At 40.3% G+C, this 963,717-nt stretch overlaps 5 protein-coding genes and 2 pseudogenes across 9 annotated transcripts; 4 read left to right on the forward strand and 3 right to left on the reverse strand.

Annotated features, from left to right (window-relative positions):
- Positions 1–12,386: 12,386 nt before the first annotated feature.
- Positions 12,387–12,895, forward strand: LOC132822469 (RNA-binding protein with multiple splicing 2-like; annotated as a pseudogene).
- A 3,493-nt stretch (positions 12,896–16,388) lies between these two features.
- LOC132822470 (voltage-dependent L-type calcium channel subunit alpha-1D-like) lies at positions 16,389–595,805 on the forward strand. Its single transcript, XM_060835847.1, has 50 exons — positions 16,389–16,416; positions 17,127–17,439; positions 19,924–20,029; positions 207,973–208,112; positions 258,383–258,534; positions 259,861–260,013; positions 261,681–261,877; positions 274,574–274,677; positions 297,441–297,610; positions 310,617–310,691; positions 317,263–317,353; positions 323,643–323,669; positions 328,643–328,803; positions 338,843–339,068; positions 344,787–344,994; positions 348,576–348,696; positions 351,659–351,773; positions 355,764–355,854; positions 355,981–356,029; positions 358,523–358,652; positions 366,765–366,894; positions 370,215–370,274; positions 375,962–376,068; positions 387,326–387,413; positions 387,506–387,613; positions 387,707–387,759; positions 397,069–397,215; positions 397,753–397,954; positions 403,966–404,124; positions 407,225–407,335; positions 428,572–428,601; positions 431,274–431,357; positions 444,722–444,766; positions 445,226–445,354; positions 449,441–449,506; positions 449,840–449,931; positions 454,198–454,357; positions 461,713–461,840; positions 466,236–466,332; positions 470,777–470,879; positions 486,794–486,895; positions 492,558–492,688; positions 553,579–553,695; positions 556,806–557,173; positions 561,739–561,765; positions 563,584–563,733; positions 564,307–564,473; positions 568,751–568,872; positions 580,131–580,451; positions 595,297–595,805. The coding sequence occupies exons 1-50, from the start codon at positions 16,389–16,391 to the stop codon at positions 595,588–595,590; spliced, it is 6,555 nt and encodes a 2,184-aa protein (XP_060691830.1). The 3' UTR covers positions 595,591–595,805.
- A 5,346-nt stretch (positions 595,806–601,151) lies between these two features.
- chdh (choline dehydrogenase) lies at positions 601,152–696,624 on the reverse strand. The gene is made up of 8 exons (XM_060835162.1): positions 696,545–696,624; positions 642,953–643,849; positions 626,369–626,520; positions 611,699–611,828; positions 611,468–611,602; positions 606,556–606,698; positions 602,679–602,781; positions 601,152–601,830 (listed from the first exon to the last, which is right to left on the reverse strand). Exons 2-8 carry the CDS (start codon positions 643,704–643,706, stop codon positions 601,427–601,429), a joined length of 1,821 nt encoding a protein of 606 aa, XP_060691145.1. The 5' UTR covers positions 643,707–643,849; positions 696,545–696,624; the 3' UTR covers positions 601,152–601,426.
- Positions 696,625–728,216: 31,592 nt separating this feature from the next.
- Positions 728,217–779,509, forward strand: LOC132822471 (interleukin-17 receptor B). Its single transcript, XM_060835849.1, has 12 exons — positions 728,217–728,323; positions 732,525–732,546; positions 736,316–736,453; positions 737,980–738,095; positions 741,312–741,438; positions 743,254–743,295; positions 745,059–745,213; positions 755,142–755,216; positions 755,351–755,426; positions 769,041–769,085; positions 777,762–777,848; positions 778,791–779,509. The coding sequence occupies exons 1-12, from the start codon at positions 728,252–728,254 to the stop codon at positions 779,507–779,509; spliced, it is 1,674 nt and encodes a 557-aa protein (XP_060691832.1). The 5' UTR covers positions 728,217–728,251.
- A 40,898-nt stretch (positions 779,510–820,407) lies between these two features.
- actr8 (actin related protein 8) lies at positions 820,408–857,396 on the reverse strand. 3 transcript variants are annotated; one of them, XM_060835163.1, is made up of 13 exons: positions 856,976–857,395; positions 852,042–852,212; positions 851,021–851,131; positions 850,544–850,648; positions 848,853–849,026; positions 847,400–847,493; positions 840,076–840,208; positions 832,114–832,267; positions 830,520–830,615; positions 829,441–829,581; positions 828,967–829,231; positions 827,353–827,516; positions 820,408–820,791 (listed from the first exon to the last, which is right to left on the reverse strand). In XM_060835163.1, the coding sequence occupies exons 1-13, from the start codon at positions 857,087–857,089 to the stop codon at positions 820,648–820,650; spliced, it is 1,866 nt and encodes a 621-aa protein (XP_060691146.1). In that variant the 5' UTR covers positions 857,090–857,395; the 3' UTR covers positions 820,408–820,647. The 3 variants fall into 3 exon arrangements, with proteins under 3 accessions (XP_060691146.1, XP_060691147.1, XP_060691148.1); XM_060835165.1 differs by lacking the exon at positions 856,976–857,395 and adding an exon at positions 856,821–856,940 and having other exon boundaries at positions 820,409–820,791; XM_060835164.1 differs by lacking the exon at positions 827,353–827,516 and having other exon boundaries at positions 856,976–857,396.
- An 8,403-nt stretch (positions 857,397–865,799) lies between these two features.
- Positions 865,800–876,651, reverse strand: selenok (selenoprotein K). 3 transcript variants are annotated; one of them, XM_060835168.1, is made up of 4 exons: positions 876,619–876,651; positions 869,277–869,367; positions 869,072–869,158; positions 865,800–865,893 (listed from the first exon to the last, which is right to left on the reverse strand). In XM_060835168.1, the coding sequence occupies exons 1-4, from the start codon at positions 876,635–876,637 to the stop codon at positions 865,800–865,802; spliced, it is 291 nt and encodes a 96-aa protein (XP_060691151.1). In that variant the 5' UTR covers positions 876,638–876,651. The 3 variants fall into 3 exon arrangements, with proteins under 3 accessions (XP_060691151.1, XP_060691149.1, XP_060691150.1); XM_060835166.1 differs by lacking the exon at positions 876,619–876,651 and adding an exon at positions 876,537–876,588; XM_060835167.1 differs by lacking the exon at positions 876,619–876,651 and adding an exon at positions 876,537–876,591 and having other exon boundaries at positions 865,809–865,893.
- Positions 876,652–880,670: 4,019 nt separating this feature from the next.
- LOC132822472 (transaldolase-like) lies at positions 880,671–888,395 on the forward strand (annotated as a pseudogene).
- Positions 888,396–963,717: the final 75,322 nt, after the last annotated feature.

The following is a 963,717-nucleotide window of genomic DNA, read 5'->3' on the forward strand; positions in this document are numbered from 1 at the left end:
CTTAGATAAAACATTGACCTCAGCAAATGTGTCTAGATATATTACATTTTACACTATCTCGTCTTTACTAATAACCTACTTATTTTATATGACAATTAATTTATTAATCCTGAACAAAATATTGAATTGTAAAAATATAAGTCTCAGCTTCTTGGTTTCTGAAGATGTAGATTTCAATTACATCTTCTTGATCTAATTGTTAAATGCACTTGTTTACATTTCTAGGTCTTAAAAAGTAGTCACCAGCTGTAACTTGATACTCTCAACATATACTAATTAGTTAAACCTTGTTTAATTTTAATCAAAGGTTTTTTCAAAGATGTGATTTTATATATTGATTTGCAGTATCTGCAGCACTTTTATAGTAAACTAATTTAAATGAAAACTTGCTTTGAAATCAATGTGTTTTTCATCCCTTACTTTAATTCTGTATGTATCAAAATTATTTATAGTTGTGCACTATTATGTTAATATTGAACATACACCATGTTAACATCATGAATTTTAGTGTGTAGTCCAGTTATCTGCGATAACATATTTTATGGGTGCCTTATTGTCAGCATTTTTACCGTTTGTAATAAATGTGTTGTCATAATTGAAACATTTTCCTAATTTTGAAAAATTAAAAAAATTACTGAACGCATTGCCGGAATTTAAAATAAACTCTCCTCTGCATGGGAATAACAGTACATATTATAGTTGTCATATGTAGAATAATTTGACTCCATGATTTATTGAAAATAAAACTATTTTGGCAGGAATGTTACTTTTCAAAAAAAATCCTAAAAGGATAATGCAACATGTTCTTAATTAGTAATGTACAAGTGTGAGATGAAATAGATCCAAATATGTCAGTGATGATGTGTTGATTTAACATTATTCAATATTGCTTCATATGTTAACAAGATAAGGGAAATAAAAGAAGAAAAACAAACAAATTTGGGCAATTAAAAATAAATCAGCAGAGTTAGGAGGGTTTAAGATTTCAATTTGTGCTTTTTTTCTGTTTGTAAAACATATGTCAAAACTGAGGAATAAACACATGGGGAAAATAGTAAAACCTGTTTCCATCAATGCTCCTTGAAGTAAGTCAGATGTCAATGTTCCTCTGTTAATTTTTGTGAAAAAGTAGATATTCATAGACTGGCAACTGTCAGAATAAAGTGTCAATGGACAGCTCTGATAATTGCTACCCTGTCCAAACATGATTAAGAAGCACAACAATTATTAAGTAGAACAGCTAACTGGTACCTCTTCCAAAGGGAGCAAGACACATGACAACATTAATTAAACAACTTATTTTAGGACAATATTAAAGGATGTTTGATGAACATTTGCAACATTATACAGCCAGAAATTAAATTCTGGATCAGTAAGTTTAATCATGGGGAATTATTCAAAGTATTACACAGAAGTGCTTGTAATGAGGAATTTCCCATTAGTCAGAATAGGTATAGTGGCTATTATTAACACATGAAAACATTTTAAGGTGCTTCACAAATGAGAATATTTGATGGCGAGATGTGCTGTGCAGTACCTTGGATAAAAAGATAGGCTTTAAAAGGTTTTACAGGTGGAGAGAGAAATGAAGATGAAAAGTTTTATGATTTTCCCCTATCAATAAATAGAAATATGAATTACGTTACATAAATAGAAAGCTTTATTCCTTCCACTTTTCTGATTTACTTCTTCATTATGTTTGCATTTTCTTTGACATATTTCTCTTATTTTGTTGCTATTTCTTGCCTATTATTAAATGAGACACAATATTGTAATTGGAAATGGAGTCATCATCACACAGCAGCAGGAGGAAAAGGCAGCTCTGGGACTATAGAGAACAAAAAACTCTATGTGATTCACAGTAGGTGCTGCTATAGGCAGCAAATGCATTTAACAGAGTCAATTACTTAAGCATAATGAATAAGCTGTGCATAATGAGAACCAGACTCAAAGAGACTCAGGCTGATCTACCCCACATTTGCCACAAATGCCTGGGGGATGGTCATCAGTAGAATTTAGAATTTAACTTGTTATCACGTATACTGAGGCATAGTGAAAAGCTTTGTCTTGTGAGCAATTTCGGTAGATCATATAGTTAAATAGCATAGATAAGCAAATAATAGGTAAACAGTGGCAAAATCAAAAACACAGAAACAGACGTATGTTATGTATTACCAATGGCATTAAAGGCAATCACCTACCCTCTCCACTTATATCACAACAATATTCCATGTAATCACAGGGGAAAGCCTCAGACTTAGACTTTTCTTTAGGTTTATGAACATTCAACATTTTTTAGTGTACAGTATAATGAAAGAATGACAAACAAATGGTGTGAATTTATGTTACTTTGTTGGTTACTATGTTATTTTGATTTTGTATTTTTGCCCTTGATCATCATTTTGCCCTTGTGATTCAGCTACCTTAGTAATAAGTTTGCTTTTAGGTGAGGAAACCACACTGGTGGATGATTACATGGACAACTGGCAAGCTGCAGGGCATTTGGAAAGGTGCCGTTTATACCATGACTAACTCAGAAGGACTTATCCTACTGCCAGAGATCTGCTTCATCTAGTGTTATTTGTTAATGCCTTGTAAGGGTACATAATTACCAAAGATGTGAGTATTCATCAGCTGCTCCTATGCAACTCCATATGTGCTATTGGTGGAGGGTATTGGCTCACATTAGACATTTATCTGAGTGAGCAAAAAAGTAGTGTTGCCTACAACTTTTCAGTAAACAATCTGAAGCTGAACATAATTACATGATGGATTGTGGGAACAAAGTCTTAGTATTGCAGTATAATAATCCACGAGATACTCCTAGGTACTCGTGTTATATTTAACCAAGACATACACTGCAAAGGCCATTGATTTTTCCAAGTACTCAGTGGTATCCTGTAATGCAAATCCTGCCACACCATCTAATTATGTGGGAAATAGAATTACTGTGTGCCTGTCAAATTTGGTCAATATTCAAACTATCTTCCAATCAATGCATTGAAGCAAAAAAACTCAAGGTGTGATGCTGCTGCTCTTACACTTTTTGTTTGAAGGGAGCAACACTAAGGTTTTTATTTCCACTTACTTGGAGGACAGAGGTTCAGGATACTATCAATCACTTTCCATCACCCCACGAATTGTTACCCTTTACGGGTGACTCACCTTTTTTTTAATGAGCCTCTCAAAGAGTGATTTGGCTTTTCTTAAAAGCCCTTCTTTGTCAGTCATGAAAAATGTGTTATTTCTTTTTAATATGGATTGGATGAATAGACAAGGTTTTTACCCCAGGTGGGGGAAATCCAAAACTAGAGGGCGTAGGTTTAAGGTGAGAGGGGAAAAGAGTTAAGAGGAACCTAAGGGACAACTTTTTCATGCAGACGGTGACGCTTGTATGGAATGAGCTTCCAGAGGAAGTGGTGGAGGCTAGTACAATTACAACATTTAAAAGACATCTGGATGGGTATATGAATAGGAAAGATTTAGAGGGATATGGGCCAAGTGCTCGCAAATGGAACTAGTTTTAATAAGGATATCTAGTTGGCATGGACGACATGGACCAAACGATCTGTTTTCATATTGTACAGCTTTATGACTCTATGTAGTTTTCATAGTTGAATTAAAATGTCACAGAAGTTGAGTTGAAATTACGAAACAAATTATAAAGGCTTTATTAAGTGAAATAAAAAGGAATTTTATTATCTATTAAGTTCTGGAAAAAGGTTATAAAATTGCAACATCAAATACATATGCAGGTACAGGTGGTAAGTTTAATAAGGAGTGTGTATCTAGTACAGACAAAAATAATAAACTTTATACAGTTTGAAAGTCCTTAGATTGCTTGCTGTGCTCAATTTTTAACCTAAAACCAGAGTTGTTTAATTGTTGATTTGTATTCTCAGCAGTGATAAAGTTTGTAGATGTCTTTGTGTCCTTGGGGAATGCTTGTTTCCACAATTCACTTCTTCACGTCTTTTGAGAGAGTGGATGGGAGTGGGACTTTCAGCTTGTTGTTCCAAATTCATTTTTTCTTTCTTCCTGCACAAAAAAAAGTCAGTGAAATTTAGTTTGATTGTATATTCCCAAATTTGGCTTCATTGTCTTCTCAAATTGAACATTTTGGATGTCCAATATGTATACTTGTCATACAAATGTGCATGAGGGTACTTTTGGCACAGTAATAATGTCCCAACTCTGAGGCAGGAGGCCCAGATTCAAGTCCCACGTACTCCAGAGGTGTGTAATACCATCACTAAATAGGTGATTGAAAATACCTAGAAGTATAAATTACCCAGGAGATGTGAATTTTTTAAGGCTGCCCCATCTGCCTGGTTTCAATGACTTTAGACAAACATGGAAATATCCATTCAACTAGTTTTGTTTACTCCCACATTAGTTTCCTGAAACTGCTTCAATCTATGGTCAGGTGATCATGGTAGCCATTTTAAGTCAGTGTTTTGTTTTAATTTATTTAGGCCTACAGAAGGTCTCAGATGATGTAAGTTTACATTTGATAATGCATGATTGTAGTGGGTCTCATCAGCAGGAATAATGAGTCAGCATACATAGAGGAGGTTTAGTGGCTAATGGACTGGTGCAGAGCCAACAGCTTGTCTCTGAACATGGACAAAATAAAAGAGATGGTTGTTGATTTCAGGAGGGCACAGAGTGACCACGCTCCACTGGACATCGAGGAGATCATGAACAGCACCAAGTTTCTCACCTGGTTCCTCACCACCAACTCCATAGCCAGAAAGTCCAGCAGTGTCTCTAGTTTCTGCGTAGACTGAGGGAAGCCCACCTCCGAGCCCCCAGCTGCACCACATTCTACAGAGGGTTCATTGAGAGTACCCTGAGCTCTGCATCATTGCTTGTTTCAAAAATTGCACTGTCTTGGATTGTAAGACCCTACAATGGATAGTGAGGAGACCTGAGAAGATCATCGAGGTCTCTCTTCTCTCCATTACAGGCATTTACACCACACGCTGCATTCAAAAGGCTAAGAGCATTGTGGAAGACCCCACACAGCCCTCACTCAAACTCTTCTCCCTCCTGCCATCTGGCAGATAACGGGACATTCGGTCTCTCATGGCCAGACTGTGCAACAGCTTCTTCCCCCAAGCCATCAGGCTCCTTAACACGGTATGACTGGACTCTTTTCCATCTGAAATTCTTTGCACGACTTCAAATTGCTGCTGAAACAATGTCTATTAATTATCATTCATTGTAATTTGCGTGTTTTACACTTCTTATGTACTTTATGCTGCCCTTTTTATGATCGTGTATTTTGTGCTGTCCATGTTGCACCTTGGGTTCTGGAGGAATGCTGTCTCATTTTTTACTGTATCAGTTGTATATGGTAGAAATGACAAATAAAAACTACTCTACTCTACTCTACATTCACCACTATTATAATACCCATTGTACGATTGTTATCTTTTCCTATGGTGCATCTATCTGTGCTGATCTCTGCTTAAAGCTAGAGTACTGAATGTTATTCAGGGTCACCTGATGAACCACTATTTTCTTTTCTCAATAAGGAGAATGGGTGCAATATATGTTTATTTATCCATCTAAGGACAACATCACTTAACATGCAGTATTTATCAGTTACACACAATGTGTAACACACATTGATGAAACATTTTGAAAAAGTCATAAAAGACATGAATATGGAATATACCAGTCATCTGTTAATGTTTCCAAATTTCACATTACTAATTTCTTTTAGATTCTAAATATGTCAACTTTATTTCCTCATTAATGGACAATTGTAACAAACTGTATTTATACAAGCAGTCTTTTTAACAATGAAAAACATTTCAAGATACTTCATAAGGATGCAAGGAAAACATCTGAATGTAGATCCAGAGATGAAATTAGAGGGGAAAAGTAACATTTTGCAAAACTGCATTTTAAAGTGGCAAGGGAGGTAGAGAGTTTTAAAGATAAAATTCCATGATTCAGGAGACACCGCTGAAAGCATGCTGACTATCTGTAGGATGAAGAGGAGGTGGTGTACAAGAGTCTGGAGTTACAGGAGCAGAACATTCAGGGAAGAGGGAACATTGTGGTGCAGAAGTGACAAATACAAGGAGCTATAAGACCAAGTAATTCAAGTGCAAGATTTAAATTGTCATTTAAACAATACATTATAAGTTGAGAAAAAACATATTTACATAAATAAATCTGTTTTATTTCTACTACCTCACTACACTCTTGCTATTTATATACCAGTAAACTACAATTCTAAACAAGGGATCATGTTTATAAGTTGGAAGTTCATTAATCAGGGACCCCTTGTGCAAATTAAAACATTTATCTCATTATAAACTCTTCCTTACACACATGCAGACAGACAAACAGTTAGAGGGAAATAGTTATAGGCCAAGGTAGTTCAGTGGTTCCTGCTCATGTCTTGCTGAGATAATATTTATGCTGGACAGAATATTGTCTTAGAATTGTCTGTCTCCAGATGTTCCACTGACTTTTCAAGAAACACTTATAAAAGGTAGCTGACTTACCAATTAAAAGCCACAGCTTATACCAACTGCTGAAGAAAAGATGAATTAATTTTCTCCAGGTTTAAAATGGTTCTTAACTGAAGAGAACAGAGAGACAGTGCCTGAGGTGGAGATCAAAACACTTTCTATCTAGTTTGTTCCCACCTTGAGAACCAATCAGACAGTTGTTAGAAGGAGAAAAGATTTTGTCATTGATAATTGGTCATTGGTCCAGAAACTAATCAACTTCTTGTTACCACCCATCTGTATATGTACCATGAACCTCTTCGCTCTAATTTGCCCGCAATCACTTCAATTATGGCTTGTTCAAACAGACATTTGCACAACGCTTGCAGTAAGTCTCAGGTTACTTGCTTTGCAAAACATGCAGCAATCCTTGAAAGTACTAGTTTTAAAACAGTATTTTCATTATCAATCCACAATTCTGAACAGCATAAAAATAAAAAGACACAGACATTTCAAGGTTCATTAAAGGATTTATTTATCAGTTCTTGAGACTTGGCATTACTCAAAAGGCCAGAAGTTATTTCTCATCCTTAAGTTGCCCTTTGTGAAGATGGTAAGCAGCGTTTTTGAATAGCTGAAATCCCTGTGATAAAGCTACTCCCAATGTGCTGTTAAGTTGAGAGTTCCAGGAATTTGGCCAGCAACAGTGACAGTGAAAGATGGACATCTATTTTGAAGTCAGGATAGTGTGCACTCAGAGGAGAACTTGCAAATGATGCAGTTCCCATTTGACTACTGTCCTTGCAATCATGGTTGGCATTGTTGCTCATAAAGTTTTATTCTGAGATATCGTTTCAAAGCAATACCTCGTTTTGATTTTGTTAGCTGATCATTGAAGTAAATGCATGGGAACTCATTTCTCCAAGTAGAATTTCTTAAATGACAAAACAATAGCTGAATTCTGATTCCAATTTAAAATATTGCACATCACATTTGATTTAAGATTTTGGAGAAGATTTGTAGCTCAGGTTGTGAATCAGTTTGTCAGTTTGCTCGTGTGCTGGTGGGTTTGTTCTCAGACGTTTCATCAGCATGCTAGGTAACACCATCAGTGAGTCTCCGGTGAAGCATTGGTGTTTTGTCCTGCTTGCTATTTATGTGACTTGGTTTGTTGTGTTGGGTGATATCATTTCCAATTCTGTTTCTAAGAGGTTGGTAAATAGGGTCCAAATCTGTATGTTTGTTAATAGAGTTCCAGTTTGAATGCCAGGCCTCAAGGAATTCCCCACATGTCATTGTTTGATCTGGACCAGGATGGATCCCAGTCGACCTGGTGTCCCTCTTCGTCTGTGTGTATGGATACCAGTGATAGTTGGTCATGCTAATTGGTGGCTAGTTTGTGCTCAGGTATTCTGGTGATTGTGTTTCCTGCTGATTGTGCAATGTAATGTTTGCTGCAGTCCTTGCAGGATATTTTGTATATTACATTCATTCTGCTGGCTGTGGGTATGGGATCATTTAAATTCATCGGAAGTTGTTTTAGTGTGGCAGTAGGTTTGTGGGCTAGCATGATGCCAAAGGGCCAGAGTAGTCCAGTGATCATCTCTTTCATGTATGATATGGTGGCTAGAGTCTCTGGGCTTGTTGTGTCTCGTCCTGTTTTGGTCTGTTGTGCAGGGATCGGTGGTCTGCACTTATCATACTTCCAGGGTGCTGCAGTGTGTTGTGGCTTGTCTAAATAGTGTCCTGATGCAGCTCCGTTTGTGGGTGTTGGGATATTTGCTTCTATAGTTGAGCATCTAGTCTCTGTGTGTGTGTCTTTTCTGTAAATGCTCAACAGCAGTTATTCATTGGCTTTTCGTTCTACCATGACATTCAAGAAGTGGAATTGGCTATTATTCTCTTCTTCTTTGGTGAACTTTAGACTGATGATGATATTGTTTATGTGTTTGTGGGTTTCTTCTAGTTTGTTGCATTTCATGATGATAAAGGTGTCATCCACATAGTGGACCAAAGCTTGGGTTCGATCATGGGAAGGGGTGTATATTCTAACCTCTGTATAACTGCTTCTACTATAAATCCTGATATTGGAAATCCCACAGGCATCCCATTGATTGCTTTGTATATCCTGTTGTTGAAGGTGAAGTGGGTTGTGCGGCATAGGTTCAGTAGTTTAAGGATGCTGTCCTTGCTGATGGAGTTGGTGCTGTCAGGCATTTGTATTGTTGGTTTGTCTGGCAGTGAGGCCAATGTTCTTTTGGCAAGGGTGATGTTTATTAATTTGAAGGAGACCATGACCTCGCCGTCCTCTATCTTGGTGTCTTTGATGGTGTTAAGGAATTCTTGGGTGGAGTGGATGGAGTGAGTTGAGTCTTCTACCAGGTGTTTTAGATTTTGTTGCAGTTAGTTTTGAGTCCATTCAAAACATTAATTTTATCTGTTATAATGTATTACTTTTACTTCTTTATTAATTTAATTTACATTCAGAGACAGACATCAAACCGGCAGGTAACTAGCCATCAGGATCTATGAGTACAAACTAGCCACCAAAAGGCATGATCAATTATCACTTGTATCCATATACACGGACAAAGAGGGACATCACTTTGACTGGGAAAATGCATCCATCCTGGGACAGGCCAAATAAAGATGCGCAGGAATTTCTAGAAGCCTGGCATTCAAATTGGAACTCCATTAACAAACATATATATTTGGACCCCATTTACTAACCTCTCAGAAACAGAACTGGAAATTATATCACCCACACAACAAATCAAGACACATAAATAGCAAGTGGACACAACACCAATGCTTCACCGGAGGCTCACTGATTATGTTACCTAGCACGGTGATGAAATGCCTGAGAAGAAACCCAACCAGCTCAGCGAGCAAACTGACAACCTGAACTTTTGGTTTAATTAAGTTTGCTAATTTTAGCTGAATATCTGTTATAATGTATAATAAAAACAGAAAGCACAAGATAAATTAGGCAAGTTTGATAGCAAATGTGGAGAGAGAAACAGTTATTTTTGAGTCCCTTCAAAACATTTATTTCTTCTGTTACAATATGTTGCTTTTATTTTTTTTTACATTCAGAGACTAAATTAACATTTTATATTTGATATTTATTCTGAGCCCATTGTATCTTTCATCTAAGTATTATCTGTATTACAGCCACAAGAGAGTGTTACACTCCTAGTCTCCCATTGAATTGGTGCCACTTATTGTATTTTGAATTCTTCTTTGAAATTCATATACATATAACTGTGTTACTGAACATGTCAACACAAACAAAAACAGTATTTATTTCTGTTTAAAATAAACTTCCTTATATTCAATAGCAAACAAGTGAAGAGGGGACTCAGTAGAGCACACACCTCCTTCAAGTTGTGTTAACTCAACCTATTACCATAACGTAACTTTTCCATGAGGCTTTTCTGTTCCTTGATGATGCTTTGTAATGACAAAGCTAATAAAATAAATATTTTCATTAAGAACTTCCTTCTCGCTGATCAAGCTTCACACCAAATCACACTCACCAACTGGCTATGAAAACTCTGTTTAAATCTGTATGGCTATATGATGTTTACGACATCAGCTAAGACAATCTACGATATTCTGAATTAACAGTGCACAACACTTGTAAATGTTTCCTATCTCTCAATGTTAGTGGATTCTTTAAAATGTTCAGGTGAGATGTTAAAGGATTAATTTTTTCTGCTGACATGTAAAATTGGATGTCCCCGGGGATGTGTTTTTCTGTCTTGCAGGCAGGATGTGACAATTTAATTACACTGTTTTAAGGAATAACCTAATCCACTTTACATTGCTTTTGAGTGGCATGTGACTATGGGGGAGTGGCAGGGGGTTGTGTCTTGCATGCATGACTGACTGTGATGGAAAACCCTGTATAAAGGGAGATGGTTCCTTTGTTCAGGGAGCCTCACTTGACACACTTCGCAAGCATTGCGAAGAGTGTTAAGTGATCCTCCAAAAGCTGAAATAAATTGTGGCTATTTGCAGAGGTTGGTGTATTGCAGTTGCATTAAGTGTTTAAGAATCTCAAAAAGGCAACCTAACATTTGGCGATAAGAGTGGGATTCCAACATATATGGAGCTTCTAGGTGGACTGAGTAAATGATCGCCTGCGGGACATAATGTGAGACAGATGGGCCCACTCGGTAAGATTTACCTTGATCTCTCTCACTAACCAATCACTCATTCGACCACTCTTTCCCAGGACTCTGTAGTGACAGAATCTCTGAGATAATTTACGCATTTGTATGCCAATGAGTTCTTCCCAGGGAAGTTCAACTCCCCCTCAAGTTTGGAGGTTAGAGTCCTCAGAACTATAAGTTACTGGCAAGTGAGGTTCGAGTCCCCCTGGAATTCAGAGGTGGGACTTGAGGCCCTGGAACACAGTACATTGATAAAGGATAACACTTGTGTCTGTCTCAATCACCCTGCCTTAGACCAGCTGTTAAGAGGGGAAATCCCTCACGCGAAGGTCAGGATCATAAAGTGGGTGTAGAGATTGAGGACACTGAATTAGTACATAGAGATAAGTTAGGAAGTTGAGACTTTAAAAAATGGGACAGACGTTGGATAAGTCAGGTGTCTGAACTCCTCTGCATCGGTTATGCCGGAATGACCACCAAAATGAGGAATGATCCAGGCACCTGTCAGGATGCTTAAATAAAAAAATTGGGAAATGAAATTTGGCTGATGGGAGGGACTTGGGACATAGAAAAATGTTTAAAAGCAGAGGAAGCAATTTGGAAATGTAATAAGGGGACTAATTGGAAAACTTCAATATCCATAAGAAGAAAGACTGCTGAGGAAATAATGAATAAAAATAAACAAGCCAGCTGGAAGAATAACGCACGTCAAAGAGGGATTAGCATGTGTGATCATGAGAGAAACCCTAAGTCTTGGGAGGTGCTGAAGAGTCAGTGTGAGGATTATGATATTGTAGAGAAAAACAGGAAAAATTGAGAAAGGAAAGGCAAAATAAGGAATGAGGGTTGAAATGCCAAGCCAGACTATCAAGTGGGAATAAAATAGAGGTACCTCCTGACATGTCTGGTCTGCCAATAATGTTTCAAAATCATGACACCAATGACCAGCTATGGTCACAATGCAGATTGCTGACCTCCTCAGGGACATCTATTCAGAACTCACTATATGTCTGAAATCTCCTCAAAGCCATCCTGCTCCCTAAGCAATTGGCCATAATCAAATGTACTGCCCATATAATAGATAATACAGACATCAGCAATGGCAATGCTAGAGCTGATCAAGCTGCCAAAGACGTGGCAACAACCTGCAATTCTTCGTCCCTCTGTGAACTGCAAGTGCTAAATCGATTACCTGCCTCAAAAACAATGGGCATACCAGACATCGTCACAGTGCAGCGTTTCCGGGGGAATGTCCCTGGCCCAGAAAAACAAATATGGAAGGTGCATGGGTTTTCACATTTTGCATCAAAAGGCATTTAGATCACTCCAGTTCGCCAAGTGTGTATACCTGATTCTTTGTCACCAATGCTTATTGACTATCTTCATACTGATACCCACCTTGGCAAGGAGGGAAAGAGGGAGGAAATGTAAAGATACTTTCAGCAGCCAGCATCATCTCTAAAGTTTTTCCATTCCCAGGTAAGGCATGCCTTCGGACTACCACCCGCCCCTCCACAACCCGATCCAAGTCCCACTTGACTTACCCATCCCCCTGGAAATGTTACCCATTGCCCACTCAGCGGCAAAGTCACTTTCCTGGGAACCTTGATCAGTGTTTCTGGTGGACAATTGATCCCAGAATGTCTTGCACCCATTCTGGCAATCCCTCCTGCTTCTCAGCACCAGCACTGTCTGCCTGGACTAGAGGGTCACGATGGATTCAATCAGCTCCCCAGTCATGAGCACGAAAAGTGATGAAGCTAACAACAGTGAAGAAGAAGTCTGTAGCTTTTTGTCAGTGGCCTTCCTATGGATATTAAACCACATGAACTTTACTTTCTCTTTCGACCAGTTAAGGGTTATGAAGGTTCACTGATTAAGCTAACATCAAAACAACCAGTTGGCTTTGTTACATTTGACAGCAGAGCAGGAGCAGAAGCAGCAAAGAATGCATTGAATGGCATTCAGTTTGATCCCGAAAATCCTCAGATGCTCCGGTTGGACTTTGCAAAAGCGAACACGAAGATGGCCAAAAGCAAACTGATGGCTACACCTAACCCCACAAATATGCACCCTGCCTTGGGAGCACATTTCATTGCATGGGATCCTTACGACCTTGCAAGAACAGTACTGATCCCTGCATCTCTGGACGCCTGGACTCCCTATCCACTATACACAACAGAACTGACCTCTGCCAGATTGGATTTTGTTTTCAGGTTGGATTTTACTAAAGGAGATTTTAGATAACTGGCTCAATTCCAGTGAACTTGGAGGGGCTGGAGTGGTCACTAAGGACTGTGGATTTAAGAACTTTACTGGTGAACACTTTTTTTCCCCTTGGGAAGATCCTGGGGATCTAGTCATTCTTGTTGTTATAGTAATTGTATGTGTGTGTCAATAACTTGCTGAAATTCTGGCTGTCAGATTCTTATGAATAAGCTGGTAGCACCTTTTTCATTTAGTTAGTTATCATGGAATCATAAATGGAGGGAATGAGATGTTTAAGGGTTAATTTGTTCTTCTGACATGTAGGAAAATTGGATGTCCTGGGTGGTGTGTTTTTCTGTCTTGCATGGGCAGAATGTGACAATCTAATCATACTCTGTAAATGCCGTAGTTTAAGGAATAACCTAATCACACATTGTTCTAAGGAATAACATAATCACTTTACATTGTTTTTGGGTGGCATGTGACCGGGGGGAGTGGCAGGGAGTTGTGTTTTGTGTGCATGACTGACTGTGATGGAAAACCCTGTATAAAGGGAGGATGGTTCCCTTGTTTAGGGAGCCTTGCTTGACATGCTCCACAAGCATTGCAAAGAGTGTTAAATGATCCTCCAAAGATTGTACTTGTTGAAACAAATCATGGTTGTGCACAGAAGTTGGCATATTGCAGTTGCATCAAGTGTGTAAGAATCTGAGGAAGGCAACCTAACACAGGATCGAAATGTATATTGTTGCCAAAAAGCTAATCAGTACTTCCTTTGCCGATACACTATCTGTATTTCAAGTTTTACTGAAATCCATCCATTTCTTTTTGACTAATGTTTTCTCCAGTGATAGTCTCCAGACAGGCATTTACTATAAACCCATGAACTCCCATAGCTACCTGGACTACGCCTCCTCTGACCCTAGTATTCTGCAAGATCCTGTTTTCCCATTTCCTCTGCATATCTGCTCAGATGAGAAGACATTCCATTCCCAAGCATCCTAGGTGTCCACCTCTTTTGAACAACATGCTGATACCCCCTCTGTCATCCAGACAGCCCTCCACTGCACCTCCTCCATTTCCTGCTTTACTGCTCTTAAACTGCCCCCTCCCTGCCAAACACAATAAAGACAGGGTCCCTGTTGTCCTCACCTAACACCCCACCAATCTCTGCATCCAACGTATCATTCTTACACATTTTCATCGACTCCAATTCGACCTCACCACCAAGAACATCTTCCCCTCTCCACCCCTCTCTGCCTTCTGCAAGGTCTGTTCCCTTCTCCAATCCTTGATTCGTGGATCTCTCCCCATCAATCCCTCTGAATCTCCAGGTATTTTCCCCACAACTGCCAAAACCTGCCAACACACTACCCCTCACCTCCATCTAGGGCCCCAAACAGTCCTTCCAGGTGAGACAGAAGTTCATCGCCTCTCCTCAACTTAGTTTACTGTATCTGGTGCCCCCCAATGTGTTCTTCTCTACATTGGTGAAACCAAACATAAACTCAGGACATGTTTCACTGAGTACCTCAGCAGGGCCGGCAGGAGTTGACCTGACTTCCCAGTTATGGCCCATTTTAATTTCCCTTCCCACTTCCTTTCTGACATGACCAACCTTGGCTTCCCCTGTTGCCACAGTGAATCCGACCACAAATTGGAGGAACAACACCTCGTCTTCCACCTGGGCAGTCTACAGCCTGGAGGATTCAATTTCAAATGACCTCCCTTCAGATCCCCTGACTCCCTTTCCAGCCCCTCCCCCTCCCTTCCATTCCTCTGATTGATCCCTCCAGCTACCAACTGGATTCATTCCTCCCATTGACCAACTAGATGGTATCCTCTACTTGTGTTCACCTATCCTACCTCACCACCACTGTTTACTGTAGACCCAAATGCATAACTCCGGATAGCTTGGTAGCCAAACAGACATTATTGTTGAGTTCTTTGTTCTTTTTGTTTATCATTGAGTATATATGGTCCAGATAGCAGTTTCTGATGTGCCCAAGAAGACGTGGAGAGTCACAATGCTTATGGAGTTTATAGAGCATATTCCGCTTTCTTGGTTCTTTTCCTTTGAAGACATTTTGCCACTTTACATTCATTGGTATTGCCACAGTTGCTGAAGAACATTGAGTGGGACAAGGTCCAATGTGTATTCTGAATGCCTAAAAGAATGGCCATCACAAATTTAGAAGTGAGACCAACAACTGTGCAGAATGAATGCAAGCAGACTCATTGTTAAATTGGTATGCTGTGCATCTGAAACAAAAAAAACCCCACAAATAATTCCGTTATCAACCTGAATATATTCACAGGGAGATGGAAGAAGTAATGTTTGATAAACTTATACCTAATGTGGAAAATGATGTGTGTGGAGGGGTTTGGACTTGCTTTTATCACTCACAATCATAATTATAAGAAGCATGGAAAGGTTCAATCAATAAGGTTTTTTACGTGTCATGTGTTATAAGGCTCTTCGCTATTATTTGTCTTGAAAATTATTTTGAGTGCGCCATTATGTGTGCAACTTTCAAGCTTTGAAGCACTGACGATTTCTTTTCGATTAGTTAACACACACATTTGGACAGAAAAAAAAATCAAAGGTGCGCTGAAAAAACAAAGTTCTGCCAGTTTTCTGATGTATGATAATAACGTTTTCTATTTCACTCCTGGAACTATTGACACACTGACAGTCCCAAGTTGCTGCCATTAAAAGTAGAACGCTTACCTGAAATGCTAGTCTTATTTGATACACGGTTAAAAGCAGATGCATGCTCCTTACGCAAATATATCCATTTGAACAAATGGTGACCTGCTGCAGAGATGGGGGTAAATGATGGTTCTCCAACCCCCATCTTGTCCCCGGTTGCTTGGCAACAGCACTTTTGCCCACTGTAACTCTCGGCCGATTAGGATTCAGATGCCTCTGCCCTTCGGGAGAGGGTTCGATGCTTGGAGATGGGAGGGGTGGCATTTTTCCACCCCACCCCCTCCCTTTTTTCCTAAATCAGGGATGATGCGAGAGAGGACACCTGAAAGCGCGCTCCCGTCACCCCGGCCGTGAGCGTCCTCCTCCTCACACGAGCGCGCCCCTTATCTCTGTCACACGAGCTCGCGCCCTGTACCATCGCGCGCGCTTTCTCAACGTCTCCCCACGCGCCCGCATCCCCCAATACCTGCCGACCCCGCACCTCCCACCTCCCACCATCTCGCGCGCACCCTCAGTCGCCGCTCGAGCCCAGTGTGCAGCTCATCCCTGCTCCGGTCCACTGCTCGCACGGTTCCTGTCAAAGTCAGGCCGGCAGAGAGAGGGAGACAGGGACAGGGGCGCACCGAGCCGACAACGATGAAACCCGTCGGCTAAACACCAACGGAGCCCGGATGTTACACAATGATGCTTGATAAAAAAACGGAGGGAAACGAAATAGCGGCCGCTGTTTGACTATCATGGGGGTCGAGGGATGAAAAGCCGCCTCGTCATTTCATTTTTAGTCAATTTATTTTTCGATGCAATACGAAAGTGGCGAGAATGTATGAATTAAAGGAGCCCTACGAAGGCAAGTGATGTGAGGTTGATTACAGTTGCACAATCGAGGATGCTGTAGTGACTTTGAAGGTTTTAATTCATATATCTGACATTTGCCCTAAGCTATTTTCTTTCTATTTGATTTATGGTAGATATTTCACTTCTGACAAAGGAGCAGAAGAACCGACCGTTCTTTCGGATTATAGCATAATTCGGTTAAACCTGGTGGTTAATAAACATTTGGATTTTAAATAACTTTTTACTTAAACAGTTTTAGTCCATCTAAGATTTAATTATCGCATCATGCTGAATAGGGGGAAACACCCTTGGTTGTGGATATTGCAGACTTCGCTTTCAATATACCTGCTTCAATGGAATACATTTTGTGACAGTTAATGTGCCAGAAAGATACACACGCCGTCCTCGTCTGTTTAAATAAACACAATTTGTTTCAGATTGGTGTGTAAGGCAGTGGTGACATGAAGCCTCTGAATGTAGCCTTAAAGTAACCTCGCAACAATGCCAGCTGTTGAACCGTTTTGTTGGATATTTTTGCAGTTTTCACATGTTCGCTGTTGTTGGTTTTAAATACAAAATCATGGTGTATTTACTCTCGACGATTTCAAAAACGGGTTTGTTATTTAGTTTGAAGGATTGCTTTAAAGCTTTACACCTGGTAAACATATCACCCTTTTAGATGAAAAGGTCACTTCCACATCTGATTATGTCTTTCTTTCACAGGAGTAAATTATGTCACCAACAGACTCCCTCTATCTAGCGACGGACGGGGTTTCCAGTCAAACTCCGAACTACCCAGGCCAGCAGCACTATCCTGGCAAGCTGCTATTGACGCGGCTAGGCAAGCTAAAGCTGCCGCAACCATGAACTCGACCACGGAATCCAACAGTGCAGCAGCCCAAAGAAAACGCCAGCAATTCGCCAAGAGCAAGAAGCAGCAGGGCAGTACTGTGAATAACAGGCCAGCCCGTGCCCTATTCTGTTTAAATCTCAACAACCCCATTAGAAGAGCATGTATTAGTATTGTAGAATGGAAGTATCCTTTTTCCTCTGCTCTTTGTCACGCGTATGATGTGCGTAAGAGCTTTAACACAACACCGTGAAAAATCAGAAGCTGCGTGTTCTACTTTTTGAGTATCTTCCTGCAAGGTCATCGCAGCATTTACATATTGCACATAAAATGCGACTGAATATATAGGATACTGTATTTGCAGGCAAAACGGTAGCAAATCCTCAGCAAAACTAATTCTAGTGGAAAATATCATTCAGCAAATTACATGTAAGGACAATATGCAATTAGCATTAACCTCAAAGTTTCTTGCATCGTTTTATAAAAAAACAACAAAATCAAGGCAATTTGAATGAACTGACTTCAATTGAACAAAGTGTTTTCTTAGGAAATCTATGATACTTAATAAGCCCAATTGCAGTACGTTATGATTGGCTATTTATCTGAAGGTGAACTCAAACTTTGGCACGTTGTATCTGGAAAACTTTTCAAGCTCATTCATAATGTATGTTCCATAATAGTGACAAACAAATATGTGTTCTTGTAAGTTAATTGCACAACCATAATTATCTAACAAAAGTAATATTAGAAAATGCTGTAAGTACTCAGAGGTTAGGCAACATGTGTGGAATGAAAAACAGAGTTAACATTTCAGCTGGATGGATGACCTATCATTAAACTCAGTACCAAACAACTGATTCCCTGAAATAGATATCTGTTGCCTAACATTAGTGCTTCAATATTTGAAACATTTTACATTTAGTCATAGTCATAGAGATGTACAGCACGGGAATGAGACCCTTCAGTCTAGTTCGTCCAAGCTAGCACAGATGTCCCAACCTAATTGAGTTCCATTTGCCTTCCTATTCATATACCCATCCAGATGCCTTTTAAATGTTGTAATTGCACCAGCCTCCACCACTTCCTCTGGTACCTCATTCCATACATGCACCACCCTTGGCGTAAAAAGTTGTCCCTTAGGTCCCTTTTAAATCTTTCCCCTCTCACCTTAAACCTATGCCTTTTAGTTTTGGACTCACTCATCCACCCCAGGGAAAAGACCTTGTCTATTTATCCTATCTATGCCCCTCATGATTTCGTAAACCTCTTTTAGGTCATTTCTCAGCCTCTGACCTTCCAGGGAAAATAGCCCCAGACTATTCAGCCTCTGATTATAGCTCAAACCATCGAACTATGGCAATATCCATGTACACTCTTTCTGAACCCTTTCAGGTTTCGCAACATCTATAGCAGGAAGACCAGAATTGCATGCACAATTCCAAAAATGTCCTAACTATGTACTGTACAGCCGCAACATGATGTCCCAATTCCTATAGGATCCTTAGAATCCCTCCAGTATGGAAACAGGCTCTTTGGCCCTTGAGTCTATACTGATGATCTCAATACTCTGCACTGACCAATAAAGGCAAGCGTACCAAACATGTTCTTCAATATCTGATCTGCCTGTGACTTCAGTTTCAAGGAACTATGAATCTGGACGACAAGGTCTTTTTGTTCAGCAACATTCCCCAGGACCTTACCATAAATCGTGCCCATTTGTCATTCTGAAATACAGCACCTCACATTTATCTAAATTAGAGAGTGTCTGCCACTCCTTAGCCCATTGGCTCATCTGATTGAGATCCTGCTGTACTGCGAGGTAACCTTCATTGATGTCCACTGCACCTCTCATCTTAGTGTCATCTGCAAACTTACTAACTATGCCATCTATGTTCACATCCAAATCAATAAAAGAAATGATGAAAAGCAGTGCACCCAGCACCGATCCTTGTCTGAAGGGCAACCCTCCACCACCGCCCTCTGTCTCCTACCTTTGAATGGTATCCAAATGGCTAGTTCTCCCTGTATTCCATGTGATCTAACCTTGCTAACCAGTCTACCATGAGGAACCTTGTCGCATGCCTTAGTGAAAGCCATATAGATCACGTCCATCACTCTACCGTCATTTATCTTCTTTGTTACTTCGAAAAACTCAATTAAGTTAGTGAAACACTTGTATGCTAACAAAATATGTAGTCAATTTTAATTGGTCACAAATTTGTTTTCTTTTGCATAATGTTTTCCAAAATTACTTGTAATGAAACTGCTGTATTTCATGACTCAGAGATTTGAAGGTGAACCCAATCCAGATTAGATTACCTACAGAATGGAAACAGGCCCATCAGCCCACACTAACCCTCCAAAAAGAACCCGCCCAGACCTATTCCCCTATCCATCTCTGACTAATGCACCTAACACTATGGGCAATTTAGCATGGCCAATTCAGCTATGGGAGGAAACCTGCACAGACCCAGGGAGAATGTGCAAACTCTACACAGGCTGACACCCTGGTATTGTGTGGTAGCAGTGCTAACCACTGAGCCACCATGCCACCCTCAAACTATCCAGTGATTTAAGCTGTTTATGAAAAATTAAAGGATTTTGTTGGTCTTCATTAATTATTTAGTTTAATTTTCATTGAATCAGTGCATTCCTTAACACGACATGCAGGCCATTTGATATCTTTATATTGATTGCTATTTTTGCCAATTGTGTGGCCTTAGCTGTTTACATACCTTTCCCAGAAGATGACTCAAATTCAACTAATCATGACCTGGTAAGTGCTCTGATTACTTCTACCTAATTACTCCTATTAGTCTTATTTAAATATAGATAGATAAGCAACAGAAGAATCTTACCATGGGCTCAATTCTACCTAAAAAGGCAACATTACTATTGTGGTCCAATATTCTGGATATAGTATTGCAAGTTATTTGTTGCTATCAATGAAAACGCCTCTAAATGCACAGATTGTCAAATTTCTTAAGATGGTACAATTTTTTTTGTGCAGTGCAGTGCTCACTTTCTGCAGACTTGATTGATTTTCATAGACTACACTTATTTTTGTAAAAGGGCAGGTGTATTACAAAGTTTGTGTTTTTCCTTCAGAATTGCAGAATTATACAGTGAAAAGTGAATTACTTTCCAATATTGGAATTACTTTTACTGGTGGTGATAAAGTCTTTATTAATACTGCTTATATTATTTAAGTATTTGAAGCAGGGAAAATGAAGTGTAGTGAAACTATTGTACACAGTAATTTTCTAAGCATTTTATATTGTACTGCTTCTTGACTTTTCCCCCCAAATCTCATTAATGCATCAAGATTGTCTTTCTTTGAACTGATTATGCTTACTTGTTGGTCTGCTAGAGCTGAATAATGAGTTGTAACAGTAATTATGTTGAATAATTTCATTCATAAGTAATTAATTCATTAATTCCAATTATAAAATAAAGATCAAACAGATAAGCAAGTACTCCAGATATGAGCAATTTGTTTGTAATGTGGAGTCTTAATTGGCATTGTGATTCTAGAGGAGCCTTTTGCAGACAATGTTGTACTATTTTCTGTCTGATGTGGTTAGAATTTAAGTTCAGTTGTGATCCCAATTAGATTGAATAATACTTCAAAAACATTTTCCCTTTCCTTTTGCATGTTAAAAAAAAGTTTAACTTCTGAATGTACATGTGTCCAAATGAGTAACAATGGTGCTCATCAACATGCAAGCGTTGCTGGGATGTGGCTGCACAATGTTACAGTTGAACTGCAGGAAGCCTGATTGGAGCCAGTATGAACATTCCCCAATGCTAATGTTGTTGGATTGGAGAGAGAGAGGTTGAATGGGGATTGTGATAGAGGTAGCAACAGAAGACTTCAGATTTGATTCTGAGACCTGTAGGAAACCCTTGGACCAAAAGGGGAAAAAAAATTGTAACAAACCTGCATTGCTTGTTCTCATGGAACCAGATCTGTGTCCAGGGATGTGCAGGCTAGGTCGATTAACCATGGTAAATGTGGGTTTATGGGGATGGGGCGGGGGTGAGGTGGGTTTTGGTTGGGATGCTGTTCAGAGGATTGGTGCAGACCCAATGGGATGAATGGCTTCTATCTGCACTGCGGAATTCTTTGATTCCATGACAATTTGTTTTGCTGGGGAAACAAGGTGGCTTTGCAGTTCAATGCTCTTGTTTGGGCTGTGATCAGGAGTTGTCTTAATACCATCATCAGATCCTCATCTACATCTTCAAATGGTGACCCTAATTGCTTCATGCAAGTGTTCTTGATCCCTGTAAGATTAGATGGAAAGCCAGTGGTGAGTCTCCCATTTGATTTTAACTGCCCCTCTTACTAGTTTCAGTTGTTTGTTGAAAGTTAAAATTTCTTTCAGACCTTGATGAAGAAGACAAGCAGCTCTTCTGCTCTTAATCCTTTTGCAGTTTTGTCTGTTACAGAGAGCTGTAAATTATCCTACCTATCTGGGGAATGACTTTTCCTGTTTTTTTGGCTTTGTCCAGTTAATCAGTTACATCACGTTCAAAAATGCAATGCATCAAGCTGCTAGCTCACACCAATTTTCATCTCCCTGCTCTTGTGCATGACTTAGGAGAAGATCCAAAGGGCTTGTTCTCTAATTTTCTGCCATCCCTTCACGGAGTAAACTTATTTCTTCGATCTCACCCCTAATGTGTTGAGATAAAATGATCATAGCAATGTGGTCACTGAGCACATGTCCATGATATGCTTATCCACTGTGTTCATGTACTTGTGTACCATACATCTGTGATGCTACCAGACCCACTGAGATTTTCCAGCAACTTCTGTTTTTGTTTCTGACTTTAGCATACACCCTGTTCCCTGGCTAACATCTGATCAGGCTTGCTGCAGTGGTCCACCAAGCTCAGCACAAGGTGGAAGAACAGCATCTCATTTTCCGCTTGGGAACCCTCAGCCTTGTGGTGTCAATATTGCATTCAATAACTTTAGGGCCTGAGCTCTCCTGCGTCCTTACTGCAAACCCCCCACCCACCCCCCAAACCAGGCCTTGTCTTCATACAGTCTGTCATTACACACAACCCATTGTTAGTCACTAACAGTCCCCATTAATATCTATTCACTCTCATAACCAGATCGTTATCCACTCCTTCGGTTGTCCAAATGTTCTTCTCTCTCTTTGGACTCTATTCCCACCTATCATTTATGCCCTTCCTCCTCCCCACACTCTATCTTCTGCATATAGACCCATTTTACTATCTACTATCAGTCCTGAGGAAGGGTTGCTTTCCACACAAATGTGATACTTTGCAGCTAAGCAGTTCCATAATATTCTTTTTTGTGCAAAGTTGCTCAGCAATTCTATCCAATAAAGTCTTCCCCCTTTGGGTTTCATGGGCAGCAACGTAAACTTTTATCAGTTCTCTCTCTCTGACTCAGGGTCGCAAGTCCTTATAGTTACATTTTCCAGTATTCCCTTTCAAATGACCTTAACTAATGACTCCTCATTTGTTGTTTGGGCACTTCTACAAAAACTCTGAGCTCTATTTGGCCTTTGACCTATTCATACAGCTTTACACATTTCAGACAGTTTTAGACAGCTCATCAGGTACCTCCAAGAGCTCCTGTCTCCTCTTGTGATGAACCAGAAAAAAAGACCTCTTTCTGAAGGTGATTTGCTGCTGCTTACAAGAATTCCCTTGTTTTCATTTTTTCTGTTTGATTTCTCTTCCATTTATATCTGTGTGCTAATCGCCTTGACCTCCAGCTTCACTACTTGTAGGTCTTCTTTATGCCTGTCAGCCCCATGACTTCTGATTTTAATTTCTTCCTCTTGGTACTGTTTCCTGGTTCAGGTTCACATGATCACAGGGACCGTTATTTCTTATCCACTAAAGTTGAATTTTATCTTTATAGTCGATTCAGACTCTATGAAGTCCTTTCCAAACAAACATTCTTAAAATCAATAATGTAATCAATATAAATTAATTTACATATTTTCCTTACTGTCCTGCTTTTGGGTCAAAAGCCATCACGGGATACAGGCTGTTCATGCGATTAATTGTTTCAGCATGCTTTTCAAAAAAAAGTAACTAGTACAATGGTGCTTTGGTGTTAAAACTCTTACACAAGAGATTATTGACAAACTTATTGAAAAGGTCTCAAAAAATCAAATTTGAACTATAAGTTTAAAATGTGGCCTAACAATGTTATAAGTTTTTCTTAAAAGTTAATAAATCTATAGAAAAGAGCACGCTAGAGTATGAAGAAATTGGTTGATAGATTTATCTGTGTAATTGTCAGAAAATATCTCTAAATCACTTGGGATATAATCACATTCAGTGTGGGTGGGCTTAAGCATATGTATTTCAAGTACTGTTCTATTAAATCCAAATGTTTTTTGCTGTAGTCATATTAAAAGTAATAGGGTGGTGAAAAGAGGATTTAAACCCAACAGAAGATTTGCCCATGAAGATAAAGGCCATGGCTAAGGTACTAAATGAGCACTTTGCATTTGACTTACCAAGGAGGAAGGTGCTGAAAAAGTCATCATAAAAGAGAAGCTAGTTGAGACATCAGTCGTGCTAAAGATTGTTGAAAAGGAGGCACCAGAGAGGCTGGGAATATTTAGTCTCGGGGACTGGATTAGGAACATATGGGAAATGCAAAGGTGAAAATTTAGAGGGGTATGGCCATAACCTTCCAGTCTCTCTGGATAGAGGTGGTGCCAGAGGACTGGAGAATTGTCACTGTTATAAATTTGTTTGAACAATGGAATAAGGATAAGAACAGCAACTTTACGCCAGTCAGTTTAACCTCTATGTTAGGAAGCTTTTAGAAATGATAATTTAGTCACTTGGATTAATTAATGGGGATTAGTTAAGGAAAGTCTGCATAAGTTTGTTGAGGACAAATAATGCTTGACAAATTTGCTTGAGAAGATTGTGATGAATGCATTTGAAGTGGATTTCCGAAAGGTATCAGAGAAAGTAGCAATAGACTTGTCAGAAAAGTTGAAGTCATAGAGTCATATAACGTAGAAACAGGCCCTTTGGCTCACTGTGTCTACCAACAAATACCAAAATGCACGAATTCTGATTACCTGCACTTGGGCCACAGCCTACTTTGCGCTGGCATTTTAAGTGGTTGTTCAGATGCTTCTTAAATAGTGTAAAAATATCTGCCTCCATCACCTTCTCAGGTACTTCATTCCATATTTCTGCCACTTTCCTCAGATCCCTCGTAAACCACTTACTACTCACGGTAACTTATGCCTACTGGTTTTGGACACTCCTGCCATGGGGAAAAGATTCTCACAGTATAGCCTATGTATGCCTCTAATAGTTTTATTTGCTTCAATTGGATCTCCCCTTAGCCACCACTACTCCAGGGATAACAATCCAAGCTTATCCAGTCTCTCTTCAAAACTCAGACTTTACATCCCAGGCAACATCCCAGTGTATCTCCTCATCATCCACTCCAGTACAATCACAACCTTTTGATAATGTGGTGACCAGAACTGCACATAAAATTCCATCTGTGGCCTGACCAATGTTTTATTAAGGGAACTTCCATGCTCCCACATTCTACACCACACCCAGTGAAAAAAAGCATCCCGTATGTATTCTTCACTACCTGTCCTGCCACCTTAGGGATCCATGGACTTGTACACCAAGGCCATTTTGTTCCTCAGTACTCGCTATGGATCACCGTTCACTATGCATATCCTTCCCTTATTAGACTTCCTAAAATGTATCATCTATTACTTATTGGGATTAAATTCCAGTTTACTCTGATCAGTTTCCCAGCTAATCAATAATGTAGCCTGAGACCACCAATGTTTGTGTAATTGCAAACTTACAAATTAAACCTTCTACGTTCACATCCAAGTCACCAAAAGCAAGTTTGCCAGCACTGTTCTCTGTGATACACTGTTGGTCACAGGCTTCCAATCGCTCAAACAATCCTCCAGCTTCAACCTTTACCTCCTAGTTGCAAGCTAGGTTTGGATCCAATTTTGTGTTTGATCCCTTGGGTTCTTATTTTTTGGACCAGCCTTCCCTGTGGGATCTTGACAAAGGCCTTACTGTAAACCATATCAACTGTACTTGTATTTAGTCACATTTTCAAAAAACTCAAATTAGTCAGACAGGATCTTCCTCCAATAATTCCAGTGTTAACTATCTCCGTTCAATCCCTGCCTTTCCAAGTAATCCTGTCCTTTAGATTTCTTTTCTAATAATTTCCCCACCACTGATATCGGAATAAATGTTCTGTAATTACTTGGACTGGCACTGCTGCCCTTCTTAAACAAAGGGACCAGATTAGTACTTGACACTTGATTTGTGGCTTGTGAATTATTAAATATCTCTGTCCAAGTCCCAGAAATCTCCTCCCTTGCCTCTTGTAGCAGGCTGAGATGCATCTCATCAGGCCCCGGGGATTTATGCACATTCATGCCTGATAAAACATCCAGTACCTACTCCGTACTAATTTCAATATGATCTAGAATCTCATCATCCCAACTGAAATCTTCAGCTACAATTTTTTATGCTTTGAGAATAAAAATGAGAAATATTTATTTAAGACCTCACATCCACGTCCTCTGGCTCCAAGCACAGATTGCTCCTTTGGTCTCTACCTGGCCCTACTCTTTCACTGCTAATCCTCTTAGTATTAGTATACTTATAAAGTGCCTGGGATTTTCCTTAATCCTATGTGCCAATGGCCTGGAAGAAACGGAATAATGGCAGCATAGACAAAAAGTTGGCTGAGTAATGGCAGATTAGTGGTGAATGATTGATTTTCTTTTTGGACAGAAGGATGATAAATAATGCTGTTTTCCAGAGGTTTGTATTATGATAACTACATTTTTTGATCAGTATTAATGATTAAAATTGTGTATGCATGCCACAGTTTCAGAATTTACAAATGGCACAAAGTCTGGAAGAATCACGAACTATGAGGACAACAGCAATAGATTTCAAAAGAGTATCGACAGGCTGGTGGAATGGGCATACAAATGGCATGCGAAAGTTATACTCTGAAGTGTGAAGCGATGCATTTAGGTATGAAGAAAGAGGAAAGGCAATGTATAATAAAATATATCATTCTAAAAGGGATGCAAGAGCATAGGGGCCTGAGAGTTTCTGTGCAAATGCATTTTTTAAAGAGAATTATCTGTTGAAAAAGCAGTTAAGAAAGCATAAATAGCAGCATAGAACTCAAGACAAGTTATGGTGAATGTTTATAAGGCAGTGGTTTGATCTCAGCTGGATTGCTGTATCCAGTTTTAGACTTGAAACTTGAGGGATGATGCGATGGCATTAGAAAGGATGCAGAAAAGGTTGAAAAGAATGGTTTCAGTGGTGAAGTACTTAAATACATAGATTGGAGAAACTGCTATGTCCTCCTGGCGAAGACAAAGTTGAGAGGAGATTTGTTTGAGCTGTTCAAAATCATGAGCGGTCTGGGTAGAGTAGATTGGGATAAACTGTTCATTAGACAAAAGGTTAAGTACGGGAGGGCATTGATTTAAGGTGAATGTGCTTTTGAGTTCTAGTCTCTCCTGTAAGTGAACGCATCATTTCATCATCCACCCTGTTAAGGATTTTGAGAGTTGGGATGTGAAAATAAAATGGCAGAGGTTTGGAAACCTACACAGGGATACAGAAGAGAGGGAAACACTGGCAAAAACAAGAAAAAAACAGAAAGGGAAATTTAAAAATATAGAGAATTCAAGGGCAAGATCAAACTGGGCCCAGTGGAAAATAATGTGAATCAGACTAAGAATGTTAAAAAGGCAGGGATGTGCAAACAGATATAAACAGATATAATGAATTTGGAACTATGTAGTCAATGTTGGCATCTTAGGGGGGCTGTGGGCGAAGTTTGTATTCAGAGGTTTCAGTTTTTTGGAAAGACAGACAAAGAGGAAAAAGATTTGGGATAGCATTGCTGGTTAAAGAGGTCATTGATACAACAGGGACAAAGGATATTAACTCTGGTGAAGTGGAATTGTATGGATGGAGCTCAGAAACACAGGGAACAGAAAACAGTAATGGGATTGTACTTAGATCTCCAAACCATAGTGGTTGTGGTGGGAAAGGCATTAAACTGGGAATTAGACACAAGCAAAACAAGTGTAACTATGTGTGACTTTAATCTGCATATAGATTAGGCAAATCAAATGATAACAAAGCCGTAGAGGAAGAATTCTTTGAGTGTGTGTGAGAGATGGATTTCTGGATATATACATTAAGAAACAATCTGGAGGACAGATTGCCCAGTACTGGATTTTTTAAAAATCAGTTCTTGGCTGAGATGTCACTGGTGATGCCAACATGTATTGCCCATCCGTAACTGCCCAGAGGGCATTTAAGAGTCAGTCACACTGCTATGAATCTGGAGTTGCATGTTGGCCAGACCAGGTAAGGATGGCAAACATAAAAGCACAGTTGCTCACAGAGCTGAAGGTGAAAACCAAATCTATTTGAAAATGCAATAATATGTTTACAAAGAAGTTTCATGTGTGATACCGATGTGCCCTCAAGGTTTTCTTTCTCCTTTCTCTCTCATTACATCTAGGTGCAGATTCATTTTCTGTTGGACCAACACTTTCTTTGTTAACGTTTTAGAAAATATCTGATGTAGCTTTCCTATCTAGTTTTATATTTTAGCCACCTTTCTCTTGTAATCCAATTCTTCACCCTCCCCCCTTAATCTTTTTGTAATTTTTTGTTTTATTTTAAATATTCAGTTCAATCTTCTGACCTGCCCCCAATTTTGCACAATTATATTTCTTTTCTTCTAAATTGATAATTTGATTTTTGATTTTTTTCGTTAACCACAGATGGTGGGTCCATCCCTTATAATTTTTCTTGTTTGTATGTATTCTGTGCTTCCTGGAATCTCCGCTTAAATGCTTATCTCTGTTGACTGAACCTCAACCAAACTTACCAGTTTACTTTCACGAGCTCTGCTTTCTAGCCCTCATAATTGCTCTTTGTTTAAATTCAAAGTAGTAGACTTGGACTCACACTTCTCTCCCTTTAAAGTATATATAAAATTCACCTGTATGGTCACTGCTACCGATGAGGTGCCTTTAGTATGAGGTCACTGTGGGCGGCACGGTGGCACAGTGGTTAGCACTGCTGCCTCACAGCGCCTGAGACCCGGGTTCAATTCCCGACTCAGGCGACAGACTGTGTGGAGTTTGCACGTTCTCCCCGTGTCTGCATGGGTTTCCTCTGGATGCTCCGGTTTCCTCCCACAGTCCAAAGATGTGCGGGTCAGGTGAATTGGCCATGCTAAATTGCCCGTAGTGTTAGGTAAGGGGTAAATATCTGATGTAGCTTTCGTATCTAGTTTTATATGGGTGGGTTGTGCTTCGGCGGGTCGGTGTGGACTTGTTGGGCCGAAGGGCCTGTTTCCACACTGTAAGTAATCTAATCTAATCAAATTACTGCGGATGCTGGAAACTGAAACCAAAAGAAAAAATGCTGGAAAATCTCAGTAGGTCTGGCAGCATCTGTAAGGAGAGAAAAGAGCTCATGTTTCGAGTCTAAAGGGTCAGTTAGACTTGAAACGTCAGCTCTTTTCTCTCCTTACAGATGCTGCCAGGCCTGCTGAGATTTTCCAGCATTTTCTCTTTTGGTTTCAGGTAAGGATGGCAGTTTCCTTCTGTCAAGGACATTAGTGTCATGAGAGGCTCTTGGGGAAGAGTGACCCAATTACCTGAGAATGAGAACATAGAATGTCCTTAGAATAGGCATAGGATAGTGATCTATAGTCGTTGATTTTGAGACGAGGGTCCTAAATGTGTATAAAGGGAACTACGAAGGTATAGGGCATGAGTTGGCTAAAATAAATTAGGGAATGCAACTTAAAGGGATGATGGTGGATAGGCAATGGTAAACATTTAAAACGTGCAAAAAGAAACTGCAGCAATTGTTCATTTTTGTCTGGCACAAAATTAAACACTAAAGACGGCCTGACAATGACCAACAAGGGAAATTAGAGATTGTATTAGATTCATGAAAGGGGCATACAAATTGGTTGGAGAAAAGCAGCAGACTTGAGGAATGGAGCTAATTTAGATTTCGGCAAGAGAGGACAGAAGTATAAATTGAGAAGGGGAGTAAGCTGATTGTAAAAGCTTCTATAGGTGGGTGAAGAGCAAAAGATTAGTGAAGACAAATGTAAGTCTCTTACAGTCAGAAAGAGGGAAATTATAATGTGGAACAAAAAGCAGCAGACATATTAAATACATGTTTTGATTCTTTCTCCACAAAAAAGGACAAAATAACATCTCAGAAACATTAAGAGAACACTGGGTCTAGTGAGAGGGAGGAACCAAAGGAAATCAATATTAGTAAGGAAATCATGTTGGGGAAATTGATAAAAGTAAAGGCTGATAAATGCCTATGGCTATTAAATAGTCTAAATCCCGGAGTACTTAAAGAAGTTGCTATAGAAATAGTGGATAATAGAAATGGTGGTCATCTTTCAAAATTCTATATCTTTAGAACAGTTCACATGGATTGGAAGGTAGCTATGTTATCGCACTATTTAAAAAGGGAGGTAGAAAGAAAGTGGAATGTAAGAATGGTTAGACTGATATTGGTAGTATGGAAAATGCTACAGTACATTATAAAAGATTTAACAGCAGAATACCTGAAAAACAGTGGATTGCACAGAGTCGCCATGTATTTATGAACAGAAAATTATGCTTGACAAATCTACTGGAATTTTTCAAGGATGTACGTAGTATAGTTAAAGGGGAGTCATTGGATGTGGTTACTTGGACTTTGCAAAGGCTTTTAATAAGGTTCTTTATAGGAGATTAGCATGTAAAACTAAAGCACATGGGATTGGGGATAGTGTATTGACATGACAGAGAACTGGTTGGCAGACAGGAAATAGCGTAGGAATAAATGGATAATTTTCCATGTGGCAACCAATGACTAGTGGGATATTGCAGGGATCAGTGCTTGGACTCCAGCTATTCACGATATGTTAATGGTTTAGATGAGGGAACTAAGTGTAATATCTCCAAGTTTGCAGATGGCAAAAAGATGGGTGGGAGGGTGTCCTGCGAAGAGGATGCAAAGTTGCTTTGGTGCGATTTGGACAAGTTGAGGTGGCAAATGCATGGTAGATGAGATATAATGTGAATAAATGTGAGGCTATCCACTTTCGAAGCAAAAACAGGTGGGTAGATTATTATCTGAATGGCACTAGAATGGGAAACTGAGAAGCATGCACCTGACCTGGGTGTTCTCCTACACCAGTTGCTGAAACTAAGCATGAAAGTGAAGGTAGATGGTATTTTAGCTTTCATAGCGAGAGGATTTGATTATACAGGGACTTGGTGAGACCATGCTGAAAATATTGCGTGCAGTTTTGGTTTCCTATACTGATGAAGGATAGCTATGGAGGGAGAGCAACAAAGGTTTACCAAACTGATTCCTGGAATGGCAGCACTTATGTATGAAGGGAAACTGGATCAGTTAGGACAATGTTCCCTGGAGTTTAGACGAATGAGGGAGGATCTCATGGATACCTGTCAAATTCTAACCAGGCAGGGTAAATACAGGAAGGAAGTTCACAATGACTGGGGAGTCCAGATCATGGAGCTACAGTCTAAGGATATGGGCGAGCCATTTAGGACTGAGATGAGGAGAAGGATCTTTACCCAGAGAGTCATGGGCCTGTGGAATGGATTGACAATTAAGAACAACAGAACAGATATCATCGTATAAAAAGTATGGGATATCGCTATATATGTTAAAGCATTGATTGTTTTAAACTGCATGATGAATTTGAGAAATGTCGATAATCATATTTTGTAATTAAGGGAGGCTGCAAAATAAAATAAGAGCTCATGGTTTTGTGGTAAGATACTGGCATAGAGCGAGGATTGACTAACAAGCAGAAAGTAGATAGTGGGGATAAGGGGGTCTTTTTCAAGATGGCAGCTGGTGACTATTGGAGTTCGACATAAATTGGGCAGTTTTCAAAAAGCTATATTCTATAGATGGAATCTTGACATCAGCATGCTGGTGAAATTATGTTGGGATAACTATTTGTGTAGGCTTTAGTTTTTAGAAAAAAGGTAAAGTGAAATTCACATAATTAATATACCAAAATAGTCAATACATTTTGATGTATTTTGATTGGCATAGAAGATTTGGTCCACTAAATTAGAACATAGGTATTATGCCCACTATATCTTTATAATGTTCGTTACATTAATTACAATGTTAATATAACCCTGCTACAAAGATCAAATGTTTATCTTGCAACAAAATAGAGAAATATATTAAATTGAGTTTCTATGTGGCTAGAAAATTGTAATTGTACTCATTCTGCATAACATGTTTTAATTGCTACAATATTCTAATCTAGGGCCCTTCAAACGCAGTTGATGGGGGCAGATTTTTAATGTGTTTAAAATTAATAATAATCTGTCTCTAAAGATTTATTTCTGCTGTGTTAGGATGAAATGATGTGAAGTAACATGTATGGTAAGTTAGTTTTATACATTATGCCTTAAAGGGAAATTCACCATTGCATATGAAAACAATTTAGATGGTTTGCTTTTGCTATTATTTATTTACACTACTGCATATTTGAACATTGTCTTTGTTATGTTCAATTACGATACGTGGGCGGCACGGTGGGACAGTGGTTAGCACTGCTGCCTCACAGCGCCAGAGACCCGGGTTCAATTCCCGCCTCAGGCGACTGACTGTTTGGAGTTTGCACGTTCTCCCCGTGTCTGCGTGGGTTTACTCCGGGTGCTATGGTTTCCTCCCACAGTCCAAAGATGTGCGGGTCAGGTGAATTGGCCATGCTAAATTGCCTCTAGTGTTAGATAAGGAGTAAATGTAGGGGTATGGGTGGGTTGCACTTCGGCAGGGCGGTGTGGACTTGTTGGACCGAAGGGCCTATTTCCACACTGTAAGTAATCTAATCTAATGGCTAAATTAGATAGTGTAGAAAATTGTACATCGTATACAATGCAGATACACTCATAAATAAAAGGATTTAGTCAATTCATTTCAATTAGCATTGTTTGTTTGGTTTGTGACTTCCATCCTTCCATCTGAAAATGGTGTCTTTAATTTGGCTTTTACAGGTGTTTGTAAAGTGTATAATACTATTCTATCCAGTATTACCTGTTTTGCCTCATTTGAGTTGAACTTTCTAAAATTATCTTTGCTTTCCTTGGTTGGGGGCGCTCCTGATTTTTGGATTCATATTGAGCTCTCAGTTATTTTGGTTTACCTTCATTGTCACATTATGATTAAGTTTGTTCAATGGAGGAATGTAGACCCAAGCTTTCAGAGCAAGTGGAGGAATCATACAGTGAAATTTGACTAATTTGGAGCAAAATATTTCATGTTGTTTGGCGCAATGCTCATGGATTTATTAGTGGTGAAGGAAAGATGAATGAGGTTTTAGAAATGGAAAACTCTTGTATAATGGCCTTAATAGAACAGCAGCTCATAGCTATCATGTGTATATAGTATAAATGAATTGTGCATAACCTTGAAAAAATTTCCAATACATAACCAGGATAAGAAAAAAAAAGTTAGGAGGTGTTAAACTCACTGTTTAGTTGTTTTTCACCTGATAAATAGGCAAATGGTAATTTAAACATTTGGCTTGGACATTTTGCACTCATTTTAATAGATGGGGAAATTAACTTATTTTTCAGAGAAAGCCTGGTAGTAAATCAGCAACATTCCTGTCCAAAACAGTTAGGGAAGTTGCTTAAACATTCAAGCAGTGGTCTACATCTGTCTGTAGAACTTCAAATGCAATCTTTAAGAAAAAATGGATGAAACATGCAAGGTATTGAGGCAGGTATTGAAATGCCTGATGAGTAGATCTCAAATTAACCATTGGAGGTTTTGCCCAAAAAGTAAGTGTCTTTTTTTTTAAAGGTTTTAGCAAGGATAAGTAGGAGCCAACAATAGTGAGTTTACCACTTACTAACTTTATTATTGAGGGGGTTTGAGGAAAACCCTTTGACTGTATTGTGTGACAACCATCTGAATCACCAGAGCAGTAGATTCTGTTTAGCATTTCACTCGAAGAAAAACACTTTGAATGATGTGACAGTTTACTCATTATACCAGCAGAATGTCACTTTGATCACGTATTCATGCCTTGGAGAGTGGTTTTAAGCTCCATGTTTTCAATTGAGAAACAGAAGTATTGCTAATTGAGCCAAAGTGCCATAGAAGCAGTGTTGCATTCAAATCATCTAGACGGGATCAGTGAATTTATCCAAAGTGCAGCTCTGCATTACAAATTAAATACTTGCTGATTCAGTTGTCTTACTCCCAAAGGGTGTCAAGTCACCAGTGCTATAAACTGTAGCAGAGAATAGTTGCCAAAATTCCTGCTCCGGTTCATTATTTACTTGTTCTTTCTGAAGGGTCAGTGTGTGGATGTCTAATAACAGACCTGTTAATTTCTTTTTATTGATTGATTAATTTATTGCCATGTGTTCCGAAGTACAGTGAAAAAATTTGTTTATTGTTGAATAACTTGGTGGCATTCAATGCAATACTTATATGTGAATAAGATACTTGGAAAAGGTGTGTGACTGGTCAAAGCTAACTCCATCATGGGCCTGGTAACTTTCTAGTGAAAAGGTGTCAAAATTGGCAAGATAAACATACATAAAATAAGATTTTTTCTAAATTGGTGACTTGGCATGTATTTCAGTACATGACTGTAGATTGCCACCAGCCAGTTGGAAAACCCCGGCCACGATCATTTTGACTTCTAACATGTATGTTTGGCATCATCATAGTTCTTTTTATATTTCAGGAGCCCATTTACTTTTGGGAGTTGCATTACTAAATTAAATTTACATTTAACTTGGGAAGGTGGTGATGTAGTGGTATTGTCACTGGACGAGTAATTCTGAGTTCCAGCTAATGTGAGGATATGGATTTGAATCCCACCTTGGCAGGTGGTGAAATTTAAATGCAATTACAAAATTTGAAATTAAACATTCATCAAATGGTGACCATGTAACCATTGTAGATTGTCATTAAATCCCATTTGGTGCAGTAATGTCCTTTTAGAGTCGGAAAACTTTCACCCTTGTCTGTTCTGGCCAATATATGACTCCAGACTCTGAGAATGTGGTTGACTCTTAACTGCCCTCTGAAATGGTGGAACAACCTGCTCAGATCTACTAAACTGCCACAAAGGCTAAACAAAAAAAAAGCAGATGGAACACTTGGCGTCAGTCCATACATCGGAAATGACAGTGGCAAATCTAGCCCAGAGGATAGTGCAAAGTCCAACTTGCTAACATATGGGTGTTTGTGTTAAGGAGAGTAGTCCTTATACTTAGTAAAGCAACAGCCTGACATGGTGTGACAAAGGCTTATTATTGTTGTTATTATTTGACAACTTGGGTTATAAGGTGGAAGAAAAATGGATTTGAGATTTCTGTGAATTTTTAAAAAGGTCAAAAAGCAATTTTGGACTGAGCTAAAGACAGCATTTCCAAGAAATCATATGACTTTAGCTGAATGAATAGGAAGTACCCTGGTGTGATAATCACAAAGATGTTTGCTGACATGAATTTTACAAGCCAGAAAGAGGTGCTCAAAACAGGTTCATTCAGAGAAAGAAAAGATCCATAACAGCAAAAGTGCTGTGAGCAGCAGTTACAAACAGTCCGTGCTGGAGAGAAGTTATGAGTTGGTTGGAAGAAATCTCTAGAAGCAGAAGGCTGTGGCGATGTCACAGAGGACATGGTCCTACAAGTCTGTTGAGGATATGTTTAAAAAACTCTTATTCAGTGTTATGTTGATCTGAGGTAGTAGCTTAGATTAACAGAGTCAAAGAGATGTACAGCATGGTAACAGACCCTTCGGTCCAACCAGTCCATGCCAACCAGATATCCCAACCCAATCTAGTCCTGCCTGCCAGCACCCGGCTCATATCTGTCCAAACCCTTCCTATTCATACACTCATCCAAATGCCTCTTAAATGTTGCAATTGTACCAGCCTCCACCATTTCCTCTGGCAGCTCATTCCATTCCTATACCACCCTATGTGTGAAAAAATTGCCCGGTAGGTCTCTTTTATATCTTGCCCCCTAACCCTAAACCTATGCCCTCTAGTTCTGGACTCCCTGACCCCAGGGAAAACACTTTGCCTATTTATCCTATCCATGACCCTCATAATTTTGTAAACCTCTATAAGGTCACCCCTCAGCCCCCGATGCTCCAGGGGAAACAGCTCCAGCCTGTTCAGCCTTTCCCTATAGCTCAAATCCTCCAACCCTGGCAACATCCTTGTAAATCTTTTCTGAACTCTTTCGAGTTTCACAACACCTTTCCGATAGGAAGGAGGCCAGAATTGCACGCAAAATTCCAACAGTGGCCTAATCAATGTCCTGTACAGCTACAACATGACCTCCCAACTCCTGTACTCAATACTCTGACCAATAAAGGAAAGCATACCAAACGCCTTCTTCACTATCCTCTCTACCTGCGACTCCACGTTCAAGGAACTATGAACCTGCACTCCAAGGTCACTTTGTTCAGCAACACTCCCGAGGACCTTACCATCAATGTATAAGCCCTGCTAAGATTTGCTTTCCCAAAATGCAGCACCTCGCATTTATCTGAATTAAACTCCATCTGCCACTTCTCAGCCCATTGGCCCATCTGGTCAAGATCCTGTTGTAATCTGAGGGAACTTTCTTCACTGTCAATTTTGGTGTCATCTGCAAACTTACCACCTGTACCTCTTCTGCTCACATCCAAATCATTTATGTAAATGACAAAAGGTAGAGGACCTAGCACTGATCCGTGTGGCACTCCACTGGTTACAGGCCTCCAGTCTGAAAAACAACCCTCCACAACCACCCTCTGTCTTCTATCTTTAAGCCAGTTCTATATCCAAATCGCTAATTCTCCCTGTATTCCATGAGATCTAACCTTGCTAATCAGTCTCCCATGGGGAACCTTGTCAAATGCCTAACTGAAGTCCATATAGATCACATCTACTGCTCTGCCCTCATCAATCCTCTTTGTTACTTCTTCAAAAAACTCAATCAAGTTTGTGAGACATGATTTCCCATGCACAAAGCCATGTTGACTATCCCTAATCAGTCCTTGCCTTTCCAAATACATGTACATCCTGTCCCTCAGGATTCCCTCCAACAACTTGCCCACCACCGAGTTCAGGCTCACTGGTCTATAGTTCCTTGGCTTGTCCTTACCTCCCTTCTTAAACAGTTTGCCAATCTCCAGTCTTCTGGCACCTCACCTGTGACTATCGATGATACAAATATCTCAGCAAGAGGCCCAGCAATCACTTCTCTAACTTCCCACAGACTTGTAGGGTACACCTAATCAGGTCCTGGGGATTTATCCACCTTTACCCATTTCAAGACATCCAGCACTTCCATCTCTGTAATATGGACATTTTGCAAGATGTCATCATCTATTTCCCTACAATCTATATCTTCTATATCCTTTTCCACAGTAAATACTGATACAAAATACTCATTTAGTATCTTCTCCATTTTCTGCGGCTCTGCACAGAGGCCACCTTGCTGATCTTTGAGGTGCCCTATTCTCTCCCTAGTTACCCTTTTGTCCTTAATATATTTGTAAAAACCCTTTGGATTCTCCTTAACTCTATTTGCCAAAGCTATCCCATGTCCCCTTTTTGCCCTCCTGATTTCCCTCTTAAGTCTGCTCCTACTTCCTTTATACTCTTTTAAGGATTCACTAGATCTATCCTGTCTGTACCTAATATATGCTTCCTTCTTTTCCTTAATCATACCCTCAATTTCTTTAGTCATCCAGCATTCCTTATACCTACCAGCCTTTCCTTTCACCCTGACAGGAATATACTTTCTTTGGATTCTCGTTATCTCATTTCTGAAGGCTTCCAATTTTCCAGCTGTCCGTTTATCTGCGAACATCTGCCCCCAATCAGCTTTCGAAAGTTCTTGCGTCAAAATTGGCCTTTCTCCAACTTGGAACTGCAACTTTTAGATCTGGTCTATCCTTTTCCATCACTATTTTAAATCTAATAGAATTATGGTCACTGGCCCCACTGACACCTCAGTCACCTGTCCTGCCTTATTTCCCAAGAGTAGGTCAAGTTTTGCACCTTCTTTAGTAGGTACATCCACTTACGGAATCAGAAAATTGTCTTGTATGCACTTAACAAATTCCTCTCCATCTAAACCCTTAACACTAAGTTAAAATCCCCAACCATAACCACCCTATTATTCTTACAGATAGCTGAGATCTCCTTACAAGTTTGTTTCTCAATTTCCCTCTGACTATTAGGGGGTCTATACTACAATCCCATTAAGGTGATCATCCCTTTCTTATTTCTCAGTTCCCCCCAAAGGTTTGAGGGAAAGGCATGAATTAAAAAAAAACTTCAAATTAATGCAGAGAAGTTTGCTAAAGGAAACTAATTAAAACTGCCAGCTGAACAAGAAGCTTTGGTGTGGAGACAGGAGTGACCCTTCACTTCGGTATTTTTGGGTGAAATGGTTGAATCTTTCTTTCTGATATTTGGCATGAGTTAATTTCAAATAGTTCCTAAATAGTATAACATTGTTTGTAATTTTATGTGTAATTATCTTTTTTTTGTTAAGTATATTGGTAGCCTCTTATGAATATGTTTAGTAACTGACCTGCAGAATAAATAAAATCACTCTGGGATCTTTTCCGATATTACCATTATCTGGCATCATGGATCATAATACAGTCATGCTGACTGAATCACACCTTTCAGCTATGTTCTCCCTAATGTCTACAATTGCCATGTGGACTCAAAGTCAAGATTAGAGTGGTGCTGATTTTCCTCGGATGTTGCCTGACCTACTGTTCTTTTCCAGCACCACTCTAATCTTGACTCTAATCTCCAGCATCTGCAGTATCCACTTCTGCCCATGTGGACTCAGAGGTCAGTCTGTGGCAGTGACTGGTGATACCAGAATTCAATGCCTTGGACCATTTGCATGTGTAAACCCTCAGAGTGACTGCACACCCTGTAGTTTAGAGGAAGGTTACCTTCCTGCGAGTATCTCATACACCACCGTCAATTTCCTTCATTTGTTCTGTCCCATCAGCTGAATAGATTCACCAAAGGTTGTGACAATTGACATATACTTGGAAAAAAAGTCCAGATGGTCGACTTTAATATGGACTCCAGATTCTGCTAATTAAGCCATCCATGCCGGCTGACAAATCAATACTCCTCCATGTTGAATGCCACTTTGAACAAGCATTATGAGTGGCACATGCACAGGATGTATTCTGGATGGGGGAACCTCAATTTCCATGATCCAGTGTTGCTTGGTAGCATCAACTCTGTTGGAGCTGGCTGATTCTTAAAAGACATAGCTGCTAGACTGTGGCCACGGCAGGAAGCACCAAAGGAACAACTTACCTAACCTTGTCCTCACCAGTGCACCTGTTGCAGATGCAAATGTTGATGATAGTACCAAAAAATGGTGACCACTGCAAAATCATTGAGGAGATGAAGTTCCATCTTCACATTGTCTGGCATTACCGCTGTGCTGTGTAGGACAGACTTTAAACAGATGTAACATTTCAAATCTGGGCATCCATAGGTGCTATGGGCCATATTTGTTGCAGAATTATATTCATTCAGAGTCTGTAACTTCATGACCTATCCAATCCCCATTCTTCATTACCTTTGGCCTGTATTCAGTGAACAGTGCAGGAAGACATGCCAGAAACACCACCAGGGTACATTTATAAATGAGATGACAATCTGGTGAATCTGCAACAAAGAACTATTTACATGTCAAACAGCAGAAACAGCATATGATAGATAGGGCTGAGCAATCCCACAACTAACAGATCAGGTCTAGGTTCTGACACATCAGTCACAGATGGTAGTGCACAGTTAAATAACTAATAGGAGAAGCAAAAGATTTGCATTCAACCTTCAGCCAGAGGTGGCAAGTAAGCCAACCTTCCCAGCCTCCTTATCCAATTTGATTCACTCAATGTGGTATCAAGAAATGGGTGAGTCCATTGGCTACTGCAAATGCTATTGACTCTGACAATCCAGCAGCAATAGTACTGAGGTCCTGTGGTCCAGAATTAGCTGCACCTGTAGCCAAGCTGTTGCAATACAAGATTGATGTCTTCCTGACAACATGGAAAAGTAGACAGCCAGGGGATTGGAAGAACAGAGCAAGCCAGGCAGCATCAGGAGGTGTAGAAGTCAACATTTCGGGTCTGAATGTCGACTTCTACTCCTCCTGATGTTGCTTGGTTTGCAGTGTTCTTCCAGCCTCCTGCCTGTCTACTTTGCATTCCAGTATCTGCAGTTTTTTGTCTCTATCCAACATGGAAAATTACCCAGGCATTCCCTGTCCAGCAAATGAAGAATGACTCCAAGCTGTCCAAGTAATGCTCCATTAGGCTACTCTCTGTCATCAGTAAAGTGATGGAAGGGGTTGTTAACAGTGTTAACAAGAGGCACTTGCAAAAGAAAAATGTGCTCACTGACCATCAGTTTGGATTCCACCACAACCACTTATCCCCAACTCTCATTTCAGACTCAGTCCAAACATGGCCAAAGGAGCTGAACTCCAGGAGTGAAATGTGAGTGACTGCTCTTGATATAACGACTGCATTTCACTGAATATGGCATTAAGAATATCTCGCAAAACTGGAGTCAGTGGGAATCAGGAAGAAACTTTCCATTGGTTGGAATCATACCTAACACAAAGCAAGGTGGTTGTGGTTGTTGGACATGAATCATATCAGTCCTTTGCCATCTCTGCAGGAATTCTTAAGAGTAGTGACCTTGGCACAACCATCTTCAGTGACTTCATCAATAACTTTCCCTCCATCATAAGATCAGAAGAGAGGATATTTTCAGCATCATTTGTAACACACCAAATACCAAAGCAGTCTGTGTCCATATGCAGCATGACTGGATAACATGCACGCTTTGGCTGCAGTGGTAGGTAGCATTGTCTGGTACTTGGGTGGAGCAAATAATGATATCCAACAGTTATCACCCTTTCATGCTTAATGGCATTGCCATCAATGAATCTCCCACAATCAACAATCTAGGGATTACTATTAACCAGGATCTGAACTGGGTCTATTGTGCAAATACTGTGGCTACAAGAGCAGTTGAGAGAATGGGAATTCTGCAGTGAGAAACATATTTTCTGCCTCTGCAAAGTCTGTCTGCTTGCCTGGATGAGCAGCACCATTTGAGAAGCTAGAATTCTTCCAGGATAAGGCAGTCCAGTTGGTTGGTGTCTCATTTGCCAACCTCCACATTTACTCCCTTCACTACTGATGCATTGTGGCAGCATATGTACCATTGACATGACATTTCGTAGAAACATTTATTTCTGCAATGACACCTTTGACCTTTATCTCCCTGAAGGACAAGGCAGTGTGAGAGCACCTTCACCTGCAAGTTCTCTTACTAAATTTCATACCATCCAGACTTGGAACTATATTGCCGTTCCTTCACTGTTGCTAGATCAGAATCCTGGAACTTCCTTTCAAATTGCGCTATGGGTGTTTCACACCTAAGATATACCAAAATTAATTAAATGTTAGTTTTAATATGGTACTGGATTGTTATTTTGGTGGCATATCCAGAGGTCAATAAAGAAGTGTCCCAGCTGATATTAACGTTGAAGCTTATTTAATCTGTTAGGCAGGGTTATATCTTGAGATTACTTTCTAAGCCATGTGCCAGTGCAGTTAGGGACAAGAAGATATTACAGTAAAATACATGGCTAAAAAGTTGGTGTAGTTGGGAAGGTTTCATTGGAATGTCTTCAGGGGCAGGTGGGACCAGTACAAAAAAGCCAAGGTTGCACTTAAACTGGAAGGGCACTAATACCCTGGCAGGGAGCTTTGCTAGTGCCATGCAGGAGGGTTTAATCTAGAATGCTGGCAATGAGAGGGGGGGGCTGTGGTGGGAGCCACTACAGTAGGTCAGCAAGTAAAATGACTGGGGGAGGAGTCAGAAACTAAGGCCAGTAACCAAAATGCTTTTGAAAGTTTTGCAACTAATAAATTAGTGGTCTCAAAAATCAGGTGTATTTGTTTTAATATGTGAAGTATGACAGATGAACTTAGAGCTTGGATTAATATATTTAGCTTTGATTTCACTTTAATGTTGAAGGATAAAGGGCAACAAAATCATGAGAGGCATGGATAGAATGGATAGTCGGAATCTTTTTCTCAGGGTAGAAATGTCAATTACTAGGGTACATGGGTTTTGGGTAAAAGGGGGTAAGTTTAAAGAAGATGTGAGATGCAGGTTTGTTACACAGAGGGTTTTAAGTCCCTGGAATATGCTGCTAGAGAATTAGAATTAGATTTTGCTGTCATGTGTACTCAAGTAAAGGAATACATGTGTACAGTGAAAAGTGTACAAAGTTGCCTTTCCGAGAGGGATATAATAGTAACTTTTAAATAGCATCTAGACAGATAAATAGGCAGGGAATAGTGTGATATGGACAACAAAAGTCTTAGTTTAGAAAGGCATTATGTGTGGTGTAATCTTGGTGTGCCAAAAGGCCTGTTTCGATGCTGTACTATTCTTTGTAAAATTTCTGCAGTACAAATCCAGGTAAAGATATCTCAAAAAAAAATCCAAGCATCTTCACTTGACACTCAATGGCATTGCCATTGCTGCAATCCCCTACGATCAACATCCTGGACATTACCATTTACCATAAACTGAAATGGACAAACCATACTGAGGATGCAATAGAAGGTCAGAGGCTATGAATTCTGCAGTGACCACCAACCTCCAATCTCTCCAAAACCAGTCCACTATCTCCAAGGCTCAAGTCAGGAGTGTGCTCTCCACTTGCCCTGATGAGTGTAGTTACAGCAACTCTGAAGTTCAACACAATTAAGGATGAAGCAACCTGTTTGGCTGCCCAAGCTACTTTAAGGCATTCACTCAGTCCCCAGTTGATGCAGAGAGGCTACTGTGTACATCATCTTCAAGATGCATTGCAGCAACTTGCAAAGGATCCTTTAACAGCAACTTTCAAACCTACAACCGATTTACTGCCTTGAAGAGAAAAGGCAAACGATACCGTATACCATTCTGATTTGGAATCTTAACGAGCTTCTTTCACTGCCTTTTTCCACTTGGTTTAGGGAGCAAATAGGAATGGGGAAAGATGCTTATCTTACCAGCTATGTTCATATTCCAGGAAAGAATATTAAAAGAAATGTTACAATAGAATGTACATGGGGCATTTGGGTATTATGGATCCATTTGCAATTACTCAGGTAATGTAGCAATTGTACCTGTATGTAACAAGATCTGGACAGCATCCAGCTTTAGCTGACAAGTTTAAAGAAAGGTTGTACCTCACAACTGACAGGGAATGACTATTTCTGAAGAGAGAGTACAATCATCTCCTTTTGATATTTGATGACATTAGCATTGTCACATCTCCCACTAGCAACATCCTGTGGACATCAGTCAGCAAGACCTGAAAGCTTGAAAGAATGAATGTCTGCTGAAGAACCAGAGGACAAGCATTTTTGAAGTTGCAGAATACTATCACTGTCTTGACCGAGCACACCACAGGCTTGCTAGGACTAAAATTAAGATGTATGGACCAGTCAAAGACTGCAATGTGTATCCAATCAATTTGTTCAAATTTGTGGTGACATGTTGTACTTTACATATTTACAAAGAAATATTATTTTGCAGACAGTTACAGTGACATCAAGAGGGGTGACAATGAGTCTGGTTGAGGAGTTTGGCTATTAAGGAGGCTCGTTAAGGTGGATGAGGAGACATCAGGCTTGAAGAGTTCCAGAGCATATAATTGAACTAATTACAGGCTGAGAAATTAGTTGTGGGTCAGATGTTAAGTACAGAAGGCCACAGACAGGAAAAAAAAAAGAATGACAGGAGTTGTCGGTCTGGAGGAGGTTATAGAGAAAAGGAAAGATTCAGCCATGAATTGGAGAATGGAAATTGTGACCTGTTTTGGGGATGCTTCATTTGGAAATTCAGAGATTCTTTGTTGCTTTACAGTAATGTGAATACAAAGTTCTGTGTTTTGATACTGAAATTGAGAGTAAGAGAAACAACTGAAGATTTCATGGGAAGATTTCTAAAATTGCAAGTAAAAGGTTTGTGGTGGATACTGTCAGTTGGGGTTTGAGGAAGAGAAGTTTCACTATTATGTGGCTATGCACTGTAATGATCCTAGCTGCTATTATTACTAGACAAATCATTTCCCAGACTGAAATCTGGCTTGACAGGTCATATAGTATTTGTTTTAGTTTTAATAAGGTCCTTCACTGAAACACAAGCATATAATGTTGCAGATTTGATTTTAACATTTAAACAGTGATTTATGATGCAAAAACAACCTAGCTATTTCCATATTACTCAAGATTAACAATTTTATAAGCTTGATAAAATATAATCCATTAACCCTAACTTGAACCCAACAATACTCTCTTATGTTGCTCATTCTAGAGAGAATTCCTTTCCCTGTTATATCTGTAGAGCTTAGTTTAATTGTGATCTCATTACCCAGTCTTAAATCTTATAGTCTCTTCCTTGAGTCTTCATACAACTGAGCTTAGCCTTTCTTAGCTTCGAATAACTCCTCCAGGGTTTTAACTGATTACCTTTGGTCTGGAGCTTTCAAATTAAATACCTTACATTAAGGTACTGCATTTCACAGTTATAAACCATCTCTCTACTTTAGTACCACCAATTTATACATCCAGCATGGCTGAAGCAAATGAATGTTTTCCCAACTATGAATGTTTACTCTAAGTAAAAAAAAAACCCAGGATCTTCTAACTGAAGCAAAATGCACCACTGTGTGCTCTGTTAGCTTGTAAAATTCTCCCAATGTAAACAAATTCCCATTAGCTTCTCTTATACTGTTACTTAGAGGTAGGTTTGCTCACTGAGCTGGAAGGCTCGTTTTCAGATGTTTCATCACCATACTAGGTCACATCTTTCGTGACCCTCCGGATGAAGCACTAATGATGTACCCCACTTTCTATTTATATGTTTGGGTATCCTTGGGTTGGTGATATCATTTCTTGTGGTGACGTCATTTCCTATGGTGATGTCATTTCTGGTTCTTTTTCTCAGGGGGTGGTAAATGGGATTCCAACCAGAACTCTATCAACAAACACATTGACTTGGATCCCATTTACCACCCCCTGGGAAAAAGAACAGTAAATACCATCACCATAGGAAATAATGCCACCACAGGAAATGACATCACCAACCCAAGGAAACCCAAACGTATAAATAGAAAGCGGCTACATTACTGGTGCTTCATCTGGAGGCTCACTGAAGACGTGACCTAATATGGTGGCGAAACATCTGAAAATGAACCGTCCAGCTCAGCGAGATACGAATCTTCTCAAAACTTGCTATTACTTAAATTACCATATCTACTGAAATATTTGGAAGTTTTCATTAAAACCACTCACAGACGCGTACTAAAATCATGCCATTAGTTCAAAATCCAAATTCTGAATGAAATTACATTAAAATATATAAATCTCACAGCTTGCGTCATAGCATTCATGACCTACAGCTTGATAGCCAGTCATATCAGCATGTCAGATGCAACTTTGCTTCCAGAGTTTACAAGTAGTTGTCACTCTTTCAGATGAACATAGAAGTTCTTTATTTTTACACTTACTTAAATAGAATAGATTTAGTTAGATTAGGAAAATTGAATCCAACATAATAGATTCAGAACTGCCCAGTTCTCTCTCTTATGCTAAAACGTAATGATGGAGTGCTAAGTTACTTTGCCTTGGATTATGTCAAATTCCTTAAGTGTTGTTGAGTTCAACTCAGCCAGAAAAGTGGAAAGTATTCTATCACAGTTCTGATTTGTGCCTTGTCAATGATAGACAGGCTTTGGGGTCAGTTGGTGAGTTATGTGCCACAGAGTTTCCAGTCTCTGACCTGCTCATGCAGCCATAATATTCAATTGACTGGTCACATTTTTGGCTCATGGCCCAGGATGTAAGGTATGCCAGTTATCAGTCTCAATGTTGTCCAGGTCTTCCGTGTGAGCATACAGTGTGATAGTATCTGAGGAGTTGAGAATGTTAATCAATATGAATAAGATAGTTGCCAAATATTCCCATTTCTAACCTTGTCTTGGAGAGCAGGTAATTGATAAAAGAACTGAGCATAGTTGTATTTGGGACAGTACCCACTCAGATTATTGCAACGGTGCTCCAGTGCTGAGATGATTAACCACCATCAACCACAACCTTCTTCTTTTGTGCTGGGTGTGGATATTTTCAAATTAACTTGATCAGAGATGTTGGGGTACACCTCTGGAATTGGCAGGTCTTTCTGGTTCAAGGGTAGAGATGCTGCCACTGGACCACCAGAGCACATTGTGCTAGGTATGATTCCAACCATTGGAGGGGTTTCCACTTGTTCCAGTTAACTTCAATTTTACTATGCCAATTATTTAAATTTAATGAATAAAGCAAGGAAGAAGACCTCGTGATAGAGGCAAAGTATTTTAACTTTAATAAGGCTGGGCCATTTTGAACTAAATTCACAAAATGCTTTTCAGACAAATATGCAACTCTTAGGAAAGGCTGTGGATGCTTTGTAAAGTGTCATTTTCAGGACAGAGATTATTAAATTGTTGCTACGTAAATGCTTTAAGGAAGTTGGGAAAAAAAGTAAATTGGGATGAGGTCTAAATCAGCCATAATCTAAATGTATTCTTCAGCTTAAATTGTTTTTACGCAGTAACTGGTTGGGATTAGATTAGATTCCCTATAGAGTGGGGCCAACAAGTCCATACTGAGCCTCCGAAGAGCAACCCACCCAGACCCATATCCCTCTGACTAATACACATAACACTATGGACAATTTAGCATAGTCAATGAACATCTTTGGATTATAGGAGGAAACCTATAATCAGACACAGGGAGAATGTGCAAACTCCACACAGACAGTCACCCAAGGCTGGATACAAATCTGGGTCCCTGGTGCTGTGAGGCTGCAGTGCTAACCATTGAGCCACCATGCTGCCCTCTATTATAAATATATCCATCATTTTGAGGGCAAAATGGCATCTGGGACCTTTAATGAAGGGCGGGGCCAAAATCAAATTCCTCCGTGAAGGAGAATTGGGGATTGAGATAGACACAAAGAGGATGAATTAGAGTAAGTAACTAAGAGTTAACTTGAGGGCTATTATGGACCAGGCCAGACTCTGTCAAAATATTTCAAGAAAGTAGCCCGGACCCTTTGCAAGTGGTTTTAAGCAGGTGTAAGTGGATATTCCAGGAGTGATGCAGTTGGCTCAACCATTTAGTTTTAAACAAAACAGAATTTATTTGCAACATCACCAAATTAAACACAATCAAAAGAGAACAGAATATAGAATAACTTAATTTATCTGAAAATCCAACAGATTAGTCCCACTTAATGATGCTTTTCCAAATTCCTGCAACAATCCCCATAAACACCCCTTAGCTTAAAAAGGTAAAATCAAACACAGGGTCTAACAGGAGAAAGGTCAGACAGAGAGAGAGAGAGAGAGAGAGAGGGGATCAGCATGGAACTGCTTCTTTGACCAGCAGCCTCAAAAACTGACTGACTGCTTGCTCTGAACAGCCAGACTGCTAAAACTCAAACCAAAGGAAAAGCTGAGCTGGGAGAACTGGCCATTCCCCTTTTATTATAAAAGTTTTTTTTAACTTAAAAGATTTCTCAAGTAGATCAATCCAGACATTTCAGAATATGTGTCTTTAAGATCTCCTGTTTAAAAAAAACCAAGGACAACATAACCTTGTTAAAGAAGCAGCATCATCACACCTCCCTCCCTTAAAAAAACAGCCATCAATATTCAAAGAAGATTTTGTTTTAAAACCCCTCCATCTTACACAGTTAGTCCACTACAAAACCTATATACATTACATTGATTACAATCATGGAAACATGCATTACTATATTCTGTTTCAGTTGGTTTACTCCTGCACCAAATGCCTCAATTTCTCATCCAAGTCTCGACAATGCATCGGCAGTCACGTTTTCTCGCCCTGCCATGCACAATTTTCAAAATGAATGGCTGTAACAACAAGCCCCATCTAAACAGTCTGGAATTTTTCTCGTTAAATTTCCCACAAACTTCAATGGGTTATGATCAGTGTATATGATTGTCTCAGATACATTAATGGTAACATAACATTGAAATGTTGTAACACAAACACCAAGCTCAAAGTCTCCTTCTCAGCTGTAGAATATTTCTGCTGATGAATGTTCAATTTCCTGAAGAAACACCCAATAGGTCTTGCTATTTTCTTGCCATCGTCCTGTAAGAGCACAGCACCGACGCCCACATCATTCACATCGATAGCCATCTTGAGTGGCTTTGCATAATTAGGCATGGCTAACACTGGGGCAGTGGTTAACGCAGCTTTCAGGCTGTCAAATGCCTCTGACAGTCCGCTGTCCACTGAAACCTATTGCCTTTCTTTTGCAATTCAGTGAATGGAGCAGCTACAACGCTAAAATGTGGTACAGATTTCCAATAAAATCCTCTCAATCTCAAGATTGATAGAACTGCTCTTTTTGTTGATGATATAGGAAACTTTCCATTTACCTTTGCTTTTGCATTCTGCGGGGCCATTTGTCCATGTCCAATAACATGGCCCAGGTCTGTGACTTGGGCTTTGGCAAATTCACTTTGTCAGGTTTATCACCAAGCCTGCGACCTGTAGCCGATCAAGCAATGCTGATAAATGTTGCAAATGTTCCTTCCACGTGTGACTAAAAATCACCAGGTCATCAAGACAAACTACATAATTGGGTAATCTGGAAATGAGATTATAGATTAGTCTCTGAATTATAGCTGGCGCATTTTTCATACAAAATGGCATGACTTTAAACTGATAAAGTCCATTTGGCATTGCGAAAGCTGAAATTGTCTCCGCTCTCTCCAACGAAGGAAGCTGCCAGTATTTTCTGAGCAAGTCTAACTTAGAAATGTAAGTTGTTTGTCCCACCTTTTCAATACAGTCTTCAAAACGTGGAATTGGATATGCACCAGTCTTTGTAACTGCATTGCCTTTGCAATAGTCCACACATCTGGTTGGGTACCATCTGGTTTTGGCACCATTACTATGGGTGAGCTCTGGAAGGTAACTCAATAATTTATCTCAATTTTTGACAACTTTCTCATTGTCCAATTTAATTTGAGGAACGTCCAATTCAGAATCGTTTGTATTGTAACCAATAACACATTCTCCTTTTGCTTTTCTTCCCAATCCAAATATCTTTTGAGCATATTCGCATGACACACACTGTGAGATTTCTTTCTGTCAGGAGTCCTTATAAAACAGTTCACCTCACTCAATCTCCTTTTGACTTGATAAGATCCTCTAAGCCTTGATTTTAAAGGTTCACCCATCACTGGGAGTATCACTGACACAATATCTCCAATAGCAAAATTGCCAGTTTTTAATTTCTTGTCTGCTTCCTGTTTCATTGTACACTGTGATACTTTTAAATGCTGTCTAGCCAGCTCATCAGCTTTATTTAATCATTCCCTAAAACTTGACACACAGTCCAAATATGTGATTTCTGAATTCTGACTTACCAATTTCTCCTTAATCAATTTAGCGGTTCTCTCAGTTTGTGCCCAAAAATGAATTCAAATTGAATGAATTTGATCAATTCATTTGGTGTGTCTCTGATCACAGAAAGTGCAAACGGAATTCCCTTATCCCAATCATCTGGATAGACTTGACTATAAGTCCTCAACACGGTCTTTAATGTCTGAAGCTACCTTTCTAGTGCACACAGCAACTCTGGATGATACGCAGTTGATTTGAATTGTTTTATTCCTAAGCTGTCCATAATTTGCTTGAATAATTTCGATGTGAAGTTTGACCCTTCATCCAATTGTATCTCTGTGGGTAGTCGTTTCCAATGAAAGATTTGAGTAACCCCTCTGCAATCCTTTTTTGATATTGCTTGATAGAATGGCCTCTGGAAATCTAGTGCTCAGACCCATTATTGTTAACAAATACTGATCAAATAGAGTGGGTGAGTTGGCTAGATAGTATTTGGAAGTAGCACAGCAAGTGACGAAACAGGAAGCAGAGCAGAGTTCAAAAATTCATAATTTTGCTCGTGGCAATCAAGTGTTACTATTACTTCCAGTGGTAAGTGGCAAGGCTTAGTGAGGCTTATTAAATCGAAAGGCAACTGATTGAGGTGAACTATTTAATAAGAATGACAGGCAGAAAGAAATATCAGAGAGTATGTCATGTGAATATGCTCAAAAGATATTTTGATAGGGAAGCAAGGTAAAGAGAAGTTTACTGGTTACAACACAGAGTGGAGAGCTAAATTCAGATGATTTTGAATTGGACATTCTTCAAATTAAATTGGATAATGAGGAAGTTCTTAAAAAATTGGAATAAATTATTGACTTAGCTTCCAGAAGAAATTTGAAATGACTTAAAAGGATTATTGAAAGCCATGGAAAGATATGTAGGAATATGCTGGGCAAGTTGTTGGAGGGAATCCTGAGGAATAGTATTTACCTCTATATGGATAGGCAAGTCAACATGGGGATAGGGATAGTCAATGTGGCTTTCTGTGTAGGAAATCATGTCTCACTAACTTAATTGAGTTTTTTGAAGATGTAACAAAGAAGATTGGTGAGGACAGAGCAGTGAATGTGATGTATATGGGCTTCAATAAGGCGTTCAACAAGGTTCCTCAGGGTTGACTGGTTAATAAGGTTAGATCGTATAGAGCATAGGGAGATCTAGCCATTTGGATACAGAACTGGCTCGAAGATAGAAGAAAGAGGGTGATGGTGGTGGTGCGAGGTTGCTTTTTAGACTGGAGGCCTGTGACCAGTGGTGTGCCACAAGGATCGGTGCTGGGTCCACTGCATTTCATCATTTATATAAATGATTTGGATGTGAGGTGTAGTTAATAAGTTTGCAGATGACACCAAAATGGGAGGTATAGTGGACAGCGAAGAGGGCTGCCTCGGATCTTGATTAAATGTACCAATTGGCTGAGGAGTTGCAAATAGAGTTTAATTTAGATAAATGTGAAGTGCTATATTCTGGTAAGGCAGATCAGGGAAGGACTTATAAACTTTATGATAAGGTCCTGGAGAGTGTTGCTGAATGAAGAGACCTTGGAGTGCAGGTTCACAGTTCCTTGAAAGTGGAGTCTCGTTTAGATAGGATAATGAAGAAGGCGTTTGGTATGCTTTCCTTTATTTGTGAGAGCATTGAGTATAGGAGTTGGGAAGTCATGTTTCCGTTGTACAGGACCCTTTTTGGAATATTGTGTGCAATTATGGTTTCCCTCCTATAGGAAGGATGTTGTGAAACTTGAAAGGGTTCAGAAAAGATTTGCAAGGATGTTGCTAAGAGTTGGATGACTTGAGCTCTTGGAAGAGATTGAATTGTCTGGGCTGTTTTCCCTGGAGCATCAGACTGAGCGGTGACCTTATAGAGTTTATACAATCATGTGGGTCATGGATAGGGTAAGTAGTCAAGGTCTTTTCCTTGGGTTTGGGGAGTCCAGAATTAGAGGGCAGAGGTTTAGGGTGAGAGGGAAAAGATTTAAAAGGGACCTAAGGGGCAACTTCTTCACGCAAAGGGTGGTACAATTACAATATTTAAAAGGCACCTGTTAGGTTATATGAATAGGATGGGTTTAGAGGGATACGGGCCAAGCATTGGCAAATGGGACTAGAATAATTTAGGATATCTGGTCGACATGGATGAGTTGGACCGAAGGGTATGTTCCGTGCTCTACATCTCTATGGCTCTATGACTCAAAGACAATACAATCAAAGTGAGTTGCAACAAATGGAGCTCACCCATTGTAATGGTGCTAAAACCAGATGATAACCAATTATTGTACCGCAAAGTCAATGCAGTTGCAAAGTCAGGTTCATACGCTATTCCACATTTGAAAGACTGCATTGAGATGTTGGGACAAGCAACTTATATTTTGAAGGTGAACTTACTCAGAGGACACTGCAGGTACCTTTATCCAAAAGGGCGAAGGAAATTTTGGCTTTTGTGACCCAGAAGGACTGTACCAGTTTAAAGTTGTGCTTTTTGATATGAAAAATGTGCCAGCCACATTTCAAACAATAACCAATAAAGTCATTTTGAGATTACCCATTTGTATGGTGTGTATCATTGATATGATTTTTAGTCACTCATGGAAGGAACATTTGAGGCATCTATGGGAATTGTTTGATCAACTTTAAGAGGCAGGCTTGGTGATAAACCTGGCTAAGAGTGAGTGCATAAAAGCCCAAGTCACATTCCTTGCCATTGGACATGGAAAAATGTCTCCATGGAATGTAAAAACAAAAGTAATTGGGGAGTTTTCCATTCCATTGATGAAAAGGCAATGGTTTGCCAGATACGCATGCAGGGAATAGAGCGAGATGGATCATGTGCAGGCAGATGAGATTTGTTGAGAATGGCATCATGGTTGGCATAGACATGGTGGGCTGAAGGACCTGTTGCTGTGCTGTACTATGTGCTATGCTTTTGTTTTCCATTTCCTTGCCCAATTATCCTCAGTAAGTTTCAATCTGATTATAATAAGTGCTGTAAGAAGGAGCTAACTGCTAAATAAGATCATACAAGGTTCTCTAAGATACCCAAGTAGCAATCACAATCAATTTATTCAAGACTACTATTCAATAATCTAATATTTGACCTATTAGGAACAATAATGTTGCCGTGGGTCAATGCATAGCACATGGAGATATCACTGCTCTATGAGCCTTTAGTTTCATGTCAAATCTGAAAACTGAAATCTAGTGAAGTGAGAGTGACTTCCCTTGACATCACATCAAGGAGTTCTGCCAAAAACTGGAGTCAATGGGAATTGGAGGGAAGACTCTTCGCTGGTCAGTCGTACCAGATACTAAGAAAGATGGTGTGGTTGCTGGAAGTCAGTCACCTCAGTTCCAGGACAACTCTTCAGGAGTTCTCGCACGATCTCTCTCATGCTCTCATCTGCTCTCTCACACTCTCTTGCTGTCACATTGTCTCTCTTGTGTTCTCTTTTATACTCTCTTGTACTTACATGCTCTTTCGTACTCTCTCTTTGTCACACTGTCTCTCTCACATTCTATCTCTCTCATGTGCTCTCTTGCAAACTCCCCCGTCACACTTGCATTCACACTGTCTCCGTTGTGCTGTCTCAAATTCTTTCTCACATTCTTTCTCATGCACGCTCTCTCATGTTCTTTTTCTCCTTCTCATGTTCTCTCATACACTCTGTTGTGTACTCTCATTCTTTCTTGCAAACTCTCTCTCGTGTGCACTCTCTCTCACGTGCTCTCTTTCATGCACTGTCCCTCTTATGCTGTCTCTGTCTTGCGCAAACTGTCTGTATCATGCATTTTGTACACACCCTCATTCTTTCTCTTACATCATGTGCTCTCTCTTGTCTGCTTGCTCAGAAGCTAGCACTCTCATTGCTCCCTCATGCCCGCTGTATTGTGTATTTGCTGTTGTACTTTATCTTGTGCTCTTCCTTGTGCTCTTTTGTAGGATCTCACTCATCATCTCTCACATGTTCTCTCTTGTGACTTGCTCACAGACTGTCCGTCAAGTGGGCTTTCTGTCATGCACTGTCTCACTCATTCCTCTCATTCTCTCTGGGTGCGCTCATTCTCACTTGTGTGCTCTCATTCCTTTTCATGTGTTCTCATTCTCCTCTCTCTCTTGTATGCTCTCTTGCTGTTTCACTCGTGCACTCGCTTTTTCATGCTCTCAGTCTCTCTGTGCCCTCTCTTGTCCCCTCTCTTGTCTTTCTCTCTCTCTCATGCTGTCTCTTATGCTCTCTCTCTCTCTCTCTCTCATGCACTCTCTTGCATGCTTTCAGTTGCGCTCTCTCAATTCTCTTTTGCCCGTGCTCTCTGTGTTGTGCCCTCTCTGTCTCGTGCTCTCTCTCTCTCTAGGGCTCTCTCATGTGCGCTTTTGTTGTCTCTAGCGCACACTCTCTCGTGCTCTGTCTCTCACGCACTCTTTCTTGCTCAGACACTCTTGCTCATGCACTGTCTTGAGTTCTTGCACTTTTGCGTTCTCACTCTCGCATTTCATCTCTCTCTCTCTCACACTCTCTTGCACGCTCACTCGCTCTCATGTGCTGTCTCACTCTCTTTCTCATGCACACTCACCCTAACTTTCTCATGCTCTCTCTTTCATGTGCTTGCACTCTCTATCTCATGTGGTCACACTCTCACACTCTTGCTTTCTTTCATGTGTGCTCTGTCTTGTGCTGTCACACATTTTCTTGTGCCTCTGTCTCACTCGTATGCTGACTCTTTCGACAGTAACATTTTATAGCGTTTTGTGTGTACCTACACCAATTAGAATCCAGTGGTTGAGTACGGCAGCTTTCTTCCACCTTCTCAAAGGCAATTAGCAATGTGCAATTAATGCTGGCCTAGCTAGCGATCCAATTTCTATGAGTGAATTAAAAAATGATGCTTTTCTTGCTGCTATACTCTGTCACTGCGGAGAAATGCTGACTTGATTTATATATTTTGTCCCGAGAATGGGGCTTCCTATCATACTTTTCGGAAGATGAAAGCCACCAGTGAGCCAATAGTAGAATTCTGGATTAAAAATAATTGCATTTATTCTTGGTCAGAGAGCAATTGGTGTTTATACTGAACCTTGGTTAGACCACCATCATATAATGTGTGTAGATTTATTTGATGCATTATAAAAAAGATGGGGAGGCACTGGAGGGAATCAAAAAGATTTATAAGAATGTTACCAGAATTGCACAGTTATACCGAACAAAAAAGAATAAACAGACCGTATCTCATTTCTCTGGAAATAGAAGGGTGAGAGATTGATGTAATAGTGGTCTTTAAAATTGTGAGGTTTTGATAGACTCAATACGAAGTGTTTCTGCATGTGAAAACACAGAAACCCAGAGGCCAGCAATATAAGAGTCATCAAGAAATGAAACAATGAATTTTGAAGCTATTTCCTCACCAAGACAATTGTGGCAAAGTGTAATTTGCTACCATGAAGAGTAATTGAGATGAATAGTGCAGATACATTTAATAGGAAGCAAGATAAACAGAGGTGGATTATTCTGAGAGTGTTAATTAGAAGAAATGATAGGAAGCTAAAGCTGAGCACAAATGCATGGGCTTAATAATAGAGATATGACATAATTTTGTGTCAAGATTTGAGGGCACAAAAACAAGTCTCTGCGGAAAATATTTTTAAAATTTCTGATTGTATACATGAGAGTCCAATTGCCTCACCCCATGACAAATGTACCTGCTTTTGACTCTGACTTCTAAGTGTGATGTCACCTTCTGGAAAACAAAAAAAAAAGATGTTGCTATATAATTAGAAGCAATAATTAGGAGAAATTGTACAATATCCTATTATGGTAACGGAGAAATAATTAAATTTTGCCTCACCTGTAGTATTTGAGAGCACAATTCTTACTCATAGCTGAACATTTAGTATAATATTAAACATGGACTATTCAGTAATACAAATACCTGATGTATACAGGGACATATTAAAGCACAACTTCAGCTTGAACCCAAATCTTTCCTCAAGCCTTTTTGTGAAATGTTGTGATTAGTTTACATGCATGGTTTGTAGGTTTCAAAATATTGGAACTTCACTGGATTGAAAACTACTTGCCAATGGTTTTTTCTATCTTGTATTGATTTTGTTTAGTGTGTTCATGTAATACTATTTATATTGTTTCTTTGAATTAGATGAAAATATTTCTTGCTTTCTACCCACTAGATTAACAATATAGTTTCCATGTATTGTTGTTAGTAACAGGAAAAAATTAAATATATTTCTTTTATCCTCATGCAAGCATAATTTCTGAACAAATCCCATTGAAACGTCACGAAGAGAGCATTTCCTTTTAACATATGGGTTTGTTGTACTGGTGGTTAAAATGCACCATCTTAAAATTTTACCAAAATGGGGCGATTGATTAAAGTACTATAGCAGCTACTGAGGTGGCTAACTGAGTTAGTTGATGGTAAGTTTGCAATGTAGACTAATGCTAACAGCATGGGTGTAATTCCCAAACAAGTTACCATGAAGGATTTGATTTCTTAGCCTTCCCCTTACCTGATGCATGGTGACCCTCAGGTTACATCACCACCAGTTCTCTCTCTCTAATGAGAGAGCAGCTGATAGTGCTACTTTACTGCAAAGATAGCTGCTGATTAGGCCGTAATTATAACTGGTGACTTGCAATTTATGAAATAATTTTATTCTCGTAAAATTGAACAATTGAAGTCAAGATCTTCTTATCCATTAGTTGGATCAATCACTTTGTGCAAATATTTGATGCCTTAAAAAGGGAATTTAGTCATGTTGCAGCAGGATAATACCTAACATTCATAATGCTGAAATAATTTTTAAAAATTCATTTCACGTTCTCATATAAATTCCTATATCTTAATGGCAGTTATCCCTTTAAGAATGAGTCAGCAGATATTTTCTTCATCATCCTGGTCAGAGGTGTGATTATACACCTCTGGAGCAAATGGGATTTGAATCCAGGCTTCCTGACTCAGAGGTAGTGACATTACCACTAACCACATCTGCCTATCAGATTCAAAGAGTACAGCTGATTATCATTGGAGCATATGTTTAAGGATAGTTTTCTGCTCACTTGAGGTGCAGTGGTGGTGTCCCTATCCCTGGACTTGCAGACCCAGGTTTTGTCCCACATGCTTCAGAGGTCATAGAATAATAGAGTCATATAGCATAGAAACTGACCCTTCAGTCCAACATGCTGAACATAATTCCAAACTAAACTAGTACCGCCTCCCTGCTCCTGGCCCATATCCCTCCAAATTTTTCTTATTCATGTACTTATCTAAATGTCTTTTAAATATTGGAATTGTAGCCTACTCACCACTTCCTCACGAAGTTCATTCTAAAAGTGAACTACCCTCTTTGTAAAAAATTTACCCCTCATGTCTTTTTTAAATCTCTCTCCTCTCCTTAAAAAGGTCCCCCTTTGTCTTGAAATCACACATCCTAGGGAAAAGAAAACTACTCATTATCTCTATCTACACCCCTCATTATTTTATAAACTTCTATAAGGTCGTCTCTGAACCTTCTATGCATCATTGAAAAAAGTACCAGCCTATCCAGCTTTTCTTTAGAACTCAAACCTTCCATACCTGGCAACATCCTGGTAAGTCTCCCTGAACCCCCTGCAGCTTAATAATATCCTTTCTGTAACTGGGCGACCAAAACTTAACACAGAATTCCAGTAGAAGCTTCACCAACATCCTGTACAACCTCAACATGACTTCCTATACTCACAGGACTGAATGAAGACAAGCATGCCAAATGCCTTTTTAACCAAGCTGTCCATTTGTGACACAAACTTCAAAGAACTATGTACCTGACCCCCAGTCCCTCTGTTCTACAACACTACCCAAGGCCCTACCATTCATTGTATAAGCCCTACTCTTGTTTGTTTTACCAAAATGCAATACCTTGCATTTGTGCAGATTGAGCTCCATTTGCCATTTTCAGCCCATTGACCCATTTGATCAAAATCCCTTTGTATTCTTAGAAAACCTTCTTCACTGTCCAACAATTTTGGTGTCATTTGCAAACTTATTAACAATGCCTTCTATATTGTTATATAAATGACAAGGAAGACCCAGAACCGATCCCTGGGGCACACTGCTGATAACAGGCCTCCAGTTCGAAAAACAATCCTCCACCATCACTCTGTCTCCTGCCATTAAGTTAATTATGTACTCAATTGGCAAGATCACCCTGAATCCCAAGGGACCTAACTTTACTAACTAGTCTACCATGCAAACCTTTTCGAAGGCTTTACTAAGGTCCATGTAAACAACGCTACTGAGCGTGTTGAAGTAAGTTTTAAAAAATCATTATAACTCTCATATAAATTCCTTACCATTAATGATGGTTGTCCCTTAAGAATGAGTCAGTGAATCCAAGATGGCAGTGATCTAGGAAGATAATGTTTAGAGCTCTGCACCGCATCGCAAGCGGGATGAAGTACTAGCCTGCCCTATCCGGGCCAATGCGATATCCTGGGACTCTGGAAAGATCGTGGAGTCTCAGGAAATAGTCAGAGAGCAACCTACCTTGGTTTTTGCTGTCCAGGGATACTGAAGAAGGGAGGAGGTACGTCCAAGGCCAGGCCCACGCCCCAACCTGCAGGATCCTCGTGCTTGATTTCTTACAAGGTCCTGGTGAAGAAGCTCGCGAAATCTTGCAAGATGTTGGGCAAGCAGATAGAAGAGAAGTTGGACCTGATCTCTATCATGCTGCAGAAGCACGAATAACAGTTGGGAGACCTGGAGAAAAGGGTGGATGAGGGAGAACACAAGTCACAGTGGTGGAAGCTGATACCATTCCTCCAGCGTTAGGATCCAGGCCCTGGAGATGCAGGTCTGTAATTTGCTTGACCAAGTTGATGACCTCAAGAACAGAGGCTGGAGAAAAAATATTTGGATTGTCGGTCTGCCAGAGGGTAAGGAAGGTGAGCGGCCGTTAGAATTTATTGAGGACTGGTTGCCAAAATTCCTGAAATTGGAGGCTGGAATGTGAGGCTTGAAGATTGAGAAGGCTTATTGGTCACGGCACGGAGGTAAGGTCTGGACCAATGTCCTCTTCCTATCTTGGTGCGGTTTCATCACTATAAAGATAAGGAGAGAATTATGGAAGCTTCCAGAATCCAGGGAAAGAATCCAAACACCCAAGTTTACGAGGGTTTAAGATCATGTTTTTCCAGGACTTCTTAGCAGCAGTGATCCATAAGAGAAAATCCTATGATGGCGTCAAGAAAAGACTGAGGGAGCTGGGGATCCAGTACTCTCTGAAGTACATGGCGGTGTTTTGGATCACCTTAGATGGATCTGTATATCTCTTTGACATGTCAGAGAAGTCAAGAGACTTTGTGGACAAGTTAACTTAATCTGAACAATTTAGTATGTACAAATAGCAGTATTGTTTGGATATGCCTCTGTTTTTCTTTTAAAAAAAGAGGAAGTCTGGTCGGGGCTTTCTTTTCCTTTTTTTTATTGACAATAATCTGGTCAAAACTATGATTGGGGGCAGTTGGGATGTGTACTTTCAATTTCTAAATTAAGTCATACCAGAGAATGGATGGGGTACTTGCCTTTTTTTTTCAAAATTTCTTTGTTCACATTGTTATTTCATGGTGTATTTTCTTTCTTCGCTTGTGTTTGTGGTGCGGCTCTAGCTAGGAGGAGAGAAAATGGTTGGGATGGTTAGATGCCTACTTCCTGAAGAGGGCTTATGCCCGAAACATCGATTCTCCTGCTCCTTGGATGCTGCCTGACCTGCTGTGCTTTTCCAGCAACACATTTTTCAGCTCTGATTTCCAGCATCTGCATTCCTCACTTTCTCCTCTGGGCAGTTTGTGCCCAGTTCTGGTATTTAAATGCCCTGGCTGCAATATTGGCAGTAGGGTGAGAATTTGAGTTCTGGGATGTGTAGATGCCCCCTTTGGGCAGGGGGTGAGTTTCCCTATTGAGCGCCACTGGTGCCTTATATGTTGGTTTGTTTTTTCTTTGTTATAGATAATCTTTAATAGCTTTGTAGGTTTGTTATCTGTTGTGTTTTAGTTTATGGAGTTTTTATGTTTGATGGATCTTGCAACCCTAAGGTTTGGCGATTCCTCTCTGGAATCTAAATGTTATTGCAGAAGGTTATGGCTAATGACTTGATTAAATGGTGTAACTGGAACATCAAGGGGAGTCACTCACCAATTAAGAGGAAGAAGGTAATTTTGAGTCTTTGATAGAAAAAGGTGAATATTGCTTAATTACAGGAGACACACTTGGATGACAGGGAGCATTTGAAACTACAGCAGAATGGCTTTGATCGAGTTTACTTTTCATCTTTTAATACCAGAAGTAGGGGAGTGGCAATATTGGTTAGGAGGACTCTCCCATTCAAGTTACTAGAGTGTGTTAAAGATACGCACGGGAGGTTTGTAATCCTCAAAGCCCTTATAAACGGAGAAGAATATGGTGTTTTAAATGTCTCTTGCCCTCTGGCCATCCTCTCAAATTTCTGGTTGATGCGTTCTCTAAACTGATTAGTCTAAAGTCTCGGCATATCATTATAGTGGGAGATTTTAATTGTCTTATGGATCCCACACGAGACAGGTTGCCCAAAGACCCCCGATTCCATCAGTAAAATCTAAACAATTAGTGGATCTGTGTATGGAGTTAGGGTTGGTGGACATCTGGAGGCATCTCCACCCTACAGGCAGGAATTTTACGTTGTTTTCCAATCCACACAGATGTCACACCAGGATTGATTTTTTTCTGACCCCCATGGTAACCCTGAACTTGTTGGCATCTTGTACAATTGGTAACATTACCATCTTTGATCACACTCTAGTATACCTATTGGTTAAGATTAAGGATGCTAAAGAGAGCCCGAGGCACTGGCGAATGGATCCTTTTATCCTTAAGGATAATAAGTTTGTGGAGTACTTCTCTAAGGAATTTAGGGCTTTCCCAGACATTAACTCATGCTCGGTTAGTAAACCGTCAGTCCTTTGGGAAACTGCCAAAGCCTTTCTCAGGAGGTTAGTTATTTCCTACTGTACTAAGAGGAAGTGGCAGTAGGGTGAGATGCAATGTCTCCTCGAAGCACAGTTGAAGGCAGCTGAGAAGACTTACTTTGACAGGTCCTTGTTGGCCAAGCTTTAGAGGATTATGGTGCGGTGGTCTGCATTGAATTTCGTGCTCATGCAGACAGCAAAGAAGGAGCTTACTTTCTCAAAACAAAGGTTATATGAGCGTAGTGACAAGTCAGGCAAGTATCGAGCATATCTCGCCAGGAAAAGAAGTGCCCCTCAAGCCATTACATCGATTAGGGAAGGGTCTGGGAACCTAACATGTGATTCAAAAAGATGAATGTGGCATTCCAGAGATTTTGCTCTGAATTATACTAAACTGAGCGTTCTGAGGAGGGGTGGGACAAGATGGAGTCCTTTTTCAAGGATCTGGAGCTCCCAGGTGTGACTCCCAAACAAGAGTCTTTTCTCAATGTCCCTTATCAGAGCTAGAGGTGCAGGAGGCTGTGAAGCAGCTTCAGAGTGGAAAGATGCCCGGTCCTGATGGACTTTTCAGCGAATTCTATAAGAAAATTTAAAAACATATTGTCAGGCTCAATACTCAACATGTTCAATGACTCGTACAGTCATGATAGCCTCCTATCATCTCTAAGAGAAGCTAATATTTAACTTATTCTTAAAGGGAAGGTCCCAGATGACTGTGCTTCTTACAAGCCCATTTCACTCTTACATCTGGACCTTAAAATCATTTGGAAGACTCCTGTATTAAGGCTGGAGACCATGTTACCTTCTATTGTTAAAGAAGACCAGACGGGCTTCATAAAGGGCCACAGATCCTCCAATAATGTTAGGAGGCTACTTAATGTAATTCAAGCATGTCGACAACAATCAATACAGGGATTGGTGATTTCTCTAGATGCGGAAAAGGCATTTGACCGAGTTGAGTGGGTGTAACTCTTTTATACTTTGGAGCGGTTTGGCCTGGGTGAAGCCTTTATAAGATGGGTAAAGTTTCTCTACAGTGATCATCTTGATGTGGTCATCACCAATGGGGTACGATCAAATAATTTTAACATTTTTAGGGGTGGCCGACAGGGCTGTCCCCTCTTGCTACTGCTTTTTACATTGGTGATTGAACTGTTGGTGGAGGCCATTTGTAGGGATCCTAATATATCAGCTCCAGAAGTGGGGTCAAAATTACATAAGATTTTGTTGTACGTGGATGGTGTCCTCATTTTGTTTTTCAAATCCAGCAGTTTCAGTGCCTCACCTCATACAGCGCATTAGCTCATTTGGCACCTTTTCCGGGTGCAAGATTAATTTTGCAAAATCAGAGGCTATGCCTATGGATGGTCTTACGAAGGTGCTAGGTCTTGAGGGTGAATCTCAATTCCCATATCAGTGGTCACAGGTGGGTTTTATGTATTTGGGCGTATTCATTACTTCAGTTCTTGGTCGGTTGTTTAAAGCTAATTTTGTTAAATTATTCCACAAAATCAAACAAGACCTTCAATGGTGGGAGCGCTTCCGGTCTCATGGTTAGGTCAGATAGTGCTTATAAAGATGAATATTCTCCCCGTTTGTTGTACCCTGTATGGATGCTCCCCTTGATTTTCAATAAGTAAACGTTCAGCAGACTGAATGGCTGGTTCAGCTCTTTTATTTGGCATTGTAAGTGGCCCTTATTAAATTAGCTAAACTGCAATTGCCTCACAGACTGGGGAGTGGATCTCCTGGACATTAAAAACTATCAACTAAGCTCACTTTTATCTTACGTGAGTGATTGGGCTTGTGGGGACCCTCTTTCAAGATGGTTAAATATCGAAACCTCAGCTGAGGGCCACACTCTCTCAGAATTGCAAAGGACCCACTCTGTACTACATCCTCAGGAGAATTCATACTGTCAACAAACAGTATTTCAGTTCCATCTCAAACATCAAAAACTGTAAATACAACAAACTTTTATCTACCCACCTCCATAACCAGCTCTCCTCAAACATTCCAGAAGATTCCTCAGGCCTCTGCAACTACTGGGACTCCATTAGCCATGCGGCTGATATAGCTGCCACCCCCACGCTGATTGTTGATGTCACTTCCGCCCCCATCCTGGCCACTCCCACAACCACTTCTGCCCCTCACAATTCCTCATGCATCACACATGACATCACTTCTGTCCCTCACATCATCGCTGATGCCACACGCTCAGTGACTTCTGCCACCCCATGCCATGTCTACCACCACTTCCGCCCCCACCAACGCCATTCACCTGCATTCTGCTGACATGCCCCCCCCACAGATCCCACTGTCACTATCCCCACCCCCCAGAACCCCGAGGGGAACACTACACCTGCTCATGACTCCACCCCCATTCCCCCCACCATCACACCCACTCCAGTTACAGGTTCTGCCCCCACTCCCAGCTCCACACCCACACCAGATCCCAGCCATGCCGAGTTTTCACCACCCCTCCAGACCTTCCCCTCACTGAGGACGAATGATCAGTCCTCAGCAAAGGACTCACCTTCATCCCGCTTCATCTACGCATCAATGAATTTAATATACGCCGTGACGTCGAACAATTCTTCCATTGCCTCTGCCTCCGAGCTTACTTTCACAATCAGGATTCCCACCCACCTCCAACACCCTGCATCCACCTGGACACCCCGCGCTGGCCTATTACCTGCCCTCGACCTCTTCATTTCCAACTGCCGCCGGGACATTAACCCCCTCAACCTGTCTACCCTCTCCCCCACTCCAACCTCTCACCCTCACAACACGCAGCCCTCCAATCCCTCTGCTCCAATTCCCAACCTCACCATCAAGCCAGCGGATAAAGGGGGCGCAGTGGTAGTCTAGTGCACTGAACTCTACACCACTGAAGCCAAACACCAACTCAAGGACACCTCTTCCTACTGCCCCCTCGACCATGACCCCACCCCCCCCCATCACCAAACCATCATCTCCCAGACCATACAGAACCTCATCACCTCAGGAGATCTCCCACCCACAGCTTACAACCTCATAGTCCAGGAACCCCGCACTGCCCGGTTCTACCTCCTTCCCAAGATCCACAAGCCTGACCACCCTGGCCGACCCATTGTCTCAGCATGCTCCTGCCCCACTGAACTCATCTCTACCTCGACACTGTCCTATCCCCCCTAGTCCAGGAACCTCCCACATACGTTTGAGACACCACCCACACCCTCCACCTCCAAGACTTCCGTTTCCCCGGCCCCCATGCCTCATCTTCACCATGGATATCCAATCCCTCTACACCTCCATCCGCCATGACCAGGGCCTCCAAGCATTTTTTTTTCCTCTCCAGACGTCCCCAACAGTACCCTTCCACCGACACTCTCATTCGTTTGGCCGAACTGGTCCTCACCCTTAACAATTTCTCCTTCGAATCCTCCCACTTCCTCCAGACCAAAGGGGTAGCCATGGGCACACATATGGGCCCCAGCTATGCCTGTCTCTTTGTCGGCTACGTAGAACAGTCGATCTTCCGTAATTACACCGGCACCACTCCCCACCTCTTCCTCCGCTACATTGAAGATTGCATTGGCGCCACCTCGTGCTCCCGCGAGGAGTTTGAGCAATTCATCAACTTCACCAACATATTCCACCCTGACCTTAAATTTACCTGGACCTCTCTGACACCTCCCCCCGCCCCGGACCTCTCCATCTCCATTAATGACGACCGAATTGACACTGACATTTTCTACAAACCCACGACTCCCAAAGCTACCTGGATTACACCTCTTTCCACCCTACCTCTTGCAAAACTGCCATCCCGTATTCCCAATTCCTCCGCCTCCCAGGAGGACCAGTTCCACCATAGAACACACCAGATGGCCTCCTTCTTTGAAGACCGCAATTTCCCTTCTCACTCGGTTAAAGATGCCCTCCAACGCATCTCGTCCACATCCCGCACCTCCACCCTCAGACCCCACCCCTCCAACTGTAATAAGGACAGAACTCACCTTCCACCCTACCAACCTTCGCATAAACCAAATCATCCGCCGACATTTCTGCCACCTCCAAAAAGACCCCATCATCAGGGATATATTTCCCTCCCCACCCCTTTCCGCCTTCTGCAAAGACCGTTCCCTCCGTGACTACCTGGTTAGGTCCACGCCCTCCTACAACCCACCCTCCCATCCTGGCACCTTCCCCTGCCACTGCAGGAACTGTAAAACCTGTGCCCACACCTCTATCCAAGGCCCTAAAGGAGCCTTCCACATCCATCAAAGTTTTACCTGCACATCCACTAATATCATTTATTGTATCCGTTGCTCCCGATGCGGTCTCCTCTACATTGGGGAGACTGGGCGCCTCCTAGCAGAGCGCTTTAGGGAACATCTCCAGGACACCCGCACCAATCAACCACACCGCCCTGTGGCCCAACATTTCAACTCTCCCTCCCACTCTGCCGAGGACATGGAGATCCTGGGCCTCCTTCAGCATCGCTCCCTCACCACCAGACGCCTGGAGGAAGAATGCCTCATCTTCCGCCTCGGAATACTTCAACCCCAGGGCATCAATGTGGACTTCAACAGTTCCCTCATTTCCCCTTCCCCCACCTCACCCTAGTTCCAAACTTCCAGCTCAGCACTGTCCCCATGACTTGTCCAGACTTGTCCTACCTGCCTATATCCTTTTCCACCTATCCACTCCACCCTCTCCTCCTTGACCTATCACCTTCATCCCCTCCCCCACTCACCTATTATACTCTATGCTACTTTCTCTCCACTCCCACCCTCCTCTAGCTTATCTCTCCATGCATCAGCCTCTCTGCCCTCATTCCTGATGAAGGGCTTTTGCCCGAAACGTCGATTTCGCTGCTCCTTGGATGCTGCCTGGACTGCTGTGCTCTTCCAGCACCACTGATCCAGAATCTGCTTTCCAGCATCTGCAGTCATTGTTTTTACCTCATCAAAACCTTTCAGGCAAGATACCCCCTTACCAGCTTGAAGTTTTTGGACAAAATGAGGACAGTTAAGGAATATTGCCGTAACCCAATAGTTATCAATACTGTTAAAGCATGGACGGCAGTTTGGCAGAGGGAAGGCAATATTGGAAAAATATCTTCTTTTACACCTATAATGTGTATGCTGGTTTTTCAACCAGGGATGATGGATTCAAGATTCAAACACTGGGCAGCTAGGGGTGTGTCTTACATGGGTGATTTATTTGAGGGAGACACGATGATGTCCTTTGATCAGTTATCACGGAAATATGAGCTATCTAACTGGGACCTCTTTTGTTTTTTTTCAAGTTAGCGATTTATTTCAAAAAAATCTACACTTTTGACTGAGCAGGAGAACCGAGGTTTCGGGCATGAGCTCTTCATTATGCCCGAAACATCGATTCTCCTAATCCTCGGATGCTTCCGGACCTGCTGTGCTTTTCCAGCACCACTCGACTCTGATCTGCAGCATCTGCAGTCCTCACTTTTTACTATACTTTTGACTGATCCCTACAAGTCCGACATATAGAGAAGTGTGCTCAGTGCTAAGAGTACACTTTCTGTCAGCACTTTATATTATCAATTAGGGGGGCAGCGCCTCAGATGAGTTTGATCGACTCTGCAGGGTGTGAGAGAGAGAGCTAGGCATTGGGGTCTCCTGAGATGCATGGGAAGATATTTTGGAAAAGACAAGAAAGATGTCAGTTTGCGATCGGATCCATGATTTCCGGTTGAAGATTCTCCACAGGGTCCACTTGGCTCTGGATAGTTTGTCAAAATTTAAACCAGGGGTATTTTCAGCATCTCTCAAGTGTAAAGTTGGCTCGGGCACTCTTATCCATTGTCACTGGTCCTGTGGTAGGTTTCAAACATACTGGAGCGCTGTGGTGAGTGCAATGGAGGGGATTTTGGGTGTAAAGGTGGAGAAGGATCCGATTTTTCCCTTTCTTGGCCTGTCCAGTGTGTTCCTGTAGATGCACATAAGACAAAACCTTTCAATATCCTCACTTTCTGCGCAAGAAAGAATATCTTGTTAGGTTGGGTATCCGAGAATCCCCAGACCTGTCGGGTTGGTGGAAGATTGTTGTGGAGCTTATCCCTTTGGATTTTCTCACAAGTATGGTACACCACAAAACTGAGAATTTCTGTAAGACATGGCAGCCCTTTTTGGAATACATGTACACACATTTGTCTACCACACTAATTAGAGCTTTTATGTAGCCATAACGATTGTGTTTTGTGAGTCCAATATCCAGAGAGGGGGAACTGCGAATGTATGAATAGGTGAAAATTAATGCTGTCAATATTTGAGTTAGTGTTTTTTTGGCTGAGCTGTATTTTTATGATTTATTAGTTTGTTGTTAGATTATTTTTAGTTAAGTAGTTTGGGTTTTTATTATATATCTATATTTTTAAATACGTATTTATACATTTGGACATGAGGGTGGTTTGGATTTTTTACATTTCTTTTGGTGTTCTTTCTTTGTACTGTTTTGAATTTGTGTTGTATTTGTGGTAATGTTTAAAAATCTATTTTTCAATAAAAATATATTTTAAAAAATGAGTCAGCAGACATTTTCCTCATCATCTTGGTCAGAGGTGTTATGCAATGCTGTCATCAATCGTTTTGGTCACCTCGCACAAAACCATGCTGACTATCCCTAATCAATTTTTGTCTCCCTACATGTCCATAAATTTTATCTGTTATAATCACCTCCAAAAATTTACCCATAACTGAAGTTAGACTCCTAGGTTTATAGTTCCCTGGTTTCTCCTTACAACCTTTCTTCAACAAAGGTGCAGCATTAGCCACCCTCCAGTCATCAGGCATCTCACCTGTAGTTAAAAAGGTGCAAATATTTCTGCTTGAGGTCCTGCAATTTCTCACCTAACTTGCCACAATATCCTGGGTACAATTGATCGGATCCTGGAGATTTATGCACCTTTACATCCCAAACCACCTCTTCTGTAATGTTTTTGAAGCATCGAAATTTATTTCTTTACATTCTCTGGTCTCCATTTCTTTCTCCACAGTAAAAAATGAGGTCTGCAGATGCTGGAGATCACAGCTGAAAATGTGTTGCTGGTCAAAGCACAGCAGGCCAGGCAGCATCTCAGGAATGAGATGCTGCCTGGCCTGCTGTGCTTTCTCCACAGTAAAAACTGACGTGAAATATTCATTTATTTTTCTCTCTTACCTTGTGGGGTTTCACACAAAGATGACCTCTTTGATCTTTAAGGGCCCCACCTTCTCTCTAGTTACCCTCTTGCACTTAATGTATTTATGCTATCTCTTTGGATTATCCTTATCCTTGACTACCAATGCTCTCTCATATCGCCTCTTTGCCTTCCTGAGTTCTTTCTTAAGAATACCCCTACATTCTTTATATTGGTAAAGAGATTAAATTGAACTAAGTTGTCAATATCTAAAATAAGATTCTCTTTTATTCTTGACGAGAACTTAAATATCTTTATTCATCTATTGTCCCTTAATCTTACCAGCTTTACCCTTCACTCTAACAGATACATAATGCCGCTGAACTGTCGTCATCACACTCTTGAAAGCCTCCACTTGTCAGATGTCCTTTTACCTGCAAACAATCTACTATAATCAGTTTTTGAACGTTTTTGTCTCATACCATTAGAACTTGCCTTACTCCAATTAAAAAAAACTTTTATGGAAGGCTTATACTTTTCCATAACCAATTTGAAACTAATCGAATTATTATCGCTAGAATCAAAATGTACCCCCACTCTTACTTCAGTCACCTGCCCTGCTTTATTGCCCAAAAGAAGATCCAGTTTGTGTGTAATGAGAAACAAAAGGCAGTTTTCTGTCTTTTCTTTCTGCGCCTCTATATATATATATATAGAAAAAATATATATAACTAGAAAAGAAAAAGAAAATGCAGTTTTCTGTGTATTAATTCTCTATCCCACTGTAAAAAAGAACAAAATATGGAATTAACCATGGGTAATTTGGCAACAATGGAAAAAAGACACTGATGCAGGAGCCCTCTTGTAGCGCAGTGGTCATATCCCTAGCCCAGGACCAGGAGGCTTGTGGTCAAGGGTAACATGGTGGGTCAGGGGTTAGCACTGCTGCCTCACAGTACCTGTAATTGATTCCAGCCTCGGGCAGCTGTCTGTGTGGAGCTTGCACGTTCTCCCTATGTCTGCATGGGTTTCTTCTGGGCGCTCCCATTTTCTCCCACAATCCAAAGATGTGCAGGTTAGATAAATTGGCCATGTTAAATTGCTCATTGTGTTCAGGGATATGTAGGTTAGGTGCATTAGCCAGAGGTAAATGTAGAAAAACAGGGTAGGAGAATGGATCTGGGTGGGTTATTCTTCAGAGGGTCAGTGTGAACTTGTTGGGCCAAAAGGCCTGTTTCCACATTGTAGGAATTTTATTCTATTCTATAAAGTTCCATCTGCTCTAGAGGTGTATAACAACATTTTTGAACAGATTGATTAGAAAAGCAAAAAGTAGTAGGGTGGAAAATAAAGGCCTTTCTGTGACCTTCTTGTGGAACACTGAAAAGAACAAGGTGGTTTTCTTGGGGCCCACTTGTGACACAGTGACATAATGTCCCTACGTTTGAGCCAGGAGGCTGGGATCTAGTTCCATCCACTCCAAAGGTATGTATTAGCATCTTTGAATAGGTTCATTAGAAAAATAGGCTAAGAAAGGACAGTGCTCTAGTGGCACTGTAGTATTGTCCCTCCTACCAGGAGGTCCAGGTTCAAATTACATGCGCTCCGGAGGTTGTAGTAAACCTCTATTTGAAAATAGATTAAAAAAGGCTTTATTTTTAGCATTGCCTTTAACAAAGACTTAGTATGTAAATTAATTAAGCAGAAAACCAGGGTCATTTACTGGCAGTCAAAACGTGTGGCTGGGAAAACACAGCAGGTCAGGTTGCATCTGAGGACCAGGAGAACTGATGTTTTGGGCATAAACCTGACCTGTTGTGTTTTTCCAATACCACACTTTTTGACTCTGATCTCCAGCACTTGCAGTCCTTACTTTCTCTTCATTTACTGGTGGTGGTGAATAGATGCAAAAATACCACAGGAAAAATTTGTTCAGTTGCGTGTAAAAGCTCTTCTGGATATTAAAAAATAGTGGTTTTCTTGCATTGCCCTTAACAGGTTTCGTATGTAAATTTGATTGAAAACACAGGTGATTTACTGGTGATGAATAATATGTTTAAAAATACTGTAGGTAATTTTTTTGTGGGGGAAGAAAAGTCAGGTGTGGATTAAAATAAGACAAGGACGGTTTTCTTTGAGGGCATTTGTGGTACAGTGGTTCTGCTCCTACCTCTGAGCCAGGCAGCTTGAGATCAAGTCTCACCTGCTGCAGAGGCGTGTAATAACATATCTGAACAGGTTGATGAGATAAACATTTCGCACTCCTCTGCAATGTCAAATACATTGTTTCAGTCAACAAACAATTAGACTTTTCAACTGTATTACTCAAAAACATAAAAAGTGCAGTTTTCTTTGAGGGGAACTTCTGGCACCAAAGAAGTGTCCCAACCTCTGAACCAGGAGGCCCAGGTTCAAGTCCCACTTGCTCCAGAATATATAATAATGTGTCTGAACAGTTGATTAAAATTATTTTATAAAGGTCAGCTTTCCAAATATCTATAATTGAATAGTAAGGCAGGCTTGCAGGTCTTAATAGCCTCCTCCCGTTCTTAATGGTGCTACCAATTGTGTGCACTTTTGCTGAATGAGTACTCACTGAGGACTTCTGGTGACAAAAAGCTTTTAGCTGGTGGGTATTGAAACTGGAAGGGTGGTTTTCTACATTGCCCTTGCTGAACTTTGCACAAAGATTGATTTATTAGAAGCATATTGATATAGTGGCGGGGGATAATAGATGAAATGTATCATGGGAGATTTGACACTGGGAGAAAAACCATTCAGTTGTGTTTAAGAACAGTCTACATTTTAAAAAAGAGGGAGTTTTCTGTTCAATCTTTTGAGCATCCAATGTGGAGGGGGCATGGCAAGTCAGAAGACTTATTCGTTCCCCACACCCAGGCTTAGCTAAATATGTCCAGACAGTGGGCTGTGAAGGGGGCCATAGTTCCTGACTGCCTTCCCTTCGTCTGTAGCTATGTTTATGCTTGGCTGTCTTTGGAAAGGGAGCACACAATGTCCACCAGTGCTGTCAATTCCTTTAGAGAGAGGTGGGCACTGCAGGGGGTGGAATTCCTTATTTCCCCCTTCAACTCCATTTTGATTTATTCCTCTCCTCCTCTCCCTATCTTTCCCTCACCTTTGATGTTATTGCAGTGCCCTGATAGGTTTTTTTATACAAATTGGTAACTAATTGGAAACACAAGTGATTTAGTTATTGGGTCGTTGAACTGTACAAAATGGAAACAGACCACATAGTCCATGTTGACCATGTTCCTAAGCCAAACTAGTCCCACTTGCCTGCTTTAGGCCCATATCCCTCCAAACCTTTCCTATTCATGTACTTGTCCAGGTGTCTTTTAAATGTTGTAACTGTACCTGCATCCACTACTTTCTCTGGCAGTTCATTTAACACATTAACCACTATGTAAAAGCGTTGTCCCTCACATCCTTCTTAAATCTTCCTCCTCTCACCTTAAAAATATGCCTCCTAGTTTTGAACTCCCCACCATAGGGAAAAGAGTCTTGCTATTCACCTTTTATAAACCTTTATAAGGTCACTCTTTAACCTCCTACTCCCCAGTAAAAAAAATTCCAGCCTATTTCTATAACTCAAACCTGCCATTCCCAGCAACATCCTGGTAAGTCATAGAGATATACAGCAATGGAAACAGATCCTTCAGTCCAACCCGTCCACGCCGACCAGATATCCTGACCTAATCTGCCAGCACTTGGTCCACATCTGTCTGAACCCTTCCTATTCATATACCCACCTAGATGCCTTTTAAATGTTGCAGTTGTACCAGCCTCCACCACTTTCAGTGGCAGCTCATTCCATAGACGCACCAGCCCCTGTGTGAAAAAGTTGCCACTTAGGTCCCAAATAATCTTTCCCCTCTCACCCGAAATTGATGCCCTCTAGTTCTGGACTCCCCCACCCCAGGAAAAAGATCTTGTATATTTACCCTATCCATGTCCCTCATGATTTTATATATCTCTATAAGGTCACCACTCAGCTTCGGATGTTCCAGGGATAATCACCTCTAGCCTATTCAACCTCTCCCGATAGCTCAAATCCTCAAGCCAACGTCCTTGCAAATCTTTTCTGAACCCTGTCAAGTTAATATCTTTCCAATAGCAGGACGGCCAGAACTGTACACAGTGTTCCAGAAGAGGCCTCACCACCATCCTGTACAACCTCAACATAATGTCCCAACTCCTTTACTCCAAGGTTTTAGCAATGAAGGTAAGCATGCTAAATGCCTTCTTCATGATCCCATCGACGTGTGATGCAAATTTCAAAGAATTATGTACCTGAATCTCTATGTCAGTCTGATCCATAACACTACCCAGGGCCCTACCATTAATTGTGTAAATCCTGTCCTTGTTTGTTTTACCAAGATGCAGTACTTCACATTTACCCAAATTAAGCTCCATCTGCCACTCCTCAGCCTATTGACCCAACTGATGAAAATCTCTTTGTAATCTTAATTAACCTTCTTCACTGTTTATCATATCACCAATTTTGGCTGTGGTAGATGAATATGGAACATAGCATGGTGATTTGCTGGTGGATAAAACACCATTCAGTGATATGTGAAATCACTTCTGGATGTAAATAGAAGAAAAAAAGGGCAGTATTCTACCTCATCTTTGAGCACACGATCAGGGAGGTGATGGGGTTGGGTGAAAGGGGTGTGGTGCATGTGTGCGCAAGTCAGAGGTCTTCCTCATGGGCCTCCTCCATCTGGTTAAAGTAGCTATCAATAGGTCCAGTCAGCAGGCCACGGAGGACTTCATAATTTCCAACTATCTGCTCCCCACTATCTGCAACTACATTTGCACCCACATGCCCTTTGAAAGGGAGTATGCAATATCCACTTATACTCTCAAAGGTTTCAGAGACAGTTAGGCGTTAAGCTGGGTTTTAAAAGAATGAGGGCATTTTTCCCAGTAATGGGAGTTAATTGAGAAGAGTTGTGAGCAGACTGGAGTCTGTAGTGAACTATGGAATGCAACTAAACAATTGTAGAAAACAGATTTGACTCCTGCTTACCTATTTAGTTAATGGATAGTTAACTTGTAACAGCAAAGGGTTAACTTTGATTTCTTCAGGTGAGTAGATAAATAATAATGTTTTTTCTGATGAAAGTATTGTTTCCAGAAGCTCTTGATGTGAAGTGGTCATCGTGATTTTGTCTCTCCCTAACTGTGATTACCCATCAATATTTTTGGAATTTGAGCCATATGAGCAATGGAAGAATGAAGCGGAAATGTGGCAACTGATTATTTCCCTAATTAAGTAGAAGGTGCGTCTTTGCTTTGTCTTTACCAGGCAAAGGTAAGATCGAAAGTAAAGTATTTTCAGAATGATGCAAGTGACTTGGGTACTGAAGAGGGATTACAGATTCTATTTCAATTTATGGATAAGATTTACAAAGAAGACTGATTTATTGGGAGCTGACAAGGCCATGGTTGACTGTTAATAGATTAAATGAGATGGACAGCCAGTATTATTGAGGAATGTATACTTGATTTTGATAGGTTATTTAAAAACTTAAAAAAAACATGTTCCTGGGTCTGTGCTTGTGTTATAATTATTACATTGTTCACAGATCTCACATATGGATAGATTCTTGGTTTTAAGAAGGGTTCAGCTTTATATTAAATATTATATGTCAGAACAAATGCAGGTAGTACTGAGGAAGTGGGGAGGCTGCAGAAGGATCTAGACAGTTTGGGAGAGTGGTCCAGGAAATGGCTGATGGAATTCAACGTGAGCAAATGCGAGGTCTTGCACTTTGGAAAAAAGAATACGAACATGGACTACTTTCTAAAAGGTAAGAAAATTCATAAAGCCAAAGTACAAAGGGACCTGGGAGTGCTAGCTGAGGATTCTCTCAAGGTAAACATGCAGGTTGAGTCCGTGATTAAGAAAGCGAATGCAATGTTGTCATTTATCTCAAGAGGATTGGAATATAAAAACACCGTTGTGCTACTGAGACTTTATAAAGCTCTGGTTAGGCCCCATTTGGAGTACTGTGTCCAGTTTTGGTCCCCACACCTCAGGAAGGACATACTGGCACTGGAGCGTGTCCAGCAGAGATTCACACGGATGATCCCTGGAATGGTAGGTCTAACATACGAGGAACGGCTGAGGATCCTGGGATTGTATTCATTGGAGTTCAGAAGATTAAGGGGAGATCTATTAGAAACTTACAAGATAATACATGGCTTGGAAAGGGTGGATGCTAGGCAATTGTTTCTGTTAGGCGAGGAGACGAGGACCCATGGACACAGCCTTAGAATTAGAGGGGTAAATTCAGAACAGAAATGCGGAGACATTTCTTCAGCCAGAGAGTGGTGGGCCTGTGGAATTCATTGCCGCAGAGTGCAGTGGAGGTCGGGACGCTAAATGTCTTCAAGGCAGAGATTGATAAATTCTTGATGTCACAAGGAATTAAGGGCTATGGGGAGAATGCGGGTAAGTGGAATTGAAATACCCATCAGCTATGATTGAATGGCGGAGTGGACTCGATGGGCCGATGGCCTTACTTCCACTCCTATGTCTTATGGTCTTATGGTCTTAAATGAATGCTTTCCTTAAGAACCTTTTGGGAAAACAGCCATCTTACTATATTTTTGAATCAAGACAAAAAAAACTAGATTGGGATGGCAGTTGAAAGTGAATGAATCCTAGCATTGCATTGGGAATGATTAGGTGTTCTCAGTGTGAGTCAGGTGTGTGCCAGGAATTGCCCAAAAACCAGGAATTGAGTATTTGAAGTCACTCATGATCTGAATACGGTTATGGAAAAATGAATCAGCACTGATATTGGAATGCCAATGAAATTTCAAATATAACTTATGTACAGTAGTATGTAAATGATGAGCTCAGGAACACGTGTGAGAGTGTAAATGTTATAGTTGTGCACATTGCTGCTAAAAGTCGATTCAGCACTTTTTTTTTGTGAGAGAAATCCTTCAGCCACTGATGAAATGTTATGCATGTTTATTGTGGATCAGCCAAATTGCAAGCTGCACATGGCTCTGGCTTGGGCAGCACATGCCAAAAATTCTTTGTAAATGACTAGGGTCTGTCGTCTGTATCAATTTGCATATGACGATAATCTAAAATTGCCTCATAATATATGTGATCCTGTGATCATGATTGAGCAAAAATAGACAAGTTATCCAAGAATTGCCTGTCTAAAGTAGATTTTTGAGTAAATACCAGTGAGAAGGACAAGTAGAGGAGTCTATGGAAAATACAAACTTTTCCAAGAGGAAAATCAAGAGGTAAGGCTATTGTGATGAAGCTGTTGCTTTAACAGTGTTATGCTGTCTTTGGCTTTTTTTTCCAGCGAGGTTATAAGAGACAGACTCCAAAAAGTCTGAAGGGTGAAAGGTTTTAGGACCAATTTGTCTATAGTTAACAGATACTGCCTCAGGCAGAAGGATTTCAAGTTAAAAAAATTGTACAATGAAATGGGAGTGGCCAGTTCCCCCAGCTCAGCTTTTCTCTGGTTTGGTTTAGTTTTAGAAAGTAGTGCGAAGAAAGGCTGCTGAACCAAAAGAAGCAAGTCCAGCCTGGTAGTCTCTCTTTCTGACTTCTATCCTGTTGTTTGATTTTACTGTTTGTGCCAAGGGGTGTTTATGGGGATTGTTGCACATATTTTGGAACAGCATCATTAAGTGGGATGATCTGTTGCCAGATTACCCAACTGTGTCGTTTATATTGATGACCTGGTGATTTTTAGTCCCATGTGGAAGGAACATTTGCAACTTTTATCAGAATTGTTTGATCGACTTCGGAAGGCAGGTTTGTTGATCAGCCTGGCTAAAACTGAATTTGCCAAAGCCCAAGTCATCTTCCTGGGCCATGATATTGGACACCGAGAAATGGCCCCACAGAATGCAAAAACAAAAGTAATTAGGGAATTTTCCATACTGTTGACAAAAAGAGCAGTTAATGCGATTCCTGGGATTGAATGGATTTTATCAAAAATTTGTACCAAATTTTAGCAGTGTAGCTGCTCCATTCACTGAATTGCTAAAGAAAGGAAAGAAGTTTCAGTGGACAGCAAACTATCAAAAGGCATTTGACAGCCTCAAAGCTGTATTAACCACTGACCCCATATTAGCCATACTTAATTGCGCAAGTGATGTGGGTGTCGGTGCTGTGCTCTTGCAAGAAGAGAACTAGATGATCGAAAAACCTAGCGGGTATTTCTCCTTGAAGTTGAACATTCATCAGCAGAAATATTCAGCAGTTGAGAAGAAGACTTTGAGCTTGGTGTTGGCATTAAACATTTCAATGTTTATGTTCCCAGTAATGTATCTGAGACAATCATGCACACTGATCATAACCCATTGAAGTTTATGGAGAAAATTAAAGACAAAAATTCCAGACTGTTTAGATGGAGCTTGTTGTTACAGCCATTTAATTTGAAAGTTATGCATGTGGTAGGACGAGAAAATGTGGTTGTTGATGCATTGTTGAGACTCAAACGAGAAATGGAGGTGTTCAGTGGCAGGAGAACCTCAAACTGAAATGGGACGTAGTTGTGCATGTTGGTACATTTATAGACAGTGTAATGTATATGTTTGTTTGACAATATTAACCAGTCTTTTTAAGGAGCTTTAAAATTAAGCCGTCTTTGGATATTGATGGTTCATTTTTTTTTAAAGGGCAGGGTTTGACAAAGCTGTTCCTTCAACAAGGTTATGCTGTCCTTGGCTTTTTTTTTCCAGAGTTTGTAAATGACAGATTCCAAAAGGCCTAAAGTGTGAAGAGATTTAGGGTCAATTTGTTTTGTAGCTGACAGATACTGCCTCACGTGGAAGGATTTCAAGTTTAAGAAAAAATTTGCACAATGAAATGGGAGTGGCCTTCTGCCAGATTAGCTTTTTTCTTGTTGGTTTGGTTTTAGAGGGTAGTGCGAAGAAAGGCTATGGGACCCTGAGAAGCAAGTCCAGCCTGTACTCTGTCTGTCTGACTTCTACCCTGTAAGAACTAGCTTGATTTTATTGTTTGTGCCAAAGGGTATTTATGAGGATTGTTGCACATATTTTGGAACAGCATCATTAAGTAGGATGGTTTGTTGGGTTTTCAGATAGGATAAGTTATTTGGTATTCTGTTTTCTGTTCTTAGTGTTTCATTCAGTAATCTTGTAAATAAATTCGGATTTGTTTAAAATGAGGTGGTTTGACCAGCTGATTCCCTCTTGGAATACCCTCTTTACATCTGCTTAAAAAACTTGCGAAGTTAATGTCTGGACTACCTTCTTGAAATGTTTTAGGGATTTGGCCTGGTCCATAAAACTATGGATTGACAAAAAGAGAATACAAGAATGGAGAATGAAAAAATGTAGTTCAAGTTGGAGTAATAATTCAGGAAATATTTCTTGGAGGAAGAAAGTGTTGCATATAGTAGGAAGGATCTTTTAGTACGCAATAAGATAGGAATTGTCTAGAGATATTGCAGCCTGTCAGGGTTACATATGGGTGAACAGAAGTACAGAAGTAAAAGTTCCCATGATCAAGAAGTTTTTGTAACCACCAATAGATTAGAAGATAATGTGGTAAGCGAGCTTAACAATAAAGTTGGAAAATTGAAAAGAATTTTGGTAATATTCAGAGGCTGCAGATAAAGTGTGATTTGCTTTTGAAAAGACCATTCAAAAGCTGAGAACCAGTAAGGCCATTGGTGCAGACAGAATCCCTGTTGAAATCTCTTCCTTTTGGAAGGAGAGTATGCAAGGGAATCTGAGACATCATATTAGAACAAAGAACAATACAGCATAGGAAAAGGCCCTTCAGCCCTCCAAGCCTGCACCTACCCATTTTGCCCTTCCATACTAAAACTGTCTTCACTTACAGGATGCAAATCCCTCTATTTCCTAGCTATTCATGTATTCGTCCAGGTGCTTATTGAATGCTAATAGCATGTCTGCTTCTACCACTTCCTCTGGCAGCGCTGTCCAGGCACTCACCACCCTTTGTATGAAAAACATGCCTCACACATCTCTTTTAAACTTCCCCCCTCACACCTTGAATCCTTACACTCAGTGCCCCTTCCAATGAAGGCAAGCATGCATAGGTCTTTTTTACGACATTATCTACCTGCATTGCCACCTTTGGAGATCCATGGGCTTGAAAACCTCAGTCTCATTGCATATCAATACTGCTAAGAATTCTGCCATTCCTTGTATAATCTCCACTTGTACTTGACCATCCAAAATGCATTACCTCACATTTCTCCGGATTAAACTCCATCGGCCATTTTTCTACCCATGCCTCCAACTGATCTGTATCCTTCTGTATCCTCTGACAATCCTCCTCACTCTCCACAACCTTGTATTGTTCGCAAACTTACTAATTAGACTAGCTACATTTTTCTCCAAATAATTTATATAGATTACAAAGAGCAGAGGTCCCAGCAATGATTCCTGTGGGACACTAGTCACAATCCCCACCCCCCCCCATTCTGAAAAAACATCCTTCCACCGTTACCCACTGTCTCCTATGATAAAACCAGTTCTGTATCCATCTTGTCAGCTCACCCCGATACCATGTGAGTTCATCTTTTGTACCAGTCTGCCACGAAGGACCTTGTCAAAGGCTTTCACTGAAGCCCATGGAGACAACTTCAACCGCTTTTCCCCTATCAATCATCTTCATCACCTACTCAAAAAACTCGATCAAGTTATTGAGGCACGACCTCCACCCTCACATAAAACCTTGCTGTTTTGCTCATCAGTCCACTTATTTCTAAATGCAAATAGATCTTGTTTCCAAGACATTTTTCTGATAATTGCCCTACCACTGATATGAGGCTGACAGGCGTGTAATTTTCTGGATTATCACTGTTACCCATTTTAAACAATGGGACAACATTAGCTGTTCTTCAATCATCTGGGACCTCACCTGTGGCCAAAAAATATTCAAAGATCATGTTAATGCAACCTGTTCTCTTACTTCCCTCAATATTCTGTGATAGAGCCCATCAGGACCCAGGGGCTTACCATATATACTCGAGTAATAGTCGATTTCATGTAAACATCGACCCCCCTATTTTTGGGCAAATAACCTGGAATTGTCCACATAGCTCGTGCAAATGTCGATCCTAGTTCTTCACAGATACAGATCAACGTTTATGAGTCAGTGTGCCGGCCATCACGTCCCACTCCAACTTTCCAGTCTGCCGGTTGTTCCACTCCACTCCCGGTCTTCTTGCTGAGTGGCACTCCAGGTTTTCAGAATTACCGTAATTCTTTTTTTATTATTCATTTTGAGATCAATTGGGTTTCTGCTAATGATACCGTATGAATTTTGATAGGCATGAATTTCAGCTCCTCAAAAATAATATTCGTGTAATAGTCGGCCCATAAATTTAACCTTAAAATGTAGTCAAAAAAAATTTGACTATTACAGGTACTTGAACATAAACGGTATCTAGCTTAATACTTTTTAGTATGCACAACACCTCTTTCTTTAATAGGAACTCTGCTTAGAAATGTGGCAAATTAAAAATTTGTCATGATCTTCCAGGAAGGAGAGAAGCCTGCATGTGGTATCTATGGGGAGGTATCTCCACTGATTGTCACAGAAAGGGACATTGCAAACATCCTCCTCAATTATTGCCTCCCAGTGGCTGAAAAGGTCTTTTCAGACTTAGATTGTGCCTTTGTATTGTATTGTATGTGATCTTGACAACAAGGCAAATTAAGAAAAAGTGCTCAGGCCTTTAATTCTGTTAAGTGGGAGGATTTATTCAGTGTGACAATACTGCTCCTTTAACAAGGTTATTCTATCCTTGTTTAAGAGGGGCTGTGAAGGCAGAGTTGCCAAAATGTCTGAAATGGCTACATTAATATTGGCTAACAGATGCTGCCTAAGTCAACAATCAGTAAAGGCTTTCAAGTTTTCTTTTAAACTACTTGTACAATGAAAGGGGAGTAGCCAGTTCTCCCAGTTCAGGGTTTTTCTAGTTTTGAGTTTGTTTTAGCTGGGGACCCAAAGAAACAGCTCCATGTTGATCCTCTGTCTCTCTCTCTCTGACATTTCTCTCTTGCAAGCACTTGTGTTTGAAATTACTTTTTGTAAAGGGGTGTGCGTATGGGATATTGCAGGAAATCGGAACAGCTCTTTGTTGAGTTGCGTTTTCATGTTGGTTGGGTTTTCAAATAATTATGTAATTCTAAATTTGTTTTTCTTTTGTTCATGTGTAAATAAATTCGGTTTTGTTTAAAACTGGTGTCCCTCCTGGAATATTCACCTTAAATCTGCTTAAAACACCAAGAAAAGTTTGATTCTGGGTTACCTTCTTAAAATGTTTTGAGGGGATCTGGCTTGGTTCATAAAAGATTGGGGAGACTTTGCAGAATCAAATCTATAGTTCCAATTTGGGATTAGTGTTGTCGGTGTTGCTGTCTTTGGTTCCAGGTGTAGAATTTTGTTGGTGTAATAATGGTTCTTTCAGTGACTAAGAGTTTTCTGATAATGAAAGTGACTTGGAGAGACTTGCCAAAGGTGAACAAGGCAAAACTGCTAGAATTGGCAATCAAGCTGGAACTGGAGTTATCTTCTGTGGTAGGAAAAGAGGAGATAATTACAGCAATAGCTCAGTGTTGAAATTTGCTGGAAATGCCATCGGAATCTTTGGAGATGGCAAAAATTCAATTGACAATGAAGCAGCTTGAATTAAGGCAAAAGGAAAAGAAAGAAAAAGAAATGAACGCTTTTGAATTAAAAGCAGAGGAAAGAGAAGAACGAAAGGCTCCAGGAGAACAAAAGGAAAAGGACAGAATCACTTTAGCAGAACAAGAAGAAAAGGAGAGTAGAAAGAAGAAAGAGAAAAGGAGAAAGAGGAAAGAAAAAAAGAGAGGGGTTTTGAACTTCATAAGTTGGCACTGAGACAGAAAAGTCGGCTTAAGAGGATAGAGATGACAGCTGAAGGTAAACTTAGTGAGGTTGAGCAAATCCATGGCAGCCAAAGGCCTGGTGTGGATCTGTTGAAATATATTCAAGCATTGTCTAAATTTGATGAGAAGATGTAGAAATCTTTTTCATCTCATTTGAAAAGGTAGCTAAATATTTGCAGTGGCCAGTGATCATGTGGATTTTGTTCATCCAAACAAAACTTGTAGGTAGAGCAAGTCAAGTATTTGTATCATTATCAGAGGAGGTATCTGGGGCATATGAAGAGGGGATAAAAGACATTTTAAGTGCATATGAGCTTGTGCCAGAAGCCTACAAACACTGTTTTAGGAATCTAAGGAGGGACCCTGGTAAAACCTACATTGAATTTGAAAGGATCAGACACAGTATTTTTGATTGGTGGGTAAGGGCATTAAAAATAGAGGAAATATATGACATTCTTAGAGAGACGATTATTTTTGAGGAGGTCAAAAATTCACTTCCTGAAGTAGTGAGAACTCATGTGGAAGAGGAGAGAGTTAAAATGGCAAGATTAGCAGTTCAAATGGCTGATGATTATGAGTTGGTTCATAAATCAAAATTTGCCTTTCGGCATCAATTTCAATCCATGAGGGATAGAAATTGGAGACAAGAGAAATCCTCATGTGGTAAGGGAAATGAAGATCTTGGTGAAGATCATAAAGATAACTTACCACAGGGTAAAAATGAAACCCTTGAGGAGTAAAGAGATGTTACAAAGCTTCACTGCAATAAAGTAGGCCACATGAAATCAGTGTTGGTGGGTTAGGAAAAGCACAGGAAACCAGATGAGGAAAACGGGATAAGCCAGTGAATTTTGTGCTTTCTTTTACCACTCCAACAGTGTAGGCTAAAAAGCTGCACCAGAATGTACAACCTGGTTGGAAGTTGGTTAAGGAGGAAGTGCCAGATCTTCTTAAACCATATGTTTGTGAAGGTAAAGAGGTTATAATATTAAGAGATACAGAATACTCTCAATCTTTTGATGTTGAAAAATGAGGAGACATGGAAGTCTGAAGGGCTATTGGCAGAAAAGGTGCTAGTAATAGGAATTCACAGCGAGACAAGAAGCATTCAATTATGTCGAGTGACATTAGAGTGACCAGTGGAGAGTGGAGAAGTCATGGTAGGAGTACTTGAAAAACGCTTAGCTCCAGGAAAATAACTTGTTCTTGCTAATGATATGGCTGGCTCACAGGTAGGAGTGCTGCATACTGTGATTGAAAAGCCAATGGAAAACGAGACAGTTGAGGGTTACAGAAAGCACGCCATGGGATTTTTCCTGACAGTGTGGTAGCAAGGTCACAAAGTCACCAGTTGAAACTGGAGAGATCAAAGGGTACAGGTAAGAAAGTTGAAATGGAATTATCAGAGATCCTGTTTGATCAGACAATTGAGACAAACCAGGAGTAGATGGATGACAAAGTAGACATCTTTAGCTCAGAGAAATTAACTGAGTTACAGCAGAAAGATTAAAATTTAAAGCAATTATATCAAAAGGCATACATAGAAAAAGAATCCAAATATATCCCTTTGTGCTACTATCTTAAAACTGATATCTTCAGGAGGAAATGGAAACCATCACATATTCAGGCAGGTGAATTGTGGGCTGAATTTCACCAAGTCGTATTGTTATAGAAAGGAGGTGTTGTGGGTAGCACATGAACTACCATTCGGAGATCATTTAGGGGTGACAAAAACTCAAACTAAAATACAAAAACATTTTTTACTGGCCTGGACTGCACAAGGATATAGTTGAATTTTGCCAGACACATCATATCTGTCAGGTAGTTGGAAAACCACAGGCAGTGATAAAACCTGCACTCTTAATACCTGTATTGGCATTTGACGAACCTTTTACAAGTGTCTTAATTGATTACATAGCTCCCCTTCCTCAAACAAAAAGTGGGAATCAATATTTGTTAACAATAATGGATGTGTCAATGAGATTTCCAGAGGCCATCCATTATGCAATGCCATAGTTAAAAGGATTGTGGAGGGATTACTCAAAATCTTCACGAGAAATGGACTCCTCACAGAGATACAATCAGGTCAAGGTCAAACTTCACATCAAAATTATTCAAGGAAGTTATGAACAACTTAAGAATAAAACAATTCAACTCGACTGAGTACCATCCAGAATTGCAAGGAGCACTAGAAAGGTGGCATTAAAGACCATATTGAGAGGGCATATAGTCAAGTCTATCCAGATGATTGAGAATTCTGCTTGTACTTTTTGCGATCAGAGAGACACCAATTGAATCGACCAAATTCAGTCCATTTGAATTTGTTTTTTAGCATGAAGTAAGAGAACTGCTAAAATTAATCAAGGAGATATTGGTAAGTCATAATTCAGAGACCACATATTTGGACTGTGTGTCAAATTTTAAGGAGCGGTTAAATAGAGCTGGAGAGCTGGCTAAACAGTATTTGAAAGTATCACAGCATACAATGAAACAGGAAGCAGACAAGAAATCAAAAACTTGCAATTTTGCTATCAGAGATATCATCAGTGTTATTTCCAATTATATGTGAACTTATAAAAGCAAGGCTTAGTAGACCTTATCAAGTCAAAAGGAGATTGAGTGAGGTGAACTATTTGATAAGGACTCCAGACAGAAAGAAATCTCACATAGGATAAATTTTTGAGTTACATTCCAGGTGAAAATCGGCATGACCTGAAAGAGTTATTGCTCTTGCATGGGGGGATAGTGGAAATAGGGTGGGAAGTACTAACCTAATTATGCATGATGTAGAGATAGATGGTGCTGTTCCAATTAAGCAACACCCTTCAGGCATAACCCTCGAAGGTTGACACAGGTTCGGAAGGAAATTGAATGCATGCTTCAAGGTGACATAATTGAAGTGAGTCGCAGTGACTAGAGCTCACTCATAGTAATGGCGCCAAAACCAGATAGTATCCAATGGTTATGTGTGAACTTTTGCAAAGTCAATGCAGTTACTAAGTCTGATTCATATCTGATTCCAGTTTGAAAGACTGTTGAAAAGGTGTGATGAGCAACTTATATTTCTAAGTTGGACTTGCTCAGAAGATACTGGCAAGTACCTTTGTCTGAAAGAGCGAAGACAATTTTGGCTTTCATAACGCTCAATAGACTATATCAATTTAAAGTCAAACCATTTTCTATGAAAAATGCGCCAGCTACAATTCAGAGACTAACCAATAAGGCCATTTCTGGGTTATCCAGTTTTGTGATATATTGATGACTTTTTAGTCACACATGGAAGGAACATTTGCAACATTTATCAGAACTGCTTGATCGACTTTGGGAGGCAGGCTTGGTGATAAACCTGGCTAAAAGTGAATTTGCCAAAGCCCAAGTTACTTCCCTGGGCCATGTATTGGACATGGACAAATGGCCCCTCAGAATGCAAAAACAAAAGTAATTGGGGACTATCCCATATTGACAAAATGTATTGACAAAAAGAGCAATACTACAATTCCTGGGATTGAGTGGATTTTATCAGAAACTCATACCACATTTTAGCAGTGTGGCTGCTCTACTCACTGAATTACGAAGGAAAGGCAAGAAGTTTGAGTGGGCAGTGGACTGTCAGAAGGCATTTGACAGCTGTGTTAACCACTGCCCCAGTGTTAGCCATGCCTAATTACTCAAAGGTTTCTATAGATACGAGTGATGTGGGTGTCAGTGCTGTGCTCTTACAAAAAGACGAGAAACTGCAAAGACCTATTGGGTATTGCTTCAGGAAATTGAACATTCATCAGCAGAAATATTCAACAATTGAGAAGGAGACTTTGAGCTAGGTGTTGGCGTTACAACATTTCAAAGTTTATGTTACGAGTAATGTATCTGAGACAATCATATGCACTGATCATAAACTATAGAAGTTTGTGGAGAAATATAAGAATAAAAATTCTAGACTGTTTAGATAAAGCTTGTTGTTACAGCCATTCAATTTGAAATTGGGCATGTAGCAGGACGGGATTGCTGACGCATTGTCGAGACTTGGATGAAAAACGGAGACGTTCGGTGACAGGAGTCAACGAACTGAAATAGCATGTCGGAGTGTATGTTTGCATGATTATAGTCAATGCAATGTACATGTATAGTAGTGTCCTAACTATGTAAGATTGATGGTTTTAAAATGAAGCCAACATTGGATATTGATAGTTCATTTTTTTTGAAGTGGGAAGGTGTAACAATGCTGCTGTTTTAACAAGCTTATTCTGTCCTTGTTTTTCAACTGTGAGAGAGGTTGTAAAGAGGTGCCATAACTGGCTTCTTTAATAATGGCTAACGGATGGTGCCTAAGTCAACAATCAGAAAAGACCTTAAGGCTTTTTTTTAAAGCACTTGTACAAAGAAGAGGAAGGAGCCAGTTCTCCCAGTTCAGGGATTTTTCTAGCTTTGGGTTAGTTTTAGCTGGGGACCCAAAGAAACCACTCCATGCTGATCCCCCCTCTCTCTCTCTCTCTCTCTCTGACATCTGTCTCCTGTAAGAACCTGTGTTTGAATTTACCTTTTTGCCAAAGGGTGTGTTTATGGGATGCTGCAGGAAATTGGAGCAGCTCTTTGTTAAGTTGCATTTTCCTATTGGTTGGATTTTAAAATAATAGTTATTCTAAATTTGGTTTTATTTTGTTCATGTGTAAATAAATTATGTTTTGTTTAAAACTTAGTGATTTGATCAGCTGCATCACTCCTGGAATATTCACTTTTTATCTGCTTCAAACAACTAGAAAAGTTTGGCTCTATGCTACCTTCTTAAAATGTTTTGAGGGGATCTGGCCTGGTTCATAACAGGAGCATCCTCCTCAAATTTGTTTGTCTCCAGAAATTTATTATCATCCTTTGCTTGCTGCATGTCATGGTTCTCACCAATACATTTACCACAGTCCCAATACGTGTGCAAACTGGGGTGTTCAGGGCTATGTCAACGTACTAGTGTTCTTTTCCATCTTACTTTCCCTAAAGTTCCCCAACCACTTCATATCCACAAAGCCTCTTGTGTTGAGATAATGTACAGAATAGGTGTGAAACTGTTAAACCTGTGTCACCTCCAGTCCTTAGCTAAGACAACCTCAATCTCTGTTGTTGAGCTATATCATGCAGACAGCGCTCTCTGTGTATACACTCTGGGTACTCTCCAATTGTTGGTGAGGCATATGAGAGAATAGACTTTAAGCTAAACATCTCGGAGAGCAAGCCCTCTACCAGCCTGTTTCTACTGCACAATACTGTCCCCAACTTTGAAGATTAATGTCCAGCTTCTAAATTATATGCATCAATTCCCATTCTTAGGAGCCTGCTCTCAGTGAGAGCATCCATCGAAAGCGATATTCAACAACCCCGACAATGTACCAGTGTAGCTTTTGGCTATCTGAGGAACGAAGAATGTGAAGATAAAGTTCTCCATCCTGACCACAAGCTCATGGTCGACAGGGCAGCAGTGAAACCAGCCCTGCATTGTGCATTTTATACATGGGAATGTATAGCAGGCATCCAAAATCCCTTGTATCACCAGTGATACCTCCAGAAAATCCTGCATGTCACATGATAGGATAGTTGCACCAATGTCAGTGTCCTCTCCCAGGTCAACATCCCCAGTATTGAAGCACTTAGAATGATCATTCAGCTTCATTGGATAGGCCACATTGTTTCCATGCCTCGCGTGAGTCTTCCCAAATCAAGCTGTCTTCTCCAAGTTTCACCATGGCATGGTGTTACCTGGAGGGCAGAAGAAACGCTTGAAGGACATAAAATGCAATATCCCCACTGACTCATTGGAATCTTGAGCTCAGGCTCTAAACTTGAGAAGAAGAATATGTAAAAAGTGGCAGTTGTTTCAAGCATCACCAACAAGCCTGCATGGACATCAAGCAGAAACAATGGAATAAGCATGTGAAAACCTGAGCTTTCCATTGTGACAATATTATGGCTTTAAGAGGTGTATTTTGTCTTTTTTTTAAATAAGGAAAGGTTGAGGCAGAGTTGCGAAGCAGTCTGTTCAAAGCCAACAGAGTAAACAGCTTGTGAGGCCTTTGATTTTTTTAAAAGGTTGGAACCAGAGAAGCTGGTGCAGATGAGAAGGGTTCACATTTTTGGATCGTTGGAATCTCCTCTGGGGTAGAAGTGACCTATATAAGAAGGATGGATTGCACCTGAATTGGAAGACAACTGCTATACTAGTAGGAGATTTCCTAGAGCTACTTGGGAGGATTTAACTAGTAAGGTGGGTGGTGGGGGGGAGATGGGTGGAGTGAGACCCAGGGAGAAAGAGATCAGTCTGAAACTGGTCCAACTGGGCAAAGGAGCAAGTCAAACAGTCAGGGCAGGCAGGAACAAAGCAGAGAACGAGGAAGGACTGATAAATTAAACCACATTTATTTCAGTGCAAGAGTCCTTACAGGGAAGGCAGATGAACTCAGGGCATGTTTGGGAACATGGGACTGGCATATCATAGCAATTACAGAGATGTGGCTCAAGGATGGAAAGGACTGGTAGCTGAAACTTCCAGGATGCAAATGCTATAGGAATGATAGAAAGGGGGGCAAGAAAGGAGCAGGAATGGTGTTTTTGATAAAGGATAACATTACAGCTGTACTTAGGGAGGATATTTGAGGGAATACGTCCAGGGAAGTTATTTGGGTGGAACTGAGAAATAAGAGGGATGTTCACCTCACTGGGATTATACTATAGCCACCCCAATAGTCAGTGGGAAATTGAGAAACAAATTTGTAAGGTGATCTCAGTTATCTGTAAGAATAATAGGATGGTAATTATATTGGATTTTAACTTTCCAAACATCGACTGGGACTGGTATAATGTTATGAGTTTAGGTGGAGAGGAATTTATGAAGTGCATACAAGAGTAATTTCTGGTTCCGTATGTGGATGTACCGACTTGCAAAGGTGCAAAACTTAACCTACTCTTGGGAAATAAGGCTGTGCAAGTGAACTGAGGTGTCAGTGGGAGAGCACTTGGGAGTCAGTGGGACCGGTGACCATAATTCTACTAGTTTTAAAATATTGATGGGAAAGGATAGACAGGATCTAAAAGTTAAACTTCCAATTTGGAGGAAGGCCAATTTTGATGGTATTAGTTAAGAACGTTCAAAAATTGATTGGGTGAAGATGTTCACGTGTAAATGGACGCCTGGAAAGTGGGAAGCCTTCAAAATGAGATAACAAGGGTCTGGAGACAATATGTTCCTGTTAGGGTGAAAGACAAGGAAGGTAGGTGCAGGGAATGCTGGATATCTAGAGAAATTGAGGTTTTGGTTAAGGAGAAGAAGGAAGCTTATGTCAGGTATAGACAGCAGAGATTGAATAAATCCTTAGAAGAGTACAAAGGTTGTAGTAGTATATTTAATAGGGAGTTCAGGAGGGCAAAAAGGAGACATGGGATAGCTTTGGCAAATAGGGTTGAGGAGAATCCAAAGGGATTTAATAAATACGTGAACGATAAAAAGGTAACTAGGGAGAGAATAGGACCCCTCAAAGATAAGCAAGGCAGTCTATGTGTGGAGCTGCATGAGATAGGGGAGAAACTAAATGAGTATTTTGCCATTAGTGTTTGCTGTGGAGAAGGACATGGAAGATACAGAATTTGGGGGAAAAGATCATGACATCTTGAAACATGTCCATATTACAGTGGAGGAGGTGTTGAGTGTCTTAAAATACATGAAAGTGAATAAATCCCCAGTACCTGATAGGTTGTACCCTGGAACTCTGTGGGAAGCTAGGGAAATTATTGCTGGGCCACTTGCTAGATATATGGGTAACCACAGATGAGATGCTGGAAGATTGGATGTTGGCTAACGTGGTGAAACTATTTCGGAAAAGTGGTGAGGAAAAGCCAGGGAACTACACATCCGTGAGCCTGACATTGGTGCTGGACAAGTTGTTGGAGTGAATGCTGAGGGACTGGATTTACATGCATTTGGATCGGCAAGGACTGATTAGGGATGGTCAACATGGCTTTGTGCATTGGAAATCATGTTTCACGAACTTATTGAGTTTTCTGAAGAAATAGCAAAGAGGATTGATGAGGGCAGAGCAGTAGACGTGATCTATATGGACTTCAGTAAGGTGTTCGACAAGGTTCCTCATGGTAGAGTAGTTAGCAAAATTAGATCACATGGAATGCAGGGAGGACTAGCCATTTGGATACAGTACTGGCTTGAAGGGAGAAGAAAGCGGGTGGTGATGGTGGGGATTTGCTTTTCAGACTCAAGGCCTGTGACCAACGCCACATGGATTGGTGCTGGATCCACTGCATTTCGTCATTTATATAAACGATTTGGATGTGAACATAGGTGGCATAGTTAGTAAATTTGCAGATGACACCAAAATGGGAGTTGTAGTGGACAATGAAAACGTTACCTCAGAGTACAATGTGATCTTGATCAGATGAGCTAATGGGCCAAGGAGTAGTAGATGGAGTTTAATTTAGATAAATGTGAGGTGCTGCATTTTGGAAAGGCATGTCAAGGCAGGACTTGTCCACTCAATGATAAGGTCCTGGGTGGTGTTGCTGAACAAAGAGACCTTGGAGTGCAGGTTCACAGTTCCTTGAAAGTGGAGCATCAGGCAGATAGGATAGTGAAGAAGGCATTTGGTATGCTTTCCTTTTTTTGTGAGAGCATTGAGTATAGCAGTTGAGATGTCATGTTGTGGCTGGACAAGACATTTGTAAGACACTTTTGGAATATTATGTGCAGTAGTGGTCTCCCTTCTATAAGAAGGATGTTGTGAAAGTTGAAAATGTTCAGAAAAGATTTACAAGGATGCTGTGAGGGTTGGAGGGTTTGAGTTCTTCGAAGAGGCTGAATAAGCTGGGGCTGTTTTCCCTGGAGCTTGGGTGGCTGATCTATATCTTACCTAGCTTTATAATGTCATGAGGGGCATGGATAGGGTAAATAGGCAAGGTCTTTGCCCTGGGGTAGGGGTGTCCAAAGCTAGAGGGCATAAGTTTAGGGTGAGAGGTAAAAGATTTAAAAGGGACTTAAGGGCCAACGTTTTCATGCAGAGGATGGTGCGTGTATTCAATGAGCTGCCTGAGGTGGAGGCTGGTACAATTCAACATTTAAAAGGCACTTGGATGGGTATATGAATAGGAAGGGTTTAGAAGGATATTAGTCAAGTGCTGGTAAATAGGATGAGGTTTATTTAGATATCTGGTCGGTATGGACGAGTTAGACTAAAGGGTCTGTTTCCATGCTGTACTTCTCTATGGCTGTATAACTCTAAGTGGCCTCAGTCAGTGGAATCAAGGTCCCATAGAACCAGGACTTTTAGTTTTAGCTATCAGTAGTTGCAGGGTTCTTAAGCTGGATGTGAAAGCATTTATTCCTCTCCTTGTTTCTAGAATTGTACGTAAAACAGTCTATTTACTGTATTTGCCTTTGCCAAGCTTGTGTTCATGGGATGATACTTTTTTGGAACAGTTAATTAGTACTTGTTAATATATTTTTTTTGTCAAGCATTTCAATAGTGTACAGTTAGGCCAATTATTTTATTTTTCTTTTGTATTTAGTTTAACTGAAGTGTAATAATAAAGAGGGTTTGCTGAAAGTAGATAGTTTGACCGATTGTATTGCATCAGGAACACACTGTTTGACACTTAACTTTAAAATAAGAAAATGTTCTGGTCTAGACTATCTTATGAATATATTTTGAGGGTGTTCAGTCTGGTCCATAACGCCATTTACACATTCCAAAGAAGCTTACATACATTTGAAATGTTAACTCTGTTTTCTGTCCACAGATTAGCATCTGTGATCTTCGGATTTTCTTCAGCAATTTCCATTTTTGTTCTTGTTCTTCTGGAAAAACTGGGCAAGGACACAGCAAATGCTGTAATACGAGTCTTCAGTACTATTGTTGGAATGTTGTCAGGGCTCATTGCCTTTGTGCATTGGAAATCATGTTTCACGAACTTATTGAGTTTTCTGAAGAAATAGCAAAGAGGATTGATGAGGGCAGAGCAGTAGACGTGATCTATATGGACTTCAGTAAGGTGTTCGACAAGGTTCCTCATGGTAGAGTAGTTAGCAAAATTAGATCACATGGAATGCAGGGAGGACTAGCCATTTGGATACATGTATCTAGTGCCTTCATCCATTTCTGGATATCAGATGGAATGATTCAAATTGGCTCAAGACTGTTGCTAGGAACCTCTGAAGAACTCGGTGCTTCTGGTTGTTTGTTGCAAATGTTTTGAATTTATGAGCTTGTTCCCCTGTAAGTGGGGTAGGAATATTTATGGAGCTGTCTCCATCACTGAGTAATGTAATTGGCCACCAGAATCCATGACTGGTTGTGGCAGAACTGCAGAGTTCTGATCTGTTGGATGTGCAATTGCTTCGTCCTAATACTTATGCTGTTTAGCATATGTTGTAACTTCACTTGGTTGACCCTTCATTTTTAAATAAAACCGGTGTGCTTCTGATGTGCTATCTTGCACTCTTTCTTGAGATGGGGGAGGTGACAATCTTGACACTGGACAAGTCATCTAAAGACCCAGCTGGTGTTCTGGGAACTTGGGTTCAAATCCCATTGTTGTGCAAATTGAATTCAAATATAACATTTTGGAGTAAAAGTCTAATGATTACTGTTAAACCATTGTGAAGAACCCACCTGCTTCCTTAATGTCTTATACAAAGGAAATTTTAGTTGGTCTGGCCTGTAGTGTTTTCACAGCAATGTGGCCAACTCTTAGTTATCCCATGACAGCACTCAGTTCTGACAAACTGCAAAGAATTCTCAGAAAAGTTATGAAACAGAACTGACTACTGATACTGACCTTACCAAACAACGATGGCAAACATATCCCTCTTAACGCTGCAGAGTTTCCTTTCCAATGTCAGGCTGAGTGCGAAAATTGGAGAGCTGTCTCACAGACTGATTAATCAATGCCCTGATGCAGCCATGCCTATGGAATCACATGTTTACAGACAATGTTCCAGAAAGCACCATCACCATCCATGAGTAGATCCTATTCCATGGCATACAGATGTGCGCTGTTGACTCTGGACCCAGTAAATCTCATGGCATCAGGTGAAGGATAGATAAAAAAATCTGACTATGGTGTGTGTGTGTGTGTATGTGTGTGTGTGTGTATATATATATATAATATATATTACCCCACCTCGCAAACAAAATTTATTTGATTAATTTGTAGCCACCATAAAAAGGAAGCGCTGAGAGTGGCAAATGTACAAACTGTACTCTGGTATGGGATACTCTAATGTTCATCAGCAAAAGTGGCTTGGCAGCACCAACACTGACCTGGCTTGTTCTGTTCTGAAAGACATAATTGCCAGACTGACTCGGTGGCAGATATTGAAGACTCAAAGAGTCATCCTCATGAACTCATTCTCACCAGTCTGACTGCTGCAGATCTCTCCATTCATAACAGTTCAACAGGAATGACTACTGCACAGTCCTGGTAGTCAGAGTCTTGTCTTCAGATTGAGAATACCCTCTCTGCTGTATGGCATTGTCATTGTGCTAAATGGTATAGATTTCAAACAGATCGAGTAACTCAAGACTGAGCATCGATGACACACTGTGGGCCATCACCAGCGACAGAACTGCAGTCCACAATATGCAACCACATTATCTGGCACATCTTTCGCCCTTTAAAATGTCTGAGGCTCAGTGGGATTGGAAAGCCATTTGAGGTCTGTACCTTTGGAAACAAAATCCTCCTGGTTAGCAAAGTTAATCAGAAAGTAGGTCGGCTTGAGGAAGGGTGGGATACTGTTTTGTAGGTAAAACTCAATAGCCTTTGTTATTCACAGGAGGTGAGGTATGAAGTTGGGCTAAGATTCAAGGAGGAAATGGAGGTTGCCAATATTCAGATTCCATTTGAGTTAACAGCTAGGGCATTGGATGTTGTTTCTTGTGAGACTGGCACAGAGTGACTTTGGTCTTGGCAATATTTCACTGGAGGAAATTATGGCTTATCCACAACTTAATGACAGGTAGTCGGACAGCACAGCAGCAGTAATGGTCGTGCAAAACTAGAAAGGCACAATATTTATGCTTAGACACTGTTGGACTCCAAAATCTGCTAAAAGTCAGTAGAATTTGGTTTCAGGAGAATCAGTTGATTCTTTTGTGTGACTATGATTTATTTAATTAGCTAATGACAGTTTACTACAACCAATCTTAATTATTGCTTTTGCCATATCACTGACTATACTCCGTGAAGTGTTACCATAGATTTTAAGTAGGAACTCTACATTCTTAAATTTGTTGTCAGAAAGATATATTCAGCTGGAAGTCATTAGGTGATCCTTTCAGGTATAGTTCGTTTGTGGACAGTTGTTTCAGCATTATCTGATGATATATTGTGACTTCAAAATGATGTTACATTGGTCAGTGTACAGTCCTACATGTTAATGCCTTTGTTTCTTTGCACAATATATTAATATTCAATTCAGAAAATTTAAACAATAAAATCCACTGATTCAACACAGAGTCATAGAGATGTACAGCATGGAAACAGACTCTTCAGTCCAGCCTGTCCATGCCGATCAGATATCCCAACCCAATTGAGTCCCACCTGCCAGCACCCGGCCCATATCCCTCCAAACCTTTCCTATTCATATACCCATCCAGCTGGCTTTTAAATGTTGCAATTGTACCAGCCTCCACCACTTCCTCTGGCAGCTCATTCCATACACGTACCATCCTCTGTGTGTAAAAGTTGCCCCTTAGTTCTCTTTTATATCTTTCCCCTCTCACCCTAAACCAATGCCCTCTAGTTTTGGACTCCCCAACCACAGGGAAAAGATTTTGTCTATTTATCCTATCCATGCCCTCATGATTTTGTAAACCTCTATAAGGTCACCCCTCAACCTCTGACACTCCAGGGAAAACAGCCCCAGCTCATTCAGCCTCTCCCTGTAGCTCAGATCCTCCAACTCTGGCAACATGCTTGTAAATCTTTTCTGAACCTTTTCAAGTTTCACAACATCTTTCCAATAGGAAGGAGGCCAGAATTGCACGCAATATTCCAACAGTGGCCTAACCAATGTCCAGTACAGCCGCAACATGACCTCCCAACTCCTGTACTCAATAATCTGACTGATAAAAGAAAGCATACCAAACACCTCCTTCACTATCCTATCTATGTGTGACTCCATTTTCAAGGAGTTATGAACCTGCACTCCAAGGTCTCTTTGTTCAGCAATACTCCCACGGGCCTTACTATTAAGTGTATAAATCCTGCTAAGATTTGCTTTCCTTAAATGCAGCACCTCGCATTTATCTGAATTAAACTCCATCTGCCACTTCTCAGCCCATTGGCCCATCTGGTCAAGATCCCATTGTAATCTGAGGTAACCCTCTTAGCTAACTATTACACCTCCAATTTTGGTGTCATCTGCAAACTTACTAACTATACCTCTTATGCTCACATCCAAATCATTCATGTAAATGACAAAAAGTATTGGACCCAGCACCGATCCTTGTGGCACTCCACTGGTCACAGGCCCCCAGTCTGAAAAACAACCCTCCACCACCACCCTCTGTGTTATACCTTTGAGTCAGTTCTGTATCCAAATGGCTAGTTCTCCCTGTATTCTGTGAGATCTAACCTTGCTGATCAGTCTCCCATGGGGAACCTTGTCAACGCCTTACTGAAGTCCATATAGATCACATCTACCACTCTGCCCTCATCAATCCTCTTTGTTACTTCTTCAAAAACTCAATCAAGTTTGTGAGACATGATTTCCCATGCATAAAGCCATGTTGACTATCCCTAATCAGTCCTTGCCTTCCCATCCTGTCCCTCAGGATTCCTTCCATCAACATGACCACCTCTGAGGTCAGGCTCACTGGTCTATAGTCCCCTGGTTTGTCCTTACCACCCTTCTTAAGCAGTGGCACCATGTTAGCCAACCTCCAGTCTTTTGGCACCTCACATGTGACTATCGATGATATAAATATCTTAGCAAGAGACTCAGCAATCACTTCTCTAGCTCTCACAGAGCTAGGGTAAACCTGATCAGGTCCTGGGGATTTATCCACTTTTATGCGTTTCAAGACATTCTGCATTTCCTGCTCTGTAATATGGACATTTTGCAAGATGCCACCATGTATTTCCCTACATTCTATATCTTCCATATCCTTTTCCACAGTAAGTACTGAAGCAAAATATTTGTTTAGTATCTCCCCCATTTTCTGCAGCTCCACACAAAGGCCACCTTGCTGACCTTTGTGGGGCCCTATTCTTTCCCTAGTTACCCTTTTGTCCTTAACGTATTTGTAAAAACCCTTTGAATTCTCCTTAATTCTAGTGGCCAAAGTTATCTCATGTCCCCTTTTTGCCCTCCTGATTTCCCTCTTAAGTATACTCCTACTGCCTTTATACTCTTCTAAGGATTCACTCAATCTATCCTGTGTATACCTTACATATGCTTCCTTTTTCTTAACCAAACACTCAATTTCTTTAGTCATCCAGCATTCCCTATACCTACCAGCCTTTCCTTTCACTCTGACAGGAATATACTTTCTCTGGATTCTTGTTATCTCATCCCTGAAGGCTTCCCATTTTTCAGCTGTCCCTTTACCTGCGAACATCTGCCCCCAATCAGTTTTTGGATGTTCTTGCCTCGTACCGTCAAAGTTAGCCTTGCTCCAATTTAGAACTTCAACTTTTAGATCTGGTCTATCCTTTTCCATCATTATTTTAAATCTAATGGAATTATTGTTACTGGCCCAAAGTGCTCTCCCACTGACACCTTAGTCACCTGTCCTGCCTTATTTCACAAGAGTAGGTCCAATTTTGCACCTTCTCTAGTAGGTACATCCACATACTGAATCAGAAAATTTTCTTGTACACACTAAACAAATTCCTCTCCATCTAAACCCTTAACATTATGGCAGTCCCAGTCTATGTTTGGAAAGTTAAAATCCCCGACCATAACCACCCTATTATTCTTACAGATAGCTGAGATCTCCTTACAAGTTTGTTTCTCAATTTCCCTCTGACTATTAGGGGGTCTAATATTAGATTAAAATGGTAACATTGTATATGTCTATGACTGTTTTGCTATGTCAGGACCTGTGTAATTTGATTCAAGTAAGATATTTTGGTGGCTTCATGACATGAAAAGTCAGGACTAAATAGAAGCCTGTGTACCATTGTTACCTCGCTGCAGCTGAGAGTGGAAGGAATTCTCCAAGCGATATTTGCTAGATACAGTTGGTAAAGCTGGGATCCAAGAGAAATTCACTGGTGACTGTATGAAGTTAGCTCTTTGATACAAGCTGGAATTGTATTTGCAGCAGAAGAGGCAGTCGTGGGGAATTCTGCCTCTAGTGACAAGACTATTGGAATCCCTTGGGAAGGAGAGAAAATTTTGATGAGATTTGGTGACATATAGTGTCACCAATCTTTGGAGGTGTTTTACCTTGACTGAACCTGCCATTCAAATTGCATTTTGTGCACTGTTTGGCCACAGTTTGTCTGATAAATTGTATTTATAGCATGTTATTCCTGAATGTTAGAGTTGAAGTTGCACATTATAAACATAGAAAATAAGAGTAGGCTTTTGGGGCCTTTGAGTCTGCTCTACCATTCAATATGATCATGGCTGATCATCCACCTCTGTAATCTGTTCGTGTTTTCTCCCTGTAGCCCTAAGAACTTCATTTAACCTTCTCTTGAAAACATTCAGCTCCTTACCCTCAACTGTTTTTTGTGGCAGAGGATTCTCAAGGATTAGTATACGGTAAAGAAATTTCTTCTCATCCCAGTCCTAAAAGGCCTACCCCATATTGTTGGACTGTGACCCCTGGTTCTCGATTTCCCAGTCATCAGAAACATCCTTCCTGTGCTTACCCTATCTATTCTTTGAATTTTATAGATTTCTATAAGATCTTCAACTCTTCCACCCTGTTGTAAACCTTGGTATGCTCCCTCCATAGCTCGATCATATTTCTTCAGATAAGGAGATGAAAATTGCACTCAGTAGTCCACATGTGGCCTCACCAAGACCTCATTCAATTGCAGGAGAAAGTGAGGACTGCAGATGCTGGAGATCAGAGCTGAAAATGTATTGCTGGAAAAGCGCAGTGGGTCAGGCAGCATCCAAAGAGCAGGAGAATCGACGTTTCGGGCATGAGCCCTTCTTCAGGAATCAGGATTCATGCCCGAAACGTTGCTTCTCCTGCTCCTTGGATGCTGCTTGACCTGCTGTGCTTTTCCAGCAACACATTTTCAGCTCATTCAGTTACAACAAGACAACCCTTTTCTCCTTCACCACCTGCATGGTTACACCCAGGTCTGCTTGTACCTTCTTTTTTCTCAATTTATCACCATTCAGATAATTTGTCTGCTTTTTTGCTACGAAAGTGGGTGACCCAAAGTGGAGATTCAAAAACGTTTTTACCAGATACATTAAGGACAAAAGGGTAGCTCGAAAAGAATAGGGACCCTCAAAGGTGCGCAAGGTGTTGTGTGGAGCCACAGGAGATGGGGGAGATACTAAATGAGTATTTTGCATCAGTGTTTACTGTGGAAAAGGACATTGAAGATATAGAATGTCGGGAAATAGATGGTTACATATTGAAAAATATGCATATTACAGAGGAGGAAGTGCTGGATGTCTTGAAATGCGTGAAAGTGGATAAATCTCCAAGACCTGATCAGGTGTACCCTAGAACTCTGTGGGAAGCTCGGGAAGTGATTGCTGGGCCACTTGCTAGATACATGGGTCATCAATAGTCACAGGTGAGGTGCCATTGGCTAACATGGTGCCACTATTTAAGAAGGGTGGTAAGAACAAGCCAGGGAGCTATAGACTAGTGAGCCTGATGTCAATGGTGGGCAAGTTGATGGAGGGAATCCTGAGGGACAGGATGTACATGTATTTGGAAAGGCAAGGACTGATTAAGGATAGACAACATGGCTTTGTATGTAGGAAATCATGTCTTAAGAATTTGATTGAGTTTTTTGAAGACGTAACAAAGAGGATTAATGAGGGCAGAGCTGTAGATGTGATCTATATGGACTTCAGTAAGGTGTTCGACAAGGTTCCCTATGGGAGACTGGTTAGCAAGGTTAGATCTCACAGAATACAGGAAGAACTAGCCATTTGGATACAGAACTGACTCAAAGGTAGAAGACAGAGGGTGGTGATGGAGGGTTGTTTTCAGACTGGAGGTCTGTGACCAGTGGAGTGCCACAAGGATCGGTGCTGGGTCCAGTACTTTTCGTCATTTATATCAATGATTTAGATGTGAGCATAAGAGGTACAGTTAATAAGTTTGCAGATGACACCAAAATTGGAGGTGTAGTGGACAGCGAAGAAGGTAACCTCAGATTACAACAGGATCTTGACCAGATGGGCCAATGGGCTGAGAATTGGCAGATGGAGTTTAGATTACTTACAGTGTGGAAACAGGCCCTTTGGCCAACAAATCCACACCAACCCTCCGAAGAGCAACCCACCAATACCCATTCCTCTACACCTAACACTACGGGCAATTTAGCATGGCCAACTCACCTAACCTGTACATTTTTTGTGGACTGTGGGAGGAAACCGGAGCACTCAGAGGAAACCCATGCAGGAATGGAGAGAATGTGCAAACTCCACACAGACAGTTGCCTGAGGTGGAAGTTGAACCCGGGTCTCTGGCGCTGTGAGGCAACAGTGCTAACCGCTGTGCCACCATGCCACTCCAATTCAGATAAATGCGAGGTGCTGCATTTTGGGAAAGGAAATCTTAGCAGGACTAATACACTTAATGGTAAGGTCCTGGGAGTGTTGCTGAACAAAGAGACCTTGGAGTGCAGGTTCATAGCTTCTTGAAAGTAGAGTCGTAGTTAGCTAGGATAGTGAAGAAGACGTTTGGTATGTTTCTCTTTATTGGTGAGAGTATTGAGTACAGGAGTTGGGAGGTCATGTTGCGGCTATACAGGACATTGGTTAGGCCACGTTTGGAATATTCCGTGCAATTTTGGTCTCCTTCCTATCAGAAGGATATTGTGAAAAGGATATTCAGAAAAGATTTACAAGGATGTTGCCAGGGTTGGAGGATTTGATCTATAGGGAGAGGTTGAACACGCTGGGGCTGTTTTCCTTGGAGCACCGAAGGCTAGGGGGTTTATAAAATCATGAGGGGCATGGATGGGTAAATAGACAAAGTCTTTTCCCTGGGGTGGGGAAGTCCAGAACTAGAGGGCATAGTTTAGGGTGAGAGGGGAAAGATATAAAAGGGACATAAGGGCTATGCAGATGGTGGTACGTGTGTGGAATAAGCTGCCAGAGGGAGTGGTGGAGGCTGGTATAAGTACAACATTTAAAGGGCATCTGAATGGGCATATGAATAGGAAGAGTTTGGAGGGATATGGGCCGGGCGCTGGCAAGTGGGACTAGATTAGGTTGGGATATCTGGTCGGCATGGACGAGTTGGAACAAAGGTTCTGTTTTCGTGCTTTACATTTCTATGACTCATATTCATTTTTACTTTATTAGCCGTTCGTGTGCCCATTCTCTCAACTTGTCCATATAATGCTGAAGCATTTCTGTGTCTTCCTCATAGGCTACCTTCCCACTCAGCTTGTGTTGTTTGCGAACTTGAAATAATACATTTAGTCCTCTCGTCTAAATCATTTAATATATATTGTGAATAGCTAGGGTCGAAGCACAGATCTCTGCTTTAATCAACTAGTCACTGGCTCCACTTAGAAATGAACCATTTATTCCTAATCTTTGTTTCCTGTCTGTCAGCTAGTTCTCTATCCATGTCAGTACACTACTCTAATCCCACGTGCTTTAATTTTACATGCCAATCTCTTCCATGGGACCTTATCAAAAGCCTTCCAAAACTCTAAGTAAACCACATCCAATTGCACTCCTTTATGATCGCTACGAGTTAAATAGTTGAAAAATTCTGGTAGATTTACCAAGCATGGTTTCCCTTTCGTAGATCCTAGTATGTCTGATCCTATCACTGTTTCCAAATGCTCTATTAAATCTTTTTTAATGTTCTGTGGTATTTTCCTCCTACCACAACAGGCTAACTGGTCTATAACTCCCTGTTTTTCTGTATGTCCCATTTTGAATAGTAGAGTTACAGTAGCTACCCTACAATCTATATGAACCATTTCAAAGTCGAGAATCTTGAGTAATTTGTCATAACTTCTTTAGAGATCATTAATCTTAATTAACTGTGATGACATTTGATTGCCATACTGTTGCATTAGATTTTAAAAATTGTTACAAAGTTAATATAAGAAATATATTTGTTGAATGGCCAGTCAATTTTCTCCCAGAGCTCTTTAGCAAGGTCTTTTATGACATCAGTAAACTGAAACACAATCCATAGTATATTCTGATGTAAAGCAATAGCATTATTAACAGTGCTTTATATCTACTGCTCCTATGTATGAATCCTTTTAGTGAAACATTTTCATAGAAGTAAGTAAATGTGCTATTGTAATATGGTATTAAATTTGGGTTAATAGATTCAGCTTAACATTGAATCAAATGAAATGTAAATCGTTATGATATTATAATTGAGATGATTATGTTAAAGGTTGTTTAGTTATTTATTTGCACTGGAGGAGAAAGTGAGGTCTGCAGATGCTGGAGATCAGAGCTGAAAATGTTTTGCTGGAAAAGCGCAGCAGGTCAGGCAGCATCCAAGGAGCAGGAAATTCGACGTTTCGGGCATAAGCCCTTCTTCAGAATCTATTTATTTGCACTGTTTGGTTAATGCCATCAAGAATATAATTTATAGCAGATCTTTAGTTGCCCATGGTGGTAAGACACCTTAAATCACTGTTTACTATCTATAGGTTTGAGGGGTTGCAGTTTCCAGAATTCTGACTTGCCAATGATGAAGGAATGGTGTAAAGTATTTCCCAGTTAGGTTGGTATGTAACTTGGAGGGGAACTTGAAAGTGCTTGCATTTCTATGAATTTTCTATGATTCTTGCTCCACATAGTAGATTTGGTTCATTGAAAAGGTGCTGTCAAAGAAATGTGGGTGGCAAGGTGGCACAGTGGTTAGTACTGTTGCCTCACAATGCACAATGCCAGAGACCCGGGTTCAATTCCCGCCTCAGGTGACTGACTGTGTGGAGTTTGCACATTCTCCCCGTGTTTCCTCCCACAGTCCAAATGAAATGTGCAGGTTAGGTGAATTGGCCATGCTAAATTGCCCGTAGTGTTAGGTAAAGGGGTAAATATAGGGGAATGGGTCTGGGTGTGTTGCGGGTCAGTGTGGGCTTGTTGGGACGAAGGGCCTGTTTCCACACTATAAGTAAGTAATCTAAATGTTGGTGAGTTGTTGCAGTGCACCTTGTGGATAATACACATGGCTGTCATGGTGCAGTGATGTTTGAGGAAGTGAACTTTAAGTTGATGAATTGGCTGTTGATCAAATAGGCTGCTATGTTGTCAACTTTTGGACTATTTTTGGTTATGCAGCAATTTAGGCTGGAGGAGAATATTCCATCACAATCCGGACTTGTGCCATGGTGATAGTGGAAAGATTGGGTTGATTCTACTATTGACAGATAATTCTTACTAGAAATAATTGTGTGGTGATTACGAAACCTAAATAAATGAGAAAACTACAAAGATAAGAAACATATACATGATTAAAAGGAGAGAAATACAACTGGATTGTAACTAATTTATTTGGTTCAATCTATTTTATACCTTCACAAAAGAAGTAGATTACACTTTCTGTGAAGTTATGTTGTGTGGTTAGAGATCTTTGCGCAGGTATAATAGGATTGTTGATACTATTCATTGTTTATTCATTAATAGACTTTCTTAGTCTTCAAAGTGTGAAAACATATTAAAGATTTAGTTGGTCATTTTATTGAGGCCAGTATGTTAATCTTTGAGATTGGTGTTCTGAGTTAGGTGGAAAAACAGTGTTTCAATAATTGTCATCCAGTTGATAATTACTGATAAATGGCAAATATCATTCCCGCTACTTGAGTGCTGGGCAATGATCATCTCCAGTGAGTGGGAATTTAACCATCTCTCCATGATATTCAATGACATCATTGTCATCATTGAAACTGCTACTGGTAACAACTTGTTGATTACCATTTACCAGAGACTGAACTGTTGTGAAACGAGAAGGTCAGAGGCTGGAAATTCAAAGTAACTCTCCTCCTTACTCCCTAAAATCTGTCTACCACAGATGAGATTTTTATGGAATAGAATCCACTGGATGACTGCAGTTCTAACAACACGCCAGAAACTCAACACCACCCAGGAGAAAGCAGACTGTTTGATTAGTAACCTAACTAGCACCTTAAATATTTGCTCATTACATCACTGATGGAGAGTCACTGATGCAGAGTGGCAGTAGAGTGTTTTACATACAAGAAGCACTGTAATAATTCACGAAGGCTCCTTTGACAGCACCTTCCAAACCATCAACCCGTATAAACTGAAAGGACCGCAAATGCATGGGAACATCACTGTCTGTAAATTCTACTTTAAGACATTCGGGCATAAGGATATAGTGTGGAAAAATTATATTGAGGAGCTGATCAACCAAGATTTGGAATTATGAATCAGGCTGGATGGGCTGAATGGCATTTTCCTGTACTGATGTCTATGTGAAGTAGTTCAAGGCAGCAGTGAACCTGATGGCTATGAGCAGAGAATGGTGGGTTATTGTGAGAGCTTATTGTGTTTTCGTTTGAGGATACAAATGTCTGTGACCATCTAGCTGGAGCGTGGCAGTCTCCTGGTTCTTGGTGAAGTCCAGGTAGCTCCATTTTTGATCTTGTTTGCTCTGAGGTTATGACATTTATTTTCTTCTTGGCTCATCCTCCCGTACCACTATCTTGATGTATGGGTTTCAGTCCTTCCTGCAAAGATGTTTCACCCTGCCTTGTGTTTTGACCAAACATTTGAGAGAAATACACCCAATACCAGCTGGTACATTGCTTATGCTTATGCCACGAGTTGTGGTTGGAACTCTTGTGCTACAGTCTCAGCACGTCTTTCTCCATAGCTGAGTTCCCTTTGTGTTCTTCAACCATTTAATTAAGGGTCTATATAATTTGTACATATTTTGCCCACAATGCATATCAGGCATAAGTCATTATACTTTTTAAAAAAAAATTTATTCGCAAAAAAAGATTTTTTGACTTTACAAAAATATAGAGTTATTGAAAATACAACCAATAACAAATACCAGTATAACAAAGAGGAAAAAACCCCACAAATTCCAATACAACTACTGTCTACTAACTACTAACCTACCCTACAATACAGAATAAAACCTAACACTGTGCACAACAACACCAATAAATAAGTATGTGATCAAAAAAAGAAAAGAAAAGCAAAAGAAAACACAAAATAGCCATGCTTGGCGCAAAGCTCCCAAACAAAAGAACAGGAGCATTGTATATATACCCATATTAACTCGGGAGCTCCCCCCTCCAGGGCCCAGGGCTCAACCAACCTAACTGTTCTGGTTAAACAAACGCCCTAGTTAAGATAGCTGACAAATCATTATGCAAGTAACTCAAGTAGGTCTGCCATGTCTTATAAAAATGGTCTGTTGTGTGGTGCACCATGTTTAAAAAAATCCAAGGGAATGTGCTCCATAATTAATTTCCACCATCCCAGTAAGCCCGGTGAGTCCTCAGACACCAAATTCATCAGAATATTCTTCCGTGCACAGTCTGCAAGAATATTAACTAGTTTATTCCCATGCCCGTCTAAAGATGATAAATTCAGTAGACCTAAGAGGAGAGATATCGGGTCTACTTTAACTTCAGTCCTCAGTTCCCTCCTGATCTCTTGTGCCACAGCGCTCTAATAAACATGGAGCCTGTGGCATATTCAGAAGCAATGAGTAAAAGTGCCTACACATATTTTACATTTGGGGCACACTGAAGACGGCACTTTTTTAAACTTTGCCAGACGGTCCAGTGCCAGATGAACGCTGTGCAGAACCTTTAACTGTGTAGCGCATGTCCTATTACAGATTGAGATCTTTTGTTCTTCATATGTTCTTCCATGTTTCAGAAGAGATCTCCAATCCTAGCTCTTGCTCCCAGACCTCACATAACCGGTTAATATCCTGCCAGGCCCTGCCACCCAGCAGGCAATAGAGGGCACTAACCAAAAGGTGCTTGTGGAACGTAGGAACAACCTCTCTGTATTGGGCTCATAGGCCTCTTCTGGATGAAATCCCTAACCTGAAAAAAAACAGAACAGACCTCTGCTAGGCAAGCCGTATTTGCGGCTCAGTTGCTCGAAAGACACTGTAACCTCCCCCTCAAACAAGTCTCCCAAACTGGAAACTCCTCTCGCTGCCCATAATTTGAATCCTGAGTCCACCATCTCTGGCATACCAACTATAGGTGTAAGTGGTGAAGTCTTGGATAAGCAACCCTCACTCTGAAGCATCACCCTCCATGCCTTGACCATACTAATAACAATGGGGTTCTGGCAGTGGTCCATAACTGTCCTCATCTTATCCATAAATAGCAGGTTAGTAAGAGGGCACTTTGCCTGGGAGGCCTTAATATCCAGCCATATTGAGCCCGGATCATTACCTACCCAATCACAGATAAAGGAATCCAGGGAACTCAATTGATACCCCCTGATGTCTGGAAAATCAACTCATTCCCCTCCTTGAGGCAACTGCAATTTAGTAAGTTTGATGAGAGGCCACCCACAATGCCAAAGGAACCGAACTAACCCATAAGTTTCCACCGTATTGGCCTGGGAAACATTATAGGGAGCATTCAGATGGGATAAAGCAAACGAGTAAGAACATTCATCCTAATGAGAGATATTTGGCCCAACCATGAAATTGGAGAGCCTCCCACCTCTGGAGATCCTGCCTAATATTGTCGACCAAGTGAACAAAGTTAGTTTGAAATCACCGATCAAACTTCAGGGTAATAAAAATGCCTAGATATCGGAACTCCGCCTGTAACCACTGAAAAGGGAACCTAGGGTCACCTTCAATCTCTGGCACTTCCGTGATGTTCCCCAAAGGCTTAGCCTCTGATTTTGCAACGTCAATCTTATATCCTGAAATAGTCCCAAATGAATTGATACATTGTAACAGATGAGGTATGGAGGTCATGGGTTTGATAACAACGGAAGGACGTCATCCACATACAGTGTAATCTTGTGTACTCTCGATCCCAGTTCCGGAGTGGTTATGTGGGCATTCTGATGAATGGCCTCTACCAGTGGTTCTATCACCAATATAAACAACAATGGTGAAAGGGGGTAGCCTTGCTGACTACCCCTACCAATCCTAAAGTTCCCAGACTTCACCCCATTAGTGATGACCGTGGCCAGAGGATGGTAATATAAAACATCCACCCACCTAGCAACGACCCCACCCAACCCAAACCACTCTAAGACATAAAAAAGATATGGCCATTCCCAGGCGGGGTGCTGTACCGGCCCAGACCTGTGCACAGAGATCCGATAAGCCCTTTCAATCTGCAGTTGGCTGGACTTGATTTGAAGGCCTAGAAAGAAGCTGACTGGCTGCCCACATTCTTCACCCTCAGGGAGCTCAACAATCTGAAGATTCATTCTTTGACCTCGATTTTCAAGGTCATCGACCTGATTTTGTGAGGCCCGCACCTCTTGCTCCAGCACCTAGATCCGACCAGATGAGGACTCCAACGCCGCTTCGGAGGCCTTGGTTCGACCCTCCACATCCTCCAGCCATTCCCCGAGTCCCTGGATCTCCCATTCATGCTTCTGTAACATGGATGCGACGGGTTGGATCTGGGCACAAATCTCCTCACAAATCTCCTCAAGTGCAGCCCCAACCTTCGAGGTAAGTTTCTCCATCGCCGCTCCCAATTCCTGTGAGTCTGTCAGTTCCCCCGGGGGTTCGGGAGAGACTGCTGCTGCTGCAGTCTCTGGTGTGCCTGGTGCTGCAGGGGAGTGTCGTCCCTGTAGCTGTTTGCTCATTCCTTTTCCTTTTGGCATCCTTCCCACTCCCAAATATTAACAAACGTGTTCTGTAAGGTTTTAAACTAATAATTCCTTCACACAAGTTGGTCAGGGATGACAAAAAACATCAATACGCCTTGGCTGTTAGGCAGAGCCGTCCATGGCAGTTCTTCAGAATTGCTGCCATCTTGCCGAGTCCAGTCATTATATATTTGAAGTCATTTATTGCTACACAATAATTGATATGGAGTATGTCCAAGGACTTCTTCAAGTAGTACTAGTGCATTTTTTAAAACAAAACACATTGTACATTTTAGAGTGCTTTGATACCTATCCAGCCATAAATGTAGCTTTGTTTTACTGAAAATGAATACAAATACTATGCAAAAATGTAATTTATTATGCTTCAAAATCTACAAAGATTGGCTAAGATTTATAAGGAATGGATTTATGCACTTTTCAAAAAACAAAACTTAATTGTGATTGTAATAGTCAAAGTTTGCACATTTTCCATTAAGTTGAAACAAGCAACCAATTGTTAAGAATTTGTCTGTTGTAATTTTCAAAATGCTGTTTCTTTCATTCACCAAATATGCAAATCATAATGCAAATTATGCAAGTGGAATTACAATAGTGAGAATAGTGTGAAGATTGAAGTGGTGCTACCCTAAAAAAATGGCAAATGTGAAAAAAAATTGCTTATTGAAAATGCTGGCGACATATAGTCATAGAATTCTTACAGTGTGGAAAGAGGCTATTTGGTCCAACAAGTCCATACTGACCCTCCGAAAAGTATCTCAACCAGACCCATTCCCCTACCCTATTACTCGACATTTCCTATGACTCATACAACTAACTTACACATTCCTAAATTCTATGGGCACTTTAGCATGGCCAGTTCACCTAACCTGCATATCTTTGGACTGTGGAGGGAAACCGGAGCACCTGCAGGAAATCCACACAGATACATGGAGAACGTGCAAACTCCACACGGACAGTTGCTTGAGGCTGGAATTAAACTCGGGTCTCTGGTGCTGTGAGGCAGCAGTGCTAACCATTAAGTCACTCTGCCGCAGGTAAATAGGATCAAGAAAGCATACAAAACCTCAAAAGCACAGGGTGATAAAATTGAAGAGCACTGGTTTTCAATGCAACATGGTTTGCTAAATCTCTAGTAGTTCTAGAACTTGTTGGCTTGAAGCCAAATTGAAATTGAGTCTTGAGTATCAAGAGGACTGCAGGTGTCAACAGGGTGTTGCAGTGTGGCTTGCTGATGAGAGTCTCAGAATTTAGGATGGAAACTAACTAGATTACATGTGATGTGTGATCTGCCCCAATCTGACCCCCTGTATTTCTGTGAAATCAAGTCTGTTACTGACTGTACAGAAGTTAACTAAATGTATTTTTTTTGTTGTAGCCTTACAACTGCCCATCATGCAGACTTGTTAGGCAACTTAAGGCCTTGATAAATCATATAGAACCCAGGTTGAATTCAGTTTATGAGAAGTTTTGATTGAAATTTTACAACCTTATTAAGGCCTGTATTTGTAAAGGCAGAATACAGCCAATTTTTTTTTACCAGGTAGAATTGTTAAATTCTAGTGAAGAAGAACTATTATTCGATATGTTGTGTTATTTGCTTGTCTTTTTCAATATATCTTCTATGCATAAATTTGCAGAGAATACAATGTGTTTTTAAAGATTACAAGCACTATTATCCTGTGCTTTGCATTCAGGATTGAAAATACATTTTAAAGCCAAGATTGTGGAAGGAATTTCTGCACTTTTTAAAAGCAAACTACTGAAACTCATTGTAAGCTGTATTTATACCACTGCTTTGTTCAAACAGCGAGTGAGGCTGTAGATATGCTGGCACCCTAGGGTGTGTGTACAAAGTCAATTTCAATAAGTAGTTGATCAGTGACAGTTCACAAACCAATTGTGAATGACAAGTGTCATCAGCCTGACAACTATCTGAATTGTTTCTGGAAAACTGAACAGCTTGAGAATGTGAACAATATAGGCAGAAGCATTTGGGCCTCTGTAAAGGTAGATGTTTTTTTTCCCCAGTAAAATATCTAAAGCCTGAAGAAAGCCAATTTATTTTCCCTCACCAACTGCGATAAGCTTTAGCCTTTAACAAGTAGCTAACATTCTTTTCAATGAATGGGCATACTGCTTGTACCTTTTGCAAAGAGATGAAAAGGAACTGGAGAAGGAAGATTAATGAACAGCAAGTCCCAGCGAGCAAAAGGTAGCCAGACATCTATGGATCCTGTGACTGTGGCCCCTCAATTCCTTCCCATTTGTTCCCTAACCCATAACACTAAATTCCTTTCTTTGTCTGTATATGTTTGTGTCTGGGAATTTTAGAAAGGGTTCGAGTTTTAACTGAGAGAGTTATATGTTGACAGTTCATAAGATTCTGACCACCACTAAACAACTATTAGCACTGAAATAAATTGGTAATAATTGTGAAGTACAGAAACCTGGTCTACATTTTTGATTAACCTAAGTATATCAGTCAAGTAAATTAGGGACATTGTGTACTTCAGTTAAAATTATTTACTTTTGTGAGGACTCCATAATAGTGGAGCTTAATTTCTGGTGTGCTACCCCAATAAGGCACAACAGTGTCTGTGGAGTAAAAGGTTAACTATAATTTCACCCCTAAGTATAGCAACTGAGCATATGCATAAGGAGTTGTCTTATAGTAATGTCAGGTCACATGGAACTGGAACTTGAGTTCCTAATGTTCCAGAAGATACCCTTGCGTACAGTCCCTTGTAAATAGTTATGTTTAAGAAAGCCTTTTAACTTTTAATGCTCATTTTCAAGAATTAGCCCAAATCCTATTACATGATGATAATGGTGATGAGACCAATGGCACCAAAGGCGAGTGGCAAAGATCAACTGAAGTGAAAACCAGAGGTAGAACAATACTGTGGGTGAAGGACGAGGCTAGCACAGCAATCTGACCCGAGAGGTGGGAGGGGAACTTAAAGAGCAGCAATGAGCAATGGTCTTTAGAGCCAAACTAAAGTATCAAACTAAGAGAAGGAAAACCTACGCAGAAGCTGAAAGTGTGAGATAAACCATACAACAGAGTACATGGAAAGAAATAAGAAAATTTTTTGGCTACAGTGAGTAAGCATTGCGGTGAATCAGAAGCCATTCAAGAGAATGGGGAAGAAACAAGCACTCAAAAAATTCACCAGTGACCAGCACACACAGAAACAAGGCTGGAGCTGAGGGCATCAGTTATGTTTGTGCTGAGTCATAAGTCAAATTCTGATATATGAAAATTATGGTTGATGAGGAAGCTAATTTTAAACTGAATGTTGGGGTGGTTGTGTTCATGCTTTTAGATGGAGCATTATGGATAATATTAGGAGTTCTTCAAACATCTTCCATTCAACTTGGGATATGAGAATATTCAAATCTGTTCAAGGACAAAAACACACTATACTTCATTACAGTTGAAGAATTCACAGCAACTGTGTTGTTTCTAATCATGGCCCTTCTTTATTGAGTGGCGCTACTATATAGCTTTAAACCTTCTTAGTTTATCTGATGCTAAGGTCACTGAGGTTTATTCAATGAACCTGAGGCAGTCTCCACTTCAGAACCTTCATCCCTAGGATGGCTGAAGATATTACAGATCTTGCATTTCCTTAAAAACAGAGGCTACAGATAACGGAAAAAGTGAAGTCTGCAAATGCTGCAGATGCTGGAGATCAGAATCGAAGTGTGTGATACTGGAAAAGCACAGCTGGTCAGGTCGCATCCAAGGAGCAGGCGAATCAACTTTTCGGACATAGGCCCTTCATCAGTCCTGATGAAGAGCTTATGCCCAAAACATCAACTCTCCTGCTCCTCGAATGCTGTCATACTGGCTGTGCTTTTCCAGTACCACACTCTTCACTACAGATAATGGAAATGAAGTCCCCAACGTTGAGGGTAATCATGCACAACAGGATATTCTAGACCTTAGTTTGCTTTTTAAGGACCAGATGGAACAGAATGAAGCTGCTGGACATACTGTAGTGGAAGGAGAGATCCCAAAATTTTCCGTACTTGGATTAGGATGCTATAATTCATAAAGATCTGATATTTTGTTTTGAGGATAATCACTCTATTGTTGAAGAGGATAGGTAAGTGGTAAAACTGTCTACTTATTCTGGGCAATAACAACATTTGTACTAGTAACTGCAAGTAGATTTAATAATTCCTCCTCTCATAAAGGCTGGAATGCTATCGAGAACTAGAAGGATACTGACATTCTAAAGAGTCCACTTCCCTCAATACCTGTTACAGATGACTACAGCATTTGCCTTGCTCCAGGAAGTTCAACTAAAGACAGAGGTGTTAGGTGCATTAATCAGGGGGTAAGTATAGGGTAGGGTAATGTGTCTGGGTGGGTTACTGTTTGGAGGGTCAGTTGTTGGGCCAAAGGGCCTGTTTCCACACTGTAGGGAATCTAATCTATAAGAAACCTGCCAGTGTTTCAGGCTAAATGCGCTGAATGGCCACAACTCAAACAATTAAAGACCCAGCTGTATAAGAAGAGCTTTAACCACAAATTAGCATGAACCTTCAGAGATTCTTGATCTGCAAAACAGGCAGCTGAAATTTGCAACTGAGATATGTCAAGTTATGGAAGACTCAGGCTTCCATCAGCAAATGATGTGGGAGGACTAAATATAGTAATGAAGAATGCCTTTGCAAAGCTTAAAGTTAAGCTTCAAGGAAGTTCAAACAAGAATTGGAGCAATCTGACAACGTCAAAGAGACTGTTGAAATAAAAGCCAAGTTATTAACAATCCCACAAACCTTTGTGACTGAAAAAGAAAAGCTGACAAAGATTTGCTAAATCCTGTACAGACAATCTATGTTCTGATGCAAATAGCCCAGTAAGCAGATGCATTGATAGAGGAAATTATTTCTCTATCACAAATATTCAGAACTCCAAGATCACTCTGAGCCCTTAGTTGAAGAAAACTTGCTGGTACAATTCATGAGTGATGACCGAGAGAAGCAAGGACTTGTTAATTACTGGGATCACCTGCAGAGTGAGGATGAGCTTTTGAAAAAAAGCTTAGAATTGCACTGAAAAAGGCTGCGGCTGTTTTCCCTGGAGTGTTGGAGGCTGAGGGGTGACCTTATAGAGGTTTACAAAATTATGAGGGGCATGGATAGGATAAATAGACAAAGTCTTTTCACTGGGGTCGGGGAGTCCAGAACTGGAGGACATAGGTTTAGGGTGAGAGGGGAAAGATATAAAAGAGACCTAAGGGGCAACTTTTTCACGCAGAGGGTGGTACATGTATGGAATGAGCTGCCAGAGGATGTGGTGGAGGCTGGTACAATTGCAACATTTGAGAGGCATTTGGTTGGGTATATGAATAGGAAGGGTTTGGAGGGATATGGGCGGGGTGCTGGCAGATGGGACTAGATTGGGTTGGGATATCTGGTTGGCATGGACAGATTGGACCAAAAGGTCTGTTTCCGTGCCATACATCTCTATGACTCTATGAACTTGCCTTCTACTCTGCAGATCACACTGCTACATAAGAACCTCGTCTAGATAATGACTTGACAATATTTTTCCTCAGCAATGAACTGCTATTTCTGATGGAGATTCAGAAATGTTATTATCTGCAGAGAAGTTGCTATCCCAATTCGCCCTGTGCTCACCTTCCAAGTCATTCTAAGGGGGTGCATATATGCTTCCAGAGAGCTGAGAACACTGTTGGAGATGAATGCTTCAAGTGAAGGAGACTTGTGGCAGAGAGAGACAGAAGTGGAAGGAAAGGTTAAATGATAAAAGGGGGTACCGTGGAATAATATTAGGAAGATGTGGTCTGAGGGGCTAACTAAAACTTCTAAGTATAGCTGTTGAGAACACATATAAGAGGTTTGTCACAGTGACGTTTGATCACATAGAACTGGAGCCTGAGTCCATTAGATTTTGAATATTCTCTCTTACAATTGCTTGTATATGGTTGGGTTTAATAATGCCTGTTAATGTTCAATTACAAGAGTATAGATCTCCTCTTAGTACAGTTTCTTGATTTTCCTGCCCTTTTAATGAAATGTTTATATTCAAAACCCCTTTGTTTGCATGTAAAAATGTTTTAATTATCTATTGATCAAAACTTCATATGTTAAGGTCCCACAGAACCAGGATTTTTAGTTTTTGTTTCTAAATAGCAGTTGCTGGGATCTTGAAGCTGGGTTTGGAAGCTACAGTATAACTCTCCCTGCTACTCTCTGTGGCAGAGTTTTCTCTTGATGTTTTTTTCACCTGGACTAGAGAATTACATGTGAGACAATCTATTTTACCAAATTTGCCTTTGCCAAGGGTGTGTTCATGAGATGTTACTATATTGGAAGTTAAATGCTGTTTGGTAGTTAAATAGTCTATTATACTGTTAAATTAGATTAGATTAGATTACTTACAGTGTGGAAACAGGCCCTATGGCCCAACAAGTCCACACCGACTCGCCGAAGCGCAACCCACATATACCCCTTACAATTTAGCATGGCCAATTCACCTGACCCGCACATCTTTGGAATGTGGGAGGAAACCGAAGTACCTGGAGGAAACCCACGCAGACACAGGGAGAACGTGCAAACTCCACACAGTCAGTCGCCTGAGTCGGGAATTGAACCCGGGTCTCTGGCGCTGCGAGGCAGCAGTGCTAACCACTGTGCCACCGTGCCGCCCACTAAATTTTCCAATAAAGTTGAGTTATTCCAATTATTTCTTTTGTTATATTTTAATTACAGCATATGAATAAAGTGTTTTTTGTTTCAAGACTGGTAGTTTGACTAATCGAATTGTATCCGTAATGCAGTGCCTGTACTTGCCTTTTAAATGAGATAAAGTTAGGGTTTAGTATATCTTCTTATATTTTGAGGGAATTTTGTCTGGTCCAGTACAGTAGACTTAGAGTGATTGGACTGACCCTGAATTGCAAAAGGACATGAAAAATAGAACATAGAACAGTACAGCAGAGGAACAGACTCTTTGTCTCATAATATCTGTGCTGACCATGATGCCATTCTAAGCTAATCTCATCTGCCTGCACATGGTTTGTATCCCTTTATTCTATGCCTGTTCATGTGCATGTCTAAATATCTGTTAAATTTTACTATTGCACCTACTTCTATCACCTTCCCTGTTCCCTCTGTGTTAAAAAAAACCTTGCCTTACACATCTCCTTCAAACCTCCCCTCCCCTCACTTAAACCTATGCACTGTTGTATTTGACATTTCCACCCAGAGAAAAGGACTCTGAATATCCATTGAATATTCATAATTTTCTACACTTCTATCAGGTTACCCCTCAGCCTTGAGCAAAAACATACCAAGTTTATCTAACCTCTCCTTATAGCTAATATACTTCAATCCTGGAAAACTTCTTTTACATCCTCTGTAAAGTGTCAGCATAGTTCTTATACTGTGGCGACCAGAACTGCACACACCCATCAAAATGTGGCCTAATGAAAGCTTTATACAGCTGCAACATGTCTTGCCAAATTTTATACTCAGTGCTCTGACCAATGAAGGCACGCATGCCATATGCATTCTTTAACACCTTATCCGCTTGTGTTGCCACTTTTCAGGAGCTATGGACTTGCATGTCAAGTATTAAGAAGGAGTCTTTAAAAACATCAAGGTATTTATGTTCCGATGAGAAGAACTCTGTATGTCAATGCTCATAATGGTCTTGCCATTGATGATATATTTTCTTCTTGCATTTGACCTCTCAGAATACATCATCTCAGAAATAATATCACCACAGCAAATGACATCACCAATCCAAAGAAACCCAAACACATAAATAGAAAGCAGGAATGTTCAGTAGTGCTTTGCCTGAGGCCCACTGAAGACATTACCTAGTAGGGTGATGAAACGTCTGGAAATTAACCTTCTAGCTCAGCGAACAAACCTACATCCAAAACCTCAACCTGAGCTACAAATCTTCTCAAAACTCGCTACAACTCCACCATTTTCATGACATCTGCAACTTTGATCACCTTCATTTTTATCCAAGTCATTTGTACATATTGCAAACAACAGAGGTCCCAGCACTGATCCTTGCCAAGAAACTCTGGTCACAGATGTCCAGTCAGAAAAAGACCCCTCCACAACTACCCTCTGTCTTCTATGATCAAACCACATTTGTATCCAACTTACCAATTTAACAGTGGATCCCATGTGACTTAATCTTCTGGACCACCCTATCTTGTCCAACCTTGTCAAATGCTTTAGTAAAGTCCATGTCGACAACATTCACTTCCCTACCCTCATCAATCATCTTTGTCACTTCTTCAACAAACTCAATCAAATTTACGAGACAAGACTTCCTGCACAAAGCTATGCTATCAATCTGTATTAAATTCATTCTTCTCCAAAGGTGACTAAGTGCTATCCTCAAGAATCTTCTCCAATAATTTCACTGATAATGCTCACTGGCCTATAATTTCCTTGATTATCCCTGTTTCCCTTCTTAAACAAAGGAACAACATTGGTTATTCTCCATTTTTCTGGGATCTTGCCTGTGGCTCAAGAGGACACAAGATGTCTGTAAAGACCCGGCAATTTCCTCCCTCGTCTTCCTCCATATCTTTGCTCTTGAACTCTGATCAACAATGGAATCTTTTCACTGAGGACTTAACTACCTTAATGTTTTTCAAGACCACCTCCTTCTTAATATTGACTTGCCCTAGAATATCAACCTACCCCTTCCTAATTTTACAAAAACTTAATCAAAACTTAAGCAAAGTACTCATTAAGGACCTCACCCACTTCCTTTGACTCCATGCAGACATTTCCTCCTTTGTCATTGAGTGGACTTACCCATTCCCTAGTTACCCTCTTGCTTCTAATACATGTATAAAATGTGTTGGGATTCTCCTTAATCCTACTTGCCAAGGATATTTCATGGACCCCTTTAGCCCTGCTTATTCCTTATTTAAGTTTTTCCCTGCTTCATTTGTATTTCTCAAGGACCTTGTCAGATCCCAGTTTCCTCAACCTTACATATGATTCCCTTTTTTATGACTAAACTTGTAATATCTCTTGTTATCCAGGGTTCCTGAATCTCGCCATCTTTATCTTTCAATCTGACAGGAATATTCTGGTCCTGAAGTCTGATCAACAAAGGAGTTCTTGTTGTGGTTCTGTTCGCCGAGCTGGAAGTTTTTGCTGCAAACGTTTCGTTCCCTGGCTAGGGAACATCATCAGTGCTATTGGAGCCTCCTGTGAAGCGCTGCTTTGATGTTTCTTCCGGTATTTATAGTGGTTTGTTCTTGCCGCTTCCGGGTGTCAGTTTCAGCTGTAGTAGTTTGTATGTGGCCTAGCCAGGGAACGAAATGTTTGCAGCAAAAACTTCCAGCTTGGCGAACAGAACCACAACAACGGACACCCGAGCTACAAATCTTCAACCAGACTTTAAAGGGGTTCTTCTCACTTTTCTAAAGCTCTTTTTGTGACAGAAAGAGATCATGATAAATCACAGAACTCCATCATTTTATTCTAAAGTAAATTCTAAATGTATTTCAGTATTCATGTTGCAATACGACAATATTATTTTGCAAATTCTGGAAATACTTCAATATCACTTCGATTGTATCAGATATTTAAGCATGCTGTGTCTGTTTTGCTGATATCACCTAAAAGCTATCATGTCTGTGGAAGATCATGAATAGTTATATTGTGTAAATAAACTGTTTTGAGTGTGCAATAACAGTGAAAAACTTTGGTCAGAACTCGCACATTCGTTTTGCAATTAACACCAAAAGTAAATTTGAACAGTTTTTTGTGTAAATGTTCGCCATTTTCTTTCTATTAAATTAAAATTTCAGAAATTCATTACGAAGCTCAACCTGAGCTACAAATCTTCTCAAAACTCGCTACAACTCCACCATTTTCATGACATCTGCAACTTTGATCACCTTCATTTTTATCCAGGTCATTTGTACATATTGCAAACAACAGAGGTCCCAGCACTGATCCTTGCCAAGAAACTCTGGTCACAGATGTCCAGTCAGAAAAAGACCCCTCCACAACTACCCTCTATCTTCTATGATCAAGCCACGTTTGTATCCAACTTACTAATTTAACAGTGGATCCCATGTGACTTAATCTTCTGGACCACTCTATCTTGTCCCTCTGCAACCCTCTGAAGTAAAGAATTTTAAAGATTCACATGTCTTTGAGTGAAGAAATTTCTCGTGTCTCAATCCTTGAGAAACAGTGGTTGTACCACAGTTTGAGAGCAATTTTCCGTAACATTATTCACACTAAGCATGTTCCGTAAACTAATTTCAGGTATAAAATTTGCAAATTGGCACATGCCAGAATAATGATCATGACATTTTTGGTACTGTGTAAAAAAGAAATTGTAGTCAAGTTGGATTTACGTTGAAGAGATTAATTGTATTTGAAATGGTTTAAGACTTAATTATTATGAAAATCTCAGCAGGTTTGCATTCACAGTATCATTTTTGATAATCTGAGAATTTATTTTTCAACTCTGATCTTTCTGACACCGGTAGGAAAAGAATGAAATTTGTATAATTTATAACAACTATACTCAACCTTCAGGTATTAATTCTTGTCAACCTTTAAAATCTTCGACAAATTGCATTTAAAATGTCTGTTCAAAAGGTGATACAATTTTATTTGACTGATTCTTGTCTCTAACTTACTGTCATCAAAAAAGGAAATCTTCAAGTATGTGTGTTAACTGATGTAACTTTTAAAACATAAAAAAGAGTATTTGATCACATTTTACTTGAACAAACATGATCCAGTCAAGAAAGGCTAACATTTCATTTCTTGTGCCAGAGATTGTGTTCAGTATTCTGCATTTAGTATAAGGGGTTAAAGTCTCCAAATCCAAGATTTAGTTTCATACTCATAGACTAATAGACATTTACAGCACAGAAGGCGGCCATTCAGCCCACTATGTCTATGCTGATCAAGAAGGTTCTGACTGTCCTAATCCCATTTTTCAGCTCTTGGCCCATAGTCCCACAAGCTTTGACAATGCAAGTGACTATGTAAATACTGCTTAAATGTTATGAAAGTTTGTGACATTACCATCCTTTCAGGCAATGAGTTGCAGAATTCTGGGTGAAAATATTTCTCCTCTTGGCCCTCTACATCTTAATTTAATTAAATCTATGTCTTCACACCCACTCTTTACCACCCCCCTCAACAATGGAAAAAAAGTCTCCCCCTATACCCCTCAATGTTATGCACCTTTATCAGAATCCCTCTCAACCTTTGTTACTCAAAGGAAAATAACCCCAGCCAATCGAATCTTTCCTCACATCTCAGATCCTCCAGCCCAGGCAACATTCTGGTAAACCTTCTCCTCTGTGCCCTCTGTAGTCCAACCACATTCTTCATTCTAATATGGTGACCAAAAGTGCGTACACTACTCCAGTTGTGACCTAATAACACTTGATACAGTGCCAGCATAACCTCCTTGCCCCTATATTCTGTGCCTTTGGTAATAAATGCAAGTATTCCATGTGCCTTTTTAACTATTAACCCACCCTGCGACCTTCAGGGATCAGCGGATATGCACACCATGATGCATCTGATCTTCAGTGCTTTGCTGGGTGCTGCCATTCATAGCATAACCCTTTCCATGTTAGCCCCCCCTCAAGGGCATCATCTCACCCTTTTCCAGGTTGACTTCCGTTTGCCACTGCTCTGCCCTTCAACCAGTCCAGACATATCCTCTTGCAGTTCACAGTTATTATTCTCACTATTTATTACTGCACCAATTTTCACGTTACCAACATTTTTTTGACCATTCATCTACATTTCAATCCAAATCATTAATATAGAGCACATCAGCAAAAAACTCAATATCAAAACCGTGCAGACTTCCATTAGAAACAAACTTCAAGCTTTAAAAATATCGCCAGACCATAGGACTGGTGGTTTAACTTGATGGTCATCACGCCGCAGGCAAGGGGAGACCTTCATGATAAACTCAGCCAGTTACGAGGTGAACCCACCCTGTTGGTGTCAATCTGCATTGTCAACCAGCCAACTGAGCTTGGACCAAATTGACTGTGAGCTGCTGTTTGCAGATAAAGCAAGTTAGTAAAAACAATTTCACAGTCATTCACCCTGATGTCCATATCTGTACTGTCCTTTTCCATTGTGAACACCGATGTATTCATGTCTTCCAAGTACACACATTCATTAACTCTTTGGTCCCTAATGAGTCCTACTCTTTGCTAGTTTCTCTCTTACCCTATGTGTATTTTTTGAAAAAGCTTTTTTGTTTTACTTTATTTGAATTGCCAGTGTTTTCTTATGAATTCTCTTAAATTTCATAATTTCCTTTAAGTGTTCCCAGGTATTTCTGATATTCTTTTAGGGACTCTGTCTTATTGAACCCTTAATACTTAGCTTATGCTTTTTTCTTAATCCTAGCCTTAATGGTCCTGGACATCCAGGGTTTTCTTCTTCCCATTCTTTTTCTTTTTAGGAATATTTGCAGTTTCCTCCTTGAATGCCTCCTACTGCCCTGACACTCCTCTATCTGCAAATAGCAGCTCTCAGTAAATTTGGGCCAAAGACACTTCCTGCACACATAATCATCAGTAACATGGAAACACTCCCTAAACTCCCTTATCCAACTGGAAGAGCACATCTCTCGACTAAAGGCCATCTTTGCTTCCTCACAATCTGCAGAGCCAGAAAATAGCACTGTCTTATTGTTCTTAAAACACAACACTGCTCCAGGCTAACTTAATAATAACAGTTTATATTTTTAAACTTTAATCAAGAGACAGATCTCATCAAGAAATAACCCATTCTACTCACTATTGCAGATTTACAGCAAGGTTACATTCTAAAGTTATGCAATTATCTGATCCTGTGCTATTCCACACAGGTTCATTCAAGGTTAGCTGTGAATTTCACTGTTGTTAAGTTTTCCGAGATCACTCTGATGTTCAGAGATATTTGAACTAAAACAACAAAGGCAGTAACTGTGCAGATTCACTGCTGTGTCAAAAAGCAGTGTAAGTTTCTTTCTCTGATTATGTGGTTGCTGTCTTTGTCTTCCACTTTTTAAAAGTATTTTGATCTTTTGTTTCCCCCAAAGCTCCAAAACAATGCAACAGCCCATTAAATAGTAATGGCTGTTTCTGGAATTTGAGGAAATCACCTCAAACATCTAAAATACCTCCAAAAAGGAGCAGCTCTGACAGCCACTGTTTTCCTGTCCTCCATCTTGGATTTCTGCCCAACACTTAGTCCTCAGTCAAGTGATCAAAGATACATGATCTGACATTTGTTTCATTACTGTTTGTGAGATCATGTGAGACAATTTGGGCTGCCATGTTTCCTATATTATAACAGTGACTACACTGCTGAAGTACCCTATTAGTTTTAAATTACTTTGTGACATCATGACTGTAAATGGAAATTGCTGTCTTTAGTGAGTATTCACTCACTGAGATAATGTAAATATTTGAATGAAAATGATCTTCTCATTTGCGTTATTCTCATGTAAAAGAATAGAACTATCTTTACAATTTATAATCATCCCAATGTAATAAAAATCTTCAGAAGTTCCCTTGCTGTATTGTAACAGTGAAATAAATTAGTGAAAGCACGTATGGTTGTTCTTATGTTGAAAAGAGCTGTATTAAAGCCATTTAAAACCTGCAGAACAAGATGCAGTTTGGCTTGTTCTGTTCTCATGTTTCGAGAAGATACAAGGGAAAAGGCAGAGAGCTGTGTTAAGTAATATCACTGAGTGTGTGAAGCTCTTCTCTGTCCTTCAACTTTCTGAATGTTGCATTTCTCAAACCCTTTTCAGTTTCCCAATTTACATGCATGCATAGAAAAGGAAGGATCCCTTTGGTTTCTGTGGTTTTTTTCTGCAGTTAATACGAACTTTTTTTGGCAATTCTTGTGATTGCTTATTCACATTTGTTTATATCAGCTGTCAAAGGCATAAAGATGGTCTGTTGCAATATCAAGTTGACTTTTATTGTGTACAGCAGATTTTACTTTGGTGTCACAGTGTTATTTTGAAATTTCACATTTTGCATAAATTAGATTAACTGTCATGAATAATTATAGAGTTATTTTACATGAATCAAAATCATAATGAGAGATGCATTAATATTTTTGACTCATGATCAACAACTGTCATGTGCTTATATTATGCTAACAACTAATCTGACAACTGTGTAGAATATCACCTGTGCATGACTGGAAAGCAGACCAAGCTGTGTTTTATGTTTTCTTCCTTGTTTTTTAAGCTAGAAATATCTATTGATTGTTCGTGCCATTAAGAAGAAAGATACCGGAAATTATGGATAGAATTTTATGGTTCCCTGCCCAGATTTAAAGGTGTGGATGATTTGTAAAATGCAGCATGTGGCTTGACTGCCACCACCTACTTGCTTGCTCCCAAACTGCCTAGTGAAGGCATTGTGTGGCACTTTCCACCCTTGTCTATTGAGGCCAATTAGCAGCCACTCTGGTATCATATCCTGCCCCACCACCATTTTAGCCAAGTGGGTATCTTGGCAGCTTTAGCTCTTGGGCTGGTGTTAGACATGAGATTCAAGCACCAGGCTCAGGCAGTGGCCACTGAATGTACTATCATTGTGTCCTCCTTTAACCTCTTTGGGACTGGCGTCATGCCAGCTGTAGTCATTGCTTGAATCTGGTGTAGCTGGGTTACAATTCAGTTGGTGGGTATCTCACCAAGTGCAACTTTGTCTCCAGTTGGAGTGGAACTTCCAATTTTAGCCAAATAATTTCTCATCAAATGGGAAATCTTCCATCTAAAAAATCCTCCCCTATAATGTATGTGTGGTAATGACATTAATGTTTGTAATTCATGTGGCTATTGGAACGAAGATATTTGATTATATTTGAAAACTGATTCACAGAGTGCAAACCATGTTCTTTTTCATGTTGGTGCAAAGACAAAATTAAACACATAATAATGAGTCAGGTTATGTGCAGATTGCTGATCCTAAAAAGAATTAATAGGTTTCAAAAAGGTCTCTTAATGGCAGCTAGTCAGTGGAAATGTATTTTTGACAAGAGATGGATGGGAAATCTATAAAATTGAAAAATAGTGAAAAGGTATCATGAGAGAACATGAAACTTCTTCAATGTAGTGTTGGAAGGCCTGGTCGAGACCAAGGATCTGAAGAAGATAAGAAAGGAAACTTGTGAGTAATGTCTCAGAACATGGAGGAGCTCTGATCCAAACTGGATTAATGCTTTGAGTTGAATATGGATATTTTTAAACTCATACTGAGCTGGTGGACATTTTCATGAACATGACCATGACACACAGTGGCCACATCATGGCGACTGCTGCTATCTTGATTCTGGAGAACTGCAATGCTTTTAAAGCATTTTGAGATAGTGAGAACTGCAGATACTGGAGAATCAGAGTGGATGAAGAGTGGATGTGGAGAAAAGCACAGCAGATCAAGCAGCACTGGAGGAGGAGGGGAGTTCAGGTCCTGATGAAAGGTTCTGACCTGAAACGTCAACTCCCCTCTTCCTCTGATGCTGCTTGACCTGCTGTGCTTTTTCCAGCCCCACTCTTTATCCACTCCGCTTTTAAAGCACTGCACCACTCCTTAAAAAAAGGGCATACAGGACCTCTTAAGTGATTTTAAAGTAGTTTATTAGAAGCAACAGTTTAGAAATGATGTCTAAACAGATAGGAATAGCAAATGACAGGTGAGAACTTTTACAGATGGGGGGGGGGGGAACAAATAGCAAAGTGTGTGTTTATCTCTGCAGCTTGTATTAGTAGCATTATACTCAGTAGCTGAAGTGCTGTGAAGTTGCTTCTTGGTCTTCCTCCATCTGAAGAAAGCAGTTGTGAGGAGGACTGTCTCTCAAACCCCATTAACATAACTCATTTTAGGAGCTGGTTAGTTTACTGGCCGTCCACTAGTTTGAATAGTTCTGGCCAGTGACCAAGTGACAGGTAGGTAGTCATGGTGTCCAGTACTTTTGGGTGAGGTCATCTGTTAGTTTAACATAACTCCTGTCAGGATCTTATATAGACAAGCGGGTACATAATGCCACGTTATCCACGTGGGCTTCAACATTGATGTTCCTGGAGTGCACAGTATCTGAGCCTAATAGTGCCATTCTGGTTATGGTGGTTCATCTTTTATCTAAATAGAGGAAGAGAAAGTGAAAAACAGTGTTGAATTTTGGCATTCCTTTAAAAATGGAATTGTCCTAGTATTTACAGTGTAAGTGAGATTTCATTTAATAGATATCACAGCAGAAAATTAACTTGTCAAAATTCTAGCGTATGGAAACATAAAGAAGAATTACAAAAAAACCCATTGAATTAGCATTAACCAATTCATCCAGTGCTAAAGGCACCCTACCATCAGTGTATGTTTTAAGAAAATAAGAAATATTTATTCTTAGAATGGTATACTAACCCTCAGGTGTAGAGAGGCAAGGGGACATTGATCATCTGATGTTATTATGGCTGCCCTGTGAACATTGGTCAAAAGGGTTAAAACAATTAGTTGGGTACTTGCTCCTAGAAATATAATAGAACAATAAGTGCTAGGCTTAGAGAGGAGTACTCAGGGCAGGAGGTGAAGGAGGAAGCCTGCAGGGACGAGGGTGGATCTATGTTGGAAAAGCAGCTCAGGGGCAAAGAGAATTCAAGTGCCAGATTCCATGTCCCAGTTACCATGCCAGGGCTAAGTCAAATCTGTGCTGGAGAATCTGTGCATTGTCCAGTAATAGTGTAGAGATGGGCAGAGGGAAGTTCTTCTTGGTTAGTTCTCATCAAGCAGACCTGGTAGACTGCAGTTTTCATTGGGCAGTTTGCTGAGAGCAGTCTTCATCAAGCAATCCTTAACGGGCCAATGGAAGACAGAGCAAAGGAGGGGAGGAAGACCAAGGGAAGAGTTCAGTTAGTGAGCAGGATATTTCCACTACCACTTTATCAAGACCAAAATTTTAGCATTTGGAAACAAAAAGAAGAATTACAGAAACAAAGAGGCCATGATGCCCATTGAATTAGTGTCAACGTTTTGTGCGACAACCTGTTTGTTGTCTTATTTCAGTGAATCATCCCCAGCTGTCAGGATTGAATACTTTAGATATGATGCATAAATTAGCTAGATAAGCAAATTGCTGCTTCTTCATAAACTCGGTCAACCATTTGAAAATTGCTTGCTAATTCTTCACTGCCTAACTGTGATCATGTACCCCAATGATCAACAGCATCCTCCTCCTGGATGTTCATAATATTAGGCCTGCTAAATCTATAATATTCTTAAATATATCATTTATGTAGGGAAAGCTAAAGTATAGTCAGTACAGTAGCCATGGTTTCACAGTTGATGCAAAGAAAGCCCTTCCTGATGAAGGGCTTATGCTTGAAACATTGATCCTCCTGCTCCTCGGATGTTGGCTGACCTGTTGTGCTTTTCCAGCACCACACTCTCGACCCTAACTTTCACAGTTGATGTACCTACTTCCAGTATTAGCATTGTATCTGGAATCTTGCTACACATCCCTTTCTTGAAAAATGACTGCAAAACGTGAGGAGAGGATACTTGTGTTCTTTGATGAAGTGTTGTTGCTCTGGATGGTGGATGTAGTGAGGGATATCCACTTCCCTTGTCAATGCCAAACACCTATCAAGCTGTTCAACCCAGACCAAGATGGTGCACTTTGCACCTGGCCCTTCAATGCTCATAACTGCCTGATATCAAGCACAGTAGAAGCTCAACAGCCTTTCACATTCTAAGCTGTTGCCAATAGGGATACACCAGTTCACTGCATGAGGATGAGTCACACATAACCGATTGTTAATAACTTCTGTTAAATATTATATACGTATTGAATAAAGTGGAAAGTTTTGATTTGATTTTATAATCATAATTTGTATTGAGTGCGGGGAAGATTTACTAAGCTGGAATAAAGAATTCCAATTGGGTGCTGATAGAACAATTGGGAATGAACTGTGGATAGGAGGGGTGGTTCAAATGAAGCATTTCTGGGTGATTTGCTTTCTGAGGACTCTGGAATTGAGAAATGTTTAATAGCAGGTGCTGCTCATACCACTTCATTGTCATGCTTTTTTCCTCCTCCACCAACTTTATAAAGAAAACTGAATCCTAAATATCATGATATTAGGCAGCATGTCATGAATGAGTACAAATCTGAAAATAGCTCCTCCAAAACTATCCAGATGACAGGGGTGTTGCTTGAATACATTAACATTCTTCTCATTGATATTTCTGGTATTACATCATGGTTTTTTTTAATACAGCTGATGAGATCAGTGTTGGGTTTGGGTGGGTAGGAGGAGTTTGCAGGGTACGTGGTATTGGTGAAGAGCAAGTGGAGCAGATGGTAAAGGTGTCCAGAGCAGATCACAAAGGGAGCTCAAATGGTGGTAAAGAAGAAAAGAGATATTAAATATGTCTAAATGTTATGTATGAAAACAAGGAAATGGATCCACTTTGCTGAGAGCAAAGCTAACAAGCGTTGCTTGGAAGGGGGTTGGGGAGGTTGGTGTTGTAATCAAAATGGAGGACAGAGGTCATATTCTTAAGCTGTTTAACTTGACGTCAAGTCCTGAAGGCTGTAAAGTAGGGCTGTATGAAAAGAGCTGTGAAGCAGAGACTGAAATGTTCTTTCATCTTCCATCGAGCTACGATGGAATAAGTGTAGCAGGCCCAAGGTGAACATGTTGGTTTGGGAGTAAGGTTGTTTATTAAAATGGCAAACAACTGGATTTTTTTCTGGAGATGTTCTGCAAAATAGTCACATAGTTTTCATTTGGCCTTGTCAACGTAATGAAGACTGCAGTCTGAGGAGTCAATACAGCAGACTAGATTGAGTACAAGTACAATATTGTTTAATTGAGAAGGAGTTTAGAGCCTTGGATGGTGATGAGGGAGGAGTTGAAAAGGCAAGTGCTAAACCTTCTGCAGTTGCATCGGAAGGTGCCATGGGGGTGGTAGTGAAGAGGTATTGGAAGCGATGGGGGGATAGACCAGAGTGTCACAAAGAGAATGTTATGGCATGCTGACAGTGGAGAGAAAGGGAGGGGAAAATATACAAGTGGAGGTGGCAAAAATAGCAGAGACTCATGGAATGGAAAATGGGGACAAAGTGAACATTATCATTGTCCTGTGAGGGAGGGGAAGAATGAAGGCAAAAGTGCAGGAAACTGGTTGGAAATGGCTGAGGGCCCTGTCAGTCATGTATGAGAAATCCTCGGGAGATGAGAAAGGAAGACATTTTAGAGGCATGCCTTCAGAAGTGGCATTGTTGGAATATATGTGATGGAGAAATGATATGGAGTCCTTGCAGGATGCAATGTGGGGAAGTGTAGTTGAAGTAACTGTAGTAGTTGGTGGTCTGTAATGGATATTGGTTTACAGCCTATTCCTACAAATGGAAACAGAAATTGAGGAAGGCAAGGGAAGAGTCAATCAGATAGATGCAAGAAGGATGGAAATCAGAAGTAAAGCTGATGCTAAAACTGATGCATTTTCTGAATTTTGAACAAGCACAGGAAGTAGCACCAACGACATCACTGATATATTGAAGAAAGTGTTTTTGCTTGGGAGGCCTTAAGTAAAATTGGAACAAAGAATGTACTACATACCCCAGAAAGAGACAGGCACAGCTGTGTGTTTATAGCCACACTTTTGACTTTGGGAAAGCTAAAAGAGTTAAAGCAAAGTTGTTCAAAGTAAGAACTCGACAAGCCTGACATATCCATCCCCCATTAGGATACCCACTTCTTCCTTGAATAGACCAAACAGTCCCCATTGACCACCATCCTCTTTTGCTTGGCTGAGCTTGTTCTCACCTTCACTTTGTCCATCTCTGAGCATGACCTCTGTCTTCCATTTCATTATAGCCTCTATCTTCATATTTCGTTTATGTCTTGTTGGCTTTGCTCTCAGTAGATCAGACCTATTATCTCCTATTCACACCTATCATTTACATATATTTTGCATCACTCTCCCTTCTTCACCACAATTAACACTCCTTTTGTCTTTTGCTCAGGGTGTCCTCAGCATATTAATAATCTAGATTTTGGCGTGCAGGGAGCAATTTTAAAGTTTACAGATGACATACAGTTTGGAAGAATTGTAAACCGAGAAGAACCATGCAGAACTCCAGAAGGATATAGACAGAATCCTTGGTTTTATTCATAGGGGCGTAAAGTACAAGAGCAAGTAAGTGATGCTGAACTTGTATCAGAGCTTATTAAATCTCACCTGGAGTGTTGTGTACAGTTCTAGGTGCCACATTATAGGAAGAATGTGGACATGTTGGAGAGAGTACAGCAGCAGTTTACAAGAATGGTTCCAGACTTGAGGAACTTCATTTCTGAGGATAAATTAAAGAAATTGCCATTATTCTCCTTGGAAAGAATAAAGCTGAGGAGATCTGATAGAGGTTTTAAAACTATGAGTAGGCTCATAAAAGGAACAAAAACAAGAGAGCATAGATTTAAAGAGGTCCATAAAAGAAGTACGGGTGAAGTGAGGGAAGACTTTTCCATGCAGGGTGTAGTTAGTTATGGAATGTACTGGCTAGAACTGTGATAGAGCCAGGTTCAATTCTGGATTTCAAGATGATATAATTTGGATAAATCTAATGTGCAAAGGTGATGATGCTTAATGATGCTCATTTGAAGAGCTGGTGCAAACATGATGGGCCAGGTGGCTGCCTTATGTGCTGTAATATTTCTATGCTTCTGAGATCTGTTTCCCTTCCACTCCGTCAACAGCAAAAAATCACCATTTTACAGTTCCTTTTAGTTCTGCAGAAGAGTCATCAGACTTAAAATATTAACATTGTTTCTCATACAGATGTGGCCAGATCTCCTGAGCATTTGCAGAAGTTTCTGGTTTATGTTCTCTCTCTCTCTTTCTGTCTCTGTGTCAGGAATGTGATTATCCAAGTACAGAGAGCCCCTGTAACTTTGATATATTAGTGCATAGAGAACTGAACTATCATGATCTCACCTGATGGAAGAAATCAGTGACAGAAAATTTAAGCTCGATGATGATCTTGCCCGTTGCAGCCTATGCTTTACTGCTTCAGTTTCAGGCTGTTTGCGGCTGAATCCTGGCAGTAGCTTCCTTGATGATACACAGGAATTTAACTTTGAGAAATTGAGGTTAAGGAACACCATGGATATTGTTAGATGTCTATGCTAAGTTAGCTGATTTTTCATTAATATTTTTTAACCAATTTTTGGTTTGGAGCTATGAACTATGAGCTGAGAGTTGAAGGCAACCTTTGGACTGGGAGCAGCAATGTGCTTAAAAAAAAACTGTTATTTGTTTGTGATGCCAAGCCTGAAAGTTAATTACAGGTTGTTTCTTATCAAAAAGTGCTCTGTGGAGACTTCAACTCTGGTCTGGACAGATCTTAAGTTCAAACAGTTGTCAGCTGTTGAAGGTTAACTGGGATCTCATACGGAAAGAACCAGTCTTACAAAAAGAGGCCAGAGTTTTACCTGGTTTTTGGACTATGTTTTAATTCAGAAGTATTGTGCCTATGAAAGTTACAAGACAGAGGTTTGATTGGTCCCCGATTGTCTTCTCATTGTTAACTTATTGAAAACTTGGAGAATCTGTTATGAGAATTAAATTAATATTCCTCAGGGCCTATTGCAGGATATTTGCATACATTGATGTCATCAGAGACCAAACAAGATATAATCATATATGCCAATGATATTACAGGTCATGGAGTACTCAAGTGAACTGACCAGTTACATCTTTTGTTTTTCTCTTTTCTTTTATCACTATGTCTGCTTGTCTATCTGTCTTTGAGTGAAAGTGGGGCTGGAATGAAGGAAGTCTGGGTTTAAATTGTAGACTTTAAGTAGATTACTTTGTTTAACTTTGCTGAAGTTACTATTTTTGTAATAAATTAAATCTTTTGTTTATGCTTTAAAGCTTGTGTCTAGTATTGATTGTTCAGAATGTCTGGGACTGATTATTCAAAATGTTTGGTTTGGAATTATAGGGTTAATTTTAAAGGTCATTTCTAATTTTACTGCATTGTTAATGCAGAAGTAGGAAAGCTGATTTGAAATGACTGTCTGTCTCTGTGTTGTAACATAATCGGAGGCTTGAGTCCTTGGAATGTAGGCCTGGAGTTGGATTATTAGATTACATTACTTGCAGTGTGGAAACAGACCCTTCGGCCCAACAAGTCCACACCGACACTCCGAAGAGCAACCCACCCAGACCCATTCCCCTACATTTACCCCTTCACCTAACACTAAGGGCAATTTAGCATGGCCAATTCACCTAACCTGCACACCTTTGGACAGTGGGAGAAAACCGGAGCACCCGGAGAAAACCCACATAGACACGGGGACATTGTGCAAACTCCACACAGACAGTTGCCCAAGGTGGGAATTGAACCTGGATGTCTGGTGCTGTGAGGCAGCAGTGATAACCACAGTGCCACCGCGCCGCCCACGGTGGTACTTAGAGTGGATAATCAGACACCAAGTTTGTTTACAGATTTAAAATGGCACTGAATATTGTTAAAGGTTTTTTGAAAGTGGCTGAAGTTGCTCTGGTATGTTGCTGGGTATGACCAAAGGTAAACCAACAGAGTTAGCCAGCAGACTGGAAATAAAGTTGTGAGAGCAAACTAAGTTGGAAGACATGATAGATTTAATAACAAATCAGTTGGATTTAGTGGAAATAGAGATGCTAAGTGGTTCACGTATCACAATGGAAGCAAAAGTTTTAGTTAATTTTGGAATTTAGTTTCTGCATCTTGCCCTACTTTGAATAGCTTATTATCATGATTATATCATAGTCTTGTGTAGCTATTTATGCCTGTAGCTTTTTAACCCTACTTATCATGCTGTCTGGATATATGAATGTGCATTCCAAACTGTTGTAGACTGTCTTGCATTTGCCCTCTGTCTGATTCTCCTATTTGTGAATTATTCTCTTCTCTCATACTACTTTCTTTGCTAGTCTTCAATGCATTCCAATTATGCATCCCAGTGCCCATTATCATGCTAAGTTAGCTTCAAACTGATTCCACGTATGCCTGACTTTGCTGGGAGGATATACTTTTTAAGAAAAGTGTTAGGGAAAGGTTTGGCCCTATTTTCAATGAGTAATAATCATATGTACTTAAAAAACCAACATTTCCCTTGTGTCTTGACACACTGGCCTGAAGAAAGAGCTCCAGTTTCATATTTCAGCACGTTATAGAAAAATAATAGGTAAAGAAGTTAAAGTTGTTGATGCATGTCAAATATATTATTCACAACAAATGGGAATGTTCATTATACTGTATTTGTACAATGAGAATGACATGTAATGTTCTTTAACACAATCAACTTTGAAGTCACATTTTTTATTGTGACGACAGCGATTTTTTCATTTATAGGGCATCTGATTGACTTGAGAGTATGTGACTGTATTTTAGCACCTGCCGGGAGGCTGTGCCTAATTAATTAGCAGCAGCTGGCTGGATGAATGGCTTAGATAGAAATACTTCAAGGTCATTCATATATTTTGCTGTCTGTAAATGTTTTTCAGATTGTGAGTTCTTATGTAATATATTTTCTCTTCAAAGCCTCTGATATGGTATTGCTGTTTTTTAAGATTTAAGGGGAGTGTAATATTTGTATTTGCTTGTTTCGACCATGTTGCCGTTTCTAGTTACATAAATAGTCCTTTGGATGCCATTGCTGAGTTTTCATAGTTTGGAGTAATATCTGACTTGGCATACTTAGTCATAGTTGAAAAAACATAGACGCTGTATTTAATCTTGTTCTCAGAGAACATGTCATTTAAGGAGTAGTTGCATTTGTAAAATAAAAAAAATTAAGATCTGCCATTGAAAATTTTTTGGAAATATATACCATTCAATATTTTGGTAAAATGTGAATTGCATTTGTGTTCATAGGCATGTTTCTTTGATTTCTCTGTTAAATTTCTCAACATGGCTAATTCAATGGAGAATAGTCAGCATATTTATAAAATGTAAATAAAAATTGTTACTGTTTAGTAGGTAGCCATCTAGTTCTGATTAATCTGCATAATTATTGATGAGTAGTAATTTCGATGTCTTATGATACAAAAATGTTTGGCATTTAGTGAATAATTCCACCACACGTATTGTTCTATTTTGTGTAATGTGATATTACACTGTTTGAAATTAAAATCAAAAAGTGAAGGAATGCTTTACAAATATCTGAAGCCTGCAGCTGGTATTGGTGGAAATAATTGCTAAGTTACAGCTTTTATAGATGTATTTCTTAACACCTTGAAAAGTTTGCTTTTAGAACAAATCTCATCATACTTTTATTGATATAGCCATACAAAGGACTACTGTATTGCGTTGTGAGCTATGAAATGAACACACTTGCATATCAGAGAAGGTTCTGGGACTGCACTTATAAATTAAAGGTGACCCTTTTAAAGCATTATCTGACATGTGCAATCATGATCTCAACTGGTGTTGGACAGTTGTCAACTCGGTAAAAGATAGCAATTACTTTGCTTCTTTTTATTTTCTTTTAGTCATTATTTTGTTTCTTCACAAGTCATCCAATCAAAATGCCTTTTATTTTCTCTATCTCATGTACTCTAATCCGTAACCCAATCTATCTGTACTTCTCTGACTCCTTCCTTGTTAGGCTTGATGACTCCTTGGCTAAGCTGAGAGCTGTCTTGTAAATCAACAAAACTTGTTTTTTTTTAGATTAGATTAGATTATTTACAGTGTGGAAACAGGCCCTTCGGCCCAACAAGTCCACACCGACCCGCCGAAGCGCAACCCACCCATACCCCTACATATACCCCTTACCTAACACTACGGGCAATTTAGCATGGCCAATTCACCTGACCCGCACATCTTTGGACTGTGGGAGGAAACCGGAGCACCCGGAGGAAACCCATGCAGACACGGGGAGAACATGCAAACTCCACACGGTCAGTCGCCTGAGGCGGGAATTGAACCTAGGTCCCTAGCATTGTGAGGCAGCAGTGCTAACCACTGTGCCACCGTGCCGCCCTCTGTGTTTGTGAAGCATCTGAAATGTAATATTATCTTTATTTATTTATTTCAGTAATATTACTGTGTTTTTCATGACCAATTTGGAATAAAATATTACACTGAGCCTCAGGATGATAGGTAAGGTGACCAATGGCATTTTAAAAAATTCATTCATGGGATGTGTGTGATGCTGGCTTGCCCAGCATGTATTCTTGTATTCATTATCATATATTCCTTATTGCCCTTGAAAAGATGGTAATGAACTGTTTTCTTGAACCTCTGTACTTCTTTTAGGTGCAGGTATAGATCATAGGAGTCATAGGTTTGGAAGGTATAGCGGAAGAACTGAGATTAGTTGCTGCAGTGCATCTTGTAGAGTACCACTCTTTTGCCACTCTGTATCATTGGTGGAGGTAGTGAATGTTGAAAATGAAGGTTGAGTGGTGAAGAAGGCATTTGGCACACTTGCCTTCATTGTTCAGAACACTGAGTGTAGGAGCTGGGATGTCATGTTGCAAATGTACTGGACATTGTTGAGGCCACTTTTAGAATACTGTGAACAATTATGGTCTCCCTTCTACAGGAAGTATGTTGTTAAACTTGAGGGGGTGCAGAAAAGATGTACAAAGATGTTGCTAGGACTGGAGTGTTTGAGTTATAGTGAGTGACTGAAAAGGCTGAGGATTTTTGCTCTGGATCTTTGGAGGTTGAAGGGTGACCTTATAGAGGTTAAGGCTGACAGGGTGGCTCAGTGGACAGCATGGTTGCCTCACAGCACCAGGAACTCAGGTTTGATTCCAAGCTTGGGCAACTGTGTAGAGTTTGCATGTTCTCCCTGTGTCTGCATGGTTTTCCTCTGGGTGCTTCAGTTTCCTCCCATAGTCCAGGTTAGGTGGATTGGCCATGCTCAATTGCCCATCATGTCCAGGGATATGCAGGCTAGGTGGGTTAGCTATGTGAAATGCAGATATAGGATAATGGGTAAGAAGGGGGATTGGTAGTGAATTAGTGGGATTAAGTTCGGAGGGGTGGTGTGGACTTGATGGGCCAAGTGGCCTGCCTTCACACTGTGTGGAACTGTAATAAAAATCATGAGGGGCATAGATAGAGTGAATAGCCAAGGTATTTTCCCAAGGGTGGGGTCTCCAAACCTAGAGGGCATAGGTTTAAGGTGTGAAGGGAAGGATTTAGTAAGGATCTGAGGGGTAATTTTTCATGGCAGTACCTATATGGGATGAGCTGCTCGAGAAAGTGGTGAATATGGGTGCAGTTACAACATTTAAAAGACATCTGAATGGGTATATGAGGGATGTGGGTCAAATGCTGGCAAATGGGACCAGATCAGATTGGGATATCTGGTTGGGTTGGACCAAAGGGTCTGTTTCTGTGTTGTGTGATTCTATGATGCTATGATAAGGTGCCAATCAAGCAGGCTGTCATAATGTTGAGCTTCTTGAGTACTGCTGGACAACTAGGAAAATGCAGGTTATTACTCTGACTTGCGCTTGACAGGCACTTGAGGACTGACTTGCCAAGAATTTCCAGCCTCTGACCGACTGACCTCTGACCAATGACCAATGATGTTGGTGCCATGGTGGGATGACTTCGAAAACATTTTACTGTATTTTTCATGTAAAAATGTACATGACAATACATTTCTATTTTATTCTATTCTACTCTTGTTGCCACTGTATTTATATAGCAAGGTCCAGTTCAGTTTTCAATTAATGGTAATTGGCAGCTTCTTGATAAATATTCAGTGATGGTAATACCATCGAGTGTCAACAGGAGATAGTTCAATTCTTTGTTTTAAATGATCATTGCCTGGCATGTATCTGGTGTGAATATTCCTCACCATTCATCAGCCCAAGCCTGGATGTTGTTTAGATTTTGCTGCACATGAACACTGGCTGTTTCAATATCTGAGGAATCATGAATGCTTCTGAATATTGTGCAGTCATCTGCAAACACCCATATCGCTGAACTTATGACAGAAGGAAAGTCATTGATGAAATGGCTGGAGATAATTTGGCCTGAGGAACTCCTGAAGCGATGTCATGTGGCTGAGATGATTGACCTCCAACACTTATAACCTTGATGATAGGTATAACTCCAACTAATAGTTGGATTCTCATTTCCCCGATTCTCATTGACTCCAATTTGACCCCTGCTGTAACATTTGGCCTTCATTTCGAGTGCAATTGTTCTTACATCACCTCTAGAGTTCATCATTGAACTAAAACTGTGAGGATGTTGGGGGCTGACTGTCTTAGGTAGAACCCAAACTGGGTATCACTTGAGCAGGTTATTACTGAGCAGGTGCTGCACGGTAGCATCATCGGCAATCCCTCCAAGTTGAAAGATAGACTGATAAGGTATTAGTTGACTGGGTTGGATTTGTAATTTTTTTCCTTGGCAAAGCAGTAGATTTTATGAGTATAAAGAAAGGTAATGAGATGTGATTAAGAAATTTCAGTGCTTAAGACCGAGGCAAATTAAGGCACCCAAAGTTTAAGAAATTAAAATTGGTGATTCTCCAGAGACTGGAGTTGATGAACTTAGAGGATTGTTGGAAGAGATTAGGGATCAAAAGGAGTGAGGTCACAGGGAATTGAAAACAAGGACTAGCCACCAACTCAGACTCTGTCAGCAATCAACAATTCTTTTTGATCATTCCCTGTAGAACATCCAATCTCTGTCGAATAAGGTGTTCACCATTCAGTAGGACCTGTGCATAATTATTTACTGCCCTAGACAGATCTTCAGCCTCACTACCACCAATTAACTTTTGAAAATGAATATAGCAGTACTTATGTTTGAATTATAAAGAAGGGTCACTGGATCCAAAATGTTAACTCTGCTTTCTCTCCACAGATGCTTCCAGGCCTGCTGTGTATCTCCAGTAATTTCTGTTTTTGTTCCAGAGTAGCTTCGTTCTCTTTCAATCCTACCCATTGTAAAACAATGGGAGCTGAAATCAGACATTACCATGTTCCTTCAACATTTATGTGTTGCTACATCATGAGAGTTCTACCTGCATCATCGCAAAATCACCTAGGAGCTTTCTAGATAACCCTCAGCAAGCATGTGGAGGGATATGGGAAATTGTGACTGCAGGATCAGAATTTTATCATTGTGCAGTGGAGGAAGAGAGCACACTTCTTGGTGAATCCAGGCAGAGAGCATGAAAGAGTCAGAAATCTTCAGGCATAGCATATAAGGGACAACTATGAGAAGGGGAACAGTTAGTGCATGACTGAGAGGTTGTACTTAAATGCACGTAGCGTACAAAACAAAATTAATGACCTTGCAGCACAAATTGAATTTAGCTGGCATGATGTTTTGGGGATCACAGAGACGTGGCTGTGAGGGGATCAAGGGTGGCAACTAATATCCAAGGATATACGTCCAATTGAAAGGTCAGACAGATGGGGAGAGGGAATGAAGTCACCTTCTTAGTAAGAAATTAAATTAAATCTAAAGCAAGAACTGATATCAAGTCAGAAATTATAGAATGTGTGTGTGTAGAGTTGAGGAACAGGAAAGGAAAAAAGACTGTTGGAGTCATGAACAGGCCTCCTACCAGTGGTTTGAATGTAGGAAAGAAAATAAATCAGGAGAAAGAAAAAATATGTAAGAAAGGCACTGTTACACTAATTATGGGGCATTTCAGTATCTAGTGGACTGGGAAGATCAGACTGATAGCGGCTTTTGAGAAAAGGAATTTGTGGAATGTCTATGAGATGGATGTTTGGAGCAGCCTGCTGTTCAAACCCACTAGGAAACAGGCAATTCTGGATTTTATAATGTACCATGACTAAGGACCTTAAGATGAAGGAACCCCTAAGGGACAGTGACCATTAACCTGCAATTTGAGAAGGAGAAGCTGGAATCTGATATAATGGTAATAAAATTGAGTAAAGATAACTACAAAAACAGGAGGGGCCAGAGTTGATTGGAAGCGGAGGCTTGCATGTAAGAGAAGGTGGAGCAGCAATAGTAGAAGTTTCTGGGGGTAATTTGGGAGCAGAGCTGAAATCCACCCCAAGGAAAATGAAGCATATTAAGGGGTGGACGAAGCAACCATGGCTGACCAGGGAAGTCAGGGACAGTATTAATGCAAAATAAAAGTATGCAATGTGATGAAGATGATTGGGAAGCCTTTAAAAAACAGCAGAGGATAACTAAAAAAAAGCAATAAGGGAGGAGAAAATGAAATACGGGAGTAAGTTAGGTAGTAATATAAAAAAAATTGCAAGAGCTTTTTGGATATCTAAAAGGTGAGAGAGAGACAAGAGAGGACATTGGACTGCTGGAAAATGAGAATAGTGTAATCGTGGGGAACAAAGAAATTGTGGAGGAACTGAATAAGTCTGAATCAGGTTTCACAGTGGAAAACGCCAGCAGCATATTGGAACTGCAAGAGAGTCAGGGGGCAGCAATGAATGTAGTGACCATCACTACACCTAGATTCACTATACTCCAGAGTTCTGAAGGGGATAGCAGAGGAAATTGTGGAGGCATTGCTTGTAATGTTTCAGGAATAAATGAAGTCAGGGCGGAGTGGAAAATGGCAAATATGCACCCCTGTTTAAGAAGGGAGTGAGGCAGAAAACAAGAAACTATGAGTCAATTAGCCTGACCTCAATCACTGATAAGATTTGCAAACCTATGATTAAGGCCGAAGTTGCAGAATACTTAGAATTTCATGGTAAATTAGGGCTGAGTTAGCATGGCTTTGTCAAGGGGAGGTCATGCCTGACAAATCTGTTAGGAGATAATGAGCAACTTAGAAAGACGAGAGCCTGTGTATATAATATATTTGAATTTCCAGTAGACCTGTGACAAAGTGACGCACAGGAGTCTGCTAAATAACCTGGTGTTAGAGGCAAGGTACTGGCACGAATAGAGGATTGGCTGACTGGCAGAAGACAGAGAGTGGGGATAAAAGGTTCTTTTTTCAGGATGGCACCAGTGAATAGTGAGGTGCTGCAGAGGTCTGTGTGCGACCATAACTATTCAGGATATATAATAATGATCTGTGAAGGAACTGTTGATAAGTTTGCAAATAACACAAGGACAGGTGGATGGACAGGTAGTGTTGAGGAAGCGGGGAGGCTGCAGCAAGATTTGGACAGGCTAGGAGAGTGGGCAAAGAAATGGAGAAATGGAGATGGAACATAGTGTGGGAGAGTGTGAGGTTATGCAGTTTGGTTGGTTGGAATAGAGGCATAGACTATTTTCTAAATAGGGAAAGGTTTTGGAAATCTGAAGCACAAAGGGATTGAGGAGTCCTATTTCAGGATTCTCTTAAAGTTAACATGCTGGTTCAGTTGGTATTTAGGAGGAACTGAATAAGGTTTCACAGTGGAAAACACTAGCAATATGTTGAAACTGCAAGAGAGTCAGGGGCAGCGATGAATGTAGTGACAAATGCAATGTTGGCATTTATTTCAAGAGAGATTGAATACGAAAGCAGAAATGTCATGCTGAGGCTGTATAAGGCTCCTGTCAAACTTCGAGTAAAAAGTGAGGTCTGCAGATGCTGGAGATCAGAGCTGAAAATGTGTTGCTGGTTAAAGCACAGCAGGTTAGGCAGCATCCAAGGAACAGGAAATTTGACGTTTCGGGCCAGAGCCCTTCATCAGGAATGAGGAGAGGGTGCCAGGCAGGCTAAGATAAAAGGTAGGGAGGAGGGACTTGGGGGAGGGGCGATGGAGATGTGATAGGTGGAAGGAGGTCAAGGTGAGGGTGATAGGCCGGAGTGGGGTGGGGGCGGAGAGGTCAGGAAGAGGATTGCAGGTTAGGAGGGCGGTGCTGAGTTCAAGGGAATCGACTGAGACAAGGTGGGGGGAGGGGAAATGAGGAAACTGGAGAAATCTGAGTTCATCCCTTGTGGCTGGAGGGTTCCCAGGCGGAAGATGAGGCGCTCTTCCTCCAACCGTCGTGTTGTTATGTTCTGGCGATGGAGGAGTCCAAGGACCTGCATGTCTACGGTGGAGTGGGAGGGAGAGTTAAAGTGTTGAGCCACGGGGTGGTTGGGTTGGTTGGTTCGGGCGTCCCAAAGGTGTTCCCTGAAGCGTTCTGCAAGTAGGCAGCCTGTCTCCCCAATATAGAGGAGGCCACATCGGGTGCAGCGGATGCAATAGATGATGTGTGTGGAGGTGCAGGTGAATTTGTGGCAGATATGGAAGGATCCCTTGGGGCCTTGGAGAGAAGTAAGGGAGGAGGTGTGGGCGCAAGTTTTGCATTTCCTGCGGTTGCAGGGGAAGGTGCCGGGAGTGGAGGTTGGGTTGGTGGGGGGTGTGGACCTGACGAGGGAGTCACGAAGGGAGTGGTCTTTGCGGAACGCTGATAGGGGAGTGGTGGGGTCCGTTTGGAGTTGGCGGAAATGACGGCGGATGATACGCTGTATACGGAGGTTGGTGGGGTGGTGGCTGAGAACCAGTGGGGTTCTGTATTGGTGGCGGTTGGAGGGGTGGGGCTCAAGGGCGGAGGAGCGGGAAGTGGAGGAGATGCAATGGAGGGCATCGTCGATCACGTCTGGGGTGAATCTGCGGTCCTTGAAGAAGGAGGCCATCTGGGCTGTACAGTATTGGAACTGGTCCTCCTGGGAGCAGATGCGGCGGAGACGAAGGAATTGGGAATATGGGGTGGAGTTTTTACAGGGGGCAGGGTGGGAGGAGGTGTAGTCAGGTAGCTGTGGGAGTCAGTCGGTTTATAGTAGATGTCTGTGTTGAGTCGGTCGTCCGAGATAGAAATGGAAAGATCTAGGAAGGGGAGGGAGGAGTCTGAGACAGTCCAGGTGAATTTGAGGTCGGGATGGAAGGGATCCTTCCATATCCGCCACAAATTCACCTGTCAAACTTCATATGGAATATTGTGAGCAGTTTTAGGCCCCATATCGAAGGAAGTGGAGGGGTCTAGAGGAGATTTGGAAGAATAATGCTGGGATAAAGGGCTTGTCATTATGAGGAGCGGCTGAGGATTCTGGGTCAGTACTCTAATGAATTCAGAAGGCTTGGGGGTGGGGGTGGGGGGGCGATCTGGTTGAAATTTGCGAAATACTGAGAGGCTTGGATAGAGTGGATGTGGAGAAGATGTTTCCGCAAGTAGGAGAGACTAGGGCCTAGATGCACAGCTTTCAGAGTGAAGGAATTACTGTTTAGAACTGAGATAAGGAAAAAATTTCTTCAGCCAGAGAATGGTGTAAATAAGGAATTCATTGCCATAGAAGGATGTGGAGGCAAGTCATTGAGTGAATTTAAGACAGAAATTCTTACGTTCTTGATTATTAAGGGGATCAAAGATTATGGGGAGAAGGCAGAAAATTGAGTTGAGAAACAAATTAGTTATGATCGAATGGCAGAGCAGATGCAATGGGCTGACTGGCCTAATTCTGCTCCTCTGTCTTATGGTCTTATATTTGCTGTATATCTGATTTAGGTTATCATCACCAGATTGCTAGACTAAGTTAAGCTGTCTGGTTTCATCCTTCATCTGTGAAAATGGCACATCATTCCTAGATCATTCTGGGGAGCAAAGATAATGAACCATTACTTTAAACCCTTTCATTTGTTCTTTTCCCTTCAACATCTTGGCTAGTTCATTGAGGACTCTTTGTGGGCTCTGTCACAATGATTGAGATCATCTGTTGAACTGTTTCCACTGCTTTTTCCCTTCCTCACTGATCCACGACTCACCCATACTTGTTATACAATGGCCTGAATCTCATGTCATTCACTAGTTTCTTTCACATCCTCTCTGTTTGCTCTTCATGAGATCTTATCTCCTCCTCCATTGGTCCAATTCATGTAAGCTGCTGACCAAACTTTCCTCTTGATCTTCACACTGGCTGACACTGTTCGGATGCACTGTCTTCTTCCTGTCCAAAAGTGCCATTATCATCCATATCACATCAAAAAAAGGCCACTCTCAGTTTTCCTGTCCTTGCAGATTAATATTCCATCACCACATCAGTTAAGTTCTAAGCATGTTATCACCTTCCAAATTTGAGCCCATTTTTTCTCCCTGTTTGAAATTCTCCAATTTGGTTTCTTTTCCTGTCTTGACAGGAAATCAAAGTTATGATTGAGATCCTCTGTGATTGCAACAATGGAGGACTGTCCACCCTGACCCTTCTCAACCTAATCGGACTTTTACATGGCTGGGCATTCTCCAGCTCAGTGGTACAGGCCTAATTTTATTTCGCTCTTCCCTGTATATTTGTAATGAAAACTTCTCCAGCCGCATATTTTTTCCTTCCAACCCTGCACCATTATCTCTGGAATATTCCAAGAATAAAATATTAGCCCTTTCTTTTCATTCACTTACATGCTTGAAGGTATTGTCTGCCCTTAGATGGGCAACAGTTTTCTCCAGTGAAACAATGACAGGATCCAAAACATCATCATTGACCGCCCCCCAACCCCCCCAATGCATACTAGCTTTGCCCCCAATTCCTTTCCCACCAAAGCTAACATCTTAAGTTGAACTAAAGCTGTGGTAGTGTCTCTACATCTGATTTAGGAACTTTGGATTTAAGTTCCACTTGCTCTAGATGTATGTAATAACATTTATAAACAGGGTTGATTGGAGAATATCTGTAAACTGTGGTATTTTATTTAACCTCAGGCTTTCAATTCCATTTCCATTCACCAAAGAGGCTGCATTTTTTTTCTGACTCACTTTCAAGTTTGTTGATTTTTTTCATTTAGCTTGGCAATGACTCTAGACTTTAAGTCACCTCAGTTTCAAGTCATGGACTTTGTATGAATTGGACCAATTGACATGGGCATTCTCTTCAGTTTGGAATTCTTCCTCCATAGCTGTTGACTGGTCTATAGCCTCTTTAAATTTACTCATTAGCTCTTCATCCTGTTCCTCTCTTTCTGCTATTTCTAATTTTTCTTGTCTCAATTGCATTAGAGTTCAAAACTTTCATTTCAAGATGAAGTTCCAATGGTCTGTCAGTCTGTGCTTTTAATTCTGCATTCAACCAACTCTTCTGATTCATTAGTAATTTCTTCTCCTGTTCAAGGTATTTTTAATGATACTTCATAGTGACTTAAAGTTTATCAAGTACATTAGGTTTAAATTGAAGATTTGTTTTGATTGAATTTGCTTCTTCTGCTTTATTATTTAGATGTTTCAACTCCTCATTCAAGTATTTTACTTCTGGTGATCAATACTTATTTGTTGTAACCAGTTCATATTATTCCTTTCATTCATGAACCTTGATTCTCTGATGCATTTTTCTTTAGTAGATGCTGATTCCATTGACATTTATTCATTCCTTGGTATGTGCATCACTGTCACTGTATTAAAACCCATTCCCTTTCTGGTATTGTCTTTTCTGAAGAATTGTTAAGCATTTTTATTCCTCCTACTTGTTTACATTTTTGCTTCTGACAATTTACTTACATGTCCAATCTTAAAGAAATGAAAACATTCTGGTTTGTTAACATTATTTTTCTTCGCTATACAATTTTTTTCTGTTGAAAAGAACAACCTTTCCTGAACCCAGTTCGTGCTTTCCAGTTTCCCCAACTTTAAAGTTTTCTTTCCTCCCCTACCACTTCTCTCTCTGGAGTTCAACCTCAAACATACGTCTTTCAATTTCAGGTATAAAGTTTCTCATTTATTTTTCAAACTGCGTCATCTCAATTGAATTTTACATAACTGAAGTTCCACTTGGGTTGGATTCCTCTTCCTCCAGTCCCATTACCTGAGGTTAAATAAAATACCACAGTTTATAGATATTCTCCAATCAACCTGTTTATAGATGTAATTACATACATCTCGAGGAAGCTCCTAAATCAGATGTAGAGACACTACCACAGTGTGCTATTACCTCACCTGTATCTGCTTTCCTAGCCCCTGCTCTTAATTCTAAATCAGCCTAAGTCTAAAGGTTCCAGCTCTTATACTTGTTCGTGGATTTCAGAACCAGCGAAAGCCCATAAATTACATGACAAATGTGGACCAGACAACTGCATTTATGATCTGATTAGGGACCAGTGACTTTTTTGTTCAAGTAGTCATATTGTGCGATCCAGGTAAATAGTAAGAGAATAAAATCACAATACAGGGGAACCTCGTTTATCAGAATAACAATTATCTGAAAATCGGGAGGAGATCTCGCGGTCTCGACAAAAACATTACATCAAAAATGTGTGTCCAATACTAATCGCGCCAAGAACAGTCCTGGACTGACGGGAGCGCAGGCACCGTCTCTAAATGTCTTATGCCCGAAACGTCGAATTTCCTATTCCTTGGATGCTGCCTAACCTGCTGTGCTTTAACCAGCAACACATTTTCAACCGTCTCTAAATGACCGACCTCCCACTCTCTCTCTCTCCACACTTTCCCTGGAGTTCTACACAGGAGTGTACTCTAAATCCTCCTTTTCCAGATAATCTCCAACATTGTCCTGTACAGGGCAAAGGTGGAATCTGTCAAAAATTTTGTAGTTAAAAAGTTTTGTGTGTGTGTGTGTGCGCGCGCGCTTGGAGCCTCACCCCCCACCCATCCAAAAGGCAGTAGCAGCAGCAGTCTTGTTGTTGTTGTCCTGTCGACCTACTCTGGAGAAGTGGCAGGGGGGTGGAACGTGGTGGGGGTGGGATGAGGGTGGACGCGGATACGGACGCAGACAGAGGTTGGGGGGTGGTGTTGGGAGTAGGCGGGGGGGCGGTGTTGGACGGGGTTTGGGGGCACGCGGAGGCGGTGTTGGAAGGGGTTTAGGGCAGGCGGGGGTGGTATTGGGGCTTGGGGGCAGACAGGCGGCGGAGTTGGACAGAGTTTGGGGGTGGGCGGGTGCCAGTGTTGGACAGGGTTTTGGGGGACGGGCGGGTGAGGCGGTGTTTTACGGGGTGGGGGTGGGCTGTGGCCGATGTTGGACAGGATTTTGGAGATGACCAATGGGCGGTGTTGGACGAGATTTGGGGACAGGTGGGGAGGGTGGGGGGTAGTGTTGAACGGGGTTTGGGGGCGGGCAGGGGCTCACGCATGCTGTGCTGCTGCTGCTAATCTCTTGAAAGGGGAGCAGACTTAATAGAAAATTCTGAGTCCCAGAGGAAAGGCAATGAATCAATTAAACAAATAATCAGTTATCCAAATGAAATAGTGCCTGCCCATCACATTCAGATAATCGAGGTCCCCCTGTAAACAACAATAAACTTTACTATGCAATGTGAGGACGTTAATACCATGTACTATACAATTTATATTTTCGCATATAGATTTAACCTGAAATAAATATGGATAACAGAAAACATATGATCAAGCATAATTCCTATTCAAACTCTCAGAAATAAGTGATATTATGGGTCTGCAAATCTCTTTAAAACTTTACAAGGTTTTCAAATTTCTTCTCTTTTAAAGATTAACTTTGGAGCTCTCTCACAATCTACTGTTTTGGACAGCTTCTAACTGCTCATGTTCTGGTTATTCACCCTCAATTCCCAAGTCTAGCATCCCGTGGATTCTTGAAACTGCACTTCAACATCTAGTCTCAGGCACACCTCTGTATTTTTTGTAGGCAGCTAGCTTTGCCAACCAAGTACTGCACCTAGATTTTTTTTAAAAATCAAGCTGAATCTTCCTTAGTTTTTTAAAGCAATTATTGCTGTGGGCTTTAAAATCTCACTTTTGCTGCATTGTGTTATATGATTTTTTTCCGATCCTTAGTTCTTAGCTGCTTAAGGCCTCGCACTTTCTTAGTTCTGACTGCACAGAGCTATCCAAAATCTCAACTTCTAACTGCGTCCCAACAACTCAGAGCAAATGTGATTCAATTGCCTTCTCGATAGTCCAGCTGAATGGTTCTTTTCCATATCTGTTTCTGACTTTCTCTACCTTCGAACCCTGACCAGCTGTGACCCAGGAACAGCTTTGAGTAGCCAATTGTCAACTTTTGCAGTAAGTCCTGCCCATATTGCTGGGCAGAATCAAATTTAACAATCTCTTGGAACTGCCTGTTCCTTGCAAGTTGCAATTTCCACAGATTGCGAGCTTACATAGAACAAAATGATTTCATCACAACATCATTGAAAATTTCTGCCTCTCCATCCCTTTCCAAGTCCAACTGCTTCTGACACTCTCATTCATGTAGTTTATAATCATTATCAGAACTCTTGAGACTCAATTAGTGTCACATCTAAATTTTCAAAACATATTGCTAGTTTTCATCTCTATTAGTAAAGATCAATTGAGTTGCTTTCAATTAGAGACTAATATTTTTCTGGTGATAGCTCATTTTAGTCCCAGAGGGAGAAAATTTAAAAAGTGGGGGATCTGATAGGGTAATAGAAATAAGAGTAGCATCAGATCTGAAGGCATAAAGGTGTATTTGTTTTTGACAGTGACAGAACAGTAACCATTATGGACAGTGCTCTAGGTTTTTGAAAATTGTTTTAAAGCACTAACTTCATTAAATAGTTAGATAGCATTGTGAAGACCCGCATAGTTGAAGTAACATAATATTGATAGGGCTAACATAATAGTTGATTTGATTGTTTAATTTCGGTCCATGAGCTTTTTAACTGAAAACATGCAATTCGCAGAGGGTATCAGAAGAAGTGAAATGGTAACCAGCAAGGGAAAGTGATGCAGAGGAGATCATTGAGTTAGGTGATGAAAATGCTTGGGAAGGAGAAGAGGGAAGGGAATTGGATTGGAGAAAATAAGGAACAGGAGAGAGAAAGAAACCAGCAAAGGGAAGAAAGTTTCAGCAAAAAGGGGTAGATGAGATTTTCGTTTGAATAATCAATCTTTCTTTCGCATCTGTTTTCTGGCAGAGATAAAGTAATGTGATCTAATTTTGTACTTTCCACTTTTGAAATGTAATGGTTAATCAGTATTTCCACAGGTAATGAAAATTCTGAAAAGCTCAGGGATATTTCTATAAAAGTCAAAGAGCCATGGTAGTACCCTATAAATCAAAACCCCGCATTAAACCCATGAAGTTTCCACATTATTACCTTTTGAACCACATAATTAATTCTGTAATCTGATTGACTCTGTGCCAGTTTTTGTTCAGTGTTTTAATTTGGACTGTAACTCCTCAAACTCTCTCAGCAGAACATTCCTGCTTTTACCAATGTTACTGATTCCCATATGGATCACAACTAAATCGTTCCCCTTCCAGTCCAGTTCTTGTGCACACGTGAGATGTCCTTAGCCTTGGCACCTGGCAGGCAACATAACTTTTAGTGTTCCCAGTCATAGCTGCAGAGAAGAGGTGGTGATATCCCTGATTACACAATGTCCTGTTGCTACCATATTCCTTTTTACTCCCCACTACTGGAATGGCATCCTTCACCATAGTACTACAGTCAGTCCGCTCATGTGTGCTATAATCCTTGTGCATCCAAAGAAGTAGCAAGCACATTGTATTTATGGAGGTTGAAGTACCTGCATTGCATGCTGATCCCTCATAACTGCCAGACTCACAGTCCCACCATGACCATTGACCAACTCTGAAAATTTTGCTGAACCTAACCAATGACCACCCCCAGCAAAATCTGCTGATGCCTCACACTGCCTCCAAGCTGTACTCTAGCTGAGCAATGCTGGGCTAAAGTTTTTAAATTTAAATATTAAAACTGAATGATATGTTTTGGTAAGCAGTAATATCACCCTGTTTATGGAACAATGTCTAATTGTTATTCTTGAGAAGCATTCTACGATCAAATGCTTCATAGGAATATATTGCGACCAAGTTAATGCTGCAAGGTGTTACAGGGATATAAATCAGTGAGTTCTGATGTCATCAGAAACTGAGAATGGTTTGAATAGTTTATGAATGTCAAGGGAATCTGGAGATTATTTTACAATGATAAAATTCCACTCCAGCTCTAAATGTTTTATATATATTTATATAACATAATAGCTACAACAAGAACAGAAAATGCAGTTACTTGAAATACTCAACAAGCCTAGTAACATCAGTGGAGAAAGAAATAATATTTCTGGTTGTATCGCTTCATTCTGTTCCTTTGTGATTTGCATTGAGTCCATGCACACAATATTAGAATTAGGTTTATTTTCCATATATAAGTGAATTCATAACATGCCCAAATTACCAAATGAATATGACAGCACTTTTTTTAACATTACTTAAATATTTTAGAGTTTGTCTCGACCTGCTTCCCCTAACTTATTGCTGATTTTTAAAAATTCTGACTTGATTGTAGTCTGTATCACTTTTTTTTTAGCCTACCCAACATTCTGCAACCCTTACTTACTCTAGTCTGCTTAACATGGGGCTAATAAATACGTTTGGTGAAATTTAACTTCACATTTTTTCCACATTTCTAAACAGTCTGTTGATTCTCATCCATCTGCTCTGTTTAATTCCCTCCCGCTTAAACCCATTTTCTGCTCCATTATCCCAGTTCAAACCATGCTTGCCACATGTTTAAAAATAAAAATAAATCAATGTCAAAACTTCTGCATATTGTGATTTCTTTCACTCTTTGAAAGCAAACCAAGGAATGTTTCATGAGGATGTACCTTTTCTAAGTGGAGATAAAGAAGAATTTAGTTTCCAAATTATTTTAAAGCCAGTTGAACATGAAATCTGAAATATTAATTCCTGTTGATTAATTTCTTGCATGTCAATCATAAAAATCAAATATTTTCACTTTCCTCCATTTGAGAATGAGTTGATATGAAGTTTTTATTAAAATAAATCATATTACATCATATGGATAAAAGTAAAAATACAACAGTGAACATCTAGCAGTGTAAGCTACTATTAAACACCAGAAATAAAGAGAGCTAATGAAGAGTATGATGTAAAAAAAAATTAATTGAAATAATTAAATGATTCTAAGAGAATTAGCATTTGAGAGAAAATATTTGTAACGTTTGTTTAATCAAGCACAACTTATGGCATGTTGTTATCATCTGGAGAATTAATTTATCATTCAAGTAATACTGGCTCAACTTCAAGATTTTTCATTGTGTTTACTAACAAGAAGCTTATGAAATCAAAGTGGTTCAAATTGCAATCATTTATTGATATGGCTCTGATATTTACTTACATGTCAGTACAAACAGAAACAAAGTGGATCAGACTGAAGGCAAATGGGATCAAGCAGATAGGGATGATAAATATCTAATTTGTTCTCTGCTATTGTACAATTGTACCTAAACAAAGTTACTGTAGTAATTTAGCTTGGGGAACAATTACTGAGCTAATTTGGGGGGTTGGGGAATGTTCATATAACTTATTTACTTTTGTATTTAAACTATCTTTGTTGTTTCTGCATGCAGAAATAATTCAAGCAATTTTGATTTTCCTCTACCTTTACTCTGATCCTTTATGATTTGCAAGAATCCATACTCACAATATGAAGGCAAATCCACAATATACCCAAAGTGACCTGTTCTGCAATTTCCCCCATAACTGCAACAAAATCAATCCGATTCAATTGTCTAGAGGGTTAGATGTTTGCAGTACATCCCAGAAATTGAATACTTCAGGTTAGTATGCTGTGCTGTATTGGAGTGGTGTAATATTAGTAATGGTATCCTTTAGATGAAGCATTATGCCGGTACCCATTATGTATGTTTAGCAAACATCAGTTTGAAAAGTTCCAATTATGTCCTAGCTACTAAAAATAATGTGGTTACTTCTGGATGTTACCATGAGATATTTTGAGTGATGGGGTCTATTATTTACCATCCATATTTGCCTCATCTTATGTTCACTTCAAGACAATTTAAAGTACAGATAAGGTTTGATTAACACTAGATAACATTCCTGAAAGTCACTGATTTAAGTGAAAATGCATTATTTGAAATAGGTATTCCCATAGAAACCTGTGCCAATGTTTGGATTACTTCGCTGGAAGTCATCCAGGCCAATTTGACAATGGATCTTCCTGCTACTGCACATCTTTTCATGATATATTAAATAAGACTGTCTCCATTCCCATTACATGGGGATGAAATTGCTTGTTACCATGAGTAGGCAATCTTGTTGCCATCCTTTGTGGGACATTTGAAATAAGAATCATATACATTGCAGGCTTGATGTGCAACAAGATATAAAAGTAGATGGATAAACAATGAAGAGAAAATAGAGATGACAATAGTCCCAGACATAGCTCAGTGGGTTGGAACAGTGCACAGCGAGGGAGGAAAAAATGTCAATCATCCATTAAAGACAACCTCTAGCATTGCTTGTACATTCGCCAACATATTGGTGATCAATAATAATTGTGTTATCACAAATCAAGTGTACATTATTGAATAATGCATTGCAAAACAAAATCTGTCTTATGGTGAAACAGTGTTACTTGAAATGGAAATTATGTTAAATGAGGACAAGGTAAATCATCTAGAACATTAAGAAAAAGTATGAAATTTTGACATGTTTTGTGACCTTTATTTTATTATTATATCTATGATTTTATCAGGGAAGGTAGTGTCTTTAAATTCTTTATGGTCATATTTTGTTTTGCTGTGTGGGTAGAGGATATTTCTCTGACCTCCACAGAAATAATCAGACCTCTAAGTTGACTGTCTGGTATTGCATTGATCTGAGTCTGGTGAACTACATTATGTTACCTGCTTAGGAAAGGCAGCTTGTAATTTTATTTAGGTGTATTGCAAACTAGTGCCATTGTTGGAATGAGCAAATAGTCAATATACTGTGTTTATCGATCTTGATGGTATTGTGTGCTTCTCCAAGCGGTGGGATACCTGACCACTCCTAAGGTTTGTGAAGTTCATCCTCTCTTTGGCCCTGTACCTGATCAACAGGTGTAAAAGTTGAATCATCAATACAGTTGTCTGTGGGCTGGGATTGAGATGCAGGAATGCAGTTATTAAGGAATTACCATTCACCTTTTAAATGGCAAGTTTACTGGCGTGAGGTTTTACCTGATGTGGCAATGCTTATGTTATCTCTCTTAAAAGAAGAAACTCGGCATGGGTATTATGGTATTGAAAATTCTATCAGACATTTATTACAACTATTATGTACAAACATTATATTCCTTAGACACGTAATTTCCAGGGCTAATATTAAGCTTTAAGTTTACAATAGAGGAGCATGCTTCCAGTAAATTTTCATGTTTCAAGTGATTTGACGAAGGTTGGAGTATGAGATCTTTTTAACTTTAGGTCATGTGCTGTGATGCAGTGAAGATCTGATCATGTCTATTCAGGGTATGCTTACATATTGATCATGAGACATTGCATAAGAGTGATAATGTAGTGTGATGGACTGTTGCAAATGGTGTAATAAAATAAGTTATCCCCCTTTGAAGCAGAAACCTTACTGGATTTTTATAGAAATACTGGATTGGGAGGAATAGAGGAAGTGAAATTTGGGGCGGTATGGTGGTTCAGTGGTTAGCACTACTGCCTCACAGCACCAGGGAGTGGGATTGATTCCAGTCTCAGGACGACTGTTTGTGTGGAGTTTGCACAATTTCCATGTGTCTGTGTGGGTTTCCTCTGGGTGCTCTGGTTTCCTCCTACAATCCAAAGATGTGCAGATTAGGTGAATTGGCTATGTTAAAATTGCCCATAATGTCGGTTAGTAGTCGGGGGTAAATGTAGGAGAATGGCTCTGGGTGGGTTACTGTTTGGAGGGTCGGTGTGGAGTTGTTGGGCCATGGGGGCCTATTTCCACACTGTAGCAATTCTAATTCTAAAATTTGCGATTTCAAAGAACAATTTAATTCATAAAACCCCATTCATTGCAGTTAATTTGCTTTAATTCCTTCAAAAACTAAGCATTGGAAAACAGAGACCCACTTCAATGAATCAATAATCAAGTGGGCTGCTTTGTTCTGGATGGTGTCAAACTTCTTGATTATTGTTTCATCCAGGAAAGTGGTGAGTATTTAATCACACTCCGAAGTTGGGCAATGTAGATGGTGGGTCAACATTGGGGTTTTGGTGGGGTGAGTTACTTGCTGCAAGATTCAAAGAACAAAGATGAAAGAAAATTACAGCAGAGGAACAGGCCCTTCAGTCCTCCAAGCCTGTGCCAATCTAGATCTTCTATCTAAACCTGTCACCTATTTTCCAAGGATCTGTATCCCTCTGCTCCCTGCCCATTCATATATCTGTCTTAAATGATGCTATCGTGCCCACCTCTACCACCTCCACTGGCAACGAGTTTCGGGTGCACACCACCCTCTGTGTAAAGAACTTCCCACGCATATTTCCCTTAAATGTTTCCCCACTCAACTTGAACTTGTGACCCCTCGTAATTGAGTTCTCTACTCTGGGAAAAAGCTTCTTGCTATCTACACTGTCAATACCTCTCATGATTTTGAAGACCTTAATCAGGTTCCACCTTAACCTCTGTCTTTTTAATGAAGATAATCCCAATCTACTCAACCTCCCTTCATAGCTAGCGCCCTCTCATACCAGACAACTTCCTGGTGAAACTCCTCTGCACCCTTTCCGAAGCATCCACACCTTTATGGTAGTGTGACGACCAGAACTGTATGCAGTATTCCAGGTGGACCAAACCAAGGTCCTGTACAACTGCCACATGACCTACCAACTCTTGTACTCAATACCCTGTTTGATGATGGAAAGCATGCCAAATGCCTTCTTGACCACTCTATTGACCTGCGTTGCCACCTTCAGACTTGAATACCCAGATCTCTTTGTACATCAATTTTTCCCAGGGCTTTTCCATTTACCATATAGCTCGCTCTTGAATTGGATCTTCCAAAATGCAATACCTCGCATTTGCTCGGATTGAACTACATCTGCCATTTCTCCACTCAACTCTCCAATCTATCTATATTCTGCTGCATTCTCTGATAATCCTCTTCACTATCTGCTACTCCACCAATCTTAGTGTCACATGCAAACTTGCCAGTCAGACCACCTATACCTTCCTCCAGATAATTTTTGTATATCATAAACAACAGTGGTCCCAACACGGATCCCTGTGGAACACCACTGGTCACAGTTCTCCATTTTGAGGAACTCTTTTCCACTACTACTCTCTGTCTCCTGTTGCCCGTCCAGTTCTGTACCCATCTCGCTAGTACATTCTGGACCCCATGTGACTTCACTTTCTCTATCAGCCTACCATGGGGAACATTATCAAATACCTTACTGAAGTCCATGCATATGACATCTCCAACCCTTCCCTCATCAATCAACTTTGTCACTTCCTCAAAGTGAGAAAGCCTCTGACCTGGTCTTGTGGCTAGTCAAATGTTAGATTCTCACTTGTTGAAGATGGCCGTGACCCTCTTTTAGAACCCTCTCTCTTATCCATTTTTGTTATCATTTTTGGTTAAAACAATGTTGAAGGTGACCTTTTGGACAGTGATCTGCAATTTGATTTTTTTTAAAAAAGAGAGCAAACACACTAATATTTATTTTTATTTGTTGTTCAAAAAACATGGCTACGAACAAATGGAATTTTGAAGGTCATTGATTGCATTAATTTTTCTGTAATATGCAGACAGAGATAGGGAGCTGATGTGATTTTGTTGTGTGGCTGTGTTATAACACCTGGCACTGCGTAGTGTGAATGTTACTTGCCACTAACCATGTCTGGATAATGTCCATGTATGGCTGCATTTGAACCGGGTCTGCCTCAATATTTGAGGATTCTTTAATGGTGCTGAACATTGTGCAATCATCAGTGAACATCCCACTTCTAACGTTATGATTGAGGGAAGATCATCGTTGAAGGAGCTGGAGATGGGGTTGGGCTTACAGCCATACCTTAAAGTCCAGCTTTGATGGTCCATTCCTGATGAAGGGCTTTTGCCCGAAACATTGATTTTCCTGCTCCTCTGATGCTTTCTAACCTGCTGTGCTTTTCCAGCACCACTCTAATCTAAACTCTTTATCCTGGACCTGAGATGATTGACCTTCAATAACCAAAACATCTTCCTTTTGAGACAGGTACAACTCCAACCCAAAGAGTGTTTTCCCCAGACCAGCATTGACTCTAGTTTTAGTAGGGCAGTCAAGTGCAGCCGTAGTGTCAAGAGTAGTCATTCTCACCACCTCTCGCAATGCCTCTGGTAATAACACATTTGTGTTTGACCACCCCCCGCTAATAAACCCATTTTCCAAATCAAGATTTTAAAAATGACACTTAAACTTTACTACTTCACTTTTTTCCTGCTTTTCTCTCTCTCATTTTTTCATATCCCAGTTTACTACTTTCTTGTGACCTGATTTGATTCTTAAATTGCCCTGTAAATTGTTCTTATTTATTTAATCCCGTACACACTATTGGCACTACTGCTCACTGAGATTCAGATGTCCCTTCACCCACAACATGTTGTTATCGGTTTACACTCCACATCAGTTACACACAAAATATTTTTGAGCGGAGTGGTGCAAGAGTAAATATAATGGTACACATCATGAGATACGCTGTTCCAGCAAATTGTTTAGATGGTAATCTGTAGCTTGGCCTTCCCTGAAGGTGCAGTTCTTCAGTTCTCTGTGATAATATATATTTAGCTCGGTGTACAGTAAGTTCAGTGACCATGAGCATAAACTGTATGATCAGCATGTCTTCCTGTTGACAATAGTATTATATTAGTCATTTCAGTTTTTTTTCTGTTCTTATGATGACCCAGCAAGAACACCTCAGCAATTTTGAAAAATTACTGACTAAACATAGAGAATTCAAGCCACGCAGAAGTCCATAATTTTTTTAAGCCGTTTTTTTTCTGACAGTATCTGCAGAAAGTCTAATGGTTTTGCTCAAGGAAAAGAAAAATAAAGAGAAAAAGAAAAAGATTGAGTTGCTGAGAATTGCCTGTCTACAATATCATTCTTAAAATAATAAAATGTTTTAAAAATGAGCCCAAATGATTTGTACTGGCACTAATGCAACGAGGGGTACGTTGGGTTCCATGAGGTCAGTTGTGTAAGGGGATTCTCTAATCCGAGGTACAGACAGATGTTTCTGTGGCCAGCAGCGAAAAAGCGAAATGATGTGTTGCTTCCCTGGTGCCAGGATCAAGGATGTCCCAGAGAGGGTGCAGAATGTTCTCACGGGGGAGAGGGGCCATCAAGAGTCATTGTCCACATTGGAACCAACGGCATAGGAAGGGAAAAGGTTGAGATTCTGAAGGAAGATTACAGAGTGTTAGGCAGAAATTTAAAAAGGAGATCCACGAGATTACTCCCGGTGCTACGAACTAGTAAGGGTAGGAATAGGGGGATAGAGCGGATGAATGCATGGCTGAGGAGCTGGTGTATGGGGGAAGGATTCACATTTTTGGATCATTGGAATCTCTTTTGGGGTAGAAGTGTCCTGTACAAGAAGGACAGGTTGCACCTAAATTGGAAGGGGACTAATATACTGCCAGGGAGATTTGCAAGAGCTGCTCGGGAGGATTTAAACTTGTGGTTCTGCTCGCCGAGCTGGAAGTTTTTGCTGCAAACGTTTCGTTCCCTGGCTAGGGAACATCATCAGTGCTGTTGGAGCCTCGTGTGAAGCGCTGCTTTGATGTTTCTTCCGGTATTTATATTGGTTTGTTCTTGCTGCTTCCGGGTGTCAGTTTCAGCTGCAGTGATTTGTATGTGGGGTCCAGGTTGATGTGTCTGTTGATGGATGTTCTTGCCGTTTCCGGGTGTCAGTTTCAGCTGTAGTGGTTTGTATATGGTGTCCAGTTCAATGTGTCTGTTGATGGAGTTTGGGGATGAATGCCATGCTTCTAGGAATTCTCTGGCTGTTCTCTGTCTGGCTTGTCTAGGATTTAAACTAGTTAGGTGGGGAGGGGTGGGACCCAGGGAGATAGTGAGGAAAGAGATCAATCTGAAACTGGTACAGTTGAAAACAGAAGTGAGTCAAACATTCAGGGCAGATAGGGACAAGGTGGGACTAATAAATTAAACTGCATTTATTTCAATGCAAGGGGCCTAACAGGGAAGGCAGATGAACTCAGAGCATGGTAAGGAACATGGGACTGGGTTTTAATAGCAATTACAGAAACATGGCTCAGGGATGAGCAGGGCTGGCAGTTTAACGTTCCAGGATACAAATGCTACATGAAGGATAGAAAGGGAGGCAAGAGAGGAGGAGGGGTGGCATTTTGATAAGGGATAGCATTACAGCTGTGCTGAGGGAGGATATTCCCGGAAATACATCCAGGGAAGTTATTTGGATGGAACTGAGAAATAAGAAAGGGATGATCACCTTATTGGGATTATATTATAGACCCCCTAATGTTCAGAGGGAAATTGAGAAACAAACTTGTAAGGAGATCTCAGCTATCTGTAAGAAGGTGGGTATGATAGGGGATTTTAACTTTCCAAACATAGACTGGGACTGCCATAGTGTTAAGGGTTTAGATGGAGAGGAATTTGTTAAGTGCGTACAAGAAAATGTCCTGATTCAGTATGTGGATGTACCTACCAGAGAAGGTGCAAAACTTGACTTACTCCTGGGAAATAAGGCAGGGCAGGTGACTGAGGTGTCAATGGAGGAGCACTTTGGGGCCAGCGACCATAATTCTATTTGATTTAAAATAATGATGGAAAAGGATAGATCAGATCTAAAAGTTGCAGTTCTAAATTGGAGAAAGGCCAATTTTGACAGTATTAGGCAAGAACTTTCGAAAGCTAATTGGGGGCAGATGTTCGCAGATAAAGGGATGGCTGGAAAATGGGAAGCCTTCAGGAATGAGATAATGAGAATCAAGAGAAAGTATAATCCTGTTAGGGTGAAAATAAAGGCTGGTAGGTATAGGGAATGCTGGATGATGAAAGAAATTGAGGGTTTGGTAAAGAAAAAGAAGGAAGCATATGTACTGTATAGATCGAGTGAATCCTTAGAAGAGTATAAAAGAAGTAGGAGTATACTTAAGAGGGTAATCAGGAGGGCAAAAATAAGACGTGAGATAGCTTTGGCAAATAGAATTAAACAGAATGCAAAGAGTTTTTACAAATACATTAAGGACAAAAGGGTAATTAGGGAGAGAATAGGACTCCTCAAAGATCAGCAATGCACCCTTTGTGTGGAGCCGCAGAAAATGGGGGGGATACTAAATGAGTATTTTCCATCAGTATTTACTGTGGAAAAGGATATGGAAGATATAGACAGTCGGAAAATAGATGGTGACATCTTGCAAAATGTCCATGTTACAGAGGAGGAAGTGCTGGATGTCTTGAAATGCATAAAAATGGATAAATCCCCAGGACCCTGATGAGGTGTACCCTAGAACTCTGTGGGAAGCTAGAGAAGTGATTGCGGGGCTTCTTGTTGAGATATTTGTATCATCGCTAGTCACAGGTGAGGTGCCGGAAGACTGGAGGTTGGCTAACGTGGTGCCACTGTTTAAGAGGGGTGTAAGGACAAGCCAGGGAACTATAGACCAGTGAGCCTGGCGTTGGTGGTGGGCAAGTTGTTGGAGGGAATCCTGAGGGACAGGATGTACATGTATTTGAAAAGGCAAGGACTGATTAGGGATAGTTAACATGGCTTTGTGCATGGGAAATCATGTCTCACAAACTTGATTGAGTTTTTGAGGAAATAACAAAGAGGATTGATGAGGGCAGAGCAGTAGATGTGATCTATATGGACTTCAGTAAGGCATTCGACAAGGTTCCCCATGGGAGACTGATTAGCAAGGTTAGATCTCATGGAATAGAGGCAGAACTAGCCATTTGGATACAGAACTGGTGCAAAGGTAGAAGACAGAGGGTAGTAGTGGCGTGCTGTTTTTCAGCCTGGAGGCCTGTGATCATTGGAGTGCCACAAGGATTGGTGCTGGGTCCTCTACTTTTTGTCATTTACATGAACGATTTGGATGCAAGCATAAGAGGTACAGTTAGTAAATTTGCAGATGACACCAAAATTGGAGATGTAGTGGTTAGCTAACAGGGTTACCTCAGATTACAACAGGATCTTGACCACATGGTCCAATGGGCTGAGAAGTGACAGATGGAGTTTAATTCAGATAAATGTGAGGTGCTGCATTTTGGGAAAGCAAATCTTAGCAGGACTTATACACTTAATGGTATGGTCCTAGGGAGTGTTGCTGAACAAAGAGACCTTGGAGTGCAGGTTCATAGCTCCTTGAAAGTGGAGTCACAGGTAGATAGGATAGTGAAGGAGGTGTTTGGTATGCTTTCTTTTATTGGTCAGAGTATTGAGTACAGGAGTTGGGAGGTCACGTTGTGGCTGTACAGAACATTGGTTAGGCCACTGTTGGAATATTGTATGCAATTCCGGTCTCCTTCCTATTGGAAAAATGTTGTGAAACTTGAAAGGGTTCAGAAACAATTTACATGGATGTTGCCAGGGTTGGAGGATCTGAGCTTTAGGGAGAGGCTGAACAGATTGGGGCTGTTTTCCCTGGAGTGTCAGAGGCTGAGAGGTGACCTTATAGAGGTTTACAAAATTATGTGGGGCATGGATCGGGTAAATAGGCAAAGTTTTTTTCCCTGGGGTGGGGGAGTCCAGAACTAGAGAGCATAGGTTTAGGGTGAGAGGGGAAAGATATAAAAGAGACCTGCGGGGCGACTTTTTCCTCATAGAGGGTGGTACTTGTATGGAATGAGCTGTCAGAGCAAGTGGCGGAGGCTGATACAATTACAACATTTAAGAGGCATTTGGATGGGTTTATCCCGAGGAAGAGTTTGGAGGGATATGGGCCGGGTGCTGGCAAGTGGGACTAGATTGGGTTGGGATATCTGGTCGGCATGAAACTGCTCATATTTATGGGCTTGACGTATCTGTCGCTATTTTCCTTTACTGATGAAGGGCTTTTGCCTGAAACGTTGCTTTGCCTGCTCCGCGGATGCTGCCTGATCTGCTGTGCTTTTCCAGCTCTATTCTAATCTTGACTCTAATCTCCAGCATCTGCAGTACCCACTTTCACCTATCTGTCACTATTGTCTTCTGTGGCATGCAGAAGTTTATGCAACCAAATGAATATTTGACCTTATTTCAAATCCACTTTTGCAATATTTCTTGTTATTTGTTTGATGATTAATCTGGAAGACTGGTATTTCATACTGCTGGGAATTTTTGTTGTGTCATTGTTTTGAACGAAAATAGTGATTTGGGGAAGAACAAACAGCACATTACCGAAATGCTTCATTACCAAATAAACAATCTTAATCAGTGTCTTTAAATATTTCTATTAATTCACATCATTTGCACTGAAAGAATAGATTCTGCAGGAACCTAAAAGTGCATTAAGCTGCACTTGGTCATACGTACAAACCATACGAAAGGAACTGCCAGTTGTCACCATATTCATAGCAACCAAATAGAAAAATTCTTGTTGCTTATGGAGGAAATAAAATATATTTTATTTTAATGCTCTTTCAAAATAAGACATGCTCTTTTTATGTTCTGCATTATGCACTAAAGCTATTTGGCAGTTACACCAAGGGAATACTTATGTTGTTAAAGTACTCCCAAACATTCCCATCTTTTGCCTTAAATTTAGTAAATGTTTGATGAGCTATGTTTGGATTCTTAGCAATAACTAGCAGCATGGAATAGAGCAACTTTTACATTTTTTTCAAGGAGTGTAATTTTTTTAGGTAATATGTTGGAAACAAGCAGATGTTTTTTATAAAAATGATGCACTTTGTCCCCATGTCCACATTAGTTTCCACCAGATGCTTTGGTTTCCTTCAACAGTCAAACAATATGCAGGTTAGGTGGATTTGTCATGTGAGGTTATGGAGAGAGGATGGGATGCTATTCAGAAGGTCGGTGCAGACCTGATGGGCTGAATGACCTGTTTCCACACTGTGGAGAATCTATGATTGATTCTGTGAACCTTTGCAGGAAACTTGATGTTTGGCACAGTTATATATTTTTAAATTACTATAATCTTTCATTCTGTTCCATTGATCATGGCTGTTACTAACATGATTCTTGTCCTGTGGCTTTCACTTGTTTCAAACGTTTTCACTTCAGATTTTGGCTGCAGCGTACATCACAATTAAGGGGTGCTTCATCTGTGTTCCTATAGTGAGGAAGCAGACCATGTGGCCCATCCAGGCTGTACTGACCCTCCTCAGAGCAACCCACACAGACTCATTCCCTCCCCAACCTTATTCCCTGTATTCATGCATTTCCCATGACTAATCCACCTAATTTACACACCCCTGGGCAATATGGGCAATTTAGCAAGAACAATTCACCTAACTTGCCCATCTTTGGATTGTGGGAAGAAACCTGATTTCTTGGAGGAAACCCATGCAGACATGGGGAGAATGTGCAAACTCCACAAAGGTCAGAGGATGTAATCTAACACATGTCCCTGAAGCTGTGAAGCAGCAGTGCCTCCTCGATAGCTATGTGTTTTCTACTGTCTGCTGATGAACCATTGTGAGCCAGCAATTTTGACATCAATGTCTCTTGCAAGTCTCTGAGTAATCTTGGTCTTCTGTCACAACACTTTCACAAAACAACCATGCCATTTAGGCTGTTGTTCTGAAATCATTTGATTTAGACCACTGAAGTGTGCTGTTCTGGTTTTGAGGTAACCACCTTGATGATTATCAGACTGCATCGATAAATGCTTCCACACCAACGGCCAGTTCCTGGTCAAATTTGAACAGTGCATTTGGAGTTGGGCATCCTTTTAGGGCATATTCTTCCATCTTTCAAATTTACACTAGTTTTTTTCCGCTAACACTAAATTAGTTCACCATTATAGTCATTTGATGAGTGAGAAAATGTTCTGACTTCTAGTTTGAATTCAGCTTCATACTTCATATTATTTGCTCATGAACCCTGTTTCTGTTCATCATTTGTGATGTGCTGCATCGACATCTTTATGTGGGCAGGTCTTAAACACTTGCACATCTTTGATACACACCCTGTATTGCCTGCTTCGTCGTCTGTGCTGACCTACAATATAAATTAAGTAAGGTCAGAAGTTACACGATACCAGGTTATAGCCCAACAGGTTTGTTTGAAATCAAAAGCTTTCGAAGGGGCAGCGCTTTGATGTCATGTGACTTCTGACCTTGTCCATCCTAGTTCTACACTGGCACCTCCACGTTTTAAATTAAGTAAAGCATGCATTTCTAGATGAGAGATTGAGGATGGCATTATGGAGCTGAAAAGGGGGTCAAACCCTTATCCTAATATGTGTTTTTTTTGTACTGAAAAGAATTGTATTATTTCACATACTGGGCCAACAATTTTTGTTGTCTTCAAAAGTGGAAAGGTATTTTGATTAAGCTGTTTGTAAAAAAAAAATGCTACGTTAGCTCTTTAAAAAGGTAGTCTTAAAAATAAGTTAAATGTAACTTTCTGGTAGGAATTTCCATTGGAATCATTGATTTTTCTGCTGAGCACATGAAGATGCTGACGACAGCATGCAAGATGCATTCTATTATTATTCATAGGATCCATTTCGCAATGGGTCCCAGTTGCACATGCACTAGACACTAGATACTGGGTACACAAATAACATGTCGTGGATGTCTAGCTTCAAATGTTTGCTGCAGTTGTTGTATCTGTGACTACATATCAGATATACTTCACTGACATAAAATAAACAGGGCTTTCCTGCAATTTTATATTTTTGATAAATAATGCAGGACTTAAAAATGTTGCAAGATCTCAATGTATCTGTGTGGGTAATTGCAAGTTGAGAGTGTTTAATGTGTGTTTGTTTCTGGGAACATTCCATTATCATTATAATTAGTATTATAATTGGTCTGACTTTCAGCGTGTTTCATTGTTATTATCGTCCCAGGAGTATTTCTAAGGAAAATAAATAATCTCAGTTTTTCACAACTCGAAATGGAGTGCTTCATTCAAGCACTCCTCTTACCTCTATAAGGATATAAAGATCTGAAACGATTAACAGTGAGGAGTGCCATGTTTCAGAGTTAATTTGTTCCCTGACTTGCTCATATTTGCTTTCTCTAATCAACTTGCGCTTTTCTGATTCAGAATTATACTCATCTGTCTTTCTATTTCGACTCGATGTAGGACACCTGCCCCTCCCCCCCCAAAAAAACTGAATTAGCAAATCTCCCCCTCAGGATATTGGTCCCTTTCCAGTTCAGGTTAAACCCATCCCTTTTGAACAGGCATTTTCTGCCCCAGAAAAAATCCCACTGATCCAAAAATCTGAATCCTTGCACATTGCACCATCTCTTCAGCCATTGGTTTATCTACCCAATCTTTTTATTCCTACTCTCATAAGAATGTGACACCGATAGTAAATCAGAGCTTTATTACCTTTGAGGTTCTGCTTTTTACCTCTTATATTCACTCTACAAAGCCTTAACCTTCTCCCTAGCTGTATGGTTCCGACCACAGTGTACAACAACTCTGTCTTCTCACTCTCCCCTTGGACAATATGCTTCAACTATTTAGAGACATCCTTAACTCTGGCAGCAGGAAGCCAACAAACTATCCTGTATTCACACTCATGGCTACAGAATTTCCTCTATAATAATTATTCTTTTAAATCTTGACAAACGCTGCTTAGCATAAGATTCATTCTTACTGCCCAAGATCTGACTGCCACATGTATTTTCCTCTGAGAGACTACCCCCTTCAACAGTGCCCAAAACGGAATACCTGTTTGAGAGAGTGTAGTGATTGGAATGAGGTTGGCCAGGTGAATCTCAATAAGTATGAGTTCCCTGATTGTCCTCGGTTAATAGCCCCAATCAGGGAGTCCCAGCTTACAGGTATGAGTGTCAGGCATTCTCCTCTCTCGGGACTGGCTCTGTGCTGGCTGAGCAGAGCCCATGTATGGTGTATGTGCAAATAAAAGGTGATTTGATGACAGGATACTGGTCTCTGTAGAGTTATTTCAGAGAAGGATAGCTACAGGAGACTTCTGAGCTACCTTATTACCTTTTCTGATAGTCACACACCTATCTGATTGATCATGCTGTATAACTTCCTCTCTAAATTTACTAACCATCTCACTCTGTGTCTTTTGAATGCCTTTAATGACGTTAAGCCTAAAAATAAGCTCTTAAAAGCACTTTATATATATATATATATATATTTAAAAAGTCTTTTCTTTCTCACCCACAGATTTTAATCTTAAGCATGCAATAGATTAAAAAATTAATCATTTAAAATCTTAAAAATCATTAAGCACTTAGCTGAAATTCATCACCGAAAAAATGTCTTCTCCCAAATTCTCCATCAGTCAACTTTCAAATCTCTGGGTAAACAGAAAAAAACTCTTTCCAGAGCTGCAGAGCAAATACTTGAACAAGTCTTTCCTACAAGCTGTGTGTGTAAAACAATCGCTCCTTTGCGTCTTTTTCACTTTTTTTAAACTAAAACTGTTTCAAAAAGAAATATAGCCCTCTCCTTTGCATTTTTTTTCACGTAGTTTCTTTTGGACTAAAGAAGTTCCAAAAAAATGATTTAAAATGGAAATTTTTTGCTTCTGCTATATAATAACCATAAGAAAGCCACAAAAAGCCTGCAACTCAGGAGCAGCTGAAAGATCCACAGTACTCTTGTTCCACCTTTTTTTTAGTTACACCAGCAAGTAATGTTTCTCTATTAAACCAGACCAAGTAAGCAATGCGAATCCGTAAACAGCATGTGGCAATAAAGATACCACAAGCTGATTTCCTAAAACTCAGTCCGGATTTGTGAATCGGGATTGAAATTTTGTAAATTGGTAAAATACTGCTCAAGTATTAGTTGCTGTTGGAAACTTGAGCTTTGATCCTAATGTTGTTGGGTGTTAATGTGGATAAGCTGAAGTTGAAGATTTTTTAGTGTATAGTACAAAATGTGTTTTGCTATGAGAAGGTGACATTAATTTATTGAGAGTTGGAAGATTCCTTCATATTAATAATAAGTACTGTTTGTTTGGATTTTCAAATGCAGTCTGTGGTATTGCTTTAAACCTATTTATTTCAGTAGTTATCAGGATTGTGAGGTTGCGGATAATCTAATGCTATGCATGAAGTATAAACAGTGCATTTAACCATAGTTCAAATGTTTTACACAGATAAAACAATTAATTACTGAAGCTTGTCAAAGGATTTTGCTTAATGATGGCATAATTGAAAATGTACAGATTGTTTTATTTTCAGTGGTGATCATGACTCAGCCCTTTCCCATTGGTCTGTGCAGCAAAATCTATGATACTTTAGATTTGCGCTGAAAGGGCAGTGTTGTCCTGGTAACATGATGAATATATTAAATTTTAAGCCTGTAACAAGACATACATAATGATACAGTTGGTGTCATGGGAAGCCAGTTTCAATATCAGTAATTTTGTCTGCAATGCACAGCACCTGGAAACAACAGTACAATACAGTATAGAATAGAGATATATTTTTGTGGAGATTTTCAGTTTCTAGTCTATGAAGCATTGGTGATGTTTCCAAAGCTGTCACCAATAAAAGCTTTTTGTATCTGAATCCAATTAAACTGAGCTATATTTGAGTTTCCAAAAGCCAATACAACCATTACTATAATTCAGATTCTCAGAATTATAGAATCATAAATGTATTAATTGTGCAGAAGTCAGATACACTAATTTGCCAAATGCTTCATTAAACTGACTAGAAGAAATTATATGGCCATTGGTCACATTTTGGCTTTCATTATTCTCTCTGAGTTAGCATAGGATAAATGACAAATCAGCACATTAACATGGAAGACTCCTGAAAAGGTTTCTTTTATCAACCTTGGGCAAGTAATAAAAATTTTCCAATCAACCTGTTCAGCGATATCATTACACACCTCTGGAGTGTGGGACTCAGAAGTGGGACACTATTAATGCACTACAAGAGCTTCTAAGCCTACTGCAGTTGGTATTCCAGATAATCTTCAGTCTAAGTATTAATCAGGCCTGTGTTTAAGTTCCACCTGCTCCAGAGATGTCATAACATTTCTGAACAAGTTGATCAGAAAATATCCTCCCTACGCTGGGAGGTGTGTTATAGCATGTCTGAACAGATTGAATTAAATTTTAGAAGAGGTATTTTATCTGGCTGTTTTGATGCAGTGGCAGTGTCTCTACGTTTGAGCCAGAAGGCCTGGGTTCAAGTTCAAAGATGTGTCTTAACACATCTCTTTGGTTTGACTTAAAAATACCTACAAGATGAAATTTGGGGCACTTGTAATGTAGAGGTAGTGTCATAAAATATCTTGCAATATATCAGAGATGTTATTAGATATCTTTGGAAGAGATGGGAATTGAACCCAGCCTCTTTGCTTAGAGCAATCATGAGGTTCCTCATGTAACAATGGAAATTACTGTGATTTTGAATGAGTAGATTATGCTGTATAACTTCCTCTCATGAGTTTGAATGATGATACACCAAGTAAGTTTCAAAGGGAAATATGGTTTTGGACATAGCTTACCATAGAATTGTACAAGAGGAGGCTGGCCAACAAACTCTTTGAGTCTGCATCAGCTCTTTCTAAAAGCAATGCAGGGGCTCTTATGGCACAGTAATAGTGTCTGATCCTCTGGGCCAGAGACTTTAAGTCCTTTCTGCCCCAGACTAGTGTTATAATGTGCCTGAACAGGTTGATTTAAAATATCGGAGAGCAATCCAGTTTTACTCACTCGCCCACTCTTTTCCCACATCTTTTAGATCTTTTCTTTTTCAAAAAGGAATTTCATATTTATCTTATTCCCTTTTGAGGCATACTTTTGAAGCTGTATTTAATACCTATCAAACAGTTTGTTCTAATATTTAAACACTTTTCACATAAAAGTTGGCTTTACCTCTTTCAATCTCCAGTTCAATTGCTGGGTCTCTTTAAATATTTGCCTCCTGCCACAGGAAACTATTCCCTTTTACTTACTCTGTCTAAATCCTTTTTGATTTTGAACACTCCTTTTGGCCTTCTCTAGTCCAATGAAAAGCATCTTCAGTTTAAGTGTAAACCTTGGAACTATTCCAGTAAATTTCATCTGAGCTGAACCCAAGCCTTCACTTCTGTCCTAAGTATCTTGCCCAGAATTGAATGCAACATTCCAGCCAGCGATGAATTAATATTTTATGTACATGTAGCATAACTTTTAGGGCTTTCAGCCATCTCTTGTTTAACACTCCTAATGTGTTCCCAAGTATTGTGTGCTCAGCAAACATCATATTCCCACTAGAAAATATGTGATAAAGATGTACCATTCTTAGACTGAAAAACCTAACTGTCCCAAAAATCCTATTACTGACTCACCAACTCTTATACTAAGTTACTTATCTCCTGCTCATTGCTTCCCACTTCTTGATTGCTACTTGCTTTCCCCTAATCCTTCCACTCAATGTTTCAATCCCTCATCCCTGAATGCTTGTTGTTTTCCTCATCTGACTCTCACACTCATGCTCTTGTAATCTGGCCTTCTCCCTTTCCCTCCCTTTTACTTCCTCCCCTTCTCGCTTCTTTGGCATATCTTTTTACTTTTCCTCTCCTAAGCCCTTTCTTACGGAGAGAATTTCACTCGTGTAAAGTGAGGGTCGAGCAGAAGGAAGAAGTGAGGATGAGGGTTTGAAAGGGAAGTGATGATTTTCTTTAAAAGAAACACTGTAGCCCCTGTAAAATGAAGGTGGAAGCAGTCCTCAATAGAGAATTTCAGAAATTTGCAAACGTGCTATTATGATGTGCTTTAAAAGTCTAAGTATTCATCAGGCCTGTGTTTAAGTCCCACCTGCTCCAGAGATGTCATAACATTTACCTCTGTAAATAAAAGCCAGGGATCTCACAAGTTTGATTAACCTGCCTTGTCACACATGCCAGATTTTTCTGTTTTTGTATGATCTTTAAAATTGTAAAATCTAGCTTTCATTTTCTCTTTCTATTTTTTTCAAAATATATTGCCTTACTTTTCCATGTTGAATTTTGTCTGCTTGGTCAATATACCTTTGAGGTCAATTCCTGTCTTCCTCAACTGTTTGCTACTCTTGAGAAAGTGAGGACTGCAGATGCTGGAGATCAGAGTCAAAAAGTGTGGCACTGGAAAAGCACAGCTGGTCAGGCAGCATCTGAGGAGCAGGAGAGTCAACATTTCAAGCATAAGCTCTTCACGTTCCTGATGAATGCTGCCTGACCGGCTGTGCTTTTCTAGCACCACACTATTTGACTGTGTTTGCTACTCTTCCAGATTTGTGTTATCCACAAATCTTTGAACTCGTATCTTTTTCTAATGATTAATATCTCATAGCTTAGTAGGGATACCAGTTTTGCTTAATTGTTTTGATGAATGAGCTGTTGAACTATGAGGAGCAGCAGCAGCCCCCTCAACCAAGATTAGCAGCCAGTGGGCCTGTTGGAAGAACACAGGTGAGAGGAATAAGGCATGAATTGACCCTCATGATGTTATCTGGTTAACTTAGTTTTTTCAGCATTTTTGCTATATAATCATTCCTTGACTAATGTTTTAAATGTTTTATGGACTGATTGGATTTATTTCTGTCAACTTATAGTATCACCTTTTTTTCATGCTTCTCTGGTTTCTGGAGTTGGGAGGTGGTGAATGGATCATTTACCATTTTGGAATTTTTGACTTATTTAACTTAATATATTTTTAAAAAACAAGTATCTATTTCTATTTTTACCTAAATTTACTTCAACTAATTAGTTTCACTGCCAGAATTATTATTTTGTTACTTTCAAGGCAGAAATCTTGTATTCTACTTGATTAAAATTTAATTGATACGTGCTCTCCTCTGATAATTGAGTGATTTAGTTTCCGGCAACATATAACGATAAGCATGGAAATCAGAAACAGATAACTGAAAGTTAATGCTGATTTTTTGCTGGTTTTTCCATGTATTCGTTTCCCCATTTCCAACATTGAGCAATTCTTTATTTGTTACATTTGGATGACATGATTGTCATGTGGCCATTAGGAATATGTAAAATGAAACGCACCAATTAGTTCTAATTTACAAATATACATTAGGGTAATTACTTACCAGAATTTCTTCTGTAATTATTACACAAATTTTGCATTATTAGTATCTAACTGGTGAATGATATACAGTGCACAATGAAACATGAAAGTAAATTTTCAGTTCAGTAAAACCTGCACTCACTCTACCTTTTAACCTTTGGTCAAGTGAGAAGCATATAAACATCTTTGAGCCATATTTTCTCCCTATGCACTAGGTTTTCAAAAGTAGTTACGAACAAATAAAGTATCACTGAAATTCAAGTACAGCAAGCATTTACCTGGATTGTACTCGTGTGAATTCTTTAGCTCGAGCCAACTATCGTAATCCTCGCCAATAATACTACATTTTTGAAAAAATATATATTTTTATTGTAAAATAAGAAAATTTTTTGGATATTACAACAAATGCTAAACAAAACAATTCAAAACAATACAAAGAAACCCACTAATTACATAAATAAATAATAACTAATAGCTACCAACTAACTCATAAATCATGGCAGTAATAATAATGCAGCTCAATGAAACAAAGTAATAGCCCTTGACCACCGACAGCATAAATTTATACATATTTATGTATTTGTTGTTCCTTCTCTCTGGATATCAGATTTATTAAACAGAATTGTCCTGGCCATATAAAGGCCCTTATTATTATGGCAGACAAATCTGTACCCAAGTAGTCTAAAAAGGACTGCCACGCCTGTTAAAAATTCTCAGTTTTATGGTGCACCATACTGCAAGAAAATTCAAAGGGATGTGTTCCAATGACTAGTTTATGCCAGCCTGACAACCCTGGTTAGGGTTGGGTAGGAGCTTCAGACAACCATCCTAACAGAATGTTCTTTCTTGCACAAAACGTGAGGATACTGAAAAGCTTTTTTTTGCGCACATCTATTGGACGTGAATTAACAAGGGCAAGAAGAAAAGATACCGGGTCCATCTCCACCTTTGCTCCCAAGACTTTCTCTATTTCACCTACCGCAGCACTCCAATATACCTGCAGCCTGTGGCAGGACCAGAGACAATGACTCAGTGTACTCATTTGTATTTCGGCCACATTGGAGATAGATTTAGATTTAGATTACTTACAGTGTGGAAACAGGCCCTTCGGCCCAACAAGTTCACACCGACCTGCCGAAGCGAAACCCACCCACACCCCTACATTTACCCCTTACCTAATACTAGGGGCAATTTAGCATGGCCAAGTCACCTAACCTGCACATCTTTGGATTGTGGGAGGAAACCAGAGCACCCGGAGGAAACCCATGCAGACACGGGGAGAACGTCGCCTGAGTTGGGAATTGAACCCGGGTCTCTGGCGCTGTGAGGCAGCAGTGCTAACCACTGTATCACCATACTGCCCACGCTCCCACTTTAAATTTTGAAAGGGTCTGGAGACAAGTGGATCCTGTCGAAAATTTTCAATTGCAAGGCATGGGTCCTGTTGCAAATCAAGATCCTTCTTGCATTTTCCCAGATATCCTCCCATAGAGCTCTCAGAAGAGATCTCAACATCAAGCTCACTCTCCCATACCATATGGAGCCGTTTGGACTTGTCTAATGGATCCTCTCCCAATAGATGATTGACATTGCTGACAGAAAGTGTGTTCTCAGCACTCAGCATTCTCTTCTCTGTGTCAGATCTATAAGAATCAGTTAGAAGTGTGGTCTCTTTTTGTATGAAATTTCTAATTTGAAAAAAAAAAGGAAGAGGTCTCTACTGGGCAACTCTTATTTCTGAGCCAACTGGTCAAAAGACATCAGTATACCCACCTTGAATAAATCACCCAGGCAAGACACAACCATAGCTGCTCATAGTTTAAACCCTGAGTCCATCATGCCAGGCTGAAAACCCGGCAGTTGAAAATGTGTTGCTGGTTAAAGCACAGCAGGTCAGGCAGCATCCAAGGAATAGGAAATTCGACGTTTCGGGCATAAGCCCTTCATCAGGAATGAGGAGAGGGTGCCAGGCAGGCTAAGATAAAAGGTAGGGAGGAGGGACTTGGGGGAGGGGCGATGGAGATGTGATAGGTGGAAGGAGGTCAAGGTGAGGGTGATAGGCCGGAGTGGGGTGGGGGCAGAGAGGTTAGGAAGAAGATTGCAGGTTAGGAGGGCGGTGCTGAGTTGAGGGAACCGACTGAGACAAGGTGGGGGGAGGGGAAATGAGGAAACTGGAGAAATCTGAGTTCATCCCTTGTGGTTGGAGGGTTCCCAGGCAGAAGATGAGGCACTCTTTTCAACCCGGCATACCAACTATGGTAAAAAAAAATGTTTTGGCAATATTTTCCTCACGCTGACGCATTGTCCTCCATGCTTTAACAGTGTTAATAACTATTGGGTTATGGCAATATTCCTTAACTGTCTTCATTTTGTTCAAGAACAGCAACCTAGTAAGGGGGCAGGGGGCATCTTGCATGAGATACTTTGATGTCCAACCATAGTGAGTGAGGGTTCTCCTGGGCCCAATCATTTACGTAAGATAGCAATGAGCTTGATTGATAGCATTCACATAGGATCCTGCAGAAGCTGGGGGAGAATGTTCATTTTAATAAAGCTGTCCGACATAACCAAGAGATCGGAAACACCTCTTATTTTTGAAGATCTTGTTTGATTCTGTTGAATAAATGGGAAAAATTGGTTTAAATTCATTACTCCAGGATGGGAGTAAAGAATATACCCAAGTAGAGAAAGCCCTCCTATGACCATCTAAAGGGAAATCTAGATTCATCCTCAGGACCAGGCATTTTTGGGAAACCACCCATGGGCATGGCATCTAATTTCACAAAGTTGATCTTGCAAGCTCGAAAGCTGCCAAACGTATTAATGCATTGTTTCAGATGAGACATAGAAACTGTTGAGTTTGATAAAAAGACAAGAATGCCATCTGCATACAATGCAATCTTACATGACTTTGTCCCCACTTCTGGAGCAGATATATTGGATCTGCTATGTATTGTCTCTGCCAGAGGTTCAATCACCAATGTGAAAAGCAATGGTGATAAGGGACAGCTCCTAAGAATATTAAAATTACTTGACCACGGACTATTGGTGAGGACCAAGGCAAAAGGGTCAATATACAAAATGTTTACCTGATAAAAACCTCGTCCAAGCCAAACAGCTTTAAAGTATAAAAAAGATATGGCCACTCAACCTTGCCAAATGCCTTCTCCACGACTAAAGGGATCACTAATCCCTGTGCCAATCATTTTTAACATACTTGGATCATATTAAGTAACCTCCTGACATTATTCGATGATCTGTGACCTTTTATAAAACCAGTCTGATTTTCCTTAATGATGGAGGGCAACACAGGAAGCACTGTCCTTTGGGACCGTCCCAATCTGAAGGATAAGGGAGACGTTTGTCTCTCTTCAAGATGGTGGGAGGAGGCCATGACTATGTGAATCATTAAACATACTAAGCATTGGTCCTGATAGTGTACTTATAAATGCCTTATAAAACTCATTGGAAATCCATCAGGACTAGGCACCTTTCCATTTTGAAGCTGCCTCCTGCACCTCTTGCATTGACAACGGGGCATTAAGGAGAGACTCTTGCTCAGGGGTCATTCTTAAAAAAAGATTCTACCCTAACTCGTCCATCCTCACAACTTTCAGACTGGTAGTTTGGAGTAAAATTTCTGAAATGCCACATTAATCCTTTTAGAATCATGAGTTAAATTTCCAGTATCTTCCCTGATCAAGGAAGTGGCTTGGGGAGCACTCCTTTTCCTGGCAATATATGCTAAGTACTTGCCCGGCTTATCCCCATGCTCAAACAGCCTTTTTTTTTGGCAAATGTCAGCTCCCTCTTATCTGTCTGTTGAGCATGGAGTTCAGTGGGGACTGAAGCATTGTGATCCTCTGCAGTTTAACCAATGAGGGCTGATCAAAGTATGCCTTTTCAGCTGCCTTCAGATGTGTCTCAAGCAAGTATTGCTGCTCACCCTTCTGTTGTTTCTTACTGGCAGAATAGGAAATAATTAACCTGCCAGCATAGGCTTTAGCAGTTTCCCAGAGAATCGATAGCTCACTGGCCAAGTCTGAATTGATGACTAAAAAAAGCCCTGAATTCAGTAGAGAAAAATTCGGTAAACTTGCTGTTCTTCAGAATGAAAGCGTCCAGTTGCCAGTGTGTCGAACCAACCATAATATCCTTACTCTTAACCATTAGATACACTGGAACATGATCAGAAATAGTGATATTGCCAATTGTACATGACACCACCGAGTCCAAATGTGTTGCAGGAGTCCAAAAAATATCAATCCTGGTATGGCATTTGTGCGGATTTGAGAAAAACGTAAAATTACTGCCAGTAGGGTGAAGGTGCCTCCAAACATCTACCAATCCTAGTTGAAGGCACAAATCCCTTAATTTCTTAGATCATGAAGAAGATCTCGGGGACCCTTTGGGCAATCTGTCCACTGAGGGGGTTGGGCCGGGAGACAGTAAACATTTAAGAACCTGTATTCTTCCCCAGTTATCAAAGTGTTAAGGATTACAAATCTCCCTTGGTAGTCTTTAATACAGTCTAACAACTTAATTGGGAAATTCTTCTCAAAAAGTACCACCACCACCACCACCCCCCCCCCCGCCCTCCCCCACCTCACCTCACCATTCCCAGTATTGAAAGATGAGAAGTAAACCCGGTTTCCATTTTGTTGCAGTTTCACATGCTCTGCATCATCTAAGCGTGTTTCTTGCATTAAGGCAACATCCACCTTCTCCCTTTTAAGACTGGAATGTACCTCCTTCCTCTTGACCGGCAAGTGACTCCCATAAATGTTCCAGGTACACCACTTGAACACATCTTTAGCCATAACCTTCAGTAGCACCATTTAGACTCCAGAGAGGGAGAACTTGAACTGCAAATCGTTGAGCTTCAGTACAAGAAAGTCCACAAAACACAAAAACTAAATAAACTAAGACAGCTACAACCGACAAACCTACAAAACTTGCAAAAACTACGTACACCAAAAATGGAAAAACAAAAAAGCGTCAAAGGCACTTTTATAGGAATTTACACACCATTCAAAGGGAGCACCTATACATCTCAAAACTCTACTAACCGTCCCCACCACCCTCTTAACTTCTACTAGCTAGGGTTATGCCACAAACACAGGCAATCCTGTAAGGAAAAACAGGATTAGTAATATACATAAGGAAGTTAAATATAAATATGTCATCCATCCCTTGGTATAATTTAACTTAGAGATTAAAGGTAAATACTCAATCCATCCCGAGCATAATTTAATACAACTTATTACCAACAAAAGGAGACTCCACAAAGTCCTCTCTAAGGAAGGACAAGCCCAAGCAATTGTGTTATCTGTGTCGTTTCAATCGACTGCCTTAAGTCAGCGTGTCCACAAAGTTCCTTCCTTTCTTTGAAGAATCAAATAAATGCAAAGATCCATTATAATTCCTCCAAACCACATGATGGCTTAGAGAGTCCTGGATCCCAAGCTCTCTCAATCTCTTCTTGATGTTGTTGTGGGACTTCCCTTTCCGAATCACTGAAAATCTTGGAAAGTCTTGGAAAAACATTACCCTGGAAACCTCGCACACCAGCGCCCTTGGGCTCTGGAAGCTTCCAAGATTCTCTGTTGTCTTTATTATGAAGGAGCTGAACTAGGACAGGGCGAGGGTGCTGGTCCATTCATAGCTTTCGTACCGTGACACAGTGTACTCTCTCAAATTTTTTCCTTCCCTTTTCAGCCTCCAAACTAAGGAATTCGGGGAATTACTTCTCAAAAAATTCAACTGGCCGCTTACCTTTTGTCCCTTCCAGCATGCTAACAACACAAAGGTTCTCTCTTCTGCCCCCCTTCTCAAGGTCATCCACCAGATTCAGCAAACCTCTGTTTCCAGGGCTTCAATCTGACTCTTAGATGAATTAGCTCTGCTCCCACCCCTGTGGCCCAGTGCTTGAGCTCATAAGTCCTTTTTCCTAGGTCTTGCAGCATAGCAGAGACCGAGGCCAGCCTTTCCTCTATTTTTTTCTTCAATCTGCTTCCCAAGGACTTCGCAAGATTTGGCAAGCTCCTCAACCAAGGCCTGGTGAGTAAGCAAGCCCGGCGCCTCAGTGGATTGAATTGCAGCCTTGGCCTTGGGTGAACTTCCTCCTTTATTCAGTATTCTCCCACAGCAAAACTAAGGTAAGTAAAATTTTCATGTCCTGTAGCCCTTTGACTTTTTTTTACTCACAGTAACATGAATGGGACGGGTTCTAGTTCTGTCCTGCTGATGTTGTGGCGCGGAGCCCAGCAAACGTGATCCTCCTAAGTTGTTGCCATCTTGGACCCGCACCCGATAATAATACTTGATAAATCAGACTCCAAGATGAAACCTGGTTTTATTTATCATAACTTTAATTTGATATTTATCAGTCACTGAACATATTCACAAAAGAACACCAAAGATTCTTACAGGGAAGTTTCTTAAAGGACAAGAATATTAGCTTTATTACATTCAACAAGAAGTTATTGAAACAGTTTTCTTACAAATATCAGAAATCGAGATGCAACCATTTTATCCTTAAAGCAATGTTACAGATACTCCAGGCTCAGTGACAGGCTCTGTCTCCAACTAAAAGTTCTTGTTCAGTTGACATTGCTTTCTAATTGGTTTCAGAAGAATTCTTCTTAATAACTTGTAAGCCACCAGGACCTTTTATTTTCTGCCCACAGTACAGAATATTTTAGAGACTGCTAATTAGAAATGCTGTGGTAATTGATCATTTCTCTCTGAACGTCTGCTTTTCTTTGAAGAGGCCTGTACACTACCTTTCTAAATAAACTTGTGTCAGTCTATGACATAGAACACCTTGTTGCTAGGCAATGGCCCAATTTTTTCTTTCTTCGATCTTTTTTTTCAATGCAATGGACTATAAAAAAGATAATTTAAATACATGAATACAAACATTCAGACAACCTGACACCACTCAGATTTCAGGAGGGCTATGGGCCAAGTGCAGGCGGTTGGGATGAGCTTAGTTTGGAATTATGGTCAATATGGACTGGTTGGACTGAATAGTCTGTTTCCATGCTATATGATTCCGCGATTCCATCTCAAAAATGTAACTAAAATGATGTTCTTCCCTTCTTAATTCTCTCAATATAATAATGGAAATCAGACCTAAGGCTTAACATCATTTCTTCCATTTGGATCCCATGTTTCCAAACCATAATAAATAATGAACCTTTGTCACAATCCTTTCTACCATTTAGCTCTTTGGATATTGGCAATGCTTGGTTACATTTTCTCCTATACCTAAGGAAAGGGTAATAAAACCTTCCTGAACTGCTGTAGTCCTTCTGTTGATAGTACTGCCAATATATTGTGATTCTAGTATTTGTTGATTTGATTTGATTTATTATTGTCACATGTACCTAAGTAAGTGAAAAGCTTTGTTTTGTGTGCAGTACAGGCAGATCATACCATACAAAGTGCATAAGAGTAAAAGAATAGATGAGGAATTCAATGTTACAGCTGCAGAGAAGTTGCACAAAGAGTGAAATCATCATTAAATTAAAAATTCAGAGGCCCATTTAGAAGTCTGATCACAGTGGACAAGGACCTGTTTGATGTAATAGTGATGAAAAAATGTTGGCATTTTTGTTGTCAGTTATTTGGAAGGTGAACTTGGTGTGTTAATATTCCTATGACTTGTTTCTCCTCAGTAGTAAAGTTTTTCTGATGAAGGGTTACTGGACCTGAAATGTTAACTCTGCTTTCTCTCCACAGATGCTGCCAGACCTTCTGAGATTTTCCAGTAATTTGTTTGTGTTTCTGATTTCCAGCATCTGCAATTCCTTTTTGTTTGTAAATCAAACTATTTACTGATAACACACATTCAGAGTTTTCAACACACAGTAACCTACATTAATCCTAAAACTCCTTAATGAATTTCAGAAGCAAACAAAATCCATTCTACAGTACCCAACAGTAGCTCTTGTCCAATAGCTTCACACCAAAATTCCTTTCCCTAACATCTTGATAGTTTTAAGGTAACTGTGACTTTAAATTCTAGTCTGGAACCTTTGGAAGTTTATTCCTGCAGCTGTCTGAGCTTAAACCCCACATTTCAGAGTTTTAACCCCACATTTCTCGACTCAGGCGACTAACTGTGTGGAGTTTGCACGTTCTCCCCGTGTCTGCGTGGGTTTCCTCCGGGTGCTCCGGTTTCCTCCCACAGTCCAAAGATGTGCGGGTCAGGTGAATTGGCCAGGATAAATTGCCCGTAGTGTTAGGTAATAGGGGTAAATGTAGGGGTATGGGTGGGTTGCGCTTCGGTGGGTCGGTGTGGACTTGTTGGGCCGAAGGGCCTGTTTCCACACTGTAAGTAATCTAAAAAAAAAATTTCCTATCTGGGAATATCAGTACGTATAATCCAAGGTAATCTTAATACTACATTCTCCCCTTTTCAGGAGCACTGCCTTATATATCTCCATGCAATGACTTCATAGGAGAGCTCAAAACAAAGTAAAACTGAAACAAAAGTCTCTCTCTCTCTACTTTTGGTGTTTCTCTTAGACTTAAAAAAATTTAGGTCCTTGTGGCACAGGGTTAGTGTCCCTCTATCTGAGCCAGGAGACCTGGGTTCAAGTTCTACCTGCTCCAGAGGTGCTTAATAACATCACTGAACTGGCTGATCAGAAAATATTTTAAAAAGATTCTGGTCTAAATTCCCAATATAAAACTTTGAGATACAGTTGTTTGTCTTGCTAAATCATAAAATCCTCAAGTAAGCAAATATCTTATAGGCTGACAAAGTAGTCCTCACAAAATCACTATGGTTACAGAAAGACCTGCAGGTTAATCATTAATTTAAGATACACAGAAAACCCATATGTTCCAACTTAAGATACAAAACTTAAACTCAAAATATATGATATTAAAAATATATGCAATTTGGATAGTTTATATCACCAACTCAGAGAGGACACCGAAGTAGAACACCATTGTGTTACCTAAGTTGGTCTTTGCTTCTGATTTCTGCAGTGGCGTTTTAGCCTTCCCTATCTAGCCAACCACCTTGCACAAAGGCTGTAATCTGCAACCAACACTGATCTCCCACTGAGATCCATTTTATTTTATATGGCAAGGTTCCGAAGCTCTGTATTTCCCGAAGGTTTCCCGTAAAATTAGAAAAATCCGTAGTATTAAAGGTTTGACCAGCCTAATTTACTTTCCTGCTGTATCCCACAGAGACATTTTTATTGCAAGGCATTCTGGGATATATGAAAAAAAGTCAAGAGTGTGGTGCTGGAAAAGCACAGCAGGTCAGGCAGCATCCGAGGAACTGGGATGTATGCCAGTGCTTTGAGGATTGAATTGCAAAATTCTGTCTTTTATTTTGTGAAACACCATACGTCAGTGTCCTTGATCTTCTATTTATTTCTCTCTCTTTAATGGTTTAACTGTTATTTCTTACCAATTATAAAGCAGAAGAAATGCAGCTAAATACTATGCTGTTTGAGGCAGATATTTAGCAGGGTTGGGAGAACAGGAATTAAATGGACGGAGAGTTGTTTATGGCTTTGGTATCAGAATGGTCCAAGCATTTGACAGACCAAAGGAATCATGGAGTATGTCAATATTTCAATGAAGGCCATGAAGTTTAGCAGCATGCAGAGATGGTTGATCATTGTACAAAGAGAAGGCTGAACAGAATTAGAGCTGGAAGGTCAGCCATGACTGAACTGGGAATTAGACGTTGATGTTTACTGTGGATCACTGTATCAATTTGCAGTGTTAGAAACATTATGGCACAGATCTGATCTTGGAGGGAAGTGTGGAGTAGTCCCGTGTCTCCGTGCACTAATCTCTAAGCTTCTAGAGCCCTCTCCAAACTCGAAATTCATTGTTGTGATTGGTTTTGAATTAGCTATGAATGTTGTTCTCTCTAATTTCCTCTCTCCGTCTGCTCACAGTTGTCAGTAATTACATTGTCTAACTATAAACAGATGATGCTAATGACAACCTGCTTGACTTAAAAAGCTTTCAAAATATAACTCATTCTTCAAAAGAAAAATAGCTCAAATTAGGATGGGGCAAACATTCTTTTAATCTTTTTCTGCTTTGCAAACACTTTCTTAAATAAAGACGAATAGCTGTTATTTAACAACTTAGATGAAAGCCTACCCACAAACTCATCACTCACTTTGCGTAGTGTGGTGCTGAATTTCTATGTCTCAACATTACTCCAGGAATCTTTAGGAAATATCTATGATCTGCCATATGTGCCTTATTGCTGCATGAAAGTGCCCATACTGTATGGGCTGAAACTTGTAACCTTCCTGTGATGAATTTGGAAGTCACATTTAATCAGGTAGGAAAATATTGGATTAAGTCTGGGTCAGTCATTTCATGAAATTATAACTCTTTAAACTCTTTCAGCCATTGACAATCAATGCCAATTAAGAAGTTAGACGTATCACTGTTGGTTTTAATTCGGAAAGGTTCTTGTGCAAAGATGTTTTGTGCTATTAATAAATCATCATGGGAAGGAGAGGGCCTGTTAAAAGATCATTTCTGCTTTGCTGCTGCTTTCTCCCTTGGGCCCTCTTCCCCAGCCCGTTCCTGCTATTACTTCTGCTTGGCTCTCTCCTCACCTGGAGATCTGGAATTAGTCCAGTACAGAGGAACCTCAATTATCTGAATATCAATTGTCCAAATATCGGATTATCTATAGGCAATCTCGAGGTCCCGGTAGAAACATTATGTCAAAGACGTGTTTCCAACCCTAATCACGTCTTTTGTTTTCAGTGATTAAAAGTGAACTCGGCTACTGAAATGCTGTCGAGAACACTCCTGGACATCGATGGGAACCCAGGCACCATCTTCAAATATCTGACCGCTCACCTTCTCTCTCTCTCCCCACACTTTCCCTGGAGGTCACCACATGGGTGTACCCCAAACTCCCCTTCCCCAGATAATTTCTCTAGCATTGTCCTGTACAGGGCAAAGTTGGAACATGACAAAAAGATGCTCTAAACATGTGTGTGTGTATGTGCGTATGTGCGTGCTCGCGCGCGCTATTTCGAGACTCACCCCCCAAAGTCAGCAGCAGTCTCACTGTTGGTATCCAGTCCAGTTGACGGGGGCGGGCAGGGGTGGATGGGTTTGGGATTGGGGGCAGATGGTGGCGTGGGGGTGGATGGTGGGGTGGGGGTGGACAGGGGTTGGGGTCTCACGTGCAGTGTGCTGCTGCCTAGTCTCCTGAACTGGGAGTGGACTGAGCAAATGCTTGCTGAGTCAATCCCATTTAACTGATGGAGGTGGGTGGGGGGTATGGTGAGGCTTGAGCAATGCTGTGGGTCCCTTACACACAAGTGTGTCTCTGCTCAGAAACAAACTGTGAGGCAGAGAGAGGGACCAAGGCAGGCAGAAAGAGGAAAAAAGGATACTTCAGAAAACTCCGAGCCCCAGAGGGGAGGTATTGAATCGGTTAACTGAATAATCAGTTCTCTGAACTAAATAGTGCCCTCCCATCTCGTTTGGATAATCAAGGTTCCTCTGTACTAGCAGAAGCACTTTTCTGCTCTGTGACACTGCTGAATACATAAGAACTCCTGACCTTGGATTCACAAGTAGATCTTAGCAGGCAGGACTTCTGCTTCCAATGTTTTTGATTCTTCAATGGAAAGCGATCAATGGCCTGGTAAATAACTTAGTGGCACAAGAGGTTAAAGGCCTTACTGAAAAGCTTTGAAATTTTAAAATCTCTGGCCCTTCAGGAAATTGCCAAGCTCATTAACTTCCTTTAGATTCTATCCTATGTGCTTTGATCCAGCCAAGTAGAAAAGACCATGGAATCTGGACCCATTACTGGGCTCCTGCAGGTTCAAGGTAACTGCATGCTATCCTGACAATTTTGACAATGGGGGCCTCAATTCAGTCAGCGTAAAACTGACCTGTGGCCATTGCAACTGGATGCTTAGGTCTTTGCAGGTATGCCCAATGTTGCAACGCAAAAAGAACAACTCTAGTTGCAAAAAACAAGGGATACTTTGATGTGGCAGATGTTTATGAAGCTGAAGCTGAGGGTGAGGGGAGGGACATGTGGAGCCTTGCTGCTGTTGATCTGGGTGGAGTATAAGAACATAGAATAGTACACCACAGGAATGGGCTGTTGGAGTCACGAAGTTATGGCAAACATGATGCCAAATTGAACTTATCCCTTCTGCTTTCCCTTGGCTATATCTCTCCATTCCTTGCATATTCATGTGATTATCTAAAAGTATCTTAAATGCCCCTATTAGCCTCCACCACCATCCCTGGCAGCACGTTCCAGAATCCTGCCACTCTCTATGTAGGTGTCACCTCTGTCTCCATTCCTAATTTAGGTGCTGGTGTCACCATCAAAGAGATTAAGGAGACATCATCAACACCAGGAGTATCCTGAGAGATGCTGTTGCCAGCCGCTTCTATATACTCTTTCAGGTCACCCCTCTCTACCCATCTGAAGAGTCTGACGGTCTGTTGATGGATACAATATTTTGATTCTTCTTGCCCAACCATTGCTCACAGAGCTCATGAAGTCGGTGATGGCATGCGGGTGCTCATCCCCCTCCACAATCCACTAGGTACTGTCCTGGATCTGGTTCTCTTATGAGTATTGTCAGTTTCTTGATGGAACAAGTATATATGGCCTGCATAGACTTCTCTGTTTGGTGCACATTGGTGTGCCAGCCTCTGGAAGTTCTAATAGATCCTGTACCGATATCTGTCACCACATCGATGATGCAGGATCAGAGGCTCATTAGCCTGAAGCTCAGTATTGCTGGGCACTCTCCTAGTGATCAAAGTGTAAGTAATGTCAATGTCATTGCCTCTCAGTTGCTCAGGCAAGTCTATGCTGTGCTCACCAGACTGTGATCCTACTAAATATATACGACTACACTACTGATGTGAAAGTACTTCTGCTCTAGGTTGTGGGGCAATGATATTTCAGTGCACCTTCTGAGGTAATCTGTTTAAGCTCGGCAGCTGGCCAGTCTTAACTCTGCAAGAGAGGCAAGAGTAATGGGAGGGCAGTGTGCATTCCAACATGTCCTTCTGATTATTCATCATCTGGAGCTCTGTACGAGCAGCGGTGAACAGACAACCACTATACTTTGTGCTCACCTGAGGGTCTTCTGTGCCTATCTGTTTGTCCCCTCAGTTCTCTGGGCCCGACATCTGTTTTGCTATCCAGATTGTTTATTTCGCTTCCATTTCTTCCAGCTCCAACATTTCTCCTTCCAAGGATGTGAAGCTTGCTATGTAGAGCAAGCTACCTCTGATTCTTGACCTTTCCCTTGAGTTACATGTTCTCTTCAACTGAAAGTAAATTCATTCTCATTTTTATTCACCATGAAAGAGACACGCCCTTTAGGTGGCAACCCAACTCTCCATCATGATGTCACAAATGGCCACACTGTATTAGCTTTGTAGGAATCTGCTGTCTGACTGGTTTCCTTGACACAGATGCAAAAATGAATCTGACAGCAAGAGTTGATGCCTGGATATCCCCAATAACTGGGTGGGCAACCCCTTCTCCAAACATGTAAGCATCTTCAGCCTTAATAAGGGAAATAAAAGTTACCTTGCTAGAACTCATCTTGTTGTTGACTGCCTTTGAACATGAGCTGTGTATGGGATCAACCCTGTGATTGCTGACCTCCTCTGTTATTGCCATTCAGGTTTGCTTGGTTTGATGATCTAGTCCCTAGGGAACAAAACTTCTATCGGTACTTTCGTAATTAGGAGAATTATCTGTTCAGTTCTGAAGTGAACCTTAATCTTCCCTTGGGTATGGCAATATTTAGGAGAGAGTGAGGACTGCAGATGCTGGAGATTAGAGTTGAGAGTGTGATGCTGCAATAGCACAGCAGGTTAGGCAGCATCTGAGGAGCAAGAGAATTGACATTTCAAGCATAAGCCTTTCATCAGGAGTCAATAGTTAAAATAGGATCCAAAGCTCCCTCAGAACTCCCCCTGTGGTTGCTGCATGAATAAGTCTTGCTGCCTTTTAAAGTTGGACACCAGCATTTCATGAGCTGGAACTTCACCTTGTCTGTGTCATTTAACTATCCAGCTCCTTGCCTGCCAATAATTGGTGTGGGCTGATAATATCATGACTGCAACTCTGTCCTGACTGTTTGGTATGCCACCCACTTCATGTACTAGAAGCAGAACCTGATGATAAAATTGTGACCATTGTGTCAGTTGACATGTTAACTCTCCCATCATACTTTGTTGATACAGTAATTGTTATACTGGAGAGTATCCTTTGACTGAAGTTGAAGAGAACCACTGGCGATTTCAAATATTCCATTTCTAGTCGAAATACAGTCATGCGGATAAATCAGATGCATGTTACAAATGTTAAAATATAACCAAAAGTCTTGACTACTATTTATTAAGCTAACAGAGTAGTTCATGGTACTTTTAGATTTAAGCGTAGATATTTCATAATTAACCTCTTCAGAGATGTTATTGCACACCCTCTGGAGCAGGTGGGTCTTGAAGCCAGGTCTTTATGTCTCAGAGGTAGGGACACTGCCACTATATCATAAGAGCCCTGAGATTAAAGCATAATATATAAAAAAAGAGTATAGTGTAGTATGTTGTTGTGGTTCTGTTCGCCGAGCTGGAAGTTTTTGCTGCAAACGTTTCGTTCCCTGGCTAGGGAACATCATCAGTGCTATTGGAGCCTCCTGTGAAGCGCTGCTTTGATGTTTCTTCCAGTATTTATAGTGGTTTGTTCTTGCCGCTTCCGGGTGTCAGTTTCAGCTGTAGTAGTTTGTATGTGGGGTCCAGGTCGATGTGTCTGTTGATGGATGTTCTTGCCGTTTCCGGGTGTCAGTTTCAGCTGTAGTGGTTTGTATATGGGGTCCAGGTCTATGTGTCTGTTAATGGAGTTTGTGGATGAATGCCATGCCTCTAGGAATTCCCTGGCTGTTCTCTGTCTGACTTGTCCTATGATGGTAGTGTTTTCCCAGTCAGATTCATGTTCCTGGTTGTCTGAGTGTATGGCTACTAGGGATAGCTGGTCGTGTTGTTTTGTGGCTAGCTGATGTTCATGGACGCGGATTGTTAGCTGTCTTCTTGTTTGTCCTATATAGTGTTTTGTGCAGTCCTTGCATGGTATTTTGTAAACTATGTTAGTTTGGCTCGTGCTGGCTATTGGGTCCTTTGTTCTAGTGAGTTGTTGTCTGAGTGTGGAAGTTGGCTTGTGTGCTGTTATGAGTCCTAAGGGTCGCAGTAGTCTGGCTGTCAGTTCTGAGACGCTCCTGACGTATGGTAGTGTGGCTAGTCCTTTTGGTTGTGGCATGTCCTCGTTTCGTGGTCTATCTCTTAGGCATCTGGTGATAAAGTTGCGTGGGTATCCGTTTTTGGCGAATACCTTGTATAGGTGTTCCTCTTCCTCTTTTCGCAGTTCTGGTGTACTGCAGTGTGTTGTGGCTCTTTTGAATAGTGTCCTGATGCAGCTTCGTTTGTGTGTGTTGGGGTGGTTACTTTCATAGTTTAGGACTTGGTCTGTGTGTGTTGGTTTCCTGTGTACCCTTGTGGTGAATTCTCCATTGGGTGTTCTCTCTACTAACACGTCTAGGAATGACAGCCAGACTACTGCGACCCTTAGGACTCATAACAGCACACAAGCCAACATCCACGCTCAGACAACAAGTCACTAGAACAAAGGACCCAATCGCTAGCACAAGCCAAACTAACGTAGTTTACAAAATACCATGCAAGGACTGCACAAAACACTATATAGGACAAACAAGAAGACAGCTAACAATCCGCATCCATGAACATCAGCTAGCCACAAAACGACACGACCAGCTATCCCTAGTAGCCATACACTCAGACAACCAGGAACATGAATTTGACTGGGAAAACACTACCATCATAGGACAAGCCAGACAGAGAACAGCCAGGGAATTCCTAGAGGCATGGCATTCATCCACAAACTCCATTAACAGACACATAGACCTGGACCCCATATACAAACCACTACAGCTGAAACTGACACCTGGAAACGGCAAGAACATGCATCAACAGACACATCGACCTGGACCCCACATACAAACTACTACAGCTGAAACTGACACCCGGAAGCGGCAAGAACAAACCACTATAAATACCGGAAGAAACATCAAAGCAGCGCTTCACAGGAGGCTCCAATAGCACTGATGATGTTCCCTAGCCAGGGATCGAAACGTTTGCAGCAAAAACTTCCAGCTCGGCGAACAGAACCACAACAACGGACACCCGAGCTACAAATCTTCAACCAGACTTTAAAGTGTAGTATGTGTCACACTAATAAAATTAATTTATGTTGTGTAGCAATTAATTTTTTGGGCTAAATCTGATACAAGTATGAAATGTTTAAAATTATTTCAAATCATTATCTCATAAATAGTATAATTCATTTCATAATATGGAGCTCATGTTTCAGAGCTTTAGTGAATTTTTAGATCATTATTTTTTAATGGAAGAAACAGAAATCTAGGCACTGAAGGCTTCTTTAGGGACTTGAGTGAGTCACAATTCCAATTGCAAGGAATGTATTTACATTGCCCTTCTTTGGGTTTATTTAAAAAAAAAGCAACAGTGCCAGTTTGAATCAACCTACTCTGTAGGATGATGCATGAAACCTTTCATCATGTTATCTGCCTTTGATATCATATCTTTTACCAGAGTACTGATGTCCATGTGCTACACATGTCATTAGTTTCTGTCTTTGATTTGCTGTGAAGAGTAAGAATTAAGTTAAAAATAATTAATAATTTTCTTCTCTCATGTTACTTGTATTTTTTACAATTTTATAGTATTAAACGTAATTTTTTGAGGCAAGAAGGTGTAGAATATAATGTGCTGTAGAATGGAATTTCAAATGTGTCACAACAGCAACCTGTGTTATATTTTCATTATCTTAAGTGTGAAGTAACACTTCAATATTCTCAGTTTCTCTGATTCTGGCACTCTAAATTTATTTAGCTGTGAAATTATATAATCTAACATACATTTTTGTCTTTGCCAATTTCATCCCACATTTCCTCTTTTACCCTGCTATAGACCAGGACATTTCTAGGTCCTGGGTTCAATTTGCAATCAATCAACTGATCTAATTTATGGTCGAACATGAGAATGACGAGAACAAGGGTAGGTCCGATCAAGCACAGTAGTGTGAGACTGTGTATTGAGTCGAAAGAGATAGGAGAGGTCTTGAATGAGTACTTTTCTTCAGTATTTACAAATGAGAGGGACCGTATTGTTGAAGAGGAGAGTATGAAACGGACTGGTAAGCTAGAGGAGATACTTGTTAGGAAGGAAGATGTGTTGGGCATTTTGAAAAACTAAAGGATAGACAAGTCCCTCAGGCCTGACGGGATATATCCTAGGATTATGTGGGAAGCAAGAGAGGAAATTGCAGAACCGTTGGCAATGATCTTTTTGTCTTCACTGTCAGTGGGGGTGTTGCCAGGGGCTGGAGAGTGGCGAATGTTGTGCCTCTGTTCAAAAAAGGGAATAGGGATAACTCCAGAAATTACAGGCCAGTTAGTCTTACTTCGGTGGCAGGCAAAGTAATGGAAAGGGTATTGAGGGATAGGATTTATGAGTATCTGGAAAGACACTGTTTGATTATGGACAGCCAACACGGATTTGTGAGTGGTAGGTCTTGCCTTACAAGTCTTATTGAATTCTTTGAGGAGGTGACCAAGCATGTGGATGAGGGAGAGCAGTGGATGTAGTGTACATGGATTTTAGTAAGGCATTTGATAAGGTTCCCCATGGTAGGCTTATGCGGAAAGTCAGGAGGCATGGGATAGTGGGAAATTTGGCCAGTTGGACAGAGAACTGGCTAACCGGTCGAAGTCAGAGCGTGGTGGTAGATGATAAATATTCAGCCTGGAGCCCAGTTACAAGTGGAGTTCCGCAGGGATCAGTTCTGGGTCCTCTGCTATTTGTAATTTTTATTAATGACTTGGAAGAGGGAGTCAAAGGGTGGGTCAGTAAATTTGCAGACGATACGAAGATTGGTGGAGTTGTGTATAGTGAGGAGGGCTGTTGTCGGCTGCAAAGGGACTTAGATATGATGCAGAGCTGGGTTGAGGAGTGGCAGATGGGGTTCAACTCTGTCAAGTGTGAGGTTGTCCATTTTGGAAGGACAAATAAGAATGCAGAATATAGGGTTAACGGTAGGGTTCTTAATAAGGTGGAGGAGCAGAGGGATCTTGGGGTCTATGTTCATAGCTCTTTGAAAGTTGCCACTCAGGTGGATAGAGCTTGTAAGAAGGCCTTTGGTGTATTAATGTTCGTTAGCAGAGGGATTGAATTCAAGAGTTGTGAGGTGATGTTGCAGCTGTACAGGACCTTGGTAAGGCCACATTTGGAGTATTGTGTGCAGTTCTGGTCGCCTCATTTTAGGAAAGATGTGGAAGCTTTGCAGAGTGTGCAGAGGAGATTTACCAGGATGTAGCCTGGAATAGAGACTAGGTCGTACGAGGATAGGTTGAGAGTGCTCGGTCTTTTCTCATTGGAACGGCGAAGGATGAGGGGTGACTTGATAGAGGTTTATAAGATGATCGGGGGAAAGGTAGACAGTCAGAGACTTTTTCCCCGGGTACAACAGTGTGTTACAAGGGGACATAAATTTAAGGTGAAGGGTGGAAGGTATGGGGGGATGTCAAGGGTAGGTTCTTTACCCAGAAAATGTTGGGGGCATGGAATGCACTGCCTGTGGGAGTGGCCGAGTCAGAATCATTGGTGACCTCTAAGTGGCAATTGGATAGGTACATGGATAGGTGCTTAAGCTAGGACAAACGTTCGGCACAACATCGTGGGCTGAAGGGCCTGTTCTGTGCTGTATTGTTCTATGTTCTATGTTAAGTGCACATTTATTGACATGTTGTGAAGTCAAAACGTTCTTGTCTGAGATGTCCTTACAATTAAAAGATATTTCAATACTCACTATCAATGCACAGATGTGAATCATAGCTACTTGCATTATGGTCCATGGAAGATATGGCATTCTTGTACCTATTGTTCTGATTCCTACTGAGCTTCTGAAAATTTGGTGAGGACTGAATTGGATTGTGATTACCTTACTGTCAAATATCCTGCTAACACTCACTGTAAAGGCTTTTACGATTAATGGGCAGAATATTAGAGTGGACTACCATCCGCAGAACTGTTGTCTGGGATAAATACTTCCAGATTAGAAAAGAAGGTGGAATGTTGCTATCTCTTACTATGCAAAGCACTGTGTAAAGCTTAATTTATGGAAGTATTATCATTCAACCCATGCAAGAGACCTTGATTGTAGAATTTTCTGTCACTAGAACATATTATTTTGACTCACTGCTATGTGTTGTAACAGATTTTTAATCATTGCCTACGTTCGATCTTTAACAGCGTATCAAATTCTGTATTTTTAGCTGTCAGTATTAAACTTTAATGAATGCAAAATAATGTAAGACGGGAGCCAAAAAACTGACTGCTGTCGAAATTTTGCAATGGTTTGAAAATCGTAAATTTGTTTTAATAGTGTCATAAATGGGTTCTTACCAAGTACTCATTAGACTAGTTAAAATCACACAACACCAGGTTATAGTCCAACAGGTGTATTTGGAAGTACAAGCATTCGGAGCGCTGCTCTTTCATCAGGTAGCTAGTGGGGCAGGATCATAGGATACAGAATTTATTTTTGATGTATAGATATTGCAGTAGAGTATTGCAACCAATGGTTAGGACTCTGGGTAGAGGTAGACATTTGCTTTCAATCTGAAAGACTTAAACTTAACTGCTAACATGAGGTTCATGCAATTTCTTTCTAAAGTGAGAGGGCGTTGCTGCCCTTATTCTGCAGTTTGGTTGATGGGACAACCATTTTTCTAATTAATATTTTTAATACAATCCAGTGACAGTATATTTCAGTTTTCTATGACAAAATCACATTTTGATGCAAATGTTGAGACTGCCAGTTTTCACATCTGTATAATTGCCTGACTCCCTGGGCTAAGTCCATCTGCTGCCATCTCATTCATCCTTGTCTTTGTTATTTCTAGAATTGACTTTTCAAATGAATTTCTGACTAGCATAGACTTTGGCTAACGCAAAATTCTACTTCCCATATCCTAACTCAAACCAAGTCCCATTTACATAGCAGGAGAAAGTGAGGACTGCAGATGCTGGAAAGTCAGAGTCAAAATGTGTGGCACTGGAAAAGCATAGCAGGTCAAGCAGCATCTGAGGAATTCCTCATTGTGTGTACTAGTGTACTTGTGCTAATGTTTGAATAATATCTCAGTTTTAAAAATCTTATTTCCAAATTTACATATGGTCTTTGCCCTCTCTACCTCTGTAACTTCCAGCAAAACTATAAAGAATCTCCAGTCCTTCAATTCTGACTTTTTGCTCACCCCTGATTTTAATTGCTCCACCGTTGTTAGCTATGCCTTTGGTTGCAGAACTCTAGGCCTGGAATTGTCTTCTCTACCCTCCACATCTCTTTTTCCTCGTTTTAAGATAATCTTGAAAACCTACTTCTTTGATTAAAGTTTCTGGTCACTTCAAATGTCTGCTTTTATTGTTTGGTATCAAAAGTTGTTTGGTAATGCACTGTGAAAATCTGAGGAAGTTGTATTAAGTCAAAAATGCTTTATAAATGCCTCTTCTTCCTCAGGAGGTTTAGGAAGTTTGGCATGTCTGTAAGGATCCTCACCAACTTTTACAGATGCACCGTAGAAAGCATTCTATCTGGGTGCATAGCAGCTTGGTACGCCCTTCTCCTGCTCTGCCCAGGACCGTAACAAGCTACAGAAAGTTGTGCACACAGCCCAGACCATCACGGAGGCCAGCCTCCCATACATGGGACTCCATCTACATTTGCTGCCAACATGATCAAAAACTCCTCCCATCCTGGTAATACTCTCTTCCAACATCTTCCATCAGGCAGAAGATTCAGAAGCTTGTGCTTACACACCAACCAGTTCAAGAACAGCTTCTTTCCTGATGCTGTTATTGGTCTGCTGAATGGACCTCTTCAATTTCAAATCTGATATTGGCCTTGCTCTTGTGCTCCTCCTGTGCAAGCTGTAACTTTCTATGCCTCGCTCTGTCTAAGCACCTTATGATCTGTATGTCCTTGTTTGCTTAGATCTGCCTATATTGCTCACAAAACAAAATGTTTCACTGTTTCTAGGTACATGTGGCAACAATAAAGCAAACAAAGTGCAAATTATTGTTGTAAGTCTTTAAAAAAGAGATCTTAAAGCCTTAAAAAAAAGTTGTTAGTCCTTGCACCAATAAAGAACTAGTTTATTTTTAGAGCCTCCTTGAAGGTGTGCAAAAGGGTTGTATTCACAGAAATTCATTCTTGATGCCAGACACGTTTCTAGCTATTTTAAACAAGCACAAAGATTGTGGAAGCAAAATATTGCAAATGCTGGAAATAAGAAATAAAAACAAAATATGCTGAAAATATTTCGCACATTAGGTAGCATCCATGGAGGGTAACAGAGTTAACATTTTAATAACTCTTGATAAAATTATGATGAAAAGTTATCTCAACCTGAAATGTTAACACTTCCTATCCAGAAGTGCTGCCTGACCTACTGCGTATTTCAAACAGATATTAATTTTATTTCAAACATAGTGGAAATTTGATTTAGCTACACTTAATTTTCACTTAAAATTGTGCAGTTGCAATTATACCGGTTGAGCTGTTCTTGACCATCAGTGAATTGATGGAAGGAGTCATCGCCAGTGCTATCAAGAAGCATTTGTTGAGCTGTAACCCGCTCCCTGATACTCAGTTTGTGTTCTGTTAGGGCAATCATTAAGTACAATTAATACGTAATTAAAAATAACTTTCAGGAAAACAATTATCGTCATTTCTTCTCTCATTCTTTTGCCAGTGAACCTTATTTAAAAATATTCATTGTATCTTACTATTATGAATGAAACTTACTGGAAATTGGCCACAATTGAAAACCATGACTTAACCAGGTAGTAGAGGGGGGATCCCATTATTTTCAGAATTTCACAGTTTTATTAATGCTTTACACCATCAAATGGAAGTTATATTTGCATTAATAGTGGTCAATATATTAACATTTCTGACACAATTTGCAATTCATATTGAAGGTTTAAATGGACATTTTTTGACATTGCTGCAGGGTGTACTGTTATTGACCATTTGCCAATCTATTACATAAACGTATTGGTTTGAATACAGGTTTCAAAAATAACATAACTGTCATATTTTTGTTTCACCATTGTGGAGTCAAATGCTGCGCGCGTACACACACACACACATGCACACGCACACGCACACGCACACGCACACACACACACACACACACACACACACACTACAAATCTAGCTGTGCCCAAGGGAGCCTTAGTGAGCTACATAATAAAATTGCATGCCAGAAGCATACCAGTTTCTGGCCATGAAAGATTACCAAGCAAACATCTTCTGGAAATATTTTCTCATGTAATTGCATTATCTCGGTGTAATGTTGACTATTTTCAGTTCTGAAACTATATGCTATATTGAAAAAATGTCATCCCTGCCTCCAGGCTCCCTGACCAATTTGAGAGAGAGGAGGAGACAAAACATTCATTCTGTCAATTTTCTGAACAGGTTCATTAGAAGTATTAAAATATTTTTAAAATCTGTTTTTGGTGATTTTAGTTCTTACTTATGAGACAGGAATACTGACTTCATGCAATTTAGTTGACTTAAATTGAGAGTCAGACAGAAGAGTACCATGCTTGTGAGCTTTTTGAGGACCAGGGTATTTCTAACAACCTCCAGATTTACACATTAAACTGCATGCGTCGTGCCCAGGTGTTGCTGCTTGAACTTATATGAAAACAATAATGATTGCTATGGGTGTTTCAACATTATTTTTGCTGCAGTTGTGATCCATTAAGATTCATCACTTGAAATCATTAATTGTTGTTGGTGCCAGGTTGCAAATCAAAACTTCTTTGATTAAAAATATTTTACATTTGAAAGAAATTGGAATAAATATATAAAGCGTTCAATAGATAACTCCCCTGGTCTCCCCTGCTGGTGGATTTGAAGCAGAGGAACATGTAAAATCTTATGGATGGACTTCCTGTTTGAAATTTAATGGAGACAAGACAGTTTGATGCAGTTTGCCTATCCTTAGGCCTTTTACTACCCAGTTAATGGCTATTTATGGGCCTCATCCTGCTTCCACTGGGATTTTACTCACGATGAAGGATGTCATATGGAAAGCCTGGCAATTGTGTCAGTGTGGGTTCATGTTTGATGGTGGTGGTAGTTGCTGCTACTTGCTTTGTGGCCCCATGCCTTGGACACTTCCCACCCAAGTCTTACCTGGGCTGTTCAGGTAAGTAGCAAAAGTTACCAGCAATAATGATTGGTTGGCAGTACTCAGGAGTGGATCTTCTGGTTGAGAATGGGTCACGAGTACACCTTATGGCAATTAACATTGTTTCCGGTGTTAAATTTCTGTGGGCCAGAGTTTGGCATTGTGGGCAAACCTGAACTCCATGAGCATGTGAACCATGCCTCCCGTCATGTCCAATCAGTAGTTGTTTTCAGACTTGTGAGTTGGTTCAGCAGATGATTTAACAATTAATTTGAAGGTGAGTATAATAATGCCAAGCATTTTTTAATTGTTTTGTAAACTCATAAGCAGTAATGTTACTTTCTGTAACAGGCATTATTTGGTCATTTCCACTTTATCATTCATTCTCAGGATGAGGGCATCACTGGCATGGCCAGCATTTACTGCCCATCCCTAAGTACCCAGAGGGCAGTTCAGAGTCAACCACATTGCTGTGGGTCTGGAGTCACATGTAAGCCAGACCAGTAGGAATGGCAGTTTCCTTCCCTAAAGGACATTAGTGAACCAGATGGGTTTTTCTCAACAATCTATAATGGTTTTATGGTCATTGTTAGACTTTTAATTTCAGATTTTTTTTATTGAATTCAGATTCCACCATCAACTGTGATGGGATTTGAATTCAGGTTCCCAAAACATTTCCTGCGTCTCTGGATTAATTGTGCAGCGATAATACTATAAGGGCATTGCTTCTCACTATGATACTATCATTAGAAAAATTTCTGGCTCTTTTGGTTTTCCAACTTTATTCATAAAGGCAATGTCACTTTAAGTAAAAACAAAATAAGTAATGTTAAAATTAAGTTGAACTAAATGATAAACTACATATCATCATCTATATCTCTTTAAAAAAATCATCTGATGCATAGAAATATTGTAATTTTTGGTAGTGTCCCAAAATATTTATGCTTACGATATCAGAACTTAGATACTCCAGCCCCTTAATGGTAAATAGCTTGAACAAACTGTACACTCTCCATTTTCCTAGAGATTTTTTGTTTTATTTGTTGCAAATTTAATGCAAGTGGATGCTGATTATTATCTGAAGTCAACATCATACATTTTATTAATCATTGAAAAACTTTGTTCCTAAGAGAGAGATGATCACTAATCTTAACTCCTTCAGTTGGTGTTGGCAAGCAGTAATGTTCTTAAACGAAAACTGAAAGTGCTGAAGACATTCAGCAGCTCTGGCAGCATCTGTAGAGAGAAAAGCAGAGTTGACATTTCAAGTCCAGTGATTGTTCATCAGAACTGTTCTGACAAATGGATACCAGATTTGAAACATTAATTCTGTTTCTCCAGCACTTTCTGTTTTTCTTTCAGACCTGCAGTATTTGCAGTTCTTTGTTTTATTTTTAAGTTCATATCTATTTGTTTTATTTTATAGTAATGTTCTTAAAATGAGAAATACTAGCCTAAATACTTTCTTAACTGGGCAAAGTCGTGTCATTTCAAAAGGGAATTGTGTTTGGTTGTCAGAAGCACTGACCTGATTCACATGACAGATCCTTTTGTGCTATGCAATTCAAAATCCAATTATGTAAATATGACCCTAATTGCCATTTAACATAACCGTTGAGAGCAGTGCAGGCTTCATTTCTCTGGGTGACGAAGGAGAAGGCACTTGTTCAAGATCTAACTGAACTTCTTTTACTGGGTCACTATGGCTGCATGGATGCCACCTTCCATGATCATAATTCCCCTTATAACAAATCTTAGTGGCTGCTCCAGGCTGGTTCTTTGCTCAATCTGGTCTGCTGTACTGGGACATATGTTTGACTGTCAGCAAATTGGCTCGGATTTTTAAATGAGTTTGGACCTCAAACTCATGTGGCCTACTTTGCCTCCCACTGAGCAGCTACAATTTGGCCATCAAAAGTCCAAATACATTTCACTATCTTTTGCTGGTAAAGTTAAAGTATGAAATGTGCTGTAGTGTTCAATTGCTGACATAATCACTAATGTATTGTTGCACTTCAAGTCTGACTAGAATAAAGATTAATTGATAAAGAATTAAAAACAGAATGCTGATAATATTCAAAATGTCTGGCAGCATCTGTGGAAAATAAGATAAATGGCTGAATTTTCCAGAAATGATGAATCCTTGCTGCTGAGGCCTGGAGACCTAACACGATGCCATGGGACTCTGGATGGTATTTAGCTGTGGAAATTATCAGGCTGCCACCAAAATCACTAATTCAGAGAGCTGATATAGATATGATGGGCTGAATGACCTCCATCTGCATCATAACAGTTCTGTGATTTTGTGGTCAAACAGTAAATAGACGAAAGGATAGGCTATAAATGAACAGTGGGAAACAATTCAAAATGTTCATCAAAAGTACATTCAATTGAAAAATGAAGAAATTATGAAGAAAGACCTATCCATAGCTTACCCAGTATGCAGACAATAATTTTAGATTAAGAGAAGAGGTTTAAAATACTGCAACAAACACCGACAAGTTTGAGGATTGTAAATGTTTTAAAAAGCAATGAAGGACCATCAAAGAATTGATAAAAAGAGAAAAGGTAGAGTTTTAGAACAACTAGCCAGAAACATAAATCCCTTACAATCTGCTCTGAAAAGGAAGAGAGTAGCTAAAATAAATTTTGAACCTTATAGAAGCAGAGACAGAAACAATTATGGGAAATGAGAAAATGGCAGAAGTGTTGAGCAAATAGTGTCTCTTATAGTTATATTCACATTTTACAAGACACAAATTATGTTCTAGAAGTAGGTGCTAACCTAGAGGCTAAAAAGAGTGAGGAATGTCAACATAGAATAAGTATTGGAGACAATGTAAAGAGTGAAGTTTGACAAATTGCATGACCTGGAGGCCCATACGTTACCATTCTAAGAAAATTACAGAGATAATGGGTTTGCTATTTATGATTTTCAGATATTTATCATCGATGTTAATGATGTCGACAAAGATCCAGGAAGTAGTGTATCTAAATTTGCTAAAAATGCAAAGCTAGATAGAAAGATAGTCTGTGAGGTAGAGTGAGGCTGTAAAGAGACATTGTTGAAAAGTGTGGCACTGGAAAAGCAGAGCAAGTCAGGCAGCATCTGAGGAGCAGGACAATCAACATTTATGGGTATAAGCCCTTTATTAGGAAGGCTTCAGATGGTTAAGTGAGTGGGCCATGAGATGGCAGATGGATTATACGATAGTGTGAAGTGTTATGATCCAAGTTGATTTTATTCCTGGATAGGTAAGTTTCCAGGCTGAAATCCAGATTTTTATTTTGGTTTTACTGAGGTAGTCTTTCACTGAAAAAATACATGATGTTGTAGATTTGGTTTTCACAACAAAACAGAAGGTTATTAGACAAGAAATGAAAATAAATTCGAATAAACCAAACTATTTACATGTAACACAAATTTAAAGATCTAGAAACACCTGGTAAAATACAGTTCCATGACTCTCAAAACTCACATGCTAGTAGCTCAAATCTGAGCTACAGAGTAAATGGTGCTGAAAAAAAAATTCACACCTTACATCATGCAAGTTATGCATTTTGGTTGAAAAAGTAGACAAGCAGAATATGTTTAAAAAGTGTGTAAAATGTAAGTGTTGATGTTCAACAACACTTGGTTATACTCATTCAAGGATTGTAGTTAGTTAGCATGCAGCAATTTGGAAGACAAATAACAATTTAGCCTTGATGAGAAGGTTATTGGTTTGCGGGAATGAAGAAGTCTTGATAGAATTGTGTGGGATTTTGGAGAGACCCCATCTGGAGTGCACTGTGCAGTTTTTGTCTCCAAATTTTAAAAAATTCTCCACTTGCATTGAAAGTGAGTCAGCGAATGTTCACTAAATTAGTGCCTGGTTAAAGATTTGTCATAGTTTGAGAGATTGAGCAAATTATATTCTCTGGAATTTACAGAAAGAAAGTTGATTTCATTGAAATGTACAATATTCTGAAGGGGCTTGACAAGATAGACATTGTCATGATTGTTTCCACTCATTGGAGAATCTAAAATGCAGGGTTACGTTGCCAGACTAAGGGGCTGATCACGTAAGATTGACATTTGGAGAAATTACTTAGAGTCATAGAGATGTACGGCATGGAAACAGTCGCTTCGGTCCAACTCATCTATGCCAACCAGATATCCTAAATTAATCTAGTCCCAATTGCCAGCACTTGGCCCATATTCCTCTTAAACCCCTCCTATTCATATACCCATCCAGGTGCCCTTTAAATGTTGTAATTATGCCAACCCCCACACTTCCTCTGGCAGCTCATTCCACACCGCCCTTGTGTGAAAAGTTGTCCATCTGGTCCCTTTTAAATCTTTTTCCTCTCACCCAAAACTTATGTCCTCTGGTTCTGGACTTAACCATGCCAGGGAAAAGATCTTGTCTATTTACCCTGTCCATACCCCACATGATTTTATAAACCTGTTAAAAGTAGTGGATCTTTGGAATTCTCTATCCTTGAGGATTATGGATACTCCATCACTGAAAACCCAGTCGACTAGGACCATGTACTCACTGTTATTTAAACTGCATAAGTACCCAACATTTGATAATACCTCTTGTAGAAGATGCTATTTGATTTGACTTATTGTAGTCATGTACACCTAAGTGCAGTGAAAACCTTTGTTTGCGAATAGTACAGGCAGCTTATGGTAAGCAAGGACATATGGATTGGAGGGTGCTTAGACCCAGTGAGACATACAGATTACACTGCGCATGAGATGCACAAAGCAAGATCAACATTAACATTGAAGTTAGAGAGTCCATTTATCAGTGTAATAAAATCAGGGACGAAGCAGTGCTTAAATCTGTTGGCGCAGGTGTTCAAGTCTCGACCTTCTGCTTGATGGAAGGGTCACAGGAGAGCATTACTGGAGTGGGAGGTGTCTTTGATGCTGTTGACAGCCTGTCCATGGCAATGAGAAATGTAAATGGAGTCCATGGATGGAAGATTGGCTTTCATGATGGTCTGGGCTGTGCACACAACCTTCTGTAGTTTCTTATGGTCTTGGGCAGAGCAGTTGCCGTACCAGACAGTTATGCACCCAGATAGTATGCTTTCAGTTGTGCATCTGTAAATGTTGATGAGGGTCCTTACAGTCATGCTGAAATCCCTAAGCCACCTGAGGAAGAAGAGGCATTGTTGTGCTTTCTTCACCATTGTATTTATGTGGGAAGTCCAGGATAGGTCATTAGTTATTGTAACTCCTAGAAACTTGATGCTGTCAACCCTCTCAACGTCCACTCTGTTAATGTAGATAGGAGTGTGTGTTTTTTTTTCTGAAGTCAATGATCAGTTCTTTTGTTTTGCTGACATTGAGAGAGAGAGATTGTTGACATTGCATCACGACATCAAGTCCTCTATCTTCTTTCTGTATTCTGACTCATCATTGTTCAATATCCATCCTACAATGATGGTGTCGTTAACAAACTTGCAGATGGCAATCTTTTAGAATTTGGCTACATAGCCACGGGTATACAGGCAGTTGAGTAGAGGGCTGAGAATGCATCGTTGTGGGCTCGAATATTGAGGGTTTTGTGGTGGAAGTGCAGTTGTCTGTCTTCATTAATTGCAGTCTATGGGGCAGTAAACTGGGGATCCAGTTGCAGAGGGTGGAGCCAATACCCAAGATCAGTCTGGAGGGAATTATGGTGTTGAAGGTGGAGCCGTAGCCGATGATTAGGAGTCTGATGTAGGTATCCTTGTTGCCCAGGTGTTCCAGAAATGATTGCTGGTATCTGCTGTGGACCTGTTTTGGTTGTAGGCAAATTGTAGGGGATCAAGGCAGTCTGGTTTGCTGGAGTTGATGCGGGCCATGACAGCCTGTCTAAGCATTTCAGGATTATGGAGATCAGAGCCACTGGAGAGTAATCATTAAGACACATTGCATGTTTTCTTTGGTACTGGGATAACGATAGTCTTCTTGAAGCAGTTCGAGACTTTGGTGTGTGGGAGGGAGAGTCGAAGATGTTAGTGAATACCTCCGGCAGCTGACCTACACAGGATCTGAGTGCACAGCAAAGGACACCATCTGTGCCCATTGCTATCCTTGAGTTGACTCTCAGGAAGGCTGATTTGGCGTCTTCAGCAGTGATGGAGGGAGTAGGTGCGTCTGGGGCTGTCAGAGAATGTGACACTGCACTGCTGACATTCTGCTCAAACCAAGCCTAGAAAGCATTGAGCACACTGGGGAGGGATGTGTTTTTGTCTGTTATCTTGCTCTGCTTCATTTTATGCCCTGTTATGATGTTTAGGTCTTGCCACAAATGGCTGGTGTCAGTATGGTTGGTTTGGGCCTCTAACTTGGTAGGTACTGCCTCTTGGCATCTCTGATGGCTTTGCAGAGGTTGTATCTGGATTTTGTGTACAGGCCTGGGTTATCCGACTTGAATGCTGCACACTTGGTCTTCAGCAGACAGTGGATTTCCCGGTTCATCCACTGTTTCTGATTGGGGAATACCCAGATTGACTTCATTGGCATGCAGTCCTCCATGCATTTGCTAATGAAGTCCGTGATGGTAATGGCGTACTCAACTAGGTTTTCTGCTGAGTACTTGAATATGTCTATTCCAAGCAGTCCCAGAGACACTGTTCTGCTGCCTCGGACCAGCATTGTATTACTTTCTGTGAAGGATCCTCCCTTTTCAGCTTCTGCTTGTAAGTTAGGAGGAATGCAGTGTCATGACCTGATTTTCCGAAGTGTGGGTAGGGGATGGAGTGGCAGGGGTCTTTGATGGTTGTCCAGGTTGTTTATTCCCTGAGTCAGGATAGTGATATTTTGTTTTATTCATTCACAGGATGAGGGTATCGCTGGCTAGGTCAACATTTATTGCTCATCTCTAATTGCTCAGAGGGCAGTTAACAGGCTGTGGGTCTGGAGTCACATATAGGCCAGAACATGTAAGCATGGCAGTTTCCTTCCCAAAAGAACATGAGGATTTTTTTCCTACAATCGACAATTCCAGATAATTTTTGAATTCAAATTCCACTATCTTCTGTGGCAAGATTCTAACATGCTCCTCCAGAACATCTATATCCGGGTGTCTGAATTAACAGTCTAGCAATACTACCACTAGGCCATTGCCTTCCCTATGTATTGGTAATATTATGGCAGCACCCTCTTGAGGTTCCTTAATTGAAATTGCCAGACTTTGGGGAATTTTGTCTCCAGAATGTTTCTGGCAGTGTACACTTCATCCAGGGCGTTCCTCATGCCTGCCTGCGGTGTTATGTAGACTGCTGTCAGAATGGCAGAGGTGAATTCACATGGCAGATAGTGAGGTAAGGTAAGGCAAAGTGGCAAATTTGTTAGCTCAGGGCCTTTTCTGTTGTAATCTTCACTTGTATTGAAGACAAACAAGAGCGAGGAATTTTAGAACAGCTACAGCTTCTGGGATTGAAAATAAGACAAACCGTGACAGCAGGGGAGAGTCATAATATGATCGGCTGGGGGATATTGCTGCTTTGGGACTGAGTTCAATGAACTGGGAGTTTTAAAAATGTCCAGAACATAACTATTAATAATAAGTGACTGGCTAGTAAGTCTTAGAGCATATAACATAGGACAGTACAGCACAGTACAGGCCCTTCGACCCACGATGTTGGTCTCTTCATGTTTTATGAAGAGACATTGAGTGAGCTAGGATTTTTCACACTGGAGAGAAGAACAAAGAGAGCTGTACAGGGTAATAGATGTTCCACATCTATACCAATGGCATAGATAAAAGAGGGGTTGTGATCCTACACTCGGAATTTAGGGAGCTGATTTGATTTGATTTGATTGGATTTGATTTATTGTCACGTGTACGTAAGTACAGTGAAAGGCTTTGTTTGCGAACAGTACAGGCAGATCATAGTAAGCAAGTACACAAAGATCATAGGGTGAATAAAACTTGGACAGAGTGAGGCGTACAAGTTACACTGCTCAGGATATTCGCAGTATTTGAAGTTATAAAGTCCATTCATAAGTTTGATAATGGCAGGGAAGTAGCTGTTCTTGAACTAGCTGGTGTGTGTTGGAGCTTCTGTATCTTCTGCCTGATGAAAGAGGTTGCAGGAGAGTATTACTGGGGTGGGATGGAAATTAATAGCAAGACCTTAGAAGTAGTAATCTCTAGATTACTCAGTGCCAAGCACAAGTGAGTATCGAAATTGGGGATTTTAGATAAATGAAAATGTGGCTGGTAAAATGGTACAAAGGGAAGGCTTTAGATTCTTGGTTATCTGACTAGCTCTGGAGTAGACGGAATCAGTGAGAGATGAACAGTTCACACTTGAACAGTTACAAGGCTGAGTTCTTCGCCAGACATTTTGCTAGTGCTATTGGGGGGAGTTTAAACTAACTACAGGAGGGTGGAAACCAACTGATATTTCTCCCTGTTATAACCTAAGCGTGCAGAAAACTCAGAGAGATTAGATAACTTTGAAATCAGGAATAGTCAGTTAATTGTTGGAGGTAGAGAAAATGAAAAAGTAACAAAGTCAATGTTAGGGTTAATGTGCATTTATATGAATGCACTTTGTGTGATAAAACGACTGGTGAATTGCAGGTAAAGATTGCCTTGAGAAAATTCAATGTCATGGTTATAACAGCTACTTTGTTAAAAATGGACAGGACTGAGTAATACATATTTCTGAATAGAAGATTTTCAGGAGGCAGTGTAAGGGAGAAAGTTGGAGTGGGTGTTATCAGTATTGATTAAGAACTGCATTGCTGAACTGGAGAAAGAGGATGTCAAAGAGGGGTCAAGAATAGACTGTTTTGGCTCAAACTAATGAACAAAATAATACAGTTAAATTGCTTGATATAGTTTGTAGGCCAACAACCAGTCAGAAGGATGTAAAGAACAAATTTGCAAAGAAATTACAGAGGTAGAAAAATTGGCAAGTTATTAGAATATACACTTTCAATTAGCTGAATATAAATTGGGATAATAATAATGTTAAGACCAGAGTTGGGCAAAGGTTCATTGAGTGTGATCAGGAATATTTACTGCAGCCATGTGTTTCCTTTTCAATACAAAAGGAGGCACTGTTAGACCCGGTTCTTGTGAATGAGGTGGACCAAACAGATGAGGTGTCAGTAGATGAACATTTAGGGGGGAATGGTGATCATATCATAAGGTTTAGAGTAACTATGGAAAAGACATTGAGCAATCACAAGTAATAATAAACTGGGGGATAGTTAACCTTAATGAAGTAAAGATGGACCTTGGCTGAATGAATTGGAGCCAAAGGTTGGCAGGAAAACATGTAGCTAAACATTGGGATGGATACCTTCAAAGAGGAGAGAATTTGCATGCAGTTGCAGCATTTTCTCTTCAGAAAGGGGAGAGAAATTGAGTCCAGACTCGCCTGATGTAAAAGGGGATAGTAATTAAAACAAAGAAGACTGATGTCAGGTAGAAAATATATTTGAGTGCTAGCCTGAACATAGAATATTCAGAAGGGAGATGAAAATAAGAGAAGCAATGAGGAAGTATGAAGCGAGATTAGGAGCCAGTTTAAAAAGGAACCTTATAATATAATTACAGGGAGACGGCAGGAGAATGGCATTAAGTAAAATCCTCATTTGGAAACCAATGCAAACATATTGGAATGATGTCTTCTTTGCTGTAATATTTCTGTGATGACTATATTCCATGCAAGAATAAAGAAAATACATGGATTTCCTGATCTTATATAAAAGTTGAGATTGTGTTTATTCTTGTCTATGCTTTAAAGAAGCAGTGTAATGCAGTAGCTGGGAGTCAAGTTGATCATGTTTTTGATCATGAACACTAGAACAATTCCAAAACGATATCAACATGAAAAATGAGAATTTGCCTTATATATTTCAATGATAGTTCAATGTTTACAAATTACAAATAAGCTTCCAGAATGTTAACAATTAGTAAGGACTTCATTCAAAAATTTTGGTTTGTATATGGCTGTGTTTTCAAGAAGTACAGTGCTTCTGCTTGTACAAACATGCAAGAAGGGCTGTAATCAACTAAGAGAGGAAGCTTCTTTGACTTTTTTGGATGTATAATTCAGTTTCGTCAAATAAAACAATAAAAGCTGTGCAAAGCTGCTGACCATCACTGACATAAATGTGGGATTTTAAAGGCAGCAGTTAGAAATTTGTAAGTGGTCTGCCCAGGTAGGCTTTTATATGACCTCTATGATAACTGCAAGGTTCCATCTCCTATAAATATGTTATCAGGAAGCCACACTGATCTTTCCAACATTCTTATGGAAAATCAATTTCGATAAATACTTCAATATTGGTATTTGGGATCATATATGAAGCTTAAATCTATGTTCTGCTTCATTACCATTTATCTCTAGTCATTGAAAATACTTACATCAATTGATGTGGTATGTTGTTAACCTTGAAGTCAATTGTGCTTCATGCATGGAAATTGAATAACATCTCCCATGTGCACATACCATGTAACTATTCAGGCTGTTAACTAAAGCTATAGTTATTTGGTTTAATCTATCCAGTTAAAAATAAATGCTATTATAAACCTACAGGTATACAACAATTACTAGTATAATAACTTTGTGTCGAAAATATTCATGAGAACTTTTGAAGGTTTTACAAAATGAAACAAGTTGGCACTTGAATTTATTATTACTTCCAAATAAAGTTTTAGTCATGATGTAATAAACTATTATTCTGGTTGTATTGGACGAAATTGCATTTTGAAGTAATTTTTATAGTAAGATGGTTTTGAATCATTTCAAAATTAACTTAATTTAACAGATTATAGTTGAAGATTGAACTTTTGAGATTTTTGAAAAAGATCAGAAGCACACGATTGCAGAAACTTTCATCCAAATTGACTTTACAAAACACACTGGTTTTCAACTGAAATTCTTTATGTTGTTAATTTTTTGTTCGATTAGATGTATAGGCAGCTAAAAGATTGTATCATGAATAACTCAAAATATTAGGCAATTGTTTGATACAATATCAACCATTTGAAATCATATGTTTGATTATAATCCAACCATAATACTTTTGTACTTCAGTTGAGAGAATTTATTGTAAAATAAAACTTGCCCAAGGGACATGTTAAGCTATTACTTTAGCAACAAAGAAAATGAGTTCTGTTTCATGCTGTGCTAAGTGCTCCATTGGAACATGAATAAATGCTGCCTACAGCAGTTAGGTTGAATGATTTGAGAGCAACCGTTGTTGACAACCAGGCTATGAACAGAAAGTTTTTTTAAAAGATGTGTTAAAACTCATGGTCGCTTCTTAGTTTAATTTAAACATCCTGGATGAGGGCAAAGTTACAGGATGATTGTTAACAAATATGCCAGTTTAACATAATGACATTATAAGATTTATATACTTTCTAAATTATGCCTTCAGCATTCTATGTGCCAGCAATACTTCACTCTTGATGAGTGCACTAAAAATTCAACTGCAGTTCTTACATTAGCATAAAATGTTTGCATATAATTCCATATTTAATGGATTTATTAAATAAGAAGTATATGGCCTTCGGAGAATTTGTATCCCGTGTTGTTTTTCCAAATTAATTTAACAGATTTTGGTATATTCCTGGATTGCCTTTCCTCGTAAAGATAAAGTGGGATCAATAGTTGAAAACTGCATTTATTTGTTTTTACTTAATGATCTTCAGTCAGAAGAGTAAAAGGAAAAAAAATGGTTTCAATATTTTCTGTTGCCTCACAACAATGTGCAATATCTGATGTAGAATTATATAAAAATACAACCCTGAAAACGGCTATTCAGCCCAACTCGTGCATACCAGTGTTTCTGCTCCACTCAGTCCTTCTGTCATTGTTCATCATCTAACTCAGTCAGTATTCCCATCTCCTTCAGTTTCTTATCTAACTTTCCCTGTGATTAATCTATGCTAGTCACTTTAACTGGTCTTTGTAGTAACCACTTACACATTCTTACAAATCTGGTACAGATGTTTGTTCTGAATTCTCTACTTAATTTCTTGGTGACTATGTTAGTTTTGCGCTTTCCTGCAATTTGAAACACCATCTCTGTATCTTCCTTAGGAATACCTCTCTTAATTTTAAATACTTTAGTAGTTCACCCCTCAACCTTCACTTCAAAAAAAAAGAAAAACAAATTCTGTCATGATAGGTACAAACTTGAAATTCAAACATTGGCAAAGTGTAATCTAACTTACATAGGTTTAACATAACTTATCCATTTTCCCTGATCTTAAGTATAAAAAATTTACACAACAATAAGCCATCCTAGGAGTCTAGGTAGAGTGTTACATGGGGAACTGGGTTTTAATTCAAGTTTAAATACATAGAATGAATAACACAGAAACAGGCCATTTGATGCCACAAGTTTATGCTGTTATCTATCCTCTACAGGAATCTCATCTTACTCTTTTCTGTTCAATTTTATCAGCAATACCTTGTCGTTTTTCTCAGTGATGAATTTATTTAGCTTCTGCTAAAGTGTATTTATACCATTTCTTTGCTAGCAGATTTTTCACTTTAATTGTATTCTGGGTAAAGAACATTCTCCTGAATTCCCTGTTGAATTTATTAGTTTCCAACTCCTACTCACACAGAAGCATCCTGGTTTATGATATGATAAATAAAAATATTAAAGTTTTGGTTGATCATGTTTAATGACTGTCTGTTGATAACTGTAAGGATGATGCTTATGGTATTTTTTTAATACCTAATTTAATATACATTTCCATATCTTCTCAGTATCTCCGGAACTGTGTTAAATGTTGCAATTGTACCAGCCTCCACCACTTCCTCTGGCAGCTCATTCCATTCACGTACCCTGTGAAAAAGTTGCCCCTGAGGTCTCTTTTATATCTTTCTCCTCTCACCCTAAACCTATGCCCTCTAGTTCTGGACTCCCCCACCCCAGGGAAAAGACTTTGTCTACTTACCCGATCCATGTCCCTCATAATTTTGTAAACCTCTATAACGTCACCCCTCAGCCTCCAACGCTCCAGGGAAAACAGCCCCAGCCTCTCCCTATAGCTCAAATCCTCCAACCCTGGCAACATCCTTATAAATCTTTTCTGAACCCTTTCAGGTTTTGCAACATCTTTCCAATAGGAAGGAGACAGAATTGCATGCAATATTCCAACAGTGGTTGAACAAATGTCCTGTACAGCGCAACATAACCTCCCAACTCCTGTACTCAATACTCTGACCAATAAAAGAAAGCATACCAAATGCCTTCTTCACTATCCTATCTACCTGTGACTCCACTTTCAAGGAACTGTGAACCTGCACTCCAAGGTCTCTTTGTTCAGCTGTTAGCAAATTTATATGTGTGTGAGTGAGGGAGTGGGGAATGTGTGCCTGCGTGAGCAAGAGTGAGAGAGTGTGTGAGAACAAGAGAAAGAGTGTGGATGAGCGAGAGAGAGTGTGTATGTGAGCGAGGTAGTGTGTGTGTGACAGCAAGAGACAGTGTATGTGTTTGTGTGGCAGCAAGAGAGACAGAGAATGTGTGGGAGAGAAGGTGAGTGTGTGTGTGTGTGTGTGTGTGTGTGAAGGAGAGAGAGAGTGTGTGGAAAAGAGAGAGTGTGTGTGTGGGAAGGAGAGAGAGAGTGTGTGTGTGTGTGTGGGAAGGAGAGAGAGAGAGTGTGTGTGTGTGTGTGGGAAGGAGAGAGAGAGAGTGTGTGTGTGTGTGTGTGTGTGTGTGGGAAGGGGAGAGTGAGTGTGTGGGGGGAAGGAGAGAGTGTATGGGGGGGGGGAAGGAGAGAGTGTGTGGGGGGAAGGAGAGAGTGTGTGGGGGAGAAGGAGAGAGTGTGTGGGGGAGAAGGAGAGAGTGTGTGGGGGAGAAGGAGAGAGTGTGTGGGGGAGAAGGAGAGAGTGTGTGGGGAGGAAGGAGAGAGTGTGTGGGGGGGAAGGAGAGAGAGAGAGTGTGTGGGGGGGGGAAGGAGAGAGAGAGTGTGTGTGGGAAGGAGAGAGAGGGTGTGTGCGTGGGAAGGAGGGAGAGAATGTGCGTGTATGGGAAGGAGGGAGAGTGTGTGTGGGAAGGAGAGAGTGAGTGTGTGTGTGGGAAGGAGAGAGTGAGTGTGTGTGTGGGAAGGAGAGAGTGAGTGTGTGTGTGGGAAGGAGGGAGAGAGTATGTGTGTGGGAAGGAGGGAGAGAGTGTGTGTGTGGGAAGGAGGGAGAGAGTGTGTGTGTGGGAAGGAGAGAGTGTGCACGTAGGAAGGAGGAAGAGAGTGTGCGCGTGGGAAGGAGGGAGAGTCTGTGCATGTGGGAAAGAGGGGGTGAGTGTGTGTGGGAAGGAGAGAGAGTGTGTGTGTGTGTGTGTGTGGGAAGGAGAGAGAGTGTGTGTATGGGAAGGAGAGAGTGTGTGTATGGGAAGGAGAGAGTGTGTGTATGGGAAGGAGAGAGAGTGTGTGTATGGGAAGGAGAGAGAGTGTGTGTATGGGAAGGAGAGAGAGTGTGTGTATGGGAAGGAGAGAGAGTGTGTGTATGGGAAGGAGAGAGAGTGTGTGTATGGGAAGGAGAGAGAGTGTGTGTGGGAAGGAGAGAGAGTGTGCACGTGGGAAGGAGAGAATGTGTGCGTGTGGGAAGGAGGGAGAGAGTGTGCGTGTGGGAAGGAGGGAGAGAGTGTGCGCATGGGAAGGAGGGAGAGTGTGTGTGTGTATATGAAGGGGGTGTGTGTGTCTGAGAAGGTGTGAGAGGGAGAGAATGTATGTATGGGAGAAGGTGTGAGAGGGAGAGAATGTGTGTATGGGAGAAGGTGTGAGAGGGAGACAATGTGTGTGAGAAGGTGTGAGAGGGAGAGAATGTGTGTTTGTGTGAGAGGGACAGAATGTGTGTTTGTGTGAGAGGGAGAGAATGTGTGTATGTGTGTGAGAACGAACGAGAAAGGAGAGAGAGTGAGTGTGAGAGGGTGCGTGTGTGAGCAACACAGGGAGTGTGTGTGTGTGTATGGGAGAGTGTGTGTGAGAGGGAGAGAGAGGGAGTCTGCGTGTGTCTGAGCGAGAGTGAGTGAGAGGAAGAGAGAGGGAAAGTGTGTGTATGTGTGAGCAAGAGAGGGAGTGTGTATGAGGGAGAGAGTGTGTGTGAAGGAGAGAGGAGGAGTGTGTGTGTGTGAAGGAGAGAGGAGGAGTGTGTGTGTGTGTGAAGGAGAGAGAAGGAGTGTGTGTGTATGAAGGAGAGTGTGCGTATGTGTGGTGAGGGAGAGAATGTGTGTTTGTGTGTGCGAGGGAGAGAATGTGTGTTTGTGTGTGTGAGGGAGAGAATGTGTGTGTGTGTCAGGGAGAGTGTGTGTGTGTGTGTGTGTGTGTGTGTGTGTGTGTGTGTGTGTGTGTGTGTGTGTGTGTGTGTGTGTGTGAAAGAATGTGTGTTTGTGTGTGAGGGAGAGTAAGTTTTTGTGAGGCAGAGAATGTGTGTGAGAGAGGAGAGAGAGTGTGTGTATGAGGGACAGTGTGTGAGGAAGAAGAGGGACTGTGAGGGAGAGAGAAGATGTGTGTGTATGAGGGAGAGTGCGTGTGAGGAAGAGAGGGACTGTGTGTGAGAGAGTGTGTGTGTGAGGGAGAGAGAGAGGATATGTGTGTCTGTGTGTGTGAGCAAGTGTGTGTATGTGAGCGAGGGTGCGTGTGAGCGAAAGAGAGAGAGTGTGTGTGTGTAAGGGAGAGCATTTGTGTGTGTGAGCAAGAGAGTGTGTGCGTGCGTGTTTGTGAGCAAGAGAGAGTGTGTGTGCATGTGTGTGAGCACAAGAATGTGTGTGTGTGTGTGTGAGTGTGTGTCTGAGAGCGAGAGAGAGTGTGTGAATGAATGAGAGTGTGTGTGTGTGTGAGCAAGAGATAGTCTATGTGTGTGCGAGAGAAAGTCTGTGCATGTATGTGTGTGTGTTAGCGAGAGAGAGACAGAGTAAGAGAATGTGTGTGTCGGTGAGTGTATGGTCGGGTCACCTGTAGTGTGACATGAACCCAAGAACCTATTTCAGTCTGTCCTCATGGTTACCGAACCTGGCTATCAACCTCTGTTCAGTGACTCTGCGTTGTTGCATATCCAAAGTCTGCCTTGATGCAAATGCTACGACAACAGATGAATGGACACTGCACAACAATTGCCAGACAGGGATGTTTCCTCCCAGTGAGGGAACACTTCAACAGTCAAGGATATTCGGTCTCAGATTTTTGAAAAAACATACTCCAAGGCAGACTTCAGGATACGTAATAACGTAGAATCGCCGAGCAGAGGCTGATAGCCAAGCTCGGTACCCATGAGACAGCCTCCACCAGGATGTTGGATTCACATCATACTACAGGTGACCCTACGAGTCGATACACTCACACGCATGCACACATATGCGCACACATTCACGCACACAGACCCTATCTCATACACACACTCTCTCTCTTACACACACACACATACATACACACACACACACACACTTGTGAACACCCTCTCACAGGCATATACTCTGTCACACTCACGCACACGCGCTCTCAAGTGCACACACACTCACACACACACAACTCTCAAGCACAAACGTACACCATCACACACACTCTCCCACTCACACGCATATACACACACACACACACACACCCTCTTCCTTACATACACACTCTATCTCTCTCCCTCACACACAGTGTCTCTCACTCTCTCTCCTTCCTACACATATACAAATACTTTTCCTCTCCCTCATCCTCACTCCGACCCCACCCCCCCGCCCAATACACACACACGTACATAAATACATGTCAGTCTAAGGGGTAAATTTGGATTTGCAGATACGTTCTATTTTGTTCAAAAAGCACACAATCTGTTGGCAGTCAGTCATGTGACACTTTATAATTTCCTACTTAGGGAGTAAAGCTAATCTGACTCCAGGTTAGGAGACAAACAGACTCTTACCCCACACATTTAATGCATTGCCTGAGCTGAGATGTCACTTTATTTTATATACTGATAAAACCTGAAGTTATCTTGGGGCAATGACTTGAAAGAAATTCTAGGATTTACATATTAATTAATTGAAATCTGCATCCCCATTCTAAGTGATTAAAAACTTAACAGCTATCTAGGTTTGTCCAATAAGTCGCATCAATTGAATGACACTTTGATCTTTTACTTATAAATTCTGTGTCCTATATATCCTTCCTCACTAGTACCTGATGAAGGGGCAGAGCTTCGAAAGCTTTACTTTCAAATAAACCTGTTGCTGTAAAACCTGGTGTCATGTGATTTTCAAATTTATTTGCATGTAGCAGTACATGGACTCTGACCAGCTAGTTCAGAGCCAGTCGTTAGAGTAGTGAGAATTATTGAGACTCCTTTTTATATTTGTCAGCCAGACTCACTGACTGGGGCTATTAACCTGGGCTAATCAGGGATCTCATACTGAATGAAATCCACCTGGCCTCATTCCAATCACTACACCGCACAATAAACTGGTAATGTGTTTTTAAAAGGTCAACAATCACTTCCACAATTTTTTGTTTTTAAGACTGTCCTTTACTCTCTATTCAGAAATATAGAAAAACAAACAGACATGGTCTTTATATCACAAAGCAGATGATCTCAACCACTGAAGAGAATGAGCTTGCATTTAGGTTAGTTGTGATTACTTTTTTGCAGTTAATATAAAGCTTTGAAAGAGATAGTAATATATTCTAAGTATGCTTCAGCATTCAATTTAACCGTAGAAGCTGAGTTACAGGTAGATGCACAAGTTGCACAAGTATTTTTGCTTTCCATCAGTTTGAAGCATTGATGCTCTGAAACCATAATAGATTATATTGTTGAAATATTTCTAACTTCAGTTATCAATGAGAGAGAATTGGATGAATTTCTACAAATTCAACATAATAATTTTCCACATAGATTTAATTTCAATTACATAATTTTAGATGAAGCATAAATCGCTGTAGAAGAAATAATTGAAGTGGAATAGTAAAAGTGTCCTATATTTGTTTATTACAAAATATATGCATGTACAGATGTTACTCTATAAAAAGGATCTCAATCAAATTTCGTGATTAAATATGTTCAGTGATGTTAATCAATGTCTCAACAATTTAAAGACACTGAACAGTTGAAACCACACATCATTTATATGGAGCAGAACAAGATTGAGAAAAGTATATTTTGTCCAATTAATTCATATTTCTGTGGTGAGTCTATCGTGGTTGAAACGTTTGTATTTGTGGTTTTTAGTTTTAAAAATCCTTTATTTCTGTGAGTATTCCTTGAAAAGCCAGCATTTGTTCCCATCCCTAATTGCCCTTGTGAAGGTGCAGACAAGCCACCTTCTTGAATGACTGTAGTTAATAGTGCTGTTAGGAAATGTATTCCAGGATTTTGATTCAGTAGCACTAAAGGATTAGTGATAGAATTCCAAGCAGATGACAAGTGATCTGAAAGGCAATTTGCAGTTGTTTCCGTGTTTCTTCATTCCTTATCCTTGTATATGGCTAGGTGGTGTTGAAGAAGCCTTGGCAAGTTGCTGCAGTGAATTTTGTCGATGGTGAAAACAATTGTCAATGTACACCAGAATGAGTAGCTGTTTAATGTTTTAATGAGGTTCTGATCAAGTTTGCTTTGGTTTGCTTGGAATAGTGTCAAGCTTCCTGTATTGTTTATGAGAATTGCAGTTGTATGAGATTATCATGGACAATCTGGCTGAAATTTAACTGTACTAGTAGCTTCCTCCAATTCTTCTGCTCAAGATTCTCCTACTCTTAATCCTTCTTTTACTCTCGTACTGATTTGCAATGGATAAATAGTAAGTTAATTGTAAGGCATTCTGTCACTTTTAACTGTTGACTTTGTTTTCTGTGATTGTTAATTTTTTGGTGTCTTTAAGACTCTTAAGTCACCTTGATCCTTTATATTCCAGACATTTTACTTCATATAAACTGGGTAGAAAGAAAGGTAAAATTAGTGAGTTATCATTCAAATACAAATTTTATTGTCATTTCTGATATTCACTCCAAGGATCAAGGGTTGGGATGAAGCACCCAATAAAGCATGCAGAAACTTTAGAAATTTATTCAAAGCAGTCTTCAGTTAGCCCATTAGGAGTCCTTTGGCTGAATCCCCTGCAGATTTCCTGCCTGGTTGAAACATTGGCCACTAGTAGAAAGAATTAAGAGCTTCACCAGGTTAGGTGAATATTTCCTTTTTGGGGACACAAGAAGCAGGATTGTTCCACTGTCCCCCATAATGAATAAAGTTTTGGTACATGGTCTTGGACTTGTCAGCATCACTCTCAAAATCACGCAAGAGTCACATGTGGTTATCTCCTACCTACAGCTGTTTTTCATTACCTTGTCTCCCAGCTGTGGATGTAGTGTGTCAGCAATAGTTAAATGAAGTTCAGTCGTTAAATTTGCCAGTGTTTCCTGCTACCTATTGAATCTGCATAACCATCATGTTAGAAAAGCTTTCTATCTGAAAATTCCACTGAGTTAAAATCTATCTGTCATGTATCTGCTGCAGGTCTGGACTGATTGAACCAAGATTGATTGGAGATGAGCATGCCTACTAAGCCAAGTTAAGTTTAGGGACTGTTTTCCAACTTTGTACTTTCAGCAGGGAAAAATAAGCCTTCAGAAAATCATGAACAGTTAACAAATTTCTGATATATACATATGGCACACATGACTCTCAGCTGCAAATATGAGGATAATAAAATCAAAGCAGCTTTAAAGTCAAATTGTCCTTGAAAATTTATGTTTTATGAAGACACCATTGTTAAGCAGTTCCAGCTGTTATGTGTCTAAAAAGTGTTTTTGCCTTGAACGTATGAATGTGTTTGAAGACATTTTAGCAATAAGCTATGATGTGTATATCAAATGAAACTTGTGCTTGATTAATTTGTCTAAATCTTGTATCCAGAGATTGTTCTTCTCCTTGAGACAGAGTATTGTTGATCAAAGAAAGAGTGGGTTTTGCTTCTGCAGGGTTTTTGTTTTTTCTGTACAAACATTGCAAATTCTAGTGAAGGGGCATTACTTCTGATGTTCAAACTTGGTTCCACAGTTTTGAACCAGAAACAAGTATATGCGATAAGTCTCAGTGAATCCAAAAGCAGTGGAAGGAGGCGCTGATGTTATTTTCTGCGAGGAAAGAAAAATGGATTGTTGATTATCTTATACATTTATCTAATACAGTGCTTACAAATGCAGAAAGCAAAGCTCAACATGTCAATACAACCTGAATATTTGACCACTGTCCTGTGGCTCAGTGTTGCAGCATAATGTAAAAAGACTCTGAAGTTTTGACAGCCAAGCTGGCTGGTGATGGTCAACGTGATGCCTGGTAGCATTGCATAAGATTAAGGCAAACTGCAGCATATATACATGTAGATCTGAGAAAGTGATTGGAGTATTCAAACTCAAAAAAATGTGACCACAGTGACAAAATTCCTGCTGTGCTCAGTGACTGTTCCAAGTTAATCTTTGCCATTATATATAACCACACTGCCATACTTAAACACAAGTTGCAGAAGCGCTTGTTGGATTTGTGTAGGTGCAGCGACATCTCTGGTGATGTGTGTGATATTATTTGTCCTCACAGCTCATAGTGTCCATGTGTGAATGGGTTGCTCATGACACTTAAAAGTAATGCCCTTCATGCTGTATTTGATCTCAGATAGCAGTGCTTTATTTTAAAGTCTAATTTGTTTTAAAATTTGTCTTTCACAGTATGAACCAAGTGACAAATACAACCTAATATGTACATTTTCTTATGTCTTTCAGGAAACAGTGGAATATGCCTTCCTTATAATTTTTACAATTGAAACATTTTTGAAGATTATTGCATATGGACTGCTGTTACACCCCAATGCTTATGTAAGAAACGGATGGAACTTGATGGATTTTGTAATTGTAATTGTGGGGTAAGTCTAACATTTAATGCAATCCAATGTAACTAACCATTTTAACTTCTTTGGACTTATTTAAATAACCTGTATTACAATTCAGGAAGTTTGAAATGCACGGTGGGTGGATTAGCATAGAAATCACAAAATTTAGATACTAGGTAAATGGCTTGGAAATTCTGCTGTTGGTTACATTTCTTCATATGTTTCTTCACTTCAGTGAAAAATATAAAGGAGTTTTAATACTTTAATACTGTCATTGGCCGATATAGTACAAAGCAATCTCCTGAACTTATGATTTAAAGTTTATGTCACTCACATTATTTACTTTTGAGAAACTTTGTTTCCACTTGGTATGGTTGATTGTGTGGAGCAAGATTGCAAGCTTGTGACCAGTGTCACACCACATACAGATCCCAATTCTGAGGTAGCCTCCAAGTATCTGAAGAGTGTCGATCAAATGATACGTTTCCTTGTCATTACTAAAGTGTTGCTTTCCATATTTCAATTGCAATTGTTTGTGACTTGATAGGCAACTGTTTTTTGGTGGCTGAACACAGAAAATCCAAAGGATAAGTTTTGGATGAGGAAAGGAAGTTGAATGAGCAACAAAATGTTATGATTTCAGCTGATGTCTCTCCTGAACAAGCCAAATATCAGACTGAAATCTGGCTTGATAGATTTTTTTTGAATTGATGAGTAGCCTGACCCTGAAATACAAACATTCAATGCTACAAGTATTTGTTTTAACAGGAAAACAGAAATTTATATTAAGTACAATAGAGTAATCCAAGCTATTTACATATCACACAACATGAAAGATTTGAAACACAGTAATAATACTGTATCCCATCCCCATAATATTGCAGCACTTGAATATCAGAGAGAATTTACTTCTCTTTCATAGCTATAGTTTTAACTTTACATTTTTTTTTCCAATTCACACTCTTGAGAATTTGTTAGCCTCTTTCTTGATTATTCACACACCTGTGCTCAGATTTGCTCAGCTGCAGATGACTCCTCTAGTTTCTAACTGAACACTTCTGGTCAGGAGCTTTCAAACTAAATTTCTTGCATTGTGATAACCTATTTCCTAACAGGTGTAAACTTTCAATTGTCGAGAAGAAACTATTTCATATAACTCACTCCTAATAGGACGTCTGTGAACTGAAACTAAAAAATTTCCAAGCTATGGGTTTTTCCCCTAAATCCTGATTCTTCTCAACTGAAAGCAAACTAATGCTCGTCAATGTTTCCCCTGTTCACTCATAAAACTCTTCCAAAACATTATAACCACACACACCCCTCCCCACACCCATATACCCACCACCCACACACAAAGAAATCATGCCCTCACACTCTAATACATTTTGTCCTTCTCTCGCAGATGCACTGGTTTTAAAAAAACTTGAGATTCCAGAAATACTGATGAGTTAATCATTAAACTCACATACCACTCGTTCAAAATTCAAACTTTAAAATAAATTATATTTATACATATATAGATTACTATACGTACCTCACATCTTCCCCAAAGAACAATGAAAATGTATCTATAAGAGGCATTTTCATTGTCCTTTAAAAATTACAATAACACTAATTCTATATCGCATTAGTATTCGTAATATATTGGCATTAAACATTCATTTTGTGACAGAGCACCCATATTTTATTTAAGTCCATCAGTACCACATCACTTGGTGTCCTTCATATATGCCCTTGATAAAGCATCCATAATATAATTATTTCATTAGAGTTTAAAAGATAAAATGCTAAGTTCTTATCTTAACACTTTTCCGTGAAATTGTGGTACATATAAATAACAGCTTCTTTCACATTGTTGGTGATGTATATTTCAAAGTGATGTAGAGTCAACTTATGACTCAATGTCTTCTTCTCAATTGTTTATTATACATCGTTGGGATAGCATGATGGAATGCAAGCCCCATTATTCCTAAAGTCAAGACAAAAGTTAAAGATTTTTAAAAAGTATGCAGTATTCTCCAATTTGCTTGACATTCATTTTCAGGCTGACTGAAAGTATGGGCCAGGCTTCTGTATTTAACAAGAATGATTATTTATTGTAAAGAAATAAAATGTAGCTACAGATAAATAAATATGAACTGTCAGCATACAATTATACCAGTTAAAATTCTTACTTGCTTCTATGCTCCCCCTTACATCCACAGATACTGACAAAAAATTGATATTATGAACAGAGAGAAAACTGGGAAAAGAGTTTTGTGGTCTCTGTTCACAGGAGCTGCTCAGATGGTCTTTGAGTTGATCAGAATACTGCTTTTTGGTCTTCCTTCTCTCGATACTTCCATTGGTTTCAGCTGGCACAGAGTGGCTGGTTTACACTTCTAGAATGTCATTGTCTTTTTAATAAAAAGTCATAATTTACTGCATTTGCTGAAGGAAAAAGAAATTGGTTTTCAGGCTTTTACTACAGAGAACAGAGCTGGTGAAGGTCTGATAACTTCTCCCTCTCTTGTTCAGACCCCCAAACTTGTCAGAAACCTGAGAATGAATCACATAGTTTTTGGTAGCTGATAGCATTGATAACTGGTCACTAGTGCACAGAGCAATCAGGTACTTGTTGCAGCTGAAGCACCATTGTACACACCAGTGCTGCAGCTCATCTGTACCCCTTCTTCTATTACTGCTTAAACTAGCATCTATGTAAATGATGCTTATAGTGAGCATCAGATTACTTGCTTTCAAACCATGCAATAATCCTTCCGCAATTCCACTTATTTTCCTATTTCAGTCTACAAAAGTACAGAAAAATACTTTCACATCCTTCACATGTTTAATATGTTTGCTGACATGCAATTCCATTCCTTTGAAAAATAGTTGACAAGCATTTGATTCCCATCTTGGTATTTTGCAGTAAGATGTCTGCTGAAGGTGATTTTTCTGGCATCATCAGCCAGTTTGAATAGTTTCACAAAATCTGGTTTGGCTAAAACTGGTAGCGTTTTCAACACAATTTTCTGTTTTCAAACATATGGTGGTTTGGCTTTCACTAACAGGGGGATTAAGTTTAAAAGCTGCGAGGTTTTGTCTGGTTAGACCACACTTGGAATATTGTCTCCAGTTCTGGTCACCTCATTATAGGAAGGATGTGGAAGCTTCAGAGAGGGTGCAGAGGATGCTGCCTGGATTGAAGGGCTTGTCTTATGAAGAGAGGTTGAGTGAGCTAGGGCTTTTCTCACTGGAGAGAAGGAGGAAGAGAGGTGACTACTAATAGGGGTGTACAAGGTAATGAGAGGCATAGATAGAATAGATAGCCAGAGACTTTTGCCAGGGCAGAAATGGCTGTCATGAAGGTTGATAATATTAATGTGATTCAAGGTAGGTATGGGGAGATGTCAGGGGTAGATTCTTTACGCAGAGAGTGGTGGGTGTGTGGAATACACTGCCAGTGGTGGTAGTAGAGTCAGAGATATTCGGGACATTTAAGTGACTGCTAGACAAGCACATGGCTGGCCATAAATTGATGAGTGTGTAGGTTAGATTGATCTTAGATTAAGATAAATGCTGGGCCCGACATTGTAGGCTGAAGGACTTGTACTGTTCTGTTTCAAGAAGAGCAATCAATGATGCTCTCTTCTGGAGCTTCGGTGTCCATTATTGTTGGTTTCTGCAGCCAACTTGCACATTTGGTACGAGCACATGCAATGAACGCATATCATGTTTTTGGTATGGGAAGAAACTGCACATGCACAGTAAAGAGGCATGCAATTGAAACAGATTTTGAACTAGCTTGCCTGCCTCCCTTGACTCGTTTCCACGTTGTCACAGATTTTAAACGGAATATTTTTGGAATTTTAGTTCTTAAGCCGCTGATCAATGTCTTAGATTCTAAGAAGAATTATGTAAGCGTCCTGTCAAAAAAGATGATTCCTCTGTGAATTCAGTTGAGGAAACATTTGAACCCTAAAGAAAAAAGCAGGAAGTGTTCAGAGACAGCATAATGAGAGCTAGCTGAGCTTTTTCATGAACAGGAGATGTTACTTGCCCCTTACCTGAATATTTCATCAGTACAGAGGAGTTGGCAAAACGTGATGGTACCAAGTAAGACATCATTTACAGATGAAACGTCCAACTCTTGTGAACAAACACATTCAGTATTTAAAGAACTTGAGAAAACAAAACAGCAAACGTATTCAGTGTCTGATGGAGAGTGTGTTGGTATCAGATGAAGCTCAAAAGGCAAGATATGTGGTAGCTGAGCTTGTAGCAAAGTCGAAGAAGCCCCAAGCCATTGCTGAAACATTACTCATGTCTGCATGTTAAAGAAACCATAGACCTGATGCTCAGAGCTGATGCTGTAAAAAGAAGGTTGGCAAAATTTGAGTCTGATAACACATTTAAATGGTGAATTGACAACATTATCTGATATTGAGGAGTTGCTGCAAGAGACATTAGCTACTAGTGGGAAGTTTGTTTTGCATGTTGACATGGCCACTGAGTAGCTGCAGGAAATTTCTGCTTATATCAGTGTTCAATATGTTGTTGGTAACTACATTTAGGGGAATTTTTAAGGAGCTACTGAATCATGTTGACTAGTGAAGAAATATTTTCGCTGACCATTATCAACTTAATGGAAAACAAAGAGAAGTTTGAATTATACTTCCCTCAACAAATGTGGATTACTATGACTCATTATATGACCTATTCAGTTTACTGTCTTCTGACTCATCACAATATCTGTTGTTGAAAGAAAAAGAGATGTATGCAGAGCTCGAAAAGATCACACAATGAAGCTAAAGTTTGGAGAGGTGTTTTTGTACATGTTTTGGCTAAATGCACAATATGAATATCTGATGATCTCTGACAATGTTATTGCTGTACTCTTACTGTTTGCAACAACATATCTCTGTGAATTTATATTTTCAACACTAGTGTACATGAAAAATAACTGGAGGGAGCACTTGTCAGTGAGTGATCCTCCCATCAATTCCTCCCTGGATCAAAAAGCTCTGCGACACCAGCAGGCCCATGTATCGCATTAACACAATAAATTGCAACTACTTCGACTTTGTGTTTTTGCTCTGATTCATTCTTCAGAATCATCAGAAATATTTGAGTTGAGTAGACTTCGAAAATTGTTGGAGAAATTACCCAGCTGACCAGAGACCACATAAGCACGGATCGGGTGAAATTGACAAACTGTTTACTACAAGCGATATTGCGAGAAGAGAAATTGACTAGGCTGACACTGAACTGATAGTCTGTACAGATAAACCAAGGGTTTTCCTCCACGAGCGGTGGGCATAAGCAGTTTTTAATTGGGGTACAGTAATGTGGTGTGAACTACAGTCCAATCAAGAGTAAAAATACTCTGACCAATAAAAGAAAGCATACCAAATGCCTTCTTCACTATCCTATCTACCTGCAACTCCATTTTCAAGGAGTTATGAACCTGCACTCCAAGGTCTCTCTGTACAGCAACACTCCCTAGGACCTTACCATTAATGTATAAGCCCTGCTAAGATTTACTTTCCCAAAATACAGCACCTCGCATTTATCGGAATTAAACTCCATCTGCCACTTCTCAGCCCATTGGCCCATCTAGTCAAGATCCTGTTGTAATTTGAGGTAACCTTCTTCGCTGTCCACTACACCTCCAATTTTGGTGTCATCTGCAAACTTACTAACTGCACTTCATTTATGTAAATGACAAAAAGTACTGGATCTAGCACCGATTCTTGTGGAACTCCACTGGTCACAGGCCTCCAGTCTGAAAAACTACCCTCCAGCACCACCCTCTGTCTTCTACCTTTGAGCTAGTTCTGTATCAAAATGGCTAGTTCTCCCTGTATTCCATGAGATCTAACCTTGCTAACCAGTCTCCCATGAGGAACCGTGTCGAATGCCTTACTGAAGTCCATACAGATCACATCTACCACTCTGTTCTCATCAATCCTCTTTGTTACTTCTTCAAAAAACTCAATCAAGTTTGAGAGACATGATTTCCCACGCTCAAAGCCATGTTGACTATCTTAATCAGTCCTTGTCTTTCCAAATACATGTACATCCTGCTCCTCAGGATTCCCTCCAACAACTTGCCCCCCACCAACGTCAGGCTCACTGGTCTATAGTTCCCTGGCTTGTCCTTACCACTTCTTAAATAGTGGTACCACGTTTTCCAACTCCAGTCTTCTGGCACCTCACTTGTGACTATCGATGATACAAATATCTCAGCAAGAGGCCCAGCAATCACTTCTCTAGCTTCCCACAGAGTTCTTGGGTACACCTCATCAGGTCCTGGAGATTTATCCACCTTTATGCATTTCAAGACATCCAGCGCTTCCTCCTCTGTAATCTGGACATTTTGCAAAATGTCACCATCTATTTCCCTACATTCTATATCTTCCATATCCTTTTCCACAGTAAATATTGATGCAAAATACTCGTTTAGTATCACCTCCATTTTCTGTGGCTCCACACAAAGGCCGCCTTGCTGATCTTTGAGGGCACTATTTTCTCCCTAGTTACCCTTTTGACCTTAATGTATTTGTAAAAACCCTTTGGATTCTCCTTCATTCTATTTGCCAAAGCTATCTCATTTCCCTTTTTGCCCTCCTATTTCCCTCTTAAGTATACTCCCACTGCCTTTGTACTCTTCTAAGTATTCACTCAACCTATCCTGTCTATGCGTTCCATATGCTCTCTTCTTTTTCTTAACCAAACCCTCAATTTCTTTCGTCATCCAGCATTCCCTATATCTACTAGCCTTTATTTTCACCCTAACAGGAATATACTTTCTCTGGATTCTCGTTATCTCATTCCTGAAGGCTTCCCATTTTGCCTGCGAACATGTGCCCTAATCAGCTTTTGAAAGTTCTTGCCTAATGCTGTCAAAGCTGGCCTTTCTCCAATTTAGAACTTCAACTTTTAGATCTGGTCTATCCTTTTCCATCACTATTTGAAATCTAATAGAATTATAGTCGCTGGCCCCAAGGTGCTCCCCCACTGACACCTCAGTCACCTGTCCTGCCTTATTTCCAAGAGTAGGTCAAGTTTTACACCTTCTCTAGTAGGTACGTCCACATACTGAATCAGAACATTGTCTTGTACACACTAACAAATTCCTCTCCATCTAAATCCTTAACACTATGGCAGTGCCAGTCTATATTTGGAATGTTAAAATCCCCTACCAAGGGGATCTAAGATAGCGGTGATCTGAGAAGATCACATTGCAGAGCTTCACATCACAGTAGGAGCAGGACTGTCCTGTCCTTTAACCCACCCAACCCAGGTCATCAGGATTTCTTGGGGTGTTGGAAAGATTGTGGAGCCCCAAGAAACATTTAAAAATTGACTTACCTGTATTTTCAACTGTCCAGAAATGCCTAAAAAGGGAGGAGGAGCATCTGAGGCCAGGCCTGCAGCTCAGCCTGCAGCAGCCTCAGAGCAGATTACTCTCCAGGACCTGGTGAACCAGTTCTCGAAATCTCGTGAGATGTTGGGAAAACAGATTGAAGAGAAGCTGGCTCCAGTCTCTCTCATGCTACAGAAGCATGAGCAGCAGCTGGGAGACCTGGAGGAGAGGACAGATGAGGTGGAGCACAGGGTCACAGTGGTGAAAGCTGATGCCAGTTCATTCAAGGAAGAGGTCCAAGCCCTGAAGACGCAGGTTCGTAATTTGCGTGACCAAGTGGATGATCTTGAAAACAGGGACAGGAGAAAAAACATTCGGATCATCGGCCTGCCTGAGGGTAAGGAAGGTGAGCAGCCTGTGGAATTTGTTGAAGATTGGCTTCTGAAATTCCTTGACTTGGAGACCGGCATGAGCGGATTGAAGATAGAGAGGGCTCACCGGGTCGCAGCGTGGAGGTCAGGTCTGGGTCAACGCCCTCGTTCTTTCCTGGTGCGGTTCCATCTTACCGGGATAAGGAGAGAGTCGTGGAGTCTTCCAGACTTCAGGGGAAGGATCCAAAGGCCCGAATTTATGAGGGGTCTAAGATCATGCTTTTCAGGACTTTTCAGCAGCGGTGATCCAGAAACGAAAATCGTATAATGGTGTCAAGAGAAGATTGAAGGAGCTTGGGATTCAGTACTCCCAGAGATATCCGGCAGTGCTTCGGATCACCTTAGATGGATCCATGCATCTCTTTGTCACATCGGAGAAGGCAAGAGACTTTGTGGACAAACTAACCTAAGTTAAACAATTGTAGTATGTATAAATATCGTTGCTTGGGTATGCATTTATCATTCTGTAAAAGAAATAGAGGAAATCCAATTAGAGCTTTGTTTTTCCCCTTTTTTTAACCTCTATTGATAATAATTTTGTTCAAACTATGTCTGGCGGTGGTTAAGATGTACATTTTAAATTTCTAAGTTGGGACATACTAAAGGATGGGTGGGGTATTTATTCCCCCTTTTTTATGTGAAAGAATTTTTTTTATTCATATTGATATTCTATGGGGTGTTTATTCTTTTTAGCTTGTGTTTGCGATGCGGCTGTAGCTGGGAGAAGTGAAGGTGGTTGAGGTGGTTAGATGCCTATTTATGGGCAGTTCGGGATGGGTAGTTGCCCCCTCCGGGCAGGGCGTGAGTTCCCCTACTCAGCGCTATTGGTGCTTTATATGTTGGTTTGTTTTCTGGTTTTTGTTGTTTTTAATTTTTAATAATTTTGTATGTTTGTTAAATGTAGTGGTTTTAGTTTATGTAGTTTTTATATTTGGTGGATCATGCGGCACTAAGGCTCAGCAATTTGTGGTTCATGTTCCTCCTCTCTGGAATTTAAATGTAATTGAAGAAGATTATGGCTAATGATTTGATTAAATGGTGTACCTGGAATATCAAGGGAAGTCACTCACCAATTAAGAGGAATAAGGTATTCTTGAGTCTGAGAAAGGAGAAGGTGGATATTGCTTTGTTACAGGAGACACATTTGGATGACAAGGAGCATCTGAAATTACAGCAGAATGGCTTTGACTGAGTTTATTTTTCATCATTTAATACCAGAAGTAGGGAAGTGGCTATATTGGTTAGGAAAAATCTCTCATTTAAATTGTTGGAATGTGTTAAAGACACATATGGGAGGTTTGCAATTCTTAAAGCCTTGATAAATGGGGAAGAATATGGCATTTTAAATGTTATTGTCCCCCAGCTCATCCTCTTAAATTCTTGGTAGATGCTTTTTCTAAACTGATAAGTCTCAAGTCTCGGCACATCATTCTCGGGAGAGATTTTATCTGCCTCATGGACCCCACAGTAGACAGGTTGCCTAAAGGTCCCTCGATACCCTCGGCACAAACTAAACAGCTATTGGGTTTGTGTGGGTAATTAAGATTGGTGGACGTCTGGAGGTGTCTCCACCCTACAGGTAGGGATTTCACGTTTTTCTCCAATCTGCACAGATGTCACATGAGGATTGATTTTTTTTCTGACCCCTGCGGTAACCCTGGATCTGGTGGCATCCTGTACGATTGGTAATATTGCCATTTCTGATCATGCTGCAGTGTACCTCATGGTTAAAATTAAGGATGTTACAGTGGATTCAAGGTACTGACGAATGGACCTTATTATTCTCATGGACAGCAAGTTTGTGGACTATTTCTCTGGGGAATGTCAGGCATTCCTAGACATCATCATAGGCTCGGTTGATAGCTCATCTGTTCTCTGGGAAACTGCCAAAGCTTATGCCAGAGGGTTAGTTATTTCATATTCCACAAGTAGGAAGTGGCAGAAGGATGAGCAGCAACGTCTCTTTGAAACACGGTTGAAGGCAGCCGAGAAGGCCTATTTTGACAGATCCTCGTTGGTCAAACTACAGAGGATTACAGCACAGCGGTCTGCACTAAATTCCGTGCTCACACAGACAGCAAAGAAGGAGCTGGCTTTTGCAAAGCAAAGGTTATACGAGCATGGTAACAAGCCAGGCAAATACTTAGCATACCTTGCCAGAAAGAGAAGTGCCCCATAAACCATTACAGTGATTAGGGAAGGGTCTGGGAACCTAACATGTGATTCTGAAAAGATTAATGTGGCGTTCCAGAGATTCTACTCTAAATTATATCAGTCTGAGAATTATGAGGAGGGACAGGCCAAAATGGAATCCTTTTTTTAGAGATCTGAAGCTTCCGGGTGTGACTCCCGAACAACAGTGCTTTCTCAATGCCCCATTATCGGAGCAAGAAGTGCAGGAAGCTGTGAGGCAGCTTCAAAATGGAAAGGCACCCAGTCCTGATGGGCTTCCCAGACTTAAATTCTATAAGGAATTTATAAGTACCCCGATGCTGAATATGTTTAATGATTCATACAGTCATGTTTGTCTCCCACCATCTCTGAGAGAGGCCAATATTTCACTTATCCTTAAAAAAGGGAAGGATCCGGAAGACTGTGCTTTATACAGATCCATCTCACTCTTAAATGTGTACTTTAAGATCCTTTCTAAGGCTCTTGCGTTAAGGCTGGAGACTGTGTTACCTTCTATTATTAAAGAGAATCAGACGGGCTTCATAAAGGGTCGCAGATCCTCCAATAACGTTAGGAGGCTGCTTAACGTAATTCAAACATGCCAACAGCAGTCAATACAGGGATTGGTGATTTCTTTAGATGCAGAGAAGGCATTTGACCGAGTTGAGTGGCCGTACCTTTTCTATACTCTAGACCGGTTTGGTCTGAGCAAAGTTTTCATAAGATGGATAAAGGTTCTCTACAGTGTACCTCTCGCTGCGGTCATTACCAATGGGGTAATTTCTAGGGGCAGCCGACAGGGCTGTCCTCTTTCACCATTACTTTTTATGTTGGTGATTGAACCGTTGGCAGAGGCCATTCGTGGGGATCTCAACATATCAGCCCCAGAAGTGGGGTCAAAATTACATGAGATCTCACTGTATGCAGATGATATTCTAATTTTCTTGACAAATCCAGCAGTCTCAGTGCCTTGCCTGATACAATGCATTCATGCGTTTGGCGCTTTTTCAGGGTATAAGATTAATTTTGCTAAATCAGAGGCTATGCCTATGGGTGGTCTTATGAAAGAGTTGGCTCTTGAGAGTGACTATAGATTCCTATTTAGGTGGTCACACGGGGGTTTTGTGTATTTGGGCATATTCATTATTCCAGTTCTGGATTGGCTGTACAAAGCCAATTTTACTCAATTATTTGAAAAAACTAAACAGGATCTCCAAAGATGGGAGGCACTTCCAGTCTCATGGTTGGGTCGGATAGCGCTTATTAAGATGAATATTCTCCCTCGTTTGCTATACCCTATACGGATGCTCCCCCTGATTTTCAATAAACAAACACTCAGGAGACTGAATAGTTGGTTCAGCTCCTTTATCTGGTACCATAAACGGCCCCTCATTAAATTAGCCAAACTGCAGTTGCCTCACAGATTGGGGGGAGTAGAGCTTTCGGACATTAAAAATTACCAATTAAGCTTGCTTTTGACCTACGTAAGTGATTGGGTTTGTGTGGACCCTCTTTCAATATTGCTAGATATCGAAGTCTCCCAGGCAAGATGCCCCCTTACCAGTTTGCTGTTTTTGGACAAGGTGAGGACAGTTAGGGAATATTGCCATAACCCAATAGTTAAAGCATGGAGGGAAGGTAATATTGGCAAAACATCTTTGTTTACACTTTTAGTGGGTATGCCGAGTTTTCAACCAGGTATGATAGATTCAGGATTTAAACGTTGGGCAGCTAGGGGTATATCTTGCATGGGTGATTTATTTAAGGGAGATGTAATGGTATCCTTCGATCAGTTAGTACGGAAGTACGAGTTACCTAATAGAGACCTCTTTCGTGTTTTTCAAGTTTAGGGATTTTATTCAAAAAAAGGAACACACTTTTGACTGATCCCTATAAATCTGACATAGAAAGAGGGGTACTAAGGGCTAAGAGCATATTCTCTGTCAGTACCCTATATCACCAATTGGGGGGTGCCACCTCAGATGAGTTTGATTGACTTTGCAAGATGTGGGAAAGAGAGCTGGGTGTTGAAGTTTCTTCAGAGGCATGGGAGGATATTTGGGAGAATGCAAGGAAGATATCAATTTGCAATAGGACCCATGCTTTACAGTTGAAGATTCTCCACAGGGTGTACTTAGCCCCAGACCGTTTGTCAAAATTTAAACCAGGGGTATCTTCAGCATGCCCCAAGTGCAAGGTCTGTATGGGTACTCTTACCCATTGTCTTTTGTCTTGTGACAGGCTTCAAACATATTGGAGCACTGTGGTGGGTGCAATGGAGAGGATTTTAGGTGTTGGGGTGGAGAAGGACCCTATTTCGCTCCTTTTGGGCCCACCCATTGTATTTCCTGCAGACTCGCATAAGGCAAAACTTTTCAATATTCTTACATTCTGTGCAAGGAAGAATATCTTGCTAGGTTGGATGTCAGAAAACCCCCCAGGCCTGTCGTGTTGGCGGAAGATTGTTATGGAGCATATTCCCCTGGATTTTCTCACAAATATGGTACACCACAAAACTGAGAATTTTTACAAGACATGGAAACCCTTTGTGAAATACCTGGACACAGATTTATCTGCCACACTAACAAGGGCTTTTATATAGCCGTAACGACTGTGTTTCATGTGTCCAATATCCAGAGAGGAGGAACTGTGAATGTATGAGTGTTTTGTTTGGCTGGGCTGAGTTATTACTATTTATTTGTTTGTTGTTAGGTATTTAGTTCGTTAGTTAAATAGCTAGTTTAGGTTTTTTTAAATTTTATATTTGCTGTATATGTTGATACATTCATATAGGAGGGTGGGTTGGGGAATTTGTTTTTATTATTTGGGTTTAGTTTTGTACTATTTTTGTACTGTTTTGAATTGCATTGTTTTGTATTTGTTGTAATATTTAAAAATCTATTTTTTCTTAATAAAATATATTATTAAAAAAATCCCCTACCATAACTACCCTATTATTCTTACAGATAGCTGAGATCTCCTTACAAGTTTGTTTCTCAATTTCCCTCTGACTATTAGGGAGCCTATAATACAATCCCAATAAGGTGATCATCCCTTTCTTACTTGTCAATTCCAACCAAATAACTTCCCTGGATGTATTTCCGGGAATATCCTCCCTCAGTACAGCTGTAATGTTATCTCTTACCAAAAATGCCACTCCCCCTCTGCTCTTGCCTTCTTTTCTATCCTTCCTGTAGAATTTGGATCCAGGAACATTAAGCTGCCAGCCCTGTCCATCCCTGAGCATGTTTATGTAATTGCTATGATATCCCAGTGCCATGTTCCTAACCATGCCCTGAGTTCATCTGCCTTCCATGTTAGGCCCCTTGCATTGAAATAAATGCAAACTGAAACCAACGCTGTGGGTTTCTTTTAATAAGCCAAAAGAAAATTGTTGATATTTTTGAAGTAAAAAGAACCTAATGCTTGTTGATATTTACTCTATCGATTTGTAAAATTGTTTCAATGTAAGCAAACTGTTATTATCAACCACTCACCCTCTCTGTCTCATACAGGTGTAAAAAAATATATGGCTCCAAAAATACTCTTAACTAATAATTAAACCCTGTTATACACATAGAACAAAACCCACATGTTCATCATGCCAACAAAATAGCATGAAGTTGGGAGTGAACAAGGGACATGATACATGATCATATATTTTCACTCAGAAATGTATGCTTCTGAGGCAAAGATGTATCACAAATGGCTGCTTAGTTAGCTGAGAGAATCTGCAGAACAATTCCTTTTGGCATGACAAGATGGCACATCATTTAAGATAACAGAATTAGACTGGAGAAGAGGGCTAGACATTTTTAATTGTTAAATACTTTATAGGCATCAATAGTATTGAGGTAAGGTGGGTGATTTGTAGATATAAATACCTTTTCTTTTGGATATTTGAATTTTGAATGAGTGGTTTATGAGTTTTGTCTGTCTGAAGGGGTTTAATCATTAAGTTTAAGTGTTTCTGTAACCATGGTAATTTCTTTTAAAGCACAGTATTAGAGTGAGACTTTCTAGAGTGTGATGGAGATTTGTTTACACTGGGGAGATTGTACATAAATGAAGCAAACAGCTAGCAAATTCAGAAGATTTATGAATTTTTTTGGTGAGGTCATGAGCGAAACACCCATAGCTTGTGGGAAAAACGTTTTAGTTTCAGTTTGGCCAGGTTTGCAGGTTTGGCTAAGCTGAATGTGTAAAGCAGTTACTCCTGAGAACGGAAGCTAGTTTCGAATTGATGAGTCCACAACTCAGTTTGAGTGTTGTACTTGGATGTTATGTGGATTAACGGGATTGTATTTTTACCAGGTATTTGGAAATCTTTAAATATTTGTCATGTATATCGCTTGGTTATTCTATTTTACTTTCATGTTGTTTTTGTAATAAACTTCTGTTTTATTGTGAAAGCTGAATCTGCAGCATCTTCAGGTGAAGACCCCTCATTAAAATCGAAACAAAATGAGCTATCAAGCTGGACTTCACTGAGATCTGACCTGTCCAGTAAGAATATCATCTGGGATCATTACAGTGTGCCTTATTGTATTGGTGAAGGTCCCAGTGACATCCCTAAAGTTCGGAAAAATACCATAAATAGCCTATTTTTGCCCATCTCAAGTATTTATTCCTCATTAAATGTGAAAGGGGAACTCGGCAAGATGGCGGCGATTCTGTAGAATTGCTGTGAACAGCTCTGTCTAACAGCCAAGGCATACTGCTGTTTTTTGCCATTCCTGGCCAACTTATGTGGTGGAATTATTGGTTTAAAATCTTACAGAACACATTTGTTAATATTTGGGAGTGGGAAGGATGCCAAAGACAAAAGGAGCAAACAAACAGCAGCAGGGAGGACACTCCCCTGCAGCACCTACCACACTAGAGACTACAGTAACAGCAGATTCTCCTGAACCCCCCGGGGACCTGACAGACTCTCAGGAATTGACTACGGCAATAGAGAGACTTACCTTGAAAGTTGGAGCTGCAATTGGGGAGATCCGTGGAGAGATTCTTGCCAGGTCCAACCTACTGCATCCATGCTGCAGAAGCGTGAACAGGAGATCCCAGGCCTCGGGGAGCAGCTGGAGGAGGTGAAGGATCGAACTAAGGCCTCGGAAGCTGCGATGGAGTCCTCATCCAGTCGGATCCAGGTGCTGGAGCGAGAGGTGCGGGCCTTGCGAAACCATATTGCGGTCAGAGGATAAATCTCCGAATTGACAGGCTCCCTGAAGGTAAGCAACCAGTCAGCTTCTTTGAAAACTGGCTGCCGAAGTTTTTGGGCCTTCACCTCGAGTCCAGCAGGCTACAGGTTGAAAGGGCTTATCGGGTTACAGTACATAGGTCAGGCCCAGTGCAGTGCCCCTGCTCAGTCCTAGTGCATTTCCACTCATATAAGGACAAGCAAAATAGCCATAGAAGCTTCAAGATCCCTGGGAAAAGATCTGCAGACACTGCTGTAAAGGGGTCATAAAATAATGTTTTTCCAGGATTTCTCTGTAGCTATAATTCGAAAGAGGAAGTCCTTCGATTAAGTTAAAAAGAGACAGAGGAACCTGGGCATCTAGTACTCCATGAGATACTCCACAGTACTTTGTTTCAGTCACAAGGACTCAGTTTATACATTTGACTCAGCAGATAAAGCTAAACACTTTGTGGACACTTTAAAATAGACTGATTGACCTGAATAATACGGTTAATGTTTGTTCTCTTTTCTATCTTTCCCCATGTTTTCTCTTCCTTTTTTTTTATTCCTTTCTTTCTCCCTAATAATTTCCTTTTTGGAAAGGGGGGAAAAGACCTTGGAATAAGTTGTTCCTTTTTTTTAATAACTGGATTTTCTGATGGGAATTTTTGTGAATGTTCTTTGTTGTCTCTACCCCTTTTTTTTGTTTGTTCTGTTTCTCTTTTAGTCACAAGTAGGGGTGACATGAAACCAGGGATGAGTGGGGGGCTCATCCTGACTTTGTCTTTTTTTCTGTTGGTTTAAGGATCATCTCCTTGTTTTTTTTTCTGGCCTAAGGCTGGGGCACAATCCAGGTTTGAAGGAGCTGTGAAGGAGGGGATGGGTAGGGTGAGGCCCCTATGGGCTGGGGGAAGTGTCTTCCATTCAAGTTTTAGAGTTGGTTTTCTTTGTAGTTTTTTGGTTGTAGTAGTTGTTTATAGTTATGATAGTGTAGTCTTTGTATACATAGCTTTTCGATTCTATGAGTCTTTATTTACTTATGCTTGGTGATTTGTCAGCAGGGTTCTCCCTCTGAGGGGTTAAAAGGTCTCTGAAAGGGGATATGGCTAAGTGTCATATTAAATGGTGCACCTGGAACATTAAGGGAAGTCATTAGCCTGATAAAAGGAAAACAGTGCTTTCCAGCCTTAAGGGGGAAAAGGTTGATATTTTGTTGCAGGAAACCCATCTTGATGATGAGGAACACCTGAAATTACAACAGGGGGGTTATGACCGGGTATTCTTTTAACCTTTACTACTAAAAGCAGGGGAGTGGCGGTACTTATCTAGAAAAATCTGCTGTCCGCATTATTAGAGCAGGTGAACGATGATCAGGGACGGTTTGTGATACTTAAAGCCCTGCTCCATGGGAAGGAATATGGCATTTTAAACATCTACTGTCCTCTGGCGCATCCCCTCAAATGTTTGATTAGTGCTTTCTTTAAGTTGAGTGCTTTTAGGAACACATTATTATAGGGGGCATTTTAATTGTCTTTTGGATCCGACAGTGGACAGGATGCCTTGTGCGCTTCCAACTATTTCTCTGCAGGCCAGGCAGGTGGTTGACTTATGCGAGGAGTTGGGGCTGGTGGATATTTGGAGATGTCTTCACCCTACCGGCAGGGACTTCACCTTTTCTTCAAGCCCACATAAATGTCACACGAGAATTGACCTCTTTATGGCTCCTTCGGCCCTTCTGGATTTGATTATGGGTTGTAAAATTGGGAATATAGCTACCTCTGATCACTCAGCAGTATATTTGGAGGTTAAGGACAAGAGTGAAGGGCTAGGTTTGCAAATTTGTGGAATACTTTTTGAAGGAGTTTCAGGAATTCTTGACTACCAACTCAGGCATGGCTAGGAGTCCATCTATGCTATGGGAGACTGCTAAGTCCTTTGCTAGGGGATTAGTTATTTCATATTTGGCAAGCCGGAAATGACAGAAGGAGGAACAGCAGCGTCTATTTGAGACGCAGTTGAAAGCCGCCGAAGCAGCACATTTTGCGTGGCCTTCGGTGACTAAGCTCCAGCAGATCACGGCCCTCCGGGCTGCCTTGAATTCAATACTGACACAAAACGCAAAGAAAGAACTTGCTTTTGCTAGACAAAGGCTGTTCGAATATTGGGATAGGCCAGGGAAGTAGTTAGCATACCTGACTAGGAAAAAAGTGTGCTCCCCAACCCATACTGCAATCAGAGACAGCGCCGGGGTCCTTACGTACGATGCTAAAAAGATTAATGGTGGGGATCCAAGATGGTGGCGACCCAGCAAGTCTGAATCTACAGTGCTCCTCCCAAGACTTGGGCAAAATGCGTCACCCGCTCCCACCACACTCACCAAATCATTTAAAATAGCTGTTTAATTTAATTAGTTGCTTAGTATTGAATTTAAACAATTTAATCTTCAGTAAAAATGACTAAAGGGAAGGGAGCCCGCAGCTCTCAGCAAGCAGGAACCCCTCCCCCACCCTCTTCAGCTGCAGCAGAGGCGTCCGCAGCTGCCCCGGGGGACTTACCTACGGTGGCGAGCCTAGTGGAAATCACCTACAAACTGGATGCGAAGATCGACGCTTTTATTGAAGAATCCCGAAATCGATGGGACTCATTCTCGGCCGTGCTGCAAAAGCACGACCGAGACATTGAGGAAATCGAGCGCCGATTCGGAGGGGCGGAGCTAAAGGCAGCGATCTCCAAAACTACAGCGCAATCGGCCGTGGATCAGGTCCGGACTCTCGAACAGCGAGTCCGGACCTTAGAGAACCACATTGACGACCTCGAGAATCGAGGTCGTCGAAAAAATATTCATTTGCTGGGCCTTCCCGAACGGGAAGAGGAAGGCCAGTTTACAGCGTTCCTTGAACAATGGCTTCCACAGCTGTTAAATCTGGAGGCTGGATCAGGCCAGGTAAGGGTAGAATGGGCCTACCGGGTTGCATTACATGAGCCCGGCTCGAACCAGCGCCCCCGCCCAGTCCTGTTCCGGCTGCAGAGCTATAAGAAGAGGCAGATACTTCTTTGAAAAGATCCCCAAGCCATGATCTATAAAGGATCCAAGATCATGTTATTCCAGGACTATTCCCCAGCTCTGGTCCGAAAGAAGAAGGCATTCGATGAGGCGAAGAAGTGTTTAAGGGACTTAAATATACAGTACGCTCCCCAGCGACGCTACGCTTTAATCATAAAGGATCCGTGTATAACTTCGGATCGCCGGAAAAGGCTAAGGAATTTTTGGACTCTCTTAGATAAATTGTAAGAGATAATTGATGTTGGTTTGCCTTCTCCCCACTCCAATTTTTATCCCTCCCCCTTTTCTCTTTTTACCTGACTGTTTAATATTATCTTGGGGGGTGGGGAGAGGGATTTATTTATTTGTTCTCTACTTGATGATTTTCTCCCCACCTTGTTTTTTTTAATTATTCTATATTATGGATTCTATATTATTATAATTGTATTATGGATCTGTATATACACATATATACAGGCCGGGGGGTCTAGTTAATGTTGGTGGGGGGAGGTCGTTACCTTATTCTATTTTACCTCTGTCTCTCGGAGCGAGGTTGTTTTCCCTTGTTATTTTGTATTATTATATGTAATTATTACTTGTTGAGGTTGTAATTTTATAGTTATATATGTTTATACATGGTATTAACATTACCAAATATATCCAGGTGTTGGTGTGGTTGAGGGAGTAGGGATAGGGTGCTCACTGTTAACTCTAGCTCTGTAGTGTATTTGAATTTTCCTCATCCTATTGAGGAATGCCTGGGTCAAGGATGGGGCATTGGTTGGGAGAGGATACGATGGACCTTTGGAAAGGAAGTGATACCCCCTGGGAATAAGAGGGAAAATCTTCATTTAAATACGTTTTATATTTTTTAAAATTTAGAAATAGTTTTTTATTATACCGATGTGAGAGTATTAGAGAGCCTTTATTTTTGTGAATTTTATTTGCTATATGTTCGGGATGTTTTGGATAGGGTTTCCCCTCCCGAGGGGTCTCGGATTTGCCTGAACGATTATGGTTGATCAGTCGGTTAAGTGGTGCACCTGGAATGTCAAAGGAAGTAATTCGCCAGTCAAAAGGAAGAAAATATTATCAAATCTCAAGAAAGAAAGGATTGATATAGCTCTCCTACAGGAGACACACTTGTTGGATAAAGAACACTTGAAATTATGACAGGGTGGATTTGATCAGGCCTTTTTTTTTTCTTCTTTTAGCTCAAAAAGCAGGGGAGTTGTTATTCTTATTCAGAAGAATTTCACTCTCGAAATCCTAAATCAGATAAAAGATGAATCTGGACGATATATTCTGATTAAAGCCCTTATAAATGGAGAGGAATATGGATTTTAAATTTGTATTGCCCCCTGGCACATCCTTTTAAATTTATAACGGAAGCCTTCTCAAAATTGATGGCTCTTGGTGCCTGTCATACAATTATAGGGGGAGACTTTAATTGTATTATGGATCTGGAAATAGATAGGTTTCCCAAGAGTACTGCAGGAGTATCCCCTGAATCTAAACAATTGGTGGATTTGAACAAAGAATTAGGATTAGTAGATGTATGGAGATTTTTCTTTTTACTCCAATCCACATAAATGTCATACCAGAATTGATATGTTTTTTGCCCCGTCGATTTTTAAAAATTCCATATCATCCTGTAAAATAGATAGTATAGCAATTTCCGATCACGCGGCTGTATATATGGAAATCAAGGCGAGTAACAATGGTCCCATTGTTACATCCCCTTGGCATTGGCGTATGGACCCCTTCCTGATGAAAGATAGTAAATTTGTAAAGTACTTCTCTCAAGAATTTAAAACTGTTTTAGAAATTAATTTAGGTACGGCTAGCAACCCATCAATGATGTGGGAGACCATCAAAGCTTACGCGCGAGGTTTGATCATCTCAGACTCAGCGACCCAAAAAAAATTAAAGAAAGAACAACAGTGTCTGCTCGAAGCTCGCTTAAAAGCAGTTGAAACAGCATATGCTGACAGACCTTCTATCATCAAATTGCAAAGGATTACAGCCCTTAGGACAACTCTAAACACCACGCTTACCCAAATGACTAAGAGGGAAATATTATTTGCAAAACAAAGGTTATATGAATTTGACGACAAATCAGATAGATACTTAGCATCTCTTGCAAAGAAAAAAAAGGCCCCTCAAACTATCACGTCTATCAAGGAAAGTACGGGTATTTTGATTCATGATCATAAAAGGATTAATGCAATCTTTAGAAAATTTTATTCTGATTTATATATATCGCAGGATTGTGAAGACAGGACTAGGAGGATGCAATCATTTTTTAAAAAATTGACCTCTCCGGACCTAACTCTGGAACAGGTATCGGTCTTAAATGCTCCCCTAATAGTCCAAGAAATACTTGACGAAATCAGGCAACTTCAGAGCAGTAAGGCACTTGGCCCAGATGGCTTTCAAGCTGAATTCTATAAAGAATTTACAGGAATATTGGCTGGTCCACTTATGGACATGTATAACTATGCATACTGTCAGGGCTGTCTCCTGCCTTCGTTGAAAGAGGCAAATATCTCTCTTATCCTTAAAAAAAGGAAAGGACCCAGAAGTTTGCGCATCATACAGACCAATATTCTTGCTAAATGTAGATTTTAAAATCCTTTCTAAAACGTTAGCATTGAGACTAGAAACGGTATTGCCACATATCATAAAGGAGGATCAGATGGGGTTTATTAAGGGCCGTAGATCATCCAATAATATTAGAAGGGTTTTGAATATGATTCAAGCCTGCCATTAGGGAAAGACACCAGGAGTAGTAGTCTCATTAGATGCAGAAAAGGCATTCGATAGGGTTGAATGGTCATATTTGTTTTACACATTGGAAAGATTTGGCGTTGGAGAGGTGTTTACCAAATGGATCTCAACATTGTATAGTGATCCCAAAGCAGTTGTGGTTACCAATGGATGAGGTTCAGATAGCTTCAAGGATAGGGGCTGCCATCAGGGATGTCCTCTCTCGCCATTGCTATTTACACTAATAATTGAACCACTAGCAGAAGCTATACGGGCTGATCCTAATATAACGGCCCCGAGGATTGGTACAGGTAAACAAAAAATTACCCTTTATGCAGATGATGTTCTTCTATTCCTCAGTAATCCTCTGATGTCCGTGCCTTGCTTAGTCCAAGTTATTAATATATTTAGTGCATTCTCAGGCTATAAAATTAATTTCTCAAAATTGGAGGCTATGCCAATGCGTGGCCTTGCTATGATACCCCACTTAGTGGACAGATCCCACTTTCCCTTTCGGTGGTCCCTGGAGGGTTTCTTATATTTAGGCATTTTTATTGTCCCAGTATTTGGTCAGTTATACAAGGCTAACTTTGTGCATTTACTAGAAAGGATAAGGCAGGACCTCCAGCGATGGGGAGACCTTCCAATTTCCTGGCTGGGTAGAATAGCACTAATTAAAATGAATGTCCTGCCCCGTCTCCTATACCCTATGAGAATGCTTCCGGTGATGCTGCCGAGGCTGGCACTACGTAAATTATATGGCTTGATGGGTTCCTTTATCTGGAATCATAGACAGCCCCTCATTAAGCTGAAGAAGTTACAGCTTCCACAGGCAAGGAGAGGATTGGACTTCCCAGATTTTAGGAAATATCAGTTAAGTTCCCTGTTAAATTACACAGCTGATTGGGTCTTGTCTGACCCGCAATCAATCTGGCTGGACATCGAGGCTTCTCAAGTAAAATAACCACTTACTAACCTTTTATTTTCAGACAAGAGGAAAATCATTACAGATCACTGTAAAACCCTATAATACTAAACACAACTAAAGCTTGGAATATAATGCGGCAAAATGAGGGCAACTCACATAAAACATCCCCCTATGCTCCGATAGTGGGAGCATGGGGATTTCAACCGGGGTTTATAGATACCACTTTTAAACTCTGGAGATCCAGGGGTATCTCATGTCTAAGGGACCTATTTAAAGAAGAGTCCTGATGTCTTTTGAACAGCTGCGTCAGAAATTCGGATTACCTAATGGAGACCTCTTTTGATACTTCCAAATTCGAGATTATATTTAGAAGAAGACCACATTATTAGATAGTCTTTATAGTCAGATGGAGAACGTAGAGTGCTATGACCAATGGGGGTATCTTATGTCAGTACTATTTATCATTTACTATATGATGAAGTATCGGGAGATATGGACAATCTGCTTAAAACATAGGATCAGGATTTGGAACTAAAAGTCTCTATAGAAACGTGGAATGACATTTGGGAAAATGCCAGAAGAATCACCATCTGCAACAGAACTCAGGCTATCCAGCTGAAGATACTTCATAGGGCCCATATAGCACTGGACCGATTGGAGATGCTCCTGCCTTAAAGTTTGCCAATGTGTCCCAAATATAAAATAGAGGTGGGCACTCTTGTACATTGCCTATGGACCTGTCATAAGATCCGTAGATACTGGACTAAAGTAGCAAGTATCCTGACAGAAATTTTAGGAACGGAAATTAAAGTGGACCCTGTATCTCTCCTTTTGGGCTTTTCGAACTTACCCTCCCTGGATATGCACGGGAAGAGATTATTTTCTATTCTCTCTTTTTGTGCAAGGAAAAATATTTTGGTAACCTGGGTGGCTGAGGGCCCCCCTGGACTTTCAAATTGTCATAGATTAATTATGGAGTGTATTCCCCTTGACTTCCTTCCAAATATGGTGCACCAAAAGACCGAATTATTTCATTAAAATATGGCAGCCCTTCTTGAATTATATAAATACAGATATTTCGCCTATCCTAACAAGGGCTTTTATTTAATTGAGATTGCGAACCTGGCTGATCCGGGGCCCCTTGGGAGGGGAATTCCGCACAAATCGGGTTGTGTTACATTTGATGTTAACACGTTTCTAGCATGTATCTCACTATCCAATTTCTGTGTTATCCGTTGGGTTTTTTTTTCTTACTCTTATTTGAATAATGGAAGAGACTTAATTATACACTCTGGTTAGTTGTAGGTTAGATTAGTAGTTGAGTTTTGTTTTTTCTCTCGGTATTTTTCTTTGTTAAATTTTGGTTATTATTTATTTAAGATTTAATTGTATATCAGTGTTTGTACTTGAGAGTTTTGTTATTTTTGTAAACTTGTAAAAATGTTAAATTTCCAATAAAAATATCTAAAAAAACAGATTAATTATACTTTTTGGAGCTTTTACTCTGAATTGTATTGGTCTGAAGGTTGCGAAGACAGGAGTGCTAAAATGGTGACTTTTTTAAGAACCTGGACCTCCCAGGGGTAACCTTGGAACAGGCCTCTCTCCTTAATGACCACTTGACAGTTCGGGAAATACAGGAGGCAGCCAGGCAATTTCAGAGTGGGAAAGCACCTAGCCATGAAGGTCTTCCGGGTGAGTTTTATCAGGAGTTCGTAGGGATTCTGTCAGGGCCGATGTTGAAGATGTACAATCACTCCTATATGCATGAATGCCTTTCACCATCTTTAAGAGAAGCTAATATTTCCTTAATTCTTAAGGGGTTGGTTCCTGAGGATTGTGCCTCATACAGGCTCATTTCTCTATTAAATTCAGATTTCAGGATTCTGTCTAAGATCCAGGTGGTGAGATTGGAAAGGTGTTGCCTCATATTATTGAAGAGGACCAGACAGGCTTTATAAGGGGCCGTAGGTCCTCTAATAATCTTAGAAGGTTGCTGAATATGGTCCAAGTTCATCGGCAATGATCAACTCAGGGGTTGGTGATTTCCTTAGATGCAGAGAAAGCATTTGATCGGGTGGAATGGTCTTATCTTTTTTATGTCTTAGAACAGTTGAGTTGGGTGGAGTTTTTGCTAGGTGGGTGGAGGTTTAATATTACCACCCTCTGGCCATGATCATCACCAACGGGGTGAAGTCTAGGAATTTTACAATTGGTAGGGGTAGTCGGCAAGGCTGCCCCCTCTCACTGTTGTTGTTTATGTTGGTGATAGAGCCGCTGGCAGAGCCCATTCGTCAGAACGTCCATATAACTGCTCCGGAGGTGGGATCGAGGGCACACAAGATTCCACTGTATGCGGATGATGTCCTTCTGTTTTTATCGAACCCATGACCTCCATATCCCATTTGTTACAATGTATCAATTCATTTGGGGCTATTTCAGGATATAAGATTAACTTTGCAAAATCGGAGGCTATGCCTTTGGGGAACCTTAAGGATGTGCCAGAAGTTGAAGCTGGCTCTAAGTTCCCTTTAAAGTGGTCACGGGCAGGGTTCCAATACCTAGGCATTTTATTATGCCCAAGTTTGATTGTTACTTCGGACTAACTTTGCTCACTTGCTCGACAATATTAAGCAAGATCTCCGGAGATGGGAGGCTGTTCCAATTTCATGGCTGGGCCGAATATCTCTTATTAAGATGAATGTTCTTCCTCATCTGCTTTATCTCATGTGTATGCTCCCTATAATGTTTCCCAGGCCAATGCTGCAGAAGCTTATGGGGTGTTTTGGTTACTTTGTCTGGCATCGAGGGCGGCCCCTCATCAAATTTACTAAATTGCAGTTGCCTCAAGGAGGGGGAAGAATTGATTTCCCAGACATCAAAAGGTATCAATAGAGTTCCCTGCTGTCCTTTGTCTGCGATTGGGTAGGTAATGATCCAACCTCAGTACAGCTGGATATTGAGGCCTCCCAAGCAAAGTGCCCTCTTATTAACCTGTTACTCATGGATAAGATGAGGACAGTCATGGACCACTGCCGGAACCCCTTTGCTATTAGTACAGTCAAGGCATGGAGGGCGATGTGTCAGAGTGAGGGTTGTTTATCCAAGATTTCGTCACTTACACCTATAGTTGGCATGCCAGGGTTCCAACCAAGGATGATGAACTCGGTTCAAACTATGGGCAGCGAGAGGAGTTTCTAGTTTGGGAGACTTTTTTGAGGGGGAGGTTATGATGCCTTTTGAGCAACTGAGCCACAAATACGGGTTTCCCAGCAGAGATCTTTTCCTTTTTTTTAGGTTAGGGATTTTATCCAGAAGAAGACTACGCTTCTCACTAAGCCGGATAAGCCCGATACAGAGAGGTTGTTGCTACGTTCCACAAGCACCCTTTCGGTTAGTGCCCTCTATCGCCTGCTGGGTGGCAGGGCCTGGCAGGATATTAACTGTTCTGTGATGTCTGGGATCAAGAGCTAGGAGTGGAAATCTATTCTGAAACATGGGAGAACACTCGAAAGATCTCAATCTGTAATAGGACATGCACTACGCAGTGAAAAGTTCTGCACAGGGCTCATCTGGCACCAGACCATCAGGCGAAATTTTAAAAAGGGGCATCTTCAGTGTGCCCCAAATGTAAAATAAGTGTAGGTACTCTTACCCATTGCTTCTGGACATGCCACAGCCTCCGTGTTTATTGGAGTGTTGTGGTGGGAGGGTATTGAGGACTGAAGTCAAAGTAGACCCGACATCTCTCCTCTTAGGTCTACCAAATTTACCATCTTTAGATGGACATGGGAAGAAACTATTTAATATTTTTGCATCCTGTGCATGGAAGAATATTCTGATGAATTGGATGTCTGAGAACTCGCTGGGATGATGGAAATTAATTATGGAGCACTTTCTTTTGGTCTTTTTTTAACAAACATGGTGCACCACACAACAGACCATTTTTATAAGACATGGCAGCCCTACTTGAGTTAGTTGGATAAAGATTTGTCAGTTATCCTGATGAGGGCATTTGTCTAACCAGGTTAGTTAGATTTGTCAAGTCCTGGGCCCTGGAGGGAGTCTCCTGAGTTAATACGGGTATATATACAATGCTCCCGTTCCATCGTTTGGGAGCTTTGCGCCGAGCATAGCTGTTCTGTATTTTGTGGTTTATTTATTTTTTTTTGCTTTTTTTTAGGTGTTGCTCTGCACAGTGTTAGCATTTGTTTTGTATTATAGGGTAGGTTAGTAGTTGGTAGACAGTAATTGTATTGTAATTTGTGTTTCTTTTTGTTTTTATTATGCTGATATTTGTTATTGATTGTATTTTTCAATACTTTTATATGTTTGTTAAGTTAAAAAAAATTGCAAATAAACATATTTACAAAAAAAATGTGAAGGGAGATTTCAAATGAGAGCAATTTGAGGAAATAAATAATGAAGAACAATAATGGGGTTTAATAGAAAGAAAACTGAATAGTCCGAATTCACTTCACTGGCTTTCATTGTTGTACCTTGGAGCCTTGGCACCAGCTTTGTCTGATGAGATCAAAACTTATAATAAGCAAGATGGAAATCAAGGAAAGTGTAATCCATGGCATCACAATGTCATAATCACTTCATTTACTTCTGCTGTGCTGTAAGTTATAATATGCAATAAGAGACAGTAAAGGATGCCTTTATTCTGGGTCAGTGGTGCTGGAAGAGCACAACAGTTCAGGCAGCATCCAACGAACAGCAAAATCGACGTTTCGGGCAAAAGCCCTTCGTCAGGAATAAAGGATGCCCTTAGCCACAGCATATCACATAAAGAAATCTACAGTTTTACTTTTGGATGTGAAATCAATGATTGTCAAAAATAATATTAATACGCTGATGCATTTGGAGCCATGGTAATTTGGGATGGGTGGTTGATTAAGTTCCTCACCCTTTTGAGCACTCTCCCCGGCTGGAGTAGGCCAGGGGATTGTCATGCGATTGTCCTACCTATTTTTGCAGGGTTAAAACAATTACTGCAGATGTTGGAAACCAGATTCTAGATTAGAATGGTGCTGGAAAAGCACAGCAGCTCAGACAGCATCCGAACAGCAGCAAAATTGACATTTCGGGCAAAAGCCCTTCATTAGGAATACAGGCAGAGAGCCTATTTTTGCATCCTCTCCTGCCTTCAACTCCATTTCATGGAACTTGGAAAATCTAGCTGGAAGTGAATGACAGTTAGTTGCTGGAAAATTGAAGATACATTTTCTGCAAACACAGTGAAGAAAGTGATTTCACTTGGTCATCAAGAAAAGTCCTATATGATTGCCTCTTTCCATCCTTTCCTCCTTTTTCTCTTCATTTTCCTTCTTCTCTTCACTTTCTTTATCTTCCTGGACACCAAAATGCTGGTGACAAATTTGGTGCCTTTAGAACAGCAAGACTGTTCAGCATGCAATAAACCATCACAATTCTAAACTTATGTTCTGTCAAGTACAATAGGGCTCTTTTAAAGCTATCCAGGAAGTAGAAACATTGATTTTTTTCATGGGACTATGGTTTTGGTTTGCTGCATGCGAGTTGCAATAAGTGTCATGACTTATGCATTTAAAGGGTAGCACGTGTTGTCCAGTAGCTACCTTCTGATTTACATTTGAATGGCAGAGTGGCAGAATCAGGGCAGCATATCTTCTGCCAGGATACCAGCCATTGGCTTGTATGCCATATTGCAAAGAATCACACACCAAATGGAAATAACTAAACTCAAGTTATTTAATGAACACTTTAAATCGCACTCCTGATTGATGTCATGATTTGTGTTCTCTGCATATCTCTGGTGGATGCTGTCAACGTGAATGTTTATACCCTGAATGAAATTGCATCCAGCAAAGCTCAAACCAGAAGTGTAATCTGTGAACCATAGTAACACCCTGGTGCTGACAACATCAAAACAAATGTGCAACAACAAAGAACAACAAATCAAAATTTTGCATTTGCTGTGTTCAATCGTGAAGCAGATTCAATGTTAAAATTATTTTAAAAACAAGAATACATTGTTGTACAACATGGATTAAGTCCATTTGGCCCAGCATATCTGTCATATCACTCTCAGAATAGAGGATTTAAGACAGTATGACTAGCAAAAAGTAAAAAGATAAAGATTGAAAACAGGTGAAAAAATGAAAACAAGCAGCTCAGAAAAAATTAAGTCAGAGCAATGCAAAACTGTGGATACAAAAGAAATCACAGTTAAGATGGCTAGGACATCATAGTGCAAATCAGAAAAACAGCTTAAATAGAAAGAAAATTTGGGATAGAGGGAGTATGAGAGTTTTGCCATGAACCTGTTGAGTTTGACATCACAAAAATAACTGGCCCATCCCAAATCATGCTGATCCGTGGCCTTAGTTCAGTTCATTGACCAGAAAGTGCTTTGGGACATCCTGATGTTTTGGAATGTGCTATATAAATTCATGTTACAATACTGTGAAGCTAAAATGTGTCTTGATAATACCATAATTTCAGACAAACAGTTCTGAATAACAATTGAATACTGACTGTGATAACTTTGGTGCAGCACATGTCTTGGCTGTTGTTAGCTGTTCTAAGTGAGAGAGAATTGTTCAATAATTTAAAAAATATATATAATCAACTGTGGAATAATGTGTTTTGAATTCTGGAATATATTTTCAGAGAACAGATTGAACTCCTCAATGAACATAATGGAAAATGACAGCAAAGGAAATATAGAATGTTGACAATATGGAAAATTGACAACAGTTAAGTCAGCAACAGAGGGTGCTTGCATCAATATTCATGTAGTTCAGTGCATATGTAGGTCAGTTTATGAATGTAATAGAATTCATGCAAATATTTCCTTAACCATGAGTTGGTCTGAAGAGTTGTTCTATTCTGCCAACTGGAGACTACGTTCCTTGTTTTCGTGAAAAGTTAAGACATATTCATTGCAAACACCAAGTTATAGCTTAATCTTGTCCATTGATTGTCACCTTTAAAGGTCTAAAAAATGTTAATGTTTGGTTAGTTCAGTCAGGAGTGTAAAATTTTTCAGTAGCAGTATTTTAAAATTATTCAAAATTATTGATTATTAAAAGCATTAAATTAGATTTTCAAAATTTATTCCAAAACTGCCATGGAAACTATTGCTTGTATTACAGACTTGCTACAGAAAAACACAAATTAGCATTTTCAGTGTAATTACAAGTGAACTGGAACTATTACATTTTTCCAAAAATAATCTAATTAGTTCTTTTCCTGTGAAGCTGACCAGCTGCATTTTTCTGCAATTTTGCTGAAATGTGATCACTTTTGAGTTTTCCTGGTCACACTATGTGACTGCAAATGTTTCTGTCTAGTGAAATTGGCCAGAAATGTCCATTCATAACTGAGGGAATCAACCACTATCCCTTCAGAATATTAGAGATATGACAGAAAATTGTAAAGCAAACAGTTCTATAATTAGTCACAAATACTTGACCATGTTGGGTTGGGGAGTCTTTAATTTCATTTAAAAGAAAGTAGGAAAAAGAGAAAAGTTAAAATGAAACCTAGTAAAATTGTCATGAGCATTATCATAATAATATACAAAGCGCAGAGCTAACATATTCACAAAAGGAAGGCTTAAATACACAAACAATAAAAAAGCAAACCTGTGAACAATTGTGTGTAATTTGTTAAGCATGTTCATTTGTGTTGTTTTCATCTCATTACTTTTATATTTTTGGTATTTAATGAACCTTACAGTGCCATGATTCTATTGTAATGCTGGAAATGAGTAGGATTGCTACTTCACATTCACAGTACTGATATGTGGGGTCAACTAATTTGAATGGAGAGAGGTGAGTAAACTATCTGAATCTGGCCTGAATCACTGAAGATATCCTGGAGAAGTAGAATATTCAAGAAAAGGAAAGCATTTAGTCCCAAATAGATGTAAATATTTCCTATTTTAGGGAGAATTTAGAAAATAGGTGGAGGAAAGCTTGCATACCCGGTGCAGTAGCAAACAATTTTTTTTTAAAAAATGCCTGCTCGAAGATTAGATTCCCTACAGTATGGAAACAGGCCCTTCGGCCCAACAAGTCCAAACTGACCCTCCAAAGAGTAACCCACCCAGACCCATTCCACAGCCCTACATTTGCCCCTGAATAATGCACCTAACACTATGGGCAATTTAGCATGGCCAACTCACCTAACCTGCACATCTTTGGATTGTGGGAGGAAACCCATGGAGACACAGGGAGAATGTGCAATCTACACACAGACAGTCGCCTGAGGCCAGAATCGAAGCCAGGTCCCTGGTGCTGTGAGGCAGCAATGCTAACCACTGAGCTACCGTGCCACTATACTAGAAGAAGCAAGTTCAGTGCATGACAAGGATGCCAACAAGGATTCGAAGAATAGCAGCCAACATTTGTGAATATGTTTTTGTCTCTTCAACCTATGAATCTCAGATCTCTGGAGGACTGCTGTAAAAAGGACATTGGATGTGCAAGGATCCAATGTTTGAAAACTTGAGACTGAGTTGAAAGGTCATAACAGAGACTAATGTCATTTCCAGTACTAATATCTGAGAATACTTCAATGTAATGAACAAGAATGGTAGTTTCCTCCACCCCTTACTGGAGAGTCAGTGGGAAATATATCCACTCTGATGCTGACTGTCCAACAGCCATTTAATCTTTGGCTGTGCAATTCATTGGGGATTTGACTTTGACCCCATTCTGTACAAAGGGGCCACCTTTGAGAGTTGCTGGCAAATTGGATATATTTTTGTTCTGCAATTCCAACAATATAGGCTGAGTTGTGACCACAGTTAGAATGACAGATTGCCTCCAAAGAATAGAAACTAATGAAAACTGGACTGAAGGTACACCCAGGGTACCAATGAGGCCTGGCCAGCAGGCCCCAGTGAAGGAAGTGAAGAATAGGTGGATATGTTTAGCAGCTGTGGGGGAAGAGTTGGAGGTGTTGTGTTCTTTCTCCCCTTTCAGTATATTATTTAAAGAAATGTTCATGATATCATCACTGTATCATGGCACTGAATGTATGAACGTTTAATATTCCATTTTATTCGAAGATCACTTGAAGCATGACATGCTGCTCAGAAGGATGCTGCTCAGTGATGCCCTGTTGTAATTTAATGTTGACATATAATAATTAGCTGCAATAAACACTATGTGTGTATAGTGAGAGATGTAAAATTCAGCAGAAAATGTCTACTTAGGCTGAAATATGGCACCATGGACATTAGTATCCTCCTACCTTGGTAGAAGTTTCTAGCTAATACATACAAATCTGATGCTTTAACCATTAGCTTTCTGGAACTGTTAGGGAATATTGTTGAGATGTTGTCTCTCAGGATCTGCATCTAAGTCAATATGTCTACTGATCAGTGGGCACTCAGATCTTGGTGAAAGTGAGGACTGCAGATGCTGGAGATCAGAGTCAAGATTAGAGTGGTGCTGGAAAGCACAGCTGGTCATGCAGCATCCGAGGAGCAGGAAAATCGACGTTTCGGGCAGGAGCCCTGCCCAAAATGTCGCATTTCCTGGATGCTGCCTGACCTGCTGTGCTTTTCCATACTACTCTAATCTTGACTCAGATCTAGGCCTCAGGCAAGGATTATGTAGAGATCATATTTTTATTTCCCTTGTTTTATTGTGGAGTGAAATGGAAAAGGAACTGTCTTAAACAACAGTGAAGGATTATTGCACTTTCCTTTGAAAAGCAAGTAACCTGACATTCATTATAAGTATTGTTCACACATCTGCTTGTTTAAGCACTATTGGAAGCCTAGTTTGCAGATGAGCTAGAACCAAGGGATGTGAATGAATGGAGCTTTGGCTGGAAACAGGTAGCTGATTGATAACCAGTCACTAGTTCAAAGACCAATGACAAAGATCTTCTGCTTCCCAACAACAATATGAATGGCCCTGGTAGTTTATCAGCTTGAGGATATGAATGTTTGGTAGCAACAATTGGATCTCTGTAAAGGCAGGAGCTGGCTCTTTTCTTTGCAGGATAAATAATCTGAAACCTGAAAGTAACCAGATTATTTCCTACTTTCTGTTGCTGTAAACTGTGACTTTTTATTGGTAAGTCAAAGACCTTTCTAAATGGAAAATGGCCTTCTGCAAACAGGTGAAATTATTTGGAGATGGAAGATCGAGAAACAACATGATGATCAATAATCATCTTGGACAAACCCTATGGACAGGAACCACTGAACTCTCTTCCCAGTCTTTCTTTCTGCCCATAACACCCATGCTGTTTTCCCTGTCTGTGTCTGTCTGTACATGTGTATAGACAGGAGGTTTTTTATGGCCTTAATAAAGTTATATGCCATCAGTTCATAACTGCTTATCTGTAGATAGAATCTAATTATTTGTGATAAATAATAAAACTTTTCAAGTATAGAAACCTGGTACATCCTTTCTATTGACTTCGCTTCGAAAGACTGGTGAGTTGGGGAATCCTGGATACTTTTAGAATCTTTAACTTTTGTGGCAAGTTGGTGAATAGTGAGGTTTGATTTCCTGCATACTTCCCCAGTGAGGCATTACAACTGTGAATGCAAAGTGCCTACATGATGTTGTCTTCTCTTCTGATGACAGCCTGTGTGACATTTCTAGCCACGACAGTTAGAAAACCTTATTCGTGACAGGATACAGGACCTGTACTCAACTGGTTAAAAAAAAGATTTTCTTGTGTGAAATTGCTGAAAGATTCTTAGCAGCTCAGTTGTGCAAAGATTTTCTCAAAATATTGACCACAGAAAAAGTCCCGATCTGTTGGTATCAACCTTTCTAATCAATTAACCAGCTTTGACTGTCACAAGTATAGTGGCTATATTAAGTTTGATCAGAGTTTCATGAAGGTTATGACAGGAGTTATACAGCAAACGTGCATTCATGACTAGATTGGAAGGATGGTAGGTAAGAGGGAACAGCAGTTCTTCTTTTCGATTCCCATTGCTTTACTTCCTCTCAACCATTTTTCAACTTTACAAAAGTGCTAGACAGATGACAGCATGGATTTATCTTTAACAGCTTCAAGTACTTTTACCTGTACCTAGAGCCTTCAAAAAATGCTTTCTGCCCATTTTCAGAAGTAGACATAGGGTTCAATATGAATAAATCTTTGGTCTTTCCTCTTTTATACAATCTGTCAGACAATACATAAAATATAAGCAGAAGTGGAGCATTCAGCCCCTCGAGGAGAAAGTGAGGACTTTCATCGACTGTGTCCATTGCTCTTGATGTGGTCTTCTGTACATAGGGAAGACAGGATGCCAACTCACAGAATGTTTTGGGGAACATCTCTGGGACACATGCATCAAACAACTCCACCGCTCTGTGGTCGACCATTTCAACTCCCACTCTCACTCCACCAAGGACATTGCAAATCCTGGGCTGCCTCCACTGCCAAATCCAAGCCACCCGACAACTGGAGGAAGAATGCCTCATCTTTCACCTCGGGACCCTTCAACCACATGGCATTAACATTGACTTCACTGGTTTCCAAATCCCCCCTTACCCCACCTCATCCCAGATTCAACCCCCTAACTCGGCACCGCCCTTTTGACCTGTCCATCTTACTTCCCACCTATCCGCTCCACCTCCCTACTGACCCATCACAATCACTCCCCATATAACTACTTATCTGTAGATAGAATCTAATTATTTGTGATAAATAATAAATCTTGTCAAGTATAGAAACCTAGTACATCCTTTCTATTAACTTCGCTTTGAAAGACTGGTGAATTGGGGAATCTTTAACTTTTGTGGCAAGTTGGTGAATAGTGAGGCTTGATTTCTTGCGTACTTCCCCAGTGCCATCTATTGCCTTCCCAGCTCCTTATCCCCCACCCTCACCCTCCTATTTATCTATTCATCACATTCTTGATGAAGGACTTATGCCTGAAACCTTGACTCTCCTGACATGCTGTGCTTTTCCAATGCCAAGCTTTGACTCATTCAGCTCCTCAAGCCTTCTCCGCCAATCTGTAATGCTCTTGCCACATCTGTTTGTTTCAAATTTCACATTTCTGTTCCATCTCCTTTAATTCCCTCGCCTAATATGTTTATTTCTGCCTTAATATACTTAATGCCCTCACCTTCACTACCTTCAGAGACACAAAGATCCAAAGTCACAGAATCCTCAGAGAAAAAGTTTCTCCTTACCTGTGTCCTAAAACAGCAGCCCATAATTTGAAACTCTACATCTTAGTTTTGGACTGAATCACAAGAAGAAACATCCTTTCCAAGCACACTTTGTCAAGTCCATTCAGTGTCTTATACACTTTAATCAAGTCATCCCTCATTCTTCTAAACTCCGATGGAAACAAACTTAGTCTGTCCAACCTGTCCGCAAGGCAACCTGCTCATTCCAGCTATCAGTCTAATAACACTCCTCTGAACCACCTGCAATTCATTTTCATCCATCCTTAAATAAGGAGACCAAAATTGCAAACAATAGTGGAAATGTGGTCTCATCAATGCTCTGCATTACTGAAGATATAATCCTTACTCTTACTTTCAATCCTTATTGAAATAAAAGATAGCATTCCGTTAGCCTTCTTGATTACACACTCTGCCTATAAAGTCACTTTTTGTGATTCTTGCATGAGAATATCCAAATCCAGTTGTTCTCCATTTAAGTAACATGCTGATATTTTTATTCTTTATGCATAAGTTAACATCTTTACATTTTTCCACATCATACTTTATTTACCAGATCTTTTCCCCACTCACTCAACTTATCTATATCCACCTGCAACCTCATGTTTTCTTCATGATAGTCTTTCTAATTGTCCTATTGTAACTGCAAATTTAACTACTGTACTGTTGCACCTTTCATTTAAGCCATTGATATACATTTTGAAAAGTTGAGGCCCCAGTACAGACACCTGCGAGACTCCACTTGTCATATCCTGCCAATCAGACAAAGACCCATTTATGCATGCTGACTGTTTTGTACCATCCAGCCAATCATCAAAATGTGTTATTATCTTATCCTGTACACCATAAGCTTTTATTTTCTGCAAAAACCCTTGATATGGCCCTTGTCAAATGCATTCTGGAAATCCAAATGCAGGATACAGTCTCCCTTTTATTCAATGCACGTTGCTGCTCCAAAGAACTGTAATAAATTGGATAAACGTAATTTCCCTTTCACAACGGTGTGCAAACTATTCCCAGTACTTTGCATTTGTCTAAGTGTGCAGCTATAATCCCTTTAATAATCAATTCTGATACCATTTCTATGTAGTTTTCTGAATTAAGGAAGTTTTAGGAATTACCATCAACTTATGTGCTACCTCATGAGCAATCTCTTCCAGACCCTAAGATGAAGTCCATCAGGACCCAGAGTCTGCAGATCCAACAGTTTATTTGGTACTATTTCCCTCATGATTGTGATTTCACTAAGTTCCTCTCTCCCTTCCACATCCTGATTTACAACTATTATTGGAGTAATATATTTTCAGTTTCCTCTATAGTGAAGACAGAAGCAAAATATTTGTTCATGTCATCTGCCATTTCTGAATTATTTACTATTAATTCCCCATTGTCACTCTCTAAAGGAACAACACTCACTTGATTTTCTTTTTTCCTTTTTAAATACCTCTGTTGCTCTTGCTATCTATTTTTACATTTGCTAGCTAACTTCCTACCATTACTAATTTCTTTCCCAGATTAACATTTTATCCATTGTTTGTTATTCTTTATATTCTGGCTAATCATCTGAAATGCCTCTAATCTTTGCACAGTTATGCTTTTTCCTTAAGTTTGATACTTTCCATAACTTCTTAGTTAATCAAGGGTGGGAGAACCCCCTTTTGATTATTTTCCTTATTGTAATTATTCTGGATATTCTGAAATATCCCCTTAAAGGTCTGCCACTGTCTCTCTATTGGTTTATCCTCTACCTTAGTACGCCAATTCATTTCAGCTGGCTCAGCTTTCGCATTCACATAGTTTCCCTTGTTTCGGTTTAAAATGGTAGTCTTAAATCCACTCTTCACCCTATCAAACTGGATTTGAAATGCAATCCTGTTGTGGTCACTACTACCCAGTAGCTTTTGATTTGAGGTTATTAATTAATTTTGTCACATTACACAATAGTAGTTCTAAAATGACTTGTTTTCTGGTTGTTCTGGTCTAGAATGTGCAACTGTGAGAAACTATTTCAAAAGCATTCTTTAGTCTATTACTTACCTGGGAACAGTGTGTTGATAATCATGCCCAACAAGTTTTCACAAAATGTGAAAATATAGAAACATCCTGATAAGACCACAAAAATTCAGTTTGTCTAAGCAACTGTTACCCAGAACAAAAGCAAACCACACTCGGTTCCTTCACTACCAATAAATATAATTCTGTATGTTGTACATCTTTAACTTTAGCAAGAGCTGTGAAAAGAAATTAATTCTAATTTATGAAACTTTAACTATATCCTTTCAAAACCCCAAACACAGACATATTCAGTCAGGATTAAGACAAAGAAAACAGATGATTTTACACACACTATGAGTGGAAACGAATATTCTCATGATCATACGTCCAGAATACAAAGTGGAAAGTCCTTTGTCTTTCACATGTCTTTTTTTTTGCAATGGTGAGACACTTTTTTGATCCGTTGGTTGATTGGTGCATTTTTTTGTAAGAACTCTCTTTTTTTAAATCTGGGATTTTCTATGTTTTCCCCCCATGAAAGGAGAGAGAATGCAGTCAACAGACTGGCTGTTTTCACTCTCTTACTCTTTGCATTTCCTGCTTTCTAACACACTATAGCTCACCTAATCAGAGAACTCAATTAAAAACAGAAAATGTCCAAGAACCTCAACAGGTCTGGCAGCATTTGTGCAGAGAGAACTGGAGTTGACATTTGAGTCCAGTATAGAAAATAGGAGCAAAAGTAGGCCATTCAGTCCTTTGAGCTTGCTATACCAATCAATCTGATTATGGATAATCATCCAGCTCCGTAGCCATTTTGAAAACGTTCAATGTTTTGGCCTCAACTGTTTTCTGAGGCAAATAATTCCACAGGCTCACTGCTCTCTGGGTGAAGAATTTTTCCTCATCTCCATCCTAAATGGCCTATCACATTATTAAACTGTGACCACTGGTTCTGGATTCCCCCGTCATTAGAAATATTATTTCCTGCATTTACCCTGTCTCGTCCTGTGAGAATTTAATAGAGTTCTGTGAGATCCCCTCATTCTCCTAAATTCCAGGGAATGTAGTCCTAACTGATCCAATCTCCCTTCATTTGTCAATACTGTCATGCCAGGAATCAGTCTAAGTTCCTATGTCCAAATTGACTCCTGAATGTTTTTTTTTGCTTCCATAATACAACATCGTCAGTCACAGCTCGATAATATGCAACATTCGATTAAAGTCACTCATGATTATTGCCATTCCTTTGTCACAAGCATCCAATATCCTGTATACTTTGTTCTACATTGTGGCTCCTGTAGAAGGCCCATGGACCACTTTCTCTAATGACTTCTTACCCCTACTATTCCTCATCTCCATCCAAACCGATTCTGCATTCTGATTTTCTGAACCAACATCAACTCTAACTATTTCACAAATGACAACCTTGACTAACAGTGCAACTCTTCTGCTTTCGCCTACCTTCCTATACTTCTTGAATGTCTTATACTTTGTAATATTTAGGATCCAATCCTTGTCATCTTGCAGCTACACTGTAATAGCTATGAGATCATATTTATTTACTTCAATGTGTGCTATCAGTGTTTACTCGATCAATTGTACACACACTCATATACAGAAACTTTAATTTTGTCTTTTTACTCTTGTCTCAAGTGTTGGTGTAGTCCTAATTTTTTTTTGTCTCTGTATCTGCTTGCTGTCATAGAGACATACAGTATGGATCGTTCAGTCTAACCAGTCCATGCTGATCATAATCCCAAACTAAACTAGTCTCACTGCCTGCACTTAGCCCATTTTCCCTCCAAATATTTCTTATTCGTGTATTTATATAAATGTCTTTTAAATGTTGTAACTGTACCCACATCCACCACTGCTTCTGAAAGTTCATTCCACATACAAATTGCTCTCTGTGTAAAAAGCATTGACCCCATGTCTTTTTTAAAATCTTTCTCTGTTCGCTTTATAGATATGCCCCCAAGTCTTGAAATGCCTCACTCTAGGGAAAAGATACCTGCCATTCAGCTTATCTATACCCCTCATGATCTTATAAAACTCTAAGGTCACCCTTCAACCTCCTACTTTCCAATGAAAAAAGTCCCAGTCTATCCAGCCTCTCCTTATAACTCAAACCCTCCATTCCCAGCAATATCCTGGTAAATCTTTTCTGAACCCTGTCCAGCTTAATAATATGCTTCCTATAAAAGGATGACCAGAACTGCGCACAGTACTGCAGGAGAGGCCTCACCAATATCCTGTGCAACCTTAACATGCTGCCCAAACTCCTATACTCAAAAGGTCTGAGCAAGCATGTTAAACACCCCGTCTACAGGTGATGTAAACTTCAAAGAATTAACTACCTGAACTCATAGGTGTGTCTGTTCTACAACATCACCCAAGGCCCATCTTTTAAATGTATAAGTGCTACCCTTGTTTGTTTTACCAGAATGCAATATTTCACATTTATCCAAATTAAATTCCATCTGCAACTCCTCAGCCCATTGACCCAATTGTTCAAGATCACTTTGTAGTCTTGGTGTCATCAGCAAAGTTAAGCACTAGGCACTGCAGAAATTCACCAAAGATCTTCAGACAACACCTTCCAAACCATGGCTATTTCCATCTTGAAAGACAAAGGCAGAAGATACATAAGAATACCACCACATCAAAGTTCTCTTCCAAGTCGCTCACTGTGATGATTTGGACATATGACTTGCCAAACTCCTGGAATTCCCTCCCAAATGGCATTGTGGATCAACCTCCAGCAATTCAAGAAAGCAGCTCGCCACCACCTTGTCAAGGGCAACTAGGGATAAGTAATAAATGCTGGCCAGGCAGTGACACCCATGTTCCATGAGTGATTTAAAAATAAAGTCTCTGACCCTTAGTTCTCATATTATTATTTTCCTCTCTTACTTTGTCTCCAATCTTTGATACACCCCTTCTTTCCACATTTGATCCTTTGCTGAATTTGCATTATTTAGCTGAAAACTCTCTCTACTTTCCTAGTTTGCAATGTTAAATTCTGTATTCGGTTATGTCTGTATTCAAACCAGGGAGATGAGCTAATCATTATGCTTTCATGTTTCATACTCCTAAAGGCATTGCAAGTATTTGATATGTGATTAATTGTAGCCTCATAGCACCTTCCCTTATCTTTTTCTGAACTGTTCCCCATAATCAGTTTCATAGACCCTTGAAACATCATCTCTGGCCTTATTCATTCAGAAACCTCCATGTTAATATTTGTCTGTTATCAAGTGTTGATATTTAAGATTATTTATTCGGCCAGCCATCCAATCTAGTAGTTCTGCTTCCCTGTCAAGCTATTAAATCATAGGATGATTCATTTAGTTGTCTCAGTCTAGTAGTTTGTTTCCACTAAAATTAGCTTAAGCAATCCGTAGTTTAGTGCAATTTACCAACATTAATTTAATCCTCCACCTACTTCAAGGTGATTTTGTGTGTGTATATGTATATAAAAATAGGCGTCTAAATTATTTCTAACAAGCCAGAAGTTATTCCTATTCATTGAAATTATGAATTTCAGCATCAACAAACTTCTGAAGTTTTCCAAATGTGTGAAAAACTACTAACTCAATAGCTAGAGCAATTGTTGAAGATTGGAGTCTAAACAAAAAATATGTGTTCAGGGAGGTTCGGTCAAGAAATATTTCTGAAGATCCCATCATCATTTCTGGCCTAACATTTACAACAGATACCTATACCAATAACCTTGTCTTCACAAGCAGAGTGCACTTTATTTAGGATTTCTACAGTGTACAAAGTAAGGATAATTTCATACCATCTTTCTGAACTAATTTTGAGCTGAACTGTTAAGAGATCCAGACATATTCTGTTTGACTGAGTCTGTGCTGAATGTGAAAAAAAATACTCATATCATTTTTGTCCTTTTTAAAAATTCATGCTGTGAGACAGATCACAGTTCCATTGTACTGTTACAGCTAATTCAAAAGCTTTTCTAAATCTTATATTAATGCTGGGCATTGATCTTTATTATCTTTGTTTATAGTGTAAGTGTTACAAATTTGTGAAGTCACTTCATATATGTGACTGTGCTAGTTTGCCTTCAAAGACTTAGTGGGATGAATCATTGTCATACATTCATAGAGATCAAGAGCATATTGCATCCAGGCCAATCAAAAACAACCATCTATTTTAATCCTATTTCCCAGCACTTGGCTCAGAGCCTTATCTGCTTTGACACTGCAAATGCATATCCAAATACTTATTAAATGCTATGAGGATTTCTGCCTACACCACTCTTTATTGGCAAGAAGTCCCAGTTTTTCCCCAACCTCTGGATGAAAAAGGTTTTTCTCACATCTCCTCTAAACCTTATGCCCCTTTCTTGTATCGATGTGTCTAGTGATTAATTCTACCACCAAGGGTGAATGTTCCTTCCTGTTTACCCACCTGTGCCCCTTATAACTTTTATACATTTCAATTACGGCTTCTCTCAATTTCCACTACTCTGAAGAAAACAGTGCCAGTCTGTCCAATTTATCTTTGTAACTGAAACACTCGAGTTCAGGCAACATACTGGTAAACATTCTTTGCACCCTCTCCAGTGCAGTCACATCCCTCCTCTAATGTGAATTCTAGAAATATACAGAAGTACACTTGCTGTGGACTAACCAACATTTCATATAGTTCCATCATAACATTCCTGCTCTTAAACTCTATGCCTTGGCTTATAAAGGGGAAGTATGCCACATGCCTTTTTAACCGCTTTGTCCATTGTCCTGATACCTTAAGATACAGGTGTACAAGCATATCAAGGTCCCTCCGATCCTCAGTGTTTCCACATATCCTACAATTGGTCATCTATTCTTTGCCTTGTTTGTGCTACCAAGTGCATCACCTTCCATTTATCTGGATCAAATTCCATTTGCTATTGATCAGCCCACCTTATCAGACCATCCATAGCCTTCTGTAACTAAAGGTAGACAAACAGGAGGTTGGAAGAATACAGCAAGCCAGGCAGCATCAGGAGGTGGAGAAGTTAACATTTTAGGTGTAACCCTTTTTCAGGGCTGAAGGCTGGAAGAAACGTAACCCAGGTTGTTGAATGAAATGAGAGAGGAAATAGGAGGTGAGCTTGCAAAAAGTTTCAATTCCTCTGTGGCCATAGGAGAGCTGCTGGAGAACAGCCGATGTGACTATTCAAGAAAGGAACAAAGGATAAACTAGGAAACTACAGTGTGGTAGTTTTGTGGTAACGAAACTACTGGAAGCAATTTTGGGGGACAGAATTGATCTGCATATGGAAAAGCAGGGATTCGACTTACTATTTACTACCCAACCAAATTTTATATTGTGTGTGAATTTATTGATCAACCACCAACATTAGAGTCTAACTCATTTATATAAACCATAAACTGCAAAGGTCCCAATACTGATCCTTGTGGGATGCCATGATATAGACCTCCAGTTGAAAAGTCATCCCTCAAGCACCACCCTCTGCTTCCTGCCCCTCAGCCAATTGTGAATCCAATTAGCCAAATTCAGTGGATACAATGAGCTTTTTCCTTTGCTGCTGAACTCCTATGGGGGAATCTTATCAAAAACCTTGCTGAAGTTGAGGACATCAGAAGTATTACACCAATTTACACATTGGTCACCTCTTTGAAAAATTCAATCACGTTAGTCAGATATGACTTTCATATGACAAACTGTGCTGATTTTTCTTGATGAATCCCTGCTTCTCCATATGCAGATCAATTATGTCCCTCAAAATTGCTTCCAATAGTTTTGTCATCACTGGGATTAGGCTATAGTTTCCTATTTTTTCTTGGATAATGGTACCATGTCAGCTGTCCTCCAGCAGCTCACCAATGGCCAGAGAGGAATTGAAAGTTTTTGCAAGCACCATTCCTACTTCCTCTGTTGCCTGATTCAATAACTTCGGTTACAGTTCTTTCAGGCTTGGATAATTATGTACTTTTAAGCCACCCAAACAACTCAACCTTCTATCTGACTACTTACATTGTTTCACAGATCTCCTCCCTGATTTCTGTACCCATATTGTCCCTCTCACTAATGAAGACTGATTCATTGAGAACCTTCCTACATCACTGGTTCCACACTTAGACCCTACTCTTCCTCTCATCATTTTACCATTAACATACTTGTAAATCAACATAGGAGTTTCCTTTATTTTACCTACCAGTATCCTTTTCATGTCTGCTTTTAGCTCTCCATCTCTTTTTAAAAATACATTCTTGCACATTCTGTACTCATGTTGAGCTTCTGCTATTTTGAGCCCTTGGTATCTGCCATAGGCCTCACTTTTCGCTTTAATCAAATACTGTATATATCTTGATAATGAAAGTTCACAGGTTTTGATAGTCCCATCCTTTTCCTTTGTTAGAATATGTTGACCCTATACTCTCAATATTTCTTATTTGAATGTATTCCCACTGTTCTGAAACAGATTTGCCCAGATTCTTCTGCTCACAGTCTACTCTGGCTTAACAATACTACTCTTATCAAAATCATCCTGTTCCTAGTTTACAATTTTGATTTTCATGCCCATTGTTGTCCTTTTCCATTACAATCTTGAACCTAACAGGGTTATGATCACTGTTGAGAGTGTGATGCTGGAAAAGCACAGCAGGTCAGCCAGCAACAGAGGAGCAAGAGAATCAGTGTTTCAGGCATAAACCTTTCATCAGGATTCCGACAAAGAGCTTATGCCCGAAATGCCGATTCCACAATCTCGACTCTGAGCTCCAATATCTGCAGTCCTTACTTTCTTTAAGTTATGATCATTGTTACCCCACTGATACTTCAATTACTTGCCCAGCTTTGATACCTAAACTTAAAAGCAGGCTACCCTTCTCTTATATTGCCTGCTACATTCTGACTTAAAAGCTGTCCTGGATGCATTTTAAGAATTACACTTCCTCTAAACTTTTCATATGACTAGCAATCATAAGTTATGTAGTATTTCAAAGCCCTTTAGCTATGAACTTTGACAACAGGAAAACTACCATTTGGTGTGTTGGGCCTGTCAATGTTATTTTATTATTTATATTAGACAATTAATATTTGTTTTAAGAAGTTTGTCCAGTTAAGAAATATGGATAAGATCCTGAAGTCACAGGCCAAATTAGAAGGCCTGAAACAGATGAGTACTACTTTGGTAGCAAACAGAGTATGAGAGCACCTTAAAAAAAGAGGTACTTTTGAAAAGTATCTATTAAACTCACAATTGATGAGGTTTGAAGCCAGTGGAGGAGAATTTTTCTGACAGTCATTTGGGCTGCAAATGCAGTTTTTCTTTCTGTAGCCTTGTTAGTGGAGCACTCAGCTTCCAATAAGAATGCATCCTACCCTTCCACCCTGAAGCTGCTCCCATTGTGCTACTGTACTAGAAAGTTCCAATTCTAGGAAGATTCTTGAATAATGTTCCTTGTCTACCTTATTGGGCTTTTAAATTAATGATTATTTGCTATCTGATGCTACTTGATGAGCAATCACTGCCATGGATGACCCTCAGCTGTGGATGCCATGGCGTACCAGTCTCATGCTCTCATTTGTAGATATTTTCTGATCAATCTGTTCAGAGATGTCATTACACACCTTCTGGAGCAGGTAGGATTTGAACCTGGGCCTTTTGGCCTGAGAGGAAAGGACACTTTATTGCACCAGAAAAGTACCATGCCTTCATTTTTGAACTTGCTTTAGATTCCACCTGTAAAGTACTGGAAAGATTCCTCCATCAAACTTCTGGCCTAACTTAAAGGATTGAATGTCCTTATTTTGTGTTGCATGATTTTGAGAATGCCTTAATTTCTATTTAAATAGGAAGCTTTCAGAAATAATTCTATCGCAAATTTAAAGTCACTGAAGCTCTGATTCCTGTTTTTACTGCATTTTTATTGTGCTTCTCTATAAATTGATTACTCACCTTATAATTGAACTTAATTATCTCTGCAGGAAAAATTGCATGATTCAGAATTATTTGATTGAAATTGTCTGTTTGTGCTTAGTATTGGTATTTACTCCATAGGAAATTTACATTCTTTAATATAAATTATTTGTAATTATGCATGTTTAATTTTAGGACAGCTGTGTAGTATTTATCATTAATAATGCTTGAGGTATATTAGAATATAAGAAAACTGCACCATCACATCATGATGTTTTAAGCATATGTGTATATATGAAAAGCTGGAGTTGATAAATACTGGATTATAGTTTTCAACTGCAGGGGTGAAAGGACCCAGGACAGAAGGGTGATCAACTTGAACAGGAGTAGTTGTTGAAGTAGTCTGTGAAGTAATGGCTTTTAAGAGGGAGTTTTGTGACCAGATCAGCAGAAGTGAAGAATTGTATTCCCTTGTAAAGTTTAGTGAAATTTTATGATCCACTGCGCTATCTACATTTGGGGAGAGCTGCTGAGGAATCTGTAAGAACTGTCTTGATTGCTTTTGCTATTCAGTGTACACTGAGAGGTGTTTCATCACAATACATAGCCCATATTTAGCATCTTATTTGTAAGACCCAGAATTAAGTCATATGTGTATTGTAGATTTTATTACTATTCTAACTTGGAAAGAATAGCTTTTGGGCAAAACAGTGGAATTTTGTAGCTTTATTCCCTTCAGTCCCATGGAAATCAGTTTTTCTGTGCCTCAATAAGGCTACTGGCCCCTAACCACATTTATAACAACTAAGTTGGTGGTCAGGGTGGATCATAACATAACCTACACTATTTTTGAGAAGATTTGTAGCTCGGGTTGATAATAAGTATGTAAGTTAGCTCGCTGAGCTTGAAGATTTGTTTTCAGACGTTTTGTCACCATACTAAGTAACATCATCAATGAGTCTCCGGTGAAGCGCTGGTGTTATATTCCGCCTCTCTATTTATTCCATACATACAGGCAAAGAAGGATACCACTTTGACTGGGACAGCACACGCATCTGAAGACCGGTGAAACAAAGACATGCACGAGAATTCTTAGAGGCATAGCATTCTAACCAGAACTCCATCAATTAACACATCAATTTAGATCCTATCCACCTTCCCTTAAAAAAGATAACCAGAAATTACATCACCCACCTTAAGAAACCAAGACCTATAAATAGAGAGGCAGGACATACCACCAGCATTTCACTGGAGGCTCTCACTGATGATGTTACCTAATATGGTGACAAAATGTCTGAAAACAATTTTTCCAGTTCAGTGAGCTAACTTATGTACTTAACCTACACCAGATGGTCTTTCAATTAAGAAATCTGGCAGGCAGTGTTTATTTTGAACACTCTCTGATTGTTTCAGCCTGCTCTTTGTTTTTCAAGTTTGAATTATAGTGAATTTAAACATAACGGCTATCTTCACCCTTCAAGAGTGTTTGTGTCCTCCAGCAATTTGTGATTCCAATACTGTGGATTAAGGCCTTCAGACCAACAGCAAGTCTGTGCAATTCATGCCTCTCCCATATCTCCTTTGAACAAAAATTTAATCTGTCAAAAGCAGTGGTATTTTGGCATGTGGCTATCACCTACCATTGTTAAAGGTCTGCAGTGTTCTCTTGTTTCGACTGAAATTTGGTCCTAATGTCTTTTTACGATCTTACGATGGTGGATATCTTTAATAATTAAATGCTTTTAATGTAAGATAAAATTGCAAAGAACATTACCCAGTGGGTGGCACGGTGGCACTGTGGTTAGCACTGCTGCCTCACAGCGCCAGAGACCCGGGTTCATTTCCCGCCTCAGGCGACTGACTGTGTAGAGTTTGCACATTCTCCCCGTGTCTGCGTGGGTTTCCTCCAGGTGCTCCGGTTTCCTCCCACAGTCCAAAGATGTGCAGGTTAGGTGAATTGGCCATGCTAAATTGCCCGTAGTGTTAGGTGAAGGGGTATGGATGGGTTGCACTTCGGCGGGTCAGTGTGGACTTGTTGGGCTGAAGGGCCTGTTTCCACACTGTAATGTAATCTAATCTTATAATCACAATTAGAGTAAGTGCTCACAATAGCTTTAGTCTTGACTCAGTAACTAATGAGTGAAAAAAAGTCTTTGGTTTGTTTTTGACCATACATGGAAAAAGCAGGCAATGGGTAGTGGGGAGCCCATTTGTTCCTGGCAGGACAGTTGGTTTATTTCATGGATGGGACATCATTGCTATGCTAACTTTGAGCTACATATTCCAAGTAGGTGACCATCTTTAGCTTAGTAGCTCCAATCTCGTTAAATTATGTGGTTGAGTTGGTTACATCTCCATGCAGATCATAAAATTCTGGGTTCACTCTTTTATGCCCTCAATACTCATCTCCAAATGGTTAAATATAAATCAGAAAAAGCAAGAGTCCCAACATCAATCCTTGGGTAATGCCACTCGTCTATAGCCTGAGAAATTCCCTTTGTCACCAATCCTGTTTTCTGACTTCAGCAAACATTTAATCCATGCTGCTAAGGACCCATCAATCCCAAATATTTCTGATTTACCCGCTATGTGGCACTGTATCAAATACTTTCTTAAAGTTCAAATATAGCAATACACAGCACTACCCTCATCCACAGTGTGTGCCACCTCATTAAATAACTCAATTAAATTTGCCAGACATAACCAGCCCTTGACAAAGCTATGCTGACTTTCTAGTTTTGATTTAGGTTTCTCTGTGTATACATATCCTGTATTATGGCTTTTCACCAGTTTTCCCACCATTGATATCAAGCTAACAGATCTGTAGTTTCTTGGGTTATTCTTTGCTCCTTTCTTAAACAACAGTGTCATATTTGCAGTCCTCCAGTCCCCTGGGACTAATGCTATACTCAGAGAGGTCTAGAAAGTTTCTGTCAGTAGCTCTGTGATTTGCTCCCTTACCTCTATCAGGATGTATCTCATCTGAGGAGAAAGTGAGGACTGCGGATGTTGGAGACTAGAAGTAAAAGGTGTGATGCTGAAAAAGCATATCCAGTCTGCCAGCATCCAAGGAGCAGGAGAGGTGATGTTTCAAGGTCCCAGCAACCCACCGTCCACTCCTGGCACCTCCCCTTGGCACCAAAAGAGGTGTAAAGCCTGCACCCATGCCTCCCCCCTCACCTCCATCCAAGGCCCCAAAGAATCCTTCCACATCTGGCAGAAATTTTCCTGCACCTCTAAACACCTCATTTACTATTTCAGTTGCTCTCCATGTGGTCTCCTCTGCACCGGAGAGACAGGATGCCAACTTGTGGAATGTTTCAGAGAACATCTGTGGGACACACGCTAAACAACCCCATTTCCTTGTGGCCAATCACTTCGACCCCCCCACTCCACCAAGGACATGCAAGTCCTGGGCCACTTCCACTGCCAAGTCCTAGCCACCTGACAACTGGAGGAAGAACACTTCCTCTTCTGCCTTGGTACCCTCCAAACACATGGGATCAATGTCGATTTCACCAGTTTCCTCATCTCCCCTCTTCCCACATTATCCCAGATCCAATCTTCCACTTGGCATCTTTAGAACTGTCATACCTGTCCATCTTCCCTCTTACCTATGTGCTCCACTCTCCACTCTGACCTATCACCACCACTACCCCCGTACCTTCACCACCTGTAGCATTCATAGTTAGCTTCCCACCAGCCCCACCACTCTCCTATTTATCTCTCCGGCCCCTTGATCACCCCACCACGCCCCCAAAATCTGATGAAGAGCTTATGCTCAAAACATCGAATATCCTGCTCCTCGGATGCTATCTGACCAGCTGTGTTTTTCCAGTGTCACACTTTTTGACTCTGTATCCCATCTGACCCTGGCAACTTTTCTATCTGAAGTGCTGCCAGTCTTTTTTTAATCACGTTATCTATTACTGCACTGCTCAGCTGCTCAACACACATTTCAAATGGGCCATCGTCACCATCTTCTAATTTGGCAAAGACAGAAGCAAAGTATTCATTTAGTACTTCTGGTGTATCCTTCAGTGAGCACTTCATTCCTAAAGGGCCCCATTCCACCTTTCAGTAATCTTTTACTATTTGTTTTAGTGTAGCCTGCCATCTTTTCCTCATGCTTTCCTTTTAGCCTCCCTTATTCTGGTCTTAGCCTCTCTCCAACATTTGAGACACCCTTTCTATTGCTGTTATAGTTCTGGTATGCATCATATGCCTTCTTTTTCTTCCTTATTTTCTCTTAAATATCCTTGGTCATCCAGGGTACTCCAGGTTTGCATACTCCATATTTATTTATCACGGATACATACCTAGCTTGCACCTTATTCACCTCTCTTTTGGAAGTTTTCCAATTTCCATTTGCTGTTTTATCTTTGTGCGAACATTTTCCAATTCACTTCCTTTATGATTTTCTGTTTTTACTCTTCTAAACTGTTCCAATGAAACTCAGTGTAAACTTGAGGAACTTTTACAGTCTCTTTGACTAACCATTGTGTTCAACAATTTGAGATTATAATTTTTAAAATCTTTTGTTTCTTGTTTCTCTTATGTATTTTTGTTTCCTTTTATTTCTGAATGGCATTGTTGCTGATTTTGATTTATCTTTATCACCATGTCTACATTTAGGATGATATTTTGTTTTCCTTACTTGTGTATTACCAATTACTTTTGCTTTTTGTAGTCATCTCTGTTGTTAGATAATTTCTCCTGCCTTCAAAGCGAGCATATGCCTTGCATTTTGTTCTTCTCCTCCCTCTTTCCTTGCCTCTTCTTGCTTAAAACCTCTAAATTTTTTCCAATTCTGATAAATGTTCATTGAACTGTAGAGTTACCTCTGTCTCTCCAAAAACAGCTGTGAGATCTGCTGAGTTCTTCCAGCGTTTTCCAATTCTTTTAATTTGATGACTTTGATGAATTTTGCTTTCCATTGTATTTTGCTTGTATTAAAGTTGAAATGCAGGACTGTAATTCTTATAGTAAGATAGTTTCAAATATTCGTTAGTTACACGCACCTAACATATTTCTTTGTGCTGAAAACTTGTCATCTGCAGCACTGCCATTACAAGGTTAGTTGATAGTAATCTGTTCGAAATATATGATAATTTTATTCAACATTTTAATTGTAACTGGTAGCTTCCAAGTGAAATTGCTGTGTTAAAATGTCTTGAAATTAAAAACACAACAGATACCATTGCAAATGTACAAGTAGTTACACCATCAGTAATATTTAATAATGCATTCCTTAGGTTTTTAAGTTGACCTTCCATTCCCCCAGTACTGAGTGTATTTTTGTCTGTTCCTTAAAACCTCATTTTCAGTTCTGGGGAAGGGTAACTGGACTCAAAACGTTAGCTCTGATTTCTCTCTCCAGCTGCTGCCAGACCCATTGAGCTTCTCTAGCAGTTTCTGTTTTTATATCTACAATAGTTACTCATTTTCCCCTTATTTAAAAGCTAAGGCAGGGGCAGGGACAGAAATCATAGACCACAATGATGCTTCTGACCTGGGCAGAGTGGCCTCACCCCTGACCCAGTCACAACATTCTCCTTTGAGTATTGGGCCCTGATTTACTCCCAACCCTGTATCAAAATAACAACTCACCATAGATTTGCCTGTGAATATTGCTCCATCTAGTGGATACATCACATGCATCTAGTAGCCCTTCTGCACCAAATATGGACACTAAGTAAAGAATAATAAAAATATAAATCTCCTGAGCAGTGGTAGACATCTTTGGATCTTACCTTTCGGCTTGAGTTTCTTGTTTCTTGCTGGCATTTCCAGCCTATAATTCCTTGATGTAATCCGCATGTCATCATTCATTTATTATCATTCATATGAATTATGCATTGCTGCTGTATTGAGCCTTTGGTGGTTTGTGTAAAAGTGCTATGAGCCAATGAAGTTTCTTGTAAGCTTGACACTGATGTATTTTTATCCTAAAGACATTGGAATATTAAAATTACAGCAGAGATACTTGATGTTTTATATCAGGATACTTTATATTTATGACTATAGTGAAATAATTGGTTTCAGATATATCTTTTATGTCTGAAGAGATATTTTAATTAAAAGTTATGCTGTTGTATTATTTCATGCTTGATGAATGTATTTAGGGGCTATTTTCTCAGTTTATTATTTGAATCTATCCATGTGCAAGAAAAATGTGTTTCCAGTGCTCCAAGGCTTGTATTTTTCACATTTTATGCTTTAGAATGGTTGAATGTATTTTCAATGAAAATGAAATGTCCAACATGCAATAAAAATAGAGTAATTGTGTACCATGCAACATGGAAATGAAAGTATGAAGTGGCAGAAATATTCTAATTCTATGCCTGTACTTATAATTTATGTCTCAGCTTGTTTAGTGTTGTTTTGGAACAACTAACCAAAGCAGAAAATGTGGATGGACATACAACTTCCACTGGCAAACATTCAGGTGGTTTTGATGTCAAAGCCCTTCGAGCCTTTCGTGTGTTGAGACCTCTAAGACTTGTATCTGGAGTACCAAGTAAGTTTCTCGATGGTTCCAAAACACAATGTATTTTTTTAAGTTGACTTGATCCTCTCTCTTTCTCTAACTTAAGCTATAAACAATCTGCAAACTCTGTATTATTCCATCTCTGACCATGTGTACTCATGATTCTCTTAATGGCCATGCATTCAACTATGTAGTCCCTAAATTCTGGAATCCCCACCCCTATGCTCCAAAAAACCTCATTGCCCCTTTACTCCTAGCTTTTTTCCTGAGAAATGTCTGAAACCTACATCTGGCTAAGGTTTTTGGTCACATATTGTAATATCTCCAAATGTGACTCAGGTTCAGTTTGTATCTAACAATGTATTACGATTGTTTTACTGTCCTTCAGGTGCTATGTAAGTACACTTTGTTTACCAGATTTTAATTTATACAGGAATTTGAATGTCATTTGATTACATCATTCTTGAACCTTAATTGCCCTCTGAGGTAGCTGAGCAAGCCGTGCAACTTGAAGGCAGTTAGGAAGGGGCAACAAATACTGGGCTTGCCTGCGATGTCCACATTTTATGAAAGCATATTTTTAAAAATGTTGAGTGTATTGAAGCACTCAATTAGGGGGGCTCTTCTACTGAGGGGATACTGGTTTTGGGGAAGGGAATGGTGTCAGGTTGGATTAGGATGGAAGTTGGGGAAAATGGAGGAGGGGAGGAAGTGGTGTTCAGGTCAGATTGGGGTGATGAGGCGGGAGTAAAAAGTGAGGTCTGCAGATGCTGGAGATCAGAGCTGAAAATGTGTTCCTGGTTAAAGCACAGCAGGTCGGGCAGCATCCAAGGAACAGGAAATTCGACGTTTCAGGCCAAGCCCTTCATCATTCCTGATGAAGGGCTCTGGCCCGAAACGTCGAATTTCCTGTTCCTTGGATGCTGCCTGACCTGCTGTGCTTTAACCAGCAACACATTTTCATCAGTGATGAGGCGGGAGTCAGGGATAAGTGGTGACTTGGGTTTTAACTTTATACTTACACAGAGGTTTTAATTCTTACTTTGTTAGTTACTTTGTTAACTATTCAGCCAAGTGAGTTGGAACTCTGAACTCTGCTCTTCTAACTTCAGGTGTTTTGAAATGTTCCCGATGTAGGGAAATTACCCAATGGAAATGTAAACTTGCTGGGCAATTTCTGGGTTGTTGATCTGTCAGGGCTTCAAAGGGGTCTCATCATGCATCTTTCAGGATACGTTGCTGCAAGAGTTACCTTCCAACTAGAAGGTCTGGGCTATATGTACAATTAATTTCCCCTTAATTATTTTAGAATAAGTTTTAATTAATTTCTAACTAAGTTCTCTCTGTTATATAAAGGTTTACAAGTTGTCTTGAATTCCATCATCAAAGCCATGGTTCCTCTTCTACATATTGCTCTACTGGTATTATTCGTAATCATCATTTATGCTATCATAGGACTGGAGCTCTTTATCGGAAAAATGCACAAAACATGTTACTTCAGCAACACAAGTAAGAATCCATTAATACTTTTATCAGTCTTGTGAGTTTGATCTGCATGTCTAATTTTACAGAAAGGGTTACCTTGGGTTATAAGACTTTCACTGAATGCTGACCATAGTGAAAGACCCTTTGACATGGGGAGGTGATAGCTTTGTGGTGTTATTGCTGGACTTTTAATCCAGAGTCCAGATAATGTTCTGAAGATCTGGTTCGAATCCAGCCATAGCAGATGTTGGATTTGAATTCAATAAAAATCTAGAATTAGGAGTCTAATGTTGACCTTGAAGCCATTGCCAAGTGTTGGAAAAACCCATCTGGTTCACTAATGCCCTTTAGGGAAGGAGAATGTCATCCTTACCTGGTCTAGCATACATATGACTGCAGATGTGGTTGCCTCTGAATTGCCCTCTGGGCGATTACGGGTGGGCAGCAACACCCTCATCCCATGAATGAATAAAAAAGAATCATTCTGTGCAATTTAGAAGAGAATCCCTAAAGTGTGGAAGCAGGCCATTTGACCCAACGAGCCCATACTGACCAACCAAAGAACATCCCACCCAGACCCACCACCTCCTACCCTATCTCTGTAACCCTGCATTTCCAATGGCTAATCCACATCCCTGTTCACTATGGGCAATTTAGCATGGCCAGTCCACCTAACCTGCACACTTTTGGACTGTGGGAGGAAACTCAAACAGACACTGGGAGAATGTGCAAACTTTCACTCAGACAGTGACCTGAGGCTAGAATTGAACCCTGTTGCTGTTAGGCAGCAGTGCTAATCACTTAGCCACTGTGCTTCCAATTTTATAGGTTTACTTGGTAATACTGGATTAGATATTAGATCCCACACCCTGGTGCTGGAGAGTATGCTTATTGCATTGAGGTGGCTCCTCCAGATCAGTCAGGAACAAGGTGGATGCCTTGGTTTCTTTAGACTGTGTGCTCTGATGAGGGGACCCGTGGTGGCCATGAACTAAGTTCTGCAGTCCTAGTCCTACTTACCTGGCCCCTGCACAAGAGAAAAACTTTACAATTTGCTCTTTGAAAACTCATCAAGATGAATGTGACCTTTTCTACTCCTTGTGGCCTCAGTAGCAGTCATCTGTTTTGGTGGAGCTGTGAAGGCTGCAAACTGTTGGCAGAGTAATTGGGTAACGTGGAAGATTTATTTAAAAAGGCAGACCAATGCTTAATTGAAGTGCTAAATAAACTGCTTAATTTGCTGCCATTGCTGAAATAGCCATTGCAGTCCTTCTGTGCACCAGCTCAGATTCAGGTTTCTTAGTTCGTCCCGATAGTGGGATTTTATTCTGGCCACTAAAGTTCCGTGCTCCTGGGTTGATAATATTGCAGTGAAGAATCCAGGGCATCTGGAGCCTGAGTGAACATGATCATCGATATTCTTGTGAATCAGATTGAAAGTTTGAAGATCAAACATGGAAGAATCTGGAGGGAGTGCAAGACATAATGGATGCATTCAATATAATCAAGTTTTGATTATACGTCTTATAGGTTTCTGGATTATACTTTACTTTTGCTAATCTGGAATTTGGTTTTCTTGTTTAACTTAAGTTTTCATTACACAGACTATATTCATGCTTCTTTTATATATGTTGTGTTAAAGTTGCAATTGAGATTTGAAAACCTAAGCTAATATAGCCTTCCATTTCTAGATGTGATAGCAGAAGATGAACCAGCACCTTGTGCATTCTCAGGGAATGGTCGCCAATGCTCCATGAATGGTACAGAATGCAGGGGTGGGTGGCCGGGTCCAAATGGAGGCATCACAAATTTCGACAACTTTGCTTTTGCAATGCTAACTGTTTTTCAGTGTATAACCATGGAAGGATGGACTGATGTCCTTTATTGGGTAAGTAATTGGCCAAGAAGTGCATGTCAATACTGACAATTCAAATAACATCAGAAGCATTACATAGCATATTCTTCACATAACATTGTGTGACAGGTTGTCTGTTGAGATAAAGCATGATTGTTTCTTGCCATATTTCAAGGCAGTACAAATATTTGAAATATTATGGAAGGTTTTATTAATATTTTATATTTCTCAAAATTATATGATTATGTTACAGGTTACTTCATAATTCCAAAAGTTGTTTATTATTTACTTGCCTTTATTAAAATCTAGAATTGATTTTTTTTTAAATGGCTAAAAGTTCAATTAAGTAAAGCATTTGTTATGTTTGGAGTGCCAACAATCTCTAATGATAAATAATGTTTTTGATTTGAAATTGAATACTGATGTAATATGCATTAAAATGTTGGCTCCTATAATGGCTATAGTCAAATTCAAATGTACAGACCTATTTTTCACGAAATGTTTTCAGACTACCTAGTCTTTAACGGATTTGGGCTTTAAATGTTGTTTGCTAATTGTGACTTCAATTGTACTTCATGCATATGAACTTATTATTTCACATTTTAGTTGAGTTTAAACAACCTCAAGCCAATTTTTTCTGCACTGATTTTAATTTCTAACATTAGGAAAAACTTGGTCTCTGATTGTTAGACTACTTTGTTTTCTCTGGCTAGAAATCTATGCAAACCAGCCAATAACTCAGAATGACTTGCTTTGTACTATGTTATAAGCACTTCAATATAATATACATCAACCACCTGCATTCAGATTGCACTTTTGACATATAAAAACAATCTAAAACCATTTCATATTCAAGAATAGATGTCAAACACATCTGGAAGATTCGATGGAATTGTCAAAAGATGTTCTGAGAGATTTTAGGACAGTTTTGAATGTGGAAAGAGGATATGGCAAATTTGTTTTGAGAGATTCTTCCAAATTGAAGAATGAGATCTTGAGGCCTTAATCATTAAGATGGAGTACAGAAAGAGGGTGCTAGCTGTTGCACTGTACAATACAACATAGAGGAAGAAATAAATGGGACACATAGGAAATGTAACATAATAATTATCCACCACTTTCAGCTACATGTAGAAGTAGATTGGCAAAGGAAATTTTAAAGAATGAGTATCTTTGCTTAAAGCAGTATATTCTAGAGCCAAACAGGGAGTATGCCCTTCTGAACATGGCCATATGCGATGAGACAGGAATAAATGATTACCTTGTTCCTGTCCAAGGCTGTACCATATACTCCCTGGAACACTGCCCCAACGTGTTCTGCAAATGCTGTGTGGTGTTCACCTTTCCTTTGATAGTGCCTTCACTGGGTCCCCTCTTAACACCCATGACACCTTCTAAGTGATAGTGATAAAAATATGATGGAATTTCATCTTTCCTTTGAAAGAGAGAAGTGTGGATCCATGACTAGTGTCTTAAACATGAATCAAGTTAATTTTGATAGTGGAGGTAATTTGCGAAACCAGACCAAAAAGGTAGAACAATAGTGTTGTATTGGCAGACTTTTGAGGAGACATTTAATAATTTTGAGCAAAGATTTATCAGAGTGGGAAAGGAGGGTTCTTTGAGAAGGATGCATCATGCTTGGCTAAATATGGAAGTTACAAATAGTATTACTTTGGGATGAGCACTGTACAAACCTGCAAAGATTAGTGGTAAGTCAGATATTCATAACCAGCAAAGAATGATTAAAAATGTAATAGAGGCTGAAAGCATTATGAGAGAAGGCAAGCTCATAATTGTGGGTTCATTAAAGGCAAACAAAAAATCTTTGATGCAGAAAGCAGAAAACTTTAAGCGTGTTAGCGTAACATCTGCCATTAGGAAGGTGCTAGAATCTGTCATTCAGGAAATTGTAGCAAGATACTTAGAAAATCACAATTTGAGCGGGCTGAGTGAAAATGGTTTTTGTGAGTGCAAAATTTGGAGTCATAGAGAACTAAAGCACAGAGAAAGCCCTTTTGGCCTGTTGTGTCAATGTTAGTCAAAACAGCCATTTCACTATTACATTGGGGCAGCACAGTGGCTCAGTGATTAGCACTGCTGCCTCGCAGCGCCATGGACCCAGGTTCCTTGTAACCGTGAAATTTGGAGTCATAGAGATGTACAGCATGGAAACAGACCTTTCTGTCCAACCTGACCATGCCGACCAGATATCCTAACTCAATCTAGTCCCACCTGCCAGCATCTGGCCTATATCCCTCCAAACCCTTCCTTTTAATATACCCATCCAAATGCCTCTTAAATGTTGCAATTGTACCAGCCTCCACCACATCCTCTGGTAGCTCATTACTTACACGTACCACCCTCTGCGTGAAAAAGTTGCCCCTCTCACCCTAAACCTATGCCCTCTTGTTCTGGACTCCCTGACCCCAGGGAAAAGACTTTGGCTATTTACCCTATCCATGCCTCTCATAACTTTGTAAACCTCCATAAGCCTTCAGCCTCCAACACTCCAGAGAAAAAAGCCGCAGCCTATTCAGCCTCTCCCCATAGCTCAAATCCTCCAACTCTGGCAACATCCTTGTAAATCTTTTCTGAACCCTTTCAAGTTTTACAACATCTTTTTGGTGGGAAGGAGACCAGAATTGCACTCAATATTCCAACAGTGGCCTAACCAATGTCCTGTACAGCCGCAACATGACCTCCCAACTCATGTACTCAGTACTCTGACCAGTAAAGGAAAGCATACCAAATGCCTTCTTCACTATCCTATCTACTTGCGACTCCACTTTCAAGGAGCTATGAGCTTGCACTCCAAGGTCTGTTTGTCCAGCAACACTCCCTAGGACCTTACCATTAAGTGTATAAGTCCTGCTAAGATTTGCTTTCCCAAAATGCAGCACCTTGCATTTATCTGAATTAAAATCCATCTGTCACTTCTCAGCCCATTGGCCCATCTGGTCCAGATCCTGTTGTAATCTGAGGTAGCCCTCTTCACTGTCCACTATACCTCCAGTTTTGGTGTTATCTGCAAACTTACTAACTGTACTTCTTATGCTCACATCCAAATCATTTATGTAAATGACAAAAGGTAGAGGACCCAGCACCAATCCTTGTGGCCCTCCATTGGTCACAGGCCTCCAGTCTGAAAAACAACCCTTCACCGCCACCCTCTTAGATTACTTACCGTGTGGAAACAGGCCGTTCGGCCCAACAAGTCCACACCGACCTGCCGAAGCGTAACCCACCCATTCCCCTACATTTATCCCTTCATCCAACACTACGGCAATTTAGTATGGCCAATTCCCCTCACCTGCACATTTTTGACTGTAGGAGGAAACTGGAGCACCTGAAGGTATGAATTGAACCCGGGTCTCTGGCACTGTGAGGCAGCAGTGCTAGCCACCGTGGCACCCTCTGTCTTCTACCTTTGTATCCAAATGGCTAGTTCTCCCTGTATACCATGGGATCTAACCTTGCTAATCAGTCTCCCATGGGGAACCTTGTCGAATGCCCTACTGAAGTCCATGTAGACCACACCTACTGCTCTACCCTCACAAATCTTCATTGTTTCTTCAAAAAACTCAATCAAATTTGTGAGACATGATTTCCCACGCACAAAGCCATGTTGACTATCCCGAATCAGTCCTTGCCTTTCCAAATACATGTACATCCTGTCCCTCAGGATTCCCTCCAACAACTTGCCCACCGCCGAGTTCAGGCTTACCGGTCTATAGTTCCCTGGCTTGTCTTTACCGCCCTTCTTAAACAGTGGCATCACATTTGCCAACCTCCAGTCTTCTGGCACCTCACCTGTGACTATCGATGATACAAATATCTCAGCAAGAGGCCCAGCAATCACTTCTCTAGTTTCCCACAGAGTTCTTGCGCACACCTAATCAGGTCCTGGGGATTTATCCACCTTTAACGTTTCAAGACATCCAGCACTTCCTCCTCGGTAATCTGAACATTTTGCTAGATTTCATCATCTATTTCCCTACAGTCTATATCTTCCATGTGCTTTTCCACAGTAAATAATGATGCAAAATATTCACTTAGCATCTCCCCCATTTTCTGTGGCTCCACACAAAGGCCGCCTTGCTGATCTTTGAGGGGCCTTATTCTCTCCCTAGTTATCCTTTTGTCCTTAATGTATTTGTAAAAACCCTTTGGATTCTCCTTAATTCTATTTGCCAAAGCTATCTCATGTCCCCTTTTTGCCCTCCTGATTTCCCTCTTAAGTATACTCCTACTTCCTTTATACTCTTCCAAGGATTCACTCGATCTCTCCTGTCTATACCTGACATATGCTTCCTCCTTTTTCTTAACCAAACCCTAAATTTCTTTTGTCATTTCTTTAGCATTCCCTATACTGTTCGATTCCAGCCTCAGGCAACCGTCTGTGTGGAGCCTGCACATTCTCCCTGTGTCTGCGTGGGTTTCCTCTGGGTGCTCTGGTTTCCTCCCACAGTCCAAAGATGTGCAGGTCAGGTGAATAGCCATGCTAAATTGCCTGTAGTGTTAGGTGCATTGGTCAGAGGGAAATGGGTCTGGGGGTGGGTTACTCTTCAGAAGGTTGGTGTTGACTGGTTGAGCCGACATGCCTGTTTCCACACTGTAGGGAGTCTAATCTATTCTAATCCTATTTTCCTGCACTTGATCCATAGCGTTGTATGCCTTGGCAATACAAGTGCACATCAAAATACTTGATAAATTTTTAAAATGTTTCTGCTTCTACCACCTTTTTCTGCCAATGTCATGAATTCCTGGTTCCTTACTGTCTTGGTGAGTAAATGTTTGCTCACATTTCTTCTAAGTTTTCAGACTGTTACCTTAAGTCTGTGCCCCCTGGTGATTGATACTTCCATACAGGAGAAAAGTCTGTTCTTGTCTGTAACCTATCTATGCCTCTCAGAGTTGTATCCATAAAAGTGTTGAAAATTGTTGAGCTTATGGTGATTTTCATGAATTGGTAGATATGGTGTGCTTGGATCACCAAAAGGTATTTTAGAAAGTGCAGCATAAATGTTGCTGCACATGATGTAAGGTATACAATATTAGCATGAATAATAAGTTGTTAGCTAACAGAAAGCAGAGAATATGGGTACATGGTTAATTTTCTGGTTGGCTAGTTGTAACAATTGGGATAAGTGCCATATCCTCAACTACTTATAATCGTTATCTATGATATGTTTGTGGGGCCAAGCTGCCTGACCTACTGTGCTTTAGCCAGCAACACATTTTCAGCTCTGATCTCCAGCATCTGCAGACTTCACTTTTTACTCGAAGATTTTAACCTACTGCGAATCCTCTTGCAAGGATGCCTTCCTTGAAGAAGCTCTCTTCCTCCCTCTACAAGGATTTCAGTGAGTCTCTCTCTCACTGCACCCCCCAGGTCATCTCCTCTGCTTTTAAAGATTCCTGATGAAGGGCTCTGGCCCGAAACATTGAATTTCCTGTTCCTTGGATGCTGCCTGACCTGCTGTGCTTTAACCAGCAACACATTTTCAGCTCTGCTCTCCAGCATCTGCAGACTTCACTTTTTACTCGAAGATTTTAACCTACTGCGAATCCTCTTGCAAGGATGCCTTCCTTGAAGAAGCTCTCTTCCTCCCTCTACAAGGATTTCAGTGAGTCTCTCTCTCACTGCACCCCCCAGGTCATCTCCTCTGCTTTTAAAGATTCCTGATGAAGGGCTCTGGCCCGAAACGTCGAATTTCCTGTTCATTGGATGCTGCCTGACCTGCTGTGCTTTAACCAGCAACACATTTTCAGCAAATGTATAATAGCTAACTTTGCCAATGACATCAAGATAAGAAGGAAAGTCAGTTGTCAAGAAGAGGTACAGAGTCTACAAATAGATATATAGTATATAGATTAAGTGAGTGGGAAAAACCTTGTAAAATTAGTATAATCTGGATAAGTGTAAATTTGTCCATTTTGTTCTGAAGAATAGAAAAGCAGTATACTGATTAAATGAAGGGAGATTGCAGAACTAGGTGGTACAGAGGAATCTGGGGGTCCTGGTGCATGAATCATATAACATTAATATACAGGGTCAACATGAAATTAAGAAGGCAAATAGAATTGTGTCACTTATTGCAACGGAAATGGAATACAAGACTAGGGAATTTACTGCAACTGTACAGGGCATTGGTGAGAGCGTATCTGGACTACTGTATACAATTTTGGTCTCTCTATTTAAAAAACTGATAAACCTACTTTAGAAGCAGTTGAGAGAAGATTCATGTGACTCATTCCTTTGATGAAGGGCTTGTCTTATGAGGAAAGATTCTACAGATTATGCCTATATTCATTGGAATTTCAAAGAGAGGTCATCTTATTGAAACATGTGAGATCTCAAGTGGATTGGATAGGCTGGATATCTGTTGGAGTGGATAAAGACTAAACCTATGGGATGTAGTTTAAAAAATGAGATCTTTTTAAGACAGGACTGAAGAGAAATACGTTCTTTGAGAGGCTCATTAGTGGAATTTTTTTTCCCTACAAGATATTGGAAGCTGGTTCTTGAAATTTATTCAAGGCTGCATTAAATATACTATGAGAGAGTTGAGGGTTGTGCAGTTGCAGAGGCGAGGAAGTGAAACTGAGACCACAACCAGATTGGCCATGATCTTATTAGTTGGTGGAGCTGCACATGGGCCAGCTTGAAGGACCAACTCCTGTTCCTTTGTTCTTATGGTCGCAGCATTGGAAGAGTAGAAAGGCAAGCAATCAGGGCTATATGAGGTTTCAGAAGTATAGCAGGACAGTTAATGGAATGGTTTGGAAACAAGAATTAAGGTCATAAATAGGATTTCGGGCCACTGTTGCTTCATTAACCGGCATCTTCTGATACACAGCATGTAGATTCTATGCAATTGTTCATTTAAATGACTGAAATATGCAAACAGCGCTAGGCACACTGTGGCTACACTGTTAAGTAAGGGCTCTAAAATTGTGACAGACTGGCACCATTTGAAACTAACCTGGTTAGGGAGGGAGGTGTGTCTGCATTCTATCTGGAGAAAGGGGTTAAACTGAAGCGTGTGAATGATAGTGTCCTGGGTACTTTGGTAGAACATATAGACCTAGAGTTACAAGTATATCATTCTTTGAAATTTGCGTCACAGATAGACAGCATGGTTAAGAAGGTGTTTGGCACGCTTGCCTTCATTGCGCAGACTTTTGAGTAGAAGAATTGGGACATAATGTTGAGGATTTACAAGACATTGATGAGGCCTCTTCTGGAATATTGTGTCCAGTTCTGGTTGCCCTTTTATAGGAAGGATATTATTAAACCAGAGAGGGTCCGGAAAAGATTTACCAGTATGCTGCCAGGAACGGAGAGTTTGAGAATAGGCTAGACAAGATGGGATGTTTTTCACTGTAGTGTAGGTGGTTATAGGGTGACCTTATTGAGGGGTATAGATAAGGTGAATAACAAGGGTATTTGTCCTAGGGTAGGAGATTTCACAGTTAGGGGGCATATTTTTAAGTTGAGAAGAGAAAGATTTTAAAGGACATGAGGGCAATGTTTTTATGCAGTGGTTAGAGTGTGGAATAAACTGCCAGAGAATGCAGGTACTGTTACAACATTTAAAAGACATTTTGATAAGTACATGAATAGGAACAATTTGGAGGGATATGGGCAGACTAGTTTAGTTTGAAAACATGGTCAGATTTTCTGATTGGACTAAAGGATATGTTTCCATGCTGCATGACTATAACTCCATGGATAACACTGAATTATGGCACAGCATTGCAGCAATTGTGCTCCACATCTTCCTGATGCTTCCAAGTCCATCAGCAAGGATGTGAGCCTGAAAGTGATTAGTCCAGGCAGCTGAGGGCTGCAGGTCAAAGCCTCTTTTTATTTGGATGATATTGCTGATTTCTGCTCAGATCCACTGTCAATTTGCAGATTCATGAGCATCTGTGACCAGTTTGAACTGGCCTCAGGAGCCAAGGTAAATAGAAGCAAAAGTGAGGCCAAGTTCTTTGGGAACCGGACTGACAGATCCTTTATCTCCTTCACTGTCAGGACAGATTACCTGAAGGTGCTGGTTTGGAGGTGAAATGGCTTGCGCAAAAAAACTTAGGAGGAGCATATTGCCAAAATGAGGCAGAAACTGGGCTTTTGGGATTACCACTGCCTCTCCATTGCAAGTAAAACCTGGTCATTGGGTGTGGGGTACACTCGGTATTGTACGTGGCATGGGTCTAACCCATTCCCAGAACCTGTGTCATTGCAGTCACCAGAACCATCTTCCATTTCATGTGGAGGTCTAAGATGGACCATGTACAAAGCTCCCAATGAGAAGGAGGGAAAAACGTACCCAATGCCTCCTTTATCCCGATGTGTGCAGCTGCATCAAGTTCTGCATATACCTTCATATGCAAACACCAGGTGTCATTATATACTGAGGTTCTACCTGTCCTTGGTGTTGCAAAGGATGGGAGTGGCCTCATTGCTGTGGAATGGTCCAAGTAGTTAGATCATTCTGTATCATCTGCTTTTGATGGAGAAATTCACAAAAAATGTAGCTTTGACCAAAATGTCTGTCAGGAAATGGTCCTTGAGACCCTGCAGGAAAAGGAGAGGGTGGATCTTGTCAGGTTGTCAAAATCGTTTGGGAGAATGCCTCCTCACCAAAACTTTATGACAACTACCAAGACATAGTGTGGCTGATCTCTGTGTGCCACTGCTTGCTGCTGTCACAGTATCTTTTGGGGGATAGAGACTGTCATAAATCTTCTGTTGGAATGTGCCTTTGCAAAGGAAGTCTAGAGAGGGATGCAGTGGTTTTTGATGAAGTCCCAAGCAGCTTCATAACACAGGACTCTATGCTTCGGGCCGCACACTGAGGCAAATATCGAATAAGCCTCGAGGACTATAAACTCAGAGAAGGACGCTCTTTGATCTGCCTGAAACTTGTTGGTTTTCCAGTGCAAAGAGTTGACTTTGACTGAATGTTGCAGACTGACACATTCCAAGGTCCAGGACTACATACTGAGGGATGCACTAAAGCTTCGACCGCTAAGGTACAGTGGGGAAAGGCCACCATCTAAGGCCTTTCTGCCAAAGTACAGTACAAGTCTGTTCAGCTATTGGACTTTCTCAGTGCTTCAAATACACTTAAGACAAATACACTCAAATACACTCGTGTCTTGCATGAGTAAGAAATACCTTTGGATTGTTGGAACTGTCAGGAAAATCAAACTCCAATGTTTGTTCTCCATATGCAAAGACTGCACAGAGCCAAACTGCTCTCATGACTATATTTGTATATGAAGATTTTTAATGAATAAAGTATATTTTTGAAATGAGAAAACCTGCTCGATTCAGCTATGTCCAATGAAATACAACTCCATCATTCACCTACCAACAATCTATCATTCAGGACTCATACTAACATTTATAGTTTCACCTCACTCTCACATTTAATTTAGCTGGAAGCCTCAGCTTGCAAATGCTACTAGCTATTCAATCATGACAAGCATATCTCCTGAACATTATATGACACCTATTGAAGTCCATCTTTTTTGCAGTGGAAAGTGACACCTAACTGCAGAAAGCAGAATTTGTAGGACAAGCGCATCTACATGTCCTTACTGTCATGGAAGATGGCACTGTCACTGGCTAGCCACGAGGCTTAAACAACCGAAGATGATGGTATATTCATATTTCTCTTCTTCAAATCCCATTAACAATCCCACAATTTCATCAGACTTAACTTGTAAATGGCCTTACGTTTCCTATTCACTGTAACCTTATTTATGTGCCTTTCTCCTTTCAGTTACACAGTATCTTGGCTTGGCAGTGGCCGAAGAACAGGAAGACTATATTGAAGAAATATTGTCATTCACTCCCATACTCAGACCCTCCACCTCACATATTGAGCAGAAACAATATCTTCAAGACAGGATCTGCACACGTTGTGATGCAGCAGACCTGAAGGCCTGCAGCCAGGGTAGTTGTCAAGGGTAGCACAAGTGATAGCTTAGATGAAGGCAAAGTTGCACATCGATTCTGCTGCAGATGAAGACACTGGACATTTTGTAAGGTTAATGAACATGCACACTAAAATGTTTGGATTATTTGTAGGCCTATCAGAAAACCTACCATTGCCATCAAGGAGCCTGGAGGAGTTGGCAACAATTGGTACAGGATTTTGTCCCGAGGATGGCGCCTATCCTTTCCAGCATGGAAGTTGGTAGCTGATTCTGAGGGCAATTGCAGACCCAGCATTGATGATCTGTTTGCTGAGGTGTCAACTTTCATTGGAACACAGGCACAAGCCTCCCAATATCTGAAAGGGGCAGGACAAATTCAAATTGGAAGGATTGAAGCTCGGCTTGCTGTCACAAAAGCTGTGAATGCTGTTATTACTACCTGTTGATACCGGTGTGTAAAGGGAATTGAAGGATCTCAAACAGTCTAGCAATCTGTCCTGCAACACATTGCTATGATTGCAGAGATGCCATCCTCCCTGAGTGACAGTCACATTATGAAGCATTAACCTATTGCCTTTTCTCAGAATGAGTGTTTGCTCATCCACCCTGCCATGCCAGCAGTGCTTCTGGTGTTACCTGTCAGTCAACCAGCTCATGCTGTCATCCACGCCAGTGACTAAAATGCTATTGTTACAAAATCAGGTCAGATGCTGGAAATTCTGCAGTGAGTAGCACATCACCCAAAGCCTGTGCATCATCTACAAGTGAAAAAGAATATGCTGGAATATGCTCCATTGTCTCGATGAGTATGGCTCCAACAACACTCTCAAAGCACCCACACAGCAGCCCACTTGATCACCAGCTTATCTATCAGTTTAACTATTCACTCTTCTCACCATTAACACAGTAGAAACATTGTAACCTGTGAAAGGTGCACCGCAGGAGGTTGCCAATCTCCTTTGAACAACTGACCTAGAGAACACCAGTATTTGCAAGTTTCTTTCTGAGAACACAGCATCTTGACCTCGAATTTTAATTCAATTGCTTCACTATCAATGTGTCAAAATCCCAGAGCACTTGCCCAACAGTACTGCAACTTTACCTATATCGGGTGTACTGCAGCAGTTCAAGAAAGTGAGTCACCCCAGCTTTAAAGGGCAGTTAGGATGAACAACAGTTATATTACTATGTCATGAATGAATTAAAACAAAAATTAATATCACCTTGCCTGAAAGTTAAATGATGATTTATTTCAATGACTGTAATCACAATGTTTCTCGATGATAAATTGCAGATCAGATACTAATTCAATAGTAGGCACTGATTGATATCATAGTCTTCCCACTGTGCATCTTTCTGATGCACGCACTGGGTGCCCTGCATATCACCCTTCTGAGGTTTGAAATCAGTAACGACCATTCAAAAGGTTGGCAGTTCACTACTACCAGCGCCACTATAGGGCTAAATTTTGCAACCAATATATTTTTGTAAAAGATCTACAATCATATTAATTTTTGCAGCCAACTTTTCCAGCATTTTATGATCTGGTTGAAACTACAGTCCCTGATCCCTCTTCTCTTTCACAGTAACATGCCTCTTTCTTTTCAGAGTACAATTGCTGAAGCCAAATTATCCTTTTGCCATTTTCCTCATATCAACATGTTTCTTTGCAGTTTCCTTTCATGTTTTAAACAAATTAACTATACTTCATTTTGTGGCATCATTTGCGAACTTTAGCACCATTCCCTTTTGCCTTGAGACCAAATAATTGAAATATTATTTGAACAGAAGCATTATCTAAAAGATCATCTCTCTCTCCTTCCAGACATAAGCACAGTGTAAATCATAGGTTTCATAATAGTAACAGAGATTGATTTCAACAGCTTGAAAGTGTGAGCTCACCCCATTTCTGTAGTTGTGGTTACCAATGGGCAGGATGTGGATATGAAGCACCCTTTTCAGGGAAAGACAAGCATGAATACAAGCAAAGAATGTGTCAAAACATGAGTTTCCTACTTCAGAATGTAGGAATAAAATGCTCACCATTTTATTAACTTTTCTGGCTGAGGCACTTTTAAATAATCCAAAGTCAAACATATGTGTGTTTTGCATTTTGAAATACAATTTGTGTATAATTTGTAAATATGCATGAGTTATCAAGTTACTTGTGTAAAGTTTTAAGTGATAACAAAAAAACTATAAATATAAATACTATCTATAAATAAGTGCAACAATATATAAATAGTTTATCTGTTATACAAGGATCTAATTTGTTTTAAATAGTAACTTTTATAGCTAATTTAACAAACCACCCACGTGGCTGTGATATAACTTGCTGTCATCTTTACAGATGAATGATGCCATGGGATATGAATTACCTTGGGTCTATTTTGTCAGTCTCGTCATCTTTGGATCTTTTTTCGTTCTTAATCTTGTACTTGGTGTATTGAGCGGGTAAGCTTCCATTTCATTTTGCCTGGAATGCAAAGCCCTAAATCCAGTTACCATGTTGGACTTCTGGAAAGATGGAAAAAAAAAATGTACAATGGTTCTGTACACTAAAGGAGGACTATGTTGGTGAACAATTGGTTCTCATTAAAAATATTACCTTTCCTAATTATTATTTTACATTGCTATCAGGGCAAAAAAAATGAAGAGAATTGCAGTAACCCTTTAGGTTGATACTAATTACCCAAGGACCAAAGTGACTGGCTGAAGGGCTTTGCCATATTAAGTTGCATTATATCATAATAGCCCTTTTCCATTTTTCAGGTTAATGACGCAATTGGATTAGAATGGCCATGGATATATTTTGTTAGCCTAATCATCCTAGGCTCATTTTTTGTACTTAACCTCGTTCTTGGTGTACTTAGTGGGTAAGCTGCTGAATTATATGAAACTGCCTCTGCTCCATTAGAGGTGCTCTTATTTAAACAAATACTCTTTGCATGCATCTTGAGAGATTGTGCATCAGTTTTATTTGCAGGTTGTTTTTTGATGGGTGAGCATGCATGGCACAGTGAATTAAGAGCAAGCTGTTTTAATTTGAGGTAACAGATACCTATTGCTTGTTATGAAATAATGCATCCGGAACAGTTAACTGCATGTTATCTTCAACTGTTAAAATATCTATCTTTTACATTAAAATTTGGTATTTCCTCTTTCCTGGGATTCTGATGTATAGTTTGCTGTGTGTGAGTGACTGTGTTTTCTTGGGCTCAGTGTTGAATTATCATGTTTTCCTGTTAAATGAGTGAATACAACATAGTTCTGCAACTCCATTCTAGAAAGCATTAACTCTTTAAGTTCAGCTTCCTAATTAATTTAATTGTCTAATGTTCAGTGCCTTTTTATAATAGATCTACATGATTGAGAGATATTTTGAGTTTGATGGAAATATTTGTACTAGAATAGTGTGTACAATAGGGAGTAACAATTATTAGTGTATTGGATTGAACTTTTATAATGCACACAGTTTATGTGGCACGCATGTATTGTAAGAAATGGGAAAATTTCCTTATTAAATGCTTTATGAAAGAAGCAATAGCTAATCATTAATCTGTTTATTAAAAATCACATTTTAAACTTGACCAGACAAGATAATAGTCCAAAATGGTTTAAGCCGGAGCTCATCAGCTGTGCCCAGTTTTCTTCTTTTCTTCTCTTTGTTTTACCTCTTTGGAGTTCTTTTCTTCATCTCTCCCGGCCTTCGTTGTCGACTACCAGCTTCCAGTGTCGATTCCCAGCCTCCTTTGGTAGCCATTGCAGCAATCTTGTGTGGAAGCCTCCCAGCCTGGTGTAGTGGCCTCCAAGTTTGGTGTGGCAAACTCTCCACCCGGTGTGCGGCCTCTGAGGGCAGCCTCCTGGTGTGGTGCCCTCTAATCCCGACGTGATTGTCTGGAGCAATATCCCAGCCTCGCAGTTCTCAAGGTGAGTCCCAGTGTGATCAAGAGCCAGGGCTTGGCACGGTCTGGAGCCAGGATAAGCTGGAGGCTAGGTGGCAGCATGGTCTGGGTCAGAAGACCACTGTTCTGGACTTTTATTTTTGCAATGCTAGACATTTTATTTCTCTATTTTTGAAGATCTTGTAACTAAAGAAGCTGTACCTAGGTACCTTTGTAAGATGATGCTGTAAGTGGTGACATATGAATTTTTCACTGTACTCAATTGAGTGTGTGTGACAATAAAGTTAATTCAATTCACAAACGACACTTTTATCATTATAAATTTATATTTTAAAGAGAGTTTATAAATAAATGGGTTATGGCCTTAGAACTGTAGTTTCCCACAGTGAATGTTACAAATTCAAATTAGTTGCCAAAGATGCTGTAGGAGTGTGATAGGTATTTAATGACGTGGGTTTGGTACACTAAGGCAAGAAAGTTTACTCTGCCTCACAGGGAGAAATCCTCCAAAATACTGAATGCAACTCAAATTTAGATTTAAAAAAAAGGTACTGCCCATAGTGCTTTTCAACATGTGGGGATTAAAAATAAAGTTTAAATCATCCTGAAATTTTTTTCATATTCACCTATTTGACAGGTTACACAGATAATCATGTAGTATACAGTCAGCTACACATTTGCTTTGTTAGGACATGGGTTACACCTAAGTAAATGATGAAAAATGTGAGATAACAGAGAGAAAACAAACTTGGGAATAAATTGAATTTTAGTAATGTTCTCCCTTCTTTTCTGGTCTGTCCATGCCATTTGTCCTAACTAGCTGTGGAGAAGTCAGTGATCTGTTTCTAGATTTTAACCAAAACCATTTTATGCCTGGTTGTGAAAGTATTGTCCTCTGCCTCATATATCACTTCATATCTCCCAACAATGAAACAGTTAAGTTCAAAAAGTAGCCTTTGAAGAAATGTGGTCTTACCCTATTTCTGGCCATTTTAAAGAAGGCCACTGAAGGCAATCATGTCCCACTGCGTCAGCTTTCATTCTGCAGGACTTTTAACCATCAGAAGAGTCAAGCAAGAGGATTTTATCAAATTCTGTATGAATTTGTTTTCAAAAAATTATTTTGAGCAAGAATTGTATTAAACCAGACTATGCACTGTACAAAATGTAACCTATTGATTGAATGTTTAATGCACTGTTTATTGTAGCAATTTGTTTTTGGGTCTATCTGTGGATTAGATTGAGGACTTTGGCAGTATCTGTTCACTAAAGCTATTGCAAACAGTGAATAAAGATATTGAGGTTCTGGTCAAGAATAAAAAAGAATCATTATTTAGGCAACTGCGTTCAAATGATTTTTTTTTGAACAGTATAAAGAAGGTAAATTGAGGAAGAAGATGGACATTCTGGAGGCTCCCTTGTTGAAGTTGGCCTCATTGGAACATATGCAACAGAGATGGAGGATCTGCGAGAATGGGATGGAGTCTTCACAGAAAATAGGGTGCGATGATGTGTTGTCCAGATAGCTGTGAGAGTCAGTGAGTTTATTATGGATATTAGTGGCCAGTCTATCCCCAGAAATGGAAACAGATGTCGAGGAAGAGAAGGGAGGAGTCAGAGATAGACCAGGTGAAAGTAAGAGCGGGAAAGAAATTGGAAGCAAATTTGATGAACTTTTCCAATTCTGTACAAGAGAAAGAAGCAGCACAGATGATTTTGATATATCAGATAAAGATTTGTGGATGGGGACCAGAATAAGACAGAAACAAGGAACATTCTGTGTACCCCACAATGAGACAGGCATAACTGGGGACCATGTGAGTACTCATGGCTACCCCTCTGACCAGTAGAAGATGAGAGCGTTAAAACAGAAGTTGTTGAGGGTGAGGACGAGCTTGGCCAACTGAAGCAGTGTGGTGGTGGGTAGGGCCAGAATGGGCCTTTGTTCCAGGAAGAGGCGGAGTGTCCAAAAAGTGGTATTTATGCTGAAGGTGAAGTTGGGGAGGCGTTCAGGGAAGGGGAGAGGGAAGTGGATAGGTGGAGATGGAGTCCAGAGAGTTATGAGTAAGTAAATAAGGAAATTATGGATAGCAAGAAGAGCTGAATAAGTGATAGTAAGAGCTAAAGAGAAAGAGAGATTAGAAAGTCTGTACTGAAAGCAATCCATATAATGCAATAATAGGACCAGTAGTAGATGTGAATGGGTGACTGTGCTAAAAACAATCCATATCTTAACAGAACCACGTGTGGATGGGTAAAAAATATTAAAACATAGAATCCAAAGTTATTGAATTTGATTTTTTAAGTCCTCGAGGCTGCAGGGTCCCCAAATGAAGAAAAAGAGATGTTCTTCGAGTTTTTGCTGAGGCTCACTGGAACACTGCACCAGGCCTGTGATGGAATTTTGGCATGGGAACATGGTGGTAGACAACTGGATTTTTGCAGACAGAACATCTGTGTGTTCTGCAAAGCAGTCGCTCAGCCTGTGTTTTGTCTCCCCATTGTAGAGGAGAGCACATTGTGAACAACAAATATAACAAACTGATTGAATGAAGTGCAGGTAAATCACTGCTTACCTGGAAATTATGTCTGGGGATTTGGATGGGTGAGGATTGACGGTCAGTTATTACATCTTTTGCAATTGCATACGAAGGTACAATTGAGGTGTGAAGAGGTGTTCAGAATGGAGGCGGAATGGGCCAGAGTTTCCCGGAGGGATTGGTCCTTGCAAATGTCTGATTCCAAGATTCTTTAAATCAAATTTTACTTTTTTTAATATCAAGTTGATTTCTGAGGAATGGTTGGATGGGTCAGAATGGTATCTAGGAGAAAATGAGGACTGCAGATGCTGGAGATCAGAGTAAAAAAGTGCAGTGTGGGAAAAGCACAGCCGGTCAGGCAGCATTCAAGAAGCAGGAGAGTTGACGTTTCGGGCATAAGCCCTTCATCAGGAGTGGGGGGGGGGGAGGGGGGTGGAACTAAGGGGGCTGAAAGATAAATGGGATGAGGGTGGGGCTTGGGGGAAGGTAGCTGGGAATGCAATAGGTGGATGAAGGTGGGGGTGAACAAGATAGGTTGGAGCGGAGGGTGGAACAGATAGGTGGGAAAGAAGATTGACAGGTATGACAGTTCAACAGGGCTGTGCCTAGTTGGAGGGTTGGATCTTCCTCCAACCACATGGATCAATGTTGATCTCACCAGTTTCTTCATTCCCCCACCCATCTTATCCTAGTTCCAACCCTCCACCCTGGCACTGTCCTACCTGTCCATCTTCCTTCCCACCAATCCACTCCAACCTATCATCACCTACATCTTCATCCATCTATCCCATTCCCAGCTATCTTCCCCCCCAACTACCCCCCCAGCCCCAGTGCCCCACCCCACCACATTCCTGATTAAGAGCTTGTGCCCAAAACGTCGACTCTTCTTCTCTTCGGATGCTGCCTGACTGGCTGTGCTTTACCAGCACCACACGTTTTGACTTAGGATTGTATATATGAGGATTTAGAAGAGTAAGTGGTGACTTAATTCAAACATATGCATATGGGGAGTATAATTACTCTTGCTGGGGAATTGACACCTGGTATCATTGCATAAAAATAGGGGGTCACCCGATTAAAGCAATCATCTGTCACTTCTTTAAAAGATGATGGAAATTGAGTCTTTGAATATTTCTAAGGCAAAGGTGGATGATTTTTCGTAAGCAAGGAGGTGGAAGCTTTTCAGGGTTGGCATAAATGTGAAGTTCGGGTTACAATCAGATCAGCCATGATCTTATTGAATGGCAGGAAGACTCAAGGGACCAAGTGGCCACTCCTGCTCCTAACCTGTATTTTCTTGTCAATAACTGAAAGTCTCTAAAATAATTCATGGAGAAGTCAGATGTTCTGTCGTTTGTTCCAGCTATTAAACTTGGCACATGGATTTCATTAACATTGAACCATATGGACTGTAGTCATTCAAGAAGGTGGCTCACCACACATTCCCAAGTGAAATTAGTGAAGGGAAATAAGAGCTGGTCTAGCCCAAGATGTCCACATCACATTTTTTAAAAAAGTTTTTTTTTCAAAAATTGACCTGTTTCTCTTGATTCAGTGGTAAGCAGGTCACTTTGGCTTTTTGGTAGTACAACTATCAGGAGGTCACATGTCCCTTTCAATTATATAATTATGACTTGAACTTAAAGAAAGATGTAACCATCTTTTAAAATCTCATATTTGTTAGATGTGTCATAATGACTCTGTTTTTAAGTTGCTGCTGTCCAGTCAATAATGTTGTAATTTTTCACAGCAGGAAATTGCCACTGTAGGCCAAAGAAAAGTTCTCAGCACTATGAAACTGGATCAGGGAGACATGGGATGTGTGCATGGATGTTTGGACATGTAAATAACCTTTCAGAAGCTGGAAGATCATTCCTTTCCTGCCTAGTATAATATAATACTTTGTTTATATCTACTTCATTTGTCCTGAGCAAGCCAGGAATCTATGACTGGTAATATTTATGGAACTGACCTATCCAAAAATTGCTAGGTGTTTTACAGTTGTGTCCAACAATAAAGAAGGAGTCTATTACAAGTTTTTTTGATAGGAATCTTAGGATAGTTTGGGGGTCATTGAAGAGGAGTTCAAAATTTACTGGCAGTAGGAGATAGAATGAAGAAGACTCCTTGTTCAGAGTCCTGCAATTAACTGTTTTACTGGGAAGGCAACTGAGCTACATACATTCTGTGTAGGGGACTCAGTGCAGAGTCATGAGTAGCTAGATGACCCCGTGTTCGCACTGAGGAATTCAGTGAACTGTTGGAGTCAGGACTCAGAAAAAAATTCTGGAGAGCGAGAAACTAGAAAGCTCACTCGCTGTGCTTGGGTAGCTGTGAAAAGCTTGAAAGAAACCTGCAATACTTCAGTTGTGATCCTTTGTGAATTTTAGTGAGATTTGATGACTCACTTATCACTTACATCTGGGGATAATTGCTGAGAAATTTGAGGGAGCTATCTTGATTGTATTTGCAGTATGATTTGCGCTGTGGGGTGTCCAATCACAGTCTATGCAATACATGAACCATATTAATTTGGGGGCTTAGAACTTATGTTACATATGGATTGCAGACTGTATTACTGTGCTAATGTAGTATAACTTGCTGTATGTTCAAACTATGAAAACTTGCGGTCTTATTCTCTGAATCCCTGGATTTCTCACTTTGTCTACTCTAAAAGCAAATGTTATTGGTCTCTAACCAGGTTGTAATGATGAACTTGAGATCTGGTCTAGGAATGGAGCATTATCCATGCAAGGAATGTTTAAAACAGAAGTGAGTAGATTTACTTCCTGAGTCTCCTCTGGTGCTGATTCCTCTTCCTGCCAATGTAGCTTGTTGAAAAAGCCACAACTACTTACCTGCTCAAACACACACTCACAACAGGAGTCAAAATCTTGACCATTGTTTCCATAATGCATCATTCTTCTTTGAATAGAAGAGTAAATTAAAATTGGAGTCTGTTGGATCAGTGAAACTACATAAGCAGTTGATTCTAAGTGCCATCCAACTATGTGAATTCCAATTGATGAGCAGAAATAAAATTTGTTCTCTTCTGACTTTTTGTAAAGAAAGTGGAATTGACAGTTGAAGGTGCAGATGATATGAAAATTGGTAGTGTTGAGAGTGAGGCGAATGGTCTCAAATTGTAGTCTGATATTGATCAGTTGGTAAATTTGACAATATAAAGGCAGTTAGCATTTAAACCTGGTAAGTATGAGGTGATACATTTTGGTAGGCCCAATAAGGGAAGGATAGGCACAATGAATGGTAGGTCCTGGGACTACTGACGAACAAAGGGAGACTCGTGTACAGGACTGTAGATCCCTGAAGGTGTCAGCACAGGTAGACAGAAGGCATACGAGATACTTGCCTTCATTAGCCAGAATGTTGCATAAAGGAATGAGGAAGTCTTGTTATAGCTTTGTAAAACGTTGGTTAGGCCACGGCTGGAATACTGTGTACAGTTCTGGTTGCCACACTATTGGAAGAATGCAATTGCATTGGAGGAGGTGCACAAGCGATTCACCATAATGTTGCTTGGGATGGAAATTCTCAGTTATCAGGAGAGACCAGATAGGCTGGGTTTGTTTTCCTTGGAGTGCAGGAGGCTGAGGGGGCAATTTGATTGTGGTATACAAAATTATGATAGGCATAGACAGAGTAGATCTTGATGATCTCTTCCCCATGGCAGATATGTCTAAGACCAGAGGGCATGGTTTAAGGTAAGGAGCAAGTGGTTTAGAGAAAATCTGAGAAAAAAAAATTTCACTCCGAGGATGGTAAAAATATGGAACATGCTGCCTGAGAGGAATGGTGGAGGCAGATAATCTTGCAACTTTTAAAAAGAACTATTTGACTACTTTAAGTATCAAGGCATATTAGGCTATGGACTAATGGGATCAATAGGTCAATAAGATTAGTGTTGTTTGGTGTTTAATGGTTAGCATAGACATGGTGGGCTTAAGGGCTTGTTTTATGCTGTATGACTGTATTACTATTTGTTTGAGGAGATTACTGCCAATCTTAAGGTGCTGCAACTCTAAGAAAACGTGTTAATTGCACAAAAGATGTTCAACTTTTGTGTATAGAAATATTTACTAATTTCACTCCTTCCTTTACTTCCTTTTTCTTTATTATTCTGTTTTGGGATGTGAGCATTGCTGGCTGGTCAGCATCCACTGTTGTGCAAATCTTTATTCCTGCTTTTGTCATCTCCAGACTCAATGTTTTCAATACTTTCCCACTCCAGTTTCACTCTACATATATGTTCCCTCATCCAGACTCAACTGCTCTGATCCTATCTCATGTCAAACTGCACCAGCCAAGTTCCAATGACAGTCTGCAGATTCACAATGACCTTCTATTAACCTCTGCATACGAGCTTTAATGTAAGTGAGCATGATGGGAGATTGTGTTTGTTGAATGGTCAGGTTTGTTGCACCTCAGCAGCAACAAATTCATATTGAGAGAGCAAAGCAAAAGATAATACATGTTTAGTTGTAATATCTGATTGTTTGTTTATGCAACTAAAAAATCCAGACCTTGAAATTTTACTAGATGGGTCCTTAGAAGCACGCCTGCTCTGCACATTCCATCTCTCTTCAGTTGATAAACTGCTCTAAACATGTTTCACCTTATTTCCAGCACTTAGCAAAATAAAGATTTCTTTTTTGTTTTGAAACATATTTTTATTGAAAAAAGATTTTAAAATTACATTAAACCAAAAACAATACAAATCAAAACAATGCAAAAAGACCAAAACTACACTCATGTACATGTACATAAACATATAAATAAATAATATGCTTCGGCATAACAAAACAATAACTGTCTGTCATCGAGAGCATGAACTTGCACATATTCATATGTTTGTAATTCTATCTCTCAGGGTGTTAAATTCATTGAATGTAACCATCATGGCTATATAAAAGCCCTTATTAACGTAGTTGATGAGTCCGTGTCCAGGTAATCCCAAAAAGGGCTAGGAGAAAGTGAGGACTGCAGATGCTGGAGATCAGAGCTGAAAAATGTATTACTGGAAAAGCGCAGGGCCTGACCTGCACTTTTCTAGCAATCCCAAAAGGGCTGCCAGGTCTTAGAAAAGTTCTCAATTATTTGATGTATAAAATTTGTAAGAAAATCTAGAGGAATATGTTCCATGACTAACTTATGCCAACCTGACATACCTGCAGGATTTTTGAACACCCAACATAACAAAATGTTTTTCTTTGCGCGGCAAGTAAGGATATTGAAAAGTTTTTTTTCCCTGTGCACGTCTAAAGGAAGTACACTAGGCAGGCCCAGGAAAAGAGAGACTGGGTCTGTCTCCAATTTTGTCCCCAAGATCCTTTCTATTCCACCTCCTAAAGAGCTCCAATATGTCTGGAGCCTGTGGCAAGACCAAAGGTGATGAGTGAGAGTACCCATACTCATTTTGCATTTGGGACATGTTGTGGATACTCCCACTTTGAATTTTGAAAGGCAGTCTGGGGCCAGAATAGACCCTGTCGAGCATCTTCAACTATAGGGCATGGATCCTGTTATAAATTGAAATCTTCCTTGTATTTTCCCAAATATCCTCTCATGTCTTAGAAGAGATCTCAGCTCCCAGCTCTCTCTTCCAGACTTTACAAAACCACTTGTTCTCGTCTGAGGGGCTACCTCCCAACACGTGATAAAGAGTGCTGACAGAGACTGTGTTCTTAGCGCTAAACACCCTCTTCTCTGTGTCAGATCTGTAAGGGTCGGTTAGAAGTGTGGTTCTTTTTGGATGAAATGCCTGATTTGGAAAAAAAACGGCAGAGGTCTTTGTGAGGTAGTTCGTACTTCTGAGTTAATTGAACAAAGGACATCATTATTTCCCCTTCAAATAAATCATCCAAGCAAGATGCACCCCTAGCTGTCCAGAGTTTAAACCCAGAATCCATTGGTCCTGGTTGGAAGCCTGGTAGGCAAATTATAAGGGTAAGAAATGATGTTTTTGTCTGCTGCATCACCCTCCATGCTTTAACAGCGTTAATAATTATTGGATTATGGCAATATTCCTTAACTGTCCTTATTTTGTCCAAGAACAATGGACTAATGAAGGGACGCTTTGCTTGAGAAGTTTCGATGTCCAATGGTATTGAAGCAGAGTCCTCACAAGCCCAGTCACTCACATAAGAGAGAGCTTGATTGACAGTATTTAATATCCGGGAAGTCCACTCCACTCCATTCCCCTCCCCCCCCAGTATGTGCGGCAGTTGCAATTTCGTTAGTTTGATAAGGGGTTGTTTACGGTGCCAGATGAAAGAGCTGAGCCAGTCATTCAGTCTCCTGAATGTTTGTGTAGTGAAGATTAAAGGAAGCATTTGCATTGGGTATAATAGGCGAGGGAGAATATTCATCTTAATGAGGTTTATGCAGTCTAGCCAGGATATTGGAAGTGCCTCCTATCTTCGGAGAACTTGTTTGATTTTGTCAAATAAGTGGGTAAAGTTAGCTTTAAAAAGCTGATTAATGACGGAAGCGATAAATATACCTAGATAAAGGAAACCCCTCTGTGACCACTAAAAAGGAAATCAAGATTTGACCTTGATGCCAGGTATTTTTTCAGAGACCCTCCCATAGGCATGGCTCAGATTTTGCAAAATTGATTTTGTAGCCTGAAAAGGTACCAAACAATTGATACATTGTATCAGATGAGATACCAAAACTGTTGGATTTGACAGAAAGATAAGGATATCATCCATGTATAATGTAATCTTATGTTACTTATGTCACTTTGGGGCCTACGAATGGCCTCTGCCAGCAGCTCAATCACCAATGTAAAAAGCAATGGAGAGAGGGACAGTTTTGTCGACTGTCCTTAAGGATATTGAAATTGCTTGATTGAAAACCATTATTGAGAAGCATGGCCAGAGCTGAAACTGTGTTGCTGGAAAAGCGCAGCAGGTCAGGCAGCATCCAAGGAGCAGGAGAATCGATGTTTCAGGCATGAGCCCTTCTTCAGGAAACAGCATGGCCAGAGGGTCACTATAAAAGACCTTTACCCACTTGATAAAGATTTTGCCTAAGCTAAACTGTTCTAGCGTATAGAAGAAGTATGGCCACTCAACCCAATTGAGTGCCTTCTCTGCATCTAAGAGATCACTAATCCCTGTACAGCTTGTTGGCCTGCTTGGATCATATTGAGCAATTTCCTAACATTGTTGGAAGATCTGCTACCCTTTATAAAGCCCATCTGGTCCTCTTTGATAGTGGAAGGCAGCACAGTTCCAGCCTTAGTGCAAGGGTCTCATACAAGATTTTGAAATCAATGTTTAAAAGCGAGATGGGCCTAGAGGATGCACAGTCCTCTGGGGTCTTCCCTTCCTTAAGAATAAGAGAGATGTTAGCCTCTCTTAAGGATGGTGGGAGGTGGTTGTGACTGTATGAGTAATTGAACATGTTAAGCATCAGTCCTGACAGTATGTTTATAAATTTTTTATAAAATTCACCAGTAAGTCCATCAGGACTGGGCACCTTTCTGCTTTGAAGCTGCTTCACAGCCTCCTGCACAGATAATGAGGCGTTAAAGAAAGACTCTTGCTTGGAAATTACACCTGGAAGATCCAGGTTCTTAAAAAAAAGACTCCTTCCTAACCCACCCATTTTCACAACATCCAGATTGGTATAATTCAGAGTAAAATCTCAGAATTGCTGTGTAATTCTTTTTAGAGCCACGGGTAAGGGTTCCTGTCCCTTCCCAGATTGAGGTAATGGCTTGGAGGGCAGTTTTTTCCTGGCAAGATGTGCTAAGTGCTTGCCCAGTTTATTGATATGCTCAAACAACCTTTGTTTTTTAAAAGTGAGTTCCTTCTTGGCTGTCTGTGTGAGCATGGAGTTCAGCATAGACAGAAGCACTGTGACCCTCTGTGGCTTAGCCACCTAGGTTTTATTAAAGTATGCCTTCTTGGCTGTCTTTAACCATATTTCAAGCAAGCATTGCTGCTCTTCCTTCAGCTGCTTCTTATTGGCAGAGTAGGAAATAAATGCGCCCCAGCATAAGCTTTAGCGGTTTCCCAGAGAATGGATGGGTTGCTGGCTGAGTCAGAGTTAATGGCAAGGAAAGCTCTGAATTCATTGAAAAAATATTCAATGAACTTACTGTCCTTAAGAATGAAGGGAACCATTCACCAGTGTCCCAGACCTGTTACATTGTCCTTAATCTTAACCAATAAGTGTACTGCTGCATGATCAGAGGTGGTAATATTCCCAATTGTACAGGATGCCACCAAACCTAGGAGTGCTGCGGGGATTAGGAAGATATCAATCTTGGTGTGGACCTGTGTGGGTTGGCGAAGAATGTAAAATCCCTGCCTCTGGGGTGGAAACACCTCCAGACACCCACCAGCTCTAGTTCTACAGCAGATCCACTAATTGTTTAGATTGTAAAGAGCATATTGTGGGGCCTTTGGGAATTCTGTTTACCGTGTGGTCCATAAGACAGTTAAAATTCCCCCCCTATTGTTACAACATGGGGTAAACCCTCCTGCTTAATTTAAAACCAGCAACACAGAAAAGATTTGTCCCGTGCAGTAATTTGTAAAAATTCGAGTGACCAAGAATTAGTTAAGGTAAAATGAACAATTTTATTTCTTTAAGTATTACTGCGAATAATTAAAGTATATTTTACCCTCCCTTCTGTAAAAAGAGTCTGATAAAGCTCCTGATTCTGATTTTCAAAACCAGGCAACTTTTGTTTTTGTTGATATTTTGGGGATCCGCTTTACAGGTTACTGATTGATAAAGGTACCTTTTAAGCAAGCTATTTTCTGGACAATGTGTAGATGTTGTTGACTTGGCAGTTCTCCTCTCAAGTGTTCAATTTTCCCCAGTCTTATACTCCCAAAGCATCGGATTGTATCATTGGCTTTTAAGATTGTCAATATACTAAATTCAAACTGGATTGGAGTTGGTATTTTTCTCAGGATATAACTTAAACTGATTGGCCTAATTAAAATCTGTTTTGTCATTTCCAGGCAACCAACTAATCAAGTTGTTCCACCAAATGTTACATTGCATTTTATTTTCAGAACACTTGGTTCTGTCAAGTACTTCTGTTGCTTTTAACTCTCTTAAAGGTACAGTACATCCGTATGATCATGTGTCAGGATGTAAGGTTAATGAGTTTAGAAAGTGCAGCTACCAAAAATTTAACGGGGTGGGCCAGGGCACAGTAAATATTTAAAATACTATATACCTCTCCATATATCGAGGGTTTGAGAATTATGAACCTCCCGTATATGTCTTTAGTATGATCCAGTACCTTAAATGGGAGGTTCTTCCTCACTAGTATGGCCACTGCCTACTCCTACTTTTGAAAGAATAAGAAATAAACCTGATCGAACCCACTCTGTTGTAATTTCAATTGCTCCATATCATCCAGGTGTGTCTCCTACAGTCTGGCAATATCCACTCTCTCCCGTTTAAAACTTGAAAGTACCTTTTTCCTCTTGACTGGCGAGTGGCTCCCCTTGAAGTTCCAGATACACTATTTAAGCATGTCATTAGCCATAACACTCTGTAGTAACATTTGGACTACAGAGAAGAAGAACTTGAGCCTCAGTGAAAGTAAATTCACAGAACATAAACACCACAAAGATTAAAACAACTACAATTACCAAATCTTCAAAGCTCACAAAAGGAATAAAAAAAACAAAACAAATAACAAAACTCCAATGGCACTGAAAAGAGAAGCTTACCCCCATCCAAAGGGAGTACCTGAACATCCCAAAAACTTGTCTTCTGCCCCATTGCCAATATGGCAACCAGGGCAATTGAATACAAAACCTGGGTTTGAACTACACATAAATAGACATCTAGCCATCGTAAACACATTCCTAACTCCTTCTAGCTAGAGTCAGACCACAAACACAAGCAAAAGAAAAAAAATGGTAGAGTTAACAAAGGAGTTAAAAGTCAGTACTCTGCCCATTTTCAAGTACAATTTAATACTGGTGTGTAGCAGAGAATAGAGAAAAAATGAAAAGAGAGAGAAGCCTAACCTGCTGTGCTTTAACCAGCAACACATTTTCAGAAGTAAAGTGAAACCAATTCTTTAAAAAAAAATTACTGTCTGTATCCATTAAATCATCCAGTCTAATCTAACGTGTCCACAAAGTTTTGTGCTTTCTGTGGAGAGTCGACTGAATGTATGGATCTATTGAAAGTAAGCCAAAGCACCACTGGGTACCTTAAACAGTATTGGATCCCAAGCCCCCTTAATCATTTCTTAATATCATCATAAGATTTTCTTTCTCGGTCCTGGAAAACATGATCATGGAGCCCTCTTGAACTAAAGCCTTCGGATCTTTTCCCTGGATTCTAGAGGCTTCCATGATTCTTTATTTGTTCCCGTAGCTGTGAAACCGCACGAGGACAGGGCGAGGACCCTGGTCCGGACCTGACTTTTGTGCCAAACCCAGTGAGCTCTTTCAACTTCAATTTTTACCTGCCCCATTTCAATTTATAATTTGAGGAATCACAGTAGCCAGCCTTTGAAAAATTTCACTGGTTGACTGCCTTCCATTCTCTCTGGTAGATCGATGATACAAACATTTTTCCTCCTGCCCCTATTCTCGAAATCATCAACTTGATCATTTAAGTTACAGACTTGCTTTTCAAGGGCTTGGATCCATTCTTTGGGTGAATTGATCGAGGTCTCTGCCATTGTGGTTCAGCGCTTTTCATCATCTGCTCTCTTCTTAAGGTTTTCAAGCTGCTGATTATGTTTTTGACTTATGTCAGAATGTGGGTCCAACTTACTGTTCACCTTTTCTTCAATCCTACCTTTGAGCTTTATCGTGCAGCATTGTGATCTCTGCGATAAGAGCCAGGTGAGTAATCTGGTCTATTGGACTGGTAGCGGGGTCCATGGCCGCAGCCGCGGACAAACACAATGCTTCCAGCAAGTGCCCCATGCATTGGGACTTACTCGACTTTTTTCCGTTTTTTGTCATTTCCACTCAACAAAAAAGTGGTTGATAAAGATTCTACGATTCAGCATTTAGATTTAGCAAAATGCTTTGAATGGGTGGGTTAAAGCACTGTTTGCTTGTGCTGTGGTGCAAAGTCCAGCAAAGCAGTCCATTCAGATCGCCGTCATCTTGGATTCCCACCAAAGATTTATTTAAAGGTCTCAATTTTTACAGTGCTGAAGCATGGCCTGTTTGATAACAGGTCTTCAACTGATTCTGCGCAAGGTCTCTTAAAACAAAGTCAAGTGCATACTTGAAAAAGTATACTGCGTTGCGGTTGCATCACATGATTGTATATTAACAGTTACATTTGTACATATATCTGTATTTAGAAGTTTTTAAAGTGTTGTAAAAATGATTTTAACTCTGAGATGAATTTGGTAATGTGTCTTTGTAGGCCATGTTTTCAGAATTGCTGTTCAGTCTCAACATGGTGAACTGCCTCAGATTATATAAAAGGAAGAATACAATCAGAAGTGTTAAGATTTCCCAATGCCTTGGGGCTAAACTTCTCACAATTCTATCAAGGACAAAAACTAATGGGTTGTATGTTTTTAGGAGACTAAGAAAGAGGAAGCAAGCTGAATAGGATTCTTCTTGTTGTTCACCTGAGGGATGTGGGCTTCACTGGCTGGCTCAGCATTAATTGCTCATCCCAAATTGCCCTTGAAAAGGAGGTGGTGAGCTACAGCCTTGAACTTCTGCAGTCTGTTTGGTGTAAATACGCCCACACTGCTATTAGAGAGAAATTCCATGATTTTGATCTAGTGAAGAAACAGCAATATGTTTCCAAGTCAAGCAGGCTAGTAGCTTTGAGGAAAATTTTCAGGTAATAGTGTTCCCACGTATCTACTGCCCTTATCCTTCCAGGTGTAAACAATTTGAGTACTGTTTCTGAATGAAAATTTTACTACTGCTGATGGTCCATAGTGCCTCATGGCTGCAAATTTTCTAACGTTGCCAGATCTAAATCTACACCCTTTGGCATAGTGGTAGTGCTAAAAACACGATGGAAGACACTCTATAATGTGAAGACATGACTTTTTCTCCACTGGACTATGTGGTGGTCACTGCTGCTGATACTGTCACAGACAGTTGCATCTGCAGCAGGCAGTTTGGTGAGGATAAGGTCAAGTCTCTATTTTATTCTTTTTGGTTCCCTCATTCCACTCAGTCAGGCACTGTGACCTTTGTTCCCACGTATCTACTGCCCTTATCCTTCCAGGTGTAAACAATTTGAGTACTGTTTCTGAATGAAAATTTTACTACTGCTGATGGTCCATAGTGCCTCATGGCTGCAAATTTTCTAACGTTGCCAGATCTAAATCTACACCCTTTGGCATAGTGGTAGTGCTAAAAACACGATGGAAGACACTCTATAATGTGAAGACATGACTTTTTCTCCACTGGACTATGTGGTGGTCACTGCTGCTGATACTGTCACAGACAGTTGCATCTGCAGCAGGCAGTTTGGTGAGGATAAGGTCAAGTCTCTATTTTATTCTTTTTGGTTCCCTCATTCCACTCAGTCAGGCACTGTGACCTTTCGGACTTGGCCAGTTTGCCTAGTAGTGATGCTGTTGAGCCCCTTGTGGAGATGGACATTGATGTTCCCCATCGGAGTTCATTCTACGCTTTTTCTGCCCTTTCCACAGGGGTGCTGATTCATTTGAAGGGAGAAGATACATGGGAGTGAGTGTGGTTGACGATTCCCAGGCCAATTGACTCCTTGTCGTATGCCACTGCAATGCCTCTTCTGCTGTTGGGACAGAGCATGGCTAAGGATGGGATTGTTTGAGACATTAAAGTTCTGAGAGTATTATCATGACACGTTGCTGCTTGATTGTGTGAGACAGATTAATTTTGTCACAATATTTTATGATGGAGGACTTTGCAGGGTTGACTTGGCTGACTTTGCCATAATCACTGTTTGGTATTTGTTTAATGGAACTGAGTGGCTTCCCAGGCCATTTCAGGGGCTGAGAGTTAATTGCTGATGCCAAGTCAGATGAGGACAGCAAATTACCCCAAACGGGCAATGGTTCCATGGTCATCACAGGACTTTTAATTCCAGTTAAAGGTTTTAATTTCCTGACTGTAAATGCCAACTGCTGTGGTGGTATTGGAATTCTGGTTCTGCAGACCATTAGTTGGGTCTCTGGAATACTAGTTCAGTGACAATGCTACTATGTTCTGCCTTCCTTGTGCTAAATGCTCCGATATAGCTATAAGAGCTGTATTCCCTGTTAACCTTCCTGTTTATATTGAGTTTGGGCCAACAGCAGGAAATGTTTTATTGGGTTATTACCTATTTACTATTGCTTAACTAACAGCAAACTTTAATTTCACCTTTTACAATTGTCTGGCCTTTTACATATGTGATCCACGTAGAAATCTAATACATGCATTAACAGTCTTTGTTTTTCTTTGTTGAGAAGGCTGCACCAACTTTCTATGCATGATGTGGGCTGATACTCTTTGTAGCAAGTGTAACAACGTCAGTCAGGTGGATCTCACAGAATGAGTTCTCTGAATGGGGCTGCCACTCTGCTCCAATCAGGGAGTCCTGGCTGACAGATAGAAGCAGGCGTCAGACATCCCGTTCAGTCTAAGAACTGGCTCTGATGGAGTTCGATCAGAGTCAAGGATTCCATGTGTAAATAAAGTTGACTTGAAGCACAGGATACTGACCTCTGAAGTTATTTCATTCTTCTAACAGAGAACCATAGAACAGTACAGCACAGTACAGGCCCTCCATCCCTTGACGTTATGCCGGCCTTTTATCCTACTCTTAGATCATAATCATCCCACTTAATTAAGTTTTGGAATAGTGAAGCAGTGGACTTAGGCTTAGGACTTCCATGGGGTATTGCTGAAGTTAACCAGTTTAGTCCAAGGAGCTACCAACTTGAAGAAGTATTTGCCCCTTCAATTTCTCTATTTGGTCAGATCTTATCTATTTCAGCCTTTGCTTATGTCAAGTGGAATGGCTGTGCTTTGCATTTGAATTCCTGCCCCATCATGAGGGATATTTGTGGACTTACAACTTCCTGTTTGATGTTTAATTGTATGTGGTCATTTGTGACATGGATGTGTCAAGACTATAACGTTTTGATTATATCCATTAATTGTGGCATTATTTCATTATATCTGTTGCATGTTGCTTTAGCTGTTCCAAGTATGCACATGTTCCTGTGTTGTAGTGTCACAAGGTTAACATTTTTTAAAGCTGTTCCTGATGCTGCTCCTGCATTCTCTCCTTACACTCTTCATTGATCAAGAGGTGATCATCTCCTTAATGGTATTGTAGAGTAAGGGATTTGTCAGGCCATGAGTTGACAGATTGTGATAGCCCACAATCCTTCACTGATCTCCAGTTTGAGTGCCAGACCCAATCAATATCTATTCCATTTAGCATAGTCGTAATTCCACGCAAAATTATAGGGATGGGTGTGCACTGTGCGGTGGTCACTCTTACCAGTCCTATCATGGACAGGCATATCTGTGTCTAGGAGATGAGTGAGGGCAAAGTCGTTAGTTTTTTTTCCATCTTGTTCGTAACCTCTCTGCCTACTGCAGGCCCATTCTAGCAACTATACCATTACTTATTGTTGCCATTGATTATTAGTGTCGCTACTGAGCTGCTTTGATGGACATTGAAGTCTGTGAGAAACAAAGCTCACTCACTTCAATAGTTTCAGTCCGAGACAAGATCTGAATCAGTAGTGTCATTTATTTTATCCTTGCAAGAGGGTGTGATGTCCACTGTCTACAAAGCAGGGACACACACACCCTGAATTCAATGAATACATGATATTTATGTAATTTGGTTCCTATTTTTTTATCCCATTTACATCTCCTCCCCGTTTACATCTTCCACTTCTCTAAGACCGGCACCCATTACTCCTGTTTATCTCTTGCTTTATCCGGCCTTGTCTTTGACAAAATGCTTATTTCTGGCCTCACAAGGCCGTTTGACCACATCCTGCTGTGGCCCATTGTTAGTTATTATCTACTCCCTCCATCTGTGCTTTCCCCAACTATACTGATCCTTATGACCTTCTAATTGGGGTTTGTTCCTGTGTTTCTGTAAAATGGGAAACAGATACGGATAACTACAGCTTGCGCAAGCATATCTGGCTTAACCTACGTCCTCACAGCACCTTATCTATTTGTCTGTAACACCTACCATTGTTTTGCAGTCACGTTTCATGCTTGCATACAATTTTAGCTAATACAAAAACAATTATGTATTTCCTCCACATAGTTTGCATTCTAGTTGACTCAGTTGAACAATTACACACTGGTGTGAGTTCATTTACCATGCATGAGTAATTATAATTACAGAAGTAATACTACTTTACCTATATCCCACAAAGTCCGTCCACCGTCCGATGTATTCTGTGCTTCTACCATCTTCCGTTCCTCTTTCAATTGGTGTTCAGCCGGAAGGAATATTGATCCATCAGCTGAGGAAAATGGTTTGGAGAGGGACTTCAGCGAATAGTGGGACCAAGTTTGAATCTTAATGACTGACAAATGAATAACAGACTGACAAAAGAAACAAACAAGGTGAATTTGAATAAAAGCAATGTATTACAGCTCTAGGAAACCTGAAGTAAAAACAGGACATGTTGGAAATACTCAGTCAGTTAACTAGCATCTGTGGATACAGGAACAGAATTAACGTTGCCAATCTCGACAGATGCTGGCAGACATTGTGAATTGAAATGCTTGGCTTAGAATCAAATCAGTTACAGAAGGAACAGTAGTGAAAGGGAAAGAAGGTTTGGATTACGAAAGGAAATGTCTGAAAAGAAATTTTAAATATTCAATTTTTAAAGTTCTCTGATATCAATTCACGATATGAAAGAACAAGGCTGAACAATTTAAATTGTTCACTTACTGAACCGGAACTTAATAGGCTGTCATTAACAATTATATTATGAAAACGGAATTTAAGTTATTAATTACTAGACTTAATTTCTGAGGCAAGTTTAATGAACAGTTAGAATGTTCTTAAAAATAATGGGGAAGCTCCTTTGCAAGGTGCTGTTTGTACATTAAATGGTGTAGCAACAGCAATTGGCCTGTAAACTCTAGAGATTGCAATGCTGTCCTCATCTCTTCTGCCCTGTGTTTGCAGGTGAAGTTTCACTGTAATAACAGTACCTACCATTCCAATACATCTATTTTTTAATCAAGTTCTAGCCATTCTTCTTCGTACTTCATGGTTTTTACAGTGTAGGCAAAATATAGTTGGAAACTGATAGTAGTATGTTAAGTCACTGAGTTAATTAGTGACCCTGCTGACTCTTGTAGCAGTAGCAATTAAGTCAATTTATTATTCAGGGCTTTAATTAGTTGCACCGTGTCTGACCTAATTGCCTTGGTTCTATCCAACATCTAATGATTTCTAAAAAAAAATTGTAATTGATTTTGGTTGTCACCATTGTACTTATTACCTGTATAGATGTGCCTAAACTTTCATTTCACGCCAAGTAAACAGTTAGCATAAGTTTAAGTACAACATTCTTATCTCAGAGTCAACTGCAGTGTCAGATATTGATGTCACACAAAACAACTTCATCATTTGGATTGAGTATATTTGAATAAATCAATACAATATTTTAAAATATATATTCTATTTCTATGTATCCTTTCCTTTGATTGCAAATGGTTATTCTTGGTAGCAAGTAATTAGGAAAGCTAGTAAAATGTTATTGTTTATTGTGAGAGGAATAGAATGCAAATGTAAGGAGGTTATGTTTCAGTTAAATGGAGCACTGGTGAAACCACGTCAGGAGTAGTGTCTAGTATTGTTTTCATTTTATTAAGGATGGATGTAAGCATGTTGAAAAGCACTTACCTGTGGATCCATGAGTTATTTTCTCCCCTTAACAGATGTATTTCCAAACTTTGGGAAATACAATCTTTGATGATTAAGTCCAAATAGTTGCTCAAATCTGAAACATTTTATTAGCACAAATTCGGTGGCTCAGTGTTTAGCGCTGCTGCCTCACAGTACTAGGTTCAATCCCATCCTCGGGCGACTGTCTGTGTGGAGTTTGTACATTCTCCCCGTGTCTGCTTGGGTTTCCTTGAGGTGCTCTGGTTTTCTCCCACAGTCCAAAGATGTGTGCAGGCCAGGTGAATTGGCCATGTTAAATTGCCCATAGTGTTAGGTGCATTAGTCAGAGGGGGGTAGGTTGCTCTTCGGAGGATCGGTGTGGAATTGTTGGGCCGAAGAGCCTGTTTCCACACTGTAGGGAATCTAATCTAATCTACTGCTTGAGAACAGTTTATGGGCTCGTGGTTTTGAACTAGACGCAGGCGGGTTTGTACAAGTTGGTGTTGGGTTTGATTTTTTTTTAGAAATTTAATTCCCACTCTTACCCACCCATCTTGGGTGCTTAAGATCACTCTTCTGATTTCTGTCCCATTGCTATGATAACAAAGTAAATGCCAACGGCAAGAACATTTCTTTCGTAGGATGGAGTGTTGCTGAACAAAGAGACCTTGGAGAGCAGGTTCATAGCTCCTTGAAAGTGGAGTCGCAGGTAGATAGGATAGTGAAGAAGTCGTTTGGTATGCTTTCCTTTATTGGTCAGAGTATTGAGTACAGGAGTTGGGAGATCATGTTGCAGCTGTACAGGACATTGGTTAGGCCGGTGTTGAAATATTGCGTGCAATTCTGGTCTCCTTCCTAACGGAAAGACGTTGTGAAATTTGAACAGAAAAGATTTACAAAGGATGTTGCCAGGGTTGGAGGATTTGAGCTACAGGGTGAGGCTGAACAGGCTGGGGCTGCTTCCCCTGGAGCAGAGGCTGAAGGGTGACCTTCTGGAGGTTTACAAAATTATGAGGGGCATGGGTAGGATAAATAGACCTAGGGTGGGGGAGTCCAGAACTAGAGGGCATAAGTTTAGGGTGAGAGGGGAAAGATACAAAAGAGACCTAAGGGACAACGTTTTCACGCAGAGTCGTATGTGTATGGAATAAGCTGCCAGAGGAAGTGGTGGAGGCTGGTAAAATTGCAAAATTTAAAAAGGATTTGGATGGGTATATAAGTAGGAAGGGTTTGGAGGAATATGGACCAGGTGCTGGCAGGTAGGACTAGATTGGGTTGGGATACCTGGTCAACATGGACAGGTTGGACCGAAGGGTCTGTTTCCATGCTATACATCTCTGTGACTCTATGACTGTATGATGGAAGCATTATTAGTAAGATCAGCATTTGTTGTTTGTCCTAAGTTTCCCTGAAAAGGTTCAGGTGAATCACACATGAGGAAAACTGTCTGAAATGGCAGTCATCATTGGATTTTTAAGATCTATTTACTAGTTAACATCTCAGTAAGCCATCATTAAAAAGCTGGGAGTTTGCTATGTTTCATATTTCAGAGCGATACAGATGCCAAAGTGTAAAAATACTGATAGTTATGTATCCTTGAAATTTGAATTCCAGGCTCAAAGGTCCACATGCAACCTGCTGCTATTGTGGAACTTCGTTTAACTTCTAATATTCTTAAAGATCTGCTAAATCATCTCAAGATTATCAAGAAATGAGACTAACTGAGATTTCTTTAAGATATGTAAGTTTTGGCATCAGTTTCGGATTTTGGCCCGCTATGTATAGATGCATTAGATGGAGTTTGTGTGGGCAACACTTTGTGGGCATCTGTCCTACTCACCGTAGAATTTCATCACAATGGTGGTATCCTGGATGTTGCTACCATTCTGTTGCTATCCATGGGAATGAAAATTGACTGCCACTTCAGTTTTTGCGATTGTAGTCACTCACTAAGAGTGTTTGGTTGCCTCCCGAAAGGATGTGTAACTGAACTAGTTAAATTTTGACAATAGTAATGTTCACTTCTTTTTCATTACTACTCCACAAATTCATTGATTTCAATTCAATAACTTGTCAATATTTTAGATTTTAGTTCTTCTGGCTAAAGTTCTGTATCATATTGCTAACATTTCATACTATACTAGAGATTAATTGCTTGTATTCACAGGCTGGATAAGTAACATGAAAATTATTCAATTTATGAATATTTGCATATCATTTGAGGTTTTATATTTAAGGTCAGCAATAACAATTAGTGATGAAGTAACAACAATTAAGTTCTTTTTCTCTATTTCACCATAATCTTTCTCTCTGAAATAATTCTTAATACTATGAAATTTACAGTGAATTTTCTAAGGAAAGGGAAAAGGCTAAGGCCAGAGGAGACTTTCAGAAACTTCGTGAGAAGCAGCAACTTGAAGAGGATCTTAAGGGATATCTGGATTGGATCACTCAGGCAGAAGACATTGATCCTGAGAATGAGGAAGACATTGAGAGTGCGGAGAGACGAAATCGTATGTATCTTTCTTTATCACTACATTAAGGGTATAAGACTGACAAAACACCAATTATTTTGTTTAATTCATTACAGCTTGAACTGTGAAACGTTACATGCATAAAATTTGTTAAAGTTGTTGGTTTATTGATACAGGAATAGCTTTGTGGCATCACAATAAAATTTTGTCTCATGCAAACCTTGGACAGAGTTAAAATCTATATTCCTGGCAGGAGGTGTAGGTAGCAGGAAACCAGGAACTTCATCAAAATATATCTGTTAAGCAAGCACCCTTATATTACTATCCTAACTGATGACCCTGCTTGACAAGTCTAGACACAAAACTAAAATCTTGATTGATAGATCATGCTTTGTTATTTAACCTGGTGGCTTTTAACTGAACGCAAGTACGTAATGCTCCAGGTTAATTTTTAACAATACAGTAGAAGTTTATTACACAAAAGAAATGAAAATTGTATAGAACAATCAATACTATTTACATATAACACAATGTGAAAGATTTCAAAACACATGGGAAACAAAATCCCATCTATCTCAGCACCATTTCTTTACAGTGTTCAAATACTAGAGAGATCCCTCCTGTATCACATCTGTAAATTTGATGTAACTGTTGCACCCTTTTCCTAGTCTTAGGATTTTGATAGTCTTTTCCTGGATCATTCGCAACACCAATTGTAAATTTTCTTAGTTTCAAATAACCCCTCGGGTTCTAACCAAATCTTTCTGGTCTGGAACTTTCAAACTAAAATCCTTACACTGAGGTAACTTATTTTCTAACAGTTCTCAATTAATTCCTTTCTCCAGGAGAAACTGTTCTTGCATCTGACCCCAGCCAGGTCTTCTGTGAAATGTAACCAAAAGCTGTTGAATCTATGGGATTTTCTCTAAACAAAATCACGTCTTGGTTCTGATAAATCAAAAACAAGCTAACACCTTTTAATATTTGCTATTTCTAATCAGAAAACACTGATGTTACAAGTCATGTTGCAGCTGGAGAAGATTTTAGTTAGACCACGTTTGAAGCATTTTGTGAAGTTCTGATTGCCACATGATGGGAAGGATTTAGAAGACTTGGAGAGGGTGCAAAAGAAGTTACCAGGACTTTGCTTGGACTGGAGTATATTAGCTATAAGGAGAAGTTGCACCAACTTGGATTGTTTTTGCTAGAACGTCAGAGTCTGAGGGGCGACCTGATGGAAATATATAATATTGTGGGAGACATGGATAGGGTGGATAGTTGGAATGTTTTTCCCAGGGTGGAAATATGAAATACGAGGGGGCATAGCTTTAAGGTGAGAGGGGTAAAGTTAAAAGAGATGGGCAAGACAAGTTTTTTTACAAAGATGATGGTTGGTGTCTAGAATGTGCTGCCAAGGGGTGGTAGAAGTAGATTTGATAGCAACGTTTAAGAGACATTTAGACAGGCACATCAACAGGTAGGGAATAGATGAGTACAGACCATATGCAGGCAGATAGGATTAGTTTTGAATGGCATAATGGTTGCCACAGATATGGTGGGCCGAAGAGCCTGTTCCTGTGCTATACTGTTATAAGTTCTATGTTCTAAACTCTCATTATCACCCAGGAAGGCCCTCAGTCAGCTGCTGTCTGAAAAATATTGTTTTAAAATTATGACTTCAGAAAAACAAGTTAATTATTACACTTCCTCATACACAGAACAAAACCCATATAGTCCTAGTCCAAAATCCAAAGCCTGAAATAGGTATATCAATAAATATGTAAATCACACATCTTACATCACACTTATTTCTTCAAGTAGTGAAGTAGCTGTTTACCAATTGATGATTTACTTGACTGATTGCTAAAACATCAGGGTTGAAGAGATACAAAGCTGAACATAAATTACTATTCTGTTTTTTGTGAAGATTTTCTTTGTTTGTATTAATTGTTTCAAGTATTCTATGATTACCATGTGATTTGTTTTTGGATCATCAAGTGGTATTTCATGCATCTTCAATGTGTCAAAAATAACTGATTTTTTGTGTTTTCTCTGGTCTCTGAAAAATAAATTTCAAATCAGTTTGAGATAAAACGATCAAACTTTTCAATAATTCTTTGATTAACTCAGTGGGGATGAGAATGCAGCTCAAGAAACCTCTGCAGCAGTTGGAGCTCAAAGCCTCTGCATTATTCGACACTGAAACCTTGAAGTATTATGTCAAATGAATAACATATCCCATTGTATGGTCCAGTGGTGTTTTGAGTACAAACAGATTGTACATATTGTACATTTACTCTCCGGCTCATTACGACCCCGGTTTCTATGTAATTTAGGATTGATCTCATAATGTGGCTAGGTAGAACTCAGGAGAGTTATGTTAAAATAATTTAATGTTCTCCCAAATGATATTCTCCCTCCTACAGGACTATCCTCGGTTTGCCAATCTGGTTTCTTTGATTTCCAGTTGCCATAATACTTGACGTGAAGAGCAACCAGCGCTCTCCTTCACTTCTGGTAGCAGTCACTCTGATCCTAATCTCTCTGGTTCTCTTATATTAAGCATCAAGGCACAAATATACTTAAATGAGTTCATCTGTTGAAGTTAATTCAATGAGAATCAGGTGCATTTAACACCTGAGGCGCAACTAACCCAGATGGTACTGTACTAGTGCTACATTATTCTCCCTATTGATTTTTCAGAAAGTTAGCTTTGCTACATTCTGCAGACTCTCTCCTTAAAGATTTGTTTCTTTTTCAAATGTATGTCAGTGCATAATGAATTTACTATTCCATGACAAATGCCAGATTGAATTGTGCAAAGCTTCTTCAACCTGTCAAAAGATTCTCATGAGTCATAATTTTCAAAGATGCAAACAGTAACCAAATCTATTTTAGGATAGCATAATGACATAATGGATTTTATCTATGAAGTGTATCCTTTATTCAATCCGTTTGGTTAGGTTTGCATTTTGTATGCTGAGCCATTGCACATATAAATACTTACAATGATTCATATTAGCTTGGATTTTAAATTAGCACAATTGGAGAGGGGTGGGGCTTGGAACCCACTTTTTTTATGAACATTACTGCAAGAAGTCCTGAACCTTACCTTATTATGATTAATGGGTTACCTACCTGATATCATTGTAAATTTGCCTGCTCATTTTTCATTGCACAATTTCTGGTAAGCTGTTTAAAGTGCAAATGTCTTAATGTGAGGTTGGCTTTCTTCTGGAAGATTTAATTGGATAAGTGTGCAAACAATCTTCTTGGCAGTGACAAGCCATAGAGTTGGGGCAGTTGTCCCACAGTGGTAGTGTCCATGCCTCTCTACCAGGATGGGTTTCAGTCTCATCTGCTCCAGAGGTGTGTAATAACATCTTTGAACAGGTTGATTAAAAAAAATCTATATCACAGAGTTTCCTATGTGTATTCCTTGAGTTCTTCTGGAGGAGGAACACTGAAGGTCTTTCTGCCAGCCTCTACAGTAAGACCCCAAGGATGACTATACAGCTGTTTTGGGCAGCAATGGCTGAAAGAGTTAGTGCAACAACAGGGAAATCCTCCAATTCCTGGGCTCAGGGTGAAAAGAAGTAAAATGGTGTTAAGAGAACATTAAAGGTGAGTACAGCTCATCTTCTTTCCATCTTTCACAACAGCCTGACAACTCTCCTTCTACTCCCTCTCTGAGCATGCACAACAAATTTCTTCTCTCCATAGGGAAGGGCTATGAGGGGAAGTGCAGGAAGATAGAGCTGCATAGGAGACAGAATAGTTTTAAGCATGTCAACAAGGAATATTGAGCTAATTGGGATTCAAGAAATCTTAATATCACTATGGTAATGATTTCATTGCAAATGAATGTGGAGTCTCTAGTTTAAGTTTGTAAGTTCATGAACTGTTATACTTGGAAAATACATTGTAGCTGCTACAATAGTGAGTGCTGTGCCAGTTGTCAAATTTAAATCTTAGATTAAGATCTGAGATGAAATAAATAGGATTGTAACTACCTGGTTAAAATGTTCTAGCTGTGTGCATGTGCGATGGTCAAACATTTGCTATGATTTAATCATTCCATAGAAGGTGTGATTCGGAAGGTAGATTTTTTTGTGTAAGAATGTGAGTTATTTTCAAATGGAAATTTATGTTAACTTATGCCTGTTGTCTTGTTTCTTTTTAAATGTGTGCAGTGGAAATTAACGCTTTCCATATGTGTTGTAGTTTTACTGAGCATTGATAATTGGTGTGGATTTTGAAAAAGTATTCTAAATGTGCTTTTGGAGCTACATAACTCATGTTGACAGAATTACAGGAGGTATTGTTCAGTGAATAAAGCACTGAACTGGTTAGAGAGTGAAACTTTAGCCCTTGAGAAAATGAAGGTGGTGTTTAACTGCAGTTGTACAGGGCCCTGGTGAGACCATACCTGGAGTATTGTGTGTAGTTTTGGTCTCCCTACCTAAGTAAGAATCTAACTGTCATGATGGGAGTGCAGTGGAGGTTCATGAGGCTGAGACTGGGGATGGCTGGACTGTCCTATGAGGAGAGGTTAGATTGAGTATTTACTAGATTTTACAAAGATGTGAGGGGATCTGTTCGAAACGCATAACAGGGGTAGACAAACTAGAAGCAAGGAGGATATTTTCCTTGAGTAGTGTCTAGAACTAGGGATATCATTTCTGGATACAAGGTAGATCATTTAGGATATGTTCCAGGAAGTGATAGATACATTTTTTGACTTTAATTGCATCAAAGGATATGAGGAGAAAGCAGGAATATGGCAATGCGATAGAGGATCAGCTGTAACCATATTGAATGGCAGACCAGGTTAGAAAATCAAATGGCCATCTCCTGCTACTTGTTTCTGTGTAACTTATGGCCTCAGCAGTCAGTGTAGCTTGGTGATAAGGGCTGAAAACAAAAGTGAGCTTCTGAGACATAAGTATAGTCGTTGATGTGACATTTGCAGCAGCAACTCAGTTATCAGCGCTGTGTGTAATTTGGAAGTAGGATTCATGTGTGGTGAGACACTTGCAAAAGTGGATTGCAGCTGGTAGAAGTCTATTTGTTTTTTAAGGGCTCCTGTTGAGGATTTCTTGAGGGCTACTTTTTTCATTCCTCACTAATGCTTTGATTAGGTGATACAATCGTATTGAAACAAAATGTTTTATATTTCCTGTTTTCTCCCATATCTCTTGACACTTTTAAAGTTGAAAAATTTAAATATCACTTTCTTGAATGTATTCAAAATGGTTCACCCCATATCCTGAGACCATATTTGGTGCTTGGACTCCCTCAGAAGCAGATTAGAATAATTCGTCAATATCCTTAATAATAGCTTTCCATTAAATTGAAAGCCACAACATAAGGAAGTCATTAATTTCCTTGACAGCACAGCATTTAAGTTGGTACTAGATAACTTAGAAATGTTAACAACAGAAATGTTTTTCCAAATAATTGACACAAATCTACACACAAAAAGACATCACGCTAAGCAAACCTTTCAAAGACAGATTAGGTCAAGATCATAGCTAATGCATTTTCACCACATGCAGAGTTGGAAGATTTTAAACAGGCAGTTACAACCCTATTCACTGTCTCTCAGTTCTCAAGTTTAAATATAACAATTGACAGTGTCTGACTACATTTGATAGTTCTTAACCTTTGGCACCTCTAAACTAGGAATTCCATATTAATTTACAAGACATTCATTAGTTCCAATGATTTAAAGTTTTCTGGAATCCTAGTTAGCTGAGTATGTTTTTGTTGACAGGTTTAAAGCTGTTTTCTTCACCTTGCAGTGGTCCATTTTTCCTAATCCCACTACCTTGCAAGCTCCTCCACCCATACCACTTTTGTAGCCACTTTCTTCACCAATGCTGTTCTGACGGTTTCCTTCTGACACCCCCTTGCAGTTATCTTCTCTCCATTTTTCCTTATTTTCCCCAGTATTGCACATTCCTTCCTCCACTTTGCAATTTGATCCATCCCTCTTGCAGCCTCTTTCACTTCCCCACTGCCAACCTTGCAGCCCTGATCTTACCAAAAGTCTTTTTCACCTGCCTTCGACCTTAAAACCCAACCCTTCTCCAGCAGGTAAAACCCTTAGGTAAAGGTGGCCCTCAATCCTGGTTTTGGCTAAAAGCAGCACTTAATCCTGGCCTTGGCAAAAGCTCTCCAGCCCCACTGGCTCCCTTGCTCAGTTTCCTTCCTGCTTGGTGCTCTTCCAAGCTATCAGCAACATGCATGGAAGAAAATTAGCCTGTGATTTGAGTAATGACTCCTTTTATTCCATTCTGTTTCTGGGGCTGACTTTCTCTGGTTGTTACCACCAGTGAAACTTCATTGGCATTTTGAGGATTTTTGGGGATGGGTTCACCCACTGTACCTGTGTACTTTGAGCATTTTATGGGGAAAGAATAGACGTTTGTTGACTGAGGTCGCAGATGATCTCTGTTCAAGATTTTGGTAGGAGTAGCTTACTAAACAAGAAGCTTTTTGAATTGCACAAAGTAATACTGAGTATCTTAGGCTTGCCAAACAGAGCCTCTACTACTGCTGGAGAACATGCAGGAATCTAGCTTCACAAGACCATAAGATACAAGAGCAAAATTAGGCCATTTGGTGCAATGAGTTTGATCTGCCATTTGTTCATGGCTGATTAAATTTCTCAACCCTATTCCCCTACCTTCTCCCTGTAACCTTTGATCCCCTTGCTAATCAATTATCTATCTATCTCTATCTTAAATACATTCAATGACTTGGCCTCTATAGCCTTCTATGGCAATGAGTTTCACAGATTCATCACCTTCTGTTTGAAGATGTTCCTCCTCAACCAGTTCAAGGTCATCTATTCACTTTAAGACTGTACTTGTGGGTTTGGGAGAGCTGGGAGATGAAATTTGGATTTATTATGCAACATTTGATCTCTGATGTCTCAAGTTTCATTCTAAGCAAGCAAAAGCCACACAATGTTTAAGTGATTCAGTTAAGATTCATTTTGGGGTCATGAGATCACTGCTTGTTATCTTACAAAATTAGTTTGGTACATGCTTGATCAGAATGCTATCATGGTGGCACATATGACAATTATCCAAAATGTCAGGTCATGCTCCAGATAGGTATTAGATGCTAACTGATGTTGCAATCCTCATGTGGGATGCCCATACAATCCTTGGATAGCAGACAGTGCTGCTTGAGCCAGACTCAACAGGAGCAAAGTCTGCACCATTTTCTGGTGGACGCCATAGTGGCTCAACGGTCAGCATTGCTGCCTCACAACAGCAGGAACCAGAATTCGACTCCAGCCTTTGGTGACGATTGTTTGAAGTTAGCACAATCTCCCCGTGCCTACACAGGGCCTCTATGGAGAGTTACTGCAGATTGGTGTGGCATAGCAGTTAGCACTCTTGTCTCACAGTGCCAGGGACCCTGGTTTAATTCCAGCCCTAGGTGACTCTGTGGAGTTTGCATATTCTCCCTGTGTCTGCATGTGTTTCCTCTGGGTGCTCCACAAGTGACTAGACATGATAGATTACTCAGTGTCCAAGCAGGTGTAGGTATGTGGATTAGCCTTGGTAAATGTGAAATTATGGAGACAGGTGGGGGGGGGGATCTGAGTGGGGCCCTCTTTGGAGGGTCAGTGCAGACTCAATGGATGGGATTACCTCCTACCCTGTAGGGATTCTATGATTTTTATGATTTCTTTGAATTTCAGAACTCTCTAATGCCAAAATAAGTAATTCCACAGAGGTGAATTTGATTGCTGATGTACCCAGCCTTTTGACCTTTAGTACAAGCTTACGTGATTCCCATGCAGACTTAGAGTTCACATTGTCATCAGCTTTGTATTAAGTGATTAGCCTCATCTAGCTATTCTGAACAAGTTGAATATTGAAGAAATGGATGCATGTCACAGGTAGAAGACATGGTTATATCTTCCTCTGAAATTGCATAATGTTCTGGAGTAATAATAGCTCAATGGACATCAAACAAAGTGAAAGCCCTTCTTGTTCATAAATGCTGTTAGCTGGTCGTCTTATCTTTTTTGAGAGCCTGAGTACAATCTTTAATCCCCTAGATGTAAGGGAATTCAGCCACTACAAATGGTAATTTTTTTCAATTTATGTATTGGCATCAATAGGAAAGATGGCTCAGTCACAGACAAATCAATCATTGTTGACCATCTTGCTGCAACTGAGCATTGTACATTGAGGAATTTGGGTGTGATGTCTCACGAGACAGTTTAGAAGGAGCCCAGGCAATGAAAGGTGATGGTGACATCTGGTTTCGGGTGGTAAACTTCAACAAGGAAATCAGATTGCTGGACTAGAACCACCCCATTCATGCACGTATTGTAAAATATGGGCTTCCAGTAAATAACACATGGTCTAAAAAAGAATATGGGGGAAGTAGTGGCATTCTGAAAATCCCAAACCCCAGGTTAATGTTCTGGGGATATGGCCTCATGGCGATGGTGAAATTTGAATTCAATAAAAATCTGGAATAAAAAGAAGCTGGCCTTATGGCTCCAATGTAACCACTATTATCCGTGTAAAAACCTACCTGCTTCTCCCTTTATGGAGGATAACATCTGTCATTTTTGTCTCGTCTGGCCTGTGTGTTACTTCAAACCTAAAGCAATGTGGCTGACTCTTAACTGCCCTCAGGGCAATTAGGAATGTACAATAAATGCTGGCCCAGTTAACAATGCCCACCTCCCATGAATGTATAAAAAGCTGAAGTAATGGCAACATCAGGTTTCAGGTGCTAAGATACTTGTTTGATGGTTTTTCTGCCTTTTTTCTGAATCAAACTGCTTCTACATTTCTCAAAATAGGATTACTTGTCTTTTTAGGCTGATGGGGCTTTTCATCATTACTCAGTTTTATTTTAGAATCCCTACAGTGTGGAAATAGGCCCTTCGGCCCAATAAGTCCACACCAACCCTCCGAAGTGTAACCCACCCAGACCCAATACCCCTACTCTATACTTATCCCGATTAATACACCTAACTTGCACATCTCTGAACACTATGGGCAATTTGGCACAGGCAATGCACCTAACCTGTACATCTTTGGACTGTGGAAGGAAACCGGAGGAACCCCACGCAGCCACAGGGAGAATGTGCAAACAGCCGCCTGAGGCTGGAATTGAACCTGGGTCCCTGGCACTGAGAGGCAGCAGTGCTAGCCACTGTGCCACCCATTTTTAAAATGCATAATACTATTAAGCAGTTAATAACATCAGTATTATTGGATTCCTGGAGATCTTCTTGACTGCTGCCAGATTCAAACTGACATTAGGCAAGGCAAAGTCCTTGCCACAAAAATTGCTTATCTTTATGGATAGTTGGCAGCGAGTACAGTTACTTTCCTGCTGACTGTACAACCTCGACCAGGGAGGTTTGGCTGACTCATTTGAGTAACCAGTACTGCAGTAACTGCAAGAATATTTGAAATACATTTAAAATTGGTTAAGCAAGCCTTAGAATGAAACTACTTACATTATCTTTACACCGATACCATTGTATTTTTAAAACATTAAATTTTTAGACAGCTGTTATTGAATTATCGTTCATCTAGGTATTGTGATGATGATGTGATCTAGGTAACAAAGAAATTTAGCTGAAAATGTGTTGCTGGTTAAAGCACAGCAGGTTAGGCAGCATCTCAGGAATAGGGAATTCGACGTTTCGAGCATAAGCCTCATGATGAAGGGCTTATGCTCGAAACGTCGAATTCCCTATTCCTGAGATGCCGCCTAACCTGCTGTGCTTTAACCAGCAACACATTTTCAGCTGTGATCTCCAGCATCTGCAGACCTCATTTTTTAAACAAAGAAATTTAACAGAGCAAAACAGCGGCAAAAGTGACTCAACTTGCAAGTTCATTACTCTCAACAATCAATCATGATTTACAAATGATCAAGTAATGTAAACACGATCATTTCAAGAATGAAATAATAACAAACACCAGATTGTATTGAAATAGACTTTAGAGGGGATTAAGGAATATTTTATTGTCATGTTATATAGTATATTAGCATGTTCTATTGTCATGTTATATAGAATATTAGCATGTTCCATACTTTATAATTTAGAGTTAAATATAAAATGTAAAATCACTTAAAGGCAGAATCTCTGTTAGGTTCAGAGCAGTAGTCTGAATTTACCAGGAATGAGAGATTTAATATTAAATATATTAAATCATTTTGATTGTTTCAAAACAATGATAAAGAATAAAATAAGAGGGAAAGAATGATAACTATAAGAAAGAAATAAAATACTGAACTTTTTTTTGCTAAGTCCAAGTTGCATTGAGGTTCTTGAAGGGATTTCTACCAAGAAATCTCACCGTACCTTACTTAAACTTGCATCATTAATTACCTACCTGAGCAATATAGTATCCATAAGATCCAATTCCAACCTCATGTTACTGCACACCATTCCCAGAAAAAAAGCTTGCTGATCAGCAAATATCCAGGAACCACTGGCAACTCTTGCACCTGTGCTATCTTTAAAAGCCCATTGCACATCAAGATAAGCACTGTCAGTCCCTGACATTTGTTTTGGATGTGGTAAACAGGGAGATATCAGCATCACACTTTATGGGCAGAGACCTAGAGGTCTTGTTGGTTGGTGTGGTGCAGAGTTGGACTTCCTCTTCCCTGAGAATCAGTAGTGGACACCATGCCAACTTGATTCAAGATTGCCACTTGGCCAGTGCAGTCTCAGCGATCTGGAGAAATGCATAGCAAGGTAGAAAGGGAATCTATGATCTTCACTATCTCACCAGCATAATTGCAACCATCTTGACTCCAATACGCCACACTAGCTCTACTTCTGCTACTGTACTATCTCCAATGTCCAGCACTATCACTAATAACTGCACCATTTTACCTCATTTGTAGTCACCTACCTCAACCCCTGAAACCTCAAACCCTACATGACTTCTCCACTGTCTACTCAATCATTCGGATGCCTCCCTACCTGTACCATTGGCTACAGCTGAACAATCCTTTTTTTTCCTTCCTTAATATCTCCCTCTCTTATCTTAGAGTGAAACATTCCAAATTGGGCAGAAAAAGTCAATATGGGTGCTGGGCTGCCAGACATTCAGCTCTTCGCCCCTTCTGCAGAGAGCATTCTGACTAATTGTCTTGAGAGACTGACTGTTTCCAAATGCTTGACTGTATTGGATATTGCTTTTTGATGTACTATGCTGGGACTCCTTGCTCAAAGGTTATCCCCTTTGACTGATTAAAGCAGATTACTGTGGCAAGATTCATTCCCTTGTGTCTGTGCTAAGTGAGGCATGGTAAGACTGAAGTAATGTGAGTAGAAAGTGAGTCTGGTATTGCTAACTAAGGGGACAAAGGACAATCCGAGACAATACAATACAGGGATGTTTTAAGCATCTTGGTAGGCTGAGTGAATGAGTGCTGTGATAGCGAGTAAAATTGCCAAAGATTTAGCCTGGTCAAGTCCATGAATTGGGTGTATGTCAAAGAGTGCAGTGTCCTTATTGCAGCATTACGATGATAGTTGTTTGTACAGCATTGAAGAGGAGAAGCATCCTGTAAGTGGATTAGAGATGAGTGATCAGGATTCTCAGCTAGCATACATAGAGCGCCAGTACTATGGACATGAGGTACATATGGCTGTTGCCCATGGAGCACTCACTGAAATGTTGATGCCCAGTGTCCAACATGGAGGTCCTTTGCTGCAAGTGGTGAGCTGAATTTGCCATTTCTGATTTCCATTTTAACTTTCTCAACATTGAGTTTGTTTGATATTCACCTTGCTATCTGAATATGCCAATGAGGCATGTTAGTTTTAATAGCGTGTTTAACAAGCCATAATTTATCTTCATTGGCAACCTACCACTGTGCTGCTTGTCAAAAGCCTAATAGATGCTCCTGAGTTTGGATCAGCTTTACTGGATTTTGCACCAATCTCACCATAGCCTATGTTGCTTAGACCCCTGTAATAGTCTGCCCTTTGTGTATATCTATGTATGTGGACAGAAAGGAAGAAAGATTACTGTATTATTCGCACAAATGGTAACATCCAATTAGTCTAATGCAGGCTTTCACCAAATGGTAAAAATAACTCCATTCAAAGCAGTTCTGTAAGATTCGCAGCATCCAAAATTGGTCTATCCAAGGCAGATCCTTAAAATGTTATAACTCATTGGTATATACATAAACAAGTCTCCAAACAACCTTGTGCAATGGGTAGTGAACTGTAACATGGAGACAGAAAATAGATTTTATTGATAGACAAAATAACGTGATTGGCAAATGGGAAACATCACCAAAAGGATGTATTAACAGTTTGACTTCTGCAGGGCCTGTAAACCTCGCAGTGACTGGTAAGAAGAACTCATGCTTGTTCTGAGAAAGTCTGGATTAGGCTTTGAAACGCTGGGGTGGAGCCAGAAATTGGATTTAAAGAGAGCACTGAATCCAGTCTTTGCTGTTGCAGCTCTAGTGGTCACCTCAACTGTTGAAGACTATGTTGACTAAATGACTGACTAGAGATTGACCCTGGTTATGGTTGTTTGGAGACTTAGTAGTGTATACATTAAGGGCAACTATTTTGGAGCTGTCAGATGAATTTGAGATTGTTTTATCATTTTGGGAAGTTGTTAACTCTGTTTTGCTACTTTACAATTTAGGAGATAATGCCTTCTTGGTATTATCAGATCAAAGACAAGAATTCCTTTCAATTTAGATTGTGAAGAATTAAATACAAGTATAGTTTCAATAACACAATTTTGGATTAATTTTAGAGATAATGGTTGAAACCACACATGGATTGATAACGTTTGGGCAGTGCACTATAAAAACAATTGAGTGGTTCTAGTTACTGATCAGTGCAAGTAGCTTTGCATTCAGTGTCTCATCTTTTCTTTCTTGCATTATTTTTGTTGCATTAGACTTAATGTTAAATCATTTTGCCAATTGATTCTAATCTTTGCTATGTTGCTGCTGCCATCTCATGTTTAAATAACTGGAATTGCATGAATTTAATATAAAGGGGTAACATTGGCCGAATTACTGAAAAAGAAGAAAGGAAGATTTGCATGGTTTAGCCAGTCATCTGAAACACATGGTAATTTTTATTTGCTTTAGTTTTGGATTTGTTTGTGCTTTGTGTGGATTGTGCTGATTCTTGTAATTATTTTCTATCCATTGCATGATCTGTCTATTATTTGCAGTGCTCCATAATAACAAGAATATTCTTTTTCTGTCAAAAAGAGGCTGTTTTGGTTAAATGGCCAGATTATGAAAATCAGGTTGTCATTTGACTATTCTTTTAATTGTGTGCAAATCAGTGGACATATTCGACAATCATATTCTGAAAGATATCAAAAGTGTAAGATAAAGTTGAAACTGGATAAAAAGAAACCAACTTGAATGTGTCTTATCTCCAGGTTTTATACTTCTTTATGTTAAGAAACAAATTACTAAATACTTTTTAATCAAAGTCTTGTTGTCTTCACATTAAGTGTAACTTTTTAACTGAACTATGTGCTTTCGTCTTTCATTAGAGTTATTAACTACTCTAAGTGGTATGATTTACTGTGGCAAATTTTCATGTATAAGTTCCTTCTATTGTCAGAAATAAATGCATATGGTGTTGATTATGGACAGCTATTGATTCTAAATTTGGCCAAAACGTATTTCAAGCACAATAGATGACAAAAGAACATCCTTATTGTTTAAATTGTCTAAAAAGGTTATCCCTTTCTAGCAAAAATGCACTTGCATCTGAAATTGAATGTTAACTGCCTCCCTTGCAGTTTTGGTCAGATTAGTTGATCATGATAGAAATCGATCTCTGTTACATATTCTTTTTTTCTCAGTTAATTATGGATTTATAATGCCAGTCTTCCATAATCGTTTTAACTGACAGCTCATATTGTATCCTTCATGCCAATTCACTATCCATTCACCTCACGCAACTAACTGTTAGGATCTGCGATTAATATCAAAAACTGGAAAATATGCCTGCTAGTAGCTTTCTGAAATTAGGTAATGTTTTATGAGGTCTGATTCAGTCTCACAGCATAGTCATTTTGTCCTTTTATCTCAGTTCCTCTCATTTTGTGTTGAAAAGTTCCTTCTGGAAACTATTTGTTTGTCCAATAATCAGGATACACTTTCAATGCATATGGGTATAGACATGCTCAATTTACCAATTACTTGTGATAAAGCACCAACTGAAATCTATATGGGGTAAAGAATGAACATATTAAATTTAGCAATAAACAAATTTGAGTGTAAGCAAAACTCCAGTCGTCTTTGCAACACAAACACATAATCAAACCATACAATTGCTTAGCTTAGAAAGAATTGTGTGTTTCCACTGTGTAAAAGGCAAGAGTCCACTTGTTTAATGCACGCATTAACTATGTCAAGTATTGTGAACTGTGAACAGTGCTGTGCAGGGTTGGGGGGGGGGGGGGGTGGGGGCGGCGGTGCGGGGGTGCAGATTTGCACACAGGTTAAATTTGATTTTACTTATTGGAGGTGAGAATTTTCCAGTCTGTTTGAAATATTTTACAGAATTGAATAGATTCTCACAGTTGTACAAAAAAAATCATTCAATGATTTTGTTATTTATTAAGCTTATAGATTCAAAGTGAAAAGACTTACAAAACAAACATAACTTTACCTTTATGTTAATAGCCGAAGGCTATCATAGTCTTGCCAGATTATAGGGCTGCTCTCATTGGAGAGAAATGCTGGTATGGTTTAACCTGAAGGTCACCATGCTTCAGTGAATGGAAAGGTTGAGAAGCAGATTTCTTCACAGTAACCTTAGCCAGTGTGGAAATTGAACCCATGCTGTTGTCTTCCCTTCACATTGCAAACCAGCTGGCCAGCCAAATGAGGTAACTGACCCCATACCACATCAAATGAGATGTCAAAAACATGCTTAATATAGTTTGGAATCCCTCAAACTGAAAGATAACCTAAATATATTTTTGCTATGTGTACTTTACTCATTAACCTGTTAAATAATGTTAGCAGAGAATAGCAATTTGCATTTGTGTAGTGCTTTTGAAGTCTAAATATCTAAGGGTGCTTCATGTGCCCCTCACTAACAGCATTGTGGGTGTATCTACATCCCAGTAAATGCAATAGTTTAAGAAGACAGCTAACCACCAATTTCTCAAGGGCAGTTAGGAATCAACAATAAATGCAATGCACATATCTGTATTCCATGCATGAATTTTTAAATAAATGCCAAAAGAGACATCCAACTAAGAAAAGTGTTTTAAAAGAACTGTCAGGATCTTTGGTCAATGAAGTGGATATAAAGAATATAAGACCATAAGACATAGGAGTGGAAGTAAGGCTATTTGGCCAATCGAGTCCATTCCACCATTCAATCATGGCTGATGGGCATTTCAATGCCACTTACCCGCTCTCTCCCTGTATCCCTTAATTCCTTGTGAGATCTTAAGGAGGTGAGGGAAGTGAGGAAAGAAAGGTTTAGGCAGGGACTCCTACGGCATCGGATGAAGACTCAGGGAGTTCACAAAAGTTTAATTCAGATGTTTAAAGAATTAAGGGGTAGAAGGAGTAGATTGAAAAGAATACATGGAACTGTATGAGTAAAACCATGATGGTTTTAAACATGAAAATAAAAATGTTAAATTTGAAGCATTATGCTACTGACAGCCAATATAGGAACAATGTCTAATAGCTGAAAGGTTTTTGAGTTGTTGCTTATAAGTTGAGCAGACCAAATGAGTGAAATATATGTGGGGAAATGGTAAGTAGTAATAGCTCATCAAGTCAATATCATTGAGGTGTGTGACCCAACTTTGGGTTGGCCTCAGATCTCCTATTTTGGGCATATGTTGCAGTTGAATTGTAGTTATGTTTTTTCTTTTGGAGAGAAGAATGAAATTGATCCTAACAGCTGTGGTAAAATGTGAGAGGTACATCATGATCATGATGATGGATTGAACATTTTATACCCTGACAAATTCCATAATTGTTATCTATTTTCTGCCAGAAAGTAATTGATGGGTTTGCAATTGATAATGTCCACTTTTACATGACTGAAGTGGTTATGACTTTGGTGTGGGGTGGGGCAGGGGCGCGGGTGGTTGGGGGAGTGGGGGGAGAGATGACAACCTTTCAGGGGAAAACCACAGCTGCCAGGTCTCTGGCACTGAGCCTGGCTCTGGCTCAGAAGGAAAGGGAGGAGAAGAGGAGAGCACTAGTGATAAGAGATCCGATGGTTAGAAGAACAGACAGGAGATTCTGTGGTCATGAGCGAGACTCCTGGATGGTATGTCACCTCTCCTGGGTGTCAGAGTTAGAGATGTCTTGGATCAATCTTCAGGATTCTTAAGTGGGTGAATGACCAGCCAAAAGTCATGGTACATATTGGTACCAATGGACATAGCTAGGAAAAGGGATGAAGACCTGAGAAGTGAATATAGGGAGTTAGGTCAGAAGCTAAAAGGCAGTACGAGCAGAGTAGTAATCTCAGAGTTGCTGCTGGTGCCACGGACTAGGGAGGCTAGGAACAGAAAGCGAGTGCAGCTCAACATGTGGCTGCATTTGCTGATATAGGAGGAGGGCTTCAGATATGTGGGTCATTGGGATACCTTCTGGGGAAAGTGGGACCTTTTACGAGGAGGACGGTTGTAGCTGAACTGGACCAGTACCAATATCCTGGATGGAAGGTTTGCGAGGGCTCTTTGTGAGGATTTAAACCAGAGCTACAGATTAGAGGATGAGGTACTTAGTGAACAGGCAGATACAGCGTGCAGAGAATCTGTGAGGAAGAATAGACAGTTGATAGGGAAAAGTTGTCGTCACTGTGATGGGTTAAAGTGTGTCTGTTTTAATGCAATAAATGTTATGAATAAGGGTGATGAACTTAGAGGATGGATCAGTACTTGGATCTATGATGTTGTGGGCATTACGGAGAGTTGGATATTAGAGGAGCAGGAATGGTTCTTGGATGTTCTGGGGTTTAAATGTTTCAAAAGGAATACGGAGGGAGGTAAAAGAGGTGAGGATGTGGCATTTCTAATCAGGGATACTATCACAGCTGCAGAAACAGAGGTCATCAAGGAGGATTTGTCGACTGAGTCAGTATGGGAAGTCAGAAACAGGAAAGGAGAAGTCTTTCTGTTGGGAGTTTTCTTATAGACCCTGCAATAGCAACAGAGACATGGAGGAGCAGATTGGGAGACAGATTTTTAAAACGTGCAGAAGTAACAGGGTTGTTGTCACGGGTGACTTCAAATTCCCTAACATTAATTGGAACCTCCTTAGTGCAAATAGTTTGGATGGAACAGATTTTAAGTGTGTCCAAGGAGGGTTCCTGGCTCAATACGTAGATTGACCGACTAGAGAGGAGGCCATATTAGATTTGGTGCTTGGCAATAAATCATTTCAGGTGTCAGATCTCTCAGTGGAAGAGCATTTCTGTGATAGTGATCACAACTCCCTGACTTTCACTATAATCATGGAGAGGGATAGGAGCAGATGATATGGGAAAGTATTTAATTATGGGAGGGGGAATTATAATGCTATTAGGCAGGAACTGTGGAGCATAAATTGGGAGCTAATGTAGTCAGGGAAATGGATGACAAATGTGGAGGTTGTTTATGGAGCACTTGCTGCACTCGACAAAATGGTATACTTATTATTGAGGGGAACAGTCACAGGACATCCCTGCACTGACTGCCTATTCTCTTTCACTCTCCTGACAATCACCCAGCTACCTTTATCCTGTAATTTAGGTGGAACTACCACCGTACAACTCCTCTCCATCACCCCCTCAGTCTCCCAAATGATCTGGTCTGTGAGCAGCTGCAGTTGGATGCATTTCTCGCAGGTGAAGTCAGCAGGGACACTAGTGATTATCCTCACCTCCCACATCCTGCAAGAGGAGCATGCAGCTGCCCTAGCTTCCATTCCTTATGCTCTAAATTGCCAAAAAAGATAACGTCTTACCAACCCTCCATACTGAGCCTTATGTTTTTGGTTCGACGAGGATGGTGAGAGACACAACATGTGTAGTGGTTTGGGTTTAGCCACTGCCGGAACATATTAGTTCACTTTCCCAGCAGTTCCCATGTCTGCTGATTCACAAGGTAAGTATTTAATATTCTAAATTCTCTTCCCAGCTGCTCCCTGGCTCACGCTTTCTCAACTCCCGCTGCTGAAATGGAAGCTGTTGATTCATGAAGTAAGTATTTAATATTCAAATTTACCTTCCCAGCTGCCCCGGCTTGTGCTCTCTCGAATTATGAACATCCCATAAAATGATCATTCTGTCTTGTAGTCTCCTTGACTATATTAGAGGCAGTAATGTATTGCAATTGTCAATTCTGATTCTAAACAGCTTTGGCTTTCCCAATTCATTTTTAAAAAAAATTTAATGCAATAGGGGTATTAATGAGCAGCATTTATTAGTTATCCTCACCCATTCTTGTGAAGTTATTGGTGAGCCACCATCTCGACTGTGACTTTCACAGTAATGTGAGGTACAGAATTCTATAATTTTGATTTTGACAATAAAGGAACTGTAATACAGAGGAACCTTGATTATCTAGCATTTGATTATCCAACAAGATCGCAAGGTCCTGATGCTTGGTTAAACTGTTATCTGGCATTCAACTATCCAAACAAAATACTCCCTGCCCGTGTCGTTCAGATAATTGAGGTTCCTATGTATATTGCAAATGGACTGTGTGCAATTTGGAGGGAGCAATTTTAGGAGAGATGGTATTTTCATCCATCTCTTGACCGTTAAGTTGACTAAATCTGGAAGCACAGGATCATCAGATTTATCTATGATTATCTTTAGGTGAACACAGAAACATCATTAGGCATTTAGCATGTTGAACCTGCTCTGCCATTTAATATCAAATATGGCTGATGGAACACTTCATTGCGTTTTACCCACACTTCCTGAATAACCCTATCATGCTATTGGCAATCAGAAATCCATCAATTTCTATTTTAAATATATACTTTAAAGACTGACTGTCCTGTGAGGGAGAGAATTCCAAATATTCACAGCCCTCTGAGTAGAAGAATTCCCCATTATCTCAGTCCTGAATAACATCCTGCTTATTTTGAAATTGTTCCCTCTGGTTCTAGACTCCCCAGCCAGGGGAATCACTTCATCTGCCTCCATTCTGCCGATCTCTTCAAGTACTTTAACAGTAAATACTACAGAATTTCAAAATGTCTGTGTTCATTCTAGAGTTAATTGCGATATTCTGCAGAACAGTTCCATTTGTAAAATTAATTCAAATGACAACTTTTGGGTTCATAAGTAATTTTGTATCCATGAGCGACACCTTCTTTGAAATAATAAAAACCAGATATACAAAGAACTTTTAAAAAGCATCAGTAGTTTTGATACATCCATTGATAGACCAAGGCAATTCTGGTATGTTATTACAACTACAACTACAACTTCAGCTACAAAGTTACATTTACTCTTATATGTTATTTTGAGTTATTTGATTGTGAGAAGTGTACATGCTGTATTGACAATATTAGCATGTTTATTAGTTTACAATCATAGTCACCCTTGTTTTGATTCTTGCCTTTAATATTAATTTTTAAAATGTAATAGATGGAAAAATGAAGTAAATTATGGATTTATTTCTGTTTTTGACTTCTTACAATAGCAAATATGCCTATTGGCGAAACTGAATCTGATAACACAGACAATGCTGGCAGTGGAGAGGGTGACAATGCAACATGCTGTGGATCATTATGGTGAGTAAAGTCAAATTATAGACTGGACTGAACATATATAGACCAGATAATGACAAGCACAGAACCTGTAAACACAACTCACAGATAATTATGTATTGTAAACTACCACTGAAAACACAGTAATATGTACAGGACAGCTTGCGTGCATGGCGAGATCTAAACAAAATAGATGTGCAACTCGACACAAAAATACATGGATATTGATATAAATACACTAAATGCAAACAGATACACAGAAAATCACTTCGATTATTACACAGCTGTTGATAATGCTACATACATGTTGCATCTAATAAGTTCACTTGTTTGGCTATATAACTAAAAGGTAAGATCTATTTTTCTTCATTCAGTTTCACCCTATCTTTAAGGACACCTGTGGACTTATGTTTTGCTTGACTAGCTAGATATTAATAATTGAGCCTTTTTCTTGAGTGACTGCATTTATATTGGGTGCACTGTGGATTGACAACTATTCTTTTGAGTCTGCACGTCAGTGGACTTATCATTCTGTGCAAGAGGAGAGCACAGAAATTATGTGACAATTTGGAAGTCTTGTCAATATTAGTTCCTAGAGACGAAATGTTTGCTGTATTAAAGTCCATGGCAAAAATGAATTGAAAGCACATACAGGTCTCAAGCCACTAATGTTTATGGGCAGGATAAAATTTCTTGGCTAAAGATTTCTAGTTCTTTCGGCTGCTTCTTAATGGCAAGTTGAAACATTTAGTCCTTTGTAGTTGATCCTACCGGATGCATCGCATGATAAAGGTTTATACTAAATTATCATAATTTAGGTTTCTTGTGGAGATAAAACTGATATTATGAAGATAATGTCCATCTCCTAAGAAGTCATTTGAAGCAGTGAACAAAATACATAATTTCCAAGAAAGCATGTGATTTAAGTTAACTGTCTTAATCATGTACTTTGGCTGATAATTGCCAAATGTTTGCAAAGATGAGTTTTATGACTTAAGAATGAAAGTTGGTCAGAATCAGGTTTCAGTTCAGAAGAGTAAAACAAAAAACTGTGTGGATGCTGGCGATCTGAAAGAAAAGCAAATTTCTGAAAAAACTCAGCAAGTCTGGTAGAATAGTCACTGGACTTGAAACATTATCTTTTTTTTTCCCCACAGATGCTTCCAGACCTGCTGAGTTTCTCAGCAATTTCAGTTTTGTTTCAATTCTGAAGAAGTTTAATTTAAGCAGAAGGGCATGTTCGTTTGTCAAAATCTTCATTATGGTGAAATTTCTAGGTTGAGAGAACCTTCTAGAAGTTTCCAAGTGTGAGAACTGCAAAGAAGTCAGATTGTCAGGTCTAAAAGGAAATTGAGGCCATGAGAACTGGAAAGAAGAATCTAGATCATCATCATTGGAAATAATCATTTGAGTCAGCAATTTTAAAGTTAGGATGCAAGTGATACATTGGTATTGAGTATCTCTGAAGGATATTCTTGCAAAAAGAGTTGAATCATTGTGCATGTTAAAATCTTTCCAAATTGTTGTAGCTGGGTTTTTTTGTGTAATGTGAACATACGAAACAGAAGCAGAAGTAGACCAACTTAGAGCCTGCTTCACCATTCAGCTGATTTATTTGTATTTTAACTTCCACACTGATAATTGATTTGCTTGCCTAACAAGAATTAATCCATCTCTGTCTTAAAATATTTAATGACCCAATTGTGACAGCATTCAAGTTGCCCAATGCTCTCACTGAAAAAAAACTTTCTCATCTCTGTTCTTCAAGAATGACCTAAAATGTTAAAACTTTTTTCCAAGTTCTGGACTGACCTACAAGAGGAAACATCCTTTCCACTTCAATCTTATCAAGACCATTCAGCATCTTTTCCATTTCAATCAAGTCATCTCTCACTCTTCGCTGTGGACTAGTGATAGTTGTCAATGATAAACATTTTGTTTTCCAACCACTCTATGATTGGTTCTCGGGTTGCTAAGCGACATTACAGAGACGGAGAGAAAAAGAAACGTGCAGGTTTTCTCCCAGCTGCTGTTTCTTGCAGTCAGAGGAACTTGGTTTAAAACTGAATAAAACCAAAGATTTTTCCTGTGGCATTTGCTGTAAGCTCTGACATGAATTGATAAATCAGAGACTTTGTAAATGCATCAGCCACTTAATACTTTTAACACATCAGTAGAAACATCAGAGAAAGGCATCTGAACAATAAGGGGTCTGGCCAGCTGAAGAAAGATCATCTCAACATTGGGAGCATGAAGCAAAGATCACTAAATTGACTGTGGTTTAAGACGACAGTTCATCTCCACTTTTTGAAGGTAACCAGAGATAGACAACAAATGTTGGCCTAGCCAGCAAATCCTACATCCCATTAATGAGTTTTAAAAGTAAGGACCGTCTGACTGCACTGAACGCAGTTGGTGTGTTAATTTTAGTTAGAGTTTTAAGGTAAGATATAACACACTCGTCATACAGCAAATATACATGATGGTATCAAGAAAAGAATACTAGTCCAGATCATGCAGGATACCTGGCATGCACAAGCAATTCTTTGTTTCTTCTTCTCTGTCTTTATCTCAGTCTCACACCATCATGGCCTTTGAAACTACCAAAAAAGTATTATCAAGGATCTATACATAGGAATTTCCTCCACTGCTTAATGCACTGTCTCCTAAAATCTGTTATTTTATATCCTTCTTTTATCGGTACAGTCGGGTGGATTGTTGGTGAGGCCTTTTATTCCTGAAATGTTTGCTGAATTGTGCAATGTCCTAGAAAACATTAATTTTCATTGAAATGCAGACATTATCCTGCGAAACTCTGCAGCATGTGCTAGACCCAATTAGCTTCAGCTACTTCATCAATTACCCTCCCTCAATCATAAGGTCAGAAGTGGAGATGTCTACAAGTAATTGTACAATGTTCAGCATCATTCATGACTCCTCAGATACTGGTATAGACTCTGCCACGAGACCTGGATGATATTCAGGCATGGACTGATAAATAGCATGTAACATTTCACAATTGCAGGAAATAATCATCTCCAACAAGAGAGAATCTAACCATCACCCCTTGACATTCCATCTCTAAATCCCCCACTATCAGCATCCCTGGGTTACCATTTACTAGAAACTGCACTGGACCAGCTGTGTAAATATTGTGAATGTGAGCAAATTGAAGGTTTGAAATTCTGCAGCAAGTAACTCACTTCCTGAATCTTTAAAGCTTGTCCATCACCTTAAAGGCACATGTAAGGAGTGACCATAATGGACTGACCTGTATGGACACAGCCTCAACAATGTTCAAGAAGCTTGACACCATCCATGTCAAACCGGGAATATTTCAGCAACCTGAAAAATTCACTCCCTTCACACTGTGCATTATGGAAGCATAATACTTCGAAGCAGATGTAGGCCATTCAGCCCATTGAGTTGGCTTTGTCATTCAGTAAGATCATGGCTGATTTGATAATTCTCATCCTTTGCTTTGCCCCCTTTTCTCCATAACCCTTGATTCCCTTACTGATTGAATTTATTTAAGGCTAAGATAAACAGATTTTTAAGATCCAGCTCCTCCAGCCCATTGAAGTAAAGAAAGCCACAGATATATACTACCCTCTGAGAAAAGAAATGTGTGATCCCTTCTCTTGATGTTATTCCCTGTGGTCCTAGACTGTCCCACAGGGGAAAACAACTTTTCCGCATCTACCTGTTCATGTTCCCTAAGAAACTTCTATGTATCAACAAAGTTGCCTCTAATTCTTCCAAACTCTAATAAGTACAGGCATAATCAGGAGATGGTACAATCTGGAGTTTACAATGGGTCATTGTAATGTTATAGACTTTAAGGATAATTGTTTTTAAATGGATATTTTCTGCTCTCCAACTTTGAATATGGTTTAAAAATGCATTTTCAAAATAAACGTAAGAACATATATCTTGGTATCTTTGGATATTTGTTCAGAACTTGTCTGACAAGCTTGTGGTTTCAAATAAACCTGTTGGACTATAGCCTCGTGTCGTGTGACTTCTCATCTTTTATGTGGTTCTGATAATGACATTAATGCAGCAACTGGGGATGGAGTGTAAGGCAATAAAATTGGAAAAGGGAAATTTGTGGCCAACAGCAACTCACATTTTTAATGTGAAGTTGAGAGTGATGTTTCTGCATTTTGTGGCTCCTGGTTCTGTTAAATTTGTTTTGCAACTTACCTTGAAGACCACTGCTCAGGCTGCATGTAGATGTGGTTTTCAAGGTAAATACGTTTGGTCAAGGATAGATCGGATGGTCTCTGAGACATTTACTTCAAGGTGTAAATGTCCTAAAGCCTAGTTAAAAATAGGCTGTTGTCTCCTCTTTTCACAACTGATACCAATCTCTTACAGCAAACAGTGCATTTAAAATGTGGAATGCCTGCTCTTGGCTGTATTGAACACTTCAACATTTCTTTCATGCCTGTAAACTTGGTGTTGTGTTACCAGGTTTTTTGACCGTATATCTATTAAAGGAATCTCGCTGTTAGATGTGCTGGGCATCAGATTAGTATATATTGTTAATTTAGCTTAGCAGTACATGGGAGAAATGAACAATATTCATAGGAGTCATTTCAAGGAGCAACTTGATAATATGCGAACTGAAATGCTTGTGCTTATTGTGTGTTTATTGGAATTGAATACAGTTTTGATGCAAACATTTTTTGGTAAAACCTAGCACAATTTTACAATATTTGTGCCTAATTTTCTCATTTTGAATGGTTTAAAAGAAGCTGAATGAATAAAAGAATTTTTGAATTGCACAGGATTTTGGTATTTTGATTACAAAATTTACACCATTTTGGTTCTTTAATAAAGTTTTTATATATAATTGAAGACAGCCTTTGTTTTTATTCCTATTGTAAGTTGACATCACTGCTTAAGAATTTTGTGTTACAAAATAGAAAATGTATATCAATTGAAATTGTATGGGAAGTGTAGTGTGGCCATTTGTCAAAAATCAGTCACAATTATCTCAGCTTTTACAGGTTAGCTGGCCAACTTATAACATAGCATCTGCAGCCAATAAATCAATAATCAACTTGTAATACACAGACAGCATAACATTTGGCAAGATCACCATCACTTTTGAACAGATATACCTCTCACTTGATCTCTGATAATGTTAATATGCTGCCTAAACAATTCACAAAGGCAGCTGATGTTATAGTTTGTATAACATGCACATTTATCTAATTTCCACTAAACTTTCAGTCAATGTCACTGGATTCCTACATTTTCAAAGAGTCACTGATGATTGCCACGAAATCAATTTGATATCCATCCTAAATATCAAATGATTAAGTTTGTCTTCACATATATTTCTTCATGAAGACAAAGAAAAATATGAAATCTATCTTGACTCTGTTCAGTGCTAATGTTTGGATACGCATGAAGCATAGATTTATTATATTAGTTAGAGTATAGACCATGGCCATTCAGTCTGTCATACCAATGCTAGTTTGCTGCAAAAGAGACGTTGCCATCGAGACTTTTATCACTTCAGATAATTATCTAATTGCAAAACACCACCACCAAATTTCAGTGTTTCTGAAGCATAAACTCAGCTGCGTAAAAATATTTTTTGATGTGTCACTTTTGTCTATCAAGCTTTTCACTTGAAATCAGTATTTTCTTCTTGTCATTTCTTTCACTAGTGAAAACAATTTCTGCCTAGTTACTTTGTCTAGACCGCTCAGGATTTTCACACATTTATCAGATCAGTCCTCAACCTTTGCTCTCTAAGGAGAACAGCCTTGATTCTGCAATCTGAGATTCATTCTTCAAACTTTAAAGACTGATGAAACTTGGCTGGGCAAGCTTGTAAAGAGTACTAATAATATGAACCAATTAGTCTCATGGCAAGTGACAAAACTGAATTGTCATTGTGCTATCAGAATTCAGAAACTTGAATTATGTTTTTCATCTGTTTTTAACCAAGATAACTGAACTGTCTCAATATAATCAACTGATGATTAATTTATGTAGAAGACGATGTAGAATCAATGTAGAAGAAAAAATGTCCTTACTTCAGTAAGCCACACCACCAACAATCTGTTCCATTCTTGAATTTTCTCAAATGTTGAGATGGTGATCTAAGTGCCAGTGATTTCACTATTCCTTCAATTTAGCATTCATTCAATGCTTACAAATAGCATTTTGAAAAATTGTGCAGAACAGTAGAACAATGACCTTTTGGCATATTAGCACATTTTCATAGCTTATGAAGTTCTCCGATTAATTTAGAAATGTATTCATACATTGTCCATGTTTTTTTGCATTGCAGTATTCGAATTTCTAAGTCAAAGTTCAGGTCAGTAACTTTTTTCTGCATCCTCTGAGCATTCCTTTCTGTTTACGAAAATTTGGAAACTATGAATTAATTTTCTAATGTCAACTGTAATAATTGAACACTATTTTTGTGCTATTGCATTAATATACTTACATTGTGTTTGTAAGAGATATGCTGTGCTTAATCATTATTATATTTTAATTTTCTTATTAATATAATTTCAGCAATATGCAACTGTTATGTAAAATCATGTTTACTAACATTTTGTTTCCTTTTCAGTATCTGAATAAATCATAAAATACTGTGCTGGATTATTAGCATGCCAGTGCCCCCTCAACTGGCTAAAAAGTTAATGGGTGCCCTATCAGGACATTTTCCAAGAGCTGCAATGGAATTAATCATCAATTAGGCAGAGGTGCGGGAAGTGGAGGAGATACACATCTCCACACTTGAACCCCACCCCGCCAGTCGCAAAAAGGATAGAGCCCCCCGGTCCTCACCTTCCACCTCTCCAACCTCCGGAGGCAGCACATCATCCTCCGCCATTTCTGCCACCTAGAGTCAGATCCCACCACCAGAGATATATTTCCCTCCCTACCCCTTTCAGCATTCCATAGAGACCATTCCCTCTATGACTCCGTTGTTCAGTCTACGCCCTGCTCCAACCCACCTTCCACTCCCAGCACCAAATCACCTTCCACTCCCAGCACCTTCCCTTGCTACTGCAAGAGGTGTAAAACCTGCGCCCACACCTCTCCCCTCACCTCCATCCAATGCCCCACAGGATCCTTCCATATCCAGCAAAAATTTTCCTGCACCTCCAAAGATCTCATCTACTGTGTCCGTTGCTCTCCATGTGGTCTCCGCTACATTTTGGGAGACAGGATGCCAACCTGCGGAACGTTTCAGAGAACATCTCCAGATCATGCACCAATCAATCCCACTGCTCTGTGGCTGAACACTTCTACTCCCCCTCTCACTCTGCCAAGGACATGCAAGTCCTGGGCTATCTCCACTGTCTAATTCGAGCTACCCGATGACTGAAGGAAGAACACCTCATCTTCAGCCTCGGGACCCTCCAACCACACGGGATCAATGTCAATTTCACCAGTTTCCTGATCTTCCCTCCTCCCACCTCATCCCAGATCCAACCCTCCAACTCAGCACCGCCCTCTTGACCTGTCCAACCTGTTCATCTTCTTTCACACCTATCTGCTCCACCTTCCACTCTGACCTATCACCATTAGCCCCACCTTCATCTACCTATCACATTCCTAGGTACCTTCCCCCAGCCCCACCCCACCCATTTATCTCTCAGCCCCGTTGGGACCCCACCCCCATCACATTCCTGATGAAGAACTTATGTTCGAAATGTCGACTCTCTTGCTCCTCAGGTGCTGCCTGACTGGCTGTGCTTTTCCAGCGCCACACTTTTGACTCTGATCTCCAGCATCTGCGGTCCTTACTTTCTCCTGGTAAACCCTAGGATATTGATTGTGGGGAATTCTGTGATGATAGCTCCAGTGAATGTCAAGGGATGATGGTTAGATTCTCTGTTTGAGATGGTCATTGCTTGGCAGGCCAAGCTGGATATGACTGTATTTCGATGTTAATGCATTTGGACATGGACTGCTTCAATATCTGAGGTGTGAAAGAAGATGAACATGTCAAGACGGTGGTGCTGAGTTGGAGGGTTGGATCTGGGAATTGCATTGGGTGAACTTCGGTGACGCTGAATTTTGTGAAATCATCAGCAAATATCTATGTTTATAATCTTACGATGGAGGGGAGGTCATTGATAAACTAGCTGAAGATGGTTGGGCTGACAAGTTTTGAGAAGATTTGTAGCTCAGGTTGAGGTTCTGGACGTAGGTTTGTTCACTGAGCTGGAAGGTTCTTTTTCAGATGTTTCATCACCACACTAGGTAACATCACCTGTGAGCCTCCAGATGAAACACTGGTGGTATGGCCTGCTTTCTACTTATTTAAGTAGAAAGTGGGCCATACCACCAGTGCCTTATCCGAAGGCTCACTGATAGCTAGTATGGTGATGAAATGTCTGAAAACGAACCTTCCAGCGAGCAAATGTACATCCATGGTTGGGCTGAGGATACAGCCTCAAAGAACTCCTGTAAAGATGTCCTGGAGCTGAGATGAATGACCTCCAACAACTTCTGTTGCTGGTTTCCTCACCAGCTGCTGCAGAACCAGTCTCTCATCTGAATGTTGCATTACAGTGCTTTTTTGGGATTACATAGCATGACTTGCAATTAAATAATTTGCATTGTCTAATAAGTTTTTTATTTATCTCAGTGAGTATGGCATTTTGATTAGCATTTGTTGCTATACTTATTTCATTGAAGTCAGTGTAAGTGGGATATTTTCTGCACACCTTCACAGACAAGGTTTTAGATGACTGAGTTTAATACAGTATATGTGTTTTCCAGCTTCTCTTATTGCCACTTAGCATAAGAGGTAATGAAAAATAATAAATCATCAGGTGTATGAGTTGAGTACTTAAAATTCATGCTTTATTGTTTTTTTTTGTGTGTGGCAGGTAGCTTCCAGATTCACAGCTTTTATTATTTGGTCTTTGTAATCAAGATCAATTTAAGAATATTAAAAAGCAGCTTGGAATTTACAACTTCTCACATTTGTGGGTAGTTTGCAGTCTTTTATAGGCTAAGCACAGAGCCTAGATAGTGATTGAATTGAAATGGCAAAAATGTGTATACCATGCCGTGTGCAATAAGTGATGCATCATCAATCTTTCAATAAAGCATCACTGAAAAATTGACTAATCAATAGAAATTGATGAAACAGTCTGAAATGAGGAATTAGGAGGAATCATGAAATACCTTTGACAAAAGGAATATCCCAAAGCCTTTTATTCATAAATAAGGAGCAAGAGGGTAACTAGAGAAAGGCTTGGTCCACTCAAGGACAAAGGAGGAAAGTTAAACGTGGAGTCAGAAAAAATGGATGAGATTCTTAATGAGTACCTGGCTTCAGTATTTACCAAGGAGAGGGACATGATGGATGTTGAGGTTAGGGATAGATGTTTGATTACTCCAGATCAAGTCGGTAAAAGGAGGGAGGAAGTGTTGGAATTTTAAAAGACATTAAGGTGGACAAGTCCCCTGGTTCAGATGGAACCTATCACAGGTTACTGAGGGAAGTGAGAGAGGAATTAGCTGGGGCTTTAACAGGTATCTTTGCAGCATCCTTGAACACGGGTGAAGTCTCAGACGAATGGAGAATTGCTAATGTCCCCTTGTTTAAGGAGGGTAGCAGGGATAATCCAGGTAATTATAGACCAGTGAGCCTGACATCAGTGGTAGGGAAGCTGCTGGAAAAGATACTGCGGGATAGGATCGATTTACAATTCGAAAAAAATTAGCCAATCAGTGATGGGCAACATGGTTTTGTGCAGGGAAGGTCATTCTTTGAGGAAGTAACAAAGTTGATTGAGGGAAGAGCTGTAGATGTCCTTCAGTAAAGTTTCCCGTGTTAAGCTGATGGAGAAAGTGAAGTCACATGGGGTTCAGGACGTATTAGCTAGATGGGTTGGGAACTAGCTGAGCAGCAGGAGTCAGAATAGTAGTGGAAGGGAGCTTCTCAAAATGGAACTCTGTAACCAGCGGTGTTCCACAGCGATCTGTGTTGGGGCCACTGTTCTTTGTGATATCCATAAATGATCTGGAGGAAGATATAAGTGGTCTGATCAGCAGGTTTGCAGATGACATTAAGATTGGTGGAGTAGCAGAGAGTGAAGGGGACTATCGAAGAATGCAGCAGAATATCTATAGAATGGAGAGTTTGGTGGAGCAATGGCAGATGGAGTTTAACAAAGGCAAATGCGAGGTGACGTATTTTGGAAGGTCCAATTCAAGAGTGAACTATATGGTAAATGGAAAAGCCCTGGGGAAAATTGATAACAAGAGAAATCTGGGTGTTCAGGTCCATTGTAGCCTGAAGGTAGCAACAGAGGTCGATAGAGTGGTCAAGAAGGCATACAGCATGCTTTCTTTGATAGGGTGGGATATTGGAGTTGGCAGGTCACGTTACAGTTGTATAGGACTTTGGTTTGGCCACATTTGGAGTACTGAATGCAGTTCTGGTCGTCACATTACCAAAAGGATGTGGATGTTGTGAAGAGGTATAGAGGACACTCACTATGAAGAGATGTTGTGTAGACTAGGATTATTTCCAGCCTTGGGCAACTGTCTGTGTGGAGTTGGCACGTTCTCCATGTGTCTGCATGGGTTTCCTCCGGGTGCTTTGGTTTCCTCCCACCTTCCAAGATGTCAGGTGAATTGGCCATGCTAAATTAACCATAATTGTTAGGTGCATTAGTCAGAGGAGTGTGGTTACTCTTCAGAGGGTTGGTGTGGACTTGTTGGGCCGAAGGCCCCGTTTCCACACTGTAGGATATGTAATCTATTTACCTAATCTATCTATCTAATTTTCATTAGAAAAACGGAGGTTGAGGGTGGAACCTGATTGAGGTGTACAAAATCATGAGAGGTACAGACAGGGCGGATAGCAAGAAACCTTTTCCCAGAGTGGGGGTCTCAGTTACTCGGGATCATGCGTTCACGGTGAGAAGAGAAAAGTTTAAGGGAGATATGCGTGCAAAATGGACAGAGGGTAGTGGGTGCATGGAACATGTTGCCGGTGGAGGTGTTAGAGGCGGGCATGATAGCTTCCTTTAAGATGTATCTAGACAGATATATAAATGGACAGGGTGCAGTGGGATACAGATCCTTAGAAAATAGGCAACAGTTTTAGTTTGAGGATCTGGATTGGTGCAGGCTTGGAGGGCTGAAGGGCCTGTTCCTGTGCTGTAATTTTCTTTATTCTTTACTCTTTGTTTTGTTCAAAGATATCCATCAATATTTCTTAATGAATTGCTTTCAAAATTTTGTTTTATTGTGCTTAGTACATTGTTTAAAATTTCTTTGTAGTCTTATCAGTTTGTTTTATATTTCCAGCCGACGCTGGCGTCGTTGGAACCGCTGTTGGAGACGAAAATGTCGAGCTGGTGTAAAGTCTGTTACTTTCTACTGGCTAGTTATTATCCTTGTTTTTCTCAATACATTAACCATTTCATCAGAGCATTATAATCAGCCTCCATGGCTAACATTTACTCAAGGTAAGAGTGCAGCTTTGTTTTCACGTAAGTACGAGTGAGCAGTAAATATTCCATTAAATTGTTTTAATAATGCATTTGGATAAATTGGTTGGATAATGTCCAGTGATTGATTCTAATCAGTATACAGCTGCAAATAGCTTTGTAGTTATGTAAATCCAGCTCTATGGTACAAGTTAGAATTGTACGTTTTCATCCAAACAATATGTACTGCAGTGTTAGGTTTGATGCAGAGAGGACAAGGGAGTCTTGCCCACTGTTTGGAGAGCAGAAAACCCTGGTCACTTCCCTGGGGAAGACCCTAACAATATTACATGCCCCAGGCACTTAATTGACCAGCAGCTATCTTTCTATGGGGTTTCTATGGTGGTTGAGGTCCTGCTTACCAAGAGCTGCTGGCCAGCCAGGCTGCCACTTCCTCATTCCCATCAGGATTGATTTGGGAGTGATGACAGCTTTCAACAATGTATCCACTAGAGGCCCAAGATCAGTGAGATATCCAATCCTCAGGTAAGTGAAGTCAGGATTGAGGTTTCTCCAGGTGGATGTTATATGAGAGTGGGGCAGTGGGTGAGAGATAAAGATAGAGGGGTGTCATTCAGTTCCCTTCTCCCCATGCTGACTTCCTCAACCAGTCACTAAATTTGCTAACAAATTTAACAGATTTCCTGTTCCTTTAATTTGTTTAGAGATGTAGTTTTTGCTGGCTCAGCCAGCAAGCATCGCCCTGGAGAAGGTGGTGGTGAACGGCCTTCTTGAACTACAGTCTTTAGGGGTAGGGACACCTACAGTTCCAGTATTTTGGCCCAATGATAGTGAATGAGTGGTATCATAGTTCAACATCAGGATGGCTTGGAATGGCAGTCACAAATAGTGGGGTTTTCCTGTACATCTACTGCTTTTGTCCTTTTAAGTGAAAGAGGTGGCAGGTTTGGACGGAGCTATCGGAGGATCCTTTGCAGAATTATTACACTACATCTTGTTGATGTAGTGGGAAAGACTGTCAAGCAAACAAGCGAACAAGTGAGCGCAATTCAGAGCCTTGATTCTTCTCCCTTTCAATAAGATAATGTCTGATCGGGTTGTAATCTCAAATTCACATTCCCATCTACTACCCCAATAACCTTTCATCTGCTTACTTAATAAGAATCTATCCATGTCTGCCTTCTAAGTGTTAAAGAACTCTGTTTCCATCTCTTTTTACGGAAGAGAGTTCCAAAGACTGTCAATCATCTGAAAAAGATTTTGCCTTTTCTCTACTTTAAATGAGTCACCACTAATTTTTAAATAATGACCCCTAGTTCGAGATTGTCCCTTAAGAGGAACTATCCTCTCCTCATTTGCCCTATCATGACTGCTCAGAATCTTCAAAGTTCAATCAAGTCACCTATGATTTTACTAATCTCCAGTAGCTACAAGTCTTGCCTATTCAACCTTACCTTATAAGACAGTACATCTGCATACACACCTGCTCAATAACCTTTCTCAGAACTAACTCCGCTACATTTATATCTATTTTTAAATGAGGTGCCCAGTACAGCACACTGTGCTTCAGATGCAGTTTCACTGCAGTTCATTATAAGCAAAGTATAATCTCCCTTTCCCCTTGTATTCAATTCCCCTTGTGATAAATAGTAACATTCTTTATTTGCTATATTTGCAAAGTAACCTTGTGTGATTCATGCACAAAGAATACCCAGATATTCTGTGCCTCAGAATTCTGTAATCTCTCACCACTAAGTAATAGTCTTTTTCATTCTTCCTGCTAAGATAAACAATTTCAGATCTTCCCACATTATACTCCATTTGTCACGTATTTGCCCACTCACTTCACCCGTCAATACATTTTCGTGGCCTCCTTATGTATTGTCACAATTTACTTTCCTACTTATTGTTGTCACTAGCACATTTTGATAACCATCCCTTCTGTAAATCATTGATATAAATTGTAAACAACTGAGCTCCCAGCGCTAATCTGTGAGACTCACCACTTATTACATTTAGTCAACTGAAAAAAAAATTTATTCTTACTGTCTGCCTCCTGTTAGCCAGCCAGTCTTCCATCCTTGCCAATATGTTCTCCCCCTACATCAGGATATTTATTTTCCATAATAACCTTTGATGAGATACCTTATCAAATACCTTATGGAAGTCTAAGTACTATACATTCACCATTTCCCTTTAACCCTAGCATATGATACTTCCTTGAAGTACTCTAAAGATGGGCCTGAATGATATTGACTATAGTAGGCAATGTAGCTAAATTATATGAGAAGTGATACAAGTGATTCCCTATCTCAACATTTGGGAACAACCTGCATCTTGTAACAAGGTTCTGGCCATTGAGATCTCACTCGACAGCAAAAGTTGCATATTAACAGGAATTATTGCTTGTTAACTATCTTGTCAACTGGACGTCTTGCCTCCATTAATATGCAGCTTCCAGTCTTAACACTTGCAAATGATTTGCTGGAGAATTTTTAACATGGAAGTCAGAGAAGGTACCTGACAACTCTGCTCGTGGCTGACTGCAAAGAATTTCCATGTTGATCATCACACAACAGGATCTCAGCATATGCTATATGGACATTGTCCACACTCCCCTCATGTCCATAAACATTGGCATCTGACATGTGCCACCCTCTGAGAGCCCTCATGCACATCTCTAGTCTGCTGACAGTATGTTTCCGTGCTTCAGTGTTGCACCACAGATTGCATCGACAGCTATCATTATAATACTGCAACAAGGAAATTTGTGCTCAGCAACATGAATCCAGGTCATGAATTGAACCATGCTGCATTTCAGCACTATTTGCCTTTCTCTGTTCGTGCTCAATCACTTTGTATCTTCCTGGATGCTTACTGTATCCCTGACTTGCATTGCTTTTTTGTGCTATTCCCTTCAGCCAGAGATACGCAATCCTTCTGCATTACTGTGCCTTTTCAGACAACACAATGCCAGCATGGTTGTTAGCAGTGATTAAAGTTGAAGAGTCTGGTGCTGGAAAAGCACAGCCGGTCAGGCAATATCCAAGGTGTCAGAGAATTGACATTTCAAGCATAAGCCCTTCATCAGGAATTCCTGATGCTGCCTGACCGGCTGTGCTTTTCCAGCACCATACTCTTTGACTCTGATCTCCAGCATCTGCAGTTCTCACTTTCTCCCTGTCAGCAGTGCTCAGTCAAGTCAAGGAAGATAGCTTTTGGTTTGGTAGTCCTCATGCCGAAAATCAAGGGTAGCCTTTTATACCAGTCCAGGCACTTAGACACAATCATTCAGCAGCTCAGGGCAGTCAGAGTCAAGATGCTATCCTCATATATGGTGAGGATCTGAATGTCTGGCAATCCACTACCCATCTTGACTCTTTCTGTCCTATTGTGCTCTGATTGTCATAAGAGACAGTGAGAACTGCAGATGCTAGAAAGTCAGGGTCGATTAAATGTGGCCTGATGAAGGGTCCTGCCCAAAATGTTGACTTTTCTGCTCCTGCAATGCTGACTTCCTCATGAAATGAGAGCACAGCAGGTATTAACCCAGATGATAGTGGGTAGCACACTTTTGATGCAAATGGGGAGGTGTCCCAAGCGAGAGTGTGAACAGCACAAAGGAGATACAATGTTATTGGTGTAGGATGGGTTAGAATGAATGAAGGAAATTGTTGCGTGCAACAGCCTCAACGACAGCTAGGGACAGGCAATAAATGCTGGCCAACCAGCAGTGCCCACCTCCCATGAGTGAATTTAAAAAAACGGAGTAACAGTGGTACAGATTGAGCCTTGTTGTCAAGTGGAAGCAGGAGCAGAGAAGGAGCATGAGGTATCCAAGAGAAGATGATAGCACTTAATTGCTAGAGTGGAGAAGATCATTTCTCTTCCACATACATTACTATGCATTCTTCCAAAATGCTGGTCTGGTGTTATGGCCTTCTCAGCTAGTCCAGATGGAAAAGGACATCCTGCTTCTGCACCACACTGTCCACCAGTATCTCCAGGTCCCTGCCTACAAAGTACAACACCAATTTTCCATACTCTGCTGTGTCAGAGAAAATGTTAGGTACCAGGCAATGAGATCGAACAGTGCTTGTCTCAGTTCAGAATGGCCTTTCAAAGATAGTGGGTGTGCCAGAGATGCTGGTCCATTCTGGGATATCCTGGCAGTAGCGAGTGGTAGAATGTCACTAGAATTGCACAAGAAGGGTGCAGAACAGAATACTGGGACAAGTTTGAAAAATGTGATGGTTAGACCTTGCAGAAAGAAACTTCCATAAAACTTAATGAAACTCACACTTCACCAAAAAAAACATAAGATTCAGCCCAAATAAATTTCTCAAAGATGATATCTCTTTCATAAGACTATTTTGACTCTGCCTAATTACTTTCAACCAACTAATTGACTTGCTATAACTTGGTTCATAATAGTTTCTAGCATTTTCCCAATGAGAAATGTTCAGCTCCGTGGGCAGCAGTTTCCTGCTTTCTGTCACCCTCCCTACTTGAATAAAAGAAGGTTAGCCCCTTCTGCCCCATAGTCCAGCTTTTTCACTAGTGAGAGAGAGACAAAAATCTTTTATCTGAGGGTCAGCACATCTCGGGTGAGGGAAGAAGTTGAGAAGAAAGCCCTTCGTGGTCATGTCAGCCAATGTGAGAATTGAAACTACGTTGTTGGTATCACTCTGTTTTGCAAACCAACCATTCAGCCACCCAAGCTAACCAACCCCTTTATTATGTCATGAATGTTGAACTTTAAATTCTGATTTTGTTATAAACCTAACTTTCAGTTAACATAAACAAATATGTTCTGAAAAGGAGAAGAGGTCATAAACAAATAACATTGGAGAAAAGGCCATGTGATTTCCTGTTGCCTTGGGAATGGCAGAGAACTTTGACGAAACCCATGGAGTTGTAAATTTTAATCTTTTACACTATGCTATACATCAAAGAATGATTGCTGCAGAGATGCAGGCTCTGAGTAACAGGTCTTTGCCATTTTGTAAAAAGTGATTGGGAGCAGAAATAAAACTCTCTATGGAGAAAGCAATTTTAAGAGGGTCAGCTAAACTAATCAGTTTCTGGAATTTCTGGATTTCTGGTTTGTCAGGACTTGAACAACCTGTGAGCGTAGGTGTGCCTTGATACTTATCAATGCATCTGGCAAAATGTGGGTAGTCTAGGTTTGACCTTAGTGTAGAGGGTGGATGTCTGCTAGAAGACTGAGTGTGACTTTGAAATTTCTTTAATCATACTACCTGCCAGAAGCATGGCATAAAGGAAAAGCATTTTGTAAGACAGTTCAGTTATTTTAGAGTTTTTCTTCTCTTACCTTTAAATGTGAGAAAGTGGGATAGCAACAGGAATAGGCCATTCAGCCTGCCAAACCTGCTGACATTCATCTAGGTTATAGATGATTATCTGTCTCAATGCTACTTTCCTATATTGTACCAATACCTAATTATATCATTAATCTTTAGACATCTATCGATTTCTGTCTCGGAATGCTCAATTATTGAGTTTTCATACTTCTCCAGGGTAGAGAATTACAAAAGTTTACGACTCTGAGATAAGAAATTCCTCCTCATCTCATTTTTAAATGTTCTTCCCATTATTTTGAGGTTATATCAATTGGTCTATACTCACTAGCCAGGGGAAACATCTACATGCATCTTGTCAAACCCTATAAGAGTTTTGAGTTTCAATGAGATCATCTCTCACTTGAGTATAGGTTGGAGTTGGTTGGTTAAAGCCCAAACATTTGATGTCATATATTTTACAAACAAATTCAGAAGAGTGAATAAATTTCTCATTTTTCACTCCTAAAGTTGATATAACAAAGTTTAGAATTTTTAAACAGATGTGGTTTTATTTCAAATTTGATATGCACTTGAACATGCCGGATGGATCTCCTTGAGTTAATCAAAATTATGAAGTCAGTTTCCCAATTTCCGTGACAAACATGCACACGAGCATAGGGCATTCTGCTACAAGGGAACAAGTTGTGCTCTTTTGCAACCTTGCTTTTTAGAAAATTGCAGCATGAGAAATTGCTATAGAAATTGTGCTGTAAAAGATTGTGATACAGAAAATCCACTACACCCGTTCAGCAGAAAGTTCACATTATGCAAACAACATCCACAATTCATCAATCGCCTTATAGCCAATTCGCGCTGACAAAACACACGTTATAGAAGAACTACCTGTATGTACAAACAGAATGTGTTACAGAATGAGGTGGAACTGAAAAACAATTAAAGTTCTTTGGTGAAGGGATTATATTTTGAGCTGATTATTCTACTTGAGGCAATTGTACAGAACAAATTTCACAGGCTGAATCTTGCATCTTATTAGTGAATTACGACTACCTACCCTAGTCTGATTGTATCCCTTATGTCCAATTTCGACTCCATCTTATCACATGCTATTGCTGGAACAATTCAACACTCAGCAGATATCCTCATAAGGACATGTAGCCCTTGTGTCTGCGCCTTCTTTAAAAGGCCCTCTGTGTACTCGATAAACTTAGCCCACTGAAGTTGCTCTATTCAGTCAAGGATATTCTCTTTTTCTGACATCTTCTGGAAGATGGCACCAATAAGGTATGCTGGACAATCTCAAGGTTCTGGTTGATGGAGTGGTACAAAGGGGAGGAGTGTTCTTCCCAGAGGACCTGCAGAAGACACTACAGTACCTGGAAGCCTGCTCTGAGGCCGCCACCTAGGTCAGTGTCATTTTCACTGTCCAAGCAACAACCATCTGTGCCATAAGGTTAAAAACCTGCTCTGCTGCACCAGGATGAGTGTAACACCCTTCTGTCACTGTATCTCCACAACTGCACCCAACTCCCACCAAAGCACAGGCTCTGTTGCTGTCTGCAACGTCTTCCATCATTCATTCTCACACCATCACATCCTGCCCCCTTTACTCACTACCCACAACAAACGCTGCATGCCCTCTGTATAGTCTACTTGTTCACCACCTTTTGATAAGCTACACCAGCACTAACAACTGCGCCATCCACTTTCACCTCACTCAATTCCTATTTTTTGTTCATTGCAAGAGAAACCACCGTAACACGGCATAGAGAGTCTATATGAGTGGAAGAGTGCCTGACATTACGCCCCATGCCCTCTACGAGAAGAGAATTTTATTATTCCTGGGAGATAACAGATAGCAGGGACCATTCCTGCAAAGATGCTGAAACTTCCGTATCCCATCAATCAGGGAAGTATAATTTGTCATTCCACTGCAACTCTCACATAAATCCTGCTGATGCTCTTATTCATCGCAAATCACTTCTAAATACTGGCTGCAATGCATTCTGTTTCTTATCTTGCAGGTGTTGCCTGCACTGCAGTGAAATGGCCAGCTTACCCGTCTCCAAGAATGAGAGTGCTGAAGCCTCAGAAAGCATTGGCAAGGCTGCCACCTCCTCCAGCTCAGATACTGACACTTCATAGGGCACTTCATTGTGACAGCTCTGAAGCTGGGCAAGGAAGAAATACTCCTGGCATACAGAGGATTGCAGGAGAGATCTCAGTGATGTAGACAATGAGGGAGTTCGTCCACATACAGAGTGGACCAAGAGCGACAAACTGCAGTATAGGATGCACTGATCCTTTTGCCCAGAAGCTCAGCAGTAGTTTTGCGATCATTTGCCTGCCTGCATGGATAGGTGAGAGTGTGGCATGGAGAGCAAATCCAGCACTCAGGTTCTGCTGGAAGGGTACACATGTCTACACTCCATTACTCTGGTCATAGGTCCTCCAGATTGAGGGATTAGAAGCAGGGATACAGAAAACCTGTAGAGCATTCCAGGTGCCCCTTCCTCATAAGGAGATATGATGGTGCCTGCAGATACTTAGCCAGAGGATGAATCTCTCACAGCTCCTTCAGAGGTCTCCAGCCAAAGCACTGTAGAGTTGGCCAGGCCCTTCACACTCCACCTCCACATTGCCTAACCGACTCCAACAAGTGGAAGTTCAAACTGAGGATCCTGTCTTGCCGCATGCCCGGGGTCAACCAGAAGGCACCCCTGTGATACAACCTGGTCCAATTGAGAGTTGAGCATGTGTCTGACCACAAATGTCCCTCCTGCAAGCTTTCAGTGCAAGTTGCCAGTGCACTCTGGAATGCAAGTCTGTGCATCTTTACTATCCTACAAATTGGTCATAGATGTGCCATGATGGTCATGAGGCATTTTCAAATGCTCATGCTAACAACTGTGGCCCAGGGATGTGTGTGGCCGGTGCATGTATATCATTCCCTGAGATGCTGTTTGGTCCTAAGAAACATGGAGGTCCTTCAGTCAAAGCGATGAGTTCAAGTTTCTGGGTGCCTGCTGATTTTCATGATATGTTTTTACAATATCCAGCTTGATCGGTATGTTTGGTAAGATATTAATGAGGTGATTTGGACCATTAACAAGGCATTTTATAAACAATAATCCCTCTTAACTGACAACTTGCAGTTGCCCAGCAAGAAACTTGTCATGCTACTTGTAAAAAACATAAAAAATGGAGTGAGAATCTCCAGATTTCAACATAGGCCATACTAGACGTCTTGTCTGATTCTGCCATAAATTACATCTTATCACATTGCTTCAACCCCAATATGATTCTGACCCATGTTTTCAAATATCTTAATTCATAGTTTTTTTCGCAGGCTTGATTGCTTTTGCAAAACTGGCACACCAGTTCCAAGAGAAAAAGTTCACGTTCAGGTTACTGGAGGTCACTCCTAGTTGTCAGAAATGTTGTTTAGTAGGCAAATTTTGATGTGTCAAACCTCATGTCGTGACTCATTTTTGGTGTTTTTGATAATCCATTGCACTCGTCTCAGATACTTCAACATGGAGATCGAATACAACCAGTACTTTCATTTCCCAGTAATACTTTTATTTTTACCATAGAAAAACAAATTTGAGCTTGAAATGGGTTCTTCATCTTCTTGTGGTCTTACTGCTGCAAAGATGGTCTGTTCACTTGAAGCTGAATTTTATCAAGGCAAAAACCCTGTTGCTGGACCAGAAGTCCTAGGCAAATCCTGTTTCAGCCAGTGACAGGACCCAGATAACCAAATTGCTGGTGACACTTGATTATGCCTAATTGTCTGGGAACTATTGTTAAGAAAGGTGGCCTGCCCAATATGGAGAGGTTACATCAATGGCTCAGTACTCTCTTAAGTAGTGTTTGGAGAAATCAGGGTCTGGCAGTTAGGAACAACCGGCAGCGTTAGAAGATGGCTCTGTGGCCATCGAGTGCCCATAAAGGAGGGCCCTTTGGACAGCGACCTGATGGAAGGTTGCTAGATTTCAGCTGGTGGTCTTTCCATGTGATGGCATGTCTCTTATTGCAGGCAGTATTCCTGTGGAAATGGAAAGTGCCCCTTAATATCCTATTTAAGTAGCTCAATTGGCCTCACGTCAGACATCTGAACTAGTTAGAATTCTACCACTGACAGTCAGTGTTCATACTTCTCAGCCTGTCCTCAGTAGGTTCAGAAAATCCCAATCAATATTTCATTTTCAGAAGTGGTTTAATCAATGCTATTTTTGCACCTTCTAACTCTTCTTTAATTTTTCGCGTCTCATAATAATTCTACTACGCACCATGCAATCACTTCAACTGACAAAGGAGTAACTTGTGATTTCAAATAAACCATTTGGACCATAACCTGGTGGTGTTACTTTTGACCTTATCCACCCCAGTCCAACACTGGCACCTCCACATCATACAAATTGTTATCATCAATAATGCCTCTCTTATTTTTGTGATTATATGTGGAAGGTTTTGCATAGTTGTTTTCTTTTACTTTGTTATAGTTACTGTCCCCTAAGATGCCTTGCTCAAGAGTTTCTGGAGATTTATGTTAGGCTAGTTATCATTAAATTGGTTGTCATTTTATCCTGAATTAGTTTCCATTAAATAAGTTACATTAAAGCAGCTGTGTCGCAATTGGAAACCACTAATTCAGAAATAGAAAGCATGATTGATGACATTGCTATATCAATAATGAGTAAACATTGTTTTATTTTTCTTTTACATTATAGACATTGCAAATAAAGTCCTACTGGCTCTCTTCACATGTGAGATGTTAGTGAAAATGTATAGCCTGGGTCTGCAGGCATACTTTGTTTCTCTCTTTAATCGCTTTGATTGCTTTGTGGTGTGTGGAGGAATCATTGAAACCATCCTGGTTGAATTGGAAATTATGTCCCCTTTGGGAATCTCAGTATTTAGATGTGTTCGGCTTCTAAGAATATTCAAAGTGACAAGGTAAGATTTACAATATTTGGCTTAATTTACTTGCTTGTCATGTTCATGCTTTATTCTAAATCTGATTTTTTTAAAACTTTGATTCCATAATTATGTATCCTTAACAGTCACATTGTAAGTTATATTTTAGACCTGAGAACAGGGAATAAAATGCATATTTATAATGTTAATTTCAAGGCATACTCTTGATCTGGAAACCAATAAATCTACTGTTGACAGTATAGAGGGCTGTTGTAGGCTATAGCGGGACATTGACAGGATGCAGAGATGGGCTGAGAGGTGGCAGATGGAGTTCAACCTTGATAAATGTGAGGTGATGCATTTTGGAAGGTCAAATTTGAAAGCTGAGTACAGGATTAAGGATAGGATTCTTGGCAGTGTGGAGGAACAGAGGGATCTTGGTGTGCAGATACATAGATTCCTTAAAATGGCCACCCAAGTGGACAGGGTTGTTAAGAAAGCATATGGTGTTTTGGCTTTCATTAACAGGGGGATTGAGTTGAAGAGTTGTGAGATCTTGTTGCAGCTCTATAAAACTTTGGTAAGGCCGCACTTGGAATACTGCATCCAGTTCTGGTCGGCCCATTATAGGAAAGATGTGGATGCTTTGGAGAGGGTTCAGAGGAGGTTTACCAGGATGCTGCCTGGACTGGAGGGCTTATCTTATGAAGAGGGGTTGACTGAGTTCGGACTTTTATCATTGGAGAGGGGACCTAATTGAGGTATACAAGATAATAAGAGGCATGGATAGAGTCGATAGCCAAAGACTATTTCCCAGGGCAGAAATTCCTAACATGAGGGGTCATAGTTTTAAGCTGGTTGGAGGAAAATATAGAGGGGATGTCAGAGGCGGGTTCTTTACACAGAGAGTTGTGAGAGCGTGGAATGCTTTGCCAGCAGCAGTTGTGGAAGCAAGGTCATTGGGGACATTTAAGAGACTACTGGACATGCATGTGGTCACAGAAATTTGAGGGTGCATACATTGTGGGCTGAAGGGCCTGTTCTTTGCTGTACTGTTCTATGTTCTACTCCACTATCACAATGGTTCCCGTTTATATACCTTTTTCAAATTGTTACTAAGTGTGTTTCACAGTGTTCAGTACGCCCTAGATGAAAAGTACCTGATGGAACACTCTATCTATAGTGGAGTTAGGGTGCTAGGGGAGCTTAAAAATGACAATGTGTGGACTATGCAACAGTGTACCTGAAAAAGTATTTGTGGTAACAAAGGCTCTTATGATTAGAACTGCTTTCTGAAAGATATTGAGTAAAGTGTAAGGTTATTAAGCAAATAGACTGTAAAAGCTATAATCCAGTTCCCTTGCTTCCATTCCTTTATCACAATCTTAATGTAAGACCAGAGGACAAAGGAATGGAAATTAGGCCATTCATCCCATCAAGTCTGCTCTGTTATTTAGTCACCTGATGCTGCCTGGCGTGCTGTGTTGTTCCAGCCTCCTGCCTGTCTATTTTGGATTCCAGCTTCTGCAGTTTTTTTTACTCTTGCCATTCAATCATGGCTGATAAGTTTCTCAACCTCATTCTCCTGCTTTCTCCAATAACCCTTGATTACCTTGACAATCAAGAACCTACCTATCTCTGTCTTAAATATGATCATGACCTGCCCTTCTATGGCAATGAATTCCATAGATTCACAACTCTGTGGCTAAAGAAGTTTCTCCTTATCTCGGCCTAAAAGGTCTTCCCTTTATTCTAAGGCTGTGCTCTCAGGTCCTAAACTCTCCTACCAATAGAAACACCTTCCCAACATCCATTCTGTCCAGGCCATTCAGTATTCTTAAGTTTCAATGAGATCCCCCCCTCATCCTGCCCAATTCCATCAAGTATAGTCCCAGAGTCCTCAAATGTTCTTCATATGTTAAGCCTTTTATTCCTGGGATCATTCTCGTGAACATCCTCTGAACACGCTCCAAGACCAGTACATCCTTCCTGAGGTATGGGAACTAAAGCCACACACAATACTCTGAATGTGGTCTAATCAGACCTTTTATAGAGCCTCAGAAGTACATCCCTGCTTTTATATTCAAGTCCTCAAAATAAATGCCAACATTTATTGGCACTTGGGCCTGTTCTCATTGGAGAAAAGAAGGTTTAGGGGAGATTTGATAGAGGTGTATAAGATGATTAGGGGTTTAGATAGGGTAGACACTGAGAACCTTTTACCGCTAATGGAGTCAGCTGTTACTAGGGGACACAGCTTTAAATTAAGGGGTGGTAGGTATAGGACAGATGTTAGGGGTAGATTCTTTACGCAGCGGGTTGTGAGTTCATGGAATGCCCTGCCAGTAGCAGTGGTGAACTCTCCCTCTTTATGGTCATTTAAGCAGGCATTGGATAGGCATATGGAAGTTATTGGGCTAGTGTAGGTTAGGTAGGATTTGGTCGGCACAACATCGAGGGCCCAAGGGCCTGTACTGCACTGTATTTTTCTATGTTCTATGTTCTATTACATTTGTCTTTCTTACTATTGATTCAACCTACAAGCTTACTTTGAAAGAATCCTGGACTGGAACTCCCAAATCTCTTTGCATTTCATTTATGAATTTTCCCCCCATTTAGAAAATAGTCCATGCTTCTATTCTTCTTACCAAAGTGCATGACCTCACACTTTCAACATGTCGTACTCCATCTGCCATTTCTTTGCCCACTCTCCTAAACTGTCCAAATCCTTCTGCAGCCTTCCCGCCACCTCAATACTACCTGTCCCTCAACCTATCTTTGTATCATCTGCAAACTTAGCCAGAATGCCCTCAATTCCTTCATTCAGATCATTAATGTATAAAGTGAAAAGTTGTGGTCCCAACACTGAGCCTTGCAGAACACTACTTGTCACTGGCTACCACCCTGAGAAAGACAGTTTTATTCACACTCTCTGCCTTTTGCCAGACACAGAATATTCTATCCATTCTACCATCTTGCCTCTAAAACCGTGGGGACTTATCTTACCCAGCAGGCTCCTGTTCGGCATCTTGTCAAAGGCCTTCTTGAAGTCCAGGTAGATAACATTGATTGGCTCTCCTTGGTCTAATCTGCTCATTACCTCTTCAAAGAACTTTAACAGATTTGTCAGGCATGACCTTTCCTTGATGAAACCATGCTGACTTTGCCCTATTTTACCATACACTTTCAAGTGTTCAGAAATCTCATCTTTCACAGTGGACTGTAAAATCTTACCTATGCTAATTGGCCTGTAATTTTCCATCTTTTGCCTTACTCCTTTTTTAAACAGGGGTGTCATGTTAGCGATTTTCCAGTCCTCTGGGACCCTCCTTGACACTAGTGATTCCTGAAAGATCACCACTAATGTCTTCACTATTTCTTCAGCTATGTCCTTTAGAACTCTGAGGTGTAGTCCATCTGGTCCAGGTGATTTATCCACTTTAAGACTTTTCAGATTTTCTTGCACCTTCTCCTTGGTGATAGCCACCATACTCAACTTTGCTCCCTGACTCTCTTTAATTTTTGGGATATTACTTGTGTCTTCCACTGTGAAGACTGATGTAAAGTAATTATTCAGTTCCTCAACTGTTTCCTTATTGCTCACTATTATCTCTCCCGTGTTGTCTTCCAGCAGTCCAATATCCTCTTTTGCTCTTTCTAGCTAGAGAAACTCTTACAGTCTTCCTTTTATATTACTGGCTAGCTTACCCTCATATATAATCTTCTCCCTCCTTTTTTTTTGATGACCTCTGTTGGTCTTTGTAAGCTTTCCAATCTGCAGGTTTCCCACTGCCCTTCACGTTATGTTTTGTCTTTTGCTCTTGTGCTATCCCTAACTTCCCTATTCAGCTTTGGTTGCCTCATCTTACCTGTACCATGTTATTTTTCCTAGGGATGAATTTTTGTTGTGTCTCCTGAATTACTCCCCGAAACTACTACTATTGTTATTCCACTGTCTTTCCTGCTCGGCTCCTCTCCCAGTCTATTCTGCCCAACTCCTCCCTCACACCTCTGTAGTTGACTTTATTCAGCTGTAATGCTGTTACCTCTGATTCTATCTTCTCCTTCTTAAATTGCACAATAAATTCAATCATATTATGCTCACTGCCTTCGAAGGGTTCCTTCACCTTAAGGTCCCTTATCAAGTCTGTCTCATTGCACAACACTAAATTCAGTATTGCTTATTCCTGAGTGGGCTCCAACACAAGCTGCTCCAAAAAGCCATGCCATAGATATTCCACAAATTCCTTTTCTTGCAATGCACTACCAACCTGATTTTTCCCAGTCCACCTGCATATTGAAAACCCCCAGGATCACTGTAACTTTGCCTTTTTTACACATTTTTCCTATCTCTTGGTGTATCTTGTGTCCCAACTCCTGACTACATAATTCCAACTATGGTTTTTCTACCTTTTGCGCTTCCTCAATTCTACCCATCCAGATTCTACACCACCTGACCCTATTTCATTTATTTTTTTGATTTAGTTTCATTTCTTACTAATAAGCCAACCCATCCTCTCTGCCCACCTGCCCATCTTTTTGATAGGATGTATATCCTTGGATATTCAGCTCCCGATCTTGATCCTCTTGCAGCCACATCTCTGTGATGCCTACCATGTCATACCTGCCAATTTTAATCTCTGCCACAAGCTCATTTTCCTTATTCCTTACACTGCATTCAGATATAACACCTTCAGTCCTGTATTAACCATGTCTCTTCTCATTGTTATTCATTTGCCCAGCATGCTTGAAGTTTGATTACTAACCCTTTCTAAACAATCTGTCCTATTTGTGTCTGTGCTAGAGACTTCAAAAACATCTCCTGAGTTTTCTTTCCCTGCCATTTCTTTCATATTTTTCCACACACTTGAATCCAGCCCTAAAGATGTTAACTTGCTGCTTTGTTTCCCACTGGGGGAAGGTTTACCTGCCCCACTTTCTAGTTTGAAGTCCAGTTGACCAGCCTATTTACCTTTTTCACTCGAACGTTGGTCCCAGCTCGGTTCAGGTAGAGACTGTCCCAGTGGTACAGTCCCTCCTATTCTAATATGATGTCAGTTCCCCATGAAAAGGAACCCCTCTTTCCCACACAGCTGTTTTATCTACTTGTTTGCTTCACTTATTCTCACATCCCTATGCCAATTTGCACGTGACACAGGCAGTAATCTGGAGGTTATAACCATTGAGAACCTGTTCTTTACTTTGGTTCCTAGCTCCTGATAATCCCTGAACAGGTCCTTTTTCCTAGTCTTGCCTATGTTGTTTGTTCTGGTATGGACCACAACACCTGGACTCCCCCCCCGCACCCGCACTCTCCAATATCCTTTCAAGCCGGTCAGGGATATATCTTACCCTGGCACTGGGCAGGCAACACACCATGCGGGACTCTCAATCCTGTATATAAAGGATACTATCTATTGCCCTAATTATAGAATCCCCTGCAACTACCACTTGTCTTTTTACTAACCCCTCTTGAGTGGCTCCCGTACCACAGTACAGTCGTCAGTTGACTCATCCTGCCTGCAGCCCTTTTCCTCATCCACACAACATGTGACTAAGTTATACAGTATGAGAGATGCAGTTGATGTTTTTTTCCCAGATGCTGTCATGACTAAGTGGAATATTTCAGAACAATGAATTTGTAAATAATATTGAATTCATCCATTTTACGAATAGTTTAATCACAATGTCTAAAGTATCTCTTAATGATGAGATTATTTTAAAACCAGTCTTCCAATAATGTACTTGTTTTGTTAGGCACTGGCAATCATTGAGTAACCTGGTGGCCTCATTATTGAACTCGATGCGATCCATTGCTTCCCTGCTGCTTCTGCTTTTCTTATTTATTATTATCTTTTCACTGCTGGGAATGCAACTTTTTGGTGGCAAATTTAACTTTGATGAAACGCAAACAAAACGGAGTACCTTTGATAACTTTCCACAAGCTCTTCTCACTGTATTTCAGGTAATTATACTTAACCAATGATGAAGCAAGAGTTTGTTTGTACAATGTGTATAACAAAACTGTGTATTTCTCCTTCACAAATGGATCTACACTTTCATTGTATATAGTTTACAGGGGAACTAATTTCCTTTTTTCATGTATGCACTACAGAAAAGTAAAACAAGAATCTTGTATCTTGTGGATTGTGATGTTCATATTGACAGATGAGAAAACTAAATTAACGTTTGAAATTACTTTAAAGATTACTAGGTCATTACATGGACAATTCAACAGACTACCTCAACAGTGAAAGATGCATTCAAAGGAACTGTAAATAACTATATAATGATATAGTGTCGCAGCCTTGGGTCTCTAAATTTCACTCCTAATGGTTGATCAATCCTTTCTAGGTCACATTTTAGAGAAATATTTTCAAAAAGTCATGATTTTCTTGTACTATGGCAATGTATAAATTAGAAAAAAAGTAGCAGCAAAGCATAACAAGAATACTGCAGATAAATACCAAGTGGGAGAAGGGTTTCAGGTTCATTTTTTACTCCTGGTCTCAGTTGTGTATACTTGAAAATACATTACACAATTTAATTATGGTTGTTAAGAACTGAAAATCTTAAACTATTGGCTGTTTCCATTTTTGGATAGTCTCCTAAGGTAGTATTAGGATTTCTGTGTTTACAGTTGTAGTCCCAGGTGACATGCATTGCAGCATAATATTTAATCATTTTTGTTGGAACATTTGATAGTTAAGCGCAGGTGATAGCTAAATGGCAAATTTGCTTTTCATATGTCGAATTGTGAAACATTCAGGCATTTAATTGTCTTGATGAAATGCAAAATATATGTGCAAAATGCTACTTCAAAATACAAAAGCAATTATCTTTGTATTAAAATACAATGGCTCTGACGTGGTCTAATGTTTAATCTTAACATGTGCTCCAACAAACATTTCATTATGGAAATTTTTTTGGGTGGAATGTCTAGGTTCCATACAATACCCCCCATTATAAAGTGCTGCCATTAGAAAACCAGAGGACCATTGGCTCAGACCTGTACTCCATTTGATGCTCAAACTTTTGTTCATTTTGCAGCCCCACCATTTACTTCAGTTAAAAATGAAGGAAAAGTAGCTTTCAGTTATGTATAATGAGTCTGTTACATTTTCAGTCATCAAGCTATTATAATTTGTTGCAAGTTATATTTAGTGTTGTGGTTCTGTTCGCCGAGCTGGGAATTTGTGTTGCAGATGTTTCGTCCCCTGTCTAGGTGACATCCTCAGTGCTTGGGAGCCTCCTGTGAAGCACTTCTGTGATGTTTCCTCCGGCATTTATAGTGGTTTGTCTCTGCCGCTTCCGGCTGTCAGTTCCAGCTGTCCGTTGCAGTGGTCGGTATATTGGGTCCAGGTCAATGTGCTTATTGATTGAATCTGTGGATGAGTGCCATGCCTCTGGGAATTCTCTGGCTGTTCTTTGTTTGGCTTGTCCTATAATAGTAGTTTGTCCCAGTCAAACTCATGTTGCTTGTCATCTGCGTGTGTGGCTACTAAGGATAGCTGGTCGTGTCGTTTCGTGACTAATGGATGCAGATCATTAGCTGTCTTCCTATTTGTCTTATGTAGTGTTTTGTGCAGTCCTTGCATGGGATTTTGTACACTACAATGGTTTTGCTCATGCTGGGTATCGAGTCCTTCGTTCTGGTGAGTTGTTTGAGAGTAGCTGTTGGTATTTGTGCTGTTATGAGTCCTAGTGGTCGCAGTAATCTGACTGTCAGTTCAGAAATGCTCTTGATGTATGGTAGTATGGCTAGTCCTTTGGATTGCGGCATGTCCTCGTTCCATTGTCTATCCCTTAGGCATCTGTTGATGAAATTACGCGGGTATTCGTTTTTGGCGAATACATTGTAGAGGTGTTCTTCTTCCTCTTTTTGCAGTTCTGGTGTACTGCAATGTGTTGTGGCCCTTTTGAATATTGTCTTGATGCAACTTCTTTTGTGTGTGTTGGGGTGGTTGCTTTCGTAGTTCAGGACTTTGTCTGTGTGGCTTTCCTGTATACCTTTGTGGTGAATTCTCCATTTGGTGTTCACTGTACCATCATGTCTAGGAATGGGAGTTGGTTGTCCTTTTCTTCCTCTCTCGTGAATTGGATTCCTGTGAGTGTGGTGTTGATGATCCAGCGTGTGTTTTCTATTTCTGTGTTTTTAATGATTACAAAGGTGTCATCCACATATCTGACCCAGAGTTTGAGTTGAATTTGCGGTAAGACTGTTGGCTCTAATCTTAGCAGAAGCGGTAATGCAATGTGTCCAGAGATGGGTAAGCCCATGGGTGTGCTGTCGATTTGTTCATATATTTGGTTGTTGAATGTGAAGTGTGTTGTGAGGCACAGGTCCAGTAGTTTGAGTATGCTGTCTTTGTTGATAGGTTCACCGTCCTGTTGTCTGTTCTGTATGTCCAGCAGGTTGACTATTGTTTCTCTGGCTAGGGTTTTGTCAATAGAGGTGAACAGTGCCGTTACATCGAATGAGAACATAGTTTCTTCCTTATCTATGTGTATATTTCTGATGATGTCCAAGAATTCCTGTGTTGACTGTATAGAGTGTCTGGATCCGCTGATCAGGTGTTTCAGCTTCTGCTGTAGTTCTTTAGCCAGTTTGTGTGATGGTGTCTCTGGTAGTGATACTATTGGTCTGAGTGAGATGTCTGGTTTGTGCATTTTAGGTAGTCCATAGAATCTGGGGGTGTTGATGCTTTCAGGTTTCATTCTTTGTAGGTCAAACCTGGTTATCTGTCCGCTTTTTTTGTAGGTTCCTCAGTGTGTTGTTTATTCTATTAGTGAGCTGTGGGGTGGGGTCAAACTCCCTCTTTTGGTAGGTGTCGGTATCTGCAAGTAGTTGTTGTGCTTTTTGGATGCACTCTGCACTGTCTAGGATGACCGTCATTCTGCCTTTGTCTGCTGGTGGTATGATTATGTTCTTATCGTTTCTTAATGATTTTAGTGCTTCTCTCTCCTTGGTGTTGAGGTTGTGTTTGTCTTTTCCTTGTTATCAGAGGTACGATACTTTGTCTCACTGTTTGTTCTGTCTCTTCTGTCAGTCCATTGTTCCTGAGTGTGCATTCTAGTGCTGCTAGGAAGTCTGCTGTCTTGGTATCCCTGTGGTTGTAGTTGAGTCCCTTGGCTAGTATTGTTCTTTCCGTGTCTGTTATTATAGGACAAGCCAAACCGAGAACAGCCAGGGAATTCCTAGAGGCATGGCACTCATCCACAGATTCAATCAATAAGCACATCGACCTGGACCCAATATACCGACCACTGCAACGGACAGCTGGAACTGACAACCGGAAGCGGCAGAGACAAACCACTATAAATGCCGGAGGAAACATCACAGAAGTGCTTCACAGGAGGCTCCCAAGCACTGAGGATGTCACCTAGACAGGGGATGAAACATCTGCAACACAAATTCCCAGCTCGGCGAACAGAACCACAACAACGAGCACCCGAGCTACAAATCTTCTCACAAACTTTGAAGTTATATTTAGTGCAACTTGTCTGTATTTAGTTAAGAAAATGTTTCTGGATGTATTCAAATAGATTTTAACTGGTGAAGATTGGAATATGGTGATGTATGATGGAATTATGGCATACGGCGGACCATCCTCTTCAGGGATGATAGTTTGTATATACTTCATCATTCTGTTCATATGTGGTAACTGTATCCTTCTCAGACACTATGACATAAAAATAATAGCTTTCAGAATAAAATATAAAGCAGCATATTTTCGTTCAGTCACATTATTATGTACAAGATTATTGTCTGTACAAAATTGATTTTCTGTCTTTGTACTCATTCTGACTTTAATCCACCAGCATTCATAGAGGAGAAAATATTTCCAAAGAAAAGTCAATGGACTTGAAACAGTAACTCTCTTTCACTCTCCAGTGATCATGCCAGACTGGTAGAGTTTTTTTAAATTTGAAAATATTACCAATTCTGTTTCGTCTACTTGTTTTTTAAAAAAACAAACACACTAATGTTTCTGCTCCAGAGAAGGCAAAAGAGACCTCTATAATTCTGCCCATCCAGCAGAATAGAGTAAATAGTTGGTTAAAATGATGACTGAGCTTGTTTTGCTGCACTTTTGACTTGCTACTGTCTACTGGAGTTTAAAAACTGATTTTTTTTAACAGTTCAAAGCCTTCTATCCCAATCCAGGTGGCGACTCATTTCTTTTGAAATTTGGCCACCATGATACCATTGAAACACAAAAGCAGTGATGACCATGCTGAAGCCACAAATAAAAGCTGGCAATTCGCAAATAATTGCAAGACAACTCTCGTAAATTTCGAATATTTTTAAGGTTGTGTTGTGAACTAGGAGATGATCTTTTTGGAGGAGGATTGAAGCAAAGAATTCTGTTTAATGAACTGGCTTTTTGTCATAAACAGTTCCTGACAGTTATTGGATGGTTGAACAACAAATTTATTTTCCACACAATAGTCTCTCGGAGCTGTTAAAATAATTGCACTGTACTTAATACATTTCAGAAATCAATTAGAACATTTTGATATTCCCTGATTTTGATTTGATTTATTGTTGTCACATATACCTGAGTACAATGAGAAGTTTTGATTTGTGAATAATACAGGAAGATTATGGCCACGCATAATTAAGTCCAGTGAAAAGCTTTGTTTGCAAGCAGTACAGGCAATTCATATTAAGCAAAGACAGACGAATCATAGGGTGCTTAGACAGAGCGAGGCATACAAGGGTACGACTGCACAGGAGGCATACAAGAGCATGGCCAATGTTAGATTGAAATTAGAAAGGTTCATTCATCAGTGTAATAACAGCAGCAAGAAGCCGTTTTGAAACTGTGTGATCAAACTTCTTTATCTTCTGCCTGATGGAAGAAGTTGTAAGAGTGCATTACCGGGGTGGGAGGTGTCTTCGATAAAGTTGGCAGCCTTTCTGTGGCAATGTGAAGGGTAGATGGAGTCCATGGGTGGCAGGTTGGTTTCCGTGATGGTCTGGGCTGTGCACACAACCTGTGTACAGGAAGTAGGGCTGAGTATGCATCCTTACTGTGTGCCAGTGTTGAGGATTATGATGGAAGAAGTGCCGTTATCTATCTTCACTGATTGCAGTCTGCAGGTCAGGAAGCTGAGGGTCCAGTTGCAGAGGGTGGAGCCATGACCTAGATCCTGGAGTTTTGAAATTAATCTGGTCAGGATAATGGCGGAGCTGTAGTTGATTCATAGGAGCCTGATATGGGTGTTCTTGTTATCCAAATGTCCCAACAATGAGTGTAGCACTGAGGAAAAGGCATCCATTGTGGACCTGTTTTGCTGATGGGCAATAGGATTGAGGTAGGCTACATGACTAGAGTTGATGTGGACCATGACTCACCCTTTGAAGCACTTCATGATTATGGAGGTTAAAGCCACTGGGTTCATGCATTTAACTTCAGATTGTGGCAAGGAGAAGTTGGAGATGTCAGCGAATACTTCTGCCAGTTGGTCTGCACACAATCTGACTCCATCAACGTCAGTTGCTTTCCTCTGGTTTACTCTCAAAAAGACTGATTTGATATCTGATAGAACTGGTGCGTCTGGGGCTTTCAGGTCAGGTGACACCGTGCCACTGGCATTCTGTTTGAACCAAGCATAAAAAGCATTGAGTGCATCTGGCAGCGATGTGTTTTTGTCTGCTGTTTTGTTCTGCTTCACTTTGTATCCCGTTACATTGTGTAAGCCTCGCCACAGGTGATGGGTATCCATGGGTTAGTTTGGGCCTCTAACTTAGTCTGCTTCTGTCTCCTGGCATCTGTAATGACATAGCAGAGGACATGCATGTAATTTTTCAATAACGTGATTATTGTACTCTTGTGCAACCCCGCATTATAGAAAAAATGCGCTTTAGAAACAGTGCTTAACGTGTTGGCAAAGAAATTGTGTTACAGCCAATATATGATTTAAAAGTTTGCATTTTAGAAACTGTGTCCCCCATTCGTCAATCGCATTACAGTGAATTTACGTTAATGAAATGCGGTTTGTAGCAGAATGACCAGTATCTGGATTTCCAAAGGCTTCTCTTAAGCCCACAAAGAAACCTTGTGCCCTCCCTGTGCCAGGCATCCATATGCCTTCCCTGTTCATGATTGCTTCTGAATCCTAACTCACAACTTTACTTGGTATTAGGATCCATTCCTTTTGTGTCCTATGGTGACTTTCTGCTCCAGCTCCTCAGCCGTCTTGCTATTCTTGTTTTGTTCTATGTTGGGAGATATAATGGTGTCCAGATTTAAAATATCCACCTCTTCTGTGGATTTTATTGTCTGCTCTGGTGCCTCTAAATTGCACAACAATCCCAAGTTAAAAATAAGTTGAGATTTCCTCTTTTTCTTTAATAAACCACTGCAATTATTCAATTATTTGCAATTTCTAATAAATTTCACATTTGAACATCTCTTATTTGATTTTGTAGGTTGTGTCAGTTGCAAGTTAATTTCTGTGGCACTTAAGTTGTCAAATGGCATGTAGTCCTCTTAAAATTGAAGCTGAACAAAGAATTGCTCTTATTGGATCACTAAACTGTGATTATCTTTAACTAAAACAAATAATTTAAATGAAGCATGCAGTACTTATTAACATTTTCCTTAAGTTATCTTCTTTAGACATCTTGCTGAATGTCTTTTTGGCCATTGCTGTTGATAATTTAGCTGATGCTGAAAGCTTAAATACCGTGCAAAAAGAAACTGAGGAAGAAAAAGAAAGGAAAAGAAATGCCAGGTAATTAACTTATGTTACACTGAGGTTCATATGAAGTTTGAAGAAGCTATATCTGTAACAATTCTACGGTCATAGCCCAGAGCATATTACTGCAGATTTTGAAGTTGTATGTTGTGATAAAGATCTATATATATTATTATTTGAAAATTTGGATTTTAAAATCTGTGCTGGTGACTTACCTTTTTGTAAAAGACCAGAAAAGAATTTGAAACAGTGAATAAAAAGTATATTTTCAAAATAAACATATGATTTAAGTTAATTCGCTCAGTCAGATATCTGTGCTGTTAATGTTTGTAGTATTAAGTTTTAACCCTCAGTTAAGTGGTGGTGAGAGACCAGAATCAGGTTTCTGTTCAGAAGAAAAGTTCCAGATCAGAAGGATAGGTTAATTTGTAATAATCCTCAAACTGAAAGTGTTTACTTCTTTGAAATCTCCAAGTTATCCAAACTTTGTAGAAGAGTCTATGTTATGGGAACTGGAAAGCCTTGTTTCCCTTATTCAAGTCATTAATGGAGATTGTAAATAGCTAGGGCTCAAGGACCGAAGCCTATGGCACCCCATTAGCTACTTCTTCCCATCCAGAAAAAAAATTATCCTGACTTTCAGTCTTCTGTCTATCAGCCAGTTACCTGTCCAAGCAAATAAATTACTCCCAATCTCAAATTATCCAATCTTGTGAATTAACCTTTTGTGTGTCACCTTATCAAACGCCTTCTGGAAGTCCAGACATTAGATTAGATTCTTTACAGTGTGGAAACAGGCTCTTCGCCCAACAAGTCCACACCGCCTCTCCAAAGAGAAACCCACCCAAACTCATTCCCCTACATTATATTTATCCCTGACTAATGAACCTAACACTGTGGGCAAATTAGCATGGCCAATTCACCTGGCCTGCACATTTTTTGACTGTGGGAGGAAACTGGAGTACCGGAGGAAACCCATGCAGACACGGGGAGAATGTGCAAACTCCACACAGACAGGCAGGAATTGAACCCAGGACTCTGGTGCTTTGAGGCAGCAGTGGTAACCACTGAGCCACTGTGCCGCCCTATTATTACATCTACAGGATCCCCATTGTCTACTTTGCTTGTTCCCTCTTTGAATAACTCTCAAAAATTAGTCAAACATGATTTGCCCTTCATAAAATCATGTTGACTCTGATGGATAGCATTTTGATTTTCCAAATGTTCTGGTATTGCTTCCTTGATAATTGATTCTAATACTTTTCCAATAACAGATGTTAAACTAACTAGTCTATAATTTCCCATATATTGCTTCTCTTCTGTTTTGAATAAGGGCATAACATTAGCATGTTGCAGCTGTATAGGTCTTTGGTTGGGCTACTTTTGGAACACTGTATTCAATTCTGATTTCCCTGCTATGGAAAGATGTTGCATCACAGGGATTGTTCCCTCCAGGACACCCTAGTCCATTCCTCAACCACCAACAGCAACCCCCTTTCGATGGCACCTTCCCATGTAACTGCAGAATGTGCAATGCCTGTCTCTTCCCCTCCTCCGTGCTCACCATCCAAGGACCTAAGCAGTCTTTCAAGGTGAAACAGCATTTCACATGTACCTAATCCAGTCTGTGTATTGTATTTAATGCACCCAATGTGGCCTGCTGTACATTGGAGAAACCAAATGCAGACTGGTTGATTGCTCTGTAGAACACCTCTGGTGCACAAACATGACTTTGACCTTCCTGTAACTGATCATTTTAAGACAACGTCCTGCTCACATGCCCAATTATCTGTCCTTGGCATGCTGCACTGCTCCAGTGAATCATGTCACAAACTGGAGGAACAACATCTCATGTTCAGACAAGTGCCTTTACAACCTTCTGGGCTTAATATTGTGTTCACAACCTTCAGATTGTCAAACCACTTCCATTCCTTCCCTTTCTTTTAACTTTTCTTGTTACATTCTCTGTCACCATGTCCTCTCTCCCCTCCCCATTAGCAGTGGGACTATCAGGTGTTTAGACACACCAATGTTCTTCCATTCTCACATTCCAATCACTAAATCTGAACTATCAACATCCTTTCTCTCCAACACTCTCAAACCGCTGACCCTCAACGCCCCCATTACTGTTGCATAAGTGCAGCCCCCTCTACACTTCACTTCAACTCTGAGGAGTCACCTAGACTCAAAACGATAGTTTGCTTTCTCTCCATGGATGCTGCCTGACCCACTGAGATCGCCAGCACTTTTTGTTTTCAAGGTCTTTGGGGGTATGGGCCAAATGCTGGCAAATGAGACTAGATGTATTTAGGATGTCTTGTCGGAATGGATGAATTGGACCGAAGGGTCTATTTCCATCCTGTATATCCCTATGACTCTGTAGAACATGGATTTTTTTGTTTTCTTTTGATTATTTAATTTTTTTTTGTTGTATGAGTATGTTCTGTGATGAACAACCATGGAAACCAAACTGCAAAAGTAATAAAGCTGATCATCTATCAAACCCTCTCTCACTCTGGGTTCTGACTTGATCTGTGTTACTATCAGCTGTAATCATCATAATGTAAGGACTACGTTTTTGAAACAAATCAGAAGAAAACATTTGATTTGATTAATTTTTAAAAAGTATTGACATTCTGGTACTGCAACTCAGAGTCAAAACTCCCTGCTCCAGTGGCATCTTTATATGGAGGGGATTAAGCTACTTCACACTTTTTAGAACATTTTTGTTTTTTATTCTTTTTGCCTAGATTCATGTTTCATATTGTAAGTTTCAGCTGACATAGTGTAGCATTCACAATAAGATTTGTATGGGGTTTTGAGAAGCTAAATCTGCAGTAATTCCATTGTTGCAACCAAACATATTTGTTGCATGTCTTAAATTTGTCAACAATTCAATCAACTTGTCAGTGCAAAATATATGTTACATAATGGATCAAGTGCTTTTTCATTTTTAGTCACGGTTGCTAATTCATAGAGAAGAGGAAAACAACACAATGTCTAATACACTGGTCACACTTTTACACTAAGTGCTGTTGTACTGGCAATTAGTACCTGAAAGGTTTAACTGACATCACAAGGTACATTTCAGGATAGAAAGGGCAGATCCCAGGAGGGGCTAATCAGAGATTTGTGTACCCCAGTTGTTCTGCATACATTTAGCAATGAATGTATAGCATTTCAATGGTTACTCTTGGAATTAATAGCTTGTAGCTGAAGTAGTAGTGTATAGTTGATCTTAACTTGAGCCCAATTGTCTCACAAGTGTATGTATCCCAAATGTAACATAGCTAGCTACTAAGCAATATGTAATTAACCTATTTACTGTTAATCACGATTGAGCCTATCTATTGCCAAAGTATCTGTGTTGACATTCTTTCCCCAGCTAAATCAATATCATAGACTGATATCAGCCAGGAGAGTTGGTGGCAAAATATCTACTCAAGGCATCTTAGGTGTTTCCAACAGAAACCATCATATATAAACAGTGTGGCCACACAGAATTCAAACTTAGGAAGAATAATGACGTTGGAGAGCAGGTGTTATTCTGAAATATGACAAAAAAGAACTTGAGCAAATGTCATTTAAGTTTTTCTTCACTTTAGTGGCTCGGATGAATCCAAATATTTTCTAATATTTGAGAAAAATAAGAGCATACTCATAGAAGTCTCTCTGTGTCAGGCACGAATATTGGGTAAAGTTCTAATCTATGTTTCCTTTGCCAAACTTTCAGGAGTGTTCAAGAATCATGCTATGGCAAGGACTGTGCACTTACCTTGCTTTTCTCATAGAACTAATTTCTGCCACTTTGAAAGGTTGCACTTTGTTGACATTTGGATCCAAGGTTTTCTAGCTTAAAATATAATAATATGACTTTTCCTGTGTTCTTATACTCAAGTCCCTACCACAAATGTACACAATTATTTCAGCTCTTAAGAGATTAAATTATGCTCATTTATGCTAAGCATATCAGTAGTATACATTGCACAGATGGTAAAATGTATCATCAATGTATCTTATTTTTAGAACTGCCAATTCAGAACAAAGAATGGATGGAAAATATGAACTTGATGGAATAGGTGAAAACAATGACAGGAAAATGCTTACTGGCACTCAGGTAAAATTATTTTAAACTGAAATTGAAAACTGCATACTTTTAAATGATCCAATGCCATCTTTGATTATGACTATAAATATTTTGAAATGATTAATTTATGATTCTCATGTTCTTAATGATTCAAAGATTTCAATTGATGAAGATAAGGATCCTTATCCACCCAGTGATGTGCCAGGTATGAAAAACTAAGATTTATTTCTGTTAAGAAACTCATATCTATGGAATAATTAAGATCTGATTTTTTCAATATTACCGCTGATCACATAGGCGTGCTGCACCACAGAGTAATGGTAAACAGAATTATATTTGGAACCTTCCTTATACTGATTTCTAAACCCCAAACTGACCTTTGATAAAAAGAAAAAAAAAGAGGTAATATTCACCAAGGATGTAGTCATGTACCTCCACACAGTAAGAAAGAAAGAAACTGAGTTTATTCAGCACTTTTCCGTATTTCACACTTTGCATACATTGGGGTCCCACAGATTTCAGTAAGTTCATTGTACAATACTATTAGCAAAGGCTTGGCACAGTATTGCTCACTAAGTTCAGCAAAATAAAGGACTTCCCTGGATTATGGTTGTTCAGGTTTTGAGCATATTCAAGCCTGAGTAGTGCTAAAAGAAGTGAGAGATATGAGGCTAGAGAAGAAAAATGTGTTGAAGTGGAAGACAAATCCTGGTCTTATTAGATGGCTACACAGGCTAAAGGGGTAGAATGACTAACTACATTGCCGATTTCTTATGTTGCCATTATTACTTACACTGAATTTGATGACATTGATGTAAACTTCATTGGATTAGTATTTATGTCAAACTTGTAAATATAGGAGGTTTCTTCCTTTCATGACTGTTGCCAACTGAATTTTCTTTCACTGTAGACTATTTGACTGGAGAACAACACAACTAAGCTTACATTTATTCTCAACTCACATCAATAAACATGTATTTTCAAGAGCAGTTGGCTGGATGGCTGGGTTGCAATGCAGACTGATGCTAAAGTGTGGTCAATTCCAGCTGAGGTTACCGTGAAAGATTGTCCTTCTCTGTCTTTTCTCTCACCTGGGGTGTAATGACCCTTGGGTTAAACCATCACTAGTTATCTCTTTCCAATGAGAAAGGAGCCCTATGGTCTGGCAAGAGTATGTGACTTTATTTTTATTTTCTAGAACAGCGACAGTGATGGATTTAGTCCCAATATCAAAGGAATTGGGTCTAATTGTAGCCCCCCCCCCCCCCCTCCGCTCCCCCTCTACTCCTCATGTTGGCTGAGGTCTTTAGCTTTAATATAAACTGAAAGGTTGATTTAAACCTGGAATTGGTTCTGGGCAGGTGGCTGAAGAGCAAATGCAGAATGCTTGAATTTCACAAATGTGGATATAGTGGCTGCATGACTTTAAATCTGGAGTGCCTGGATATGAGAAAAGAAAGCCATTGCTTCAAATTCTGGTGCTCAGTTAATTTGAGAGCTAGCTTCTGCAGAAGTGATGATGTGTTAGTAGACTCTGCTAGATAATTGGTGACCTTGTAGCAGCTGCCCATATATGTTGAAAGTTTCAGATGATGTCTCCTGCAAATATGTGGAAGAAGGTTTGAGACAAAAAAAATTGAGGGTAATGATATCTTTCACTGACAATGGATAAGTTCATTTATCTAGGTTTAGTGGGCTCATGGGTTACCTCATCACTTCTGGAGCAAGTTAGAAACAAAGAATTCCATAGCAATTGACTCACCTTTGAACACTCTAAAACCCTCTCCTCCAATTACAAGTCAGGATTATATTAGAATAATTTCAAATTGCTTGGATAGATAACTGTTTAATCAACACTCAAATGTTCTTCATCACTATCTAGGACAAGCATCCACTTGATTGACATTGTGTACACAGATTTAAGCAAGCACTGTTTCCAACATTCAAGGAACATAGCTACAGTGTACTAACTACAGGATGCCTTCTTTTATTGTGTGAGGTCAGCTTTCAGATTTCCTGATGTTGTATTTGCCCAGAGATTGTGAGCTGCAGCTGGGTATACATTATTGATGTGCAAGTTGCTAGATATACATATGCAAGGCTCAGCCTTCTAAATACACTTGGCCTTCCCCTGTATGTACTAGATGGGTGATCCATGCATACTGTTTGGAGGTTACAACTCCATCTAATACAGATCTTCTGGATAGCTTTGATTTTATGTAAGGCAGAAGGGAGTTTTGATATTATTTGAATCCAGTTTTATTGTGCATTCTAGATTTTTTTTGTCATTTTTAATGGCCCGATGATTTCAACATCAGGTGGTGGTTTGTTCAGTAAATTTTCATTCATAACATGATGGCAGTCATTATCTACATTGTGCATTTTTCAAACAATTGGGGTGATAATTTGTCTAATTTAAACATAAGCACAATAAAAAGTATAATTTTGTTCTTTTTCACAAGAGAAAATGGAATCATAAATTGAAAAATAACATTCTATCAAATATTAATAATGACAGTTACATTTTCATTTGTTCTTTAAATATTGGTTTTGCAAATGGTTTCTCAGAAAGATGAAAGTATAATTATTTGTAAAATGAAGAGTTTTTCAAAGCAATACTTTAATGAAGAGTCACTTTATTTATTCCTATAAGAATGGATGAATGCTTGACAATTTTTGTTCTTTCATTTGTATGAAGATGATGATGATGATGAGCCAGAAATACCAGTTGGACCTCGACCTCAAAGATTGGCAGACTTAAACTTGAAGGAAAAAATTGTGCCTATTCCAGAAGGGAGTGCTTTCTTCATATTTAGTAATACTAATCCGTACGTATGGCGTACAATATTTTTACTCGAGCTTAAATGTTGTACTAAGTAATTGACTAATGTTTGATACAAAATACAAATTAATTTCTTGAGATTATCAAAATATGATTTTAGGAGATTAAAGTTTTGTAATGTAAGTTGACGTAACTACTATAATTCCATTACATTGTACAATGTCAATAAATGCATTGATTTTCTCTTGTCAGTTTTAAAAAGAAAAATATTGACAAAGCTTAACAAGAAGTAAAAACTAGATAATTGTTATTAGTTTTGTTGCTTTTATCTTTCAGTGCCAGGTTGGAATAATTTTATTACTCAGAGACAGGAATATGCTGTATGATAATATATGATATATTTCATTCCAATGATGAGGTTCTTTAAAGATGCGTAGAAAAGGAGTTGGAGTGTGGGGTGTAGGAGCTGTCCTTTCTTGTAGGTTATTTAGGTGGAATGATTAAATATGTGAATTTTATTTTTTCTTTTAATTTGATACTTTCTTTAATTTGCTTGGGTATCCATAGGTGGTTTATTCAGTCTTCAGTATGGAAGTCCTGGCACAGTAAATCAGAACAGCCTGTACTGTTTGTCCGGGTTCTTGGATACGATCAGCCAGCCACTTGGTTTGGTCAGGGTGAGGGAGTTTGTACCGCAATAGCCCAGGTAGTGAGGTATGGCCAGCTCAACTTCCAGTGCAACCAATGTGGAAAGTTGCAGTAAGTCATTTGGGAACCAAACACAGATCAGTCAGGGGTTTGGTCACTCATCAGTTGGGACTGTCTGTCCAAGTAGGTTAAGGGGATGAGCCATGGTTGGCCCTGGAGTTCTGTCTAGTAAAAGGCAAGGGAGGCTACAGCATCCACAGCTGCAAGGGGGAAGCTGAGGATCTCAATTGTGGGGATTGTTGGTTGGTGCTGGGGTGTGGAAAGGATCACATGAATGCACAATGGAGATGAAAATGGCTGTCTCCACACCAGAGTAGGTGGAGTAAGCGTTTCATTCTGTGAGGGAAGGGACTTTACTTTCATGCAGTATGAGGCCCTACAAAGGGCAAAAGTATTAATGGACGTTCACACAGTTGAGGTGAATCACACCGTATGTGAACCTTAAGCAGTGACTGACTGTGTGAGGTACAAACTGGCCCTAAGCACTCTTGACCCATCATACAATATCATGAATCAATCTCTCTAATGACGAAGATGGAGTGAGCATGAGGTAACAGAGAAAGGTTGGAGTCATGTACCTTCAGGAAGTAGACCACCTTTTGGCATTGCTACACATTCCTACACACCACTAACCTAGTGGAGTGGAGCAACCTCGAACCAAGCTTACAGTGTCTGGTGATGTGGTCTGCTCTGCCAACCCTGAAGGAAGAGGACAGTCCTCGTCTGCACCACACATCCACCATCACTTCCCAGATTTCTGACAACAAAGCAGGGTATGAATTTTTGTTAGTATGGCAGTTATTGAGTTAAGGAATTGTGCAGGGCAGGTTCTGCTGTACAACTGTGTTTCAAGTATGGCACTAGTATTCGGAATCCCGGGATGTCCTGGCAAGTATGAAGATACAGTGAACATAGTGGCAAAGTGCATACCTGAGAAGGTGAATTTCGGGAAAGTGTGGGAATCTTTCTTAGAACTCATGAAGAGAAAAGCTCTGTGAAACATGTGATAATTGACACTTAACCAATTTCTGGTAAAATTCAGCCCAATGATTCGGCAACATTTTTTGTTTTGGATATTTTATTTTCAGGCAACTTGTACCAGTTATCTGGCCTCATGCTTCTACTTCAGATTTTACTGCTGAGGGACTCCATAGCAGTTGGTTGGCATCCATATTTGGCTTAGCTGAAATCAGAAACTAAGCAAAGGAGGAAATAAATCTCTCTCTACGTTATGGCACAGAACCATACTCTTTGTACCATTTGCACTGAATTTATCAACTTCAAAGGAGTGACAAAGTGGCTAAGTAGTTCACACTGCTGCCTCACAGTGCCAGGACCTGGGTTCCATTCCACGTGGCGTAGGGTGATTGTGCAAACTCCACACAGAAATTCTTCCCATGTCTACATGGGTTTCCTCCAGATGCTCCAGTTTCCTCCCACAATCCAAAGATATGCAGGTTAGGTGGATTGACCATTCTAAATTGCGCATAGTTAGGCAGTTTAGTTATGGGAAATGCAAGGTGATGGGGTGGGATGCTTTTCAGAGGGTCGGTGTGAACTCCATGGGCTGAATGGCCTGCTTCCACACTCTAAGGATTCTATGAAATTCTAGTAGCTTTTCATAAAATTTGGTTCATTTGTCATTAGCCATTAATCTGCTCAAATTACCTTACAATAAATCTAAAGAGCTCAGAAAATTAAGCGTAAAGCTAAATAAAATTCTACTGCTGCATATTCGAATAGACAAAGGGGAAGAAATTCAAGTTTATCACTTATTTTCCTAGCACAAAATCCATGTCAATTCTTAGGATTACTTGCATTGCTATTGAATTACGATAGACACATGAGTTTTAATCATTCAGATAATCCATCTGAAAGAGCACAAAAAAGGCCCAATAAATACATATATAAATCAGAATACCTTGTCTGCTAAAGAACAGTTTTCTAAAACTATATATGTCCTGCTGTATTTATTTATTTTAAAAGCTACCCACAATTCCTTGGCAATAACAGCCAGGAAGAAGATGGTTTCATTGCTATTGCAAGAGATTCTCAGCTTCTTCCAGGTAACTCTCTAGTTAGTTGTTTTACATTACTGGTAGATTGTTTTATGTTTATTTTCAATTTCGTTGGCTGCTCATATTGGTGTAGATGTAGTTTTTTTGATGTACAGGGCAGTCACCTCTCAGGTACTTGTGCACAAGTTTATGCTGACAACATGGTGTGCTGTTTAGTTTACCATTGTCGCTGAAAGATGAGAAAGAAAAGAGAAGTAGGTCAGACCATGCAGAACTGCAGCTTATTTGAAAGGAAGATAAAGCAGATTGGATGTGAGTTGTTAAATCATATAAATGTACACAAACAGAACATCTTCCTTCCGGATAATTGAGGAAACTGCAGCCCATCCCAGATACAGACTTCAGACTGCCTGTGATTCTGAGTTCAGCCCTGAATTTCTATTCCTCAAACTCATATCTGTTGAAACATATGAAATAACAATAACAGCCTGTTCACAAGATATTGCTCGTCAGTATTGTGTTCTTCACAAGCCAAACAAATTCATTGCATTTTTCCATAGAGGCAGTAAAATAGGAAGACAGATCTCCAGCTTTTGCTAGGATCTTAGGATTCACCTAGGTGCTGACATATCAAGACTCTACCGTATATAATACCAAGGAGGATTTTCACAAACATAGTGTTCAAGTATTCAGCTGGCCTACAATTTGTCAGTGTATGCCTGGTTTCCTGGCAGTTGTCATGATGCCTTTATATTGTGCCAGTTTGAAATTCCCATTTCTCCTCTTTAAAACACATGATTTGGCTGTTGGAGGGTAAGAATATCACCTGAACATATGGCTTATGATACCTACGGATGACTTACGCAGAGGGCTGCTCAATTAGAAGCACATCTCAATCACAGCTTTGATTAATTAAACAATTAGCATCTTGAAACAGATGTTCAGCCAACTAACTAGGTACCATGCTATATAGTTCTCAGTAACTTTCCAGATTCTCTCTGCAATTCTGCATGCTCCATAACTTTTTGAATCAGAGGGACCAACTCTTGGAGCTATCTGGAAAGATGTATTGGTGCTAGACAGAAAGAACAGCAGGGGATTCAGGAACAATCATTTTTAGCAATTGCTGTAGCTATACATCAGAAAATCATTGAAAAGCCCTTTGATTGAATTGTCTCTGCCCTCTGCATGAGCAATTCTCCAAATGACTTCCCTCACCTTCAATACCAACTCAGGTGTCGCTATCACTTTACTAGATATAATCAAACAAACAAACATTTCATAGGAACTGTGTACTGTTACAATATAGGATAAACCTTCCTGCTTAATTTAAGCCAGGAACACAGAAAAGATTTATTCCGTGCAGTAATCTGTGAAACTTTGAGAGGCCAAGAACTATTTAAAGTAAAAGTTAATAACTTTATTTCAAGAAAACAGAGAATCATTCACTAAAAACTATTTACAACTCCTTTCTCTAACCTATCTTTTACTTTCCCTTCTATAATACTATAATACTGGTAAAATTCTTAATTAAGATTTACTAAAATTCAACTTTTCAAAACCAGCAAAATGTTCAATCTTCTCGTTATGTCTTTCCCTGTCGTCTTTTCTTCTCCCTAGCGACTTCTGCTTCACAGGTTACCAATCGAGAAAGGTACCTTTAAGAGAACCCTTCTCCAGGCAGTCTGCAGATGCTGGTGGTTTTGCAGTTCTCCTCTCAACTGTTCAATTTTCCCCCAAAGCATCGGATTGTGTCACTGGCTTTCAAGATTGTCAATATACTAAGTTCAAACTTGATTGGAGTTTGTTTTTTTTTGGAGTATAATTTAAATTGATTGGCCTGATTCATTTGTTTTGTTGTCTCCAGGCAAACAGCTAATCGAGTTGTTCGACCAAATGTCACATTATATTTTGTTCAGAACACTTTGTGTTGTGTCAGGTAGTTCTGCTAGCTTTTAACTCTCTCAAAGGTACAATTCACCCACATTTTGCTCCAACTAATTTGTTTTAAATTTCAAACCAAAATAATTCTAAACCTAAAGATAACCCTCGTCCATGGATGCATCTACGAATTTATTTGAGCATATTGGCATCGACTAACTGCTGAGAAGGCAATCTACTTTGCAATTGAATAGTGCAATGTCATGATAATGTAGCAGATAAGAGTGCTGATTCTATCTCCTTTATCCAGTAGTATTTCAACTGATAACCTCTGTAGTCCAGCACCTGCAGTACTTCCAGTTTAAGATATCCCTCTCTCATTCCCTACACTGCAATTTTCAAATTTAGTTTAGAAAGTCAGTGTTTAGTATCAGGTTGTTTATTGTTGCAAGTAGTTACAGAAGGAATAGTTGCCAGTAGTGTTTACTGCTGGTTTCCTAGTTTCCAGACCTTTTTTCCCAGTTAACATCTTGTCACACTCAGAACTCCACTAGAAGTGCTCATAATCTAAAGTGTCCCCTCGAAGTTGTCTTTTTTTAACACCAAACCTTTATCCTACTCAAATATTCAATAGCTGAGGTGAGCAGGCAGAAATGTGTGTGCTTTGGTCTTAGAGATCCTATGATCTTCTCACACTATAGTGAGGAATGGGGCCATTTGGCCCATTGTATCTGCACCGACTCTCTGAAGAATAGCCCACTTAGGCTATGCCCTTATCTTGCTTTGTAAGCCTGCATTTACTGTTCTAATACACCTAGCCTACTCATCTCTGGACACTACAAATTGACATGGCCAATCCATTAAACCTGCATATCTTTGGACTGTGGGAGGAAGCTGGAGCACCTGATAGAAATCCATGCAGACACAGTGAGAATGTGCAAACTTGTCAAGGTTTCCAAAGGCTGGAACTGAACCCAGGTTTATGGTGCTGTGAGGCAGCAGTGCTAGCCACCGTGCCGCCGACCATAGGCCAGAAGCCTGGGTAGTGTACTGGACTCATGACCTCCGATTGTCCAGCAAATTCTTCCACCTGACAAAGGTCCTGTGATGTATAACCCTTATTCCGCCTCTGCTTTATGTGGGAAGTCTGAACTTACGTGTTTTTGCTAATAGCAGGTCTTGCCAAAGGAGATCTTTCCATTTAATCTATTATCTCCTCAGTTCCAAATGATTGTCCCTGAGCCTTATTATTGATAATGATTATATTTTTTCTTTAGTGTAACTGAGACTGAATACATTCTAATGTCTGAGCAGCAGTTAACAAGGCACGGTCATGAGTCATATTATCTCTCTTGACCCTTGGTAGGAGGCTGGAATCTCCATCGGTCTGCTGCCTGTCCCCTCCTTCCCAAATTTCCCATTCGTCTGGGTGGTGACAAATTTTGAGTTGTCTCTATCAGCGTATGCCTTATTTGGCTACATCTGCTGAATGTAGCCTTCGAACCAAATGTCTCTATAATTTCTGTACTTTGGAAATCTCTTCTCACACTTCATTGTATACAGAGTGCAATCGTGGACTTGGATTTAACTTATTCTGTTAAATTTCAAAGATGCTGTGTACTCATTGCTGTCCTGTTAGGATGAATCATTTTTCTATGATTCTGTGTTTTCTTCACATTCCAGGACTGTTAGCAGTGCAGGCATATGATGTCTTTGATGCTTGTGTGATTTCTTTGAGATTTTTCCTCACTTTGCTCCTTTGATTTACATTTCAGTTGAAATCCCTGGTCTAGGTTTTCATGGGAATGTTATTGCCTTTGCTTGCTGTTTGGTTCTTCCATTACTTCTAACTGTTCTGCTTCTCCTTCTACCCTTTCTGTAATATTATTCACCTCTACAAGGCATCTGTTTCTTGGTTTAACACAGGGTAAAAAAAAACCACATGCATATGTGTAGATATTCTTGGGATTACAAAAGAACAGTGATCTGATGCAGTACTCTACATTCTGATGGACTGAAATTGCGAACATGCAAGCTTGTTGAAGATAAGAAGAATCAAGCTTGTAGATATACCTGCCTCATACAGTTGGTGATGCCTGATACTTCACAATTGAAATATTTTTATCTACTTAGGTACATGTAATATCCTGGGTGATGTGAAAAACTACATAAAAGTCCAATGTAAATTTGGGGATAGATTGTGGGGTCAAATCTGGGAAAATGTTCTCCTAGTCCAAAAAGAAACTAAACAAGGAAAACACATAGACATTGAACTCTGTTATTTTATGTTGTTTTCTTTGTCCTCCAACCACAACCTAACCTACCTTTGCCCACCTCCCCTCCTGACGCCTCACTAAGGAACCAGAGTAGCTCTGATTTGAAGGCATGCTGCAAAGCAAAATTGCAACATAAACTTAGTTTATTTTAAATGTTACTTTCACCACACTGTCAAAGGCATTTTGTAAAAGTGTGTGAATGCTCTTGATATTCGTATTTTGCTTCATGATCAAAAAACTTAAAACTGCCATTTGACAGAATCGTTGAAAACAGTTAATTGTTTGATTGCCAACCAGAGGTGTCTTGTGTATTCCCTTCTTATCAATTCCAAGGTGCTTTGGATGATTGCTAATTGCAAGGGGCTTCATAGAAGATGATGACAGTTACCACAAAGTAGTGTTAAAATAAAAGGAAGTACTGTAATTAAAAGAAAGAAAAAGGAACTTAAGAAATCATAGGGACAACATTTGGCACAAGCTATTCCGGGATACAGAACTGATGACTGCTTCCAGCTTTCTCACAGGCATGGAAGGCCTTGTTGTGATAATTATGGTGAGCGACTGGCATCCTCCTCCCTCCCCAAATAGCTCATCTATATAGCAGAATGGAATTTGGGCAGTAGATGTCATACAAGTCAGCAAATGGATAAAGTAGAGAATTCAAATGAGAGGTGGTTGTGACTGTAGACTGGGATCAGCCTGCAGTCATGTGGGGAGCTGAGAGGAGTGCTCCTTACTAGTCATCAATGTGTAAATTGAATATTTTCTTATGGCCACTGCAAACTCCTGAAAAGCTGAGCAGAGCAATCTGGTATCGGTTCTACGAATGTCCAAAAATTTTTCAAGCATGTGTTTAAGCACATGTAAAATGCTTGAAGTACTCAGCAGATCTGACAGTATCTGAGGAGAGAATGCTTAAACAAATTTTTGGCTATTTATTACCAAGTACAGAATTAATGATTGTTTAAGGTAGTCTCAAGGATTGCCTTAAAAAACTCTGATGCATTTACTCGTCACCCAATACATATATAGATCTGACATGGGCCACTGTAATGTCAATGTCCACCAATATACCCTATTTCAACTTGTAAGTTAGGACAGCCATGTTGAATTTCTTCCCTGATGAAACCTTTTCTGTAACTGTGCTGAGTTAGCTGAACTATTTCAAAAGGGGGATTAGACTCATGTAACTGAATATGACATAATCAAATAAAATTATTTTGCATATCTTCAGAGAAGGAAAATGTACTCAATAATTTTTAATTTACGTTTTAGGATCAGAGTGGCTTGTCACAGACTTATAAATCACCACATCTTTACAAATCTGATCCTCGTGTTCATTATGCTTAGCAGCATTTCCTTAGCTGCAGAAGATCCTATACGTAATCAATCCTTTCGTAATAATGTAAGTAGATGACGTACAAATGTATTAAATTTTCAATTGTCATAGCTTTTGCAGTTTTCCAAAATGTTGATTTTCCAATATATATGTGAGCTAGAGATTTTACTTAACAAATGTTAATCTCATCCTGTAAAAAATTGGAATACTGCACACTTTAGCCAACACATGGGAGTTACATAATTCCTTAAACACACTGAATTTGCCTCTTCAATAATAACCACACCATAGTGAGAATTGGTGCATTCAAGAGGAGAGAGAACCTGATTGTCACAAAGAAAATAAAAATACTCACCGAGGGAAGTTACTATATTGTGAAATAATTATTCCCTGTTAAATTCAGAGCTATTTATACATGTCCATTTAAAAGTAACGTTGCTGACATTTCTGATGCATAACAGCTGAAAGTTACTGACTTGAATTTTCCCCTTGCTTTGCGTAGATTGAACATTCATATTTAAATTACCAGTTCATGACCAACCACAGGAATTGCCATTCAAGGGACAAGGAGGTCAGGTCTGCTTTGGTGAGGTTGAGGAATAGTCTTCCAACTACCTCAAGGCAAAGCTGGAGGTAGGCCAAGAACTGCAAGTGCAGAGCCATGAAGTGCAGAGTGATTCTTTTTCTTTTCCTGAATGGCGAGCAGCAGTGTTCAGGAAAGTAGTCTTCCATTCTAGAATATTTTTGCATAGTTGAACAGTCAGCATCCCCAATGGAAATTGAATGGTGTAAGTACCACAATTGGGCTCAGGATTTACATTTTTGCAAGTGCAAAACATTTGGACTCTGGATGAATGTAGGACATAATTGAGCTGGAGTTTCTAAGTGTGTTTGGAGCTAGTCCTAGAGATTCGATCATGTAATCTTAATCATGTGGCATCTAATCACATGCCACTGATTTTATTGCATCTGATAATGCAACACTTGCCACATTAGCTAAAATGATTGTGTTTTCCTTAGAATGCTGGGCCCTTATAGTTGGGTATTTTGCTTGTGGTTTTGCACTCGAGCTGATAAGGAAGCACTGGGAGCCTGTAATCCACCCTTTAGGCAAGTAAAAAAAACAAGCATAAACCATAGTTATGAATGCCAGCTTTGAACTCTGCATTTCTTTCAAGTGTCTATAAACAGTGCCTGGGAAATACATCTTTGATTCCTGGAAACGTTCAAACAATCTGGGAAAGTTGGCAAACTGACTGTAAACTTAATCTCTACCCTCTGACCTATGATAGAGAAAAAATAGCATGCGAAACACTTGCTCATGATCAATATTCAGTAACTCTAACATGGAAAGTGGAAATATATAAGAAAACTTTAAGTTACTCAACTTCTGACAACTTCAAGATATGTCAAAGTGCTTCACAGTCAATGAAATGCTTTCAAAGTGTGTTCTATCATACTTTTAAGAAATACTGTAGCTACTTCACCCAAAGTAAACCCTCATGAGAAACAACATGATAATGGCCATTTTTTTTTAATGAAATAAGGATAAATATTGGTCATTGCACCAGACACAACCACATTTCCTCTTTCGAACATTGCCTAGGAATCTTTTACTTCCAACTAAAAGAGCAGATGAGGCCTTGATTTAATGTTTCATCTGAAAGACAGCACTTCTGATAGTAGAGCACTATTTCAGTACTGCTCTGGAGTGTCAGTCTAGATTTTTGTGCTAAAGTGTCTGAGATTGGCCAGGAGGCCCACTCCTTTCTGACTCTGACGAGGCTGGTACCAGCTCTGTCACAGCTGACAACGTGTACTTGATTTTCAGCAAGTTGAAAATAGTGGGTTCTAGTATGACACATTAATGTCCCAATGTCTCTGATCCAGGGCAACATTCACCTCCAATCAACTACTTGTTAATCTCCTTGAAGAGCTTGTTTTTGGGCTGGGGAGCGGCTAAAGCTAATTTTAGCAATTTCAAAATCAAGCATCTAGGTGTACATTAATGTATAGCTGTTGGATGCAATGTGTGGAGTGATAAAGCCGTGTCTATGTAGTAGAACATTTTATGACAAAAGGCTATTCTCAAAGAATAAACCTGTCACCCTAATATTGGTGAGTTGACCATTGCCTGTGCTTTGAGAATCCTGGCTTTCCGATCTTCTGCCTCCTCTTTTCTACAAGGCAGCAGCAAACCCATACAGGGCCACTTTACCTTTGAGAGTTGGATTCCAAAATCAGATCCTACTGCCAGACTTGACACACCACCACTGATTAAATGAAGATTGTGTTTTGTTGGTGTTTTCTAATTTATATCCAAGTATCTTTGTCTAAATGTCTGTTATTTTCTTCAAAATAAAGGAAGTATGTCGGTGTTACAAATGCAGGTCCCTTTAAAGGTCAGACTGATCAGCTCCAGAATTGATTGTGAGCAGGTTATGAGACTTTTGTGGTGCAATGGTAGTATCCTACCTCTGGACCAGGAGGCTTGGGTTCAAATCCCAATTGCTCCAGAGGTAACATTTTCGTAATAACATCTCTGATCAGGATTGACTAAGGGATAAAAAAAGAATTGGCTTCCACAACTTGAAGGGCCTGCTGCTGGCCGAGCCAAAGTTGCCAACAACTGGTCCAGGTAGCAGGCTGTGGAGGGGGCCACAGTTCTCGACTACTTGCCCTCTCCTGCCGCAATGGTCATGCCCAGGTGTCCTAAGAGAGAGAGTTCATGGTGTCCACCATCACCCTCAATGCCTTTAGAGAGAGGTAGGCACTATGGGAGTTGGAGTGTAACATTTTCCACTTCTGACTCCATTTTAATTTAATCCCCTCGGTCTTTTCCTCTGCTCCCCTACTTATTGTTGCACTGTCCTTGGTGGGTAGTGCTTATTAATTGATATTTTAATTAATGACAAATTATTTGCTAATTTGATTTATACACAAACAGATGTATTGATTAAATTACTAAATTGTTGTAATAAAAAGATTAACTTATATTTTTATTGTTTTCTTAAATAAAAAGATGTTATGTAGAATTACGGATTTGCAGAATTACGTGCACATAAGTCACTTTCCTTTCAGAGCTGCTTCTTCATTTAAGGTGACTGGCAATTAGTGTACCTGTTATAATGAAAAAAGGTTGTTCAACTTTCATCTGGCAAGAGTATTGGAAATCTATATATTAATTCCCTATTGCATTGGTGACTTATTTCCAGATTGTTCTGAACATTTATATTCTGCCTTTACAGATTCTTGGTTACTTTGACTATGCTTTTACAGCGATCTTTACTGTTGAAATCCTGTTCAAGGTAATATGTTGTTTGGTTCACTGCCTTAATGAAGTCTTGAGAAAACTAAAATGGTTAAACTATTTGCTTACTTCACAGATCCTAGGTTATGCAGATTATGTCTTCACTAGTATGTTTACATTTGAAATCGTATTAAAGGTAACAAAGGTCCAATGTTGCTGTGTGTGATAACTGATGGATTTATTCCTTCTTGGCACCAAAATTGCACAATAGGTGACTGCATGGTACACCTATTCTGGATTTTTTTTTCCCACTGAATGACACACATAATCCACTATGAACTCTTATTACTGGCCAATTTAAATTATTGGACAGTGTAAATCATGTTGTGGTTCTCTCGATCTTTATACTTTTAATTGATGTCTGCAGGCTGAAGGCAACCAAGGTAATCATGCATGTCATTTTCCAAACTCTCTTTCTCAAGTACAATAACTCTCATTTAATTGCATTACAAGTCATGTGTGAAAATTTTGTTCAATTGTAAGTCTCAAGAAGAAATATGGAGAATCAATCTTGAGTCAAACATTCAATTTACAGTATTTGAATTGATGTTTCTATAAGAAGGTAAAGACAATTAATTCTGATATCAAGAAAACAACCTTTTTTAAATTTTATTGCATATTAGTTCCATTTGCTGTCATTGTGCTGTCTGTTAAACTAGCACTTGCTACAAGCACGAGTTTCACACACAAACATACTTTGACAGCTTAGTCAAAGTACAATCCCTGAGGTATACACCCGTTCTTGCAGCTGTGTATCTATACAGGGAGCTTTGTTTGTGTGTTCAAATGCATGTAGAGAGCTTCAATTACTAATGCTATTGTATTTTTTAAGATTTCAATTTAGCAATTTGAGAAACTGACAGCATGTCCACTAAACAATATAGACACTTCTAAACTTCTTAGTTTAAAAGTTGATTTTCACTGAGGTAATTAGATTCCCTACAGTGTGGAAACAGGTCCTTCGGCCCAATCAGTCCACACAGACCCTCTGAAGAGCAACACACCCAGACCCATTTCCCCTCTGACTAATGCACCTAACACTATGGGCAATATAGCATGGCCATTCCACCTGCTCTGCAGGTCTTTGGACTGTGGGAAGAAACCAGAGCACCCAGAGGAAACCCACACAGACATGGGGAGAATGTGCAAACTCCACACAGGCAGTCACCCAAAGCTGGAATCAAACTTGGGACCCTGGTGCTGTGAGGCAGCTGTGCTAACCACTGAGCCACCGTGCCTCTGAGAGACAACTGATTATTTTAATCTGAGGTCATGCTTACGTCTTGAGCTGATCTCACTCTGGATCTGGTGGCTGTCAGGATATAATGTGATGTTAATTAAACTAAGCCACAGATGTTATGTTAGCGTACGAAAACCATATAAATTGATGGCATGTCTGCAATGTAATTGGATAAGTTCCATTGTTATTGATCAAGTATTAACACTATATTGATATAAAATATGCAAGTAAACTAACAAAGTCAGGAATGACAACTCAAAGCTCCAAAGAGGAAAAATTGTATGTCTAAAATATTCAACTAATATCAAAGGGGAAATATTGGCACTGCACTCTTTTACACTGTAAGGATGATAAAATGATTAATTGTTGTGCAATTAAATGGGAGATGCTTATGCAACTAGCATCAACTCTCAGATGCATGATGAAGGTATCTATATACCTATCTCTGATTGTTTCCATTAAGTAGAGTAATTATGGCACAGAAGGAGGACAGCTGGCATGCTCTCTGTGGAGCAATCCAAACCAACGAAAGTAATCCCATCCCTACATCTATCTAGATAACCTGGGAAATTTATTTCACTCGGGTGCACATTTAATTTCCTTTTGAAATAATAATTCATCATTTCCGCTTCCACTATACTTGTAGGTAGTGAGTTCCAGGTCATTATTTTTCACCTGCGTAATAAAATTCTTTCTCAATTCCTCCCTGCATCACTTGCTCAAAATCTAAAATCTGTCTCCGAATCTTTAAGGAGTTAAGGAGAGCAGTTTTTCTATCTTTACCTGACCTAAACTGGTACCTTTGTACCTCTATCATGTCTCCCCGTAATCACTTTTACTCCAAGAAGAACAAGGCCACCTTGTCCAACCTAAGCCCTGTAGCTCTCAGCAATGGAACCATTCTGATGAATCTTCTTGGCACCCTCTCAAGCACTCTCATCTGTTTCCAAAAGTATGGTGACCATTCAGCATAACTTTCCTGGTTTTGTTCCCAATTGATGAAATCTTCTTTTTATGCATCTCAAGAATCTGTTTTGTTGATGACTTCCTACTGCTTTGAAAGATCATGAAACCCCAGGTCCACCTGTCTTTTACATTATTTAGTCCTGTACTATTTAATTTACATTGCCTTTCCCATCCAGATCTCTTTAAACATCTGTGTTACATTCCATTTGCCACTTGTCTGCACATTCTGCTCATCTCCAAGTTTGATGTGATCAGCAAATATTGAAATTTTACTCAATTTCAATCCCCAAGCCAATTATGTCTCAAAAATCATATGGTCTTTGCTGATTCTTGATGAACACCATTTTCTATCATCTTTCAGTCTGAAAAAAACAATTTGCCAAGTCTCAGTCTTTTCTACCAATAAACCAATTTTCTTATCCCAGCTAACATTGACCCTTCTGTACCATGAGGCCCAGTTTTGTTCATGAGTTTTTTTTAATGTGAAACTTTATCAAAGCCGCTGCTAAAATCAAAACCAACAATGTGATTTATTTTTCCATCATTGTATTCTCAATTACTTCATCAACAAATTTAGTTACATTAGTCAAACATGATTTCACTGAAATGTGTAAACTAACATAGTTGATTACATGCAGCTGAAAACAAATTTATTAAACTAAATATTTGTAACATCAAATTTATACAATTGAAGAAAAATAGCTCTTTAAAAAAAACATTTATTCTTGGCACAAATTCCATTGACAAAATCATATTACTAGGTTCACAAATAGAATAGGAGCCAAACCAGCTATTATATTTCATTTCACAAACCATAAAACCACCAACTAAAGGAGTAGAAGTTGGCCATTTAGCATATGAGTACTACTCCATCATTCAATGAGATCATGGCTTGATTTTCCATGTGTCAATAAGGTTGTCTCTGATTCTTCTAAACTCCACTGAGTGTAGACTCAACTAAATCAACATCTACTTAAATTCAGACTCGCCATCCAGAATCAACCTAGTGAACTTTTTCTGGACTGCCTTCAGTTCGAGTACATCTTTCTGTAGATAAGGGAAGCAAAACCATTCACAGTATTTCAGCTGTGGTCTGATTAGTGCCTTGTATAGTTTTAGCAAGACCTCCCTTTGAAATAAAAGCCAAGACTCCATTTGCCTCTCTTATTACTTGCTGAACTTGGATACTAGTTTTTTGTAATCTATTTACGATGATTCCAAAATTCTTCAATCTTGTAGTTTTGTGCAGGTTTTTCTCCATTCATCTTCTCATCAGGTAAACTTGAAGACCAAATCCAATTTGTCCTTTAGTGGCATAGTAGCTTATCCTGAGTTTCATATGCATTTCATTTACTAAATCTCTGCACATCGTTGTGACAAAATGATTTTATTGAGGGTAAAGAACATTTTAGAACAAAACTAATGAATACTTATCAGCATTTTCAAATTTTTCAAAGTTTTAGAGAGCCACTTTCCCTTTTATCCTGTAAGAGCTCAGTACTAAGCATTTTTCGCATTTCCTTGGGTGAGCATGATGGCTTTACATAAATATGGTTACTTCTTGATGATGGATCAGTGCCATATTAGCCAGGCTACAAACATCATCGCCCTAAACTGTTGATTTTCTACTTTTTAAATTCCAACAATTTATTCCAAATCAAGTAAAATTGCAAGAGGAATGTTTTAAAGATGCGAGAACTATGAATTAAAAACTGAAAAAGCTGGAATAGTGACTTCTCAAACCTGAAGTGTTCCATCAGTTGTCCTCTTCAAAGATGCTGCCAGACTTCCTGAGATTTCCAGCATGTTTCTATTTTTTGATTAAGTTTATTGTAATTGCTAACTAAGAGATTTACCATTCTCTTTAATTAAGTCTCCACATCTGCACTAATATGGCCAAAGACTTATTTCAGGCTTGTGAAATTATCACAAACCTTGGTCTGGAAATGATCTTGGTCTCCTATTTAACAGAAGATAAGTGTTACTGACAAAAGCTACTTCAAATGTGTCTGAAAATAAATGTGAAGTCTACGGTGCTCTTGTTGTAGGGGATCTGCATGAATTGCTTATTATTACAGAATATAATGCTTAAATCAGATTAATGGTGTTGAAGCTATTTAATGACAAAATGTACAGTTGTTGAAGTGTATACTTTACAAATGATCTTTGAGATGTGTGATTTTAAATTGAGTTTGAATTGTTCTCTGTCATTTTCTCAGGGAATGGGCTTGGATGGGGAGGCGACATGGAGGAGTTGGAGGTGCAGCAGTCATAAACCCAGAATAATTAGATTTCAGATGTTATGCTTGAGGATTTAAATTTTGTTCTGAATTCCCTGACAGATTCTAATTGGATTGAAAATAGGCTAGACAGGAACACCTGTAGCATCAGTCAATAGTCAGAAAGCATTGTTTAAAAAAAGGAAGATTGCAGTGATGTATAATTGCTGGGAGATCAGGGAGGATGCAGGATGGACCATGAGCAAAGTGGGAAAGGTGAGTTGCGGATTATTATCTGGCTGGAGAAGTGGGAAGATGGGTTGGTCTTTGATGTAGGGAGTGTGAAATAGTATGAGGAAGCCAAGAGAGAAGACTTCTGCTCCTCCAAGTCCATTAGCATGCGAGAATGATAGTTGGCTGTTCTTGCCTACTTGTGGCTTAGTGTTTCCCATTCGGGGAATGTCATCCTGCAGCCATTAAGTTTAATATACAGTTAATTTCTCTTTAAAATATCACAAATAGGATCTTGGTTCTGGAACGAAAGTTTGTTATCCATTCTGATTTAAACTGCAAGTGAAGGTGGGTCGGAATTAGATTTCCTTTGTTTGAATTATTAGTCCATCCCACTCTTGCATGTTCTGTACAATTAAAGCTCTTCTCATTATGTACCTTCCAATTTGTGAAAAATCAGTATTATAATTAATGAATCTATAAAATGTGTTCTTCCATTATTTCAACTGGCACATTCAACAACAACTTGCATGTCAAAAAATAAGCTACCAAAGAAGAGAGATACTTACTGGACCATAGGGCTGCTCTCTCATTAGAAAGAGATGATTGGTAGTGGTTTATCCTGAGGGTCACCACGTCTCAGGTGAGGGGAGAGGTTGAGAAGGAGAGTCCTTCATGATAATCTCAGCTGATGCAGGAATTGAATCCATGTTGTTGATGTTATTCTGCAGTGCAAAACAGCCATGCAACCATCTAAGCTAACCGACTCCCAAAAGTAAATGTCCCAAGGTATCTTGCCTGAGCACACTGAGACAACATCTGACATTAACCATATTAGGAGATATTTAAGGTGGTTGACTGATCAAATATATAGCGATTAAGGAGCATCATAAGGACAAGATGAAAGGCTGAGAGGTTTCGGTAGGAATTCCAGAGCATATGATCTGGACAGCTGACAATTTGGGGATTAATGGAAGAGCTGGAAAATGGGGATTCAGCATTTCTGGTCTTCAGTTGCCAGTGTCTTTTTTATTTAGTGCATTCGCAACAAAGCAAAAGGTTATAATGCTGAAGTGAGGGACCGTTAATAAACAGTATTTGGCAGAGATTTCAAATATTCAAACTACTTACTTCCATTTTATGCCTTGCCATGCTTTATTTCTTTAGATGATGACATATGGAGCATTTCTACATAAAGGTTCCTTCTGTCGAAATTATTTCAACTTGTTGGATATCTTAGTTGTGGGCGTGTCACTTATTTCTTTTGGAATTGAGTAAGTATTTGCTTTTATTAAATGAACATCTACAATTTTAGAATAGCCTGACTTTATGCATATTACATTAACGTGCAATGGTCTATTTTTGTTTTCACTAGATATTTCTTATCATGAACCAATATCAGTAGATTGATGTATTGGCTGATTTCTTATAGCTTTGAATGACTAATAAGTAAAGCAAGTTAGTGCCCTTTATAAATGATATGTGATATAGATATTGATAGAAACCTGGTGTGATATTTCTTTCAATCCTGAAAATCAAGTAAATACTGTTATATTGCACTTGACAAACTCTTTTGAATAACATGAATGATGATAGAATCATAGAATGGTTAAAAAGCAGAATAGGTCATTTGACTGTCATTTCTATATTAGCTCTCAGCAAAAGTAAGGTAAAAACAATGACTGCAGATGCTGGAAACCAGAGTCTAGATTAGAGTGGTGCTGGAAAAGCACAGCAGTTCAGGCAGCACCCGAGGAGCAGTAAAATCGACGTTTCGGGCAAAAGCCCTTCATCAGGAATACAGGCAGAGAACCTGAAGGGTGGAGAGATAAGTGAGAGGAGGGTGGGGGTGGGGAGAAAGTAGCACAGAGTACAATAGGTGAGTGGGGGAGGGGATGAAGGTGATAGGTCGGGGGGAGGGTGAAGTGGATAGGTGGAAAAGAAGATAGGCATAGGACAAGTCATGGGGACAGTGCTGAGCTGGAAGTTTGGAACTGGGGTGAAGTGGGGGAAGGGGAAATGAGGGAACTGTTGAAGTCCACATTGATGCCCTGGGTTGAAGTGTTCCGTGGCAGAAGATGAGGTGTTCTTCCTCCAGGCGTCTGGTGGTGAGGGAGCGGTGGTGAAGGAGGCCCAGGACCTCCATGTCCTTGGCAGAGTGGGAGGGGGAGTTGAAATGTTGGGCCACAGGGTGGTGGTGTGGTTGATTTGGTCTGGCCGAACTGGTCCTCACCCTAAACAATTTCTCCTTCGAATCCTCCCACTTCCTCCAGACCAAAAGGGTAGCCATAGGCACCCGTATGGGCCCCAGCTATGCCTGTCTCATTGATGGCTATGTAGAACAGTCCATCTTCCGTAATTACACCGGCACCACTTCCCATCTCTTCCTCCGCTACATTGATGACTGCATTGGCGCCACCTCGTGCTCCCCCGAGGAGGTTGCGCAATTCATCAACTTCACCAACACATTCCACCCTGACCTTAAATTTACCTGGACCATCTCTGAAACCTCCATCCCCTTCCTGGACCACTTCATCTCCATTAATGACGACCGACTTGACACCGACATTTTTAACAAACCCACCGACTCCCACAGCTACCTGGATTACACCTCTTCCCACCCTACCTCCTGCAAAAATGCCATCTTGTATTCCCAATTCCTCCGCCTCTGCTGTATCTGCTCTCAGGAAGACCAGTTCTACCACAGAACACACCAGATGGCCTCCTTTTTTAGAGACCGCAATTTCCCTTCCCACGTGGTTAAAGATGCCCTCCAACGCATCTCATCCACATTCTGCACCTCTGCCCTAAGACCCCACCCCTCCAACTGTAACAAGGACAGAACGCCCCTGGTGCTCACCTTCCACCCTACCAACCTTCGCATAAATCAAATCATCCACTGACATTTCCGCCACCTCCAAATGGACTCTACCACCAGGGATATATTTCCCTCCCCAACCCTTTCCGCCTTCCACAAAGACCATTCCCTCCGTGACTACCTGATCAGGTCCACGCCCCCCCCTAGAACCCACCCTCCTATCTTGGCACCTACCCATGCCGCTGCAGGAATTGCAAAACCTGTGCCCACACCACCTCCCTCACCTCCATCCAAGGACCTAAAGGAGTCTTCCACGTCCATCAAAGTTTTACCTGCACATCCAACAATACCATTTATTGTATTTGTTGTTCCCGATGCGGTCTCCTCTACATTGGGGAGACTGGACGCCTCCTAGCAGAGCGCTTTAGGGAACATCTCTGGGACACCCGCACCAATCAACCACATTGCCCTGTGGCCCAACATTTCAACTCCCCCTCCAACTCTGCCGAGGACATGGAGGTCCTGGGCCTCCTTCACCACCACTCCCTCACCACCAGACGCCTGGAGGAAGAATGCCTCATCTTCTGCCTCGGAACACTTCAACCCCAGGGCATCAATGTGGACTTCAACAGTTTTCTCATTTCCCCTTCCCCCACCTCACCCCAGTTCCAAACTTCCAGCTCAGCACTATCCCCATGACTTTCCTACCTGCCTATTTTCTTTTCCACCTATCCACTCCACCCCCCCCCCCCGACCTATTACCTTCATCCCCTCCCCCACTCACCTATTTCACTCTATGCTACTTTCTCCCCACCCCCACCCTCCTCTCACTTATCTCTCCACCCTTCAGGCTTTCTGCCTGTATTGCTGATGAAGGGCTTTTGCCCGAAATGTCGATTTTACTGCTCCTCGGGTGCTGCCTGAACTGCTGTGCGTTTCCAGCACCACTCTAATGTCAGCAAAAGTAATACAGCTCATCTGACCTCCTGCCATTTTTCAACATCCTACAATTTTTTCTGTTCAGATTTTTATCCACTGCCCTTTTGAAAACACACTTTACTCTGAGCATGTTCTCAGGCAAGTAGTTGATGATCCCCTCAAATTGTGCTTCAACATCCAACCATGCATGGTGGTACACAATTAAACAGAATATGAACATATGGCCATATGAACAAGGAACATGAATAGGTCACGTGGCTCTTCACACCTGTTTTGCAAAAAGATTATAAGATTATGGCTGATCTGATTTTAATTTCAACTCTACATTGCTGCATATTCCCAATAATCTTTCATCACCTTGATAATCAAAAAAATCCATCTACTTCTGCTGTAAAAATATTTAAAGATTCTGCATCCACTGCATTTAGAAAAATGGAATTCCAAAGACACTCAATCGCTGAGAAAAAAATAAGTTTCCTCGTCTCTGTTTAAATGGGTGCTCACTTATTCTTAAACTTTGACTGTTAGATATAGATTCTCCCACAAACTGAAACATCCTTTCAGCATCGACTCAGTCAGGTTTCTTCAGGATTTTACATGCTTCAATTAAGTTACCACTATGTAGTGATTGGAATGAGGGCAAGGTGGATCTCATTGAATGTGAAATCCTTGATTGGGGCTGTTAACCTGGGTCAATCAGGGAGTCCTGGCTGACAGATGTAAACAGGAGATTCTGAGTCTTCTCACTGTAGAGACTGGCTCTGAGTTAGCTTGGCAGAAGCCATGAACTGTGCACATGTGAACAAAGGGTGACTTAGTGATTGGATACCAGCCTCTTTGCAATTATTTCACTCTGGCTGTTCTAAACTCCAGAGGACACAGGCCTAAACCTATCTAGCCTTTGGTCATTAGGCAATCCATTCATTCCAGATATTAGCCTTGTAAACCTTCTCTGGACTATTTCCAATGCATTAATATTCTTCTGTAAGTACAGTGATCAGTACTGTATAAGTACTTCAGATGCAGCCTGTGTGCTGTACTCAAGAGGATCAAATGTGTAATGATTAAGGAGCAGTGCTACGAGCTAGTGAGGTCAGGAATAGGAGGATAGAGCAGATGAATACATGGCTGAGGAGCTGGTGTATGGGAGAAGGATTCACATTTTTGGATCATTGGAATCTCTTTTGGGGTAGAAGCGACATGTACAAGAAGGACGGATTGCACCTAAATTGGAAGGGGACTGATGTACTGACAGGGAAATTTGCTGGAGCTGCTCGGGAGGATTTAAACTAGTAAGGTGGAGGGTGGGACCCAGGGATATAATAGGAAAGGGATCAATCTGAGACTGGTACAGTTGAGAACAGAAGCGAGTCAAATAGTCAGGGCAGGCAGGGACAAGTAGGACTAATAAATTAAACTGCATTTATTTAATGCAAGGGGCCTAACAGGGAAGGCAGATGAACTCAGGGCATGGTTAGGAATATGGGACTGGCAGTTACAGAAACATGGCTCAGAGATGGACAGGACTGGCAGCTTAATATTCCAGGCTACAAATGCGACAGGAAGGATAGAAATGGAGGCAAGAGCGGAGGGGGAGTGGCATTTTTGATAAGGGATAGCATTACAACTGCTGAGGGAGGATATTCCTGGAAATACATCCAGGAAAGTTAGTTGAGTGGAACTGAGAAATAAGAAAGAGATGATAACCTTATTGGGATTAAATTATAGACCTCCTAATAGTCCGAGGGAAATTGAGAAACAAACTTGTAAGAAGATCCCAGCTATCTGTAATAACAGTAGGGTGGTTATGGTAGGGTTTTTTAACTTTCCAAACATAGACTGGGACTGCCATAGTGTTAAGGGTTTAGATGGAGAGAAATTAAATGTGTACAAGACACTTTTCTGATTCAGTACGTGGATGTACCTACTAGAGAAGATGCAAAACTTGATCTGCTCTTGGGAAATAAGGCAGGGCAGGTGACTGAGGTGTCAGTGGGGGAGCACTTTGGGCCCAGCAACCATAATTCTATTAGATTTAAAATAATGATGGAAAAGGATAGACCAGATCTAAAAGTTGAAATTCTAAATTGGGGAAAGGCCAATTTTGACGGTATTAGGCAAGAACTTTCAAAAGCTGATTGGGGGCAGATGTTCGCAGGTAAAGGGAAGGCTGGAAAATGGGAAGCCTTCAGAAATGAGATAACAAGAATCCAGAGAAAGTATATTCCTGTCAGGGTGAAAGGAAAGGATGGTAGGTATATGGAATGCTGGATTACAAAAGAAATTGAGGGTTTGGTTCAGAAAAAGAAGGAAGCATATGTAAGGTATAGACAGGATAGATCGGGTGAATGCTTAGAAGAGTATAAAGGAAGTAGGAGTATACTGAAGAGGGAACTCAGGAGGGCAAAACGGGGACATCAGATAGCTTTGGCAAATGGAATTAAGGAGAATCCAAAAAGTTTTTACAAATACATTAAGGACAAAAGAATAACTAGGGAGAGAATAGGGCCCCTCAAAGATCAGCAAGGCGGCCTTTGTGTCGAGATGCAGAAAATGGGGGAGATACTAACTGAGTACTTTGCATCAGTATTTACTGTGGAAAAGGATATGGAAGGTATAGACTGTAGGGAAATAGATGGTGACATCTGGCAAAACATCCATATTACAGGGGAGGAAGTGCTGGATGTCTTGAAACGGGTAAAGGTGGATAAATCCCCAGGACCTGATCAGGTGTACCCTGGAACTCTGTGGAATCTGGAGAAATGATTGCTTGGTCTCTTGCTGAGATATTTGTATCATCAATAGTCATAGATAAGGTGCCGGAAGACTGGAGATTGGCTAATGTGGTACCACTGTTTAAGAAAGGTGGTAAGGACAAGCCAGTAGACCGGTGAGCCTGACCTCAGTGGTAGGCAAGTTGTTGGAGGGAATCCTGAGGGACAGGATGTACATGTATTTGGAAATGCAAGGACTGATTAGGGATAGTCAACATGGCTTTGTGCATGGGAAATCATGTCTCACAAACTTGATTGAGTTTTTTTAAGAAGTAGCAAAGAGGATTGATGAGGGCAAAGCGGTAGATGTAATCTATGTGGACTTCAGTAAGGCATTCGACAAAGTTCCCCATGGGAGACTGATTAGCAAGGTTAGTTCTCACGGAATACAGGGAGAACTAGCCATTTGGATACAGAACTGGCTCAAAGGTAGAAGGCAGAGGGTGATGGTGGAGGGTTGTTTTTCAGACTGGAGGCCTGTGACCAGTGGAGTGCCATAAGGATCGGTGCTGGGTCCTCTACCTTTTGTCATTTACATAAATGATTTGGATGTGAGTATAAGAGGTCCAGTTAGTAAGTTTGCAGATGACACCAAAATTGGAGGAGTAGTGGACAGCAAAGAGGGTTACCACAGTTTGCAACAGGATCTTGACCAGTTGGGCCAATGGACTGAGGAGTGGCAGATGGAGTTTAATTCAGATAAATGTGAGGTGCTGCATTTTGGGAAAGCAAATTTTAACAGGATTTATACACTTAATGGCAAGGCCCTAGGCAGTGTTGCTGAACAAAGAGACCTTGCAGTGCAGGTTCATAACTCCTTGAAAGTGGAGTTGCAGGTAGATGTGATAGTGAAGAAGGCATTTGGTATGCTTTCCTTTATTGGTCAGAGTATTGAGTACAGGAATTGGGAGGTCATGTTGCGGCTGTGCAGGACATTGGTTAGGTTGTGTGCAATTCTGGTCTCCTTCCTATCGGAAAGATGTTGTGAAACTTGAAAGGGCTTAGAAAAGATTTACAAGGATTTTGCCAGGGTTGCAGGATTTGAGCTACAGGGAGAGGCTGAACAGACTGGGGCTGTTTTCCCTGGAGTGTCGAAGACTGAGGGATGACCTTATAGAGGTTTACAAAATTATGCGGGGCATGAATAGGGTAAATGGACAGTCTTTTCCCTGGGGTCGGGGAGTCCAAAAATAGAGGGCATAGGTTTAGGGTGAGAGGGGAAAGATATAAAACAGACCTACGGGGCAACCTTTTCACAGTATGGTTAGTGTATGGAATGAGCTGCCAGAGGAAGTCGTGGAGGGTGGTTCAATTGCAACATTTAAGAGGCATTTGGATGGGTATATGAATAGGATGGGTTTGGAGGGATATGGGCCGGCTTCTGGAAGGAGGGTCTAGATTGGGTTGGGATATCTGGTCAGCATGGATGAGTTGGACTGAAGGGTCTGTTTCCATGCTGTACATCTCTATGACTCTATGTAGGCAAGACAAAAGCTAAGATGTTTAGGTAAGAATTTCAGAGCATATAATTTTGACAGCTGACAATATGGGCATTAATGGAAGAGCTGGAAAATTGGGATTCAGCATTTCTGGTCTTCAGTTGCCAGTGTCTTTTTTGTATTGCATTTGCAACAAAGCAACTTGTTACAATGGTGAAGTGAGGGACAGTTAATAAACAGTATTTCACAGATGCTCCAAAGTATCTCATAAGACCATAAGACATAGGAGTAGAAGTAAGGCCATTCGGCCCATCAAGTCCACTCCGCCATTCAATCATGGCTGATGGGCATTTCAACTCCACTTACCCGCATTCTCCCCATAGCCCTTAATTCCTCGAGACATCAAGAATCTATCAATCTCTGTCTTGAAGACATTTAGACATCCCCACCCTCAGTGATGGCCCTCAACTCTGTGCATCATTGTTGTTACTTTTTTTTTGTGAAGAAGTCATGATTTTTCATTCATGAAACAAGTTTACAACTGATCAGACTCATCAGTAAGGAGGACAGTTGACTTCAGAGCTAAGTCTAGATTTTCTCATATCCAAAATGCCATTGACAGTGCTCATATGGTCTCCACGTTCTCCTTGGAGTGACAAGGTATTTTGTGCGTGAGTGAGTTCTGGTCCCCAATCTTCATGTCCTCTTTGAACAATTTAATTGGATTGTATAGAGGTGTGTGAGGATTCTGCAAAATTGCTATGACTCTTACATCCTTGCACAGTCCCAATTTGGATCTCAAGGAATATCCACAATCTGAGCTTCTAAACTTTTTGTGCAATTCGCACAAATAGGCAGTTACTACAGATAACTACAAGGACACCTTCAATCAAATTTTTAAAGATAAAGGTTAGATGCCTTAGTCGATTTTGGAGGTACCTTGCAATATGCAAACTGTCAGGTAGAGGTCCAAAACAAACTCTGTCAGGAACTCCTTGATTAACTTTTTAGTAATTTTAAATCAAATATTTGGAAAATCACCAAGTGCCTTGTGGAGAATGCATAATTTTTATATCTGTATGTCTGAAGAAAATTAATACATTGTATGTCTACTGAAATTTACATTCAATAAAAATTAACCTCAATTAATCTAACCTGAACATTTGTGGTTGTTAAGTTTGCTAACAAACTACAGTTTAAAGCAAAGTCATTTTTATAACAAGCTGTGAGCTGGAAACCTTAGAATTAAGGTAACTTTTTCAGGTATTGATTCTCATGATTAAAATCTGCAGAGGAGAAATGTTTTAATTGAAACTGTTCTTTCAACCACTCCCTTGCGCCTCCTCTTGATTTTCAGCATTATGTGGCTTAAAGGCCCATGTAGTTGCCATAGACCACACATTGAGCAGATTTTTTTGCCCTTTCTCTGTGATGAATTGGTTGAGGGCCAACCAACTTATTTAGGGAGGAGGGTGATAGGTAGGAACTGTGCCACTTTCCCACCTTCACCCCAATTAAACCCATGGCAGAAAAAAAAGCATAATAGGTAGATCTTGATTTTTTAGTTTGCAGATTACCAATAGCGATGCCTTGTGTTAAAGGGCAGTTAGTGTCTGATCAAGGGAACTGTTTTAGTAACATTGAAGTCGACCACATGTCCTTGTTGCTGATCCACCTAACCTGCAGTCCCCCATGATCTACATCCTCCTTGCTGCTCTCACTTATCTGTGCCATGTTCCCACTCTTTGGGTGTTCTACTGGTAGCACCTACTACCTCTCTGATGACACTGTTAGGTACAGAGTTATATAATCTTAGAGATCTATAGCATAGAAAAAGGCTCTTTATCCCATTGTGTTCACACCAGTCAAAAACAACCACCTCACTATTCTAATCCTATTTTTCAGTACTTGGTACTTAGCCTTGTATGTCTTGCATCACAAGTGCACATCAAAATACCACTTAAATGTTGCGATGTTACGATGTCTTTGCCTCTGCAACACCTACGAACATTAAGCTCCAAATTTCTACAACCCTCTGGGTGAAAATGTTTTTCCTCACATTTCATTTAAGCCTTCTGCCCCATATCTTAAATCTGTGCCAGCCAGGCATTGATCCCGCCATCAAGAGGAAAAGTTTCTTCCTGCCTACTCTGACTGTGCCCCTCATAATTTTATACACCTCAATAATGTCTCCTCTCAATCTCCTCTGCTCTAAGGCAAACAACCCCATACTCGCCAACTCTCCCTTCACATACGGAAGTTTCTGATGTATGGCTGGCAGCGTCTGGTTGATTTGACTACTGCTCTCAAAGTCCCAGGGACCTTGTTCTCCTTCAGTGTCAATTGCAATGGAAGTCACTCCAAAGGCATTAAATTTCGTTTTGCAATGGATCTAGGTTCTTTCAAAAATTGTTGCTACCTATCTGCCACATCTGGCTAAATTCTCCTTGTAAGGCCAGATGACCACCTCCTCCTCCTGCTGTAATTACTTTCTGTCTGCTTTCTTTGCTTGTAAAAGTGTTTCCAGGGAGACACCTTTGAATCATAGAGCAAACCCTTGTTATTCTAATGCCATCCATTCACTTTGTTGTTGACTGCCTTCCACCTCCCTCTGTTGTCAGCCTGCCACACTACTACATGTGCATTTAAAATGGCAAACTGCTGATTCTAGGGCAAGACCATCACTGTTAACTGGCTAGCTCCTTTATCTTTAGATTCTTTATCAGCTTTGGATAACAGAATGTATAGAATGTCTTGCTGCCCACCAATGTGTGACTCTACTCCACTTCCCAAGTGATGGAGGGTGTGTGGTAAAGTTCAGGCCAATATATTTATTTAGTTAATTTTTGCTAATTAAATTGTGATTTAATTTAGTTTGTCACTTTCTCCATCTTATCCAATTTGTATACTTCTGCCATTTTGCCCATTCTTCTTCTGTGGTATGTATACTGCCTTAGTCAGAGGCAGCCCCCTCACACTCCCAAAATTATATTTCTTCTTTTAACTCTGCTCCCAGCCTATGAAACTTGGTTCCTCACATTTGGGGCCAATACCCTGGACTTAGCCACTGTCCAGTCTCTGTGGCCTCTTGTGTTTTTTGGATTCTAGCTGTACTCTTAGCTATGGCCATTGCTTGAACCTGCTATTGCTGGGATAAGAGAGCTGCTGATCATCTGATTAGCAGGCAACTCTCAAAGGTGGGATTTCCTGCATAAATGTGGGTCAGTGTGTTGCTGAGATAGCTAACATTCCACTGAGTGTAAAATGGTTGTCGGGCACAGCTTTTTAATGGCTAGTTTACCAACCGAGATTTTATTTGGGTAGAAGGGAGAGCAGGGAACATAGCACCCTGCAAAATCCAGCCCATCATCTAATCTAACTTTGGTTAATCTTTTTCAATTCCATTTTAGTGTATAGAAACTGATCATCTTTTCCCTACCCATTCCTTGACCTCATCCTGTGTTTCCCATCTTTTCATATCCTCTTTATCCCTAATTTCTCTGTTTGTATTCCTCTCTATCTCTTCCCTGCTCTGCAATACTTTTGATTTTTCTCCTTTCCCTTGTTTCTTCCTCTTCTTTATTCATTCCTCCTTCTATACTCCATCCTTTTCCTTCTTTTTACCATCTCTTCCTCTTTTCGGACTTCCACCGTCACCATTATCAGCTCCTCTCCATTTTATTTTACTGTCCCAACCCTGTCCATCCTTGTTTCTAATTTTATTACAAAATTTCAATCCTCCCTACTTTTTCTTATCATATCCTCAAATTTCACTAACCCTTCTTCTATTACTAATATTTTGTTCTCCTTTCTCCTTGTGATGTTCATTCCAAAAGCATTGGTATTTCCTTTAACCCCAAGCTTGCCCTGACACCCTTAACAACCTATGATTCTCTTTCTCCACTGCAGATTTCTAACTGTCCACATTATATTCTGCTCTTTCTCCCTTTGACCTTCTGACTCTGATCTGCTACCGTATGTTCAGAGCAAGTTTTAACTTATCCCATTCTTTCTAAACCCTCTTTCTATACTCTTCTGTACCTTTTGTTACTGTCCTCATCCTACCCCTACACTCCTGAATATGTAACTACACAATATGCTTGAATAATCAACTCGTGTATAATCATCACTGTGGGTTTCTCTGCACCTGATTGATTAGTTGTTGCTTCTGAACTGTCACTACGTAACATTTGCATTTGACTGCACATTTGAGTGACACTTGTTAGCCAATTAAGCAGGGTTTCATCTTTGTATACTTTCCAATACATAGTGTAGGGGAAGACACTTCTGTTTGCCATGTGCCCAACATATGCTGTAATGAGCTCTTTTTTTTTGATAGGGCATTTAATAAATGGTATATTAACCAATTCACTAGAAATATAAAGAAGTCTGCATGAACACCTGAACAATATCCTTAAAGGGGGTGACTAAAGCAATTCTAACCCACTAGTTTTTAAATAAGCTAGCATAAAGAACCAGAGAACTTGTATTGATAAATCACATCTTCAGGATTTTACAAAATAGTCCATAGAAAAATCAGAATTAATTTTTTTTCACACAGATCCAGTGCTATTTCAGTCGTAAAGATTCTTCGCGTCCTAAGGGTGTTAAGACCTCTTCGAGCAATCAACAGGGCAAAGGGACTCAAGGTCTATTTCATGATATTCCATGTATTTAACTTTTTCTGATCACAAATTAAACATTGTAACTTTTGGTTCACACTTCTTTGTTCACTTCACAGCATGTTGTTCAATGTGTGTTTGTTGCTATTAGAACTATTGGCAACATCATGATTGTGACAACTCTCCTGCAGTTTATGTTCGCTTGTATTGGGGTTCAGCTGTTCAAGGTAAATGGTCATCATACTTTATCTAGATTTTATTTCAATTTAGACGAAAGTTAAAAACTCTTCTAAATTAATTTGAAATGTCTTATGTTTAAGGGCAAATTCTACCGTTGTACAGACGAAGCAAAACAACTCCCTGAAGAGTGCAAGTAAGAAAATATGGAATGAAAATATCTTTGTCGTGAAATATTTTGATTTTCATGGTGATTTGCTTCATTTAGCTGATAAATTATTGACATATTGTGAAGGCACTGAAACTATGCAGTAAAGCTATTAAACTTGTCTTTTGTCATGCTTCAAAATCATATCTTTTTGCACTAGTTCTGTAGTTTTTCTCATAAAGACTTCCTGCAGCAATGTTACACTGAGAAAGCTGGTAAATGAATGCACCGTTTAAGACTGGCTCAGTGATTTTCCCTTTAGATGTTTCCTGTTTGTTTGGAAAGGCCATGTTAGCTGAAACATTTCCACATGTTGTGAAAATATGCATGCATTGGCATTCAAGTAGTGTTTTGTTGTGTCAGCCCTCCAATGTACTGCCATTTTATGTTATTTTAACTGAAAAGCTGGACTTTATTTTAGTCAAGTCTGTGGAAACTGCTTTTGGATGCTGATGCGCCAACATAAGATTTACATTGAGTGAATATGTATTAGTTTAAAATGAATTACTTACACAAGAAGTTCATATTTTAATTCTTTTTTTATAGATTTTTTATTGAAAATTTAACATATATTTACAAGTTTACAAATTTAAAAAAACCCAAGTATAAAAGCCCCAAGTATATAAAACATTGATATACAAATAAGTCTTAAATAAATAATAACTAAAATTTAACAAAAGAAAATGACAGAGAGAAAAAAACAAAACTCAACTAACTACTAATCTAACCTACAACTAACCAGAGTGTATAATTAAGTCTCTTACGTTATTCAAATAAGGGGAAAAAAAACAACCGACGGATAACACAGAAATTGGGTAGTGAGATACATGCTCGGAATGTATTAACATCAAATGTAACAAAACCCGTAGTTGTGCGGGATTCCTCTCCCAAGGGGCCCCAGACCAGCCAGGTTCGCCGTCTCAGTTAAATAAAAAACCTTATTACGATGGACGAAATATCTGTATTTATATAATTCAAGAAGGGCTGCCATACTTTATGGAATAATGCAGTCTTTCGGTGCACCATATTTGTAAGGAAATGAAGGGGAATACATTCCATAATTAATCTATGACAATTTGAAAGTCCAGGGGGGCCCTCAGCCACCCAGTTTACCAAAATATTTTTCCTTGCACAGAAAGAGAGAATAGAAAATAATTTCTTCCCGTGCATATCCAGGGAGGGTAAGTTCGAAAAGCCCAAAAGGAGAGGTACAGGGTCCATTCTAATTTCTGTTCCTAAGATTTCTGTCAGAGCACTTGTTATTTTAGTCCAATATCTACAGATCTTATGCCAGGTCCATAAGCAATGTACAAGAGTGCCCACCTCTATTTTACATTTGGGACACAATGGAGATGCACCTGCCTTAAATTTTGCCAATCGATCCGGTGCTATATGAGCCCTATGAAGTATCTTCAACTGAATGGCCTGAGTTCTGTTGCAGATAGTGATTCTTCTGGCATTTTCCCAAATGTCATTCCACGTTTCTATAGAGATTTCTAGTCTCAAATCCTGATCTCATGTTTTAAGCAGATTGTCCATATCTCCCGATACTTCATCATGTAGTAAATGATAAATAGTACTGACGGAAGATGCCCCCATTGGCCATAGCACTCTACGTTCTCTATCTGATTTATAAAGACTATCTAATAATGTAGTCTTCTTCTGTATGTAATCTCGAATTTGGAAGTATCGAAAGAGATCTCCATTGGGTAATCCAAATTTCTGACACAGCTGTTCAAAAGACATCAGGACCCCATCTTTAAATAGGTCCCCTAAACATGAGATACTCTTGGATTTGCAGAGTTTGGAAGTGGCATCTGTAAGCCCTGGTTGAAATCCCCATGCTCCCACTATCGGAGCATGGGGGATGTTTTATGTGAGTTGCCCTCATTTTGCCGCATTATATTCCAAGTATTAATTATGTTTAGTATTATAGGGTTTTTACAGTGGTCCGTAATGATTTTCCTCTTGTCTGAAAATAAAAGGTTAATAAGTGGCCATTTTACTTGAGAAGCCTCGATGTCCAGCCAGATTGATTGCGGGTCAGACAAGACCCAATCAGCTTTGTAACTTAATAGGGAACTTAACTGATATTTCCTAAAATCTGGGAAATCCAATCCTCCCCTTGCCTGTGGAAGCTGCAGCTTCTTCAGCTTAATGAAGGGCCGTCTATGATTCCAGATAAAGGAACCCAACCAGCCATATAATTTACATAGTGCCAGCCTCGGCAGCATCACCAGAAGCATTCTCATAGGATATAGGAGATGGGGCAGGACATTCATTTTAATTAGTGCTATTCTACCCAGCCAGGAAATTGGAAGGTCTCCCCATCGCTGGAGGTCCTGCCTTATCCTTTCCAGTAAATGCACAAAGTTAGTCTTGTATAACTGACCAAATACTGGGACAATAAAAATGCCTAAATATAAGAAACCCTCCAGGGACCACCGAAAGGGAAAGTGGGATCTGTCCACTAAGTGGGGTATCATAGCAAGGCCACCCATTGGCATAGCCTCTGATTTTGAGAAATTAATTTTGTAGCCTGAAAATACACTAAATATATTAATAATTTGGATTAAGCGAGGCACGTACATCAGGGCATTACTGAGAAAAAGGAGAATATCATCTGCATACAGGGTAATTTTATAGAACATAGAACATAGAAAAATACAGCACAGTGCAGGCCCTTTGGACCTCGATGTTGCACCGACCAAAGTCTACCTAACCTACACTAGCCCAATAACCTCCAGATGCTTATCCAATGCCCGCTTAAATGACCATAAAGAGGGAGAGTTCACCACTGCTACTGGCAGGGCATTCCATGAACTCACAACCCGCTGAGTAAAGAATCTACCCCTAACATCTGTCCTATACCTACCACCCCTTAATTTAAAGCTATGTCCCCTAGTAACAGCTGACTCCATTAACGGAAAAAGGTTCCCAGTGTCTACCCTATCTAAACCTCTAATCATCTTGTACACCTCTATCAAATCTCCCCTAAACCTTCTTTTCTCCAATGAGAACAGCCCCAAGTGCCTCAGCCTTTCCTCATACGATCTTCCTACCATGCCAGGCAACATCCTGGTAAACCTCCTCTGCACTCGTTCCAATGCCTCCACATCCTTCCTATAGTATGGCGACCAAAACTGCACACAATACTCCAGATGAGGCCGCACCAGAGTCTTATACAACTGCAACATGACCTCAGGACTCTGGAACTCAATTCCTCTACCAATAAAGCCCAGTACACCATATGCCTTCTTCACAGCACTATTTACCTGGGTGGCAACTTTCAGAGATCTGTGTACATGGACACCAAGATCCCTCTGCTCATCCACACTACCAAGTCGCCTACCATTAGCCCAGTAATCCATCTTCTTGTTACTCCTACCAAAGTGAATGACTTCACACTAAGCTACATTGAACTCCATTTGCCACCTTTCTGCCCAGCTCTGCAACTTATCTATATCCCGCTGTAACCTGCCACATCCTTCTTCACTGTCCACAACTCCACCGACTTTCGTGTCATCCGCAAACTTGCTCACCCAGCTTTCAAGCCCCTCCTCTAGATCATTTATAAAGATGACAAACAGCAATGGTCCCAAAACAGATCCTTGTGGAACACCGCTAGTAACTGCACTCCAAGATGAACCTATTCCATCAACTACTACCCTCTGTCTCCTTCCAGCCAGCCAATTCCTAATCCAAACCTCTAATGCACCCTCAATGCCATACCTCCGTAGTTTTTGCATTAGCCTACCATGGGGTACTTTATCAAACGCCTTGCTAAAAATCCATATACACCACATCTACTGCTTTACCCTCGTCCACCTCCTTAGTCACCTTCTCAAAGAACTCAATAAGGTTTGTGAGGCACGACCTGCCCTTCACAAAACCATGCTGACTATCCTTGATCACATTATTCCTATCCAGATGTTCATAAATCCTATCCCTTACAATTCTCTCTAAGACTTTGCCCACAACAGAAGTGAGACTCACTGGCCTATAGTTACTCGGGCTATCCCTACTCCCCTTCCTGAACAAGGGGACCACATTCGCTATCCTCCAGTCTTCTGGCACTATTCCCGTAGACAATGATGACATAAAAATCAAGGCCAATGGCTCTGCTATCTCCTCCCTAGCTTCCCAGAGGATCCTAGGATAAATGCCATCAGGCCCAGGGGACTTATCTATTTTCATCCTTTCCAGTATTCCCCAGACCTCTTCCCTACATACCTCAAGGCCATCCATTCTAATCACTTGTGACTCAATATTCACATCAGCAATAGTGTCCTGTTCCTGAGTGAATACTGACGAAAAGTGTTGATTTAGTGTCTCTCCAACCTCCTCCGCCTCCACGCACAACTTCCCACTACTATCCTTGACTGGACCAATACCTACCCTAGTCATCCTTTTATTCCTGACATACCTATAGAAAGCCTTTGGGTTTTCCCTAATCCTACCAACTAAGGACTTTTCATGTCCCCTTCTCGCTGCTCTTAGCTCTCTCTTTAGATCCTTCCTGGCTACCTTATAACTCTCAATCGCCCCAACTGAACCTTCACGCCTCATCTTTACATAGGCCACCCTCTTCCCTTTCACAAGGGATTCCAATTCCTTATTAAACCACGGCTCCCTCACAAGACCCTTTACTCCCTGCCTGACTGGTACATACTTATCAAGGACACCCAATAGCTGTTCCTTGAACAATCTCCACATATCATTTGTGTTCTTCCCTTGAAGCCTATTTTTCCAATCCACGCATCCTAAGTCATGCCTCACCGCATCATAATTTCCCTGCCCCCAGCTATAACTCTTGCCCTGCAGTGCACACTTATCCCTCTCCACCACTAAAGTAAAAGTCACCGAGTTGTGGTCACTGTCCCCGAAGTGCTCACCCACGTCCAAGTCTAACACCTGGCCTGGTTCATTACCTAGAACCAAATCCAGTATAGCCTCACCTCTTGTTGGCCTGTCTACATATTGTGTCAGGAAACCCTCCTGCACACATTGGACAAACTCCGACCCATCTAACGAACTCGAGCTATAGCTTTCCCAGTCAATATCTGGGAAGTTAAAGTCCCCCAATCCTTGGGGCCGTTATATTAGGGTCAACCCATATAGCTTCTGCTAGTGGCTCAATTATTAGCGTGAATAGCAACAATGAGAGAGGACATCCCTGACGGCAGCCCCTATCCACACTGAAGCTATCCGAGCCTAATCCATTGGTAATCACAACTGCCTTGGGATTACTATATAGTGTTGAGACCCATTTGGTGAACACCTTTCCAATGGCAAACCTTTCCAATGTGTAAAGCAAATATGACTATTCAACCCTGTCGAATGCCTTTTCTGCGTCTAATGAGACTACTACTCCTGATATCTTTACCTGAAAGCAGGCTTGAATCGCATTCAAAACCCTTCTGACATTATTGGATGAGCTACGGCCCTTAATAAACCCGTCTGATCCTCGTTTATAATATGTGGCAATACCCTTTCTAGCCCCATTGCTAACGTTTTAGAGAGGATTTTAAAATCTACGTTTAGCAAGGATATTGGTTTGTATGAAGCGCATTCTTCTGGGTCCTTTCCCTTTTTGAGGATAAAAGAGATATTCGCCTCTTTCAGCGAAGGCAGGAGTCAGCCCTGACTGTATGCATAGTTATATATGTCCATAAGTGGACCAGCCAATATTCCTGTAAATTCTTTATGGAATTCAACTTGAAAGCCATCTGGGTCATGTGCCTTACCGCTTTGAAGTTGCCTGATTGTGTCAAGTATTTCTTGGGGAACATTCAAATCCGATACCTGTTCCGGAGTTAGGTCCGGAAAGGTCAGATTTTTAAAAAAATGACTGCATCTTCCTAGCCCTGTCTTCGCAATCCTGTGATTTATATAAATCAGAATAAAATTTTCTAAAGATTGCATTAATCCTTTTATGATCATGAGTCAAAATACCCGTACTTTCCTTGATAGACGTGGCCCAACATTTCTGCCAAGGACATGGAGGTCCTGGGCCTCCTTCACCACCGCTCCCTCACCATCAGACGCCTGGAGGAAGAATGCTTCATCTTCCATCTCGGAACAGTTCAACCCCAGGGCATCAATGTGGACTTCAACAGTTTCCTCATTTCCCCTTCCCCCACCTCACCCTAGTTCCAAACTTCCAGCTCAGCACTGTCCCCATGACTTGTCCGGACTTGTCCGGACTTGTCCTACCTGTCTATCTTCTTTTCCACCTATCCACTCCACCCTCTCCTCTCTGACCTATTACCTTCATCCCCTCCCCCACTTATCTATTGTACTCTATGCTACTTTCTCCCCACCCCCACCCCCCTCCAGCTTATCTCTCCACGCTTCAGGCTGTCTGCCTTTATTCCTGATGAAGGGCTTTTGCCTGAAACATTGATTTCGCTGCACTTTGGATGCTGCCTGAACTGCTGTGCTCTTCTAGCACCACTAATCCAGAATCTGGTTTCCAGCATCTGCAGTCATTGTTTTTACCTCGGTGATAGTTTGAGGGGCCTTCTCTTTCTTTGCAAGAAATGCAAAGTATCTACCAGGTTTATCGCCAAATTCATATCACCCTTATTTTGCAAATGATATTTCCCTCTTAGCCGTTTGGGTAAGCATGGTGTTTAGAGCTGTCCTAAGGGCCGTAATCCTTTGCAATTTGATAATAGAAGGTCTATCAGCATATGCTGTTTCAGCCACGTTTAAGCGAGCTTCGAGCATACGCTGTTGTTCTCCCTTAAATTTTTCTGGGTCGCTGCGTATGACATGATCAAGCCTCGCGCGTAAGCTTTGATGGTCTCCCACATCATTGATGGGTTGCTAGCCATACCTGAATTAATTTCTAAAAAAGTTTTAAATTCTTGAGAGAAGTACTTTACAAATTTACTATTTTTCATCAGGAAGGGGTCCATACACCAATGCCAGAGGGATGTCTTATTTTTCCCCGATGGGGAAAAAAACATATCGATTCTAGTATGACATTTATGTGGATTGGAGTAAAAAGAAAAATCTCTGCCCTGTGATGAAGGCATCTCCATATATCTACTAGTCCTAATTCTTTGTTCAAATCCACCAGTTGTCTAGATCTAGGAGATACTCCTGCAGTACTCTTGGGGATCCTATCTATTTCCAGATCCATAATACAATTAGTCTCCCCCTATAATTGTATGACAGGCACCAAGAGCCATCAATTTTGAGAAGACTTCCGTTATAAATTTAAAAGGATGTGCCGGGGGGTAATACAAATTTAAAATCCCATATTCCTCTCCATTTATAAGGGCTTTAATCAGAATATATCGTCCACATTCATCTTTTATCTGAATTAGGATTTTGAACGGGAAATTCTTCTGAATAAGAATAACAACTCCCCTGCTTTTTGGAAAAGAAAGAAAAGGCCTGATCAAATCCACCCTGTCATATATCAACTCTTTCTTTCTTGAGGTTTGATAATATTTTCTTCCTTTTGACTGGCGAATTACTCCCCTTGACATTCCAGGTGCACCACTTAACCGACTGATCAACCATAATCGTCCGGGCAAATCTGAGACCCCTCGGGAAGGGAAACCCTATCTAGAACATCCCGAGCGTAGAGCATATGAAATTCACAAAAATAAATACTCTCAAATACTCTCACATCAGTATAATAAACTATTTCTAAATTTAAAAAAATATAAAACGCATTTAAATGGAGATTTTCCCCCATGTTCCCAGAGGGTATCACTTCCTTTCCATCGTATCCTCTCCCAACCAGTGCCCCACCCTTGACCCAGGCACTCCTCAATAGGATGAAGAAAATTCAAATATACTACAGAGCTAGAGTTAACAGTGAGCACCCTACTCCCCCCCCCCCACACCAATACCTGGATATATTTGGTAATGTTAATGCCATGTATATGTAACTATAAAATTACAGCCTCAATAAGTAATAATTAAATATAATAATACAAAATAACAGGGGAACACCACCCCGCTCCTAAAGACAGAGATAAAATAGGATAACGTAACCACCTCCCCCACCAACATCAACTAGACCCCCCCGCCTATATATTAGAGAGAATTAAAAAAAGGAAAAGAAAATCATTAAGTAGAGAACAAATAAATAAATCCCTCTCCGCACCCCCCAAGATAATAGTAAAAAGAAGAGGATTAATATATATTAAAAAAGGGGATGGAAACCAGAGTGGGGGGAAAGCAAAACAACATCAATTAATTCTTACAATTTATCTAAGAGAGTCCAAAAATTCCTTGGCCCTTTCCGGCGATCCGAAGTTATAAACGGACCCTTCATGGTTAAAGCGTAGCGTCGCTGGGTAGCGCAAGGAGTACTGAATATTTAAGTTCCTTAAACACTTCTTCGCTTCATCAAATGCCTTCCTCTTTTGGACCAGAGCTGGGGAAAAGTCCTGGAATAACATGATCTTGGATCCTTTATAAATCATGGCTTGGGGATCTTTCCCAAGATTTCTGGAGGTTTCTAAGAGTATCTGCCTCTCCTTGTAGCTCTGCAGCAGGAACAGGACCAGGTGGGGGCACTGGTTCAAGCCAGGCCCGCGTATTGCAACCTGGTAGGCCCATTCCACCCATACCTGGCCTGATCCAGCCTCCAGATTTAAAAGCTGTGGAAGCCACTGTTCAAAGAAGCTGTGTAAGCTGGCCTTCCTCTTCTGGTTGGGAAGGCCCAGCAAACGAATATTTTTTCGACAACCTCGATTCTCGAGGTTGTCAATGTGATTCTCTAAGGTCCGGACTCACTGCTCGAGAGTTCAGACCCGATCCACGGCCGATTGTGCTGTAATTTCGGATATCGCAGCCTTTAGCTCTGCCCCTCTGACTCGTTGCTCGATTTCCTTGATGTCTTGGTCGTGCTTTTGCAGCGCGGCCGCGAGTGAGTCCCATATGCTTCGGGGCTCTTCAATGAAAGTGTCGATCTTCACATCTAGTTTGGAGATTATTTCCACAAGGCTCACTCTCGCAGGTCAGCCCCTCGGGACTGCTGTGGACGCCTCTGCTGCAGCTGGAGAGGGTGGGGGAGGGGTTCCTGTCTGCTGAGAGCTGCGGGCTCCTTTCCCTTTAGTCACTTTTACTGGAGGTTAAATTGTTTAAATTCAATACTAAGCAATTAATTACATTAAGTAAAAACTGTTTTAAATGATTTGGTGAGTGTGGTGGGGGCAGTGACCCACTTTACCCAAGTCTTGAGAGGAGTGCTGTCAACTCAGACTTGCTGGGTTGCCGCCATCTTGGGATCCCCATATTTTAATTCTTACTCTTTTTCCTTTTATAAAGGGGAACTTATATTCTTTATAAAGATGGCGAAGTAGATCATCCTGTAATTCGTGATCGAGTTTGGCACAACAGCGATTACAACTTTGACAATGTCCTTGCAGCTATGATGGCATTGTTTACAGTATCAACCTTTGAAGGCTGGCCAGCGTAAGCATGTCTCATTTTTCCATCCACTGCTGGAAATATTGATCACGAGATCTAATTTGTTTTTGAACTACTTTATTTTTGACGCGAGCAATTTTATTCAGATTAACAATGGTTATTTCATTTACATAAGTATTTTGTTCTTACAAATTTCATGTTGAGATCAAACAGAAGAGAGAACTTTAATCCACTTTGCCTCAGATTCATTAGTTTTTAACACTCACTTTACATTTCACAAGTTTAGCAGTTATCTGAACATAAAGTCGCTTTGCACTAATGTTGAGCTTATAGTGTAAATGCACCTTTACTAATCTCCAATAGAATGTACTTAATAGCTCAGAAAAATAGGCTGTGTAGAGATGAATTTAAACTATTTGGAAAGGAACTGCTTTGATTGCTATGCATAGTGACATTGTAAAGGCATTGAAAAAAATCTTATTTACATCATCACACATCAGGGCCATTACAGTTGTCCCCCTTAGACATTTATATTTGTCATTGTGGTAATATTCTGTCACATCCACTTTATCCTTTTTTCAGCTTGCTGTACAAAGCCATAGACTCAAATGGAGAAAATATTGGCCCCATCTACAACAATCGGGTGGAGATTTCTATATTCTTTATCATCTACATCATTATTATTGCTTTCTTCATGATGAACATCTTCGTTGGTTTTGTGATTGTCACATTCCAGGAGCAGGGAGAACTGGAGTATAAAAACTGCGAGTTGGACAAAAATCAGGTTAGAAATTATATAAAATGACAGCTTAAACATCAGTTTCTCATGAGAAAAATGTTGATTTAGTCCACTGAAAATTGGCATACATTGTACCTTTCTGACTGCAACAAAAGCGCATTTCAACTGCACATTTATTGTTGGTATGAAATTATTTCTGCTTTTTAGCAATGTTCAGCTGATATCATAATTGGAGCCCAATCTAGAGTTGCTAGCTTGGGGAAGTTGTTGGTTAGAGGGAAGGCAGATCATTCCGTTGCTGTTCTGTAACTCTGTAAGAACTCTAAAAGACATTTCCAGAATTCTGGAAACAAAACCTTTTGGCCAAGAAATGATGCTAAGCATTGGGAAAAGTTGAAATATTAATTCAGAAGAAATGAATACCAAAATCATTGAGTAAAATATCAGAATTATGATAAAAAGGCATGGTCAAAAGTAGTCTCTTTATGTATGAGATATTCATGACGGGATAGCTGAATTGGTGGCACAAATAGGAGTAACCAGGTATGATCTAATTGCCATTCCAAGACATGGCTGCAAGGTGGTCAAGACTGGACTGGATATTCAAGGATATTCAATATCTGTTAGGAAAGAAAGGAAAAATAAATGGGATAATGTTAATAATAAAGCATAGGATCAGTATATTAATGAGAAGCGATCTTAGACCTCAGAATGTTACCGAATCTGTTTGGCTGGAGCTAACAAACACCAACCAGCAACAAAATATACAGGAGTTGTTTATAGGCCATCAAATATTTGTGGTAACATACATCACAAAACAAACCAGAGGTCATATATTAAATGTAGATATAATGCAATAATCATGGGTGAGTAAACCTTGTGTGGCACTAATGTCATGGAGGATGAATTCCTGGTGTTTACACAAAATGATGGATAACAATAAGTTTTGGGGAAATTGAACTTTTAATTCAACAAAACCAAATGGCAGCATCAAATAGATGATGTACAAGCACAGCATGTTGAGAAACTAGCAAGGGGACAGGCAATCTTAGATCTAATATCATGTATTCAGAAAGAGCTAAATAATAATCTTGTAAATGAAGAGGAGTGACCATAATGTAAAAGCTTTTAAATTCAGAAGAAAATTCTATGTAGCTCAATCCAAAACTAGGGCCTGAATCTAAACACGAGAACTATGAATGTATCAAGAGCAAGCTGGTTGTGGTGAATTAGGAAAACACATGAAAATATGAGATGGTATCTGGGCATTGGCAATTATTTATCACATATCATCGTTTACAAGACTACATTGTTACGGTAACAAGAAAGGTAAGGGTGAATCAATCGGTAGGTTAAATACCATATTGAATCAAAAGAACAAACCCTCAGGACTAAAAGCATTTTAGAATTCAATAAAATTCAACAAAAAAGCACCAAGAAACTAATAAAGAAAGGAAGAAAAGAATATAAATAAAAGCTTGCAAAAAGCTATAGGATGTAAAAAGGAAAAGGTTAACAAAGGCAAATGTGGTTCTGTTATAGGGGTGTAAATTTTTAATTAGAACCTGGGAAATATAGAAGCTAAAAAAATTACTTTTTCACTGTCTTCACGGAGGAAGAAATCCTCAGATGAGAAATACCTTACCCCTTCTGTCCTGTAAAATTCCCCAACATTTACCACTGCTGTGCATTAATGCCAGGGGGGCAGCCCTCTGTTGAGTCTTCTGAAGGTCAGTAGTTGCTTCCTCTGAACTTAACCATCCATTCTTGTGGGATGCGAACAGTTGGCTTGCTAATGAGATTTTAGAGTCAAAACTGCTAAAGATTTCAGCCTTTCTTCCAGCACTAATGATAATTGTTCATAATCGTTTGCATTTCCTTCATTCCTAGAATACCAGCAAACAGGGCCAACAGTCTAAACCAAGCTCTTAGATGTTTGAACCACTAGATGGCATGCAGTACAAACTGAACAAGACAAGCCCTCTTCGGCTTTGGCACAATAACTGCTGTTTTGGCAAAAGCTTAGACTGTAAATTAAGAACGGTTGTGTACTTATGCTTGATGTGTGTATTGATTGGAACCGGTGCATCTTAATGCAATCCTTTTATGGGGTTGTTCATCTGGAACCTGGCTGATCAATATAAACAGGGGATTTCGAATCTTCCCAATTCAAGGGACTGACTCTGAGCTAGTTGGCCATGGCTAGTGTACTGTGCACAAGTAAATAAAGGGTGACTTGGTTGTGGGGTACCTGCCTCTGTGCACTTATTTCGGTGACAATGGGAGCAAAACAATACATGCCTGAAAAATGTACACTGGAGACCATTGTGGATGAAAGGTATGATTCCAGTTCCAATCTCCTGTGAGAAGCAGTTGGTGCAGTTACTACTGATGGTAGTAAGAAGCTTGGGCCCAAGCCTATTGGGGTGAAATTGGTTGAGAAAGATTCAACTAGATTGGTTCAACATTTTTCGATGAGAAAATGGTTACCTCAATGAAGTCCAAGTGAAATATCAAAGAGATTTTCAAGAAGGGCTTCGGACTATCAAGGGGGCCAAAGTCACTTTACATGTTGACCAGGAAGCAATTCCATGATTTTGCAAGGCCTGCCTGGGCCCGTTGCCTTGGAGGCAAAAGTAGAGACTGAAATCAGGCGGCTGGAGAGTGAACAAATCATCAAACCAATGCAGTCTGCAGAATGGGCAGCACTAGTCATACTGATTGTGAAGCCTGATTACTTAGTTCACCTTTGTGGGGATTTTAATGAAACTGTAAACTGCTTCTCGCAGCTGGATAAATATCTAATCCCTCACATAGAGTACTTGTAGCAAAGTTGGTAGGAATCTGTCTTTTACGAAGCTGAGCTTGAGCCACACCTACCTGCAATTGCAACTGGATGACGAGTCCCAGAAGTATGCTTTAAATAACACTCATATAATAAGACTGCCTTTTGGATATCATCAGCCTGCACCTTTATCCAGCAAGCCGTGGAGAACATTTTACAAGGCTACCTTATGTTGCCATTGATTTGGATGACCTGTTAATAACTGGAAGGACCAAAAAAGAGTACTGGAGAACTTGGTTAAATGTATTTCCCAGGCAGGAAATGTTATGCATATTGGAAGATAAAGTGAGGGTGATCAAAAAGTCCAGGCTTCCACATCTGTTCCAGAGCTTAGGTCTTTCCTTGGGTTAGTGAATTATTATGGAAAATTCATATGTAATGTGGCCTTCATCTTGGCACCCTTGCAGCTGCTATTAAAATAGGGTCAGCCTTAGAAATGGTCGCACAGCCTTCATCATCTCAGGACTTTGCCCACTACGATCTGAAGCGAGAAGTAGTGCTCACATGCAATGCCTCCCTATACTGGTACAGGACAACCTCAATTATCTGAATGAGGCGGACAGGGAGTATTTTGATTGGAAAACTGAGAATTCAGACAACGGATTGTTCGGATAATGGATAGCTGACTACAGCCAGTGTACTGTGCACAAGTATATAAAGGGTGACAGGTTACCGACCTCTGTGCAGCTATTTCAATGTGTTTACTTTTTATTTTATACTGTTCATTTTCCTGTATTAACTCTGTGTTTCTCCCAATGACCATTATGAGGTGCACATTTCTCTATAGGTTCCCATCAATTTCAGAAGAGCATTTCATTCTGAAGAGTAAGACTTCTTATTAATTTGTTATTCACCCCGTCAAAATATTTTAAGAAGGTAGCCTAGACTCTAACTTTTTCTCATTTTAAAGGCAGATAATCCAAGTGTGATGCAGCTGGTCAAACCACTTTGCTTTAAGTAAAACAGAATTTATTTAAACACTACAGTTGAAATACAAACAAAATAAAATGGAATTAAAAATAACTTAACTGTTGGAACAGCTCAGCACATCTCTTGGCAAAAGATAAATTCAAACACAAGTTCTTACAGGCAGGAGAGATTTCAGAGAGAAAAGTCAGTCAAGAGTTATCTGTTGAAGCTGGGAACTGTTCTCTGGACTGCAGCAGTTTCTCTGCTACAGCTAAACCAGCTTCTCACTGTTACAAACTCAACCAAACTAGAAAAAGCCTGAACTAGGATAACTGGCCACTCCCCTGCCATTGTTAAAGTAGACGTTTCGGCACCTCTGCCTTTACGACCTCTCTTGAAGAAAACCAAGGACAAAATAACCTTTTAAAGTGATAGCATCATCACAAATTTCACTTAGAATCATTGAGATGTACAGTACAGAAACAGACCCTTTGGTCTAACCCGTCCATGCCATTAGATGTCCCACCTGCCAGCACCCGGCCCATATCCCTCCAAATCGTTCCTATTCATATACCCATCCAAATGCCTTTTAAATGTTGCAATTATATTAGCCTCCACCACTTCCTCTAGCAGCTCATGTACTACCCTCTGCGTGAAAAAAATTGTCCCTTAGGTCTCTTTTATATCTTTCCCCTCTCGCCCTAAACCTATGTCCTCTTGTTCTGGACTCCCCCACCCCAGGGAAATGACTTTGTTTATTTATCCTACCCATGCCTCTCATGATTTTCTAAACCTCTATAAGTCACCCCTCAGCCTCCGATGCTCCAGGGAAAACAGCCCCAGCCTGTTCAGTCTCTCCCTAAAGCTCAAATCCTCCAACTCTGGCAACATCCTTGTAAATCTTTTCTGAACCCTTTCAAGTTTCACAACATCTTTCTGATAGGAAGGAGACCAGAATTGCACACAATATTCCAACAGTGGCCTAACCAATGTCATGTACAGCTGCAACATGGCCTCCCAACTCCTGTACTTAATACTCTGGTCAATGAAGGAAGGCATACGTAACGTCGCCTTCACTCTGCTGTCTACCTGCGACTCCACTTTCAAGGAGCTATGAACCTGCACTCCAAGGTCTCTTTGTTCAGCAACACTCCCTCAGATCTTGCCATTAAGTGTATTATCCAGCAATTTCACAGCCTACCCCCTTTAAAGCCATTTATTTAGTACTTGAATTGCAAAATCAGGAGTGTAACAGTGTTGGATCATAGCTCAAGGTAATCAAACCTATAGTAGCTTGTTAGAAAAATTCCATGTGCTGTATATCAACAGTGTTAACTCATATTTACTAATCAGCTTTTTTTAAAATATAAATGAAACAGCATTTTGTTACAAATCATAAAATGAAGGGCAAGAGTTTAACTTTGATATCTGGGGTAAACTGGGAGGACTAAATAAGCTATTGTTGTATGAGTTATAATCTGATGGTTAAAGTTATCTGCCCCAGTGAATTTGAGTTCCAGGCCTGTATGTCATCTTGATTTGGCTTGCTGTAATTGGATGATTTATTTTTATTTGATGAAATACCTTGAGACATACATCTACATTAAATTAGTTGCATTAATTCAAAATGTTGTTTGGGGAGAGCCTGACACAAACTATGAATTGATACATCGTTTTTACTAATCATGTGATGGGACAATGAATGTCCACTAGAGTACTGAGCCCAGACAATCTGATTATTAAAATGAAATTAAATTAAATAACAACTATTCAAGCACCCTTACTCACACGACTCTGAGTATCAACATACGTGTATACTAAAGCAATGAAATGTGTGATGGCAAGAGACTCCTTATCAAAGCGTGAAAATTGCATTCAATTTCTAAAGTTATTGGGGCGATAGAATTGTACAGGGATAGATTCATGAGGTTGATGTTTGCTGAAACGGACAGAAATGCAGTAGCTGATGTGTTCATGTTTGATGAGATGCATTGAAGTGAATGGGGTAAAATTGTTTATGTCATGCCTGAGTGGACAATAGTGAATTGACAAATATTCTAAACATGGCTGCAAGATCAGTTATTTACTATTGCCCATTTAATGCTATTGACGAAGACCATTTTTACCTCCGATATTTTTGAGACCATGGAAATGAACACCAGGTGATAGTATTTAATTCAAGGTTATTTTTATTAAGTTATAATAGGTTACTTAGAAAGTATTCTTCGTTTATGGATTCTTATTGATGACTCTGGTCATGTCATCCTGTTTGATCACTGGAAACCTTCTTTTGTTTCCTTAGAGGCAATGTGTAGAATATGCTCTGAAGGCCAGGCCACTTCGCAGATACATCCCAAAGAACCCTTACCAGTATAAGTTTTGGTATGTGGTAAACTCAACTGGGTTTGAATACATTATGTTTGTCCTCATCATGTTGAACACGCTTTGCTTGGCTGTACAGGTAGGAAGAATGTTAATAAATTCAACTAAAGCTAGATATAAGATTAACAGTTCTAATTTATCCAGAGTTTTGCAAATATATTTGTTTATAAATTATACTTAAGAAAATATATATTATTGTTTATTTAATTAATTTAAAGATCTGGCCTGTGAACCCAAAAATGAGTGCTGGGATCACGGTGAAGATCATGGTCATTGCTTCTAACAAGAGTGCACATAAGTCTTTGTACTGCCTACTAAGTTAGGTGATGGCGGCACATAGCCAATTTTAATAGTTTTGTTGAATGACTGTATGGCTCTGTAGAATCATGAGAAAACAGTGCAAATTAAAAGCAGTCTTCAATAATTGAAGGGATATGCATTTTGGCTGGACGAGGTGCAGTAAGTCATTCTAGAATTGAGTTTGATGGAGGAAACACTCTTAATTGTCTGGTCCACGGCCTGAGAGCAGACTCAAAGATTTTCCGATGCTGGGCTTGGCACTTGAAGCTATGTTGCACAAGGTTGAGAGCAAGCAGAGAGATGTTACCCACCAACGTCAAATCAGTAGGCCCTTCAGGAGTTGGACCAAATAGCCCAGCAGGCAGTGACAGCAAACCATCTCTTAGGACCTGAATACAGTGCTGCTAAAAATCTAATGACCTCACACAAGTAGTCAAGATCAATTAATATCTTCAAATGTCATCTACCATCAGCTTCATACACTGTTCAGTGCTCAATAATCTCCTCATTCACCTGCCAAGAATCTTAATCAACACTCATTGACACTTCTCCATTCTTGCAAGACAAGACACTGCTTAACCAGGAGCAATGGGATCAGACAGTTGAGAGATGTGCACAGCTGCATGCCCTAAACCCGATGCAGGAGATGAGGTTGTTACCAACAGGAAGGTTGAAACTATTGAAAATGATTGAAAATCCTCCTATCCAACCTTCTTTCACACATTTCATTTCCTCTCCATCTGATTTGCAAACTGATGATGGTGGTAGCATACAACTCCTGTTTCAACCCCAATCCTCATGATATCCTTATCCTTTTTCCTTTTTTCATTCCATTACCTAAGAATTGTACAATGAAATAAAAATAAAATACTGCAGATGCTGGAATTATGAGGTAGAAAAATATTCTAGAGAAATTTAATAGGTTTGGCAGCATCTGTGGAGAGAAAATAGAGATAACATTTCAAAATGGAGATGGCACAACAGGCTGTCACATCATGACTGGCCAAGTTACTTGGCATAAATCTGCATGATACTCTGTTCATGGTTGCATACTGGTTATTGAGGGCGTAATATGCCTTCTGCCTTTGGTACATATCTATGCAGCCCTTCTTAATTTTTTGGAGCCTGATGTATGTCAGGATTTATATACTGTGCCTGCAAAGTGTCTTGTGTGCAAACAATAGTGTCCTGCATGGGAAAACTGCAGTTATGAAGCTGTGCTTGTTGTGTCTGCTTTTTTCTGGAAAGAGAAAGAGATGCATGTAATTTTCTTGCAAGTTAATGTCTCAATGACCTACCTTATGATGCAATGTACGACATTCTGGGAGATGCTACAAGTGTCACCTGTTACAGCCAAGTTGATGTTCTATGCATAAAACACTCGTCACCACAATCAGAGGCAATGCGATCTTTGCCCTGCTCTTGAATTGCAGTTACATTGCAGAAGTTTGATTTCAGAGGTAAGTTTTATAAAGTAGAGACATTTGACATATTGTTTTTTGCTGAGTTCCAGGGAGGGAATTGCTCCTTGAATACTCATGGTGTTTATGAACATCTCCTCCCTGTTCCAACAGCATGTCCTGCTTTGTGTCGCAATTGCTTATTCCCCCTGTCTTAGTAACGTCCAAAGTGAATGCATTTCATAACACCCTTGACTGAGATTAAGTGATTCATTTTTGAAATAAGGATAAAGGTCTTCTGCAAATACGCATTCACATTTATACAGTTGGAGCAATACAAGGTATATCTCAATCCATAACTCCGCTGAAAGTAGTCTCTAGTCCCTTTACTGGCATTGGTGGGGATGCTACTTTGCTGCTGAATGCATTTTCAACCATGCGAGGGATGTTACCTTGAGCTCCAAAACAGCACATAAGTGCCAAAATCATATTGCATGCTGACTGACATTAACATCTTCCTGCTCTACTTGCTTCTGACAGACAGTCCCTATGTAGCACTAAGATTTATCCAAAATGGCAACCTGCACAGCTTGCAGCAGAACTATGTGTGTGGTTTGTAATTTTGGAAACGAAATGACATTCATAGTAACATAATGCTGAGCTCTCAGAAACCGAGTTTCACAGTCTGAACATTGTTTAGTGATATTTTATTAGTTCTATGGCCTAATATTGATTTCTGCTTTATATTAACCAATACATTATTTGATTTTGAAAGCCAAAGCGATCTTGAAGTGGTGCATGTTTTCTTGTTAGGTGGTGATATTTTATATATTATTTAACCATTATGATTTTCTTCACAAAATAGCACTCTTTACCAATGTAGAATATTTAAGACAACGCTTAAATATATTTTTTGAATAAATTGTGATAAGAGAGAAACAATCATATAGTTTTTATGACACTTGCTCAGAGAATACTTGCCTTCGAGTATTCCATAGACAGGATACAGTATAGAAAAACCACTGGCTAGAAACTGGACAATGTGAGAAAAATTCCGATTAGATTGGAGAAGAATGTTAATTTCTGACTTGAAAGTTGCAGTGATGTCAATGCTGTCACACAAGTCAGAATTTTATCGGATAGAATCTTTTCAAAAAATGGTGGCAAGTGCAATTATGCTATAGAAAGATTATTCGAGTGTATCCAACTCCTCCCAGTTTCTCAGAGTGGATGTAAAATAATGCTTAAGTCCTGGTCTTAGGTGTTGAGGGAGGAATCCTGAAAATGTAATCTATAATGTTGGCTCGGTTTGAAATGTAAGATTTTGAAAACAAAAGGCCCAACTATCTCACACCACAAATAAACTGCGCGCCAAAATTATTTTATGATCAAGAACTTAGCTCACAGCACAAACTATAAACAGAAAAGAATTGCATGTAATTTTCTAATCATGTGAAGCATTGTTGTCTCTATTTTTAGCACTATGAACAATCTCCATTTTTCAACTACACAATGGATATCCTCAACATGGTCTTCACTGCCGTGTTTACTGTTGAGATGGTTTTGAAGCTAATAGCTTTTAAGCCAATGGTAAGCACCTTTTATATTCTAATATATTACATGAAAAGTACCAGAAATCTATATCAGTAGATATGCTCTAAATTGTATTATTTTTTATGTATTTGTATTTTCTTGGGAGGTATTGTGTACATGAATTTTTAATTTAATTTTGAGCAAGTGTGAACATACGAGTGATATGCAGGCATGCACGTTGGCATAATTTTCACAATCAAAGACAGATATGAAATCTACAAGATTCAACATCCATTTGAGAAACCCAATCTACAATATGTTTGAGAGCAGATTCATCAGAGGTGCTTTTATTTAAAAGATATGTCGACAGCCAATCAAAGAATTGTTGAATTTATTTTCGTATTTCTAATTAAAGACCAATACTTGGATGACTGTCTGCCTCTATGTAACCTATTTATGCCTTTGGCTTGAAACAGCAGCTAAAAATACATATATGACAGAATTTGCCATTTGATTAATATAAATATAAAGATATGGAGGAGCAATAACTTGCCTTTCACACCTAGATGTTTGTTTTCCATTGCTTTAGTTCTTGGTGTGTATAGACACCTAAGACAAATTTTAATTTTTATGCATATCATGTGTAGGAATAAATAAAGTTTGAAGCAATCAGGTATCCAGGTTTAACCAGTCATTTACACAAAATTGGTCTCACATTGCAGTCAAAAAACTGTGGCTGTTATCAATTTCTTACAATTACTAGAATTTGTTGTTTGGATTTCCAGTTTGAGATTTAAGTTGACATAACTCAATAAACCTATCCACCAAGACCATTTTGAAGTCAATGTTTGATATAAAAACACTGATAATGACACAGTAGTAAAAACATGTGCCAAGTATATACCTAATTATCTTATACATTCAATTTTAAATTTGTGCTGAAGCTTTTTTCTCTATAGCATATAACATCTTGGAAAATTCTGAATGCGAATGTTGTATTGATGACTATGTTTCATTATAAGAAATTATGCTTCAAGCCATTGCCTATGTCATGCCAACTATTCCTGGGATTCTGTGTCCTTCTGTCCTGTTTTGTTCAGGAAAACAGTGTGCACTAAAGAGCAATGTTTAACCATCCTAACAAAATCATGTCCATCCTAACAAATGATGCCCAAATTTTCTGCATCAAGACTGATTTGATTGTCATTGCCACTTAGGCTGAACAAGAACAGTGCTGCCATTTTCATTGAATGACGAGAGTGAATATTTTTCTTGAAGATCTTCTGCAAGCCTTTGTTTGACTTTGACTGTTGGACCAACTTAATAATACTTTTGCTTAATAAGTTAAGAATAATCTGGATATATTTCGGTTGATGTTCCAACATGGAAGATGCTGGCTAACCTGAAACAAATTGACCTGTGTCAATATCTAGTTCATGTACAGTGATAGAGTACAGGATTTGAAATGCCTTATTAGGAGGTATCAAGATGTCTCATGTCTGCTTCCAGGTCAATCTTTCCGATCAGATTCTTCGGTGTAGTGGGGTAGGAACTTCTTTTGCATTAAGGGAAAGAAAATTTGTGTACATGTCAGGAGCTAAATACCCTGAAGTCGATGTAGGTTTATGATCATGACTGAATGCCACCATCTGAAGAGGTGGTGGCATAGTGGTAATTCATAATAGTCTAGTAAATCAGAGACCTCGAATATAGTTCTGGGAACATGTTTGAATCCTACGATGGCTAATGGTAATGGGCAGTTGAGAAGCTGATGCTCAAAATATTTCTTCTCTGAGAGTGTTACTATTAGTTACTCTAGCTGGAAATATGCACATTTTATTACTATTTAGGTTTTGTATTAAGGGATTATTTTATTGGCATTATCACTTCACTAGCTGTATCGTTATAATAAGTCTCTCATCAAATCTTTAGGTAATTTCTCCACTTATGTCATAAAGTGCTGAAATTTTATGGTTTTATGGCTAAATGTGCCATTCCAAGAAATTCCAGGCCAGACACTTTTTTATTTTAACCCAATTATACATGATAATTGTTCAATCTGTTGAGTAACAATAAAACCCTTATCAACAGCATTGTTGAATAATGCTCAAGTTTACTCTGAATATTATCATTTATAGTGTAACTTAGAACTGTTAACACTTCATAAATATAATGCAAAAGATAGTAAAAATATATGCCATGAATCAAACTGGAAATCCTAGCAAGTATTCACTTTTAACCAAAAGATTTTATCCATCACATGGCCAAGTGTTTTGGGACAGAACCCCATGTGTTAATTTCCTTATGTAAAATTTACTCCTTTTTAGAGCAAACTGTAAAATCAGATGTTTGTCTGTCTGTGTTCAGCCAATGTTTGAAGCTGTCATCAAATAATACAGAAAATTTAAATGAGATTGTAGTATTTCTGTCTCACACGAGTTCAGAAAAGAAATTATGTATAAAAGATGTACATAGAGGCCAGTAAACATAAATTTGCCCTATTTCCCACGTTGCCCTTGAAAATAAATACTGTGCAGTTATTGTTTGAATGTCTCGTCATATAATTATGGTATTAAAGTATAAAATATGAATTTCATTTCAAGTGGTGAAATGAGAACTTGCACATTACTTCTACCAACATAAGGCAATATTTTGAGATTCAGATATGATGGGTTGACCAACCTTCTTTTGTATCAGAGCAGAACATGCAATTTTGTGCTATATTAGAAGATGAAATTTGCAAACTTGATTTGGATACCATTTACTGTTAATTTCTATTAAAATAGTTTTTCAATTATCTAATATTTTGAATTAATTGAACAGCTAATTTTGGAGCAATCTAAATTATTTCAGTTATTAGAAATATATCTAAAACTTTGCATATAGTCTGCACTATTCATATTATGTGATGTAAATGAGTAATATATAGCTGTATTACACGTTTCATGCAGGAATATTACCCTCATGTCTATATGTCACACCTTGCTATTATACTTAAACATTCATATTTCTTTCACTTCAAGAGTCATTTAAGCAAGATTGGTGCTCAAAATAAGTGAGATTCTTATTTCGTTGCCTCTGAGAATTTCTACCTTTCTCCAAGTGGGAGGTGCTATTTTTCACAGTGTGATCTGTTTTGGCAATGAAGATATGAGTTCTCAGATGTTACTGTACTAACTTCATATTCCCTCCCACCATACTGCTTGCTTTTAACAGCTTCCTGTACTTCCTGATTTCCTTAACTGAGTTCCAAGACCCTGAACTTAAAAAAAACCAATGTTACTCCATTTATATCATGTTATGTAATTTTAAAATCTTAATATTTTGACCCAATAGTGAATATATAAAAAGGTATTATTTGTTTTCACTGGATCTAAATTCCCCATTGACCTATTAATTTCAGCTTTAAATTAACAATTTACTGATTTAAAATTCCACACAAGTACAAATACAAACATGTTTTAATGATTTCACTAAATTCCATTCATATGAAACTGACTGTAATTGTCTAAATAAGCAAGGTAAACAATTACACAGATTTATAGCAATAATTGCTGAAGATAATTAACTCTTAATCATTGTTGAACTCACTGACTTTCACTGAATGGGCATGTTAAATGTGAGCCTAACCCATGAGTATCATTTGATTCCAAAAGTGTAAGGGGCAGTATAGACATGTCCAATTCTGTTTTCAGCTAACATCTGTGCATATACACTTTTCAGGAAATAATCACTGGATGCAATTCCAGGGCAGCTTTTTTTTTCTCTTTGGAAGCCAACCTGATTGGTGTAACATCTAAGCACAGTCCATTAATCAAGCTTACAATTTTCTTGATCCACATAATGTAGTACTGCACTATGTAATTTATTCACCTTCAGAAAAATCATACTTGTACTATCCATTTGGACTTCTTGTAGCCTACCAGCTCCTCACTTGTAATACTTAGAACATTTTCACTCTAGGAGGTTTGATTTGTGCTTGGTGCATTAATCATGCAGAAATGAGGGTCGCTTTTCTCCTTTACTCTTTAATGCATTTTCAGAGACCATGTATTCCTGGAGTTTGAATAAATTACAACTAATAGTCAGTTAAGCAGTCAGTCAGAAAGTGGTGCTGTATCACTACTTTCAGTGATATGGATACATATTGGTTATGCTCCTGATGAATAACGGAGGCCACAGAAATATCTATGATACTGACAAAATCCATGTGATATTCTGGATTGTATGGGAATGTCTCCTCCTTGCTCAGTGCAAATTTGTATGAGATCAATCTCATCTCCATAATCGACTGCCCATTGACTGAAAAATGGAACACATTTGCTTTGCAGAAAATTCCCAATCTAATTATTGATGATTATTTCAATTAATTTCTACTTATAGGAGTATAACAGCCATTTTGCAGTAATAGCTTGTATAAACCGGAGAGAGAAACAGAATCAAATGTGCCTTGAATACTGATTTGAAGTTATTGGCAAATAAAGTAATGGACACATGAGAATCCTTTTAATGTAGTGAGTGATTAAGATCTAGATGCCTCCAGATCTGCCCGTACAGCTGGAGTTTGTCTTCAGCATGGTGATTGCCAGTTAATGACATAGCATGTTGTCATATCACTTCAGTTATATCACTTAGGTTCTTTGCTTGTGTTCCCCATGAGTTTTACTGTGGCATCTTAATGGTGTTTGCCTCATCTTGGAGCAGCAAGCTGGTAAATTGCATTGAGATTTGAAGCAATTAGGGAGAATCAACTATCTCAAGATGAAAGCATCATTGCAACTGCCTGGAATCTTGTGCAAGCCAACATGACTAAGTTTTTGCAGTTGCACACCAGATGTACATTGATGAACTGGAAATCCTGTTTGGTCAATAGTCCTATATAATCTGGGATGCCTCAGTATCTCTCTCCATGTTGACCTGCACCTGTTGAAATCTAGACAGAAATGTAAACTTTCATTCTAACTGCTGTCATTATAGGTAAATCTGATTAAATTGCTGGGCCGAACAAATAACCTGTTAGTTACCTTTGTGTATCTCTATTTGAGCAATCATGCATGTCTCTGAGCTTTAGAATGATCTAGAGGGAAAGAAGCTGAGAGTGGTGGTGATTTTGGAAACAGGTCCAGGATACCTATAAAGCCATGTCATATCACTGCAGTTGACTCATTAATATATTGAAACTGACCACTCATCTCTCCAGAAGGGGTGATTGACCTGCAGCCCAACACACTACAGCTAGATGCAGGATAATCCAACAATCTGACATACTGTTCATTTTCCCTGGCCGCCAACAGTCCCAAATTCAAGCACGACTGCATATTACAACTCAATCCAATGTTTCAGGAACTGCCATGTCACTATGAAATTGGGTCTAAATTTTCGTCCGGGTTACTGGAATAATTCTGGGGTTGAAGGGCTTATCATTTTGAGGACTCTGTGTCTGTACTCAAAGGAGTTTAGAAGCATGAGAGGGGATCTGATTGAAATGCAGAGAATACTGAGAGGCCTGGAGAGAGTCGAGGTGGAGAAGATGTTTCCACTAATAGGGGAGACTAAGATCCAAGGGCACAGCCTCAAAATGATTGGCTGACCCTTTAGAACTGAGATAGGAAGGAATTTCTTCAGCCAGAGGGTCATCAATCTGTGAAACTCATTGCTGTAGAGGGCTATGGACGTCAAAGCATTGAAACAGAGATAGGTTCTTGATTGGTAAAGGGATCAAGGGTTACGGGAGAAGGCAGGAGAATGGAGTTAACAAACCCATCAGGCACAATCAAAAGGCAGGGTAGACTTTGTGGGGCAAAACACTTAAGCCTCATGGTCTATGGTACTGATTTCTGTTTTTAAATTTGATACATCCTAAAACGTGTTCAGCAGTGTAAAGAGAGGGGAATGAGCATGTGCATAAGTGCTTTATCGTCTAATCAAGACATTCAGAAATTTACCCTGGCCTTGTTTGGTTTGAAATACAATTGTGGTACATCACTGAATCCCCACTATCAACATTTTGAGAGTTACCATTGACCAGAAACTCAACTGGGTCCACACATAACACAGCGCGGACAAGAGTATGTCAGAACCTAGGAATACTGTGGCAAGTAACTCACCTTCTGACTCCCCAAGCCTGCCCACCATCCACAAGACACAAATCTGGATTATGATGAAATACTCCCCACTTGTCTGGATGAGTGCAGCTCCAATAACACTCAGGAAGCTTGATGCCATCCAAGACAAAGTAGCCCACTTGATTGGCATCACATGCGTGAACATCTACTCTCTCCACCACTGATACTCAGTGACAGCAGTATGTGCTTTCTGCAAGGTGAACTTCAGAAATTCATCTGAACCAGCAACTTCCAAACCCATGACCACTTCCCTCTAGAAGGCAAAGGGCAGCAGATACATGGGAACATCAGCACCTGCAATTTACCTTCCAAGCCACTCACCATCCTGACTTGGAAGTATGTTGCTGTGCCAAAATCCTGGAGTTCCCTCCCATGGGCATTGTAGGTCTCCCTGCAGCACAAGGACTGTTGCGGATCAAGAACTTTATAAAGCTCTGGTTAGGCCCCATTTGGAGTACTGTGTCCAGTTTTGGTCCCCACACCTCAGGAAGGACAAACTAGCACTGGAACGTGTCCAGCGGAGATTCACACGGATGATCCCTGGAATGGTAGATCTAACATACGAGGAACGGCTGAGGATCCTGGGATTGTATTCATTGTAGTTTAGAAGATTGAGGGGAGACTTAATAGAAACTTACAAGATAATACATGGCTTGGAAAGGGTGGACGCTAGGAAATTGTTTCCATTAGGCGAGGAGACTAGGACCCGTGGACACAGCCTTAGAATTAGAGGGGGTCAATTCAGAACAGAAATGCGGAGATACTTCTTCAGCCAGAGAGTGATGGGCCTGTGGAATTCATTGCCGCAGAGTGCAGTGGAGGCCGGGATGCTAAATGTCTTCAAGGCAGAGATTGATAGGTTCTTGATTCACGAGGAGCTAAGGGCTACGGGGAGGATGCTGGTAAGTGGAGTTGAAATGCCCATCAGCAATGATTGAATGGCAGAGTGGACTCGATGGGCTGAATGGCCTTACTTCCACTTCCTATGTCTTATGGTCTTAAGGTAGCTCATCACCACCTTGTCAAGGGTACTAGGGATGGGCAACGAATACTGGCCATGGTGCTAGCATCCAATGATTGAATAAAATTTGTGCATATGTCACTCCTGGTTTGCCATAGTCATGTGACCTTTACCATGAATCACACCCTGCATTAACCAATTGGAAGCACTTCAATAAACACTGAATTCTGATCAGACTACTGCCTTGTGAATACACAGCTGGTGTCTGAATTAAAGCTAAAATTCATTGTGGAAGAGCTGTTTAAAAAAAACACAGATACTGACAGAAAATCAGTTAGATACCAGTGTGTCATGCCACGTCATGACTTTCATAGACCATTGCAAAGTGACTCAACATGGCAAATCAGAAAGGAAGTCCTCAAATGTAAGGTTGAAGTTATGTGATGGGACTACATGTCAAAAAGATAGATTACTCTGCAAGCCCAATGCAATAATGTGAAGGAAGATCTTTGGTCATAGACAGCAGGCAAAAGCCAAACATCTCAGCCAGAGCAAGTTGAAAGCTTGGAATGGTAACCTTCAATGTGCCAAATGATATTTGTAATATGTTGCAGCACAGTGAACCATTGACCATGGAACAGATCCTAGAGGAGTGCGGCAAAATGTTTATAGGTTTTCGATGTTTCCTAGTAATGTATAATCTTGAAGTAGGTGAGCATGTGATACCCTATTCATCATTTGAGGAAAGTTTCAACTGCCTTCAAAGCTAGCCTGAGAGAAATGTTGAGCGTGTGGTGCTGAAAAAGCACAGCAGATCAGGCAGCATCTGAGGAGCAGGAGAATCGATATTTAGGGCATAAGCCCTTCATCAGGAATGAGGCTAGTGGGCCAGGGGAGCTGAGAGATAAATGGGAGGGTGATGGGGTTGGTGGGAAGGTAGCTGAGAATGTAATAGGTTAATGAAGGTGAGGGAGAAGATGATATGTTGGAGAGGGGGTTGGAGTGGATAGATGGGCAGGTCAGGAAGGTGGTGCTGAGTTGGAGGCTTGGACTGGTGAAATCCACATTTATCACATGTAGTTGCAGGGTCCCAAGGTAGAATATGAGGTTTCTTCCTCCAGGTGTCGGGTGGTAACTGTTTGGCAGTGGAGGCGGCCCAGGACCAGCATGTCCATGATGGAGTTGAAGGGTTGGTTGGTGCCGGTGTCCCAGAGATGTTCTCTGAAACGATCGGCAAGTAAGCATCCTGACTCCCAGATGTAGAGGAGACCACATCAGGTGCAACAGATACAGTAGATGACATTGATGGAAGTACAAGTAAATTTCTGTCCGATGTGGAAGGATCCTTTGGGACCTTGGGCAGAGGTGAGGTGAGGGGAGTGGTATGGGTGTGGTTTTGCACTTCCTGTGGTGGTAGGGAAAGGTGCCAGGAGTAGGGTGTGTGCTGGTGGGGGTGCGTGGACCTGATGAGGGAGTCACAGAGTGAACTGTCTCTCCGGAACATGGATTGGGATGGGATTTGTTTGCAAATGGCAGAAGTGGCAGAGGATGACACAATGTATGTGGAGGTTAGTGGGGTGGATGTTGGGGACCAGGGGTTCTGTCCTTGTTGCATTGGGATGGGTGGGGAGTGGAGGAGATGTGCTAGAGGCTGAATTTGAGGTTGGGTTGGAAGGTGTTAGTAAAGTTGATGAACTGTTTGACCTCCTCATGGGAGCATGAGGTAGCACTGATACAGTCATTGATGTAGTGAAAAAACAGGTGGGAAGTGGTGCCGATGTAACTGCAGAAGATGAACTGTTCCACATACCCAACAAAGAGGCAGGCATAGCTGAGTCCCATGCGGGTGCCCATGGCTACCCTTTTGTTTGGAGGAAGTGGGAAGATTGAAAGGAGAAGCTATTGAGGGTTGAGGACCAGTTCAGCCAGGCAGATGAGGGTGTTAGTGGAAGGGTACTGACAGAAATGATAGATGAAAGTAGTTAAAAAGTGACAACTTATGCAGAATGGATTAGCACATTAGTAGCAGTGAAACATTATAGTGGAGCTTAAAGTATGAATTGATGCAAAGAATCCAAATGGATCTCTGAAGAGATCTCACTACTCCATGTTAACCATTGAAGGAGTTTTGCCACAATTTGCAAGGCAAAAATCTGCAATACCCTTGATGCAAATGATGGCTGTTGGCAAATTCAACTGGATTAAAGTATTAGCCTTCTAACCACGTTCTGGCTGCCCTTAAGGGGATATAGATAGTTGTGTATGCCGTTTGACTTATGCATGGCTCTTGAGAAATAGCAACACTGACAAATGATGTTGCTGGAGTGAAACTATAGTGGATCATTTGCTTGTTCATTGATGTGGCACTACAATGGAAGAAGTCCTTGCTGATCACAATCAAAACTTAGCGCAACAGCTTCCAGGGCATAAGCACAAATGGAACAATTCTATGATTGGATTAAGAAAGAATGTCTGGCCAATTACTTTGCTTCTGAACATTTTCATCAATGCATATTTGTAGAAGAGACAAACCGTGTCATGACCAAACAGAAGTTGCTTCAAAGTCTTTTTGTCAAGTCACTGCTATCTGCTGCATTGTCAAAGAATGTTACTGCACAGGTGCTGTGGTCTACTGAGTACTTGAAACATTTTCCATTATTGAATATCATAAGTTGTTACAGAGATACCATCTGGATGCAACATAAAGCAAGGGAAACAGATATACAGTGAAGACATGCTAACAAGAGCAGCACTCCTGATGAAGAAAGTGGAGGATGCTACAACAATGTGAAACAGCAGGTTGTTATGCTATCAAAGTTATTAATCCAGCAAAAAATAATGGGCTGTATTTTCTGAGGAGTGTCAATCCCACTCCCTTTGCCATGCCAGCTCTTTTGTTTACAAAAGAGGGGAATTACACATAGGATTCAGGGCTCACTGAAAAGCACAGAACTTCCATTCTGATAGTTCTTTTGCAGAATTGAGAGAGGAAGGTAAACCACATCGCCCTTTTCACAGAAGTTGGCAGTTATATTTGTAACTTAAAGGCCCCAACAGCTACATTGGCAGCGGCTGTCAAATTGTATGTCCATAAGGTAAGTGGAATGTTAGAGTGCTGTGAGAAATTGCTTAGCAAAAATTAACTTTCCTGGGCAATTTGGAGTTTGGGTCAGTGGGGATTCTACAGTGTCCCCATAGCCAAATTCTATTAACTTTGGCATAATGACTTTCTGATAATACAAGGTGCAACTTTCAAAGTATTCCAAGAAGTAGTAATAAAAGAAATGTCTGAAAACACCAGGGAAAAACTTGTTGTGATAACAGCATATTAAATATAATGAGATTAATTGACAGTCCAAGATGGCGTGTTATTGAAAGTAAATAGCATCATCCTGAAGGGGATAATAGAAGAGGTGTTAAAGTGCTTCCATGAAGGGTACCCAGGAATTGAATCGTCAGAGGAAAACTGTAATGAGAATGACTCCAGCTAGTGGAGAGACACCCCCACCAGATTCCCATTGATTTCAGTTTTCCTTGTGTTTTTTGATGCTACATTTTATCAAGCTCTGCCTTGAAGTTACTCACACTTTACCATTTTTGTTCAGTTTATTTGTCCAAATTTGGAAGTCAGGTCCTCTTGGAACCCAAACTGAGCACTAGTAAACAGGATGTTGCGAGTAAGTGCAGTACAATAGGTTTGTTGGCAACTCCATCCAAACCTTTGATGCAAGTAGGCCCCCTAACTTGTTTCATTCATGGGTTATAGAGTCATAGAGATGCATAGCATGGAAAAAGATCTTTCAGTCCAATTTGTCTATGCTGATCAGATATCCTAAACTAATTTCGTCCCATTTGCCAGCATTTCGCCCATATGCCTCTAAACTCTTCCTGTTCATATACCCGTTCAGATGCCTTTTAAATGTTATAGAACAAAGAAAATTACAGCACAGGAACAGGCCCTACAGCCCTCCAAGCCTGCACCGAGCCAGATCCTCCAGCTAAATCTGTCACCTATTTTCTAGGGATCTATATCTACTGCTCCCTGCTCAATCATGTATCTGTCTAGATACATCTTAAATGATACTATCGTGCCCGCCTCTACCACCTCTGCTGGCAATGTGTTCAGGTGCCCACCACCTCCTGCGTAAAGAATTTTCTACACATAAACTTTATCCCTCTCACTTTTAACTTGTGACTTCTAGTAATTGAGTCCCCCACTCTGGGGGAAAAAGGGTCTTGCTATCCACCCTATCTTTTTTTTTAAATGAAAGGAATTTTTTTTTAATATTACAACAAATACAAAAGCAAACAATTCAAACCAATATTAAAAAACAAACCCACTAATTACATAAATAAGTAATAACTAATAACGAAGCTAAAAAAGGACAATCTTAACAATAATAGTGATAATAACCATAACACAACTCAGCAAAACAAAGCAATAACCCTGGATCATTGAGCGCAGAAGTTTATACATATTCATATGTTTGTAGTTCCTCCACTCTGGATACCAGATTCATTATGTAGAATTGCCATGGATATATAAAGGCTCTTATTAGCATGGTGGACAAATCTGTACCCAGGTAGTCCAAAAAGGGCTGCTACATCTTATAGAAATTCTCAGTTTTATGGTGCACCATACTCATAGGAAAGTCCAAAGGGATGTGCTCCATGACTAGCTTACACAAGCCTGCCAGACCTGGGGATTTTCCGACACCCACCCTAATAGAATGTTCTTTCTTGCACAAAAGGTGAGGATACTGAAAAGCTAAGAAGAAGAGATACCGTGTCCATCTCCACCTCCGTCCCCAAGGCCTTCTCTACTTCACCTATCACATTGCTCCAGTAATCTCACAATGCTTACTTTATATTTAGGACACATTGGAGATTCTCCCACTTTAAGTTTAGTGAGGCAGTCTGGGGCCAGATGAACCCTGTGTAAAATCTTCAATTGCAAAGCATGGGTCTGGTTGCAAATCAAGATTCTTCTTGCATTTTCCCAGATATCTTCCCATATTTCAGAAGAGATCTCAACGTCCAACTCCCTCTCCCATACCTTACAGAGCCATTCAGTCTCGTCCGAGAGACCCTCTCCCAATAGATGGTGAGTGTTGTTAACAGATAATGTACCCTCAGCACTCAACACCCTCTTCTCCTATAAGGACCAGTTAGAACTGTGGTCTCCTTTTGTATGAAATTTCTCATTTTAAAGAAACAAAAGAAGTCCCTACTGGGCAATTCATATTTCCGAGTCAACTGGTCAAAGGACAACAATATGTCCCCTTCGAGTAAATCACCCAGGTAAAGCACATCTGTAGCTACCCATAAGCAAAAGTGAGGACTGCAGATGCTAGAAATCAGAGTCTAGATTAGAGTGGTGCTGGACAAGTACAGCAGGTCAGGCAGCATCCGAAGAACAGGAAAATCGTTGTTTCGGGCAAAAGCCCTTCATCAGGAATGAAGCTACCCATAGTTTAAACCCAGAGTCCATTACCTCCGGCATACCAAAAATGATGCTTTGGCAATATTGTCCTCACCCTGATGCATTATCTCCACGCCTTCACAGTATTGATGACGATTGGGCTATGGCAATGTTTCTTAACTGTTCTTATTTTGTCTAAGAACAGCAAGCTAATAAGGGGGCATCTTGCCTTAGATGCTTCGTTGTCCAACAAAAGTGAGTGAGGGTTCCTCTGGGCCCAATCCTTCATGTAAAGATAGCAGTGAGTTTAACTGATAGTATTTGATTTCTGAGTGGCCCACTTCTCCCAGTCTGTAAGGTAATTTAGCCAATTTAATTAGGGGCTACTTGCGATACCAGATAAAAGAACTAAACCAGCTGTTCAGTTTTCTAAATATTTGTTTAGTAAAAAGCAGAGATAGCATTCGCATAGGATGCAAGCAGGGCAGAACATTCATTTTAATGAGGGCTATCCAACCTAACCGAGAGATCAGAAGCACCTCCTAATTACATAGGTCCTGCTTGATTCTGTCTAATAAATGAGCAAAGTTGGCTTTAAATAGCCGATCAAAAATGGGAGTAATAAATACACCTAAGTAGAGAAAGCCCTCCTGCGACCATCTAAAGGAGAACCGAGATTCGCCCTCAGAATCAGGTACTCTCTGGAGACTACCCATGGGCACAGCTTCTGACTTCGCAAAATTGATCTTATAACCCGAGAAGCTACCAAATAGTTTGATGTATTGTATTGGGTATGGCACTGAGTCTGTTGGGTTTGATAAGAAGACAAGAACATCATCCGCATACAGAACAATCTTATGTGACTTGGTCCCCACTTCTGGAGCGGTTATATTGGGATCCCAATGTATTGCCTCCGCCAATGTGAAAGGTGATGGTGACAAGGATCAACCCTGTTGACTGCCCCTACAAATATTAAAATTGCTTGACCATATACCATTGGTGAGGAGCACAGTCAAAGGATCACTATACAAAATCTCCACCCACTTGATGGTCTCTCCCAGGCCAAACCGCTTCAGAGGATGAGAAAGATATGGCCACTCAACCCTGTCAAATGTCTTTTCTGCATCTAAGGAGATCACCAATCCCTGTACCGATCGCTATTGACATACTTGGGTCATGTTGAGTAATCTCTGTTGATCTGCGAACTTTTATGAATCCCGTCTGGACCTCCTTAATAATGGAGGGCAGTACAATTTCTAGCCTTAGTGCCAGAGTCTTGGGTAGGATTTTGAAGTCAACATTCAGGAGTGAAATGGATCTATAGGAAGCAGAGTCCTCCGGGGCTTTCCCTTTTTTAAGAATGAGAGAGATGTTTGCCTCTCTTAGAGATGGTGGGAAGAGGCCACAACTATGTGAGTCATAAAACATACTTGGCATTGGCCTTGACAATATGCTTTATCTTCCTTAGAACTCACTGAGGAGCCCGTCAGGACCTGGCGCCTTTCCATTCTGGAGCTGCCTCACAGCTTCCTGCACCTTTTGCTCTGACAATGGGGCATTGAGGAGAGACTCTTGTTCAGGAGTCACTCCCAGAAGGTCCAAAGTCCTAAAGAAAAGACTCCATCCTAACCTGCCACTCTCACAGCTTTCAGATTGATCTATTTCAGAATAAAATTTATAGAATGCTACATTGATCCTTTTAGAATCGTAGGTCAATCGTAATGTCTTCTCTGACTGAGGTAATGGCTTGGAGAGCATTCCTTGCAAGGTATGCTAGGTGCTTTCCCGGCTTACCCCCATGCTCAACCAGCCTTTGACTTGCAGATGTAAGCTCCCCCTTGGCTATCCATGTGAGCATGGAGTTCAGCGTTGACCGAAGTGCTGTGATCCTCTGTATTTTGGCCAGCAAGAGCCTGTCCAAATATGCCTTTTCAACTACTTTCAGATACGCTTCGAACAAGCATTGCTGCTCACCTGTCTGTCACTTCTTACTGGCTGAATAGAAAATAACCAATCCCCCTCCCCCACCCCAGCATAAGCTTTAGCTTTTTCGCAAAGAATGGATGGGCTACTGGCTGAACCTGAATTTAATATTTTTTAAAAATCCCTGAACTCAGTAGAAAAGAATTCAATAAACTTGCTGTCCTTGAGGATGAAGGGGTCCAATCACCAGTGCCTCGTATCCTTACTCTTCACCATTAAATAAACTGGGGCATGATCTGAAATACTGATATTGCCAATTGTACATGACGCCACTGAGCCCAGATGTGCTGCAGGGGTCGGGAAAAGATCAATCCTGGTATGACATTTATGTGGGTTCAAAAAGAACATGAAGTTCCTGTCAGTAGGGTGAACGTGCCTCCAAACATCTACCAACCCCACTTCAGCACACAATTCCCTTAATTGTTTAGATTACAAAGAAAATATCAGCGGGCCTTTGGACAATCCATCTACCATAAGGAATATGAGACAATTGAAATCCCCTCCTATGTTGAAATGCAAGGTTAGCAAGTCTAAAAAGTGCAAGTGTCAAGAATTTAGAGGGTAGGCCAGGGGCCAATAAACATTTAAGATCCCATATTCTTCCCCATGTATCAAAGCTTTAAGGGTTATAAATCTCCTATGTGTCTTTAATGCACTCCAATAACTTAAATGGGAGACTTTTTCTAACTAAAATGGCCACCCTCTACTCCTCATATTGACAGATGAAAAATAAACCCGGTCAAACTCATTCTGTTGTAGCTTCAAATGCTCTGCATTATCTAGGTGTATTTCTTGTAATAGGCAACATCCACTCTCTAAGGCTGCAAAGTACTTTCTTCCTCTTGACAAGTAAATGACTCCCCTTAATATTCTAGGTGCACCACTTAAACACATCCTTAGCCATAACCTTTCTGTAGTACCATTTAGACTCGAGAGAGGAAGAACCCAAACTACAGATCGCTGAGCATTAACATAAAAGAATCCAGAAAACCCAAAAATTACTCAGACTCGAATAACTACAGCCAATGAATCTACAAAACCTACAAAAACTATATTCAACAAAAACAGAAAAATTAACGCTGATTATCTTAAAGAAAACTGGATCCCAAGTGCTCTCAGTCTCCTCTTGATGCCATTATAGGACTTCCTTTGCCAGATCACTGTTGCCAAGAAGTCTTGATAAAACGTGACCCTGGAGCCACCACATAAAAATGTCCTCAAATCCCTCCCCTGGGCACTAGAGGCTTCCATGATTTTCTGCTTGACTTTATAATGATTAAACTTCACCAGGACAGAGCGTGGGCATTGGTGCGCACCTGGCTTTTGTACCACGATCTGGCAGGTTCTTTCAATTGTTACCCTTCCCTCTCAACCCCCAGGAATTCCAGGAACCATTTCTCGAAGAACTTCACCGGCCGCTCACTTTCCGTTCCTCCGGTATTCCAACAACACGCAGGTTCTTTCTTCTGCCCCTGATTTCGAGATTGCCTACCAGATCCAACAGACCCCAGACCTGTGTTTCCAGGGCTTCAATCTGGCTCTTAAAGGAGTCACTGTCTGCCTCTACCCCTGCAGCCCAGCGCTCCAGCTCATTGGTCTTTTTTCAGAAGTCTCGCAGCAAAGCAGATACAAGAGCCAGCTTCTCTTCGATTTTTTTCTTGGATCTGCCTCCCGATAACCTTGTGAAATTTGGCCAGGTCTTCAACCAGGGTTTGGTGAGTAAGCAAGCCCACTGCTTCAGAGAGTTGAGCCATGGCTTGGGCAAGCTTCCTCTTTTTTTCGGCATTCTCCAACTGCAAGGACAAATCTAAGTAGAGATTTTCAGGTTTCTAGCTCCTTTACTGGTTTTTTACACACAGTAAGTATTTGGGTTGGTTCTGGCTCTGTCAGGTCAGTGTTGCAGCACAGAGCCCAGCACACAATCCTAATAAGACATCACCATCTTGGATCCCTGCTATCCACCCTGTCTATACCTGACATGATTTTGTAGACCTCAAATAGGTCCTTCCTCAACCTTCATCTTTCTAATTAAAATATCCTTATCTACTCAACCACTCGCGCCCTCTATACCAGGCACCATTCTAGTCGTCCTCCTCTGCACCCTCTCCATAGCATCCACATTGGTAATGTGGCGACCAGAACTGTATGCAGTATTTCAAGTGTGGCCAAAACAAAATTCTATACAGCTTTCACATGACCTGCCAACTCTTGTACTCAATACTCCGTCCAATGAAGGAAAGCATGCTGTATGCCTTCTTGACTACATTATCGACCTGCATTGCCACCTGGGCCATGGCCCAGGTACAATGGACCTGAACCCCCAGACCTCTCTTTACATCAATTTTCCCCAGGGCTACTTCTACCAGTCTCTTCCATTTCTTCTGGCAGTTCATTCCATACATGCACCATTCTCTGTGTGAAATGGTTGCCCCTTAGGTCCCTTTTAAATTTTTCCCCTCTCCCTTAAACATATGCCCTCAGTTTTTGGACTTACCTACCCCAGAGAAAAGACCTTGACTGTTCACCCTACCCATGCCCCTCAATATTTCACAAACTTTTTTAAGGTCACCCCTCATCATCCGCTGCTCCAAGGAAAATAACTCCAGCCTATTCAGACTCTCTCTCTAATCAAATCCTCCAACCCTGGCAACATCCTTCTAAATATTTTATGAAATCATTGAAGTTTCACAACATCTTTGCTATAACAGGGAGACCAGACTGAGCACAGTATTCCAAAAGTGGCCTAATCAATGTCTTGTACGGCCACAACATGATCTCCCGACTCCTATACTTAATGCACCGACTAATAAAGGCAAACGTACCAAACACCACCTTCACTAACCTGTCTATCTGCGACTCTGCTTTCAAGGAACTATGAACCTGCACTCCAAGGTGTCTTTGTTCAGCAACATTCCCAGGATCTTACCATTAAGTGTATGACCTGCCCTGATTTGCCCTACAAAACTGTAGCATTCTGGTCATCTATGCCGGGTTTAGATTGTTTGCTTGCTTATTACTCAGCATTTTAGAATCTGAAGCGTCGGTCATTTATCTATGAAACATCAACAAATCTTTCAGCTATTGTATCCATTCTGCTGTTTTTAATATCCATCTGATTTGTAGTTCTTCTGGAGTGTATGTAAATGTCCCTGGGAAAATTTTTAGGGAAAAGGAGTTCTCAATTTATCGTCCTGTTTGAATAGTTAGTCTAAGCTATACATAGACCGGAGAGTATGCACTCAATAATAAATCTCCATGTGACATTTACTAGTTTGAGCTCTTATGCCTCGATCAGTAAAATTTAATATATAGACACAACCGGCAGTTATTTTCACGTTTCAAAGAGCTGTAGTTTCTTTAAGTCTCTCTTGTGTCAATTTTCTGGGTTTTTTCCATTTATTTTAAGAATCCAATTTATAATCTAAACTTCAGTCTAGGTTCTATTACATGCTAGAGTTAGGGAAGAATATGCAAGGTGACAAAAATCAGATACAGTATTGGGAATTCTGTTTAATATTTGATCTCATATTAGCTCAAAGAGAATGATTAGCTGCCTTCTTGAGGTTTAGCAATTCGCCACTTGTTTCTTGGCAACCCTATCAAGTTTTTGATCTTCTTACATAATTAGTTCTCTGTTCTCCAGCTCTGTCTTGGCTCACAAGACAATAATCACATTTCCTTTAATTCCTCAGTTTCCAAGCAACCAACCCATATCGTGCATCCATTATAAATTTAATAGCTTTAAATTTGCTAATTTATTACCTCATCTTATCTTGAGCACCATCTTACAGGTTTAGTCCATTCAGTTCCTTTAACAATAGTACAGTTACGTCACATTACTCAGTTACAATCTTTGACTCAAAATACTAAACTGTTAAAGTTAAAAAAAATCACACAACACCAGGTTATCATCCAACAGGTTTAATTAGAAGCACTACCATTCGGAGCGCTGCTCCTTCACCACCTGATGAAGGAGCAGCGCTCCAAAAGCTAGTGTTTCCAATTAAACCTGTTCGACTATCACCTGGTATTGTGAGATTTTTAACTTTGTACAGCCCAGTCCAATACCGGCATCTCCAAATCACCAACTGTTAAAGAACACTTCAACTTCAAAAATCACTGCAAACAAACTGCATACCCGTCCTTAAAAGATTAATAGGATCAGTTAAACTCTATATTACAGATTCAATGTATTCACCCCTTCCCCTTCTTCAGACACTAGTTTCTTTGGCTCAGTTATTTGTTATTTATATGTATGACTTCCCCCTTCACCAGCTGTCACACCATTCATGGGACAGTTGGGAGAAGGAAGGAGGGATCATTTATGTAACCTTTTCCAAAATAGCTGAGAGTACTGCAAGTACTTAGCAGTTTGGCTTGAGTAAATTATCTAGTTTGGCAGTGGACCACCAATATAGTATTCCTTGCCATAACGAGAGACAATTGTTGGCTGTGTTAACCTTTGCATGAGTCAACCTGTACATTGCAGTACATCAGTAGACACCAAAGATTTAATGGCACAATTTAAAAAGGGGGATGTCTCCAGTAGGGGTATCCCACTGTGATATTCCTTTTTCAATTAACACCATGGGAAGCTGATTACATTGTCATTAATTTCATTGTTTGCAAGATCTAGCTTTTAAAAGTGGAATCTTGGTTCCGAAGGGTGGTAGAGGCAAGGATATTGAATCATCCTAAAGTGGTGTAGATAGATTCTTATTAGGCAAGGGAATAAAAGATTATCAGGCACAGATGGGAATGAAAATTTGAATTTAAAACATAAGCAGTTCAGTCATGATCTCATTGAATGACAGGCCAATATATTCTGCCACATACATCCTTCTTATTTCACAACAATTAATTGCGGTTCAAAGCAATTTGTCATCAGTGAAGAGAGATGAGAGAAGAGAGAATTATGATAAGCTAAGTAAATACAAATCTCTCTATATTTGTTACTTCAGTACTACAAATATGAACGTCTTAGCTACTGACCAAGTGAGGTTTATTGATGCTTAAAAGTACACGAGCATGGGCGGCACGGTGGCTCAGTGGTTAGCACTGCTGCCTCACAGCACCAGGATCCCAGGTTTGATTCCAGCCTCGGGTGACTGTCTGTGTGGAGTTTGCACATTCTCCCCGTGTCTGTGTGGATTTCCTCCAGGTCCTCCGGTTTCTTCCCACAGGTCCAAAGATGTGCAGGTCAGGTGAATTGGCCATGCTAAATTGCCCATAGTGTTCAGTGCATTAGCCAGAGGGAAATGGGACTGGGGGGTGGGTTAATCCTCAGAGGGTCAGTGTGGACTTGTTGGCCCAAAGGGCCTGTTTCCACTCTGTAGGGAATCTAATCTAAAAATAGATATGGGATGCAGTGGTTGCAGTCGAGATATTGCTTTGGTGATATAGATCCAGTTCTGGGAAGCATACAGATTTGAGACTGTATCCCTATTCAGATGTGTACTCCATATATTCTTCCTGGGGGATCCCAGGTGGGTAATAATTGACAGTCAGTAAGCTGCATTAGGCAGTACTGAGTCTTTAAAGTCTGTCTGCTATGATTTTGGATCTGCTAGCCATGATCTCCAGGTTTTGTTCCTCCCCCTTGCACTTAGACCTCTGCAACACACATTGTATGTATTTACATAAAGAAAATATCTTGGGCAAATCTTCACTTGCCCACCTCTAATTATTTTTAATCAGCCTTGTTCAGACATGTTCTGTAGCATCTCTGGGGCAGGTTAGACTTGAACCCAGATCTTCTGGCCCAGAGGTAGGGACAAAGCATCTGCATCCCAAGACTCTTTGCTCATTATCAGTAATCTTATTCACTGTTGTGTTTTCATATCAGCTATAAAAAGAAGTTGACTCAATGTGGAATTAAACAAAATTCTGTTATATCTCTACTATAATTGTTACATAAAAAGCATTAACACCAAAAAAAATTGACAGTTCAGAATATGTTTGTTTCTTGAACAAGAATTAAACTAAAATTTGATTGATCTATTCATTGTAAATTACCAAGCACTGTTCTTTAATGCAGTTTGCCTGTATGCAAGTTGGAAGATGCAGAGCAGATTAAAACATCATTAGTTAGAAAGTCATATTGGACAATGGCGCAACACGAGTAGTATTGAATCAGTTACTCATTAAATGCAGTAGCTGATATTTAATTTCTTTGACTTTAAGGGAACTGACTATGAGCCAAATCAATGTGGTACCATCCATTGTGAGCTATCACCCAAGCCAAATTTCTATTGGTATTTCTTGGCCTTCATTCAAGTATAGAGAGAAAAAAATGATCTTCAAACTTAGCAAGTAACTGCCATTCCTTTTTAGAATTAACCTGTTCTAGTTAAGACTTAGTGTCATTTTTTCTGACCACCCACCTAAAAATAAAACTAAAATGAAGATAATCAAGTTTTGAATCAGTTATGCTTCAACGATCACAGAACCTATACTACTCAGGTAATTAGTCAACAAAAAAATGATCGTTCCAATGACCGAATTTGATTATTCAATTTATTGTTACAATTTCTATCAAAATATTCAAGTTTCTGTTCACGACACATTTCAGGTTAAAATGTGCATTGATTTACTTTTTTCTCTACTAAAGGAATTCTTACATTGTGGTTGTAATTGTCAACCTCACTATAATCAGATATATAATTATTTTAAAAATGTCTTTCCAGTTTTAAGTTTGTGCTAGACCTATTGTAAATGACATTTTTTTATGTGCAAATTCTTGAATCCACACAAAGATGTCTTTCTTTGGTGCACTAAGTCTTAAACTAACACTTTGTATTAGGTCTGTGTGCCAAAAAAGGAGAGATGGCTAGTAAGTGATTTTTATCTGACTGCTTGCAGTGCTTTCACTTCTGTTTCTCAGATACTAATTATGCATGGTTTATTGGGATTTCAGTGGTGTGACCTGTCCATATTTACCTCCCTCTCCTTTCCCTTCCAGCCTAAACTTGAATTAGCTGCCTATTTGTTGCAATTGGTGTGGAACTTTTTTTTTCTGCTCTTTACTGGGTTGATATTTGGCCAATACACCAGGTTATCTGATGTAATGAATAGCTTTTTAAATATTGTTTTTAAAGTTAAATAAATAAAATTGGAAAATCTTATTCATGCATTTTTGATTTACTGACATTTTTGAAGAGATAACTAAGAAATATCATACTTCAGATCACCTGATCCTAAACAGCATTCTTGGGTTTATGTAAACCATAGTTTGTAGAATCACAGTGTTTGTATTAATAATTTTCATGCTAATACTTCAGTTTGATATGCCAAATACAAACAAATGTAGGAAAGGCTATGTATTCTATAAAACTTTCAGACCTAAATATTTCATAGCTGTTAAATAAGGGTTCTAGTCATTCTACAGATTTACTTTTTAAATTTCAATGTAACACACTTTATTGATTTTAAAAGTCCTAATTTATTAGTTTTGTAATTGGTCTGTTTAGGTTGTATTAGAATGAATTCATTAAACTTTAAATTAATAATAAACATTCTTAATGTTTAAGTGAATTTCAATCAAGCAATCTTCTATCATAAAAACAATAAGTGCTGAAAATACTCAGCAGTTCTGGCAACATCTGGGGAGAAAGACACAGTTCATGTTTCGACTTGAATATGCTTCTTCAAGTTTCTCATATTAAAACAAAGTATAAACATTTCAAATAAATAGTTGAAGTCAGAATTGTTTAGTTCAATTCCTTTGGTACATAAGTAATCATTAATGTAAAGATTTAACATAAATATGTTTATAATTAAAGCCAAGTGAAAACTGGTAAATGCCAAACAAAAGAAAACCTTTGCTTTCACAGAGCAAAATACAGTCATAGTTATCTGTGTTGTAATTGCTTATTATAATTTTTAATTATTTCTAATTTCAATAGATCACCAAAAGGAGGATGCATTCAAAATTCAAATAGGAATCATCACTGATTTACAGACATGTGCCATGTTTTGTTTTAGAATAATAGAGCGACACAGCATGTCCGTGCTGCCAAGTTTCCCAATTTGCTTGTTCTGAACCTTTCCTGTACAAATCTTTCTTAATTGTTGTAACTGTACCTGCATCTACCACTTCCTATGACCGTTCATTCCACACATGAACAACTGTGTGTGTGAGAAGAAGTTGCCCCTTTCTCTTCTTACCTTAATTACGCCCTCTAGTTTTGATCTCCTCTGGGGAAAAGACCTTGTCTATTCACCTCATCTATGCCCGTCATGACTTTATAAACCTCTATAAGGTCACTCCTCAACATCTTATGTTCCAGAGAAAAAAGTTCAAGCCTATATAGCCTCTCCTCATAACTCAAACCTCCAGCCTCTGGAACATACTTATAAATCTTTTCTGAATTCTCTCCAATTTAATATAGCAGGACGACCAAAAGTACTTCAAAAGTGGCCTTATTGGCATCCTCCACAACCGCAATATGATTTCCCAACTCCTAAACCTATTGGTCTGAGCAATGAAGGCAAGAATGTCAAATGCCTTCTTCATCACCCAGTCTGTGACACAACCTTCAAGGAATCCAAGATCTCTGGGCAAGCACGGTGGCTCAGTGGATAGCACTGCTGCCTCACATTACCAGGGTCCCAGGTTCGATTCCAGCCTTGGGCGACTGTCTGTGTGGAATTTGCATATTTTCCCTGTGTCTGCGTGGGTTTCCTCTGGGTGCTCCGGTTTCCTCCCACAGTTCAAAGATGTACGGGTCAGGTGAATTGGCCATGTTAAATTGCCCATAGTGTTCAGTGCATTAGTCAGAGGAAAATGGATTTGGGTGGGTTACTCTTTGGAGGGTAGGTGTGGACTGGTTGGGCCGAAGGGCCTGTTTCCACAGTGTAGAGAATCTAATCTCTGCTTGACAACAACTCATTCCTGATGAAGCATTTTTACCTGAAACATCAATTTTCATACTCCTCGGATGCTGCCTGACCTGCTGTGCTTTTCTAGCAGCACTCTCTCTACTCTAATGTCCAGCATCTGCAGTTCTCACTTTCATCTAACAATCCCTAGTTAACTGTAAATCTTTCCCTTTTTCATCTTAACAAAATGCAACAACTTTCATTTATCTAAATTGAAATCCATCTGCCACTCCTTGTTAAATGTCATTGTTAAGATTTAAGCCTTGTCCATGGAAAGTTGAACATTCTTCAGTTATAGTCTTAACCATATGTGTTACTAAATAAAACAAAAGGAATTTCCGCAGTATATGTTAATGCACAATTTATTTTATTTCTGTGTATTTCTCCTAGCAGAACATGTATTACTTCTTCAAGCTAATCATGTTGCCATTGAAATAATTTTTAAATAATAGAGCAGCATGATCAGTTAATTTATCATTAAACCCCTCGATAAACTTACTTCAAAGTTTGAGTTGGCAAGTTTATTGATTTGTTTGTGAGCTTAATTCTCCATAGTTAACTAAAGGTATGTTCATTGCTTCACATGTGTTAATATAAATATTTGCCCCTACCTACTTTGTGTAGGGCTATTTTAGTGACTCCTGGAACGTGTTTGACTTCCTCATCGTTATTGGCAGCATTATAGACGTCGTACTTGGTGAACTTGATGTGAGTACTTCACCTTCGCAGCAATCATTACTCCTTTTACTGCTTCACTAAATAGATCACTGGACAAGTCACAAACAATTCTGCCTATTTTCAGACATAAAAGAAGGATCTGCAAAACTTTATTTCTCTCACTTTACTCTCTTTCCTTTTCTAGAATGCACAGGAGATGAATTCCATAAAAAAAACTGTATGAAAGCATGTGTTTTTTTTAATGAAAGCCTTTTTACTCGATGTGTGTAGTCCAAACTGTATAGTATAACTACACTGGTCAGGTGCCAGATTTCTAAAACGTGAAACATTCATTCCCTTTAGGTATCTATTTAGGTTGCATTGGAAATAATTCATTAAATAAAGCTGCAAACTAATAACATAGTTTCTTGTCATCGTGAATTACTTTGGATATTTAAGTGGATTTTAATCAAATAAACCTTGTTGTATTTGATTAATACAATTGAACCAAATGCAAAAATGTTAACAAATAATTGAAGCCCGGAACATTTGTGTATATTATATTATATTATATTATTACATTTGCAGCAGTTAATTTTAGAATTTGACATAAATAATTTTGAAAGAAAAGGCAATTGAATGAAAGAAAAATACTCATGCTTTCACAGTGATGCAAAATACAGCCAAGTTTATCTGGGTTGTAATTGAATTTGTGTTGTAACTCTGGACTCTTTCACTTTTTTCTATTGTCTTTTCTCACCCTTTCTGCTCCTATTGAATGTTTACATTCACAGCACTATTTCGCTGATGCATGGAACACTTTTGATGCCTTAATTGTTGTTGGTAGCGTCGTTGATATTGCTATCACAGAAGTTAATGTAAGTAAAGGCTATCAGTGACTGCACCTCCAAATTATCCTTGTTCCTATATCAAGAAACTTTAACATAAAAGTTCAAAGTCTGAAATTGTCTTATTTGTGAAAATTTATCTTTACTTTAGTAGTGAGTTTTTAATGTTTGCTATACTTAAGGAAAATTCAAGACAATAACTCTAATACTGAGTATTCAACTTCCCACAATGTGATATAAAAAAAACTAAGTTACAATTAACAATGCTCATAACTTGACTATAATATTTTGACCATATATTTAATGAAGATTTTAAACTTGAATTTGAACACCTTTCATTGAAGTTGACAAATTGTGTTCAGGTGTGACAGCTGCCCTAAAGGACCTATGATTGACAGAACAGTGTATAACCAAAGGTAAAGTTATAACCTCATGAATTCAGACAGGGATATGATAGTGTCATTGTAAAATTATTTAAATTGAACTACACTTTCATTATGCTTCCAGGCCAGTTGATCATTTAACAAGAAACATTATTATGGTATGCAGTGTGAGTTTTCCACAACAATGTGAAGAAGGTTGTTGACGATGCCCACAGCTACCTTAGGGTGAAAAGTGGTAGCTGCTTGTAGGTATTCAGAGGTTTGAAAATTGTTCCAATTTTATTTAGTAAGACTCTTTTTATACTGTCTGACTAAATAAATTAATTTTATTTTACAAACTTAATTTCAATTATGAGCATTGTATATTCTTTTCATATATTATAAAGCATATTCCAAACATTAAAAAAATTGGATTCTGTGTCTCTACTTTTGGCATTTAATAATTGAAAACTCGCTACTAAAAACCTTTGGCAGAGTCAGTTAGACCATCATACTTTTCCAACGTGTCCACATTGCTTATCCATTTAGTAATATGCAGATTGACACTATGACATGAAATGAGCTGTGGGTGATTCCCAATTGTTATAAAAGCGTTCTTCTTTAAAATTTTCTCTTTTCTCTCACAAAAGCATAATATGAACAGGTTATTTATAGCCTTATTAGAATTGTAATTATGCATTGTTGTCTTATTTAAAAAAAACAAATAATGTTTTAATAAAATCGTTTTTAAATTTTGAATCATATTGGCTATATAAGTTGATTATTGTGTTCTCATTAAGTACAATCCAAGACTGTTGTTCTGTCTACAGCAATATAATATGTTACTCATTCAGATTTTATTTTTTCATCAATATCTTAGTGATTTAATTAAAGAATTAATTAACACAAAGTAAAGAGTTTAAAGGAAAGCTGGGAAGCTGAATCAAAACTGAGTCAGTATTGAAACTAGAAGTTGCGTCAATATTTTGAATGTAACCTTCCACTAAAAGTTTATTTTATTAAGCAAATTAATTTTCATGAGCTGAACCCTGTACAATGAAATCCCAATAATATTTCAAAGCAAAAATAATAATAGGTTTTTTAATTATCCTTCATTATGTTCATTGTGTTTTCTAGAATCTTGTTGAGGCAAGTATAAACTCTCATTCATGGCCCAGCATCATGCATCTTCTGTTTGTATTTTTGTTGAAAAATGCTTACGATCTCTATTTATACCGAGTTTGAATTGTGGTCATCCAAATTTTCTTCCAAATTTAGTAGGGAGGTTATTGAAATCTGCCATATGCTTCACATATTAAAGTAGATATTCTGTTATTTATCCAATTCAGATTTGTTTAAATAAGTTTGTAAGTTCAATTTTGGCTGGGAAAGGAACACCTCCTAAATTAGCTAATAGACTTTTATGAACCTGGTTGAACAAAATGTTTCAGAAACCTTTAAGGTCATCTCAAAACTTTGCACATTTAAAAAAGATCATAACTTTTATTTACATAATGCAAAATTGTTATTTTTACACATATAATGCAAACAATTAATTGCAAGTTTTAATTTAAACATTTTAATATGTATCTGTGGTGATATATTTTCATTGAAGCTGAAATTTTTGGCACAGAGAAATAGTTTATTATTTGTGGAATAAATTTGTCATACGGTTGATAGAATGTCTTAATATCTAAAGTCAAGAAAGGATTTATTTTTTTTACTGAAGAGATCAGTATGAAAGTTTTTTGTGAGTTTTCAAAACAAGATCAGCAAGCAAGCGAAAATACGTTTCAATGTTGCTTAAAGGAGACAAGAAGAGAAAGAGTTTTGTCTTGTACTAATCAGGTCTAGAATGTAAGAAGCAGACTTGGTTGGAGCCATCAATGGCTTGGAGATGTAATAGGAACAGCCAATTATAAATTGCTTTTTATTTTCCAATGGAAAAAAATGCAATATGTACACAAATTCTTTATATCGACATAAAACTGTGTCCTTTGTGGTAATATATGTGACTTTTAGCAAGTGTACCATGCTGCAGGCTTGATTGATCTTAAAAGGATCACGGACACATGGAAAGACCTGATTCTGAGTCTGCTTCCCTGGTCTGAAAACTTCACTTGCACAGGGTACTGATGAGATTGCAATTGGAGCAATGTGCACAGTGTTGATTACTTTATTTAAGGAAGGATATTAATGTATTGAAGCTGATTCAGACAAGGTTCACAATGCTAGTATTGGAATGAGATTGTTGACTGAGGAAAGGCTAGACACGCTAAGTTTGTATACACTAGAGTTTAAAAGAGTTAATTGATGTTAATTGAATTCTTCATTATTTAATGGTTAACATATTAAATAAGTTAATTGATTCTTTCATACTTTTGAGGGGTGTTGATGATAGATGTGAAGAGGTTGTTTCCAATTATGCCAGTATCTAGAACTCAGGTTCACTCTTTAAATATCAGAGGTTATCCATTAAAACAGACATAATGCAAAAAACAGTTCTGAGTGTTGAGAGTCTTTGGAACTGTCTTCCTGAAAATTAGGTTGAAACAGAGTCTTCAAATATTTTTAAGGCAGAGGGAGATAGATTCTTGTTAAGTGTGTAAAGGTTTATTGGGATAGGAAAGGATGCAGATTTCAGGTTATAATCAGATCAGCTATGATTTAATTGAATGGGGGAGGAGGTTCAAGGAGTTGAATGGCATATATCTGCTCCTAGTTCATCTGTAGTACTAAAATTGACCATTAACTGCACCTGCTGTGATTCCATACCAACGATCTCCCAAACAAATTAGCACTGTCTTCTCATCCGATATAATTTGTGTACCTTTTCCCAAAGTCTGTGTTGAGCTTCAGAACCTGATGATTTCAAGGTGAAAAATGTTAACTTTTCGTCTCCTTTGAGTGATGATTAAGTTCAATGCTGTCAAACAATAATCTGTAAACTGATGCCTTTAATTGTTTGTACATGTTCAATTGTATTCTATGTTGAAAGTTTGGTTGACCATAATTTCAACAGATCTTTTGCACTGGCTTTTCTGCATGATCACTTGGACTGAATAAAATAAGCAAAACAAATCTAGGAATGAAACAAAAATTATTTTTTCAACATATATAACCACAGTTTGATATATTACAATATTTCAGTGCTGCTAGAGTCCTAGGTTTTTAATGTTTTAAACCAATCAGAATGTAGTGTTATGAAATTTAAATCTTGGAGTGGGGGCAGGTAGGAGGGGTTGTGGAAGTGGAAGTAGTACAATCATGGATTTGTTGCTGTTTCTCCAAATCTGGCTTTACATGCTGTGTAATTGTGTGATCTGCAGTTTCTCAGGAAGGAAGCATGAATTGTGTGTTGAATGCAGGCATCCAAGATATAGGAAATAGAATCTTTGCAGTGTGGAAAGAGCCATTCAGCACATCAAATCTGCACTGACCCTCCAAAGAGCATCCCACTCAGACCTTTTACCTAGCATTAATCATAGCTAATCCACATAATCTGCACATCCCTCTTCACTATGGGGCAATTTAGCATGGCCAATCCACCTAACATGCACATCTTTGGACTGTGGGAGGAGCCTGGAGCACCCAGAGGAGACCCACCCAGATGCAGGTAGAAAGTGCAAACTCCACACAGTCGTTCAAGGTTGGAATCAAACCCAGGCCCATGGCACTGTGAGGCAGCAGTGCTAACTGTTGAACTACTGTGTAAGTCTTTCAATAATTGTGAGGAAGTTCTCACAACCACAGACAATTCTAATCAGAAGTTCCTCATGTCTTCAATTGTCTAACACCTAGTGCAATGCAGTAATTCCCCTCTCTGAACCTCATGTTCTTAGACATAGCTCTCTTGTTAGTCCAAGATGTGATATTCTGGTTCCATGGGTTTTGTATGCTCAGACATCTCCCACATGAATTTTTTGAAAGGTAATATTAGACATGGGCAATATGATGATATCACTGACTCATCAACCAGCGACCCAGGCTATTGCTCTGAGGATATGGGTTCAAATCCTACTATGGCAAATGGTGATGATTCTTTATATCATCAATTGTTACAATAATACATCAGGTTCACTACTGTTATTTAGTGCAGGAATTCTATCTGTGGATCTGACCCACAGCAATGTGGTTGACTCTTAACTGACATCTGAAATGGCCAAGCAAGCTACTGAGTTCAAGGACAATTCACAGTATGCAAAAAATGTAAGCCTTACTGGTGGTATCCACATTTATTGAAAGAATGCTTTATTGACACATTACTCCAATAGTATCAAGGCTGATATACATCTGCAAGTGATTATTCTGTGTAAAGGCTCCAGATTGCCATAGTTTTGAGCTAGATGTGGAAAGTTCTGTGATCTATGAGGGAGGTTTTCTTATTGTTAGTGTACAACAAAAAGATGTAGGGATTGTTAATTAACCAATGCAGGCATGATACAAATGTCATGCTACCTGTTTATTACTGTGATTGTAGAATGTTGCCATTGTCTCAATTGAGATTTGCAAGACTATTATGTTTAAAAACTACTTTTGGTTCATAAGATTATATTTTGAAACAGTAGCTTTAAATTAACAATAATTAAAGAGAATCATATGACTTCTTCAGGCATCCGCCTCTCAATCAGTCCCTATGGTTTAATTGTTGGAGCTCAAAGAATGACTATGTTTTCGCTGAGGCTGAAAGTTTTTTTCCTCCTGGATACAATCTCTGCATACATAAGTATATTGTATATATAACATATGTAGACCCTGAATCTCCTAAACTTCCAGAAAACTTGTCAGCTGTAAATAATTATGCTGTAAACTATCCTTTTACTTTGAGAAGAAAGTGACTTGGAAAAGATGATAATTAGTTACTTATATTTGGGTAAGAATCTGAAATGAGAAAGATGGTAAAGAGTGATATTTTCGATATTAGGTTGCAGGCTTCCTTACAAACCCATGCATATGGCTAAAAGGAGCTTTGCATTTTGTTTCATGTTGTCTGCAAGCCACCTGAAGGTAGAGAGAGTAAAATGTAGCAGTAGCCAATACTGCAATTCAAGCAGAAGAAGTGCTGACTTTTATCATTCACTGTATAGAACATCGGTAGAAACTCATGTTCAGGTTGAAGGTGGGTTTGTGAGGATTTAAAGGACCTGGAAGAATTGTTTAGCTTGGAACTAAAGGAAGGAATTTATACTATGGCTTCACTGTGAAAGGCAGTTTTGAGATTCATAGTTACCTGGCATATAAAATGAAAAGAAAGGAAGCCATTAGGAGCTGAGATTAATTTCAAAATGGTTCCTGGAGAATGAGGTGTCCATGAAGGGACAATGCAAAATGTAAATTCAGCTGGAGAGTTTATTCTTGTAAAAAGTTAAATGAGAAATCTCTTTTCTGAAGTTTCAAATATATTTTGTCAATGAAAAGAACGTAGTGTTTAGTCAATTATGTTTTAGTCATTTGTAACAGTCAAAGCTTTACTGAACATGAAATCTTTCTTTCAACTATTATTTGGAAATCCAAATTTCTTTTCCAAAATTATTGGTCTCCCAGGGGTTTTTGACAGTCAGTGCCAATTATACATCTAGATGGCTGGATGCCTGAAAGAAAGCACAATGTTGAGAGCTTATCAGCATTTAAAACCACTCTTGTGAAATAACTCCATCGAGGCCAGTATCACTTCACCAAGTCACACTTTATTTACACATGAACAGTCCTTGACTTTTTTACTGCCTCTTGCAGAATCTGGAACCAGCATATCAATCCCTCTGATACCGTTTTTATGTCAGCCAGGGCTTCCTGATTGAGGCTGTTAATCTGGTCCAAACAGGGAATTCCTATGAGGTCCAGCTGGCTGACCTCACTACAATCACTGCAACCTGCATGACTTAAACCAGCCTGCAATTTGAAGGGGAGATGTACCTTGGCTGGAGCAACTGCTGAGAATAGTTGTGGAAGTGTGTCCCAGCAGAAAGAACACAGAAAAAATAGTATGCCAGCGAGGAAAGCACGCTTCAATGTTTTCTGTATCACTGGAGGGCACAGTGTAGGAAGACAGTACTGCTACATCTGCAAGGGAGTAGAAGGGTCTTCTGGGATGCAGACTTTGTAAGGTTTGTAGAGCAGACCATCATGATTACAGCCAGCATTATAGTTCCGAAGCATTGTCACAAGCTGCTTACTAACCTTAAGGTCAGTAAATGCATCTTCTGATGCTCTATCCTTACAAATGAACCCGTAGCCTCACATACTGCTCAATTCACCACATTCCTTTCATGCAAGTACCAACTATCTCTATTGTGAATTATTTTTCATATTCACAGTTTCAAATCACCCTCAGCTGATGTATCTCACAGATTTGCCAATTATGACAGCAATATTACCCAAATAAGTTGAACTAAATCCTAATTCTAACCCATTGAATAGAGGTGGGCAGGAAATATAAGTAGTTAAGACCCAATTTGGGTCAATTTTGTGACATTGGCAGAACCTCTCAAAATGGAGCAGATTCTTGCCCCCCCCCCAAAAGCATGTGGGAATGTCACCATCATCTAGAAAGTCTTTCTGTAGCAATCAGAAGGCCATCTGAGCTGAATGTGACCCCTTCACTGAAAAGGAGATTGTGGATAGGAAAGGCACTACCTACATCTAGTGATCCAAGAGTAAAACAATATTCTTTGGGAACTGGACTGACCGATCTTTTATTGAACAGATGACCTGAAGTTTGCTGGAAATATGGCTCAGAGGGGCAGGGGTGTGTGAAATACTTGGAAAGAGCATATCACTAAGTTGAGGCAGAAACTGAGGTCATGGAAGCATCACTCCCCCTCCAATGCAGTCATCAAGTGCAAGGCACTGTCCGTAGTATTGCAAGTAACATAGGTCTGGTACATTCCAGAATCTTCACTTTAGCAGTCACCTGAGCCATCTCCCACTTCACCTGGAGGTCAAAGATGGACCATGTCCACAGGGACATCATGTACAAAGTTCTGGACAACAGGGAGAAGGATATATCTCCCCTTATCCTGATGGCCACTTTTGTGTGGTTAGATCAAGCTGTGTGCAGACAATCGATTCACAAACACCAAATGTCATTATGTACTAAGGTTATAGAGACAGTCATATGGCATGGAAACAGATCTTTCAGCCCAACCAATCCATGCCGACCATAAGCCCAAACTAAACTAGTCTCTCACCTGCCTGCTCTTCACCCATATTCCTCTAAACATTTCCCATTCATGTACTTACCTAAATGTCTTTTAAACATTGTAACTATAACTGCATCCAGTTCATTCCACACACAAACTACTCTGTAAAAAAAAAGTCCTTGTTTTTTTTAAAGTTTCTCTTCTGTCATTTTAAAAATGTGCCCACTAGACTTGAAATCCCCCACCCTAGAGAAAAGACATCTGCCATTCACCTTATCTATATCCCACATGATCTTATAAAACTCTATAAGGTCACTCTTCAACCTCCTAAGCTCTGGTGAAAAATGTTCCACCCTATCCAGCCTCTCTTTAAACTCAAATCCTCCATTCCTGGTAACATCCTGTATTTTCTGTGTGGTTGGGGAGGTTAAACTAAAATGGCAAGGGTTTGGGAATTCCAGACATTACGACGCTCTTGAGAGAAGAAATACCTTTGGATTTCAGTTATAAATGACTGTCCCCTTGTTCTGTAACCAGGTTTCCTAGTTTGAGATTTCCCACTTGTGGAAACAATTTCTCAACATTTACCCTCTTGAGCCCACTTAAGATCTTGTATATATCAAGAAGATCACCTCTCATTTTATTAAATTTCAATAAATAAAGTCAAAACCTGTTTAGCCATCCTTGATAGTTCAACCCCTTCATCTCAAATATGAGCCATAAAGTCATACAACATGGAAACAAACTCTTCACCCAAACACATCCATGCAGACCAGATTTCCTGAACTGAACTATTCTCATCTGCTTGCATTTGGCCCACATTCCCTCTAAACCCTTGCTGTCCATGTACACATGTAAATATCTGAAAAATATTTTAATTGTGCTCGCCTCTACCACTTTCTGTGGCAGGTTGTTCCATATGTGCACAACCCTTTATGTGAAAAGATTGCCCCTCAGGTCCCTTTTAAATCTTTCCTGTTATGTTAAACCTATGCCCTCTCGCTTTGACTCCCCTGCCCTAGAGGAAAGACGTTTGCTGTTCAACTTACCAATGCACCTTATGATTTTATAAACCTCTATAAGGTCACCCCTCAGCCTCTTATGCTTGAGGGAAGAAAATATACCAGCCTATCCAGCTTCTCCTTATAATAACTCATACGTTCTAGTCTCAATAACATCCCTATCATATTTTTTACCCTTATGACCTTTATAACATCTGATAGTAGGACAACTAGAATTGCACACAGTACTTCAAATATGGCCTTACCAATGTCTTGTACATCTGTAACATGCCGTCCCAATTCCTATTCTCAGTGCTCTGACCAATGAAGGCAAGTGTGCCAAATGCATTCTTCACCAGCCTGTCTACCTGTGATATCAGGTTCAAGGAACCATGCACCTGCCCAGGTATCTGTTTGACAATATTCCCCAAGATCTTACCATTAATTGTGTAAGTCCTGCCCTCATTTATCTCACCAAAATGCACACCTCGCATTTGTCAAAAACAAACTCCATTTGCCATTTTTCAGCCCACTGGCCCAATTGATCAAGATACTGTTTTAATCTTAGATAATCTTCACTATCCATTATACCACCAATTTTGATGTCATCCACAAACCTACTAACCATGCCTCCTATACTCTCATCAAAATTGTTTAGATGAATAACAAAAAAGTAGAGGACACAGCATCGATCCTTGCAGCACACCACTGGTCACAAGTCTCCAGTCTGAACAACAATCCTTGATCACCACCCTCTGTTTCCAACTGCGAAGCCAATTTTGTATCCAATTGTCTAGCTCTCCCTGGATCCCATGTGATCTAACTTTACTAATCAGTCTACCGTGTGAATCTCGTCGAAACCCTTGCCGAAGTCCATGTAGACAATGTTTAGCACTTTGTCTTCATCTATCTTCTTGGACATCTCTTCAAAAAAATACTCAATCAAGTTTGTGAGACACAATTTCCTATGTGCAAAGCCATGCTGACTCTCCCTAATCAGTCCTTGCCTTTCCAAATGCATGTAGATCCTGTCTCTCAGAAAACCATTCCAACAACTTGTCCACCACTGCCTTCCTTAAATATTAGCTACCCTTCAGTCTTCTGGCACATTGCCTGTGGCTGTCAGGAATACAAATATCTCTGTTAGATCCCTCTTGTTTGCTGCACATATTTAGAGTCTCTTTCCAATTAAATAATAATCTGCCTTTTGATTCTTCCTACCAAAGTAACCTTGCACTTATCTACATTAAACTCCATCTGCCAAGATTTTAATCTAGTCGCTCAACCAATGTTATCCCCTTGTAGATTCTTTATGTGATCATCAGGCCTTTGCACCTGTTTTTGTATCTTCAGAAAATTAGGATACATTGTTCTAAGTCCCTTTCTCTTAGACATGAATATAGATGGTTCATAAATGAGGTCCGACGACTGATGCTTGTGACTAGATTAGAGTGGTGCTGGAAAAGCACAGCCAGTCAAGCAGCATCCGAGGAGCAGGAAGAGCAACATTTCGGGCAAAAACCCAGAGCCCGAAACATTGATTTTCCTGCTCCTCAGATGCTGCCTGACCAGCTGTGTTTTTCTAGCACCACTCTAATCCAGACTCTGATTTCCATCATCTGCAGTCCTCACTTTTGCCTGTTGATACCTGTGACCTGTATACATATTTTCAACCTGGAAAAGACTCATTACTCCCAACTTTTTGTTTTCTGTGATAACTAATCCTTAATCCATGCAAAGTTGCCTTCTAAAGTGAGGCAATAAAGAGTAATATAAATTACTTTAAATATTAATGAATGTACTGATACGAGGAAACAAACTTAGAAAAAGAAGGTCCAAATCTAAGTGTGTAAGATTCAATATGTCCAATATATTTAAGTTATCTGATTTTACAGGAACTAATTAACTATACTTTGTGGTTTTGGTTAATTTTTAAAATCTATTTGTTTCTTCCACTCTTAATTTATTTTTGGAATTTAGTTTTCAGAAAGTGGCATCAAGTCGTGTTTGTGGTATTATTTATAATAAGTTTACATGAATTTTGCAATTAACATTTGTTATTGAAAAATACTTTATTTTCCACAACAGTAAAACACCACCATAAAAGACCAGTCATTGCATGTATTTGGCACCACATTATATTTGCATGAATTTGTTGAACTCACTCTTTTTATTCTTCTTCTCTTTCCCATATTTTCACCATTATTACCTTGCACTTGAGACATGGAAGCCTTTCAGCTTTATGTCTAGTTTTTTTTACACAGTCAGTTGCTGTGACAGAATGTGGGTGCTTGGAGAGAGTCATAATTGCAGCTTTTGTCTGCAAAATACTAACTTTTTCATAACATTCAAATCAATTATTATAGTTGGCCTTGGGTCACCCGTTGAATGTCATGGTTAGTAACTAGCCTTTATCATATCAATACATTTTGAGTGTTAATTTTGATTGCATTTGTGTTGATATATATATATATATATATATAGCTTTTAAATATTGTTGCAATAAATTAAAGTATAAATGCATGTACCTCCTTTAATAAATATATCATGCATCGATAAGTAACATTTGCTTATTACTAATCATTGAATTTCAGTGAGTGTAAAAAGTAATTGTGTTTGCATGGGGAATGGAAGAATAGTTTATTAGCGCATTATCCTATTACCTCTGGAAGCTGATTTAAATGCAGCATGTGCTAATGTGATAAAATGACCAGTATTTACTGATTGTAAGGTTCCTATGAGAAATGACTTTGGATTATCTCAACACACTTGGTACTAAATTAACAACTTTTTTTTTCTAAGAGACATTTTTTAAAAAGGAAATCTCACTCTGCTGTAGTAGTTGTAGTGTTCTAAGATTTGGAATAGGTAGAATCTTGGGAGACAGTATTTTATTTCACTCCTAAGCAATGCTTTACTCAACCAGAGGCATACGATACGTGGGTTTGGTTTTCAGGTCTTTCCCAGGGTTGGGAGTGGAGTTAGATGGGAGTGTAAAATGATGCTACTGGCCATTGTGCCAGTTTCCTGACACCAGTCATGTTCACTTGGTTCAGGACACAATCCTATTTTATCCATGATGAATACTAATTAGTAGAACTCATGAACAAGGAATGCTGTAGTTTTCATAGGACACACCAACTGCACAGTTATCTGTTCAAACCAAATGAATCGAGGCAAGTAATCCGTACAGAGCTAGTCCTGTCCACATGATCAAAATAACTGAGTCTTAAAATGGTGCATGGCACAGAACGGGAAATTGATGATTGGGAAATAGGTACTGTAGTAGCAGGGACAGTCAGCATTAAGTGTTTGAGGAGTGCAGAGATTATCACATTCTTGGCAACAGAGATGAAGGAACAGAGGAACACTCATATCAAATGACTTGCTGAGTCATTTTGTCACTGTTCCTTCTCCTGTCCAACCAAAACCCAGAGAATGTAAGATCTGTTTGACATGGTGTCGCTGTTGGCCAGCATTTATTGCCCATCTGTAGTTGCCCTTAAGTAAATGATGGGGAGCTGCATTCTTGAGCCACTGCAGTCCACGTGCTGTAGTTGACCCACTTTGCCCTCTGGGTGGGATTTCCAGGATTTTAAGCAGTGATTGTGAAGGAATGATGATATATTTCTGAGTCAGGATGGTGAGGGCATGAAGGGGAACTTGCAGGTGATGGTGTTAGGTGGCAAACCAGCTGAGAAAGTCCAATGATGAATTCCTTTTCAGGTCTATAGTTTGCTGAGGAGGAAACCCCTTCTCAAAAATTCATAAATCCAGCTTGGCTACACCTCTGCTTTCTCAGGAAGGTGTCTCTGACATGGAAGCCCATTTGATTGCCAGAAATTACAGTTTCCTTGAGTTGGCAAATTTTCAGCCTGCTTTTTGTAATGAACAAGCAGAACTACCTAGCAGCTAACTGGTATATCTCACCAACCAGCTGCCTGTCTTCCTGTCTGGGTGGGCTTAATCATTTAAACTGGTCGTCTTGTTTAAATCTCAGTGCTTTAATTTTAAGTTTGAGCTATCACTTTATATAGTTATTAATTTAAATATTCATTTCTAAAGCCTTTTTCAAAGCCAACAGAGAGCCCCCCTACAGGGGAACCTGGGGTAAGATGCAAAAGTGTTCCCCAATGTTTATTTGCATGGATGTTTTCCTTCTTGTGAATCTTCTCTTACTAATTTTAAACCAAAACGTGTTTCTGAATTTCAGCCTTTGAGTTACTAATGTCAATTGTCTTTGATATAATATTGTCAAATAGATTGTTTGATTCCATAATAAATTTTCAGAATTATGTTGACCACAACTGACAGTTTAAGACTTTAATAAAAGCTGGTTGTGATAGAAAACATAAATATTCTGAAAATTTACCTTTTGTCGCATGAAGTCTTTTAGATCTCTGTGCTTACACAGTTAAATATGGGAAAATAATTATGGCACACTTTGAATTCCTTTGTGATGAACTTTTTGATTGTGTTCTCCCTGTTTTGTCTTAATACCTTTTTAAAGCATTTATTATATTTTAATGCGAATTGATTTTAATTGAATTTGCATACAATTATCTTTAGAGTTCAGAGGAAAGTTCCAGAATTTCGATTACTTTCTTCCGTCTCTTCCGTGTAATGCGATTGGTCAAACTACTGAGTCGTGGTGAGGGCATACGTACATTGTTGTGGACATTTATCAAGTCCTTCCAGGCATGTATGCAGTTTTTTCCTTGTAATCAGGGAATTAATTGACATTATTACATGTGCATATCAAAAAATGTTAGTCAATGTTTGCAATGTCTAATTTATGCTAATTATATCCAATGCTGAATCATTTTTTTTAAAAAGTGTCCTGTACGGCCTCAAATGTCAACCATTTAACTAAAAGACCCAAGTAATATTTCACAATAAATCTTAGTACATGGACTATGGACAGGTTGTGCCATCAACATTGCTAAGTTTAATACTCAGATGATATTCAGTTCTACTCATATTTGATTGTAGAATTGTAGATTCAAAGGGAATGTATCCAATCCACATTACACTCACCTTCACACCTGGTCTTACACTGAAATCCTATACTTGAATCCCATTTTCACAACTGGGTTGCAAATTAGAATATGGCACAGTGAAAAAAACTCCACAAAGGTCAGTACCCCATCACCAAGGCGCCCTTTATTTACATGTGCATTGTATATGACCCTGACCTAGTTAGTTCAGAACCGATCCTAAAGTGAACAGAACCCCGACACTCCTGTTTATATCTGTCAACCAGGACTCCCTGATTGGACCAGGTTCACAGCCCCAATCAGGAAACTTGTATTTTATGATGTCCATCTGGTTGCCCTTGTTGTAATTACTGCATCCCTCCCTTTGGATGCCCAGGACATGAGCCCATTCTTTTTCCTGTAGCTTCTCCTGGGGCGTTTTCTCACCAGATCTGTTTCTTCAACTCTGCTTCAGATACTGGTGATGTGTACTGGACCATAGCCTACCACTTGCTCCCAGAGCAACTAGGCTGAAATTCTTCATCTTCAGACAGTAACTGAGTCAAGGCTGTAACATCTGCCAAGTCCATCTCATTCTTAGAGGTTTCTTTGATGCTAGGCAGAGGTGGAGAATGCATCAATCCTGACAGCCTTGCTGAATGTTCTGAGGGGCTGGGTATGTTTGCGCCTGACCCATTTGTGAGGTTTCAGTTTCAGTTTCATGTGGTCCATGTGCTTGCTCAGGACAGCCTCATCTACTTGAACTTTATACGTAATGGGACCTGACCTCATGTCAACCATGCCTCATACCCCTGCAGGGCTATTCCTGTGATTTTGACACCAAACTTAGTCCACTGAAGTAAACTGCCCGTCTTGCATAGCAGAGTCTTGTGTCTAGTGTTGGCCTTCCCAATGCCGTTTCTCCCTTTACCTACACATTCCCCCTTACACCCTCTCCAGGTTCGGGAAGATCAGTTCAGAAGTCACATGACACCAGGTTATAGTCCAACAGATTTATTTGAAGTCACAAGCTTTCGGAGTGCTGCTTCTTCGCCAGGTGAAGGAAAGATCAGGTTTAACCTAGTGCGAGTCTTTTCCCCATTAGCAACTCTGCTGGAGCTGCCTCTGTAGTTGTGTGAGGGCAGTCCTGTCATCAAATTGGAACCGGGACAGTTTGGTATCAAGTGAAGTTTTAGGCTGTTTCTTTAAGCCTGCCTTCAAAGTTTGGACTGCTCTTTTTGACAGATGAGTGGATGATGCAAGGTACAGAGCTATCCTTACATGCCAAATGCTATTTGACTTTAGGAAGTACTCAAATTCCCTATTGGTAAAATGGCCTATTGTCTGTGACCAAAAACTCTGGGAGTCCATTTGTTTCCAAAGGTGCTTGCAACTTTTCAATTGCCTTCTTCACGTTTTACAAATGAACCCTACGCACATTCAACTACTTTCAGTGGGTATTCACAATGATTAAAAATATAGAGTCAGTAAAAGGACCATCGTAGTCAACGTGTAACCGTGTCCAAGTTTACCCAACTAATCCCACAAATATGGGGAAGCTGCTGGCAATAATTGGCACTCTGGAGACTGCCTCTCCAATGCAGCTACGTCAGCATCCAATCCTGGCCACCAGACATAACTTCTTGCCAGCATCTTCATTTTGGAAACCTCCTGGATGACCCGCATGGAGTTCAGCCAGTATCTGGCAGTGACCTTTGCTCGGGACAATCACACCTGCTCCTCATAATAATACGCCTTCCAGTATGGTGATCTGATCTTGCCGGGTCCAAAAAAGTTTCAATTCTGGTTATGATGGCCCTTTTGCTTCCCTCAACATCAACTGTTTTGTTTCACCAGGACAGGATCTTTTATGTCCACAGTCTGATATTATCAATGGTGACCAGAAGCTGTCCAAAAACTTTAAAACCAGAATGTACTGTTCCACTTGAGACATGACCAGTGGTGTTTCTGTCAGTGGGAGGCCACTCAAAACATCTGCTTTGCCACCCAGATGATGTTCCAATTCGTGATTCTGTGCACTTAGAATAAGAGCCCACCATTGAATTTAACCTGAAGCCTTGGGTGGGCACGTCTCTGTCCTCCTTGTGTAGCCCTAGTCGGAGTTTGTGGTCCATTACTATTACAAATGTACATCCATAAAGGTATTGATGGAACTTTCTCACACCAAAGATGACTGCCAAACCTTCCTTCTCTCTCTGTGTATCTTCGTTCGGCATCAGCCAAAGTCCGGGAAGCATATGCAATTGGATGTTCTTCTCTGCTGGGCCACCAGTGACCCAACACTATACCAAAACTATACAGGGAAGCATCACAGGTCAGTACTGCATCTTGCCTGGGATCATAGTGTACCATCTTTTTAGATGCCTCTTCATTTCACTAAAGGTTACATCTTGGTTACGAGACAATTTCCAAGGTTGACCCTTTTCTCAATAACCTTGGAGAAATCTTTAAGCACAATGGCCAAGTTCTGTAAATGCTCTTTATTTGGTCATCCCAGTTATTAGCACACCAGCCAGATAAATGGCAACCTGAGGTAGAATGTTCTCCATTGTTTGCTGACAATTAGCACAGGCTAATGATATCCGAAAAGACAATCTCATATATTGGTACAAACCTTTATGGGTATTAATTGTGGCATATTCCTGGGAATCCTGCTCTAATTGCTATTGCAAGTATGCATGGCACATGTCCAGCTTCGTGAAGGACAGCTCCCCTGGACATTTATATGAGGAATTGGGTATTTATCCAGCAGTTTACTGTTTGTTTAAAATCTTCACAAAGTTGAACCGATCAGTCGGGCTTCACAGTTGGTACAATCCGTACTACACATTCTGCAAACTGGACTGGTTTGATGATTCCTTCACTTTCCAGCCTCCTGATTTCTGCCTCTACTTATGTAAGGCAAACATCACTGGGCAGGCCTTGCAGCATCATGGAAATCTTTTTGGTCAAAATGTAAGGTGACGTAGAGGAGCCAGTGTTGGACTGGGGTGGACAAAGTTAAAAATCAACTAGGCAAAAGTGAGGACTGCAGATGCTGGAGACCGGAGTTTAGATCAGAGTGGTGCCGGAAAGGCACAGCAGGTCAGGTGGCATCCAAGAAGCAGGAAAATCGACATTTCAGGCAAAAGCCCTTCAGGAATGGAGGCAGGATATCTCCAAGGTGGAGTGATAAATGGTGTGGGGGGGTGGGGGGAGGCTGGAGAGAAGGTAGCAAAGAGTACAATAGGTGAATGGGCGTGGGGATGGAGGTGATAGGACAGAGAGGACGGCGGGGGAAGGTAGCAAAGAGTATAATAGGTGAATGGGGGCGGGGATGGAGGGGATAGGTCAGAGGGGAGGGTGGAGCGGATAGGTGGGAAGGGAGATTGGCAGGTAGGACAGGTCATGAGGACAGTGCTGAGCTGGCAGGTTGGAACTGGGGTAAGGTTGGGGGAGGGGAAATGAGGAAACTGGTGAAATCCACATTGATGCCCTGGGGTTGAAGTGTTCCGAGGCGGAAAATGAGGCATTCTTCCTCCAGGCGTCAGGTGGTGAGGGAGCAGCGGTGAAGGTGGCCCAGAACCTTTTATACCTTTTCTTTTGGCTGCCTTTTGAGCAATGGCCAATGGAAGGAGTGCGCATGCAAATTAATGAATAGATGCTAAAAAAAATATATTTCTTATTGACATTCAGTGCCTAAGAAAAACAATTTCTGAAAATATCAGAATACATCTTGTGATTATTCTGTTGCCATTGTAACTGTTTTTATACAATCTAATCTGGTAAAAATGTTCTTCCTTCTCAGGCTCTTCCATATGTTGCCCTTCTTATAGCCATGCTGTTTTTCATCTATGCTGTAATTGGCATGCAGGTAACAATTTTGTTGAATGAAATCCAGGTGAAAATTTAAAATACTTTCATTCTGTGTCTTGTTGATAACTAATTAATTGAAAATAGGCATAACTTAGTTGGAAATAACTGCAATTTAAGAATTTTAAAGTTTTTGAATTAAAAGATTATTTATAATCTGAGGTCTCTGGTGATTTGACTTAATTGAAATTTCACTAGTAGAAGTGAGTAAGTTTTATCTACCAGGACTTGAATAAGAAACAGAAAACTACCTATCCTAGTTAACTGTTCACTAAAGTAGTAACAAAAACAGTTGTGCTCAATAGTGAAATAAAGATTATTACTTGTTTTCCAGATTTTTGGCAAAGTTGCCTTGCAAGACCATACACAGATAAACAGAAATAACAACTTTCAGACTTTTTTTCAGTCTGTTCTACTTCTTTTCAGGTAAAAAAGCTAATCCAACAATTTTGATTGAATGTCACTCTTTATTTGTTTTATTCTCAAAAGTCAATATGATCTGCTTGTCTGTCCATCTACCTAAAATGTGATGTCCTCTTGACCGTTATTTGACTTACCTTTGATGTCAGTTACCCTTCTCAACTATTATCAAATCCCCCACAACTGCCAGCTACTACTCCTGTGGACCCCTGACCATCAACTGTTCACAACCTCAGCCTCTGTTGATCTCCCCTTCTCACAACTGAGACTGTTGGCCTCACAATCAGGACTCATCCAAATCACATGCAAATCCCAATGTGTCTCACTGTCTGAGACCCTCACACCTAACAATTTCTTTACTGTGCCGACCTGCTATGAATTGGTCCCACCCAATGGTCAAAAACTCTCCCTCTGCTGGCGCTGGAAAACACAGCATAATTTTATTTTGTTTAGGTATTTAATTGTTTGCTCTTCTCAGACAGCTTTCCCACTTTCTGAAACAATAACCTAATCATCAGGTTGGCAGCTTTCCAGGCCCAGCAGTGTCTGCTGTCTAACTGTTACGAGAATGAAGCAAATGGAATGCCATCCCCAACCCACCAGACAGGTGGCATGGTTTCCCTGTGGCAGTGGCTGATGCTGGAACTGTAGCAGTCCCTGTACCATTCTGAACAGAAAGCCTGCTATTGGAATCAGGGATTTCGGGAACCAAACAGGCTCTGGCAAAGGGGTGAGCTCATCCCAAGTGCAGTGGGTCAGTGGCTCATGCAGCTGCAGAGACTTTCCATTAGTCACATAAGGCCAAAAGAGGAGAGACCCTGTTTTCCAGTCTGCATCCCTGAACTGGCAATAAGTCACTGGGTTTAACTGAGTAGCCTTCCTTGGCAACACACCCTGTTGGCAGCAAGAACAGTTCTTGAAATTGTCCACTTGAGGGCCCTGATATGCCTAGGTGTGGGAAGGGCACTCATCATCGAGGTGCCTCAACCAGAGGTGAGAACAATAAGCACAGCACCTCTTGCAATCCAATTTGATTTTTATACCACCACATAAATTGGCTCTGTAGTAATTAAGTGCAAGTATGCTGTGAGATACTTATCATTTACCAAGTCTTTATATTTTGAACTTATAAGTATGAATGAGTGACAGATGATATCCAACAATTTTGTCCAATCAGAATTTCAAACATTTGACCTAATAGAACACTGCAAAGAAGCAGTTTGCTTGATTATGTTCAGGCGGGTGTCACAGTAGCTTAGTGGTTAGCACTGCTGCCTCACTGCGCCAAGCAGCTAGGTTTGATTCCAGCCTTGGGTGACTTCTCCCCTTGTCTATGTGGGTTTCCTCTGGGTGCTCCAGTTTCACACCGCAGTCCAAAGGTATGCAGGTTAGCTGGATAGCCCATAGTGTCCATAGATGTGTGGGTTGGGTGGGTTAACCTAGAAGATGCAGGATTACAGGGATAGAGTGTATCTGGATGACGTGCTCTTTGGAGGGTCGGTGCGGACTCGATGGGCGGAATAACCTGCTTCTACACTGTAGGGTTTTTATGATTTTATGATAATTGTGGTTGGGATTTAGTGTTCTGTCGATTAGATGTGATGCAGGGAACTTCAGCGGCAATTAGCTCTGTGACTCCACAGCAAGAAAGCTTTAAGGACCAAGCACCAATTTGATACTTAATTGCTGTTGGACAAGTTTTTCATCCAATCAGGAGCCTTGCAATAAATATCCCACCATGACTGAGTTTGCTGTTCAATCAGAGGCTGGCAGACTTGTAGCTTAAGAATGTTGATGAAGACCTGGGCTGCAATGCTGTGAAGAGCAGTACCAGTGAGCAAGTGTTGTTTTGGGAAGGCATATGGAGTGGGGGATTATTGGGTGAGAGGCTATCATAGGCAATGTTAGGGGGTAGCTTTTAACTGTCACCACTGCTCCCATCTCTGCTGTCTAACTGTTACTAGATTGAAGCAATTGGAATGCCATCCCCAAACGACCAGGCAGGTGGCCTGGTTTCCCCGGCAGGAAAGCAACCGTGTATCTCGCCTGCTGGGAACGCAGATAATTGGCATAGGAGCAGCTTGATAGTCATGGGTAGCCATTGGTTGACTGCTAATGGCCCTAATTAATGGCAGCTGGAGAAGATTATCAATGAACCTTTCTCCCTGATGTAATTGGTATGGTTCTAGGAAGTGTCGCACATCGCTCAAGGTGACAAGCAGCCCAATTTTGCCCCAGATGTAGAATCTGAAGTGTACCAAAAATATGCAAGGATGAGCTGATGTTTTCCATAAATATTCAGAAAAAAACCCACAGAGATGATGAAAACATATTCTTTAGTACCAATATCCTGTAACATAATATTTTCTGAAGTGCTTTATAAGAGCAATTATCAAACAAAATTTGACATTGTGCCTCATGAGGGGATGATAGAATTAGTGACCAAAACATTGGTTGAAGAACTGAGTTTTAAGATGTTTCTTGAAGGAAGGGGAAGAATTGGGGAGTTTTAGGGAGAGGATTACACAGCTTCCGGCCTTGACAGCCAAAGGTACCTATAATATAATAAGGATGGTGTAAATAAAAATCACAGTTGAATTAACAATTCACAAATTTTATTCAGGATCCGTCCTCTATTGTGATTCATTAATCCCTTTATGTAAAAGGTTCACATTATTTCTGCAGCTAACAGTCTGCTCAACCTTGCCTTCAATTTGCACCCCGTTTTACATCCAACACATTAAAGCCATTACATTCTTATTCTGGTTGCTCTCATAGTCAGGTTGTCAGCTCCACTCATTTCAGTATAATAGATGCATGCAGTGTCCACTCGTATCTTCAAGGCCTTTTGAGGAGGTGAGCACTGTGATGCACTTTTTCTCCCACCAACTCTATTTTGACACCCATTTCTTTTCTTGTTACTGTGACATTACCTTGGTGGGCAATGGGTGTTAATTGCAATTTGATAAATTGTGCATTTCTGTAAATCTTTTGCTGCCTAATTCAACATATTTATACATGAAACATTTAATACAGTTGCTCTCATTGTCTATCTATAGTGCTCTCCACCATTATCCAGTTAGGCAGATCTATGCTCACCGGTTTCCATACTTAGCTGTCTAATCATAGGGAGAGAATTTCTATCAGTGATTTATTTTCCCTTGTTACCTCTGGTGTTTCCTAAAAATGACAGTCCCTTCCAATTTCTCATGTACTAGCTGTCTTGTAGTGGCATCATTAGAAAACACAAGACTGCCTAGCCACTACTTTTCTCGACCCTACTACTGTCTTTAAATGATCAGACTGTTGGTCTAAAATCCAGTAATGGATGAGCAATTTTCTAATATTGAGAAGATTGAAGTGACTTGTATCTCTGCGATGCATGTGGCTCCTTTGCCACTGATTTAGTTCATTCCCCTCACACTTTGAGCCTGAACTAGATTGTTTTCAACCCAATGATGAACTTTTAACCACATGTCCATACTGACAGTGAAACCTCCTATTTTGACTTGCTTTATACCATAAGTCTTTACTTCTGCTGCTGCTGAAACCCTCAACCATGTTATCCACTTTATTATCTCCAGGTTTGATGATGTTATTGATTGCTGGCCAATATTTTGTATTCTTTTGTCTGGAGACTTGAAATCACCCAAAACTCTGCTGCCACCTTGCCCCTAACCTTCCTGCCCACTTATCATCTACTAAATGACTCTATACTCCAACTGTCAGCCTCCACCCATACTTGTCACCTACTCCATTTACACCAACTCCCATCTACCTTACCCCATCTACCTACCATTCTACTACTTACCCTCTTGCCACCCTTTGCTTGATACCCTATCACATGGCCACCATAACTATTGATATGATGCACTTGCTTAACCTTCTTTCCATAATTTTCAAAGAAGATGTGAATTGTCAAGCCAGTAGTGCTGTAAAAATGGCTGTGGCTTCCACAAAAATTCTTTGTATTGTTCCCTGCAAGGGTTGCTGCACTGCATCCATTATGAGCAATCCTGCATTGAAACTGTGGCCTGAAAGGTCATAGGAAAGTCAGTTGCTAACTTGTTGTCAATCAGGGTCAGGAATAGAGATTCCGACCCAGATCAGACGATTTGGGTCATGGCTCCAGAGATTTGCAAGTTGAGTAGGTTTTACAATGAACAGATGACTTTGCAGTCATTGAAAGGTGAAAAGAATTACATTAGAAATTAACATGAATACTAAGTTAACATTGATATTCTTTCTGATGACTTACTGCTGTCTCAATAGGTGTGCCACTGGAGAAGCCTGGCAAGAGATCATGTTGGCATGCATGCCTGGAAGACGCTGTGACCCGGAGTCAGAATATAGTTCAGGAGAAGAGTTTACATGCGGTAGCAATTTTGCTATTGTATATTTCATCACTTTTTACATGTTATGCGCCTTTCTGGTATGTGGCATTCATAATCGTGTTGCTTGAAATTAGCTGTCATAGAAATTTGACTTGAAATTTTAACATGAAGTTATCATTCATCCAAACAGTAAATTTATGTTTCTAGGAACAGCTCAAGAAATAAATTAACGTAGCATGTATCTGAACCGTACTGCAAATAGAGTATTAGGATTAATCCTTGGGCTGTTGATGAGTGTGGTGCTGGAAAAGCACAGCCAGTCAGGCAGCATCTGAGGAGCAGGAAAGTCAATGTTTCGGGCATAAGCCCTTCTTCAGGAATGCCTATAATGCCTGAAACATTAACTCTCCTCCTCGGATGCTACCTAACCGGCTATGCTTTTCCAGCACCACACTCTTCGAATCTGATCTCCAGCATCTGCAGTCCTCACTTTCTTTTAATCTTTGGGCTGTGCTGAAGGGGTTACGTTATCTGGGGTAGTGAATGTGGGCATGACTATCAGTCTTAAATCTAATAGGTTGGGATGGTGGAAAATGGGGCAAAAATAAGCTTCACATAACTAAAACGCATGGATATGAAGTTTTCCCTGCATGTCAGTAATATGTCAGGTCCTTATATTCCCCCTGTCCTCCTCTTTTATATGTCAGGTTTCAGGAAACTCAGAAAATCTATCTGTGTAAACTTAAAAGTTAAAATCTTGGATACTGAATCCAGTCAATTTCTATCAAGTGTCAGATCCGCCTGTACAAGGGCCATACTCTAGTTGAAAGCTAATATTGGCAGCTTCCTGTGCTCAGTAAATGGAAATTCACATTTCTTGTCAGAATAAAAACTTATCCCCAGTGAGGAGGGAAAAATATCAATGAAGAAAATGGCTGAGCAAATGTTCTTACGATCATTTTAAATGAACTGTACCAGAGATTAGAAACAAGAAATTTTTAGACAGGAAAATGCATTTCAGTCAATGAAGTTTTCTCAGGATGTTATTCTGAAAGCTGCCTTCCTTTTTTGTTACTACGTTATTGAATTCAAATTTTGCACAGAATCTTATTCTTTGTATAAACATGCATGTTTGGATTTAGTATTACTCTTATTATCAACAAGCTACCATGTCCTTTTCCTTTTGTTAGAAATAATTTGATAAATCTCCTTTCATAAATGCTGATTAACTGCATTCCAACTCTGACTGTCTTTTTGCTCAGTTCCAGTCATACTTTATAATGGCATTGACATTTAACCCTCTGATGTTTGTCAGAGGTTTGTTTTATTCATAATACTTTCTCAAGGATTCTTAAATGTACATTATCTAGACTGAATGCATAGAGTCATAGAAATGTATGGCATGGAAACAGACCCTTCGGTCCAACCTGTCCATGCCGACCAGATATCCTAACCCAATCTCGTCCCACCTACCAGCACGTGGCCCATATCCCTCCAAACCCTTCCTATTCATTTACCCATCCCCATGCCTCTTAAATATTGCAATTGTACCAGCCTCCACCACATCCTCTAGAAGTTCATTCCATACATGTACCTCCCTCTGCGTGAAAAAGTTGCCCTTTAGGTCTCTTTTATATCTTTCCCCTCTCACCCTAAACCTATGTCCTCTAGTTCTGGACTTCCCGACACCAAGGAAAAGACTTTGTCTATTTATCTTCTCCATGCCCCTCATAATTTTGTAAACCTCCAGAAGGTCACCCCACAGGCTCCGACCTTCCAAGGAAAACAGCCCCAGCCTGTTCAGCCTCTCCCTGTAGCTCAGATCCTCCAATCCTGGCAACATCCTTGTACTTCTTTTCTGAACCCTTTCAAGTTTCACAACATCTTCCCGATAGGAAGGAGACTAGAATTGCATGCAATATTCCAACAGTGGCCTAACCAATGTCCTGTACAGCTGCAACATGACCTCCCAACTCCTGTACTCAGTACTCTGACCAACCGTGGGCGGCACGGTGGCACAGTGGTTAGCACTGCTGCCTCACAGCGCCTGTAGACCCGGGTTCAATTCCCGACTCAGGCGACTGACTGTGTGGAGTTTGCACGTTCTCCCCGTGTCTGCGTGGGTTTCCTCCGGGTGCTCCGGTTTCCTCCCACAGTCCAAAGATGTGCGGGTCAGGTGAATTGGCCAAGCTAAATTGCCCGTAGTGTTAGGTAAGGGGTAATATGTAGGGGTATGGGTGGGTTGCGCTTCGGCGGGTCGGTGTGGACTTGTTGGGCCGAAGGGCCTGTTTCCACACTGTAAGTCTAATCTAAAGGAAAGCATACCAAACGCCTTCTTCACTATCCTATCTACCTGCGACTCCACTTTCAAGGAGCTATGAACCTGCACTCCAAGGTCTCTTTGTTCAGCAACATTCCCTAGGACCTCCATTAAGTATATAAGTCCTGCTAAGATTAGCTTTCCCAAAATGTAGCACCTCGCATTTATCTGCCACTTCTCAGCCCATTGGGCCATCTGGTCCAGATCCTGTTGTAATCTGAGGTAACCCTCTTCCACTACACCTCCAATTTTGGTGTCATCTGCAAACTTACTAACTGTACCTCTTATGCTCGTATCCAATTCATTTATGTAAATGACAAAACGTAGAGGGCCCAGCACCGATCCTTGTGGTACTCCACTGGTCATAGGCATCTAGTCTGAAAAAACAACCCTCCACCATCACCCTCTGTCTTTTACCTTTGAGCCAGTTGTGTATCCAAATAGCTAGTTCTCCCTGTATTCCATGAGACCTAACCTTGCTAATCAGTCTCCCATGGGGAACCTTGTCGAACACCTTACTGAAGTCCATATAGATCACATCTACTGCTCTGCCCTCATCAATCTTCTTTGTTACTTCTTCAAAAAACTTAATCAAGTTTGTGAGACATGATTTCCCACTCACACAGCCCTGTTGACTATCCCGAATCAGTCCTTGCCTTTCCAAATACATGTATATCCTGTCCCTCAGGATTCCCTCCAACAACTTGCCCACCACCGAGGTCAGGCTCACCGGTCTATAGTTCCCTGGCTTGTCTTTACCGCCCTCCTTAAACAGTGGCATCACGTTTGCCAACCTCCAGTCTCCTGGCACCTCACGCTATGACTATCGATGATACAAATATCTCAGCAAGAGGCCAGCAATAATTTCTCTAGCTTCCCACAGAGTTCTCGGGTACACCTGATCAGGTCCTGGGGATTTATCCACCTTTAACTGTTTCAAGGCATCCAGCACTTCCTCCTCTGTAATCTGGACATTTTGCAAGATGTCACCATCTATTTCCCCACAGTCTATATCTTCCATGTCCTTTTCGACAGTAAACACTGATGCAAAATATTCATTTAGTATCTTCTCCATTTTCTGTGGCTCCACACAAAGGCCACCTTGCTGATCTTTGAGGGCCCCTATTCTCTCCCTAGTTACCCTTTTGTCCTTAATATATTTGTAAAAACCCTTTGGATTCTCCTCAATTCTATTTGCCAAAGCTACCTCATGTCCCTGTTTTGCCCTCCTGATTTCCCCCTTAAGTATACTCCTACTTTCTTTATACTCTTCCAAGGATTCACTCAATCTCTCCTATCTATACCTGACATATGCTTCCTTCTTTTTCTTAACCAAACCCTCAATTTCTTTAGTCATCCAGCATTCCCTATACCTACCAGCCTTCCCTTTTACCCTGACAGGAATATACTTTCTCTGGATTCTTGTTATCTCATTTCTGAAAGCTTCCCATTTTCCAGCCATCCCTTTACCTGCGAACATCTGCCTCCAATCAGCTTTTGAAAGTTCTTGCCTAATAGTGTCAAAATTGGCCTTTCTCCAATTTAGAATTTAAACTTTACCATCACTATTTTAGAACGAATAGAATTATGGTCGCTGGCGCCAAAGTGCTCCCCCACTGACACCTCACTCACCTGCCCTGCCTTATTTCTCAAGAGTAGGTCCAATTTTGCACCTTCTCTAGTAGGTACATCCACATACTGAATCAGTAAATTGTCTTGTACAGACTAAAGAAATTCCTCTCCATCTAAACCTTTAGCACTATGGCAGTCCCAGTCGATGTTTGGAGAGTTAAAATCCCCTACCATAACTACCCTATTATTCTTACAGATAGCTGAGATCTCCTTACAAGTTTGTTTCTCAATTTCCCTCTGACTATTGGAGGGTCTATAATACAATCCCAATAAGGTTAACATCCCTTTCTTATTTTTCAGTTCCACCCAAACAACTTCCCTGGATGTATTTCTGGGAATATCCTCCCTCAGCACAGCTGTAATGCTATCCCTTATCAAAATGCCACTCCCCTTCCTATCTCGCCTCCCTTTCTATCCTTGATGTAGCATTTGTATCCTGGAACATTAAGCTGCCATCCCTGAGCCATGTTTCCGTAATTGCTATGATATCCCTGTCCCATGTGCCTAACCATGCCCTGAGTTCATCTGCCTTCCCTGTTAGGCCCCTTGCATTGAAATACATGCAGTTTAATTTATTAGTCCTACCTTATCCCTGCCTGCCCTGACTGTTTGACTCACTTCTGTTCTCAGCTGTACCCGTCTCAGATCGATCTCTTTCCTCACTATCTCCCTGGGTCCCACCCCTCCACCTTACTAGTTTAAATCCTCCCAAGCAGTTCTAGCAAATTTCCCTGCCAGTATGAGTCCCCTTCCAATTTAGGTGTAATCCGTCCTGCTTGTACAGGTCACTTCTTCCCCAAAAGAGTTTCTAATGATCCAAAAATGTGAATCCTTCTCCCATACACCAGCTTCTCAGCCATGCATTCATCTGCTCTATCCTCCTATTCCTGCCCTCACTAGCTCGTAGCACCATCTACTTAAAGAAAAATTCTAATTTTTGGAATCTACTTTGACTCAGTTTGGGTGCTCTATACATCCCCATTCCACCAACACACACCTTACTGCTGGTTATGGAGATTGCATTCCATTTACACAATTCTCTACACTCCCCTTCTGCTGTGCTCATTCTATATCTAATGTTATCAGCTTTCTTAATCATTTTTAAAAGGAATAATAGTGCAGGAACATAAAATAATTTGAATGGATAAACTTGACTGTATCTCATGCCTCATTTAAATGTCACTAGCAAAATGTAGACAATTATTGAGAGCAACTCAAGCAGCTTATCAATGAAGAGGCTTTGATTTAAGACACAGCACTGTTGGCAGTACGCAAAAAAAGATGGCTAAAGGATGTTGATCAGCAATGGAGTGACCTTGAGAGAAAGTTAGAAGCAGGAATGCTGGGTAGGTAAAGTTCATGATTAGCGCTAAGTGGCCATGCTTTGAATGTGGACTTGGGAGGAGCTCAAATGCACCTTGTTGCTCCACATTCAGTTCAGCAATTGTTTTAAACTCACCTCCTTGGTAGCAGCCTGCTGCAGTCAGGCTGGTTATACTGCATGTGCACATGTTTTTTTTCTCATTCAGGCTGTACAAACTTATGCAAGAGACATGAGACAGCCATTGGACTCCTTACATTGTTATACTAAGGGACTAACATATGTTTCAGACACATTTCTTCAATAATAAGTGTGTAAATCACGTGTGACATTTTGGAAGCAGGAAACTCCCTTTTAGTTGCAAAATAAAACAATCACATACCATTGAATTCTATCTGTTTAATTTTATCTATTTCAAACACCTTCATTACTACCAAAGAGTTTTTTAATGCATTTGATTCTTTTTCTTTTGCTTCTGTAATTATTATTAAACTGTTTCAACTAGTTTTTCTTGCCAAATCTTTTGCATTTAAAGTGCATAGTCTTTACAGTACTTTAATCATCCTTTACCATTTTAATAATTATTCCCCTTTCAAAATACTTGGCTTCACAAGGATGAGTTTATATTAAAACAATGACAATCATTTACAGAACAGAATTCTATCAAAGTTGGCATCTGTAGCCCTCTGGGGCACTCCAGGTGTAACACCTCTGGGAATGCTTTGGAAGGGCCGTATATTTCATCAAACGTGGATTGATTGGGTTTCAGCTTTATATTAAGGATCACATTGTATGCTATAAGAGATGGAGGCTGACTTTTCAGTCAGTCCAGACAAAAGTCTTGTGTAGGCATGCCAACTCACCATGCTGTATGACCCACTGCTTGTGATAAAGTTTGCTACTTTCATTTGCTATCTTTAGCATAAGGATATTCAGGGCCTGCTTGGTCTTGTATGGTACAGAAAAAAACTATGTGTAATTATTGCATATTAGCAACCAGTTCCAAATTATATTGAAATGATACACAGATTTTGAGGAGACTAGATGTTTCACTCTTTTGAGATTTAAAGGTTTCCTATACACAAATCCATATGATGTCATCATACTGGATAGCACTTACAACACTCTTCAGTATTTAGAGATATGCTCTATTCCTGATGAAGGGCTTTTGCCCGAAATGTCGATTTTCCTGCTCTTCGGATGCTGCCTGAACTGCTGTCCTTTTCCAGCACCACTCGAGCCTAGAATCTGGTTTCCAGCATCAGTAGTTCTTGTTTTTACCTACTCTTCAGTATTTGCCCTTTCAAATCTATGTACAACAAAATTCAATAATATAGGAGGCAATAGGGTTTGAGCAGGTGTTTCCATTGTTCTCATGTGTGATATGTCACTGGTGTTGATACAGACTGTGAATGGCATCTGTTGACTTCAGCTACCTGGAGATTCAGGATTCTGCCACAGGTTGGATTTCCAGAAAGTGGCATCATCTTTATGGCCCTGGAAAAAGAACCCCCTAAGGCATATTATAAGAACTATGAAGATAAACAGGAGAATAATGACAAGGCTTCAAAGCAGAACTTGCTACCAGGAGCATGATGCATTTGACAAGTTTCAATACTTGTTCTTAGTTTGGGAATCTGAACACTGCATTTACTGTTCTGTCTGCATTACCTGCAGTGCCATGTGTCTTTTAACAACTTGTATGACATTCGTCATCCAATCCCTTCAATCTTTATAAGTACATTCTCTGCAGAAGGTTCCAGCTTCTGAAGTTTTTAATGTCAATGTATGTGATGCGTGAGAGTGCTTAGGGCACTGTGTAATGAATAATACTTAATTTTATTTTGTTCCTTCTGAATACAACCTCAGTGACGAGTGTGTAGACTGGCTGAAATTTTACAAACAGGTTTGCTCAGTTTACATTTTATTGGGCAAAACTAATGTGAAAATCTATGCCAAATCTACCAGAATCACAGAAGTGTTATAAGCGAATGTACCTCTGTGTTTCCCAGGAATTGCTGTTTTTTGCAATGTCAATACAATGTTGCAACCAGTAAAACAATTCCAGCAGTGAATGGTAATATTTCACCTTTGTATGTAAAATCAACACAGAAGTCAAGAATTTACTGAGACAAGCATTCCCAAACGGCCAAATAATTTTCTCCATCTTTACATTTCAGATAATAAACTTATTTGTGGCTGTTATCATGGACAACTTTGATTATTTGACACGTGATTGGTCCATTCTGGGTCCTCATCATTTGGAAGAATTTAAAAGAATATGGTCTGAATATGATCCAGAAGCAAAGTAAGTAAATTGAATTTAATTCTATCTTGCAATTAGTTTTAAATGTTATGAGTATTCCAACTTGCTTGGCTGCAGTTTTCTGTGGAACAGAACAACATAAGTGTAGTTTAACAAATTTTTGCTCCTTGCATTTCATTAATGAGAAGAACTTTATGAACTCCAAAACCTGCTGCAATGTTACTCCATCCATTAGATGTATGTTGATTTACTCATATAACTGACAGGTGACATTATGTGATAGAAGTGCAAATTCATAAGGTTACCCCTTAAACCTTGCAGGTGAAAAATCCAAGGGTTTTTTTTAACAATAATATTTCACAATGTTTTGTGATTATTTGACTGATGTAGTAATCTGTGAAAGTGAGTTCAAATCAATCCATGACAATTTGAAATTCAACATTTTTTTAAATTTGCAAGTAAAAAGCCAGTAAAAGTGATCATGAAATTGTATTGTAAAAACCCTTGTGATTCACGAAGAGAGAAATTTGATGAGTGGAATCTTGTAGGGGTGGACTATGGCAAGATTTGTGGCAAAATCAGATGAGATTTCCTACGAGGCTGATTTTGATGTTGGGAGCACCTCAATGCATCTTTTATGTATTTTTTTCAGGCAGTCATTTCCTTGCTAGGCACTGGTGATTTGACAATTAATAGGTTGTATAGATTGGTGATCGCCCTTATTAATGCTTCAACTCGCCTCAGTAATATACAGTTTCTGACGCTATCACACACGCTGAGCAAACTAGATATTGAGAATTCTCAATGCGGAAGTCAGAATGAGTACCTGGTGACTTCAGCTTGCCACTGGCTGTGACCAGCCTCCTCATTGTTCAACACCAAATGGTATCTCAGGCTATGGTCCATGGCCTCTAGCCGCATGCAGCCCTCATCCATGGACATTAGGATTTAATATTTCTCAACCTATCACAATTATAATGGCACTTTCCTGATTCACTTGCAGGGCATTTAAAGTACAGATTTACATTGCAGGGTACACTGCCAAGAACACTCTGCATACATGGAGAGCCACTAATTCACTGATTCGGCCAAACTGCATCTCAAGGCTGTTTGCTTGCTCTCTTAGCACTCATTCACTTCATGTCTACCTGCATGCTGTCACCATCCATACCTTACCTTGTAGTGCCAATTAGCACAGTCACTAATCAAGGAGCTCAAGTTCCTGGTCAGCAGCTCACAGTTAAGAGGCATACATTTTACTGTACAGCAGCATGCTACATCAATCTTACCCATCCAATAATGGTGGTGGATGGACCAGCCATTGCTGCAGAGTTCTGAGGGGACACAACTGAGAATCCTATGTATGGTTCCTCCTTCAGCTAGGTACCTCTTGGCACTGCCATGCCTCCTTATGAGGAAGAGACTTTGATGTTTACTCCATACTCTGTGGCCGTGTCTTTGGTCCTGAGGATCAAAAATTGAAATGATAGAGCTTGGATGAGTTTGCCTCTCCAGCAAACACTGAGTGTGCTGGATCTGGCCGTCCATGGTAGCCACTGATCTGTCATTGGAGGCAGCCAAAAAGTTGCATGACTAATTGCACTGCTGACACTTCTGGGTAAAGAAGGCCATTGCCTCCCACATTTCTGTCTCTCTCTCCTTCTCTTCCTGGTCCATTCTAACAAAATCCTTGAATGATTGCCTGAAGCTGAGCAGGTGCCTGATCTCTGGCAGTCCTCCGAGTACCAGCTGCCTCAGACATTTCTTCCCCACCCAGCTGTGGAGCAGTTGCAGTGAGGTGATGACCAGATTGTGCTCCCATACTTTCTGAGGCAAAAGTTCCTACCAACATGTCAGGATTCAAACTAGTGGGAGGTGTAAGAGGCAGACTTGTCCTAATGCTTTCTTTGAAACTCACATCCTCAGAAGCAAAGGAGGTGAATTCTGATGGAGCCATTGTACCTTATAGGTGGAGGATACAATGTCTGTAACTGCAAGACAAAAGAGAGAAATGTTTGCACCCAGTCGTTAGAGGTGGAGTGGAATGAATGAGACTAGCAGCAGGGTTAATATGAGAGTTGCTGTGGTTGAATAGTGGTTCTTCACTCGATTAGCATGGCATGGAATTCTTGGCAACTCTGCAGGAGTGATCCCAATCTTTTCCCATGAGGGCCAAGGGGTTGAATGTCTGGCAACAATCTACCCACACAGGCCCTTTTGGCAATATTGTGTGCTTTTCTCACTTGGAATGAGATAAAGGGAGGAATTAAGTGAGGTGAAAGTGTGTGACTATGTGACACACATTTTGGTACTAGTATAAGTCGAGAAAGGTGGTGAAGCATTCAAAGGGAGTGTACAGGCAGCATGTATTAAGAGGAGGGAGATTGGGGGCTGAGGAAGGGTGGTGGATGAGAGTGAGTAAAGGAAGATCTTGAAGATGTTATGATTCCAACTGATGTTATCACTGAATGAGACAGATCCCAGAATAAAACCTGACTTGTTAGGTCATATTTTGTTTTGCCTTGGTTTTCTCCCACTGAAACATAAACATATAATACTGCAAATTTGGTTCTAACAATAAAACAGAATGCTATTAAGAAAGAACTGAAGATAGAATTGAATAAACCAAGCTATCCATCTATAATACAAATTCAATTATTTTAAAGTACACTTTAAAAATATAATCTCACTAACCCCAGTGCACATTGTTATAAATAAGACTGTCAGGGTCTGGTGACATGGCCTCCTCTGCTGGTCCTCCAGTAAAAGGGCACTCCTCCTTTGCACCACCCTCCAGATTACTGTCTGTGAATTGCTACACAATCTACATCAATTCAAGAGGAAAGCCCATCACTACATTATCTGGGAAACTATGAAAGGATAATGAATACCAACCTCACTAGCAACACCCATGTCCAAAGAATGTTTTTATTTTTAAAGTATATGAGATACACACAAAACAAAAACATACTATGTTATTCAAAGAAATTGCATGACCATAGGGTCACACAGCATGGAAACAGACCCTTTCATTCAACCAGTCCACGCTGACCATGTTCCCAAACTAAACTGGTCCCACCTGCCTGTGCTTAGCCCATACCTATTGTAACTGTACCTGCATCCACCACTTTCTCTGGTAGGTCATTCCACACATGAACCACTCTGTAAAATAAAAAAGTTGCCCGTCATGACCTTCTAAATCATTCTCCTCTCACCTTAAAAATATGCCCCCTAGTTTTGAACTTCACCACCCTAGGGATAAGACCCTTGACATTCACCTTATCTATGCCCCTCATGGTTTTATAAACCTCAGTAAGGTCATCCCTCAACCTCCTACTCTCAAGTGAAAAATGTCCCATCCTTTCCAGTCTACTTTTGTGTCTCAAATCCTCCATTCCAGGCAGTATCTGGTAAATTTTTCTGGACCCTCTCCAGTTTAACAATATCCCTACAACCAGAACTGCCCACAGTACTCCAGAAGAAGCCTCACTAACATCCTGTGCAACCTCAATATGACATCCCAACTTCAGAGGTCTGAGCAATGAAGGTAAGTGTGCTAAGTGTTATTTAACTTTTGGTTCATGTGCACCTCATTTCCAATATATTTGCCAGACTACTATTTCATTTCATTCAAAAGTTATTTGCACAACCTCATTGTGAGTGTACTGTTTACACAGAATTTTCTCTAAGGGTAATAGCTATTGAGAAGTTCCTGTATGACTGTGTTCAATTTTAATGGGCAAATTCAAGTAATATGTAGACTGGGGCCTGTAGTATTTCTTTTTCAGGTGCTAAGTTGCACACTTCTTTGCTGGATGCTCCTGCACAAAGCTCTTGTATTACCCCAATATCAATCCCTTCCTCACTTTCCTACTTTAAGGCAATATTTAAGATTGTTTACAGATTATTAAAAGACTGATAAGTGTAAGTTGTCAGTTGTGTGAGTGGTCAACGGAAAAATTTACTCTATTCACAAGACTGGAACTGAGAAGCAGTTTTGTCAACCTTACATATTTGATAGGGAAGGAGTTTCATCAGATTTTGATTAGGTGTAAAGTGATGGTGCTGGGAAGTACGTGGGATTTTGTTTGGCCATGTTTTCCAAAATCTTTCGAACTGTATTATATGTAAATAGCTTGGTTTGTTTTATTTTGTTTTGTTTTTATTTCTTGAGTTTCTTTTCTTGTTAAAACTAAAATTGCAATCTTGTGTGTATGATGTTTCAGTGAAAAACTGCCAAAAAAAGCATCAATTGTTTTTACTGGGATCTGACTTGTCCAGTAATAATATCAGCTGATATCATAACTAGATAGATAATGGAATTTGATGCTGAATCAGACTATTTACTTGTGAATGAACAAGGATAAAGTATCATAGGTTTTGTTATCATACTTCTCTCACTATTTTGTAATGATTTAAACACTCAATTTTTCACAGAGGGAGAATAAAACATCTTGATGTAGTTACTCTACTTCGGCGTATACAGCCACCACTGGGCTTTGGAAAACTTTGTCCCCATAGAGTCGCCTGCAAGGTAAGGCAATTTATAAACTTAAAAGTCTCATTGATCAGCCATACAGATAATCTGACACTTTTGAAGGTTGTACTTGTAGAAGCTAAGTAAGCTAATAAGTATTGTGATCCAGGACCTTGCAGCTTATTTAATCCAGTTTACATTTGTGATACAAGATGGTCAATACTCAAAATGAATTTGTATCATATATTCCTTATAGCAACTGATATATTTAGAAATATTCAAGTGAAGGCTCATAAATATGACATGGTTGTTCTTGCACAGATTGTTAGAAAATCATAGTTCCTGATAATTATGTACATATTCTGTAAATGGAAAATCATGGCCCAATTACAAATTATGCCAGCCTATCACACAAGTATTAGCATTTTGATATTCCTAGCTTTGGAGAGTTGGATTGCTGTTGTATTGTTAAATTAAAGGTGTAGTTTTTAAAATTTCTACTGTTGCAGATTTAGATTTAGAATTATTTTCCATTGGCATGAAAGAAATTCCAGTAGTTCCTACTGTACTGCTCAGGACTGCAAAACTTAATATAAAAATAAAAAGTAAAGTATCAATAATGTAAGGTTAAGGAGACAAAATTTCCGAATGACACTAAGGTCGGTAGCATTGTGGATAGTGACAAAGGATGTTGTAGGTTACAGAGAAACATACATAAGCTGCAGAGCTGGGCTGAGAGGTTGCAAATGTAGTTTAATGCAGAAAAATGTGAGGTGATTCACTTTGGAAGGGGTAAACGGAATGCAGAGTATTGGGCTAATGGTAAGATTCTGGTAGTGTGGATGAGCAGAGGGATCTTGGTGTCCAGGTACATAGATCCTTGAAAGTTGCCACCCAGGTTAATCGCGTTGTTATGAAGGCATACGGTGTGTTTATTGGCAGAGGGCTTGAGTTTTACAACCATGAGATCATGCTGCAGCTGTTCAAAACTCTGGTGCGGCAACGGTTTGGAGTATTGCATACAGCTCTGGTCACTGCATTATAGAAAGGAGGTGGAAGCTTTGGAAAGGATTCAGAGGAGATTTACTAGGATGTTGCCTGGTATGGAGGGAAGGTCTTACGAGGAAAGGCTGAGGGACATGAGGCCATTTTCGTGAGAGAGAAGAAGGTTGAGAGGTAACATAATTGAGACATATAAGATAATCAGAGGGTTAGATAGTTTGGACAGTGAGAGCCTTTTTCCTTGGATGGCGATGGCTAGCACGAGGGGACATAGCTTTAAATTAAGGGGTGGTAGATATAGGACAGATGTCAGAGATAGTTTCTTTACTCAGAGAGAAGTAGCGGCATGGAACACACTGCCTGCAACATTAGTAGACTTGCCAACTTTAAGGGCATTTAAATGGTCATTGGATAGGCATATGGATGAGAATGGAATAGTGTAGGTCAGGTGGACTTCAGATTGGTTCCACAGGTCAGTGTAACATCAAGGGCTGAAGGGCTTGTACGGCGCTGTAATGTTCTATTAACAAAGTTAAAAGTTAAACATTGCAGTAATTGTGGTGTATTGTAAAACATACAAAATAAGGTTAAAAGTTACACATTGCAGAATTTCTTAGTTTTAAGTCAAAAATAAGTAAAGCTGAAAGTTCAAACATTACAGTTTTTCTTAAGAGCTTCGCCATGGTGGGACCATACTTCGAGGAATCACCTCAAGACCAGGACTTTGTATTGATGTTTCTTGATTCTGACAAAATATTGGTAAAAGAAGTTATAAGAGGGGTGAAAACTGATGGACAATTTATACGTAGAAGGGCTGGCTGTACTTAGGATGGTTAAATTAACTGGTTCATATGGTTTACATCCTGGGTGACTAAAGGAAGTAGGGATAGACATTGCAGAAGGACTTGCTGTAATCTTTCAATTTTCCTTTGATATGAGGGAAATGCTAGATGATTGTAGAATGGTAAATGTGACACCATTACCCCAAAATAGACACATGGGCAATCTTAATAGCTACAGGCAAGTTTAATTGTAAGTAATATTTTTGAAAAAGTTATCAAGCAAAAATGAACAGGCATTTGGCGAGGTTTAACCTAATTGAGGAAGACTCATGCAAATTTGTAAATTCCAGATCATACCTGACTGATCTCATTTAGTTTTTTGATGAAGTAATAAAGTAACAGAAAAGTTGAATGAGATGAATGTACATTGTCTATATGGATTTTAAGAAATATAGGATGAATTACCACAACAGGAAGTTTAACAAAGTAGAATGGTCACTGTCAATTTGGATAAAATATTGTTTCTAGAATTGAAAACAAAACTATGGTAAATTATTGCTTTTCATACTGGAGAATGCAGACAATGGTGCTCTGATGTATTAGAGCCACTGCTTTTTAATAATTTGCATACTGGAATTCAGTGTAAATTTCTGCTGGTTATCCCAAAATATGCTGATAATGAAAATGATCCCAATGGACTGCAACATGACATAGACGCACATTAGAATGAGCATACAAATGGCTTGTGGAACCTAATAATCATTAAAAGAGTAATTAACACAGAATATGGAATCCTGGGCTTCATAAAAACGGAAAGTCATCAAGGCAGTTCTGCTGAACATTTTTAAAATGATTGAATGTTTGTGTTAGAATATTGTGTCCCATTCTGATTGCCACATTTTAGGAAGAATGTGAGAATCTTTGAGAGAGGCAGCGGAGATTTACCAAAATTTGTTTTTATTAATTATTTCATGGGGTGTGGGTGTTGCTGACAAGGCTGTATTCATCATTCATCCCTGACTGGCCTTGAACTGAGTGGTTGACTATACTATTTCAATGGACAGTTAACAGGCAACCATATTGCTGTGGCTGTGGAATTAGATGTTGGCCAGGCTGAGTAAGGATGGCAGATTTACTTCCAGAATAGGTAGGTCGAGTTTTTTGACAGTTGATAATAGTCTCATTGTCTCCACTATTGAGAATAGCTTTTAACTCCAGATTTATTAATTATATTTAATTTCCACCAGCTGCAAATAGCTTTCAATTCCTAATTTATTAATTATATTTCATTTCTACCAGTTGAGGAAAAGGATAAATTGACCATCAAATTGAAAGAAAATCATACCATGTGGCAAAGATTAGTGATGAGAGGATTGAGAGAATGTTAAAAATGAACAAAAAGTGATCAAAAAAAAGGGAGAACATGAACTATGAAGGCAACAGCAGTAAGAGCCGATTTAAATTATATAAAGGGAGAATCAAAGGTGAACACAGCCCTTTCAAAATTCCTGGGGAAATAATCATGGAGAATTGGAAGTGGCAAAGGAGGTTTTTTCCATACCTCGACACTGGATTCATGGTTTCCATGAGTCTCTGAATTCCAGATTTTCTTTATTGGATTTAAATTCACTATCTGCCTTGGCAGGTTTAGAACCTAGGTGTCTAGAACATTACCTGGGCCTCTGGATTAACAGTGATAATACCACTCAGCTGTTGCCTGTAAGTAGTAGAATAACTGGTAAGAATCTTCCAAGAATTCTTCGAGTTTAGAAAGGTTCCAAAGGAATGGGAAACTATCAATGTAACTTGTCTGTTCACAAGGGGTGGGAGGCAAAAAGAACAAGTCAATATAAGCCAGTTCTTTTAACATTTGTCATTGGGAAAACATTTGTGCCTATTGTAAAGGATGCAATAGCAGACCATTGAGAAAAATGCACCATGATCAAACAGAGTATAGCTTAAGAAGGGGAACTCATGCCTGATGAATTTATTACAGTTCTTTGAAGAGGTAACAAGTGAAATGGATAAAGGATATGCAATATATTTGTATTTCTAAAAGGCATTTGATAATATACACACGTAAGGCTACTTAATAAGTTAAGAGTCTATAGATGCTGGGAGTTGTATATTAATTAAGGAGAGAGGATTGGCTAATTAATAAGCAAAGAGTTTGGTTGAAAGGGGCATTTTCAGGATGACACGTTGTAACTGGTGGAGTGCCACAGGGATCAGTACCAGAGCATGATTATTAACAATCTATATTAATGACTTGGAGAAGGAGAGTGAATGTACAGTTGACAAATGTATGAATGGCAAAGATTTGTGGTAACATAAGTTGTGAGGGTTACAGAGTCTGTAGAGGGATAGAGACAGGTTAAGAGTATGTGGGGAAAACACACATAGATGGAATAATTTGTGGGAAAGTGTGAATAGAGAAAAGCTGCTCCAATTAAATTGATGATACAATAATAAGATGATTTAATATCTTCAGGAAAAGGTGCAAGCAGCTGTGAAGAAAATATTTACTCAGTGCATAGTTATAACCTGGAACTCTCTGCCTTCAATTGCAGTGAAAGCAGAGATTCAGAAAACCAGCAACTTTGTTTGCTCAAATGTTAATATTTTTCTCCTAATTCTTATTAAACAGCAAGTAAAATAACATGGTGACGTCTTTTATGGTGTAAAACTAAAATTTACCCACTTTCTTTAACTTCCAGAGATTGGTAGCTATGAATATGCCCCTGAATAGTGATGGAACGGTAATGTTCAATGCAACCCTTTTTGCCTTGGTGAGAACAGCTTTGAAAATCAAAACAGATGGTAAGATTCATGCAGATGGATCAGAATACATCCAGTAGAAAAGTATCTAAATTAACTCTAGTGATAACTGATAACTTAATATTGTTGTTCAAGATTGACTGGAATACATTTATATGAGCCATGCCTTACAGACTTGAAGTTGCAGACTGCAAACTCTGACAGCAGGAACCATTAGCCAAAATAGAGTATGAAAGCAAATGCTCTACGCATCAAAAAGCATCTGTGAAGGCAGGGATAGTGATAACTTTTCAAGTTGATGACCTTTCATCAAGCCAACAATCTGAATCCCAAGTTGGGAGTACAAATTTGACACAATTGCCAACTCTGCAAAACTGACATGAAAGTAAATTCCGTTGTTTTTTGAGGGGGTGTGGTGGTGGCAGTTGCAAAGGGGAGTCATGGTGTCAAATCCAGAACAGATGTGGAAAGTGAGCTGTATGGAATACCTCCCTCAGTGCACTGGTTCATTGTCAAAGGTATTCACAGAAAACAAAAACCCAGAACTCAGCCCATCTATTCCCTCAGCCCCCTCCCACACTGTGCAGCCACCTCATGCCCTCCATATTTCATGGACCCTCTTATTCTCCATGCTGATCCATACCTGCCAAATAATGCCTCATAACCTCCAAGCCAATCTGTGCCTCTGGAGTCACTACCCCATTTGCAGGCGGGTGGAGGTATTGTTCTTTCATTTACTGTCTGTCTGGCTGGCTAGCCACCATTTATTGCCCATCCTTAGTTACCCTTGGTGATGACCTGCCTTCTCGAACCTCTGCAGTCACATGTTGTAGTAAACCCACAATGCCGTTATGGAGGAAATTCCAGATTTGATCCTATATCTGGCATCTATTAGTCTCGTGAGACCATGGATCTGTGGCTGGGAAGTCTTGCTTGAATCTTTGTTTGTAGAGCAGCATCTGTTGTGGCTGTAGAGGCCCACACGGGAGTCGCAGTCTCAGCTGCAGCGACTGCACTTGAAGGTGCTCACCTCCAGTGTTGTCCTGGTGCTGTTTTCCGGTGGGTACAGTTTTCTTCAACAGCAAGCTTGAGTTTCTCCTCTTCTCTTTTTAGACATCTGCGTAATTCCAGCCTCCAGTGAGAGTGACTGTTTGCAATGCCCTCTCACCTCTCAACGTTCACGTTTAGTGACTTCATGTCTCTCTTGCAGACATCTTTGAAACGAAGATGGGACTGTACTTGTGCTCTTTTGCCGGAGACCAGTTCCCCATAGAGCAGGTCTTTTGGGATCTTCCTATTTAACATGCAGTGTACGTGGCCCAGCCAGCAGAGACAGCACTATTGGAGCAGGGTGATGAGGCTGGGTATCTGAGCGCAGGCCAGGATCTTATCGTTGGCGACTCGGTCAGTCCACTTGATGTCCAGAATGCATCTCACGTTGTGAAGGAGGAAGGCGTTGTGATGCGGCTCCTGTCTGGAGTAGAGTCTCCAGGTCTTGTTGCCATAAAGCAGTGTGCTGAGGATGCAGACCCTGTAGATTGCAACCTTGGTGTGCATTGTCAGCTTTCTGTACTCCCAGACACACTTTGTCAGCCTAACGAATGTTGAGTCTGCACATCTGATCCATCTGTTGATCTGAGTCTACGGAGACACTGACCGTGATAGTGGAGCCAAGGTATATAAACTTGTGGACTACCTCCAGCTCATAGTTATTGATGGTAATGGCAAGGAGTGTTCAGCATCTAGAGCCAACATTGTTGGTCTTCTTCAGGCTGATGGTCAAGCTGAAGTCCTGACAGGCTCTTGACACGCTGTGCTTGAGGTGTTACAGTCACTTCTGAGTGTGATCCCAATGCCGCATCATGAAAATAGAGGGTGGTGGTGGAGGGTTCTTTTTCAGACTGGAGGCCTGTGACCAGTGGAGTGCCACAAGGATTGCTGCTGGGTCCACTACTTTTCATCATTTATATAAATGATTTGGATGTGAGCATAAGAGGTATAGTTAGTAAGTTTGCAGATGACACCAGAATTAGAAGTGTAGTGGATCGCAAAGAAGGTTACCTCAGATTACAATGGGATCTTGATCAGATGGGCCAATGGGTTGAGAAGTAGCAGATGGAGTTTAATTCAGATAAATGCGAGGTGCTGCATTTTGGGAAAGCAAATCTTAGCAGGACTTATACACTTAATGGTAAGGTCCTAGGGAGTGTTGCTAAACAAAGAGACCTTGGAGTGCAGGTTCATAGCTCCTTGAAAATGGAGTCACAGGTAGATAGGATAGTGAAGAAGGCATTTGGTATGCTTTCTTTTATTGGTCAGAGTATTGAGTACAAGAGTTGGGAGATCATGTTGCAGCTGTACAGGACATTGGTTCGGCCACTGTTGGAATATTGTGTGCAATTTTTGTCTCCTTCCGATTGGAAAGATGTTGTGAAATTTGAAAGGGTTAAGAAAAGATTTACAAGGATGTTGCCAGGGTTGGAGGATTTGAGCTACAGGGAGAGGTTGAATAGGCTCAGGCTGTATTCCTGGAGCGTTGGAGGCTGAGGGGTGACCTTGTATCGTGAGGGGCATGGATAGGATAAATAGACAGTCTTTTCCTTGGGGTGTGGGAGTCCAGAACTAGATGGCATAGGTTTAGGTGTGAGAGGGGAAAGATATCAAAGAGACCTAAGGGGCAACTTTTTCACATAGGTGGAGGTATGTGTGTATGGAATGAGCTGCCAGACGATGTGGAGGAGGCTGGTATAATTGCAGCATTTAAGAGGCATTTGGATGGGTATATGAATAGGAAGGGTTTGGAGGGATATGGGCCAGCTGCTGGCAGGTGGGACTAGATTGAGTTGGGTTCTGGATCAGTGGTGCTGGAAGAGCACAGCAGTACCACCAGGGATATATTTCCCTCCCCACCCCTTTCCGCCTTCCGCAAAGACCGTTCCCTCCGTGAAAAAACCTGGTCAGGTCCACGCCCCCCCATGACCCACCCTCCCATCCTGGCACTTTCCCCTGCCACCGCAGGAACTGTAAAACCTGTGCCCACACCTGCAGTTTTACCTGCACATCCACTAATATCATTTATTGTATCCGTTGCTCCCGATGCGGTCACCTCTACATTGGGGAGACTGGGCACCTCCTAGCAGAGCGCTTTAGGGAACATCTCCGGGACACCCACACCAATCAACCACGCCGCCCCATGGCCCAACATTTCAACTCCCCCTCCCACTCTGCCAAGGACATGGAGGTCCTGGGCCTCCTTCACTGCCGCTCCCTCACCACCAGACGCCTGGAGGAAGAACGCCTCACCTTCCGCCTCGGAACACTTCAACCCCAGGGCATCAATGTGGGCTTTACTAGTTTCCTCATTTCCCCTTCCCCCACCTCATCCTAGTTTCAAACTTCCAGTTCAGCACTGTCCCCATGACTTGTCCGGACTTGTCCGACCTGCCTAGCTCCTTTTCCACCTATCCACTCCACCCTCTCCTCCCTGAACTATCACCTTCATCTCCTCCCCCACTCACCCATTGTACTCTATGCTACTCTCTCCCCACCCCCACCTCCCTCTAGCTTTTCTCTCCATGCTTCCAGCTCACTGCCTTTATTCCTGATGAAGGGCTTTTGCCCGAAACGTCGATTTCGCTGCTTGTTGGATGCTGCCTGAACTACTGTGCTCTTCCAGCACCACTGATCCAGAATCTGGTTTCCAGCATCTGCAGTCATTGTTTTTACCTAGATTGAGTTGGGTATCTGGTCCACATGGACGAGTTGGACCGAAGAGTCTGTTTCCGTGATGTACATCTCTATGACTGTATGACTCTTCCATGTCTCTGATGAGTACTTCATGGTCCTTGGTTTTCGCTGGGATAGTCTGAGCAGCCTCACGTCCTTTCTGGTGTGGAGGTAGACACCATCAATTGATGTTCCAAAGGCATGCTTCAGAATGACTGTGAAGAGAATGCCGAACAGGGTGGGGGCAAGCACACAGCTTTGCTTCATCCCGCTGTGAATGTTGAAGGCCTCAGAAGAAGTGCCTTCAAACTGAACGATGCCCTTCATGCCTGTGTGAAATGACTGAACTATCCTAAGGAATCTTGGGTGGGCAACCAATCCTGGTGAAGTCAAAGGCCTTCGTGAGGTCAATGAAGGCAACATAGAGTGGTGTTTTTGCTGTTTGCATTTCTGTTGTAGCTGTCAAAGGGAAAAGATCATGTCGACTGTGGAGCATTCCGACCTGAAACTGCACTGAGACTCAGAATTTACTCTTGGTGATTTTCTGCAGTCTGTTCAGGACCACGTGGGTGAAGACCTTTCAAATGGTGCTCAACAAAGAGATTCCTTTGTGGTTCTTACAGCCACTTCTGTCCCCTTTGTTCTAATATAGGGTGACAATGTTGCAGTCTCTCATGACTTGGGGCACTGCTCCCTCTTACCAGCACTGGCGCAATACTTCGTGCAGGTGGTTTAGCATGACACCCTTTGCGCATTTGATGGCCTATCCTGATGCCTTCCCAGTAGGCAGGCTTCAATTACTTTACTCAGCTGTTCAGCAGTTGGCAATGCATCCAGTTACTCCATGACAGGCATTCCACAGCATCTAGCACGCCATCCGAGATGCTGTTTTCTCTGGAGAAGACCTCAGAGTAATGCGCCACTCGTCTCCTCATCTGTTTGTGGTTGTCTTGGATGGTCTCATCCGTTATGATTTTCAGTTGTGCTGTCTTGCTTTGGGTTGAACCAATGGTTTTCCTGATCCCCTCGTACACTCCAAGGATATTGCCTGTGTCAAATGATGGCTGAATGCTCTTGTACAGTTGTACCCAGTAATCATTTGCACAGTGTCCGGCTGTTTTGTGGGCTTTGCTTCTCGCTGTCCTTAGCGCTTGCGGTGTTGCCTGTTTGGGATGGCATTTGTGCTCTCGTAGTGCAACACGCTTTGTCTCGATGACAGTGGTGAGCTTACTTGAGCTCGCTTCAAACCAGACCTGTATCTTCCTCTGTTTCTTCCCGAAGGCCTTGAGTGCAGTGCTGTGGATAGTGTCCCTGAGAGAGTCCCATCTCTGCTGAGCATCTCCGAGTGAGTCTGCAAGGAGCGCATCTTCCAGTGACTTGATGAACTCTGCTGCTTTCTCTGGGTGTAGGGTCTTACTGGCATTGATGTGCTGCTTGTGTGGAGACTTGACGTAGTGCATCTTCTCTGACCGAAGTCTGTTCTTGCAGCAAACCAGAGAAAGATCTGTGTCACAGTCAGCACTCTGAAAGAAGCAAGTCATGAGCACGTCTCTCAGGTGGTGGCATCTGGTGATTGCCAGGTCTATCTGGTGCCAGTGTTTGGAATGGAAGTGTCACCAAGACACTTTGTTCTGAGCTTTGGACTGGAAGTAGGTGTTGGTGACATACAATTTGTGGAGCATGCAAAGCTCGAGTAGTCATTGCCCGTTGTCATTCATAGTGCCAATCCCATTCCGCCCCAGGCTGCTTGGCCAGGAGTTGTGGTTGACGCCAATTCTGGTGTTGAAGTCGTCAAGTAGCAGCGACTGTTCCTGACTTGGGGTCCCCAGTATTATTATTTGAGAACTGGTTATAAAACTCATCCTTTGCATCTTGTGTAGATTAGAGGGTTGGTGCATAGATGCTGACAAGGTTGACTATTGCTATTCCTATTACCGTGAACAAAGTTAAAAATCACACAACACCAGGTAATAGTCCAATTTGGAAATGCTGTTTCTTCCTCAGGTGGTTGTGGAGAATAAGATAATAAGACACAGAATTTATAGCCAAATGAGTACAGTGTCATGAAGATGTGATGATACATTAAACAATTTTAGATCAAGTCTTTCATCTTTTAGAACGGAATGTGTTGGAATATGTAAATCCCCGAATTACTTTAAAATTACATTCTCAAGAAAGGTGAATCTTTTCTAATAATAGGTGTCATATCAGCTCAGACAATGCATTCAGGTGTGAGGTCTGTTTGTGTCCCAGTGTTGAGCTAGACTGGTTCTATTTCTAAAATGGATTTACAGAGTTTTACATGAATTCATTTAGTTTCTGAACAAAATAAAATGTAATTCTGCAAAAAACAAATTCACCTCAAACTTCTGTGTGCACACATGTAGGAGAGACAGAGTGGGTGTGAGAATGTGATAGAGTGTGTGTGTAGGCTTCGTTAAGTGTGAGTGTGTAGAGGTATACGCCCGTGAGAGGGTGCGTGCGTGTGTGGGTATGAGTGCATGGTGTATGTCTGCGTAAGAGAGAGAGCTTGTCCGTGAGAGAGGGTCTGCGTGAGTTTGAGAGTATGTTGGAATGTGTGTGTGAGAGAGTGTATAGTACAATGGGATCACCTGTAGAACATAGAACATTACAGCGCAATACTGGCCCTTCGACCCTCTATTGCGCCGACCTGTGGAACCAATCTGAAGACCATCTAATCTACAGTATTCCATTCTCATCCATATACCTATCCAATCACCATTTAAATGCCCTTAAAATTGGCGAGTCTACTACTGTTGCAGGCAGGCCATTCCACATCTAACTACTCTGAGTAAAGAAACTACCTCTGATATCTGTCCTATATCTATCATCCCTCAATTTAAAGCTATGTCCCTTCATGCTAGCCATCACTATCCGAAGAAAAAGACTCTCACTGAGCACCCTGTCTAACCCTCTGATTATCTTACATGTCTCAATTAAGTCACCTCGCAACCTCCTTCCCTCTAACGAAAATAGTCTCAAGTCCCTCAACCTTTCCTTGTAAGACCTTCCCTCCATACCAAGCAATATCCAAATAAATCTCCTCTGAACTCTTTCCAAAGCTTCCACATCCTTCCCATAATTCGATGACCAGAACTGTACACAATACTCCAAGTGCAACCTCTCCAGAGTTTTGTACAGCTGCAGCATGATCTCATGGTTCCCTCGAGGTATTAATAATGGTAACACACCGTATGCCTTCTTAACAACCCGATCAAGTTGGGTGACGACTTCCAGAGATCTATGTACATGGACACTGAGATCTCTCTGTTCATCTACACTACCAAGAATCTTACCATTAGCCCAGTACTCTTTAATCCTGTCGCTCCTTCCCAAATGAATCACCTTACACTTTTCCGTATTAAACTCCATTTGCCACCCTCTTAGCCCAGCTATGCAGCTTATCTGTATTCCTGCATAACCCACAACATTCTTCTTCACTATCCACAACTCGACCAACCTTAGTGTCATTGCAAATTTACTAACCCGTCCTTCTATGCCCTCATCCAGGTCATTTATAAAAACAGCACTGGCCCTAAGTCAGATTCTTGTGGTACCCCACTAGTAAATGAACTCCAGGATTAATATTTCCCATCAACCAGCACCCTCTGTCTTCTTTTAGCTCATCAATTTCTGATCCAAACTGTTAAATCACCCTCAATCCCATGCCTCCCTATTTTGTGCAATAGCCTACCTTGGGGAACCTTATCAAATGCCTTACTGAAATCCATATACACCACATCAACTGCTTTACCCTCATCCACCAGTTTGGTCACCTTTGCAAAAACTCAATAAAGACCTACTCTTCACAAAGCCATGTTGACTATCCCTGATCAATTTATTCCTTTCTAGATAATTATAAATCCTATCTCTTATGACCTTTTCCAACACTTTACCTACAATTGAAGTAAGGCTCACTGTTTATAATTACTCGGGGTTGTCTCCATTCTCCTTCTTGAACAAGGGAACAACATTTGCTATCCTTCAGTCTTCTGGCACTATTCCTGTAGACAATGACAACATAAAGATAAAAGGCAAAGGTTCTGCAATCTTCTCCGGGCTTCCAAGAGAACCCTAGGATAAATCCTATCTGGCCCAGGGGGCTTATCTATTCTCACACTTTCCAGAATTGCTAACACCTCCTCCTTGTGCACCTCAATCCCATCTATTCCAGTAGCATGTATTGTCGTATTTTGCTCGTCAACATTGACTTTCTCCAGTGTGAATACTGACAATAAATATTCATTTAGCACTTCCCCTATCTCTTCTGTACATGAACCCAAGGTCCTGGTTGAGGCCATTCCCATGGGAACCGAACGTGGCTATCAACTTCTGCTCGGCCACTCTGCGTGTTGCCTTTTCTGAAGTCTGTCTTGGAGGATAGTCGCCCAGACTACTGAAGTGTTCCCCAACTGGGAGGGAACACTCCTGCCTGGTGATTGTTGCACGGTGTCCATTTGTCCATTGTTGTAGCATCTGCTCGGTCTCAGCAATATACCATGCCTCCGGGCATCCTTGCCCGCAGCATAGGATGTAGACAACATTGGCCAAGTCACCATGAGTGCTCTCTGCATACATGGTGGGAGGTGTCCCCACATATAATTGTGGTATCTGTGTCAACTCTCTGACACATCTTGCAGCAGCTGTCATGACCGGGTTTTACAGTGTTCTTGTCCTGAAGACTGGACAGTTTGCTGTGAACAATGATCTGTTTAATGTAGGAGATACAGAGTGTGTGTGCATATGAGACTTATCTCCTATAAGTTTATCAGGTGAATTTGTTTTTGCAGAATTACATTTCATTTTGCTCAAAAAACGCGCAAATCCATGTAAAACTCTGTAAATCCCACTTAAGAAATAGAATCAGTCTAACTCAACATTGGGACCCAAACAGACCTCACACCTGAATGCATTGTCTGAGCTGAGATGGCACCTATTATTAGAAAAGATTCACCTTTCTTGAGAATGTAATTTAAAAGAAATTCTGGGACTTACATATCAAAGAACAGAAACCAACACATCTCATTCTAAAAGATGAAAGACTTGATCTAAAATAATTTAATGTATCTTTACCTTTGCATGACACTGTACTCATTTGGCTATAGATTCTGTGTCTTATTATCCTATACTCCACAACCAGCTGAGGAAGAAGCAGCACTTTGAGAGCTAGTGTTTCCAAATAAACTGTTGGACCATAACCTAGCATTGTGTGATTTGTAACTCTGTCCACCCCAGTCCAACACTGGAACCTCCAAATTATTACAGTGAAGGAGTAGCAATAGCCAGGATGGTGAGTGGCTTGGAAGGGAACTTGCAGGTGGTGGTGTTCCCATGTAACTACTGCTCTTGTCCTTCCAGGTAGAAGTGGTCATAGTTTGGAAGGTGCTGCCTTCCAAATTCTTCTTTGGTGAATTTCTAGAATGCATCTTGTATATAGTACTTGTTGCTTGTGAGCGTTGGTGGTGGAGGGAATGGATGTTTGTGGATGTGATGCCAGTCAAGTGGGTTGCTCTGTTCTGATGTTCTTGCATGTTGTTGGCTGCACTCATGCAGGCAAATGGAAGTATTTAATCACACTCTTGACTTGCACTTTATAGATAGTGGATAGGTTCTGGCGAATCAGGCGATGAGTTACTCGCCATGGTATTCCTAGCCTCTGTCCTGTACTTGGAGTTACTGTACTTATTTGGTGAGTCCAGTTGAATTTCTGGTCAATGGTAACCCCCAGGAGATTGATAGTGCTGCAAATGATTTAGCCTTATCATTTGCACTGATGCATTGGGCTCTTCCATCATTGAGGATAGGACGTTTGTGGAGCCACCTCCTCCAGTGAGTTGTTTACTTTTCCACTACTATTCATGACTGGATGTAGCAGATTGTTGAGCTTAGATATGGTTATGGGATCATTTAACTCTGCCTGTCACTTGCTGCTAAGGCTTCTTGGCAACTAAGTAATCTTGTTCGGTAGCATCACTAGGCTGACACCTTATTTTTAGGTATGCCTGGTGCTACTCTTGACATATCTTTTTGCACTCTCCATTGAACCAGGTTTTTATCCCCTGGCTTAATGGTAATGGTTGAGTGGGAGATATTCCAGGCCATGAGGTAACATTTTGTAGGATTATAATTCTGTTGCGGTTGATGGCCAACAGCACCTCCATTGATGCCCAGTCTTGATTTGATAGATCTGTTTGAAGTCAGTCTCATTTAGAACAGTGATCGTGGCACACAACATATTGAAGGTTATTCTCAATGTGAAGGCAAGACTTTGTCTCCACAAGGACTGTGTGGTGGTCACTCTTCTAGATACTGTCATGGACTGATGCATCTGCAGCCAGGAGATTGGTAAGGATGAGGTCAAGTTTTACCCCTCTTGTTGATTTCATCACCACTTGCTGCAGGACAAATCTAACAGCTTTGTCCTTTAGGACTCAGTAATGCTGCTGCCACTCTTGGTGATGGCTATTGAAATCATCCACCTGGAATATAATTTGCACCTTTATCATCTTCATTGCTTCCTCTGAGTGTTGTTCAACATGGAGGAGTACTGATTCATCAGCTGAGGACGGTTTGTGATGAGCAGGTCTCCTTGCCCATGTTTAACCTAATGCATTGAGACTTTGAAGTCTGAAGTCTACGTTGAGTACTCCCAGTGCAACTCCCTCCTGCCCATCACTCTATCACTGCTTCTTCTAGATCTATCCTGCTGATAGTACAGAACATATGCATAGAATCATACCTTAAAATTATGCCTGACTGTAGTTTAACAGCTCTCCCAATTTTGGCACCAACTTCCAGACATTAGTGGGGAGGACTTTGCAGGGTCAATAAGGCTGTTTTTGCAATTTTTGTTTCCAATGCCAACTCTGTGCTAGATGGTCCGTCTGGTTTCATTTCTTTGTATGCTAATCCTAAACCATTATACCAACCTATTCTCATCATCGTTCGAATGGCCCTGTATAGCCTCTAAGCCAACTTGGAACCATACCCTGTCAACTCTTGCTACCCACTCTGTGCCCCCCCCCCAACTTACCACTCTTTGCACTTGCACATGCCATTTTAACTGATCCAGAATTTTCCACAGTTATGGCTCAAGGCCCATGCTGAAAAGAAATGTGATGAAAATTCTTTAATGTCTAATGAAAAATTCAGTTTTTTTTAAATCACTGATACATTTTAAATCAGTTTATTCAATACGTTTAATTTCTATTAATCCTTTATATTAAAAAAAAACAAGATGTGAAATTCATAGTTGCAGTTCAAAGAGTTTATATCCATTTAGAATAGTGAACCATGCTGCGGAATGACAGGCACTCCATTGTGACAATGAAAGGTTGTAAAATTCATATCATTCAGCACTAATCCTGCAATCATAACCCCCAACAGTATATCAGCAAGTGACAATTTCTAAATAGGAGACTTTTTTAAATCTTTAAGGGACAGGTGTTTTAAATGCCTCAACAGCTTGACAACTCCTTTGAAATCTTTTTGATACTTGCAATGAACTTGACAGTTTGTGAGTTGATGCAATTTTTATGCACATTATGTATCTTTTAACAAGTCCAAAAGGCTTCCCACCTGCCTCAAAGAGAACCTTAACTTTCCCAATGGATATCTGACTTCTCCAAAAGCTGTCCTGGGATCAAATTGAAAAGGACACTTCATTCTCCAAAAGAGCTCCCTGCCTCGCCAAAGGACTCTGCCAGCTTTATAACTTCTCCTCCTGGGTTTAGAGTGCCTAAATTGTCTTTGAACATGCCTCTAGGGAAAAAAATATCACATTAGACTAAGACAGTTGCACCTTAACATGTGCAGTTGCTACCGTAGACCATGGATATGCACATTAGAACTTGCCTCTAACTGCAAAAATAGCAGACACCTTGTTCAGGTTTGGATTTTCAGATTTGGACCTACGGCACCATTTTACAAAGACAAAGAGGCTTTCAGTCTTTATAACAAATCAGGTTATTAACAATTTCTTTCTCCACGGATGCTGCCAAATCTACTATTTTTGGTGAAAAGAGAGCACTCTGTTTTCTTATGTATAGTAATATATATTTTAAAATATCATATTTTAAATATTGTTATATGCATAATTCTGATAACATTAACGAAACATTTCAGTGCTCGCAAAAAGAATTGCAAGTTAAGATTTAAACCATTAATTGGTTGAAAAAATATGGAAAAGAAAGTGCATTCCATGTTTTTTTTATAGACAAGTTCAAAAAGCAGTCACAAAAGTAGCTTTTATCCCATTTCTCGTTGAAGATTCAAGAATGTCATATTAAAGTCAGGCTACGTTAAACAGAGAATAGGGTTATAGGGCTGGAGGAAGCTACAAGGAGCAGGGGGACAAAACTATGAGCTGTACAAAAAATTTAAAACATAAATTTACAGCAAGACATCCATGTCCATGCTATTTCCAAATTAATTCTTTAAATTGCCTGTCTTATGTTTAACTTGGCCTTGGAATTACATCATAAAGAGGTAGATGCAACAGGACAAGCTGAAGAGAGCTTTGCAGGATAGTGGATGAGGGTGAAGTTGTAGGGGATACCTGACTACATGAAGTTGTACAGAAATCAGGTTTTCTTGCTTGGCTTCACAGAGGGACAGTTTTCAGTGACTCTGGTTTTCTGGGGTGGGGGCAGTCACTTGCTGAACCAAGAGTTGAAGTTCCTTACTAGTGCATCCACAGCACTAGTGGTGACTGTGAAGTTCACCTTGGACCTGATCTTTATACATCATACTTTGTTTTTTTCAAAAACCAGTTACGTCATCGTCTCTTTGCTTTTAATGCACTTTGCAATCAAGGAAGTAGTAGAAAAACTGTTTGCTTAAGCAGCAGGAATTCTTCACTTTTGCAAAGGAGAATATAAAATAGAGAGAACAATGGCCTTTTGAGAATTTCTGTAATTTCTGAAGTGAGGTGGCTTGCAAGTTGCATCCATGTGAGCCTTTGTGGTCAACTGCGAGGCTAAGCCCTCTTCTACAATAGGAAGGAATTCCATTTTTAAATGTGCAAAATATCTGCAACAATCGACAAGAAATTATGCAGATTTGTAACTGGTATCTTGGTTTCACTAGCCAAGATACACACTTTCAACCTGTGTTCTTCACCAGTGTACCCTCTCTTCCACCCAGATATTTGCTCTAGAGGCCAGTTATTTGTGAACAAGTACCATCATCTTCTAATACCTTGCTTATGCCTTCTGTTAGGCTGACCAAACAGATATACAACAGAGCTAGAAACAGTGGAGACCATCAGACCCCTCAAGAACAAGTTCTGATTGCTTGACGTGCTTCATTACAGAAAAATTTGTCAATGCATGCTGCATGTCACATGATTTAATATTGCAAAGTATTGCAAAAGTAGAAAAGCTAGAGCTAATAGTTGGTTAGAGCTTGTTTTTAGATGTGGGGTTTGATCCCTCTTTTCATTGAGGCATGCATCATGCTAACCTGGTGCTGCCTTTTTATTTGCCTGATTGTGATTTATGATTACCTGAGTGTTCAGCAGGGCATGCTTACATCACATGTTGCAACCAACCTGCAAAACTGCCTGTCCCTACTCAAAAGGAAACTGCATTCAGGCGAATAAGCTGCTCACACACACCCAATATAGTACAAATGGAGCACCTGAGAAGGATCCATCATTCATAGATGTAGCACTTGATGCCTTAGTGATAGAGATGGATAGGAATTGAAAGATCACCTTTCCTCACTGAATTACCCTTTGATGGTGACATCGACCCACATTTCTTAACTCGAGACTGTGTATTACATATTCCAAGCCTTCTTACAGTATATTCCATTTCACACCATGTTATGTATAAGTTAATCATATGATTCTTGGCGTTTCCATTTCTAAAATATTGATACTTTTAGCTGAAATTTCTCTATGATGATGCAAATATTTTGCATACATATGTTGTATCTTTGTTCCAGATCTATCTTCCTTATGTCTGCTATCATGCATTTTCTGTTGCATTAATGTCCCTAATTAAATCTATTTCTCAAGAATTACAAGTTCCTACAGCACCTTTTTTAATGTTGGTAGTGCTTCATTGTTATTACAAACACATCTTTTACTGCTTTTCATTTAAAAAGGAAATGTAATAATATTTTTCTAACAATGCATCCAATAAAAGAAATAACAAAATTAAATGTAACATTTGCAGTATTGACTTGTTGTACCAAATGACTAACCCCATTCACCTTTTGCTATCTAAATTTCCACACTTTTTTTTCCCACTCTTCCCCCCACTTGAACTGATACCCCACCGACTCTTTGTTAAGGATCATAGCCAGCCATGCTACTCAAAATTCCCAGGCCTACTCAAGACAAGAATTCACCTTCTCGAGGAACTGGTTGTAGTCCCAAGCGTTGGTCACTATTCTCTTCTGATGCTGTTAAGATTACAGAGTTAAAAATCACACAACACCAGGTTATAGTCCAACAGGTTTAATTGGAAGCACTAGCTTTCGGAGCGCTGCTCCTTCATCAGGTGGTTGTGGAGTACACAATTGTAAGACACGGAATTTATAGCAAAAGTTTACAGTGCTATGTAACTGAAATTATACATTGAAAAATACCTTGATTGTTTAAGTCTCTCATCTGTTAGAACAACCATGATGGTTTCACTTTTTTCATATGTAAATCGTAAAATATTTTTAAAAGTTATATTCTCAGGTGAACTGTAACAATTGGTGTGAGCCCAGATAATGTGTTGAAGGTGTTAGCTCCCGTGTGCTGCTGTCTGTGCCTTAATGTTTAGACTGATTCTAATCTAAAAAATGAATTAGCAGAATCTTGCATGGATTCATGCAGTTTTTGAGCAAAGTACAATGTAACTCTGCAAGTACAAATTCACCCCGCAAACGTATATGTGTATGTGTGCACACACAAATCCACATGCATCAGATTAGAATCAGTCTAAATGTTATGGCACAGACAGCAGCACACAGGGGGCTAACACCTTCAACACATTATCTGGGCTGACACCAATCGTTAAAGTTCACCAGAGAATGTAACTTTTAAAAAAAAATTTGCGATTTACATGTGAACGAAGTGAAACTTACATGGTCATTCTAACAGATGAGAGACTTAACAAACAATCAAGGTAGTTTTCAATGTATAATTTCAGTTACATCACATTAAACTTTTCTTAATAAATTATGTGTCTTACAACTGTGCCTCCACAACCACCTGATGAAAGAGCAGCGCTCTGAAAGCTAGTGATTCCAATTAAACCTGTTGGACTATAACCTGGTGTTGTGTGATTTTTAACTTTGTGTACCCCAGTCCAACACCAGCATCTCCAAATCAAGATTACAGAGCTTCCACTTAATAGAGTAATTGACAGATCTCGAGGGTGGGATTTGCTGTCCATAAAGAACATGATTGAATTCCACTCACACCCTATTAAGGCCTACCCCAGCATGATGTCAGTGTGTGTTGGCCAGAGTTTTGGTCAACACAGTGGCAATGCACTTTAAGCTTGGGATGAGATGGATAGTGCATGCAGGTCACCCAGCCCCTGTGAAATGCACACAAATGTTTTTCTCAAACTAGTTTGAAATCTGTGATCCCATTTTCAATTTGATGCCACGTGAACCCATGTTAGTTTTAATTCCATATCATTTTTCCTGAGCATTTGTAATTCTCTACATTTCATTCAGTTTACTTTCAAAGTATTTAAATATGAGCATTGTTCATGGATAGAAATTAACAGCCAAGGTATAGCACTATCTATTACAACTAACTGAGTGAAACATGCAGTGTTAGAAAAATAATCTGCATGTAATTTAGACGTGACAGCTTGCATCCAGTAGATTTTCAATGAATAATAAAGGTAACTTTGCCGTATTCACACCATAGGGCTGCTAACTCATTAGAGAGAAACAGCTAGTGGTGATTTAACCTGAGGGTGACCACCTCACTGATGACAGGTGAGGTCAAGAAGGCAGACCTTCATGGTAACCTCAGCCAGTGTGGAAATTGAAGCCATGCTGTTGGTATTATTCTGCATGACAAACCAGCCTATTGAACCAACTGACACCCTTTTTTTTTCAATTACTTTTGACATATGTGGAAGTATTTACTACAATTCTTACTTTACTGGAAATTGTGTATTAGGTTGCTACTTCACTGTTTCAAAAGGTTCATGGGGCTGATTCTGTTGCGTGCTTTTTCTCCTTTGATACAGGTAACCTAGATCAAGCTAATGAGGAGCTGAGAGCTGTTATTAAAAAAATCTGGAAACGAACTAGCATGAAGTTGCTAGATCAGGTGGTCCCTCCAGCTGATGGTTAGTGCTATGATTTTCAGATCAATTTTCACTGCAGTTAATTATATATTAATCACAGACTGTTTACCAGTTTATGTTTGTTTTTGAATTAGATAGATGTGCATTGTTAGAAAGTAACCCAATAAAAGTATTTGATATTGATTTTGTATTTGAAGGAAGAGGGAAATGTGTATTGAAATTGGAACTCACTTTGTTTTCACTGTTAAAAAGTAATTGAATTCTAAAGATTATCCATCAGTTTATTTGAAACAACAATTCTTGTATTGAGATATATTTCATGGAAAACACTTAGTATTTGTTAATTTGCTGCAGTGTAAATACCATGCAGTGGAATGGTAAGTACATGGGGTATAAGGTCTGCAGCATAATAAGTAATGAGTAATCAAATGTATTTCATTATTAACAATTAAAATTATCATTGACATTTGGTACTGTTCAAGCTTTGAATTTTGTTAAATACTGCTTAAGTTTTAAATGTATTTTTCAAACTTAATTAAGTAACCATTTGCTTCAATTTTGTTTCTAATGCTTGCATGGCATAAATTGAGAAAACATTGCATGTATCCAATAACATTTCAACTTGTTTGCTCGAGCTTCTCTACAGCTTCTGTCCCTTTCTTCTCTCAATCTGTAAGAATATTCTGAAGCAATTCTGTTTTAGGCCGGTGGCATGGAACTCGTGTTGCCTCTTAACAATTGTTTCCCCTAAGATTTATTTGACACGGAGACCTGTGCTTCAGAAATATTCCACACAGCCAGTTTTGTCTTATCTGCATGTCTTGGAAATTGGAAACAATATAAAGGCTTTTCATCTTTATAGATTTCATATATTCATGCTTGTATTACTACAAGGTTATAGCTAGTTTTCTAGCTTGCTAATTATTCAGTAAACACATGCTTTAATTGACAGAATTATAAACCTATATATTTTAATTCATCTCATTTGTTGTGCTAAGTGTATTAACCTTGTCTTTGGGGTAAGGGTTAAGTTTTTAGAACATTTCAAGTCTGAACAATGTATGTTATCAATGGGCATAAACATAACAAATCACTCAATTGGATTCAATAAACACATTTTCTGTCAAACATTTGCTATGTCCCTGATGAGACAAAATAAGAGGTGTAGAACAAAGAGCAGGCCAATAGCCCAAAATTCTCATACTTACCCACACCATTGCTCCTTTTTTGAATCTCTCTCCAGAATGTCTGTTAATTTGTGAACAATACCCTTGCTGTCAATCTATTTATTACAGATAGTGACATTGACCCTCACTTTGCAATGGTAATTAACATATGGTTCCATAACCTCATTTCTCAATGAAAATCTTTTTTTGTGTACTGCTCCCTCCAGCTTACCTGAAGAAATCTTCCCTCCTTCCCTCCTTTCCTCCTCGATCTCTGCATTAAGAAGCTTGACATCTGTAGTTTGAATCTGTATCTCAACTCCCCCTGCCTTTCCCCTCTGAAACCACTCATCATTTTTCACCCTAAATCTTTCCTGTAATGTAACCTCTGCTATTCACCTAAGTCAATCCTATAGGATGATACCTATCTTTGCTTGCTTAAGCCCAAAGCTGAAGTCGATGAAAAACACCTTTCATCTACTCTCTCCAAACTGTTGACTTCTTTCCTCCTAAATTTCAAGTTTATGTTCAGTTATCTCTACTGTTTTTCCCTCTTCTGCTTCTTGCATTCTAAATTTAATATTTCCCTAAATGCTGCCATAGTCTCCCTCTTAAAAATCTAGTTCTTCCACTGTTATTGTCAGTAAGCTCTATTATAACAATATTCACAATATTTATTATGTTATACTTGAATTTAGTTTTGTACTTGGTAAGGTGAGGGATGACGGTATCAGAAACCCAGTACTGTTTTGCAATTTTATTACTTGGTTGCAGTCTCAATTATCCACAAGTAATTAATTGTGCGAAATGGGGAGAAAAAAGGCTTTTTCTATTCTGCCATTACAAAATCTGAATTGCACAATGGGGTTAAATCTAAATGATGTTATAGGCTATGGATTTTCACTGACTAAAGAACTAGGTTGAGACTACCCAAATAAAGACAGTGAATAATATTACCGATCCTTCTTTAGAGCTCTTGTAATCTTGAACAGGGAAACCTTTTGGCCCTGCTCTTGGCTCATTTAGTTCAGTGAATATTGGAAAACTATTTGAAGGAAAAAGTACATCGTTCAGTTTGCAGCAGTAATCCATGACCTAACTGATGTTTTCCAATAATTATATTAAGCAGAGGTCAACCATCTGCTTAGGCTCAGAGGCAGGAGTAGTGGCCAGGACTTTCTGATGTTCTGACATTCATTATTACAGCATAGATAAAGTTGCGCATGAGGACATAATTTCCATTTCAGCAGGGCCCAAAGATTCTGCTAGACAATTTGTTTAAGCCAAGAGGCCCTGAAAGTCTCAATGTGAATTGGAGAATTTGGAGGATTTCAGTGTAATTAAGTAAATAGTTACTCAGGAAAGGGTAGACTATTTAATATTTGAGGTAAAAACAATGACTGCAGATGCTGGAAACCAGATTCTGGATCAGTGGTGCTGGAAGAGCACAGCAGTTCAGGCAGCATCCAACGAGTTCCTGAGTAATTGTTCAAGTGACCCTGTACTTGCCTCTCACACCTTCAACTATACATCCTACAGAGCACTCACACTAGTGTCAGGAGTAGCCTCCACAAATGACCCTATCGTCAATATTAGGGGAGTCCAGCACATCTCAGCAAAATAAGGTTAAAGTATTTACAACCAGCATTAATCAGAAGTACTGATTAGATGATCCAGCATGATAATCTGCAGAGGTCCTCAGCATCATAAATGCTAGTCTTCAGCTAATTTGATTAACTTAATTTAATATCAATGAAATTGCTAGAGGTGCTGGATACCACTAAGGTGATGTGGACCTAACAACAGTCTGGCAAGACTTGTACTCAAAAGGTAATTGTGCTGTTAGCCAAACTGTTCCAATACACATACAACATCTGCCCAACAATGTGGGAAATTGTCCATAAGAATTTGTCCAGTCCACGAAAGGCAGGACAAATCAAACCCAGCTAATTAACCTAACAACAATTTATTTTTGATAATGAGCAAAATGTTGGACGCAGATGTCTATACTATCGAACAGCACATGTTTACCAACAATCTGCTCACTGATTCTCAATTTAGATTCCACCATGGCGACACAAATCCTGGTGTAAGTACAAACTTAGTATAAATATGGACAATAGAGTTGAACATCCAGAGGTGAGCTAAGGGTGAGTGCCCATAATATCAAATTATTGTTTCACTGAGTATCCTTCAAAAAACCCAAGTAAAATTGATAAAAGTCAAGTCTGGGAAAACTTTCCACTGGTTAAAGTCATTTCTAGCACATAGTTGTTGGAAGCCAGTAGGAGTTCCTCAGGGTCCTTTCCTGGCACAAGCATCTTCAGCTGCTTCATCAATAACCTTTTTCCAGTCATAAGGTTACAAGTGGGAATGTTCACTGATTATTGCACATTTGGCACCATTCACGACTTCTTCGATACTGAAGCAGTTCATACCCAGGAAGACCCAGAGAACACACAGGCTTAGGCTAAGTGGCACGTAATATTCACGATGTGATTTCAAAAGTATGTCAGAAACTATGAATTTTCTGTGGACCAACTTACTCCTGAATACCCCAAACCATTTACAAGCACATGCCAGAAGTGTAATATAATACTCTCTATTTGCCTGCATGAGTGCACTCCAAAAGCACTCAAATTTTTACGTCATCCAAAATAAAGCTCACTTTATTGGTACCCCATCCATCATCTCCAACATTTCCTCCCTTCACCACAGATGCACAGTAGCAGAAATGCTTTCAGTTTACAAGATATACTGCAACAATTCAGCAAGAATTCTTCAAAAGCTTGTTCCAAACCTGCAATGCATACACTCAGAAGGATAAGGGAATTAGAAGCATGGGTGCACTATCATTCAAGCCACACACCATCCTGACTCACTACTCCACCACTGTTCTTACCCTGTCCCTGTATAAACTCCCTTCCTAATATCACAGTTGGTGTACCTACATTCCCATGGATTGCAGTAGTATCATACCACTATCTTCTCATGAGCCCTAAGGGAAGGCAATAAATGCTGGTCTAGCCAGCACTAAATACTGGCCTAACCAGCAATATCCACATCCCATGAATGAATTAAAATAAAAACTTATGGTTTCCACAAGTCACTTATGGAGTTACTTGTAAATCAATGAAAGACAGTAAAATAAAAGCAAAATACTGCAGATGCGGAAATCTAAAATAAAAATAGAAAATGCTGAAAAGCGAAACGGTTGACTTTTGGACTGAGTTTCTCTAGCATTTTCTGCATTTTTATTATTAATAAAAGATAATGTCCTGTTTAGCTTGAGGGTAGGATTGTTATCAAATAATTTTTCTTCTAATTTTGTTTTACTCCAATTCTTCTTCAAAAGTTAGATTCAAAGGTTTCTAACAGTTTAGTTATAATTGACTGTAATAGCTTAAAAAGTTAACAACATGAACATGATTCATTATCAGTTGAGTGATCTGTTAGATTTGTACACTTGGTTCAATATTTATTTGTGCCCGTTTGCTTCCTGATTTTGTAGCCTTGCAATTTTAGCTTGCAACAGCTATGAAGGTGAATAATACATTTTACATGTTTGATTTTTTAAAAATATATTTAGTAAGTAGAATATATTTTCATACTTAACTGTAATTTCATTCTTTGTAGTTCTACTGAACAATATACACTGATAATATTGTCAAATTTATTCATAGTAGAATAAAAGGTTTACAAAGTGTAATGTGCCACCTGACAGGATCTTGTTCTGTGAGGTTTTCCATCCTTAAAAGAATAATGGAATGGTAATTGCTTATTATCTAGTTTGGCAACCATAGCCCAAGGCAGCCAAAAATGTTCAAGATTGTCCAATAATTATTCTTTGCATCCAGTTTAATAATTTGCACAGCTCAGATCATGTGCATATTTTACATTCTTATAAATTTGTCACTCAAGCCAAACATATGCAATTAAATGAAAAAACTACTAAAAGTAAAATTTGTGAAGGGTTTTGAGGTTGATTCAAGATTTGAATGCAGTGTTTTAAATACCTTCTTTGAAATATCAGTTTCTGTCATATAGGAAGTTAGATGCTTTATTCAAACTGCAATTATTTAACACAAGTACATAGCAGAATGACCGATTATCTGCTGTTACTTGCCATTCATTTCAAATTTGTAAAACTGCAGAAGAATTACAAATATGTTCACCTTATACTGCAAATACATCTATCTAATTTGGATTTTAGAGAAAATCCCATCATTTAGGGTATTGTCCAAAATAAAAGTGACATATTTTGCAGTCTATTGACAATTTTGGAGTGGAAATGTGTGTATTATTCACCTTTCAATTAAACTACACGCGAAGGATTATTTTAGTGTCGTTTAATTTTGAAACATAATTCCTTCAAATGTAATCTCTAATATATATTTAATATAATAATTTGAATAAACACATTTTATAAAGTTTAGAGCACAGGTTTACAGAAAGCAATCAAACTAGGAAGTTCCAGGATGATTAGAAAGAAGCTGTTGTTCTGAAAAAGGAGGAATTTGTTTGGTCTATTCACATAGATGATGAGGTAACCGTGGGGAAGTTCTATGCCACCTTCCTGATACAGGACTACTTTAGGAAATTCAAGCGACGCAAGGAACAAGGCTTGGTTGGAAAGCAACCCAGAAAGAATACGACAGTTGCTCTTCAGGTGAGATTAATTTGATAATTTGTAAAGAATGATTTTTAAAGTGCCTGAGCTATAACATTGGATTTTAATTATTAAAGGTCATTAAATTTTGCAGTGTGATAGCAGTGTATGCACACTGTACATTCATCAAAAATCTCTCCTTGCTAGTTTAGCAAAGGTTATAATCTATTGAAATAGGTTAACATTTCCCCTGAAATTTCTAATATACGTATCAAATATTCTGTACTACTATACCACTGCATAATTTCAAGAGTATGTTCTGTATGAATGAGCTAATGTAATGAATTGTTATATTATTGTTGATGTAAAATGTAAAGCCTGTTGCATCATCCTGCATTCTCTGCAAAAGCCAAACCTACTGTGAGGGGTGGATTAGTGAGATGCATGTAGCCTTTTCGATTTTTCATCGCAGCTTTTACATATGCTCACGGCTGATTCACCTTCATGTGAAGACTATATCCCCCTTTATAATGCATCTCCAGCCATTATTTTGCACGCCTTACAAACAGAAATGAATTACATTGCATTGGCAACAAATGGGAGAATAGCAAAACATAAAGTGTTATGAAGCCAGAACACTGAATTTAAAGAAATATGCATTTTGAGTAGTTTGAATGGAATGTGCCTGCTTGCATTGTTGCTGCCTTGGTCAACTTCAACTATTATCTATAGCTATGCTTGAAAACTTAAGTAACCTTGGGTATTGCAAACCAAATAATTATTCAGCAATTTATAGTAACTCAGGTTGCGTTACGAATCTAACTGAGAATTAAATTATGTAGGAAATGGTAACACATAAATTATATTTATCATGAACAGGTTTATACAGATTTGAAAAATAGCTGCCTTTTTTTAGTTCAATAGGCTGCAGGAAACATATAAAATAAACTTACTGTTTTTGATGTTAGCATGTAATATTTCTTTGTCTGGAAAGTGGCCTTAATCTACTTAAATTAGATGAGTTGATGTCTGCATTAAAAATCAAAGAAATATTTTGAGAATTTAATTATTTCTATAACTAATAACACAAGCAGTACAGATAACTGCAATAGCAGTTAGCCAATTCAGTTGGTTACCTGATCAACTATAATTATGCAATAACTCTTATATGAAAAATTTGATTTTTTTGATACTTATAGCAGTATTATGCTATCTCTCTCAATCTCATTAAATTCTATTTCATGGACATTAATACAACTCAAATTTATTGTTTTCATATGAAAGCGTGCACATAGAGATTATTGGGTAGAAGAGATTAAAAAGGAATTGTTGCTTATTTTTCCAAAGTTTTTGGAAATTAATACAGCAGTCAGTTTCAGTAAAATAAAATAGTTAGCTTGCAATTAGTATTGAAAATTATCTTGGCAAAGTGTTACTCCATCTATTATCAGTAAACTGTAGGGAAAAAATGACAAACTTTGGAGGCATGTATGACTTCATAAGTAATGTTTAGCGGTATCAACTTAAGACATTGTTTATTTTATAACCTTAGACATTTTTTAGCATTCAGAAATATTTGATCCAGTCAGCATAGCTATGATAGAGCTAACATTATAGGTAGCTGTTTGTTTATAGTCGCACAATGGACTAAACATATTGTTAGAATAATAAAACATTTTATTTTTATCTCTACTAGCTGGTGAGCTGATAAATATAACAATTAGAAACTTAGCCTGAACAAAGAAAGTTTTATTTAGCATAACATTAATACACCACTCTGCAAATGTTTGGGTGCAATTATCATTTAATTTCCGAACCTACTGAAATACATAATTAATTATTTAATTTATCTAACCTATTATAAGTATTTATTATAATGTTTGAAAATAGAGGCCTCTTCTGATGTAGTGATAGTTTCTCTACCTCTGGGCCAGTGGCCTAGGTTCAAGTCCCACCTGCTTCAGACGTGTGTCATAGTTTTAATCAACCTGTTCAGATATACTATCTAAATCTTGAAAGTGGGGATCCAACTGGTACTCCAAGTTGAAGATACGAAAGTAACATTGCACCTGCACTGATGAACACAGTACTTAAAGGAATAAAAGATTCTTGATGTTTAAACTTATTTATTTTGCAAAGGAGCATTGAGTGTATACAAAGCAGTTTTAGTAATCTTAATGTCTTAAAACAGAGAACAGTGGCACTTAAAATGCCTGAATTTCATCAGTTAACCAAATAACAGACATTTCAAAGATCACATTCAGAAAAGGAAACGGAATGAGCTATAAATCTCAAGCGTTTCAGACTTCACATTTAAGGAAGAAATGTCAATGAAACTAGTCATGTTAATACAATTTTTAATTAATACCTAGTTATTTACATATCTGCCTAAGGTTTATTTTGAAATTTAACAATTTCAACTTTCAATTCCCATGGTGTCAGGAAATGTTCAAGTGAAAACTGCATGAGGGTAGAAGTTACATTTCTGCAGCCTCAGATTGTAAAATATTCAAACAAAATAAACATCTTTCAGGGTTCACTTGTGACTCTGTGAAACAGAAATTTAATTCCTTATGTTCTGATATAAGGGAAATATTACCTGTTCCAGGCCACATTTCTGAAACATGTCTGCAATGTGCAGATAGGCATTACGTTGGCACCTTGGAATGATGAAGAAGCCAGTGTGTCCTTAGCAGCAATAACTAAAGGGGAATTACTTTAAAAAGAGACTGGAGTTGGCTTGAGTCACAGTGTTCTTCCTTGCTCCACAGATCCCTTGAGGGATCTACCAACTGGCAATTCATCATTCCCCAATTCCACATCCATCCATGAACCTTCCCCAACTTGCTTCAAAGATTCTTCGCTGCTACCCCTGTAATTACTCACAAGAGGCCAGTATCTCATCACTTTTATTTACGTATGAAGAGTCCTTGACACTGATCCAACTCCATCAGAGCCAACTCTCAAAGAGAACAGAACTTCTGATACTCCTGTTTACTTCTGTCAGCCAGAGGTCCCTGATTGGACCAGATTAACAGACATAATCAGGTAACTCATATTCTATGAGGTTCACCAAGCTTACCTCATTACAATCACTACAGTCCCCTTCCTAATCAGAAGTTAGCTCAGTAGGCAGCCTGAAAATTGAACAAGTGGTAAGATGGGCTGCCTGTTGGGTACAGCAAAATTACTCACATTATGTGGCTGAGCCTAAGGCCCGTTAGACCAGTTCCAGGTCTCCAGGTTTCCACCTCATCACTTTGCACATGATACAAGGCTCATTTTATTTCCATTGTAAGAGTTTCTGATGTACATTTACATGGTTCAGCGATGGAAGCTGTGCACTAGTGAATTTCAAACTTCCATTTCTTTTAGACTGGTAGCAAAAATTGACATCCTCTTATAGCATGAGTCAAGGTGCTATAAGGGATTAGAAATTTTTAGATTACAGTTCTTCCAGGGTAAGGCATATGAAAGGAAGGGATGGAAGTCTCAATTATAAAATTTGGGTTATACAGACAGATATTATTATTGAATGGCAGACCAGGCTTGAGAGGCCAAAAGGCTTACTTGTTGGTATAAAATTGGCATGTTTTGATTCTAGGAAAGATCACAGAGTGCTTGTGCTGTGCACATTTCAAATAGATTCACATCATTCACATTGGTGTGAGTTTGTCTCCAGTTGAGTGTTTCGCCTGAGGTGACAATGCTCATGTTATCTCCCATAACAGAAGGAATTAGGTGTGGTATCATGATATTGAAGAAACCAACAGGCATTTATTGCAACAAATAATTATGTACAATGTTACATTCCTCAGATGCATAAGTGATTAAGCTAAAACTACGCTATTATATTACAACAGAACAGTATGCTGCCAGAGTGTCATACTTCAACTGATCCGAGGTGAAACGAAGTATCTTTATACCCTCAAATTACATTCTCTTGCACAATAATGATATTATGAGCATGTTCCTTAAAGGCATACCAAGGATGAGACAAAACACAACACATATGGCCTATAATATAGAAATAGATGTTCTATTGATCAGTACCTCAAAATTTCAAATTTGGGCTTGCAGTCCAGGCAATGTGTACTTCTGATCAGGACAACCCACTAATGGAATAAAATATAATTTTTGTTTTCTTCTGTGCTATTCTATAGCCTTAACATGTAAATAACAGTTCACCATTGGAAAGTATGTCAAACTCCATAGATGAGAATTTAACATATAACTACTGCCTTCAACATTTTCCAAACCCAAGCCAACAAGTGCTATGGTATTCAAGTAAAACTAGAAAGGAAGATGGTTAAGGGTTTAAACAAGACAATGATGTGTTATGCAAGAGATCGTCCTTGGGATTATATTTCAGTTAACACATGGAGAGTCTTTGATACATAGATGTTCATACATTTTACAATTGTGTTGTGTACTCTGGCACCCTAAGTTTCACATGACTGCAAATTATGTGAAATAACTGCAGTAATTTGTAATTCTATGCAAAGCTGGTCAAGTCTCAAGTTGATACATTCCACAGTGGCTGCATTTTTGCAACACTAATCAGTTCCTCCATTTTCCATATTTCACAATGATCTTACCTCTTTATGTTTGAAAACAGAGTTAAAAATCACACACCAGGTTATAGTCTAACAGGTTTATTTGGAAGTACAAGCTTTCAGAGCCCTGCTCCTTCATCAGGTAGCTAGTGGAGCAGGATCATAGGTGACAGAATTTTAGCAGAAGATCATAGTGTCATACAACTGATGTGATATATTGAATAAACCTCGATTGGTGTTAAGTCATTCATCTTTTAGAATAGATTGCAGATTTCTATTAATTAATATATGAATCTCAGATCTTCTTTCAGGTCACATTCCCAAGATAATTTAAGGTTTTCTAAAAAAAAAGTGACATCTCAGGTCAGACAATGCATTAATGTGTAAGGTTAGAGTCTATGTGTATTCCAATCTGAGTCAGACTGGTTCTATATCCAAAGTAGGAATTTATAAAATGTCACATGGATTGACTGCCTACAGATTGTGTGCTTTGTGAACAAAATAGAATGTATCTGCAATTACAATTCTGCAAATGCACATTCACCCCAGAGACTTATATGTGTGTGTGCACGCATGTGAGGGAGAGAGATGGTGTGAGAGTATGAGTGTGTGCATGAGTGTGATGCAGTATATACCTGAGAGAGAGAGGGTGAGAATGTGTATGAGAGCGGGTCTGCATGAACCTCCACATCATATTTGAAAACAATTCTCCTCTATCTGTTTACAGTGATTATTTCTTTACAATCTTACAAGTTTCTTTCCTACATGCATCAAAATAATCAGTTCCCCTTTGGTCTTGGTTTCAAATTAAATATGTCTCGACTCCTTTCAATACTTGCAGCTATGTGTCAACTCTTCTGTATAATTGGCTATTCATTTCTGCATATATAGTTTTCTTTCAGTCTTCTCTTTGGATTCTTAGCTGTATGAAAGGAAGCCAAATCTATTGTGGATTCTCACTTCCCATCCTAGGCCCCAGTAACCAATCGATAGTTGGATTTGCAGATTCCAATGGGACCGTGCAGCTTTATAACACGTTTTACTGTAGCTCCTGCTTATCTGGCTGAACCCCTTCAGATATTGCTTTCTGTCAGTGCCTACCAGCTTGTTCAGAGATATTACACACCTCTGGAGTAGGTGGGACTCGAACACGGACCTTCCGTTCCAGGAATAGAGATATTACCACTGTGTCACAAAAGGACCCAAGATATTAGTGAATTTTTTTATTAACCTGTTTTTTTTGAGATGTTATTACATACCTCTGGAACAGGTGGCACTTGAACCTGGGCTTCTTGGTCTCGGGCTAAGAACACTTCCACTGTGCTACAAAAGGGCCCAAGATACCATTGACATGTTCATTTTTTAAAAAATTAACCTGTTTTTCTAATCAACCTATTCAGTGATGTTATCACACATGTCTGGAGCAGGAGGGACTTGAGCCCCCAGGCCTCCTTGTCCCGGGGTAGCAGCACTGCCTCTGCACCACAGGAGTCCTGAAGATATTCTTGAATAGGTGACTCTGGAGATGCAGTTCAGCTGCATTGCTAGTCCATGTGCTCATGCATATTTAATTGGTTTTGCAGCTTCTCTTACCCAGGCTACAAACACAGAACAGATTACCCAGAATGTGAGCCTGCAAGTCAACATTCACATTGGTTGGACAATTTGACAACTAATAATTTGAACAGTATTTAATTCAACACAAGTAACTGAATACAGCAATAATAGGGATTATAATATTTAACCTACAGTGGATGATACTGAGGCTAAATTTTACGTGGCAGCTGACGCATCAAGGAAACCTTTGTAGCTGCACATTACAACTTCAGGTACTGCATCTTCCCATTCCCAACTGCCCTGAGCAACCCCTCAGGCATATTAGTTTGTTAACTGTGACATTTAGCACTCCACACCACTGATCGCAAGTGACACTGCTTGAGTTCTGATAGAATAAGCCTTGTTGGGTACCCTGGTCAGTCGACTTAGTTCGTTGCATAATCATAGGTATAGTACTTCAATTTCCATGGTCCTCTAAAGAGTGAGTATAACAAACAAATTAGTATATTTGCATTTTCTTACTTCTTGATCTGTATTCATTGATTACACTATGGTTACCAGAATTTCATCAGATCAATAACAACAACGTGTCAAGCCTGGTTTTGCAAGTAGGATCTAACTGTTCCTTGATCCCCTTATATGGTTGTAACTGGGATAATAATGAATTTTGGCTCAGATTACTGCAACATCCTGCTGCCACGGTGTGGCTCTAAATTATACTTTTGTGTTGTATCTGACTGCTCAATAAAGCAGTTTATACTCTTGTTTGCTCTGGACAATATTATGTACTGTGCATACCTACTATCCATATGTACGTTGATTCATTTTCCTCCCCTTTACAAATCTGGCTGATACTACAAGTTATATTACCTGACTTAATCTATTTTTCAAAATCTTTAAATAAAAACTAAAAGAACTGTGGATGCTGTAAATCAGAAACAAAAAGCTTAGCAGGTCTGGCAGCAACTGTAGAGAAATCAAAGTTAAGATTTTGGGTCCAGTGATTGTTGCAGAAAGGTCACTGGATCTGAAACGTTAACTTTGATTTCTCTTCACTGATGCTGCCAAACTGCTGAACTTTTCTAGCAACTTCTGTTTTTGTTTTAAAATCATTATCTGATGTTTAGGGCGATCAGTTTATTTGAAGTGCACAAAGTCTGGCCCCACACAGCAATCATTTAAGTTTGTGATAGCATCTCTATGTCTCGGGTTCCTGGGGCTACTGTGCTCTTTGGGAGTGCCACATATGATTTGCCGCAGCTCTAACTTTGTGTTTGGAATATATAAATGCACAGAGCTTTATCCACATTTCTGGCAATGCATTTTGAAGCTTTAAAGACACACTATCACTCTTAATTTGGATCTTTAAATTCAGGCAATTTCCCCCAATCTCATATCTTAATTGCAGGATTTTAGATTAATCATCAAGTCTCTCCACACTTCTCAGTAGTAGTTTTTTTTTCCTTTTTGGAGTTTAAATCACTTACAATGTTTGTTTCTAGGTTCTATTTAAAAACATCTAAAATCCTCCATGGTCTTTTGAGAACTGTGGCAAGAAAAAGAAGCCTCAAATTTGGCAGCATGTTTTTAACCCTAAAATCCATGCAATCCAACATTGCAGCCTTTCACAGTCTATCTTGGTGAGTATTCTGAGTGAGTTGATAGATGGTCCCTTTTCTGTGGCCCATTGCTTTTGAAACCAAGTCATCATTTCATCCCAATTCCAACTAGCTACACGTTTCTTCCTGATGCTCACTTTTAGCCTGAGAGACCTAATAGCCACTGTTTTAATTTGCTTGTCTTTATTTCTGTCTTCATCCATTATTCAGCCTCACTGATAGGGCATCTAAAATCTGTACAACCCAGTCCCACCCCAGACATTCCACGACCACCAAACAAACCAAGTTAGAAAGAAATGCTTTCTACTAACTTAAACTTCCATTTTTATCCCAGCTTCTTCTGGTTGTTGAATCTTTTAACTTGCATCAATTTAATACATACATTCACATGTACCAATCACTACCTTCTGAAAACAAAGAGATGAAACACAAATATGGATGCACACAATAAAAAAACTAGTTTTCTTTCTCTTGTCTCTTCAACAGTATCCTCAACTTACAATTTTTCTTAGCCTTTCCCTGATTCCTATCCAGTGATCCTGTCAATTTGGTATTGATTCTAGACTTAGTTTCTCAGTCCCAAATATTAATTATTACTATTCTCTTATCTTCTTTGTCCCGTTGCTGGACAGGCTACCTGATGTTTTGGTTATCCAATGGATCCCCATGATTCTAACTCTTTCTTTTGATTTTTTTCAATTATCCTTCAAAAAAGACATTACTTTTGGACCTCTGACTAAAGATGTCATTTTCAGATTTGTCACTATTCTCAGTAACCATCATCTTAAATGGGTATTCCTTATCCTTACAGCCACCTATCCACCCGTGACAAACTGCAATTCCCTCTCCAATGCCTTCTCTCACAATGGTTCTTGATCTACACCCTCCCCTGGCGATTCTAGCCTACCAGTAGTCTGATGAGTCAATCTAACTGGTGGCCGCTTGGGTCTGTGCACTACCCTTTATCTTGTTTCATCCTAGCACCTCCAAGTTTGATCCCACTGGTCTGTTTGTGCAAATGCTAGACGACACTCTAATTTTGGGTGGTACTCACTCATTTGGTGTGATGTGTCTCATTTCTCAGCCCCTCACAGACTTTCCTGTAGACTGCGTCAGTTCGAGTCGAAGAGTCACACAGCATGGAAACAGTCTCTCCAATTCAACTTGACCAGGCCAACCAACTTTCCCAAACTAAACTAGTCCTACTTGTCTACCTTTGGTCCATATCCTTCTAAACTTTTTCCATAAATGTATCTGTCCACATGTCTTTTAAATGTTGTAACTGTACCTGTAAGTACCACTTCTTCTGGCAGTTCATTCCAAAAATGAACCAATCTCTTTGGGCGAAAGTTGTCTGTCATGTCCTTTTAAAATTTTTTCCTCTCAACTTCTCAGCACGTACTCCTAGACCTTGGAATATGCCAGTCTGTAACACTAGGTCAAGGACAACTCTTTGTATTGGAACATCAAAATGTTTTGAGCAGACCAAAGAGTTGATGGTCTTTTGAATGCAGTTGATGTTTGTTTCAGTGTACATTCGTGAGAATAGAGCTGCTCAGCCAAATCTGACAAAAATCACTGCATCTCTCATCATTGTAATGGCACAGTTCAAAAAATGGCCCCTTTACCACCACTGTTCTTCAGCATGCGGTATCACAGAGTGGCCAGGGGTGCATGAATAATTGATGCAAGTGCCTCTGTCACCACTTGTTTTGGTACTTATTTAAAAGTTGTAGGGATAACGTATTCTGCAAGATGACTTTGATAGTCTGCTTAGGGAACCCTTTGACAGGAACCACCATCTTCTTTTTCTGACCACTGCCTGATTCACCTGTGATCATAGATGTTTCTCTAAAAGATTTTTTCCACAAAGTGATACAGTGAAGTACAGCTACTTGGAGCATTGTACAAGTGAGCATAAAAGAACACAGCTTGTGAAGTGACTGTCCTGATTGTAGTTAATTTCACACATTTATATATTTTAAAAACATGTTGCCAACTCAGGCATCCTAATTATCATACAGATTGCAAGTTACCCAAAATGACTACAGTACTTTATAATTCTTTGTAACTAGATGTCTCTGGTTGACACATGCTACAGTATTCTGTAAAGTTAATCAGTTCAAGTTGCACATTCCATAATGATTCTTTCTCTTTATATTTCAGAACAGTTCCCTACTCTCTCTGTTTACAGTAGCTATTTCATTCCGACATTATACAAGTTCCTGCCCTAATATACATCAAGTGGTCAGGTCATCTTTGTAATTTTAAAGAGATCTCCGTTTTGAGTTAGTTATGTCTCAACTGATTTTAATGCCTGCAGCCACATACCATCCTTTTATAAAGCTGGCTATTATTTTTCTGCATTTTTTTCTGTTAAGTTGCAAATATTTTTGCATTTAAACAGTTCCATTTCAGAAAACAAATACCATGCTTAGTTGGAAACCTAATTGGGAACCAAGGGTTCAGTGTTTGAAAATAAAACTGAAGAATTCAAACTTTTGCAATTAATATTACCTCTGAATTCATGTTCTTTTTGTGTTTTTCAATTAATTCATTGGCTTATTGTTCTGAGAAAATATCCATAGTGAAAGTGATTTTGATAAAGATGTTGTTGAAAAGAAAATCAGCAAAAATTGCGAAAACAAAATAATTTTATTTCAAGTAAGAGCTACAGTTACATTCAGAACGTAATCCATTTTCAGAGTGACTATCACACATGTTATCATCATTTGAATGCTACCTTTAGTTTAAATGTAAGCAAATTGAATATTTCTGGATATGTAGTAATGCTATTTCTATTTCTTTACATTTAATAGAGTGGTGTTTCTGTTGACTCTTATTTTGAACAGCCTGAAACGGTCTGATCAGGGTTACCATTATCCCACAGGAAGGCTTGGATGTGCCCTAGTTCAGCATTGGGTTGCATTGTGAACAAACAATTGAGCCCTGTTTACAAGATTGCTGATGAGGCTAACTTATAGTGTGTCAAAGTGTAGGAATCGCAACATGTATGCTGACACGTATATGTGATATGTAGCTTTGCTGTAAACTGTAGTAGAGAACTTCTTTGACCAAGTTTTCAACTGGGATATCAATGAAAGGGGGCTCATTTGATTGCTTCATTTCAAACATGAGCGCAGGATACAGCCCATATATAAGGAAATTCTTACCTGCAGCTGCAGCTTAAAATGTGATGAATAATCTTAGGAGATTTTCAGCAAGGACATATTTCTTATGGAATCCATCAATAATATTTATCAGAACTGGGCTGAGGGTCATTCCATGGCAGCGCCATCTATTTGAATATACATGATGTAATTGAACCTGACCGCATTGGACAAGTTGGTAATTTCATAAGTTCAATGAATACTGGTTTACAGAATGGTAGCAGGTCTAGATTACCATGACATAGTGCTGCAATGCTGGGGTGTTTTGAATAGGCTGGCAATGTCAAATGAGCACATAGACCCAGAGGAACATAAGAGCAGGAGTGGGCCATTCGGCTCCTTGTGCCTGTCTTTATCCTTTAATGAGACCATGACTGATCTGTGGACTAACTCTGTATCCCTGCCTTTGGCCCATATCCCTTATAAAGTTTGCTTAACAAAAGATATCTCCTTCAGATTTAAAGTTAATAACTGATCCAGAATCCACTGCTGTTTGTGGAAGAGAGTTCCAAATGTCTACTACCCTTTGTGTAGAGGTTTATGAAATCATGACGGGCATAGCCACGGCGAATAGCCAAGGTCTTTCCCCAGGGTAAGGAAGTTCAAAACTAGAGGGCATATTTTTAAGGTCATAGAAGAAAGATTTAAAAGGATACGGAGGGGAAACTTCTCAGACAGAGGGTGATACGCATATGGAATGATCTACCAGAGGAAGTGGTAGATGCAGGTACATTTGCAACATTTGAAAGACACTTGGATAGGTACAAGAATAGGAAAGGTTTACAGGGATAAGGGCCAAATGCAGAAAAATGGGTGTAGTTTAGTTTGGGCAACCTGGTCGGCATTGATGAGTTGGACTGGAGGGTCTTTTTCCATGCAGTATGACTCTATCCCATTTTCGAACCAGCTTGGTCAGGATAACCTTGAGGAGGAGTTTGTTGAGTGTATCTGTGATAGTTTTCTTCTACAATATGTAATGGAACTGATGAGGGAGCAAGCTATCCGAGATCTGGTCCTGTGTAATGAGACAGGAATAATTAATGACCCCATAATTAAGGATCCTCTGGGAAGGAGTGATCACGGTATGGTTGAATTTAAAATACAGCTGTATAGTGTGAAGATAAAATCTAATGTCATAGTCCTGTGCTTGAATAAGAGGGACTATGATAGAATGAGAGAGGACCTGGCTAAAATAGAATGGAACCAGCGAATTTATAATGTGACAGTTGACAAGCAGTGGAGGACCTTCAAAGAAATTTTTCAAAGTGCTCAGCAAAAATATATTCCAAGTGAGAAGAAAGGACTGTAAGAGGATGGATAATCTGCCATGGCCGTCTAAGGAAATAAGGCAGGCTATCAAAGTGAAAGAGAAGGCATTCAAAGTGGCCAGAAACAGCAGGAATCCAGAAGATTGGGAAAACTTTGAAGGTCAACAGAAAGCCACAAATAGAGCCAGAAAGAAAAGTAAGATAGACTATGAGAAAAAAACTAGCACAGAATATACAGACAGATATCAAAAGTATCTATAAATATATAAAATGAAAAAGAGTGGCTAAAGTCCTTTACAGGATGAGAAGGGGCAGTTAGTTATGGGATGAGGCATTGAACAGGTACTTTGCATCGGTCTCCACAGTGAAGGATACTAGTAAAGTGCCAGGAAGTGACAATGAGAGGGCCAGGAAACAATTATTATTATGGAAGAGCTAGTGTTAGGTAAGCTAATGGAGCTAAGGATAGATTAGTCTCCTGGCCCTGATGGAATGCATCCCAGGGTACTAAAAGAGATGGCAGGAGAAGTAACAGGTGGACTGGCAGTAATTTTCCAAAATTTGCTGGACTCTGGGGTAGTCCCAGCAGGTTGGAAAATAGCAAATGTGATGCCACTGTATAAAAATGGAAGTAGACAAAGATGGGGAATTATAGACCAGAGAGCTTAACCTCTATAGTGGGGAAGAGGCTTGAGTCTATTATCAAGAAAGAAATAGCAGGACATCTTGAAAGAAATTACACATTATACAGATGCAGCATGGGTTCATGAAGGGCAGGTCATGCTTCACAAATCTTTTGGAATTCTTTGAAGATATTTCAAGCAAGGTGGACAAGGGGATGTGGTGTACCTAGATTTCCAAATGCCTTTGGCAAGGATCTACACAGGAGGCTGCTGCATAAGATAAGGATGCATGATGTTAGGGGTAGAGTAGCATGGCTAGAGGTTTGATTGACTGACAGGAAGCAAAGAGTGGGGATAAATGAATGCTATTCTGGCTGGTAATCAGTGACAAGTGTGCCTCAGGGATTGGTGTTGGGACCATAATTATTTGCATTTTATGTAGATGATATGGAGTGGGGACCACGTGTACGGTGTCAAAATTTGCCAATGACACTAAGGTGAGTGACAGAGCAAAGTGTGCAGAGGACTGTGAAACTTTGCAGAGGAACATTGATACATTGAGTGAGTGGGCAAAGGTCTGGTGGATGGAATACAATGTCAGTAATTGTGAAGTCATACATTTTGGTAGGAGTAACAGCAAAATAGATTATTACTTGAATGGTAAAGAGTTGCAGTGTGCTGATTTGCAGATTTGTCCTTGTGCATGAATTGCACAGGGTTGGTCTGCAGGTACTACAAGTAATTAGGAAAGCAAATGGAGTTTTGTCCTTCATTGCTAAAGGGATTGAGTTTAAAAGCAGAGAGGTAATGTTACAGCTGTACAAGGTGTTGGTGAGGCCACACCTGGAGTACTGTGTGCAGATTTGGTCTCCTTACTCAAGAAAGGATGTACTGGCACTGGAAGGGGTGCAGAGGAGGTTCACTAGGTTGATTCCAGAGTTGAGGGGGTTGGCTTATGAGGAGAGGCTGAGTAGATTGGGATTATATTCATTTGAATTCAGAAGAATTAGGGAGGAGTCTTATAGAAACATATAAAATTATGAAGGGAATTGATAAACTAGAAATAGATAAAATGTTTCCACTGGTAGGTGAGACTAGGACAAGAGGGAATGGCCTCAAGATTAGAGGAGCTGAAAAATGTGTTGCTGGAAAAGCGCAGCATTCCTGAAGAAGAGCTTATGTCCGAAACATTGATTCTCCGGCCTCTTGGATGCTGCCTGACCTGCTGCGCTTTTCCAGCAACACATTTTTCAGCTCTGATCGCCAGCATCTGCAGTCCTCACTTTCTCCTAGTCAAGATTAGAGGAAGCAGGTTTAGAACTGAACTTAGAAGGAACTACTTCACCCAGAGGGTTGTAAATCTATAGAATTCCTTGACCATGGAAGTAGTTGACACTACTTCAGCAATCGCTTTTAAAGCTAAGGTAGATACTTCTTTGTAAAATAAAGGAGTTAAAGGATATGGTGAAAACGGGGGTAAGTGGAGCTGATTCCACGAAAAGATTATTCGTGATCTTATTGAATGACAGAGCAGGCTCGAAGGACTGGACGGCCTACTCTTGCTCCATGGTCTTCTGTTCTTATGTTCTAAAGAGCTATACACCTGAACCCCCAAATCTTTGGACATCCTCTGTATTTCCTTTCAAACCACCTGTAAAGGACCCGGATCTATCCTTTCTCTGTTCTAAATGGATACTGCAAACATTTATTTATTCACTCGTGGAATGTCATTGGCTGGCCGGCATTTATTGCCCATTCCTAGTTGGCTTTGAGAAAATGGTGATGAACTGCCTTTCTGCAGTACTGCCATTCATATACAGTAGGTAAACCAAGAATATTATTAGTAAGGGAATTACAGGATTTTGACCCAGCGATAATGAAGGAAATTAGATGTATTTCCAAGTTAGGATGGTAGTGGCATGGTGCGGGGGGAACTTGCAGATAGTGCTGTTCCCAGGTATCTGCTGCCGTTGTGCTTCTAGACGGAAGTGGTGGTGGTGGGATTGGAAAGTAGTGTCTAAGAAACTTTGGCAAATTTCTTATAGATAGTACAGGAGAAAGTGAGAACTGAAGATGCTGGAGATCAGAGACTAAAAGTGTGGTGCTGGAAAAGCACAGCTGGTCAGGCAGCGTATGAGGAGCAGGAAAGACAATGTTTCAAGCATAAGCTCTTCATCAGGATTGAGGGGATGGGGTCCAAGAGGCATGGGAGAAAAATGGGAGGGGAGGGTGGGGCTGGGTGGGAATGCAATAGGTAGATGAAGGTGGAGGAGGGGTGATCGTGATAGGTCAGAGTGAAGGGTGGAGCAAATAGGCGGGAAGGAAGATGGACAGGTAGGACAGTTCAAGAGGGCGGTGCCCAATTGGGGGTTGGATCTGGGATAAAGTAGGGGGAGTCCTGGGCTGCCTCCACCTCCAAATTCTTGCCAATGGACAACTGGAGGAAGAACACCTCATCTTCCACCTTGGGAAGCTCCAACAACACAGAATCAGTCGATTTCACCAGAACTAGAGAGTATAGGTTTAGGGTGAGAGGGGAAAAGAGACCTAAGGACAACTTTTTTACTGAGGGTAGTACGTGAATGGAATGAGCTGCCAGAGGAAGTGGTGGAGGCTAGTACAATTGCAATATTTAAAAGACATCTGGATTGGTATATGAATAGGGAGGATTTGGAGAGATATGGGCTGGGTGCTGGCAGATGGGACTAGATTGGGTTGGGATATCTGGTCAGCATGGATGGGTTGGACCGAAGGGTCTGTTTTCGTGCTGTACATCTCTATGACTGTAGATCGTTGATGAATTAAATGAATTACATCAGTGTTTGTTATAGAGGTTACAACATCTCAATGTCTGCAATAAATCGGAAAGTGGAAGGGATGGAGCAAATTACTTTCACCAAAGAAGTGATACTGAGTAAATTGATGGAGATGTAAGCCGAAAAGTGTCTGGGTCCTGGTGGATTTCATCATATGGTTTTAAAATAAATAGCAAATGAGATTAGTTGATCCATTGGTTTTAAATTTATAAACCTCACTTGATTTCGGAAAGGTTCAATTAGTTTTGAAAATAAAACAGAATCAAAATAAGAGATCGGGTAGACGATTCAACATAACCATGGATAATTATTCAACTCCGTACCCTGTTCCCACTTTCTCTGCACATTCTTTGATTGCTTTATCCCCACGAACTATACCTAACTTCTTATTGAAAACATTTAGTGTTTTGGTGTCAACCCCTTTCTGTTGCAGACCACTTCTCAGGCTCATCACTGTCTGGGTGACATAATTTCTCAGTCTATGATCCCTGGTTCTAGACTCCCCAGTCACCGGGAATGTCCTTCCTGTCTTGACCAGTATAGTCCTGTTATAATTTTATAGGTTTAAATTATATGCCCCTCATTCTTCTAAACTCTAGTACATGTAGACCTAACTGACACAGTGTCTCTTTATCTGTTAGCCTTGACATCCCAATGTAAACTTTTACTGCATTCCCTACATAGCCAGAACATCATTCCTTAAATAAGGAAACCAAAACTGTACACAATACTTAAGATGTGGTCTCACCCAGGTCCTGTAGCAAGATGTCCGTGCTCCTGTACTCAAATCCTCTTACTATGAAAGCTAACATATTATTTAACTCTTCATTATCTGCTTCACCTGCATGCTTACTTCCAGTGATTGATGAGCAAGGATACCCAGGACTTGTTGCATCTCCCCTTTCCCAATTTATCGCCGTTCAGATAATCTGCCTTCCTGTTTCTGTTGCTGAAGTGGATAATTTCACATTTATCCACATTATACTTCAACTGATATCTATTTTCCCACTCACTCATCACTGTACTCTCTTCAGTTCACTTTCCTACCCAACTTTGTGGCATCTGCAAACTTACATGTATTACATTTAGTTCCGTCATGTAAATTGTTCATATTTATTGTGAATAGCATGGGTCCAAGTACTGACTCCTGATGTACATCTCTCGTCACTGACTGCCACTTAGAAAAACACTTATTTATTCCTACTCTGTTTCCTTTCTGCTAACTAATTCTCTATCCATGTCAGTACATTACCCCCAATCCCACATGCTTTTATTTTCCCTACTAGTTCCATATGTTGTATCTTATCAAAAACCTTCTGAAAGTCCAAGTAAACCACATTACCAGTTATATGAACATTACCAGTTAAATACTTGAAAAATCATAGTAGATTTTTCAAGCATGATTTCTCTTTCGTAAATCCATGCTGACTATCCTATCCTGTGCTGAAAATGTGTTGCTGGTTAAAGCACAGCAGGTTAGGCAGCATCCAAGGAACAGGAAATTCGACGTTTCGGGCCAGAGCCCTTCATCAGGAATCATCCTATCCTGTCACTGTTTTTCAATTGCTTTGCTATGAAATCATTTATAATGGATTTGAGCATTTTCCTCACTACTAATGTCAGGCCATCCAGTGTACAATTCCCTGTTTTCTCTCTACTCCCTTTTTTAAAAACACGGGGTTAATTTGCCATTCTCCAATACATAGGAGTTGTTTTAGTGTCAATAGAGTATGAATGATGACCACCAATACATCTACTATTTCTAAGACTTCTTCTTTCAGTACACTGAGATGTAGATTATTGGGCCTTGGGGATTTATCGGCCTTTAATCCCACCAATTTGGCCATTGCTATTTCCTTCAGTTCCACCCTTTCACTGCACCATTTTCTGGTACATTGGTTCTGTCTTCTCAAAGGAAGACATAAATAAAGAATACGTTTCATTGCTCTGCCATGTCTTTGTTGGAGACCTACATTTGTCTTCACTAATCTTTTTCCTCTTCACATAGCTATAGAAGCTTTTACAATCAGTTTGCATATTCCCTCAAACTTAATTTCATATTGTATTTTCACTTTCTTAGTCAATCTCTTTGTTCTTCATTGTTAAACAGTTCCCAATCCTCAGGTCTTTGCTTTTTATTGGCCAGCCTGTATGTTGCTGCCTTAATGCTATCTCTAATTTCTTTTCTTAGATTAGATGAGATTCTCTACTGCCTTGAAACAGGTCCTTTGGCCCAACAAGTCCACACCAACCCTCCGAAGAGTAACCCCTCCCAGACCCATTCCCCTAAACTCATTTACCCCTCACTAATGCACCTAACACTATGGGCAATTTAGCTTGGCCAATTCACTTTCCTGCACATCTTTGGATTGTGGGAGGAAACTGGAGTACCCCGAGGAAACCCAAGCAGACATGGGGAGAATGTGCAAACTCCACACAGACAGTCGCCCAAGACGGGAATCGAACCTGGGTCCCTAGCACTGTGAGGCAGCAGTGCGAACCATGAGCCAACGTGCTGCCCCTATCTTAACAATAGCAGGACCACTTTTCCAATTTTATATTTGTACCAAACTTGAATGAATAATTGTTGCAATTTACCCGTGTGATGTTTAAATGTTTCCTATTCCCTGTCCATTGTCATCCCTTTCATTGATGTTTCCAATTTATCTATAACCAGCTCACACCTCATTTCATTTCAGTTTGTTTTATTTAGATTCAGGATCCTAATCACAGAATCAACTACAACACTCTCTAATTTGATGAATAATTCTATCATGTTATGGTTACCCTTACCCAAGGGGCCTTGCACAGCTAGATTGCCGATTATTCTTACACACTCCAGGAATTCCTCCTCCATGGTATTGTGACAGATTTGATTTGCAACAAAATGCTTGGCCTGACAGCAGTCATTGCACTGATGTAGGGTTATTAGAATAAGGAGCACTGTTGAAATAAAGGTTTACTATGCATCTAGCTTATAATATACCTTCAGTGTTCAATTTTGTAATTTCGCATAACGGGGATAGTGTTCCACACCTTGATAGGTATGTTAATTCACAACAATAACAATTGTGGTTACTAGCAATATAAGTAAAAATAAAATTCATTTCTACTGCTACATGGTATGTTGTGCCCATTTTCAGGCACTAAATTTCTAAAATAGGAGACAAAAAGCACATTCACATTTCGAAACCCGAAGTCTGTTAACTGGCATATTGGTGAAGTAGTTGGACTGGTACCAGGTGTATACGTCAGGAACATATAAGTGAGTGAGTAATGTATTCAAAATTTAGCCCTGTATTTTTGCCATGACCTCCTTCCACTTTTTTCAGTGTTGAACTCACATCACAAAGTAGTGCTGAGCACCAGGAAAGCTCCACGTCAGCAAGTGTTTGCGGAAAAGGCTCAGATTGGAGTCTTTGCTTATTAGTGAATCAGGATTTTTTTCCTACTTTTTAAGATGACTCTGGAATGATAGGATAATTTGACCGTTGTCAAGGACATGTGATATTACTTGGTTTTGTCAAACACAGTTGCATTATGATGGTGAAAGATATTAGCTTATAAACTTCAAAGTGCACAATGTGGTTGATCAGTGCACTTGTAAGCTAACAAACTCCACGAGTACATAACTTGTTTTGTCCTGCCATTATCACAATAAATGCAGGGCATCAGTTACACTGCCAGAGAAGATTATATGAGAATTAAAACATAAGAAAATTACTGTGGCATTTATATTTCAGTAAACAGGTGTACAATACTTTTGGGAAAGGCTGCCTATATATTTAATGATTAAGGATTTTATATGATGCAAGAAACCAAGAGTGTCAAAGGAAAAATAATGTTTTTTTAAATTTACATATTTTTCTGTACAAGTTAGAAGCTCAGAAAGAGTGTTTCTTTGAGATTGCTAGTGATAAATACTGACTCATTGACAGTGTGGGAAAGACAATCTATTTCCCGGTCAGCAGGGAAAGGACCTTGCAAGTGGAACTTGCGCTATCGTCTAGGTAGTGGAGTTTGTGCATTTTGAAGGGAAGTTTGTCAAAAGAGGTTTGGTGGATTTTAGCTGTGTATCTTATAGATGGCACAAAACTGCTGCCATCTGTGTTCATGGGAGTGAACATCAAAAGTGTTAGATAGGCGACTGGTCAAACTGTCTATTATTTCCAGGATAGTGGCAATCTTCTTGACTGTTGTTGCATCTCAACGAGGTAAGTTCAGAGTATTGCATCTCTCTTCTTTCTTGTGCCTTTTAATGATGGACAGGCGTTGAGGAATGAAAAGAGTTACTTGCAGCAAATTCACTGTCTGAACTGCTCTTCTGGTCACACTATTTACATTGCTGCCCAGTTCAGTTTCAGATTAAGGGTACCCCCTCCCTCCCACTCCCACCTCCACCCCCACTTTGCAATCTGGCCTCAGAAACAAACAACAGCTAGTTTGTTCCTTTTTTTACTTTTTATTTCATTTTTTACTTTAAAAGAAGAGAATCTTCTACCCACAGTCCAAAGGTCATTTTCAACTCCCAGTTCACATCTACAAACTAAAATTGATAAATGAATAAAAAAAAGAATAAATGAAACATCAGTGAGGGTTCTGACATCATTACACTGCAGAGGCATTGCCAAGGAAAATGCACCAATTAAATGACTGACAGCTGCGTTAACTAGTGCATTCGCCATGGCAGTAACTTTACCTATCAGAGTTCACTTGCAAATCAAAGAGTATTCCCTTCTTGAATAGTATAAAAATATTGATAATTAATATTTTGGGATTTCATGTGAATTGTCTTGATGAGTGCAAAACAAAACGTTTCAACAAATTGTAATTTTTTTCAGCAAATTCAGTTCTGTACTATGAAATGAATATTTATTTTTAAGCAATGACCCTTACTTCTAGCTGTTCATACAATAAGAAAATTCCTTTTCATATACACCCTATGAGATCCGTAATGATCTTAAATGTTTGAAGTCCGAAACTCCAGCAGCTAAAAATCTTCCTTGTAAGTCAGTTCACCTGATCTAGGCAAAAGTTGGATCAGCCTTCGCTGACTGCTATTAACTCATTTACATCCTTCATTAAATGGGAAGACTGATGCTGTACACTGTGCTACAAATGTGATCTCACCTGTACCATGTACAACTAAAGCACAACTTGCCTACTTCTGTATTTGATTCACTTTATGATAAATGAAAAGGTTAGTTTAGTTTTCCTACTTCCTTCCTTTGATGCGACACCTACCTTCTTGGAATCTAAGCACATGCATCTACCAGTTTCCCTTTATCCACAGCACAAGCCCCCAAATAGTTGGCTGCATTTTCCATTTTTGTTTCTGGTGACTTGATTGATGCTTGGTAGTCCGGCCACTTTCCTTCCTTTCATCAGACTTTGTAGCAGTTAAATGCAACTCCGTGGCTTGCCAGGCCATTTTAGAGGCAATTAAGAGTCAACCATCGTAGGTCTGAAGTCACTGTGGATGAAACCAGCTGAAGATGGCAAATGTTTCTTTTTAAAAGAGCATTCATGAGCAGATGCACTTTTACAACAATCAACATTATAACGAGTACATTGATATTTGTGCAAAACAAATGTTTTTAATAGCCTGCTATAAATTAAATAATATGTTTAAATGGATGTAGGTTTTCTCGCTGAGCTGGAAAGTTCATTTCCAGATGTTTTGTGATCAGGGTTCTTAGCAGAGACAGTAATGCAGAGACTTGAACAAACAACTCTGCCGACCATCCAACCCAAACTTTGGATCCGCTACGTGGATGATACCTTTGTCATCACTAAACGAAGCAAATTAGAGGAAACCTTCAAGACCATCAATAATTCCCTTACTGGCATAAAATTCACTAAAGAGGAGGAAAACAACAACAAACTGCCATTCCTAGATGTCACAGTAGAGTGAACAGCCAATGGGGAACTTCAAATCAGCGTCTACAGGAAAACAACACATACGGACCAAATATTGAACTACAGAAGCAATCATCCCAACATTCACAAACGAAGCTGCATCAGGATATTATTTCAATGAGCCAACACACTCTGTAGCACAGAGGAACTACGCAGAGTACAGAAAAATCACCTATACCATGTATTCAGAAAGAATGGGTACCCAATGTACACAGTCCACCAATTTCTCAGCAACAAACCCAAACAAGCAGACAAAACACGTCCGAAAACCCTAGCCACTCTCCCCTACATCAAAGACATCTCAGAAATGACTGCCAAACTACTCAGACCCCTTGGCATCATGGTAGCCCACAAACCCACCAACACACTAAAGCAGTAGCTAATGAACTTGAATGACCTTATACAGACAACAAGCGAAACTACTGTTATTTACAAAATACCGTGCAAGGACTGTAACAAATATTACATTGGACAAACAGACAGAAAACTAGCCACAAAAAGACATGACCCTCTCTCACTAGTATCCTTACATATGGATGAGGAAGGACACCACCTTGACTGGAACAACACATCCATCCTCGGACATGTCAAACAAAGACACACATAAGAATTCCTAGAAGCATGGCATTCCAACCGGAACTCTATCAACAAACACATTGAATTAGACCCCATCTATCACCCCTTGAGAAAAAGAACAGGAAGTGACATCACAGGAAATGACATCACCAACCCAAATAAACCCAAACATATAAACAGAAAGCAGGACTTATCAGCAGTACTGAGGCCCACTGAAGATGTTACCTAGGAGGGTGACGAAATGTCTGGAAATGACCCTTCCAGCTCAGCGAGCAAACCAACATCCAGAACCTCAACCTGAGCTACAAATCTTCTCAAAACACGCTAAGACCTATGGGCGCAATACACTAAAAATGGCCTGAAAATGGGAAACGAATGCCATCTGACAGAGTGCCACCCACAAACAGCTGTACGTCCTGCATGAATGCCAAAGAAAACAGGTACTACCTAAATGCCGAAAAATACAAACCTCCCCTTAACACTGCACTAGCCAAAAGAATAGCAGAATGCTTGGAGAAATGATTAATGATGCCCACAACAGACTCCATAAATACAACTGGGAAATTTTGCACCAAAAATCTTTACTCACTCATGCAACAGGCCATGAATGGAGAGACCCAGTACAACAAGCCATCGATATTAGACAGTGACAAACAAAGAAAATGAAAAAACTAGACCTGCAAAGAAAACTAGACAAACTTACACAAAGTAACAACGCTGACAAGAGAGAAGCATGGATAAAAAACTTATCTGACCATCCCTTAACAGACACTGAAAAAAAACATCTTTAGTAAGAGGATAAAATTACAACTGCCTGGATGCGGATAAGGAAGATTTCTTAGCAGCATTAGAAGCAACACTAAAAGACAACCAACTCACAGAAGAAACCCAGCTAACCATCAGACAGGTAGTTGCACCAACCTTAAGCAGAAAAAAGGAAGGAAACACACTCAATACACAAGACTAAAACAAAAAGAAACATTTGTTAGCCTACCTGTGGACAAAGGATGCTTGATAGTCATTCTAAATTGAAGAGACTACATTGAAAAAGCGAACGCACTACTTACACATACCAACACTTAGCAACAAGTGGCAATAGACCTGACCCACATCCAGAGAACCGAATCATAGCCCTACTCAAAAAACTTCAGAAATCTGGAGAAATAAACAAGACCAACTTCCAAAAAATGAAACCAGATGGATCTAACACACGCTTCTACGGATTATCCAAAATTCACAAAACCAGGAACCCCCCTCAGTTCCACAGTCTCCCAACCTGGAACGCCAACTTACAGATTGGCCAAGGAGTTACACCAAAGACTAAAACACTTAGTAGAAGACTCACACCACTCCATCCACTCCACCCAAGAATTCCTGAAGACCATCAAAGACACTAAGATAGAAGAGGATGAAATAATGGTCTCCTTTGATGTAACAGCCCTGTTTACATCAATCAACGTTAACCTGGCCAAGGAAACACTAACTACACTATTAGAAGACCCAAAGACAGATACAGCAAACACCACTAACTTTAGCAGCAAGGATGGTATCATCAAGCTAGTGGACCTATGCCTTACCACACACTTCACCTTCAACAACAAAACCTACAGACAAACCAACGAGACACCCATGGGATCTCCGATCTCAAGGTTCTTAGCAGAGGCAGTAATGCAGAGACTTGAACAAACAGCTCTGCCAACCATCCAAGCCAAAATTAGGATAAAGAAGGTGGTTAGGTGCAACATGGGTGTCTTGGAAAAATGGTAATGTTGTCAATAATAAAAAGAAAATGATAAGTAATTAATTCATGCATGTACTTTGAGTAGAGGAAGAGTTCATACATTTCAGATAATTAATATTGAATCAAGCACAGGGACTTGACAAAAATGGTATAAGCAGAATAGCAGTTGTGAAGAAAATAAAGACTTTAAAAATTTCCTGATCTCAGAAACCAGCCCTCCTGGAGTTTTAAAAGGAAGATGTTGAGAATTTTGTTCATGCTGGGTGTAAAGCTAAGGTAAAGATAGAGTATCAAAAGAACAGTCAGAATGTGGACCTTGGAATATGGTACCTTGGATCCCAAAGTTGTCCAAAGTTCTGAAAGAAAGGTGGTCTGGGTGAGGGGAGAAGAAAAAGAGAAGAACTACCATGTAGTACTTGGTAGGAAATTCAATAACAGTCACCATCTTTTGTAAATATGATGGAAAGACACACAATATGTTGCTGTAACAGGATGAGGGGCAACCTAAAACAGCTTGAAAGTATCTCAGAAGGGCTGCAAGAGGATCTCATTATTGTGGTCCCTTTGGGACCAAGAACATAGAGAGAAAAGATATAACTTATAGAACTGAACCTCCAAAGGTTATACTACCTAGATTATTACCTCAGTCATGTGAAAAGTAAACTCAGCAAATTAAGCATATGAATAGGTGACTGAACAAGAGATGCAAGAAATAAAGGCTGTATTTTATGGGACACTGACATGAAAGGAGAGCATTGCACTGTTGAATGGGATTCATCTGAACCAAGCTCCCAGTAGAATTGATAAATAGGGTAGTCACATGGACTTTAAACTAGTAAATGGTGGAACATTGGTAAAAGTTAGTAAGGTTAGTTTAAAACGCATGAACAAGAACGGTGTAGGTCAGTAATCATAAATTCTGCTTTTGGCACTTCGTAACATGAAACAAAAAAGATGTAAAATGAGACCAGGAGAGAGAACTATCAATTATAGAATCCATACAGTGTGGAAACAGGTCATTAGGTCCAACAAGCCCATACCGATCCTCCGAAGAGAATCCCATCCAGATACCCTATTACTCTCATTTCCCCTGACTAATGCACCTAACCTACACATCCGTGAACACTATGGGCAATTTAGCTTGGCCAGTTCACTTCACCTGCACATCTTCGGACTGTGGAAGGAAACCAGAGCAACCCACACCGACGATGGGAGAATGTACAAACTCCACATAGACAGTCGCCCTAGGCTGGAATCAAACTTGCATCCCTGGCGCTGTGAGGCAGCAGTTCTAACCACTGAGCCACTGTGCAGCCTGTAAATAAGAAATGTATGAGTGAGACATTACAGTTAAGTAATAGATTAGGATGTGTGGCCCAAATAAGTATTACTTACATAATTATGTGGAGTATACAGAACAAATTGGATGAATTGCAGGTGCAAAATTCAATTTGGAGAGTACAGCATGTTAGCCATTCTTGAGATGTGAACTAGACAACTGTCAGGACTGAGAATTAATTATGCCTGTTTATGAGAACTGCAGGTTGGACAGGGAAAATGATGACAAAGCTGTAATTATTAAGATAAAATCACTTTCACTGGCAAGAGAGGAAACTTATCCTGGCAAAATAGAAAGCTACAAAGAACAGCAAAGGGTGATGAAACAATAGGAGCCACTATAGGGGAGTCTAAAAAGAAAAAAAGACTTCAATTATGAAAAAGAAGATGCTTAGGAAAAACTTGGGTAATTATGGTAACATGGTCAATGATAAAAAGAAAATGACAAATGATTCATTTGTGAGTTGTTTGAAGAGAGGAAGTTGTCAGAAATTCCAAGGAATTAAAATAGAACGGGGGCAAGGATTCACCAAAATTAACATAAACAGAAGAGCAATAATGAAGAAAATAAAGGCAAGGCAGATACCAGACAGCTTCTATCCCTGTGTTTTAAAGGAAGAGAGTGAGAATTTTTCTGATGCCCCAACTATAAACTTTGGAAGATCTTTTGATTCTGGAACTTTGTCTTTCTGATTAGAAATGCATGTCACTCTATTATGTGACCATCAGTAGGGTCTTGATTCTGTAGTAGGTCTCCTCATATTGTCTGGTAATTCAGTGGGCCTTTCCCAAAGGTTCCTTCCACAGCTGGCAGAGATTTTCCTGCACCTTTAAACATCTCATCTATTGTGTCCATTGCTCTTGATACATTGGGAAGGATGCCAACTTGTGGAACATTTCAGAGAACATTTCTGGGACACACACTGAACAATCCCACCGCCCTGTAACCAATTACTTCAATTTCCCCTCCACCTCCACCAAGGTCATGCACATCCTGGGCCGCCTCCACTGCCAAACCTAGCCACCTGACGACTGGAGGAAGAACATCTCATCTTCCGCCTTGGGACCTCCAACCACATGGAATCAATGTCAATTTCACCAGTTTTCTCATCTTCCCTTCCTCCACCTTATCCCAGATCCAACCCTCCAACTCAACACAGTCCTCTTGAACTGTCCTATCTATCCTATCTGTCCATCTTCTTCCATCTATCTGCTCCACCCTTCACTCTGATCTATCACCATCATCCCCCACCTTCATCCACTTATCACATTCCTAACTACCTTGCCCCCCCTCCCACCCCAGCCCCGCACCCCCTCCCATTTATCTCTCAGCCACCTTGGGCACCCTCCCAGATTCCTGATGAAGAGCTTATGCTCACAGTGTCGACTGTCCTTCTTCTCGGATGCTGCCTGACCAGCTGTGCTTTTCCAACACCACACTTTTTGACTCTTTCTCAAAGGAGGCCACATAGATCTCTCACTGGCATTTCAGCAGAGACTGACATCTCAATTGCTTCCATAAAATTCATCTATACTGTCATCTGTAACGCACACAACCACCACTCAGACATAGGGATCACACTTATAATCTCTTACTAACGTGGCACAGAACCATAGGATATGATGATTCATGTTTAAGATATTGGTGAATTCAATTTGACCCACAATTGCAATGAAAATCCTATGAACCAGGATAATCAATTTCAGTTGCAAAAGATATAACCTTACTGCTGGATTCTTACATGCAATAGGCAGCTTCTAATTTATGTTTCAGTAATGATTTATTTAGCCATATCTGATTTTTGACAGGACAGTTTTGCAATGTCCTATGATACCTTACATGATGGTCATGCAATTAAAATAAGATGTGCTATTTCTGAATGATTTCAGAAGAAATTGATCCTTAACTTGTGACTCAAGTTTTATTTTGGGTTACCACTAATTACGTATGATCAGCTTCACTTATAGTTTTCCAAGGTTGGGGTTGAATGAAGAGAAACTTAAATGTTTTACTTATCCTTTATATTATTTATTCTCATTTTTTCATTAATTTCACTATGTCAAATCCCGTAGTCTTGTGTTCCAACACAGCCCCAATTGAGATGCTTTTATTATTTTTATGGCCCAGATTTTGTGGTCAGTGGCAAAGCAACGGCACTCACTACTGACTTCAAAGAAAACTGCCCACAAGGTCTAGTGATATCTGTAGCATGGATTTCCCCTTTCCCAACATTAGTTTGAATCTGGTGTGAAGTCAAGAGGATCCCAGGTATTCAATCAGGGTAAGCAGCCAATCACAATGAAGTATTCTCATGGACAATAAATCAGAAAGTAAAATACACTTGATTATTCTTCACTTATAATTCATGCTTAGGGAGATTGAAATAAATGTGTTTAAGCTAAATTACTATAAACAAATAATGCTATTTTTAAATCATGGACTTTTCTTTACACATAATGGAAAAGTGTGCTAATACACAAATATAAGATTAGAATTTCAGATCCATTCAGGCTGTTCAAAAGTAATTGTGAACTTGTATTTTGTTCAGAATCTAGTTACACCACATTCAATAAAATGCAACCTTTTCAGAGATTTTACTGTGAGCATAATATTGAAAAAAGAGCACGTTCTCAACAGTTCAGTGTTTCTAATCAGTTACAAACTGGGTGGACTTTAACAGTGCACCTTAAGGGAAACATAGAATTTAAGCTCCAGCATTTATATGCGCACATACAAGGTTTTCAGTGTTGTCAAGTTCAGAGGAGTAATGATGGTGAACATTTTATGTTTTGCCGTGACTACTTCCATTAAATCAGGGCCAGCGTTGCTCTTACATACTTAGTACTAATGTTGTGAAACTAAGTGGTACAATTAATTACCACGTAATTATTTATTCTCTGCAACCTAAGGTTTGAAACTTTTGGCTAGATAGATCCTCTTTTTGCAGATTGTGGAAGTCCAAAGTGACATGGATTTGCCAAAATTCTGGAGTGCAGAAAACAAAACTGCACAGAATCCATGAATGTATTAAATCGTCTCAATCAGAGACAAAAAAAATGCTCCTGTGAGAAATGGAAATATTTAGGCTAATGTTGTTAGGGGTGCTTAACTGGAATTGATCTTGTGGATTAAGATATATGAAAGCAAAATATGCTATCCTTTGGCCTTGCAATACCTGATGTAGAAGTTGCTTGCATCACATTTGAGTTATATCTGCATTGTACTTTTTGATAAACACATCCATTGTATGTAAACAGATCATTGTAATTTGCATGGTATGGACAGTTTGTTCCATAAAAGAATCATGTGCAAACTTTCTATTCCCTTTGGGTAGATGTATTTGCAGTAAAAGAATGTGCAATATCATTTTGGGTGATTTTGGAAGTATCTCCTGTAAATTCACATTTCATCATAGTTTTCTCTCTGTTCTACTTTCAACAATGCTTTGACAGTGCCATCCATTTGAATTTTGGCTCTTATTACAGTTAAAACCTAGTAAAAGCCTGATTGAACACACTTTACACCTTATTACCCATTATGATGTTTTAAAAATTTAAGTCCAGATTCCAGTTACTTACTATTTTAATGACAGATCACCAAAGAAATGGAATACTGAACTGTTTGCTGGAATTAGCTGTTTTGAAAAATGATTGCTTGCTGGTGGAGAAACTTAAGCTTAACTCTCTACCCTTCCAATTTAATTGAGTTGGCTTAATGCAGACATTACATTTGCATTTTTTGCAATATGTTCAGGCTCTGAATACATGTGCGTTTTCAAGTGTACAAAAATGACATTGCACATATGCTCATTTTTAATATGTCTGTTCAAAAGGAGTGGACATTTGCACTTCTCAACATCTAACCCTGAAATCATTTAGCATATTAGCATAGATACAAACCAAACAACTTTGCTCACAACATTGAATTCAAATATATCTAACCATGTAAAAATTTAGAATGCATCATTGGAAATTTAAAATTATGAATTTCTACTCCTCAATTTCTAATGTGTAATTTGAATATAAAATGGTCAAACACTTGATGTCTCATATAAATATCACAGTAAAAGTGGTATTTGCTACTGTTAAATCGCTAGCCCACTTCTGTAATTATGTCTATACACATAATAAATATTAACTCATTTTGTACCTGTTTATAGCCAATATTTAGAAGCTTTTTTTGTCATACCAACTAATTTCAAATGCACAATGCATTTTACAAGAAAAGCTATTGGGCAATTCTGTTATTGGCTCATAAAAATCTTTTCAAGAGTATTGTGACAAGTGTAAGTTTGGAATTTCCTTTCAAATGAGTGTGAACAATATCATTTCTAATTACAAAGCAAATTTTACCATATGATCTTTGTATAAAGCTCTATTCTTTTCAGAATTCAGCAAAACTGTATTATTCTAAGTTATTTGAAAACTTATTTTTAAAGAGGGCCATCTAGTAGTTTCAAGGTGTAGCCACACTTTCCATATTTTAGAAATTCCTAGGTGCACAAAATAACTTCTAAATATTGTGGAAAGCCTTAATAATGTTTCTCGTATAACTTTTGGATCAATACTGCTCCACTTTGGAATCAGTGATTTTTTTTAATGGTAGGTGCATCCTGTATTTGGACATTAGTTTTCGAAAGGATTAATAATATTAACAGCAAAAACAATTGGCTTCTCCAAATGATTTTTGTCTGTATAATTAAAAATTTAAGGTGTGGTCACACGAAAATGGAAGTGCTACTGACATCAGTCTTGGATTTTATCCGATCATGGCCCATTTCCAAAGGACGTTGATGGTAGAGAGTCATAGAAAAAAATTGGTGGTGCTCAATTGAACAATTTCAAAGAAAATCAGCTTGCTGCTGGCAGCCATCTTGGATTTCATCAGATCATATCCACTTTTAAACGGAAGTGCCGGTGCAAATCATGTGCATTTGATGACAGGGATTTATTATATACAGTGATCTGAGAAAAATGAGAGCCACGGTGTTCATCATGGATTCAATTAAATTATATCACTTATTAAAAAACATGGTGGCTTTTGATATTAGTGGATCGCATTAAAATTAGATGAATGGCTGAACAGTTCCAAAGTTGATGAAATCACAAGGAAATTAAACTACCAGAGACATCTGGATTTTTCTGATCATCTACTTTTGATAGAAAACAAAGTTTTTTTTTCTGGGAGCACATCATACCTTTAGATTTTGTGATAAATGACTGGACTGATTCAAAGATTTTGAAATTGCAAGAAGTGCCACTTGCAATCATTGTGGATTTCACTGGATTGGTCCAGATTTGAAAGGAAGCACGATTTCATGTTGGAATCTATGTACAATATTGACTAAATCATTTTTATGATGTAATAATGAGAAAATCAAAACGCTGACAGAAGTTACATTGCATATTTTCTAACTATTTCCAATTGCATAAAGATGTCAGAATTTTATGGTAGGATGTCATGTTGAATGTTTTAATAATCAACTCCATGATTTTAAAATGCAGTCAGAGAGAAGAGGTTCAGATAAGGACCCAATTGATAAACTAATTGCATGGTGCAGCAGATGGCAAAGGGAATTGGATGAATGTACAGATTATTTTCTTAAATTATTTGAAATATGCATGACATTGATTGCTCAAATACAGGAATGTCATTTAAAGGGAAGATGATAAAGAAACATATAAACCCAATCTGGCTTGATTAACCCATTTATTATTGCTTAGCATGGCATTAAGCCAGAGACAGTATACTAAATCTGTCCCATATACCAAACTCATATGTGTACAGCAGTTTATCCAACAAAGAAAATGAATGTAAAACTATTCAAAGCAATATTCAAAGAAAATAGTTTTTCAAAATATTTTGAACAAGGTGATGAAAAAGTTGGATATCGAAAAGGAATGAAAGAATGTGTCAGCATAGATTGAGTTGTTTTTGCAGTTATATTACAGTACACTCAACTCGCTACAAGATTTCAATATCCGGGTAATAGATATGATGGCATTCTTAATTGGGTCATTTAAAGTGAAGGGGATTTTTCTCATATTGCTCAATCATGTTTGCACCTTTGCAAAAAAAGTAACAATATTAATGGAAGAATCATGAAACATCTTAAAATCTCACTTAAAAGTAACAGCTCATGCTCCCAATATATTACCCAACAAATTCCTAAGGATAGTGGAGAATCTGAAACTCCACTAATATGTAAGCCAATAATCACAATACAATTAGCTCCAATGTCTTAAAACCAACCTTAAGAGTCATCACATAAATACCCCGCTATAATCAATTAAAATTATTTGACCCAGTTAATAATTAATTAATTTGATAGTTATTTTAATCAATCTGTTTGGACATGTTATGACACACTTCCAGGAGAGGTGGGACTTGAACCAGGACCTTCTGGCTCAGAGGTATGGACATAACTACTATGATGCAAGAACCCTCTAATTAAATTGATATGCTGAAACCAAATGATAGGATTTTCTAGTAAGCCTAGTGCATTAACATTTGATAAATATTTTGAGTGTATTACAATTATTCATTTTCATCAAGTTATATGTTGACATCTATATTTTTACTGGAAAAGCAGACTAAAATGAATCAAAACAGCATTAGTATTTTGTAATTAAAAACAGAAATTGCAGGAGAAACTCAGAGGTCTGGCAGAATCTATGAAGAGAAAGTGGAATCAATGTTTTGGGTCCAATCATGCTTCATCAGAACTGTCAACAGCTGCCAGATCTGCTGAGTTTGTCCAGCAATTTCTGTTTTTGTTTCAGATTTTCAGCAGCAGCAGTTCTTGGTTTTCGAACCATTTTGTATGTGTATGCTGTGTGCATGCATCTGTGTGCACATGCATATAAACATGAAATAGTTTCAAAGGTATAATCTTAGTTTGAATGCAGTTGACAGCTATAAACAGTTCAAGCTTAATCCTTGTTGCGCATGGTATCTTTTGGATGCCTTGCTGCTTTTGCTGCCACATAAGTGCTCCCATTATCTATCTGTGTCTTTCTATATCTCATTAAATGTTAACAGATCATTACCTAAGGCTAATTTTGGTGATGTTAAGAGAACAATTCAAAATCCAGTGACATGACATTTGTTTTCTATTTCAATCAGGACATGAAACAGTATTTTCAAAAGTTAATGTTTCTGCTATTCAGCAATTGAAGAAATGTTATAAAAATGCATTAAACACTGTACACTAAAACTGCCAATAACAAATTGTAAGCTACTGTCTTCATAACATCGATAAATTACAAGATACTTCAAAGAGCTTAATTTCTATGCATACTTAAAAGATCAGAATAAGACCATTAATATTTAAAATATTAATTGCATTTTTACATGTCAATAGTATAAAAATGATATGTGAAATTGATAAATTAGATAATAGGCCTCCTGTCATTTTCTATTTGTGCTCATTCATGCTCAGGTTCCACTTGGAAAACAAAAAGATAAGATGCAGAGCCCCATGGTTTCTCTTTTTCATTTCTCTGATTTTATCAAAGAATTTCTCCTTGCTGGAGAAGAGTGATGACATCCACAACAAAAGTTGTAGCCCCTTACAAATGAAACAGTAGTGACATCAGAACAACTGATACCTCATTTTTACTTTGCTTCAATGGAGGTTGCTTATTTGGAGAAGTGTCCTATGGGCCCATGTTTAGATTCACTCAAATGAGGGGATTACAACAGGCCTTGGCTCCCACTTGGAGCTGTGCAAATTTCAAGAAAGCATTTGAGTTTGAAAGTGTTCTGGCTAATGATTTTGGACACCCATCTAGAAAGCTCCAGTTAGGGTTTTACATTGCTGCAACAGCGGTTCAACTTCCACTGCCATTCAGAGACAGAGCCTCTGTTAAAAACATAGTGGGCCTTCTCCAAATGAATATTGGGTACAGTGATGTATTGAACTTGCAGATATAATTTGGTTCTAATCAGGCCATTAAAATGCATGTCTGAAGCTCGGAACCTGACTTGAACTTAGATGGTCTTGTGTGAGTTTAGTGTTGGTAAACAGTGAGAGAACAACTAAGCCCTAAGTATATAAGTTTCACCAGTAAAAATCACCTTTTTATGATGCTTTCACAAATGATGAAAAACTCAGAGCTTTCATGGTGCTTTTCACTAAAATAATCATGATCTTTGATGAATCATGGTGAATATCCTTGTGATGAAAATATTGCCAATCTGATTCAGGCATAGTGATGGAAGTATTTTAAATTTGATTGCTTCCCTGTCTGAGTACCTTCCTTTTTAAGGAAAACACAAACATGAAACTGTGAAATGGAGTTGTATAGCAGCCTGCATCAATCAAATGAGAGATTTTTAAAATGTAAAATGTGCAGGAGGTGGTTGTCATTCTGGTTTGCTCATATGCATACTAACAGTAGAAAATAGGAATTTATATTTAGCTCTGGTTAACAAATTAATATAGAAATTATTTTCCATATCAAGGAATTTGCAATAAACCAACCAGAGAATTGATTTATGAATGTACTATATGCCTTTTACTTTGTGATATGCCTTCTGGACTCAAGAAATAAATAACACTGGTTTTAAGTGTCTTGTTCACTTAAGGCAGAAAATTTCTAATAAATGTTCACATGAAACACTTAATATAAGCAAATTATAATTAGTTTTTAGAGGGGGGGGGTCTGCAAAATGTCAATTTATTTTAAAGTACATTTAATTCTTTCATCCAGATATTTTGTTTCTTTTCTTGATGACCCCACATGACTGACCAAATAGGTCTTTGACAGGAACATAATCAATGCATTAGAGTAGTTGGTTATCTTTCTCATTGATTGTCCTTTCCCTGTGTGGGTATGAAATGAAAATCTCACTTAGGTACAGTATTACCTGATTTATTTACCTACTAATTGTTTTCAGAATTTCAGTTACATGCATTTTACATTCAAATTCAATTTAAGCTACACTTGTAGGAGCTGACGCAACAATGTAATTATAAAACAATTACCAGTCAATCTGAGCCCTTTACCTGTACAGTATGATGCTTGATCAGCAAATACTGTACTTGTTATACTTCTCACCTTAAGCCATTGAAAATCTTTGTAAGTTCCACTGAGTTTAGTAATAGAATAATGGCAATTTGGATTTATATAATTACTTTCATGTAATGAAACATCCAAGCTGTTTCATGAAAGTATGCTGTTCATTGTTCTATTGTAAAACTAAGTTTGACATTGAGTAACTTAAGGGATATTGGGGCAGATTTTCTACTGGGCAGATTTTTACTTTACAAACAGCTATAGAAGTTGTGCATGAGGACACTGCAGAATACCATTATAGCATCCACCGAAGAAAATGTCCAGGAAATTGAATTTTCTGCTGGGCAATTCTACTATGCCTGGAATCCAGTGAAAGGCCCATTTAAAAAAAAACATAGACTTCAGATGATTCTGATGAAATTATGTAGAATAGTTATGAGGAAAAGTTAGACCTTTAAATGCATAGTCTAATTCCTGCAGCACTCTTAAACTGACCCCATCTGTACCTCACTAACAGCTCCACACCCCTTAGGTCCCAGACCCTAGGATCTGACACTGTTGGGGAACTCCAATGCCTCCCTTAGGACCCAAAACCACAGTCCTGATACCGAAAACCACTCTGAGGAATCAAAGAACTCCCTTGGTTTCCTCTGACAGTTCTGTGCTACAAAAGAATCTCCTCTCAGAACTGCAAAATTGGATGAATGTATATGTCTTAGAGGGTTGGGGGACTGGAGAAGATTCCAGACATAGGAAGAATCGAGGCCAGGAGGGGATTTGGAAAGAAGGACGATAGTTTTAAAATCAAGGCATTTCTTAACTGGGAGTTGTGAAGAGCACTCAGATTATTGGTGAATGGTATAAAGCACGACTTAAAACACAAGTGACAGTTTTGAGTGGCGTCAGGTTTCGAAGGATAGAATAAAGAGGGTATGGCAGAAGTGAGTTTCAATAGTAATAGTTCAGAAGTTTCAAAAACACAAATGAGGGTTTCAGCAGCAGATGAGCTAACAGAAATGGATCAAATGATGCTACAGAGGTGGACGTAGGCAGTCTTGGTAATGGCATAGTAAGTTGCCGAAAGCTGCTCATAGATAAAATATTATATAACTACAAAGGTTGTGAACATAGTTTGCAGTAGACAAAAGAAACTCTGTGTTTTCATTGATTTTGACATGATTCTGGATTCAGGAACAGTTTTCAAAGACAAGAGTAAGTCTTCATAGTGCTTCATCTAGCCAGATATGGCAATGACTAACTAAGTCAGTAATCTTTCATTGTCATTCATATTTATCTCACTTGGATTTAAGGGATTTCGGGCATATGCCTGAAACGTCAACTCTTCTGCTTCTCGGATGCTGCCTGACCTGCTGTGCTTTTCCAGCGCCACACTTCTTGACACATATCTCCTGCATCTGTAGTCCTCACTTTCTCCTTAAAGTGTATAACGCTCATCTCCTTTCTATGGAAGATAACAAAGCTAAAGGGACTGATGATATAAGTGGGATGAGGACATTAAATGTGGAGCCAAGGGTATGATTGTAAATTGGTAAAATGGATGAAAGTTTTTTTTCCAGAAATGGACACAGAAGCAAGTGTTCTTGGGAGGAAGAAGATGATTGTGGATGCAAAGTGATAGAAGGAAGAGATTTGAGAATGACTTATCTGTAATAGATATGCTGGGAGTAGCCAGCCCATATAAAATGGAAAAGCCGGGGAAGAATCTGTGAAAGCAGATGGGATTTTACAAGGAGGGAGTGATGAAGGGAATATAGAAGTGTGGAATTCTGACGAAGATAACATGATGAATTAATGTGCATGTGATATCACCAAGATGAGAATTCTGTGTAGAGCCTGAGGGAGGAAACCAGTGAACTGCATTTGAATTGTGTGCCAATTTTTTTGAAGATATGTAGACAGCTCCATTTTCCCTTTGGCAGAGTATGATGGAGGATTTATTTCCTGACAGCATTAACAGATAATGAACACATTACAATGCAACTTCATACCAGGATGCAGCATTTCATTCCTATCAATCTCCATTTTAGTGGATATCAATTCCAAGCAGTGTGAAACTATTTAATATGACTTTTTTATTTTTAATCATTTTGCTGACTCCAGATCATTGAATTATATTGCAATACTTGTATGAATGTATACCCCTAAACACTTTTATTTGGCCTAAAAGTGGCAATGTTTATGTCTTAGATAATCAATCCCTAAAATCCATATACCTACCAGTAGGTGCAATTATTGGGGTAAGGCACAGTTTGCTGGGTCTTTGTTAGTTTCCAAGCTGGATTGGTAGCATCCAAGGAACAGGAAATTCGACGTTTCGGGCCAGAGCCCTTCATCATTCCTGATGAAGGGCTCTGGCCCGAAACGTCGAATTTCCTGTTCCTTGGATGCTGCCTAACCTGCTGTGCTTTAACCAGCAACACATTTTCAGCTCTGATCTCCAGCATTTGCAGACCTCACTTGTTACTCCAAGCTGGATTGGGACTTGTCAGGGTGGGAAACTCATGCATCAGTTCATTTTCAGCCAGAAGATATTATTAGAAGCAGGACCTTTGCAATGGTATAATTGCTGAAATTATCATCAGTTCTCCCTCCCCCATTATTCAACATTTGTGCATATTAAAGCTCTACTGTGCATTTTTCTGGTGGAATGCACCCACAAGAATGGCCCTGACTCAGTTAAGAGTTCAGAAATGGACGTTTCGGTAGCAAGCAAGCAGCCTGCTGAAAAGGGACCATTCCTTTCTTTTAGTCTAATTCTTTACCTGCCAAATTTGCCCACAAGTTGCTGGCCAGCTCTGTGTTTTCCTTAAACCTAGTAACAGCTGAGCACACCAGCTATTCTGGTACTGATGTGGTACTCTGACATTATTATGAAAATTGCCAACTCCAGGAAAGCCAATAGAGTTAGATGTATTGATCAACAGTAATCAGACTCCTATTCAACTCCGCTCCCCTTGATGGAGAAAGATTATGAGTTTTCAGCCTGCACTTCCGACTTAACAAATGCTTCCATTGTACTAAATTCATGAGGATCGCTGTGTTTTATAATACTTGAAAATAAGCAAGAAACTTCCAAACTCAGTCATTTTTAAAAAACAGATTATCTGTTCCTTTTAACACTTCAAAATATAATATACATTTGAATAACATACTATATTAATTGCTTATATATACCAATCTCATTTTCTATAATCCAATATTTCTTAACATACTGTGGTAAATATTCAGAAGTCAATACAATCTAACAAACGAGACTTTCACAGTGTTCTAATATCCTAAACAAAATTTTAGCTGTGCTCAGAACAACTGCATCATAGTTCTTTTACCTGTAGGTATATCTACTTTTGATGCATTTGCTGTCCAATATAGCAATATTTAGAGCTGAAGATAGATGTATGGACTGAAATTGTCTGATCAGTGTAGGAGACACTGCTTTCAATGATGAACCGTCAGAAACCTGCACACTCAACTCGATATGTTTAAAAAGGTTAGAATTTTGATGCAGTAAAGAGAAGGACTCATTTAACTCAGGCATACACACAAAGAATAACAAAGACCAATACATGCTGAAGGCACATCTTCTTAGGCACTAATTGCCGTAAGATAAATTGAAATGTCCATTATGAATGTTGGTGAATATGTGAATGGAAGAATGATTGAATTAATAGAGTAGGTAGATGGACAGGTAAATGGAGAATGGGTTGGGTAGCAGGTAGTGAGGTGAGTCAAGTAAAAAGTGAGGTCTGCAGATGCTGGAGATCAGAGCTGAAAATGTGTTGCTGGTTAAAGCACAGCAGGTTAGGCAGCATCCAAGGAACAGGAAATTCGACGTTTCGGGCCAGAGCCCTTCATCAGGAAATGATGAAGGGCTCTGATGAAGGGCTCTGGCCCGAAACGTCGAATTTCCTGTTCCTTGGATGCTGCCTAACCTGCTGTGCTTTAACCAGCAACACATTTTCAGCAGTGAGGTGAGTCTAGTCAGGTTAGGTTGGGGGCCTGATTGGATGGGGTAGTCATTGTAGTGAGGGCTAGTCAGTTCAGTATGGAGAGGTAATCAGGTGGTGAAGGCTAGTTAGATCAGGTTTAGGGGTAGTTGTATGATGGAAGCAAATCAGGTCAGTTGAAGGTATAATCAGATGATAAGAGGAATAGTCAGCTTGAGTCAGGAAGTAGTTCGGTCAGCTGGAAGGACTATGTGGTTCGAGGTGTTTTTTGAGAGTGATTGGGGTGTTCAATTTTCCAGTTACCCAGGAGTTAGATGAGGATGTTTCTGAGTAACATTTCATGGAAAAGAAAGGTTCAGGGAAGTATGTAAACCTTTCTAAATTGTGCATTTTGGAGGGTCCTGGAAACAGCAGAATTGCTCATCAGAAGTTCAAATTTCCCAAGCAATACCACGTACATCAGTGTATTCAGACCTTATGCGCATCTTGCGTTATACATCTAGTCTATGCTGAAACCTCAATTATAAATAAAATTTTCCTTTTACTGAAGAAAATAAGTAATCACAATCAATCATAGCCTAACAAGGGGGAAATATAATGACAAAATGTTTAGAATCTATTAATTATATTGCATTTACAATACATGAATATGCCATTTGGCTCCACCCATTTGGTGTTAGCATTTATACTTCTCACGATATATTTTAAAGATTAGAATATTAATAATATCCAAAGATTTGATCAAAATAGTATAAGAATACAATAAAGTATTGCCTTATTTCTGTCTACTAAATGCACAATTGAGTCTGATACAATACCCTGCATTGTTCAACATCAGTGATAATTTTTCATTAAGCTTAGATCAAATCATAATGTATGGTAACAGATAAAGGTAATAGAAGAAAACTATTGCAAACTATAATTATTCATCAAAAATACAATAAATTTTTATGAGTTATGATCATGTCTGCTATATATTTGTTTAAAATAGAGGAGCACTCAGGATGATAATAAAATAAAAACACATCCACCCCTACCCATGAATACTATTGTGGGCTCCATGGAGAGTATGCATAGGGCTAGCATGTGCACTTGGTTCAGACTAATTGAGTTTCATCCCATGCGCAATGAACATTGCTTCATTTTAAATAAAGAGAGGATTGGCAAAGTACTTCAGTTCAAATGTACACGGTGCCGTGTGATCAGCAGTTGTTTGCTTTCAACACAAGCTGAAATGTGGTCTACTGAGAAGAGCAGTTCTGTGGAATTGAATCTGGATTACTTTCTTTCATATGTGCACTGCTACAGTGTAGGTGTTTTATTATTTGTTTATTGTGAGCATGGAACACATTTGGCTTTACTGTCTGTGTTTTTAATGTCATTGAACAGTTTGTGAAAGCACAAGACTGGGTACATAAATAGCTATCATAACATTTCAGAAACCTCATTTGTTAGCACTGCTTTTACTTGTGCACAGATTAAGTTTGAATTGGGATCCCAATTTCAGTATTTACAAGCATTATTAAAACAAGTCTATGAATTATAATATCAAGTAGAACAAACAATATAGAATGCTATGCTAAGCCATTTCAGATAATTGTTAATTGAATAAAGATTTGAGTCATGTTGGACAAAACAAAATTAATTGTTTTTAATAACTACAATAGAAGATATAATTCAATTTCAATCACTGGTTTTCTTTTGGAAACAGTGCTGAAATTTCTTAGCAACTTAGAATATAGTATTATAGTTGTAATAATATTTCAAATGGAAGAATATCAGTTTGTAAAAATGTAAATTATGATTATTATGCAATAAGCGAAATGGTTTAAAATAAAAAGCACTGTTTGATGTTGTTAGGATATCATTATAATGTTATATAATATTCAAATGGTTGACATTATCAAATTGATTTTAAAGCAAGTATATTGCATTCAGTTTGTAATGGATTGTTTTATTATTGATTTTAGAACATGTGTGCCTTACTACTCAAGGAAATTATTAATTTTTACTAGTATAAATTTTGACTGGTTAAATTTATAATTTAAATTACAATTTATGTTTTCCATTTCATGGTTTCTGTTCTTAGAAGCTTTGAAATTGGGAAAAAGTATAGCCTTTTGAAAACACCCATTTACCTTACAATGATAATAAATAATGTAGCATAATCTATTATGATTAAATTATTCAATATTGTTTGAGTACTTCTATAGCTTCAAAACTACGTTTGGAACTGAGTTGTTTCTTTACTCTGCCAGCACTATCACAAATGCCCAAACAAAAAATGAACCATTTTGTACATTTGTTACCAACAGTGAAAAATACTCTTCTTAATTTATATCAGGCAGTTGTTGAGAGAAGTTAATGAGAACTTCAAATCTTTCAAGAATACATGCATTTACATAAATGTTATTGTTGAAGACAATAAGAAGAGCAATTAGAAAAAGTAGTAAGTGTATCTCCTGAGCAATAAGGTCTGCTGGCAGTTGAAATCACCACAGATATTTAACCACTGTGATTCCACTGGCTGGAATTTTAACTTGTTTTAAGCAGATGATCAGGCTACCCAACAAAAAGGCAACAACATATTATTTGAAGTATATAGAGATCTCGCAATGATCTCAGAATTGGGGCACAACTGTAATATTAACCTTAAGCCTGCAGGGGGAGCTGTTACAATTTTCCTGACAGGCAACTTGCTAGCAAACAGGAACAATGCCAGAAGAGGCCCATAAAGGTTAGTAAAGGTGATTTTTTTTTCTCTCTGATTGCTTTGTAAACGAAGAGGAGTAGGATTCTACTCTGAGTTTCCCATCCCTCCTTCAAACAATAACTAACTGCTGAGGGCTGTTCCATTAGCTTCAACTCATGATTCCTAAAATCCCTTGAATGAGCCACCATTTCCATTGTATTTGGTTGCAGGACTCCAACCAGGAGTTAGAATCTTGTCTAAAGTCTCAAGATTTGTCATATTTTATGTTCTATTTTCTTGTTATTAAACTTTTAAAAATTGATTTATTATGAACCTTGGCTCTGCAGAGAAGTATTCAATACAATTCAGTAAAATATGTATTATATGTGAGCTATCACTCTGCTATGCTGCTCAATATTAAGATGTCTGACTAATGGTGCACAATGGGTTAGGCAGCATCCAAGGAATAGGAAATTCGACGTTTCGGGCATAAGCCCTTCATCAGGAATGAGGAGAGTGTGCCAAGCAGGCTAAGATAAAAGGTAGGGAGGTGGGACTTGGGGGAGGGGCGATGGAGATGTGATAGGTGGAAGGAGGTCAAGGTGAGGGTGATAGGCCGGAGTGGGGTGGGGGCGGAGAGGTCAGGAAGAAGATTGCAGGTTAGGAGGGCGGTGCTGAGTTGAGGGAACCGACTGAGGCAAGGTGGGGGGAGGGGAAATGAGGAAACTGGAGAAATCTGAGTTCATTCCTTGTGGTTGGAGGGTTCCCAGGCGGAAGATGAGGCGCTCCACCTCCAGCCGTCGTGTTGTTATGTTCTGCCGGTGGAGGAGTCCAAGGACCTGGACTCCTCCACCGGCAGAGACATGCAGGTCCTTGGACTCCTCCACTGGCAGAGACATGCAGGTCCTTGGACTCCTCCACTGGCAGAACATAACAACACGATGGCTGGAGGAGGAGCGCCTCATCTTCCGCCTGGGAACCCTCCAACCACAAGGAATGAACTCAGATTTCTCCAGTTTCCTCATTTCCCCTCCCCCCACCTTGTCTCAGTCAGTTCCCTCAACTCAGCACCGCCCTCCTAACCTGCAATCTTCTTCCTGACCTCTCCGCCCCCACCCCACTCCGGCCTATCACCCTCACCTTGACCTCCTTCCACCTATCACATCTCCATCGCCCCTCCCCCAAGTCCCTCCTCCCTACCTTTTATCTTAGCCTGCTTGGCACACTCTCCTCATTCCTGATGAAGGGCTTATGCCTGAAACGTCGAATTTCCTATTCCTTGGATGCTGCCTGACCTGCTGCGCTTTAATCAGCAACACATTTTCAGCTGTGATCTCCAGCATCTACAGACCTCATTTTTTACCCTAATGGTGCACAATGGTGCATAGTATGGAAAGGATCACGAACAGCAAATTCTGGAATTCCAACTGCATCTTAAATGAAATACTGAACAAAAAGTTAAATTTTTTCTGTTAATTATATACACATTTAAGAACATATTTATGTAATCCTAATATTTGCACATGCATAGTTATTCTGTTATAAACACAAATTAATAAACTTAAGTTCTGATTTTTTGGATCTCATTTTAGTTTTATCTTGTGTAAGGTTGATTAACCATGTGAACTTCTTTGCATTGTACTTTGTCTTATTGTCAAATATACAGAAAAAAGCCTGTTGTTAATTAGCAGTTGATATCATAATGCTATGTAACAGCCTTGTCTATCATAAAATTGAGTTTTTCATAAACATGTACTTTCCATAAATGTAACATTTACTTTATATAATAGTCATCCATATTTTCATTATGATTTTTCTCTTGCACTATTCTACCATGCTATTTCTATGATAACTGACCTTCACTTTATAGTATGCTTTTTTTTCTGTTTACTTCTGATTGGCTTATTCTGGTTTATGACTCACACCTAACCATCATGCTTCCAGTCTTCGCCCTCCTAAAAACACACAACTGATTGGTGGATAATCAGCTTCAGCCTTGGTTCTCCCCAGCCCTACCTGAGCACACTGATTAGATATTACAATCTAATATTTCCATACTCCAGCACTGAAGATCTCCCAATGCTGTCAAACAGGCAGAATTCCAACCATTGGTGAACCAGAAGTTCTCTTCCTAATCCTCTCATTCTACTCACTACCAAATCTAGCATTCCTCATTTTCATTATCAAACCTTAATATTCCATCTCTGTTGTATGTAACACTCAACTTGCACACACGATAGGTTTCTCGAACACTCCATATCTTAAACATCTCCCAGTACTGAAATTCTCAATACTTGCAGATGCTAGCATCTCCTTCAAAACTTCTATATTGGATTCTGAGAAACATCTCCCTTTTCTTCCTGCTGATTCCTCTTGCTCCCTTCCCAACAGCTTCCAGCTTGTAACAACCAAGATCCTACATGCTGAGAGGGCTGTAGTTGGCCAGCAGCTTTCCGCATGTGTGACTTCTACCATAGCCCCATCTGGCGTCCTTGACTTAAGGATAGGTTATGCTGCTGGTCTGTCAAGCACCTCTGAGGAACAAAAGGCAGCCTGACTGACAGCCCCATCATATCTACAACATTTCATGCATCATCTTCCATTCTCCCTGTGTAGTTGAACAGTAGGTTGCAGGTAGCCCAATGATGGATCCTTAAGGGGTTCTTTCTGTCACTGCTGGCAATTTACGAGTTGTGGGTGCAGGTAGAATCGTGCCATTTGTGGGCTTGCTTGCAGATTTGGTATCTCTGATTGGGAACTCACACCCTAAAGAAGGCATCCCAATAACAAGGACAAATGCATCATTGCAACCCACTGGGAGAATTCGCTGCCCACATCATCAATACTCCTCAGGATGGCCATCACTAGTGCCCAAATATCTATCCCGGCAAGCTCCCATCCCTTTGTTTTCCAGCTGAACCTTGAGTGAAGTTGTAATCTCCGCAGATGCCATTGTTCCCAGTGTCAATAGTAAAATTGGAGAGTTGCCGGTCCCCTGTCAAGCTTGGCAGCTCTTTTCGAGTAGAAGATACTGTATCAGTTGGGATTGGAAGGTGATACTGGTGGGTGTTTCTCTAGCTATTACCAGATAGGCAAGAACAAAATTCTCATTACTTAAGGAATTGGCTGGAAATTTGAACTTTTTGCTGGGCAGGTGCTCTATACCTGGCATTCTCTCTCAATCTCCATTTAAATAGAAGACTTCAGACAATTGCAGTGTAATTAAGTAAAATAGTTACGTAGGAAAAGTTAGGACAGTAAACACATAGCTTAACTCCCAAGTAACTACTAACCAACACCATACTCTCACTACTTACAACCCCCAGAACCTGAATAAATGCCTCCAGAATTGCAAAGTGCCCCCATCTGCCAGGACTGGACACCACACCCCTCTCCAATCCACACCTGAATCCCACCCTCACCCCTTGAGACCACTGGCAGACCTGACCCAACCTCTGAACCTTCCCCATTGCTCGGACCAATTGCCACATCCCCCTCAGCTGCTGTCCACCTGACCTGACCTGACTCCTGACCTCCCATGTTCCTGCCACCTAACTGGATCTCCACACTCCATCTCCACCTCCTGTTGGACCCAACTGTCCTGCAGCAAGACCCACTCATTTATCTTCCAGTAACCATAGGACTGGTCTGGACTGGACACCCCCACCATCCTGTCACCCGACTCGAATGAACTCCACGGAACTGACACATACACATATCCTCCACCAGAAACAACATTTCCAATCAACTTGACCTACCCTAAACACTTGTCTGCCCCTTGCATCCTACTTGGTTGTCACCTGACCCCTTTCCTATCTTGTACCCTACCCAGGTGGCACTCTACTCCCTGTCCAGCTGGCACCTGATCTATTTGGTATCTACTTACTTATTTATTTACTTACTCCCTTATCCTCATCCTAACAACCCCACCTCATCCACCTGGCAACTAACTGTCCCAGCACCCGAACATTACATTTACCTTTTGTACTTATTCTTTGACAACAGTTGTCAAAGTGTCTGTCAGGGCCAGCTGACTGCTGTGAAAAGGGAAAGTGATTTGCTTTTCTTAGAGTTCACACCAAGAAAGAACTGTCAAAGTGGAAGTACAGTTGCACATTTCTGAGGGAGACCTGAGTAAAATCTCCTCTCAGAAATGTGCAACTCCCTTATAACAAAAAAAAAGGCCAGAGTGGCAATCTGCAGGAGATTGCCTATCATCAGAAAATCTGGGCCAACCTACTACATCATTGTGGACCCTCCTCATTCACAAGATTAGATTTAATTTATGTCTATGTATCACGCAACACATGAGCCTCATCAAGCCCACTGTTACTTTCATTTAAAAAACAGAATTGTAGAATTTAACTCCAAAGTACTGTTTAAAAATTGTAAACTACTATATAATAGAATTCCAAATTTTATTTATTAATTTGACAATAGTAAATTCTAAAAAGTTACAAATGATGCAATCTGTTATACTGCATTTTTCTAAAGCAATAAGTAAACTTGTACTGAATAAATTGTCATGCTAAGATGATACTTATATAAAAGTAATGACAGGAAATCCAAGTACATACCAATTTGTTGCTTTAGGTCATGTTTTTAGATTTGAGGATACAAAGTTTTAGGAGCAAGTGTGTTCAATTTTACAATTTTGTAAAATGATCCTCAAGTGTCTTTGAAATTGTAATTGGTAATATATATCTAAACATTCTTGTATAATGGAGGATATTTGCTATAGTAAGTTTGCTGGCAAAAAAAAGTCTTCCCAATGCCATCTTCAATAAATGAATAAATCCTAAAGAAATGTCCATTTATTATATCAAATTATCATAATGTATCACATTTCTTTATTGTTATAAAGTTCATATTGAGAAACCATCAAAAATAGTGATGTTTAAATGTTTCTTCAGACAAAGTAAACAAATTAGATGTTTGATGCAGAATGCCTATTCTTTGTGTTAGTGTAAATGAAAAATAACATTACTGTCAACATTTTTCAAGCATTAACTCTGAAGGGAAGGGAACTTCATTTTGTGACTTTTCGAAATGTTTCTATAAATAGCCTGAAGCTGCATTTGCACATTAATGGAAATCTTCATCATTGGATCTAACACCAATTACAAACCAAACCAAATCAGGTGAAATCAGATATATCTGATTAAATCAAAATTGCCAAAGATGGATTAACTGTATATGTAACTTAAAATCATCAAATGCAGATTTTTAATTATTTAAATAATTAAGTTTTGCTGATTTTTTTTTCCTTTGGAAACTCTGGAGATTATTTAGCCTTTTGTGCAAAATAAACATTTCAGTGGATTTTTTTGAAAAGATGTCTGATTGTCAAATTCAGTTGATGGTAATAATTTAGGATAGAGCAGAGTATTACCAATGTGCTTGTGGAACAAGGACAGTTTCACTCAGACTTGGAGGTGCTGGTGTTGGATTGGGATGGACAAAGTTAAAAATCACACAATACCAGCTTATAGTCCATCAGATTTCACTCAGTAAACATTTATTCCTGCAGGCGGCAATCAAACATTCAGACACTTAGATTCTTTTACCGTATAACAATCCACAGTATCTTCAATTGTTCAAAAACTTTCAGAAGATGATTTCTGAGAGCTTGATTGCTAACACCTATCTTCAAACCACACAGTACCATGAATGAATAAATGAGGCTCATTCTGCCTTCAGGACCTAAATTAAGTTCTCAAGCCATGGAGCCATGCAAAATTCTCAAAAAGATTATTGCAGTATTGCAAATTATACATCCTAATATCACAGTTTTGAGAAGCAAAATTGTGTAGAAGAGGCAGGATATAGTTTAGGAAATATCTTTCTCCATGGAAAAATTACTCTTTGAACAGTTATGATTTGGAGATGCTGGTATTTACTGGGGTGTATAACGTTAAAAATCACACAACACCAGGTTATAGTCCAACAGGTTTAATTGGAAGCACACTAGCTTTTGGAGCGCTGATGGAGGAATGGCGCTCCAAAAGCTAGTGTGCTTCCAATTAAACCTGTTGGACTATAACCTGGTGTTGTGTGATTTTTTATCTTTGAGCAATAGAATTCTCATTAAATCAGTAAAAGATTAATTCCTGAACTGTCACAGCATCACAAATTATGAGTCCCCACAAAACCTTAATCACTAGGCAACACGAGTGCAATATGGATGTGTGCACACATCTTTGAAGGTGGCAGTACAGGTTAAGAAAACAGTTAATAACCCAGATGGAATCCTAAACCTCGTAAATAAGGCAAAGAGTTCAGGAAGCTATCCTAATTCTGTGTAAAGCATTAGTTCAGCAGACATACTATCACTAATTATGAGTATTATTATTTAGAAAAGGAATGATGTATTTGGAAGAAGAATAAAAGACCTTCTGTCTGGACCCATTATATTAAATTTTGTACTAATAGATTATTCCAGTTTACAAGGGAGCTGCCTGGACCATCGTGCCTGCACCAGCTTTTTAACTGAGCATCATCACCTGGTGCCAAATCTGAATTTATCCCATCCCCTTGTGCATTATTTTTATCCAAATAATCATCCAATGCTTCCTTGAATGTCTCAATTGAACCTGCTTCTATCACACTTCCAGGCAGTGCATTCCATACCTTGACTACTTGCTGAATGAAAAAGGTTTTCTTCACTTCATCCTTGTTTCTTTTGCAGATCACTCTAAATCTGTGCCCACTGGTTCCTTTTATAAGCCAGGACAGTTTTCCCTTACCACTCTATCTAGCATGCTCACCATGTTGAATACCTCTATCAGATCACTTCTGAGCCTTTTTTCTATTTGAGGGGAACCATCCCATCTTATTCATCTATCCCCACAGCTGAAGTCTCTCATCTTTGGAACCAATCTTGTAAGCCACGTCTGCATTCTCTCCACTTTTCACATCCTTCCTATAATGTGGTGGTCAAACTGTACACAATCCTCCATCTGAGGTCGAACTTGTATATGTTTAACATCACCTCCTTGCACTTGTACTCTGTTCCCCTATTAAGAAAGCTGAGGTTACAATGTGCTTTCCTGACTGGTAGACTTTTCATGCCACTCTCAATAACCTGTGGACATATACATGACTTAGTTCAGGTGTCTCTACTATTCTCCTTTGGATTATTCATACCTATTAAGTTACTTTTAAAACCTTCCCAATCACACTAGCAAAATGACTTAAAAGGAACTTAGTCCCAACTTGTACAGATGCTATCTTCTCCAGCGCCTGTCCCAGGAATCTAAAGCCCTCCTTCCTGTACTGTCTTTCCAGCCATGCATTCATCTGCCTTTTCTCCTTTTTCTGGACTCACTTGCATGTGGCACTGGGAGTAATCCGAAGATTGCTACATTTGAGGTCTTGCTTATTAACTTCCTATTTAGCTCCTAAAAATCTGATTGCAAGATCACAGCTCCCTGCTGACCTAAGTCAATGGTACCATAATCTCAGGCTGTTCATCCTCCCTCATGTGACGATACTATGGCTTTAAGAGGTTACTTTGTCCTTTTTTTTAAGAGCGCTTTTAAGGCCGAGATATCATGCAGTCCAGCAGAGCCTTGAGAGTAAACAGCTTGTGAGGCCTTGAAATTTTTTTTTAAAGTTGGAACAATTGAAACAGCCTGAATGGGTATAATCAAGCTGTCACAAAACCAGGATTTTTAGGTTTTAGTTTTTCAGCAGTTGCTGTTGGTGTCTTGAAGAAATGAAAGCTGATTTTTCCCTCTCAGTTATAGCCAAAAGCTGGGGTCCTCTTTCTGTTACTGGAGTTGCATGTGAGACAATGTGTTTTCTGAATTTGTCTTTTGCCAAGGATGTGTTTAAGGGATGTTTATTGTATTGGAAAAGTTAATAAGTAATCATTACTGTATCTAATATCCAATAGAGTAATTATTCCAATTCCTTCTTTCTTTTGTTGTATTTTAACTTAAAGCAGATGAATAAAGTGTGCTTTGATTTAAATCCGGTAGTTTGACCAATCGACTTGTATCTGGAATGCAACACCTTGTAATAACCTTTAAAATAAGAAAAAGCTAGGTATATTTTAAGGGGGTTTGGTCTGTTCCATAACATCCGGATAATGGCTTGCAGCCACATCCTGGATCATTGAAGGCCACAGAAATGTCCGCCTTTTCTCCTAACTAATCAATCCCTATCACTATTGCTGCTCCATTCTTCTTTTCCTCCTGTATGGCTGAGTCACTGGTGGCACCATAACCATGGCTCTGTCTGCACTCTGTTCCCAAACCGTATTGTGAGCGGGATGTCAGAAGATTCTTCCAATGTCTATCTGCTTCTCTTGGACTACCTTGCAGTCAACATTCCCTTCCTTCCTTCCGACTCTTAAGCCACGATGTGACCTGACCACCTCTCTGAACCTGTTATCCATGTAACGCTCAGCCTCACTGATAAGCCAATATCTCCAATTATTATTCAGATTCCAAAACCTGGAGGTCAAGTTCCTGTAGCTTGAAATTCTCCCTGCATGTATGGTTGTCTAGAACCTCAGTAGGGTCCCTAACTTCCCACGCATTAGATTACTTACAGTGTGGAAACAGGCCCTTCGGCCCAACAAGTCCACACCGACCCGCAACCCACCCATACCCCTTACCTAACACTACGGGCAATTTAGAATGGCCAATTCACCTGACCCGCACATCTTTGGACTGTGGGAGGAAACCGGAGCACCTGGAGGAAACCCACGCAGACACGGGGAGAACATGCAAACTCCACACAGTCAGTCGCCTGAGGCGGGAATTGAACCCAGGTCCCTGGTGCTGTGAGGCAGCAGTGCTAGCCACTGTGCCACCGTGCCGCCCCGCATTAAAGCCACACATTCTACTTGACTGATCTGTTTCTGTCATGTCTTAAACTTAAGTTCACTTGATCTTTCTTACTTAGTATTAAACTTAATATGCTTATGCAAACTTTATTTTCCTTACAAGTCTTTGCTTATTTATGACTTTACAATTTGGTCCTGAGTTTGACTTATTCCTGTTGTTTCTCAGTTAATCCCTTCTTCCAAAAAAAGTTTTTAAGATCACGAACCAATCACCCCATCGGTTCCCTGTGATGTCACTGTTTGATTTTTATTTTCCCCCGTCAGCGGTTTCCCCAAAACTGCAGCTATTACACTATGTCTCCCCTCTCATTATATCCTCTTGCTGCTGTGTTGAAGCTGAAATACTAGATTGGAGAACAAGTGTCGCTGTTTTTCATATGGAGAAGATTAAGAGGGAGCTTTGCCAGAGGTGGTCAAAATCAAAGGATTTTGGATAAGAATGAATAATGTCTAAAGAGTCAATAACCAGATGACATAGGTTTAAGACAGGAAAATGAGAGGTAATATGAGGGAAATCTTATTTAGTGACAAGTTTATGGAATGCACTGCCTGCTTTTTTGCAACTCTGCCCAGTTTCCTGTGTTTATTTTGCCTTTCCCTGGTCCTTTCCTTTGGAGATACCAGATATTGTCTATTGTATTAGCAATTCTCCTAAACACTACTGTGGCAAGGCAACAAATGAAATAAAAACTATGTGCGAAGGAAAGTCAGCAGGTCTGGCAGCATCTGTGAAGAGAGAAACAGAGTTAACATTTTGAATTCTTTAGAAACATTAACGTTGTTTCTGTCTCCACAAAGACAGTCCCCCCACCCACAAAGATGGGTAGGAGTGCTAAACCCTCCGTGTAGACATCAGTTCTGTCTTGTGGTCAAAAATAATGCAGCTAATGAGCTACTATATACTAACCATCATGCATGGGAGCATTTTTTGTGAATTCTTTTAAAATTGCCTTGAAAAATTCGGAGTCTTGTTAAAATTCTTTCAGGTTTAGAAGCTGATTCATTTACTTTTGAGTAAGTATCGACCCACTCACCAAGATTCCTTCAACAGCACTTCTCAAACCTACAACCTCTGTCACCTAGAAGAACAGATATAGCAGATATGTGAAAACACTACCACAACCAAGTTCCCTTCCAAGCCACTCACCATCCTGTACTGGAACTAAAGCACTGTTCCTTCACTGTGTCTGGTTCAAAATATGGAACTCCCTTTCTATCAGCAAGTGTAGAACTGTTACAAATGTCAACAAGAAGCCTACACCTCTTTTTGGCCAATATTCAGTCTCAGGATTCTTAAACAATCACTGTCATTAGAAGATAAGTAAATGTTTTTAAACATACTATATTACTTCAATGCTGTGAAACCAGGTGGACCCTGAGTGCTTTTGTACTGCACAGTATGTTCATTGCCCCTGGTCCCATTGCTGTTTCACATTTACCCCACCAGGACTAAACATTAGCCTGCTGATGAAAGGTGACTGCCCCAAAATGTATTTGTTTGAGTGGGTGAGCTTCCATTGGAACATTCACTCCCTCCCCCACTGATGAACAGTGGTGACAGTATGCACAATCTACATACTGAACTGCAGCAACTTATTCAGGATTCTTCAACAAAGATCTTTCAAACCTGAGACCTGTAGCACTTAGAGGATAAGGTCAACAGATGCACAGGAATACTGCCAGCTGCAAGTTTCCCTTCAAACCACTCACATTCTGACTTGGAACTATGTTGCTCTTCCTTCACTGCAATACAATCAGAATCATGGAGCTCACTTCCTAATAGCACACCAGTGGACCTACTCCCCATTACATTGCAGTGGATAAGGATGGTGGCTGATGACACGCTCAGGGACATTTATTTTTTCTTTATTCTTTCATGAGATTTGGGATTTGCTAACATTCCTAATTGTCCTTGAATTGAATGACTTACTAAGGGCCAATCCAGAGGGCATAAAAGAGTCAATGACATGTGGGTCTGGTGTCACGTGACAGCCAGACCAAGTAATGATGCAAGTATTTCTTCTGTAAAGGACATAAATGGCCAAGTGAGTTTTTATGACAATCAACATAGTCACCATTACTGTGGTTTGCTTTCAATTCCAGATTTATTAATTGAACTGAAAATAAAACCTGCTGAATTTGAACCCATACTGTCAGATTATTAGCCTGGGTTTCTGTATTACCAAACATGTGATATCACAACATTACTAGCTCCAACATAAAACACTGGCCCAGTCAGTGGCAAGCAGATCCCATGAATGAGAAGAAGTCACTAGTATTAATCCTTGGCCTCATTTCTCCAGGTTTTTAGATATTTTTACCATACCTGAAACAGAGAACTGAATTCACATCTGTCCATTTTCTTATATCTTCCTGTATATTTGTCCAAGCTTTCAGTGGATGGACTGCAATCACCTTACTAAAATGAGACCAGATTTAAACTGTTTTATTTTACAGACCGCAAATTAATATAAAATAATATGAGAATCAGAATTCACAGATTCAAAGAATTGTTATGGTGCAGAAGCAGTCCATTTGGCCCATTGAGATAGCACAGCTCTTCAATGAGCATCATTGCCTAATGCTAATCTCCTGCTTTGTCCTCATACCTTTGCACATTTGCTTTTTCCTAAATAATCATTCAATGCCTCAACTGAACCTGCCCCCATGACACTTTCAGGCAACGTGTTCCATACCCTAACTACTCTCTCATCATCCTTGCTCCTTTTATACATCACTTCAAATCAATTCTGTCTTATTGTTATTCTTTTTATACATCTACCCCTAGCATCTGTCCTATACCAACTATAATTTAAAGCTGTGTCCCCTAGTAACAGCTGACTCCATTAGTGGAAAAAGGTTCTCACTGTCAACCCTATCTAAACCCCTAATCATCTTGTACACCTCTATCAAATCTCCCCTAAACCTTCTTTTCTCCAATGAAAACAGCCCCAAGTGCCTCAGCCTCTCCTCATACGATACATGAAAGTAATTTCTCCCTATTCTATCTAGCGCACTAATGATTTTGCAAACTTCTATCAGATCTCCTTTTAGCCACCTTCTCTTCAAAGGAAATGGTCCCAACTTTGTCAAACAGTCCTGATAACTGAAATCTTTCATCCTGGAATCACATTTGTAAATCTCTTCTGCACTCTCTCCAATGCATTCACATCTTTCCTACAGTGTGGCACCCACAACTGGACACAATGCACCAGCTAACAGCTATCTCCTTCTGTCGTGCCTTCTTCAATGATCTGTGCACATATACACCCAGGTCCCTCTGCTCCAGAATCTCCAATTTTATGTTGTCTTTCATTGTTCTTCCTACAAAAGTTCATGACTTCATATGTCTCTGCATTAAACCTGATCTGCAACTGACCTGCTCACTCCACCACCTTGTCAAAATCCGTTTGGAGTTCTGATTTGGAGATGCCGGTGTTTGACTGGGGTGTACAAAGTTAAAAATCACACAACACCAGGTTATAGTCCAACAGGTTTAATTGGAAGCACACTAGCTTTCGGAGCAATGCTCCTTCACCTCCTTCAATCACCTGATGAAGGAGCGTCGCTCCGAAAACTAGTGTGCTTCCAATTAAACCTGTTGGACTATAACCTGGTGTTGTGTGATTTTTAACTTTTGGAGTTCAGCATCGTTGTCCTCACAGTTTACAACTCTTCCAAGTTTTGTGCCATCTGCAAACTTCGAAATTATTCCTTGCACACCCAGATCCAGAAGGAAATGCATGGATCCCAATATTGACACCTAGGAAATTGCACTACAGCCTTCCTCCAGCCTTGAAAAATATCTATTGATCATTAGACTCTGATTATCGATCCATCTTTTTTAAATGTGACTACTAATTCTCTCCAAAATAATTGTTTCTAGAAGTTTCCCCATCACTGAACGTAAATTGTCTGGTCTATAATTTCTGGGATTAAATTGCAACCTTACTTGGTTGTAATGTTTGCCTTTCTCCAGTCTTCTGGCTCCTCTCCTGAGTCCAAGGAAGACTGAAAGGTTATGGCCACTGTCTCCACAATTTCTACTCTCGCTTTCTTCAAAATCCTTGGATGCATCTCATCCAGTCCCGATGTCTTGTCTATTTTAATTGCCAACAGTCTATTGAAGTCACCTTCTTTATTAATTTGGAACCCTGTGAGTATGAGATTCCTACTCTGTCACTATAGGTTGGACAGCATCCTTCTGTTTTGTAAAAGTAGAGGAGTAAAGTATTCATTTAACACATGTAGGTTTCCCCTGGTGGTAGGAGTTCTTGACCTTGACTGAATCAATTTGGCCCATGTGTTTTTATCCCCTCTTGCACTAGGAAATGGGGGATCATTTGGTCCATCCCTTGTCTGTCAATTGGTCAGATGGACCTGTAATGAAACTGGCATTAGCTTCCCAAGTGTGGACATTCATTGATCAATCCCTTACCACATCCCTCCAGCACCCCACCATATCACCTCCAAACATACAGGTCAGCAATGGACTTTAACTTAATACAAGCTGGAATTGACTGAATGTATTAATATTTGACTTGATAGGATAAATAGTTTCAATGATTGATGCAGTCTTCTCAAAAGGATCCAAATTAGGAATAGGCATCCTCTCCAGGGAGGGACAGCACACTGGCTCAGTGGTTAGCACTACTGCCTTTCAGCACCAAGGACCTGGGTTCAATTCCAGGCTCGGGTGACTGTCTGTATGGAGTTTGAACATTCTCCTCATTTCTGCATGGGTTTCCTTTGGCTGCTTTGGCTTCCTCCCACGGTCCAATGAGGTGCAGGTTAGGTTGATTGGCTGTGCTAAATTGTCCAGGGATGTGCAGGTTAGGTGGATTAGCCATGGGTAATGCAGGGTTACAGGGTAACGGGAGGGACTGGGGGTGAGTCTGGGTGGGATGTTCTTCAGAGGGTCGGTGTGGACTTGCTGGGCTGATTAGTCTTTCTCCACACAGTAAGGATTCTATTATTAGTATCAAAGGAAAAAATGTTACATTTTTAGAATACCTTGGACCTCAGAACATCTCAAAATGTGTTACAATAGTAACAACTTTGTAAAACTTATTAATTTGCTGTAATGTAGGTTATGCTGCAGCCAATTGGTGATCATTTATCTAGGCCCTACAACCAGCAATCTGTAAAGATCAGATCATTGTGTTATGGTGGTGTTTAGTCAGCAATAAAGATTTGTCAGGAGAGTGGGAGGAATTCCCAAGTTGTTCATAGTGCCATGGCATTAATTGGGTCCATTTGAGAGTGCAGGAATATCCTCTGTTCCACATTTCATCCAAATGATAGCATCTTCAACAGTACAGTTCTGATGTTCCCATGAATTTGCTGCCATATTCTTATAAATGGCATTTGTTGTAAATGTGAAATATGTAATTAGACAGTTTGGAACATTGTTAGTATCTCTCATACACAATACATACTTTGGAGAGAATATAGTGGTGTTTGAATAGTGGATGTTTAAAATGATTGACAGACTATTGATAATTGCACATCTAGATTCCATGTCTAGCTTCTTGAGTGCAGTTGTAATTGTATATAATCAGGTAAGTGAAGAGAATTCCATTAAACTTCTAACTTGAGCCTTGTAAACTAGTAGAAAGGAGTTTCAAAAGTCAGGCAATGAACTATGTGGTGTAGAATAATTATTCCTTGATCTTCTCGAGTAGTTGCACACTTATGTGGCTGGTCCTGTCAGTTTCTGGACAGTGATGATCCCTGGATGTTGATTGTAGTGGATTTGAGATGGTAAAACATTGAACCTCATTGGGAGCTTGCACAACTTTTTCTTATTGAAGGTACTCAACTGACATTTGCATATTGCAAATATTACCTCTCACATTTCAGCTCAAGGCTGCACATCAAAAATCCCCTCTGAATATTGAACTGTAGCAGACTTAATGAGTGGTTGCTGCTCAGAAAATAGCCTTTTATTATCCATTCCTGAATGGTACCAATCTTATAAGTGATTACCTGAAAGATAGCCACCCAGTTTATTTGTGGCTATGACTCTGCTACCTCCAACATTTCATTGTTCTTGACGTTTCAATTGTTTCAAGAAAAACACCACTGGTTGCCTTGATTACTCAGGTCCCAGATATCCTGCTGGTCTTGTTGCTGTGTGTTCAGCTTACAATTCCAGCTCTTAGGTACAAACAATTTTTGAAATCTTGAAGATGCACAATCAATTATAACTAATGCCATACATTATTAGATGCCTTGCCCCAGAAAAACCTTGACCATTATCTACTTCTGGAGTGTCTTGCGGAAAGTGGTGTGGTGGCAAATGGATGGGCTCTGTCTCATTTCTGGTGTGCTACAGTTCCTCAGGCAGCTCTATGGCAGTACAAAGAAAACTTATTAATTCGAACATGTAAGAACTTCTTGAAGTACATTTTTTAAACAGTGCCCATTATGATTATTTACCCACCTGCTAACTACAAAGAAGAGAAACAAAGGGCCTCCTCGGGCACGTTTTGTCTTAGGCATGTAGATGCAGCACGGAAACAGACCCTTCGGTCCAACTCATCCATGCCAACTAAGTTTCTCAAACTATACTAGTCCCACTTGCCTGCATTTAGCCCATATCCCCCTAACCTTTTCTATTCTTTTAAATGTTGTAAACTGTACCTGCATTTACCAATTCCTCAGGCAGTTCATTCCACAAATGAACTCACTGTGTTCAAAATTTGTGAGAAGCTTTGTAGCTCGGGTGTTCGTTGTTGTGGTTCTGTTCGCTGAGCTGGGAATTTGTGTTGCAGACGTTTCGTCCCCTGTCTAGGTGGCATCCTCAGTCCTTGGGAGCCTCCTGTGAAGTGCTTCTGTGATATTCCCTCTGGCATTTATAGTGGTCATTATAGTCCACTATAAATGCTGGAGGAAACATCACAGAAGCGCTTCACAGGAGGCTCCCAAGCACTGAGGATGTCACCTAGACAGGGGACGAAACGTCTGCAACACAAATTCCCAGCTCGGCGAACAGAACCACAAGAACTCACTGTGTGTGAGAAATTGCTCCTCAGGTCCCTTTTAAATCTTTCTCCTCACCTTAAAAATATGTCCTCTCATTTTGAACTCACCCACTCTAGGAGAAAAACCTTTGCTATTTACTTTGTCTATGACCTTGATGATATTATAGACTTCTGTAATGTCACCCCTCAACCTTCTTTTTTCCATTAAAAAGTGTCCTTGTAATTCAAATCCTCCAGTCCCAGTAACATCCTGGTAAGTCTACTCTGAACCCTCAATTACCCCGTATTCCTAAATATCCCCTTTCCTGGTCTGGCTTACATGTGACTCCAAATATGCAGCAATGTGTTTGACACTTAACTGCCCTCAGAATGACTTAGCAAGCAACTCAGATCAAGGGCAATTGGGGATGGTATCAAATGCTGGCCTTGCCAGTGATGCCCACATCCCATGAAATAATAAGAAAAAAACATCTCAAGAAAGTAAAAGAACATAAGATTTAGGTTGAGCACCCTGCCTGCATCACTCTGTGATAATCTCATGGCTGATCTGTTTGTGGTCTCAATTCCACTTTCTTGGCTGGCCCTCCCAGAACTCTCGAGTCCCTTGTCAATCAAAAATCTTTCCAATCCAGCCTTGAAAAATACAATGACCAAACTGTACTGTAATTTAAGTCATCTTCCTGCCACTCAATGATCCAGTACATCCATATTTCTTTAAAGCTTGTCAAAACCTGGAGTTTTGTGAAAATTCCTCCAAATATCAACATTCTTCTTCAACAGTACCTTGTCTTGAAGTTCTAAATATAATTGAAATGTTGTTTCCTGAGGTTTCTCAGAGTTAGGCAACCATCACTGTGCTTTCCTAGATAAGAGGACATAAACAGACAGAATGTAAATGATAACTAAGTAATCTTTATGACCCCACTCTTTTTATTAAAGAAAGGGCTCTTGGGGAGGTGAAATAGGCCTGAAAATGGGTTACCTTGGACTTGATGTAGAGTGAGCAAATGGGTGGAGACATAAATGCATCAGTTTGGGGGATTATTTATATTCCAAATGTCATTGCACAATACTGAATTTCTCCCATAATGGGGAATCTAATTTGTTAATTGCACAAATAGTATTGATCTACCCATCCAACACTATGCAGACTATCTCAACTTCAGCTCACTGAACAGGATCCCCATTACTGAAAGTTAAAAAGTAGCCATTCTTGGATTCTCTTACATTGTTTACGGATCTCTCATGTGAAAGAAAGCTGCCTTCCCCCCCACCTGGAAATTGTTAGACTTTGCCTTAATTCCAGAAAATAAACAAGAGAAACATTTTTTCTTGGAAAAAGAAGTGCTGGATCCATGCTGTGAAGCACCAACCAAGAAATCCTGTGTTTTTGCAATTTTGCATCCCAAGAAACAAATCAAGAAATGGGTATATCCACTAAATGCACCAAGAACTAAATGGATTTTTGTCCCCATTTTGCTGCTGTCTCACAGCACTAAGGACCCAAGTTCAATTCCAGGCTCAGGTGATTGTGTGGAGTTTGCATGTTCTCTCCATGTCTGCATGGATTTCCTCTGGGTGCTCTGGTTTCCTCCTATAGCACAAAGATCTGTAGATTAGTTTGATCGGGCATGCTGAGATTGTCTGCAGTATTCTGGAATGTGTAGGTTAGGTGGATTAGCCAAGGTAAATGCGGTTATGGGATGTGGTGGGGGCTTGGGGCTAGGTCTGTGAGATGCTCTTCGGAGGGTTGAGGGGCCAAATGGCCTCTTTCTGCATTGTAGGAATTCTATGATTTGTTGTCCCCCTCTCCTGTGGCCCAGTTTCAGGTACAGAAAGCTTGGATTGCTGCAAATACTCAGGCCATAACCAGACCTCAGCACCTTCCATGCAAGCTTCAGGTACTAATCATATGTCCTTAGGCTGCTACTGTTTTGAAGAGGATCATTTAAGCTAACTTCCTCACCAGCAACACACACAGTTAAGTGAGGAGGGGGAAGAGGATGGGATGATGGCTAGCATGGGGCTCCAGGAGCTCATAGAGGTACAGTATAGCTAGCTGGAGCTGTTCCCCTGCTGCACCTTGTTAAATTTAAAAGTAAGTATTTATAATTTAGGTGGCAACTTCCAACCATTGTCTTTCCTGATCTCTGGTTACACCATTGAACAACCTATAAAACCCTTGGGAGAGGAAGGAGCAGTATTGGTTTGAGGTAGCCTGCACGGTGTTTGAATATTACCCTGCTCAATATAGTGTTAGATGTACTTCATACTCAGGAAACAACACTGAAATTGGTGTCTTTGTCTCCATCTCACACCTACAAAGTGGGCAAAGCAAGGTTCAATTTTCCACCTTTTCTCCATCTGAGAAGTTTATTGAATCTGCAGTATATAACCATGTGACTACTAAAACTGATTAGGTCACAATGTTTAAAAGGGAATGAAGAAAACAGGTAAAGAAGAAACTTAAGTACAAGGAAAAGTAACATAAAAATTGCAGTGGTTCAAGGTGGTTCACCATGACTTCTCAAGAACAGTGTGGAATGAGTAATAAAGACTAACATAGCCAGTGTTGAGCACATCCCACAAATGATTTTTTAAAAGTGCTTCTCGCTCTTTGAGACAGAAATTGGGCATTGTTTTGCTTGTGTTACACAATAGATGCATCAATGATCTATTTTGAAAATAATATTTTGCACCCATATTATGTCTGAAAGATGCCCATCCAATAATAGGTCAATATATTTTTCAGGTGTCCATGCCAGCTTCTAAAAAGGTATTGTTTACCTTATACATATAAATGGCTGGTTTAAGTCCCTTTGTGAAATTGTATAATTGGTGAAGCAGGAGCTAAAATTTTCCCATTATTCAGTGACCAGTATGTTTTTTAAAAATACATTGAAGAATTGTTCTTTCTGAACCATGTAGAGTCTTCTTCTAACTCCTTCTCCCATTCCCTTCTCGCATCCCCTCTTGGTGAGACAAGAAGCCCGAGATCCTAAAATGACCAAGCCATCTGTGGAGGAAACAACTCCCCCAAATAGTATTGGTAAGACAAAAGGTTGAACGTAGGTTCAGCGGTAGACGCTGGTGAGTTACGAGGATGAAATTACTGGCTTGAGAAAAGAGTTTATGGCGGCTCCAAACAGACAAGAGACGTTGGTCTCTCTGTAAATGATTAGAGGAAATTTTGGCTAATTCTGGAATCAGATGCTGTCTGACAATACAAGAGTGATGATGGCAGACAATGTCATAATCATCAGAGTGATGCCATTCTCAACAAAATGTATGTATTAAGTTCACAAGATTTATTGAATAATGCCAATATGTTTTCTTACAATATCTTGTTTCAGGTGTATGACACCTTATCTATCATTTCTTCCTAATAATCTTTTTGAGGATAGAATCCAGGATTTGATTGACAGTTTGTTGTTATATTGCTTGCCACAGTCCTCCCTTTTTTGTATTATGTGCCAGCCACATCTGAGATCAGAGTGGCTGACTGGTTGCCCCTTTAAAAGCCTTCTGAGAACACAGCTGGGCATTGCTCTCTGAAGTTATGCACTGTATCTGATTCAAAAAAGGATTGCAGCTCTTGTGATTCAGCAACACCCAAATCTACAACAATTTTGTGAACAATCCATGAGTTTTGCCTTACCTGTGTTATTTCACTGTTTAATAGACTCTTAGTTACAATTCACAGTTGATGCACACTCACTTCTCATAGTGGGCATTGTTTTGTCCATAGTATGAAAACAGGCAATATTGTCGATAAACCAGCAAAAGTAAATTCTTCCAGGAGTTATAGCCAATTTTATAATGAAAATTATAGGTTTTTATACTTGGACTTCCTTCTATGTGGGTTGCTTGCATTCTGTGTACTCATTTAACTGACACACAGATTATACCTCATGAATCCAGCCTTCTGATCCAAATGTTGGATAACATTGACGTAGTAGCCTAATAGTTCACCAGGTTATACCACAAAATGAAAGTATGTCATTTCAAGCCAGCTGTTTCCCATTTGAGTTGGGCCATCAGGTGGAAGTAGGAGATGTTTCTCTTCAGTGAGGGAGACAGAGAACTGAATCCACATCACATTTGTGTACCTTCCTTGGTTACCTGGAAGATAACATTAACACAGACTCAAAAGCAGTCAATTTGCCTAGATCCTCGGTCATGTCACTAGAAGAGTGTTTGGGATATTAATATATAGTGACATTTCCAGATAATGCATTTTATTTTTTAGGCTGGGCTTAGAACTCTGCATGACATTGGACCAGAAATTCGTAGAGCAATTTCATGTGATCTACAGGAAGAGGATATTATTGAGGGGACTCAAGAAGAGGATGAGGATATATACAGAGTAAGTTAACATCCCTTCAGTAACTCCTGTTTTGTGTTGCTTCAAGAAACTTTCAGTTACACAGACTGTATGCAGTAAAGGAATATGGAAATAATTTACCTTTATAGGTGTATAAATAAGAAAAAATTAGTTAGCATGGCATTAGCCTTTATTATGCATTCATTTTACCACGTTTGTGCAGCACTCATAGACATGGTAGCACTGACCACATTAATACCACTGATTATTTTAATTGGTGGTACAGATGTGGTGTCGTCTAGTAACTAGGAGAGTTGACATAATGTCCAGAAATCCATTGTAGAACATGACAAAATAGCATCTCATGATGATGGTGCATGTTGCAGTCACCATTTATCATCATGTGCCGGCATAAGCTTTAAACAAAGCATGTTTTTTGACATGTAGGTAAATACATATAAAGTTTCTGGTGAGTTACAAAGGGTATTCTTGCATCCATTGAACTTGACTACCAGTCTGCCTGTATTAGGATGTATGATATGCAACATTACATGTTTTTGCATCCACTGTATTATTTTGAGTATCAGAGATAGACAAAATTTAAAATGGAGTGCAGCCAATATATCCTGACTAACAAAACGGAGGTAGAAATTCCTCATGATTAGTATCTATTCCATTAATATTGATTATACTGACAATGAACAGGATCTGTAAGTGGTGGCCTGAATGATACTGCCTGTTTCGTGATATTATCCTTGAAAAAAGCTCTAGCTGATTATGCTTTACTTAAGGAGGCAGTCTGTTTCTCTTACAAACATTAGTGAAAGTTGAAATAATTTATTGCTCAGAATGCCGCTGAGGTTGCTGTGGATGTCCCTGTAATAGACAATTGTCTCATGAAATTTCTGTTACTGTATGTAGAGTGGGAAATTTTAGAAAGAAGAGGCTATTTAACTCAAAAGTTTTGGTTTTATTGACATTCCCTTATCAGTGGGTTCCCTGATGTAATACAAACTAGCATCCAAACTCCAATTTGAGTCTCCAATAAGTATTTGTTTGTCAAAAGTAGTGGGCGGCACGGTGGCACAGTGGTTAGCACTGCTGCCTCACAGCGCCTGTAGACCCGGGTTCAATTCCCGACTCAGGCGACTGACTGTGTGGAGTTTGCACGTTCTCCCCGTGTCTGCGTGGGTTTCCTCCGGGTGCTCCGGTTTCCTCCCACAGTCCAAAGATGTGCGGGTCAGGTGAATTGGCCAAGCTAAATTGCCCGTAGTGTTAGGTAAGGGGTAAATGTAGGGGTAAGGGTGGGTTGCGCTTCGGCGGGTCGGTGTGGACTTGTTGGGCCGAAGGGCCTGTTTCCACACTGTAAGTCTAATCTAATCTAATCTAATCTAAAAAAAATTAATGCTCTAAAATCGTTGCCTCTTCCATAAATTGAACAGACTATTTGGCTTTATAATATTGCTGTCATTTCTACTTAAAGGATTCTTCAAGTAATTTTAAAGATAAAGAGTAAATACCCTACACTCAAGCCCAGCAAACTAATATGAAAGATGAGTGAGAGTTAACACAGACCAAATAAAAAAAAGGAGTCATAGAATCATGACAGAAATAATGTAATAGTACAAAAACTAACATAACAACAATTTACTGAGGTATGGTTTTGAGTCTGTCAGCTTCACGTGGGCCCATGACACAGCAATATGCAAACTGAAACCATTATTTATACACATCTAATAGTGTGAGACATTAAATCATAAAAGTATTGGAAAGTTTTCAATTGTACTTAGAATTATTTCAATTAAAACTCTGCAATAAATAAAAAAGGAAATTTAATGACAAACCATTGCTGTTGTTCAATTAGGTTTGATTAAGTATCATTCTGCATGTGAACGAAACCCGTACACATTCACTAAAACTTCCATAGCATGAGCTTTGTTCATCCCTTTTATAGCAAAGTTTTGCTTTTTCCTCATTCATTACCTGTCATTCATATTACAGTCCATGTGGATACTTTCTACATTGCTACAATAAGACCTCCTATTAAGTGACCTACTGCTAATAAGGATATTGTCAATTATAATCATATAGTGGCTGATAGAACACTCAACATGCAGGTTGTTTTATCTTGTACATTGAGCTAATACTGCTACTTACACATTGAGATTCTAGTTTGGAACATCTCAGGCTCTGGGGATCTGCACACATAAAAATTCCCTGAGGCAGCTTGTTTTTTCTGTTTTAAAGGTCTTCTACTTCTGATGTATTGTAACATTCTTTATTTAGTTCCAGATGTCGTAGTTTACTAAACACACTTATCCCTCTTTCGAAGGCACTCAGTACCCAACTGAGAGCCATTGTAATGTTTCTGCCAGCTCTCTCACTCCTGTTCTGTGACACTGTTGCAAGTGAAATTCAGTAAGAAAGAGGCCAGCAGTAGCAGGCATTGGGAGTCCTAGGTCTCAAGGAGGGCTCACTTCAGCTCAGTTAAGTGCTTGGGTTTGCTGTACATTTATTGGGCCTTCACAGAAAGGCAAATTACCCTAAAAAACTGACTCCAGGGTAAGGTCAGAATCTCATTCTGTCTCACTTACGACCAGGACGTCTTCAATCTAATCCAATCTACTCACTAAATTGCTGATTTTTTTTTGTTGGGCTTGAAATAAATGTTCTTTAAAAAGTCATTATAGAAAAGGGGAGGCCTAGTGGTTTATCGCTGGCCTGTCAATCCAGTGACCCAGGTGATGTTCTGCCGACCCAGATTCGAATTCTGCTGTGGCAGATGGTGGAATATGAATCCAATAAAAATCTGGAATCAATAGTCTACCAATGACCACGAATCCATTGTTGAATGTTGGGAAAAACTCATCTGGTTCACTAGTGTCCTTTAAGGAAGGAAACTGCCAAGCTCACCTGATCTGGCCTTCGTGTGATTCCAGATGCATGGCAATGTCATTCACTCTTAACTGCTCCCTAGGCAATTAGGGTTGGGCAAGAAATGTTAGTGTATCCAGTGATGCCCTCATCTTGTGAATGAATAAAAAAAAGGATTTTAGAAATATAATATACATAATAATACTACAAGATTAAATATATTTATAATAATGCTTAAAGAAACTCAATTTTAACTATTTTTCTTTTGACATTTTCAGAGAAGTGGTGGCCTGTTTGGCAACCATGTTAACCATGTACCTGTAAAAGAACAAAACTTCGTCCAGCAAACAAATGTTACACAGCGGCCTCTGCAGGTTAAACGACCCTCAACTCCACCAATAACTGATTCTGAAAAATCACCACCTTCATCCAACTTTGAGAATTCCATATCACATAACCAATTTAATCATAGTTTTTCAGGAAAGGTATCTCCAAATTCCACTAATGCCAATCTCAATAATGCCAATGTATCCAAAATTGCAAATGGAAAGCGCCCCAGCTCCTTAAAACATAAGCAAGCCACTGGTAAAAATTCCAACTCTGACACATTGTATGTTGAAAAGCCAAGAAAGTCGAGCAGCAGAAGGTAAGAACTTTCAATCACTTCTCTTATAGAGTAAGCAATACCTTAAAAATTAAGATTTGTTCATTATTACAAAATGCACAGTGAAGTAATATTTGTTAATTCAAAAGGGAATTGATTAACTCAATCGAGAAAAAGATTCAAATGTTTGCCTTAAAATGTTTATATTCTTTATCTGTTTGAATTAAACATGGCACATGTGTCACAATGAACAAAGAATATTTGCCTTTTTAGTGGAGAAAATGAATTCCCTGATGTATGAAATGTAAAAATGTTAATATTAAATAATGAACTTGCCACCTTTTTAACTTATATACATTAATCTAATGAGACCATTATTTAATCTAAAGCACAAGTGTTTAGTTTTGCTATGCATTGACATGAAACATTTAAAACATGATTGCAGTGAAACCAGTTGAAAACAAAATTTTGAGTTAACAGATAAAATGTTGTTTGTAACTGGAATTTATTCTTAACAGATATCTTACTATTTTTTTCTGAAGGAATTAAAACAAATAAAGCCTTATTTAGTAAACATTATCATAAAGTACTCCAAATATTTGTGCTACAAAATTCAGCTCAGTTGTACCGTAATTTCAACACTATGGTTGCCAGTTTAATAACAGCATATGTTGGCAGGGCTAGATAGAGAAATCACGGGCTCAGGTATTTCTCCTGTCAATAGACCCCTTGCCACCAAGTGGTCCCCCTCACCTCAAAGTTTTCTTCCTTTTGGTTCCCAGAATTGGGAACTGTAGTCACAATATTGTTGAATTACTTTAGATGGGTTTTGCCAATTGACTTTTGTACCCTATTCCTCTACAGTGAGATTGTGATGAGATAAATTCAGATAACCTGAAATTCTGATTGGGCTAAGAGAGGTGGCGGTATCATAACCAATGTCACTCAAGTTGTAATCCAGAGGCCCAAGCAAATCCTCTGGGAAGGTGGGTTCAAATCCCACTGAATCCCTATCTGGTCAAATTTAAAGTCAATTAGTAAATCTGGAATTAAAAACTGACAATGAAACCAATTCTCAAAATACTCATTTGATTCACTAATATCCTTTTGGAAAGGAAATCTGCTATTCTTATCTGGTCTAACCGACATCTTTCCTCTAAAATGGCCCAGCAAGTTTCTCAGGTGTATCTACAAAGTCCAAAGAAAGGAATGTAACCAAACAGCACATCCTATCATTGACCTAGACACCAGAAATAACAACTCAGTCCTACTAATCCTGCTTATTAATATTTGGACCTTGTGCTGAAACTGGGAGCGCCATCCCACCAACTAGTCAAACAACAGCCTGCAATCGTCATACTCATAAACCATAATTTGCAGACAATGACACAGATGTCCCACTGACCATTCCTAGAAATATTCTGTCTCACCAGCTGAAAGGTCCAAACAGAGGTGGTGCAATCGGGAAGGATTTCTCTGGGAGTCATCAACATTGATGCCTAATCCTATTAAGTTAGCAAATCAGACCTGAGAAAGGAAACTTCTTGCTGATTGCAAGAAGTGCTGGGGAGAGCCAAGAGTATGGAATGTACTCTGGTTGGGGGCCTTATGTCTATCACCAAGAGTGGCTTCGTGGCACCTTCTATTGACTAAGCTGGCTGAGTCATAAAGAACAAAGCTGCTAGACTGGGAGTATAGTAGGTGGTGAAGGACAAACTTGCACTCAAGAACGAGCTGCACGGGAAATATTTTTAAAAGGTTTAATTATGTTTGATTTTATGACATTAAATCATACTGTAAGACTACAGTTAGTTAACTACAGGATCTGTTTTACAAAAATACAGTCATAGCAAAGCAATAAAGATACTAATATTGAGAAGCATTGAGCAGTGAGAGTTAGGATTCAAGATGATACCCTCACTAGAAATTGGTGTCAGTTCAATTGCTTTCAGTAATAGAAACAGTGCTGTCTGTGCTCTCTTGTTTCACCCATTGAATTCCACTTTAGGATGATTACTTGGCTTTTCAGCAGGTGGTATATTTTCTTGCAGTCCAGCTTAATGATCGTTTGCCATGTTAATCAGTTATTACACCTGTAATTAAAATGTAAATCTGTAATTAAACCTTGTTTGAAGAGGAGTTGGCAAAATCACTGTCATCATATTTCCAGTTGCTAATTGCCTTGGCTGGCTGTCTTGAAACAGAGCAGGAATGGCATTTCATTTTGCTAGTTAGGGAACTTGGGAAATGGTTTCATTGCAATATTTTTAAAAGCATTTTCCGCCATGATAGCTTCCCGAAAATCAGTCATGTTTTTCTAAACTTAGATCCTGGTTTCGAGTTAACTCCTTTCAGGTTAGTTGTGCAAGTTATTTTTGTGGAGAGTGACCTTATCCCAAACATAAGTCCTTTTCTACACTATTTCTATAATATTAACCAAATCATTAATTCATCAAATCTATGAAGCCTTTTCTGTTAGTATTGCAATACAAACTACTTACATGCAACCCCAACTGAGGATGCAGTTTTAAAATGCCTATATTAGGATATTAGCCCCATTGAAAAGTTTGAGAACTTCCATGAAATGCACATCAACCAAACCAAAGATTAATGAAAAACCAGTCAAACTTCCCTCAATTTGAAATTTATAATGGTTATATTGCTTTTATATATTCAGCACAACTTCCAATATTGAGATATTGCCAAGTGGAAGATTTATCATCTGTGTTAAACACAAATTACATCAGTTGGCTTAAAATGAGTCTGTGACTTGTGCTAACCCTGGCAGTTTCATATACTCTAATTACTAGGTAATTTCAACCATGAATATAGATTCGTGAGTATCAGCAATGACACCCTAGCATTTGGTAGCCATTAATTAAGTTTCATTAAAGGTCAGTTTTGCACTTAAAATCTCAATAGGCAATAATACTTTGTTTACCTAGAGAATCCATTTTGTATAATACTAAAAACAACATTTAGAAACACATTGAGAGGGGCTGTGTATTTACAAATATGCATTTAACAAACTGTCATTTTGACATATACAGTTGCCTCAGGTGATGGTACTTAACTTTAGAATATAGAGGCTAATGACAAGCTCAGTCATTATTGGAACTGGTGCCTTTCAGTTGAAAGATTAAACTGAGATCCTGTCTACCTTTTCATTGGGTGTAAAAAAAATCTTATGCACTGTCTGAAGACTGACATACGATCAGTTTCACAAGTTATGTGGCTGCATACAAACTTCTAAAATTAATTTAAGATACAAGAAGAATGAGCTTTCTGAAAACTTTTCAATGAAATTTATATCCACTGAGAAAGTGAAAGGCAGGATGGCTTACTAAATTGTTTTTGCAGATAGCTGGCTGGAGCTTGATTGACTGAATGGCCTCCTGTTTTGCAATGTTTCAATGATACCTTCACCCTGTTTTGTCAGGGAACTTAACCTTTCGAAAATTTTGCTTTGTTATTTTTCAGAGAGCGTTTTTCAAAATTCTGCTACACATTAACCAGTAATATGCCAACAAATGTTGTATTTAAAGATTGAAAATGCCAATCTGAGTTTCAGATCCAAATTTAGCCAAACTGAGTCTGTTTGGTCTGTTTCAAAACACCCAAAGTTTTCTATTTCCTACCAGAATATATTACTTTTGGGTGACGGAAAACATTAATGCACCAAAATGATATCATGACACAACCTTACTCTGTGCTTGTTGTCTGTTTGGCAGAGATAGTAGGGAGCTGTCAGTCCCATGAGTATACTAAGTAAGAAACAGTATATAACATTCCACCACTCCATGGCATATTATTGGAGCACTGATTTGCTGATGTGGTTTAAATATGAAATCATAATAAATAGCATTTGGGTCTTTGAACCTGCTCTGCAATTTATAAGACCGTAACTCCACTTTGACCTTTCACCATGACCTAGGTCTATTCTTATACTAAATGAGTTAGTTCTTGTGGCTTGCCTATTCTACTTGCTCCATTGTGATATCATGGCATCATTGAGCCATGAATATTAACCCTAAGACAATGACAAAGCCACATAAAGAGAGGAAGAACAAAGAGATGTGTTTGCAATGCAGATTTCTCCATACCCATGCTAAATCTGTTCTACTTTTTGATAATTAGACATGCATTTACTGTGAAAAAGGTGGTATGTACTAATTCTTTCCATGTTCAGGGAAATTGCCAGCAACAACAACCTGGCCAAATATTGTAAATATGTTTGCAATGTAACTTGTAAGTTAGGATGCCAGGTAGTCTAGAATGCCAACTCACAACTAAAAGATTTTGAGAGAATATTCTTAGCTGCCAGATTAATAAGTTTTTGAATAAAACTAGAAATTGACCTGATTAAGGACTACATACTCAACAGACTAACAAAAATAGTAAGCAAAGATGTCATTTGATGTAATACATATAATTATATTTATCACCAACATTAGTTTTCAAGCAACAACTATTGATTGATTTCATAACTTTACAATTTAATTTGAAAGGTCAATGTTGCTTTTGTGAAAGAACAATTTTTGAACTAGAAAAATATTGAAATATAATTTATTTTCTAACCTTATTTTTCAAACTACTTTGTGGACCAGAACGCGGTATCATGAAACTAACGTTAGGTATGTCCTTTAATATTGACATATATTTGAATTGTTCAAATAATACTTTTCACATATTATTTTGTGGTTGAACACTAAAAGTGGTACAAAAACAAAGAATTGTGAATCCTTGGAATTTGAAATGAAAATGGAAAATGCTGGAAATAGTCACAGCAGGTCAGATAGCATCTTTAAAATGAAGAACAGATCTAATGTTTCAGCTCAATGACCTTTCCTCAGCATTGACCTCTTTTCAGCATTTTGTGGGTTATTTTCTAATCTTCAAAATTGTTTTGATGTGTTTTAGTTTAAATATTGAAGCATTGATTTTGATACTTACTTAAATATTATTAATTATCACACAACACCAGGTTATAGTCCAACAGGTTTAATTGGAAGCACTAGCTTTCGGAGCACTGCTCCTGGAGTACACAATTGTAAGACAAGGAATTTATAGCAAAATTTATAGCAAATGTAACTGAAATTATACGTTGAAAAATACCTTGATTGTTTGTTAAGTCTCTCATCTGTTAGAATGACCATGAGAGTTACACTTCTTTCGTATGTAGATCACAAAACTCTTTTTATAAGTTACATTCTCAGGTTAACTGTAACAAATGGTGACAGGCCAGATAAGGTGTTGAAGGTGTTAGCCCGCTGTGTTCTGTTGTCTATGCCATAATGTTTAGACTGATTCTAATCTAAAAAATGAGTTAACAAAGTCTTACATGGGTGTGTGTGTGTGTGTGTGTGTGTGTGTAAAAGGGTCTAAGCCCATGAGAGGGTGCATTCCGCAGAACAATCAACAGATAGCAGTGTGTCCTCCCAGTTGGAGAACACTTCAGCGGACCAGGACATTCGACCTCAGACCTTCGAGTGACCATCTTCCAAGGCAGACTTCGGGACAGGCAGCAGCAAAAAGTGGCCGAGCAGAGGCTGATAGCTAAATTGACACACACACTCCCAAACTCTCACATGCACTCTCTCACAGACTTAGACCTCTTTACAAACGCTCTCACACACACATATATACATACACGGTCTCTCACAGACACCCACACCCACACGCACAGAGACACATATATGCTTGTGTGGTGAATTTGGACTTGCAGAGTTACATTGTACTTTGCTCAAAAACTCCATGAATCCATGAAAGACTCTGTTAACTCATTTTTTGGATTAGAGTCAGTCTAAACATTATGGCACAAACAACAGAACATAGGGGGCTAACGTCTTCAACATCTTATCTGGCCTGACACCAATTGTTACAGTTAACCTGAGAAGGGCTTATGCCCGAAACGTCGAATTTCCTATTCCTTGGATGCTGCCGAACCTGCTGTGCTTTAACCAGCAACACATTTTCAGCAATGTAACTTTTAAAAAGAGTTTTGTGATTTGCATATGAAAGAAGTGGAACTATCATGGTCATTCTGACAGATGAGAGACTTAACAAACAATCAAGGTCTTTTTCAATGTATAATTTCAGTTACATCAAACTGTAAATTTTTACTATAAATTCCCTGTCTTACAATTGTGTACTCCACAACCACCTGATGAAGGAGCAGCGCTTCGAAAGCTAGTGCTTCCAATTAGACCTGTTGGACTATAACCTGTGTTGTGTGATTTTTAACTTTGTACACCCCAGTCCAACACTGGCATCTCCAAATCTTAAATACTATTGTTTTCCTCACAGTATTTTATTACAATCATAAAATGTTTTGATATTTTTATATGGAATTTGTTTTTGTGAATTGCATATATTAACAGGAATATCAAAATGCCGAATCCATTTTTTAAAAAATAAGCTCTGTTTTAATGTTATGCCTTAATTCACCGTAGATCTGATTCAGGTCATGGTTTTGTGCCCACTATTTCTCAAGAGGAACCAAAGCCAGATGACTGGTTTGAGGATGAACATTATTCAGGAGATCAGGAATATTTTAGTGGGGAGGAATATTATGAAGAATACAGTACGCAGTCAGTGGATAGGTAAGGTAACTGCATTATAACTATATCCATCTTGTAAATCAATTTAGGAGAAATAAAAATTCCCTTTCCTATGGAAAACAGTCATAGTCTCACCATTTATATATGGTCATTTTTAAAACCATTTTTAAAACTGTTAATCGAGAATTAATTGTCAATATTTGCTGCAGTTAACAATCACATTGGTTGCTTCTCCATTCTATATCATTTGTGAAGATAAGATTAATGGAACTGTAACTCAATAAATTTAACAGAGTCTTTAAGAATAAAAGATTTATAATGTTTTCATAGTTTTATACATTCATGTTATAGGGGAAGAAATACACCGTCAGCTTTGGGTCCAATACTGACATAAATGCAACAAATCAGCAAGTACTGCCAGCGTTCACTTAAATATATTAGGTCAATTAAATATGTTAGTGTTAGCCCTAACAGCCATTCATAGATCTACCTAGTGGTGCATAATCAAGACTACAAGGGAGTATAGATTGTAATTCAAATATGTTAATGGCTGTATACCAGCTGAAAAACGTTTTATTATGTTCCTTTTCTTCCAATTTCCTTTATACAATGAAGACAAATACATAGTGACTATCAGAATCAAACTCAAAGTAATGACCTGGATTTTGAAAGACCAAAGGGTTACCATCACCCCTGTGGTTACTATGAGGAAGATGAGCCTTACAGTTATGCTGGATACCGGCGCTCACCAAGGCGACGATTGCTTCCACCAACACCTATAGGTGAATAGTTTCTTAGACCAGTTCAGTAACATTTTTGTGTTTCTTGAATTCACTTTTGTGTTTACATTGGCGTGTTCTATTTATTGACTGTAATCTAACAGAACAGTAGGGCGGCACGGTGGCACAGTGGTTAGCACTGCTGCCTCACAGCGCCAGGGACCTGGGTTCAATTCCCGCCTCAGGCGACTGACTGTGTGGAGTTTGCACGTTCTCCCCGTGTCTGCGTGGGTTTCCTCCGGGTGCTCCGGTTTCCTCCCACAGTCCAAAGATGTGCGGGTCAGGTGAATTGGCCATGCTAAATTGCCCGTAGTGTTAGGTAAGGGGTATATGTAGGGGTATGGGTGGGTTGTCGCTTCGGCGGGTCGGTGTGGACTTGTTGGGCCGAAGGGCCTGTTTCCACACTGTAAGTAATCTAATCTGTCCTAAAGTACTGGAAAATACTATTTGAAGTTTTCAAATGTAAGTTTACTTTATAGGAGCTTTTGATGCATTTTTATCAAAATTTTTCTATTGTTACAAACATTATAATGTTGCAAGACTTGCCAGAAATTTCAGAAAAAGACAAGTTTTGTCTTTCAATTGTTAAGAAAGCCAGTGGAACCCAATTGAATGCAGATACAATGAATTGGGGAAAAAAATTACTTACGTTTGTCCAATGCAAAAAATACTTAGCGAATGTTTAGAAACCATTGTCTTTTTTCACAATTGATGATGTAGAGTTACAAACCAGTAAGAGGGCTATTCTCATATAAATTGCTCAAAATATACATTCAGGAAGTTGCTTAGAATTCTCAAGAGAAATACAATTTTATCTCGATCAAGTTTTAGATTCAATTAAGTAAGTTATTTTTGTCACACTTTTCATAAATGAAAAGTGGCATATGACACAGGTAGAGCCACCACTGGTGGGATCTGCCACTACATATGTTTGGTGCTTACATTCAATTTGGAGAAAAAAAATTCTCAACTGAATTATTCTCACAATTCCAAGTACTGACATTATCCCAGTTTTTAAATAGACTTAAATCCATAAAAACAGCATTGTGTGTAGGATCTTGGACTGTGGATGCTATGCTATACATGAGTAAAAAGTGAAGGGCGGGGGCTGATAGAGGTATAATGAAGTCAAGTTATTTTTAAAAATACTCTATAAAAGCAAGAGAGAAATAGTTTCAGAAAAGAAACCCTATAGACAGGGTGACAGGTGTTTGAAGTTTAATGGCTGACACAGCACATAAGGCACTTTCAGCAGAGGTAGAGGTCATGGAACAGCAAGTCAATCCATACAATAAGTACAATTACATGTCTCTGAACATCCCACTTTTACAAAGAAACATGCATGTACTATCATATGCAGTTACAAGTTATGCCAGTTACCCAATAAACATTGGTTCTACACTGTCCTGCTCAGTATAAAATGTTCCCAAGTTATGTGTTGTACAGAGTTTAACATTGTCTTCTGCGCACCAAGATCTAGATCATTTATATACATCAGAAAAAGGAAGAGTCCCAAAACTGGCTCATAGTGAATTCCACTACAAACCTTTTCCCAATCAAAAATACCCATTAAATCATTATTCTGTTTACTAATGCTGAGCCAATTTTGTATCTATATTGGTGTTGTCTCTTTTATTACCATAACTTGTAACTTGCTTCACAAGTTAATTTGTATGTGGCACTGGGAGTAATCTGGAGATGGTTAATTTTAAGAGTTCCTGATTGTTGGTTTTCTACTTAGCTTTCTAAATTCAGATTGCAGAATCATTTTCCTTTTCCAACCTATATCATTAGTACCAATATGTACCAGGACCTCTGGCTGTTTACCCTCTCCCAGAAGAATGTTCTGTAACCATCCTGTGATATCCCCAACCCTAGCACCAAGGAGGTAATAAGCCACCTGGTCTGTTTCCATGCTGTATCACTCTATGACTATGACTATAAGAGTCACATTGAAGGCAGCAGAAACACCTGTCTGTTGCCCTCACTGAAGAAACCCCTGTCAATACTGCCCTTCTGATCTTCTTTCTCCTCTACTGTACAGCTGGGCCAACAATATTGCCATGAATTTGGCTTTTGTTGCACACCTCCAAGGATCAATCTCTCTTACAGATATCTGGAATGGAAAGCAGTTAGTGAGTTGGACCCTGGGACTTCTGCACTACCTAGCTCTTTCTCTTGGATCACCTGGCAATCATCCATTTCCTGTCTGCTTGCTTGCCCCTAACTTGCTATTTAGCTACCTGTCTGGATGTGCTAGCCATCTAGTTCTCTGCCTCGCGGATTCACCTCAGTTACTCCAGCTGCTGCTTCGTCTCTAGAACCTGAAAATCAAGCTTCTGCATTACAAACTTAGTGTTTAAATCATGCTAATCTCCTAATAGCACATATGCATTTATCAGTCTTTGTTGATCTGGCATTTACTTATTCCTTGGATGATATTTTTCTCCAGGCAGTGGTATGCCCATGGTAACTATTGTTGTTCCATTGGTCATTTCATACCGCGTGCAGGTGATGAATTCACATCTTTTTGATCAATTGCTTATAGTGGAGGTGTGAACTGACAGTTGCTCAGTCACAAGTCTCAAATTGCTACATGGTTGAGAGTCTTGAAAATTGTCACTCTGACTGACTGTCTAATGTTCAGTTCTAACAATGAATTGGCATTTTAACAAGTGAAGTCTGCCTTGTCATTTCACTTTGGTTTCGTCACTCAACACTGTTTTTCTTCTGGCTTCAGTAGTTTTTATTCGCTTTTGTAAGTACAGTTTTTTGTACCCTGGCTTTGCTCTTAGTATTGGGCTCTATCCCTCTCCCTGGCACCTGACTGAGACTAAGCCAATTTGTTCGCAACCGTGGTGTCATATTTGTACCTGAAATGAGCGTTCACCCAAGCATTTGTGCCATCACTATGACTATCTGCTTTCTCCTCCAAAATATTGTCTCTGTCTTTTCTTATACCTGATGCTGAAACATTCACTCATGCCTTTGTTATCTAATGACTTGACTATTGCTAAGCAGTCCTTGCTGCTTTCCTACATTTGTAAACCTGAGACATCCCGAACTCTACCTCCCATGTCTTAAAACATGTCAAGTATCTTTTTTCTATCATCTCTGTACTCACTGACCTACATTGACACCTGATCTAGCAATGCCTTATTTTTATTTCCATATTTTCCCTATGGCCCTGCCGCTCACCATCTCTGAAATCTCCTTCATGATATATACTGTATATTGTTCTAATTCTGAACTCTCAAACATCCCTGATTTTAATTGCTCTTCCATTGCTGGTTTTGCATTCAGCTGCCTACATCTTATACTCTGGAATTCCCTATCTACATCTTTCTAGCTTGCTTTCTTCCTTTAAAATATTCCTTAAAACTTTCCCTATCATCAAGCTTGTGACCTGATTTCAGTCGTGTGACCTGATTTCCTTACATGGCTTAGTGTCATTGTTTTTTACAATGCTGCTGTGGAGAACTTGTTTTTTTTTTATTATTCATTTGTGGGACTTGGGCATCACTGGCTGGCCATCACTGATAACCCATCCCTATTTGCCCTTGAGAAGGTGGTGGTGGTGAGCTGCCTTCTTGAATCGCTGCAGTCCATTTGCTGTGGATTGACCCACAATGCCAGGAGGAACTTCCAGGATTTTGACCCAATGACTGTGAAGGAATGGCAGTATATTTCCAAGTTAGGGTGGTGAGTGACTTGGAGGGGAATTTGTAGGTTGTTGTGTTACAAGTACCTGCTGCCCTTGTCCTTCTAAGTGGAAATGGTCGTGGGTTTGGAAGGTGCTGTCTGAAGATCTTTGATGAATTTCTGCAGTGCATCTTGTAGTTAGTACTGAGCACCAGTGGTGGAGGGATTGAATGTTCATAGATGTGGTGCCAAGCAGGTTGCTTTGTCCTGGATGCTGTCAAGCTTCTTGAGTGTTGTTAGAGTTGCACCCATCCAGGAAAGTGAGGAGTATTCCATCACACTCCTGACTTGTGTCGTGTTGATGGTGGATAGACTTTGGGTTATCAGGTGAATTACTCACTGCCATATCCCTAGTCTCTGACCTGCTTTTGTAGCCACTGTGTTTATGTGGTGAGTCCAGTTGAGTTTGTGATCAATGCTAATCCCAAGGATGTTGACAGTGGGGGGTTCAGTGATGGTAATACCATTGAATGTCAAGGGGTGGTGGTTAGAGTGTCTCATACTTTTTAATCTGTTATATTTTTATCAGAATATAAGTTTTGTGATATTAACTCAAGTAATAATATATTTGTTCACAGCAAATCGGAGGCCTTCCTTCAATTTTGAGTGTCTGCGCAGACAAAATAGTCAAATTGATGTCTCACTATCGCCTATATTCCAACAGCGAACTGCTCTCCCATTACATTTAATGCAACACCAGGTAAATATCCTGATTCCAATACATGCATTGATCCTTCATTTAATGTGAAAATGATCATATAGTGCTTCACCAAAGGAAATTTCTCAAATTATTAAGGATGGTAATAAGTGGGTGGCACGGTGGCACAGTGGTTAGCACTGCTGCCTCACAGCAGTGGAGACCTGGGTTCAATTCCTGACTCAGGCGACTGACTGTGTGGAGTTTGCACATTCTCCCCGTGTCTGCGTGGGTTTCCTCTGGGTGCTCCGGTTTCCTCCCACAGTCCAAAGATGTGCAGGTCAGGTGAATTGGCCATGCTAAATTGCCCATAGTGTTAGGTAAAAGGGTAAATGTAGGGGAATGGGTGGGTTGCACTTCGGCGGGTCGGTGTGGACTTGTTGGGCTGAAGGGCCTGTTTCCACACTGTAAGTAATCAAATCTAATCTAAAGTGCAATTGTAAAATTGCTGCAGTTCTTTCAAAGACTGTTATCAGGAAGTTCCCTCACTCAGTTATGGTGGTGAATAGCTGAAAAATACAGACTAACAATAAGCTCAGTTAATTGACCTTTTCATCACAGTTGTGCTTTACCTAGTGACAGATGCAGTTGATGTGAAACTGTTTGTATAGATATGAAAGCCAGAAGCAAGCTTGCTTCTGATGTACCCTTTGCTCAAGTAGCCTGCAATGCCCAATGTATACCTAACTACATTTAAGAATTATATTTGCATGAAAACTTAGAAATAATGATGGCAATGAGGAATCGTTATATTGAGACAAGGCAACTGATGAATAATAGAGAGGAAAATAAAACCTAGCATATGTCGTGTGTAACAATTGATAAATCATAAAATAATTAAAACATAATTCCTTAAAGTATCCAGTAGCAAGGAAAGTAACTTTTGATCATTTATGTTTTGTGCACCAGTTAGCTACTTTTCTAGTCAACCTGTTCAGAGATGATGTTACACACCTCTGGAACAGGTGAGACTTGAACCCGAGCCTCTCAGTAGGCTCTGCCACATTTTTTAATGAAACATCTTTCCTTAAGTGCACGTTTTCTGTCATAATATTCTACCAACCATTTTACATTGGAAATCGTACATTATGTAAAGGAACACAGGAACAGGAGAAAGCCATTCAGCCATTGAGATTGCTTTGCCATTCAATATGATCATACCTGATCATCCATGTCAAAACATTTTCCCCCACATTACTCCCATAACCCTTTATGTCACAGTTATTAAGAAAACTGTCAATCTCTACTTTAAACATACTTAACAACTGAACTTCCAAAGCCCTCTGGTGTGGAGAATTTCACAGATTCACAAGTCTCTGAATAAAAAAAAGATTCTTCTCATCTAAATCCTAAGTTGCTTTTCCCTTATTTTGAAATTGTGTCTCCTGGATCTAGACTCCTCAACCAGGAGAAACATCTTGCCTTCATCAACACAGTCTATCCTTTTAAGTATTTTGTCATTTTCAATAAGATAACCTCTCATTCTTCAAGAGAATACAGGTCCAGCTTCCCGAATCTCCCTTCACAGGGAGACCCGCCATCCCCAGAACAAGTCTGGTGAACCTTTGTTGCAATCCCTTTGTATAAATAATATCCTTCCAAATGTTAGGGAGCCAAAACTATGTACAGTAGTCCAGGTTCAGTGTAACCAAAGGTCTATACAATTGATATGTCTATACTTGGGATGTACATCAATTCCTTTTGGGATAAACAAATATTGTTGGGATGTCATGTTGCAGCTGATTGTTTAGGTCATTTTTGGAATACTGGGTTCAATTCAGGTCTCCCTGCTATATGAAAGGTGTTGTTAAACTTGAAAGGGTACAGAAAAGATTTACAAGGATGGTGCTGAAGTTGGAGGATTTGAACTGTAGAGAGAGAGGCTGCATAGACTGGGGCTAATTTCCCTAGAACTTCGGAGGCTGAGGGGTGACCTAAAAGACATTTATAAAATCATGGGCATGGATAAGACAAATAGCCAAGGTCTTTTCCTAGGATAGGGGAGTTCAAAACTAGAGGGATAATTTAAAGGTGAGAGGAGGAAGGTTTAAAAAGGACCAATGGGGCAACCTTTTCACACAGAGGGTGGTGCATATATGGAATGAGCAGCCAGAGGAAGTACAATTACATTTAAAAGGCATGTGAATGGGTATATGTATAGGAATGGGTTAGAGGGATATGGGACAAATGCTGGCAGATAATTTAGGATATCTCAGCATGGATGAGTTGGACTGAAGGGTCTGTTTCCATTATGTATGTCTCTATGACTCTATTAACATATCATTGACATTTCTAATTGCTTGCTGCACCTGCATATTAGACTTCAATGACTTATGGGCAAGAATTCCTCAGGCCTTTGTCTACCTACACTTTCTACGACTCATCATTTCAGAACTATTCTGTTAGGACGAACAAATGTGCAAAGCGGATAACTTTACATTTTTCTTTGTTGTATTCCATTTGTCATGTTCTTGTCCACTTACTAAGCCTATTTAAGATTTCTTGAAGCTGATTGTGTATTACGTTTGTGTATTCCTTACAACATTCATTCCCACTAAACTCTATCATCTATGAGTTCAAAATATTATAATTGGTCCCTTTGTCCTCAGGATGTGTGTTGTGAATAGTTGGTACCCAAGTATGATTCTTGGGGTACCCCACTAGTCACAGCCTGCCAATGCAAGGTTGATCTCATTTATACCTTCTCCCAGTTTTCTTCTATTGGCCAATCCTTAATCTATGCCAGTTCATTACCTCTTATCCCATTTGTTATAATTTTATTAACCAATCTCCTGTGGGGCACTTTATCAAAATCTAAGTGTACTATGTTCACCTTTATCAATTCTGTTAGTAATATTTTGAAAAATAGATTGTCAAACACAATTTCCCATTCTATTTCCCATGTTATCTCTAATCATCTCATGATTATCAAGTGTCTATTTGTCACATCCTTTATAATACTCTAGCATTTTCATACAGCTGCTATTAGACAACAGATCTGTGACAATAGACAATAGTTTTCTTCTATTGGCCAATCCTTAATCTATGCCAGTTCATTACCTCTTATCCCATTTGTTATAATTTTATTAACCAATCTCCTGTGAGGCACTTTATCAAAATCTAAGTGTACTATGTTCACCTTTATCAATTCTGTTAGTAATATTTTGAAAAATAGATTGTCAAACACAATTTCCCATTCTATTTCCCATGTTATCGCTAATCATCTCATGATTATCAAGTGTCTATTTGTCACATCCTTTATAATACTCTAGCATTTTCATACAGCTGCTGTTAGACAACAGGTCTTTGACAATAGACAATAGGTGCAGGAGTCGGCCATTCTGCCCTTAAAGCCTGCACCACCATTTATTATGATCATGGCTGATCATCCTCAATCAGTATCCTGTTCCTGCCTTATCTCCATAACCCTTGATTCCACTATCATTGAGAGCTCTATCCAACTCTTTCTTAAATGAATCCAGAGACTGCGCCTCCACTGTGTTTGGGAGAAGAGCATTCCCACACACCCACCACTATCTGGGTGAAGAAATTTCTCCTCATCTCTGTCTTAAATGGCCTACTCCTTATTTTTAGGCTGTGTCCTCTGGTTCGGGACTCACCCATCAGCGGAAACATGTTTCCTACCTCCAGAGTGTCCAATCCTTTAATAACCTTATACGTCCCAATCAGATCCCTTCTCAGTCTTCTAAACTCAAGGGTATACAAGCCCAGTCGCTCCAATCTTTCAACATGATAGTCCCGCCATTCCAGGAATTGACCTCGTGAACCTAAGCTGCACCCCCTCAATAGCCAGAATGTCTTTCCTCAAATTTGGAGACTAGAACTGCACATAATATTCCAGGTGTGGTCTCACCAGGGCCCTGTACAGCTGCAGAAGAACCTCTTTGCTTCTATACTCAATCCCTCTTGTTATGAAGGCCAGCATGCTTTTAGCTTTCTTCACTACCTGCTATACCTGCATGTTTGCCTTCATTGACTGGTGTACAAAAACACCCAGTACTGCCCCTTTACCTAACTTGACTCCATTTAGGTAGTAATCTGCCTTCCTGTTCTTGCCACCAAAATGGATAACCATACATTTATCCACATTAAACTGCATCTGCCATGCATCTGTCCACTCACCTAACCTGTCCAGGTCACCCTGTAATCTCCTAACATCCTCCTCACATTTCACCCTGCCACCCAGCTTTGTATCATCAGCAAATTTGCTAATGTTACTATTAATACTATCTTCTATATCATTAATATATACTGTAAAAAGCTGCGGTCCCAGCAATGATCCCTGCAGTACCCCACTGCCATTCCGAAAGGGAGCCGTTTATCACTACTCTTTGTTTCCTGTCAGCCAACCAATTTTCAATCCAAGTCAGTACTTTGCCACCAATACTGCCCTAATTTTGCACACTATCCTCCTATATGGGACTTTATCAAAGGCTTTCTGAAAGTCCAGGTGCACTACATCTACTGGATCTCCCTTGTCCATCTTCAGAGTTACACCCTCAAAAAATTCCAGAAGATTAGTCAAGCATGATTTCCCCTTCATAAATCCATGCTGACTCTGACCTAACTGTTACTGCTATCCAGATGTGTCATAATTTCATCCTTTATAATTGACTCCAGCATCTTTCCCACCACTGAGGTCAGACTAACCGATCTATAATTTCCTGCTTTCTCTCTTGCTCCTTTCTTAAAAAGTGGTACAACATTAGCCACCCTCCAATCCGCAGGAACTGATCCTGAATCTATCGAACTCTGGAAAATAATCACCAACGCATCTACGATTTCTAGAGCCACTTCTTTCAGTATCCTGGGATGTAGACCATCAGGCCCCGGGGACTTATCAGACTTCAGACCTAACAGTCTTTCTCCAACATCAATTCCTGGCAAATATAAATTCCCTTAAGTTCAGGTCCTTCAGCCACTGTTACCTCTGGGAGATTGCTTGTGTCTTACCCATTGAACACAGATCTGAAGTACCAATTCAATTCTTCTGCCATTTCTTTGTTCCCCATAATATATTCCCCTGTTTCTGTCTTCAAGGGCCCAATTTAAGTCTTAACCAATTTTTTTCCCTTTCACATATCTAAAAAAGCTTTTACTATCCTCCTTTATATTTTTGGCCAGTTTACCTTCGTACCTCATTTTTTCTCTGCGTACTTCCTTCTTAGTAATCCTCTGTTGTTCTTTAAAAGCTTCCCAGTCCTCAGTTTTCCCACTCATCTTTGCTATGTTATACTTTTTTCTCTTTTGACTTTATATGTTTCTTCAGCCACGGCCACCCCTGCCTCCTCATAGGATCTTTCTTCCTTTTTGGAATGAACTGATCCTGCATCTTCTGCATTATACCCACAAATATCTGCCATTGTTCCTCCACTGTCATCCCTGCTAAGGTATTGCACCATTGAACTTTAGCCAGCTCCTCCCTCAAAGCTCCATAGTTCCCTTTATTCAATTAAATATTGTCACTACTGTTTGTACCCTCTCCCTTTCAAATTGCATATTTAAGCTATTATGGTCACTACCTCCTCATGGCTCCTTCACTTCAAGGTCTCTGATCAATTCTGCACTATACCTGATCCAGAATTGCCTTCTAGTAAAAAATGAGGTCTGCAGATGCTGGAGATCACAGCTGCAAATGTGTTGCTGGTCAAAGCACAGCAGGTTAGGCAGCATCTCAGGAATAGAGAATTCGACGTTTCGAGCATAAGCCCTTCATCAGGAATATTCCTGATGAAGGGCTTATGCTCGAAACGTCGAATTCTCTATTCCTGAGATGCTGCCTAACCTGCTGTGCTTTGACCAGCAACACATTTGCAGCCAGAATTGCCTTCTCCCTGGTAGGCTCCAGCACCAGCTGTTCTAAGAATCCATCTCGTAGGCACTCCACAAAGTCTCTTTCTTGAGGTCCAATACCATCCTGATTCTCCCAGTCTACCTGCATGTTGAAATCCCCCATAACAACTGTAGTAACATCTTTGCAACAGACCAATTTCAGCTCCTTATTCAACTTACACCCTACATCCATACTCCTGTTTGGGGGCCTGTAGATAACTCCCAAGAGGGTCTTTCTACCCTTAGAATTTCTCAGCACTATCCATACTGACTCTACATCCCCTGATTCTAGGTCCCCCCGCACAAGGGACTGAATTTCATCCCTTACCAACAGGGCCACCCCACCCCCTCTGCCCGTCAGTCTGTCCTTTACATAGCATGTATAGCCTTGAATATTCATTTCCTAGGCCCTGTCCACTTGAAGCCATGTCTTGGTTATCCCCACAATATCGTAGCTGCCAATTTCCAAAAGAGCCTCAAGCTCATCCATCTTATTTCTAATACTTTGTGCATTCATATATAGTATTTTTAATTTGTTACTGCCCTCATCCTTTCTATCAGCCCTGTTTCACTCAACCTTACAGCATGATCCCTTTTTGAGTTTTCTGCTTCATTGATACCGTTGTCTTTCTTGCGTTCCCTTGTTCTAACTTTACCTTCAATTTCCTTCTTAAACTTTCAGTTTGTCCCCCTGCTATTTAGTTTAAATGCAGCTGTGTTGCAGTAGCAAACCTGCCTGCCAGAATGCTGGTCCCCAACCTATTAAGGTGCAAGCCGTCTCTTTTGTATAATTTATGCTTACCACAAAACATGTGATGTTAGCCCTCTTAAATAATGGGCTAATATTTGCTAGCTTCCAATTTGCAAGAACCATTCCAGAATTTATGAAATTTTGAAGGTGATCACCAATGTCTCCCCTATATCCATAGCTACCTCTATCAACACTCTGGAATGTGCATTGTAGGAGAGTCTAGAACTAGTGGCCATCGTTCAAGAATAATCATAGAATCCCTACAGCATGGAAGTGGACTATTCAGCCCGAGTCCACACCAACTGTCTGAAGAGCATCCCACCCTGCCCTACCCCCTACCCTTTCGATGTAACCCTATATTTCCCATGGACAATCCACCTTGCCTATACATCCCTGGAGACTACGGGGCAACTTAGAATGGTCAATCCACCTAACCTGCACATCTTTGGACTGTGGGAGGAAACTAGAGCACTTGGAAGAAACCCACACAGACACGAGGAGAACATGCAAACTCCACCCAATCACCCAAGGTTGGAATCAAACCGGGTCCCTGACACTGTGAGGTAGTGCTAACCACTGAACTACCATACTGCTCTTGATAAGATGTAAACATTTTCAGACTGAGGTTATGAGAAGTTTCTTCGCCCAGGCACTGGTAAGCCTATGGATTTCACTACTACAGGAAGTGGTTGAGGCCAAAACATTGTTTTTAAGAAGGAGGAAAATATAGCTCTTGTGGGTAAATGGATCAAAGGATGGCTGGGGGTGGGAAGAGCGGGATTTAAATATTGAGATCAATGATCAGCCATGATCATATGAATGGTGGATCAGGCTTAAGACGTTAAGTGGCCTACTCCTGCTCCTATCTTCAATGTTTCTATGTTTATTATTAGGACATGGGTAGTTACCAACCTTCAGTTGCATTCATTTCTCCAGATTTCTTCCTAATTTCTATCAATTTCTCATTCTCCCTCGTCCTATTCATCTGTAATTCTTGGAAATTTTGTGTATTTTCCTCAGTGAATACAACACCAAGTAACAATTTGGTATCTCTGCCATTTCTCTGTTCCCCATTATGAATTCTGCTGACTCTGTCTGTAATGAACCCACATTGATCATCGTCAAACATTTCCTTTTTTACAAATCCAGTTTGTTTTCAAGCTTTTTACCAGTTGCAAGTCATAGTCTATTTTCCCTTTATCAGTTTCTTGATTCTCCTTTGATGTGTTATAAACTCTCCCAATCCTCAGATTTGTTTCTATTTCTGTTTCTAAAAATGTATGTATTTCTGTAATCCTATAACATGATTATTACCGTTGCATCCTGATCTGCTCTCAATCACAAGAACAGAGAATAAATTTGCTCAGAACTCAAATACATTACATGTGAGCTTGTTCAGTCCAGCATGTTATGAACTGGAGAAGTAAAGCTAAATCAAAAATTTTAAATACAGTAAATCAAATTTCTGTTTATCTCACGATGTATGGCAGTGTAAATAGTGTTTCTCTAAGTTTCTTTACCAAGAGAGAACTCAGCCAAGATGGATTCTCTATAAAATGTGTTTTCTGCTGCTCACAAGCCTTTCATCCTGAAATCTTGAGCTATCATACTTGTACGAATAGCCTTGTAATTCAGTACTTCACAAAGAGAATTCATATTCATTTGATGTTACATGAATGTTAAATGGGAGAGAATATGATAACACCAAAGAATAAGATTAAGTTTGACTGCAATAGTAAATAAAATTTGGTCATGGCTTTGTATGTGGGAAATCATCTTACTAACTTGATTGAATTTTTTGAAGAAGTAACGAAGAGGATTGATGAGAGCAGAGCTTGGTCATGACCTATGTGGACTTCAGTAAGGCATTCAACAAGGTTCCTCGTGAGAGATTAGTTAGCAAGGTTAGATCACATGGAATACCAGGAGAACTTGCCATTTGGATGAAGAATCAAAGTTAGAAGACAGAGGGTGGTGGGGCAAGGTTGCTTTTCAGATTGAAGGCCTGTGACCAGTGGTGTCCCATAAGGATCAGTGCTGGGTCCACTGTTTTTCATCATTTATATAAATGATTTGGGTTCTGAACATAGGAAATATAGTTAGCAAGTTTGCAGATGGCACTAAAATTGGAGGTGTGGTGAACAGCAAAGAAGGTTGTCTTAGAGTACAATAGGATCTTGATCAGATGGGCCAATGGGCTGAGGAGTGGCAGATGGAGTTTAATTTAAATAAATGTGAGGTGCTGCATTTTGGAAATGCAACAGAAATCATGTCTCACAAACTTGATTGAGTTTTTGAAGAAGTAACAAAGAGGATTGATGAGGTCAGAGTGGTCAATTTGATCTATATAGACTTCAGTAAGGTGTTTGACAAAGTTCCCCATGGGACACTGGTGAGCAAGGTTAGATCTCATGAAATACAGGGAGAAATCACCATTTGGATATAGGACTGGCTCAAAGGTAGAAGACAGAGGGTGTGGTGGAGGGTTGTTTTTCAGACTGGAGGCCTGTGATCAGTGGAGTGCTACAAGGATCGGTGCTGGGTCCACTACTTTTCATCATTTATATAAATGATTTGGATGTGAGCATAAGAGCTACAGTTAGTAAGTTTGCTGATGACACCAAAATTGGAGGTGTAGTGGACAGCGAAGAAGGTTACCTCAGATTACAACCGGATCTTGATCAGATGGGCCAATGGGCTCAGAAGTGGCAGACGGAGTTTAATTTAGGTAAATGTGAGGTGCTGCATTTTGGGAAAGCAAATACTTAGCAGGACTTATACACTTAATGATAAAGTCCTAGGGAGTGTTGCTGAACAAAGAGACCTTGGAGTGCAGGTTCATAGCCCCTTGAAAGTGGAGTTGCAGGGAGATAGGATAGTGAAGAAGGTGTTTGGTATGCTTTCCTTTATTGGTCAAAATATTGAGTACAGAAGTTGGGAGGTCATGTTGCGGCTGTACAGGACATTGGTTAGGCCACTGTTGGAATGTTGCATGCAAGTCTGGTCTCCTTCCTATCAGAAAGATGTTGTGAAACTTGAAAGGATTCAGAAAAGATTTACAAGGATGTTGCCAGGGTTGGAGGATCTGAGCTACAGGGAGAGGCTGAACAGGCTGGGGCTGTTTTCCCTAGAGTGTCAGAGGCTGAGAGGAGACCTTATAGAGGTTTACAAAATTATGAGGGGCATGGATAGGATAAATAGACAAAGTCTTTTCCCTGGGTGGGGGAATCCAGAATTAGAGGGCATAGGTTTAGGGTGAGAGGGAAAAGATATAAAACAGACCTAAGGGACAACTTTTTCACTCAGAGGGTGGTGCATTGTGCAATGAGCTGCCAGAGGAAGTGGTGGAGGCTGGTACAATTGTAACATTTAAGAGGCATCTGGATGGGTATATGAATAGGAAGTGTTCGAAGAGATATAGGCCTGCTGGCTGGGATATCTAGTTGGCATGGACGAGTTGGACCGAAGGGTCTAATTCCATGCTGTGCATCCCTATGACTCTATAACTCTATAAGTCAGAGCAGGACTTAAACACTTAATGGTAAGGTCCTGGGGAGTGTTGCTGAACAAAGAGACCTTGTAGTGCAGGTTCATAGCTCCTTGAAAGTGGAGTTGCAGGGAGATAGGATAGTGAAGAAGGTGTTTGACATGCTTTTGTTTATTGGTCAGAGCACTGGAGTTGGGAGGACATGTTGCAGCTATACAAGACATTGGACTTTTGGAATAATGTGTGCCATTCTGGTCTCCCTCCTATTGGAAGGATGTTGTGAAACTTGAAAAGGGTTTAGAAAAGATTTATAAGGATGTTTCCAGGGTTGGAGAGTTTCAGATATAGGGAGAGGCTGAATAGGCTGGGGCTGTTTTCTTTGGAGCATTAGAGGCTGAGGGGTGACCTTATAAAGGTTCATAAAATCATGAGGGGCATGGATAGGGTAACTAGACAAAAACAATTCCGTGGGGTGAGGGAGTCTAGAACTAGAGGGCATAGGTTTAAGGTGAGAGAGGAAAGATTTGAAAGGGACCTAAGGAGCAATGTTTTCATGCAGACAATGGTGAGTGTATGGAATGAGCTGCCAGAGGAAGTGGTGGAGGCCAGTACATTAAAAGGCATTTAAAAGGCATCTGGATGGGTTTTTGAATAGGAAGGGTTTAGAGAGATATGGGCCAAATGCTGGCAAATGGGACTAGATGATCTAGGATATCTGGCCAGCATGGCAAGTTGGACCGAAGGGTCTATTTCTGTGCTGTACATCTCTATGACTCTATGTGTAAAATGGACTACTTCACTTTGGCTCCACAACTCAACTAATACGCCAGGGACCAGTGGAAAAAGTGAGTAGTAAAAAAGTCAGTGATAGTAGGAAGAATCATAGATTCACTCTGGATTGCCTTACTATTTTCACACTGACAGATATTTAGCCAGCACCAAAATAAGATGACATTTTCATGATTAAATTCAGAACTAAATGCTTCAGTAATTTACAGTGACTGTTAATGCTTGAAATTTCTCTTTGACTATTGAGGCAATGTATCACAAAGGAATTGAGAAATCACCTACTTAACTTAGATTCATGTTTATTTTTCTGATCAGTAATGAAAGATGATGGATTGTGTAATTATATTTGTACCATTGATTTCTTTCTCTATGAACAAACAGGTTATGGCTGTGGCAGGAATGGATTCTTACAAAAGTAGAAGACTCTCACCAGCACGATCAACACGGTCATGGGCAACGCCTCCTGCTACGCCACCCAGCAAAGAGCGTTCCCCATACTACACTCCTCTGATCCGTGTAGATCGTGTTGAATCCAGGGAACATATGAATGGTAATCTTCCCTCGATGAGCAGGAGCTCTTGGTATACTGACGACATTGACATTCCTTACAAAATCTATACCCCATCAAATCTAGCTGTTCCCAATAACTTTTTACAACGATACTATGAGAAACGAGGGAGTGCAGACAGTTTGGTAGAAGCTGTAAGTATTCAACCTTTCTCATATGATATAATGTGATGAAGTTCAAGCATTATGAAACAATCTATATCTGATATAATGCAAGATACTGTTGGTGATCAATTTTTTCATTTTCTCACCATTCCTCTCTGACATCATTCCTTCAAGTGAGAAGGTTGAGTCCCTGACACTGATTATGGACTCCACAAATTGAATGTGGTTAATCAACCTTAGGGATAGTTTCAATGGGATGGAAGAATACAAAATATTACTTCTTGACTCCTTTTGCTGATTACTGGTTCACTCAACAAGCACATATGAACCTATTGTACTGACCTAACTGAGACAAAAATGCTTAGTGAGTAACAAAGAGCCCTATAGTTTCAGCTTGTGAACATCTTGATAGCAGTTTTAATTGTTAAACCATCTTGCATGAGGAGCTATAGCTTGAAAGAGAGAATCTATTGCTGACTGACAGCAAGTTATGAACACCAGGTCGGTCATGGTATGACAATAATACTTTTGCTCCCTTTAATCTCCCTTCAGGGGCAAGATAATTTTAATGGTGGTCAGCAGTGTTTGACAACGTGAGGTGAGATAGCTGACTGCTTGATTTTGGTGCACTTCTGGCAGACAATACATTGTATGAGGAACAACATTAATTTATGTTAATTGACTGAGATGACATTATTGACAAAGATTAATTTTGCACAAAGTAGGGCAACACAGTTTGAGTAGCAACAGTCTTGCAGCACTCTACTGGGACCATATTTTCAGCTGCATGTATAAAAATTCAAAGTTGGCTGGGATGCACAACAGGTGATAGCAGATTAGTCACCCATTATGGAATCTTTATGGCCACAAAAAGGGGATATTTGGTCCATTTAGTCCATGTTGGCCTTCTCTACAGCAATCCAAGCAGCCATTTACACCCTACACATTCCATTGAAGTGAATGACAGCTGGGAAGGAAGCTCTTGCAAAGCATTCTCAACCCCATCTTGCCTGTACATTGAAGGGCATAGAATCATTGCTGAACAATTATTACCAGAACATAAAGTTCCTGAAACTCCAGTTAAACTAACTGGAAATGACTGGGGCCTCCATATTGGTGTACTGAAACCTGTAAAAAGTTATCCAACGTGGAGGATTTAAATTAGAAGAGGTAGAGCAGCAATTTTCATCAAAATAGGAAAACCAAGATGGAGAGGTAGCAGATAGAGTAACAGTAAGCACATTTTACGCCAAGTATGAAAGGGAGGACATAACTGCACAGCAACTCCTCTGGCTGCTTATTATCCTGCCTTGAAATGTTAGATTAGATTAGACTTACATTGTGGAAACAGGCCCTTCGGCCCAACAAGTCCACACCGACCCGCCGAAGCGCAACCCACCCATACCCCTACATTTACCCCTTACCTAACACTACGGGCAATTTAGCTTGGCCAATTCACCTGACCCGCACATCTTTGTGACTGTGGGAGGAAACCGGAGCACCCAGAGGAAACCCACGCAGACACGGGGAGAATGTGCAAACTCCACACAGTCAGTCGCCTGAGTCGGGAATTGAACCCGGGTCTACAGGCGCTGTGAGGCAGCAGTGCTAACCACTGTGCCACCGTGCCGCCCACTATGCCCTTACACAATGCCCTTCTGCATTTATAGTACTTGTTACATGTTTCACCATTCTTTTAAACCTGCCTTGAAGAACTGATTCCTTAAGTTAACTTCTATTTCAATCATGTACGAAACATGAAAAAATAAGAGCACTCAGTCAGTTGAAAGCCAGAAGTGATTAAAATGTTTAATTTCCAATACAATAATTCCCTTGAGTTTATTTCACCTGCCAGTGAGAAGCATGTACCTTTTTCAAAAACAAGTTTATATAGTCTATTACTCCAATCAGTAGTGCTCTAGTGGCCTCAGCAAAATTGTTGGAAGACTATTGTTTTAGACACTGGGATCCTTGAGATTCTCATGATGTAACTACATAACTGCATTTCAATTGCTGCCTGTCCCAAGTGCCATACTGGTACTCTTGGATAGAATTTACAAATGTGGCAAGGACCAGACATTCATGGATCATTACAGGACAACATAAACCCCTCCTGTAGCAACACCATTACTCCTGTGAGATCTGCAACAGCACTTCCATTTATCTGGTAGAAAATGAGTGAGCCCCAGAAACCCTTATGTATGTAGTCAAGTAACCTGGCCAAGGTAGATACTTTGTTCTCAAAAACAAAGCTTTATTGCAGCCATTTGAGCTTCCACAGAAGTACCAAAGACTAGTGACATTGACTTCTATTGTTAGGACACTGCTGCAGAATCCCTGAAGGTGGGGACACAATATCACAGTTTAACCACAGTATAGAAGGAAATTATTTGGCCCAGCGTGTCTACTGTAGTTATCTAATTAGCATAATGGCTTAGTGCTGCCATCTTGCCTTTCCCCATACTGTTACACATTGTTTCTATTCAAATGATTATTAAATGCCTTGTGACTAGAGTCGTAGAGATGTACAACATGGAAACAGACCCTTCGGTCCAACCAGTCCATGCCGACCAGATATCCCAACCCAATCTAGTCCCACCTGCCAGCACCCGGGCCATATCCCTCCAAACCCTTCCTATTCATATACCCATCCAAATGCCTCTTAAATTTTGCAATTATACCAGCCTCCACCACTTCCTCAGGCAGCTCATTCCATACAAGTACCACCCTCTGCGTGAAAAAGTTGCCCCTTAGGTCTCTTTCCCCTCTCACCCTAAACCTATGCCCTCTAGTTCTGGACTCCCCTACCCCAGGGAAAACACTTTGTCTATTTATCCTATCCATGCCTCTCATAATTTTGTAAACCTCTATAAGGTCTCCCCTCAGCCTCCGACACTCTAGGGAAAACAGCTCCAGCCTGTTCAGCCTCTCCCTGTAGTTCAGATCCTCCAACCCTGGCAACATCCTTGTAAACCTTTTCTGAACCCTTTCAAGTTTCACAACATCTTTCCGATAGGAAGGAGACCAGAATTGCATGCAATATTCCAACAGTGGCCTAACCAATGTCCTGTACAGCCGCGACATGACCTCCCAACTCCTGTACTCAATACTCTGACCAATAAAGGAAAGCATACCAAACACCTTCTTCACTATCCTATCTACACCTGTGACTCCACTTTCAAGGAGCAATGAACCTGCACTCTAAGGTCTCTTTGTTCAGCAACACTCCATAGGACCTTACCATTAAGTGTATAAGTCCTGCTAAGATTTGCTTTCCCAAAATGCAGCACCTCACATTTATCTGAATTAAACTCCATCTACCACTTCTCAGCCCATTGGCCCATCTGGTCCAGATCCAGTTGTAATCTGAGGTTTCCCTCTTCGCTGTCTACTATACCTCCAATTTTGGTGTCATTTGCAAACTTACTAACTGTACCTTTTACGCTCACATCCAAATCATTTATGTAAATGACAAAAAGTAGAGGGCCCAGCACCAATCCTTGTGGCACTCCACTGGTCACAGGCCTCCAGTCTGAAAAACAACCCTCCACCACTACCCTCTGTCTTCTACCTTTGAGCCAGTTCTTTATCCAAATGGCTAGTTCTCCCTGTATTCCATGAGATCTAACCTTGCTAATCAGTTTCCCATGGGGAACCTTGTCAAACGCCTTACCGAAGTCCATATAGATCACATCTACTGCTCTGCCCTCATCAATCTTCTTTGTTACTTCATCAAAAAACTCAATCAAGTTTGTGAGACATGATTTCCCACGCACAAAGCCATGTTGACTATCCCTAATCAGTCCTTGCCTTTCCAAATACATGTACATCCTGTCCCTCAGGATTCCCTCCAACAACTTGCCCACCACCAAGGTCAGGCTCACTGGTCTATAGTTCCCTGGCTTGTCTTTACCACCCTTCTTAAACAGTGGCACCACGTTTGCCAACCTCCAGTCTTCCGGCGCCTCACCCTGTGACTATCGATGATACAAATATCTCAGCAAGAGGCCAGCAATCCCTTCTCTAGCTTCCCACAGAGTTCTCGGGTACACCTGATTAGGTCCTGGGGATTTATCCACCTTTAACTGTTTCAAGGCATCCAGCACTTCCTCCTGTATAATCTGGACATTTTGCAAGATGTCATCATCTATTTCCCCACAGTCTATATCTTCCATATCCTTTTCCACAGTAAATAATGATGCAAAATATTCATTTAGTATCTACCCCATTTTCTAAGGCTCCATACAAAGGCCACCTTGCTGATCTTTGAGGGACCCTATTCTCTCCCTAGTTACCCTTTTGTCCTTAATATATTTGTAACATCTCTTTGGATTCTCCTTAATTCTATTTGCTAAAGCTATCTCATGTCCCCGTTTTGCCTCCTGATTTCCCTCTTAAGTATGCTCCTACTTTATTTATACTTTTCTAAGGATTCACTCGATCTCTCCTGTCTATAGCTGACATATACTTCCTTCTTTTTCTTAGCCAAACCCTCAATTTCTTTCGTCATCCAGCATTCCCTATACTGACCAGTCTGTAATTTTTTGGCTTATTCTTACAATAATTGTGAACAAGGATGTAATGTTTGCATTCTCCAGTTTTTTGGCACCTCTCCTGAGTCCAGTGAAAACTGAAAAATTATGACAGGTGCCCCTGCAATTTCCACACTCACCTCCTTCAATATCCTTGGATGCATCTCATCCAGTTCTGGTGCTTCATCAATTTCAAATTCTCCTGGTCACAAACCTTCCATCTATCACAATGACCTGGATAGCTTCTTAGAAGAAACAGGTGCAAATATTCATTTAACACATCAGCCACACCTTTTATTCCCATATGTAAATCCTCTTTTTCTGTCCCTAATCAACGCTAATCCTTTCACCTGAAGTGCTTTTGATGATCTTGGGATTTTTTTTCATAATCCTTCTTTGCTTCTCTAAAATGCTTTTTCATCTCCCCTTTGAACCTTCTGTTATCCCTTTGGTTTGCAATTATATTTTCTACTTGAAACTTGTCATAAAATTTAAAATAAAGAAAAAAATTGCTATCTCCTTTTCCATTCAAGAGGCCTGGGGTTTATTCACCCTCCCTTTCGAGTGATACTGAAAGTGGCTCTACATTGAAGAATTGTGATATCCTGAGAGATCACAGCACAAAAGCTAAAAATCAATTCATAAAGTCATAGAGATATACAGCACAGAAACAGACCTTTGAGTCCAACTCGTCATTCCGACCAGATATCCCAACCTAATCTAGTCCCATTTGCCAGCATTTGGCCCATATCCTCCTAATCTTTTCCTATTCATATCCTCATATAGATGCTTTTAATGTACCAGGCTCCACCAATTCCTCTGGCAGCTTGTTCCATACACATACCACCCTTAGTGTTAAAAGGTTGCCCTTTAAATCTTACCCCTCTCACCTTAAATCCATGCCCTCTAGCTTTGGACTCTCCCACTCGAGGGAAAAGGCTTTGTCTATTTATCCTATCCATGCTCCTCATGATTTTGTAAACCTCTGTAAGGTCACCCCTCAGCCTCTGACACTCCAGGGAAAATAGCCCCAGCCTATTCACCCTCTCCCTGTAGCTCAAACCCTCCAATCCTTGTAAATCTTTTCTGAACCCTTTCAATTTTCATAACATCCTTTCTAATAGCAAAGAGACTAGAATTGCCAGTATTCAAAAGTGGCCTAACCAATGTCTTCTATGGCCACATGACCTCCCAATTCCTATACTCAATAACTGACCAATAAAGACAAGCATATTAAATGCCTTCTTCATGATCCTGTCTACCTGCAACTCCAATTTCAAGGAACTATGAACCTGCACTCCAAGGTCTCTTTGTTCAGAAACAGTCCCCGGGACCATACCTTTAAGTGTGTAAGTCCTGATTTGCCTTTCCAAAATGCAACACTTCACATTTATCTAAAACTCATACCTTAAGTCAAAGCTTTTGAACACCTAGTGCAATTGGTTGTTTGTGGAAAGTATTTGTCTTTCTATTGCTCATGCATTGATACTCTCTGTGTCGTTCTGTGAAAATTATGAGATAATTTGTTTTTATAATATTGATTGAGAGGCAAATAGATTATTAGATCATTTTCATATTCTGTGAAAGAGACCCCAGCATTTCAAAATATTTCCACGGGACCTTTAACAAGTACCTGAGAGGGTAGACATAGAAACATAGAACCTAGAAGCAGGAATAGGCATACCGCCCTTCCATACAATAGGATCATAACTGATCATCCAACTCAATACCCTGTTTTCACTTTCTCCCCAGACCCTTTGATCCTTTTAATCCTAAGAACTATACCTAACTCCTTGAAAACATTCAATGTTTTAGTGTCAGTTGCTTTCTGTGAGAATTCCACAGACTCATTGCTCTCTCAGTGAAGAAATTCCTCATCTGTTTTAAATGACCTATACTATATCCCTGATTCTGGACTCAGTGGTTATCAGGAACATCCTTCCTGTGTTTACCCTGTCAAGTCCTGTTAGAATTTTATAGGTTTCTATGAACCTTCCCAACAGAAACTCCAGTGAATATACTAACTGATCCAGTTTCTCTCCATTTGTCAGTTTTACCATCCCCAAGAATCACCATTTGCCCCACTTGTGGGATTAATGGAGATTTAGAGGACCTTTTTTTTTGGTGCAGACTTGTTGTGTATAATTCATTACTCTCAATATCTCACTGATTTATGAAGTATCTCACTTTACAAAGTGGTCGCTGTCTACCACTTGGAAAAAGACATGTTTATCCCTATAATTTGTTTGTCAGCAAACACTTCTCTATCCCTACCAGTAAACTACCCCCAATCCTATGTGCTTTAATTTTATATGCTAATCCCTTATTTGGGACCTTATTGAGAAATTTCTGCAAGTCCAAGTAAATCACATCGACTGCTTCCACTTTATCAAATCTATCAGTTACATCTTTAAAAAATTACAGCAGATTTGTCTAGCCCAGAAGTGAGAAACCTTTTCATGTTGGTATGCCGCATTATGTTAGTTGTAATCTAATAAGGCCGCATCCAAGAAAATTCAATTACATATTCTTCAAAGTTCAAATTTTTTTAATAGTGGCGGTCAGTCTGTGAGGATTATTTCATTGAATTTTCTTTTACTCTCTGGTATTTTAAATACATTCATTTTAAGATTAAAATAAAAATAATAAAGGACGACAAAAAACATATTAATTAAAAAATAAAAGATTTGTTCTGCAAAATTTGGATTCATTCAAAAGACCACACACAATGGCCTAGAAGGCCACATGCAGCCTTAAGGCTTCAGGTTCCCCACGCCTGGTCTAGCCTCATTTTCCTTTCATTAAACCATGCCAACTCTGTATGATCCTGTCATTGTTTTCCAAGTCCTCTCCAATAAGCCATTTATTCTTGGACTCCAGCATTTTCTTTATTACTGATGTCAGGCTAATCACTCTTACATTCCCTGTTTTCTCTCTACTCCCTTTTTTAAATGATAAGGTTACATTATGTACCCTCCAATCTATAGAAGTTTTTCCAGAGTCTATAGATCCTTGAAAGATGACCAGCAATTCATCCACTATTTCTAAGCCACTTCCTTAAGTACTTTTGGATGTAGTTTATTGTGTCCCGGGGATTTATCGATTTTTAATTCCATCAATTAGAATCATAGAATCCCTACATAGTGGAAACAGGTCCTTCGGCCCAACAAGTCCACACCGACCCTCTGAAGAGTAACCTACCCAAACCTATTGCCCTACCCTACTACTATACATTTACCCCTGAGTAATGCACCTAACTTACATATCCATGAACACTATGGGCAATTTAGCCTGGCCAGTTCACCTAACCTGCACATCTTTGCACTGTAGGAGAAAACCAGAGCACCCAGAGGAAACCCACACAGACACACGGAGAATGTGCAAACCCCACACATACATTCGCCCATTGCTGGAATAAAACCCAGGTTCCTGGCGCTGTGAGGCAGCTGTGCTAACCACTGTGCCGGACCCCAAAAGCATTTCCCTACTATTATTCATTTCCTCAGTTCTTGTCACTAGACCCTATGTTCCCCTATGTTTTTGGGCACTATTTCTGTCCTCCTTTGTGAAGACAGAACCAAAATGTTTACTTAATTGGTCTGTCATCCCTTTGTTCCCCCCTATAACAACACCTGTTTATATCTGTAGAAACTTGCATTTGTCTTCAAATATCTATAGAAACTTTTACAATTTGTATGTATTCCCCAAGCTCCATCTTAACCAATCCATTTGCCCTTTTTGCTGAAATCTAAACTGCTCCCCATTCCTCAAATATACTGCTTTTTTTTGCCCAATTTGCATGCTCCTTTCCTTGGATCTAATACTATCCCTAATTTCACTTGTTAGCCATGACTGCTCACTTTTCCTGTCTTATTTATGTAACGGACAAGATAAACAATTGTTACAGTTCATCCATGCAATCTTTAGATGTTTGCCATTGCCAATCCACTGTCATCCCTTTAACTAATTACTTAGATTAGATTACTTACATTGAGGAAACAGCCCTTCGGCCCAACAAGTCCACACTGACCTGCCGAAGCGCAACCCACCCAGAACCATTCCCCTACATTTACCCCTTCACCTAATACTACAGGCAATTTAGCATGGCCAATTCACATAACCTGCACATTTTTGGACTGTGGGAGGAAATCGGAGCACCCGGAGGAAACCCACGCAGACACGGGGAGAATGTGCGAACTCCACACAGACAGTTGCCTGAGTCGGGAATTGAACCCTGGCGCTGTGAGGCAGCAGTGCTAACCACTGTGCCACTCTCAATGTCCCTCAATTTATCATATCCCAACTTGCATCTCATACCACCTAAGTTTGCTTCATTTAGATTCAGGATTTTAGTCTCAGAATCACAGACTACATCACTCTCTACCTCAATAAAGAATTTTTGTATTATGGTCAGTCTTCCCATTAGGGGCCTCACACAACTAGCTCGCTAATTATTCCTTTGTAATTACACAATACCCAGTCTAGGACAGCTGTTCTTTAGTTGGAACATAGAACAGTACAGCCCCTTCCACCCACGATGTTGTGCCGACCTTTTATCCTACTGTAAGATCAGAATAACCTATAACCCCTTCATTGTACTATCTTCCACGTGCCTATCCAAGAGTTGCTTAAATGTCCCAAATGTATCTGACTCTACTACCTCAGCTGGCAGTGCATTCCATGCACCCACCACTCCCTGTAAAGAACCTATCTCTGACATCTTCTCTAAACCTGTCAATTACCTTAAAATTATGCCCCTTTGTGACAGCCATTTCCACCCTGGGAAAAAGTCTCTGACTATCTTGTACACCTCTATCAAGTCACCTGTCATCCTTATTTGGGTAAAAAATGAGGTCTGCAGATGCTGGAGATCACAGCTGAAAATGTATTGCTGGTTAAAGCACAGCAGGTAAGGCAGCATCCAAGGAATAGGAAATTCGACGTTTCGGGCATAAGCCCTTCATCAGGAATGAGGAGAGTGTGCCAAGCAGGCTAAGATAAAAGGTAGGGAGGAGGGACTTAGGGGAGGGGCGATGGAGATGTGATAGGTGGAAGGAGGTCAAGGTGATGAACTGTTCAACCTCCTCGTGGGAGCACGAGGCAGCGCCAATACAGTCATCGATGTAGCGGAGGAAAAGGGGGGTGGTGCCAGTGTAGTTGCGGAAGATGGACTGTTTTCCCCTTTTTGCCCCCCTTCCTAGACCTTTCCATTTCTATCTCGGGCGACCGACTCAACACAGACCTGTATATCCTCGGCAGAGTGGGAGGGGAGTTGAAATGTTGGACCATGGGGCATTGGGGTTGATTGGTGCGGATGTCCCAGAGATGTTACCTGAAGCGCTCTGCGAGGAGGCATCCAGTCTCCCCAGTGTAGAGGAGACCGTATCGGGAGCAACAGATATAATAAATGGCATTGGTGGATGTGCAGGTAAAACTTTGGTGGATGTGGAAGACTCCTTTGGGGCCTTGGATGGAGGTGAGGGAGAAAGTGTGGGCGCAGGCTTTGCAATTCCTGTGGTGGCAGGGGAGGTGCCAGGATGGGAGGGTGGGTTGTTGTGGGGTGTGGACCTAACCAGGTAGTCACAGAGGGAACGGTCTTTGCGGAAAGGGAAAGGGATGGGGAGGGAAATATATCCCTGGTGGTGGGGTCTTTTTGGAGGTGATGGAAATGTCAGTGGATGATGTGGTTAATGCGAAGGTTGGTAGGGTGGAAAGTGAGGACCAGGGGGGTTCTGTTCTTGTTACGGTTGGAGGGATGGGGTTTGAGGGCGGAGATACGGGATGTAGATGAGATGTATTGGAGGGCATCTTCAACCATGTGGGAAGGGAAATTGCGATCTCTAAAGAAGGAAGCCATCTGGTGTGTTGTGTGTGGAACTAGTCCTCCTGGGAGCAGATACGGCGGAGGCTGAAAATTGGGAATACAGGATGGCATTTTTGCAGGAGGTATGGTGGGAAGAGGTGTAATCCAGGTAGGTGTGGGAGTCAGTGGGTTTGTAAAAAATGTCAGTGTCAAGTCTGCCATCATTATGGTTGGGGTGGAATGTGTTGGTGAAGTTGATGAACTGCTCAACTTCCTCACGGGAGCTCGAGGTGGCGCCGACGCATCAAAGTAGTGGAGGATGAGGTGGGGAGTGGTGCTGGTGTAACTATGGAAGATGGACTGGTCTATGGATCCAACAAAGAGACAGGCATGGCTGGGGCCCATGGAAGAAGTGGGAGAATTCGAAGGAGAAATTGTTAAGGGTGAGGACCAGTTCAGCCAAACGAATGAGAGTGTCAGTGGAAGGGTACTGTTTTCCAGCACCACTCTTATCCAATTCTATATCTAGGCAGCCAAATTTCCCTGTATCCCATGCCTCCTTACTTTCTGATTGATAAGGTTCCCCATGGTAGGCTCAAATGCCTTGCTAAAATCTATGTACACCACTTCCACTGCTCTACCTTGATCAATGTGTTTTGTCACATCCTCAAATAGTTCATTGAGGTTTGAGAGTCATGACCTGCCCCTCTCAAAGCCACGCTATCTCTAATCAAACAATGGTTTTCCAAGTAATCATAAATCCTGTCTCTCAGAATCCTCTCCAATACTTTACCCACCACAGACATGAGACTGACATGGTGTGTAATACCCAGGATTATCCCTATTCCCTTTCTTGAACAAGAGAATAACATTTATCACCCTCCAATCATCTGGTACCACTCCAGTGGACATTGAGGACGCAAAGATCATCACCAAAGGTGCAGCAATCTCTTCCCTCACTTCCTGTAGTAACCTAGGGTATATCCTGTCTGGCCAAGGGGATTTATCTATCCTCGTGATTTTCAAAATTTTCAGCACACCCTCCTTCCTAACATCAACCAGTTCTAACATATCAGCCTGTTTGATGCTGTTGTCAGAAATGTCAAAGTCCCTCTCAGTAGTGAATACTGAAGCAAAGTATTCATTAAGGACCTCCCTACCTTCTCCAACTCCAAGTGCAAGTTCCCTCCACTATCCCTGATTGGCCCTTCCCCCACTCTGATCATCTTCTTGTTCCTCACATAAGTGTAGAAGCGCCTTAGGGTTTTCCTTAATCATCTCTGCTAAAGTGTTTTCGTGCCTCCTTCTTGCTCTCCTAAGTCCATTCTTCAGTTTCTTCCTGGCTACCTTGCAACCCTGTAGAGCCCTGTCTGATCCTTGCTGCCTCAACCTTAAGCAAACTTCCTTCTTCCTCTTGACTAGATGTTCCATGTTCTTTGTCATCCAAGGTTCCTTCATCCTACCATCTCTTCCTTGCCTCAGTGGGACAAACCTGTCCAGCACTATCAGCAAGTGCTTCCTAAATAACTGCCACATTTCTGTCATGTATTTCCCTGAGAACATCTGTTCCAAATTTAGGCACCACTGTTCCTGCCAAATAACCTTGTAATATCCCCTCCCCCAATTAAATACTTTCCAATACTGTTTGTTCCTATCTTTCTCCATGAGTTTAGTAAAGGTCATGGAGTTGTGATCACTATCATTGAAATGCTCTCCCACAAAGAGATCTGACACCTGCCATGATTCATTGCCAAGCACCAAATAGCTTTCCCTCTAGCCAGCCTATCTACCAATTCTGTCAGGAACCCTTCCTGGGCACACAACCCTTCCTAACAAATCTGCTTCTTCCAAACTATTTGAACTAAGGAGGTTCCAATCAATATTAGGGAAGTCAAAGTCACCCATAACAACAACCCTGTTACTTCTGCACCTTTCCAAAATCTGCCTACCACTCTGCTCCTCTGTGTCTCTATTGGGAATTTTCTACAGACTCCCCAATAGCAACAAAGTGACTGTACCTTTCCTGTTTCTGACTCTGTAAACAAACCCTCCCTTTCTGCGGCTCTGATACTAACCTTGATTAGCAATGCAACGTCTCCACCTCTCTTATCTCCCTCCCCCCACCCCCATTCCTTTTGAAACATCTAAACCCTGGAGCATCCAACAACCATTTCTGCCCCTGTGATATCCAAGTCTTCATAATGGCCACAACATCATAGTTCCAAGTATTGATCCATGCTTTAAGTTCCACCCTTATTCCTGATACTCATTGCATTAAAATAGACACATTTCAACCCATCACACTGACTGCACCTTTGCCATAAAGTCCCTATCCCTCCTCACAGACTGTCTGCACACTGTATCTGGCTGTTCACTACCTACTCCATCATCTAATCCATAGCTTCGTTTCTCACCCCGCCCCTGCCAATCTGGTTGTTTCTTCAACGCATTGATCCAGAAAACCATCTCGTATACACTCCAGGAATTCCTCCTCTTGACAGTGTTACTGATTTCATTTGGCCAATCTATTTAGTTCCCATTCCTGATTGCAGGGTAACCAAGTCTCCATGATTCCAACTATATCATACCCATTTATACCTAATTACACAAATAATTTATCTACTTTCTTGTGAATGCTCCATGCATTATGCCTCAAGGCCTTAAAGCTATCCTTTTAACATTCATTTTGCACTCTGCCTGTGTTTGACTCTTGCCCTTGAGTCCTCTGTCATTTTTCTTATTTTCTATTCCGTCTTTGATTTTGCACTCATTTCTGTCTCCCTGTATAGGTTCTCATACTCTTGCCATTTTTGTTTAAACCTTCCACAACTGCACTGACAAATACTCGCTCTCGGATATCAGTTCCAGTCCTATCAAAACAAAATTCGTTCAGCTTGTATTGGCCCCATCTCCCCCAGAACTGGGCCTAATGTCGCAGGGATCTAAATCCCGCCTCCGTACCAACTTCTGCAGCTACATTTTTAGCTGATAAATCCTGCTAGTTCTACTCTGACTAGCATGTGGCATAACTGGAGATCCTGAGATTACTCCCATTGAGGTCCTACTTTAGCTCACTTGGCTGAGTGGTTGGATGGTAATGCCGACCGCGTGTTCAATTTCTGGACTGGCTGAGGTTACCATGAAAGACTCTCCCTCTCAACCTCTCTCTTCACCTCAAGCATGATGACTCTCAGGTTAAACCATCACCCTTCATCTCTTTCTGTAATGAGACAGTAATCCTAGGGTCTGATCAGACCATTACAGTTATTCCTTTTTAATTTTCCTAACTCCGTATATTGTGCTTTTAGGATTTCACTATGACTTCATTATCAACATATACAAATGACAACTGGCTTTTCACCCCTTGAAGCTGTATTGAGACATCCTTAACTCTCACACCGGGAGGCAACATACCATTACCCTTACACCTGAGTCCCCTATTCCTATTGCCTTTGCACATACATTCCTTTTCTCCCATGCAGCAGAGTCAACCATGATACCTTGAATTTGGTGTTACTACTTTCCTCTGAGAGACCATTCCCTCTACAATTATTCAAAGCAGTATATCTGTTTTGCAGGGAAATGGCCACAGGGATTCCTGCACTGGCTTGTAATGCTCTCTGTGTGCCCCGTGGTTATTTGTAATATTCTCAACCTCATGGATGCTCCACAGTATCCTCAACAGCTGCTCCAGCTCAGAAATTCAGGCTTCCAGGAAGTGCCGTAGGATTCTCTTTCACATGTTCTGGTTCCGGGCACCAGAAATATGTCTAACCTTCCACATAGGGCAGGAGGAGCATACCAAAGCCTTGAACTCCTATTCCGTGACTTAGCCCTTTAAATTGAATCTTTACATTGCCCTTAAAATCAAATAATCTTAATTTCTCTCGGGCCGTTCTTCTCTAAGCCTCAGTGCTATTGCTCTTACAAACTATTAGTGATAGAATTAGTATAAATTTTGACTGATGGAGTCAGAATCATACAGTATGGAAACAGACCCTTTGGTCCAACTCGTACATTGCCAATCAGATATCCCAATCTGACAGAGAAAAAATTGAATAGAAACATCTCCTAAAATCTTAAACATTTTGTTTTAATTCAGTGAAAGATATCTTCACTTTTATAAAATCAAGAGGAGTTAGTGTTCCAATTATGAAAAGGAAAAATATGAGGTTTTGTCCAAAATTCCTGACACTACAATTTCCTGGTTCCCATATTTACTATTTAAATTATAAGGAAAGGTATTAATGAGAACAATCCCACGTGGAAGTTGGTTAGCACAGTTTGGAAGCCTGCTATCAGTCAGCAAGTGATACTTGGGCAATCAGAGGATCTTAAGTTAACATTAACATTTCCCTGACAAATGTTTCTATTATTTTAATTCAATTTTGAGTTTCTCAAAGCTTCTAATGTATATCATCTTGGGTCCTATTAAAATACACTGGAACATGACTAAATGCTTAAATTGATGTAACTTTTTATATTAAAATTGTTGCATTCACTAGATTAATAATTACATTATTTTTCTCCTACTTATAAGGTTCTAATATCAGAAGGTCTTGGCCGATATGCAAAAGATCCAAAATTTGTTTCAGTTACTAAACATGAACTTGCAGATGCCTGTGATATGACCATTGATGAAATGGAAAGTGCTGCAAGCAATTTATTAAATGGCAATCTTCATAATGGAACTAGTGGGGATGTGTTTCCTGTTAGAAACAGGTCTGACTATGAACTACAAGATTATTACCCAGGATTCAGTGATGAGGAGACAGACACTGGAATATATGAAGAGGACCTAGGTGATGAAATGATATGCATCACCTCTTTATAGCATACATTTAATAGACTCAATTATATAAAAATGATGGAAGTGCCTGACAGTCAAGGAATTCTTACGGCACTAGACAGACGAAGTGACCAGTAGAGTTTCTTCCAAGTGATAGCACAATGGTCCAAACTGATGGCAATCTGATACTATAACCTCCATTTGTTGTCTGATACAGCAGTGTGATATGATCAGAACATGGTCATTCTAAATAAGTATGAATCAGTCAAAATCTAACAGCAAATAAGTCATTGAAGACCAAGGAGCGAAAATCTTAAGGTGAAGTAAAGCCACATTTTTACCATTCAAGGCTATCATTTTTCCTCGGTCAGAATGTCATACAACTTATAATGTTGAACAAAGCACTGTATTATTTTTTGTGACAGTGCATAAGGTGAAAGGGAAGTTATTAAAAAGGTGATGGCAATCAAAGATGACAGATGTCATTACCTCAGAAATACACTTGGACTTAACGGCTGAAAGCAAGTGTTAGCATATCAAAAGATTTGAAACTATCAAACATATCTTTTCACTTCAAGTTTTTTCATGCAAATATGAACCATTCTCAATAGCTTTTTAAAATCCTAGCAGATCTGAGAAAATATCTTTTTTTAGGGGGGTATGGAAAAGTACAAAATTATTAATGTTTTTTTCTGAAATATTTTGAGAGTTTACATAGGATATATCATTTTTGTCTTACTGCATCATTTGCTATTGTGGAGAGAAAACCTAATTTTCTGGTTAAGAAAACTCTGGTCAACCTACATTGGAAACAGTAATGGCATTCATCTTACCTTCAAAGTTAATTAAAAGTAGTTTCCTTCAATTGCAAATTAGAGAAATTGTATATGGTTGTAACATAAAGATAACAAATTTGTATTTGTAAAGAGATGTTCTATATTTTGTAATCCTGGTACTGTAACTGATAATCAGCAATATTTATGGCTCCAAATTACTGTCACTTATTCTATAGATTATTGTTATTTTTTAATAGAAGTACAAATTCATAAGTAAGTGTACTGATAGAGCTGCCTTTTCTTTGAGTATAAGTTTAACTTTAGAGTTTGTGCAAAGTCTGAAGTCAAAGGAAAATCTTTGGCAAGAAATTTTTAACTAAGGTAATATATAAAACTAACTTTACACAGGATATGCAAAGATGATTTACTTGCACTCTTACTTGGAATGACTAATATTTAAAAACATTTAAATCTTTAGTACACCTCCACACTTTTTTCTGAATCATTTATAGCAGTTGACAGTTTTCATTGCACCATTCATTTTACTAAAAGCTAGTTTACAGAAACAAAATCATTTGGGATAAGTTTCAGTCTGCATAATCTGAGCAGTTCCTTTCAGTTTTTTTAAAAATCTGGGTGATTTTAAAAACACAATCTGAGTTTTGCATATCTTGTTTAACACTTTCATGGTAGATCAACTTGCAGTCAACATGTACAATTCTGTCATCCACTGAGATTAGCTTTTATATTTCGGTTAGTGTAATTATTAGCATTCCCAGTTTACTGCTGAGGGCTATAACTGCATGCATCCCAAGATAAAGTTCCTTTTGTGACTGTCCTTCAAATTACGTGTATCAACATATGCATCAGTAGTTTGAGTTTAGTTTAAACTAAACATGCCCATTTATACACTTTATTTTCAATGCATAAAATACTTCACAGAGCAGGTCTTTCTGAATTATCGAATGATGCTTTTTTTGCTATGTACGTTTTCAGAATTTTTAATATATATTTTAAATGATGGCCTGTTTAAATTGCAGGTACATCATGAGTAGCAGCCACTAAAATCTTTTAAACTGTATGCATTTTTAAACACTTCTATATATTCTATTAGTAACAAGAACTAAAACAGGATATTTTACCTCAGTCAGGGATACATAGGGTTTTAAATTATTTTTATTTCATACCCAGGGTATTCTTGATCTTCAGCATGGCGGAATAGCAACCTATGATTGCACAACTCTTTCCTTGTGTGCAACCTTCATGACTACTTTTATATGAAGTAAGCCTTTTGTGTAGTATGGTATTTGTATATTCAGTTTCTAAGGTTGATTATTTTGTGATTGTACGTATGGTACAGTAAGGTCTGTATGTGTATTTTCCATACCACCATACCTAGTGCTGGAAATGTATATACACATAGTGTATATTTCTGTAAGACTGCATTAAATATATTGGCATTGAAATTCAAGTGAAATCAAGTTAATTTCTCATGAGACAAGGCTGAACTGTCATTACTGTGAAAAGTATAGGTGACTCTTGGTCTTTCAATACTTTTGCTTTAGTCCTAAAACAAGTTGCTGTACTTCCACATTAGATTACTATTATTGATTTTTCACAAAAATACAAAAGTGAATACTTCATTAGTTTGTAGCTTTTGTAATATTTGTTCTTGCATACCCTTACCTATCGTCATGTACAATGAATCATGATTCTGACATGCCCACCATATCTTAGAACTGCAGGTTTTAGAAATCTGAAACAAAAACAGAAAGTGCTGGAGAAGCTCAATAAGACCAGCGGAAGCTGTGGAGAAAAGAAGTTACATTCCAAGTCCAATGACCCTTTGTCAAAGATCACTGGACTCAAAACATTAACTGTTGTTCTCCTCACAGATGCTGTCGAATTTGCTGAGTTTCTCCAACATTTTGTTTTTGTTTCTGCCACATTTGATATTCTTGAAGGTGTCTGCTAACTCATGTTTGGGTTGTACACACTATAACTTATTTATCTTAAGGAACAAAATACATTGATAAGTTATCCTGTACAAAGTAAACAAGTAATTAAAATGTGTCCCAGAAATTAGCCATATGCTACATCGGTCATGGTACTTCCAATGTTGAACATTATTTGTACATTAAGCATGCACAAAAACAATTAAAAGTGATGCAGCGGTTTAAGGATACTGTTTTGTTTAATTTGGTATGGTTGAATTTATTTTAATAGGCTCAGGAGGAAGGTACTTTCAAGTCTGATACAATTCTTCTTCTTACCTTCACCATTCCAAAGAAGAGTCATATCGCACTTCAAAAATTAACTCTTTTCTCCACAGTCGCTACCCAACCTGGACAAGCTTCTCCAGTACTTTCAGTTTTTATTTCAGATAGCCAGCTTTCACAGTGCTTTTAACTGTGACACAAAGATATCTGGAGACATATTTAGTCAGATGATCAAAACCTTAGGTTTTAAGGACAGTATTAAAAATGGAAAAGTAAAGAGATACTAAGGTGTAAATTCCAGAGCTTCGGGCTGAGGGCAGCTAAAAGCCCATTGTCAGCAATTAAAATGAAGGATGTGCAAGAAGGCAGAATTTAAACTGTGTAAGTATCTTGGCAGGTTGGAAGGCCACATTCTAGTTGAAACGGTTAGAATTTTAAGATCAAAATGTTGCTTAAGTTGGTGAAGTGGTGGCATGGAAGTTATTAGAAAGAATTCTGAGGAACAAACTATATCAGCAAGGTAAAAACAATGACTCCAGCTGCTGGAAACCAGATTCTGGATTAGAGGTGCTGGAAAAGCACATCAGTTCAGGCAGCATCTGAGGAGCAGTAAAATCAACGTTTTGGGCAAAAGCCCTTCATCAGGAATGGAGGGCTTTACCCCGAAACATTGATTTTACTGCTTCTCAGATGCTGCCTGAACTGCTGTGCATTTCCAGCACCTCTAATCCAGAGACTATATCAGCATTTGGATTAATCGGAGATAGTCAGCATGGATCTATTGAGAGACGGTTGTGTTTAACACGTGATTGAATTTTTTGAGTAAGTATCAAGAGTGTTGCTGAAGATTATGCATTTGATATATTCCAGTTGGACTTTAGCAAGGCTTTTGACAACATCCCTCAGAGCAGACTGATCAAGAAAGTGAGAGCCCATGAGATCCAAGGCAAAGTGGAACATCAGATCTAAAATTAGCTGAGAGGCAGGAAGCAAAGGGTGATGGTTGAGAGATGTTTCTGTGACTGGAAGTCTATTTCCAGTGGAGTTCCACAGAGTATATGCTAGGGAATTTGCTGTCTGTGGTAACAATTTAGACTGAAATGCAGGAGATGTGATAAAGAAGTTCACAGATGACATGAAAATTGGTAAGGTGGTAAATAGTGAGGAGAATAGCCATAAACTGCAAGAAGATATCAATGAACTGATCAACTGGATAGAACAATGGAAAAATGAAATACAACTGGAAAAGTGACGTGTAATGCATTTGGGGAAGGCTAACAAGGCAAAGTATTACACTATGAATGGTAGGACCCTGACAAGTCCATTCAATCTGCTGCTTTGGTACCCACGAATCTACATACTTGTGAGATCAACTCCGCATTCCATTTTGAACTTTTTGGTTTGAGCCAAACCAAAAAGATTTGAAACATATCTGAAACATTGGGATTGTATACAAATGTATTCCTCTATACGTGAGTGTATTTCCGACATACACACCGCCTGCGCCACTGGGTGTGAGCATCCATTAATGCTTTTACAACAATACAGGGCATATTTATATTTATTTGGAGGGTGTATTGGATACATAGGAGATGGACTAGTGATATCCACATTTTTTACATGTAGGAAGTCCGCTCCCCCATCCCTCTTGGATATTGAGGATTAAATGTACTGAAGGTCAGAGAGACCTTGGTGTGCATATCCACAGATCCCTGATGCTAGCACGGCAGGTATAGAAGATGGTTAAGAAGGTACATTGAATACTTGCGTTTGTTAGCCAAGTCATAGAATACAAGAACAAAGAAGAATAGAACTTTATATAACACTGGTCAGGCCACAACTGGAGTAATGTATATGGTTCTGATCACCACATTAAAGGAAGGATGCGATTGCACAAGACAGGGTCAAGAGTAAATTTACCAGGATGTTGCCAGGGCTTGAGGGTCTGAGCTATGAGGAAATATTAGATAGGCTGGGGTTGTTTTCCTTGAAGTAGCTTAGAATGAGAGTGGATCTAACACAGGCATATAAGATTATAAAGGGTGGAGATAGGTTGGATACAAAGGCACTTTTTCCATTAGCAGACTGACCAACAACAAGGGGGCAAAGGTTTCAGATAAAAGGTAGAAGGCTAAGTTGAGGTGATTTTTTTTCACTCAGATGGTGGTGGGATTTTGAAAGTCATTGTCTAAGAGAATGGTTGAATCAGAAACTCTGAACATTAAAGTAGAGTTAGGTGAAGGGGTAAATGTAGGGGTATGGGTGGGTTGCTCTTCGGAGGGTCAGTGTGGACTTGTTGGGCTGAAGGGCCTGTGTCCACACGGTAAGTAATCTAATTTAGTCAGATCTTCATTGACCAGCACAGACATAATTGACCAAATAGATGTCATAGTACAGAAGCAGACTTGAGTCAACTTTTCTCAACAGTTGAATATTTGAATAAGGCTACAGCAGTATCCGTTAAGCTATTATAAATCAACGACAAATTTGGATATTAACCAATGGGTTATACCACTGTGTGTACTTTGCATGACTGATGCGTAAGCAAACCAGCCTTATCATCTTGCCTAGGGTTGAACAATGACATCAAACATAAAATGAGAGACAAATATTAGGTGAAGTACATGATATTTAATGTGATTAACTGACTAAATGAAGGAATATTTCATTGAAAATGAAAGGATACAAAGAATGCAAGACATAAAATTAGGTTCAAAAACATTCTACTTTGTACCAATTAGGTCATTAACAAAATTTTGGGGGTTTTCACATTTTATTGAGTACAATTTTAAATATTCTACCTTTTGTCCATTGGTTAAAAAATAAATTTTTTCCTCATGCAAAAGGAGAGAATTTAAATCTGTGTCACCTTTGCATTGTCAAAAGTTAAGATTTGTGTTTATAAACAGGAACGTCCTTATCACAAAGTGCTGGACACCCCTTGATGATGTCAGCAGCCTTCTCAGCCAACATGATTGTAGGGGCATTTAAATTGCCACTAACAACACTTGGCATTATCGAAGAATCAACAATCCGCAGGTTCTCCACCCCTATAACTCTAGTCTCGGGGTCAACAACTGCCATGGGATCAGAAGGTTGGCCCATTTTACAGGTGCATGATGGATGGTAGGCACTGTCAGCTTTTTCTCTCACAAATGCATCAATTTCCTTATCTGTTTGGATATGGCTTCCAGGTGTGATCTCTGGACCACGGAATCTATCAAATGCCTTTTGAGCAAAAATTTCCCTGCTTAGCTTCACCGATTCACGGAGTTCCAGGACATCAGTTTCTGCAAAAATGATCAATTACTTCAATGAGACCCAAAAGTTAAAACAAAGTAATGTTCCACAAATATGTAAATATAAATCAGAGCTTACTTTGCTTTAGATAAATGTGTTCTGCAACTAAAATGTTCTTGTCAAAATTCCAAAAGAGAATTATTTTATGTTGAAACATTCTATTCGAAGGGTAGAATATGGAAGTGATGCCATGTCAGTACACATGGGACCCAGAGTAGTATTTTGCTGGTCTGGCCCGTTCCCAACAGTTTTAAGCCTAACCAGAGAGCCAGTAGCTCAATAGTGCCATTGCTACCAGTGGCCATTTCTGAGGTTCCAGCTGTATGGACAGGGACATCCTTGAAGAGATTTAAATAAATTGGGGCAGTCACAATTGGGGTCAGGGGTGTCATGGTGTACTGGCAGCATTGATGTCGCAGTAACAGCCACTGTCTCCAAGGGCCTTTTCACAGACAGGATGCACTATTGGGCCCTACTCGGAGACCATCAGCTCTCGCTGAGTTGTCACCACACTCTGTCAGTTTTTCACTGATGGCAAAATGGCATAGCAATGATGGGACATCAACTTCCCAACTAACCCTCCTCTCCCAAAGCCTTCCTGCACCATTCGACTAGCCTTTCAATCCCATAAACAGCCTAGAAAATTCCAGCCATTGATGCTAACCAATGCTGAGAAAACTACAATAGAAGTTCACTATTTCTTAATCAAGGAAATTCAGCTCTTTTTTAAATAAGTTATTTATAGTTTATGGCATATCACCAAACACATATTGACTGAACTTCACTAAATGTATAAATACAGTAATTTATTATGACTAAAATAGAAAGGGATAACTACCTGTCGATAAATAGTTTGGTTCAATAACTGGATGGTCTTTGGGGTTTGTACTCTTGAGTTTCATCCAACCCACACTTGTGGGTCTCATTGGGCCCACATGAACCTAACAAAAGAGTCAAATAAAATATTTTGAAGAATTCAAAAGATCAGCTTGAAGGTACACAGTAGGTCATTTTTTTGATAAGTCTGCTGAGGAAATAATGATTCAATAAAATTACATAAAAGAGATTCTGTGCCTGGTAGCAAACTGACCTTCAAACATCCTTTAAAACACAAAACATACCAAATATTTGAAACACTGAAAATCAAATTAGGTGAGCCTTTATTAATAAATCACTGAGTCAAGTCCATAGACAATTTTAACCTTGTTACTATCTCTATTAGATAATAGCAGCATACTGAGAAGATTTTCCATTACTATGGCAAGTCTTGTGTAACGGTCTAATTAGTTTTCAACAGATTACACAACATTTACTCATTTAACCATTTTGCTCCATTCTCTTCATCTCGTTTTGTGTTTGAAGCATTTCAGACTACTGGTTAGCTCAGAGGATCAATGGCTAAGCCCCAAACCACAACAATTTCCTGTCTTTATCCAAACTTCTATTCCATGTTAACCTAACTGACATTGCTCAAATTGACATTGATTTTAGCCTCCAGAACATTACATGTAATTCCTGCAGTTATATCTTGACTTCACCTTCTTCGTCATTTCCTGATTTTTGTAACAATTGAACTCAGTAAACTTTTCAAATCATTCAATTCAAGTACATTCAATTACTTAGATGGGACTGACAGCTTAAAACGAAAATTCAAATAGGCCAAAAGTAACAGAGGAGAACAAAAGGTCATATATGTTTCAGTGAGCAAAACAATACACATAGTAAACACTTTCAGCCCAAGCAATTTGCTGTCACAGTAGTGTTGCGATTTTCCTGGACTTAATCTAAAGTGATTGTTAGCTCCTGAGGGTTTACTTGTTGTCCCTTTTCTTGCCCACCCTAGTCTCTACTAAACCCAGAGCTGGCTTCCACAGTGAGGGCTTTTACCTTATGATTCTTCCGCTAGCACAAGCTAGATAAATCTTCCAGTGTTGTTTCAATTTCTTCTGAGAAGATTTCGAGTGCAAGCTTCCACCCACATTCCTGCACAGTTACCTGTAGCAATAACTCAGCTCCTAGCTACTCTCCCTTTCCTGGAACACTGCACTGCCTGAGAAATTCAGTGACATTTTAAAGAAGAAACTTGCAACACATTCTTACAATGGCTTACCAAGGATCCTTACCCCTCCCAAAGCCTGTTTCACGGGAGGTCACAAGGCATATATTCAGGTAGAAATCTGATTTAAAACCCTCAAGCCCCCAACTCTCTTTAATCTTGAAAGCAAATAGATAGTTTAAAGCATAACTGATTGCAACCCAACATGGTCAATACCTTCTTGAGACTTTGAAAGAGAGCACTCTAAGCAAGTAAACATATATGCTGCTTTTGTTACTGCCAAGAGTGAGCACTTATTTCCAAACAACAGCTCAGATCTCCTTTTAAACTTTCACAGCCAAGTTACATTGGCCTGTTGCTGAGAAGATTTCAGAACAGGTCAAAAGATTGCATTTATTTTCACCCTAAACTAAAGATAGAGTCCCAAACACAATCTTATAAGTCTTATATTTGTAACATAATTAGTTGCAGTTATCTGTTTTTTTAACCACACATGAATCTATTCAATAAGGTTGTACAGCAGTTTGCCTTTCTTTTAAACTCATGAGATGTGGGCATCACTGGCTGGGCCAGCATTAATTGCCCATCCCTAATTTCTCTGAGGAGGTGGTGGCCGGCTGCCTTCTTGAACTGTTGCAATCCGCTTAGTGTAGACACACTCACAATGCCACCACCAAGAAAGGACTTCCAGGATTTTGACCCAGTGATATTGAGGAACAGCAAAATATTGCCAACTCAGAATGGTGTAGGGGAACTTACAGGTGATGATGTTTCATGTAGTGTAGCTGCCTTAGTGCTTCTGAATGGTAGTGGTTGTGGAATTAAAACATACTATCAAATCAGCCTGGTGAATTTCTTCAATGCATCTTGTAGATGGTACACACTGTTGCGACTGAGCACGGGTGGTGGAGGGAATGAATGTTTATGGATACGGTGCCAATTAAGCAGGGTGCATTGTCCTGGATGGTGTCAAACTTCTCAAGTGTTGTTGGAGCTCTACTCATCCCAGACAAGTGGGGAAGATTCCAACATACTCTTGGCTCACATCTTGTTAAAGATGCACAGGCTTTGAGGAGTCAGGAGTGAGTTACCTGCTCCAGGATTCATAGCTTCTGACCTGCTCTTGTACTTCTGTATTTATGTGGCTAGTCATATCAGTTTTTGGTCAATGCTAACCCCAAGATTACAGGCCAGGTCATTCAGGAGAGATATTAGGAAGCATTTCTACACTCAGAGTAGTAGATGTTTGGAACTCTAGTCCATAAATGCCAGTGCATGCTAGATGAGTTGTTAATTTTAAATCTGAGATAGATAATTTTTTTAAGCAGTTATTAAGGGATGTGGGATTAAAGTAGGTAGATTGAGTTAGGTCACAGATCAGCCATGATCTTCATGAATGTTGGAGCAGGCTTAAGGGGCTGAATGGCATACTCGTGTTCCTATGTTCCCTTTGATTCGAGAGTCACCATATCCGATCCAAGCCACAAAAGAAAATATAAGGTTCTGATCATAATGTACATCACTACTTCTTAACTTACAATTTGCTCACTTACAATCCTTATAAAACATTTCTAGGAGAATAAACAGATCATGCAAATAGCCTAATATCTTTCCAACTCCACTTAGAAAAGTACTTAGAAATAAGTATGCATGAGTATCAAGTTGAAAAACTTTCTTCACTTGCTCTTTCTAATCTCTGCTAGACACTTAACATTATTAACTTTATTAGAACTTGCAGAATTACTGAAATAAACGTGTACCATCACTTTAGACTTAGTTTGAAAATGTTATTTAATGTGTTGAATTCTAAGTTAAAATAAACCAGTCAATTGAATTATTACATAAACAAACATTTCCAAAGTTTTACTGTGAGTAGCAAGAAAGATCTGTTAGTAGTTTAAGAATAACTAAATACACACTAGGGAAAAGAAAAGACCATTTCACCATGGAACAGATATTCCTACCATTTTCCTCTTGGAAAAAATTAATAATTCAGGAATAAAAATATGTACCAATCACTCCTATCAATATCAAACTAAAAACAACATAAATTCAGTAATCATCCAAAGACTATCATCTCGGCTTCCTTCTAAATGCTTCCAGTTGTGTTTGAAAACATAAGTTTTAATACTACTTTTAAACGTGTATTTAAAAAATGCTTTGTATACTTTCTCTAAAGTTAGAGTGCATGAAGTTCTTATATTGATTTATGCAAGACATATACAATATATAACCACCTTAGTAAGATAATTGAATAGATCATGGATATGAGAAATATATTAGTCTGTTTTATACAACAGTCAGAGGCTATGATAGAAAATTTCAAGCAGTTCATGGTGGTTTTGAACTAAATTCAAATTATAGTTTTTCTTATGTTTAATTATTATTGCTGCAACTGCTAAAGGCTCAATAAACATTTGCTAACAATTATTCCAAAAATTTTTAAGTTACACACCTAATTACGTAAAGTCATTATAATATTGCCATGCTAAATTTCTTGATTCATAAAATGATAGTAGTTTACAAATGTTAAATACAATGTAACATTATGAATGTCAAACAAATTAAAAAGGGTCACACTTTCAACGGAAATTTACATGTGCTCACTTTAACTTACAGCCTTTTAGTAGTTAAGAAAACACACACATTAAGAGCTCACCTGATAAGCCTCCATGTTAGGTGCAACACGTCCATGATCTATCACCTGTGATGGCAAAAAATGGAACTGAATATCAGGATGAGTTGCCTCAGGATGACTTCTGATAAACCCACCAGTTTCTAAGTGAGCAGTCGCAGCTTCACCTGAAGAAAACAGTTGCATTAAAAATTACTTCATTCAGTAACGAAAACAGGCTGTCATATGAGTACAGAAATTGTTCAAAAAACATATTCATTTACGATGTTACACAACTAATGTTTTCAGTTTGAGATTTTATATGGTTTAATTAAAGCAAATTGTTATTATTATCTATTGCTTTGGTTTCAGAGTTATTATACAGTAAATACATCACTAAGACTCTTGCTGTCTTATTTGGAGATACGGTAAAATTCTTATATGCTGAAATTAGATCATTTATGCTGCAAGATAAATACGTACTAGGGATACCTGATCCACTGACTTCGAGAAATAGCTCCTCAGTCCTAAAATTGTCCAATTTCTAAAACTATTTGAAGATATTTGTCACCCCACCCCACTCATTATTTTTGTTGAGGAGAGTTGTGTAACATTCATCTTCTATTTGCCATACAAGTCTCTGGGTGAAACTGAATCTCTATTTTCCATCAACTTGGAATGCAAAACTCATTTCATAAGCTTCTAAATGAGGTTAGGAACACATACCAGTTTGAGTAACCTGGAAGGTATCCTGACATCAGCCTCAAAAAGAAACACTACATTTGTAGCATGCCTTTATGCCTGCCCCTTTGCATCTTTAAAGGTACTTTTAGCAGGTTACTTTTAGCAGACCCAGGTACATTTCAAACATAAAACTTTTCTAAAATTTAACATAATGAGAAGTCAGAAAGAACATTCTGCCAGGGTGTACCTGAAAACTTTTACATACTTAACAACAGCCTGAAATTCTTCCCTGGGCAAAAGTGAGGACTGCAGATGCTGGAGATCAGAGTCTAGATCAGAGTGGTGCTGGAAAAGCACAGTAGGTCAAGCAGCATCCAAGGAGCACAAAAATCGCTGGATGGGCAAAAGCTCTTCATCAGGAATTAAGGCAGGGAGCCTCTGGGGTGGAGAGATAAATGGGGGGGGGGGGGGGGGGGGAAGAGTAGGTAGCCAAGAGTACAATAGGTGGATGGAGGTGGGGATGAAGGTGATAGATCAGGGAGAGGTTGGACCGGATAGGTGGCAAGGAGGATTATCAGGTAGGACAGGTAATGAGGATGATGCTGAGCTGGCAGATTGGAACTGGGGTAAGGTGGGGGGAGGGGGAAATGAGGAAACTGATGAAGTCCACATTGATGCCCTGGGATTGAAGTGTTCCAAGGCAGAAGATGAGGCTTTCTCTCTCTAGGCGTCGGGTAGTGAGGGAGTGGCAGTGGAGAAGGCCCAGGACCTGCATGTTCTCGGCAGAGTGGGAGGGGGAGTTTAAATGTTGGGCCATGGGGCAGTGGGGTTGATTGGTGCGGGTGTTCCGAAGATGTTCCCTAAAGCGCTCTGCAAGGAGTCCAGTCTCCCCAATGTAAAGGAGACCGCATCAGGAACAACAGATACAATAAATGACATTGGTGGATGTGCAGGGCCACCACCCCGGAGGCTCCCTGCCTTCCTTCCTGATGAGGGGCTTTTGCCGATACGTCGATTCTCCTGCCCCTCCAATGCTGCCTGACCTGCCGTGCTTTTCCAGCACCATTCTAATCTAGATTCTGAAATTCTTCTCTGCTTATTGTTGAGAAATATACACTAGGCATCTAACTTGACAGGCTTTAAAATGAGGTTTGAGTCAAGTGGGATTCTAACTGCTCCAATGATTATTCTGTGCATCTAATTTGCTCCACTTTAGTAGCATAAATGATATTCCAATCCATAATCCTTGCACTACTTTTCTGACTTAATTTGGTTTAATTTTCTGAATCTTTACTAACTTTGCAGTTTATTACTATGCCTCTGAAAGAAGTCCTTTTAGTAAACTCTACAATCTTAGTACAATAAAGACGCTATAGAAGTTCAAGTTGCTATTTGTCAGGTTTATCTTAAGTTTGTATACATTAAATTTCAATATTATTGTATGATTTATTTACATAACTTTCAACTTACCTTTGTTGCTCCTCAGTACATCAGAGTTAACTGCCATCCTAGTTGGATATCACCTTCAAATTTGACTTCTTCAAACTGAGATCTTAATTTAGTTACTAACTGTCAATCAGTAGTAATGAATCCTAAACCTCAAACACCAGAGTAGCTGCTCAGCAACTAGCCAACAATACAACTCTGTCAAAAGGCATTACAATCATAGCACCAATACCAGACTTATCAGGGGCCCAAATCGAAAGCCTGTACCAAGGTTTATTCACAAGGACCATCAATACATCACTGAGAAGGGGAAAGGCTCTTCTGTAATATTACCAAATTACAACAATTTTCAAGATTTTAATGACTGTCAATTTGATATATCAGCCCACAATGAAACACTCCTAATCATTTTACTGAGCTTCATCTAAAAGTTGAGTACAAGGTATATCGAACAATATTAAACAAAACAAAAATGCTTTTCTTAAACACAATAGAAAAACATGCAAAGATAATCTTAAATTGCATTACCAAATGAAAAATAAGTAACAGGAAATTAGAATTTGTTGTCTAAGGGTGTGGGAAACACTTACAGTGTGATGATATCATATAGGCTTATGGTAAAAACAGCTTGAAAGGAGGAAGACCCTCCATCGAAATCTTCTTCATGTCTGAAAACAATGTTTATCAGAGTAGCTTGTTCATAGTTGCTGACATGCAATGAATTACATTCTATTTAAGACAAGAGCCTGTTCTCATTAGACGAGCAGGTCGTTTTTGTCTGTAGCACCAAGTAGACCAAGATCGATTCTTAGCCTGAAAGGATGGTGGCAGGAAATCTGCCTTATAGTGAATAATCTTACAGAGAACACTTACAATATGGTGAACATTGGTACTGTTGGCTCATATGCCATGGTAGCAGCAATGTGGATTCCATTCAGCTGCTTCTGATAACACTGGCAGCAATACAGGTCAGTAGATTCATCAAACATAACTTTAAAAAGGCTGCTTGTGCAGACAGCAGATGCAAGAGAAATACAAGAACATGACAAAAGAAAACTTTGTGGCAAGATTCAACAAGGCAGAATCTACAGTCAGTAGTATAAGCATTTCAGATTAGGTAAGAAAGATCCAGCAGCGGGGCAGAATTTGGAACTCTTGTAGAAGCAGTCCCAAGTTGGTGTTGGTGTTCAGTCAGAGAGCAAACAGACAATGGAAACTGTGACAGCAAAGTTAAATCCCAAGAAGGCATGGGAAAACTTTAAAGCTGGCACAGATTTACAAGCTAGAAAATTGAAATTAAGTGAAGAACTTAACAGTTCATTTAAAGTGTTACTACATAATAACAAGTGAGCACCATGAGGCACCACAACAGTTGAAGGAACTCAAGAGAAGGAGTAAGACTGTTATCTGAGCCTTCCTCACAGTTCTTGGTAACAATGATGATCACATTAATGTAACTTGCATATACTTGCTAACATGTAATAAACTCCATTTTGTTTAAGACAAAAATCTCTTCATGTAGACTATCAAATGGCTTTCTTCTATCACACTAGATAACAGTCCAAAATAGATCCTTACCTTCAATTCCACCTTGTAGCAAACAATAGCACAGAGAGTAATTATAACATGATGAATAGTAGAATGGATTCCTGATACAACAGCAGAGTCAGTTTCTGATTAGAATGTTAAATTTTATCTAATGCAGAAAGATTTTGGCAATAACAAGGCAGTACACTGATTTCAATCAAATGTCTCAGCAAAATATCTTCTGGCAAACCTCATCAATTCTGTCAAAGAATTTCTACCAAGAAAAACAGAGAAAAACACATGCTACAAGTAATTTTCCTTGTCAACAACCTCACCAGACTCTCCAAGACAAAACAGTAGCTCTTTGCCACCACTGATAGAAAACCCGTATATCATTCTTAACTCTTCTCTCAACAGGCAAGTTGTCTGTCATTTGTAATATTAATTCAGATGAAAAAATATAGCCCAACAATTTTTGGCTGAGCTTCAAAGTTATTGGCAATTAACAGAAATACAGTATGCAACACACAATGAACAAAATAATCTTTTAACATAAGATATGGTGTGAAGGCTCATTAAATGTGTTTCAGCTGACATGTCATAAATAATTCCCATTCTCTATCTCCATCCATGAACTTATGGTTTTTTGAAGGGTGATGAGTAGTGGCAGATAAACTCAGAATAACTAGAGGGAAACTATTTGCACTAATTTGGGAAACTAAGAATCAGAGAGATAGTCTAAAACTCAGAGCCATCTTTTCAAGAACAAAATTAGGAAACATTTCTTAACCCCAAGAGTAGTAGAAGTTTGTAACACCTTTTCCACAAACTAGTACTGATGCTACTTCAATTGTAAAATTTAAGTTTAAGGAATTGAAATATTTGTGTCATCCAAAGGTATTGAGGGACCCAGAGCACTGGCAGGTGTATGGAGTTAAGTTGCCAATAATCCACAATCTCATTCTACTTCTGCTATAGTTGTGTCGGCAGTACAAACTAATGTCCATATTTTGCCAACATTGAGATGGATAGTACAAAAAAAAACCCAGACATGACCTGCTGGTATGGTAATTCCGATAATGAAAGCTTTTAAATGAAAATTTAAAGGTGGCTCATGAAGTTTTCAAATTATGAAGCTGTGACTATTTTCTTTGATGGATTGCTCCATTCCGGGATTACTGATGGGACACTGAATGATAAAACAATTTCAAATGATCAACTGACCTACTCATGCTCTTATGAGCCTAATGTATTCATGTTTATTTCAAGGTTCAATCACTGGAAGATAACAAAATTCTACCTGTGAATTTCCAAAGCCATTCCAGGCCAATCTTGATCATCTTGAATGATTTCTGAGATTGGTATAGAGTAATAGGTTCAGTGCATTGTTGCTGTACATACAATTCCAGATGGTCTTGCAGATTCTGGCCAACACCTAGGAATAAGACAGTTACAACAATCATCAGAGCATAAACTGGATTAAATTAACTAAATTAATACTTTGCTTCTTTCTGAATACTTAAATTATTACCAGGAAGGTGGCAAACAATAGGAATTCCCAATGCTTTAAGGTCATCTGCGTTACCAATGCCAGACAACATAAGAAGCTGGGGTGAGTTTATTGAACCTCCACTTAGGATTACGTCTTTTGTGGCATAGACCTACAAAGATAAACATAAACTAATCAATTATTACCAGAATTCTGGTTTCACAATACTACTTCACCTAAACAGAAAGTGCTGGAAAAAACTTAGCAAGTCTGGCAGCATCTGTAAAACGAAAGACAGTTAATGCTTTGAATCCAATGATCCTTCGTCAGAACTGTGGGCGGCACGGTGACACAGTGGTTAGCACTGCTGCCTCACAGCGCCAGAGACCCGGGTTCAATTCCCGCCTCAGGCGACTGACTGCGTGGAGTTTGCACGTTCTCCCCATGTCTGCGTGGTTTCCTCTGGGTGCTCTGGTTTCCTCCCACAATCCAAAAAATGTGCAGGTCAGGTGAATTGGCCATGCTAAATTGCCCGTAGTGTTAGGTAAGTGGTAAACGTAGGAGTATGGGTGGGTTGCGCTTCGGCGGATCGGTGTGGACTTGTTGGGCCGAAGGGACTGTTTCCACACTGTAAGTAATCTAATTTTGACTAGAACTGAAAAATAGTTGGTAAATGGTGGCACTTATGCTGATGGTGGTGTTGGTAGCATACAGTGGGGTTCGGGGCAGCTGTGGTGAATGGAGAATGAAATCAGTTGACTGTGCTGGGAGCAATCCATACAAAACAGGACCAAGGAACATGGAGAAAATTGTTTTGATGTTGGGCAACTATGACAAATAGTCCTGTGCAGCCTTGGACAGCAAGTCCAAAGCAGAGAATCCACCTAGCCTGCATATTCCTGATACTATGGGCAATTTAGCATGTCCAATCCACCCAATCTGCACATCTTTGTGACTGTGGGAGGAAACTGGAGCACCCAGAAGAAATCCATGCAGATATGGAGAGAATGTGCAAACTCCACACAGACATTGCCCATGGCTGGAATCAAACCTGGTGCTAACCACTGAGCCACCGTGCCTCTGCGCCCCCACCCATCCCAATCTCTCTTAAAACCTAAAGCTTGATTAGCAATAACTGTTAACAAAAAGATGGTTTAAATTTGACCCTGATTAGTTATAAGACCTGGCTTTGTTTTTGTGTTAAGTTGAAATCACACTGAGATATTAAATATATTCTTGAAACGTGGGCTGGATTTTAACAACAGTTCAGAGATCCAATATCTTACCAAAGCAATCCTCCTAACCACCACCTTAAATAATTTACTATTTATCAGATTGGAGGCAGACTTTCAACATACATTTCAGGTGTTCAGGCTTAAAAAAATTTAAGACTATGGTGTTGTTCAATCAGCGTGTAAAATGGATCATTGAGGATAGGGGTGACAGGTGAATGCAAGTTGATGCAAGTAAGGACTTGGGAAGCAGGTTTTTGGGTCACCTTAAATTTACAGAGGTTAGAATAAGGGAAGTTGGCCAGGAATACATTGTTATAGTTATGCGTATGGAGGCAACAAATGTACATGAGGGTTTTATCAGAAAATGAGATCAGGCAATCGTGGAGTTGTGCGATTTTTTTTGTTAAGAGTTGGAAATCAACAGTTATAGTGATTATACAGATATATGATTGGTAATATTGTTTGGAATCATATATGACACCAACATGACAAATAGTCTGGTGCAGCCTTGGACATTGAATCCAAAGCAGAGAACAAAGTTTGTGGTGATGACTGAAGATAATCACGTTATTTAAGCAGAGCAGCAATTTATGCTATTGGTCAAGAGAGTTGGCAGTGAAGTAGAATTGAGTGTCTTCAGTGCACACATGGAAACTGACAAGTTGTTCTTGAATGATAATACAAACAAACAGCATACTGATGAGAAATCAGCAGAGGACAAAGACAGATCCTCATGGAATGGTGGGAGAGCAGGAAGATTTGAAGGAAGGCTGAAGATAGAGAACAGTTAACAATTATTAGGTAATATGACAACAAGCACACCCTGCATAAAGAAGTTTCTTCTAAATTCCCTCTAGTTACATTAATAACACATAATTTGGACTCACACATAAATAAAAATTTTTTCTATATCTAAAGGTGACGATTTAGAACTGGATGTTCCTCAAGGTATGTTTTTCAGTATCAAATGAACATGGAGTATCCACTCCAACCAGGTGGTCACACACACGTTCAAATTTAAGCTTTGAGCCTCAGCAACATTATCAAAGCAGGCTCCGATGATTTATCATTTCTCCATGGCGAGAATGCCTGCCTCTTTCACGTGACTCATTATCTGGGTGGCAGCTGCTTACTTGGCTGCACTCAAGCAAACCCAAGCAAAGGAGGCTTGACATCTCTGCCTAGACCAGCCCAATGTTTCTTAATCAGGTAAGGAATGACGCAATATGTGGATTGTCGATTGTTGGGGGGAAAAAGAACATCTGGTTCACTAATGTCCTTGAAGGATGGAAATTGCCATCTTTAAGGGCCCTTTAGTGGTGCAGTGGTAGTGTCCATACTCTGGACTGAGAGACCTAGGTTCAAGTCCCACCTGCTCCAGAAGTGTGTCGTAACATTTCTGAACTGGTTGATTAGGAAAAATAGGTTAAAAACAAGCATGTATCTGTGGCTGCTGCAGACGCCAAAATAAAATCATGACCCAATATTGAGTTGATTTTTGCTGAGGCATTCTTTGGCATTAAACATTGACCTCTGAAATTGCTTCATACTACACCTGTTTATATCATAAAATGGACACAATAAGATTAACTTTCTAACATTTTTAACTTTAAAGTGTTGAATATGCATGAAAAGACAGGTGCAAAAACATGATTGGACAAGTTGAATTCCAAAGAAAATTGAGGATGGGAGGCAATGTGAATACTGCAGTATTTGTGTGTCAAAAGTGATTCAGCCATTAACATGAGGAGGACACAGAGAGGCTGCAAAGAGATGTTAGCTGGTTAAGTGAGTGAGTGGGCAACAAGGTGTCATCTAGATTCTAATGTGAGGAAGTGTGAGAGACGATTCACTTTGGTTGTAAGAATAAAAAAGATAGTCTTAGGGTTGTGAACGGGTTCCATTCTGGAATCCATTTGGAAGTCGATTTGTGCACAAGTCAGAACACAATGCAGGACAAAGCAAAGCAGCTATTCATAAGTACAGGAAACATTTGTATGTTGGGTCTTTGAAGTTACACTCATGTATAGGATCACATTCATAAGTTGGTCATTCATCAATAGGACAAGCCTGTATCTTTTAAAAGCTCTGAAACTTTAACATTTTTTTATTCACTCGTGGCATGTGGACATCACTGATGGGCTAGCATTCATTGTCTATCTATAGTTGCCCTTGCAAAGGAGAAGGTGAGCTGTATATCAGCCCAATCATTAATAACAGATAAGTAAGCTCTTTGGCATTGCAGTAATGAACCAGGATACCTGGGTTCAAATTATACCTGCTCCATTGGTATAAAATAAAATCTCTGAACAGGATGATTAAAACACATCTAAAAACAGTTAACTGGGAAATTTTAAAATTATGGCTGAGATTAGGTGCTGACTGCACAAGGTAAGAGACGACATTTTCATCAGTGGCTAGTACTTCCCACAATCACCCAATCCCAGCACAGATTAAGCTCCAAGTATTCACGGAGCCTTGCCAACAAAACCCTGTCTAACCAGAATCAGAGGTCAGCAGCAACAGTGAGTGGAAAGCTTGATTGGAGGCCCAGGCAACACAAACATGAAGAGCTGTACTTGTGAAAAGATGAGTGTGCCTTTTTGGGATATCATGAGGCCACACTCACAGCTAGATATGTAGTCAGAATTGGGGATGGAGTAATTTTCAACAGTCACATCCTATCCCCTCAGCAAAATCTTCAACTTTTCCCAGATTTAGGCAAAGAGGGCCCCTTTCCCCAACATGAGACACAGATGTCTCTATCAGGAAAGCAGTAACTCTTCTTGCCTAACGGTACAGTAGGTAATTAAACCAGTGGTCGAGGCTCTTAAGTGGCCTTTAATTTATCATTGAAGGATTGTTATTTGTTGCAGATCAGGGATGTCTCCCATAGATTTTCCTGCCTAGAACTTCACAGCTGAGGCACAGCAGCTATCTCACCAGAACTAACGCAGCCATCACTTGCCTTTCTTGCCAGAGGAAAATCCCACCCAATGCAAATTAAGCAAAAATAATTTTCTGTTAGCAATTCCAAGAAAAAGCAATACATCAGCACCATTCTCTATATCTGAACAAAGAAGGAATTTCCATAAACATATCAGTGATCTACATGTAGTTTGGAAAGCAAAGTGTTACACGGTCATCACAAAACAATGACTCTTTGTTCATAAATTGGAAGAAACTCAAAAACAAATGGAACACTACAACAATGCTACTTTGTGCTTTCACTAGTACTAAAGTCTGTGATAACGTATCATCTGTTCCAAGAGGGCACGTAGTGATAGATTAATAGTGAACAAACCCCTAAAACTATTTTATCTTCCTATATTTTAGATCTTAGCACATTTTAAAAGAACGTAAATTGAAGGGGATATCAGAAGTAGTTGATGTAAAAAATAACTTGAATGCTACTTCAGTGTACAGTGTGAAGTCAGGAGCTAGTTGATGAGGGGAACTACAACTTAACTGAAATAAATACACAAATTTAAATAACACAACAAAGAAGACAAAGGGGTAATGTGACATGATTGCAGCACATCGGAGTTATTAGATGCCATATTAGTCCAGGTCAACTGTATCGCAGATAAATGTTTGCAGCTGAAGGAGCTTCAACTTGTTGAGCTGGGGGCTAAACTTCATTCATTGCGTTGCATCAGGAAGGGGCAAGTTACCTGGTCTTATTGTTCCATAAGGCAGTCACATCACTTAGGTTAGCTTTGTTTGATTTTGTCAGTGGCTAGAGACAGGAGGTTGTGACTGTGAGTCAGGCAGTAAAGGGGGCCACGAAGTTGGGAGTAAGGAGTCTCAGTCCTTGCAATTGTCCAACAGATTCAATGTCCTTGCAACTTACATAGACAAAAGCGAAGGTTGTAGTGTGGATGGGCTTGCAGATCATGGTATGGTGATGCAGAAAGCTAATCAAATCGAGATGTTAAAAGGAATGTGATGGAAACTATTCTCAGCACGTAACAGCGAGAACCTAAAAGATGACTATGTTGCCTGTCCAGTGGAAAGGTTCAGGATATTTGTGCAGGATATGTTAGGACATTGTATGGGAGGGGGAAAATCCAGTTTTCATTGTCAAATTGTTACAATATCATGGGTAAGACTAGGAAGGAGGTTCATGCAATGGCAATATGAAGAGCAAGGATCTAAATGCAAAGGCAGAACCTTAAACTCAATAATGTCTGAATTAATGCTGTGTTAAGAAGGTTTATGATTCAAGTTTCATGATTTAAAGTTCTTATTATTTAGAAACTTAGGTTCTAAAGTGGACAGAACCATGTTTGGTTTAGGTTTGATTTGATTTGTCTAGATTGAGAGAGTTAAGGGTCATCGTTTTGGTTTCAGTTTTGAATTCAGAGAGTGATTCCAGGTTGTCTGGAAATCTGAGCTGAAAAATGTGTTGCTGGAAAAGCGCAGCAGGTCAGGCAGCATCAAAGGAACAGGAGAATCGACGTTTCGGGCATAAGCCCTTCTTCAGGAATGAGGAGGGTGTGCCAAGCAGGCTAAGATAAAAGGTAGGGAGGAGGAACTTGGGGGAGGGACGTTGGGAATGCGATAGGTGAAAGGAGGTTAAAGTGAGGGTGATAGGCCAGAGAGGGGGTGGGGGCGGAGAGGTCGGGAAGAAGATTGCAGGCCAAGAAAGCGGTGCTGAGTCCGCGGGTTGGAACTGAGAAAAGATAGGGGGAGGGGAAATAAGGAAGCTGGAGAAATCTGCATTCATCCCTTGTGGTTGGAGGATTCCTAGGCGGAAGATGAGGCGCTCTTCCTCCAGGCGTCGTGTTGCTCTAGTTTGGCGATGGAGGAGGCCAAGGACCTACATGTCCTTGGCGGAGTGGGAGAGGGAGTTAAAGTGTTCAGCCATGGGGCGGTTGGGTTGGTTGTTGCGGGTGTCCCAGAGGTGTTCTCTGAAACTTTCTGCAAGTAGGCGGCCTGTCTCCCCAATATCTGGAACTCTGTTTCTATACCTATAAATGAAGCTTTTCAATCTACAGAGGTGAATAGTTGAGTGAAGTGTGAACAATGGTAAAAGAGAGAAAAAAACGTGGTTTTAGAAAGACAGAAATAACCAGAAGGTCATCGAGTATGTAAATTTCTTTCAGAGAGAGAAGTAGGTCATATAGAAAGCAAATGGCCTATAATAGCAGCAATGCACTTCAGCAGTGTCCAAAACAGGCAGAGCTGAAGAAAATAAGTTCTGTGCAGATTAATGTCAGTAACAGAAATCTCCAGAAACAGAAGGCTGTGGAAGCAGAGTTCAGGCAACTCTTTTTATGAAATCAGTAAACAGCATTACTAGATTGATTAAGAGTTTCAGGAAGAGTCAGAATTTTTTTAAAATACAGAAGTTCACCAAACAGAAAGCACTTACAGACATACTCATTGAAAGTTAATTTTAAAATGGAAACAGGGAGATGCTTCATTGACATTTGAGCGTCTGCAGGATTATTCTTTGAGGGCAAAAAGGTTGAATCTCCACCTCTAATATGTGTAAATAGACCATTTCAAATATTTTTGCACAATGTGAAAGAGTTCTTTTTTTTAATAACCTTTTTTTTGTTAGAAATACATTTTGTTAGAAGCCTCTTGCGAACATGTTCAGTAACTGAGTACAATGGTAAACACAAATTACCAAAGTAAAACTTATGGTCTATCAAACCAGGCTTCAGTTGTGGATCTGACTTCACTGTATTATCACTAACTGGAATCATAACAAAGTGGAGCTCATCTGAGATTGAAATTTGTTGAATTTAGGAGGGATTTGCCAATCTTTAAGAATGAGTAAATGGAAGTACTGAGCAAAAAAAAACTGGAGAACTGTTGTGAAGTATGTCCCACAGATTGAAATTTTGGAATGGCATTGACTGTTGTTAAGGTTTTTCTGGGAGTAGATAAGAGAGGAGAAATACAAAGAGAGTAATAAAAAAGGGAAACACTATTAAAAATAGCTGTCTCCAAAACAGTTCAGGCAGAAATAAATTATCTGCATTAGTAGTTGCTTTAGGGATTCAGGAAGACAATTAACTGAAGAAATAGTTAACGGCAGTGAATGCAGGAGTTTGCCCAAATCAATTTGATAAGGAACTTTAAAATGGAAAAAGGGTGACCCTTCACTCAGGTTTGTATATCTGTAAGGTTGTGTTAAAAGAGTTGAATCCTTGCTTCTGAATCTTGTAATAGGATTGTTTCAACCAGCTCTTATATATCATAAAAGAGTTCATTTATTTCCTTGTATGTATAGAAAACTTGGATATTCTTTGTTTAAAAAGTACATTACTAGTCTCTTGTGAAAACGTTGAGTAACTGACCGTTACCGTAAACAGATTCCGAAAGTAAAGCTTATGGTTCAGGTTTCCCTCTGGGATCTGATTTGATCAGTATTACTGTCAAGTGGGATATTAACACCTGAGCCACATGCACATTGAGATGGGGTGCAGAAGGTTAGCGAATAAAGTGCATTACTCAAAGACAAAAGTGGGAGAAGTAGGTTCCAATTTGTGCGATACTGGCACCGCAGCGTTGGAAAGATGGAGCTGTTCTGTTGGGATGGACTTCAGTTGAACTTGCTGGAGGTAATGTACTCATGAATGATTTAGGTAGGGAAGCAGAGAGAGCTTTAACTAATCAGGAAGAGTAAGGAATTATTGAGGGGAAGACTGCGCAAATTAAATGCAAGACTATAGATAAAAGTAGCAATAAATGTAAAGATAAACAGAGGATGATAGGAAGAGCTAATGACTGCAAACATAGGAGCATGTCAGCAAAGAAGACCAGAGGTAACAAAAACCTGAAATAAGGACTCTGTATCTGAACATCAATGGTATGCACAATAATTCATATGAATTGAGAGCTGAAATAGAATCTGATTTGTACACACTCATGCTTATTACAGACAAAGCTGAGAAATGAATATCTAAGGGTACCTAACAACCAGGAAGCTAGGTAAAAGTGCCGGGGTAGCTTTGTTAATTAGGTGTACCTTTGAAAATATGACCCGAGTTCAATATGCAGAAAATGTTTGGATGGAACTAAGAGGCAGAAAGTGAGGATCTGAAACCTGAATACAGGCTGAGGTAATTAGTTGTCAGGAACAACCATTTAACAGATGCTCTTAATAACTTAGGCAACAATAAAATGGCTTCTAGGCTGCAAATTGATAATTCTGCTAAAGCAGCATAAAATGGCTTTTAAGTTACTAATTGCTAATTCTGCTATAGCTGCATAATTGACTAACCACAGTCTGCTTCAATAAAGAATAGCAGACAATGCTCCCTTTACAGCATAAAAATAAGTGGACTAGATAAGACATTACTGGCCAGCCTAACTGACCTTCAGATGCAGGTGCAATGGCTCGGTTAGTGAGATAACGCTGGCCTCAGTGTTGGAAAACAAAATTGGTTCCCAGGAAATATCACTGGACCAAGTAACTGTCAAATAAAGCAGTATTGCGTAATGATTGGTAATCGTTTGAATGTACTGTGCGGTCATAGCCTGTACCCTTCTTTAAGGAAAATATAAAAATGTCTTTGTTTTAAGCCATGGGTGCAGTTCCTCCGAGGAATACGGATATACACGACCTCTGTGTTTCGCGATGCTCTGTACCTGGTCATATGAAGAAATAAAGAATGAAATCTTAAAGAACCAGACTGATTGTGAGTGCTTATTGACCAATCACAGAGCAGAGACGGCCGTACTAGCTACTGCCCCCTCCCTGCACCCCCAGGTCCAGACAGAGTCATAGTGATAGAGTTGTAGAGCATGGAAACAGACCCTTCGGTCCAACCAGTCCATGCCAACCAGATAGCCCAATCCAATCTAGTCCCACCTGCCAGCACCCGGCCCAAATCCCTCCAAACTCTTCCTATTCATATACCCATCCAAATGCCTCTTAAATGTTGCAATTGTACCAGCCTCCACCACTTCCTCTGGCAGCTCATTCCATACCCGTACCACCTTCTGTGTGAAAATGTTGCCCCTTAGGTCTCTTTTATGTCTTTCCCCTCTCACTCTAAACCTATGCCCTCTAGTTCTTGACTCCCCCACCCCAGGGAAAAGACTTTGCCTATTTACCCTATCCATGCCCCTCATAATTCTGCAAACCTCAGTCTCCGATGCTCCAGGGATCTTGAAAAGAAGCAGAAAACTTTGATGTGAGTTGTTTATAGTTCACCAAGTAGCAAAGAAAATACAAAGCACGGTATGAATTAATTAACCAGAAGTGAACCTAACAGTGGTAATACAGCGATCGTGAAGGATTTCAATAGACTACGGTAAATAGGTAATACTATTTAGTACAATTGTTGCAAAGTACAAACTCTTCAAATATATGCAAGATATTTTTCTCAGAGCAGCATGCAGAGGAACAAAAGGAGAACAGGCTATTTCAGACATAGAACTGTGAAGCCATCATGGGTTCTATTCGATGAAGAAGAAAACTTTTAATGTTGTTTAAAAAATGGCAAGCATGTGGATTGGAAAGATTTTCTGCAAAAGACCAAGTTAAAAATCACACAACACCAGATTATAGCCCCAACAGGTTTATTTGGAAGTGCTTGCTTTTGGAGCGGTGCTCCTTCATCAGGTAGCTATGGAGCAGGATCATAAGACACAGAATTTATAGCAAAAGATCCCAGTGTCATGCAACTGAAACAATTTATTGAATAAACCTAGGTTGCTGTTAAGTTTTTCATCTTTTAGAATGGGTTGCAGGTTTCGGTTCATCAATATGTAAATTCCAGAACTTCTTTCCAGTCATATTCTCGAGATAACTTAAAGTTTTATTTAAAAAAGATGACATCTTAGCTCAATGTACTGAAAGTGTGAGGTTAGAGTCTGTCTATATCCCAATCTTGAGCCCAACTGGTTCTATATCCAAAATAGGATTTTATAAAATGTTACATGGATTGACTGTCTATAGATTGTGTGCTTTTTAAACAAAATAGAATAGATCTGCAATTACAATTCTGCAAATGCAAATTCACCCCACAGACTTATATGTGTGTGTGCGTATAGCGGTCAGGGACATTCGACCTCGAACCCTCGGGTAACCATCCTCCAAGGCGGACTTCAGGATATGCAACAACGCAGAGTGGCCGAGCAGAGGCTGATACCCACGTTCAGTACCCATGAAAATGGACTCAACCGGCACCTGAGGTTCATGGCACACTACAGGTGACCTCACTACACACACACACACACACACACACACTCCTACATACTCTCACACTCACGCAGACCCTCTCTCATATACACTCTCTCTCTCTCAGACACACACACACATACACCTCCTACACTCTCACCCAGGCACACAACCTCTCACAGGCTTATACTCCATCACACTCAGGCATACACTCTACCAAGCATGCACACACGCAAACACACACTCTCACCCAGATACACACATGCACACACAATCTCTCTCTCCCTCTCATATGCACACATACACACTCTCCTCCCTCAAATGTCCACACACACACACACACTACACACACACACATATATATAAGTATCTGGGGTGAATGTGCATTTGCAGAATTGTAATTGCAGATACACTCTATTTTGTTCCAAAAGCACACAGTTTGCAGGCAAGTCAATGCAAACAGTCTACCCACGTAACATTTTAACCTCACACTTTCATTACATTGTCTGAACTGAAATGTCTCTTTTTTTTAATAAAACCTTAAGTTATCTCGAGAATGTAGCTTAGATTAGACTAGATTAGATTCCCTCGAGTGTGGAAACAGGCCCTTCGGCCTAACCAGTCCACACCGACCCTTTGAAGAGTAACCCATCAGAGCCATTCCCCCTGACTAATGCACCTAACACTAAGGGCAATTTAGCATGGCCAATTCACCTAACCTTCACATCTCTGGACTGTGGGAGGAAACTGGAGCACCTGGAGGAAACCCACGCAGACACAGGGAGAATGTGCAAACTCCACACAGACAAACGCCCGAGGCTGGAATCGAAGCTGGGACCCTGGCACTGAGCCACCATGCCGTGTGACTGGAAAGAAGTTCTGGAATTTACATATTAATGAACCGAAACCTACAATCCCTTCTAAAAGATGAAAGACTTAACAACAATCTAGGTTTGTTCAATATACCATTTCAGTTGCATGACACTGAGATCTTTTGCTAAAAATTCTCTGCCTTATGATCCTGATGAAGGAACAGTGCTCTGAAAGCTAGTGTTTCAAAATAAACCTGTTGGAATATAACCTGGTGTTGTGTGATTTTTAACTGTGTCCACCCAGTCCAACACTAGCACCTCCACATCATGGCAAAAGACCAAGAAAGAGATTTTTTTTAAAAAAAAGAGTACATTTAATATAGCAATAACTTAGCACAAAACATAAAAACTGACTTTAAAAACGTCTACAGGTATGTCCGGGGGAGGTGGTGGTACGGGTACTATCACTAGACTGTTAAGTCAGAGACCTGACAACGTTCTGGGAACCCAGGTTTGAATCCCACCATAACAATAAGAGTCTAATAATGACCAGCAACACTGTTCTCAGTTGTCCTAAAAACTCATCTGGTTTGCTAATGTCTTTTAGGGAATGAAACTGCCATCCGTACCTCGCCTAGCCTACATGTGACTCCAGACTCACAGCAATGTGATTGACTCGAAAACTGCCCTCTGAACAATTAGGGATGGGCAAGAAATGTTTGCCTAGCCAGTGACATCCACATCTCATGAATCAATTTTTTAAACGAAAGGAAGAGAAGAACAAAAAAAAATGCCAGTGTGTATTAATACATAGTCTCACTTGTCACTATGTATGCATATTTCCAGAAATGTTACACATTTCAATGTAGAATTTCAATGAGATTATACACAAAGGAACTGCAAATGTGCAGAATAGAAGCACCCTATTGAATGGAGTTCAGCAGGCCAAAGTGAGGGAGTGGACTTAGGGCACAGACAAAGTCAGGGGGGGAATAGTGAGGATGAGGATGGAATGAGGAAGAGGAGGGAGTGAGGGAAGAGAAGAGCACGCAGAAAGGGGGGTGATGAAGGAGGATCGGGAGGAGGGTGTAGTATGGAGGTGGGAGTTAGAGCATTGAGGGATAGGAGAAAGGACAGGTGGTGGTTATGGAGGTGGGAGGGAGGACAGAGGGTGGAAAGTGATGGGAAGGATGTGGGGGATATTGGTGAGAGAGGGAGGATAGTTCATCCCCTCCCCCATTCACAACCAACCTCCATCACCCACTTCATAACCACACCAAGTTTAAAGCTGAATCCACTTAAATGCGCAAATTTAAGTCATACATAGTACGTATGCAGGTGGTGTCAATGGACATGGCAAAACAGATATGGATTCAGTAAGCAAATACACTTTGTCTGTCTTCACGGACAGGGATACCAAAAAGATCTCCCAAGAATAATGGTAAATCCAGAGGCTAATGCAAGCAAAGAACTACAAAATATTAATATATGTAAAAATATAGCACTAGGGAAATGAATGGAACTTAATGTGAACAAATCCCTTCAACCTGATGATCTATATCCCAGACTATTGAAAGATGTGACTGCAGGGGTGATAGATGCATCAGTGGTCTTCGTTAAAGTCCGATAATCTCTGGAATAATCCTGGCATACTGAAAGATGTTTAACGTAACCACACAATTTAAGAATGGAGGACAAAAGAAAATGGGCAGGTATAAATCTGTGAGCCTAACATCAATCAAAGGAGAAATCCTAGAACTTATTTATTCAGTCAAGAGGTATGGGCTTCACTGGTTGAGCTGAATTGGCTTCTTAAACTACTGAAGTTGTAAATCGTGCGGAATATTGTGCAATTATTAGCAAACTTTCTCACTTCTGACCTTACTATGCTGGCAAAGTCTATCTATAATAAAGGATTTGATAACAGGACATTTGAACATAACAGCAGAACTGGATATATATAGTTGACATGGATTTATGAAATGGAAATAGTGTTGGAGGTTTTGAGGACATAACTAGGACAATAGATGGGAAATCAATCAGGTTGTTCATTTTGGTAAGAAAAACAAAAATTTAGAGTGCTGTGTTATCCCAAGCCCTTAACAACGTGTGCAATGATGAGTCAGTTGGGAAAATTTGGTGAGAATGGAAAAACAACATTCTCAACACTGAGGGGAAAAAATATCTGATGTTCCACCAAAGATTTTAACAACTAGATAAGACACTTACTAGGGAGTGGCGAGGGGCCTATTTTACATGCGTTAACATCTTATCATTACTGAATTTCATCTAATGTATTTGCAGTTTGCCCCAAACAGTGGAGAGAAACTGATGATGACAATTCCCAGCATGAAAGTCTGAATGGGTACCTGTTAGCAACAGCTCACCAGGGCCTTCGCTAGGCCTCTATGTTGGCCAGCAATCCACACATATCAGAGCACACTCCACGGGCAGTGACTGACTACATCCTCCAACTATGGAGACTGGCATTGGCAAAGCACCAGCCTAAAACCAGCATGGCAAATTTGGGACTCACTTTAAGTACAGGTCTGCAATTTGGAGCAGATATACACCCTACATTGTAATACTCCTGCCAATCTGTTATATGCAGAGAGAGGCTCTCATTACATGCATTGGAACAGAATGTGTCTCAGGGCTTGTAGTTTGCTTTATCTGGTGCTAAGTAACTGAGCACAGTTTGGATGCTCACTGTATCTCTTCCTTACTTTTAGACAGATGCTCAAGCAGTTTTCCATGACTGTGGTCAGACTGATTCTGCATCAGTCAGGAAAGATAATGAGGTAGCCCAATTGAATTACTGGGAAGCACAGAGGGCAGGAAAGATTGTTAGTTTGGGAGGTGGAGTGGTTGAGAGCCATTGAAGAAGATGTTGGATACAATACTGAGAGTGGTAGACTACGAGTCTTGGTAAAAAGTAGATCAAATAGCAGTATTACAAGTATGAAGCAGCAGTGGAAAAATGATAGTACTTACCCTTAACACACAGTGTCAAAGTCATTTACCTCTTAGATTGTTCCCTTAAGCAGAGAAGGTCAAGAGGGAAATTTAAACGAAGTGTTCAAAATCATGAGAAATTTTCACAGATTAAATAAATGTTTCCAAAGACAAGTGATTGATACCCAGAGAACAGAGATTTAAAATAACTGAGAACAAGAGGGAGATGTGGAATTGTCTTTCCAAATATTTATGATAGAGAATCCATTGCCTGAAAAAGTGGCATAAGCAGATTCAAGAGCAACATTCCAACTTAAGTTAAACTAAATTAAATTAAGCTTAAATTCATTTCACAGACAAAAATACCAACTACATATCCAATGTTTTGGAATGTTGGAGACTTTCAAATAAATTTCTGATGAAGGCATGAGAACGTTAGGTTATCTGACAATTCCTGCAACGGTGATGGATTGCATTTGATTTGGACGCACCATCAAGTATTTTTACATATATAAAAATGAGAAAAAAATGCAGGGACATCAAATAAATGCAATGCTTACAGTACCTTTATTGGTAATCCAGCTTGAATGAATTCAACTCCAATGGCTTTGGTGCCATCAAATAAAATTTTTGTTACAAAGGTTTTCTCTTCTGCTGTTAGGTTCCTGCGTACCAAAGCAGGGTGCAAGTAGGCACTGGCCGCACTCCATCTTTTTCCTGAAATACAGAAAATTTTGACTATAAGTAATGAAGTAACTATTTAGTCTGCATTTTTTGTAGCTTGCAATGGAAAGATATAAAAATTACATTCATCATAAACTTGGCTAATCAAGTTAACTTTCCATGACTCAAGCAATGCCTTCAATATGTCCCTACAGTTGCAATTTGGAAATGCTGGTGTTGGACTGGGGTGTACAAAGTTAAAAATCACACAACACCAGGTTATAGTCCAACAGGTTTAATTGGAAGCACACCAGCTTTCGGAGCGACGCTCCTTCATCAGGTGATAGTCACTATTTTTAACTTTGTACACCCCAGTCCAACACCAGCATCTCCAAATCATAATTAATATGCTTTACTTCAGTTAACAATAAGACCGTCAAACCGTCAGTTTGAGGCAACATACCTGGAGATTTTTGTTATTACAGGTGTACCCAATCTGAATGTTGGTTAAATTTCAAAGCAGTCAAGCACTTCAGCTCAACAGGTGGTCTATTGCTCAAAAAATGATTGCCACCTTTAAGAAACTGCAACTGCAAACTATGCTTTTGATGTGGTTATTTGTTTGTTTATAAAGCTAATCGGCACTTAAATTATTTTAATTCTTTTAGCACTGGCAAAGCTTTTTTCCAGTATGAGTGATGATAGATTTAATTTTATGATTTTATTAGATCATTTGAGTTTAATTTCCCTCAATAACTTTAAAACCATTACTTTTGCACTGTATACAGTGAGTACTGGGTGAGAGACAATGGAGAGTACATGGGGAAATTAAAGTATCACAGAGATGGTATGGGTAATCTGAAAGAGCACAGAGCAACAAGGGGTGAAGGAACACGGAGGTTGCTTCAGAAACAAGGGACGAAAATGTGTTGCTGGAAAAGCGCAGCAGGTCAGGCAGCATCCAAGGAGCAGGAGAGTCGACGTTTCGGGCATGAGCCCTTCTTCAGGAATGAGGAATGAGGAAGGAATGAGCCCTCCTGAAGAAGGGTTCATGCCCGAAACATCGACTCTCCTGCTCCTTGGATGCTGCCTGACTGGCTGTGCTTTTCCAGCAACACAATTTCAGTTCTGATCTCCAGCATCTGCAGACCTCACTTTTTACTCGAAGATTTTTGCACAGGGGCTCAACTCTTAATATTATTTAAAAACCAACCCAGTAAACCTGAACTCTTACCATACCACTCTATGGTCCCTTGTTGCTGAGAGGAAGTGAGTGAATCTTCGAGTAAAAAGTGAGGTCTGCAGATGCTGGAGATCAGAGCTGAAAATGTGTTGCTGGTTAAAGCACAGCAGGTTAGGCAGTATCCAAGGAACAGGAAATTCGACGTTTCGGGCCAGAGCCCTTCATCAGGAGGGCTCATTCCTTCCTCATTCCTCATTCCTGAAGAAGGGCTCGTGCCCAAAACGTCGACTCTCCTGCTCCTTGGATGCTGCCTGACCTGCTGCGCTTTAACCAGCAACACATTTTCACCCCTGTGCAAAAAGGCAAGAATCCTAAACAAAGTCACATATGGGTCACAGGTGCATTTCAGACGCTGGAAAATGGCACAGAATTTCCCAAGCACACATGAAGACACAGCCCTGCATGCAGTCTTTGGCATTCCATGACATGCATGCATGTCCCATTATGACAAAAGCATAGACACTTATAGCCTATATAACAGAATCAATGTCTGTCTAATCAAAATTGCACACACACATTCTACTTTTTCAGTTTTTGGCCATCACTGCATGGAATAATCTGCAAAGATTCCAATGAGTCAAGATATTAAGCTTCTTTATGAACTTAAAAAAAGCTAAATGCTCACTCTGGTATTTCCCATTTTACAAAGTGCTACTACCACCAAGAATTTCCAAAATACTAAAATACCTGTGACTTACCAGATTCCTTTTGATTTGATTTTAAAAATAAATATGTTTAAATTCTCCTTCCACCTCATATAGTTTCATCGGCAGACTGCCAATCCTCATTCAGAATTATTAACTAAGCTATTGCACAAAACCTTTTGCAGTTTATGCTCTTCTTTACCCGTGATCAACTTGCCAATAATCAGTCTTGAGCAATGCAGAAAGATTTCTTTCTCAACAGTGTTTGATGCACTGTTAAGGGCAACAATCACATGTACAGAAGAAGCCCAAGTACCAATGAGCCTACCATTTAACAACAATCTCATACTTGAAAGTCAATTAACTGCAGATACCAGATAGTCTGGCTTCTACAATTTTAAATAAATAAAGACAACAGTAGAAATTGAGCTAAATCATCATTGTATTTTTTACTGAGGAATGGAGCCAATTGTTATGATCATGTTAGAGATTGTTAGTATTTACAGTGAAAACGGAACATCTCAATTAACGTACAGAGCCGTGCCTTCGAGTTCCACACTTATATTCAAAAACATTGAGCAGTCTTGACAGCCTTCTGTGGTAAATAATTCAACTGATTCAATACATCCAGAGAAGAAATTCCTCTTTATTTCCATCCTAACTGAGCAATCCCTTACTCTGAGTTTATGCTCTGTGATCCTGGACTCTCCTACAAGGGAAAATAACCTCTCAGAATGTACCATATCCACACCACTAAGGAACTTTTTTTTGTTTCAATAATTCTAAATCTCACTTTCCCCCCCACCTGCATCCACCTATCACCTTCCCAGCTACCTTCCCCCCAGCCCCAGACCCACCCTCCTTTTTTACCTATTAGACCCCTCCACCCCCACGACATTCTCGATGAAGCGCTTATGCCTGAAAAGATGACTCTCCTGCTCCTTGGATGCAGTCTGACCTGCTGTGCTTTTCCAGCGTTACATTTTTCAACTTTAACCTCTAATGTGTACAAGTCAACCGAAGCAATCTCTCTCATAAGACAGTGCCTCCATAACCAGAATCAAACTATGAACTTTCTCTGGGCTGTCTCCAATAGCAGTATATCTTTCCTTAGCTTACTGTTTTTCAGTGTAGTCCAACTCGTGCCCTGTATACTTTTAATAGGATTCTGTCATTTTAAACTGCATTTCATTTGAATAACGGACAACATTTCATTTGCTTTCTCTATTACCTGCTGAACCTGTACTGTAATGTTTTGCGAATAATGCAAATTATGCACAAGCACCAGCAAATCAGCAAGTTATTTCTCCCACTTATCTAACCAGTCGAGACTCCCTATACACTCATACTGCTGCGTCATCCTTACAACTTGTCTTCCCACTTACTTTTGTGTCATCTACATCAATGTTCCCCTTATCCCAGCTCCCTCTATTCTGTTTGTTAGCTAATCCTCCATCCAGGCTAATATAATATTCCCAATAGTCTTGGCTTAAGAGTATCTTACCTTAACAGCTACCTTAACATACCAGTCTTTAGCTCCACCAGGTCCCCTGATATGTTTTCTCTAGTGATAGTTATTGTAGCTATTTCCTCTCCCGTTCTGTCCCCTGCCATCTCTCAGTCTTCCAGAATAACTACTGGCTGCATTCTGCCAAAGGCTACATAAATGTCAGTATAGACTTTTTCCTCCAGCTGTCTACCGCCCCCATCACCCCCTCCAACCTCCCGCCCTCACAACACGCAGCCCTCCACTCCCTGCACTCCAATCCCAGCCTCTCCATCAAACCCGCAGACAAGGGGGTGGGTGCAGTAGTAGTGTGGCGCACTGACATCTAGACCACTGAAGCCAGATACCTCCTCCTATTGCCCCCTTGATTACGACCTCACCTCCCATCACCAAACCATCATCTCTCAGACCATCCACAACCTCATCACCTCTGGAGATCTCCCATCCACAGCCTCCAATCTCACTGTCCGTGAACCCTGCACTGCCCGATTCTACCTTCTACTGAAGATTCATAAATCTGACTGCCCCGGTCAACCCACTGCCTCAGCCTGCACCTGTCCCACTTAACTCATCTCTGTCTACTTTGACTATCCCCCTTAGTCCAGGAACTCCCCACCTATGTTCAGGGCATCACCCACTCCCTTCACCTCCTCCAAGATTTTTGTTTCGCCAGCCCTCAATGCCTCATCTTCACCATGGACTTCCAATCCCTGTACATGTTGATCACCATGACGAAGGCCTCCAAACCTCCGTTTCTTCCTCTCACACCGTCCCAACCAGTACCGTTCCACTGACACTCTCATGAGCCTGGCTGAACTGATCCTCACCCTTAACAACTTCTCGTTCCAATCCTCCCACTTCCTCCAAAACAAAGGGGTAGACATGGGCACCTGCCTGGGACCCAGCTATGCCTACCTCTTTTTCGGGTACGTGGAACAGTCCATCTTCCGCAGTTACATCGGCACTGACCTCCACTTGTTCCTCCGCTACATTGGTGACTGTATAGCACTACCTCGTGCTCCCACGAAGAGGTCGAACAGTTCATCAACTTCACCAACCCCTTTCATCTCAAACTCAAGTTCACCTGGACCATCTCGGACACCTCCCTCCTTTTCCTGGACCTCTCCATCACCATCTCCAGCGATTGACTAACCATGGACATCTGGTACAAGCCCACCGACTCCCACATCTAACTCAACTACACCTCCTCCACTCTACTTCCTGTAAAAATGCCATCCCTTTTTCCAATTCCTCTCCCTCCAACGCATCTGTTCTCAGGAAGACCAATTCTACCTCAGAAAGTCTCAGATAGTCTCCATCTTCCAAGATTACAATTTCCCTTCCCATGTGGTTGACGATACCCTCCAGCCCATCACCGCCATTTCCCACACTTCTGCCCTTGAACTCCACCCCTCCCAACATAACAAGGACAGAACCTCCCTGGTCCTCACCTTCCACCCCACCAACCTCCACGTACATCGCATCATCCTCCACCACTTCTGCCACCTACAAACGGACCCCACCACCAGAGTTATAAGACCATAAGACATAGGAGTGGAAGTAAGGCCATTCAGCCCGAGTCCACTCCGCCATTCAATCATGGCTGATGGGCATTTCAACTCCACTTACCAGCATTCTCCCCGTAGCCCTTAATTCCTTGTGACATCAAGAATTTATCAATCTCTGCCTTGAAGACATTTAGCGTCCCGACCTCCACTGCACTCTGCGGCAATGAATTCCACAGGCCCACCACTCTCTGGCTGAAGAAATGTCTCTGCATTTCTGTTCTGAATTGATCCCCTCTAATTCTAAGACTGTGTCCACAGGTCCTAGTCTCCTCGCCTAACGGAAACAATTTCCTAGCGTCCACCCTTTCCAAGCCATGTATTATCTTGTAAGTTTCTATTAAATCTCCCCTTAATCTTCTAAACTCCAATGAATACAACTCCAGGATCCTCAGCCGTCCCTCTTATGTTAGACCTACCATTCCAGGGATCATCCGTGTGAATCTCCGCTGGACACGCTCCAGAGCCAGTATGTCCTTCCTGAGGTGTGGGGACCAAAACTGGACACACTACTCCAAATGGGGCCTAACCAGAGCTTTATAAAGTCTCAGTAGCACAACGGTATTTTTATATTCCAACCCTCTTGAGATAAATGTCAACATTGTATTCGCTTTCTTAATCACGGACTCAACCTGCATGTTTACCTTTAGAGAATCCTCGACTAGCACTCCCAGATCCCTTTGCACTTTGGCTTTATGAATTTTCTCACCATTTAGAAAGTAGTCTACGCTTTTATTCTTTTTCCCAAAGTGCAAGACCTCGCATTTGCTCACATTGAATTCCATCAGCCATTTCCTAGACCACTCTCCCAAACTGTCTAGATCCTTCTGCAGCCTCCCCACTTCCTCAGTCCACCTAACTTTGTATCATCTGCAAACTTCGCTAGAATGCCCCCGGTCCCTTCATCCAGATCATTAATATATAATGTGAACAGCTGCGGCCCCAACATTGAACCCTGCAGGACGCCGCTTGTCACCGGCTGCCATTCCAAAAAAGAACCTTTTATCCCAACTCTCTGCCTTCTGTCAGACAGCCAATCCTCAATCCATCCTAGTAGCTCACCTCGAACACCATGGGCCCTCACCTTGCTCAGCAGCCTCCCGTGTGGCACCTTATCAAAGGCCTTTTGGAAGTCTAGATAGACCACATCCACTGGGTTTCCCTGGTCTAACCTACTTGTCACCTCTTCAAAGAATTCCAACAGGTTTGTCAGACACGACCTCCCCTTACTAAATCCATGTTGACTTGTTCTAATCAGACTCTGCTCTTCCAAGAATTTAGAAACCTCATCCTTAATGATGGATTCTAGAATTTTACAACCGAGGTTAGGCTAATTGGTCTATAATTTTCCATCTTTTGTCTTGATCCTTTCTTGAACAAGGGGGTTACAACAGCGATCTTCCAATCATTCGGGACTTTCCCTGACTCCAGTGATTTTTGAAAGATCTCAACCAATGCCTCCGCTATTTTCCCAACCACCTCTCTCAGAACTCTAGGTTGTATCCCATCGGGGCCAGGAGATTTACCAATTTTAAGACCCTTTAGCTTTTCTAACACTTTCTCTTTTGTAATGGCAACCATACTCAACTCAGCCTCCTGGCTCCCTTTAATTGTTGGGATATTACTCATGTCTTCCACTGTGAAAACTGACGCAAAGTACTTGTTAAGTTCTCCTGCTATTTCCTTATCTCCCATCACTAGGCTTCCAGCATCAGTTTGAAGTGGCCCAATGTCTACTTTTGCCTGTTGTTTGTTTCTTATGTATTGAAAGGAACTTTTACTGTCATTTCTAATATTACTGGCTAGCCTACCTTCATATTTGATCCTCTCCTTCCTTATTTCATTCTTTGTTATCCTCTGTTTGTTTTTGTAGCCTTCCCAATCTTCTGATTTCCCACTGCTCTTGGCCATTTTATAGGATCTCTCTTTTTAATACATTTCCTGACTTCCTTTGTCAGCCATGGCTGTCTAATCCCTCCCCGGATAATCTTTTTCTTGGGGATGAACCTCTGTACAGTGTCCTCAATAATACCCACAAAGCCCTGCCATTTTTGCTCTACTGTCTTCCCCACTAGGCTCTGCTTCCAGTCTATTTTTGTCAGTTCCTCTCTCATGCCTTCATAATTACCTTTATTTAACTATAACACCACTACATCTGATTTTGCCTTCTCTCTTTCAAACTGTAGACTGAACTCTACCATATTATGATCGCTGCTTCCTAAGTGTTCCCTGACTTTAAGATCTTTTATAAAGTCTGGTTCATTACATAGCACTAGGTCCAGAATAGCCTGCTCCCTTGTGGGCTCCATGACAAGCTGTTCCAAAAAGCCATCCCGTCAGCATTCCATGAATTCCCTTTCTTTGGATCCACTGGCAACATTATTTACCCAGTCCACCTGCATATTGAAGTCTCCCATGATCACTGTGACCTTGCCTTTCTGACATGCCTTCTCTATTTCCCGGTACATGTTGCGCTCCTGGTCCTGACCACTGTTAGGAGATCTGTGCATAACTCCCATTATGGTTTTTTTTGCCTTTGTGATTCCTCAATTCCACCCACACAGACTCCACATCATCCGACGCTATGTCATTCAGTATCATAGATTTAATTTTGTTCTTAACTAACAAGGCAACCGCACCCCCTCTGCCCACCTCCCTATCTTTTCGATAAGTTGAAAATCCTTGGAGGTTTAACTGCCAGTCCTGACCCCCCTGTAACCACGCCTCTGTGATGCCTACCACATCATAATCATTCACTATGATCTGTGCCATTCGTTCATCTGCTTTGTTACGAATGCTATGAGCATTCAGGTAAAGTGCCTTAATGCTAACTTTATTATTAGAGATATTGGAAGTCATAAGATGTCCTAAGTTATCCTTCCTTTTTGCTGCATTCCCAGTCTGCCTCCCCACCCCATCAGCATTCCGGAGAGATTATTCCCTCCACGACTCCCTCGTCAGGTCCACGCTCCCCACCAGCATACACCCCACTCCTGGCACCTTTCCCTGCCACCGCAACAAGTGCAAAACCTGTGCCCTCACCACTTGCCTCACTTCTGTCCAAGACCTCAAAGTATCCTTCCACATCCGACAGAAATTTACCTGTACCTCCACCAATGTCATCTACTGTATCCATTGCACCCAATGTGGTCTCCTCTACATCGGGGAGACAGGATGCCTCCGTGCAGATCGTTTCACAGAACATTTCTGGACGTCCGCACCAACCAATCAATCCCATTGCCCCATGGGTGAACACTTCCACTCCCCCTTGCAATTCGTCAAGGACATGCAGGTCCTGGGCCTCCTCCATCATCAAATCATTACCACCAGACGCCTGGAGGAAGAACACCAGCAACCACACGGGATCAATATGGATTTCAACAGTTTCCTTATTCCCCTCCTCCCACATTATCCCAGTCCCAAACCTTCAACTTGGCACCGCCCTCCCGACTTGTCCATCACCTTTCCCATCTGTCCGCTTCACCCTCTTCTTCGACCAATCCCTTCATCTACCTATCGCATTCTCAGCTACCTTCCTACCAGCCCCACCCCATCCCATTTATCTCTCAGGCCCCCGGCCCATAAGCCTTATTCCTGATGAAGGCTTATGCCCAAAATGTCGATTCTCCTGCTCCTCAGATGCTGCCTGATCTGTTGTGCTTTTGCGGCACAACGCTCTTGACTCTGAGCTCCAGCATCCGCAGTCCTCATTTTCTCCTAATTGCTACAAACTAGGCAAATCTTTTGGCTGCTTTTTGCTTCACAACATCCAATCTGAGCCTGTGCTTCACCACTGTTTGCATAGTAAATGATAAAGTTAGTACTTTATCTAAGTTCAAGTCTGATTACCAAATACCTCATGTTCTATCTCTCCCAACCTCATTAGAGGCAGATTACAAAAAAGCAAAGTTACAACTGCTTGGATTCTGTGAAAATCATACGCAATTTTAAGAAAATAATGTTCCACCCAGCTCCAAAACAATACGGCGTCCTTTTAGGATATCCTCAAGCAGAATGTAAATTCATTATTTTACGATCAACAATTTTGTTTTTCTCTGTAACCTGTATAAATAATTTAATTTACTCAGAGTTTACAATCCTTTCTTCAGAATTCTTATCTTTAAAATAAAGCTTCCTTATAAATCATCTTCCCCCAATCTCTCTTGCAAAACCTTGCTCGGCTACACTCCTAACAATAGATTATCCATTTTTCAAATGCTCTCATTGTTGACTCTTACCTTACTGAATAAATGGAGACTATTTTTTAAATGTAATAAACCTAGGCATGCTTGAATTATATTTGTATAAGAATTGTATTTACCAGCTTGTTAATCAAATGCTTCCATTTATCTTCTGTTAAAACTCTGATTCCCAAAAATACAAATTATATTATTCTCAAACTTATGAATTATGAACTGGATAACGTGTAATAAATTTAAATTTAAAAAGCCACTTTGTTTTGTATTATTCCTCCTTTGTAAAATTTCCATAAAAAGCAGCAATTTATTTATGAGAAGCAAATAGTTCAATAATATCTGAAATACATAACATACAAATGTTCCGTGTGTGTGCTCATATGTACAGAAAAACACTGATGTGGGCAGAACCAAGTCACATTTTTTTCACATTCCAGGAATTCGCTCCTTACAAGAAATTATTTGAACTATCTTTTCACAATTTTAGATTTTGTCAGAAATCAATTATATGTTGTCCCAAGATTCTTCTACTATCATGAAAAACATTGCTTGAACCCTCCAAATCTCTTGACACTTTGGTCAAGGGTCTATGTTGTGGATAAACTCAGGTAAGGAATAATAATAAGCTATTTCTGTGAAAGATATCACTGTTTAGTCTAAATCTTGTCCTCACCTGACATCTGCACAAAGGAAGTTTCCAATAGCAATCACTGAGTAGAAAAGCAGAAACGTTGTATTTCAATAGAAATAGTAACAAATTACAAGTTAGCAATTTAGCTTCTGACTTTTTGGTTTATATAACTCAATACTACAAATACCTCTGCAGTCCAAAGCTAAAACATTGCATTAAACCTAAATTTACCGTGATTCTCTACAAATACCTGTGGGAATTGCGGTAGTATAAGAATTCTGGGCAAGTTCAAAATGTTAACTGGAGTATGTCTGCCGTTGAGATGATGTTCAAAGACCTCATGATTAGCTAATGAAAAGTAGCGATTTCTGTCATTGTTCTTGCCAATAGTTATCTTTTGATCAGCAGTGATAAATCTGATTGATTGATTATTAACCCCTTCACTGTCACTTCACTATGGGACTATTCTGTTCATTGATAAACTGCTTTTGTTTATTCTATTGTGACATTTACACTCCAGTAATTACATTTCAAAAGCAATTTTTTTTCTTATTCTTTCACAGCATGTAGGTAGCATTGGCTAGGTCGGCATTTATTGCTCATTCCTAAGAGCTTTCTGCTGAAGACAGTTCAGTATCACTGTGGGTTTAGAGTCACATGTAGGACAAACCAGGTAAGGACAGTAATGAATTAGTGAATCGGATGTGTTTTTCCAACAATCGACAACAGTTTCATGGTCATTAGACTCGTAATTCCAGATTTTTTAAATTGAATTCAAATTCCACCATTTGCCACAACAGGATTTGAATTCAGGTACCCAGAACTTTACCTGGGTCTCTGGATTAATAATCTTGCAATAATATCAGCAGAGCATTGCCTCCCTTAAATTGGTCAAAAATTTTGAGAAAAAAGTGTCTTTTAAATGCAAACTGTTCACTTCTTGACGATCTAAGACATTCTTTATGTTTAATGCTGCGATGAAAATTCCAATTCTTCCAGAAAAAAAATGTAATAATGAGGTCATGCAGCTTTTCACTCCCACACAGTCAACTCAAGAAGTGACAAATTAATGTGAGGAACGAACTGGCCGACAAACTTAATAAATAACATATTTTAATGAAGTGAAGTATCAACGTATTGTTGAAAGGGAACATTGTGAAAAGTTGTTTGTGATCAGGACCACACACTGAGCAACTACTGGAAATTATGTAACAAAGGAGTAGGAAAGGACAGTCCAAGATATCAAAGACACACAACTTGCAACAATACAACTCTTGGCACTGGGCCTATAGAGAGAGTCAGCTAGTCTGAGAAGCAATGCATAAATTCATTCAAAGTAGCAGGAAGGCACATAAACTGGCTTTAAAATGTCTAAAACCAGGTTAAACAGTCATTGCAAAATACTACCAATGTGCTGCTAAAGTGAAGCACTTTAAATTCTTTTGTGTGAATTACAACCTAGAAAGCAAGTTATCTTCCCAACCAGTTAAACGATCAGAAGATGACCATAAGAAATAGGATCAAAAGTAGGTCATTCGGCCCCTCAAATCTACTCTGCCATTTAATAGGATTGTAGCTGATCCAACATTCCTCAAATCCACTTTCCTGCCCTGTCCCCATTCCTTCTGATCCCACTACCCTATCTGAAAATCTACTTATCTCAGCCTTAAATATATAGGAGTCTGCCCCATAGCTCTGTGTAAAAAGGAACTCCAAAGTCTCTCAACACACTCAGAGAAGGAATTCCTCCTGATGGTAATCTTAAATTGGCGTCTCTTTATTCTGAGACTATGCCCTCTGGTCTTAGAATCTCCTGTAATTGGAAACAGCCTTAAGCATTTATCCTGTTGAGTTCCTCAAGAATCCTGCATGTTTTAACGAGATCACCTCTTATTATTCTAAATTCCAACAAGTAACCATTTAACCTTGATTCTGGGTAATTCAAGATGGAGGACAGGAAAAACTTCTGGCTATAAGAGCTGTTCCTTTTTTTGAGGTATTTTAGGTGTTGGAGGTGATTTCCTTGAATTCAAGGAGTAGCGATTACTGTTTTATATGCTGTTGCATTTTTTTGGAACTTTGGAGAAAAAAGTCAAAACAACAGCAGTTTTAAAAGGGAGAAGAGCAAACAAAGGAAGCACATGGTAAGGACAATGCAGGAGAGAGAGAGAACCTGCACAATTTCTGCCTTTGCTGTTTCATTTCATGTATCATTGGACATCAGAGTGCATCTGGGAAAATTAACAAACAGTGAAATTCACAACTAATCTTGGAGGAACTGTTGGGTGATGTTCACAGCACAGAATCAGATAAGTTAATTGTTGTTTTAAGTCTGTCCAAGAGAAAGGCTGCAGTAGTGATTATAGTGGATTCTTTCTTGATAATGTTTTTGGAGATAAGTTTCTTGATTAAACTTAAAATATAAGCCATAGCTATTAATTTAACCTGGGGCAGTGTTTGTAGAGGAATAAGATGGTGTTATTTTCTGGGTCTGTAGATTGTGAAGGAGCAAAAGTGACCTTTGCAGTGATATGTACTTCTTGTCAGATGTGGGAGTTTAAAGAGAGTTTAAGGGTTGCTGCGGATTATATCTGCCATAAATGCTGTTGGATGCAAATCTTATCAGATCGAGTGGATCGGTTGGAGGAATTTGCAACAGCAAAGTATGTGATGGATGGCAGTTATAGGAAGGGGCGAAAGTCTCAGATACAGTCACATAGATGGGTTAACTCCAGGAAGGGTAAGAGAGGTAGGCAGCTAGTGCAGCAGTCTTTTGTGGATATACCCATTTCAAACAGGTATGCTGCTTTGGAAAACGTTGGGGTGATGGATTCTCAAGGGAACATAGCACGAACAGCCAAGTTTCTGGTATTGAGACTGGTTCCAATGCAAAGAAAGATATGCCAGCTTCCAAGAGATCAATTGTGTTCAGGGATTCTGTAGTCTGAGGTACAGACGTTTTTGTGGCCAGCAGAGAAAAAGCAGAATGGTGTGTTGTTTCCCTGGTGCCAGGATCAAGATGTCTCACGGGGGAGAGGGGCCAACAGGAGGTCATTGCCCACACTGGAACCAATGATATAGGAAGGGAAAAGGTTGAGACTATGAAGGGAGATTATAGAGAGTCAGGCAGAAAGTTAAAAAGGAGGTCCTGAAGGGTAGTAATATCTGGATTACTCCCAGTGCTACAAACTACGGGCAGGAATAGGAGGATAGAGCAGATGAATGCATGGCTGAGGAGCTAGTGTATAAGAGAAGGATTTACATTTTTAAACCATTGGAATCTCTTCTGGGGTAGAAGTGACCTGTACAAGAAGGACGGATTACACCTAAATTGGAAGGGGATTAATATACTGGCAGGGAAATTTGCTAGAACTGCTCAGGAGGATTTAAACTAGTAAGGTGGGGGGTGGGGGGACCCAGGGAGATAGTGAGAAAAGAGATCGATCTGAGACAAGTACAGCTGAGAACAGAAGTGAGTCAAACAGTCAGGGCAGGCAGGGACAAGATAGGACTAATAAATTAAACTGCATTTATTTCAATGCAAGGGGCCTAACAGGGAAGGCAGATGAACTCAGGGCATGGTTACGAACATGGGACTGGGATATCATAGCAAATACGGAAACATGGCTCAGGGATGGACAGGACTGGCAGCTAAATGTTCCAGGATACAAATGCTACAGGAAGGATAGAAAGGGAGGCAAGAGAGGTGGGTGTGTGGTATTTTTGATAAGGGATAGCATTACAGCTGTGCTGAGGGAGGATATTCCCGGAAATACATCCAGGGAAGTTATTTGGATGGAACTGAGAAATAAGAAAGGGATGATCACCTTTATTGGGATTGTATTATAGACCCCCCCCCCCCCAATAGTCAGAGGGAAATTGAGAAACAAACTTCTAAGGAGATTCAGCTATCTGTAAGAATAATAGGGTAGTTACAATAGGGGATTTTAACTTTCCAAACATCAACTGGGACTGCCATAGTGTTAAAGGTTTAGATGGAGAGGAATTTTCTGATTCAGTATGTGGATGTACCTACTAGAGACGGTACAAAACATGACCTACTCTTGGGAAATAAGGCAGGGTAGGTGACTGAGATGTCAGTGTGGTAGCACTTTGGGGCCAGTGACCATAATTCTATTCGTTTTAAAATTGTGATGGAAAAGGACAGACCAGATCTAAAAACTGAAGTTCTAAATTGGGGAAAGGCCAATTTTGATGGTATTAGGCAAGAACTTTGGAAAGCTGATTGGAGGCAGATGTTCACAGGTAAAGGGACGGCTGGAAAATGGGAAGCCTTCAGAAATGAGATAACAAGAATCCAGAGAAAGTATATTCCTGTCAGGGTGAAAGGGAAGGTGGTAGGTATAGGGAATGCTAGATGACTAAAGAAGTTGAGGGTTTGGTTAAGAAAAAGAAGGAAGCATATGTCAGGTATAGACAGGATAGATCGAATGAATCCTTAGAGTATAAAGAAAGTAGGAGGGAAATCAGGAGGGCAAAACAGGGATATGAGATAACTTTGGCAAATAGAATTAAGGAGAATCCAAAGGGTTTTTACAAATATGTTAAGGACAAAAGGGTAACTAGGGAGAGAATAGAACCCCTCAAAGATCAGCAAGGTGGCCTTTGTGTGGAGCCACAGAAAATGTGGAAGATACTAAATGAATATTTTGCATCAGTACTTTCCGTGGAAAAGGATATGGAAGATATAGACTGTGGGGAAATAGAGGGTGACATCTTGCAAAATTTCCAGATTACAGAGGAGGACGTGCTGGATATCTTGAAATGGTTAAAAGTGGTTAAATCCCCAGGACCTGATCAGGTGTATCCTAGAACTCTGTGGGAAGCTAGAGAAGGGATTGCTGGGCCTCTTGCTGAGATATTCGAGTAAAAAGTGAGGTCTACAGATGCTGGAGATCAGAGCTGAAAATGTGTTGCTGGTTAAAGCACAGCAGCTGATGAAGGGCTCTGGCCCGAAACGTCGAATTTCCTGTTCCTTGGATGCTGCCTGACCTGCTGTGCTTTAACCAGCAACACATTTTCAGCTCTTGCTGAGATATTTGTATCATCGATAGTCACAGGTGAGGTGCCGGAAGACTGGAGCTTTAGGGTGAGAGGGGAAAGGTATGAGACCTAAGGGGCAACTTTTTCGCGCAGAGGGTGGTACATGTATGGAATGAGCTGCCAGAGGAAATGGTTGAGGCTGGTACAATTGCAATATTTAAGAGGCATTTGGAAGGGTATATGAATAGGAAGGGTTTGGAGGGATATGGGCCAGGTGCTGGCAGGTGGGACTAGATTGGGTTTGAATATCTGGTCGGTATGGACGGGTTGGCACGAAGGGTCTGTTCCCATGCTGTACATCTCTATGACTCTATGAACATAGATCTTCCTCGTTAAACCTGCCTGAACGGCCCCCAGTAATATTTTTTCCTTAAATAAGAGGACCAAAACTCACCAGCAACTTGTACAAGTAGTGTTAGACTTCCCTATTCATAAATTTCAACTCCCTTGAAATAGGGCCAACATTCCATTAGCTTTCCTAATCACTTGCTGCACTTAACCATCAGTCTATTCCTATTACAAAAGTCAGTGTTTTGAAAATTGACTTTTAGAAACTGGGTTGTAGAAGCACTTCTCAGATATGCATAAACAAACATCTCAGTACATAGACTAAGTAGAGATATACAGCACGAAACAGACCCTTTGGTCCAATTCATCCATGCCAACCAGATAGCCTAAAAAACTCTAGTTCCATTTGCCAGCATTTGGTCCATATACTTCTAAAACCTTCCTGTTCATATAGCCATCAAGATGCCTTTTAAATTTTGTAATTGTACCAACTTCTACCACTTCCTCTGGCAGCTCATTCCATACACGCACCACCCTCTGCATGAAAACATTTAGATTAGATTCCCTACAGTTTCGAAACAGGCCCTTTGGCCCAACAAGTCCACACCGACCCTCCGAAGAGTAACCCATCCAGACCCATTCCCCATATTCACCCCTGACTAAGGTCAATTTAGCATGACCAATTCACTTAACCTGCACATCTTTGGATTGTGGGAGGACACCCACGCAGACACAGGGAGAATGTGCAAACTCCACACAGACAGTCACCCAAGGCTGGAATCGAACCTGGGATCCTGGTGCTATGAGGCAGCAGTGCTAACCACTATACCACCGTGCTGCCCCTTAGATCCCTTTCAATTCTTTTCCCTCTCACCTTAAATCCATGCTCTCTATTTTTAGATTCCCTCACCCCTGGGAAAAGACCTTGGCTATTTATCCTGGCCATGTCTCTCATGATTTTATAAAGCTCTATAAGGTCACCCCTCAGCCTCCGATGCTCCAGGGAAAATAGCCACAGTCTATTCAGCCTCTTCCTAAAGCTCCAATCCTGACAACATCCTCATTAATCTTTTCTGGACTCTTCACAACATTCTTCCTATAGAAAGGAGACCAGAATTGCATGCAGCATACCAGTCATGGCCTAACCAATGTCCTGTGACAAAATAGCTTCTTGTCATGTGTTAGTAGAGCACATCTATGATAATTGGCTAAATTGTGATTGCTGATTGTTTTCACAATGTTTCAGTTGTACACTTCTACCATTCAATTACAATAAATTTCAAATGTAAATAATTTCTTTAAATCTGAGAGCAAAATGTATGGCACAATAATCATTAACTTTCAATACCTTTGTAAATTGTCATATCCATCCAACCGACACCCTCTTGCTGAAATCCATTCATGTCATCAGTAAATGGGTAGCCAGCTTGTTGCCCAGCTTCAAGGAAAGTTGTATGAAGAGGATGGTTTGTTTTTCCACGTGATACATGTAATAGTCCATTTCCTCCTCTATACCTGTCAGCTCCAAGCTCATGACATTGAGCCTTCCTAAAATAAGGAAGGCAGTGATCATAATCCCAACCAGTAGCACCTTGTCTTTCCCAACGATTATAATCCTCTGCATGTCCACGGATATAGACCATTGCATTCAATGAAGAGGATCCTCCCCAAACACGACCTCTGGGCCAATACATTACACGGTTATTCATATGTTTCTGAGCTACAGTATGATAATACCAGTTGTACTTGTCATCACACAGATTGTATATCAAAGCAGCTGGCATATGGATTTTCCACATTAGTCTCTTGCTGTTCCATATTGTATCTTTAGGTCCAGCTTCCAAAAGCAGCACCGAATTATCAGGATCTTCTGACAGACGATTGGCCAAGACACATCCTGCAGAACCTGCTCCCACTATTACATAGCTATATGTTTGTACCTTTGGTGCGCTGGTTTTGGTTGATACACTTAAGCTCCTATGTTGCTGGGATCTAGCAAACAAACTGTTTGACACATTCACTTTTGCGAACCCAATCAATCTGTGCATACTTCCTGCTGTCAGAACAGCATGTGTCAAAACAGTCCTGGAGATGTAGAACATAATTTCTGTCCTGCTTTTGTTGACTTGATGTGCTGGTCCAGGAGAACGAAAGCCTTTTTACTTACTGATACAAAGTTCAGTAAGTACTATGTACTGTTCAAAGTACTATAATTCTAATGCTCAGTGCCGTTGCTCCTCACGATCTATGGAGAAATTAAAACAGATATTTCTTGGCATTCACTGCAAATATCAACACAAAACACTTTAAAACTACAAAACAAGAATATACAATATTTTCTAATTAATTACTAAACAAAAGCCAATGTGTTTTAAAAGTCAGCAGTGAAAATATGATAGATTTAATGCAGCTTAATTTAAATAAATAAATAAAATATTTTATAGATACATGCACCCGCTCCAGTTGGCACATCCAATGAAACAGAAAAACAAACTTTAAGGTTGGACTACTGTCTGAACTATGCAATAGATAATTTCATGACGCTACCCAGAATTAACTGGTATAATGCTCTTTGGGAGATTTTTACCAGTAAGCAAAGGTCACTGCGTTAATGATACACTCCAGATACTCATTACTCCAAACAGTCAGAAATTTAATTTTACAGCAGTTGATACAAGACTAACTATGTATCACTGCATTATCTTCCTCCCCATATCAGATGAATTACTGTAATCACTGAAGTAAATAACTGGCTGTCCATACTGTTCACTCCTCAGCATTTCAGTAAATCATTAATTTTCAACTGTACAGTTCATTTTGAATTAAAGCAGAAATTATAATACTTTCAGTATTTGACTCCTTTTGTCTAGCTTTTGGCTTGCTTCTTTAAACTCCCTCTTTATCCAGCCATATCCACAAACTATCATTTGCTTCCCAGGGTCAACATCAATCCATGAGAAAAACAAAATAAGTTGCATTGATCATTTCATAAATCTGTTTCACAGATCTAACTTTCATGGAAATATGCTTTTCTCGCTCCAGTATTTCAAAATCTGAAGATGTTTCCATTTAATTTCTAATCCAAAATCTCATCTTTAAATGCTAACTGCTGGGGCATTCTGAAGGAAAATGTCATGGAAAATACACCAGATAGAACATGATATGAATAAGTCTTCTGAAATAGATGTTTTGTTACACATTTTAAACTGGTATGTGAATACAAAAAAAAGGGTAAAATATAAAGTAATTACAAAAGAAAAGCTGATCAGAAAAGATTTATTACACATTGAATAATTAGGATCTGGAATGCAATTTCAGGTCTGGGAATGTGCCCACAGACTCCCATAACTACCTGGACTACACCTCCTTCCACCCAGTATCCTGTATAAAGCTCCCAGTCACTGCCCATTTCAATTCCCCTTCCCATTCCCTCTCTAACATGACCATCCTCGGTTTCTTCCATTGCCACAGAAGATCAGACCACAAACTGGAGGAACAACATGTCATCGTCCGCATGCCCGAAACGTTGATTCTTCTGCTCCTCGGATGCTGCCTGACCTGCTGTTCTTTTCCAGCACTATACTCTCGACAGCTCAGAGGACTCGACATTCAGTTCTCCAATTTCAAATAACTTCCCTTCCTATCGCCCAACTCCCTTTCCAGCCCCTCCTTAGAAAGTCTATAGCCTGAAAACTTGTCCTTTAGACTAAATGTAATGTTGAATTATAGAACACAGTTGCTGCACACTAGAAAATAAGCTGACAGGCAGGGAGGGTTGATTAGATTAGATTAGTTACAGTGTGGAAACAGGCCCTTCAGCCCAACATGTCCACACCGACCCGCCGAAGTGCAACCCAACCAGACCCCATTCTCTCACATTTACCCCTTCACCTAAAACTACGGGCAATTTAGCATGGCCAATTCACCTAACCTGCACGTTTTTGGACTGTGGCAGGAAACCGGAACACCCGGTGGAAACCCATGCAGACACAGGGAGAATGTGCAAACTCCACACAGACAGTAGCCTGAGGCCGGAGTTGACACAAAAGGGGGAACCCAAGTTATGCAGAAGATAAAAACATGACAAAGGAAGCACATGGTGAGGACAGTTCATGAGAGAGAGAGAGGGTGAGAGAGAGAGAGCCTACAGAGTTACCGCCTTTGCTGTTTGAATTCATGTATCGCTGGACATCAGAGTGCATCTGGGAAAATTAACAAACAGTGAAATTCACAACTAATCTTGGAGGAACTGTTGGGCGAAGTTCACAGCACAGAATCAGATAAGTTAATTGTTGTTTTAAGTCTGTCCAAGAGAAAGGCTGCAGTAGTGATTATAGTGGATTGTTTCTTGATTATATGTTTTTGGAAATAAGTCTCTTGATTAAACTTAAAATATAAGTCATAGCTATTAATTTAACCTGGGGCAGTGTTTGTAGAGGAATAAGACAGTGTTATTTTCTGGGTCTGTAGATTGTGAAGGAGCAAAAGTGGCCTTTGCAGTGATATGTACTTCTTGTCAGATGTGGGAGTTTAAAGAGAGTTTAAGGGTTACTGCGGATTATATCTGTCATAAATGCTGTTGGATGCAAATCGTATCAGATTGAGTGGATCAGTTGGAGAGACAGATAGAAGCGATGAGGAATTTGCAACAGCAACAATATGTGATGGATGGCAGTTATAGGAAGGGGGGAGGGGTGTAAGTCTCAGATACAGTCACATAGATGTGTTAACTCCAGGAACAGTGAGAGAGGTCGACACCTAGGGCAGGAGTCTTTTGTGGATACACCCATTTTAACCAGGTATGCTGCTTTGGAAAATGTAGGGGGTGATGGATTCTCAGGGGAACGTAGCACGAACAGCCAAGTTTTTGGTATTGAGACTGGCTGTAATGCAAGAGATCGATTGTGTTCAGGGATTCTGTAGTCAGAGGTACAGACAGACGTTTCTGTGGCCATCAGAGAAAAAGCAGAATGGTGTATTGTTTCCCTGGCGCTAGGATCAAGGATGTCTCACAGTGGGTGCAGAATGTTCTCACGGGGGAGAGGGGCCAGCAGGTCATTGTCCATATTGGAACCAATCACATAGGAAGGGAAAAGGTTGAGACTCTGAAGGGAGATTACAAAGAGTCAGGCAGAAATTTAAAAAGGAGGTCCTCAAGAGTAGTAATATCTGGAATACTCCCAGTGCTATGAGCTAGTGAGGGCAGGAATAGGAGGATAGAGCAGATGAATGCATGAGGAGCTGGTGTATGGTAGAAGGATTCACATTTTTGGATCATTGGAATCTCTTTTGGGGTAGAAGTGACCTGTACAAGAAGGACGGATTGCACCTAAATTGGAAGGGGACTCATATACTAGCAGGGAAATTTGCTAGAACTGCTTGGGAGGATTTATACTAGTAAGGTGGGGGGGAACCCAGGGAGATAGTGAGGAAAGAGATCGATCTGAGACTGGTATAGTTGAGAAAAGAAGCAAACCAAACAGTCAGGGCAGGCAGGGACAAGGTAGGACTAATAAATTAAACTGCATTTATTTCAATGCAAGAGGCCTAACAGGGAAGGCAGATGAACTCAGGGCATGGTTACGAACATGGGACTGGGATATCACAGCAATTACAGAAACATGGCTCAGGGATGGGCAGGACTGGCAGCTTAATGTTCCTGGATACAAATGTTACAGGAAGGATAGAAAGGGAGGCAAGAGAGAAGGGGTAGTGGCATTTTTGATAAGGGACAGCATTACAGCTGTGCTGAGGGAGGAAATTCCCAGAAATACATCCAGGGAAGTTATTTGGGTGGAACTGAGAAATAAGAAAGGGATGATCACCTTATTGGGATTGTATTATAGACCCACCCAATAGTCAGAGGGAAATTGAGAAACAAACTTCTAAGGAGATTCAGCTATCTGTAAGAATAATAGGGTAGTTATGGTAAGGGATTTTAACTTTCCAAACATCGACTGGGACTGCCATAGAGTTAATGGAGAGGAATTTCTTAAGTGTGTACAAGACAATTTTCTCATTCAGTATGTGGATGTACCTACTAGAGAAGGTGCAAAACATGACCTACTCTTGGGGAAATAAGGCAGGGCAGGTGACTGAGATGTCAGTGTGGGAGCACTTTGAGGGCAGCGACCATAATTCTATTCGTCCTAAAATAGTGATGAAAAAGGATAGACCTGATCTAAAAGTTGAAGTCCTAGATTGGAGAAAGGCCAATTTTGATGGTATTAGGCAAGAACTTTTGAAAGCTGATTGGAGGCAGATGTTCGCGAGTTAAGGGACGGCTGGAAAATGGGAAGCCTTCAGAAATGAGATTACAAGAATCCAGAGAAACTATATTCCTATCAGAGTGAAAGGAAAGGCTAGTAGGTATAGGGAATGCTGGATGACTAAAGAAATTGAGGGTTTGGTTAAGAAAAAGAAGTAAGCATATATCAGGTATAGACAGGATAGATTAAGTGAATCCTTAGAAGATTAAAAAGAAAGTAGGAGTATACTTCAAAGGGAAATCAGGAGGGCAAAACGGGGACATGAGATAGCTTTGGCAAATAGAATTAAGGAGAATCTAAAGGGTTTTTATAAATATATAAAGGACAAAAGGGTAAGTAGGGAGAGAATAGGGTCCCTCAAAGATCAGCAAGGCGGCCTTTGTGTGGAGCCACAGAAAATTGGGGATATACTAAATGAATATTTTGCATCAGTATTTACTGTGGAAAAGGATATGGAAAATATAGACTGTGGGGAAATAGATGGTGACATCTTGCAAAATGTCCAGATTACAGAGGAGGAAGTGGTGGATGTCTTGAAATGGTTAAAAGTGGATAAATCCCCAGGACCTGATCAGGTGTACCTGAGAACTCTGTGGGAAGCTAGAGAAGGGATTGCTGGGCCTCTTGTTGAGATATTTGTATCATCGATAGTCACAGGTGAAGTGCCAGAAGACTGGAGGTTGGCAAACGTGATGCCACTGTTTAAGAAGGGCGGTAAAGACAAGCCAAGGAACTATAGACCGGTGAGCCTGACGTCGGCGGTGGGCAAGTTGTTGAAGGGAATCCTGAGGGACAGGATGTACATGTTTTTGGAAAGGCAAGGACTGATTCAGGATAGTCAACATGGCTTTGTGCGTGGGAAATCATGTCTCACAAACTTGATTGAGTTTTGTGAAGAAGTAACAAAGAGGACTGAAGAGGGCAGAGCAGTAGGTGTGATTTATATGGACTTCAGTAAGGTGTTCGACAAGGTTCCCCATGGGAGACTGATTAGCAAGGTTAGATCTCATGGAATACAGGGAGAACTAGCTATTTGGATACACAACTGGCTCAAAGGTAGAAGACAGAGGGTGATGGTGGAGGGTTGTTTTTCAGATTGGAGACCTGTGACCAGTGGAGTGCCACAAGGATCGGTGCTGGGCCCTCTACTTTTTGTCATTTACATAAATGATTTGGATGCGAGCATAAGAGGTACAGTTAGTAAGTTTGCAGATTACACTAAAATTGGAGGTGTAGTGGACAGCGAAGAGGGTTACCTCAGATTACAACAGGATCTGGACCAGATGGGCCAATGGGCTGAGAAGTGGCAGATGGAGTTTAATTCAGATAAATACGAGGTGATGCATTTTGGGAAAGCAAATCTTAGCAGGACTTATACACTTAAAGGTAAGGTCCTAAGGAGTATTGCTGAACAAAGAGACCTTGGAGCGCAGGTTCATAGCTCTTTGAAAATGGAGTCGCAGATAGATAGGTTAGTGAAGAAGACATTTGGTATGCTTTCCTTTATTGGTCAGAGTATTGAGTACATGAGTTGGGAGGTCATGTTGCGACTGTACAGGACATTGATTAGGTCACTGTTGGAATACTGTGTGCAATTCTGGTCTCCTTCCCATCGGAAAGATGTTGTGAAATCTGAAAGGGTTCAGAAAAGATTTACAAGAATGTTGCCAGGGTTGGAGGATCTGAGCTACAGGGAGACGCTGAACAGGCTGGGGCTGTTTTCCCTGGAGCGTCAGAGGCTGAGGGGTGACCTTATAGTGTTTTTCAAAATTATGAGGGGCATAGATAGGATAAATTGACAAGGTCTTTTTGGAGTCTTCTGTCTGAAGTCTTCTGGAGTCCAGAACTCAAGGGCATAGGTTTAGGATGAGAGGGGAAAGATATAAAAGAGACCTCAGGGGCAACGTTTTCACACAGAGGATGATACGTGTATGGAATGAGCTGCCAGAGGATGTGGTGGAGGCTGGTACAATTGCAACATTTAAGAGGCATTTGGATGGGTATATGAATAGGAAGGGTCTGGAGGAACATAGGCCGGGTGCTGGCAGGTGGGACTAGATTGGGTTGGGATGCCTGTTCGGCATGGATGGGTTGGACCGTACGGTCTGTTTCCATGCTGTACATCTCTATAACTCTGTGTTATCACGAAGTGATAACAGAATGCTCTAAGGCAATTAAGAACATTTGCCTTAACAGCAGCGAATCTGTGTAAATAAGACACTGAGTGATAACATTCATGGCTGTTCCCTTATGAAATTAACGACAGTGTTTCATTCTGACCTTGAAACGAAACTTGGTATCATCAAAAGCCTTGTAATTAATGGTCAGGTCCTATTAAAATTGATAGATTCTTATTACCCCTTGCAAGCTAGGCAGACACAGAGGGAAAAACATCTTTTCTGTTACAAGTCAGAGAGAGACCATTTTAGTGCTGGGACGGCCGAAGCCAGTAGAAAATTAACTCTTTATGCTTACTTGCTATGGATTGAATTTAGTTGCATTTTGAGACATTATGATGATTTTGAGTAGCCATTTCTGGTTATAAAATGCAAACTCTGTAAAAGGTAATATTGATGAAGCTTTAATTTACTTACTGTCTGTGAGGCAGACCTTGCAGCCAGCCCCACTGTCAATTCTAACTAATCAGATCTTATGTTTTATTCGAATTTAAATCACAATCCTAAAAAGAAAGCATGTATAATTCGAGACTAATGAATCACTTTAGATGCAACCTTATGGTAACATCTCAGCCTCAGGTACAGAATGATTTGGTGCTTAAAATAAAAAGCAGGAGTCTGCTCCTAGCGTAAAAATTATTTTAGGAGATTTCAGATGGCGGCGACCCAGCAAGTCTGAGTCTGCCTAAGACTCAGGCAAGTGGGGCACCCGCCTTTACCACACCTTTTTAATTCATTTAAACTAGCTTTTGCCCAGCATACTTAATCATTTTGCATCAAACTTGAACAGTTTGGTGTTGTTCTTAAAATGACTAAGGGCAAAAATTACTGAAGTTTGCAACAGGCAGGGACCCCTCCCCCACCCCCTCCAGCAGCAGCGGAGACATCCGCGACTGCCTTGGGGGACTTACCTGCGCAGGCGAGTCTGACCTCTGTGATCAACAAGCTGCAGGAGAGGATCGATGCCTTCATTGAAGAATCCAAGACCAGGTGGGAGTCGTTCTTGGTCGTGCTGCAGAAGCACAACCGAGAAATTGAAAAACTCGAACAATGCATCGGAGGGGCAGAGCAAAAGGCCGCAACCTCGGAAGCTGCTGCCGGGTTCTCGAGCAGTAAGTCCAGACCTTGAAAGAACACATCGATGACCTCAATAATCGAGGTCGTCAAAAAAATATTCAGTTGCTAGGCCTTCCCAAATGGGAAGAGGAAGGCCAGCTTGCAGTTTTTTTGGAGCTTGCCTGGATGATCATGGCTAGCCATTCGCTTAGGTGGTGCACCTGGAATTTGACATTGGGGAGTAATTCACCAATCAAAAGGAAGATGTCATCAAACCTCAAAAAAGAAAGGGTTGATATAGCTCTGTTACAGGGGACACATCTACTTGACAAAGAGCACTTAAAATTACAACAGGGTGGTTTTGACCAGGCCTTTTTCTCATCTTTTAGCTAAAAAAGCAGCGGAGTAGTCATTCTCATTCAGAAGAATATTCCTTTTAAAATCTTAAGCCAGATAAAAGATTAATCTGAGTAGTAAATGGAGAAGAATATGGGATTTTGAATCTTTATTGCCCACCGGCACACCCCTTCAACTTTGTAACAGAAGCATTCTCCAACTTGATGGCTTTTGGGACCTGCCATACAATAAGATTTTAATTGTATTATGGACTCAGAGACAGATAGGATACCCAAGAGTACTATGGGTATATTTCTTAGATCCAGACAATTGGCGGCTCTGAATAAGGAGCTAGGGCTAGTAGATGCGTGGAGATGTCTTCACCCCAGGGCAGAGACTTTACTTTCCACTCTAACCCACACAAGTGTCATACTAGAATTGATATGTTTTTTGCCCCCTCGACCCTTTTGAATTCCATATCGTCCTGCAAAATAGGTAATATAGCAATCTCTGATCGTGCCGCAGTATATATGGAAGTTAAGACTAGGGACGATGGGACATTGAGGTATGGATTCCTTCTTATTGAAGGATAGCAAATTTATAAAATATTTTTCTCAAGAATTCAAAACTTTTTTGGAAATTAATTCAAGTACAGCCAGTAACCCGTCGACGATGTGGGAAACTATTAAGGCTTATGCGCGAGGTTTGAACATCTCATATTCTGCGACCCAGAAAAGACAAAAGGAAGAACATCAGCACCTACTCAAGGCTCGCTTGAAGGCAGCTGAGATAGCGTATATTGATAGGCCCTCTATTATTAAGCTACAAAGGATCACAGCCCTTAGGACAGCCTTGAATATTGCACTTACCCAAACAGCAAAGAGGGAAATATTATGTGCAAAGCAATGACTATATGAATATGACGACAAGACTGGCAAATACCTAACATATCTTGCTAGGAAAAAAAAGGCTCCTCAAGCTATCACATCCATTAGGGAAAGTGCTGGTACTCTGACTTTTGATCATAAAAGGATCAATACAGCTTTTAGAAAGTTCTATTTTGAACTGTATAAATCTCAGGACTGTGAGGATAGAACTAAGAAGATGGAGTCCTTTTTTAAAAATTTGGCCTTTCCGGATTTAACCTCGGAGCAGGTGTCAATCCTGAATGCTCCCCTGGCAACCCAGGAAGTACTCGACACAATTAGACAGCTTCAGAGTGGCAAAGCATCTGGACCAGACGGACTCCAGGTTGAATTTTATAAAGAATTCATAGGGGAACTGGCTGGTCCACTTATAGACATGTAGAATCACTCACATAGTCAGGGCTGCCTCCCACCTTCGTTGAGAGAAGTAAATATTTCTCTCATTCTTAAAAAAGAAAAGGCCTCAGAAGATTGCTCATCATATAGACCAATATCCTTGCCAAACGTAGATTTTAAAATCCTTTCTAAAATGTTAGCATTAAAACTGGAGAGGGTCTTACCATATATCATAAAAGAGGACGAGACGAGGTTTATCAAGGGCCGTAGATCATCTAACAACATTAGAAGGGTCTTAAATATGATACAATAAGAAGACCACATTATCAGTCAACAGGAAAGAATACCGGGGATAGTTGTCTCCTTGGATGCAGAGAAGGCATTTGACCAGGTTGAATGGTCATATCTTTTTTACACACTGGAAAGATTTGGTGTTGGAGAGTTATTTTCTAAATGGGTCTCAATATTATACAATGACCCCAAAGCAGCCATGCTTACCAATGGTTTAGGTTCGGATAGCTTCAGCGTCGGTAGGGGCTGTTGTCAGGGATGTCCTCTCTCACCCTTATTATTCACGCTAATAATTGAACCACTAGTGGAAGCTATACGAACCTTCTCTAACATAGTGGCTCCAAGGGTTGGTTCGGGTAAACATAAAATCACTCTCTATGCAGATGATGTCCTCCTTTTCTTAAGTAATCCTTTGATATCTGTGCCCCGCTTAATTCAAGTAATTAATGTATTTAGTATGTTCTCAGGTTTTAAAATCAATTTTACGAAATCGGAGGCCATGCCGTTGGGTGGTCTCACTAGTACATCCAATTTATCGGACGGATCTTGGTTTCCCTTTCGGTGCTCACTGGAGGATTTTCTATACTTAGGCATTTTTATCACCACAGTATTTGGTCAGCTGTATAAAGCCAATTTTGTGCACCTACTAGAGAAAATAAGGCAGGACCTTCAACACTGGGGAGATCTCCCAATATCCTGGTTAGACAGAGTAGCTTGAGTTAAAATGAATATTCTGCCTCGTCTCTTATAGTCTATGAGAATGCTCCCTTTGGTGTTGCCGAGACTGGCGTAACGTAAACTACACGGCTGGCCTGGTTCCTTTATTTGGAATCATAGACGGCCCCTTATCAAATTAGAAAACCTGCAGCTTCCACAAGCAAGGGGAGGACTGGATTTTCCAGACTTTAGGAGATGTCAATTGATCTCTCTATTATGCTGTGTAGCTGATTGGATTTCTTGTAAACCACAATCAATTTGGTTAGACATTGAGACCTCCCAAGCAACGTGTCGCTTCATTAATCTTTTATTTTTAGATGAGAGCTATTATGGACTATTGTATAAATCTTATGGACTATTGTATAAATACAATTAAAGCCTGAAGAATAATGCGGCAAGATGAAGGTAACTTACAAAAAACCTCCTTATACTTCTACAGTGGGAGCATGGGGTTTTCAGCCAGGGCTGACAGAGGCTGCATTAAAACCTGGAGGTCCAGAGGTGTCACTTGCTTAGGGGAGCTGTTCAATGGGGAGCTTATGATGTCTTTTGAGCAGCTGCACCAGACGTTTGGACTGCCTAATGGAGACCTTTATCGGTATTCCCAAATACGAGATTATATACAGAAGAAGACCACATTATCAGACAGTCCCTGATAGGATAGGAAGAGAAGAATGCTATGAATTGATGTTAATCCATTTTGAGTACATACTTAATTATTTAATTATTATGTTATTTCTTACTAGTAATGTAAGATATCTTATTTTATACTTTGGTTGTTTGTAGGATAGATTAGTAGTTAGCTAAGTTTTTTTTCTCTCTTTTTTCTTTTGTTGTGTTTTGGTTTTTTTTATATATATATATATTTAATTGTATATTAGTGTTTATACTTGTTTGTATTACTTTGTAATACCTATAAAAAATTATTTTAAACCTAACATTGAAGACTTTCTGGCACAATGGGTCAGGAAGCCATTTTATGGTCAAAGTGTGCCCTCCTTGCTAAGAAGCCATTTTGTAAAACAATTGTATCTGATATGCAAGCTTTGCAAGGTTACCTTATGAACTCTTTAATTTGCTCAGACTGGTGCCTCTTTATGATTGGAACTTCTCACCTGCAGACGCCTAACTCAGCTAGATTTGTTTTTCCCACCTGATGAATGGCTCAGGGCCTGTAGGCAAAAGTGAGGACTGCAGATGCTGGAAACCAGAGTTTAGATTAGAGTGGTGCTGGAAAAGTACAGCAGGTCAGGCAGCATCCGAGGAGCAGGAAAATCGATGTTTCGGGCAAAAGCCCTTCATCAGGAATAGAAGCAGGAAGCCTCCAGGGTGGAGAGATAAATGGAGGAGTGTGGGCTGGAGAGAAAGGAGTGATCAGTCATGCGCATGCAGACCTGTCAACTAACTTCTCTTCCTTATGAATTAATGACTTTCACTGTTATCCTGTCTAATTAAGAACATGCAGTGTTTTTGAATAAAGGAAGCCACTTTGTGACAGTAAAGTAGCCTGCTGGGGGTCTTGAAGAGCTGACATCCTACTCTCCTGGGTTATTAGAATCTAGTTAGTTTAGCTTATAGGTATCAGTGTTATGTTGTAACAGTTATGATATTGGTAAATAAAGGAGATGACTAAAATTAAACTAAACTGTCTGTAAGAGATTTTTTATTCCAGACTACCAAAGAGAACGATCTCCGGGACAAACCAACAGTGGCTGACAGATTGAGTCCACGAAGGATTCCCTGGGCTATCTCAAATCGGTACTTTAACACTCCTCTCTTTCATTCCTCTGACTGATCCTTCCTTCCAGGTATCAACTGGATCCCATCAACCAAGCAGGCCATACCCTCTACCTGTGCACTACTTATCAGTACCTGACCACTCCGCCCCTCTTTCCACACAAAACCTTCATCCCAACCCTCTCACCTCCCCCCCCCCTTACCTGTACATCCCTTTACCCCCACCTCCAGTCCTGAAGAAGGGTTACACCCAAAACGTTGACTTCTCCACTTCCTGAGTCTGCCTGGCTTGCTGTGCTCTTCCAGTCTCCTGCGTGTCTTTGTAGAGTTTGAGACAGATTCAAGTCTGGAGAGCATAGATACTAATTTAAACAGAACAACATTCAGGGTAATGCAAAAAAGGCAGGAAAATAGCAGTAAATCAGAACGATCATTCAGGGAGCTAGGGTAAGGACACAGTCCTGTGAAATGTGTCCTTAGTATCCAGGGACTCGGACACAGTCAGTCCAGCAGGTCAAACACAGGGATTACAGGTATGTCAGTCAGGGCCATGTGGAGACATCCCTTCAGGTACTGGGCTGTGCTCATCAGTCTTGCCAAGTTAGTCTGGGGTAGGGTAGACCATGGTAAGTCCTGGGGTTTTGGGTATTCATGAGCAGGGTGGGTATTCCATAATCCTGGGAAAAGTGAGAAGCAGCACTGGACTGGGGTTCATTGAGGGAATGATCATCATGAAAGTGGCAATTCAAGGTAGACAGGTGGGATCTCATAGAACATAGCAGAAAATGGAAAGCTGCAAGGTGAGAAAGGTTTGCATAAGTTACAATCATTCTGGTCTCTTTATGGGGAGATGTATAGCCAACAGGGCATAGCAATTTGTAAAGTCATGAGTTCAGGGGGTAAAATGGGGACATTAACATTTAAGTAATGGGGATGAATGGAAATAGAGGAGGATAAAAGGTCAACAAGGACCAAGGGATAACAACACAAAAGAGAACATGAGGACAGAGAGATCATTCTGCAAGTCAATTATAAGGACGCAGCTGAAACTTTGCTATCTTCTTACCAAATACTATGACAAAATTGTTACCACCTCATACTGAGTAAGTTACCATTTTCTCTTTGGAGGCAGAGTATAGTTATTTGAATGTGAGGCTCTGCTAGGGGAGTTGTACTTATAATGCCACATAACTGGTATTAAATCAATTTTATAGAGAAGTAATTTATTTTGCAAAAATGAACATAGAAAATATTATGGCCTCAAGCAATCCTGATTATAAGATACCCTGCATGAAATGGACCCTTGGAGGATTCCTTGAGGCCTTTTTGGAAATTGACAACAGCAGCAAAAAAGACAGCAAATACAACATCGTTACCAAGGCCTTTGAGAACAGCAACCTTCAGTATCCACCCACCATACAGTCTCCAGAGGCAGGAGCCACAAGAAGAAAATTCCCTCAAGTAAATGGAGGAGAATAAACACACCCCAAATCTAACAGCCATCCTGTCATTTTTTGCAGGTCTGAGTGAAGTGGTGAATTACTTGCCACAGAATTCAGTCTCTGACCTGATCTTATATCCAATTCAAATCTGTTCAAGTTGTTGATAACACCCTTGATTGTCAAAAGGCCGTCGTTATCTTTCTGTCGTTGGTGACGACAATTGCCTGGCACTTAGGTGTGTAAATCTTACTTGCCATTTAATCAACCCAAGCCTGAATGTTATCCAGACTTCTATATGGATACAGACAGCTTAGGGTTTGACAAGTCACAAATGATTTTGAATGTAATGCAGTCATCAGCAAACATTCCTAACTCATGATGAAGGGTAGGTGGTAAAAATTGAAAAGATGTTGCAGGCCGTAGCACTTAAATCCTGTGAATTAATGGCTGGCCATGTTCACAAACACATTCAATTTTTTTAACTGATACTTAATTATGTGTTGCAATATAATTCCACAAAGGAAGGGGAATTTAAACAATCGCTCACCTCTTACACATTACCTTTGGCACTAAGCATGGCCTTGCATGAAATTTAACCAACATCCAGATGATCTTTCAGTAGTGTTTATTTTAAATTTTTAAAAAATCTTTAAAATACACTAACTGGATCTACATAGAAAGGGTATTGACAACAGTTCCAAAATAAGTACTCTTAGAATTTAAAATCTGATTGAAGATTTGTAGCTCGGGTATCCGTTGTTGTGGTTCTGCTCGCCGAGCTGGAAGTTTTTGCTGCAAACGTTTCGTTCCCTGGCTAGGGAACATCATCAGTGCTGTTGGAGCCTCGTGTGAAGCGCTGCTTTGATGTTTCTTCCGGTATTTATATTGGTTTGTTCTTGCCGCTTCCGGGTGTCAGTTTCAGCTGCAGTGATTTGTATGTGGGGTCCAGGTCGATGTGTCTGTTGATGGATGTTCTTGCCGTTTCCGGGTGTCAGTTTCAGCTGTAGTGGTTTGTATATGGTGTCCAGGTCAATGTGTCTGTTGATGGAGTTTGGGGATGAATGCCATGCTTCTAGGAATTCCCTGGCTGTTCTCTGTCTGGCTTGTCCTATGATAGTGGTGTTTTCCCAGTCAAACTCATGTTGCTGGTTGTCTGAGTGTATGGCTACTAGGGATAGCTGGTCGTGTCGTTTTGTGGCTAGCTGATGTTCATGGATGCGGATTGTTAGCTGTCTTCCTGTTTGTCCTATATAGTGTTTTGTGCAGTCCTTGCATGGTATTTTGTAAACTACGTTAGTTTGGCTCATGCTGGGTATTGGGTCCTTTGTTCTAGTGAGTTGTTGTCTGAGCGTGGATGTTGGCTTGTGTGCTGTTATGAGTCCTAAGGGTCGCAGTAGTCTGGCTGTCAGTTCTGAGACGCTCCTGACGTATGGTAGAGTGGCTAGTCCTTTTGGTTGTGGCACAACCTTCTCAGAACTGACAGCCAGACTACTGCGACCCTTAGGACTCATAACAGCACACAAGCCAACATCCACGCTCAGACAACAACTCACTAGAACAAAGGACCCAATACCCAGCATGAGCCAAACTAATGTAGTTTACAAAATACCATGCAAGGACTGCACAAAACACTATATAGGACAAACAGGAAGACAGCTAACAATCCGCATCCATGAACATCAGATAGCCACAAAACGACACGACCAGCTATCCCTAGTAGCCATACACTCAGACAACCAGCAACATGAATTTGACTGGGAAAACACCACTATCATAGGACAAGCCAGACAGAGAACAGCCAGGGAATTCCTAGAAGCATGGCATTCATCCCCAAACTCCACCAACAGACACATTGACCTGGACACCATATACAAACCACTACAGCTGAAACTGACACCCGGAAACGGCAAGAACATCCATCAACAGACACATCGACCTGGACCCCACATACAAATCACTGCAGCTGAAACTGACACCCGGAAGCGGCAAGAACAAACCAATATAAATACCGGAAGAAACATCAAAGCAGCACTGAAGATGTTCCCTAGCCAGGGAACGAAACGTTTGCAGCAAAAACTTCCAGCTCGGCGAGCAGAACCACAACAACTCTTAGAATTATTATGGTGCAGACAGGGATCTGGAATTGTTTGTAGTTGGGGTTGTCTAAAGGACAGCAGTGGTCCAACGAAAGAAGCTACATCACCAGATATAGCCATGGGGGTGGAGATAGTGGCCTGGGTCAGTGCTGAGTTCCAGATTAAGTGAAATGCCTGAAGAAGATGAATGATCTTCTGTGCACCAGAATGGTATGTGTCACATTTTCTCCCTGTTCCCTCACTCACGGGGGCACCACTCCTCACTCTTAATTCTGCCAATGCACACATCTCTCACCAAGCACACCACACAAAGATGTTATTCAGCCTAGCATGTTTGCACCAGCTGAATAAACGAGACATCCATTCTAATCACACTTACTGGCAGCTGAGTTTGGGCCTTGCAGCTTATAGTGTTTCAGGGACAGATCCAAGTTCCTTTAAAAAAAGCATGGGATTTCCACCTTAACCGCCAGTAGAAACCATTTTTCATTAGCAAATACAACCACCAGACCATTACACTTTGTTTTCTGTCAATTTTGAATCCAACCCACCCCCACCCTTGTATCCCTTGGATTTAATTTTTCAGCTGGGGATATGTAATGGAACAATTGAATGTAGCTTTAGCTTCTTCAAATGGAATTATTTTTCTCACTGTTAAAATATTGATAGCAATCTTGCTTTTTCCTCTCTATTAGAAATGCTGGAAGCCTTTGCTTTGTCAATCATATCAAGGTTCCTTAGCACCTGGTACTTATCCACAGCAAAAACCTTCTTGTTTTCTAACTCTTCCACAAGAAATCCCATATTCTTTACTGCTCGTCTTCTATTTTTAACAGCAAACTATATTCAGAAACGGATGCTTATGAGCTAAATGCCACAAGTATTTACATTTGTTTTTTTATATATGGAGAAACAGCACCTCAACATCCAAAACAAAGCAGAAAATTCAAATAATTACTTCTCCAATTCAAAGCAGGTTAGTCTGTCTTTTACATACATTTTGATGTACCTTTCTTCAAATGAGATTCATACCTGATTGCTTGTTTTGAAAGGGTAAATTGACTTGGGAGGAGAGGGTTGGCCCTACAATTCTCAAACACAACTTCGGACTGAAATCAAGAGATAGCTCTTCATTCAGAGGGCAATGAATCTTTGGAGTTCTCTACTCAAGACATTCATGAATAAGGTCATAGAGATGTACAGACCCTTTGGTCCAACCCATCCATGCTGACCAGATATCCCAACCCAATCTAGTCCCACCTGCCAGCACCCGACCCACAGCCCTCCAAACCCTTCCTATTCATATACTCATCGAAATGCCTCTTAAATTTTGCAATTGTACCAGCCTCCACCACATCCTCTGGCAGCTCATTCCATACATGTACCACACTCTGCATGAAAACATTGCCCTTGAGGTCTCTTTTATATCTGTCCCCTCTCACCCTAAATCTATGCCCTCTAGTTCTGGACTTCCAGACCCCAGGAAAAAGACTTTGTCTATTTATCCTATCCATGCCACTCATAATTTTGAAAAAACTCTATAAGGTCTCCCCTCAGCCTCCGATGCTCCAGGGAAAACAACCCCAGCCTGTTCAGCCACTCGCTGTAGCTCAGATCCTCCAACCCTGGCAACATCCTTAAAAATCTTTTCTGAACCCTTTCAAGTTTCACAACATTTTTCTAATGGGAAGGAGACCAGAATTGCACGCAATATTCCAACAGTGGCCTAAACAATGTCCTGTACAGCCGCAACATGACCTCCCAACTCCTGTACTCAATACTCTGACCAATAAAGGAAAGCATACCAAACGCCTTCTTCACTAACATATCAATCTGCGACTCCATTTTCAAGGAGCTACGAACATGCACTCCAAGGTCTCTTTGTTCAGCAACACTCCCTAGGACCTTACCATTAAGTGTATAAGTCCTGCTAAGATTTGCTTTCCCAAAATGCATCACCTCACATTTATCTGAATTAAACTCCATCTGCCACTTCTCAGCCCATTGGCCCATCTGGTCCAGATCCTGTTGTAATCTGAGGTCCACTACACCTCCAATTTTGGTGTCATCTGCAAACTTACTAACTGTACCTCTTATCCAAATCATTTATGTGAATGACAAAACGTAGAGGGCCCATCACCGATCCTTGTGGCACCCCACTGGTCACAGGCCTCCAGTCTGAAAAACAACCTTCCACCACCACCCTCTGTCTTCTACCTTTGAGCCAGTTGTGTATCCAAATGGCTAGTTCTCCCTGTATTCCATGAGATCTAACCTTGCCCCTCAGTCTCCCATGGGGAAACTTGTCAAACGCCTTACTGAAGTCCATAGATCACATCTACCGCTCTGCCCTCATCAATCTTCTTTGTTACTTCTTCAAAAAAAATTCAATCAAGTTTGTGAGACATGATTTCACACGCACAAAGTCATGTTGACTATCCTGAATCAGTCCTTGCCTTTCCAAATACATATACATCCTGTCCCTCAGGATTCCCTCCAACAACTTGCCCACCACCGAGGTCAGGCTCACCGGCCTATAGTTCCCTGGCTTGTCTTTACCGCCCTTCTTAAACAGTGGCACCACGTGTGTCAACCTCCAGTCTTCCAGCACCTCACCTGTGACTATCGATGATACAAATATCTCAGCAAGAGGCCCAGCAATCCCTTCTCTAGCTTCCCGCAGAGTTCTCAGGTACACCTGATCAAGTCTTGGGGATTTATCCACCTTTCACTGTTTCAAGACATCCAGCACTTCCTCCTCTGTAATCTGGACATTTTGCAAGATGTCACCATCTATTTCCCCACAGTCTATATCTTCCATATCCTTTTCCACAGTAAATATTGATGCAAAATATTCATTTAGTATCTCCCCCACTTCCTGTGACTCCACACAAAGGCCACCTTGCTGATCTTTGGGGGGGGCCCTATTCTCTCCCTAGTTACCCTTTTGTCCTTAATACATTTGTAAAACCCCTTTGGATTCTCCTTAATTCTATTTGCCAAAGCTATCTCATGTCCTCATTTTGCCCTCCTGATTTCCCTCCTACTTTCTTTATACTTTTCTAAGGATTAACTCAATCTATCCTGTCTATACCCGACGTATGCTTCCTTTTTTTTACCAAACCCTCAACTTCTTTAGTCATCCAGCATTCCCTATACCTACCAGTCTTCCCTTTCACCCTGACAGGAATATACTTTCTCTGGATTCTTGTTACCTCATTTCTGAAGGATTCCCATTTTCCAGCCGTCCCTTTACCTGCAAACATCTGCCTCCAATCAGCTTTCGAAAGTTCTTGCCTAATACCGTCAAAGTTGGCCTTCACCAATTTAGTACTTCAACTTTTAGATCTGGTCTATCCTTTTCCATCACTATTTTAGAACGAATAGAATTATGGTCGCTGGCCCCAAAGTGCTCCCACACTGACACCTTAGTCACCTGCCCTGCCTTATTTTCCAAACTAGGTCAGGTTTTGCACCTTCTCTAGTTGGTGCATCCACATACTGAATCAGAAAATTGTCTTGTACACACTTAAGAAATTCCTCACCATCTAAACCTTTAACACTATGGCAGTCCTAGTTGATGTTTGGAAAGTTAAAATCCCTTACCATAACTGCCTTATTATTCTTACAGATAGCTGAGATCTCCTGACAAGTTTGTTTCTCAATTTCCCTCTGACTATTGGGGGTCTATAATACAATCCCAATAAGGTCATCATCCCTTTCTTATTTCTCAGTTCCACCCAAATACCTTCCCTGGATGTATTTCCAGGAATATCCTCCCTCCACACTGCTGTAATGCTATCCCTTCTCTCATACACCAGCTCCTCAGCCATGCATTCATCTGCTCTATCCTCCTATTCCTGCCCTCAGTAGTTTGTAGCACTAGGAGTAATCCAGATATTACTACCCTTGAGGACCTCCTTTTTAACTTTCTGCCTGACTCTATATGATCTCCCTTCATAGTCTCAACCTTTTCCCTTCCTATATCATTGGTTCCAATGTGGACAATGACCTCCTGTTGGCCCCTCTCCGCCGTGAGAACATTCTGCACCCTCTCTGAGACATCCTTGATCCTGGCACCAGGGAAACAACACACAATTCTGTTTTTTTCTCTGATGGCCACAGAAACGTCTGTTTGTACCTCTGACTACAGAATCCCCGAACACAATTGATCTCTTGGAAGCCGACGTACCCCTCGTTGCATTACAGCCAGTCTCAATACCAGAAACTTGGCTGTTCGTGCAACGTTCCCTGAGAATCCATCACCCCCTACATTTTCCAAAACAGCATACCTGTTTGAAATGGGTATATCCACAAAAGACTACTGCATTAGCTGCCTACCTCTCTTACCCTTCCTGGAGTTAACCCATCTGTGTGACTGTATCTGAGACTTTCGCCCCTTCCTATAACTGCCATCCATCACATACTATTGCTGTTGCAAATTCCTCATCGCTTCTATCTGTCTCTCCAACTAATCCACTCGATCTGATAAGATTCACATCCAACAGCATTTATGGCAGATATAATCCGCAGCACCCCTTAAACTCTCTTTAAACTCCCACATCTGACAAGAAGTACATATCACTGCAAAGGCCACTTTTGCTCCTTCACAATCTACAGACCCAGAAAATAACACTGTCTTATTCCTCTACAAACACTGCCCCAGGTTAAATTAATAGCTATGACTTATATTTTAAGATTAATCAAGAGACTTATCTCCAAAAACAGAGAAATCAAGAAAGAATCCACTATACTCACTACTGTAGCCTTTTTCTTGGACAGACTTAAAACAACAATTAACTTATCTGATTCTGTGCTGTGAAATTCGCCCAACAGTTCCTCCAAGATTAGTTGTGAATTTCACTGTTTGTTAATTTTCCCAGATGCACTCCGATGTCCAGCGATACACGAATTCAAACAGCAAAGGCGGTAACTGTGCAGGTTCTCTCTCTTGCTCAATTATTCTATATTTTCAATATGGAAGTCAACAGAATTTTGAATACCAGAGTGCAAATGATGGATTTGAGGTAGAAGATCAGTCCTAACTATATTAAATGAAAGTGCAGGTTTGAAAGGGCAACTGACCAGCTCCTGCTCATATTTCGCATGAAAAGAGATTAAGCAGAATGGCCTATACTCTATAGAAAAAATGAGAAATGTTCCTAGTGAACCAAATAAGGTTTTTGGAAAGGATTTGACAAAATAGATTGCAAGACTGTTTCTCTTGACTGGAGAGTCCAGAACCGGGAAGCTCAGAATTAGAATGAGGAATGTCCTACTGAGATATGGAGATATTTCTTCAATGGAAAGGCTGTGAATTTTAAGAAATTTCCACATGAGAGCTGTGGATGCTCAGTCACTCAGTAAACTTAGGATTAAGACCAATTATATTTGGTTTCTAAGGGAATCAAAGACTATATGGATCAGGCAGGGGAAACTGAGGTCAATGATCAGCCATGATTTTACTAAATTGCAAAACAGGCTTGAGAACTCAGATGGCTGACTACCATTCTTAATTCTTCTGTTTTTATCTGATATGCTGGGATTTCATTTTTGCCTATCAATTATCCAATCCTTGCTTGGCTTCGCAAAATCTTATTTCCTGTAACAGTTGCATGTAACAGCTACAACAGCATTCTACTTGAAGGTTTGTCTATTCGATCTCTGCTTCAGCTTGAAACAGACAGGACTATGATTCCATATTGTTTTAGACAGCAATAGTTGGTTTCTGTGCAAGTGCTTATTCCTGGTTACATAAAATGTGCCATGACAGTGCATCATGTACAAGTAACATTGTTGTAGAATGTCTGTTTTTACAATGAAATTGTTTTTTTTACATCAAATAATTTCTCTTCTTCATAGGAGTTAAGAGGGATAAAAGAATTTTGCTGTTTCATTAGCATTTATTAGAGTATTTAGATGATCTGACGTTCGTGAACAAATTGAGAGTAATTAACTCTAATACATATGAAGCGACAAATTTATTTTCAAGTGTTGCTTTAACTTTCAGCAGATACCCAAATTAAAGTAATTTGATTCACTGTCTGAGCTAATACAAGTATGGTTAGTACACAATGCTTGCAGTCACCTGTGAGAAAGGAAAGGGAGGGATAGAACAATTGAAAGGGGAAGGAAGTTTGAAACATGACCTCAAATGAATAGGAAAATTGAAAAGGTGTATTATAGGCAGTTCCTCTGCAATGGCCCATTTTCCATTTTCACTGAAAGCTATTTCCTTCATTTTACTATTTCTGCATCTCATTTGACACTGAATTCACCCACTCAAATTTACAATACTTGTTCAGAAAACAAATGGTTCATTTCAGATTATTTCAACCTGATGGAATAAAAAAATCACACAACTGCTTGCCCTAGATTGCAGTCCAAAATATTGTCAACATTAAAAAAAGACATGAGCAAGTCTAACTTAACATGCGGCACTGCTTACTGCTCTTCCACTTCAACAATGGGCAATTCATGGTGCAAACAGTTCTCTCTTGCTAAAAGTGAGTCAGTGTTTTCTAACATTTAATATGCCAAGCAGTATTAACAGTGACACAAATTCTAGAAAAAGGGACAGTTCTGGAAACTAGATGCACTTAGAAGGTGAGCCACAATCTGGCAGTATTTTGGCTTTGCAGGGGCTTGAAGACTTTTGAAAGGAGCTCAGATTTTGAGAAAGTCAGCAGGGACCACACAGCTCAAGACAGGGGTTTGGCAAATGTCAGAATGTGAAGCCTGACAGGTTTGAATGATTTAGTAGATAAGGGGGTGCCTAAAACCCAACCTGTCACTGACCCCTTTAAAAGCCCCTCAATTCTAAACAAGCATATTCGTTACCTATCAACTCCTTTCCCCAACCGATCCACAACTTTTTGTGTTCTCAATTGTCTCAATTTCTCCATTGTCAGCCATCTGGGCCATTATGTTGCAGCCTTTAAGCATTTAAACCTACTCAATTTGTTCCTTAAAATTAGTGGATGGACACTCTCACAGTACTCCGAGTTTGGGAGAAGATTTGTAGCTCGGGTGTTGTTGTGGTTCTGTTCGCCGAGCTGGGAATTTGTGTTGCAGACGTTTCGTCCCCTGTTTAGGTGACATCCTCAGTGCTTGGGAGCCTCCTGTGAAGCGCTTCTGTGATGTTTCCTCCGGCATTTATAGTGATTTGTACCTGCCGCTTCCGGTTGTCAGTTCCAACTGTCCGCTGCAGTAGCCAGTACATTGGGTCCAGGTCAATGTGCTTATTGATTGAATCTGTGGATGAATGCCATGCCTCTAGGAATTCCCTGACTGTTCTCTGTTTGGCTTGTCCTATAATAGTAGTGATGTCCCAGTCGAACTCATGTTGCTTGTCATCTGGCTACTAAGGATAGCTGGTCGTGTCGTTTCGTGGCTAGTTGGTGTTCATGGATGCGGACCGTTAGCTGTCTTCCTGTTTGTCCTATGTAGTGTTTTGTGCAGTCCTTACATGGGATTTTGCAGCCTTCAAACATTTCTGGCATTTTTATTCATCCATAGCAGAAGTCAACAATAAGCAAACAAACACATGCTGCATTTGCCTTTCAGAACAAAATGGTCACTTGCCTTCTGAGCACCACAGATTTACAATCAATGAGTGATCACTACACTGGGCTCTCATCTACCAAAACTGGTGTCAATTATGTCCTGTCTGGCTTGTTGTGCTCAGTCATGCAGAAGGTGACATTCCAACTGCTCCATGTCTTCATCTTCCACCTGTCTCTCTCCCAGCTCTTTAACATCTATCGCATCCCTCATTGCCTGCTTCAGTTGTCTGTTATACCACAGAACACTCTACCTGTAATGTCCTTCAAGGCTTCACCCAAGACCAATCCAGTCATACCTCATCTTCATGAAGCTATCCCATTCTTCACCATTGCTTTAGGTTTGAATGGGCTTCATTAAATTGATTAGGAGAAAGTGAGGACTGCAGATGCTGGAGATCAGAACTTAAAAATGTGTTGCTGGAAAAGCGCAGCAGGCCAGGCAGCATCAAAGGAACAGGAGAATCGACGTATTGGGCATAAGCCCTTCTTCAGGATTCCTGATAAAGGGCTTATGCCCAAAACGTCGATTCTCCTGTTCCTTTGATGCTGCCTGACCTGCTGTGCTTTTCCAGCAACACATTTTTAAGCTTCATTAAATTGATGCTTAGCTTCAATCAGGAGTTGTGTAATGGAACCATCAGCCATGTTTGCAGAAAGCAGCCTTTGCCTCCCAGTAACCATCTTTATGCAAGGCATCCAGCCCAATGTTTTGTTCATTAACTACACTGAGAAGCCTCTATCTTTCCATCTTTTTATCTTGCCAAGCTTCCTCTTGGCAATTACAGTCATGTTAATTATCAATTCCCTTATCTTTCTAGACTTTGTGCAGTTTTCCAAAGAAAGGGTTGTTGCTGTGTTTACAGGACAGTTCATGATTACCAGCCAAAATTGGAGTCCTGTAAAGCAGATCTCAGCACCACATCTTAAGAAGGATATATTGATCTTGGAGGGAGTATAATTTAGGTTTACAAAAATGATACCCAGTCTTCAGGGGCTAGGTTTTGAAGAGACAGCCATATTCCTGATGAAGGGCTTTTGCCCGAAACGTCAATTTTGCTGCTCCTTGGATGCTGCCTGAACTGCTGTACTCTGCCAGCACCACTAATCCAGAAATATACAAATTAAGCCGATTTTCTCTAGAATTTAAAAGGTTGAGAGGTGATCTGATCAAAGTCTTCAAGGTATTAACAGGGTAGATAAAGATAAACTATTTCCACTGTTCAGAGATTTCAGAATGAGGGGGCATAGGCTAAAAATTAGAGCCAGACTTTTCAGGAAAGATGTTAGGAAGCTCTTCTACAGAAAAAGGGTGGTAGAGGTTCGGAAATCTCCTCCACAAATGGCAGTTGACACTAGATTAATTGTTAAGTTTAAATCTGAGATATGTAATGTTTTGTTAAGCTAGTTTATTAAGAGATATGGGCCAAAGGCAGCTACATGGTGGTGGGCCACAGATTAGCTATGATCTCACTAATGACCTTTCCCTACTCCTAAAAAATAGTGGCTTCTCTTATTTAAGAAACTTGACAGTCTTCTAAATATGACCTTATTTCTAAAGCAATACTATTTTTAAATCCTTCCATTAAACAACCTTCCGTCTCTTCCTCAGATTTCTGAACTTTTGCCCATAAAGTTCAGGAACTAATGCAAGTGCATTAGGCCCAGGCAGCTTTCACAGTTTTATAATCTGCAAACTATTCATTCAAAAGGATTGACTGCCTGCCAAAGGACTCCAATAAAAACATTCAATTTACTCATAGCCACTGCAGCTTTATATGAATTTTCTTAAACGATACAAAACACATTTCAATTTCTTCCTCACAAAATGAATTTAGGTACTAAGTGCATATTCCTTGCCAATTCAGAGCTAGGAGTTAAAGCTGACCCATCATTAAAATACTAGATGGTGGCAGAGTAAGACACTCCAACCAGAGGTCCTCTGTTCCACTCATTCTTTACTTTTCCTCTGCTTTTCTGCGTTTGTTTAAAAAATTCAACTACTGACTTACCCAAAGGGGAATGGAGGAGGCAACTGCAGACCGGAGTCCACCACCAGTGAGTCCACAGAGTGGAGGCCGGTGCAGGGAAGCAGTCCCGGAGTGGAGGCCAGCACAGGGAATGAGGCCCAGAGAAATCTTACCTTGCAGCAGCTGAGTGAGTCCACAGCGGACTGGAGGCTTGGAGCAGAGACAGTTGTTGGACTGGGGTCTGACGTGGGCAGCCAGACCATGTGTGGAAACCCCTACGCTATGCTACTGTAATGTAATGTTTATTTGTAATTTGCTTGTCTGACTATAATGTCTATCCTTTTAACATATATTTTTTAACTTCTACTATGAATCACTGTAAAGTAATGCAACTACTTTTTTTATTCTTCTTTTCGTATCTAAGATTTGTACCAAGGTACTAAGTTGGCACCGTAAGAGGTGATATTGTAAACTTTTCAATGTACTCCTGTACTTTAGTACACGTGACAATAAAGGAAAATCTATTTCTAATTCATTAAATTGCCGAAAACAAAGAAATACAAATAGTGGAAATCTAAAATAAAAATAAAAATTGCTGGAGAAACACAGTAGCATCTGTAGAAAGAAAGCAGAGTTAACTTTTCAAGTCCAATGACCCTTTTTCGAAACTGATAGTAGCTAAGAAAAGATGTTTGCTGAAGACCAGGAGTCAAGTGGGGGGAGAGGGTGAAATTTGCCTGATTCTCCGTGTTCATGTAATCATAGACTTTTACTGATCATTTCAATTAAATTATCTGGCTTCCTTCTATCTGTGCAATTTAAGACTGTCCCTATCTAATTTTTCCTTTTCTCTATAAAACTCAATTTCTACTCTTTCATTTCTAGTTCTTTTTAAACTCACCATGTCTCATTTGCAATTTAATCCTAATAAACCTATGATTTTTAAAAATTATTTCTTCTTTCCTCAAGGTTCAGATATTGAGTCATTACTACAGTTACTTTCTTCTTCTGAATACCCAGTTTAAATGAGGTAGTTTGAGGTAGTTTGGGCTGAGGTTAGAAATAGGAAAGGTGAGGTCACCCTGTTAGGTGTTTTCTACAGGCCTCCTAATAGTCCGAGAGAAGTAGAGGATAGTATTGCGAGGATGATTCAGGAGAAGAGTGAAAGTAGCAGGGTGGTTGTTATGGGGGACTTTAAACTTCCCAGATATTGACTGGGAAAGCTATAGCTCGAGGTCGTTAGATGGGTTGGTGTTTGTCCAATGTGTGCAGGAGGGTTTCCTGACACAATATGTAGACAGGCCAACAAGAGGTGAGGCTATACTGGATTTGGTTCTAGGTAATGAACCAGGCCAGGTGTTAGACTTGGAGGTAGGTGAGCACTTCGGGGACAGTGACCACAACTCGGTGACTTTTACTTTAGTGATGGAGAGGGATAAGTGTGCACTGCAGGGCAAGAGTTATAGCTGGGGGCAGGGAAATTATGATGCGGTGAGGCATGACTTAGGATGTGTGGATTGGAAAAACAGGCTTTAAGAGAAGAATACTAATGATATGTGGAGATTGTTCAAGGAACAGCTACTGAGTGTCCTTGATAAGTATGTACCAGTCAGGCATGGAGTTAAGGGTCTTGTGAAGGAGCCGTGGTTTAATAAGGAATTGGAATCCCTTGTGAAAGGGAAGAAGGTGGCATATGTAAAGATGAGGTGTGAAGGTTCAGTTGGGGCGATTGAGAGTTATAAGGTAGCCAGGAAGGATCTGAAGAGAGAGCTAAGAGCAGCGAGAAGGGGACATGAAAAGTCCTTAGCTGGTAGGATTAGGGAAAATCCAAAGGCTTTCTATAGGTATGTCAGGAATAAAAGGATGACTAGGGTAGGTATCGGTCCAGTCAAGGATAGTAGTGGAAAGTTGTGCGTGGAGGCGGAGGAGATTGGAGAGACACTAAATCAATACTTTTCGTCAGTATTCACTCAGGAACAGGACACTGTTGCTGGTGTGAATATTGAGTCACAAGTGATTAGAATGGATGGCATTGAAGTATGTAGGGAAGAGGTTTTGGGAATACTGGAAAGGATGAAAATAGATAAGTCTCCTGGGCCTGATGGCATTTATCCTAGGATCCTCTGGGAAGCTAGGGAAGAGATAGCAGAGCCATTGGCCTGGATTTTTATGTTGTCATTGTCAACGGGAATAGTACCAGAAGACTGGAGGATGGCGAATGTGGTCCCCTTGTTCAAGAAGGGGAGTAGGGATAGCCCGAGTAACTATAGGCCAGTGAGTCTGACTTCTGTGGTGGGCAAAGTCTTAGAGAGAATTGTAAGGGATAAGATTTATGAACATCTGGATAGGAATAACGTGATCAAGGATAGTCAGCATGGTTTTGTGAAGGGCAGGTCGTGCCTCACAAACCTTATTGAGTTCTTTGAGCAGGTGACTAAGGAGGTGGACGAGGGTAAAGCAGTAGATGTTGTGTATATGGATTTTAGTAAGGTGTTCGATAAGGTACCCCATGGTAGGCTAATGCAAAAACTACGGAGGTATGGCATTGAGGGTGCATTAGAGGTTTGGATTAGAAATTGGCTGGCTGGAAGGAGACAGAGGGTAGTAGTTGATGGTATAGGTTCATCTTGGAGTGCAGTTACTAGCGGTGTACCTCAAGGATCTGTTTTGGGACCATTGCTTTTTGTTATCTTTATAAATGATCTAGAGGAGGGGCTTGAAAGCTGGGTGAGTAAGTTTGCGGATGACACAAAAGTCGGTGGAGTTGTGGATAGTGAGGAAGGATGTGGCAGGTTACAGCGGGATATAGACAAGTTGCAAAGCTGGGCAGAAAGGTGGCAAATGGAATTCAATGTAGCTAAGTGTAAAGTCATTCACTTTGGTAGGAGTAACAAGAAGATGGATTACTGGACTAATGGTAGGCTACTTGGTAGTGTGGATGAGCAGAGGGATCTTGGTGTCCATGTACACAGATCTCTGAAAGTTGCCACCCAGGTAAATAGTGCTGTGAGGAAGGCATATGGTGTACTGGGCTTTATTGGTAGAGGAATTGAGTTCCGGAGTCCTGAGGTCATGTTGCAGTTGTATAAGACTCTGGTGCGGCCTCATCTGGAGTATTGTGTGCAGTTTTGGTCGCCATACTATAGGAAGGATGTGGAGGCATTGGAACGAGTGCAGAGGAGGTTTACCAGGATGTTGCCTGGTATGGTAGGAAAATCGTATGAGGAAAGACTGAGGCACTTGGGGCTGTTCTCATTGGAGAAAAGAAGGTTTAGGGGAGATTTGATAGAGGTGTACAAAATGATTAGGGGTTTAGATAGGGTAGACACTGAGAACCTTTTACCGCTCATGGAGTCAGCTGTTACAAGGGGACACAGCTTTAAATTAAGGGGTGGAAGGTATAGGACAGATGTTAGGGGTAGATTCTTTACACAGCGGGTTGTGAGTTCATGGAATGCCCTGCCAGTAGCAGTGGTGAACTCTCCCTCTTTATGGTCATTTAAGCGGGCATTGGATAGGCATTTGGAAGTTATTGGGCTAGTGTAGGTTAGGTAGGATTCGGTCAGCGCAACATTGAGGGCCGAAGGGCCTGTACTGCGCTGTATTTTTCTATGTTCTATGTTCTAAATTTATTTCCAACCATTTCCATGATTATCTTCAAATGAACCTTCGTTACCTGTTAGTTACAAGCACCCAAAGACAGACACCTTCTAGTGAGAAAGACTTCCACAATAGACACAACCATGTTAGCTTTTCAATGAATGCAGCAGGGATCACTGTGTAATCTTATTCATTTAAACTGTAGTAAATCCAAGTGCATTCATCTCAGCCAATGGATTCAAAATTCTGGATGAGCTTCCGACTTGTAACAATCCTCGTAGAATTTCTTTTCAAAAGTTTCCAATCTCAAACTTCAGGTCAAAGGCATGACAAGATTTCAAATTTTAAGACTTCCAATTTTATAAGGCTTCTGCAAAGCAAAACCTAAAAGCAACATTGATAAAGTACTATTTTAGTTCGCAATTTAAACTCTAAAACCCTGCATTTGACAGTTAAAATGACTAAGAATCTTGTTCCACAGTTATACCTCACTTGGTACCTTAATTAGGTAGTTTTCTTTCCACGAAGAATCATCCAAAGTGATTATTTTCTAACTTTTCTTCTTCCAATTGGAGAACTTCAGACTCCCAAAATGACATTCACTGTGTGCTCCAGTGGAGATCCCTCCCTCTAGCTAAAGCTAGATGAATCTTCTAGCTCGTAAGTTCGGTCTCTTCAATCAGAGCATGAGACCCCACCCACATTTTGCATGATGAACAACAGAAACTTGATTCTTCTACCTCTTTGCACTTCCCTCAGATTCTTGCAGACTGACTTTATCTGTAAGGTTCAGTGGAATTCTTAGAAAACCTGTAATCTAGCCTAAAATTTGACCATTGTATAAGGTAGAAATTCCAACTGACTATCCTCTAGACTCCTCAAAATTAATTGTATCTTTAAATTAATTAGACAAATTAACCATTTACAAAACATAGCATTTCTCATACTTCCCTGGGACTTGGAAACTAACAGGGAGGAGAAAGTGAGGACTGCTGACGCTGGAGATCAGAGCTTAAAAATATGTTGCTGGAAAGCACAGCAGGTCAGGCACATCAAAGGAACAGGAGAATCGATGTTTTGGGCATAAGCCCTTCTTCAGGAATGAGGAGGGTGTGCAGACTAAGATAAAAGGTAGGGAGGAGGGACTTGGAGGAGGTGCGTTGGGAATACGATAGGTGGAAGGAGGTTAAGGTGAGGGTGATAGGCCGGAGAGGGGGTGGGGGGCGGAGAGGTCGGGAAGAAGATTGCAGGTCAAGAAGGCGGTGCTGAGTCTGAGGGTTGGGACTGAGAAAAGGGGGGAGGGGAAATGAGAAAGCTGGAGAGATCTGCATTCATCCCTTGTGGTTGAGGGTTCCTAGGCGGAAGATGAGGCGCTCTTCCTCCAGGCGTCATGTTGCCATGGTCTGGCGATGGAGGAGGCCAAGGACCTGCATGTCCTTGGCAGAGTGGGAGGAGGAGTTAAAGTGTTCAGCCACGGGGTGGTTGGGTTGGTTGGTGCAGGTGTCCCACTGGTATTCTCTGAAATGTTCCACAAGTAGACGGCCTGTCTTCCCAATGTACAGGAGGCCACATTGGGTGCAGCGGTTGTAGTAAATGATGTGTGTGGAGGTGCAGCCCACCACTCCCTCCGCTCCAACCCCAACCTCACCATCAAACCGGCAGACAAGGGAGACGCAGTGGTAGTCTGTCGCACCGATCTTTGTATTGCTGAGGCTAAACGCCAGCTCACGGACACCTCCTTCTACTGCTCCCATGACCCCACCTCCCACCATCAAACCATCATCTCCCAGACCATCCATAACCTCATCACCTCAGGGAATCTCCCATCCACCGCCTCCAACCTCATAGTCCCACAACCCTGCACCGCCCGTTTCTACCTCTTGCCCAAAATCCACAAACCTGACTGCCACGGTCGACCCATTGTCTCAGCCTGCTCCTGCCCCACCGAACTCATTTCTGCATACCTTAACACGGTCCTGTCCCCCTTAGTCCAAGAACTCCCCACCTACGTTCGAGACACCACCCACACCCTCTACCTCCTCCATGATTTTCGCTTCCCCGGCCCCAACGCCTTATCTTCACCATGGACATCCAGTCCCTATACACCTCTATCCCCCATCATGAAGGCCTCAAAGCCCCCCGCTTCTTCCTTTCCTGCCAAACCAACCAGTACCCTTCCACTGACACCCTCCTTCGACTGACTGATCTGGTCCTCACTCTGAACAACGTCTCTTTCCAATCCTCCCACTTCCCCCAAACCAAAGGAGTACCATGGGTACCCCCATGGGCCCCAGCTATACCTGCCTCTTCATTGGATATGTGGAACAGTCCATCTTCCGCAGCTACACTGGCACCACCCCCCACCTTTTCTTGGCACACCCTCCTCATTCCTGAAGAAGGGCTTATGCCCGAAACGTCGATTCTCCTGTTCCTTTGATGCTGCCTGACATGCTGCGCTTTTCCAGCAACACATTTTAAACTTGGAAACTACCAGTCTATCTACTTTCAGGATAATACTCTGGTCATTGTTTATAGCTGTGAATATGTTTCTTCCCAGTAAAACAACCTGACCCCTCTTTAACCTTCAACAACCAAACCACCTCGGTACATTATCAGCAGAATTCAGAATATGTCAGAGAATCACTTATATTCCTCTATTTTAGGGTAAAATAAAGAAATAGGCGCAAATAGTACAATCGTAGAAAACCTTGTACAAGAGAGATAACATGTTGTTGAACATTTAGTCGGATTTGACAACTGCTGTTGCCCAGTGATCTGAATTGTGAGATCAGTTATTTAGTATAAGTTGCTGATTCAGATGAAGGAATAGAAATTTGTATATCTAAATTTGCAGATTACACTAAAACAGGAGGCACAGCAAATGGGAGCAGGATATTACAAAGAACCTGAACCTGATTATGTGGGAAAACTGTGACAAGGAGTTTAAAATTGGGAAGCACAATATCATTCTATTTGGAACAGAGTAAATCAGTTTTTCAATGACCAGGGATGAGGCAAGTTGCCAAGGCTCCACTTATAGCACTTTTCAGATCCATGACAACTATCAAGAAGGACAAAGGCTGAAGTTACAGGGGAACACTACCACCTGTAAACTCTCCTTTAAGCCAAAGGACACCCTAATTTAGAACTAAATCACCATTCCATCATTGTCACTGGGTCAAAACCTGAACCACCCCACTGATACCACTGAGTGTGTATCTACAACAGTTCAAGGTGGTGACTCACCCATTCTTCTCAACAGCAATTAGTGCTGAGCAATAAATAGTAGCTTTTCAAGTGACATTTATACCCAGGGAACAAGGGACTGCATGTCCAAGAATACAAATCACTAAAAGCTGGTGTAATGTACAAAAAGCAAAGGCTTAATGGAGTCTTGATCTTTATCTCAAAAGGTGATTGAAAATTGAGAAACCACTGAGAGGAAGGATCTGTAATAGACAGCTTTAAGCAGGGAACTTCTGGAGGGTTATGTGAATCTGTTAAAGAGTGACTTGTTAAGGCAGTCACAGAATCACAAAACTGTAACAGTGTGGGTTATCACCATTCAACCCATTGAGTCTGCGCCAGTTTCCAACGAGCCTTATAAGTTAGTGCCATTCTCTTGCCTTTATCCCATAGCATTGTATATTGCTTTTATTCAAATAATCATCAAATGCTGTCCTAATAGCTCAATTGATACCGCATCCACCACACTTCCAGGCTGTACATTCCAGACATGAGTCATTCGCTGTGTGCAGAAGGGGAAGGAGCAATGATAATTTAGATTAGATTAGATTACTTACAGTGTGGAAACAGGCCCTTCGGCCCAACAAGTCCACACCAACCCGCCGAAGCGCAACCCACCCATACCCCTACATTTACCCCTTACCTAACACTACGGGCAATTTAGCATGGCCAATTCACCTGACCCGCACATCTTTGGACTGTAGGAGGAAACCCACGCAGACACGGGGAGAACGTGCAAAAAATCAAGGAGCAATGATAAATCAATAGGTATATTCATCAGAGTAATGAATTGGATTCAATAACTAATCACAGGATATAAACATTAAACGGATTGAACTAAAAGAACGTTTGCATATTCATGTATAATATAGAAACAACCAATTATTTAGAACTTTTAACTTCGTAAAACTACATAAGGTAGTTCACAGGAATCATATCAAACAAAACTTGATACCAAGCCACTTAGAGATATTAGGATGGAAACAATGCAGGTGCTGAGGTGTATATATAATAAGATAGTGGGAGGTTTGAAGAGGAAATTCCAGTGTCAGGCCCTGGCAGCTTACAGCACAGTTGTAAATTAAAACCAGGAATGCACACAAAGGGCCAAAATTGGAGGAGTACAAGAAATCTCAGAAGGCTGAAGGCGATTAGACAGACGGGAACAACTTGATATCAAGGATGGAAGTTTTAAAATATAGGCACTGCTTCCCCGAGATCCAATGTAGGTCAACAAACACAGGTGAATGGGACCAAGAGGGAGTTAGTGAATGAGCAGCAGATTTTTTAATGCTCAACTTGAGAGAGAGTGTCTGCAGTGAGGGAAGAAAAGGATGGATAGAAAATTTCCGGATTATGACATACAAACTGGCTTAAAGTGCTGAATACTGATCAGGATTACATCTACTTGGGAGTACAGTCTAAAACTGCACTTTTGAGTACGATGGGCTAAAAGACTACACAAAAGCAGAATAACGTGCAGAAATGTACAAATAATGTGATTAGAAAGTTCGAGGAATAAGCAGACATTTTCACAACCTCCAACATGAGTCTCAGATAGCACACTGCCTCCCTTCCAACGGTGTACAGGATACTGAATGTTTGCAGAATACAATGTAAAGGTGGGTAAGGGAAATCACGATGTATTACATTACAACGAATAACATTAGATTCAATCACCAGTCATGTTTCAGACAGATTAAAGAGCAAAACCTCAAAAAGCTAACCTCTGGATGACTCCCAGTGCCACATGCTAGGAGTTAACTCTGACTAGAGCAATTTAGGGGTGGAGGGGGTATGAGGGCATCAGATTCCTAGAATCAGTTCAAAAATAGGAAGAAATTAAATAAAATGGACAGGATGAACCTTAATAGGGCTGGGACCAATATATTCATGTTAAGTTTAAACTCATTTGGTGCGGTGTTGGTGTTGAGATGGCTCAGGTTGAAGCATTAACGATATGAAAGTGTACATAGAGGCCAGACAGGCAGGGTCATTGAAAAATGTTATGCCATAGAGTAATAAATTCTTGTTAGACAGGGAAATCAATGGTTATTGAATGAAGATATACAGATCAACTAATGATTTTACTGCGTGGCAGAGTAGGCTCGAGAGACTGAATAATGTACTCTGCTCCTATTTCACGTATTCATTAAAAAGGAGAGGAATGGTGTTCCACTACTGGTTCTTTAATCCTAATCCAATTTATTTAAGTAAGGGAGTAACGGCATAACAGCTAAAAGAAGGGAGCTGAAACACTACTCAAGATTTAATAGCTACTTATATATAAAAGTGATGTTTCTTGCACTTTGAGGCAAATTATTGTTGCTGCAGGACCAAAAAACAGCATGTTGCAATATTTAGGGTGTGAATACGATTGTTGCCAAAACAAAGCTTATTGTGCAACCCCCTACTGCCCTCATCGCCTGAGCTGATCTAACTGACCTAGTGAACAAATGGACTTGTTTCTTCCATTAATTGTGAGAATACTGGGAGAGTGAATAACTGACCGAAATTGAGGACTGCAGGTGCTGGAGTGTCAGAGTCAAAAATTGTGACACTGAAAAAGCATTGGTCAGGCAAGATCAGAGGAGGAGAGTTAAAAAGTGTGGCGCTGGAAAAGCACAGCAGGTCACACAGCATCTGGGGAGCAGGAGAATCGACATTTCAGGCATAAGCCCTTCATCAGGATTGAGTGGGGAGGGGACTGAGAGATAAATAGAAGGGGGGGCATTGTTTAGGAGGATGATAGCTGAGAAGGCGCTAAGTGGTTGCAGGTAGGGAGGGAGGGGGTATTGGTGATAGATCGGAGCAGAAGGTGAAATAGATAGGTGAGAAGGAAGATGGACAGGTAGGACAGTTCAAGAGGGTGGTGCTGAGTTGGAGGCTGGAGCTGGGATGAGGGTGGGGGGAGGGGAGATGAGGACACTGGTGTAATTGACATTGATGCCGTGTGGTTGGAGGATCCCAAGGTGGAAGATGAGACGTTCTTCCCCCAGGCGCCAGGTGGCTAGGATTGACGGTGGAGGAGGCTCAGGACTTGGCGGAGTGGGAGGGGGAAATAGAAGTGGTGAGTCACAGGGTGGTGGGGTTGTTTACTGCATGTGTCCCAGATATATTCTCTGAAACATTATGCAAGTTGGCATCCTGTGTCCCCAATGTAGGAGACCACATCTAGAGCAATGGACACAGGAGATGAGCTGTTTGGATGTGCAGGAAAATCTCTGCCAGATATGGAAAGATCCTTTTGGGGACTTGGATGGAGGAGAGGTGTGGGTGCAGGCTTTATACCCCTTGCGGTGGCAAGTAAAGGTGCTGGGAGTGGAGGGTGGGTTGGTGGGGAGGGCATGGATCTAATTAGGGAGACACAGAGGGAATGATCTCTGCAGAATGCTGACAGGGGTGTGGAGCGAAATATACCTCTGGTGGTGGAGTCTGACTATCAGTGGCGGAAATGATGGAGATTAATGCATTATATCTGGAGATTCTTAGGTGGAATGTGAGGACCAAGGAAGCTTTATCCTTGTTGCAGTTGGAGGAGTGGGGTTCAAGGGCAGAGGTGCAAGGAGTGGAGGAGATGCACTGGAGGAATTGTTGACCATGTGAGAGGAGAAATTGCAATCCTTTTAGTAGGAGGTCATCTGGGATGTTCTGGAATGGAATTGCTTCTCCTGGGAGCAAATACTGCACAGACAGAGGAATTGAGAGTAATGGACAGTGTTTTTACTAGTGCGGGGGGGGGGGGCGGGTGTGGGTGTTGAGGAGGTGTTATCCAGGTAGCTATGGAAGTCAATGGGTTTAAAGTAAATGTCAGTCTCCAGAAGTGGAGACGGAGAGATCAGGAAGGGGTGGAAGTGTCCGAGATGGTCTAGGTGAACTTGAGGTCAGGGTGGAGGGGTGTTCGTGAAGTTGATTAATTGTACCACCTCCTCATGGGAGCACAAAGTGGGGCTGATACAGTCATCAATGCAGCAGAGGAAAAGGTGGGGAATGGTACCAGTCCAACTACGAAGACGGACTGTTCCATGTATCTGGCAAAGAGGCAGGTAGAGCTGGGTCCCATGCCAGTTCCCATGGCTACTCCTTTGGTCTGAAGGAAGTGGGAGGATTCAAAACAAAAATTGTTGAGGGTGAGGACCAGTTCAGCCAATCGAGAGTTGGTGGAGGGGTACTGGTTGGATTGGCAGGAGAGGAAGAAACAGAGGGCTTAAGGCCTTCAGCATGGTGGGTGGACATGTACAGGGATTGGATGTCCATGGTAAAGATGAGGCGTTGGAGGCCAGGGAAACGAAAATCATGGAGGAGGTGGAGAGTACGGGTGTTGACCTGTATGTGTGTTGGGAGTTTCTGGACCAAGGTGGACAGGACAGTGTCAAGATATGAGGAGGTAAGTTTGATGGAGCAGGAGCAGGTGGAGACGATTGGTCGACCACGGCAGTCAGGTTTGTGAATTTTGAGTACGAGGTAGAACCGGGTGGTGCACCATTCCTAGACTACGAGGTTGAAGGCTGTGGATGGGAGATCCTCTGAGGTGATGAGGTTGTGGATCCAAGGAGGAGGAAAGTCGACATTTTGGGCATAAACCCTTCATCATCTGACGATAACTGCAACACACACACACACCCGGACACCCTACAACCTGAAAAGACCCTCACAAGAGACTAACTAACCGCACCCACCAAAGGTATGCATCAAATTTGAAACCTCCAATCTACCCTTCTGTGTCCTGTGCAGTGTGCCTCCACACCTCTCCTAGGCTGAGAGAAAGCTAATATTTTGCTTTGATGTCAAAGTAGAAATACTTTAGTTAATTCACAAACCGAAGTATAATTGTAGCCCATTAAATAGCATCTATATCCATGGTAGTAACAGAGCCCATAAAGGCCTATGAAAGAATAGCAACTTCTGCTCCTTAGCAACGTCACTATTGAGGCATGCATAAAGGGCACTGCTAGGATAGTTGGATCCACAGCCATCATCATTGCCTTGAAAATGTATGGGAAGGCAGCATTTGTCCTGAAGACAAAACAGATAGTGCACTTGGTGATGGAAATGGGGTTCACTGTGGACATGACATTCCTGCCAATGGGACCTATGCAGACCACTGCACAATAAACATTTTATCCAATGTCCATCATTCAATTCAGCTGAGTTCCTCCTAACTCCCCACCTCTACCAACTGGGGGAGGAAAGGTCAAGGATTGCACCTATCTTACTAAGTCTCAGGGAAACCCATGTCTACGACATAAACTCCTTCTCGTGCCAGATCTGCATACACCTGGTTTAGGAGGAGGTTATCAGCAGGGATTGATGTGACACACAAGGGAGCTGCCTATCACATCCTTTGGATGGCAAATTGCAAGGAGGTATGTCACATATAAACTGCCCCACCTCCAAAGTTGTCACAGCCGTGCAGTCAGCTGCCACACTTATCCACTGCAATCCACATCAGACCCCAGAAGGGCACCCTACGCTGACAGTAAATACCTAGGAGAAAGTGAGGACTGCAGATGCTAAACAGTCAGAGTCGAAAAGTGTGGCACTGTAGAGAGTACAGCAGATCAGGCAGCATCCAAGGAGCAAGCGCAGCAGGTCAGGCAGCATCCAAGGAGCAAGCGCAGCAGGTCAGGCAGCATCCAAGGAGCATGCATAGCAGGTCAGGCAGCGTCCAAGGAGCATGCATAGCAGGTCAGGCAGCGTCCAAGAAACAAGCGCTGCAGGTCAGACAGCGTCTGAGGAGCAAGCACAGTAGGTCAGGCAGCATCTGAGGAGCTGATTTCAAACAGCAAATACCTCCAAGGCTGCTAGTGAGGTGAGAGACCATATTGCTCACCCAGACCACTTTTGGAAAGGCACTGAGTGATTAGGGATAGTCAGCATGGCTTTGAGCGAGGGAAATCATGTCTCACACACGTCATTGAGTTTTTTGAGGAAGTAACCAAGAAGGATGTTAAGGGCAAAGTAGTAGACATTGTTTACTTGGAGTTGAGAGTGTGGACCTGGAAAAGCACAGCAGGTCAGACAACATCCGATGAGCAGGAGAATCAATGTTTCGGGCAAAAGCCCTTCATCAGGAATGAGGCGGAGAGCCGAAGAGGTCTCTGGACTTGAGTAAAGCCTTTGATAAGGTTCCCTGTGGTAGACCAATTAGTAAAGTCAGCTGACATGGGATTCAGGGTGAGCTTGCCAATTGGATACAAAATTGACTGAACAGCAGGAGACAGAGTGGTGGTAAGACATTGATATTCGGATTGGAGGCCTGTTTCAAGTGGTGTTCTACAGGGATCAGTGCTGGGTCCATTTTTGTTTATCAGTTATGTAAATGATTTAGATGAGAATACAGAGGGCATGGTTAGTAAGTTTGAGCGACATCAAAATTGGTAGTACACACTGAAGAAGGATATCAAAGATTACAGGGGCTGAGAAGTGGCATATGAAGCCATAGAGTCATAGAGATGTACAGCATGGAAAAAGACCCTTCAGTTTAACCGTCCATGCCGACCAGATATCCCAACCCAATCTAGTCCCATTTGCCAGCACCCGGCCCATATACCTCCAAACCTTTCCTATTCATATACCCATCCAAATGCCTCTTAAATGTTGCAATTGTACCAACCTCCACCACTTCCTCTAGCAGCTCATTCCATACACGTACCACCCCATTGTGTGAAAAGGTTGCCCCTTAGGTCTCTTTTACATCTTTCCCCTCTCATCCTAAACCTATGCCCTCTAGTTCTGGACTCCCTGATCCCAGGGAAAAGACTTTGTCTATTTACCCTATCCATGCCCTCATAATTTTGTAAACCTCTATAAGGTCACCCCTCAGCCTCCAACGCTCCAGGGAAAACAGCCCCAAGCCTGTTCACCCTCTCGCTACAGCTCAAATCCTCCAACCCTGGCAACATCCTTGTAAATCTTTTCTGAACCCTTTCAAGTTTCACAACATCTTTCTGATAGGAAGGACACCAGAACTGCAATATTCCAACAGTGGCCGAACCAATGTCCTGTACAGCCGCAATATGATCTCTCAACTCGTGTACTCAATACTCTGACCAATAAAAGAAAGCATACCAAATGCCTTCTTCACTGTCCTATCTACCTGTGACTCCACTTTCAAGAAGCTATGAACCTGCACTCTAAGGTCTCTTTGTTCAGCAACACTCTCTTGGACCTTACCATTAAGTGCATAAGTCCTGCTAAGATTTGCTTTACTAAAATGCAGCACCTTGCATTTATGTGAATTAAACTCCATCTGCCACTTCTCAGCCCATTGGCCCATCTGGTCCAGATCCAGTTGTAATCTGAGGTAACCCTCTTCGCTGTCCACTACACCTCCAAGTTTAGTGTCATTTGCAAACTTACTAACTGTACCTCTTATGCTCACATCCAAACATTTATGTAAATGACAAAAAGTAGAGGGCCCAGCACCTATCCTTGTGGCACTCCACTCCAAGCCTCCCAGTCTGAAAAACAACCCTCCACCACCACCTTCTATCTTCTGCCTTTGAGCCAGTTGTGTATCCAAATGGCTAGTTCTCCCTGTATTCCATAAAATCTAACCATGCTAATCAGTCTCCCATGGGGAACCTTGTCGAATGCCTTACTGAAGCCCATATAGATCACATCTGCTGCTGTACCCCATCAATCCTCTTTGTTACTTCCTCAAAAATCTCAATCAACGTTCTGAGACATAATTTCCCATGCACAAAGCCATGTTGGCTATCCCTAATCAGTCCTTGCCTTCCCAAATACATGTACATCCTGTCCCTCAGCATTCACTCCAACAACTTGCCCACCACCGAGATCAGGCTCACTGGTCTATAGTTCCCTGGCTTGTCATTACCACCCTCCTTAAACAGTGGCACTACATTTGCCAACTTCCAGTCTTCCAGCACCCCACCAGTGACTATCGGTGATACAAATTTCTCAGCAAGAGGCACAGCAATCACTTCTCCAGCTTCCCACAGAGTTCTCAGGTAGACCTGGTCAGGTCCTGGGGATTTATCCACCTTTACCCGTTTCAAGACATCCAGCATTTCCTCGTCTGTAATATGGAAATTTTGTAAGTTGTCACCATGTATTTCCCTACAGTCTATATCTTCCATATCCTTTTCCACAGTAAGCACTGATGCAAAAAACTCATTTAGTACCTCCCCCATTTTCTGCGGGTCCACACAAAGGCCTCCTTGCTGATCTTTGAGGGGCTCTATTCTCTCCCTAGTTACCCTTTTGTCCTTAATGTATTTGTAAAAACCCTTTGTATTCTCCTTAATACTATTTGCCAAAGCTATCTCATGTCCTCGTTTTTCCCTCTTAAGTATACTCCTACTTCCTTCATATTCTGCTAAGGATTCACTCGATCTATCCTGCCTATACCTTACATAAGCATCCTTCTATTTCTTAAACAAACCCTCAATTTCTTTCATCATCCAGCATTCCCTATACCGACCAGCCTTTCCTTTCACCCTGACAGGAATATACCTTCTCTGGATTCTCGTTATCTCATTTCTGAAGGTTTCCCATTTTCCAGCCGTCCCTTTACCTGCGAGCATCTGTCCCCAGTCAGCTTTCGAATGTTCTTGCCTAATAGTGTCAAAATTGGCCTTTCTCCAATTTAGAACATCAATTTTTAGATATGGTCTATCCTTTTCCATCACTATTTTAAATCTAATAGAATTATGGTTGCTGACCCCAAAGTGCTCCCCCCCTGACACCTCAGTCACCTGCCCTGCCTTATTTCCCAAGGTTAGGTCAGGTTTTGCAACTTCTCTAGTAGGTACATCCACATACTGAATCAGAAAATTTTCTTGTACATGCTTAACACATTCCTCTCCATTTAATCCCCAAACACGATGGCAGCCCCAGTCAATGTTTGGAAAGTTAAAATCCCTTACCATAACCACCCTATTATTCTTACAGATAACTGAAATCTCCTTACAAATTTGTTTCTCAATTTCCCTCTATTACGGGGTCTATAATACAATCCCAATCAGGTGATCACCCCTTTCTTATTTCTCAGTTCCACCCAAATACCTTCCCTCGATGTATTTCTGGGAATATCCTCCCTCAGCCCTGCTGTAATGCTATCCCTTACCAAAAATGCCACTCCCCCTCTTCTCTTGCCCCCCTTTTTATCCTTCCTGTAGCATTTGTATCCTGGAATATTAAACTGCCAGTCCTGCCCATCTCTGAGCCATGTTTCTATAATTGCTATGATATCCCAGTCCATGTTCCTAACCATGCTCTGAGTTCATCTGCCTTCCCTGTTCAGCCCCTTGCATTGAAATGAATGCAGTTTAATTTATTAGTCCTACCTTGTCCCTGCTTGCCCTGATTGTTTGACTCGCTTCTGTTCTCAACTGTACCAGTCTCAGATTGATCTCTTTCCTCACTATCTCCTTGAGTCCCACCCCCACCACCTTAATAGTTTAAATCCTCCTGAGCAGCTCTAGCAAATCTCCCTGCCAATATATTAGTCCCCTTCCAATTTAGGCGCAATCCGTCCTTATTGTACAGGTCACTTCTACCTCAAAAGAGATTCCTATGATCCAAAAATGTGAATCCTTTTCCCATATACTATCTCCTCAGCCATGCATTCACCTGCTCTATCCTCCTATTCCTGCCCTCACTAGCTCGTAGCCCTGGGAGTAATCCAGGTATTACTATCCTTGAGGATCTCCTTTTTAAATTTCTGCCTCACTCTGCTTTTTCGCTGGTGTACACAGAAACATCTGTCTGTACCTCAGACTACAGAATCCCCTAACACAATTGGTCTCTTGGAAGCCGACGTACCCCTTGTTGCATTACAGCCAGTCTCAATACCAGAAACTTGACTGTTTGTGCTATGTTCCCCTGAGAATCCATCACCCCCTACATTTTCCAAAACAGCATACCTGTTTGAAATGGGTATATCCACAAAAGACTCCTGCACTAGATGCCTACCTCTCTTACCTTTCCTGGAGTTAACCCATCTATGTGACTGTATCTGAGACTTTCCATCCTTCTTATAACTGTCATCCATCACATACTGTTGCTGTTGTAAATTCCTCATTGCTTCTAACTGTCTCTCCAGCCGATCCATTCGGTCTGATAACATTCGCATCCAACAGTATTTATGGCAGATATAATCTGCAGTAACCCTTAAATTCTCTTCAAACTCGCACATCTGACAAGAAGTACATACCACTCTACTAAAGGCCATTTTTGCTCCCTCACAATCTACAGACCCAGAAAATAACATCATCTGATTCCTCTACAAAACACTGCCCCACGTTAAATTAATAGTTATGGCTTATATTTTAAGTTTAATCAAGAGACATATCTCCAAAAACATATAATCAAGAAACAATCCACTCTAATCACTACTGCAGCCTTTCTGTTGGGACACACTTAAAACAACAATTAACTTATCTGATTCTGTGCTGTGAACTTCTCCCTAACAGGTTCCTCCAAGATTAGTTGTGAATTTCACTGTTTGTTAATTTTTCCAGACGCACTCCGATGTCCAGCAATAAATGAATTCAAAACAGCAGAAGCAGTATATGTACAGGTTCTCTCTCTCTCTCTTGCACTGTCCTCACCATGTGGCTCCTTTGTCTGTTCTTCTCTCTTTTAAAACTGCTGTTGTTTTGACTTTTTTTTCCAAAGTTCCAAAACAATGTAACAGCATGTAAAAACAGTAATTGCTGCTCCTGGAATTTGAGGAAATCACCACCAGCAACTAAAATACCTCAAAAAAGGAGCAGCTGTTACAACCAAAAATTTTTCCCGTCGTCCATCTTGGATTACCCAGTTCCTGTTGTAATCTGAGGTAATCCTCTTCACTATCCACTACACCTCCAATTCTGGTGTCATCTGCAAACTTATTAACGAAACCTCTTATGCTCGCATCGAAATCATTTATGTAAATGACAAAAAGTAGAAGACTCAGCACCGATCCTTGTGGCACTCCACTGGTCACAAGCCTCCAGTCTGAAAAACAACCCTCCACCACCACACTCTGTCTTCTACCTTTGAGCCAATTCTGTATTCAAATGGCTAGTTCTCCCTGTATTCTGTGAAATTTAACCTTGTTAATCAGTGTCCCATGGGGAACCTTGTCGAACGCCTTACTGAAGTCCATATAAATCACATCTACCACTCTACCCTCATCAATCCTCTTTGTTACTTTCTCAAAAAACTCAATCAACTTTGTGCGACATGATTTTCCACACACAAAGCCATGTTGACTATCCCGAATCAGTCCTTGCCTTCCCAAATACATGTATATCCTGTCCCTCAGGATTCCCTCCAACAACTTGCCCACCACCGAGGTTAGGCTCACGGGTCTATTGTTCCCTGGCTTGTCCTTACCACCCTTCTTGAACAGTGGCACCATGTTTGCCAACCTCCAGTCTTCTGGCACCTCACCTATGACTATCGATGATACAAATTTCCCAGCAAGAGGCCCAGCAATCACTTCTCTAGCTTCCCGCAGAGTTCTAGGGAAAATTACACCTAATCAGGTCCTGGGGATTTATCCACCTTTATGCATTTCAAGACATCCAATACTTCCTCCTCTGTAATTTGGACATTTTGCAAGATGTCACCATCTATTTCCCTACAGTCTTTCTCTTCCAAATCCTTTTCCACAGTAAACACTGATGCAAAAATACTCATTTAGTAGCTCCCCCATTTTCTGCGGCTCCACACAAAGGCCACCTTACTGATCTTTGAGGGGCCATATTCTCTCACTAGTTACCCTTGTGTCCTTAATATATTTGTAAAAGCCCTTTGGATTCTCCTTAATTCTATTTGCCAAAGCTATCTTACGTCCCTTTTTGCCTCCTGATTTCCCTCTTAAGTATACTCCTACTGCCTTTATACTCTTCTAAGGATTCACTCGATCTATCTTGTCTATACCTTTCATATGTTCCTTCCTTTTCTTAACCAAATCCTCAATTTCTTTAGTCATCCAGCATTCCCGATACCTACCAGCCTTTCCTTTCACCCTGACAAGAATATACTTTCTCTGAATTCTCGTTATCTCATTTCTGAAGGCTTCCCATTTTCCAGTCGTCCCTTTACCTGCATACATCTGCCCCCAATCAGCTTTCAAAAGATCTTGCCTAACCCTGTCAAAATTGGCTTTTCTCTAATTTAGAACTTTAACTTTTGGATCTGGTCTATCCTTTTCCATCACTATTTTAAATCTAATAGAATTATGGTCGCTGGCCCCAACATGCTCCCCCACTGACACCTCAGTCACCCGCCCTGCCTTACTTCCCAAGAGTAGGTCAAGTTTTGCACCTTCTCTGGTAGGTACATCCACATACTGAATCAGAACATTGTCTTGTACACACTTGCGAGGTATTGCATTTTGGAAACTCACAACGTCAGGATTTACATGATTAAAAGTGGGGCCTTGAGTAATCTTGTAGAACACAGAGAATTAGGAGTTCACATACATAACTGTTTGAAGTTTGCATCACATGTAGACATGGTGGTTAAGAAGGCATTTAGCATATTTGCCATCATTGCTCAGTCATTTGAGTATAGGATTTGGGACGTCACGTTGACATTGTACAGGACGTTGGTGAGGCCTGTTCTGGGGTGTTATGTCCAGTTCTGGTTGCCGTTATAAGAAGGGTATTATCAAGCTGGAGAGGGTTCAGAAAAGATTTAGCAGGATGTTGTTGGGAATGGAGAGGTGAATTATAACGAGAGGCTGGATAGGCTTGTACGTTTTTTGGAGGTTTACAAAAATCATATGAGTATAGACAAGGTAAGTGGCAGGTGTCTTTTCCCTAGGGTAGGGGCTTTCAAGACTAAGAGGCAAATTGTTTAGATTGGGAGAAAGATTTAAAAAAGACATGAGGGGCAACTTTTTTTTACACAGTGTATGTATGTGGAATGAACTTCCAAAGGAAGTGATGGATGAGGGTAGTTACAATGTTTAAAACACATTTGAATGAGCACATGAATAAAAAATGGTTGAAGGGATATGGGCAAAGCACAGCCAGGTGGGAATAATTCAGTTTGGAATTATGGTTGGCATGGACTGGTTGGAGGAGAAAGTGAGGACTGCAGATGCTGGAGATCAGGGCTGAAAATATGTTGCTGGAAAAGGGCAGCAGGTCAGACAGCATCCAAGGAGCAGGAGAATCAACGTTTCGGGCATGAGCCCTTCTTCAGGAATGAGGAAAGTGTGTCCAGCAGGCTAAGAAATCCTTGTAGAGGGAGGAATCCAGCAGGCTAAGAAGGATCTGTTTCATGTTGCATGACTGTTCAACTCTAAGATTAGATGATGAGTATCATTCTCATGGTCAGAAAAAGACATCTGACAGTGACTCATGAGTTCCTACTCCGATCCTCATGAGCCTTTGAATTTTAGACACATTTAGTCGCTCAGACCTGACTCTTGTACATCGCTACAGATGTCTAGTGATCGTATAGCACCCTTCCACTTTGGAAGACGACTGTGTCTTATCTGGCCAGTTATATTAAATTTGAATGCAGCCATTCTGCAAATTTTACACAATAATATGTCAGGTTTGATTCAGGTTGGGTATGGAAGTGGCCCTTTCAGCTCCATATTCCTCATGTTCATAGACCCAGCCAACCTACGGAGGATGTGAGAGTCCAAAGAGACTTTCCTGACAATATCCTCTGCAAGAATCAACTGAAATAAATATTCTGGCCTTCTGCTCACCCATGACAGATGAGTACCTTGCCAGAGGAATTCAGGTCCATCAGGTGCAGTACCACATGCCTCCTCTATCTGGACATCTATCTTTGCAATCCTGGCCAACAAATTGGCAAGAGTTGGAAACCAGGTGATCACTTGTTCAAGATGCTGGACAGGACTGCTCCAGAGTATTGTTTATAAATCAGCTGATTGCCATGACATTGTGGCACAGGATGAGCACCTTAATCCTATCCCAGAGTCTATCACAATTATACAGAGAAAACCAAGATTTTCCAGGACAGAAAGCAACACATGGTTGCTGCCAAAGTATTGAGTCTCCAGTCTAGGCAAAACTATGAGGCACTGGTGCATTTCAGATAGAAACTTTCCACCATTAGACTCTGCAATGTTACCATTGACTCTGCAACTTTACCATTGAGCCTCCTCCAAAGTTATGTGCACTGATGACAAATTTCTTCCATCAGGTGCACAATCAGAACATTGATATGCAGTTTCGGTTAATGAGCATATAAGCCTTCAGACATTCTTTCTGCAATTGCCTGTCTTTTACCCAGACCTGATCAAGATTTAGGACAAAGACACTTTATGCCAGAGCTCTCCCCCAAGATGAGTAGAGACTGTTGTTTGACAGGAGCTGTGCCCTTCATCAGCTAGGGTTTAGGTGGATGGTAGAGGAGATGGCTTAGGATGCTGGAGTGATCTAACGTGTTAGATGGTGAAGGAACCAGCTGGATGACCCCAAACAATTGGCATTTAGCACCACAGTTAATTCCGGTACACAGCCAAAGTTATATAGAGCTTCATGACTGTGGGACTTAACCTGAAAATACAGAGTATCAAGACAACGTATACTGTACATCTTCATCCTAACTTCATAAATCAATCTTTCATCCCAGGAATCCCCTGTTTTGGAACAGGGGGGATCTGTACCGTTGGGACGGTCTCCACCTGAACCGATCAGGTACCAATGTTCTAGTGAAGAGGATAAATAGGGTGGTCAGTAGGACTTTAAACTTCTGAGTTGGGGGGGGGGGGGGGAGAAAGGAAAATGAAAGCAACAGGGAGTATGGAGTTAAATGGAAAGATAAGCAACAGGATAGCATATGTGGAGGCGGATCTAAACTCGAGGCAGACTGGGAATGCAGCAAAAGGGAAGGATAACTTAGGACATCTTATGCCTTCCAATATCTCTAATAATAAAGTTAGCATTAAGGCACTTTACCTGAATGCTCGTAGTATTCATGACAAAGCAGATGAACTAATGGCACAGATCATAGTGAATGATCATGATGTGGTAGGCATCACAGTGACGTGGTTACACGGGGGTCAGGACTGGCAGTTAAACCTCCAAGGATTTTCAACTTATTGAAAAGATAGGGAGGTCGGCAGAGGGGGTGGGGTTGCCTTGTTAGTTAAGAACAAAATTAAATCTATGGAACTGAATGACATAGCGTCAGATGATGTGGAGTCTGTGTGGGTGGAATTGAGGAACCACAAAGGCAAAAAAAACCATAATTGGAGTTGTGTACAGATCTCCTAACAGTGGTCATGACCAGGGACGCAACATGTACTGGGAAATAGAGAAGGCATGTCAGAAAGGCAAGGTCACAGTGATCATGGGAGACTTCAATATGCAGGTGGACTGGGTAAATAATGTTGCCAGTGGATCCAAAGAAAGGGAATTCATGGAATGCTTACAAGATGGCTTTTTGGAACAGCTTGTCATGGAGCCCACAAGGGAGCAGGCTATTCTGGACCTAGTGCTTTGTAATGAACCAGACTTTATAAAAGATTTTAAAGTAAGGGAACCCTTAGGAAGCAGCGATCATAATATGGTAGCGTTCAGTCTGCAGTTTGAAAGAGAGAAGGCAAAATCGGATGTAATGGTATTACATTTAAATAAAGGTAATTATGAGGACATGAGAGAGGAACTGACAAAAGTAGACTGGAAGCAGAACCTAGCGGGGAAGACAGTAGAGCAAAAATGGCAGGAGTTTGTGGGTATAATTGAGGACACTGTACAGACATCCCCAAGAAAAGAAAGATTATCCGGGGAGGGATTAGACAGCCATGGCCGACAAAGGAAGTCAGGAAATGTATTAAAGAAAAAAGAGAGATCCTATAAAGTGGCCAAGAGCAGTGGGAAATCAGAAGATTGGGAAGGCTACAAAAACAAACAGAGGATAACAAAGAGAGAAATAAGAAAGAAGAGGATCAAATATGAAGGTAGGCTAGCCAGTAATATTAGAAATGATAGTAAAAGTTTCTTTCAATACATAAGAAACAAACGACAGGCAAAAGTAGACATTGGGCCACTTCAAACTGATGCTGGAAGTCTAGTGATGGGAGATAAGGAAATAGCAGGAGAACTTAACAAGTACTTTGCGTCAGTTTTCACAGTGGAAGACATGAGTAATGTCCCAACAATTAAAGGGAGTCAGGGGGCTGAGTTGAGTATGGTTGCCGTTACAAAAGTGAAAGTGCTAGAAAAGCTAAAAGGTCTTAAAATTGATAAATCTCCTGGCCCCGATGGGATACAACCTAGAGTTCTGAGAGAGGTGACTGAGGAAATAGCGAAGGCATTGGTTGAGATCTTTCAAGAGGCAGTGGAGTCAGGGAAAGTCCCAGATGATTGGAAGATCGCTGTTGTAACCCCCTTGTTCAAGAAAGGATCAAGACAAAAGATGGAAAATTATAGGCCAATTAGCTTAACCTTGGTTGTTGGTAAAATTCTAGAATCCATCATTAAGGATGAGGTTTCTAAATTCTTGGAAGAGCAGAGTCTGATTAGGACAAGTCAACATGGATTTAGTAAGGGGAGGTCATGCCTGACAAACCTGTTGGAATTCTTTGAAAAGGTGACAAGTAGGTTAGACCAGGGAAACCCAGTGGATGTGGTCTATCTAGACTTCCAAAGAGCCTTTGATCAGGTGCCACAAGGGAGGCTGCTGAGCAAGGTGAGGGCCCATGGTGTTCGAGGTGAGCTACTGGGATGGATTGAGGATTGGCTGTCTGACAGAAGGCAGAGAGTTGGGATAAAAGGTTCTTTTTCGGAATGGCAGCCGGTGACAAGCGGCGTCCCACAGGGTTCAGTGTTGGGGCCGCAGCTGTTCGCATTATATATTAATGATCTGGATGAAGGGACTGGGGGTATTCTAACGAAGTTTGCAGATGATACAAAGTTAGGTGGACAGGCAGGTAGTACTGAGGAAGTGGGGAGGCTACAGAAGGAACTAGACAGTTTGGGAGAGTGGTCCAGGAAATGGCTGATGGAATTCAACGTGAGCAAATGCGAGGTCTTGCACTTTGGCAAAAAGAATAAAAGCATAGACTACTTTCTGAATGGTGAGAAAATTCATAAAGCCAAAGTACAAAGGGATCTGGGAGTGCTAGTCGAGGATTCTCTAAAGTTAAACATGCAGGTTGAGTCCGTGATTAAGACAGCGAATGCAATGTTGACATTTATCTCAAGAGGGTTGGAATATAAAAGCACCGTTGTGCTACAGAGACTTTATAAAGCTCTGGTTAGGCCCCATTTGGAGTACTGTGTCCAGTTTTGGTCCCCACACCTCAGGAAGGACATACTGGCACTGGAACGTGTCCAGCGGAGATTCACACGGATGATCCCTGGAATGGTAGGTCTAACATACGAGGAACAGCTGAGGATCCTGGGATTGTATTTATTGGAGTTTAGAAGATTAAGGGGAGATCTAATAGAAACTTACAAGATAATACATGGCTTAGAAAGGGTGGATGCTAGGAAATTTTTTCCGTTAGGCGAGGAGACTAGGACCCGTGGACACAGCCTTAAAATTAGAGGGGATCAATTCAGAACAGAAATGCGGAGACATTTCTTCAGCCAGAGAGTGGTGGGCCTGTGGAATTCATTGCCGCAGAGTGCAGTGGCGGCCGGGATGTTAAATGTCTTCAAGATAGAGATTGATTGATTCTTGATGTCACAAGGAACTAAGGGCTACGGGGAGAATGCAGGTAAGTGGAGTTGAAATGCCCATCAGCCATGATTGAATGGCGGAGTGGACTCAATGGACCGAATGGCCTTACTTCCACTCCTATGCCTTATGGTTTTATGGAATGAATCATATAAGCTTTCTCTGAACTATTTCTAAAATACCTATCTTTTTCAAATAAGGAAACCAAAATACTGAGCTAAGAAATAAACTTTCTCACATAGTAACTATTAAGGATATGGAATGTACTGACTGGAAGAGTGGTAGTGATAGGTTTATTATGGATTTCAAAAGGATTTTGGATGATTATTTTGAGAGTTTGTGCAAGGGAACAGGAAGGAAGTATAAAATTGGCAGTAAGTAATGTTGTTCATTTGAAGAGTCAGTGCAGACACAATGAGCCAAATGGTCTCCTTCTACTCCATAACACTTCAGTGAAAAAAGGGCATTGTACTACAGATGTGGTCTCAACAAAGTCCCATGCATCTGCAGCAAAATGTATCTACTTTCACATTCCACACCTCTTGCAATATTAACATTCGGTATGCCTCCTTATTCATTTGGTGTGTCTGCGCATTCGTTTTTTGTTCACATACCAGAACACCCAGATTCTTTAATTCAAGTGCGTTCTACAACATCTCTGTTCAAATAATGTACTCCATTCCTGTGCTTCCTACCAAAACGATCAAGTTCACATTTTCCTACATTATTCAATCGGCCAAATTTTTGCCCATCGACTTGACCTATCCAGATCTCTTTGCAAACTCTGTACATCCTCTTGACAACTTACTTTCCTTGTTATTTTGGTTTCAGAGACAAAAGAAAACTGCAGATGCTGGAATCCAAAATAGACAGGCAAAAGGCTGGAAGAACATAGCAAGTCAGACAGTTTCAGGAGGTGGAGAAGTTGATGTTTCAGGTGTCACCCTTCTTCAGGACTCGGGGTGGGTGTTAGCGGAGCTGCAGATAAAGGGGGTGGTGGGGACAAGGTGGTGAAGTGGGGATAGGTGAAGACAGGTAGAGGGTACAACCTGGTTGGTCAATAGGAGGAACGAATCTGGATGGTGGCAGGGAGCAGCGGAAGGGATGGGTAGGAGCTAGGAAAGGAGGCTATTTGAAATTGTAAAACTCAATGTTGAGTCCTCCAGGCTTTAGGCTGCCCAGACGGATGATGAGATGCTGGTGCTCCAATTTGCGCTGTGGTTCATTTAGGCATTGGAGGAGGCCAAGGATGGCCATGACAGAAAGGGAATGATTGGGGGAGTTGAAATGGGTGGTGACTGGGAGGTCCAGTTGTCTCCTGCAGACTCGGCTGCGATGCTCGGTGAACCATTCCCTAAGTTTACGTTTGGTCTCCCCAATGTAAAGACCACACTGAGAGCAATGATGCAGTAAGCTAGGTTGGAAGTGAGGCAGGTGAACCTCTGTCTCACCTGGAAGGACAGTTTGGGGCCCTGAATGGAGGTGGTGGTTAGTGTACTGGCAGGTTTGCATCTTTTGCGGTTGCAGAGAAGGTACCTGGGAGCTTGGTGGGGAGTGGCACAAGCCAAGGACTGTCAAAGGGAATGCTTGTGGAAGGCAGAGAGGGGTGGGAGAGGAACATGTTTTTGGTGGTGGGATCTAGTTGGAGTTGGCGGAAGCTTTTAAGGAAGATGCATTGGATGCGGAGACTGGTAGTTGAGGACCCGGGGGCCTCTGTCTTTTAATATGTTGGGGGAGGGCAGTTTATAGCAGTGGAACAGGGAATAGATGTAGTGTGGCAGAGGGCTGTCTGGATGGGTGGGGAGAAGGTAAGCACATTGTTCAAAACAGGTGGACACCTGGTATGTTCGTGAGTGGAACGTTTCCTTGTCCAAGCAGATGTGGCAGAGGAATTGGGAGAATGAGAGGAAGTTCTTGCAGGTGGCAGCAGCAAATTAGATCCATGCTTGCATTCAATAAAAAGAATGGAAGTTCCAAACTACAATAGGTCAATAGGGTAATGGGCTAACTTTAGAAGGCTCAAGTGTTAGAATAAGAAGAATAAAAAATGGAATTCAGGGTGAAGAGAAAGAGGAAGACTCGACAATGGAATTTTGGGAATGGAAGAATTTAGGGGAGAAAAGTAAATTGGGAGGGCCAGGGAGAGAACCAGAGGTAAAAGAGAGGCTCAGTAGAGAATGGAGAATATGAGTCAGAAACATGAGGGTGAACTGGAGTTCACCGGAGGATGATTAGGGAATAAGAAGTCAAGCTTAAGGCTAAGGCAAGGCTGAAAATACCAAGGTTCAGAATTTCCTGCGGAGCCATGAGCAGCAGCAACATAGTAAACGAGAATAGCATGAAGATAGGTGCGGTGAGCAAACAGGTAAATGAAACTGAGCATTTAAAAGGCATTTGGATAAGTACACGAATAAAATAAGAGCCAAGGACAGGCAGATGGGACTCACTTAGTTTGCGATTATCAATGGCATGGATTGGTTGGACCAAAGGGTTTGTTTCCATGCTGTATGACCCAATGGCTCTATAGGAGAAAGTGAGGACTGCAAATGCTGGAGATCAGAGCTGAAAATGCGCAGCCGGTCAGGCAGCATCCAAAGAGCAGGAGAATCGATATTTCAGGCATGAGCTCTTCTTCAGAAGGGCTCATGCCCGAAACGTTGATTCTCCTGCTCCTTGGATGCTGCCTGACCTGCTGCGCTTTTCCAACGGCTCTATAACCAGAATCGCAGCCATCACTGATATGAGTTTCCTGTGGGTAAATGGTAAAAGGTTGACTCAGCTGGTGAAGAACACAGAGATGGAAATCAAGGATTTTCACTGGGAGGAGAAAGAGTCTTGAGTTAGGATTATTAGATCATGGAATGCGTCAGTACAAGTAGGTATTTAAGTAAAGACTTTAAAATCAGTTAAAGGCAAATGGGATCATTATTTGAAAATGAAACATTTAACAGTAACCAAGGCAGAGTGAGTGCTAGCCCCAGCTGAGAACTATGAGACTCTTGAGTATTACCAGAATCACCTGCAATTGTGCAGAAACTAGTTTAGTCCAACAAAGTAGTGCGTGCATCGGTGATTTATTCTCAACACCAGCCTCTTCGCAGTGGGTGGGATCTAAATTCTCCCCCCCACCCCCCGAACTGAAGAAAAAAAAACGGGGTACCCTGAACAAAATAAACTGAATAACAGTCGCAGCTGCCACCATTCTGAAGGCGGTCCAGGAATACCTCCAGCCTGAACTGGTCAAGGCAGATTCCAGGGAATGCAAAGGAATCTCACTAAACATGAGGCCCTCCGCCGGGTGGGGGTGGTGGGGGTGGTGGGGGTGAGGGTGAGGGGAGGTGTGCTGACCCTCGGGGCCTGTGTGTCCACCAAGTCGCGAGCCGCAAATCCGTGTAACTTTCAAAACTACACTCCTTCCCTTCAACCGCTGCTTGAAAATTTCGACTCGATAAAACATTTTTCAGACAACATGAACCGCCCCCTCCCCTTCCCACCCCGCCACTTTGGAGAAGGTGCCCAGCCGGGTTCACACATCCACTTACCCCCCCGCCCCCTTCTGCCTTGTCCCCCGACCGTTGGAATCGCGATCGCCGGCAGAGCGCGACCCGGGGTGGATCGCCCCCCCCTGGAATGGAATGGAGCGGCTCGCGCTGGGTGGTCGGCGTCGTGCGGAGCTGGATTTCACGGATCGGACTGCCGCCCAGGTCACATCACTGAACCAGTTCTGAACTGATTTGCGGCTCAGGTTGGGGTTCTGGATGTAAATTTGCTCGCTGAGCTGGAAGGTTCGAATACAAAGCTCACTCACTTCAATAATTTCAGTCCGAGACAAGATCTGATTCAGTAGTGTCATTTATTTCACACTTGCAAGTGGGTGTGAAGTCCACTGTCTGTCTCTCTGTACAAGGCAAGGGACTCACACACCGAATTCAACAAATACTTGATATTTATATAATTTGGTTCCTATATATTTGTTTTTATTTCATCGCTTCCCCCCCCCCGACTCCTCACCCCCACTGTTTACATCCTCCACTTCCCTAAGACCGGTACCTATTACTCCTGTTTATCTCTTGTCTTATCCGGCCTTGTCTGTGACAAAATGCTTATTCCTGGCTTCACAAGGCCGTTTGACCTCATCTTGCTGTAGGTCATTGTTAGTCATATCCTTTGCTTACCATTATCTATTCCCTCCATCTGTGCTGCCCCTCACAGCATCTTATCATTAAGACTCTTTTAATTGGGGTTTGTTCCTGTGTTTCTGTAAAAGTGGGAAACAGATGTTTATACCTACTTTTTGTACAGGCGTACCTAGCTTAACTGCCTCTTCACAGCATCTTATCTAGTCGCCTGTATTTCTACCATTGTTTCGCAGTCCCGTTTCTTTCTTGCATACATTTTTAGCTAATACAAAAAAAAATTATGCATTTCCTCCACATAGTTTCCATTCTTGTTGACTCAGTTCTTGGCTGAAACAATTACACAGTGGCGTGAGTTCATTTACTTTGTATAAGCAATTATAATTGCAGAAGTAACATTACTTTACGTATATCCCACACTTAAAATCAGAATTTTATAGGACATAGAATTCCCTGGAACATCGGAGGCTGAGGGGGTGACCTTATAGAGGTTTATAAAGTCATGAAGGGCATGGATAGGGTAAATAGACAAGGTATTTTTCCTGGGGTCGGGGAGTCCAGAACTTGAGGGCATAGGTTTACGGTGAGAGGGGAAAGATATAAAAGAGACCTAAGGGGCAGCGTTTTCACACAGAGGGTGGTACGTGTATGGAATGAGGAAGTGGTGGAGGCTAGTACGATTGCAAAACTTAAAAGGCATCTGAATGGGTATACGAATAGGAAAGGTTTAGAGGGATATGGGCTGGGTGCTGGCAGGTGAAACTAGATTGGGTTGCGGTATCTAGTCAGCATGGACGGGTTGAACTGAAGGGTCTGTTTCCATGCTTTACATCTCTATGACTCTATGGTTACAACGAAGTACAAGCCCTTTGGCCCTCGACGTTGCACAGACCTGTGGAACCAATCTGAAGCCTTTTTTTAATTAGAAAAGGTTTTTATTTTCATAAAATTATAAAGGTAAAAAAGATAATATAGCAATCTCATGATATAACAACAGTAACAATAAACTAGGAGAAAGTGAGGACTGCAGATGCTGGAGTACCAGAGTTGAAAATGTGGTGCTGGAAAAACACAGCAGGCCAGGCAGCATCCAAGGAGCAGGAGACATCAATAACAATAAACTACCTAATACTTTACAGAACAAACCAAAACTATTGCAAAGATATAGAACGATCTTCCCACATTAAAATTCAATAAATAATTAAATGTAACAAATTAAATCAAATTAACATAAATTGAACTAAACTAAATTACACCACTCGACGCTCCCCCACCGAAGCTACAATCAATGGGAGCATCAGGTAACATATCCATATTTTTTCATGTTTCCTCCCCTCAGGGCCCCTGGACTGCCAAATCCAGTCTTTGTGGCTATACAAAGGCCCTCATCAGTATAGCTGATAAGTCTACATCTATTTGATTCAAAAAGGGTTGTCATGTCTTATAAAACAGCTCGGTTTTCTGGTGCACCACCTTCGTAAGAAAGTCTAAGGGGACATGCTCCATCACTAACTTACCCAGGGGGTTTGCCGATATCCAGCTCATTAGAATGATCGTCCTTGCACAATATGTAAGAATGTTGAATAGTCTCTTCCCGTGTTCATCTATCAAAGGCAGATTCGGCAATCCCAGAAGAAGAGATACTAGATCTGCCTTAACTTCAGTTCCCAAGATCCCCTTCAATACATTTGCTATGCATCCCAGTATCTATTAATCTTATGGCACAACCACAAGCAATGTGTGCAAGTATCAATGTCTGTTCTGCATTTAGGACACCTTGGAGATGCACTTTTTTAAAATTTTGCTAGCCACTCTGGGGCCAAATGGGCCCTGTGGAGAATCTTTACTTGCATGGCCTGTGCTTTATTGCAAATCAGAATCTTTTTCACATTCTCCCCCAGATATCCTCCCATGCTTCCAACGAGATTTCTGCTCCCAATTCCTGATTACAGACTCCACAAAGTCTTTCCATATCTTCCAATGCACTCCCTCTCTGTAGATAATACAGGGTACTGACCGAGAGAGTGCCCGCACACTGAAGCACTCCTCTCTCCGTATTGGACATACAGGGCTGAGCCAAGAGATGGTGCTTTTCTGTATGTAGTCCCTGATCTAAAAATAACGAACCCTACTGGATAACCCATATTTATGACTCAACTGGTCAAAAGACATCAAGATATCTCCCTCAAATAGATCTCCCAAACAGGACACTCCCCTGGCCTCTCATACCTTAAAGCTGGAATCCATTGATCCTGGCCTGAATCCTGGTGTTCCGACTAAGTGAGTGAACAGGGAGGTCTTATGTAGATTACCCTTGCTCTGCCACATCATTTTCCATGTTTTGACTATGTTTATAATGATCAAACTTTTACAGTGCTCAGCAAAAGTTTTCATCCTATCCATAAATAACAAATTAAGGAGGGGACATTTTTCCTGGAAGACCTCAATGTCAAGCCATATCGATTTCGGATTTTTGCATGCCCAATCATTCATGTGAGACGACAAGGAGCTTCATTGGTATCAGTTAAAGTCTGGGAGATCTACCCCTCCCATTCCCTTTGACAGTTGCAGCTTAGCAAATTTAACAAGAGGACGTCAAATAAAAGATCCAAATCAGCTATTAAGCCTCCGCAGTGCTTGTCTAGGCAGCAACAATGGGAGCATTCTCATGTGGTACAGTGGGCGAGGAAGAACATTCATTTTAATCAGAGCTATTCAACCCAATCATGATATTGGTAACCCCTCCCAACACTGAAGGTCTTGTTTTATCTTCTCTAATAATTGTACAAAGTTAGCTCTGTACAATTGGTGAAAAGCAGGAGTAATGAAAATACCCAAATACAGGAAACCTTTTCGTGATCACCTGAAAGGAAATTGTGTTCCATCGTCCAGGTCAGGTACTCCCACAAGCGTTCTTCTTCCTCTTGACAAGAGATTCAACTTCCTTAGTAAACCACTCCTGCACTCGACAACCTCCTCCCTGTCTGACAGGTACATACTTAGCAAGGACACACAGTTGTGAATAGTGCCAAAGGATGTTGTAGGGTACAAAGGGACGTTCTGCTTCTTCTCATTCTGGCAGCCCGACTATACATATGTTTGTTCTTTGACCTCGATTCTCGAGGTCATCGGCCTGATTAAGTAAGGCCAGCACCTGACTTTCCAGCACCTGAATCTGCCCCACTGCCACCTCCGCCGTGGTGTCCAACGCAGCGGCTCTCTGTTCAACCTCTCCCACGCGTTGATCAAGACATTGAATCTCCTGCTCATGCTTTTGTAGCATGACATAGATCGGTTCTAGTTTAGTACGGAATCCCTCCAGCCACGACTCAATCTTCTCTCGGAGTTTAACAAATTCCAAGACTACGTTCTGCTGCTTCAGTTAGTTCACAGGCACCGCCGTGGGAGTCACTGTAGGGGATTGCCCGGTATGTTGTGATCCTCACGACCTCTTTCCTTTTGCCATCTTTCTTTTCTTCCCTAAATGTTAAAATTAATATTTAAAGGCTCTGGGGGCTTTATTCTACTGATTTTTAAGAAAAGGTTTATTACTGGCTAGTATGGATGAAAGCAACACTTTGCTTGGGTTACGGTGGAGAGCCCAGCAAGGCAGACCTATCAGATCGCCACCATCTTGAATCTCCATCTGAAGCCTATCTATCCTAAGGAAAGAAGCAACAAGAAAACAAGTTTAGATTACTTACAGTGTGGAAACAGGCCCTTCAGCCCAACAAGTCCACACCAACCTGCCACCCACCCATACACCTAACCTAACACTATGGGCAATTCATCTGTTTTTGGACTGTGGGAGGAAACCAGAGCAAACCCACACAGAAACAGGGTGAATGTGCAAACTCCACACACTCAGTTGCCTGAGGCAGGAATTGAACCCAGGTCTCTGGTGCTGTGAGGCAACAGTGCTAACCACTGTGCCACCGTGCTACCCACAAATAGGTTGAGGAAGATGACATTTACTTTATTTAAGAATTAGGAACACAGAAACAGGGGTAAACCATTTCGTCCCTCCTTCCTGTTATAGAATTCAATGAGATCATGCAGATCTGTGGGCTAACTCCATCTACCTGTCTTTTGCCCATGTCCCTTGATACCTTAGCTTAACAAAGATATATCTCTCTCACATTCAAAATTACCAATTGATCGAACATCAAACTCACATGTGAATAGGGAAATGCATTATTATGATGAAGTCAATAGGAATAAACTACACATTGATTTAACTGTTTGCTTTCTTTTGATGTTCTTATTTTAGAAATTTCACTCATAATCTTCCACTAATCATTTCCCTGCTACAGCCCCATCTTTTTTCTCTAATGTTGAAGAAGTACAAATTCAAAACCACCATGGACCTGATGTTATGGACAAGGCCAGACTACTCAAAACATTATTAAGTAGGCAGCGCAGACCATAATTTTGCAATTTGTTTCAGTAAGTGTACAGTGAAAATTACTCAGAGTAAGTTAGCTTGGGTGACTACCAGGATTAAAAATAGGCAAAACTTTACTCACAAAATTACACAATCAAATACAAAGAACAGAATAAAGAACCCCAACAGAACTCAATCTATCCTAACTAGACTTAATTATGCTGTTTCGGATATTCACAACAATCCCAATAAGCAAATCCCCTTAAAAATAGAACAAGTGCTTTTCGGGTGAAGTTAGAAGGGGAGAGAGAGTTTAGCAACCTGTTTCCACACAGCTGAACTCCTAACTAGTTCTAGATTGAACTGCTCAGCTAGAGAGCTAACCACTCCCCTTTCATGATACAGGTTACTTGTAAAACATGACCACTTTGGCCTGAAATCTCATCTGTTTACATATGCACAAAAGTACCTCTCAAAATCCTTTTTCATCTCTGTACCAAACTAGTCACCTCGGATCTAGGAGGTTTTTATGACTCCTCTGGAAAAAACCAAGGACAGTATCCTTAAGAAAAGGAACAGCTTTAAGAAAAAAAGAGACCTGCTTTGTGATACCTCCCTCCTTAAAAAAATTAAACCATCAATATCAAAAGATGACTTCCTTTTTAAAACTCTTCAACAACCTGGTTAGTCGTCTGAACACACATATACATTATACTAAGTATAAACATGCAAACACGCATAACCACATGCAAATTCAGGCCATGGCACACCCGCCACTAAATATCTCCATATCTCATTCGAGCCTCGATAATGCATTAGCAATCATATTTTCATGATCTGCCACATGCACAGTTGTCAAACTGAATGGCTGCAACAACAAGCTCCATCTAAACAGTCTGGCATTTTTGTCCTTAAATGTTTCCACAAATGTCAATGGGTTATGATCAATGTATATGATTGTCTCAGATGCATTGCTGGTAATACAGACAGTGAAATGTCAACACCAAGCTCAAAGTTTCTTCCTCCACTGCTGAATATTTCTGTTGATAAATGTTCAACTTCCTGGAAAAATACCAGATGGGTCTTTCTATTCCTTTGTCATCCTCCTGGGTGGCATGGTGGCTCAGTGGTTAGCACTGCTGCCTCACAGCACCTGAGTCCCAGAGTCAATTCCTGCCTTGTGTTCACATTCTCCCTGTGTTTGCTCTGGTTTCCTCCCATAGTCCAAAAATGTGCAGGTTAGGTGAATTGACCATGCTGCAGTATTAGGTGAAGGGATAAATCTAGGGGAATGGGTCTGGGAGGGTTGGTGTGGACTTGTTGGGCCGAAGGGCCTATTTCCACACTGTAAGTAATCTAATCCTGCAGGAATATGACACCAACACTGGCATTGATAGCCAGCTTGAAGTACTTTGTGTAATCCTGTGTGGTTAATACTGGGCAGTGGTTAACTAGTTTTTAGGCGTCAAATGCCTTTTGACAATCCACTGTCCACTGAAACTTTTGCTCTTTAGTAACAATTTGGTGGGTGGAGCAGCCACACTGCTAAAATTTGGTACAAACTTCCAGTAAAATCCACTCAATCACAGAAACTGTAGTACTGTGTGGGAAATTCCCCAATTACTTTTGTTTTCACATCCCTTGGGGCCATTTGTCTGTGTCCAATAGCTTGGTCTAGGAAGGTGACTTGGACTTTGGTAAATTAACTTTTAGCTAGGTTTACCACAAAGCCTGCTTTCTGAAGTCAATCGAACAAGTCCAATAAATGCTGTAAATGTTCCTTCCATGAGTGACTAAAAATCACGAGGTCATCAATGTAAACAACACAGGTGGGTAATCTGGCAATGACCTTATTAGTTAGTCTCTGAAATATGGCTGGACCGTTTTTCATACCAAATGACATGACGTTGAACTGATGTAGTCTATTTGGTGTTATGAAAGCTAAAACTGCTTTTGCTGTCTTTGACAGACATACTTGCATTCCAACAAGTCCAACTTAGAAATGTAAATTGCTTGTCCCACTTTTTCGACACAGTCCTCCCACATGGAATTGGATATGCATCAGTCTTTGTAACAGCGTTGACTTTGCGATAGTTCACACATAACCATTGGGTACCATCTGGCTTTGGCACCAGGACTATAGGTGAGCTCGAATCACTGTAACTCACTTTGATTATGTCATCTTGGAGCATGTGCTCTATCTCCTTCAGAACCTGTGCCAACCTTAGAGGGTCATGCCAATAAGGATGTTGCTTAATCAGAACAGCATCTCCTATATCTACATTACACACAATTAGATTAGTACTTCCCAGTTTATTTCCGCATTACTCCCCACATAATAGCAATAACTCTTTCAGGTCATACAGTCATAGAATCCTAGAGATGTACAGCATGGAAACAAATCCTTTAGTCCAACTCGTCCATGCATTCCAGATATCCCAACCCAATCTAGTCCCACCTGCCCCATATCCCTCCAAACCCTTCCTACTCATATACCCATCCAGATGCCTTTTAAATGTTGCAATTGTACCAGCCTTCACCACTTCCTCTGTCAGCTCATTTCACACATGCACCACCCTCTGCATGTAAACGTTGCCCCTTAGGTCCCTTTTATATCTTTTTCCTCTCACCCTAAACCTATGCCCTCTAGTTCTCGACTCCCCCACCCCAGGGAAAGGACCTAGTCTATTTACCCTATCCATGCCCTTCATGATTTTATAAACCTCTATGAGTCATCTCTCAGCCTCCAAATGTCCAGGAAAAACAGCTCTAGACTATTTAACTTCTCTCAATAGTTCAAGTCCTCCAACCCTGTCAAAATCCTCGTAAACCTTTTTTGAACCCTTTCAAGTTTCGCAACATCCTTCTGATAGAAAGGAGATCACAATTGCATGCAATATTCGAGAAGGGGCCTAACCAATGTCCTGTACAGCCACAACATGACCTCCCAACTCCTGTACTCAATTCTCTGATCAATCAAGGAAAGCATACCAAATGCTTTCTTCATTATCCTATCTACCTGCAACTCCACTTTCAAGGAGCTATGAACCTACACTTCAAGGTCTCTTTGTTCAGCAACACTCCCTCGGACCTTACCATTAAGTGCATAAGTCCTGCTAAGATGTGCTTTCCCAAAATGCAGCATCTCACATTTATCTAAAATAAATTCCATCTGCTACTTCTCAGCCCATTGGCCCATCTGGTCAAGATCCCATTGTAATCTGAGGTAACCTTCTTTGCTGTCTACTACACTTCCAATTTTGGTGTCATCTGCAAACTTACTAACTATGCTCTTATGCTTACATGCAAATCATTTTTGGGCAACATGGTGGCTCAGTAGTTAGCACTGCTGCCTCACAGCACTAGGGACCCCCAGTTCAATTCCCAGTTCAGGCAACTGTCTATGTGGAGTTTGCACATTCTCCCCGTGTCTGCGTAGGTTTCCTCCGGGTGCCCCGGTTTCCTTCCACAGTCCAAAGATGTGCAGGTTAGGTGAATTGGCCATGCTAAATTGCCCATAGTGTTAGGTGGAGTAGTCAGGGGTGAATGTAGGGGAATGGGTCTGGGTGGGTTTCTCTTTGGAGGGTCAGTGTGGACTTGTTAGGCCAAAGGGCCTGTTTCCACACTGTAGGGAATCTAATCAAAATCTAATCTAAATATAAATGGTGAAAAGTAGTGGACCCAGCACTGATTCTTGTGGCACTCCACTGGCCACAGGTCTCCAGTCTGAAAAACAACCCTCCACCACCACCCTCTGTCTTCTACCTTTGAGCTAGTTCTGTATCCAAATGGCTAGTTCTCCCTGTATTCCATGAGATCTAACCTAGCTAACCAGTCTCCCATGGGGAACCTTGTTGAGTGCATTACTGGTCCATCTAGACCATGCCTATCATTCTGCCCTCATCAATCCTCTTTGTTACTTCTTCAAAAAACTCAATCAAGTTTGTGAGACATGATTTCCCACGCACAAAGTCATGTTGACTATTCCTAATCAGTCCTTGCCTTCCCAAATACATGTACATCCTGTGCCTCAGGATTCCCTCCATCAACTTACCCATCACTGATGTCAGGTTCACCGGTCTATAGTTCCCTGGCTTGTCCTTACCACCCTTCTTAAACAGTGGAACCACGTTAGCCAACCTCCATCTTCTGGCATCTCACCTCTGACTATCAATGATACAAACACCTCAGCAAGAGGCTCAGCAATCATTTCCTTAGCTTCCCACAGAGTTCTCAAGTACGCCTGATCAGGTCCTGGGGATTTATCCACTTTTAGGCATTTCAAGACATCCAGCACATCCTCCTCTGAAACGTGGACATTTTTCAAGATGTCACCATCTATTTCCCTACATTCTATATCTTCCATGTCCTTTTCCACACTAAACACGATGCAAAATATTCGTTTATTATATCCCCTGTTTCCTGCGGCTCATACAAAGGCCACTTTGCTGATCTTTGAGGGGTCCAATTCTCTCCGTGGTTACTCTTTGTAAAAGCACTTTGTATTCTCCTTAATTCTATTTGCCAAAGCTATCTCATGTCCCCTTTTTGCCCTCCTGATTTCCCTCCTTTTCCATCACCATTTTAAAACTAATAGAATTATGGTCGCTGGCCCCAAAGTGCTCCCCCACTGACAACTCAGTCACCTGCCCTGCCTTATTTCTCAAGAGTAGGTCAAGTTTTGCACCTTCTCTAGTAGTTCCATCCACATGCTGAATCAGAAAATTTTCTTGTACAAGCTTAACCAGTTCCTCTCCATCTAATCTCTGAACCCTATGGCAGCCCCAGTCTATGTTTGGAAAGTTAAAATCCCTTACCATAACCACCCTATTATTCTTACAGATAACTGAAATCTCCTTACAAATTTGTTTCTCAATTTCCAGCTGACTATTAGGGGGTTTATAATACAATCCCAATAAGGTGATCATCCCTTTCTTATTTCTCAGTTCCACCCAAATAACTTGCCTGGATGTATTTCCAGGAAAATCCTCCTTCAGGATAGCTGCAATGCTATCTCTTATCAAAAACACCATTCCCCCTCCTCTCTTGACTCCCTTTCTAACCTTCCTGTAGCATTTGTATCCTGGAACGTTAAACTGCCAGGCCTGTCCATCCCTGAGCCATGTTTCTGTAATTGCTATGATATCCCAGTCCCATGTTCCTAACCATGCCCTAAGTTCATCTGCCTTCCCTGTTAGGCGCCTTGCATTGAAATAAATGCAGTTTAATTTGTCAGTCCTACCTTGTTCTTTACTTTGTCCCTGCCTGCCCTGACTGTTTAGTTTGCTTCTTTTCTCAACTATACCAGTCTCAGATTGATCTCTTTCCTCACTATCTCCCTGGGTCCCACCTCCCCCCCCAACTTACTAGTTTAAGTCCTCTTGAGCAGCTCTAGCAGATCTCCCCACCAGTGTATTAGTCACCTTCCAATTCAGGGTCATTTTGATTTTCTTGTGGAAGGTAACTCAGTAATTTATCCCAATTTTTGATAACTTCCTTGTCCAATTTGATTTAAGGAATGTCCAATTCAGAAACCTCTTGCTTTCTTTCTCTATCAAAATACCTTTTGATCATATTCACATGACACACTCTGTGAGATTTCTTCCTGTCTGGAGTCCTAACAAGTAGTTCACCTCACTCAATTTCTTCTTGATTTGATAAGGTCCACTAAACCTTGTTCTTAAAGGCCCACTCGTTACTGGAAGCAACACCAACACCTTATCCCCAATTGCAAAATTGTGAATTTGTGATTTCCCATCTGCTTCCTGTTTCATTGTTTGCTGTGATACTTTTAAATGCTGTCTAGCCAATTCTCCAGCTCTATTTAATCATTCTCTAAAATATGACAGAGTCCAAATGGGTGGTTTCTGAATTCTGACTTATCAATTTCTCCTTAATCAATTTTAACGGTCCTCTTACTTCATGCCCAAAAATTAATTCAAATAGACTAAATTTGGTCGATTCATGTGGTGCATCTCTGATCACAAAAGGTATGAACAGAACTCCCTCATCCCAATCATCTAGACAGTCCTGACCATAAGCCCTCAACATGGTCTTTAATGTTTGATGCCAGCTCTCCAGTGCGCCCTGCGATTCTGGATGGTACACAGAAGATTTGAATTGCTTAATTCCCAAGGTATCCATAACCTCCTTGAATAGTTTGGATGTGAAGTTTGATCCTTGATCTGACTGGATCTCTATTGGTAGTCCATATCTCATAAAAAAAATAATTAATTCTTCTATAACCCTTTTAGCTATGATGTTGTGTAATGGGATTGCCTCTGGAAATCTAATCAACACATCCATTATTGTTGATAAATAGTTATTCCCACTTTTTGTTTGAAGTAGGGGACCCATGCTATTAATCAAGACTCTTCATCAAATGCTGGAATAGGTACAACAGGTGCAGGTTTTATTACTGCCTGTAATTTTCTGATTAATTGATATGTATGACACATCTACAAAATTCAACTATACCCTTGTGTAATCCAGGCCAGTAAAAATGTCTTTGTATTTTAGCCTGTGTTTTCCTAATTGACCACCGAGTGGTAGCTCATGGGCCACTCGCAGCACCTCCTTTCTATACCCTACTGGCAAAACAATGTCATTGAGTCTTAGAGATGTACAGCATGGAAACAGACCCTTCGGTCCAACCCATCCATGCTGACCAGATATCCCAACCCAATCTAGTTCCACCTGCCAGCACCTGGCTCATAACCCTCCAAACCCCTCCTATTCATATATCCATCCAAATGCCTCTTAAATGTTGCAATTGTACCAGCCTCCACCACTTCCTCTGGCAGCTCAATCCATACACGCACCACCTTCTGCGTGAAAAAGTTGCCCCTTTTATATCTTTCCCCTCTCACCCTAAACCCATGCCCTCTAGTTCTGGACTCCCCAACCCCAAGGAAAAAGATTTTGCCTATTTATTCTATCCATGCCTCTCATAATTTTGTAAACCTCTATAAGGTCACCCCTCAGCCTCTGACGCTCCAGGAAAAACTCCAGGAGATTTCAAAAGGCACAGATAAGGAAGCTGACATAGCTTTATCTGAGACTTTTTTTGATCAGATAAGTGGGACAGAGCAGGAGCAACTAGGTAAAATGCAAGTGTCTTTAGTTCTGTTATGCTTATTGAGTTACAGCAGAAAGATGAGAAGTTAAAATAGTTGCCTCAAAAGGAGAGTTAATGCATCACTGTGTATTATTACTTAACAATTGATGTCTTAGAGAGGAAATGGAGACTACCACACATTCAAGCAGACGAGAAATGGGCAGAGATTCATTACAAGGATCGGTGTTGGGCCCTCTACATAAGTGACTTGGATGCGATTTGGATGATTTGGATAAGAGGTACAGTTAGTAAGTTTGCAGATGACACCAAAATTGGAGGTGTACTGGACAACGAGGAGGGTTACCTGAGATTACAACAGATGGGCCAATGGGCTGAGAAGTGGCAGATGGAGTTTAATTCAGATAAATGTGAGGTGCTGCGTTTTGGAAAAACAACTTTTAGCAGGACTTATACACTTAATGATAAAGTCCTAGGGAGTGTTGCTGAACAAAGAGACCTTGGAGTGCAAGTTCATAGCTCCTTGAAAGTGGAGTCGTAGGTAGATAGGATAGTGAAGAAGGTGTTTGGTATGCTTTCCTTTATTGGTCAGAGTATTGAGTACAGGAGTTGGGAGGTCATGTTGCGGTTGTACAAGACATTGGTTAGGCCACTGTTGGAATATTGCGTGCAATTCTGGTCTCTTTCCTATCGGAAAGATGTTGTGAAACTTGAAAGGGTTCAGAAAAGATTTACCAGGATGTTGCCAGGGTTGGAGGATTTGAGCTACAGGGAGAGGCTGAACAGGCTGGGGATGTTTTCCCTGGAGCATCGGAGGCTGAGGGGTGACCTTATAGAGGTTTACAAAATTATGAGAGGCATGGATAGGGTAAATAGGCAAAGTCTTTTCCCTGAGGTTGGAGAGTCCAGAACTAGAGGGCATAGGTTTAGGGTGAGAGAGGAAAGATATAAAAGAGATCTAAGCAGCAATTTTTTCACACAGACGGTGGTACCTGTCTGAAATGAGCTGCAGAGGAAGAGGTGGAGGCTGATTCAAATGCAACATTAAAGAGGCATTTGGATGAGTATATGAATAGGAAGGGTTTGAAGTGATATGGGCTGGGTGCTGGCAAGTGGGATTAGATTGGGTTGGGATATCTGGTCGACATGGACAGGTTGGACTGAAGGGTCTGTTTCCATACTGTACATCTCTATGACTCTATTTCCTCCTTAATCAACCTCTGATCATCTTGTACACTCTGAGGCAGTTGTCTAACTTACCTTGTGCGTTTTGTTACCAGTCCAACAAAACTCCTAGGCTTGTCCGGTTTTCCTACATTTGGCTTTCTCCTAACCAACCAACACTGTGATTTCATGTGGCTCACTTTATTATGATGAAAACACTGGAGCTTTTAACTTCTTTGTCCCCCTCGAGGGTTTCTTTTCTACCCTGTGGTAAGTTATCCTTATGATCTTCACTGAGATCGACTTTTCCCTTTCCACGTGAGGATTTCTTTTTGTCCCAATTTCTAGCCCTCATGGACTGAATGTATTCTGGAAGCCAAACCGTGTTTTGTGGACCAGCTCATAATCATCAGCCACTTTAGCTGCTAACCTTGTTGTTTTAACTCTCTGCTCTTCCACATGAGTTCACAGTACTTCAGGCAGTGAATGTTTGAATTCCTCCAAAATAATTACCTTTCTAAGGACATCATAGATTTGCTTGGTTTTTAAAGCTCTTATCCATCTATCGAAATTACTCTGTTTATTCCTTTCAAACTTAATATAGGCTTGACCAGGGTCTCTCCTTAGATTCCAACGCCCCTCCCCCAAGTCCTTCCTCCCTACCTTTTATCTTAGCCTGCTGGACACACTTTCCTCATTCCTGAAGAAGGGTTTATGCCCGAAATGTCGACTCTCCTGCTCCTTGGATACTGCCTGACCTGCTGCGCTTTTCCAGCAACACATTTTCAGCTCTGATCTCAAGCATCTGCAGTCCTCACTTCCTCTCTCCTTAGATTCCCAAAACATTGTCTCGAGACTTCTGGTACAAGCTCATATACACTTAAAATAGTTTTTTTCACCTCCTCATACTCCCCAGATACCTCCCCTGATAGTGATGTGAATACCTCACTAGCCCTAACTACGTGTTTCGTTTGGATCAACAAAACCCACATCGCCACTAGCCACTGCATTTGTTTAGCCACCTTTTCAAATAAGACGAAAAAGGCTTCCACATCATTCGCATCAAATTTAGGCAATGCTTGAACAGACTTAAACAGATTCTCGCTACGCCTCTGACTATCAGGGGCTTGCTCATCCACACACTCTTCCTCACTAAGCCTACCTTCAGCCTTTCTCTCCACCCTTGTTAACAACTTTCCCTTCTAAGTGTCAATTTTGAGGTTCAAAAGCTCTCTCTTTCTCTCTTTCTCTTTCTCCTCTGCTGCTGTCTCTTTTTCCCTCTCCTGCTTTTAATCGTAACTGTTTCATTTCTGTGGCCCTTTCCTTATCTCTCACCTCAACCTGCTTCATTTGCATTTAAATTCTTGCCAAACCTATAGATCCATTTCTCCAGTAAGTGTAAATGCTGAACTACTGCTGTAATTATCTCCTTTCATCACAGAAGCAGGCAGGTCCAATCCCAACTGGTCCGTAAATTCCTGCAGCTTGGTCTTAGTCATCTTTTGCAATACTTCCAAAGTCGCCGCATCCACTTCCAGAAAACTTTTGGCAACTGAAAGAGTCATTACTATCCCAAGCTTTATCTACTCAACCAAACCAACACCCGAAATAAAGACTCTAGCACCTACCACTTGCTGTTTAAAACCTCACAAAGAGCCCCCAGTCTGATATGGACTAGGCCAGACTACTCAAAACATTCTTAAGTAGACAGCCCAGACCATAACGTTCCAATTTGTTTCAGTTAGTGTGCAGTGAAAATTACTCGGAGTAAGTTAGCTTGGGTGACTAACAGTTTTAAAAACAAACAAAACTTTATTCACAAAATTACACAATGAAACACAAAGAACAGAATAAAGAACCACTCCAGGATTCAGTCTATCCTAACTAGTTCTGGACTGAACTGCTCAGCTAGAGAGCTAACCACTCCCCTTTCATGATACAGGTTACTTGTAAAACGTGACAACTTTGGCCTGAAGTCTCATCTGTTTACATATAAACAAAAGGCCTCTCAAAATCCTTTGTCATCTCTGTACCAAACTAGTCACCTCAGAGCCAGAGGGTTTAATGACCTCTCTGTAAAACCAAGGACATAGTACCTTTGAGAAAAGGTACAGCTTTTAGAAAAAAAGGGACCATCTTTGTGACACTGATCAATAATCAACTCATCTGTTTTGATCATGTTAGGCTAGCCTATGATAGAAAAAGAAACTGCAGGAATTACGCAAGAAGCGTTGGTAAAGAGAGAGAAGCATAGATAACCTTTAACTTTGATGACCTGTCATCAGAACTGGCAACAATCAACAATATTATACTTCATATTATTCAACCAAACTACCTAATATCCCAAGATCATCCAGAAAATTCTGGAACCCAAATATGTCTTTAAATATTTATTGTTTGATTTTGATTACTGATAGCAGATTATAATAAAAATCTCAGATGCAGTGGAGAGAGAATTTCAATTCTGACATGAAAGTGGAAGGAGCTGTTATTCAGCACGTTCAATTTAAGGCAATGGAAACCAAAATCTGGTGCAGTGTATCATATCTAGCTGATCTACCATTGCCCATTTTATACCATGACAACTTTGTTTTAAGGTGAAGATCATGGTATAAATGACAAATGTCATCAGCTATTATCTGAGAAAGTAAAATCTTGAGCTTAGCACTGTTGGCCTGAATTGAGATTAAAAAGGTCAAAAATATGTTTTTTCCATGTAGTTTGAAATAAAATAAAATTGTTAACTGTTTATGTAGCTAGATTATCCACTTTTTCACAATAAAAGTTAATAAATTTTCAGTGATTTGATCTACTTTTAGAAAGAGCATTCAATTTCAGATGAGATGATATAATGGGGTAAAACAACTTATTGAGAAATGTAATTATACTTAACTAAAAATTGCTCAATATCCTAGTTTTGATCATTTGTACTTTCTATTAATTCTGATAGCTACAGACAGCTCCTAACATCAGTCCTTCTTTCTTTCTCTATTTGGAAATGCCGGTGTTGGACTGGGGTGTACAAAGTTAAAAATCACACACCAGGTTATAGTCCAACAGATTTAATTGGAAGCACACTAGCTTTCGGAGCGACGCTCCTACATCAGATGGTACTACCTGATGAAGGAGCGTCGCTCCGAAAGCTAGTGTGCTTCCAATTAAATCTGTTGGACTATAACCTGGTGTTGTGTGAGTTTTAACTTTCTTTCTCTATGTATTCTTCTAAATTGCACAAAGAACTTTTCTGAGACCAAGAATTCTTCCTTGTTGTTGTGTGCTGATGTAATTGATGTGAGTTACAAATGAGAATTGGACATTGAACAACAACTTTTTTCAAAAAAGGAGAGAACAAAAGAGTAATGTGAATAGTTGGAAACCAGCCTAATTACTAAGAACACTCAAATGAACTGGCACTGAGATGTCATTTTGCTCAGGGACTTGCAGCTGATTGGATGTTGACTTCGTCAATCAGGAGGACTGGTGCTGGCCAGCCAACCACAGAGAATATTGGAAAAGAAAGAGAAGCCAAAAGGTGAACTGCAATTTGACATGGTTTTTGGGTAGCAGGCGATATTCTCTGGAAGCTCTCAGACTTTTTTTTTGTTTTTCTGTCTCTAGTTATTCCCTACTGATTGACTCATCTAAGTTATGGACAAGAATAGACCTGATCTAAAAATTAAGGTTGTAAATTGGAGGAAGGCCAGTTTGACGGTACTAGGCAAGAAAAAGGAGGAAGTGTATGTCAGGTATGGACAGCAGGGATCAAGTGAATCCCAAGAGGAGTATAAGGACAGTAGAATTATACTTAAGAGGGAAGTCAGGAACTCAAAAAAACAGCTTTGGAAAATGGGGCTAAGGAGAATCCAAAGAGATTCTAAAAATACAGTAAGGACAAATGAGTAACTCGGGAGAGAATAGGACCTCTTAAAGACCAGTAAGGCAGCCTACATGTGAAAGTGCAGGAAATTGGTGAGATACTAAACAAGTATTTTGTATCAGTGTATACTGTGGAGAAGTATTCAGAAGCTAAAAAAAACTTGGGGAAACAAACAGTAATGTCTGGAAAAGTGTCCCTATTAAGAGGAGGAAGTTCTGGACATCTTAAAATATATAAAGGTGGATAAATCCCCAGGACTGGATCAGGTGTACTTGTGGGCGGCACGGTGGCACAGTGGTTAGCACTGCTGTCTCACAGCGCCTGAGACCCGGGTTCAATTCCTGAATCAGGCGACTGACTGTGTGGAGTTTGCACGTTCTCCCCGTGTCTGCATGGGTTTCCTCCGGGTGCTCTGGTTTCCTCCCACAGTCCAAAGATGTGTTAAATTGCCCGTAGTGTTAGGTTAGGGGTAAATGTAGGGGTATGGGTGTGTTGCGTTTCGGCGGGTCGGTGTGGACTTGTTGGGCCGAAGGGCCTGTTTCCACACTGTAAGTAATCTAATCTAATCTAGAACTTTGTACAGCGAAGCAAGTGATCGCTGGGCACCTTACATAACTGATAGCCACTGGTGAGGAGCCAGAAAACTGGAGGTTGGCTAATGTGGCACCAATATTTTAGAAAGGTGGTCAGGAAAAGCTAGTGAAATATAGACAGGTGAGCTTGATATCAGTGGTGGGCAAGTTGTTGGAGGAGATTGTGAGGGATACGATTTATATGTATTTGGAAAGGAAAGGATTAAGGATAGTCAACATGGCTTTGTATATGGGAAGTCATGTTTCACTAACTTAATTGAGTTTTTCGTAGAAGTGACAAAGAGGATTGATGAAGGCAGAGCAGTGGATGTTGCCTATATTGACTTCAGTAAGGCATTCGACAAAGTTCCTTATGATAGACTGATTGACAGGTTATATCACATGAAATACAGGGAGAACTAACCATTTGGATACAAAATTGTCTTGAAGATAGGAGAGGGTGGCAGTAGAGGGTTGCTTTTCAGACTAGAGGCCTGTGACCAGCGGTGTACCACAAGGATCAGTGCTGGGTCCACTGCTTTTTGTCATTTATGTAAATGATTTGGATGTGACGATAGGAAGTATGGTTTGTAAGTTTGCAGATGACATCAAAATAGGAGATGGAGTGAACAGTGAAAACAATTATTTCAGAGTACAATGGAAACTTGATCAGATGGGTTGAGGAGTGGCAGGTGCAATTCATTCTAGATAAATGTAAGGTGCTACATTTTAGTAGGGTAAATAGAGCAGGACCTAGACACTTCATGATAAGGTCCTGGGGAGTGTTGCCAAAGAAAAAGACCTTGAAGTCCAGGTTCATAGTTCCTTAAAAGTGGATTTGAATGAGAGGAAGAGGCTGAATAGTCTGGTGCTTTTTGCTCTGGAACATTGTAGGCTGAGGGAATGATCTTCCGAAATTTAATAAAATCATGAGGGGCATGGAAAGGTAAATAGTCAAGGCCTTTTCCCCAGTGTAGGGAAGTCCAAAACTAGAGGGTACAGGTTTAAGGTGAGAGGGGAAAGATATGAAAAGGACCTAAGGAGCAACTTTTTCATGCAGAGTTTGGTGCGTGAGGAAGTGGTGGAGGCTGGTACAATTACAACATTTAATAGGCATCTGGATGGGTGTATGAATAGAAAGGGTTTAGAGGGATATGGGCCAAGTACTGGCAAATAGGACTAGATTAATTTAGGATATCTGGTCAGCGTGGGCAAGTTGAAAAGTTTTTTCTGTGCTGTACACCTCTATGACTCTATGACTGTATCCTGGAGGTTTGCAGAAGCTGATTGCATTGTCTGATGATTTTGGAATTCAAACAAGATACAATCCTTACATGCCCTGTAATACAATCCATCAGATTCCATGAAGGTTTGGTATTCATCATTGAATAGTTACTGAACTAACAATTTACGATTTCTTTTCATTTAAGCCTTAACTCTGTCTGTCTGTCGGTGTGTGAGTGAAAGGTGGTGATCAAAGAAGATTGTGTTTAATTCATAGATACGAATTGAACTACAAGGCAATCTGTGTTCTGCTAAAGTTACAGTATTAAACAAAAATCAACAATTAATTCTAAGTTTCAAACTTGGTGTCCAAGATGAGTTATTTGTAAAATCTGATTAGGAAAAACTGGGCAAATTTGAAGCTCATTGAATGTTACAATTTCCCATGCTACAAATGCAATAAACGTGAGGCTGATGTGGTCTGGCTTGCTATCCATGTTGTAACCGTCACTAACACTGAGTCACAGTCAAAACACAAATACATAAACAATCCAACCATTTATATGATTCTAAAGAACTAGAACGATTCAGGCAGTGCTCACATACTAGCCCTTCATCAACAGGAATGGAAAGAAAATGTACATTAAAAGAACTTATAACACACAAAAAGCATAAAATATATTTTAAAAGTGTACAAAAAGGTTCACATTTCCTACTTCGTGTGTTAATCAAATCAATAGTACACTTTTCTCTTCATGTATGACTTTAAATTAAACAGTCCATTGTGTGTAATACTCTCAATTACTCTTAATTACTTCTCAAAACATTTATACAGTCAGGAGGTGGGAGACCTGAAAAAATGGTGCACTGAGAACAACCTAGCTCTCAATGTCAGCAAAACCAAGGAACTCATTATTGACTTTCAGTGGGATGTTACTCATGCCCCCCCATACATTAACAGCACAGAGGTGGAACGAGTGGAGAGTGTCAAGCTCCTGGGAATGGTCATCCACAACAAGCTTTCTTGGACTCCTCGTGTGGACACACTAGTTACAAAGGCCCAATTACGTCTCTTCTTCCTCAAGCAGCTGAGGAAATTTGACATGACGGCGAATACACTTGCAGATTTTTATAGGTGCGCCATCTGGATGTTTCATTATCTGGTATGGCAACTGTACCATTCAAGATCCAGAGGCAGTTACAGAGATTGGTGAATCCGACCAGGACAATCACAAAGGCCAACGTCCCATCTGTAGCCTCCATCTGTCAGGCCCGCTGTCAAGGAAAGGCCACCAGCATTCTTAAAGATCCATCCCACCCTGGCAATGCTTTACTACAACCTCTACTATTGGGGAGAAGATATAGAAGCCTGCATGCATCAGCCAATTTCATAACAGTTTCTACCCTACTGTTGTTAGAATATTTCAGTGGTCCAGGACATTCAGCCTCGGACCTTCGGCTAACCATCCTCCAAGGTGGACTTTGGGACAGGCAGCAGAGGAAAGTGGCTGAGCAGAGGCTGATAGCTAAGTTCGGTACCCATAGGGAGGGCCTCAACCGGAACCTTGGGTTCATGTCACATTACAGGTGATCACCATTGCACTACACACACACACAGATATTCCTACATTCACACACACTCACATACACACGGACACATGTACACACAGACGCGCACACAGACACCCACACACATCCTTATAGACACACACCCTCCCATACTCACACATGCACCCCCTCACACACTTAAGACACTCTGCACTCACTACACACACACACACACACACACACACACACATCCTCAAACTCACAACCCCCACCCCAGACAGACACACACAGACAAAGACCACATATATTTTGTGAATTTGTACTTGCAGAGTTACATGGCACTTTGCTCAAAACTGCATACATTCATGTAGAACTCTGAGCTCAAAAACTGCATGAATTTATGTAAAACTCTGTTATCTCACTTTTTAGATTAGAATCAATCTAAACATCAGGTCATAGACAGAGAACACAGGGAGCCAACACCTTCAACATATTGTCTAGCTATCACCATTGTTAACAGCTAACCTGAGAATGCAACTTTTAAAAAAAGGTTTTGTGATTTACACATGAAAGAAGTGAAACTATCACTGTATTCTAACAGATGAAAGGCTTAACAGACATTCAATTTTTCAATGTATAATTTCAGTTATATCACACTGTAAATTTTTGCTATAAATTCTGTGTTACGATTGAGCCCTCCACAATCGCCTGATGAAGGAGCGTCGCTCCGAAAGCTAGTGTGCTTCCAATTAAACCTGTTGGACTATAACCTGGTGTTGTGTGATTTTTAACTGTGTACACCCCAGTCCAACACCAGCATCTCCAAATCGTTGTTAGAGTACGGAGTGGATTCACAAACCCCTAACATTTGCCTGTAGCTGTGTTCTTGTTTTTGACACTCTTGACCTATTATTTACTATCTATGCATATAGAAGCATTTTGTAAGCTAATGTTTGACATTTTTTTCATTTCAAGTTGTTTTTGAAGGAAGGCAATGTGCACCGTTGATATTCACTGCAAGATGAGCTAATATTACACACAAATTTGGGGTTTAGATACGATTGTAATGTTTAGCTGCTAAAAATTGACCTTTAAGTTTACTGTTCATTTACAATCCGTTGCAATGCTTATACATTTCTGACGTTTGTTCAAAAGATTTAATCATGAATTACGGTTTTCTTTTATTCATCTGTGGGATCTGGGCATCGCTGAATGAGCTAGGATTTATTGTTCATTCTTAGTTGTCTTTGAGAACGTGCTGCATCTTGAACTCTGCAGTCCAGTTGGTGAAGGTAAATCCACAGAGCCATTTGTGAGGGAGCCCCAGAAACAAAAACAGAAATTGCTGGAAAAACTAAGCAGGTCTGGCAGCATCTGTGAAGAGAAATTAGAGTTAATATTTCAAGTTGAGTGACCCTTCCTCAGGACTGACATCAGTTAACTTTGATTTCTCTCCGCAGAGGTCTCCAGGTCTGCTGAGCTTCTCCAGTAAACCCTCCCTCATGAATTAGATGCAAGATATTAGGAGATATCAAATGGCAATTTCACACATGGCGAAAGTAATTTTTCTCATCTGTCTGTCAACTTCATACTGCTGTTTCACTATTTCCTCAATGTCTGTGTTTTTCCCTGATATTGTTTCTTTGTAACTTAACCCTCACACCAAAGCTTCGCTTTTGCTACCTTGTCCCCTTAACCTAACTTTCTGAAAGCATTCTACTTCCTCTTTCAGTCCTCTTCTTTTTCTGTCTCACCACTTCCTGTCTTTCAATTACTTCTTTTTAGCTCTCTACCTTCATCTTCCTCTTTCTGCCTCTGTATCTGAACATAAGATATAGGAATAGAAATTAGGCCATTTGGCCCATCGTGTCTGCTCTGCTATTCAATCATGGCTGATAAGTTTTTCAACCTTAGTCACCTGTCTTCTCCCTGTAACCCCTTAACAATCAAAAACCTATCTATTTCTGTCTTAAATGTACTCCATGACCTGGTCTCCACAGCCTTCTCTGGCAATGAATTCCAAAGATTACTATCCTCTGGCTGAAGAAATTTCTCCTCATCTCTGTTCTAAAGGATCTTCCCTTTACTCCAAGACTGTGCCTTCAGGTACTAGTCTCTCCTGCTAAGGGAAATATCTTCCTGATGTCCATTCTATCTAGGCCTTTCAGTATTCTGTAAGTTTCAATTAGATCCTTCTCGACCCCATCGAGTATAGTCCCAGACTTTTCAAATGTTCCTCTCATGATAAGCCTTTCATTCCTGGGTTCATTCTGGTGAACCTCCTCTTGACCCACTCCAGGCCACCATCCTTCCTGAAATGTGGGGTACTAAATTGCTTACAATATTCCAAATATGGTCTGACCAGAGTCTAATAATGCCTCTGAAGCACATTCTTCCTTTTATATTCCAGTCTTCTCAAAATAAATGTCATCATTGCCTTTGCCTTCCTAACTACTGGCTCAATCTGCATGTTAACCTTCGGAGAATTCTGGGCTAGGACTCCCAAGTCCCTTTGCAGTTCAGATTCTGAATTTTATCTGCATTTAAAAAAATACTCTATGCCTCTAATCTTCCCATCAAAATGCATGACCTCGCACTGTCCCTCATTGTCCTACATCTTTGGAATCTTTGGAATTCATTGCCAGAGAAACCTGTGGAGGCCAGGGGTAGCACAGTGGCTTAGTTTTTAGCACTGTTGCCTCACAGCACCAGGAACCCAGATTCAATTTCAGCCTTGGGCAAGTGTCTGTGTGGAATTTGCACATTCTCCCCTTGTCTGCCTGGGTTTCCCCTGGGTGGTCCAGTTTCCTCCCACAGTCCAAAGATGTGCAGGTTAGGTGGGTTGCCCAAGCTAAATTGCCCGTAGTGTTCAGCGATGTGTAGATGGGATGCATTAGTCAGGGGTAAATGTAGAGTGATAGGGTAGGAAAATTGGTCTGGGTGGGTTACTGTTTGGAGGGTCACTGTGGACTTGTTGGGCTGAAGGTCCTGTTTCCACACTGTAAGGATTCTATGATCTTCCACCTCTTTGCCTACTCTCTTAACCTGCCTAAATCCTTCTGCAGACACCACCCCGCCTCCTCAATACTACCTGTCTCTCTATCTCTCTTTGTATCATTTGAAAACTTAGGCAGTTTGCCCTCAGTTCCTTCATCTAGATCATTAATGTGTAAAGTGAAAAGTTGTGGTCCCAAGAATGACTCTTGAGGAATTTCACTAGTTACCAGCTGTCATCCTGAGAAGGACCCTTTTATTCCCACTTTCTGATTTCTGCCAGACAGCCAATCTTTTATCCATGCAAGTACCTTGCCTCTAATACCAAGCTCTTATCTTACCCAGCAACCTCCTATGCGGGACCTTGTCAAAGGCCTTCTGTAAGTTCAAGTAGATAAAATTTATTGGCTCTAATTTGTCTAAGCTGCTCATTATCTCCTCAAAGAATTCTAACAGATTTGTCAGGTATGGCCTCACTTTGATTAAACCATTCTGACTTTGCCCTATTTTATCATGCACTTCCAACTATTCAGAAATTTCATCCTTCGCAATGGACTCCACAATCTTACTAACAACCAAGTTCAGGCCAATTGACCTGGAATTTCCCGTCTTTTGCCTTACTCCCTTCTTAAATAGGGGAGTTACATGAGCAATTTTCCAGTCCTCTGGGACCCTCCCTGACTCCAGTGATTCCTGAAAGATCATCACTAATGCCTCTATATCTCTTCGGCTATATCCTTCAAAAGTCTGGAATGTAGTTCATCTGGTGCAGGTGATTTATCCACTTTCAAACCTTTTAGTTTTTCTAGCACCTCCCCCTTGGTGATGACCACCATAGTCACTTCCACACCTCCCCAGACAGACTGTCTCCAATTTTTGGGATGCTACTGGTGTCCTCCACTGTGAAGACTGTTGCAAGATACTTGTTCTGTTCCTCCACCATTTCTTAGTCCCCCATTACTACTTCTCCAGTGTGATTTTCCAGCAGTCCAATGTCCACTTTTGCATCTCTCTAGCCCTTTATATATATCAAAAGAAGCTCTTGCAATTTTATATTACTAGCGAGCTTACCCTCATATTTAATCTTCACCCTCTTTATTTCTGTTTTAATTGTTCTTTGTTTGTCTTTGTAGGCTTCACAACCCCCTAGCTTCCCATTACTCTTCACCACATTATATGCTTTCTCCTTTGCTTTTGTGCTGTTCCTGACTTCCCTAGTCTGCTATGGTTGCCTCATTCTTCCTGTAGTGCGCTTCTTTTTCTTAGTGATGAATCTTTGCTGCATTTGTGTCCAGTTCTGGTCGCCCTACTATAGGAAAGGTACAGAGGCTTTGGAGAGGGTGCAAAGAAGGTTTACCAGGATGCTGCCTGGACTGGAGGGCTTGCCTTATGAAGAAAAATTGAATAAACTTGGACTTTTTCTCTCTGGAGAGAAGGAGGAAGAGAGGAGATCTGATCGAGGTGTACAAAATAATGAGAGGAATAGATAGTCAATAGCCAGAGACTTTTCCTCAAGGCAGGATTGACTGGTACGAGAAGTCATAGTTTGAAGATATTAGGAGGAAGGTATGAAGGAGATGTCAGAGGTAGGTTCTTTACACAGAGAGTTGTGAATGCATGGAATGCGTTGCCAGCTGTGGTGGTGGAAACAGAGTCATTGGGGACATTTAAGCGACTGCTGGACATGCACATGGATAGCAGTGAGTTGAGGGGTGCGTAGGTTAAGTTAGTATATTTTACACTAGGATTAGGTCTCGGAACAACATCGTGGGCCAAAGGGCCTGTTCTGTGCTGTACTTTTCTATGTTCTATGTTCCCAAATTACTCCCACAAACCCTGCCATTGCTGTTCCACTGTCGTTCCTGCCCAGGTCCTCTCCCAGTCTCTACTAGCCAGCTCCTCTCTCATGGCTCAGGGGGTGCCTACATAGGTGCCTGTAATACCGTTACGTCTGAACCCACACTTAATTTCCCATGATGGCACAGTGGCTCAGTGGTTAGCACTGCTGCCTTGTAGCACCAGGAACCTGGGTTTGTTTATCTGTGGGTGACTGTCTGTGTGGAGTTTGCACGTTCTCCCCGTGTCTGCATGGTATTCCGCCGGGTGCTCTGGTTTCCTCCCACAGTTCAAAGATGTGCAATTTAGGTGGACTAGTTACACCAAATTATCCTTAGTGTCTAGGGATATGTAGGTTAGATGCATTAGCCATGGGAAATGCAGGGTTATAGGGTGGGTCTACATGAGATGCTCTTTGGAGGGTCAATGTGGACTTGGGGCTGAATGGCCTGTTTCTGCACTGGAGGGATTCCATGGATTCTCATCTATCAACCAACTCTCTCTCAATTTTCATCCACTGTCTCTACCCAAACATTTCCCCCTTCCTATTTTTGTCTCCTGCAGCCTTCATTTTCACCCATTATCACATGCTCTCCCACAATAACTACTTTTTCTTTCCTTTTTTCTACATTTACTTATATTTTATTGCTGTTTGACTTTAAAATTTAATATTTTTGCAACTGGCTGCTAACAACAATTGGATAGAGTGCTGGAGTACTCTATAGTTTTGGTCTCCTCATTTTTAAAAAAATGGCTGCACAAAATGCAGTTCAGAAATTTTATTCAAATCATTTCTAGGACAGGAAAAGTTTGAAGAGATTGAGCCTTTGCTCTTTGGAGTTTAGAAAAATGTGAAGTAATCTTATTGCAACATATACAGTCTTGAGAGAACTGTGAAAGAAAATAGTTCAAAGATAAGACCATAAGACCATAAGACATAGGAGTGGAAGTAAGGCCATTCAGCCCATCGAGTCAATTCCGCCATTTAATCGTGGCTGATGGGCATTTCAACTCCAGTTACCCTCATTCTCCCCGTAGCCCTTAATTCCTTGTGACATCAAGAATTTATCAATCTCTGCCTTGACATTTAGTGTCCCAGCCTCCGCTGCACTCTGCGGCAATGAATTTCACAGGCCCACCACTCTCTGGGTGAAAAAATGTCTCCCCATTTCTGTTCTGAATTGACCCCCTCTAATTTTAAGGCTGTGCCCATGGGTCCTAGTCTCTCTGCCTAATGGAAACAATTTCTTAGCATCCACCCTTTCCAAGCCATGTATTATCTTGTAAGTTTCTATTAGATCTCCCTTAACCTAAAATCCAATGAGTACAATCCCAGGATCCTCAGCTGTTCCTCGTATGTTAGACCTACCATTCCAGGGATCATCCGTGTGAATCTCCGCTGGACACGTTCCAGTGCCAGTATGTCCCTCCTGAGGTGTGGGGCCCAACACTGGACACAGTACTCCAAATGGGGCCTAACCAGAGATTTATAAAGTTTCAGTAGCACAATAGTGCTTTTATATTCCAACCCTCTTGAGATAAATATCAACATTGCATTCGCTTTCTTAATCACAGATTCAACCTGCATATTTACCTTTAGAGAATCCTCGACTAGCACTCCCAGATCCCTTTGTACTTTGGCTTTATGAATTTTCTCACTGTTTAGAAAGTAGTCCATGCTTGTATTCTTTCTTTCAAAGTGCGAGACCTCACATTTGCTCACATTGAACTTCATCAGCTATTTCCTGGACCACTCTCCCAAACTGTCTAGTTCCTTCCGCAGCCTCCCCACTTCCTCAGTACTATCTGCCTGTCCACCTATCTTCGTATCATCGGCAAACTTCGTTAGACTGCCCCCAGTCCCTTCATCCAGATCATTAATATATAATGTGAACAGCTGCGGCCCCAACACTGAACCCTGTGGGACATCGTTTGTCACCGGCTGCCATTCCGAAAAGGAACCTCTTATCCCAACTCTCTGCTTTCTGTCAGACAGCCAATCCTCAATCCATGCTAGTAGCTCACCTTGAACATCATGGGCACTCAACTTGCACAGCAGCCTCCCGTGTGGCACCTTATGAAAGGCCTTTTGGAAGTCTAGATAGACCACATTCACTGGATTTCCCTGGTCTAACCTACTTGTCACCTCTTCAAAGAATTCTAATAGGTTTGTTAGGCACAACCTCCCCTTACTAAATCCATGCTGACTTGTTCTAATCTGACCCTACTCTTCCAAGAATTTCGAAACCTCATCGTTAACGATGGGTTCTAGGATTTTACCAACAACCGAGGTTAGGCTAATTGGCCTATAATTTTCCATCTTTTGTCTTGATCCTTTCTTGAACAGTGGGGTTACAATAGCGGTCTTCCAATCATCCAGGACTTTCCCTGACTCCAGTGACTTTTGAAAGATCTCAACCAGCTCCTCCGCTATTTCCTCAGCCACCTCCCTTAGAACCCTAGAATGTAGCCCATTGGGGCCAGGAGATTTGTCAATTTTAAGACCTTTTAGCTTTTCTAGCACTATCTCTTTTGTAATGGCAACCATACTCAACTCAGCCCCCTGACTCCCTTTAATTGTTGGGACATTATTCATGTCTTCCACTGTGAAGACTGATGCAAAGTACTTATTATGTTCTCCAGCTATTTCCTTATCTCCCATCACTAGGCTTCCAGCATCAGTTTGAAGTGGCCCAATGTCTACTTTTGCCTGTCGTTTGTTTCTTATATATTGAAAGAAACTTTTACTATAATTTCTAACACTACTGGCTAGCCTACCTTCATAAGATAAAGTCATGTTGCACTTAACCTACTCCAAAAATGGTGAAAATAAATCTGAAGCCAGAAGTTAATGACAGGCATGAGTGACATCACCCTGGTGCAATGAGAGAAGGCCATATTTCACTTTGATAAAACTGCTAAGTCATTATCAGAGCTGCATGCTGAAGAGCCAGTGTGCAAATATCCAATGCTTCCAAAGTCAGCTAACATGGCAACTTGGATCTTTGTACAGCAGATGTCACCTTGGTCATATGTGGTGAACAAAGGAACTTTCTTCATGACAGGCAACAAACCAAGAAGAAATTATCTCTCCATTTTCACAGAGAACAGTACATTCATCAGTCGCAAAAGTCAACCATTTCTCAGCAACAGAAGTAAATCAGCAACAATTACCACGGCAATAGTGTTCACTATCATGGAATCATAGAATCCCTACAGTGTAGAAACAGACCATTTGGCCCAACAAGTCCACACCAACCCTCCGACCCATTCCCCTGACTAATGCACCTATCAAAATGATACTTCCCAGAGAAGGAACATCATGTTAGGAGCAAGTAGATACATGAAAAACTACAAACAACAATGCACTGAGGTATCATTAGGAGACCTGCATGATTGAAAGATCATGTATGGAGTGCATGTGTTGAGATTGGCAATTGGAACTAACATGAGTTAACATACTGTTTTGGTAATGAATGATTTTTCTTTGTGACCACATATGTTGAGTAACTTGTGACTGCAAGTGTATGCCTTTGTTTCTTATAAAGATGTAATGTTTGGAGAAATATAATTGTGCTAAGTAAAGCAATCAATAACCAGGGAGCACAGTTTTAAGGTAAGTAGCAGGACATTTAGAGAGATTTGAAGAATTTTTTGTGGATATCTGGAACTCATGCCTGAAAGAGTGGTGCATTTAAGAACTGCTAAGGTGAACACAATGTGCCAAACCTTACAAGTCTACAGTTCAACTGCTGGAAAATGGGATGAGAGCAGAAGAATGTTTGATTTTCAGCACTGTCATAAAGGCATGAGGATCGCCTTTCTATTTTACTGGCTGGCTTGCCATAATTATGTTATCTTTATCTGTTCTGCAAGCATTTTTGTGCACATTTTGTAACAGTCATTGCAAACTTTATTCGAAAACACCCACAACAGGTTATTCCCTTCTGGTGGATGGGAGGTTGGGGTTCCAAGGGGCATAGTCATCTGGTTGCATTTGTCATGTTGTTTTGGTGGTAGCATGGATATTCAATGTTTTACCTCAATATTGTTGGTATTATGATGCTGTGTATATGGCAGTCTGAAAGTGAACATAGCCTACTAGCCCTGTCGTTTGTCACAGAGGTCATAGTGGAAGATGGTGCAAGACAGATGAATATGGCCTGTTATGACAGCAGATGTCCTGAGGAGGTGCTACAGACAGGACAGAAGGAGAATTTGATGTATCATCAATATTTGTCATAGTTTATTCTTGATCTTGTGTTGACAAATAGTATTTATGAAGCCTGCTGAGATAAAGTGGACAACAATAACTCTTATTTACAAACATAACTAACAGCAACAATATATAACATGATCTTCACTTGCCGTGAGGCTGTAAATTCATTACTATGCTGTGTTTCATTTGCACATCATTCAGTAACTCTTCGTACAACAATAAATTGTATATAGAAAATTAGCAATTTTATTTACATGTTCCCTGCAACTATTAGATTGCCAGAAACACCTCAGGCTATATGGACTGCAATAGTTCAGCCACTAATTTACCAGAGATTCTGTGAATACCTTCCAAACTGACTAATCCGTTAATTTTGCTGTTTAACTGCGCCGTTAATAATCGTCAGTGCACGTTGATTTTTGCTAGACAACCAGTGTTCACGTAGACTACCTCTAATAAATGGACTTTCAATTTTCTCCAAGTCACACAAGGTCCACTATGTTAAAAATCACACAACACCAGGTTATAGTCCAACAGGTTTAATTGGAAGCACACTAGCTTTCAGAGCGATGTTCTTTCATCAGGTGATAGTGGAGGGCTCGATCCTAACACAGAATTTATAGCAAAAATTTATAGTGTGATGGAACTGAAATTATACATTGAAAAACTGATTGTCTGTTAAGCCTTTCATCTGTTAGAATACAGTGATAGTTTCACTTCTTTCATGTGTAAATCACAAAACCTCAGCCAACGTTGTCTATCTTATACATTGCAGGCAAGGATGCCCGGAGGCATGGTACATTGGGGAAACTGAGCAAAGGCTATGACAACGGATGAATGGGCACCGCACAATAATCAACAGACAGAAGGGTTCCCGCCCAGTTGAGGAACACTTCAGTGGTCCAGGACATTCAGCCTCGGACCTTCGGGTGACCATCCTCCAAGGTGGACTTTGGGACAGGCAGCAGAGAAAAGTGGCCGAGCAGAGGCTGATAGCTAATTTCGGTACCCATAGGGAGGGCCACAACCGGGACCTCGGGTTCATGTCACATTTCAGGTGATCACCATTGCACTACACGCACACACACACTCTCACATACATACGGACACAGGTACACACAGACACAGACACAGACAGCCACACACACACATGCACCCCCTCACAGATTTAAGACATGCTGCACTCACTACACACGTGCACACTTTCTCACACTCACAACCCCCACCCCAGACAGACGCACACATTCAGACAAAGACCCACATGCACACATATATTTTGTGGGGTGAATTTGTACTTGAAGAGTTACATTGTATTTTGCTCAAAAACTGCATGCATTCATGAAGAACTCTGTTGTCTCACTTTTTAGATTAGAATCAATCTGAACATCAGGTCATAGACAGAGAACACAGGGGGCCAACACCTTCAATATATTGTCTAGCTATCACCCATTGTTAACAGTTAACCTAAGAATGCAACTTTAAAAAAAAGGTTTTGTGATTTACACATGAAAGAAATGAAACTATCACTGTATTCTAACAGATGAAAGGCTTAACAGACAATCAATTTTTCAATATATAATTTCAGTTACATCACACTGTAAGTTTTTGCTATAAATTCTGTGTTAGGATTGAGCCCTCCACTATCACCTGATGAAGGGGCATCGCTCCGAAAGCTAGTGTGCTTCCAATTAAGCCTGTTGGAATATAACCTGGTGCTGTGTGATTTTTAACCTTGTACACCCCAGTCCAACACCGGCATCTCCAAATCAAGGTCCACTACAGCTGGTTCGTCATTCACAGGTCAAGAAGGGTTCTCCTAGTTGTTGGCGTTTCTCCTGTGGCCGTGTCTCCTCGAAGGGGACAGCTTTCTGCTGATTTATCCGGGTTGCCTTTACAGCAGGTGGATGCCTCAAGGTGTGCACAGAATTGAAAAAGTTCGAGGTTTGCGCTACCCGGGTAATAGCCCACTGGGTACTGGGGGCAACGTTGTTACTTTGACCTATGGCTGACAGATATTCAAACTTATGATCATGTATCAGTGCTCTGAGATCAAAAATTTCACTTCCCTCTTATGGTGATGTGGTCGATCACACATGAACAGGCAGATGACGTTCACATTTCAAAGAATTCTAAAACACCGCCTCGCTGCACGGGAGCACATCAGTTGTGTTCAGTACCAGGAACAGTGAGGAACTCAGCTGGAAAAATACACCGACAGGGATGACATCAAGCCTAGGATGGTACATTTCACTTTATTTTGCTTCTCTTTCTATGAGAACGGCCTCTGTCACGGTAAGAAAAGTATTATATGTTTGTAATCGAATCCAGATTTTTGCGCAGTAATTTGCAATTTTCTACAAGTATACCAGTCATAGAGTCTGACAGCGCGGAAATAGATCATTAGGTCCATGCTTATCACAATCCCAAACTAAACTGGCCCCTCTTGCCTGTGCTAAAAACCATAACCCTCCAAGTATTTCTTATTCATGTAATTATCTCAATGTCTTTTAAACGTTTTAACTGTACCGGCATTCTCCTACTTTCTCTGGAAGTTTATTCCATACATGAATTACTTTCTGTGTAAACATAAAGTTGCCCCTCATAACTTTAAAAAATCTTTTTAAAATCTTTCTCCTCTCACCTTAAAAATATGCACCCTAGTCTTGAAATCACCAACCTCAGGAAAAAGACTTATTTATACCCTTCATAATCTTATAAACCTTTATAAGGTCACCCCTAAACCTCCTACATTCCAGTGAGAAACGTCCCAGCCTATTCAGCCTCTCACCATAAATCAAGCTCTTCATTCCAGGCAACATCCTCGTAAATCTATTCTGAACCTTCTCCAGCTTAATATTATTATAACAGGGTGACCAGAACTGGATACAATACTCCAAAACAGGCCTCACCAACACCCTGTATAACCTCAATATAACATCCCAACTCCAATAAGAGGTCTGAGCAATGAAGATAAGTGAGCTGAACACTTTGTTAACCACCCTGCCTATTTGTCATGTAAGCTTCAAATAATTATGTCTGTCTGTTCTACAACACTGCCCAAGGTCCTCCTTTTAATTGTATGAGTTTTGCCCTTATTTGTTTTTACCAAAATGCTCTACCTCAAATTTATCCAAATTAAACTCCATTTGCCAATCTTCAACCCATTGACCCAATTGATCAAGATCTCATTATAATCTTATATAACCTTCTTCACTGTTTGAATCAGAATCAGAAAATTGTTTTGTACACATTTAAGAAATTCCTACCCATCTAAATCTTTAATACTCTGTCAGTCCCAGTCTATGTTTGGAAAGTTAAAATCCTCTACCATAACTACCCAATTATTCTTACAGATACCTGAGATCGCCTTACAAGTTTGTTTCTCAATTTCCCTCTGACTATTGGGGGGTCTATAATACAATCCCAATAAGGTGATCATCCCTTTCTTATTTCTCAGTTCCATCCAAATAACTTTCCTGGATGTATTTCTGGGAATATCCTCCCTCAGCACAACTGTAATGCTATCCCTCATCAAAAATGCCACTCCCCCTCCTCTCTTGCCTCCCTTTCTATCCTTCCTGTAGCATTTGTATCTTGGAGTATTAAGCTGCCAGTCCTGCCCATCTCTGAGCCACATTTCTGTAATTGCTATGATATCCCAATCCCATGTTCCTAACCATGCTCTGAGTTCATCTGCCTTCCCTGTAAGGCCCCTTGCATTGAAATAAATGCAGTTTAATTTGTCAGTCCTATCTTGTTCCTGCCTGCCCTGACTGTTTGACTCACTTCTGTTCTCAGCTGTACCCCGTCTCAGATCAATCTCTTTCCTCACTATCTCCTTAGGTCCCACCTCCCTCCCCCCACTCACCACCCCCACCACCGCCCCCCCCCCCACCCCCACCCCCCCCACCACCACCACCTTACTAGTTTAAATCCTCCTGTGCACTTCTAGCAAATTTCCCTGCCAGTATATTTCGCCCCTTCCAATTTCGGTGCAATCTGTTCTTCTTGTACAGGTCATTTCTAACCCAGAAGAGATTCCAATGATCCAAAAATGTGAACCCTTCTCCCATACACCAGCTACTCAGCCATGCATTCATCTGCTCTATCCTCCTATTCCTGCCCTCACTTGCTCATAACACTGGGAGTAATCCAGATATTACTCCCCTTGAGGACCTCCTTTTTAAATTTCTGCCTGGGCTGAGAAGTGGCAGATGGAGTTTAATTCAGATAAATGCGAGGTGCTGCATTTTGGAAAAGCTAATCTTAGCAGGACTTGTACACTTAATGGTCTTATGTCTTACGGTCTTAATGGTAAGGTCCTAGGGAGTGTTGCTGAACAAAGAGACCTTGGAGTGCAGCTTCATAGTTCCTTGAAAGTAGAGTCGCAGGTAGATAGGATAGTGAAGAAGGCGTTTGGTATGCTTTCCTTTATTGGTCAGAGTATTGAGTACACGAATTGGGAGGTCATGTTGCGGCTGTACAGGACATTGATTTGGCCACTGTTGGAATATTGCAGTTCTGGTGTCCTTCCTATCAGAAAGATGTTGTGAAACCTGAAAGGGTTCAGAAAAGATTTACAAGGATGTTGCCAGGGTTGGAGGATTTGAGCTACAGGGAGAGGCTGAACAGGCTGGGGCTGTTTTCTCTGGAGCATCAGAGGCTGAGGGGTGATCTTATAGAGGTTTACAAAATTATGAGGGGCATGGATAGGATAAATAGACAAAGTCTTCCCTGGGTTCGGGGAGTCCAGAACTAGAGGACATAGGTTTAGGGTGAGAGGGGAAAGACATAAAAGAGACCTAAGGGGCAACTTTTTCATGCAGAGGGTGGTACGTGTATGGAATGAGCTGCCAGAGGAAGTGGTGGAGGCTGGTACAATGGCAAATTGAAGAGGCATTTGAATGGGTATATGAATAGGAAGGGTTTGGAGGGATATGGGCCGGGTGCTGGCAAGTGGAACTAGATTAGGTTGGGATATCTGGTCGGCATGGACAGGTTGGACCGAAGGGTCTGTTTCCATGCTGTACATCTCTATGACTCTATGACTATGACTGTCCACTGTACCACCAATTTGATGTCATCTAAAAACGGACTCAGCACAGATCCCTGTGGAATCCAGTTGGTCACAGCTCTCCAGCCCAAAAAACAACCCTCCACCATCACTCTCTGTCACCTGCCATTAAGCAAACTTTATATCCAGTTGCCAAGCTCATCCTGAATGCCGTGTGATTATAAATCATTATAATAGTCGAAAAAAATCTCCTAAAGTGAGCAATAATTTATCAAATTAGGGATAGTATCCTAATTTGTGCACTTACCGCTTTATACTGTGCAGTATTTTCTACATACTGTACTATCAGGTATATAGTAAAATATAGGTGGCTTCTAAAAGTTTGGTGAAATACTGTTAATAATATTAAACAGCTTGGGCAGCTATTGCTTACACCACTTAAATTGATGTATTTTTCATATTAAATTGCTTTATTTTGCTGTAAGAAATGTGTTCATTAGGTTTCCTTATGACTTGATATAGTAATGTAAAAGAAACTAAACGCATAACTTGGAGATGCTGGTGTTGGACTGGGGTGTACAAAGTTAAAAAAATCACACAACACCAGGTTTTAGTCCAACTGGTTTAATTGGAAGCACACTAGCTTTTGGAGTGCCGCTCCTTCAATCACCTGATTTTTAACTAAACACATAACCTTCTCCAATTATCTCTAGTGTCCTCCAAAGATCTACCCTTCATTCCTGATTTTCTTGCTGTGCCAGGTAACATAATCTGAAAACATTAGTTTTCATCTATACCCTGACCACAATGAAATCTACCACTGCTCTACCACTGTCTCTAACTTCTCACATTTCTTGTCCAATATCCAATATTGGATGATTAGAAATTCCTTCCAAGCAAGTATGGGGCAGATTGAAGCTATTGTCGTTGGATCCTGCACAAATTATTAGTCAGTGGCACTATTACTAGCCTTGTTAAATGCTTGAGGTGTAATCAGGCTGGTTAGAAATGATACTGTCATTTTTGACATTGAGCTAAGCATCTGGCAGCATATCCATATCATCGCAAAGACTGCCTATTTCCATCTTTGCCAAATTCTACTTTGACTTATCTGCTGATGAAATCCTTATCCACATCTCCCTTACTTTAAATTTGACTATTGCCGAAGATTCCTAGCCAGCCTCTTGACTTTTGTTCTCAGTGAATTTGTGATTATTCAAAACTTTCTTCCTCCTAACATGCACAAAGTTCCATTCAACCATTACCAATGTGCTCAATGATATTGCTTTAATTAATCATTGCTTCAACTTCAAAATTCAAATTCTTGTTTCCAATCCCCTATGTTCACAATTGCCTATTTCTGCAGCTATATTTTCCTAACCATATGCAAAGTAGATATTATTTGTATTTAAAACAGATATAACATGCATTCTGTTGGAATTCATCTGATTTGAAATAAACCTCTTTTTATGCTGACAGATAACCTGCACAGAAAAACAATGTAAGTATGTATTTTCATTAATGGTTAAAGTTCTACATTTTTGCATTATGTGTGTACATACATAATCTTCTCAAAATCTTCACTTTTCCAGTTCTGGTCTCCCGGGCCTCCTAGGTTTTGATCTCCAAACTACTGATGTCTGTGCCTTCAACTACCAATTGATAAGTTGAAGATAGAAACAGTGACCATATAGAAAATGGCGCCCGGCGTGTCGGGTAAAATGGTCAATGTTTGTGGGGCATTGGCTGTATTGACCGACATGCTGAGCGAGACACAAACTGCTAACACTGCAACTTCATATAAACTGCTAACACTGCAACTTATAAGGTTCCCTGAAAGAAGTCCGAATAAACAAGTCCATAGTAAACCCACCAAGTCAAGGGGCAGTCACCAGAACAATGCTGATATCTGAATGTTTAATCTTAGAAGAATGTTGATATCTGAATGTTTAACTTTCGAGCAGATTCTGGTATCTGAACGTTTAATTTGAGAGCAGTACAAGAATGCTGAGGTTTTAACTAAAGAAAATGTTGGTAGCTTATCTTCAGAAAAATGCTAATGTCTTAACTTGAGGTAATGCTGACGTCTGTATGTCAGGACTTAGAACATTCCTGATGTGTACGTTTACATTTAAGTATAACTTGATTAACATACTTTGTGATAACCCCATGACACGGGATTCTACCTTGTGTGAGAAGTTATGTATAAATATGACAACGTTCCCAACTGAGAGCGAGAGACCACTGTCTAGCACCCGGCGTGGGCTAGAGTGGATCTGCTCCCAAGCTTGTTTGTATACGTGTATACTGGCAATCTTGAATAAAGACAGTACTGTTGACTCTATTAATCAAGTGGTGGTTCTCTGTTCTCGGACAGGCGTTCACAAGAAACCAGCAAGCTCGGGCTGAGCTTCCACAAATGTCTTAATGCTCTGTATCCCTCTCCTGAAAACTCACTGGACAGAACCTCTTTGGATTCTCAGTGACATAGGGAGAAATCCAAGAGAATTGCACAAGAAGACAAATGAGGTCCCTTTTGATGGTGGGAGCAACTAATTGCATTTTTTAACAGAGTGCCAGACATCAAAACAAGATTTTTGCTAAGGGCAGTGAAATGCCCAATTAAAGGGGATCATTTTCAATATCACCTTCATCAACAGCAAATCTATAGGGAGAGGCTGAACAGGCTGGGGCTGTTTTCCCTGGAGCATCAGAGGCTGAGGGGTGACTTTCAGCCCTGAAGGGCATGGATAGGGTAAATAGGCAAAGTTTTTCCCTGGGTTAGGGGAGTCCAGAACTAGTGGTCATAGGTTTAGGGTGAGAGGGGAAAGATATAAAAGAGACCAAAGGGGCAGCTTTTTCACGTGTATGGAATGTGCTGCCAGAGGAAGTGGTGGAGGCTGGTATAATCGCAACATTGAAAAGGCATCTGGATGGGTACATGAATAGGAAGGGTTTAGAGGGATATGGGCCGAGTGCTGGCAAATGGGACTAGATTGGGTTGGGATATCTGGTCGGCATGAACAAGTTGGACCAAAGCATTTGTTTTCATGCTGTACATCTCTAGGACTTTGTGACTTCAAATTTAATCCATTAGTTACAAAGTATTTTGAGACTTTAGAAAATAATGCACATTGTTTAAAAGAAAAACTTGACAATTACAGAGCAGATATCCAGGATACATATAAAAGAACACAGGATCAAGGCAAGTCACCACAGTCTTACGAGACCATAGGGCTCCTCTGTCATTATAGAGAGAGAGAGAGACATCTGCTGGTTATTTAACCTGAGGGGCACCATGCCTCAGGCGACGGGAGAGGTTGAGAAGCAGAGTCCTTTATGGGCAACTTAGCCAGTGCTGGAATTAAACTCACACTGTTGGCATCACATTGTTTCCATCCAGCCAACTGAGCTAAATCAATTACCGAAACATAGGGTAACAGCTAAAAGACAGATATACATTTACATAGCAGATGTCTCAAATCAGCTAAAGTAATTTTGAACACACATCACTCTCTGCAATGAACAAAACTGATAAGAAAGGCTAAGATGAGTGTAACAGAGAACATAGTGAAGCTAATATGAGAAATTTCAATTGCGCATGGAGGACAATCAAGCTAGGAAGTGGCGGAAGCTCGTACAATTACAGAATTAAAAGACATCTGGATGCGTATATGAATAAGATGGATCTGGAGGGATATGGGCCAGGTGCTGGGAAATGGGACTAGATTAGGTTGGGATATCTGCTTGGCATAGACGAGTTGGATCGAAGGGTCTGTTTCTGTGTTGTATTTCTCTATGACTCTATGGGCTGGTGACTCCAATTCAACGGTCTTGGATATTTAGCACCAGTGTTTCAGGCACACTTCAGTAAGCTTGGACACACACACACACACACACACACACCTCTCCCAATCCTTGGACTGGCAACCTACATATGCCTTGATGGCATAGAGAGGCTTAGATCATCTCTGATCCATTTGTGATATCCATCTGCACTTCAATGTTGCACTTAGGCTTGCATCTGCGACTACAATTGAAATGAATTTGCAAAGAAAATTTGCACACAAGCACAGGGACCCAACTCTCAGGTTGGACCAGGCTGCACTCCAGAGTTGCCAGCTCACAGTCTTAGTGTTCACTTACTTAGCACAGACTTGCATACTTACAGCATCCGTGCCCTGCCTTGCCTTGCTGTGCCATACCTTTTAGCATGTTGGTGTCTCAGCTATAACTTAAAAGCTCACAGTACTTCTATTTTGAAGCTGTTCTGTGCAGAAACAGAGCTGGACTGCTTGTGGTGCTTGACAGTGCTTGACTCTGTACCGTATCACCTTGTATATGCTTCCTATTTTTAATACACCTAATGTTTATTACAATGGTGAAACTTCCCATGGCCTAATAGCAGCCAGTTCAAGACCTACTTTTTTTGGCTTTCCAGAGTCAATCTTGGCCTCTGTTTCCTTATTTTCTGTTTGCCACCAGAAGAGACGATCCCTATTCAACTTTACAGTTTCCTTCTCTCTATGAAATCACTATGGGTTCAGCTCAATGATTGGTGACAACAGTAAAGATTTGAGTGAGTTGGAATTTCAGTAGGAAGAGGTTCAAAATGTGGAAACTTTATCACAGAATACCTACAGTGTGGAAAGAGGCCATTTGGCCCATTGAATCTCCACCAACCCTACAAACAACATCCCACTCAGACACCTATCTTAACCCCATAACTCTACATTTCCCACCTAGCCTGCATCTTTGAAAACTGTGGACAATTTACCATGGTCAATCCATCTAACTTGCACATCTTTAGACTGCAATAGGAAATCGGAGGACGCGGAGACACAGGGAGAATATACAAATTCCACATAGGTAGTCACCTAATGCTGGAATCAAACCTGGGTCCCTGGTGCTGTGAGGCTGCAGTGCTAGCCACTGAGCCACTATACCATTCATTTACTTATTGAATAGATGAAAATCATCTGATGAAGGGCTTATGCCCGAAACGTCGAATTTCCTATTCCTTGGATGCTGCCTGACCTGCTGTGCTTTAACCAGCAACACATTTTCAACTGTGATCTCCAGCATCTGCAGACCTCATTTTTTACCCTTACTAGATGAAAATCATGCCTACCCTTCAGTGTTAGTAGATTATCATTGTATAGAGTGCATATTGAGCCAATTTTCACATTTTATGCCTGTGAATTTTATTTGCTTGAATATAGTGTGCATAATTGCATGTAAAAATTTGAAATAGTATCCTTTTAATGTAGTTAATGAACCTCCACCAGAGTGGAAAATGCCAAATGAGAAAACTCCTTCAGATATATTGGATCTTCAAGTTCGGTTACAACAATCGGAAGAAAGTCAGCGTTCAGTGCTTAATATCAGCTGGACCATCAGCCCAGATGGTGAGATAGTCTTCCAATACATAGTTATTATTAATTAATTTATGGGATGCGGGAAATTTGGCTAGGGCAGCATTTGTTGCCCTTTGCTAAGAAAAAAGTGATTGGCAGTCATCTTCTTGAACCACTATAGTCCATGTGATGTAGGTATACCCACACTGCTGTTCAGAAGAAAGTTCTAAGATGTGGTTGTATGTAAAATATATTGCTCATTTAAAAAAAATTACTGAAAATCCACCTATTGCATTGCATGGTGTATAGGTGAATATGCCCTTTCTAAGCATGCTCAACATAGAATCACAGGGCTGCATCATGGGGAGGTGGTTTTCCCATCTCCAAGACAGCCAATTGAAGGCCCATATTGCCTTTGGAAAGGCACACCAAATCACAAAATAATCAGTCAGCTGTCAGGCCTATCCTATGGTCAAGTCCTCAGAGATTGCAATTATCAAAAAATGCTATCCAGAGGCCAACAATTCTTTTGATCGTAGTGTCACTGCAGAAGTGCTGGCTGCTTTTGGAGTGCCAGTCACAGAATGACCAGGCCAGATGTAAATAATAGTGGGAGGGATTTTGTGAGACAGTGGTTGTGGAATTGGAAGAACGTAAGGTATTTAGAACAAGGACATGAGGTTGGTTCTCAGTGAACTCCCCCTTCTCAACACAGCCACTTGTCCACTCATTCCATCAGATTGTCTATGACTCCTTGAAGTGTATCACTGCCCTCCTCACAGTTCACAATTCACAATGCGTTCAAATTTTGCCTCTTTGCAAATTTGAAATTGTGCTGTGCCCATCCAACTTAAGTGGTGAATATCAATGAAATGGAGTTGTAATCCTGGTGCCAACTCCTGGAATCTCACCATAATATTCCCTTTTGTGAAAAAACAACCATTCACCATTTACCCTGACTCTTTTTATCCTGTCACTCAGCCAATTTAATTTCCATGCAGCTACTGTGCCTTTTATTCCATGGGTTTCAACTTGCTGTAAAAAACTTATTTTGTGATGATTTATCAAACACCCCTCTTTAAGTCCATGTATGTGGCATCGACAGAATTACTTCATCCATCATCTCTGTCACCTCTTAAAATTCTTAATCAAACTAGTCAAACACAATATTTCACCAATTTGTACTGGATTTGAATAATCCATATTTATCCAATGTGGTTCAAACTTTATGTAGAGGACATAAAAAATTCACAGCATTTGGCATTATGAATTTTTCATGTTCAGATTCTAACATTTGTTTGAGGAGAGGCAGGATGCAACCCATAGATTTAAAAACCAAATAAAAAAACAACAGTTTGAGAAAAAAAACTGATTTTCACAGATACAGTGCAGACCATTTTCATTTAAAGCTGTCCTTATTTATTGTTGTTTTGTTGTAACAAAGTTTAATTACTGCTGCATGAAATCTTACTAAGTATGGCATGGTTCATTTTCACATTGTTTACTGTTGTAACTGACTCGATTGGTGTCATTTTGATGTAGTCGCTCCTATTTTGACTTGTGGTCTTTTTTTCTAGGAAGTATTCAAGAACTTAGAGCCACTATGATATGCATTCAAAGTCCTCAAACAACCTGTTTTCGATGTGATTACAATGCATTGTTTGAATCAGCACAAAATCCTCAAGGTCAACCAGTGAGTTATGTAGACTTCCTAATGAATGTAATATGCTAAACTAATATTATTTTAAAAAGTGTAAACCTTTGCATAGACAGGAATTTACTAAATATAATTTTCTACTGTAATGATTTCATGAATCACAAGACAACTAACCAACATAAATACTATCAGAAATCATAAAAAATATTTTGAATGATTGTCGGTGTCTAACATGTGTCTAACATGCAGTAATGATCTTTTTAAAAAAAATTTTAATAGATTTTTTTATTGAAAATTTAACATGTTTTTACACATTTACAAAAGAAAACTAATAAAAACTCCAAGTATAAACATTGATATACAATTAAATCTTAAATATATAATAACCAAAATCTATCAAACAGAAAAAAAAGAAATACCAAGAGAGAAAAGAAAACAAAACTCAACTAACTACTCATCTAACCTACAACTAACCAGAGTGTATGATTAAAACTCTTACATTATCTAAGAGAGAAAAAAAACAATGGATAACACAGAAATTGAATAGTGATATACATGCTCGGAATGTGTTAACATCAGATCACAACAAAACCCGTATTCGTGCGGGATTCCTCTCCTAAGGGGCCCCGGACCAGCCAGGTTCAGCTCTCAATTAAATGAAGGCCCTTGTTAGGATAACTGAGATATTTGTATTTGTGTAATTCAAGAAGGACTGCCATATTTTATGGAGTAATTCAATTTTTCTTTTGGTGCACCATATTTGTAAGGGAGTCAGGGGGAGTATATTCCAAAATTATTCTGTGCCAACTCGAATGTCCATGAGGGCCCTCAGCCACCCAGTTTACCAAAATGTTTTTCCTTGCACAGAAAGAGAGAATGGAAAATAATCTCTTCCCTGTCATAATTTCAGGTGTTCTTTAGCTAATGAATGTGTCTCCTATAGGAGAGCTGTATCGATTTCTTTCTTAAGGTTTGATAATATTTTCTTCCTTTTGATTGGTGAATTATTCCCTGTGACATTCCAGGTGCACCATTTAATTGACCAGTTACCCATAATAACTGGGCAAGTCCAAGACCCCCCCCAGAGAAGAAACCTTATGGGCATAGAGCATATAAAATTCTCAAAAACAAAGGCTCTTTAATACACTCAGGTCAATATAATAAAAAACTATTTCTAAATAAAAAAATATAAAACGTATTTAAATGGAGTTCTTCCACCTTATTCCTAGGGGGCATCACTTCCTTTCCAAAAACCCATCATAACCTCTCCCAACCAGTGCCCCACTGTTGACCCAGGCACCCCACGATAGGATAAAGAAAATTCAAATATACTACTGAGCTAGAATTAACAATGAGTACCCTACGCACCCCCCCCCCCACCCACACCAACACCTGGATATATTTGGAAATATTAATACCATATATGAACATAAATGACTGAAAAATTACAGTCTCAGCAAATAATAAGTAAATATAGTAATACAGAATAACAGGAGAAAACAACCCCGCTCCGAAGGACAGAGATAAAATTGGATAAGGTAACCACCTTTCTCCCCATCTGCATTAACTAGACCCCCTGGCCTATGTATATATAAAAAAGGGGGGAAGAAAATCGCTAAGTAAAGAATAAATAAATAAACCCCTCTTCCCACCCCCCAGAGATAATATTAAACAGTAAGGTAATGAAAGGAAAAAAAAAGGGGGTTAACTGGGGTGGGGAGAAGGCAGAACAACATCAATTAACACTAATAATTTATCTAAGAGAGTCCAAAAGTTCCTTGGCCTTCTCCAGTGATCCGAAGTTATACACGGATCCTTCATGGCTGAAGTGTAGCGTAGCTGGGTAGCACAAGGAGTACTGAATGTTTAAGTCCCTTTAATGCTTCTTCGCTTCGTCAAATGCTTCCTCTTTCGGACCAAAGCTGGGGAAAAGTCCTGAAATAACATAATCTTGGATCCTTTATAAATCATGGCTTGTGGATCTTTCCCAAGATTTCTGGAAGCTTCCAAGAGCATCTGCATTTCCTTGTAACTCTGCAGCTGGAGCAGGACTGGGTCGGGGAGCTGGTTCGAGCCGGGCCCATGCCCTGCAACCCAGTAGGCCCATTCTGCCCTTACCTGGCCTGATCCAGCCTCCAGGTTTAACAGCTGTGAAAGCCACTGCTTGAGGAACACTGTAAGCTGGCCTTCTTCTTCCCGTTCGGAAAGGCCCAGCAAACTAATATTTTTTCGATGACTTCGATTCTCGAGGTCATCAATGTGATTCTCTAAGCTCCGGACTTGCTGTTTGAGAGTCCGGACCCGATCCACAATCGATTCTGCTATGGTCTCGGAGGTTGCGGCCATTAGCTCTGCCCCTCCGACTCGGCACTCAATTTCTTTGATGTCTCGGCCGTGCTTTTGTAGCACGGCCGAGAGTGAATTCCATTGGCTTCGAGACTCTTCAATGAAGGCATCAATCTTCGCATTGAGTTTAGAGATTATTTCTGTGAGGCTCGCCATCGTAGGTAAGTCCCCCGGGGTGGCTGCGGACGCCTCTGCTGCAGCTGGGGAGGGTGGGGGAGGAGTTCCTGCCTACTGAGAACTTCGGGCTCCTTTCCCTCTAGTCATTTTTACAGGAGACTAGACTATTTAAATTTAGTGCTGAGCAACTAATTACATTAAGTAAAAACTATTTTAAATGATTTCGTGAGTGAGGTGGAGGCGGGAGAAGTCTTGGGAGGAGCACTATAGACACAGACTTGCTGAGTCACCACCATCTTGGATCTCACAGTTATGATCTTATTGAAAGCTCAGGTCCAAGAGGCATATGCCTATTCCTGCTCTTATTTCTTGTGTTGTCATTCACCTTTATAAACAAAATTTGATATCCTGCCTTCTGAATACTGATGTGATAACTCACTTAATAATGGTTCAGGAATCCTTAAGACTGTAAGACCATAAGAAATAGGAGTGGAAGTAAGGCCATTCGGCTTATCGAGTCTATTCCACCATTCAATCATGGCTGATGAGCATTTCAATACCACTTACCCGCATTCTCCCTGTATCCCTTAATTTCTTGCGAGATTAAGAATTTATCAATCTCTGCCTTGAAGACATTTAACGTACCGGCCTCCATTGCACTCCGTAGTATGTCATGGTATACATTGTATTTCAGAATTTTGTTAAGTTGTACAGAATATAGTAAAGGTTACAAATATTCCTGAAATATAACACCTTGTTACATTAAAAATATTGCTTCCTTTTTTCAAGTGGCAATTTTATTACGCTGAATATCCTGTTAAGCCAGCAACCAGTTACTTTGTGACAGCATTCAACATCCCAACAGCAAATATTGGTGAATATCCACCAGAGAAATCCACTAGTCTTTTCACACCATGTAAGTGCATTACGTATGTTATGTTTTTCAAGCATAAGGCACTTTTCAAACATTTTTTCTGAGTGCGTTTTCAATGACAAGAGATTAAAGTTGGAGGTATGTAGTGGTAGATGGAGGAGTTTAGGATGGAGTGGACAGAATGCTGTTACCCTATAAACAGTGTTTCTACTTGTAGATTACTTTAAAATGTTAAACTTTCAAAAAAAAAGTCAACTCCACCACTGGGAATGCAGGCAAAATTAAAATTTCAATTGCTCTTCATAATTTGTGCACTTTATATTAACTGCCTTTTACATTTCAAAAGCCACCTTTCAGTTTTCAGTTAGCTATGAGTAAATGATGAAAGAAATTTAAAAAAAACTAAAGTTATTACAATCTAAAGAATTTCAATTGTCTCATTCACTCCATGACCTACAAAACTAGGAAGGAAACTAAGCTGTAGACCAAGTGCAGGTGGTTACCCAGAAGTACAGATCATTTAACTGATTGGGGCAAATAAAATATAATGCAATGAAATGTGAAATTATCCATTTTGGAAGGAAGAGTATAATTTTATTTTAAAAGCTGTCGGGGAATAAATGTTGGTGTTTGGAGGGATATGGATATCTATGCACAAATCACAGAGCCAACAGGCAAGCAAATAGGAAAATAAATGATATATTATCTTTTGTTTTAAAAGGTTTAGAGTACAAGCTTAAGGTAGCCTTACTGCTTTGCATAGAGCTTTCTTGAGATCATACAAAAATTGGTCACAATTTCATTTCTATAAATAAGGAAGGTGAGAGGTGGGTCGAAAAATGGTTCGCTAGATTATTTCCAGTAATGACAATGTAGGTTTATGAGGCGAGAACAAGTAGAATGTACCTGTATTAGTTTAGAAAAATGAGTCAAGACCTTTATTGTAATATAAAAACAAGAGAGGGTGGATGCTGTGAGACTGTTTTCTCTGATTGGCCACTCTAGAATTACGAGATTTGGAATCAGAGTAAGGGGTCAGGCATTTAGGACAGAATTAAAAGAATGCTTGTGTCTCTTCGCAATTTTCTGCTGCAGAAGGCTGTCAATGCTCACTTGATGTGTATATTCAAAACTGTGATTGAAAGATGCTTAAGCACTTAACGAATCAAGTGATATGTCATGTAGGCCATGAAAAAAAGTAGGTTTATGGAGCTATGATCTTATTGGAACTTCAGTTCTGAAAGGCATATGCCTATTCCTGCCCTTATTTCTTGTATTGTTATCCACCTTTAGAAACAAAATTTGAAATCCTGCCATCTGAATACTGATGCAATAACTAACTTAACTGAGGTTCAGTAAATTTTTGGAGAAAGCAAGGAAGCTAATGAGAAAATCTCCTTACTTCTACTATGTTAGCTGAGGTCATCTGACCTGAAAGAAAGCCTGGCACAAATATTTTCAATGTATGTATCTGGATTAGGGAATAGGAATATTGACTTTAGGTTTCAGTTTCTGAAACCTTCTGAAGCCTGTCGGCCTTGCTGAAAGTTTGTGTGTATGTCAGGAGACAGGTTAGCAGAACCCCTGCATTGTCAATCCTGTTTTGGAAGTCTAATTGGCCACTAATTATCTCCTAAAGGTTAGCAGAACATTCTTGTGGCCAATTGATATCCTGAAATTCTTTGTTTTTGCATTTAAAAATAAAAAAAAAAGTGAGATATAGCAGTTAGTTTCACGGACTAACTCAAAAATTTAGGTAAACATCATAATCCTATTTGCAATCAGTTCAATGCATCTTGAGACTATAGGCTTTTACTTGGCTTATGTGAATCTGACTATTTTATTTCAATTGTATAGCTTGTTCCAATGTGATAATGAAAAATCATGAAAGCTGTGAAGGTAGGCAACTTGTTTCCTTAAAAAAAACTCTAAAAATGAACTTTATTGATTTTCCTTAGCAGCCAGATTTCTCAAGTACACAATAGATATCACTATTATGCAAACTTTAATTCTATTTTAGTAATAATAATAATAGTATTGGCTGGAAATAATATTAGCTAAAATTCGCACCAGCTCTATGCTGACTAGTAACAAAGCCAAAATCTTCTGTCAATCCACTTACCTAATGGCTGAATGTAAAAAATGAATAAACAATATAAACGTAAGCAGAAAATTTTATGGTGGTTTAAAAGATAACAGAGCGATTGTAGGTCATATGCCTATATTTCTTCTACTTTAATGTAAAAAAATTGTCATTATACTATGTTTGCAGCACTATTCTGGGGCAATGGTCCCCTCTTTTACCAAATGAAGTTTTTGCATGGACTTTTGAGGAGTCAACAAAAGCATTCGTCACTGGCTGGACAGACACCCCCCCCCCCCCCCCCCCCCCCCCCCCCCCCCCCACCATGTTGCCTCTTTCTGGGAAGCATCTTGTGCTGCTCAGGTAATTACAGGCACATATGCTACCCTGAAGGCAGGATCCAATTCACATAGCACCTGGTTGATCAGAGGCTGGGTAGTTCTTTTGTACTCAGTTGCATCACTTATGAGGTGATGGCTAATGTTAGTATGACACTGACTGAAGCCTAGTATCAAAGACGGATCCAGACAGTTGAGTGATGGAGAAAGTAGTGGAGATTGGGGCGGTGGGGAGTGTGAGTGGGGGGTGGGGGTAGTAAGGGTGTCAGCAGCTAGGATAGTGCACAGCTCCCAGTTGTCTGCCTTTCCCTCAGGGTCCTTCGATAGTATGTGTCTTTAAACAAGTGACCCTTCAGGAACTCACAAACAAACAAACCAGGCCAAGCTCATTTTATGCCCATGCACTGTCAATACTGTATTGGAAGTCTAATTGGCCACTAATTATCTACTAAAGCCCCAAATTATGGCTGTGTTGGCAAGGTTGTCCATAAGCCTTCCCACTCCAGATGTAACCAAGGCACCTGGTTCTCAACCATCCTGCCTGATTATATGCCCTCCTGCCTTGACGCTTGTCATAGCAGAGGACACCTATGATAATGTCTCTAACATCAGGAAATAATTTGAGGCTAAATTTAAGTTTAATTAAGATATTGATAAAAAGAAATAAATGATGCAATTGTGAAATCTCAACAACCTCTGGATGTAGTTGAAACCAGGCAGACAATGTGGGCTTCTCAGCTTACCTTCCATTGATTCTTGATTCACTGCCAAATGGCTGTCTCCATACATTGTTTTCCAATAGGGTTTGGAGGTATGGAAGGCAATTAGAAAACTCGGAACAACAATAGGCAATGGATGGACACTAATTAAACTACCATAGTGACGATTGGAAAAAATGGCCTGGGGGCCAGATGGAACTCAAGAATGAGGACCCCACCTCATGGCATGAAATTTCTCACACAACCATCCACCCCACCATGCCCTCAAAATTCAGCCTTGCATTATTTACACTTTTTAATAATTGCTTTGAATAGATAACAAATTTTGAATATCATCTGATATAAAATATTTTTATGTTTGCTGAAGTAGGGATTATATTATGAATTGTGTCACCTAAAGAAATCAATTGATTTCAATATGATATTCATTTTTGCTTTCACATTTTCTAATCGAATCCATTGAAACATTTAAAAGATTGAATGAATTATCTTTGCAATTATTGAATTATTATGCATTTACAGATGCCCAATGGAATCCAAACATATCTTTGTGTATAGTTAATAACGACGTGGTTATCAGTTTTACTGCCAGTCCAAATTCATTACGTTATGATGTTGAGCTGGTCATGTGCGATCTCATTATGACACCAAAATTAAATGGAACAACAATTTCTAAGGTATGTAGTTTAAAATTTAGTACATAGAAAATAAGACTCACCAAACCTCAGAATCCTGGAGTACTTGCTCTGCGGAATTATGCTGTTGTTTTTCTCCATGTGAGCAGTCTAAGCTAATGTTTCCAAACAAAACCCTCCCACTTCCTTCATGCATCAAATTCCCATTTGGAATAATTTACAGATTCTGCTTTAAGAAAATCAGTTGCAGAGAAATTCATATTCTAACATTTTATCATGTAAAGAAATTATTTCTATCTTCTCACTTCGTGTTGATAAGTATTAGAAATTATTTTGAGCACAGCAGCACTGTTTGTCTGGACATAATTTAAGATGCTTGCATTTTAGATCATTCCACACAGTACGATCAATATGTTGCTATAACCCAAGAATCCACCCTTGTGATCAGAACTCTATATGTACATAGAGTCATATAGTCATACAGCACAGAAACAGATCCTTCGGTCCAACCAATCCATGCCAATCATAATCCCAAACAAAAGTAGTCCCACCTGCCTGCACTTGGCCCAAAACCTTCCAAACATTTCCCAATCATGTACCTATCCAAATGTATTTTAAAAGTTGTAATTGTATCCACATTCACCACTTCCTGAGGAAGTTCATTCCACACAGAACCATTCTCTGTATCAAATATTTGCCTCTCGTCTTTTGTTAATCTTTCTCCTTTCACCTGAAAAAGTTCCCCCTCGTCTTGAAATCCCTCACCCTAAGGTATTTTGACTCATACAGCAATATTCATATTATTCTTTGAAATAGAAGAAACTCCATATGAACATTGAAGAATTTTCAGATATATACCATAACTGACCATTATTTACAAACACCACATTCACAGGCACAGTATCTGGGTTACATTTAGTTACTTTATTACAACTGAGCAGCATGCTTACAGTAGAATATCATGCTTTAAGTGATCCCAGAACAGGACGGAATTTAAGATCCTCAGGTCACATACTATGGGTACTGTGATATTATGTTTCTTAAAGATTTTGACATATTGACAGTGAGACGAAACACAAAACAGATTGGTAACTGAACTTCAACAGTTGATACTAGGATAAACTAAATAAATTAGGGACACATTCCTTGGAATTGTAAGGGCAAAGGGGCTGATCTATTCAAAGTTTTCAAGAATTTAAGAAGATCAGACTGGGTAGATTTGGAAAAAAAACTACTCAACAAATTGGAGAGATTGGCAAAGAGGCAAAGTCAAATAATTAGAACCAGATCATTCAGGAGGAATCATGTAAATATAGGTAAAAGTTTGCAATTCTCTTCTGCAAATGGCAACTGATGTCAATAATTTGTTAATTTTTAAATATGATTTTGATAGTTTATTTTTAATCCAAAGTTATTAAGGAAAGTGTTACAAGATTTAAAGGAGATGTAAGGAAAAATCTTTTCATTCAGAGGGTGGTGGAAATCTGGTAGAGGCAGAAACACTCATAATATTTAAGAAGTATTCAGATGTACTCTTGCAATGCCAAAGCATATAAGGCTATGGACAAAGTGCTGTAAAATGGGATTAGAATAGTTAGGTCATTGTTTTTGCTCAGCAAGGACACAATGGGCTGAAGAGCCTTGTGAATTTGGATATATGGGACAAAGGTGATTATGTGGAGTTAGATTAAAAATCAACCATGAGATCAACAACTGCTGGACATTTTAAAATCAATGTTCAGAGATGTTCTTAAACACCCCTGGAGCAGGATAACAATTGAACCTGGATTCCCAGTTGACAAGAGTGCTACTCATCAAATGCTAGCTATTTTTAAAAGTGTACATGTTATGGTGAGACTTGAATCAGGCCTTCTGGCTCAGAGACACTATCCTACAAAGACCCTTCTCATCACATGCCATACTGCTGGTGCAATGAGATTCAAACTCAGAATTCCGTATGAAGTGCTACCAGAATGGGTTCCGGGACGAAACCTGTTTCTTAATAGATGACGTTTGAATTGTAGCCAGTGTAGAAACGTTTCCTGTTTAATACAAGATGCAACATAAATTATTCAGCTGCTTTTTATCTACAGACAGCTTGTGAAAATGCAAAGTAATAGTCAAAACAAATACCACTTATTTAGCCTAATCCCATTCCTCTCTTCAAAAATATGACCTTAGAAAACATCAATTAGACTTCTAACTTATTTTTTATGTTATCATTCTTTCAAACTATTCCTGTAGCAAATAACTGGCAATCTGCATTCAATCTAGAAGTTCAAACCAAGAGTTGTTTCTCATAGCCCGTTCAATGTTTGTTTATCCCTTTGATCCTTATCTCTGTAAATTCTCAATTTACAATTAAAATCTGGCTGAATTCTGACAAATTCAAGAATTTGCTTGCAGTTCTGACAGTAAAACTAATTACCTACTTAAGTACTTAAATTCCGTTAGAATGGATTTGTTGCTTGGCCACTAAAGACAATTGTTAAATGTTCATGTCGTCTTGGCTGCTGATCTTGGATGATACGTTAGCTTATGCTATTGTAAAAACAGAAAATATTAGAAAACATGAGCAAGATCAGCAACATTTGTGGAGATTGAGAAACAAGAGTTAATACATTAAGACAATGACTTTTGATTAGAATTGGAAAAAGTTGGTGACATAACAATTTTTTAAGACAGAAACTAGGCTGAGAGATTTCACATTTCCCAAACTGGCTTGGTCAATTTTCAATATGGTCATAGAGATGTGCAGCATGGAAACAGACCCTTCAGTCCAACTGTCCATGCCGACCAGATATCCTAAATAAATCTAATCCCATTTACCAGCATTTATTCCATATCCCTCTAAACCCTTCCTTTTCATATACCCATCCAGATGCCTTTTAAGTGTTGTAATCATCCCAGCCTCCACCACTTCCTCTGGCACGCCATTCCATACACACATCACCCACTGAATGAAAAAATTACCCCTTAGTTGTCTTTTATATCTTTCTCATCTCACCTTAAATCTATGCTCTCTAATTTTGGATTCCCCCATCCCAGGGAAAAGACAGTGACTGTTCACTCTACCCATGCCCCACATGACTTTATAAACCTCTACAAGATCACCCCTCAGCCTCTGATGCTCCAAGGAAAATAGCCCAGTCTTCAACCTCTCCCTATAGCTCACCTCTCCAACTTTGGCAACATCCTTGTAAAACATTTCTGAACCTTTACAAGTTTCGCAACATGCTTCCTATAGGAGGGAGACCAGAATTGGGCAAATTCCCTTTGATTCCATATCGTGTCACATATCTTTTGTTATCTCTCTAAATATTTTTAAACATTAATTGAAATCACATCAAACAATTTCTTTAATTTATTCCGTGCTGTTTAAACAGTAGTATACAATTGATCAAGCATGACTTGATCTGGTGAAATCCATAGTGACTTCCTGATTGGCTTCTGTTTCTGTAAGAACATTTCACCCTGAAATAAACAGATATTAACAATTTATTTATTTACAACCACATATTATTTCCAAGGATATTTTACCTTATTTTCAAAGAGGGAAGTCACGTTGCCTTTGTGCAGCGTACTGACATGCATTTCTTATCCACAGTATTTCACAGAATATTTTGACCATAAATTAAGTGTTTGAAATGTGTGTTCTTTATTTTGAAATAATTTCTTCGGTCATATTTCTCTTGAACTAATAACTTTGCCGAAGGGCTGGATATGGCATCCAGGCCCATTTAAAATATAAGAAAGACCACACAGTCTCCTGTCAATAGGAAAACCTCCCACAATTGATTAGGAGGCAGGAGTGACACCAGGTAGACATCTGTCCAGCGTCAGTGGGTTATCAGTTAGGTTCATTATTTAACCAACTGACAGCAATTAGCCATAATTCAACTGGGGGCTTCAGGACTATCAGTGGCACAACGTTCCTATGCCTTCGGAAGGCTACTTGGCAAATCCATCAGGGACCCACGAAAGGGAAAGAAATTCCGAAGCCCTTCCCTGCAACCTCTGTCCAAATTTACTCACCTGTGGCCTGGATTGCTGAGCAATTTTAGGCATTTCCCTGACTGCATTAAAGCCATTGTTTCCTGTGGAACTGCCAATAATGGAGCATCTAACTGGTTGAGTTGGATTTCTGCTCTTGGATTTGAATTGTGGTGAGGACCTGATTGTAGCCACTCTGATAGGTCATGTCTCCCTCTCAGTAATGAACATGAGATTTCATAACAGTTCTCCAACCAATGGGCTGAAAGCACGTCAATAATGTTAAATTGCACTGTAATATTTCTACATATATCTAATGTGGTTGCACAATCACAATATTCTTCCTCTGCGAAAACTTGGGAGAAAGAATTCCATTAACATTTCTGCTACATCCTTACTCCTCATTGTAATTCCATTACCTTTATTGCTCAACTGTGCTATGTTTAGCCTGATTGTCCTCCATGTGCGATTAACATTTCTCATATTAGCTTCACTATGTTCTCTTTCGCACCCATCTTAGCCTTTCTAATCAGTTTTGTTCATGCAGGGAGTGATGACTCTTCAATATTACTTCTTTAGCCGTAAAGTGATTTGAGACATCTGCTGTGTAAATGTATATCTGTCTTTTAGCTACTACCCTATGTTTCAGGGGTTAGTTTAGCTAAGTTAGCTGGATGGTTGGTTTGCAAAGCAATGTGATGCCAACAGCTTGAGTTCAATTCCAGCACCTCCCGCCTTGTCTGAGGCATGGTGACCTTCAGTTTAAATAACCAGCAGGTGTCTCTCTCTAATGACAGAGGAGCCCTATAGTCTGGTAAGACTGTGATGACTTGACTTGAGCCTATCTTGCTTTATATGTATCCTGGATATCTGCCATGTAATTGTCAAGTTTTTCTGTTAAATAATGTGCACTGAATGTAGAATTTTACTGCGTGCTTCTGATGTCTCAAAATACTTTGTAACTAATGGATTAATTTTGACGTCATAGAGTCATAGAGATGTACAGCATGGAAACAAACACTTGGGTCCAACTCATCCATGCCGACCAGATATCCCAACCCAATCTAGTCCCATTTGCCAGCACTTGGCCCATATCCCTCTAAACCCTTCCTATTCATGTTCTCATCCAGATGCCTTTTCAATGTTGAGATTGTACCACCTTCCACCACTTCCTCTGGCAGCGCATTCCATGCACGTACCACCGTCTGTGTGAAAAAGTTGCCCCTTTGGTCTCTTTTATCTCTTTCACTTCTCACCTTAAACCTATGCCCTCTAGTTCTGGACCCGTCTATCCAAAGGAAAAAAAACTTTATCTGTTTATCTTATCCATATCCCTCATGATTTTATAAACCTCTATAAGGTCACTAATCAGCCTCTGATGCTCCAGGGAAGACACCCCCAGCCTATTCAGCTTCTCCCTATAGCTTAAATCCTCCAATACTGGCAACATCCTTGTAAATCTTTTCTGGACCCTTTCAAGTTTCACAACACCCTTCTGATAGGAAGGAATCCAGAATTGCACACAACATTCCAAATATGGCCTAACCAATGTCCTGTACAGCTGCAAAACGACCTCCCAACTCCTGTACTCAATACTCTGACCAATAAAGGAAGGCATACCAAACGCCTTCTTCACTATCCGATCTACATGTGACTCTACTTTCAAGGAGCTATGAACCTACACTCCAACAACGCTCCCTAGAACTTTACCTCGCTGATGCCATACGCTCAGTGACTACTGCCACCCCTACTGCCGTGTCTGCCACCACTTCCGCCCCCACCAGCACCACTCACCTGTATTCTGCTGACACCCCCCCCAAAGACCCCACTGTCACTATCCCCACCCCCCAGAACCCCGAGGGGAACACTACCCCTGCTCATGACTCCACCCCCATTACCCCCACCATCACACCCACTCCAGGTACTGGCTCTGCCCCCACTCCCAGCTCCACACCCACACCAGATCCCAGCCCTGCCGAGTTTTCACCATCCCTCCAGACCTCCACCTCACTGAGGACGAACGATCAGTCCTCAGCAAAGGACTCACCTTCACCCCCTCCGTCTATGCATCAATGAATTTAATACACGCCGTGATGTTGAACAATTCTTCCGTTGCCTCCCCTCCGAGCTTACTTTCACAATCAGGACTCCCGCCCACCTTCCGAGGACCCCTTCGCCCACCTCCAACACCCTGCATCCACCTGGACACCCCACGCTGGCCTATTACCTGCCCTCGACCTCTTCATTTCCAACTGCCGCCGGGACATTAACCGCCTCAACCTGTCTACTCCCCCTCCCCCACTCTAACCTCTCACCCTCACAATGCGCAGCCTTCCAATCCCTCTGCTCCAATCTCAACCTCACCATTAAGCCAGTGGATAAACGGGGTGCAGTGGTAGTCTGGCGCACTGACCTCTACACCGCTGAAGCTAAACGCCAACTCGAGGGCACCTCTTCCTACTGCCTCCTCGACCATGACCCCACCTCCCATTACCAAACCATCATATCCCAGACCATACAGAACCTCATCACCTCAGGAGATCTCCCACCCACAGCTTCCAACCTCATAGTCCGGGAACCCCGCACTGCCCGGTTCTACCTCCTTCCCAAGATCCACAAGCCTGACCACCCTGGCTGACCCATTGTCTCAGCATGCTCCTGCCTCACTGAACTCATCTCTACCTACCTCGACACTGTCCTATCCCCCCTAATCCAGGAACTCCCCACATACGTTTGAGACACCACCCACACCCTCCACCTCCTCCAAGACTTCCGTTTCCCCGGCCCCCAACGCCTTATCTTCACCATGGATATCCAATCCCTCTACATCTCCATCCGCCATGACCAGGGCCTCCAAGCCCTCGTTTTTTCCTCCAGACGTCCCCAACAGTACCCTTCCACCGACACTCTCACTCGTCTGGTCGAACTGGTCCTCACCCTTAATAATTTCTCCTTTGAATCCTCCCACTTCCTCCAGACCAAAGGGGTAGCCATGGACACACATATGGGCCCCAGCTGTGCCTGTCTCTTTGTCGGCTATGTAGAACAGTCGATCTTCCGTAATTACACCAGCACAACTCCCCACCTCTTCCTCCACTACATTGATGACTGCATTGGCACCACCTCGTGCTCCCGCGAGGAGGTTGAGCAATTCATCAACTTCACCAACATATTCCACCCTGACCTTAAATTTATCTGGACCATCTCTGACACCTCCCTCCCCTTCCTGGACCTTTCCATCTCCATTAATGACGACCGACTTGACACTGACATTTTTTACAAACCCACCGACTCCCACAGCTACCTGGATTACACCTCTTCCCACCCTATCTCTTTCAAAAATGCCATCCCGTATTCCCAATTCCTCACGATCACGACGCTGTTGTAATCTGAGATAACCTTCATCACTGCCCACTACACCTCCAATGTTGGTGTCATCTGCAAACTTACTAACTATACCTCCTATGTTCATATCCAAATCATTTATATAAATGACGAAATGTAGTGGACCCAGCACCGATCCTTGTGGTACTCCACCGATCTCAGGCCTCCAGTCTGAAAAACAATCTTCCACTACAACCCTCTGTCTTCTATCTTCAAGCCAGTTCTGTATCCAAATGGCTAGTTCTCCCTGGATTCCATGAGATCTAACCTTGCTAATCAGACTCCCATGGTGAATGTAGTCAAACACTTTACTGAAGTCCATACAGATCACATCCACCGCTCTGCCCTCCTCAATCATCTTTTTTACTTATTCGAAAATCTCAATCAAGTTTGTGAGACATAATTTCCCACGCACAAAGCCATGTTGACTATCCATAATCAGTCCTTGCCTTTCCAAATACATGCACATTCTGTCCCTCAAGATTCCCTCCAACAACTTGCCCATCATTGACATTAGACTCCCTGATCTATAGTTCCCTGGCTTGTCCTTACCGCCTTTCTTAAATAATGGAGGTTTGTCAACCTCCAGTCCTCCAGACCTCACCTGTGACTATCGATGATACAAATATTTCAGCAAGGGGCCCAGCAATCACTTTCCTAGATTCCCACAGAGTTCTAGGTTATACCTGATCAGGGATTTATCCACCTTTATGTGTTTCAAGACATCCAGCACTTCCTCCTCTGTAATATGGATATTTTTCAAGATGTCACCATTTATTTTCCCACAGTCTATATCTTCCATGTCCTCGTTCAGTATCTCCCCCATCTCCTGCAGCTCCACAGAAAGGCCGCCTTGCTGATCTTTGAGGGCCCTATTCTCTTCCGAGTTACCCTTTTGTCCTTAATGTATTTGTAAAAACCCTTTTGATTCTCTTTAACCTTATTTGCCAAAGCTATTTCATGTCCCCTTTTTGCCCCCCTGATTTCCCTCTTAAGTATTCTCCTACTGCCTTTATTTTTTTTAAGGATATGCTTGAATTCTCCTGTCTATATCTGACATATGTTTCCTTCTTTTCCTTAACCAAACCCTCAACTTCTCTAGCCATCCAGCATTCCCTATACCTACCAGCCTTTCCTTTCACCATAACAGGAATAGATTATCTCTGGTCTCTCATTATCTCATTTCACAGTCATCATTGTAATGCAAGCAAATATTGTAGGCAGGTTGTGCACAGCAAAGTCTAACAAAGAGCAGATGAATTAAAAGATTCATCTCATAGATTCAAGCTTCATTTCAGAGATTTAAGCACAAACTGTGAACTGACACTCTCTACAATGGGAGTTGCGGGACTGTTGAAGATGCTGTCTTTTGAACGTGTTTGAAAACTGGGGGCCATCCACTTTAAGAAGTGGCCATAAAAGATCCAATGGCAGTACTTAGAAGAGTTAAGGTGTTCTCCCTTGCGTCATGGCAATTATTTATTAACCAACTTCACTAAAATAGGTAATTATCATCGCACTTGGTGTTTTGTTTTAGGTAGCCAGACAGTGAGAAGCCATGACTGTACTAGTTGGACCAGACCAAATCCCTTTCAAATATAACAAGGAGGTAGACTAGACCTTAACTTTTATCTTATTTCAAGACAAGTGTAAGGAGTTGTGTTCCAGTGGTAATGTGATTGGTTACATTGCTCACCTTTAAGCAAAATATACTTTAGCAAAATAAAGTTAAATTTTCAGGTCATTGACCTTTCATCAGGACTGGAAAAAGTATGAAATTTAATATATTTTGAGGATAGAGGAGTGAGAATAAAGGGCAAAAGGAAGTTCTGTTATGAGTTGGAAGCCAAGAAAGATTAAGAAATAGAAGAATCTTGCATGGCTGATGGGAGTGTTGGTGGAGTAAATAGAGGAAGAAGAAAATGTGGCTTGTGCAAGTGCACCTTGGTCTGAAAGTGAAAAGAAGAGAAAAACAAAAACCAGGTTGGACAGGAATGGGGTGGGTCTGGCAGAATAGATGGCAAGGATCAGAGATTGCTGAATGAAATTTGGTTGAACTCGGTAAAGAATCTGGAAGGCTGTAAAGTGCCAAATCAAAAAATAAGGTGTTGCTTCTTGTGTTTACATTTAACTTTGCTGCAACAGGTTTTGCAATCGAATTGGATCCTGTCCATTACCCATTAGTGATTTAAGGTAAAAATTTCTTTCCAGTGATTTTTTTATCTCACAATACATTGTTTATAAAATGCTGTTCTTGTAGTTGATTTGTGTTGATGCAGTGGGTTAGTGTTCCAGTGTTTCTGAATGAATAATAATATATTGGCAATCTTGTTTGTGTAGATATCAAACCTCTCACGATTTTGCCTATATAGGGTTGGGATCGCACATGAGGTGAGTTTCTCAATAGCTGGAGAGATAACAGCTCCAGCAGGGACCTGCAACCAAGTAATCCCAATAATGCAGAAAAAAGCCCAAACGGCAGAAATAGGAAAACGTCAAATGGGAAAACCTTGAAACCATTATGTTGGAGCAATGCCACAACTGATTTGGGGATAGTTACAAATTGGTTAATAACAGATTTTTTTTCATCTAGTCAAACAGATCAAGAATATCTATCACATTTGTGAGGAATGATATACTGGATCTTTCTGAAGGATATTGTGCAACAGTAAGTAATTCTTATTAATATGATTCCCCTTGAGATCATATAGAATGCTTCAATATGCTAAACATTCTATTTTATTTCTAAAGTCTTTATTGAATGAACAATTAAATTAAATTATTTATTACTATCGATTTTAGATAAGACCATATTTCCCTCTGTGTCAAAATAACTGCTATATCCATGAAAAAGTACTCAACTGCTCCAAGAAAGATGGTAAAAATTTTTATAATTCTTATAGATATTTTGCTGTTGGGTGAGCCAATTTTGTCATCAATTCTCTATTTAATTATAATCTTCATGTTAGATATTATCACAGGAAATTCAGAGTGCTTTTGGCTATTGTTTGCAGAATAAATCTTATGAATTTGGATAATTCAGAATATTAACCAACATTTTGAGGAGTTTTATTTGTCAATTTCTTTTAACAAGAAGTGCAACTATTTGCACAATGGCTTTTGATGTTCTCAATATCTTATCTGTGTTAAGCCACTACTGCTGCCTACACATTAAGTACCGGTCTAGAATATCTCAAACTGTGAGTGTCTGCACGTACATTGTCGCTGAGGCTGCTTCCTTCTTATCAACTCTACATGAATTGTAATACTCCTTCATTGACACTTATACATGGTTATCAAATACAGCAGTATACTGCAGTATTCCTAAGACCGCTCTTTTCATCTACTCATTCCAGACTGGTGTTATCTTTCTTACTGATCAGTGTCATGTTATCAGCTGCATCATCATGATTTACATAGATCTATTACACCATGCTCAGAGCACATTTGCAATTCCTATAGAGTGATCTTGCCAGAACACAGGGCACAATCGTGTGTCCATGCCCACCCTGAATCTGTTAAGGGGCACTTAGGCAGGAGAGTTGCCGATGGGGACCTGGCCACCTTCTTGTCTTCAGCCTGATTACATCATTGCTGGATGGCCCTGTCTTAGTCTGTTACCAACTGAGACCCTTAAGTTGTTAATTAAGGACGACTTAAAAGGTCTCATTACACTGTCACTGCAATTAAGCCAAGTTCTGCAAGTTCCAAGTTTTCATGATCACAAAGAAAATCAGAAATTTATCTTACATTAATGAAACTGTTAACTTTCATCATTTCTATCAGTCTCTGTACTTGCATTGCCTAAATTGTCTTTTAATCATGTGAGCCTCTTAATGGCATGCATGTAAAGTCACCATCGTCCTGTTCTTTCATCAAAGAGAAAGATGATTGGTGGTGCTTTATTCTGAGGGTCACCATGCTTCAGCTGAGGAGAGAGGGTGAGAAGGAGGAACCATCATGTTAACCTTAGCCAGTACAGGAATTGAATTCTTAGCGTCACTCTGCTTTGCAAACCAGGCATCCAGATAATTGAACTAACCAAAAAACATTATTATTAGCTGCTCATCTGATATCTGCTTACTCCAGGGAGTATTGTCCCATGGTAAATGCTGTTGTCATGGTTGCTGATCCACTTCCATTGAAGATTCATGATGAACTTGTGGGACCGACAATCATTCTGCATTTTGTGCACATGGTGAGATCACATCTTCCTGATCAGAGGTCTGCAGTCTCTCAGCTTATCTAGTTGTATGTAGATATCTGTACATGCAACAATATTCCTAGATGTCCACATTCACCACATACAATTGAGGTGGTACCTGCTCAATACAGGTCTCAAGTTGTCATGTAGGATGACACTTGATGAGAAGATTAAGCATTTACACACTGTCTGACTCTCCAATGTTCAGTTCTAGCAGTGAATTTTGATGTGAGTTCATTTATTTTTTGTATAATCAATTATAATTGCAGAATTGCAGAAGTAACATTAATTTACCTATATCCCACAAATTTCCCCTTTTTCTTTCTTAACCATTTGTTATCTTCTGCATTTTTCTTTTAAGCATCGCCCCCGAAATTCGCAAGCATCATTCCGGAGATTTCATCCTTCTTGGTCTCACTCATCTCCTCGTTATTTAGTTGATAAACTTCTTCTGCCTGATTTCCTTTTAGGGGCATTTGTTTCATTAAGGCTGTCTCAATCAGTCTTTGGGTGAGCCCTCATATACAGGGTATGATACAACAGCCAATGGCTACCAATACCCCAACTACTACTGTCAGGGAAGTAAGGATGGAAACTACTACCCCCTTCCATTTTCCAAACCAGGATTCAAGCCATCCGTGAGAGATGTGTCTATTCCTGAATTCTCAGCCAGTTCCTCTGCTAAGGTAGTCAATCCCCTTAAGGCCCGAATAATTGAACCATCAGGTGCAGTGTTATTAGGAATAAAGGTACAACAGCTTCCTCCTAACATCACACACACACACACACACACACACACACACACACACACACACACACACACACACACACACACACACACACACCCTTTTTCTGCTAAAATCATATCAAGGGCCATTCTGTTTTCTCATGCCATCCTACTTGTCGCATCAAGCTGGTCTGATATTCCTTTAACCGCATCTCTTGTATAACTTATAAATCGCTTTTGATTATAGAAAATGTAATTTATCCAATCTACATTTTTATTAATTGTTACCCACCAAAAGAGAGCTGACTCAAAGCCTGCTGCAATCTGGTTACGAGTCTTAAATTCATCAGATACCCCCCTAGGGACTCCTACTGAATCGAGATAAATCCTGTCATCGAAAGAAGTGTCTAACAGTGATCTCTTATCCCTTCCCTTTTTCCCTACTATCTTTTCCTTCTCAAATGCCAGAGTAAATGGAATTGCCAATTGTACAATTGCACATATTCCTTTCCAATCAGGAGGTAGAGTGGATCTCAATATTTTGCCTCCACAGTACCACCACAGATCCATTCGGGGAACCTTTAATGCTGAGTAGTTTGCTCCTTTCTCCGTTTTGGTAACATTTTTAATCTCTGTACATAATTTCAGCTCCCCTAAATCTCTAGACCGACTTGTGCCTCGTCTACGCACACACGACGTGTGATTTCTAACTGCGGCGGAAAATGTGGGGGGAGCTTGTACATCTTTCTTCTCCAAGGGAGGGAACATCAGAGATAGGGAGGTACAATTCCTATAATTCCATGCGGTCTCATCCTGATACAGGGCTATCATACATTTCGTGCCCTTCCTGTCTCACTTCCACCCAAGCGGAAAGGGAACCGTCTGGGCCACTGGCCTACCGGAGGCACATGCATAGCAATTGCTTTTGTTCAGACTTTTTACAGTATACTTTACCCATTCGACCCAGGCATTTGCATCCCCGTACCCAGTTTCTATTTCGATAGTCTATTTCAAGTCCTTTACCTCTATAATTTTTACTACTTTAGGATCAGCGGGAGGGGTGAAAGGTTGTATCTCATTATCCAGTAATTCCGTCCGTTTTCCCTGTCCTACGCTAATTCGAAAACAACAGCCCACGAAATCCTTCCCATGTGCTTTCATTTCTATCCCAAATGTTTCATTTAATTGTATCTCATAGGTGGCCCCCTCCGAAAATTGCTTCGTGCCATGTGGTTTTCCTTATTGTCAGGTGTATTGGGTTACACTTTTTATCGGGACAATCGCGAGCTGGTTGGAAGGGGGTCCGGTGTACTGTGACGAGACCATTATACCAAGTACCATCCCCAAGGCCATCCCCATAGGACTTAAGATGTGTCTCTGATTACCTACATCCCCACAATTTACTAAGCTGCATGCATCAGCGTCTATTACTTGTGGATTATCAGACTCAGGAACCATTAATAATATATATGAAAATGATATTTGACAAAATCCCAATACTAAGAGGGCTAGCGTCAGAACTCTAAGCATTCCCAGTACTTTAAACATCATGCTGAAGCACAAAATGACTTAATATGCAATCCTACAGAAATAATCCCGTGCTCACGTCGCCACTGTATAATCAGTTACTCAAAGCCTCTTTAGTCTGAGTTTCAGCGGGTCTTGAGTTGATTCGGCTATCCAGACCTCTTCCTCAACTAGAGATTTCACTGGCCCTTTGATCCGAGTGGAGTCCAGCCTTTCTCCATCGTCCTTATTGCCATTTCAGTAGTCAAAAGAGCCTTGTACGGCCCTTCCTAGTCAGGCTGCAATTTAGTCTCTGTCCATGATTTTACTAAGACCCAATCTCCCAACTGGATGGGATGAACAGTGAATTCAAGGGGTGGAGTCTGTGCCAATAAACCCTGTTTCCTGAAGAAAGACAAAGAAGAGAACAAGCCCAGTATATACTTCTTTAAGAACAAATCTTTAGTTTCAGGAATTGGCAATTCTCCATTCATTCCCAGATAAGGTAATCCAAATAAGATTTCATAGGGGGATAGTCCCAAATCTTTCCTTGGGGCTGTCCGTACTCGCAAGAGAGCTATAGGTAAACATTTGGTCCAAGGGAGTCTGATTTCTATTATTAATTTAGAGAGTGTTTGAGTGTTTGGTTCATTCTCTCAACCCTTCCTGATGATGGTGGGTGCCATGGAGTATGGAATTCCCAGGAGATTCCCAACCCTTTCATTACCCTCTGTAACACTTTAGAGGTAAAATGAGTTCCTTGGTCGGAATCTATACGGTGTACTAGCCCATATCAGGGAATTATGTGCTCCAATATTGTTTTAGATACCCCACTCGCAGTGGCAGTAGCTAGGGGGTATGCCTCAACCCAACCGGATAAATGATCTACTATGACTAACATATATTTTAGTCTTCCTACTCTGGGTAACTCAGTATAATCTACTTGTATACTCTGGAAGGGTCTCAATCCTGGGTCTCTTCCTCCCGGGGTCTGTTTTCTCAAGACTTTTTTATTTACCTTTCTGCATATGATACATCCCTCACATATTTGTTTAGCAATTGTATATATTCCTTTTCATCCATATTCCCTAAGAACTAAATCACACATTGCTTGTACTCCCCAATGACTGCCTTGGTGTAGGACAGCCATAATCTCTCGCATCATCATTTTGTTCAACATTTCCCTTCCATCAGGTAACATCCAATGCCCATCTGCTGTTTTTGCCGCCCCTAAATCTTTCAATTCTTTTTCTTCTCTTTCAGTAAATATAGGAGCTTCCCAAGAGCCTGGGACAGTAGGTATTAGAGAATGAATCATCACTTCTTGTGGGTTCAGGGTGGCTTCCCTAGCCATTTCATCGGCTAGTCTATTTCCCCTAACTTCTGGTTCATTTCCTTTCTGATGATCATTTACATGCACTACTGCTATTTCTCGGGGGAGTAATGGGGACTCCAAGACACGTTTAATCAATTCTTCATGTACTAATTCCTCACCCTGGCTATTGATCAGTCCTCTTTCCTGCCATATCTTTCCGAAAGTGTGCACAACACTAAAGGCATATTTGGAGTCAGTGTGTACAGTTCCTTCTTATTGTCTAATGCCCTAAGGGCTCTTTCCAATGCATAGAGTTCGCAGGTCTGAGCTGACTACCTATTTGGCAACTTTCCTGCCTCCACCACTCTACCTTTTGTTCCCATCTATGACTGCATACCCATTATGTCTTTTCCCTTCAGTCACCCGGGATGATCCGTCTATAAAAGGCTAGCCCCTGCATGAAGTGGAACATCTCTCAGGTCCACGCCGACCTTAGTTTGGTATTCTATAATGTCAAGGCAGTCGTGCCCTGGATTCTGAGAAGATTCTCCTTCCCCTTTCCAAAGAAAGGCAGCTGGATTTAAACAATTGTCCGTGACAAACACTAGATCATCTTTTTCTATTAATATTGCCTCATATTTCAAAATCCGTGAGTCTGTCAACCATCGCCCAGCTTTTTGGTTTAGGATCATTCTCACTTGGTGTGGGGTGCTTACTATTAGGGTTCCCCCCAAATGTAAGCTTTCTGCTTTCCTCCACCAACAGTGCAGTGGCAGCCACAGCCTGCACACACTCAGATCACCCCTGGGATACTGGATCCAATAGCTTTGAAAAATATTCTACTGGCTATTTCATTCCTCCCACCTCTGGGTTAATACTCCCAAAGCCATTCCCTTATCCACAGTAGCAAAGAGGTGGAAACGTTTATCTAGGGAAGGTCAGGCTAACACGGGGGCATGGATCAGATCTCTTTTGAGTTCCTCAACTAGTTCTTTTTCCTCATTGTCCCAACTTAGACATTTTGGTTCCTCCTCCAATAGTTTGAGATATAATTTCTTAGTCTTTTGAGCATAGGAATCAATCCACAATCTGCAATATCCCATTAGACCCAAAGATTTACATAACTCCCATTTAGTCCTGGGCAACGGCATCCCCAATTCCCTCTATTCGTTTCTGGGCTTATCTTTCGCTTTCCCTCACTAACTAAATGTCCCAAGTATTTCCCTTCTCACTCCACATATTGCAATTTGTTTTTAGATACTCGCAGGCCCTGCCGATCCAGAAAACTCAATAACTTGTTAGTAGCTTTTACTCCTCTTTCTCTTCTTTTTCCTGTTACTAAGAGGTCGTCTACATACTGCAACAGGGTAGTCCCCTTGGGGCTGCTAAATTTCTCCAATATTTGTTCTAACATCTGTCCAAATAAATTCGGACATTTTGTAAACCCCTGGGGGAGCACAGTCCACCAGTATTGCTGTTTCCGTCCTGTCTTGGGGTCTTCCCATTCAAAGGCGAACAAATTCCTACTTTCCTCTGCCAAGGGACAAGCCCAATAGGCATCCTTTAAATCTATCACACTAAACCATTTGTGATCATGAGGGATCTTACTCAATAACGTATAGGGGTTTGGCACCACTGGATGTCTGATCTGTACTACTTGATTTAATGTTCTCAAATCCTGCACCAATCGATAAGTTCCATCAGATTTCCGCACAGGTAGGATTGGGGTATTATAAGGAGACATACATGGCTCCAACAGTCCATCTCTAATCAGTCCCTCAATCACTGGCTGCAGTTCTTGTTTACCTTCTATGGAAATAGGATATTGTCGCTCACAGACAATGTCCCCTTTCCTTTTTAAACTTATTTCAAGGGGAGGGATCTGTAGTCCTCCATCATTCCCTTCCCTAGCCCATACAATAGGGTCTATCTCTCTTTCCACATCCTCTGTCAACATTGTCATTTGTACAACTAATTCTTTTTCCTGAATTCCAATCTCCAGTCCTAAGAGGATAATTAAGTTTCTCCCTAGTAAGTTACTTCCTATATCAGGGATATACAACACTTCCCCTGTGACCCTATCCTTAGGATCTTCTATCATCATAGGTTCAAATACTGGAACAGTAAATCCTTCCCCTTTTATCCCAAAAACAGTAATTGACCGTGTCGACATTTCTACTTTCTTTGGTTTAAAATTCAGCGATGACCGTGCTGCCCCTGTACCAATAGGAAGACTACCTCTTCCCTACAGGGTCCCACCTTCAAGTTTATCAAGGGTTCCTGGTGGGTCCCCGAGGGCTGGAACTCCTGACACCCCTATTCATTATCAAAATTCATAAGCGGAATTGCTCTTTCTTCCCTTTGTAGATCAGAACACTCCCACCTAAAATGCCCTATCTTTCCACAATAATAGCATCTTTCCTGTGGAGACCTCCATCTCTGCCCTTGTCGCTCAAACCCTCTATCCAATGCTCCCCCTTGTCCTCTCCCTCTCCCCTTTCCTCTCTGTGTTACATGCTGCCACCCGCCACTCCGGTTGCTCAATATTGGTTCCATTCTTTTCTTAACTACCTCATCAACCGTAGCTACCATCTTTTCACCTTCTGTTTTTGTCTCATCCTCTCTCTTTAAAAACACTTTCTGTGCCTCTCTTAACAATTCATCTACTGGTTTTTCGCTCCATCCTTCTATCTTCTGTATTTTTCTCTGTATGTCCGGCCATGCCTTTGTCACAAAATATACTTTCAAAAGACCCTGTGCCACTGGGTCCTCAGGGTTCATTCCAGAATATTTCAGCATTGAGTCTCTTAATCTCTGCAAGAAAGCTAAAGGAGTCTCATCTTTCTCCTGACTAACTTCAAATGCTTTAGGCAGATTCTGTGACTTCGGAAGTGCCTCTCTTATTCCTTTTAGAATCAGATCTTTCAATTCCCTCATTTCTTCTCTATGTTCTGGGTTTTGATTTTTCCACTGGGGGTCTCTGATGGGAAACTTCGTCTCTCCCTGTCCAGGTGTTCCCTGTCCCATATTTTAATGGCTGCTCCCCGTATAAGTCCCCTTTCCTCCCCAGTAAATAGTATGTTCAAAATAGACATTAACTCAGCCCACGTATACACACTGGGCCCCAAAAATTGATCAATTTGTTCAGACAACCCTACTGGATCCTCAACCAGGACCTTCATTTCCTTTTTAAATGTTCTGACCTCCCCACTGGTGAGGGGGGCACTCACAAACCCAATCTCTTTGTCCCCTATTGGTACTTCCCGGAGGGGATAAGTCGTTACGTTCTTCCCTTTTTTTTGTTTTGCTCCCTTAGGCTTTGGTTTAGATCCTCCGGAGGCCTCCTCTACATCTACTTTAGCTTCCCCTTCTTTTGCCGAGGATTGAAGTTCAGGAACAACAACATCCCCGTTCACCGCCCCTTCGTCTTCCTCTTGTGAGTCATCTGTTCCCTGTGCCTGTCTGTCTGTCTGTCTCCCCTCCTCCCCCATCTTCACCTAATCTGATTCTATGGTACGGGGGAGGGTGGGGAAACAGCCAAGAGGATCCCAGGGACTGGGTGGGGCAGAGGGGAAATCCTTTGTCTTTACTGCCATCATTCCCAAACTGCCCTTCCAACAGGACGCATTGTCCGCCTCCTCTTGACTAAAAGGTTGTTTTTCATGCACATACAACTCTACATACTGACATTCCCAATCTTCGTCCATACCATACTTTGGCCAGAAGGCAGCCGGATGAAGGATTGGTTCCTTAGTCCATACTAAACAACAATATTTAATCATTTTCTTTTTATCCTTTACCCTTGTACAAGTATTGCGTGTCCATTCCCGCAACATCCTCCCCATCGGACTTTCAGGAGGTATGTTGTAAGGGACCCCGCCTCCTCTTCCATTGCTTTGTTCTTCTTTTGTTTTCCTGGAGGCTTGTTCCTTACCCATGGCACAACCCATATTGAGTTCCTTCGTTAGTCCCTTATTAACTACTAAAACTCAATCCCGGCCATCAAGGCAATACTTAAAAGTCAATTTTCTTACCTTGGTCTGTGCACAGAGTTGCCTGGCCCCTTTTTGCTGTATTTTCTATCAACCTCCTGTCACTGTCTGATTCAGATGTCTCTCTTGTGGGATTCGTACTAGTCGCCCAAGGGACCGGACCAAACCGGGACACGAGACCGCTCCTCAATGGGAACGGGACGCGTCTTCCCAGTGTCCAGGGCCAGCCACTCCCCCCGGCGATGGAAGAACATCCCGGACAGCCCCCAGTTGTGAGAAACAAAGCTCACTCACTTCAATAATTTCAGTCCGAGACAAGATCTGAATCAGTAGTGTCATTTAGTTCACACTTGCAAGTGGGTGTGATGGCCACAAGGCAGGGACAAAACACACTGAATTCAACAAATACTCAATATTTATATAATTTGGTTCCTACATTTTTTTTCTTATTTCATTGTTTCCCCCCCGGTTTACATCCTCCACTTCGCTAAGACCGGTACCCATTACTCCTGTTTATTTCTTGTCTTATCCGGCCTTGTCTGTGACAAAATGCTTATTTCTGGCCTCACAAGGCCATTTGACCTCATCCTGCTGTGGGTTATTGTTAGGCATTTCTTGCCTTACCATTATCTGTGCTGCCCCTCACAGCATCTTATCACTAAGCCCTTTTAATTGGGGTTTGTTCCTGTGTTTCTGTAAAAGTGGGAAACAGATGTTTATACCTACTGTTTATACAGGCATATTTAGTTTAACTGCCTCTCTTCACAGCATCTTATCTCGTACCTGTATTTTTACCATTGTTTTGCAGTCCCGTTTCTTTCTTGCATACATTTTTAGCTAATACAAAAAACAATTATGCATTTCCTCCGCATAGTTCCCATTCTTGTTGACTCTGCTCCTGGCTGAAACAACTACACACTGATGTGAGTTCATTTATTTTTTGTATAATCAATTACAATTGCAGAATTGCAGAAGTAACATTAATTTACCTATATCCCACAAAGGGCAACATAGGGAAGGTGATGCTTGCAAGTTCAGCATTCCTAGTGACCTTTAGGCAAACGGTGTGCAGTCCAATCCCTTATATCAAGCCATATAAGGGACAATTTTATGCAGGTTAATGTCTGAACCATCCTAATGCCTCTGATACAATAGCAATATCTGTACACTTGGAAGGTTGGAGCCAAGTTTCCAAAATCACAGTTACCCATGATATCCCCATTGCCTGCTCATGATGCAGTAGCTGCCGGCCACGCTTTGGTCGATGGAACATTGTCATTGGATGAGGATTGGTGGCTTTATACCTTAAACCTTAACTTTTGGCTACATTTGCAGAAAAAGTTAATAGTCAGAAGTGTGCATATATTCAAAAATCAAGTGTCACCCATGCCATCAAGGTGCCATTAAATTGTTTCTCTTTTCCATTACATCTCAGTGTAGTCCCTCAATCAGCAGCTGGGGTGGAGGGAGCCTGCCATACAGTGGAGCCTATTTGGTTAGCTGAGAGGCACAAACATACTGAATGTGTCCTTGCCAGAGACAAGTGCATCCTCCCAGGCTTGGTAGAGAGGGAAGATAGTGGCATTCACTCTGGCAGAGTGGAGGAAGTCATTGACCTTTCTGCATTGCTGAGCATTTCTCTGAATGAATGAGATCACACTGGCTAGATTGGCAATCTCAATCCAGGCTGGCAGGGTCTGGTGTTGTGGCCTCCTTTGACATTTCAGGGAGAAAAGGGTCACCCTCCTCTGCACTGCTCCATTACCAGGACATTAAGGTCCCTGTTGTCAAATTGTAGTACCATTTTTCCGTTATTTGCCATGTTGCTGCTAGTGTGTGCAAGGCAGCTTTGAATGCCAGCGCTTGTCTGGGTGTGCAATGAAGTTACCTAAGCCAGGAATACCAGTTTGTTCAGAATATCTGGCCAGTGGAGAGTTCTTTTGGCTTCGTCAAGTGAGAAAGTCCAACTAGCATTGGATGAGAAATATACTGTATTTGTGGGTTTAGTGGTTAACCAGGGCAACAGGAAGACAGCTAACGATCCGCATCCATGAACATCAACTAGCCATGAAATGACATGACCAGCTATCCTCAGTAGCCACACACTCAGATGACAAGCAACATGAGTTCGACTGGGACATCACTACTATTATAGGACAAGCCAAACAGAGAACAGCCAGGGAATTCCTAGAGGCATGGCACTCATCCACTGATTCAATCAATAAGCACATCGACCTGGACCCAATACACCGGCCACTGCAGCGGACAGCTAGAACTGACAACCGGAAGCGGCAGATAAAAATCACTATAAATGCCGGAGGAAACATCACAGAAGTGCTTCACAGGAGGCTCCCAAGCACTGAGGATGTCACCTAGACACGGGACAAAACGTCTGCAACACAAATTCCCAGCTCGGCAAACATAACCACAACAAGAACTTATGTAGTGATCTGCACCCTGATTGCAAACTAGGCAAAAACTTTGCTAAAAAGCTAAGTCCATGCATTGCTTTCACATTTGTCTGCTACGTTGTATGTGAACTATGTATTTGACTGCAGGCATCTTCAATAATATCTTTTTCTTGTTTAGATTCATCTGGTAAGCTCTTTCTAGCAGTTGCTTAATTTTTTCTTTGTGATTGTGAAAGTGTATCAACATATTGGCATCTTGTGTCTCCACATTCACAGAGTAGCAGATTATCTACAATCGCTTTCACTCTGTGAAGATCACTGCCTATCACATACTGTCTGTGCTGATATTTTTCTGAAGCAGTGGAAATTTAATTCGTCAGTAATCATCCTTTGCAGAGTGTAGTAAAGAGTTCTGCCATAGCAATTTGATGTGATCATTCTTAAATGGGTGGCTTGTGGTAGTGAGATTTTTAAAAAAGTCTTATTGAGATAATTTGTTTACTTATATACTTGCAGTTTTCTAGTTTTTTTTACTGGCACCAAGTCTGTCAGAGTAGTCACTTTTTAAATATTCCTTTCTTTTCCAGCTCTTCTATGTTATCTCTCAGGGTAATTTGAGGGCAGTTGGAATTCTCATTGGCAGATGCATAGGTAGTCTCACACTTGCATCTGCTTTGAAATAATTTTCACCAGAAAGACAGCCAAGCATATGAAATAGGAGCAGAAGTAAATCATTTCACTCCTTGAGCCTGCACCAATATTCAATAAGATTATGGCTGATTTGTTTGCATTTGAATTTCATATTCCCAGCTGTACTGATAACTTACTTTCTCCCAACAAATATGAACCTATCCATCTCTGTCTTATAACTATCAATGATCTTGCCTTAACTGTCCTTTGGGGCAGAGAGTTCCAAAATTGCAAGACTTTCTGAGAGAAAAAAAGTTCTCCCCATCTCTTTCCTGAAAGGGCAACTCTCTTTAGTTCTAGTCCCTATTGTCTTGAAGTTCAAAGTTCCCAGCAAATTCCTTTATAGGTCAGAACCCCCACAAGCTCTGACACAAGGCTTTGGTTGTACATCCAATCTCCAATGAGCCACAGACAAGAATATTTGGCCCAACACAATCTTTTTTCATTCTGTTGCCATAACTTCAGAGGAGCAATGGAAATCCCTGAACAGAGGAACCTCGATTATCCGAATATCAATTATCCAGAGGCAATCTCGAGGTCCCAGTAGAAACATTACATCAAAGAGGTGTTTCCAACACTGATCGTGTCTTTTGTTTACAGTGATTAAAAGTGAATTCTGCTTATTGAAATGCTGCCGAGAACAGTCCTGGACTGGTGGAGCTCAGGCACGGTCTCCAAATGACTGACCTCCCGCCCTCTCTCTCTCTTTCTCTCTCTCTCTCTGTCTCTCTCTCTCTCCCCCTCCCTCCACCCCCACACACATTCTCTGGAGTTCTACACAGTTCTAAACCCCCCCTCCCCTAGATAATCTCTCCTGTACAGGGCAAAGGTGGAATCTATCAAAGTTGCAGTAAAAAGTGGTGTGGGTGGCTGTGTCTGTGTGCTATTTGGAGACTCACCCTCCCAAAGGCAGCAGTAGTCTTACTGTTGGTGTTCAGTCCGGCTGCCCCGCGGAGATGGGCAGTAGCGGATGGGGGGGGGGACAGTGTTGGACAGGGTTGGAGGGCAGGTGAGGGGCACTGGTTGGGGCGGTGTTTGGGGTTGGGAGGGAGTGGGAACAGATGGGGGGATGTTGGACGAGGTTGGGGGCGTGGGTGGAGATGGGGGCAGAGGGGGACAGTGTTGGATAGGTTTGGGGGGCAAACTGGGAGCAGGGTTGGACAGGGTTGGGGGCAGGTGTGGGGGCGCAGTGGGGGCAAATGGGGGCAGACGGGGGGGCAGTATTGGACAGGATTGGGGGGGTGGGTGAAATTGGACAGGGGAGGGCGGGGGCTTGTGCGTGGTGTGCAGCTGCCTTGTCTCCTGAATAGGGAGCAGACTTAAAAATCTCCGAGCCCCAGAGGAAAGGCATTGAATCAAATAACCGAATAAACAATTATCCAAACGAAATAGTGCCCACCCTCCCATTCGGATATTCAAAGTTCCTCTGTATATGGCTGGGCTGAAAGGGTTCCTGCTGTGTTTATGAACATATGATGGCTGAGCAAAACCAACTGAAGGAAGTTTCAGTCCGTGATAGAAGTTTTGAATCAATGTGTACTCTACAATTCATTCAGAATTGTTTCCAGTTCTTTAAAAAGTGTAAATAATAATGCATTTATTAATTAACTAAAACTTTTAATACTAATTGCTGTATTTTCTTTGAAGACTACAAGTTACCAAACACTGGAGACAGTCTGTTCTTATTTACAGGTACGTTTAAGAGTAAAACAAATAATTATAATTTCAAAAAATTGATATGGAACAGATGAGGGAAGTCAATTTTTCAATTTTTAATCAAGTCAATGAGACTATGTTTCTTATTTTCTGTGTGGTGTTCCCCTGATGGAAATTTCATCTGAAGCAGCTTTGAAGAAACTGTGGCTTATGACACTGTCAAACTGTGAGTGTCGGAGATGGGAGGGAGAAATAAAAAGATCTAAACTTACAAATCAAAGTTAATCATTTACTAGCTTTCTACATCAGTTACACTGGAAAATGATATGCATCAGCAACTAGTCAGGTGTCGTGGTAGTGTTGATACCTTTAGGCCAGAAGGTCTGAGCTCCTCCAAGTCCTATCTGCACCTGAGATGTGTTATAACACCTACTCAGGTCGATTAAAATAATTTACCATCAGTGTTTGTTTCATTTTCTTGCCTCTGATGATTTAGGTTGGAATAAGGTTCTAGCATGTTGGTGCCTCAGGTGAGTGAATGACTGGGGGACAGGGCATAGCAACGCTGTGCCTGATCTTGTCATTCTTATACATCAACTCTTCAAAAATTCTAGTAAGGGATCAGTTGCTGGAATTGCATACAGTAATGACAATGTTATGTTTTACTTCCTATTCAAAAGCACAAATAGACAAACTGTGGAGCCTCAAAATTGGGCCACCATCAATTAACTTGGAACAATACTTTTGCAGTAATCAGTGTACTAACATTCCCTTTGTGACTGATAAACATTACATTGGATGGTGCATCTACCCACTGGGTCAACAGAGGAACATAAAATGCACTGTACGTTAATTGTGGCTAAAATTGCTTCATGAGAAACTAAGCATTCTATTCCCCTGAAACTACATCAACATCATCTTTGAAGCTAGAGATGTGAAAAAAGTACTCTTCAAATTTGATTTATAAGAACTAAATCAAAAATGGAAAAAATTGTTAGCAGTATACAATTGGTTAGTAAGTAGGTCAAAAATCTAATCACTTATCTAATACATCTTCTTGCTTCTCTCAGTATATTTCACTATCTTCTTGTGGTTTCTTTCAGACCATCAGACCCCTATCTTAAAATGTGATTCATATCCCAGCCAATGTTTTTGGAAACTCTTATCAGTTCTTAGCATTGCATACTCTACAGCATTTGCATTTTTTAAAATTGACCTATTTTTCATTAAAGAGAACAATTTTAGAAAAAAAAGTTAAACTGGAAGAAATCTATGGTTTAAGAGGATATCTTTTCCTTTGAAATTCATAAAATCCCTTCACAGCACTCAGGCAAAAACGAACATATTGACAAAATGTAGCTGAAGAATAAGATATTTTATCTGCTCTTGAAAGGTATTCAACATCTCCCACAAAAGGCTGGATTGTATCCAGCAAGAAATGAATGCTTAGATATCTGTCACTGAGAAGAAAGTAGCATTGTGGAGGATTCCAAAGAAGTTGAGGGAATAAGTTAGATTAGACCTGAAAATAGGTGTGAGTGTTGGAATGATGATGATTGCAATACATGCAACATACAAACTTTGTGCTGCCTGTTGTTTATGATGACTAGGGCATGCAACAAGTGCTAAGTGTGTTGATGAGTGGCTGCACACTCTTGAGAGGCAACTCTTGTGAGGTTAGCATAACTTCCAATTAGACCATGCTAGTTAAATGAAACCTGCATTTCTTAAAAGCAGAGCTGCGTTTTGTGTTGCATCAAAACCTAAATTCATTGCAGAAATATCTTGGATTCAAGAAGGAAAATGGAATACTTGACATTCTCAGTCAGAGCAGTTAAGGTCATGAGTTAGGCAGCATGATCATTGTCCTCTCTCCACAAAGGGACCAAGAAACTTTCCAGGCAAACACAGAGAAAGTAATGAGAACAGCTAACAGAGGCCTAGCTCAGAGAAGGGCAAACTGAATGTTAAATATTCCTGAGTGCAAGGTGCTCAGAAAGTACAGAAAATGAAGGAAAGGAGGAGGGGCAACAACATTTGTCAAGAAGTGCACTGTGGGTGCTGGAGAAAGATGTCTCAGACGATCCAAGAACAAAATCAATTGGCTAGAACTGAGGAATAAAAGGGGTACAATTACATTTCTAGGTGTAGTTTACAGACTACTAAATAGTGGAAAGGATGTAGAGGAACAAATCTGCAGAAAACTTATACAGATACAGTAGAGTAATTATAAAGGGAGACTATGATTACCCAAATATTGACTTGGATAGTGTAGAGAAGGGCAAGTGTTCTTGCACTGTATTCAGGAGAGCTTCCTACAGCAGTATATGTCTAGTCTCAATAGGAGAGGGGCAAGGTAGCTGAGAGTGTAATAGGTGGATGGAGGTGGGGGTAATGGTGATAGATCAGAAGGGAGAGTGGAGTGGATAGGTGGGAAGGAAGATAGACAGGTAGGGTCGGTCATGAGTGCAGTGCCGAATTGGACGGTTGGATCTGGAATAAGATGGGGGGAGAGGAAATGAGGAAACTGGTGAAATCCACATTAATGCCATGTGGTTGGAAGGTCCCGAGGTGGAAGATGAGGTGTTCTTCCTCCAGGCTTTGGGTGGTAAGGGTTTGGCAGTGGAGGAGGCCCAGAACCTGCATGTCCTTGGCGGAGTGGGAGGGGTTCAGCCACAGGGCACGGGGTTGGTTGGTGTTGGTGTCCCCGGAGATGTTCTCTGAAGCGGTCTGCAAGAGGTGTCCCTGTCTCCCCAGTGTAGAGGAGATCGCATCGGGAGCAACAAATACAGTAGAAATATGTGTGGAAGTGCAGGTATAACTTTGATGGATGCGAAAGGCTCCCTTGAGGCCTTGGACAGAGGTGAGGGGCAGGGTGTGGGAGCAAGTTTTTCAATTCCTGCAGTGGCAGGAGAAGGTGCCAGGAGGGGAGGGTGGGTTGGTGGGGACATGGACCTGATAAGGGAGTCGCAGAGGAAATGGTCTTTACGGAAGGTGGATAGGGGTGGGGAGGAAAATATACCTCCAATGGTGGGGTCCATTTGTTGGTGACAGAGATGGCGGAGGATGATGCAATGTGTTCGTAAAAGGATGAGTAGGGACATTTGGGACAAAAAAAGGCAGGATAATGGCTGAGATGTTAAATGAATACTGTGCATTGTTTTTATCAAAAAGGGAATTACTACCTAGGCCATGGTGACAAAGGACAAGAAACAATGTGAGTGGAAGGGTTCAAGAATGATGAGGTAGAAATGTTGGATGGACTGTTGGTATTTGACAAGGCACTGTGACCAATAAAATGCACCCATGGATTTTAAAGGAAGTGAGAGAGGAAATTGCAGGGGCAATTCAGTCTTCCCTAGACTCAGGGAAGGTGTCAGAAGACTGAAAATTTGCAAACATTATGGTGATATTCAGCAAAGATTGTAAGGAGATTCCTAGCATTTATAGACCATTCAGATTAACTTCAATGGTGAGAAGCCTCCAGACTCAATTATTTGAGATAGAATTAACAGTCGCAAGGAAAAAGGTGAGTTGATTGGCAAGAGACAGCATGAATTTCTGAAGGGAAAATCATGTTTAACTTGCTAAAGTTTTTTGAAGAGGAAACAGAGAGGATGGATGGTAACTTTGTTATTATAGACCTCCTAATAGTCAGAGGGAAATTGAAAAACAAACTTGTAAGGAGATCTCAGCTATCTGTAAGAATAATAGGGTAGTTATGGTAGGGGATTTTAACTTTCCAAACATTGACTGGGACTGCCATAGTGTTAAAGGTTTAGATGGAGAGGAATTTCTTTAAGTCCATATAAGACAATTTTCTGATTCAGTATGTGGATTTACCTACTAGAGAAGGTGCAAAACTTGACCCACTCACAGGAAATAAGGCAGGGCAGGTGACTGAGGTGTCAGTGGGGGAGCTCTTTGGGGCCAGCAACCATAATTCTATTCATTTTAAAATAGTGATGGAAAAGGATAGACCAGATCTAAAAGTTCTAAATTGGAGAAAGGCCAATTTGACGGTATTAGGCAAGAACTTTCGAAAGCTGATTGGAGGCAGATGTTCGCAGGTAAAGGGATGGCTGGAAAATGGGAAGCCTTCAGAAATTAGATAACAAGAATCCAGAGAAAGTATATTCCTGTCAGGGTGAAAGGGAAGGCTGGTAGGTATAGGGAATACTGGATGACTAAAGAAATTGAGGGTTTGGTTAAGAAAAAGAAGGAAGCATATGTCAGGTATAGACAGGATAGATCAAGTGAATCCTTAGAAGGGTATAAAGAAAGTAGAAGTATACTTAAGAGGGAAATCAGGAGGGCAAAAAGGGGACATGAGATAGTGTTGGCAAATAGAATTAAGGGGAATCCAAAGGGTTTTTACAAATATATTAAGGACAAAAGCATAATTAGGGAGAGAAAAGGGCCCCTCCAAGGCGGCCTTTGTGTGGAGCCACAGAAAATGGGAGAGATACTAAATGAATATTTTGCATCAGTATTTACTATGGAAAAGGATGTGGAAGGTATAGACTGTAGGGAATTAGAGGGTGACATCTTGCAAAATGTCCAGATTGCAGAGGAGGAAGTGCTGAATGTCTTGAAACAGTTAAAGGTGGATAAATCCCCAGGACCTGATCGGATGTACCCGAGAACTCTGTGGGAAGCTAGAGAAATTATTGCTGGCCTCTTGCTGAGATATTTGTATCATCGATAGTCACAGGTGAGGTGCCAGAAGACTGGAGGTTGGCAAATGTGGTGCCACTGTTTAAGAAGGGTGATAAGGACAAGCCAGCGAGCTATAGACCGGTGAGCCTGACCTCAGTGGTGGGCAAGTTGTTGGGAGGAATCCTGAGGGATAGGTTGTACATGTATTTCAAAAGGCAAAGACTGATTCGGGATAGTCAACATGGCTTTGTGCGTGGGAAATCATGTCTCACAAACTTGATTGAGGTTCTTGATGAAGTAACAAAGAAGATTGATGAGGGCAGAGCAGTAGATGTGATCTATATAGACTTCAGTAAGCGTTCGACAAGGTTGCCCATGGGAGACTGATGAGCAAAGTTAGACCTCAAGGAATAAAGGGATACAGAACTGGCTCAAAGGTAGAAAACAGAGGGTAGTGGTGGAGGGTTGTTTTTCAGACTGGAGGCCTGTGATCAGTGGAGCGCCACAAGGATCGGTGATGGTCTTCTACTTTTTGTCATTTACATAAATGATCAGGATGCGAGCATAAGAGGTACAGTTAGTAAGTTTGCAGATGACACCAAAATTGGAGGTGTAGTGGACAGCGAAGAGGGTTACCTCAGTTTACAACAGGATCTGGATCAGATGGGCAAATGGGCTGAGGAGTGGAGAGATGGAGTTTAATTCAGATAAATGTGAGGTGCTGCATTTTGGGAAAGCAAATCTTAGCAGGACTTATACACTTAATAGTAAAGTCCTAGGGAGTATTGCTGAACAAAGGGACCTTGGAGTGCAAGTTCATAGCTCCTTGAAAGAGGAGTCGCAGGTAGATGGGATAGTGAAGAAGGTGTTTGGTATGCTTTCCTTTATTGGTCAGAGTATTGAACACAGGAGTTGGGAGGTCATGTTGCGGCTGTACAGGACATTGGCTGGGCCACTGTTGGAATATTGCGTGCAATTCTGGTCTCCTTCCTATCAGAAAGATGTTGTGAAACTTGAAAGGGTTCAGAAAAGATTTACAAAGATGTTGCCAGGATTAGAGGATTTGAGCTACAGGGAGAGGGTGAACAGGCTGGGGCTGTTTTCCCTGGAGCGTTGGAGGCTGAGGGGTGACCATATAGAGGTTTATAAAACTATGAGGCGCATGGATAGGATAAATAGACAAAGTCTTTTCCCTGGGGTCAGGGAGTCCAGAAGTAGAGGGCATAGGTTTAGGGTGAGAGGGGAAAGATATAAAAGACACTTAAGGGGCAACGTTTTCCTGCAGAGGGTGGTACGTGTATGGAATGAGCTGCCAGAAGATGTGGTGGAGGCTGGTCCAATTGCAATATTTAAGAGGCATTTGGATGGGTATATGAATAGGAAGGGTTTGGAGGGCTATGGGCCAGGTGCTGGCTGGTGGGACTAGATTGGGTTGGGATATTTGGTCGGCGTGGACAGGTCGGACCAAAGGGTCTGTTTCCGTGCTGTACATCTCTATGACTCCATGACTCTATTGAGGTGTACATGGACTTTCAGAAGGATTTTGATAAAGTGCAGCATAACTGACTTGTGAGGAAAGTTATAGCTCATGGAATAAAGAAGTCAAAATTTGCAGAGTGATAGAAAAGAGAGTAATGGTCAATGGATCTTTTTGAGCTGGAGAAAAGTTGTAGTTGAGTTCTCAAGGGTTGAGTTTGGGATCCTTCCTTTTCCCGATGTATATTAATGATTTGGATCTTGATGTGCAGGATACAGTTTCAACGTTTGCAGATGACATGAAACTTGGAAGCATTCTAAATTATGAGGAGGGCTGTGTGAAATTCTAAATGTTTATAGACAATTTAATGGAGTGGGCAGATAAGTGGCAGATGAGCTTTGATGCAAAGAAGTATGAAGTGATGCATTTTGATAGGAAGAACATTGGAAGGCAATAGAAAATGGGGGTCCAGTTCTCAAAGGAATGCAGACTGATGTATCTGTGCGTTGACCATTGAAGATGTCAGGACAGATTGAGAGAGCAATTAATAATGCATACAGTATCCTTAGCTTTATTAATAGAGGCATAGAGTACAAGAGCAAGTAAGTGATTTTGAACTTGGCCATCAAGCATCTGGAGAACGACTCAGAGACGGAGCTATTGACTCCGAGGCTAGGATGCATTGCATCACAAGACATAAACCTTCTAGTGGCTAAACAAATGTTTATGTATAGTTGCAGGTAATATATTTACATAGCATTTAAATTGATTCGTGAACTATACCAAGCCATCGATCTATAGAGATATCTTTGGGACAGGTCAAAAAACCACCCTAAAGTGTAAGGTTCCAGGGAGGAAAGATTAACTCAAGTATATGTTAGGGAGAGGCTAATTTGTTCAGCCTTTTAGAATTTGCAACAGTCTTTTAGAATTGTTAAGTTTCTAATTTCCCTGCATTGTTTCTTCACAGACATTAATCATTTTTGTATGCATTATACATGCTCAGCAGATGATACCTTGGGTCTGCTAGTTACTCCACCACCTTGTCTGCATTCAATTTCCTTTGTCGTATTCTCTGTGCAACAGTTCAGACATGTTGTGAAGGCTTTGATTGGAACATCTGCTGACCCATTATTCCCAGAACCAGTAGTAATGTTAGTTTTGAAACAAAATGAAAAATTGCTGAAAAAACTCAGCAGGTCTGGCAGCATCTGTTGAGAGAAAAAGGGTCACAGGACAGAAAACGTTAACTCTGTTTCTTTCTCCACAGATGTTGTCAGACTGCTGAGCTTTCCCAGACTTTCCGTTTTTGTCCCAGTACCAGTTTTGGTCAAGTATCCCACCATGCCTTGATGAGCTCTCATAGCTGCAGTGTCTATTCTAAAATTGTTCATGCATTTTCTATTATCATTTTAATGAGATCAATCGCCTTTACATTTACAGCATTATTTACAAGCTTATTTGTGGATTTTAACTCGATAGAGAGATGATCGTGGTAGGACTGTAGTAATGTTCTGTAGCCAATCCCCCCAACATCTGCTAATTTCAGAACACAAAATTGCTATAAAGCTCAGCAGAATCACACAAAATTACATTAACCTTCAGCAGTGAAACAATATAATTTATTTAAGTAAAATATTGTTACTTCCTAATATTAGCATTTTATTCTTTACGTGAATTTAGTATAAAAGGTTTTAAGAAACAAAAATAATATAAAAGTGGCAAGTGGAATTTAATTTAGATAAATGTGAGGTATTGCATTTTGGTATGGCAAATCAGGGCAGGACTTACACACTTAATGTTAAGGTCTTGGGTAGTGTTGCCAGACAAAGAGACATTGGAGTTCAGGTTCATAGTTCTGTAAAGGTGGAGTCACAGGTAGACAAGATAGTGAAGAAAGCATTTGGTATGCTTACCTTTATTGGTCCTTGCGTTGAATTTAAGCATTGGGAGGTCATAAGGCTGTTCAGGACATTGGTTAGACCACCTTTTGAATACTGTGTTAAATTCTGGTCACCCTACCTTAGGACAGATGTGAAACTTGAAAGGGTTCAGAAAAGGATTTACAAGAATGTTGTCAGGGTTGTAAAGTTTGAGCTACATGGAGAGACTGAATAGGTTAGGGCTTTTCACCCTGGAGCGTTGAAGGCTCAGGGTGACCTTATAGAAGTATATAAGGAGCATTGGTAGGGTGAATAGTCAAGGTCTTTTCCCTAGAGTAGGTAAGTCCAAAAATTGAGGGCATAAGTTTAAGGTGAGAGGGGAAAAATTTAAAAGGGACCTAAGGAGCAACCTTTTCATGCTGAGGGTGGTGCATGTATGGATTGAACTGCCCGAGGAAATGGTAGAGACTAATACAATGACAACATTTAAAAGGCATCTGGAAAGGTTTAAGGGGATATGGGCCAAATTCTGGCAAATGATACTAAAATAATTTAGGAAGTTTGATCAGCATCGACAAGTTGAACAGAAGGGTCTCTTTCTGTGCCGTACAACTCTAAGGCTTTATAACTACATTTAAAAATTGTAAAGATGTATATATTTGCTTTGTATAAAATAGTTTTATTTCTGTACAGGACGCCCATATTTGATCCATATTTTCATTGTACTCAGTGTGACCTTACTTGCTTTGGGAGTTGGGCTGTATCTAATTTGTAAATTAGGTAAGCCATTTGAATTATCTTAACTAAAACCTGCTGTTTTTGTGAATTTGACTTCATGTGTCGGGATGTCTAGTTGAAATAAAATCTACAAATGTACATTGGCGCACATACTAGAACTTGGTTTCTTCCAAGTTGAATTTTTAATTTCTAATCAATTCATAGAGTCATAGAATCCCTACATTAGGGAGAAGGGCCATTTAGCCCATTAAATCCACACCGACCCTCCGAAGAGCATCCTACCCAGACCCACAACCCTACCCTATTCCTGTAACTGTGCATTTCCCATGGCTAATCCACCTGACCTGCATATCCTGGGACACTATGGGCAATTTAGCACAGTCAGTTCACCTAATTTGCATTTCTTTGGACTGTGGGAGGAAACCAAAGCACCCAGAGGAAACCCTGCACTCACGGGCAGAATTTACAGACAATACACAGACAGTCACCCAAGGGTGGAATCAAACCTGAGTTCCTGTTGCTGTGAGGCAGCAATGCTAATCGCTGAGTCACCAGTTCACCCAGAATTGGAATCCTAATTTACATAATTCGAAATTCTAGTGTAAATACTAAATATGAGGCATTGTAGAGTAACAAACATCTGTCTGCCATCCTACTTTACTGCCAGATTTACTGTTATAGAGATTTTGTCCCTTGCTCATTTTGTCTCTATTGTCTTTTCTTTCAAATTGCTGCCATCATGTCAGCTGCCATTTCTATGACTTAGCCATAAAGCTGAATGTTCAGAAGATAACCTGGCTCAGCTTTTCCTTTAGTCTTCCTTTAGAGATCCTGAATATGGTGACTATAGTGTTCTGATCTTTCTCTTCAGATGAAACAATCTAATCCATATACAGTTTTGATTTTGAGATCTGTTTTCAGCTGATTTATTTATGATTGATTCTGCATTTTGTAAATCAATTTACCCTAACATTTTATTAATAGGCAAAGTCAATGAAAGAATTGTATTCACCAATGAAATACGTCTGCAATCAGTTAAAGTTTTGATCATTTACTCAACGGAGAATACACTCTTCCAAAATGTTGTCCTGACATTTGCTGAATTTCTGCAAAGTTCCACTGGAATCCAAGTAATCATTGATATGTGGCAAAAGATCAACATTGCTGAAGTAGGCACTGTTCAATGGCTTGCCACCCAGAAGGAGAATGCGGATAAGATCATTATTGTATGTTCAAAAAGTGTCAAAATGAACTGGGATGCCATTTGTTACAAAACAAATATGAATCCAAATTTGAATAATTCAGAGGACATATTTTCTACTGCCTTAAATATATTTTGTAGTGATTTACAAAATGGTTCATATCGGCATAAGTACATTATTGTGTATTTTGATCAAATAAGTTCAGTTAAAGATATTCCTAGTATTTTTAGACCATGTGTGAAGTACTGTCTTGGGAAAGATATCAATAAGTTTTACAGAAATCTATATGATGCTTCACAGAAACCATGTGGTAAATGTGCTATTCTGATGCCATACCACAATTACAAGATTGAATATAATCAGAAGATGAGAAAAGCAATTTTGGAATTTAAGAATTCACAGAATTCAAATGCACTTGAGATTACACTGGAGAATTTAGAGTTGCTACATGAAAAAAATTTCAAACAAGTTGATACAGGATACCCTCCTCCCTCATACTAAATACAGAGCAGAGCAAATCTGAACTTTAATTCTTGGTCTGTGGTGACATGATCCAACTTCAAACATTGACTCTGTCACCTCAATGCCTTTAGGCTAAGGAGGAAAAACAATGTCCATACATCTTGATGGCAACTGAGCAGCTTGTACCAGAATGATGTGTGCGAACACCAAATGATCAAACTTTTGGTCATGTTTTGCTGGCAGTGATTATTTAGACTACACCTGTCATCAAGGGAATAATTTCATTTTCTTTAGCATCTCCAAGTAATTGGAATCGTTTGACCTGATATCCATGTGGTAATTCTCTCTTGTACCTTCTCTAAAGCTTTGACATCCTTCCTAAAGTGCTGTGCTCAGAACTAAATACAATTCTCTGACTGAGGCCTGAGCAGTGTTATATAATATTTAACATTTGTTCTCAGTTATTCTCTATTAATAAGTATCCATAAACATCTTCATTATCACTTCAACTTGCCCTGTCTCCTTAAGTATCAAGTTCTCTGTGTTCCAATACTCTTTTAAAATTCTATCAGAGTGCTTTGATGATGATTGAAATATGAGACAAAATGTTCTGAAATGATCATATTCTATAGGTAAAATAAAAATAATTTATAAATCTATTACATTCAAATGTAGTCATCATGTCTTTGCATTATAAGCTTCTGTCTGTTGTTTTTATTGTTTTCTTTCCAAGTTAATTGCTTTACATTTTGACTGAATATGAACTTACAAAGACTGAGAAAGAGATCAACAATGATTTTTGAGAATGAAAATCTGTGAAAAAGTATTTGGATAATGGATTGATAGAATGTCTTCCTAGACTTCAGGTGAGAAGTGCACTTTCATCTACACTGAATTAAAACAACCTTGGAGAGAGATCCATTAACATAGAATCACCATGGTTTAGCTTAATTACCAAGTTCTGCTCAGATGTGTTTTTTTAGATTAGATTAGATTACTTACAGTGTGGAAACAAGCCCTTCGGAACAAGTCCACACCGACCCACCCACCGAAGCACAACCCACCTATTCCCCTACATTTACCCATTTACCAAACACTACGGGCAATTTAGCATGGCCAATTCACCTAACGTGGACATCTTTGGACTGTGGGAGGAAACCGGAGCACCCGGAGGAAACCCACGCAGACACGGGGAGAATGTGCAAACTCCATACAGTCAGTAGCCTGAGTCGGGAATTGAACCTGGGTCTCCAGCGCTGTGAGGCAGCAGTGCTAACCACTGTGCCACCGTGCTGTTATGAACTACTTTTCTAAACAAAACTTCAAAACAATTATTTGACTCTGTTATCCTTCCACAGAAGTTTCGACCAGTACAAGCATCCACGAGCCTAATTTATAATTTTTTTTCTGTGTTTCTAGATTGCATCCTTATATTCAGCCTATCATTCTTTTTCACTGAATAACACTCAGCTTTGTTATCCTTGTAAAGCAGAAATGGACAAGTATGAACATAAAATGATTGAGGACAAAACATAGTGAGGAATTATCTAGCTTTTAAAAACAAACAAATAATGTAATCCGATATAATGTATCACCTTCTACCATCAATGAGTCATGCACTAGTGTTGCTGGTTTATCACTAAATTGATTCTAATTACAGGCAATTGTCCTTATTGAGTTCAACGGGTTAGCATATTTTCTAAAAATCTTTTGAAATACACAGATTTCTACACTGAGGTCCAGAAGATTTTGGAAGCTGATAACTCTTTTTAAAAAGGCAGTTTAACAAACAGTATTTAAAAATACACTTTAAATGCAACTTATCATCACCTTTCTTTCTGCAATTTAACCATTAATCAGATAAGTTTTGTAAATCACAGGAAATGAGGGAAGAAAAAAGTAACGAGGAGGCTCAGAACTACCACGGGACAGAAAGTATATGTCAGTCAGTCCTTGTGAAAAGTCATCAGCCTTAAAGATTGGCTCAAATCTTCAGGTATTTGTAGTATTGGAGATGGAACTTGTTGGGAGATGTGTTTTAGGACCCTGTGGAACACCTTATGCACACATGTCTATTGAAACTGCTTTGGAAATTCGAACTTCCAATGGGCTGCTTTCTGTTGTGTGAAACATTACTCAAATGTCTCTGATACAGGGGATAGTTACAAGTGACTTATATTTGCACAGAAAATGTTATGCTGTTTAATACCTCATCTAATTTGGGGATTAGCCAGATTAATCCTGTTTTTGTCTGTCTTCTGCCACTTGAATATCTGCTCAACTTCAGTTGAGATTATAAGCTCTGTCTGCAATTTTTGCCAACTTATTTAAGGGAGGATATAATTGCACTGGATGGAATACAGTGAAGGTTCAATAGGTTGATTCCTGGAAAGGAGGGATGTTTTCTGAGGAAATGTTAAGCAGATGGGACTGATATTTGGCCTGGGCCATATCGTTTCCATACTTATAGAAAGTGTTTTACAACCAACCACACATACAGGTTAATTCCTTAGATCCTTGATCAAATTAAAATGATCTATTATTGAACAATAACTAAATCTTACTGATGATTATATAATGTTCAGGAATATTTGTGATTCTTCAGACTCTGAGGCAGCTTGTTTTAATATGCAGCGGGTCCTGAGTAACATTCATGCTTGGGCTGGTAAGTTGAAGTAAATAGCATGTCACAAAAGTGCCTGACACCAATCATCTCAAATTTCGGACACCATGAAACCTCATCATGGGTAAGGAAAGCTTCTACTGATTATACTCTCCTTTGCAAGGGTCCAGAATGTACTCTAGAAGGAAGTTTCAATGTCCATCACCAAGAGTAGTCGGGGGGAGGTGGTTGGACAACAGCACTATTGACTAAGCTGGTCTGGTATCAAAAAACACTGCTATACTGGGTCTGCAGCAGGTGAGGAAATCGACAAGCGGGAAAAATATATTTGACCCCATCCTTGCAAATCTGCCAGCTGGAGATGCATCTCATTATGCAAGTATCGGTAAGAGTGACCATTTCCCAGGTCTTGTGGAGACAAAGTCTCACTTTCACGTTGAGAATATTCTCTATAGTGTTGTGTGGCACTGCCACCATGCTAAATGGGGCTGGCTTTGAATAGATCTAGAAACACAAGAGTAGGCATCCAAGAGGCAGTGTGGGCCATCAACAGCAGAAGAATTGTACTCCAGCACAATCTGAAAATTCATGACCCAGCACACCCTGACTCAAGCCAGGGGATCAATTCAATGTGGAGTGAAGGAGATCACACAGGATAAGCATAAGACATACGGTAAAGATGATTTGGAGATGCCAGTGTTGGATTGGGATGTACAAAGTTAAAAATCACACAACACCATGTCAGTTCAGAATGTAACTTTTTAAAAATGTTTTGTGATTTAAGTGTGAAAGAAGTGAAACTATCATGGTCATTCTGACAGATGAGAGACTTAACAAACAATCAAGGTATTTTTCAATGTATAATTTCAGTTACATCACACTGTAAACTTTTGCTATAAATTCTGTGTCTTACAATTGTGTCTCCCACTATCACCTGATGAAGGGGAGCGCAGGAAAGCTAGTGCTTCCAATTAAACCTGTTGGACTATAACATGGTGTTATGTGATTTTTAACTTAGAGTTATAGTGTCATAGAGATGTACAGCTTGGAAACAGACCCTTCGGTCCAACCCGTCCATGCCGACCAGATATCCCAAACCAATCTAGTCCCTCCTGCCAGCACCCGGCCCATTTTCCTCCAAACCCTTCCTATTCATATATCCTTCCAAATGCCTCTTAAATGTTTCAATTGTACCAGCCTCCACCACTTCCTCTGGCAGCTCATTCCATACACGTACCACCCTCTGAGTGAAAAAGTTGCCCCTTAGGTCTCTTTTATATCTTTCCCCTCTCACCCTAAACCTATGCCCTCTAGTTCTGGACTCCCCGAACCCAGGGAAAAGACTTTGCCTATTTACCCTATCCATGCCCCTCATAATTTTGTAAAACTCTATAAGGTTAGCCTCCTTAGCCTCCGATGCTCCAGGGAAAACAGCTCTAGCCTGTTCACCCTCTCCCTGTAGCTCAAATCCTCCAACCTTGGCAACATTCTCTGTGAATCTTTTCTGAATTCTTTCAAGTTTCACAACATCTTTCCAGTAGGAAGGAGACCAGAATTGCATGCAATATTCCAACAGTGGCCTAACCAATGTCCTGTACAGCCGCAACGTGACTCCCAACTCCTGTACTCAATACTCTGACCAGTAAAGGAAAGCATACCAACATAAAGATGAGGATGTCATTCTGGTGAAGCTAGAAAACAAGACTACTCGTGTGCCAAACACAAACTGCCACATCTAGTTCTGAATGGTGGTGGACAATTAAACTACTCAATACTGAAGGAGAAGCACCAAATTCTACATCTTCAGTATTAGGGGGATAATTAGTCAGGTTTGATTTGTCTTGCTTTTTATTTACTGGATTGTGAATATATTTTCTTTCAATTTTATTTGCTTGAATCCAAAACTTTTTACAGGTGGATTTGAACATTGTAAAGTTGAATGGTCATGATAAAGTTATCCTTGATTAATTATGTAGACAATACTCAGTACTAAGGGAATACAGCATTAAATATTTAGTTTTCTTAGAATATTCAATATTTATGTAAGTGAAGTCACCCTCAAATATTTTATATTTTATAAACAGCCTCTAATTCTACAGTGCAATTTAGAGTTGATTAAATAAATACTCAACAGCAATTATAAAAGAGTTGTCCTCTCATTGTTACATTCTCACATGCCAACATTCAGAGAGTATTCTAGAATTTTTAAGTTAGGATTCTAAAGCATTGATAATGGTAAAAAAAAATTGTTTCTACTATAATATACTTGTTGATATATTCTATATGGAGGTAATTTTTATAGTTTGGAAGGTCTTCAGAAGACTGAGTTTCATTATAGGACCCAGTCTAATGCTGATAAAGTTGGTTAAATTCCACAGTGATCTGACATTTCTCTTGGTTAAGGTTTTAAGCTTGCAATATATTTGACCAGGTAGCTTTACCTTGCTGGAGTTTAAGGCTGGTAGAACCTTTCACCATGGATAGACTATTTTACTCATGGCGAAAGTGAAGACTGCAGTTGCTGGAGATTAGAGCTGAGTGTGGTGCTGGAAAAACATAGCAGGTCAGGCAGCATCCGAGGAGCAGGAGAATCGACGTTTCGGAAAAGCCCTTAATCAGGAATGGTTAACATAGCACAAACTATAATTAGGAGCTGTAGCACCCTCAGAAATAATTGAAGAGAACTACCATTTGTTGCTTGAAACAGCTGAACAGCTGATCAAAGGATTCTTTCGGACGGCATGGTGGCTCAGTGGTTAGCACTGCTGCCTCATAGCACCAGGGACCCGGGTTCAATTCCTGCCTGTGGAGTTTGCACATTCTCCCTGTGTCAGCGTGGGTTTCCTCCTGGTGCTCCGTTTTCCTCCCATAGTCCAAAGATGTGCAAGTTAGATGAATTGGCCATGCTAAATTGCCTGTAGTATTAGGTGGATTAGTCAGGGGGAAAAATAGGGGGTGGGTTTGGAGGGTTGGTATGGACTTGTTGGGCTGAAGGGCCTGTTTCCACACTGTAGGTAATCTAATCTAATCTAAAAATGAAGCAAGCAGTGATAACATATTAGCCTCAGTTTCTGACCACTCCTATGGGGAATTGAAATCTGCTGTAAAATGCCTTTTCAGCTTTGAATAACTACAGAAGTTATTACATTATTAAATTTATAACTCTAACAAGACTATTAACTCAAAAATCACAACACCAGGTTATAGTCCAACAGGTTTAATTGGAAGCACTAGCTTTCAGAGCGCTGCTCCTTCATCAGATGCTCCTTCATCAGGTGATTATAAATATTGGTGATAACCGTTGACAGTTCTCTCAGTTATCAGAAAGTAAAATGTTAAAAACAGAGGATAACAAAGAGAGAAATAAGGAAAGAGAGGATCAAATATGAAGGTAGGCTAGCCCGTAATATTAGAAATGATAGTAAAAGTTTCTTTCAATACATAAGAAACAAACGACAGGCAAAAGTAGACATTGGGCCACTTCAAACTGATGCTGGAAGCCTAGTGATGGTAGGTAAGGAAATAGCAGGAGAAATTAACAAGTACTTTGTGTCAGTTTTCACAGTGGAAGACATGAGTAGTAATATTCCAACAATTAAAGGGAGTCAGGAGGCTGAGTTGAGTATGGTTGCCGTTACAAAAGAAAAAGTGCTAGAAAAGCTAAAAGGTCTAAAAATTGATAAATCTCCTGGCCCCGATGGGATACAACCTATAGTTCTGAGAGAGGTGGCTGAGGAAATAGCGGAGGCATTGGTTGAGATCTTTCAAGAGGCACTAGAGTCAGGGAAAGTCCCGGATGATTGAAAGATCGCTGTTGTAACCCCCTTGTTCAAGAAAGGATCAAGACAAAAGATGGAAAATTATAGGCCAATTAGCTTAACCTTGGTTGTTGGTAAAATTCTAGAATCCATCATTAAGGATGAGGTTTCTAAATTCTTGGAAGAGCAGAGTCTGATTAGAACAAGTCAACATGGATTTAGTAAGGGGAAGTCATGCCTGACAAACCTGTTGGAATTCTTTGAAGAGGTGACAAGTAGGTTAGACCAGGGAAACCCAGTGGATGTGGTCTATCTAGACTTCCAAAAGGCCTTTGATATGGTGCCACACAGGAGGCTGCTGAGCAAGGTGAGGGCCCATGATGTTCGAGGTGAGCTACTGGTATGGATTGAGGATTGGCTGTCTGATAGAAGGCAGAGAGTTGGGATAAAAGGTTATTTTTCAGAATGGCAGCTGGTGACAAGCAGTGTCCCGCAGGGTTCAGTGTTGGGGCTGCAGCTGTTCACATTATATATTAATAATCTGGATGAAGGGACTGGGGGCATTCTAGCGAAGTTTGCTGATGATACGAAGTTAGGTGGACAGGCAGGTAGTACTGAGGAAGTGGGGAGGCTGCAGAAGGATCTAGACAGTTTGGGAGAGTGGTCCAGGAAATGGCTGATGGAACTCAATGTGAGCAAATGTCAGGTCTTGCACTTTGGAAAAAAGAATACAAGCATAGACTACTTTCTAAATGGTAAGAAACCTCGTAAAGCCAAAGTACAAAGGGATCTGGGAGTGCTAGTCAAGGATTCTCTAAAGGTAAACATGTAGGTTGAGTCCGTGATTAAGAAAGCGAATGCAATGTTGTCACTTATCTCAAGAGGGTTGGAATATAAAAGCACCGTTATGCTACTGAGACTTTATAAAGCTCTGGTTAGGCCCCATTTGGAGTACTGTGTTCAGTTTTGGTCCCCACACCTCAGGAAGGACATACTGGCACTGGAACGTGTCCAGCGGTGATTCACACGGATGATCCCTGGAATGGTTGGTCTAACATATGAGGAACGGCTGAGGATCCTGGGATCGTATCCATTGGAGTTTAGAAGATTAAGGGGAGACTTAATAAAAACTTACAAGATAATACATGGCTTGGAAAGGGTGAACGGTAGGAAATTGTTTCCGTTAGGTGAGGAGACTAGGACCCGTGGACACAGCCTTAAAATTAGAAGGGGTCAATTCAGAACAGAAATGCAGAGACATTTCTTCAGCCAGAGAGTGGTGGCCCTGTGGAATTCATTGCCACAGAGTACAGTGGAGGCCGGGACGCTAAATGTCTTCAAGGCAGAGATTGATAGATTCTTGATGTCTTGAGGAATTAAGGGCTACGGGGAGAATGCGGGTAAGTGGAGTTGAAATGCCCATCAGCCATGATTGAATGGCGGAGTGGACTCGATGGGCCGAATGGCCTTACTTCCACTCCTATGTCATATGTCTTATGTCTTAAGTGAAACTATGTGCTTATTTAAATTATTCTGAGAGTTGTATTTCTGCATATATACCCTGAACACACTGTTCATTATCAGTACTAAAAAATACACCAGGAATTATATTTTCATTATAAACATTACAATTAAGTTTCATCTTATGGATTAGGCATTAAAAACTATATGCTATACAGCACAATAAAAATGAGTTGCTATGTGAAATCAGTCATCATTTCTTACCAATGCACAGATTAACAAAACAATACAGTACGTGTTTCTTATTCAAATTGCATGATTAATCTATAGAGTTGGAGATATCACTGGGCAGGCAGAGTGGCCATTTCCCCATAAACAGGTGTACCGTTTTGGATACTGTTAGGAATGGCCCTTCAGGTGAAAGCAGCAGCAGCAGCAGCAGCCATATCGGTGACACCACAACTGGCACTGTTGTATGGCAGGCAGGGTCGAAGTGTAGGTGAGCAATAGTGATAGGCAACTGTATAGTCATAGGCATAGATAGGCATTTCTGTGGCTGCAGTGAGACTCCAAGATGTTGTATTACCTGCCTGATGCCAAGAATGTCTCTAAGTGCACGCAGTATATTTTGAAGGGGGAGGGGTGAGCACGCAAAGATTGTGGTTCATATTGGTACCAATGGAATAGGCAGAAATGAGGTCCCGTAAAGGGAGTACAGGGACTTAGGAAGGAAGTCAAAAAACATGGTCTCTGGAGTTGTAATTTCGGAATCACTTTCTGTGCCAAGTGTCAATGATGCTAGGAATAAGAAGATAGTACAGCTAAATAAGTGGCTAAAGAGCTAGTGTAGGAGGAAGAGCTTTAGGTATGTGAATCATTTAGTTATCTTCCAGGGCAGGTGAGACTTGTACAAGAAGGCCGGTTGCACCTAAACTGGAGGGACACCAATATCCTGGCAGTGAGGTTTGCTCAGTACACTCAAGTATGTTTAACCGAATATGACAGGTGTGTGTGTGTGTGTGTGTGAGTGTGTGTGTGTGTGTGTGTGTGTGTGTGTGTGTGGGCGTGGCAGGGGAGGGGACGGTGGTTGGGTCAGGAGCGGGGGGGGAGGGGGGCGGAGTTGCAGTACTAGAGAAGTAGGTCAGCTAGTAAAATGACCAAGGACAGGTCAGAAGGAGAATATCACAACTATACTAATGGAGGATACCTTGGAGAGCTCTTCCAGCCAGGCCATATGGGTGGAGTACAGGAATAGGAAGAGTGCAATCAATTTGACGGGATTGTATCATATAATCCCAACAAATTGATCGTACGACAGGCCTCCCAACAGTCAACTATGATACAGGAATAGATATGTGGACAGATTATGGAAAAATGTAAAAATAACAGGATTGTCGTGGTGGATAAGTTCACCTTTCCCTGCATTGATTGGGACTTGCTTAGTGCCAGGGGCTCGGATGGGGGAACATTTGTTAGGTGTGTTCAGGACTGTTTTTTGAAACAATTTGTAAATAGTCCAACTAGGGAAGGGGCCATACTAGACCTAGTATTGAGGAATGACCCCAGCAGGTCACAATGATCAAAGTTTCAATTTGGGAACAATTCGGAAACAGTGACCATCATTGTATAAGTTTTAAGCTATTTATGGATAACAGTAAGTCCTTGGGTGAAAATGCTAAATTGGGGGAAGGCTAACTACTGTAATATTAGGCAGGAACTGGGGAAATGTAGATTCTGAGCATCTGTTTGAGAGTAAATCCAATGTGGAAATCTTTTAAAGGCCAGTTGATTAGATTTCAGGACCAGCATCTTCCTGTGAAAATGAAGGGTAAGGATAACAAGGTTTGGGAACCTTGGATGACAAAAGAAGTTGAGAGCTTAGTCCAAAAGATAAAGGAGGCACATGTACGGTTTAGGAAACTTAATACAGACAGAGCCCTTGAAGAATACAAAGATAGCAGGAAAGAACTAAAACAAAGAATTAGGAGGGCTAAAAGGGGCCATGGACTCTTTTAGGCAAGCAGGATTAAGGAAAATCATGAGACGATATATAAAACATATACTACCCATAGAGACGAACCTCAATTATCTGAAAGATATGGGCGGGCAGTGCAGGTACACACTCCTTTATCTGAAATCCCAAAATCCGAACAGTTCCAAAATCCGAGGCTTTTTTTGTGAAGATGTTTTCTCCATAACAATGTTGTTGGCAGGCAAACAGTTAACCCAACTGCACACCCACATGACCCACGTCACTCAGATGTGACGTGGTGGCATGGCCCAGCACTGACTGGTGCCAATTCTGACTCAGCGCTCATGGTACTCAGGTGCATCTGCTGTTTGGTAATTTTTTAACTTTCGCCATGAAACTGTCACTTATTCCGAAATCTGAAAAATTCTGAATTCTGAAAACCAATTGGCCCCGAGGGTTTCGGATGAAGGATTGTGAAACTGTATTTTGTTCAGTTAATCGAATTCCAGATAATTGAATGCTGGATAACGTAGTTTAGCTGGGCATCAGGACCTTGTGATCTTGCGGGATAATCTGATATTCAGATAATTGAATGCTGAATAATCAAGGTTCCTCTGTTTAAAGAGCAAGAGGGTATTAGGAAAAGGGTAAGTCTGTTCAGGGACAAAGGAGGGTATTTATGCCTGGAAGTGGAGGAAACAGGTGAGGTTCTTAACAAATACTTTACATTAGTATTCACAAATGACAAGAACACAGCAGGATGAGTCACAGCAGGGGGATTTTGGTATTCTGGTCCACTTCCATTTAAAAAAGAAGGTGGTGTTAGATGTTTTAAAAGCATTAACATAGACACATTCCCCAAAACCTGATGGGATTTATCCCAGAATGCTGAGGGAGGTAAGTGAGGAAATTACTGGGGCTTTGTATGAAATCTTTATATCTTGATTAGTCTTAGGACATAGGAGCAGACTGGAGAATAATTCGTTTGTTTAAGAAGGGCAACAGGGATACTTTAGGCTATTACAGGCTGAGGGCCTTTATATCAGTGGGAGAGAAATTGCTGGAGAAGATGCTTAGTATAGCATTTATTCATATTTGGAAAAAATGTTCACACATTAGTGGTATGGCTTTGTGTAGGCAAGGTTATATCTCACAAATACGATTGAGTTTTTTAAGGAAATATCAAAGATGATTGATGAGGGTAGAGTGGTAGATGTTATCTATCTGGACTTTAGCATGGTCTCTCATGGTAGTCTTATTCAAAAGATGAAGTCACATGGGATCTACTAAGATGGATACATAACTGGATTAGTCACAGAAGACTAGATATGAGGATTAACTGTAGAGGGTGTTTTCTGACTGGAGATATGTGGCGAACACAGGGAAATGACAAATGGAGTTTAATTCGGACATATGCAAGATGGTGCGCTTTGGAAAATCTAATGCAGGAGAGAAGTATACTCTTAGTAGCATCAACATTAAGAGAGATCTAGCCATTCTATAATTCTCTGAAAATGGCAACACAACTGAATAAAGTGGTCAAGATGGCATACGGCATGCTTTCCTTCATCGGTCAGTGCAAAGAGTATAAAAACTGCCAAGTCGTGTGGCAGCTGTATAGAACTTTAGTTAGACCACATATAGAACGTTGTGTCCAGTTCTGGTCACCACGCTGTCAGTAGGATGTGGAAACTTTGGAGAAAATATGGAAACGTTTTACCAGGATTTTGCCTGGTCGGAGGATTTAAGCTATGAGGACAGATTGGACAAACTTGGCTTATTTCTACTTGAACATCAGAGGCTGAGGGGAATCCTGATAGAAATTTACAAAACTATGAGATGCATGGATAGAATGGATACATGTAGTCTTTTTCTCAGGGTAGAAAATTCAATTATTAGTGGATATAGGTTTAAGGTAAAAGGGATTAAATTTAAAGGAGATGTGAGAGCCAGGTTTTTTTACACAAAGGGTGGTAAATGCCTGGAATGTGTTGCCAGAGGAGGTGATGGAGGTGGATACAATAGCAACATTCAAGAGACATGTTGATAGAGTTATGAAAAGGCAAGGAATCGTATGATATGGTCCACTTGCAGGCAAAGGTTTTTAGTATAGAGAAGGCAACATGTGTCAGTGCATTCTTAATGGGTTAAAGGACCTGATCTTGTGTTGTACTGTTCCTTGAATCATGGGACTTGCAATAATCTAATTTAATCTGATCATTTTTGTTTTAAAATTTCTTGTTTTGCATACTATGGTTTGACAGTCTACCCCTCAAAGAAATAACTTTGTCACAAACATATTTGTATTGTTATGGACTAGGCCAGAGCCCTGAAAACTTTTCAAGAAAGTGACCCAGATCCTAACTTTGCCAGTTGTTTTAAGCAGGTGTAAAGCGGATATCCCAGGAGAAATGATCAAATCAAATAGTTTTAAATAAAATAGAATGTATTTACAAGATTACCAAATGGAACACAAACAAAAGAGAACAGAATACAGAATAAATTAACGTATCCGAAAACTCAACAGATAACCCAACTTAATGATGCTGTTCCAAATACTTGCAATAATCCCCATAAACACTACTTGGCACAAAAGGTTGAATTAAACACAAGGTCTTACAGGAGAGAAGCTCGAGAAATAGTACCAGCATGCACTTGCTTCTTTGGGTCCAGTAGCTTCAAAACTGCCTGACTGCTTTCAGTGAATAGGCAGACTGCCAAAATCCAAACCAAACCAAAGAAAATCTGAGATGGGAGAACAGGCCACTCCCCTTTCATTGTACAAGTGTCTTTTTTTTTAAACTTCTGTCTGAGGCAGTATCTGTTAGCTATAATCAAATTGGCCTTAAAATCCTTCAACTTAGACTTTCCAGAGACTGTGTTTTTTACAGAGAAAAAAAACCGAGAACATAACCTTGTTAAAGGAGTAGCATCATCACAGTATGTCAGGTGATCTGCTCAGATTTCAATCCCACTGCTAACTGATATTAAAGATAATTCCTTTAAGAAGGAAATTATTATTATGGTGACTTAATTATGACATTATGGATTAGGATGGGATAGAAGTTGGAGTGTTTACCAGCCAGTAACAGCAACCACAATATCGGACAAAGTGTACAATAAAGAGGTATTGGGTAATTTTGATAAATAGTCTGCAATAATCTTGAATGACTTTAGAGTACATTAAATCTAGAAAACTTAGATTGGCACTTTTTCATAGAATGCTTTAGAGATAGTTGCATAGAGCATGCTCTGACACTGGCTAGAGAGCAAATTATATTAGAATTGTCTGATGTGACAGGATTAATTAAAGTTTTCAGAGTAAAGGCACCTGAAGGTTTCAGTGACTACTGTAAGACTGAATTATAAGTCCAGTTGAAGGGAGAAAATGAGTTTAAGATTAGTATTTCAAATTTAAATAGGGGCAACTATGTGGGAATCTTGCTGAAATGAACGACCTTATTAGATTTGGGATAGATCAGGAAACAAATAATGACTATGCAATTCGAAGTTCAAAGGGATCTAGGTGTTCTGATGGATACATCACAAAATGTCAGCATCCAGATGCTTCATGTAATCAAGAGGATAATCGGGATGAGAGATTGAACATAAAAATAAGAATGTCATGGGGAAGTGTGGTGGCTCAATGGTTTGCACTGCTGCCTCACAGTGCCAGTGACTTGGATTTGATTCCATCCTCAGGCGATTGTCTGTGTGAAGTTTGCATATTCTCCCTCTGTCAACGTGGGTTTCGTCCCAGTGCTCTAACTTTCTCCCAAATCCAAAGATGTACAGATGAGGTGGATTGGCTATGCTAAATTGTCCATAATATCCAGGCTAGGGGGATTAACTCTGGAGGGTTACAGAGATAGGATGGGGGTGGTTCTAGGTGGGTTGCTATTCAGAGGGTCCGTGTGGATTTGATGGGCTGAATGGCCTGCTTCCACACTGTAGGGATTTATTGTAGTCACATGTACCTTGTACAGTGAAAAGTTTTGTGAGCATACAGGCAGATCACAGCAAACAAGGTCATACAGATCATAACGGTATTTAGACAGAGTGAGGCATACAAGGTTACAACTGCACGGAGGTGCACAAAGCATGATCTTCTGATTAATTAGATTAAGAGCTAATTAGATTGAAATTAGAGAGGCCCATTCAGCAGCCTAATAACAGCAGGGAAAAAGCTGTTCTTGAACCTATTAGTGCGTGTTCAAGTTTCTGTACCTTCTGTTGGAAGACGTTGGAAGAGTGTAATACCAGTGGGAAAGGTCTTTGATGATGTTGGCAGCCTTTCTGCAGCAAAGCGAAATGAAAATGGAATCCATGGATAGATTCCATAATGGTTTGGGCTATGCATACAACCTTCTGTAGATTCTTTAGGCCTTGGGCAGAGCAGTTGCCGTACCAGGCTGTTATGTACCCAGATAGAGTGCTTTCTATGGAGTATCTGTAAAGGTTGTTGAGGGTCTTTATGGAAAAGCTGAATTTTCTAAGCTGCCTGAGAAAGATATGTCACAGATATGTGGGATGTCCAGGCCAGACTGTTGGTTATCATCTCTCCTAGGAACATGATGCTCTCAACCTCTCAACCTCAGTTCCATTGATATAGATAGGGGCATGTCCTCCTCTTTTCTTCCTGAGGTAAATGATCTGTTCTTTTGTTTTATCAACAGTGAGAGAAAGAGTTTTATCATTACATCACAACACCAAGCTCTCTTTCTTCTTCCTTTATTCTGTTTCATCATTGTTTGATATTCTGTCTACAACAGTGGTGTCATCAAACTTGTAGATGGTGTTCAGACAGAATTTGACTACACAGTCATGGATATACAGGGAATAAAATAGGGGATGTGTATGCATCCTTGCAGGGCACCACTGTTGAGGATTATGGTGGAGGAGATACTGTTGTCCATCTTCACTGATTGTGACCTATGGGTCAGGACCTAGGTTGCGGAGTTTTGAAATTAATCTGGTAAGGATTATGTTGAAGGAAGAGATGTAGTCAATGAGTAGGAGTCTTATTGCCCTTATTATCCGAATGTTCCAGGGATAGGGGTAGGGTTAGAGAAATGGCATCCGCAATGGAGCTGTTTTACTGGTAAGCAAATTGCAGGGGATCAAGGCAGGCTGAAAGGCTAGAGTTCATATGGGCAATGACTAACCTCTCAAAGTACTTCATGATTATGGAGATCAGAGCCACTGGGCTGGAGTTGTTGAGACGTGTTGCATGTGGGTTTTTTTGGGTATTGAGATGGCGGTGGCCTTCTTGAAGCAGGTGGAGACGTCAGATTGAAGCAAGGACAAGTTGAAGATGTCAGTGAATATTTCCACCAGCTGGTCCACACAACATCTGAGGGCACAGCCAGGGACTCCCTCTGGGACATTACGATCCTAGCTCAACAGTCTTCTGTGGTAAGAAATTCCACAGATGAATTGTTTTGTGAGAAAGAAATCTTCATCTCTGTCTTAAATGATGACCTCTTACTCTGAGGTTATACCGTTTGGTTCTAGACTCTCCCACAAGAGAGTCCACCCGCTCCACAGTTGACCTGTCAAGGCCTCCCTTTGCAATAAAGGCCAATAGTCCTTTGGTCTTCTCTATTATACTGTCAGGCTGAGAGAGTTTTCTACATATGCTCCAGCAACATGAGATCCTAATGTCATTGATAGTGGGGCGGAGGAGCCATTGTTTACATCAGGAGACCACTGGGAGAAATGCCCCATATAGAGACTATGCATCTCCCCACTGACTGAGAATGAGGACCTGGAGGTGGATCCAGGTACCTTATCCCTTTCCACTTTGCTATTGCTTCCTATTGCTCACAGAAAATGAATTGGCATACGGGTCTGTATGCATCTGTGGTAGCCACTAACTTTGTAGTTAGATCCATCTCTCCTTAAACATTATCAATATTTTAATGGATGGAAGCTACAGATGCCCTGCCCTGCTCAACAAGTAATTTCTTTGCAGTATTTTGAATTATTGGACATGATCATCTGCTCTCAATGATGGCTCTCGTGGAATTGGGTACGCTATACATTCAAGATACATATCAGCAAACATTCCGTCTCAATCAGCTGGTAAATCTGTATTGAAGTATTCAACCCCTTTATTTCATCTCGTTGATTAGTCTGGACTTGTACTTTTGCTGTCAATGATTGCTTTGTTAGTGAAATTAATATGTCGACTCCCTCACTTATGCAATTTGAAGATTACTTCTTGCTTGGTATGATCTTTCTCACTGTTATTGAGGATTTTTCTTGGAAAGATGAGGAGATTAAATATTCTGCTTAAACTTGTCTCTTTCATGTCACCTCAGATCTGACATCAGACTAGTAATAAATCTGTTATCACTATCTATTCATCCAGTTGAGTTAACCTCTGAATTTTATCAGTTGAGGATTTGTTTGTTTGCTCGGTAGTGTACTGTTCATTGGCTATCTTATCATTTACATTTCCTTACAAACCTTGAAAATCTTGTCGTCTGACCTTCCTTCAGTGTTAATAACAGTGGAAAGCATATCTGCTAATCTGGTATAGGCACAGGTTTCATGTCTGGACTAAAATCTTCAATGCCCTTGGAGATCCCAGACCACTATACTGCTGACCAGCTCTGGCCCTTGGTAATCCCCATGTGACCCTGGTGCAGTTTCCTTTGGACATTTTCCCAAAGTGAAGCTGAAATGACCATGATCGTTAAATTCTATGGGTGTTCAAAATATGTTTTCATGGCCAACCAGCTGGCCTATTCCTCTGGCCAACCCACGGCATAACACCAATATATGTACCATCCAGGTCCCTCACCTTTCTTGTCAGAACTGGTTGAGCCAATTGTGGATTAATGACCACTGTCTGTGCCTGTGAGACTTCTTTGTTCCATAGTGATGAAAGGGATTTACATGTTTGTTCTGCTCACTGTACTGCCTTTCCCCATTGGTCTTGCGTTTTTTTTACCTTAAGAATTGAATGGATTTTGCTGATTTCCTGGGCCAAGGTTGATCTTCTAACCTAATATAGGATGTCTCTGTATTTCTTTTTCACTCATCAGCTGAAAGTGAAATCTAATGAAGATCTATTAGCAATTCTGATAACAATTCTGTCTCTTTTGTATTCTGACTTTATGTAATCACAGTCACATTTTTCCACTAATTTAGAGACTACTAATAAACTTATAAATGGATTATCCTGGATACTAAATTCTTTTGTTAAATCTTGCTCATTTATGCATTTTCATTCACTCATGGGACATGAATGTCACTGGCTGGGCAGTATTTAATGCCTGTTTTAGCTGCATTTGTGAAGGTGGTGGTGAGCTGCCTTCTTAAACAATTGCAATCCACATGTTGCAGAGTGACCCACAATGTCATAAGGGAGGGAATTCCAGGATTTTGACCCAGCAACAGTGAAGGAACAGTGATATATTTCCAAGTCAGAATGCTGGGTAGCTTAGTGGGGAACTTGCAGGTGATATTGTTCTCATGTATCTGCTGCCTTTGTCCTTCTCGATAGAAGTGGGTTCGAATGGTGCTGTCTGAGGATCTTTGGTGAATTTCTGCCATGCATCTTGTAGATCGTACATGCTGCTGCTACTGAGCATCGGTAGTGGAAGGAGTGAATGCTTATGGATGTGGTACCAATTAAGCGGGCTGCTTTATCCTGGGTGGTGTCAAGCTTAAATATTGCTGGAGCTGCACCCATCAGGCAAGTCGGGAGCATTCCATTGCACTCCTGACTTATGCCTTGTAGATGGTGGACCGGCTTTGGGAGTCAGGAGATGAGTTACTCACAACTATTCCAAGTTTATGACCTGCTCTTGTACTTATGTGTCCAGTTGAGTTTCTGGTCAATGGTAACCACCAGAATATTAATAACGGGGGAATCAATGGTGGTAACATTTAAGAATTGTGGTTAGCTTGTCTCTTATTGGAGGTGATAATTAGCAATGATCATTTGCATGGTGCGAATGTTACTTGCCACTTGTCTGTGGATATTGTTGCATTTGAACACGGACTGCTTCAGTATCTGAGGAGTCATGAATGGTGGTGAACATTGTGCAATCATTGGTGACCATCCCCACTTCTGATCTTATAGTGGAGGGAAGGTCATTGATAAAGCAGCTGTAGATGGTTGGGCCCAGACACTACTCTAAGAAACTCCTGCAGGGATGTCCTGAAGCTAAGATGACCGACCTCCAACAGCCACGACCATCTTCCTATGTGTCAGGTATGACTCTAACCAGCGGAGAGTTTGTGCGATATCCATTGATTCCAGTTTTTCTCGGGCTCCTTGATGCTACACTTGGTCAAATGTGGCCTTGATATCAAGGGCTGTTACTTTTACTTCACCTATGGACTTCAGCTGTTTTGTCCATATTTGAACCAAGGGGGTCAGGATATGAGAAGCCTGAGTGAAACGCAAACTAAGTGTCAATAAGCAGGTTATTACTAACCAGGAAGTGCTTGACAGCACTGTAGATGATACCTTCCATCACTTTACTGATGATTGAAAGTAGACTGTTAGGGCAGTAATTGGCCAGATTGGATTTGTCCTGCTTTCTGTGTATAGGCTATGCCAAGGTGATTTTCCACATTGCCGGGTAGGTGCCAGTGGTGTAACTGTACTGGAAGAATTTAGCTAGTGGAGCAGCAAGCTCTGGAACAAAAGTCTTCAGTGCTATTGACGACATGTTTTCAGGGCCTATTGCCTTTGCAGTATCCAGTGCCTTCAACTGTTTCTTGATATCACATGGAGTGAATCAAATTGGCTGACAACTGATATCTGTAATGCTGGGGACCATTGGAGGATGACGAGAAGGATCATCTACGTGGCACTTCTGGCTAAGATCACTGTGAATGCGTCAGCCTTATCTTCTGCACTGGTGTATTTGGCTCTTCCATCATTGAGGATGGGAACATTTGTAGAGACCCCTCCTCCGGTGAGTAGTTGAATTGTCTACCACTAGTAATGACTAGATTTGGCAGGACTTTAGAGTTTAGATCTGATCTGTTAGTTCTGTCTACCAGTGGGACAGGACATCTCCAAGGATGGTGATGGTGGTGGTGTCTGGGACATTGTGTGTAAGGTATGATTCCGGGAGTATGATTATGTCAAGCTGTTGCGCTAGTCTGTGAGACAACTCTCTCAATTTTGACAGTAACCTCCTCCCCACCCAAGATTAGTAAGGAGGACCTTGCAGGATCAACAGGACTGTTTCTTATTGTTGACATAAGATGGCAGATGTGACCTTTAAACCCGCAGTGGTAGTGTGATGATATCATCAGTATGTCTCTTGAGGATATACTGACTATGAGACATACTACAACATCCACAACCCTACTCACTTATCCACCTACCAATTACCCTCTTATCACACTACCAACTTGCCACCCACTGACCTAGCACCTTATCCTTCACTATTTTATCCAGATGTCGATTTACCCAGGTGAAACCCTTTTCCTTTATCCATATATCTCACCATTGCCGTCCCTTTACTCATTTACATCACACATATTTATTCAAGAATCATGAATGTTAGATAAATAAAACTAATTACACCTGGAATTACTAAATAAAATTCACAATTAACCAATAACATTAAATGTTGAAAAAAGAGAACTTAACAGAAAGCTATGTAACACCTAAAAAGAATACTTTCATGGGGTATGGGTGCCACCAACATCATTAGCATTTGTGACTTGTCCTTGTTTGCTCTTGAACTGAATGGCTTGCTAGGTCATTTCAGAGGTCACTTTGGGTTAATCACATGGGTCTGGAGACTCTAGTATACCTTCCCTAAAGGGTATAAGTGAACCATATCTAAGTTTTGCAGAAATCAGTAATTGAAATGGTTATTATTATTGAGACAAGCGTTTTGTCCAGATTGACTAAGGACAAATTTCACACAGTAGCCATGATGAGATTTGAACCTACCATCCCACAGCATTAGCCTGGGCATTTTCATGTTTATTCCAGTGAAAATACCACTATGTATGTTAAACTTACCTTGCAGTTTAAATCTGTATGCTGTCTATTGCTGCCCTGAGAGGACATTCTCTGCATTTGGAAGAGCATGTTGAGTGAGGGCCTAACTAGCTTATTGTGTCAGAGGCATTAAGAATGGCCAGCATTGGAAGGTGTACATTCTCCCCGTGTCTGCATGGATTTCCTCCGGTTGCTCCGGTTTCCTCCCACAATCCAAAAATGTGCAGGTTAGGTGAATTGGCCATGTTAAATTGCCCCTAGTGTTAGGTGAAAGGGTAAATGTCGGGGAAGGGGTCTGGGTGGGTTGCGCTTCGGCAGGTTGGTGTGGACTTGTTGGGCCGAAGGGCCTGTTTCCACACTGTAGTCTAATCTAATCTAAAAAAATAAGCTGCAAGAAGCACAGGCAGGTAACTGGATACTTTGACCTCAGATTGGCATCAATCAGTACAGTTTTGACAGAAAAAGGAAGTTCTGGGCTTCTCTTAACTTGTAGAAATTTCAAGTCAACTCTCCTTGAAAGTTTGAAACTAGGATGAGGTGGGGGAAGGGGAAATGAGGAAGCTGTTGAAGTCCACATTGATGCCCTGGGGTTGAAGTGTTCTGAGGCGGAAGATGAGACGTTCTTCCTTCAGGCGTCTGGTGGTGAGGGAGCGGCGGTGAAGTGCCTAGGAGGCACCCAGTCTCCCCAGTATAGAGGAGACCACATCGGGAGCAACGGATACTATAAATGATATTAATGGATGTGCAGGTAAAACTTTGATGGATGTGGAAGGCTCCTTTAGGGCCTTGGATAGAGATGATAGAGGAGGTGTGGGCACAGGTTTTACAGTTCCTGCGGTGGCAGGGGAAAGTGCCAGGATGGGAGGGTGGGTCATGGGGGGGGGGGCGGCGTGGACCTAACCAGGTAGTCACAGAGGGAACGGTCTTTGCGGAAGGAGGAAAGGAGTGGGGAGGGAATATATATCCCTGGTGGTGGGGTCCTTTTGGAAATGGCGGAAATGTCGGTGGATTATTTGGTTTATGCGAAGGTTGGTAGGGTTGAAGATGAGCACCGGGCGTTCTGTCCTTGTTACGGTTGGAAGGGTGTGGTCTGAGGGTGGAGGTGCAGGATGTGGACGAGATGCATTGAAGGGCATCTTTAACCCGTGGGAAGGGAAATTGTGGTCTCTAAAGAAGGAGGCCATCTGGTGTGTTCTATGGTGGAACTGGTCCTCCTGGGAGCAGATACGGCGGAGGCGGAGGAATTGGGAATACGGGATGGCATTTTTGCAAGAGATAGGGAGGGAAGAGGTGTAATCCAGGTAGCTGTGGGAGTCGGTGGGTTTCGCCTAGCAGAGCGCTTTAAGGAACATCTCCGAGACACCCGCACCAATCAACCACACCGCCCCGTGGCCCAACATTTCAACTCCCCCTCCCACTCTGCCGAGGACATGGAGGTCCTGGGCCTCCTTCACCGCCGCTCCCTCACTACCAGATGCCTGGAGGAAGAACGCCTCATCTTCCGCCTCGGAACACTTCAACCCCAGGGCATCAATGTGGACTTCAACAGCTTCCTCATTTCCCCTTCTCCCACCTCATCCTAGTTTCAAACTTCCAGTTCAGCACTGTCCCCATGACTTGTGCAGAATTGTCCGACCTGCCTAGCTCCTTTTCCATGTATCCACTCTACCCTCTCCTCCCTGACCTATCACCTTCATCTCCTCCCCCACTCACCCATTGTACTCTATGCTACTCTCTCCCCACCCCCACCTTCCTCTAGCTTATCTCTCCATGCTTCACGCTCACTGCCATTATTCTTGATGAATAGCTTTTGCCTGAAACGTAGATTTCGCTGCTCGTTGGATGCTGGCTGAACTGCTGTGCTCTTCCAGCACCACTAATCCAGAATCTGGTTTCCAGCATCTGCAGTCATTGTTTTTACCCCTTTTTATCTCTTTGAAAGTTGCCACCCAGTTGTTAAGTAGGCATACAGTGTGTTAGCTTTTATTGGTAGGAGGATAGAGTTTTCGAACCATGAGATCATGCTGCAGCTGAACAAAACTCTGGTGCGGCAACATTTGGAGTATTACATACAGTTCTGGTCACCGCATTATAGGAAGGATTTGGAAACTTTGGAAAGGGTTCAGAGGAGATATACTAGGATGTTGCCTGGTGTGGATGCAAGGTCTTACAAGGAAAGGTTGAAGAACTTCAGGCTGTTTTTGTTAGAGAGAAGAAGGTTGAGATGCGACTTAATTGAGACATATAGGATAATGAGAGGATTAGGTAGGTTGGACAGTGAGAGCCTTTTTCCATGGATGGTGATGGCTAGCACAATGGGACATAGCTTGTAATTGAGGAGTGATAGATATAGAATAGATGTCAGAGATAGTTTCATTACTCAGAGTAGCAGGGGCATGGAACGCACTGCCTGCAACAGTAGTAGGCTTGCCAACTTTAAGGGCATTTCAATAGTCATTGGACAGGCATATGGACAAGAATGAAATAGTGTAGGTTAGATGGGCTTCAGATTGATTCCACAGATCGGCGCAATATCTAGAGCTGAAGGGCCTGTACTGTGCTGTAATGTTCTATGTTCCACCTCTGCAGATTACAATGTAACGTGCATCTGGGAACATACAAAGAAGAAAGGAAGCAATTCTCATAAGAATATTCTTCCCATGTTGAGGAACCACTGTCTGAAATACAAGTTCGTTAAATTGTGTCAAAGTTGTGATTTCGAACAGGCAAATCAAAACTCTGTCAACATATAATCTGGGCTAATCTTCACTCTTTGCGCCAAATGAGATGAAAGATTTTGTGTGCAAAGCCAAGACGCATCTCGTCAAAAGTAAACTTGCAGTTCAGTTGGTTTTCTATTTCCATTTGTCTTTGTTTGGCGCATAGATATTTTCAGGATTTATTCACAATGAAAACACAAAAAAAAACATTTCAATGTACAAAGCAGATCATCTACAAATAGTTTTAGTTTCATATCTATTTCTGCTTGTGCTGTTTATATTATCAATGAAATCAAATATAAAGAGTCTAACCCCCACTCCTGGACATTCAACAAGATTTCAACACTAAACCCCTCACCATCAACATCCTTGAAGTTACTTTTGATCAGAAACTTAATTGGACAATATTTATATGGTTCACTGTATATGCAAACGTTGGGTGGAGACTGTGAACCTTACCATGGTTAACTCACCTTCCAAAAGCCCTGAAGACTGACCATCATCTATAGTTCTCACTTACTGGGATGAGAGCAGCTCCAACAGCAGTGACACCATTCACTCTTCCCAATCTCATACTATCCTGATTTGTAAAGTTATTGCGCTATCACAGAGTCAAACTTATACAAACTCCCTCGCTAATAGAACTGTGTGTGTCCAATATCTACACCACAAGCACTGCAGTGTTTCAAACAGGCAGCTCACCACCACCTTTGCAAGAAAAATTAGAAATGGGCAATATTCTGCCAATGATAGCTAGACTGAATGAAATTAAGTGTATCCAATATGAAATTAATTTGTTCAATATGACTAAAAGAAACCTGAAATGTTGCTTTAGTTACAGAAACAGAGTTTCTAACAATACAATAGTTCCCTCTGGTGGTATGAGGTTAAAATGTTCCAAAAACAAAATTACTGCAGAAAGGAATAGAAATAAAATTTAGAATAGTATGACGTTGTGTCAAGTGTCAATGTAAACTTTTATTCCTTAAAGAAGATATTTTAAGAAGACCCTTTTGTAAATTAGAATCAGTGCCCTATCAAGAATTATCAACGGCATCAAAAAAAAACCCTGAATTCTGATCAGGAGTCATCAGCGGTAACAACCCTAACTCCAACTTGCTGTCTTATAGAAATGAGTATGGTTCATATTAACATTTACACTATCAGCCTTCTACCTGCTGCCAACCACCCAAATTAGGATCTGTACAAGTTACTGACAGTGAAGTTTGGAGGTCGGGGAAGGGGAAATGAGGAAACTGTTGAAGTCCACATTGATGCCCTGGGATTGAGGCGTTCTTCCTCCAGATGTCTGGTGGTGAGGGAGTGGTGGTGAAGGAGGCCCAGGACCTCCATGTCCTCGGCAGAGTGGGAGGGGGAGTTGAAATGTTGGGCCGCGGGGTGGTGTGGTTGATTGGTGCGGGTGTCCCAGAGATGTTCCCTCAAACGCTCTGCTAGGAGGTGCCCACTCTCCCCAATGTAGAGACCACATCGGGAGCAACGAATACAATAAATGATATTAGCAGATGTGCAGGTAAAACTTTGATGGATGTGGAAGGCTCCTTTAGGGCCTTGGATAGAGGTGAGGGAGGAAGTGTGGGCGCAAGTTTTACAGTTCCTGTGGTGGCAGGGGAAAGTGCCAGGATGGGAGGGTGGGTCACGGGGGGGGGGGCGTGGACCTGACCAGGTAGTCACGGACGGAATGGTCTTTGCGGAAGGTGGAAAGGGATGGGGAGGGAAATATATCCCTGGTGGTGGGGTCTTGTGGAGGTGGCGGAAATGTCAGTGGATGATTTGGTTTTTGCGAAGGTTTGTAGGGTGGAAGGTGAGCACCAGGGGCGTTCTGTCCTTGTTACGGTTGGAGGGGTGTGGTCTGAGGGCGGAAGTGCCGAATGTGGACGAGATGTGTTGGAGGGCATCTTTAACCATGTGGGAAGGGAAATTGCGGTCTCTAAAGAAGGAGGCTATTTGGTGTGTTCTGTGGTGGAACTGGTCCTCCTGGGAACAGATATGGTGGAGGTGGAGGAATTGGGAATACGGGATGGCATTTTTGCAAGAGGTAGGATGGGAAGAGGTGTAATCCAAGTAGCTGTGAGAGTCAGTAGGTTTGTAAAAAATGTCAGTGTCAAGTCGGTCGTCATTAATGGAGATGGAGAGGTCCAGGAAGGGGAGGAGTTTAGTGGAAAAGTGTGAGGTAGTTCACTTCAGACAAACTGGAATGCAGTGTACTGGGTTAATGGTAAAAGTCTTGGCAGTGTAGGTGAACAGAGAGATCTTGGTGTCCTGGTACATAAATCCCTGAAAATTGCCACCCAGGTTGATAGGGTTGTTAAGAAAGCATATGGTATGTTTCCGTTTATTGGTAGGAGGATTAAGTTTTGGAGCCAGGAGGTCATGGTTCAGCTGTACAAGACACTGGTAAGGCCGCATCTGGAGTATTGCATACAGTCTGGTCATAGCCATTAGGAAAAGGATGTAGAAGCTTTGGAAAGGGTTCAGAGGAGATTTACTAAGATGTTGCCTAGGATGTTGGAAGGAAGGTCTTACGAGGAAAGGCTGAGGGAACTGAGGCTGTTTTTGTTGGAGAGAAGAAGGTTGAGAAGTGAATTAATCGAGACGTATAAGATCATGAGAGAAATAGATGGGGTGGACAGTGAGAGCCTTTTTCCTCGGATGGTGAAGGTTAATATGAGGAAAGATTTAGGACAGACATCAAGGGTAGTTGCTTCACTCAGACCGTAGCAGGGGTGTGGAACGGCCTGCCTGTGACAGTAGTAGACCCGCCAATATTAAGGGCATTTAAATGGGCATAGGACATGCATATGGATAATATTGGAATGGTGTAGGTTAGATGGGCATCAGATTATTTTCACAGGTCGGCGCAGCATTGAGGGCCTGTACTGTGCTGTACGTTCTATGTTCTTCTTTAGGAGGATTCCATTATTTTTGGTACCACCAACGTTAAACTGACTGTTTGTAATACTCTGGGCATGTTCTGCATCCTTCATAAATATTAGAAATTACATTAGCTATCCTCCAGTCTTCTGGTATAACCATCAATTTGAAACAAATGATCAAATATATGTAGAAATGCCTCCACGATCACTTCCCTAAATTGTTCTAAATTGCTTTGATGTGATCTAGCATTTGATTAGGTTATTGAATTTGCATGTATTTTACGTTCCTTGATCATTTAAATCCCAAGTTCCTTTTTGCCTTCCTAATTATGTTTTAACTTCTCTCATTCTCTTCATGTTCTCTCTTATCATGCAGTTCTTAACATCTGCCTCTTTATTAACTTTTGGTTGTTCGCTTACATCTTTTTTCATTCTTGGAGAGTTGCGCTAGTGCTTATTTTGTTCATTCCTTTTTGTACAGTATCTTTATTTGGTACTCCATTGAAATTTTATGTTTCCATTGTTGTTCCACAACATTATTTACCTATATTTCTTGCTTATATTTACTTGTCTTATTTATCTCATTCATTCTCCATTACCCGTTCATTAATTAGTGAATCTTGTCGTTAGGACAGAATAATGTGCTACTTTGATTTGTGCTCAATTTCCTCTTTCATTTGTACTGGAAATCAGCAATACAATATAGTTCGGCATTTGCTTTGATTCAAATTTACAGGTTACTTTATGCTGGAATATGCAGATTGCACAATAAGATAATTATACAGAATATAAGGCTGCTATTCAGCTTATGCTCATGCCAGATCTTTGAAAGAATTATTCAATTTGCTTCATTTTTGTGTTCTTCAATTTATTTTTTGAAATTGATCTACATTTTTAGATAAAATTAGAGAGTTAACCAACATTGTCTGTAATTAATACATGCACTGTATATAAAATTATATTGATCTGTTATTAAATTATTAAACAGCAGTTTCTGTCTGAATTGTCCTGATTACTGGCCTTCTCACAAACACTTAGCATTAATTTAAATGGAAGGGAAAACGTAAGCCTTATGAGTAGGTGCTGGTCGGTTGCAAGTGAAGAGCATCCATACCAAAAAATGTCAGGAGGACGGTGAGCGTGTTGGCAGAGTTTGGCTCCTGAGCAAGGGCTTGGCCGCTCCTGGCTCATGCAGCAGGTTCTGGCACACCCACATGGCTTCATCATCATCTTTCCAGCTTGGTAACATTTTTTGTGTTGGTTGTCCTGGGTCCTCCTCCTGAAGTCCTCCTATGGAAGGCCGGGACTTTGTGTATCTTCATCCCCTCTCCATCTCAGGTGGCAACATCAGAAAATGAGCCAGGACCTGTCAGTTGACTCGGAGCCAGGACCCCATCGGTCAATGTCCAGTTTCAGAGGAAGTGCAGGACATGTGCAGCGTAACCATCTCTAGCTTGGAAATGGCGATGTGAGAGCAATGGTGCTGGGGGCACATTATCAGGACCCCGGGAATGAATTCAGACAGTTGTGACTGGAGGAGCAAAAAGGGTGAGGTCTACAGAATGGTACAAGTGTCAATCTAAGTTGGTATCAGGCCTCAAGCTGTTAATGGCTCTCACCCAACAGTACAGCTAGGAGTTGGGGTTAGATTTCATAAAAGCCATGTAAGCGTTATGGCTTAGGAGAATGTTAGCGTTATGGCTTAGGAGAAGACTTGGGAGCCATTCAAAGAAATATGGGCCTGGATAAAGCCTTGGAGCTATGGTAATTCAGTGCAGCTGAAAGTGGGCTTGCGGTAAGCACAGAGCAACATTTACTTGGTGCAGATGAGAAATATTGGAGCTCAGAGAAACCCCAGTGGTAAGAACAACATAGAAAAGCTAGCTATTATGCTTGTGAGTCTTGGGAGTCTAATGGAATGCAGTTTCAGGGGAAGGGATTAAACTGCTAGGATATAATTAGTCATTGAGACAATCCATGACAGAGCTTTTGAGGGAGTTCTGAAACTAGGTCTTCAAAACTGAAGAATCCCAATCCTTTGTAAAAGGATACAAAGCTTTAATGAAATTTGATGACCCAAACACAGTCACTAGCACCTGAGGAGTTGCTAAGAAATCTGAGAAAACTGGCTTGACTGCATTTTCTACTTGATGTGCTCTATGCAATATTTGATCACAATTTGTCTGTTACACATATTAATCTCAAGTGGAACTGTGACAGACTGTACCAGTGACAGATACATGCTGTGCAGGACTAGACAGTGCTATTCAAAATTCAGAATGGTGGCAAGCATAACTGTCAGAGAAATTAGCCCAATAAAGCAGAGACCACACTAACCAGATAGGGTGAAATTGACAAGCTGTTTATTATAAGCGATATCGCTGGAAGATAAATTGACTAGGCTGACACAGAACTGACAGTCTGTACAGGCAGGACAAGGGTTCTCTTCCTCGAGCTGAGGAAGAAGCCAGATTTTATAATAATCTTGCACAATAAGGTTAATTAGAAATGGGGAAAGATAAATTTGTCTGCAAATTGAGTAATCTAGTTACACTGATGCTAACTGGAAAACAGTCATCAGATGAATGTCTTGATTCTCAATACAATGCCACATCCTGACTGTATCAATGGGTCCAGAGCTTCCAGTCCTCTTTACAGGTAGGTGCTAATGTCTCTTCTGAAACAGTAAGGTGCTTCCATTGTCTTGTCCTGGGAGCAATGCTTTTCGTAGTGCTTCTCTGTCTGACCTGTTCTTTGTGTGGCTTTGATATTACTGGGTTATGAGACTACCCTTGGGGCTTTGGGACAGCTGTGTTGATCTGGTATTGTTAGTGGGTGCTCGGAAGTGTATTCCCTTGTCTGCGAGTGCTGTCTGGTTTTGTTTATCAGCCTGCAGAAGCACTCTGGTTGTTTTTGATGTAGTTTGGCCAAATTTGCTTTCCTATGTAAAAAAAACAAATTACTGCGGATGCTGGAATCTGAAACCAAAAGAGAAAATGCTGGAAAATCTCAGCAGGTCTGGCAGCATCTGTAAGGAGAGAAAAGAGCTGATGTTTCAAGTCTAACTGACCCTTTGTCAAACTTTGTCAAAGTTAGACTCAAAACATCAGCTCTTCTCTCTCCTTACAGATGCTGCCAGACCTGCTGGGAATGTTCAGCATTTTCTCTTTTGGTTTGCTTTCCTATGTTCTATATGTGCCTACTATGGGAGGCAGGGTGGCAGATCTTTTCCCATAAGAACCCAGTCCACTATGGCTCTAGGCAATTTACAGAGACAGAACAGTGCTATGCCACAATAGAGAAAACATCTCCAGCATTAACAAGGGTATGTAATATCATTTCAGATTATGCTATAGGATTACAGATAAAAACAGAAACAGGCCATAAACTATTGGTTCGGAGAAAGTGAGGACTACAGATCCTGGAGAACAGAGTCGCGAGTGTGTTGCCGGGAAAGGACAGCAGGTCAGGCAGCATCCGAGGAGCAGGAGAATCGATGTTTCGGGCATACACCCTTCATCAGGAATGAGGCTTGTGAGCTGGGCTGAGAGATAAAGGGGGGGGGGGGGGGGAAGGTGGGAGTTGGGGGAGCTGAGAAAGTGACAGGTGGATGAAGATGTGGGAGAAGGTAATAGGCTGGGAGGGGGGAATGATGGACTGGTCCGGAGGGTGGTGCTGAGTTAGAGGCTTGGGACTGGGATAAAGTGGGGGCAGGAAAAATGAGGAAGCTGTTGAAAACCACATTTATCCCGTGTAGTTGCAGGGTCCCAAGGCAAAATATGAGGCGTTCTTCCTCCAGGCATCGGGTGGTAACAGTTTTGCAGTGGGCGAGGCCCAGGACCTGCACGTCCTTGATGGATTGGGAGGAAGAGCTGAAGTGTTCAGCCATGGGTCAGTGGGTTGGTAGGTATGGGTGTCCTAGAGATGTTCTCTGAAATGATCTGCAAAAAGGTGTCCTGTTTCCCTGATATAGAGGACACCACACCAGGTGCAAGGGATGCAGTAAATGACATTGGTAGAGACACAGGTAAATTTCTGATGGATGAGGAAGGATCTCTTGGGGCCTTGGACGCAGGTGAGGGGAGTAGTGTGGGCACAGATTTTGCACTTCCTGAAGTGGCAGGGAAAAGTGTTAGGAGTGGGGTGTGGGCTGGTGGGGAACGTAGACTTGATGAACGAGTCGTGGAGGGAATGGTCTCTCCGGAAGACTGATAGGGGTAGAGAGGGAAATATATCTTTGGCGGTGGGGTCCGTTTGGAGGTGGTGAAAGTGGCAGAGGATGATGCGATGTATGAGGAAGTTGGTGGGGTGCAAAGGTGAGGACTCGGGGGAGCCGGGTGGTGGTGGGGGGTTTCTGTCCTTGTTGCACAGGGAGGGGTGTAGTTCAAGGGTGGTGGTGCGTAAAGTGGAGGAGATGCACTGGAGGACACCATCAACCACATGGGAAGGGAAGTTGCAAACATGGAAGGAGGAGGCCACCTGGGACTTTCTGAGGTGGCATTGGTCATCCTGGGAACAGATGTGACAGAGGTGGAGAAATTGGGAATAAGGGATGGTGTTTTACAGGAGGTAGGATGGGATGAGGTTTAGTCTAGTTAGCTGTGGAGTTGGTGGACTTGTAATAGATGTCCGTGTTTAATCAGTCGCTGGAGTGGTGATGGAGAGGTCCAGGAAGGAGAGGTAGGTGACTGAGATAGTCCAAGTGAATTTGAGGTCAGGATGGAGGGTGTTGGTAAAGTTGATGAACTGTTCAACCTCCTCGTGGGAGCACTGATACAGTCATCGATGTAACGGAGGAACAGATGGGGGGTGGTGCCAGTGTAACTGTGGAAAATGGACTGTTTCACTTACCCGACAAAGAGGCAGGCATAGTTGGGTCCTGATGAAGGGCTTTTGCCCAAAATGTCGATTTCGCTGCTCCTTGGATGCTGCCTGAACTGCTGTGCTCTTCCAGCACCACTAATCCAGAAGATAGTTGGGTCACATACAGGTGACCATGGCTACCCCTTTGTTTTGGAGGAAGTGGGAGGATTGAAAGGAGAAGTTGTTAAGGGTGAGGATCAGTTCAGCCAGGCAGATGAGAATGTCAGTGGAACGGTATTGATTGGGACGGTGTGAGAGGAAGAAACGGAGGCTTGGAGGCCTTCATCGTGGTAGATCGACATGTACAGGGACTGGAAGTCCATGGTGAAGATGAGGCGTTGAGGCCCGGGAAATGAAAATCTTGTAAAAGGTGAAGGGCATGCGTGGTGTCACGATCATAGATGGGGAATTCCTGGACTAAGGGGGACCAGGACAGTGTCAAGGTAGGAAGAAATGAGTTCAATGGGACAGGTGCAGGCTGAGGCAATGGGTCGACCGGAACAGTCAGGTTTGTGAATCTTCAGTATGAGGTAGAATCGGGTAGTGTGGGGTTCATGGACAATGAGGTTGGAGGCTGTGGATGCGAGATCCCCAGAGGTGATGAGGTTATGGATGGTCTGATAGATGATGGCTTGGTGATGGTAGGTGGGGTCATAATCAAGGGGGCAGTAGGAGGTAATGTCTGCGAGTTGGCACCTGGCTTCAGTGGAGTAGAGGTGTGTCAGACTACTATTGAGGCGGCACGGTGGCTCAGTGGTTATCACTGCTGCCTCACAGAGCCAGGGACCTGGGTTCGATTCCCACCTTGTGTGATTGTCTGTGTGGAGTTTGCATATTCTCCCCGTGTCTGTATGGGGTTCCTCCGGGTGCTCTGGTATCCTCCCACAATCCAAAGATGTGCAGGTCAGGTGAATTGGCAATGATAAATTGTCCATAGTGTTCGGTGCATTAGTCAGGAGTAAACATGGGATAGGGGAATGGGTGTGGGCTGGTTACTCTTCGGAAGGTCAGTGTGGACATATTGGGCCAAAGGATCTGTTTCCACACTGTAGCGGAATCTAATCTTGAATCTAATCTATTGCGTCTCGCTTGTCTGCGGGTTTTTTGGTGAGGTTGGAGTTGGAATGGAGGGAATAGAGGGCTGTGCATTGTGAGGGCAGGAGGTTGGAGTGGGTGAGGATGGTGGACAGGGTTGAGGTGGTCGATATCATGGTGACAATTTGAAATGAAGAGATCGAGGGTGGGTAACAGGCCAGCACGGGGTGTCCAGATGGATGGGCTGTGTTGGTGGCAGGAGAAGGGGTCCTTGGTGGGTGAGTGGGTGTCCTGGTATGAAAAATGAGCCCAGAGGTAGAGGTATAGATAAACTGTTGGTTACCCTACTGAATGTGAAATACGTTGTCAAAATGCCAATAACAGTACAGTGGTACAGATTAAGACTTGGAGATATTCAGTTTGGATTCAGTCACCAAGTATATACTTGGGAAATACTAAATAATAGCTGACACACTCTTAAGCATATCATCAAATGTAACCAAATAGGAAGATTTACACTACACTGAGGAGAGTGAAGCCTAGACTTGCTAATCATTTAGAACTTACTGGCTGCTTAAAGGAAGTTGCAAGTGATAAGACAAACCTAAAAAAAAATGAAAAATGCTTTCAAATCTGGAAATATTGTCTTGAAAGATGGCCAGATAATATATTTAACAATCCAATGCCACGCTAGTACTTTAGGCAATGCAGGTACGTCACTGTTATTGATGATTTATTAATCTTTAAATGAGAGATTAGTTATACTGGGAATATTTTGGCCTGATAATTTTCAAAAGCTTCACTGAGGACATTTGGGTTTTGTTGAGAATGCAACAATCAATTTGGTGGTCAGCTACCATACTCTATAAACACTTTAACTGCATTCTTTGTACAGTAAACATCCAAGAAGAAAATGGGAGCACTTGGGAGTTGATGTATTCAACTTAAAGGGAAAAATCTTCATCATGATTAATGATAAAACTTCAGACTGATTGACATGAATCATTCACATTGTTTCACAGCTGTTAATTACCAATCCTTCAAATTATTCCACACATGGGACCCTGGTCATTGTAGTGTCAGACAATGGACCACAACTTTTCAAATAAGGGAATTTCAAAATTTTCAATGCAACTATAACTTCAATCATGTTACCAGTTCACCACACTGTCCTCAATGAAGAGGCTGAGAGAGGGTTATAAACAAAGTTTTATTAAATGAAAAAAACAAAGCTTGTGTCCTTGTGCATGAATCACAGGAGGGTGGTCTGCAGGTACAACAAGTAATTAGGAAGGCAAATGGAATTCTGTCCTTTATTGCTAAAGGGATTGAGTTTAAAAGCAGGGAGTTATGTCGCAGCGAAATAGGGTGGGTGCTAGTGAGGCCACGCCTGGAGTAGTGTGTGCAGTTTTGGTCTCCTCACTTGAGAAAGGGATGTACTGGCACTAGAGGGGGTGTAGAGGAGGTTCACTAGATTGATTCTGGAGTTGACGGGGTTGGCTTATGAGGAGACAGAGTAGACTGGGATTATATTCATTGGAATTCAGAAGAATGAGGGGATATCTTTTAGAAACATATAAAATTATGAAGGGAATAGATAAGATAGAAGTTTTCACTGGCAGGTGAAACTAGGACAAGAAGGCATAGCCTCAAGATTAGAGGGAGCAGATTTAGGACTGAATTGAGGAGGAACTTCTTCACCCAGAGGATTGCAAATCTATGGAATTCCATGACCAGTGAAGTAGTTGACGCTACTTCAGTAGAAGTTTTTAAAGCTAAGACAGGTTTTTTTTAACAATAAAGGAATTAAGGGATATGGTGAGAGTGTGGGTAAGTGGATCTGAGGCCATGAAAGGATCAGCCATGATCTTATTGAATGGTGGAGCAGGCTCAAAGGGCCAGGTGGCCTACTCCTGCTCCTAGTTTTTATGTTCATACTGTATTGAATTAAGTTAAAAAAAATCACACAACACCAGGTTATAGTCCAACAGGTTTATTTGAAAGTATTTGTTTTCAGAATGCTGCTCCTTCATCAGCTACAGTGCTCCAAAGTCTGGTGCTTCCAAATAAACCTGTTGGACTATAATCTTATGTTGTGTGATTTTAACTTTGTCCACCCCACTCCAACACCAGCACCTCCTCATTTATTGATTTAGTAATCCTTTTCACTACAGAATGGTTTATCGCTGTCAGAGTTACTAATGGATAGGAGATTGTGTTGAACAAATGGAATTTATATTCTCAGTGGAACTGGACATTGCACAGCACAATGAGTAAAATAGCAAGAGGAAGAGATACAGTCAAAACTTCAACAACAGGCACAGTGAATGAATGTTTCAAATGCTGAATCTCAAGGAGGCAGAATAGGTAATAGACTAGCAATGAGAATGTGAAATCATTGAAGAAATACCACAACCAAGATAATTTATTGTCGAGATGTATAGAATGATGCCAACATTATAAGTAATTATGATGATGATGATGTAATAGTCACGTGAGCAGATAGAAATTCTAAACTCATGAAGATATACTCAATGTAAAGAACCAATATAGATATTGAATTTTTGCACAAAAAGACCACAGACTTCAGCAGCATATTTTTACGAGACTGAATAGTCCGAAACTCTACCACACAACCAATCAGTTGGCAGAAGTAAATAATCAATTTTTTTTCCCATTAATTACCTTTAGCTAGTATTTAAACATAGAGACTCCACCATAGCCCCTGGTGAACAAGTAAATGCTCAGTATGCTTAAAGAAAGAACTATAATTTAAAATAATTTCCTGAAATCCTCTAAAAAATAAGGTCATAATCTGCCACCAACCTCTTCCAGTTATTTTCTGCTACTTCCCTACATTTTTTCTCTCACTAATTATCAAGTTAATAGATATTTAAGCATGCAATTTGTCAGTCACTCAAATATTTAGTATGAATGGCCACACTTTGCTCTAAACTTACTATCACACTTGTTTAAAGTTAGAAATCACACAACACCAGGTTATAGTCCAACAGGTTTATTTGGAAGCAGTAGCTTTCGGAGCGCTGCTCCTTCATTGGGTGGTTGTCTGATGAAAAAGCAGCACTTCGAAAGCTAGTGCTTCCAAATAAACCTGTTGGATTATAACCTGGTGTTGTGTAAATTTTAACAATGCACACTTCGGTCCAACACCAGCACCTCCAAATTATGACACCTTTTAAAGATATTATTGCAGCTAAAATTAATGGTTCATTATTTGAATGCATGAAGCATTCAAAACAAAAATATGTGAAATAACAGCTCAAATTTAAATTATTAGGTCTAATCTTATAGCCATTATGGAGACACAGATACAGAGATCAAATATGGGAACTAAACATTCAGAGGTGTGTTATTTTTCAGAAGGACAGGCAGGAAGGAAAGATGCTCTAGGAGCTTTAGCTGTATGTTTGAAATAAGTACAATTGCAATAAGTGATTTTGGATTGGAAAATGTAGAATCCGAATGGGTGGAAGTAACAAATAACAAGACGACACTGGTAGGAGTAATCTATAAACCCCTTAACATAAGTGGGACTGAGCATTATTCAGATGATACTGATAGCATGTTGAAAGGCAATACATTAATCTGAGGTGATTTTAATCTTCATGTAAATTGGGAGTCAGATTGGTAGAGGTAATCACAAAGAATTCTTAGTTTCCAAGAGAGCTATGTTGCAGATCCAACGAAAGATCAGGCTATTTTTATGAGGAGACATTGAGCCGGTTAGGCTTCTGCTTATCAGAGTTTATAAGAATCATAGAATCCTGTAAAATTCTAACAGAACTAGACACAGGAAGGATGTTCCTGAGGACCAGTGAATCCATAATCAGGAGTCACAGTCTTAACAAGATGGGGTAGGCCATTTAGAACTGAGATGAATAGAAATTTCTTCACCCAGGGAGTGGTATGCCCATGGAATTCTCGGACACAGAAAGCAGTTGAGGTTGACACATTGAGTGTTTTCAAAAAGGACTGGTTATAATACTAAAGGACTGAAAGAGTATGGGGAGAAAACAGTCATGATCATATTGATTGGCAGAGCAGGCTTGAAGGGCCAAATGACCTACACCTGTTCTATTTTCTATGATTCTACATACAGTAGTGCCTCAACATACGAACGACCCCGTTTACAAACAAATCGGTTTATGAACAGGATTGTACGTAAAATTTTGCTTCAATTTACGTATGAAATACAAGGTACGAACAAAGGTACAAGCGCAAAAAGCCCATGTGCGACCACGTGGTTTCATTGTTCTGCTTTGCTACGTGCTTGTTGAACGCAAAGGCTCTTGGGTCCTGCATGATCTCATTAAGTTCGTCTTTGGTGCGTGCTCTGTGAACAGCATTTGTTGCTACATCCAAGCATTCATATGTTATCCAAACAATGGGAAAAATTGATTCAGTTCACAAAATTTTCGGTTTGCGAGCCAGGTCCCGGAACGGATTAAGTTCATAAGTCGAGGCACTACTGTATATTAAATTACATTAAACGGAACTTGCCAGACAAGTGTCCATTTCTACCTTAGATCTGATCACAGCCTTGTTTTTCCAATGCCAGCATAAATCGACATCAGTGCTACAGCGGGCGCACAGAGAGGGGAGCCAGAAGGTAAGCGGAGACCAGTTTAAACTAACGTTTTTCTTTTCGCAGTCTGTGTTTTTTTTCAACTAGGAGCGGGAACCTGGAAGTTGTCAACAGAGGCTTCTGGGAAGGTAAGAAGTTTGAGTGTAGTGTCTCCCACCCTCCCTCTTTCTCTAACCTAAAAAAAAGGACTCAGTTGGCTGAACAGGTAATCTACTTAGTGTTCTTGTTTTGGAGACTAAGTGTAGAGTTATGGTAGCGCAGGCAGTGGAATGTTCCTCCTGCAGGATGTTTGAGGTAGGGGTGACCACCAATGCTCCTGCCGACTTCACCTGCAGGAAGTGCAGCCAGCTCCAGCTCCTCACAGACCGTGTTAGGGAATTGGAGCTGGAGTTGGATGAACTGAGGATTATTCGAGAGGCTGAGAGGGTGATAGATAGAAGCTACAGGGACATAGTTACATCAGAGAACAGAGGTAGCTGGGTAAGAGTTAGAGGTGGGAAGGGGAGGAAGCAGGCATTGCAGGGATCCCCTGTGGTTGTTCCCCTCAACAATAAGTATACCGCTTTGGATACGGTTGGGGGGAGGGCGGCCTAGCAGGGGTAAGCTGCAGTGACCGGGTCTCTGGCACGAGGTCCGGCTCTAAGGCCCAGAAGGGAAAGGGGGATAGGAAAAGAGCGCTAGTTATAGGAGACTCTATAGTTAGAGGGACAGACAGGCGGTTCTGTGGACATGGGTGAGACTCTCGGATGGTTTGTTGCCTCCCAGATGCCAGGGTCCAAGACGTCTTGGACCGTGTCTTCAGAATCCTTAAGGGGGAGGGTGTGCAGCGAAAAGTTGTGGTGACACATTGGCACCAATGACATAGGTAGGAAGAGGGGTGGGGAGGTCATTCAGGAGCTCAGGGAGATAGGCTGGAAGCTAAAAGCTAGGACGGACAGAGTCGTCATCTCTGGGTTGTTGCTGGTGCCACATGACAGTGAGGCAAGGAATAGGGAGAGAATGCAGTTGAACACGTGGCTGCAAAGATGGTGTAGGAGGGAGGGCTTCAGGTATTTGGACAATTGGACTGCATTCTGGGGAAGGTGGGACCTGTACAAGCAGGACGGGTTGCACCTGAACCCGAAGGGCATCATATCCTGGGAGATAGGTTTGCTAGCACTCTTCGGGGTGATTAAACTAATTTGGCAGGGGGATGGGATCCGGACTTGTAGTCCAGCAAGTAGGTTAGCTGTTTTTCAGCATGTCCAAGAATGTAGGGAGGCTGTGGAGAAGGTAGCACTGACAGGGAATACTTGCGGACACAGAGATGGGCTCAAGTGTGCATACTTCAACACAAGGAATATCAGAAATAAGGTGGGTGAACTTAAGGCGTGGATCGGTTCTTGGGACTACGATGTTGTGGCCATCACGGAAACGTGGATAGAAGAGGGGCAGGAATGGTTGTGGATGTTCCTGGTTACAGATGTTTCAGTAAGATTGGGGGGGGGGGGGGGTGGTAAAAAAGGAGGGGGGTGGCGTTGCTAATTAGAAATGGTATAACAGCTGCAAAAAGGCAGTTCGAGGGAGATCTGCCTTTGGAGGTAGTATGGGCAGAAGTCAGAAATAGGAAAGGAGCAGTCACCTTGTTGGGTATTTACTATAGGCACCCCAATAGCAGCAGAGATGTGGAGAAACAGATTGGGAAACAGATTTTGGAAAGGTGCAGAAGCCACAGGGTAGTAGTCATGGGCAATTTCAACTTCCTAAATATTGATTGGAAGCTATATAGATCAAGTAGATTGGACGGGGCGGTGTTTGTGCAGTATGCTCAGGAAGCTTTTCTAACTCAGTATGTAGATTGTCCGACCAGAGGGGAGGCCATATTGGATTTGGTACTTGGTAACGAACCGGGACAAGTGATGGGCTTGTTAGTGGGTGAGCATTTTGGTGATGGTGACCACAATTCTGTGACTTTCACCTTGGTTATGGAGAGAGGTAGGTGCATGCAACAGGGCAGGTTTTACAATTGGGGGAAGGGTAAATACGATGCTGCAAGACAGGATTTGAGGAACATAAATTGGGAGCATAGGCTGTCAGGGAAGGATGTTGTTGAAATGTGGAACTTTTTCAAGGAACAGATACAACGTGTCCTTGATATGCATGTACCTGTCAGGCAGAAATGAGATGGTTGTGTGAGGGAACCTTGGTTGATGAGGGATGTTGAATGTCTTGTAAGGAGGAAGAAGGAGACTTACATAAGGTTGAGGAAACAAGGTTCAGACAGCGTTGGAGGGATACAGGATAGCCAGAAAGGAGCTGAAGAACGGGATTAGGAGAGCTAAGAGAGGGCATGAAAAATCTTTGGCGGGTAGGATCAAAGATAACCGCAAGTCCTTTTATGCATATGTGAGAAACATGAGAATGACGAGAACGAGGGTAGGTCCGATCAAGGGCAGTAGTGGGAGACTGAGTATTGAGTTGGAAGAGATCTTGAATGAGTACTTTTCTTCAGTATTTACAAATGAGTGGGACCATATTGTTGAAGACGAGAGTATTAAACAGACTGGTAAGCTAGAGGAGATACTTGTTAGGAAGGAAGATGTGTTGGGCATTTTGAAAAACTTGAGGATAGACAAGTCCCCCGGGCCTGACGGGATATATCCTAGGATTATATGAGAAGCAAGAAAGGAAATTGCAGAACCGTTGGCAATGATCTTTTCATTTTCACTATCAATGGGGGTGTTGCCAGGCGACTAGAGAGTGGTAAATGTTGTGTCCCTGTTCAAAAAAGGGAATAGGGATAACCCTGGGAATTACAAACCAGTTAGTCTTACTTCAGTGGTAGGCAAAGTAATGGAAAGGGTCCTGAGGGATAGGATTTATGAGTATCGGGAAAGACACTGCTTGATTAGGGACAGCCAAACAGATTTGTGAGGGGTAGGTCTTGCCTTACAAGTCTTATTGAATTCTTTGAGGAGGTGACCAAGCATGTGGATGAGGATAGAGCAGAGGATGTAGTGTACATAGATTTTAGTAAGGCATTTGATAAGGTTCCCAATGTATGTGGAAAGTCAGGAGTCATGGGATAGTGGGAAGTTTGGCCAGTTGGATAGAGAACTGGCTAACCAGTCAAAGTCAGAGAATGGTGGTAGCCTGGAGCCCAGTTACAAGCGGAGTTCCGCAGGGATCAGTTCTGGGTCCTCTGCTGTTTGTAATTATTATGAATGACTTGGAAGATGGAGTCAAAGGGTGGGTCAGTAAATTTGCAGACGATACGAAGATTGATGGAGTTGTGGATAGTGAGAAGGGCTGTTGTCGGCTGCAAAGGGATTTAGATATGATGCAGAGCTGGACTGAGTAGTGGCAGATGGAGTTCAACCCTGTCAAGTGTGAGGTTGTCCATTTTGGAAAGACATATAAGAATGCGGAATACAGGGTTAACGGTAGGGTTCTTAGTAAGGTGGAGGAGCAGAGGGATCTTGGGGTTTATGTTCATAGATCTTTGAAAGTTGCCACTCAGGTGGATAGAACTTGTAAGAAGGCCTATGGTGTATTTGCGTTCATTAGCAGACGAATTGAATTCAAGAGTCGTGAGGTGATGTTGCAGCTGTATAGGACCTTGGTAAAGCCACAGTTGGAGAACTGTGTGCAGTTCTGGTCACCTCACTTTAGGAAAGATGTGGAAGCTTTGGAGTGGGTGCAGAGGAGATTTACCAGGCTGTTGCCTGGAATGGAGAACAGGTCGTACGAGGATAGGTTGAGAGTGCTAGGCCTTTTCTCATTGGAACCGCGAAGGATGAGGGGTGACTTGATAGAGGTTTATAAGATGATCAGGGGAATAGATAGGTTGAGAGTGCTAGGCCTTTTCTCATTGGAACAGTGAAAGATGAGGGTGACTTGATAGGTTTATAAGATGATCAGGGGAATAGATAGACAGTCAGAGACTTTTTCCCCAGGAACAACAGAGTGTTACAAGGGGACATAAATTTAAGGTAAAGGGTGGAAGGTATGGGGGAATGTCAGGGGTAGGTTCTTTACCCAGAGAGTGGTGGGGGCATGGAATGTGCTGCCTGTGGGAGTGGCAGTCAGAGTCATTGATGACCTTTAAGCGGCAATTGGATAGGTACATGGATAGGTGCTTAAGCTAGGACAAATGTTCAGCACAACATCGTGGACCGAAGGGCCTGTTCTGTGCTGTATTGTTCTATGTTTGTATCTTGGCATTGCACATAGACTTGAGGATAGTTCCACCCAGTTGTCCTTCAATTGAAGATGTGAATAAGGCTTTCTTTGTAACATCAATTCTTCTCCATTAGCTAAAATAGTGCTTTGCATGTCTTGCAATGCAGTGTCAGTATCCTTTCCTCTGGGGCAGAAACTCTGAGTTCAAGTCCCTTCCAGTACTTGACTACGGAAGGACTGTTTATGATGTAGAACAACAGGCTAATCAGCCTATGAGGCTAATCAGCCTATGAATTCTTCCATGACTTTAGCACTGTTCAAGGAGCAGGAGAATCGATGTTTCAGGCATGAGCCCTTCTTCAAGAAAGAAGGGCTCATGCCCGAAACGTTGATTCTCCTACTCCTTGGATGCTGCCTGACCTGCTGCGCTTTTCCAGCAACACATTTTCAGCTCTGACCTCCAGCATCTGGAGTCCTCACTTTCTCCTTTACCACTATTCCCCAATGGGAAAAAGGTACATTTGAAACTCTGTGAAGCAGCTACTAAAATAGTACCTAAATCTCTCAGCCAAGACACCATAAGTAAACTGGGAGCAGAACCTGCAGCTTCTGAGCTATTGGTATTTCACCGCAAGATATTTCTTGTCTGCTGAAGGAAAATTGAAGACTGTTTGATTGAAATCCTTTTTAAATGATGTCAGGCACAAGAAACCGGAATCACATCTTAAAAAGGATTTTTAAATATGAAAGTTAATATGTAAAACAGATGTGCTTACATGTCTAAAATTTAAGACAATGTGAGATACAAAAAAGTTTTATTGATAATAAATAGCAAATATTTGCATGGTAGCAGCATAATTACAAACATGGTTTTGCAGCCATGACATGGATTTGAATAAACTTTTACTTTTGAATATTTAAAAAATCGTACATATATCAGATTATTTAACCATTTCTGAAATAATTCTAGAACTATTACTTTTTTCAAAAAAGGACAACATGTATTTATTTTTTAAAAATCAATATTAATAAACCTTTATGCTTTCAGAAAGGTCAGCCTTCGGCTTTTATTAACAAGGGTTATTGTGGATAGGACATTTCACCAAACAAATGGTGCTCTCTCCCGTAACATGCGTACTCCAAACCGCTGCCACTCTCGTTGGTGTATCCATAGCTCCTGCGTGGTATCCAGACAAGCCAGAACAGCACCACCTTTCCATGCTATTAAACGTGGATCCATGTCCTAATTACAAAAAATATATAAAATCAAAAAGAATTCAGCTTATGAATGTCTCCAACAGAGTGATGAAAAAATACTTTAAAACTGTGCGGCATTATTTTTCATTTTCTAAAAACTAATGAGGATTTATTAAACTTTGATGAATGTCAAATAGAATAAAAAGAACAAAAAGTAAGCAGAAATGCAGATTTTCTAAAGTTCTTATTCAGATGAGCAACCAAATTCCTAAAAGCTCACATACTTTGCCCAAAGAACAAATAGTGACCCCTTCTATCTCCCAGGAGAAAATCTGAGATATATTCCCACTAGTAGATCTACTCAGATACTCAAAATTCTTGAAAACTAATTGAATTAACTTTTAAAAGAACCAAAAGACACAAGTCAAAAGACATTACCACACTTAGCGCCAGCACATTGTAAATATGAAATATACCACTGGTATGGAGAAATTTATTAAAGAATATTAAGGCACAGAACAATTATTCATAAAAAATTAGAACGGTGGAAGAAAATGTTACCTAGGTGCAGGGAAGCATACAAATAATTTAATTTGCTTTATTTTCTTCCAATTTCCCCTCACCTCCCAGGATATGTTTCAAGACAAAATGGGTTTCTACTAAGGAATTTAAGAAATAGGAAGAACTTCTAGCGCCTGCTCTGCCACACAATATGATTTGTGGCTGATCTTTTGCCCCAGTTCCACTCTCTTGCCCAATGCCCATATACCTCAATTCCCTTAGAGTTAAAAAATCTATGATGAACAGCCTTAAAATTGGAATATCCACAACCCTCTAGGGTAAATAATACTTAACACTCAAAACTTTTGAGAGAAGAAACTTCTTAATTCAGTTCTAAATAATTAGCTCCTTCGTCTGACACCATACCTCAGTGATCTAGATTCCCCGGTCATTGAAAAAAATCTCGCTGGGTCTATCCTGAGAATCTCCTTCAAACGTTTGTACATTTCACTCAGATCGCCCTTCATTCTACAAAACTCTAGAGTATAGCCTCACCTTACTCATCTTCTAACCACAAGACAATCCTATCAGCTCATGCAAATAAGTCCTTCCTCAGAGAGACAAGAAGACCGGGCACTGTACTCTATGAAAAAGCTATTCAGCTGTAACAAGACCTCCTAATTTTGTACTCCAAACTCTGATAAAAGCCCAATATGATATTTGCATTTAATAAAAATAGAAAATACTCAAGAGACAAACACTCGATGGGTTAGCTAACATCTGAGCAGAGAAATTGTTAACCTGAGTTCTTTGTATAAGAAATATCCCATATCTCTTTAAACATCAACATTTTGAAATGTCACATCCTTTAAAATATTTTGTTTTTCACACACACTAAAATAAATAATCTTATGCTTCCCATGTTACACTCCAGATATCACATTCTTACCAACTCACTTAAATTGTCTGTATCTCTTTGTATTCTCCTCACAGCTGGACATCTTAAAATTCTATCTCGCCATTTCATCTTGGTCTCTTCACTTAAGCCATTAATACAGATTCTAAATAGCTGATGCCCTTGTCCTTGTAACACTCTGATAGTTGTAATTTACCAATATGAAAGCAGTCATCCCTAATCTCTGGTTCCTGTTCAATTACCAATCTTTAATCCGTAGTAATACAATACTGTCAACTCCATGAGCCATTATTTTTCTAGAATTTCCACAATTATGCACACTAATTTTTTGCGGGCATCTTGTCAAATATCTGTTGGATATCAAAGTATCTTCTAGCTACTGGTGTCCTTTACTAGTTGCAGTTTCAAAATGAATACATTTTTCAAACACACTTTTGTTTTCCTAAAACCATGCAACTTTGTCTGATTTCCAAGTGCGTTGTTAAAACTCCCCGCATAAATTATAGATTCCTGGATTTTATCACCAAAGGACATGAGAAAGGAAAAACAGGAAAGAGATAGAGTGCTTAGTGGTGTGGTGTAAAGATAACAATCTTTCCCTCAATGTCAGCAAAAGTAAAGAGCAGATGATTGACTTCAGGAAACAACAAGGAAGGCACACCCATATCTACATTAACAGAGCAGAGAATGGGAGGGTCAGGATCATCAGGTCCTTAGGAGTGACGATAACCAGACCCTGTCCTGGACCACACACATGGATTCGACAGTCAAGAAGGCACATCAATGCCTCTTCTTCCTCAGGAGGCTAAGAACAATCAGCATTTCCATAAGGTTTCTCACCAATTTTTACAGATCACCGCGGAAGGATTGTATCTAGAAGCATTACGGGTTGGTTAGCAACTGGACTGCGCGGATCCGTACAAAACTACAGAAAATTGTGAATGCAACCCCATTCCATTACTCAAGTAATCCATAGATGCCATCTATACATGTCGCAGTCTCGGAAAGGCAGCCAACAAAGATCCCACCCACCTCGGTTATAATCTCTTCTAAAATCGGACATCAGGCAGAAGATACAAAAGCTTAAACACAAGTATCAACAGATTCATGAACAGCTTCTTTCCTGCTATTATTAAATTTTTGAATGAACTTCTCAAAATTTCAAATCTAGTGTTAATCTTTGCTGACTAACTTTGAATTCCTCGCTCGGTTCAATCACGCTATGATCTTTGTATGTTATGATCTGCCTCTATTGCACACAGAACAAAACTTTTCACTGTGCCTAGGCACTCGTAATAATAATAAATCAAACCAAATTGGAAAGAAAAGTGTAACAACCTACTGTTTTTCAGACTGGAGGCCTGTGATCAGTGGAGTGCCATAAGGATCGGTGCTGGGTCCACTACTTTTCGTCATTTACATAAATGATTTGGAAGTGAGCATAAGAGGTATAGTTAGCAAGTTTGCAGATTACACCAAAATTGGAGGTGTAGTGGACAGCAAAGAAGGTTACCACAGATTACAATGGGATCTTGATCAGATGGGCCAATGGGCTGAGAAGTGGCAGATGGAGTTTAATTTAGATAAATGCGAGGTGCTGCATTTTGGAAAAGCAAATCTTAGCAGGACTTACACATTTAATGGTAAAGTTCTAGGGAGTGTTGCTGAACAAAGAGAACTTGGAGTGCAGGTCCATAGCTCTTTGAAAGTAGAGTCGCAGGTAGATAGGATAGTGAAGAAGGCGTTTGGTATGTTTTCCTTTCTTGGTCAGAGTATTGAGTACAGGGGTTGGGAGGTCATATTGCAGCTATACAGGACATTGGTTAGGCCACTGTTGGAATATTGCATGCAATTCTGGTCCCCTTCCTATCGGAAGGATGTTGTGAAACTTGAAAGGATTCAGAAAAGATTTACAAGGAAGTTGCCAGGATTGGAGGATTTGAGCTAAACGGAGAGGTTGAATAGGCTAGGGGTGTTTTCCCTGGAGCATTGGAAGCTGGGGGGTGACCTTATTGAGGTTTATAAAATCATTAGGGGCATGGATAGGATAAATAGACAAAGTCATTTTCCCAGGGTGGGGGGAGTCCAGAGCTAGAGGGCATATGTTTAGGGTGAGAGAAACCTAAGGGGCAACTATTTCACGCAGAGGGTGGTACGTGTATGGAATGAGCTGCCAGAGGATGTGGTGGAAACTGGTACATTTGCAACATTTAACAGGCATTTGGATGGGTATATGAATAGGAAGGATTTGGAGGGACATGGGCTGGGTACTGGCTGGTGGGACTAGATTGGGTTGGGATATCTGGTCGGTGTGGACAAATTGGACCAAAGGGTCTGATTCCATGCTGTACATCTCTATGACTCTAAAGGGACAACAGTGAGAAACAAGGAATGAATGATATTAAGTGCTAGAATCATGCTACAAGCAAGAACATGTTTTTGCATGTTTCTCAGGTGTGCGAGATGTGCTGGGGAAACCTCTGCAGGTATGGGAAGCAGTATTTATTTATTTATTTATTTTGCAACATTTCACAAGCTGTGTTATGAGAAAATTGAGATTTTTTTTAGAAAAATGGGACATGACTTTTAAATTAGAAATGGTAACGAAAGCAGTTGGTTGTCCTATACTTTAGAATTAAATACTCTGCCTATCAAAATGCATCACAGAAGTACAGATTGTCACAGAATCCTGGGACTTGCAGGATTTTCTATTCTCTATTTAAGCTGGATGAATGAGGTTTTAATATTCATAAATACTCGCCATCAAGCCAGGTGAAATGAAACTGTAATCTTTATATTTTAAAATGAGGTTTCCAGAAGACAAGTAGGTGCTGTCTGTCCTCAGGTTATAAGAGTAAAATCAGAACATGATTTGCAAATTTAGAAAGGATCTCAATCCTGCCTTGTGTTGAATGAGACTGTAGTCTAAAATGTAAAATTCAAGTAGATCAAATCAAGCAAAGAGTGGGTAAGATCTTCATTCTATTTTAAATCCAACCCCCAATCCAAATGCATACCACTCAACAACACATCTAGTTTCAAATAGGCAGAACAAGTTGAAATAGATTTAATTGCTCAGAGGTGAACTGGCATATATGCAACTGAATTCATTGCTAATGCTAATTGGCAATATAATGAGTTATATTCTAGAAATTACAGAATATGTACATTTCTATTGCATTGGTTAAGTGAGTGGAATAAATGAATGTCAAGCTTCTCTCATAAGCCATTATTATTGATGTAGTTGGATCCATTCAGAAAAACTGTTCTATTTAAATTAATTTCTCTGTAAAAGATAAAACATTTTATAATAGAATCTATAATTCTATGATCTAGCATAGTAGAAACTTGTGGTAAAGACAAGATTAAAGGTCATCCTCGATCATTTACAAAAAATCCATACACGATTCAACATACTTTTAAATGAACTTTTAAACAGCATGCAATTAATTTCTTGTTGTATACTGAACAAGCGAGAACAACAGCTTTCCTATGAGCCAAAATCTGTTCGAAATGGCTTCTCGAACCTAATGATGTCCCATAAAGTATGTTTCAAACATTTCTACCAAGGATTCCTTGTCCCTGGTGTCTGGAAATTGGAAGGTAAAGATTAGATCAGATAAGAGCAGGTCAGCTCCCACAGCACTTCATCTGGACTGCTGATGTATTCCTGTGAATATAGTCCCAAGATACTTTGGGGTGGAAGGGGTTGGGTCAGATATCCTTCGTGCATGTGGGTCACTGATGGAGACAAATTCCCTTTGGACCTTTCTAACTGTGGTGAAGGCTGTGCATAAAAGATGCAGAAACCTCATGGAAATGTCCAAATTGTCAAGGCCTTTCAAAAACTGTCAACAAGAGTCAAGAGTGTCAAGTGTCTAAATGGTTTCATAGCCTTCAATACAGAATTTTAAATAATAGAACTAGATGTTTTCACCTAAGTGCACAACTACTTGTAGATACTGAATAGCTGGCATGGTAGATACAGGTGAAAAGATGGAAGCAGGTACTAATTTGGTATAAGAGTATAAGAGGTCATGAGAATGGATTGAAGATATTAAGTTGTTTGGTTGGGGTACAGGGAGTGCCGTGAGGGTGAGGGCTGGAGGGAAGTCATACATTTCTTCCCCCTTTGAGGCTTAAGATTGGCCACTGTATTGTGAAAAGGCGTTCTGGCGAGTAAAGTGTGTATATGCTCATTGGATAACTGCTTGGAAGTGTTAACGTTTTCAAAGTGCAGAGTTTAAATAAAGCTTTTGGGTATTTCAGAGGGCCTATCTGCATAAAGCTGTTGTAAGATATGTAATGCATGACTGATATAACAAACTATCATTCTTATGATGGGATACTTATGGACAGTTCCAACAGTGTGTTGAATGGAAATGATTGTTGACATAAATACTTAAGGGAAATGCTTGATTACTTAGGTATGAAGCACTTGAATGCAATGTGCATTTATGTAAGTCATTGAGCACCCAAATGAAATATTTGTTAAAATAAGAGATTGACTAAAGCTATTTTTTTTTTGCATTAATGAGTGTGTATCTTTTCAAGGGTGATTTCATCAGTAGTCTGGTAACATGATTTGCTGTCAGGATGCCTCCAGATTAATGTACACGCTGGATAATAATTGGGCAAAGACTAGTGGGTGAGGTTGTGAGCTGGCACTAAATTGGCACAGGGGCCATAAAGGCTCTTGGGGATGCCAGGGAACGTATGGGTACACAGGACCATGGGAGATGGCTAGATGGGAATATGTTGGCACTAAGGGTACAAGAGGCCTTGGGAATGGGAACAAGAGCATGGGTTTGCATAGGGAGTATCAGAAGCCCAGGGTAGCATAGATGGGACATGAAGAGTGAGGAATGATGAAGTTTGAACAGTGTGGGAGTCCCAAGCTGGACTTCTGCTTAGACCATTGCAGGAAATGGCAGAGTCCGCCTTTACTCCTGGCCTGACTCCAAATTCAGCCTGGAACAAAGGGGAGTGGGGGCAGCCATTTTTAATTCAGAAATGAACTTCCAACCTCATTTTCATGTTATTGCTAAGATTAGGATAGCGTTTTTGTTAACCTCCTCGTCTATCAAAACTCTTGATAGACAAAATTGTCTGGATTAGCCAGATATTAAAACTGACCTTTTATAACAATACATAAATTTTTTGGTGCAATATAAAATACATTTTTCCCACCTTTGGCCTTGTGATAACTTCAACATTCTCTACTATTCTGCGAAAAGATGGTGGCATCTTGTTCAGAATTCTGTGTTGTAAAAATTCTTGAGCCCCATGGAACATTAGACCTCCTCCAACCACCAAAATGGAACTGTACATTTTCTTTTTTGTTTCGTCAGATCCTGAAAGTGTATATGTTTTTCTTAGGTAATGCACCATTCCAGAAGTATATAGATAACAGATGTAAAATTTATCCTCATTAAATTACATAACGTGCTTTGCTCAGAAAATATTTTATGAATTAATCTATTAAAAATTATACACTCAAACTCTATTCAAAAATTACAGTGATATTGATGAGGAAGTTCAATTGTTCCATTGCAATCTCACAAAAATAACTCAGTTTCATAAGTTTACGATGGCAAACAAAAAGCTGAGCTCAGCTGATACCCAAATTCTGTACCGTTAAATTACTATGTTTCCTTAAATATAGTATTGACCTTTTGCTTATATATTTTACATAAATTACTCAAATAATTGTTTTTGAAAATATAGAGTCATAAACTGTAAGTATGAAAGGTGATCATAAGATCCACTGAGGTTCAGGCAACTAAAAGCATGGCACCAATTGTGGAGCAATAAAAGAATTAGATGGGCACAGATATCACAGAGTTATGAAGCTGGAACATTTCAAAGAGAAAGGGAGGACAGAAGAATTTGAAAACAAGGATGAGGGTTTTTAAATCAAAATATTGCTTGCCTGACAGCCAAGATTAGTGAGCAAAGCAGTCACAATGAAACAGGACTTGCTGTGGGTTTATGGAGGATAGAATGTGGGACACAGCCAGGAATGTATTGAAATACCTGTGTCAAGAGATAATGAAATAAGAAATTAAGGTTTCAGCAGCAATTGAGAACCAAGACAGGAATGTAGTCGAGCTACATTTCAGAGATAGAAATAAATGGAAATAATCTTAGCAATAACATGAAAATGAGGTTGGAAGTTCACATCTGAATTAAATATGACACCAAAGTTGTGAATAGACTGGCTTAGAGCTCAGACTGTTTCTATGGAGAGGGGTGGTTTCAGTAGCTACGGAATAGATTTGGAGCAGGAACTGAAAACAATGGCTTCAGCTTTCTCAAATATTGAACTGGAGAAATTTTCTGCTCATTCAGTAATAAATATCCTTTATATTATTGCTATTCAAATACGTATACAATTTTTCCAAATGGTGGCAACAGTTTTTGCCTTACTCGTTTTCAGTGACAAAGCATGCCATCGCTCCATACAAAAAGTTTCGTCTATAATCTGCCCTCATTTGGTGATCATTTTAAATTATTGACTCCTCTCCACTGGGTCCCAGCCAGAAGAAATGGGAAAGTCATCAAAATGTTTTATAATTCTAAAACCTCCTCTTGGATTCTCCTTTTGATAATGAAATGTCCAAAACTGTTCAGTTTCTTCTTTTTTCTTGTACTTTGTGACTCAAAATTGCTATTTAACTTTTGTTTCAATGAAACACAAAATATACCTGATTATCCTCCAAGTATAATATTCACTGAAACCAGTTTTCAAATTAATCCCATTATTCATTTTTATAAAATAATAAATGTTGTAGCCATTCTTACCACAGCAATCAATACTATGCAGTATTGACTTATCAAGCCCCAAAGCCTTTCCTTCAAACTGTGACATGGTTGTTTTTCTGGCCATCAGAGTTGCTGGCAGATCCTCCGAATCATTTGCTCCTAGTAGACAATCATGTTGGGAAGTTCCAAGTTCTAGTTCATGAGAATGACTCTTCTCTGCACTATCTGTATTCTGAGTGCTTGACTCTACTTCAAATCCAGCAAACTTAGCCAGAGCTTTCCTCTCGGCAATAGCTTTGGCAGCCTAGACAACAGAAATGGTAACACATTAAATGACTTGGTATAAACTATGTTTGACTATTTCAATGAATTGGTCAAAGGTTAAAACAACTATTTACTCTACAGATTCTTCAGCAAGCTTATTAAATCACTGCACAATGATGTCATTGCTGGCTTGTTTCTCTTCCATTTTGTTGCATAACTGTTAAATATTATGAAATTCATAACCGTTACCTGCTCCTGTTTACTCTGGGTTGCCACTAGATAATGTTCATCATGTGGATCCTCTGAATCACCTTGTGATCTGTATTGCAGTGAAGTTATCTTCTGTCCCACAATTCCAAAAGTAGCTGGATAAAACAATGCCATTGGTGCCTAAGGATGTATGCAAATATTAAACTGATTAACTATCACTCAGTATATTTTGTCTTTTGTGGTTCTGAATAAAGTAATGGAAGGTTACAAAACAAAATCCCTAAGAGCCTTTCAAAGAGATCAGGTTATCATTTTCACCAATTTAAGGCAAGAGTAAAGTAGTCTCATTTATAATAAACAAAATAACTACAGAAATTGCTTCAGAAAGGTTTGATGATGAAGAGTCACTAAACTCGAAACATTAAGTCTGCTTCTTTCACACTGATGCTGCCAGACCTGCTGAGTTTCTCCAGCAATTTCTGTTTTAGTCCCATTTAAATTTTGTTTATGATGCAAAGTGATGCCAACAGCACAGGTTCAATTCCTGCACTGGCTGACATTACTATGATGGTCCCACCTTCTCAATTTCACTGCTCACCTGAGGCATAGCAACCCTCAGATTAAACCACCATCAGTTATCTCTCTCTGATGAGACAGCAGCTCCGTGATCTTCTAGACTTTGGTGACTTTACTAACATAGAGAAACAATTTTCAAACATGAAAATGTGTAAACTCCTTTAGTTTCCTTGTCATCACAATCATCTCCTGGTGATCTCAATAACTTGTTAATATAATGCAAGAAAAGCATATCTTCATTTGTAATTATACATTTTCACCAAAGATGATACTGCTGCATTCTCTTTAGAATCCGTTGTTGAATACAATGGTGGTTAGTTAGTTATCTAAAGCTATCTTTAGCTTTGACTGAACCTTGGTGCATAAAGATCTAGTGTTTCTGCACCCATAACACAGAATAAGTAAATAATGGCAGCCACCGAGACAATACAATTACATCTTCAAAACACAATATTTAGGTCAGATTGAACCTGAAATTCTTCAGTCATTACAAATTGTGATGTTACTCAAAGGAAATACTTCAATGTATAAAGTTCAGACACCTGTAGCTTTTCATCTCCTTGTCGCAACTGGTATAATAATGCTGGAGAGTCTGGTTGACGGACCTTGAATTCATGATCCTGAATTCCAGAGATATCCTGTTTAGGGAAATGGAATAGGAAACTTGATTTACTCCACACATTTATAAAACTTTCATTTTACATAATCATTCAAATATTGTTATTTAATGAAATTAATAAAATTTTGGGAGGTGGGGAGAGGGTAAGATGCAGGAAGGGATGAAAGTGAATCCAAGAGATTGACATTTTAATGTGATTTTCAAACTACATCCTGATTACTGAAAAGTTGGGATAGTGGACTACCTTTACAGATTAAAATTATTAAGTATTTTTAAGGTTTTTATGGGCAATTCCTATGCATACCTTGATATTCTTCCACATTTTATGATCTGTAAACTCCTAACTCTCATCAAGTTCCAGTCACCATAAGCCCTGTGCTCTCCAAACAAAATTGTTAAGACAATTATTTAAAGTCTTCATTCCCATTTATAATTTCTTCTGTTGAATCACCTCTTCCCAGTTCTACTGCTTCTACAAGGTGTGACCTCTGCATTCTTCCAATTCTGGCCCCTTGCTTTTCGCCACTCCATCAATTGCTGCTAAAGCCCAAAGTCACCAATTCCACCTCTTTTTCTGATTTCCTTGATTTCTTTAGGGACTTTCTGATATTTTACCATGCTCAAAGTGCTATATAAATTCAAGTTGGTGCTTTTGTGCTATTCTACAGAATACTCTTGTCATGTCTGACAGATTTCCTTATAAAATGCAGGATATTTAAATAGAAGACTCAATTTAACTTTATACAATGGCAGACTCACACGGTAGAACGAAAGCAGCCTTTTCTTTCCTCCAACCCTGCAATCACTTTCGGAGAAATCAAACAGAGATTTCAGTGGATCTGTGTCTGAGTATATCAGATGACCCAAGTAAAGCAAGTTTTGGAAAACTGAAAGGATCATTTTATAGGGTCCTAATTTTTCACTATTTACATCAGTGAAGGAAAAAACATTTATAAAGCTCATTTACAAGCATGAGCTCTGATTTTATACTACAGAATACCTAGGTACAGATATGTAAAAAAACATTTAAAGCCAACACTCTCTAATTTTGTGCTGATTTTCTATAGCTGGTGAAAAAATATCTGATATGGACACACACTGACAACAAAATTGAGCCAACTCTTGGTTCACAGCAGGTGCAAGGTCTGTCACTCTCATCTGTGGAGTTAAAACTGGAAAGTTAACAATGGGTTAACTTCATAAAGCAAAATACACAAAATATTCAAAGATTATTCATTAGGATTTTTTTTGTTTTGGAAGTCATTAACTAGGCCAGCATTAATTGTCCATCCCTAATTGACAGAGTCAACCGCATTGCTGTAGGTCTGGAGTCACATACAGGCTAGGTAAGGGTGGCAAATTTCTTTCCCTAAAGGCACAATTGAATCAACTGCATCTGCCTTTTCCCAAAATATATTTTAAAACATGAAAAATTGAAATTACAAGATCCAGAATTGTGAATTCACTTATTTTCCTGCAGCTTTACAATTCAAACTTTTATCAGAACAATGTTTGACCTGGTCTAGATGACAGAACGTCTCTTTAAGATGCTGAAGAAGCAGACAATCCATTCGATTAATTAGTTGACAATCTCTATAAGGGAAACCAGACCGCTGCATAAGCCAGAAGAAACACCTGGTCACATCAGATCCTCCATAGGCTAAACGCAATCTGTATGGCATAGATAAATCAGTTGTCAAAATACAAATTACTGATGGTACAGCACTAAATGAAAATGTAGAGTTCTAAACAGACAAATGCTGAAATAAAGCACCAAAAAAAAGCACATTTATCAAGAATTATGCATATAGATAAACTCAAATTGCAATTTCCCTTCATTCAAACCATCAGCAACTGAACATCAGCCACTGCACACCAAAGAATTCTTTCACTGAACATGATCACTCAGTCACTTCCTTTTTCTAAATCCTCTCCAGCACTTTGAACTGACTTTTGCCACTCCTCTATTATCGCATGGTGTCTATTTTTGTCTGAAGATACCCTCGAGGAGAAAGTGAGGACTGCAGATGCTGGAGATCAGAGCTAAAAAGGTATTGCTGGAGGACCTGCTGCGCTCTTCCAGCCACACATTTTCAGCGCTGAAGATACCCTCTGTAAAGCATATGGCACTTTTCTATGTTAAAAGCACTAAATAATATTATGGACAAAGCCACAGGATTCCAAAACAAAATGGATCACATCAATGTTCAGCAGCCCTACCACGTCCAGTTTTGAATACGTCAGGGATGGAAATAAATTATGCAGTGGGTGACTCGCTCACATCGGTCCAATTTAGATAAGTAATTATGCCACACAAACACTGAGTTATTGACTGGTTTATTCATGAGCTCATGGGGAGTGACAAGTCGACCAAATGGTCACAAGTTACTTCGGTGAGTTACAGGGAGTTGCATGAGAGCACGGTGGCCCAGTGGTTAGCACAGCTGCCTCACAGCACCAGGGTTTCCAGTTCAATTCCAGCCTCGGGTGACTGTGTGGAGTTTGTGCATTCTCCCCGTGTCTGCGTGGGTTTCCTCTGAGTGCTCTAGTTTCGTCCCACAGTCCAAAGATGTGGAGGTCAGGTGAATTGGCCATGCTAAGTTGCCCATAGTATTATGGGCAACCTAATACCTAGTATTTAGTTCATTAATACTACTACCATAGTATTAGGTTCATTAGTCAGAGGGAAATGGATCTGGGTGGGTGACTCTTCAGAGGGTCGGTGTGGGCTTGTGGGCTGAAGGGCCTGTTTCCACACTGTAGGGAATCTAATCTAATCATTATATAGATTAGAATCGTTTAACAACTGTTAATTGCAGGATAATGAGCAAGCTGAAGAGATGCGAGGGAGGAGCGAAGGACTTCTGGGAAGGTGAGTCTAACTGTTTAAAAACCTTACTTCAGGCGTTGGGGCCTCCATTTGCTGAGAGGTGCTAGGGAGGAGCGAAGGACTTCTGCTAAGTGATATATTTGTGTGGTTGTGTTACCTGAAACACTATTCGGGTAGTGTCTCCCACCCATCCTCCTCCTCTAACCAAAAGAAAGGTTCTGTGCACCAGATTGGTAAGGTAATGAGTTTACTTTTTATTCCTTATTTTTCAACAGTCGCTTTGGGAATTTAGAATAGTGGGAATGGAGGTTATGGCAGTTGAATGCTCCTCCTGCAGAATGTGGGAGGTAAGGGTCACCACTAGTGTCCCTGCTGACTACATCTGCGGGAAATGCAGCTCCTCGAAAACCGCGATAGGGAACTGGATCTAGAGCTGGATGAACTTCGGATCATTCGGGAGGCAGAGGGGGTTATTGAGAGGAGTTACAGGGAAGTAGTCACTCCTCAGGTACAAGAAAAAGTCGGATGGGTTACAGTCAGAGGATGGAAAGGGAACCAGCAGGCAGTGCAGGGATCCCCTGTGGCCATTCCCCTCAACAATAAGTATACCGTTTTGGATAATGTTGGTGGGGGAACGACTTATCAGGGGAAAGCAATGGGGCACAAAGTCTGTCCCTGCTGCTCAGAAGGGAAAGGAAAGAGGAGCAGAGCAGTAGTCATTGGGGACTCCATAGTTAGGGGGGCAGATAGGAGGTTCTTTGGGGATGAGAGAGACTCATAGTTGGTGTGTTGCCTCCCAGGTGCCAGGGTTCGTGATGTCTCATGCTTTTGGGATCCTCAAGGGGGAGGGGGAACAGCCGCAAGCGGTTGTCCAAATAGGCACCAATGACACAGGTAGGAAGAGAGATGGGGATTTAAGGCAGAAATTCAGGGAGCTAGGATGGAAGCTTAGAGCTAGGACGAACAGAGTTGTTGTCTCTGGTTTGTTACCTTTGCCACGTGCTAGTGAGGCGAGGAATAGGGAGAGAGAGGAGTTGAACACGTGGCTGTAGGGATGATGCAGGAGGGAGGGTTTTGGATTCTTGGATAATTAGGGCTTTTTCTGGGGTAGGTGGGACCTCTACAAACAGGATGGTCTTCATCTGAACCAAAGGGGTACCAATATCCTGGGGGGGGGGGGGGGGGGGGGCGGAATTCACTAAGGTGGGTTTAAACTAATCCACCAGGGGGATGGGAACCAAAATTGTAGTTCGAGTATAGAAAAGGTTGAGAGTAAGGAGATCTGAAATCAAGTTTCAGGGACACAAGATGGCACCGGCAAGCAAGAAGTTGGTTTGAAGTGTGTCTACTTCAATGCCAGGAGCATCTGGAATAAGGTGGGTGAATTTGCAGCATGGGTTGGTACCTGGGCCTTCAATGTTGTAGACATTTCAGAAACATGGATAGAGCAGGGACAGGAATGGTCGTTACAGGTTCCAGGATTTAGATGTTTCAGTAAGAATAGAAAAGATGGTAAAAGAGGGGGAGGTGTGGCATTGTTGGTCAAGGACAGTATTACAGTTGCAGAAAGGATGTTTGGGGACTCGTCAACTGAGGTAGTATGGGCTGAGATTAGAAACAGGAAAGGAGAGGTCACCCTGTTGGGAGTTTTCTATTGGTCTCCGAATAGTTCTAGAGATGTAGAGGAAAGGATAGCAAAGATGATTCTTGATAGGAGTGAGAGAGACAGGGTAATTGTCATTGGGGACTTCAACTTTCCAAATATTGACTGGGTACTCTAGTAAGAGTCAGTTTTTGTCCAGTGTATGCAGGAGGGCTTCCTGACACAGTATGTAGACAGGCCAACAAGGGGTGAAGCCATATTAGATTTGGTACTGGGTAATGAGCCCGGCCAGGTGTTAGACGTGGAAGTAGGTGAGCACTTTGGTGATAGCGCTCACAGTTCTGTTATGTTTACTTTCGTGATAGAAAGGGATAGGTGTACACCACCTGGGGAAAGGCAATTACGATAAGATTAGGTAAGATTTAGGAAGCATAGGATGGGGGAGGAAACTGCAGGGGATGGGCACATTAGAAATGTGGAGCTTATTCAAGGAAAAGCTCCTGTGTGTCCAAGATAAGTTTGTATCTGTCAGGCAGGGAGGAAGCTGTAGAGTGCGGGAGCTGTGGTTTACAAAGGAAGTGGAATCTCTGGTCAAGGGGAAGAAGAAGGCTTATGTTAGGGTGAGATGTGAAGGCTCAGTTAGGGCGCTTGAGGGTTACAAGGTAGCCAGGAAAGACCTAAAGGGAGAGCTCAGAAGAGCCAGGAGGAGACATGAGAAGTTGTTGGCAGATAGGATCAGGGTAAACCCTAAGGCTTTCTATAGGTGTTTAAGGAATAAAAGAAAGACGAGAGTAAGATTAGGGCCAATCAAGGATAGCAATGGGAAGTTGTGTGTGGAGTCAGAGGAGATACGGGAAGCACTAAGTGAATATGTTTCAACAGTATCACTCTAGAAAACAACAATGTTGTCAAGAGAATACGGAGATACAGGCTACTAGACTAGGTGGGATTGAGGTTCACTAGGAAGAGGTATTAGAAATCCTGCAGAGTGTGAAACTAGATAAGTCCTCTGGGCCAGATGGGATTTATCCTAGGATCCTCTGGGAAGCCAGGGAGGAGATTGCCGAGCCTTTGGCATTGATCTTTAAATCGTCATTGTCTACAGGAATAGTGCCAGTAGACTGGAGGATAGCAAATGTGGTTCCCCTGATCAAGAAGGGGAGTACAGACAACCCTAGTAATTATAGATCAGTGAGCCTTACTTTACTTGTTGGTAAAGTGTTGAAAAAGGTTAAAAGAGATAGGATTTATAATCATTTCAAAAAGAATAATTTGATTAGGGATAGTCAGCACGATTTTGTGAAGGGTAGGTCGTGCCTCACAAACCTTTGAGAAGGTGACCAAACAGGTTGATGTGGTGTATATGGATTTCAGCAAGGCATTCGATAAGGTTCCCCATAGTAGGTTATTGTACAAAATGCGGAGGAATGGGATTGTGGGAGATATAGCAGTTTGGATCAGTAATTGGCTTGCTGAAAGAAGAGAGGGTAGTGGTTGATGGGAAATGTTCACCCTGGAGTCCAGTTACTAGTGGTGTACTGTAAGGGTCGGTGTTGGGTCCACTGATGTTCATCATTTTTATAAACGACCTGGATGAGGGCATAGAAGGGTGGGTTAGTAAATTTGCAGATGACACGAAGGTCGGTGGAGTTGTGGATAGTGATGAAGGATGTTGTAGGTTACAGAGAGACATAGATGAGCTGCAGAGCTGAGCTGAGAGGTGGCAAATGGAGATTAATGCGGACAAGTGTGAGGTGATTCACTTTGGTCGGAGTAACCGGAATGCAAAGTACTGGGCTAATGGTAAGATTCTTGGTAGTGTAGATGAGCAAAGAGATCTCGGTGTCCATGTACACAGATCCTTGAAAGTTGCCACCCAGGTTGACATGGTTGTTAAGAAGGCTTACAGTGTTTTAGCTTTTATTAATAGAGGGATCGAGTTCCGGAACCATGAGGTTATGCTGCAGCTGTACAAACTCTGGTGCAGCCGCACTTGGAGAATTGTGTACAGTTCTGGTCACCGCATTATAAGGAGGATGTGGAAGCTTTGGAAAGGGTGCACAGGAGATTTATTAGGATGTTGACTGGTATGGAGGGAAGGACTTACGAGGAAAGGCTAAGGGCTTTGAGGCTGTTCTCGTTAGAGAGAGGGAGGTTGAGAGGTGACTTAATAGAGACATATAAGATAATCAGAGGGTTAGATAGGGTGGACAGGGAGAGCCTTTTTCCAAGTATGGTGACGGTGAGCATGAGGAGGCATAGCTTTAAATTGAGTGGTGATAGATATAGGACAGATGTTAGAGGTAGTTTCTTTACTCAGAGAGTAGTAAGGGTATGGGATGCTTTGCCTGCAACTTTAAGTACATTTAAGTCGGCATTGGATAAGCATATGGACATACATGGAATAGTGTAGGTTAGATGGGCTTCAGATTGGTATGACAGGTCGGCGCAACATCGAGGGCTGAAGGGCCTGCACTGCGCTGTAATGTTCTATGTTTCAAGCTAGGCACCTTGCCCAGTCACTAGCTTCAGTCACGTAGTGTCTGGACAATGTTGGTCAGTAGCTGCTAAGCAGGTATTAGTATATAATAAGTCCTTGCGAAGAGAAGAGTAGTCCCCTGCAAGAAAAGAATTTCTTTATCAGATATCTGTATAGATGCAAGGTTAACTGGCTTTGCTGAGCATGGGAAACACAGGCTTTAACAAGCAGGCACTAAGATGAGATTCAACATGGTTTCCAGGTTCTTAATATGCGACAAAATGGCTGGCCCGAACCTAACAATTCTCCCACAGAATAGTAGTAAGCAACTCAACTAGGCTCCATTAGTCTGCACTCTATCAATAATGGGGGAGCACAGCATGTCAGTGTAAACATTTGGAACCATCTTCAGCCTGACATGTCGACTGGGTGATCCATCTCCACCTCCTTCTGAGGTTGATAGCAAGATAGATGCCAGTTCATTTTGAAGGAAGTCTTCACTGAAGCAAAGAAAGCGTAAAAGCAGATGAGTTTAGGGAAAGAATTCTTATTTACAAATGCTGATCGTAAAGCAAAGGGAGGTGTAATGAGGATCTGATTCACTCTACGTGACATCAAGGGTGGGTTGAAGGTACTAGATACGACAAGAACAATGGACCATCAACACCCTAGCAGTAATACTGAAGACGTGCTCCCGAATTAGTTGCAAATCTACTCAAGCGGTTTCAGCACAGCTCCATCCAACTCTGACCAGAATATAAATACTGTAGTTAAAACAGGTCAGAAGCTGGGAATTCTGAACCAAGTAAACACATCATAGTTTCCAAAATGCAAAATTACCAAAAGCAAATAGGAACTTGATGGAATGTCCTCCACTTACTTGGATGAGTGCAGCTCTAATGCTGAAGCAGCTCGATACCATGCAGGATAAAGCAACCCACCAAACAATCTCTAAACATTCACTCCTCCCACCACCAGTGCACAGTGGCAGCACTGCGTATTATCTATAAGATGTAATACAGCCATGGTACTTCCAACAGCTCCTTTCAAGTACACGACCTCTTTCTTTCAGAAAGGCAAAGGCAGCAGAAGCCTGGGAATACCACAATGTGCAAGTTCACTTTGAGGTATACATGATCCTGGCTTGGAAATACATAATTACTTCCTCATTGTTACTGCTTTAAAAATCTGCAACTCCCTCTCTAATAGCACTGTGAGTACGCCTACACAATATGAGTGCAGCAATTCAAGAAGGCAGCTCACTCCCTTCTTCTCAAGGGTAATTAAGAATAGACAATACTTGCTACTGATGCTGACAGCCTGTGGAAAATTAAAAGTACATTTACAAAAATATACTTTTGAAAACTACAGAGCAAAAGGAACTAGTTCAATTATGCTTTAAAAATGGTAATAAATTGCAGAACACCGAAAGACACATTGTCAAAGAAGAGATGTCAATGTGGACATAAATCCTGGTCGTGTTCACTTTTTTCCTCCACCCCATTTTTGTACTGTCTGTCTTTGTAGCATGGTCAGAATAATCCTGTCATGGAAACTCGCAATGAGTTAACAGACTCAGGTATTTAGCCTCAAATGTGCAAAATGAGATTGGTAAATGTGACCTCAACTAAGCCCAAATTAACAGTCTACTTTTCACTAAAATGTGAATAAGTCTCCCAGGTAACTGTCCAACAATTTTGCTTGTATGTAACCTGTTGCATGTTTTAAAACAAGGTTTTCTTTTGGCATCACGGCAGTACTGGAGCATTACTATTTATGAACCATCATTATTCTGCTGATATTTAATACTAATATATTATTGATGTTGTGATCGAAAACAAGTCAGTGAGTCCCTGAAACGAGTTGCAGCCAGAATCCGGAGCAGAAGCAGATGCAGACCGAGCACAGGCCAACCTGGAAGTCAGCGCATGGAGGCAGCAAGGCCTTGTGTTTTGAAGCCCTGTGGGCATCGATTCAGTGAAAAGGACTATAATTTGAGTACTTCTAAAAATTTTTTTATTCGTATTCTGGACTTTGAATAATTCGAGTACTTTTGAAAATGGTGTATTCCAATGTTAGACTTTTGCTTACTTTCTCAATTCTGTAACAAATACTTAGAAGTATCTGTACCCTGAACCTAAAATGGTGCCAAAGAGGTGACCTTACAAACTTTTCACTGCACTCTATTCTGTTCTAAGTCTGTTGGAAAACCATTTAACTATACAAAGCATTAGTTCATTTTGAAGTTAAAAATCACACAACACCAGGTTAGAGTCCAATTTCATTTTGAAGGTGGCATACATTAAAAAGTTCATACATTAGATCAAAATGAGTTCAGCTGTACACCAAATAAATGAAACATGAAATATCGGAATTGCAGATATTTCTACCATTAGTGCCTGTGACAAAAGCTCTATGCCCAGGTTAAAACTCTTATAAACTTCTTTATCCTCAGATATGATGCATAATAACAAGTTGGTGTATTCTTCTGGTACCGCTAATCCAAACCCAATTACATCAGAATCAAAAGTTTCTAATCCATCATTAAAAGTAGAACATTGACTGACCTGGTATTACGATGTGATACTCCATCTTCTACACAACATACACTAGTCTTCTGTTCTCCCACATCTACAACACAGGCACTACTTAAACCACTTCCAAATGTAGCACAGATGGATTCCTGATGAACAACAACACCTAGAAAATATTTTTAAAAAGGCAAAGATTAACTAAAAATATTCATGATCAAAAAGTTTTAATACTGACCAAACATATATGATGACAGAAATAGTTTTAAGGTAGAGTTCTGCTAATTCTTAATTAGTTGAACATACTTTAACTAAACTATAAATGAGCAGTTCTTAAACTATAATAAACATAACAGAAAAATTATTCTAGACTTATAAAAAATCATAAATGCAAAATTAAACAGGAGGTAAAGTAAAAGTTTTCAATGCTGAGGAGGTGTCTCTACATCAGAGAGATGCAAATTTTTCACACTGACTTTACGTAGTGATGTGATAGACTGTAGTTTCTCAGGGAATCAGGGATAAGGCAAGCGGACAGGAAAGTGGAATAGAAGCCCAATATCACTTATAGGGCTGAAGAAGGGCTAATGCCCAAAACGTCGAATCTCCTGTTCCTTGGATGCTGCCTGACCTGCTGCGCTTTTCCAGCATCACATTTTCAGCAATATCACTTATAGTCATACAAAACGGCAGAGGTGGCTTGGCAGGCTATAAAATGCACACTTGATCTTGTTTCTTACCTTTTCAAAATTTACCCTTTGTTTTTCTTACAGAAATTATTTATTCTTGGTTGCTAAATATTTCAATATATACATAAGAACATAATAATTAGGAGCAGGAGTCGGCCATCTGGACCCTTCAAGCCTGCTCTGGCCATTCTATAAGATCATGGCTGATATTTTCATGGACTCAGCTTCACTTACCCATGCTCTCACTATATCCCTTATTTCTTTATTGTTCAAAAAAATCTATCTTAGCTTTGAAAACGTTTACTGAAGTAGCGTCAAATACTTCACCGGGCAAGGAATTCCACAGATTTAAAACCCTCTGGGTGAAGAAGTTCTTTCCCAATTCAGTCCTAAATCTGCTCCCTCTAGTGTTGAGGCTCTGTTCTCTTGTCCTAGTTTCACCTGCCAGTGGAAACATCCTCTCTACCTCTACCTTAACTATTCCCTTAATGGGGGATCCAAGATGGCGGCGACCCAGCAAGACTGAGTCCACAGTGCTCCACCCAAAACTTGGGAAAAGTGGGCTATCCACCCCCACCACACTCACTAAACCATTTATAATAGTTGTTAACCTTAAATAGTTACCTATTAGTACATTTAAATAGTCTAATACTAGCTGGAAAATGAGTAAAGGGAAGGGAACAGGCGGCTCTAAGAAAGCAGGGACCCCTCCCCCACCCTCTCCCTCTTCAGCTGCAACAAAACTATCTTCAGCTGCTTCAGGAGATTTACCAATGAAGATGAGCTTTGAGGAGATGTTTGCCAGGTGGGAGGCGAAGATTGATGCCTTTATCGATGAGTCTCGGCAGAGCAGAGAAGCACTATCAGCCGAGCTGCAGAAGCAGGGCAGAGACATTCAGGAATTGGAGTGCCGAGTCAGAGAGGTGGAGTCGAAGGCCGCAGCCTCAGAGACTGGGATAAAATCAACAGCCGACCACATCCGTTTTCTCGAGAATCGAGTCCAGAACCTAGAAAACCACATTGATGACCTCGAAAATCGATGTCGTAGGAAAAATATTCGGTTGTTGGGCCTGCCCGAGCAGGAAGAGGGAGGTCAGCTGACAGCATTCTTAGAGCATTGACTGCCACAACTTTTAAATCTGCATAATGGATCAGGCCAGGTAAGGGTAGAATGGGCCTACCGGGTCACAGTACGTGGGCCCGGCTCAACCCAGCGCCCACGCCCGGTCCTGTTCCAGCTGCAGAGCTATAGGGAGAGGCAGATGCTCCTGGAAGCCTCAAGAAAACTGGGAAAAGATCCCCAAGCTATGACCCACAAAGGATCCAGGATCATGCTGTTCCAGGACTTCTCCCCAGCTTTGGTCCGAAAGAGGAAGGCATTCGATGAGGCGAAGAAGCGTTTAAGGGACTTAAATATCCAGTACTCCTTACGATATCCAGCGACGCTACGCCTTAGCCACGAAGGATCCATATATAACTTGGGATCACCGGAGAAGGCTAAGGAATTCTTGGACTCTCTTAAATAAACTGTAAGAGATTGTGGACGCTGGTCTGCCTTTCCCATTATTTTGGTTTACATCCCTTCATCTTTTCTTATCTTTCCCCCTATGTGTGTATGTATATATATATATATATGTTGGGGCGTTTGGTTAATGTTGATGGGGAGAGGTGGTTACCTTATTCTATTTTACTTCTGTTTTTAGGAGCGGGGTTGTTTTTCTTTCCCCTGTTATTTTGTGGTATTATATTTAAGTATTACATGTTGAGATTGTAATCTTATAGTTATATATGGTATTAATATTCCCAAATATATTTAGATGTGGGTGTGGGTGGGGGTGGGGTGTGCACTGTTAACTCTAGCTTTATATTATATTTGAATTCTCCTCATTTTATTGAGGAACACCTGGGTCAGGGGTGGGGCACTGGTTGGAAGAGGGTAAGATGGACTGTGGGAGAGGAAGTGACGCTCCCTGGGAACAAGGGAGAAAATCTCCAATTCGGAATGTTTTATATTTTTTATACTTAGAAAGAGTTTTTTGTTATATTGTTTTGAGTGTATCAGAGAATCTTTACTTTTGTAAATCTTGTATGCTCCATGCTCGGGATGTTCTAAATAGGGTTTCCCCTCCCGAGGGGTCTCGGATCTGTCCAGATGATTATGGCTGAACAGTCGGTTAAGTGGTGCACCTGGAATGTCAGGGGGAGTAATTCGCCAGTTAAAAGGAAGAAAATATTATCAAATCTTAAGAAGGAGAGAGTTGATATAGCTCTCCTACAGGAGACACACCTGTCGGATAAAGAACACTTAAAATTACGACAGGGCGGATTTGATCAGGCCTTTTTTTCCTCTTTTAATTCAAAAAGCAGGGGAGTCGTTATCCTTGTCCGGAAGAACTTCCCTTTGAAAATTCTAAATCAGATAAAAGACGAATCTGGACGATATATTTTGATTAAAGCCCTCATAAATGGAGAGGAATATGGGATCTTAAATGTATACTGCCCCCCGGCACACCCCTTTAAATTCATAACGGAAGCTTTTTCAAAACTGATGGCCTTTGGTGCCCGTCATACAATTATAGGGGGAGATTTTAATTGTATTATGGATCCGGAAATAGACAGGATTCCCAAGAGTGCCGCTGGAGTATCTCCCAGATCTAGACAACTGGCGGACCTGAATAAAGAATTAGGATTGGTAGATGTATGGAGATGTCTCCATCCACAGGGTAGAGATTTTTCTTTCTACTCTAATCCACATAAATGTCACACAAGAATTGATATGTTTTTTGCCCCATCGATTTTTCTAAACTCTATAGCAACCTGTAAAATAGGTACTATAGCAATCTCTGACCATGCCGCTGTATACATGGAAACTAAGGTAAAGAACAATGGGGCATCTGCTCGGCATTGGCGTATGGACCCCTTCCTGATAAAAGATAGCAAATTTTTAAAGTACTTCTCCCAAGAACTTAAAACTTTTTTAGAAATTAATACTGGTACGGCTAGCAATCCGTCAATGATGTGGGAGACCATCAAAGCTTATGCACGAGGTTTGATCATCTCCTATTCAGCGACCCAGAGGAAAATGAAGGGAGAGCAACAGCGTCTGCTCGAAGCTCGCCTAAAAGCAGCCGAAACAGCATACGCTGATAGACCTTCTATCACAAAATTGCAGAGGATTACAGCTCTTAGGACAGCTTTAAACACCGCGCTTACTCAAACGGCTAAAAGGGAAATATTATTTGCGAAACAAAGATTATATGAATATGGCGACAAACCGGGTAGATACTTAGCATTTCTTGCAAAGAAAAAGAAAGCCCCTCAAACTATTCCGACCACCAAGGAAAGTACAGGTACCCTGACTCATGATCATAAAAAGATCAATGCGACCTTTAAAGAATTTTATTCTGAACTATATAGATCGCAGGATTGTGAAGATAGGATTAGGAGGATGCAGTCATTTTTTAAAAATTTGACCTTCCCGGGCCTGACTCCGGAACAGGTGTCGGCCCTAAATACCCCTTTAACAGTCCAAGAAATACTTGAGGCAATTAGGCAACTTCAGAGCGGAAAAGCACCGGGCCCGGATGGTTTTCAAGCTGAATTCTATAAAGAATTTACAGGAATATTGGTTGACCCACTTATGGATATGTATAATTTTGCGCATAGTCAGGTCTGTCTCCCGCCCACGCTGAAAGAAGCAAATATTTCTCTTATCCTCAAAAAAGGAAAAGACCCAGAAGATTGTGCATCTTACAGACCAATATCCTTACTAAATGTAGACTTTAAAATTCTCTCAAAAATGTTAGCACTAAGACTAGAAAGGGTACTGCCATATATTATAAAGGAGGACCAGACGGGATTTATTAAGGGCTGCAGATCATCCAATAATATCAGAAGGGTCTTGAATATGATCCAAGCCTGTCATCAGGGAAAGATACCAGGAGTAGTAATTTCATTGGATGCGGAAAAGGCATTTGATAGGGTTGAATGGTCATATTTATTTTACACATTGGAAAGGTTTGGCGTTGGACAGGTGTTTACCAAATGGGTTTCAACATTGTATAATGACCCCAAAGCAGCTGTTATTACTAATGGGTTAAGATCGGATGGCTTCAGTGTGGGTAGGGGCTGCCGTCAAGGATGTCCTCTCTCACCATTGTTGTTTACACTGATAATCGAACCATTAGCAGAAGCCATCCGGACTGATCCTAATATAACGGCCCCGAGGATTGGTACAGGTAAACACAAAATTACCCTCTATGCAGATGACGTTCTCTTATTCCTCAGTAATCCTTTAATGTCAGTGCCTCGTCTAATTCAAGTTATTAATACATTTAGTGCATTCTCAGGCTATAAAATTAATTTTTCAAAATCGGAAGCCATGCCAATGGGTGGTCTGGCTATGATACCCCACTTAATGGACGGATCCCCTTTTCCCTACCGTTGGTCCCTGGAGGGCTTCTTATATTTAGGTATTTTTATCACGCCAGTATTTGATCAGCTGTATAGGGCTAATTTTGTACAATTAATGGAAAGGATAAGGCAGGACCTCCAGCGATGGAGAGACCTTCCGATTTCCTGGCTAGGGAGAATAGCATTAATTAAAATGAATGTTCTGCCCCGTCTCTTATATCCTATGAGAATGCTCCCGCTGATGCTGCCAAGGCTAGCCCTACGTAAATTATATGGCTGGTTGGGCTCCTTTATTTGGAACCATAGACGGCCCCTTATTAAGCTGAAGAAGCTACAGCTTCCACAGGCAAGGGGAGGACTGGACTTCCCAGACTTTAGGAAATATCAGTTAAGCTCCCTACTAAGTTACATAGCTGATTGGGTTTCATCTGATCCACAATCAATATGGCTGGATATCGAAGCCTCCCAAGTAAAATACCCACTTATTAACCTTTTATTTTCAGATAAGAGAAAAATCATTACAGACCACTGTAAAAATCCCATAATATTAAACACAATTAAGGCCTGGAATATAATGCGGCAAAATGAGGGTAACTCACATAAAACATCCCCCCATGCACCAATAGTAGGCGCATGGGGATTCCAACCGGGGATTACAGATGCCACCTTTAAACTCTGGAGATCCAGGGGCATCTCATGCTTAGGGGACCTATTTAAAGATGGGATCCTGATGTCCTTTGAGCAGCTGCGTCTGAAATTCGGAATACCTAATGGGGATCTCTTTCGATACTTCCAAGTTCGAGATTATATACAGAGGAAGACTACATTAATAGATAGTCTTTATAAATCAGACAGAGAACGTAATGTCTTACGACCAGCGGGGGCATCCTCCGTTAGTACTATATACCATTTGCTACATGATGGAGTCTCAGGAGACATGGATGACCTGCTTAAAACATGGGAGCAGGACTTGGGGCTAGAAATCTCTGAGGATATGTGGAATGACATTTGGGAAAATGCTAGAAGAATTGCTATCTGTAACAGAACTCAGGCTATCCAACTAAAGATACTTCATAGGGCCCATATAGCTCCAGCTCGACTGGCAAAATTTAAGGCAGGAGCATCTCCAATGTGTCCTAAATGCAAAATAGAGGTGGGTACTCTTGTACATTGTCTGTGGACTTGTCAGAAAGTCCGCAGATACTGGACTAAAGTGGCAAATACCCTGACAGAAATTTTAGGAACGGAAATTAGGGTGGACCCTGTATCTCTCCTTTTGGGCTTTTCGAACCTCTCATCTCTAGATATGCATGGGAAGAGACTATTTTCTATTCTCTCTTTCTGCGCAAGGAAAAATATTTTGGTGAACTGGGTGGCTGAGGGCCCCCCTGGACTTTCAAATTGGCACAGATTAATTATGGAATATATCCCCCTTGACTTCCTCACAAATATGGTGCACCGAAAGACTGAATTATTTTATAAAATATGGCAGCCCTTTTTGAATTATATAAATGCAGATATTTCGGCTATCCTAACAAGGGCTTTTATTTAGTGAAGATTTCAGACCGGGCTGCTCCGGGGCCCCTTGGGAGAGGAATCCTGCGCGAATACGGGTTTTATTATATTTGATGTTTATACATTCCGAGCATGTAAGAGACTTAGGTATACACTCTGGTTAGTTATAGGTTAGATTAGTAGAAAGTTGAGTTTTTTTTTTTCTTTCTTTTTTTGTTTTCTTTCTTTCTCTTTTCTTTGTTAAATTATGACTATTGTATATATGATTTAATTGTACATCAATATTTGTATTTGAGAGTTTTGTTTATTTTTGTAAATTTGCAAAAATGTTAAATTTCAATAAAAATATCTACAAAAAAAACTATTCCCTTAATAATTTCATATGTTTCTATAAGAGCCCCCTCAGTCTTCTGAATTCCAATAAATACAATCCCAGTCTCTCCTCATACGCCAAACCCCTCAAATCCAGAATCAACCTAGTGAACCTCCTCTGCACACACTGTAGTGCCAGTTAGCAGACCAAAACTGCATGCAGTACTCCAGGTGTGGCCTCACCAGTACCCTGAACAGCTGCAACATAACTTCCCTGCTTTTAAACTCAATCCCTTTAGCGATGAAGAACAAAATTCCATTTGCCTTCCTAATTACTTGGTGTACCTGCAGACCAACCCTCTGTATATGTATATATTAAAAATAAATGTATGCACCTTGATCACTGGCAATAACATACTATGTATGCTTACCTGAGAATCCTATATTGTTCAAAAGTAGGTTTATCAATTCTTTAACATGTTGTCTGTTGTAGATATCTGGGATTAGCAGAATACACCTGTAATACTTGTGAATTAAAACATAGCAATTAATACTACATTGTAAATAATATCTTAAAAGTGAAATGCAAAGAAGACGTGCTTTAATATAATTTTTGCACATTAAAATTCTTGAATGGACTGCAACATTGTTTCACAATACCATGAATACTCCTATGTCAGGTTCTACCTATTAATAGTAAAATATATTTTAAACATTCGAGCAATATTTTGCTCCCAAGTACTTTCCATGGGCTTGAGGGCATAATAAAGACTCACTCCAGCACAGTATTAAAGAACTTCTGCAATTTTCCCTGTTGCTCCCTTACAACTTGGTGTTCCAAATATGGAAATACATAAGATGTTACAGAATTTCACAATTTTATTAAAAACTACAGCAAATTCACCTTCAGTGCGCTAGATGCACACTTATTCATATTGGAATGATCATTTAATCAAGAAAACCTGATTTGCTGAGAAACTGGCTTTGGAACCAATTTTCAGTAAGCCACAGTCCAGGTTTTTAGGACATGTCAATAACTCCTAAAGGATAATGGAAATCGATGAAATTGGTCTTGAGGTTTGATTAAGTGGAATAGATTTTTAAAAAAGGCAGGAGGAAGCAGGAAATTAAAATTCAATTGAAATGTAACTCGTCTAGAGTGGAAGCACAATGGATTTGCAGCAAAATACTTACACAATTTTCCACTATGCCTAATCTGTTTTCCACTGATGTTTACAGAACATTAATTTAAACTCTTCAGGAGAATAATTTCCTAGTCCCCACTGTTGCTTTTACATAGTTAGAAATTAAAAATTTTGACAATAATTTGCAAGTCAATGAAAATAAAAACTGATGTGGTACAAAATTGCTTGCTGATTTTCTATGAATATACATCATGTTGCTGCCACAGACCAATTCCACATTAAATCAGATAATTTTAATCCAAATTAAGTTTCCATAGGCAATATTAGCATTATTCCGAGAAATTATATTCGTATTATCACAGTGTATTACTACCTTTAAATTGCTGAAAATTTAAATATTGTAAATGAAGAAGGAACACCAATATCAAATGTTCCTAATACAGGGAACAATACAAAATATAAAATATACAAAAAAAATTCTAACATTGTTTTCATTCAATTTCTCATTAAAAATGATAATGTTTGTTAAAGGGAATTAATTGTCTAAGTGAATTAAAGAGAGTTATAAAACAAAAGCAATAACGTCCAATCTACATGGTTTCCTAATTTCAATAAATTATTAATAATAAAAAATTTACACCAAAACATAATTGATAGCAAAGTGGTCAATAATTTTAATACTTCATAATAAAATAAATTCTAAGAGTTTAACTGTTTTCAATAAGAAGCTAATGTTAACCTTTAAATCTTTACGAGGTATTTCAAGGAACTTCTGAATGGCGTATGTCCAAATAGTTTCCAGATCAGCCAGTACTGCAGTGAGAGAGCCTCCAGGTCCTTCGTGAAGGTTAAACTGACCTCTGCGAATTGGCCAATGTACATTGTAGCAATCTGATGGGTTTACATACAATGCCTTTTGGAAGAGAATAAATTGACAATATTGGATTGTATAATTTCAGTTTCTATTTCGATACAAAATTATTGTTTTATCTATTACTGAATTAACACAAAAACAAAACACACTATATTCTAACAATATTGGAACAGACCAACTTGGTACAAAAGGTTTTCCTATGCTGCAACATATATAAAGAGGAGATTGTCGTTTTTGGAGATCAATCATCTCAACCTGAAATCATCACTGTGGGAGTGCCTCAGGGCAGTGTCCTAGGCCTAGTCATCTTCAGATGTTTCAGACTTTTTCTCCAGCATAAGAAAGGAATGCTTACTAATGACTGCACAACATTGAGCTTCATTCACAACTCCTTAAACAACAGCAGTCCTTGTGCATATGCAGCAAAACTTGGACAATATCCAGGCTTGAGGTGACGAGTGGCGAGGAACATTTGCACCACACAAATGTTCCGCAATGAGGGAATGTAACTACCAATTCTTGACGTTCATTAATATTACCACTGTTGAAGCCCCAACTATCAACATCCTGTGGATTACCATTAACCAGAAACTGTACTGGTCCAATCATATATATTGTGTAACTGCAAGAACAGGTTAGAAGCTGGGAATTCTGCAATGACTAACCCATTTCCTGACTCTCCAATGCTGTCCATCAGCTATACGCCATAGGTCAGGAGTGTAATGGAATATTCTCCTCTGATCTGGGGGATCCAACAACAAATCTGACATGATATTGGACAGAGCAGCCCACATAAATGGTACCCTATCCACCATCTTCAACATTCCCTCCTTTCACTACTGATGCACAATTGCATCAATAACTACAGTGCAGTAGCCTCACCAAAGTTTCTTTAACAGCAACTTCCATATCAGCTGCCACTACCATCCTGAAGGAGAAGGGAGCAGATGTATAGAAATATCATAATCTGCAAGATCCCTCTAATGCACACATCATTCTAACGTGGAACTATCTCACTGTTTTCTCATTGGATCAAAATGCTCAAATACCCTTCCTAATTGCATTGTTGGTGTACGTGCAGCAAATGGGCTGCAGTAGTTGAAGAATACAGCTCACCACCATCTTCTATGGCAAGTGACATCATATACTATGAATGAATAAAAAAAAATTGACCTTGTGTGTCTTCAAATTAAGGCTAACTGATCTTTTATATTCGATTGAGTGGGTAGATACAGTTTTGGTTTATTAGCTTAATCGATACAACAGTGCACCCTTAAAACTCCACTGAAGAGTGAACTTAAATTATGTCCTCAAATCTTTGAATGGGAATTCAACTCTTAACCTTTTGACACAGAAGCAAGAGTGCTACCACTGAATGAAGTCTAAAACTTGTCCAAGTCACAATTTATTTGAGACATTTCAGGACTTTCTGACATCACATTTCACAGCTGGCAGAAGTTACTTTGTAATTACACAGCTTAATAACCACAGTCTGAAATTCACAAAGTTTCATTGTTGGTGAAGTTTATATAAAGATTTAAAACAAAATGCTCTACCTCTTCTCCTACAAGAAACTCAGGTTGATGTGACGTGTTTGTCCATTTGACCCCTGAATTGTTGTCCAAGACTGCTGGCCTCATCTGTTTGTTATATGCCCTCACCTGAAAAAGACATAAAATGTTATAATGTGCCATCCACTATTCAAAGTTCTCAAATTCATACATATGTTATATTCATATTGGGGAAACATACACCCTGCTGCGCACCATCTTTTTTTAAAGCATTTTGCATTTCAAATTTTTTGGTGCAATAAAATTTAATGTAAACTCTCTGGAAATTCTCAAACTATAAAGAGTTTAGCAATATGATCTGAAACAATCGATCATACCTTCGTGTAATTACCGAAGTAATACCCCAATAAGGAATACAGGTATTCACCAAATTTATTTTAGAAAGCAAAGTTACCCACCACTTCCCAACGGTAAGATTAATACTGTAATAAAATCTTACCCCAGAAAACTGCAGTATTGTACCTGATCTGGAGGAGCTGGTATTCGCCTCGCACCATTTGACATCTTTTTGGACCATATAGCTTGATCTACCATTTTAAGGCCATTCTGTCTTTGCTCATTACTTTCTGGTTTCTTTAAAGAAAAACAAATTTAATTGATATTTTAATTTCCAACTTTAGATTAGCATTGCATTAGCAATTAAGTTAGTTATTACATAAACACACATTTCTCCAATGAACAAAACTGATGAAATTTGTTTTCTCAGAGATAGGATATTTGGGCCTAGAATTTGCAGTGTGTTTGGCAAAATGGTCAATGTGCCTCTGAAATTGACAGCAACTTGGGAAACAACATGTGAGCTAAACACAGAATTTGAGAAGGTGCAATCAGTGATTCAACACTTTTCCACATGGTACACTGCTGATGTTTCCCACAGTTTAGTCAAGAGTAAATATGTATGTTGACAGAATTTTTTCTTTTATGCTATTAATCTCACTTCAAAACCTCTTGGAAAATTACAACACATTGACAGAGGTGTGACCGGACTTTTGACAGCATACTAAGTTCATAAGCATGCTAAAAATTTCTTTGGTTCTCGAAAATTAATTTAATATTTGCAGGATATTAAATCTTTAAACTATGATTTGAAAATATAGTTTGTGATTTTAGCATCTAACCTCATCTCAAATGTATGCCCAGTCACCAGTTCCACTCACTGAAATTTAATTGAAAGTATAATTAGTGCATTTTACTGCTTAGCTTGTTATCTGTGGGAGTATTTAAATAGGGTTGCTTATTTACCTTGCTTGATGATGTCACACCAGGCAATCCCTGTTCCCTGTTTTCCGTTGGGAAAGGGAAAGATTACAAAATTATTGTAGGCAGTTTTCTTCAAGAATAGCATGGTGTTATTTTGTAGCTGACATCAAAACTAGGGCCAATGATTTCTCACCATGATTATCTCCAATATGAACGTCAACAGTTAAAAGGTTTAGCGGAGATACTTAGGAAAAAAGGCAACCACACAGCAAAGCAAACTTACATTGAGACCATCCCTATGTAGCCATGGATCCTCATAGTGAGGCTGTCCTTGTTGTTTATGTCTTCGGGCGATAATATGAGGTACACAAACAGGAAGCGTATCTGCAGCTCGTCCAATCCTTAGAGTAGATGAACCAGGATGAATAACCACAATGAAGTTACTCTGAATTGGCTTCAAAAGAAAATATTAAAAGGTTTAGTTTGGATCCAATTTTTAGAATGTACACAAAAAAAATCAAGGATTCAAAATGTAACTAAACTTTAGTCATCTTCTGTTGGTTACTGATTCCAAACATTTTGAAATCCTTGGGTAATATTTTCTCCAATATTTTTAACTCACTTTTATTAATTTAATTTCAAATCTCTAATCCTATTTTTTGGCTTTAATAAGACGTCCATTATCCTAATTAAGGATGTTGCCTACTCAGTGTCAGGTTAATTTTTGATGTAGTCTTCATGTGCCTGAACAGGCCAGTTTTCAATCTGCAGATTTTTGGGGATATGGGGCAGCATGGCCCACAAGGTAATGAGGGATTTGCTTCTTTTTCTTTCTTTCTCTGCTACCACTCATTTATGAGTGGTGTTTGGGCTCAGCATGTTGTAGCTTCATGAGTAAGTTGGTGCCGTTTCGAATGATTGGTAAGGAACTCCTCCCAGTATTAAACAGGATCTTGACCAGATGGGCCAATGGGCAGAGAAGTGGAAGATTGAGTTTAATTCAGATAAATGCGAGGTGTTGCATTTTGGGAAAGCAAATCTTAGCAGGGCTTACACACTTAATGGCAAGGTCCTAAGGAGTGTTGCTGAACAAAGAGACCTTACAGTGCAGGTTTATAGCTCCTTGAAAGTGGAGTCGCAGGTAGACAGGATAGTGAAGAAGGCATTTGGTATGCTTTTTTTTATTGGTCAGAGTATTGAGTACAGGAGTTGGGAGGTCATGTTGCAGCTGTTCAGGACATTGGTGAGGCTACTGTTGCAATACTGCGTGCAATTCTGGTCTCCTTCCTATCGGAAAGATGTTGCGAAACTTGAAAAGGTTCAGAAAAGATTTACAAGGATGTTGCCAGGGTTGGAGGATGTGAGCTTTAGGGAGAGGCTGAACATGCTGGGGCTGTTTCCTCTGGAGTGTCGGAGGCTGAGGGGTGACCTTATAGAGGTTTACAAAAAATATGAGGGGCATGGATAGGGTAAATAGACAAAATATTTTCCCTGGGGTCAGGGAGTCCAGAACTAGAGGGCATAGGTTTAGGGTGAGAGGGGAAAGATATAAAAGGGACCTAAGGCGCAACTTTTTCACACAGAGGGTGGTACATGTATGGAATGAGCTGCCAGAGGAAGTGGTGGAGGCTGGTACAATTGCAACATTTAAGAGACATTTGGATGGGTATATGAATAGGAAGGGTTTGGAGGGATATGGGCCAGGTGCAGGCAGATGCGACTAGATTGGGTTGGGATATCTGATCGGCATGGACTGGTTGGACCAAAGGGTCCGTTTCCGTGCTGTACATCTATAAGACTCTATGACTTCAAGGAGAATGGCTGGTACCATTCTTGTTCTCTGCTCCTGGAATGCTGGCCATTTGAACGTTGAGAAAACGAGACTTGAAGAGTCTCCTGTTCAAAGGCAAATCTAAAATGATTAGTTAAGCACACATACCTTAGCTGTCTTCCTTCTAAATTGTCCAGCTCAAGTTTAAAACAATTGGGTAACTTGTATATTTTGTCGCTGGTGATATTTAAAGGTTATTCCTCAGTCATAATTCATCACATTTACACTTGAAGTCTAGGTATGTCATGTGACTATATATCCTCTATAATATATATGGTTTCTAAGTTTGCTTCAACATAGCTCAGCAGGAAAACTGTTAGCTGACAATTTCCATATCCAGCTATTCTGAGAATGAAGCAGATAAAAACCAAGCATCACATGCAACAATCATACTTATGAACAGGTTAAGTAGGAAAATATCCACAAACAACAAACATTACCAAAGTGTTCAACCATCTGCCCTGACCTTTGATGCCACCATTAGACAAATCCCTTATCATTGCCTTGAAAGTAGTTAACATTGATTAGGATCTTGTTTAATTCTGACATTGTGACATTAAAAAAGGCAGAAGTTGGATCCTCTGGAATATTGGCTCACCTCCTGATCTCAAAGCTTTTCCACCACCTGTAAGACTCAACTTATGAATATGACTGAATAAATGTTACTCACCAATTACTACTACTTAGGTGGAACAGTGAGGGCAGCTTAGCAGTTAGCACTGCTGACTCACAACCCCAGGTTCAATTCCACCCAGATGACTGATCTGGATGAAGGGACAGGAGGCATTCTGGTTAAGTTTGCCGATGATAAGAAGTAGTTAAGCGGACAGACAGGTAGTACTGAGGAGGTAGGGAGGCTGCAGAAAGATTTAGACAGGTCTTGCACTTTGGAAAAATGAATACAGGCATAGACTATTTTTTAAACGTGCGAAAATTCTTAAAGCCAAAGTACAAAGGGATCTGGGAGTGCTAGTCCAGGATTCTCTGTTAATTTGCAGGTTGAGTTCGTGATTAAAAAAGCAAATATAATGTTGTCATTGATCTCAAGAGGGTTGGAATGTAAAAGCAGTGACGTCCTACTGAGACTATATAAAGCTCTAGTTAGGCCCCATTTAGAATACTGTGTCCAATTTTGGGCCCCACACTTCCAGAAAGACATACTGGCACTGGAGTGTGTCCAGCGGAGATTCACATGGATGATCCCTGGAATGGTAGGCCTAATATATGATGATCGGCTGAGGATCCTGGGATTGTATTCACTATAGTTTAGAAGGTTGAGGGGAGGTCTAATAGAAACTTACAAGATAATGCATGGCTTAGAAAGACTGGACACTGGGAAGTTGTTTCCATTAGGCAGGGAGATTAGGATCCATGGGCATAGCCTTAAAATTAGAGGGGGTCAATTTAGAACGGAAATGAGGAGACATTTCTTCAGTCAGAGAGTGGTGGGCCTGTGGAATTCATTACCACGGAGCGCAGTAGAGGCCGGAACTTTGGGTGTCTTCAAGGCAGAGATTGATAAATTCTTGATCTTGCAAGGAATTAAGGGCTAAGGGGAGAGTGCTGGTAAGTGGAATTGAAACACCCATCGCCATGATTAAATGGCAGTGTGGACTCGATGGGCTGAATGGCCATGCTTCCACTTCTATGTCTTATGATCGTATAGACTGTTCGTTTGGGTTTCCTCTGGGTGCTTCGATTTCCTCTCATAGTTAGGTAAAGTGGATTGGCCATGCTAAATTGCCCATAGAGTCCAGGGATATTCTGCTAAGTGGATTAGCCATGGGAAATGCAGGATTATAGGGATAGGGTCAGGAGGGTCAGTGTGGACTCGATGGGCTGAATGGCCTGCTTCCACACTGTAGGGATTGTATTTGTAAGTGCAATTAGACATATTACTTGAGCTCAGTACCATTCAGATTACAGCAGTCTATTTGACTGCCACTGGATGCATGATCAATTCCCTTAACCACAGCTCACTAACTGGACTGAAAACAACCAATGCTGGAGATCACAGCGGGGCAGACAGCATCCATTGAGACAGCTAATGTTTTGAGTCTAGATGACTTCATCAGAGCTGAAGTACACATCAGTTCTAATAAAATAGTCACCTAGACTTGAAATGTTAGCTTGCTCTCTCTCATGAATGCTGTCTGATCCACTGTGATCTCCAGCATTTGTTGTTTTCAGTACAGATTCCAGCATCTGCAGTAATTTGCTCATTAATTGTAGTCCATCACCCTCCTATCAGAAGGATGTTATAAAACATGGAAGGGTTCAGAAAAGATTTACGAGGATGTCGCCAGGATTGAAGAGTTTGAGCTAAAGGGTGAGGCTGAATAGGCTGGGACTATTTTCCATGGAGTGTCAGAGGCTGAGGTGTGACTTGAAAGAGGGGCATGGATAGGATAAATAGGTTAGACCTTTTCTCCGGGAGGGGGTAGTCCAAAACAAGAGGACATAGGTTTAAAGTGAGAGGGGAAAATATAAAAGGCACTTAAGGGGCAACTTTTTCACACAAAGGGTGGTGTGTGTTTGGAATGAGCTGTGAGAGCAAGTAGTGGGAGCTGGTACAATTACAACGTTTAAAAGCCATCTGGATGGATATATAAATAGCAAGGGTTTAAAGGGATATGGGCCAAATGCTGGCAAATGGGATTAGGTTAATTTAAGATATCTGGCCGGCATGGACAAGTTAGACTGAAGGGTCTGTTTGACTGCTGTACATTTCTATGATTCTATCACCAGTCAAGAGATCAATCTAATCTTAATGTCACCTCTCCACCTGCAGTCTATCACCAATTAAGGTCAAGCTCTGTGACAGGGTCACCCTAACATCCAAGTCAGATGCAATCAACATTCAACACTCATTATTTCTTGTGATGAATCAAGATCCCAGAATTGCTTTACCCTTAACACACTCTCTACAGCATCTGTAATTCAATAAAGTAGCACCAGCTTCTCAAAGCAGGTAAGATAAGCCATAAATGAAGTCTTAAGGTTCTTTAAATACTACATAAAAGTATTGAGATTTAATTTCTCAACAGGAATAATGTATCTTTATTGTAACACTACTCGCGTCTGTATGTTTTTTCAACATATTTTGTTTGAATTTAATCGTTTCCCCTCTAATACACCTCACAATATACTGCTGCAATATTTAAGGAACCAAATGTTGACAGTTTGAATAAGAGATGGATAACAACTTGGCCCAATGCTGCTAAAACTCACCCAGGAAGGCTGCCAGCGGTGAGGCCCAGGCCCAAGCCGCGGCCTTCGGTCCAGGCCCAGGCCGGCTGTGAGGACACAAAGCCAGTCAGCGCCGTGACTCAATACCGCTCGATGCTCGCTCTCGGCCTAGGGACACGGTTCCGGCTCGCACTCACCTCGAGGACTGATTCCGGGATGGCAGCGGGGACTATCGGACGCTTCACCCCCCGCTGTTCCTTTTCTTTTTCCTTCTCTTTCTCTTTGCCGTTGTCCTGTTCCACTTGGGTCATTTTTACCGGCTCCCTACCCGACACCGAGTCACAATTTCGAAGCCGCGTCAGCGCTCCCCCTGTGTCTGCAGATCCTCTCTCAATGTAGATCCTGCCAGTGACCTCTCAGATCTTGTCTCAGTGTAGGTCCTAGATCCTGTCAGCGATCTCCCTGTGTCTGCAGATCCTGTCTGTGTAGATCCTGTCCATGATCTCATTGTGTCTGCAGATCCTATCAGTGACCTCTCCGTGTAGATGCTGGATCCTGTCAGCGATCTTGCCATGTCTGCAGATCCTGTCCCAGTGTAGATGTTAGATCCTGTCAGCGATCTTGCCATGTCTGCAGATCCTGTCCCAGTGCTGACCTCTGTGCTTACAAATTCTCTCTCAAAACACATCCTAGGTCCTGTGGCAATGCCCCCTACCCTCACTGTGTCTGCAAAACCTGTCTCAGTGTTGATCCCTGTGTTTGCAGATCATTTCTGTGCTCCCTTCTGTGTCTACAGGTCCTCTCCCTTAATGCTCCCTACCCCATATCTGCAGATCTTAGATCCTGTTAGTGGTCTCTCTGTGTTTGCATGTTTCCGACATGTACATAGTGGGTACTCATGTGACTTGATCAACATTGCCGATCTCATACGCTGCAGGCAAGGATGACCCGAGGCATGGTACATCGGCGAGACCAAGCAGTGCTTCCAAATAAACTTGTTGGACTATAACCTGGTTTTGTGTGATTTTTAACTTTGTAACCCTATTTAGCTTCTCTTCTTTTCTGGCATATAATCAACAACCCCTTTGTTTGGGCTCTGGGCTTCATATCCACCAGTTTGCTTACTTCTTCCCAGTGTCTCCACCATCAGCATAAATACTTCTTCCCGGCTGTTTCTAGTTTTGAAGGGTCACTGAACTTGAAACATGGTCTCTTTTCTCTCCACAGATGCTGCTGGATCTGCTGAGATTTTCCAGTGATTTGTCTTTTGTAGAATAAAATCCTTACAATGTAGAAACAGGCCCTTTGGCCCAACAAATCCACACTGACCTGCTGAAGAGTAACCTATCCAGACCCAGACCCATTCCCATACATATAATGCCTAACTAATGCTCCAAACGTACACATCCCTGAACACTGGACAATTTACCATGGCCAATTCACCTAAACTGCACAGACATAGGGAGTATATGCGAACTCTACATGGACAGTCACCTGAGACTAGAATCAAACCCAGGTCCCCGGCCCTGTGAGGCAGCAGTGCTAACCACTGAGCCACCATGCCGCTCCTAACCTTATCTCGCCTTTGTTTTGTAACTTTGTAGACTTAGATGGTGTAAAGGTCTTTCCTGGATTTTCTCCTCTTCTGTTGCCCTTAGTCAGTGGCTTTTTGATGATTTGCTTTGCACCCTTCTTGGAGGTTTGCTATCTTTTCTTTTCATCAGCCATAGTATCGATCAATTTCAAAGATAGAATCCTTTGTGTCTGTAAGGTGGGATAAGCATACATTATATTGATCCAGATATTCCAATGGCCAAAGGGTCATTAAAGCAGAGTGGACTGGAGAATCCCTGGTACAGCTGACTCTGGGAATTGTCCAGGAAATTACATTTTTGGATGGTCAATTCCCCCAAAAGAGTCCTTTTTAAAGTTGGAGAATTCAGAGGCTTCTGACTCACAAGTTCAATAACTACCCAAGAAAAGTTGGAAGGATTGAAAACCCAGTATAGATCCTGGAATACTATTAAATCTCTCCCCCCACCTCATAGACACGTCCTGCTCCAACATCTCTTGGTATGGGTGGCAGCTGTCACAAGTGAGCCACTGCTCAGGGACTGGGCCCTCTGTCAGTGGGGTTTCAGGTGGCTGTGAAAGGAGATGGCTCAGGATTCAGGGGTAACCAAACTCAAGGACGTGTTAAATGGAAGAGGAGAGGACTGGATGACATCAGAAAAACTAGCCAATAGGGCATCCATCAGTGTGCAGACTGTGGCCAAAGCTATCCATTGCCTGATTAACATGGTAATCAGGCTGAGAATACACAGACTATTAAGTCAGCTCAACTGTGTAATATACTTCCAGATAAAACGATCCGTGTCCATCCAGAATTCAACATGAGCCCTGGAGATTGAACCCACCTTTGGACATCTGGATCCCACAATTTGAGCAGGCTTGAGATGATTCAAGATGGCAGAGGAATTTCCTGTACATTCTGCTCAGCACACTCTCTACTTTATCCTTCTCTGCTAGTAGCCTACATTCTGGTAACTAGTGGAAGGCTGTCTGTAATGAGTTCCTCCATCTTTTCTTTGGGTACTTGGGTCTCATATTTAATTAGAATGTCTTCATTTGCAGCCCCCATCAGTTATTTAAAAGGGGCTGCCTTTAAACTTTTGGCTGCATTTCAGCTTTATGCTCCTGATCTACAGGCACACCATACAGAAAGGGTGGGGGGGGAAGAACAGGTAAGAGAATAGCGAGCCTGCTTCTGGGCACAGGCAAGGTGGCCATCAACAGTTCCAGACAGCTGTTTGTGAATGGTTCATAGCACCTAACTATCCACCTGCATTCTGAGATTAAGTCTGTGCTGAGGTGATTGTAGAGCAGGAGCACGAGGGTTTCATTGGCATGGTAAAGGCCATCCACGCTAGTTGTACTTCACAGGGGTTGGGGTACATCGTTCCCAAAAATGACATTTTAAATTAAAGTTTGCTGAGCTTCCACTATAGCAAGTTTGATTTTTGCTACAGTGCCCCAACCATGTGGGCTGTCTAACCCACTTGTTTAAGAATATGTGAAGCATATTCCCACTCCCATGGTGCACCTGGAGCAATGTTCAATCACTCTGGATGGAAGACAAAGACTTCCCCAGTACAATACAATCTCAAAGAAAGGACTTGTTAGATTGACCAATTCTGGCCAAATTAACAATAAAAGGGCTTTTGCCCCAATGGTCTTGTAGTTCAAGAAGTGTTTAAAAAAATCCCGATAATGGCTTCACTAAGGTATATTTTCAAGGTGAATGCCTGAAATTTTTACTTTTTAAAATAAAACTTAAGCAAGTTAGACAGACCAAGTGGGGCACTGTAACATAAACAAAGATAAACAGAACCTTATTAAAATTATATAAGTTTCCATTGCAATTAAATCAGTGTTGTTAGTAGGGGTGATAATGCATCCCAGCCCTTTTGGTGCCCCAAAGTTCCTTAAACCTCTGTGGTAGACACCACATGCTCTGTTTAAATAGGCCTCCAAACGCATAAGTCATGTGAGACAGATACTAAATTTTTGCTTTTTACCTTGAAAACAACAATGTAATACAGACCAACAATTAAGCCTCATCATGCTAAATTACAATCTCAAATTTAATATATCCATATTCTGTCCATTGATTAGTGAAAATTGCACCAAACCAAATGAGAATAAAGCACAGGCTAAATAGAGTCCAATTTATTTACATTTGAAATAAAAAACAAACTTGCACTTGCATTGTGCCACTAACATTAAAAGACATTCTTAGCTCTTCGAAGATGCAATTTGATCTTGGCATCCATCAGAAATGAGATGGAGTTTAAGCCAGTCCTTAAGACCAGGATTGAAATGAGGAAATTCACATTACTTCTCTTAGCAGTAAACATAGTTGAGGCAAAGTAGATAAAGAAATAAGAGTATTGTTGAGCTGGATGTGATAGAGCAAGGATCAGGAAGACATCAAATAGAGGGACAAAAACTATAAATGTGGAAGCAGATGTTGGATAAACACATTTTGCAAGAGGTTCGTAGTGGGTAAAGGTTATCCACTAAGCAAGGAGAACATCAAAATAGTTGAACTTACAGGAACCTGCAACAGATGTGCACAGATAGAGGGATGGGTGTTACTTGGGAGGAAAGAAGGGGTTAATAGTGGACTTCTTGTCAAATGACTGAATCAATAATTGACAATAGTATTTTTGTACAACTGTTCTATCATATCAAAGATGAGCAAGTGATGCATTGTGTAAAAACAGATTGAGTTGTTAAAGATGATCAGATTTGGAACTTGCATGGTCACAGTAGCAAATCCACGTGTCTCAAGAAAACTAAATTTGAGAGCATATTTCTCTAATACAGCTTGTCTACCTGAGGCTGCACCGACACAGAACATGTGCTGAGGCTATGAACTGAAGCATTTAGCCTTGTTCATCATCTTTTCCCCCAATATCTGATCAATACTTTTTTTACTTTGAATTGCTGTAGCAGTATCGCACTGGTATCTTTTACTACTGTATGTGGTGTCTTGGTAACTGCTTCCTAATTTCTGGGAATTTATCAAATTTTGGAAACATGGAAGAATCTATGAATCTTGCCTCATTGAATGAGCAACGTTCCCTCTCTTCCACATTTCCCCTCTGGCTAAAATTCTAAAGCAAAGCACACTGCTGACATTTTAAATTGGAATATTTTAAATGAAAATATTTTTGCAGCAATCTTTGAGAAGAGTTTGAATGATGAAGCACAGCTGGAGTAAATAGGGCATAAATGCACAAAAATTGATTCAGCTTGAAGTAGCTAGCAGGAGACTGAACTTTGTGACAAGGCTATGGATTTCCGGTCAGGCCAAAAGACCGCAGTCCTTCCAAAGTTTAACTCAAGAAAATTATTGCTTATCCAGTTCGGGGAGGGATGAGAGTGAGACAGCAGAAGAGAACACACTTAGTATTATAATATTTGTATAATCTGATCCAATGTTGGCATATGATTCTGATAAAGAATGGCTAATAGATTCAAAAGAAGATGATAACAATTGACAGTTGTGTCTTTGCTGATATGTGAGGGTATAGAGACTCCAAAGATCATTGTGCAGAACAGAAAAGGCTGTTGCTGGAGATTTTATGCTGACCAGATTTGAACAAAAATCACACTGATCTTTAGATTTGACAATTTGTTATTCCTTTGAGAATTTTAACAGAAATGTTCTATTTCTGGAGTTTCACATGAATAGAAACCTTTCTTCCTGAACAAATTCAAGGAATCTAAGAAAAGCTTCTCAATAAGAAATGTCACGTAAAAGGGCTAAAAGAGACAAGTATATATACAATACATGAATTTTATACTTACCATCCCAATAATGTCACACCATAAGCTTGGCTATTTAGATATGGTCTCAGGACACATTTTCTACACACACAGTCTCAAAAGATGGTGGACAAAGAGTCAATTCAAATGTAAAAACAATAGATTTTTGTTAGGTAAGGATACCAATGTTTTGGAAGAAGGTGGGCAATGGAGCTTGAAGTAAAAGATCAAGCATGATTGAATAGAATAGTGTCATATTTAGGAAGTTAAATGGCATAGTTCTTTTCCTATAGCTATAGGTGTATCTCCTGGCAAAAACTGACATAGTATCCATTGAGCTGAAAATGTGTTGCTGGTTAAAGCGCAGCAGGTCAGGCAGCATCCAAGGAACAGGAAATTCGACATTTCGGGCATAAGCCCTTCATCAGGAATGAAGAACGTGTGTCCAGCAGGCTAAGATAAAAGGTAGGGAGGAGGGACTTGGGGGAGGGGCGATGGAGATGTGATAGGTGGACCTGGGGGGTGCAGTGAGAGAGAGACTCACTGAAATCCTTGTAGAGGGAGGAAGAGAGCTTCTTCAAGGAAGGCATCCTTGCAAGAGGATTCGCAGTAGGTTAAAATCTTCGAGTAAAATGTGAGGTCTGCAGATGCTGGAGATCAGAGCTGAAAATGTGTTGCTGGTTAAAGCGCAGCAGGTTAGGCAGCATCCAAGGAACAGGAATTTCGACTTTTTGGGCATAAGCCCTTCCAAGGAACAGGAAATTCGATGCTTTGGGCATAAGCCCTTCCAAGGAACAGGAAATTGGACGTTTCGGGCTCCCCAAGTCCCTCCTCCCTACCTTTCATCTTAGCCTGCTGGACACACTTTCCTCATTCCTGATGAAGGGCTTATGCCCAAAACGTCAAATTTCCTGTTCCTTGGATGCTGCCTAACCTGCTGCGCTTTAACCAGCAACACATTTTCAGCTGGGATCTCCAGCAGCTGCAGACCTCACCTTTTACTCATAGTATCCATTGAGTTTGTATTTGTCACACGTAGGACAATATGTGGCTGACTTGTCACAAACTGTGTAAAGATCCATCCCACACGGTTGACAAATATAAATTATATAGCTGATGAGGGAACTGTGACATGCGTGAGCGGGCTCACTTGTTGAGAGGTAATAGAAATATGTAGTGATAACTTCTAAACTAAGCAGCTTTCTGCAGATATACGGTGGAACTAGTGTGGGACTGGGAATGGTGCAATGACCTTGCCATGATCTGGGAATGGTAACAGTACATTCAACAACTTGAAGTGTGCCAGTCACCACGTCCTTGAAGAAGCCAACCCACATCTAAAGCTTTGACTGTTCAATAACTACCTTAAAAAAAGTCAGTAACTAATCTTAGGGCAAGCAAGGATCCAATCAGAAACCTTACCACTGTTCTGTACTAATAAAGTGTATTTTCAGATTAAACTCCAATACCACTTTTTTCAAAGAAAGATTTCTGTGACTTGATTCCTTCCAACCGGTGTATGTTAGGCAAATGAATATTATTTCCGTGAACTTCTCAGCAAATTAACACAGAAATCATTAAATATAACAGGCAAGATTGAACCAATGTTCAAACGAATAGCCAAAACAAATATTGCTTTTGTATCAAAAAGTGCTTCTACTCCACCATTGAAACTAGGCATTTTTAATTTAAGAAACAAGACATTTAAAATAGTTTACCGGTACATAGACCCAAAGAATAAAATGTTCAAAATAGGATTATTCAACATAAGTTTGAAAGGAATGCTTGTAAAGTCAATTTTATTAAACACAAGACATTGCACAGTTGCTTTTCAATTGTGCCAGTGCCTATAAATTCAGGTTTTCCTAAGCACAACATCATTAATCAGTGTGTTTAACACCTAGCAACTCTTCTGGGTGGACAAGCACATTCACATTATTACTATAAACTGGTCTTTACAACTTTCCCATCTTCTTGGAATTCTTGCACATCACCTTGTGAATGCACGTCCAACTGCCTGCTTTGGAAAGCAGGCGTTTACCTATAAAAATAAAGTTTTACAAAATATATCCATCACTTATATTTTCCTCCAACATTAATACAAAAAAAATCTAATATGTAATTACTGTACATCAAATTAAATTTTAAATCAGCTCTGCCATTGAATAGTGAGGTGTGGTTTTGCACTTGGAATTTCACAAACTCAAAATGTGGAATGCAGACTGGACAATTCCAAGCACATGACTGTTTACAAATAAACATGGTGAAATTATTTATGAAAAGTACAGTTTTGATTAGAAAGTGAGTGCAGCATGAAATCCTGATGTTTAATCCTGTGATCTTCCCTCCAGGACATCAGAAATGAAGATGTCACCAATGACTGCATGTTTAATTCCTTTTGTAACAACTCAGATAAATAAACTGTTTCTGCCTGAAGGTAATGAGTCCTGGACAACATTTAGGTTTGGATTGATTAATTGCAAGTAATATTTTAACTACATAGTGTCAGCAATAAATGTCTTCAACAAGAGAGAATCCAAATCTTTATGATATTCAATGCCAGCAACGTCACTGAATTCTCCATCAGTACTCTGGGAATTATTGATCAGAGATGCAACTTGTTTTTTATTCACTTACAGAATGTGGGCATCTCTGGCTAAGCCAACACTTATCGCCTATCCCTAGAGTGAACTAGACATACTGTGGCTACAAAAACAAGCCAGAAACTGGGAATTCTGTAGCAATTAACTCACATCTGGATTCCCCAAAATTTGCAAATCCATGTCAGGAGTACGTTGGAGAGCATTCCATCAATCTGAATGAGTACAGCTACACTTTAAGAAGTTTGAGTCCATCAGAGCAGTCTACCCGATTGCCAACCCATCCACCACCTCAAACTCCCTTCCCCATTGGTAGCAATCGATCAATCTCCAAGATGTTTTGCAACAAATCACCCAAGAGTGTTTTGACAATGCCTTCCATGACCACTACAACCTAAAACGACAAGGTTGGATGACATATTGCCACATCACGACTAAAAGTTAATTGCATCCTGACTTGGAACTATATGGCCTGTCTTTTACTGTAGCTTGCATAAATCCTGGATCTTTCGAGCAAAACTGTTGGCATTCCTACACCATAAGGATAGGGTTAGTTCAAGAAAGTGGCCAGCACCAATTTCTCACAGGTAAGTAGGGATGGGCTAAAAATATTGGACTTGCCAGTGATGCCGACAACCCATGAACAAATTAAGAAAAAAATTCATAAGTGCTATGAAATAAGAATGGAATTTGACTTGGTAGGCTAGTGTAACAAGTGACTTAGCCGACTTGTTTTATTCACTATTTCCTCGCTTGTAACAATTAAAAATAATTGTACAATTAAAACTTGCCATAAGTTTTGCTCTATTTGCCAGCCACTGTAGAACACAAACAAAAAACCAGAATTCTAACTGAACCAGTCAACAAACTGTTTCACACACTAAGTACTGTTATGATTTGGAGGTGCTGGCATTGGACTGGGGTGGACAAAGTTTAAAAATTGTACAACACCAGGTTATAGTCCAACAGGTTTATTCAGAAGCACAAGCTTTCGGAGCAAAGCTAGTGCTTCTGAATAAACCTGTTGGAATATAACCAAACATTGTTACGTTATTCATAAGTATATTTCTGTTTTGAAACAGGCACGTTACCTTCCTCATCCTCCAGACATTGGAGGTGGTGGAGGACCTCCTCCACCATGGTTTATTCGACCCATCTTTCTCCGTGGAACTCCTGGAGGGCTGTTAAAAAAATTAGGTTTGCAAGGAATTTAAATTAAGATTGTTACAACCGGATTCACATAGCCTAAACATATTGAACACAAGTTACATACAGTCAGAAGGAAGGTGGTAATCAAACCGCTTTCCCATTATTTATAAGGGATGTCTACATTGTAACAGAAAATAATATAGCAACTGAAGGAGGAGCAGATCATACCTGATCCACTAGAGTAGTCACAATTGTATTAACTAATGCACTTTTCTCTCTGCCCAATATCTCTCAATTCTGAAACATCAAAATCTGTCTATCCTAACCTTAAAAAGGTATGTTCAACAATTAAGCATCCAGAATCCTGTGGAATCGAGAATTTCAAAGGTTCACAATATGCAAGTCAAAAAATTTCTTATGATCCTACAAGATTGATCCCCTTATCCTGAGATGATACATTGTGCTTTGGATTGCTGGTTAGGGGAAACAACATCTGGGCCTACTCTTTCAACACCCTACAAAATCTAGTACACTGATTAGTCAGTGAGAGAGGAATCTCAGACTGTTGCTTTCATGAATTAATTTTAGACAGTACCACCTAATTTTCAATGATTTGATGACAAGGAGAATTGCATATGCTGACAAGCCACAATACTCTGACCAGTTTACATAGAAAAAGTATTGACGATTAAGGAAATAATAAGTCACTGTTGATGCCATGTAATTTTGTTCTCACTGCAGCAGCACTTTTACTTGTCCCCAATGGCAATCAAGAAAACTGCCACTGAAAACCTGGTCTTTCTGACTGGGGCTCCAAAAGATTTTTCACCGAAATCAACATGAAATCTATGCCATAGGTCCAAAAAAAAAAGGAATCTTCTCTATAGTTTATTTTATGATTATTCATTATTGTATTTGCTACATGTAAAATGGCAAAATGAGACAAATAGTAAAACAAAATTATTTTAGGTTTCTCAAAAAAGCTGATCACTTTTTTTCCCCCCGACAGTGTGGAAGCAAGCCTACCACACCAACCCTCTGAAGAGCATTCCATGCACCCACCCTATCCTCTGAGACCCTTCATTTCCCATAGCTAATCCACCTAACCTGCACATTTTGTACTGTGGGAAGAAACTGGAACACCCTAGGAAACTCATGCAAACATGGGGAGAACATTGCAAACTCCATGTAGACAAGCTAGAGGCTGGAATTGAACCTGGGTCTGTGGCACTGTGAGGCAGCAGTTCTCACCACTGAGTCATCTTACCACCCCCACTTAGAAATCAATTCTTCTCCCATTTTTCTACTATTGTGACAAAACATAAGTCATGAGACACAAGTATAATTCTTCCAATTGCTTAAGTTGTTATTTTACCCTTTCCATGTTCAATATGTTTCAGTACTTAACAGTTTCAAATAAATCTATAAATGGATGTAGGTTTGCTCACTGAGCCAAAAGGTTCATTTTCAAACGTTCCATCTAGTGGCTCACTGAAGAGGTTGCTGAATATGGTGACGAAACATCTGAAAATGAACCTTCCAGCTCAGTGAGCAGACCCATGTCCAGAACCTCAATCTGAGCTACACATCTTCTCAAACTTGCTAAATCTATAGCTTTATTGAGTAGAAGTTTTCAGTTGCAATTCTTTCAAAAACTCTTCCTCCCTCCCCCTTTATTTACCAACTTTGCAATTGGAGCAGTTACAAAAAAGGTACACAACATGTTTTTGTGGCTGGATATCATTCAAGCCTCTTTAATATTCTATGAATGTAGCATACATTTTCTAAGTTTCACATGGGAAAAAATGTGCATTGTATAGAATTTACTTAAACGTGTTCAAGAACTTGTCAAGGTAATATACAGGCTTTGTAATCCAGAATGTTTAGGTATCAGTAAATATTATCATGTCAAAATCACATTTAAAGATGTTCATTATTAGCTTCATGCAAGGTCAAAGCAACTTTAGATCAGCATGTTAATGGTGACATTATCCAATCTATTTTGATATTTCAGATGTATTTCAAGAATAGCTTACAAATAGTCATGTACATGAAAAATTACAGTTGACTGTAATTTCAAATTTTTAAAAACAATTTTCTTAATTACTTTTCATCCAACTAGTTAGTCTTTGAAGAGATACAGGTGCCAATGTAGGAAATATTGAACATTTTTAATCAAAAGGTGTTGATCCATTTGTTTTAAATACTGAACAAAAATAGTTGAGTATTGCCAAAAGAAATATATTTGGCTGAAGTTTTTCTACTTGCATTTATCAAAACAAAATCACAAGAATACCAAATCTCAAAAGGAAACAATTTATATGAGATGAGAAAAAAAAGTGTTGGTTGGCTGACCAGTCTCTGGTTGGCAAAACTTTGATATTTGCAATAAAAGACACAATGCGTGTATACATCAATTTAATTTCTAGAAAGGATACGTCTCTACATGCAAATATACTGTAGTTTCTAGTGTCCATAAGTGAATCATAACTGCAAGGCAAACAGTGTAATTATTAGCACAATCAGGGTTACTTAGCACGTGTGCGCAATTGTGGAATGATCCTAACATTGGACACATGGTTTTAAGATTTACAAGAATGAGCCGGTCAAATATAGAGAGTAGACAGGTGCGAGGATTGTAGATGCTGGAGATCAGAGTCTAGATTAGAATGGTGCTGGAAAAGCAGAGCAGGTCAGGCAGCATCTGAGGAACAGGAAAATCAGTGTTTTGGGCAAAAGCCCTTGAAGGCTTTTACCCGAAATGTCGATTTTCCTGCTCCTCAGATGCTGCCTGGCCTGCTGTGCTTTTCCAGCACCATTCTAATCTAGACTCTGATCTCCAGCATCTGAAGTCCTCAGTTTCCACTAAATATAGAGAGTAGTCAGTTTGTTGCAGTTTGCACTGTTTGATCGTGAGCCAGTTGTTGGGACATTTGGTCGACAGAAATATTAAAATTCTAAATTTAGTTTACAACATAGGCTGCATGAAGGAAAAAAATAAATGCATAAAAAGGTCTGTTTCTATTCGTATCATTACAGCCATGGGCAATGCAGATTGTAGGGCTTAAATTTAAATTCTAAAAACATGATTCATTGTTCTACTTACTATGGCATTATGCTTAAAACAAGAAGTGAACCTTCAAAAAACAATTTAAAAAATGATTTTTACTGAAAGAAAAATAAATCTGCTTGCTTTTAACATTAAATTACCCTCTTCCATCGTCGGGTCTACCCCAGGATGACTGGCTTCCAGTTCTTTTATATTCTGCTCCAGCTGGGTTGAACAATGTTCTGAAGCTGAATATGGAACACAACTGATTACTAAATCAGAATAGATAGTAGTTCATATACTGTTTTAATAATAGAATTGTTTGTACACTGAAGTTAGATCATAAAATGTTAAGTTGAAACTTACAAAAAAGAAATAAACTCCACTATTCCCCAGAAAAACTGAATTATTGATGACAAACTCCATGGTGCTTGACTCCTGCTATCCACTACTTGCCCTATATTAAAAAAAATTACAATGAATAGTGTTATGTATTTTACTCAGTCCACAACAATGCATTACAAAAATATATTTTCAACACATGAATATTTAGATGCCCCAGGTCTTTAGCTCCCAGAGTTTACAATGAATAGCTCAAATCCTTGAATGCAGTATCATTACAATGTGAATGATTGGATATAATGTTGAAAATCATACTTAAACTTTCCTTATCCAATCTTTTATATGTTCAATAGACATGTAAACAAGTATTAATGACATAGAGAAGCAATATCACAGCCAGCACTGTGCCTAGGAAATCTCTTGCAAGTAGACAAATAAACAACTTTCCACTAGATTAGGAAAGGTTCTATATTCCATCCAGGTAGGGTCCACTGATAACACTGAGTCCCCTCGAAAAGATTAAATGTTAAGGGACATTACAGATCAAAGATGAATTCTATATTTGCTAGAATATCATTTCTGTTTAGTGATCCATATTAGCATTGTTTTTGATTGTTAGAGAGAAAAATAAATTCTGTCCCCCAGATATCTACATAAGCATATTGGAAGGTGGTAGACCCCCCACCCCATTTAAGGCAGATGTATAAAAGCAAACAAAAAAGTGCCAATCACAAAGATACTTTTCCAATGCAGTTGCATACTTTCTGTTCAAACTTTTTTATGTAAGATAATTTAAACTTTTGGAAGATTATAGAAAAATCCTTAATCCAAATCTTTGTTTATAAAGCACAAATGAACAGAGTCATAGAGATGTACAGCATGGAGACAGACCCTTTGGTCCAACCCGTCCATGCTGACCAGATATCCCAACCCAATCCAGTCCCACCTGCCAGCACCTGGCCCATATCCCTCCAAACCCTTCCAGCACCACTAATCCTTCCTATTCATATACCCATCCAGATACCTTTTAAATGTTGCAACTGTACCAGCCTCCACCACTTCCTCTGGCAGCACATTTCATACATGTACCACCCGCTGTGTGAAACAATTGCTCCTTGGGTCCCTTTTATATCTTTCCCCTCTCACCCTAAACCTATGCCCTGTAGTTCTGGACTTCCTGACCCCAGGGAAAAGACTGCCTATTTATCCTTGTTAAAAATCACAACACTACGTTATAGAACATAGAACAATACAGCACAGAACAGGCCCTTAGGCCCACAATGTTGTGCCGAACATTTGTCCTAGCTTAAGCACTTATCCATGTACCTATCCAATTGCCGCTTAAAGGTCACCAGTGATTCTGACTCTGCCACTCCCACAGGCAGCGCATTCCATGCCCCCACCACTCTCTGGGTAAAGAACCTACCCCTGACATCCCCCTTTCCCCTTCCACCCTTCACCTTAAATTTATGTCCCCTTGTAACACACTGTTGTACCCAGGGAAAAAGTCTTTGACTGTCTATCTATTCACCTGATCATCTTATAAACCTCTATCAAGTCACCCCTCATCCTTCGCCTTTCCAATGAAAAAAGGCCTAGCACTCTCAACCTATCCTCGTACGATCTATTCTCCATTCCAGACAACATCCTCTGCACCCTCTCCGAAGCTTCCACATCTTTCCTAAAGTAAGGCGACCAGAACTGCACACAGTAATCCAAATGTGGCCTTACCAAGGTCCTATACAGCTGCAACATCACCTCACGACTCTTGAATTCAATCCCTCTGCTAATGAACGCTAATATACCATAGGCCTTCTTACAAGCTCTATCCACCTGAGTGGCAACTTTCAAAGATCTATGAACATAGACCCCAAGATCCCTCTGCTCCTCCACCTTATTAAGAACCCTACCGTTAACCCTGTATTCCGCATTCTTATTTGTCCATCCAAAATGGACAACCTCACACTTGACAGGGTTGAACTCCATCTGCCACTTCTCAGCCCAGCTCTGCATCATATCTAAATCCATTTGCAGCCAACAACAGCCCTCCTCACTATCCACAACTTCACCAATCTTCGTATTGTCTGCAAATTTACTGACCCACCCTTCGACTCCCTCTTCCAAGTCATTAATAAAAATTACAAACAGCAGAGGACCCAGAACTGATCCCTGCTGAGCTCCACTTGTAACTGGGCTCCAGGCTGAATATTTACCAGCTATCACCATTCTCTGACTTTGACTGGTTAGCCAGTTTTCTATCCAACTGGCCAAACTTCCCGCTATCCCATGCCTCCTGACTTTCCGCATAAGCCTACTGTGGGGAACCTTATCAAATGCCTTACTAAAATCCAGGTACACTACATCCACTGCTCTACCCTCATCCACATGCTTGGTCACCTCTTCAAAGAATTCACTAAGACTTGTAAGGCCAAGACCTACCACTCACAAATTCGTGCTGGCTGTCCCTAATCAAGCAGTATCTTTCCAGATACTCATAAATCCTATCCCTCAGGACCCTTTCCAATACTTTGCCTACCACTGAAGAAAGACTAACTTGCCTGTAATTCCCAGGGTTATCCCTATTCCCTTTTTTGAACAGGGGTACAACATTTGCCACTCTCCAGTCCCCTGGCAACACCCCCATTGACAGTGAAGATGAAAAGATCATTGCCAACGGTTCTGCAATTTCCTCTCTTGCTTCCCATATAATTCTAGGATAAATCCCGTCAGGCCCGGGGGACTCGACTATCCTCAAGTTTTTCAAAATGCCCAACACATCTTCCTTCCTAACAAGTATCTCCTCTAGCTTACCAGTCCGTTTAATACTCTCCGTTTAATACTGCCCCGTCCAATCTACTTGATCTAAAGAGCTTCCAATCAATATTTGGGAAGTTGAAATCACCCATGACTACTACCCTGTGGCTTCTGCACCTTTCCAAAATCTGTTTCCCAATCTGTTTCTCCAAATCTCTGCTCCTATTGGGGGGCCTATAGGAAAACACCCAACAAGGTGACTGCTCCTTTCCTATTTCTGACTTCAGCCCATACTACCTCCAAAGGCAGATCCCCCTCGAACTGCCTTTCTGCAGCCATTATACCATTTCTAATTAGTAACGCCACACCCCGTCCTTTTTTACCACCCTCCTTAATTTTACTGAAACATCTGTAACAAGGAACCTCCAACAACCATTCCTGTCCCTCTTCTATCCATGTTTCCGTGATGGCCACAACATTGTAGTCCCAAGCACCAATCCACACCTTAAGTTCACCCACCTTATTTCTGATACTCCTTGCGTTGAAGTATACACACTTGAGCCCATCTCTTTGTGCAAGTATTCCCTGTCAGTGCTACCTTCTCCACAGCCTCCCTACATTCTTGGACATCCTGAAAAAACAGCTAACCTACTTGCTGGACTACAAGTCTGGATTCCATCCACCTGCCAAATTAGTTTAAACCCCGCCGCCCCCCACCCCCCCGAAGAGAGTGCTAGGAAACCTACCTCCCAGGATATTGGTGCCCTTCTGGTCCAGGTGCAACCCGTCCTGCTTGTACAGGTCCCGCCTTCCCCAGAATGCAGTCCAATTGTCCAAATACCTGAAGCCCTCCCTCCTACACCATCCTTGCAGCCACGTGTTCAACTACACTCTCTCCCTATTCCTTGCCTCAGTGTCATGTGGAACAAGCAACAACCCAGAGATGATGACTCTGTCCGTCCTAGCTTTTAGCTTCCAGCCTAACTACCTGAACTCCTGAATGACCTCCCACCCCTCTTCCTACCTATGTCGTTGGTGCCAATGTGCACCACGACTTCTGGCTGCACACCCTCCCCCTTAAGGATTCTGAAGGCACTGTCCAAGACGTCTCGGACCCTGGCACCCGAGAGGGAACAAACTAACTGAGTGTCTCGCTCATGTCCACAGAACCGCCTGTCTGTCCCTCTAACTATAGAGTCTCCTATAACTAGCGCTCTTCTCCTCTCCCCGTTTCCCTTCGGAACCTCAGAGCCGGAGGTTCTGTTGGTTATAGTCCAACAGGTTTAATTGGAAGCACACCAGCTTTCAGAGTGCCGCTCCTTCATCAGGTGATAGTGGAAGACACAATTCTAAGGCACAGAATTTATAGCAAAAATTTATGGTGCGAGGTAACTGAAATTATACATTTGAAAAATACCTTGATTGTCTGTTGAGTCTTTCATCTGTTCAAATACCATGATAGTTTCACTTTTTTAAAAAAAGTTGCATTCTCAGGTTAGCTGTAACAAAGGGTGTTAGCCCAGTGTTCTCTATCTGTTTAGATTCTAATCTAAAAAGTGAGATAACAGATTTTTACATGAATTCATGCAGTTTGAGCAAAGTACAATGTAACTTTGCAAGTACAAATTCACCCCACAAAATGTGTTCGCATGTGGGTCTTTTTCTGTCGAGAGAGAGAGAAAAATGAGTGTAGAGTATCTTAAGACTGAGAGGGAATACATGTGTGAGTGTGCACGCGTGTCTCGGGTGGGGGGGTTGTGAATGTTAAAGAGAGAGTGTATGTGTGTGTGCATGAGTGTAGAGTGGTCTAAGTCTGAGCGGATCCTCTCAGAGACTCCGAGCACTCTACACTCACTACACACACACATATACACTCTTTCTGACATTCACAACCCCCCACCCCAGACACGCACTCATGCACTCCCTCACAGACTTAAGACACTCTACACTCACTACACACACACACACTCAACCCCCAACCCAGACAGACAGACAGACACACACACACCCAGACCCACATGCACACATATTTTGTGGGGTAAATTTGTACTTGCAAAGTTATATTGCACTTTGCTCAAAAACTGCATGAATTCATGTAAAACTCTTATCTCACTTTTTAGATTAGAATTAATCCAATCATGGCATAGACTGAGAACACAGGGGGCTAACACCTCCAACATATTGTCCAGCTAACACCCTTTGTTACAGCTAACCTGAGAATGCAACTTTTACACAAAAAAGGTTTTGTGATTTACACATGAAAGTGAAACTATCATGGTATTTGAACAGATGAAAGACTCAACTGAAAAAATACCTTGTCTATGTATAATTTCAGTTACCTCACACTGTAAATTTTTGCTATAAATTCTGTGCCTTCGAATTGTGTCCACTGTCACCTGATGAAGGAGCAGCGCTCTGAACTCGTGTTTCCAATTAAACCTGTTGGACTATAACCTGGTGTTGTGTGATTTTTAACTTTGCACACCCCAGTCCAACACCAACATCTCCAAATCATGTCTATTTATCCTGTCCATCCCCTCAATTTTGTAAACCTCTATAAAGGTCACCCCTCAGCCTCTGACGCTCCAGGGAAAACAGCCCCAACCTCTTAACCTCTCCCCATAGCTCAAATCCTCCAACCCTGGCAACAACCTTGTAAATCTTTTCTGAACCCTTTCAAGTTTCGCAATACCTTTCCAATTGGAAGGAGACCAGAATTGCACGCAATATTCCAACAGTAGCCTAATCAATGTCCTGTACAGCCACACATGATCTCCCAACTCCTGTACTCAATACTTTGACCAATTAAAGGAAAGCATACCAAACGCCTTCTTCACTATCCAATCTACCTGCGACTTCACTTTCAAGGAGCTATGAACTTGCACTCCAAGGTTTCTTTGTTCAGCAACACTCTCTAGGATCTTACCATTAAGTGGATAAGTCCTGCTAAAATTTGCTTTCCCAAAATGCAGCTGAATCAGATCATTGAAGTATTCACATGAAAAATGAAAAAAAAATCAAAGAATGCAAATTTTCAAAACAGCAAAAAATCCCAGACCACCACTATGTAATAAACAAAGATGCATTAAATCAGTAGCTGAATTTAACCTTCAGCAGTACGAGAGGGGTAAACCTAATGTATGACTCTCAACTGGCGTGAAGGTAAATACAAAATATGTTAAGTATCCCATCCAAGCTGGATGTTTTTTCATTTATTTTTTAGCAGACAAACTCAGAGATGAACATGTGAATTAAATATTTAACATGCTGTCAAGTGAAAATACAAAAAAAACAAACATGGATTTTTGACTCAATTGTTATCTCACCAATTAGTTTAAGGAATTCAGCTGATAAAGCTATTAGATGAGGTAAAATAGCCAACAATAAATTGTGTGTTTCTAGAAAACAAAACTAGCTCAACATAAATAGTTAAGACACCACAGATTAATTGTATTTTGCACAAAGTGACCAATACTACTGCAAGGGTCAAAAACAGCTATGGACTGAAGTCATGTTTGGAGTAATGAAAGCTCCATGAAAACTGGCATAGATATTGTTTTCTAGAACATCTACAACTCATTTGTTGAAATTACAGTGGACAATCCCTGCAAAGATTCACCCTGATAATCTCTACCTGCGTCTGCAGTGCAGCATCAACTGAAAGGTACATTGTTTAAAACATTTAGAGTTTAAACTCTCATCTGGCATTTAAATTACAGATGATTACTATGGCTTCAACAGGCTGTAACAAGAAGCACTGAAGCCTGAAGGACAAGATTTAGCTTTTTACATACAAGTATGCTTACATCTTCCCTATCTCACCCTTGCCTCAAACATCATACTCTGATTATTTCTGGATTCTTTGATCATCTAACACAGTATTGTATCATTCCCACAGGAATGGGATAGGCAGGTGATTCTGAACACCTCTGGCAAGAGTCCTGGATATTTAAACATGCCCAGGAATCAAAATCTCATCAAGCCTCGACATGCACCTTTACTTATCACCCACCCCACCTGGACGTGAATAAAACCAGGCCTTTTGTTAAAGACCAAGCATTAAACGGGAGGTGAACTGATTGCTGCACCGGTTTCTTCCGGTCAGAGGATCGAGCATAGAGTGGTTCCACAACCGCTACACGGATGTCCAAAAACGTTATGCATCGCGGCCGGCATGGTCTTTCGTTCAACCTAATCAAATATTTCCACTGACTGTTGTTGCTGGATATCAAAAGTTTGCCAGTTGATGACGTACATCAGTCACTACACACATTTATTTAATGCACGCTCCCCTTTCTCTTACGCAGCCCGGTTTAACCCACACACACACAACAGTTCAGTTTGATCAGTGCGGGCACATCCTATCATTAATAGCGGCGGTGATGTGAGCGGCAGCGGCACTCTCCCTCCTCCATCAGGTTACACCTGACACTGGGGGACTGCGAGGATTGAGGGGTGGGAGAGCGGGTCCATCTCACCCTCGGGAGCAGGGAGAGAGAACACTCGCTCAGTTTAAATACACTCACTCACTATTGCCGTCCGCCAGATACATTCCCCAACGTCATCAAAATGCAGTTTTAAAACCCCCTAACCGGCGCCGCTACTTTCTCACCGTTGGACACGTACACCATTTTGTCATAATCTATTTCCGTTTCCGCCTTACGGCCGGTTTCTTCCGGTCAGAGGATCGAGCGCAGAGCGGTTCCACAACCGTCAACTGACATGTTGATACCAGTGAATTTCCAAAATATATTTTCCCAAACTCTCAGCTTCTCATTAATATGAGCCCATCACCACGCAAAAGAGCAGCTTGTGTAAGTTTTATGAATTTAAATGGGTAGTATCCAGTATAGATTTGCAGTTGAAAGCCTAGGTGTAACGTGGACCAGAGTTATTTAATATTAACATAAGTGATCCTGGAGAGAAGGAAACCGCTGTGCTGAAGACCTTTGCTCTAAAATTTGCTCTGTCCTTAGTCAAAATAATATAATATAGTTAGAACTGTGACATATCTGTTAAAATGGAAAATTTCTTAGGTATGTCCAATCCGCAACAAGTGTGACAATTCCAATCTGTCAAATTTCCATCCCATCCACCTTTTGTTAATCATCAATGTTTTGGACAGTGTTATCAAGTGGCACTTGTCCAGCATCAACATTGCAAAAAGTACCTTCACCATCATTCCCACTTCGGTACATAGTGACAGCGTACATGCTACCTACAAAATGTAAGGGAGGAACCCATCAGAACTCCTTTGCCTGCATCATCGAAACCCGCCTCTATCACCTAGAAGGACAAGTGCAACAGTTGTAAGAGAACATGACCACCATGTAATCCTCTAAAGTCACAGGATTTGGAATAAAAATGCTGTTTGACAAATATCACTGTGTCAAAATTTCAAAACTTACTTCATAATAGCATTGTTGGTGTAACCACATCAAATGAACTGAAGCAGTGCAAGAAAGCAAATCACCACTATCTTCACAATGGCAAGTAGAGATAAGTACTTGGAGGACTGCCAGATACTATCCACCTGCTCAAACCCAAGCAAAAACTGACCCAGTGGGGTCAGCAATCAATGGCATCATCAGAATTCAGAGGGCAGAGCAGCAGTGGCAGATGGGCAAATGGGACATAATGGCCTTCATAGCCAAGAAGGTGCTTGAGTACAGCAAATCATGGGACTACCTGCCTCTGTGGGTAAGTCAGTGGTTGCCATGGCAAGCCCTGTGCAGTACCTTTAAGGTTGCTGGAGAGGAGCATACACCTGCGCTCTATTGCTCCTGAGGGCTGGGTCGCAGAGAGGTCAAGGATTCCTTTAGTTTCTAGGGGTGGACTTGATTGATTGACTGTGGCCCATCTTGCCGATTGGCATGGCTGGACAGACCAGTGTAATATGTTTTCAGATCACTGACTGGTGAATAAATATCTCCCCAGTTGTATTAGGTTTACTCTTCTGGGCTTGCTACTGTGGAGCCAGTAGACTGACTTGACTAACTCTTTGGGCTGAATAAGCATGAACCCTCTGCCTGATAACACCCTGACTGTTTGTATGACCATTACCAGTTCCATGTGTTACGACACAGGGTAAACCCTCCTGCTTAATTTAAAACCAGCAACACAGCAAAGATTTATCCCGTGCAGTGATCTGTAAAAATTAGAGTGGCCAAGGACTACTTAAAGTAAAAATTAACAAGTTTATTTCTTAAAGTATAACATACAATAATTAACTAACAACTATTTACCATTCCTTACTCTAACCTATCTGTTACCTTCCCTCCCATAATACTAGTCCGATAAAACTCCTAATTAAAATGCACAAAACAAGACTGCTTATCTCAAAACCAGGCAGCTTTTGTTCTTCTATTTATATTCCTGTATCTTGTTTGCTTCTTCTTAGGAATTTCTCTGTCATGGGTTACTGATTGAAGAGGTACCTTTTTAGGAGAGCTACTTTTCAAGCAGTTTGTTTACATGCTGGGCTTGGCAGATCTCTCAATTGTTCAATTTTCCCCAGTCTTATTATCCCCAAAGCATCGGATTGTGTCATTAGCTTTTAAGGTTGTCAATATACGGAATTCAAACCGAATTGGAGTTTGATATTTTTCAAATTCGACTTTGTTTCTGTCTCCAGGCAACGAGCTAATCGATTTGATCAAGCATGTGTTACATTGTTGCCTGATTGAGAACACTTGGTGCTGTGTCTGGTCGTTCTGCTGCTTTTAACTCTTAAAGTACACCCACATCTTCATAACACAAAGGCTGTCTTTGATGTAATTTACTAGGATCTCTTGACTCAAAGGTGCCTCCAAGAACTTCAATAAGGACTACAGCGCTAGAGTTGTATGTTTGTCATTAAACTGCTGGCAGATGGTGTAGGTGTAAGATTGACATAGCATACTGTCATCCAGCAAGACGTGCATCCCCTAGATTGAGGACTGTGATTAGGCAATGTGCTAACGGAGCAAGTGAGTAGTCCTGACATGCATCCTAGTCTAATCTATGAGGTGGGTGCCTGTCTGTGTTCTCGCTGCAACCTTTTAAATCTAGTAACTGGTGCATGCTGCAATGTAAATCTGTGCATCCAAAGTGCAATGCCAGTGAACTGTAGAAGTGCCAGGATAATTGTGAAGGGTTGGCAGATGCCTTATGCCACTGTTCATGGAGGAGGGGCGTGTGTGGCCAATGTCCTTGATCATGTAGAGAGATATCCAGTGTCCAGAATGGAGGTTGTTTGGTGCAAATAGCAAGCTGAGTCTGCCAGGTACACATTCCAGTTTCCCTCTTGAAATTTCTTCATGTCTTGCTTGTTTGTGCAGGTTTGGTAAGATGGGAGTCAGAATATTAATGAGATGAGTCCTGGCATTAATCAAATGTTAATCGCTGTCAACTGGCATTTTGTCACTTCCTAGCAGGAATCTCACCATGCTGTTTGTGAAAAGCAGAAAAGATTAAATGAGATCATGTCTAGATGGACCTCACTGCACTTGTAGCCTAATTCTGTCACACATCTCACCATAGCCTGTGACACTCAGACTCTCAAACGTTTTGTTGTGATTCCAGACTGCACAATTCCACTCATGCTGCCACAATGGAAGCCTGAAAGTGGCACACATTGAATTTCTGGTAATTTTCTGTTGGCCTGACAATGCCTCATGCTAAGAAGGAGGTTGACTTGGGGGTTCAAGGTACTTGCTCAATGTGTGAGTGTTCAGGTGGTGTCATCAAACAGCTGTTTCCAATTGATTTGCTCCTTGCTTCCAAAACCTGGAACTGAACAGGTGTAATTGTTAAACTATGCTAATCACTTACAGCTGAAAATGTGTTGCTGGAAAAGCGCAGCAGGTCAGGCAGCATCTGAGGAGCAGGAGATTCGACGTTTCGGGCATAAGCCCTTCTTCCTGAAGAAGGGCTTATGCCCGAAACGTCGAATCTCCTGTTCCTCGGATGCTGCCTGACCTGCTGCGCTTTTCCAGCAACACATTTTCAGTTCTGATCTCCAGCATCTGCAGACCTCACTTTCTCCTTAATCACTTACAGCTGCATGAGAAACCTCCTGATTACTCCATTTAAAGGAAAGTTTGGGCTTTATTTTTGATAGTCTTGTGATGAGTTAATACATCTATTCAGGAATGACTAATAATCTGGTCACTTGCGAATATTGAGACAATAAGAAGAATGGGGACTGACGTTGTGGTGAGCTTATAGCATGACCAGTACGTGAATTAGAGACTGCAGAGAGGGAAAACAATGATGAGGGAAGAGGAACATGAGGGTTTCCTACTGAGGGGCCAATTCAACACATGATTTCAGAGAACATATTTCATGAAATTACCTCATCCAGGAGCATGTCTAAGATACCTCAGGTTTAACAAGGAGCAGGTTACAGAACTGTGCCACTTCCCTCAAGAAAATTTGGGGGCTTCACAATAGGCTGCAGATGGTTGCCAGTGACCAGAAAGTTCACAGTCACATTAAACCTCTGTGTGACTGAATCATTCTACTTGATATTGGCTGACATGGGGTGGGATAGAAGATAAAATTGGAGAGTAAGCTAAGTAGTAACATAAAATAACGTTGCAAGATATTTGTAGATTTCTAAAAGGTAAGAGAGAGATAAGAGTGGAAGTTGTACTAATGGAAAATGAGACTGGAGAAGTAGTCATGGGGAACAGAGTGGCAAAGGAACTGATCAGGTACTTTGCACCAGTCTTCACAGTGGAAAACACCAGCAGCATACCAGAACGTCAAGAGAGTCAGTGGGCAGAGATGTATGTAGTGGCCGTCACAAAGGAAAAGGTGCTGGGGAAGCTGAAAGGTCTAAGGTGGATCAATCAACTGGACTACACCACAGAGTTCTGAAGGAGGTAGCTGAGAAGATTGTAGGGGCATTAGTGGTGATCTTTCAGGAATCAGTAGAATCAGGGAGGGTTCTAGAGGACTGGAAAATGGCAAATATAATACCCTATTCAAGAAGGAAGGGAGGCAGAAGCACTGGAAACTATAGGCCAATAAGTCTGACCTCGATCGTTGATAAAAGTTTAGAGTCTGTTATGAAGGATGAGATTGCAGCGTACTTGGAAGTGCATTCAAAAATAGGGCTGCATCAGTATGGCTTTGTCAAGGGGAGGTCATGCCTGACAAATCTGTTAGAATTCTTTGAGGAGATAAAGAGCAAGTTAGACAAAGAAGAGTCAATAGATGTGATCTATTTGGATTTCTAGAAGCTTTTGACAAGGTGCTACAGTGGATGCTGCTAAATTAGATAAGAGCCCATGGTTTTAGGGGCAAGCTATTTGTATGAACAGAGGATTGGCTGACTTTGGTAGGAAGCACAAAAGGACTTAGAAGTCCTAGTTTAGGATTCTGTTTAGGTTAACATGCAGATTCAGCTGGCACTTAGGAAACCAAATGAAATTTTGGCATTCATTTAAAGAGGACGAGAATACAAGAGCAGAAATGTATTGTTTCAGCTATACGAGGCTCTGGTCAGGCTACGTTTAGAATGTTGTGAGCAGTTTTGGACCCATTGTCTATTGAAAGATGGGCTGAGGTAGGAGGGTGTACAGAGGATGTGTATAAGAATGATCCTAGGGATGAAGAGCCTGTCAAATGAGGAGCATTTGAAGACTCTGGGTCTGTACTTGGAGTTTCGAAGGATGAGTGCGGATCTGATTGAAACTTTCAAAATACTGAAAGGTCTGGATGGAGTGGATGTGAAGAAGATGTTTCCATTAATAGCAGAGACGAGGACCCGAGTGCACAGCCTCACAGTGTAGGGACGACCATTTAGAATTGTCATGGGGAGGAGTGTCTTCAGCCAGAGGTGGTGAATCTCAGAAACTCATTGCTGCAGAGGGCTGTGGAGGCCAAGTTATTTAGTGTATTTAAGACATAGATATATTTATAATTGATAAGGGGATCAAGGGCTATGTGGAGAAGGTAGGTGAATGAGTTTGAGAAATATATTGGCTATATTTGAATGGGAGAGCAGAATCAGTGGGACAAATAGACTATTTTTGTTCCAAAACTCATGGTCTCCAACAAGTATCTCTCAACAAGTCCTTTACTGCTCCTCCCAGGATGTGAGAAAGCTCCAATATGTGAGGAAAGACAATTTAAGCATATTCTGTCTAAATGAAGAGAAGCTGCTTGAGTGGGCGTGTGGACTTGCTAACATAGCAATATTTGCAATGGTCCAAGGGGACATCTTTGAGACAAAAGACCTGGGTTCGAGTCCCAACTGCTCAAGAGGTGTTTAATAAAATCTCTGAACTGGTAGATTAGAACAACAAGACTGCCATTCCATCAACATGTCCTGGATGTGTGACTATGACCTGGAGAGGGTGGATGTTGGGAAGATTAGTAGGAGAGACTAGGACCCAGGGCATAACCTTAGAGTAAAAGGAAGACCTTTCAGAATGGAGATAAGGAGAAACTTCTTCAGCCAAAGAGTGGTAAATCTATGGAATTCACTGCCACAAAAGGCTGTGGAGGCCAGGTCATTGAGTATATTTAAGACTGAGGTAGATAGGTTCCTGACTGTTAAGGGGATCAAGGGTTATGGGGAGAAAGTCGGAGAATAGAGATAAGAAACTTGTCAGCCATGATTGAATGGTGGAGCAAACTCGATGGGCTGAATGGCCTAACTTCCGTACTTATGTGTTATGGTCTTATATGTAATCTACTATGTCAGTGAATGTCCATAATATTGACAGCAGTCACTTTGATGTTATCTGCTTTTCTTCATTAGCTCACAGAATAAGAGCATTGCTGGCTAGGTCAGCATTTATTGCCCAATCCAATGTTTTTTTTTCTGACATCTGACAACAATTTCATAGTCATCATTAAACTTTTAATTCCAGATTTTTATTGAATTTAAATTCTACGATCTGCCATGGCAGAATTCCCAGAATATTAACCGGTTCCTGAATTAACAGTACTAGGCCATTGCCTCCAAGAAGAGCCAAAGGTTGCTCAGTGACAAGGATTCCACCCTTTACAGTTGATGGTGTTCTCTATCACCTCATGATTCAAAAAAATGAATAAATAATGAAAATTATACAGTTGTTAGAGTGTCTTGGAGCAGATCACCAACATTCCCAAGCTGCCTGGACCTGCATTTGTGCTTCATTTAAATGAAAACCCCTACCTGCTGGAGTTTTACATCAGCCATGTAATGCCATCCCACTCATAATGCCTGCTTTTTTGATTTTTGGACACTGTAAGACTGCAAAAAGATGAAATATTCGGCCTCAGATGTACAAAACGCTAATGCTATCTTGGTAAAGGTGCATACGCTTAAGCACCACTAGTAGTGACATGTTGATGCAAAATAATGTTCAATACTGATTTGGCATCAGAGTTGGCATTTTCAAACTCTCCATTCTAGCTAGTTCCCGGTCTCAAACTTTGCATATCTGAACATAATATTAAACAGAGAGATGGACACAAACACTGTACAAAAGGATCATGAAATATGTACAAGTCAGACATGAGATAATTTATTTTGTCTTTTGGTGTACTTGCATGAACTCTTGGAGCTGTCTTATAATAAACTAAAGCTGGGTTATTTTACAGGGAGTGGTATTCAAGTACTTCTTTCCTTTAAAATTAAGTACTGATGTTATTGTCCCAGATGATGTGATTAGCAGACAAGTCAGATCCCAGACTCAGATCTGGCTTGACAGATCAAATAGCATTTTGATTTGGTTTTAACAAGGTGATGTCACTGAATCATTAGCACCCAAGCTTATAGTTTTGGTTTAAGGAATAAACTAAAGTTTTTTTAAGCAAAAGAAATTTAGAGAAAATATAATCGACCAAACTATTCACAGAAAATACTTTAAAGATTTTGAAATACATGGTAATTTGATTAATCCCCAAACACTTCTTTGACTGTTCCCTTGCATAGTACTCACACCAATGAAAAATCTCTTTTACAGTATGGAGTATCTGACCACCTTTTCCTAGAGCTTTCATATACCTGAGTTTAAATGTTTTCAGCTTCAAATCGCCTCTTCAAAGTTATATGCAAACACTTCTGGTCTGGGACAATCAATAAATACCTAACTTAAGGTAATCTAGTTTTACTATCTTCTCAGGAGTATAGCTTTACATTTTTATCCAAGGATGTCTGCATAACTGCCTCACAATTTTTCCCAAGCTATGGTTCTTTCCTTTAAGTTTAAATGAAAACAAATGCTAGAATTTTCAAATAAAAACCTTGATGCAGAATTATCTACCTTGCATAGCCATAATGTAAATAAATGTAATGTAAATAAAAACCTATTTATATTAAAATCTATTCCTTTAAGCTGTTTTAAAAGGAATCATCATAGCTACAGAAATGCATACAATTTAATCACTATGCTCTTTAGGTACATAGAAAAAACAAAATATAACTAATTAGTATTTAAGAATCTAAGCATAAATGACGTAATAGCAAACTCAAAGAGGCATCTTGAAAGATATGTGAATAGGCAGTGAATAGAGGGATACAGATTGCGTGGTGGCAAAAGATTTTTAGTTTCGTAAGGTATCATGTGTTAGCACAGCCTTGGTGTGTCGAAGGACCTGTTCTGGTGCTGTACTGTTCTTTGTTCTTAAATATACATGTAAATCATTGTCCATATAACACTGAAACAAAACAGCTTTCAGATATTGAACTTGGTGAATTGACAGAGCTTTCTCTGGAATTGAACATGGCTGGATGGAGAGAGGCTATGCAGAACAGACAAAACTACTGAAAGAGGCAGCAGGAGGAAAAGGAGAAGCACGTTCAGTCGGAGACCATGATGGAATAGAAACTTCGGGAAACATTTCTCTTATCCTAAATGCTTGCATTAAAAAAGGTGACTGACAACTTGCCACTCCCAAGGTACACAACATCAGCATCAACACAGGGCAATGACAAACTTGCCTGATGACATTATCATAGCCATCAGGATGATCAAGGTTCTTAACATTTGTGCATTTGGCTACTTTCAACCAGCTATTAAGCAGCATTTTTCAGATTTTTACTGCATTGCTGTACATAGAAGTCTACTAGCTCTCTATGCATGGATAAATCTTTTCATTTAATCCCCTCTTGCCAGAAACAAGGAGATAGAGTGGTCATGATGTTTTATATGGATTACAGATTTCCCTGTGGGCATTTGCATAAACTGTGAGGGATTTCACTTTCCCTTGATGTATAGCAGGTGTATGATCACAGGCAATATGTCATGCAGATGAATGACTGAAGTTTACCTGGCATGTCATGATTTTTTCATTCTGTGGCAGTCTACTATTACACCTGTATTTGATCTACCATGCTCCTTGATATTGAACATAGATTTCTGGCAGGCTTTTCGACACACAGCACATTGGTTTTGTATACACCCACCAGCTTGGATTAGGTCCATCACATGATTCCTCTGTAGCAGAACTAATATGTAATCTTGTACTCTGGCAAGCTGGCACCTGGGATATTCCCTCCCTCCTGTCTTAACTCATGCAACCTTGTTTCATCACAAAACTCCCTTCCCTCCTCTTCTCTATAATACATGCAGTGTAATCCCTGATCTTGTGACCGTGACTGTAGGATAGAATAATAGTGACTCTTCATTTTCACTATTCTCGTCCTCTTTCCCCGTTGGCTGAAGCTTCCAGTTCTTGGATATCCAAATGGCAGATTTTTAAAAAAATTTATATATATACACATTGTCACAAATGCAGTTTGGTTTTGTACGGTAGCATATCAAGTAAGCAAACAAACATTTGAGTTTGACTCTATCTCAACAAACCAAAGGCAACTTTTACACATGCATCTTTCCTTATATGCATCGACGTGTGGTGGGGGGACAGACCCCCCAATTAACTTCAGCAGGAAGACCTCAGATGGTTGTCTTTCCTCTGCACCTTGGTGGCAGCTGTCCCAAGCTTTAGTGTACACCTCAGCGTATAGTTCTGCACCTTAGAATGTGCCAGTCTGCAACACTAAGTCTAGGTCATCTCCCAGTAGACCAACAAGTTTTAGGCAGACCAAAGAGTGTTTTTCACTGAGTTGATGGTCCTCCAGGTGCAGTTTGTGCAGAGAAGAGAAGCAAAAATAAAAGGCGTGTGTGTGTGTATACCATCTGTACTTTGTGAATTGGAGGAGATTGCTGGATGAAGTCCCTTTGCATAAATGTTTAGTGCTGTCTCCTTTGTGGTAATTAAAAAACACACTTGTCTTACATTTCCTAACAGCTTCCTGTAGTTATGCCTAACCTTTTCCTCAAGGAAATGGGAGGTAATATTGTTAATGTGATATGGCTGTTATGGTGATGTGGACATCACATTTGAATTGGTGCCTATGTGTGAGCTGTGAATTTTGGTATGAAGCTTGTAACAATGCTATGTATATGAGGGTGAGGTAAAGCACTTGAATTTAAATTTTGATAGAGATTTTTATGAGAGATGAAGGTTTAGTGAATTAAAAACCACTTATCTTGACTCTTATGAAATCATAAGCTTTTTTCTAATTCCGAATAACATTTTGGAACAGCATTGTACTCCGTTATATTTATTTTAATGTGAGATAAAATCATTCTTTTTCCATGTGCTTGTATTTTGTGAAAGCCAGCAACTTGTGAACATTATAACATTTAAAGTATTGAACGGTGTCTGTGCTCAAACAGCTGATGGAGTTCACGATGATAGTAGTGGACACCAGGACTTCAATTCCATTGATGCATGCAAATCTCAGGAAGCCACAACCAATTCTTCACTCATACTTGCTGCTGCTCAGATGCCAACTTATGAAAAGCTACTGGACGATGCTTTTGACTACACAAAGAGTTGTGGTGGATCAGAGTCTGAACAACTGTCTACTGTTATAGACAAGCAGTTTGTCAATTTTGGTATTGAAAGTTTAAAGAAAATTCCTGGCAGAGTTTGTATAGAATTTGACACAGAGTTATCATTTGACAAAGATGCCATGGTCCAAAGGGCCCAACTGGGAGAAAGTGAGGACTACACATGCTGGAGATCAGAGTCAAAGAGTGTGGTGCTGGAAAAGCACAGCCAGTCAGGCAGCATCCGAGGAGCAGGAGAGTCAAAGTTTCGAGCATAAGCTTTTCATCAGGAATTAGGGGGTGGCCCAAGATGGTTGAGAGATAAATGGGAGGCATGTGGGGCTGGGGGAAAGGTAGCTGGGAATGTGATAAATAGATGAAGGTGGGAATGAAGGTGATAGTTCGGAGAGGAAGGTGGAGTGGATAGGTAGGAAGGAAAATATACGGGTAGGACAGTTCGAAAAGGTGGTGCCAAGTTGGAAGGTGTTCTTGTGGCACGTTTCAGAGAACATCTCTGGGACACAGGCACTAAACAACCCCACTGCCCTGAGGCTGAATGCTTTAAGCCCCCTTCCCACTCCGCCAAGGACAAGCAGGTCCTGTGCCTCCTCCACCGTCAAACCCTAGCCACCTGACACCTGGAGGAAAAATGCCTCATCTTCTGCCTTGGGTCCCTCCCACCACACGGTATCAATGTGGATTTCACCAGTTTCCCTATTTCCCCTCCCCCACCTCATCCCAGATCCAACCTTCTAACTATGCATCGCCCTCTTGAACTGTCCTACCTGTCCTTCTTCCTTCCCACTTATCTGCTCCACCCTCCTCTCCAACCTATCACCTTCACCCCCACCTTCATCTACCTATTGCATTCCCAGTTACCTTTCCCCCAGGCCCACCTGCCTCCCATTTATCTCAGCCCCTTTGGGCCACCCCCTCATTCCTGATGAAGAGCTTATGTTTGAAGCATTGACTCTTTTGCTCCTGGAATGCTGCCTGACCGGCTGTGATTTTCAGCATCACACTCTTTGATCCAAAAGGCCCAGTGCCTAAGTCAGATGTACAAGGATGCATGAATTGACAAGGATCATATTCTCATCAAATGTAGTTGGCTGAGGCAACATTGATTTCTACATTGTGGGTCACATTCTAAAATTGCATGTGGCTGACACTGATAAAAAAAGCTTTGAACCATCAGCAGACTCAGGTGTGCAAAGTGTAACAAAGATCTACAATTATCGTAAGAAGTTTGGTGCAAGACTATTGTCATGGGAGTATCTTTTTGAAACACTGGTGAAATCAAGGCATAGCTGTGATTATCTCACAATAGCTCCAAAGCTGCTGGAAGAACTTAAGAAAGGCAATGAACAGCTAACACCTGCTTTGAGCATTAACAACACCCAAGCACTTGACCTACAGAAAGTTGAAATGAATGAGCAGATCTTTTGTCGGTATAACAATAAAGACCAGAGGGTGTGAATTGTCTGATGGGATCTGCAACTTTTCCACTGATGCTGTTAAACTAGAAAACATGCTAAATGTATGGCTTTTTACTGCCAAGAATAGATGCTAGGTGTCTCTTGCACACATCCCTGTCTTGAATTCATGTGACTTGATGGCTGAAAATTTTAACTTTCACTTTGACAACCATATACTGAAATGGTACACTATACATTGTGTCATTGGTGTACCTGTTGTTGAGCAGTGCTTTGATGTTGGCTTGTGTGATCTAGTGCAACTCTTTCTAATAAATGCGTAAACCTAAATAAAATTACAGTACAAGATGTTCCAATGTTTGAAACATTTATTTCTGTCAGAGGATCAGGACACTCTTGGAGTGTTTTGATATATCACCTGGTTCAGTTCAAGGGTCAGTGAATAGCTGTTCAAATAAGTCAATAGGTCAGTGAGAGAGAGTTAGAGAAGGAGGCTCTATAGAGTTAAAATGTTGCTGTTAGCTCTGTTCCCATGCAATTCCATCAAAGGTTAATCCATGGGCTATAGAGTTCTGTGCAGCACAGTTAGAAAGCTGGACTTCAGATAGTGGTGCGTTGGTGGAGTGCAGCGTTATGAAACACAGGTGGATGCAATCTCAGGAGAAATTGAGTAGTTGGGGAATGAGCAGTTGTTAGCAGTTTTATGGCTAAAGAGATTGGATTGAGAGACTATAGCCTGGTCAGAATAGATTAGATTACTTACAATGTGGAAACAGGCCCTTCGGCCCAACAAGTCCACACTGACCCGCCGAAGCGCAACCCACCCAAACCCATTCCCCTTTACCCCATACTACAGGCAATTTAGCCTGGCCAATTCACTTAACCTGCACATTTTTGGACTGTGGGAGGAAACCCACGCAGACACTGGGAGAATGTGCAAACTCCATAAAGACAATTGCCTGAGGCGGGAATTGAACCCGGGTCTCTGGCGCTGTGAGGTGGCAGTACTAACAACTGTGCCACCGTGCTGCCCATACGGTCAATTCAGATGGAAACGAATGCAAGAAGGCAGTGTTAGGAAGCTCAGGAAAATGTTAACATAATGAAGATTGCTGTTTGGTTAAAAAAAACTAATTGTGCCAGTAGTTAGGTCCTTGTGATAAATTTCAGGCATCCTGAGGAAATACTGATTTTGGAGAAGAAATTGAACTACCAGGACATGAATAGTTATTGGGGCAATTCATATATAAGCTTTTCTGCATGAGTTTTAAGCCTCAATCTTCAGAAGTGAAGAACTAGAATTTATTGTAAAGGCTTCAACATTTGAACGAGACTTGGTGACTGTAATGGAAGACATATATATTGTATTCTGGGAGTTTGAATTTCAGAATAGAGACAGATGGATGTAGATAGGTTCTGTGAAAGTTTTATTTATAAGATGAGAAAGTCAGTTTGGAACAGTGACATAAATACATCAATTATAAGAAACTATGTGCTTGCAGTTGAATGCCTGGGAAAATCCCGAAGTGTTAATGGGTAAAATGTTGGGTATATGATAGGAAGAGGAAACACATTAAGGCAATAAGTTTCATTTTGATTTCAGAATAGAAGGTTATAAGTTTCAATTCAAAAGAACCCAAAGGTTAGTTCAGAAGGTAGAATTGTATTTCCTAGCAGAAGAATCAATTTAGTGCAAAAGCAGGAACCTCAGCAGAAGTGGTTTCTAGTCTAGAGCTCTATATCAAGAGAGTTTGGATAGAAATCTTCAAATTATTAGAACTGAGAAAGCTTCAGATATTAGCATTGTTAAAGGTTCATGACAGCAGATTTGTAAAGAAGTTTTAAAATTGTTTCCACAGTTTGAAAAGAAGAAATTTAAAAGCCAAGTAAAGATTTTTAAGAGCTGAGAGATAGGGATGATATTTTCCTGGAACTGACTATAACAAATTGTGTTGGAAAACTAGCCAACGATTTGTTTTGATGACTGTATTAATTCTAATTCTTTTCACCTTCCTTCTCAAAAGTGCTCAAACTCTCTCAGTTCCTTAGCATCAAGCACATCACTTCATTGCCTGCTCCGATTGTGCAGACCACAGTACGTCTGGATGATGTAACACAATTTGCCCACACTATAACCAGGAGGGCTACACCAGATCAATCCAAGCAGCAGAACTGCATCTCCAAGAGCCCTATTGTCTGCTCCGTCATGACCCTGGTTGTATGATGTGCACCAGCTTGGTGTAAGTGCCTCACTGGTTGAGTGTACAACATATTGTATTAAAAATGGAGTCTCAACAGCTTCTCAACACTCTCAACAGCTTCTCATCCCAGACCCACATTGATTAGTTAGGCTTTCATTGCATTCAGTTGAGACCATTATCACAAGTACATTGGGTACCTGGTCAGCATAGATATATTGGGCCGAATGGTCTGTTTCCATTCTGTCTGCCTGGGCTTTGTCCCAGCCAATTTCCAGATTTCAGGGAAGGTAGCTTGCAGTGAAGTCAATGAGCATTGTGCTACCATCAGCCCCTATAAAATTCCACTCCAGAATGTCATTCAAGCATTGTGACAACTAGTCCCAAAATAGCCATTAACCATTCTTTCTAAATTGTAAATATTCTGGGAATTTATTTGTATGGAGCTTTTTCCTTCAGCTACAGAAATATCATAAAATACAAATTATAGTAGAGTAAAAACAATAACTAGATTAAAAATACCATAATGAATTATAAGGAAGGTGTTTACTGTGTAATTACACAGCTTTCAATAGTTAATTTCAGTCTATTTTTACAAATTATTGGAATTCCTGTTATCAAAATTAAATGGAGTTCGAATGAAAAGAGCTAGCAGCTTTTTTGTTTCTCACTGGCATTTAAGGCAACTTGAAAGTAACAGAAAGTTCAAACTTGTTTTCTTAATTGACTTTATATTTAATTGGAAATATATTTAGAGCATCTTTTTAATATTTGAATACTGAAAGTTACAGAAAATATGGATTTGGGAGATTGATTGAAACCATGAATTGAAAATTAAGTGTGGTTTCATTTCTGAAAATGTCAGCTTATAAACTTTACACAATGACACTTTCATAATAATCGATTAGTATGCGTGATACGGACATTAGTTTCCAGAGATGTGAGCTAGGTGAATGCCAAACTCTTATTTTTCTTCATAAATGTAAAAGTGGGATCTCCATCCATAAGCTTGCAGGTGTAACTTTTTTTAACTGTAATTTTATTTCAGAACTTAACTACCTTTATCTGGCCCTTGCTGTCATAGTTTTACAATTATTTTCCATCCATATTTGTTATTAAACTGCTTAATACAGGGATAATGTATAATATATTCTTGTTAATTGAAGAAAATGCCTTTCATAAAACAAAAGCGAATTACTATGGATGCTGAAAATCTGTAACAAAAACAACAGGAAGTGGTGGAGAAACTCAGCAGGTCTGGCAACGTCTGAGAAGACAGAAACAGAATTAATGTTCACTGGACCCGAAATGTTAATTTGCTTTCTCTCCACAGATGCTGCCAGACCTGCTGTGTTTCTCCAGTGATTTTGATTTTTGTTGAACATTTATATGTTTTGTGAGAAGAGATATTTTGAGGAAAGATGTTAATACTGTATGCCACTAGAGGGCAATGTTTGTTTTTGGTATTGTTAAAGTTTTTAATGGCCTTCTGTATCAAAGGGTAAAAGGAGCTACAACAATCCAAAATTCTGAAATATCTATACATTTTTTGACTTGTGGAGAATTTCATATTCCACAGATTTTATGAATTTAGGTTGACAAAATGCAGCCTAAAAATCAGGACTGGCCTAAGATCTATTTGGTGCACAAGTTATTTAAGAAATATAAAGTACAAAAAGTTTCATTCAGCAATTTAACTGGGCATTTGCAAAACCATGCATGGTTTTATTTTTAAAAATCCCATGATCAACACCATTAAAATCATTGCCTATTCTTTCCATGCACTGAGCTACATTGATTTGATATCAACGGAAAAACATTTGTAGGCACTAATGAAATGGGGAGTCATGGACATGAGGAATTCACGGATCAGCTTGTAAAATAATGATTGAAGTTGTGATTGAGGAAAAATCTGTGTAAAACAGGAATTTTCCTATAGAAATTAAAGCACAGCCTTTAAGAAAACAGCACTGGCTGAAGAATGTGGCAGTTTGCTGAGGACCAGCAGGTAACTGTTAGCACAGTCTATCATATGTTTCATGAATGGGTTTGTGCGACTTTTCAAGAATATTTACCAGAACAACTGGCACAAGCAGCTAATCCTATGCAGCATCTCTCAAGAGAGCAGCACTTAGTCTCGAGCTTTCCCTGTCTGTCAATAGAATATAATGGGTAACAACAGGTTGCCCTGAATAAAGCACACAAAACAATACTTTTCGCTGTATCTCGGTACCTGTGATTATAATAAATCAAAATATAATCAAAAGCTGTTTGCATTCATACAGCAATTTAATATAGTGAAATGTCCATTCCTTGTTACATGAATGCTGTTTAATAAAATTGAACTACCTAAGAAGATATTAGGACAGCTGACCAAAAACTCCGTACAAACACACCTGGTGGATGGCATGCTACAAAGGAAGGCTGACATATTCCAGAGCACTGGCAGAGGTGGCTGCTGCACCAGCCTCTATCGGCCTGGTCAGAAGTTATCACCTGGCTCAACGCTGTGGAGGAACAGCTAGTCATGCCCTTGGAATACTCACTATCTCATCCCCACATACATCACAACTAACAACTGTGCCACCTATTATGATCTCATTCACTTCCCCTGTTTTCTCACAGCAGTAGAAGACAGACCATAATAAGGAGGAGAGATCCCACAGGAACGAGAATCCAGAGAAAGTATATTCCTGTTGGGGTGAAAGGAAAGGCTGGTAGGTAAATGGAAAGCTGGATGACTAAAGAAATTGAGAGTTTGGTTAAGAAAAAGAATAAAGCATATGTAAGGTATAGACAGGATAGATCGAGTGAATCCTTAGAAGAGTATAAAGGAAATAGGAGTATACTTAAGAGGGAAGTCAGGAGGGCAAAAAGGGGACATGAGATAGCTTTGGCAAATAGAATTAAGGAGAATCCAAAGAGTCTTTACAAAGACATTAAGGACAAAAGGGTAACTAGGGAGAGAATAGGGCCCCTTAAAGGTCAGCAAGGCGGCCTTTGTGTGGAGCCACAGAAAATAGGGGAGATACTAAATGAATACTTTGTATTAGTATTTACTGTGGAAAAGGATATGGAAGATATAGACTGTAGAGAAATAGAGGGTGACACCTTGCAAAATGTTCATATTACAGAGGAGGAAGTGCTGGATGTCTTGAAACGCATAAAAGTGGATAAATCCCCAGGATCTGATCAGGTATACCCGAGAACTCTGTGGGAAGCTAGAGAAGGGATTGCTGGGCCTCTTCCTGAGATATTTGTAACATTGATAGTCACAGGTGAGGTGCCAGAAGACTGGAGGTTGGCAAACGTGGTGCCACTGTTTAAGAAGGGTGGTAAGGACAAGCCAGGGAACTATGGACCGTTGAGCCTAACCTTGGTGGTGGGCAAGTTGTTGGAGGGAATCCTGAGGGACAAGATGTACATGTATTTGGAAAGGCAATGACTGATTAGGGATAGTCAACATGGCTTTGTGTGTGGAAAATTATGTCTCACAAACTTGATTGAGATTTTTGAGGAAATAACAAAGAGGATTGATGAGGGCAGAGCGTTAGATGTGATCTATATGGACTTCAGTAAGGCGTTCGACAAGGTTCCCCATGGGAGACTGATTAACAAGGTTAGATCTCATGGAATACAGGGAGAACTAGCCATTTGGATATAGAACTGGCTCAAAGGTAGAAGACAGAGGGTGGTGGTGGTGGAGGGTTGTTTTTCAGGCCTGTGACCAGTGCAGTGCCACAAGGATCGGTGCTGGGTCCTCTACTTTTTGTCATTTACATAAATGATTGGGATGCGAGCATAAGAGGTACAGTTAATAAGTTTGCAGATGACACTAAAATTGGAGGTCTAGTGGACAGCGAAGAGAGTTACCTCAGATTACAACAGGATTTTGACCAGATGGGCCAATGGGCTGAGAAGTGGCAGATGGAGTTTAATTCAGATAAATGCGAAGTACTACATTTTGGGGAAGCAAATCTTAGCAGGACTTATACACTTAATGGTAAGGTCCTAGGGAGTGTGCTGAACAAAGAGACCTTGGAGTGCAGGTTCATAGCTCTTTGAAACTGGAGTCGCAGGTAGATAGGATAGTGAGGAAGGCATTTGGTATGCTTTCCTTTATTGGTCAGAGTATTGAGTACAGGAGTTGGGAGGTCATGTTGCGGCGGTACAGGAGATTGGTTAGGCCACTGTTGGAATTTTGCATGCAATTCTGGTCTCCTTCCTACTGGAAAGATGTTGTGAAACTTGAAAGGGTTCAGAAAAGATTTGCAAGGATGTTGCCAGGGTTGCAGGATTTGAGTTATAGGGAGATGCTGAACAGGCTGGGGCTGTTTTCCCTGGAGCATCGGAGGCTGAGGAGTGATCTTATAGAGGTTTACAAAATTATGAGGAGCATGAATAGGGTAAATAGAAAAAGTCTTTTCCATGGGGTCGAGGAGTCCAGAACTAGAGGGCATAGGTTTAGGGTGAGAGGGGAAAGACATAAAAGAGACCTTTGGGGCAACCTTTTCCCTCAGAGGGTGGTACGTGTATGGAATGAGCTGCCAGAGGAAGTGGTGGAGGCTGGTACAATTGCAACATTTAAGAGGCATTTGGCTGGGTATATGAATAGGAAGGGTTTGGAGGGATATGGACCGGGTGCTGGCAGGTGGGACTAAATTGGGTTGGGTTATCTGATCAGTATTGATGGATTGGACTGAAGGGTCTGTTTCCATGCTGTATATCTCTATGACTCTATGTGCCTGATGTCAGGCTCCTCACTCCCTACAAGGAGATAATTTTGGCCTTGCTGGAGAAAATTTAGATGCGGAAACATTCATATCCTGCCCAGTGAATAAGTACCACTCTTCATCTAGCGTAACTCTTATATGAACCCTGCTGTCACTCTCAATAATTGCACACTACTCCTTAACCATTGGCTGTAACACATTTGCTCTCTTTGCTCTTGAAGGTTCCGCAATCCTCTTAAAATGTCTTCTGGCTCCACCAGAAGACCCATATGCTTGCCTCTGTGCATGTGAGTAGTGAGGCTTCAGAGGAAGTGTCAGGAAGATTGCCTCCTGTACTCTTTGCCAACTCCGATACTGATATTTTTGTATTGTGATAAAAAGTGAGGGTGCACATTATAGTGAGCACCTCACTGTGACTGCCGTGCAGCTGGCTGAGGAAGAAACACCCCAGGTCACTTGGAGGACTGCTGGAGACCAGGCAGCTGCTCAGTTGCAGGCACGGGAGGATCCTGTGGTTTCAGCAATCAGACACTTCATCTACATACACAGGGAGTGGCAGGCAGGCATCTGGGATGCAATTCCCATCACTGCCCAGAATTTACAGCAGGGCAGCAAAATTTCTATTAGCCTCTATTGACAGATTGGGGACAGTCAACGGGAACCAGGCTCAGCACACTCAGAGTCTGCACACCCATTGGTCCACAAGACTGAAGGTCAGATGACAGGGGAATGGGGATATTTGACCTCACTCCAGCTGCCCAATTCTCACTGCAGGTACTCAACTGGAGCAGGAACCATATGCAGGATTCTTGGCAGTTTCCACTCAGAGCATTACAGAGAAGACCAGGCCACTCTCACCGTGCCTGCCACCTCCCGCATGGCAACTTTATAGCGAGGAGGATCAATTTGCTTCTGGCCAGAAGACTATTGGCCTGTCAGGCCTAGTCCCTCCAGTGCAGTCATTCCACTAAGCCATCAGGGCCAATACCCATTGCAACAAAGTAGGTTTCCTCCACCCCATTGCAGAACCAGGGAGTACAGATGACCATAGTAAGATGGAGAGAAAGATGAAAAAGTGGAGTTAGTTTGGAGCAAGCATGAGTTGAATCTTGTAATTACCTTCTAGTTTTCTTGTCATGGTTTTACAGACATTTATCTTGTTCGGTGAAATAAAAACAGAAATTGCTGGAGAAAGTCAGCAGGCCTGGCAGCATCTGTTAGAAGAAAACAGAGTCAACATTCAGACTCTTGTAATTCTTCATTAGAAGTATTTGTCGCATGGAGAAATTGGAGTAATGTTGAAGCTGAAGTTGGGAAGGTGGGGGAGAGGAGAGGTGAGTAAATATGAGGAGATGGAGCCCAGAGAGAGAGCAAGATATGAAAGGAATTTGCTTCCTTGTCAGCATTCTGCATGGACTGTTCCCTCCGGGACACTCTGGGCTACTCCTTGATTCTCAACGCCTCCTCCCATGCCAATGGCATCTTCCCATGCAATCACAGAGTAATATCTGCCTGTTTAACTCCTTATTCCTCACCATCTATGGCTGCAGACATACTTCCAGGTGAAGCAACGATTTACAAACGATTCATTCAATCCAGTTATCTGTGTTTGTTGCTCGCATGTGGTCTCCTCTACACCAGGGAGATGAAACATGGGCTGGGTGACCACTTTGAAGAACACCTCCATTCTGTCTGCAAAACCAACCCTGAACTTCCAGTTGCCTGCTAATTCAACATACCACTGTGTTCTTATGCCAACATTTCTTTCGCAGGCCTGCTGCAATGTTCCAATGAGTTTCAGCACATGCTCAAAGAACAACATGCCATTTAGACACCCTAGGACTTAACATTGAACCCTAAGACTTAATAGGACCCTGCAGCTTCCAGGACTTAGCATTGAATTCAAAAAAATTGGAGCCTGATCCCATCCTTCCATGTTTTTCTACTCACCCCACACCTGGTCCTCCTGTTATGGCATGAGTTACTTTTAGCACAGTCATCCGTTCCGACATATTCCTCAGTCCATTATCACATTATATGGAGTAAAGATGGCACAGCTCATCCATTTTCTCACCCTTTGCTCTTACTTCCTCTCATTTATTTTGACACACCCTGCTATCCATTATCTCCTTGTTTGCCTATCTCTTTCATATTTTTCTCTCTCTGTGTACCATCTCTTCCTTTCTGCTCACTTCTCCCCACCTCCACTTTGGCTGCAGCATAAATACCACATTCTCCTACCACAGTTCTGATGAAGAGTCACTGTACTCAAAACATTAACTCTGCTTTCTTCAAACATATACTGTCAGACCTGCTGAGTTTTTCCCAACAATTTCTGCTTTTGTTTCAAATCTCCAGCATTTGTAGTTCTCTGTTTTATTTTACCTTGTTTGATGAGTCTGCTAAGATGGAAATCTGAACATCCATGAGATGAATTATGGTGTTAACAAAGTATTAATGTTTTGTAATGACCACTAATTGGCATCTCATCATTACTCAGCATGAATCTTGCCATGTGTGGGAAACATAAATGATAGAATGACATAATGTTGATGTTGAGAGAGTGAATGGCGCATATGTCGCCCAATTTTGTCATACATCTCACCATAGCTCATGTCACTCACACCACCATAAGTTTTTGTCCACTGAGTAATACCAACAGGAAGGATTGTTGGCAGTAAACCTACCCAGAGCTTCTCAGTCACTCCATTATAGTAAGCTGACAATATTGGCACCCAATGTTAGAATATAGTGCCAGTGATGGTTGTTTGAATGTTCTGTTTAACCAGCACATTACAATAAAAGGCATGTGTATTTATCCAGGTGAAGAAATGTATTAGGAAATGTAGGTTGTCCTGCCTACTTGATCTTCATTGTGATAAAGGTAAAAACAAGGACTGCAGATGCCGGAAACCAGAGTCCAGATTAGAGTGGTGCTAGAAAAGCACAGCAGGTCAGGCAGCATCTGAGGAGCAGGAATCTTCGGATGTTGCTTGACCTGTTGTGCTTTTCCAGGACCACTCTAATCTAGACTTCATTGTGATAAAGCCAAGTATACACTTGCATTGTGCCTTACGTTTCAAACTTTTTAAGAAAGATACAATTATTTGTTACCAGTTTATTTAATCAGGTGATGATCATTGCTATGATCATGAAGAGACAAATAAACCATGATGTTAGTATTGCCATCCGTCCAGATTTAACATGGATCTCCTAGAATTGAAGATTAATTTCTAAGATACTGTTGTGAGGAAAAGGCTAGGGGTTTAATCATCAGGACAATTTGTTCAAATAGTTTTGCCTCTTAGTTGTACATGCTTTGAAGATTGTTATTTAACCAATCAAATTGTTCAAAAGGTGGAGGAGGGGATGTTCTATTTCCTTTTCCAAATGCTGGCATAAGACAGGTCATGAGTTGAGTGATCCAATGACATCAGTATAGAGTTTGTGGACAGAAATTCATATGACCTCCAGAAACACAGTTGATTAAAAATGGAAAAGCTACTTTGTAGACTGAACATCACATGACAATCAAGAATGTCCAAACAAAGTGGCAACCCTACTTGATATATTGTCATGTTCAAGGATGATACTGGATTGAGGGAATGAACCTTCATTTCATGATGGGGGCGAGGGAAGCACAGATCCATTGTCAACATGGTAACACAGAAAGAAAGCTTCAGTGATGAGATGTGTTAGGATGTGTTTTGATGCCTCTTTTATATTTTATTAGGGTCTCCACTGAGTGCAAGAATTTGCAGCATTGTTGTGTTCATGGTGAACACAGCTTGTGATATGTTTGTGGTCTTATGTTTGTCTGCCCCTTGGAACTGTCCTCTCACTGATCTGTAAATTTCTTTGGGGTCAGCACCAGAAGGCATGAATGGCGATGATTCTAGCATAATTGACAAAAATGAATCTCATGGATATTTGAGTGAATATGTAATTCTATGTGTAATATGAGGCAGACTTGACTATGGCGCATATGGTGAAGGAAACCTAATATGACCATAATATCAAAGTGAGGGTGAATTGGAATCAGATGTAATAGTATTACAATTGAATAAAGGTAACCACAAAGATATGAGGGATGCTGTATAAGGCTCTGGTCAGACTTCATTTGGAAAATTGTGAGCAATTTTGGGCTCTGTCAGGACCCAGATTTAAGGAAGTATGTGCTGGTCTTGGAGAGGGTCCAGAGGAGGGGTGCAAAAGTGATTCCAGGGATGAAGGTTTGAAGAGCCATTGAGGACAGAGTTTATAATAGATGGAGTTTAGAAGGATGACGGTGAATCTCATTGAAATGTACAAAATACCGAGAAGCCTGGATAGATTGGACATTGAGAAGATGTTTCCAATAGTAAGAGGGACTAGAACTCAAGGATACAGCCTCAGAGTGAAGAGATGACCCTTTAGAACTGAGATGTGGAGGAATTTCTTCAGCCAGAGACTGGCGAATCTTTAGATCTAATTGCTGCAGAGGGCTGTGGAGGCCAAATCATTGTCTTCAGGACAGAGATACAGAGGAACCTCGATTATCCAAATTAGATGGGCGAGTATTATATCATTCAGATAATTGATTACTCGGTTAATTGATTCAATGCCTCTCCTCTGGGGCTCGGCGTTTTCTGAAGTTTCCTTTTTTCTTGCTCTGCCTGCCTTGCTTCCTCTCTCTATCTCATGGGCCTTTTTCTGAGCAGCCACACACTTGTGTGTAAGAGACCTGCAGCATTGCTGAAGCCTGCCCCCCACCCTGATCAGTTCAGTGGGATTGACACAGTAAGCACTTGCTAAGTTTGCTCCCCGTTCAGGAGACTAGGCAGCAGCAGACTGCGCGTGAGCCCCTGCCCCCCGTCCACCTTCCCAACCCCGTCCGCCTCCCCTCCACCCCGGCCCCTGCTTCAGGGCAGCTGGACTGGGCACCAACAGTCAGACTGCTGCTGCCTTTGGGGGCTTCACGCACACTGTAACTTTCTTTCAGGTTCCACCTTTGCCCTGTACAGGACAATGTTGGAGAGATTATTTGGGGAAAGAGGGTTTAGGGCACATCCCTGTATAGAATTCCAGGGGAAGTGTGGTGAGAGAGAGGGAGGGCGGTCAGTCATTTGGAGACAGTGTCTGGGCTCCTATCAATGTCCAGGACTGTTCTTGGCAGCATGTCAGTTAGCCGGGTTCATTTTTAATCACTGTTGGAAACACCTCTTTGATGTAATGTTTCTATTGGTACTTTGAGATCTTCTTCGGATAATCCGAAATTCGGATAATTGATATTCGGATAATCGAGGTTCCTTTGTAGATGGGTTCTTGAATGGTAAGGGGATCAAAGGTTACTGGAAAAAGGCAAGAGAATGGATTTGAGAAAAAATGTCAGCCATGATTAAAGGTAGAGCAGACTCAAAGGGCCAAACAGGCTAATTCTGCTCCTATATCTTATGGTCTCATTAAATGTTTGGTATGTCCAAATACTGTATATCAAAATTATACATTTAATTAGGATATGAATTATTCCTACTATTGGATCTATTTTTCTATTCATTTGCTACATTTTTTCCTCCTTTTAATGGGAGGAATATTATCAAATGAAATCAGTGTTAAAGACATGAGCTTACAGGATCAATTGTTGTTCCTAATTTAAATGTCAAAAGTACATTTCAACCAAAATGTAAAATTTGCTAATATGGCACTTTTAACTGTTGTGTCTAAGTACAGCCTAAGAATTGTTTCAAAATAATATGAGGCACTTACACGGGTTAAGCCATCTCATATTTATTCATTCATAGGCTATAATTGTTTCCCTCTCTGTAATAATTTTGCATAGCAGACCAAAGCACACTGAGATGGAATTGCAGCCATACAACAATCGCTGGTGGCATTATAATATAAATAAGGTAGTTTCTTGACTGCTCAAGCAAGCATTTTTCTTTGTAATCTAATAACTCAAAAAGACAGATTATAAAGGGCACCGAACTAAAAGAAGAAAAAAGATGAAGCCCAGACATTTGAAAAACATCAAACTGCTCAGCAAAATTATTTTCTGAAATGAAAGTAAGAAAAATAGATATTATGTTTCATAGATTGAAGCTATCTATTGGAAACTAAGCAGGAATATGGGATGAACTGCAGGCACCAATGATGAAGTATACTATCTTGATTTTCTGATTGAATTAGAAGATAAGAATGGAAGTATGTTGAAGTAGCAGATGTGTTCAGTGCCCTCTAGGCAAATAAACATCAGTGATATAAAAACAACAGAGAATCAGGACCTACAAGCTGTGATGTCTACTGGAGTGTGTCAGTTCGCTCTTCCTTTTAGATGGCATTACTTCAGAACGGTGTATTTGTGGTTTTGTCTTAAGGGAGGGAATAATTACTTGAGTTAATTATAGTCTTAGTAGTAAACTAATTGTTACACTCTTACTTACCTCATTTGTTGATGACTTGTTTGCCATGTATCAACATATATGATCCACACATTGGTGATATAAATTTTATTAAACCTTGCTAATGTTCCCATATGCTATCAATGTGACAGGGTATTAGGCTTAATCGCACCTGAAAATCATGGTAGAATCATCAGATATGTGGTGATAACTCAAAAAACCTATAAAGATGCATTCTTACACAAGAGATGGATTATTAAACAATCACAACTGATGAATTTTAGGAAACGATTGTGAGAATAAATTGATAAATGCTGATTTTTGGTTACTTATTCTTGTGAAATGGGAGATACAAGAAGGTCTCCTTGAGAAGGCATGGTGGTTCAGTATAGCACTACTGCCTCACAGCGCTAGGGACCTGGATTCGATTCCAGCTTTGGTTGACTGTGCAGAGACACTTTTTTTGTTGGAATAGAACAAAGACTTATCGGTCACATGGATGATTGACATTACAAAATTTAAAGTAGGCAATTGTGATTTTACAAAACCTGATGAATGTCGATGTCCTGGAATTGTGTCTGAATGGACTATAGAAACTGATCATCATATCTTCCATGATTATGTGTTAATAGAAAGGAATTAAAGCAGAAAGGTTCTGCCTGCTACAAATGGGGAACTCACATACCTATGCTAATATGTAGGTGAGGTAACTGGGGGATTCACATACCTTTGTTAATATGGAGGGGAAATAAATGGAGATTCACATGCCTATGCTCATATGGAGGGGAAGTGAAACAATGGGAGAGGGAGGTAGCTAGCTGGGTTGGGGCCAGGGTTATTAGTTCTGTCTGGAAAGGACAAAGGTTTTGTCTAGGCTTACTTGCGTGGAAAGGGGGAATCCACATGTGTGGATTGAAAGAGTACAGACTTTCAGTTGCTGTTGTAGTAAGTTTTTTTTGTTAGTGGGATTTTTAAACCTAAAGTCCCCAGTGTGCCCTGGAAGAGAAGCAAAGCATGGAACTGACCCCCTCCGTGACACTTTAACTTCCTCAACTCAGCAGGTCCAACAATGTAATGGCAACCCAAACTCCCTGCCCACCTTCATGACTCCTATAGCCCCCTGCCACTTTAATGCCAATTCATATCAATTCACCCATGGTCAGCTTGCTTCATGTTGTGCACTGCTTCCACATCGGTATACTTGATCTGGTAGGGCATGTTTCCCCATTAATTCTGTAACTCTAATTATCTCTGCTACTTATCAAACCTCTTGCAGTAACCAAAAAATAAATAAATCATACCTCACAATAGTAGCTGGAACCCTTAAGCATCTGCCATTGAGAAGAAATGCCTGATTTCAGATGCCTCAAGTAGTTTTAGGGTGAGGAAGGGAACTAACCTAATGAAGGTATGAAGGATAAATAATTGTGTTGACACCTAGTGAAGCAATTTTGCTTGCATTAATATATATTGATGAAACTTCTACCTGTTTCAGAGATCAGCTTCCACTGCTGTCAAAAACGCAGACAGGAAATCAGAGAGGGTGCAAACTGAGCAGAAATCAAGTGGAACTGATTTCTGCCCTATTTTATGGTCGATTACACTCTGTCTGCCCCTGAGATTGCTTTAATCAAGTAAAGGAATCAGATTGTGACAGCAGTTATGCAGGTCTCATTGCTGCCCAGTAATCTGTTTCCACATAAATCTCTGGCCATGGTGAGGAAATATCCAGTAATAGTGGAATGGCAGAAGCTGACACAGATGAAGCAAATGCCTCACAGAGAAGTGCCAAATCTTTAATATGCTGATTCCACTCTCAAATATATAAAATAGTGTGTCAGCCAGTGCAGTCAACACAATCAATGCTGTTTATCACAGGGTTAGGCAAAAACACAGCACAATGACACTTGACTATCTTCAGTTCCATAAACTAGTAGCCGCCAATTTGACATCTTTCTCCCAATGGTGAAATATTGAGAAGGAATTTGCGTTTAAAAGAACAACAAAAACAGTCCCCATAAATTGCCTGAAGAATTTCTTCAAGACTCATGGGATAAATTACTCCAAATGGAGATTTAGTTTGAAAACTGAACAGCAAATGGAATTCAGCTATTGAACTGCATGCTGGAAGAAAATGGACTTTTAGTTAACATAAGTGAAGTGAACTATTATTCTGGCTTTTCTCCATTGAATTTCCTAGAAAACTTGCACTCAAGATTTTCTGAACTAAAGGTCATGCAGCACTTAAAACCCATAAAAGGTCCTAAGTAACAATTTGAAAAATGATTGTTTTTGCACTACAGACCTTCATAACAGTCCCATTGGCCATTATCCTTATCTCAACCCCATTAGGTAACACCTACAGGAACATAACAATGTCACATTTTTCCATTTTGGACAAAATAAATTCTTGAAAATGGCTATGTCAGTACAGTTTTTAAAAGTTGTAGCATAATGCCTGCCTTATTGGGCACAAGGGATGCTCCAGTGTCTCAATGGCTGCCAAGGGACTCCACATAATTAAATAGCAGAAGAATGGGGCAAAGCCTTTTGACACCAGTGTAATCATGATTGGTTCAATGAATGCAGGCAAAATTCCCTTTAAAATCAGGATGTTAAAGTGAAAAATTTAGCACCATACAGTTTGCTTAATGTTAGACAATCAGTAATCTGTGGTAAGCTTTTCTGACTATGCCTTCTCCCTTTTTGTACAATAAACTGTTCGTTCATTTAGGTTTGCTTTGTTTAGTAAGAACTTTTACCTAGCAGACAGACTGGTGACTTCATGTGTCCAACATACTAGGACAGGAAATAGAATATCAAGCTTCCTGTTTGGTTGTCCCAACAAAGAGAGGACAATGCAACTTTAATTTCATTGGTTTAAGATCAGAGTGAAGTTAGCCTAGGTAGCATGGGCACAAAATGGATTTAATCACAACTGAAAATCCAAGTGACATAGCTAACAGCGTCATGAAAGGGCTCATTTGCTCAACATTCAAGAGCTGTTGAGGTCTGTGTCCCAGCGATGGTAAACGAGTAACTCAACTATACTGGTTATAAAAGTGAGATTGTTTAAGTTCTGAATATTGCCAATTACATCTAGTCTTAAGCTATTTTATAACCTGTGTTATATTACTCTTAATGTTATTTATCCCATACATTTATGATCTCAGATTCTGTTGACTATTGTAGTTAATGTTTAGGTTTCATAAGTGCAAACCACATTGATACATTGAATTGCATGCAACATTTGCCATTTGTTTCGCAAAGTAATTTAATCTATTAGTGTTTATTATATTGCTAGATAGCATGTTTCATTTAGGCCTGTTAATTAAGTGAATCCTTGTGTAACTTTAACTTGTGAATTGAATACAATAAGCAGAGTTTAGTATTGATGTATAATCAGTCCTCATCCTTGGTCATTTGGTAAACTTTGTTAATTAACTCGCTCAACCTAATTGAGTACTGAGAAATTAATTATAATACAAAATGGGCAACTCTGGCATCACATCTTTACACCTAAGCAGGGAGCTAAAACTGCATTTGTTGAGGATTTAGAGAAGAGTATTAAGAATTTGTTGGTACTTTACATTTGTGTTTATGTTATCTATTTATCAGGATACATACAAAAAACTGATTTTTTTTTAAACAAAGTTAAACACCATGCACTATCACTGTGAGGAAAATTGGAGAAAAATAATTACACCTACAGTACAAATTGTCAGTGAAAATAAAGTGTGGTTCACCAGGTACTCTGAAATATAATTTCACCTGAAATGGAGTGGAAAAAATAGTTTTGAGAATGGGTCATGATGCAACACTGTGGGCAGTAACAAGCTGCTGTCTTATGTTTAGAATGTTGAACACTTGTGCTACTGTGTCTTGAAGCCAGTTCCACAAATATTTTGGAAAAATTGAAAGATCAACTTTGATGCATAGGTTTTGCACTAAACTCTATTTACTGTGATAAAATCACTACATGAAGAGTCTCCCCACCAGATCCAATCTTCTCAGTTCTCAATTTGTTAATATTCAGCATCAACATTAATGACTTGGTGGAGTCTGTTGCTAATCTTTCAAAATGGTGACAATCTGTGCATCAATTTGGGTCACAATGCCCTAACAATAAGATAGTGTTGGCAGAGAATGAAAGAAAAGGATACAAATACTCCATTTTGGATCCCACTGCTTTGTGGGACACCCTGCCTAGCTTTCTCAAAGATCTGTGTGAAAAGAATAAACCTGTTCAGTCACACAAAGATTCTTGTGCAATCCTGAGTAAACATCATCCTCAAATTGAGGGACATCTGATGACAGTACAGTCACGAAGTATAGGTGTTGGTTAATGCACTAGTTATTAACAATCCTGGTCAATATCTGATTTTTTCAGGTATCATGCAGTGAAAATTTCCTTAGATCTACTTTATGTCTGAAATCTTCAAGCAATCTTGGGTGCAAGATATCGGTGTGCAAAATTTACTGTACGGATTTTACACATAAAATGGGAGCATCAAGTTCCAATTTCTGATTCTTCTTCTATTTTCCAGACAAGGTCCATACATTGAAAATGTTTTCTTTTATTGCATATCCATCTCTTTAGAGTGAAATTTCATAAGGTACCTTTGCTCTGAAAAATCTGGGATACTCAATCTGACTTCGCAGTCACCACTTGCTAGACTAAACCATTTGTTTGCAATTTTGGAGAAGATTTGTAGCTCAGATTGTAAATTTGCTTGCTGAGCTGGTAGATCTGTTACAATATTAAAGCATCCCTACAATGTGAGAAAAGGCCCTTCGGCCCAACAAGTCCTCACCGACCCTCCAAAGAGTAACCCACGTGGACCCATTCACCTACTCTATTACTCTACATTTATCCCTGACTAATATGCCTAACCTACAAATGCCTGAACACTATGGCCAATTCACCTAACCTGCACATCTTTGGATTGTGGGAGGAAACTGGAGCATCAGGAGGAAACCCATGCAGACATAGGGAGAATGTGCAAACTCCACATGGACAGTCACCTGAGGCTGGAATCAAACCTGCATTCCTGGTGGTGTGAGGTAGCAGTACTAACCACTGAGCCACCATGACCCTCCATTCTCAGACGTTCATCACTATGTTAGGTAACATCATCAGAGAGCCTCCGATGGTATTCTGTCCTGCTTGGTATTTATCTGCCTTCGTCTGTTTTGGTGGGTGATATCACTTCTGGTTCTTTTTCTAAGAGTTATTAAATGGAGTTCAAATCGATGTGTTTGTTGATGGAGTTCTGGTTTGAATACCAGGCCTCTAGGAATTTCTATGCATGACTTTGCTTAGCCTGTCCCAGGATGGATGAATTGTCCCAGTCGAACTGGTGTCCCCTCTTTGTCTGTATGTATTGACACTAGTGATAGTTGGTCATGTCTTTTGGGGGCTAGTTGGTGCTCATGTATCCTGGTAGCTAGTTTCCTGCCAGTCTGTCCAATGTAATGTTTGTTGCAGTCCTTGCAAGGTATATGCAAAAGAAGCTCATTCTGTTGGTTATTGGTACAAGATCCTTTGAATTCATTCAGTGTGGTGATAGGTTTGTGGGCGACCAAAATGCTTAGGGGCCGGAGTAGTATGGTCATCATTTCTGAGATGTCTTTAATGTATGGCAGGGTGACTAGAGTTTCTGGGTATATGTGTCTTCCTATTTATATCTTTTTGTGTAAGAATCTGCGAACTGCATGTATCAGGTACCCGTTGTTGCTGAATATGTTTTTCCTCAGCTTCCCTTAGTTCCTGGGTGTTGCAGTGTGTTGTGGCTTGTTTAAATAATGTCCTGATGCAGCTCCGTTTGTGTGTGTTGGGATGATTGCTCATGTAGTTGAGTATCTGGTGAGTATTATGTGGATTTTCTGTAAATGCTAGTCTGTAGTTCTCCATTGGCTTTGCATTCTACTGTGACATCTAGGAAGGGAAGTCTTTTGTTCTCTTCCTCTTCGATGAACTTTATGCCAGTAAGGATGTTGTTTATGTGTTTGTGGGTTTCTTCTAATTTGTTGCGTTTCATGATGACAAAGGTGTCATCCACATAGTGGACCCAAAGCTTGGACTGGATCATGGGAAGGGCTGTTTGTTCCAATCTCTGAATAACTACTTCTGCTAAGAATTCTGATATTGGTGATCCCATAGGTGTCCCATTGATTTGTTTGTGAGTCTTGTTGTTGAAGGTGAAGTGAGTTGTGAGGCACAGGTCTACTAGTTTGAGGATACTGTTCTTGCTGATGGAGTTGGTGCTGTCAGGCGTTTGTGTCCTTCGTTCATCTAACAGTGAGACCAGTGTTTCTTTGACTCAGGTGATGTTTATTAATGTGAATAGGGCCTTCATGTCGAAGGAAACAATGAAGGGAACAACTGTACAACGTATTCAGGAACAATGGGTACCCGATAAGCGCAGTCCACCAATTCCTACACAACTGACCTAAACAAGAAGACATAACACGCCCAAAAAATCTATCCACCCTGCCATACATTCAAGACATCTCGGAGATGATGACCAGACTAATCCAGCACCTAAGCATTTTGGTAGCTCACAAACCTACATCACACTGAAACAGTTCCTGACGAATTTAAAGGACCTCGTGCCAACAACCAACGGAACGAATGTCATATACAAAATACCCTGCAAGGACTGTAACAAGTATTACATTGGACAAACGAGCAGAAAACTAACTACCAAGATACATGAGCACCAACTAGCCACCAAAAGATATGACCAACAATCACTAGTATCCATACAAACAGACAAAGAGGGACACCAGTTTGACTGGGACAATACATCCATTCTGTGACAGGCTAAACAAAGAAATGCACAGGAATACCTAGAGGCCTGGCGTTCAAACCAGAACTCCATTAACAAACATATCAATTTGGACCCCATTTACAAACCACTTAGAAAAAAGAACCAGAATTGATATCACCCACCACAACAGACGAAGACAGATAAATAGCAAGCAGGACAGAACACCAGCGCTTCATCGGAGACTCGCTGATGATGTTACCTAGCATCAGTGGGGATGCTATCACTGCAAAACAAGAGTCAGTGACTTGAAGATTTTCGTTCTTTACTTATACTATTCAGCTGTAACACTTTAGGTCATGAGTCAGGATTCCGTTGAACAGGTATGAACCTCCACCAGTTTATCCAAGGAATGGAATCTTAAGTTCATCTAATTCTCACTTACGACCAGCATGATAAAACTGTTATTTCAGATTGTGATGTTTTTGCATGTATCGTCTTGTTTCTTGGAATGATCCAGCCGCATGCTGTGTCGAAGGAACACATAACCTAACCAAGTACTGATAATCGTTGTGCTTTAGTCACCAAATTAAGTTACTTCAAATTTCTGAATATTGAATTCTATCTCCCACTTTTCAGTTCTTTCTTCCTTTCCCATTTTTCTCAGATGTATGATCTCAAAGTATAGCCCCATAAGAGATCATTGCTCATATTCAATTTCTCTGAAAAACTACCTGAGAGCTGAAGTTTACATACTCACAACAGTACTTTAGCAAGGGAGTGCATAAAGTAGATTGGTGGCTATCCCAACACATTTCCAGCTGTATAACAGTGGAACATTTAAAATGATGATGATGTAACTGATGATGTCTCCCTGGCATTAATAAGAAAAATTAAGAGAGTGAGTAAAGAGTGGAGTCTTAAACATTATGCTGGAGAGCTGTATTTTGTAACGTGCAATGTACAGATGTTAATAAAACATCAGGACATTGGGAATGGCAGACCCTAACCTAAAGCTAAAGAGCCCATAGCCTCAGGGACACTGTGTGTGAAGACCCTGCAGCTCAGGGATACAAAAGACAAGTATCTAAATGTGTTGGTAGAGTATTGGATTAAAGCACACAATAATGTATGATGCCAGCAAGGGAAAAGGTTCTAAAGTTAGATCAGTTCATGGGACAGAGATGAACCCAGATGAGTCTGAAGGTGGGGCAGGCCCTTGCAAAGGTTTGAGCGAAAAATTAGATAACAGAGAAGACTTCAAAGGTCAGGAAAGAACTTTGGAAGACATCAAATACAGAGCAATGGGAAGACTCTGAAGTGTAGGAGAAAGAACCTAAAAAGGCTTTGGAGATAAACCATGAAGTGGCAATACTCTGGGGAGTAAAAATACAGAAATGAACTCCTTTAACAGTAAATAGGGAAAGCTCAAGTACTCACCCAGATTAATAAAGTGCGCCAATAGTTCATAGGGATGGCAGCTCCAGCTGTTATTATCATAGCCATTTGATAATGTGAAGTGTCTACATGAAGTTAGACATAAGAGCTCTGGAATGTGGCAGCTTCAGTCCTTCAAGTTAGCTTCTGCTGTATATCCAGTAGCTGATGATGTTCTGGTCAGACAAAGATGGAAGAAAGTATTGGGGAGTATGATCTATTGGTGAAAGCATTTGATGTATACTTTAACCGATAAATTAATTAGAGTACAGGGAAGGTTCAATTAGCGATCTCAACAATGGGACAATCAATCAAAATACATTTAATGAATTTATATTGTTGAGTAGGATGCTGCAAGTATGCAGACATAGTTGAATTGGTGGGGCAGTGCCCAAAATGCAATAAGGACAAAAATTATGCCAACAGCTACCCCACATTCCTAGGATTGGCCGGGTAAGCCCTGGACTCAGTTACATGCCAACTATGCAGGACCTTTCATGGTCCCAATGTTCTTGGTCATTGTAGCCACCCACTCAAAATGGCTGGATGTCAATAGTGTTTATTCATCAAATAGGGGATGACGATAAACTGTGTGCATCTTTTGCAATTCATGAACTCTCCAAAGTATTGGTCACAGATAATGGGCCACCGTTTACCAGCAGGGAATTTGAATATTTCGTTAAGTCAATGGTATTTGACATATAAGGACAGCTTCATACCATCCATCAGCCAATGGTCTGCAAAAGGAGCAGTCCAAACTTTGATGGCAAGCTTAACGAAACAGCCTACAGCTTCACTAGATACTAAACTGTCCCAGTTCTTATTTGATTGTAGGACCACCCATCATGCAACTACATAGAGAGAAAATTCTGCGCTAGGTTAAATCGGATCTTCTCAGACCTGTGGTGGAAAAGGTGAAATAGCATCAGGAATGCAAATGCTGGACATAAAACTCCACTAAGCAAGACAGACAGTTTACTTCAGGGGATGAAGTTTGGTGTAGGAACCTCAGGAATGGCCTGGCATGGTTAAGAGACCTGGCATGGTCAATGCAAGGTCATGTCCCATGATGTATAAGGTTGTGGTTGGTGCAATGGTCATGAACAAGCATGTGAACCATATGAAAGTTGCAAACTCGCAAATAGTGTGGGAGCAAAATGTGCCCAGTTGCTCAACAGCTTTTCCAAATGTTTAGGAACCTGTAGGTTCTCCCTTTCCACCAACCGTATATGATACCTCAGAATCTGAGATTGACATGGTGGATGTTGCCACCTTGATACCTTTGACACTTAAAGAAGTGAATGGATTTCTTTCGAGATACTCCAGATGCAAGAGGCGAGCTACTTTGTGTTATACGCTGCCTGTATCAGAGGCAGAGTTGGAGGAACCTGACCTGGTGCTAAAATGCCACAGGAGGACCTACAAAAATAAGAACTGGCCTATGTCCTTTGACTCAGATGTGGAGTGACGTAGTGATTGTAACAAGGTCAGCCATGTGGACCTCATAGAATGTAATTTTCCTGATTGTGGCCATTAATCTGGTCCAGTCAGGGCGCCCTGGATCACAGATATAAACAGGACAGTCAGAGGTTCTGTTTATTCTGAGAACTAGCTCTGAGGGCCAGAGTCAAGTACTACGCATGCGTAAATAAAGGGTGACTTGGTGACAGAATACCGGCCTCTGTTGAGTTATTTCACCTCCCCCCCAGATGTTAGTAAAGAGAACTTTGCAGTGTTGACAGACAAAACATTGCATACTGACAGAGCTCAGTCCTCACTACCTAACATTGTGATGAGTGGCCTTTTCTGCTGCATGCACCTATTATCTTTGTGTTGTGCTGTTAACTAAGAGATGCATAATTACTTTGCTGAAGCCTTGGAAAGAAATGCCGTGTATTTTAAAATGCATGGCTTTCTGTTAGAGTGATGTCTATGATGTTAAAGGTGCAATTAATTAAAACTGCATAAACAGACTAAAAAGGTTTTAGTAGTCAAGAATAGCACTAATGGATCCATTTCCACCGAATATTTAAATTTGATAGCCTAAGGCATTGTTTCCAATTTTCAAATGTTTGTTTGAAACATCTTAATGCAGGTGATTGCTGCACTCTCTTATTTAGTAGCTAGCAATAAAACACCGGGTTATGATTTCTAAGTGAACTGTTTTTGCTGCTTTTATTTTGCACATCAATGCTTGTAGCCCAAAGAACTTCTCAAAATTGCCTAGACACATCCAGATAACTTTAGCACTACTTGCTAAGTTGGAAAGAATAATTCCATAAATAAAGCATCAATACTATTCCTTGTGGAGGATGTGCGTCATATCTGCTATTGAATTTCTACTATAATAACCTAATGTCATTGCATGTTTGAAATGCTGGTAGGTAGATTGTGAGATATTTTAAAGGGTGTTGCACCTTACAAGATGTTTGCTCAAGTTTCCCAACAGAGCTATATATGCAATGAAATTATTGACAATTAACATTGATTGCTATGTGATACTAGATTTGTAAACATTAATGACAGCAAACTCCTTCTTAACAAATATGTATTGAAATGTTACAGAGTTCCATGCAGACTTTTAAATTGTGAAAAGTAGAACAGTTAAAACATGATTAAAATATTGAATGTTTCAAATAACTGCTAATTTCCATTGTTTATAGGTTTTTTTTTGAACAGGACTAAGTTTGCACCAACACAATCTGTACTTTTTGCATTTATTGGTTGTAACATGTGTTTGTGCTGAAATGTTTATTGCAATATCCTGCCTGGTTGGTACTTTTTTTTCTTGACAAGAAGTCTTCACCTTCAAACGTATTTAAGATCAGGTGTATTAATTCTTTATTCAGTTTTATTGCTTTTACCTAGATAAAAAAAATGATTGAAATAGGAGTAAAGATGATGTAAAAATCAACTGTTCTGGGAAACATTACATAAGTCTGACTGTATCAGAGCAGAGATTTTGGGCAAGCTATGTACAAAAAACCTGCATTAATTGAGAAGAAGTTTACTGGCTAATCATAATTATCCATGCCCAAGTAATCTTAATGCGTGATCCATTTTTGACTTCTATGCAAAGTTAAGGTCAAGACTAGAAGCTTTTTCTTCTATGAAGTGATATGACTCCAGTTGATGATGATGACAGTACCCAACAGCAGCACTAGAGTTAATTCCAGTCACTTATGGGCATCTGAAAATTGAATTGTATAATATCATTTATGAACTGAACAAGTCATCTATATTTTTCCTTACTGTTCTTGAATCAAAGGAATCAATAGAATATCCAGATTATATTATTACTTGTTGTATATATGGAGCATCTTTTAACAGAAAGGACGAAATTGATCGTGGGCTTACATGTCATCACACATATATTAAAACCATACACAGGAACCATAATGGAAATGATTCTGAAACTTTCAGATCCAATAGACATCTTCAACTCTTTCAATTGCCTTTGATTCTCCTGCTCCTTGGATGCTGCCTGACCTGCTGTGCTTTTCCAGCAACACATTTTTCAGGTTAAATGCGGAACAGACTTGTAAAAAAATGCAAATGGTTTTCTCTCAATTAGCCCTTTCAGGAGGAATCCAAGATGGCGACATCCTGATAGGTTTGTATTTGCCAGGCTCCTTGCTGCAATACTGACCCGACAGAGCCAGAACCCATCCCAAACATTTTACTGTAAGTAAAAACACAGTAAAGGAGCTAGAAACATGAAAAATTGACTTACTTTTGTCCTTGCCTTCGGAAAATACCGAAATAAGGAGGAAGCTCACCTGGGGCCAGGCCATGGCCCAGCCCTCTGAAGCAGTGGACTTGCTTACTCGCCAGACCCTGACTGAGGAGCTGGCCAAGTCTCATGAGGTCCTTGGGAGGCAGATCCAGGAAAAAACTGAGGAGATGCTGGCTTCTGTATCTGCTTTGCTGCAAGACTTGGGAAAAAGGACTGATGAGCTTGAATTTCAGGCAGCAGAGCAAAAGACTCCTCCAAGAGCTGGATTGAAGCCCTGGAAACACATGTCCGTGATCTGTTGGATCTGGTGGACGATCTTGAAAACAGGGGCAGAAGGAAGAACCTGCATGTTATTGGCATAGTGGAAGGGACGGAAGGTGAGCGGCTGGTGGAGTTCTTCAAGAATTCCTTGGTTTGGAGGTTGAGAAGGGAAGGATAACAATTGAAAGAGCCCACCGGATTGTGGCACAAAAGCCTGGTGCAAATCAATGCTCACGCCCTATTCTGGTAAGGTTCTATCATTATAAAAACAAGCAGAGGGTAGTGGGAGCCTCTGGAGCCCAGGGGAGGGATTCAAGAGTGTTGGTATGTGGCAGCTCCAGGGTAACGTTTTTTCAAGACTTCTCGGCGGCAGTGAACCCAGATCTCTGGTACTGTAAGACAGCAATGCTAACCGCCATGCCACCGTGCTGCCCATATTTATTTTTAATTTACTTGTTATAGTACTAGTCTTGCTCTTGGTGTTTTTTTCCTACTGGATAGTCGGTGTATATGGCACGACCCTAGCTGGAAGGAGTTGAGAGAGAGAGGTTGGGATGGTTAGTAGGGTTGTAGGATATGTAGGTACCCCCTTTGATTGAGTTTGGTGAATTTTTTATTTTTTTCTGATTTTGCTGTATGTAGTTTTTGCAGGTTTTGTAGATTTGTTGGCTGTAGTTATTGTAGGTCTGTGTAGTTTTTGGGTTTTGTGGAATCTTTTGCATTAAAGCTGAGCGATCTGTGGCTCGGGTTCTTCCTCTCTGGAGTCTAAATGGTGCTATAGAAGGGTATGGCTAAGGATGTGTTTAAGTGGTGCATCTGGAACATTAAATGGAGTCATTCATCTGTCAAGAGAAAGAAGCTACTTTCCAGCCTTAAAGGGGAGAGGGTGGATGTTGCCTTATTGCAAGAAATCACTTGGATGATGCAGAGCATTTAAGCTGCAACAGAATGGGTTTGACCGGGTTTATTTTTCATCTTTCAATACAAGGAGTAGAGGGGGGCCGTTTTAGTTAGAAAGAATCTCCTATTTAAGTTATTAGAGTCTATTAAAGACACACACGGGATATTTGTAATCCTTTGGGGATTTGATACTTGGAGAAAAATACGGGATCTTAAATGTTTACTGTCCCCCGGCCCACCCCCTTAAATTCTTGACTGACGTGCTTTCTAGATTGGTTAACCTTGCACCTCAACATATGATCGTAGGAGGGAATTTCAATTGTCTCATAGGCACTACAGTAGACAGATTGCTCAAAGGCCCACCGATATCTTCTTTGTCATCTAAACAATTAAGGGAATTGTGTGCTGAATTAGGGTTGGTAGATGTTTGGAGGCACCTTCAACCTACTGGCAGGGATTTCATGTTCTTTTCAAACACACATAAAGGTCACACAAAGATTAATCTTTCTCTAACCCCTACAGCACATCTAGGCTCGGTGGTGTCCTGTAAAATTGGCAATATCGCTATTTCACATCACGCCTCAATATATTTAATGATCAAGAGTAAGGATACTGTGGTCGATATGAAGCACTGGTGACCAGACCCCTTCATCCTCAAGGATAGCAAGTTTATTGAATTATTTTCTATTGAGTTCAGGGCTTTTTTTAGATATTAATTCAGGCTCGGCCAGTGGCCCATCCATTCTTTGGGAAACAGCTAAATCCTATGCTGGAGGGTTGGTTATTTCCTATTCAGCCAGTAAGAAGTGACAGATAGGTGAGCAGCAATGCTTTTTGAGACGTGTCTGAAAGTAGCTGAAAAGGCATACTTTGACTCGCTATGCCTGGTTAAGTTGCAGAGGACCACGGCGCTTTGGTCTCGCTGAACTCCTTGTTCACATAGACAGCCAAGACGGAGCTTACATTTGCAAGTCAAATGCTGATTGAGCATGGGGAAAACCTGGCCTAGAATCTAGTGTATCTTGCTAGGAAAAGGAGTTCCCTCCAAGCCATTACCTCTATCAGAGAGGACATTGGAAATTTGACCTACGACTCCAAAAGGGTTAATGCAGTATTCCAAAAATTTTACTCTGAATTATATGAATCTGAAAGCTGTGAGAGTGGGCAGGTTAGGATGGAGTCTTTTTTTATGAATTTGGCCCTTCCAGAGTGACCCCTGAACAAGATTCTCTCCTCAATGCCCCGTTGTCAGAGCAAGAGCTGTAGGAGGCTGTGAGGCAGCTCCAGAATGGAAAGACGCCAGGTCCTGAACAGCTCCCCAGTGAGTTCTATAAGGAATTTATTTGTATATTGTGAGGGCCAATGCTTAGTATGTTTAATGACTCACATAGTTGTAGCCTCCTCCCACCATCTCTAAGAGAAGTGATCATCTCTCTCATTCTTAAAAAAGGGAAAGCCCTGGAGGACTGTGCTTCCTATAGACCCATTTCACTCCTGAATGTCGACTTCAAAATCCTAACTGAGGCTCTGGCATTAAGGCTAGAAACTGTATACCCTCCATCATTAAGGAGGACTAGACGAGGTTCATAAAAGGTCGCAGATCAACAGATAATGTTGGATTACTTAACATGATCCAAGTATGATAACAGCGATCGGTACAGGAATTGGTGATCTCCTTAGATGTGGAAAATCTTTTTCATTCTTTGAAGTGGCTTGGCCTGAGAGAGACCTTCGTCAGGTAGGTGGAGGTTTTGTGCAGTGATCCTCTTGCGACAGTCCTCACCAATGGTGTGTGGTCAAGCAATTTTAATATTTGTCGGGGCAGTCAACAGGGCTGTACCTTGTCACCATTGCTTTTCACATTGATGATCGAACCGCTGGCAGAGGCAATACATAGGGATGAAAATGTGTTGCTGGAAAAGTGCAGCAGGTCAGGCAGCATCCAAGGAACAGGAGATTAGACGTTTCGGACATAAGCCCTTCTTCAGGATTCCTGAAGAAGGGCTTCTGCCCGAAACGTCGAATCTCCTGTTCCTTGGATGCTGCCTGACCTGCTGCTCTTTTCCAGCAACACATTTTCAGCTCTGATCTCCAGCATCTGCAGACCTCACTTTCTCCCCCAATACATAGGGATTCCAATATAACTGCTTCAGGAGTGAGGACAAAGTCACATGAGGTCGCATTGTACGCGAATGATGTTCTTTTCTTCTTTTCAAATCTAACAGTCTCAGTGCCACGCCTGATACAATACATCATTCTATTCGGTGGCTTCTCGGGTTATAAGATCAATTTTGTGAAGTCAGGGGCCATGCCCATGTGTGGTCTTCCAAGAGTGTCTGATTCTGAGGGTGGATCTCGAGTCCCCTTTAAATGGTCATAGGAGGGCTTTCTCTACTTAGGTATATTTATTACTCCCATTTTTGATCGGCTATATAAAGCCAATTTTGCTCATTTATTAGACAGAATCAAGCAGGACCTTTGTAGTTAGGAGGGGCTTCTGATCTCTCGGTTAGGTTGGATAGCCCTCATTAAAATGAACAGTCTGGGACTCGGCAAGATGGCGGCGATTCTGTTGGACTGCTGTGGACACCTCTGCCTAACAGCCAAAGCATACTGGTGTTTTTTGCCATCCCTGACCAACTTATGTGGTGGAAATATTAGTTTAAAACCTGACAGAACACATATTTGTTAATATTTGGGAGTGGGAAGGATGCCAAAGGGAAAAGGAGCAAGCAAACAGCAGCAGGGAGGTCACTCCCCTACAGCACCTACCACACCAGAGACTGCAGCAGCAGCCTCTCCTGAAACCCCCGGGGACAAGACAGACTCACAGGAGTTGGCTGCGGCGATGGAGAGACTTACCTTGAAAGTTGCGGCTGCGATTGAGGAAATCCGTGGGGAGATTCGAGCCCAGGTGCAACCTATTGCATCCATGCTGCAGAAGCACAAGCAGAAGATTCAGGGCCTCGAGGAGAGGCTGGAGGAGGTGGAGGGTCGAACTAAGGCCTCGGAAGCTGCAATGGAGTCCTCATCCAGTCGGATCCAGGTGCTGGAGCGAGAGGTGCGGGCCTTGTGAAACCATATTGACGACTTCGAAAATTGAGGTCGGAAGATAAATCTCCAAGTTGTCGGGCTCCCTGAAGGTGAGGAAGGTGAGCAGCCAGTCAGTTCCTTTGAAAACTGTCTGCCAAAGTTTTGGGCCTTCACATGGAGTCCAGCAGGCTTCAGATTGAAAGGGCGTATCAGGTTACAGTGCACATGTCAGGGCTGGTGCTGCATCTCTGCCCGGTCCTAGTGCACTTCCACTCATATCAAGACAATCAAAAACCATAGAAGTTTCCAGATCCCTGGAAAAAGATCAGCAGGCACTGCTGTACATGGGGTCAAAAATCATGTTTTTCCAGGATTTTTCAGCAGCTGTAATCCGAAAGAGGAAGTCCTTCAATGAAGTTAAAAAGAGGCTGAGGAACCTGGGCATCCAGTACTCCATGACATACCCCGCAGTATTTGTTTTGGCCATGAGGACTCAGTTTATACATTTGACTCAGCGGATAAGGCTAAAAACTTTGTGGACACTTTAAAATAAATGGATTGGCCTGAAAAATATGGTTAATGTTTGTTCTCTTTTCTATTTTTTCCCCATGTTTTCCTTTCCTTTTTTTTAAATTCCTTTCTTTCTTCCTAATAATTTCCTTTTTGGAAAGGGGGGAAAAGACTTTGGAATAAGTTGTTCTTTTTTTAAATAACTGGATTTTCTGATGGGAAATTTTGTGGATGTTCTTTGTTGTCTCTCTCCCTTTTTTTTGTTTGTTCTGTTCTCTTTTAGTCAAAGCAGGGGTGACATGAAGCCAGGGATGGGTGGAGTGCTCATCCTGACTTTGTATTTTGATTTAAGGATCATTTCCTTGTGTTTTTTTCTGGCCTAAGGCTGGGGCACAGTCCAGGTTTGAAGGAGCTGTGAAGGAAGGGATGGGTAGGGTGAGTGCTCCCTATGGGCAAGGGCAAGAGTCTTCCATTCAAGGTTCTCTAGTTGGTTTTCTTTGTAGGTTTTTTGGTAGTAATAGTTGTTTATAGTTATGATAGAGTAGTTTTTGTATATATAGTTTTTCGATTCTATGAGTCTTTATTTACTTATGCTCGGCGCTTTGTAAGCAGGATTCTCCCTCCGAGGGGTTCAAAGGTGCCTGAAAGGGGATATGGCTCAGTATCTTATTAAATGGTGCACCTGGAACATTAAGGGAAGTCATTCGCCTATTAAAAGGAAAAAAAGTGCTTTCTAGCCTTAAGAGGGAAAGGATTGATATAGCTTTGTTGCAGGAAACCCATCTTGATGATAGGGAACACCTGAAATTACAACTGAGGGTTATGACCCGGTATTCTTTTCATCGTTTACGACTAAAAGTAGGGGAGTAGCAGTACTTATCCAGAAAAATCCTCCGTTCATATTATTAGAGCAGGTGAAAGATGAGCAGGGACAGTTTGTGATACTTAGAGCTCTGATACATGGGGAGGAATTTTAAATGTCTACTGTCCTCCGATGCATCCCCTCAAATTTTTGATTAGTGCTTTTTGTAAGTTGAGTGCTTTTGGAACATGGCACATTATTATAGGGGGGTGGGGTTTAATTGTCTTTTGGATCCGACAGTGGACAGGATGCCTTGTGGGCCCCCAACTATTTCTTTGCAGGCCAAGCAGGTGGTTGACTTATGCAAGGAGTTGGGGCTGGTGGATATTTGGAGATGTCTTCACTCTACCGGCAGGGACTTCACCTTTTTTTCAAACCCACATAAATGTCACACAAGGATTGACCTCTTTCTGGCTCCCTCAGCCCTTCTGGATTCGATTATGGGTTGTAAAATTGGGAATATAGCTATCTCTGATCATGCGGCAGTATATTTGGATGTTACGGCCAAGAGTGAAGGGCTAGGTTTGCGGCACTGGTGTTTGGACCCCTTTCTCCTTAAGGATTCCAAATTTGTGGAATACTTTTTGAAGGAGTTTCAGGAATTCTTGACTATCAACTCAGGCACGGCTAGTAGTCTGTCCATGCTGTGGGAGACTGCTAAGGCCTTTGTTAGGGGATTAGCTATTTCCTATTTGGCTAGCTGGAAGCGACAGAAGGAGGAACAGCAGCTTCTACTTGAGATGCGGTTGAAAGCCGCAGAGGCAGCACATTTTGCGCGGTCTTCGGTGACTAAGCTACAGCGGATCACAGCCCTTTGGGCTGCCTTGAATTCAACACTGACCCAAAACACAAAGAAAGAACTTGCTTTTGCTAGACAGAGGCTGTTCGAATATAGGGATAGGCCAGGGAAGTATTTAGCGTACCTGACTAGGAAAATGCGTGCTCCCCAATCCATTACTGCAAATCAGAGACAGCGCCGGGGTCCTTACATACGATGCTAAAAAGATTAATGAGGCTTTTCGGAGCTTTTACTCTGAATTGTATTGGTCTGAAGGTTACGAAGACAGGAGTGCTAAAATGGAGACCTTTTTTTAAGAACCTGGACCTCCCAGGGGTAACATTGGAACAGGCCTCTCTCTTTAATGCCCCCTTGACAGTTCAGGAAATACAGGAGTCAGCTAGGCAACTTCAGAGTGGGAAAAGGCCTGGCCTTGATGGTCTTCCATGTGAGTTTTTTAAAGAGTTTATAGGGATTCTGTCAGGGCCGATGTTGGAGATGTACAATCACTCCTATATGCATGAATGCCTATCTCCATCTTTGAGAGAAGCTAATATTTCTTTAATTCTTAAGAAGGGGAAAATTCCTGAGGATTGTGCCTCATACAGGCCCATCTCTCTATTAACTTCAGACTTCAAGATTCTGTCCAAGATCCTGGCGCTGAGATTGGAAAGGGTGTTGCCCCATATTATTAAAGAGGACCAGACAGGTTTTATAAGAGGCCATGGGTCCTCTAATAATATTAGAAGGTTGCTGAATGTGGCCCAAGTTTGTCAGCAATGATCGATTCGGGGGTTGATGATTTCCTTAGATGCAGAGAAAGCATTTGACCTGATGGAATGGCCGTATCTTTTTTATGTCTTAGAACAGTTCGGGTTGGGTGGAGTCTTTGCTAGGTGGGTGGAGTTTTTATATCGGCACCCTCTGGCCACGGTCATCACCAACGGGGTGAAGTCTGGGAATTTTACAATTGGTAGGGGTAGTCGGCAAGGCTGCCCCCTCTCACTGTTGTTGTTTATGTTGGTGATAGAGCGGCTGGCAGAGGCTATTCGTCAGAACGTCCATATAACTGCTCCGGAGATGGGATCGAGGGCACACAAGATTACACTGTATGCGGATGATGTCCTTCTGTTTTTATCTAACCCATGACCTCCATACCCCATTTGATACAATGTATCGATTCATTTGGGGCTATTTCAGGATATAAGATTAACTTTGCAAAATTGGACGCTATGCCTTTGTGGAACCTTAAGGATGTGCCAGAAGTTGAAGGTGGCTCTAAGTTCCCTTTTAAGTGGTCACGGGCAGGGTTCCGGGACCTAGGCATTTTTATTACCCTCAAGTTTGATCTGTTATTTCGGACTAACTTTGCTCATTTGCTTGACAATATTAGACGAGATCTCCAGAGATGGGAGGCTCTTCCAATTTCATGGCTGGGCCAACTATCTCTCATTAAGATGAATGTTCTTCCTAGTTTGCTTCATCCCATGCGTATGCTCCCCATAATGTTTCCCAGGTCAACGATGTGGAAGCTTATGGGGTGTTTTGGATCCTTTGTCTGGCATCGTGGGTGGCCCCTCATCAAACTTGCTAAATTGCAGTTGCCTCAAGGAGGGGGAGGAGTTGATTTCCCAGACATCAGAAGGTATCTATTGAGTTGCCTGCTGTCTTTTGTCTGCGATTGGGTAGGTAACGATCCAAACTCATTATGGCTGGATATTGAGGCCTCCCAAGCAAAGTGCCCTCTTATTAACCTGTTGTTCATGGGTAAGATGAGGACAGTTATGGACCATTGCCGGAACCCCATTGTCATTAGTACAGTCATGGCATGGAGGGCGATGCGTCAGAGTGAGGGTTGTTTATCCAAGACTTCGCCACTTACATCTATAGTTGGCATGCCAGGGTTCCAACCAGGGATGCTGGACTCAGGGTTCAAATTATGGGCAGCGAGAGGTGTTCCTAGTTTGGGAGACTTGTTTGAGGGGGAGGTTATGATGTCTTTTGAGCAACTGAGCCACAAATATGGGTTACCCAGCAGAGACCTTTTCCATTTTTTTCAGGTGAGGGATTTCATCCAGAAGAAGACTACGCTTTTCACTAAGCCTTATAAGCCTGATACAGAGAGGTTGTTGCTACGCTCCACAAGCACCCTTTCGGTTAGTGCCCTCTATCGCCTGCTGTGTGGCAGGGCCTGGCAGGGTATTAACCGGTTGTGTGAGGTCTGGGAGCAAGAGCTGGGAGTGGAGATCTCTTCTGAAACATGGGAGAACATATGGCAGAATACTCGAAAGATCTCAATCTGTAACAGGACATGCGCTACGCAGTTAAAAGTTCTGCACAGGGCTCATCTGGCACCATTCCGTCTGGCGAAGTTTTAAAAAGGGGCATCTTCAGTGTGGCCCAAATGTAAAATAAGTGTAGGTACTCTTACCCATTGCTTCTGGACATTCCACGGGCTCCATGTTTATTGGAGCGCTGTGGCGAGAGAGATAGGGAGGGTTTTGAGGACTGAAGTCAAGGTAGACCCGATATCTCTCTTCTTATGTTTACTGAATTTACCATCTTTAGACAGGCATGGGAAAAAACTATTTACTATTCTTGCACACTGTGCATGGATGAATATTCTGCTGAATTTGGTGTCTGAGAAGCCGCTGGGCTTGCTGGGATGGCAGAAATTAATTATGGAGCACATTCCCTGCACAAACATGGTGCACCACATAATAGACAATTTTTATAAGACATGGCAGCCCTACTTGAATTATTTGGATATAGATTTATCAGCTATCTTAACTAGGGCATTTGTTTAACCAGGATGATTAGATTTGTCAAGCCCTGGGCCCTGGAGGGGGTCTCCCGAGTTAATACGAGTATGTATACAATGCTCCCATTCCTTTATTTGGGAGCCTTGCGCCGAGCATAGCTGTTCTGTATTTTGTGGGTTTTTTGTTTTCTTTTGCTTTTCTTTTTTTTGGTGTTGCTTTGCACAGTGTTAAGGTTTGCTTTGTAATATCGAGTAAGTTAGTAGATAGTAGTTGTATTGTAATTTGTGTTTTTTTTCTTTTATTATACTGATATTTGTGATTTTTTTTTCAATAATTTTATATGTTTGTAAAGTTAAAAAAAATGCTAATAAATATATTTACGAAAAAAGACATTCTACCCTGTTGTTGCATCCTATGTGAATGCTACCTCTGCTTTTTACTAAGCAAATATTTAGAAAACTGAATAGTTGGTTCAGTTCTTTTAACTGGTATCGCGAGCAGCCCCTAATTAAATTGGCTAAGTTACCTTACAGACTGGGAGAAGTGGGCCACCCAGAAATCAAATACTATCAGTTAAACTTGTTGCTATCTTACGTGAATGATTGGGCCCAGAGGAACCCTCACTCGCTTTGCTTGGACATCGAAGCACCTAAGGCAAGATGCCCCCTTATTAGCCTGCTGTTCTTAGACAAAATAAGAACAGGGATAAGACCTTGTTTATTTACCCTATCCATGCTCTTCATGACTTTGTAAACCTCTATAAGGTCACCCCTCAGCCTCTGACACTCCAGGGAAAACAGCCCAAGCCTATTCAGCCTCACTTGTAGCTCAAATCCTCCAACTCTGGCAACATCTTTGTAAATCTTTTCTGAACCATTTCAAGTTTCATAACATGCTTCTGATAGGAGGGAGACCAGAACTGCTCACAATATTCCAAAAATGGCCAATCAATTAAGGAGATTTATAGATTTTTAAATGCCTTATTCAAGCCACAACTGACCTTATTGATATTCAGCTTCCTACTTTGCCAAATACCCCAAACAAGCTCAACATCAAGAATCTTCTAATGTGTGGGTCAGGGAGGGTACCTGGTGATTAACTGTCCGCTGATTGTGATCAGCCTGCATGGTGTTCAGATCAAACGGTCTCAGGACATGGTCCATGGTACCAGACGCATGCACCCCTCATCCAAAGATATTGGCTTCTGACTTTTGACATCTCCTCCCAACCACGACTAGCATTGAAAGACTGCTGCCAGTACACATTTTGTGCAGGGACAGGCCTCCAGCTCATGGATTGAATCAGGCTGCATTGGGTTTGGAGTTGAGTTACTGGCAGTGATGATGTGGCCTTTATAGGGGAGGTTAGACATCCAGACTGGGCATCATTAAGGTGTAGTGTTGAGGTGCAAAGGACACGTGTAGAATGGTGAGAATGGACTATTAGAGCTTGATAAAAGGGGACATGGAGGTCCTGATGGAGATACCTAGTGACCAAGCAGAGCCTGGTGTTGACAGTGTCGAACATGAGCTGAATTCCCTGCCTTCACTTGCTTTTCTTGAGATGTAAAATACAACTGGAAAATTGTGGGGCATTTCCCAGGACAGTCAGAGAAGGTGTTATCTTGATGGGTGAAAGTACAGCATCCATGTCTCTGGGCTTTGAAGATGCAAAAACCTAAAAGGTGGAGTAAGTTCCACCCAGATTACACTGTAATTATTTCTTCATCCATTTGTAATGTATCCAGAGTGAATGTGCTTAGGCTTCAATCACTGCTCAATAGCAAAATGCATTGTGCTTCCAAATATAACATTGCTATCTCATGAAGCAAAGGTTAGTGTCAACAATTTCAAAGGAGACGAATACCATCCTAAAGCATCCCGTGGATGCTGTATGATGAGAGGAACGTTACTGCAACATATATTGTGCATGTTGATAATGGACTGTGTTGACTGAATGACAAGTTTCATTGTTGAGGTAGATCTGGGATAGGATGAAGTTAAAGCATAACAGACAATCCCTTTTTAATATGTGTTATTTTTCCTGCCAATATGGCATCTCGACCAAGTTGAACCTGAGCAGATGTTGGGCTGCTGAGGTGATGTGAGAGATGCTGAGGAGCCGGGACAATAGGAGTAGTCTTCCCCTGAGGAGGTGAGGGACATTGGAAAGAGGGAAACTGTCCTTGTACATGCAAAGGCAGCTGTGTGGGTTCTACAAGCCAGACAGAACCTAATTGACACCTGAATTCATTAGAAAGCTGGATGCTTCAGACCATCATGGACTGTAAAATAATGGTTAGACATAACATCACCATATGGTTTGCATTGTGGAGGAAACTGCAACCTCTATTGGTACTGTTTGTTTTCAAATTGCGAATAAAAGCTCATGTTTGGAATTGTTCGATTGTCTGTGTGTGATATTAGACTACAGGACAATGACAACCTATGTGCCTCCAGTGGGCAATGGGGACTGAGTAGTAGTGATTAAGAACCGGTGTTTTGATGAGATGTAGCCACAGGTAAATTATGTGGCCTGTGGTTAAGCAGCAATGAAGATGAAAGAATTAAGTTGTATGTGTGAGGAAGTGTCGACCATGCTGACTCTGTGCCTTGAGCAATGCTATGACATTATCAATGAGGGGAAACACTAAAAAATTCCAACACTTGTCTAAATGCACAGCAATCTTTTAAAAGCAGTGCGTGCAAAAGGGATGCTAGTTTTTCAGCACATATTTGGTGAGCAGCGTGTTGTTCCTGAAACAGCACATCGTAAGATGGGGACAGAACCAGACAAGAGGGAGACCACAGAGTAGGTAGTTATTGAGGTGAATTTGATAAGACATGGTGAGACACCTCAGTGAGAAACACACCAAAAACATGATGCAACTTCCAAAAATGGTAAAAGTTCAGCCCTTTTTAAAAAGGCAAAGTGGAAAAACACACCCTAGTGGGACACAGATTGGAAATGAAGGATAAAATGTGATGCCTCCTCATGTCTGCTTAATTTCCTGTGACAAAGCTAAGTTGCTGATAGCTATAGATTGATGATATATGTAATTTCAAATAACTTGGATTTGAGCTATTAAGAATTGGTCACAGTCCATTACTTCAGGTTTTACCAGGTAGATGGAAATACTGTTTTGGAAACTATATCAGGTTCCCACAAACTTTGAAGAAATAGGAATTCAGCTTCTTGTGTGTCTTCTTTATTGTGACTCATGTAAAACAAATCCCTTAAATTCAGATCATATTCGTGTCAGGGCCCCATGTTCTCTCCAAGCCAGGCTTTCCCAGTAATCAAGTTAATGAACCCCATCTCTTATCTCTTTCAAACTTTGCTCTCCAAAGTCACTTGATTTCCAGTAAAAACAGCAGGTGGCTTGCAGCATAAGTTAAACTGTTGACTTAATTTCTAAGAAATCACATGGTATAACTGATCTCAATCGAAAAAATGTCCAAATCCTCAAAAATATTCCAGCTTTTCTCAAATAGTTTTTACATGTAAATTTGCAATCCAACACTTTGTCTGTAAATTTTTTCTATCAGCCAACTTAGCTACTTAGCCAACTACTAAGCTGACACAACTGTGTATTTATCCAAAGAGGGATGCATGTAAATCTGAAGATCTTCTATGCATTTAACTGGCTATGGATTATATTTCCCTCCGCATTCAAATCTCCTCTAGAATGTGAATTGTAAACTTGATATAAAGGCACCAGACATCTTGCCTGACAACTGAAAAATATTTGGGAGTTAGTTGCTGATGGCTGTGAATTCTGGAGGTTAACTGTTTGGAAGGGCATTGGGAGAGTTGAGCAGAATTGAAAATCTCAGCTGGCTGACAAGAATTTCCAGAGAAAACGGTGCAGCTTCTCAGCCCACTGTCTTGCTGTGCAGAAGTTGTGGCAGAGTGAAGCTCCTGAGCCACAGTATGCATGGTGTTGACCACAGTGGTGCAATTCATCATGTTATGAGACAGAAAACTCCAACTGGTTGATCACTTGCATTTTGTTTATTTCATGGAAACTGATTTTTTCAGCTACTGCCTGAAGCAACAAATCAACTTTCAATAAACATTTTAATCCGAAACATGTCAAACTAGATTTGTTTTCAGAACTGGCAAGTAACTTGAAGGAAAAGAATTGATGAGGCTGGGTGTTCAAGAAGGAAATCTACAATCGTAAGTTGCCTTACTTTTTCACAGGAATCGTCAACCCACTGCCTTGCAATTAAGATGCATTTTGCAAGTTTAAGGACAGAATCCACACTTCTTTGAAAATAGTCTTTATTTTCAGGTCCTGACAATGTCCTTGCTGGTAGTAATTCAGTTGGTGCAATCCTCCTGAAGATGGCACCCTCTTTGTCTGCTTTTCAATTTAGGATGGCATTTGAGTTCCTGAGATTGCAGGCCAAATCATGAGCCTTCAGCCTGGGAAGGATGGCTACAGTACTGGCAAAGTTACATGCTATTGAATGTGGGAGAAAGTGAGGACTGCAAATGCTGGAGATGAGAGTTGAGAGGAGGGTCTTATGCCTGAAACGTCGATTCTCCTGCTCCTCGGATGCTGCCTGACCTACTGTGCTTTTCCAGCACCACACTCTTGATGCTATTGAATGCACCTACTTAGAGATGCCATTACGGTGACTTCTGAAGATGCTTCAACTTTGCTTACATAAACTGAGACTGTTGCTACCAGACGAGTCTGGAGGAGAAGGCCTCCCACAGGATGGCTGGTGGTTGAAGATTGAAGTAGCTCCAGGTAGGCAGGAAAGTGTAGGAGACCTTGCAGGATGTCCAGCCATTCGCAGGCAAGCTGCCTTTGTTGGTACTTCCAAGGCTTTGACCTCAGTGAAGAGCTCTCCTGCTACTGCCCACAACTGGGTAACTTAATTATTCAAAGTGACTACCTGTTTCTGTCGGTCAGGTAGTCATTGCTGCTTCAAAACAACCTTTTGTTTAAATCGGCTGGAAGTAGGAACTTGTTGGCCCAATACCTTCCCATTCTACTCTGTCTGAGTCCCACATTCAAGCCTATCTCTTCTAGATGGGATCATTCTGTCCTTCATCTTATAAGTGTCATCTGATGCATAATGTAATCTCAAAATCTCTCCATAACTTCACAACGGAATTTAAAAATGTATTTTTCCTGATCAGTCAACAGTTGCTGAAAAATGAGAAGAAGAAATGTATAATGACAAAAACAGAAGGGTAATTGGACTAGTTTTCTCTTTTGCATTTCCCAGGTGCCCTCTTTAGAACTATAAAGTAGGAAAAGAATTGATGGAGACCTGTTATATTTGGTGTTTACCATTGGTTGTACTCATTGGAAACTCACCTCATTGGGCTTGATGAGGCATTGTAATTCAAAGAATGTCGTATTACTGTAAGGGCTAATTGACACAATTGTGGATATTGGACTTGGAAAACTGTTTTACTGCATTGTTAAAGAAATTATATTTGAAATACTTTTGGATGAAATGCTTCTAATATTTATTAACATTGTTGCTATGCTAATACAATATATTTGAACATAATATTAGCAAATGTATTTAGCTGGTAAAAGCTTAGATGGTACCATGCTTTTGAGCACAATAGTGCGTCTTACGGGATCCTATTTCACATTGGCACATTTGGAGAAAATGAAAGAGCATAGATTCAACACAATTTTGAATGTTAATGAAATGATGCACTATAAGAGAAGGATTGCACTCAGCTGGCATCGCTCGAAAAGACAAATCCAACAGCTCTGCAGGAATTTTAAAAGCATTTTTACCTTTATAGAAAGAATGTGAAGACCTTGAGAAACAAATATGGTATTAGAGATGGGAGGCTTCAGATATGCAAAGTGACCAGCAAAGTTGGCTTTGTTAGAGTAGAAAAGGCTATGAGGAGATTTAATAGAATTGCTCAACATGATGTGGGATTTTGGTGGAGTAAATAGGGAGAAACTGATCTGATTGGCAGGTTTGTAAGAAGGGAACATGGTTTAAAATAGTTAACAACAGAACCAAAAGGGAAATGAGACTTTTTGTTTTTATGAATGAATTACTGTGATCTGGAACGCAATCCTCGAATGGATAGTTAAAGCAGGTGCAATCATAAATTTTAAAACAGAAATGAAAACCTCTCAGGCTCTGGGAAAGGGACTAATTTGATTGTTATTTCAAAGAATAGAGTAAATGGCCTGAATGGCCCCATGCTGTAAAATGGTATTATGCATGTGATTTGCAGGTTTTTTTTATTAGGATGATGATGCAAAAACTTTCTTTCTTGGAGGTGAATCTTTTATTCTGGTGTTGGGTGCACATGGCAAAAAGGATTAAATTGCCTTGGTGAAGAGAATATCAATTACCTCTTGATGCATCTGTTGTCTGTCGTTTCATTGACATTACTAATGTCCCCAGTAACAACTTGGAATCAGTTCCTTTTACAATTCCACAGGATCTTATTTTCAGAGTTTTTGGCTGTTAGATTTTTAGTACATTTTTACTGAGAGTTCTGGTAATTGTTACAGTTGTAGAACTGTAATGAGCTTGATGTCTAGAGTTATTCCTGTGCTACAGGCTGGCTGCAGACCAAATTCAAGATGTTATACAATTCTATGTGAAGCACAAATTTGCAAAGCTAGCATCAGTATAATCCAAAGGACGTTTTGGTATGAGATACTCGAGAGTCAGATTCATTATAAAATGCTGTCAAGATACTATGTATTACTGTGCAATGTGCTGATGCATTGAGTAATATTTCTTCAGTGGTACTCAGAACACACTATATAGAGGCTATATATATATATATATATATATATATAGAGAGAGAGAGAGAGAGAGAGAGAGAGAGAGAAAGCTGACATGGATCAATTTTGCACTTGAAAATTTGTCAGTCCCTCTCACCACACTTGAGCAAAACTTGCCATGATGATGTTGAATTAACAATGTTTGAGATTCTTAAGGCTTAAACAGGCTATCCAGCAAATAAAAACAAAAAAAATGTTGTGAACCAAATGATTTACTTGCTTAGGTCTAGCAGGCTGGCAGCTACTGGCTTGTATCAGACTCCATTTGCTCATTCTCCATCTTGGGACAAAGAAGATATCCTTATAGATTATGATGATGTTGAATTTAACAATGTGCGAATGGGGATAAAACTGATGTGGAAACTGGAGGGATTTCTGCCCTGTCCATTTCAGTTAAGATCCTGGCCTATATTTTTCTGATGTACTTTCATCCAATTGCAGAGGACCTCCTCCCAGAAAACGTATATGGCTTCTGAGTATCCTAGGGTACTGCAGGTATGGACTTCATGGCTGGCAGATACAGGAAAAATATTGGGAGCAAAAACTAGAACTGTTCCTCATCTTTTTCAACCCAACCAAGGTATTTGATTCCCTAAGTAATGAAGTCATGTGGACTGCCCTCCAACATTTTGATTGCCCATTAAAGGACTGAAACGTGTGTAATCCAGGACATCAGTCATCTGGTGTTTTTATAATTGGACAAGGAGTTGCTGGGTGTAACACAATGACTGGTTCAGTGATACTTCACTGTAGAAATAGGTACAAGTACAGGATTCATCAATGTAAAAAAGGTGTAGATGATTAGGGAATTTGAGTGATACTTGGAGGAGTGACCATGGCACAGGTAGGAAATTGCAATAAGGAGATGCTCATGGGAAAGCTGAGATCAGCCAGAAGACACAGGCACTTATTATGGTTTGTAGCCAAAAGATAAATAGGGTAATATAATTCTGAATTACACCTTCAGGTCTTACTTGGGTTGGATGAAGTTTAATCAATATAGGTCAACATCAAATCATTGAATATCACACTTTGCAAAAACATCATATTAATCTATTGGTGGAATTTCTAGCATAAAGAGGGGTAAGGAATCTCACTTTGATGTATTTGATCTTGTTTCATTTCTACTTCTTCCTCGACTCCAAATATTACAGAGTAATTCCTGCCTAGAATGCTCATTAGAAAAATAACCATAGCAACAAAACCTGCAACTGCCAAAACTCTGTTTAAAGATATTCAGAAAAGGGCTGATATATAAAATCTTGGAAACGATACGTGTTGCAAAATGAATACTTTTTAGATATTCATTTGGAAAAAATTTGTTTTTTTTATTAAATGAGGTTGAACCTGCTCCCCCAGGGTATATTTCATTTGGATGAACTTGCAGAACTGGAAGAAAGATAGGACGTTGTATATATGGTCAGAAGATTGTAATATATTAATTACCATTTTTAAATTAAGTTCTTGATGGCTTTCAGTAAAAGCTTAACACCTAAAATTAAGAGCTCATGACAAATATTCACCTGGCACAGAATAAGTGAAGTTCTTGCAAGATGACATTTATTTGATCCCTCCCAAGACAAATGGGAATGGTGACCAGATTGTTTCTCCCTTTCTTATGTCTTTCAGTTCTGTTGGATACAGGATATGGTGCTGCGGTCTTCATGCACAACTGCTGTGTTGCACACAGCAGATAAGATGGTGATTTCTGCCATAAAATTGGATTTTGCTTTTCTCTTATTCTCTTCAGAAGTGCTTCCAGTAACAGGTCCTTACATTTGATTTTATTGTGTCTAACAGTCACAAGAAATAGAATATGAGTTTTCACATGTTCTTTCCCATTATTATAGAGGATTAATAATGTTTACTGTTGTACATAGTTCTTGTCATCATTATTGACCTCACCTGCTGTGTAGTTGATTTAGTACATTTATTACTGTTCTAGTCAAATGTGAAATGCTGAGTTAGTCAACATGCTTATTAATGTTCAGAAAACCATAAAGTGTTCAGTTGACCCCTTGTATCATACTCATGCAACCATTCTTGTCTCTATTTAGAAACTGCATAACTGTACGTGCTAATAAATAGTTACAAGAAAATGGAAAAGAAAAACAAGTTTCTTCTAGACTTACAGTATTAGTTATTTCAAAAATCAAGTGGGTTAAAAGGGGTCATGAAATAGCTTTAGCGAGTAGAATTAAGGAGAATCCTAAAGCATTTTAATCTTATGTAAGAAGCAAACAGGTAACTAGGGAAAGGATTAGTCCACTAAAGAATAATGAAGGAAGGCTGTATGCCGAACCTGAGAGAATGGGTGAGATTCTGAATGATTACTTTGCATCAGTGTTCACTGAGGAGAGAAACATGATGAATCTTGAGATTAGAGATTGAAATTTGATTAGTCTGGATCACGTTGACTTAAGTAGGGAAGATGTATTGGGAAGGCTAGAGGTTATTAAGGTGGACTTAATAACCTCTATAGAGGTTAATAGAGTTCTTTGAGGAACTTAATAGAGTTCTTTGAGGAAGTGCCCATGTTGATAGATGAAGGAAGGGCTGTTGATGTCATATACATGGACTTTAGTAAGGCGTTTGATAAGGTTCCCCATGGTAGACATGGTGTGCAGGGTATTGTAGCTAGGTGGGTAAAGAACTGGTTGAGCAACAGGAGACAGAGAGTAGTAGTTGAAGGGAGTTTCTCAAAATGGAGAAAGGTGACCAGTGGTGTTTCACAGGGGTCAGTGTTTGGGCCATTGTTGTTTGTGATATACATAAATGATCTGGAAGAGGGCACTGTTGGTATGATCAGCGAGTTTGCAGATGACATGAAGATTGGTGGAGTAGCTGAAAGCATATGAGACTGTCAAAGAATTCAAGAGGATATAGATAGACTGGAAAATTGGGCGGAAAAATGGTAGATGGATTTCAGTTGAGACAAATATGAGGTGATGCATTTAGGCAAGACTAATTCTAGAGTGAATTATACAATGAACGGAAGAGCCTTGGGAAAAGTTGATGGGCAGAGAGATCTGGGAATGCAGGTCCATTGTACCCTGAAGGTTGCTGCACAGGTGGATAGAGTGCTCAAGAAGGCATATAGTATGCTTGCCTTCATTGGACAGGGTATTGAGTATAAGAGTTGGCAGGTCATGTTAAAATTGTACAAGACATTGGTTCGGCTGCAGTTAGAATACTGTGTACAGTTCTGGTCACTAATTACCAAAAGGATGTGGATGCTTTGAAGAGGGTGCAGAGAAGGTTTATGAGGATGTTGCCTGGTATGGAAGTTGCTTGCTATGAAGAAAGGTTGAGTAGGTTAGGTTTGTTTTCATTAGAAAAAAGGAGATTGAGGGGGGGACCTGATTGAGGTTTATAAAATCATGAAGCGTATAGACAGGGTGGATAGAGACAACTTTTTCCCAGGGTAAAGGATTCAATAACAAGAGGTCACACTTTCAAGGTGAGAGGTGGAAAATTTAAGGGGGATACACACGGCAAGTACTTCACACAGAGGGCGGTGGGCTTCTGGAACGCGTTGCCAGCAGAGATGGTAGAGGCAAGCACAGTAGATTTATTTAAGGTGAGTCTGGACAGATGCATGAGTAGGTGGGGAGCAGAGGGATAAAGATGCTTAGGAATTGGACGACAGGTTTAGACAGCTCAGGCTTGAAGGGCCGAAGGACCTGTTCCTTGACTGTAAATTTTCTTTGTTCTTTGTTCTAAGAAATTTGTGGTAAACTATGAAATACTGATATAGTGAAATCTTGTGTGAATGAACTTTCTAATAACATAATGTCATGTATCACCTTCTCCTTTATAGGTTCTGTTGTTTATGACACTTCACACTGTACTTGCCAATTGTACTTGTACAGGTAGTTGGAAATCTCAGCTTTTAGCCGTTGACATATTATTTAGCTACTTAAACTGCTTATAAGTAAGTGTTGATCAGCAGATTGGTTTACATTCAATAATGGCCTCACTAACATTAGGAGAAGGAAGGACAAGTAGGAGATTTGCCAAATACAGCTCAAGGACATTCACTTGAGTACAAGAAGAACTAATCATTATTATTGAGAAACATAAATGGGATTGTGTTATATGGAGTCCTGTTATATCAATGTATGATTGCACTAATCATTAATAATTTATCCCTTTTATATTTAAAATGTAAAAATGTCTGTGAGTGTTATTAATTTTTGGGGTTTTTTTTACTTCCTTGCAACATAGTTATCTTTAATAAAGGCACCAGATAAAGAGCTTGCTGGCTATTTAGGAACATGGGAAGAAGGAATAAGAGTAGAAAACCTTGCCCATTGTGCCCATTCCACTACTCAAGCAGTGTCATAGAGTCAGCATGGAAACAGACCCTTTGGTCCAACTTATCTATGCCGACCAGATATCCTAAATTGATCTGGTCCCATTTGCCAGCAATTGGCACATATCCCTCTAATTCCTTCCTATTCAGTACCCATCCTTTTAAATACCTTTTAAGTGTTGTAATTGTACCCACTTCCACCACTTCCTTTGGGAGCTCATTCTATACATGCTCTACCCTCTGCATGAAAAAGTTGACCTCAAGTCCCTTTTAAATCTTTCATCTCTTACCTATGCTCTCTAGTTTTGGACTCCTCTACCATGGGTAAAAGACCTTGGCTATTCACCCTGTACAAGCCTCCCATGATTTTGTAAATCTCTATAAGGTCACCCCTCAACCCCTGACGTTCCAGGCAAAAAAGCTCAAGCCTATTCAGCCTTTCCTTGTAGCTCTAATCCTCCAATCCCAACAACATCCTTGTAAATCTGTTCGGAACCCTTTCAAATTTAACAACATCTTTCCTTTGGCAGCAAGATCAGAATTAAATGCAGTATTCTAGAACATAGAACATAGAAAAAATACAGCGCAGTACAAGCCCTTCGGCCCTCGATGTTGCGCCGATCCAAGCCCACCTAACCTACACTAGCCCACTATCCTCCATATGCCTATCCAATGCCCATTTAAATGCCCATAAAGAGGAAGAGTCCACCACTGTTACTGACAGGGCATTCCATGAACTCATGACTCGCTGAGTAAAAGTAGCCTCACCAATGCCCTGTGTAGCTGCAACATGACTTCCCATCTCCTCAACTCAATGCACTGACTGATGAAGGCAGGCATGCTAAATGTCTTCTTCACCACCCTGTCTACCTACAACTCCACTTTCAAGAAACTATGCACCTGCACTCCAAATCCCTTCATTTGGCAATATTCCCAGGGTCTTACCATTAACTGTAAAGGTCCTGCCCTGATTTGCCTTACCAAAATGCAACATATTTCTGATGAAGGCCTTAAGCCTGAAATGTAAACTCTCCTGCTCTGTGTATGCTGCCTGAACTGCTGTGCTTTTCCAGCACTACACCTTTTGACTCAAAATGCAACACCTCCATTTATCTAAATTAAACTCTATCTGCCACCCTTTGGCCATTGGCCCATCTGATCAAGGTCCCATTGTGCCCTTCTTCACTGTCCACTTCACAATCAATTTTGGTGTCATCTACAAACCTACTAACCATTGTTCCTATATTCACATTAAAATCATTTATATAAATTATGAAAAGCTGTGGACTCACAACCGATCCTTGCGGCACATCGCTGATCACAGGCCTCCAGCATGAAAAACAAACCTCTCCAACTACCCTGCATCTCTTATCTCCAATCCAATTTTGTATCCAATCAGCTAGCTCTCCCGGATTCCATGAGATCTAACCTTGCTAACCAGTCTACCATACGGAACCTTGTCAAATGTCGTAGACCACATTGACATCTACTGCTCTGCCTACACCTACATCAATCCTTTTTATTCCTTCTTCAAATAACTCAATTAAATTAGTGAGACACGATTTTCCATGCACAAAGCCATGGTGACTTTCCCTAATCGGCCCCTGCCTTTCCAAGTACATGTAAATCCTATCCTTCAGAATCCCCTCTAACAACTTACCCACCACTGACATTAGGCTAACCAGTCCATAGTTCCTTGGCTTTCCATACCAGCTTTTTAAAATAATTGCAACACATTAGCTAATCTCTAGACTTCCAGCACCTCACCTGTGGCTATTGATGGCACAAATATCTCAGCAAGGTGCTCATCAATCTCTTCCCTAGCTTCCCATAAAGTTCTGGGATGCACCTGATGAGGTATCAAAGATTTATTCATCTTTATCTATTTTAAGCACCTCTGTGGTAAGGACACTTTTCAAAATATCAGTATTTATTTCCCCAAGTTCTCTAGCTTCAATATTCTTCTCCACAATAAATACTGATGCAAAATATTTGTTTAGTATCTTTGCCATCATTGTGGGCACTATTTTCTCCCTAGTTACTCTTTTTCCCTTATGTATTTGTAGAAGCTGTTTGGATTCTCCTTAACCCTATTTGCTAAAGATATCTCATTCACCCTTTTTTGCCATCCTGACTTCCCTTTTAAGTGCACTTCTATTACCCTTATACCCCTCAAGAGATTCACTTGATCCTAGCTGTCCATACCTGACATACGCCTCCTTTTTCTTGATCAGAGCCATAATTTCTTTCATCATCCAGCATTCCCTACCTCTACCAGCATTACCTTTCACACTAAGAGGGTAAGAGTGTCTGAACTCTTGTTATCTCATTTTAAAGGCCTCTCACTACCTAGCTGTTCCTTTACCTGTGAATAGTCTCTGCCAATCACCTTGTGAAAGTTCTCTTTTTAATACTCTCCTTACTTAGCCTTACTCCAATTCAGAACTTTAACTTTTAGATCAGTCTATTCTTTTCCACAACTATTTTAAAACTATTAGAATTATGATCAGTGACCCCCAAGGTCCTCTCTCATTGACACCTCAGTCACTTACCCTGACTTATTTCCCGAAAGAAAGTCAAATATTGCTCCTTCTCGAGTAGGTGCATCCACACACTGAATAAAAACACTTTCTTGTACACACTTAACAAATTCCTTTCCATACAAGCCCTTAACTTTGGCAGTCCCTCTCTATGTTTGGAAAGTTAAATCCCCTACCATAACCACTTTATTATTCTTATAGATATCTGAAAACTCCTTACATTTGCTGTTTTTGTGAAGATTTGTAGCTCAGGTTGTGGTTCAGTTGTAAATTTGCTTGCTGAGCTGGAAGATTCGTTCTCAGACATTTTGTCACCATGCTAGGTAACATCATGAATGAGCCTCCGTTGAGGTACTGGTGTACTGTCCTGCTTTCTATTTATGTGTTTTAGTCTGTTTTGGTGGGTGTCCTTCTTACATATTTGCTCCTCAATTTCCTGCCGACTATTGGGGAGCCTATAGTTCAACCAATATGCTGATCGTTCCTTTCCTATTTCTCAGTTCCTCCTATATAACTTCACTGGATGTTCTTTCAGGAATATCCTCCCTAACTACAGCTATAATGTTATCCTTAATCAAAAACACCACTCCTCCTCCGATAGGATTTGTGTCCAAACACAGTTCCTACAGACAATAGGAACATTGAAGTTCTCCCTAATCTCCCACATCCTGGCTAATCATCTACCACTATGCATATTTCACCCACTTTTCCATGGTATAATTACCAATGCCATGAACACAGATCATGAACCTGAGAACACCTCTGGATATATTGAACTTTTAATTCTAACAAATGTTTTAAAAGAGGACTGATACAGTCATGGTGACTAATAAATTTGTCTGTTTGGAGTGGAATTCTGGATGATATGATAAGAAATTGATGACTGATACTCCATTCAGCATGGATTTATTTTCTTCAGATATGTTTGTGTTTTATCCTTTCTGTGGTACACAAAACAAAGGGTTAAAAGTGAAGCTTTCGTCCTGGTCAGTATGTGTTAATGGTCTGATGCCCTAGTGTGTGAACTAGTGTACTGTAAAAGTGATAACTTGGAGAACACCATTAGACACCCCTGCAGAGCCAGTAAAACAAAGGGAAAAGACACTCTGTGACTCTGAGTGCTGCCAGCCAGGGCAAGAGAATTTCAATCTATCTGCAAAAGCAAGGAACCTGTAATCTAGTGCTCAGCTGCTAATGCCAATGCTACTGGCACCATCTGCTGTAATGACAGCAACATTCTGCTATCTATTTTTCACAAACAACTCAGAGAATAATTTCTTTTAACATTTACCTTTTATTGGACCCTCTTCTTCTGAATCTGTGTGCATGGGTTGTATTATTGTTTCTTATCATGTTTTAAACAAATCAATTCATTATTTTGTTAACTCAAGAAAACCTAGTTAAATTAGCTTATTTTAAAAACTAAAATAAATTGGTCTGGAAAAAAGATATTCACAGGGAAGGGATCTTCTTTAAATTAGCCTTATTGCAACCAATTGAGGGAGTGAATGAATTAAAAAAGGATACTAGTTTATCCTTCCTCTCCGAGGAGTTAAAAGTTTTGGGGTATCTTGTCAGAAACCATAACTAATTATGGAAATTGGCTCAGGATTTTGTAACTGTATTCAGAAACCTATCAATTTATCACTTGAACTCAATCCAAGAGTTTCTCTTGGACAGAGAACTCTGAAGATTTTCCACCTTTTGTGTGAAGAAACTCCTGCTCATCTCAGACTTCGGTGGCATGGTCCTTTCCGAGACTGTGTGCACTAGGAAAACATCTTATCCACTTCAACCTTATCATACCCTGTAAGAACTTTGTAAGTTTCAATGAGATCTCATCTCATTCTTTGAAATCTTAGAGTTTACAGGTCCAGTTCCTTCAATTCCTCCTCATTAGACAATCATGCCATCCCAAGGATTAGTTTGATGAACCTCAGTTGTATTTCATCTGTGAAAAAATATATCCTTCTTCAGGTAAGGAAATTAAAGCTGTGTATATTCCTCTACATGTGTCTCACCAAGAATCTATACAATCACAGCAGAGCATCTTTTATTTCTGTACTCAATTTTCCTTGTGATGAAGGTCAACTTCATTTGCCTTTCTAATTGCTTGCTGCACCTGCATGTTTGCTTTTCTGAGTCATGAACAAAGGCAGACAGGTCCCTTTGAACATTAACACTTTCCAACATTTGACCAGTTAAGGTATCCTCTGCCTTTCTGCTTTTTTTCTGCCTAAGTAGATAACCACAAACTCATTCCCATTATATTGCATTTGCCTACCCTAAACTCCCTTAAACCTCCTTGACTGTGAAAAGGTGTGGCCCAAGCACTGAACCAAATATTCCATTCATAAAAGCCAGCCATCCTGAGAATGAGTGTTTATTCCTACCTCTGTCTTTTGTCTATTAACTAGTTTTCAGTAAATAACTGGATATTATTCTCAATCCCATGTGTTCTTTAAGACCATAGATGTGTTTCCCCTTTATCTTAATACTTAATTGGAATTGTCCTTAAGAGTGTAAAACTAAAACCTTTGACACAATATATTATTTTCAGTAACACCAAATGACTATAATTAGCATTAATAAAATGCTGCTAACATTGGTCGCAATGAATCTTGAGGTCTAACAAAATGCATATTAATGTGACTCTAGGTTTTAGTCACGTGGGAAGAAGAAAGAAAATGCAAAAGATGAGCAAACAAGTGCAAAGAGCATAAAAGATGAAAAAGAAAGAATAAAAGTAAACAGGGAAATTAAAACAATTGAGTACTTCTAAAAATAAGGAAAATTGAGGAATGAAAAGAAAGGAAAATGAAATAGAAATAAGTGGTCAAAGTAGGAAATTGCTGAGTGTGCCCTGGAAATACAACTCAAGCTACAAATAAATCCTATAAATGTCTCTTAAAATGGTTCTTTTTGGATGCTGTCACAAATTTACTTGATTCTTTGGAGGTCTGTGGAATGACTCAGAAGGATTTTGCCTTTGCAAGGAATGTGCAGGAACAGTGTTGGCTACACATGAGATTATGGATGTACTTCTGGGGAAATCACTTACACTGAAAGCATTAAATTTTTCTTAGATTTTCAACTTAACATCTCATGATGAAGTTAGAAGTCATGAGAGTACATGGCTGAAATGTGAACTTTTGCTTTGTCTACAAGCTTCAACATCAAGATCGTGGCAGTGGACCTTTTTCTTCTTCTTGAGTTCTCTGCCCGAAAGCAGGTCCTTGCAATTATTCATTGATCCAAGGCTAAGTGCTGTAATAATTTGATGACAGAGAGGATGAGATGGCATGCTCTGAGTCTACCTCAAGCAGAATGGGATCAAAACACACGCTCTTGCTAGTAATCTTAATTTTATTCTTTAATGTTCCCCTCCCAGCCACTCACTATACTGTCTTAAAAATATATTGCTGTTCCTTCAGCATTGATGAGTCAAAATCCTGGAGTTCCCTCTATTTCCCCAAAAGGAGTACTCAAACCTGTTACTCATGTATTCTTTCCTTGTATGTCAGACAGAAGACAGTGAACTGACTCAGAACTTAAGAAACTAACCCTTCTTTATATAATCATTTAAGTATCAATACTCAATATAAAACATACATTTGTTCCAATATTTACTTCTCACTTCATCTAACTTATCTTCATCTTTAACTCATTTCATTTAACTACACTTTATCTTACTTTACTTAATCCACATTTAACCCTAACTCTAATTCTATAAGTTTGACTTGAATCAAATACCACACTTATATGACTGACGTGGCCAACTTTGTTCTCTGTATAGATCTTGTCTCATGGTTCTTTGTCTTCTCTAAAAGTAAGTTCAGGGTGCATACTTATCAAATGTCGTCTTGAAGGATTTTCCTATCAAAAAATGCCTTTGCTCTGCCAATTTATCTGAAAATCTGCTCTGTTTCAGCAACGAATTGATCAAAGCTGGACCACATTGTTCGATCCCAGCCAGTGGAGTTTACTTCTAAAAACTCCCAGGTGTTTACACTGAGTCATAAACAACGACATTTCATGCTCCATATAAGATAGCATAGTGGCAGTATGTCCAGAGACAACCATAAAATCTGCCTTATTTGGTCAACAAAGGAAACTGCAGGTAACAACATGTTTCTGCTGCAGTTATGCAGAGGTCAAAGTTTAAACTAGCTTGACCAAAATTCCCAGCATGCTTGATTGTAGTTCTTAACCATTATTGTAGCCATTTCTGCTGCTGGCCACATGACTGCACCTCTATAAGGTCATTCTGGGCCTATCTATTTGGACTGCAGTAGTTCAGAAGGCAGCTCACCACCACCTTCTCAACAGCAAGTAGGAATACTAATAAATGCTGGACCAGCCAACAACACCCAGATCCCATGAGTGAATAAAAAATATTCTAGTTCACAAGCAAGCCATTTAATCAACCGTGCTAACTGTTGGTACCTATAATAAACTTAACATTAAGTAAATGCATCCAGTTTTTCTGTCTTCAACATGGAGTAAAGCAAAACCATTGACTTTGCATTCTTTATTGATGACGTATTGGAATGCTTTATAAGGACCAGTTTCATAATGAGTCTTCTCAATATTTCTGAAAGGTTCTAGGAACTCTTTTAGCAGATTAGATTCCCTACAGTGTGGAAACAGGCCCTTCGGCCGAACAAGTCCATACCAACCCTCTGAAGAGTAACCCCCATTGATTCATTTCCTTACATTTACCCCTGACTAATGCCAAAAACGTGCCGCTGGAAAAGTGCAGCAGGCCAGGCAGCATCCAAGGAGCAGGACAGTCGACGTTTCGGGCATGAGCCCTTCTTCAGGAACCTTTCAGGCACCTAACACTATGGTCAATTTAGCATGGCCTGCACATCTTTGGAATCTGGGAGAAAACTAGAGCACCCAGAGGAAACCCATGCAGACACAGGGAAAATGTGCAAAATCCACACAGACAGTCGCATGAGTTGGGAGTCAAACCTGAGTCCCTGGCGCTGTGAGGGAACAGTGCTAATCACTGAGCCACTGTGCCACCTGCAGATGATGCTGTGTTTTTGACAGGCTCATAAAGACTGGTAAGATCTATACACAGCCATGAAAAGGTACTACTTATTGAAAAATAGTAGCGAGTGCCTATAGTGCAGGATAATGGCCTTTGATTATTCAAGAAGGGAGTCTGAATGTGTTAGGTCAACAGTAAAATTAATGAATTGTTTGATTGGCTAACTTATGCCTTTATCTAAAATGTAAAATTTGAAATAGAAAGTGTGAATTTCTGTAATGTGAAATGATTAATCTTGGTAGGAAAATTAATGAAGCATATAGGGCATAAAGGATACAAGAGCAAGGAACTTATGTTAGACTGTATAAGAGCTTCATCTGGAGTATGCTGTCCAGTTTGAGTGCTACATTTAAGGGAGGATGTGAAGCAGATGCTGGAAAGTTTAACGCAAATGCGCCCAGGAACAAGGAAGTTCTGTAATAAAGATAGATTTGAGAGATTAGGACTGGTTTCCATGGAGAAGTGAAAGCTGAAGTGACTGTAGATGGCGGCAGAGTAGGCAGCATACATGCTCCTGTGCCAAAACTTGTCCTCTCGTCTGCATTGTTTTCTTTTTCTTTTTCCTTCCTCCCCTTTTTTTTCTCCAAGAGAAAAAGAGATCTTCAGCGGGAGGCAGCTTCAATGGCTCCTGAGAAGCAGCAGCATCTTCAGAGGCAACATGGCTACAGAATTGGTTGTTTGGCCTGTGAAGCTTGGAGTGGAACTCTCACTTTCACATGGAGTTGGCCCCAGTGGCTGTCTTGGTGGCATGGCATGGATGAGAAGCCCAGCATGGAACACTCTTGGCAACATGGCATGGACTGGTGAGCCCGGAGGGGGTCTCTGGTGGTGGCATGCTGTAGCAGCGAAGCAGGAAAAGTTGGACTCTCTTTAAGTTTTAAAAAATTTTATTTGAAAATAATCTTGATAGTGCCTATGTATGGTAACAGTACATATTTTTCACTGTAAATTGTGTACATGTGACAGTAAACTTTGGAAGAGGTTTTCAACACCAAGAGAACTGCATAGATCAGGAGAAATTGTCACTACTTATGGAATGATTCAGAATGAGAGAAGGAAAACAATTGACAAAAGAAGCAAAAGCACATAGTAAAACATCTTCATGTAGAAAGTAGTTAAGGTCTGGAATGCACTGTCTGAATGTGGTAGATGTTGGTTTAATTGATGCATTCAAAATGAAATCAACCTTTATTTGATAAAGAAGAATATACATAGTTAGGAGGAGAAGGCAGAAGAATCTAGAAATCCTGGTGAGTGCCAAGTCATTTCTCACTTAGAAGAGACTGCTCAAGTTCTTGCTAAGTAGTTGGTGATTAATTCATATACGTATGAAAGGGTAAAATGGTTTCAGTTAGAGTATTTTGGATGTTTTTACCCTTCTTTAATGCATCAAATTCTGAGGATTAACATTTTAATCCTCAGTAGGGCAGGCCTAGAGGAGAGCATGGAATTTTGTGCTACAGTTTGGTGGACTGGTTCCCTGGCTCCATTTTGCCAGTTGGCCATTTTTTCAGACTTTGGATGTCAGGGTAAGGGTGTGTGGCACCAGGACTGTTTGCATGCAAGTGAGGATAGCCAATGAAGGGCTGTTTTTGAGGTCAGCTAGAATTTTCTGCAAAGCTTTCAGGTGTCTACATGTGAGTGTGGGGAATAGGGCATCTTAGAGGACTCCTCCTCCTTCTCATGCCACCCAATTATTAAGATATTCAGGGAGAAAAGGCATTTTTTATCTTCAATTTCAATAAGTTGAACAGTTGGATTCTCCACTTTGGAGTGGTACATTCATACCAAAAAAGGAAATTACAGGAAAATGAACATTTTGTTGCATATATCATTGTTACTAAGTGTTCTGGAGGGAGAGTCAGGTTAATTTTGGACATATCTCATTGTGAATTCCTGTCAAATGTTCTTGGTAAGTAGTTGGTTATTTATCCTTAGATGTATAAAAGGATAAAATAGTTTTGGTTAGTCATGTCTTTTAATAAAATAAGATGTAAGTAGAAAAGAGTAGAAGAAAAGATTAGACAATACTCTGGACAATATAAGAAATTAACTTGAGATTAAAGGGCCCATTCAGGGAAAAGATGAAAGAGATAAGGATGCAACCTAGACTGCACAATTAACAGGATAAGGGGAAAGGGAGGCATATTTTTAAAAAAAGTCAGGAACTAAGTCAACTGATCTGGGTTATCGGTTCAGCATCTGATTGTAAGTTGACAAGAATATTGAGCAACCATATGTGTGCATGCCTTCAAGTAAGGAATCAGCACTTCTAGATTTTTAAACTTCCATTTTAGAATACTTGAGACTGTCCCTCCTTCAATGGATAATCATAACCTGTACTTGAGTCTCCTGGTGGCTTGCCAAGTCATGCCACCAAACAAATCATTTAGGTTGGCTGCTGAGTTCTTGTAGATGAATCAGTCCACTGTATCCAAACAGCCACATAGGAGCTCATCCATTGCCTCAGACCAGCATTGTACGACTCTCTTACAAGGATCTTCATACTTTAATTGCTGTTTGTAAGCTGGGAGAAGGATCACAGCCTTATAGTCTGTTTATCCAAAATGCGGGTGAGGGATGGAGTGATAGGTGTTGTAGCAATGGTCAATGGTATTTGGGCCTCTGGTGGGACAGTAAACATGTTAATGTATCTTGACAGCACACATCTGAGGTTGGCCTCGTTGAAGTAATTGAAGCAGGAGTGAGCCATGTCTCTGGAAATCAGTACACACACTAGTCTCTCAATTCTCTTTGATAGATGAGTCGAACTTTATGTTCATCCAGCTTGTTTTCAATAGTTTGTGCATTTGGCAGGAGTATACTGGAGATGGGGATGTCTTGAAACCATATTGTTTCAGTCTCAGCTGCAGGGGGTTGGGTGGGTGGGGGTGGTGGTAGTGTGTGTTGTTTCGAAAGTCAAAAGATTGCCAGACCTGAAATTAGATTTAAGAGAACATTGTTGGTAATGCTGACAAATGTAAAATTGAGATTTGAAAGAATAGAATTATTATAATAGATGTAAGGAAACAATCTGCTGGGGGCAACTCACTAAGTGTCATGTTCCAGCGCCATTTTGCCCGTAAGATTGTTGGAGTCAAAGTATCCAGTCAAAATATAGAAATCATTCTTCACCAGGTGGGCAGATTGAAATCAATTGAGACATTTTAGTTTAGTAAGGTTATTGAAACAAGCAGGTAAATGGAGATGAGCTACAGGTCAGCCAGAATCTAATTTAGTAGTGAAATCTGGGATACTAACTTCTGGCAAATTCTGGTTGGGACAGTTTGCTGCTACCAACTAAGCCTTAATGTGATGAGGCTCTTGTGTGCACAATGCATTTTATTGCATAATAGCAAACAGATACACTTACGTTAGCAAGATAAACATTGCTATTGAGGTCATGAAGAAACCTATACATGTAAGTTTTCATTCTATACGGTCTTAAACTGATCTGCCTTATCCCCAAGCTGAAATTATGCAATCAGATTGGATGGAGATTACTGTGTGGAGTTTGCATATTCTCCCCGTGTCTGCGTGGGATTCCTCCAGGTGCTCCGGTTTCCTTCTACACTCACAAAGATGTGCAGGCCAGGTGAATTGGCCATGTTAAATTGCCATAGTGTTAGGTGCATTTGTCAGCAGGAGGTGGCTCTGGGTGGGTTGCTTTTTGGACAGTCAGTCCGGACTTGTTGGGCCGAAGGGCCTATTTCCACACTGTCAGGAATCTAATCTAATCTAATCAAACATTAACCCTTTCAGAAGAATCACCTCATACAGCATCTCTCCCAAGCCTTTTTCTCCATCATTTTCATTTATGAATGTACATATACAGCAAACATTTCACTGACCGGCAGCTATGGGACCAGGAGTATGTGCTGGTTGATCAAATATTCCAGATAATCAAAAGGTGCACATAACCACAGTAAACCCTGACCAAGTGAAGCTTTGATACATCAACATCTTTCAAAAATTCCATGTAAAAGCATCAATGCACTTCCTAAAATCAATGAAAAACACTCAGTAAGTAATAGAAAAGTAATTTGGGGTATCTACATCACTCTTACACTTTATTTACAACATAAATATCTGACATTGTGGTGGATCGTAGTATTCGAGTTATATAACTTTTGCAGGTTTATCAAGAGTGCCGATTGATAAGGTATTGAATAAAACAAGGTTTGATGTATAATCATATTTGCCAACACTCCATCTCCTCCCCAATTCTCTCACTTCAAAAATTCAGTTAGTCTGAATGTTTCATAATTCTCCCAGTAAGCTCTCTATTTGGACTTGGAAGATTGGTAGATCTTTGCCTTAAGGACTGTTGACCTTGGTTCTGATCTTGGTCCTGTGTGGTCTGTAAAGCCTGTTCACTGGAGGACCTTTGATTGCTTGAAAACAACAAATACAAGAGGTCACAATGGTTCAGAGAGCATCCATGGAGAGAGACCAAGCTAACATTTCAAGTCCAAATGACTCTTCATCAATACAGATTCCAGCATCTGCAGTAATTTGTTCCTTTATTGCTTGGTTGATCTTTGCTGAGGGCATTGTTCTTGTCAAACTAGGTTGGACAATTACCTTTATTGGGAGGATCCTTAATCTTCTTAATTTCTTTCACAGTGGAACACTTCTCTGCTGAATCAGGTAATTGCTCCATCATCTGGTGGAGCTTTAATCTCGTGAATTTCTTTAGTGGAAGTTGGCTACTCTGTTGAAACAATTTGTTTTCTTTTTGTTGTAGCTTGGATCTCTGAGCAAGGCAATTTCTATACTGGATCCCTGTGATTGGTAGTTTCTTCATGATCCTGTCCTGAATCTCTGGATATTGGTTGTCCGAGCTTAGTGTTGCCTCCCAATGATTCCTATGCAGCCCACTTTTCAATCTGTGAAAACAAATCTTGATTCTTAACCTGCTGACTCATCTGTGGTGAAGTATTCAAACTGTTTGCTCCAAGTTGAAGATCAAATTGCATGTTTTCAATCACCCTGTGTGGTTGATTTATTGGTGACCCAACAGGCTCACATCTTCAGGCATGCTACTTTCGGATTGTTGCTGACTGGCTCTGGTACTGATCATTCCTGCTCAGAAGATGAACTAATTGAAAGAGACCTTATGGACTCATGTTGTTTTAAAGACTGACATCAAATTGGAATCTGCCATAATAATTTGTTCATCAGGCTTTGTTGATGCCTGAACAACTTTTGTTAAAATTCAGAAGTGGGTTTTACAGCTTATCCTTTTTACCTCTTCTTGCTAATATCATCAGCTGTATGTCCGAGTGAAGGTAATCTGTTATTTACTTACTCAGCTTGTGTGTTAGTGTTTAGTTTTGAACAAATTCAATATCTTAAAATCTGTTTTCTCCCCAGTGTCCAATTTTATGTTCTATTATGTCCATCTCTCAAATTAAATCTATTAGCCAATATCATTTTCCTGCAATTTCTTCCTACTGTAATGATTTATTCTTCTTATTTTAAAGTTTTACAGTTCTATTGTAGCTCAGTGTTGCTTCATTCTTCTTACTTTAAAGCTCTTAGAACACTGTACATATGCCACCTTTCTTTTGCCTGATAGACTTTTAAATCAAATGTATAGGCAGTGCTATTTAGTTTCCTTCTGTCATAGCTTTTAAATTATGTCATATAACAATGCTGAACCTTGCATTGCTTGCTATAGGTTTTCCAGAGGTTTTGATGTCAAAATAGAATTTTAATGGCTTATATAGGTGAAATAAAGATTCTCTACATTTTCACAGACAAAATGGATTAATTCCTATCTTTTACTGTCTAATAAAGAATGCTCAAACTTTTCATGAATTTCCCCCCCAAAAATTTTAGTTCCTGCTGCCTTAATAAACTATTTGTGCCCGAACCATTGTTTAAATTATGGTTCTCCCACTCTTATTATAGCCTTAATAGTCTTATTATATATTAGACTTTGTCTAATTAGGCTTTTAAATTGCACTTTTGTTGCCTTAATTCTGGCTTTGTGATTTTACCACTGCTGCGATCTTGGTGTAAATTATTTCTGTGGAGTCAGGATTCTCTACTAGCTTTGCCTTTTGGTCTGTCCTCAGGAAAGGGCTCACGTTTGTACCATTCCGCCCCCACCTCATGGAAGTCCAGACCTGTCGCAACATGGAGCTCTTCTTCCGCTGCTTCTGCCTCTGTACCTACTTCTTTAACAAAAACTCCCAGTCTCCCTCTGAGGACCCCTTCTCCTGTCTCCAATCTTCCTCCTCTACTTGGTCATCCCCCACAGGCCTTGTACCCACTGTAGACCTCTTCATTGCAGACTGCTGATGTGACATCGGCCACCTCATTTTCTCTACCCCTCTTCGCCCATTCCAACCTCACCTCCTCCGAACATGCAGCTCCCCACTCTCTCTGCACCAAACCTGCTTCACCATCAAATCCACTGACAAAGACGGGGAGATGATAGTCTGGAGAATGGACCTTTATTTTGCAGAGGCCAAACACCAACTCTCTGACACCATATCCTACCTCTTCCTTGCCCATCACTCCATTACGACTCATCATGCCAAAATCATTCGCATAGTCCATGCCCTCATTGCCTCCAGTGATCTCCCTCCGCTGACTCCATACTCATCGTCCCCAGCCCCGCACTGCCCTGTTCTACCTGCTTTCCAAGATCCGCAAGCCCAACTACTCCGGCCGACCCATTGTCTCAGCGTGCTCCTGCCCCACTGAACTCATCTCGTCTTACCTTGAATCCATCCTCTCCCCCTTGGTTCAGGCACTTCCCACCTACATCTGCAACGTCAACCATACCTTCTTCTCTTCAGTAATTTCCAGTTCCCTAGCCCCCAATGCTTTATCTTCACTATGGACATGCAGTCCTTATACACGTCCATACCCTACAAGGGTGACCTCCAAGACTTCCACCTCTTCCTGTCCAACAAACCCATCCAGTCCCCCTCCACCAATACACCCCCCCCGCCTCATTGAACTGATTCTCACCCTCAACATCGGTGCAGCATCCTGCACCCAGGCAAATTCACTGACTTTGCCCAAAACTTCCACCCTGCCCTCAAATTCACTTGGTCCATCTTGGACATTGCCCTCCCCTTTCTTGACCTCTCCATTTCCATCTCCAGTGACAGTCTTTAGATAGACATTTACTACAAACCCACAAACTCCCATATCTACCTGGACTACACCTCCTCCTACACAATATCATGCAAGGCTTCATCCCTTTCTCCCAATTCCTCTGCCTCCACTGCATCTGCTTGATGAGGAGACATTCCACACCCAAGTATCTCAGATGTCCACATATTTCGAGCCATGTGCTTTTCCTCCCTCTATCATCTAGACAGCTGTCTACTGCACTACCTCCATTCCCCGTTTCACTGCTCTAAGCCCCTCCTAAACGCAATAAAGACAGAGTCCCCCTTGTCCTCACCCACCACCCCACCAGTTTCTGCATCCAACGGATCATTCTCAAATACTTCCACCAACTCCAACTAGACCCCACCACCAAGGATACCTTACCCTCTCCACACCTCTCTGCCTTCTGCAAGGACCATTCTGTTCACTTCAACAGTCCTTGGTTTGCACCACTCTCCCCACCCACCCCCCTGAACCCCCAGGTACTTTCTCCCTACAACCGGAAAAGATGCAAAACCTGCCCGTACACCACCCCCTTCTCCATCTGGGATCCAAAACAGTCTGTCTAGGTGAGACAGAGGTTCATCTCCCTCTCTTCCAACCTACTTTACTGCATCAGATGCTTCCGAAGTGATCTTCTCTACATCGGGGAGACCAAATGTAAACTTAGGGAATGGTTTGCTGCGCATCTCAAAGGGGCCAACCGAACCTCCCAGTCGCCGCCCATTTTAATTCCCCATCTCACTCCCTTTCCAACATGACCATCCTTGACCTCTCCCATTGCCACAACGAACCAAACTGCAAATTGGAGGAATAGCACCTCATCTACTACCTGGGCAGCCTACAGCCTGGAGGACTCAACATTGAGTTCTCAAATTTCAAATAACCTCCCTTCCCAGCTCCTACCCCCTTCCACTCCTCCCTGCCACCAACAGGAATCATTCCTTTCATTGACCAACCAGGTCGTACCTTTACTGTCTTCACCTCTCCTCACTTTAGCACCTTGCCCCCACCATCCCCTTTATCCTTAGCTCCCCCTACACCCACCCCCCTAGTGTTGAAGAAGGGTTACACCTGGAACATCGACTTCTCTTCTGATGCTGCCTGGCTTGCTGTGTTCTTCCAGCTTCCTGCCTGTCTGTATGGCATCTGTTTGGTAACATCCATTGTGAGCTTTAGATAATTCTTTTTAAATTCTAGCCTTCTCATATGTCCTGAACCATTATTTTGAAGTTTTCTTCTCCTTGCCCTCAGAGATTTTAAACTTTATTCAAGTAACAACAATGACTGGTCACTTCCCAACTGAGCCTGTAATTGTGACTAGTCCATCAATCTGTCTGCTTTGGAAACCAACGTCTGCATGACAGCAATTTGTGCTTCCACCAAAGATACAAAGGCTGGTGACACTTGCTCACTTTGTCTTGGCCTGACTTCAGCATCCCTGGAAAAAAGCAAAATAGACTGGAAAAAGGCTCTTCAAAGTTGCAGGTGGCAGGCCTTTTAATATTTGGAATCAAACAGTGTTTTTGTAGCTGGATTCCCCATTTTTTCATCTTTGACCTGCTCAGAGTCCCTCCTGAGTTGTCTCTATCAACAATATCTGGTGACACTCACTCGTGCTAAATGTTTGCCAGCTCTTTACTTGTTCAGTCCATAGTGAGTTTCAATGTTTATACTATTACTTGAAAAGAATGCAAGCTATGAAACTGAAGCAAGAGATTTATCCTCCTCTTCTGTATTCTTCTAAAGGATCAGTGTGTTGCAAGAGAGTAGAGAATGGAGTATTAGTGTGAGTTAGTATGGCACTTTATGGGAAGGCATTGGCATAGTGGTATTATCACTAGACTATTAATCGAGAGAGCCAGGTAATATTCTAGGGAGTAAAAAATGAGGTCTGCAGATGCTGGCGATCACAGCTGAAAATGTGTTGCTGGTCAAAGCACAGCAGGCCAGGCAGCATCTCAGGAATGGGGAATTCGACGTTTCGAGCATAAGCCCTTCATCAGGAGATATTCTAGGGATCCCACCATGACAGATGATGAAGTTTGAATTCAACACAAAAATAATCTGAAAATAAGAGTCTAATGATGACTGTGAAACCATTGTCGATTGTCATGAAAATCTCATCTGGTTCACGAATGTCCTTTAGGGAAGGAAACTCCGTATTTGGTCTGGCCCACAGACTCCAGACCCACAGCAATGTGTTTTACTGCAATTAGGGATGGGCAATGAATGCTGGCCTAGCAAATGTTGCCCATATCCCATGAATAAATGTATATACAAGAAAAGCTTTGGATATGAGCATGTCTTCAAAATGAAGCTTGAATTCTGAAGGTTTCTGAATATCTACTGAGATCAATTGATAGCTACAAGTAACAGACAGCCACCCTGTTTGGATAAGTCACCAGACTGGCCTGATGCTCAGAACATTACCCATAACATTAATCCCGGTCAACCTTTTCCAAAGGCTAACAGCTATGTTATCTGGAACTGCTGTTCAGGTCTGATTTCACATCCTGGCATCATATTCTGTATTATCCTACAAAATGAGCGAATAAAAGATAATGTTCAAACATCAGTACTCTGTGTAGGCATTTTCAGCATCTGCTGAGAGCTGGACAAGATAGGACAAGTTGATAGTAAGGTGATCAATGTAGAGTTGAGTACAAGGAATATGAAGTGAGAAAGGTCTATTGGAGGAATTGCTGATTGTGTAAATTCTTCAGTAGGACAAGAGAACCTGATATATTTGTGGTGTGAAAGAATAAAGGAAATTGCAAGTGTAAGTTTGAAATATAAATGAGAATGTTTCAGAGAACTCTTGTGATTGAATGTTGACAGATGTGATGGAAGTGGGAAAATAATTGAGAGCGATGTGAAAGGGTATGAATGAATTGTGATCATATCTTGTTGACAGCAATAGAGAGCTCAAGAGCTATACTCACCCATGTCAGGTCACTGAAGTTTTTTTTCTGCATTGATCCCAGGTCTTCAGGGTAATGGTGCTGACAGCAATTCTCTAAACCACCTCTGTTCAGTTGAATAGTCACTATGAGGAGTGCTGGTGAATAGTACTTTCCTTCTTGCCCTTGAGTATGCCTGCCAGTGTGTCTGAAAATCTGATAGCAGATTTCTAACTTATTAGTGCGAACTTAGTTGTTTGTGTACTGTTCCATGGAAATATTCCAGAAGGAAATGCAACTTCATGCCTTACTGCTTTGAATAAGGATCAAGCGGTCATCTGGAAATTGTCTTGTGTTAATGGATAATGTGCCCTTTGGTTAATGCCATCGAATGGGTAAGCTGTCAATCTTGACCTTACATGAACCTCACACATGCCATTTCTCACCAGTTCCTGTGCTGGGTTAAAGTCAATGTTTGAGGTTCACAACCAATTTCAAATTATTTTGTTTTTTACAGTCATCAGTCTGAGAGGTAGCAATAATACTGTGATTAAGGTTACTGTAATTTCCTGAATTTATAACAGACTTTCATTTAAGAAACTACACAGCATGTTGAAAAAAGTTCATTAAATCCTACAGTATTTATAGATGGATATATTGCGTTTTCATTGTGTTTTTCAATTCATTACTTCAAGACAGTATATAAGCTGATTTTGAAAAAAAAAGGCACAGAACTCTGATAAAAAAGGAAGATAAAGGAATCCCACATAAATTGAGTGTTCACTTAGTAATATTGTCAAAACAATTTTTAGGTGGAGCTGTTGTATTCTGGTATGCAACATTTAAAAAATACATTGATTAGACAATAAAAAATACTCTTAGATTATCCATTTGGAAAGAAAAAATAGCTATGTTTACAGCACAGATCTGTTGAGGCCATTTATAGAATAATTCTGTATTGACTCACTTCTTTAGTCTGTGCATCATCTGGTACTAAGTCAGAAGCCATGTGCTGTTCATCCGCCCCTCTTAAAATATCAGAAGGTTCACATCAGGCTATAATGATGTGAAATGTAGATATTCTACTACCTAAACAAAAGAAGTTTGCAACCAGGTTGTATGTGCAGCTTATTTTACTGAGGTGCTGTCCAGCATTTTGTTCCACTTTCAAACAATTTTGGCTAGAATGGATCAATCATGATGGTAGTGGAAGAAGACACAAATAAAATGCTGTTCTTTTTTGCTGCAGAGAAGCTGTAATTTTCCAACTGCACTATAATTATTTCCAGTTAATTATCTCTGTAGTGCTCTTTACCACTCTTAACAAAGAGCATTTGGATTCTCTGTTTAGGAAGAAAATGGAAGCAAATTCTTTTGAAGTTGTGATGAGATGTTGGCAAACCCAAACACGTGCCTTTCCAGATTAGAGAAGCGGTAATTGGGATATTAAGCACCAATTACTGTACATCATGTTGTAGAACTCTACAAAATGAAATGTCTAATGGCTCTAAAGATATTGAGAGTGAATATTTATTTGTGAAGCTGTGCAAAAATAACTGGAGTGGTTCAATATTTGTGGAAAATTACAACAATTTAATTGTTTGAACCTTTCTATCCTCAGATATATGTACTTGAAAAACTTGAAAAGAAAGTCAATTAAACTTGTTATAGGTCATGAATTTTGCATAATTTTACAGTAATAGTAACACTTTGAGTAGTATGCATTTTATAGATGCTAAAAGTTGCTATAAATGTGGATGACGACTGTATCAGCTTATTTGCATTAGGCAAGCATTAAAAAATAGCACTGAATTTTGACCAGAGAAAGATGTACCATAATTTTTAGGCTAATCAAAGTGGGAGATAGCAAGGGTTTTGGGAAAATGAACTTGACATTGGGGACCCATGAAACACAGTAGCCCTAATTGTAGGCCTATCACAATAGATTCATCATTATGGTTATGGTGGAGGATAAATACCCACAGTCGCTCAACATTAGGTGATAACCAAAATATGTCAACTGGTCCACAAGGGCCTGTTGGATCAACCAGCCATCTGCCATATATTCCCAGCGGCTATTAAGCTTATCATTACCCTCAAAGTTTATGCTGCAAGTATTTTTTCAGGCACTCAAAAGTAGCATTTCAAGATTAAAACTTTTTGCTAGGTCCTAATTTGTTGAGGTGGTATTTGAAAGCCATACCATCATGTGTCCTGCTACATGTATTTCTGTTAAAACCAGCTCAGGCTAACCTTTACAAACAGCCAGGCAAGAAGTTTAGGGTCTCGTTACCTGAGATCTCATTTTGCTTTCGAACATCATCCCCCTGCCACCAAGACCTCCTCCCCAAAAACTTTCTTTTAGACTCTTCTTAAAATGATTTCTTTGGCCAAGGTCTTGGTTATTTGAACTACTACTATCTACTGCTATGTCTCTGTGTCATATTTTGCTTTATAATACCTCTGTAAAGAACCATCAGATTTTTTATTCTGTCAAGGGCATGATACAGTTGGATTTGCTATAATGCGCGTTACTTCAACGTGAATTGGCTATAATGCAATTGAAGAATTTAGACCATTATTTGTATAACACGAACGTCTTAGCAATAATGTGATTATGGACCTATTGGTTTAAATGGTGCTGCTGTTACGTGATTTTTTTGATAATGTGGGATCGTGTGGGAACGGAACTATTGCGTTATATCAGAACAGCCTGTATAAGTATAGTATTATCTTTTCAACATATTTTCAATCATGGAATTACTAATTGCTAAGGTTATTATTGGTATTTATATTATGTGCTTTATTTAAGCAACTAATAATGCATTTTCTGATTATAAGCATGATGCGATGCTATTCATAATGAAAACATCACTGATGCAGGATGGCGTTTCACAAATTATATTTTTAATGAATTGGATGACGTTGTCCTAATGGTAGATGTGGTTAATGTGTTCTCCTGTCATGTAGGTTCTTTGGATACCATAAGCTTCTCTGCTGATTTGAATGTTGTATGAAATTTGATGTTAACACATCATTGGATTAATTATATTACGTTATGTACACTATGCTGATGACTTAAATTTTGAGTAAAATAGGGACAAGTCCAGCTGTGCTTGGTTGGCTGAACCTCTAACCATTTAACGACAAGCACACCCTTAATTCATTCAGGATGGACCTTCCATCTCTGTTGGCAAGGAGGTTCCACATTTGGAAGCTGCCAGTCAATCAAATGGTTGGTGGCTGTCTTGTCCCAGTAGTGTCACTAAGAGCATGGCCACTGCCATTGGAATACAGATTTACTTGTAAGTCCAGAGTCTCACTAGAACCAAGTTCATAGTTCTTGCTGAGCCTGGAGGTGGACTGGATGGACAGTGCCTCCGCCATTGTGATTAAAATAGTCATGGCAACAGGTTGGGTGTGGTGGGAAGTAGGAAGAATGGTAGCGCTGCAAAGGCACCCAATTTTATGTCTCCCCACCTCCTAAACTGACCCTTAGGATAAATTCATGACTCTGATGTGATACGCATAGTCAAAGTCATAAAGATGTACAGCACAGAGATAGACCCTTCGGTCCAACCCATCCATGCCAGCCAGATATCCCAACCCAGTCTAGTCCGACCCTGAACAGATGTTTTTTGGAAAAAATTCTAATTGTTGAATAAAAACACAAAGCTTGGAAATTTGTTTTTAACATAAGACTGTAATAATTTTCACAGTCTATCTTAAATACCAACTCTAACCTTTGTTTGGAGTTACTGATGGGTCATATTGTACTGTTTAAATCTTAATAATCTGAGAAGGTGAAGTCATTCTTTTTGAACCTTCAGAATGGCTATTCAAAGGTATTCTTTTGTAAATGTACAATCCACAGCTGGGTGAATGAACTTTCTGACATTTATGTGAGCTGAAAAGCTCGTTATCTGCTTTTGAAGTGCTGAGGGACCATAATTGCTTGTGCATTGTGATTGACTGCTCTTCTTTTGTTACTGCTAATGAAATTGCTTCCGATCAAATCATTATATTTGAAGCATGCATTCTTTTGATCTTGTTAATGCTTCATCAATATTGTCATTCATTTTAGAAAATAGAAATCTCAGTCCCATAGAATGATACATTAAGAAATAACCTCACCTAAATGAAGTAAAACAGGATTTTAAATAAATTAAAGCGATGTTACGGAGTAAAATGTCTGATCATCGATGTTCATGTAAAGATACTCAACACATTCAAAGTATATTCCTGCCTGCCTGTTGTTTGTTCAAGTGTTATTTCTTACTTTTGAATTTTATTATCTACTGAAAAAGGATGAATGGCAGGACAATCCCAACTCCTGGAGCGCATGTCTTGTTCCATATGGGAACTTAGGACATTTCCTGTGTCTTGGCAAATCATATCAACAGGAAGAGCGGTGGGGAGGTGATGGTCTAGTGCTATTGTTGCTGGAATATCATAATCCAGAGAGCTAGATAATGTTCTAAAACCATGTTCAATAAAACGATTCAATAAAAAATCTGAAATTAAAAGCCAAATGATGACAATGAAATCACTATTGATTCATAAAAACCCATCTGGTTCACTCATGCCATTTAGGCAAGGAAACTGCTGTCCTTATCTGGAATGAGCTATATGAGACTCCAGACCCGGAGCAATGTATTTGACTCTTAGCTATGCTCTGAAATGACCATTTAATTGCTAGAAATGAAAAGACAAATGAAAACAGATGGATCACTCGGCATAGGCTGAGGGACTGGAAATGACAATAATGAGCATAGTCCTATTGACTCGACAAAGTCCTCCTTACTAACATCCAGGGACTAATGCCAAAATTGGCAGAACTGTCCTACAGACTAGTCAAGCAGCAATCTGACATAGTCAGATTCACAGAATCATACCTTACTGACAATTTTCAAAACACTACCATCATCATTCCTGGACAGATGGTGGTGGCACAATGGCATACAGTTGAGCGAGAGTTGCCCTGAGACTCCTCATCATTAATTCTGGATACCATGTATTCTCTTGACACCAAGTCAAACATGGGCAAGGAGTGCTGCTGATTATCATGTATTGTCCTCCCTTGGCTGATGAAACAGTACTTCTGCAAAATAAGACCATAAGAAAATGGGAACAGTTGGAGGCCATTCAGCTCTTTGAGCCTGCTTTGCCATTCCATAGGATCAATCTGATCTGACAATCCTCATGTCCATTTCCCTGTCCCTTCTCCACAACCCTTGATTCTTTTAATGATCAATAATCTAGCTATTTCAGCCTTAAATATGTGCAAGGATTCTGCTCTCAGAACTTTGTATGGGAAGGAGTTTCAACTACTCACTATTCTCTGAGAGAAGAAATTACTTCTTATCTCACTCTTAAATTGGTTCCCATTTATTCTGAGATTATGCGCTCTCATCCTAGATTCTCCCATGAGAGTAAACAGTCTCAGCATTTACCTTGTCCAGCCACTTAAGAATTCAATAGTCTCAATGAGATCACCTCTCATTCTTTTAAACACAAGTGAGTAGCATCCCAACCTGTTTAGCCTTTGCTCAAGGCAATCCCTCCATGTCAGGATCATCTTCGTGAGCCTTCTCTGAAGTGACTCCAATGAAATGATATCTTTCCTTAAGTAAGAGGTCCAAAGCTGCTCACAGTACTTGAGATGAATTCTCACCAGCACCTTGTACAGTTGCAGTCAGACATCCTTACTCTTCTGCTCCAACCCTCTTTCAATAAGGGCCAACATTCCAATAGACTTCCTGTTTGCTAGCTTTCTGAGTTTCATGCAAAAGTACCCTCAATTTTCTCCATTAAAATAATGTTTTGATCTTTTGATGTCTCTTTCAAAATTAACAACTTTGCATTTTCCAACATTCTTCTCCAATAGTCAACTTTTTGCCAATTTGCTTAACCTATCAATATCACTCTGTAAACTGTTTGTATCCCTCTCACAATCTGCCTTTCCACCTATTTTAGTCTGAAATTTTGGCTGTATTATATTCCCTTCTTTCCGTCAAATCATTAATATATATTGTAAAGAGTTGTGGTCCCTGTAAAACCCACTGGACATGGATCACCAACCTGGAAACGAACCCCTTATCCTCCTTCACTGTTTCCTGCTCATCAACCAATTCTCTACCCATATCATTATAATATCTTTAACACCATGGGCTCTTATCTTATGACTTAACCTTTTGTGAGGTACCTTGTTGAATGCTTTCTTGAAGTCCAAATATAACACACCTGCTGGTTCCCCTCTACGCACTCAGGTTGAGACATGATTTCCCTTTCAAGACGCTGTGCTGACTCAGTATGATTAGATTATGATTTTCCTAATTTATTATTTAAAGCAAGACTAGCTCAGTAGCGGCACCACTGATCAATCCACTTGAGTCCTAAATAACATTGATCCTGGACTGGGTCTGCAGCATGCTATGTGGGAAGCAACAAGAGGGAAAAACAAACTGGACCTCACCCTCACCAATCGATTTGCTGAAGCTGCAACTGTCCAGGACAGCTTAATTAAGAGTGGCCACCACACAGTCCTTGTGGAAACAAAGTCCCACCTTAGTATTGATAATAGCTGAAAATATATCATGTAGCAACATCACCATGCTAAAAGGGACAGAGTCTGAACAGATTTAGCAACTTAAGACTAGGTATTCACGATGCACTGTGGATTATTAGCTGCAGCAATACCAGAAATAGAGTCATACTCAAACCAACTCCACTCTAATAGCTTAACATGGGTTATGGGGAAAGGGCAGGAAGATGAATGTGATGAATGTCAGATCAGTTATGATCCTATTGCATGTCGGAGTAGGCTTATGCAGCCAAAGAACCCACTTTTGTTCCTATTCCATATGGCCTTATATTCTCCATTCCATCATTACTATCAAGCTCTTCCTCATACGTATTAATGGTTTAGACCTTGGTGTAGAGGGCACAATATCAAAATGTGTGTGATTGATACAAAACTTGGATGAATTATGAACCATGATGAGAAGAGTGTAGAATTTCCCATGGTGTTTGTCTGATGATCTAAGTGCCTTTAGAGAAAATACTAATCACACTGTCTTTGATCTAATCCTTGCCAATTTATAGAAACCTGGTAACTGGTGATATCTGTGACCATTTTAAGTCAGGATATATTGGTCCTTTTTTAAAACTATTTCCAATCATGAAAGTCCCAGATATTAAATCAGTCAAAGGAATTCAAAGGTCAATAGTCTGCATGTAAGCAGAAGATGTATGCTCATGACAGATGTCATGTTAATTAAGAAAATCAGTATATATTTGTAAAGGGCAAATCATGTTTAATTAACTTGCTTGACTTTTTTGAGGATTGATAAGGAAATGCGCTTGCTGTTAATAAAGCATACAATACATTAAGTTTTTCAACACATACATAATATATAAAAGCAAGGAAAGTATGTTAAATCTGTATAAAACACTGGTTCAGCCCAGTTGGAGTGTATCTGTTCCTGGGCATACCAATTGGGAAGGATGGAAGAACATCAGAAAGGGTGTTGGAAAGATTCACGCCAATGTTCAAGGGAAGATACATAAAAAAGATTGAAATGATTGGAGAAGAGAAAGTTGACATGACATTTGTTATAGACAATGGAGAAAGTGAGGACTCCAGATGCTGGAGGTCAGAGCTGAAAATGTGTTGCTGGAAAAGTGCAGCAGGTCAGGCAGCATCCAAAGAGCAGGAGAATCGACGTTTCGGGCATGAGCCCTTCTTCAGGAATATCAGGATTATCAACAGGAATAGGAAGAAACAGTTCCCACTAGTGAAAGGGTCAAGAGCCAAAATTAAGGGAATTGGCAAAGGAAGCAATGGTGACACAAGGAGAACCTTTTACCCACAATGAGAGGTCAGGATCTGGAATGGGATGCTTGATAGTATGGTTGAGGCTGGGTCAAATGAAACTTTCAAAAAGATTATTGTCTGAAAATTAAAAAATGTGCTTGGACATAAGAAAAAGACAGAAGATTGACACTAGCTGAACTGCATCTTCAGAGGTCCAGCACAAAAAAGTTAGGCAGGATGACTTACTATTTTATGCGAGTATTATAGTATCCTTTTATCTTTGAGCCATTTAAGCAATATAGATAAGTGTGTAGTATGGATGAGAATAGAAACCCCATCAATTATAATTTCTTCTCTGTAATGCTTTGGTTTGATTTTCAAGCTGACCATACATCCTGAGTTAAATTAAAAACCTGCCAGTTACAAAGACTTGAGTAGGGGGAAAATATATTGATGATTTATCCCTTAGAAATATTTTTCGTGGATGATACGAATTAGGACTTTTGCTACATTGCTACAGTAACTACATGATGAACCTGACTGCCCTACCTGCTTAAATAATTGTTCATAGCTGCCAGTGTAGCTTTGGCCTTGTCTAAAAAGCAGTCCTAATCGGGAATGTTGACTAGCAAATTCAACGTGAAGGGCTGTGTACATTCAAAAGGTGGCTACAAACTGGTAGAATATATTGTTCCAGCTTTTATCAATCTTCAAAATTAATTTAGATATTTGTCAGTGACACATTTTTGGTTTTATTGCCTCTGAACATTTGCAATGAAAATACAAAAAATCTAGAAAGTCTCACATTCAATCTTGCTCTATACTGTGTTGACTGATAGTAACAGGAATACTGTATTTAATTACAATCATTCTGAGACAAGAAAAAGAAAGATCAGTCAGCTTCTGAATGGTGTCCTTTATCATGTGCTATATTTGTGTATGGAAATTGGGGGATGGAAGAGCAGATTCATTTATGGTATTGTCCATGGTTGGATAATTTGTCAGCACTATTTTGCTTACATTTAACCATTAAAAAAAAACTCGCACAAACAATTTACTGGCATCTGCCTGTCCTTTGGAAGCTGTATTCCAGCACATCAGGGTGTTTGTGAGAGACTAAAGGACAAAACTGAGAGGCAAAAGAATGTTGCATGGATATTTTCATCTCTGCCATTAGCTCATGAGGTTTCCATTTTCTCCACTGTTTTTACATCTAACAAATGGTGCTCAGAATTGTTTCTGTAACATGGACAGCCAAACTATTAACATGACAAAGGACACTTGTTACTAGTATTATAATAAACTTGTTTAAACCACTTTGCTTCAGGTGATGGGTTTGTTCAATAAGAAAACTACTGACACTTTAAAATCCTTAATTCAATAAACATTTGATGAGCTAAAAGGGATTTGCCTTGATTCATTGAAACATTACAATTAATGTTATTGTATTTTATTGTAAAGTTATTGTACTTTATCCCACATTTGAATTTGGCCTGAATCAGAATAAAATGCTATATAAGAATTAGAAAAAAGGTGCAAAAGTGCACCTTCAGGTACAAATTGTCTCTACGTGATATGATAGGTTTCATGAGGAAACGATTTTCAAATAATGAGTGTCAGTGTACATTACAATAACCTTTTGCAGAGTCTCCCAAGTGCAAATGTCTTCCAATCCAATGACAAATCAACATTGCACATGTTAAGCATCCAGTTTGTGCTGATTCAAAGGAGGTGCATCATGATTTGCTATTACTGTCTTTGAGGCCAAGGATTTTCATGGTAACTGTGCGAGCAATTTATTGATGTTCACTTTTTGTAAAGGCACTTGGTAGTGACAGAAAATTATCAGAATGTGCAGAAAGATTGAGTGAGTACCAGGAAAAAAATGTGGCATGGAGATATTCCTCTTGGATGAATATTGCACTGTTTGGCACATTATGATCATGCGTTCATCAAGGAGATACCATCACACGAGCAAATTAATTATTTATTCACAGGCTTGAACCACTTAGTTTGAATTGATTTACTTACGTTGCATTTCCTTTCATTTACAAGTCATTTAAACCTTAATTCTTGCTTAACGTACCATTGTTAAGTTTAGTTCAGTAGTCCCAACGACGTATGTAGAGAGTCGTCCGATATCACAATTTCACATTTGATTTTATACAGAAGTGAAAGCTTAGTCCTTTTCCCAGAAAGCTTTAACATTGTTAAATGTGAACTTGCCATATACAGCAAAGTAAATCACATGAATCCTTTCCTCTAGTAATTCTATCTAAGTAAACATATGTGGTTTGTTTGCAAGATGCACAATTACAAGTTGTCTTCTCCATCAACTAAATGTGAAAAACATACCTAACACAATAAAATATTTTCAATGGAATTTCTCAAGAATTTTAGAAATGCTTTAAGCTCAATATGTAGTAGACAGTTGCTGAAAAGAAGCTTTGTTAAGGCTTTTTATCTTACCTTCATCAGGACAATTCACAAAAATATCAATGTAGAGGGTTCAAGGGTGTAAAAGTCGGGGTGAGAATTTTATATTAGAGATGTTGAGAGTGAAGACCAAATTAATGGTTGAGCATAACTTAATGAGGGATAGAATAGGGGCACAGCATTTTAGATTCCATGTTAAGCATACGGAAGCTATAGAATCGGAGGTCAAGCAGGTGAGCATTAGAATATCAAGTCCAGAGTTGACAAAGGAATGGGTGAAGACTTTAGAAGCAGTTGAACTGACGTAGAGCTGAAGGTGAAAAATGCTACAGAGTGGATAACAGATACTCTTGTGATGGAGAAATATGATATTAGAAATTCAATTTTGAGATTAATTAGAATGGCTGGAGACTGTTAAGGGATGTGGTACAGATGTACATTGTGCAGGATAGTGTTGGAAGTCAAGTGTAATGGTTTTGGTCTCCAAGTTGCAGCTACTCCAAGACTGTATGCCAGTCAAACAATCTGACAACACGGAATCAGTAAAAAAGTTACACTGGATGATTTAAGGGGAGAAGTCAATGTCATCAGAAAACATTTGGAAGTTGAGCGCTGTCTGTGATGATGTAGCTAAGGAGCAGCATGTAGATGATGAACATAGATTTTTTTTTCAGTGCAAGACTACAATTGTTTTGTCACTGTGATTTGTGAGCAATTAATGATTCATTGTTGGAGATTAGTGGAGTGGAAGTCTCTGAAGACAAGGTGGAAAAGACTTATTGCAGAATGTGATACTTGTTTTTGGATGAGTTTGACATGACAAATGCTTGGATTTAGAATTTTACTGTCAGAGATGTTGAAGGATGGATTCTGTTGTGGGAAACTGGCAATCTTGGTAAAAGCCACATATTTCAGATCCGAGTCAAATCGAATAGCAAAGGTATGCTTTGTTTAGTCTGAGTGGACAGCTATAGCAGCTCCAGCTATGTCGGAAAATCATGGTGGGCGTTTATGTTTTCATATTTTGCATCAAGGTTCTGTTTTTGTAGAGTTATGGGTGAAAGAAATAGATCTGAGTGTCACTGAGTGGTAGGATGCTTAAAAGGGACAGAAGGCAGCAAAGACTGGTAACATGAAAGACATGTGAAGGCATCATTCAGACAAAGCAATGACTAGAAATGACAGGAGATGTACTAGTTAGTTTGGGATAAACAGCACTGGAACTATGCAAAGCCTGTGCAACTGTGAGGTTCCATAAAGGCGTACTAAATGGAGCGGTAGGTTATATTAAATGGCAGAGATAGATCAAGGAGAATAAGAAAGTAAAATGGACTCCAGGTGCAATCACAAAGAATTTCATTGGCATTAATTGCTGTAGTTTCATTGCTGTGCAGTGGGTAAAATCATACTGAAACAATTTGAAAATCAAGTAATAAAAAACATGAGTATGGAACTGAATAATGAAAACACATTCGAGAACTTCAGGAGGGGAGAGAAGACTTCAAATAATGCTGTAGTTGGGAAGGATGGAGATATTAAAGCTATTGTAAAACACAGGGAGATAAAACAATAATTTTGATGTGGGAATAGCATGCAGACAACTGAAGTTTAACAATGGAAGTTATGATCAGCTTGACTTCTGGACGAATAAATCGTACAATGAAACAAAAATCGGATTTATTTTATGATAATGCGAAGAATCAGATGATTTTAGTTCACATAATGATGATGATGATTTGTCGGTAGAACTTTCACAGGCAAAACCTGAAGGGCTTTGTTTATTCAAGTATGGCACCATTTGATCAAAAGGACATAAAAAGCAGGTAGTTTCCTGTAGGGAAATCCAGTCTGACCGCGTTTATATAGCGCATTTGCCAAGCTACAAAGCATGTATTGGGAGACATTTTTACTATAGTACAGTATAAAGGAATTAATTACCTGGATAACTTTATTGAGAATTTCTTACAGTTCAAGCCTAAAAATAACACTCGCCAGAAAATTATTCACGCGGAAAATAATTGAAGTGTACAGATACACTGCGTAGCAGGAATGAACAAGCGAGGAAGATGTCCCAAATGAACCAGTATTACGCTGTGTTAG

Source organism: Hemiscyllium ocellatum, chromosome 14, assembly GCF_020745735.1.
Source record: "Hemiscyllium ocellatum isolate sHemOce1 chromosome 14, sHemOce1.pat.X.cur, whole genome shotgun sequence".
In the NCBI taxonomy this organism is placed as follows: Eukaryota; Metazoa; Chordata; class Chondrichthyes; order Orectolobiformes; family Hemiscylliidae; genus Hemiscyllium; species Hemiscyllium ocellatum.

What these genes read in the sequence shown, in the direction of transcription:
- LOC132822470 (XM_060835847.1), top strand. Translation starts at nt 16,389, where the DNA reads ATGTATGAATTAAAGGAGCCCTACGAAG. An exon ending in TTTGTAATTGTAATTGTGGG is followed by an intron (nt 208,113 to 258,382) that starts GTAAGTCTAACA and finishes TTTATGTCTCAG; the next exon opens with CTTGTTTAGTGTTGTTTTGG. An exon ending in AGAATATTCAAAGTGACAAG is followed by an intron (nt 339,069 to 344,786) that starts GTAAGATTTACA and finishes TTGTTTTGTTAG; the next exon opens with GCACTGGCAATCATTGAGTA.
- chdh (XM_060835162.1), bottom strand. Translation starts at nt 643,706, where the DNA reads ATGTTCTACATCTCCAGGACTGTTTTGACACATGCTGTTCTGACAGCA. An exon ending in TATTGTTTGCCACCTTCCTG is followed by an intron (nt 611,603 to 611,698) that starts GTAATAATTTAA and finishes TCTTATTCCTAG; the next exon opens with GTGTTGGCCAGAATCTGCAA. An exon ending in ATGGCTTTGGAAATTCACAG is followed by an intron (nt 606,699 to 611,467) that starts GTAGAATTTTGT and finishes TGTTTTCTTCAG; the next exon opens with GTGAAGCTGCGACTGCTCAC.
- LOC132822471 (XM_060835849.1), top strand. Translation starts at nt 728,252, where the DNA reads ATGACATCAAGCCTAGGATGGTACATTTCACTTTATTTTGCTTCTCTT. An exon ending in CACTAGTCTTTTCACACCAT is followed by an intron (nt 741,439 to 743,253) that starts GTAAGTGCATTA and finishes TCAATTGTATAG; the next exon opens with CTTGTTCCAATGTGATAATG. An exon ending in AAATCATGAAAGCTGTGAAG is followed by an intron (nt 743,296 to 745,058) that starts GTAGGCAACTTG and finishes ATGCATTTACAG; the next exon opens with ATGCCCAATGGAATCCAAAC.
- actr8 (XM_060835163.1), bottom strand. Translation starts at nt 857,089, where the DNA reads ATGACCCAAGTGGAACAGGACAACGGCAAAGAGAAAGAGAAGGAAAAA. An exon ending in TACATAGGGATGGTCTCAAT is followed by an intron (nt 851,132 to 852,041) that starts GTAAGTTTGCTT and finishes TTTTCTTTAAAG; the next exon opens with AAACCAGAAAGTAATGAGCA. An exon ending in TACCAGCTCCTCCAGATCAG is followed by an intron (nt 850,649 to 851,020) that starts GTACAATACTGC and finishes TGTCTTTTTCAG; the next exon opens with GTGAGGGCATATAACAAACA.
- selenok (XM_060835167.1), bottom strand. Translation starts at nt 876,558, where the DNA reads ATGTATCTGGCGGACGGCAATA. An exon ending in GTATCTGGCGGACGGCAATA is followed by an intron (nt 869,368 to 876,536) that starts GTGAGTGAGTGT and finishes TTTTTAATATAG; the next exon opens with GGCAAGTAGTGGATAGCAGG. An exon ending in GTGGAGTTTATTTCTTTTTT is followed by an intron (nt 869,159 to 869,276) that starts GTAAGTTTCAAC and finishes TTCCATATTCAG; the next exon opens with CTTCAGAACATTGTTCAACC.